The following is a 1,098,394-nucleotide window of genomic DNA, read 5'->3' on the forward strand; positions in this document are numbered from 1 at the left end:
GCAGCTGGATGACTGGAACCGCATTGCAGAGCTGCAGCGGCGGAACCAGGCCCGCCCCCCCCACCTGAAAAGCAGCTACCCCCTAGAGAGCATGGTAAGGGGTGGGAGGGGGAGGTCAGGCAGCCCTTTGTCCAGAACTGGGGTTTGGGAGGGGGCGTGGGAACAGACAGTGCCCCTTGGCAACATCCCCACATTCCCCTCCCCAGCCCTCCACCTCCTTGGGAACCATCACAGATGAGGATGTGAAGATGGGGGACCCAGAAGAGACGCTGCAACGTGGCAGCAGGCAGCCCTCCCAGATCATCGCCAGCAGCCAGCGCAGCACCCAGGCCTCCAGCCAAGCCAGCAGCATCACCACCCGGCAGCGGAGGAAGCGCCTCTCGGAGGAGACCCACCAAGGCCCTGACACCCCCCCGGTGAGCTCAGCCCAGTCCCCCATCACAGCACCCTACTGGGAACAAGAGGTGTTCCAGGTTTTGAGGGAGCTGCTGTGGCCTCCATTCGCCCCATGTTCCCACTGATCCTGGATTCCAGTGTCCAGTATTCCCAGCATCCAGGGTGTGTCTAGTACTTGTGATGCTCCCAGTGTTGGCAAGGAGGCCATTCCAGAGGTGAAGGGCTGAGCCTTCTGCCTTCCCTGGGCACTGCTATCCTCAATCACATCCCCTCCCTATGGCCCCTCAGTTCCCTCACTGCTGCCAGCCTTACCGCAGGCTGACCCCCAGATGGCAGTACTAGCTGGTCCCCTGTTTTGCAGTCCAAGAAGCCAACTAGCTGCTTCCCACGGCCCCAGACCACCCAGGACCGCAGTGCACAGAGTGGCTCCCAGATCAGTCAAGAGAGCGAGCAGCCAGCCCCAGCCACACAAGTAAGCTTCAGAGGGAAAAAAAGGGATCAGGAGGGACCCCTCTGTCCTGTCCCACCCTGAGCTAATGGTCCTGCCCCTCTTTTGCAGGCTCAGAGGCGCCAGTCGATGGCGTTCAGCATCCTCAACACCCCCAGGGAGCTGGGGAGGCGCCTGCTGCGCCGGGCAGTCGCCCAGAGGAGCACTCCCACATCCTCCAGCGGCACCCGCCGTTCATCCCGCATCGCCACCGCCAAGTCCCCAAAGGGCAAGGTAGGTACTGCCTGACCCCCTGGGCACACTTCTGAGCTCATGCTCAGCCCAGTGCCCCCAACTCCTGCCTTGGGTTCATACAGGCCATGGAGAAAAGGGGGACAGTCCTGCTGTCCCTGGGGTGCTGTGGCAACAGCAGGTCCCAGCATGGGGCTCTGTCACGTTCATGGTTCCTAACCTCCCATCTTTGCTCTGTCCTTTCCAGGCCAGTCGCCAGTCACGTAAGGACAAGCAATCCTGAGGTTTCCCCAGTCCCTGCGTTGCTGGCTCTGCCCTGGCCTCCACCTGCACCCCCTCACCTCTTCCTGTCCCCCCAGGGCCCAGGAGCACTGAGGGTGAACAGGTGGGGCCACCGACACGACTGCCTTGCATACCCACTGACAACTGGGGGGGTGCCCTGGGCATGGCAAGGCCCCCTTGCCCTTCCTGTACCCATTGTCATCCTAAACCCTTCTGGGACCCAAGGCAAAGGGGTGCACAGAGGTTGAGGGCTAGAAACACAGAGGGGTGCAGGGGCTGGCACCAGGCTGCAGCTGGAGGGGCTGAGCTCTCCCCAGGGATATCCTGCAGCCTCAGGTACAGGGACAGAGGTGAAACTTAGCATCCCTCGGGCCACTACCCTTGCTCCCTGTGTGTGGGACCCCCCCCCACCTGCCCTGTCCTCCTGCTCCTCCCAGGGAAGCTGAGGCAGCATTTTTAAATGTTTCTACTTGTAAATAAAGTGTATTTTTCACCTGATCTGGGGGTCCTGCCTTCTTCCTCCTACAGTCCACATGCACTGGAACCCTTATCAGGGCTTAAGGGGAGGAAAAGCATGACCTCCTTCTTGCCCTGAACTACTACTGAACTACACAGGGTGTCCCAAGGCAGTATGCTCACCCAGGGAACCTGCTGTACCACCAAGCAGTCATAGACAGAAATCTGAACTTTCTTATTTTCCTTCTTTGACTTACTCTTCTCCAGTAGCAACCCCAGCCATTACAGTGCTTCAAACCCCACCAAACCTGGCCATGGGGCTGGAAGCACCTTCTCCATCCTCACACCAGCCTTGCCACAGATGTCTGGGGGCTGCAGTGTCTCTGCCCCTTGGAGTACTGCAGGTTCAGCCCTCAGAGGTGGTGACACAGTTTGTCCCCAGCTCTGCTGTCCTACTGCAGGCACTGGGGTGAGGACAGGGCTCCTGGTGTTTCCCTGCAGTTGCAGGCATGCTGCTCCACCTCTGCCATGCCAAAGGGCAGCTGGCAAATGGCGCAGGGCACTCAGGCAGCAGGGGACAAGGAAGGCCAGGCTACAGCAGGTTCTTCTCCACACTGGGAGGCATGTGTGGAGAGCAGATTCAGCAGGAAGTGGCCTGTGGAAAGGGAAAGTGATATGGTTGTCACAAGCTCACTAATGTTGGGATGATATAGGGTTTGGACTGACACCCTCCCTGATTGTTCTCACGGCAGCCTGGGAATACACTGTGATGCCCCTCCAGTGCCAGGGCACCAGCAGGAGTGATGTGTCCCAGCTATAGAACTGCCACCACTATCCCCATTTGCTTCTTTGTGTCCCCTGGCCACCAGAGGACACCCCTGCCAAGCACCCACCTGAACAGATGGGGCAGACACCTGTCTCTCCATCACTGCTGGCCTGTCCCCTGTCATTCCTCCTGACTTGTCTCTCTTAGAAGCCACAGGCTTGGGTTCTTCCTTTCACCCTGGGCATCCTTGAGGTGGGAGCTGGAGCCCTACAGAGGGGTAACATGCTGGAGGTACCCTATGCCACATCCTGCCAGCCCAAAAGAGGGAAGAGCTGGGCCCAGAACTATCTGGGGAAGACTGAGAGCAGTAAGCATCCAGGATGAGGGCAGGAGGAAGAAGGTGACCCATGGGATTACCTGCCAACAGGACTGTGAGCACAGTGCCTGTCCAGCTGCCTGCAGGTACTCAAGGGAGCTGCAGGAACATCCAGTGCAGAGCCTGGGAAAAAGCAGGCAGGAATGACAGAGAACAGTTTGGGTTGGAGGAGATTTTAAAGCTCATCTTATTCCAAGCTCCCCCACCATGGGCAGGGACATTGTCCACTAGACCAGGTAGCTCCAAGCCCCATCAAACCTGGCCTTGGAACACTTCCAGGGATGGGACAGGCACAGTTGCTCTGGACAACCTGTGCTGGTGTCTTACCACCCTCACAGGGAAGAATTTTTTGGTAATATCCCATATAACCCTGTCTTCTGTCAATAGGAAGCCACTACCCCTTGTCCTCCTCGGCCATTGTCCCTCTCCAGTTCTTTTGGAGCCCTTTTAGGCAGTAGAAGTGGCTCCCAGGTCTCGGAACCTTCTCATCTCCAGGCTGAACAGCCCAGGATGTCCCAGCCTGTCTCCACAATAGAGGGGCTCCAGCCCTCAAGAGCACCTCCACAGCCTCCTCTGGACTCATTCCAGTTGCTCCACACTCTTCTGATGTTGGGGGTCCCAGAGCTGGAGGCAGCTCTGCAGGTGTGCTCTCATGTGAGCAGAGGGGCAGAATTCCCCCTTACCCTGCTGCCCACAGTGGCTGGGGGCCAGCCCAGGACACAGCTGTGCAGATTCACTCACCTGGCACTGCGGGGCCTCCCACATCCTTGGCCAGCAGCTCCGGGTGACCCCCCAGGGTGCTCGTGCCAGCTATGGGCCTCAGTGCTCAGTTCTGCACCGTCAACAGCACCATCCAGGCAGAGTGGCTGAGGTGGGCCAGGCTCCAGGCAGCCCCTTCCAGTTTCCACAGGCAGCTCCTCAGTTGCTTCTCCTCCCTGGATCTCCTGGGGATAGGGAGTGTCAGCCTTGCAGGACAACAAAGCTGTGGGAGCTGGGGCTCTGGGGTCCAAGGAAGCACCTCAAGGGGCTCCAGGCCACACTGTGCAGAGACAGGATGGGGTGGATCACATCAGACCATGTAAATGCATGATTCAGGAAAGAAAGTCCTGTGAAAGACAGGGCTAGAGCACCAGGGTCTGAGAGCTCAGCATCCTCCTGCGGGACAAGGAAAGGCCCCAGGCAATTGAGACAGGTTCCTTGTGCCCACCACTCTGGGCACAGCCCCTAGCTCAGCACAGCAAGCACCTCCTGGGCTTTCCACGGGGCACAAGTGGTATCTGTGGAGGAGCAGCCCCTTCTTGCTGCCTCCCTATGGAGAGTGCTACATGGATGTGTGAGAGACACCTACTGTGTCCAGGGGGGGCCGTGGGGGGTCAGGCTCCTGCCCCTATGGTTGGTGCAGGCAGAGGAAGGAGAGCCCAAAGTGGCTGCATGGACTGAAGGGCTGGCTGCAGGTGAGCTGCAGACTGTTGCAATTCTGGAGACAGGCACACGACTGAACAAACTGAGTTCCTGAAACAAGAGCCAAAGCTTATTGATGGGCAACCCCTTTTGTAGGGGTTTCAAAATTCCTGTACTTGAACATTTGATTGGCTGGGGTCTTAACACCACCCAGCTCACTGGCCAGTTAGATGTCTGCATTCATGATTGTATGGGACTGGCTGGGCTCCCCCGTTTGAGTTTGAATCCAACTTATCTTACCCAGGGACTCGTTAACTTCTACTCTTTAATGTACTAGGCTGGTCAAGTTGGGGTCTGTTATGGCCAATTTTAACTGTGCAGCTTCAGACCAGCTGCAGCTGTCACAGCACGTGGTCCCATGTCTGCCCCACCGTCAGCTCTGAGAAATCTGCTGTGGGGAAGAGCAGCTGGGGTGGATGGGGCACAGCAGTGACCACTGTCCCAACACCACTCCTACCCCTGCTTGTTGCTCTACTGCTGTGCCACCTGGGATATCTGGGAGATTATGGGCACAAGAAAAGGAAGCAGAGCTGGTACAGCTTTCCTGAGGCCATAAACAACCCTAACCCCTGGTCTACCTGTCCTCTTCTACCCTCCTATCAGCCACATCCTACTGCCAGCCCCATTCCACCACTATCCCCCATATCAGCTCCATCCCATGACCAGGCCCACAGCTCTTCCCCATGCCTTCTTCCTTTGGATCAATCCTTACCTTCCTAAAACATCTGAACCCTGCAGCGATTCTGGTCCAGCTTTGAGTCAGCTGGTGTCATCAGTGTGACAGTGGGCAGCAAGGTGAGATAGCGCTGGTCACAGGGCCATGAGAATCATCCCACGTCAAACTGCAGAAAGGCGCAGCTGTAGTTCCAACACGGGCAAGGGGGTTCAGAGCTGCTGACCCTATTGTGGGGCATGGCCCTGGATCCTGCACAGGAATGGGGAACAGGGAAGTATCAATGTCATTGTAGCCAATGGGGCTGGCTCTCTCCAGTCACAGCTCCACACTCAGCTGCCTGCTGTGATCGCTGGGGCAGCCAAGCCAGGGCCATATGCTATCCTCACTCAGCAGGTTCTCTGCTGGGTACCTGGGGTCCTGCACACACAGCAGGGACACAGCATCATACACCAACCCGTCTCCCTAAACACCCCTTCTCCAGCTCTAGCTTGTTCTAGACACGGGGAGAAGCATGGAATTCTCTGGTAACCTACAGGAATAACATCCCCTTTTGAGAGAGCAAGAACGATGTGAATCATTGCCCTTCAGCTTAACAAGGTGAGGTAGTACCGCACCCTGTCATGCCCTGACCCACCTCTTCCAAGACTCCAGAAGCTTACAGGGATCACCCCCACACCCAGCCCCCCCAGAGGAAATCCCCAGGCACCTGGGAGGAGAAGGACACCACATAGCTGATTTTAACCGGAGCCATTCAGGATCCTTTGGAGACAATACTCTGCCAGAGCATAACTTCCCTTCGGATGCCCCCAGTGCTTGGTGGGGAGAGAGGAGAGTCTGATGAGCTTAGGCATCTCCTGGCTTTGGAACCATTCAGCAGCTCCCCAGTCCCATCCCACCACCTCGGTGCCCCCCAGACCTGCCCCACCACTCCTCAGGTTACCGTCCCAGATCTGACTCACAATCCCCCAGCTCCCTTCAGCCACTCCTGTGCCCCCAGCTCATCCCACAACGCTCCATTCTGCCACCCGGGCACCACCCACATCCAGCCCACAAGCCCCAGCCCTATTCTCCAGGGCCCTCAAGTCCTTACCCGCAACTCCCTTCAGCTCCACGGCCCGTGTTCCCAGACCCACAAACAACGCCTCAGAGCTATTCTGCTATCGCTATAGCTCCCCAGTCGTTCCCCACTTTCCCAGCCCTATTAAAGCCCTGGCTCTGCCCCAAAGCCTCTCCATGCCATTCGCCAATCCGGTGCTTGACCCCACAGCTCCCTCCTCACCGCCCAGCCCCAACCGCACGATCTCCCGCCGCCCAAGTCACGCAAGCCCCTGATGCCCGCTCCTCACCGCCCGCCCCGCTACTCCCGCCCCTCTCCGCTTCGGGCCCCGGCCCGGGCCGGCCGCGGTGCCTGACGGGACACACAGTCCGCAGGCAACGCCGCGCTACGGCCCCCGCGGGCGGAGCTCGGGAGCCACCTGCGCCCCTTTGGGAACAGCGCGAGGCGGCGGCGGAAAAGGGCGGGCGGGGGCAGGGCAGCGGCCCGGCAGCACTGACACTGCCGGCGCCGCGGTGCGAGGCGGCTGGTGCTGCCGCCGCCGCCGCCGGGGTCACACAGCCCACCGCGGGCCTAGAAAGGGCAGCCGGTCCCCGGCTGTGACAGCTCACCGCTTTTATGCGCCCGAAGTGGCGTGTCCGGCAGCCGTTCCACTCCTCCCCTCTCCTGATTGGTCGCCGGGGCAGCGCCGCGCCCAGCGATTGGCTCAAGGTGCGGCAGCTTGCCCGGTGATTGGCGGACGGCGGCGGAAGAGGCTGGCCACTAGGGGGGCGGGGCAAGATGGCGGCTGTGCTGGAGGTGGAGGTTGGCGGCCCCGTTGAGCGTGAGGCGGAGGAGGTGCGGGGCACGGGGCCGGCGGTTTAGGCGGAACCGGGCAGGACAGAGGGGGTGAGGCGTGGACAGGCTGCTTCAGCGCTGTGGGGTGCTCTGTGAAGGGGAGCCGCAGCGGATGTGGGGCCTGGGGGACGCGGGGTCCGGGAGAACGGGGTAGGGATGTGCGTTGAGGAGCTCGGAGGGTCCCAGGAGTGGGATGGCGGTGACTCTGGGTCACTTTGAGCTTGTAGACCTTTGGGGAAAGGAGGTGTGGGGAGTGTTAGGGCGGGGGAGAGTCTTGGTGTAGGAGGCCAGGGGCAGGGTGGCAGTGGGAGCTTCGGAGGGCCCATGGGGCAGAGGACTGTGCGGGCGCTGGGGGCAGGAGGGCAGGCACGGAGGCATAGCTGTTGTTCCCATGCTGGCTTTTAAATGTTCCTGGGAGTGAAAAATTACAAAACTGGAAAAAAAAATCTGTCTGGAAAGATGGAATTGGAAGCAGGGTGAGTGCTCTGTCACAGTGTGCCTGCCACTTGCCGGCACTGCTGCCCCGGGCTTTGCAGTGGCTTTTCACCGTGCCCTGTGCTTCATGCTTGGGAGGTTTTTTTTCCACTTGTAGAGAACCAGGAGAACTTGGTTCCATCCTGTCTGCACTGTGGGAGCAGCTTCACAGGGGTCATAAGTTCACTTAGCTTGTACAGTCAGGTAATTTTTTGTGCCTTTCCTCGAGAATTGGTGGTGTGCCTTAAAAATTGCCAGATGCTGATGGTGATTTTGGAGAAGATTCCCAGAAGGGCCCAGTTGTGGAGATGCCTAGTGCATGGCTGAGCTGTGGGAGCTTGTACCTCCGGCCTGTGCCTTGTGTTGCTGCTGGAGAGTGGTGCAGTGGGTTGATGGGAGGATTAAATCCCAGATCAGTCATTCTTGAGTTGCTGCTGGTTATATTTTAAGATACTCCTTGGTGACTTTGTATCTAAAAACGTGGAAGGTCCAAATCTCTGATCCTCAGAAATGAAATCCCCACTTTTCATTCCATCAGGGCCTGGCAGAGAGGGCATCACAAGGAGGCAGCGAATGAGGAGGTGCATATAGGACTGTGCTTATCCCTATGATTCCACAAATTGTTGGTGCAAAACTGACCTGCTTGTGCTGTCCTGAGGTCTTGGCAGCTCTTTGGGCAGAGCAGTTTGCTGACGAGCCACTCATGGTGGGGACCTGGAAGCAGTTTAACATTCCACCAGAATAAAGCCAAGTGTCCTGTGGCCCTGGCTCTGCATGTGCAGAGGCAAAGGTTTAATTTCCAGTTATCCAAATGTTCGATCAGTTGGGAGATTTCCGCTCCCTGCTCCTTGTTTCTGCGTCTTATGAGCAGAATTGAGATTCCAAAAAATCTCTTCAGACTTTCACTAAAGAATATGCCTCGTCCCAACCTGCCTTGGTTGGACTTACAGCGCTGTGGAGATTTATCTTCCCCTTAATTCACGTTATTCCTGGTAGGTGCTGGGAGACAGAGACTGAAGTTGGGGCAATGGGAAACTGAGGTCAGGGCTGTTGGTTGCTCTGGAGCTTTGAACTGAAATCAGCAGCTGCTTATTCTCCATCCTCAAGGCATTCTTCTTGCCTCCTTTGGAGATTTAGAGCATAAGTGGATTACAGTCAGCTCACAGCAGTGTGTATGTTTGCCCAGAGATCCTCCCAGCTCCCTGGGCTGTGAGGAATGTGTGGCTCCAGCTTTGCTGTTATCCAGATCCACAGTCTTTGTGTTTTTCTCGAGGAGGTTATTCTGTGACTATTCCAGTGGTGGGGATCACAGGTTTGTCGAGGCAACAGCTCCTGCAGAAAACCAGGGAGTGGCATGAGGTTCTTCCAAAGGCCGTGATGCCACGTCCAAGGAGAGGATTAGACTTTAGTCTTAGATATCCAGTTTCTCCTAGTCATCACCTGGAAGAGGCTGAGAGGATCATGAATTGCAGAGGAGACAGAGAGCAGAAGAATTGTTCTTAAATCCTTTTCTTTAAAACAAAAAGTTTGTCTAAGAACTGTAGTTGGTAGCACACTGGGTCCTGTGTTGGTGTGGCAGCTGAAAGATGCTGAAAGAGGAGTAGGCTGGTGTTGAACTCTTGGTAGAGCTGATCTTCAGCTGCTTCAGTCACCCTAAATGTTCTTGTCAAACCCCTCTTGGTAAAGGGAGATTTAGGAGTAGAGGTTCTTCTGCCTAGCTGTTGGGGTTAGAAAGAGACCCAAAAGGCTCAAAAACTGCATGTTAAAATCAGACAACCCCAAACAAGAAGTGGAATGAATGCTTGCTGGCAAGAGCAGGTGCTTCCTTCACCATTCCTGTGCATTTTTAGCTCTAACCCAAAACTTTTGTGCAAAGAGAGTGTGCAGATCAAGGAGGGGTTAACTGGAAGGTCTTACTCAGGGTGGCTGCTCTGCCAAGTCCTGTCTGACAGTCATCAGATCCCTCTCAACATCCCTTCTGTCATGTCCTGGCCCCCCCTTAATAAAGTTATTTCAGGAGCTTTGAGCTCTGGGGAATCTGGTGAAGCTCAGTTCTTGTACTTGAGAGAAAATTGTGGCCAGGGCCACGGATCCCTGATTGGCTTGGGAGCACAGCTCAGGAGAAGCTTGCTCTGAGCAGTGCCAGCAGTGTTTCCACAGGATTTGGAGTTGAGGCATCTTGAATGCATTTGCTGGAAGGTTTGGAGAGTCAGGGAAGATGCCGAAGGAAAGAGGCTGGTAAATATCCCAGTCTCTAAGATGGGACCAACACTGTGGAGTGGCTGCTGGTGTGGTACAAAGGAGTGAGCTGAGCCATCGTATAGAAATGAAAATTATTGCTGTGGTTGGAAGATGCTTGTCAAATGTCTTCATCCAGCAAGGGTGGGGGCAGAGCCTGGGAGGAGTGGGGGTCTCGTGGGGGGAGGCAGTGGGAGCACCCGGGTGACATTCAGAGCTTGTAGAGGGATTGACCTGTGCTGGAGCCAACAAGCACTAGGGGATTCTCAGAGTCTTCTGTGTGCAGTGGCTAGCAAACATTTTAAAATCTCCTTTTTTTCCTGTTTGTTTCGAGCAGTTGTTGCTCGAAATTACATTGCAATTACTGAACTGATGGATCTGGATGTGGCTGCTTTAGGAACAGAGGTGCTCGGGGAATTTGGTCGATATTAACACCCTTCTTGGTGTCAGGTTGTCACCACCTTCCCTTGGCTTCTGATGCAGTTCAGCGAGCTCCAATAAGGATTTTCATAGCTTTAGATTTTGCATCTAAGTCCTGAAGTGTTTCTTCTGAAGTGAAGCTCAGCAGATGTTCCACATCAGGCAGATGGGTTGCTGTGATGTGTTTTCCCTACCTTCTCTCTCTGGGTTAAAATTATGTGCTACAGAGGAAACAGAGGCAGCTGTGCATCCCCACCTGAGCCTGGCTGTGATCAGAGCTGCTGCCTGGGAGACACGTGTGTGCTGGTGATGGTGACCAGGCAGGTGAGGTGACTGCTGCAGCAGCCTATGGAGAGCCCCAGCTGGATCCACAGTGCTGGATCCAAGCCTGTGGCCCTGTACCCAGTGGGGTGAGGTGGAGCTCGTTCCTGTGTACACATCTCTGATGTGTGCAGGAAAGAGTGATAGCAGTATGTGCTACGGCTTGTTTCCAGCCTTCATCTCCAAAGCCTCAGCAATACTGGAGTGTCTCCAGCACTGTGAGGATTTGTAAACCCTACATGTATGTTCCCAGCCCAGATGAGCTGCTCTTGATTTAATCTGAGTTTGTGTCTCACCAAGAAAAGGAGATGGGAAGAGCTGTGGGATTCTCTCCCCAGTGCCCTGGGTCAGGGTGTGCTGCCTGGTCAGTGACCCTGGGTGGGGACATGAGCGGTGCTGGAGGCTCCTCAGCAGTGAGGTGAAGATATCAAGGTGTTCAAGAGCATGTTGGATGGTGCTTGAACCTGGTCTAGAGGAGGTGTCTCCATGGGAGGAGGGTTGGAGTAAAATGAGATTTAAGGTCTCTCCAACTCAAAGCATTCTGTGGTTCTATGATTCTATATAAAGCTCCAGGTGAAAGCAGAAATGCAGTGTTGAAGCTCCCCTTACTCCTCCCCTGTCCAAAAGTGAGAATATTCACACTTTTTCTGAATCTTTCTGGAGAAGATGGGAAACAAGTATCCATTGTTAATCATCACTAATAACAGCAGCTCCCCTTGCTCTCCATAGCTTCTGCCTGTGATGTTTGGGAGGAATTTCCAATTAGCAAAGCAAGGCCTAAATCTTTCTTTTACTGTGATTTTGAAATCTTTTTGGCTTTGATTTGTTGCTGGTGTGTGACGTACTGTCCCCTGTCCTGCAGCCTAGTGGGATTTTGGACTCCTACCACTGGTGGGAGCACTGGCTTCACTGGGATCACCACTCTGTGCCCTGAGACACCTGGCTGGGTTGTGAATGTGGGATTTAAGCCAGTCCTTTTGTTCTGGTCACATGGGATGTTGGACAGAGCCGTGGCTCCAATAAAGTATGGGAGTGTAAGTAAGGCAGAGGAGCAGGGAGAGTCGCTGCTCTTCCTGGGAAGGCGAAGGACACATCTGGGCTGTGCTGGCGCTGTGGGCATTTCGAGGTTTCTTGTTTAAAGCAACTGAATTCAGAGTTTCCCAGCAGCTGATTTCATGGGTGGATTTTTTGTTTTTTTTTTCTCCCTAGATCGATCTTTCACACTTGTCCCCAGAGGAGAGATGGAGGTGAGTTTTGGGAGCTGATTTGGAGCATACAGCTCAACTGAGTTCTGCTACTGACCAGAGCAAGCAGCAGCACAGCCTGTGATCACAGTGGGGCAGGAAAGGATCACCATTTTTTTGATGGGGGGAAGTATGGACTGTCTTAAAAGGCAATAGTTGTTTTTTTTTTCTTTTAAAGTGCTGCTAAATATAGAATCACAAAATAGTTAAGGTTGCAAAAGCCCTCTGAGATCATAGAGTCCAACCATTCCCCCAGCACTGCTGAGGTCACCACTAAACCATGTCTCCAGGTGCCACATCTACATGTCTGTTGAATCCCTCCAGGGATGGGGACTCCACCACTGCCCTGGGCAGCCTGTGCTTGGGCTGGACAGCACTTTCCTTGTAGAAATTTTCCCAATATCCATCCTAAACCTCCCCTGCCACAACCTGAGACCATTTTCTCTTGTCCCATCACTTGTTAGCTGGAAGAAGAGCCTAACCCCCACCTAGGCCCACCCTCCTGTCAGGGCCTTGCAGAGAGCAGGAAGATCCCCCTCAAGCCTCCTGTGGTCCAGGCTGAGTGTCCCCAGCTCCCTCAGCCATTCCTCACCAGACTTGTGCTCTTGACCCTTCTCAAGCTCATTTATGCTTCTCTGGACACCCTCCAGCCCTGTAATATCTGCCTTATGGTAAGGGGCCTGAAAAATTCATCTTTTTTCCTTAGCAAAACCAATTTAATCCAGATGCTTATTGACAATCACAGTCAGACTGGCCTCTCAGTATTGCACCAGCACAGGCTGACTTGCTGGAGCAGCTCTGTGGAAAAGGGCCTCACGGTCCTGGTGGAGAACAAACTGTCCCTGAGCCAGCAGAGCCCTGTGGACTAAGGAGGCCAATGGGATTCTGGGATGCATTGGGAATACCATTGCCAGCAAGTGAAAGGAGGTGATCCTGCCCCTCTACTCAGCCCTGGTGAGGCACCTCTGGGAGTGCTGTGTCCAGTTCTGAGCTCCTCAGGACAAGAGAGATGGGGAACTCCTGGAGTAGATCCTGTGGAGGCTGAAGAGATGAAGAGGGGACTGGAAGGTCTCTCTTACACAGGAAGGCTGAGGAAGCTGGGGCTGTTCAGCCTCAAGAAGAGATGACTGACAAGGGACCTCATCAATGTCTGTCAACTCTCCACCTTGTTTTTTGGTCAACAGCACAAGCTGGGCAAAGAAATCCCAGATGTCTGGCAAGTATCAGGCTGGAAATTACTTGTTCCAGAATGCTCCAGGGTGGAGAGAAGGTTGAGAGAGATGACTCCACTGGTGGTCCCTTCTAACCTTGCTTATTCTGGGATTGCAAGTTGTGCCGACTGTGCACTCCATGTTCATTAGTTCAGGTACATCAGTGGGAGTTCTCCATCTCTTTCACGCTCAGATGGGCAAAGTGGTATTCTTGGCTTTCACAGCGTAGAAATGAGCTGGTCTCAGACCAGCCTTTTGTCCCTTCCCCTCTGGACTGTTCACAAACACAATTCTTCTTAGTGCTGTTTTTCCATCTGGTCTTCCTGGCTCTCCTGACGTGTTTGTACCCCAGCATGGAGTCTGCGCCAGTGTGCTCTACAGCCACCTTTTCCTGGTTGTTGCAGGGTGGAGCATGTACGGATGCATGCCAAGCACCGTGGGCACGAGGCGATGCATGCCGAAATGGTCCTCATCCTCATTGCCACACTTGTGGTGGCACAGCTCCTCCTGGTTCAGTGGAAGCAGCGGCATCCTCGCTCCTACAATGTAAGTTACCCCCCAGCCGTTCTGTGTCCGACGCTGCACGGCAGTGCTCAGCGATGCCGTCCTTTTGCTGCTGAGAAAAGTGTTCCTGGTTTTCCTGTTGTCTGGTGTTGATTCCTTTGTTTTTCCAGCATTCCCTTGTTTCTCCCAGCACGTTGGGGATTCTAGCTAGGGATGAGGATGGATGACTCTGAAGACCTCAGGTTTCTGTTGGAAGTGATGCAGATAACTCAGTGTGACATAGTGCTTTCAATCAGGGATGGACAAGCAGATCCTGGGGATTGTCCTGAGGGAAGCTGCATTTTGTGGGTGCTTCCTTGGAAGTAGTGGGGGCTTCTTGCTGCTGGCAGCCTAGGTTTGATGGTTCCTGCAGCACTCTGCTGAGCAGACTTGCCACTTGCTGATGCCACCAGTTTGTCTGGGTCTGTTAGTTACCTCAAGTAACTTCCTGGTCATAGTAATAATATTGATTTAATGTTTCCAGGTAGTTCCTGTAGTCTTCTGTGAACTTTAAACCAAACCTGTTTGCCTGCTTCCCTCCAGCAGCACTGTGGGATCTCAGCTGCACAGCTGTAGGTCCTTTTGGGAATCGGCTGTAGTGCAGAGGCAAGCCAAAACCTTCCTGCCTTGTGTAATACCTGTCTGAGGTGTCTGTGGTTGCAGCGTTGGGATCCTGGGAAGGTGAAGGTTTATGTAGCTGCCTTACAACAACTAGTTCTGTGCATCATCTCCCATACATTCCTCTGGAGATGATTCCTCTATGTTCTCCTGCCAGCTGTACCCTTTGCTCCCAAAAATCATGTGGCTGCTGCCTCTGACTCCCTCACAAAATCATGGAACTGTTTGAGTTGGAAAAGCCCTCTGAGATTATTGAGTCCAACTGTTAGTCCTGCACTGCCAAGCCCTGCACTAAACCTTGTTTTTTCTGAAGTGCCACATCCACACAGCTTTTAAATCCCTCCAGGGATGGTGACTCCATCACTGTCACAGGAAGCCAGTGCCAGGATTTCACCACCCTTTCTGGGAAGAAATTTTCCCAATATGCAACCTTAACCTTCTCTAGCAAAACTTGAGGCTTTTTCCTAGTGTCCTGTCACTTGTTTCCTGGGAGGACAGACCGAGCCCCACTTGGCTATAACCTCTTTTCAGGTAGATGCAGAGAGCAGGAAGGTCCTCGCTGAGCTTCCTTTTCTCCAGGCTGAGCCTCCCCAGCTCCCTCAGATGCTCCCTATCCGACTCATGTGCTGAGCTTTGAGCTCTTCTCTAGGTGCTGCAGGTCAAACCTCCCCAGGTTCCTGGTGCAATTCAGGGCCATTTGATGCAGGCAGGAGAATGGCTGCCACGGCTGACGGTGTGTTTCTGATGTCTGAGGAGCAGAGAACGAGCTCCAAATGCCTTTCCTGTGTTCCTGCAGATGGTGACCCTCTTCCAGATGTGGGTAGTGCCTCTGTATTTCACTATCAAGCTGAACTGGTGGCGGTTCCTGGTGATCTGGGTGCTCTTCTCAGCTGTCACAGCTTTTGTCACCTTCCGGGCAACTCGAAAACCTCTGGTACAGACAACACCCAGGTTCGTCTGCTGTACCTGGGAAACTCCTGAGCCCCAGGGTAACCGTTACAAGGATTGCTTTCCAGTTTCCCTGCACAGATGTGTGTTGAGTTTTGTACCCTGGGAGTGTGAGAACCCTGCACATGTGAAAGGGTGTGAAGCACTTAGCTGGCAGCCAGCCCAATACACCTGGTACCTGGGTGGGGGGTAGAAAGGTGGATTCCATGTGGGGTGGTGTCTTCACCCAAGGCATTCCCAGCACAAAGGCATTCCTTGTGGCCTTTGGAGATCATGAGATTTCTAGTTTGGAAGTAAGACTGTGAGCAGCCCATGACAGGTTGAATTAGGAATGTAAAGCTCTTGCCTGTGTGTAGGGGTAGGTGAAGTGTCTGCAAAAACACAACAGGTGTGAAAAATAAAACTCTTCAGACGATTGGCACACTTTCATTCAGGAAAAAATGAAGTAATGAAATTCTTCGTTTTAATTCTTTACAGACTGGTTTATAAATGGTTTCTACTAATATACAAGATCAGCTATGCTACTGGGATTGTGGGGTACATGGCTGTCATGTTTACGCTTTTTGGACTTAACCTATTATTCAGGTGAGTGAATCTTTCATCTCCCACTCGTGGGGCGATGGGGTGGAACACCTTTGGCTATTGCTCTGGAAAATCAGTTTACGTGGCAATCTGACTAATGGGGCCAAAGAGACTATTGGGGTGTCCTTTCACTCCTGGGAGGATGACAGGTGAGGTGCTGGTACCTGAACTGCTCCGGGTTGCTGGAGAGCTCTTCTTCCAGCTCATTTGTTGGAAGCTCCCCCAGCTCTGGGGGCAGCAGTGGCTTTTTTTTTTTTTTTTTTTTTTTTTTTGCCATACTGCAAGAAGCAGCCAGTCCATGGGTGGTGGCAGAAGACTCTAGCCCAAACCAGCTTCATTGTTAGAGAGTTTGACTACTTCTCTGGAAAAATACGTTCTCTAGAATATGATTACAGTGGCTTTGCCCTCAAAAAAAACCTGTTGTTGGTTTTTCTGTTGTAGAATCAAACCTGAAGATGCGATGGACTTTGGCATCTCCCTCCTCTTCTATGGTCTTTACTATGGAGTGCTGGAACGGGACTTTGCTGAGATGTGTGCGGATTACATGGCCTCAACCATCGGGGTGAGTTCACGATGGATTGTACCCCAGGCCAGAGTTGTGTCCCATATCAGGAGGCCTGAAACATGTTGGTCTCAGCAGCAGCTTTGGCTTCCCTCAAATGGGAATTCTTCCCCTCAAGGAGGGGTGCCTGGATCTAGTATAGTAACAGTTGCTCTGAAATCCTTCCTGAAGAGCACAGCCTCTGCAGGGTTCCATCTCCAGGACAAGAAGTTTTTCCTCTGAGGGTGGTGAGACACTGGCATAGATTCCCTAGAGAAGCTGTGGCTGCTCCATCCCCTGGAAGTGTACCAGGCCAGATTGGATGGAGTTTGTAACAACCTGGATTAGTGAAAGGTGTCCCTGCCCATGGAAGGAGATTGAACTGGGTGACCTTCAAGGTCCCTTCCAACCCAAGCCATTTTCTGATTCTATGGAGAAGTGGAATGATCTGTTTAGCCCTGATAAACTGACAAGTATTTATTTTCCTGGGCATTTAAAATCTCAGAGCCAATGAACACTCCCATTTCTGACGCCATTGAGCTTGCATTAACTTGTGACCTGCAGGCACCAGGGAAGGATTCACACCGTGGGCTTCCTTCCTTGTGCCTGCTGCAACTTGAGCTGTCCCTGTGGACAGAGGACGCAGTGGCCTAAAATCTGTAGCCCACTCACCTGGTATCAAAATAACCCACTCCACCAAAAATACCTGACCTAGGACGCCAGTGGAGTAGGCCACGTTTCTTCTTTTCAGCAGCTGTTTAGGGTCTTGGACTTTGTGTTTTCATATTTCTGAGCTTTCTGCTGCTGCTCCTTGAGGTTCTGCTTCAGCCCCTGGCCTGCCACACTAGGACACCTTGGCACAGGGTGTCTCTTAGATTCTCAGGGCTCTGTCAGATGTTCAGAGCAAAGCTGTGCCAGGGCTCTGCAAGAGGCATGCTTTGCTGATGGTACTAAACCAGGAGGAGCTGTGACCTCCTTGGAGAGAGAGCTGGACAGATGAGAGCTGGGCAAGCTCCAGCTGTGTGAAATTTAACAAGGGCGAGTGCCAGATTCCCCACCTGGGATGGTGTAATCCTGGTTATAGGTACAAATTTGGGAACAAGCGTCCAGAGAAAGTTCTATGGAAAGGGATTAGGGAGTTAGGGTTGACAGCAAGTTGAATATGAGTCAGTAGTGTGTCCTCACAGCTGTAAGGGGCCAGCTGTGTCCTGGGGTGCATCAGTCACAGCATCAGTGTGTGGCCAGGGGAGGTGGTTGTCCAGCCACGAGGAAAAGAGAGTGAAGCTGAATCAGGGGAGGTGCAGGCTGGACATGGGGTAAAGGTTATTTTCACAGAGGGAACAGGCTCCCCAGGGACGTGATTATGTCATCAAGTCTGCCAGAGTTTAGAGAGTCACTTAGTCATATGGTTTAGTTTTAGGTAGTGCAGTGGAGCAGGGAATTTGACTCAGTGATCCTGAGGGGTCCCTTGCAGCTGGAGTGTGTGGGACTTGGTTATGTGACCGCACTCTCCGTGTTATGTCAAGCCTGTGCTGAGCCGTGAGGCTTGGAAATGGAGAGGGGTGGCTGCTCTGTGCTTTGCTGCGTAAGTGTCAGGGACCTGCAGGGCTGGAGGTTGGGGCTGTATCTGACTGGCAGCCCAAGGTTGTTATTTTGGGTCAAAGCTGTGACCTCCAGCTTGTCCTGCTCTCTCCCCCAGTCTCTGCCCTGGGTGCATGGCCCTGGCAGACACCTGAAAACCCACCTGGCTGTTGGGGAGCAAAGAGGGCTGGCCCCTTGACATGGGGAGAGGGTGCATGGGGCTGGGGTGTGATGGGCCACTGCATCACTGAGCAGCTGTCCTGTTGTAGTTGTTTCCTGCAGCCGGACCTGTAACAAGGTTTTTAAGCCCCAAAGGCCAAGGCTGGACTCCTGGGGTGCTGACCCCAGCCCTCCTTAGAGCTTAGCTGTGCCACTGCGGGTGTGGGACATGTGCCCTGCCACTGTCACTGCTCTCCCTCTGCTCTGCCCTCGCTCAGTTCTACAGCGCCTCAGGGATGCCCACCAAGCACCTCTCTGACAGCGTCTGTGCCGTCTGTGGCCAGCAGATCTTCGTGGATGTCAATGAGGAAGGCATCATTGAGAACACCTACCGCCTCTCCTGCAACCACGTGTATCCTTCTCTGCAGGTGCCAGCCCCCTGCCTCACTAGCCCCACGCTGGGTGGGCAACAGGGAGCTCCTGCCCCATGGCTTCTCCCGCACTGGGTGAAGAAATGCCTGTTCTGGGAAGCGGGGCTGTCCGGCTGAATTTGCATGTGATCTGTGCCTGTGTCATCACTGACTTGGCATGGGAAGAAGTGTCCCTGAAATTACTTTGTCACCACTCTCAAGTGGTTGTTTCCTCTTCCTTCTCATCCCCAGCTCCCTCTGCTGAGCCATGGAGCTGCACCTCAATTTTTTCCTGCTTTTGACAAATCTGCTGTGACCCATCTGCCTGGCAGTGCCCCCAGCAGATATTCTGGCAGAGGTGATGGTGTGATGTCAGGACATGAAGCATCCCTGCTCCATGCCACACTGGCCCCTCATCAGAGACGCATTGCAGTGGGTCCCAAGTGTCTAAAAGGAAGAACTGTGGGGAAACACTGCTGGCCCCCTCTGAAAACAGCCCCCTGGTCCAGCACTGCTGATTGCTACCTGCTCTGGCCTCAGCCCAGCAGCTTCCTTCTTCTCCAAAACTCCTCCAGGGTTTCCAGCATGCTGGACTCATTCAGCCCTTCCTGTCAGCTGATTGATGGGAAGTGGATTTTGAAACTGGAAGTCCTGGTTAGTGCTCAGTCCCAGCTGGGGGTGGCAAGTCGGAGTTTTTTCCCCGTGGTGATTCAGTGTAGAGATGGGATGTCCTCTGGCACTGTGTGTGTTACTGCCTGTGAGGTGGTTTCCAAACTGGGCTTGAGCAAAGGTCATGCTGGCAGAACAGGAGCCTAAATTTAACTCTTGGGAGCTGGTGGTGAGATTTATGGCTGACACTGTGCAAAGGCCTGGGACTGAAGCAGCTTGGGGTGGTGTGGCTGCCAGAAGAGCTTGTTGGTGCTCCTGGTGGTCCTCAAGGGTGATGTCTGGCTGAGCACTCCTGCATCTATGGCTCCAGGGCTGACAAGGAAGTGATTCCTGTTGCTGCTGTCTGGCATTCTTCCATGGTTTGAGCAGCAGAGATATGCTGGCAAAAGTCTATTTGCTCTGTGACACCCGTGTACGTGGCAGAGTCATCTGCAGCCACCTCATGTTTTCCTGTAACTTCTCCAGGCTGTGCTCAAGTTGTGCAAATCCTTTTGACAGAGCATAGCAAGCACCTGTGAGTCAGACCCTTACTTACAGAGAAATTCCTTAAATGTTAATCTCCAGGAAGCCTTTGAAGACGGCTTCCAAAATGCATGCAGTTCACAGAGCTCTCCCAGGCTGTCCTTCTCAGTGCTTGGGCACCATTACTGAAGAGTTTCAGTCTCCCTGGTGCCCATGCATTGGTCAGGGCCTTCATGCTGCCACCCTGGCTCTGTTCTGCTGCCCCATGAGCTCCTTCTGCTGTCCTGAGAGCTGCTGCACCTTCTAGGAAAGGGTTGTGGTTGTGCAATGCACCGTCCTCACATGGAGGGGGGCTTCCTTGGCCTTGGTGGTTTCCTCCACACTGAGCCATGTATCCCCCTCTTCTTCCAGTTCCCCTTAACGTGCCACTCCCCAGGTTTCATGAGTTCTGCATCCGGGGCTGGTGCATTGTCGGGAAGAAGCAGACGTGTCCATACTGCAAAGAGAAGGTGGATCTCAAGAGGATGTTCAGTAATCCGTATCCTTTCTCATGCTGGGAGCCAGCGCTTTGGGAAGGGAAGCAGTGGGTAGAGCACACAAGGGGTGAGAGGCTTGCCTGGCAGAGACAATGCAAAACCCGAGGCAAGCCTGGCCACAGCCGTCCCTCCATGAAGACTCATGTCTGTCCTTCCCCGGATGCTTGTCCATCCCTCTCTGGGCACCTGTGTTCTCTGTCCCTGCTTTGGGGCACCTTTGGGTGGCTTCTGGGAAGGCCGTGCTTCTCTCATCCATTTCCCCACGACTCTTTAACTTCTTCCTGCCCAGCTGGGAGAGGCCACACGTCATGTATGGGCAGCTGCTGGACTGGCTGCGCTACTTGGTGGCCTGGCAACCGGTGATCATCGGACTGGTCCAGGGAATCAACTACATCCTCGGGCTGGAGTAAGGGCAGGCGGTGGGGAGCCGCAGAACCACAAGAGGACATTGCCACCAGGGATGCCGGCTTTGCTCCGTCACCTCTCAGGACCTTGGCCGTCACCAAGGACAGCAACATCAGGGCCCCTCCTGCTGGGGCTAGGGGAGGATTTTTTTAAAAAGCAATTATTTTAATGATCATATTTAAAACTTTCTATTGCAGCCAAAAAGAGACGCTTGTCCCCTTTCCCTGTCCCTTTCCAGCCCTTTGCAGTGCCCTGCTGGGCTGAGCTTTGGGCTGGGGGCTGTTCTCCAGCTCCTTCCTGCCACTCTGTCAGGGGAGGCCGTGGCAAGAAGGGCCAAGGCTTTTTCGGCTCCCAACACCAGCACCCTGGAGCAGCCTTGCTGGCAGCGAGGATGGGATATGGGGGCTGCAGAAGAGAGGCTGGAGCCCAGTGCCCTGAAAGAGGGGATGGAAGGTCACCTGGCTACCCCCGGCTGCCAGGTCCGCTCTGGGCACCGTGGGTATGCCAGCAGGAACCAGGCTGCTGTCCAGCATGGTGATGGTGGGCTCTGCCTTGGGGAGCCCTTTTATATGCTCTCAAACTTTCTGTGTTCCTCCCTGGACTCCAGCGGTGTCCCCTGACTGCTCGGGGAGGGGGGTCAGCCAAGGCATGGAGTGGGGCCAGTGCTGTTCCTCTCTGTGCCCTTCTGGGTGGTGGTAATGGTACGTCAAGAGCAGGTGCCCCTGCCCCAGGGCGCAGGTCCGCCCTCACTGCTTGTTGCTCTTGGCACTGGAATAAAAGGGATGGAGTGAAGGTTGGGCTGGTGCTGGTGTGTCCCTGCCCCAGCATTACTCCATGACATCCTCCTGGCCTTGCTGGTAGGAGCCATGCCAAAGTCCTGCTGGGGCAAGTGGCCTTGGGCTCAATTTTTGGTAGTGGGTGGGGGCAAAGTCCTCAATCCCAGGGCCAGCGGTGGTATTTTGGCATGTGGAGACTTGAGTCATATTCCCTGAGGGCACTGGGGTCTGGTGCAGGGCTACAAGGCAGCTCCTGGCTTGGGGGATTTGGGAAGTGGCCACAGTGCTGACATGGCTGTGTGGGCTGTGTTCCCCCTGGGGAATCCCAGCACCGTGCTACATCCTCTGAGTTTTCTTTTGAGTGAAACCACATAGCAGTGTTGTGCCAAACACCAAAATAAGAGCCCTGGAAAAGGAGATGTGGCCCTGGGTTTTTCTTGATCGTCTTCCTTGCTGCAAGGCATGGAAGGTTCCTGCTTTCATCTCTCCTAGGGGAAGGATATTGGGTGGATGATGGCCAAGCACCCATCTGCATTCCCTGCTCACCTCTTTCACCCTGTAGCATCCAGGGCTAAGCTGGTTAGTATTGGTGGGAACAGGAAGGTGGCAGAGGAGCTGGGTGCTGCCCTGGGAGCTGCCTCTGATTCATCACTGCCCATTTGACACCCGTGATTGCTGTGAGGAGGATGCAGCCACTGGCCTAATCCCAGCAGGAGGCTGGGAACGTATTGTACTTGCCAGGTCTCCAAGATAACACTCCTGTTCCTGTCACCTTCCTTCTCTGCTGGGAATGGATAACAAAACTCACTGGGAGTTCAGGGACTATTTTGCAAGACTTGCCTGTGACTCAGGTGGCTGCTTCTGCCCTATTGCTGTACCTGCACTGGCTCCCAGCCTTGATGTTGCTGGGGAGTGGGGTGTGAGGCCTGGCCCCTGGTTTTGTAACCAGTGGGTTGTCAAAACGACATCTGCTGTCAAGGGGCTGCCTCGGGGAGGTGGGGGACTGCTGTGGGAGACAGGAGATGGCTTCTTGCTGCCAAGAACTAAAGCCCTGGGGGTTTCTACCTGCTAAGCTGTTGTCCTCCCCCAGCTGGGACACCCGGGGGCCAACACCCAGGCTCTCTCAGCCACTGTTGTACTCAATCTCCTGGGGGCTTCACCCGTCTTCCTCCTGTGCAGACCCTGCCTTGTCTCTAATCCCAAAGCATCGGGGGGCAAACCAGCATGTTCAGAATCCTGTGATACTCAGCCAGCACCCCATGTGCTGGACACTGGGGGGCCCAGCTTGGCCCCACATCCCTGTCGAGCCCATAGATGCTCCCCCAGGGGCGGGGGCGGTCATGGGATGCCGGTCACGGGAGTGCCTGAGGGATGCGTATCCCCAGGCGCAGGCGACACAGAGCACAGGGGGCATGAAGTGCTGGGGACACAAGGCATGTTCAGGGGGCTCAGGGACGTGGCGGCGCATCGACACGCATCAGCGTCCAGGTGAGGGTCCCTGTGCGGTGGCGTCGCGCCACGTCGCGGGGCCGGGGCCGAGGGCGGCTCCCGGTGAGTCACGGCGCTGCCTCTCGCCCCTCCCCGCGCCGCCTCAAAAAGCGCCGCGGTGCCGAGCGCCGCCGCCCCGTGCCTGAGCCGCGGACTCTCCGTATGTACCGGAGCGGTGGGCAGACAGCCTTGGGGGGCACCAGCCACGACTTGAGTGACCTCGGGAGGAGGATGCTGGGGGGTACGGGATATCCCAGACTCGGGGGGTGATGGACGGATACGAGGGTACGGGATCGTCGACTTGGGGAGTCCTGGGGGGAGCATGCTGGTGTTACCATGGCCAGCTGGGAGGATGCTGCGAGGACGGGACAGTCCCAGGCTCAGGGAATGCTGGAGGAACCATCCCAAGCTCATGGGGCGCATCCCTGTGTGCCCAGCACTGAGCTCCATTTTTGTCTGCAGAGCCCCTGGGAAGCCCTGCCTGGATCTTCCTGCTCTGCTGGGGCCTGGCTGCTTACTGCACAGGTAAGTGGGGGTTACTGTGGGGCTGGGGAGCCTAAGGTAGACCCTGGGCTCCATGCCCCTCAAAAGGCCTGTTCAGAGGTCTGGGGATGAACAGTGCCTCCGTCCCTTTGTGGGACCCTGCCTCCTCACCCACTACAAAAACGTGAGGTCTCGGGGTCACTCTCAACCTCCCACCTCACCCCTTTCTGCTCCCCCAGGTGCCATGGCCTTGCAGCCGCCCAGCATCACCACCCTGCGGATGCCAGCAGAGCTTCCTCACCCAGGTGAGAGACCCTCAGGGCCACGGCAGGGCCTAAGGTTGAGGAGGCTGCAGTGGGGTTCAGCTCCTGTGCCAGCCTCCAGGAGACACAGGTGAATCCTCCACCCAGAGCCCAGATTTTGGGGTGCTGATGAGGTGGGAGAATGTTCCCCTTAGTTAGGGAGGGGGACTGTGCCTGTGCCTGTGGGGCACTGGGGACCCTTGCAGCCCCCCTGACCTTCACACCGCCTCTGGCTGCAGGTGAGAGTGTGACTGTGTCATGTGAAGCGTTGAGTGAGCTGCCAGAGTTGACACTGCTCTACTGGCTGGAGAACGGCTTCTTTGTGGAGAGCCTGCACCCAGATGGGGCTGTGCGTGAGGGGACAGTGCAGTGAGTATGGGGACAGGGGGGCAGTGACAGCGGGGCAGCCCAGGCTGGGACAAGGCCCCTGGGTCTGCCCATCTGGAGTGGGCACTGATCGGTACCCGCTGGGTTCACAGAGAGGAGCTGCAGGGCTCAGGGTGGGCCTTGCACCGTGACCTGCACTTCAGCTCCTTCAACAACCAGCACCTGCACACCAACTTCACCTGCATGGTGCTCAGTCCCTGCGGTGCTGACACCAGGGAGGTGCGATGGCCGTCCCGAGCACTGGCCCCTGTCACTGGGAAGAGTGGGGGCCTGGGCTGAGACGGGGGAGCATCTCCCATGCTGGGTGAACACCCTGCAGTGCAGCTTCCTGCTCTGACTGCCCCCTACTACTGCATGCACATGTAATACCTCCAGGACGCCTGTCTCTGTGACCTGCTTGGGGGACTGCACGGCCCTACATGTGCTGGCCCACTGTGAGTGGGGCTTCTGGTGCCTCAAGCTGAGTCAGGAGCGCTGCCTGGGCTGGAACCAGCTCTGCCCACAGCTGGCTCTGGGACCCCAGAGTTTATTAAAGTACATCAAGCTGCCCAGTGTCACCTGTATCCTGGGGATGGTGCTGCCCAGGGGTGTAGAGGGCACCTGTGGGATGAGGGAGGGAGGGAGAGGAGGCAGCCCTGGTGCCCATGAAGGGCAGAATCCATTCCCATCTAGCAAAGGGCTAGAGAGCCACGGTCAGTCTCAGTTCTGCCCAGGGAATACCTGGCACAATGGCTGAGCCCTGCCCTGGAGGAGAGGGTGGGTGGAGAAGCCCTGGGTTGCAGGCACTGTGGAAGATGGGGCCATCACATCCCTCTCTGCACCTGGGGAGGTTGAGGCTGTTCCTCAGCATGGCATTGCTGAGTCCCATCTGCTGCTCCATGGGGCAGCCCCCTTAACCATCCTGTGCTGGCAGAGCCCCTGCTCTTGTGTCCTAGCCCCCTTCTTGCTCCCTCAAGTGCTTGTGGGGGCTGCGACCCCCCTGGGCTATTGGACAGGCTGAGGAACAGATCCTGAACCTCTTGAGCAACCCCTGGGCTATGGGTATCACACTTCAGGATGCTCAGAATGTGGGAAGAATAGGGATGGGGGAGGATAGAGAAGCCTCCAGATGCAGCCCACATGAGCTGCCCTCAGCCCAGGGAGCCACAGGAGTCCCATGGGGACACCCCAGTCCCACAGTGACTCTTAGGAGCCAGGGGAAGGCAAGCATTGGAGTAGCCACCTGGGCAGGGACCTGCCCAAGGCAGCCCTGCTGCACTCCCTAGCCTGGTTAATTCCAGTCTCCATCCCCTCTCACAGACCCCACACATAGCTGCATCCTGACACCACAGCTGCCACTCAGCAAAGGCCCTTGCCCAGTTCAGCCAATGTCCTGGGGACAGTGGCACTACGGCCAGTCTGAGCTGGGCACAGATGCCTGCCATGCAGGACTCTATGTGGGTATCTCTGTGTCCCCCATCCTGTCCTACTGTCCCCAGGATGCTGGTGGCTCCATCCCAGACCCCTTCTCCTTGGCTGCAGTGTGATGGCAGTATCACACTCACACTCTTCACTGCATGGCACCCAGCCCTGTCATGCTGTGCCACCTCGTGCCATGCTGTGTCCTGCTGTGCCACTCTGTGCCACACTGTGTCACACTGTATCACACTTTGCTGCCCGCAGACCCCACTGCAAACTACAGGTCAGAGCAGCTCAGAGATGTGCAAAGCCATGTGTCCATGGCACGCCCCCCCAGCCGAGATTGAGACCTCCCTGTTCTGGCAGAACCGGTGGGACAGGACCATTCCCTGCCACATGTCCCCGTGGCCCGGTGGCAGGAGAGACTGTCCTGCAGGGACATCGACTCTCACAAAATCACCTCAGTTGTAGGTGCTGAGCACAGTCGGAAACAGAGTTGGAAGAGGGCGATGTCAGCAACCTCAAACATTTGGAAAAGTGGGATGAGGACCTCCTTGTCCTCATGGAACAAGTCCTTGGTAGGGACTTGTAGCAGGTCTCCATCATGAAGATGACATCCCAGTTGAAGGGCAACTGCTATTTTCCAGAGGGAGGTGGAGGTGGAGCAGCCAGCATGGACAGGTTGGTGGCATTGGAATGCTTCTGTGGACACAGTAGAAGGTGGGAGCCATGTCCAGCACCATCTTCTTGATGAGGGGGAGATCTTGCTGGTGTGGGGGGCTACCAGTGGCCATAGTCCTGGGACAGCAGATGCTCCATGATGGGCAGAGCCACCCTAAGGGAATCCCCCAGATGCTGCAGTGCTGTGGACAGGGAAGCAACTGGTTGCTCCACAAGTGGCTGGGGAGGTGTGGCAGCAGGAGCAACGTCAGGTCAGGGAGGGTGGTGGGGCCTGGGAGGGGCTGCTGAGAGATGCAGGGCACGCCAGGGAAAGCACCCCACCTGCATCAGAGGGCAAAGCCCCTCCCTGACACACATCCCAGCACTGACCCAGACACTGATGCTGACACCAGCTGAGACCTGCCTTGCTGTGTCACCCACCAGGAGCAACCCCACTGGGATCCCAGCCAGCAGCATGTCCTGAGACCCTGGGTGCATGGGTGCAGGGTGCTCCTGACCCGGGATGTGGTGCTCACCCCAATCCCCGTCATGCTGCTGAGGAGAGCATGAGCTGTGGCTCAGGTCAGCAGCAATACCTCTCCCTGAGTACCCAGGTCTGCACAGCAGGGCACAGCACACTTGGAGGTTCAGAGACAAAGCAGGGGCATTGTGGGGCCAATGCTCATGACACTGGGATGGCAGCCTACAGCTACACCCCCAGGCTCACTTCCAAGACAACGTGAACCCCCAAGACTTTATCACTCATGTGCTCAGCCACCTCTGACTCCTCCTTTGCTAGCAGCAGCAACTTGGCCATGCTCACCCATCACCCCCACATAGCGGCAGGGTTCATGTCCATCAGAAGCAGGGTCCTCCCCAGACGAGGGGCACCATCAGCCAGCAGGGAGATGGACAATAGCCAGATATAGGGGGATATCCATGGGTGATGGGGGGTCAGGGGGATGAGAGTTGGAGATGCTGGGGGCACTAAGGGGGAGGGGTCCTGGGGCTTGCTGGGATGGCACACAAAGGATTTACTATAGTGGGGGAAGTGCAAGCAGCACTATCCCTGGCTGAGGGCAGGAATCCAGCTGCGGGGGCTGTGATGAGGAGGAGACACTGTCCCCTTGGGGCACCTCGGATGAAGAGTAAGATCTGGTGTGAGGAGCGCCTGGCCAGGGCAGCCCTGTAGGCCAGGGAGAAAGGGAAAGTAAAACCACAGGGCTCCTGTGCTCACCTTACTGTAAATCAGTCTGGTTCTCATTAGTGACTGCTTCTGCTTACTGTGACCTGTGGATGTGTCCATGTGAAGCAGGGCACCCCAAAGCATTGGTGACTGTGGGTATTTCCATGGTGCAGCAGGAGCACCTCTGAAGGGAATGTAGTCCAAGGATAAGACCACGCCAGAGAAAGTACACCTTGAAGCATCTGTGGCTGTGCTGGAGGTCATGCTGCAACATCGCAAAGTGTGTGGCCATGCTTAAACCCCCCAACAGAGCAGGTACACCCCTGGAGGCACTGCAGCCATGCAGAAGGCCAAAGTAGAGCAGGTATGTGCTCCATCCCCAGAAATGTTCAGTGTTGGATGGGGCCTGGAGAGCAACCTGGTCCAGTGGAAGGTGTCCCTGCTTATGGCAGGGGGTTGGAACAAGATGAGCTTTAAGATCCCTCCCAACCCAAATAATTTTGTGATTCTATGATTTTGTGAACATCTGTGGACATTTAATGGACATTTTATAGGAGTGGTCTATAGACTAAGGGAATGATATCTGTGCATGATAGCTAAGGGTGGGAAGGGGCTGGTGGGTATTGGGTGCCACAGGACATGAGCAGGATGTACATGACATAGAATAAGGGATGGAGAATGTACTGTTTTGGGCAGAGGATAAGTTCCATTTCTTCCCTGGGGCTATGGGTTGGGTTTTTGCTGGAGGGAGCATTGATAAACCAGGGATGTTTCAGTCAGTGCTGAGCGTCAAGGCTTTTGGTGCTCCTCATGCTGCCCCACCAGTGAGTAGGGTGGGGGTGTGAAAGGAGTTGGAAAGGGACATGGTCAGGAATTGGACCCCAGCCGACCCAGGCATATTCCCAACCACAGGCTGTCATGGTCAGCAGTAGAACTGGGGGAGGTTGGTCTGGGGCGGGTCCACTGTTCAGGGTAGAAATAGGAAAGTTGTACAGACAAATCCCTGGCTTTAAGCCAGGTGTCACCAACAGAATTTTGAGGTTTTTGATCAGGGGATGGTTTAGATGACAACAAGCCAACTGGTGACAAGCCTACTGGGTACACCAGAGGGAAAAGGATCTTTGTGCAGGAGTTAGCAGGGCATGTTGAGTGAGCCTTAAATTGGATTTGAAGGGGGAAGGGGATAAAAACCAGGTCACTTGAGATAAGCCTGGGAGTGGCTTGACACTGTTTGAAGGATGGTATGTTAGTTAGGAAATGTCTTCTTCATTGCCATGAAGCAGCACGAGTGCAAGTATTATTGATGTGCTAGAAACCATGGAAGCTCCTGAGAATGGTCACTCAGGAACTGGAGCTTCTCTCCCCAAAAAGGCATTGGGATTGATAACCCAACTGAAGTGCATCTGCCCCAGTGCCTGCAGCGTGGGCAGCAAACAAGAGATCCTGGAAGACATGTTGCAGGAGGAAAACCATGGCATAGTTGCCATCACAAAGACATGGTGGGATGACTGGCACCACTGAAATGGTGCAATGGTTTGTGGTGAACTCTTCAGAAGGGACAGACAAGGAATGAAAGGTGGTGGGGTAGTCCTGTATGTGAGGGAGTGTTTTGACTATCTAGAGCTTGACAGGGATGATGCAAGTGTCAAAGGTTGGTGGGTAAGAATTGTGGGGAGTGCCAACAGGGCAGATATCCAGAAGGAAGGTGGGTACAGATCACTCAACCAAGGACCAAGAGGCAGACAAGAAGTCTCATGATGGCCAGCTCTTGTCTTCATGGGGGCTTCAATGCACTAGCCATCTGCTGAAAATACAATCCAGCACAGAGGAGAGGGTTCAGGAGGTTCCTGGATGTTACTGTACAAGCTGATTTGTACTAGGCAATTAATTCAGCTATAAATAAGATACCCAGCTGGCTCCATAAAACCAGCCCTTGAGTTGAGTGACAGGAACTTCAATCAATTACGTTCCGTCCTAAGCTGCAGACATCTCACTGGTCCGGGAGTTGGGCAGTGTAAAAGATCAGACCAATGAGTTATCCAGACAGGGTTTCTCAAATTGCCTGTATAAAGAGCAGTTTGAAGAATAAACTTGCTCTTTTGCCACATGGACATCAGGGTGTGTGTTGTCCCTGTCTCCAACCACTGACCCCATGAAACGCATGGATTTATTAAATGTAATATGATCACTGACGTGATCGGACTGACCCAGATCCCGTGGGCACAACAGGAGAAGACAGGCCGGTGTGTGCGCAGAGTCACTGGAAAAAAAAACATTGGGAAAGCTGAAGAAATAATCAAAGGGTGAGCACGGAGAGCCGCCAAACCAGCAAAGAGCTGGATATAACCAGAGGCGTGTGTGTAGAGCCGCCCAAATTATACAGCAACCAGAGCTGTTTTGTGGCAAAAAGCTGCTAAAAAAATCCAGATTTCCTTGGTATATACCCCTTTTAAATAGAAGAAAACTCCATTGGAAAACATGAGATGATCTGTCTCCGTGGAAGAACATCCTGTGGTGCAGGTAGGGAGTAACTTTCTAAGGGAATGGGACATAGAATTTGAAGAAGAGAATTTATTAGAATTAATATTATTGACTAGAAATTGGGGATTGGAACCTACCAAAGAGAATGCACTAAATCTACATACATAGACACAGACTGGTAAATATACAATGGATGCAGCTTACAAAGGTGACAAAAGTGCTGTTAAAATCCTAAGACCTTGGAAACTTATATTGAATTTAATAATGCAGATAAACACCGAGATGCCTAGCGAGGACTGGGTGCCAAGAGAGGCAGCTGCACAGCGCCGTGCAGCGCTGAACAGGTGCCACATGGAAGATTACACAGTAGCCCAGTCATGTGGCTGGGCTGGGTGGGATGGCCAGGTCCCAGCGGGTGGCGAGTGCCTGTGCAGAGCCGGTGCCTCAGCGTGTGCAGGCAGTGCCCTGGCCAGCAGTGCAGCCCCGGAGGGTGGCGGTGGTCTGGCAGGCCCAAGGAAACACCATGCTGCCATGCCGTGCTGGGCAGCAGCGCAGCTGCTTCACTGTGCCCTGCTGCGCTGGCCCCGGCCGCTGTGAGAGCACACCCTGCTGCAGTGGGACCACGGCTAGCTGCTGCGAGATGACCATGGAAGGCAGTGCTGCCCTGGGAGGTGGGGGAACCCCAGTGGGTGAAGGCAATCTGGGGGCTGCCTGCACTGCGGCTGCCGAAAATGCACAGGGAGGTGGCAAAATGGATTATGTAATCCAGCCATGTAGAGTCATGGTGACCGCCATGGCCCTGGCGAACTATGCTGCTCTGCTGTCGCTGAAATGCTCTTTGCCTAGAGAGAGATGTTGCGTTGGGCTAAGCTACCTTGTGGCTGTACCGCAGACATTTGCGTGGTGCCAGACCCCCATGCAGCTGCACGAGGCTGCTGTCCCGGGTTGAGCAGCAATGCTGCTGCCTTGGGGGGACACACTGTGCCTCCCTGCTCAGTGGGGCTGGGCCACGTGGTGGCCACTGCGATGCCTCCCTGCACCTCCAAGCTGGGCAAGAATCCCATGGCCATGGTGCCATGCCATGTGGCCACTGGGACTGCCCTCCCACCATTTGCACTGGAGCTGCCCGCACCTCCCATCACCGTGGAAACGCCAAAACTGTCCCCTGCGGAGACTGACTGGGCCAGTTCCAAACCCATGCCTCTGTGGAGCTTGGTTGTGCCTACATTGGGGAATGTGCCTGCACCCCTGATCCTGCCTCTGTCAGGGGACGGAGCCCTGCCCCCAGCCCCACCTCTGTGGAACGCAGCCATGCCTCTAGTGGGCATGGCCCCACCCCTGATCCTTCCTCCATGAGTGGGTCTGGGAATTACATCACCAGGAGCTCCTGCAGACCCCATACCCAGAAGCGGAGTCCCTGTCCCCTCAGCACCACGTCTGCTGGACACAAGGGATTATCATCCCCCTGTGGAAGACTGAGATAACACCACAGTATTTTGTTGCCGACAGCCCTGCCCAATCCTGTGAGTGTCTGACAAAAGATAAAGTTTGCTGCTATCACCCATGGAGTCTACGCCGGGGAAGAACTCACTGATGTCATGTCAGGGAGCTTGGGAGCCCGAGGATGGTTTACTGGGAGCTTATCCTGTAATAAGAGGCAATGGAGCTAATTCTGACAAATATTCTCCTTTTCAATGGCCCGTTCTATCTGAACTGTGTCAGCTTGTGGCCAAACATGGTTTGGGTTCTCCTGCAGTTGCTAATATGCTATGTCCTCAACCACTGAGGAGGTAATGCCCTTTGATATAAAGCAACTGGCAAAACTAATGTTTACAACTGTCCAAATACATGGCTTTTGAATCGGTGTGGAAAAGCAGCGCTGAAAAACAGGAGTTAAAAAATCTAAAGGTTCTGTGAGAGGACCCATCCTATGGGGCAGGGGTCCCTCAACTTCTGGGTCTCCCATCAGTGGGAGATACAAGACTCCAGGCCAGGCTACATCCATTAATTCTAGCACAGGTGAAGGAATTGGGTCTGCAGGCACTATTTAAAGTAACTAACATGACAAACCCAACCCAAACATATTGCAAAATTAGACAAGGAGTCAAGGAACTATATCTACAGTTTATAGAGAGATTACAAGATCCTATGGAAAAGCAAATTGGTAATGTTGAAGTGAGAAATAATCTAATTTTACAACTGGCAAAGGACAATGCCAATGAGGATGCTGAAAGGTCATAAAACTGCTACCTAATGAAAATCCATCACTCAAAGACATGATAAATGCCTGTGCTAAGATTGGATCTAACTCTCATAATATGAATATGTTAGCAGATTCCATAACAGTCACTGTAAGGATAACACCTCATTGCTACAGGTGTGGACAAGAAGGCCACATGAAGGTAAACTGTCCCCAGAAGTCCTTTCCACAGGGGTCATTTTAAGGACAGAAGGGAGCAAATGCAAGCTGCAGCCAATGTAGAAGGGCCTGCCATGCGACCAAGGTATGTACAAACAGGAATCGCATGACAACACAAGTAATTTCCCACCTTCCAGTACAAGCCTATCTGATCAGCTCACAGGAAGGACTTGAGGAGCAGCTGGAATGGATGTGGTCACCTCTCTCACAGTAACCTTAAGTACCTCAAAGGTACATAAGGTCCCTCTCAAGGCTCAGGGGCCTTTCAGGAAAGGATTGAGTACATTGTTAATTGTAAGGTCCAGCACCACAATGCAAGGATGCATTGTGCACCCTGGCGTTGTTGATGCAGATTTTACTGGACAAATACATGCAATGGTTTCCACCCCTACTCCACCCAATGACTATACCTGAAAAAAACCGGAATTTCTCAACTTATCCCTTTTAAGTCTTCTGTCCCCAAAACAGATTCTAGGGAGCAAGGAGGCCAAGGCTTCAGATCAACAGGACAGCCCCAGGTGAGCTGGATGCAGGTTGTAGGAGATCAAAGACCCAACATGGTTACATGGTTACTGTTATGATGCCTAAGGCAAAGCCTTTGCAGATAAAGGTGAGTGGGATGATTGACACAGGGGCAGACGTCACCATCATCTCTGCCAACACATGGCCTCCATCATGGCCTGCTACACCTGCGGGATCTGCCGTTGCTGGCCTCGGAGGGACCACACAGAGCTGCTTGAGCAGCAATCCTGTGTTGATCAAAAATCCTGAGGGCCAAACAGCTACAATCCGGCCATACATCACTGCTGCACCACTGAACCTGAGGGGGAGGGATGTTTTGTCTGCATGGGGAGTCTGGGTGGGGATGGATTTTTGACAGGGGCCACTGTGTTAAAGGGTGTAAGGTGTCCCACACCATCTCTGAAATGGCTTACAACTCAGCCTGTGTGGACAGCACACAGTGGCCCCTTGAGAAAGAAAAGCTAGATGCACTAAAATCATTAGTACAATAACAGCTAGCTTAAGGACACATAGAGCCATCTATGAGCCCTTGGAACACCCCTGTATTTGTTGTAAAAACAAATCTGGTAAATGGAGGTTGCTCCATGACCTAAGAAAAATCAACTCTGTAATGGAGAGCATGGGCGCTTTGCAAGCTGGTATGCCTTTTCCTACAATGATACCTGCCTCCTGGTTCACCCTGATTGTGGACCAGAAGGATTGTTTTTTCACTATTCTGCACCCAGATGATACCCCAAAGTTTGCTTTTACAGTGCCTTCCATTAATAACACTGCACCAGTGCAACGTTATCAGTGACAACTTCTTCTCCAAGGCATGAAAAACAGCCCTACAATCTGTCACTGGTACATTGCACAGGCGTTCTCTTCAGTGAAAGAACAATTTCCAGGGGCGTACTGTTATCACTACATGGATGACATTTTGATTGCAACCCAAACAAAAAAGGAACTCTCACAGATTCAGCCAAACCTGTTGCAAGCATTAAAAACATTTGGGCTGCAGGTAGCACCAGAGAAGGTGCAGCAGCAAGCACTCTGGCAATATTTGGGACTCAAAATAATGAACCAAATGATACAGCCACAAGCAATTCAATTTTCAAACAAAATTGAGACTAAATGATGCACAGAAACTTTTGGGTACTATCAACTGGGTCAGATTGTACCTAGGATTAACCAATTCACAATTAGCACCCTTATTTGACCTCCTAAGAGGGGATTCTGAATTAACTTCCCCCAGAAAATTAACTTCAGAGGCAAAAGCTGCTCTCAAAACAGTAGAGCAAGCTGTCACAAACACACAGGTCCGCTGGATATGCCCAGAGGTGTGTATCACTGTGTTCATTCTCACTGTTAATTCTCATCCTACTGGTATTACTGGACAGTGGAACACACACTGGCCTGACCCTTTGCACATTCAGAGTGGGTGTTTTTACCTCATCAACCAAAAAAGATGGCACCTACTGTCTTTGAGCTAATTGCACAGTTAATCATCAAATGTTGTCACAGGTGTTTGCAACCGAATGCCAGAGATCCTTCACAAATTATTATTCCTACAACACAAGAGCAGTTTGAATGGTGTTTTGCTAACTGTACAGCCTTGTAAAGTGCTTTGCAAAATTTTTCTGACACCTTGGGAGGCTGTCCTGAAGGGCAGAGGAGCCCAGGAAGGCTGTGCTGTAATAAGGAATCTTCAAGGCACAGAAGCAGGCTATGCTGAAAGAATAGCCAGAGGGAGGAGAACTTTGTCTGGAACTCAGAGTAAAAAGAAGAGTTTATGACATGTGAAAGAAGGGGCAGCAAGTCAGGAAACCAACAAGGATGTAATGGGGCAGAGAGAAAACGCAAAGAATGGAAGCCCATCTGGCCACTGCTGTAAAAGACAATAAAACACAGAGACAAAAATGTGTCTATAAATACATTAACCACAAAACGAGGGCTAAGGAGAATCCCCTTTATTGGATGGCTGGGGAAATCTAGAGAGAAAGAATGAAGAAAAGTCTCAGGTACCTTGAAAGGTGATGGAGCAGATCATACTGAGTGCCATAATGTGGCACATGCAGAACAACCAGGGATCAGGCCCAGCCAACACGGGTCTGTGAAACACAAGTCCTGCTTGACCAACCTGGCTTCTGTGACAAGATGACCTGCTTGATGGGTGAGTGAAAGGCTGTGGATGTTGTCTACCTGGAGTTTAGTAAAGCCGTTGACACCATTTCCCACAGCTTTCTTGAGGAAAAGCTTTCAGCCCATGGCTTGGACAGGTGCGCTGTTTGATAGGAAAAAGAACATGCCTGGATGTCCAGGCCCCAAATGGCATCCTAACTCCTCCTGACTTTGGCCAAACGTTCTTACCGTGGTACCCGTATCGGCTGTTCCCAGAGGGACCTGGAGTGTGTCAAGGTCAGGCATTATTTTTGAAAAAGCAGCAAATATCTTTTCATTTGAATCACAGCAAATCTTAGTCTTTGTTCCTTACATGTGCCCTACTAGAGTGCCTTTGCTCCACAGCACATTGCCTCATGTTTTTTTTTGTGTAGTCCTACTGCATTGCCTTGTGAAGCTGCTTACAAGTTCTTGCAAATAATCTCACTGCCTCTTCAGGACAGTTAGTCCCAGGTTAGCAGCAGAAATTCTGGCATTCAGTAGGTACTCTGCTGTGAAAACAGGAATGTAGAACATGCCACAAAGGTGGTGTTTTCCATGTGGATCATGGAGAAGCATACAGAGTGTTTTAACAGTTGAGAGCCAGTTGTGCTTCTGCTAAGCTGTGACTGAAAATTTCATAGAGTCACAGAATATCCTGAGTTGGAAGGGACCCACAAGGATCATTGTTTCCAGTTCCTGGCCCTTCACAGAACACTCCAACAATCCTACCCTGTGCCTGAGAGTGTTGTTCAAATGCTTGTTAAGCTCTGGCAGCCTTGAGGCCATGACCACTGCCCTGGGGAGCCTGTTCCCTGCCCAGCCACCCTCTGGGGAAAGAACCTTTTCCTAATATCCAGCCTAAACCTCCCCTGATACATCTTCAGACCATTCCCTCAGGTCCTGTCCCTGGTCACAGAGAGCAGAGAGCAGTGCCTGCTCCTCTGCTCCCTCTTGTGAGGAAGCTGCAGACTGCTATGATGTTTCCCCTCACAGTCTCCTCCAAGCTGAGCAAGCCAGGTGACCTCAGCCATTCCTCTTATGGTTTTCCATTTACTCCCTCCAGTTGGCTGAGCAGGCTTTCCAAGTCTGCCTGAAGATCTGTTTTAAACCTCCACCCAAAGTCCCCAAGGAAGCAGGCAGAGCAGAATATGTCCCATGAGGACAGCCATAGGGCTCCCCAGGTGGATGGCCACACAGAGCCATGAGGTGAGTAAAGCGCCAGAGGTCCTGCTTCTGTCCCTGGACAGCAGGCTATCCAACCCCCTGTGAACACAGGTCACCAGCCAACCACTCCATCTCCCCTCCCAGAGTGACCAGGGAGCTGGCTGGCACATCTAAGCATTTCCAGGCGAGCCCTTTGTTCCTGACATTGTGGTACAAGGTGGCATTAATGGTCAGGGCAGATTTTGGACCACCCTGCTGGCTGTTGGGGAATGCCATGGAATGCTGGCCCATGACAACATAAAAGTGCAGCATCGAGTGAGAGAGAAGGCACTGCTGCCTGCTCTGCAGACTGACCCCATTCCCAGCTACAGCTGAGAAGTTCAGCCAAGCAGGAAACTGGGCATGGACAAACCCATCTGCCGGCATCCAGAGAAAGAGTAAGTCACTGTTTTCGCTCTAAAGGAGGGGAGTAAATAAGAGAAACATTTAATAGCTTGTATTTTTATGAATGAGGATGTTTCTCTCCCTTTCCAGTAACTCTTCCTAGCAGGTATTTGTGTTTCAAATTTGTTGCTTTGTAATCGAGGTGAAGTAACAGATTCTGCAAAGTTTGCCTTTCAAGTGTTGCCATTGTTTATACACTGTATCTGTATGCCTAAGGTAATAATTAATAGTTCTATGAATAATAACCACAAGGAATGGTGGAGTGATTTTGCTCCATTTTGCAAAGACTCCTTTAGGCAAATCTTAAAAGGGGACAGGAATTTTCATGGGAATTATTCCAGCTGACAGAATTTGAGATATTTTATTTAGTTAAAACTGCCTTGAGAAGAGCATTGGAAAAGAAGGCTCAAGGAAAGAGCATCTAGGACCTCTGTTTTATTCTGCCTTTTAATTTATAAATAAAGTCAGTGATACAGCAAGGACAAACTAAAGTAAATATACTATTTCTATATAGCTCTGGAGTCTCAATGGCAATGACAACATTCACTATCTGAGGGAACAGAGATGAGATTTTCAGCCCCAAGGTGCCCTGCTCCAGAGTTTCATTCTCCAGCTGCTTAGTGACCACTAATATTTCATACCAGTTTTTTGATCACGTAACTTTCTGCTCTTTTTTCCCCCTAATTTAGGATATGAACAATAGAAAATAAGGTGCTACTATAGACTGTAATTTTCAGCATTATGTTTTGGGACTAGGTAATATTTAGTTTCATGTAATATTTAACTTGAACTTTTGTCCAGGCATTAGAAGGGTGTCACGGTTTGACCCTGGCCCAATGCCAGTGCCCCCATGAAAACCCATCCTCCCCTGGTGTCTGCTGTGAGATGTGATCAGAGACAGAGCAAAGCAGGCCTCCACTTGCAAACAAAAGGAAAAAAAAAACTTTATTAGCACACAATTATAAAATGGACACACAGAGCAGAATGGAAACCTGTCAAACATTCCTCCTCCCCCCACTCAATTCTCACAGAATGACACAAAACCTCAGTTCTTTATCCCGTCCATCACACTCTTCAAATAATCAACACAGTCCATCTCCACCCTTCCGACAATCACCTCTCATTTCATCAAGGAGAGAAGAGCCCCCCCTTGTGCCACAGGCCAATCCCCGTCACTCAACAACTGCACGTCGTGACTTCTTCCTTCCATGTTCAGTGCTCTCACCACTGCACATGGACCAGAGCTGCTTTTAGGGTTTCCCTTTCAAGAATGCCCAGTTCCAGAAGAGAACGACAGTCTCTCACTGTTTTGGGACACCAGTCCCCCCCAATATTTCACCCCCTGGGGCCGAGGGGTCTCACCATTACTCATCACCTGTCGTCTCCGCTCACGTCACTCCTTGGCGCCGCCTCCTCCTGTTCGGGACACCAGTCCCCCCCAATATTTCACCCCCTGGGGCCGAGGGGTCTCACCATCACTTCTTTGGCGCCGCCTCCCCCTAAAATGCAGTCTCTGTATTACAGGAAAGATTCTGCTCATGGCTATACAAGAAAGAGTCCAGCCAAAAGCCACTCTATCATCTCCTCCACCTAGGATTTCCTCAGCTTCTCTCCGTCGTTCTTCACTTGCACCGCTCTCTCACCTTTTATATTTCCTCTCATCCGTCTCTCTCTCCTTCGACTCCCGGAGGATCAGCATTTGCCAGGTTTCCACCTTCCGCAGAAGGGTTAAAATCACAGTCTCTGCTCAGCTTGAACTCCCACACTGCTACACACTCTTCATTGGGCACGGTTCCCATTGCCCCCCCCACTTCTCTTCCTCGGCCCGGCTGGTGCTATCAAGTTCAAGATAGCACTGGCACCTCTCTTTCACTCTCTCTCTCCCGAGGAGGGGGGGCTGCCCACTGCTTCTCTGAGTTCCTCCACCCCTCCGTCTCTGTGGGGAACTCACTCTTATCCAAGCCATCGCCTCCCGTCTTCGGCCCATGGCTCCGGCCTACCTCCCTCGGCCGCGTGGCCTTTTCCCCTCCCCCACCCAGCCCGAAGCTGGGCAGGGGAGGTCTGAACTCTTCCATCCACCGGAACCAAGAGAGAGCGTTCCCGTGGGAGCCCTCGCTTTAACCCCTGTGTTCTCAGAGGCGGATCCATATCCTCAATGGTCAAACCAGGTGCCAATATCCACATCTGGGCACCTATTGGTTTGACTACTACCACCTCCCAAAAACTCATTTCCTCTCAAACCACGACAAAGGGATACTGGGAAATAACCAAAATTGCTGTCAAACTTTATTTCCTAACATTCACTCAGTGTAAGTGCCCTTGTTCCAAGGGAGTAGTTGGTTTGACATCCAAAAAAGAAAATTTAAAGAGGTCTTTAAAAATAAAATATATACATAAATAAATGTAAGTACTTTAGTGTTGAAGTGCTCAGCTTGAGCCACCAAAGGTAGCTCTGGTTTTTGGACAGTGCTGACCACCCATCCTTGTGTCACCTGGCTTCCCAGAAGGTGTCCCTTTCTCAGGACACATGAATAAACAGGCCTTTGACTGTGTATGCCTTACAATTACCTTACCTTACAAATACATACTTCTTGTATGAAAATACAATTGTGTATTTGTGAGCCTGCACACTCATGCTTTATGCATGGATGTAGACTTGTGGGTTTTTTGAATACTTGGACTTTAAATCCCAGGGAGCACAACTCCATCAATCATTCTACCTTACATCTGTGCAAAACAGTTCTCTCCTCCTGTGCTGGTAAAGCTTTATAACACTTCCTTCTCACTTTTCATTTATGTAAATGCTTATCTTGATGCAATTCAAATGTGAATACCCAGGTCAGTGTATGTCTGCCTTCCCAGACAGCGTTCACTGTGCACACCTGCAGGCTGGAATAGCTCCAGGTGTGTTCTGGCAAAGCAAATCCTGCCACTCATCCTGGCCCCCTACTCTTTATTAGGAAAAGTGCAGGCTGCATGTATGAAACAGCATGAAAATTAAATTCTTGCACATGCCTCCTTTCCGCTCTCTCAGGGTTGGGAATAATAAGGCTGTGACCTGCCGAGGCTGACCTTCATCTGGGGGAAAAAGAGAGATATCACCACTCCCAATTTTTTGGGAGGAGGAGATTTCCTCCTTTCCCTTGAGTTTTCTCCTGTTATTCTGCCTCCCTGCAGTTCCATGTCACAACCTTCCCTGCTGTAACGTTTGCCTCTGCTGTGGACAGAAGCTCTACATAGGATGGACAGGCTTGAGAATTTTACAGAGGTGTTTATAGATGAATTGCCTCTCCTGGAGTCTGTGTACACCTGAAAATCAAAATACCCATACAGTAAACATTTCAAGGCTCAGTGTGTTGTTCAAGTTCAGTGCTACAGTACTGCCTATTTCATCTCGCATCTTTATCTTGCTGGGAAGGAATCTGTTCCACTACACTGGAGCATTCCACCTCTACAACCTAATGCCAGTAGCCCAGGCTTCAGCTGCACAAGCAAACACAAATATCATTTTCAAGCTTTTGACAACAAGAATGAATCATGCTGCAGCCTGAAAGGCTGTAGAACTTCAACTTTGATCACAAACTTATTTGCCTCAATTTATTTATGGACTAACTAAATTAGTACAGTATTTGTTTAAGCAAAGAGACTGAAAACAAAATTCCTTTTCAGCCAACTTAGAGAATTCCTAAAATTCCCATGGAGTAAAACCAGTAAATCCAGCATTTTGTTTTACTTAAGGCCGCAGTCTCCCTAGGGCTTTCTGATCAGATTATGTAGCTAGTCAGATTAGGTTTATTCAGGGACTGACTCATTGCATGTTCCTGTAATCTTGTATTTTAGCACCTGCTCAGTTTAAAATGCCATTTTTATCTAAATTGGATGGGTTTGCTATTCATCCTGTGTACATTACTCAAGATTTAAACTCCTCTTTGTTTTATACACCACTTTCAGATAGGCATATGTTAGCACAAGTGATGAATGAGGGGTTTAATTAGTTTTTTTCTGAAGAAAGAATGGAAGGCATCAATTTTATATGCTTGGAACTTCCATTGAATAGGATAGACTTTCCTTGTGACATTAGCATTCTCACACAATAGTCAAAGGCTTTTTATTGCTTTTTTGCGGTTTTCTTAATGCACAGACCTGCAATTAGAGGGAAAAAAAAGTGGAATTATCAAAGCAGATTTAAAAAAACCTGTAATGATGCTACTACTAAATAAACACTGAAAATCTCCTTTAGCAGTCAAAACCTGTGAAGCAAAAGGAACAGGGATGGAATCTTGTGCTAGAAAACTTTTGGAATAACACGTAATAAACCATGGGTTTCCATGCTGGATGGAGGATACATATCTAAAACCATGCATGGCTGAAACAATCAAACAAATAATTTTCTGCTGCTATTTATATCTAGTCTGATTTCTGCTTGAGAGGCCCCCCACTCGGGACAAAAAAACGAACAAATGATTTACTACATTTAGATCACTAAAAATAGTTTTTTTCAGAAGCAGGTTTTTGCTTCCAGAAGTAAGTATTTCCCTAAAATAATTGGTATTTTTGCTTGTTGCTAAGCGGAGAATGCAGCTTCCCTTCTCCCCTCTCTATTGCAGAGATTCCAGCTGCAAAGCAGCAGTGGCCTTACCCCTCCCACGCCAGCACTGCAGGTAGCTTCTGGGATCTAGTTTTCTGCTAGTTCTTGCATGGAAGGAACAGCTAATTACTGAACAACAAACACTGGGTTGGATATACACCACAATAATCAGGAACCTCAGAAGGAGCAGCATGGGTGGCTCTTCTAGATAAATGTTTTCCCTTTTCTTTTACTTTTTGTCAAAACAGGCTTGTAAAGTTAGCAAAAAGCCGGCCCCAGGAGCTCAGTTTTGTTCTCTTTCTGTATATTCTGCCATGATAAAGAGCTTCCTGACTAGTTGAGGAAGGATTCTTATTCCTTGTTTCTCCTTCATTCCTCCATCCCAGCTCTGGGCTGCAGTTGCCTCTCCTCCACCCAGCCCTTCATAGAATCACAGGATATTTTGGGTTGGAAAGAACCTTTCAGCCTGTCTCGTTCCACCCTCTGTGCTATGCAGGGACATTTTCCACTAGATCAGGTTGCTCAAAGCCCTGTCCAGACTAGCCTTGAACACTCCCAGGGTTGTCTATGAGGAAAACAATGGTAGCTTCAGACTTCAGCCACATGAAAATCAAGAAAATGATGCCAATCACCAATTATCAGTCTTGATAATTAACATCTTCAGGACACTTAAGTGTCTTTTGATCTCGATCATATCTCACTTCCACCTCCCCATTTCCCAGAAAGCTGTTGCAGTAGCAGAGTTTCTATCAGAACTCTTGTAATTGCTGAATCTTTACCCTCTGACACTAGAACTCAGGTATCTTCAGTTGAATGAAATCAAAATCCACACTCCAAAACTTTTCTGAAGTGTTTTAATGCTCTAATTGGCAGGTAACTGCTAGGGAAATACTCTCACTCTTGTTTGAAAAATTTGGATTGACTATCAGTAATTTCCATGGGGTAGCAATATGGTACCACTGCTCAGTGAATTTGGGTGACAGCTTACCCTGGCATAATAAAAGACCTCCTGGGCACAATACAGTCTAATTATTATTCAAGGCACTAATGTGTTCTTATACATAGATTTTTCACTTCATTCTCACACACTAAGTGCTTGCCACATTTCTGGGCAGCCGGGTGGGGTGATGGTGGTGAAAGGGCTCAGCAGCAGTTTATCTCCTAGTTTTACTGTCCTATTGTTTTTTCTATTTCTAATTGTAGGTCCCAAACCAGAGCATGTAAAGATGGAAAGGGCAGGAATGAAGGCTTTATCTCTAATTTACCTACTCAGGGGCAGGGAATTTGTTGAAATTTACCACTGGAACAAAAATGGACCAGTAACTCATAAAAGGAAACATGACAATCACAGGGCATAATTTCAAAACACTGAGTAATTTTTATCTGACTGTATGAGACTAACTTAGAACACATACCAGTGCAGTTGATGGAGGGCATGCATCATTTGAACCATGGTTGTCTGGGATGTTAGAAATAATACCACCATGGAGAAACCACATTGTTAGAATAAACCATCATCTGTTTGGACAAATTTATTTTTTGATGGGTTGGACAAGGAAAATTATTTACCAAGATGATATTTTTTCTGATATTATTCCTGCTTGAGGTCAGCTTGCAGCCTGGTAGAGCTCTAGATTCTTTTAATTGAAAGTTTAAACCAGACCTTCAGCAGTAGTCCAAGACCCCTTCTTGGTGCTTCAAAAGTGCATGCCACATTTAAGCTATGGAGTCGTTCTGTGTTTTAATAAAAATGTATTTATTAATAATCTCACTCATAATTAAAAATTTCAATCACTTTTGTTATGCAAATGTGCTACCAGTTTTATTACTCCAGCCACTTTCAAGCATTGATGAACACTGAGTATAAGGCTGGACAAGAATAATGGTCTAAACCAGCTGTCTTGGGCAATTATGTGGCAATAAAATAAAAAACAACTTCCTCTTAGCTTCAGCTTCTGTAGACAAAGGAGTTATTCTTTTCATCAGAATAGATATATAAAGACAGGTAGGTTTTGGTTACCCATCAGTGAGCGAAGAGCATCCAGATAATTTGACAAGTTCAGATTTGAAATCCTATCCTTGTTTCCTGGGTTCCTGAGTTCAAAAGTCTTCTAATGTAAACTAGAAAGCTGAAAAAGGCTTCTACAATTTTTACAGAACTTCTATACCTGCTACATTACATAAAGACATGTCAAATAACTTACGGAAGCCAGTTGTAAAATCCATTGTTCATTGTTCAGACTTTGAATAGTTATACTGATTAAACTGGAAGTCCAGCTAATTTTTACTGAAAAATTAGGGAAGAGAAGAAGGTATACCCACCAGTTTTCTGAGAAAATTGCATAGAAAATATTGACATTTAGCATAATCTGCTGCATTCTTTGTGTTTCTATAGGTTATGTCTAAAACTACTTTGGTGAGTTCAAGAGATAAATTATCTCTGTTAAGGGAAGTGGGTAATGCTCAGAGAGTGACCATGGTGGAAAGAAGCACCACACACACCATATCCTCCAGTTTTCTGAAATACTTCATCTTTTTAGTTTTGGAGATGATGGAGAACAGAACTACAGCAAGCAAGAAAATCATCCCATATTTTCTTTCATCTTAATGGTAATATTACAAAAAAGGGCTCTGTGTATTTCCAAGAGCCCTACTGAAGGCAGTTCTCCCATCCCTAAAAATTAAAGCAAATAATTTTCCAAGCCTTAAGCAGTGGAGACAGCAATGTGGTTTGATTAAGAACCATGTACTGGATATTTTTCTGTAGATAGTTGTTAGCTCAAGAAAAGATGCATTGCAGGTGACTTTGACACTTCACAGACATATAACCCGCAACATACACTGAACTTCTTGCATATCCCTCACCAAAACCACACAGAAACTAAATCCTGAGAACTGGATAGGAATGTTTCTGATTTGCAGGGAACAGAGAAGAATAGATGAATTTCTAGAGTTTAAATTTCCTGGAATGCCAGAATTTAGACTTTTGTTTGGATTCAGATGGATGGAGCCCAAATGTTATCAGCTAAGCTAAATGTGATTGGTTGGCTGCAAACCAGTAGAGAACTTTCAAGGTTCTCCACTCTTCAGGCACTGAGAAAAAAAGAGTTAAAACTAATGAGGATGCATCAAAGCATTTTAGTCTAATGTTTGATGAATATTAAGTCCTCAAATGGTAAGTGGAAAAAGCAGTATCACTCCTTTTGGCACAGGTGGGAGTTTGAATCTCTTTTACTCAGTCCAAACTCATGCTGTCAACATTGTCTAGGATTTCTTGCAAATAGTACCTCCAACGCAGAAAAATCCAAATAATTTAATTTAGCTGTGAAACTGTGTTGATATTACAGATTTCTGGTCTATCACAACTGTTAGCCACTGAGAAAGGACTAAGAAGATAAGGACTGAGAAAATAAGCAGTGTGGAGCTCTAGAAATAGGATTTCCAATCTGATTAAATGCTTAGATAGTGGAAACATTTCTAGCAATAATGATACTGCAACAGCTACAGCTTGTGTGAGTCTGACCTTTGGAGGTAAACATCAGCCAGCAGCTGGACTGGAATTTCTGGTATGTTCCACAACATAGATTAAATATTTGATTTAAAAACTTAAATGTCTGCATCCTTCTGTCATGGTTTGGGAATGGTACGCTCCACTTCAGTACTCCCACTAAAAAGGCCTCCCATGCTCCCCTCCCCCCACCTCCAACTGGAGGCACAAAAGGCAAAGCTCACAGGTTGAGATAAGAACAGTTTACTGGAAACAGCAATGAAATAAGAAAACAAACAGGAACAGGAATCGGACAAAAAGAATATTAATAACAGAAGTCTACAAAACTTGGTGTATTGCCATGTTTTCTGAAGTGCTGCAGACAAACAATCTGGATGTGAATCAGTCTTTTTACATGATAAGGACTAAATTCTATCCAGCATGTGCTCTACTGCTGCTTTCACTAGAACCTGTCATCTTTGGTCAAAATTTGTCTCTAATGTTTCTTGGTGCTTCGAATCAGTTACATCAAATTAGACAAACTTTCCAACATCTTTATAATTTCTTTTAAGAAATTGCACTGTACTTCATTGGCTGTACCATCGTATAATAATATGTCAGGAAAACACAGATGCTCCTGGTAAAATTCAACTCCACTCTGAAAACCAAAGGGCTGGCAACTGAGAATCCAAAAATCCCACCAAACATGCTCCCAACTATTTGAGGTGGCCTATGGCTGGGATGGAAACTTGCTCCATTGTCATAGGTATGTGTGGAATTGCTATTTTGCTTTGGAAGGGTAAACGAAGTGGGGGCAGAGCAACTGACCAAGGCTGGATCTATCCTATAGTAGTTGCTGTGCAAGACATAATGAGAGGTGGTCTCTGATCCTCAAAACTTACAGACTAAGGCTGGAGCAGATGCAGCTTCCCATGGATCAAAATCAGGTTTTATCACCACTTCACATAGCTCAGAAGGATATGTGCTGTGCCCAGCAATAGTTCTTCCCTTAACTGCTCTTCCTCCCTCCCTCCCTCCCTCCTTTTTCCCAGTTTATCCCACACTAGTTTAAGGAAAGGTTATCACAATGTTACTTAGCAATTCATGTGTAAAACAAAACTATCACTTCTAGCCTTTCTCAGACTGCCTTGCTCAGGGAAGTGGAGAACAGGGTCCTTTGTCACCCCTGTCTGGCTGGAAGCAAAGAAAGCAGAAAGGAGAAACAAGCAGGAATTGTCCTGCACAACTCTTGTCCTTACCTCTGCACAGGCCAGGCCAAAGAGCTGCCTGCATAGAGAAGAATGTGTCCAAGCTGTCTTATAAGCAGATGAAACCATTTAGAACAAAAGAATGAAGAAAGAATCCCAAACTTTAGTCACAATCCGTTTTCTAAATCAGTGTATTTGTGCTTTCTCCTTAATGCAGAACTGTGAAATGGCTCTAAATAGATGCGACAGATAATGAGTGGAAAAGCAAAGTAATATTAACCATTGAGAGATCTTTAGTATTATAAAGAAATTGCTTTTCCTCAGTAGGTAAAGCTTAGTGATCTAAATCACTCAGTAAAAGGAGGAGACACTTGGCAGCTTGGCACCAGTGCTAATGAAGCCAATAGCCTACCCTGCTTTCTCCATTTGTCTGGCTCTCGTTTTGGCCAGATTCCTTGGCATACACATCAGTTTTGTGAGAAGTGAGAAGAACTACACACTAATTTTCACTAAGGTAAACACAATTTGCAACTGCAGCTGTTCCATGCCTATCCGTGACTGCGATTACTGCCTGGCAAACTTGATGTGCAACTGCAAACCAGTGCTGCTTTCTACCATGGGAAAAAATACCTACAACAGCTACCTGACAAATTGGTTCACAGACACCTTTCTGTGCTGGAGATGGTCCTCAACTTCACAAGTTGAGGTGTGGAATTTGAAGCTGTCCTTCTGTGGGACCACTCCTCCCAATGGAATATCTGGCCATTTGGGGACTTTGAAAGCTCCAGATAAACAAGGTCAAGGGACAATTTCTAGAGCAGAGTCTAACTGTCTCCAGCAGCGGCAACAATGACAAAGAAGAGCTTGCTTGCATAACAAAGACAGGCAAATGCTTTCACATATTTCTTTTCTGGATACCTCACTTCTCAATGGATATTCATTGCTGAAGTCATACAGTGTGGATGTCTCTAGTAACATTAAGCACTTTCCCGGCCTGCTGTACTCTGATGTTTTCTCAACTTCAGACAAGGAGAGCTATGTTGTAACATTCATTTACTGAGTTATTTAACACTGTAGTGAGAGGCATGGGAGTAGTGAGAGGCATGGGAGGCTGCTAAGAGTGATGAGATGCCTTTAAGTTTGTCTGGTTTGTCCAGGAGGATGTGTTAAGGGACTGTGAGAGAACTCCACAAGGAGGTGTTTGAAGTGAGAGACTCATTAGAATAATTCAGCAAAGTCTTTCTTAAAGAACAAAGTAAATGTGAAACAACTGTTTTCCAAAGCATTGTCAGATTTTTTTTTTGTTTATATATTCTAGGCCGACAACTGAAATGTGCAGATAAATTTTGTTTCCAGGTTGTGCCTCGACAGAAAAGGGCATGCCATGTAACTCCCATTGCAAAAGAATCCAAGCCCCCCAGAGAATCACTCAGGTTAGATGGCAGCTCAGCAGGAAAACTCATGGTTGCTTTGTAAGCTGCAAACTACTCCCATTACACTCAGAGATTTAGGAAACAGAGGTATTGGACTTCCCTCTGTGAAACAGGTCTGCATCCGCCTGCATGTGTCCTTTCTTCCTTAGCTCACACATAATCTTTATTTCCAGATCACAGAATAGTCTGGGTTGGAAGGGACCTACAAGGATCATCAAGTTTAACCCTTAAGCGAATGGCCCACATGGGATCGAACTCAGGACCTGGGTGTTACTAGCACTCAGCCAACCTCAGCATCATCTTCAACGCAATCCCCTGCTGTCAGCTCGACTGCTTCTGGGATCAGACAGGTAGCTCAGCAGTTGGGTCCTGAAAGCTCCCAAGGATGGAGCCTGCAGTCTCATTGGGCAACCGTTCCACTGCCTTGCTTTGTCCTCACTGGCAAGCTTTTTTCCATGTATGAACCTTAGCCTTCCCTTCTCCAGGCTGAGCATGCCCAGTTCCCTCACACTTTGCTCACAATCACATGCGCCAGCCCCTGCCTGTCTTGATGACTCTCCACTGGACCACTTAAGTGGATCCACATTTTTCCAGGGAAAGCGTGCCACCTGCACGATGGATGTGCTGACACCCGCAATTTCCCCAAATGGTGGGAGCTTCAACTTTTGTGATTATGGCAAACTGCTCATGTTCTCCCATATGAGAGAGTAGAAATACTCCACACAGTGACTCTCATCTGACAAGGGAGACGAGGCTTCGGGCAGGCAATTTTCAGATGTGTTGCATGAGAAAGTCTGTCATTCCCTGAAAAACATACACCAGGACTATTAAAATAGGCCAAAGTCTGCTCCTTGCCTGTGTCTGCGGGTTTTGAATTCTGTGAGATTTGACTAAGGCTGGATCCATCCATCCAGTACAATAAAGGCTTTGAAATAGCAAGTTGTAAGAGCCTTGCATTGCCAGCAATGGATTACATGAATCGGAGATAAAATATAAGAAAACTTCTGTCCAGAGAAGCTGTGGCTGCCCCATCCCTGTGAGTGTCCAAGGCCAGGCTGGATGGTGCTTTGAGCAACCCGGTCTAGTGGAAGATGTCCTTGCCCATGGCAGAGGGGATTGAACTGGGTGGTGTTTAAAGGTCCTTCCAACCCAAACCAATCTGGGATTCCATGATTCTCTGTGCTTTTAGGGGAATGGCTATCAAGATTCTGAGGAACCAGGGAAGATTTCTATTTTAAATAGTCCTATTGATATAACTGTAATCAAAGATGGAGCAGTTTTGCTAGGAAGCAAAATTTAGTTTTTCGAAAGACTTAAATAGATGCCCAACCCCCATTACTGTGAGCTTTCCCACTGAATTCAGCAATGTGATAACAATGGAATTAATGGGGTCTATTTGCAATTGCAAATAGATTTAAGCACACTGGTGTTCGCAAGCTGGGTACTGAACTCCATTTAACTAAGCCAGAGAACAATTCAAACAGCTGTTGTAAGACGTCATTTCCTTTGTCACTACCTTGGCAACAAACCATAAGCCTTTTTCTCCAAATTACACGTATTTCCAGTGATGCCTCTCATGACTGTCTATTACAGACACAGGCAAATAATTCATGTCATCTGCCCTTATCCAGGTGTCTCTGCAAGAGAACTAACCTTGCCTTCACAAACTAGCAACTCACCAATCCTACACAGGAGAATGTTGTATTATATATTCAACAAACAAACAAACAAAACAAACAAGCTGGTACACACAAATATATTGATTTCTAAATGTTACAAAGGCTTTCTCCAAAATCTGGAAAAATGAAACCTAGATGATCTTCAGCAAAGATCTGCTGCCTTCTGGTAAAAAATGTGCTGAAATCACAGTAATTCCCCATTACCATGACAGCGGTGTAAAAAAATTCACCCATGCAGCAGTAGCTGAGGATGTATGTATTCTGGCCTTGTTGGGAAGAAATGAGGTTAATAAATCCATGGGCTTTCTAACAGAGCAAATTAAATTTCTAGTTACTTTTGCCACTGTAGTGTTCTGAATAAGGCTGGTGAAAAAGACATTTTATTCCAGTGCCCAAGTAAGCACTGCAGGATTTTTTCCAGGAAAGAGCAAAAATCCTCAACTACAGAAATCCACAGCTCCGATATTGTGGTGAGCTTCCCAACTGCCCGATTCTGTCCCAGCGGATACCAAGAATCCGCTACCAATTCTATTTTATATGGCTTTGCGCTATAGAAGTACTGCATTAGAAGCTCGCAGAATTATTTCCAGAGCAACGTCTACAAAAAGCATCTACGTCTGGTATAATAAATCAAATTTCATATAACAAACTCATCTCGCATTATCAACCTTTTCTTTATCATACGTCACTCTATCCTTACATCACCCTCCTTTCCCCTTCCGCGCCCCCCCGCCCCGCCTTTCCGCCCGAGTCGCGCCGCTCTCCCGGCACAAGATGGCGCCGGACGTGAGGGGGCGGCGGGGGCGGGGCGGGCCGCTCGAGCCTCCGCTCCGCGCGCTCCCCGCTGCGCAGGCGCAGTGCCGCGTCCTCCGCCCGCCGGTGCGGAGCCGGCGGCAGGGGGCGCTGCGGGCGGCGGTGCCATGCTCGCGGGGCCGGGCCTGGGCCGCAGCGCGGGGCGGCCGGAGCGGGCGGCACCGGGGCCTGGCGGGGCGGCCGGTGGGTGCCTGGCGGGATGTTCCGCAAGGCGCGGAGGGTGAATGTGCGCAAGCGGAACGACTCGGAGGAGGAGGATGAAGAACGCGACGAGGAGCCGCCTCAGGAGCCGGCGCCGGCGGCCGGGGCGGCGGGGGAGGGGCCCAGCGAGGCCTCCGTGCCGCTGGCGTCGGGCGCTGGACTCCTGCCGCTGCCCGCCGGCTGCGTGCCCCTCGCCCTGCCCGGCAGCCCCGCGGCCTTCGCCTGCGCCGCGAGCTACGGAGCGGCTCTCGGCTTCGGGCTGGGCTTGATGGGAGGCGATCGAGCAGGCCTGGGGGCTCTGCCGGCGCCCGCTGTGCTGCGCCCCCCGCCGCCGCCGCAGCCCCAACCCCAGCCCCAGCAGGGCAATGGGCTACCGGTGGCCGGGCGCAACAAGGAGAAGAAGCGGTCGCGGGAGAACAAAGAGGTGCCGAGGGCCAGCCTGCTCAGCTTCCAGGACGAGGAGGAAGGTGAGGCGGGTGGTTGCCTGACTTTTGGGTCGCTTCTTGCGGGACTGGAAGGACCCCGGAGCTGCTCAGCCTGCACTGGGCCCCCCGGCCCTCCAAGATAGCCGGGATCCCTATTTATTTTTTAGCGCAGTCCCCTGTGTGGCCTGGGGTGATGTGGGATCACATAAGAGGGGGCGGGCCCTGAGGGCACGGTGCGGAGGGCCAGGGATGCACGGGCGGGGAGCGCCCGTCGGACCCGCGCCTTTCCCGGCCCGACATGGCTCCTGCGGGGCCAGCGTGCTGCCAGAGGGCTTGGTTGCGGTGGAGGGGTTCACATTGTCTCTGCTTCTGTGTTGCTGGTTGCATCACTTGTGCTGCGTTCACTGCACCTGGGCAAACCTGGCCCGCAGGTTTGTGCGGGAGTAAGTGCAGCCTGGTAAGTCTCCCCCTGGAGCCATCAGTGTTAGCTGGGGAGCATCTGTCCCGTGGCTTTGTGTCGAGGTTGGTTCACTGATGTGGCTGGTGTTCATGGGTCACCTCGGGCTCACTGCCTGTTGTCCGAAGTTCGTGAGTCGTCTTAGAAGGAATTTTCTTGAAATCACTGAAACTTGGTTTCTAAGACTCGTGATTTGAAATCTTGATGGAAGTACTGAAGGCGTAGAATTAGACTTTCACTATAGACTGTGAAAGAACCCTACAGTGTTTGTTAATGGCATTTGTGAAGTTCCAGGTACAAAATTTAGAGATTTAATAAATAAGTGTGCTTGACAGATCTGATGTAATGTTCTCCAATTTCTTTTTTAAAGAAACAGAAGAAGTTTTCAAAGTGAAGAAATCAAGTTACAGCAAAAAGATTGTAAAACAGTTGAAGAAAGAATACAAAGAAGATCTTGAAAAATCAAAAGTTAGAACAGAGGTCAATTCTCCAACAGATGGTAATTGCAAAACTAATAATAATAGTAACTTCTGTAGTGGAAAAGATAAAGTACTGTAATTTAATTTCTTGTTTTCAGAATGAATTGTTAGTCTTCTAGAGAATTTCACATTTAGAGCTGAAGTAAAGCACAGATGAAATGTGTTACTTGAGCCTTAGGAATGCTGTTCTGTGTTGGTAGAGAGTTCTTTGGTTCTCATATAGAAATTAACATAGAAGGATGAAACTTCTCCACTCTGATAGATGGTTGTCAGTAGATATCAGTATTCTGAATTGCAGCTGTGTTTATGACAGATGAATTGCTTATTGAATTAGGAAGGAATTCCATGCGTTTGAAAACGTACCTGGTGCTTGTCTGACGAGGTGTGTCCTTGTAATGCAATTTTCTTTGAAAAGGAAGATTTTTGGGATGAGCAGAGGGGTGGTCTTTGTTACCAAGTTAATTGTTAAACAGCTGCCTGTTTCAGCGCTTGGACCTTTGAGTAGACTTGATTAAGATGATAGACTCCAAGTGTTGGAGCAAAAGGATCTGTTAACAATGTACAGTCCTTGAGTGACTGAAATAGGGCCTGCCGCTTCAATTTCATTGTACTGTTGGTTTTTGGGAACCTTATTGGTAAAGTGTAGCGCTTCCTTTTCCACTTGAGTTTTTACATAGATTATGTAATGCTACGAGCATGAGCTGGGAGGCTTATGATCTAAAAATTGCAATGAGCTAGAAAAGCACATGGGGGTTGAACATGGTCCCATGCTGGAAATACCCTTTTTAAATTTAATTAAATTATTTTTAAAGGTTTTGTCTGCATTTAGAAAACCCACATATTCTTTCTTATTAGAATCCTTAAATTGCCTATGCAGTGGTGTGGGGCATGAGCAAAACCAGAAATTATAATTTCTGTGGCTAGTGTTCAGGTCATCTGTGAAAACCTGGATTGTTGCTTCTGTCACAGTGATCCTTAAAACATTACGTTTTGCACATGTCTGTGTGGGCCACGTTTGTTTCATTTCTGTTTGTTTCCTCTCCCTGATTCATGTGGCTGTAGTTCAAAGCCTTCAAGGCTGCTACTGAGAGAGTAGCCTGGATTCTCTAAACAAGTGCTTGAATCTGAAACCTCAGATATGTGCATCTTCGTTTGGGTAGCTGGGTTTAACATGCATTTTTTATACATTATTTATGCTTGCTGCCTGTATCTGTATGTTACCCACCTAATGTAGGGTGTAGGCCAAGAGGAAAATGAAGGGTTCTTTTGAAATCAGTGGGTTCTTGTGGAAAGACTTGGTGAAACACAGGCAGTGCTTTCTCATTGAAAGAGACTTTGACAAGGTTGCACAATGTTGAGTTCTCCCACTTTATTAATACTTGACAATATGGAGAATGTTTAGTGGTTGGTGGGGCCTGGCCTGTCATATTTTATTTTGAGAAGATGTCAGTGATTTAATCACAATTACGAAAGTATATTTTCTTAGATCTCAAACAATAAAATGATTATTTAACATTTTAATTTGATTTTCACTTTTGGTTGTTATATCTTTAAAAAATATTTCTGACTGATCTTTATAAATGGAGTAAAACATGGACTTTGCTGTCTTATCAGTTGACGCACCACTAGAAAAGATAGGACAGAATAAGGATATAGGCCAAGAAGATGGGACTGCAAACAGTGAGCATGGTGAAGAAGAAATGGAAGTTGAAAGTGAGAAGGAAGAAGAAAAACCAAAAGCTGGTGGTGCTTTTTCAAGTGCTCTGTCATCACTGAATGTTCTCCGCCCAGGTTGGTTTTTGTAATATGTATGATAAGTTACCAATTGATTTAGCCAATGTTTATAGCAGACTAATGTCTGTGAAAGATTAGGAAATAGTTTCCAACAATTTAGCATCTGAGAGTTCAAGCAACTGCTATTTTCTAAAGGTGTTCAGTTTTACAAGTCTAATGGGAGAAAATGTTTTGCTAGGGAATGCTTCATCCTGATGTCAGAAGCAGGAATTTGTCTCTCAGGTAGATGACAAACTGCAATAAATCTAGATTTGGAATAGGTGACTTCACATGAGATTTAACTGCTTTCAGTTAAAATTTCTTCTTTAATTAAAATGTTTCAATTGTGGGTCTCCAAGGTAGCTGAAATATTTTCCTATCCTGTTTTGTATACTGAGGTTCTGGTGAGGCCCTGAGGCCAAAGAAATCCCTCTGAGAAAATATTTTTGAAACTAGTTTGCTGATTATGGTAGTTGGCTCCCCAAATACCAGATGGGTCCATACATTGATTTGTATGACATATGTAAGTTGCGTTAAAAGTTTTGTGCTGTAGATTTTAGAGTTTTCTGATTAGGTCTGATGCTTTTCGTGTTTCCCCTTGATTGTACAATTTTCTGTATATTATCTGTGTCTGATTTGGTGTACTCTTAATCTCTGACCAGTGACTGTCTGTTGAAATGGTTGATGCTTTTTATTCCCCCAAAATAAGAGGAGCTGGGAGCAATACTGGGATAGGAAATTACAGTCATGCACCTCATTTTCTTCCCCTCTTTGCAATAGTCAGCTCCTGTAAAGGGCTTCCTCTTCTTTGGGAATATTTCGCATAGGAGCATTAGGCTTCTGTCTCATGACATGAGCTGCTGGATGCAGAGCCAGACTTTCTGTGATGATCCTAACCTTGAGGGTTTCTGGTCAGAAAGTTGACATGTTTAGCATCTGAATTACTTGCAAATTTTTTTTTGTTTTGTTTTCTGTGAGTATGGATTTGCTTCCTGTCATGTTTTTTTTTTATGTGCAGAGATGATTTGATACAGTGACAGAGATGAGCAGTAAGAAATTGTAACACCTGTTCTGTTGCAGAAGTTGTTTAACTGTGCACACATCTGTCTCTAGGAGAAATCCCAGATGCTGCTTTTATTCATGCCGCTAGGAAAAAGCGTCAAATGGCTCGTGAACTTGGAGACTTTACCCCTGTTGACAATGAACCAGGTAAAGGCCGCCTTGTTCGAGAAGATGAAAATGATGCCAGTGATGATGAAGATGATGACGAGAAGAGGAGGATAGTTTTTACAGTGAAGGAAAAATCCCAAAGGCAAAAGATTGCTGAGGAAATAGGTAAACCCTTTTTTGGAAGGTCAGCTGATAAATGTTCACCCTGTTTTTCACTGCGAGTGCTCCCATTCAGCATTTTTAAACAACATGTTTTTCAATCAATCTAGAGTTGCATAACATTTCTGAGGAAAAGTACTACATAATGGAATATGTTTGTGAAATTTTGAGGACAAAACTATGTTTCTGTGCACACTGCTGTCTGTGATAGAAACTTAACCCTAAGGATCAGTTCTCGTTTTTCCTGTACTCTGTTTTTAGGAAGTATATAATTTTGAAAAGAAAAACATTTGATATAGAATTCTTCTTGCTGGCTAGCAGGTAAAATAACCTTTTGGAAAAGGAGTTAGACATTAGAGGATTTTACCAGCAGTGAATGGTAAATTTTCCCGTTGGATCTTTCAAGTGGAACCCCTGTGCTAGTAATTCACAGGCCAGTGTCCTTAATTCCTCATGAAGAGGAAAGGAAGATGCTCTGAGATGTTCTCACTGAGGCATGGTTTCAGGTTTTTGAATTTGTGGCCCTTGCAATTAGGAATGCATTATCTTCTTTTTCTTACTTGTATGAAGGTATTGAGGGAAGCGATGATGAAGCACTAGTGGCAGGGGAGCAAGATGAAGAACTCAGTAGATGGGAGCAAGAGCAGATACGAAAAGGAATCAACATACCCCAGGCATGTATATAATTGTGCACTCTTTTGATTTGTTTCTGCAAGTATTGGCTAAATCCCTTACAAACTTGAGTATTTTACTGACAGCTGTTTCATTTGAGAAATTTAGTCTTTAAATTCTGATGCTCTTTAAAGAGAAATAGTATCAGTTACTATAGTAACTTAATAGTGCAAGTTACCATTTAGAATGGTAGTGATACTACGAATTTGTCCATTTACCTTCTTGAGGGCATTTGTTTCTTCTGTCTTAGATATTGGATGCTTAAATCCCCTTGATAATTACATTTTGTAACTGTATCTGCTTACATTTTTCACTTTGATTTGAAATGTGTAAAAAAGTAAGTTTCCCCTTTCTTTAAAGGCTAATATAGTACAATTACATTTCCTCTGCCACTAGGTTCAACCAAGTCAGCCTGCAGAAGTGAATAATGTGTACTACCAGAACACTTACCAGACATTGTCTTATGGTTCATCATATGGCATTCCATACAGCTATGCTGCGTATGGATCATCGGAAACCAAGTCTCAAAAAACAGATAATACAGTTCCTTTCAAAACTCCCAGTAATGAGATGACTCCTGTTACTATTGATTTGGTAAAGAAACAGCTTAAAGACAGGTAGGACAGACCATCTTTTTAGACTTAAAGACCTGTCCCCTAGGTTTCTGTTCCTCAGGTGTCTTTTAGTCTCGGTGAGCAAACACAGAGTTTCATCGCTGGAAACTGACTGGTACATCCATTTAAAAAAAAAAGGCAAACAAAAAAGCTCAAAGTGAAGATGACATTGACGTTTTGTTCGAAAATCTCCTTGGATTGCTTCTCTGGAAGTGAAACTTTAAATATGAGGCCATTGATCTTGTTGAAGAGAGGTCTGAGTTCCATCTTCTGGACACTGCACAGTCTTATAGTGAAGAAATGAAAGGCCAGTGAGGTGTTTAGCTTATCAAGCTGCATTCCTTTAAACTGCGAATCAGAGGTTTCCCCTTCAGTAGATAAAGAATTTAATTTTTAGTTTATACAGGGATTTTTGGGTTTAAACACTGTAATCTGCTTATCAGGTATGCAGAAGGAGTATGGAATGAGCAACACAATTGCAATGACAAGTCATATTTAATGAACAGCTTGCACTTTACATGTCTTCGAAATTGGTTTGTATGCCCCTTGTAGTGTTGCAGCCTTTGACAGTGAATCAAGTTAGTAGAGGAAGAAGAATGCTTTGTATAAGCTGTAGTCCCTGTCCACTCTCAACCTGTTCGGCCAGCTTTTCATTAGGGACAGCCTTGCACTGTTCTGTGTGCTATCAGCTCCTGTAGACGTTTGGAGGAGTGGCCAGTGCGATGCACTACAGCATAGTCTAGCAAATGAGTGTGGATCATGAGCCTGGCAGTTCATGAGGAGAGGGGAGAAGGTGACAAATCAAAGGTCGAGAATTTCTTTGCAAAATCTCCCGTATGTAGGCTCAGTACTTGCACTGTACTGTCTTTTTGATGTCTCAATGGTCTGAAATAGACAGACTTTTGGATGTAAATTTACTATTTATCCATTGCCCTTCAGGTTGGACTCTATGAAAGAAATGCACAAAGCTAATCGGCAGCAATATGAGAAACATCAGCAAAGCCAAGAGGACTCTACCAAGGCAATTGAAAGATTAGAAGGGTCTTCTGGGGGTATTGGTGAACGGTATAAGTTTTTGCAAGAAATGCGAGGGTATGTCCAAGACTTGCTTGAGTGTTTCAGTGAAAAGGTAAGGATGCAAAAACATTCATCTCTTTACAAAAAAAAAAAAAAAAAAAAAAAAGTCTCTTATTACATGCCAAACAGCACATCTCCCTCTGTTTTCGAAAAAAGTCCTTTGAGAGCATATTCTTCAAAAGGTTTGGTTATTTGAGGATTGAAAAGAACTTTCTGTCACGCTAAAGCTCATTATCAGAAATCTCTCCTCCCAGCTCACTGACTTTAGATTGCCTAAAAACTTGCAGATTTTATGTCTTCAGGATTTTTGTAGATACTCTGGCATTTCAGCTTTACTCAGATACTCTTTTTTACTTGTGTTGGACATCAGGTTAGCAAAAATAAGGGCTGAATTACGACATTACTACTTTCTGGAGTGCTTGATGTACACAGTAACAGAGGCTTGTAGTTTCTGTGTTATTATAAACTTCCTCCTTCCAGATGTTTCTTGGTATTACTCTGGAGTCTGAAGGAGAGAAGTTTTAAAGCTAGCATAGCTGTTCAAAGACACCCACACTTAAAAATACATTTCCTTCATGTCGAGTGACACTTCAATGCATCTCTAAGTCAAAAACTTAGTCTTTTTTCTTATGTTATGCACTGTGCTTTGATTACTTACTTTGCTGTAAATATAATATAAACTCTTGAATATATAGATATATATTTATATATATATGCACATATTAAGCACACACAGAAGCTGTAGAATTCAGTTAGCAGTATATTGGCTGTTTCTTCATTGTCTTCTGACTTGAATACAGTAGTAGTGTATAAATTTCTTAATATCTTGTCAGAATAATTGAGTAGTTTTAAGCTACTGCTTGCCTGGCCTGTTAGGTGTGGGAGAGGAATGGAGAAGCATTTTGGGTGCTGATGGGTTAGATATTAATTGTCCTCTGTTAGTGGAACTGGGAGAGTCCAGTCTTCGTCCTGTAAAAGTGAAGAGTAACTATGTAATGAGCAAACCCAGTAAGTGTGGGACAGGTAATTCACCTAGCTGATTGATTAGTGTAACTAATCAGTATAATTAGTTGCAATTGATTGTTCACTTAAGAAGCCATATTTCTGAGTCTGTATTAGCATTAGCTGTTGAAGATTAATAAAGGTACTTTTGTAAGCAGCACTGGCAGTGCTGGTTACCCAAATGGCTGATTTCCTATTAAAGATAGGTTTTTTACATTTTTACTCTGAGATGAATTTGTATTTCAGAAGTAAAGTTAAATATCTGTGTGTCTATTCAGTGTTTTTTTTCTAAAGACCTTTTTGAAATTACTTTTGTGATGGCTATAAACCACATCCGGAGGTTCTCCTTGATAGCATAAGCTCTTGTTCAAATATTTTTAAGATATGACTTTTATCATCTTAGGCTTCTTGGAGACATTCACAGAGTTTTGCTGGTTTCAGGTGGGGGCTGCTGCTGTACTTGTATGTAAAGTGAGTTGCAAAAGCAGCAGGTGATGTGGTCAGTCTAACAGGAGCATTTAATTTATTTTGATATTGTTTGGCTAGATAATGTGGTTTGGAATTCAGTGCTTTCAGCGTGACAAAAGTCCCAGCAAATTTAGAACCAGTAGCCCACAGGACCCTGAAGTTTTCTAAAAACAAGGTGTTGGAAAGGAACAAAGTCAAGTAATAAAATCAGTATCAGTTTTTATTTAAATGAAATGCAGTAGAACAGTAAATTGTTCTAATCTTTTGAGTGTAGAGATAAATTACCTTCAGCTTTTTTGTGGTACCTGTGGCCCTGACTGCTTCTATTTAAAATGTTATTATTCACAATAATGTATGTAGTTATTATAATATACATGAGAATATGTATATGTGTAATAATAATACTCTATGTATATATATATATATATATATACATACATATACGAAAACATATATTTAAATATGATATTTTGAAGAGATTCTGAATGTTAGGATCACTTTGCCCAGTATTAAGGCTCAGCAGAGTATGAGAAGACAGCTAGTACACAGATTTTATAAACGGGCACTAGAAAGGTCAAATCCTGTGTAATACCTTTTGTGCCCCCATAAATAAGAAAAACAGTATAGAGTGGAAGATGGTTGCATCATTTCCTTCAGAAGTAATTACTGTAAAAATTATGCTTTCTGAGAAGGCTGGCAAGTCACAAAGACATTTTTATATTTTGAATGTAGGAACGTACAGTGGATACAGAAAGATTGAATTGTTCTGCATGTTCCTTTGACAGCATGAGTAGATGAACTGTTACTTTACCTGCAAAAGTGAATTACCAAAACACGCTCTGTGTATCTGAATTGTCCTTGTGATCTAAATGTTTAGAGACCTTTCTGCTTTTCTTCTTCCACTGTTTACAAGGAAAGTGAATTAAAAATCCCCTTGAAAACACTGAATTTAAAGTATTGACTAAACAAAATAGGGAATGAGGGCTATAACTTTATAGTAGTCAGTGAAATTGTCACTTATTAACCACAGCATTGATTAGAGAAGAATAAGGGCTTGTCTCTTGTGTTCTGAATGGGAAATATATTGAGTGGATTTATATATCTGAATACATCACTAGGTTTCATTTTTAATCTTGAGAAAATTACAGAATGAACCACTAGGGAGAATTTCCTCTACATGTTTAAGAGAAGCACTATATTTCCTATGGTAACCTGCATTAAAGCTAGTATTTTTTAACTATCATTTCTGTTTTCAAAACTGTCTTAAATTCCAAATATGAGCTTCCAGCTCTTGGAAGACTATTCCCTCCTTGTCTTTCTCTCTACTCTTTTCTCCAAAAGAAAGGTGTGCATATTTTGAGTTGGTGCAGAGCTGCTTTCATTTTAATCCCTGAAGCCCCGTTTATCCCACAAAGCTAAAACCTTTTTCTTCTCTGATGTTTATGTCAGTCTCAGTGAACTGAAATGGCCCTGTTGCTCTGAACTCAGAATTTTACGTTTTACTGAAGGAGGTTCTTTAACAGTTGCTGAGTCACATTCTAAAATACTTCAGGAAACAATTTCTGATTTTATCTTTTGTTTTGAAAAAAAACATAATCCTGGATGGTAGGCAGCAATGAAATATAAAAGGCTGGAAGACTGTGGAGTAAGCATGCGTCTCAGAGGTAAGGAGGACATGGCTTAAATGTTCATACCAAAGGGACTTTTTTTCCAAAGGAAATGAGAAAAAAAAAAAGAAAAGAGCAATGAACCTGCTATTTAATGTCAGGAAATTCCTGGCTGTCATAATATCATCTATTTTTATCAGAGATGCTACAAAAATAGTTCATTAAAGAAAAAAAAAAGTGACAAGTCTGACATGACCTACCTGATTAATTCAAAGTTATACTTAATGCGTGACTTGCACAAATTGTACTATTTTAATTTTAGTGATAAGCTAGAGGAGTATTTGGCTGATTTGAATTACCTGTTGGCATAGCATTCTTATGCAGGATTTTATTTCATTTCAGTAATAATATTTCAGCATATGCTATTAAGAGTTAGAGGACACAAAACAATAGCTACTGGCTTCAGTAGGTTGGATTGATGGCTGTTTTTTTCATTGTGTACAGCCAGATTATTTTCTCACTGAAGTGTAAAATAGTTCTACATTCTTGTTTAGAGATGGAGAGGAAACAATTGACGTCTGAGAATTGCAGACCTTGACATAACACGTAACACACTTGGTAGGGAAAGTGAGAGTACTGGAAAGAATATTTCACACTCTAAATAGGATGTCTGCCTGTGTAGACTCATTCAAGCCGTGGAAGTTTCTTTCAGAATGCTTTTGTTCTGGCTTGAAGCTGCCAATGTTAAATGTATGCACTTTCCACACTTTGAACTGTTTCCTGGTGCAAATGATACAGATGAGTAAAAGGCAGGACTTTGTGCTGCTGGGAGCACAGTGCCAGCGTTTTGCTCCGGAATAGACTGGGACCCCAGAAGCTGAGCAGCTCAGGATCTGGGTATTACGTGGTGTGTTGTATTTTTACAGGTGCCTCTGATTAACGAACTTGAATCTGCAATGCACCAGCTGTACAAACAGCGAGCTTCCCGCCTTGTCCAAAGACGACAAGATGATATTAAAGATGAATCTTCGGAGTTTTCAAGCCATTCAAGTCAGTCCATCTTGAAGGTTTTTATTATTCATTAAACAACCTTGTTTACTTAGTATGACTTAATTGAGATATAAATGTTTAATGTATGACTGTCTTATTAAAGTTTATTCTTACTCTTGAGATGAGTAAAAGCAAGTTTAGCTGAAAGTTCTCTGCTCTGTTTTGTTTTAAACTCGAAACCACTGTAACTCTGACTTCATCTCTCCTTTCTGTTTCTCTTAACTATATTTTCTCCTTCCTAGCGCTAAAAATGTGTGCATGGTGGCTGTGAGAGTAGTGGTAGTATGTGACTCCCTGTTTTCTTATATCAGGACTTTAAAAAAATTTATTTTAACCTTCCTGAATCTATAAATGTCATTTACCATGTGCAATTAAATGTATAAAGCCACAAAGCACTGGGCTAGACTATCTAATGTTCTGTTTTGTAGCCAGTATAAGTATTTGATTTCAGACACTTGGTTGGTAAATTAAAGAACTGGAAGACTAATCAGACTAATACAGTGACCCCGTATGAAATACAGCTTAAGAATAGCCATTTAAAATGCCTGCTTCCTGTGAATTTGTAGATGGGGGATTCTCACTAAGGACGTTTCTTATGGCGATTACTCTTCAGTATGCAAAACTCTACCAAATCGTAAATGCTAATTTGGATGGAAATACGTTTCTTGGAGGAGGTTTTATTCAGCATATTAAATCAATGGATGAAATAGCCTATTAATAGGAGTCCTCTTTATGCTTCAGAGAGCTTCCCATTTTTAAAAATAGCATTCTGTCCTGTTGCTGAGTAAAGTTCTATGATCAATGCCATTTCCCGATTCTGCCACAGTTGTCAGAGATGAAATCTTGTTAATAGCTAGAACTCACCGAAGATGATGAAATGTTAGGGTGTCAGAGTTGGTCATTCCTTTATAGAGTGGTTAGCATACATAGTCTTTTTAGGACTATTATCTGGAGTTCCAAGCATCACATGGCCTTGCAATTTTATCATGGAAATGCTGTTTTGAGAACTAGAAACCTATTTCCTAAAAGAAGCTTAGAATAGATTTTTTTATACTGATGTTTAATAATAGAATGGGAATAGTTCTCATTGCTGAGGTTGGGTTTTACAGAGAGGTCTTGTTTAGTATCTGGAAGTTTAGATGAGGCTCTTAGTAGTTCAGGTGTTGAATTGGAATATTGACATATATTGGCATTAGTACTTTAAATGATGAATTTGCAAATAGATTTTGTCAGAACATGTAAATTTATTCCTGAAGTTTGGATAGGCTGTTGTTTAAATGTGAATGTTTATACTTTAATTGGTGGACTTGAGCAGTGCCTAGCATTAAGTCTACTGTTGAAAATTTACCTGGAAAGGAGGAACTGGAAACACTCCTGCCTGCTATCTGCTGTTCTAGCTGTGTTGTTTTCTATAGCCAGGAACATAGATAAGCAGAACTTGAAAAAAGGAAGATGGTTTATCTTTCTGTAGATTTTGATGTGTTTTAAACTTTAGGCAATCTAAAGCATATGAACTTAGAAACAACATGACTAGAACTCTGAAATAATGTCTATTCTTGCCCCAGTCACTTTTGTCTGCTTTTTTTTTGGCTAGTTTTCTTCTTGAAAATTATGTGGTGAATGTGTTTATGTAAGGAGTGCTTCTTTCTTGGACATTTCATTTAAGCTATTTCTCTTAAAACTGTTGACTTCTGTGTAGTTCGGCACTGTTGTGAGAGAGATAAGAGTGAAGTATGATGAAAACTATTTGGCATTAAAGTGGAAGTTTTTGCAAAGTGCTCTGCTTTCCATTTTAACCTCTACATCATGTCGTGAATTCAGGCTTCTGGGGGGCATTGTGGTTTTTTTTTTGATACTTCGACTTTCTATTTCAAATTACACTTAGTTTAAAAGTGGGTAAAAGGCTCTTATGAAACTGCCTACAGCACATTTATAGAATCATAAATAAGCATTTTAATTTTCATTGATGTAATTTTACAGATAAAGCACTGATGGCTCCAAATCTTGATTCTTTTGGGCGAGACAGAGTGATCTATCAAGAACAAGTCAAGCGTCGGACTGCAGAAAGAGAGGCTAGAAGGTAGAGAAAGAGATGTCTTTGCTTGCAAGATATAACTGTCCTGTGTGACTTACTAACATGAGTGGCAATGTTTGCTTCTTCCGTGAAAAGGGAAGAAAACACTTCAGCTGGCATGCTGGGCAGGAGTATTCTTATATATCCCAGCTTATCGTGCAAGTGTACAAAACATTCCATGATACTGATTTAAAATCACTAAAAGAAAGCACAGGAGATACATTCCATATCTATATGGTCTCTGCTGGTTTTGTTTCTTTTCATTGTTTGTTTTCAGTGTTTGAGGCAGCAACGTAGTGGAATGCTTGAGGTCCTGGCATAGTAGAAGTTCTTTTCAGCTTGACTTCCCTAGAACTAAAAGGACAGGCCTAAGTGGGCATATTCAGTGTATAGGTGGGGAAAACAGCTGGTTTCTCTTGCTTTATTATAGCTGGTTTATACTGCTGCTCCTTTCCAGAGCTCGCCGCAGACAAGCGAGAGAGCAGACTGGGAAGATGGCAGATCACCTTGAAGGCCTTTCCAGCGATGATGAGGAAACTTCAACAGATATCACAAACTTCAATTTGGAGCGAGGTTAGAAAAACTACCCAAGCTTTATCACAGAATCACAGGGTGGTCTGGGTTGGAAGGGGACCTTAAATCCCACCCAGTTCCACTCCCCTGCCATGGGCAGGAACACCTTTCACTAGACCAGGTTGCTGCAAGCCCCATCCGAGCTGGCCTTGAACACTTCCAGACATGGGGCAGTCATAGCTTCTCTGGGCACCCTGTGCTAGACCCTCACCACCCTCATAGGGGAGGAATTTCTTCCCAGTATCCTGTCTAACCCTGCCCTCTGTCTGTGGGAAGCCATTCCCCCTTGTCCTGTCATTCCAGGCTCTTGTAAATAGTCCCTCTCCATCCTGCAGACTTCCTTCAGGTACTGTAAGGCCACACTTAAATTACCCTGAAGCCTCTTCTCCAGGCTGAACAATCCCAATTCTTTCACATAACAACATACCAAATACTTGACAGGATCCAAACACAGCCCTGTTTATATACTTCACCATATTTTGGAAGGAGTTTAGGAATTTTTGATTCCTGGATCATCAGCGTGACCAGAATAGTCTCTATCACCAACCTCTTGTGTGTCTTGCAGCTGACAGAATAACCCATCCTTAGTGAGGTTCTTTTTATTTAATTCTAACATGCTTTTGCTAGCAGGCAGTAAGCTTTTGGACTGTCAGTAAGCCTTCCAATTTGTAAGACAGTTTATCATCTTGAAATACATGTTTGTCTTACTTGAGAAATTTTGAAAACCTCAGTGCTTTAGAAGTATTTTTTTGGTTCATGGCAAGTATTTAGTGGAGTTGTGAATAAGCTTCTAGAAATGCAATGACAAAAGTTTTCTGTAGTCTTGTTGCAACCAAAGTTTGCAAATGATAGAAAACAATGTTGAATGCAAATATTGCAGAAAGATCTTGTGGTGCAATTAGCATTTGCTCTGATTAAAAGAGAATCATGTTAGAAGAAGTGAGGAGGAGGAGACCAGCAAGGATTGCATGTATAGAATTGCTTGTGTTGCATTTGAGGAGGGATTGAATGGTTTCGGTTTCTCCAAGTAGAACAGTATCAGCTTTTCACAGTACGATAGTTAGAGACCATGAAATTAAATGATAGGATAGGTTTAAAATAAAGAGGTCATTTCCCACAGAGAAGGTAATAAATGGCAAAGTCATTGATGTAGGTGGTTGTGGAGACCTGAAGTATGAACATACTAGAAAAGCAGTTAAATGAACTGTCTAGCTGTTAGGTCCTTTGAAAGTGCAGTTTCCACACCTTCAGTTGCTGACTAATTTACTGCAATTTTATGATTGCACTGAATTTCTTCCTACAGGGAGGGGTCTTGATAAACAGAACAACTGTTCAGGGTTGTTAGCTGCTGTAATTAACTTTGTTAAATTATCTAGATTCAATTGGCAATTTATGTGTGCAAAAGCATTTTGTAGAAGTTTCTTCAGTTTCTGAATAGGCATAGTGTTTGTAAGGCTTTTTTACTATTGTTCGTTGCTCTCATGTTAGTCCAGAAACAGCAGTGGACTAGAGGAGTGCACTTAGGACCTAATAACTTTATATGTAGTGTTTTTAATTAATCCCAGGATGAAAAGTGTGGTTATATGACATAATCTCCTTTCCCTCAGCCCTGTGTGTACTAGTTGTGTTTGTTGTGTAAGGGTTACTACTGTAACCAAACATTTACAACTGTGGCTGCGGCAAATATGACTGATTAAAATGAAACTAACCCTGAGAAGTAGAAAAGATAAAGGGAAAATAATATATAGAGAAAAAGGTCTGGACTGCCTAGAATACTGGTACTGTAAATACAAAAAAAGAAAAAAAAAAAAAGAGAAGGTGCTAGAGGCTTGTAATCACTACCCAGTGCTAACAGGCGTGTTCTGGGCAACATTTTAGCATGGTGTCTGCCAGGACCCCCCCTGTCTGAATTGCCAGTTCAGTTGGCTTATTTGAGATGCCCTTCTGTATTTGCACTTGGAGTATCAAAGATGTAGAATAATCTGGGTTGGAAGGGGCCTGGAGATCAGCTGTTTGAAACCCCCATGCAAAGCAAAGCCGGCATGAAGTTACATCCACTCTGAATACAGCCCAGTACGTCACCAATCCTGATTACGTCTGGTAACTTAAAATCCTTCCATGAAATGTTAAATGTAAGACCTGTGATAAATGAGTCTATTGGAGAGTACTCATGCTCCTGTTTTTATAGCTTTGTGTCTTTGAGGCAGGAGTAACAGAGCTTCTAAAGGTGATGGGGGATTTTTGGTTTTGTTTATGGAAGTTAGCTTATGCCAGCGAGCATCAAACAATGTCTTAAAAGAGGCATTACAGGGAGTAGGTGATTAACTTTTTCTTCCTTTTCTCCCCTGCTAGATCGTATTTTGAAAGAATCCAGCAAAGTTTTCGAAGATGTTTTGGAAAGTTTTTACTCGATTGATTGCATTAAGTCACAGTTTGAAGCTTGGCGCTCTAAGTACTTTGCTTCTTATAAGGATGCTTATATTGGCCTTTGTTTACCAAAGTTGTTTAACCCTTTAATCAGACTTCAACTGCTTACCTGGACTCCTCTGGAGGTAAGCTTGTCTGCAAGCAGCTTCTACGTTAACTGCTACATGGTGGTTCTTTCACACTTGAGCAGAGCAAAGTAAATTGCACCTTTGATGTGTGCTTCTCTTAAAGGTGTGTTCTAGGGATGAAGTTTCACATGGGCACCTGTCTTCAGGCAGAGTTTTTCTGGGGAGTGCCTGGACTAGTTGATCCACTATGTTCCCAGCAGAGTTAAATTTGGCACATTGCCAGATCCTTTTCAGGAAGTGGTGCAGACCAAAAAATCTGCAACTGCCCATGGTAGTGGGTTGGAACTAGGTGATCTTTAAGGTCCCTTCCTACGCAAATCATTGTATGGTTCTGTGAAAATACATTTAGTCTTTAAAATACTTCAGAGAAAATTGTGACTCTAGATAATGCTGTTTCATCAGAAGTGGAACTAAGAAGTTTTTTCTTACGTGGAATTACAACCTGGTCTCTAGGTTATGTATGTTTCCCTCACCTACACCTCAATGCCCTGTAGAATTCTGGCTGGCAATTTCCAAGTCTTTCTCATAGTACTCACCAACCAGTTATTATGTAGGGAACAAGGGAAAAGCAGGACAGCACTGTGGCAGCCCAGTATCCCTGGCACACATTCGTTGTCCAGCCTGGATATGTATGCTTTCATGAGATGCCACCAGGACGAACAGTTCAGGTAGCTTTTGACTCCCTCTCTGTTCCTCCTTTTTTCAGAAGTGCTTTTTTTTCTTTTCCTTAACCTACTAAGAGAATATCTGCAGAAGGTGTTTTTCTGTCACCTCTTATTCAAGTGCAGAGGAGGGGGAGGTATGACTTCTCTTCAGAGAAAGTTCAGAGTATTAAAATAATTTTATTAATTTGATATTTGACTTCACTAATCAAACAAGGAAAAATCTGAGAAAGATGCCATCATGAAATTAAAAACATTTATTGTGCATTCTTATTTCCCCCATGCTATTTCTCTGAGTTTTCAGGTTGACAAAACAAAGCTCATGTTAGTTGGAGACATGGTACAGAATTGTAAAGTCTAACTCTATTCACTACATTCTGTTACTGATCCCGGTAAGCATTTCGTTGAGGTAGAAAAATTACAAGATACTCACAGAAAGGGGTTTTAAATCCAGAAGGCATAATTTTAAAATGCAGCACAATTGAGCTGTACTTCCGACTTGTACCTTAATCTGTAGGCTTTTGTTTGATTTAAGTGTAAGTAGAAGTTAAAATATGTGGGGCAAAAACTGTTAAAAAATCAGTCTTGCTTCAGCCATTTTCTGTTTTCATTCCATCTAGTGGCTGTGCTGGTAGAATGAATTGGCTCATTTAGCAGAGTGTTTTAAAGCTGGTTTTGTGCGCATATCGTACTTGCATACATAATATTTCTTTTATGTGTTGACTTCAAATCTTTGTTTAGGAATCTAACCCCAGTTCTTTTTTTATTAGGGCAAGTGTCGAGATTTTGAAACAATGTTGTGGTTTGAGTCATTGCTGTTTTATGGCTGTGAAGAGCAGGAGCAGGTGAAAGATGATGCTGATATTTCACTGTTGCCTACCATTGTAGAGAGAGTTGTTCTTCCTAAATTAACAGGTATAGGCTTAAAAATGGGAGGGAGGGGGTTGTGGAGTCTCATGCTCATTTGTGCTTTCAGATTTTACTGTTTTGTAAATAATTGCATGGATTTGAGTGTATAATACTGTATTTTTATAATAATTACTGTATTTGAGTATTTGTAAAATGGAGTAATTCTTTAATCTCTTACAGTAATTTCTGAAAATATCTGGGATCCTTTTTCTACCACACAGACATCTAGAATGGTAGCAATTGTACAGAAACTAATAGATGGATATCCCTCGGTGGTGAATGCAGAAAACAAAAATACACAAGTGAGTTGTTGGATTTTCTCTTAAATGTATTGCATAAGTTAAGGAAGTTGAATACGTTTTTAATACCTTATGTTGGGAAGTACAGCAAGAAAAATAATTATAAAATTATTTTGTGCTCTGCAACCTAATTGTGGGGAATAAAGTATGGTGATAAATTAAAAGAAGAAACTCAGTGAAGCCTTCCCAAAATAGATACTAGAGATAAAAAGATAGACCAGATGTAGTAAGACTTGCTGGTCTCCAGTTTTGCTCTAAGGGTTGGCTACAAATACTTGGGCTTTTCTTTTTTAGATCTTTGCAGCCTTTTCAAATGTATTGCCTGGAAATTGGGTTGTTTTACTTGCCTTCTGTTAATGCAGGAAGTGGTAATAAGAGTTCAAGTTTTAATTGAAAGTGTCAAATTTCTGCTCTGTTAATTATTACAAACTTCTTTAAGACTGTTTATTTGTGTGCTCAAATATGTATGTATGTTTCCTGTTATGGTCACAAGTGTTCTTTGTTTAACTACTAAGCAGTGCATTAGAAATTTAAAAAAAATTACTTGTTTCAGATGCTTTTAAAGGCCTTGTTGCTGAGAATGAGGAGAACACTAGATGATGATGTGTTCATGCCCTTGTATCCAAAAAAGTAAGTTTACTTCAACTATGGTGTTAGACCTTTCTTAGCAAGTCACTGTGTTCTGTCCATAGTTAAGAGGGGTTTTTCCCAGTGTGGTTCAGTGCCTGGGTACATGAGATCTTTTGTTATCCTTCTGGGAGCATTTAGCAGAGACAAGAAGGATGAAAGGGAATATTTAGGAAATGAACTGTGTCTTGGAAGGAAAAAGCCAGCAAATTCAAGACAGATGTGTGATCTTGGTTGCTCATTAAAGAAATGTCTTACTTTCCAGCATCTTAGAAAACAAGAACTCTGGTCCATATTTGTTTTTCCAACGTCAGTTTTGGTCCTCTGTTAAGGTAAGTCAGTAAATATGTCCGGTAAATCTTTGGTCTGAGACCATGTAGCAATAAAATCCTCCTCAGATTTACTGTGGAAAATGGTAGATGGAAACTGTTTCATCTTCACTTGCAAAAACTCCAACTCCGGATTCTTAGTCTTTGATATCGCATTGTGCCCTCTTCATGGTGTGTCCAGTCACTAGTGGTGTCCCCCAGGGCTCACTTTTGGGCCCAGTCCTGTTTTATACCCTTGTTGATGATCTGGATGAGGGGATAGAGTGCACCCCCAGTAAATTTGTGGACGGCACCAAGTTGGGCAGGAGTGTTGATCTGCTGGAGGGCAGGAAAGCTCTGCAGAGGGACCTGGATTGATGAGGCAATGGGATGAGGGTCAGCAAGGCGAAGTGCTGGGTCCCTACGCTTTGTCCACAGTAACCTCAGAACTGCGGGCTGAGTGGCTGGAAAGCCACTGGGCAGGAAAGGCCCCGGGGGTGCAGGTCAGCAGCAGCTGAAGGCGAGCCAGGTGTGCCCACGTGGGCGAGAAGGTCAAGGGCACCTGGCCTGTACCAGCAGTGGTGCATCCAGAAGGACCATGGCAGCGATTGTCTCTCTGTGCTGGGCACTGCTGAGGCCAGCTCTGGGCCTCTCAATTCAGGAAGGACGTTGAGAGGCAGGAGCATGTCCAGAGATAGGAACAGAGCTGGAAAGGGTCTGGAGGGGAAGTCCTGTGAGGAGCAACTGAGGGAGCTGGGGTTGTTTAGCCTGGAAAAGAAGAGGTGGGGAAGGGGGGAGACAGGACAGGGGCACCTTATCACTGCCTGACAGTGGAGTGTGGTCAAACGGGGTCTGGCTCTGCTCCCAGGCAGCCAGCGACAGGATGAGAGGAAATGTCCTTAAGCTCTGCCAGGAGAGCTTCAGGATGGACATCGAGAAGAATTTTTTCACAGAAAGAATAATTAACCATGGGAATGGACTGCCTGGCAAGGTGGTGGAGTCACATCCCTGGAGGTGTTTTTGAAGATGGACATGGCACTCCGTATTCTGGTCAAGTTGACGAGGTGGTGTTTGGTCTAAGAGTGGACTTGATCTCAGAAGTCTTTACCAACCTAATTGGTTTTGTAGTTGAAGAGGTTGTCAAGTGGAAGCACCATCATTTCAACTTGAATGTTACAGGGTCACTTAGCTTACTCACCCCAGGTTTTTGTATTCTTGCGCTTGACAGAATAAAATACTTTTGGGGAATGTAGGAGCTCAAAGCTGTGTCTGTCATAGTTTATTTCCAATAAAAGACTGTGAAAAAAATTATATCCCAGCTAAACAGAAAAGTAGAGACTGATGTTGATTGAACAACTGCTCTCCATGATCACACAAACAGAACTCTTCTCTGAAATTTTCTGTTCAAATGGCAGCAACAAGGGAAACTGTATTCTGAATAAGTTTGCAAAACATTTAAAATATTTTAAAATGTTTGATATGTTTGACCAACTCTCTAGTTTCAATAGATTTTGGAACAGTTATTTTCCCTGTGTTGTATTTTTAGTTATTGGGAAACTTTCTCCAGTGGTATGGAATCCTCTCAAACAAAACTCTACAGGAGCTGTCCATAGATGGGTTGTTAAATAGATACATTCTTATGGCTTTTCAAAACTCAGAGTATGGAGAGGACAGCATTAAGAAAGCTCAAAGTGTAAGTAAAATCAAGCAATGTTTAAAGTAATGGATTTAAACTGAAAGGAAAATATAGTTAAAACTTGACATTGCGTATGAAACCTTGGCTTTGACACCTCAAAAGCTGTAGTCAGTGAAAAATGGATTTTTTTTGTTTGTTGGTTTTGTTGTTGTTGTTGTATACAGACAAAAGAAAGAACCTTCTCTGGCTCACGCCTGTAGATGGATTGGATATACTGTGGGTTTCAGTGCTTTACTGATTGGATTTTGGTATGGGTTTTTTCGGTATTTTTCTCATTTTCTTGCTCAGTTGGGCCTCATCCCTGCAGTCTTACTAGGCAGACCCCTGTTACATAGCTTTTAAAAATTTTGTTACATTGTGTTGAGCTTCCTTTTCCCTGTTTTTCATAGGTACTTGCTTGCTTCCCTAAGCAGTGGTTCACTAATCTAACGGGGGACAAGACTATTTCTCAGCTAGAAAACTTCTGTAGATACCTTGTTCACCTGGCTGATACAATTTACAGAAACAGCATTGGTTGCTCTGATGTAGAGAAGAGAAATGCCAGGTAACTTACTTTGAGTTAAAGCACTTGCAGTTCTTGTGATTTGATTTATTTTGCCAGTGCATGCAAACATGGGTAACTCTCTCCATCCTGCTCTATGTCTTTGGAAGTGTCTTTGAATTCACACGTTAAAAATAGATATTTTTAAGGTGTCTGAAAATAGCAACTGCTGGAAATACTGGAACACTGATAATATGTTTTGCACTGCTGCTTAGTGTCCCGGATTCTTAAGGGAGTTTATAAAAAGCAGGGAGAAGCACTTTTTATATGAGCAGATACTGTCAGGACAAGGGGGAGTGGCTTTAAACTTGAAGGAGGAGATATTTGTGTTAGATATTGGGAAGTAATTCTTGGCTGTGAAGGCAGTGAGGCCCTGGCACAGGTTGCCCAGAGAAGCTTCTTGTCCCTAGAAATGCTCTGTGCCGGGTTGGATGGAGCTCTAAGCAGCCTGGTCTGCTGGAAGGTGTCCCTGTCCATGGCAGGGAGTTGGACTGAGATAAGCTTTAAGGTACCTTCCAACCCAAAGCATTCTATGATTCTGCCAAATTTTGTAGCTACCATGTTTGGACTGTTTCACCTTGTGAGCCTGTTGCTGATTCCTGCATAGTGGCTTCTAAATTGCTAACTGTCTTGTAAACAGTTCAAAAGTCTGACTGTTTACACAACCAACTAGATGAACCTGTTTTGCCTGAGATCCAAGAGTAATTTTACTTGAATCCACTGATCAGCTTAGTTAAAAGTTTAGACACGTTACTGCTGGCCAAGTAAGCTGATGTGCTATGGGAGCAGCAACAGCGCAGGAATGAATGGTCTTCCAGTCTTGGTACAGTTCTGTGTTTCAATGGAACAGTTTGGGATTTAAGTTTATTTAAGTTTTTGAACTCTCTTGTTTTGCTGGTGTGTTTCTAAATTTGAAAGAACTTTCTTCACCAGGTGAAATGATAAGTTGGTAAAGATTTTTATTGGAAGAGAAACATCCAATTACCCTATTTTCATAGCAGGTTCTAATTTGATTTCTATCTTCTGTTTTGCTTTTTCCCAGCATTTAACCAATCTGTTGCCAGTACCTCATTAAGCAAATATAATAAATTTGCAACAGAAATATGAAATATATGACTCCATAATGTAGTATTCTGATGGAAAATTAATCAGTGTCACTGATTGTTCTGTTTCTGTATTGACTTCTCTGCCTCTTTTTTAGGGAGCACATCAAGCAGATCATAAAGCTTCTAGCAAGTATCCGAGCTCTGGATCATGCTGTTACTGTTGCAAATGATCACAACGTAAAAGAGTTCAAGATTCTAATAGAAGGAAAATAGACTTTTCCCACCACTCATTTTGAGCTTTAAAACCATTCCTGATGTGTAATTTATGTACATATGTAAAGTTTCTTAAACTGTAAAGTATTGATCTTTGTTTTAATACAAAGTGCATTCTTATATACAGCATCCTTAAAAATAAAAATCATTGACTTCATTGAAAACAAAAATGGAATCCCAAGTTTCTCGTCTTTCCAGAAATCAGATTTTTCCTCAAGTTTCTCAAAATCTTGTTCACAAAAATACTTTGTGCCCATAATCAGTGGTCATCTCCTCCTGTTAATTGTTCCATGGTTAACTGGAATGTGTATAATAGATTCTGTGTAATACAATAATGCATATATTTATACCACCATGTTGCTTTCACACTGGATATAGAGATGTTGTACTGTCGCAATAAGCTTTTCATTTGCTTAAAATACTTATTTTGAAAATAAAAAGATCATATTATTGGTCAAAAGGGTCAGTAAAACATTCAAATATGTGAAAAGTCACGAGTTGAAGAATAGGGGCACACTGAAGTGGATCCTGACCTTTAAAAAGCAGCTGTGCACTCCAAGTGGAGTAACAAAAAAGTGATTTGCATTCAGAATATGGAACTCTTACCGCTGTTCTTCAAAAGAAGATCTGGATAAATGGTGAAGTTTTTTTTTTTACAGGAAAACACTGAGAAAAAAATTGTGATTATTGTGCATGTGTAGATGGTGGCACTTCCTAAGCTCAAAACACCTTTCATTTTGTCAGACTAATGGTTTACCTCTGAATTCTGGACCCTCCTTCCTTTTCAAAATTGCTTAAGTTGTGTCAGGGTTGGAGGGGGAGGCAGTTGTGCTTGGTTTTTTGTTTGTTTGCTTTGGTTTTTTAGTTTTGTTTTGTAATGTCATTCATGGAACCTATTTCTTCAGTTTAGAGTGGCTGAAGATATGGAGCAAAATGAAGGTATTTTGAAATCTTTGAAGTATTTATGTTGTAAATATTAAAATGTTACACTTCCCACAGTTAGGAAAATTACTCCACAAACACCAGCGGTTTACGTCCAAAAAGGAGACACAGGAGTTTGAATAAAGGGAGAGGCCATGGGGCATTCCCCTGGGGTCTCTCAAATTTTTGGAGGATGCAGCCTCCTTTTTATCCTCATTTCCTGGCACATTTCCCTCTCTCTTTCCTCACTGGCTGAGGTACTTGAGAGGTACAGACTTCCTGGTACACCTGATCCCAAAGATTTCCCTCTAATATATAATCCTCAGTTTTAATTTTTAATTCTTATGGAATTTAGGGGTTTTCTTCCCCATTGTTTCATCTTTCGGTGCCTAATTTAATTTATCAGCAAACCTAAAGTTTATTTGTAAAAGCAAATATCTTTTTCCATTCATCAGTCAGTGGAACCCTTCCCATTGTTTCTTTTGTCTCACTGCTAGTTTTATCTACCAGCAGACCCACAGCTTGTTTGTAAAGACAAATCTGCCATTCCTCTCACCACTAAATATCATCTAAGTCTAGTCCTAAAAAACCCAAGGCATTTAATTTAAAAGTAAGTGAAAACCACTTCAAAAATCTGTTGATAGACATGAGAACACTAGTGACTAGATCTTGGGGTCCAAGGCAGGTGGAGAGCTGTAATAGCCTTGTAAGAGCTAAAAATTCTCCATGTGTGCCCACCTTTTTTTCAGGGAACTGTAGCAATTAATCTGCATACTGAATAATGTTTATCATTACGGCATGTGATATGAGTATATTAAACACATACCATTTGTAACATGGACACTTCCTTGGGACACTGGATAGTTGGGGTTTTTTTTAACGCTTGGGATTGATGGAGCACACTCAGAAATACCTGCTTTTAAAAATTGCTTCAATAAATTCATCTGTCAAGGAGTTGTTGCAGTACAACTTGGTGAGCTTTTTTGCTTTAGGAAGGGAGTGAAGCAAATGATGTGGGTACTGGTTCTGGTTGACTATGCCAATATGTCAGAAAAAAATAATCTTTGAAAGCTGGATTTCTCAAGTGAACACAATAGGATTAACACTGGAATTCACATACCTACATAAATCATAGTTTGGATATTTGAAATAGTGTTGCAGTTGTAGTTGCATGATTTAATAGTGACAGATTTGATCTTTCTCTGCTAAAAATGTTACTGATTTCGGTATCTTGAAGAGGACCTGAAGGAAGTCTGTAAGAGAGCTGAAGAGGGTCGTTGGGCAAGGGGCTGGGAGTGACAGGTAAGTGTCCATTGGAGCTGAGGGAGCGGTCACAGTTCTCTATTATTGATACTTTCGCTGTTATTGTTTTTTTTTTCTCTAGGAAATTGTTCCTATCTCAACCCATGATCTTCACCTTTTGTACCCCCAAATCTCCTGCCTCGGGGAGGGGGAGAAGTGACCAAGTGGCTCATAGTTTAGCGTGGTTTCAGTGGGAGCAGTAAATCTGGAAGTAGCATTCCTACACCAAGACAGCCTTACTTGGGTCCCAGTGTGAGGCACAATGAGGGCACAACCCACAATAGAGTGGGTTGGAAACAAATTTGATCCCAGCATTTGCTGTATTAGGTCCTGGGCCACTGGTCACGACGGTGCTTGGTCTGTTCACGTGGGTATGGTACCTTACCCTGGCTCTGTTCCTGTATTCCTGTACGTGCTCCTCGGGGTGACCTTTGACAGAGCAGGGACAAGGATCCGCATTTCTTTGTTGCTGTGCTGTGGGAGGTGAGTTTATGACACAGTAACATCAAGGGCAAGGAGGGTACTCTGGGATGTGTATTCAGTGTTGCTCTCCTGCCCTTACTTCAGCCCTGCCTTTGGAAGTCCATTAATAACCATACCTCGTCTGCGGGGGGAACAGGGGAAGGATGATTTTCTCCATTTTCCCCCCCTTTTCCTCCTTCGGGCCTGTTACAACAGCTTTTGAGAATTTTTAATTCCCTTTGGATGGGAAGGAAAGCACGTTCTTGTTGGTATGTCTCAGTGCAGTCCACACTGTGTTTAGAGTCACCTTTGGAGGCAGAAGAGAGATTTCCAAGAAGGCCATTCAGAGACCTGTCCCGAGGGGGAATAGTCATGAGTGGCATGGAATGTGCGAGAAAATTGGCCAATTTTTTGAGAAATTCTCTGCTCCGGTGGTTTGGGAGTTCACCCCCGAACAACTACAGGACTCTGATAAAGTGACAGAATATTTGCAAGGAGATGCTGTGTCAACTCCAGAGATGAGCAACTTACTGCAGAGCGTTGGGCCCTGGCTACTCTCTGTTGGACACTGGTGGTCAGTGGGCAGCAGCCTCAGGGAGGAGGAGGAGACAGAGCAACAGGCACCATGGCCACGCCAACTGCAGCTGAGCCAGGGGAACAGCCCGTGCTGGGAGCAGCCTCCCCTGCACGGAAGAAGGGATCCGAGACAAAAGCAGTTCAGTTAGTGAGGGATGGCAAAGCAGGGCCCTCAGAACAGGAGGAGGAGGCAGGGCCAGAGAAAATCACCTGGTCCATGTCCCCAGGTGAGCTGGAAGATGTGTGAAAAGGTTCCAGCCGCCAGTTAGGTGAGCCCCTGGTGACCTGGCTACTCCAGTGCTGGGATATCCTGGCCCACAGTATGGAACGGGATGGTAGTGAAGCCAAGCAACTGGGATCCTCGTCCTGGGATGTGAACATTGACAAGGGCATCGGGAAGAGGACAAAAACTCTCAGGCTCTGAAGGCAACTCCTGCCAAGCGTGAGGGAAAGGCATTGTCTCAAGGAGGATTGAGTAGTGCACTGAGACAAGCAGAACACCATGGAGCACCAAGGTACCCAGTATCTTGGAGAGATTAGTGGTGCTGGAGATAATCTATAAGGATTCAAATTAAGAGCAATCCCCTGTAAATCTAGATGAAGTCCAGTGTACACAAACTCTGTGGCAGAAGTTCTGACAGAGCATGCCAGTGTCATATGACAGGTCATTGGCAGTGTTGTTATGGAAAGAAGAAGAACAAAGAGTAGTTATCAAACCTCTCTATCAAACTCCAGCTATATGAAGCATTTTTTCTGCCCCCCTTCCCTCCCCAGGCCTGTGTCTTGTCCATGGAAAGACTGTCCAAGGACCTGCAGCAATTTAAAGAGGACTACCAGTGATCAAAAGAAGTGTCCCACACCCCAGCCCCAGAGCCTGGAGTCTCTGCTACTGGAAGCAGGAACCTTCTGCTTGAGAGAGAGGGTGATACCACAAGTAACCTTCGGTTTTACCTGCATGACTGCGGAGAGCACATAAAGAAGTGGGATGGAAAACCCACCTCTGCCCTGGCAGCACAGGTATAAATGCCTCAGCAGGAAGGCTGATTTTAGTTCCAATCCGTTTGGAAGATTCCAGTTCATGTTTACAAGTGAGCAGTGAGTACCATGATGAGAACTAGAGGGGCCCTGTGTCCTGCCAGGTGGAGGAAAGGGACAATCTGATCTATTGGACTGTGTGGATCCAATGGCCTGGCATCAGATATAAGGCTTTAATTGACACCGGTGCACAAAATACCCTGATGCCATCAAGATATGTAGAGGCAGAATCTTATCTGTGTTTCTGGGGTGACAGGGGGATCCCAACAGTGGCTGTGCTGGAAGCTGAGTGAGCCTGACTGTGAACAAATGGCAGAATCACCCCATTGTGACTGGCCCAGAGGCCTGGGACATCCTGGGCATAGATTGCCTCAGGAAAAGGTATTTCAAGGACCCAAAAGGACATAACTGGGCTTTTGGGATAGCTGCTGTGGACACAGGAAATTAAACAGCTACAGCTCACACAGAAAAATGTACCACTAAAAAAGGATTTGCTGGACTGCCCCTTCTCACTGCCTATCAGTGCACCACAAACACTGGGGCTATGCACTCTTCTTGCCAGCTGTATGCAGGGTCTCATACTCTTACAGTCTGGTGAGTCCATGTGCCAGTTTGAAATCTCCAATAACCCCCAGAGTAAGGCCCTAGAACAAAAAGAAAGTACTGGGCATCACATTCTGCTTGCAGCCTGTGCACACCCTGGTGCTGTTCAGTTTCCTTCTCTATGTACCTTCCCATTTTTTCCCTCTTACAGACCCAAGATCCCGAACAGTTTACTAACTGCTCCCTCACTAACAGCGTCCCAACAAAAAAGCTTGAGGTGTCTTTTACCTTCCTCGTTGCAGTTGCTCAGCTCCACACGATGGCAGCAGTGTAGTTGCAAAAGAGGTAAATGTCCTGATTCTCCAGAAGCAATGAAGTGTCCACATCCCAAGTTGAAATTGTCAGTACTGGCAAAAAGCAATGTGCCAGGGCAGGAAAGTTTGTCTGGCCTCCAGATTCCATTTGCAACCCTTAATTCACATCACACTCTAGCAGCATTCAGTCCCTCTTACGGCTGGTAAACTGCTGCTCCATGGGAAGGAAAACCTGGGGAGCCAGTGTTTTTAAGAGCTGCCCACTGGAGGTGAAGGCCAGCAACAGCTTTCTAGCCTGGCACCTGTTGTGTTGGAGCAATCCTTGGACATATTCAATTTTGAGCTTAGCCTGAAGATTGAATTTAAATTTTGTATATGCGCTTCAAAAAGTGAATGGTATCTTTCCTTGTGAAGGAAAGCATGTAGCCCCAGTGGTGGTTGAAGACACGAGGCTGCTCAGGAGACCTAAAAGCCAGCAACAGTTTGTTCTCTTGGGGCGTCCTGCGTAGCCTAAATTTTGGAATCCATTAAGAATTGAAGGCTGTATTTCAGTTTTGGATGTGGACTCCAGAAAGTGGATGAGACTGCCTTTCCTTGGGCAGAAGAGCACTCAGCTCAGTATTGTTGGAGCAGATGAGTCAGCCAAGGAGAGAGAAGGACCAGCATCAGCTTTGTGTTCTGCCATCTTTTGTTTGGGAGCAATCCCTGGATGTCTTTAATGATGGTGATCAGATTCAAATTTTGGAGGAGGTATTCTGAAATTTATGGCAGCACCATTCAACTTTGCAAGGAAAGCACTTAGTCCCCATGCTGGTGGTGCAGATGAGAGGCTGCCCAGGAGAGGTAAAGGCCAGCACAAGCTTTCTGTCCTGGCACCTTTTGTTTTGGCTCAAAGCCCAGACTGATTCTTTTTTGGAGGTGGTAAGCAAATAGGGGATGTTGTCTGAAGACTATGAGAGTAAATAATTTATTTTGATGTATCTGGTTTGCTATCCTTGATCTTGCAGGACAAAGACAAATTCCCACCAACACTGAGACTACTGTGCATTCCTTCCCAAAGAAAAGTAGTGACATCCTATTTCAGAATCCCACCTCTGGAATTTGCAGCTGAACTCCAAAACTGAATATGTTCAAGATCTGCTCCCACACAGAAGGTTCCAGGACAGAAAGATGTTTCTGGCCTTTACCTCCATCAAGCAGACAGTCATCTAGAGCACCCTAACTGTCAATACATGCTTTCCTTCCCCAGGAAAGATACCTCCTTCAGGAGCCCACTTACCCAATTCTGCATACTACCTGCAGAATTATGGAATACATTGCTCTCACACAAAATGTGCCAGGACGGAAAACCCTTCCTAGCCTTTATACCCCATGAACAGCCTATTACCTACATTCCCAACACTGGGAGTATGTGCCTTCACTTCCCAAGAAAAGCTACTGCTGTACTTCTTCAGAAACCCCTCTCCTAACTTCGGATACCAGCTCCAAAACTGAATACAACTGGTGATTGCTACCATAGGAAAAAGGCTACGAGAGAAACGTGTTGTTTTTTATACTCCCTGGGCACCTCGCATTTCCAACACCGAAAGTGGGATCAGGCTGTGTCCTTTCTACAGATAGATATTGTCATTCTTTTTCAGAAGACCTGCTCTGAAAATTGGAGCCATCCTGAATTCATTCAGTCCTGAATGCATTCAGGGACTGGTCTCACACAAAAGCATCCAGGACAGCCTTTTATCTAAATCACCAACACGGGCACTATGTGCATTCCTTCCTGAGGAAAGGTGCTGTCATCCTCTTTTGTGAGCCCAACACTGAAATACGCAGCTGAGCTCCAAAACGGAACATGTCCAAGGATTGCTCCCATACAAAGGCTTCCAAGAAAATAAAATATTCCTGGCTGTTAACTCCCCATGGCATCTTATTATCTGCAACACCAATAATGGGGCTAGGTGCTTTCCTTCCCAAGCAAAGGTAATTTGATCTTTCAGGAGCCCACTCCAGAATCTTGAGACCACCTCCAAAATATGTCTGGGGATGGCTCACACACAAAAAGTGCCAAGAGAGAAAGTTGTTCCTGGCCAAGAATTTCTATAGGCACCCTACAATTCTGCACTACAAACACTGGAGTTGGGCGCTTTCCTTCCCAAGGAGAGGTAATGTAATCCTCCTTCATGAGCCAACCTCTGAAATTTGGATACCACTCCCAAAACTGAATAGCCCTGGGGATTGCTCTGCCAAGAGAGAAAGATGCTGCTGGCCTTTACCTCCCTTGGGCAACCAGTCATCTCCACACCAATACAGTGGCAAGGTGCTTTCCTTCCCAAGGAAAGGCACCGTCATCCTCTCTCAGGAGCTCACATCATGGTATTTTCTCCCTCACTTGCAATGACAGCATGCATAAGAAAGTTTAATGCAAGAGATTAATTTGCCTTCTACAAACCTAGATGTTGTGATGCACTATAAACTCAGAGCTGCAGAGTACTACATGAAAAGGTGAAGAGTTCACAAAGGGAGTCACACACATTCACTAAATCTTACTTTTTGAGGTCAACACAGACGCTCTGCCTTTTAGGGTAGAGAAGCTCCCAGTTCTGTCCTTAATGCACTACTAGAGATGGATGGTGAGAGCTGGTTTGAACAGGCACATTCCCTCTGATGGCAACTCCAAGGGCATACAAGCCTCAATTCTTATTTTACTTAAAAGTCTATTGCTCTGAACTGGCAGGTCTGGCTACACTACACAATTCATGTCAGCCTGGGATGCAGAAGGGAAACACCTAAAGGATAAAACCTGCAAAAGAACGTCCCCACACACAGCTCTGTTGTTGCCCATTAGCCTGAGACTTCCAACCAGTTAAGAGTCAAAATTTTGATGTAAGAATTTGAAGTCTTGTAAGTCCACCACAAAGCTCAAATAGCAGATTTTATAACTGAGAAGACCACGACAAATTCTGGTATTCTGTATCACACAAAGCACACAATCTCATTCAGGCCTTCATCCACTATTTTGATTTGCATGTGAAAGGTTTACTATAATCCTTGTAGAGGGAGGAAAAAAGAAAGGACATAAAATCACAGAAATTGTCAGTTTTAAAAGTCCTTATAAAAGCCTATGAAACAATTCACAGGACAGATTTGCAACAAGAACAATGACAGGTCCATAGGCTTTTTGGGATAACATCTGGATTAGATGCAGGTTAGCAAAGTTTCATGGTTTTATGGATAAGCAGGACTGATTAACTTCAGAGACCAGAATAAGAGTCTGAAAATTACATGTACCTTTTAAGATTCCTACACTAACACACCACATGTGAAAAATGGACCAACCCAACTGACAGGTGTCAGTGATATTCCCCAAATTCCCACTGTCTGCTCTTAATCCACTCTGGGGATTCAGAGACTTCTACTGTCTTTTATCCCTACACCCATCCTCTGGTTTTTAACCTTTTACTTTGTTAAGAATAAAATTTCACACAGGTGGTAGCTGATTATTCTGCATTCAAGTAAATGTTGTAAATATGGGTAGTTATAATGAGCAATTACGCAACAATACCAACCGTGTTATTACATCTGCATTTAAATTATCTTCACATGCTGATTCGATACACCATTTTTTACTGCCACCTAAAAGTACCTGACAGGTCTGTGTAAGTGCAAACTGATGAGGCTCCATCTGAAGGACTTCCGTGGATCCTGTATTAAAGCAAATCAAGTGTATTTTTAACAAGAGTTAGAGTAACAGGAATGAAAACTCAGAACCAATAGAGGCTGTTCACTGAATATCCTTCTTATTCCCTAGATAATTGCCTGAAAAAGTCCCAAATGGTGCCAGGCTGACATGAAATATATCATCTGATTTATCACCACTGGGCTGAGAAATAAAACTGCAATATGATTTAGAACTTTTGAGTCTCTCTCATCACTAAATACTTCTAAACAAAATCATGCCAGTTCACGTGAAAGCTTGAGACTTATGGCCTTCAACCAGTTAATTGAGTATATACACATTCTGGGGTGCTATTTTGATTACTGAGTCTTGTTTCTTCCCAAATCTCTCACATCCATCTCCTCCTCTTTCACAGTAAATATGAAATAGTAGATTATAAAAAATTAGGAAACCTCATTACAGTATCATACTGAATTCTTACTAGACTATTAACATATACCAAGAAAACCTTAAATGTTTCTCAAGTTAACAAGATATACTCAACTTACTTGTATCGCTATATTATTCTCACTAATTACTTATTTGTTCACCATTTTTAGGGTTTTTATTTTAAATTCTGCCCATCTTGGCTCTGTCATTCGTATGAAACAATAGGTCTTTCAAATGGCAAATTTCATCTTCAGTAGGTTGAGAAGAATATTCATCTATCTAAGAATATGCAATTAAAAAAGAAAATAAATAGAACAAAATAGACGCTACTGAAGAAATATTGTGAGTTATTTAGTAGATACTCAGTGGTGGTACAATTTCCCCTCTCTGTATTATCAGATTTCAGCTTTGTCTGAAGAATCCTAAGCTACTGGTTTGGGCCTATTAAATTTATAAACTATATAGAGACTACTTTGCTACCATTTTCAGAACTGTGTGAGCAGTACTACATAAATGAATAATGCACCAGTAGAGACTTTCACAGCAGAAAACTTACACAAAATAGAAAAGCCTTTGTAGAAAGGATAGTGGTTTTTATTGTAGACTTAGAAAATACTGAATTATGAAAAATACAAAATCAACTGTTGTAATTATCTGTTTATTTTACAATCTGTATGCCATCATACCCATATGGCTTTAAGATAAGTCTGTTCAAAGTATTTTAAAACATGCTTTAACAAAGTATTTTACAATTTCAAAAATGAGTATTTCTTTACTGGAAGAGAAAAAAATAAAACCAAACTCCAAAAACATTTTCCTGAGAATTCTGTATCATAAAATTGTCATTCATTCGTAACATTTGCAAGTTGATGATATAGGCTTATAGAAGTCAACATGCAACTTGTAGGTCTATGGTATTAAATAAATATTTTAAAAATTATTTAGATGCAGCTGGTCAGGCAAAAACCTACCCTCAAACTTCCTCGAGTTCATATCAGATTTAAAAACATGATGTTACTTTTATCATAGGTCAATGACTGCCATGATTCCTGCCCTAGAATCTCTCCACCATCAGCTATATGGAATTCAGGCTGTGGCTGATTCCCAGACTCCAGCAGTGGAGCACAACTCTTGAGGGAAATTCCAGCCTCACACTTGGTCATCACTGACTTTGTATTCCAACATCTGCAGCCAAGTGTGTCAGGTCTTTGAGCCACTGGATAAGCTCCCAGACAGCCGTTCCCTACAAAGATGCTCCACCTTGTTATAATAAGGACTTACCCCAAGGAATTCTATTTCCAACTACGTGCACTGTTAGGACAATCTTTTAATGCCATTGTCCACGTCATTTCAGAATATCACCAGCTTTAAAAGTGATAGTAGTTATGAACAGCAGACTGTTCAACTACTCAGACTTTGAATTTTGTTTTTTATTGTTTCTTGTTGGTTTGCTTTTTAAACAAAATGGAGACATAAGAGCAAAATGCTTCCCAGGGTGGTAGCACGGGAGGGAGACAGGATTAAATTAACCAGGAATCTGCAGAAACTGAAGAAAAAGCCCAGAGAGTTTCATAAAGTAATGCATATACAGGGTCATCGTATCTCAATTATGTAATTTAAAAGAATTTCAATCCAATTATCATCATGTCTGCCATGTAGTATTTATTTCTGAATTTCAATTACTGCAAGCATTGTGATTTATACAAGCTACGCGCCATCAGCATATTTCTTTTCCCTTAAAAAAGTAATGATATATGATGAAAAAGGAACCAACCTTTTCCAAGGAAAGGAAAGGAAATCCACAACCATTTCCTTTTCCAAGGATTCACTAGAGATTTGAATCAACTTTCAGTCCCATAGGTGAGGTAGTGTAGTCATTTGTGTTGTGTGCTGGTTATGAGAAGTCCTGTTGAAATCTGTTAATTTTAAAATTTTTGTTTTAAATAAGTGGCTTACTGTATTTATTAATGCTATGTTACCTGTGGATGGTGGGGAGAGGAAAAAAAAAGAGCCTTGCCAAGAACAAGTTTTGCCTTGCTGCAAGGTAAAACTGAAAAGCACTATTTACAAGGGCCCTTGCTTAGTTGTTGCCTACTGTACATGCACACAAAGACACAAAAAGCTAATACACATTCTGAGGTAGGAAATGAAGAATTCCACTGGCTTGTACAAGATTCTTCATGTTTTGTAAACCAGCAAACCCAAAGTTTTCTGTGGTGAGGTTCAATACGTAGTTCTGGTGTGAGAGTAGCATCTAAATAACAAAGCATCATTGGTATACAATATGCATCCACTGCTATGTAAAAATCTAGAAAATGGGGATTATTTTCAGTAGCTGGACATCTCCTTCACAAAGTAATAAAGGAAATATCTCCAGCTCATTTCTTCAATAAACTTTTTATATATATCTATGCTAATAGCACAAGCCATTGAAAATATACTACAGGTTTAGCCATAAAGTATCCTGAAGATTGATTCTGAAATAGAACTTTACTGGTCCCAGTGATCAGAGAACAAATGTTTGTAACTTACTTTAGGCAGTTAGGCACTGAAAGAAAAAAAAAGTGGCCTGAATACCTTAAAAAAAAAAGTCTGTCCTTAGAGTTTCACAATACTTTGATTCCAACTTGCCACAAAAAAAGCAGCAAGCTTGAAGGTGCTACGACAGGAAGTCACAATACAGCTGTGAATTTTAATAAGCCTATGGGATTCAGATGCCAGAGGATCCAATGCACACTCACCCATGAACTGCACCAGTTTCAGACGTCTGCCTTCCACAGTGCATTGTTATTCTTCCCACTAAATTCAGAGAAGAGAGCAGTACGTGGAGCACCTCTGCTGCTCCAGTTCTTTTAATTCTGTACTAGAGCGACAAGACAAAACCACCTATTCAATAAAAGCCTACTACTAATCAGTACTAGTAGTAGTAGTAGTAGTAGTAGTAGCCTACTACTTTAATTCAGTAAAAGTCTTCTCTGGGAGAGGGAGGGGAATAGCAGGAAGCAAGGAGCTACACCAGAGAGCACTTTTCAGAATCTCCTCATCCTGTCATGTAACTTAGCCCATCTACAAAATGAACATTTACAGAGCTATATATGCTTCTTAAGGTTTGTCTACCAGGAAAAAAGAAGTCTTAGAAGAATTCCAGGTATAGAAGTCATTGTGCATAAACAGCTGTCAGGAGGCTTTCCTTAAAATGCAGAGTGGCATTAAGTACTGTGGCATAAATCAGAGTAGGCTGCTCTATACATGAACAAAGCTTCCTCACAAATAAGCACCTGTGCATGGAATTGGTATTTTCCAACAGCTTTCCTGAACCCTCCTTGGCATCGCTACACAGAAAAAGCTCCAAGGCTGACACATACAAATTATGTTCTGGAGCTACACAGAGCAAACCCAAAGCTTGCCAAGTAATAATGGTGACCATGTAATTGTCAATATAGTTTCAAAAGATTAAACTTTTATCTTCTCTCTCACTTAGTAAGTTACTTTCCAATAATGCTCAATCCCACTTCTAGTTGCAATGTTGAGAGGCTGGCAATGGGAAGGAGAGTTTCATTCATCTGTAGTGCATTTGTCAGTCATTTGCTGGCAGAAGTCTGTGATGCCACTGCTCTGTCCACAGGGCTCCATGAGCGACGTTTGCTCCAATGTTCTGGCAGAAACCAGATGCAGCTCTTGTCCTTGATCGTACGAGGCCTCACACACGCTTTTGACACACTGATAACAGGAACTCTGTTCAGCTGTAGGTGTGACACCTGAAAGACCATTTGCTGATTCTACAGATGCTGGTACCACAAGCTCACTATCAGATGGAGCTGTTTGTTCTCTTTTTGGGAACAAAAATGAGAGTGGACAATCTGAAGAAGAATATTTAGCAAGTATTTGTATTTGCTCTTGACTCAAGGCTGCTTCCTTACACACCTGCTGGCAAAGTCCAGTCAGATTCTGCTTTGTCTCACCCAGAGTTGATAAAATGTGGTTTCTTTCCTTCAGCAAATTCTCCTTCTCATTTTGCTGCAAAAAGAAAAACAGTATTGTAGTCTACATTTTAAGATAAAAACTACAGTTTAAGCTCTATCAAAGCTAAAACAAGACTGTAAATACTCCGGTCTGCTGAAACAGAAATAATTTGGCATTAAGAAAGAAAGCAGCAACACAATCAAACACATATCAAAAGGCCAATCCTAACTTCTCTGGAAGCATTATCAGGTAAGTTATTTGATGTGGTGTTTCAGATATGCAGCTTTTTCCAAACTCATGCTGCCAGACAAAGGAGTTATTTGCAGTTATTGAACAAATGAAACATAGCTGCACTTACTGTAAACATTCCTGAAACACTAGTTCTACAGGATAACACAAACCATTACCGATGAGCCAACAAAATATTAAGCAGTCTTCATAGAAATCTGTATTTTAAAACTGAAATGCTGAAAATCAAACATCACATTTCAATTATTATTATTCCACTAGGTGAAAGTAACTTCCATTCTCAAGAAACGCCAAATTGACTACAGGACAAACAATGGTGTTAAGTATAGTTCCTAAATTAGAAAGAAAATTTAAGAAAGGTAAAGGAAAGAAGATGTGGTGAACAACTAACAACCTAGAGACAATGTAGAAGGATAGTCCAAGTACATGGCAACAAACGGATGGCAACTCGATAATAAATATCAAGCAGAAAAAAGTAGCCTGTATCAAATCAAGCTTTTATTTGGCTTCAATGATGTCAATTTTTCTGAGGCTTTTAAAAGAACTGGCTAAAGATGAAAAGACACTCATAACTGAGAAGTCTAATCACAGAAACAAGCAACTTTTTGAATAAAGAAAAATGAGGAAATGGCAAAGGACAGGGAACAACCAAGACCATCATGAAGAAGCTGAACAAAAAGGACAAAGAACCCGAATCCAAACGTGTCGCAACACATACATTTTAAATTTTGTAATTAATTACTTAAAAGAAGATAGAGTTTTGAAGACACATAAGGCTTTAAACAGTTTCCAAGTTTTAATCACAGGGACTATGTGTTACAGCTACTGTTATGTCAATTCTCTCTTGGAAAGTTTTATTATTTTCACTCCTCCTCACATCCCCTTTTGCAGATAAACCTCATACTGTAACCTCTACAACTTCTTTTTGAAAGAACTGATTAAGTTTAGGCAGCATTTGGCAAGAGGAACAGTTGTTGCCAGTTGTTTTTGTCTAAAATTAGAAGAAAGAGGACTTGGCGAATAAATTTCTATTTGTCAGCATACTGGGAGCAGCTGTTAATCATAAAATATGCCACACTGGAAAGGAGCCATCAGGGTCACTGAGTCCAACTCCTGGGCCTGCACAGGATACACCTCAAGAGTCACACCCTGTGCCTGAGAACTTTGTCCAAATGCTTCTCAAACTCTGTCAGGCTTGGTGCTGTGACCACTGCCCTGGGGAGTCTGTTCCAGTGTGCAACCACCCTATGGGGGGAAGAAGCTTTTCCTAATATCCAACCTAAACCTTCCATGACTCGGCTTTATGCTGTTTCCTCGAGTCCTGTCACTGATCACAAAGAGATTGGCACCTGCCCCTCCAGAGGATGCTGAAGACCTCAGTGAGGTCCCCCCTCAGTCTCCTTTTCTCCAGACTGAACAGACTCAATGCCCACAGTCACCTCTCATAAGATTTCTCCCCTCCAGACCCTTACCAACCCTCATGACCCTTCTTTGGATGCTCTACAATGGCTTAACGCCATTTGTTAAACCATGGTGCCCAAAACTGCCCCCAGCACTCGAGGTGAGGGTGCCCCAGGGCAGAGCAGAGAGGGACAATGTCCCCTCTTGCCTGGCTGGCAATGCTGTGCCTGAAGCACCCCAGGACATGGATGTCCCTCCTGGCTGCCAGGGCACTGCTGACTCATGTTCAACTGGCCATGGAGCAGGAGCCCAGGTCCCTTTCTGCAGCTGCTCTCCAGCCTCTCATTCCCCAGTCCATACACACAGCCAGGGCTGCCCTGTCCCAGAGCAGAATCTGGCACTCGCCCTCATTCCACTTCACACGGTTGGTGCTGGTCCAAGTCTCCAATTGGTCCAGGTCTCTCTGCAGGGCCTCTCTGCCCTTGAGGGAGTTGACAGCTCCTCCCAGTTCAGTGTCAATGGCAAACTTACGGTGTGTTCCACTGAGTGCTGTGCCCAGGTTGTTAGTGAAGATGCTGAGGAGCACAGGGCTCAGGATGCAGTCCTGCAGAACCCCACTGGGGACCAGAGCCAACCTGATGTCACCCCAGTCACTGTCACCATTTGTTCCTGACCCATGACTCAGTTGCTCTCCCTCACATGATGTGTTTATCCAGCTGTGGGCTGGACATTTTGTTCAGAAGGATCCTGGGAGAGCCTGTCAAAAGCTTTGAAGTCCAAGAGGATTACATCTACTGGCTTTCCTAGATCAGCTGGGTGGGTAACCCTGCCATACAAGGAAATTATTTGACAAGCAGGACTTTCCCCTCATGGAGCTGTGCTGGCTGTGACTGATCCCTACATTGTCCTCCAGGTGTTTTTCAATACTGACCAGAATAATCTTTCCCATTCTGTTAGGCAGATCACCTAATACCTTTTGGGTATGTATAGGCACTCAGTTGTGCAATATGGACTGATGAAATTATCTGGACTGCTATTTAAAACAAACATGAACATTCAGAAATAGTTATTCCAGCATCAATTCCTCACCCTCCTTCTGAAGCTGTTGTCAGGTTAATACATTTAAATATTATTGTTTTATTTTATCAGCATTATACTAATACTACAAAAAAATGTCAGTTAGTTTTGATGTCATAATAAACCAACAGCTCTTTTGAATCTCCTGGTAAAGAAAGTACTTAGTTCACTCACCTCACCCTGCTATAATATATATAACAAGATCTAAATTACATTTTTCTTGGAGCACTGACGCATCCTCCTCAGCTACAGAATCTTCAGCAAAGTAGTGCTTCTTGAGACCAGTTGTCCTCTACTCTGCTCCTGCTTGCAAGTGCCCTCATTTTAAAAGTTTCCAAGTGAAAAATCCAAGGATGGGTCAGGTTGGAAGGGACCACAGAGGGTCATTTGGTCTGACCTCCCTGATCAGGCAGGGTCATCCCATTGTCCAGGAGAAAGTACAAGGAATGTGAATATACACAGGGACTCTGAAAGAGCTGTTTCTAACAAGTCAACAACTCCTAAAGTAGCCCTTGCATGCTCTCAAATACAGAACATTAGTGACCAACAAGAACACTCAGATTCACCTGAAAGGTCAATAAGCAAAGGCTATATGGGGAGGTAAAAAAATGACTTCATCAGTACAGAAGATCAAAAGACATGATCAAAGGTAACTCTCCCAGATAACAGATTCAGCACTGAACAATATTTTTCTTCAATATAAGTAGAACTTAAGATTTCCAATTTTACAGAATCACTTGAGAGGAGGTACCTCAGCAGGTCTGTAGTCTGACCTGCTGCTCAAAACAAAGTCAGAGATGAGGTAAGATCAGGCCGCTCAGGGCTTTGCTCAGTCATGCCATAAAACCCTCAAAGACAGCACATGCACAGCCTTTCAGGGTGAACTGCTCCACTGCCTGCCTGTCGCCACTGGAAGAAAAAAACTTTCCTTATATTCAGATGAAATCCCCCTTCTAATTTAAGGCCATGTCTCTTGTTCTCTTGCTGCCAAGTACTCCCCAAGGAAGCTAAAGATCTTCCACTACCAAAGGCTGTATAACCTCAAGGCCTGCCCCACAGATATGGGCAGGTAGCCCATAGGTCTCCCCACCCCTTTTCCAGGTAGAAGCCCCATTTCTTCGGCCTCTCACCACAGAAGTACTTCAGGCCTGGCCATCCCAATGGCCTTCACCCAACCTTCCTTCTGTCTATCAATGTGCTCCTGGAACTGGGAGGGGTGAAAACCCAGCAAACGATTGAATGTTACATGTGCCAAGACAGGTAACAACCACTGCCCTCCAACAACGGGCTGCACTCCCATTAACACAGCCCAGGACACTGATGGCCTTTTTTTTAGTCTGGACATGTTGCTGATCCATACTCAGCCAGCTGTCTGCCCAGGCCCCAAGGTGCTTGTCAGCAAAGCTACTTGCCAGCTGTTAGTCTTCAGCCTCTAGTCAGGCAGGGGTCATTCTGTTGCAAATACAGGGTTTTTCCAAGAAGCACACCACAAGCATCTTCTGAGAGAGAAAAAAACTGAAGCAGCACCAAACAGAAACTAATACAAGACAACATGCTGCACATACTGAAAATCAGGATGAGGAATTTCACAAAAAGTATTTCCTAACTGGTAGTACAGAGTATTATCTACTTGTCAAGAGCTGCCAAACCATAGCTACACCATTCTATTCCCTCTCAAAGCCACATTACAGACCATACCACGAGAAGATCAAAGTCTAGAAGGTCTGAGACATGACTGACTCAGAAAACAGGAACAAGGCAAGAGCCATCATGCATGAAGCAACCCGGATGTACCACACATAACCCCTCCACATCTCTTTTCTTCCATCCACCTGGAAATCATGCCTAGACTCATCTTGAGGTTTCTGTATTTATGTACAGCTTATACAAATTCGATGATCTGTGGCTGTCAGGCATGGTCAACAGCTCCAAACAGAGTCTTTTCAGGAATTTGTGAAGAAACTTATCAGCACAGTTGAAAAAAACATATGCATGTTTGTGCCTAGAGGATGATTCATATAACTCAGACCTCACCTCACAGCTCTCAAGACTCAACACTTATTATCTAGGCCTTGCACAGTGTTACTTGTCAAACAGCAGACATTCAGTCTGTTCCAGCACAGGTCCACAGAAAGAAGGATATTATGTTGTAATTAGTAGTCTCAGACACATGCCTAATATTGCAGATCAACCTTTAATTCCCTGCCCAAATATTGCAAAATATTGACAAAGTTACATAACAGAAATGACAACATGATGACAAAACCAGGCAAAAAGTTCTGAAATGTCAAAAATACAACTTCTCTCTTCAGCAAGGATATTATTAGTACAATCACCTGATTACCCTCCCTCACAGAGCACCTTCTTCATTGAGCACAACCTGCTCTGTCAGCTCATCAGAGCTCTATGGCACTGCAAGCCTTCCTTCAAAGCCTATCTCCTCATTGCAGAAGTACGAGTAGATGCAGTGAAAGATGCTGATCACAAGAAAATAAGTTTCCAGTCCGTGGCACTTGGCTCTAATTTTACTTTCCTTTTCACTGTGAAGTCAGAAAAGATGCAATATGACTGCTATGTTCCAGCTGATGCAGATACCAAATTCAAGAACACTAAGCCTAAAACGCTCCATGAACAAGAATGAGAGTACAGTAGTCCTAAACAACTGAACTATTTCGTGCACATGGTTATGACCAACTATGAAACTGAGAGGAGAGTCTAAAAAAGACTTGTTTTTCTGAAAAGCCACTCAATTATCTTCTTGCCATTGCTATTTTTATATAATCTTAACCTCAGATTACCTACATTTCTCTTAAGTTACATATTTATCTTTTTATTGCCTCCTTAAGAAGGAGAAAATATATTAACAGATGGCTGCTGAGAAATCTGGATGCACCAATTCCTCAGCTACTATTCTTGATGCAACTGCTAAAAAGGCAAGCAACTTCCCAAGTTCTTCTGTATCTTCCGCCTTTCTGCAAGGGTCTCATTTTTAACATTCAAGACTCAGGAAACAGTTTTGCCAGCCCATGTTGATATGTTCCAAGAACAGTACTTACACAACTAACAATTGCGTAACTGCAAACTTGATCATGAGCAATACCAGGAGCTGAAGAACAAAATCTTGAAGCAAGAAAGGGGAAGAGGCAAAAAGCAGTGCAGGATAAGAGTCTGGGAATCATTCTGTACAATTAAATTCAAAGCTTATGGATTTCAGAAACACCATTCACCAAAAATTATGCTGTGATGCATGTTTTATTTGAATGGAAACAAGTCCACAGAAGGAAAGATGCGTGTACTTTAGAGCAAGGCTCAGAAAAATCTAGAGCTGCTATCAAGGAGTTATACAAGACTGACAAAGTCTTTTAGGTTTGAGTGGAAAAAGTTATAAATCACCTTCCTTTCAAGCCACTGCCAGATGGCCAGTCAAGATGTTTGGAGAAAGACATGACAACAGAAATGAACATTTATACATACCAGTTTTTCAATTTCAGATTCAAGATTTTGTATACAGTCAAGCTTTCTCTTGCGACATCGCTGCGCTGCAATTCTGTTTTTACTTCGTCTTCGGATATCGTGAATACAGTCCAATTGTTCAGGAGTTAATTTATGCATTTTCAGAAATGACTGGAAGTCATTTCTGGAAAGTGAGATAATCCTTTGCGCATTAAACGGCAGCTTTACCTAGAATGTGAGATACGGTTGTAAATCCAAGGTGGAACTGATACACACAAACACCAACAACTCGAGTATCCATTTTAAGCATTCTTTACCACACAACTCATCTTTACTCCTACATCTCAGAGACAAGAGCAAACTAACATAACCATCAGATGATGGGATAAAATCCAGGGGATTCAACTACAGGAGTTCGAGCACAGGTGCAATAGAGTATTTGCACATTTACACTAGATCCTTAAAAGCATATTCAGAGTAGGCTGAAAGCTATTTGTGTGTGCATCAAATATGCAGGTGATTCACTCTAAGAAGATGAGTTAGTTTGGTGAGATACAAGACTGGTGTCAAGACTCACTAATACAGTCTAAAGTTTTCCCAAAGCTGCTATTAAGACTGCATCCTGCATACATTTTTATACCTATGCTTTTTTTTCTTCTGCAGGAAAAGTTAATCTGAAACAGGCATTTCCTTAAAATACAGAAGTTACAATATTTGTCTTTTATTTTTTAGTGTTGGAGAAGACAGAGGACCAGGCTCCTCCCACTGTTGTACACCTGAGCTGCAAAACCATTTGAGATAACAAAGTGTTGACTAATACTGAAAAACATTTACCTTTACAAAATAATCACCATGGTTTTGAGTATTCAACTAAAGACATTTTATTTTAATCCTTACATTTGAGTATAGTAAGTAGCAGAATATGTCACCTTGCTGTGCTCAAAGATCTGAATTTAGTTTAAAAAGAACAGAGAAATCTTTTCTCTGATTGGCTACTGCTTGTGACAAACAGGCAAAAAATAATAAAAAATCCCAGAGTACTGTCCTCAGCAATGATACCACCTTCTCTGTCACATAAAGGTGAGGAATGTAATTAACCAATTCTGGCCTTTTGTTTAGCATTCCAGATTTTTTGTACTGATGGCAGGTTCCACTAATGTTCAGTCTCAGTAAGGCCCTATATCTTGAAAGACAAAAACCCTACTGCTTTAAGAACAACGGAATTTTTGTAACATTGAATGATCCATCATGCAGAGTTACACACTGCAATTCTGCGATTCTAAGAACTGAGATGGAAATTGTTCCAGGTACATCACTTAGTGCTAGAGAAGGTGATATTATAAACACTCTTAAATACACAGCTACTGAAGCCAGCTTAAAAGCTTATTTTCATTTCACATTAAATCTGAAGTATCCTTTCTCTCCCACCTTCACCCCACAGCGCAGAATAAAACCAAGAAAACTGGTAAGTTTCTATTAAACAAAGGTTCCAAGAAGTTTAGAGTTTTCTTAAACTCTAAACTGAAGCAGATAAAAGAAAAAAAATCTAAGAATAAACCTTCATGCTTTGATTTAAGGCTCACAACCTTTTCTGACAGTTGTTCCAGAAAAAAAAATCTTAAAAGATCTAATATGTAAGCATGTAACACTTCAGTATCTGACCAAAAATACTTTCACGCTTTTATTCAGTCTCCCTGAATTAACAGTGACCTTCCATATAAACCTCTGAATGGTTATTTAAAGTTTCAGTTCCAGACTTTTTAAAACAAGCACCCACAGAAAAAAACCCAAAACAACAAAACATGGAAAACTCAGATTTTTGAATATGGCCTTAAATGACTGGGAAGCAAAGGATCCATCAGGATATTCTTACCTCACATTCTTGTTCTCTTGCTGAACAGGATTCACTGTCTCCCTCAGTGTCAGTCTCTGAATCCTCTCCCAAACTTATCACATAGTTATAGGGACACTGTTCTTGTTGCTGTCCCTGAACATAATCTCCACTGTTTATTTCAGAGGTGTTGGAGCATCCTTCAGTGCTAAGGTTGCTTATAAAGGGGCAATTGACTGAGTTCAGTGTTGTAAAAGTCCGCTGAGAGCCAGGTTCAGGGCTTTCACTGATCCTGATCCCCAGCCACGGACACTCTGATTTTTTCCCCGAGTACGAAGGCTCCAAGTACTCTTTAGTACTCTTTACCGCCGCAGGTGGTAAATGTACTTGACAGGCGTCTGTGCTGTGAATATCGCTCCAGAACCCCTGTGCTAGCTGTTCTGCTATCTCTCTCTCCACACTGCTTCGATCTCCAGCTGAGGTGATGTTAGTGGCTTCCCTAATGCACAAATCCACCTTTGAAGATGGGTTACCTTGACTTTCAGTTTTGTCATTTCCAGCTCCAGTACTTGACACAGTTTTTTCAGGTACGGCTGTGTTGTTTTGCATACTACTGAAATTCAAGTTACCGTATTGCTCACAACTATGTAGAATAGACACAGAATTGAGTCCATGAGGTGCAGCAGAGTTTTGGGGGAAAGCAACAAGATCCATTTTCTCCACAGAAGATGACACATTCCGAGTTACAGAATCTCTCTTTGACTCTTCTTTTTTCTGAATGCCTTCCTCCCTTTCTTCCATTTCTACCTGAGTCTCTTCACAGTTCGAGATCAGCTGCATAGGCACACACTCCTGAGCTTTTTGTATGCCATCATTATCAGGTATTTCCTTCTCAAGAGACGTTGCAAATGGTGGTACCTGAACATCTTTAATACTGGAACTGGACTCTGAAGTATTAACTTTGTCATTTCCAAAAGCCTTCTGGAATTTTCTATACTTTGGGCATTGGGAAGATAAGCTGGAAGCACTACCCCTTTCTAAATGTACAGGATCACAGTTTTGATTGGCATTATTTTGGAGAACTGGTGATGATTTAGCATTTTCTTCATCTTTACAGGGCTTTGTGTCAGGAATTTGACTATATTCCTTTTCTAGAAGAGCTTCTACTTCATAATTTATTTCTAGGTCTCCATCATCCACACTGCCAGTTTTAGGGTTTGCTTTCTGACAACGCTGTGTGCAACACTTCTTCCTAGGACATTCCTGCTGATCCAATTTAAAGTCCAAAAATCTGAATTTGAGAAACTGAAAGCAGGACTCTTCAATGTTGCGTACACCCAAAAATTCTGCACATTTGCAAACTTCAGACACATTGTCTTTATTTAAAACGAGTTTTGCTGTATATGCAAACTGAAGCAAAGGACTAAATCCTTTAAGTGTTACCTATTACAAAAACAAATGAAAAAAATTAGTATGGTCAATTTGGGTTTAAGCAGAGAAATACACAAATTTACCTGTCTTGCCAGCAGGACAGAGCACAGGACAAAAGCAGCAGACTTGTTCTATTGTGAAAACCTTGTCAAACTCATTCTGAAACAATTCTTCTGACACAATTTTATCATGCACATTTTGTGACAGTTTTCTTTACTGTGATCTGTCTCTTAATAAAATGTTCTGGCAACGCAGCACTAAAAACAGAAAATATTGCTGTATACTGAAAATCAGTAACTAGATTCCAACCTCATAAAGATATATTTCAAAGCAAGTTGTATACTAAATACTCTACAGTATGCTGCTGGTATTTAATTGCAGTTTTCAAAGAGCAATTACTGTTAATCACTTAGTCTTATGCAGCATTCACACAAAAAAAGTTTGAAGAAATGGAGTTTGACCACATATGATTATTTACTACTACAGCCACCTACCCCTTTCTTCCTCCCATAGATTTGAGGAAAGGCACTCAAAAACAGTACAGCAAACAGAATTCTCAGTTTAAAGCCCCTTTAGAGCAAGTGATTTTAATTGAACATTTATGTCTTCACAACAGTTGCCTACCAAGGAACCCAGACAGAAACAAAAATTGTTTAGATTTTCTACAAGCGCAAGATCTTCTACACATGAAAAAATGTCTAAGGAATCAAGTAGAAAGCCACAAACAGATCCCACAAACAGATTACCAACTACATGACACTTCCTTTAGCCTCTCTCTGCAAATGAAAAATAAAGCAGCCTGTCCACTATTAATTGTCCACTATTAATACTCATACTCACGTCCACACTCTGCTCCCTGCCTTTACTGAAATGACTGGTATTTTATGTTAAATAAAACACTATATCAATGATTTAACTACACTGAATCCTTCTGCCAGCAAAATAATGAATTATTCATGCAATTCAATTTAAGAATCAATTGAGGATTCGTTTACTTTGGTTTTTTTAGTAGTTGTTTGGTATGTTCTTTTTAAAGAACACAACACATGAAGTGAAGTTGATGAGATCTGCACAGAGCCCAGTCCTTTAAAATTGTCTGTAAACACTTACAACCTTCCTAAAGAATTCTTAAAACAGCATTTGAAATATGCTCTGGCGATTACACCACCACATTAATTCATCCTTTATAATGTAGGGAAGTAGAATGTAAAAGAACAGTTTATCCATAAGCTGTCAACATGTCTTCAGACTTAGTGTAGTTAAAAAAACATTAAAGCAGCTTTAAAAATAAGTAGCATTCATAAATGAAACTGAAAGAAAAAAATACAATTGTATTTTAAAACTGTACCTTCTTTCTATTTAGGGGAGAAACACTGCAAAAACTGCAATGATCAAGAGGGGAAAAACACTCCTTTCACTTTCTCTTACATATTTCTAGCTAGCTATGCTTGAACAAGAAAAAATCATAGAAAGACTCCTAGTGTGACTGACCTAGAAAAACAATTCTTGCAGTAGTCATTTATCTAATTTTTATTTGGGATGAAAGTCAAAAAAACAAAAACACTGGCAAAAAACCAACAGACCCCAGACCAAGATGACAGCAGTTAGTCTTTACAATATAATATATAGGAAGTACTTGAATTCAAAAAATACTTTTAGTACTCCAGATTGTGGGCTGGTGTCTTTCAGCTCTTAAATCCCCTACTCTAAATCGTCAGTTAAACGCCAGCCTACCATAAAAGAGAATTGAACAAAGCAGATTAGAAGCACTGGCAGGTAAAATGCAGAAGGGAGTGACACTCACCTCTTCCGGTAAAGTGATGATAAGATCAGCGTCCACCTGGCCCACAATTCTTGAAAGGAAGTAACTGCTGCAAGCTGCAAGCACAGCTTTGTGAGCCCGAAATCGCTGATCTTCCACTAAAATTGTAACATCACAAAGGATATCTTGCTTTCGCTGATCATCAAGGCTGAGGAGTACATTGGTACTGTGCACTGAAGATTCGTAGGCAAACACCACACTGTTGTTCTCACTTAGAGACATTCTGTATCACAGGTGGTAGTGTGAAGCTCAGTGGAAAGCATGCTTCTGTGCTTCAGACCTGGGGGAGCAAAGAAACAAGTTGTACCTCTGAAAGTCACGTCCAACAGGAACCTATGGGTACTGAAACACGAGCATGTTGAACATGCACTGTCCTGGTCTAATTCTTCAAATTAGTACTTCAAATAAATACATGCTTGTGACCATTTGAAGTATCCAAACCTTGATATGGGCATCTTAACACAGCTTTTATAATCTCATAGACCAAAAAATTGACTTCAGCAATAAAGAACACTTCTTTCTTAGCCAAGTGATTCAGAGATATAAATTTACTGTAAAACCTAGAAATTATCTAAGCTTTCACTCTTAGTAGTTGGTATATCTGACTCAAACACTACGAAAATGTAAAGAGAAATAAAACAAATGCATTAAACTAAAATTCACTAAAATACTATGTGAGCTACTTCTGTTTACTGATTCACCTAAAGCAGACTAAAATATATGTGTTCTGTCTTCTTTCAAAAATATTTTGTCTGATAAACCAATCAGGCATTGGTAAAATACCCTGATTTTCTAGTAGGTTGGTGTTTTGTTTTAAAATTTGAATTCTCTAACTGCCTTAATGCAAACTTTTTTCCCCCCTCTTCTTTCATGACTACTTGATTTGTCATACTTGTTACAAGTTTGCTTTCCCAATGGATCATTATGATTCAGATCACCTGGCAATGGACATTTCTGACAAAGTTCTCAAGTAACAGTATTCACTGGATAATAAACAACAGTTAAAGTTAGACAATATTTAAAACCTTGAAATATGTAACTTATATATAACAGTTCTGAAGATTAAGTTTGCAGAAAAATAGAAGGGCTGGGGAGAAGGCAGTTCTGCTAGAGAGTGCAAAGTTTGAAAGTATTTCCAAATCTGATCTTTACACTGTATTTCACTTTCAATTGAGCCCTTCTTCCAATTAAAAGGAAGAAAAAAGATCATCAAGAAGTGTCCTTCCTCAATCAAGAAACCATTTAAGTCAGATTTGGAATTATCCTGCGAAGAAAATATGGTATGACTAGGACACGTTATACCTTAACAAACCAAGCATTCAGATTACACTTGACCCCAGAGTTCCTGTAATTGAGCACAGCTGTGGAGACTCACTTCAGCTGACACGGGACTACCTCATTCCTCTATTGCTCAACAGAGGTTGTTACCATCTGCCAGAACCCGGCAATAATGAAACTGTAGCCAGTGCAAATCCTCAGGTTTCAGGTGTGGGGAAACTTTCACAATATGGGGAGGGCACAGGGCACGGGCATTATTTAAACACACTGTGGAAAAAGCAACCACGCTGTCAGCTGTGCTCCTGGTTACTCACTGCTCAAGCTATTTTCATGGCACACAGGCATTTTGAGTGAACTTTTGAACAGAAAGAGGGAAGAAAAAGATCCCCATTTCCAGTGGCAATAGCAACACAGCACTAGTCCAAACCCCAGTGAAGTGCAGAGCACATCAGCACTACCTGACCTTCCCACTCCCTTATGGAACACCGTATGCTTAACTTCACCAACAAATTGTACAAATGTATGGTGAAAACAGAAGTTTTGAGGGGAAAATCCCTAAAGTTCCACAAACCTCAGTTCTTCCCTCTAAGAAGCAGTAGAGAAAAGTGCTATATACCACGCACTGTTAGTCCTAAAGGGCTTATTTTTGGAAGGAAACAGTTTAAATGTTTTCATATACCTAATAACAAGACTACAGATCCATTAACTTAGGAAATATTTAATTTCCAGTCAATTTACATGGGAGCAAAATAACTCCTCATGGAACTGCTAGTCATGAAATTCTATTTTTATAAGTGCTTATGAGAAGTAACCAGTGCAATATAAATTATATATTCCTAACTGGATTGCTCTATATAGCCTAATTTATCATATTGCTCATATCTTACAGCACACAGAGTTTAATGAAGTATAACTCTGCATTTGTTACAAGGTGAAAAAAACCCAAAACCCCAAAAAGGAACAGAGGACAAACCAGAAAAATTGAAGACTAAATCCACAGTGGTGGGGAGCGCAGGGAAGTATTATAGACAAGGACATATTCTGGGTGAACACTTAGTTAAAGACAAGCCTTAAAGCGTTCTTTTTTTCTATCGTCTCCTTCATGAGTTTTGCCTATCTTCTTTGAAGAAAGAGCCCTCAGACAGACAACACATATCACATATGCTGCTTTTGGGTTTTTCCTGATAAAAGAGTCAATTCCAATATCCAGTTCAGTTCATTACGCTTCCATAGCACAGAAGGCTAAAAGGAAGACTAGTTTATTTCTATTTGTATAGATACAGAAAAAATAATGCAAAGAAGAGTTAACCCTCCTTCTCACTTATCTCTGTGAGACACACCATCCTTTCAAAACAGCTTGTGGACTACTTGGAGCACTGAGGGAAAGCTGCCAATGTTTCAGCTGCCAAAAAAAAAAAAAAAGGCAAAAAAAAAAAGCTTAACACTACCTTCTGTTTCTTGAGAAGTGAATGAAATACTTAGTTTTAACACTTTACTCTGATGAATGTTGTACTTCCTAATTGTGAGGACTTCATCAGCCAAGTTATGTCCCCTCTATATTTAAACAGGATGACAAGTTTGATGTATCCATAATATGGCATGCAGCATTTAATAAGAATTTCAAACTTTAGGAGAACCTTTAAAAAAAGCCAACAAAACTAAAAAAAAATACCACTCCTACACTACACTCAAACGCTAAATTCCTCTCAGTCTTTGTAAAATTTAGGTACTCAAATACAATAAAAAGAAATCCAAAGGTAAAGCATCAGAAAACTGAAAATGCTGGTGAAAACAAAAGCATGAAATGGGAAAGAGAAAATATAACTACTGTAATAAAGCTGTTACACTTAAGAACTAACAGAGGTCAAACTTGTGAATGTCTGAATTCTGTTTTCCAGTTATGTAATAAGGGCAGGGTACCACATTTATGATAGTATCTGTCATGACAGCCAACCAGATTTTCCACAGCAGTGTGAGTACAAAATAACTTCTCTATAACCTTGTTGTGGATGTGTGTAGAACAAATCTGAATGCTTCCTGTCATAGCAAAGAGAAAAATTACATCTCTTCTGTAAATGGTTTAATTTTTCTTCTGCTATAACTGTTCTTCTAAAGCACTCAGAATCCTTAAAATTAGTTTTATTTATGATTGGGTGGACAAAAAGGGGAAAAGGTATGAAGCAGAGAAAACAATTCAATAAACTTACAAGTTTGTGCTGCAACTGTCACGAGAATAGGCTTCTAGGCTTTTCTGTCCATTTTACGTAATTTAATTTTCTACAAATATTACTTATCAGGCTCCTTTTTCCACTCTCAGAAATATTATTAATATCAGCAACCAGGTACTAAAAATGAAAACTGACACTACGAACAACAATAACAAATCATATCCTTGGAAAGCAGCCTAAAACTCCTATAATGCTATTTGTATTTTAAAAGTAACCTTCAATCAAAGAAAACTAAAAGTAAGCACAGATAACTTGGAAAAGTATTCCACTAGCAGATGACTGTATGTGGAAAATCACTGCTCACAAAGGAAGTGCCAACAACCATGTGACTGAATGCAAAAGATGCTAAGAAAAAAAACCATGCAAGAACATTATTCAAGATATTTGTAACAGACATTGCCATAAAAAATATGGAGTCCAAAAAGATCTTTCCAAAATTAAAATAGTTCTTATAACTCAGTTTGGAAGGATTAAAGAAGTGATACCATGAAAGCTCACTTACTACAAATCCTCAGTTTGTGGCAGAAAACTAGTAGTGTGAGCATTCCTCAAATTCCTCTCACCTGAAACCCTGCACACCTAATAATCTCATACTCTTGAGATTCAAAATTAAAAAAGCTTGTGAATGTAAGCATACACACATGCTAGTATGAAACCTACACGAACACTTGAAGCACAACCAATCAAGTTCTGCTTTGAGAACACCACCAAGCCTGCTACTACAAAGTTTTCATTCTTTATCCGTGATCTTGAGATAAATAATGTTTTGCATAAGGACAAAAATATTTCCTCCTAAGTACCAGCTACAAAACTTTATTCTGCTTTATCAAAGAGAAGTAACTCCATTTTTTCCCCCTACTCGCATACAATTATGAAAATTATGCCCAACAGTTACCTGCAAAATTGCCTGATATATATATTTCCAAAGAACATATAAAGACTTATCTTAATGGAAATCGGTACTGCAACCACATTTAAAAAAGGAATACAAGTTAACGTACACAGTATAGAGACCGAGCAAGATGCTTATCAGGACTCACTGTAAAATACGCCTCTCATCCAAGGCTCATTTTTCTCATGCATTCAAAGTCATTCATTACATTATTACAGGAAGGTACAGTGAGGTACAGTGAGTGTAAGGTACTTTAAAATTAGGCTGCAGGTTTGCTCATCTGATTGCTTACATCTGGTAACAATTACTGCTCTTTACTAGCTGACTGGAGACTAAAGGTAGATATAAAATCCTTTTCTTCCTTGCACCACAGTCTCTGCTTTAAAGAGTCACTTGCTGCAGATCATCAGGTAAAGTCTCCCCATTGATAGTTTAAAAAAAAAAAAGTATTCCAAAGATGAGACTCATGATGGTCGAAACCAGGTAAAGCTAAAGCTACAAGGAACTGTTGTTGCTAAGTTACAGAAGAAAAATAGTAGTAAAATAGGTAACATTGTTGAGGAATGTATCCAGTGCAGGTAGAGTACAAGAGTAGGAACAGAGTACCAGAGTATAACTCAAAATAGCATGATGTATTTCTCATCCACACAAAAATCTCACACAAGGCAGACAAACTTTCCTCCAAGCTCAGCACTACCACCCCATGTAAGAGGGCACTCAACAACCTGTGGAGAAATAAGTGTCCTGGAAGAGTTGAAGGAAGCTGAAAGGCATCAAATTGTCATTGAAGGTGACAAAAGCACACACATTTGTATATATGTTTACCGAAACACTTTTTGAACGTTCTGAATGTTTCAAGTGTCATTAAAATACTAAATCAGAGCACAGAAACCCATGAAAATCAATGACAGTCATATGTTTACTACTTTGAAGACTTAGACTTTCAAGAAAAACAGCCAATTACATTTTACAACCTTCACTCTTTGTGCTAAATCCAAGGACCTGGAAAATTAAATTCCAGTATCTAATGGTCACCAAGATGCACTGGGAACACCAAATCCAGAGGCAGCATCCATCTCCACATTTCTAAGTTTGTCTTCCAAATTATTTTTTCCCCTCCAAACTACAGGTTTTTCAAATTCAGGAAAAAACAGACTGAAGAGCTGAGTAAACCAGAGAAGGTTTTGATACAGAAATCATTTGACACTCTCCCTCTTCTCCTGGGCAGCTGAGGACCTGGCACTCCAGTAGGCCTTGCAGAGCAGCTATTCCTATCCAGCAGGACCTCACCATGCCTCTGTGACCAGGAATTTCCTTATCACCAGCTGAACACTGAAGAAGAGAGGACTCACCCAAAGGCACCCGATTTAATCCAATCTAGCATCCAAATCTAACAATTGTCTCAAAGACTCACTGCCAAATAAAGCACAGGAATCTACCTTGTTACCATCAATTGTAATATATCTAAAAGCAACTGGGGCAATAAACTAGCAAAAATGGACCTGTGGTCCTTCTGTTTTAAGGTCCACTAAGGCACAATTCTAGCAAGAGCCAAGCAAACACATTTGAGCTACAAGAGTTACATCTTACGAGCTCAGTGTTCTTTTAAAGAGCAAAAGCCTCTTATTTTCCATCGGTGAATAAATCAATTTCAGATATTCCTATAAAGAAGAGCTAGCCTTTTATTCCTAGACTCAGATATCAATTATGAAGCCCTACCATCCAAATCAACTCAGCTTTGGCTTTTTTCTGATCGGCACCTACCATATAATTTCCGTATATGATCCAGCCTAAGGTTACCCAAATTACTAAAAATGTACACAAAACCCTATTCCTCAGTCCTTCCTTAGTGAACAAACATCCAGCAATACCACATTGGGTATCAATCCTCTCTAGCAATCGCAGTAAGTGTCACTTGTACACTGGTGAAGTTCGCAAATAAGAGAGCAGAGAGAAAAGCTCCCCTTGGTAGCTGTAGAACCCCGGCAGGACACACCTTGGCTGTCACTGCTCTCTATGCTGCTTGAACTTGGGCACTCGGATGGAAATTCAGTTGTGATCACAAAAAATGATAAAACTAGCAAGATTAATTCATCACCTAGCAGACAATAATGGTCTGTTCAGTCAGCACCATGCTTCTAAAATATCTGCATTCTTGGAACACTACAAATTCTTCAGTTGGTAAAAATACAATTGTAGACCCTCAAAAATATAGCCTGGAGAAAACAAAACTCTTGGTGCTACTCCTACTATGCTGAGGTATTGAGTAAGTTCTAGCAGGTCAGTCATTCCATCAGTTTTCTTAGGGTTAACACTTACATTTACTTTAGCCTATAAAAATTGATCAGTCATCCACACATGTGAAGTCCAAAGCAACAACTATCATTTACTACTGCTAAAACAAGACAGTTTAGATAAGACACAGCTCATTCAAAACACACTGCAAAGGCTTTTTTTCTACAGTTTTATCTCTCTGTCCTTGCCCCCAGCTATCTCTCCTTTTAAGGAAATAGTTATATTACAGATGAATGCCTACTGTGGTTAATAGCTGCTGATTCACATTATGCTGACAAAGAATGAACCAGCATTTTGGTGTGCTTGTTCATTGCTTCATCTTCAAAAAGCCTGCAAAAGAAAAAAGTGATAAAAAAGCAAAAAGCAAGCTTTGCTGCCCAAGAACAATGCTTTCTCCTTTAGGAACAAAGTGTATTTAATCTTCAGTTATTGGCAGAGTCATAATTCTAAATTGTCTTCTTTATTAGTCCAACACATGTAAGATTATTCACAGCTTAATTACCTATATGAGATTTTAAAAAATTACTAGTTTGTACTTTTGTAGCATAATTTTAAACACTGCATTTGGACTCCTGTCAAGTCACTAGTGAGTATTAAAAAGAATCACGGAAGTCTGACAAGTCTTAAGTCTGTGCTAAGAGTCTTAATTTGTTTTCCAGGTTTTAAGACTGAATACACACTTTTTTTCTCAGTATTTGCAAGCTATATGAGGAACTGGGACACGGGAAGGAGAGCATGCGGGATCCTGAGAATGCTAGCAGTCACAAGTGTCCAGAAGCATGATTTTAAAAGGAAAAAGGAGATTGATACCATGTAACCATAGACATTTTCCAAAGAACAGAAGTTTTAAAAGCTTCCCCCAGAGGATGACACAAAGTCCGTATCAAAGCCAAATAAATCCCAAAGTACTCTGCACTTTCCCATTATTTTAGATGACGCTAATTGTTTAATTTTTGGATCAGGGATAAAAATCATGTTGTGGGATTTGGTTTGTTTCACTGCTAAAAAATGAAACAGGTCTGAAGGGATTTTAGAGACTCTGAAAAATTTCATCACTTACAGCCCTTCAGTTGTGCTGGTATTCACAGAGAACTGGTCTGGAAAGACAACAGTCACAGACTTTCTAAAGAACTTTAAAAAGAAACAAACAACCCAAAGCACCTATCAACAACAAAAATAGCCACAGACACACCACCCCAAAAATACAAATAAAAATGCTTTTATTTTTTCTTAAATAAGAACTAGGTTAGATAATAAAATATTCACTTAGGATAAGTAAAGCATGCACAACTAAAATCTACCGTCAACTCCTGCCTTTGCTTAAAGGACAAACATCTTTGTATGTAGAGCTACATATTCTACTCATTGCTACAGTTAAACAAACCACATTAATAAGTTCATCTGGATGACTATCAAAATCCATTTACAAGTACATATGTCAAAATATGTATGATGAATACTAAATTAACCATTTAACATACTTAGAAGGACACAAGAGACAAGCTGAAAGAACTGCAAAACAGCTGTATTTCCAAGTCAAAGAAAATACTGGTTGGAAATTATATTTAGAATCTCGTTTCTAGCATTATCAGTTTAACTTTGATTTGTTTCCACAACTGTTCTTCACAGTATGTGAAACTGAAAGAAACCTGCAAATGTTTTAGACATAAATCAGAAAGAACTTCAGAAACATTTCTATGAAAGCAGAACAGCACACATTTATCAGAACTAACAATATATAATAATATAACTTAAAAAAACCAAAATATATGCACTAGACCAGGCTTCAGATCGTAGCACTAGTAAAGGTCTCCAACAAATCACATCAAACTGTCTCAGTCTTCCCATCCTGAAACTGTAGACTATTTCCTATCTGACATATGATATCAAAAGACACGATCTTACTAGCTCACCTGTAAATAACCATTTTTGGGATGCTACCATATGAAATACTGATCTCCAGCTCTGGGGACCCCAACATCAGAAGGACATGGATCTTCTGGAATGAGTCTACAGAAGAACACAAATATGCTCTGAGGGCTGGACCCCCTCTGCTCTGGAGACAGGCTGGGAGAGCTGGAGATGTTCATCCTGGAGAAGAGAAGGTTCCAGGGACATCTTAGAGCCCCTACCAGTGCCTAAAGAGGCCCCAGGAGAGCCGGAGAGGGACTCTGGACAAGGGTCTGGACTGGCAGGACAAGGAGGAATGGCTTCAAATCAAAGAAAGCAGGCTTAGCTATTACAAAAATTCTTCCCTGTGAGGGTGGTGAGGTCCTGGAACAGGTTTCCCAGAGAAGCTGTGGCTGCCCCATCCCTGAAGTGCTCAGAGCCAGGCTGGATGGGGCTTGGATCAACCTGATCTAGTGGAAGGTGTCCCTGCTCATGGCAGGGGGGTGGAAATGGATCTTTAAGATCCTTTCCAATGCAAACCACTTCAGGATTCTGTGATTTGATGACCTTAAAAGTAGCATGAACAGGGCGAGCAAGTGCCATATATTTACTTATCATAGTATTTGTCAATGGGCCAAGACTGGAATCCAAACACCTACAAACATTATGTTAACAGTTCAAATAAAGCCATTCACAAACAAAGTATCTCAACACAATTTTTAAGATTAATTGAATATTCTTTAAGACATGGGCTCTCATTTAAAGACATTTAGTTACTGATACCCTAGGCTACACCTCTCCCACTCTCCAATGTATGTTTAATGATTAAACTCAATTTATTTGTATTTCACCAATGCTTCTAAAGTCAATTTACCCTTCACAGTACACTTTCCCCTTTTTAAAGCTTCAGTAGCTGATCGGTCAGTTGAGCCTTACTCTGACATTCTAACTCACTTTTATACCAAATACTACATTTTCCCTTCATACTTAACAAGAACAAAACTTTCTTCCACCCTCAAGAGCGCCTTAACCTAAAAACACTGCATACTGCTGGAAACAGAGTGACTTGTGATGCAGCCTTTGATTTGTTACAGCAAAGTAAGCCTTTCCATCACTTTTACTCCCCTCTCCAGACTGCTTACCTCTGAATTAGAGGTGGGAGCAGGGAAATCCACACACATTATCCTGCAGGTAGATCCTCACACATTATCCCCACTGTGGTCACACTAGGCTGAATCTACACAACGTAATGATTGGTGCAGCAGTTAATTTTGGTTCACTCAATGTTTTGTTCCTACCCACACTCGCATCAACTAACATGCTACCTCTGGTTTGACTAAGGACTGCATATAAACAGGACTCACATTATGAATACCACAGTGTTTTCTCCTACTCCCCAAAACCTCCCCCATGAAGCTTTCAGTGGTCAAGTTCTACAGGACAATTAAAATGCCAGTATTCAGACACGAACGGGAACCCTCTGACTGATCTACCACTCTTCTTTGCCCCCACACCAGCATGCCCAGTTGCAGGGAGAAAGACAGGACTATGGTTAAAAGAAAACCCATGAAGGGTTTATAGAAACATCAAACTTGGAAGGTGGGGATGACAATGACAAGGAGACTTGTTGAGCTATGTTTCCCTGAACCATAGAGCAGAGTTATTTGGGACTTACTGAACTCGTGTGCAATGACCGGTCTATTCTACACCTAACCAGAGTGCCCACCTGATCCAAAGGATCAGGTAAAGGGTATGGGTTTTAATACTAGACCATTTCTATCATAAGAAATTTTTTAGTGGTCAAAATATCTTTTTGCATAAGAATATGAGAACATATTAAATGCAATTAAACATGTAACACATTCAGATCTTCCACTTTTTTACACATAAACTCAAAGATGCAGCTGATAGAAGCTAAAGCTGTACTTCAGCATTTCAGTTAAAATCAGGAGTGTGCTAGTGAAGCAAACTTCCCAAACACCCCATTTATTATGCTTTTGTTCACGTCACAAGATGAACCCAGACAACAAGAGTAGGCTCTTTTTTGAAGTAAATTGCAAAACACACTCTAGAAGTTCTCAAGAATTTCAAATACTAAGGGATTTAACTTTTTTTTTCAGATTTACGAAGCCAGGTCAAAGGGAACCCATCTGAAAAACACAGTGGGTATTCAGTTTTCAGTGACAACTGTTTCTCTCTGCAAATCTGCCTGTTTTGGACCTCACTGCTTGCTAAGGGACATACAGGCTTACTCACTTGAGTTAGGGCATCCAAGAGTAATTATGCTTTTTAAGTAAAGTTAAAATCATATTACAAATCATATTTTGTGATCTACCTCAGATGGTTTAATTCAGACTCATCATGTTGACAGGAATACAGTCCTTTCTTGCTGTATGGTGTAATACTTGAGATTAAAGAACTGACTCTAAGATGCTAGAGCATTCTGAGTGCCGCATCGCCTTAATTTACAGTGCTTCTGGATTGCAATTCCTCCATTACTGCAGCCAGATGTTTTTCACACAGAGAAACTGCCTTCCTCAAGTGACTCAAATTAACGTGTCTGTCAAAACTTACTCCACATACAGTTATCTTCACTGCTAGAACACTTTCCCCCTCCTTTTTTAGTTCAATAAGGATTTGGAAGACCGAGTTGTAGATGATTTTGGGATTACTGTCAGGCTAAAAAGGGGTAACTGTTCTTTTTGTGATTACTACATTTCCACCAAGCCTCAAAGCACGCCGAGGATCTCAGCGCACAGAACAGGACGGACAGGATTTGTATTTCGTTGTTTACAATCTAAACCAGACCTTTCCCGGCTCCCCCCAAAGGGAAACCAATACCAGCTGCACGCCTCAGCCCGGCAGAGAGGAGGTCCCGCCGACCTCCCAGCGGGGCTGAGCCGGCCCTTTCGCACAGTACCGGGGAGCGCGGCGTGGGGCGGTCACGCCGGTGTCAGCGGGGCACAAGGGCACCCCTGCCAACCGGGGGCGAGGCAGCGGGCAAGGAGCGGTCTCGGGAGAAGGGGGGCAATACCCTCAGCAAGGCACCGCCGAGGGAAAGCTGCCGCCGGTGCCCGGCGCTGACGAAGCGCCTCCGCCACCGCCCCGGCGCCCCCGCGGGCGGGACCCCCGACCCTGCACGGCCCGGGCCGCACCGAGAAAAGGCCGCGCCACCGACACCACTCCCGTGAAAGCGCTGCGACCCCCGCCTCACGGCGCCCTCCGCCCGAAGGGTGCCGCCTTAGCACCCCCGCCGCCAGCCCTTCACCGCGCGCGCTCCCGCCGGCAGCCGGTGCGGCGCGGTTCGGCTTTACCTCGGTGCCCGGTGCGCGGTGCGCGGTGCCCGCCGCCTCACGCCGTCCCTTCTCGCCCCGCGCGCGCCGTCCGGTCCCGGCCGCTCCCGGCTCCGGCTGCGGCCCAACTGCGGCGCGCGCCGTCAGGTGACTGCCCGCAGCACCGCCCGCCCGCCCCCCCCGCGCGCACGCCCCGCGCACGCCCCGCGCGCCCATTGGACGCGGCACTCGCCGCCGACGCGCGGCCGCCCACACCGCCGACGGTGCGCATGCGCGGCTCTGCCGGCGCACGGGGCGGCTGCAGAGCGCCGGGTCCCGGCCCTGCCCTGCCTCTCCTGCCTCCCTGCCCTGCCTCGCCTCGCCTCCCTGCCCCCCTGCCCTGCCTCGCCTCCCTGCCCTGTCTCTCCTGCCTCCCTGCCCTGTCTCTCCTGCCTCCCTGCCCTGCCTCTCCTGCCTCCCTGCCCTGCCTCTCCTGCCTCCCTGCCTCCCTGCCCTGCCTCCCTGCCCTGCCTCCCTGTCTCCCTGCCCTGCTTCTCTTCCCTCCCTGTCTCCTGCCTTCCCTGCCCTGCCTCCCACCCTCCCTCCCTTCCCTGCCTCCCATCCCAGCCTCCTGCCCTCCCTTCCTCCCTCTCTCCCTTCCTTCCCTGCCTCCTTCCCTCCTTCCCTGCCTCCTGCCCCCTCTCACTTCCCTCCCTTCCAAATTCCACCTACCTGTTTATCCAAGGGCACCAGGGAAGGCAGCCTCCTCCAGAAGCTCTTGAATAACACGTTAATGACAGCAAATGATGCACTGCCAAGACTGCTAATGGGAATTTCATTGTTAAGATATTTTAACCCAGTTTAACAATTTGCTGTGCCTTTGAATGAAATTTTTTTAATGTCTCATAGAGTGACACTCTGTTTTACACTGTATTTAAGTGTCACATAACTTTCTTCAGCTGTTTTTACAGTAGGCTTTCAGATTTGGTAGAGGCTAATATAGATTTTCCTTCAATGTCTGTTCGCTAATGGCCTTTCACCTTGTGAAGAAGGCAGAATTTATTTATTTAAATTTATTAGTTGATCAACGTATTCACCAGTACAAAGAGTTGCATTACAAAATAACCTAAGCAATTTGTTGGAATTTAAAATTTAAGAGTAGCTATTAGGTAATGATATCCAAAAAGTAGCATTTGCCTTGAGAATGGGTACTAACAATACTTAAGATACTCTGAATCAAAGTTTCTATGCCTGCTTTTTATGTTTTCTATGACTTCTTGTTGTGCTCTTACACCTCTTGGGAATTCCTAATCCCCTGGTACTCACACATGAAGAGGGGAATAAAGACAACAGTTTAGATGGTAAAAACTGAGTTGCAGAAGTATGAGATGTTTACAGTGTTTAGGCATAAAATTTAAAATACCTACTACTAGACTGAAAATTGGGGTTTTTCGGTTTTTTTTTTTTTTTTGGTTTGTTGTTTTTTTTTTTTTTTTTTTTTTTTTTATTCCACAAAGATTTTGTGGGGAAGAGAGGGAAACAGAAGAGGGAAGAAACAAATAAAAACAAAAGGAGCTCTTACTTTGGTTGAAAGATTGACTACAAAATCATGGACCACACCCACCAAGAAGGGATCTTCATCTCCTGTTCTGGATCTTAGGGATGATGCAATTCTTACTTCCCACACAATAGGGAGTAAAGTTACAGTGTAATAGCTTGGTTCTCACTCACAGTCAGACTGAAGAACTGCATACGTTTCCTGCATTGAAATTAGACACAACTAGAAGAGGGAAAAAAAAAACCAACAAAAAACTGGTCCATTTTTCCCCCGAAAATGAAGAAGTAAAACAAATAAAAAGGAGATCTGGGAATCTAAGCTAAAAATCAAGGACATACATCTTCCTGCAGATGAATAACAAATGCTCTAAGCATTTAAAACAATATAAAAACTCAGGTGACAAATGCTCACAAAGTTAGTGTGCACGATAACAAATAATAACAACATCACCAGAAGAAAGCATGGGAAAATATCCCTTTTTTTTGAAATAGATTTATTTTTCTGTTACATTGGTGGCATTAATGGGACTTTAAGTCCCATTCTGTTAAATGTTGTTAATTCCTTATGAAGCCCGCCCGTAGCTGTCTTTGTGTTGTTTTCTGCTTCTGGCACTCTAAAAGCTCCAGCCTCAGCTACCACCAGTTTGAAACTCAATGTATTGAGCTCTGGCTGCTCTGTGGGTTGATACTGGTCTAGAGAGATGAAAGTGCTCTAATCTGCAGGTTAGCTGTGGGGACGGCAGGGCACACATTATACTACGGAATACTTAGGCCATCTTTAATATTGAGTGTGTTCTCTTCTGCCCTTGTCCCCTCTTTTCATCTTTTCTATGCTGAAGCTGGTTTCCTACCTAAGAAACTTGACTAATAAATTCTCCAGAGGTAAATCGTGACGTATCCCAAGGCTAAAGGTGAGATTCCTTTCGCCTATCTTTAGCCATCTAAAATTTAGCTGTCTAGTCTAAGCAACTTATCTAGGGTCCTGTGTAGTTGAGGGAACTAGATCAGCATCTCCACGGGGTAATTGTTCCCTTTCTGTGGCTGTGTCCGAGACAGGTGGGATGAAACTCCTTTTGGAGATGCCTGTCCCATGCTTTTGTGGTGGGAATGTGTATAACTGGGTTAGGCTAGAGACAGAACTCCCGCATTAAACCCATGGCCACGGAGTTCTGCAGGATGCTGCCATCAGAATCCTTCACAGCAAAAGTGCTGGGGAGTCATTAGGAAGAATTAATGTTGAAGGCCCATCTTCTAGGTTCACAGGGCAGAGGCTGATGACTCTGTTCCGCACATGGCCACATCAAATATGACTTCTGTAGGCATCATTTAGAAGATTTGTCCATTTTACATTCCAGTAAATGAAAGCCAAACCACTCCCTCCTGTGAACTTGCAAACACAAAAGCTGTTTTCTAATCTACATTTAGATAACATTTTCTAACTGTAAATTGAGCTATCAAGGAGCTACTGTGGTATGTATCTAAGTGATTGAAACCTCAGGGCTGTGTCAATATGTATGAGCTGAAAAACTGACTCTTATTTCAAAATGTTTTTTGAAGCCTTTGAACACATTATTTTAGAATTTATTTCCATACTGTCTTCTGCTGTATGTGTGTAATACTGTTCTGATCCTTGGGAACACACATGCTTATTTTTTGTGGTTTCTGGCTTACAAGAGACTTTTGTTTGTCCTGGGAAAGCATGGTGTTAATCATAGGAAAATATTTTTACATTCCCTCTTTACAGAAAATGAGAAAAAAATGCTTTCTATCTAGAAGTAAATCCTATTCTAGTAAACTATCTTTTAAAATGCAATTGTAAGTGTAATTCTCTTAAACCTACAGCTAATATGGTTCAGATTCACATAAAATCTTCTTAAAATGAAAACTGGTGTCTCAGTTAAATCTGGTTTGTTTCCTTCCCCCCCGCCCCGAAATAATTTTTAAAACCATCATCCTTAAATTAAGCAGTAACATTTCAATTGGGAAAAAGTGACTTCTTTAACAGAATGAGAATTACTTTTGATTCTGTGGGAAGGGATATAAACCATGTGTAAATAATGGCAAAAAGGTGGGAAACAAAGGGGCTAGCTGTGGAAAATAAGAGGTCTGCTTAGATAGCTGGGGGAGCTGTATGAAAAGACCAAAGAAAGAGAATTGCAGTAGGACAGCTAAAAAAGTCTCATAAGGGTCCTTAACTTAAAAGAGGAAAGTGATTTATTAATTGAAAAATGGATTTGCCTTCCTGGAAGCTTGGAGTAAACACTGTCAATGGCTGTAATTCTGTCATACAGCAACACCTGAGCTGATTGATCTGGGAGAAGACCAGAGGTGTTCAGGAGTGAAGTGAAATTACCACAACCAGGCTGTCCAGACCAGGCACTTTCACACAGTAGCTCTCTTGAACTCTGTGAGGAAATGCAGGTACACGTGGGGAAGCCAGAGCATGTCATGCAGGGCTCGATGAGCGTTTCCAGCCTCGAGCCATGCTGTGGGATCCCACCTGGGAGGGCTCTGGGTGAATTACGTCCCTGCGGCAGAAAGCTGGGGAGCCTGAAACCAGCAGGCTCTTAGTTTCCAGCCAGGTGCATAGCCACACATGCACTGATGGAAACACCAAGAGTTTGGGAAGGTAGAGGGAGACCTGGTGAAACACCTGATGCTTGGAGGACTGAGGATGTGCATTCCCAGGACCACAGACTGAATGCATAAAAGACCTCACTATTTCCACATGAAGGGGTCATGCCGGGGAAAAGAGTCATCTCTTCACAAAACACACTGCTAGGGTGGGAAGAACCCATCTCTTTAATTTATAATACAGTCTATTGGAAGTCTCCTGAAGTTGCAATTTGGGATGACCCCTCTGCATATGCTTAGTTTAGGAGAACTAATTGCTAGTAGTGCAATATTCCCACACATATCTGGTTATTGCTTTCACTCTGAACTGCTTTAATCCAGAAGTCTACTCCCTAGCGCTTCATTATTGGGGCTATCTGGAGAACTGGTTTGTTGCTCCCCTAGAAAAATTCTAACCCTCCCCATCCCAGATTATAACCCAGGGAATGTTTAGTGTATTTGCAAAAATAGGTACCCTGAGATTTCTTAAATGACAAAAGTATCTGTTGGTGAGACACTTGAAATGTTGAAACTTTGGACCTATTCCCTGTGAACTGTAGTCATACCCCTGAGAGGAGAAGGATGTTGAGTCATAGTGAAGAAAGGAAAGAAAGAAAAACTGAATGTTTTTTCTCTTGCAATCATCCCCGAGGTCAGACGCAACCAAGACAGACAGATGAACAACAAAAACACTGGTTAAATGACTCAAAAGGTTGGGTTTTCAGGCATTGGACTGAAACAGTTCAAGTACTCTGAAAGAAAATATAGAAATAAAGCATATTTTCTTTTTGACTCTAATGCCTGAAGAAAGATTAATTTTAACATTTATTGGTAGAAAGCTTCTGAAGGACTTATACTTAGGCTGTCTGAAGGCTACTGTGGATATATGAAGACCAGAATAGAGAACAATGAAATTGCATTTGCTTTTGGAGGTGTCTGATAATGGCATAAAGTAACATATCTTTTGCAGCATGATATAATGTTATTGTTTAAAGTTCCTTACAAAGCTACTCTTTTGCTTAAATAAATTCTTCTTTATGATCACTCACCTTGCTTTTGCTACACAGAATGATTGCAAAAGTGAATGATGTATTTGAAGACCTGGCTAAGGCTGGAAAGCATACCAAAAGTAGGAAAAAGTACCATGCATTCAAACACTTGGCTAAGGTTTAATTTCACAGCATAAGCATATTGTAGCCTGGTATTCATGTATTGATCATTCAGTGACTTTCCAGGAGAATAGTTTGACTGTTTGACATAGTCACTCTCCTGTTACAGCTTTCAGAAAAGGCAATTTATTTTTCTGAGGTTGTACATTTCCCCATTTGTCACAACAGAGGAAAAATTGATTCAGTATCTACTTCTGTCTAGAGCTGCATATTAAAATGCCCCATAACAGAGGCTGTTCAGTTTCTAGGACTCATTACCAAGCTGTAACCTCAGTTGAGAAACCAGGGTGATTGCTGGCTTGTTTGTCACTGTGGTGATCCAGTAAGAGGAGGGAGCCAACCTTCACCCATCTGCTGTGTCTATCTGGATTGCCTTCTGTTCTCAAGACTGGCCAGTCAGCTCATCATGGGCCTGGGTGTGACTGCAAGTCATGATGAGTCATGGTTTAAGTGCACAGCTCTACTGAAGGGAAAATGAGGCCAATTTCAACTCTACTTCTGATTTTATCTCCAGGCTAGTTCTGTGAAAGTCACCAAAACTGCTACACACAGCAAAAAGTAACATAGTGCATATCAGACACAGAAGGAGATATTGCCATCAACATGAAAATTAAAAATAAAAATTTTAAAAAAAGAGAGAGAGACATAAACCTGCAATTCTCTGTACTGGCTCTGACAGCTTCTCAAAACCAGATCATTGGATGATGCACAAACTAGTGGTTGGTGTTTGTCAGAGAATGAAAGTTACTGAAAACAGCAAGCTGACAATTGGAAAGTGCACTTGCAAATCTGGAACTTGTTATAGAACTGATGGAACTGATTATACAGTGTCATTTCCTGATAACTTGGTTATAACTAATTTTTTTTTTTTGTCTTATGAGGTATAGCTTAGCACACAATAATCGCCAAATTTCCTACTGTTTGTACTTTTCCTCTCCCCTCTTTGCACAGCTCAGGATCCACATCTTAGGAGTCTGGTTGTACCAGGACCAGAGGAGACTCACAACCTTATTTTTAGAAACTTTTTGGAGTTGAGTTTCTCACAGTGCAAGTAGGAGCTTCTTGAAACCAGTGTCAAAGCTTATCTCAGGCACACACAGTTTCTCTTCCTCTTTCCCTTCACAGAATCACAGCATGGCTGAGGTTTTAAGGTACATCTGGTCCAAACCCTCTGCTCAAGCAGGGCTACACAGGGCTCAGGAACATGCATCAACACTTTTTCATATCCCCAGGGATGGAGACTCCACAGCTTGTCTGAGCAACCTGTGCCAGTGCTTGGTCACCCTTACAGTGAAAAAGGATACCCTGATGCTCAGATGGAGCCTCCTGTGTTCCAGTTTGTTCCAGTTGCCTGTTACTGGATGCCATTGAGAAGAGCCCATGTCCATCATCTTTATACCACCTCTTCTGGTGTTTTACCTGCTAAGATCTTCCCTCAGCTTTTGCTTAGCAGGGATGAAGTACTCAAGGAAGGCTGAAATAGGCCAAAATGGCTTGTGAAAGACATATTTACTCAGCAAAAATTTCTGCTGCTGTTCTTGCACGGTTCCAACAATTTTGAGGCTTGATTTTTTAAAGACAAACCTGTAAATATTTCTCTTAATGGCAGTGCAGGTCTTGAGTGTTTTTGGAGCCTGGGTGCTGCTCCATCCAGAGCTTACATAGCCTGGGACCTTTTCAAAACTGTCTGCAAAAAAAAAAAAAAAAACCCACCTGAAAAAGTCAATGAAAGCTTTTAAAATACATCCTGGATGGTGCAGCAACCTACTGTTACATGCCTTGGGGCTGGTTTGATATCCAAAATGGTCAAATGTATGCTAGGCTTGAGTGCAGTAGTGAAAAGCAGTCTGTGAGTATATTGGTGATAGTTTCTTTGCGAATTCTCTATCTTCCCTGAAATTGGCCCCTATCTCTTGTTTGCAGAGCTCACGTAGGGTTTTCAGTCCCTAGGAGAGACCAGCTTAGCTATGTGTTGGCTGCTTTACCTCTCAGCAAGTATTTAGAAGGTTGAGAAAAAGAAGGGAAGGCAAAGGAAGTGAAGGGTTGCCACACTACCAAAAGGCTGGGAAAGAATCTAATTTTTGTGGATCCTTCTTTGCCCACTTACTTCCTGATAAAGGGACCTACAGACTTGAATTTCCTGTAAGGTGATTCTTTACTGTTGTTTTGCTTAGGAGATTAATTTTCTCTTAGTATTTCCTGTGCCACTGTGATTCTTTTCTCCAGTACAAAATCCTTCTCCTTTATCTATCTAGCAAATTCCAGCTGCATTGACTCAAGGACTGTCCCACTACGTAGCTGCTTGTAGTAAGGCTTTGTGTAAGACTTGTCTGTGGGTGGGTGTATTCCTCAGGAGGGCAAGACCCTTACAGCCTTTCTAAGAGGATGTGACCATTTATGGGACCTGCAGAGCAGTCTTCTATACCTGCTTCTGCCAAGCACACTGCTACTCTGGCATCCAGAAGAAGTGCTAGGCAGAGCAGTCTGCTGCTGACTAACCTCTCAAAATGCCCTGGGGCAGTGATGTTCTCCATGGTATGTCCTAGCTGTGTATATTACCTACTTCTCCTCATGTCCCCCCACCTCAGAATGACTTGGAAAATTTGGGATTCTGGAGTTGAGGTGGAGTTTTGCAAGTTAGGGTTAACTTGTGTACATCTCTGCGTGCAGCCATGGCAGAGCACAGTAAGGTTTGGACCTGATAAGCCTTCAGTTCTGAGTGCTCCCTCACATGCCTTAGATGAATGAAAATGGAATGTTTTTCTCTGAGCATGAATTTAATAAATACATATAGAAATCGCATGTAAATACACAGTAGTGGCTCCTGCGTTATTAACAGATCATGAGGTGTGGATGAGGGTGAACAATACAGGGGCATTTTTAACAGCATTTCTGAAGCAAAATGACAAATGTAACAGAAGCATTTGGGAATGCAAATCAACTGCCACTGCACCTGGGAATGCAGGCTTTGGGACTGGCACTTACAGCCTATGTAAGGAATGTTTAAGCAAAATTATACAACTCTAGGGTTGTGAGTTGCAAATACTCCAAAGAGAGAATAAAATGGAATATAGTATGGGCTGAATCCCTCTTCTGCTAAGACTAAGATATTTAACAGGGCACATGTACATAAGCAGAAGAGTAGTCCCACTAAGATCTGAGTGAACAAGACTTAAAAAATCTATTCAAATCATACTGTTCTGTTGCATATCAGGAAATGTCAGAGAAGTGTTTCTCCATCATTCTGATCTGTGCTATTTTAATACCACTTGGCAGTTTCATTGGTGGCACAATGTGATTTAACAAACTGAAACGATATAGCAGAATAAGAAGGAAACTTTCAGACACTAATCTCAAAAAAAACAAGGAGTAACAGATATTTTGTGTAAAACCAGTTTTGGCTAAATGTCCTTGTGTAATAATAATTAATGACCAATTTCACCATCTTTGGAAAATTACTTTTTTTCACAACTGTTTCATATATGAGACTTCTAAACCTGTCTGTTAATATACATTTAGATTAGCTGAAATGTGAAGTGATATATAGATAAAACACAGTTTGAGGTTGTACCCGTTCTGTCTCTCATTGCCCAAATCTTGCCTGTTTGACTGAGACAGGTCCTGTGTCATCACAGGCATGTTGATTCAGATTGGAAGCTGTTCTTCTTCCAACAAGAAACTTTTAACTGTTTTTATGTTGCCAGCAGTTGTATTTGTAAGGACATGATGACTAAGCTTCACATGTTTCTATTAATATAAAGCTGGCTGTCATTGATATCAATACTTGCTGTCGCATAAAGTGAGAAATACTTTTGATAACCACTTAAAAAATTCTACAAACTTCTCAAATGTACATTGCAGTATAGATTTGGGTTTAAAAGTTCTCACTTGCATAGGGCAAAGGAAAACATATTTCTGTCAGGACATGAACAGCCTGCTTGTGTTTTTTTGTTATTTGCCAATTGCAGTGGAAATGATACAGCAGAAAAAAAACTGCTGAAGAGTCAGCTGTATTTTCTAGGTACTTTCTGGTTTTGAAATAACACTATCGATTATCACAAATGGTGCAGTTTGAATTCAACTGCTGCCAAGTTTTTACACTGCTGATGCTGGTGAGAATACAGCAATCAACATTAGAAGCAACTTCTTAACTCATATCTCATAATTTTCAATATTAAATATAAAATTATATTTAAATTCAATGTCACATATTATTTTCATGTCATTTCTTAAATTACAATCTATCTCAAGAGTAGCGTAAAGAATAATGTGTATTGGAGAGCAGTTTGCTGCTGCTGCAGCAGAAAGCTGTGATTTACCAGAACAGGTAGACAACCAGAAGGTTGTGAGTTAATGTGCAAGGTGACACAATGCCACTGGTACTATAAATCCCCTGATATATGATAATAAAGAATATATTTATCTCAATCAAGAAAGACAGCATTTTCACCAGATAAAGCCTGTGATGGAGGTCTCTGACAAAGAAAATCATGATCATAGAATCACACAATCACAGAATATCCTTAGCTGGTAGGGACCCAAAAGGGTCTTTGAAGTCCGGCTCCTGACTCCGCCCAAGGCAGCCCCAGGGCAGCACAGGGCTGCACAGGGCAGCCCCAAGAATCCCATCCTGTGCCTGAGAGTGTTGTCCAAATGCTCCTTGAGCTCTGGCAGGCTTGGTGATATGACCACTGCCCTGGGGAGCCTTCAAGGAGTTCTTCAAGGCTCTTCATCTTAATCTGAAAGCAAGTGCCCCCCGGGGAAGCAGAGCACTCCCACAGCCCAGGAACTTTCCAGGGCTTTGCTCCGCTCAGCCCTGGGGGGACCTGCTGCTCTCAGTGTCTTTCCTTGCAAAGGTCACTGTATCAGCTGGGGTCTGCAGACCCACCTCCACTTCTACCCTAAGGTTAGATAGAGCCTCTAGCTAAATAATTAGCAAAGACATTAGCAAAAACTTGTGTTGCATAATGAAAGAGGGTATGTTTTATTTGCAAGTATTGCTCTTCAGTGATTCTTCCGGGGAGCTAGAAGAAGTAAAATATTAACTGGACAGAAAGGGGAGGGAGGCAACTTCATAATAGCTGGTGTGTTTAAAGCACTGCATTTGATAAAGCAGTTCAAACAGCACCCCTGAGCTGGTGACAGAGTGGCACAACTGCTAATACTGCTCTGTGGGAAGAGTTTAGAAACATGCCTGGGTATATCTACATATACAAATACACCTGGCTTTCTAAAACTGACCTCCACTTACATCCAAAATGCAAAACTAAGCAGTGTGCTCCTTGTTTCTCCTGCACACAGCTCGATTTGCTCCATCCTTTCCTGTTTGACCTGAGCATCGTCTCAGTGCCCCCAGCTGTGCACACACAGACCAGCCACAGCCCAGGAAAGCTATTGCCTAGTCCCTGATCAAGTGCAGGGCTGGAGTTTTGAGGAGCAGGAGTGGCATTTGCAATGTCCTCAGTCGGTGAGCACAGGTGAAGCCCCAGCCTCTGACAAAATGCAGCCCTTTGCCTTCCGACTGGGGTACCTCGCTGGAAACAGGGAGGACTTGGCCCCTCTCCTGAGGGCTGTGAATTATATTGCAAAAATAGAAGCATGAAGTTTAGGTGTAGAGCTCCTGTACCCAAACAGTAGGGTTCTGTTTCTTGTTTGCTCTCCCCACTCACGAAATTTTGCAAAAGTTGCAAGGAAAGGACCCATTTGCTACATGAGAGGATCAGGGTTCCTCTGCCTGTGTCCTCTGACTTCCTCAGCCTATTTTCTGGTGTTGGGGACACTGTCTTTGAAGCTGACAAAACTTTGCATTACATTCCTCTGAGCATTCTTTGAATTTTTTTGGTAGAAATTACTAAAAAAGACACAAAAAACAAAACTGCCATCACCAGTTTTCCTTAGTTCTTCTCATCTCCTTCTGATCATTAGTTCTCCAGACATTAGCCTGTTTATGTAGATCAAACAATGCTCTTCTGAAACATCACCTGGATTTTATTTTAATCCATGTGCACTGTTTTAAGCTTGGAATTCATGAGTTGTAAAAAGCGGGCCATAAAAAAATGTGATATTTAGCTTGGATTAAACTGAGCTTTTTCAGATGCTGTCAGAGTTTCATACAACAAAATACAACATATTGTCAACTGCCAGCTACCTTCCAGATGCAAGATATCCTTGATTCATTGGCTACATGGCCATCATAGTTGAGCAAGTAAGCAAGTAGTACATTGTGTATGTAATTAAAAAAAAAAAAAAAAAAAAAAAAGAAGATTAATCCAAAGGGAAAAATGGTATTTAGGTAGATAAAGCCCTGGAATATTTATACGGTGAAAACATGAAGTTTAATCTCTGATGGAATGAATTAGAATTAGTTAACTAAAAACTTCTCTGGAAAACAAATGAGAAGTGCTGAGAAAAGCTGTGCTGGTTTGGGTAGAATTTAAAGTCAACATGCTCACAGAAGCTGTTGAAGTACAAAATATGTTTGTATTATCGGATAAAAGCAGAAAACACACTTCTATGAAAATGAGTTCCAGAAAGGAAAGGTGCCTCCATATCAATGTCAGAGCAGACATACCAGAGATAGAGTCCTCTCCCTACCCTACAGGCTGTGAGAGAGAAATAAGCTTATACTAGTGAGAAAACCTGTTGCTGTTAGTTAAAGAAAAGAAAAAAAGAAAGGAGTTCAAAAGAGCATTGAGGAAAAACAAATTAATGAGTCTGTAAGAGACTGGAAAGAACAGTAATTATAAAACAAGCTAACTGCAACAGGCTCTTACAATCAGGGAAAAGCTGCCCATTAAGAAAATTAATTGGCTGTCAATAAATTAAGACAGTTGCTTTTTTCTTTTAATAAAGCATTGGTGTGGGTATTAAGTTAATTTCTCCATAGAAAGAGCCATCTGACAGAAGGTTAGAACAGTTCTAAAGAAAAACACAATGAAATGGTTCAATTCAAAAAAAGGAAATGAGAAACAAAATTCTAGCAAAGAACAGGTAACAGAAAAGTTCAGCCCTGAGAGTGTTAGCGAACAGCATTAAAATTAAACATTTCTGCTTAATCAAAAAGGACTGTTGGCTCAGATCAATAATGGATGATTAAACTGTGCACAGGGTTTCCAGAAATAATTAGGCAGAAGGAAGGATGAAACTGAGGAGCTGACTTCACAGAGTGCATAGCTCAACTTAAAAGAAAATTAGTAAGAAGATCAAGGAAGGAACCACCTGGAGTAGCAACTGAAAACAACAGCAATCCAGATCAATTGTCCAGAGTGAATGGGCAAAGTCAGAAAAGTGGGCACAGCAAAGGATGCCAGGCATCCCAGGCGCTTCCTGCCTTCCTGCCTGCCTTCTTCTCTCCTTCCCTTGCTTCCTTCTTCCCTTCCTTGGGGGTCTGTTCCTGCTTGGAGTTTCTAGGAGTTCCTGCAGCACCGGAGATGAATCAGCAGATGTGTCCTGGGATTTTTGGTCCTACAGATTGGCTCTGGAGAGGAGGATTGGTAGCACATCACTGCATGCTTTTCCCCTCCTGTTCGCTGCACATGAATGAAATGGTCCCAAACAGTTTTCCAAGGAAGTTCCAAAAGACCCACTCACAGTGTCACAAAGTTTATAGTGCACATTTTCCCAGATCTTTATTACTCTGCTAAGTCTGTTCTTAAGCTGAGACATCATCAAAACCTTCTGGAAGTCAAAGAGCGCAGATGAGCGAACTTATTTGTAGGGTAGTTTTCCTGCATTTCTTAGCTCAGATCACCAACCAATAACATTCTTTCAGCATATTAAGAAAACAGCGTCCAGCCCCTGGTCAGCTGTCTTTCTCCAGGGTTTCCATTTATTGGAAGAAGCTGCAAGTTGAACCCTGAAAAAGCTCAAGTTCTTCTTGAATATAATTGTCCACACAGTATAGACAACTGTCAGTTTGTGTCTCATACTTCTGCATTGCAGCAACACAATAATATTTTTTTTAATTGTTGCTTTGGGTTTTTGTTGTTGTTGGGTTTTATTTTTTTAACAGGAATGTTTCCATTGCACTTTAAATCTCATAGTCCACTTGGATCTCCTTTTATTGTTAAGTACACTAGAGCCCTCTGGAGCTGCAGGAGAACTTGCCCTACATGTTTGAAGTCTTTTTGGCTTCTTTGCTACTTGATAGTGCCTCGAGCTCTGGTGACAAAGGGCCACATTTTCTGTTCTCTACAAACTTTGACACCTTTTACCAGTTACATGAAGAGCAACAGGCAGAATCAGGAGATCAAGTTGTGGAGCAGCTCCTTTGCTCTGCTTTGCCCTGAGAAAGTTGGAGTTGACTCCATAAGGAACAGAGGTCACACAAATTCACTGTGCTGTGTGTGGCCCACAGTGGGGCTTTACATGAGACCCCCAACTTCAAGAGAACAATGTCTGCAGCTTCACAGACTTACCATAAGGATTTGAAATTCCTTGTCATGTGTTATGTTTGTGCCTGTGCCATATCCACCTTTGTGCGGTTGGCAGAATACTTTGTTGCTAAGTAGTTGGTTTCTGGGGTTGGGTTTTTCAAGCAAAGCCAGAACAGCATGATGATGCTACTCAGAACCTGAGTTTTAGGTACTTTTTATATCCACACAACATGACTCAGAATACCAGCAGTCTCACTTTTAACAGCAGTCCAAGAAGCATTTGAGTGCAGAGCCAAGTTTTAAGTAAATCACAGAACCATAGAATGGTTAGAAGGGAGCTTAATGATCATCTTGTTCCTATGCCCATTCCATGGGCAGGGACACCTTCCACTAGACCAGGTGTCTCCAAGCTCTGTCCAGCCTGGCCTTGAACACTTCCAGGGATGGTGCAGCCGCAGTTTCTCTGGGCAGCCTGTGCCATGGCTTTACCACCCTCACAGCAAAGGAGAGGGGCATGGCGACTCAGCTGGTGGGTGACTGTTGCGGTTCGGATTGATTTTATTGATTCCTTGTTAAGTGGTTTGTTCTGTTGTACTCCCATGTTCTCCCCGAGTTGGTTTACTCCTCGGTTTCACCCTCCCTCAAAGCTGTCCCTCATGCCATTCCCTGACCCTTGTTCCAGCTCTTTCCCTGCCGGTCAAGGCAACCCAGCCCTTGATTCCTAAACCTTCTCAGACACTTAAACCTCTGGCCAATCCCTGTTTGCAACACCCCTTTGGAATTCCCCTACTCCTGGAAGCCCCATTGGCCCATGTGACCCATCCTCTCCACCCTCCTACCCCAATTGGTCCCAGACACTGGATGTAATCCCCTCACTCCTCCCCTGAGGATTCGCTATTGTTTAACTGCTTGTGTCCGCCCCCTGACTTGTATCTGAACAAAACCGCTTAGTACAATAGGGCTAGAGCCTTTCTGCCCTGCTCCCTTCGCCTGGAGTGAGTCATTCATTGAGGAACCTCGAGACAGAGAGCCTCCTCCTTTCTCCTCTGCCTGGTCCCTGTCGTGGCTTGTGTCTGGCACCCTGAAGCGAGTGGCCCTAAAGGTTCTGCTTGTGGTAAATCCCCATACCGAGGTAGTTCCCCACTCCTGGCGTGGCGCCAGAGTTCCGAGAGCTAGCCTGGGTTCCGGCAGCTACTTTAGGTGACTAGACCCCTACATCCCTAAACAGTCAATGCAGAAGGAAAAGACCTCTATCCCAGGCACTTAAAGTTGGAACGAACATTTCCTGCTTGCTCTTGACCCCGTTCCCAGGGCAGCATCAGCCCCAGATAACACATGATCTGAGTTGCTAACATCTACTGTGGCATTTTCTCTGTTGTTCGAGTTCTTGTCAGATGTCAAAAGAGGTCTTAATGCAGTCTTAATTTTAAAAGGTGAAGTCTGGCATGATGTAACATGTCAGTTTTTGTTTATTTCAGAAACTAAGATACTCAGAAAGGCCCATTACCCAGTCCTTGAGAATGAAGTCCCAAGAGACTGACCCTGCTGCTTGCACAAATACTACTTAGTTTTGAAAACTCAAACTTCACAGTGATCAGTCTAAGCTCGGTATAGACTTCTGTTCTAACTTCATCCTTTAGCTGGCACTGATTGTTAACTAAAATGGCATTAAAATGTGTTTAATAAATATTTAAATGAGGCTGGAGATATTTATTTATTATTTATTTTGAAATAAAAGTTCTCAATTACACATCAGTAAGGCTGAGACTAGCTGAAGATGATGTGCTTCATAAATCTTTTGCTTGCAGCAGAGAGATGTTAAGTAAATACTTCTCTTGAAACAGGAAAATGCATAATCAGACAAAAACCTCCAAATACTGAAATAGTAATTTTGTTTGCTCAGTTGCACATGTGATGATAGGTCTGAGCTCACTGCTATATGGCATCTTATAAAGGCACTCAAAGTTCCTTGTCTTTTGTAGGCATATCTTTTGATGCTCCTGAATGGTAAAAAGAAAAAGTAAAGAAAGGGGTAAGGGGAGGGAAGGAGAGAGAAGGGGAGGGAAGGGGAGAAGGGAAAAAGAAGGCAAAGCTTTGGTTTTGATTAGTACTGATTGATGATTCTCATTACCAAATCAGAAAATAGGAACAGGTTCAAACCAAATTTGACCTTCCTTCCTAGGTCCAGATACCGAATTATTTTGTGTTTGAACTTGATATATTCTATGTTCACAGTTTACAAAGACCAAAGGAATGGTATTGACAACAGGGGAGAATCAAATTGTAAGATGAAATCACAAGCAAAATTGTCTGTGGCCATGTATGCCCATGTGAAGTGGGCATTTGTGAGGAGAGAGATCTGTGTGCTGAACAGTTGCCAATGCATCAAAGTTTATAGGAAGAGATGGGATGGAGTTGAGCTGTGGGATGTGGGACGTGCCTGCAGAAGCACCTGGCAGGACAAAGAGAGCGCATGGCAGCACAGAGAGGCTTTTCCCCTCCGGACCCTTGGAGGAGGAGGTGTCACACAGACCCCTACGAGCGAGGAAGCGGCTGAAAGCCGATGGACAGGTGAACAGTGTGTGATCACCCCATAGAGGAGCTTTCAGAAAGCATATTGCTGACATGGCAACATGGGATAGGTCACATAGCGAGAATTACCTTGTAAGGAAATACTTTGTCCTTGAAAAGTGTATGAAACTAGCTCGTTTCTTTGAATAAACGATCTGGATTCCCTGCTGGTCTGGGTCCAGGTCGCGGTCACTCACTGAAGTTCTTGGATTGCAGAGTAAATTCAGTTGGGACATATTTTAGCTCTACGTCTTTACTTCCCACGTTCAAACTGAAAATTTTATTTGCTTATCACACATCCAAATTCGAGTAGCAATTCATGTGGAGAGCAGAAGACCCACCTTTAACCCAAGCACTCTTCTTCTGCCCAGTTCCTCCATCAAAAGCAGAAGGTGCTTTCTCCAACAAAAGGATGCCACAACCACACCTGTAGGAAACATTTTATTTCTCTATCTCGTCTTTGAAGCAGCTGAGATCTCCTCTTGCTGGAAGAACAGGGAGTGGTATATGAAGAGAGAGAAAAGGAGGGATGGGGCCTGTCTGACAGACACCCATGGCATTATTGTCCTAGTCCAGTGTTTCTGCTACATTTTCCCCCAAAAAACCAAAGCAAGAGGAGCATTTCTAACATTTTTTGTAGTATTCTGCTGTTAGTGTACCAGTTAAGAGCTATTTCTCAATGTATTTATAGTCCTTTGTAAATACTTGACCTTTCTTCTGTGTTTGCTTGCTTTTTTTTCTTTTTCAACTCATACAGTTTCATATAATGACCCTACAGAGTCACTTCATATGGGTCGGCATGGCTGCAGTTGTGTGAGTGGGAACAAATGTGCTTCCCAGGAATGACAAAGAGAATGTTTTGTTCGCCTCTTCTGCATTACAAGCATCTGGCTTGTGTGGCTGCTGCAACCGGACCTAGATCAGCTCATGGTGCTGCAGCAAGATGGTTTTGTATGCACCTTACTACACAAAGGTCCTCCCTGCTGATAGATACTGTGAAGATCTTTTTTAGCCCCCTGACAGACAGCTCAGTGGAAAGGCCCTGTTGTAGCCCAGTGTTTGAAAATCCAAGCATGTAATTAAATTCCAATGAATCCCAAAACAGTCAAGGTTCAAGCCAAGGAACTGGCCTCTCTGGCCTCAATCCAGCAAAACACTTCAGTGCATGAGTAAATCTACTTTGAATAGTCCTATTGGCAAATCAGGGGGAACTACTCATTGCTTCAAGTTAGGGATATGTTCAAGAGATTTGTTTGATGTGGCCACAGTGCCCCACAGTAAGTGCTGTTTGAACCAGAGCCTAAATCCAGTTTACCATGTGGTGCCTTTTTAGCATTGCTGATTTCTTACCAGGCAGTTTTGCTCATTTAGACTTGGACACCTTCATTTCAGAAGCAATGTTAAGCACTTCTAAATGCCACTTTCTCATGATAAACATTCAGAGATGATTTCCTTTTGGACAGTAGTATAGTGGTAGATTTGCTCTGGCAATCAAACTGTGAGTTGAAATTCCCTTGAACAGAACTTACAGGATTAGAAGAATATCATAAACATCTGAAAACACTGCACATACAGTTATACTCAGGAGATATACAGGTCTCAAAAACTGCCAGTAACAATGGTGTCTTTGGTAAAATCCTTATCTTTTGTCTTCATGTCTCACCTTTAAATACAGTGTAACTAGAATTTTACCTCTTACTGTGTTTCAGACAAATGACAAAACATAAACCTCTTTTTATTAATTGAAAGTGAATTCTGAAGCAGCTCAAGTTGAAGACCAAAGTTAGTAGCATGCTTTTTCTGCTCTTTTACCTTTCAGAATGTTCTAGGGACCCAAATTTTCCAGAAACAAGTTTGTTCAAGTAGATGGTGGGATGTGCAAGAGCCACTAAATTCATTACTGGTAAAGCACTTCTAATATCCAGCGCAACCACTTCGGGTCATTGAAACTCAAACTGTGGTTGGAACTTGCCCATGCATTAGGACACTCTTCCGAAGCCTGACACTTCCCCTATTCATTAGGACACTCTTCCGAAGCCTGACACTTCCCCTATTCAGATTACTTAACCTAAATACAAAAAGAAAAATAAGAAAAGAATACTTGTGCTTTCTTTTAGAAATGGGTCACTCATTAATACCAGAGTGTATGAGATTTAAGGCATATTACAAATTTAGCAGCAAAAAAGAGGCACATTTGTCAGTTGTTTTGTACTGTATTATTTAAAGCATATTTGACTCTTAGTTATTGTACCATTAAATAAGCACTACAAAGTGCCTGCAGTTGGTCAGTACTGTTTAAAGCCATATAGGCCAGATTTCTAGGTATATAAATCCAGCTGAACTCCAAAAGTACTTTGAACAAACAGAGATTTTATAATATAATTGATAGAAATGTGGAATCAGAATGGTTTGGGTTGGAAGAGACCTTAAAGATCATCCAGTTCCATCCCCTTGCCATCAGCAGGGTTACCTTCCACTAGACCAGGTCTCTCCAAGCTCTGTCCAGCCTGGCCTTGAACACTTCCAGGGATGGAGCAGCCACAGCTTCTCAGGGCAACCTGTGCCAGGGCCTCACAACACTCGCAAGGAAGAATTTTTTTCCAAATACCTAACCTAAACCTACTCTCTTTTAGTTTCAGCGATATTTTTTTAATTATGAGCTCTCTCAACTTTTGTAGGATGCCAGAACTCATGTAACTTGGGTGCTCCTGTTAGGTGCTGTTCAGTGTTAGGTGTTGAAAACTACACCTCCATTGAAGTATCTCTAGTATCTTAAAATATTGGATATCACTCTTTGGGTATTTTCAGTTGTGATCAGATAGTGATAAATTTGTCCTCTGACCTTTACCTAGTTATATAAAAATTATTTGCTATAAATAGGTAAATAGAACTCCACTTGGACAAACATAATTGTAAATTTTTTAGGTATCTCTGCTTTGTCATAATAATGTCCCATTACCCACCAGAGGGAGCTCAGTCAAATGTACGGGCCTGTTTCACCAATGTAAATTAGTGAGAGCTATTTGAAGGGTTATAAATAGTTTTAAGCACAATTTTAGCAGTTAGTGCATAGCTGGATGTAATTTATATTAGCTGGGAACTGTAATGTGGGTGGTTTGGTTTTTTTGCTTGAAAGAATATTCCTTTTTTGAAATTATGTCAAAAAGAAGTGTTCACATTCTTGGCACAGATAATTTAATCAGAAAGTACTTCTTCATATGTGAGTCACTGCTTTTATATTCAGAGCCATGGAGGGAACACCTTGAATAAGTCTATTATTTAGAACAGCATTCATAGGAGTATATCTGAATGTGCCTCTGTCTTCCATAAACATTAACACTGGTATTTTTTATACTGACATCCAATCAGTAAACATATATAGTGATGTACTTGCTGACAAGGAATACAGAAGGGTCTGACCAAAAGACAGTCAATTTTCTTAGCAGATAATGTTAAATGATGCATTTGCTTCTGACTGCTTTAAAAAGTTCAGAGTGGTTGATTTATTTCAGCTATCCACACACAGCAGAGGAATGTGAGAGTCAAAGACCCAGGCTGGGGAGAGAACTGTGATGAAATGGCTGTGAAGAAATCTGTGGTCACAAGGCAATCTGGGTTGTGCACTGACATTTGTCATACACTTGTAAGAAATTTACAAGACAGAGGTGAAAGTTTTTCAGTCACAGAATATCACTCTGCTGCTATTCCTTCATGTGGGAAACTGGGGATCTAGTTCATAAAAGTACCAAACTCCACTTGTGCAGTGAAAGCAGCAAAAGACCATTATAGTGGGGCTGCAGTTACTTTTGTACTGAAGTCCTTGGGCTTCAATGTAGTTTTTACTTTACCTAGGCTATTTATCAAGGTTTTATTTATCTTCAATGCAAATACAGCAGTTGGCATAGAGTTGGGCTCAATGACCCTTATGGGACCCTCCCAGCTCAAGATTTTCTGTGATTCCATTATTAGCACAATAGTCATATTCTGGTATTGGTTATTCCTCTTTCTGTATCAAAACCATCTGCAATGCTCTGACATCTGTATCACATCATAACTCTGTTAATTCTAGACAGAGTTGACAAAAACATTACTGTAATGAAGTAAATATTCCAGTATAAAATTTTAGTGTAAACTAGCCTTGGAAAAGTGTTGGGATACATCCAAACAAAAGCTTCTTAATGCTGAGCTAAGGACAACAGCCTATACATTCTATTGGTGCAAGCCATAAGCAGCCAGAAAGCAAGCAGTTAAGGCAACAGCTCACTCACCAGTTCCTCTTCCTAGCTGTACCTACTTCCTTTCCCTCACTTAAAGTTCTCATATCACTTAACTCATTCTAAGCACCCAGAGCACAGTATGGCATCTGGCTGTACATTTGTTACATCAACATGCACATCCTCATTTTGTTTCCCTAATTCCTGTATTAAAATTTAGTGTAAGATTAAGACAAATAACTAAATCCACAGACCACCTATTCTGATATTTTCTAACCAATTCAAGGAAACCAAGCATGTCTCACAGCAGACACCTGCAGGCTGGTAGAATTCCTTGCGGCCACATACCAGCATCAAACCACAAAACATCATACGTAGCACTTGGAAACCACCTTGAGCGCATGGTGATCATCAGACCATGTCATAAGATCGTCAGACAACTGGATCTGAGCTCTAGGCTGACGCTGCTTACTCAGTGGGGATGGATTGTGGTCAGGGGGATTGAAGGAACTGAGGTTTAGAAGGGGGAACTGACAACTGCTGTGTAGAAAAGCAAAGTGACTCATATGCTAAATCTTGTGCTTTCTACAGAATAAACCATGCAGTGGAGGAAGCCTGGGTTGAGGATAATGGTGATTTGTGAATGGTTGTCATCTTTCATTCATATGGGTATGAGTAACACATGACATTACTTGTTAGGATCACTGAAGAACCTAGAGTTGACTGGCACTGTCCCATGCAAGGTAGATTTTTCATTCTTATAAAATAATCTACTTTGAATTTAAAGTGTCGGCCTCACAGTTTTGGTGTGCACCTGAAAGACCACCTTGGTAACTCTCAGTTAAACATTGCAAAACCAAGCGACTCAGCGAAGGAAATGACGAGGTTGAGACTGCCCCTCCAACTCCGCTTTCCTACCTTCCCTTCCTCCATAATGTGCACTGTGATGCCGTCCTGCGCTTGGTGTATTGTCTTGTCCCAAGAAGTATGTCAAGATGAGCAGCAGGGCCCAGCTTTTTGGTACTTGTTCAATCTTAGTCTTTCATTGCTGCACACCTTCCAGGCCTGTCATGAAGACAGCTAATAGTTTCATCGTGGGTTTTCCAGGGATATGTATCACCATATCATCCATGCATCTGCATGCCATGACATTCTACCAGGAGGGAGAAGACCCTCAGAGCTGTGGGTGCACGGGTATGACTGTGGAAATATGAAGATGGGAAACAAAAGTCGTGGCAGCACCCAAGTTTTGTCTACTCTCCTCACATTCCTGCTGGACAGGGCCAGTGCTCTTCCTGTTACATCACTGCATGGACCAAACTTCCTTTCCCTGCAGCCCTATTCTTCCACCATTGCACATCTCGTACCCCCCACAGAAAGAGAATCAAGACTCTTCCAGACAAGTCTCCCCTGTTCCTTTAGACGCTTCCACTTTGTGCGTTGATCAAGAAAACAATTTCAGATAAGGAAAAACACCATGTGGCTTTGTGGTTATTACTGTGACTAGCTCATATCTGCAAGGTAACTAGAGATGAAGCAGCAAAGGGTCACGTGGCAGAGCTCCCCAACCACTCAACCCAAAGGAAGGCTGAGAGCACCTCTCTGTCCCACCTGTCCCCACTGTTAACAGTGTGTAATCTTTACAAAGGCCTAGATAGTGGAAGCCTCTGGTGGAAGGTGACACACTTCCAAAGATCATTAATTCACAAAATCAGACAGAATAGAGGTAATCCTGAAAAGGGAAATATTTTTTTTTAAAAAGACACTGAACTCAAACTCACAGCTCCTCATCTTCCAGACTTTCCAAGCATCAAGTCACCCTTGGCTCTGGCTGTTTCAAGACTGCATGAGTCATATCCTTGCTAACTGGAAGCCTTAAATTGAGTTTGTTCAGCATTCTTTATGACGGAAGGAAGTTATTTAGCAATGACAGAAAATGGAAAGCACAGGTCTTGTTTTTATTTTAAACCTGTGTACTTCACTGTGCCTTAAGTGGTTTGAAGCAAATGCATTTACCATGGTAGTGGCATGCTTACTTCTGCTAACCTGAGTAACCTGGATAACAGCAAGAAATACACTTTGTCCGGAATACAACTGCAGTTCTTACAGGTTGTAGTCACATGTTATAAAATTGAGCCTTTCAATGGTATTTGATTTCAAAAACTGGCTTCTAAGTTTTTGAACTTCTAAAACCATCTTTGAAATAATTGTATAAAACTTGTTTTTATAGTGTGATAGATACAACAGGACCTAACATGCAGACCACTTCAAACAGAACACAAACTATATTGTCTATGTGGAAAATACAGGATCAGTATGATAAATCCTTTATTAGAAAGCCTAATTAAGTTATTTAGTCAGCAGAGCTCCACTGTCTCTAGATAAAAACTCAGCATGTCCAAATTGGAGACTTACTCAATGTGAAGATATTTTTCACTGTTATGTTCTTGATGAACAAATCAAGAGATGGATGACAGATACAGCAGTTACCTCTCAGAAGGTTGTTCCAGCTACCTTTACTCTTTTCAACACCTGGATGATTTTCTGCATTATGTTGGTTATGCCACATTTTAATTTAACTTGTCTATGAATATTTTTGGAAAATCCCATTTCCCTACCTTCCTGCCTTTGAATCCCACTTCCCCAAATAATTTTTAAAAAAAATGTTTTTCAAGAGGCACTAATTTTTCATCCTTGGTACTTCTATATCAGTTTTACTCATTTGTATTGCGATACAATTTCTCTGAGTTTCTGCTCTCAGGTGCATGAGCATGCATGCAGGCAAATATGTTCATACAAAGCTGTTTGTTTTTACTTTAACCATAACTAAAAGCAGGAGGAAAATGTGATTGCACATAGCTTAAGTCCAAGTTGAGTATAAATCTTGGCCTTAATTAGTTTGGGGTGGTTTAAGAATTTCATATTTATGAAATAGGCTTGTAGGCTAGACCACATCAAAAATTTGGCATCTGCACATCTAAAATATTTTTTGAATTCTTCTATACTCGTCAGTATCTACAGGTTAGGAAAAACATATTCCCTGACTATTCTCAAAGTGCTGATTGCCACAAATGAGGCCCAGCTTTCCTCCTCCCCCTGACTGTGGCTCTCTCTCAGGTTTTTCTCCCAGCGTATGGTCTGTAATTTTTCTGATATCTAAAGCATAGTGACTGCACTTAAATAGAAAATTTCAAGGTGAACACCATTATTTGTAACTAAAGGTCTGCTGTCTGATCCATTTGCATTCAAAGACAGTCTGTCAATAAACTAATTTTATGTATTTTGTATGGTTTTCAGTGAATTCACTGAAATCATCTGACTGCATGACGTTTTCAAGGTTAGATGGAAAAACCTTTGACTAGAATGACAAACTATTTTAAAATGAGAATTCTCTTGTTCCAAACACACAAACACAGGCAAAAAAGGTAATTTTAGCTTCTGTGGTGTTCTGTGCTCAAAGCAAAGCTCTGATTTCTCTTCAAGTTATTTTTCCCAACAGTGCAAAACTCAAACAAGACTTTTCCAGCACTTCCAGGCCTAATATTCCAAGTGTTTTTTATTAACTGTGTTTCTTTTCCTTCAACTTCCACAAGGCACAGTGAAAATTGAATCCTCAGATAATAAGAGGAATAAATACAGTGTTAAACTGCTCAGAGATCATTCCAGTGGGAAGTGCATGCCTCAGGAGTGGTGATTTCCCAGGTACAGCAGGAAGCAGTGCCAAGTTTGGATGCTGACACTGCCCTGGCAGCTCAGGAGGAGAAGTTGAAACAAGGTTGTCCTCTCCTGCTACCTCTTTGTGCTCTCCTGCTGCAGTGCCAGGTGCTTGGAGTAACACAGAGCCAGTTTTCCCACCTGTGCTGCAGGGAATACTGTAGGCAATTAGCACAGATACATTACAGGCAGCTTGTAATTCTTTTTTTGTCCCCTTTGCTGCCAGGAATTGTTCTGATTAACATGAAATTCCATTTTCATGATAGATTAATGATAATAATCAAAGCTAAAGTCCTGGTGCAAATCTTAAGTTCATAGTTTTCAATTACTAAGACACAGTACTAATAACACATTAAGCTGAATTCCAAGCTCATGCAGATGTAACAAGCTGCATCTGACAAGCAGATTTTAAAATACAGGGTGATTTGAGAACATTCAGAACATAAAAGGGCTTTTCTACATCCACTTTAATGGAAAGAACTGCTCTATGAATAGAAATGGAAGTATAACGAAGATTTTTAAGTTGATCTAGGAAAATACAGGGATAAATAGAGCAAGTAAAGCTGACATTTTACTTCCCAGTTATTTATGTATCACAGAACTCTCGTCCCTACTTACAGCCACTTATGTTTCAAAATAGACCAGAAAATGAGAACAAAACATCCTTACAATAATTTTACTGACATAGTCTCATTTGAAACTGTGATGACATTATGATTCTTATATTACTTTTTAATTTCTTGCATGCCTAAAAGTACAATAAAAAGACACTCAAGTAATCTTTACACTTAAGGAAGGAAAGTTTGATCTCATCTGTTTCCTTTTAATTTTATATCTTGCAAATTATCGCTGGCAGTGCATTTTTTTGATAAAAAATGATTTTGTTACTTCAATTTTTAATGTGCAGTTTTTCAAATTTTATACAACAGTGTGAAGTTGACATGAAGTATAGTTTTTACAAGTGAGGAGATCTGCTTCAACATAACTTCCAAACACTTTATGCATGAGGAAAATAATTTTAAAAGAATTTACCAAACTAAAATTAACATACATGTATTCCATATATTAACATTGTCCCAGTCCTTAGCAAGATCCAAATTTCCAACACAGAGACTATTTATATAATTTTCTAGTGTGTCCATATCTTCTTAAATTGGAAGAAATATGTTTAGAAAAGAAACCTGATCCACTAGAACATATAATGGGGATAGATTAACTTCAATTATGTTACTTGAAATAAAACATTCATTATATAATGGATGAAATATCCATTACATTAAGCTACTGGGTGGCAAGCATTAAATCAAATTCAGACTTCTACATACTCTGTATCTGTAGTAAAGTGTTGTAACATATTAAACAGATCTTTATTTTAAAATCTCTTTCCAGCACAGGACCATTCCTGTATGAACTGCCTCACATGAGCTACTTGGGAGTTATGAGGAGCCCTGTCTTTTTTGGTACTGTATCCTGAGCTTTTCCAGTTGCTCCACGCACTGTGTCTGGGCCAGCTTCAGCGTTCGGTTCTCCTCTGTCAGTTGTGCGTACTCCTTAGCCAGCCGAGCAGCATCCATGCTTTCTTTTTCCACTTGTTCCAGTCTGGCAATCAGCTCCTTTCTGACGATTATGGAAAAAACCCCAATTATTAAAAATGGCAGGAGGCAAAATTTGTTGTTCTGTGTTAGGTCAAAGATGGACTGTGTGTTGTTAACTTACTTTTTATTACTTGAACTTGTGTGAAACAAGGACCTAGAAAATTAATTTTTTAGAGTCCTGTTTTTTTCCTTTAAAAGACTAAGCTTCCAAAATCTCTGATTGGTTTGTTGTTCAGTGACCAAGCCTGAAAAAGCTGTGTTCATGTGTCTGTATTTGGGACTGTCCATGTGTCTGTATTTGGGACTGTTCAGCAGAAGAGAAGGCTTTGGGGAGACCTTAGAGCCCCTTCCAGTACCAAAAGGGGCTCCAGCAGAGCTGGAGAGGGACTCTTGACACAGGTGACAAAACAAGGGAATAGCTTTAAACTGAAAGAGAGCAGGAAATGGGATACTGGGAAGAAATTCTTCCCTGTGAGGGTGGTGAGGCCCTGGCACAGGTTGCCCAGAAAACGTGTGGCTGCCCCATGCCTGGAAGCATTCAAGGCCAGGCTGGAGGGGGCTCAGAGCAACCTGGTCTAGTGCAAGGTGTCCCTGCCCATGGCAGGGGATTGGAACTGGATGAGTTATAAGGTCCCTTCCAAACAAAACTATTCTATTGGTTGTATGATTCTGTGGTCTCTAACTTCAGTAAGAGTTGAGCACACAATTCATGGTGGAGAATCAAGTTCCTAGAGATGACTTGCTAATACTTTGCCAGAAGAATAACAATTTATTTTTGTCTTGATACCAGGTATCACTGAAAGAGAGCAAGGTGTTTTTGTTTGGTTAGTTCAATATATCAGTAAGTTCTGTGAAGTGTGCCTGGTTTCCTTTTCTCTACTGCAAACAAATCCAGTAAGTAGTAGGCACTGAATCTGAGCTACATATATTGTTTCTATAACGTGTTTAGACTCAGATCTTAGCCCTATTGCTGAGGAAGAGCTGCAAACCTGACCCCTCCTGGTCCTCTTAAGTACAGACACAAGAGGATTTAAGCTGTGAATTCTGGATGGAGTCACACAGTGCCCTGTATTCCCAGAGCTGGCCAGGAGCTGGAGTTTCCTGTATAGTATCAAGTGAAATTACCTCAGCACAAGTTAAGATAAAAGAGGTCTTAAAACACGCTGAAGGCATGAGTAACTCACAGAGAATCTAATTGCTCTCCCCTTAGTCACCCACCAGGCTAGCCTGGCCTCTGGGTTTCTTTTTCCCTTTAAGTCAAAAATTCACCCATTACAGGAAGTCTTTTCTAAAAGTTTCTTTTGATCATTGTGTCTCAGAGATTAGTTAATCTTTTAACTGTTCATAGCCCTGTGACTTTATTTCTCAGTCATGTCAGAACAGTGCTTGTAGATCATCAGTGGGAAGTTGTTAATGCCTTCATAGTGGATAGATTTCACTGCAGTCCTTAAAGGAGCCCACTTGTCAGGCTAGACCAGTGCTTTCAGACAGGAAATTCCTAGAGATCAGCAGTTCCATTCCCACAGGTCAGAGTATTCATGAAAAGATAAAATTTCTGCGTTTGCTGATCACTTATGTTACTCGTAGCTGAAAAGCTACCATGTAGAGCAGCAAAACTGTAAATCTGGCTTTTGAAAAACACTTCTGTGTGGCCTTCATTTAGGATCAAGTTAACCTTCCTCTTTCTCTACTGCAGCTTTCAGTGATAGCAGAGTTTGCCCATGTTTTAGTTGACTGTTTACAGTCACAGTTACTGCAGTTCAAGGAGTCACAAGTTAGAACAGACCCTTGGTACAGCCATTTCTACCAGCTGTGCTTCCCACGGAGAAAAAAAAAGAAAAAAAAAAAGAGAAGAGTTATTAGCGATCACAGAATTTTTAAATCAGCCAAAGAGGCAGCATATAGGCATCCTCCTCTATGATAGCTTTGTTTTATACTACTGAGGTAAGGCAGAGCAGCTATGCTGCAGCAAAGCCTCTTCTTTTTCCTTTCACCAGATGACAGGAGCATTCAGTCAGGCCTTTGAGAGGAAACATCAAGAGGGTAATTTTGCTCAGTAGAATTCTGTTTACATTTAACACAATACAGCTGTACAAGTTTTAAACACAGCAAGCCACTAACAGATTCATTTCTCTGTGGCTGGGCCATTCTAGATCAACCAGTTTTCACAGAAGTCAAGACAATCTTGCTAGACAGCTCCTATTCATGGGCCTGAGGCCATGGAGGAGTGATTTCATGTGAGAAATACATTCAGGGACAATGAGTTTTTACAACTCCAGATGTTTGGGTTTTTTGTTTATTGTTTGTTTGTTTGTTTTCTCCCTGGACTTCCTCTGGAAGACCTTTATTTCTGGAGACCAAATAAGAACTTCTGCAGTGTTTCTTTGCAATTATTCTCTGGTGCAATGTTGTACTGAAGGGCTAAATTAAGCTTTCAAAATACAGACTGTTAAATCAGAAGTGTCCAAACAAATGAATTCAGAACCATACTTCCTTACTTTTCTTACACTCTTGAGCTTTTTGAAAGGGAGATGCAATGAACACACTACCAGGTAATCAGCATCTTAAAAGCAGGTAAACCTTTTCTGTGGGAACTTTCAGTACTTGAAAAGGAATGGTATTGACTGTCCTGGACTTGAGCCAGGAGAGGCACAGACAGACAACGTGCAAACTCAGCTCTAGTAATGAAGGTCACCTCTTATTTGATGACATTCTGTGCAGGCTTGGCTTTCATGCTGCTCTCCAGTAATATTCAAGCAGCACAGATAACTTCCCTCCCCCCTTCCCAGGATTTAGATTTGCTATCAAACTGTAAATTTATTAAAATCAAAATATACTCATTGCTGTCATCCACACCCTTGGACCTCCCTCACAGAAAGCAGTTTCCTTGCACTGAGGTAGTAAAATTGCCCACTTCTGAGTCAGCAGAACCTACTTAGTCCTTTCCCATCAGGATCAACACCTGTTTACGGATGGGGTGATGTTTCAGGCTAATACTGTCAGCCTGCCACAGATCTAAAATTAGAGTACCAGGGAATTGCTAAATGTTATGAATGGTGTAGTTTATGAAGCTCACAAAAGGATGAGGACAGTAACTAACATTTACATCTGATCTAATCCAAGATTTGAACTGAGCTTTCAGAGGTTAAAGAACACCATGCTAAGCTCTTGCACCATCTAGACTTTGTTGTGGATGCTTAATAAATAGATGTAGCACTGTGTAATCTGTGTTTTCCATTAATGGTTACCTTGAGTTTAAATATTAACAGTATTGATAAGGTATTTTCCAAACTAGTTCTGAGGCACTCAAAGCTTTGAGACAATCTGTAACGTTTACTTGAAGTGTTCTTTTTTGGGGAGGGGTTTGGGAGGCAACATTAGTGATTTGCATCATAAACCCATAAACCACAAGCAGGAGAAAAACATAGCACTGTCTTAGGGAAGTTATTTCTCTTGTTCTGGCCTAACATGCACAGAACAGAGCTCCTCAACACTCATATTCACAAGGAATAAATACAAAGAAAAATGACAGACTAAGCAGAGAAGTCTGTCTGGAGAGAAGTGTATTTAGAGATGGACTGGACACAAGGAAACAGTTTCCAGAATACAAAGACTCAATGCCTTTTCCCCATTGTGAACAAGGTATTCAGGATCATGCTTCTCTGGCAGTACAATATCTTCTCCAACAACGCTGTGTACTGGTGGCCATAAGGTCATTTTCCCTCCCCACATTTGTCATGGCTTTCATATCAGGGGGAATGATGAGACCCTGCAAGGTAACTGCTGTCTTGAGGAGGTTGTCCTTGCATAAGTCTACTAATTTATTAAAAAACAACACCATTAAAGACATTAAAGTCTGCTTTAATGTAAATGAAAGTGTGTCTCAGATGCCAACACATAAAAGGTCATAGAATGACAGAATAGTTTGAGTTGGAAAGGACCTTCCAAAGGTAAGGACACTTCCTCCAGAAGAGGCGGTCTCTCTTTGTATTAGAAAAGCTGTAATTTAATTTCTAGTATTTGGCAAGTAACATATATTTTGCATACACATGAGATGATGAAAAAACAGGTCTAGAATGGGAAAATTATTGAGCTAAAACATTGCCTTTAAGGTTTACACCAATCTTTTTCTGAAGTACCTAGAAGTCTGAAAACTACTTGTCTTCACAGTGTTGGGAAAGACACTCAAGAAACACCGTACCTGGAGAAATCCTCTGGACTAAAAAGCATAGAAACAGTCCTGTGGTCATGAGAGCAAGCTAAAACATATAAAAGGCTCCCACAAAATTAAGCAGTCATCTCCACTGTGTGTCGTTTGACAGGAGGGCCACTGGGATGCTGGATTTTATGACCAATAGTGTGTCCAGCAGGACCAGGGCAGTGACTGTTCTGCCGTGCTGGGCACGGCTGAGGCCACTCCTCGAGTCCTGAGTCCAGTTCTGGTCTTCTCACTACCAGAGAGGCACTGAGGTGCTGGAGTGTGTCCAGAGAAGGGAACAGAGCTGGGGAAGGGTCTGGAGCACCAGGAGCTGCTGAAGGAGCTGGGGGGACTCAGCCTGGAGAAAAGGAGGCTCAGGAGGGACCTTCTCACTCTCCACAACTCCCTGACAGGAGAGTGCAGCCTGGTGAGGGTTGGGCTCTGCTCCCAGAGAACAAGGGACAGGGAGAGAGGAAACAGCCTAAAGTTGTGCTAGGGGAGGTTCAGATTAGATATCAGGAAAAACTTTTTAATTGAAAGGTTTGTAAAGTACTGGAATGGGCTGCCCAGGGAAGCAGTTGAGTCACCATCCCTGGAGTAGTTAAAAAAACATGTGGAGGTGGCAGTGGAGGCAGTGGGCAGTTTAATGGTGAACAGGGAGAGGTGGTGCTGGGTTGGTGGTTGGACTTGATAATCCTAAAGGTCTTTTCCAATCTTAACAATTCTATGATTCTGTGTCTACTCTAGTGTGTAAAAGAGGGAAAAGAAATCAGATCCATGGCCAAGAAAACAAGTGATTCTAAACCAGGTGGTGCTTGAATGGTATTTTCTGTAGAGTTATATTAGAATTGTCTGGGGGAGGAAAAAGAGATAACTATCCAGTGCTAAGAATATAAGATACAGCGAGCAACCATGGCAACTCTAATATTTAACTACATAATCCAGGGTCATTATCTAGTAATAGCAATATAACAAGTGCTCAAAATAACCAGCCATCTCATCCCTTTCACCCAAAGTTAGATACCCAAAACCATCTGTTATGGAAATACGTGTGTGTTTCTGGAACATAAATTAAATTACATTCTGTGCCCTAAATGTGGTGTGTTCTCACTTCCACACCCTTTTCTTTATTTTCAATCATGTCTCCCATTCCAGAGTGGTTTTTTCCCTTGTACTACGTATTGCTGGCATAAATGTGAAGAGTGTGAGTGAAGACAGCAAATAAATCTGTGATTAAATTAGCAAAAATCTACACAATGTTCTTTCAAATTCTTGCTTCCTTTTTTATTCTTGAATAACTTCTTTTCCCATCTTTATTTGCTTTGTCCTTTGATTTTCCCTTTTTTGATACTACAAACTCTTTTTCTCTCTCACATTTCCCATTTTCCTGTGAAATACTTGTCATCTTCTCTCCCACTGCCAGCCTAGTACATTCTCTTGCCATCTATATTGCACAAAAGAGAACAAGAAAGTAAGTTTCTTCTCACCTTGATGAAAAGCAACCCTTGTCATTTCGCTTCACTGATTTTTTACTTTGGCTGTACTTGATGCTCACATTACACATCAAGCTAAGCAGAAGTAAAAGCCTTTGAAAAGTTGTAAAAGATTCAGTGTTTTTCACTATGTTTTACAAATTTCTCTGTCTTATACATTAATATAAAAATATACCTGTATATATTGTTTCATGTATGAAAGGTTACACTGAACTTTGGAGATTGGAACAAAAATTATTTAAAGTAGAATTAAGTCTTTTTTTTTTCTTTTTTTTTTTTTTTTTCTGAAAAGCTCTAATACCTGTACAGATATTTGTCAGGTTAACATTATTTCTTCCTCCTAGCCAACAAATAAAAAATATTTGCTCAATCCATTTTCTGCTTTTTTCTGTCAGTCATAGCCTTCAGCATCCTGTATGTACTGTCACAGACACCGCAGGTACAGAAACTGCCAGGTGAGACTTGGCATTGGAATGACACAGGTGAATTGATCTGTGGAGAGAAGTTGGGTGCACTGGCAAGGATACTATCCAACAGCATTTGTGATTGCCTTTGGTAAAAATGTACACTGAAAAACACTATAAAAGCTGTTTGTTCCCATTACAAGGGATGCAACTTGATCATTGTCCATTTAATCAAAATTGTATCTAAGAGAAATAGACAGTAGATAATAGGTGTAGTAGACAATTGGGAATCTTCATTTCCATACATTGAAATTGAAATGTAGAAGAAGATACCCACAGCAAGGGCAAATTTTAGAAAATTGCAAACTCCATGTTTTCAATTTGATTGTAATTGGTTTTGAGGCTAAAACCTTGTGCATCTCATCAGACTTTTTATACAAGTGAAAGCATTCTTCCCTTTTAAAAATGGAATACTCAATACTTCCAGTGATGGGGCAGCCAGGGCTGTCTGGGCAACCATTTCCAGTGCCCCAACGTCCTCACAGGGAAGAATTTCTCCTTAATATCCAATCCAGACCTACTCTCTATCAGTTTAAAACCATTCTTCCTTGTCCTATCTCTGCATGCCCTTGCAAATAGTCTCTCTCCATCTTTCTTGCAGGCTCCTTTCAAGTAGTGAAAGGCCACAACTATAAGGTGCACGTATAAGTATTTACATATATAAGAATATACACATATATTTATATACATTTATATATACTTCTATATACACACACAATGCAAAACATGCATACCACCCCAGCCATTATGATCCATTCTTCTTTCAGTATATGCTAGTCCCTAAACTACTTTTAACTCTCTTACTGTAAGTGCTGAGAATGTTTTTAGACATAAATCAGTGAACATGAGAGCAAAACTCCCTTTTACTGCTTGCTTATTCCTTTGCCTCCACATTTATACTCCCTTTCTATCTTTTTTACATAAAAATCAAGGCTGTCATGTTCAGGTTTGTTTGCTTACATGTGTGTAAAGTTACACGTGTCCTAATAACTTTCTAATCCACCTTTCCATTTCAACCAAACCATGTGGTAAAGAGGTCCCAGTTTATTTCTAGAGGGTTTAATAAAAAGAGACTGCTCCAGAAAGGAAATGCAATGGGGGAAGGCATGAGACCCGCTCCAAAATACTACAAAATGGATAATCTACTTGCAGGAAAGAGTTATAAACAATCCACACCTGAAGGAAAAACAATCTTCAATTTGCACTTGCAGCTTGTTAAACCTCAAAATCAGGCAGCCACAGAGCACCAGATTGTAGGAAATTAGACATCCTTGATCCCAGTGCTGTAGGATCACTTTTTCAGATTAAGACACATGGGAGGTGTGAAAGGTGCTGCCCTGACATTTGTCATGTTTAGGCATTTCACAGCTATACAGCATGTGAACATAAGGCTACAAATATGTCATTAGAAAGTACATGTGGGTCTCAATAATATAATTCCATTGGTTGCCTTTTACAGCCACTCGTAACACATGTTAACTGGGGCATGGAATTCCCAGAACAGGTTCAGCAAAGACAGCAGTGGTGGAAGCTTCCTGACATTGTTCTGCTGTTGACATCCACTGATGGAATGAAGGAAAATGCCAGCCTGAAGCTCTTTAATTCATCCAAGATAAGCACCACTGAGAGGCTGACCTCTGGGCTCAGAGGTTGATTAGGATAAAAGTGAGTTCAGGTAAATAATTTTGTGCATGTACCTGCTATTCTCAAGAAGCAAACCATTTCTAATTTAGCTAGTACCACAGACTTATAGATAAAAAAATTGCATTCAAACAGCAATTTTTTTTTATTCCAGAAAGTGCAAAAATATATGTGAATGTCTCATTTACATGGGCTCCAAGCAGTCTTCATAAATAGGCATAACTGATTCAAGGTTGTGTGCCAATAATAATAACAATAATGGATTTATATTAGTAGACTCTAAAACGAAAATGATTGAAGTCTACTTTTGGGTTTATACAACTAAAGTCAAGCACTTAAACAATCATTTAATATTTTATATTGTGCTTGGATTTTCAGAGTAGACAAAGACACATGGTTTCCACTGAATTGATTGCTAAATACATATGTAAACAGCTTATATCAGACAACCAAATTTGGAAAATCATTGCAAATTAAAAAAAAAAAAACTTATCTTCTAATATTTTTAAAAATACTAATTACTTTTGACCGGCCAAGTTCAATTAATGGTGAATCAAATGCAAATGCTGCAAATAGGAATCAAATGCAACATGCATTTTCCCATGACATTGGACATCATCTTTTTTAGCTTTTGTTCCAGTCTTTCAGCACCTGAGTGCCACACGGATCCTTCAGTGGAAAGGGATTTGCAGTGGGAAGCTTCAATTAGCTTTGACACTTTAGGCAAAAAGTAACTATATTATGCCTCTAACCATCAACCCAGATAAAGACATCTCACTTTCTTACCCTACATAGTTTGGATTCAGGGAGTTCTTTGGCTGTCTTGTAAGACTACAGGATTTCAAGTTTCCCTCTTGCTTCTGCAGCTGAAGATTCCCATGGATGCAAACTTGCCTGAACTGCAGGGTCAGCTGGGCAGAGATTTCACTATTCACCTTCCTTCCTCTCTCTCAATTTCTTTTTCAGGTTTCTTGTGGGAAGGGACCAACAGCCACAGAGTGCACTTTGCCATTTAATAATCAGGCAAAAGATGACAGGGCTATGAGTACAGGCCATAGACAAGAAAAAAGCCTCCAGCTTATTCACTTTGGGTATGAACATCTGAAATGCCAATGTATATTGAGCCAGTGTAGACAAAAACAAAGCAGCTCACAGAAACATGGTTACTAATATTGTCAACTATTCTAAGCCTAAATGAGGGTCCATTTTGTTCTTCATTAAAGCATGCAATGTTTATTGAAAAAACTAAAATTGAAAAGGAACCTACACCAGATGAACTGGATTGCTATGTGACCTGGAGGCTGTCAGTGAAGCTTTTAAGGGAAACCCACAAAACTCAACTGTGACAGCTCTTAGTGGCCTCAGTTGATCCTGTAGAGCAATGGCCAACTTGTGCTCTACTGTGACCGTCAGGCATGAAATCATAGGATCACAGGATGGCTTGGGTTAGAAGGGATCCCCAAGATAATCCAGTTCCAACCCCATGCCACAGGCAGGGACATCTTCCACTAGGCCAGGTCGCTCCAAGCCCTGTCCAACCTGACCTTGAACACTTCAAGGGATGGCACAGCCACAGGTTTTCTGGGCAACCTGTGCCAGAGCTTCACCACCCTCAGAGGGAAGAATTTCTTCCCAATATCCCATCTATCCCTGCCCTCTGTCAGTTTGAAGCCATTCCCCCTTGTCCGGTCACTCCAGACCCTTATAAATAATCTCTCTCCATCTTCTAGGCTTCCTTCAGATACTGGAAGGCCACAATTATAATATATATATATAAATAAGTATATACATATACAAGCATATATGTATAGAAGGTCAGAAAATACGATCTTAAACTTTCATGTTTCAAACAGGGTTTTACAAAGAGAATATAGGATAGTAAATCCTTTGGGAAAGTTACTCACTTTCTTTCTTCCAGCAGAGCAATTTCTTTCTTGACTTCGTGGTACTCTTCTGCTATTTTGCAGTGCTGTTTATACACCTGCATAGATTCCTTAGAGTCATGACAAGGAGGCAGTGGCTTTAAGAAAAAAAAGAAGAAAAAAACCCCACTGTTTTTTTAATGAAATACTAGTTTCAGCCTCACTTATTTTGAAAGATATAATATTTATCTGAATTCCTGTGAGAATACTTAAAGAATTTTTTCCCTTAACTGCAGTATATGGCCAACTATTCCTAGTGATGGCTTTTCAAAGAAGGAAAAAACCCAACCCAGTTCCCTGCATAAGACTATATGTGAAACTTTAAACATTGTGAGAATTTTCAGAACTCTCCTTGTCAGCTTTGCAAAATATCCCAGAAGATTTTTCAAAGGATTTCTCCCTTGTCTCCCTGTTTTTCAGCTAGAGTGATATGTAAATGCTAAAGCTGATGCATTGATCGGACCTATCACATGCAACTTTACACTGCCAGGAACTGACATCATTGCAGCAAGATAATCTTTTTTTGAATGCATACTGACTGTAATAAATATGGCAAATAAAACCAAGCTGTTCTAAGACTCCTTATGTAAATTTCATCAAAATTTTTGAAAATACATTTTGGTTACATGTAAGTGCTTTTTGCTCCTTAAAAAAGAATGCATCTTTATTCAGGCTTCAGGTTTGACTGTCACATTTTGGTTATAACACTTTCCGGAAGTATTTTTAAGTTATTAGCCAGGAATCTATTGACTGTAAATGAGCTCCAAATAGCATGCTTGAGCCACCTGTTTGAAGTAAAATGAAACACTTAAAATAGTTAATTTACTGCCCATTTAAATAACATCCAATTGCCTTTCACAATATTAGTAGATTGTGTTGCATTTCTTGCTGTCCTACCTTGACTCTTCTGTGTAGTATAATATTCCCTTAATGACATTATTAGGAAAAGAAAAGCACAAGTAGTCAGACTTTTCCTATTTATGATCTTATAATCCTTTGTTTAATCTAAACTGAAAATTTAATTTTAATAAACATGTTCAGAGATAAAGATTAAAAACATTTTTTGTTCAGGAGACAGGGTAAGCTGGCTTCAGACATAACCCAAAGCATAGATGTAAGTAATGTATGGAGCTTGCAAGTACTTGTAGTTGGTATGTGATTCCTCACTGAAATTTTAACAGACACTTATATTTAGTGGTCTAAATTCAAAATCGCTGCAGCAGAATTGTTTCACAGCACATTGTTTCATTCTCCCTGATCTTGGAGATTTTGGGAACCCAGGGAAAGGGCAGCCCAATACTTCTAACCCCTAGAAAAAGGCTTTTAATTGCATTTCAGTGTGGATGAGCAAGAGCACCATTCATATAGCCACCCAAATAATAAGCATAAATTTAGCAAGACTGAATATAGAAGTCTCAGTGCTCTAATCCAAGAATGCGTGGATGAGCCAAAGCAGCATCTCTGCTATCTACCAGAGATCAGCCACCAACAAGTGTGTCACAATAAAACAATTTTGAACAGTACCAAGGGGAAAGTCCCCAAACAGTGATACTTCAAAAGAAAAACACAACAAAACAAAGCAGAAAAGACCTTGGATTTGCTTCCAATTTAGTTTCCACTAATCTAGCTGGTTTAAACCAGTTTAAAAATTAAAACAGTGCTCAGTTTCTATATTCCAGCTTCCCACTCAAAAGATATATATAGAGAGCTAAAAATTATCAAGTCATGCTGAAACTTAGTATCTAAGGCTCACTTAGAACCAGTTGCTGACTTTTAAACCCCTTCCTATTATTGTTTCCTCTTCAGTGACATTTTCTCTTACACTGATATTTTAGCATTTAAATTAAACTTAAAATTAATTACACAATCAGTTTACTAATTTCTATTCATAAAATAATTTTCAATTTGTCTGATGGTAGTAAGCACTATATCAAGAATCTTTTAAATTATTAGTGTATATTTCTTTAAAACATAAATGTTTACAATGTTTTCAAATGACTAGATAGAATATCATTGGATCGTATCATAGAGTGGTTTGGATTGGAAAGGACCTTCAAGAACATCAGGTTCTAGCCCCTCTGCTATGGCAGGGACACCTTCCACTAGGCCAGGTTGCTCCAAGCCCTGTCCAAGCTAGCCTTGAACACTTCCAGGGATGGGGCACCCGGAACTGGAGAATTTGGTTTGCTGCTCGGTAATTTGGAAACTTCTAAGAAAGGCTCCAGAGATATTATCCACAGCATCCAGGAGTACTTTCTGGTCGGTAGCATATGAAACAGGCTTATTTAGCAAACACTTTCTATTGAAATAACATGGGAAAAGGAGAGATACAAATCTCCATTCCACGAGAAGGGACTTTTTTAATGGTCTGTGGCCAGGCAATGGGAAGTACTGCAGATACTGCAGTACAGAATGCCCAGGGGCATTCCATGAAGTCTGTATAACATCTTTATGTTAAGGGATTGTTAGTTTACCAAGTTGACTAATTTCAGAAGGCCTTAATAAAGTTCAATTTGCAGTATGCTTTTTTTTTTACTCAGAAGTAAACATCCATACTTTACTTTCCTCTTAGAACAGCCTGAGCTGCTGTACCTTGCCTGTCCATAAATTAATATAAATAAAAGCATACCTGCTACACAAGCAAAAAACATCCCTGCCAAAGTAGGTTACATTTAATGGCAACAGTTTATACTTTTAATCCTGTTTATTTCAGGCTTCAGTGTCATCCACCCTCATTTTCCTGTGCTGGCAAAATATGCACATGCAGCATCTTTGAACTTGTTCACAAAGCTAGCACAAAAGCTACAGCTGTGAGTTATACTGGTGGTCTGTCCTATTAAGCCGGATTTTCAACAAGGTCTGATTTTTCCTTGTATTTTTTTGAGTAACTCACTGTAACATTGAGAAATGTTCTACAGAATTCAGCAAGTAGACACTAAGCACTAAGAGATCCTTTTATAGACCATCCTGTAACTGCACATATATATGTAGATCTTTACAAGACATATGTACTTATGTTTTTTACAAGACATATGTACTGTTTATTTTGACTTTTGTTCAGAATCCAGACATGAAAGATGTTGGAAGATGACATGCAAAAGCAGTTTATGAAGAAACAGAAAATCACAGAATGTTTGAGTTGGAAGGGACTTGCTTTCCTTGCAGGAGAGGTGCTCCATTCATTTAATCATCTGGGTAGCCTCCTCTCTGCCTGCTTTATAAGGCAGGTTGAAGGAGGTCTTCTAAATAAAATCTTTGCTGTGGTGACACAGAATGAAAGTTTTCAGGTTTGGGCTTTTTTTGCTTAACTCACACGACAAATTCTTTTGTCTTGCCATATGAAAATCAGCATTCCATATCCACAAAAGCTGTAGAGTTGATGGTGCCACTCAAATGTTCAAAAGCTTTAAAACAGTTGATTCTTTAATTCACCATCACTGCACTTATGTTTTTAACTGTGAAAAAAATTAAAACTTTCTCCTGAAAAAGTTGAAGTTTCAAGAAAAAATTGTATCAGGGAGTTTTTCCAGCTCACATGAACTTGTCTAGAAGTCTTCAGCACTGATCTAATTGAAGAGTGGTGTCTTGCTTTTTGTAAATTTGGTAACTTTCAGCTGAACTCTTCTGGAAAAGTGGAAAATCCAATACTAATATTTTGAATATGGCCTATGTTCACTATATGGCCTTGTGCACTCTTCTATGATAGAAAACCCCACATTGTGCCAGGCAAAAATAGCCCATTGCAGCTACTTTTTGTTGTGCAACTGGAACTCTTCCACCAGTTTCAGATACCCATCTTAGGATACATCCAGTCTAGTCTAGTTTTACTATAAAAGTAAACAGTTCTCTTTCTTCCAAACAATTCAGGTCAACTGGATGAGAGCAATTGTGAGTTTTGCTCTCCTTCCTGGGAGATTTTCCATTATTTTCTAACCTTAGTATGATGCTCTGAATTGGTGAACATGCATACATGTTAACATACATGCATAAAATGGTCTTACATAATCTAAGACCAAAGTTATCACAGCAGCATTACAGGATACTTATCAAGTTCATAAGCAATCAAATCTAATTATAGAGCAACATAGTCCTCTAGGAATTCTCATGGAAACCAACACAAAGTAAATAATTACAGCATCCTCTTTAAAAACACAGTATACTTTTCAACTTTCTAAAATTAATTTATGTGTCCAACAAAAATCCTGGCATTCAGTAGAAGCAATTAAAATTCCAGAGTAAACAAGGTTTCTGCTAAATGCTTAGATCACACACAACACACTGCCCCTTTCACAACATTTGCATTACTTCTTTTATATGAGCATTTTCTACTAAAGTGAGAAAAACTATCCTTTGACTTTGGGTTGGATATTATAAATGGTTGGAGCTTCTTCTCTGTTGCAGCAATTTTATAGTCATCTAATGACACAGATTTGTAATATGACATATGACATATATGTTTCTCAAGCTCACAATTTCATGAGACAAGATCACAGAACCATTGAATTATTTTGTGTTGGAAAGGACTTTAAAGATCACCTCCTTCCAACCCTCTGCCAGGGACACCTTCCACTAGACCAGGTTGCTCAGAGCCCCATCTAACCTGGTTTTCAAAGATAAAGAACTATAGAACACCCTGTGAATCCATATGTGACTTGTGTTCTTCCCTCTTCAGGATCAAGCTCTCAGCTGGAATAAAGATTTTGATGGGGAACGGAGAGATGAAGTGAGCAAATCACAGGAAGTGTTGGAATGGAACAGGCAATGCACAGGGCATAGCAATGCAGGTATGAACACTAGATACCCTCCTCGCCATTCAGTGACCTGAACAACAAGGCCTTGGATGCTGATGTATGTTTCTAAATACAGCAGATAACCCGTAGTAAAATTTCTGTCAGAGGGGTCACTGTGCAGCTTATCAAGGAAGTGCCTTCCAAGGACCCATCCAGACAAAGCAAAGGTTAAAGTTTCCCAGTGACAGAGTGCCAGGTGTAACCAGCCCACCCTTGCTGCACTGCCCACCACAAGGTACACATACCGGAGGGGAAAAACACCAAAGCTCAATTAAGCAGGTATTGCTCATCAGTGGGAAGAGAATAATTTCCCATACTGCAAACAAAAGGAATTGAAAACAAGAAATTTATTAATATGAGTTTTGTTTCACTGATAACTTAGCAGGAAGTTATTTTAGTTGTGTGTGTAGCTTTTTTTTTAATAACAAAGCTGCAAATATAGCTTAAACAGATCTGTTCTCATATGAAGGGCTTTAATGTCTGGTTGACCACAGAGCACATATAAATTTTGATTTAAAGTAGTTGACTTATTTTTTTACAACTTGCTTCTCAGAATGTGCATAAAAATGCAATATTCAAAAAAGTAATTTGAAAATAACACATGTTAGTCTGAAGCTAGCTAGTACATCAGAACACACAGACTGATAATTTTTATTCTTTGGAAAGAAGCTGCAACTAGAACGGTCCTTTAGTAAGAGTCCTTATAGAGAATTAGCTTTTTTCTAAGTCTCCTAGAAAGACCTTTTCTCCAGGCAATTCCACGTCCACCTCTGTAGGAGTTTGTTACCCTGCCAAGGGGAGGCTGCACTGAATTTTGCCCTGCCATTTGATACTGCTGCCCAGGGAACAGGTATGGAAGAGTTGTGGGAGGAAAAGTGGGACCACTAGGTAATTCTGCTCAAATAGCCAAGTTGTCTGCCAAGGCCTAACATAGGAGGACGAGAGCTTGAAGCCTAAAACAGAGGTGCAAATTGCTTGGTACTCAGGCTGTGGTCTGCTGCCTGCATGCATAGAATTCTAAGGCTCTGATTTTCCAAGTGACTTGCTGAACTTACATAGCTTTCAAGCTGCTTTCAAAATCCAGCTTAGAGATCAGCTAATTTAGGCTTTTTGTTTGTTTGTTTTTAAAACAGGTTTCAAAATTTTCCTTTGTATGCTTGAAATCTGTAAAGTTATTACTTTTTTTAAGATGCCTATTACTATACAGCCACAGAACCTGCATTTATAGTTTGCTTCTTTAAATAAAATTCAAATGTTTTTGACTGTATTTATGGTACACTGATGAAAATCTTATGGCTCGCAGATATGATATTTTTATTATGAACATATATACCAGCATTCTTATGAATTCAAGCATTTCAGGCTGCTATTGCCACAGTTGATTAAAAGGTTCATTTACACGACCCTTCATGTGTGTGCTCTGTATTAACACACTTCAGGACAGAAAAAAGCGTGGATGGAATGACAAGGGACACCACCATTCACTACTTCTGCAGGTCCTGGTGAAGCCCATTTTGCCTGTTTCTGTAATACAGAAGCTACCTGTTTCAAAGCTGGCATGAATTGCAAGCACATGCCATAGAGTTCTGACAAACCCACAGCAGTTTGGATTGCAGCGATGGAAAAAACCACAATTAATAAGAAATGTAGTCAGGAAAATAATAACTTTGTAACAGCTATTGCTTGTTTGAAATTTAAAGCAGATTAAAAATACTGTAATTACATTAAATTGTTATCACATGAAACTGTGATCCAGATTGATAAAAGTAAGGAAATTCAAGTTTTTATTGCTAAATTTGAATGCAATGTTATCTCTGCATCAGCCCAGAGCCCTGTATTGGCTTCCCTGCCCTTGAATGAACATAAAGGCATTGAAATATAAACATGCACATAAGCTTGAAACGAAAGGATTAGGTGCTACAACAAATTTTATACTTTAAAGTGGTTGAGTCAGACAGGTAGTTTTCACAAGTTATCCTTTCAGCTACCTTGATATTACCAAGAGAGATTATGAAGGACAATAAAAAGAAAATTACATTAACCAAAGCCTTTGATTGTTTCTTTGAATTTGTTATCATATTGAGATTATGAGAGTAGAGGAAGGTTTTCTTGAAACAAATGTCAAGTACTTAACAGACCAATTGGGTACACTTGGGGATTGTGCTAGTGTGTACTTAAAAACTTTTACTGAAGGGCTATTATATATCTGGAACACTTGAATGCTTCCAGAGGAGCATTTTCAGCTTATCATGAAATTCCGTATTTAGAGTACATTATAGGTTCCAGAAATGTAAAAGTCATAGAAGTATTAATAAAAAAATCATCACTTGTCCTGCAAAGTACTTATACGTAATGCTAGTAATATTGTTTTTATATATCAATAGCAGCAATAATAATCATACTTTGCTCTTTTAGACCAATCCTTACCTACTGGTCTTAATGCTCTTTAATAAAAAAGGTAAAAATTATTGACTTAATTTCAGAGATGAACAGAGTGATGAAGCAACTCCAGGATTAAGCAATGTGTCACTGAGAGAGTAGGAAACAAAATGCAGGTTCTTTACTTTCAGTTCAGTGCTCCAGCCATGAAACATGATTGCTTTTCTCAAATTGAATTCTACAGAGGAAAAAAAAAATACCAATCCTATTTGCACTGGAAGGTTAGTGGAATAAAGAGGTTAGCATACTACCTGGTTCCTTTTGTCCCAAATGTTAAGCTGTTATTAATTCCTACTTATGCCTAAAGAACCTGCCCATATCTTCAGGATGAGAGGGTTAGAGCAAGAAGAGTCTCTGTCATCCTCCCTTCCTTTCTCAGTCATCCTTTTGATGAGAGTAGCGGGACAGAAGCGTCACCCTTGAAGTCAGCGGCCATCCCGTGTTGTCTCACAAATTGATGGGTACAGGAAAGATGACATTATTGGACAATGAGTGGTCTACTAATGCCCTTCTCAATTTACAGTCAGGAAACAACCGCCTTCATAGTGAAATATCAGAGGAAGTCTAAATGCTCCTGGGAAAACAGATGATCTGAGCCAGCAAACACTCCAGAACCACCACAGAGGAATGGAAATAATCCCTGGGTGCAGGACTGGCTTTGTGCCTAGAGAACCATGGAGTTGCCATCAATTGCTCACTGTCCAGTATACTGGGGGTCCATCATTCTATGCTGACAAATCAGACTGGTCACCAAAGGATTTTCTTGGAATGCGTCTGAGAAAACTGATGATATCAGTCATAGCACAGCCTGCAGGCATTAGAATGTATAATGCCCCTTTCATTCCTTATCCCATCAATTGAACCAGAACTCTCTTCATTGCAGTGCAGCAGCACTGCAGGAATTGGATGGAAAATCTTAAAAGCAGGCAAGATTGTTAAAATAGTCATTTCCCTGCAGTTAGACTAAAAATTTTCTGTAGATCTTGAAAAAACAATGTTTTCTTCTGTGGATTTATATGGTCTTATTAAATGTTAACAGGCTAGAAAAGCACCACTAAAAACTTCCACTATAGTGTAACAACCAGAGGCTTTTTATAACAACAAATACAGTGAATGTGAAGTAGAACTGTCATAAGAAAAGAAAAGTTTACCTGCAGCTGCTGATCTAGTTCTGGAAATGCCAAAGAGAAGTTTTCAGGGGAAGCATCATCTAAAAGGTAAACACAATGTTAAAAATTATTGTCTACCAAAGAGGATATTTCAAGTAATCTGTGTAATGAAGTTCTTTATTGCATATGTGGACAGTAATATTGGAATCCTGAAAACACCTCCACATCTTCTCTTTTACACTTGAGATGCCTCAGTAGAATCCTTGAAAATACTAGTGGATTGGTAATAAGAAAAGTTTATGTTCTGGAAATACAGTCTCTTTTGCATTGCAGGGATTAAGAAAGAAAGTAGTTGATCCAGTAGAACATGTAATAATTTAATAAAACAAATAAATCTAAACTGTTTTTCTTCCTGAGCTCTCTCCACTACACTGTTAAATAAAGGACTGTCTTAAAGGACTTCACCTGTCAATTACAATCCTTATGGGCTAGAGTTAGTTCAGTCACGACAACAAACCAAGCTGTGTTTTTATTTATTTGTTTGCGATTTTTTTGGTTTATTTTTAGAACAGGCTTCCAGCAAAGGTAGGACAGATTGCGCCAGTTATGTCAGGGTTGTGATGTGGACACCTGCCCACTAGTAGCTGGACTGAGATCAGAAATATGAATCGCACTTGGTAGCGCCAGTGCAATATTTCTTTCTCAGTGACTTTCACACTCTCAGTTTTGCATTGGACTATGATGACTCTTACTACAGGTTATGGGAGGTGAGGAGAGTGTTACTATTAGCTTACAGTCAGTTATTTGTAATGTGTCAAAATTAAATAAGGATGGCTCTTCCAGGAGAAAAATGCTAACACAGTTCAGATCCTGCAACCTGCAGGATCTGAAGACTTGAACACGGCAACAAAACCCCAACAAGATCAAGAGGATCTCATATCAAAGAAGGATTCTAAAAGAATACAGAGTAAGATCTAAATTATTTCTCAAATATTTGATATCTCTTTCTCCTGGCCTCTGTGGTTATACAGCAAAGGAGGTTGGGGGGAAAAAGTAAAATAAGTCACCTTAGCCTATGAAAAATAAACATACTGGCTAACACATGGTCACAACCTTAATAATATAGCTACGGCTGGGCAGCCTCTGGGAAGAGATGCTCAGAGGAGAAAAAAAGTATAATGATACAAAAGCAAAAGCTCTTAAATTTCCTCAGGAAATAAAGTGAAGTTCCTATATTTTCATGGAGTAGTTGTCTTGCTAAATTATCAAAAAGTCATACCCATGTCATGTGAGTGTCCCCCTTCTTTCTTCACACTGTATGTCAAGCCCATTCCGGAAAATACTTAAATTGCTTTAATTGTACAGAATTGTATCATGCTAATATGCAAGTGTTTATCTGTAATTTGCTATTGCTTTCTTGTACAATATATAAATAGACTAATATTCTAAAAGAAGAAAGATGAATCATATGGCAAGGCTAAAAGGAAGGACGGAATAAGACTCGGTCTGACTAGGGCTACAGCTGCTCTGCAGGTATTTGGCTGAATAGCTGTTAAATATTCTGACAGAGATATTGGACCAGAGTCATGGATGGCAGTTGAACTGCTATTTGTTTTGGCAATTCCAGCAGTACAATCTTTGGTACAGTAGCTTTATCGAAGGATCTTGAAGATCTTTAAAATTCAGAAAAACATAGCAAAAGCAACACTCCAAATGATTAAAAAAATTTGAAGAAACATCAGGGAGTAATTACATTTTCACAACATCAGCTATGAATAAGAAAATAAAATTAATGCAGTGTGAGAATATTGGAAAATAAATTGGATCATACTCTGAAAGGAACCAGTTAAAAATTTTGGAAGTACTTTATAAAGGATGGACTAGAGAGAGAAATTAATGTGGAGGAAATCCTTTCAATAAACAGATGTTCCCTGCTTATTTTTTGAACTCAAGTGACTGAGTCAATGGTACTAAAAATAGAATGCACTGGTATCCTAACCATTATGACATACCATAGTACATTTTATAATGGGCTTGCCCTAGCATCTATTGAACAGCTGCTAGGGTTTTTTTTAGTTATACTAGTTTAAGACTTGTTTAGATCATCATCTGATGTGCAGAACATCATCGAGAAATGCTACACACTTCAATGTTTTTAAATTATCCTGAGTTCCTAATTCTCTTCAGCTCTTCTGAGAATTTCAGCTGAAGTATTTAGTTTACAAAAATTAACAGAAATCCTCATAGCTAACTACTCTTGTTTTTCACAAAAAGAACAACAAAAGGCTTTCCCTGCAGCTTTCAGTGAAATAAATTATTGCCCCAGATCAGTATTTCACTGTTGTCAAAGTAACAAGAACAACATTAACAATAAAAATCACTTGGTAATAATGAAAACTTAAATTTCACACAAGGGGAAAAGAAATGAAAGCAGTCATTCACCTCCTAAAACTTTTCTGAGGATGTTTTCAGGATGTCAAGAGGAAAGATAGAAACTCTTGCATTTTTTTTCTGAAGAATTGCTATTGCCCTTACCAGCAGAATACCAGTCAAAATCACACTGACTTCTAGTCTTAAAAATCTATTGACTCTGAAAATCAGATACAAAAATGTCTGAAATGTCAATGAAATTATTCTGAAGATCAAAACATTCTCAAAACTATCTCCTGATCTACCTCTCTGGGTTTTCTGTACCACAAATCCCTGAAAATATGTAGGCTAATTCTTCACCAGTTACAAACAGCATCTTATCCCTATAGTCACTATAAAGAAACACATAAGGAAAAATGATTTATAATTCAAGCTGGATGTTGAAAACTTATTTTGTTTAAAATAAAAATATATTTAAAAAGCAGAGAGAGCAACTCACTGCACCTGAAAATGAGTCAAGATTTTGGTCAAAAGGAAATAAGAAAGAAGAAAAAATGTACATGTGCATATTATGACCATACCAGCAAAGTCAACAGCACTATCCTGTGATGTGAAAGAATCAGATCAGGGATTTCATTACAGGCACCTAAGTTAATATATCTGTAACATGATTTCTAAATTAGTAGCATTTCCTGATTTCCCATAGATCCCAAATCTAATTTTGAAGTTCTATATTTAAAAATGCCCTAAGGACATGTACCCTGATTAAAACCCATGTGTTTTTAACCAAAGACTCAGTTTGTGTGAAATAGTGGGATTTTCATGTTTGTTTCACCAGGTTCACATGTTCGCTTGGCTTGCTGCTGAAAACTGTCATTTGTAACAAAGAGTATCTGAACTCTATTAACACTGACTGTCTTTGTTCAAAAAGCTCACTACTAGCCCTGAGGCAGCTGATATATGCTAAAGTTGCACATTTGAGAATGAAGCTTGATATCTGGAAAGCTTCACTTATTTAGTCATGTTCTGACCTCCTGGAGATTCCAATATCCTAGACCTCCATCATGTAGTCAAATGAGAGAAATCCTTCACATGTTGCTGTCTGACTGACCCAGTATCTGGCAAAATGAAGTGTAGTACCCAAATCTTTTCCTATACGGCTGTTCCATTTAACTGAACTGTGAGCTAAAGGCAGTAAATCCTTGAAGAACAACATCTGATTCATTTCCAGTATTATCTTGAAAATTATTTTCTCTATGATCTTCACTAAGATAGACAGAAATAGAATAAAAAATTTAAATGTGTTGAAAGCACATTAAGGTTGCTAAATCAAGCACTTGAAACTTAGGAAATGCCAATCACAGCTCTGCTTCCTTGAGTAACTGAGTTATGATCCAGTATTTAATTATACAGTCAGGTCCTATTTTTTTTCTCTTGCATGTGTGGGCCAATGTATTCAGATCTCTTCCTCCTAAATTAAAGAATTAAATTGGTAACATAAGTAGGCTGCTATCCTGTAAGTGGATCAGTCCTTGCACAGGAAAAGTGCTCAAACCGAACTGCAAGCACCACAACTTGCATCAACAACAGTGGCAAAGTGCCTGTGAGGGTCCAGCCTTGGCCCTGGGAGGGCTGTGAGATCCAGCAGCTCTGGGTCTGGATACTGACAGACAAGCATAGACTCATCAGATTCACCCTGGAAGGCTGTGTGGCTAAGTGACTGCAACTTGGCACTGCTTTGTGGAGCTCCAGGGCTTCTATTCACAGCCTTGCCTGACATGACCTTACACAACCTCGCAGTTACCTCACTCGTAAAATAGTGGGGAACGGTGACTGCCCCACCCAGGAATAGGATGTGAAGGCTTGCTCAATAATAAGAGTTGTGGACCTCCCAAAAATAGAAACAGTCCATAACAGAAAAGGTAAGAGCAAAATCCTTTTACTTTATATACCTTCACTCAAACCTAAACATCCTCAGACGAATGTCCCTTTCAGGCTATCTCACCTGATTTCCCATCTAATTCCTCAAGAACTGAGCCCTGTAAGTTGGGTGTAGATTTAGGAAATTAGCTCTGTAAATTTTAGCCATATATTTGAGCAATCCTCACTGGTTGTCAATCAACGTACCGGAAAGCCTCTGGAGCCATCACAACCAATATGAGAGTGAGGTAGGAATTTGAAGGTTGCTTTTGAAGAAGCAGCCACTGGAAAACAGTCTAGCATGATAAACTAGAAAAGCAAAAAATTGCTTGTAGTCCCAAGGATAATGAGCATAACGAAGAGTAAAATAAGTAATTTTGGTATGCTTGCAAAAATCTGACACTGTTCCGCTGTCTGTCAGCTTCATTAGAAGATCTGTGTTTTGCCTTTGTTGTCAGAGATTTTTTCTGTAAAGTGCTATCAGAGGTAGACTAATTTCAAATTAAAGAACTCACAATTTCAGATCCAGTCATTTATCACCACACACCACGAGCAGAAGTTTTCAGCTAGATTCAAGCTTTTATTTGAGGAGGCAAGGTGAAGAGAGATGAACCTATAAATCTTCCCTTTGAACTATTACACAAAACCAATCCAGCTGTCTAAATTCCATGAAGTTCATGTATTTGTAAGATTGATAAAAATTAGGACATGTTGAATTTCACTGGTAACATTACATTGATGCTGACAAACCACAATGAATTTTCAGCTTTGGAACACTTATTTGAATCTTGGAACACCACACTCAGTTCAAGCTGCATTAATTTCTAAGTGATATAAGGTAGGTTGAAATAGTATGTTTCCAATTCATTACTTTAAAATGGTACCTTAAGTCAAACTGCTGTGATACAGTGCACAGACACACCCTGGGAAATGTGTGTTAGTGAACTTGAGTGAAAGGGCCAAACATAGACATTTATATATACAGGAATAAGAGATACACAATAAAACTTTCTTCTTATATAGCACCCTCTGATGGGCTGCTCCTGAGACTTTTAAGGAACTGATCACATTAAAAATACCTCACAAAGCTGGTCAGAATTTCAGTCATCAGGTGTTGACTGACAAATAATGTAAGACATATTATTTCTTGTACACTCAGGATAGGCCAGTTCTGGTTTTGTAGGTCAGTTAACACAAAGTAATTTCTTCTCATAAGCTGAGAGTAGTTTCTCCTTTCACTGCTCCTCACACCCACTGCTTGGTTACAATCCTAGCCAGTGAGATAATTGCCACCGAGAAGAAACATTCCATTTCCTCTTTTTATATCCAGTTATGCTGTCAGTTCCTCCTAGTAAGCAGTTGCACAGCCCCCGGAAGGAGAATGCAGCCTTTCTTGGCGAAATGTATCACTGTGCCTTTCAAGTGAGGTAGAATTTAAGGAAAAGCTTAAGTCAGAGAGATTTCCTCACCACTTAGCCCTTGCCAAGAATTTATTGTATCCTAGCAGTGCATGAGCTTCAGCTGATGCTTTACTATCATACATCAGGTAACACCTGTTTGAACTGAAAACAAATATCCTCATCAAGGAGAGAAAAAAGGTGAAAAAAATATAAAAGGGTAAGGGGAAAAAAAAGCACCTACTACGGAATACCTAAAGGCCTACCTTTTGAATGTTTTTGTAGCTCATCTTAAAAAAAAAGTGTTAAATACTTGTTTGTACTCTCTTGATTCAATTATGGTTTGCTGGACATTTTCAAACCTATTAGAAGCTTATTTCCTTTGCCTTCTTGAAATATACCTAACATAAAAGCACTTGAAATTCTTATGGTATGGCTAAACAATAATGTTGGTTTAGACCTCCTGGTAGCCCCCAAACGGATGTGATGCAGAGGGGAACATGGCATTCACTCTACTGGTTGCTGGTTTCTTTAATCAGTGCTCGTGAAGATTCTGGATTGCATACTGTAGGAACATTAGGATATATACAATAAAGGATTCAACAATTTAACAATTTAAACATTTGGAACAATTTAACAATATGTAGAAGAAAAATATTACCTTTCTCTAATTGAGTTTATTTTTGTAAATGTTAAGAAAGAGGCTGGAATTATTAGCAGGATAAAAAAGTAGAAAATAAAATATGATGCAATGTTAAGGAAGTTAGGCTTCCTGCCTTTCATGTCCCCTTCTTGCAAGCTGTTCACAACCTTGTCATTTCCTACTGCCGTCTCTTGTCACAAACCACTCTGCTCTCTTTGATTTTCCCATGGTCTCAGCTTTCCCTGTCTTGTTTTCAGTGTCTCACATTAGCATTCTTTTCTCATAATTTGTAAGAGCACTCCCCTTTCTTTTACATTTCTCTTCAAGACCTATCTATGCCATAATTTCTGCAAGAAATTTACCATGTGACTGTATCTTGAGAGATGTGAATGATTCCTTACTGCTCTCTGTAATAAAAATGCAATTACCAGGTTATTTTAATTTATGAAACAGGGCACATAGATTATCCTGTTTCTTTATATTCCTTGTCTCAATCTTTCTTTGTCACTCATCTTTATGAATTGAAAGTTAGGTTCAATAATATATGAAGATGTTTGGTTTTTAATTCCCTTGCTTAGGGGATGAGATTGTATTTCAGTATTGTAGCTGAAAATTAGTAGTACGCAACAATTAGCTAGGAAAGATAATGCATATTCTAAAACATTTTTAAAATAGAAAATTGCATTCAAGCTGAGATTCTGTTCACACAAACCTCAGGCACCAACCATCACATTATCCTACAATGCAAAGAGTCCCATAAAGCTCTCAACAGCATAGGTTTCAGTTGTCCTTATACTTCATGCCATAAACACATCTCAGCCCTGACTCCAGGCACTCATCTTTAGCAAAAGCAACAGCCAACTTTTTTGGATGCTTTTAAGCTTCCCCTTTGATTTATTTAATTTTGACTTTCGCTGTTTGGCAACAGCTCTCTGGTCCTTAATAATATTGAAGGCGCAATCCAATAATATTTATCTACTCCAAAGGGTCTATGTGTGTACAGGGTATGTTTGGGGAAATTAATACTCCCTCAGCATGAGCTGATAGGATAAACATCAATGAAATTTCTGCTGCGGCCTGAGAGAACGTGCCATGTGGGGCACCTGTTTCCTGAAACCTTTCACCAAGCTGGGCATGTGTGGCACTTTCCAACCTTACCCCTAGAAAAAGTCTCTTCCTCCTCTAGGCTCATGCAAGTTTGTCCTTTTACTTTTCCTGTTTTGCAATTCTACAAAATCAGACGTACTACACATGCAGGTAAATTTGATAGTTAATTACACTCCTATTTGCATTCCACCAACCACTGAAAGAAAGCAAAGATTGAAAATGCTCATCTAGTGAATTTAGTCGAATGAAATTGTTAATGGAAACATTAAAAGTTATCAGACAAAAAAACTGACCACAAGCTACCGCTCATGAAAAAAAAATCTATCCATTACACTGGACTACATTTGATATTGTAAACACTGGTCAGTTAATGTAAAATTTAAAATCAGTTGTGATTTAAATTTAAAAGCATTGTGTTTTACTCCATAAATTAAACTGTACCTGGGGAATCATTAAGGCTGAAGGCAATTCGTACCGGCTTATCAGCAGGTACCCTGGCGGTGGTGATCATGTGGGCACTTGAGTCAATGCTTTTACTTGTTTGCTCCAGCTGCAATAATACAAAAAATATATTTATTACAGAGCATGTGACATCATTCAACAAATGAGTTTTAATGCTTTTCATGCACTCACAGCTGCCTTTCCCATCCTAGCTAGATGTTTAGAATCAAAGTCAAGGGAGCGCCATTTCATTTTTCCATTCAAAAAGAATTTAAGTGAAATTCAGTGCAGAGACTGCTTTTATTTTTGCTATTTATAGATTAGAAAGAACGATGGCAAAGGAAGCTGCCTCTCTTCTCACCTGCTTGCTCCCCGCCATTGCCCCTTCAGCAAGCCTTGACTCGTGGCAATACTGCCTGGTTCTGAAGGTGAAGAAGGAAGAAGGGGTGGGGAGTTGAGAGTAACATGACCCCAAGCCTGCCCTGTGATTGGAACCGTGCACACCACTCCACATGGTGTCAATGAGGAGGCACTCATCCTCCTACCTTCCACCCATACTCCCCCAGTCCAACTGCGCCTGCAAGTCACACACTTCATGACCAAAAATTCATGGGGTCTCCAAACCTTGGTGGTGATTCTTCAGTGGAAGCCTGTGCAGGTGTAGGGGTCTGTCTGCATGGATTTGGCTCCTGGGCTGGGACCTCACTCAGTCCTCTGTCTTTCTTCTGAGACCATTGATTCCAAAAAGTGATTTTACTGTGATGAAACCCTGTCCATTAAGAAAACTGCCAGTTCATTTCAAATATGGCACTAAAGAGCTGTTGAGCAATAAAAGAATTAGCTACTTTGATATCTAACAGTGTAATTAAAACATCTCTATGCCCTGAGAAGTTGTACTCTGAGCTCTACTATGTATATTTAACCTTTTGAATGAACAGTTTTGGTTAAACTCTATTGAATAGCTGAATGCAAATAATCCCCTTGACTATCTACCACAAAGCTGCTAAAATTCAAAGACATGAGTCTTCTGATTAGCACCATGTGTGGAGAATGTGAAGTTAGTGGGACTTTGTGCATACAAAAGATCTGCCCATAAAGAAATTATTTTAGGACTCTGGACTGCTATCCAGCACGCATTGTATTCATACCAAATGTGTGGACAATTATGCTTTCAAACTACCATAAAAACTTAGGGAATTAGAAACCAAATTCATAAGGAAAATACAATGAATTTACTAACTCATTGTCAGCAGACAACAGAGCATTTAGCTGATGAAAACAAGAGCCAGTTTCCTAAGCCAATAGTCTTGCAGTTTTACAGTAAAGTAGCTGTTGTACTGCATGAAAATTCTACCAAGTCATTCTAATTCCTACTGAATTATTTGGCAGTCTCAAAAAGTCAATAGAACAGAACACTATTTCTGGAGTAAATCTTCCTTGGTGGTGTACAAGTGAATCAAACACTTCCCTGGCATCAATGCCATGCAATCAGTGGAAGAGGATCAAATTTGCATTGGGTCCGTTCACTTCAGCACTTCTTGTTTATTTGCTTTGTCTCTCTTTATATTTAGCTAGCAGAGTGATATGGTTCCTTGTTATTTGAAGTGCATCATCTTTTCTTACAATAACAACAAATAATCTGAAATCCTTACTTTGAAGAAATTTTATTTGAAGCTGAAAGTGTCTCTTTCTGCTAGTATATGAAGGATATCAGGGATTGCTCTTAGTTTCCCATTACTAGTATTCAAGACCCACAAAAAAGGAACTGTTATCTGTGGAGCAGAGGCAAAGAAAAGCCAAATAAATTGCAGCCATGTAGGTTTTACATTCAGGAAAAGACCCTTGGAGTCAACTGAAATATTTTATTTTGAAGTGCATTGCATCAGAGTAAATAATTTTTACCTTCTGAGCATTCTTGATCTCTTCCCCACCCTCACTTCATAAGAAACATCTGAGACATCTTACTGTTTTTAAAATACAACAGAATTAGCAATGCAGAATTCTTAAACATATTTCTCTTCCTTACTTCCCAATACAAGGTAAAGAAAAAAACCTCTCCAAGTGAAGAGATTTTAAGTGATAAGCAAATCCTTAAAACAAGGCTTTTCATTGTTCTGTGCTGTTTGTAGACTTTCTCAGACACTGACTATCTCAAGTGGTCTTCCACATAAGAGCATACTTCACATTTCACATCATAGCCTAAGAAATTAAAAGGATGCCTTCTGCTAGAGTTTTTAAAGTTACCATAACAATATTGCTACAAGACTGTTTTTTATTCCAATCACATACTCTGTGGTGTGCAATGTTTTTAAATTAACTCTTTTAACCATCTACTCTGTGAGGACAAAAATCAATACCCTTTCAGTAAGAAATAGTGAATTATATCGAAACACAAAAGAAAGTTTTCATTTTATTCTAATTCAGAAAAAAAGAAATCTCATCCTTATACATACCATTTACTCTGCTATCATTTTTTATATTGCATTTTTCCCTTCTCTCATTTTTTTGCTAAATCCTCAAGCTCTTCATCACAAAAAGCAATCACAGAGAACAGAGAGGGACAGAAAAAAGCCTTTGTGCAAATAAGATGATATTATGAAACATGCAGACCAACTGCCCCTGATTCCCCACATGCTTTCTCTATGAATGAAGAACAGTGTCTCTGTAGACAGAGATGAGAGTGAGTGGGCAACCTGGAACTTAATTAGATTTAATGAACAGCTCTCATCTTCCCAACAATTGCCTATGAAGCTGTCTGGCTGCTGCTCCTCTGTAAAAAACCTGCAGCAGAACTCAGATTAAATGCTGTTACAGCTCTATGGATTTTTTTCACACCTGTTGCCTTACCTCACTTAGCGGAGTGTCTGCACTTGTATAATCCAGGGCCAGCCACTGCCTTGGCTTGTCGTTGCCTTTATGGAGTAAAGCTTCAATAAAAGAAAAGGCTGCACCTGCTGCATAGCAACAAACTGACAAGGTCTGAGAAGCTGAGACAGCTGTCAGGACAACATGCTGCTACCTGCACTTCCCATAGGATTTGCTGTCCCAAAAGATAACCCTTTTCCACAATTCTGATTTTCCTTCCTCTCCTTGCCAGGGATGAGGGATTATGATGCTGTCACACTTCAGGGAGGAAAAAATCCTTCTGTTACAGGCATTATTAAACAGCAAGCTGTGGTGAGCCTGATTTTTAATTCATTAGTCCTGGCAAACCTGAAATACAAACAGACTTGCTTCATAGGACAGGAATGTTTTCAGCATGACCCAATCAGTGTCTGTGTCTATTCCAGCAAACTGGCAAAGATAGCATGACTCCAGTCAGCAAAAATGTCTGCAGCTCCAATCAGCTTGGGCTGACACTGCCAACTTGGACTGGCTACAAGCACACCCTCAAATGATAGCAGTGACTATCAAAGCTAACAACAACTGATGGACTTGGCCTCTTAGGCTTACTTTCGTGTTGGCTTTGACTAAGCCAGGCTTGTTTAAGAGAAGCCACTAGCCCTTCTCTTCTGAGGAGATAATAGGCAAATCTCAGAATGTGTGTGCTGTAAAAGCAGATGTATTTATAGACCAGCCGGTGATGGCGGTGATAAATGAAGCTGACTCAGAGATTTGACTGAACTCAGAGGATTTCCTAGTGTGATTTCAGATAGATAGCTTTTTTTTTTTTCAAACTACTGGCAAGCAATTTATTGGATAAATCTTGAAGTATTACGAGAAATTAATTTCTTCCGTTTAAAGTTTTATTTTCTGTTGTCAGAAAATAAAAGTTTAATCCCTGTCATGCACATGCACTACCTACATGACTTCTTTGATTGAGTGCTACCACTGTCATTGGAACAAGTGGAGAAAAATGGAGAACAATTACAGAATAATTTTACAGAATATCTTTATTGTTTTGTGCTTGAAAAGGGGGTCTCCTTCAAAATGTATGTGAAGGTATATTTCATCTTTTAAGTCCTAATGGAAAGAGCTTATCTAACCTAGATCTGTGTAGACATATTCCTAGATTCCCTTGGCTGAGCTGAGATATAGAGAGATTGCTGGACAAAGAAAGACATGAAAGGCTAAAGTAAAATTTTCATCCTTCCTCACTCTCTCACCTTCTGACCCTAGACCAGGACTGATCTCACCAGGGCAAAACTCTGGAAGCTGCCAGTTGCCCTTGTGGCCTCAAAAGACATTTTTTTATACTTCAAAATTACTGAACTGCAAAAATATCCTACCCACACTACCTTTACTCCAGGAATGACCTGGGAAGGCATTGGACAGCTACACCATTAGTTAGGTATCCCTTGAGGCTGTCTTTAATGGCAGTGGGATTTCAGAGCTCTGGCCCAAACAGCTGGTGGAAAGCTGGACTGCACCTATGACTACACTGACCATTTTCTCTTCTCTTGATGTGTTTCTGAAAAGATGGAGGGTTCCTCCCTAAATATCTCCTTTGGAAGGGGCAGAAGACAGATTTGCCTCTGATCACAACCATTATAGCAAATAACATTCTACAGCTCAATATTATCAGCAGTTGGTATTGATGTCCAGCTCTATATCCAATTACTGTGAAAGCATTGGAAGATACAGAAAATCCTGGCTCCAATGGAGTTACAAAAAATATTCTGCATCAGTTTTCATGGAGCCAGGGTTTTCCCCAAATCATAAGATATTGCTTTGTATGGACAAATGGTGTTCAGACGGTATTTGTACTTTTGTTACATGACATTAGAGTAAAGCCTAAGAAAGGCTCTCTACGTGAAATCTTAAGACAGGCAAATTTCCAGTAGCCATGACAGCAAGGGTCTTGGACATATATGATGTCTGAATAGGGCAGGGTGCTTTTTTCCAGATGGCTCTGACACTCCGCATTTCCAGACTGACACTTCAGTTGCACTCACTTTAAATAGCATGTGCACTTGCAAATTAAGTAGATCATAATTTTATGTGTTGTAGCCACTGTATCCATGGTTGTTTTTTTTTTTAATTTCACTGTTTCTAGTTAAATCTGTATTATTCACAGACTCATGGAATCACAGAGCTTTTAGGCTTGGAAGGGACCTCTGGATATCACCCTGTCCAACCCCTCCGGCCAAGACAGGGTCACCTGGAGCAGGTGACACAGGAATGCGTACAGGTGGGTTTGGAATGTCTCCAGAGAGGGAAACTTCACAAGACTCCTGGGCTGCCTGTTCCAGTGCTCTGCCTCACTCCATGGAAAAAGTTCTTCCTCATGTTTGGGTGAAACTTCTTGTGCAGTTTATTGCCATTGCTCTTTGTCCTGTCACTGGGCACCACTGACAAGAGCCTGGCACCATCTTCTTGTCACCCTCCCTGGAAATATTGTATGGATTATTAAGATCTCATCTCATCTCATCTCATCTCATCTCATCTCATCTCATCTCATCTCATCTCAGTCTTCTCCAGACTAAACAGGCCCAGCTCCCACAGTCTCTCCTCCTAAGAGATGCTCCAGAACCCTCATATCTTTGTGGCCTCTGCTGGACCATCTCCAGAAGCTCCATGTCTTTCTAGTCCTGAGGAGCCCAGAACTGAACACAGTTACACGCTTCTGTGAAGTGTGCTGCCTCTGAATTGTGGGCTAAGATCCAAAACTGCACAAACCAAAAGGCTCCTGATTTGCATTTAAATATCAGCTCTGTGCTATACACAATGATTAGTCACCTGAAACTACTGCTTTATGGGAGGTGGCATATTCTTAAAATGTGAGACTGTTATAGCATTCTGCATACAGAAGATCAAATCAGAAGCATCAGGATGAATGATTTGACTGTAATTGCTTTATCAACTGTCTATTCTTGGGATGATTGTGCTAAAAGTCTCAACAACATGGACTCAGCATATTTTAAAGTTCTTTAAATTACTTTATAAGACTAAACTAGGGAAGATCTCAGTTTTAAACAATAGAGGAATTGAAGTCTAGGATGCTTCACTTTGTTGACTTGCTCAAATTAATAGTCCGAGGCACTTGGGTAGAGATAAATCTCACAATTCTTACTTACTAAAGAGATGATTACAATAATTGCACCAAAACAAATTACTCTCCAATTTCTTGCAACACAAAAAAATACTTCTTCCTTACAGACTGCACATACACCTTACAGTCATCTCTGTGAAAATTACAGAATGTTGATAACTCCAGTGTGTTTTTGGTTTTTTTTGTTGTCATTGTTTTTGGGTTTTTTTTGTGTGTGTGTGTAGGAGCACAGCCTGCCCTTTTCCTTTTTCAGAATACTCTTAGTAATCAGATTCCTAGTATCCAACCAAAAGTCTTTCAGTCTTGCATCACATTATGAAACTGGTGATGTGCTAGAAGAGGATATCACATTTTATTAGTCAAAAACATCTTAATGGAATATTCTCTAAATTAGGAACACTGGGACTTACTGATATTCAGTAGTGGAAACATGCAAATTTTCAAAAACTTTTAGGATGAAGTAGCAGTTATTCTACAGATGTTAAAAAAGCCAATATCCACAATCTAATAAAACAACTGTTGCCTTCACTTTTTAGCTGTGCTGCTTTCAATTCATCTCAGTGTCCTAGTATAAGTAGTATTTTAGTAGCATATGACCTCATTCATGCTAAAATGGTGTTTTGCAGTTTGCCAGTCACTATTTAAAAATACACTTTAAATATTCTAGCATATGGAAGATGTTCCAAGAAGAAATCAACTAAATATATATATATATATATATATATATATATATATATATATATATATATATATCTCCTGAAATTACACAAAGAGCAAAATCATTCACAATCCATCATCTCATATCCTGACAATTGGACAACCAACAGAGCATTTCCTTATGTTCTTGGGTACTACCTCCAGTCTCCTTGCCTAGGTAGTGTTTTAACATAGGCAAAATAATGTACTTTCACCAAAGTTCTACTCTCATGAATGGCTGACCCCCATCAGATTAAATTAAATCATTAACATCAGCAGGAAAATACATTGTGCACTGATTTACAAAAGAGGACATGAGCAAATTTATAATTAGTGGCAAATTGGTATGCATTAAGTGAATTCACTTACACAGGATCACACAGGTTTAATAAAGGAGATCATTGCCAAGAAATTAAGGATTGGCTTAATCAAGGTAATGTGGATTTACAGGAGCTGAACCCAGCAATTCAGCAACTTTTACACCTGCCTTAAGATCATCTGCAAATATCTACATTGTGAATTATTTGAAAACCTGATTAGTGAAAAATTCCATCATTTCCACAGCAAACTCCAGGCAGAAAAAAAAAAAAAGAAGCTAAATCTGCTGAAAGAAAATGGAAGCCTTTTGAGATATGATGCTGCCAAAGACCCTTGTGAAACTCTACATGGAAAACAAGATGAAAGTTGAAATTAGAAATACTACTGGAAAAGTTTCACTATTGCCAGAAATCAATGGGTACAAATTTACACACTTTATTCACATCAGCATGAGATGAAAATAACCTTTAGAAGCTAATTATGGGAAGAATGATGGTGGGTCATCTCAGCAGGGAATGCTGAAGGAGGACACAGTTAGACAGTGTGCAGCAATTCACTGGGAGGTCAACAGCTGAATGTTCAAAGCCAGCATTGGCTAGCACTGGCTAACTGGAAACACCAGCATTTAAACAAAAATGCATCCATTTTGCTTATCAATTGTGCAGCTAAATTACATTCAGCATGGTCATGATGAGAAAGATGGTCCTTTCATGTTCATGTAAAATGGATTCATCACTCCTTTGTAACTTGACTTCTGTTCCTGAAGGAAATGCTTACCTTAGCTCATTTAAGAGCTCATCTGAAGAGGACACTGCAAGATATTACAGCCTCACTTGTTGATGATGGCTGAGGTCATCATGCTATCATGGGTACATGCACAACACTTTCAAGGCAGCACACTCTTTCATGAAGCTTTGCTGCTCTGAGGAAAAAATCAGCATGCAGAAGAATGTGACAAAATCCCAAACACCAGCTGGTATTCTGGCAATACTTGACCCTCACTACTGATTTAGCACTGAAACTGCCTTCAGTAATACTGGAAAAAGGGGCCAAGGTGGAGATAGGGCAGCACTTTTCCATGAGAAAGAACCGCATAGAGTGTGGCATAGGAGCAAGAATGGGCATAGACTATGGGGGGGGGGGGGCGGGAATTAACATCCCCACCAAAGACCCTCAAAGCCCTCCAACCCATTTCCTTCCTTCCTTCCTTCCTTCCTTCCTTCCTTCCTTCCTTCCTTCCTTCCTTCCTTCCTTCCTTCCTTCCTTCCGCCACTTCCTTCCTTCCGCCACTTCCTTCCTTCCGCCACTTCCTTCCTTCCTTCCGCCTTCCTTCCTTCCTTCCTTCCTTCCTTCCTTCCGCCACTTCCTTCCTTCCGCCACTTCCTTCCGCCACTTCCTTCCGCCACTTCCTTCCGCCACTTCCTTCCTTCCTTCCTTCCTTCCTTCCTTCCTTCCTTCCTTCCTTCCTTCCTTCCTTCCTTCCTTCCTTCCTTCCTTCCTTCCTTCCTTCCTTCCTTCCTTCCTTCCTTCCTTCCTTCCTTCCTTCCTTCCTTCCTTCCTTCCTTCCTTCCTTCCTTCCTTCCTTCCTTCCTTCCTTCCTTCCGCCACTTCCTTCCTTCCGCCACTTCCTTCCTTCCGCCACTTCCTTCCTTCCGCCACTTCCTTCCTTCCGCCACTTCCTTCCTTCCTTCCTTCCTTCCTTCCGAAACTTCCTTCCGAAACTTCCTTCCGAAACTTCCTTCCGAAACTTCCTTCCGAAACTTCCTTCCGAAACTTCCTTCCGAAACTTCCTTCCGTCCTTCCTTCCTTCCGCCACTTCCGCCACTTCCGCCACTTCCGCCACTTCCGCCACTTCCGCCACTTCCTTCCGCCACTTCCTTCCGCCACTTCCTTCCGCCACTTCCTTCCGCCACTTCCTTCCTTCCGCCACTTCCTTCCTTCCGCCACTTCCTTCCGCCACTTCCTTCCGCCACTTCCTTCCTTCCGCCACTTCCTTCCTTCCGCCACTTCCTTCCGCCACTTCCTTCCGCCACTTCCTTCCGCCACTTCCTTCCTTCCTTCCGCCACTTCCTTCCTTCCTTCCGCCACTTCCTTCCTGCCTTCCTGCCTTCCTTCCTCCCTCCCTCCCTCTTTAATTCCTCTCTTTTCTTTTACCCTACCCTTTTCACCAAACACCACTTTTGCATGCTTACATACCAGGGTAGGAACTAACATCAATTTTCATGCCAAGTGTGTAATTCACTAATAAAACTTTCTGACTGTTTGCTGAGCCTCAGACTTATCTCATTCCTTTTCACCAATGAACATTTATGAATCTCAGGTACTTCCTTCCCCTTAAGGGTGGGTTATCATACCCACACAATACTGTCTAACTGCAATAATGACATGAAAGACTCATCATCATCTAATTAATTATTCAAGATGACATATTGCTTCTTAAAATGACGATATTGATATCTCTCACAATAAAGAAATGCTAATTGGTTCTGCTGTCAGTTTTCCACCAAAACCCAAGCAAACAAAACCCAGAATTAACAAAAAGTCCACCTTTTTAGTTTGATTTCAAGTACTCCACATGAAAGAATTCTGATGGTTTTATCACTTAAACTGAAACATGCTTGCTACAGGGTTTTTGACAGACTGGCATTAATACTCTCAAACGTATGAGTTACCTTTGAAAACCAATGATTCCAGACAACAGAGAATAAGCTCTAACTTTTTCATCCCTTCCTTACACCTAATCCATAGTACGACTAGAAGTAGCTGTTTACAGAAACCTGCTCTTCAATGCTGCCCCTCAGAGGGCACATTCTAGAAATTCACAGTATCACAGAATGGCCTGGGTTGGAAGAGACCTTAAAGATCCTCTGGTTCCAAACCAGGCCATGGGAAGGGACACCTTCCACAAGACCAGGTTGCTCCAAGCCCCATCCAACCTGTCCTTGAACACTTCCAGGCATGGGGCAGCTACAGCTTCTCTGGGCAACCTGTGCCAGAGCCTCATCACCCTCACAGGGCAGAATTTCTTCCTAATATCCAATCTAAACATTGTCTCTGTCAGTGGAAAGCTGTCGGAACTCAGAATGTCCCACAGACATTCTCGGACGTTCCAGACCCAGGTCAAAAGCATCTGAGACCCTGGCATGCAGCCAGAAACCCCTGTGGCTTTGAATCGGGCCCATGGAACAGTTTACCAACTTTGCAGGAAGAACAAGAAGTCACAAAAGTTTAGATATTGTAGTAGAAGTAGTCACGAAGTAAAGGGTAGGATTTCTGAGTGCTGTACAGGGGGGTTTTAAGCCTTGTACGCAGGGGTTCAAGTTTTGTACATGGGGGTCAGGAGTTCTAAGATGGAGGGACTTGGGTGTGCCCTGTCCTCTTTCTTTCTCCTTCCTAACCTCCATGTCTTTGGTGATGTTGGCACTCACAGATTGGTTTAGAGTAGAAAGTCACCATTCAATATAGATAGTAGGTATTGGAGAAAAAGCATAAACATGTAGTACGTAATATATGATATAAAAGATGGCACCAGCCTCCTGGGAGGGCAGAGTGCCTTTGTCTGAGCTGCTGAACGGGCCACAGCAGTTCAGGGAGAAGAATCTTGTAGATAACCAACAATAAACAACCTTGAGAACAGACAACAGAAGACTACTGAGTCTTTCTTCGAAGGCACGGGTTGGAGGAGGGACTTTTCCATCTTTCGGGGTCATCCCAATCCGGGGGTGAAACCCCACATCTGGCGTCCCTGGGTGGGCAGGAAACCCCACAGAAAGCCATTCCCTCTTGTCAGTCACTCCCTTGTCCAAAGTCCCTCTCCATCTTCCCTGTAGATTCCCTCCAGGTGTAGGAAGGCTACAACTAGATCACCCTGGAACCTTCTGTTTTTTCAAGCTGAACACTCCCAACTGTCTTAGTCTTTCCTTATAGCGGAGGTGCTCCATCCCTCTGACCATCTTTGTAGCCTCCTCTGGACTCACTCCAACAGGTCCATGTCCCTCGTGCATTTGAAACCTATTGACTGTGCTGCTGCTGACTGTTCACCAATATGGCACATTAATGTAAAACTCCTTAATCACTAAAAAAATTCCTTTTGCTACAGCAATTTTTGTCCAAAAAAGAACCTTGATGCCCCATTCCACATTCATGCTAGCCTCTAGTGACAAGCTTGTTTTGATTTTATGATTTTCCTCATATTATCATCCATATCATTATCATTATCATAATAATCTAAAAGCAAAATGAAATCTCCAAACTAAACCTGTAATATTTTTAAAAATAAGTTCCACTGGCAGTATCAGCTAATGGTTTTAGCACCATGAACTAGAGACAGGCTGCTGTAACTCCTGTTTGAGGCATCTAAACCCTGATTCCAAAAAAAAAAAAAAGTGTGCACATACATTTTTGGGGGAAAATTGTATGTTCCAGGTTACAATTTAGATAATTAAATTGTCTGTTACTTGAGAATTTCAAGTCTTCAAACATAATGCAAAATTAGAAAATTACTATTGAACTAGCTAAAAGAGAAATAACTCCCATCCCATTTACCTAGTTCTTAGTTTTACAGCCACAAATAAAATCAAAGTGGTTTAAAATGAACTAAGCCAGCAATTAATATAGCTCACAATTCTTGAAAAGTTTTAGAGTACTCTTTTTGCAGAGAACTGACAGTTTGTATTACCACAGTTTAGCAACTGATGATATTTAATTTTAAAGCATTACTTTCAAAAGTTACAAAAACTGTGGCAAACAGACATGACAGACTGGTTTTGAACTTTAAAAATTTCAAAAAACAAGTATAAGAAACAGTTTCAAATTTCCTTCTGCAAATTTTTTACAAGACATAATTTGCCATTAATGATTACAAAAAAGTGGAAATTAAAAAAAAATTGTCAAAATTCTTGCTGATGAACCCTTTCTTTAAAGTTCTGTATACCCACATATTAGATGGTTTTGCTATTCCTCTTCACACCATCATTCAGAAATTTCCCCATAATCTCAAGCTTCCTTAAACCAAGAAACAGACACAAAAAGTTAAAGCAGCAGGTTTCTGTGAGACTGTTAGATGCTGTGCAAAGACTCCTTGTTTTATTCTATTCAGGGAGAAACATCTAAAGCATGTGTCTGGAATCCTCTAACACAGACAAGTAGAGATACATGCCCAACTGAAAATAATCTATTCTTTAGACTACTGAGAAGTCCGCAGAACATTTTCAAACTTTTGGAACCGTACATTATACAATGGTGTCATACAACCAGTAATCCCACTTGTTCTCCCTTATTTTCACCCTATTGGTGGTCTGGGATAGTTTATTACAACTCCTAAATCTGACAATAGATTAACTGAATAAGTCACACTGTTGTTAGTAACTTAACCTACATCGTCAGCAAGTAAAATAATTAAAAATTTTTAACAGTAAAAATATTGTACATGGCACTCTTTCATTGTTTCAGCTTGGAGTATGATTCTAGTATTTAATATCAATTATTAGCTCTCAAATTCATAATTATTTGTAAGTCTCATCAGAACAGAGCATTTTCTTTTGTAGTTTTTTTTTGTTTGTGACAGCAGTAATAGAATTTCAACACTGAAGACAAATTGCTGGTTACACTGTATTGTAGAGAATTAGAATCATGGAGACATGACTTCAGGGAAAAGACAACTTTCTAATATCCAGCCTAAACCCTCCGGGACACAGCTTCATGCCGTTCCCTCAGGTCGTCTCACCAATCACCACAGTCAAAAGATAGGTGCTGCCTCTCCACTTCCCCTTGATTTGAGGAAGTTGTAGACTGTGATGAGGTCTTCCCTCAGTCTTCTCCTCAATGCCCGAATTTTAGTCAACAGAACTCAGAACCTGAGCCATAAAGATACATCATAAACATTTAGACATTCACTTTACTTACTATGTTTAAAAAAAAAAAGGAAAAAGGATGCTCAAATACATCATGGATAAAATCTATTTTGATAACCAATGAACATCCACCCTGCAGAATTACTAAGATAAGCAATATTGATGATGAAAAAGAGTTTGGACAACTATCCTTCAAAAGAAAAAAAGGCAGAGATTTCTTTATGGCTCTATTGCTGTTTCAAGAATCTTAACCCCAATACAGGGTTTGAAATGAAATCTGCCTGATACTACTGAGTCATGGAATCATTAAGGTTGGAAAAGACCTCCAAGATCATTGAGTCCATCATTTGACTGAACACCACCATGTCACCTTCACCTTGGAACTTCAATGTCTGGTGACATCCTTTAGCTAATATCAGTCAGGATGTCACCATTTTTGTTGTTGTTGTTGTTGTTATTGTACATATTACAACACTGGTACATTCACAATGACCTGTTTTGAAGATATATTAGAAAATGTTCTCTGCTCATTCCTTATATGTAAACTGTATTGCAGTACTTAAAGGATACCTCGGTGAACTATACACACACACACACACACACACACACACACACATACACACATATATATATATATAAAATTTATTTTTAAAAATAAAAAGTACAGTCTTCAATGTAACAGGTTTTTTTAGGCAGTGTGTGTGACAGCTCTAGTGGGTCTATAAGCTGCACAGATAATTTGGCTTAACAGATACCAGCTTGACTAGCCTAGCTCTAAGTAAGCAAGTCCCACCCAGGACACGATAATGGTAGGTCAGATTCAAACCCAAACAGAGGACCTCAGCCAACCCCTTTGAAGCACAGATGCGCCCATATCATTAGCCAGTGAGCTAGGTGGAGTTGAGACCCTTAACCAATCATGTCTGTAAGTGAGGGAAATTTGAAAGCCCTATAAAAGGAGCTGCCCCACAATAAACTTAAGGTGTTACTGCATGAACCTTGTTGTGTGCCTGTCGCTTGCCTGTCTACAAAACTGTAACAGTGTGTATCTACTGTTCAAACAGAAGATCACACTTTGGGGATTTAGTGTGCAAGGCTGAGAACAAGTCCCATGCAACAGTCTCAACTTTTGGTAAGAATCCATTCTGTGGCTTTTGGCCCATACTATATATGGCATGATTCCCTTATTTGTTCAACATGGTGTAGTATATCCTGCTTTGCATAAGTGCACAGCATTTGTTCATAAACATTTCCTTAAACACCTCAAGAACCCTGTAGGAAAGACTATGCATTTTCCATAGTGTGGGCTATGGTTCTTAGTTACAGCTGGGCAGGCTTTGCAGTGCAGAAATGAGGGCTGCAGGGGTGTCTTTACAGTTCTTTTGATTCTCAACCAGGCACAGATTCAGGCCAATTTCTGAGCTGCTGGCAGATACATGGCTGACAGAGTAGCCAGGAAATAATGGGACATGCTGAAGTTCCCCAGGTCATGCTGGTGGGTTACATTCCATGCTGGCAGCAAGAAGGACAGTGTCTTTGCACACCCTGGGCCAGAAGACTCCCACTGACCTGAGTTCTGGAGAATTAATGAATTTCTCAACAGGTATATTCAGATGACATGTGATGAACAACCCTAAAATTAATACTCAAATAATAATGGGGACAATATGAGAAACAAAATTTTAAGTTACTTGGAGAAGGCCTTTAAAATTATTTAGGCAGATAAACAAAGTACTAAAAATTGGAAAAGCCTCTGTTTCTATCCTGAAGATCTAGTACTGGTTTAGACCATCCTTAGAAAATTCCAAATTGGGCATCAAAGTCACAATATGACAAAGTGAAGAAAGAAGACTGCAGATGTCAGTGGTTCAGGCACTAGACAGCATAAGTGGTGGTCTTGATCTCAGAATCCTGCCTTTTTAGCATTCTTTTTTTTTTTAGTGTTTTCAGAGCTGAAAGAAATGCAAATCAGGTACCATAACAGCTTGTTTCCAGAAGGCTGCAGATAGATGTTATTTATTCTGCTCTTCATTATTTCATTTGGGCATTATTTCTGCAGAAGTCTTCATTTATTCAATGCCGGGTTTGCCCCTCTCTCCCACTGTTTCCCATCTTTTCCAATTACAGCCTAAAACTCCCATTTCCCTCACTCCTCAGTTTGGTGTTCTCCAAGTTTCCATCACCACGTAGGTCCTGGTAAGTCCTTCCCACACGACAAGAACGGCTGAACTTTCAGTAGCAGTAGGCATATTTCCAGGTATTTCCAGGCTTCTGTGCACTCTACTGGATAAGAGTTCCCATATGACCAAGCTGAAAACTGAGGAAAAGTGTTTCGCTAGCCCTTATCTGATCCTGCATTTCATTTCCTCAAGCAAAACAGAACTCACCATCTAGAGGATACGTCATTTTTTCCCAATTATGTTTTTTAATTATGGCAACAAAACAAGAAGGATCTCAACAATTTTGCCTTCTCTCATGAAATAAAGGGTCTTGGATTGTGTTTTGTTGAGTATCATACCAGTGTCACAACACGTGTCTTGATTGTACCTGCAATACAAACTCAATATAAACAGTATTGATTCCTTTCTGAGACTATCATCCTTTCCAATTTGCTTGTTCTGAGGAACTTCTGATTTCTTGTCACTTGTGCAGGGGGAATCATAGAATCATTTAGGTTTCAAAAGACCTCAGATACCATTGTGTCCAACTGTTCCCCCGGCAGTGCCAAACCCACTACTAAACCATGTCCTCCGCCTCATCTAAAAGTCTTTTGAACACTTCCATGCTAAGGCAATACTCCTCTAAAATCCCCAGAAATGCTTTCCTATGACTCAAGCTAGCTGGATTAGCTATAGCAGAGAGAGCACACACTGAGGTAAGAATTCCAAATGGTAAGGAAATCTTGCTTTCCTGTTGTCATGATCCTCTAGTGCAAGTGGGGGTCATGATGGGGGTTTTACCAATCTCAGAGTGCAAAAACGAGGGGATTTCAGTATTAATCAAAACAAATGCACCTTTTATTGAGTGCCCACAGCAAATGTGATAGAAGGATTTGGAAGGAGATCAAGGATGGTATTGCAATATTACCAGTATTGCTGATGGGACGTGCCTTGGCTTGCCTGGCCCTGCATCTGAACCAAATAGCGGCAACTGAAGTGTTTCACCCCAGAGACACTATTGGCTAGCTAGATGTTGCAGCAGAGCATGTGAGGACAAGTCCAGGCATGCCAGAGCTCTGGTAGCAGCAGGATGGAGTTTTCCTCTCGCAGAGGATCCACTCCTCAGGTTCCCTCTGACAGAGATGCTTTAAGGCGATGGTGAAGGAAAGGAGTCAGTTCTGATGGAGGGTTTTAATCCAGAATTTTTATTGTAGCCCACAGGCCTCTGAATGTAGCAACAGCTCTACCAGAACTCTTGACTGCGTGGTCTGCTTGCCCTTTTACCTGGGGGAGAGGGAGAGGGGACAGGGAGGAAACCCACCAACGAGGTACAGGAGAGGAGGTCCCAAGGGACAAAGGACACCTGGATAGCTCAATGCCCCCCAGGGGGTAGGAGGCATCTTTTGAACTTGCCCAATCACTCGAACAGTTCTGGAATTCCAGGATTGACAGACAGTGCTCGGCAGGGGTCAGGGTGGGGAAAGGAGAGGTGATTGACACACCTGGGGAAGGAATCTTCAGGGAGAAACCTGGGGTATCTGAGGGAAACCACGACATCACACTGCAACAGGATAGAGGGAGAGAGAGAGAAAGAAGTGGGGGGATATAGCTACCAACGGAGAGACGAAATCCTCGTGGTCCAGCCAATAGATCCATCTTGTCACATTGGGGAGAATCTCAAAGTCTTTGGTTAACTCAGGGGTCTGTTGTAGTCCTCTGCTGGGAGGGGAACAGGTACAGGACATTGGAGAATAAGTCCATTGAGAACAACTACAGACAGTCCAGTTCTGAAACACTATAAAACCAGTCCCAGCAGTAAGCGGGACCCATTGTTTCAGGACTGGGTTCTGTGGGAAACCAGTCTTGGTCCAGCGAACACATCTGCAGGCAACACTTGGCAAATATCACACTTCAGCCAGCCCAGCGCCCCCATGTTATAATTTTAAGGATCTCAGTCTCAGTCTTTGGGGGGTGCTTTAATCTCTGTCCTTGATGACAGTTGTGAGGCAGATGAGGGATTTTCTGTGGGGGATCACCAAATTACCTCACAAAGTTAGTTTTTCTCTAAAGCAGGCGGCATCTGGCAAAGAGGTGGGGAAATTCATGGGCTATTGTGATGAGTGGGGATCGTCCCTGTTCGAAGCAGTGTACTGTGGTAGCACAGAACTCCAGTCAGGATCTTCAAGGTCTTAGTCTCTGTCCTTGCAACGGTCATGAGGCAAATGAGGGAAACTTTGGACCTCTCTTACACCACCCCATGACTCACGACTGTTGTCAAGAGAGCTCCATCAGCAGGGTTCTGTAGTGTTGTTGTGAAGTCTTCAAGACTCATTAACATTGGTAGCGTCTCCCAGAAAACAGAGACAGTACGTCAGAGAGAGAGAGGAAAAGAAGGAAAGGAAAAACAGGAAAAAGGAAATAGGAAACAATAAACAAATACAATCAATATTAATTAAAACAATTTTTTCAAATAATCAAAACAAATCACAAAAATCAAAAATAATTTTTACAAGATTAGAAAAAGTTATTTCAAAACACACATCCAAATTTTATGATCTATTTATAATCCATAATTAAGGCTTACTCATAGAGTTTGCCTTGCATCAATAGCCTTGAGGAATGTCCATAGGGGAGAGGACATTGGCCAGGTTGTTAATTGGCATTAATTTTAGACATCAGTTGTGTTAACTGTTTCATCATTCTCCAATTCATAATGAATAAGATTGATGATAAAACAAAACCAATCAAAACTAAAATCAAAACAACAATGATGGGATGAAACAATTTGTTCAGGACACTTGTGGCAGTAGTGACCACCCAAAAAGAGTATTTCACCACCTGTGTTAGGCATCTTTTCTTACCCTTTCCATAACACATTGTATTTCTCTCACATTGTGATGAACAGTTACCAGGGTTTTCTGTCCATTTTTCTTGCTATTTTCCAAAATTTCAATTAAATCCTGATGAAGCAACAATTGCTTTACCAAAGTAAGGCTCATCCCAATGCGAGTAGGCAATAGTTTGTGAATCAGTGTGTAATTGGATTGTAAAAGATGATAAAAAGTAACTGGGGCTTCATAAGAAAAATCACATCCTGTAATTTTAGTAAAGTTACAAACGCAAAAATTATTTATTATTTTTAGTATCCAGTAATACGTTTTCTACAAATACAATATCACAAGTAGTTCTAAAACATGCACACCCATTGCCTATATATACAAGGGCTGTTTCAGAAGTCTCGTTAGGATGAATTTCAAAATGACAGATATTTTGCTCTGTGTCTAGACAAATGTCTTGAGCTATAATTGCATTACTTTCACAGATGAACCCTTGTTGTTCTTGGACAATACAAGTTTCTAAATTAACAGTTTGCCACTTTTCACTAATTTGATAGGCCCATTCCCTATGTTCGAGAGGCTAGAGAATAGCTCCATCATAATTCAGCCATAATGCAATTATAGAGAAAATTGAATGCACTGAAGCATTGTGGTATGGTTAGTACAAAGGCTGTGGCTGTCTTTGTGATGGGGTTGTAAGTAAAATTCACTAAGTTCCACCAGGATCGGAATTCTTTTTCAAAATAAGTGGCACTGTCCCAAATTATTTTCTGAACTTCAGTAGGAAAAGTGCCTTCTTCACCTGCTCTTATAATTGAGGCAGCAACTGACTGCATCCACAATTGGGCCTGGATACAGCTGAGAGCCAAAGAAACATTGTTTTGTGTATCACCGAGTGCATCAATTACCAATTTGTGGTCATTCACATTTATCTTTTCACAGTTTGGTAACATGTTTGATAGCAATCACTGATGCGTTCCCAAAGTCAATAAGGACAACTGCAGTGGTTGTTGTTGGTCAAATCTCTAGTTGTGGCAGCCAATTTATTCATTAATGCTTCTGAATCAGTACTATTTAGAATTCCCAATCCTGTTCCCACAACACTGGTTATGTCTCTTGGTGTCTGTCTTTTAAAAGGGTTCCACTTTCGCAACCAGGTTGTCCAACCCTAAAAGGGTATTTGCAAAAAAGGTGAACAAGCTGGCTGAATTTCTGAGGCATTATTTTGCATCAGCAATTTGACTTGTTTAAGAAACCATGCTGGATTGAACAATATTTGTTTTGACCTGTTTTCCGAAATATATACGGTCCAATTTCAAAAATTCTCAGGCTTAGCATAACCAGTGGTTGGGCGGTAGGTGTTACCATAAAGGGAGGGAAAACATTATTTTTGTCATCCAACGCTCATGTAATCATGGTTATCAGGTCTTCATGCCCCTCGGAGTTCTGTGAAAAAGTAAACACAACAGAATCCTGCCACCAAGAGGCAGAAAAAATTAGAATGAAGGAATTATCCAGCGTGTATTTATCTGATGCTCTTTCCCCAGAGCATTGGAGGCTACCCATACATATTTATTCTGAGGGGGTTTTAGTACAAGTGGTATTTGCCCTTCCCTAATAAAGGAAGTCCACCAAAACAGGTTGTCCAGGGTAATGTGCTGGATTCTTAGGATCATTAGGTACACAGCATAGGAGTCAGTGTAGATAGAGACAAGAGAGGTATTCTGTACCTCATGTTGGAAAACACTCCAAACAGCTATCAGCTCCCCAGCCTGAGAACTGCCTTCTCCCTCAGTAATAATTTGTTTACCAGAGGAAATGTGGAGGCCTGCTGCCCTGTATCTCCACACCTTTCCCTCTCGTTCATCAGAGGCATCTGTGAACCGAGAATTTGCTGATTGTTTGGGGGAGAAAGGACGGGCTACTTTAATTATAGATGCAGGTTTGTCATAGCTGCTGCCCAAGCTCTCAGTTTCTTGTATCGCTAAATTTTTTACAGCTCCTTTTGGTATTGAGAAGATGTTACAGTAATGTTCAATCTGAGCACACCACTTTCTAACTGAGGCCCTCTTGGCCGCCCCGTTAGGTGGGGGCGTCCCAGTAGTGACTGTCTTAATAACTTTGAAAAGGTCTCTCAATACAATTGGTTGTTGTTGTGCAATTTTTTTCCACTTCTATGGGAGCTAAGCTAACCACAAACAACCCCTTTTCCCAGGTAGTGTATCTTTTCTCAGCATCTTTGAAATCACAGGAATAAAAACCAACAGGCCTCATTGGACCCTTAGGACCCCGCTGCCATATGTGTACTGACAGCCCTGAGGAGGCAAATCCCCATTCCATCTGGAAAGGATCTGTACGTTGGATAGGGTTCAGTGCTTGATGAGCTGTTGCTTCAAAAATCAGAAATTGGAATGCTTCCTCCTGAGAAGGAGTCCAATCCCATTTCACCTCTTTCCTCAGCAAGTCATAAAGGGGAACAAATGGGTCATTCTGATTATAAGAAATCTATCTGGTTCTTCTACAGGAGATATAGCTGCTATGCTATGGTTTTTTGAAGGAGAATTGCTGTGGGTTTAAGTGATTCTGGAAGGCCTCAAATTAAAGGGGTCATAATTTCATGCTTTACAGGTAATTGCATTGGTGACTCATAGCCAGTAGTTAATTTTCTTTCATGCATCATTTTCAAGCAGGCAGCTTTGTGAACCTTTTCCAGGAGTTGGTCGAGGGTACCAACTACAGCTAAAGGGTCTCCAATTTCCAAGGGGTTAATTCTCCCAGCGCATAAAGCTGTGTGCTGTGTCAGGGACCATGTGTCACACTTATCTCCTGTGGTTAAGAAAACTCCATGTCCCCAATGTCCACTGGCCTCCTGTTCAGACAAATGAATTTGATGTCCCCCAGTGAGAGACATTCGAAATACGTATTCTGTGTCAGATTTGTGAGGAAGACTCCTGTACTCCTTTTTTATTTGTGGGTCAAGATCCTCATCATCAATACAGTTGTATTCTGTTTTAAATAGAAGTCTCAAGCTAGAACAGCAGTGTTCCCCACAATTTTTCATCAGAGCTAATTCTTTTTGAGGGTAATTTTGATTAATGTGAGGAGTTTCCTTCTCTTCTGCCTCTGTTGAGGAATCAGCATTCTGTGAATTCTTAAAATATTCATCTCTCAAGGCAGCCTGAAATAAATGATTTTCATTTCTTTTTTTATCTAATTGCCTTTGCAAAATTTCCACTAAGTTTTGAAGGGAGTCTATTATAGCTTTTTCCTCACTTCTTCACTTAAAGAGAGTTTCTATAGCTGCTGTAAGACAAGCTCCCAAAACTGAGCATAAGATAGTTTCATTTTTGCCTAGTTTAAATTTTGTTTCATGTTGTAAAGAACATACTCTATCAGTAACATTTTCCAAATTAAACCAGTTACTTTGTGCCCATTTTTCTCCTCCTGGAGAAGGTGTGATATTATGTTTAGCTAGTAGAGCATAAAATTCACCTTTAACTTTTGCGCTGAGGTTTCCAGTCATTTTGTGAAGGGACCAGAAAATCACTACAGGGAGGAACAGACTTAAGTTATACAACCACACAGCCTTTGCTGTGTTTCCCTTCGCTTCCCTGGATGGGTGAAGAGTCCAAATCTGCCTGTGAGGTACTCCTTATTTACTCCTGGTTGTCCCTTCACTTCCTAGACAGTGCAGATTCATACATACACGAAAACAGTTTCCCCTTTTTGCACTATGAGTCTGTTACACCTGTTTAGCTTGCAGTCCTCTGCACAAGTGAGATAAGGCCAGGATGAGGGTAGTGTTTAACCCAGGACCTGTAGGGCAATGAGCTAAGCAGTCCTTAGCTCACTGGACATACTCTAGTTGATTAGTCTGTTCCTTCCCATTACATTACAAGTGACATAAGTACACTGCTGACAAAGTAACTGCTGCTGATGGTACTAAGACAATTATTCTGAATGTTCAGCACTATGTGGTTCACAATTTTCTTTTTCAGGTTTAAGCATGATTCTCTGCAAACTCAGCATGACCCTTAGCCTTCCCTCAAGATGCCACTCACATTTTTCCCCTGGCCAGTATTACTGGTGAAACAATTGTTCTACTCACACTTCAGCAGATGCTTTTTAAACCCTTCTGTTCCAGGGCTCAGGTTCCCACAGCTGAATAAGCAAACAAAAATTAACATTCTGTCCTTCTTATGAACTTCCCAAGATCGTGTTAAAATTTTACCCTCCTAGAATTTGACAAACAAGTGCCTACAGATACGCCGGGGATTTCCATGTGCACAATTATAGATTTTGGGTGGTGAAAGTGCAGCCAACGGCCAATAGCCAACCCTCTGACCTTTGCATGGTCCTTTAGCATGTCAGTGTCTATGCAGAAAATAAATGGTGTAGATGCAGAGCTAAAAAAAAGTCAAGGCCAAGTCAAAGTTGTGATTAGACAGCGAGTCCCAAAAAAATCCTGGTTGTAACACAAAAAGATGCTTTGTGTTAATTCAATACAGCTTAATACACAGATATTGTCTATATTCATAGTCATGAGCATACATATATTTTATGATTTTAGTGGTATTTTGGCTTTAAAAAATGCAGGTAGCACAAGCTTTGATAAAAGCACTGGTCAAGAGGGCAGTTCAGAAATCATAGCATCAAAGAGTATCCTGAGTTGGGATCACTGCAGTCCGGTGGAAGTAAGTGCTGTGGAGGGAGCAGTCAGGTATTGTCTACTATTGGGGGGTTTCTGTGGTGATTGCTGACATCCTCTGTCAGAAGCATTGTTGCTGTAAGTGCTTGTTTTCTAAACTCATTGGTGTTTCTGGTAAATTGCTCTTACCTCAACCTGTGATCTTTACCTTTTATGCTGCCTGTGATCCTCTCCAGCCCACTGTGTGGTGGGGTAGGGTGAGAAGGAAGGACAATGAGCAGTGCATTGTTGCAATGGAAGTGGAAGCAATAAATTGGGGAGTACCATTCTTAAACGACAACACCTCTCAGCCACCTCTCCTTCAGGATGGAAAAGCCAAGTGACCGCAGCCACTCCTCTCAGGCTTCTTCTCAAGACCCTTCACCATCTTTGTAGCTCTCCTTTGGATGCTCCCTAATAGCTTTATACCCTTCTGATATTGGGGTGTCCCCAGCACTTGAGGTGAGGCTGCTCCAGTGAAGAGCAGAACAGAGCAGAGCAGGACAATCCCCTCCTTGGCCCAGCTGGTGATGGACCTGATACCCCCTAGGACACAGCTGACCCCCTTGTGACTCATATCCAACTTTCCCTGGACCAGAATCCCCAGGTCCCTTTCCCCAGTGCTGCTGTCCAGTGACTTGCTCCCCAGTCTGTCCATACATGTGGGGCTGCCCCCATGCAGAATCCGGCACTTGTCTTTGTTAAACTCCTTACAAATACCTGGAGACAGCAGAAGACAGCAATGGCACAGAGAGAATGTAGATTATAATGAGAAAAATTTATACAAAGACTTGTAGAATTAGGGCAAAGTACAAAGAGTTATTCAAGCCGTATGCATCAATTAGCAGACAGACAGCAGACTAGCAGACATCCATCAATTCATACAATCTAAAGTTCTCTGTGCTGACTTAGAAGTAAATACCTCCTCTGTTCTCCATGGCTAACATTAGATTATGGAGGTTGCTTTATAAAGAATCTTGACCCTAGAACAGGATGGATATTTCCTTCTTCCCTTGCTGCAGTGTGGTGCAAGATACATTGGAAAAAAAAAGAAGAGAGGGAAAAATGGGCTTGTTCCCCAGCAAATCTTTTTGGAAATGTGCACACTCCTTGATCATGACAGACATGGCTGAGTAAGTTCCCTCTTTTGCTTCAAGTGGCATCCACCTCCAAATACTTCTGGCAAAACTGCATACAGAATTTTTGAAGTTCATTTGTGGGGCAAATTATGTAGTTTCCCTCTATCAATACTCTTTTTAATACTTCCAGGGCAGTGTACAGAACTGTTACCCTGTTACCCTGTTTTACAGGGTAAAATGATTTAATTTTAAGAATTATGGGACAGTAAAATTAAACTGTGTTCTTCTGAGGTTACTTAAGCAACACATATCAAATTATTTAATTAACCTTGCAGGCAGTCTGCTGTAGAGGAGGAGAAACAGTCTCTGTTGGCTTACAGGCTCAGGTACTGCGGTATTGTTTCTAAGGCCCTGAACTTCTTGTCTTTAAACAGTGCATTTGATTTTGTGTGGCACAGAAGCAAAGTTAATAAAACTTGTCAAACTTAAAGCTGATCTACTGTCTCCTGGCAGGAGACACCTGCAGAGGTGTCAAGGTGGGCCTCCAAGTGAGCATATTACTTATCCAGGCATTACCCTGGATAACAAGCACTTGACTGTACTACATCCAGCTCTGGGATCTCCAGCACATAAAGGACAGGGACCTGTTGGAGTGAGTCCAGAGGAGGCCACCAGGATGATTAGAGGGATGGAGCACCTCTGCTGTGAGGAAAGGCTCAGAGAATTTGGATTCATCCTGGAAAAGAAAAGCTTTGAACTGACCTCATTGCAGCCTTCCAGCACTTGAAGGGAGCCTACATGGAAGATGGGAAAGAGATTATTTACAAGGACATGCAGTGATAGTTCTTCAGAATGTGGAATATATAAAATTCTCATAAGAAAGGATATTCCTTCATGTTTGGTCTTTGTATACTTTCAAGCTGAATCAACAAGAAGGGAGATTTAATCCCTGAAACTGATAGCAGCTAACAAGCAAGTTCTAAGTGATGTCCAGATGTCAGAAAAGCAAATTATTTGTTGTTAGAATTGCCTTATTAAGGTTTAGGGCTTGACATGCTTTAATGAGCTCAGATGTAGGGGAAGGAAAACAAAAAGCAGAAGGATACCCACTGATACTGGACACATAGGATGCAGAATTTATGGGCCAGAAGGATATCTGGCAGAAAAAAACCTAATAAAGCAAATTCAGCAATTCTGTGGAAATCAGCTCGAACTGGGTGAAGGGTAAATCTGGCAGGAGGAGGTCATTACCACTGACTCACGGACCACCAGCTCAAGAAACTCACAGACTCAAAAGACTAATTGGCATGAGAAGCAAGAATCATTAAAAAAAAAGCAGATAGGATACTAATTAATAAGAGAACTACGTAACTTGCAGCCAATGAACACTAACTCCTTTGTTTGCTGTATAGTAAAAAGTTTTCATAGTTAGCATGCATTATTTGTGGAAGACCATTGAGCACCCAGCCTTGCACAATTCTGAAATAAATTGTCAATCCTGAGCATTTAATTATTGGCATGTTGCATACCAAGTAACGAATCTGATTTTTGTGGACAATAACAGGACAAGGGGAAACGGCTTCAAAATGAAAGCAAGCAGATTTAGATTGGGTATTGGAAGAAAGCCCTCCCTGTGAGGGTGGTGAGACCCTGGCACAGGTTGTCCAGAGCAGTTGCGGCTGCCCCATCCCTGGAAGTGTTCAAGGCCAATTTGGACAGGGCTTGGAACAATCGAGCCTAGTGCAAGGTGTCCCTGCCCATGGCAGGGGTCGAAACTGGGTGAGCTTCAAGGTCCCTTTCGACCCAAATCGAAATGTGGTTCTGTGATACTTAGTTTTCCTATCTGTGCCTTGCGCTTCCATTTGGACAAGTACGTACTAAATGAAAGCTTGCCAGGAGTCGGCTCAGTTTTATGACGTTTATCACCGGTGGCCATGAAAACTCGGCACTGTTCCTGGCACTTCCATCGCAGTGCCTACCGAGGAACGCCCGGGGGACGGTCTCCTGGCCTGCACAAGTTAAGAAAGAGGGAGCCAACCCGCTCACCCCGCGCTCCCCGGCGCCGCACCCGCCCAGGCCCAAGCGGGGCCCGCGCGGCCTGAGCGGCGGCACGAGCCCGGCGCGGCCCCGGCACGCCCGCCCCGCGCCTGCGCGGCCCCGCGCTCCCGCCGTGCCCCGCGCGCTCCCGCCGCCGCAGCCCCGGCACGGAGCGGAGCGGAGATGGCGCTGCACGTCCCCAAGGCCCCGGGCTTCGCCCAGATGCTCAAGGAGGGGGCGAAGGTGAGACCGCCTGTGGATGGATGCGCGAATAAACGGATGGATGGGTGCGGGAGGAGTCGCAGCGTGGCGGTGCGGGAAAAGCCCCGGAAGGCCGGCAGGGCCCGGCGGCACCACGTGTCCCGCGGGGCGGGGGCCCGGGGGTTCGCGCCGTGCCCCGCTCCCGGCCCGGGGCCCCTCCGCGGCCTTTGCGATGCGGGGATCGGGGTCTGCCCGGTTCTGCGGGGCGGCGCCCGGCGCACACGGCCTTCCAGAAATCTCTCCGGGACCGGGATCCCGCTCCCCGCCCCGCCCTGCGGCCGGGCCCTGCCGCTTCATTCTGCCGCGCCGGGGATGCGCCGGGGCCCGACTCGTGCCCGCGCTGGTCCGAGAGCTCTCGCAGGGGCTGGACAGCAGCATTCAGCCGGGCCCTGTAGTTGAAGATGTTCAGAAGTATCCGGGGCGTTGTGCTTGATTTTTTTCTAAAACCTTCGTCAGCGATGCAGAACAATGAAATGTTTTCTATATATTTCCTTGCCAATAAATCCGGTTTCACCGTATTTAACGTTAACACAATTAAGATTTTGATAGAGTTGAGGGACTGTGCCTTAATAAAGGAGAACCTTTCTTTGAAAAGTGGGCAGAGAGCAAGAAGGTGTGGTGTTTTTTCTTTTTTATTCATAGAATCAATTGAAGAGTTTGGATTTGAAGGGACCTTAAGGATCATTTAGCTCCAAGCCCCATCCGGTCCTGGACATTTCCAGGGTTGTGCATCTGCAGTTTTTTTGGGAAATAAGTGCCAGAGCCACACCACCCTCTCAGGGAAAAATTTAAGTGCTTCCTAACACTTAATCTAAACCTACTCTCTTTCAGTGTGAAGCCATTTCTCCTTGTCCTGTCTCTCCAGGCCCTTGTCCAAAAGTCCCTCTCTCCAAGAAAGAGGGAAAATAGGAACGTTTTCCATTTGCTGCTACTCAATAGAAAGAAGAGTGAAGGTGGCAGCTCTGAAAGCCCTTGTGTTTCTTTTTAGAATCCTTCCTGGAGCCAAATAATGGCATATGTTCAGGGCAGGGGCAGAATAGGGAAGCAGAGTGGCCTCAGTGTTAGAAAATTCAAAGCCAGAACAGCAAGAGTTGTCTTCTGCAAGACAAGGAGGCAGCTGGCAATCTAAGATGTTGGGTTATTACTACTTTTCTCCCTTCTCTTACAGGCTGCACAGTACTTTTTATCCTGCTTTTTCTTTCTTAATGTCCTTTCTGGGGATCCCATCTTGTCTTAAGGTTTCCAAACTGAAGCCAGGCTGATCTCCTCCTCAAGCACAGATATTTTGCTTAATCATTCTGCTTCTGAATTTTCAAACTGGACATGTTTTGAATGTAGAACTGAGTTAAATTATTTTTGTAGCATACAAAGGTGCAAGTAAAGAAGTATGTACAGAAACCCTTGCCTGTCTCCAACTGGGTCTTGGTTGTTTTCTGTTTCTTTTTGGCATGTCACAAAACTTTTTTGGAAGACTGAGGGGATGCAAGCTGTATAGCAAGTTAAGTCACTGTTCAGATTTCTCTTTGGAAGCTTTTTGTGCCTGCTGAGCTGCTTAGTTGAGAAGGTGTACACAGTAGTTCTCGCTGTCTTCGGGTAAGGTTTGGTGTCTGTTTACACTGTTTGTGAAATACCAAATCTATATTAATAAAAAACTTTGAGGGACTCAGTAGATTGACACTACTTTGATGAGAAATTACTAGTTCATCACTTTTTTTTGTTAGCCTAATTCTGATCAGTCATTGTTCTCTTTAGCATTATTCAGGACTAGAAGAAGCTGTCTACAGAAACATCCAGGCATGCAAAGAGCTTGCTCAAACCACCCGTACAGCATATGGACCAAATGGTAAATAAATCCTGCAATTATTGCTGCATTTTTGAGACAAATGCTACGTTTGGAAGCTAAACATACCTTGACAAAGAAGCAGCTGTTTGTTTCTGGGGGAAACACATTGGACTTGCTCTAAAACTGCAAATATGTGATTATTTCTTTGTGACTGTAGAAAACAGGTTTTGTTTTGACAGCTTTTGAGTTATGCTCAGTGTCAGCTTTTGCCAGGTTTTTGTAGCAGTTACAGTGTTCTCTTTGAAACAAGGTATACGATATATGACAAAGCATAAAAATTAAAGGAAACATGATAGGTAGGTAGTCATAGTGAACATAATCTTGTTCAGATATATGGATAGATATATGGAAACAAAATATTCTCCTGTATCATTTAATTATATTATGTGCTGCAGTTTCAGAACAGAAAACTGCTTACTCAGAAATTACTGATTTCTCCTTAATGTCCTACACCTCATGTATTATTTCACTAAAATATTTTGAAGTTCTTAAATTATAAACAGAGCTAACCATTTTAATGTGCAAGATACACCTGAAAGTTAGGAAATGGTGAACAAAATATTGTGTACAAAATGTTGTCTGTGTACAAAATATTGTTTTCACTAGGAATTATTTTTATAAATTGTTTTGCTTTCCCATTTAGGAATGAACAAAATGGTTATCAATCATCTGGAAAAGCTTTTTGTTACAAATGATGCTGCTACTATCCTGAGAGAGTTAGAGGTAAGTTTTCTTGCTTCAGATGATGTCAGTTGTGAACCAGTGTTTCTGCTCATGGGCTGTTGTGGTTATGACTGTCAGTAAGGAAGTGTCACTCTGACAGATTATTTACATATGTCACTTTGGAATTCATTTACTTTTTTTCACTGAATTTGAGGTCCACAGTGAAGAACATAATTCATTTGGGAAGCAGCATTAATAACTGTAGGAGATGCTTAATAAGGCCTTACGTTCCCCCAAAACCAGTAGGTTTAAAAGAGTATATGTCTAGAAATGCAGTGGTTTGGAAAAGTCTGCATGACATAGCTGTTGAGTTAATCTCCCAGTATTGTTGCTTGCCATGTTCTCCTGACTGCTTAGAATCCATCAAGTGAATTTAAGAATCTGAGGCTCTAGCAGCATCCTTCTGTAAATACTGTGAAGGCATGAAAAGGCTTTCCTCTCCTAATTCTTCCTGCAACTTCAAATTTATATTTGAAGAGACATAACACAAATAATATTTTACTGAATTTTATACTTAGCGATGGAGACTATGTAAGTATGAAGTATTTACTTATTGAAAACATTGTGTTGGTGTTCAGTATGAGTAGAGTAACTGTGGAAGTCTCAGTTCTGTTTTTAAAAAAAACATAATCTGCATACTAGTGACCTAATCTGATATGTTTTGCATGTTACTTTCTGGTATAAAATGGCAGGTATAAATATTCGGGAATGTGGTATTTTATTGCATTTATTTGAAAGAAAATTAAAGCAGTGCAATCTTTAGGCAGAACCCTCCCACACTCCCCCCCCCACCAAATGAAACTGTTATTTAGACACCTATTTTGTATGTTACGCATGAATTCAGTTTGAAGATCTAAACTCCAGAGTGCTTTCTTGTTGTAGAACTCAGTTGTGAAGCCACTGCATCCTGTGAAAGTAGCTCAGGACCAGTGTCAAGGATATGTTGCAGTGGCAATGTTCAGTTCTCTGATTTTTTTAAAAAAATATATTTCTGCTTTTTCTGACTAGAGAAGTTAGCCAATTAAGAGTCTGTGCTGCTTTCTTTTCCAATTTTGTGCATTCTTCATATCTCTAGGTACAATTTGAATTAAGAGAGCTTAGCAAGATGCAGAGCAAATGCCTGAAGCTGCAATCTTAGGTGGTGTGTTAGTCACCAAGATGTGTAACTTCTTTTAAAGGTCCAGCATCCTGCTGCGAAAATGCTTGTGATGGCTTCACACATGCAAGAACAAGAGGTTGGAGATGGAACAAATTTTGTCCTTGTTTTTGCTGGAGTTCTTCTGGAGTTAGCAGAAGACCTTCTGAGGATGGGGTTATCTGTCTCAGAGGCAAGTTACAGTCTCATTACAGTTCACAGAGCTTGAATCCAGATTGCCGCTGATCAGTGTTCTTGGGTCATTATACTGTGAAATCATTTGCTTTCTTCCCACCTAATGTTTTAGATAAAGATGTTCAAAGGGGAGCCATGTGTTCTGCTGCTTTTGTGACTGCTTGCTTCCCATGTAAACATGCATCTGTTAATGTTTTACGGCTATTTGAGAAGCACTGTGAAGTCTTGTAGTGGATATTTACTGTTTGCTACACAGGTGATTGAAGGATATGAAAAAGCTTGCAAGAAAGCCCTGGAAATTCTTCCGGATTTGGTGTGCTGTTCTGCAAAGAACCTTCGAGATGTTGAAGAAGTGGCATCTTTGTTGTACACATCAGTCATGAGCAAACAATATGGCAATGAACGGTTCTTGGCAAAGCTTATTGCTCAGGCCTGTGGTAAGTGGGGCTGGAATAGCTATGGGCACACAGCTAGAAAACTGAGTTGGTTTGGTTATGGTCCTTACATCTTCATGTAAGATAGGAAGGATGGTTAGTTTAATAGGTTGGATTGGATGGAACACTTTACCTCTGAAATGAGGGTAATCTTCCTCATGTTGAACTCTGCATTGGCATTGCACCTCAGAAAAGGTTTGCCTTTCCTGCTAGGCATTTCTAGAAATAGCTTTCAAGTCCTTTTGGTGCAGAAATCCATCTTTCTCCCTCTCTTATATCGTAAGGAAGACATACTGTGCTTCACATAAGCTGTTTTCAGTCGCAGCCACAGAACAATGTAGTTCTGTTGAGTTGTTACCCATTTAGATTTCTGGGATAAAACCTTCATTTGTAATTCCAGTGATTTCTCTAAATACTCTGGGTTAGACTTACCTCTTGACTCTACCTGTATGAGTGCATATTTGAACTTAATTAACTGAGCAGTCTGAATAAATGTTTCTTTCTGATTATTACTTTGTAAAAACAACATTTCTCTTTCTCTTTATGCCAGTTATTAGCAGGTTATAATTGTGTTGAATTTAGGCAGATATCTCAAACTACTGAAATTAAACAGTACAGAAAAATTCCAGGCATTATTTATGGTGTCATTGTTCTACTTGATGTGTTAGACAAGACATATTCATTACTTTTATTCTTTTTTTTCCCAGTTTCTATTCTTCCTGATTCTGGTCATTTCAATGTTGATAATATCAGAGTGTGCAAAATTGTGGTAAGTTTGAAGTAGCTGGCTTTACTGTAATTATTAACGTAAATATTAATAAGGTACTGAGGGTTAATCTTTGAACTTCCAATAAGTGTTTTCTAATTTTGTTGTGGCAGGTGTACTAAATTTTGGGAATTAGTCTTTCTCTTGTTTAGTGCCCAGTAGCAGCATTCAGAAACAAAAATGATTAATATTGGAAGTAATCTAAAATGGGAACCTGTTAGACAGTGTTGTTGCTGAATAAGCTGAAGTCTTATACGTAGGGTGTTACATCCAAATGATTGTAAGGTCTGCATTTCAGGCAGAGTAGTGCAGCTTTCTGACTACAAATGGTCAGAAATACAATGTTCCCCCATTCATAGAATCAAAGAACAGTTTGTTTTAGGCTGGAATGTGTCTTAAAGATCACTCAGTTCCAGCCCCCTACCAGGAGCAGCAACATCTTTCACTTGACCAGGTTGCTCCAAGCTCTGTCCGAGCTGGCCTTGAACACTTCCAGGGATGGGGCAGCCTCAGTTTCTCTGGGCTGCTAGGGCTTCACCACCATCACAGGGAATATTTTTTTCCTGATATTTAATCTAAACTTACTTTCTTTCAGTGAGAAACCATTTTCCCTTGTCCCATCACTACTTGCCCTTGTAAAAAGTCTCAGATTCCGTTTATTTCCTTTCAGGGTGCTGGTATTTCTGCTTCCTCAGTACTGCATGGCATGGTTTTTAAAAAAGAAACTGAAGGAGATGTCACTTCTGTCAAAGATGCAAAAATAGCTGTGTATTCCTGCCCTTTTGATGGTATGATAACTGAAACTAAGGTATGTTATAGCTCAAAATAAGTTACATCTCTGTTTATGCATATGTGCTCTTATTTTTAGACTTAGCTATAAATATTCTCGACACTTGGTGATTGAGATATTTTGGTGAATAATGGTTTTCTTAGTATAGAAAAGTTCTGAACCTTGACTGCTTCACAGGGTTTTTGAGATAGGGGAGATGGTGTTGGTTTTTTTGGGTTATTTGAGCCAAACCACAGCTTGAATTTCTGAACCCCAAGGTTGTCTAGAATTGCCTGGTAATTTCCTTTTTTTTTTTTTTCTCTTGTTTTACCCTATTGCTTGGGGAGCACGTCAGTATTACAAAACAGGATGATTTAAGGTTTACAGATAGATTGGGAGACTAAATGGTTTGTCAGAAACTTGTAGGTATGTGGTTTAATGCTGAATTTTAACAGTGTATGTGTTTTACTAGGGCACTGTCCTAATAAAGAATGCTGAAGAACTGATGAATTTCAGTAAAGGAGAAGAAAATCTAATGGATTTGCAAGTCAAGGCTATTGCTGATAGTGGTGCAAACGTAGTAGTAACAGGTGGCAAAGTGGCAGATATGGCTCTTCATTATGCCAACAAGTACAATCTTATGTTAGTAAGGTAAGTACTAGGTGAGCATGAAAACATTTGGACTACCAGATGTATGAAATGTACTTGCCAAGTTAAGACGATACTTTTGCATGTGTTAACATTGTTATGGAAACTTTTTTTTAAAGGTTGAACTCTAAGTGGGACCTGAGAAGACTGTGCAAAACTGTTGGTGCAACAGCCCTACCCAGACTGGTATGTACTTCCCCATTGAGGTGCAGGAGAATGAGAACTGATGAGCGGGTTCAGTTCTTAACTCATGTTTTTCTTTCTAGACTCCTCCTACTCTTGAAGAAATGGGTCACTGCAATAGTGTGTATTTATCAGAGGTTGGGGATACACAGGTTGTGGTGTTTAAGCATGGTATGTATGTTCTGTAGAACTGCTGGCACTGCTGTTCTAAAGTCTGTTTGTATGTGTTTTGGATATAAGATTAATGAATTAATTCAGCAATGCGTGTCTGAACAGAAAAGGAGGATGGAGCCATTTCTACTATCCTCATTCGTGGATCTACAGACAATTTGATGGATGACATAGAGAGAGCCGTGGATGATGGTGTCAATACTTTCAAAGTACTCACAAGGGTAAGTAATGAGAACACTTGAGTTATCAAAAGTGAGAAGTGGATCGGTTTGAGGCAAGGCTTGAGCCTGCTCTGTGCTCATTTGCTACCAAAGGCTGTAGATAATAATCTGCTTCGGTGCCTTCTGGAGCTGGAGAGATGGCTGTGTGGTACTGAGGTGTGGAGGGCTGTGTAGAGAAGATGGCTGTTGTTGTGAACATAGGGTACATAGAAGGTGTTGTTTAACATGGACTGCGCTCAGTTTTCCAGTAATGAGTGAGTGCTTGGAGGTGGATTACCTTTACCACTTTTTAAAGACAGTCAGCTCTTTCTTGACTTACTCCCTAAATGTTTTGTAATGTTCCTTGGAAACCAGGCACAGAAGAAAAGCTAGATAGCTTTGTCACTTGGGATCAGGAGAAACTGATTGGTTGCAGGCTTAGTTTCAAGTTCATTGGTGATAATTCATGCTTCCTCCATATAATACAGATAGGTTTTTAGGGATAGAAGAACTCAGTTTTACAGAGGATTTTTTTTTTGTGTGAACAGTTTAGGTGGTCTTAAATATTATTTCATTTTTCTTTTTTTTTAATACAAAAAGAAAAGTTCCTGTATTTACTTGGAAAACAGCATGCAGAAATTAAAACTGTTAGAATCTTAATATCCTCTACATACCAAGACATGAACATTGATTTTGAGTACAGAAATGCTGTGCATTTATGATTGTCTCCAGGAGTTGTTCTGTTTTAAGATTTATGATGATTACTTTGTGGGCTAAGAGACCAGAGTTAATTCTGGTTTGCCAAAGGATGTACAAAATGCTTAATTTAAAATGTAAGAAAACAAAACGTCCCAACACCTTGTAATACCTGTTGACATATTAAACTTAGTGTACAGTAGATTGATCTCCTGTATGATATTTCCCACCAAAATAATGGAAAAAAATTTGAGAAAATCTAGGAATGCTGTTACAGTTAACCAGGAGTTGAATTTTTTTTTTAAAGCCAAAAAATCAGAGACACAAAACCTACTGCATTATTACTTTGGTTTTTACAAAAGAAGCTGTTTCTCTTAAAAGACATTGGAATGAATGAGTAATTCTGGTAGATTTCCCTTATAATGCATGTTTGTTCTGAAGTGGATTCTTAGTAAGTCTGTGTGGAATAAAGTTTTGTTGCATTCTTGATAGACTAGAAAAATCCTAAAAAAATAAGAAGTAGTGAATGCTTTTAACAAAACATTGTGTTTTGGTATGGTCTTTCCACAGGATAAACGTCTTGTTCCCGGAGGCGGTGCAACAGAGATTGAATTAGCCAAGCAGATCACATCTTATGGAGAGGTATGGCAAACAGGCTTCTTGGCTTTTCATCTTCACACACACGTCTTACGAAAAAATACAAATGTTACTTCATACCAACATACATATTTGTGTAATAACAAGTGTGGGGGGAAATGCCTCCTTGTCTTATAGTTTTTGAAATGCTGACATGGTTTTCACCTTCATTTTAGACTTGTCCTGGGCTTGACCAATATGCCATTAAGAAGTTTGCTGAGGCATTTGAAGCCATTCCTCGAGCATTGGCAGAAAACTCTGGAGTAAAGGCTAATGAGGTCATCTCCAAACTTTATGCCCTGCATCAGGAAGGGAAGAAGAATGTTGGATTTGATATTGAGGTAAATAGTCTCTGATGTTACTTGTTGCCCTGCAGTGCAAGGTTATACTTAATAGTACTTCTATCAGTATGGAGTATTTATAGATTATTTTAAATTGTTGGGAGCTCTGTGTTGCACAGTCTAGAATAATAACTTGAAATCCTTAAATGTTCTTTTTATCAGCAAACAGTTCAGTTCAGTATAGTATAATGGCCTTATGTCAGAGGGAGGGGGATACTGAACTAATGTGACAGGCAGTAGGTCTTCAAAAATTACTGACTTTGTCTTCCTGCTAATGGATTAGGAATGAAGGTTTTCTAAAGGTAGAAGATGAGATTAGAAAAGTGATACCACCTTGCTAGGTGAAAGCCTGAGAAAGTTTTGAATAATGTTTTTTCCCCATCTGACAGGCCGAAGCTGCTGCAGTGAAGGACATGCTGGAAGCTGGTGTGTTAGACACGTATCTTGGAAAATTCTGGGGTATCAAGCTAGCTACAAATGCAGCAGTAACTGTCCTAAGGGTCGATCAGGTAAGTTTATGTGCATTTGGGTGCTGAATTAAACCCTGGCAGAGCCCTCCTGCAAATAGGTGGAATCTCCAGCAAATTCAAGGTGTAAAAATAATGCTACTTGAGAATGTGGTTTGTTCATTTCTGGAAGCCAGGAAGGTGTTTGTTCAACAGCTTGTAGTCTGGAATGTGGCTGCTTCTATAGCAGTACTATTAAAGTTTGTTGGGATATGTTTTTTAAAGATTTTGTTGATATTTTGAAGAAAGTTTATATTTGTATCCAGAGAGTTACCCTGACTTCTGTAGGAACAAGCATTAGTAGAAGAAACCTTCTGTCATATTTTTACATGAAAATTCAATTTTTCAGAAAAATAGAGGTTACAGTCTTGAGGATAAAAATCTTTCATTATTTTGTGAAACTTCAGCAAAAATGAATTCGCATGTAAAATTTTTGTAGATTATTATGGCAAAAACAGCAGGCGGTCCAAAAGCCCCTAAGCAACAAGGACATTGGGATAAGGATGACTGGAAAGATGAACCTGAAAACTAGAGTGCAGTAAGCTGTTTCTCTAGCAGAGAGGTATCTGTGAGTGCATGCATGAGTTCATTGACAAGCACATGGCAGATTGTATGCTCCTTGAGAACACCTAACACTGCTGTCTTCTGCTGTGTGCTGATGGCTACATCCTGTATTTGTGCCCTTTGCAAATGGATTCTGCTCCTGAATCCAAATTTTCATGGAAGGGATGATAAGTGCAAGTTCAGATTTGCCTTACTTGTCCATGTAGCCAGGGCAGAGAATGAGCTTCAGCGTGGTAGGACTGATGGACTTCATGGTTTTAAAGTGTGATACTTAAAAACAATGATTGAGAACAATAGCTTTGATAATCCTTTCTGTAGTGTGCACCCTGTAAACTAGTCTGCTGTTGGCCTTTTTAAGCACTCACTTTCTGTAGACTAACTGAAGTCTTAGTTTGCATGCAAAAATGAAGTAAAATACCTTTTTTTACTGTATCAGGGCTCAGCCACTACCATTCTCAAGAAAAAAAAAACGTTGTTAATATCTCAATTTGATAAATATTCACTGGCTTGGGTTCAGAGTAGGGAAACTGCATGAATGTAGTGAATGCTAGCAGTCAGCATCATGTGGCTGTAGGAGAAGGGTACAAGTCTGATTTTAACATTAGCTTTTTCTACTTCTCTATTCTTTTCAAGATCATTATGGCAAAACCAGCTGGTGGCCCAAAACCTCCATCAGGAAAGAAAGACTGGGATGAAGACCAAAATGATTGAACAATTTAACTGTATTTCTTAAGTGACATGACTTTGTGAGTTTTTTAATATCCCAGTTGGAGCCCGTCACAGTGTTTTGCTCTTGCCTTTAAATTATGAACAGTGTCCAATGGAGTGCAGAACTTCAAACACCTCAATAAACGTACTCACTGTTAAAATGTTGACTTACTTCATTTGGAGCTGGCATGACATGTTGTTCCCAATCTGTGAATGTGTAGGGGATGAAGGACACTGTGGGTGTGATGGGCTGACCCTTGGCTAGCTGCCCCACGCTCTCTGCCGATGAAGAAGGAGGCAGAAGTTCTCAGGGGCTGAGTTGAAGGAGGAGATCACATACCAATTCCCATTGCAGGCACAAGAGACTCAAGGTGAAGGGAGGCTGACCATGAGCCTGTTGCAGGGAGCTCATGATCCACGATTTTTGTTGCTCTTTGTGCTCTTATTTGCGCTCCCTGGCCACTACTTGAGTGTGAACAGTCAAATGAATGTTGAGATAGTTAAGTGTTGGCAGCAGGTCTCCTGCATTCAGTAGCCCCTCTCCTGAGACCCCACGTGGAGCACTTTGTACAGATGGGGTGCCTCAAACATAAGAGAGATGGAGGACTGTTAAGACAAGTCCAGAGGAGGGTCACCAAGTTGGTAAGGGGACTGAGTACCTTCCCTATGGACAGGGGCAGAGAAAGTTGGGGCTGTGCAGCCTGGAGAAGAGAAGGTTGTGTGGAACCTCACAACACCTTCCAGTGTCTGAAGGGGCTACAGGGAAGTGGAGAGGGACTCTGCATCAGGGAATACCGTGACCGGGCAGAGGGGGATGCCTTCAAACTGAAATAGGGGGAAATTTAGGGTTGATACACAAGAAGAAATTCTCCCCTCTGAGGGTTGTGAGGTCTTGGCACAGGTTGCCCAGAGATGCTGTGGCTGCCCCATCCCTGGAAATGTTCAAGGCCAGGCTGTCTGGGGCTTGGAGCAACCTGGTCTAGTGGGAGATGTCTCTGCCCATGGCAGGGGTTTGGAACTGGATGATTTTTAAGGTCCTCTCACACAAACCAATTTATGATTCTATGATTCATTTTTTTTTTACTTGCATCTCTCACCTCACTTTTTTAATTCCCCATGCTCTCAAAAGGGCATCCTGACAGCAGTGAACTGCATCACATTCTAATGACCTTAAAAATAAATGCTGAGCAGCACTAGCCAGCATGATGCAGAGCACTGGAATCTTTCAGCTGAAGCCCTCTGTTAAGATTAATCTTAGGAAGTAAACAGCTTATGTGTCTCCAAGTAGCTTGAAAGGAGAACTGCACTTGAAATCCAAGCCACTTCAATAATTAATCCTTTTACTACTCTTGCCAGCGCTACTCTATCTCACAACCAGAAGGGAGTGGAAGGCTAAATCAAGTCTGGAGCTATCTTATGCCTAAATAAGGCTGCCATACTCTACTAATGCTGGCTTTGTAGTCAGTTGTTGGTGAGGCTGAAAAATAAACTCAGCAAGTTTTCAGAAGGATTGGCATACTGCTGTAGTCAGCTGCATGACGGCCACTGCTGATGGCTCTAAGGGTTACAAGAACAAGATGCCCATTTCTTAGTAAGGCTCTTGTGAAAAATGCACTGAATGCAAGCAGCTGCAGCTCTAGCGTGGCAGACCCAAGATTTAATTCACATGAAAGCCAACATGAAGCTTGTGGAGAAGAGAACCTCAAAGTTACAAGTCAGTGCAGGACTACTGCTCCTTATGCGTGTTGTGGGGAAAGGCTACATGGAACTGCCCGTAGTGAGAAGTGAGCCAAGCACTCAGCCTTGCCAAAGCCACCAGCAAAAGAATTCCTGGAGCATTTGCAAACTTGAGAGCTCCTCTATTGGACATAAACCAATAGTGAAAAGAGAGCTAAAGCCGCAATTGTTTTGCATCTTAAGATGTGTAGGAAGAAACAGCTTCTTATGCTTGGGACCCAGGTCTAAAAAATGCATGGGAACACATGATAGCCAAGATTAACTACAGTTCAAAAATAGAGCCGGTTGCTTTAAAGTGAAAAACCTGCAGATCAAGACACTAGCGATTTGCATGTTGGTGAGTATCCCCGCCGGCCAGGCCGGAGACCAGGGACCTGCGGCCCCGACAGGGGGATCGACTGCCCCTCTTGTCCCCCTGAATTACGAGAGCAAAGTCTTATCCCTGCAAATGCCGGCATGGAGTCAACCCCTATTCCGGGGGAGGTGCGCGGTGCGGGTGGCGCAGCCCAGGCACAGCCCGGGGGATTTCCGAAGTTGAAACTTGGTGTGGGAGGTGCCGAAGCAGACATGCCATTTTTCCGATTCCTTCTATCTGCGCGTGTCTCGGAGAGAGGATCGGGGGAGTGGCAACGCCTCCTGTTTTCGGCGGGCCACTCACAGCCTCTGCCACTGCCCGACCTCCAAAAAAGACGTCGAACGGGCCGGGCCCGCCCCGTGGCTCGGTGAGAGCGCTCCGGGCCCGGCCCACGCCACGCAGGCCCCAGCCCCTCTGCCGCCGAGGCGCGGAGGGCGGGACCCACGGCCCGTGGGTCTGACGTCACCGCCCGCCCCGCCCGCCGGTCCGCGCAGGCTCAGTCCCAGCCAGGGCTGCGCATGCTCCCTGCGCGCCCTCGAGCCCGCCCGCTGCCCCCCCCACCGGAGCCACCGCCGCCATCTTGCCTCCCTCCCCGGCGGCCCTGGCTCGCCGCCGGCCCGTGCGGTCAGGCACCGCCGAGTTTGGGCACCCATCGTCTCCCGAAGAAGCACATCCCGCCCCACCCTCCTCCACGCCAAGCGGAGGCTTTCAAACCATCCTAAACCGCGGCAGTCTCAGCCGCTGCGAAAAGCGGCTCATGGCCGATCCGTGCAGCAACAGCACCACTGCAGCCATTTAAACCACATTAAACAGCAGCTTTCCCAGTTCCCTTTTCAGATAAACAGAATACAATGAGTATATTCCCAGGTGAATGGGAAGGGTCAGGACAAGACACATCAGGCACAGCACATTTTACAAAGACCGATCAGGAGAGCAGAGCTCAACCCTCGGGTGATTCAGGAGCACAGCTTCCACCACCCCAAGATATCAACAGCGACAACACTATAACCACCGCAGCCGGACACGACAAGCCTAAGCCATCACAGACCCCACCCTGCTTTTGGCCCACAACAGGCAAAACTCCAGCACCTCACCTGCCTGCCCCAAGAGCCTGGTTTCCAAGGCAACAGTTCAGCTCCATGATTCACCCACGTTTTCCCATTTTCAAAAGACTTTTTATGACCGCTCTTCTTCCAACTCAGAGAATGTGCTCGGGAATTCCTACCATGACAGAATGCACATTTTCCTCAAACCTCCTTTCCAGAGCAAGATGGCAACACCCTTTCTGCATCCTATGTAAATACTCCCTATGTGTCTACATCGATGCCATTTTCAGTGCCACCGATGGCGGGTTCAGCCATTGCACCCTCACTTCCCCTGTGTGCACAACCACAGGTGGTCGGTCCTCCCTGTGCCTCAGACAAGAGAGGGAGGGATGCCTGGGATGGAGGCACCCTTCGGGCCAGAAGAAGGTGCATCCAGGCAAACTACAAATCCACCAGATACAGGTATAGATTTGATTTAATTCCCAAAAAATATTCTGCAAGATGCCACATCAACAAATTGGGCAAAGATCAGACGGACAACACTGAAAGAAAGAGACTGACATACCAGACACAGATAGCATTGCATTGCCAGTGAGATACAGAAGACAAAATGAAAACCCTAGATGCGAACCCCTGAATCATCAGGTCATCAAAGATTAATCAGAAGCTGTGAAAACCGGTGGCCTTGGCTCACCATACTTTAAGCAGCTTCTGGAAGGCATTTTTAACAATTACTACTTGGTGCCTTTCAATTGTAGGTACATTGCCTTGACAATTTTTACAGATTTACAACTCCTGCTGTGGGATGCAAGATGGCAAAAGGCTCTCATTCAACTGAGAAACAGATATGCAGGAGAGCCACACACGGGTCTCACATTGGCTCAATTAGCAGGAGATGAATCCCATGACAGACCTGAAGATTAATTAGTCAGCAGAGTTGCCTCAAGACATGACTGCAGACATCAAAGAGGCAGCATAAAGGGCAATTTTGCAAATTCAACCAACTGGAACTCCAGAAGGTATTTACACAGAAGTAAAGCAAGGTCTCTCCAAGTCTTTCACTTCATTCATTGATTGTCTTACGCAAGCAGTGGACCGACAAGTGAGTGATAAGGTGGCAAAGCCACACTTGCTTCAAAGTTTCGCTTTTGGAAATGCCAATGCAGAGTGCAAACATATAATTAGTGCCATTCCTGGTCAACCAGCCATGACTGAAATGACAGAGGCATGCAACAAAACAAACACACCTCAGCACATTGCAGCCATTCAAGCAGGCATTTGGATGGAACAGGTTGGAAAAATTCTTCAAGAGCAGTGCGAAGAATTGTCAAAAATGCTCGAGGCGCTGCATCCAGCTCTTCAACGGGCCGGTTCCACAGAAGTGATGGCCACAGCATTTGCTGCAGGACCATGCTTCAGATGCAGAAGATACGGACATGTGAAAAAGAACTGTCCAGAACCAGTGAAAAGTGCGAAAGCACCAGGCCTTTGCCCAAGATGCAGAAAAAGGGCAACGCTATGCAGATGAGTGTTATTCCAAATATGGAATAGATGGAAATCTTTTATTGTGAAAAATGCTTCCCAGGGAGGGAAACCACCATGTAAAGATAAAAGTATTAGTAATTATTCAATTACCCAAAATGTCTCAGAAGACAGAGCATGGGAAATGTCAGTCAGATCCTGTCTGTAGGGTCATCAGCTGATTCACCAATGGTTCAGAGTTTTAGGGATTGAGGGATTGTTGGTATTGAGTTTGTAACCTTTGTTATTTTTTGTTTTTATAGGTAATACTGATAAATAGTGATTGTTGCTAATGCTATATGAATGCTTTAAAAAGGTTGTCTTATCCCCTTCAAACACTTCCTGTTGATAAGTTGATCATATAATGTGAATTCTCAGATTTTTGTGATAAGAATTATTATTAAGGTATTGTTGTAGTATTTGCAGCCGGCTTTCATGTGTTTTACTATGTCTTTGTGTGATCACCTACAACACACGTGTCTCTTCAGGATTCTGCCTTTTTATTTCTTAATTACTCATATGTTTTTGGGATTTTTTTATCCAGATTGCCAGTCTCATGGTTTTCTTCAGTCATTATTACAGAAGTACTTCAGCAGAGAGTTCAGTTGTAACATTAATTTCTTTTTTTTTGGGGGGGGGGTTCAATTTTGTACTAGGTAATCAGTCTTTCATTCAGCTGCATCTCCTCCACCTTCATACTCTCGGTGTCCAAATCCAGGCTCACAATCCTGACTGTGACCAAATTCAGATCTCTGAAGAAGAGAAGAAGATTTGCTGTGTTTGAAGAATCTCTATCCCAAAAAAAAAAACTTCGGAGGGATTAAATTAGTTAATGGTTAGATTGGTTTTTAACCCTAAAGTTTCTAATTCATAACTGTTATTTTTAAGAGTCTTGTTTTAAAATGTATTAAGTGATACTCACCAATTAGAGTTCGAGCTCTGGCCAAGCTCTAGCTCTACTTGGATGGAGTGATTGACAATCAACCCACATGTTTTCTGCATCAAAGAGTATTCAAGTCTTTTTGACTTGGCAATTTGACCATATATGACAGCTGAGCATATTGTCAAAGGGAGTTTGGAGAAAAGTGAATCTGGACATGATTTCTCCAATTTTCTGTTGTTTTAAGGTTTATCAGCTGTCGCAGACTCTGGGATAAGAGTTCAGTTTTGTAGTGCTTGGTAATTGTATGATTTCGCATGTGATTATGTGTATTATCTGATTGATTCCTAATTGCTCTTAGTTTCTTCTTTACTACATGCATTGTTTTGCTCTTGATGTTTTCTCCTTTTCATAACCAAAGAATGTTAATAATAGCAACTTATGTTGCTATCTTATATTTCTCTATGCAATTTTGCAAAACAGAACTGATTGATGTTTAATTTTCACATCAGGACCCATTCTTCACTTCTGGGATTTTGAGAAAATCCTCCAGTCCCTGCAGGGACATGGATTTGTTTGTGTTTTAACAGATAAAAAGTCCAGGTGGATTTCAGTGAAGGATGTGAAACTCTATCAAGTGCAAGAAAACACTGACCACTCCACAAGCAGAGAAGAAGACACACAGATGTGGACTGGACAGAGATTCCAGCCCCTGTGCTTCGCCCACAGAAGACTGTGGACTTTGGGTTTCTTCATGGGTGTGGGAATCGGTGATGTTGTAGAATTTTTTTTTGATGATGGCTTACGTGAAATATGGGGTGTGGTCGAATGTGTGTCTGACGATAGCTGACAAAGTTGTTAGTGCAGTGTTCATGGTTCAGACAAGAAGGGGAGTTTGGAACAAATTTCTCCCTGAGGCTCTTTATGAACCTCAAGAATTGGAAATTCTTGGCTCAGTGAAGATGGATTTCTGTATAGTATTTAGTCTTCCTGGGTCAAAACAAAATAAAGGACAAAATAACAGATGTAATCCCAAATCACATTATGTATAGAAATGTGACATCTTGGTGCAATTTCACAGGAAGGATGATCACACCGTCCAACCGGGTTTCATTGCAATTACTGCAAGGAATCTTCTTCATTTGTGGGGACAGAACTTGGCCTGTCATCACATCCAATGTCAAAGGTGGTCCATGCAGCACTGGGAGACTTTCTTTACTGACACCCAACATGACAATGATAAGAGAACAAAGACATAGAGGGAAAAAATTTGTCAGTCGATACGACCCCAATTGTGATGACAATGTTAATACATGGAAAAAAGGGCAGAAATTGATAACAGCTCTGCTTCTGCCGCAGGCAGCTGCAGAAGCGGCCTTGAAGCAATTGGATCAAATGGGGTGTTGACTGAGTAAGCACTCTCGTGCTACCTCTCTCGCACTGAGCAATTTGTTAGCTGATGTTCAAGGTGTGAGACAGGCGACTCTGCAAAACAGAGTGGCAGTTGATTATCTTTTGTTAGTACATGGACGTGGATGTGAGGAATTTGAAAGAATGCGTTGCATGAATTTGTCTGATCCTTCAAAATCTATTCAAGAAAGCATAGAACAGTTAGAAGATGGAGGGGCCAAACTCAGGGAAGGGAATGGCTGGATGGTGTGTTCGGTTGGTTTAATGTTGCATCATCATTGAGAGAATTTTTGAAGATAGGAGTGTATGTACTGATTTGTGTCGCAGTCCTTTTAAAATTTGTGCCATGTCTACTTTAGTGTATCCGATAGATGATGGATGAGGCTGTCAAAGGAGTGGTTTTGGTTCAAAGAGAAGGGGGAGATGTGGAAACCCAGAGCACCGGGAATATTTCTCTGTCTGCTCTGGGGTGCCCTGACCCCCAAGGGAGCACTGACTTTGACCCTCATTCATGGAGAAGGTTTTCTAGACTTCAAGATAGACTAGAATCCACAAAAGTGTGAAATAGATTATAGAGAGCAGTGTAGGTATACCACTTGATGAGAAATTTAGGTTTTGGGATTTTTAGTATGTTGTGGATGGAAGCAAGATGGAGGGCACAGGATGTTGTCCTGGGTTTCTTCTTCATGCTTCTTCTTTCTTCTTCATGGATTTGGGTGGCATTTTGTAATTGGGCAGAAAAGTCCACATTGAGGGCTCTTTGGGATCAGTTATTGGGTTAAAAAGGAAAATAGTCCAGGTGTCAGTTCTTAATTGGATAGTTTAGTCTTAAAAGACCTTGTAACAAGAGACTGTTAGCCATTTTGTGCCTTCTAATGGAAAGCTGCTGAACTCACAGTAGTGAGACTGTTTTACTGATAAGAAATAATAAACACCTGAGTCCAAACTTGAAACTGCCGTCTCAAGTGACTTCAGTCCAGACCCAGAGAAACCGACAACTGGTACCCTGGGAACTGGTACCCCCACACTTCTCAATAATATATATATACAGCATCAGCACATTCTCTCTAAGTGGCAGAGACTATCGTTACAACGAAGCGTTTCCAGCTGCAGTTCTGACTGGCAGATGTGCCAGGACAGAAGGCATTTGTTGATCTACCCTCTTTCCTGTGCAACCTGACATTAGCAGTGCAAATATTTTCACATTCTTTCATTGTCATCATGTCCAAGCAGCTAGAGATCACGCAGATGGAATGTCAAGACAGATGTTCTCAAAGTACCTCCTTTTCTTAACAGCTTTTAAAGTGTGCACAGTGCTCTGTATCTTCTTTCCCAGACAGACCTGCCATCACTTTTTTCACTCTCACATCTTTGTTGCAAACGCCCAGCAGCTGTTTGCATAGAAAAAGGCTCTAAAAACAAAAGCGAGCCTTAGGCTGCACCTTCCACGTGCCCCATGTAAGCCACATCAAACTCACTAGTGCACTCTGTCCTTCCCTTCTGTGCTGCATCTACCATTGTGTTCTCTGGATTTTGGACCTAAAGGTAGGCACAGTTGTTTCCACAGAGGGATTTTGGACCTAAAGGTAGGCACAGTTGTTTCCACAGAGGGATTGGAAGAGGCATAGGCAGCAGCACAAGTAGCTCTCGCGTAACTTTAATCCTTACGACTTCTGCCGTGAGTTCGGTTGGTAGGCCAGTAACAGCCACGCTCCTTTTACAGCCAGTACGCTGCAGCCGCCAGCCTGGTGCTCTGCAGCTTCGTTCTTCGACTCTTGTAACCTATGCTGCTTTTACTCTCCTGGAGGGCAATAGGCATCTATTTCCCGCACAGATCATTGTGGCGGCAGGGAAGGGCTCTAGCACACTGCTTCTGCCAAAAGACACTCGGGCCAGGCACTTACATTATCAGCACGCCTTAGCCCCATATTATGCACTCTTGTCATCTGAATCATACCGGAAAGCATTTCACAGAGAGAAAATGTGCCAGGACAACAGGCTTGGCTGGAGCGCACCTGGAAATTTGTATTTGCATCGCATTCAAGGGGCAGTCCTCTTTCCTATACAACCTGCAAACCGCTGTCAGCTCGCAGTGCTGTCTGCCCGCTCCTTCTTAACTTGAAGTACCAGTGTGCACATAACAGCCTCACAAGGACAAAAGATCTGGAGGGATGTCCAAAACATTAGTGTAGCACAGACACTGAAAAGTAGCAAAGCTGAATGCCTTTGCTGAGCTTCAGTTCTGTGCTGATCACGGAATGAAGCGGCAGAGTACCGGGATGTTGTACACAGTGTACCTCATTGCAGAAATCGAGACAGAGCTCGTTCACAGAGTCAGGTGAGAATACACTTGTGGCCAAGGGACTTCATCACAAAACGTGGGGATAAGCACTTTCTTACCCCTTCACTGCTGCAAAAGCTATGCAGCTATAGATAACCGAAAAGCACACGTCAATCCAAAAGGCTTTCTAATGTCCCCTTCTCGTTGCCCAGCTTGTGATGCGGTGTTGTGCTCTATCTCCCTTGAATAGAGAACAACTAATCCAGCAAAAGTGCTTCTCTTCTGGCCTCTTTCCCTACACGACAGCTACATGGACAGTTTCGTCTCTGATAAATGAAAAAGGCTCAACTGTACTTTGAGCTGAGAAAAAACCTTGCACAGCACGCAGTGTTTGTGTGCAGCATATGCACTAAAAAGTGGCAAATCTGAATGCCTTTGCTGGGCATCACAGCTGTGTGGATCACAGAAGGTGAAGAATGGAGCAGAAGAGCACAGGGCTTGTGTGAGCAGTGTACCCAATTGCAGAAGTCCAGCAACAGCTCGTTCACAAGCAGAGTCAGCTGAGAATATGCTTGCAGCTGTGGGACGTCATCACAAAACGTCGAGATAAGCTTTTTATTACAGCTTCACTGCTGCAGATTTCTGCTAAACACAAGATGTCCTTAAAGTCGTCCTTCACCTTTCACTGAAATAGCGCACACCAGAGATGACTCTGAGATGTGCCCAGAACTGAAGCTCAGCAAAGGCATTTGGCTTTGTGCTTTTCAGCATCTGTGTCACACGTATACACTGTGACATCTTTTAGGATCTTTCACCTTTGCGAGGCTGGAATGTGCCTGCTGGTATTTGAGCTGAGGAGGAGCGGGCAGAGGGCGTGGCGATCTGACAGCAGTTTGCAGGTTGGCTAGGAAAGAGGAGTGCCCCTTGAATGTGCAGCAAATACAAGTCTCAGGGGCAAGCTCCGGACAAGTGAGCTGTCCTGGAACAGTTTCTCCTTGCAAGACATAGTGGAAAAGCTTTTCGCTAAGATGCAGACAACAAGAGACACAGAATATTGGAGATATGGAGCGCTCCAAAGGTAAGTGCCGGTCCCAGGCGTTTTTTGGCAGAAGCAGCGCTCCAGAGCGCACCGCTGCCGCCACAGAGATCTGTGTGAGAAGAAGCCGCTTCTTCAGCTCCGGGAGACGGAGAGTGCGGCAGCTTCTGAGAGGTGAAGAACGAAGCCACAAAGCACCGGACTTGTATACACAGCGTTCAGCCTGCTAGGGGATGGTGACTGCCACTCGCCTGCCTGTTGAATTCACGTTAGCATTTGTATGGAAGAAGTTCATGGACAACTTCCCTATGGTTCTAATTAGTCCTCCTCCAGTGCTCTGTGGAAGTTCTTGTGCATCCCGTTAGGCTCCAAGATCCAGAGAACTCGATGGCAACTGCAGAAAAGAAGGGCACCGGTGAATTTGGTGTGGTTTATGTGGCGCAAGGGGAAAGGTGCAGCCCATGGCTGGCTTTTACTTCTACTGCCCATTGCCACGGGAGCAGCTGCTGAAAGATGTTAGGAGAGTTGTGAGAGTGAAAAATGGGACAACACATCTTGCTGAGAAGGGGAGTGCCAAGCAGCAGGGTGTTGTGTGTTCTTCCAAAGCTGTTTGGAGAAAGAATGTTTTGTGTTCTGCAGAAACCTGCCACAATGAATGTTTAAGAAAGTGCTTATGTCCACATTTAGAGAGGAGCTCCCACAGCAATCACGATCAGACTAAGAATGGTTTATTGTTTAGATAACATCAGTCTCAAAGGCCATGAGATTTATAAGACAGCAAGCAGTTGGCCATAGTCTAAGATGGTCACAAATTCTTTGTTGCAAGACTTTCTAATAATAATTTTCTAATAATAACTTTCTAATCCAATGGACAGTTGCCAGAGAGTATGTTTTGTTTTTCTAACCTGTCACCTTTACTTCTTTCTACTGCAATGTGGACACTTTTGTCCAATAAGGTCTGATTACATGTACACATATATGTCTCTATTATAATACCTAAACTCTTAGCTTATTCTATTACAATCATGACTACATTACTATATTATAAAACCCTTCATTATCTTATCTAATACAGTTTCTTACTTACTTAAGACATATTCTTACTTATAACTATAGAAACATAAGTTGATGATTTCTCTGTTCAAGGTTCTGTGTACCTTGCTTTCACATCAATCTAGGCTTCTTCTAAGGCTGTAAATCAAACCCTCTTGAGTCAGTGAAGATTTCTGTGTTTCGATTCCCACACCTCTTCCAGCTCTCTCAGGAAATTCCAACTTGAGTGTTTTTCAGTGTTTTCATAAGTGGGCTTTTTCCGGGTAGATCCTGCAAACACTGCCTGTCTAAGGAAAAATCGAATGTCCCAGCTATGGAACATGTAGACCGAAGTTTGTGTGTCATCAGTGAGATGTGTGTGCTCACACACACATGCAGTGAGAGCACAGTGTTGTTATGGTGAAGGGTGTGGGTTGGAGACAGAGATGACACACACTCCAGAGGTCTTGTGACAAACAGCCTGTTTTATTGTTCAGAGCTTACTTTTATAGGGAGTTCAAAACTCCCGGGTCTAGACAGCTCATTGGTCTGATCCTCACACAGCCCAGCTCCTGACTAATGAGATACCTGCAGCCCAGGCTGGAAGGTGATAGGTGCAGGTCCCTGTCTTTCAACCCAGGCACTCCAATGGCACAGAGTGGAGTCTGGAACCACTGATGCAGAGCAATGTAACAGCAACCCCAACCAAAACCAAGAATAAAAAGTATTCCTCAGTAAAATGTTTTGACAGTAAGGCAGAAACACATAAAGAAAGGAAAATCTCCTGCAGAACAGTTGTGATTATGCAAAGAGTGGCCTCTTATTAGAATATTAATCTTCGTAGGGGCAAGTAATTCCCTTTTTGGAATAACTTTGCCTTTCCCACAAATTTATAGTTCCTTGGAGAGAAGGAAAAGGTATTGACAGGGCACATTTCAATAGCACAGCAATTTCTTGCTCTATGTATTAATCTTTCCACGAATGAAGCAAGTGTAGAATGGTTGAAGAGGGAAGACTTTGCATGGGTAGGGTGTTGTCTAGAAGCTGATACTGCAATGGGTTTGTTACTGGCGTGAGAAGCATCTGTGTAATTAGAGACCTAATAGCAAACTTGTTGTCAATGATGGGTAACTTCAGCTGGCTTAAAACCACAGTAAGTATAGGTGTCTGAGTGAGGAAAGCAACTATTATTTTTATAGTCAAGTTTATAATTAGACAAAGGGTAAACATGTAAATGAAAAGTGGAGATTGGTACACTTCACTGTGTGTCTTCACACAAGTCAGTCCTACAGAAGAGAGAAATTATGGGAACATTGCATGATTTTAATGCAGAGTCACACTCATCTTTTGTTTATTCGTTGTATGCTTGGCATGGAACATGCTGCTTTGAAGAGGGAAGTGCCTGACAGACATTCCACTGTACAAACACCTATGCTTTCCTATTGTTCTGAGACCTCAGCACAGAGCCCTTATTCACATGGTAGTTTCTTTCCATTAGAAGGGAAACTCATCTAGCCAGGCTTCATCACCCCCTGCATCTTCTGGGGGATTCTCAGAAGAAAATACATAGCAACTTTTCCACTCCACATTATTATTTTTTCACTCTCTTCCTAATGTACTTCAGGGAACAAGCTATCAATTCCCTACTGTTTCTGTGAAAAGGCATGAAGCTGTTAACTGATTCCCATAGTTATAATAAGGAATAAAAGTATTTTATGCCTACAAACATGCCCCTATGTTATGAAAAGTATGGATTGTCAAGGATGGAAGAAGATCTGTATGAGAAGGGTGAAAACCCAGAAGCATGCAGGGATTTTCAGGTATAAAAGGGAAAACTACACTATATAGTCGATGGAAGGAAATTGTTACCTGTGAAGAGGGAGGTGAAGGCATAAGCTGCCTTGGAGGCAGATGACACAAGGACAGTTGGCCTCATGAGCAAACAAGAAAACCAAAAGAAACTTCACAACAATCTCATCCAAAACTTAGTGGACAAATGTGTAAACCCATTTGTTAATTTATTGTATGTATTTTATATATATATATATGTGTGTGTGTGTGTGTGTGTGTGTGTGTGTGCGTGCGTGTGTGCGCGCTTTATCCTGACAGAATTTTCAGATGTCAAGCTAGTGTATGGCACCAGGAACCAATGGTGTATTGGAAATGGCCAACATGCAGAACACGCACATCCTGAACACTACCTAAAAAAAAATTATCTAAAAGAGCAGCTGCCCAATACTTCTATAGCCAGCAGAGACTAGTTTGTCTCCTTTGATTCTTCTAGGGAGCCTTGTTTGATCATATTTCCAGATATGCCAGGTGCCTAAATTGAGACTGAAGGTTTCTACATTAGGAAAAACTGCAGCTACAACAAATAGAAAGATGTTAATGTCACTAATGCTTTTCCACTCTTTTTGGAAAAAGTCAGTTTTTATAAGTAATAATAATAATAATGGGAAAAGCTTATCTCCAGTCCTCAAGGAATGGAGTTAGAATTTTTATGCAGATTTTTCATCTTCACATGACTTATGAAGTGGTGGAAAATTATGCACTGTCTCACTGCATTATCATAAAGCACATTTATAACGGTTTAGTTTGAATGACGAATTTGACATTTCTTGACATCTTTGACATCTCTGTTATTAAGATTTAAAAAACTGCAAAACCTAAACCAAAATCAAAAAAAGAGATAAAATAAATGATGTGAAGCAAGCAAAACAGTGCAATTAGATGTACTGTTTAAGGAGACAGTATATTCATTGAAGCAATGAAATTATGTTGCTTGAAGAGAATATAAATATTTTCCCATTAACCTGCCATTTCTTTAGCTGTTATTAACATTCAGAAGGATTTAGGCAAAGAAGCATGGGAGCTGTTTTGAGATCTTCAGTGTCATGGAGGAGTCTTCAGAGCTGTACACCAGTAGGGGATGCCAAAAGAAAATATAAAAGACAAGCTCATCTTGTCCCATGAGCATATACCTCAAGGTATTTCAGAGCTTGGTCTTTGAATTCTAAAGTCAGAAGGCTGAAAAAAAAAGTATTAGTAGGAAAAAAAATCACAGAATAATCCCTACAATGTAGTGATTACTAATCAAGATACAGTAAAACTTTGTAATGGAAGAAGCAGACTACTTTATTGGTATGCAAGTAGTGCTCTGAAAAATTTGAAGATAATAGGACTGTTCCACATAATAAATAGTGGGGTTGTAAAGAATCAGTCAATATGTATCACCACAGGAAAAATATCCTTTTATTTTTTTCTTTAAAGAAGTATCGAGGTTTGTATTTATGAGTTTAAGCCATCACAAGTATATATTAATTCATTGACATTTATCTCTGAGTTTGGCAATTAGTTTATAGGTTCCCCTATGATTTATGATTTATTATTTATAGCATATCACTTCTAATACATTTTTCTGATTTAAGTTCTATTTATACACCGTGTGGTAATTAAAACAATGACTTTTATTAAATGACGTATTAGGTTGAAATGTCATTTTGCTTTATGAATTCATATTGACTTATTTGTTGTTTTTAACATACTTTTTTTTTGCAGCATTAGCATTCTGTGATGCAGTGGCATTAAAGTAACAGAGGTAGGCAGGCATTCAACCAAGGACTTCAGTCGTATGATGCTCAAAATTGTGAAATGTAACCGCTCAGTTCCAGCAGTAAAATTTACAATGCAGATGATTGAGTTTGCATATACTGTGATTTCCATAAATGTCTTTGAATACTGCAGTACTCCACATGGAAAACAGAAAATAAGAAAGGGATAGACTCAAGTGGGTTGCCTAAATGGAACTGTCATGGTCTGGGAATCCCAAGACATGAAGGATGGGAACCCATTAGAACAAATCCAGAGGAGGCCTCAAGGGTGATCCAAGGTCTGGAACGCCTCTCCTATGAAGGTAGGTTGAGAGAGCTGGGTCCGTTCAGCCTGGAGAAGAGAAGACATTGAGGAGAACTTACAGCGCTCTTCAAGTATTTAAAGGGGGTCTACAAGAAATCTAGAAAGGAACTTTTTCCAAATGCATGTAGTGGCAGAACAACCGGGAACATCTAGCAAATTACAGATCCATCTACTTTCTATTGATCTTGTAAGACTAATCATCCCAGGTAGCATTTACACCGCTAAAAGTTAGGAGAGTTTGAGAGAAGATGCAGCCACAAAGAAAAGACAGCTTTGGGAAAGAACGTAAATGAAGAAAATGAACTGGCCTCCATATGTATATATTGCACAGCTATGTTCACTATGGCTTGATTTGTTCAGCAGAGAGCTTTTTTTAGTGTCAACTGACACTTTTTATGGCTTGTAACTTAGGTTGCAGTGCTGTGGTAGTCACATCTTGGAGTCATAAATACTTTGCAGAGAATGACGTACCTGACTTTGACAGAATAGGGTACTGTTCACCTTGACACTTCATCTGCCTCACATATATGTGTCCTGATACTGCCTTAAATTTAGCAGGGGAATCTGAAAATTACCAGGAAGTTGAAACAGATGAAAATGATGTGATTATACAAAGGACACCAAAAATATTTTTATGTTTTATGTAATATGGTATATTTTCAGAAGTTTTAAAAAATATCTGTAACTAGCAATGATATTCTCTTCTGCAGTTCAACAGGCTACATTAAGTTTTTATTTCCATTGTTCAAATTCTATTTCTTCAAGAAACATGTTGATTACTTTGTATCTACAGGGTTATTTTTTTCTAATCATCTATTGCACAAATGGTAGTTGGTTGTGCTGCATTGCAGCATCAGTTCAGTGCATCAAAAATCTGTGGGTAACAGGGAGACAAGCCTCCAATCTTTAGGACTTCTGTTAGCTTTTATCATGTTTAATTTGCTTCATAATTCATATTATTTTCTTTCTGATTTCTTAGAAGTTGATAGAGAAGAATACACAGACTACTTAAGTAATGAAAGTGCAGAACCATTCTTCTATACAAATTAGTTGCTGAAAAAGTTAAATTTCTCTTTTTCTTAATGCTGTCTATCTCCCAGTTTCCAAACATACCCTCCATCAAGACGCTGGACATCTCCTTCATTTCACCTCTATCTGCTGTTGTCAATTCACACTTTTCCTCCAATTAAGAACTCAAAAACCAGCATTTAAAAGAGTACCAGCTCCTGCTCTGTACAGGAGCATACTGAAAATATTTCTGTTACAGTAGGAAATAAATAAATGAATAAATATGTATCTTATCTCATTTGCATGGCAACAAAGTCTTCTACCTGGGAAAAAAATACTATCAAAATGTAAAATACATTCAAACAATTAGGTTAGTCAGGTAGAAAAGAAGAAGAGGTGCTGGAAACATCTTTTGATGAAAAGAATTTATATTCACTTTCACTGATTTCCTTCTGAAACACATTGAACTTGATTCTTCCTTTACATGTCAATTTGTCTACTCCAGAAGAAGCACAGCGGCACTCCTGTTCTGCAACGTCTCCAAAGTTAGGGGCTCTGAAGATATGCTATGGACTTTTCTAATGTCTTCTAGCCATTAGAAAGTTTAAATAATAATTTATTCCACTCTTTCTTATGTCGTTCACTACATATACAGGATGCAGGTTTTTGCATTTGCAGGAAGGTTGTATGGATTTGAAAAGTGTCCTCATACCAGAGCCACAACAACATTCTCATACCCTTTTTAATCATCTTCAAACAAAGCAATTCTCACAATAACCTAACTCATGAATGACTTGCAAGTGAGTTGAAGAAACACAGCAAAGATAAGTAGTCAAATGCAGAGAATTGTTTAGGGGCACCGTACCCTAATATTTTAAATTAGTAAGCATGGATGGTCCGCTTTTTTTCCCTTAGTTGACACAGAACCAGCAGTACTTTGCAGGAGGGTGTTTGGATTCAAGATGACACTGGCAACTAAGAGCATGGCTACATAGAAGGTGCTACTTTTAGACCAGAACATTCAACTACTTAAAGCAGACAGGAGAATATCTGACTAGTGACAGCTCTGGTGGGAAGAGTCTGAGGATTATCCCGCAGGAACAACAGTAACACATTTCAATTTAAAAAAAACCATTAATTTCAAAGGACCAAGCATCAGTAAAAATAAGAAGTCAAGTAAAGACATCCTAGTGCTCTTCTTAGCAGAAGCATGTTCTTCCATATGAGAGTATTTAGGTAAGGACAGTGCATTCATAAGGAAAGGTGTGCCAGTTAGAAAACCTGTAGAACAATCCAAGACAAATTTACACCATATGCATCCTCAAATGCAAAATGAAGAAATAATAATTTAAATCTACCATGGAATTAATTACATTTTATTTGTTATTTTCACTTCAGCTGCTAAAAATTATTTTTTAAGACTGAATTTTATGAATTCAGCAAAGCTATCTTTCTGAATGTCTTCATACCCATACTAAACACTGAGATGACAAAGAGAACAGCAGTGGGAGGAAACCTGGTCCATCTCCCCGTCCTTGTAGCTTTAGGCCAGTGAGTGATTTGAATTTGGTCACTTCATTTGAGATAAGCAGCTTTACCAAGAGAGAATATTATCCAGCCTTTATCTTTCCTCTTGGAGCTGTTCCACTTTGTATTCATAAATTCTTGACTCAGTTGGTGAGAAACAATGGCATTACAGCCATGGATGCTAGAGTGCACTGATGGGAAAAGAAGTTTTCATGTTCAGGTCCTTGCTTCAGTAAATATTCCAAATTCATCAGAAGGTAAGTTCAAAGACCAGTAATCCCCACTCAGATGACCTAATTAGAATAGTCTGTATGCATAAGAGACATCAAGCAGGTGCTCTCAGCTGTTAGGGGAATACCCAGCCAGTACATTATTGTCTAGTTAGGAGGCAGTAATTTCTGAAATAATTTAATTTTTTATATTGCAAGTGAATGGTCAATAAATTTTATTACCGGATAAGGTAAAATAATGTCTTCTGCATCCTTTCAGAGGGGAAGGCTACCTGGATCTAAAGATGCTTAGCTCCATGACAGGATGCTCTGTCTTAAAAGGGAACTCTATTTTTGTCCTTTTGGATTGCTTCCCCAGCTTTTCACTCAGTCTTCAGGTACCTGTTAATGTGTCCTATTATCCCATGCAAATTTTTATGGGCATAGTCACTGAATTGGTAAATATTGCATTAAGTCCACAGGCCCTGTTGAGATGGATCCACAGGTCTCAAGGGTGTTAGCAGATGTTTTTCTGAGGCCAGTCTTAATAATGTTTGATGGACCGTGCTGACTGAGGAAAATGCCCAAAGACTGGATGAAAGCAAATGTCACCCATCTTCAAGAAAGGCAACTAGGAAGACTCAAAAAAGTACAGCCAGCCTCATTTTTATCCCCAGGAAGTTTATGGAGCAGCTATCCCTGGAAAACACTGCCAGGCACATTAAGGAGGAGAAAATAATGTAGTCAGCATGGATTTACCAGGGGAAATTCATGCTTGACAACTTTTTAAACTCCTCTGATGAATCAACTTGCCTTGTAGTTGAAGGGAGTATAGTCTACCTGGGCTTCAGGGAGGTTTTTGACATTTATCTACATAGCAGCTCACATACATACCAGAAGGAATAGTGCAAAGAGGAGGGAACCAGTGTCTTTTCAATGATGCTCAGTGAAAAGACAAGAGGCAGTGGGTACACACTGAAATACAGGAGATTGCCTCTGAACATCACAAACTGATTTTTTACTGTGAGGGTGACTGAACCATGGCACAGACTGCCCAGAAAGACTGTGGAGTCTCAATCTTTGAAGACATTGAAAGGATGCCCAGATATGATCCTGGGCAACAGGCTCTAGGTATCCTGGTTTAAACAAGGAGGTGTGACCTGATGAGCCTCACAGACCCCTTCTACCCTCATTCATTCTGTGATAGTGAATTCTCTTAGAGATGCATTTCAAGGACTGGCATTACAAATTTCTGTGCAGAGAGAGATCCAAATGGACATGGCATTTAAGTTCCTCAAGTAGTGTTCAAGAAGAATGTAAAACTCTGGGATAATTGTCTCTTCCATAACTGAATCCCTTTCATGGGAAAATTCCCCAGGTATATAAAGATCTTCTGATACACATGCTTAAGACTGACACTGGCTGAGCAAATTTCTCCCTATGTGTGTCTAAGACCAGTTAGGATCTTCACTGAAAGTGTTGTCAGCATCGGCATAGAAGCTATATTGTTAAAAAGTGACAACTTACATCATAATGGCAAATATTGGTCCACAAAATATATCAATGTATGGGAATTATCTACTTGTGTTCAAAATAAAAATAAAGAATTGGTATTTACTTAACAATTTCATTGCAATATTCATAAGGGAAGAAAAAGACCTAAGTCCTTAACTTTCTTAACTCTGATAAAGGTTTTAAAAATTCCTTGTAAAAAATTCATAATTATCGGACTATGAAACAATTATAGTTGGGAAAAAAGTTATAAAATTGTGTATAAAGTGGCAATGAAGCCACGAAAATAGGAAGGAAACAAAAATAGAGAAAAAGAGTGAGCTTGAGTGTGCAAGCTAGTTCTAGAAGTAGTCTAGAAAACTAGACCCAAGTTGAATTTTAAATGTATTCATGCACTTTATTCAGTAACTGGTCAATGTAAAACCCAATCCTTCTGTACAACTTCTCCCAGCAACAAAAACTCCAACAGGTTGACACCACCATCGTGCCTGTCCCAGACGTATTTAAAAGAGAAATAAGGATTTTCTTGAAAATCTATTTGTATAAAAGTTGCAAGACATTGGAGAGATTCTCCACATTCCCATTCCTCCATGTGGCTTGAAAGTATATTTGATAAAATGTGCAGCAAAACATATGATTTATAATGTAAAGTAAAATGGATGATTTGAGAATTGATCTCTTGTTGATATTAAACTTCATATCCACTCTTTGTGAAGTTTCTAAAAAAAATTATGGAGCTGAGGCATGAATCTGCCACTACAAGTGTTAAGCAAATATATGCACTCCCCTTTACACACCCCCCCTTGCACACACACCTAGGCACACACAGAGATCAGCATAGCAGATCATTAACACCTTGGAAAAGACTGAAATGCTAAATACCTCTCTTCCTGGGCAAAATATTTGGTACAATAATTCAAATATCTGGTACAAAAATTCTGTTTAATATCTACCTCATATTTAAAACACAGCTTTTAATTTAATTATATTTGCAGAATATTTTAATTTCATTTGTTTCTTTAAAATTACTGAATTCTCACGTGCTGTATGTCTAGGAATATTTTCTTCTAAAAATAGAAAAAATTAGATGATACATTTTCAGAATAAAACATTGGTTTATACAGTTTTAAACCATCATGATATGGAAGAATTTATTTGTACCTCTCTAAGGTGGAGTAAGTATTTTAATCACAGATAATTTACAATGAAATACTTGACATTTTTAAGATGATTGCAAAAAAATTTGATCCTCATTGCTTAATCATTGTAAACATTAATTTTTCAGCTAATGGAAAGTGCGTGTAGTATATCTACATTAGTTAAAACACCAATTCCTACTAATGGCCAGGGTGAACTACAGGAAATAATGTCCTGAATGATATTTTGCTTCTTCTTTGGCACTTCATGAAGTCCTAACATGATGAAGTGTTGAAATACAGAGATTTTCTCTTAGATAGTGTTCCATGTTGAAACCCATGCCATGTATTTTATGTTGTGATTCTTATCTATTTTAAAATTTGACATCTTCTGCATAGTTTCCATTAACCTTTCTGTTACAGTAGTGAAAATCACAGATAAATGCCATTTTGTACAACTTTAAATTTACCCCAAGAGCTGAGAGAAAACTTGTTCCTGTACTTAAATCTGAGTTTCTTCTATATTCAAACTTTGTTTTTCTACCATCAAGAGTCTCATTTGTTGCTGCTCAAAGCCCCAGCCCACCCTACCCTGAATACTTTCAGGGATGGGACATCCACAACTTCTCTGGGCAACCCGTTCCAGTGTTCCAGCACCCCCACAGTAAAAAATGTCTTCCTTTTATCTAATATACGTCAGAAATAATAAATCTAGGTATATAAACTTTGAGGAAAGGTTTGAAATTATTTTTATTTGAAACACATTTTACATGAACAATAATTTATAGATTACTGAAATATGTTTATGGCCATTTGAGCTTGACACTTTTTGAAAAAGTGCATGGAATTTAAAATTAAAACCAGTAAAATTAAAAACTTCTTGCAATTTCCTTTTTCTTCTGATATTCAAAATTGCATATGTCAAATATCTGTATGTGCTTCACACAAATCTCTCAGGCACTCTCAGAAAAAAGTTTTTGTTTCAGACTAAATTGCGGTATATGTGGAACACTAGTACTAGTGCAGGTTTTTTGGGGCGTAGGGGGAACACCTTCTCATTGGATTTGTGTGCACAATACATTTATCCAAACTGGAAGATTCATCCCAGGTGTGTTATATTCATCATTCTTATTGCACCAGGCCTCAAGATTCTGTGAAAAGTATCCTGTGGACCTTTTGTACTCGATCCTAAATGTCAGGTTCTGCATTCTGCCATCTGTCTAGCTTTCCTGTTTGATGCAGCTTCTGAGAGGTATTTTCAGAATTGAGGACTACCTGCAAGAATGATGTTAAATACATGCATTTTACTCCCTGGTTAATGCAAAAGTATTTTTCCTTTGCAGCACAATAATAATAGGAAAATAATGATGGTAGATTCAATTCTTATAGTAATACAAAGAGGACTGTTATCATTGTTAGAAACCAAGCAAGTCATATTTACTGCACATGCAGTACAACCGCTAATGCAAATTACCCTGTAAATTCAAAATGAATCTGGATCGTAGGAGTGGATTGAATGTTTCTATTGATATTTTGCTTAAACCAGAAAATTTATTCTTTTGACAGCCAACTCATAATTGCAACCTAACTTTCAACTACTGCTTTCAGACATGTAGTTGAAACATGTCTGTTTATAAAACAGTACAGCACAATATCAGACCAGGTCATACACATTCAAAAGAAAAAAAAAGATCAAAGGACAGATTCATTCATATCTGCAAGCCCCCAAGAGTGTACAGGTCAAATCTCCCCAGAAAACTAGGCTGGTGGCATAAATTCTCTATGTTGGCACCAGCAGAAGCAGCTGCTATCTTTATAGGATGCAATCTTGCTTACATCGCCCTTCAGAGCAATCTTCTGTACCCCTGCCCAATACACCTTCTGCCCTATTCCTTGGGCTTCACATTTGCATTTCTACAGAGTCCTGCAAACTGACTCAAAGGTCAGGCGATTCCCAAAATTTAGAAATGTTGTGTTAAGTTTATTTATTTCATATTTCATCCCATCTAGGCATCCTGTAACTTTCTGAAGTGAAATATGTTGAGTATGTCACATGCATTTTGCATGTTAGTTCTCCTTCACATCAAAACATCTCACAGACCCCTGTGATGCCTCACTGCAAAAATATGTAAAGCTGCAAAGAGTGGTTGCGGGAAGTTAGAACAGGCAGAAAACTATGTAAACAATCTAACAATAGAGCCTTGAATTTCTGAATATAATTGCACCATGCAAGGTCAAAATGTAATATTTAAATTACTTTCATATAATAATGAGTGTGGGGAAGAGATAATCCAGATAGGCTTTTTTTTCTTTTTTAACAGTTCCAGGAAAAAAATAGTCTTAACTTGGAAGTATAGCATTAAATATTTTCATACAGCATGAGTTCTCATCACCTAATAATATGATTTGTATAACTGAATTGGAAACCAAGAAATAAACTAAGAATAATATTCAAGCTATAAAAGATGTGAGTTTTTTCTTACAGTTTAAAATTTTCTTTGTATTTCAGATTAAAAATATTAGGCAGCTAAATGGTCACCCATTATTTTAAAAAGCATCTGGACATAAAAAATAGATAAATTTCTGCAGGATTTGGATGTCAGATATTCCTGAAAAGCTTTATTTCACTGCTTCCCAACCCTGATTCAATCCACTTAAACGCAGCTGTATTTCAGATGCTCAGTGAAACTGTCCATGTAATGCACATAGTTTACAAATAATCTGCAGGAAAAGCTAGGTACATTTGAAGATCTTTTTCGGTAAATGACATTTAAATTATTTGTACAAACACACAGATGGGATTTCTGCTGTCTTCTTCAGGCCACTTCCTCCAGAGACCTCTCCATTACCTCTCTATAGTTCTACTCTTCTGATGATCCAAAGTCAGCACAGGGATTGTCCAACTGCATGTAATTACTGTGTGCTATAGCTGCACACTGAGGGCTTCTGTGTGCGGCATCACGTGAGCCGTACCAATGTCGCCCTGTCGGTAGGAACTGAGTGAGCTCAGCTGGCTGACAGCGGGACCTTAAGGGACAAGATTGTGCACTGATTTTGTAATACAAATTAGGTACTAAGAAGGAGGCTGGAGGATTTAAATATTTCTGCCTCCAGCTTAAGCAACACTAAATCTCGGTCTTTATCTGAAAAACTAGGTGAATTAACCCATTTGGAGTTCGTATGCCAGAAATGTCAGTAACACACTAAGAACTGTCAAAAGAGTAACAATTCCAATCATTACTTTATAAAAACAATTGATTTGAAGAAGTCAGGAAGAAGGATGAAACATGCAAATATCCTACCCTGAGAATCATTCTGTTGATTTACACAGGTTTCTTATTATATTCCGATGTAATGCATTGGACATGTGTGCTTGTGATGACACAAATACTTGCAAAGCTTACCAGATAAACCATGTTCTCTTCAAACAGCAAAACATTTCTTTATGGTTGGATTTGCTAAGTACATCTAGACTCAATGTTCTTAAAGGTCTTTTCCAACCAAAGTGATTCTATAATTCTCTAAGTTGCACATCCTGCTTGTCCTGGTTTAGGGCAAATTTGGGAGAAAACCTCCAAAAGGGGCCCCCCCCAGAAAAGCCCACCCACACAGCCCCTCCCCCCAACTGGTTTGGGAAAAATCTCCTCAGAGAGAAGTGGAAAGAACCTGTTTATTTAACAGGCAAAGCACTCCCCAGCACAAAAAAAAAAAAAAAAAAAAAAAAGAACAATACCAGGTGACAAAACTTATTTGCTGCTATGAAGAGATGACACATTCAGAAAGTCTCTCCTGTGGGTGGTCGCTCTGTTATCAGTCCCTCTGGCACTCTACTGCCCAGAGTAGGCCCTGGTGGCCACAGAGTGCGAGCTCTTGGCGCTCCCCAGGCCCCAGCCCAGAGCAGGTTTGAATGGTTCCAAGAAAAGGGAAAGAAAAAAACCAGTCCATGGAAAATTTCTCTGCCTCAGCTAGCGAAACTAACTAAAAAGCAAAGGAGCTCAAAATATATAAAAGTTATTTATAGACTGTAAAATCTTACATAATTTTCTAAGTGCCTGCAGATCACTTGCCTTGCTCCTGAACATGCTGCAGCTTCATAACATTTTTAGCTCTACAAAACCAGCTTTTGGCAACAACAGGCTGAATTCCAGAATCTGCTGAGGAAGGCTCCTTCATTCTGGACTATGCTAGTACATGAGGCTCTCTGAAACAAGGCAAAAATGTTGAGTTTTATTAGTTCAAAAAAAAAGAATCAATGCTGTATGTATAAGGAACCTGATCCCTATTTAAACCAGCTGATACAAAGGCATGGATGATTAAAATACTCTTTCAGAAGTCACAGAAATAGGTCTGTCTCAAACCCTTCTACATCTTCCCTTTATAACCTCTCAAAAGTAGATTCAAAGATAGGGTCTGTACTGCTGTACCTTCAGTAATTGTGATTTTTTTCCCCCTCCATCAAAAATCACACAATCACCTAGCTGTGAATGTGGGATAAGAAGGCACTGGATCGTCCAATAAAGTCACCTGCAGTTGAGGTGAGCAGCTGCCTCTCCACTGAAAGAATATCCAAGATTAGAATCTTGTTTCTGATAAGGAGGCACTTCTAAGTATTGAAAAGTCCCTCATGTCTTGCTCATCTTGGTGGGGAAAGATTTGTGGTGTTCCTCATCCTTCAGCATAATGAATACACTTACCTAAAATACCTAAGTTGAGAGTGATTTTTCATGTGTTGAAGAAATTCTAAATCCTCTCTTGTGCATCCCCCTCTGAGAAGAGCTCAGCTGGCTGCACTGCAGCCAATCTACAGGAAGAGAAATACAAGCTTCTGTCTTTCATCTTGTGCATGTTCTCCAAAATACATGACCAGCTAGAGAAGAATGGAAGGTTCATAGAGGAATTCTCTCTGCTGCTCTGCAGTGGGAAGCACTCAGCTGGGTTTCCCTCACCTGGCAACCTGCTTTTGGGGTTTTTGATAAAAAACAGCCTAACGACTCTGCTTTTTCAGGTTTGACTCATAGACAATACAGAAAGCATCACTTCCTTCATGATAGGATAATAAAAAGGATTTGTCAAAACTTAATTGCCATCAATGTCAGCAAAGCACAGAAGTGCAGCCTCTGCCAAGGCTTCTTGTGAATCTGCTCAGGGAAGGAAGGCAGGTTGAGGCGGGCAGGAGAGAAGTGCAGTGGAACAACTGTCCCAGCACATATGTCCCTATTAATGGTTTTGGAAGCTGGTTGCACTCCCTGACCTGCCAGTGACTGCAAAATTTTGCAGTCCTGTTTTCAGTGGAGGTTTGTAGTGTCTTAGGGGGAACAGTTTAAAAGGTAAACCTTGTGTCAATAGTGGAGTAACATTCCTTAGCTGCCAGTCTTGAAAAGCTATCTGCTCTGCATCTTGTGAACTGAAGAGACAAAAAGAAGTTTCCATAGCAATTATTAGGAGCAAGTGAGGAATGGCTACAAAGAAGACAGAGCAGAGGGTAGGTTAAATGTGTGCTTTGTAGGATCAAAAGGGAGAGAAATTCTGCAGATTACCTGGAAGAGGCAATAAAGAAAGTAATTAAGAGCCTGATGCAAATAAACAAACAAAAAAACCCAACAGTGATATTTTCTACTCCTTCATATTTCAAAGGCACTGAAACCAACCTTACTTTAAAAGTCATGTCTGCTCTATCACAGTAAACTCAGTTTAAGGGAGAGATGAAAAATGGATAGACATCACTGGAAGACTTGGTACAGGTAAAGGAGTTTGAAACCAGTGTGGAGTGTTATACAACATACACTAAAAAGAAACTGATCAGAAAAAAATAAGAACAAAGGGCTTTTACAGTTATCTACAGGTCAAATTCTACCATTCAAAGGCTAGGACAGAGCTGACACCAACACCACAGGAACATGTGAGGTTTATTATGTCTTTCTTTGTTTTGAAGGAAAGCGCTATTGCCTGGGAAATGTCAGGATCAATCCAGTGTTTTCCTTACAGGCCCTTAACTCACCAGTGAGGATCATACATGTTACATAGGGACAACTCAACTCTGGTATGAGCCTGACACTTCAAAATTATACCACTCCCCCACAGGAAAAAAATATATTTTGCCCAAGAGCTCAGCATTATCAAATTGAATTAATTATAGAGAATAATCTTTCAGCAGCTGAGAACACTTAAAATTACACCTGACACATTCATACTTTATTTACTTCTTTGACAGGATCACTGTCACCTGTTAGGTTGGTGTGCGAAGTGCTGACAGAAAAAGTAAGTTTCAGGGCAAGTCCCAAATTACAAAACTTAACCTATTTACTTGCACGGTGTGAGACATTCCATTCCAATCAAACCTCCAAAAAGCAAAGAAATAGGAAAATACCCAGCAGGCTTGTGCTCTCTCTTCTCATTTTCTTACCTCCCTTTGAAAAGCAACTCTTGACCTTGTTAGTTAAGACTTGGCTTTCCGCTGGTTGCCTGTGGTGAAGTTACGAACTTAGAAATCTGAATGATAAATTCCTCAAGCTACAGCTTAAAACCCATTGGCACAATTACAGTTTATACATATGTTAAGCAGTTCTTGTATTTAATTCATTTTATCAGTAACAAGAACATGCAGAGATAAAATCGTATCCACAGCTTTTCTTCTTAGCTCATCAGCTTCATTCAGGATCAATTTTTATTAACTGCACAGCCAGAAATGACAGTGCATGAGGAAAACCTGCTCAAAGGCTTTCCATGATCATTGCTGTGCCTCATGTAAGCAAACTTAAAGGACAGAAATTTGACTATAAGCACTGGTGCAAGGTGTAGATGATGACTCACTGATTATTATTTTATTAGTTTTAGTGATTCTAATTTCAATTTCTGGATGTCCCACAGTGGGATGGCACCAGCAAAAGCCAGCCCATGCATTCGACTGTCATCGAATTACACAGCTTGGAAGCACACCCTGCCACCCAGCAGGATGAAGTGGGTGGCAGTGCATTTCCTTGGAGCGTGCCCTTGGCATCCAGCATTGAATCCCTCCTTCTGCCCAGTGCTGGGGAACCGCCCCGCTGTCCCCTGCTGCCGTGACAGATTTCCCAGCACAGCCTCTGTGGGGAGGAGGGTTATTAACTGCAGATGTTACCATTGTCCTGAGCTGGTGTGAAGCCTCTCTCTGCACTGTCAAGTAAGTGCCACATTTCACCTCAGAGGCAGCAGAGTGGCTCCACTCTCCCCACTAATTAACTGGTTATGACAACCAGCTCTATGGGCAGGTACTACTTCCTTACTTTTTTCTCTTAAGCTTTCTGGTTTCTTGGACACATCTTAGTTTTCTGGTCTTTTCAGGTTCATTGTCACTAATTATACAGCCCAGAGACAGCCCATGGATTCATATAAGTTATCTGAGAAATTTCAAGGCCTTTAAACCTATTCTTACACCCTGAATCCCCCGGTATTATAACTGATAACGCAACAGTCTTCATTACAGACAGGAACTGCCATAGGGAAAAAAGCAAATAACTTTGGGTAGCTGGGTTTGACACAGTAGAAAACTTCTTTTTCTTCATGAGCTTATTTAATTGTTTCAGTTTGAGAGGGATAGTTTTAGGCACTTTACTGCAAAGTGACAATAGCTGCAGTTGCATAGGAGTATAACTAAAGGGCTTCTTTTCATCTTGTTTCATGCTGTGTGTTTTTGTTCACAGAGTACATAGCACATACTCAGTAAATACTAGATAGTTTGGTTAGAGCTGTCTGACATATAAGCTTTCCTTGATATGAGCTATTTTTACAGAATCACAGAATGTTCTAAGTTGGAAAAGACCTTTGAGATTATCAAGTCCAACCTATGACCTAACATCACCTCATCAACTAAACCACAGCACTGAGTGCCACATCCAATCTTTTTTTAAACACCTCCAGGGATAGTGACTCCACCACCTCCCTGGGAAGAATATTCCAGTGCCTAATCACTCTTCCAGTGAGGAATTTTTACCTGATGTCTAACCTCAACTTCCTCTGGAGCAGCTTAAGACTGTGTCCTCTTGTTCTGTCCATGGCTGCCTGGTGAAAGAGACCAACCCCCACCTGGCTACAGCCACCTTTCAGGAAGTTGTAGAGAGTGATGAGGTCACCTCTGAGTCTCCTTTTCTCCAGGCTAAACAACCCCAGCTCCCTTAGTCGTTCCTCACAGGGCTTGTGTCCCAAGCCCCTCACCAGCCTTGTTGCCTCCTCTGGTTGCACTCAAGCGTCTCAATGTCCTTCCCAAACTCAGGGGCCCAGAACTGGACACAGCACTCAAGGTTCTGGCCTCACCAGTGCTGAGTACAGGGGAAGAATGACCTCCCTGTTCCTGCTGGCCACACTATCCCTGATACAGGCCAGGAGCCATTTACCTTCTTGGCCACCAGGGCACACTGCTGGCTCATGTTCAGTCAGCTGTCAACCAGCAACCCCAGGTCCCTTTCTGCCTGGGCACTGTCCAGCCACACCATCCCCAGCCTATAATGTTGCAGGGGGTTATTGTGGCCAAAGTGCAGGACTCGGCACTTGGACTTGGTAAATTTCATCTCATTGGACTCTGCCCATCCATCCCACCGATCCGGGTCCCTTTGCAGAGCCCTCCTACCTTCCAGCAGATCAGCACATGCTCCCTTAATGTCATCTCCAAATTTACTAATGAAAGGCTCAACACCCTCATCCATGACATCAATAAAGATATTGAACAGAACAGGCCTGCACAGATGCCTGAGGGACACCACTGGTGACCAGCCCCCAGCTGGATGCAGCACCACTCACCACCACTCTCTGGGCCCGGCCATCCAGCCAGTTCTTAATCCAGCCAAGAGTGCTCCTGTCCAACCTGTGGTCTGCCAGCTTTTCCAGGAGTGTGCTGTGGGAGACAGTGTCAAAGGCCTTGCTGAAGTCCATGTACACAACATCTACAGCCTTCTTCATATCTACCAGGTGGGTCACCTGGTCATAAAAGGAGATCAGCTTGGTCAGGCAGGACCTGCCCTTCCTAAACCCATGCTGGCTGGGTCTGATACCCTGGCCATTCTGGAAGTGCCATGGGATGACACAGTAGAAACTGTTCCATAATCTTGCTGGGCACTGAGGTCAGGCTGACAGGCCTGGAGTTTCCTGGATCCTCCTTCCGGCCTTTCTTGTGGATGGGTGTCACTTTGGCCAGCTTCCGGCCATCTGGAACCTCACCATTGAGCTAGGACTGTTGGTAAATGATGGAGACCGGCTTTGCAAGCTTATCTGCCAGCTCCCTCATCACCCTGGGACGGGTCCCATCTGGTCCCATAGGTTTGTGAGCATGTAAGTGGCTCAGCAGGTCTCTGACTGCCTCCTCCTAGATAACAGAGGGACCATTCTGCTCCCTGACACCATCTGCCAATCCAGGAGGACAGCTGTCCTGAGGATAACCTGTCTTAATCTTGAAAACTGGGGGAAAGAAGGTGTTAGGTATCTCTGCCTTTTCCTAATCTTTAGTTACTAAATTCCTTTCCACATCTTAGAGAGAATGGAAGTTGTCCTTGCCTTCCTCTTGCCATTAATGTATTTATAAAAATATTTTTATTGTCCTTCACAGAAGTGGCCAGATTGAGTTCTAATTGGCGTTTTGCCTCTCTAATTTTTTTCCTATATGACCTAGCAACTCCCTTAAGCATTTCCTGAGATACCTGACCCTCCTTCCAAAGGTGGTACACCCTCTTTTTTTTCGCTTAGTTCCTTCAAAAGCTTCTTGCCCATCCAGACCAGTTGTTTCCCTCACTTTTGACACACAAGGACAGTCTGTTCCTGTGCCTTCAAGAATTCTGTTTTGAAGCACATCCATCCTTCCTGGACTCCTTTGTTTTTAAGGGCTGCTTTCCAAGGAATGCTCAGAATAAGTCTCTTGAATAGGCCAAAGTCTGCTCTCTGGAAGCCCAGTGTGGAAGTTTTATTGATGCCTCTCCTTGCTTCACCAAATATTGAGAACTCTATAATTTCATGATCACTGTGCCCCAGAGGGTCTCCAACCACCACATCTCCCACCAGCCCATCCCTATTTGCGAACAGCAGATCCAACATAGTCCCTCCCCTGGCAGGCTCACCCAGCAGCTGTGACAAAAAGTTGCCCTCCACACACTCTAAGAACCTCCTGGACTGCATCTTCTCTGCTGTGTTGTGTTCCCAGAGTCTGGTAGGTTAAAGTCACTACGAGAACAAGGGCTGGTGATCCTGAAACATTCTCCAGCTGCTTACAGAATAAGTTGTCCACCTCTTCTTCCATGTTGGGGGGGACAATAACAGTAACAGACTCCCAGTAGGATACCAGCCTTGTTGGCCTTCCCCCTGATTCTTACCCATAGGCACTTGACTTTATCATCATTAATTCAATTCCCGTGGTGTTGAGAGCCTCCCTAACACAAAGAACCTCTCCTTCACCTCTTCTCCCTCTCCTGTCTCTCCTGAAGAGCTTGTAGCCATCCAGAGCAGCACTCCAGCCATGTGACTCATCCCGCCATGTTTCTGTGATGGCAACTACATCACAGCTCTGCTGCTGCACCATGGCCTCCAGCTCTTCTTGTTTGTTACCTAGGCTGTGTGCATTAGTGTACATGCACCTCAGCTGGGCCACTGATTTCACCCCTGACTCAGGCTTACCACCCATGGGCCTGCTTCCAGACAGCCCAGCTGCATCCCCTTCCCCCTTCAAACCTACTTTAAAGCCCTGTCAGTGAGCCCCACTAATTCATGGGCTAGAATCCTTTTGCCCTTGATAGACAGATGGAGCCCATCTGGCTCTAGCAGGCCAGGTGCTGTGACAGTTGCCCTAGGATCAAAGAATCCAAAATTCTGCTGATGACACCAACCCTTGAGCCACTTGTTGGTAATGTGGGTTCTCCCGTTCCTTTCATCATTTATCCCTGCCACCAAAGGGACTGAGCAGAACACTACCTGTGCTCCTGCCTTACCAACCACTTGACCCAGTGCCCCAAAGTCCCTTTTAGTTGCCCTGATACTCCTCTTTCCAGTCTCATCACTGCCAACCTGGAGCATCAGCAGTGGGTAATAATCAGAGGGCTCAATCAGCCCAGGAAGTCTCTCAGTGATATCCTGTACCCAGACCCCAGGGAGGCAGCAGACCTCACTGTGGGTTGGGTCCTGTCAACATACAGGGCGCTCTGTTCCCCTCAGAAGGGAGTCACCCACTATGATTGCCCTGCTTTTCTTTTCAGTGTGAGAGGCACTGATCCATCTGACAGATGAAGAGTAACTGGGAAGCTCACTGGGCAGATAATTTTCTTCTACATCATCTGGCTGACTCTCTGGATCTAGGGCCTCATACCTATTCTGAAGTGGCACCTGGGTAGGTGATGGGGGTCAGGAGGAATTTTTATAACCTCCTCGAGTAGGGAGCCATTTCCACTCCCCTTCACCTACCAGGTGTCCTCCTTCTGCCTGATGGTAGGAGACGGGAGTCCTCTGACTCCTGGTGGGCTTCTCTGAGGGATGGAAGGATGAAACTCCATCAGTCTATTTCTGTTTCACTTTCCCTAATACTCCTTAGTCTTTCTACTTCCTCATTAAGCTTTCTCATTTATTCATGAACGTGAGCAAAAGCAAAACAAGGAAACCCTGCTTCCATAACTCAAGGAAAAAGCAGGACCCAAACAGAACAAAAAATGCTCCACAATCCCTCTTTTGGAAAAAAGTGATCACCAAATTGAAGGCAGCTGCCTAAGGCACTCCCAGTTCATAACCAAATTATTCTTGGAATTGTAGGGAATAATGCAATTACAGAGAACCCAGTCAAAACACCTTAGCTCAAAAACTGTGCACTGTAGTTCAGACTGCACTGAAAACCAAGGGACTTTTACTTAACTTGGCTGCTGCTCAAAATCATATGGGCTTTCCAGATCATGTGTCAGAATATCTCATCCTTTAGAGCAGCTCAGCCAAATTTCTTTGTCCCCCTATCCAAAAGCAGCAACAGTACTTCTTCCCTCCCGCTGTTCCCCTCATTTTGTGGTTAGAGGTTTTTCTCAAATCAGCTGTTTCAAACCTACTGCTCCCAGTGAGGATTGACAGCACTGTCTTATGTGACAAAATGCTCTCTCCTCTTTTAGATCAAACTCAAATCCAAATTGCTCTGCAACTTCTCTTTATATTATCAAGGCTCACAAAGCCCTCCCTCCCCTGAGCTGCCATCTTTGGATTTACTCTTAGAGTTTCATTTCTCAGAGGAAGGAGAGGAAGTTTTTACACTGCAGTGCATCACTACAATAAAACCATCTAAACACTACTATTAATAATCTGCATGTAACACAGTTGTTAATATAAAATAGATGCAGCATGTAATGAATTTTTCCAGATTCTATAGGTCTGTGATCATGCTAATCTGTTTCACATGAAGGACTCATCCCTTTATTTTTAGATGAAAGCAAATGTCTGTGATTAGAAACAGAAAAACCAACTTAGGCAGACAAATACTGGACATATATTCATGAGACTGCAAAGCCTGAAAGAAGCTTGGAAAAATTCTCTAACTGAAGTGCTATTGAAATATTCTGTAACGCCTGATTAATTTTTATGTCTCTCTTTCCAGATATAGTTATATCCATTAATTAAATTTAATCCTGAAAGGAGCTGGCAACCAAAACTACTACAACAGTTTTGATATTAAAATATAAATGTCTCCTACACTTCCCTGTAATTTAGAAATGAGATTTAAATTGCAGGTAAGTTTTTCATAATGATGGTCTCTTGTCTCCTCCAGATATTTTTGCCATTGTGAAAAACTGAACTAAAGAATCCCAGAAGATGCTCCCACATGTAATTGCCATCTTCAAAATTATAAACAAACACCAGAAACATATATTCCATTTGACTTATCTATTTTAGACCATTTTTTACCATATAAATTTAGATTACATCTGTTAACAGGAATCCTTTGTCCAGTTTTCCATTTACTAAATATCCACTCACCTCCTCCCCCCCCCCCCCAAAAAAAAATCCTCCTTTATTTATCTGTTCTAGGTAAAAAGATGGGGAGAAAACAAAACAAAAACAAAACAAAACAAGCACTTTCTAGTACTGTCAGCATCTATGACATCATTAATTTCAGTTCACAAACCTAAACCTCATTTCTGACATGCATCTTTCTTTTGTTGAAAGTGAAGGAAATTTCAAAATTTCGTTTAGTTCAAAGGGACTGAAAATGCAGCAATGATGCAAGACGAGGCTTTAGGTAGCTGTAACAAAGGAACCAACAATTTAATAATTTTGCTATGTCAGGATATTACAAATAAAGGCAGTTAGTCTTTTATGGCTTTGTGTTGTAGCCCCCATGGTGCTGCTGTTGACTTAAGACTTTTCAGGTACAGCTCAATGTCATTCAGCAAGCGTAAACCTGGACACCTTTGCACTGAGTTGTCAAATCTACACAAGTCAGTCTCTCTGAGAAAAGAGCCCACTTACTGTTGGTGAAAGTATGCTTGATAGACAAGCTAATTAAAATTCTATTTCAGAAAGCTTTACCAAGGCATTTAAAAAAAAATTTCCTCTTTACTCAAGACACATAGTTTTAATTCATAAAATCAAATGCCCAAGGCCAAAGCAGCACCGTACCAAAGACACAGTGCTGGTCATAGCACTCCAGGTATTCTGAAAGCATTTTGTACCTCAGGAACAGTGTAACATCTCTGGTTGCTTCAAACTCTGCCCTCCAAATCTCAGTGTTGCTTTCTCTGATTCAACTGACCTAATGATCTCCTAATAGCCAGGATAAATTAATTCAAAATCCCACTGGATATTTGCCTGGACCTGTGCTTCCTGCTGCTATCAGCAGGTGAGAAAAGGGGACAATCCCCTGGGACCTGGCACAATGAGGAGCAGTTAATGATGGCTTTTACCACCTTTCTGTTAGGTTAGGCCAGTCCTTCAGCCCAGCTTCTCACTTCTGTTTCAGCCCCTGCATAAAGGAGAATACGGCAGCAGGAGCATAAAGGAATTCAACAAACATTTCATATAGATAGAGAAGTATTCCCAGTGTGAGGAGCACACCTGCAAAGCTTTCTTGAGAAGGTACAATTGTGCCAGCTCTGGCACAGGGGGCAGACCCCTGGGGTGTGGCTGCGGCACTGCCACAAAAGGAAGCATAAGAAGGTTGCTAACACTTATTTTCCAGTCTTTTGAGCAAGGCAGATTCTGTCTCCTGGGAAGAATTAATCAGACCTGCCATTTCCATTGATCTGGTCTGGGCAGCACCACCCTGAACCAGACAGACACTGCAGAGCTTCTTAGAGCAAACAACAGAAACAGTTGGAGCTGAAGCAGCAGCTTCCAAGGACACTGTTCAGAGGGTACCAGAAAGATGTAAGGCATGTTTAAAGCTGTGGTAAGATGAAAAATGGGAATTTGGGTTTACAAACAAAGACTTAAACAACCTCTGGGAAACCAGAAAGACTTGTTTGAAGACAGGTCTTCTCTATGGAAGGGTTTGAAGACAATCTACATTTCAAGAGAAGAGGCTCCTGCAAAAACCTCTCAGAGATAATGAGCAAACACTACTTGTGGGCTATGTTTTCTAGATAACTTTTTTCCTGGTAGACTCACTGAAATACCTGCCTCATTATTCAGTCTTCTTTTACTAACTTTTTTACCAGATACTTAATGAAAAAATGAAATCAGTGACAATTGCATTGTGACTTAACCACCCCTATCATTTCTTGAAAGTCAGTTTCTCAAACAATGAAAAAAAAAACCCATAAAAAGAAAGAGAAAGAAAAATAAAGAAATTCCCATGGTCTATTAGGAGCCAGAAAACTTAAGTTCAGCTTTGTCAGGAAATCCCATCAGGGCTTTCCAGAGAGCTGCATGGGATTACATTTTCAAAAGGACTGAAAATATTTAGGAGCATGTCCCACTGTTAAAAGTGATTTAGATGAACAACCTTAAGCACTGTTGCATGCCCTGCTTCATGCTCTGTCTTGTCCAGCCCAGTGAGGGGTGGGGTTCTTCCACAGCTCCTGATGGGTGCAAGGTGCAGGAACCCTGTTTCTGCAGCTTCAGGATGGAGGTGACTGGCCCCGAGCAGGAAGAGCAGAGGGGACAGGCACCTTTCCTGGCCAGCACAAAGCACCAGTGGGGCAGGACTGTCCTCCCAGGCTGGGCTGGGAACTAGAGCAGCTCCCCTTCTGCTGCTCATGGCTCAGCTTCAAAGCAGAACTTCAAGGAAACTGCACCTTCTCTGCTGCCAACCCCTTCAGCAGGGGCCATCTGTCAGAGGTCACCAGATGCCCAGCCCCAGACACTCTCAAAAGCAGATGCCTTGACAGTGGCTTGCAGGCTCCCTGTGCCACATCCTCTTCTCCTGCTCCAGTGTGTGATTTCTTTCTTGTTCTAGTGAGAAGGCTTTTTAGCAGAGAGGCAAGGCACACGAAATACTTATGAAAGTAATTGAAAGTGTTTTATTCCACCTGCACTTTTACAACAGAAAAAACTATTTTAAAAAATTCATACCTACCATGGTATGCTTGACCTAAATTCTTCAGTGCTGTTCCTTCATTTTGTGAGACTAGAAATAAGTCCTTAATGTGTAAAATTTTGAACATGAAACACAAAAATTTATGACCCTATTAATGAAGTGCAGTGTTCACTTTAAATTGACGGATTTTCTGGTGCTTTGTTTTTTATTGACAATAAATTACTTTTCTGTGTCATATAAGAACTTGTGAACTTTCACATGGGATAGGTAGGAGTGCAATTTTGGCCTAATAGTTAAATTAAGCAGATGGTTCTGCTGAAGTATTTTGCATTAAAGGAGCTTTTTATTTAGGATTTCTCTTGAACCACAATTTTAAAAAACACAAATAAGCGATTGGATGCCCTCCAGCTCTCAGCTGCTAGATAAATCAAATAAATTTGGTCTAAACAAACTGTGAACTCCAGAAAATGCCCTGTATTCAACCAGATATCAGGTGTCAAACTGGAGTGAATGTACTGATATAAACTGGTTGCTTTTTCAGCATAGCTGAAAAAGGTATATAAAATGCAAGCCAAGACATTAAGCACATGTATGTGGCCCACAAGCAGATTTTAGCGATAAGTTCTACCTACTCAAACTTTTTGCTGGATCCAGACTTCACTTTTTACCCATCCAAAGGTCAATTCCAGTTAAGAGAAATGTTGTCTGAATTATGAGCTGAGAAAGAAATTAATATGGACCCTGACTTCTGGCCAGACATTGGTACCACATAATTTCTTTGCCATTGCAATTCTAATCTGCTGTGCTATCTGCTGTTTGAAGCTCATCTCACTACAAGTTTCCTTGGAAACAAATTTAGGCTCACATGTACATTAATGAGAATGGCACCTCAGGTAAGTTTGGTTTCAGATGATGGACTAGCCCTGCCCCTCAGTTTGCTTACATTCACAAACCTGACATTGAAAGTGGTCCAGAGCTCAGAGGAAAGACTGAAAGGTCTGTGCTGCACCTTCTTTGTTCACTGCACACTTCTGTCTTCGTTTAGAAAGGTGAATCTCATTGCTTCTGAAAGTATGTTTTCTTTTTCCTGAGCTTTAAGTGGATGCCAGTTATGACAAAACCTGTCAGGGTTGCTGCTGTGCCAGAAATCAGGTAGGCAATTCCCAGGAATGGGTTACTTCCGCCGCTCCACACCACGGTTGAAAGAATCACATGCTTCCTCCCCTTGAATCTGGTAACAGGGAAATCTGAGAGAAGGATGTTAAGATTTCACTAACAAAGTGTACGCTATTTCCAGGAGAAGAGAAAGTAGTGGTTAAATGCTCAAAAAGCTTTCCAAGGCATAAAGAGTTTTGAGGTCTGCATTTGCTGCCAAAACTTCTTTAATTCACTGGTGATGTTTCTGCTATTCTGGATCCAAAAACCCAGCTGGTCTTTGGGAGGTGATAGGCAGCTGGTGGTAAGAAACCCAGTTATTTTAGATACAGTCTTTGTGTGCATGTGGAAATACTTCCTTTTTCAAAACATTGTAAATGTCAGATTCATAATTTATAGGACTGCTACTGCATTAATTTGCTATGAAAGCTCAGTTGAAAATGGGCCGTTAGGGAAGCTTATCATGATACTCCACATAGTCTCTGTGAGGGTAAGTCACAGAGCTCAGCTCTACCTAATATGTTGTAGCCAGAATGTTATATGAATTTACCTTTCATCTCTCCCATGGAAGTTTTCAGAATAGAACCATGACAGAACATTTATAACCATATTTCTATCAGCTGAGAAAGAAGAGAAATTTATGGTCATGTTGACATAACTCCTGCTGACAAAAGGAGTGCTTTAGTCAGCAGAGTTCCCTCTGTTGGCTGTGAGGGGGCAGTTGCACCAGCACAAAAGCTCTTGCTGGTCAGGATGTGGCCCAAATCCCTCGAGGCTCTCCTGACACAGGGGTGTTTCGCACGTCTTTTTTGCCAGTTGACCACACAAGTCCTATTCACTTCCTTGTCACTGTAACTCTCTAGGAGCCTTGGGGAATCTGAAAGGATACTGTAGGAAATATGGAAGGTGTAATTCCCTGCTGGCAGGCCCTCTGCAAAGCGCTGAACCCGTCTGACACGCCGGTAGAGATTCCTGAACGTCGCAAAGGCCGACACTCGCATCCAGATGATGAAGTCATCGTTCACATAACCATTGTTCCTCTCATCTTCCTCGTCTAACAGATACACTGGTTTCTTCCAGTAAGGAGGTCTGGCTGTCCCTGGTCACAAAGAGACAAAGCAGGAAAGACGCTGTCAGTAAAAACTGTGGTTGCTGAGATTCTGGGCCTCACACAACCAGCACAGAATATGAGCTATGGAAGAGACATAAGACACTGTCCAAAATTATATATAAGCCAGATAACAGCATGTCCAAGCATGTCCACTCACCTCAAACACAAATTAACAGTTTAACAGTACCCAGGGGCTACTACACATTAGAGCATTCAAGCACAGGAGAAACAAAGTGACTTGCACAAGTGAAAATACTGTTTATTCTGGATTCTTGTCTCTTCAGCAAGCAATATGTTCTCTATAATGAGGAGCTTGCCTTCATTTTTACACATTAATATATTCCTGTGCAACCAGAAAGGCACCTTTTTGCAGCCTAATGGCACAGCCTAGGACATTCAGAATCTGTCCCATGAAGACGACTTAGATCATTAGCTCTGACATATTGCACTCAGCTCAGCACTGCCCTGATCCACAACAGGAAGCTTTTAGCCCCAACTCAATAGAGATCAACCATAACAAGGAAACAGCCCTAGGAAACAAGTCTGAAAGAACTAGTGACAAAGGCAGCCTCTCATGTCTCACAACTGCCCAAGAATCTGCAAAGGCATGAAGGAAAGATGGGATATGCAATTCTCCTTCACAGATATTTTCAACAGGAAAAAAAAAAAAAAAAGCAACTGCTTCTTTGCTTTCTCTGGACAGATTAATCATTACAAGAAACTATAAAGAAGGGTGTTGATGTGGGCTAACTTCAGTCTTCCAAAACCATTTTCTCTCAATTTCTTTGGTCACTGATAAAAAAAGTTAAAAGGTGATATTTTTGGCTAAATGTGCCTTCTGCTGTCAGTTACCCTCTAAACCCTGCTTCTTCAACTTGCTTTCTTGCTATTTCTCCCAAATGTGATTTTTTCTGAGAATGGTAGACATATGAAGGGGGAGATAGGGAAGCCATTGAAAGATAAGGACCACCAGCAGAACCATTCTTACCTGCAAATGCAGAAGAGAGATTGTATGATTCAGGATTGCGAAATTTCACATTTTTATCTGTCCACCAACTGTTTCCAGTCTTCAGCAGTGGCACTTGAATCATAGATGAGTTATAATTGTAAAACAGATCAATAGTATCTGCAGGGAATACAAAAAGCAACATCTGTGAGTCAGACAGTCATTCTATTTGCCAGCAAGACTAACAAAAAAAAAAAAAAAAAAGGGCACATTGAAGCATCTTTCAAGTGCATAGAAAACCTGAACATCCTGGGTATGTATGGACACACGTTTCACAAGAAGAACTAAGGTACTAGAGTCTTAGAACAACTGAAGTTTTAAAGACTGAACATTTCCTACCAGTCCCTGTGTATATTGTGCATGCTTCTCATGTCCATCAACTCCTGGGGGACTACCTTCTTTGCAAATCTCTTTATGAGCTCTCTAGCTAGTTGCAGAAGTTACTGTCCTAGCTGGTTTCCCCTAGAATTTCTTTGACAGTTGTCCCAAAACTTTGCTATACATGATGTGTTTTCAGGTTCCAGGGAAGAATTGAAAGCACAATCAAGGGAATCCAGTCCTTTGGAAAAAAAAATTGCTTTAGTTTTATGCCAGTTAGAGCTTGCTTACCAACTTGGACACAAACACTTTCTTCAATCAAAAACCATTTAGTTAAAATTGTGCCTAACCATGCCATCCAGTTTCAGTGGGTGAACAGCACTTGTTTTTATCCATTACTATTTTCCTACATAGATTAGGTTAACATAAGGCAGAAACATTACAGGATGCATTAACAGCTCTGTAAACCCCTAGGCAGCCAATGGGATGATGGGCAGGGACAATCAGATGATACAGAAGTTGCCTTTTAGGAGACATGAAAAACACAACTCAGCTGCACAAGCATTAATGAAAACACAGTCTTTTTTTGTTTCCTTGTACAAAACCTGTGTTCACGCAGCTCCTTAAAGCTCAGACACAGTCTTCTGGGAAATGATCCTTCTGTGGCCCACCACATCCCCAGCTATTTGTTACCACTTCATTAACAGGAATTGCAGTGCTCTGAGCTCTGCCTGCTCAGTTGCTTGTCTTGACTCTCCCTCACATGCTCCAGAACAGCGTGGGCTGCACACAGCTGGGCTCTGCTGGCCTAGGTCTGAGCCCAGCCCAGTAAATCCCACTTCCAGCAGCAGGTGGGTAAGCAGGCAGATGAAAATCAAATGGATCTAGAAGTTACTGAATGCAACTGGCTTTCACAAATCCCTTGGTGTAGGTGGCGCAGCTGCTTGGAAAGAGCTGCTGCCTTCTCAAAACCTGCTGCATGGAACAGGTTAAAAAAAGGGTGAGAGCAAGGAGTGGTAGAAATTGGAAGACAAAAAAGATGGGGTAGTGGAGAAAAGTCTAGGTTTTTTTTCTTGCTTTTCTTTCCAAAGATACATTCTGCAATCTCCCAAGTGTACTCAGAAACAGATTATGCCCACAACGAAGATCAAATCCAGGATCAAATTAAGACTATGTATGCTTCCAGCATTCTAGAACAAAAATGAAACCGGGTAGATCCAAAGATCCAAAGTAAAGCGGAGAATGTGGAGAGTCCCTCCTTCTAAGCACATGATTGTGGGAAGGCAGAATCTGGGCTCTGCCATCTGTATAAGAATGTGCTTTTTAGCACATTTTATGGAAAAAAGACTCTTTTTCCTACATGAAAGTATGGGGAGATGAAAGTGTTCAAATTGTAGATATTGAGCAAAGGCCTCCATGCTAAAGTAAGCAGATGTTAAAGTAGCTGTGATCCCATGAGAAGTTTGAACAGAGAAGGAGAGAAGAGTGATGAAGATCCTGTGCTCCCAGGAAGAAGAGGATTTCAGATACAAATAATGAGAACCTTTGCCTTTAAATAGCTCAACTTTAAAACAGTACCCCATAAGTTGACATGGCCCATAAACACAGCTGTGGGAAAAGCTTGTGAAAAATGGGAGGGATCTCACAATTGCAGATTTCCCCTGGCAGCTGATATTCATGGAGAGAGCCAGGAGAGAACTGTTTTATTGTAGAGAAGTCTCCATAACATTAACAAGAGAGACTTCTCTCCCTAAGTGAACTGAAGAAAGACTATTCTAGCCAAGAAATCTCAAATTAGCAAACCAAAACCACAACACCCTCCTTCTAAGAACATGATTGTGGGAAGGCAGAATCTGGGCTCTCCATCACTGTACAGGAATGTGCTTTTTGGCAAGGAAGTACATGAAATCTGTTGTATCCTTGTTCCTTATTTCAAGAGGGCCTAAATTCATCACTCCTGCTGTACACTCACATGGAAGAGGGCCTTAGAAAATGAGAAATCTCCCTCAGTTTCCAAACAAGAGCCAAGTTACTAAACAGTAGGAAGCAGAGCCTCACGTTCACCAGAGCAGCACCACCAAACAAAGCCTTTTATGGGAGAAAGTAGAGGCCTTGCAGTACCAGGTTTGCCCTGTCCTGGGATAAGGGAATAGTTTCAAGAAGAAATCAGGAAGGGGCAGAGGAAGGTGCCACGTACCATTGAACATGCTGTTGGCAATGGCCCCGCACGGCGCCATCGGGGTCCCGTTCCGGTAGGTGCTGAAGGGCGCGCAGTAGCTCCTCTGGATCTGCATTCAAGGTCACACAACAATCAGGCACAGAGCCAGGGTTTGGTTTTAATCGGTGTCCTCCCATGCCTTTTTCTGAAAAGCCACTGAACAATTACGTCTCCAGTACCTTTTGGTCACATTAGAGAGACATCAAATAAATGGGTCAGCAGTTCAGAACGCCTTCCATATCTAGGCACAGAAACTTAAGGTCTTCACCAAATTCTGCTGCCGACTTGCAAGCTCCAGACTACAAAAACCAGGTTTGGGGATCTGCTATTGTAAAATGGCTACAACTGAAAATGTTCCAGTGAAGTCTTGGCTTACCCTAAAACATCTTATTTTACCTTCTTTTTAATTCTGACCTGGTCTTAATTAGTGCTGGAGAACAGCAGATGTAGTTGCCCAAATTACTGCAGGTCAACAAGGCCAAATCTTGATGTATGAAGATACAGAATGAAAAACAGAAGTCCACCTCAGCTTTACCACATCTTTCCTACTCCATTTTATAAGAAACTATAAATCTTCAGGTTTCAACATACAAACATTTTCAAGTAACTCCAATGAGCTGTGTATCTGATCAGCACAAAAGCCACAAGCAGCTGCATCTGGATGCAAACAAACAAGCTGACAGGACATCTGGAGAGTTTTAGGAAGTGGTTTACAGAAATGAGGAACATGTCTTGAGAGTTGTAAGAAGCATTTTATAGAAACAACAGATTACCATGGCACAACCATTGATGTGTGGACTATGTGTATGTTAAGAAATGCTACTTTTAAGCCAAAGAAAATATGCTTTAGATTTGTAAGTAAAAATCGGAATGCCATGATTGCATTCTCCAGTTTCCTTATGCAGGTGTGCTGCAGGTGATGCTGTCTACTCCCTCTTTAGACTTCTGAATTGCATACTTAGAATGCTACATGATCACTTATTTCAGAACTCACCTTTTCCTGCTCCTTGCCTGCTTCCAAAGCCAGATGGCAAAACTAAAGACTTAGAATAACTTCATTCCCTAGCTAGGGCTAGGGAATAACTTAATTCCCTAGCACAGCTTAAAACACTTCTGGCTAAGAAGACTGACAACACAAGAAGGAAAAGCTTTCTGTATATTTATTTGGAAAAGACAATGTATTTTTAATCAGCACTACAAGGTGCAGGTTTGAGAACTGCAACACAGGACTGACATCTTTTATTTACCCCCCACCCCCTTCAACCTTCCTCTCTTATTAACTTATTAGGCATAATGGCCCCAACAACCATAAAAGCCGGGACCAAGCACTGAAAATCTCTACTTTATTATTCCCTAGAGGCACCTAAACACACTTATGGCTCTGCCTAGCTGGCTCTCCATATGGTCAAAGGCACACCTGCTGGAAGTGCTGCTGATCTCACAACAGCAAAACAAAACTTACATTTACATTTCGGCCCAACAGCTGTGCGTCACTTCTCGATCTCACGTATCGACGGTGGTTTTGATAGAAGTTTTGCAGACCATAGTACATAAAAACATCACCCTAGAATCCAAGCATAAATCCCTTCAATAAGGAGAGTACATGAAGGCAATGAGAAATTGCCTCCTATTACTTGCTAAAAAAGAGGGGAAGAGAGTACTCATATTAAAATGTCTGTAACTACACCCTAAGCAATACAGCAGTGATGGGCTAGAATCTAATCTTTACCCTAACGGTAAGTTTTTATGTTTTGGCACAAATTAAACATAATTTAAATCACCAAACAAAACCTAAAATAAAAATGCCTGATAATTATTTTACTCAAGATGGCATGGTTGGCCAAGAACTTGCAATGACTATGAATCATATTGCAGAGACACTCATTTTCCATAAAAGAAGGTGCACAAAAACCTTCACATTAAAAGAAGAATGCTGGGCAGGCAAATCATGCATGAAAGGTAATTATGCAACTATAAAAAACCCATTATTTAGTTAAATTAACTTCTCATCTCAAACATCACTGTAATCTGAAGAATTACAAAGTATTTTAACAGCCTTCTCAATACTGAAGAATCCTAAAGTGACTTTAAATTACACTGTCATTTTAAGGGATCATTTATTTAGTACTAAGTATAAAATCTCCTTGGCAGAACATGAAGCGTTTTAACTGTCTCAATAACATGACCTGGTAGTTTAAGGACGGAAACAAAGGATACTTTTTCCAAAAGAAACTTCAGAATCACATTGCTAGACCTGAATTATTTCAAGGACCTACAGGATCAGCAGCACAACTCTTGTAAAAATGACTACAGGGGTCTACTTATGTAAAGTGGTCAGAGCTTCAGATTTCCTTCTCACTTGAGAGCTTAGCAGGGCAGCAACAACCAATCCCAGGCCAAGGGCAAGGCTTTGCCTCTGACTCAGAGAGATAGAGAGAGGTCACCTCCACAATCAAACACCATTTCCTCCACCCCCTTCTTCTCCTTGGACATCTCCCAAACTAGGGGCCTGGTCTTGATTATAAATGCCAAAATGAACAACAAAGGCAAAAGTGTAAAATTTTGAGCATTACATGTTCTGAAAAAGTACAAAGCGAATTTATTCAGGAGCTCTACAGAACAGAATTCCTGTCTTTTATCATTTAGGGATATAAGTAACAAGTGGTATGCAGCAACCTGAGTTGGTTTTTGTACCCACTTACCAATATATCTTCCTTTAGCGTGAAATTAATAGAACAGTGGCATTCCTTATTCCAGTTAGAGGAATTTTCACGAAGCTTTGAACAATCTGAGCATTTATCTGAATAATCTATCTGTCAGAGAAATTAACAAGCAAATATATTGTAATAAAGAACATGCTCATAGGAAAAGGTTAGTGTTTTAGGTCCAAGGCTTCTCAGGGCTGTTCTCTTCTAAGTGACCTTGGACTGCCAAAAACATTGTTGAAAATGAAGAGGCAGAGTGAGGACTTGGCCTCAATGAACAACCACAACATTTATCCCTATTTTAAAGCTGGTTTAAAGCCTTTTGATGACCATTGCAGAACTTTCATGTCGGCTCCTTGGCAAAGGAGTGCTGAGTGAAGAACACTCTGGGCTGGCTGACCAAGTAATGCTTGACAAATCCCCACATGGCCCACCCCCACTGAGCAGCCTGGGTTTAGTGCTGAGTGTTGGCTCCAAACAGGAGTCTATTTGCAACACCACAGGTCTGAATAACCTTTTCTGCAGGAGGGATTTAAACATTAGGGCTCCCTGCATTTCAAGATTTAGCCCAGCAAACATGTATGTTTTTATAGTGTCAAGCACTCTCTGAGGGATTTGCTAATTTCTCTTCAAAACCCCAGAAGATAATGACAAAATTTTGGTATTAGCAGCCAGTGGCAGTTATTATCACCCATATTTCAGATATTACCACCCAGGTAATTTCAGATATTACCACCCAGTGTTCTGATTTTATTGATGACCGACTGCCTCTGAAGACTTTCACAGGAATACCAGCTGCAGGACACATGTCCAAGGCATGAAGCCATTGCTATTATTTTTATTCAGAAGCAAAATCTCAAAGCCTTTTCTCTCCAAACCTGGCCTGGTTTCTACTTTACAGAATATCAAAGAACATCACTCCCAAACCAACCTGTATTTCTCTGACGCTGTTTGCAGACAGGACAAGGCAGACTCCCACAGTGAGGCAGAATGCCCCTGTCAGAAAGAAGCTGGAGAGCACAGATGCAATGGTGAGCTGGGGCTTCCAAGCTGGCAGCCTCTGCTGTTTGAATGCACTGTTATCTGGACACCTGGAAGGCTGGGCTTCTCCTTCTCTGGGAAGAACATTTGTCTTGTTTTTCATTTTCTTCTTGGTGAGAGAAAGGAGTAATATCCTTGTGCTGCAGACTGTTTCAGTTGAGATACTGTCTTTATTGCTGGCAGACTATATTCGTTGTTCAAACTTGCATTATGGTGAGGAATTACTTATTAACTAGATCTCTCTCTTCCTTGTTTTCTGTATTTGTGCCTGGATCCCATGATCAGCTTGTACCAATCAAGTGATTGTGTACTTTGATCAGGGTGTCCAGTTCATTCCTCCTGGAAAAGCTTAGATATATTTTTCCTACTCCACAGCTCATTAGGATTTGTTATGACTTATTAATTTGCAGGGATACTGGCAGCTATACTGAAATTTCTGTGTCATTTCAGATGCATTATTTCTTCTCCCTTCACTTCCATAGCTGCCCAGCTAACAGGCATGGCATACAAGGAAAGGAGTTCTACTCCAGTTGCATTGGATTCCACTGGGGAGGACTGCAGGTGCTGAGACAGCACTGGACAGAGAACATGGCTTTGGAAGACCAAACCAATTTTCTTAACCTATTACATTCATTGCTATTGACTGAGATGTGATTAAAGGTTGTAAAAAGGTTGTGTGTTCTTTATCATAGAAGGACAACTCATTTTTAAAATATCCAATTTGGATCAATGGCTTTCCAAGATACTGATGATTTCCTCATCTCTATTCATCTTGTTATCTAAAAAAGAATCCATCCATTCCCTACTATCTGCAATAACAAAACAATCACCCAGAAATGACCTCATTTTAATTTAAATGGACAAACATAAGAATACTTTTTGCACACTTCAACAGTTTAACCAAAATAAAATCTCAGTATAATATACAGATAATTTATCATGTAAGAGCAAAAAGCAGCATTTGGTTAGCTCTAGAACAGATCGGTGAAAAATACCTTTTCACCATGTTACTGAAATTCATACAACTTTTTCAAAGATCCCCAAGAGCATGTAGATTACCCCTCTCATGAGAGAAATACATGTCTCATTTGCAACAGCACAGTGAGGGAACAGAGAATTGAGCTGTGCAAAGACTTTCACACCCATATTTGCTCATCTTCAAAGTCTTACTTGTGACATGTAGTAGTACATCTAGCAGGTGAAAGCAGTGTAATTCTGATTTCAGTATGACATTGTTCCAGCAATAAAAATAATACTAGAACTACAAACAAAACTTCTGGGTTTTTATTAAAAGAAAACTCAGAAAAAGTTGCAATGTGCCTTCTGTACTGAGACCTCTGAAAAGTCAAAATTCAGTTGCAGGCAGGATAGTAGTAAAATGCAGCTGCAAATTACTTCCTTGTTAGTAAACTCATTAAAAGAGTCCCAGCTTCACAGATCCATCTCTGCACAGCTTTATAATACTCTTCTCCAGTAGGTCAATTGTTTCTTTCTTTATCTGAAGAAAACAAAAATCAAAGAAGGCATAAGAAGTTACTGATAATGATATCATTTATTTACTCAGCCACCTTACTATAGGACTAGAAATTAAAGAGGAGATTCCTATACAAGGTCCTCTAGAATATTTCCAGTTTTTAAAATACCCGCCATTTGCCCTGCAGCCCTGAAGTCTCATTTCACATGGCTACAGAAAGGTTGTCATAGGCAGAGTTGATAAAGCACACCACAGTTAGGCCCATCCTGGGCTGCAGAATCCCTACAGAACTTTCCAGAGTAACAATTGGCATAAAGCAGATCAAGGGCAGTGCAACAGGCACAGCCCTGTCTGTGTCTGAGACACCTGAATGAAAGTGAGCATGAAGGTCAGGTCTGCCTGTGCTGCATACAAAGTACTTTGGTTTATGACAGTGATATGGCCGTGGCTTATGGCTTATCTAAAGATAAAACAAATGTATTACAGAGTAAATATTGACTACATACTTCAGAGGGAGCACAAGATTCTTTATCATCATGGTTAGTCCAGAGTTTCCTTATAGCTCCCTCTTACCACTTACAAATTACTTGTTTTCAGGTTTTCTCTCACGATTATATTCTTTCATGCCTCCACTCTGCAGAGGAATAAATAATGTAAGAAAGCCCAGCCAGCCCCAATTTCAGACCGGATGTGCTACATGAAGGTATACACAGTTGTCTTTCTATCACAAGTTCTTTTCTCACAAACCTTTTATTTTCAGGAAGGCTGAAACTTAAACAGCATCTTTTCAAATTTACTAAAGGCTTGTTGTGTGTATTGTTTGCAGACAATATAGTATTGGGTTTTGGTAAAAAAAAACCTTTACTTGAATTTTAGGAACAAGTAACTTGAGGAGTTGAGACAGCTCTGTATTGCCATCAACCTCTGTACAAAAAGCTTTCAATGCAGAAATCTTGTCCTTTGCTCAGACCAAAATTTATAGAATCTATTTTTATTTACACCTTTATGCTTTACTTCCAGTGTGCCAAGACAAAGTCTGATAAACTCATTCACTCCTCCTGTGGTTTCTTTGAGAGCTTTCATCTCCTCCTCTCTCCATTGTTTGGGATGAATCAAGTGAGAGACACAGAAACAGCGAATGAAAAATTCCAGCAGCATCAACTAATGAGATGCAGCTGACACAGCAGTGGATCAGGGCACCATCCCTTGTGTGGATATGATGGCATAGAGAACTGCCACGTGGGAAGATCCATGTGTTTTAAAATTCATATATTTATTAGAATAGATAATTAATATTTAATTTATAATTAATATTATATTTATAATTAATATTATAATATTATAATAATTATATTATTAATATAATACTTATATCAATACTATATATTATATAATACTTATATAATATTAAATATTATTAATATTTAATATTATAAATTAATATTATTAATTTATAATTAATATTATAATACTATAATAATTATATTATAATACTACATTATAATATAATCTAAAATATTATTAGAATATAAATATAATTCAGTGTACATAATTCTCCACTGAGAATTATGTACAGGTGACTACCAAAACAGCAATGGACATGTGCTTCCAGTTGTTCTTGCTTTCTGGTTTAAACACAATGAAATTCAGCAATGTTGCACCTTAAGTATGCAAAGAAATTATTGATAATTGAGGTTTGCACTGAAAACAGGCCAGTATGCTGAGTTTCTAACTTTAAGCATACAATTTTGCCTCCATAACTAACACAGGTGAAAGAAATTAGTACATCAAACAGCCAATTCTTCAAATTGTCTTTGGTACTGTATTTCTTCTCTCTGAGAAAACTTGTGAGTATTTGTAGCATGAATTTGACATTTTTCTATACAATTAGAAAAGCTGACTAGGACTGTATTCCATATTTAAAGCCCACAAGTTGCCAGAACATCCCATTGCTTTATATGTGAAGTTAAGATGCCTTCTCACCAAAACATTATTTGGGTGTCTTTTGCTGTTGACATTCCTTACATAACTTTAAGGAATCTGCCTGATGTCTGCAGTGGGATAAATACCTGCAAAATACTCCACTTAGAAAGCCCAAGACATCAAAACCCTTCCTATGTGATGTGTTCCATGAGCCAAGAGCAGTTTGAAGACTTTTCTGTAATTATATATTCATTATTCTGTAATCACACATAAATATCTATTGCTTATCCTAACACAATATATGATGGTCCAGTGTTCTTACTTACCCGGATTTAACTTGAACTAAGCTTTAACTTTTTATGCTAAGACAGCCTTAGGACTCTGCCTTAATAAAATAGACTTGGAGTCACAACTTTTGGCCTATATTTCTAGACAGACACACAGAACTACTATGAAGTTGCCTACAGTGGGCTGAAAGGTATACTTTCAGCCCAAAATGAAATAGTGGCAACATAATCTTCATTTTTTGGAGGTCGATCACCTATGGTCAACTTTATTAATGTTGACTTCAGATGACTTAAAAAACCCATCCCACTGCCATCAACACCTTTTGTACTGCCTGCGATTTTGTACTGTACTGTCTCTGATTTTATGTTTTTTGTTCTTTAAAAAACTTACAGGTAAGTGCAGCACCATACAAAAAAAGCCTTATGTATTAGCCACAAGAGGGAGCCTCCTTGCCGCCAAAAAAGCAAAGGCAGGGGCTTTTTTGCTACTTCATTTCTTCAATGTATGCTACTTCATACCTTCAACAATTTTTTGTTTTGTTTTGTGTATGTGGGGCTGTAAAATGCAGCACAATAAAATACTTAGACAAGTACACAGATGGATTAATGACTGATAATTTGTTTCACCTGTGAAGCAGCTTAATGTTTGTATGCAAAAGAAGTCCTTTTCCCTGGAGATTCCTTCCATTTTGGGCCTCCTCTAAATGCACAAGACCTCAAGACACTGTGCAGGAAATTGGGAGCTTTCTAACAAGCACTAATGGAGGAAACTGCCTCTTCATCTGGCTAGAAATAGGTGATGCCCCACAACATACTGTAAACATAGCTTGTTACAGCAAGAAATATAAAAGCTGGATTACAGAACTGGAAAGAATTGGGAATTATCTTAGAAGAAGTGTACAAGTGATGGATGGGTCTAAGTTGTTTGTACCCTACTTCTTGTCAAAAGAAACAAAAAAGAAAAGACAAGAAAGAAAAGAAACAAAACTCAAGAGAACTGTCTGTAGATTTACTCATATGATGTTATCTTGCTCTCAGGTGGAGAAACATAGATGTTTTGCCATATTTTTGTTTATTTTTTGAGGAAACTGTTCACTGAATCACAGTATATGCTGAGTTGGAAGGGACCCAGAAGCATCAAGTCCAAATCCTGGCCCTGCACAGGACACATCAAGATCACACCCCGTGACTGAGAGCATTGTCCAAACACTTGAAGCCTGTCAGGCTTGATGCTGTGACCACTTCCCTGGGGAGCCTGTTCCAGTGTCCAACCACCCTCTGGGTGAAAAACCTTCTTCCTAATGTCCAACTCAAACCTCCCCTGATACAACTTCAGGCCACTCCCACAAGTCCTGTCACTGGTCACCACAGAGAAGAGATCAGTGCCTGCCCCTCCTCTCACTCTCACAAGGAAGCTGTAACTGCAGTGAGGTCTCTCCTCAGCCTCCTCTTCTCGAGGCTGAACAGCCCAAGTGACCTCAGCGCCTCCTCACACAGCTTCCCCTCAAGGCCCTCCTCCATCCTCATTACCCTCCTTTGGACACTCTCTAACAGCTTTATACCCTCCTTATGTTGTGACCAGAACTATACACAATATACTAGGTGAGGCCACCCCAGCTCAGAGCAGAGCAGGACAGTCCCCTCCCCTGCCTGGCTGTGATGCTGGGCCTGATGCCCCCAGGACAGGGTTGGCCTTCCTGGCTCCAGGGCACTGCTGGCTCAGATTCAACTTTCCATTGACCAGGACCTCCAGGTCCCTTTCCATGGTGCTGCTTTCCAATGTCTCAATTCCCAGTCTGTCTGTACATCCAGGGCTGTCCCATTCCAGGTGCAGAATCCAGCACTTTGCTTTGTTAAATTTCACACAGTCGGCAATGCCCATCTCTCTCCTTTGTCGAGGTCTAGGACTCCGTACAAAGTCCTCCTGCTGAGGGAACTTCCTGGGGACAGGTAGACTATCCATCGAGCATTAACAGGGGAAAGTCACAGCACAACCATAGAAGTCACTGCTGTGACTTGCAACAATAAAGGAAAAATTCTTTTTCAGGAGATAATTTTCAGACCCGAGAGTACAGACTTCTCAGTTGATGTGAACTTCTTTGTGTTGCTTTACCACTGAAGACAGCTTTACAGAAAGAAAACTTCACTGACCAAGACCTGAGAGCTACCAACAAAAGTAATTAATACACAGAATATAACATATACAGGGGCTTATACAATACCTCAGGGATGTCCATCATTCTCCTTAACTTTTGATCTCTCCAGTTCCAATCCAGAATCATATATTTTGTGGAGTTTAAGCACAGGGCATCTAAAAAGGCAACATAAATTTCACTACCAAGATAATATGACATGTGCTTATCAAAATAATTTTTGGCTTTTACATCTTTTGCTGCCTGTTTCCAAGGAAACTGATCTTTGAACACTTAAGTACTACATTTGCTGCTTGGAAAACTAAGGCACTGACACTGCAAACTCCCTTAGCCACATAATCTCATGCCTTTTTGGAAGATAAACACAAAAGCAGAACAACTACTGTTGCCAGATTTGTCAAGAGCTTAACATCCTGCCAGAAAGTAATTCCTCAGGCTTCCTCTTGATGAAACCACAGGAGCTGAATTTCCACAGCTGATGTCACTGGTAAGTTACAAGGACCCTAATGTGAAAATTGATGTTAACAGGAATAGACAGTGTTCATCAATTTACAGGACAGGGTGCTCTGTGAATATGAGTCAGGTCAGTGGTGCTGCTGAAGAATTCCTTTATCCTCCAAATAAGTGGTGTTGAAAAAAAGGTCCTTTCTGAACTTGCTTTTCAGCTGTTCTCCTATTTTTTCCCTGGTCTTCTACATGATGCTCACCATTTTTTCCCATTAGTTTTGATTCCTCTCCCTTCCCTAAGGGACCTGGCACTGCAACACTAAACTGTCAGAAAAGAACTAGAGCTTGGATAAAATGTAACACTTCCAGGGATGGGGCATCTACAGCTTCTCTGGGCAACCTATTCCAGTGCCTCACTAGTCTCACGGCAATGTGCTGATGTGCTGAGCACTAACATTTTATGTTGGTGGAAGCAACAAAATGATGTTACTCCTGCACTCTTTTGGAAGGAGTAGTAGAGTCCCAAACCACTGCCAGTCCCTGACCAAGAGACCACAGTCAGAGCAAGACAGTGTCTTGCATAAGAGGAATAGAAAGAATTGCCTTATTATCTTATTATTTTGTTGTTTCTTTTTCTTTGTGTACATACTGTCTACCGAGTAAGTAAAAATACTCAAAATTTGGGAAAATATTTATAGAGAAGAATTAATTTTACTACAGACAAATGAGATGTCAGATCAAATCAGCAAGCAGATCTTTCCTACACACCTCACAAAAGTTAACACTAAGCTCACAGTAACATATGATACAGTGACTTCTGCTACTATTTCCTTTTGATCCACTTGCAGTGTTTGGTTTCCTGGAGCTTTAAATCTCACATTATGGTTTTGCAATCACTTTCAAGTCAGCATAAATCAGTATTCCTGCCAAAAGAGGAAGTCCCCCACCTCTGCCTGCTCATTACCTGATTTTGTGTGCACACTGGTTTTGGTTTAATTGGGGTCATTTCACTGAGCTGCCAAAAAGACTCTTGGGCTTGTACAGGAAGCAGGAGGAGGGAATAAGCACTGACTGGCAGGTTAGAGGAAGCATTTATCTGTCTTTCTCTGTTAATACTGGCTTATGCCAGCCTAAAGTGATCATAAAACAAAGCACCAGAACCTTGACCTTGTTTTGACTGACATAGCACAAGCGAAGAAACAGAACCATACAGTTTAGTACCCAAATCCACATGTTCGTGTCAACCTAAGAAAAACAGTATAAGTTTCACTTTTCATGAGACAAAATATAAAATGCCTGGGGAGGAAACCCTCCTTGTTCTCCTACCTTGCTCCACTAGTGCCTTTACTCTCCCAGGAGTTCCAACCCCAATGTGGAACATGCCTTTCTCCAACATATTCATTTGTTCCTTTATCTAATTTGAAGAGAGAAAGAAAAATCAACAGTAAACCCATAACTGTTTTAAAATTTCTTTGCAAGGAATTGGAAATAAATTCAAGATCTCATTGTATTTCTTTCTAGAACACCATCAAGCAACAAATGATATTTGCCTTTCAAACTGTCAGACGATCATATCTGGAAGAAAGTTTAAGAAATATAACAAGCCAGCTGGGCATCACACTTCTTTAGAAGTTCAATCTTTTTTAACTTCAAAAATCTGCTATTGCACCAGCTATTTTTGGAGGTGAGAACAGCAAGATTCCTTCAGCATTTAAACAAATGCTCTGGAATACTAAAAAGCTTGAATTAACTCTGAAGTCCTTCAAGATGAAGATACTGGAAAAAGTTGAAATAAAGCAAATGACATTTGCGTGTTTGACAGCATTTATATCAAAGGCCAAGTGTCCATTCATTATTCCCAACACCCCCATAATTTGTGCTTTTTAACAGGTATGGATCCAGGCATTCAATTTTCAGAATCCTAATGTGGGTGGTGGACAGTTTGCTTCCACAGACTGTGTGTGTGAGCCTTCTGGCACTGAATGAGCACTTGATGGGAAGGTGGGACAGTGAAACTCAGCAGGTGCACAAGGATCTACATTTGGCACAGGGATGCACCAGAGCTACTGGAGATGGTGCTTAGTGAAATTCTTCACACTGAAGCAATGGGCTACTAAAGGAAGCACTACCTAAAGGAAGGAACTTCATATGAACACTTTATGAAAGGCACTACTGCCAAAGGATTTAAAAAGAAAATCATATCACACTCTTTAGCTGTTTACTTGCTCTATTAAAATTCCCTACCTTTATGTGCTTTGCAAACAACTTGATGACTCTGCAATCTCCTTTAAAAGCTGTCATTGACCTAATAATAAAAAAAAAAAAGAATGGTGAAATACAAGAAGCAGGGCTGGGCTTAAGACCACACATGAGGAAAGAAAATGCAACTGGCATTTCTCAATACATTTGAGACACACACAGTCCCCCAGTGAACTCTGGTTGTACTCTGAACACTGTGTACATTCTTGTTTGCCACTCATCAACAGAGAACAACAACTGGACAGACACAGTGGAAGATATCAGGGCAATATTGTTTAGATAGCTTGTCAGATAATATTTAACATTACAGCCTGTGCTTTCACAGCTACCTTAGTTCAAAAGTCGGTAATGACCAAATCCTAATTAAAAAATAATTCAGTTACTGAGATAAAGGCATTAATGAATATGAGTGTGTGTGCAGAAAAGGAAGGATCTGTGTATGGACAAATCTACATTTCACAGTCTTCCTGTAGGATGGCTGCTGGGAAAACCTAGGCTGGCACTGTCTTTACTGCAGACATTGTCCAAATTCCAATTAACCAAACAAATTTGTTAGAAACCTTGACTTGTTTTTCTGACACTCCATTTTGGCACACCATAACAACTCTATGTTATTGATGAATACTGTGTATTCATCAAACAGGAGACAACATAGTCAGTATTTGTGGAATGCCATTTAAGACAGTTTGTTCTACATGCTTCTTGCAGTGCAACAAATTTCTAATTTGCAAAGCTAAAGGTTTATCTACATCTAAACCACCTAAGTCTCAGGTGCTAGTCTCTGCATGCACGAGAAAGAAATGGCACTTATCTGCCTTACCTATGCTTATATCTGTGTCATGGAATCAAACTTCCCAAATCTCAATCCCATTTTGTACTGACAGATAAGTGGGATCAAGACATAGAAGACGATCATGAAATTTGTGAGGTATCCGTCAATTCATCAGATTCATCAAAACTTCTGGCATGAGAAGTGGGAGAATAGAGAAGGGGGAAAAACAGGGACAGGGCACACTGAAAATTGTCATCTCTGCCCAGCAGTTTTGCCAGCCTGAGCCAGCTGAGAACACTGACACAGACCTGGAGGCACTCAGGCCAGACACACCTTGCCATCTGAGGCCCTGAAATGCCATGTCCTCGCTGCTTTTGGTGTAATGCCTTGACTTCTAGTGGTGGATCATGATGCTTTATGGGCTTATTCTGTTCCCAAGCATAACGTTTCATGTTTCCACTAAATTGGTTACACTTTACTTTTGGTTTTTAACAAAAGTAACACTTCCCAGGCAACTGAAGTACTGAGCATTACTTGAGTCCAAAACCGAACACCACACTCCCAGAGTTTAAAGAAGGAAGGGATATTGCATCAGTTTGAGTCAGTGAATTTGCTGGCTAGCAGAGGACAGTGTCCCAGTTTTGCCTTTTTGCCTGTGGTTCCAAGACAAAACTCCTGACTGACTGCCAACCTCAACATAGCCTTTGCTGTTGACATACTTGATGAGTTCCAAGGAGCGAAGGGCAGAGCTGCAGAGAACCAGCATCACCACTGACTTCTTCTCCTTGTGGCTTCTCCGGAGCTTCGCCCACTTAGGACAGACTGCAATGGAAAAGCCCTTGTACCCACACAAAGTACTACATGCCACAGTTTTAAATTACTAGAGTACATGATGAATGGTAGCCAGCAGCAAGAACACACATGCTGACTCCTTTGAGGTCTGGAACTTTGGCATCACTTTTGTATTTAGTCATGGCTGAGAAACTGGAAAATGGAATGCCCAAAATAAATAAAATACAGAAATATCACATAAATGAAGAAACTAGATAAGTATTAACAATCATCAGTTTTTAAGGTGATGAGCCTATTGTCTTCATTTGCCACATATGGCAATTTGTATTAGAGAAAATCATCTGTAAAGAAACATTTACCAGATCAGAAGTTCTATATAAATATACAAGAGGAAAAAAAATTCACTTGGTTCATGTCAGCAGACAGCTGTAGGACTTTCGTTCTAAGATAATACATACACCTATTCATGAAGCCACAATAAATTACTGACAAATAATACGTAGCAATAATAAGAAAGCCTAGAACAGTTTTGATACCAAAAATAAAAGTGATTAACTATATAAGAGCCAGAAAAACAAGACCTGTCATTAAAATTTTTTTCAAAACGCTTTAAAGTAATTAATATTACATAATAAATGATATTTGGAGCTACATATAAAAATGCAGTAATATTGTCTTAATAATATTTTCCATACAACTTTCATCCAGACCAACATTTAAACTCACTTTCCTTCAGGTATGAAGAAAAACTGTGGGTAAGATCATTGGCTGGCAAAAAGCAGGAATCTGAAAACATAAAGGAAAAATTTTTTTTTGGTGTATTTTAACAGCAAAGCGAGAACATTTGTTTGCAGCAGAACCACGAGTTATGTTGATGAAATCCCACCTTCATAAATCCATCATCAATAAATTACCATTTCTGAAACAAAAATTAACAAAGAAGAAACTTTGTATGGGTTAAATCGATGAAGGTAACGTCTCTGAATTTCTTTTTTTTTCCCCCAGCCTGAAACCTTGAATACTGGGCTGCTGTACAGGTGTGATCACATGCTTTAAAGAAAGTTATCATATGTCTTTGCCACAATGAATCAAAGTCTCAGCCAAAAGCCTTACACCCCTAGACTGTTCCTCCAATGTACCTGTGATGAAATGTGTTTGTACATCCCCCAAATGATTCATACTCTGTAAATGCAAGAATCTACAAATAATTTACCTGTCAATAAGTTTGTTTACCTTCTGGTCTTTCATATTGTGGCAGCCCACCTAACTATATCAACCCTAACAGCAACACCTCCACTGCATTTTCAGTGCCTTTCTCTTCCTCCATTTCCTGCTGACCTCCTTTTCTCTGGTCACTGTGTTAACGGTGTCTTTTAAAAGCCCTCTGTGGCAGACATGCTAAACATTTAACTTCATATAATGGCAATGGAGATCCTAACAGATTCTTTGGAAGGTCCTTTCTCATGCCTACACAGAAAATCAAAGTTCTTAAGAAGGTGATTAAAAATCCATGGTCTGAAAACTTGCCACTGCTGTTAAGGGCTCTTTGCCTGATGGAACAATATGCTTCTGCAGAGCATTAACAATTCTTCTGTCCTTAAAGACTTACATATTTGTTACCATCTTGCATGAAGCACAGCCCCTCAGGGTGTCCATGGACGTTTGCTAATACATTTTCTAAACTAAGGAGGTTTCTTCAAAGACATTATTCATGTTCACATGGATGGTACACTGTGCTAATGCTGAGAGCATCAATCCAAGATCTTCATCAGAACAGACAATGTGACAAACTTACTTTGCAGCCAATGCCTGGCTGAAGTCCTGTCTTGCTAAAAACTTTTATTTTGCACTGATTCCTATTAAATCCTGAGACTGACATTTACTGGAACTTGAGCTTCAAAGGAAATGAATATGTACAACTGAAGCATCAGCAGCTGATTTACTTTAAAAATCATGTTTAAAAGATGCCCTGATGCTGGTGGGGATGGGCAGGGGCTGATCTTCTAAACACATGATCTTATTAATGACATGCAGTTCAAGAGGTCCTTTCTGAAGGACACAGCTTCAGTCACTGACTCCTCACCACCAGTGCAGCAACACTGCAGTATTTACAACAGTTTTAAATAGAACTTTCAGAAAGGGGGGAAGAAACACACAGCTCCAGACTGCAGCAAGAGGCCATGCTGACTTTCTGACCAACCCTGACCTTCTGCACTTTGCCAGTGAACAGGAACACACAACTCCAAAGTAGCTACTAGTTATTTACTCAGTGCTTTGATGTGAATGACTTGACAGCTGTACAAGTTCATAAACTCCTTGGCACTCTAAGCCTTCAGCTCCCAGCAAAAAAAATTAAGGAAAAAAAATATAGTCATCCAACACATATGGAAATGGGTCACTTCAGTAGTCCAAAGGGCTCTTTTAATAAGAAAGAAACTAAACCAATTTATTATTTTCTAAAAATCTTATATACCAAAAATACTTAACACAAGCTTTTCAAAGAAGTCTATAGGGGATTTATCCAGTTTTTCTTGATTCAGTAACAAAGCTGAGACTGTTCCACAGAAATAAAGCAGGATCCACCTAGAATCATGGGGATTAAGGAAGAGCACATTTACCTAGAGAGACAGGCTAATGCATTAATAAAGCAAAAGCACTGCTGGACTAGAAGGCTTCTGCATTGGGCACAGGTCACTGACAGTTCAAGAAGACCCAAAGGCGAGTGCAGGTTGGTTACCAGGCTGCTGCTCTTCATGAGCCCTACCAACAAATAATGGACAGTGTCTCTGTCTGCACAGGAGAGGCAGAGAAGTTCAGCGTTGCCATCATCTCCAATGCAACCTCCAACTGACAGAAGCTAAGCCTGCTCTGTCCTGCCTTTTGCCTCTTCTATCTGGCTTTTAACTGGAGGCAGGATACAGGGAACAAAAAGAGTCCCCATGGCTAAAATTTGGTCACTTCACACATGGACCAAAATTATCACCTCAATTCATGCCACTCCCTGGAAAACCACTGCATTCAAAATCTCAACCCCTATCAGAATGATGCCTTGTTATTTCTTTGGCTATTTCTGTCAGCCCCTTATTATGCATTGACTCAGATAATCCCAGGGTCAAAACACATCTCTCACAGCATCTTGGGAGCTACTATTAGGAATCACAAAATTATTACCAGAAAAGTGAGCTCCAGAAATTAATACTTTATAATAAAAAGAGATATTTAAACAATTTTTCATGTCCATTCCTCCAAGAAACCTCACATTTATTCCAAAGAAACTAACATTTCAACTTAAACAGCAAATTAATATACAGTAAAAAAGAAATATAAGAAAATATTTTCATTAAAAAGTACAACTCAATTATGTCCCAAAAATCTTTTTTCCTCTGTAGAAAAAGAAGTCAACAGTATCATGAAAAAAACATTATTTATATATTAAATACAGGATAAGTTACCTGACAGCTTTAATTCCTCTATTTCAATCACAGAACGGTTTTCACCAAAATGTTGAGTAAGCAGATTTTGTAGATCTGCAGGGACACCAGGTTTTGGAGGAGATTTTTGCAGAACATCAGAAATCTTCTTCTAAAAAACCCAAGTAAAATAGATTAATTTGGTATTTCTATATAGCTCTTTGGCTAGCTAACAACACTGTACATAAATGTTCCTCCATATCTTTATACAGTTATATCAGTTTATTTATGGCTTAATTGGGAAAACACCTTACAATGGGACAAGATTCCCTTTGTCTTTAGGGGGAATGCAGACTTCAGATGCAAGCTGAGATACTTGGACAAGATGGTCTGTGAGCTTGAACATTAAAAATCTTGTGCACTCATCTGAAATGCTGCTGTAACAAAAACATAACTGAAAACTGTTTTTTGAGTTTTGCTATTGCTACACTTTAGTACCAGATTGAAAATTCAGGCTTTTTTCCCCCTAATTTGTTTTAGTTTATTATTCTTAAGGCATAACAATAGGAATCAAGTGATAATATGTGATGTGGTTATATTTTCATTTAAACGGGGTAACTATCTGTCTATATTTGGAAGAGAAGATGGTTAGCTATATGCACAGAATACTGTGCCAGGATGATGAAAATTAGTTAAAACAACAGAACCACAGGTCAAGCAGCAGGAACTCACAGCTGCTTTGTTCTCCTACACTGTAAATTTAAAAAAACTACTAAATTTTAGAGACTGAACATGAGTTCACAATGTGTGTTTTGTACCTTAGGAATGTTACTAAGTAACAGGTCTGAATTCTCACTGAAGTGAAAGGATTGCTGTATTTTTTGCTATAATTAAATGGAATATGTGGTTAGAATAGCCCGAGGTTCCCACTGACTGATCTGCCAGCATCTAACAGCAAATTTGCAAGGATAGAGGCAGTCTGGAGAGAATGACAAGAATGTGATACCTCTCTAGTTCTTGCTGAGATGTGTTTAGATTTTGAAAGGACAGCTCAAGGTTTCTCAGCTGTGTAAGCTAAACTGAACTCATCATCAAGGGGACACATGGTAGCATAAGTCTAAAAGTGAAAAGGAGAAGAAGGGTGTGCTCAGGATGGAGCAAAAGGGTCTGTATTTCTGAGGCTAAGTAGGATTTCACAGAGATGAGGTGGGTCTGGAAGAATTTTTGGCCGCTTTGGAGGGAGGGTGGGTACCTTCAGTTTGGTAGGCTGAGGTTCAGGACAGCAAAGATCAATGAAAATTTTGAAGAGAAGTATGGCAGGAATTTTAATGTCAGGGACAGACCTTCTTCCATCTATTCTTTCCCTCGCTCCAGCTCAGCACCCACTCCCTCCTCTCTTCCATTCTCCATCATTTTGTCTGTCCCTCTTACCCAATACAGCCCTAATACTCCAATAACAGCAACATGGGGAGCAGAATGCTGAACAGGGAAGAGTCATCTGGGGGCTGCCAAAACAGCAAAGGCAAGGCAAGTACTGCCTCCCCCAGCCATTGCCACTTTGACGCTGCCTGTTTCACCCCTGCTAAAAGCCACCTGTGGGTTTGCAAGACCCCAGCTGAACCTTTGACATTGGGAGACATGGAGATGAAGTGTTTTTGCCTTCCTCTCAGTCTAGCTTTGGCCGGGTGCAAAGCCCTCTGCAGTCTCTGGAAGACTTTGTAGAGGACCTCTGGCTGCTCCGCAGGTTTCTGCAGTGCTTCAACATGCAGCATTCCTTCCCAAGATTCCCCTTCACTTACCACTGTTGCATTTTCCTGCCATGGAACAAGTGTCTTCCCAAAGCATGACCAGAGGCGGTGGGAGCACAGCCAGCCTCTCTGTGAGACCCACAACCAAACTCCACCATTGTTCTTCCCAACAACCCCAGGCGCTTTTCCCCAGCCCTGCCTCACAAGCTGCCTCTGAAATGACCTCCATTTGGGAACCTCTGATTTAGCAGACAGCAAGACAGAACTATCAGGCTCATTTTACTTGGTAATGCAGCGTAATTCACAGGACTGTTACGTCATTCATTGTGCCATTTGGTTCCTTCAGAAAAATTATTGCCCTCTGAAGGGGAGAAGCCTGATACAACGAGAAATTCTTTAAGAGCAGGAGCAAGGACACCTGAGCAAACTCTCTTCCTTAGAGGAGTGCTGTGGGGAAATGTTCCTCATGCAGGAAGTTTTATTATTTTTCTTCCAATTCATTCCAGATACTTAAAAAAAAAAGGGTTTTCCCCCCTTTTCCTTACTTTTGGAGACGGCACTTTGTTTGGAAGCCACAGATCAACATGATAAATGTTTCCTAATGGGATTTTTTGACAGGCTGTGTATGTCAGCTTAGTGGCCCACTGAAAGCAAAGGTGTAAGTAAGCAGCTGCTGTTTGCCTGAGAATGGGGTTTCTTGCTAGGTGGGTTTGCCAGCCTCTGCTATGGCATGCCTTCACTCTGGCTCCAGTGGAGTGAGTACTGCACTTACTCTGCCAGAGCCACATTGAAAGCAAAATCCTACTCTTCCCTCTTTCCATTCCCTGGATGATTAAGAGGGCTAACATAACATAAAAAGGCCACCCCTCAGCCTTGTGAGGGTGCCAGCTATTTACAGTCTGTCCCCCTACAGAAAGACAATTAACTTGCCTGGTGCCAGATAATCTCCATTTAGACTGCAGGGTGTGTTTGTTGTTGTGGGTGAGGATGGAGCACAGCCAAAGGGACAATACAGAGTATTTATTTATATACTTATGCAGAGAGGAGAAGAGTGAACAAGGACAGTCTTTGGCTCAAAAGATGTAACAGCAGCTGGAGCCTGACCACACTGTGGGAATGGGTCAGATTCTGCAGCAACTGAAGTTCCACCTTTCTTCCATACAGTCACCCTTTCCTGGGGGGCAACACTTGCAAATGGGGTGTAGACATACAAACCCTTGAGTGGAACACAGATATAATGCCACAGGTCAGTCTGGGAATAGGTATCTCAAGCAAGGTTTAAAAATTAGGAATTTCTCTTCTTCTCTAAAAGAGGCTGCAATATTATGACCATATTACTTCTCATCATCACGGGGTTGTCTCCATTCTGCATCTTGTAGCAGCACATAAACCCACTGCCCAGACCCCAAACACACTCTAGGACATTCATACCTTCTTCCTCCTCTTTGCCTTCACAGAGCTCTCTTGCTTTTCTTCGGGCTGACTTAAAAAACACTCTGTAGGCTGCAAAACACATTAAAAAAAAGAGGTAAGGAAAAAAAGTCACCAAAGGAAAGCAAAGGAGGTAAGAGGAGATACAGAAACGATAATGCTGGGCTAGGAAAAAACAATTAAAACTGAACTTCCTCACCCATAGAAGAAATCAAACCCTTATAGTTATATGTATATAAAGTAATTTTGGAATTGGGATTGCTGTTGCAACCAAGAGAGGGAATAAAAGAAGAGAAAATTCAAGCTTTCAGGGTGTAGTCATAATTCCATAAAATGGTGAAAAGCAGGTTTTGATACATTAAAAAAAATCAGGAGGAAAATATGAACAAAATCTACCACTAAATTTATATATTTAATCTCTGCTATTGTGAATGATAATTTTTCTAAACTTTGCCATTCATTTGTTCTAAAATAACTGGGTCTAAGGTGAGCATCCAGACAGTAAAAATAACATAGAACTGGGCAAAATTAACTAGAAACAATCATGCTCTGAAATTCCTTCTACATTTGTAATACAAAATTTAGGAAAACATGTTTCAAATTTGTCCTACCGCATTCTTGTTTTGACTTTTCATAGCAGGCAGGGTCAAATACACACAATACACACAAGAAAAATACTTGGTGCTATCATTAGCCCTCTTTTGTGCCTGAGTGAACTGGCTGAATTGGTCCATTTGTACCAGAGTCCCTGTTCACATAATCCAGGGCTGGGATTTGACCGTAACCACCTAAAATTGTCCAAAACAGAGGAAGCAAGGCACAGATTTCTTTTGTTTTGAATGTAGCAATTATCTTTTCTTTTGTCTTCTTAGGGCTTCTACCTAATGGAAGTGTACATTTATCTACATAGACAGGCTTTGGAACTTAATAAGTGACTTGATGAAGAGGAATGGGAAAACAGGCTGAGCTGCAGGAAAATGCTCCACACCACTATGAAGCATTTGGCTGCAAAACTCTGCTCTTGTGAGAAAATGTGGAGAAGACTCATCACATGGAGCATTAAAAAGCTCAGGAACAGCAAATCCAGCACTCCTCCCTGGGGAAAGCCTGAAAGAAAAGTAATAGCAGGAAAGGGAGCCTAGCTGAAAGCCAGAGATGCTGCTCCTTTGTTGCCTTGGGAAGGCAGCTTCAGTCAGGCCAAGAGGGACAAAGGAAAGCTAAGAGGATTTCAGAGCATCTGGGCCTTTCTGAGCCCTCCTTGCACTGCCCCACCTTAACAGGAGGACACTTCATGGCAACTGGTGCTAAATGACCCAACCCAGCACACTCCTGCCTTTCCAAGCTGTAAGACTCTGCCCAAGATTGCTTTCTCATCTGCCTCACGATCGTCGTGAAAAAAGACTGAGACCACCGCAAGAAAAAGGATCCTACATCCTGGTTTGGTGGGGGTTCGCCAAGTTCCTGGGACTGGAACTTGAGTTATTGTACCTCACGCTACACTGCTCCCAGTGAAAAGGATGAGGAGCATCTTGACCTTCCTTCGCCTGCTTTGCTCTGTAACAATGGCCTGGAGTTTTCCACCCCCAAGCCTGGCTGGACTCTCTTCTGGAATTACCCTTTGGTGGTCTACAACCATCGTGGCAGATGGACTGAGATGGGAGAAACCACTCCCTCTAAGACTGAGACATGAAATCCCTATGTGGACAAGACTCTTTTTTCTCCTCAAGGACTGAAACCTGTAATCTGGGGGGAGGAGGGCAGTGTGTGTGGGGAGAACAGCTAACCGAACTGATCATGTTTGCCTGCAGGCAGTGAACCAGGAAAACAATAGCTCTCCCCACTGTTGAGATCACAAGACTATTGTGTTCTTTCCCCCCTCCTTCCCAACTTTCAACATAAAAGGCCCCTCAAGTCAGCTAGCCTTTCGAAGATCTTCCCCAACGTAAAGGCGACTCCTCGACTGGACATCGACTGGACCTCGAAGAATTGCATCGCCTCTATGTTGGTAGATATACCTACTCTGTCTTTCCTTCCTTTCCTATAGGGTTCTTCTTTCTCTCTCTCTCTCTCTCTCTCTCTCTCTCTCCCCAATTCCCTCCAATGCATTTTGCTGTGATTGTTCAATAAAGTACATTGATTTTGTTGCTGCAAACCCCCTTGCTGTGTTGGTGTTTTGTACCCTGAGATCAGATAACGAACCATCACAATCTCGTCCGTGAGGGCGGATCGTGACACAAGCCCACTCTCACAGACTTATCAGAAGCATTTTGAGGTATAATTGTTCATATTATGCCTTCATTTCTCTTCTCCTTCCCACTCCCCTTGCTAAATTAGCTATTAAAACAGGTAACCACCATGCTCAACACAAATAAATGACCCTTTACTTTTTGTGCTGTGATGCAGCCCCAGCCACTGCCCTTGCCAAGGTGGTAGTATTGTATAGCAGTGGCTCTGAAATTGGTTGAGGATTGAAATGAAACTTAGAAATTACCAGAGAAGGTCTGGCTGGGGACTTGCTACAGCTGGCAAAGCACCCTACAGCTATGGCTGGAATGTAAGGCAGCCTGAATCAAAACCCATGAGAAGTTGTGATAGGGATTATATCTTGCCTCAACAACAGAAATCTGTCCCTGTGATTTTCTCAGCTATAAGCAAAGATTATCTTCACTAGAAATGAAGGGAATGACTGCAAGAGGAAACTCACTTTAATTAACAAAATTGTTCCAGAGTTAATGTAAGTTTTTTGGCTTTATTTTTGGTTTGTTGCTATTTTAAAAATCTCTGCCCTGACTGTGATTCAAGTGTTTTAAAAACATCACCATACGTTTCTTCATTCCTATCCCTACCATTAGCATTCCCAGACATTGAGACTGAAACAGAGCTACCCTCTGCTCTACTCTTACACATCCCAGCTGTCCATAGATACTTAAAGCCCATTAGCCAGGTGTTTTAATCATAAATTTTATGTTCAACATCATATTTTATGCAGAGAACAAGCCTTTGCATTGCTTCAGTCAAGGGCTACCTACAAGCTATCAAAAAGTCAGAGAAGGGCCAACCTGAAACTCTGTCCTGCAGTAGAGTGGTTCCCTATCCCAGTGGTGCTTGCAATGTCACTCATTCACTTTGGGCCCATTTCTCCCTTCTTACACATCATGAACTGCTTTACATAACTCTGCAAACACTCCCAACTCGTATCTGTATCAGAAAAGAATGAAATGTGCCACACAGTTGAAAATTTTTCTCTGAAAGAAAAAACTTCTCACTGCTAAGCCTTCATTCAAATATTTGAAAGTACCACCAAATGCCATGGCTTCTTTTTTGAAGGCAGTGTGTAACCCTTTCAACAGCCACAGAAACAGCAGGCAACACAAGCACACAGCAGGCTTGTAGTCAAAGCCTTGCTTCCTTAGAGAGAAGCATGTTAAGACTCAAAATTGCATCCTTTACACTGCATTTATATATTTAGGCATAGTATATTATGCCTAAATTATAAGCCCAGCAATAGTAAATCCATGTTATTCAGACATTAAAAATAGTGACATGAAAAGAGAAATTTTGTGGTGGTGAATGGCTGTAAACTTACACGTCTTTGATGATCTGCAGTCTAAAATATTTCAGCATCTGATCTATCCTGAACTTTTGACCCTTATCTAAGCATTAATTGCCTACCTACTCATGCAATAGCTCTTTGCATGCCACCCTTAAGAAAAGGTCATTTGCATGCTTTTCTTAATGCAAGACACAAAGCAGACAACCACTGTGTTTTTGACACTGCTCCCTCGTGCTCTGTGTTTTTATGCTATTTTTACATGGAAATTCTTAAAATGCAGAAAACAGGAAATTTCTGCTGAGACCAGTGATTTATGAAACTAAAATGTCATAAATTCCTTGTTTGTTAATCATACACAGAGCATAAAATATTTCCTGTATTATATTTTTAACATGCTTTTTTTCTTCACACATTGCCAAAGTGATGGGAAATTCAAACGTAAAGTGAAAACAGTCTTGCATGTGTGTGAAAGTTTACATTCCAGGTCAGCCACATACTCTGACTTTTGGAGTTTGTGACAAAGTAAACACATCACTGCGTCACTCAGACTGGAGAGAGATCACTCATTTCACTGTAAGCCCGAGCACAGCCTGCAGACTAGGAACATGGATGCTCATAACTCTGTTGGGTTGTCTCGTGACAGGCTTTGAGGTGCCAAGTCCATTGCAGAACAACTTCCAGCCTCTGAATAAGGCAACATGAGTAAAATGGGTTTTGTTATTTGCACCAGAACTACAAAACCACCAGCTTTCCATAAATAACTCTGATTTGGTATGTCTAAAAGACAGGTAATCCATCCATGACTTTGAGCTCCCATAAAGCATTTCCCTCTTGCAGTTTCACATCTAAACATCAAATTACCTGATTCCAACATGCAGGCTGATATTCTTTATATGATAGAAAGAGCAGCGGCAGGTGTTCACTACAGCTGAGCAGTGCCAGGCTACCTTGGTAAGTAGCTTGTGTTGGCTATCCTTTCTAAGGTTCCCATAAAAAGGGTCAAGCAACCCTTCCAAACAAAGTGTCTTAACCTGCTTCTAAATGCCTAAGTGAAAATGGTGATAAAAGCTGGCTCCATAAGAATTCTCACTCCTCAGCATCTGACCCCCTGATAGAGCTTGTACAAAGACAATACAGCTTTCTCATGTATTGCTTGGTTCTCTTTCCTAATCAAAACATTGATCTCATTCAGATATTTGGATCACTTCACCTTTGGTCTCTTTGGAAAGACATCCAAAAGCATAGTAATTGCTACCATGTTGTTTACAATTCTCTGTTACAAAAAAAGAACATCCCTGCAAATGGCTTTCACTTGGGCAGTTGCCTAGGCATTACAGAGTGAATTTACTATTGACCTCGGGGTCAAAATTGATATCCATAACCTCAAGGAGAGATAGCTTCCAATGTAATTTTAGCTCTCTGACAGCCACTCAGTCAATTCTCCTGGGTGGTATGAGGAAGGCAGAACAAATATACCTCCAAACAAGAAACTTCATAAAATCAGCCAACCTCTAGATGACTTTTTCCCTCAAATTGGAGTGATGCTGATGTTCCTTGGCATAGTCCATGTAATGCTGAACAACACAGTTCCTCTTGGCATTAAATGAAGGTTTTAGCAGTGCAAAGGTAAGAAAATATCAATCCATGAAGACCTGAATTCTTTTTCACTTGGACCCTGAACTGGGGACATGCTTGGGTAGATAATCTGTATAACAAGTAAATATAGATTTCCAGAGTTTGTGAGTGCAGGGAAAGGGAAAAAAATGCAGGGGAGAACACTCAGTAGCACCATCCAGGATTGTATCACTGGACAGTCACTTTGTAGGACAGGCCTGGCAATCTCAACTCACACAAAACAAGTGTGAAGTTATTGCTGAAATGTACTAGAATGTGATCACTTCCAAATAAGGCAACATAATTAAAAAAAACCCCAAAACAGATCAGAGAGAGTGAAGAAAACTGTCTCTTTACTGAAAAAAAGGACATTATGTCTCCCTATGCGTTATCACTGTTGTGCTAAACAACTATTTAATTTACAAACCTGCTTTCTTTTCTTTTTCACAGCAGGTTTGGAATCTGAATCTTGACATGTTGCTGTCCTGTTTTCACTTGCTTTTTCAATGGCTTCATCATCTGAAGACTCTAATAAAAAACAAAGAAGAGTTTTTGTTACTGTTTTTCACATCCATCTACCCATCTTTGCATTCAAAAACAGGCATAAAATCTCTAGCTGAAAGGTTGTCATTATAATACAATCTCATGATTGGCAATAAATACAGCTGTAACGAATACTAATATTAACATTAAAATACTAATACCAAATATTAGTAACAAATAAAAGTTTGCTGATACTTCTTTCAAAATAAAGTTATTTCCTCCTACTAAAACAAGTCTTGCAGATGAAGGAAAAAAGATCCAAGCAAACACATACAAAAATACATTAAATTCTCATTCCAAGCTCCCAAATGCCTTATTGACACACATTAAAGAGGAAAAATTACAAGACAGGTATAATGTTCTATTGTATAAAAAATGTGTACACTTCCTGCAAGTACATTTTAATTGTGTCTCTTACTTCAGCAATAATTAGACAAAGGCACCACTCCCAAAGTTTGAGCAGAATGTCCACAAGACTAAAACACACTTGTGTTTTAAAAGACAACTAATTAAATTCAGGTGTTTCTACTCATTCACTTCTTCATCTCTTTTATCTACAGAGAGACTTTGGGGAAAAAATAAATGCACAGCAACAGCTCCCTCCAACAATAGTGCTTTAGATGTATTCAAACACATACTTTTCTACTGGGGACTGAGTTACTTCCCTGATTATTGCCAGAAGTGTTTTCATCCACCAAACTGAATTAAGTCAGCTTCTGTAATTGGATTATATCTGCCCAACAGGTATTCAGTCATTATTGCAATCTCCTGTATTCCAAAGCTGTAAATTCACATCTTCAAGATTAAGTTATTTATTTTGAAAAGAGAGGAATAGAAGGATTTCTTAAGCATCACCTGAAGTATAGATGATATATCTATGCATCACTAGTTGTGAACAGAGTAAACTGATGGCCAGAGAATATGGGACAGAGAAAATCAGTTATAGCTGGTATTTACAAATTCCATGTTGAAATAGCTATCTACTGAAGAAAAGGTAAGTGAAAGGATACGTGAAAAATATACAAAAGATTTTAAGTTAAAGGTAAATAAAGGGATGAAAGAGGGGGGCGAAAGAATCTCTATTGATCCACAAATGTAGCATTATATATTATGTGGCAATAAGGCACATAATAAGTGGCTTTAAAAATCCTATTGTTACAGAATGGGTAACAAAATGGGTACATATTTATTCCTAGAAAGATACCATCTCATAATCTTCACTCCCTTGTTCCCACCTTGAAAAGCCTGTATAACAGTCAACACCCTAAAGTTGGGGTCTGACAGCTGTTAGGAGCTCAAGAAAGTTTAGGAAGTTGAAAGATAGTAAAGAAAATCAGCAAATGTTTTAGCAGGTCAGATGCCATTTGTCATGAAATCTTACTTGATATAGATTAGACTCTTGGCAAACCACAAGAGCTTGAGAAAGAGAGCAGCAACTGAGAAGAGAATTTGTTTTCTGTTCAGTAAGAGACTAAGAGACTACCAAGTGAAGAGGGTAGATAAATATGTTAATGAACTTAATTAAAACCAAATAAATGCCATGGAAGAAATGACAGCGCTTGTTTGTATCTCAATATAGGATGAAGTCATTCTGAAATCTTAAAATAGGAATTCACCAAGAAAAGCCCTCGCTTTCCAGCTCTAGAGCAAATGCAGGAATGTGTGCAGCAAGTGAACATTACAGATCAGCTGACCTGTCTGTTTCATTCTCCTTGCAGGCACAGCCTCAAATCAGAGCTGAATGGACTGTGGCCACATGAGTGCCAGAGCCCAAGCAGAAATGATGCGTCTAGTCCTGTACAGCCCAACACGTGGCACCAGGTGAAAAGTGCTACAAAGAAAGCTCAAAGTTTGTTGGACAATGCTTTTCCTTACATTACAGAGCAAATATCTTTCTCTTGAGGATGTCCAAGTGCTCCTGTACCATATGGCTGTCCCTGCACAGCAGCAGATCTTTCCTGCTTATTCCTCCCTGAAGTCACAGAGCACTTATGTCCCCCAGCCATTTTGGAATCTCAGATACAACACTTTGTTAGATGAAGCTGAAAAATCACATCATTCAGCATACTCCAGAAAGTTCAAAAGGTGTCTTGGTAATTCAGTCTTACCATTGGCCTTGTTGCCCTGTGGATCACCCTTTCTCTGGCAAATTTACTGTGCTGTATATTGGTAGAGCAGCTTCTGTATTTAAGGGACCCATCACTGACTTCTGTCTCATCTGCCCTGACTCCAGAGATATTAAAAGAGCGACCAACTTTAACACACACCAGCTCCACATCCCTGGGGCCTTGGACACACTGCATTGAAGCAGGCTGTGGAGAGATGATATAAATGAAGTACATCAAAGAAATCAGAACTGCCTCTTCATCCCTCTTGCTTACTGTGCTTGAGCCCCAAATACCCACTCCAAAATGAATTTGTGCATATTTCACTGAACTGAACTGCTGTGTGAGCTCTTTCCAATGTTTCACATTGAAAACAAATGAGAATTGCATCAAATAGATTCAGGGGAAACTGCCTGTGATCTGCAAGCATTCCTTCTGAAATCCCACTTGGCATACTCTGAAAGGCAAACAGGAGTTGTGTAAGTCTTAAATAACCTCTTCTCTTTCTCACAACTGAAAGACATGCTGCTAGCAATAGCAATCTAAAACTGGACAAATGGTTTCCATGATCTGAAATAGCCTGACAATGTACCACCTGTTCACTGCTCATTTAGTTTCGGACAGCACTTCGTGGTGCAATGTCCTCTGCTCTCAGCAAGAAGCGAGAGAAGAGGGCACAGACTCAGACTCAACAATCAGTTCAAATTTGAGCATGTTTCTGCAGTACCTGAGTGCCTTTATTTCATACAACTGGAGAACTTTCTATCTATTCCAGAAACAATCACCCATATCCCAGTCAGGACAGCAGCTCATCTCAAGCTGTAATTGTTTGTGACACCACGTAAGCTCCTGTGATGACAGGAGCATTTTGTTGCAGGCATCAAAGTACCACAGGCCAGACTCTGCCAACCATGCTCACATTAAACTGTGTACCTTTCTCTGCAAGTAGTTACCTTGATGTCAGTGGGGTTATTCGCAACATAAATCATAACTTGATGCAAATCTATGCAGAAGTTCAGAGATCATAAGCATGTCTGTAACAGACCATCACTGTTTGCCCTGTGTTGAGCTTCCCAGGAGACCTCTCTCTACCAGAACAGGAGAATTCACAAATCCTTCCTTAATAATAAGCTGGTGAAAATTCAGAACCTAACTGATTAATTCAAAGTTGACTTTCATCTGGCTTGAGGTGCAAAGGAGCAGGCAGGCAGGCGCTGACAGGACACGCTGCTTGCAGGGTGATGCTGTTGAGCACAGCAATTCTCTGCCTCTGCTTCCCTGAGACTTATGCCATTTACACAGCCACAAGGTTGTCCAAGGCATCAGAACAGTCACAAAATGCTCTCAATATAGAAAAATAAATGGGAATTCCACAACTCTCCATGTGTTTTGCTTTGGTATTATATCAGCAGCACGGAACATACTAACAGGCTTCCCAGTTATGAAGTATTTGTATTTGATCTTATTTTGAACCATGCAAAAATGGAAAAAGCCATTTCTGCTACACACACACACACACACACACACACACACACACACACAAAGACTTCTTCATTTATATCAATCACTGTTTAAAATCATCCAGTGCACTGGTTTCTAACTTCTTTCAAATTTAGTACCAACATATGCATGTAGTCTAAGTACATCAATATGTGTACTAATTATACACATGTAAACACTCGTATTAATACATACACATCTGCATGTTTATACACATTCACATAAAAAGTACAGAGATATTTAGATAATTTATCAGGTTCCCTTTAACAACCACCTTTATTAACTAATATATTCAAAATAAATGCATATTTTTTCATTATTTACTGTGGTATTTTTAAAGGCAAACAAGACCATAATGGTACAGGATGTAATGACATGTGCTTTGATGTGAATGCAATTTTTGTTCATACAAAATAGCTGGTACATACAAATGTGCATTTGTTAGGCTGATTCACTGTTACTGAGACTTCTGACCTTCACATGCTACTTTTCTACTCTGAAATTATTAACATAGGACTTATAATGACAATGACATAAATAATTAATTCCTATAAGAACCAAGGCTGACTGAAAAAGTAAAACTCTTCTTTTGGGCACTTTCAAATGCCCCAAAATAAACAAAAAGTTATAACTGAAAATAATCTTAAAATTCTTTGGGAAATGCAGCTTGTGGTTCAAGCCAGCCTACAACTGAAATAAAGATAAATGCAGCTCACAGAAATTATGCCAGCCATGGGAAGCCTGTTACAAGACAGGAATATGAAGAAAATAAAAGGAGCTTTTTGAGAGAGGAAGGAGGCAAGGCTCTTAAAACTCTTCATAATGTAGGAACAACCAATATGTAATTAAAAAGAAAACTTGGAATAGAAGTATTCTGTTTTCTGTTTTTTGCATACACACCCAAAGATAAGTGAGAGAATAATTTCCGTTCCGTTAGATATTTTTTTTGTTTTGGTTTGGTTTTTGTTGTTTTTTGGTTTTTTTTTGGTTTTTTTTTTTTTTTTTTTTTTTTTGTTCTGGAGCTAAGCAAGATCAGGCTTGGTCAGAGTCCAAAGGGACAGTGACAGAGGCCACCACAGGACAAGTTCAATTCTTACCAGTAAATTATTTTCTGTGACAAAATAATTTGAAGGGAACCTGTTTTACATGCCCACAAGGGAGAATCCCTCAACTTTTATTTGATGTATCTGCCTGCAATCAGACATATTCTGGGTCAGAAATCCCTGCTTTTTTCCCTTATGCTTTCTTCAGGGCTAAATATCAGTACTAAATTAGAATTACATGAGAACAAAGTTTGTACAAAATTTATTATGCCCCTCCCACCCCTTCACCCCTTTCTGATTTCCATCCTTCACTGCCTGTTCTAAAACTGTCTCATATCCGAAACCAGATTTTAAATAAAGCCTCTGTTCCCTAATTTTTCACAAGAAGTTCAGTACACTGTGGAAACAGGTTTTGTATGCTCTCTTTCTAGTTTCAGATATGTTACAGGAAATTATGTGCTTGTCATTATTCTGTAGGTGGGCATAGTTCAGTTTGGGTGTGCTATGATGGATTAATTTCAGGCTGATTTGTAGCTGGTATTTTTATTTACTGGTTGATTAAATTGTACTGATCTGTTTTCATTAATCTGGGGCAAAATATTTAGAGTGCTTCCACCTCTAAATTCAGTAGACTGAAACACATTTGATGCTAATTAAAATGCCAAGTGTGTTGGGCACATCTTGAGACTTTTATTAATTTCCATTTTTCTTTGGGAGGAAGGGAGAAGAGGGGCAGAGAAAAAAAATTCTGAGACTTCCTTATTATTCTCAATTTTGCTATTAAAAACTGGCCTCAATTTTCAGTGAATCAGATTAAGTAATCTCAAGGTCAACGCACTACTTGGTACTTTTCTCACTGCATCTCTCCTGCATGTCCCATCAGGTACACACGGTGCAAGGTCAATTAAATTTCTGTAAAATGTAACAGCTGTCAGCAAAATTGGCTCCCAAGTCCCTGTTCATCCTTCTCAGCTGAGGGGGCTCCTCTTGCCAGCAGAGTTGTGCTGACCACAGTAGCTGGGCTAAAAGTAGCAATGACAGTATTTTACAGCACACCCCTACGGTACCACTCCTGGAGGCAGCAGACAACACAGAGCTCAGGAGGGTCCTGCCTTGCTGCCCACCACTATCCAAACAACAGATGAGCTCTTTTAAATGCAGCAGGCCTGGCTGGTGGGTTGGTTAACTAAGAAAAAAGGATTAACATACTTCCCTGACAAAAGGGAAAGGTTCTGCATAGCAGTGGGAGAAGGAGGTACAGAATTCAGCATTTCACACAGTCCAAACTGTCTCCTGGACAAATCCCAAATTACTCAGCTGTGTGTCACCAGCACAGCTAACCCCAAAAGGAGGATCTCTTTCATGTCTACCAAGTCAATCCTCCCTAAATTCTCTCTCTGTAGGCAGTGTACAGCTTTGATTTTTCCTGTTGAGAAGGCTAATAATAGCCCAGATACCCTGGAGCCCATGGTGTAAAGCCAACTAGCCAAGCAATAGCCATGAAGCTCTCCTGGGGACTTCCAGACCACGGAATGGCAAAGAATGCATATTTTATTATTAATATGGTTCTTCAGACAAATTGCTGGCTATTTATCATGGCAATACTTTAGAAATTTCTAGTAAATGAGTTAAAAAATGTTAGACACAGAAAGCAATCTGTCCTTGGGAAGGTCACCACATAACCATTGCATTAAAAATAGATATGACAGTGTCAGCATCCTTTTCTTTTTTCAGATTGCTCTGGCTAAATTAGAAAGGGTCCCCTGGCAACTCAAGAAAAATAAGTAATTCTCCCCATCACAGGCATGCATCAAGTGCAGTGAGAGGCACAACTGAGAAATCTAGATGACACATTACAGAAAAAAATCCCTAAACAACTAAAGTCCTTACCTCCTAGACTAAGGATTAGCAAAATAATTTGAAGCAGTGGAGTAAGACAAGATCTAGTCTTGGAAATCAATACAAGAACATATACTCACAAGAAGTGAAAAAATAGTATTTAATTGTATCAAAAGACATAATATTACAGCTTAATGGAAAACTTAGGCAATTTTTGCAGTTTAGCTTTTGCAAAATGGGCACATGAATCAAATAAAGTGCCTTCATTCATAGGGCCTTAAATTATTTGGGTATTTTGACCATTTAGAACTAAAGAGGGAACACTGAATGCACTGGTAGCTGTTATTGTCACTAGGAAGCACAAAGCTGCACAGAAAGCTCTGTTGCAGGTTATTACCAGTTAGCAACCATTCCTCTGACTTTGTCAGCCTGCTGCAACAGAGGACAGAGCTGCCTTTCTGCTCAGGCTGAGACAACCTCCATAGGAATTACACATGGTGCCAGTGCTCCATCATTCCAAACCATGCACAGTCCCCCTAGTCTGGGCAGTTTTGTCTTCCAATCCCTACAAACTAAGGAGACCTTTCCCAAAACAGGTGAATTCCAGCACAGCAGTAAGTTTTGATGTCTGTAAGGATGCCTCAAACTGCAGACTTTACCTGCCAAGGTATTTGAAAAAAGGTTTCCAAGTGTGCTTGTGAGGCACACCTGAGTGGCAAACAGTGTGGGACTCAGCACAAACAGACACAGTCCTATCAGAGATTCAAACAAGCTTCAGCTTTGTCCCCACAGGTAACATTCAGATAACATAAACTTCACACTCCAGCCAGGCTAAGCCTGTGCCAAGCCACTCGGTAGGAATTCCCTGTAATAGCTCCTAAGGACTGGCAAAAGCTTGTACTACAAAGTCAAAGACAACATTCTCCTGGAAATGCAAACCCTTTCCTGGGGCAGTTTGAGAGGCATATCTAGCATGAACAACTATTTTTGCCCAATAAATCTTGTGACAGGATATTCAGTTTAGGTTACCCTTCTTTACCCTGATGGATAATTTAAATTAAAATCACTGCCCATTCAAGCAAAAAAGAATAGGTTTTAATAGAATAATATCAAGCTAATTTTCATTATACTCTGATATGATAAAAAAATGGTTTTTTTTACCAGGGACATAACTATCTGCAATGCAAAGGATTTCCCACAATACATTTCTAACAATTACATCTCCCCTTTTTTAAACACTTTTACTTTAATATTCAAAACAGGTACTTACAAACTAATTTCTGACATGACTTGCTGACTGGGAGTGAATTAAGAGACAAAATACAGGGCATATTAGAGAATAAGACCAGAGGAAATCCTGTGTTGTATATATGTAAGCACAGGAGAATAAATTTTATATGATCAAGACTAGGCCCAGCTTGTAGTATAGCTACAACCTTGCCCTCTTCATAATTTGACTTTTTTGTTGTTATATTTTGCCTGTAAGACAGAAAGATGGTAGAAAAGCCACAGAACATGACTGATCAGAGGTAAAAAGTAGTAGGCCACTCCCCTTATAATAAGAATTAACTTTTTCACCTGCTAGGTAAAGGTTGAATATCCCAGTTATGCCTTGGACAATGGAAAACAGCATCACCAAGGTGAGCAGAGAGAACTCAGTATTCATTTAGTCACTGGAGTTTTAAAACCCATGGTGAGAAAAGGATAAACATGAAGATTTGACATGACAGGAACATGACAGGTCCTTTTACTGTTTGCCATCCAATTTAATTTCTTCATTATAAGCTTGCCAAAAAAGAGCAACCAGAGACTTCAGCTCAGGGTATAAATCAGTTCTGTTCTTTGTACCCTTCACCAATGGTATCATGAGTGAAGGCTGAGATAACGTCCACAAATCACTTCAGTCTACTCTTTTTCTTTTGTTCTCTCAAAAACTATCCTTCATGCTGAAACTTCCAATAATCTCCTTATAACTCCAAATTTTAATTCAAAAGCGTATCTCATATTTTAATTCAAAAGTCATATTTCTAGAGAGATGGGGAAGTGGGAGACTGTTTTGTTTAATCCTGTGCAACAGTTTATGCTCATAAGACAACATTATCCAACTCTGAAAAGCAGAGGAACAGGACAAGCCAGGATGCAGTTGACCACACTGGAAATGCCATGAGCCTGGCTTGAAATAAGTCTCAACCCTAACATAGGCATCTGGGAGAGGAAACTGCCTGTACTCTGGAAAAGTCAGACCAGACTCATTCCACAGGAAATGCTACCAAAGAAAGCTGGGCAGTTAAAAACTGTCAACATACTGAAAACCCATTCAGAATCACAAGGAAAACACAAGAGCTTAGGAAAAGCTAGGCACAAACTAGGGCCAGACTCTATTGCATTTTCCTCTTCATGGTGCAGACAGAAAAATTAAAGTCATCCTAAAGAAAACTTGAATGTATACAGCTGTCAAACCAAGCACTTTTCCATCCATCTTGATGAACACATACAATCACTTTCAAAGCCTTTTCCCCTTCTTCCAGGAAGTTTGCATCACTGGGGTTGGTCATGCAACATTTAGAGCCCTGTACACATGAACAGCGCCACTCTATAAAAGCCTCCCCAAAGATTAACTCCCTGCCCAAAGCCAACCAGTGTATTATTTGTATGAGCAAGAAATCACTCCTTCTCCACAATATTCCTATGGGAGAAGTGCATGGCCCAGCTCCTGCTGGAGTATGACTATGCCTGTGCTTTAACATCCACCAAACACTGTGATTCCTTCTTTTTCTAAGACCCATCTATCATGTATGGAGGCTGCTGTTTGCTGCAGAGGGTGAAAAGCTGGTGAAAAACAGGGTGAAAAGAATACTGCTTTTGGAGAGAAATATATATTCACTCCTTTATCCTCATCACCCTCCTGGTCTGTGGTGAATTCAGTATTCTGGCACTAGAGAGAGGGGTAGAATTGGCAGTGGCACTGTGGAGCTGGAACTGGTAGGGCTGGTGTGGCTCTCATAAGGGTACCACCCTGGAGCACAGGCAGCACAATGCTATCCATGTTTAGTGATGTTGGTGACCTGTACATTCAGAATTTCACTACTTACATAGTGCTATTCAAAATACACCTATCTGGAGGTGGATTTCTTCCTTTTTCAGGTTCTCTCTTCAAAATCAAACACCAACATTCTTCATTTGTTATATTAACTTCTGACAAATATTTATTTGTGTTAATGGGGAAGAAATAGTTAAACTGGGAGGAAAGATGAACTTGGATAAATTCATAAAACTACTTAATGGGTGGGTCTAGTCTAGGTCTGACTATGACAGAGTTTCAGCCAGAAATGTAGCGGGGTCCCAGATGTGATGTCTTCCTTAATACTGCCAGTGATTCATGCTTTTTTACTGTTCTCTCTATTGGGAAGCAGCTGTGGCTCACAGCTGCAGTTCTTGCTGTGAGGGTAACACAGAGAGTCTGGCTGATACTGTGCACTTCAAGTCTATAGATCATGATAAAATTACACAGTGGAACTTGCCAGAAATAGTAGGCTGCAATTAAAAGGATATATAGCACACTTCACAAAAACTTAACAGCATAAATTATTGTTCACAGAGACACATTGCTACTTTACTGACTACTGATACCATTCCCACCTTTTTGGCTCGTGGATATTTTGCAGATGCACACATCTGTAGTATGCAGTTATCACAGTCCTGACTTTTCTCAGGTTTTCTCTGTACATGGAAAACTGCACACATGCATATCATGCAGCATACACTTAGATGGATGTCACCACCAAATAATATATCCCTCTGAAGAACAACACTGCAAACAGTCTTTTATCCCAGCTCTTCTACCCATCTTTACACACAAAATAAAAGTTGACATTTTGAGCTGCTCTGATTTCTGAAGCTTTTTTTATTTAGAAGCCTTCATATGACATAGAAGTATCAGGTCTCCATTTGACAGAGTATCAGGTTGACTCATATCAAGTTAAACTCCCCTTCAGGCTAAGAACAAAATACCCTGCCACATTGCCACACAGAGTTAGAGTGGCAAATTCCCCAGATTATAAAACATCTGTTGAAAACCACTTCCCTAGCACAAGGATTATGCTTCTATTCCTCTTATTCTTTGCTTCCTCCTCCTCTGCATATACTTCACATTTCTCTGCAGTTTGATCTCTGATATTGCAGGTTGTCATCCCCTTTTAAGCTATCCTAGCATCCCAAATGTATACAGTACTAGAATATACATTTGTGGATTTAACTCATTTTTCCAAAAAAGTCTTCCTTATTATAAGAGCAAGTAAAAGGAGGGGTAATTTTTTATAGTGAGAAGCATTTAGGGCAATACTACACACTCTGACACGTTAAGGTTTTGAGAGGAGGAAAGGCATCGGGCTTGTCAACTATGTCAGTGCTCTCTATTTAAGACTAACAATTACAATGCAATCTCTCATCTGCACAGGCTTTTTGTGAACTGACATGCACCTCATTTGTTTAAATGATCAACTAAAGCGCATTTTGAGTCAATCAGTTCTAACGACCAGGAAAATAGGAGCCCATACCTAAATTCATTTGCTGCAAGCAGATGGTGGATTGCTTTTCTGTCCCTTTATGCTGCAGTCCTGTTCCCTTAGATCTTCTCTACTAAGAGGGGGACATACCAGGAGGTCAGTTTTCTGACAAGGTCATCTGCCTTCAGAGTATGAAGAGAATTGCACAGAAAGTGGGTTGGGCTATATTTAGAGTTTGGTCCAACTCTGTGCCAACGTCCCCCCTGCTGTCTCTCTCTTGCAGCACCGTCTCAGGTTTATTCTTGCAGATTCTCAGCCCACAGAACACACGAGAATAGGAAAGTCGCTCTGAGCCTGCTGGATTGAGGTTTTTTGCAATTTGCTAAAAACAAGTGGATCAGCAGTTCAGATGAGAACTCCTTAAATCACTCACTCTTCCAGTCCTTATCTTTCTTTATTTAAGTGGATTTTCCCTTTTCAGTTGAATAAGGGGAGGAAACTGCCTGGGATAGAGCAAAAAGACTCTCCTGAGCTAAGGTAAGGTTGATTCATTTTTGTATTGTCATTGTAATTACAGCCAAATTAATGATTTGGATCAGATATGCTTCTTCTGCTACACCAGTTTTGCATGTCAGTATTAAGGGTATTTTTGGATAATGCAATTCTCCATGTAAAAATATCGATTCTCATTATCACTGTCTATAAGAAATGGGAAAATAAAAGGGTATCAGCATGTTTGATAGAATATATATTATCTGATTTTTACATGCTTAAATTACTGTAAAAAGCACACAGCCATGCCAATACACTGTATCATTCCGAATATGAGAGAACCCCAAATGTGTGGCTATATGCACATGATTACATATACAGGCATGCATTTAGATGTGCTGAGTGATGTTTCAGCCACATTTTTTGCACAATATGAGCAAGCACGGCAGCAAGTTTGTGATATAGGACTTGCTGCAAATAGCACAGATATGAGCAAAAAAAAATTAATAAATGAACATGTGCTCAAATCCATTTATAGTTCCAAAGTTGCTCAGCTCCAGAGTACAGACAGTATTGCAGATCATATTGTATTTGGTTTCCTTTGCACTGTATGCTATACACTGGTTTAGCATTGCTTCTCTTTTTAAAAAACATGTGGCTCAACAATTTTCCTCATTTTAAACTGTTGTGATTCTTAAGGGAAAAACCTCTGGACAGAATACATCATTGCATACCTGTCTGTTAGGAGATCCTAACACACTTCAGGTCACATGGCCATCGTGATACTGTAGTGTGGATCCAACATGAGGAGAATGCTGTCCTGTAAAGACACTCTGGAGCCACGGATTTAGCACTGGCGCACACACACACTTTCTAGTGCAACATGACCTCAGCAAGACCACAGGAGTGGTAACATGAAGTGGTAACATGGGTGGGAAGGTCCACTTGATCCAAAGGTCCAAACACTGATGGGACAGCACCAACTCATACTGCACAACATAATCACTGTGTAAAAGCCTTAGCAGAAGCAACTAAACAAAGGCAGATGGATTCTGGATTAAAATTCAGCAAAGAGCAAGACAAGTCACTGTGAGTTCACCTAAGGTGACTGGGTGAATCCCTGTACTTATTTCAGATTGTCTTTTCTTAATACAGCTGCTGGTCAAACAATGCCATGCATTAGGCTATAAAACATTCTAAGTTGGCAAAAGTCTTATCTGCTGAAAAAACTTCTAATTTTGCTCTCTCTTAACTATGTATAAGATCTTCTCATCCTTTGCTTCTGATTTTGCTTAGTAATTTATGCTTGGAGTCTTGAGTGTGAAGTTTATTTGACAGAAGTAATAAACACAATCCATTTCACACAAAATACTTCCTAGCAGTGCTAAGACTGTTTAACAAATGAAAATTATGGTAGCATGCCATGGAACCAACTTGGGCTGTGTTGCGTGTGATAACTCTGATTCATCCAGAAGGTTTATATTGCGAGAACTCGAAGAAGAGGCTGTTAAAGGAGGGTTACTGAAGTACTGCAAATGCATTTATCAAATTTATCAGCAAGTAAAAGGCGTCACAGTATAAAAGCATCTAGTGCAATCTAAGATCTGAACAATCTTTTATAAACAGTAGTTTTACACTGATATAAAAGGGGAAAAATACATCTTTATAAATTTTAAATGTTCAGGTTTTGCCTAATGAATCAACTTAGTTTTTGTGACACTTTGTGGTACTATTCTCCATTTGCACGTGGGAAAATATTACTTACTCCCCTGTCAATATTGAAGACATCAGGGATGTAGAGTTGGCTTAAAAAAAAGTAATAGTGCTGTGACTGAGTTTACTAATGCAGTGCTTCCAAACACTCCCCTGGCAGATGGACAGGAGCACTGCTGTGTCACAGTGGCAGACAGGACTGCCTTGTTTTGAAGGAAGGGTCATCACACCCTTCCCACAGGAGCTGAGCCTAAAACGTGTCTGTCACCCAAACTGGTAGGAGGTTTGTTGACACGTGGATGACAGGATGACAATTTTGGAAAATGGCAGTATGATGATAAATATGGGCATGGCATTACCAGAAGAAGCTAGAAAGAAACACATCTGAGTGAACGGGCCTCATATTCTAAGGTAGACAAACCTCAAACTACTTCTAACCTCTTTCTGGAGCCAATCCTATTTGGTGGGTTCTTCCTCTTCCTAGTCTCCCCTCATAAAACTCCATTAAAAATTCCAGCCCCATGAGCTAGCTTTGTCTTGCTAAAGTGTGGTCTCCAATGGGCACAATATGTCCATTCTAGTGGAGATCACTATACAAGTGAAAAAAAATTTTAAATAGTAAATTAAAAGGAGGCATTTTTTTTCCTCTCATGCAAGAAAGAAAGACTGAAGCCCTTAATTTCTATTAGAGGGGCTGATGGGGCTGAAACCCACCTTCCTCCCTTGTGTTGGGAGGGCATGGCCATATGTATTGAATGACATGTCCAAGGCTGTGGAGGAGGAGGAGGAAGGGAAAGCTTGGCTGATGATGTATGCTGCCAGCTGGCCAGGCAAAGCTCCAAGAGGACATTCACTCACTCCTTGCTTTGGCACTGTCCCTCTCAGCTGACAGGTGTAAGCAGGACCAGAGCCAGATGGGTAAATCCAAGCAGTGCCAGGGGGACAAGTCCCACCAGCAGTCAGATCCCCTGCTCCACTCCCTGTACAGAGGAGTGGAGCCTTGGGGGTTTTCTTCTGGTGCAACCAAACAACAAACAACCCTGTGATTTTTCTCCCTCCCTGCCAAGCTGAGCAAACAGAAACAAGCTGGGATTTCAGGGAGAGTCAAAGCATACCTCAACAAAGACCTTTAACAAGAGGTCCTGCCAGGTGCCACAGCACCAGTGCTTCACGGCTCTGCAGTCAACCTGCAGGACCCAAGACTCATCTCCACCTACCACCATCAATGCATAGCTGGTGCTGCAGCTGGCATCGAGGCAGGGACACCCAAAAGGGGCTTGGAAGAGTGAGAGAAAGGTAAAGGTAGCTCTTGGAGTCAGTCTGTGAGTACTTGGGTACAGCTGTGTGTGTATACCTGCATAAGGGAGGAACACAGAACTTGGTATGAAGACAGGTGGCTACAACTGCTGAAGGAGATCTGCCTTAAATCCTGCACTGAAATTTTCTTTCAAAACCTTTAGTGACTATTGCCACAACTTCTGAATATACTTTCCAGGAAGGGATAGATGATAATATGCCAATATATGCTCTATAGGAAAGAGAGATACTTAGAGACACAAAGTTTTAATTAAGCAAACAATTAAATAATTATAGTCATTCAGCTAAACAGTACTTTCCCCTGAGACTTACCTGTAATAAGGACAGGGAAAGAAATCAAAGTTCATACTCACAACCAGGCACATAACCCCAACCTTTGTCTGACCTGTTTTCACAAATCCATCTTTCAAAAATAGGAAGAAAAAAACCCCAACAACACAACTTTTCTATAGGGTGCCCTGCTGCTAGAGTGATATGTCTTTGCAGAAAACCATCTGCATATCTCCATTTTCTGTCAGTCCGATACAAGTGTTAAGACTGACAGAAAGATCTCCAGCACTGGTTTTCATGTTTTGCATTAGAGAATATCACTTTTAACTGTGGCAAATTGAGTGTTGTCTACTCAAAGCACAATAAATCTTCATGCTTACAACTAAGCACAGTAAGGCACAGGACAAGAACTGCACAGGAACTGTGAGGTACTCTTCAGGCCTGCAGCACCACACTGCTTGGCAGCTACAAATGCCAACTCTAAACTCAGGAAAACTGCAGGCAGACCACAATCTGCTACACCCAGTGCCCTACTTCTCGCCCAGACAACTTTGTGGTCCTACTCAGTACAATTTTATGGCTCTCAGTCCTTACTTTGGTGATTATTCAGGATGGGTATACAACCCATTCACATGACAAGATGAAGGCTGTCAACTTTAAAACAATTTCCAATGACAATCCTACCTACACAGGATGGAATTAAGCTATGCAGGAAGAAACAGTTAAAATTTGGATTATATAAAACTGACACAAATGTCTTATCTTCCATTACATAAGCCTAAGTTCTTTCAATTGCAGCAAATTCACAGTGACCACTACTGATGCTAAAATGCCACATAAAGTAATCCAACAACACCTGAGTTCTTCTGTGTCAAACACCAGAGGGTGAAAGTGCATCTAGACAGCTGCAAAACAGCAAATTACAATTTTGCATAAAATGAAACATAGTCCTGTTAGAAGAAATCCTTGGAGGTGAACTTTATGTCAAATAATTGAGATACTCTCCCTAAAGAAGCAATGTAAAAATCATGTACAAAGTACAGTAAAAAATAGGCATTTTACACATCTTGTCTGTCTTTAAGAACACTCAATTCAAATAGCAAATGAGCGGCAGCCACTCTTCCTGTCACTGCGTTTTCCTCTCCTAACACAACATGTAGAGATGCCATCCAGTACAACTTGATGTATGTCTGCTCTCACAACACCTGCCTGAAAGAGGGGGATGGCAAGGAAGTCCCACATGGGAAGAAAGTGAGACTGTACAGGATGGGCTTGTCAGTATATGAGAAAAATGAAGGGTTGAGATGATGTGTCAGGGCTCGTGTGCTTGAGCACCGGCTGTTGTTGTGCAGTTCTTCTCACCCAGCCAAGCCAAGGGGTTGCACATTCCTTGCTGCACATTCACCCACTCACCAGCACCAACCCACAGAAGGAGACACAACCAGGCTGTGATGGAGTTTCTCAACACAGACAAGTAGACACCAAGAGGTTGAAATTATATGACCTTTTTTGCAACTTGAGGCTCTTGAAGGGGGAAAAACAGAGCCTTTGTTCCCCCTCACACTAACTTTCATCTGACTTCCAGCTGTCTGAGGTGCAGACCATGAAGTCTAATTATAGGTTTATTGAGTCTTCCCAGAGATTGGCTTTTTACATTTTCACAAATCTCTTTGGGAGCCTGGATATTCCTCCATTTTAGATTTCCCTGTCATAAATGTACAAGGTGGGTTTCTCATCAAGTTTGCTCCTTGACAGTGAAACAAAAGGAAGAAATGCCAGGCTTCAAACAGTGCAGGGGATGGAGTGATCACTGCAGAAGGCACAGCTAGACTCTTCCCTACTGTCCTCTCCTGTGACATGTCACTTAAATAGAGCTGCTAACACTGAAGATATTTTTATGATTAAAAGTACAAAGTTATGGCATGTACTAAGCAGTCAATCTTCTATTTTACAATTGCATAGATGAACTGTGTTTGCTTTGTGTAAATGCCCAGAGCATGTGGTCAGAGGAGGGAGTTCTAGAGGATTTATTTGGATGGAAATCAGGTGCATGTATGTGCTATGTTATACTAAAGAGATTGGGAGTATGCATTGATGTATTGAGAGGGACTACTTAGCCTTTAGCAAACCACTAGCACTTCTTACACCTCAAGTTTGTCGTACTGAAAAAAAAAAAAAAAAAGAAAAAAGAAAAGAATGTAGAAATATCCCTTAATGGGGTTTGTTGGAGCCTAAATAACATATGTAAAGTTCTGTGGGATTCTGGAAGTGCTGAAGTGCTATAGGAGAATATAATAGTTGTTTCTTATATTCTGGCAGAAAGGACATGAAATCCCTTTCTTTGACACTTGAAAAAGCATGAGTGTTTTTAAAAGTATTTTTGAGAATCCAAACCCATTGCATTCAGATCATTAATACCAATTCAGATCATTAATACCAATCATTAAGCCCCAAACTTGGGGCTTACTCTGTCAGAGCCACAACTCAGTCAGATGCATTTTGATTCTGAGTTACAATATCCAGGTTCCAGTATTCACAGCCACAATCAAAAGCTTCTTTGTCATGTCTTTGCTATTCAGCAGCTTTGGGGACAGTGCCCATGACATGACACAAGAGAAAGATAAGGGTTAGCCTTATCCAGAGGGTTTCACTACCGCATCCAGCTCAAGGACAAACTGCTGACAGACTCTCCAAAGCTGGGGCCAGAATATACATGGGGTGGAAGAGACAGAAGCAGTGCTTTATCTAGGTCCTGAAGTCTGAAGCCTCATAAGGCAGATGTCCTCTGGTATCCTGCACGAATTCACATGATGTGAGCTCTTCCTTCAAGGCCCTGTTGGGAAATGCAGTCTCCACCTTGTTGATTTACTACAGGACTGCTGATAAAGAAACCCCTGTGTAGCAGAACACTACCCATAGCATAACAGGGATGAGATAGACAGCACATCTGCAGAGGGAGATCAGCGCCTTAGCCAAAGTTACAGAAAACAGCAACTGTAAAATATTCCATGACTAACAGTATGGGAAACAGCATAGCCCTCACATCAGAGATACTTTGTCTCTCACTGTTTGTCTTTGGGAGCAGAAAGAATGACTATATACTATTAATGATATCGAACAGAACCCAAGCATAGCAATAAAAAACCCCAAACAATACATGAAGTACTGTCATGATCATTTTATCCTTTTGTTTTTGTTTTAAATTGAACTAACCACTTAGCTCAGCAATGGTCAGGACTGGAAGGCAACACCAGGACGGTAATGAAGGTATAACCCTGGGGAACAATTTTGATTATAGCGAAGGTTTCAGCTGACTACATTTTAATTAATCCGAGTAGTACAGCATTCTGAATCCCCTGATATCCCAGATCAATTTGGAGACTAACATGACTCCTTTTACAACATACTTTAACATTGCTGCTCTAATAAATTCTTCAGCAGTTCTTTTAAGTCTCAGAGGTAATCTAATTTCTCTTCTATTTTTATTACATAGGCTTTCAAAAGACATTTCAACTATATATCATTAAAATCATGTGGCTGTGGAATGCCAAAAATAGCATCAGAAACCAAATAACTCTTCAATACTTGTATTAATTAAAAAGTACAAAGACATTCCTAATTACAAAAGAAGGGATTTTATTTGTATTGACAAAGCATTTTAAATTTAAAATATGTCCCTATTATAATAAAAAGGAGCCACAGTAGCATTTAGTTAAAAAGCTCAGCAGTGAACTAGCATAATAATATGAGATAACATGACAAGAGAAAAACAGGATGTTCAGGGTTCAACACATGATGCAGTGTCATCTACATTTTCTGTATAAACCAGGCGTAAGGAAGTCATGCTTAAAGTCTGAAAAAACATGCATAGAAATACATGGCAAACAAAGAACCAGATCCCAAAATGAGCAAGTTTTGAGCTAATACATCATAAGACCCATAAAATGATGTCATTTACATATTTAAATTCAGAAAACACATAAATTTTCCTGTGCATTCTCCTCTGCATCATTAATTCACCACTGTTTTGCTACTGAATGGAAATGAAGATGTTAACCTGCCCAGTACTCTCCCTGCTTCTATTGAGACACTGCAGACCCCAGTGTCAGTTAAGTGTGACCTGCAGAGGTGGCTGCACACTGTCCCCATCCAGCAGCAGCAATGGATATAAAATCTTCCTCCAAGAGGGACGTAAAAACCAGAAATAGATCCAGACAATGTGAAAGGACCAGGAAAATCCCTGAAGACAGTATTCAAGCAGAAAGGGCTAAACCCAAGAGAAGGGCAGCCAGCACATATCACTGAAGCCAGTGGCAGTGGTGGCAGGAAAGCAAATGAGGGCAAGAGATGTGGAGCTCTAATTCTGAGGCAGAACACTTCTTGTTGTCATGTACAAAATGCTTTGTTTTCTCCCTCTCCCCTTCTCAACAGGGTGAGCTGCTGCATATCTTGCTCAGGGTCTGGGTAGTCATGGTTCCTGGGTCCCTGCTAGAGGCACTGTCGCACAGGGGTGGAAACACCCTGGCAGCTCCTACCCCTGTGAAGGGGTACGAAGTCCCTCCCTGCTACATCACCAGGCCAAATGCAGCCTAACTCTGCCAGCTGTTCATTGTTGTTACCTAAACCTTTTGAAAAGACAGGCATTGAAGAGGCTGGGGGAAAAAAAAGAAGTAAATTCACATGTCCCTTAACCCCAGTGTATCCATAAAGCTGACAAAACCCAACCCAATTAAAACAAAGCATGAATTAGATTAGTTTTCCAGGGTGAAACTGTTCTGTGCAGGATGAAAAAGCACATCCCACTTCTGTGAAGGAGCAATGAAGTAGATGTGATTTAAGAGAATGATAACGGATTTCCTTTGGCAACAGGCAAGGTACAGACCTATGGTCACATCTCTAGCAAGGCACCTAGTTCATTATTTTCTGTTTGCTTCTGCTAACCTAACAGTACCACAGATATTCTATTTTGCAGTTGTCATTACCCCAACAGTTACAGTAATAATTTGTTACAGTAATTAATCACAGAATTGGGTAGAGGTAATGGCATTCTCTAGAGCATATAAAGTTATTCCAGGTTGGAAACCAGCCATTCATGCTCAGCAGTAATTGTGAAACCAATGCTTGAAGAGCTTGGACTGCAAACCTCAAAAAGGAAAAGGCATCAAATTATTACTGTAGAACAGGGCACAAAACCTGACTATTTTATTTGGAGTGGCAGTCTCTGCACAGATTTGCAAGCCTCAGTCATTTTAATTTTTTTTAAATTTTGTTTTGTTCACACTGGGCAACCAACTGAGTATTTAGTTCAGGCTTCAGAAGAGCTTGAGTGATGTATTTAACACCCACTGGGCCACCACTTAAACTGTGTTCAAGCCAGCAGGAAAGGAACAGCTGCTATTGCTCTCCCTGCCTCAGGTTAAGCACCAGGACTGGGAACCTTGTACCAGGAAAGTGTGAAAGTACCAGCACTTACATGCTGCAGCCTCAAGTGATCGAAAATTCCCCTCCTGATTTTCTATTTTTCACTCATGCCATATCTTTTAATTGCATCCAAGGATGTGGAAAGGTAAATGACATGGTGCACTTCACCTTGGGCTGACCCTAAAAACTTCAAACTTGCTTCAAAACTGCAAGTTTGGGCAGATCACAGCCAGAACCTCAGAAGGGAGCCCAAAAGAGCTTAAGCCTACCAAGTTCTATCACTCCATGGCTGTGAACAGTACTCTGGCTGACAAAAAGAGACAGATCAAAAGCCTCCAACCTGTGTACAGCACAGAAAGTATTCAGAAGATCAAACAATTCTCAACTTCCAAATTGAAAATGGGAGGCAGAAGTGACTGTAGAAGATTTTAATTAAAAAACCTGCTGCTGTTCTGGTTTGTTGGTCAAGATTCTGTTAGCATGTATTTCGTTAAGCACACTTGTAGTCTGCTATATGAGGGTGAAAAAAAGTTCCTTCTCCTGTATTCTTGTGTTTAGTTGGGGGGTCATTTTTTCTAAGAGAGTTTTGAAGTGTACAGAGCCATGAATTGGACATGATCACACATCCATAGATCTGGGCTGTATTCAACACAGTCTGCTACAAGGTGTGAGCAACTTGTCTGCAGAAGGAACAGGAGTCAATCCCAATCTGTCTCAGATGGTTCCTCTCGCTCCTCCCAGAAGGCCCAAAGCAGGCAGCTGCTCCTCCTCATTAGGAGTGCTTGCCACGGCATCCCAAAAGATTAGGCTCCATTCCCCATGAATCCATACATTATTAATCTTATCTGAAGCAGACAGTGCTGACGCCCAGCTTCCTCAGTGTCTGGAGGAATACCAGCTGTCTCCAGTTCAGCACAAGGAAACTGAATCTCTGCATGTATCAAGAAGAAATATTTCTTAAGGATTCAGAGTCCTCCTCCTCTCCGTTTCCCTATGCACTGCCAAAGTAACTGGGATTCATATGCCACTCCATGGCTCTGCATGTCCAGGAGCAACACATTCCTTTCTTTATCCTCTGCTTACAAAATGACTGAGCCACTTTCTCTCACAGAAGGACCTGGCCTCAACAGCCCATCCATTGGAGGTTTTTTTGGATGGATTATGCAAGGACTGTTTTTATCAGACCAACAGAAGGAGATGCCCAGATTTTGCAGCCAGCGGAAGATAGGTCAGCACACCTCTCAGAGCACAGGAATGGACACTAAAGAAAACTACTGTACTCAACAACTCCTTAAAATGCAACTCTAAGAAGTCCTTCATGTTCTTTGTTCTAAGGTTCAACAATTTCTATGCTTCTTTTCATCAGCTGTGGAGCATTACAGACAAGAGATACCACACACTCGCTAATGTTGTAAATAAAATTGTTCATTGCTACTGAGAGACAAATAAATTGAGAAACAACATCTAACCTTGAACTTAAGAACAAGTTTATAAGGGGTAGCAGATAAGATTCATATTCATCAGCCCTTCTTAGAAGTGACCTTAAAGAACCTGATAGCAAATTACACAAAAAAGGGGAGAAATGGATTTTTACTGACTTACAGAGCTTTTGAAGTCTCTAACCATCTAAGAGATGTTCTCATGGTTGTGTGGACATGGCACAGACTGGTGCATTACAAAAACATGGTTTGATTAACTCCTTAAAATGATAGATTGACTCCTTAAAATCCAAAGAGCACTAACTACTGTAGCTACTTTTGCATCAGACACTTGTTTCTTTGACCAGTTTTGCATTTCAGGCTGCAGTCCAGCAGTAAGTTGGTTTATGAACAGTCACATTAAGAGACACATATCTTGCATATCTTATCCTCTCAAGGAACTCAAGGGTCTCTACTGTGTCAGCATTACATGTGAAGAAGCACTGTTTTAAAATAAAAACATTTCACTCTGAGGTAAAAAGTTATTTCCAAACAGTTTTTGATCCTCTAAATCAGGAACTGAGATTTTGCTAGCAAGTGGGAGAGTTTTCTAGAAATCAAAACAATCAGTGATGAAAGCAACCTGAAATGGCTCACAAGCAGACATTTTTAATGTAGAAAGTGACACACCATGTTCAGGTCTAATAAAAGCACATCAGATGTTGTTATGAAAAATACACTAATTTGCCCCACTGTTTTCCACAGGCTTATTGCAGTAATAAATCCATGTTTGTGTCATTAATCTATAGAACTAAGGACCAGTAAGAGTGCAGTAAGTGGTGATTAAAGCAATAGAAATGGCCCATTATGCAGATGTTATTGCCATTGTGTATGTGGTAAAGGAGTATTAACTTCAAAAATTGTGCTCATTTTATGCAGTTGGGCTCTCCAATGAAAGCTGGATCTGGATCATGTTAGTGTAATAACATGTTCTCAAGTGCTATTTTACTTTTTAAATTGGTAATTATAATTAAACACTCTGGGTGAATAGTCTTACCCTCACCCACATACACCATCAAAACAAGATGTCAAATTTACTTTTCCAACAGCTTGATTTTGGCAAAGCAAGTAATCTGTACTCTCAGGTACTATTTAGAAAGTAAGATCAGCAGATTGAGCCATTTACCTCCTCAAATATTGCACTTTTTACGTTGCCATACTCGCCACCAAACTTCAGCCATGGAAAATAAAAATCTGTCATAAATCTGTGTTTGACAGGGCTCTTTATGCCTCTTGGAGCAGGCTGATAAGTTTCGTATGCCCTGGTATGAAGTGCTTGAAACAAAAAAAAAGATTTCCAAGTAGAAAATTTAAACAAGTTATACATCCATACTCAAATTCCACAAGGCAAACCTACTCACATAAATTTACCTGGAAAACATGCATGAAGGGGCTTTGACTGTTTATTATTGCAACAAAAGAAGACTGGATAAGCACTTATATCTCAACAAATTAGCTTTAGCCTACGGGCTTCCCCACACTCATATCTGGGTTTGACGCTTACAGTCACCTATGTATTAAGATACTTTCACTAAGCCTTCACCACAAGGCAATGACAATTAGTTCCCATTAACTTATTTCCAAAGGTCTTAAGAATCTGATGTCTCACATACTAATGTAGAGTTAGAGCCAAGCTCTGCCTATTTATACTGGACAAAGCAATTTAAATATACACTAGTAAGAGTGTTAGATTTTAATCATGTAAGACACAGTTTTTGTCCAAGCAAAAAGCACAAGGGGAATACACTGAAAACCAAAAGAAAAAAAAAAACCCGAAATATGGCTGTTGAAAGAAAATTATGGTTGCATCTCACGTTAGAAATGTTGATATATGAGTTCAGAGTTGCTGCCAAAGTTATGGTCATTCTGAATACATACTGGTTGTTCAGCTTCTACCCATCAGATTTAAAGAATAAAACAACACATAGGTTTGCACAGATCTGATACTTCACGTAAAACTAAACAAGTTGTTTGCTTTTTTTGTTGACTTGTTTTGTTAAAACTATCAACTACCATTCTGCATGTGTTTAGAAAAAGTCAGATTTTTCAGGAGTCTTTTAATCAGCTGTAGCAATTTATAAACCCATTTCAAAAATAAATATTTAGAGGTCATGTAAGCAATGAACTCAGAGAATGGCTGAGATCCAAGCATTGTGTAGACTGAATGACATGATCCTCCAGACATTTTTCTGCCCATGTGGTGCCATCAAAGAATTCTGGGTTTGTGTTTTTGTTTTTTTTTTTTTTTTTTTTTTTTTAAAACATCATGACAAAAATTAGGAAGGAAATAGAGAGATGTATGAGAACTGTGAAGTGAGACAGGAATAATGCAAGAGGGGTCATATCCCATCACTCAAACATGGGCCAGCAGAAGGGAAAGAATGAGATAAGAAAAACCAGAGCAGCAATGGCAGCCAGGTCCTTCCTTGGAAAGAGCTTAACAAAATTAAAATCAAACACAACTATCACATTTATCTTCAGACATCAGCTACTCTCTGTACTCTCCTCACCAGTTTGGACATGACTTTGACCAGGAAACCATCTTCAATTGCCCAATTGGACTGTGAGGTGCTTGAGGAAAGTGCTGAGGACTTGGCTGTCATGCCAACATTAAATGTGGTTGGCAAAATACTCTGCTCTACTAATTACCTTTCTTCAATCAAAAAGCTTCCTGGGGATGACCAAGGAAATGGGGAAGGAGAAACAACACCTCACTGTTGATAAATTATTTGCCATTTCAGACTATTGGAAAACTCTAGGAAAGTGCTGCCTCTCCTTCAGTTTAAATACGACCACAAGAGACTGAGGCACCTTGATTTTGACAGCCACACAAAAGATTCTTCTCTGGAATGGCCACCAACCATGCCAGGTCTCTGTAGCAATTTGCAGCAATATCCTTCATTGGATTATGCTGCTAAATTAGCTGCAGATGCTTCTGTAGTCAATCTTTCCTCAGCTGCATGCTTCAGAAAAAAAGAACTGGAAAAGTCTGCTTCATCAGCTCGGTATCAGCCACAAAAAAACTGCATGAAACCATGAAGTCAAGCTCAAACACCCCTGGAGAATTCTGGATCATCACTGTCACATCTCGATTTTAAAATTTCATCCACTCAGCTGAAAGGATGTTTAAAACCAACATTTCTGGGGACAAAGAAAATCCCATTTCATTCTTCTTTCATTACTGTAGTGTGGCTGAAACCTTCTATTCTCAGAAAAGCCAAAAATAAATAAATGCTGGTATATGCAGGGAAGTTTTAGCCTCAGAAGTGGAATTTCTCACAAGAACTGTTGAGCAGCTGAAGACATAGGAAAAGAACACTCACTATTCCTTCTCTCAGCTAAAGCAATTGCTAACATGATTATATCACCTCCCTTTAAGGCTCATTTGCACAAAGGGATGTGAGTCTATCAGTAAATGACAGACTAAATTATCACACGCCATAAACCTGTCCTTCTATAACTGCTCTCTACCAGAGGATCCCATAGTCAAGGTGAAGGCCTTCCTGTAAACCTGAGCTTCATTTCAGACCCGGAGATGCTGATGTTTCAGACCCTGAGAAGCATGACATGAGCCATTGTGCTGACAGCCAGGCTGTTTCTGAGAAACACCATTGCACTTCCATGCCTGACTCTTCTTCTACTTTCTTAGGTTTACCTCCATATCTGTAAAGCTTGTTTGGTGCTCCAACTCATCCTATACCATGAGCTAAAAGCCTAAATGTTAAACCTTTAGTTCCTTATTTTGGGTTTAAGTCTGAGATTGAGAATCTAATAAAACCCAGGATACTCAAACTATGTCCTGAAACTACAAAATACAGTCCTTTTCCCAGCACCATCTGTATATATACTGGAAAAAAACTACAAAGCTTACCAGAAGAAAAAGCCAACTTCTCTACAAGTAGAGTGAGATTTCAGAGGGCAGCTATAGTCTCTAGTGAAAACAGATATGCCAGAGCACGGGAAGATGATTTTCCCCAAATCCCATGCCAAGTTAAATCGCAACACCAAGAACAGTATGCAAATCTCACTGATGTGGTAAAACATCTGCAAGTCCATGTGTGGCTTTTCTGCTTATTTATGTGTCTCTACATATCGTTATTTTTCACATGCTGAATACGCAAGCCTGAACTATGCCTCTCTCACACTTGGGAAGTGTTACATGTAACTGCTCATTATTTTCCCAGAGTGAATTACTACCAAAGTGGGAAACAAACCTTGGAATAGTCTTCGTTCATCTAAAATCCTGGGTCTTTATGCTTGCAGTTATCATATTTCTCTTAGGGTTACTAGATATAGTACCATATTTCTCTTATTTCTGAAAACTCTTTGTGATTAGATAGGGCAAATTCTCCCTGTCTCTTACTACTTGTAAGGTTGTTTCTCCAAGTGCCCACTGTGCTGAACTTGGGTTACAAGTTGGATCACAAAAGAAAAAGCCATCAAACATCTCCTATAGTGTTGGTGGCACATAAAGAGGGAAACTCAAACAGGCAGGGAAAGAGAAGATGCTGTATTCCTCCTACTCCTTGCTTTGTATGTGTAATATCCCCATTTCTCAGGACACTCTTGGCGACTCCTTGTCCCACATAGAGCGCACAATGTGGTTCCCACTGTACATCTCCTTTTCTCTGCTTCCTAGGGAGTCAAGATTTATATATGACAACCACAATATGTCTGTGTGTATGTCTATGTCTGTGTGTTGATCCAGAGTTTCTGTCTTGGCCTACAGCCATTGAGCCAAGGTTTGTCAAAAAGCTGGAGAAAGCAAATTCCTGCAAGTTCTTACAAGTTTTGTGAAAACAGCCAGGAAGGCATTTCTATAATTATCTTTGTGAAAGGCGAGGCTGGCATGTGCAATCCCAGAGACAGGGGAGCATCCCAGCAAATTCCTCAACCATGGGAAAAGTATCCACTGAGACTCACAGTCAACCACTGGACACAAATTTATAGGCAAGTAGGCATGCTCAACCTCAGTGCTCAGAAAACTACTCATCTGGCTAGGCAGGCACTGCAAAACATAAGTCATTTGAATGATTTATTCCATTCTTTCTTCTAAATTTTTCCCAGCATTGGATCAGGAGGGAGCAAACTGGTGGGTGACACACATTTGCTAGCACAGCAAGGATCTTTATAGAAGCAGATTTTGTATTTTCCAAATTAAACAGAAGAAAAGCCAATGACAGGGTGTGGTAAGGGATCCTGTTTGTTTCTAAGCCTCTTTTCAAACACTTTGCATGCATGTACATTCAAATACAGAACAGCATCCATTCTGAAATAAGCACCAGGGTAGAGCCAAGGCATGGGCCTTGGGGTAGCTAAGTTTACTTTTTCAAGGTCTGTATTTCAGAGCACAGATATCTATTGTGAGTGTTTTCATCACACATGCCTGGTCAGCACTGGCTGTGACTGCTTAAATAAGAGGGAAAAGGGAAAGACTGAGCCCATCATCACCCTTACTCAAGCCATGCCCCTTTAGTTGCCCACGCACAGTTCAGCTGCACAAACCAGCCTGTCAGTGGCCCTTTACTCAGGCTGTTTACTGCCCACCCTGCTTGTGATGATCCAGGGCAGTCAAGAGCAAAAGCAAGCCACTCACCTGGGAGATCTGCAGGCAACTGGAGGAAGCAGGCTGTGAAAAAACCAGCCACCAAAAACCACAGCAGGAAGACAGTGCTTGTACAAACCTTATCAAGCCACATAATACTTCCCCGCTGGTGTAATAATGAAGGGGAAACTATTTCCCACCACAGCTTACTATGTGAGGATGTAGCCTCAGTACAAAAGGACGTGTGAATTTCCAGGCTAAAACCGTTGTGCCAGACCAGACTCTTAAGGAGTTCAGACCTGGGCAGGCACATATCACGCACGTTGCCCACAACAGCAGCAGTGGTAACAGCACAGGCAGCACAGAGTGGAGGACAAGAGACTCAGACACGTGACTGCCCTGCCCAGAGTGTCTCACTGGTGAGTGAAAACTGAGCTTTAACACATCTTCTCTTGAACTTCCGTCCCACAAACTAAACACAGTGTGGCAGGAGAGATGTGGACTCCCTACAGCTCTGTCCACCTACCCCAACTGCATCAAATCTTGCTACTTAATACCACCATCTTCTCTCCACCCCACAGATAGCTTCCTTTCTTCCCCCATGAAACTCTGAATGTTATTTTTCACAAGTTGAAATTACCAACAGTGATAGAATTCTTAGACCTCTGTTTTAAAAATAATTTTTAAAAAGCTTTATGACTGCACTAAAAATACCTCTATTTACTTCAACCCTCTCTGCTCAATCCCTATCTATAGATCCTTTAATGGGATTTACTCAATTTATTTTCTAGTTTCCCAGGTGATGACATGACAGACCTTCAACCTGGTCTTGTGCAATCAGCAAAGGAGAGGTCAGTGAATTGGCAATAACAAAGTATTTGAGAGCCAGCAACAGGGAGGGGAGTTCAGATATTCAACAATAATGTGCTAGCACAATTGCATCCTTCCCTCTATGAAGACTCCAGCATAAGTAAAAGCTTCAGGAGCATATCCTTCGCCATAATCTCCTAGGTTGTTTTGATTTTGTTACTTAAGCACAGTTTGATTTGCTTGCCTTCATCTGCGGCTGGGATCTGCAACAGAGACAAAGATCTGGTGCCTGAGGTCTAGAGAAGAGACCGAAATACAACAGGTCCTACACATCTGCGAAACTTGTAATTGGCAATCAGGCAAGGATCTGAGTTTAATCTCTTGTCCCAGTTTTTCTGTTGCTTTCACATTCCCCAAGTCAACAGCCACTTCTCCTTTTAGGAATTTGGGATGAACATACATTTCTTGCCAGTTCTCACAGATGAGCTCAGTTGATCAGAGCGTGGTGCTAAGAACAGCCAGGTTGTGGGTTCAATTCCCATATGGGCCATTCACACTGGAGTTGGACTCGATGATCCTTGTAGGTCCCTTCCAACTCAGAGTATTCTGTGATGCAGGAATTCAGGCATGTCTGCCACCATCAACAGGGGCACAGTGCCTCTTCCAAAGCATGCAGGGGAAAACCATTTCAGCAAAATTGCTCTGCCAGGGCTGGGTCATAGTGTCAGCGAACATGGGCTACAGGGAACTCCTGAGCAAGTCAGATCCCTGATGTGAGAAAAAGTGGGCTGGAAAGACATGCATGGGAGGCAAGGGAATGGGAGAACACTTCTCCCTAGTAATATGAGATTTTGAAAAGGCTGATGTTTGACATTAGAGAAATGCAAGGCTGAAACATCTCTTTCTAAAAAAACCCTCCATGCACAGACTCCTGCATAGTAACACGGAACTCCAGAGTAGGAAGTTCAACAAAACACAAACTTTCTTAGCACAGGAGAGCCTTGTTAGCTCACCAGTACATGGGAATCTATATGAAAGAAAAAAGCAGCGAAGTATTTTTAAAACATCAATTTAAATCCAGACCAGCTCTCCCTCCTCAGTAAGGCTTCAGTGTAGTTGCTCCTGTTATGAGGGACTGGAAGTGGTGATATTTCAGGCCTATTTTTCAGCAGTGCTCTAAAAACCCTGGCTCTGAAGCCAGCCTGCCACTCAGCCACCTTGCTCTGTTTGCACACAAACCCAAGTTGAGTAACCTGAGGAGACATTAGCAACTCAACACTCACCACAGTTTCATGCTGTGGTCTGACCAAGTGGCACAGACTCTTAACCACAGCATGCTGTGCACGCTAATCCCTCCTTGATACTTCATGTCAGCTCCCACTGTGAATCAGCACAGAGAGCAATGATTTTGGCTTAAGAAGTGGACTCAATTGCACTTGCACTTCTTGGATGGAAAGAGATTATCATTCCTACCTACATTACACAATGATCCTGACTGCAGTCCATCAGCATTCTCCAAATGGTGCCCTAGCAGAGCTAATGTGAAGCTAGGGGTGTCCCAGCTGAGACTGCCTGAACAGCTCAGCCATTCCCTTCAGGTGAAAACACCAAAGGAGCTGATGTCATTTACACTTTACCTGACTGTGTCGAGCAAACTTGTTGGCAGCCAACCACAACACAACAGTGACACTTTAAAAGAAGTGTTCAGGACATGCTTTTCATTACTACAGTCAATCCAAACACAGCATTGCTGCCTCCACCTTATCCCCTTGTGCAAGACTTTAAAAAGCTAAAGCAACAGGTACATGTAGATGATGAAAACATTCCATTTGGAATTGGAATATGCTGAACAGTGCACAAGAACATGAAGTTGGATATTTTCGGTATCCAGAAGTGGTTTTTCATGACATATTAGACTTCCTAATTTTTACACTTCTTCTTTGAAGTTCAGGTCCAGAGCGAGGTGAGCAGTGTGGCACAAAAAGTTGCGCAGCCAATATGGCATGGGTAACAATTCCTTTGACTTTGCCCATCCAGAAAGGCCAGATACTTTGAGAGGTACTGACGGCATTTACAGCTGCCTGATTGAAGGAAGCTGTGGATACAAATCTGTTCCAAGCAAGGCTGCTTCTCAGTCATCTAGACTGGGAGAAGGTCTTTCAAATACTCAATAAAGAGCAAAGCCTTTGGAGGCATGACTGTTCTTAACGGATATGCAAAGAAACCAAGAGCTCTGCTGTAATGGAGGGAATCACTTATCTGCAGACAAGATACTGTGCAGGATCACTTCTAAAACAAAGTCAGTTACTTCCTTCCAATTGTATCCGAAATCTGCCAACAGCAGATTAGTAAGAAAACAGCAATTAGTAAGAAAAGTACTCAAGAGAAAAAATAGGGGAGCACAAACACGGGGATTAGCTGAAAATAGACCGTCTTTTTATTACCATTAGTATTTTTAATTGCAAATGGAATCAGATTACATTCTCCTAGTGATAATGTAATTTAAGCAGTCAGTTATTCAGCATTGTGTTGAATCAATATTCTGCAAAATGTTAACTTCCACGCCAAGTTCATCCCCCTATCCTATCCCTAATATACTTGTTCCAAAAAACCCACTATATTTAATCCCAAAGTATATAAAGTAGATAAAAAAAGCTATTGCAGTCAACTCTAGAGAATTACTTGCCCGGTTTTCTCTTGAAATCTCTATGGAAACTCCTGCTGGTATAATATTTAAGACTTTAGTTCCTAAAGCAACGTTTTCCATTTGACCTCAGGCCTAAAGCTACCTATGTTGCGTCAAAACTGCTCAGAGATGTTGATGCTGGCATCAGCTCAAGTTCTTTTAAAATGCAGTTAAGATGTGCAATAAATAGAGAACAATGAAGTCACCACATGAGAAAAAAATTCAAAAGCTACCGATCAGAAAAACAGATCTTGCAGAGAAACATGAGCAATCATTTCAAAGAATGGCTGAGTGCCCTCCTCTCTCAGAGCTTGCTCAGCCATTATGCTCTTCAAAGTACTGCATGTCACCCTTCAGCTCTGTCAATATGCTATAGATCAAGGATGGAGATACAGGTTAATATATAACCCAAGAGAGGTGAATATATTTGAAATTCCATCCGATCCTCATCAAAGGTAAAAATTCTTCACCCATACTTCAGAGTGCAAGAAGTTACCAAATGCCCCTGAGGACGATGGCTGCCCTTCTGAAATAAGGCCTTCCCCCCCACAGCAACACTACCAGCTCCAGGTGGACTATATGGGTTCTCTATGGGATCTTCACCTTTCAATAGTGGCTCAGAACCAAGAATGTTACTATTGAAGAACAAGGGCGGAAGGGCTGAATCCCAAGATAAGCAGCAGAGCTGACCTCATCTGCTGTTCCCTAGGGCATTCCATTTAGGATCGCATGAAGTTCCTGAAACAGTATATGAAAAACAGACATTGAGGTTTTACTATTCATAGGCAGGAAGTAAACAACATTTAGCAGGAATTAAAACCACTTATTCAGAGAAATTTAAAACACAAACCCCACATACAAATCATGCTGGGGTTAAAGCAGTACTTTAATCCAATGAGGGAGCACAGGAGGAACAGGCCACAAGAAAATCCACACTTGTAGTGCATGTACACACATACACCTGTAAAGGTATGGAGAGAACGAGAGATGCAGGTATCCAATGTTCTTCAAAAAACATGGCTACTACATTAGAGTAGTAAGAATTAGTTTGGTTCAGATCCATTCCCAGAGAAGTCAGTAGAAGATAAACAGCAACAAAACCCTCCAAAATAAACAACACATTTCAATGAGCAGAAAATCAAGCTCCTGATGAGCACTTCTGAAAATCCCTGTCCTACGTGCATGCTCTGCTGAGAGAAACCTGTGTGAGCTGTCAAAACATTGCAGCTTCTGTTCACTTTGAGATCTGTCCCATGCAGATGAGTCTCATCTGAGTTTCTCCCTTACGATGTGAAAGAAATCTACTCTATAAAGTATGCATTTAAATATTCTCTACTACTGAAGATTATCTTTCTAACATGCTGCAGACATTCAGAGGAAACTAACTGGGAAATATAAGGTTTGAGAAACATCAGCAATACAGAAAAAAACAGAAGATACATATGATTGGCCCAGAATTTCACATGTATCACTGCAGCAAGCCATGTTCCTTTATTCAAATCCTTTCACTTTTTTTCGTACTGTGATGACCTCAAAGACAACTATCTCTAGGCCTTAAATCACAGGCACCTCCACTGCCTGAGCTGCAGCATTAGGACCCACAGACGAAGGCAGCTGCCATTGCTCTCCATTCATATAGTCTGTGACAAGCTCACGTGGACTGCACTGAAGCGATATGTGGAATAAACTCCACAAGCAGATATAGTTATGAAGTGGGTATGTATGTCAGCGCCCGACACAAGCGAGATAGTTCTCGTGAAAACTTGTGCACCGAGCTTCAGCCTGTCCCACATCTTTATTCACAAAGGTGTTTAATATGCAATACATTGCACAACTTTTCCATGCATATTCAACCCCTGGCTCCGCGTGTCCTCGCCTCGTATGGTAATCAGATCCACGCCCTTCTGGGCATGCGTTGTTTGCTGTGGTGGTTGCATGGGGGTCTCTGGTGGTCTCTGAGGCTGAAGGCTGTGGTCTTCCTTATGGCTGAACTTTTGAACTTTTCTCCTTTGCGCATGTGCTTTTGGTCCCTTGGTACTTATCCGAGTACGTCTGTTGGCCTTAATTAGCTTGGAGACAGAGGAGTTCCTTTATCTGGGCTTTTTGTATCTCTTGGTCTTCTCCCGGTATTGTTCTTTATGTAAGAAACTTCAGAAATTTGCATTTTCCTATGCCCTTTGTACCATGGTAGAGGTTTCTTAAGTAAGAAGGTTAAAATTCAACACATAGTTCTACAGGGTAAACTTTAAATGCTTAATTTGTATTACTAATTCAAGTGAACTCCAAAAATCTCTATTTCACACTGCAAACAATACAAGCCCTGTATTGGTCTATTGGTCCCCTGCCACCACCTTGAGAGCAAGTTAAACTAGAACAACCATATCAGGATAACATCACAGAGCAACTATTCCAAGGAAAAGGCTTTTGCTTGGGTTAAACAGATTAACAGTGATCTCCCATAAATATTTCTCCCCTCCACACTCCCCACCCCAGTATGCTGCAATTTGTTGCAAGCAGTTGAGGACTACTGAATACCCAGAACTCTGAGATCAACATTTTTTGTGTTTTCTTCCCTTAAAGGCAAATTAACAACTAAGGAAGAAATAATTTTAAAAGTACAATACTCAGTGCTTATATAATGTCAGCAACTCAAAGAGGTGCATGTACTTTTTAATGTACTTATCAATTACAATTCTAGAAAACTGGACATGCCTCTACTCACTCAGCCTTTCACAATAGACACCAATTTTTGGAAAAAAATTTGCTTTTTCCAGTACCAAAAAAAAAAAATCATACCTTTTAGGACCTTAGAAAGATGAAGAAAAACAGCCTTTGGTCAATTGCATCTAATGCAGCCAAAGTCTCACACCCAGTTAATAAAAAAATCATACTCTTGATGTAGCCAAGCTGTACTACACTGATATCTGGGTATTATCCTGGTGCTGGAAAAACCGAATTCATAAAAATCTGGAATTCTATTCAAAAGCTGATAGGACACATGAATCTCAAGTGAAGGTACATCGCAGACAGAGCACAGAGAATATCTTGGTTTTGAGTCCACACATTAAAAATCATAAACATTTCCAGTGGGTTCTGCAAGAGAATAGACACATACTCCAGTGCATCCCAAAGGCCAACTCGCTGCTCTGGCCCCCTGGCTTTATAATTCTACACATAACTGAAATAAACCCAGCGCGAAGCACCATTGTGAAAACTCAGAAGTTGCTCCAAAGGTACTCAAAAGTTGCTCCATTTACATGTTCTCATGTCCTAAGAGAGGGGCAGAGAACGCAACAAAAATATTAGGAATTGGGTTTTAGGAACTGTGATCTCACAGATGAGAACAGAACTATTTCAACTGAAGTCAATGAAATTATACCCACAGACATGAGATCACAACGTGGCACTCAAAAAATACCTTCAATCATAAAATCCCCAGATGCAATGCCTGTGGCCAACATTTATATTAGCCACACGTGCATTATCTTGAAAGAAGGTTTTAATTATTTTTATAGTGAGATAATGGTCCCTTGATGATCCTAAAGTCTAGTAGCATGTAGCAATTAAATTTCATTATTGAGAAGACATTAGCAAACATCTGCTACTTTGAATCTATACAAGAATTAGCAATTTTTCCATTTCTTCACAATAATAGTGACTTTTCCACAATACCATAAAAGCTACTGACAAACTACATACAGAAATTAGAGGAGAAAGCAGGGGAAAGTCCTCTCTGGGGCCAAGTGCAAACTGGAAGTTATACACTTTGCCAGTTGCAAGAAAAATGAGAAAGAAAACACTTCATTCTGTAATAAAGTATCAGCTAACACACTTAGCAGAAGGAAACACATTCATCACCAGCCAGATCTGACTTTCATTCGGGGAACTAAAAATACATCTAGAGAAGTTTGCTAATATGGTTGACCTCAAAATTTGGAACTTCCTTCCTTCCAGATGCAAAATAGCTCAAAATTATGCATTTTCAGGTAAGGATCCAAGGGCCCCTCTACAGTCTATTCCCCACAGAAGTTAATCACCAAGCACTACTGAACACAGTCAGTGCTTCAAACTAAGGAAACACTGTTATCCCCACCTATGGATAGAATATTGAGCAATTAGTCTCTTCTGTGTTTTCTAGGATACACTTTTCAGAGACTCTGCTTTTTCCCTTCCAAACATAGTTTAGAGTTGCAGTTGTTTGATTTACCAAATTAAAAAGATTAGCCAGCCTATTAGGACAAATTCCTGTGATGAGCTGATTTTACACAGCCAATGATGTACTGATCTTACACTGTCAGGGATCAAAAGTGCCAGCAGGATTTTCCATGCACAGGGACACTAATGGATAGAATTCCAGCAGCTTTCCTTCTTGGGTGACCCTTAACATTAATCCAACATAATGTGCTTACAACATTCCCAAGTACCCGTGGATAATAATCTGGCAGATTATTCTCTGTTCTGTAGTTTTTCCTCCAAATAATTTACAGGTTTGGATTTTTTTTTATAACTTCAGGGTAGATAATGAGTGGTTCAATAGCTCCCCTCAGTTTTTGGCTATGTTTGTACAGTCCAGTAAAAGGAACTGCTCTAAAGTGGGCAGAGATTTTTAAATAAAAGGAAATTAATGGGATCCTACCCTTGATTGTCTAAAGAATTCCTTCAGCTGTTTTGATACATGTGGAGGTCTATACAAAACCATTTGGAAGTAACAGTTTCATCCCAAACCAGAAATGAGACTTCTTTTATTGTCATGGCGGTGAGGAATGTGGAGTTACAAATCATGAAGTCATTAGGAATAGCAGACATCTCAAAGACAAAATCTAAATAAATTGACTAAGCTTTTCTATAGCCACTGGCAAAGAAAGTGAGTATAATTATGTAGGAACAAAGCAACAGTACAGCTATTACTTAGTGCATAAGCCCTGAGCAACTCAGTTTTGTTATGCAGTGTTTAATTCAGAGGAGTAAGACATCTGAATTAAAAGATGTCTTACTCCATCTGAAAACTTTAATCCAAACCAAATTAAAATCCTAGGGAAATGTAGCAAGCAGTTTAAAATACATTCTAAATAAAAACACAGAAAAATTGATGTCTGTCTTAAAAGAGACAAGGATGTATAGTTCAATGGCTTTTGTTTAACTGCTTAATTTTGAGGCCAAGACTCATTTGAATATTTATTTCATTCAAACTACATATGAGGAAAAATATATTCATACAGTCTATAACAATCTTGTGTATAGCTAATGTTTACTTGTAACAGGGCTGCTTCACTCTACTTTTAATTTGCCCTTGAACACCATCTTCTTAAGACACCTTTGCAGTAAAAAAAGATGGTGAAACATTACATTAAAAGAGGAGCTCTTCACAGCTGGCTCACAGTAACACCCTCTGATCTCTTCTTGGCAACTGCTGTAGAGATCCACCACCTCTGTAAGCCATGAAGAAACAATAGGTGGGGGAAAAAGCCTACAGGTTAATGTGGTGAGTTTTTCATCTTTCATTCAGGGTGACAAAGAGACACAGCTCATTATGTCTAAGACAGTACACAGCTCTGACCTGCTTGCCACATAAAACAAATAAATTGCCTTCTAAGGAAGTAGCACTAACCTAAATAAATTGTAGGTTGGAAACATCTTGCATCACAAAGTCAGGACTTTCAGGTTATGCAGGCAGGCTAGTGCATTGAGTCTGATAGGCAAATGTCCCATTTATGTTTCTAAACTCAAATTATGTGGTATTTCACAAACCTTTTTCTACTGAAACATCTTAGTGGGTTCATCCAGTTAAAAGGCTGCAGGATGAAACTGTGATATTGTGAAGGAAGTAAATTGCCATCCATTTTGTTAGGAAGGATGATGAAGACATGGGAGGAACACCCACAAAAGCAGTAAAGGAAGGTCTACCATATGTAATTGCACTGCTCTGCATTGCTGTGTAATCTAGTATAAAACTGGTTCTTGTTTTCTCCTTAGTCTCTCATTCTGCATCTGGCAACTCTTCCCTTCCTTTGTGAATGATCCTGATCATTCACACCTCACTCACACCTTAACCTTATTAGCTCAGCTAGCCTGCTGGGGGTCTTTACAGTGCCTTTGACTTAAATAGGAATTTTTCTGTTGGTGCAAAGAAATTTTGACCAAAGTCTTCAAAGAGTGCCAATACATATGTTTATTGCTAAATACAACAATTGTGAAAAATGAGGCAATACAGCAGTTAGATCCATTACATGTTCTTGCAGTGACTAATAATTTCTTTTGTGTTTCAGAAGATTTTTAATAGTCAACTGAGCATGGGAAAATATTTAATGTGATTTTCCAAAGCACTGTATTTCTGAAGCTCTGCCAGTCATGCAGTAGATTGAACACAGCATTATGAAATATTCTCACACATAACCACAGGGACTCTATGACACAGGTCATTTGAAGTCTTGTGAGATTAATTTACAATTCTAGGTAAAGCACATTTCTGAAAGTATTTCACTGGAAACTCTCTGAAGTTATGTTTCAAAAAAAGAAACATGAGTGCAAATCTCACAGCCTCCAGCCCCGGCAATTCACATCCTATAAAATATTCAGAATTTTTATCTTTTGCAGAATAGCTGGAATCCCATGCTCTGGCAAGACAATTTTTTTTCCCCTTAAACAATAAAAATAATAAGAGCTGTTAGCAGGTTGAAGAGGGTCAACAAAACTAGTGTCATGGGCTTTTTATTTCCTTTCTTTCAAACTCCATGGGGAGTCTAATGATCAAACCTTAGCAAAGTGCGTAAGTATGTTGTGTAACAGGATTGTTAGATCTCTTGGCTTCAAACTAAAAAGACTATGAACCAAAATTCCTATTATGGACATTTCTTGATGTTTGGTGGTCTGTTATGCATTCCCAATACAGACAGTAATTTTCATCCTCTTGCCATTAAGATTTCTGATTAAAAAGCATTGCTGCAATACTTCCATGAAATTACTGTAATTTGGGAATTTTTCTTTTGAAAAGGATGTAACAGAATAATTAATGTGTCTATCACTTCCATTCTCTTAGTTAAGACCAAAAGTGGAAGGGAGGAATTATTATCACTTGCTTGCTTTGGCTATGACATTCACAAAATGTCATAGAATCACGGAATCATTTAGGTTGGAAACAGCTTTTGTGTTGGACCTACTTGGGGCCACAATGGCAGAAGCTCCATCTACTTCTGCCCATAGAGACCTGTCCGAATGGACAGCGCAGACTCACAACAAACATCTGAAATAAAGCTGAGTCTTCCTAGAAATATCTGAACTAACACTTCACTGCTAATCTACAAGAAAAGGGAAAGCAGACAAATATGAAGCATATTTCGTACTTATGCTTAAGCAATTCCTGGTTGAAGCTTAAAAAGCTGGTTTTGATCAATGAAGTTCTCTGTTTCTCTGTGCTACGTTAAGGAATGCCTTGCCTTTCTCTGTCTGATGAGATGGCCTGAGACTTGCCCCCAGCAGAGCAAATCTTTCCAAAGCTTTCCTTATTAAAATGCTTCATGTATTTGGAGGGGTCTTCTGTACAGTAACCCACTGCTGTGGATTACAACCAGTGAGCAGCAGGTTTTGAGCTTCACAGTGTGACTAAGAAAGGAATCCAGCCTGAGTGCCATAAACACCATAAGCCAAATCTTAGTCACACAGAATTCAACAGCAAATTTTCTACTGATTCTGTGGAATTTAGAACTAACTTTCTAGTCACAGACACTTATCTATTAAAAACCACAGAAAGAATCTGACATTAAACTTCCTCAATATATGTACTAATTTAAAGCTTTTTGCTACATTTTCACAAGCACCTAATGTTGAAACTTTTCTTCCAAAATTAAAATTTCCTTTGGTATTTCTTACACAGTTTTCTACCCTCCCACTCTCCTGGTATTTTATAAGCAGATCTTAGCATCATAAAACAACACACCACATATAAATACATACCACATCAGATACAGCAGACTTCTCTTAAAGAAAGAGAATTCAGAAATTCTGTGGTCAGTTGAGTTGTTTTTCCTCTAAATAGCTACGTCAGTCTCCCAGTAAATGTAAAGTAGCATTTTAGATCTTCACATATTACTGGAACATTATTTCTTAACTCCTCAGAGAAAATACAGATACTTAACAAGCTTTTTTTAAAAAACCAGACCCAAATGCCCCGGAAATCAAAATGACCAAAACAAGAAACTCAATCAGGAAATGAAATAAGTTCCTAAATTTCTGCACATGGCTGGACTTGCCTCAACAGGTCTTATATGCATCTGCAAAATATAAATGAAAGTTAGTTAGATATTCTTGTAACCATAATTATAGATTTCACTGCATATTTTGAATAGTTATTTGCTTCCAAAATATGCTAATATTTAATTTAGCTGTTTCATTTAGATGTTTCTTTTTCCAGAAGAAAACAGAATTCCTTGATTTTGATTATTGGCCCTGAAAACTGGGGTGATTTATTTCAAGGTCAGTCAAGTTGTGTCTGTTTTGTGGAGAGACATCTAACATAAATTTTACACTACAAACAAACCAACTGACTGCTACTGGGTTTATAATTTCTCATATTTTAACACACTGAAGGCAAAACACTTCAGGTGGAATATTAAAAAAGCAAAAGTCAACTTGCCCCAACCAGATGTATTGCATGATTTAATTTTGGTACTAGTCAGTGGTAACTGAAGTGCAGAAGTGTTTCAAGTAAATTTTTAATTATGCAGGAAAACTGGGAAAAGATGACCAGAAAATACTAAATCATAAATCAAGCTAACCATGTATAAAATTAAGATAAAGCACACACATGCCATATTATCCTTTGAAAAAACCCAAGTGGCCAGATTTCTGTAAGAAGCAGTGAGCACTGTCATTAGATGAGTCCTTAACTCTGCACTTACACCTTCCACAACCTTTTGATGCACCAGAAGGTGTTGGGAGCAGCTGTGGTTTTGCTAATCCAAAACCCACACAATCATCAGAGTTAAATGAGAGCTGACTGGCATAACAAGGAGTTAACCCTTTGAATAAGATGTTGCAGGGCTCCTCCTCAAGGGATTTCTCGATTGCTATAAAAACAATGGTCTAAAGCCAGCTTCCATTGCTAGAATAAAAACAAATGCTGCTTCAGTTACCAAATGTAATGGTTTCAGTATCAATGTAAAAATAGGCTTCAAAATAACACTTTTCCAAAGGTCATGGCTCACAGGTTCCAGGCAATCCATCATCAAAGCCTTTCAAAAGTAGGAGCCAAATTTAACTTCAGCACCTGATAGGATAGTATTAAACAGACAGACTGGCACTAAAGGATTTTTACATAGGAGCTTACACAAAGCCATCAAAAATGTGTGTTATCATAAAACATACTTAGGCATCTCATGTGATCTCAGCAAGCAAGCATGGGTGAGTTCACCTCATATGGCACTAAAATCAATGCTGCAGATTTACTGCTTCCTTCTCCTAAAGTAATGATGAAAGGCATTCTTCTTTCATATTACGTCCTCCACTGAGCTCTTCAGGCTGTTGTGTTCTGCTAAAGACATAAAACTTTGTACAACTTGGCCATTTATTTGCACTAAAATATAGAAACTGATCCATCTTCTGCAGCTGCCAGCTTGTTCAAACCCCAATTTAGATTGTATCTGCCTCATCAGATTTCCCCTTTGGTGATACCTGAGTAATTAGTTTTATTTTCTCCATGCAAGCCTGTTTTTAACATCTTTTTCCTACTTGAACTGCCACAAGTTTTTCAAATGGAGGAAAAGTCAAGCTAGAAACTTATTTTGGGGCGAGGGAACTGCTTTTAATTTTAACTTTTAAAAATGCATGATATATGGGTCATCCAAATGAGCAAGACTTTAAAATTCAGGGGAAAGTAACTGTGATTAACAGATAGTTTTACAAGAGCAGCAGTGAATAAAACCTAGCCACTAGGCAAATTCTAAGAAGCCAAATTGACCAATGTAAAGGAAAGAGGTGATGGCATCCAGCTGCAAAATAAGCACCACTTTAAAAAAGTTGTTTTTTTTTTTTAAACAGTCTTTGGAATTTATTGTCAGATTTTATTTGCATATTTTCCATTGAATTTTATGTCTATCAAGAGATGAAAGTTGTCATGTTGTGTTACTGTTTCTCTTATCCAAGTATTTTGGACACTGATCACAGCATTATGATGAGTGATGTTACCCAAAACTCCGAGTCACAGGGGCACAAAAAGGTTATTAAAGGCCATTCTTTCACAGGAGAGTGAAAAGGTTTCAAGGAAGCACAATTGGTTGTCACTGCTTGTCAATGCTCAAAAAAGTCAGCTTGGCCATATAATTTCCTTCATTGCCTATCCATACCACTAGCTCAATCTCCTCCTGCTCCACACAAAGTCTAAAAACACACATGGTTATCAGTCTCTAAAAAATTTCAGTTTGCATGTTCCTCATCTACTTGATTTTAGGTGGCTCTCAGTAGGAGAATAAATGGAATAGGCCTGATCTGACAGTGCTATCAGAACAACTGAGGTTGCACAACCCCATGCTCCCAGATGCAACTAGCAGCAAGGCTGAAAATGTGTTCTCAGTAGAGAACACACAGCACCTCCTCAGCTGAACAGGAAAGGGTCTCCTAGTCAGAATACGTCTGTTTTATATGCATACATGTGTTCTTACTAGGCATGTGTGTGTATATTTATACACACATATTTACTTATTATATGTCTAAGCAACACAGATTCCTTCAGCTGCTGGGCTCACAGACTCTGCCCAGTAGCCACTTCTGGATCCCAGTGCTCCCAGCTGCTGGCACCTGGACAAACAAGCCCACTCCAGCTGCTGGCAGAGACTGTTACACATATATCCAGATATCTCCAAAAAGTGCTCATTGACTCATCTTCATGGGTTTCAGATCTGGACTCTGGGGCTGAGGCTCTCCTCAGACAGTCCTGGAAAGGACTCTAGACTTGGTGTCCCTTCCTTTGTATTTTAGTTTTCTGCCTGTCATTGTGTCCTTGTGCTCCTCTGGGCCTGCTGAGGTGGGACTTTGGTGAGCTGATGGCTCCAGTGGTGGCCTGGGAGGAGCCCAGTGCAGGGTACCAGTTGGGATCCTCTGTTTGCCTTTGTCTGTGCTCACAAAATGTAGCAGATTGTCCCATACTAGAGTGACTGGGGAATTGAAATGCCCAGCCCCACCTCCAGATTTCTTTTCCTTTTCAATTAATTTATTTTTCTGTAATTGGTGAACATCTGCTCTTCCTGCTGAGCATTTGGTATAATTTAGAGGAAGAATGAAAGGCATCCGAATTGGAAGCATAAACAAAGGCACTTCATTTCAGACAAAACTATCCTCACAGAGAGCATGAAAATAAATTCCAAACAAATGCAAAGGTGAATTTTCCAAATGCCAGTCACCCTCGCTTTAGGAGATGCATCGAGCATTTGTCTGTGATTTTTAAAAACTTTTATTGTACTATCAGGCAAAGAACTCCACAAACCTCATTCAACATTCACCCTAACTGTGGGTACCTTCAGGCTGGCCCCACCCAGAGCTCCCAAGCTGGCTTTGCCACACAGGATGCTTTCAGCTGGTCCAGCACATCCCCTTGAGAGGAGAGGAGGAGTGGTGGCCAGCACAGCAGACAGGCTTCCCTGGCCCATGCAGGCAGAGCTGGGCTGGCTGACCACAGTCCTGCCAAAAGGTATTTTAGCTTTCTGACCAAGCACTGCAGGCAGCAGCCTGCTGCACTTGTGGGGAGTTGCTAAGTATTTCAACCAATTCTTTCCAAGCATGGGGAAAATTACTGCTGCTTATGTAATCTGTCTTTTGCCAAATGGGAATCTGGGAGCTCAGCTGAGCTGAGGTTAGCAGTTAAGGAGCCAAAACATTTTTCACTCTGATGCTCTTTTGGTTTCCACCATTGACTACAGATTCTGCTAAAAAGTTACATCACAGTCCTAAACGTCACCTATAGCATTGGGATCAAGCAAGGTGTTTTGTTTGAGGTACAGTTTGGAAGGCAAATTTTGGGAATACAGGGACATCAGGTCGTATATAACAAAAGCAGCAGCAGCAGCACTGAACTGTGTAAGCCCCACAGGGCCCAGGTACTGTGTGGAACTTTGTTATCCCATGTGACAGTGGGTACCCCGCTGACCAGTGGCTCCCGGAAAGACACAGCCCCAGGTGTCTTCAGACAACCCTCCCACCTTGTTTCTTAAATTGGAAACTTATTTAACCTCTTAATTGCCAGCACATAATTGCACTGATTTACACTCAGAGTCTGTTTGTAACATATCTCTTGAAGAAGCTGAGTTCATAGTTTTATACTACCTAATATAAATATGCATCATGGAAAGATGTATACGCCAAGAAAAGAAAACAGAGACAATAAAAAGGATCTCTCTCAACCAAAACAGCATACTGATTAATTGAAAGCCTGTTTCATAGTTTGTCAGGAAATGGCAGCAATGAGTATCAATTTCAAAAACATAAGCATAAAATAATACAGAAAACCAGCTAAAGGAAGTCTGTTATGGAAGTCTTTTACAGCAGTAATAAACCCCAAATCCTGGAAAACATTAAATGGTTCAAGACCACATGCTCTTATCAGGTATAAAAACTGGCTTATAAACTCATATGAATTAAGAACAAAATAATGGCAATACTCTTCAGATCACATCTGTGATGAGAAATGGCTCATCCAAAAAGAGGATGCCAACCCACCTGCCGCTCCTGTAACTTGAGTGTGGGTCAGTTCTTACTCTCAGTCAAGTTTCTGCTAGCTTGAATGAGAGTTGATCATATTGATGGTCAGAAAACTAATGTCTCAAGTTTAGAAACTTAACTCTTGTATATGTACACAGGAAAAACAGTCTCTTCTGTTCATCTCATGGAACATTAAAAGAAAACAAGCCATGAGGGAATACTGGTACAAACAGGTGTGACAGAAAACACGAGCTCCCTCTTCTGTATGTACCTTTGGTTGGCAAAGCATTTCTTTGCCCTTATATCTACTAAGGGATGAGTTCAGTATGGTTAAGGAAACAGCTGAAAGCAGCAATACTGTTCTTAACTGTTTTTAATTCAAAAGCCCCTAAACACGGTCCAACAACAGACATGGGGGTGTTTTGTGTATCCTTCTTCCCTAATTAAATTCGAGATACTTTGTGGAAAGGATATACAAGTGGTGCCACCCCCAAACCAGCCTCTGACTGTGTCACTGCTGTAACTGAAAGGGTTGAATTTTTGTTATTCTCAAACCCAGCATTCTGCAACAACAGAAAATGCTTTTACAATTTTCTTACATGCACCGCTAATAAACTTGATGAACAGGTCTACCACTCTCTTACGAACTCAGCATAAGTCAAGTTTGTTTTGGTAGCTATGGGCTTCTTCCCTTTCACTATTTCCTCCAAAGCTCATCTGTATTTTCAGCTATTTTAAAAAACAAACAAAAAAACCTAAAGGAAAGCCCCAAAAGCAAACAAATAAACCAAAAAGGCAAGGACAAAGAGATGCAAAGACAAAACAGGTTTGCTTCACTTGACCTAGTTAACCACAACACAGCAACATAAAAATTCTGTCTTTCTTCAATACAATACTCCAGCTGAATGCCACATGTAGGTGTAAGAGTAGGAGAGCTTTGTGACACTTGCAGGCAGCTCACTGCAGTTTCCTGTGTGACAAACAGACCCATGGAGTCAGTAAAGCTGATTCTCAGTGAACCAACGACAGGCGTCATCAAAGGAACAGGAACCCGCAGCAGGGAAAAAACCGCGGCTCAATGCCAGTGTCAGTGTGTCTTGGGCTTGACTAATTTCTAGTTATGCCAACACACTTCAGATTGTCAAATTTACTTTGAAAACCCTACAGACTCCCCTAAAATTATTTCTGTAATAGCAATAAGTAAAAGCTGTAGTACTGTGAGATTTGATTCCAATCCGTGTGGTGACAATCTCACTTAAAAAAGAGAAAACGTGAGGAAAACAAAGGAGACATGGTTGATCTTGGCTATGGCTGCCACTGCTGTTGCTTCGCTGCACTTTATTTTAAGTAAAGCTACATTTTTAAACACTGACAGAGCTCAGTAAAAATTTAGTAGCTATAACTTACAGTTAATCTTGGTTAGATTCTCCATCACCTGAAGTCCTTAAATCAATTTTGGGTACCTCCCCAGAAGATAAGCTGTAGCTCAGCCAAGTTTATTGAGCTGTATAAAAAACTACTAGATTAGGCTTTCTGGTTTGTGTTTATGTAAGATTGCAACCATGACATAATGTCTCTAACCTTAAGTATCCACTAGGCTATAGAATATCCAAAATTCAAAGGCTGTATATGGGAGCTAATAACTCTAGTGCACCAAAGGTGGGCATGTAAAACATCACATGACAAACAAGAAAAAACAGCGCAGTAACTCCAACAATGGCAACTTTGGTGAAGTATGGAAAATTACTGCACACACTATTATGCTGCAAATACAGCGCTGAAAATAAAATTCACATCTTATAACAAGACAAACAACTACAGAACATATCTGTCTTACCAGTGCCATGGCAACTGTAAAATAAAACACACACACACTGACCTGAAATAGTAGCAACATCTTCCCGTTAAGAATATTGCTTATAAGGGAACAAGCAAGAGCCGACTGACCACATATCCATAAAAGCTGGGAATGTTTTCCATTTCCAGAAAGTGTTTCAATGCCTTTACTATTTTTACCAAAATAAAAAGAAACCAAAACAACCAACCAAAAAAAATTAAGAAAAAAAAAAAAGAAAAAAAAAAGGTGGGTTTGTCCCTGATTTTACAGTCCCCAAGTACATGAAGCTGACAAGCTGAACATATGCACACTTCAGGGACTTTCCATAATCCAAACCATCCAGTTTCCATTTGCCTCAGAATGTGCTGATAAAAACAAACTCCCTTAACCAGACCCTGATCCCACAGGCTGACCTAACCCTTACACACAAGCATCCCACTCTTTTGTCTCACCAAAGAGACAATGACCAGCTCACACAAGTAGGCTGACAAAGTAAAAAAGGAACAGCTGCATCTGCCCAGCCAGGGATTAACTAGCATTTTAGCCCTGTCTGTCCACTGAACAGCTTTCACATTACTAAGATTCACCACTCTAATGCCATTCACTCCAGTGAATTTTCAAGAAATGCTATATACAATTGGATAGACCTGTAAGAAAGGTTGTACCAGGTTGATTGGAGACTCTTTCCTAAAGAAAATCTAGCGCAGGCTGTTTTACAACTGTATATCAGATATTGTCCCCTATCACTGCTGGCAGATTTCAAAACAGAGAGAAGTCTTGAAAATAGCAAACTCCTAAAAATCCGGTAAAAAATTAATGCAGAGAAAAGAGACTCTAATAAGAGTGTGTCAGGAAAAAGCCCCCAAATGTGAACTGTGCCATTATCTGTCTTATTTGGTGGTACAGCACCAAACCAGCTTCTGAGTCAATGTAGCAGACTATTGCCCAAGGTAGTATTTAATAAGGAGAACAGTGTAGAGTTGGATGTATCCAAGCAGAAGAGGATAGACATCTAGTCATTATCCTATTTTCAAGCCACAAACATTTGCATTTGCTTGTTTAACCATAATATATTTTTCTATTAGCAAATGACTATGTATGTTCACAAGTTCTCCACATCTGAGCAAAAATTCAAAGCAGAATCTCACGCCTAGGATCAAGTATCAATTACCATCTCCTACAATAAATATAACTGTAACAGAAATAATCTTGCATACTGCACTGGACATTTAAATATTGTCTAGCAAGCAAAAATAAGAGCTAATACATATACTCACATATACCCCTTCATGTCTTTACTCTGATTAACACAAAAGTCTGATTTACATCATAAATTTGTGAAAACTAACATGGAAACTGTTCTGCAGCTCAGTGACCTGTTGGAACCAACTCAACACAAGTGCTGTGCACACAGTCCTTCCCAGTAACAAAAGCCTGTGAGCCACCAAATGGGAAGGGAAAACAGCAAAACAACAGGCATGTTTTTGCATTTAATAACCAGAAACAGTTTGGACTGCTATTCTCTACCCTGTTCACTTACTTTCTAAAAGCTCCCATTTAAACACCTAGAATAACTTCTCATGAACTACTTAATACAGTTCCCCAACCTGAAAGTCCTAACAGCTGCTGCTGTTGGAAGCATCCAGAACATTACTTGCATATACTTTGTAAAAATGGCATTTGCTAGTAAAAGCAAAGCTTTTAAAGCTTAGGGGAAATAGCCTTGGGGGTTTCCCCTTCTGAGAGCCCAAAGTTTTATGACTGAACCTAAAGGACTGCCAGACTTCTAAAGTGACAACACATTACAAAAAAATTTCCTATGTGTTTTGCAAATTTGAAGTCAGCCACATTTCACTACTGACATAAGGGTTTTTAATATCAGCTCTAATGAAATATAATTCTCCAATGACATAACTGTGAAGTAAAGCATTTTCATTTCACTAGCTGGCAGAGAGGTTTTGGCCTTATTATTATTATTTCTTATGTAGAGCCAAAAGTGTTCTAGGCCCTGCACAGACATGCCTGAAGACAAAACTTTTTCCTTGTATCTGCTGTAAACACAGAGACCACAGCATATTCAGCTTTACAGCACAGGTCACGCATTTTCACACAATTGCTACAGCCAAGTCATATGGTAGGACACAGGAATAAGACAAAAATGTAAGAAATAGTTTGCCTTCATCTTCTCTACAGTTTCACTTTCACTAAACCTCTTTGGGTAGGATTAGATAGTTTCTGGTTTGGGAGAATGTCACTGTTAATTGGAAAAAATCCTATAGTCAATGAAGAACTTCCAGCCATCATCATAAAAGCCTGAGGGGAAGGGGGCACAAGCTGAGGGTTAAAATGATAGTTTTATTTTTAAATCTGGTTCTTCCTGAGATCACAATTCCTCTGCTGGATGAGAGAGGTGTTTATTTTAGAATTGATACATGCACAGCTCACAACAGTTTAACCACATACACCAATAAAAATGTAAAAGCTCCTGTTTGCAAATGACTGAACTGAGAAGAGCTCTGCCCTCCCTAGACCCTGAACACCCAAGAAACAGGGATGACAGAAAAAGCTACGCTTATCCCATCAGGGCCTATACCCCCTGATGAATGAGATGAAATCCAAGCATGGAAGACAGCAAGTCAGAAAGAGAGACTTGTCTACTCCAAAGCCCCTGAATAGTTGGTAGGAGCATCTGACATGGCCACTTTGTTCTGAATTTGTCGTGGGAATAAGCAACAACAATAACAATGCTGTACTCACCCCTTCACCTACACATCCTGCTCAATGCACATTACTTCAAGTCTCCAATGGCGTTACTTGGGACAGAAATTGCCTCAGTTTGGCTGTTGCTTGCATGCTGTGCTTTGGGACCAAGCAGTGACCCTCGTACCATGAAGTGCTAGGGAATACTGACACTCCAGGAATACCACCACAAACAGATCCAGCTCCAGCTTAAGAAAGAACTTGAAAGGGGTATCTCATGGCATAGTTCACAGTAACAAGTCTAGGCCTGACCTGCTAAAACATACACAGAAGGGATAAGCCATACTGGCAGGTACAAAGGGGACGCCTCTGCTGTGGCAACATCTCCTAGTGGCTGTCATGAGTGGAAGGTAACAGGACACAGTCTCTTTGCCACAGGCCTGATGCACACTCAGCTTGAAAAAGAATAAGAATTCAGTGCATTAAATTGAAAGGTGGAGAGAAAAGCCTCCAAAAACATGCCAAAGGGCAGATGGCTGGTGAGAGTTAACAATAAGGTTCATTTGTGGGGTTCATTTGCCAGCTTCTTGTACAAGTCTTGAGATAACACCTTGTTGGATTCATAAAAACCAAATGCACTAGATTAGCAGCAATTTCCCCTTTGGACTTGACTCTAATCAGGGTATCTTGGTACCCCTGCCCTCCTTTTGCATCTTTCTAAAATCCCAAAGCACATTTTTGTGGGGGTTTGCAGACCCTGAACTGCAGCCCGAACATGGTTTGAACTCTCAGTGAACCACTGACAGCTGCACATAACTTCCGTTTGGGGCTGCAGCAGAAGCTGAAAAGAAATCATGTTTGATTTTTCTACTTTGGGGGGCAAATGAGGAGAACAGTCCACATAATGCATTACGATGCAGCTTGCAGTGGTGGTGGCTGTCTCTTTTGGGGCCGCAGCTCATTTCTGTTAAGACAGCTATGCAGGATGAAGTAAGTGTTATCCTTCAGCTTCTCTAGACTGCTGACAAACATTACACTGGTTTCCAATGCTGATTGAACACTGAAGAGAAAACACAGAGCACGACTTCCCAAAAACGGGCAAAAACTTTGGTCCTCTCTGGAGGACACTCTGGGAAGAGGCAGAGGATAAATGGGGTCAGGACAGCCTTTCCCAGCTCCATGCAACTAAGCACAAATCAACAGTAACAGAGAGGTTACCTCTGAGGGGCTGTGTGAAGCTTGCAGCAGACAACAGCACAGTGGGGGAAAACTGCAATGCATATCTGCTCTCCACAGCCAAGAGATCACAGTCAGGACTAACACACTTGCTGGAAGCTTTGCCTCAGAAGGGAGAGAATCAAAACCATGGAAGGATGGCAGGGTTTATCCCACTGTAAATGCTGGCATTTATAATGGAGTGCAAAGTGTCACCAGATGCCTGTTGCAGACACTCATGGTCTGCTTTTCACAATGTCATGTAACAACACTTTGTACTAAGATTTCATACAGCAGTGGTTCTTTAAGTAATTATGTTTTCTGCTTGTATGAAATGGTCTGCATTGACCATACCAAATAAACTATTGTCCCACCAATCATATTGCCATAATCAGCTACCAACATTTGTTTTAAGGCACTGCCATTTCTTGAGAGCTCTTACCTTTTTATTAAAGGGCAATGAAAGCCTAAAACCAACAGAATACTCTTCCCCAAAGGCAACATCCCTTTCCTCAAGCACTGAAGCAATAAATGGCATAGGAAGGAGAAAAAAATCATGAAATAGTCACAAAAACTATCTAAAGCCTCTGTCGATGAACTCAAAAAATGCTATTTTTCACACAGTTCTAGAGGCCTAATATAGTAGAGTTACAGTAACAAGTAGAGCTATAGTCCTAATAGTAAAGTTATACTAAAGCAGTATTAAATCCTCTACATCTTCCACCCACACAAACAAAGCAGTCCCCTCCTACCCCTCCACAGCTTCCAGCCTCAAATATCCTGGCGTAAAATGATCAGACAAAATAGGTGACTTATGTTTTTATTGGTTCCTCCAGACTATGACGACATTTCCTAAAACACTGAGCCAGGAAACTATTAATGTCTCTGAAAAAGTGGAAAGGGTCAGACTATTTTAAAGGATGTGTTTGCTAAGAAGCCTTTGTTATAGATGTATAGGCCACTTAATATTTGATTAATAATAACAAAAGTATTTCGCATTCCCTTAATATTTCTAGCTCTAAGGCATATTGTGAACATATTTGTTACATTGTGTTACAAATACGTTCTTGTTTTTCTTGCGTTATGAAAGCATTACCCCTTTCCACCTTTCTGAGAAATAAAATAAGCAGGTCAATAAGCTTGCCTAAGATTTTGTAAAGTATTATATACATTCCAAGATCAGAATTACCGACAGATCTGTGTGTGCTCCTAATCTCAGGCTTTTATTGGAGAGAGAAATGAAAATGGTCTCAGTTTATCACCATTATAATAATGAAAGACCTGGAATATTTTCTAGATTTATCTCAGCTGTGTTGGCCTGCATTTGGCAACACAAGTCAGGTCAGGCACTTGCAGGATCTCTTGGGGTCAGAGATCCCTTTAAAAAGCTCTCTGTGTGTTATATATAAGCACTAAACCAGAGCAACCAGTACTCTAACAGGAGCATAGCACAATGCATGCAGAACAGAGAGATCCCACAGAGACTCCTCAAAACTTTCTAGTTTTCTAGCACATACTACAAGTATATAGCTCTTCATCTTGGCTGCTTTGTCAGTAGGTCTGGGAAATATCAAGGGGGACACAATGGACTTGCACAAAAACCTCAGAAGTAAAGATGCTCCAAAGACATCACCACTTCTTTTGTGGCCAGACAATCTCACCCACAAACCCAGCTCTGATCCTGGCAGCACAAGAGTATGTGTGAAGGTCAGTTCCCTAATGCAGGAGTACAAAGCAGATAGTGCCACGTGTTTCACACAGGAGAGCACTGAGGCATCCTAGAAGAAATACAAGTCACTCTGTTTTTACTGACTAAGGAATTTCAGTCTTCAGTCACATCTCAAACAATCACAGTGGGGTGAGACGATAAACACTGCAGGTAAAAATCCCACTATTTCACAGTGCCACCTCCTGGGCAAGCAAGGCTGGAAAAACCCCCTTCTCTACTGCAGCATCCAACATTTTAGTGTAGTCTCCAAAGCTCTGGCAGGCCAGGCATTACCTCTGTTCTCAGAAGGCAGGCCATGAATACATGGAAAGAAGAGTAGATTGTTTACAGTTCTCCCCATGAAACATGAGCTGCAGCAATCCCACTCTTGAGTGAGGCTGTATCTGCATAGGAAAGCACCACACAAACCCACAGGATTAAGTTCACTCTGGGTTGCTGGCTAATCACAAATTAGCAATCAGGGCTTCCTTTCAACATCCAAACAGGAAATGGGAGTGGAGGAAGTGAAAGCTTAATAATTTCTTGCATGTTAACAAGTTACATGAGCCACTCCAATAAAAAAAACTTTGCTAAGTGAACTTAAACCTAGCACACAGTCTGTCCCCAAATGGCAAGCATTTATCTTTAAAACCAAGCTGTGCATTTTGGAAAGACAACGGATGCAGACATTTAAATCAGCATAATTTCCAGTATAAGAGGACATCAAGCAGTGATTTGAAGTTGAGGATCCTAGTTTATTGTAATCACTAGTGTTGAGACAATAACCCCCAAACCAAACCCAAGGTGGTAATCTGGCATCTCTCTTGAAATTTAGTGAAAAAACAGGATTAGAAAGGAAACATTTTACTTATAACAAACCATTAAGTCCATAATGGCCCCTGACAAAGGAGCAAGAAAATCAGGCCTAATGTTAGCTCAATTTCTTTCTGCTATCTTTTAGGGGTACTGTACTCTTTGGGTGTGCACATCCCATAATATTTACTTGGTCACACACAGTTAAGCATCAGAAAAGCTGGGAAATAAAGTCCCTGTAAGATACTGAGAACCCTAAAATGCCTAAAGGAGCACAGGACTTTCAGACCTCCATGTCAAGCACAGCAAGGAACATCTCTCCATTTTTAGGTTAAGAGATCACAGCCCCAGGCAATTGGGAAAAGCCTGGCCCATAAAACACTCCTAATTTGGTACTTTGCTGTATCTTCACAGCAAGAGGAGGAAAAACAATTTTGTGCAACTGTTGAGCAATTCTCAAGAGTTCAAGACAGATGAAAGGCCAGTTTCTCGGTCGCCTGAAGATATTAAGATAGATTAGGGACAAAAGTAAGATGACTTAAATGGGTAGATGTAGACTGAAGTTTCGAGGGAACAAAACTGCAAGGTAGAATTCCTTGTTTTTTATGGATGTCATCAATGAAAAAGAAAAATCTCTTGGAAGAGCTCTGCAATATAGAAAGAGATTATTTCAGTGGGCTGCATGAAGAACAGAACAGAAGCAAAGGAATTTGGAAAAGAAACCCTGCTGTCAATATAACCACTACACAATCTCATTATCTCCCAGAGATGCAAGCAAGAACAGACATATAACACAGATAGTTACCATGGCCCACAATAAACTAGCTACAATAAATAAGGAGCTAAAACTGCGTAGGTGCATGCTCTGCATTATGGAGTGTGAAAGTAAGTTTTTTTCCCTACTTTCAGCAGTAGAGACATGGCCACTCCTAGTTCTAAGGCAGCATTTACCATGAAGTGTTACCAGCCATAAGCTGCCTCAATATACTTGTTACACTGTGCACTTAGCTGGAAATGCAGACCTTGCTGTAGACTCTCATATTGTTCTGAGTAATAAAAAGGGGGAAAAGTCTGTTGTACATGAACATCTGAATTTCCATCCTGGATCCTTCAGACTGCTTTCACAGTTGGCATTCCCTGTTTCCAAGGTGACAGGAGGCAGAGCAGATATTTAATCAGCCTTGGTTTTAGACCACCCATTTGCAAAAACTCTCCAGAAGAGTTTTGAAAGCTGAAAAGCAAGGAGTCTGTAAGACTGCTGGGCTTGGTGTTGGGGTTTTTGTTTTCTAAGACATAATCATTGGTAGGTATTACATCTGTCACTGGCAACACTGATAACTTCCACAGTACTCGTATTGTGACCTGGCACTCCAATACTCGCGGTATCACCTGTGTCCAAGAATTTATTTCTGTGGAGTCACTAACTAACCACTTCTTTTCTAGGATGTTTGCATCCAGGGCAGCAATGCCACTTCCTACTACGTGATAAAGACCATGAGGACTTTGCAGGACTGCCACCTGTGCCATTGCCAAAATGACGGCATCTGCCAGAACATTCAGGTTTCCAGCCTGTGATGCTCCAGCAGGTTAGCTGATGTTCACTTAACTTCTGTAGTACCAAATGGTTTTCCTTAAGCCAGAGACTTCCAATTTTCCTCCCCTCTGCTTCCAGAGAGAGAAGTAAGAGTTTCCAGACAAGGTTTCTTTGGTAAGGAGTGCTGATGAACTCATACCTGTTTAGCAGCTGTCACTCTATCAACAATCCACTGTCAAAAAATGGAGGAAGATTGTGCTTGACAACGTGAGCGACAAATTATGCTCTGTGTCCTCCTTGCTCTACATCCATGTAAAATCCAAGGCTCACATGTGCCATTCACTTGAGTGTCTAAAGAAGGTGTAGTTGTGACCAGTTTCTCTGGATCAGACACTAGGTAGCTGTTAAATAATATTAAGAATGATTTCACCATGAGATGCTTGTACTGGATCTTACCCAAAACCTTTTTATATTGCAAATACTACTGTTTTGCTGCCAATGTGGTCTCAAAGCAAAGTAAGAACTTTGATGAATATATGCATGAGATCATCCAGAGGAGGAGACTGCACGTTTACAGAGGTGTGGAAACACTTGACAAAATAGATTATCTTTTTCAGGCTGTATTCCAAAAAAAAGGTTTTCTGGGACGATGGACTCAGGAGTTTCCTGAGTTTTGTTCATGGAGGGCAACCTAATGGGTGGGACATCAGGCTAGGTGGTGCTGCACGACCAAAAAAAAAAAAAAAAGAAAAAGAATCAGCAGGACAGTGCAGAAAAGCCACAGTTTGAAAATCTTCCTGAGGGTCACATACTTAGCATGTTTCACGTTAGTCTCTGGGAACCCCTGACTCAGATGTTGAATTCTTGTGAGGAATATGACTGATCCTTGTGCGGAGTCTTCCTCCTCAAAGACGTATTTCCAAAGGTTTTCTTTTTTGTGATGACTAAGGGGCTCTGTGTTACACAAACAGAAGAATGACAAGGCAAGAGCAGACATGCTAACATTTCAATTTATATGGTAGCTGTAAATGCTTGTATAAGCTCAAAACAAGTGGTAATCTTACAGAGGAGGCCTCCAGCTCTAGAAGCAGCTCATATATTTAGGTGGTGGTGGAGGGGAAGGGGTTCTTACTGCTTAAATCTTCAGTAGACTTTTAAAGTTTATTTTCATAGTCTAAAGGCTTGGGAAGGTAATGATAATTTGTCATATTCTTTAGAATACCACTGTCATTGTGGTCTTGTTATTTGCATGATTTGGTTCCTCTGTACCACAAACATACACAAATAGGAAATATTTCTGCCTTGCCTCCCCTCTGCAATTGAGAGATTGCCTACAGAGGGAACAGGAACAGCTTTGGAGATGAGCGCTATAAAGATTATCAGCCTCCACTTACATCCCTTCAAGTGCAAGTGACAACTGTAAACTGTACCTAGGATTTGAGCACACAGCTGTGCCAGTTAATAGCTCACTCATGGAAAAAGATAAAGAAGACTTTTGGTTTGCTGGTGCTCTCCTGCACTCAAACTTTCTGCGCATATTTTCAAAGGCCTCTCATTCCCAGTTGCACACAGATTTACAAAATAAGAGACATTAGCAACTTGTTCTCCAGTTTGCAGGGATGGCTGAAGCTTACATAACTTTTGGTAAATTAATGGAGAACATCTACCTTACTTCTTTGGTACAAGCAGGTGTAATGGAGAATTCACTTCTGCCAAAAGAAACTACCTGAGGTACAAACTAGGAGTCTTTCTTAGCAAACTTTCTGACTTTTAATTTAGATGTTATGAGGGGAAAAGCCACCAGTGAAATGCAGAAGCAAACAGATAAAAATCTCTGGAATGTCCTCTCTGCTCAGAGCTCAGGAAAACTCAATTACGCAGGGAGACCTGGCGTGAGCCCCATGCTCCCCCCAGACGCAAGGGACTCCTTGAGGGTGTGAGAGCTGCAGTCCCAACCAAAAACCTTCTTTTGTCTCTATTAATCTGGCAGACCTGACAATGAACTTCTCAACTTCTGGGCAGAGAAAGCTTGTGCTGGGTCACGCACTCCTGTCATGCTGGATCACGGGGTACTGCCTGTGGCTGGAGGACTGTGTGACAACAAGAAAAGCGTTCTGGCATGGCTGAAGCACCCTTGTTAAAAAGCCTCCTGTCAGTAGCAGGCATGACTGAGTGGCAGAGATCTGGCTTAACTAAGTAAACTCCATTTTTTGCCCCATCCCACAAGACAGGTGTGGCTGGTTGAGAAATCAAGGCTCATGCTTCCCCAAGGCCCTGCCCTGCCTCCTTACAGGGAGAAGGAAGCCCAGCTGCCTCTGCTGCAAAGTGGGCACGGTCCAGGTTAAGCTGTGGGGTAACGTGAGGTCAAAGCCTGGTGCGGTGATGATGGTCTGATGTTCACTGCATGCACTGTGTCAGGAATGGTCAGTGAGTCACACAGTTCTCAGGAAGGTGCCTGGTCCACGTGAAATAAAGACTCAAGAAACACCACTCGATTATAGTTGAGGATCAGACAGCAAGGACCTAGGGCAGTCACACAGCTGCTGTGGAAACAAGGGGTATGCCAGGCAGCAGGTTTTCTAGGAGACAGCCGGCCAAGGAGGCTGCATCTGACCCGTTGTCTGTTTAAGAAATACAGCCTGCTGTCTTCGGTGTTTTATCTCATTCTGATCATGGGTTAAGCGAGGCGATCAGCCTATTGTTCTTGCCACGTGACAAGTAACTAGCTACATGTAAACAAAGCAATTAAGCTCCATAAGGAACTGTTTGCCCTTCAAAGCCGAACTAAACATTGCATTTTGTTTCGGGAATCCAAATATGGTAAATTACTGACAGTTAACTATGACCATGGGATTGTTTCCTGCACAGAAAGGGCTCCTGGAACATGCACATACTGGAAAATCACCTTTCCTTCTCTTTACCCTGACATTAACCATCTAAAGACCCTGCTGGGCTCACTGCTAGCTGTCTTTTGCTGAGTATCACCTTAGCATAACTAATTTATGATAATTTATGATAATTTTTATCACAATTTATGATAAGAATAGAGAGAGAAGCTTCTTAGGCTAGCACAGCTTGTCCTAAACCTCTGCTCTTCAGCTCCATCAGCACCCCTCCAGGAGAACAACTCTCAGTTGTTAACTCATTAATGTATCTGGTAGTCAGACAATTCAGCAGGGAGCAGCACAGCACAGAAATACACACCAACTCATTATTTTCTTATTAGCTGTACTCCTGTTGCACCTCAAATCCCTAATCAACATGAGACTGTCATCTTGCTGAACAGAACAGCAAGAAGAAAGAAGGACCAGCAGAGGAAGACAGAATCCCATCCCAAATGTCTTCAAGACCAGAAGACTGGATACTTTAAACCCAACACACACATCCAAATCAAAAAAACCCAACTCTCCCACTGCTACTATGTGCACATGTTCAGCTTTGTAGGCTGAACTTATATATTCATAGAATGTAGTAATGAAGCATAGACAAGGTAAAGAAAGAACTACCAAAATAAAACCAGAAAGGAAACATTACTAAATCCACTTGGGGCTATTAAAAGGAAAAGTAAAAATGCATTCTGGCATAGCATCCATTATAATGCTCACTTTTATATTTTAAATGTGCAGCTTGTTCCTTTGCAAAGATTTAACAGATATCTCCAGTTACACCTGCACTGCAGCTCTCTGCTGTGTCCGTCACTGTGGGACAGAAGCACCTGATCTGAAGTAGGCACAGGGCTGAGGGAGGAAAACCAGGAGCTGGATGGAAGAGGACATAGTGGGGTGTGTGCTGAGCCCTGTGTCAGAGAGGTCCCAGCACACCAAGGGGAAGGACACAGCCTGGAAGGTGATGGCAGCTTTCTGTTCACAAAGTTCCCACTGGAAATCTGAGAGTTAAAACCACAGTCATGGTGGATCTCATATCCATTAGTCACGCTCTCCCAACAAACTCTGCTATGGGGTATGTCTGCTTACACTGCCTTAGAAACATCCCAGCCTTCTGATGAAGTTACTAGATAAATTGTGAGTTTTGAAATACAGATAGACAAAGGTTAAGAAAACAAACTCTCTTACTATTTACTGTAGTGCTGCAACATGCATGTCTCCACCTCTGATGAAGGGTGAAAAACACCATTTTGTGCAACAGAATGGCAAGGACAACTGTTGGGAGGCTGAAATGGCCTGTTATGGTGGTGTTATCCAACTGAGCTGTGGGAGAATGGGACACAGGCCAGGCAGGTGCTCTTTCCAGTATATTAACAGAAGCAGCACAAATTACATAAAGAAAAAAAAAAAAAAGGATACCAAAACACTTGAACTAATCTTATAAATTCCGGGTACCAAAATGGGAGGTGGGACCAGGATGAAAAAGATAAAAATAGTCTTAAATTTCTTCCTGAGATTCACCCATCCTCATCAATACTACTGGCAATCAGATTTTCACAACTTACCTTCTCTATTCCTGGCAAATACTTACAGGCACACCTTCAAAACTGCTCATGTACAATGGAGGATCTCTGAGCATCCTATGTAGGAGGCAACAGTGCCAGGAACACACAGAAAAACATTCAATAGTTTCTAAATCAAAAGTCCACATCAACTGCTGTCCCTCAGGTTTTTACTTTTTTGACTACTGAAGGGAATCCTTCATTCAGCAAATAAAGGCCTAAAGTTGCTTCTTGAAATATACCTTAGATTGGGAAGGGATGCAGGCCTAGAGCTTCTTTGGAGGCACATAGGGACCTGGAGAGTTTGGGACTTATCCTATGGAAACATCAAGTTAACCCAGAAGAGGCAGAGAGCTGAGAAGGGCTGAACTCCAAAGCCAGGGGTGAGGGGGGCTAGAGCTGGGACAGACTGTAGGACAATTGTTGGTTCCTATTCTCAGTGAAACTAGTGTCTAGTGAAAGATCGAATTCTTCTTACAGCCAACACAGAAACAAGATATGAGGTCTGCAGCTTTCTTATAACAGTGTAATTGCAGTACAGGAATTCTGATTGTGAAGGACTTGAAATTGGGAAGAAAAAGGAAAGCTGCTTCTAGATGCATGCAGTGACTAGGCATGCCAAAGTCCAAGCTTTCATCAAATGGCCATAACTACTTTCAGCAGGTTCTACTTGTCCTTTGGACAGTTCAGCATCCATCTTTTCCAAAACAACATTTCAGAGGAAAATATTGCAGGAGTGTGGGTGAAGATGCACTCTTTAAAATCTACAGAATAGTACAAGCATTAGTATTCCTTACTTCCTTATTTCTTACTTAAACATGGTGCTTCTCTGCATCCTCTAACCTCTGTGCCTTATTTTATTCTTGGCTCCATTAACTGTATGCTTGGCTCTTTCTGTTCTGCCTTCATTCTCTCTGGTTTTCTTCCTCTTCACTAAAACAGCCTTTCCTTCTTGCATGCTATTTCCTCACAACAAAAATCATAACATTAATCTGACTTCACATGTGTAGCACAGTTGCTTTTAGTTTTGTATCCCCCACATTTTTCCTTCCATTAACACTGCCCACAAGCCCTCTGGAACAAGGCCTCTTCAAATTTGAACTGTGTTTAGCAAAGCAGATCCCAGAAGATCTTGACTGCCCCCTCAGTATTCCCTGGACAACGGCACTTAACAACACTGGTTGTTGAACTTCTTACTCATCCCCCACCCTAGTCCACCTTAGGATTTGAAACTTAGGCCAACACATTAATACTGTGTCATCCCCCAGGACAGTACCTGAGCAATTTTCTTTAAGGTCACTTTGCCAACAACTTTTAAGGTGATTGAAGAACTCTACCTCAGAACCCAGGCATCAAAAAACCCTGCTGTATCAGGGAAAACTTCCATGGTACAGAGTAAAAGGCTTCTACCTTCCCTCCCTAAGAAACATAAGGCACAATGCCTACCCTGCCCTTGCCTCTGCAGGTCAGAGGGCTTGGGAAGCACTTGCATCTCATGATGTGGAGCATGGCAGTAAAACCCAGAAAGATCGTTCAAACAAGGTAGGACCTGGGCATCCTGTTTCTCATGGCACCATCCTCAAAATATACAACTGCTACAGAACATTACACTACAAACTTCTCACTGAACCCAAAACACTCTTGACAAATATCCAAAAGAAAAAGAATAAAAATATTTATATCTTTAAACATGCTCACTGGGTAAACAAGATTGTAGCTGGGCTTCTGTTATGTCCCGCTTCCCCATGTGCAGGCTGAAGCAGACATAAATGTTTACAGCAGACACTCATGGCCCATGGGCTGCCCTTCCCACCCCTCTGCCTGGCAGGAGCAGAGCAAGGCCTGAACACGAGGATGGGTGCCTGCTTATACTTAGAAGGTGATGACCCTTGGGCACTCTACAGATGCTGAGCTTCTCAGCCAGCTGAAATAAATCATTCCCACGCTATGTGCGAACACCACACTCGGCTACAGGTACAACTGTCAACTTTTCTTCAGGTCCTGAGTGCCTGATGGACCCTGTTTGTAGCTACAGAATAATGCCTTTCTGCATCCTCCATAAGTTATGATCCTTCATAATTTTTTGTGGGGTCAATTTACTCTCAGATAATTATGTATAATTTAAATGAAATAAAAAATCATGACCAAAAATGGTCCTCTCCAGCTCTCATTGCAAGCATTTTGAAATCAATCTGTCTATTCCATTGCCACCAGTCACCGTTCCTCTTAGAATGCCTGTGTGCTAGAATTCATTGTGCCATTAATGTGACAAATCTATTCATCCATTACATTAATACTTATTACACTATATTGCTTTTGGCCAAAGCTATCATTCATACAAAAAAGGCATGTGCCTTTTATAACTCAACGTCTTTGGAATATATTCGTTTTTCAGTGTACTTTTTATACTGAAGCTTTATGACAAAAGATCTCCAACCTTACATATATCCTACCTACCTGTAATAACAGTCTTCAAAACTCTTCAAGATGACAACTGAAAATCTGTAACCTGTAAAGAGCTTGCAACATTTCAATCCCATGCAGAAAGTAACTTCTATGCTTTAATGCCTGTAAGCAAACACAGGAGATAAACATCCAAATAAAGACACCTAAGGGCTTTTTCAGTTAGCACCTTAAAGAATACTATGTTTTAATGTAAGGAGAATTCAAATAATTAAAAATAATTTTATGACAGAAGTTGAGTACAGAAGCTCCATTTCAGGTAAGCACCTGAATTCCTGACTTATCCCAGACTGAAGGTCTGACACATCCAGTCAGCAGGTCTGACTTCCAATGACATCTTTGTATTTCCAGCCCAAGTATGTACTGATACATCACTCTACAGTAAAGAGGGAAGATCCTTTTCAAAGCTTCTACCCTCTGAAGTGCTTCTGATAGTCAGAGCACCTCAGGTGCACTTATTCTGCAAATTTCTTCTTATAAACCATACCATTAATAGGAGATAACTTGTAATCGACAGAACTGTCAGTAAGAGAACCAACAAAAAAATCAGTGAAGTGCTACTGTCTACCCAGTTTTTCTGGTTAATTCTTGTGGTTTTGTCATCACTGTGTTTCCTCCCCTTCCTCAGTGCCTGAGAGAACAAACACATAGAGTATTTGCCTATTTAGCCGTGCAAACACAGCAATGGCAAAGAACATGCTTGAAAATTGTCTGAACTATTATAGAGAGAAAAAATGGATTCTTTTTCTCTTGAGTAGTCACAGTCATTACTTGTAACAGGAATATGCAAAAAACATTAAAGTGGATGTATGAACTCTTACTTGATGATATGTTGTAGTCCATTTCATCTGAGGAAGTGCTGTTACAGGGAATACTAGTGAGAGCATTTTGATATGGGCCACAGAACTGGCTAACACCCGTTTCATTGCTCAGTGCAGCATATTTTTCCTATTATGTAATGCTTATTGGAGGTATTATAATGATACATAGCTGAAAGCCATCAGTAAAAGCTTTCACAAGGGACCACGCAGAGAAAACTGATACAATGATAAAGAGACAGCACTTGATTGTTTTTCCTTATATTCTTTTGTACCTTTTGGTGGCTGTTAAATCAGTATGTTCTGATCAGATCTCTTAACCTCACCTGCCACCTTTATGATACCATTTGTCAGACCAAATTTAGAAAACAGCTGCTGGGAGAAGGCTGCTGTCTCATCACTTGTGGAAGGACACTTAATAAGGAGGCAGCAGGAGGGAGGTCTCTGTCAGGTCACTGCACATCATTACAAGCTGTACAAGCTCCATCTTTTCCAGGATGATTTCTTTCAGCACATGCAGATGCCAAAATGGTTAGAAAACAGACTAACTAGCTGGGGCAATTAGGGGGAAACCTCTCAAAATATGAAACCATATTAGGTGGCCTTTTATTGACTATGCCTAATTTAAAGTTTATATGTCATCAGGGCAGACTTGCAGAAATCCTCATGAATGCAGTGTAATCAAGCTTTTATTAAAACTAGACAGACATTTTCACCACCAAAGACAGGATTTCATTAGGAACCTTTCTCTGGTTACTCTGTTGAACTTTCTACATTTACAGAACCCTGTCAAAATTACCTCTTAAAGATTAAAGACCGAATTAACCAATACTTTCCAGGGTGCTATTTATCACCAAGAAAAAGTACACTAATTTGGATAGTTTAGGGTATTCAGATCTTATGTCTTTTTTTTTGAGAAACTTCAACTGTGCTGGTGAGAAGCAGATGAAAAAGAACTGCTTCCAGTCTCAACCGCAGATATTAAACAACCATTTAATTATTAAAAGGAATAAAGTGCAAAGCAAATGAACGTTCAGAAAGTTTAATGTCTCAAAATCCTTCTGTCACTGATAGACCACAAAGGTCTAAGAATCCACACCAAGAGGACTTTAATACAATAAACAGGGTGGAAACATTATTAAAAATTCATGCAAAATTAAATGACTGAGCACTACTTCAAAGCAGCTGCCTCTACAGTTACTCCTCCAGTTTATTCATAATCCTATGTCTTGACCAAATACTCTAAATTCAATACAATATAATTATGAAATGCTGAATTGCATGTAGAAGTCTGCCTATAAGTTCTTGAAAATACCACAGTGAAAGGATGCATATTCTAACCTCACTGGGTAAAATATAATTTTGGAGCCCCCCTATAATTCCAGGATGAAATCACCACAACTGGTCTAAAAATGCAGTATTTTAAAATCTAATACCTCCTATTTTGGGAAAAAAAATACTTGCATTTTACAAAGAGAGAGTGAAAGGCATCTCAAGTATGTCTATCCTTAAAAACAAGATTGTAACCTAATGAAGAAAAAAAAATCTCCCAGCTGCTTAAAGAAAAGAAAACATTCAGTTACAAGTCCCAGTCCATTCTGGCACCTGGTCTCTCTTGACAGTGCAGATGCAGACAGAGAGTACAAGGTGTAGGATGACATAATGCCACACTGTCCCATACAGTGGAAAAGGGATAAGACCTAGAACTATTTGCTGATAACAAGCCCATTAACTCATTGGTTCCAGATGATTCCTCCCCTTCATTTGCTTCTTTGGTGCCTTCTGGGCCACTAGAAAGGCAAGTTCCTTCAAGCAGAGTTCTCGGTAAGGTCATGCCAAACATCAAAGGCACCAACAAAGATGACACACAAACAAATATGTGAAGGACATAAAAGAAGGCGAGTCTGGAGCAGCTGTCAGAATAAAGGAAGCAAGACTGAGGCTGGGCAGACAATAAGAGATCAGAGGAAGAAATGCTAGCAGATTAGCATCAAGCTGAGCAGTGAAAGCAAAAAAGGAAAATTGGTTATTGCTCTCCCCTGGAACAGAAAAGCAGTCAAGCTAAGAGGAAGAATTGTTGAAAGAACACAACTGTCACTATAACATTAGCCTTGCCAAAACTTAAAGTCCTTTAAAACAGGCAAAATCAATGTCTAAGACAACAAATGAAAAGGAAGCACACACTATTTATCTGGCAGCCAATACTGAGAAAGCATGCAGGATGAAATGACAGAATTTTGTCCTCATGTGAATGCAATCAGAGAACATGGAAGGGAGGAAAAAGCTAAGATGTTGCAAGCATAAAGGAAGAGAATGCAGAGCTCCTATTGCATGTAGGCAGGTAACACAGATCCAAAGACATGTCTAGACACACTGCAATAGCTCTTTGAGGGTCAGGTATGGGAGCAGCCCAGCTGCGACTACAGAACATAAAGCAGTTTATTAGCTCATATACCAACCTTGTTAGTAATCGACCTGGTGAGAGCGATTCTAAAAGTAGCAAAAATGTGGTGTATGAGTATGGGGAAATTAATGCTGTGGGGGATAAATGAGACCCTCCATTCCGATGTGAGTTTTTTGGAAACAGCTTCCAGTTGGGAAGAATTTGGAAACTACATCTCTTGGATTCAGTCCTTGAAGCTGGACAACAGCAGTTTTGGCTGCAAAGGATTTTGGAGTTACTGAAAACAAGGGAAACAGAAACTCTGAGCTACAAAATCATTCACTGATTTTCTAATTTGTCAGTCAGAAACAAATTAGAACTCAGGCCTCCAACCCAAAATCCTCATCATAGTTACTGCAACCCCAATTTTTAGTTGGGCAAAAATTATATCCACATGACAACAAAACAGGATTGTAATTTGAAGTCAAATTAGTACCATAATGAATTCTGGATCAAAGAACTTGACTGCTGAAGTCATCTCTTCTTTCTGTTCGCTCAGTCCTCCAAGCAGCAACATGATGCCTAACACTGTGGGTTTGGCTACATGGAAAGCCACTCACTGGAGCTTGTCCAGCTTCAGCTCAAGTACAAGACCAAATCTTTTTATAACAGTAACTCAACAAATTCAGGATGGACATTAACTCCAACAAAGCCATGAAAAAACCATATTTATATTAAGGTCCTGATTAATGTCTTACCATGTCCAAGTGCTTTAATAAAGTCAGGAATTGAGTATGTGGACCTTCACATTTGGGTAAATGATGACTGTGTATAAAATGGAGTTTGCATCCCATTGCCCTACAAACTAAAACAATGTGGTCAGCCAGTATTGATTTTTGCTGTGCTTGTAGTTTACATAAATCCAATCTACCTCAAGAGTGAGAAGAGATCAAATCAATCTGATTTGATCAAATCCATCTGAAGATTTTTAAGAGAAAAGAGTATGAGATGTAGACAGGAGAACTAAAGATCCTCTTACACAATAGAGATAAAATTTGTGCCATGGAATCCCAGAGAGAATTGATCAGTCAGGCTGCCTAAGGGTTTTGGGCATGAGCAACATTTTAATGAACACTTCACCCACGCTCTAAGCTATTACATAGACATCCTTCCAGAGCTACTGGAAGACAAAACTGATGGAAGGATGAATCGTGACTCTGTATGGGCAGTGTCGCAGAGCTGGTAGAAGGCTGAACCATGACCTCAATTTCACCCTCAACTCCTGTCCAACTTATGCACCTTAACTAAAAGGAAAAATCCTATATTAGAAGCGCAAGCAATACCTCAATAGATGCTCAGACCACAGTCTGAGATATATGGGTTCTATGAGGAAGAAAGGGAGGGAATGAAATAATCAGCCTTAGGGCACACTCCAGTATTTCTTCCATGACTTTTGTACACGAAGTCTTGAAACTTTCCATTGTCTCAGGACTCTGGGCAGTTTCCATCATTTAAAAAGGAAAAAAAAAAAGAGCAGTCCATGATGAGAATTATTTGGGTCCGTAGGTGTTTGTGTTTTAACATATAATTAAAATGCTGAACTGAAGTGAATTAAAAAAACATTCTGTGAATACTGTGGTGCATAGGCAAATATGAAATATACTGGTGACTCTGATTTCCCCATGTAAAAACTTGGTCTGCATAGGAATTCAATCTCCAAACCTGAATATTTTAGAAATCTATTCAATTATGTCAGACGTTCTATTCTTTTCTGTTATGGGGTCTAAAAAAGCATCAGTCAACTTTTGTGCTGTTCTACCTTGTGACAACTACACACAGTGGAATGTTAGAGGCGAGGCAGCCGAGGTCAGGAGCAGTCCTTGTAGTTTAACTCTATAGTCATTTAGACTGAAAGAATATTTATTTTCAGCTCCTACATAGGCATTCATAGAAGCTTTTAGAGGGATCAAAATGTCCCATTAGCGGTCCCCTGAGCTGCTATAATACAACTCAAGCCTAAAGTAATTAAAATTTGGTGTCAAGAAGTAGACTTTTTGTAATTTTAATTGTTTCCTAATTAGAGAAGAGACTATAGGGCGTGTGTGGTTTATAATGTTACATAACAAAAATAGCGTTCATTTTAACAATTTTCTAAATGCAGATTTAAACAATTAGCCAAAATACTGCCTCAAATATTATTATATTATTAGAATAATATATTAGTATTATATTAACATATTAATATATTATTATGTCAAATTAAAAAAAAAGGTTTTAAAAGCACTTAAATGCAGTTATAGTAGGAAAGCCATAAAATCCTATTTTAGTGATGTAACAAGTCTAATCTGAACCAGGTGCATGAAACATCAATCCTAGAATGTCTTTATTCTGTGGGTTTATACAAAAAAGAGATGAGACCAAATCTGCACCTAAATTCAACAAAATAATTTTTTTAGAGAAATACGAGGGCTGAATTAATGGGAGACCAGGTGGACAGGTCAACTGCTTTTGTTGCAATATATTTCTTAAATCATCAAATTCAGCTTTTCAGAACCCTGTCCACCAAACACAGTGTTCTCTTTGTCCCTCCCAATTTTTGCCAAACACGGATGTGTGAGAGCAGGACAGGGCAAGCGAGATAAAGATCCTTGAGACGGGTAGCTTCACCTATTAGTTGGTGTATATATATATATAAACTATGCATTATTAGTAATCATTATGTCCTCACATACATTTTCCCAGCTTGCCTCGAAACCTCCCAGCATACATTTCCTCGTTTTTTCTGTGCTTCCATGGCCAGTTCCACCAAGCTGTGTATTGTAAGCTAGAGATTGTCTTTCTTTTGTGCTCAAGGACTTGTGTGTTTCTCTCCTCTGTTCCTGCACCTTTACCAATTTTCCTTAGCAATAAAAAATTTACAATAGACTTTTCTCCTCTTCTTCCACCCACATAGTAAAGAGGTTCTTTCACTTACTATGTGCCAGAGCAAACAACACAAAATTGAAGGACTAGGTATTCTGCTTCTGGCAAAAACAACAGCCCAACTATTGGGACCTTTGCTTCTTCTCTAGAAGGAAGTTGTATAGGCCTTAGTTATTTTTTTAAGTTTTGTTTTTTCAAAGTGAGACAAAGAAAAATTTGTACTTCTGTAGCCCACCAGCAGTGTCAGGGTAGTCAGCTTGCTCCTAGGAATGACAACAGCCATAGGACAAGCAAAAACTAGTGACAACTCATCACCAAGCAATGAAAGTACAAATAAAAGTAAAGACTGACAAAATTTAGAATTTGGAACAGTAAAAAAGGCAAAGCAGGAAACATAAATGTGGGATGGAGGATCTCAGCTGAAGGGAAACAGAGTCAAGTGACAATATGAAGCTATGCAGCCCATGGGAGATCACCAAGTCATCCCACAAAAAGCTTCCAGAACACACTCAGGTTTGTTCTGAAAAACTGATGGGTATATGGGAATTATGAATATCAATAAATATCTTACTGAAACAGCTGCTTATTTGGTTCAAAGATCATGAAGTATAGGAATCAAATGCCAGCCAACAGAAATGTCACACTTCTCCAGCTCAAAGAACATTGCAACCTTAAAAAATCCCACATTGGGTTGAAGTGCCTGATTTAATTCTAAATATCTGAAGAGGGAAAAAAAACCCAACAAAAAAAACCCAAAGCAGGGCCAGTACAGCAGTTGGGGTTGGAAAGCAAAGCAGAGCAGTGACAGTTTTGTTCTAGTTTTAGATGTGCAGTACACAGAATCAGCTGAAAATACCCAGGCAATGATGCCTGTTGCATTCTGGAGATTAGGATCAGGCAAAGGCTTTATGCTGGCTGCCAGCATTTGAATAGTTTTGAGATATTTCAGAAGACTACGTGATTCCAGAAGACCTTTTATGTTTTTAAACTAGAGAGTGCTTTTAATAGATGTTGAGTACAGTCAGGCCTTGTTTGAGAAAAGCTCTGCTTATCTCAAAATAAGCAGGATCCAGACAAATTGCTGCATCGGGTCACTGCCTCCTAACGAGACCTTTATGTAGGAGCTCTTCCTATTGTGTTGAATTAATGCAACTTGAAGGTGAAGGCAGAACAACCTAACTGGTGGCTTACACCTAGTAAAAGGTGTAAGCTGAGTAGTCAGGGCAAGGGCAGAACTGGATGGACGGTAATTCCAGGACAAAGGCAGTGCCTGAAAAGCTTGCTCCTGGCTTTCAAGCTGTGAATATCATCTGCTCTCAGCAAGTGCAGCTTTGAGCAAAAGTGATGAGGGAATTACTGTTGGTTCTTGCTCACCAAAGCAGGCTCCTCACCACATACAAGAGAACAGTCACAAGAAATAAGGGAAATGTGCTCATGTTTTGGCCAACAGGGCATGGGATTAACAAGAGATGATAATTGGTGTGATTTAAAAAAACCTGTGCAACTCCTCCATTCTTTCTGTGAGCAGTGACAACTGGATGGCTACTGGAATCCAACCTGAAACGAACCAAAGCATCTGGAAAACCGAGACACAACAAAATACAACCCCTACTCTGCTTTTGATACACAGTAGTCAACAGCTGTAGAAATCCTTTTTTCCCCCTTTTTTCCCCCCAAGAATTGGAAATAGTGACTCACTAGCTCTGCATCCTACAAATCCTACCCCTGCAAGGAAGTTTAATCGTTCACAGCCACTCCCATCACACTGCAGTGAGTTGAAAGAGCTTTAGTTTTTAAAGGAAACTTGTGATTTTCAGAGTGTTTTCTCCTCACACTGAAGGAAGCTGTTTAAATCTCCTTTATTACATGCTCCAGTACACCAAGCATTCTGAAGACAGGGAAATGGATTAGAAAAACAGAAATATTTTTGTTATGACCTAATTTAAGGATTTAAAAATAATACAATAACTTCAAAAACTGAAAGGCATCAAAAGGCTTAAAAATATTGCAGAGACATGAGAGTGCAAGATATCTGGCAAGTATTGATAGAGTAACCTTTAACTTGAATGAGAAACAGGAGGCATTCAGAGACACATGGTTACCATTCACATAAATTTATTACCAGGGCATTTCTGTTACTGTAATACTCCTTATGCCAGGAGCCATATGCAATGGCTCAGTCTTTTATGTGCAATGTCCGTTTATGTCATATTGGTAAAAATTAAAGAAAGGTTTGAATTTGGAATTTGCTGCCTGCCAGTACAATGTAAAAGATCAAGGTAGTACAGCTTCTGCTCTTTGTAAAAGAAATCAACAGCCCTAGGAGAAAGCAATCTTGCAGCTTTTGCAAAATTCAGAGTTAACAACAGAAGAGATGGCTATGACGCAAAATTATACTTGCCCCATAATACATGCAATTAACATCAGTCTAGTACACTTCAAATTGCATCTTTAATAAAACTGCATAATGTTTCTACCAAACTAATGAATGCACTGCTTCCTTGATTACCTTAAAAATTCATTTGTGCATTTGCACTAGCACTGAAACTTCATAAGCATTAACATTAGCTTGTTCTACGGAATACCTTTAGTAAACCACTTTCTAACTCACCATCAATGGTTTTCAAAGCAGATGCACATTGCCATCTCTATTGCAATTCCCTCATTAATTAATTATACAGTTTATATTATTTTCCATAATGCATTCCTCCTTCTTAAGAAGCACTTAAGACATCACAGCAGCCTGAGTAAAAAACTCCAACTTATAAATAGTAAGAACTTCTCCTTACCAGGCAGTAAGTGTCTAGGACCCAAATAAGGTGAAGTAATTTGTAAACTGGAGAAGTAATGAGTTGTAAGAAAAAATATTCCAAACCTTATCACAAACTGCTTTTCCAAAGGGTGTCTGCCTCCACCTGTACACCAAATCCACATCATAAGATACAACGGGAAGAACTCTCATCCACATGCTGCTCACTATGAAGTTCTTTGCTTCTCATGTATGATGCCTGACCTCCTCAAATCGTTCCTTGGTTTGTTGCATTTATGGCTTCTCTTAAAGTAAACTACTTTAAGTAACTTTAAACTACTTTAAGAGAAGAAAAATACTATGCCTAAAGCCACAGGAAACACCACTGCTCCAACTCTAACCTGCATTTGTGTTTCTTCTTACTGCTCCTTTAAGTTCCACTGCATGTGTCTGTATCTTACTGTCATGTCCTGTACTCCTTGTTATCTCTCTGAGCTTATTTGCACAGTCCAATACTGCACTGTAAAGCCCTGAATTTATGCTCAGTTGACTGCTGAGAGAAATGCCTTCCCTTTTTGTATGACACGACATGCCAGTGGGGTTCTTTACGATAAAGCAGGACAGAGGAGTTGCAACCAAGTGGAGCTCCACAGGAGGCCTGGCACAGTGGACAGCGCCCAGCCCAACACCTCTGAAAACTCCAACCTGACACAGACACAAGAAAACTATGTGTTATAATGGCTCCTTCCCTTTTTATCTACCACAATGCAGCCAGAGACAAAAGCAGCAAGGCTATAGCTGAAGTTAAACCTAAACAAAACTCTTCTCATAGGTAAAGGGAGATGGGCTTATTAAGAAATATTGTATCCTGTGAATTCATGAAACCTCAAAAGCAAAAGAACGTTGTTGCTCCAAAGAAATCAAAGCGTCTTCATGCAACACACTTCCTCCCCTAGTTTCCCTGACAATTGTTTCATCAAGACTGTCCCTTTTCCAGCATCTTTCTACTAAAAAAGTTTTCTTTGGAGAATAATAGTGCATTGTACTGATGGAACAGCTTGTTTTGCATCTTTGTTGGCTAAAAAACACCCAAACCAAACAACAAATGCAAAAGCCACCCCAAAGCAACAAAAAAGAAAGACTTTTTACTCAGAAAAAGCATTCCTAACGTACAAAGAAAAAAAAAATACCCCACGCACACAGCAGAAAGACTGGTGATTGTCTCACTCTGCTGGAATGCTTTACAAAATCCCTTATATCCCCATATGGAATAAAAAGTCCCAGCAGTTCTTGACACTTCACCTATATTTTACAAATACCTCAGTTGAGAGGTCATGTAAATTTTGCTCTCAGTTCTTCAGCGTGCTTAGGTATCTCTATAGCATTTTTAAGGCAAATTTCAGAACACAAATTCTATTTAACCAACATAGAAGATTATAGTGGAGAGGAAAGAGGAAAGGAGAGAAATATAGTTATCATTGATAACATTTTCTAATTTCCCACATGAGTTACACAATAAATTCCATGACATTTCAATGGGATTGATAGTAAGACCACTATGACCTAAATGCTTTTCACCCAATGAACACACACCTCTACCCCATCCCAGAAATGGTAGGTTTTCAGGGTTGTACCGTATTGAAATAGAATATTGGCCACAGACAGTGCCTCTCCCAGTGCTTTACACAATGTGTGCAAAGTGTAGGGGACACAGCATTATCTAAGTCACTGGGTGTTACAGACATCACAAATGCACATAATGGTTTATCTTACCGGTTAACTTGGGGGTTTTCACAGCTACAGTTCAATTCCTGTTCAGGGCCACAAAACAGGAAACAAACGTTTTTGCAAGTCAAGGCAGTTGGAGAATTAAGGGCCTATTCTCTCAATAAATACAGTCACCTGAAATTGTTAAGTGAAATATAAGTAAGAAATGTTCTGTCCAGCTTTGCACACTCATGGAGATGGCTGCTTTCTTCCTCAGCAGCACCTGAGCAGCTCGTGAGAACTTCAGGAAGCTACAATGATGCCATGTAAGACATTGTTACCTCAAACCTTTAAGAACTGCTGAAGCACAGCATAGGCTGAGTGCAGCACAGTAAAATTGGACAAGAGATTAAGGAAGCGTCATTTGGGTAGGGTGATGTAACAATTTCACACCACTTGTAACCAAGCTCTTGCTGCTCCTGTTATGCAATTAATGTCATTCACACATTAACAAAGGAAAAAAAGAAAAATCCTCAAGGCTTCATTGCTTTTCCTACAGTGAGTACCCTGTTGCTCTGTTATTATAGAGACATTTCTATTGGTATGGATGACAGATTGAGGGTTTATAAATTACTAATTCCCAAAAGCTGCTTTAAAGCTTCCATTTCACAGATTTTTTAAGTCAAGTTCCATATTAGAACAGGGGATTAGTGTCACTGTTATAGAGATTACTGCACATTAGTATAAAGACTTACAGAATTTTGAGTCAGTGCCATCAAAGCAGAGCACTGTGCTGCATGGAAAACTGTTGCTGCACTTATAATAGCTCATAATATGTTCAGAAATGCAACAAATCTGAAAAAAAGAAGTCTCAGCTCTAATTAATTATGTTCATATGCTTAAAATAATACATGCAGTGCTTTACAATCCTTTGTTCTTCCATAAACATGGTGTAATTTTGAAATTTAGGCAAAAAAACTGCTCTGATTTATTTGCAGATTATGTTGTATTTTTGTGCTAAATGCTCAGCTGCTCTGCCTAACAGACCAAATCATGACATTTGTTCATATATGGTTATTCTCAGTTAAAAGCTCTCTCCATCTGCCTGGAGGTTTATTAATAACTCATCACCATGGTATCACAGCATCTTAAGGAAAATAAAACACAGAGATAGTTGCTAGGATCTCCAGCCTCTAGGGCTAAAAGGGAATATTTCTTGAGGAAGACTGGGAGAAATTCTTTTATGCATTCACTTATCACCCTTGAGGGTAAGGCCAAGCCAAGAGATGGCCCCCATACTGTGTTCTGAAAGCTGCAAGTATTGTAGCCATCACTCAAACACGTCACCCATGATCCAATTCTCTGCACTAACACATTAAAAACAAATATCCAGAAATCCAAACTGTGAAGGAAACCTAAGGAAAAAGAGATTGGGGTGAAGGAATGCATCAATTTCTGCAGTACTCCCATTTAACCCTCAAAAGGACCCTGCAGCCACATCACTGTTGCCCCCAATCATATTAACCACACCAAGCGGTTAGCTAACATGCACTGAACCCTACCCTGCCTTGCTGCAAACACATCTGACATTAGTGGGAGAAACAGAGAACAGCTCAATGACACATCCTGTACCCAGAAGAGCTTCAGCTGTTTCCCACAAGTATTTTCAAATGTACTGAATATGAGAAGTGCAACCCTTTAGTAACACCCTACCCATTGATACTGAAAGAGGAGACATCCCCGTGCTTCTGACACGTTTAAGCTCCAGGAGAAACAGGCAGTCTGCACTCTTGTAAATTACCTGCTTCAATAAGTGAAGTCAGCTCTAAATACACTAGGATCTTCAGAACACTAATACAGGGAAGCATCAAACTTAAATGCAGTGAAACACACAGAGCAGACAGGGTTGGCTTGCAGATCACATCCCTTTTCAAAAAGCATCTACTGTCAAGGTTGCCACACTGTTATTCCAGGAAACAATGTGACTGCAAAGGAAAATCTGAAAAAACAACATGTATAATGCAGGGTACAAGAGTGTGCTTCCTACTTACAAATAACTACAGTATTGACTAAATGTCTTCTAAGGCCAAAAAGCAATGAAGTCAGAAGTCACACCTCCAGTTGGTATGCTACTCTGATGAAGTGTCTTGTGAGCAGGAAAGCTTTACAGAATCATTACGTCTTCTGTCAGGAAGAAACATCCAGCCATGCTAACTATCCAGTCTATCCTTTGAGAGAGGGACTATCTGTAGTTACACCATTTCCTTCCCTCTTCCCTGTTCAGACCAGAAAGCCAACATGGTTGCAGAAAGAACCACAGGATGTGGCAGATTCATCTCCAGTGCCATCTCAATGAAGTCACAGTACTCATTTGTTTCTTCACATGCAAGGTTAACCCAGCAAAAAAATCATGTGATTCAAGGGACAGGGAAGACCAGAAACACCAGAGCCTTTCCCACTGAAGGGCTGACATGACACAAAAAGCCACAAGCAGCAAGCCTGCCACACTCCCCCAGAGACACTGCCATAGCTCAACATATTTCCTCTCAGAAGGGTTTTCACTTCTTGTGTGCTATCTATTCAGTATTTTGGAAGAGGAAAAAATGTTTTTTATCACCTCTTTTTCACACTCATACTACTGCATATTGAAGCAGAAGTCTGTCATCCCCCTTAAGTATAAGAGGCTGTATTTAGATCTCTCAGGTGGCCTCATGTTAAGTTTCAAGAGCAGTTAAGCACAGGAGGAGACTATCCCTCTTGTCCTTCGGCTGCTTAGCTAATTAGTGAAAACAACAAGAAACCAGAAAATCTTTTTATTTTTGCTAGATAGTTGTAGTTCTGAGAGGCAATGATTCCAGCAATGTGAAGCTGTGTGCTACTTAGGGTCCTTCTTTAGGGTGAAAAAGAAACATCAGGTTTGTTTAGTTAAAACTAAACAAACAAATCACCCTGATCTAACCCTGCCTGTCAGGGTGCATTTTGTCCATCTCTGTACCCAAAACATATATAACTAATTCTATTTTCTAGAACAGCAATTGTTGATTGATGAGTCATCTTTCCTGTAAATTTATTTTTTTAAGTGATTTTGGCATTGTTCCTTGAAATTCCTCTCTGGCTATGTAATGGAAATTTTGACCTCATACTCTGGTTTCTTTAACATCACAGATACAGAGATTATGAGTTTAGAAAGGCCAAACAATTGAATAAAGGATGCAACGTAAAAATCTGTAGCTCAAAAAGAAAGCAAACTGTACAAAATAAACTCATAAACTCACAATTAAATATTTAACTGTGGCCATTAGGTTATGTTCCTAATAATAGGAACTCATTTATTGAAATTAAGAATTGATGGGGGAGGGGGTTGCTTCCCTCTTTTTACTCCCAAAATTGATGATGTGGTTAAAATGAAAGTCACCAAAATATATAAAGGTTTAGTTTTTTCCTATTAATTAGCAACTCCCCATATTATAGTTTTTAAGCATACTGCAATTAGTTGTCAGACAACACCAAGTAGAAAAATGTAAGCCAGAAGAGAGTAGAAAGAAAACAAAAGCACCAAAGAATATATTCATGAGACATAATTATTGCAGAGGGTAGCATAAAACTCTTCAGACTGCAACCACCAAGAGTAAGGGCATTTCTTCTCTACTCTCCCTCCATTTGGGGACAATGGAGAAAGTTCATGGTAGCTCAAAGTCCTCAGCTATGCTGAGGTCAAAACATATGACAAAGAACTCAGAATTTTGAATTGGTCCCACAAGAAGAATTAGATAGATTTTTTTATAGCAAGAATAAAAATTAACACATCTGAAGCCTACTCCAATTTATCTAAAATATCATTTAAAAAATAGAATAGAATCTCTTCCTTCCACTCAGCCTGGATTCAGCTGTCAGGAAAACTCCGCAGTGCTCAGAAACAGACAGTGCTGCAAGCACCTGCTGGAGCCTGGAGCCAGCATTTGCAATTAGTCGATTGCAAATCATCATGGTGAGCTAAATCTATGGAGTGGCACATTTATGGCTTAGAAAGGCCAAGCCTATTGAAAATAAATTTACATGCCTATCTTCCAGCTGTTAAGTGGGATGGCCAAGGGACATGACAATATGAGCTTCAAATTATGCATTCTTTTAAAAACTCTAAATGAGATTTCTCAGCTGACAACACTGTTATGGTCTCTGGTAATTCTTCATGGTCATGCCAGAGGGCATCCCACTCCATCCCACCCACGTTTACTCTGCTCCACCAACCAGTTTTCATTCAGGCTGAGCAAAAGGGATCACATACTTGGGAATGAGCTCCACTAGCGTCTCTAACCACAGGGCAGCCCACACCAGTCTCTTCACAGGTTTCATTAGACACTGAGCACCTTAAATGACCAATTTAAACTAGAAAGATCACAGCAAATTTGAAGCTTTGAAGACAGTCAGTGATCTTGCCCATCAACATGGCACTCTGAATGGAAACTGTACACCCAGCAGTAAATTGGCTCTGCCTAGGTAGGCTGGGACACATGACTGTGCTGCTGGGACTCCAGACAGTTTTGCAGCTGCTTTGAAACTCATAGGAACATCTGTTCTCAGTCTGTTGATTTGAGGGAATAAGTTAATGTGACTTGTACAAGTGTGATGGCTGACTGATAAGGTTTCAGAAAACACTTGTGATAAGATACTACCAGAAAAAAAAAGATCAGTGTTTTGTAACATTCCCAGCTCTTATCATAACTTTAATGATGTTGAGTTCCCAAAAGAAGACAGTAAAATTATTTGGTTTTTACCTTTTCAGTCTCAGCAATCAATCTAACAGCTGGTAAAAATCATTGTTATTTGGGAAAAAAATAAACAAACCAACCTTCAGATTTTCATGTAGAGAACATCTATAAAAAAACAGCTCAAAGTTTCTGAGAACAGGTAACAGCCAAGTTGAAACTGTTGAAACTGTTTCTACACATATTAATAGCTCAGAGATAACTGTAGATTAGTAAAATGAAGCCTTGGGTGAAATACAGAGATTTAATACAAGCTACAGACTCCATTACATACAGTGACCAGTGAGTGCAGGAGAGAAATGGCCAAAAGCTTTCTTATTACATTGATGCAATTTTAAGTAAATAATTTTCAAATTCTCCATATCATTCTCTTTAGCTTCACAGGCAAACTTTCACTGATGCAAATAGAAGCCAATACTGGGGGAGATGGGCGTCGAGTCACAACATACAAACATCACAAGAATAGTTGAGCAGAACATGGAGAAAAAATATTTAGCATCTGTGTAGTTCCTTCAGCTGCTAGGGAAACATCCACCAGATGTTCCTAGATGTTACCTCAGCTGCCTCCCAAACCACTATCACATCTGCTCTCTTCCTTATTGAATACCGGTGGTAACTGAACTAATGTTTCACTTCATCTTTGTAAAATATTCTCAACACCCTTGAGGAACTCCTTTTTAAGGAATTATGCTACCCACAAAAAGCAATGTGAAAATCCCCTGTGATTACATGACTGTATTTCCTGGAATTCTCAAGTTATTTAATATATAGGGAATACCATCATCTATACAAAAGTATTATTGGAAGTGATGATATCTTTTCATAAACACAGCTATTGAAACAGCAACAGAAATAATGGTCCACAGAAACTACCAGAATTAAAGAGGAAGATGGGAAGGAAGAAACCCCATCATTTTAAAATGCTCCTCCTTATCAGGGACACCAAAATTCTTCCTCAAGACCTTCCTTACACACCTAGAACTGAAACTATTTTCTGTGTTCAGCTACTGAAAATCCCCTCAGCCTATCACCTTTGTGGTATGCAAGATTTGCTTACAGCAGTGGAAGAGTTGCAAGTGTATCCAGTAGAGGAGAGGAAGGAACACAAAAAAACCCCAAACCACCAAAAAACAATATGCACCAAAAGAAAAAAAAAACAAACCACCAAAGACAATGACCACACAGATCAAAATGTCTTATCTTAACACTTTCTATTCTGGAATTTTAAAAACTCAAGTTTACACATAAGCAATATAGAACATTTGTGTATGATCTAAAATAATCCAAAAGGAAGTATTTTTCTAAGACTGTTAGTCCAGTTTATCTATTATTCTCAATGATCATCATTTTCAAAATGTGTATGGAAGTAATGATTACTTATTCCAAACCCTCTCAAGGTATCCTCCAAACTTTGTATTTTCAGCCCAAAACATTTTTCTAGTTATTTTTCAGGTATGCTGCACTCTACTATGTAATGTAGAGAAAAATACAATAAGACATCAGAAAAGCAAAAAATGTACAAATCCATGTCACCACTATGCTCTAGCTGATACCCTGCATGACCCCAAACAAATCCCTTAGCTGCATTCCCACCAAAAAAGGAGAAGGCTCCAGACTCCGAAAAATGACTGTCAGACCAAAAAATGTTTACAGAGCAGCTTGCAATCATCAAACAGAGGGCTCTGCAAATGGAAAGTATTACAACATATGGGATGTTCTAGCCATGCGTTTAAAAAAACCCAGAAGAGCAGAAAAAAGAACCTTCACAATCATGAGTAGGCACATGTTCCAAACAGAAATTAAACTCCTGCTTCTCTGGTATAGGTCTTTGATTTTTCATTACTTATACTTAATAAATACTATATCTATAAACAAGAAAAATAAATCAGAAGCTCATCCATACAGGATCAAATAAAAGCTGCTGAAATACTTTGCAAACTGCAGACATGACAAGGTTCTTGGAAAGAGGCAGTATCTAGTACCAGATTTCATTCCTACAGCTAAAAGTTAAATTTCCAGGTACCAAGGTCTTTTCTGCAGGTTTCAGTCACCTTTATAAATGAAGGGATAAAAGGAAAATAAAAACAATGTGTGTGACATCAGGATGCAGCAATGCACATACTAACAATTGATTTGACAGATGGAATGAGAAGCTCTCACCTTCTATTTGCACATGAGAAATGAAGATAACTCAATGTTTATTTGAAGATGAGAAATCAGGATACATTTATTTGCAGGAAGAGAGGGTATCACTATTTGAAAGGAACTCGGAAAGGTTCTTTTTCTTCTCCTCCTTGGTAAAATTTGGATGAAGGAACAACAAAACCAAATGCCACTGTTTCCTAGTGAAATAATTGTTCAAGCAAACAAAAAAATAAATTCATGATTACAAAGGGATGGATAAAACCAATTGTACCTTGTTTCCAAATGCATAGCATAAGCAAATCAAAAGCCTACTATTTTCTCTATAATTATTCTTCCTTATAAAAAAATTAGCTATACCTTTCATTCAACACGTAAATAGATAACAGAAATAAACATTTTCTCTCCATGCGTCAAATTAATGATTAACCTCAATAATTAAAAGCATCAGAGTGCCGAAAAGCCATTGGTTTCTCCAAGCATTCATCCATACTGCACATCTGACAGTGGTTTCAAAGAAAATCTGGATTGAATAATGTGAAGATGTGAAGAGACTGACAATGAACAGCATTTTAGTATTGCCCAGTCACAAACCAGCAAGCTTTAGTACTGCATGTCCACATTAGGAAAAATGAAACAGCTTCTTCCGAGAACAACATGCTGGGTCTTTGACCCCTGTGCCTGCATTTTTCCCCTAAAAACCTGAGGAAATTTGTTATCCTAATTTCCCTTGTTCCTTACAGCCATACAATCTAGTGTAACTACTAAAAAAATCACAACTTTGCTTTTAAAATCTTAGGAAAAAATGTTAATTAATTACCCACTTTTGTAACTTTTAATAAAAGAATTTTATGATGTTGTTGCTTTAAAAGAAAAATGTTCACACAAGAATTAAAAACAAAGCCATAAAATACTTTTCTCAAAGATTAGTAAGTGGACTGGATGGCCTATGATAATGAAAAAGCCACTCAGGGCAAGCATATCCTGATGCTAGCATAAAAGATTGGCCTTCCCATGGCAAGAAGGCAACCACAGAGCTCTGGCAAGAAAACATGAAACACAGTGACTTCTTTCACATTTTATAAGGGCCTTCTTTATCTCCCTTCAAATTCCTGCAGGAAAGGGTCTTTTGGCAGTTTTCATAGCCACTAATTCTTCTATAAAATGAATGAAAGAATGAACACTGTAACTAGACTTATCACATTTCTCAAGACTTTTAGGCTATGGTGGACAGACAAATTTATCCTGCTTTAAAAGAAACTTCACAAATGCAAGTATATATCACAACACACCATTAGCATATGGTGATTACAGAACATGTTTGAGGGAGGCTCGGGTGTGCTTAATCATATAATTCACAAGAAAAGACAGATCACTATGGATATGTTACCACAATGAGACACAATTTCCAAAATTCAAAGCTGAAAATAGGTTTCAGAATAGAATTTGAGCAGACTTTTCAAAACCAGGAAGACGTGATCAAAAAAAGGGCATGACTGTAGACTTGTCCTGGCCCTATAATCTTTCTCTGGGTAGATAACATACAAGACTAGGTGGCCAATGGTCTGACAATCTGCTTCTCAATGCTCAGTAGAAGCCAGATATAAAGAAGTGATACCTTTCTTAGCCAGTCTATCCATGCAACTGATGGTATGATCCTTTTATTACTTCATTTTTTAATAGCAGTCCTTTTACTGTTAATGGATGTGGTTTATGCAAATCTATCCACCACAGATACAGATTTATAAATTACTCTAAATTACAGTGCTGTAATGGGACAGTGTTGACATGAAACTCAAGTAGTGTAGGATTTTCCAGAGGCACGATGCCTAGAGCCAAAGTTTAATTTCAGCTCTGAAGCAGATTCCCTTTACACCTTTAGGTTACTCATCTCCATTTCCTCCTCTCTTAGCCCTCTCTAAACCTGCCTCCCAGGATGGTGCTGGAAGTTTACATAATGAATGTGAATCATCTTAGCACTGCCTCCTGAAATCCAGATATAATCAATAATGAGCCAAAGCTCTACTTGGGCAAAAGCTGCATTTGAGGAAAAGCGCATCTTCCATTATGCCTGTCAGAAGTGGTCTCACAAAACACTAAAAAAAGCAAAGCTGTGCTCTTTTATTCTCTGCCAACAAATGCAGCAGTCTGCCTTTAAGTGTACAGCCATGAAGGCTGCTTAGCTTTCCTAGAGCCACACGCTGACGTGGGGCATCGCAGCTTCTCTGCCAACCAGCTCAAGCTTGCAAAGCAGGAGACAGCAGTCAGGTGATAATCTGTGTGCACCTGCCTTCACAGCCCCCAGATGCAGAACAGAGACATCACTGCCTGTGAGCATGCATCCTCTGCCAGGAGTCACCTCTCCTTAGAGGAGATGTCTCCCTTTTCCTACACACAGCTGAAGGGCAGGTCAACACTCCTCAAATTTGCCTAGCTGCTTGCATGATCATTCTCTAGTCATTTCCACCCAAGACACATTACCACAGATGAGCTCCCTCAACTTTTTTGGTTGTTCTGAGCCTGCTTCTTCTGACCAAAACAAGCCAGGGAACAATTGCAGCTGAGAAAGTGGGTATGACAGGGCAGAATTTTGCAAGAGATGTGGTAAGTGCTTGTATGTGACCAGCACACCATTAATCAATGCCCAAGGACTTGTTCAAATTATGCAGCTGCCAGATGCACTCTTCCCTGTGTCATTCACAAGACTCCACCATCATGAGACTCCCTGTATACTAGATTTGATCACCTGCTCAAGTACTTTTGTATGCTGTGATCCCAGTTGGTTTTGGCATCAGGGTCAAAAATAAATTCAGACGTGTTCTTGAAGAGACTGGTTTTTTTATGTAACACTAAACAGCTTTACATTATAGAGCAAAAGGAAGGGGCAGCTACTTGAAGTATTCTAACTGCTTTTTAAAGTCATTAACTTTTCATTTGGTCAGCTCCTGGCAATTCCAGAGGCATCACAGCAGGCATGTTCATGTCCCACCTCCCTGTTCGTTTCTCATGACAGTCATCATCACCCCCTTAACTTTTTGGCCATAAGGATCACTTCAGCACTTACTGAAGGCTAAAGGTCCTCCCAGAGTATTTTCAGTCCTTAACTACAGAGCTGTGAGACAGCTTGTGGATGAACATCCAGTTTTAATGACAAGACAAAATGATGGAGAAGCTGTTATTACTCTCAGAGGCAAGCTGTTCCTCTAAGTTCCAAGACCAGTTTCTGCAAGAGAGTGTCATGAGAAGAACTGCCAAAAAAAAAAAAAATTAAACCTGCATCAGTCATTTAATACACAGAAAAGAATTAAACTGCTGTCAGTCGTAAGTTTCTCCAGGTCTGACTGTTTCTGTACCAAGTATATTGCCAGATCCACTAAAGAAAGTGAGGACAAAACCAATGCATGTGCCCAGACACACACACTGCATGACAGCCACCTCACTCAGATCTCTGGGCAAGATTGATTTTAACTTTGCTGATTTTCCACCCTGGAAAAAAGATTATACTCAGATTTGTAACTGATAATAAAAAACCCCAAACATATATTAACACAAGACAAAACATGAGCATCTTACAACGGAATTATCTGAAACCTACTACTTATTTAATTTCATTTCATCAAAACAAGAGAGGTGGTCTACTCATAAGCAAATGTTGGCTGTTTACTGATATTATGTTACAGTCAAGACATTACAGGCCCCTGTAACTGACACCAAACCAGAGACCTAAATGTACAAAGGATTAATGTTTTCCCCTTATTCTAGATGGCTAAATTTAGTTTCAGTCGGCAATTTCGCCAGGTCAAAAAAAGAGCAGATGAACTCAGAGATGCAATCTTTCCACTGTACATTTAATTCATTAGCAAATTCGCGCACACTTTCCATCCATTTACATTCACTGGCACCAAAGCACCAGCAGGGTATGAACTCCTTTCCCCTTTTCTCCCGAAGCAACACTGTCTCTAAGCCTCATTACCTAAACTGAATATAGGACAACTACGAGCAGTTACACATCTAAAACCAATATATTAATCAACAACTGATTATATCAAAAATGTGATACTCGTTTGAGAATATCCTTATGAAAAACCCTAAGAAATCCCATGACTTTTTATGAGCCTTTTAAGCTGTAATCAGTTTATAGCATAGAAACTGAGTCAGCTGCTATATAATCAAGCCTCGTCATGAGAAGCACAGCTTTGCAATGACACATCGTGCATTATTCTCAACCTGCACGAGCCTGAAACACTGCAATCACCACCAAGAGCAGCTCACAGAATCTTCCCACTGAAATCCACAGGAAGGTATTTTCACCTTCCCTTCCCAGTCAGAAATTGCTTTGTTAGAAAATGGAGTCCGCCTTCCTTTGCCACAGCTACTGCCTTCTGAACACAATTCCCACCTTTTGATATCACTAGGTAATTAAGTGTCTCCAGTACAACTGTGTCACCTCCATGCCTTTATTCTTGTTCCCTCCACAGTTTGCTGTCAGGCTATGGGGACCTCGCCTGAAGCAGTCTTGACACCTCCACAGAAAGAGTCCCACGGCCCTGAAATGCTGTTCTCTTCTTAACATGCTCAATGAGCTTGGCAGGACAGATCATACTCAGATCTTGCTTTCAGTTCTCCCTTCCTCCACATTCTGGTTTGTGTTGGCCCTTTGCCCACAAGTCCAAATCAGGAATGCTGGTAGGAAGGGATGTTGCTCATCGCTGCAGAAGACCTCCTCTGCAGGGAAATGCAGAAATCTTCCTGTGCAAAGCTTCCTTTTGCATTTGGAACAGACCTTGGTTTAAGGAAAGGCAAATTTTCCTATTCAAATGGGAAACAAGCAGAAAATGCAATGCATATGAGTAAAAACTTATGTGCGTGAGAGCTCCCATTCCTAGTAAATAATTATTACCTGCAGTAACAGGCAGTGCAGATCCCACCCCTCTCCTTCCTTTGTGTGTATGTGTGGTTGGGTTTTTTCCCTGCTTTTCCTCCCCCCTCTTTTTCTTGTTCTTCAATAGCATCAAAAGAAAACTAAGATCTTTTGGAGACATAAATGAAGCATTCCTGCTATGGAATGGCATCAGCATCTGGACACCTGGCAAAACATAGTTCAATTCCTACTGTACTATTTCTCAACCCCCCCTGACAGCAAGCATGAAGAGTCTTGCCTTTCTTCTTATTTACCAACAAAAATTAAAGCTGAGAATGTTCAGAAGTCCATTTCAATACGTTTTGCTCCGGTTACATTACAACAAATTGCTTTGATCGGGGTGGGGGGAAGGAGGAGAGGAGCAGAGCACATCTTAAGTTCACAAAGCTAAAAGCCAAGATGCGCAAAACTGAAGCATTCCAAAGTTAAAAATAATCGTCTTTAAACTGCAAGAGCAGAGCTGTAATTTTGAGCAGTACAGCATGACATCACAGTTTATGTGGGGCCAGCTCCATAAATCAAACTGTGCCTAATTAGAGTTCATACTGCAAATCTACATTATTCGGATGAATAATTAAAACAGGACAGTCCATAACACAAGCCAGATATGTTTACTAAAATATGTTTTTTTCAAACCTTTATGTTCACTACTGCTCACAAAGCTTTCACATTTAGTAAATTATAGACCCCTCAGCTTTTATTTTAGGCTGACTCCACTTTCAAGGAATTCTTCAATTAACTTTACATTGCTTCGAGCTCTTCATCCAATGAGAAAACAATCTGTGGTTTCTTACTTCTCCCAGTGCTAATGGCTGCCCTCCATGTTTGACTTGCAGACTTACTGTCTTTTTAGAGCCAGGATCTGTTTGTCTAAAATCAAACTAGTTTTCATAGTATTTTGACAAGTTCTCTATAAAAGGAGAATGAGCCTTTGTGGTGGGTTAACTACTAAGAATAATGAAGGTTGTTCTCACAATCTCAACAGATAAGTGCCAAAATTAAGGAACATTGAGCAATACAGCCGGAGCTGAAAGTCCTGGCTACCTCAGTTGCCCTTCTTTCCCACCTACTCCAATTTTTCCAATTTCTACTTCTTTGAGTTGTTTTTCTAAAATGTGTGCTTTTTCTCAAATCTAAAAGCTATGACATACTCACACATTTTGTAGCATAAAAAAGCCCCCAGTGCTATCAAACATTACTATCTGTAGATGGTCAGGACGCCTCTGGAATTGCTGGAAATGCTGTGGAGACTTTGACTATCAGTTACTGGGTAGACAATGTCAAATCAAGAGCCAAAGAGTTTAATGAAAAGCATGAGCTGAAGAAAAGGGATAGGATTCATTCCTAAACTGCACATTTTTCCTCCTAGAGCTTGAGAAATTTGTGTGAAACTTTTAAATCTCAGAAATAAAAAAAACAGGGGAGAGTTGGCAGCTCTCCTTCCTTTTCCCTCCTGATATTTAGCTTGGTAAATGGACCAACATACAGATGATTAAAGGAACTCTGAAGACAATGACTAAGAAGCAAAATGTTCGACAGTCTCAACAAAAAAGGACTATACAAAAATAAGAGTTATGTCTATTAGTGCAGTATTATGTTGTGCAAGTAATTTTTCTTTTCTGTAGAATGTTAACCAAGCACAGATATGGAGAAAGTATAATTCACTTCTTAATACACAGATTTTTAGATAAAAAATCCAGGGGATTTTAAAGAAATCAAAACACATTAAACATTAAATGCACAGCACAGCAATATTTATAAAGACATGACAAATGAGTCTCCCTCAACCACAGCCACCACGATCAGCATATCCTTAAATAGGAATGTACCTTTCAGACCTCCATTCCAATTTTTCATTACAATAAATAAGCATCAAACTTGTAATTTCCTTTTTTTAAATTTAAGACTGTCTTTGTGGCCAGAAATATTATGACTGACCTCTGTTAACTGCAAGCATTCAGAGCCATAGCCATTCCAATTCCCTTACATCCTCAGTGTGCAGCAACAGTTTTCTCAGAAAAAAAAAAAAACAACAAACCAACCCTGTAACTATTTGGACATACTTCTGAAAGCAACAGTGAAAATTAAGAAAGCAGCCTTCCCAAAGAAGTATCTATTTTTGAAATGTGTGCTCTTAAAACACAATGCTTATGGAATGAACTACTTCAGTTCTCTTGTGTAAACTTGTACAGATTGTTTGCTATTGATCTTTTGAGTCATATTTTGGCAGCAAACTGATATCCTTGTAGAAAATATAAGTACTGCAGAACAAGTGATGTAATCTACATCTACACTTAATTTTTTTTTTAAAGTTAAATTTATATTTTAAAATAATCTGAACTGCATACTTCATTTCTTCCCCAGATTAGGAGCTTTATGATAGTGAAGACCTTCAGAGGAGACAGTTTGTCTGTAGGAATGTGGCTCCTTCAAGTCACAGGACAGAACTCAGATCAAAGAAAGTAGTGTTTCTATCTGTACTTAAATCTAGGTCTATTAATTGTTTTCTTAACTGAATGACAAAAAGTGACTCTATAAAACCAGTGCAAAACCTGATCTCAAGGAATTGAAATCCAGGGTTTTTTCACAGTGTATTGTTCTTTCCTCCCTGCCCCCAAGCCGCTGTCCATTCAGAAAACAACACATAGAAGAGAAAAAAGAAAAACTGCACTGTAGCAAGGCTATCCACACGGCCAAGGCTTGTGCTGTGTGCGCAGTATTTATACATGTACTGCATGCTGATGTGGCCCAGAGCAGGGGCACAATGTCCAGGTTTCTGGTCCTTTGTGGAGTACACGGCAGTTGGACACAAGTAGGGTGAGAGAGCATATGGAGGTGGGTAGCTGACAGAGTGAAACTAATGCAATATTCCAGACAGGTAATTAAAGCTGTGCTCAGCCTCAAACTCTCAAATATGGTAATTCTTTAACCAACAAAAGAGATTGCCAGGAAAGGACAACAGTGAGTGAAAGTACATAAGCAAGAGCGTGTGCAGGACATGGAGCATAAGCGCTTTCTCCTTTCTTCCTCTAAAGTTTCTCCCACTGAGAACCACTAATGTGGTTTCTCCCACTGAGAACCACCTAATGGCCTGAATCTCTTCTAAGTCTGGTTACTCTAAAAACAAGAACATGGTCAAGGCCAGTATATAGAGAACAAGTATAGGAATCCTACCTTTTAAATCCTAGATCAATGTTTTCTTCCCTTTCTGAAGCAGTGATTGATGCCAGCTTTCTCACACCTTTTCCTCACTCTCATGCCATCAAGTGCCACTACTTCTCTACCCTACTGTCCTTGTCACACTGCTTCTCACCTCTTCCTCAGGCCACCTGAGATCCAGTTTCATGTGGAGCCGTAAAGATAAAGACAAACACCATACACCCACCTCTGGGCAACTACAAGCTTTGTCTCTAGAAGCACAGCATCTCAAACTTTTCCTTCAAGAGCATCTCTAATGGCCCTTCAAATAGAATGGCAAGGAAGGAGCATATTTAAGACTTGAGAAAAATTAAAATTAACACAGTTTGCAGTGACTTTATTGCAGGCTGAAGCCCACGTAAAATCTGTTTGAATAACAAGCAAGAGATTTTTGCCTTATATTACACAAAGGAAGAGACTAGATGACTCCAGAGGGTCCTTCTGACTAAGCTGTGGCAATATAAGTGCTAGAGAATTTTAAAGATCGGGATTATTCCCCAGTATGAATTACACTATTTCTTGTTTTAAGTTTTGATATTCTAAAACTAGACAAACCCCAAAGGAATATTATGCACGCAACAGCCCAGAGCCTACCTTTAGATACTGTCCAAATGACATATTTTCTGACCAAGGAGATAGCAATACCTCTGTTTTCATTAATTCTCTATTAAGAACCACAGGATTCAAATTGTTGATTTCCAGCTTTACCTCATGCTGGGCCTCCCACTGATTAATTAAAACTGTACTTGTAGAGGAAAAAGAACGAAAAAGCAGAACTGCAGTAGTTTGAACCAAGAGTGTCCCTGATAAAAGAAACGGTCTGCTGTTCCCAACTCCTTTCCATAGGTTGATTGTGAATTGTAACCAGACAAGATCTCCTTTTTCAAGCTTCCAGAAACTGGCAAACATGTCTACTGCACAGGAAGTCATATTTATAGTTGCATTACTTTCCACAATAAACCAATTCTCCTATAATCAGAAGTTGTCTCAAGGCTTGCTAAATGAAAGATCTTTTATCTTGAGATTGCAGCCTCTTAACAGAAAGTTTCCAACTCTACAGTTAGTAATGGCTGCAGAGGGAAAACCACAGCTCAGTACAGCCCCCTCATCATTATGACACAGTAAAGTCATACCAGGATTTTTTATTTCAAAAAAAGGAGAAACAACTCTGAAATCCTGGTATTGCAACATGTGTTAATTACCCTGTTGAGTTACCATTTAATTTTCAGTCTGTGTTTAGCTGACCTACTTTTACTATCTAGCTTTAAATTCTTCTTGGATATAGACAGACAAAGAGCTTCTACTATATAAGCCTTATTATATATTTGGGCAAGGCCTCTGAGCATGCAGGTATTCCACAAGAAATCTGAAGCAGTACATTGCTTCATTTAAGGGAAATATATTTCAAACGTCTCCAAATTACAACAGGTGACAGTTAATAACTTGCTTGTACATTTCTACTGTCATCCTGCATATAGAAAATCATTAAGAAAAACCCAAACACCTACTTGAAATTTTCAAATTCTCTTCCAGCAACTGTATCAGAGTGTTTAAAAGGGCACAGCACTAGCTTTGGCCAATAATTCCCCCTCTTCCCTTAAATACAGAGGAAAAGAACACAATTTTCTAAAGGAAGATAGAGAGATTAATACTTTACCCAAGCAGAAATTCTTCAAAACCAAGAAATCAATGCAAAACTCATCCTTACCTAAAATTAGAAAAAAAGAGAGAGGAAAAGGTAAAAAAGATTAAGAATCATCCCCTGGAGCATTACACCTTCAAAATAGAAAGAATTCCCAAACAAATCTAAAGTAAACCAGAACAGGAAATTGCAATTTCTTTGAAACAGTAATTAACCTTATGAGGGGAACCACTACTAATATAAACAAATAAGCAATAAAGGAAACCATTTTAGCGGAAGGAAACTTGTCTTGAAGCACCGTGACAAGGGAATATAAAAACACTTTGCCTGAAGTGATGGGTCTCTAAAGAAAATTGGAGCAATTCCGTAGCAAGGACTATGCCGACACAAGCTTCAAATAGGTAATTTTCAAGGTTTCAAAGAGGAGGCTGGACCACAAAAATTCAGAAATTTTTTAATACAGGACTCAAATTTAAACTGAATGTAATCTCATACTCTTGTCAGACATAAATAGGAGGGTTTAGAAGGATATCTATCAGGCCAAATTGCTTTTATAATCATAGTTTTCCATGCCCAATACTTGTTATTTGTAAATAACTACAGCTAAAGTAAGAACAAGCATCATGGTGGTTATTTCATTATATTAAATGGTAATCAGAAATAAGAAAAGACAAAAAATCAGAAACTTCAACTTTCATCAGAAGCTAATGTTTTCAAAAATTTGCCTTAGGAACATGCATACAGAATTGAAAACAGATCTAACATCAGAATGTAAAATCATTACTTTTAGATAAAAACTAATTCTCAAATTTGAAGTACTTTTTACTTTCATTGCTTGCATTTCTTAAATAGCTGCAAGTGAGCAGTAGTCCTCTTGTATTTATTCCAGTGGAAGAAAAGAAGTTCATAGTGGTGTAAGAAAGTTATAAATAAAATAAATACCAAAAACAGAAACATTTTTATATCAGATTTTAAGTCAACTATCTGCAAGAAACAGCATTTCAGACTCTCCTTATTTGTTCTTGTTTATTACACTGGCGCCCTTTGTGGCTTCTTGTATTTTAGCAACTGGAACATACACAGTAAAGCTAGCAACACAACAGAAGTTTAGCAAAGTCAGACATAATTTGATTTTGAAAAACCACCACAGAAAAGAGCAAGAAGCTCTACAAACAGTGGAACCAACGTGGTTTGGCTCCCCATAAATTTGTGTCTCATGGGGATTTGAAAAAATGTAAGTAGGTCCACAAGCTCACACCAAGCTCTCTCTCTCCTACCTGGGAAGCCACAGGAATGAAATTTGCTAAAACTTATTATCATCAAATTTATAATCTCAAATTTCTCAGCTGGTCCATCCCCAACACTGTGAATGACTGAAAAACAGATAAAAGTCCTTCTTCCCTAGAACAACAGGTTAGTGACAGAAGTATGAGATCCAATACTTTTAAACAGCTTAATTACATTTTTACTAAGTGGTATTCAACTAAGGAAACAAACTCTCTTCATATCTGAACCAGCTTCTAAAATTCTATAGCAGTGTTAAGTTTTGTGACTTGCTATCTTTTTCATGCATTTAGGAGAATCACTACAAGAGAAAAACCTTTATATGATATTAAAACAAATCCCCAGTCAGCACATTCCAATATTTACAACCAAGGGGGGGTTAAATAAATTCAGAAATGGAAAATATTTGTTATAGAGATCTAAAAGACAAATACACCACCTATGCCTCATTACCCGCACAAAGCGAGTTTTTTCCTACCTCTCCTAAAGAGATTTGGGAAATGGAAATTTCCAACGCTAGAGAAGTGGCAGAAAATAACATGTACAAATTAAAAATGTCACAGGGTTGCACTCAGGAAGCTTAAGAGGTTATCTCTGGAAACACCTTCTCAAATGGAAAAATGGTGGCAGCAGCAATCATGGGAGATGAGGGAAAATCAGGACTATCTAAAAACAAGACAAACTCACCAAACCCCAAGAGGAAATCTGGAACAGGAATGAAGAAAGATCTCTGATGGTAACATTATGCACTTTTCTCATGTTGTTAACCAAAGACCAAAGGCACTGAAAAACCCTCTGAATTCCCCTGTCATTGTCTACCTGCAGGAGCTCAGACTAAAGGCTCCCACAGTGAGCCAGGAGTCAGGCAGCAATGGCCCTGAAAGGGTTCTGAAGTACAGACAGGCTACCAACAAACCAGGAACAAAGGCTTTGCTTCTGAGAAACACCTGACTGACGCAGAGCCTCAAACAAAATGCACGAAATCCCATCACAGAGGCGCTGTCCAGGCCCTTCTTAAAAGCCAGAGGACCCAAAAGAAAGGTTCCAGGCACAGACCTCTGCACTGCTGATCCACTGCATCACAAGCATGGACCACCTCTCTTTGACAAGCAATGTCTTCGTGGCACAACCTTGAAGCATCATGCTTCCCCCCGAGATAATAGTTTTTTTCAATTCCACTTGTACTACTCAAGGGTGGCATTTTTGTTTGTTTTGTTTATTTGGGCTTTTTTTGAGTTTTTGTTTTGTTGTGCGTTTGTTTGTGTTTTTTAAATTTATTTTATTTTTTAACCCTGAGATTCCCCATATCCTTCAGGATCTTGGAATATGAGACTGTTCAACTGATGAATGGATATCAAAACATCCAAAACCTGAAAGCAGATTGGAAAATGCATTTCTATGCACTCTCCCTGGAAGATGCCAACACCAAAGTGAAATAGTTTGCTGCAGGCTTCCTATGGTGCTGATACAACTAATGTACTAGCAAAGGCCACAGGAAGAAAAGCATACACAGCAAAACTAAAATACTAAATCTTCATTGTTTTGGAGACTTCAAAGGACTTTTTCTGAATATGTAAGACTCTGATGATGTCTTTTTGCATCACCCTAAGCATGGTGATCTTTGGCCACACAGAAGATAATAACTACTGAAATACCTGGATGAACCTAGCAAGCCTTTGAGAAAAGTACCTAACTGCACACAGAAACACGTGGTGGGTGACCTTGGTGTTATCAGACAAGGTCTCTGAAGCTTGACAACACATCACAAATGCCAAACAAAGAAAAGCATGTGCAAAAGACAGAGCAGTCCTTAGGTAAACCTGGATTTAAGTAGCCAAATAAATAATACTGAGCTACAGTTATAGCCATTTAACCCACTCACCTATTTTGGCTTGGTACATTTGTTATCTGGCTACCTGAGCCGGGACACTGCTGCCAACATCTGTTTCCTGCCTCTCAGGTCCTTCCTCAATCAAAGGTTCCTCTGGATTTGTGGGTTTGCCTGAGCCAAGGAGCCAGACAGAGCTTTCTCTCTCTCTCTCTCTCTCTCTCTCTCTCTCTCTCTCCAGGGCTCTTTGCTGCTTTGTGCAGCAAGAGACAACCACAGCCTGATGAACTTGAGGGCGGCGATGTCCTGCCTCATAAACCTGCACAAGTGAAGGTAGCAGTTTTACAGAACAGTTACTTTTTACACTTCTATTTCATTCAGTGCCTTTCAATTTTGGGAAAAAAAAAAAAAAAAGAAGACATTTTAAAGCCTTGTTTGATTTATTTTCTAGTTGCAAGCATGAAAAAAGAGGAGTATGGACCTAAAGCAAAAAATCAGTTCTACAGCCAAGGCACTGGTTATTTCACCAGAAGAAAACAAAAGCCAGAAATACCATTTCACTGCTCAAACTGAAAGACAGATTCTAGAAACACAGCTTACATAAAGGCACGTGTCAAACAATATGCTTATTTTTTGCCTAAACACTGACTCACTGAATAAAATCTATGTTACTCTTTAATGTAAACAGTTCCTTTAAAAGCAGGAAAATTAAATGCAGACAACATTAAGCTGAACATGAACTTTTGCCATCCCCATTTAGGCATCTGGGTAATTATAATCATTAACTCTATTAGCATATGCTGCAATGTAGGAAAAAAGTGTTCACATTGCATTAGAGAACTTTTAGATATTTTAATGATATGTTTACAATAAGAATTTACTTGTCTGGTGCATCTTTTGAGATTAACAGATCATAGGATGTTTGTTTTCCTGTAAGATATGTTTGCAAAATGTAATCAAAGTGCACATAAAGTTTTGTCTCAGGCATCAGTATAGCCTGAGATAAAACTTATTATCTCTTTATTAGAGGTAGTTGAGCCTTTTAGAACTAAGTTGGGTTGGTTTTGGGTTTTTCTGGCTAATTATTCAATTTGACCATTCTTTTCTCTTAAGGCAATATTATTTCCAAGAAATGTCACCTTTCCACTTATCAAGGTTGTTTACACTCTCCACAAATGTTATGCACTCAAGCTTCCATTTTTGAAAATTTCAGAAAGTAAAGGTGTGTAAAAATGCTGTGCTTGTAAAAACATTCTTTAGTAACAGAATGAGTCTCAACGCATTTCAGGTTTCCCACAAGTCATTTTTCTGTCTATCATTTTAGAAGTTTTTCCCACACATTGTGTTCCTGATATAGGCTTTGGCAGGTTGTGAGATACAAGCTGGCTGGAAAATGATAGCCTGCTTTCAGCATATTCTTGTACAGTTAAACATTAACCACTTTTTGCACAAGATAATTCAGACAGCAGCTCACACAGAGAATAGGTGACAGTTTCAGCTGAGGAAAGCTGAAGTCCTGAAGGATGCCAAAGACTTTGTGACAGTTCTACAGAGAAAACAAAGGAATCTTGAAAAAATAATCAGCATTACTTGAAAATTCTACATTGACTTAGTTTTGGTCTTTTAAGAGAGACTTGAGAACATGTGACAGTTAATGGACACTCACACACAAACAGCAGAACAAATATTGTCTGCATGTACATTGAGCCAGCCCTCACTAAGGGAATGACCAAGGCTTCAAAGCATATCAGAGAACATGCCCGTGTTTTCATATCAGTACAATGAATTTCCCAAATGCTTCATTAAGGAATCAATAGGTGAACCAGATTTGATGGGAACTCTTGCACCTGCAGCCCAAGGAAGTTCCAAAAGCCAGAGACAGCAGCACAAACTTGCTGTTTGTATTTTGTAATCTTTTATCTGTACAAATACACAAGAAGAAACAGGAGAGGGACAGCAACTGACTCACAGTCCTATTGCAAACCTCACTAATGTCAATACACTATCAATGTTAAACCCATGAGCGTGAAAAAGACTTCAGTTGATAAAAATCAGAATTCATGTAAGGACAGAGAAAGTTTCTAAAGCTGTCTGGATCACAGATATCTAATGGCACTTTTCATTTAGCCTTATGGTCAGCTATCTGCAAAAAGTGTATTGAATGTTTCATAAACAGTTTAAAACAAAAGTGCTTCTAATCAGATCTGGCAGGAAAGGGAGAAATGCATACATAGAATGAGGTAAGTGTGATTTTGCCCAGCTGAAGAACAGGGAATGGCAGAGCTTCAGGCCATGACTCACACAGACACTAAACAGTAGAGAGCTACAGATAATTCTCAGGTAAACTTTGCATGAGCCACTACGTCATCCTTCTCTACCCTTCCTGCATTAATCATGTCATTAGTAACCTGACGCAGCCCAAGAAGAATGTCTGATTTACAGGGAGCCGAGCAATACTAACAGAACAAACCCTTTGGCAGCTCAAAAAAAGGAAAGACCAACCTAAATTTCATTTCAGTTTGAACCACACCCTAAAAGAACATGGAAACTACGAAAAAGGAAAAACAAAAAAAGGTATCTTCCCACCATGAGATGACATACTTCACTAAAAGCTCCTGATGAACCAGTTAAGAGTACAAATACGAAGGATTTGCGAGAATGCACGGATAAAAATCCAGCCCAAACATGTACCAAAACAAAGCAAACGGGGCGGGGGGGAAACCCCCAAGCTTTCTTTTGAAGTTTTTACCACAGTTACGTAATTTCCATGTTAGTCTAGATGTTTTTAAACATCTTTTATAGTGTACAGTTGGGAACCAGTTGTACAATGAGTACAAAGTGTACTGTTAGGCAAGATTTATGTCTCAGCCAGGTATCTTGGTTACTGCACAAAATATAAAAAGGATAAGGGGAATCACTGGGACAAGTGAAGTGAAAAATGTAAAACTTCAGAATTTCTTTTAAAAATTATTGCTTAGTCTGAATTGATAAAAGTCACTTTGATAAATGTGGCTATAATCTACATTATTGTATATGGCTATTTCACCTTAAATAACCTGTAAAAGTAATGGCCACTTGAAGGAAGGGCAGATCACTGCCATTCATTCTAAAGCAAATGAAAAACCCTGTAGATTACCTTAAAAGCAGAATGGAATTATCCTTAGTTTCTTGAAACAAACAAAATTATCACCCAAATCAAGGTGTGCAGGTAGTCACAGCCGCTGCATTAAAACTCAAGTCCCACAAAAGCTATTTCATAGTAGCAATTTCCAGAAGAGCACCACAGAAAATGTGTGCTTAACTCTACGTGTATGGCAAACCCACTTCTTATGATAGTATTTTGTTCAGTTTCTCATGGCTTCATCTGTTTCTAAGTCTTCCTAAGGAGACTGTCTATTTTCTTGATACTTCCTTCCCATTGAACACTCCTTTTTTCCTCACTTTCCTCTCATTTTATCTTAGCAACAGGTCTGTGAACTGCCAAATAAATTTCTTACCTTCATGACTTTGAACCACAGGGTTGCAGGTCTACTATCAATCTTAAAGCAAAGCTCTAGAAATTGAAATCTCCTTTGTCTTTGACCCTCTACCAGAGCTGAGCTGAAACAGCCGAAATGTGTCACCTCAGTTAAAACCAGCTAACTATTTTGTTCCTGCTTATTATTAATGGCATCCTTTTCACAATATTAAAAGTAGTGTACAAAATATGACCAACTGTATAGCTAAATGGTAGCACAATAATCACAATATTACTTGAATGCAAAAATAACAAAGAAAATGCACTTATCTTCTCAAACCAGTTTGGAAAGCTTCTCTGTCATGCCATGACAGTAGCCCTATACCTCTTAAAATTTTAAAAGAGATGTTTTGAAGGTTTTCTAAACTTATGTAAATCGCATGTCCCTTTCCTGCCTTCTTGCTTTAAAGCCAACAGTAACTTGAGAGATGCAAAAAATTATTTTGTTCCTGGTAGCTGTTCAATGTCATGTGCTGGAAAACACAGATAACCCCAAATCTTAAACAGGCAGTAATCTGCCTTACAAATATTCCCTTTGTCATCAGTCTTTCTGAAGGTCAGGTAAAGACAATGTGGACACAGTGAAATAGCTCTCAGAAGAGTGTCTACATGGATAAACAGGGTTTGCCAGAAAACAATAGGTGTTTGTGCTTCATTCAGCAAAAGTGCTAAGGACAGTTTCACAACTTAGGTTTATTTTGGGAGGAGTGGGAATATCTGGCTTGTCTTTTTAAATTTAAGACTTGAAATCAAAGAAAAGATTTAGAGATACAATTCCAACAGCTTAATGAATATTCTGTAGTGTATATAAGCACCCTGGGGAAAACCTGCACTCAGATAAACAACAGATTCCATCTTCCCCTGCCCTGAGGAATATAAACCAGGCTCACAGTTTACACCTAATTCAATGGTGGCTTTCAAAACAAACATATTTCAGACATATCTAGCAAATACCCCTCTTCCCACTCTGCATCCGAAACTTTCTCTTGGAAACAAACGGCCTCTTCCTTTACAAAGATTTCATGGGTATCTTCCAAATCTGCCAACAGCAGATTGCATTACATAGTACACCTAAAAATTTTAAACTGACCTTTGTCCCCTCTGAGAAAGCTGTCTGTTCTAAATGGCCCACACACACTCAACAGAAAGCCAAAGGCCACAGAGACTCTTTCAAACCCATTAGGTATCTGTCCCATGGGGAGAGCCTGCCTCCACACACACACAAAAGGGTGAGAAGAGCTTTCTGCAGGGTTGAATATCCCACAGCACAGATCTGGGTCCTTAGAGGCTTTCTCTATACCTTCCTCAGTGACACTGCTTCCTTTGCCAGTACGAGCGGCAGAATGGCAAGGAGGAGGGGCACTCACAGCCCAGTAAGGCTGCACACCTACTGAAGTGAGAAGGAAGCTGCACTTCGCCAAAGGGAACATGCAGTGGAGCTTGCACAGCTACTATATAGCCCTTGCAAACACACTGAGTTTTCTGGTGGTGGCAACCGAATTTTATGCCTTCTGCCAAGTTAAAAATCTATTCCTAGCGAAGAAAAACAAAACCAAAGAAACAGAGCAGACAATGGCTACAGAGACTCCAGAGGAATGTAACGACTGTAACAAAAGGCAGCAGCAGTAGTGTGACAAGGGTTTATTAATGGGTCAAAAAACAAGCTCAAATGACTCAGACACAGAATCAAATCCCAGCAGGATTCCCTTAAATCTCCTTCAGAGACTGCAGGCCTTCATGCAGTTTGTATTAAAGCTCTCTTGAGATAGGTAAAAAGAAGGCTCTAGCTGGTCTTTCACCTCTTGATCAGAAGGATGCCTTACCAAAACAGGGCAGCATCACTACCCCCTTTAGCAGAGCAGAAACAGGCTCAGAAGAGCCAAATGGTACCCTCTGAAAGCAGGGCGAGGAGTCAAAGCGGAGCACACACAACTTCTAGCAAACTGCCACAGGTGCAATGCAAATGGTTTCCTCGGAGCGATTTCAAGAATTCTGTAAGAAAATTGTCAAGAGGGTTTGTGCAACTACTACTCAAAAAGTACATAAATAGGCTGTAAGTGTGGAGAGAGGTGACAACAGTGCAGTGACCTAGGTATCCTATCCCATTCGTTCAAGGAAGGCATGTCTAACCACCCTAAACTACAGCCTTGCTCTTTGGAAACACTACCTACCCTTGCCACTATTGGGACTTTCATGCCTGTGAATACTTTAATATTTCCTGTAGGTTATATATTCATATGTAGGTGTCATTCCAAGTACGCAAGAGAGAGCAGGGTGTTGTGATTTTGAGCATTTCTAAGTTTCACAGGTATTTCACAAAAATGACACCTTTAACTCATCTATGCCAAGCCTTACTTCAGTTATCCAACTTTAAAAGCTCAGTAGCACAAAGTTTAAAACATTAATTTAACAAAAAACTCAATTGCTTGGATTTTTAAAAAAACCCCACCAAATCAATTCAGAAATTCTACCCTTTTCACCAACAAATCTGCCGATATTTAAACAGAGTTTTCTAAGCAGTAAGAAAATATATTCCTTGATGTTCTGTGTATACCATGGAAGAGACTTTCATGAGGACAACCACAACAGCCTGGTTTTAGTTTCTTTCAGAATACCAAGACAAGTGCCAAATTCTTCTATACATTTAATGAAGAGGTAAATGCTTCAGATGCCTGTCTAAAGATGCAGGAGAAAGATCAGAATACACTGAGATCAAAAAGGGACAGTCACAGAACTGGCTGGAATTATGGACTGAACAGAAACAAAATCCACATTTACTGGTCAAAACCAACCCAATACACTTTGAAGAAAAATACAAAACAAACAAAAACCCTTTAAATTACATATTTTTTACATCACTGTTACAAGAAAGCACGTTATTTAAGTTCCTTGTGGTAGATCTCCTTAAAAAGCCAAGGAGACAGACTGATGGACTAACACAATTTCTCATATTTTGCATTGCTAGATAATTTTGTAAGGTGAATATTTACACTGCATCTCACAATTTTTTTTTTTCTTTTAACAAACAATTAGTAAAACAGGATTCTGATTTTATCTCCCTCCTGTGTCTGAATCTGTAACTGTTTGGTAATTACAAAAACTTTCTCCCTTTTGACTTTGAGAATGAATTCCCTGCTTCACTGTCAAAAATTCAGAATTTAAACAAGAAAGCCACTAGAGATCCAAAATTTTGTGCCTCTAGCATTTAAAAGCAAAAATAAATAAAATGTAAGTGACAAAGCAGGGCATCTCTAATTTTAAAAACTCAAACATGTTTCTTTTGTTGAAAGGTGTTATTGCAGCCTTTCTAGTATTTGTTATCTTATTAAAATAGCCAATAGAAAAGTGATCAAATGGCACATTACCTGAAAAAGTTTGAGGCAGACAATCATGGGAATACTTGAGATTACCTGACAGTGACATGGAGACAATTCATCACATCCAGAAAGCAGTGGGAAATCAACATAGCCTAGTAGAACTTTAGAAATCTAAGTGTTCAAGAAAGAGTTATCCAGAGCACATGAGCTAACCCAGACTAAATGGTGCCTTCTCCCTCTACTCCGTCATTACCCATCAGTAATAGATGGTTTAATACTAGAAATGTATTATGCAGTTTTTCACTCTTGGAAATAACTTCCAGGAACAGCAGACAAATCTAAAATATAATTCAGTTTGAAACAACTCTGTGTGTATATCAAATGAGTTGATACCGGCAAACAACAAAAAATATGTCTTCCTGTATCTAAATAATCCCATTTTCCTTCCCTTTCTTTTCTGTTACACCCTTGGATCATTTTCCAAAAACACAGATCATACTTGTTTCATTCATTAGCATGTAGCAGGGCTGAGTTCAGTTGCACTCAGGTCTTCCATCCACTAGCCTACCTTTATCTCCTCATGCACCTCACCTGAGGTCCCAGGTCACATCTCTATAAAAAAGCCCAACCAATGGCTATTATACCATTCAGCATCCCCATGATCCCTGGACATGAGCTACACTTTTCAAAGGACCCTTCAAGGTCAGTGACCCAGCTTCACAAACAGGCGAATTTCCAAAGAGGAAATCCTACATGAGTTCCAGCAGCTGTAATTTGTTTACTCCCTACCGTCATAAATTAATATTTTTTTAAACTATAGAAGAATATAGGAAAAAAGTACAGAAGAAACAAGTTTTTAAATTAAACAAAGAGCAGAGGCCAAATAGCAGTGCTTTATTTTAATATTCCTACAGGCATCTGCTAGACTTCAGTTAATCATATCATTCATGTGCAATATTTTAAATGGTAGAATCTTTACAGGATCAAGTCTTAATAAATTATTTTATAAAAAAATTATCAAGCTTATGCTGAAATAAGAACCTCTGAAATCTAAAGAAAAAACCTCTCAAGCCGTATTTACTTATGCTTGTTAAAAAATAATCATTTACGTTTGATTTTTACTGCAGATTCATACTATAAGAGGCACAATTCTGGAGACAACTAAGAGGAAATTTAGGGAAAATATCCCTAACTATCAGTGGAAGAGCTCTGAACCGGTAGGAATTATTTTTATTTGCATGCTTTTATATGGGAACTTCTGAAAAATATAAATAAAATACAAGCTTTCTCATGTCTGAACTTTTCAGTACAATGAAAATAATAAGAATCTGTATATACAGGACACTCTTTATGGTTAACTTGGTAGATTGATTGGTGAAAAATGTTAAATATTTTAAAAGCTAATTTAAATTTTAAGTCAGAGAATGCATTAGGGGAAAAAAAGAGATTTTGTTCTGCTTACTAAGGAACTCAGTTGATTAAATTAGTGAAAAGCACATTAGATATCAAATCAGTCCTTGAGCATAAAGTAAATGAGAAAATGTAAGTAGACTTGTATTCCTCCTTTACCACTTTTTCAAGTCAAAGATATCCCTTAAAATAGTAAACAAAACAATCCAAAATTATGTGAAGCCCCCATATATTTAACAAGTAGGTTCATACAGCCAGCAATATCATTATATTAAATACATACAGCAGTTATCACAATTGGTTTTGCCATTTGTACATTTGAGTAACAAGCAAAATTTTTTTCTGGATTGAAATGATGTTTCTGTAAACATAGCCTGGAATTTCACTGTTTCATTTAAATTAATATGGATCTTATGGTAAGTGGCCCTGGGAGAAAGCATATTTCTGATATCTTTGCATGAAAACACACACCTTCCTGAAACACTTCCTGTCTTGTTTTTGGATATTATCACTGTTGTCTGACAAGAATGAGGTCAGCTAGGATTTGTAGCAATACTTTACAGCAGCTGTCCGGCATTTCTTTGAAACTCCACAAGCCTTTAACTCCTTAACCGCCTCACCAAAACAGACATTGAAGTCATGCAGGAACACTAGAAGAATAATGACTTTTCAGGGTGCTGAATAGTCTCAAAGGGTTTAACAGAGGGAAGTAAAAGACTGAGCTTTACAGGTGAGCAAAAAAGAGCAAGATTATGAAGAGGGATGATAACTTAAGAAGTGTTACCACCTTTGTGGCAGCCAGGGATGGGGAGGCAAGACAACATGATATATACAGAAGGAAGAGACATACTGTGTTTGAAAAGCAGCAGAGAGACCCAGGTTTAAAATAGTCAGGTTTATCAGCATTCTCCCACAGAGAGCCACTTGGCTGACTCTCAACAAATAAAATAGTACATTTGCTCAATAGCATCAATAAAGCTGCACTAAAATTGTAGAAGCAGCAAAGAGTACTCTGAATTTGCACAGAACTTAGTTATAGGGTTACACAACAAACTTCCATGCCCAATACTTTCACAAAACTTCCTGATGTTTTAAAACTAGCTGTCTCAGGTCAGGCTGACTGTCAGAAGCCTTTTAAATTTCTATAGGAAGCAGCATTCACACAATCACTATCATGAGCTCAGTGCATGAATTATTCTCTCAGAAGCAAAAATTGTTTTGATCTGTACCAATCATGCCCATATTTCCATTAAACAAGCCAAAATCTGCACCCGTGTTACACTGGCTGTGGGAGGGCAGACAGAGGCACAAAGATACAGTATGGTATCTGGCATACAAGCTTTACTTGTATAAAAGTTAACGTGTTTAATTATTTTGAAGTTCCACTCCTCCTTCATTTAAGTAAATTTACTTGCTATCAGTTTCCTGAACTGAACTGGCCAGGGCTTCCCTTGGAGCAGCTTTAAGATAATCCAAACTTGCCGTATCACCAAAAGCAAGTTTCTCTGCTTTGTTGCTTTTCCACACATTGTGTAAGAGCTGTGGAGATGAGAACAGCTCTACACCACACCACAATCTCTCCAATTCAGGCACCAGAAAAGGTTCTGAGCAAAGAGCAACTAGGAGTGCAGAGTATGTGTTAAAAATGCTCATTCCAATAAGATTGGAATGAGACTGTGATCATGCAGCACAAATATCCTGATAAGAGAGATATCCAAAACATCTTACTTTCCTTTTTCACTGTGTATACAGGTGAATACAGGTGTATACTGTGTATACAGGCTCCCCCCCTTATGTCCTTTATGTACAGTGATCCTAGTTTGCATCTTCTTCCAAGAATTCTGTGATGACTTTGTGATTTGAACCATAATTTAATTACAATACAAAGGCTGGCTTAGTTTTAAAAGACCAGCATTCCTCCCTATGCTCCATACTGTCACACTTTGCAGGGTTTTGGCAGCAAGTGACTTAGCTCATCTGTTATCAAACTGTGAAACACTTCAGAATGTACAACAGATCTAAGAAAGCATTTATGAACTCCACTTGGGGAGAGAAAAAGATTTAAAACCAAATCTTTCACAAAACTGATTCTGTGTTACGAAAGTCTCTGTATGCCTCTGGCAGCTTCTGTTCCCATCTGAGGCAGGGCGTACCCACATGTAATGTATGTTATACGTGTGTGTGCAGGTCTGCAGGACAACCTCCATGCTGCCTTCCAAATGGCAACTTTTCAAGAAGCAGCTGCCACTGTGCACCTTGTTGTGTACAGCAGCTCAAGTTAAAAGCTGAGAAGCAAGTCAATACACAAGAAATTAGCTCAGCAAACCAAGAAAAACATAAAGAATGAAAAAGTAAGCAATTTGCAATAACTTCACTTGGCTCATGAATTGAATAAACAAATGCTTAGGAAGAAACTAACATTCAAATGAACATTCCCTGTCTTATCACAACAGTTCCTGATGAATTTAGTAACAATAATTACAGTAAATATGTATTTAATTTTATTATACATAATTGAAAGATAAAATAGAAGGAACAAATTAAATTATAATAGACCAGAAATATTTCGGGGTTTGAAACAATTGCTAAAGCTGACATGTTCCTCGAGACTCATACAACAATTCAAATTAATTTGTCTTGGGTACCTAACAGTCCTCGTACAAGCAACATGTTCTTTGGGGACAAATCATCTTTGATGAAATGGGAAACAACTGCCCAATCTTACAGGCAGGTTACATTATTAATTTTAGCTTTTGCTTACTGATGAATCATTGACTGTATCTTAGTCTAGCTTTAAGTGCCTATAATTGGCCATTCCATAAGCCTACTGCAAGGCTTATGCACAAGTACCCTAGTGTTTAAGGGAAGAGGGGTGGAAGCAGGGAGAACATGGGAAACCAGTTAGGAAGGCTTTGTGTGAAAACCCAGTCTGAGAGAAACAAAAGAAAATGCAATAAAAGAAGCTCTGAGAGCTCCAGCTGCTTTATCTGATACATGCAGATTTATTTAAAACGTTCACAGCAGGCCTCAGCAAAGTATCACCTATCCTAAAAGACTTGTAGTTTGCAGCATGTGAATGTTCACTGGTTCATTCAGTGGAACAAAAGCAGACAGAAGCAAGAAGGAAGCCTGAATGATTTTGCCAAAACTAACAGGAAAGCAACCCCTGATGGTTTTGGTGTGGATTCTGCTCTGGAAATATAAGAACCAGGAAATATAAATAAGGGAAAAAAATTCACACAGTCTTATGAGGACTGCAAAATAATTTCCACAGGAATGCAGAGGAAGTCTCATCCCTTGTAATACCTTAAACTAGATGGAACAAAATAGTGGAAAGTAACCTAAGGAAAAAGCTAGTACTGGCAAGTAGATAGGCTATATGGAATACATTTTTTTTCTTGCATCTCTGACTTCTATTAACATTTTTGTGGCTCTTGAGGCAGCAAGGTAGGAGCTTTGGTTTATACTAACTAAGCACAAGCCAAAAGCCTCCCACAGTTCTATTTGGTAACTTCATCTTAACATGCTCAAATATACACAGACTTCTGACAATGATTCAATTTCCCACTCAAACATAAGCTATGCCAAAAAACACCCAAGATTATTTCAACTAATAAACACTTGATTAAAAAACATGTCAAATCAACTTGGTCTTTACATCAATTTAAAAGCCTCTTAGCACAATCATTGTCTAAACCATAGAGTTCTGCAGGAAGCACCAAAAGAAAAAAATGATTGATAACATTCTCAGTGTTCCTCTGACAGTCATCACTTCTGTGGTTGCACAAAGCTTAGGACCCTGCACTTACAAGAGTGATTCTCCTGTACTTGGCTTGAGCTGTGAAAATCATTTAGGGATCTCAATGTCTTGACTCCTGAACACTAGGATTTGGGACAAACACTGTGCCAAAATTTAGTTCTTAAAACTAAATAGATCAAAGTCCTGTGTCCTGTTATGGTGCACAGTTTCAAAGCCCTCACAAAAAGCTGCCCTTTGATTAAACCTTCATAGACATCTCTTCACAAGAAATACAATACTTGAAAATATGTACACTGTTACCTCAACTTGATACAGATGCTGTTCAGTAGCATATTTGTTTTCTTTGTATAACACTGACATTTGAACTTCAGATTTTTTCAAATTCTATCTAACTCCCCTACTAAGTTTGTATATCGAGTATTAAAAAGACAGCTGAAGCAAAAAATTAAAACAAAATTTCAACACAGGGACACAAATGAAGTGCAAGGTAACTTGTGATATGCTGGATTTATAGATCCTGAAATTGTGTTTTCCAGATGGTTACTCTTTCAAATTTTTACAGTTACAGTAGTGCAGAAGGCATAAGAAGGCATATCTAGTATGGTTAGCTCTTACCCAAGAGGCTTTTCCAATGTAAGAAACATCTCTAATAGACCATTCTGATAAGCAATAAAAGAAAAGACAAATTTCCACCAGACGGATGAAAGGAATACAGCAGAAATGTATGTCAGGTAAAACATTGATTGGAAAACCATCCCCAGTAGCCGTTATAGCAGCTAAAATCTGGTTTTTCTAATCAGGACTGAGGCACATTTGAGAGACTGTACTGCCCATAAGAGCAAGCCCTCTCCTCCACAACTACCATTCTGAAGCTAATCATGGTCAAATAAATACTAAATTTGCTCAAAACACTTGAGACAGAAGTTCTTAGACAACCCAGTTCAACAGAAAACACATGTATCCAAACACAATGTCCTGCTCCTATATGTATTTTCTCCTACAGAATGGTGACATGAGCTGAAATTTCATTCCCATTGAGAGATCTGTTGAGTACTCATGGAAAGATGAATCACTCTTCTCAACGGAAATAACGACTCGTGACAGCAGTTAACTCCTAATGTGTAAAGTATTGCACGGGCAAAGTTAGCCTGACTCCCTAGTGCAAATAATTAGTGGATTGCTACAAAATGTGTTTCTCTACCTAGCTTTAAAAGGTACTGGAGAACTAATAGTCTGGAGTCTTACCTGTGCTACAGGAAAAATGCATCAGGAAAGCCAAAGGCTGATCTAGTTCAAGAACCTTTCTGACAGTGGCCAAAAGCAGATGTTTGCAGAAAGACAGCAATGGGAGCAATCCTTCTCCTAGCATGCTCTCAGCTGTCACTTAAGGATTTAAGCTGCCTTCAGAACATCCTTCTGAACTACCACAACTAAACTGTTCCTCTGTGGGTCTCCTCAATGAAAGCACTGACACCTCTGCTGTATCCTGTAGCACTCACCTCAGGGGTTTAGCTACATGCTGTACATCAAAATACTTCACTTTGTTTCAATTCTGTGGCAAACCAATCCACTGAGTGTCCGCCATCATCATGCTATGAGCAAGTAACTATTTCCATTTACTTCATGGATACTGCTCAGCATATCTGAGTCCTAAATCACATGTCTCTTGAACATTTTCTCTCCTATTTGAGCTGTCATGGTTGGCTTGTCCCAGGATATAACAGCATAGGTAGCCTGGTGCAACTTTACATTTTATGAAGACAGAGAATCAACTGCATCCCACACCCAAAATATGTTCGCACAAAGGCATAATGATGCCTTCTGCAGAGTTTAGCTTACCTGCTGTGTTAAAAACTCTCTGGTTTCTGAGCATTGCTAGAGACTAAGTTGAAGTACTCCCAGAACAACGACAATGAGTCCCCCACAAGCCCTCTTTGCTGAGTATCAGTTGCTAATAACTGCCTCAAGACTTTTTCTTAGAGACAGAAGTACCTAATTAAATAGGCTGATAAGCCATCTGTTTTCACAATTTTCCTGCTACAATTCTGACAATTCTTAAGCAAGGCAAACTCTGGTATGTTGCACTGAACAAGAAGCTCAAGAATTCTGAGAAGCAACAATGATTCCTTTAAGAAGAAAGAGTGCACAACAGGGAAGGAAAGAGGCTTTCATGCTTCAGAGTTTAGGTACTTAACAAACCAATCTGCTGCTACACCTCATGAAAAAATCAGGGCTTCTCCCAAGTGGGAATCCACCTTTGGAATTGTGGAAGTGCCCTTTGAACACCAACTCCATCCCTCTTCACTGCCTACAGCCAGATAGGCTAGGTACATATGCAAAGCTAGTGTGAAAACCGTCCTGCACAAGCATTTATATTAAGTGATCTGATTATGGACACAGAGTCATCCTTTTTTTACAAGGTATCACGGTCTCAGCCCTTACAATTCTTCCTCACAGTGCAGTGAGTTTGCTAACGTGTTTGCCTAGATAGTTTTAGAGACAGGTAACGTTACATATGTAAATACATATGAGCTTTATTTAGTCCCACAATAGGGCACAGAGTTATTTACAGTCTTCCAGATGCTCTGTCCAGTTCACCCTGCATGCACAGCTTCCCTGAGACAATGATGACAGTCCAACATTGGTGACATGGCCACTCCCCCCCCAAACTATCATACGTGTTTTGGCAAGAGCTTCTTCCCTCCCTCCCTTCTGTCCCTTCATCCTCCCAGGCCACACTGCTGTCCCCAGTGCCAAGGTCAGTAGGTTCAGGGGAGCTCTGTGGGGACAGCAGCATGGCCTGGAGGCAGCTGGGGTGGGGAGCACAGCAGGGACCCCTGGGACCTCTCGGAGCAGCACTGGCAAACATCACTGCTACATCAGCTGGATAGTGGCCAAATGCTGCCTTTGCTGGACCTGCCAGGCCAGGGAGCAGATGACCAGGGTCCATGCCTAACCATGCAGCTGCAAATTTGACAAAGCTCTGCCTTACAAGTGTCATACAGGCCCTTTGGGAAGGCAGCCTTAAATCTCCACAGGGTTTTGTCTTGCACAGGTGGCCTGTATAGCTTCATGGGATACTGGTCTTAATATTTTTTTCAAAGCTTGCTCACTACATTTATTACTGTAGTAGTGACTAAGCCTCCAAACTATTTTTACAGGCCCTGAACAATAGTAATCATTTAGGATCAAGTTCTGCTTGCTAAACTGAATTGTATCTTAAAGCCCCACATCTCTGACAAACTCTGTTGATCACCGAACATAAAGGATATCAGTTGGGATAAGACTGACTTAATAGACATTTGAAGAACACCACAAGAACAAGAATTTGCTTTAAGGTTTCTTCACTGTTCAGATCCCAAAGAAATGCTCTACATTGCAATATCTCCTTAGCAACAACTTCATTTTGAAAGGCTCAATGAAGATGCAGTAAGGTAAAGATGATCAGGTTTCTGAATGATCCACTCTTGGTATTTTTTCAGTGGCATTTAGGAACCCTATCTAGGACCTAGCAGGACATTAGGAAGATGTATATATCATATTCAAATAATGCAAAACTAAATCTAGAATATACATTTGCAAAAGGCTACTTTCATCTTATCCCAAAAACACTGGATTTTACTTAGCTCACAGGAGAACAACTTATTCCAATTTAATTCTATTTCCAGAAACAAGAAGTGCTAGTACTTACTGTTGAAGCCTTTGTCTGTCACCACATACATTTTAAACAAATCACTAATGTTTAAGAGATGGGTAAGTTTCAGCAGCTCTAATTTGCACAAAGCTGAAATTATGACCTAAACGATCTCACTATGTAAATGCTCTGAGGATAAACCTACATAATTTGTCTTAAGCTCATGCAAAAATAGAAAATGATGATGAACAGTATTCCTGACATTTTTAAGGCTGGTGTTAAAAGCCACAATCTACACTGTATTTATCATATATAGGCATTTATTCTGCATTTTCCCCCTCAATTCTATCCCTAAAACCCAAACCAGACAGTCAGTTTACTTCTCAGTTATGCATAGACCTTCCCCTCTCTTATTGCAGTAAATTCTAAGGTTTGCTGGTTGTTAAGGGTTTGGGTGTTTTTTTTGTGGTGGTGGTGGTGATGGTTCTTTGGTGGCTTTTTTCTTTGGTTCATGGGGTGTGCGTGGGTGTGGGTGTGCTTTGGTGGTTTTTTCCTAGTTTTCTTCTTTTTTTAAGGCTCTATGACAAGAGGATGACCAAAACTTAAATCAAACATCTTACTGTTTCTACACTTGTTTCTTTAATTAATAAATGTTTGTGTTAACAAGAGACCTTTAAAAAGCTACATTTTGAGACTGTCCAGACTATGCTTAAAGGAAAATACATGTACTCAGAGTTATACGAGCAGTAAGAGTCACAAAATACAGTCCCTAACCCTGTAATCCAATCTTGTACATGCAGCCCCACAGACTTTATTGGGCCTATCAGCACAAGGAAAGCTTGCAGAATCCCACCATGTACACTCTGATGTTTACTGGATATTTGGTATTAAATGACACAGGACAGATTCTTTGGCCTTTCATTTAAAAGCCTTATCTTTATTTTACCTCTGGAAATTTAACTTAATTTTTTGGTGTCAAAGAAGAACTAGGAGCTGTGATTGTTCCTCAAATGGAACTGCTAGGAACATCTAGCTATTCAAGGCTGTGTATCATCTTAATCAAGGTAAATCCACTCAACTGTTAGCACTTTCTAAATACTTAGTCACTCAAACAGAACTGATTTGAACAGAGTACTATGGAAAATTATCCTCTTAGAGAAAGAACATCAATACTATTAATGCATGGGAACATATGGACTAATAGACACACCTCCTGTGCATTAAAATGACTCCTTTACAACCACCCAGTAATCAAAAGGGGGAAGGAGTGTCCACTTCAGAACTGATCTTCTTTTTTTCACACTAAGCAAATGTTCACAAACAAACTTACAAGTCAGAAGTTTCTTACAAGTCAGTATCTTGTCCATATATGCATATGCACTATATCTATAGGAGAGACGTCTGTATGTTCAGATGATGAGGTGCACAGGCACTGTCAGAAGTGGCATTATCCCACTGGTTTAATGCATAACAAATTAGCATTATTTATGTGCAGAAGAGGCACGGTGCTCTCAGGAGCTGAATATTAAGATTCTGATAAAATAATTTTGGTGAAGTCTTGCTAAGCAGCAAGCTAAGGATCTGTGCCTGCAGAATATGACTCACTGCTTCATTAGGAAGGACTTGCATGTTAAATGCAAACATCTGGAGCCACCTGTTCATGCCCTCCTCAACACACCTACAAAACTGTAGACTTGTACTCAGCTGCCAAGAATACACCAGCAGAAATGTACAATAATTGCCACCAAGACCAAAAAAAGCAATTTCAATAGGGCTCTCCTGGCAGATCACCCTACTTACAGTAACTGCTGCTCAGGGAGCAGTTCCTTCCCCAGAGTTGTCATTACAATAGCAGGGCTGAACACAGGCAGCAGGAGGGTCCCTAAGGTGTCCCCCAGGTCCCACCTTGCTCCTGCCTAGCTCCACACTGTTTGTCACTGGCCGTCAGGGGCTGGTGGACAAGCTTTCTGCACATCTCCAGCACCAACACACATGTAACAAAGCCACACCAAAATGTAGGATAACTGGTACCAAGCGTTTAAGCAGGGCAATACAAAGATTCTGCTTTCGTTTTAAGAACCATTCTTCCACAAGCATAAACAGGTGTTTCAAGTGGGCTTTCTTGAGAGACCTTTAGAGGGGTGGGGATGAGGAAGAAGGCTTTCAGACCTTGGTCTTCCTTTCAGACCTCTTTGAACATCAGACTCTTGCAAAATAGTCGTAGATGCTCTCATTTAGATCTGCAAGATGTTTCCTCCACTCTCACTAGCCGTTGGACCAGCAGCTGGTCAGAGACACATTTTATTTGAGCAAGTGGAAAAACAAATAGAGGAACAAACAACATTATGTGCTCTGCACCACACGCCTTGCCCTTCCCCAAGGACTCAGCTACAGTGTCATCAAAACCAGGATGAAGTCACAGCTGCAGCCACAAATCAACAACTTTTGCTTTTTCATGTGAACCTCATGTGGCAAAACTGCGGGTGCTTATGCAGCAATGAAAGGAGGACAGAGGTTTCAGAGGTTTTCTCTACCTGCCCTGCATTAAAACACAGGTCATGGCCTAAAGACCAAACTTCCAATATGGGGGAAAAAGAAGAAAGCACAGCTAGTGACAGAGAGGAGGGACATTTACCTGGTTCACTGACCTCTGCCCTACTTCCTTTTTACTGGGAGGAGGCATTTTAACTTCACTGCTTACAAGAAACTTCCTAATAGAAAGGTTTCCAGTGTGTTTTCATTGCATTTTCCAAAGCTGCATCATCAGAGCAGGGCATATTCCAATGGGAATACTGTAAGGCATTATAATAAATAATGAGTGTCATGGCTAGTAAAACATGTAATGTGAAAACATAAAAATTAATTTCACTGTGTACAGTTTCTTTTAAAATTTTGTGCTTTTCACATTTTTCTGTCAGACACATACAGGCACAGTCACTAATTAATATGAACAGTATAGAAAAATATAAGCCATCACTATAATTTTACTTTCACTTATTTAAACTAATAATCAATTTTAATGAAAAAATTCTTTAAAAAATTAAAATTAAATACAAAGCTGACTTGAGAATCTACAAGGAAGCTCACATTTCCTGTGCATTCATTTGTGTGGAGGTGAACATGCAGCAGATAATTTAAAATATCCTGCTGCCATAAGATCAACAGGTTAGATGTTAATAAGAACAAAAAGAAAGAATAAAAGAAGACAGAGAAAACAAAAGAAAAACACTCCAAAGCAACAAAAAGCAGAAATACATATTCCTGTCACAAAAAGGAGTTTTGATTTGAAAGACTAACAGAAGACTTACTTCCACTTCCACCAAAGCCTAGGAATTAATGTCTTCAAAATTTCTTAGGATCACCTTGCAACCCCAGGGCACTCTTACCAAAATCCTGCAATTTGTCCACAGGCATCAGAAGAGTCTTACGGCAGCATCTGAGGAGCTGCATGAGCAGGATACAGGGCAGTGCCAGTCAGCACTCCCAGCTCAGAGGTGGGGAGGGAACTCCTGCCATTCATCCTTTCCTGTCACCAAAGTCCCAACCTAAACCGACCATAGAAATAAGGTGTAATCTGCACAGAAAAGTGAGAGGACTGGAGATCTGAGAGAGGTAATACTTTCATTAAACTCCTGGCAAAAATATTTTTGATATTTATCCAAATTTTCCTCTTGAATATTAAACATGGAGGATGTGAGCATGGGGAATGAGTTGAGGAATCTTCCACAGCCATGCATGTGTCGTTATTTTGTAGCTGCAGCCGGAAGAGGAAAATGCCAGAGCCAATTTTTTGCACAGCTAAGGATTATCCCAGTCAGACAAAAACATGTTAGCCTGCTGTTACATACTGAGGTATTGTCATGAATAAGAAAAGCAAGCAAGGAGAAAATAAAACGATATCACACTGGTTTTGTATTACAGACTACAAAGAAAACCTTGGTATTGCTCCAAAGTACCAAATCACAGACTGTAATGAAGATCAAAACTTTAGGATACACAAGAAAAATCCAGTCCACAGCTAAAATAAAACCCTAACATCTACAAAAAAGAAAATTAAATTATTTCATTTATGATCAGATAAACCACCAAAATATTATTGTCCAATTTCTAGGTAGCAGTAGAACACAGTCATTGGTGGAGAGGGTATTAAAAATGTTTGGCTTAAACCAACAACTACCAAAAAAAACCTTAACCCACCAACTTGGAAACCTTAGGTCTAGATATAAGCCTGAAGTCCTACCTAGCACCCACAGATGCCTTGTGGCAGCATGACAAAACCAGTAAAATGCTTCAAAATAGAAACATTCTCAACAGCTTCTAAGAGTTAGAGTGCTCAACTATCAGAGAGCCTAGAAAAATTGGTCTGAATGATAAAATATGCAGTTCATGAAGCAGACAGACATAAGAAAGAGATAAGAAAGAAAACCCAGAACTTTAAAGGATAAAAATCAATTTATTTTCCTGAATGCTATCTAAAGGTGGGGAATTCCAGCTTAGGGAGAAGTTCAGAAGCTTTCAAAGCTTAGCTCATATGTGTCCTATGTTGTTTTGATAGAAAGAGATTTCTGGACAAATCAAACCAAAACCAAGAAGCAAAAAAACCAAACCCCAAAACAAACAAACAGAAATGAAACAAAACCAAAGAAACAGGCAAACAAAGATGTACAATTTCTGTGATGTGAAAGTCATACCTGGACAGTTCACTGAACACAATAGCCACAAAAGCAGATAAAATTGATAAGAAAATGTCAATTGACTCATTCTTACACAAAATTCTTATACATGCACTGTTTAAGACAACTGTTTGAAGCAGAGCAACCCACAGAGCATAGCAGGGGAAAACCCAACAGAGTTGGTTTTAAGAAGTTATTTTATTCATTACTTTCTTGGTAAAATTAGGAGCATCTGTGGATTCCCCCACCTCCTCCTTCTTCAAACAAGGCATCTTCTCTCAGAGCAGGCTGAAAATGATCAAATCAATGGAATCATGATCTTGATTGTCTTAACCAGCTCTCCATAGACATGAGTTCACAAGTGAGGCAGCTTCCTCAGACATTAGTAAAGACCTTTGATCTGTCTTTGAAGAAATTTTTCTCAGGATATTTAAAAGTCTGTGGTTTATTTTCATGTGTGGAGAAAAGCAACACTGAGGTGAACACTCCCACACAAATGTCTCAACAAATCTATGCTTGTCAAAAATACCCTTGAAGGAAATTAACATATATGCACTTTGAAGGTGTACATTTTTTTTCTGTAGCTCTCACTGTAGCCTCTGCTGCTTATTTCAGGACTCATGGACATGGGGCACTCCATACAAACACCAAGCAGACAAAAAAACCCCATGAGTAAATTGGAAATGGAGATGGCTGCAAGGGTTAAGACATTTCGGTCTCAGATATCCAGACCAATTAGTGTGGGGTAACAACTTACACTAGAGAACACATCCTAGGTAATCCTTGCTTACTAACCATACATTTCCACCAAAAAACAAAAGCAAGATCCTTCAAAACTTTGTGGACTTTTACTGCGCTTTTGACAAAAGTATCTTATAAAGGCTACTCATTTTGTACTTGCTGTGAGCACCAAGCACAAGAGCATTACACAGATACACACTTGGTACACAAGTACATTCTTTAAGATGTTGTATGTATCTGTATGAAGACACACACATGCCCACTGAAATACAAGAATTATTACTGGTTTCTTCCTTTTCTTTTGCTCACAGCTGTTCTAGCTAATAACATGGAATTGTTGTATTTCTTGAATTGGATTCTTTTTGAAGAATTGTGATTATAGGCTGCTCTTCAAAGTGACCTTGTGCCCCATTACCAGCATGTTGAAGGGCACAGAAAATGACTATCACAAGCACTTTGACAGAGAAAATTTACCTTCTGTCAGAAAGGCGGGACCTTATTACAGTAAACGCCACTGAAATGGCGCTGGTATGTGCAAATGTGTACGGGTAGGAAAAGTTAACCACTGAAGTCAGAGGTGTAAAAATGGCACTGGGCTGAGTAAACTTCCTTTGCCTTTTAATCTTATAAGCTTCTCTTAGTTATATTCAGGTTTTGCATTGGAATTGTTTTGATAAATATTTCGAAAATGAGGAGGTCTGTCATGCTGCTAAATACATGGGAAGAAAAATATTCAATTTATAGTGGTTAAGTCCTGCTTAGATGATTTAAATAGAAAATTAAATATTCCCATTTTGGCAACAATAGTATGTTTTGGAAAGTGAGAGAGAATACTATAAAAATGGGAATTTTAGGGTTTTTTTAAACCTGCTATCACAAAACTCACCTTGAAATATTTATAGACTTATCACACAGTGATGGCATTTTGGCTGCATCCAGTCTGCTGAGGGCAGCGAAAGAAGTATGGGCAATTACTGAACCTATATTGTCAGGAAGACAAAAATTGTTGCTTTGGTAGGTTCCCATTTAACAAAACCATGTTGAACCCAGGGAAGAAAGGGCCCATCTGCACCTAAGCAAACACATGGAACATTTAGGAGAGACTCCTGCAGTAAGAAACTTTCCCTGGTTTTTAACTTCTGCCATGTACTTATACAAAACTAATGCCATTGCTGAGACAGTACCTTCACACAGGTTCACATCATGATCCTCTGAACTCATTTACTAAGTTTCAGTAGAGAGAGGGAAAGCAAAATCCAGGAGCTTTTGAATTAGGTATTATAATATATAGGCATATGTATAATGTATAGGTTTTGACCTGGGAGGCACACGGATCTCTTGTGAAAGAGTGAGAAATGAGATATGAATGTATGAATGAGATCAGATTGATAACCTGTAAAACATAAAAGCCAGGAAAAACCCTCAATAATTTTGCAAAAAACCACCTGCAAACAAACCACCTCAAACCAAAACAAAAAGCCTTCACCATTCAGTAGACAGAAGGTGTGTGACTTTCCACACAGAAAATTCTGGCCTATCCTGAAACCCAAAACTTAGAAAATTTTGGTTTGGGTTTTTACCTTGTGTAAAATAACAATATGCAAGACTGAAACCAAACAGATGGAGACCCCTTCTTGCATCCTAAAATACCTCACTTAAGCCTGTGGGATTTACAGTAACATGTCACACATGCAAAAACCTATTTGTCTCACAAGTCTGAATATCCTACCCTTCAGTTTCATTAAGGTCTCCATGACAGATGAATCTGGGAAGAGCCAACCAAAGTTCCCAGTGTGTTCTTCCTAAGGACAGCCTGAGCTTGTTTCTCTGCAGCAAGAAGACTGCACATTTTGTCCAATGTCTAACCAGGGGTCTTGAATCAAGGCCAGTCCCAACCAGGGAAGAGAGAGAGGAAAGCTTTTTCCACTGAAATCTATACAAATTTCAGGGAAACTGATGCCTGTAGAGAGTTCAGAGATAGCCACAGTGAGGAAAAACTGAAATTACCAACTGAAACACTGAATTATTCAGCTACATAAATGTCTATAGTCCAGGTAGTTTCCAGATATTCCGGGAAAAGGAAAACTTTAGACATGCTGGTTCTAAGATAGGAACATTTTTGTTTCATGTAGCACTATATCATGGTTTTGCTTCAGGGAATGATGTAATTACAGAGTAATTATACATTGGAGCCAAAATTACAGCAGCTGAATAATAAATATTGAACCATGTTTATAATAGTAATAAATACTAAATTCAATAGTAAATTAAATATTAATAAACATCAAACTACAAACATTGTATTAAATATTGTTAACTATTTCTTATGCTCATACAAAGAAAAAATTCTTTACTTGGAAAGTAAATTTATATAATTGAAATTGGAGCAGCTAAATTTTATTTCTGTTTACTAATAAAAATCTGTCATACAGATAGTGCAAGATTCACATTTTTTTGTTTAGCAAGAGAAGCAGACTGAAAGGCATTGCAGAGTTTACCTTTTCTAACACCTGATGTTATAGCAACATTTCTTCACCAAAAATCTCTCTTGCATTAATCCTTATAAATATTCCACTATTAGTGTCCAATTACAAAATAAGTATGAAACATTTTACTTTAAAAACAAAAAAAAAACCAAACCTGAACCCAAGTGAGCACACAGAACAAACACCCAAACCCTATTAATCTCAGAGGCAATGCAGCTAATTGAGCAAAATTCTCCTCAACCCTCTATTCCCAGCAGTACAACGCCAAAGACATTCCATGTATTTTACGTTTTATTCCCCCTCAACTTTCTGAACCCATGAAAATATGGGTTCAGAAGGTTGAGGAGGAACCAAATATATTTGGTTTGTGCACCTGCAACTTCAGAGTCCTCCCACTGCAATGAAACCCTTGGCTTCATATTGTGGCCTCATGGCAGGGGTAGCACCTCACAAGGAAGACAAATCACCTCAAGCACGTCCACTGTGTCTCAACTACTCGCTAGAGGAACTGTACACTTGTAATGTGATAAATATACTGTCATCTTCCAAGACTACCATCAGCTTGGCAAAATGCTGGGCCACAAACTAGGAGAGTTGAATTCCTGTGGAGGAGAGAAAAGAAGGGTTTAGCAGAGAGGTTGTTTCAAATTATTACCAGAGAGAAGGAAAAAAAATCAGTCCATGCTTCAAAGTACTGATTTCTGAGCTGGAAGCTTTGTGGAATCCAAATCTTCATTTCATATTTCAAAAGAGATACCCAGGTTTGCCAAAGAAATGTTGTGTGATGCATCAAGGAGCTCGAACTCTTGATTTTCTCATGGATCATCACTAAGAGGTCTATTACCCAACCATCTGAAGAATCCTATTTAAAACAAAATTTGACATCTGTGAACAGGAGTATGCATTCCTAACCATATATTCCTAATGTGAAAATGTCAAATTTATTCAAGGTGAGCATCTTATGCTCTCATGCTGTGCCCTGTGAATTGTTTGCTTTAAACTGCCAAATATGTGGGCAAACACCACCTAAGACTTAGCAGGAGATGGGCTGCGATCAGTTGTTCTACAGAACAGGCTTAACTTGAGCTCAAGGCCACAAAACCAAGAACTAGTCACAGGGCACATGTTCTTTTCTCTACTTTTTTCCTGGCACAAAATCCAGTGGCCGGGGGAGGGGAGAATGTGTATGTGTTTATCTATATCTATGAATCTGTAGTTTGAGACATTACAAGAATGAAGACCAGATCACAAATTCACACACCAATAATGAAATGACAGAAAAATGATACAGATATATCCTTCAAAAGGACCTGCTCAAAACCTCCTATACAGACTCAGCCTTCTAAAGATGACTGTAAGTCTGCACATATGCAAAATGGACCTGGGAAGATCTTAGCTACCACACTCACAACATATCCTGCAAAACACTACAGGATTGGAAGGGAGGAGGAGGAGGAGGCAACAGATGGTGGAAATCTCACAGTACCTTTACCGGGAGCAGAATACCATGACAACTCTAACACTGTTCAAAAGGCATCTTACTGTCTCAGAAGAGGCTCCCTGTAGCCAAGGGATGAGGAATCTGGCTTGTGGTCAGATGAACATGAACCACAACCAGCACAAAAATGACATCCAGTTCTCACACATGCACTTTTCCTGTCTGGGAGCATTCACATCCTTGGCTGAATCCAGACTTTTTTCCCATTTGAGTTACTGCTGCACTTGCAGGATGCCCAAGGGCTTCAAAGACCAAAATTTGACAAGATTCTGTGAGGGGGGGAAACAAGCTTCTAATTTATGTTCTTTCTGCTGCTTGACTTCCTGCAACTCTGCATGCCAGCAGATGCATCAGGATACTCTTGCATCAGTCTTGCCAGAAAAATGGCTTAATCTTGCCATCTCCCTGCCAGGATGAAACACTTATTTATCTCAGATTCCCTGAGTGAAGAACCTCTTAAAGGTGCCTTTTTTCACTAAATCCTATGCACCAAAACAGCACAAGATCTACTGAGAATGAGAGCACAGCTCAAATGAGATAGCTGGTCATGGCACAGACCACCCCTCTGAAATGAAAATCCCTCTGGATAGAAGCCACTTCAAACGGTTTTCAGGAATACACTAATGCAGTCTACGCAAAAGGAAGGGCTGTTTTATTTGGATGTGGGGTAAATTTACCACAAAGCAATGTATTTAACTTTGAGGAAGAATAAATGTCCTAAGCACATTCTGTCAGAAGGCACCAGTTCCAGGAAAGGCTCCGTGATGCTCTGAAATGGCCATATCCTGGGATTCTAATTATTAAAAAGACTTTTTCATGTTCTACCCCAGTTCAGCAGATGCATTTGCTGGCCTAAAGGTCACACTAGGACTGCAAAAAGATGAACAAGGCAAACCTTCATGGGACTCCTTTTCTTCTTGTCCCAGTCCACACTTAAAGTGATGGGCTGAGGATCGCAAACCTCTTTCCAAAAGTCACGTGCTTAGCACTCTCCCATTACATTGGTATGCCAAGCAATTCGATCTCAACTACTTTTAAAAGTCAGTCTGTTGGTAGGAGTCCTATCCATTTCAGCAAATCAAAAGCACTGCCCTTTAAGGGATGCTAAAAGCCAGAGCAACATAATTCCTTGGTTAGTCATGGATTTTTGCAAGAAGCAGCAAGTTCTCAACAATTCAGGGTCTGCACCCTGGGATTAATGGAATATGTAGTCTTGTGAGGGATTTTGCTAACTCATAAATCAATCACTGACTAAAAAGGAAAACACCAAAGGTGAAAATAAATGCCAAAATATCTCTTAAAACTCTAAGATGAAGCCATCTCTGAAGGATATTTCAGTCCTTCCCACAAAAGTTGCAGGGATTTTGGAACCACCTGCTAATTCGCTGCTGCCAAAGAAACATATGCAGTTTAATCTCTGCTTCAGAATATGATTGAGAGGGGGGAGACCAAGTTAACATCATAGAAACATTTGGTCCTTTATTCACCAGGCTCTTAAGGAAAGTGTATTTTGGCAGTTCAGATTCCTTGTTCATCACCAAGAAAAGAAAATATCTCCTTTATAGCAGAAGGACATCAGTTCAGAGATGAACATGATCTTTAAAACACAGAACAGAAAATAAACTGTAAAAAGAACAAGAACATAAACAACTAAGAATAGATGTAAACTTTGCTGGGTCTCTAAATTGCAATTATTTGATTTACCAGAATGTTTCAGTGTAATCCAATGTCATTCCTCTTAGAATCTGGACCCAGCCTACCAAGCTGCACACATCTGATGAGCTTGAGAGCCATCAGACTGCCACTTCAAGCAAGACACCAGTGCAAAATCTTCTGTAATACAGGCACCTCATAACATGAAGGAAAGCACCACAGTGCAGAACACAGGTCTTGTGCTATTCCATTAGCACAATTACAGAAAACTAATTGCTGATAAGTACCCACAGCACAGTGGTCTGTGATTTCAGGAGATGTGACTTCATGATCTGGATGCTTCCTTTCAATCTTTTAATTTTGATGCAAGCAATGGTACATAATGCATCATATGGGAATGCTGGCAAGTATCCTTGCTTCTTCTGTTTACATAGCTACAGTCTCTGCTGTTTAGTAATTGAGCCAAAACAGAGGAAAGATCACAAATGCAAGGCACACACAATCAATTTATTTTTAGCAATTGTTGTTTACTGTTGTCTACAGCATCTTAAATTGTCATCCCTCCTGGTGGTACAGAGAAAAAGGGCTTAAATTAACTTCTATACAAAGGTTTGCCACAAGACACAAGCATTAACTCTGCAGGAGAAACCACAGAGCCTCTGTGAATGCCAAACTCTGTTACAAGAAGAAACAATTTTTTTTACCTCTTTCTTGTACACAGATGCCATCATTATAGAATGTAAGTGATGGTTGAGACAGACATGCAAAAAGCCAAATTTTACGCTCATTAGTCTAATCTTGAGATGATACTCATAAATTTTATGGGTCTATTTACATTTTTACCTTGTGGGAAAAAAAGCCAATGAAATAAAATGTTGCTCTTTGTTAACCCTTCAAGAACATGGAAAGAGTTACTAAAACCAGAAAATAACCCAATGTACCAAAACACACTGGTGAAAGGTTTCGAATGATGATACTTCTGTCTTAAATGTCTCATTACAGTCATTCCAGGGTCTAATAGCTTTGCAGAAAACCAGCACCCTCTGGAACAGAATGGGTGTTTTTTATGTTTTGTGCCATGGTGCAAGGGCATGAGTAGCGTATGTTCTGTCCAAAATGTCAGGTGTGTTTTGAAGGTGAGTCCCTTAGATGGTGGCACATCTAGGGAGTCTGAAAATTGCAAGGTGGTGAGGATTTTCAGGGTAGGTGAATAGCATGTTTGGTTTTGTCCATTTCCGAGGTCCCACTTTGCTTGCTATACCAGCAGTTACACTGTGCATTTGAAGTTTTAAATTGCCCTTCTGTTACTCATACCTACCTCCTCTGACAATCACATTAGTACTAACAGCCTTATGTAGACAAACAGTGCTATAAATAATAATGCCTATCAGTGTACAGGTAGTTAAGAAAGTTTAAATAAATGAACTGAGGAAGAATATGTTAATACAGCAGGCTACTTATACCGGAGTACTTGCGCCTCTCGTCAGCTACATTCAAGTACCATTTAAAAAGTGCTTGATGTATACCTTTAGTATTTCACTTCAGCCTCTAATAATTCACATTCATTGCTTAATTGAATAAATATTTGCATTAGCGGATTTGATAGTAGGTGCTGGCATTCAGGAATGTCAGAACATTATATACAGGTAAAGTGTATGTAAGTGCTCTCAACAAGAAAAGGAAAAACTCCATCCTGGGAGACTGAAACGATGCCATTCTCCATAGGAGCACAGCTTGTCTGGCAAGTCAGCTGGCCTTCCCAAGGACCAAAGACTGCCTTTTGCCAGTGCAATAAGGACTGATCTACCTGATTAGGAAGTAGGCATGACAAACCTAAAAGGGAGTCACAGTTAACTCTCAAGAGCCGTGAATACTGGGTGGCATGTGGCCTTGAAGCCAACAACATACATACACTGCAAAAGTAAATGCAGGGGAGGACGTCTTCTTGGACTGTTTTTCCAAGTTCAGGAATTCCAGGTGCACCCAGTTCCAAAGCTTGAAAAGGTATCAGGCTCTTCCTCATATGCTGGTTTCCCTTTCCTTCCACAAGAAATGTCATATTGACATTTGTTGTCAACAAGTTTGATACTAGCTTGATGTCCAGTTTATACCACTGCTGCAACTTGCATGCATGAAGGGAATTTCTTGGACTATTTATGCATTTCACAGTGCCCTGTGTTTGTGGTGTCAAAGCCCACAGACAAGCTCAGAGTACATTCAGGTTACCTGATTTAGCTCACTACTCCTGCATTTGAACTTAAAAGCATAAGCCTTTAACTGCGCACAAAAGCCAAGCAGGCATCCAGCATCTGACACTCAAAGGAAACCAACAGCCTTCTTCCCAAGTAATAATAATCTGTAAGCAAGGAACAAAAGGTGAGTATCCTAATAAACACAGCACAGTGAATAAAGGGAATCTGCATTTGACTGAAAAAAAAGAATGAACACCAACTAAAACTAATCATCACCAGCTAATATTGCTGTCAGCCTGCTATGAACAACTCTTGATTTCCTACATGCACTATAGTAAGCTCCCATCCTAACCTGACATTGTTGATGCTTCACAAAACAGTTTCCAGTGCATGCTGCCATGCAAATCTGACACGCCTTAGTTTTCTGAGACCTGGAGGAACGAGTTCTTCTTATTAATGAGTGCTTCAAATCAGACTAGAACAGACTTCAACATTAGAGAAAATGCCACTTTCTTTTTTGCTAATGTTTCTGATCAATTCACCCCACTCTCAGACGTCATCCATTATAAACCAAAAGCTACTTCCACCTCCTCTGTTCTTGCAGAAAAACAACAAAAGGAATCATTCTTAGCATTCAGCGGAAAGTTACTACAGTTAACAAGTGCAGTCACAGAGTTTAAGATTTAGAGTCAGAATCTGGTGGGAGTAGGGGAGGAGGCTCTCAAAGAATTTTATCAGCCACAGAATTGAGGCAAAAAAAGCAGCCAAGAAATCATCTAGTGCCTACCATACTGATTTTCTGGACTTTTCAGCAATTAGCTTGGGAGTTTAATAAGAAAAATTGTGATTTATTTGTTTGGAACATGTTGAATTTCACCTTTGAATCACACAATCGGGTTATTGTTTGCTAGATGGTATCCATGACCACAGTATTCCAGCAGAGGTGAACTATAATCCATTCATTTCTTAATCTGAGTAGTGATAACCAAAACACGAGTTCCTGAGGTTAATCAATATTTACACAGCGTTAGTCATTTATCTGCAAAGGCATTAGAGTATGTTTCCTTAACAGCAGCACTTCAAAGGGGCCTAGTTAGGATAAGTCTCCCTCACCAGGTACTAATACCTCTAGAGTGCTGGACTCAAGCACTAAAGAAGTAGCAAGGTTTTATACTGCATGGTTTTAAGAGTGGACAAGTCATAATCTGCAAGGTAGTTTGGTTTTGGTGGTGTTGGTGCTGGGGAGGGAGCATTTACAGTTCTGCTCACTTCTTGCAGTCTGGATGTTTTTGTTAGTCCCTGCATTTTGCCAAACATGGATAATGCAGCCTCCTTAGATAGTAGTAGTGGAGGACTGCTTTTGTGCTCTTCCTTGGGTAAGCAAAGGAAAACAGAACACTATTAAAGTGGAACAGAAAGATCTTCCTAGTGAAAAGCTTCTGAACCTAAATCTGCCTCATCATAGTAAGTATCTACCTGAAAGGTGAGGTGGGCCTTGTCACAAAATAGGAAACGTGGTTTGCAGTGATGCACCCAGCGCTGCGGCTAAAGATGATGCCTGTGAAGTATCAAGGAGGGAATTGTTACAATGGCATAAGACCAGTAAACGCTTCACTACAGACATCCAGTAAGGATCACAGCCCAGTCCTGTTGGTTTGCATAAGGTTGTCAGCTTTTGTCAAATAACAAACAGCCTTGTGTGGAAGGAGAATTACCATTCTGGAGGGAATAACACCCACCATCAATTATAGTAATAGTTTTACAGTCTCTGTTAGCTAAAACAATTACTTTTCTCTCCGGTTTCCTTCAGCTTCAGAGATATAAACCATGCATTCCAGAACTAACAGCACCGAAAGCCCAACCAGACCAAAGCTGAGCCAGCCGAGGGTGAAAGACCACCACAAAGAAGAGGTTGGTTACAGTGGGAGAGGAAACGCACAAACACAGCAGAAAGAGAAGGACGATGTAGCCCGAGCCAGCACCATCCTGAGAAGTCCAAAGGCAGAGAAAAAACAAAAAAGTTCTGTCAAGAAAAGAGAGGATCTCTCTCGTGATGACTTGCTATTTCTTCTCAGCGTCCTTGAGGGTGAATTACAGGTAATGTATTGTCCTGCTTTATATTCCAAATTAAAAGACACTCCACCCTCCATTCCCATTATCCCCTCTACCACAAACATATGCTGCTTTTATGTTAAGAAAACACCTTACACAGTCTGATACAGGACAAATATGAACTGCAGCATACAAAAACACCCCAAAATTATAGCTATTATAGCTACCAGACAGGAAACATGTAACAAGTAACTCTCAAAGCAGACAACTCATCAAACTTTCTAGCTGTGCTGCCCCATTCTAAGTATCTAGAATACAAAGTATTTGTCATAGTATGGTTGATATGGAGAACATATTACAGACCTTTAAGATATTTCACTTAATTATGTCTTATCCTCCTACTCCCATGAAGCCATGAGCTTTACTCCCTATGAAACAGTATGTGCCACTTCACAAGAAGTAACTCATTTAAGAGTATTGTAACACTTTTGGCTAGAAAAATCAAAATGGCCATTTTATTTCCCATAATACAAAGCAAAAGTGTTACATGCTACTTAACCCACAAGTTACTGGATTTTAAGAGTGAGCATTTTTCTACCTAGAAAATGAACCATCTGTTAAGTGGTAAATGACGCTTAACCTGGTCAAACATCATTTCAGGAAGTGGGAACCAGATTTCCAGTGAGAAGGGAAAATATTTCTGTGGCGAGCTTATTACACAGAAGCAGTGACTTTTTAAAACTACTCCCAGGCACTGAAAAAAGCAGCCTGGCCAAATTGGCCTAAATGGGTGTAGCACACGGTGTCAGAGTTTATTACCTAGACAGTACCTGGGTAGTTCTATTCTTAAAGTGTGTATGTTTATATAATAATACAGACATGCTGAACTGAACACACATGTGATATGAATATTTAATAGCTGCACCAAAAAAAAAAAAAAAAAATCAAGGCAAACTTCTACAGAACAATTCCCATGTTTGCAAAACATTTCCCTCCTGCCCACTTGGCCTTTCTTAATTTAGGTTAAAGTTCAGATATCACACATTTTTATATATTTATTTATATTATACACACACTCTTCATTACATGCGCATCATATATATATATATATATATATATATATACACACACACATACACACACACACTTCAATTATTAAGGTTTAAAGCTGGAATAGGGAAATGAGAAACTGGCAAACAATGAGCCTGACATGAACATTTTAAATCACATCTGAAATGTAAAAGGAAGCAGCAATATGAACGAAAAAGATAAGAAGTCATCTTTTATCCCTTATTTTCCACCTCCTGTACTGCCAAGTCAAATCACTGAAGATCAGCTGTCAATCCAATCATAACTAAGTTTCTAATTTAGATATCATTCCTTTCCAAGTTCCAGAACATTCAAGGTGTATGAAGACCACTCTTCTATTTTTTTCTGCTAAGGATTAGAAATAGACTATTTTCTATTTTAATATTTGTTTAAACAGTCATAAATGGGGACACAGAAGTCTTCCAGCCAAAAGGAGTCAGACTAGAAGTGTTACCCTCCCCTGGTATATTCTTCTCTCTGATTTCCTTCCTTCCTATCCTATCCTTCTAGGATTAGCACATACTTGTTTTTAACTGAGATGATTGCAGGGCACAGATGTTTGAGACAGTTCATGTAGTTTGTACCACTGCAATAGAGGCAGTGGGGCAACCTTCACCACCAGAGGATGTGGAGTGGGGGGAAAAAACCCAAGAGGGACACATCTGTTGTAGGTTTAAACTACAGAAGTCATCTACACCCAAAATATACAGAATATACAACACTTTCAGGTTTCAAGAAACATCCCACCATACTGCACTAACAAGTCAATTTCTAATACCACAAGATGTACTTTGCCCTGAAACTTTTTCTTGTGAATGCTATACATTAGTCCAGAAACAGCAAAACATTTACTTCATTAAAGAAGTACTTAAGCTTTGATGAAGGGTCTGAAGATCTCGGAGTTTATGTTGAACTGACAAAATACAAAGACCAATACTTCCCTCATGCTTTTCAACTGTCTTCACATTACTGAATGTTTTGGAGCACTTTACACACACAGTGTTATTTTAGAAGTTTTTCAGTTTTCTTAAAAACAGAAGCAGAGAGCTAACCTGTAAATACAGAAACACAGTTTAACAAGATAAAGCCTTAATTTGTGTTTCTGCAGGCTCAAGATGAAGTTATAGGAGTACTTAAGGCTGAAAAAATTGATTTAGCTTTGCTTGAAGCACAATACGGCTTTGTTACTCCCAAGAAGGTGTTAGAGGCACTCCAGCGAGACGCTATTCAAACAAAGGTTGAGCAATGGCAAGAAGATGTCTATGAAAAGCCTATGGGAGAGGTAAGAATGAGTAATTGATATTTAACCATTGTTCCCACCAAATTCAACAGAAAACTTTACCCACTGCTGGGGAAGGAGGCAAAAGAGCTCTAAATCTGGAACGGAACATGAGTGTAAGTGAGACGAGAACAAAGTCCAGGGTCCAGCTGGGACCTGAATCTGGTGATCCTCACTTATACTGCAGACTGGGAGCTTTACACATCGACAGACGTGATTTTGTCCAATTCAAACCATCTTATTTTTCTTTTTTTTCCCCTTCTGTTATCCACATTCCCAGCCCATACAAGCAGAAGCCTCACCAGTCCCCACTTGTCTCATGGAGGCCCATCTTACCAGTGGCTGCAGAGGCCCATTCAGTAGCAATGACACAGCTGTGCACCTCTGCATATCCCTGCTCCTATTAATTCAGGAGCAGTCATGGGGATACCTGCTTGGTCTGAAGAGTTACCATAATGAGCTGGCATTAGAAACTTCATCCAGGCAGAAATCTAATATTCTCACACTATACCTAAGTAACCTTTAGTTTAATTACACTGCAGCAGCAGCTGCCATACTTTCTGAACAATGTTATCTGATTTATTTCTGTAAAGCAAATCACTGGATATTAAAACACCTTGACATCAGATTGTGGTTTTTTTTATCCCAGGTAGTTCTCTCCAATTCAGATAAACATTTTTTAACATACTGCTCAGTATAGATAAACATCACAAAATAAAAGCAGAAAATATGAATAAAAGTCTTCTATCAAGTGTTTTCTATGTTTTTTCAACATAAATGTACCTAAAGACACAGAGATCATTCCAGACAAAACTATGTCAGGCAAAAGGTCAACTCAGCTCTCATTTCAGAAGCTCAAAGGTTAAAATCTCTGGTTATAATCTGAAACAGATAAAGTTCACCTGTGAAGCTTAATTTATTTTAGAACATTGTGCTAATATGTCACAGAAACTTTGAGCACAAATGGAAATGATTTGAAGAGAAGTCCAAAACAGTGTGAAAACATAAGCTCAGTCTGTTACTTTACGTAAGTTTATACACTCTTTCCTTCTTACATTTAATGGCAGAGAAATAATTTCTAGCACCACTGGATTTGGCAATTTCAAAAGGCAAAAGTAAACACCTGAGAGCAACTGAAAGGGTAGAAGGACCACTGCCACTTCTTGGTCTTGGTAAACTAAAGAGTTCTGTAATAGGCAGGCATTCCACAATTTCAGTTCCAAAATCACCCTGAATTATGTCAGAGATCCATTTTGTTGTTTTTCTGTTTTTTTTTTTTTCTTTTTTTAAAACACATATAAAGACCAAAGGAGAGGTGGAACCAGCCACAAAGTTCAGGAACAGACCATTTAAATTCTCCCCTTTGCTACTAGGACAACGTACCTTTGTATCTTCATGTGCATCTCACCCTTGAGAGTTTTGCCTGGTAGCTCTGAACACAGAGAATCTTCCCAAAACTCAAGTGAAATTACAATTAATTTCACAAGGCCTTGGTAAGATTTCCAGTCCTTTAACATTCTCTCACAAGTCTCTTATCTATTCTAAACATAAAGTTTTTTGGCAAATTTGATTAAGAATGTAGTGGGAAAATTTGGTGACTGGACAATTTTACTCTTGGGAACAAGATTCATAGGTGAAGAAATGTAGAAAGCAGCATTAATACATCTTCCTCTGCAAAACCTGAGAAGTGTGACAGACCAAAACCATTTCTTCTTTGGCCATGAGGAGATAGTAATTTTTTTTTTAAACAGTTTTTTTCAATCAAACTTGCTCTACAGCTATTTCTTTCTGCAACCTAAAAAATGTCAGATAAGATTATTGTTAGCACTCATATTTGAGGGCCATAAAAGAAATTAGACTTTTATTTTGGTTTTGTTTCTGATTCAAAGGCCTGAAAAGGTTTTCCATTTCTGTGTGGTTTATAAATTTAGAAGTAGTCAGTTTTTGTGAAAAAAATCTGTCTTCATATCAATCTCCACTTCTCTTGAATAGACAATGAAGAGTATTCAACATTCTAGTAAATGCAGAATAACAATAGAAAAATAATTTTCCCTGATTCAAAAATAAACAATGTTTTTTAAAGGAATCAAAAAAAAATCAGAGATAGTGATGTAGGAAAAGAGAGGTAAAGATGAAGACACTGCAGAATTTGTGGTGTCTTTTTCTCTTCTCTTCATGGCATCAGAAAGCAGATTCTGGTTTCTAACTTTCCCAATAATATAGCTAAAGATAAAAAAAGAAAAAAAGAAGCCTCACTATTTGAAATAGAATGAACCTCCTACCACTTTGAGAGCTCCTCTAAAAGAAGTGAAATGAGAGGAAAGCCTGTGTTTTTCATCCATCAAGGATAATTAAAAATAGAATCCATTTTTGAAATCTCACTGCCGATCATCCTGGGGAAAGATGCACCCTCATCAGTATTTTAAAAAAGTCTATCCAATTTGTCCTCAAATCATCTGGTAAGTGTTGGTCAAAACTTTCCAAGGAAACTTGCCCTCCACAGCTGTAGGGCAGGAATAAGTCAGTCAAAGGAAGAGACTAAAACAGCAGTGCTAACAAGGGGGCATTCAGGAGAAGACCACCAATGCATCTGCATGGAAATTTGGCTCAGCTAAGGTTGGAAATGGCAAGGGAAGAAGTGCTCCCAAAATCTCTGGTAATCCTGAACTCAGGATCATACATTTATAAACAATGACTGTGAGGACATTATTAACAGGAATAATATTACACTGAACTTAGGATAAAAAAATGTAACTACCCTGGATTTTCTTCTAGCACACCACCAAACACAAAACTATCTAAAAAGAGAAAGATGAACAGTTCAGTTCTGATGTAATGGGTATGAGATACACCATCCTAGTTTGACTTCAGTCAAGAGTTAGTGGCAAAATGTAGCTAAACTATTAAATTCATGTGAATTTTTAGCTTGCTCAACTATTCACAGTTACATAAGGCTATGCCTCTGATTTTCCATTGTATTGTACAGCGCGTTCAAGTATTAATTCCAGCAAAAAGCCCATATGGTTACCAAGAACAAAACAACAAATCACTTAATTAAGATTTTATCACTTTAATTTTCAACAGAAGACATTTATACTGCTGCTTATTAGTCCTCTGTGGTTTTTAGCTAAGAACTGTGTAGGCTGAGTAAACTTGTGTGCATGCATATAAGTGGGTATTTCTGCATGGGCAGATCTAGCATTTGGCCAGAGCAATCTGAAGAACCAGGGGCTGTTGGAGACGCTTCTGTGTGAGGATCTCACACCAGCAGGGGTTCACATGACTTCTCTCTCTTCTCTGCTGGAGACGTGGGAGTTAGCCACAAGATCTCACGGAAAATGCAAGAGTCAAATTTGCTCCCAAGGGAGGTGCCCTTATCTTGCAGAGGCCACATCATTTTCTCAACAAACCACACGGAAGTGCAGTAACCCAGTCCCAGGCTCTGCTCTGTATGGTCAGGCAGGGAGGAAAAGGTGTGCTGCACAGGGACACACAAGTGTCACAAGGCCAAATGCCCATTCCTGTGACAAATCTCTCACGCAGATCTCAAGCATGTGCATTAACTGGGGTATAGGATTGCTGTCTCTCCAATTCTCTCCTTGGCGAGCCACCTGTACCAGGAGACAGTCCTAGCACTTCTTCCCTTCCCCCCGAGCTCACAATCTCCACCTTGTTGCCAGCCACAACAGCCAAATGCTCACAGTACAAATTATTTGACAACATGCTTAAAAGAAACAGAAATGTATCTTCTACTCCCAGCCACAGGAGAAAACTGCAACATGCAAACTGCTTTAACACAGCAGCTTATACTTTTCTCTTACTCTTTGATGTGAGCAGGTCTCCCCAAGACACTACTCTTCTTTTTCCCATCTAAAAATCTTTGTTCCAACTCCCTGCCTTGAATACACATCTCACCCACCCTGAACACCAGCTTGTAATCCAAACTGCTGTAATCTCAACAGTGACAAATGTGCTACTGTGAAGTGCAAAGTATGAAGAGCTGCAAAAGAGCACCCTGGAATTAATAACTTTTATTTCTGCATATATGCTGCTTAGATTACTGCTTGAATTAACCTCTTGTAGCCATTCAACAAGTACTCTGAAGCAAACAAAATATATAGAACATATAAAACCCTTCTGGTAGGTCTCACATCCTTTACCAAACAGTGCAAGAAGCAGGACTTTTTTATACTTGGTTATGTTGCTTGGCTGATGACTAACCCTGATCTCAATCAAGCATTTACATGCTCAGAATCAGGATCATCAGAAATGTCAGTGCTTTCTTATGACAGCAATTTACATCTGCTCCTCAGATTTTTACATATACTTTTTCAAAGTGGCGGTCCAATCCACATAAATGCCTTCACTTTCTTAACCCCACCCATGGAGCCTGCCTGACCTCACACTGAGGGCTGAGACCAGCAGGCACTCCTGCAAAGCTGATGCCCAGTTCATATCAATTAAAGCAAAACAGAGCCATAGTTACAAGCAGCACTGCATCAGAACTTTGTCAAAAATCAGGAGCATCAGGAACTTTGTCAAAAATCAAAAAGCCAGATTACTTTCTGACAACACTGTATATTCACCTGACAGCATCATCTTTAAAAAGACAAGGATTAGAAACTTAGGTGATGGCACTTCATGCATCTGTAATACCTGTTCCAAAAACCCTTCTGAAAACTTGGGGGTGGGGTGGGGGGGAAGGCTGATAACACATCTTTCTGGTAAGTTAAAAGCTAAACAAAATATTTCAATTTTTAAAATTTCCACTCCTGATAAAATAAGGGAGAGTGTGAAGAAATTAAAATGGACAGTTTTCCTCAACCTGACCTTTTAAGGCAAACCAGTTTTCAACTCCTTTAAAAGATATAGAAAGCACAGCCAAAAGATTCCTCTATAAGGCTACTCCTGCTTACTAGGAGAGATTGCATATGCAAGTGTTTAGGTAAGAAACGGTTTTCCAAGGGACGTCCTGCTTCAGGATCATGATTCCAGAAGGTAGTCACCTTGCTAGGGTAAAGCATACAAATGACCAGTGAACAAGGTAAAAAACCCTTAATCATCTGCTGTAAGAGCACCACAAAGTAGCAGCAAAACAAATAATCACAGATTTCTTTGCATTTCTTGATCATGCATGAAACAAGCTCATCTATGTTACAACAGAAAAGACTCTCTAATGCCATAAGTACAAAGTGCAGAAAGTTTTAAAAAATGGTTCACATTTTTGTTGGAAAATTTTGGACTCAAACCATCTTCAAAGCCTTGTCAATAGCTCTTTTTTCTTCATTCACAGCAGTGTCAACAAAAGGTTAACAATTATTTAGGAGGAACATAAGAGAATATATGTAGATTTAAAAGAAGCTGAGATAAGCAGGGGTAAACTTGGAAACCTAAGCAGAAATTGATGATATCCTCACTCATTCAAGAAAGTCATATTTAGGCATTCCAGCTCTCTCTGTCATCATTTCTATTGGCCAAACTGTGAATAAACATGAGGAAAAGATAATTAATCATACTCCCTGGAATTAGATTGTCCAAAATGAGCAGTGGCCCTAAGAATCTGAAACCCCACTGTTTCTTGTGGCACATAGAATTCCTTGTGGGGGAAACATCAGAGAACCAGAACCAGCTTTGCTTCCCACACTGCCCATTTGTGAATTCTTTCCTATTAATAGAGTGAAACACTACAATCAGATCGACCTACTGGAATAGACTGTGGTTAGAAGGAGGCATTGGGCTGTGAGCTCAAAATTTCTCTGTTCCAAAAAGGACACAAGGATTCCTATGTTGAGGATTCCACCTGATGAGGGAGGCAGTCTCTGAAGGGGAACAAGCAGGGAACAAAGTTGGTCACAAATACAGACTCGTCCCAGATCTTTTGATGGCCTCCAGTGATCCTCCCTGAAACTTCAGCTAGATCAGTAATGCCCAAGGAAGAAAACCACTCATGGTTTCATACACACACTTGCACAACTCAGTCACATACTGAACTCAAAATTGTAACAGAATCTTCAGAATCACAGTTTTCTCTAAGTTTATGGAGTTATTTTAACAGCATCAGTTTAGTGAACAGTAGTGGAAATACTGCTGTGGTTTAGAAAAATTAAAAATTATTGCCAAAAGATAAAATAGATTATTTATATTAAAATATCACTATATAGTAATATTAAGAAAAATTGAAATTATTTTTACTGTAAGGATGGTCAGGCATTGGAATGAGCTGCCCAAGGATGTGGTGGAGCCACCGTCCTTGAAAATGTTCAAGAAATGACTGGGCATGGCACTTAGTGCTATGGTTTAGTTGGCATGATGGTCTTCGGTCAAAAATTAGAATCAATGATCTTGGAAGTCTTTTCCAACCTTAATGATTCTCTGATCAGGCATTAAGCAGAAATCCTTGAGGAAAGGAGGGGAATTTTATGCTCAAACTGTGCTCTAAAGGTGCCATCTGAAAAAGACCTCAACAACACGCGCAATCTGAGGAACGTAACAGGAAATGCCACTATTAAAAAGAAATACTTCTAACTATTAAAAAATTCAGCACTTACTTATTCCAGAAACGCAGAGCTATGCTCAGAGTAAGCACAAGAGACAGGATTGTTTTGCACTCTTGGCACAACCATGCATTTATTGTGAAACCAGAAAACTGCTTTTTGATCTACCTCTACCTTAAAAAAGCAATTAAATGCTCTTATTTCCTAAGCAGCTATAAGTGAAGCAGCTATTTCTACTCAACCAAAAGTCAGTCATCCACTGTGTGAAGCATTGGACAATGCTTCTTCTGACAAGCCATCTGGTTCTCTACCACAGTGATCAATGACAAAAGCACAACCCTGGGAACAGTAACTGTTAATTAGGTAAAAAAAAGTTGAGGATCACTTGTGGGAGGAGGAGGAAAGGAAGTTGACTGAGGGTCTTGAAAAACAGTACCTTATATTTTCTAATATTTTGGGGGTTAGACTGACAGAATTAAACTGATACCTGATGACCTTGCTACTAGGCTTATTATTATTATTATTATTATTATTATTATTATTATTATTATTATTATTATATTTTTAAGCTGCTCTCAAAATTCTTTTAATAATGAAAGCCCAAGAAAACAAAAGTTTAAAAATACTTCAGGAGTCTTTCCCTTCTTTTTGCAGCTTGATAAAGTTGTAGAGAAACAGAAAGAAGTTCACAGAAGAATGCTGGAACAACTTCTAATGGTGGAAAAAGCACACAGACAGACACTGCATGAACTAGAGGAAGAGAAGAGGAAGCACAGCAAATACATGGAAAAAAGCGATGAGTTTACAAACTTGCTGGAACAAGAATGTGAAAGGTAAGGTTATCTCTTACCATAGTACTAAGAAATATGCACAATTTAACATTACATCTAAGGATCTTTCTGCTTTATTTTGCATCCACTAAAAATCAGATATATTTGTGGAATTGTATTTTGAGAGTTCAGCTGGGAAAACATAACTAATGACTTCTAACAAACAATTATGTCCACGTCTCCTTCAGCCAGCAAGGTAGATCAAACAGTTGGCATATTCTTCAGCACTGTTGCGGAATGCCAAGGATGTTACACTGCAAAGAATTGAGGTAGACAAGCAGATGTATGATATTATAACCAACAGGAAGCAGGTGAACCTTTCAGTGTGTTTTAGAAGCTTGATACACTCTACAGTATGTAAGGAACAGAACATGTCATCAGACATGAAGCCTTTCATGGCAGAAGAAAAAGTCATGAGGAAAAGTAGATATTTGGACAAAACATAGAAATACATAGCAAGAAAGCAAAGGCAGAGGATAATGTCCAGAAAGCTTTGAAAGTAAGAATGATAAAGGTCTCATATCAGGGTTGGCATTAAACCCATAAAAACAGCTTTATTTTTTAAGAGTAACCTAAAAGTGCCACAGCTTGTTTAAGCACAGTGTTTACAGTTTCAATACCAATTCTCAGAAGAATTAAGAATTTCATTTCATTTACTGTCTTTAAAGAAGCCACTTTATACTGTGCCTTCTTTGAATCTGCAATAAAACTGAACACATCCTAAGGAAAAAAAATATCAAAGAACATTTCCTATTCCCTGTATAGCTAGCCCAGAAGATAGGAGAATATTGTCTCAGTTTCCTTTCGTTTAGGAACAGATGGAAATCTTTGGGTGTGAGAACGTCAAGCCTATTCTAAACTCACATTATGCACAGATAATTCTTCCTCTGCTTGGCCTGTGTAACATCATGTCCTACGTATTCTGGCAGCGTTCACCCCGTGTGCTGCACCTCTCTACTGCACGTCGATCAAAGGCAGCACACGGCCGGATTTACAGCTCGCAGCTACAGAGGCTGGGGAAGAAAATGCTTTGCTCCTCAGAAAAGTGTGTACAGATGTAGGCAAGCATAGGCACACAGAGAAAAGCACATACTAGGAACTCCTCTTGGGAATCATCATCAATCAGGAACCAAACCCTGAGACCAAGGGAAGTTTTCATCTCTGCTGTCTTCTCCTCAAAATATGACATATTCATCTCTTAGAGGCAGAGCTAGACAACTCCATTTGCCAAGAGTGGCAAAATGTTACATCAGACAATGTGCCCACACTGTGAAAGCTGCACACAGAGAAAGCCTAAGCACTGGAGTAATTATTTTTTTTAAAAAAAAAAACCAGGACAGACACTGGATTAAAACTCTCTTCCCTGCCCTTCTCTATATCCCTCTATCCCTTCCCCTCTGCCCCACCTCTGTTCCCATTCCCAAGAAGACTGTAAAGCATTTACCACTATTGTCTGCTACTTTTAGTCAAGCTGCCTGGAAAATGGTGGGAAGGGGGAATGCTGAGGCGCTTAAAGAGCCCTTGGAGGATATAATAATAGCTTTCAGATTAAGTATCTTTTTTTTTTTTTTTTGAGGATGTATTTTATGTGGAAAACCTTAAGGGGGTGTGATGTCACTTACTGAGCTGATTCCAAATTGTTTGCCAAGTAATGTCACCATCAAGATCTCCATACAGTTGCCTGCCATAACAGAAAAAAAAAAAAGAAAAGAAAAACCCAACAAAAAACCCACAACCAAAAAACACTCACCAATTTAAGACACAGTTCGTCCCTACGTGAGCCTGCCTGACATGGCAAAGTGACCTTTTCTTCCACTTGAAAATTCTCACTCCAATTTGCATTTTCTCAAACGCAAACTTTGCATTTGGATTAAGAACAAATAGGACTCTAGAAAAAGTTTCACACATAAAGCAATGACATGAATTTTTGCTTACCCCCAATACAAGTAAAAAAAAAAAAAAGCAGGAAGTATTCACCAATGAACTTACGTTTCTTTTTTAGCCAGAAGCAATATCCTCTTCTATATGATGGATATATAGCATTCCAAACACTATTTCAGGTTCAAAGCAAAATCCCTGACTTTCAATTAGCCAAAGATGTGCCTTGCTTTTATCAGAGCAAGACTACAGTATATGCTCAAGGAATACTTGGAGGATATACAATGTATACAAGCCAAAGAAGGTACATGTGACTGTGATCAAAAGGAAAAAAACTTAGATCCTATGAGACAGTGATGCTGAGATTCTGAAAAATACTTCTTATGGCAAGATTAAAGAAATCATTAGTTAGATCCAAGTATACAAACTCTTCTGGATATATCTTCAAATAAGGCAGAAAGAAAGCACTTCCTTTCTCTTACCTGTGTGCTCAGGAAAACAGAACTGAAGAATTTTTACATGAAAATTTTAGGGATCAATTTATCAAATGATCATGTTTTACATCAACTAGACAACCCTTCATCTCTACAGACTTTGTACTGCCTTATGCCCTTCATTGATGGCACCTCTCATTGAAAGAGTTAATGTTTGGATTGTGCAAAATGTAAGAGTCTTCAGTGACTCAGTAAAAGCTCGTCACTTTAATGATTCAAGAATCTGACTTTACAGTAAGGCAACAAGACTGTCCTCAGCAATTATATATTGTCAGATTTGGGAGGTAAGCTCACGACAGGATGAGTGAAAACTTTTTAGATATGAGAACCAGATTAGCATTCAGTGTTAACCCTTCAGGCAATTTAAGTATTTTTCTTGTTGCCAGCGAAAAACTGATCCTCCATAGTCTTGCTGTAGTTCAGAGACAAAGACTGATCTTCTAAGTGAACAGTCTCATTCCTTACAACATTTACCAGCAAACAAAGAATAAAACTATGCTACTGTCATTGTAGTGATTCATGTTCAGTCACACTTTTAAAGCATGGAGCCACAAATGAGCCACAAGCCTGACAAACTCCTAGCATGTAAGGAAAAGGTCTGTGGAGAGAAAGAGGCCAATGGACAACTGGATAGGTCTTTCCTGCACTTCAACATGAATGATTCTCTGTGTGTGCATGCAGACCAGACAGGAACACCAAGACAAACAACCTGTGCATGGTAGTGTAGCAGACCAAGTCAACTAGAGGACAGAAGGGAAAAATTGGACGTATTGTTGAAACTTAACAGCAGCACCTAAGTTCAGAGAAATGTAAGAAATAATAAATCCCGACACTGGATACACAGACAACTAGGTGCACCTCAAGAATCATACCATAGAAGCTACTGGCCTTGTTTAGAAGCTCTTGCATTTCCTGGGGTTGGAAGATGGAGAGCAGAATTAAGCACTATGAAGAATACTTCAGATTCTAATTCAGAGTCCACTGTATCTTCCCGAGAATGTATGCATTTGTCCAAAATCACTCATCCACATTCCATATTTTTGCAGCACAGTTAAATAATACTTTCTATCCCACACAAAAAAAAAGAAAGAAACAAAAGAGCAAAATAGTAGAATGTTTAGCACTTACACAGTCCTTTTCCACTGCATATCTCAAGGAGCTTTAAATATTATTTAAGCACAGCTATTACCCATTTTCCATTTACTGAAAGGAAATGAAGGTATGAGGAAAATAAATCTATCGCAGGTACCTGAGAGTTGAACTGGATGAAAGGAAGAAATGTCCCAATGTATAGGTGTGTTCCACCTTCAAACTTTCTATATTCTATAGACTCTCAACTATTCAAAGGGTAAAGCTTTATTATGAAGATACACCTGTTAAGAGGTCAATGTTATTCAAGAGGACGGGGGAAAAAAAGGAGTTTGCTAATAAGCAATGTAAATTCATTTTTAAAGGTAGTTATGATAAAGTTAGCTCACAGAATTCAAATATTAGCACAAAACTCTGCAGTTTGGTATAGAAGGAATTGATAAGATCTTAACGTTAAGGATCATCTACTATATGAGGGTCTTTTTCCATGAATCTCACATCTGTAGTCTGTTTCATCTAACAAAACACTACAAAACACTGCTTTTTGCTCCAATTGCTGCCACCCCCAATGTCAGTCAGTTAATAGAACAACCTATTGAATGATACAGGTTGCAAATGGTCTCTGGAGGTCTCCAGCCCAACCTGCTGAGTGCAGGGCTAACTTCACAGGCAAAGCAGGTTGCTCAGATCCTTGTCCAGCTGAGTACTGAAGACCCCCAAGGTAATTGTGCTGGCTGCCTGGGCTCCTGATGCAAACTCAGGCATCCTCACCAAATGACCTGCTCCCTCAGTTTCATTGTAGGCATCATTGTGGTCTGGCTTCCATGTTCAACCAAAACTGCTGTTAATAAAAGCTTAATAGTATCTCTTCTTCTGGCAAAGCTCTGAACTTAATCCATCTTCACTTTCTCTGATAATTTGGTTGCCTTGGGGACAAATGAGCGTTCAGCACTTCCTTGCCATCTTACCCACACCTCCAGCTTGGGCTCATTTCTCTGTGTGTTCCACAGGGTACTCTGAGTTGGAAACTTACCATTGTCTATCTCTGCTCTGTTCATAGCACTCCACAGATCTTATTTTTAATGTCTTTTTTTCATCCATTCACACTCTGTACTTCTCCTCACAGAAATTCAAAGTCAGGCATCATCTCTATGATGATGACTCAAGGGTACTCCAGCCATCACCAAAACAACAAGTCTCACCATATGAGCAACCTGTCCTCATTCCCAGCTTCATGAGAACAGAAGAGAATCAGACTTTTATCCCTCAGCCCTTGCCTTTGTCCTTCCAATTCTCTAATATCTCCTTTCTTAAAACTGGGGTAACTGCTTGTCACTCAGCCTGCTGTACCTAGACACATTTTCACCTGAGCCTTGCTACATTTAAGTCTCACAAATTCTTGTTCATAGCACCTCCAAGACAAATAAATATTAAAAACCAAAGGAACAAGCAAGCCAAACACATGCACCCAAAGAAGCCAAACATATCTTTCTGTACTTCCAAATAATTAAATCATTATCCAGGCCCTCACTTAAAAAATACTTTTTGATCATTTCCACATTAGCTATTTCAGCCTTCTCTGTATCTTCCTTGGATGTACACTCAGTACTGAATTAAGGCTACAGTTCTTCAAGAGAACTCTAGCCTTAATTCAGTATAGACCTTCTTATGCGCTAATGCAATGTTATTACATAGACTAAACATCACACTAGAACTGTACCAAAATTAAATGAGATTACAAGACTGCTCAGGATTTGAGTTGGTAAGAAAGGTAATTTCACGAAACTGAGAGTTCTAGGCAAAGTGTTTTGGGTTTATTTTAAAGTGTCAGATGAAAGTAAATGCTACTCACAGTAGATCAAGTAAGCAGTGCCTGAAATTCAGGACAGGGTATCAGGGAAAGAAGGAACCATTTTAACTAAAAGGTGAAGTGTATTAGTTGCCAACATAACATTGCTATACTTTAATTCAAACACATTTACACATTGGAATAATGATATTTTCTATCTCCAGCTCTGAAAAATTCAATATTCTAGAAGAATGAGTAAAATTAATATTTGCTATTTTTCTTAATAAAGCAAATTAAATATTATAAGAAGCAGGACTTTATCTCTGCAGAGAGCTGCAGTAAAAATAAACACTGTCAACTTATTTATTCTACACGTGTTACCAGCGGTTTTTAATTTCATGCACACTGAACTATTGTTGTAGATTGCATTGTACTCAAATGCAATCATTTCCTTTTAGCTTTCTGGCAATGAGTTATATGTATTACATATGCTGGAGACTATGTCTTGCAAGTTGTGAAATGGATGCCAGATCTGTGTACATTTGACCTTTTTCATGGGTATCTTGTGTTCTGTAGGTGAATAAGAAAGACCCACCACAACATTAGCATTCTTATTCTACAGTACACTCCAGTGGGACAGTCCCACTAATAACACCACTGAGGCACAAAGAGAGACTCGAGGAAGTGATGTACACAGATTAATTACCTCATGCTCATATGTGGAAAACTATGTACTGTTGCACTACATAACTTTCAACAGATGTTGTGAAATCGAATCTTTGTCACAATTCAAGGATTTGAAGATGCTTACAACAGCCTTTGTGCATGATGAAAGATAAAAATACTTTATATTAGAGCAAATAAATAGAATTTAGGGTTAAGATCCCAAAACTGTCAAACAAGGTCACATTATGTTTTTTTCAATGCAAAATTCCAAGAATAAATACAAACAGAAAGAGGGCTCAGTGTTAATGTAACTGAGAAATTGTCTCTAGATCGGTGGTGCAATTCAAAATTATTCCATCTACTGTCATTAGCAAGGACATGTGAAATCTAGATGACAAACATTTCTCACGCAACTCCACTGACACTGGTGGAATGACACAGACAAATAGACTCATATTTAGATATTTTTTAAATTCTGGGCATGCAACATGTCTGTTCACTGTTTCAGGCCCACTATCACTTTTAGCAACCATTGCACACTTTGGGAGGATGGGGAGGGCACAATGAATAACCTTAGCCAAAGGACATTCTCCTACACTGCTACCCTCTTTCCCCTCATGTGTGGGAAAGAGATTCTCATTGCCCTTCTTGCAAAAGGACATAACTGTGAAAGGGACAACTGTGGAAAGCCACCCTTTACCACCATGGTGGTGGCCCTGGTCAGCACTTTTAACCCTCATGTCAGAACTCAAAGGGAAGGATGACCTTTCTAAGCTGGCAAGTCTCAGCATATTTATGGCTCTTGTAAATCAACACCTAAGCAGTGACCAGCATGGGCGATGAAGCACAGGCCAAATATGCTCATGGGGAGGCACTGCCCTCAGTAATGGGGCACTTGCTCCAGTCACCAATTTCCATTTCCAAATAAGACTGAGGGCACCACTCCATGTGTGGCACAGCACAACAAGTCTAATCATAAGCAACAATAGAGGCAGATGACTGTACCAAGACCTGTGACCAAAAAAAGACAGGGTGCACTTCTGATTCATTGCAGGGTGGGGCTGTGAGAGAGGGAGAAACTGGCACAGGATTTTGTAACTGTAACTTTGAAAAGCAAACACACAACATCAGACAGACAGAAAAATGCCTAAATCATTCTCTAAGACAGAAAACTTGACAATCTCATAATTTTCCAAAAAAAGCCACTGCTATGGGAAAAGATGTACTCCTGTTTGAATGTGGAGGAGGAGAAATCTCAATGAAGTTAAGATCTTTCTAGTGGCAGAAAAATTTAAGCGACTTACATGTGCTATAATTAGTTTCATATCTTAAAAACAGGCAGGAGAAAATGGCCATGAGAATTCAGAATGCAGGTCACACTTCAGTTACCAAGACTTGTGATCTAAACTCAACCAAGTTTCCCATGGCATGCTGTGAGCTTCAATGCATTTATGCCGAGCTAGAAAACCTCTGAGTATTATATACACACATATGAGAGAACCATGCATGGGAGACTGCAGCAATTTAAGAAAAATGTCTCAGCCTCAGTCTCTGTGCTGAGACAGTAATTTTAAACAGAATAAATAAAAAGATCAGAAGCACTAATCTGTTAAGAGCAGAGATTACTTGAAAAAATTGCTAAAAATAAACACCAAAATCTTCTCCCATGGCAATTTTGATTTTCATGTACGTACATTATTTTGCTACTTGAGCTTGAAACACACATTTTAGAGCCTTTCAGAAAAACACCACGCACTGGGACAAGGCAACACAACCTGTTTAGAGTCTGAAGATCAAGAGTGTGAACACATTGAAAAACTATGTTCAATATTCTTTCTACTAAGAAGATTGGAAAAAAGCCACAGAAATTATCTAAAAGTTTGGTACTTTTCTATTCATTCACTAATTCATTCTCTTTAACAGCGCAATACAGTACTTCCTCTACTGAAAGATGCTAGATATTTGGCTAAGACTGAAAAAGAACCCTAAGTACCCATTTTGGTAACAGAGAAATCCATAGCAGATAAAACCCTAGGAGGAGAGTTGGAGTGGGCTGCAGTAATGTCTGCTGCTTCAGAATGATTTTAAATGGAGAACTGCCTACTCTCTTTCTGTGGTAAGTCTCAGCTGCACACCCCTTGGGATAAAATCTGACACAATGGCCCTTGTGAGGTGCAACTTGAAGAAACTCCACCAGTCCCTTCATGCTCCCACAGAAAAGTTTATGATGGGAAACATGGCTGGTAAAAGCTGAAGCTTGTACAGACATTCTGACAAGGGAAGGCTCCAGCACTAGACTCCTGAACCATAACTTGATCATCAACAACAGCAACAAGCAGATAAAAAACCCAACTCAACAGTCATGATTACTACTGAAAGATGTTACATGAAGTATTCTGCCATAGAAAATTTTTATTCCTCTCCCCTCCCCAAAATAGGAAGTCCAAAAGGGAGAACACTGAAATTACTCAGTTAACTGATTTATGTCTGCCAGATTTGGGCTAGCAACAGATAAGGTAACAGATTCTGCCTTTGTGTTGTAGAAGGGAAACTCACTGAATCCAGAAACATGATTGTTTTCAAATGTGTACATGAGCTTGATGAGATATACCTTGCACAAGTCTGCTCTCATTCTCTGACCAAGATCCACTGAGCATCTTCAGCAGAGACAGCATCCAACTTAAGGCACTGCAAAAGCACACCACTAAAGCTGCTCTTTGCCTTACTTACTTCCTTGCCAATACTTTCCAAGTCACACATTTTGCTTGAAATTACATGAGCTGATTAAAACCCTGCAATTTAAAATAGAGCTCGTCACTTTTAAAAGCAGTCAAGGTCTTTGACTTTTATACCCTACATGGAAATTCCTTAACCTCCTCACTTTGATTCATTCACAGCATCTTCAAGTCACTGGGGAAAGACACATGCCCCACAAACATTATCAGGTACTAATAGGTACTAATCCCTGTTTTTCTTGAACTACTCTTCCATCTCAGTAAACTGTAAAGTTTACCGTCTCACCTGCACTTCCTTACATATGATGATAGCCTCCATCCTCCTCATAGTCTGAACAAAAGCAGAGAACTTTGTGGAAAAGGAAATAAAACCTAGCAGAAATAGGGACCATGCACCTCCTCTCCCTTCACTCTGATTTGTCTGCCAAAAATGTCAGGGTTATCAGGAAATTCTGAGCACTGTAAACCTTATTCTGATATATAAATTTACTACTATTAAAAAGACTTTTAGGAATGTTCAAATCCTACAATTTGCGTTTAAGTAATCAGGAAATTGGGACATCATTTATTAAATGTTTAGATAAGATTTCACATGTTTCTCATTTCAAAATTTCATCTTGCATCCAACTGAAGAACTGAAAAGCAAGACCCTGAAATCCTAAAATTCTCCCTTTTTTTTCAACAGTCTTGCCAGCTGAACTCTGGATGTCTTTGTGTTCTGTCAGACAGGAGAATGAGTCAGTCTGTCCCTAACTGGCTTTCTAAAAGGGAAATTGAGAAGTTTGACGACATATTTGGATAAACACACTCACTGGATAAAGTTACTTAACTTTTTATATCTCTAAGTTTGCTCTAAACCTCCAAAATCCTTATAGGCTAGATTTAAGTATAGCAAATAAAAACTATAGGTTATAAATAAAGTTAATGAAAACCACTCTATTAAAACTCCAAGGACCTTGTAAGCATGCTCATCAAAGCTTATCAAAGCTTCACCACAGTAATACAGCACCACACCCATAAATCCATGTTATTAATTGCTATTCATCCCCACCTGTTATTGAAATATCAACCCAATATAGATTGCCTTTGGTTCAGAATCCAGTTTTCTCATGGTCTGTGAACACAATGTAGCAGCCAACACTAGCTCTGAATGAAGAAGCAGTGAGTAAAGTCAGAGTTTACACAGTTCAATTCTCCTGAAAAGACAATGAAAACTGCTGTGATCATCTGTATGCGCTTTAGGTCTCCCTGAGTGTAGCATTTGGCCTAGAAATAAAGGATGATTGACATACACAGAACTGAACCTACAGAAGGACACAAATGCTGAGCTGATTTAGCTTCCTAAACCCTCACTTTACCAGAGGGTAAGGAGGTTTGTAATACCACTTTGGAATGCATAATTTCTTGCAATAGCAAATATCCAACAGCATGGTATGTAACTCAATAGTTTTATTAAAGGAACATATCTTACAGATTCAAGATCCTGATCTCTGTGAATTCCCATCTTCTTTAGCTCTGTATTAACTTCAGATGCCAAGTAAGAAAAGCAGGCATTCCAATACAAAGAAAGAAAAGAAGGCATTCCAAAGAGAGCTTTTACTAGTTGCACAACATAAAACACTATTTTACATGAATCAGCCTGTTTTCCACATATGTTTACAAGGATTATCAAATTTTAAGATTAGTTTGGTCTAAATTTCTTGTCTGCAACCAATCTTAAAATTCAGCTAATTCCATATAATATCAGATTTCACTGACAGAATTTCATTAAAGTCTTTTGTTTAATGGTCACTTATGCAAAGATCTGAGTCTCAGAACAGTACACACAACCTTGCCCTGGGGTATTCTGATTACTAAATGCAAGGACAGGTGGTTTTATGATACACAGCAGATATCCAGAGAATTTCTTGGAGAAAACGAAGCTATTCATGATAAAAATAACAACATATGAAATAATTTTCAAAGTGCTTGGAGAAAAAAATTAGCTTTTAGCCACCTGACAACAAGACTGTCTCCATGGCTACATCTTTGAAATAGCTCTAGTACCAAAGCACAGGTTCTGGCATACAGTCATATTTCATAAAGTAGCTGAGAAAATGATGCAGAAAGAAAGAATTCAGTTTTATTAGACTGTGGAAGATTTTTGGAATAGGATGCACAACAAAAACCCCAGAAATGGGCTACTGGTATTTAAGCTTAAAATAAGGATGAAGACTATTTAAACTTAACAGAAAGCTGGCAGATGCAAGCACAGTTCAGGATGACACACCAATTAGAGATGCAATCATTAAAACTCTGTATTCTTGGAAATAAAGCATTTAAGTACCTAATGAAATTTGACAGGAAATAGCAAAGCTCTATCTAACCAAAGAGCATTTCAAACAAGCAGAATTAAAAAAAAAACAACCCTACAAACCAAACAGTTAAAGAACAAGGGTGCAAGGGCTCCTATGCAATTTCAAGAATCCAAATTAGTCTGTCCAGTTGTAAATGTGGCCATGGATAGAATGTGATTTTATAGTTCTACACCATGTGAGAAGAACATCCAGAGTAAATATTATCAGACTATTGATAAGTATTTAAATCAAAATTAGAGAACAGATTATGCTGATGTAAGAGCTGTACAGCTGCAACAAAAAAGCAGAAAAGTGAAGCTGAACAAGAGAATGGTATTTAACTGTGTAAAAGCATATCCAGACCTTCTATGAGTTGAAGTACATATATAAACAGATAATAATATAAATGCTAGACTACTAATGATCAATCCAAAATAATGACGAGGGCTGAAATCAGAATCTGTAGTCATTTCTCCTCTGAACATGAAGTATAAAATTAATTTGGTTCATTTGTCACAATCTCTTTTATATTTGTATTGACTGACTAACAGTATCAGATTCCAACGTATTAGAAGTCAAGGAGGTTTCCATATTAGACTGTTTATGGAGAAAGAGTCTGAAGCCATCTGAATCTGAACTGGTAGTAGAAAAAGCTTTAAATCAAATTTGTACAACACAATGCAAAGGTTTACTAGCACTTTACCAGGACTAAATGGTATTAAATATTCTAAAAGAACTTTAATGAAAAACTGATGAACTATTAGCTGACGGGTTCTTAAAGCTAACAGGGAAATGGACAGCACTACTTTTTAACAAGAAAAGAAACTATATGAAAGAGGAGAACTGGCATGCATCTGATGAACACAAAACAGATATTTACAAAGGCCAATTTTAATTGAGTTTCTTAGCCTGTACACCTATCCATTGTCATCCCATTTTTTCACCCATAAGCTAACTTCAACTAAAATGCAAGAAAAAAATCTTCTGAATTACTAAATGTCTACTGGGCTCTTGAAAAGACGTTATCTTTTAATGTCCAGGATATTAAGCAAGAGTGCAGTTTGACCTTGATAAGAGTATGTTGCAGAAAACCTTTGTGTTCCTCCCAACAGTGTGGAAAACCTGGTAGCTTACAAATTATTGGACAAGAAAACAAATCCAGTCATGAGACAAACTTCCATGACTAATTTAGTTTCACTATACAAAGAGCCAGCTTTTTTCTACAACAAATAACGCTGTTTTTACAAAAAGCTACCTATCCTTATTGCACCCAAATGAAGAAGCAATATCAGAAGTTTGATTTGCCATTGCAAAAGCTGAATATTTGGATAGCTATAGAATATCACAGCCTTCACTTTTTCCTTCTTTTCTTTCTAAAAATCGAAGAATGAGATCATGGGAACCCATGCAGAAGTCTCTTGAAAATATCTATAATGAAATATTTAGTCAAACTTGTAAGAAATAAGTACTAGCACGTGGCGTCATAGTTTGAAAAGAGTTCAGGCATGCAGCCTTCATCCTCCTAGAGAGCCGCAGCCAGACTTCCCAACGAAATAAGGCATGCAGCAGTTCATAAAAATAATGGGGAGAGGAATAAAGATGCTGAGCTCAAGGGAACAGTTAGGCTTTTAAAAATTATTCCAAATAAAGCAGAGCTCTCCTACCTCCAAGAAGAAAGGGAGAGGCTGTTTGTTTTTAAAAGAAAAATACTAAAAATACCTTCAATTACATTTATCTCAAAAAATGCCGGAGAGAACAATTCACAAGTCCTCTCTTCAAATGAAGGCATACAAATGAAAGAGCAATTAGACAAAACGTATATGATGAATATTTAAGACACTGAAATATCCTCAAGAATTAGGACAGAGGAATACTTGGATCCCAACACAGGATGACACTAAGACCAGGAATGCAGAAAAAATCCATCCTGAACCATTTGAACACTGTTCCACTTCCTTGTAGCATCCAAACATCCACCTTAATTATTTAAGAAACTTCTCATGTTATTTTGTTTGTTCAGCTGTTATAATTGCAGTAGGAAAGAAAAAGCTGATGATTTGCTGTGTAACACTCAAGAAGTCTTTCCTTATTTCACACAAACTCCTCACTTTCCTGCATAAAATGGAATGATGACACTGTAAGTCATTACAGGTGCCAAGCCTTGCTCACTGTCATTGCATTCAGAGCAAACACATAAAACAAGAGTGCAAACAGCAATATGCTAGAGGAGTTTGTACATACTTCATAAGGTATATGAAGTTGTCTGCATCAACTAAGCAGACATTCATATGCAAGATTTGTGCATTGGTTTCTTCTTTTTTATATAGGTTTATTCTATTTGATCCATCTGTTCTCAGATACTTCAGTTCTTAGCATTAAAATAATTCAATTCAACTTCCTTTTCTGTTCTTGTCGTCAGCTCTCTAAAGAGCTTATTTTTGTCATCATTATGGCAAAACATGTAGTTTTGGTTGCAGCTCAAAAAAAATCCCAACCTTCTCTTCCTATTCAGATTATGTTACTGTTCCTCCATTCTTACGCGAGATGATCTTATGATAGGTATATCATAGCACCTCCTAGTAAGCCTACCTGGAGCAAGTTCTGTCCTCCTACTGCTCATGTCCCCCCTCTGCTCCTGTAAATTATGTTCAGAAACAAAAAATTAACTCTGTTCCATGACTGGCCTTAAAGGCAGGATTCAGCCTATAGAGCTAAAGTGGGGGACTTTGTTCAGATGCATCCACTTTGGTGCTGGTGCCCAAAATCCCAGTGTTGCCCATGGAAATATAGCTCCACTCAAGTGACTAAAGACAGGCATCTTTACACACACTAAAATCCCACTCCATAAGTGATGACTTGTAGATAAAATAGCTAGGTCACTACTCCTTTCCATAACCTCTCTTTGATTAAGCAATTTGCAGGATAAATCTGTACTGGGCTCTTTATTTACACCACAATAACTTGCAGCACAGTTTCTTGTACGTCACCCTCGTGTGCAGGTACTAACCAATGGCTCTGATCCAGCTTATCCGTTTCACATCTACAGCATCTGCCCATTCAGATTTCTTACCATTCTATTTCTGCCTACACATTTAGACTTCACCTTTCAGTTTTAAGGAAACACTCTCTTGAAAGAAAATGAATATATCAATTTGGGGAAAAAAAGGGCAAACAGCAAAATCACAGGAATACCTGAAAATTATACATTTCATAGATTTCTACTAAATTGCATTTTGCATTCTGACTTTGGACCAAGTGGAATGTCATAAGCAGATAAGCCATGTATGGTGGGATTTGTGTCAGTTCTCACTAGGATATGCTTCGTAGTAAAAAACAAGTTAGGAAAATGGTGCCAATGCCACATGGTTAAAAAAAAAAAGGAAATGTGAGAAAGAAAAAAAGTTCTTTGATTACTGCCGTCTTTTCTCATTACTCATGTAGAGATATCCCTATTTATCAGTAAAGGAAGGAAAAATATATCATGACATTTTCATGGGAAGGGGAAAAAATACAACCCCTATTTGATTCTTAACTGTTTGGCTAAGTTTAGAGTTACAAAATGTGTTTACATTAAGAACCTGAGGTTTGTTTGAATGTTTACTTTATAAAAGTTCTGAGTTGAGAAGCCTGCAGAGTGAATTGCATGATACTGTCAGTGTAAATTACAGGTTTTGTTTGCCACAGCCCGGTGCAATGAGCAGCTGGCCAAGAGCCAAACAAAAGGGCATAATTTAAAACACTCAATCAGTTATATTCTGAGACATTTTGTTTAGTGTTTAATAAGCCCTCCAGGGATGAAGAAATTACTAAAGCACATTGTCCTGACATGAGCTAAAACGGTCCTCTCTTGTCACCACATTTCTGGGAATTTGACATAAATGCAGTAGATGAACGTAAGTCCATATATATACACACATACACATACATATACACATGCTCATATTTTTGCACATAAGTATATTGGGATACATTTTATTTTACAGATTTGCACATCTGATGTTCTTTATTGCTTTCCACCTTTCAAATGAGACATCCATAGCCAGTGAAATTTCCATACCCATTTATATATTCACTCATCTACTCTCTCTGCACAATTTCTTGTTTTATATGTTAAGAGAGGACACAATCAAATGCATCACACACAAAGCATTATGAATGGAGAGTGAAGGCTGTTCAGGAACTGTTCTCTACTTTACCTTGCATTATGGAAAAAGAAAGCCTCTATTAAAATAAAAACACGGCAACTCCAAAACTAAAAATACATCAAAAAGCTTGTTTATTTTATTGATAAAGAGATTATGACAGTTCAACCAGAAATTTCTAAGCCCAAAAGTTTAGGAAATTCTACTGAGCTTTTAGATGCAAAATAAAGGCACAGAAATGGTTGACTTTTGTTTCTGAGGATTCAGCAGCATGCATGAAAAAGAAGGGAAAAATATTATTTTGAAATTAAATGTATTTTTGATTAGAAATCAAAATGAGACATTATTATAGAACAAATTATTCTGCCTATGCTTACCCTACAGTTTGCCTCTTACACTTCTGTTAAGCATCCTATGCTAAGAGTCCTGGCATTATGCTAGAACAAGTGTACTCACATGCTTTACAAATCTTTTTATTCTCTGCTTCCAAGTCACTATGAAAGAGCAATGGCTGTTGTTGGTGCTCTTAATACACATAAATCAATATGAAAAAAACAAAGATATTTTGAATTCCTGGAAGGAAGCAAAGAGAAAGGGGTTTGTAATGCCTATTCCCAGGCAGGGAGGAATCAATCAGAAATGTAAAATTCCTGTCCTGGTGACCACAATCTCAAGTGCATTTAAGTTTCAATTACTGTCATCTATTTAAATTGTTGAAATATTTATTTCTTTTGTATACAGGTAAGGTATTTTTGCATACTTTAATTTCTCCACATTAATAAGCTAACATCCTAGGAGTTTACATCTTTTAAAAACATATAAACATTCTGCTTAAAAGGAAATGGTATAAAACAACATCAGAAGACATTCTAGGCTTTAAAGCCTAAATTTTTACATAGGATCTCTACTCTACTCATGTTGCATCCTCCTCTTTGAATATTTACAAACTTCAAATTATAATTTGCAATAAACCCAAAAGCATTAGATTTGTTGTCTCTTTAGTTTATTCAGAGAGCTCTCAAGAGTAGGCAATTCCTAATCATCTCTAGGCAAAATTTCATCACGGCAAATAATCTGCAACAGCATCAGCACTGCAGACTGGAAGGGGAAGTAAACAAGAATACTGATCCCCAAGATCCACAGCAGAAACTCATCCCAGTACAGTAAACCAACATAGCTGATATTTGAGACTGAAAAAAATCAACCCAAATGACACTGGATAAAAGGATTTAAAGAATTTTGAAGAAGTTCAAATCTACTCCTATTAGAAGTTGCAGCTAAGAGAACATCTCATTTTCTCAGCATTAAAAAAAAGCAGACTGACCTCCACCATGATATCCAAATCCAACTAAATTTGCAAGTATACTCAAAACAGTTCATATCCACTGCTGTGCACCAGCACAGGTCAGACACACAGAAGTCAGAGCTACACATCTGCACAAAGCTTTTTTCAAATATCCAAAGCTATACTTTAAGAAGCTAATAGTTCAGTAATAACAAGAATGACTTTTTATAGGGCGACTAATTGCCAATACTCCCGGTAAGAATTGGACCCTAAAGAAGGATTTATCACTTTATTAGGAAAAGACAAGATGTCAGTGGATCTCATCTAAAGATAGGTAGCATAAAAGCATAGATTTCAACCTTCAGTCAGGGAGGGATGACAGCAGTGGCTGTCTCTCCTCCAGCATTTGCTATAGGGTGACTGAAATAAAATGGAGCAGTAGAACTTCTGTTTAACTCAAGAAAAAGAAAGGGGAAAAGGATGAATTCACTGCTACCATTTCACAAGAAATAACTATGTGTGCACATGTGTTCCATACCCAGCAAGCAGTCCACACATGTCCCTGTGAAATCTGCCCTTCTACTGGATGGCTGCCACTCATGGCACACAGACAGGCAACAACCCTCTTGCTTTAAAAAGCTGTACAAACCATTTGGAGTGTCCCACACCATAAAGATGTCACACCTTGAGACTAGAGTTACATGGTGGTGGAGTACAGCAACATAAGGCCACGCGTTGATTCCCTTCTGACACCTGACAGTGGGTCACAGTGTGTATGTTTCAGCCAATGTACTGAAGCAAAAAGCTCTTTCTCAAACATGATGAGTCCTCACATTATTTTTGCTGATGTGATGGCCAATTCAAGGAAAAACTCAAATCAGCTGAAATGTTTATAATACTTTATTTTATAAAGCAAAAGTTCATAAAGTTTTATAAAATGTAGTTCTCTCCTTAACCATTAGTTGCTCAGAAACCAAAACACGACCAGAGCAGCAGAAGGACAAACCTCTTTAAATGCACTCTTCAAACTGATGCATGATTAGGAGGCAGGGCCTCAGAAAGGATACATGTCCTTGTCCCTTCTGACCTGCATCACTGTAGTCCGCACATCTGCAGGATTCTGCTTGCATGGAAGTGATTCCACCAAAGTCAATTTACTAGACTAAAAAGCCAACAATCAAACAAAATAACCCAAACAAATTACAGGGCAATTGAAAGCATTTACATGTAAGTAAAATAAGACATACAGAAAGTGTCAAGTAGAAAATAATAATTTTCCTAAAACTCCTTTAAAAATGTCTCCTCTTTCTTCCCAAATAAGCGGTACATTAATAGTTTTGGTTGCACAGGTTCCTCTCTCTACATAGTTAGAAATTATTTTCTTCCTTTTTAACTCCAAAGATTTCTATGAATTTCAGATGCATTTTGCTGGCTTTTTGCTAACATGGGTGACAACCAGAATAACATAAATAGGTTTCCTTGCAAAACAGTTGTTTTAATTCATTTTGCTGACAGTATTTGTGATGTCATTTAGTCTGGCAGAGATACTAGCTCAGATTTCTCAAGTTTTCAGTGTTACTTGTTAACACAGTACTAAATATGGAGGCTGTTTTCATTGGTTTGGTTTTGTTTGTTTGTTTATTTTTCAAAAGCTAGAGCTGGCTTTTTATCTATTTTTAAAAGTTTAGAAGCATACTTTCTGAATTTAAATAAGATTGGTAAGGCATCTGTCTTTCACTCCCCAGAATAAGCTACAATTGATAGCATAATGCAATCAACATACCAGTATTTATAATCTCACATTAGACTTAGCATCTCAAAATTAAACCACTAGACCATAAAATCCCAGAGCCAGAAGAGGTCAGAAAGGAGCATGAACAAAATTAAAATGTCATCTAGTCAATTTTCCTTTTCCATGTAAGGACTAAGATCCCCAAGGAGTAAGGGCCATAACAAGACCAATCAGTTGCCAAGTTACAGTTCTCCAAGGGCTTCACCACTCCTCAGAAAACAGGCCACATTTCTGAAGGCAAATGTGGTGGGAGACATTCTCCCAGGGTTTTGATAAAGCATTTTTCAATAGAAAAAAAACCATACTGATTTCCTCCTAAGCATTTTTGAGAATATATTATTTGGATTGGAGAGTTTTCAGCTTCAGGCCAAAAAGCATTCCTAAACATACATTTTACATGTCATCAGAACATGTGTCATCAAACCACATGACTAGGTTTGACCTTGACGTTCTCAACGACACTCTCCCTTTAAATGAATTATTCAACTCAAGGCACAAAATTAACTGAGGAAACAGAAAGAACTACCCATATTGTCTCCCCATCACGTACAGTTTGAGATTCTGCATTTTGCTTACAACTGTGCACAGACCTATGTGTGGGGAGAAACCCTTCCTAAAGTCAGCAGGCTACCTCAGCGTGTACTGCACACTGGAAACACTATTTTGGATGATGCCTGTTTCCAGGACAGCTATTCCATTCATTAAGCAGTACATCTTATGTTGCATTAAGCCATAAACATTCCAGGTAACTCAATATAGTAAAAATAAAAGGCAGAAAACTGAATATTAAAATAAAGGAGTTTTCAATTCTTCCTCTTTTAAAATGAGAATATGAATGAAGGTTTGTTTGTCTATTTGCACCCAGTTTTCCCCCTCTACTCCTTGGCTGAGGCTCTGAACCTCTCCTATCACCTTCCACTCCCTCAGAGAGCAGAGAAATTATGAAGGCACTGTAAGATGAAGACCACGTATAGAAAACCTGAATAAATGGAGCATAAATTTTTGTCTTTAAATAAATCAGTCCCTCAGAAGTTAAGTGTACCAATTATGTGGCTAACGTTAGGGCAACAAATTTTTCCCTCCTATTGCCATATGCCTGTCAGTTTTTCCTACATTTTCCACTCACTGTTTCAAACATATGTTGCCACTTATATGCCAAGAAAGGAATCTCTGAATTACCCCCTTCAAGTATGATAGAATGGCAGACTGAATGGAGCCAGCGAGAGCACCATTAGCAGTTGTTCACACTTGTTTTCTCTTAACTTCCTCTTCTCCAAAGTTTATTCTTCCTGTGCAAGGGGACGTAGAACTATAAAGCCATCTATGACTCATGCTGCAAAATATATAGCTGCAGCCATGTACTGGAGAAGTAATTTTTTACCTTTTTTTTTTTAAGGCCACCTTAAAGAAACTTTTTCTAATTTCAGTTTCCAGATGGAAGATTCTTTTGTGAATTGCTTACCCAAGCATCAACACTGGTGATCCAACAGTCTTTTCTTGTAAACTCACTGTTCAGTTTACCAGTGGTTTGCAGTCTCTCTCCCTGCAACTCCTGCTTCCCAGGGTCAGCGTGGTCACACACTTCCCAATTCCAGAGAGGTACACCTCAAATAACATCTGTAACACTACACATGCACCATTGTTTTTGTTGTCAAGAGAAGACCATGAAAAGCTAAAATCGCACAGATAATTCTTCAGAAAGGTGGGCAGAAAAAAAGAGTAAAAGATTAATGGGGGGGAAAAACGGATATATTCACTAAAAGAGAAGTGAGCAGTTACCTTGGTACCATTAAACAGAAGTAATTAGTCCATCAATAAATAAATTTTTTAAACAGGTTAAAATAATGAAGCATTTCCAAAAGGAGTCATTCGATGACAAGCAGCACAAAAGTAGAAATGCTGGCCAGCTTCAAGAGAAATTTAATGGAATAAAAAGTGTTACTTAACTAAATAGAATTAAAGTAAAACTTCATTATTTTCCTTTCATCAGTGCTCTTGCACTGATTATCAGCATCACAATCACTACGTGACAATACTTGATCTTTCCTTTTTCTGGTTTTCTTTTTCGTTTCTTTGGTTGGTTGATTTCAGGTTCTTGGGTTGGTTTTTTCTCATTTGGTTAGGGTTTCTTGATTGTTCATTTGTTGTTAATGTGAGGAGATGCAGATGTTTCCAAATGAAAAAAAGGGAACCAAGGTCAGAAAATTACCTAAACTGCATCATCAGAGACTACAGAATTACCTTTTACCGCCATTTAAAGTCTCAAGAGCATAATGAAACCAATAGAGATTCACAGCCTGAAACCTGGTATTTTTTTATGTTTGCAAAGCCACTAATAGTTACTTAAAGACATGGGTTTATGCTAAGAATGGGAACTATCCAGCACATCTTACTTTTATTTACAGTTTTGTTATTGAGTGACTCTTCTTGGACATGCTAGGTTATTTTACCTGATTTTTAAGACTAATTTTCATTCTAGAGTTTGATGTTTGTTACTTCCAAGGTGTCCTATGAAACTGACTGCAATTCATGTAGAATTATGCTTTTCTTTACATTTCTGAGGAATATTCAGGACTAATTCAGAGAGCTCAAAAAGCAGAAAGGTCATGTGGCAACCTCCACTGTCAAAAAGAGAAATCCTACAGGCTGATGCTTCCCTACCAAAACCTGCAGGATGTTTGTGGCGGTGTTTTCCTTAACACATCAGTCACATGTATATTTAGCTCTCCAAATTAACTAGTAATCCTTTGTCTCAATGTCTGCTCCACCACTGGTATAAATATCACTGGGAGACTGAAACAGAAAGATGCCTACATGAATAACTATCAGGGAGAAAATGTCACACAGGCTCATCCCCTACCCAACCCTCTCCTCTCTACTTTTCTAAACAGAACTGCTACTAAGTGAAAGAAAAGCAAGTTGGTAGGATGTTAAACATCACCTGTTGCCCATCCAATGAATGACAGCTGAAACTTGCATTCATCAAAAATTTGCATATTAGCTTTATTAAGTCTACTGAGTGCTCATCCACACTCTGTCCTGGGTATGCATTTTGAAAAAAACCATAAAGAATGACACTGTCTGCTGTGACTGGACAAAAATACAAGGAAGTTTTAAATTCTGCTGTATATTCCTTGCTTTTCACTTGAGGATCTTCAGTACTATACACCACTCTGTCCCAGTGGTCCTTGAAGGATCAAGGAGAGTATTTTGAGACCAACACTTCTAAAATTAGTATCTTGTTTCAAGATTTTTATGGGAGCACTGTCCATCTGAAACAGTCTGTGGTGAAGAACTGGGGAGATTCTGTGAAATGACCAAATCCAATTTTTTATTTCTAAGGATATGTTGGGACAGGCACAATAACAAAAAGAACTTGTCAACCAGTTCCCACTCTTCAAGAAATATACCTCAAAAGCAAAGTCAATATTGATGGATTACTCATACTGGAGCCTAATTTAGTCTGGGAGCAGCACAAGAGGGAAGAGAGGAACCAAACCCATGGCCTTGGGTTCAGTCAGCATTTTCCCTGAAAAACACCTTCCAGCCTAAAAGGTACGCATACCCAACAGCTGACTAGGAGTTTTAATTTGAAAGTTCAGTACAATTTTACCCTTAAGCCACATATAAAAACTGCATTAAGACAACACAGGAAATCACATGTAGATCATCATAACATAAAGCTCAGATTTTTAAATGTAGGGGTTTTGTTTGGTTTTTGTTTTTTTTTTTAATGTGGTCTCATTTCCCTCAGAGTAAGGACTTACCTGTTTATTTAACTTGGTTTATGAAATCCAGGTTCATTAAAATTAGACTGAGATCACAAAAAATACCACGACAATCAATAAAAGACCAAACTTTGGTATCACTTTCATGTAGCTTGAGAATTATAAGCTCTATATTATACCTTTCACCAAAAAAAAAAAGTTCTTATTAAAAACCAGATCAGTTCTGAACTGGACCAATTAAAATCACCAGACACATATTTTGCACATATGGTCCTTAACAAGTGAATAACTCTAAAAAGTACTTAAATTAGCTTAGAAAGACAAATTTAATATTCCATAACAAAAACCAAAATTATTTCCAGTATTTTGAAGTGGATCATTTTCCAATAAATTAAAACCACAGACTGGGTGGAAATTGGTACACCTCCTTTGAATTCATTAACAACAGGAATTATACCACAGGAAAGTTCAGAAAATCAGTCTATAAATATATACATAAAACTCTTCTGGTTCTTTCTGTTTGTTTCAATACATTTAAGTGCATTTACAGAGAGATGATGAACTCATTAAACCAATTTAAAATCTTATTTTCTTTAGCTATACCCTTCCCAAGTGAATCCTATCCCCCGGCTATTATTTCACTTCATAGCTGTTGATAGGCTGGTTAGGAAACGGTTAAGTCTGCAAGATTATGTCTTCCATATGCAACTACCATTCAGCATCCCACCCTAAGGGTACAATCAACCAATAAAGGCTTTGTTCTGATTATGTAATGCATGTATTTGATATCCCACTTGAGAACTCTGTTGGATGTAAAGACAGCTATAGCCTAGTGACTTTGCAAATAAGATGATGTAATATTTCTTTGGAAGTAACAAAACATCTGAGCATGCTCACTGTGAACCACAGAATTCAGAAGCCCAAGCACTTTTCAGTCTGAACCACTCATCTGCTTGAGAGCTGTGTCCCCCTTCACAGTTTGCTTGCTCTGTAGCACTTTTTCTGACACCAAGAACAGAATCACAATTTTCTTCCCAACTAGTCACACAAAGAACCACACAGAACAATCCAACTTCATTTGAATTTACAGGTTCTCAAAAAATTGAATAAAATTCTCTCCCAAATTGCATCTATGAACAAGAAAGAAAAAATGTTTTCTTTAAGCATCTTTATAAAATGCGTATGTCCAAAAGGCAGCAAACGAAAGAACACCTAAGAGATCTGTGCAATTCCTAAGAGAGAAATAACATGTGGAATTCCAGCTTGTACCAATACACCCATAGCTTAAGAGTTGTAAAAGTGTTTAACTTAGAATTTGCATTCAAATGTTGCACATGAACACATTCCTGGTACATTCATTGTTCATCAAAGTGGAAACAGTAATAGCCTATAAGTGTCATAAAACCATGCACATTAACATACACTTTAAAAGGATTGTCACCTGATGGGGTTTTAGAGCAGCTTTCATAGTTCAGGTCAATGAAAAAGTGGTTTTTAAAAGAGAAGAAAAGTTTAGTGAAAGTAAAATATTCAAATATTCACCAGAAAAATGACAGAACAAAACAATAAGGTTCTATTATAAAATCACTGCCACTTAGGAAATTATTATGCGAGAGATAGAACAATATCAGGGTCAGAAGAATGAAGACCTAAAAAAAAAAAATTCAAACCCAAAGCTCTACCAGAAAACAAAGTGAACATTTTTCTTCATGATGAAAGATGTGACCATTTTCTCTGTCCTTAATGCCTTGCAACTGACAGTAACAAGTTGGCTCTATTTGAAACACAAGATTTCTAAGATAATTCCATGCAGAAATGCAATATCCAGGCATTCTCCTTTCTAAACTGAGATTAATGTCAAAGTGAAAAGCATTTGTGATTCTGTGCAGATTACTTCCTGGTTCTGGACCGCTTCCCTTTCCCACTGACCTCCCTCAGGGAACAAAAATGCAATTGATGAGCCTCCAGTACAAATGCTAAAAATACCTCTATCCATTCCTTCCCAGTCACTCCACTGGACATTGGCATCTTCACAGGGCCCCTCCCTCCACCTTCCAATAATCCACTAATAGATTTTCTTCTTCCAATATGACAAACTGGAACCTCACCTGACCAACGTTAGCCTCTTTTATTGGTTTTGGCTCCTAGATGCACATAAAAAACAGAGAGGAACAGAATAGCACAAGAAGAAAAAAACACTTGTTAATAGCTGGTGCAGTAGTTAAAGAAAAAAAATCCCAAACAAACGACTTCACGAAGTGATTTGGTCTCTCTGTTATACTGCAGTTATGAAAAGAAACAAATTTTTGTACTTGCAAAAAGATTCACAAACATGATTCCCCATTTCTTTTTGTATTACCTATGTTAATGCTATTCCCTGAAGTCTGTAGGAATTCACTACCAAAAAAGGGCAGTTTTGCTGCTTTTGCTAAGTACCTAAAATAGAGAAAATGCTTCCAAGAAAGCCCAATATCAAAGCAAAAGTAATGACTTTGACTAAATGACCCAAATACTATGACACCAATACACGTGGAAACATAGACCAGGGCATCATTTAAAGCTAAGGTATCGCAAACAGCCCTCAGTCATTCATTCTGCTCCAGGGATACCTATGCCTACCACAACTGCTCCAAGAACTGCAACCATCTGTCACACTGACTGCTGAGAAAAATATACTTAGCAACATTTCTGGGCATGACTTGCTTTGATTTACATACACACAGATAGCTAAAAGTTGAGGCTCCACTTAGGTTCCCAAGCCCCAAGGTCAAAGCAATTTTATAGCTCTCAAAGTGTTTATTCTTGTCAAGCTCTGTATAACCTCATGTCACTTATGGACACCTTATGTCACTTATGTCACATCTTTGGCTTCTAGCAAAATAACTCCTCCTATTTTGGTAGTGTTGGATTCATGTATGCTGCTACTCAGCAGCAATATCAAGAACTGATTTGTTTTATGTGAGAATAACCTCTGCCCATCAAATATGAAAATTTGAAATAAAAACAATTAAAGTCAGAAAAATAGAGTAAAACAGAAAAGAACTAACAAACTTCACGTGCTCCAAACTTGAATCAAACTAAGAGGTCATGCACAACTGGATCTGGATTCAACCAGTACAACATACATTAGGAACTCAAAAATATACTTGTTCTTTTGCAGCATTCTAGTTCTAGGCCTCCGTCTATTATAAATGCAATCGAGACATTTCTGTATCATTTTAAAAGCTAAACACAAAAAGGCTGCATAAGTACTATCATAAGTACAGCATTAAAATAACTAGAACCACTTTTCTCCTCTGTCCTTGCTACTGGCTAGAGTTATGCACAAATATTTACCTATGTATATAGTTCTGTATTTACTGGAGAGGGGGCAGGGGGTAAATAACCCAAAGATCTACAAATTTGCGGTGCTTAAATCTTTGTTCTGTAGAGTCACCTAGAAGTACTAAAGTCCATGTTCTTCTGTTGAACCCATTTAAGAAATTAGCTTATTTTTTTCTTGATGAATAGTACAGTCTGCTTATAAGATAAATTATTAGCAATTATCAAATGTACTATGTGATTTCATAGCAGAATGTGCCACTACAGGTTTCACATGCAAGAAACTGTATCACTACAAGAACCCAATACATTGCTCTCTTTAATCAGTTCTAGGCAGTCCATCCTGACCACACTCTTTATATGTGCAATTTGTATGGACTGTAAGTATCTTTCATCTAATTAATATTAATCTTCGTATTAAAAGCTCCTGAGTTCACTGGCCAGAGCAAACAGAAGAAAGAAATTGTGCTCTGTCAAAATTCTTTCAATCAAGTTATGCAGGGGAAACAATGTTAAAAGGTACAGAAGCTTCTTCCTTACAACTAAAAATAGGTAGCTGAACAAAACAGGTTAAAAATAAAGTACTCAACAACTAAAAAAAACGCCACAAAATAAAGCAGACTATAAAGCAGTGGGAAAGGTTGCAAGGAAGACTGTTTAAAAAGCCTAAGATTTTAGGGACTAAAAGAAAATTTTGCCTTTCCTTCAGGTGCTGGAACAGAATTTCCTTAAACCACTTTTTTTGTGCTTTAGTTCAGTTTTCAAGCATGAAGCAAGCTGTAGGCTATTCAAGCATTTAGTTCATCTCCTAGAAGACTTTCTTAGTAATAGTCCATCCTGTTGACATAACACCCAGAGACATGAGATCAATAAAAGTGTTCCCAGATAATGACACAACTTCAATATTGCCGAGTTGAAAGTAATGGTTCTTAAGGCTGATACGTCTCATGCCAGCTGCTGTAAAAAAGCCAAATTAATACCCTTTTGTATTTGTTCGCCTTCCTCACTCCAGGGTTTTGTAAAATTTTTGTTGCAGACTCTGGAGCTGTGGAGTGTCTGAGTCTGCTAAATACATTTCCCCGAGCCCAAGAGACTCCTTGAACAGTACCTGCTGTGGGCAAGACTAACACAAAGAGCTACATGTGACTATACCCTAGGAGGTCAAGAAATTCTGTAAATACTTTTCCAGACCAGAGAACTGAACCACACAACTAAGTCACATTTCTAAACTATGAATCCATCAGATAGCTCAGCAATTCTGAATCCCAAAGGGATCAAAGTTTTACGAGCTACATTACATCCCTAGGAATCCGCAATCTAAAACAGCCTGTATAAGATGCATTTGCCTCTGCGTTATTTCAACATATATTCCTTGAACAGGTACCAAAATCACCAATAACTTGAAGCATTGTGCTTTGAACAGGAACTAACATGTAGCTACTGAAATGACAGAGAATAAGAAAAGCCTTTTTGAATGTATTTTTTACCAGGAACCCTAAGGGGACTGTTTATCAAGGCAGAAAACATGTCTGGTATCACACAGATTTTGTAACATAGATGCAGCATCTTAAGACCCAAAGAAGGGCCTCCAGGCCCAAGAGCATGTTTGTGTTTTACTCTGCTAATGCAGGCAGCCCAATAAAAAATACTTTTTCTCCTTGCAAATTTTACCTTCCTTAGCATCCATACTCATTCTTCTACAGTCTTACTCTCTTTCAAAAAAGCTCTTTAACAGCTCTGTTTTCACTGGGTTAATCACTAGGAGGCGAGAGAAGCCTGTTCAACAGAATTATAACAATGACATGTAGGCTTCATGATACATTTTAATTCTGGATTCTCTCTACTTAACCACCAAAAAAGAAAATAAAGCACAACAGCTTTGTACTCCACTCTGCATAAAATCAGTGGCACCAATGAGCCTTCTTCCAGTTCCGATGCTGCATTTGAGTGCACGCTCACCTAACTGTGTGCCTGACAGGCTTGAGCTCCCAAAGTAGCCAATGGCCTCAGGAAGGCTCCTGTAAACCTGAATCCCCCAAGAAATGCACTGAATGCCAAATCCCTTCTCCCTGTGTACAAACAAGAGATGTGAAGGGAAAAGCATAAGGGAAGACATAGTGCATGATATGGAGGAGCTGAAAGAGCCTGCAATAACTTGATCTACTTTTTCACTTCATATCATCAAAGCTTTCAAAGAAACATCCTCCACTGGCACCATGTTCAATTCACGCCAGTGTGAAAAGCTGAGTCAACAAACCTCCACAGTTTTTATTCCAACATGAATTATACTGCTCTGAAAAGGAGTTGATCACTTTGAATAAAATGACTGAACTTACAGCTTAGATTAATACTAATACATTATACTACTGATAAAAAAAGAGACAGGGATTCACGTGGAGTCAGACTTGAAGCTCAAAATGTTTCAGCCATATCAATTCCCTGAAGTTCTACAAAAAGAATCTTGCTTTGACTGAATTCAATGGAAATGGATAAAGAAAAGTAGTACATAGCATCATTTTTTCTGCAGTCTAATGACTAAAGACAGACATTTAAAATATGTTCTACTTTCAAGCATGTTTACAGACATGAAACTGAGCACCTTCCAAGGTCCTAAGTCTTCACAGGATTACAACTCACTTTTGCTACTGCATTAATACTGAAATGGCTGTCGTGCCTCCAGAAATAGCCCAACTAGACAGGCATACTTGTGGGTGGGGGTGGGCTGATAAAAAAAAATCTCACTGCAGAACCTATCACAAACAATCAAACCTCCAATCCCAAACTTCTTCTTAAAATACACTCTTGTACAGACCTTTCATGAACTAAAGAACATTATCTAATTTTATCACAGAGAAAACATTACTTGGCTATATATGGTTTATATAGAGGAGGGAAAGGCATACAAATTAAATTCTGTCCATCCTTGTTCATGATAGACTATGCCACTCAAAAAATTCAAAATGTCTTTTTCATAAAAAATTACCTTGGTCCCATATACAAAATGAAACCATCTCACAAGCAGATATGAAGCACTTGCAAGTTCTCCTTAGAAGCCATAATAGTTGAGAGGTGCAGTCATCAACTTCCCAATACAGCACTCAACATAAAGGGATCTAATTATCCTTAATATTTGGCTAGGAATTTTATTGGTATCTGTAAAAAAAAGGGAGAATAATGGAATCTGTAAACAATAGGAGAGTTTGAAAAATATTTCTCCCTGCTGCCAAAAAAAATTAAAACCGCAGAGTAATGAAGATATGAATCTCTTTCCACCCATGGTCCATAGTAAAAGACACATGAATGTGAAGAATGTTATGTTTAGAACTTTCCCCTTCTTCTGCCCCTTGCCTTCCACATGCATTTATTAGTTGTCAGTACATTTCAGACTGTAAATAAGCCATAATAACCTCCATATTTCTCTTTGCAATATTCAGAAATTAAGCTATACATTAGGATACGAAACTCTAAAACACTTTACGGATGAAATCTTAGAGACCATCAAACATAACGCAAGGAGAAATAATAAAGATTAATTAGAAAATTTTTGAAGGATGCTAATAATCTAAGAAATAATTAGAGTGAATCTTCTTCCACTGAGTAATGTCCAAACTCCCACAGATTTCAGAGACAAGGCTGAGCACAGAGTGGAGAAAAATCCTTGAAGTCAAATGAGTTATTAAAACATTAAATATCAGCTCCCATTTATGCAAGGCAATAAAATTCAACTTGTCAATTCTGCCTATGTTTCAGTTCTCCAGGTATCACATGCAAAACTTAAGCAGACCACCTCCAAAAAAGAAAACAGTTCTAAGTAATCTAAAATACTAATAAAAGCTTTGACAGTATTTGTACTTCAGTACAAATAGTACTGTACGAATAGTACAATAGATGTTTATTTTTGGAATATGAAAGTAACCTAAAGATTTAGACCCCAGGGAGAATTTCAGAAGCCCCAAGCTTCAACAACATCTACATGAAGTAAATGCGACCAAGAGCCTGATTCAGCCAAACATTTCAATACATCATTAAAATCAGACTTCTGCTGAAGTCCTTTCCTTTTTCAACAAAAATACACAGGGCTATGTTTTAAGTGCTTTGTTGAACTGAGGCCCAAGATCTAATTTCCTTTATTTATCTTAGATACAAAATGGCCAAAGGAAGGGGTCAAATGCTGCAATAGATAGGTTATGGGTTTAAGAACACTGGAACTGCTGCTATGAAACGCCATGGGAAGAAAAGGAGAAGTTTAATGATGGAAGTAACGGGAGGAATTCAGACAGTTTAAGATAAAGTCTAAACAACTGCCTCAAAGTCTTCTCACTTATTTGTCCTATCTTCTCCTTGCCTCATATAATCTTCCATCTTCCCAGATTCTATTTTTCTAAAGTAAAATCCTGAAAGATTTTGTGAGCACAAAGAACAGAAAAAACTAGAAAAAAGTCACTAGAAAACTAGAAAAAGTCACTGCAAGACTGTAACTAGAAAAAAGTAACTGCAAGAGAGCAGTAACTAGAAAAAAGTCACTTCAAGAGAGCAGCCCTGCATTGACAGGAGATGCACCAATGATTTAATTGATTTTCTTTTGGTCTTCAATTTCTACAAATCAACAATCTAAAAATCAAGTTTTGCTGTCACAATACTTGCAAATGCACCAGTTCTGTGCAAAACTATGTGTAGTAACTAAGGAAACAGAATTCATTTTCAAGGAGCAATAGAGAATGAGACAGGCATAGCTGCTTGCCCAAAGGCTTTTTTTTCCTCTTCAGTGTAGTTCACCAGTGCCAGGATTCCACCTACTACTGAAAGAAACGAAAAATGCAGTAAAGGAAGGCTCCTTTGCAACTCTATTCATTGCCTCAAATAAAAATGAACTTTTTATGTAATAGTAGTCCAGAACTTGGAATTTTTAATAAAATATCCAATCCCTTAACAGGGCTTGGGTAGCACTGTACAATGTCCATTAAGTCATAACAATATAAAAGAAGGAAGTCAGGTCATTATACACTCAGCTGATGCTCTCTGATAAAGCTGGTTTGCAGAAGGTCACAGATGTGCACTTTTGTATTGCAGAGAGGAATTAACTAAGAAATGAGGAGTTTGTATTCTGGCCATCCCCAGATGTAAACACAGACTTATAAACAGAAGGACTTGCATTCTCTATTCCCTGTTCCCAGACTACTAATAAACGTATCACCAGCACTATCTGAGCTGTGTTCCTTGGAACTCCAGAATAGAACTAGATTTTGAGGATGAATTTTTGATTACCAGCTTTTGAGAAGTCCTCTTCTTCAAAGCGGCTTATGGCCTAAAACAACTGTTTCATGTGGTAGAACAAAAATGCAGGCAATTTTCATATAGACTACAGAAACAGGGTGTGTGCAGGTAAAGGGAAAGTCGCAAAAACTAAAGCAATTGCAAAGGGAAGGGAAGAAAAAAAACAGACCCAGGACAGAAACAGAAGTTTTCACCACTAAGGGTTTATATATTTGTGTTCACATACATACATGTAAAAAAAGGATGCATTGACATTTAACTCCTACCTGCCTTGCACTGAATAACTTCCCTGACTCCTCCTGCAAATCAGAATGGATACAGCAGTATCTCCACAGCCTGCTCTGAGACAGCACCTTCAGTTGTTCTGCCATTTTAAACAGAGTCCCAGCAGAAAGGCTGAGTTTGTAGCTGAAGATATTTCCCATACCAAGATCACCTAGATCAGCTTGTATTTCAAATGATCCATATTGGCATAATGCTTTTGATAAAAACTAGACAAACTTTTAGCCTCCAAAAACATTAGCCAAGGAACTGAATAGGCCAATATCAGCTAAAGGACAGGTTATTTTGTTTCTGTTTGGATTTGATTATTAACTCTCCCTAGAATAGCAAATGAAATATTATCCTAGTCTGTCCATTGGTGTATTCAAATAAGATGTTTTCTATCTCCAAAACCATTTGGGAAAGGTTAGTATTAAATAATTTGAAAGTTTTCTGACAAGGTACCCAAATCTGAACTTTCTCAGAAACTTACAAAAAGAACACAGCAGGATCACCCATGCAAATAAGCAGCAGAGTTATGAGGAAGTCTTTACTCACTAACCATGCAAGGGGTTGCCTGGAATTTTTCAACTAAAGAATAAATACCTTTTTCAGGCTACACTCAGAGTAAATATATGCAAGATAGCTAGATGATGTCTGTCTCGTTAATGAAATGCAAACACCTTAATCACCATTTGTTTTCATACCTACAGACAACACTCTCAAATAAGTAACTTGCCTTATTCTTAGTATTACGTGCAATATGAAAAAAAGCACTAAAGGCAGGCAGAGAGTGGCTTAAGCTACAGAGATGAAGACTAAAATTCAAATGCTGCAAATAAATTAATTGTGGATGCACCTACTACTTCAATAGTGTAGAAAGCCTTTCAATGGTCTAATTTACCCACCAACATAAAGGAGTTTGTTTCACTGATTCCTGTTATCCCTTAGTGGATTTTCAGTAACAAATTTTGTACCTATTTCCAGTATTTCTTCCTTCTGTCATCAGTGTTTATTTGGGGTGTACACTAAAGGACAGGGAATACAAGAGACAGATTTTAAGTTCTTCAATCTAAATCCTATTTTTTGGCTTTCTGCCTCTTTCCTAAATATTAAAACAAACAACTCATTTCTTCAAGACCTTCTTACTAAAAATAGTTGGTTGGACTGCCTAATTGTGTTAGCTGAAACACAAACATATGAAAAAGGAAAGGGGTTTGTAGAAAAAACATTGAAGAGAAAAAAAAATCAGATTTCATCTGGCCTTCCCATCATCACTTAAGAGAATTGTTTTGTAGTTACATCATCAGGAAATAAAATACTATCCTCCAAGGACCCCGACTCTTTGCAGAAGGAAAAAAAAAAAAAGGAAGGCTCAAAGTTCATATGCCCCCTCAGAGGAGTTCAGCTAAAGCTGCGTTTTTTGTCATAATAAAATTAAAAGGAAAAAAAAATAACGAAACATCAGAAAAATCTCCCTTAGAACAACTAATTAAACAAGATGACTTGGAATCTAGATTTTCCGTTTTCGAACTCTAGACTGCGGGACTAAGTGGAAAACATTGTACCTAATCAGTAACAAGCTTAAAACGACTTTATCATCAGCGCTAGAGAGGAACTGCCCTAACCCAAACCTTCCGCACATTCTTCTTGGCCCTGAGCTGGAGGACGAACGCAATGTTTCACACAGCGCGGGGCTCGGCCGGAGCCAGCACCCGGTGCCGAGCTGCCAAGGGCGAGCCCAGCTGCCCAGGGCCGAGCCCGGCTGCCCATCGGTGGCCGAGCTGCCCAGCGGTGGCAAGTTGCCCAGAGATGGCCGAGCTGAGTTGTTAAGCGGCGGCCGAGATGCCCCGCTGCCCAGCAGTGGCCGTGCCGGGCTGCCCAGCGGCGGCCGGGCGAAGTTGCCCTGCGGCGGCCGAGCTGCTCAGCTGCCCGGCGGTGCTGCCCGCTGCCCGGCGGTGGCCGAGCTGCCCAGCGGTGGCCGAGCTGCCCGCTGCCCGGCGGTGGCCGAGCTGCCCAGCGGCGGCCGGGCGGAGCTGCCCGGCGGCGGCCGCACCGGAGCGCACCGGGCAGCGCGGCGGGGCTGCACCGCGCCTTATATGGCAAGGCGCTGACGTAATGGTGCATAGGCTCGGTCCGCCCGCGCGCCCATCCCTCATTGTTCCGCGGGAGCGCTGGAATGCTCGCAGCAGCCCCGATGCCACCGCGCAGCGCCCGCGCCCCGCAGCACCGGCTCACCCGGGATTGCTATAGCCCGCCAGCGCAAGGTAAGGCAGAGGGTGGGAAGCAAGCTTCTTCTGGCAAGCACTGGCGCTTCTGGCTTTTTCCTGTTGAGATACCTTTTTTTCAAAAAAGTCACTTCCCAAAAAGAAAAAAAAAAAAAAAAAAAAAAAAAAGCGGGGTGAGGAACTGAGAAACTATGAAATAACCCAAAACAGCACCAGGAGATCTAGATGATGTCCGGTGAATGGTATATAGGGTGACTATTTCAAGCGTTAAAAACTGTCTTTAAAACAATTCCTGCAGAGGCAACAGACGAGGAATTAATGTAACATTAAAGAAGGAGAGAGTTATGAATTACACACACTTTCCAAATGGTTGGATAAAATCACAACTGCATTAAAAGCTGTGGAAGGAGTCCAAAAGTATTGTAATATATTAGGTAGAGCTACTGCCTCTCTTTCTGCTGCATTTACATGCATATGCTATGTATTAGTAGACATGTACACACACATGTCTCTAACCATTTACTATACTTTTGAACAACTTCTACTGTAGTTTTCAGAGCGATGTATAAATTTCCACATACATTACTTTGCAATAAGATTATGCTAGGTCTAAAAGAAAAAATTGCAACTAGTTTAATTACTAACAAACTTTTCAACTCATACACACTGCTTCCCTCTTCTGTGTCTTGTGTGCAAGTGTCAAATCACAAGAGGGCAGAACTGTCAGATTTTCATGAAAAAAACTTTTAATCCTGGTCAAACACATGATGAGTGTGAGGATCAGAAAGCACACTGCTCTCTTCGAGGCTTATTCTGCAAGATGTTCAGCAGTATTGCAGCTATTAACTCCAGAAAACAGGCGAGGCACAAAGCACCTTAAAAGATTAGACTTCAGTGTGTTTACAGTTCACACCTGCGTAGTATGCAAAATTACACTGTCCTCTCTGTTAATTAAGGGCCAAACCCTGTCAAATCTTTGTTCATAGGAGCAACTGCAATGAAGTCAATTGCACTGTCCTACTTGCAAATTAGAACTACTGAGCACTGCTCTTCAGAGTCCTATGTGTAATTAAAAATGTTAGAAAAGTTAGACCTTAAGACCATGAATTTTGAACTCTTCTTACAGGTAAAACATATTTTTGTGGTATATTCTCCTTTTCCTTAGTACAAAAATAAATGCAATTTTAGGAGAGAAGTAAGGGTTCTTTTTTCCATTTATTTGGTGTTTTAAATCCTGCAAAATCCTTGTTCAGTTATATATTTAGGAAAAATCAAAGCTCATACTAACAGATGCATTGTTGTAGTCATGCATACACAGATTTAGAGGCTGAGCCAAATTATCTTGTGTGAACTTTTTCATAACTTTTTTTCTGGCTTTAAACATGGAGAAAATATGAAGCAGTTATTTTCAACATGCTTCTAAAAATGTAAACATAAAGAGACATTTAATTTCAAATATAATTCAGGTATTTGTGTATTATTAACCTGGCAATTAGACAGAAGTCACATCCATGTTCTAACATATTCTTTTTTGTAACAAGCAAAGTTTATACCTCTGTTGAGAGAATCAGGGAAGAGGGCACTGTATAGTGTATATATAGAATGAAAAGAATCCTAGCAACCAGAACAAATGTAATTTCACAGTACAAAAACAATACCCCATATCAGTATCCTGAGACCCTTAAACAGTCTTCTGCTCACTATTCTGTCATATGTGCAGAGTCCTTGCAGTTTAAAAAAGATTACTTAGTTTTCTAAATATCCAGTGTCAAGTTATAAAGTAGAAAACTTAGCTATATTGTGAACAGATGTGTTAGGAACCAAAGTTAAGTGACAGTCTTCAAAAAGAGTATCTGAGTAGAAAGGATGAGCTGAAGAAGTTGAAAGACTACAATATGGCAAAGAAAAAATATTAACAGGAATGCTACGCATGCAATAAATTTGATAGAAGCACTAAATAGAAAAAAGAAAAAAGTCTCTCCATAGGTAAGAGACAATTTAAATCCAAATCCACAAAGAAGGGTGATTTCTATCACTGATTACTGCTTTAGCAGTATCTAAAGTATCGTCTGTACTCTGAATACTGCTAGCCTAAAACAAATCATAACATCTATTGAAAGCCAGAACTCTACTCCTCATAGTCTGCCTTCCTCAGATTAAAAAGAAAACATTCTTCACTTAACACTTACAGAACCAATTTTGCTCTCATTTATATTGGTTAAACTCCAAAATAATTAGATGGAGGTATAATGATTAAACTGTCTCACTGCTGTTTCCCCCTCCACCCCCTCTCTATTACACTCCTTTATTAGATCGGGTTTCTTAACATGTTTTGGGTATTAATTGATTGGTATTCCTAATTTTAAGTGATTAAAATGCTAGTTTCCATTAAAAGTAAAAGGACACAGTGAAAGAAAAGAATCATCACATAACTCAATCTTAAACAATTGTATTTCTTCATCTAAATTTTTATAGTAATTTTTCTCAACATCCAATGTGAAAACATTTTTAGAACAAATATATCCTCCAGAAATGAAAGTCAACTTCCTATCAAACTGCATTGACTGTTTGTTCCTTTCCCATCACTTCCCTTTCCTCCAACATCTGCTGACAGCAGAATTTTTAGATATTTGATCCAGAAGAAAAGGAACAGTTTCTATTCCCCATCAGTAGTAGTAAAATTAAAATATTTCTTGATTTGTGCTGAGCAACACAATTTTCATACTGTTTACCTTACACTATGTTGAATGACCAATTTGGCTCTTGTCATGGCATTTAAAAAAAAAAGCATGGTTTTACTCCTGGTGAGTCTCCCCTCTGTGACAGATCTTAAAACACTTCTACTTTTCTTCAGGAGAAATTCTTTACCACATGTAAACATGGCATGGGCAACTGAGCTACTACAGCTCCTCTGGACCTTTCCTACGAGCAGCTGTTCTCAAATCCTGGGTGTGGTACTACCTGAAAAAGTTCATTGAAAAAACAATTAAAATATCTAGAGTCAGAGAATCCTAAGGAGTTTACAATGTAGGATGACTGTCTTTAAAAAACATTGTATATAACTGTAGTTCTGTCTCATTAATAGTTTCCCTCAACACTTTATCTTGCCACCAAGTTGATTTGAACTTAGAAACTGTGTCTTATTAATAATTTTTAATTGCTTGGGGTTTTTGTTTCATACTGAATAGATTCTGCCATGGCACCCTTAGGGTTTAGATTGAGCTTCTTGATGTAGTTGAAAGCTTGGTTAGTTCAACCATTCACTAAAATGTATTACTCAGCTCCAAAAAGGTAAAAATCACTGCTTAAAAATTCTAAATATAGTGCCCAGTCTTGTGATTTAAGTGAAGTAATGGACACTTTGACTCTTAACACCTCTCAGTACATTATGCTGATTTTGAGGTTTGCTGTGTTTTCTGTCAGCAAGACAAAAATCACTTTGACAGCATGTCCAGTGCACCATGATGTTCCTGAAGTTCAGTGAGCTGTGCTCACTCTGATGCACCAGAGGTGCACCCTCAGGCAGTTACAGCTCATCCAGAGTGTTCACAATTTCTAGCAGAATGTATTTGAAGATTTTCTGAGGCAGTCTGTACCCACCAGTTGAAAACAGTACAAAAAACCCCCTCCCAAAGCAGTTCCTCACCAGGGCTGATGTGATGTGAAGAGGCGAGTGTTCATGCAAATAATGAATGCTGGCTGAACACCCAGCAACATCATCATAGAACCATCCTTTAACAGCAGTAGGGAAATACTGTGGATGAAAGTTCAACCCAACCTTGCTACACAACATTTCTACACAAGTCAAAACCATAACCTTGGTCATTCAAGCTGATAAATACATGGACTTTTTGCCTGTTGCAGAAGTCACGCCTGCTGCTGCAGTTCATCATGCACATGATGATGATGTAACACAGCTGCTTGACTTCAGTCTCAGGCTGGGCAGGTGACCACCAGAGAGTGGCTGCTGAGGCAAAGCAGCAGAACTTGAGCCATTCTGCTTCATGCTACATGTTCAAAGAAGCTGAGAAACCAGAGCCTGCATCCACCATTGCTCATGCCCAAACTTCCCAAAGCTTTACAGACATACATCAGGTACAGTACACAGAGCTCTATTGAACATGACTGAAAATGTGGATGGGAAAAAGTCCACTCCTGACAAGAAAAACACTCATCTTGCATACGTGGGATGTGAAACAATACATCAGATTTCATTATCCTTTATAGATTTCCAAAGGCCAGGGAAGCAACACAACAGTTGCACTTAAATGATGGATAGAGTTCTTAAAATCTACCTTAAACCTAATATTCAAAGAATTTTTTTTCAAATTCATTGCAGACAGCTGATTTAAAACTTTGTCTTTTTTTATGAGCGACACAAAGCTTATCTAGTGTTTGCATAGCAACTATCACAATGACAGAGTGAGGGAATGAAGAAAAATTTTTTAAAAACTGAAATGAAGCAGCATGAAGCTTCTGCCTTAAAAAACCACTTAAAACTGGCTGCTTAAAAATAGAAAGTAAGGTACTCATAAAACTCACATTTTAATTACACATTGAATTTTAGTACACAGACAAAACTATCTAAGAGTTAAGTTTAAGCTGATTGAATTCTGTCAGCTTTCAATGGATTTAATCTTTTTTGGTACTTTTTTGGTAATTTATATAGCTTTCAGTCAATAAGTCTAATTATGAAGAAAATCAATTTTAAAATTTTATCACATGTAAGTTTGGCCTACCTGAAACTAACATCACCCATCACATTCCCAAACATGATTCTATTCTACTTAGCCACAAAGAGGTTTCTCAGAAGAAGCCTAATAAATGCCACACTTGGTTTTGTTTTCAGCTTCAAAATGCTACCCCCTGGTCAAGCACATTCTACACCTCAGAAAAGCCATTCTGTTACCAAAACCATACCATACCAAAAAAAACCAAAAGTGATTTATATTGGTCACTTGAACCTGAGGGTGTAACAACGCCACACTCAGGGTAGCCAATCCCTAATCTAAATATCTGAAACCCAGTATTGAACACACTAACCTGGATATAGGAAGGTGTGGGAAGAAAAATGCAATAGTCAAGTATTAATGCTTAAATCTGAAACATTTTTCTTAACTTGCAAAATACTACTATATACTCTTCCATATAAAGAGAAAAGCTTTTTAATTAGCAGCCAAAAACTAAATTCCGAAACGAAACACTGAATTGTCTTCAATGAAAAGTCCACCAGGAACTTTGGCAGCCCTAAAACCTCAAAAATCTGTGTTTCTAAAGACAGATCTGATATATAAATGAGCACGTTCATTTGCATGCATATGAGTAAGCAGAGCTGGGGGATGAAAACCTCTACAGCGAAGTCAGCAAGTACAGCTTCACGACAGGCCAGTTCCAGATGACACATTGCTGCCTCCGAGGGTGGTGCGGGGACGACACCAACCGGTGGAGAATGCTTATTAGGCTTCTGCTGGAAGATTCACACATCGCTTCCCTTTTGGCACAGCAGCAGACAGCAGCTGACAGGAATAGTCAAGCTTACATACGTTGCTAACCCATCCAAAGGAGGAGGGAGAAAAATGTATGTACACTGGTACGCAAAGGAGCAGCCACTTTGGAAAGGATCTTTTTGCCCCTGCTTTGGTCCCACCGGCCACCTAGAGCTATACAGGATTACTGTAGTCTCTGTGAACAGCAACATTTCCTTATTTCCGTCAGGATTAACTGGGTGGGAGGAGTCAGAAATTGACACTGGTAACATTTTGTGACTTGTAAATGACCCTCTCATATATCTAGATTAAAGCAGTTAACTAAACAATTTGCAAGTTCTGCTAGAGAGAACTCGTTTATTTTCAGCATTTGAAACCACATTATAAATGAATGATAAAAGCTAAAATGTATTACATCAGAAACACACTGTCCATGAAAGCATGCTACAGCTCCTTCAGTGACATCTGAAACAAGAAACTATAACCTGAATACCACAGACCATCAGCCAAGAGGCAAGGAAAGAGATAAAGTAGGGCATGTAGCCAAATGTCACATAACAATACCGAGTTATAAATCAATTTGGGGTACACTAACAAGGCCCAGAATGTTCAACTGAATTCACAGTTCCTTAAAGAAACAAGGAACTCAAAGTCTTCATAAGAAGGCACAAGGGAAGCATACATGCACGTGACCCTGCTCTTTCCTAAAAAAGCCTTTTCCTATGACAGTTTTTGAAAGGCAAAGAACACTGGAAAACAACTAAAGATGGAAAAAGTAAGTACCTCTCTTGGCTTTAGGAAGACTGCTCAGAAAAAATTTAAAATAATTTAAGAATTCATTTATCACAGAAATGCTAGAACTAGTTAAATCCACTTTTTTCATCCCAGCCAGCAATTTAGGGGTTTTTTCCCTAGGAAATAGAGAAACATTGATTTTAAAAAGCAAGGAAGTTACTCCAGCTGCTGAACACACATGCAAGTAGCTAAAAAATCCAAAACACCACAATCACCCTAAACACTGCTGTTGGCACTCTGAGTGGACGTGCGACTAAAGGATCTAATTTCTTTTACTCTTAAGCAGGGTATTTGATTTTTAACACACTGAACATCCAAGGCAGCACAAAAATGGAAAAATCTTACTTCAACACATCGTAATCAAAAGACCAGAGAGTAAAAGATATTCTTCACTTAAACAGTTCATCACAGGTGAAGAAGCTATTTAAACTATCATTTGCTATTGAACTATGAATTAGATCTGTGAAGTAAACCTTGGTTATAACTATTAAAAAAATTCTCAAACTATCATCTTTAGGTCTCCAATGTAGCTTCCTGTCCTGTAAAACAATGTGTTAGTCCTCTTTGGAGAGGATCAGTTTGGAGAAGCCACGTAAACTTAAATGCTGAACCAGAGCACCTTTGCTCAGGATTAACATGTTTTAGACAAAACATGCACTGACGTTTTAGATAATTCACCAAGTCCTTCTAGGTCTGTGTGGCCTACTGGGAGAAAAGAAAATACAATTTCCAAACACTTATCAGGTTTACAACAGATAGCAAGAAAATGAATCATATGTCAGGTCACTAAGTCACCAGAGGTATAGAGGCTCAGTACCTAGAACTGCATGCGGAAGCAATTTGTAATGCATAAGAAAAAGTTCCAATACAATTTCCAAAGCTCACAGAGCGAAAACCAGGAAACTAGCCGCATTCTTCATCACTTGTTCAGCTAGTTAACCCTGCCATAATGCATTGCTACCATCTCTCTCACCTGTGCCTCCAACATGAAGTGCTGGCCAAGCCCATCTTAGAGAAATTGGACACACTCACATTAGCAGGTCTATGGGAAAAGAGGCATATTTAGCTTCAAAATGAACTTCTGTTTGATATTAACACTATGGCTGTTAACATTATTATTTACAGTCTTGGCAACCAGAAATAGTTGCAACTGTATCAGAAAATCTGATAAAAGTCTCAACTGCAGTGCTTCATGCAGCTTAGCATCAAGGAAAAGTTAAATACTTCAAGCTAAATCTGCAGTAACAATTAGGATTTAAGTTTTCTGACTTAAAAAAGAAGAAATGGGGTGCGACCCAAGCCCAGTTTCAAACACTCCAAGTTTATTAAAAACATACACAGAGCTTCTTCAGGAAATAAGCACACCAGAAAAAGGGCTGATTTTTGTCTGAGGATGCATGTATATGATAAAGGTTTATGGGTATGAACAGAACAGAACCCTCAAGAAGCAATGGAATTTGAATCCTGCAAAGCAGTGACACCATCTATATAATTTCTGAGGAATGTTTGTCTAATTGTTTACCACCAGCCTTATTCCTCCAATTACTGGCAAATTCTCAGTCTTCCCTAACAGTGCCATTCAGTACTAAAGTATCTTTATTTAACTTACCATGTTTAATCCATGTCATTTAAATCACAATTTCAGCACATAAATTCTTGTACACTGAGCATGAAGAATGCCTAATAAAGTTTCCAGACAAGTTCCACCTGTCTAGAAGCAAGTGGCCACTGAGCAGCTTATCCAGGGCTAGCAGCATGAGTAGTATGCCTTCAGTTCAAAAGAACAAGTAAGCATGGCAGTATGGAAAGTTCTAAATTTTACCACTGCTGATGACTGATAATATAAGGCCATGGGTAGCATAAGAGATAGGCACAGTGCCTACTCTGCCCATGGATGAAAATGCAGCCCCAGACATTTATTTTTATATAAAATGTGTGTTAAAATTGTTTTAGAGAACATCCAGTTCCTGTAAATGTTATGGGAAAATGACATTTACGACTAACCAGTCTCCTCTGAGTGACATGATGTGGCTGAGTGCCATTTTCTGTCATACAAAAAATATTAACTAATTGAAGTTAAAAAAAGTTTGCATAAATTGGATCCTTGCACAATTATGCCCAATTCTGGTCAAGGCAGCAGCACCAGCACTGCCTCAGGTGCATGACATACCAGAAGAGCACCCATTTTCCCACCTGTGCCCCCCTTAAAAGCATTCCATAAAAGAGGTCCACCTTGAACCTAGGCACTATGAAGTTACATACAGAATAAAAAAAAAACAACAACACAGGATTTATCTATAGAAATGGCTTAAAGAAAACTCAAACTCTTCTCTTAATATAAAACAGTATCATTAAATTGAAGTGTAAAATATGACTTAACGGTTACAAACTTACAGCAAGCTGAAGCAACTGACTCCTTCAGAGAAACAGAACTTCTGCAAACTCCTCAATCAACTGAAGGATGCAGAGTAAACAGCCAAGACAAAAACTCACACCTCCAAATATTACTCTTCCAGCAACAGTTAACAAAGCATAGCAGTGATAGCAAAGTAGTATTTGCCTAACACAAACCAAACACACGTGGCTGGGATCATCAGTCTAGTAGCAGCCTCACCAGAAGTATCCACAACTTAGGCAAGCTGCACTCTCTTGTTTGTGCCTAATCTTTCCATGGGGAGTGAGGGTGAAGACAGGCAGGGTTCCAAAGGACAGTTTTCAGGAGCTAACTCCTGTAACAGTTTTTCACTTGGTAAATCCTAGCAGGAGGCTGCAACGTTATGGATTCCTGGTTCTGACACTCTGAATAGAAAATGCAAACTCATTCACCTGCCCACAGGGTAAGGGGTGGATTAAGCCCTGACCTGTTTATCTCTGCAGTATTGAGTGTTTTATCACACTGGTGATTTTAAAAACAGCTCAGTAACTCTGGTCAAGTAATAACATTCTACCAGGAATAACACTTCAAGTATACACTTAAAACAAAACTCAGGTTCATAAAGACACACAATTTTCCCCATCAATTTAACTTGTTAGCATGTAACACCAAATGCATTCCAATGACACTGTTGTTTAAAAATCACAAATTATAAAAAAACAGTAATTGTCTTGGTTTATTTTGTGTAATTACTGCACTTAAAACCTATTTGGATTAATAATATTTCTCAAAATCTGTTACACTAAGTTAACACTGTTTTTCCATTTTAATAAATCTGAGGATCAGGCACAAAATTTCACTTGTTAAAGATGAAGACAAGACAGAATTGGACCTGGATTAGTAACAGAAAAGTTCTGCCTCAGTCTTGTTGCTTTGACCCCTATACCACATCTCTTGTGGTTCATCTTTCCATTTCCTTCAGAAAGCTTTCCATTTGCAAAACTATAATTTACTGGCTGACGTAAATTTGAAGAGTTCCAAATTCTGGTGTTGCATCTGAAATTACTGGCTTTATTTCTGACTCTACAGGCAGTATGGTGGGAGACATTGAGAAAGACGGGGGAGGAAGGAGAAGGCGGTGAATATGCACTATCATGATATTAAAAAAAATCCTGACTTACTAACTAACAAAACCTAAGTGCTGTTCCTGTGATCTGGTTATCCTATTGAGGTGTTTAGATTCAGAACAGAAGATTAAGTCATGCTGCGTGCAGAATCATATGGCATTGAAATGCTAACAGTAATAGATACTGACTTCAAAGAATACCTGAAATAGCTGTTAAATCTAGAAAGAGGAAAGAAGAAAGCAGAGTGCATCTCAAAAGCAGTGACACATCAGAATCCAGCTCACAATTCATTGTGGCATGTTTTCTAATAAGCTGAATGCTGGGACCCAGAGTTGTTAAGGCTAACTTTAAGTACAGCTCATTAATATTGTGTTTCTCAGGTTAGGGTTCATTTAAAATGTTTTCAGGATAAGCAGTCAAGTCAAAAAACAAACCAAACCAAAAACCTGCCAACAATTTAATAGGACAGCTCCTCTTCACTCCCACCTAAAAGTCCCACTCCCACCTCCCTATCATAATCTCAAACACTGTAGATGGCTGCCATTAGAAGATTAAAAATGAACATCAAAATTCGTAATTTTCACGCTGATATTCAGATCCTTACTGTCACAGAAAGCATTAATGCTTTCTACACAAGACTGATGTTTTGGTAGGTGACTTCCAAGAATATCTACATAAGGAAGGAATGTAATTCAAGATAGAAAATTTTTTTCTTAAATTGAAGTTTCATAATAAAACAAAGCTGAATTTTAGTGCTGAAGTAAAATTACTTGAACTAGAAGTTAATCCAGTCTTAAATCTTAAATTAACCAATATAAATTTGTTAAAATTTTCTCACACCATTTACTGTCACCGAATTTACCCCAGATTTTGTAACATTTATGAGTGCAAATACCCCTATATCACCACTAAGACAGCAGCTTAGTAGTTGTGAAATCATGGTCACAAACAACATCAGTGCTCCAGAATAATTATTTTTAAAAGCATTATCTACATATGTTTTCTCAGCATCACAGCTAAATACATCTGGTTATCCATGTGAAATTTTGCCTGTTAACCCAGAACTGGCAATACCATTAATCTTCTATGACTTTTACTAAGACTTGTAAAGCAAGTCAGCATTTTGAGCATCAGATAAAACGATAACTATTTTGTGATAGTCTATGGAGTAATAAGAACTCACACTCCCTTCATTAAAAATTCTCATTTTTAAAATAAATTTCCTTATTGGGAAATTTGCCTTACAGTCTCTTGAACTGAGACACCCTTTGTGGAGGTTTGTATTCTAGCATAAATGAATTCTTTGAAATTTACAGATGTAAATTAATGTAATGGAAAATAAATTTTAAAATAAGTATTCACATTCTGCTGGGAAGTGCTGACTGATTCAGATGAAGCCAGCAGATTACACTACAGCTATGGTATGTTGTTGCTGCTGCAATTTCAAAGGCTTTTGACTTTCTTTATAACAGGGGAAAAAGAAGCATTAATAAAGATAATAGAGAGCCATAAAGAAAGCTGTAACATGTCTTCATAAAAACTGCACATCGATTAATAGAACTGTAGACAAAGGAAAAGAAAAAAAAAAAAAGAATGCATAGCCACCCCAAGACCAGAAATACATTAACACACACAAATTTTGTTTCAATGAGCTGTGGAAGGCACAGACTGGCTTTCTTACAAAAATAAATATGTAACTGCACTGGTGTAAAAAAATTACAACAACTTGTGAGATTTACCAGAAATGATGAAGCATGTTTCTTCTCTTACTAAAGGCCAGACCATGTCTTACTGCAAACTGGGAAGAGTGCCTCAAATGAAGAGGCATGACTTCATCCACAGTTAAAAGCTTTCAGCTTAAAGCTTTTACTTGCTTTGTACCAGGGGAAATTCAAGCATATGTCCAAAAACTTCTAAGTAAGTCTGCCATGTAATAACCTGCAGAACCTTTTATAAACCACATCTTTCATCTGTGGAAGGGTAAAAAGCATGACCTAGTTAAGAATATGTATCTTTATGATTTAAAAAAAATAATCACAGAAATTAAAAATCACTATCATTTCTGAAGAATAGTCTGATACAGATATTGACAATATGTACATTAAAAACTCCACAACATTGGAGAGGAAAGACAAAAGCTGAGGTTTACAAACCAGTATCTATTTCACTTGCATCCTTAGAAGACAGTCTTTTCTAGTTACCACTACAATATTGCTTAAACAAACAAACAAAAAAATTAATTTTTATTCTTATTATCCAAAGAATAACAACTCATTCCAGAACTAAAAAAAAATTAAAAAACAAAAGTGCTGCAATCTCGGCCTCCCGTACTTTCTTTGGTTCCTGTAAAACTCAAAGGAAAAGCCACCCCTTTAGAATTCTCTAAAAACATAAATTAAGCAATCTCCATGTAATAGAGGTCACCCCAGGAAAATGGAAAGTCCCTCTTAAAGACAAAATGTTATGACATGACACCAGGACAGTGAACTGTTAAGGGAGTCTCCACATCTTGTACAGAATACAGTCATTATGTTGCCAAATATAATGTAGTGTAGCTGAAGTTATATACACTTGGAAAAAATGAAGAAAAACAAGACAACACAATTGAATGCATGTTGTTAACACCAAGAAGCCGTAGCCTGCATACTGAGGGAAACAGCTACAATGAACAGAGGAGAGCTGAGAAATACAATGTCTTCCAGGAAATAAAGGAGCAGTTAACTGGCATTGCAAATAAGTACAATATTAAGCCACAATAAAGCAATAAATTATAACAGAAGCTCTGAAGTAATAAGACACTGCCCTGACTCTCTTTAACTACCTATCAGTAATGTTCATAAAAACAATTTTCAATGTCTGTTTTTGCTGGCCTCATTTCAGAAAGGGTTGTTGTAGTCCTGTGAAGTCAACTGCTTAGAGCTGTGTAAAAGCTTTGTCTAAATTATATACCTACCTTTGCCTAATACAAAATTACATTATCATGAAATTTAGCTGGCAAAGAAAATGATAAAAATATTTTATTGAATAGGGGAGTGCCTGTTCTTTTTAAAAATATATTATTTATTTAAGCCAACTTTTTTGACCTTTGCATATTTTCAGTAAAATTGCTCTCTCAGATACTCTGGATACTGTTCTTCAGGAAGACAGTACTTTGGATGAAGTCAACACAAAGTATTTTTACCCTATCACCAAAGTCAGTAAGTGCTATTATCAGTTAAAGTACTTCTTCAAGCACGTGACTTTTTAATTCACATAATATATATAATCAAGCACTGACCCACAGAACTCAGGTTCCAAAAAAAAAAAAAAAAAGCCCTGACCAAAATGAAGCAGTTAATTTAAGAACACAAGCAAACAAATAACTAACACCAAAACCCCCAAACATTTTAGGGTACTCTTCCATTCCTAAGTGCATATATGCAGACACAGTCACTGTGACCTACTGAACTATGAAACAGGAACCCTGCAGCCAAGGAAAATTCTTTGCAAATATTAACAGACTCCCAGTTGACTTCTTATAATATCAATCTTTATCCAAGAAATCACTATCTATTCAGCAGTGTTGAGGGTATTTTCTATATAGGAATATATGACTAAGCATACAGTTATCAAAAGCAAGTGAAAAAACTTAATGACACAGTATCAAAAAATATACCGTGCTTAATACATTCCTTTTTTCTTTCTAGAAACACATTAAAATCCTTTAACTCTTAGTTGCTGAGCTATGCTTTTCACTTCAATAAAGTGATTTTAAAGAAACATTTTTAAAAAATGAAATAGATCTCAGTTATTACAAATATTTACTTGTGAGTCTGTTTGAATGTTAAAACTGCATTTTGTCTTTTGAATGAAGGAATAATTTTTAGATACCCAAAGTCTTTTGGCATGACCAAAGAAACAGACCCTCCTGAAAATCCTTACACAGCAATCCAAGTACCAGTAATAAAGGGACTTTTGTTCAAATAGCCCATGCAATACAGACTTCATTAGACTTGCTTGATTGTCAACTTATTCATTATTTATGCACAATCATCTGTTTGATTGTAAGAAATTTAGACAGCATCTTTATGAAAATTACAATTGTTTGTTACTATTTGGCCTATAAGAGGCATGACTTCCTGGATCATTAAGACTTTTATTTGGCCAGAGAGATATCACCTAGTTAATATGGAAATGTTGGGTAGAACACTGATTACCTAAGGTATTAATGACCACAGCTAAATCTGCCTTAAAAAATAAATTACAGGAAAGCAAGCCAAAATAAATCAAATGCTAGTAAGTCCAAGTAACCATATTAGTATGTCTTAACTTCATGCACACACAAAACCTGAGTTCATTCCAAATGAAATTGTTAGTTATGCTTCTGTTATGGCTTTATAGCTATGGCAACGGTAAATCATCAATTGAACTTCACTACTAAAGCATTCAGAGACAAGGGTGGGGAGGGAAAAAAGATTTTTACACTAAAAAGAATTAGAACTGAAAGTAGCACTGAAAAGGGGACTGAAGTTTATATACCATGAACACAGTAAAAAGCTGCCTTTGAGATGGTGCAGTCCTCCCTGCATTTATTTGTTCTGTCAACCAGTAGCATTCCTTCAAACTCATTTCAGAAACCTCTCCCTCTCCATTTATACATTTTCATATCTGTTTCCCCCATTATGTTAATTGACTGCTGTACAGAATTTGTGACTGCTTCAAGTCTTTGATGTTTATGGCTACTTCCCATTCTGTTAATTTTTCATACAAAGCATTTTATTACATTCAACATAGTGCCACTTAGGCACTAAAATAGAAACAGTAGAAGAAGATGTGATAAGAAATTTAGTAAGATGTGAAGATGTTATAAGAAATTTTATTATCATGGATTTCTATACAACATCACCATTAAATCAGACAAGTCTGGTGGACTGTAGTACAATGGCAAGGACTTCCTCTCTGTGCAGGAAAATTACATTGCTTCCAAAGGGGATGCTGCTGAGGCAGCCTATTGCCCAGGAATAGATGCCTTCAGTCAGTCAACAGCTAATTAAAAGCTGTGCAAAGGAGGCCCTTATCTAAGCTCTTTCTGAACTAAAAGGGAGGCTGCAACAGGAGCTTCTCAGTGGGAAGCTGTAAAGACTCATCACTTGGACATGGACATCACAACAGTGACCCCAAGACAAATGTGGAACAGGAATCCACTGTTTCAGCAGCAACTTCTAGACAGCTGTCATAATATTTCAGAGGGGGAAAGAAGTAACGTTTAATGAGTGCTTAAACAGTCATTTTGTACAACTACAGTCTTGATAACCCAATCATTTCCTTCACATGACCTACACAACTGAGTCTGTCCCATTCTTATGAATGTCATACAAATTCTAATTCTTCATTACTTCAACCTAGGCTTTTCAGATTTTGTTTAATACCAGAATATATTTATCTTGACTGTATGAAAAATGTAATTGAAAGGAGGCATATGTGCTGACCAAACCTAATCATACTTTAGACGAACTCCACAAACATCTCCTTGACAAAGAAAACTCCACAAAAGAACCTAAGAAGTTGAGGTATTTGGAGGTTTCTTAGGCTCTTACATAAACAAACACACAACCTTATCCCAAGTTTCTCACTAATTAAGTATGTTGTGTCCCAGTAAAGACTGAGTATTAACACAAACTTATAAAACTAATTTTGGAAAATCATCATGAAAACCTTCAAGAATCATGTAAAAGCAGGGATGCACTGAGGCATATCTGCAAATCCAGGCCTAACACATATTAACACATTTGAGCTTTGTTAAGTTCAAAAGGCACAACTGAATACTTGTTTATCTGCTGACTGCATTTGTGTGTGCATGTGTATGTATTTGACACGAAGTCACAAGGCCTGCACTTTCACTAAGGACAGACTTACCTAATTTTGCTCTGGTGTGCTGCTTAGGAATTCACATTAGGCAGCCTAACTGCCCACTGTGGCTACATTTCCTTCACACAGTCAAATGTCCTTAAGATTTGATTATAAAGTATCAGGGTGGTTTATAAGTAACAAAGCTAGGATGTTTATGATGCTGTAAATTATATCTGTCCTTGAGGGCTGCACTGACCTAATTTCTCAAACATTATAATAATCACATTTCTTTTAAAAAACAACACAAAAAACCAAAGTTTGCATGCATATACCTAGCCTCAGCAAACAGCTGAGAGAAGTGCAGTTCCAGTGCAGAATAACAAAATAGTTTTGTTGCACAGATCCCTGTCAAAAATTGAAAATGTAATTAAAGAGGCACAATAAGAAGTTGCCAAGTCTAAATGATCATGCTGAAGTGTTCATTATAAAAGAACTTCTGAATAGGAAGTAAGGCCAGTGGGCACTCCCAAATAATGCTGCAAGGAGAGGTTTGCCTGTAGTTACAAGTGGATGTTTATGGACATGTGGCAGAAATGTCGTAGTATTTCAAGAGTGTTATTAAATGCCCACTAAAATGGCTACAAAATACAATATTATTTCCTCCCACAGACTGAAAAAGCTTCTTGAACAAGAGACAGTATATCAGGCAAAAAAAGAAAAGGAAAACAACAAGAAAATATCTAAACTGAAAGAAGAATTGACTAAACTGAAATCCTTTGCCTTAATGGTGGTGGATGAACAGCAAAGACTCACTGAGCAGTTGAATCAACAAAGTAAAAAAATTCAAGAATTAACCTCTTCTACAGAACAAGCACACGAAAAGCTGACTTTTGCTGAAGCAAAAATTCGGGAAGAGAAGCAGAGATCCAGCAGGCTGGAGGCTGAAATTCACGCCCGGAGCAGTAAGATTTCCCCAGACCGAGAAGCAATGATGGCCAAGCTAACCAATGAAGACAGTCAGAATCGCCAGCTCCGGTTAAAATTAACAACTCTCAGCCGGCAAATTGATGAGCTGGAAGAGACCAACAAATCTTTACGAAAAGCAGAAGAAGAACTGCAAGACCTAAGGGATAAGATAAATAAGGGAGAGTGTGGGAATGCTGCACTTATGACTGAAGTAGAAGAACTACGGAAACGACTGCTGGAGATGGAAGGAAAAGATGAAGAGCTCACAAAAATGGAAGATCAGTGCAGAGAACTTAATAGAAAGTTAGAACAAGAAGCATCACAGAGCAAGAACCTTAAAGGGGAAGTGGATAAACTTAATAAAAGAATTATGGAGCTGGAGAAACTAGAAGATGCTTTCAACAAGAGTAAACAGGAATGTTACTCCCTGAAATGCAACCTAGAAAGAGAAAAAATTTTAACAAAGCAGTTGTCCCATGAGCTGGATGGTTTAAAAGCTAGAGTTGGTGAGCTTGAAGCAATTGAAAGCAAGTTAGAAAAAACTGAGTTTACACTTAAAGAAGATTTAACAAAGCTGAAGAGTTTAACAGTGATGCTTGTGGATGAAAGAAAAACTATGGGTGAAAAAATAAAGCAAACAGAAGAAAAGCTGCAAGCTGCAACTTCTCAGCTTCAGGTGGAACAAAATAAAGTGATGTCAGTTACAGAAAAGCTGATGGAAGAAAGCAAAAAGGCACTGAAATCAAAATCTGATGCAGAGGAAAAAATGTCCAGTGTTACAAAAGAAAGAGATGAACTGAAAAACAAACTCAAAGCAGAAGAGGAGAAGGGAAGTGATCTTGTTTCCAAAGTGAATATTCTAAGTAAAAGACTTCAGTCTCTGGAAGATGTTGAAAAAGAGTTTCTTAAAAGTAAACGTAAGGAGAGTACTAAATCTAGCACCTCCTTGCAGCAGGAAAACAACATAATCAAAGAGCTCTCTCAAGAAGTTGAGAGGCTTAAGCAGAAGCTCAATGAAATGAAGTCAGTAGAAGATGATCTTATGAAAACTGAAGATGAATTTGAGTCTCTAGAACGAAAATATGTCAGTGAACAGAACAGAGCCAGGCTCCTCTCAGAGGAGTTGGAGGCTGTGAAAATGGAATTGGCGAGGTATAAATTAACGGAAAAGGCAGAGTCCAATCAGGAGTGCCTTTTTAAGAAACTGAAAGAAGAGGAAGCTAAATCAAGTCACCTTTCTAGAGAAGTAGATGCACTGAAAGAGAAAGTTCATGAATATGTGGCAACAGAAGACCTGATCTGTCACCTGCGAGGTGATCACACAGTCTTACAGAAGAAACTCCTCCAGCAAGAAAACAAAAACAGGGAGTTAGCAAGAGAAATGGAGAGCCTCACGAAAGAACTGGAGAGGTACAGATCCTTCAGCAAGAACATCAGGCCTGGTCTCAACGGAAAGAAAATTCCAGATGTGCAAGTTTTTTCTAAAGAAATCCAAACAGATCCAACAGACAATGAACCACCCGATTACAAAACCCTTATGCCTTTAGAGCGAACGGTCATAAATGGGCAGCTCTGTGAAGACAGTGATAATGAGGAGGAACAAACAGCATCTTTCAAAAGCAACTCATCCACTGCAAATGCCTCAAACAAAAAATTATGGATCCCTTGGATGAGGTCCAAAGAGAGCCATCCTCAAAATGGGAAGATACACACAAAGCAAAATGGAAACTGTGCACAGACTGGAGATCTAGTGCTAAGCCATACACCTGGCCAACCCCTTCACATAAAAGTAACTCCAGACCATAGACAGAACACAGCAACCCTTGAAATAACCAGTCCTACCACTGAAAGCCCTCACTCCTACACAAGCACAGCAGTTATACCCAACTGTGGCACTCCAAAGCAAAGAATAACCATTATTCAAAACACCTCCTTAACACCTGTAAAATCGAAAGCAGGAGAAGGTTACATGACCCCAGAGCATGTAATTTCTCCTATTACTATGACTACTACCTTTGCAAGATCTCAAACTCCTGAATCATGTGGTTCTTTAACTCCTGAAAGAACAATGTCCCCTTTGGCTTTGCCCGGCTCAAGTTCTCAGGAACAAACACTCTCCTCGGAGCCTTTGGAAATGGGAGCCAAGCATGCTGTTTTTAGAGTATCTCCAGACAGGCAGTCATCATGGCAGTTTCAGAGATCTAACAGTACAGGATCAAGTGTAATAACTACTGAGGATAATAAGATCCACATTCATTTAGGAAGTCCTTATGTCCAAGCTCTCACCGCTTCCAAGCCCATCAGCCCTTGCAATGCAGTGCAAGACAACAGAACTCCAGCACTAGCTAATGGCCTACCCACTAAGCCCACCAATAAAATCACCAGCAGTATTACTATCACACCAACAGCCACTCCTCTTCCACGGCAATCACAAATTACAGTAAGTAATGTCTATAACTGACCCCCATCCATGCTGACATCCTTACCAGCAACCCATCCTGTTTTTCATCCCAGCAAGAATTATTTGGAACAGCCTCTTTACTTTGGGAAAGATCTGTGCATGAACTTTACAACAGCCTATGGAACTAACGTTAAGTTTTGCCTGCTTAGTGTTACCAAGTGTGCACTTACTGTATATCTTCTCATTGAAATACAGTTATGTAAAATATTTAGTCTTGCACTTGTATAAATGCATCTTTATGTATTGCCATTTTCAAAATAACTCACATTACTTTTGACTGCAACTTGCCTTGGTAAAGTATTTTAACATTACAAAAAACCAGTAAATAATTGATTATTTTCATCATTGCTTGCTGAATATTTTTTGTTTGTTGTGTGTGGTTTGTATTTTTTCTGCATGTATGGTGGAATTTGAATTAAGCCATAATGCTGCCTGCTAACTTCAGATAAGACTTGTTTCGTTATCTTCCCTGCTATTTCCCAATTCCTTCTAGCCCTCTCATTTCAGGTAATTATCACTACATCGCACACATCACATGCAAACTTTGCTTGTAAGTGAACAAAGTTCAGAAGCTTGTATCACAAAGTAATTCTCCCCAAACAAGGGGTTTTTTTCCAATACAATGGAAAAACTGCAATTATTTAGGTATGCTGTAAAACAAGAAACAGCAACATTTATATTTCTAAACAATAATTCAGGAGAAAAGATTTACATACAATATTAAGATTTCATCTAAACTCCTAGCCACAAATCTGATGAACAGTATACATCACACAAGTACTCTGAAGAAGAAACAGGATTACCAAACCATGGCATACCTTCATGTTTTTCGCTTCATAGACAGAGAAAGTTTGGCAGAAGCATTAAGAAGCAATACTAGATCAACTCTGGGTCTGGTATAAATAAGAGTGCCATACAGAATTGACCAAGCAGGTTAAGGTATTTCAGTGACAATTATAGTATTTGTGCCTAGGAAAAGCACAGAAATGTAATGTGCCAAAAAGTCAATTTTAATTTCCCATGAAATATTGCTAGTGGTGGAACAGCTTCACATACAACATAAATCAGTCCAGAAGATCTGGAATGCACTTTCAAACTCCTCTTTTTCACAAAAGCTGTACACTCCAAATTTAAATTGCAACAACTGTTCTTATTCTAAAAAGTTCTATTCTATTTTTTTAGAGTAATATTCTAAAATATTCTATTCTATTCTTTTATTCTAAAAAAGTTCTATTCTAAATGCCCATAAATTTGATGCTTTCAGGGGGTTGGTGGTAGTATGTACTATTTTTTAAAAATTATAATCTGCAACCTCCTTATCAACAAGGAAGTTTGCAAGTAAGCAGAAAGTCCCTATTCATTAAACTCTTATCTTTATTCTGCCTATATTCCCCAGAGGAAAAAAATATTTCTGCAGTGTAACTTAGCTACAGATTCAGCAAAGAACCTTGGCCCGTGATCTCACATAATAAAGGGACTTCTATCATTTTAAGTCCTTTTGATTGACAGGAAAATAAATGTTTATCACTGTAAATAACTACTTTTAGAACAGTTTCTATTGAAAAGAAAAGTCCACTGCCCATGTACACCTTTTTTCAGTAAACATTGGGAAGAAAAAAATTCTATAAGATATGTGATAGAAATGGATAATAACATATGTATTACAGTTGAACAATGGCAATTTCAAAAAGAGAAATTGTGTGTGGAACTGCATAACCCCTGCTTATATAATCTGAAGTTACTAGGCTTCATAAAAGGTCCTTCTCCCTTGTTTTGTCTCACTCTATTTCCATGGCTGCACAAGTGAGCTCTGACCAAGACCTGGGTCAGAAGGAGTACATACTTTGATTCTGCAAAGCAAACTTTGACTCACGCCTACTTCAGCAAAAGTTGCTCATGAAGACAGCAGCCAGAACTTAGGCAAAGCAAAATCATAACATTTTTAGAGCATGTTAATTATACATTCAGGCTGCACATTCTTAACTGCACGGCTCAGTTAAGAGCCCAGAAATCAGTACCTTCCGCATACGTTCTCTGCACTTCTGTTCTTTAGGATCCTGCTGATCTATACCTAAGATCTCTGCAGGAACACATTACACGTATGGTACTGAATAACTGTGTCTGAAGTAGTCACTTGCCAGCATACTAACAGACACCAAATTCTCCAAAAATTAAAGGACTAATGCTTGTCCTCCAAAGACACTAAAATTTTTTTTCAGTTAGATGTAAAAAGTGTGTAGGACAACAAATTCAGATCTACCTTCAAAAATACACAGAAGTGTGTTGATCATTAACCACCTGGCCATCTAGGAGAATATCTTATAAAAGAAAAGTACAAATAAGGGCATAACAATAAGCACACACAGTCCTTTGGACAGTTACCAAGCTCTTATAAATAAGGAAGTTCAGTCTTTAGAGCTAAGACTTGAATACAAAATGTAGATGAAAGCTGACACCATTTATAAGTATAATCATTTAAGAGGACAGTACTTCTCTCCCTGTCTTATATTCATAATGATTTATTAGTAACTGTCTAATTAAAAAGACAAAGGAAGCAGCCACTCATGACCATTAACTCCTAAGTAAGAAGCATCAGTATTGCCTGGAGATGAAATTGCTGCATTTCCTGAAAATGCACCTTGATTAAGGGATGCTTATATTCCCCTATGGATGAAACAACCTCCGTGTAGATTTAACTGACTTCACAGCAACATTTTTGTAAGTCATTCCAACAGATTAAAAAATCAAATAATTATTTTTGCCTGAAAATAAGGCACAATGAAACAGGTTTGTTCAGTTTGAATTGCCAAGATCAATTTCAAAGCAGAGAAAATAAGCACCTGGATGTATTTGCTGAGAGCTGAAACATAATTGTTTAAACAGAAAGAAGTCAGCTGTAATTTTATCATAAAATAGTAAATGGAAAGCATAGCTTAGGGAATCAAATTATTGATTTGAGTTGTACAAATTAACCTCAAGTTGTTCAGATCACCACTCCATATTTCAGCGTATTTCCATTTTGCTGAGTGGGAACAGGCAGCTGCTTCCTTGGCAGACAATAAGAAAAGAGCAAAGCAAGGAGAAATTTGACTAAGTTATCTGCACATTGATTCAAGCACTCTGAACAAAACCATCAAGCATAATCATATTAAAGTTCGACAAGTAAGGCAGCTTTTCTAGGATTTCAACTACTCTGTAAGTGGTAAGTATTGCTGTTAATTTGGAGTCTGAGACACTTTTGCTTTCATCAGTTGCTCAATAGCCTGAAGTCTGACAGGTATGTAATAGTTCATTTAAATGTTACGGTGAAATAAGGTCACATAATAAGAAGCATATATCAGAGGGATTAAGCTGTGAAAGAGAGCATAAAAACAGTTTTCAGCAGATCATAATATCAATTCTTCTCTTTTCCAAAACTCTTGGCAAGCATCTCTAAGGTCTAAAAATTTACCCTTTCTCCATTATGTTTGGTGCCCAGCAAAAGGGAGAATTAACTGATTAAAAATGACAGCAGTTACAAGCCCACTTTCCTTCACCATTTTGGGCTCATTTTAGTGAATGATCAAGTGGGCACAAGGGAAGGCAGCACCAACACTCTGACGCTCAGCATTTTTATGCCATTCTCTATATGTGATTAAATTTCTCAGAAGAAATACTTGCAATTTGTGTCCCTACAGGAAGGATGGATGAGGGGAGGGAGGGAAAAGAAGGAAAAGCAAAAATAAGAGAATACCAAGCAATAATGGTAATCTGAGACCAAAGCGCCCATCCATCAACTATGAGGTAGTATTTCAAGTTATTTAAAGACCTCCTTCAAGCCACTAATTAACAAAAAGAATTGACAAAAATTACAGGAGCAGACTGCTAATCTTGCTGATCCAAAGCGCCATAGAGTGTCTGGGGACAGTATGTAAGGCTGTAATAAGAAAAAGATCTGTATGTAAGCAAGGATTTGTATTTCATGCAAGGATTAGGAAGGCGTGCTCCCCACGCCTAGGGAAAAATAATCAGAAACAGAATTGTACAGCTCTATTTTCTGAATAAGATTCAATGGATGCTGCAGGGTTAGATGATGGAAATGGAGTAACCATCTGCAGGATGACTTTGTCCCTAGGAAACAGATATTGAGACAGGCAAAACAAAAACTGACAACTGCCTAATCTCCAGGCTAAAGGAAAGACTACCAAAACATTATGTTACCAAGAAACAGAAGAGAAAAAGATCTTATGGTTCAAATACAGCACAAGTGGGTGTATAAAAATGTTTTAAAATTAACACCAAGTACTTTAAGTGGGAAATTGCTCAAAAAAAAGGGACAAACCATAAAAATTTAAGCAGCATGAAGTGTTTTCACAGATCTGCAGCCAGTGGCCCCAAGATTAAGCTGAATTCTCTGTGCTGTAGCCACCACATTATCCAATGACCCCACCATACTGTGGGCACTCAGAAAACCTCAAATAGCAGAGCTGCCATCTGAATATGATTCTCTTCTGACCACAAAGCAAAGTATTCTTGAGAAACATTTTTTGAGTACAAGTGAAAAGACCTCTTTTAATCAATGTCTCTTCATTTCCCATGCAGTGGTCTGACATCACAGGGTCATCAAACAGGGATGGGCCAAAGAATCTCCCTTCCCTTTTTCGCTCCCACAACCCAAATTACAAAATACTGCCCTTTCAGTTGTGCTGTCACCACTTCCAGAGGGCAGCACTATGAACCAGGTCAAGAAACTAACCTGGATTTAAAAACACAAAAGCAAAACCACAAACAAAAAGCCATATGCCACAAATCCTCACTAAAGAAAACAAAACAAACCCCAAACAACCTCAACAAAACAGGATCCATTTCACAGCCACAGCTTTATAACAGAGCTACATTAGCATAACTGAATGGATAAGCAAAAAGGAAAAAGGAGCATTTTGTAGTGCAATTGCTGTCAAAGTCCTGGACCCATCACCATCGTCTGCAGAGATACAATCGAGCACACAAATACATCACAAAGCACTTCAAATATACAACAAACATTCAGCAGTCCCATTAAAATAATTCTGTATCTCTCTTGGGAGAGAAGTTAATTGACTTGTGCAAAATCTGAGCAAGGCACCTTCAAATGTGATTAGTACCTACATTTTCTTATCCTTGATTGTCTCACACTCAAGCCACTACAGGTCATGTTTTGTCCTGAAAAAACATCAATCTTAGCCAGACAAAAGGTAGAGTCTTTTGTTTTAATTAGCATTTTATATATGTTAGGAAAATAAATATGTATACTGAAAATAGGACTCTGATTAACACACCTTTTAATGTGGCCTTCCAAGAAAAAAACGGCCTACTCACAGACAGAAAAAAGCCATGATGGTAAAAGCAAGAGGGTCTTTTTCCTTCTCCATGCAGAACCTCTCAGCTTTCCACCACAAAAATTTGCTAACATGGGGAAAACATACTCAAAGCTTTTGAACAGACAATATTGATAATGAAGCCATTTTCACGTTAAAAGGCATGTATGTATATAAGCGTAGTTTCAAACACCTTTTAAAACTGCCTTAAAAATACCCAAACATATATCCTTATGTGCTCCCAGTCTGTACTGAATGATCCTCCACTGCCAAGAATCTTTCTCAACAAATGGCAGAGCAGCTTTAAACCAAGGGGACTGCTGGTCTCACCCAGGCTGTATTCTCTCCAACAGCACTGACACCTAAGCACCTGCAGGCACACATACGTGCCAGCACACCCCTGTGCGGCACGCAACTGCAAATTGCAGCGTGTTCAGTGTGCTAAAAAGGCCACACTTCTGCTCCAAGGGACCCCCAAGTGCCCTATCAAGGTGCCTGAGAACCCTTGGACTTTCAAGGGGCAAAGGGAAGATTAAAAATGAACAGTTGTTCATTCCAGCTGCATGACGATGCTGATCACCCAGCCCCAGGTAACCTTGTCCTACTGGAGTTAACCCACAACATAACCTTACCCATCCCTGCATCTTGTCAGTTATCTACTAGAAATGAGTCTTTAAGTTATCCAAAGTTTAAAATAATATCACACTTGCTAGTGAAGATATGTCCCAAGAAAAGCAAGGCACGTAACAGAATTTTAGAAATTGTAAATACAACTTCTGCCTCCAACCATTCTTCTTTTCTCCACCACCAGAAAGTAGATTTAAACTCTGCATTTAGGAAATAAGATCACAGCAATACAATCAAGTGCATTAGTGTAAATTGTGCCACATGTATGGAATAATTTCTAATATTAATACTGATTTTTCTGTCAAATATGCCATATTATTGAAATCAAGAGTGCTGTAATAAAGCAAATATCAGCAGAAGAGTAGAAGGTGCATAAAATAGAGCTTAAAAAGGATGTCAGGACATTTTTGAGCCTATTTCCTCACTATAACTTGACTTAAAACCTTCCAAATAAAAACCTAGTTCATATAGTTCTAAAAAACTTCTGCAATGCCTGCTTTACAGTTACCCATGAATCTGGAACAGGGCTGAAATACCCTTGTCATTAAGAATCTTGTTAACTTCTAAACTAAATTTATGTTGCGGAAATTGTACTCCAGTATTCTCTTTCCTGTCCCCCCACTGGACTTTGAAAATTATTCTCTCTGCAGCACACATTAGAATACAATTATCACACCATTTGTCAGTTTTGTTTTCTCCAGATTAAACAAAACCAATTGCTCTTCCACTTAATAGCTCAAGTACTATGACTCTAGATTATTGAGGAGTCATTTTCCCTCTGACGAACTGTTCATGGTGGTGTGACAATGCAGTGAGCCAAGCCAGACCCCAGCCTGGCACAGGTCTTACCCTAAGTAAGGTAGTGAGAGTAAGGATTACGCTCCTCCTGCTCACACCTCTTAGTCACACACACAGGTGAGCTGCATGAAAGGGAATTCAGAGCAACTGAGACTTCTCACTTTGGATTCCTAGAAAACAAATACCAGGATCTAGCAAAAGAAAAGTAAAGAAAAGGAAGTATCTAAATGCTCTGTGCAGTTGAGGATGCCTAACCAGAAATCTCAGCCAAAGCTGTCTGGCTTGGAGACCAAAGAGAATATTCAAGTTTATCACTTAATCTTAACTCGTTCTCACTTGCAGACCTGGCTTTCATTCTGACTGCATTCAATGATCCAGAAACAAACTTAAGTCTGGCAGGAGGCATGCTTGTGCACATACAGACATAGACTTCTGAGTAAAGGATCTTCAGCACCATCCCCTGGACACTTTCACTACAGCTGCAAATGATACTCACTCAAATTTCATAAACTAAGAATTTAAGCGACGAGAAAAAGACTTATCTAAAGTTATTTCTCCAAGATCAAGTGCTACAATGATGTAAAAAAAAAAAACAAACCCAAACTTACAGCATAAATACTACATGCTCCCCCCATTTAAATGAATAAAGTTCAAACAGGAAGCAAAGCACACGTCATAAATTAGGAAAGGAAAGGATTAGGACCAAAAGCAGGAGAACTACTTCAACAGCACAGAAACAAATATTTTCTCTCCTTGACACTCCCATTTGCCTTAGCCCACTCCCTAAAGCAAGCACTGCATTGTGTTAAAAGCTGGCCCATATAAATAAGCCACCTCTGTTCCCAATGGATAAGAAAAAAAGGTGGGTATGGAATACATCCTGATATTTCAGAGCATGCTTTCTCCATTGTCTTCTTGAAATAAGAAGGGCCATTTTCACATTAATGTGAAAATTTCTCAGTTGTCACCTGTGCTAGTGTTTGTCCCCATCCCTGAGGTACCCACTGTCATTTGCTGAGAAAACAAATGTAGTCCCTGTGTAGAGTTCTCACTCTAGCATGCTTTCTTCTGCCAATTCCTATTACAGGCAACTGATGTCTGCTTCAGGAGTTAATTTAAAAATGAAATTAAAATGCAACCTTCTTGATTCTTAGATCACTGCTTGCCTTGAAAATTAGCTTTAACTGTTCATTTCTCCAACTAAGCACTGTTATTTTCCAAGCCTAATGCCTTGAACCAATATGGTACTATTATACTTACAGACAGACATACCACATAATCTAATTAAAAAGTGGCCAGTTTAATGCTTTTGGGGTTGTCATTGTTGTTGCAGTAATTATTTGCTGATGTTTACTTAGACACATTAAGTAAAGGAAAACTGCATAACTACTCAGACAGGTCACTCCTGGGCAACATTTTGTTTCTGGGGCTGTTTCAAGAGCATTAATGGGAACTCACAACGGATTCCTAGACCACAGAGGCAGTTCAGCTTGTTTTTTGAAGAACAAACATATCTTCTCTTCTCTTCTCTGACTTAGAAAGACAGCAGATATAAAAAGTGGCCTACAGATGGGAACTCAAGAGACATAGCTAAACAGCAATGATGAATGCAAAGCCAGCAAATTCAGAATACAAATGAGAGTTCAAAAAAGGATGAAGAAGACTAAAAACATTCATCTTGAAGGAGAAAATGAGCTGTAGAAAGGATGCATACATTTGAAGAGAACTGAAATAATTCATGGTGTGCACACAGATTTCCCATACATAGTTAAAAATCAAACTGAAAAGGCCCACCAAAATCTATATATAAGGGGTTTTCAGTCATTCAGGTCTGTCTAAAACCAAACCAGACATCTGGAGATAGAAGTCTGCTCTGGCCAATGTATCTGCTCACATGCCTCTACACCAAGCAGCAGGGAAGGACCTAGGAGTATTGCACAAGGATTTTCAGTACACATACAACTAAACCAAGGCAGAATTTTTTATATGGTTACTTCCAAGTACTTTCCAGACAATTCCCACATAGTACCATTCCTTATGTGTACATCTTACAGCAGCTGATCTAGTCAAATGACCCAAAATGTTCCGTTTACAACTCTTATCTGAGATTCGTAATTTGTCAAGTACAAGTTTTAGAAAATAAAGTTTAGTCCTTGATCTAGGTACACGTGTAATTGAATTCAAAAAGCTAAGTGTCAGTAAGTGTTTTCCTTAAATTTAAACTAGTCATTCTTTCCTCTCTAGAATTTATATCACAAGTGATGAAAAATAAAGCAATTTTTAAGTGCAGTATGAGGAGGAAGAGAACTAGATGGGCAGTTTGTTAAATCCTTGCCTTCATCAGAAGTTAGATGGGTACAATCACTGAAGTGCAAGTTCAGTTGTTTATTTGCATAGGAAAAAAAAAAGCCCCATAATACAACTGTTATCCTCAAGTTTGAGCCTATGCCAGGAGTTAGAGCAAGCCATGACACAAGCGAAAGAGAGCAGTACAAACTCTGTAAGCAGATCAAACCTTGACAAGCCCATCAGTTATAATGCAGCTCTAGGCACTAAATGATAATAATGTATTCAATACTGTCATTCAGAACTGCAAAATACATAGTTTTGAATCACAAAGGAAAAAATGTGTTTGAAATGAAATCTGATGGCTCAGAATGCCATATTGTCAATGGTGGTTTTAATGAGCTAGAGACTGGTGCAAACTATAGGCCAGAGCACAGGGATATTTCAACACCTAACTTTTCATTGATTCAACATAAGCTTACAGCCTGAATACCAGAGTCAGATGCACAAAACCTGTAAAAATCTGGGCCTACGAATACCTTCCTGAAGTACTAACAAGGCTGATCAATCAACTCCGGACAATACTCCAGCCACTTTGTAACCTGAGGGATCTCTGGACTGGAACACTTCTCAAAAATTCCCTGAACCAAACAACCAAACACAACTCTTAGAGATATAATCTCACTTTAATATGCAAGACTTTACATAAATATTTTTATCTACTCACCTCAATATACTTAGCAAATGATGGCTAATGTAGTTCTGTTTATAGCTGGGAAACAGACATGTTTTCTATCATTGCTATAATTACATCAGGCAGTAGCACAGCAAGTAACAGTCCACCCAAACATTTTATTCTCAATACCATGCCTCATCTACCAGGCCATACCACATGGTCAGAGGCAAACTCTTCCAACTCACTGCTCATGGAAAGCCACATAGCTGTAGTGCCATTATCCCCTCCAACATCAGTTCCTTTCTTAACACATCACCTTTAGTAATTGAAGCAAAATGCTTTTTGGTTTGGGGGCATAGAGTGAATTCTTTTTTTTTTGCTTCCTTTCCCACTAACAATATGAATACTAAAATTCCAGCCTCCTATGAAAATGCATGTTGATTTTGTTTATTCAGCATTTAATGAAGAGTTTCAGTCGGGTTTAAGTGAAATACTGGGATGCAATACAAAAGAAAATCTTCGCTGCCACCTAGAGGTAAAATCTTGAAGGAACACAGGGAAAGAAAAATGCATCTCCTTTTTCATTCCTCATTTTCAAACTCTTTCCTTTCTCAATGCATTAAAAAAATTTAAAGTGCTACAAATTGAAACATGCTGATTTTAAAAATAAAAACCTGAAAGAGGTTTTAGACACTCAGACTACATATCTCCTCTTTGGTAGTGATCCGTCTGTGAACGTTAAGTAGAGGGACACACAGAGTAGAAAATCCAGCCTTTGGCAGCCTGCAACTTACGGCTGGAATCTCCACGCATTTTTGTGTTTAGCAGTCCTTGATAGATGCCCTGAATCAGTACAAATTCTCTCCAAACCAATTTATATCATCACCTCAAAAACTGTCTGTCTCAATGAGTTTCATAGCTCATTGACAAAGGAAAACACTTTTCACATACCTTTAATCCCCCCCAGTGGATGCCCCCTCAAGCATACTAGAAAATTGCCCTATTCACCACAACGCTACATTTCTGCTGTTAATTTTTCTCACCACCATCTGTTTTCCAATCTTGAAAAGGTTTAGCATATGTTATTAATCTTCACTCGGAAGACATTTCATAATTTATAATCTTTGCCACCTTTTTTGCATTTTGGCATACCCTTTCTTGAGCTGTTCGGACAAAACCCAGCAAAACATTCACAACGTAGGATGGTTTGGATTCACACACTAAAAAATGATGGGATTTGTTTTCTTCTATTCTCTTCCTAGTAATTCCTAACTTGTCTGTTACCTTTTTGACAACTGCCAGTTGCTGAACAATGAGGACAATTTACAGGGATTCCAAGATCTGTGTTCTGACTGAGAATAAATGTCACTACTGTACATGAACTAGTTTTCCCTACATATATTATTTTTCAATTGCTAACACTGAACTGACACACATTTTTTACTCACTAACGTAAGTTAACTGTCAGCTCTTGCTTCTAATATTCTCCCTGTTATACCATATGCAAATATTATCATTGCCATTGCAGTACTGTCTTCCTGTGCAGTTTATGAATATGTTGAGTATCAGAGGTGTCTGTGAGATTCAGATGCTATCTCCACTATACTATTAAAAACTAGGTTACTGCTCTGCTACCTATCCACTTGCCACTTACTATTAACCTTGATAATTTTCCTTGTTTTTATACAGTTCACACACAAAATCTGCTTTCATAAGATTGTTTTGTTAAAGACCACTATCAAGGGGTTTTTTTTTAAAACTTACCTAGGTCTTTCCCTCCCACATGGGTCTCATCATTAAACAATCCAATAGCATGTACCTATATAACAATATCTGACTAACAGACCTGAATATTATCCCTAACAAGAAATGTGGATGTCTTCACAAAATCAGTAACCATGTGGGCAAACTTACTGCTTAACTGACATTTCTACTCTTTGATCAGTTCAGCAGTTACATTTATGAATCTTCTGTGAAGCTTTACTCTAAAGCAGCATTGCGCGCCTCGAGCATCACCAACAATTTCAGTGGTGGACTACACATCGCTAACAAGGATTCTGCAATTTTAAAAATCGTCTCCTTCAGAACTCCTAGAAACGTACCACACTTTTCTGGGACATTGTTACTCTTTTATCTCTTTGCTATCAAACTTCAATTAAGCCCAGGCTGATTTTTTTCCTTTCTCATGATCCATTAAGCACATCTGTGATGTACAAACTTTCCCCAAATTCCTCCACACTGAACACATGCAATGGTCTGATGTTAGGTCAGCTTTAATCTCTTGAAAACCCCTCTCATACATAATTATCTACAGGTAAATGGCAAGCTTTTGATTTGTGATTATTTTTATTTTTTTAAACCTGCCCAGACAGATCATTACAGCCACTAGGGTTTTGACCATTCTTACTCATAATTAAGTCATCAGAATTCCAATTTTCTATTGTCCTCATTTGAGCACAATTTCCATTTTGTTGTCTTTAAAAAAAAAAAAAAGGTTAAGTTCTTTTACCCTTAGCTTGACTGGAAAAGTTATATAAAATCCTTATGATGCAAACAAGTTTCTCATTAGTACAGTATGTTTAATAATCCTGGTTTCAGATAATGGTACTTTTCAAACAAACTTCTTGCCTTTATAGTTCTTCACCCCTTTTCCATGCACATAATAACTTTTTTTGGGCATATTTACATTTTTTGCAATTAAATATGACTACAATCATTCTCGAGGGGGAGCTGTCTCACAAATACGTTAATTTCGTGTACACTGGTCACTGCCAAAGAATGATCTCTCACAGTAAAGTATGACCAGGGTATTGCCCTCTACTCAGGACTGAATCAAGATTTGCTTCTGCATGAGGAAGTTCTCTGATTATTCACCCAGAGAACCCACACATCAATACTTTGCAGTGCATCACTCACTTAGCAGCTAGGGCTGATAGACAGGAAACTCCTCTTATTTATACTCTGAGTTTCAATCCATTGAGATTCTTTGATATTCCCCAATCAAGGAGGTAAGTTAAATACAAAGGTTCTCTCTCATTACAAACAAGATAAAGGAAGTTTAAACAAACAGTTCTAGAAGCAGTGCATTCAGGTTTACAAATTGGAAAAAGCACTACAAAGCTAAAAACACCACTTGTTTCTCCTCCCTAATGCATGATTTATTTTCTCGGATTATTTCCAGATTACCAATACGTTCCGTCGTTCAATTCCAACTCGGATCCCCAAACCAAAGCCTGCAAGCACAACCAAAGCACCCGTCAAAATTCCTGCTGGACATCTCAACAAACCACTCCAAGACAGTCCTTCTGGAAAGATACGCATTATAAGGACAGTGTCTAAAGCCTGCCTTCAAAGTGGAGGCAGAAGGTAAATACTTTTCTGTGATCTATGGAATTAAAATGGATTTAAGCCATCTGAATCTCAGCAGCAGTTGTTTCAACTGGGGAAAAATCAAAAACCATCCACATGGTCAGCACATCAACAGTCACCAATCACAGGACAGCCAAATTCTTAGGAGCCAAAGTCAACTGCATGTCTGCAGGGACCATGCTCTGCTCCATTTCTCTGGTGCATTTCCAGATTTTGCCACTCACAGTACAGAAACACAAGACACAAGTTTCTACAACAAATTCAGTTCTGACATGTTCTACAAATAACAACTGTAAGGTTATCTCAGCAGATTTATAAAAACATGGTCAAATCACATGAAAAGGGGTTGCAGGAGGTGTCACGTTTTCAAAGTTGGTCTAACCAAGAAGTGTCTCAGTACGAATATCCTAAGTTCAACATTAATGGTGGAATGAAGAAAGGCATGGAAAAATCTGCTTGTATATAATGCATTGAATTTAGAGAAATGCAGGGCTCCTTGCTGTGCCAAGCATCACTTTAAAAGCTGGATGTGAAGATAAGTAGCTCCCTCCTCACTAGTGTGATTATCTCCACTCAATTCATGCAGATGTTATATCAGGAAAACAGATGTGAGAATCAAGATGGATATTGTTTGCATCAGCTATATAAATTTTCATCAAATGGACTACAGTATTTAGATTTCAGTTCACTTAAACAGTATTTTAGAACTGATCAAAATTAGTATCAAGGTTAACAGTAAGTTTTGGCTTACTCAGAAGTGCAACTTTATTCTTGCAGTCCTCCAGAATTTTGCCCTTCCTTACAACTCCTCACATTCACTTAAAATATGTAACCAGATTTATTGCTCCCAGGGAAGGTTGTTTTTTTTTTTAACTGAATTCTTTGCACAAGAAATTCCAGTTCATCCATGACAGAATTTGTCTTTTTGCTTTTCTTAAAGCATAACTTCTTTGAAAGACTTAAAATTCAAGGTTGCCCTTCAGCCAATACACACACACACACAAAAAAACCTCAAACAAAAACCACAAACCAAAATATTAGAATAGATTCCATACTTGTTGTTTCCAATTTTCGGAAAAATAGCAATTGTTGCTCTGCAAGAAAATTTCTCACTGTTCTATAGAATGTTAAGAAAGACTAACAAAATACTACTACTACAGCAAGGAGCCTCCACACAAGAATCCTGTAATACCAACTAACATTAGTTACTGCTTTAAAATATAAAAATTAATTTATTTCTCTGGTATTAATGTCTCGCTCATTCTTCTTCCCCTAACAGAGTGCATTCCAACAGTCTAAATGGCTCAACTGACAATACATGGGAAAATTCCTTACACATAGGTGTTTCTTTAAGAACTGCCAAATCCTAATTCCTAAATAAAGCAAAAGCTGGTGGTGATCACAGTGCCATAGCCAGAACTACAATCCTTTTGCTGAAGCAAGGAGAGATTCTGATGCAGTCAGTTACCCGATTTTTCCCTTTCATTTCACAGCTAAATGTTTAACTTAATCATGGAGACAGTACAACACACAGCACTGCTGTGTGACTGTTTTTGCAAACCCACAAGAAATCTATGCCTTCTTCAACAGCTTCACAAGAAATTCTCTAGAAATACTTAAAAAAAAAGTTTTAAAAGATCTGTCTACTTAAAAATTATTTCAGCTGTGTCCTACAAAACACACCTATGTTAATATGCAGACATTAAAGAATGACTGCCGTGGTAAAAAGGAAAGGCTTCCCATTTTATTCACTAAATCCGCAGCTATCAAGTTCTGAGAGTCTGTATCATGTGTGCTCAGATCCCAACACAGCTCACAGAAGTACACCATTGCAGCCTGCAGAATGAATGCACATTGATGTGAAGAAACACAGATTTCAAAAAGCAGCTGTCAACTTGGCATGGTTATCAGAAGGATCTTCAAGTACTGACCAAGTTCTATTACAAGGAACAGCAAGTCTTTGACGAGCCAAAACAAAGAGATACAAACCTCTTCATACAGAGTCCAGCAATAGACCTCAGCTCTGATCAAGCAACAGTGCTCCCACTGAATGCACTACAATGAGGAGTCTGCTTCAATAGCTGCAAATCACACATTACAAATTGATGTTAACTGGCACTCTTCACTACAAAGAAAGAAAAGAAAACCCCTGGCAAAAGAATTCCTGCAATTCCTGCAATAGTATCCTTTGCTTTAGAGCCCACACAGGACCCCACAAGCACTGCCAGATCATCCTCTGTAGTCCCATATTATACTTCTCACCTATTTTTGCTGCTGACATCCAAGAGTTTTGCTCCTGTCTTGCAATGATACAATTAATTTTTACCTATGAGAGCCATGCCCCTCATAGGTAGATCCTACTTAAGGATCTAAAACTGATAAATGGGGATACTACACTCCTACAGGATTAAGGGTGATACAGAAAGCATGGAGAATGAAAGACAAGGAGAGGTAACTAAAAAGGAGGAAACTGGAAGAATTTCTGAAAAATATAAGTCCATCCCTCTCCCTCAAACTGACTGGGAGATGAGGCACGCTGGCCACAGGCAAGATCTGGACATTTATAGTGCTGTGAGAATTGCTCTTTTCTGTTCATGGAGGGAAGAGGAGAAAGTTGGGGTCCTTCACCACTACGAAATAAACTCCTCCGAACTCCTTATCCCTTCCCTTGTGATTCTGAGTGCAATATAAAAATCACATGAAAGTCTGGACAAAGTTGTGACACAAACTGGAAAAAAAGAAGGTAAGGAAGTCCGGCAGTTGCATGACATGGGACATATGTAACACTAAACTACACTGCTGAGTGGAGAATAATCCCTAACAGCTCCCTGCATAAATCTCATCTCAAAGGTTTGCTGAAGATGTTATTAGGCAAGATTCTTTAGTTTTTGTCATGTGACAAGATACAAAGAGGGGTAATCTCTTCAGCATTTTTTGCCTTGGGTTTTGTGGGCTTTTTTTACATCAATAAATCATTTGCAGCAGGGTAAACATTGACATCTCAAGGTGAGAGTAATTACCTTTAATTTTTAATATGGACTCTAAAATAATGACTTCCAATGATATGGCCAAAAGCAAATTTAGAATTACATATCCATACGCTAGGATATATATTTATATCTATTTTGTGTTTTCATACTCTTCAGGTGGACTATATGATGTTCACACTCACTTTAAAAGCAGCCTTTTCTAATTAGAAGTGGCTAAAATCTAAAACACTTTTGAGAGCTGAATTCTGATGAATATTCTGTAGGTCAGAGCTTATTCTAAGGGTAATTTTAAAGATCATTAATTTTAAGATCATTATTTCAAAAGTATATTTGAATTCTGCTTTGTACCTGCAGTTATGGCAGAGATGTTATTTTTAAACAGGTCAGCAAATGAGGTTGGAAACTATTTTTTTAACAAAACTTCATTTTTCACAGAAATGAAATTGACCAAGTCCTTCAAAGGTGCTCATTAATGTGCAATTATTTTCTTGTATTGCTACCTACATCATACATTGTGAACCGTGATTTCCTCTTCTATGCCAACTGAATTTAAAGCATTTTACAGTATCAACAAGATGGCGTACAAATTAACCCTTGATTTTACCTTTACCTTTCTTGTTTCACAAGAAAAATAGCTACACAAAATAAAAGTAACAGATGTTTTATGTTTACTGTTAGTTTGTGTCAGCTTCATCCAACAACAGGCTCCATAAAAAGAGCCTGCCAACAAGTTTACAAAGGTGGGCTGCAGACAGCAGAGTACCTGGTTTGCATAACACTCACCTGTAATCCCTACTTGTAACACACTCAAAGAATGTTCTTGGAGTAAAGTATACAGGATTGGGTTAGACACCTCCAGAAGTTATTTTCCACCTGAATCCTTTTAGTAACTCAAAAATGCTATTGCGGAAATCCCAAGTTTTTCATAACTGGAAAAGCTGTCATTCACAGTCTCACCTCAAAGTCAGATGGTTCATCCCTCATGTCAAAGTTTATAATCAAAGCCCTACTCTGTATCCAGTTTCTAAAGGAACGCTGACAACATTGTAACAGTTAGCTAACCACGCACCCCAAACGAAAGCTGTGGTGGCAGAATATGCAGGTAGGCTCTTAAGAAAAATTCCTAATGAAGAGCATTTACCATGAGAACTGGGACCGCTTAAGGAACCCACATGAGACTAAAAATAAAAATTAAATGCTCAGAAACCTAATTAGGTCTTGTGAGCCCTCTTTATTATATACATACAACTTTTATAGTGCTTCCACTCCAACTATTCTCCAAGTACCTTTAACACAGGAAATAAGCACCAACTATCAAGACACTCAGAAAACTGGAGTCTTTGCAGAGGTGCAGATAACTCCCAGTAATGCCAAACTCTTGCCAATATTGTATTAAAAAAGAAATTTAAAAAACAATCTATGAAATAGGGCACTATAAAGCCTTAAGTCATTCTAGTTGGCTAGATCTACCTAAATTTTCACACTAAATGTAAGCACTACAGAGAAAACGTTTTACAGCTTGTAGTTTCAAGACACATTGAAAAAATACAAGTGTATGAGCCAGGTATCATAATCATCAGGAAAGAAAAGACGAATCAGTCACAGCACCATACTCCAAGGAGCAGTGCCGGAGAGAGCTTTAACTTCTGCCCTTTTACAGTAACACATGGCGAGGGTGATGTGACATACCCCAGTGAGCACATGGGGGATGCTTTTCAAGTACCACTGATACTTTTCCCTCCAAAGGCTCTAGTAAGGATTTGCTATTTCCTAGGCCTTACAGAACTGCAAGTAAGTTCATGCCGGTAATGGCAAACACAGGGTAGTCTGAGGTGGTAGTGACCCACGAGGATCATCCATTACGCAAAAGCCTTTCATCAAATAAACTCTATGGCAGAAAATAGAGTTTGGAAGGTAAATGAATGCAAGGGAGAGCTGAGCTCTGAATTCAAACCAAGAGGTTTTCCCATTCCCCTCGCCCCGCTTTTCAAACTTCGCGTAAATGTATTTTTGTCAGGCGGGTTCCTGTGGTTACCTAGGTACTGGTACTTTCGTTTGCCGCTCCATCGTCTATCCCAGGGCTCAGATCAGACACTGGACATCACCTCGCTGCAGAGATTCTGCTTACAAGCAAACCCGCCCAAGTTAGCAAGCAGGGAAAAGCAGGCACAGGGAAAAAAGCGAGGGAGAGTGGAAAACCTGGAATAGTAAATTAAAAGCAGAGAAAGGAAAGGCGGAGAGGGGAAGTGGAAAAAACACCCAAAATCCAACGAAAAGGAAGGAGGACAGGAAAGGAGGGTGGGGGGCTGGCTCTTAGGCAAAATGTTTGAATCCCAGCGTGAGGAGCGAGCTCCGGGAGAGGAGTACCTGGCGTGCCGCCCGCCCCGGGCTCGGTGTCCCACCACGGCTCCTCCAGCGTGTCGCCCATGCCGCCACGGCCCCGCGCCTGCGCACTGCGCCCTGCGCGCGGGGCCGGGCCGGGCGTGCCCCGCGCTGCCGGGGGACGGCGCTGGCCCGGGCACGGCCGGGGCCGCAGCTGACACTGCGTCTGACACAACAGTCTGCTCAGAGAGAAGAAGGCCTTTATATGCATGCTGGGTTTTTCCCCCCCTTTTTAAATTTCTTTTTCTTTTTCTTTTTTTTAGTGGAAAATACAGAAGCGAGAAAAAGAGGAAAGGAATTAAAACTATTACCCAGTTCTTCACAACATTCGCTTCATTGCCTAAACCCAGTTTCACACTGTAAAATACCTCCTTTCTTGGTTGAGGTAATTCACGTATTCTTTCCTGAGGAACAGATAGGTGCCTGCAGGGGGTGCGCGTTGCCTTGGAATGGGTGTTCCCGGCCCTTTGGCAATGGAGCCTGCAGGGCAAGCCGATCCTGTATCTCTTCCCGCAGGAGCCGTCCCGCTCTCAGCCTGGGCGTTACCTACTGGAGCACATCCCGAGTCAAGCCGTGGAAGTGAAACAGACCATTGTAAGGACTGGAATTTCTCGTAAGGCGGCAGTGTTATTCCTGGCGGGGAATATAACCTGCTCCAATGATTTTTCACAACTTCCATTGAAGTATACTATTTTTTCCCCCCTTTGAGGATGCAGGTGGCTAAGGAACGTGCCTAACAGAGAGCATTAATGTTGTTCTGCCCAGGGTTTCTAATGGACGTCACCAAGTGATTTTCAGCTCTTGGAAACTGCGTGAAACTTGTGAATTTCCGTACTCGCGGAGTACGTCCAACCTGTGGCATTGTGGGGGAAGTCACTTAATAATCAAGCCCACATCTGGCAGAGCAGTTCAGCTTTATGAAAACCGAAAACATTCATATCTCCGGCAGACCTACTCCCCTGCCCTGCTCCAGGGGCGGGGCGCGGCCGCTCCCTCAGCGGCTGCCCCTGCCAGGCTGCCCCTGCCAGGCGGCCGCGCTTTGCGGCCCGCGCCCTCAGCCCGGCGGCGCGGGGGGCGGGGACAGCGCCGGGGAGGGGACGGGCTGCGGGAGGAGCGGCCCCGGGCAGGACACGCCTCCCGAGCGCGCTTTACGGCCGGCGAGCGGGCACGTCAACAGCTATGGCGGAAGGAGAAGAGGCGCCGCCGCCGCCGGGCAGCTGGTGAGTTATGGGGGTGTGGGCGCCCTCCCTCCCGCTCGCCTCCCTCCCCTCCGCAGCGGAGACAGCGGAGAGAGGCCGGAACGCCCCGCCCGCCGCCGCTCTCCCCCTGGGACGCCCCGCGCTCGGGGCGTCTGCGGGGTCGCGCTGGGAGCCCGCCAGGAGCCCCCAGCAAACGCCGCCGGCGCTCGGCGGCTCCGGGTCCCCAGAGAGGAAGGGGCCCGTCAAAACACGGGCAAGACACAAAACGAGGGCCGTGCCCAGTCTGGAGCCAGGCGGTCGCCCCAGTTTAAGATGACAGCTTTAATATGCGGTAGGAGCTGCTTCAGGAGTCTGCCTGGAGTGGAGTTGCTTTGTTCAGTTCAGCTTCCCGTTTCGCTGCATTCCTGCTCTCAGGAACAGGTGACAGCAGTGGGTCCAACTTCGTTTTCTGAATGATTTTGCTCACCACCTTCCTTTAGCACAGCTATTACTTATAATGGATTTTACATTGAACCCCTAGGACAAGAATAGAGACTATTTCTGGAGCGTGTATAGGATCGTTTTGATGGTAACAGTGATGTGATGTTAGTATTTGTTGCATGCGTATTCACTCAAGATTGCCGAGGCTTAAATAAACATTGTGTTTAAACACTGAAGCTATTCTTACTGCACCCAACATCTCCATTTGCATCTTCACTTTGTTTTTGTCTTTGCGCTTCTGCATTGCATGTGATTTCTTTCTGTGGCTCTGTGCCACACCATTGCTCTTTGTCCTTTCCACGTATATGCTTTTCAAGCAATTACTTTACAGAGCTGCTTTTTATGATAATTTCCAATCTGAGTTCCAATCATTTCCAAGCTGACGTTGCTTTTAGGCTCTATTTGATGTGGCAGATTCAAAGTTTCCTGCAGACTGAGCCTAGCCTTCTTTGTACTTAGTTATGCCCCCGTGAAGAAGCCAGAACACACACACAAGTGTAGGTGTAAACTCTTCTTTGTCTAGTTTGCTTCTACAAATACAGCTCTTTGGTAAAAACAACTTCATATCATTAACTAGAAAATGAAAGTTAGTTGGTGTAATTTTTTATTCTTGTGTTTTTTCTTTTAGTTACAGCCTCAAAATTTATGAAGCTCTTTCTATAAACACAGTACTGTATAAGCATAATTTCTAAATAAAGGCCTGACTGTTGGGCCATTTAATTACAAAGCGAGGGATGGACTCCCTAGCAGTGCACTCTTGACACTTTGAAATATAACCCTGGACCTTAAATAAGAACCATACCTCAAATACCTCTCGAAAAAATACTTCAGATGACTTCCATTACTAATATTGGAATAATATTGCTGTCTCGCAGATCACAATCAACTTCTCTGGAATTTATGTTAAGGATGAAGATGAGTGTGTTTCTAGACACATTTTAAAGTCACAGCCTGCATTGTTGATATTCTGATTGGCAGCTTCAAAACTATAGTCAATTTTATATGCTGATGGTACTAGAAAATGCAAACTTGAAGGCATTTGTTAAAACAGATTTAAATCTTTATGGGAACAATTAAAGTGTTTTATGCTTAAATGCTATATTAATATGTGACAGTGCATCTGTTACGAGAGGTGTATGCTGTGAATGACAAAATTGCATTCCTTATTGCTTGCTTAGAAACTTCACGTGGCTTTTGGGTTTGTTTTCCTGTTTTGGTTTTTGTTTAAAAACCAGTTTCAGTGGAGTATTTGCTTTTTTATTTATGGATTTAAAGCGTTGTCTTGTATTCCTATTTCAATGCTGTGAACAGTTATTGTTGAAGGAGCTTTTTGATGTAAATTACTACACTATCATATTTTCATATTTTGAAGTATATAAGATCTCAAATTTTAAAAATACCCTAACATGTAATAATTATATGTATACCTGAGCTCTATTGGGAGCAAAACTGGCAGTGCTGATCCCGTGTCCTCTCTTCACTTCCTTAGGAGGATTAAAAGGCAGATGGAGTTTTGTGCTCAGAGGCTGTTGCAGCACCTTAAGTGTGTGCTCACTAACATAAAATTCCCTTTTTGTTTTCCCTGTGTTAACTTGTCATGTGGTGCTAGTATGAATGATTTGGATGGGGGGAAGTGTCACAAACTAATTATGAATTAAACCCCTCAACATCTGTACTAACTGCTTGGTGTTTTGCTCAAAAAACAACCAGGGAACTTTGCTTCTGCACAATAAAAATTAAAAAGAAAACCCACCATCACCACCACTCCAAACCTATGTATAGGGAAAAAATGAGAGTGTAGGTTTTTTTCTTCAGCAAATATAAGAAGTTGTTATCAACACTTTTGATTTTAAAATGAGCAAAATCAGGTAGCCCTTGTATGCTAAATATTTCTTTTGAGCTATTTGGCATATACTCAAAAGCTAATTTCAGAAATTGCCAGCACTATTTTGTTCTGGAAGACATATCTGTCCAAAGCTAACAATGCTGTGAAACACAAAGGAGGCAGGCTGCTTTCAAACTGCTGTAAAATCTTTTTTTTGGTCTGCTTATTTGTTTATTTTAATGATAATTTCTGTCAATGCAATACATCTAGTCAGTAGACTGTATAGACACAAATAAGATGGCTTGTTATTAGTTAAAATGTTTGTAATTGGAAGTTGTAGATTTTTCTTGCCTTATTTATCAAGGAAATCAATTATTTGGACCTTATTTTTCTTGTTCAGATTTTCAAACAGATTAATGATTATGAATTAATTTCTAAAACCTTTTTGCAGATGTTTGTTTCATACTCAAGCTTCAGGAAACTTGATCAATTCGTAATTTTTAAGATCTGTACTTGGGATATCAGGACCAGATGTAACTAAATATAAATGTAACCGCAGATGAAATTGTTCCTGTACATTTAACTTCACATTGGAATAACTCATTCTATGGGTCCCAAAGTGCACAGCAACTGCCTAAGACAACAGGGTGACAAACCTAGTTTCCATATATCTTTCCCCTTCTCATAATCTAGCTAATTATTACTTGGAGCCATAGTATTTCTTCTGAAAGCCATGAACAGAAAAGTCCTTTCCAATTAAGCATGAAATTGAGGAAAAAATGTCAGGGAATTGTTTTTCTCCAAAATTCTGTTTGAGAATAAATGATGGTTCAGTGGTGTGCTGGATACAATGGATATTTTGGAGCAAATGCGAGGGATTGATTTTTGTTTGTTTGTTTTCAGTAGAGAACAAACACTCATTAATTTCAATTCAATATAGCTCTTGTTGAGGTTTTTTTCCTGGGAGTCAGGAAAATCCTGAATTAAAAGTAGGAACCTTAGTAATACCGTCTATAAAAGTATGAAATTGATTGTAGTGTTCTTAACACTTCATGTAGTTTATTGATCACTTACTATTATTTATTTCCCGCTGTTCACATTCCCACACTTTTGATCCCTTCTCTAGTATTTATGAGTGATTATTACCAAATATCTCGGTCATATATAAATAATACTAGAAAAAGTGGCTTAAGCTGAATTCCAAACAGTTGATCAATTTTTCTTGCCACCAGCTTACACATCTTAAGTTAAAAAAGGTCCTGTTTAATATCTGTGAAGATAGCTACTTATTGATTGTAAAATGTCACCAGATTGGCATGAATGTAAGAGACACTTCTGTAAGTGTGGAGATTTAATGCAGATGCACTAAGAGGAGCATTTTGTATTGTGATATTTTGACCAGTATATCGTGTGGGAATTTACCTTTAAGGCCATGGCTTGGGTGTAGGCTGGAATTCTACGCATCTAACCAAAATTTTGGGTAGCACCTAGAGACAGGCAGTGAAGCCATGGCAGAGCAGAAAGTACAGATGTTCAGGTCTGGAGGAGTTTTTGCTTAGGGAGAAGTGCTGCTTTCTGTTAAAAATAAGTGTAATAATTATCCGTGTGAACAGAAGACTTCCTAGCTGCTCTTCACTCATGAAAGACAAGGATCCAGATTGCTATCAGTTCAGTGGAATATTTATAGAACAACTGACAGAAATAAGGTAGAACACAGCAAGTGGACATGTGTTAAAGTGTTAAAATCACTTTCATGTTTTGTACTTTGCAAGTTAGCCTGAATAGAAAGTTTATTAGAAAAGAATTTACTTAATCTTTGAGAAGTCCTTACTTACAGTCTGTGAGCAGTCTTGCAGTTGATGGAGGAAATGAGCACCTAATTGAATCACAGCAGAACAAAGCATTCCCCCCCACCCCGCTGTTATTTCACTTAACTCCTTGTTGGTAATGCATCACGTCTCTTCGTGTGGCAGATGGGCATGTCAGTGTCTTACTTTGTGAGGTGAAGTAGTAAAACTGGCATTTGCCTCTCATCTTTACAGTGTAGAAAGTGGGGGTGACAGCACTTGGAGGAAGTTTTTGCAAATGGTAATGTATTGTCAAGCAGCAGAAGCACGTTTGCAAATAACATGTTGAAGTTGATGTTACATGCACAGCTTGTTGAATGCTGGATACTAGTAACTGGTAGAATTTGTACTTGTGGATTTGTGAAACATTCTTTGCCAGATTCTGTAATTAGTGTAAAAGTAGTTTTAAGTATTGTTTAAAGTAAAAATTACTTTCTTATTCTCAAAAGAGGTTCTTTGGGTGACATAGAAACAAAGTTAAAGTATTACAATTAAAGACCTTTCTACTTGAAATGGAATATGAACACAGCTATTGCATTCATTTCCACATACCTGTTTAATACTTGGATATAGCTGTAGCAACTAGTTGTAGTTCAGGACCTGGCTGTTGCTCTCTAGTCTGTTTTTCATACACAGTGTTCACAGAAATGTGCAATGTGTCTAAGAGCACTTCATTCTCTCCAGCTGATGCTTGATGTTGGCTTCTGTTGAAGCTGGATCATCCTAGAGTTCATGCAGTTCTGCTGAGAGCTAGGAGGTCTCTTTGTGTAAATGTCCTGGAAATACTTGATTTTTATTCAAGGCTAAGTGATCCATTCATTTAACTTTTCAGGCATTGAACATTATGTACACAACTGGGCAACAGGATAGGTGATTGAAGTACAAGTGTGCTTCCATAATCTGCTTCCCCTCAGTTTCTGTCTCAGGAAAGGGATTGGCAACTTATGCAACCTGTAGACCTATACAAAACAGACTTTGGGGTTGTTTTTTTTTTCTTTTTTTATAATACTGAAAATGTGAGAAAATAAGGCAAGTCATTATCTTTGTAATCTATGCTTTCTTTCATTCAGATTTGCAAAATTACTTGAAAAAAATAAGAGTTGTGCCCCAGCGTATATTTGAAATATGAATTAAAATACAGACCAAAAAGTAGTGACAAAGAAACTGCCTGATACAACACTAGGAAAATGCTTACTCTTCCGACCTGTAAATACTTTGAGAACTCTTGAGTAAAGCTAGCCAAATATTTGCATACCTTCTTCCAGGCCTGAGATTTTAATCTTTTTGTCCCAGAAAATCAGAAATGTGTGTTTGAAGTTTTTAGGAGACCAAACTTGTGAACTTTTATATGAAGGATTGAATTGCGGATATATGGAAGTTAAAAGCAGACAAGAGTTCAACAGCTGACGTTTTTTTCCTGTGGCTATCTGAATTGATTATGTAGTAGTCACGGACTAATTGAGAATTATACTGATAACACTTTAACATCTGTTACTCCATGTGTATAAATAGATGTGTTATTCGCCAGGAACGCTTCTTCCCACGTCAATATCTGTCCTAGAGGAACAATCGTGTTCTTTGTTTTGCTCTGGCTATAAACCCCCTGGATGTGTGTTTAACTCACCAGGTAACTGAAGAAAGCCTTTCTTAAGGCAGATGTCAGAGCAAGTTGAGAAGAATTAAGAGGATGTAGCAAGGAAGAAGTTTTGCCTACGGGACCTATGTGTCACTGCCATTGCTATTTTTCCAGTGAACCTGTTTTGCCACTGCTCTGCTACATGATATTGAAATCCTGAAATCATCAGATGTGGTTTTCCCATTACTGACAGCATGGAAACATTGAACCAGTCTGCAGAAGCTGTCAGAGAGATTGTAAAGTAATCATTCCTGAATGCTGAATTTCTTCTTATCTATAACGCTTGTGAACTTTTGTTGTCTTACTACAGCAATCGTCATTCGTGTTTGTCTTGTCAATTTGTGTATTTAGCTACTCTCTATATTATTAACATTTCTGTATATGTTAATTCAGATTTGTGCATATGTCCACACTTGAAATACTACGACTGTATAGTTAAATAAATTTGAGTTTGACTAAAAGGTCTTTTCCTGTTTCAGGGAAGGTGAGGTTAAAAGCTGACTGCTCTAAACCTTTGAAATAAGTGTTCTCTTTTCTAGGTCATCTAATATTTTATTTAAAATTACTCCACCATGTAATTTAGGTGTAATATTTGCTTTGTCTGTGTATGAAAACTTGCTGAAATTGAAAGTTGCTGAAAGTTGTAAACTGCAACTGAATTTACATTTTTATCTTATATTTAGCAACCTTGTCACTTATTGAAAACAAAAAAGCAAACTTACTTTTCTTGTATGTAAGTTGAATGGAATTACAAGTTGAAGGAGCAGCTTTAAAGCAGAGGAATAAATAACATTTTGCAAGTATTTATTTTTTAGTAATTTCCAAGTTGTCTTACAGCTTTGCATATGTGTGGGATTTGCCTGACAGTAGCCTTCAGTCTACATAAACATTGAAAAAATAGTATAATTTATTTTTTTAAATTACATTTCATTATTTTAGGATAAAAGATCTTGCAGACGCTCTAGAAGAAGGAGGTTGCGATCTTGAAACTGTGAGAAACATCATTCAAGGAAGGCAGTTGCCTGCTGATCTAAGGGCCAAAGTCTGGAAGGTAACTATGAGCTTAAATCAAGAAGCAGGAAATACCTGAAGTTGTGTTTCATTTGAGGTAAAAGATTTAATTGCCAGGGATCTCTACAGAAGAGATGTAGTACTGAAATTTTAATATGCATCTATGTTGATTCAGTTTAAGACTAGTTCTCTTCTTTTTTTGTTTTTAATTACTGAGTTCAGTAATTGAGCAACTGCAAAAAGACACTAAAATATATAGAGGGCTTTCTGTTTTTGTTTTCAGATTGCACTTAATGTTGTAGGAAAGGGGGACAGCCTAGCATCCTGGGATGGCTCCTTAGACCTACCTGAGCAGAGTATAATTCATAAGGATTGCCAAGAGCTAATTGGTAAGTTCTGTTACATTTAGATCATCAGTTTGAAAACTTCTGTATTCTCAGTTGTCTTAAAACTTTATTTCAATTAAATGATCTGAATGGTGTTTGCATTTTGGAGGAGGATGAAAGAGCAGATTAAAATCAGTAAGAGACTATAAGAAAAGAATAGTATCTTACCTATACACAGACTCTGGGAAGGTGACATCATGGGAGTTCAAAGTACTAGCTTGTAAATGATAGTTTGCATAGTCAGAAAGCTTTGTGAAATGAAAAAATGGTAATTGTTTTCCAAGCTCCATCTTTTAAAGCAGACATTGTTTATTTAGTATCCTTCAAGTTTTTAATTGTGGAAAGTCTGGTTCTTAGTCTGAAAACCTGTTGTAGCACGAAAATGCGTATAGCGTTTGAGAGAAGAAATATATTAAGCATTTTGGGCTTCAAAAACTATTTTAAAGAAAGATACTTTTTAATAGCATTTTCAGCAAAAAATGAACAGCTGTGTTTGTGCAAACAAGGTGCTACCAGGACAAAGGAAATAATAATCTGGTATGTTTGCAAAGAGCTGCCACAGGATCTGCTTGGCAGCTCATCACAGAACTGGTAAAACCCCTGACGTGATGCAGCAGCATTGGTATCAGTGATCACTTGATGGAATCAATGCTGACTCATAAATCAGGATACATCTCACAACTTCAATTTAAAAATCTTCTATTTTATTACCTATCATTTTATTTATTCTTGTGCAATTGAATGTTAGGGCAGAGGATGGAGTTGGTGCATGCATGCATACCATTTCTGAAATGCAGTTCTACACTTTCTAGCCCTAAAATCTAGTAGGAGTTATTTTCCTTCTCTCTGTCCTGTAAAGGAAAGAGATGGGGGTGGAATTTCCACTCTCTTTTTTAATCACAGTCTCTCTTCAGGGAGATGCAAAATGTTCTGATTATATTAATAATGTACAAAATTAAGCCCTTCCATGTCTGATAGATCTATTTTTGTATTTATTGGCAAATGTTTTGTGCTATGTAAGGATTTAAATCAAATGTAAACTTACTTCAGCAAGAAGGTTATATGCAGACTTCAGTTTTTCATTGGATTAAATGTCTCTATTCCAACGTTTTAGCAAAGCAAGTAGTCTCCAAATTTTAAGTATATCCTCAGTTGGCATGTGAGCTTTATGTACTGTTTCATTTTTCTGAGAGATAGAGAAAAGGAATGCCAAACATTGACTGGCTTGTCAATATTCTTCATGGGAAAATATTTAAGACTTTTGTAATAAAAAAATTTACTAACAGTCATGAGACTCATGGTCTTCTTGTAACTGAAGGGGAAAGATGTTTCCTAGAAATTTAATGCCACTCTGTTAATGTAGTGTGTACAGGTCTCTTTCCCCATCCTGGACATAAAAAAAAATGTGATTTCTAAGTTAATGCTAAAATTTAAGTCTGTAAGCCTAGCTGATCTCAGACTTCCGATTTAGATAAATTTACATGTCAGTCAGCTTTTGAGGAGTTGAAGGTATGCATTGTGGGTTGATCTGTGTTGAAATTCAAATGAATTTGTTGTAGAGTTGAGCCTGAGTTGTGTGCTGGGCACATCAACTAGGAGTAGAAGAGGAGCATTCTGTGCATTGAAAGAATCTACCTCTTTCTTTTGTGTAGATCCTGGAAACCCCAAACTTCTTTCATCCTGTTGTTGTGTTACTTAAATGATATTTAAATGTCTTATCCTTCTGGGTTTATAAAATCACATGTATTCTGATACTTTTTTTAATGCCTTTCTGTAAGAATTTTATCCAAATAGCCAGCTTTTTGTTTGTCTCGTTTTGTTGGATTTTTTTCTTCCAATCAGTCCCTATTGGTGCAATTGTGCTATGAAATAATCTTATCCAATTTCTTTGAAAAGCCTTTAAAACAGTTTATATTACTGTGCCTGTTTCAGACCAGCTGTCGGTGCCAGAAGAAGAGAAGTCAGTATTAACTTTGGATATTGAGTCTGTTATTACTTTTTATTGTAAATCACGCAATGTTAAATACAGTTCTTGCCTTGGCTGGATACATCTGCTCAAACCTCTGGTGCACCTTCATTTGCCCCGCAGTGATTTGTACAACTGCTTCTATGCTATCATGAATAAATTCATTCCAAGGTAAAACTCATTTTTTTCCATTTGTACTATTTTTATTGGCAGTAGAAGTATTCTCTGAAAGATATGCATGTTGGTTTTGGCTAGAGTAACACTGTTCCTAGCCATGTTGTCAGATTCTTTCATATGATCATAAATTTCATTACCTGTTGGTTTGAAATCCAGGAGATGATTGGGTTGGTTTAAGATACAAAGAGTTAGCTGACTGATGTGGCTGATATAGATTCAATATGCCTGTTAAAGAGCTATCCTTTCATGCAATATCAAAACCATTTTTTTTATGAACTAATTCACATAGGTTATGTGAAAGTGGTTTTTTGTTCCCTTTCCTAGCATTTTTGGTATCTAAAATCTTCTATCCCTTCAGAAACAGTAATTCATAAACACTAATGAAGTCTCAAAATCTCTTTAGAAGTAGTTAATATTTTCCTTATGTTCTTTTGAGTTGAGACTGATTTTTTTTTAAGTTGCTAGATATTTTTAATGACAAATACTAAATTTGAGCTTTTCACGCTGTTATGTAGGTGCTCTCAGTAAGGTAAGTTTTTATGTATGTTGGAGCACCATGATGCTTTGGCAAGGCTGGATAGTCTGTAATTAAAGATCTTAGTCTGATTGCCTGGATAGGAGATTCCAGCCTAGCTGATACATGCCCAGAATATGAAAAATGCATGTTTGCTGTAGTGGCAGGAAGCAAGCATTTATCAGTCCTGTCACTTGATTCAGCTCATGTCCCTTTCTCCTCTGAAACACTCATTGTCTCTGTGAGCTGTTTGGGGATAGTGGTGATATGGCCACATAACCCTTGTGCTTTCAGCTGTAGAAGACTTGCAGAGTATCTGGTATTTGAGCTTCTCTGTAGGAATCTAGGTGGTGTTTCAATGAGATGTAGACTGTTTCCTGTTTTTTTTCTCCTCACTGGGAGAATGAAAGACATAGAAAGGCAATTTACAGTAGATCAGCAAATCTCTGCTCCATTGGTACCATGCTAGACTTGTTTTGAGATTAAAATCTGTTTTTAATACTTCTGTATTATATAATATGTCAAGCAGTATTTCATTCTGCTGCCTTGATAATTTAGTGGGGCTTTCAGTGTTTGCGGGTTTTTTGTTAGTTTGATTTGATTGTTGGTTTTTTGGCTCTTGAAGCAAGTTGACTTCACAATTAGTCCCTGTAAATTAAAAAGAGCAATGTACAGGAAATTACATGATCACAGATACTAAGGAATTGCTACTGTAAGTCTGAAAACTGCAATTACAGGGGAGTTTATTGTTTTCATTGCTACTTTTTAGGGATTGTTTTATGAAGGGAAGACCCTTTCATCTGTTTAGACTGTTGCTTCAGTACCATGAGCCTGAACTCTGCTCCTTTCTTGATACCAAGAAGATGACTCCGGATTCATATGCACTCAACTGGGTAATAAAGTGAAAGTAGGGAAACATAATGAAAAATAAATTTCTGTTAAAATTTAAGTACATGTTGTCAGTTTATGAAAGAGTAGTACAAGCAATTAGAACTGCATAAATTGCATGTTTTAATATAGTGTGGGCTTTTTTCCTTCAGTGTTTAGCATGAGGTATGAGGTCCTGTTAATGTCACATTTTTATTGTACTGGGTGAGTCCTTATTGAGCCACTGATACTAGGAACGTCTTGGAGTAAGGAAGAATGACAGCAGCTGATGTATACTCAAAAAGCAAAAAGTTAGTTTTGACTGGGGACAGCTGTATGTTGTAGACATCAGTCTTATGGGTCTTTTAAAGCTGAAGGATGAATTGTTTTAGAAACCTCCCTGCTAAGGCATATACTTATGTCTTTTGGAATTTAGGCATGTATATTTTGAAGCATTAGTCATTTCCTCTTCAAAACTGCCTCAGATTATGGGTAGTTACAAACATTCTCACCTCAATAATTTTTTATAAATTTTGTGTAGCAGGACTACAACTAAATTTTTGTATCAAGGCTACTTAGTATATGCAATACAAAATTGTGATACTGTGCTTCCACAGGCAGTCTGTAATTCAATAGAGAAGCCTTTGACCCATGAACTTTTCTAGGTTCTTCTTTCATACTCCTTGGCAATGTAAAATTTTTTTTCAACCTTGTGAATTTTCAGTAAAAGAAGTGGAAATGAATGAATTATTAAACTGTTAGGTCTGTCTGTGGGTTTTGTTTTTTTTTTGTTTGTTTGTTCTTTTTTAAGGCTGCTGCCAATTTTAGTATAAAATGTGTCTAGGAAAAATTCTCAAAATCTGCCTTTTGCCAGTCTCATGAGCCTTCAAAAGAGAAATCAGGTCCTTTTTTGTCACTCAATTTCCATTTTCCAATAGAATTTTCCTTAGTACATAGAATTCTTTGAAGTTGTTTCTCTGAATTTTGAAACCTAATTAGAAAAAGAATCTTTTCTCTGAAAGGTGGTAGTGAAGTTAGCTGGTGTAGCTGCCAGTCCTCAACACCATGCTTCCTGGTGTACAATTTTAGGAAAAAAATCCTATGTTTCATTTTATACAATGAGATTACAGTAAATTTCTCTGTTTCATCTGTGAAAAATCTGTCTATATAGGTGTATCACTAATACTTAGAAGCATATAAGCAATATACTGAGACCTGCCATTGTCATCTTGTTCATGGATGTTTTCGTCTTCAGTTGCATTTGAGCCAGAATTGAATAGATCTATCTTTTACTATAAAATTATACTTAGGAAGTGTTGAAATATTCCACGATAGTGTTTTAAAACAGACACCAAGCTTTTGAAAGCTATAGCTGTATTGATACATTTGTGAAAGTATGTGGAATTTGTGTGCATCAGCAAGTACAGTAAGACCCAGTGAAGTCAAGTAGTATGCATTTGAGTTAAGTGTGATTGTAAATCTGGCATCTATATTAAGAAGTTCCTACCTTTTATCAGCTTTGAACTTTGTATATCAGAGAGGATATATTTTCAAGTGGGAGCATGGGAACAGGCAAAGAGTTTCTTAAATGGTAATGAAAATTTTCTGATGCTTGCAAATGTTTAATTACTCAGTCATAAAGCATCATAATGTAATGCTAAGTAAGTGATGTTGTCAAACTAGTGTGCAACCATGTTCAATTAGCCCAATTCTGCTGTGGAAAATAAAAATAATTATGTTTGCAGGATCCTTTCAAAGCGCTAATTGCTATGCTGTTTGAATAAATATATTCTCTTATGATTGTCTTGTTGGTATAATTGGTATTTAGCAGTGGCTGTGAGCTAAACAGTACTCCAGCTTGATTGTGTTATCTGTGGTTGAATTTGCAAGACTGGCAGTGTAAAGCCAACTTTCCCTTCACAATAGTCATATTTATCCAAAGATAGTGTTGTGCACAGTTTCCATAAAAGTTGGTTTAGAGGTTAGAACCGCCCTTCAGTGCATTGTGCAGATGTTGGCTTTATCATAATTTTGTTTGGTTTATTTTCTTTTAGATACCTTGTGTCTCTGTTAAAAATGCATTCCTGATAAGATTGTTCCTGGTAATTGCTTTTTCTCACATTATTTTCCAAATTTTTAGCTTGGAAGCCTCTTCTCATACTACTGTTCAGCTGAAGTCACTCAGGCAATATGGGATGGATATCTACAACAAGCAGATCCATTCTTTATTTATTTCTTAATGTTGATCATCCTTGTCAATGCGAAGTAAGTGTATAGTTAATTCTTGGGGACATTCTTTGCTGACACTGTTTTAATCCAGGTTGGTTTCATTTTGGTTTTACTGACTTAATCTATGCCTGTGACTTTACTGTTTTCAGAGACGTTATCTTAGCACAAGAATCAGATAAAGAAGAAATGATAAGTAAGTACTTCTCTTACATAGCTGCTAGTGAAATATTTACTATATAGTTTAATCCCCATTTATTACTGTTTTTTGTTGCTAAAGAGCTAGATTGTTAATTTCCATGTGTTTTTTCTCATTTTTTAATCCCTTCACCACACTAATTCTTTCTTACTTTAGCTGTCCTGTCCTTGACCTTCTTTCCTTATTCCTTTTAGTGCTCCCACACCTAGTTCTGTACTTCAGTTTGAAGTACTGGAAACAATGACCAGAAACTGGTCTTTCTAAGCCCAAAGCAACAGCTGTCAAATCCTTATTTAAATCTACTGTATTTGTTGCATTTTCTGGATTGTCTTCATGCACACTTGATTTGAGCCTAATTTATTGGTTTTTTAGAAAATGCATTAAATTACAGTGAAAAATTTAAATAACTCTTGCCTTTATATTTTTTTAACACACATAATACAACGTAATTAATAATCTCTAGTAGTTCAAAATGAGAGTGCTTGAAATTTTTTGTCTTTGCCATATACTGCAGAACTACACCCTTGGGTTATCCTGGGCAGAGAACAGTGCTACTGATTAAGTACTCATTTTAAAGGATTCTCATGGTAAAAGCTCTTTAGAAAAGTAGCTGACTTAGAACTGAAAGCTCAAACTTTAGCTGAAAGCTCTTGCTTCTTACAGGAGTAAGAATGTGGTAAAAAATAATTTGCATAGAAGGTTCGAACATCTAGCAAGAAGTAGAAGTTTTCTATGGATAAGGAGTATTTCCTGTATCTTCACTTTTCATCTGGAGAGTGGATCAATATTCATGTTTAGTCAGTACACTAGATTGTTATACCTTATTAAAAAGAAGTTCTTTTATGATCTGTGTGGTTTGATTTCTGTGTCTGAAAAAGTGTTGCATTTATGTTGTTTGTCTGTCTCAGAATTCTTAGAAACATCACCAGCCAATCTCGATTTAGAGGATATAGAAGATCTCTTCTCTTTGGCACAATATTACTGTAGCAAAACTCCAGCTTCTTTTAGGAAGGTAATAAAGTAATTTTGAAATTCTCTTATTTTTGGCTAGTGTTTAAGCTCTTGCTGACAGTAATTTTGAATATTTCATTGCAATATCTTTTTTTAAACATTTCTTCATGTTTTTACTCTGGTGATATTTACTGTTAGGATCTTTATAAGATAAGGTTAACTGATACATGAGAGAAGCTTCCTTGCAATATTCTCACTTCATGACTGATAACCTTATTTTCCAAATGAGGCTCTTGTAAGAACTGATGAAGCTAAACTTCATATTGACACAATTGCATTGTAGTACACTGCACAGCAGTGCTAGCTGTATTTGCAATAACAAAGAGGAAAAAAGTCTTACTATAGATAAATCTATTATCACCTGTGCTGTTTTTGCAGCTCTTCCTTAGTCATGATATCTGACTTAGTGAATGAATGAAATAAAAGTATTTGATAGCCATTGCCCTCAGATTGTATGTACTTCCTCTGATGTGTGTAGACAGATATGGGAGGTTTTCTTGTGGGGAAAAAACAAAACAAACAATTGAAAAACAAACACCAGAGGCACTGCATCATGTTGGCACGGTCAAAGTGGTGAACAAGCATGTTTCTAATGGAAGTGCAGACCTTTCAGAAGGAATTTCAGTTGATCAAAAGTTTCATTACTATGTGGACAGGAACTTGTGTGGAACTTGATGTTTGCGACGGATATAGTTTTATTTTAAACTTTCACACATAAAGATAATGGCTTCACTTTTTTTTTTTTTTTTTTTTTGCTTTATTAGGACAACCACAGTCTTTTTGGCAGCGGCTTGTTGGGCCTCAAAGATGATGACACAGACTTGAGCCAGGCTCTCTGTCTAGCAGTTTCTGTGTCTGAGATTCTGCAAGCAAATCAACAACAAGGAGTCAGTATACTGAATTAACCTTTCCCCTGAGTTTTATAGAAAAAGGAAAGAATCAATCACTAACCACTAGTTTGAAATGCTAACAAATGCACAAATGAGTGTTTGCTATTTCAGGAAAAATATTTTTGTCTTGAAGTTTTCTCCCTTGTAAATGACCTGTTGTCTTCAATGCATTTGTGCTGTAGCAAGGAGCATAGGGGAGCTTAAGACAGCTGATTTGAATTTGAGGAGTGTGAGCTGAAAGTAGCATCTCACTAATTTGAATTCCTTTCCAAATGAAGCTGCTATAGAGGAAAATTTAAAACTCACTACTCAGTACCTTTGAGAAGAACACTGTTAAGGAATATCTGTCTTTTGTCAAGGAAAGGTTTAAATGAAAAAAAGAATATTGACTGAACTTGTTTCAGTAGAAGTTAATTGGAGATGTAGATGCAGGGACTTCACTAGAAATATTTAAGACCCATATATGGATCATAATGTAGTTAGATTGCAGTGTTTCTTACTGGCTACTGACTTCTTGTTGCAGTTTCCAAACCCCAGTTTTGTCATGCATAGTTTGGGTTTTTTACTCATCCAAATAAAGTTAAGCATCTGTTTAGATGCTGTCCAAGTTGATGGGACAGAAACCCATCCTTATGTGTTGTGCTCATTAGTAGTGGACTCTTGGATTGTCTCATACCCACTATGTTTCCTCTCAGTACAAATTATATAATTGCACTTGGATGATACTTTCCCATGCACAAGCTGATGTATTAATGGAAAGCTGATACTAGAATACTACCGGTGGTCTGGTAGCTGTAGACAAAGTTCAGATAAATCAAATGAAGTAAGATTTTTTTTTATAGCTCTTAGCCCCTCTGAGCAGTTCCTGTAGTATTTGAATTAGTATTACAATGTAATTGAATTCTGCCAATAATTATGCAATTTTGAAGTTTAAAAATTTCTCTTTCAGGAAGGAGTGAGATTCTTTGTAGTGGATTGTCGTCCTGCAGAGCAATACAATGCTGGGCATTTATCAACAGCATTTCATTTAGACTCAGATTTGGTTTGTATGCTTTTTGTTTCTTTACTGGTATTTGAATCCTAACTGAGATAGAAGGGGAAAGAAATGCCTGCCTTGAAAAATGAAGTATTCTTCATTTAGGCTTCCGTCTGTGGACTGCAGGGTCTAACTATGTGATGATAAGACTTTAAAAATTAGCTTCTCTAAAGGAGATGGTAGAACCATCATTTTACTGAGAAGTTTAGTCCTTAATGACATTAGAATTTGGGATTCCAGACTTCCTGTTCTTTGGTTAGGAATGGGAACCCATACAAACTAAAGACTATACATTGCTTGGAGGAGAAATCTCTTTTTAGCATCCTGATTTCCAGTGAAAGGTGTAATTACTTTTTAAAAAGAGCACTTTTTTTGTCTCTCTCTCTTTTTTTTTTTTTTTTTTTTTTTAGCCACAGCCAGTCTCATTACAGTCTGCTTTTACAGGGCATATATCTTGAAAAGGATTTGGTTGCTTCTTTAAAATTTTTGGTGTGCAATATGAAAGAGAAAGTGCATTGATTTTGGCACTGAGATATGCTATGAATTAATAACTTTAATTAAGATTTTGTACTTTCTATTTGATTATGAATTCCTAGTTGAATGTTCAGTCATATTTTTCTCTGTCCTTCTTTCCCCCTCCAAATCACTTCCATTTCAGCAGTGTATTCATCATTTCTGGATTAGCCCTCAACTGTTTTACTGTAAGCAGTCTGTGGAAGCTGTATGGAATGATTTATTTGGAAATATGAAAGTCATAAAAGACTTTTATACCTTAGTTAAGGTCAATCCTGCATCTAATATCTTTACCTCTCTAATTAAAATGATGCATTATTTGGTATTATATGCACATTTGTAAATATAATATTAAATATAATTGCACAGAAGGGAAAAGGAGGCTGAAGGGCAACCTTAGTGCTTTCTATAACTATCTGAAGGAGGTTGTAGCAAGATGGGTGTCAGTTTCTTCTCTCAGGTAATGAGTTATAGGACAAGAGGAAGTGGTTTCATGTTGCACCAGGGGAAGTTTAGGTTGGATATTAGGAAAAATTTCTTCCCCAAAAGGATTGTCAGGCATTGGAACAGGCTGCCCAGGGAAGGGGCATCCCTGGAGGTATTTGTTACTTGTAGACACGGCACTTGGGGATGTGGCTTAACAATGGAGAGAGTTGGCAGTGTGAGGTTTGTGGTTGGAGTCAATGACAAGGGTCTTTTCCAACCTAAATGGTTCTTTGATAGTGTGGTTTTTAACCTGGATCAAAAATTGTTTAGGAAAAAACTTTCTCTGTCCTTTGTGGGTGTTTTGCTAGTCTTAATTGAATGTCATATTCAGTGTAGTAGAAATAAGCATTTAAAATTATTAAGTAGTACAAATAGCTGATAGTATATGAAAAAGTAGTCCATGAAAACTAGATGTGATCGGTTCATAGGTATTTAAATTGTATATTGGAATTAATGGTCTTTCATGAACCATGGTGGATGGACGTCACCAGGTTCATCCTTGTTTTTAAAAGTCAATGCTAGGAAAATATTATAGGGAAAAACCTTTATGATGAAAAGTCATTAATGGAATTTCAGTGCATTTTATATTCCTCTATGTGCAAAGTATGCAAAAATTATTGTAAGGAGAGACAATGGGGAGAGAAAGCCCTTTGGAATCCATCTCATTTATAGTTAGAGGAAGTAGTGAGATTTAGGGCCTGTGTAATAAAGCAGCAGCCTTTATGTCTAGGAAGACCCCAATTAAAATTCAGCCTTACTTACTGATGGCTAGGTTGTGTACTTTTTACTTTGTCCTTCATCATTTGATCCACTGTACAGACAAAATTATGAGAATCCCTTCTGGCCCCTCCCTGCCCCCTTCAGTCCAGTTCCAGATCAAAATTCTCTTATGAGTTTAAATAAGTACCTTCCCCACAAACACAGGTTCAAATCTAGCTGTTTTGCGAAAGTCCTTGTTTCTCCATCTCTTTCATGTGGAACTCGTGTTTTTGCGTGCATAGTAGCCCTTCATGTATCCCAGCCTTAGCTTTTGGAGAGTACAAAGAATCACAGATACCTCCTTGTACTCTCCATTGTAATTTCTTTTCCCAAATCTTGATAAGTAAATGAGAAAAAGCTTAGTGGGGAGGTAACAAGAGGAAGACTTTACTAGCACCTAGAAATTCTAGGTAGTTTAAAGGGTTTCAAATCTTCAAAGTTTGGATGTGTTGTTCCCTAGCATGTGTAAATATGGAAACCAGTCCCACTGCTGTGTTACCAAATCAATGCTACATGAGAGTAGCAAAGACTTGTTCCACTATTACGTGATGCCTTCAGATGTAAACTAACAAATGTTAGCTGTGTTTCTTTCCTGGGGAGAGCAAGTGGGGTGAGGAAGTAAAGGACCATTCACAGTGTTCTTTATGTAAAGAGGTCTTGGACAGGTTCTGTGTGTGTGACTTGCACAGTGCTGAGGTTACCTTGCTTGTGCTCAAGGAATTGTAATCATTCTCAAAGTTTGTCTCCTTTCACAACTTATCTTACAATATCTTGGTGTCAAACAGTGTTTTTTGTTTGTTCATTCCACAGATGCTTCAAAACCCATCAGAATTTGCACAGTCTGTAAAATCCCTGTTAGAAGCACAAAAACAATCTATTGAGTCTGGCTCCATAGCTGGTGGGGAGCATCTCTGCTTCATGGGAAGTGGCAGGGAAGAAGAAGATATGTACATGAACATGGTGTTAGCACATTTCTTACAGGTACTGTTAAATTGCCATTGATTTAACAGCTGGAGTAAAGGGTGTCTGCATGTATCATTGATGGTAAATGGCAAAACATTTTCTCCTTAAAATCTGAACTGTTTTTTACATTTCTCAAGTTAACAGTTTTTAGTAAACAAACTAACCCATTTCATTACCATATTTGCCTGACTTATTCCACAGGTTTTTGCTCTGATCAGAATTATCTTTTCTGTTGCAGAAAAATAAGGAGTACGTAAGCATTGCCAAAGGAGGCTTTATGGGTAAGCTTATTAATAATGAAATTTGACTTGAAAAATCCTGATATCTTAACACTGTTGGTATTTTTGAGGCTTTTGCTAAAAACAATCTAAATTAATAGAAAGTAGATCTCATTTGTCAGATTTTTGTTTTGTGTAATAAACACTGTGCACTTACACATTTGTGGTTAACTCTTAGGGCTTTCCCGAATTTCTGAGTGGTGAAAAATTAATGCAGAAATTGGAGAAATTCCTTCTTCCAGCTTGTCATTCTTGATGTTTTAGCCTCTGTAGATTGCAGATTCATATGAAGATGCAACTTCATAATTACTATTAACTGCTGTTATGATTTTTTAAATCAGGAGTTCATAACTGATAAGTTGATGTTGCTGGAAATAATCAGGCTCTACAACAGTGGAGAGATCTGTGCTACAATATGACATTATTAACAATACAATAGAGGCATTAATAATTAATATGTGTGGTGTTGTAAGAGCTGTCTTCAAGATCAAAGCAGTGATTTATTTTTAATTGTGGCTGTATTCTAAATGGTTACTAAAATAATTAGTATATTAGGTAGATAGATAATCATTAGATAATTCAATTTACTTAATGCTTTTGTACTACTGAAAGAAAAGCCAGGGATTATTATAGTGACTGCTGAATTGATCAATTTTATTGAATCGTGGGGAAAAAATTGCTACTGATTAGTCCCGGGTGTATACAGTATTTTCATCAACAGACTAAGTCCAGTGTAATTCTGAATGTTTTAATGGCCTTTTAACAGCCCTCCAACAACACTTAGCAGATATCAATGTGGAAGGACCAGAAAATGGATATGGCCACTGGATTGCTAGTACCTCAGGCTCAAGAAATAGCATAAGCTCTGTTGATGTAAGTGAAATTTTAGTATAAGTGTTGCAGTGGGATGGGAGCCCTAGGTGTCTCATGTGTTTTTTTTTCTTCACATTCCTCATTCTATTCCATAAAATAGATTATTGCAAGTCATGACTGTTTTCACTTGTGTGCTTAATTTCAAACTATGATCACAGTCTAGTCATAGGTGACCTAAACATTTTTTATCCTCTTGAGGGGAAGAGTTTGCAGGTAAGAACTTGCTGTAGTCATTCTCCAGCACAATACATGTAATAGACAACTCTTTCCCTGGCTCTTACTCTGGGAAGAAGTTACTATAAAGTAGCATACAATTTCATGGCAAAGCTCAAAATTGTATCTTTTCTACAGCTGATGTGTAGAATTTAGCTTTTAGTTTAGATGCAATGTATAATTGGTCAAGCTTGCTTGATGGGATGATATTTTCCTCACTCACATATCATTGCTGTTATTTGATAGAATCCTAAAGAAATACTCAGTTGTGTAATTGAGGTTCTACTGAGTACCAAAAAGTAAATTACTCTTTTGTAGTCTGTTTCCTTTTTAATAAATTCATTGAGCTGAAATATCTTACTTTTATATGATTAATCCTGAGAGGAGTTACTTTTACAGGGTGATTCTCCTAACGGTTCAGGTGATGGAAAAGGAGTGAAATCCCTAGTGAGTAAAATGACAGTTGCTTTGAAGACTAAATCTGTGAATGTGAAAGAGAAAGTTATCAGTTTTATTGAAAATACATCTACTCCAGTGGACAGGTGCGTCATTTATATCTCACAGTGCATTAGCTGGGAGAAGTGACTTTTTGTTTCATGTGGCTGTTTGTAAGTGTAAAAACTGGGCTAACAGTTGTCTCCCATATCTAGTTTTTTAATTTTCTACCCCTACCCTCCTCACAATTTTATCATGACCCAGGGAGCCTACTGTGCTCATTAGTATTGGAAGGCCAATGTGGGTCCCTGTTGCCTTGAATGTTTATCTAGAATTTGTCACTTAATTTTGCTTCTTATAGTATGTCAATTTTGTGTTCAGTCTGAAAGTGAACAGTGATTTCACTTTTATTTCAGTTCCTCCCCATTCTGACTCTGATGAAATAGATGAATGACAGTGGGATTCTGGATAGGTTCTTTTGGTTGGTTGGTTTTGTTCTGGTTTTGTTTTTTTCACTGTTGCATCTTGGCAAATTTGAGTTTACCTCTTTTAAAGATCTTGATTTTTTTTTTTTCAAGTCCTTATGTGAAGCTGCTTTTCAAACTCAGACTCAACCCTTGTTTGGTTTTCGTGTCTTCAGGTACAGCAAGGAATGAGAATGTGCAAGTAGACTGAAGAACACTTTAAAATTTGGAAGTGATCATTCCAAATAATTATCTTAACTAAATACAAGAATAACAGCATTCATCTGTCAGAGCTTTAAATGAAATGCTTGTTGTAGTTCTTTAAATTCCAGCCTTTGAAGGTGTATGTTGAATACCAAGACATTGGTATTCAGGAATCTCAGGAACCTAACATTTCTTTGATAGCAGGATTTAAAATATGTGTCAAATGAAGAGTAATTTTAAATACTCTTGTACTTCAGATCATTCCTTCTTTCTGTGTTGGAAAAGGTTTTTCTAAAATACTATTATTTTATTTCACCATTAGAGGCAAAAAAATTCTTAAATAATGTTTGGTAGCTTTTATTTTGTGAGGAATTAAACTGAATGAATGTGAAGATTTAAACTGAAAGAGGGTAGATTTAGATTAGATATTAGATTTAGATTAGATATTAGGAAGAAATTCTTTACAGGGAGGGTGATGAGGCACTGGCACAGGTTGCCCAGGGAAGCTGTGGCTGCTCCTTCCCTGGCAAAGCTCAAGGCCAGGCTGGATGGAGCTTTAAGCTGTGAAGTCTGGTGTAAGGTATCCCTGTGCAAGGCAGGGGGTGGAACTAAATGGTCTTTGGAGTCCCTTTCAACCCAGGCCATTCTGTGAAGTCAAGTAATGCTTACATGTACGCCATAGGTAGCATACAAAATGCATCTTTTGGTAGATTTCTTTGCAAATATTTCTTTACCTCATGTCCAGCTTTCACGAAGCCATGTTTTTATTTACAAGCATCCTCCTTGAAGAAGATACATTGCCAATATAGAGAATTTCAGCTATTTATCTAGGTTTTTCCTTTACATTTTTTTTAATTCTTTTGTTCTGTCCTCTGCCCCAATGTACTGTAGAATACCTTTCAATATTTCCTGGCCAGACAGAGCAAGCCTGGAGCGGTAAGCTTGATAATTCAGCAGTCTGATTAAAACCACCTTTCTTGTATTTAGCATGGCATCGCAATGTTTGTAAGCATTGGTTACACTGACAAGATTGCTTGCATATTTTGATGTGAATTTAATTTCTTGAAATGTATCAAAACTATTGCTTTTTACAAGTGCTGGTCAAGAGACTAAAGGAAGAAAAAAGAATGTATTGGCAGTGCTTTCTTCTCTTAGTTTCTGCTTTGTTATTTCTGTTCTCTTCCTTACTATTGCTTTTTATGGATTTTTTTTAACCTGTCATTCCCTATATACATTTTACTAGTAACTTGTACTAGTAGAAGACACCAGGAACAATTACTGAACAAATTATGGCTTAAGGTTTTAACAAGAAAGACTATAATTATGAAAAGTAAGCTTTTCATAAAATACCATCAGAACTTAGATATGACAGGGAACCCATATGGGAATTCTGTCTGGAAGTCTCAATTTTTTATGCATCTTATCACTTGGTGATAGAACAGGCTGAAAGAAGCAGACATGCTCATTACTGGGAAAAGAAAACTGATAAGTAAATATGCTTTGCAATTCTACCTCATCTGGTTCACATAACTACTACATTTCATGCAAATGTGGAGGCCCTTGACATTTGACTCACATATAAGTGTCTTATAATTATTTCAGAAGTAAAAATTGTGACTTGAATTTTTATAAAATTACTAGTGATAATTGAGGAGCAGCTCATACATAATCACTTTCGAACTTTGGTTATACTTCAGGAGTTCTGTAGGTTTTGACCCACTTACACTGAAATGCATGAAGGTTAGTGCTGGATGAATTATTGAAAATTTTAAAAGTGGGTTTTCATGGATTTTCGATTTTCTTTCAAGTAATTTGTACATAACTTGAGCTGGGAGTCACCCAAAAGCATCACAGAAAGGTGTTGTTCATGTGAGAAAAATCAGTAGTAATGTTCTGTAGAAGAAGAACAATGGGAATGGCCCAGTAGCACATAGTATGTTTTGTTAATTTAGAAATACTTAAGATTATGGGGATTGTACCCCACATTTTGTTGATCTGTTTCTAGAATATCGTAAGCAGTTTTTAAAATACCAAATTATATATGGCGACTCTTTGATAACTCAGAGATGCATGAATCTGTATTTGTAACCAACAAGTTTTGATATATTGAGATTTTACTCTGGTGATTTTGTTTATTCCTTTCCCTCCTATTGCACATCTTCTTTCATTGGGTCGATGCAAGAATAAATTAGCTCAAACTTAATATCCCTGGAGTATTTTCTTAAAATTAGTTCTTAAAAATCTAGAATGGCCTTTTATTCTGTATCAATTCAATTATATCTACTTTGTGTTTATCACCAGGATGTTTCATTTGGCAGGTTTGCCACCAAAGCACATTGCATTCAATTTGTAACCATGTAATGATGGCCTTCCATGTAAACAGGTTAAAGGGAATCAATTTTTAGCTTAAGATGTTACCAGGCTTTTATGAAGTAGCTTTTTACTCTCGTGTTTGCTCTCTTGTCCTGACTAACTTAATTTGATAAACACCAGTGAGATCTGCTCTTAGATCCTCTCTGTATAATTCAATTTGACATTTTTTAAATGTGCTGCTTCTTACTCAATTGGTTATGTAATACTAAAGCATATTTACAAAAGCCTCCATATGGAAGCACTGCCCTCTTGAATTGTCAGTGTCATTGATGCTTATTGTCTTGAACACTAATGAGCATGTTAATGTATGTTATTTTTTGTGCCATTGTAGACCACATTTCTGTTTGTTTGGTTTTCAAACTTTTCCTTATTTTGTTTATATTAGTACATTTTACCCATAGAAAATGTTGTTTTCTTTTCTGACTTTCAATTCTACTATTCTACTTTCAGGTATCCCTAAGTAATGGCATTAATTTATATGTTACTAAACCTGTTCTCTGTCCAGCTTGGTTCTACAGTAACATTTAAACTGGAGTTTGTGAATGTAATTAAAACAGGAACCAAGGCTTAGAGTTGGTAGGAAACATAAACACACAGTATGGGGAAGGAGGTTATTGAACTGGAGGAAAGGTACAGGCAGGTTTTCTGGTTTTGTTTTGAGTTTTTTAAAACTGCTAAGTGTTGCCAGTTCTAAAGGCTAAAATGATGAACTGTTTGGTTTTTTTCAGAAATTGCCTGTATTGTTGCTTTCTGAACTTTCAGGTTTTTCTCATATTCTTCAGGTATTCTCAACAGTTGAGGGCAAGAGCTTTTAATTCAGCTGTGACTATGTAATTGCAGCATTCTGAGCTGGAGATTTAAAATATCTCAGGATTTGCAATCTTACTGTTGCACATAAAGACTCAGTTATGTGTGATTGTGTCATTTGATATGATCTGTAGAAACAATTTAAATGTGATTTTTGACAACACATGAGTATCACACTGGTGCTGAGATTGTAGCAGTAAGAATTGTTTGAGCAAATATTTCAAGATTTGTCTCAAGCTGGAAATAATGAACAGGAAGTCAGGGTTTAGACTACTGATGGTTTGTAATAACCCCACTGTGTAGTTCTTGAGGTATTTTGTTATCTTTTGAGGAATTAACCAGAAAAATGAACTGCCAGACATGTTAGTTAATAGTCTTTGTTTTTTGCTTTATCTGAATTTGGGATCCTTGTGAAGTCGCCCTGACTGTCCAGATATGTTTTGGTTTCATGCTAGAATAGTAGCATGTTATCAGTTTTCAGATCTCTAATGTATGTTGCCATTTGAGAAGGTGAGCAGAAGATGGGGATTTTTTTAAAACAAAACAGCATTTCTTTCCACTTTCTTTGTTAAAACAGTCAGCCTCACAAAGTGCTTTCACTAACCAAGTTGCTTGATGGGTCACTCACTTCTTCCTTGCAGGCAGCTTCATGAGAGTCTCTTGTCCTTCTCTGTTGCACAGCTGTGTTTACATTTTGCTAATATGTTACTGTGGAACTCAGACCATCAGTTTGAAAGTTACTTTTCTTTTCCTGTCCCACGCCTTCTCCTGCCCTTTTCATTGCCAACAGACATGTCAGCAGCAGTGACAGAGTAGGAAAGCCTTACCGTGGTGTGAAGCCAGTATTCAGCATCGGAGATGAAGAAGAATATGATACTGGTAAGTAGAAAATTCTTCTTTTACCTAGATTAGCTTATTTAGACAAAGTTATTAAATTGGACTAAACCAAACAGTATGTCTTACGTCTTTGTTTTGCAATATGATGCTTGTCTATTATTGTTGTTCATGTATGTTATGGTAATGCCTAGGACTGACCCTCTTCAAATACATAGGAGCAGATTAAATAAAAAGTAATTTATGGTAAGCACCAAACAGCCAATAGGAGGAAATTGAAATAAGCAGATTTAGGGGATCTTTTGTCTTCACTTGTTAGTTCTGAAGTAAAGATCTTTTTCAACACTGATCTTGTATGTATAAGCTGGCAATTGTGCCTTTATTACTCACAACAGTAAGCAAAATGTAAAAGACCTAGTTTGACTGATGTATCTCAGTTTAAATATCTAGTATTGTCAGTTAGTGTAATGATCTGAATTTCTGAAATATAGTTGGAGCTAGATTTTAAATGGCTAATGTGTGCACACCTTTCCAGTGTATCCAACTTGGCTTTTTAGCACTGTATCTATTAATAATTGATTCATCTCTTGATATGCATGCAGATTTCTGTAGAAAAAAAAAAATGCAGTTTTAATTTAAATGTTTTATCTCATTGAAAAACTACAGGCAAAACTGGAACACCACACATTTCATAAAGGTTTGTTTGTAGGTTTTTTTGAGAATAGTTCTAACATTAGAATGGTTCCAACCTACTGTTGCCCTGGTTTTGCTCTGGTAGTTTTAGCCCATTCCCAATCATCATCTCACAAATAACTCTTCTGTGGCCAAAAGGCATGTTTGGCATGTGTTGGAAAAACAAGTAACTAGTCTGAGAATCTTTGATACACAAAAGAAGCAGTTCAGGAAGATTAATGAGAGTCGCAGGTTTAAATAACATTAATGACAAAAGGTTGGTCATCATCTGCAATAAAAATTGTGAAGGGGCAAAGTGAAATTATCAGGCCGAAGCTTTAATACTAACAAGATATTTCTCCAAATGCCATGTAATTAAGTTTGCACAGTTCTTTGAGCATCCATAATAGTGTTTTGCAAGGTCTGGGTAGTTTCAGAAAACTAGCTCCTCCAGGACAGCTTGTCTAGAACATGTTTTCAATAATATTTTTTTACTAAGTTCTATTTAATGTTTGCTTTTAAAAGCACTAATACACTTGGTAAGTAAGCAGAATCAGAGCAATTGGAGTAAGCAAAGCCAACACATATGAAGTGAAATATATATGATCTTGATACAGAAGAATGAAAAAAGTGAACCTGTTTCTGAATAATTGGTTTTGTGAAGTTTTAGTGTTAGGAGTTTTTCTGTAGTAAGTAATTGCAGTCAGCTGTAATTATTGCAGCCTGCTCTAGGTGGATCTGCTTGAGCAAGGGGGTTGGACCGGGTGACCTCCAGGGATCCCTTCTGTCCTTAGGCATTCTGTGATTCTGTGACATGAGGATGGATTATTGTTCCATTTGCTTCAATTCCATAATGTATTTTTCAGTGAAAATGTTTCCCAAAGTGTGTTTCAGATTCTGAATTGCATCGAAGTAAATAGTTTTACAAAGTCTAGGAAACAGGCTTTGAAAAAGGCTCTTTGAAGAGCTGTCCTGATTTATTTCTGGGAGTCATTTGTATGCAGTTAAGATAGTTGATTGTGTTAGATTACTAGGTTGCTTAATTTCTTCTAATATAACACCAAAATTACTATGTAAACACAATCACCATCTTTAGACATGAAAGCAGTATTTTGCAACTAGGAGTTGCAGGAGTTTTGGGTGTTTCACAGAGGTCTGTGCTGAAAATTTCAGGTGGGAATATGTTCTTAAATGTCCTTAAAAAGGATGTGAAGCCAAAGACAACAATTTTTGCTAATGGTCCAAGGTTATCTGAGATAGTAAGGACAGACTGAGTCTTGCTAATTGGCATGACTGGGTAATAAAATGGCACATGAAATTCAGTATGAATTTAATGCAAGAAAGATATTATAAAACCACCAACCACTTCTAGTTTCAGATCCAGTGGTGGTAGAATGATTCGGCTGTGTCCAGCAGCAGTGGGTTTATGATAAGTAAGCAGTCATTAGCAGTCAGAAAAGCAAATCAAATGCTCAGAAATCTATGAATCGCCCACACATTAAATATTGTGTGTCTTCTGCCCTTGATGTCAGAAACAATGTTTGAATGGGACAAAGTTCAGAGGCATAAGTAGGGTGAGGAAAGATGTGATATTACTTTCACAAAAGGCACAGCTGAATGTTAGAAGCTTTGTTATGTGAAAGAGGCATTCTAAGGGAGGAAAAGGGATCCACAAAAATAATGCCTGGCCTTGAAAAGGATCAACAGGTGTTCATTTCTTCTTGTAAAACAAACTAGAAGCCACAAGAATAGACTCTCCTGGACTGTAGTTGGCTTGCTTTTGGTACTCCTTGCCAAAACATATAGGTGGTTCAAATGCAAAAGGTTTATATGGCTTCAAGGAATGTCTGGACAAGTGACTTTCATCATGAAAGAAATCCATGAAACTTTACTGCATGGACAAATCAGACCAGCCTAAGATACCCCCTGACCTAAAAATACTTGTTTGTTGAGAGAAAGTTAAGAGAGAAATATCAGATGTGCCTTTTTCTTTCTTCCGTCTCAATAATTCTGTATGGTTGGGTACTCTTGCTTTGAACCAGTCTAGGTACAGTGGGTTTAAATGAATTGAAAAGTTGGCTGATGGGTGTGAATTTTTTTGTAATGTTTTTACCCCCTCCATTCAAACCAGATGAAATTGACAGCTCCTCAATGTCAGACGATGATCGAAAAGAGGTCGTCAACATCCAAACTTGGATAAATAAACCTGATGTGAAGTATAACTTTCCATGTAATGAAGTAAAAGAAAATGGACATATGTTTCCCAGGTACTGAAATTAAGTTCTGTGAAAACATCCATCTTGATATACGTTCTAAAAAGAGTGTTGGTCACTTAACTTAGCCTTTATATTAAACTAGGAAATGAAAGTGTGAAACCAACTCAAACAAAGTGTTACTGTATTTGCAGTGTTATAGAATGGTAATTATGTATAAAACCTGGTGTAAAATTTTGCTTTGAAGAACAAGGTAGTAAGAAAAATTGAAGGGGGAGAGAGGGGCTGGAGGTACTTGGCATGCTCTGTGCACCAGTAATGGTGGGGTTGATGCCATGTTTGTTTTCAGAAATGGCTGTGCTACAGCACTGAAGGAAATTCTGATGTCTTTTGCAGAGCTTTCTTCATTGATATTATGAAAGTATTAGAACTGTTTCTTAGATTTGTAGCTGTATTATCTAGCTCTCTCCATGTAGTTTAGTCATAGAATTTAACTTTCTAAATAGCTGATATTTAACTCATTTACAAAACGAATTTGTATTTTTCTTTTCTTTCAAGTCATCTCCTAGTAACAGCAACTCATATGTACTGTTTGAGGGAGATTCCATCACGAAAGGGACTGGCTTACATACAATCTCGACAGGCACTCAACTCTGTAGTCAAAATCACATCCAAGAAGAAACACCCGGAACTGATCACCTTTAAGTATGGAAATAGCAATACTTCAGGCATAGAAATTCTGGCAGTTGAAAGGTAAGCCATCTCTGTAGAAGAGGTGTAAATGGTCATGATACCTGTACACTGGAAATTGGGGGTATGCTGTAATTCCCAGAATTGAGTTCAAAAATAATAGTTTTTATTTAGGAATACATAAATCAGATGTGAACTAGGAAAGAAGATTTGCCAGTAAAATTATGGGTGTTCATGAGACTCAGAAGAGAGGAACTGCAACTACAGTTGTTGGGGATGGGATGTGTGCAAGTGTTTTCTTTTTAATAGGTCTTAAATAAAAATTAAGTGGACAGTTCTCTGCAGCAAAAGTTTAGATTTGTGAAGAGTGGGATTTAAGGGTATGGTGGAGTAAATTTGTTTTGTTTTGTTTTTTTTGTTTTTACATCTGACTCATATTTTCTGTGCACTGTGCAAGAAGTCCAGAAGCCTAAATTCAAAACTCTGATTCCCTGAAACCTGATACCTGGAAGTTACGTGTTGCCATGCTCAGTATTTGCATGCTTAAGATGGGGAAGGGGTCAGATGGAGTGGTGTATCAGGCTTTTTTCCACTGGTGTAGCCTGCTGTTCTTGGCAGTGTTTTAAGAAGGTTGCTGATACCAGCTGGATGTTTTCTCATCCTCCTTGGAAAGAGCTGTGTGCAGTGGATGCTCTGTTTTCACAAGAGAGGGGAGATGAGTTTCCTACCTAACTAGGGATGTTCTGTGCCTGTTGGCTCCTTAAGTTTGTAAAGATAAATTAAAATTTTGCAGAGAACTTTACTGCTTGGTGAATTACTTAATCACCACCTTGCGGACTGAGGCAGATTGATCTAGAGCTATAGGAATTGAAAAAACAAGAACCAAAATACCACAAAACAAAATCCACACAAGGACTTCTATGCTTCAGTCAGGCAGTGCTATCTGTAGAGATCTGGAATGGCCTGACCTATCCCATTGTCAATTTTTCTTTCCCAGATGGCCTGTAAAGTACTCCTCAACAATTTTTGTTCAAAAAGAGAAAGTTTCATAGTATAATCAGGAATTAAGTGTTATTTTCTTAGTATTTTTTTAATTTTAATATATGCCTCTCTTCCCTTCCTCCTAGAGAGAGGAAGAATAAAAAGAATTATGGAATTTATACTCAAAAATTTTATTGTGAATTAATGATGGCTTTTTCTAATTTTTTTAAGGTATTTGATTCCAAATGCAGGTGATGCTACCAAAGCCATAAAACAACAGATCATGAAAGTATTGGATGCCTTGGAGAGTTAATAACTAAAGACTTTGTAGAGACCAGTTTAAAAAGAAGAAGCAACCAAGTTACTGTATGTGGACACAAGCTGACTGTTTCCCAACTGAATACTAACTTAAGAGAATTTTTCTGTTTGCTGGTGGGAGTGCCTGAGTAGCAGGCTTAGGATAGGGTAAATTATTATCCATTTCTGAACAGGATTTTTGTTTGGTTTTTTTAATTATAATTTTTTTTGGAGAAGTGTTTATTATAAAGGTCAGTTTGTTTCTTTTTAATGCAGCCTTAATGGGAGTGATCTGCATCTTTGCAAGAGCAGATGCAGCTGGGTTCATGTTAAGTATGTTAAAGGAATGAAGGACTGTGAGATACAGAAGAGCAATTGAAAACAGAATGGTTTTAAAATTATTATCCCTTGTAAATAAAATGTCTCCATTGCCTATAATCTGGAAACTGGATTTTGCTTACCAGGTAGTATCAAAGACTAATTAAAATTTTACGTTTTTGAACTGGGCAGATACAAATCTTAAAAACACTGTTTTCACATTAAAAACTGTTAAGTTTGGGCTGCAGATAAATGGGTAAAAACAAGCAATTTTAAAATAAAGGGGTTTTAAAGTCTTACCAGCTACTAGGCTAAATAACTGGAATTGATGGTAAAGATTATTTTTAAATACTGAAATTAACTGTAGTTTTTACTACAGGGTTGTGATTTTTTTTTTTAATTATGCAAAATTTTACATTTCATAGGTTGAGGCTGTTTCCCTTGTAAAGACGAGTGTGTGCATTGAAATGCATGTTTCATGACAGAATATGGCAGTTGGGAACAAGTTGCCTTACTCTTCAGAAGCAAAATATCTTAAGAACTTTAGATGTTAAAAACCCTTCAGTTCAGCACAAAAGTGAGTACACGCTGACCAAAGGTGTGTTCAGCAAGAAGATGAATGCACAGAAAAGCAGGGGAGAAATTCCAGTGCTGCATACCTGTGATAAATGTATTCTTAACCAGTTACCTTCATTGATTCAAGCATTTGTTTCTATTATTTTGCATAACAATTTCTAAATTAGTACAGATTTGGGAGATGGCAACCATATGACTGTTCATCATAAGCTTTCCATTTATTTAAGAATGGTTCTCTTGTTCAAAGCTCAGTACAGGAATGTTCTTATGGACAAGGCAGAGCATCTTTGTAGACTAATGGGAAATCACCGAAAACTGTGAAATAAAGATAATGGGGATTAGCTTTGCTGCATGAAATCTTCTGAGTACTTGAAACAAAACCTATGATTTGGTACTTCATCAGAAGGTAAAACAAGTTAAACTGACCTTTATAAAAAACAGTTATTCTGAGTTATTTTACTAGGAATCAAGCTAGGGCACCTTAATTCTGGAACTAATTACTTTTTTTTCCTTCTTAGTATCTGAGTAAACACCAATAGAACTCAAACTGTTGAAAATATTTGCATGAAATTGCACCTGGGCCAATGCTCATGTATTTATAGTTCTGCCCAGCAGCTGTTGTATTACATTTTCCTCTTCCTAGTCCCTCCTGAAAATATCCTCAAGAATCTCTGACTCTGTGCCTACTTCAGCAACGAGATTTTTTCATGTAAAGATGTTTGTGCTACTGTTTATAAACTACAGTTGTAAATAAACCAGTACAATTTGAACATAACTTGTTCTGTCAGAAGACATTTAGTTGCATACTGTGTAAATTCTCTGAATCAATTAAAAGTTTTTCCTAAAGGTGTTTTGTAAATGGAAGTGAATTTGATCTTTGGAGTGGAAGACACTGATTATGGATTATAGGGAGCTTCTGCCAGCGACTTCTTAACGTAAGTATTTCAGAATTTAAGTTAATTTCATTAAGGACTTTTGGGTGAACATTCACAGAAAGGTCAAAGTGAATTCACAAATAATCAAGTTATAGAAAAGGTTTCTGCATAAATTCCAGATTTCTCAACATCATATTTTTGGTACGAAAATGTTGACACAATGATACAACATATTTCTCCTAGTTGGAAAGGGAAAAGTGAAAATGACACTCAGTTGTTAAACAGGTGTATTTGAGTATTAAATGTGGAACTTGGCTAATGTGTATGCTTCTCTGTGAGGACAGCAAATACAGCAGACCTTTGAGATCTTCAGCAAGTAAAGCAACAGGAAGTCAGTTCTTAAATCCCTTCTCTGTAGAAACATATAATCCAAGCCAAGTTTAGAGGCTAATTATTTGTAAATTTTAAGGCAGCGTACAAGTTCTCAACAGACCTCTTATCTTAAAAAGCTCAGCCCAAATTATGAATAATTTCAATGGTGCTGGTGTATCTCTACCCACAGTTTAAGGGCCACTTTTTCCTTATAGTGTACATACCTGTAGTTACTGGTTTTGTTGCAAAACTTGTATTAGTAAGCAGAAATTCTAATTATAGTACTGCTGTGATATTTTTTGAAAAGAAAAATCAAAAAAGTTGGTATGCTACTTCCTGTCCCTTTTAGCTTCAAGGATTTTTTTTAATGATATTTGCTAGAGATGTGTTGGCTCCTGTTTTATTCTGCATGCACCATGGTCTATATTGTTGAATATAAGGTGACAGTTATGATGCAGGAGTGATAGAAATGACGTCTGGAGTAGGAAAAAAAGTCTTGGAGTAAACTTCCCTGCCAAATGAAGGTGTTACCTTTGTGTCATAGTGAGAGTTGGTGCTTCTGTGCTCACTGATGGCTCTTCACTTGTCTCACAAATTCTTTTAGATTCTGATTTCTATGAGAATTTGTAAAAAACGTTACATATATTACCCACCAAAAATACTGTTGCTTGCAGAGTTGCAATTTTTAAAGTTGCCTTTTCCTGTTAGCTCTAACACATGGGTCTCACCTGTGATTAGATCTTTTCCTTCCTACTACACATCAGCTGTAGTTTCAAAACCAGGAACTGCCAAATAAGCTTTTTCAATATAGGTGTGGTCTGCTGAATGTGTGAAAAGTTTCCCTTTAGGGAAGGAAAAAGGTGGTACTATGTAACTTGTTCTACTGGGTGTACCTAGTGCTTTCAGATACTTTTGTTTGGAAACTTGAAAAATACATTTTATCTCTCTGACCCATGGGAAATTGGATTTTTGGCCTGTGCTTTGCCCCTTCAAGGGATGATACTACTTGATTTCTTATTCTTTTTATTATTTGGGAAGAAGTTGGGAGACAGCTGTTCTTTGCACCTGGAGTCCTGCAAAGTGTGATGTTTGGGGAAGAAAAAAATTTTTTAAATCACATATGCTCTTTCTACCACCATGGGCATGTATAAAAAGGAGGGAGGCCTGCTAAGGGCTGCTGCACCATGTGTTCTCCCATCCTTTGGCTTGGTCAGATTGGGATGAGTGGTTCCCTTTACTGCTGCAAGGGGCAGGTTGAACAGTTCTCTGGTTGAAGGAAGGTTTGTAATTGTTGCACACAGTAGCGGTTGTGCGTTTTACAGTGGTTATGCACTTCCCGTCCCTTATCTCTCTGCATGTTTCCTGGAAGGGGAGGTGTGTAAGAGATTGATCACCATGGGTTACCCATTTTATCTTTACCCATTCTGCCATTATGTGCTTTCAGCTTACAAACATAATCTTGTGTGAGAAATAGTGCTACACAAAATCTACAATTCTACAAACATGCTTCTAAAAAGCCCAAGGCTGGAAAATATGTACATGAGACAGCAGTGTTTTGTGCTGAGTAACGGGGAGCACTTGGTGTTTAAAGCCAAGGAAGAGCAGCATGGTACTTAGTGTGTTGGTTTCACAGAATTGGCTGTGTTGGACAGGACCTCTGGAGCTCATCTAGTCCGAGTTCCCTGCCAAGGCAGGATCACCTAGAGCAGGTAACACAGGAACTCACCCAGTGGGTTTGGAATGTCTCCAGAAAGGGAGACTTCACTGGGCAGCCTGTTCAGTGCTCTGCCACCCTCAATGTAAGGAAGTTCCTCCTCATGTTGAGGTGAAACTTTGTGTTTTAGTTTATGGCCATTGCTCCTTCTCCTGTCACTGGGCACCACTGACATTAGTCTGTCACCACCTTCTTGACAAATGCCTTTGAGATGTTTATATGCACTGATGACATCCCAGCCTTCCCATCTCTGGACTAAGCAGGCCCAGCTCTCACAGTCTCCTCATAAGAGAGGTCCTCCAGACCCCAAATCATCTTTGTAGCCTCCACGGCACCCTCTCTAGTAGCTCCTTGTCTTTCTAGTTCTGAGCAGCCCAGAACTGGACACTGATCCACATCTGGAGCGCTGTGGAGATGTTTGTACCTTGGGGGAATGCTGTTCTTGTAAAGAAAGAGGGGGATGTCGCGGGTGAATGAGTTAGCTGTAAGCTGGATGAGCCCTTAGCAGCCTTAGGGCTGCCAGGGTTTGTTGGGCCGGGCAGGGCAGAGCGGCTCTCGGCCCAGCCGGAGCTCATGGGGCTCCGCTGTTGCTGCCGGCGCTGAACGGGCCCGGGGGAGCGCGGCCCGCTCGCTGCCCCCCAGGCAGGGCGGGGGTGCCTCAGCCCCGCGCTTCGCCGCGCAGAACGCTCGGAGGCGGCGTGAGGCGGCTCGGGATGAGCCCCGGCCCGGGGCCGGCGCTGCGAGTCCCGGCAGCCCCCGCGGGCCGCGCCCGCCCGGGCGGTGCCGGGAATGCGGGCGGCCGGCGGAGCCATGGCGTGTGAGTGGGAGCCTTTCCCGTCCCTCTCCTCCCGCGGGCCCGGGCCCCGCACCGCCAGGAAAGGCTCCGCGGGCCGTTGTCCCGTGTGTCTCCCGCCTCCCCGGAGCCCCCGGCCCCGGTGAGACCGGGAAAGGCCTCCGTGCTAGGCGCTGGCACAGCGTGGGGAATAGTGCAGGGAGAAGGGAGCTGGCCTGGCGGCTGCGCTGGGCACAGAGCGGGATACAGTGCTCGCCTGCAGGGGTCAGCTCCTCAAGAATCGCCAGCAAACCGGGCGTGCTTCGCTTCCGGCGCTCTAAAACAAAAAGCATGTTTTGTAGTGTAGTGGTACAAATGTGAACCATTATTTTACTCTGTTGCGCTTTTACCTGGCTGTGGCCTACATTGCTTTAGGTTTATCCTGAGAATTGCTTTTAACTAAGGTTTTGGGCAGCTGGTCAAGGCTGGGAGCAGAGGTCTCTCTCTACAGCACTGCTGCACATTTCTCTGCATTTCTGTTGCTTCCACATCTGAATGTTTGTTAACGAAACTGGCACAAATACAAGTGTTCTGTTGTGGCTGAGCTTCAGTTTTGCACCTTGTCGAACTTCAAACCTGAGGCATATAATGTTATGTTTATATATAGGGAAATGATTTTTTTTTTTTTTTTTTTTTTTTTTTTTTTTTTACCCTGAAATGTAAATCTTTTAAGTGGCTAACTTGTCTGAACTAAAACACATTCCACAAATGCTGGGCAGTTTTTGACAGATCCCTGGTATGATTATCTCAGTGGGTCTGGAATCTGTGGTTACATCTGTTCAGAATACCAGATGAGCCAATCATTTGCTTAACCTCTAGAAATTAGCTGCTTAGCTACTGAAGTAGGAGCAAAGATGTATCTCGACTGCTCCTGACCCAGTCTCATCTTCACTTGAATCAGCTTTTTCAGTTTCCCTGACCACTGGGACTGTGTTGCTTCCAGCTTTGTCTTTTTCTTATTGTATGTATTCTTATTGTATTGTATTCTTTACTGTATGATGTGGGAATTTTCCCTCAACAGGAGAGGTGCTATGAAACTGGGAGTCTTTTTTTTTTATAAAGCCAGAGAGCATTGGTTGGTTGGTTGGTTGGATGGTTTGTGTTTGTTTTAAAGAAAACAGTTCTACCTGATCATTATCAGGGTGTATTTCCCTACAACGTGGGGTACTCAGAGATTAATGGAAGGAAGTACAAGAGATGTGCACAAAATTTGGCTACTTGAAGAGCCTGCAGTTGTATATCCTGCTTAGTGGGAGTAGAAGCTGTTGATAACACTTGCAACTTGTCCAGAAACCAGTTTGCTAAGAAATGATTAGGAAAGATGTTAACCTTTCTGGTTTTCATAGCCATTTCCAAAACTAGGTGTGAATTTAGGGATAAAAGCAAACATTCCTTATTTGGTGCTTTGGGGATTATCCAGCCCTTTGGTGTGCAACAAGAAGATGGGCTCCCACAGTGCACAGCAGCCTGGGAAGGAGGGGCTGGGAGGACCTGTGCTCTCCCTTTCTGTAACATGGTTCCCTCCCCTGGAACATGGACTGGGTGTTGCTGGCACGTGAGCTCTGTGATCTTTGCGGGGCGGTGGTCATGCGTGGCTCCCACTGGCAGTCCTGAGTTTCAGTGCTCTCCCTGTGTTAAGAGACTGTTTCCAGAGTCAGAGCTAGGCTGCAGAATGAGTTGGTAGTGGTTTGTGCATATGTTTATATATTAACTAATTTGTTTTCTTTAGTGCTTGTTACTGAATTCGAATTTGGAAGAGTTTCCTGTAGGAATTCTGATGAATTATTTTTTTGTTTTCTGCCATCAGCCTTCCGCCTTGCTCTTATCCAGCTCCATGTATCTGCTGTTAAATCAGATAATCTCCAACGAGCCTGTGGACTGGTGAGAGAAGCATCAGCTAAAGGAGCAAAACTCGTGGCTCTGCCTGTGAGTAAAGGTCGTGGCCTACTCAGCCCTTATGCTTCAAACCCTTCAAAACCTCTTTCTTGTATTATTAATGCAACATATATTCCTCTTCCTCCCTGGATAGCTTAGATGCTGTATGAAGTTTCAAAATAAAGCTAAAAGCTAAAAAATCCCAGGGGTTGTAGCTGGTGGCACATTAAGAGGTGGGGAGTGAAAAAGGAAATGAAAAACAGGTTTATCTTTTTTGTAGTGTAAGATTCTGGTAAAGTTTTTGCTGGTTTAAATCCTAGGTAATGCCATCACTGATATATTCTGAATTCAGGTAAGTGACACTGTAGTTTGAATCTTTGCTGAAGAAGTGTAGAAAAAGGCAATTTTCAGCTAAAGAATGTTGACATGAAGGTGAAAGAGGATACACACTAGCTCTCCTTGCTGTAAGCATTCCAGATACATGAGGAACAAAATAGACTTAAAACATATTTCCAGCCAGTCATTTGTGGCTGAATTATGATTGAGACATGTTGCTCTTGTGACTCCCACATGTGGAAACATAAATAGCCACTTAAAATTATCAGTCACTTCTGACTTACTTTTTGAACTTTAGCCATAACTATTTTGCTGAATTTTCACACAATGTGTGTGTGACAATGGTGTGCTGACAACAGGGTGGGCTTCCCAGTGCAGCTTTGAGCTTTTCTCCTCTCTTCATGGGGGTACTTGTGTTACTCCTGTACATCTGACACAGGAGTGTGAAGTTCATCTCTGGGTGAACTTTGGGTCTCAGTTTTAGACACAGAATGTTTTCTTTCCTGCTGTCTTGGGGGAAGCATTGAGCAACCTTCCCTGCTCCTCTGTGCTAACGTGGTTCTTGTGTTGCAAATGTGACCATTCAGTGTTCTGCCTCCTGTGTAGAGATTACTGTTATTTACTGGCTTCATCCTGTGTACAAGCATTGAATTTTCCAGACTTATTTAGCTGAGATATTCACTTTGCCAACAAAGATTTATGCTTTTAGAATACAAGTTGTGAAACATGGGCAAGGCATTTCACAGACTTTTGGGAGATACATTTTGTATTGACATTAGGGCATGGGCATGAAATATTGTCTTCCCATTGTTTGTTTCTTTGGGGGTTTGTTTTTTGCTTTAATAACTTCATATAAAGGAAAGTAACTCACACTGAATATATGAAGATGGAGGCAGCTGGCTTTGCTTTCTTTGAAGTTCAGCCCAGATTTCAAAAGCCTCATTTGGACAGCCTGCAGAGACTTCCCTTCCTGCTTCTTCCATCTACAGGTTGTGCTATGGATTAGCTGGTATCTGCTGGCCTAGTGCCCTGTATAGGGGGAAAAAGCCCTTTCCAGCTTGGATTAATTTATTCCACTTCAGTAGAACCTGCCTCAGTTGTTAAGAAGTTTGCTTGAGCAGATAAAGCAGAAGTGTTTATTGTGCTAGTCACAGCTTGATTTTTTTTTCCCTTTTCCTTTGTGGGGGTGGGGGTGTGTTTGTCACTTCTGATGAGCAAAGGGAACAATGGAGGTGTCTGCACTGGAAGTCTCTTTCTCACAGAAGAGAAGTTGCTGCCACAGTTTGATAGCCTATCTGTGGCCTCCAGCTGTACTCCTTCAGGGTACAAGAAAGTGTTGGGTGGAGTGTCTCACGTCCACAGAGCTGGCAAGTGTAATGCAGAATGAAAGTTCCTCATATCTTGGGTATCTCAAATACCACTAGTCCATCTATTTTAGGCATCTAAACTACTCTATTAATCTGAATGTGTAAAGATTTCATGCCTGGTTCTAAAGGGATGGTAAATCTTCAACGAGGGCCTGAGGTGGAGGACACTGTTCAGTTGTGAGGAAATAGTGTTTAAAGGATTGTTTTAGCAAAACAATAAGTAATTTTGAGAAATGCATGCTTTTGTAAATGTCCTTTTAAAAATTCGAAATCATGGGCTGTGGATGAGCATTTCACAGTTTCGAGAGGATCTATTGAGCTTTTAACTTGTCAAATGAGAACCAGGTAGAACTTGGCTCCTCATTCTGATGTGAACATCCCTTGTGCTAAGCCCGGAGCAGTGAATGTGCTAGCCTTACAGCTTGCATGATAGTCTTAGCTCTTGTTCTATTTGGCAGGCACTCCACAAACACACCTGTTGTATTTTCAGCAATTGTTCAAGTCTCTCCGGCCTTCCTGGCATTTTCTGATTCACTTACTGAGCTCCTATAGACTAAACTCCTGTAACCACAGGTTTTTTGAGAGCATGGTTGGAGAAGAGTTTGAAAAGTTAGGTGCATCTCATTGTAGTGGTGTTGCTGGATTTTAGTTTCTTTTTTTCTTCCCCATCTAATTCTAGGAATGCTTTAATTCTCCATATGGAACCCAATACTTTAAGGAGTATGCAGAGAAGATCCCTGGGGAATCAACACAAAAGCTGTCAGAAGTTGCAAAGGAATGCAGCATATATCTCATTGGAGGTAGTTTATTCTTAGTGACCATCTCACTGGGGAAAAATGGGCAGTGTCTATTACTGCCATTGGATCAAAATTACATAAATAATTCAGTGGGGAAAATCTCTGTTCTTGCCTTTACAAAGGATCCATTCCAGAAGAGGATGGTGGAAAGCTCTATAATACATGTGCTGTCTTTGGGCCTGATGGTGCTCTTCTGGCAAAGCATAGGAAGGTAAGATAGAATAGCATTATGAATAGTTTTCTCAGCAGTGTTGCACAAATTATTTCATCTGTACTTTAAGGAGGTATAAATTGGTAATATCTTGCATTAATAATAAGGTGTGTGCCATCACCCATGAAATTTCATGTAACTTTTATTTGGGGTATGTAAACACCATGTCAAAAGGTGGTCATAAATTTGTTCTGGATAAGGATGACAAAATACTAGAAGGTGTAATTGGCTTTCCCCATATGCTGGGAAAACCATGGTAAAGAGTAAAACCTGATCCAACTCATATATCTCTGTACCCAGGCCTAAGTCTAAGACACAGTGCCACTTGAGTGGGATCAGGATTTTCTCTCAGCTTCCTGATGGATTTAGTCCTTCCATTATGATAAATACTGTTCTTTACATACTTTGTGCTATACGTGTGATTAGTGCAGACATGCAGAGTCCAAGTTAAGCTGTCACTGCTGTTTGTAGTAGATGTTTGCTGGCTGTCATCTTCCACCTCGTCATTGCTTTGTGCCTTCTGGAAACCTGCCTCCCATTTGTAACTCCAGAGTCCGTTTCTCTTCGTGGGACTGTTCTGTTCATTCTTATGCTCAGTTTCTGTTTATGGGACTGTGCACACAGGCTGTTGCTCCATGAGTGAGCAACAGCTTATTTCTTTTAAGGTTAAGCCAACATAATAATGCAGGGTTACTTGGAACAAATAAGGTGGTGCAGGTATTTATTCTGTTTGCTCATTCTACATTAGTATTGCTTACTACTAGATCACCTTGTGCAGTTCTGTGTTGCCTTCCAGCTGTCACAGCAGTCTGCAAGCTCAGGAGCTGCTCGTAGAATGAGTACAGGCTTGTGCTAAGTATGAAAAAATAATAAAATAAAATCGGCTCTGTTGTTAGGAAGCTCCAGTCAAGAACAACACCTTCCATTGCAAGGGAGGGATGAAGGCAGCTGCAGGCTCTCAGAGGCAGCTGCATAGCTGAAGCCATGGCTCAGTGAAGGTATTTTTTTGAGAAGTTTTACAGGAATGGGACTCAAATGTTAGAGACAAATAATTAGGTCAAGACATCTAGCTGTTTTGCATGTATTTTCAACTTTAGACATGTATATTTCTGTGTAGAAGAAAATACTTTAAATCATCTTTGGGGGATCTAACAATCTTAAGCAATGTTTACTTTGGATCCTGACAAAAGAGTATCTAGATAACAGTAGAAAACACATGCCTAAAGAGGCTCAAATACCAAACAGAGAAATTATTAGTAATTGTTGTTAATCATAGTATAATTGCAGGTTCATTTGTTTGACATTAATGTTCCTGGGAAGATACAGTTCAAAGAGTCTGAAACACTGAGTCCAGGAAATAGTTTCTCCATGTTTGACACACGTGAGTATAAAATAAGCTCTCTCTTTTAGGAGCTGTAATACAGTAACACTACAGTCACTCTGCAGTTCTCCTCCCCCTCCTCCTTTCCAGCAGTGGATTTTTAGACTATCAGATTGGGCATTTGATGACAAATATAGTTTAAGTTTGCTTCAAGTGTTTGGATCACTTCTGACACTTTTAAAAAGGCAGTGGGGTTGCAAAAGGACAGAGGAGTACAAAGGGTTGAAACATATGTCACCCCACTTGCCTTAATTAAAGAATGGTCCTATTGATTTGTTAGAGAGAAGTGATGGTATTTTTATAGCAGTTACAGCTTGAAAATTGTTCTTATAAAACATGGCCTAGAAAAGAAAGTATGTAACAGCTACAATGGTACATTGCTTCACGTGAGGATGACATAATAATGGAGACAATTAACTAAATCAGGAATCCCATTCCAGCCTTCTTGAATCAACCACCTCAGATGAAAAAGCAAAATATCTACTTCTCCTCACCCCATATTGCTCAAAAGCTGACCCAGTCTGTTAACTGAGCTCTCCACAGAGTCTTGTCTGCCACAGTCACTTTCTCTTCCTTGCAATGTGCATGCTCTAAGAAAGTACATGACTACTTTTATTCCATGAAAAGCAGGAAGTGTTTTCTTTTATTGAAAAAAAAATTGAAAAAATTGCAGCTAAATGAGAGAGGGATATGTTACACAAAGACCTGATACAACATTATTTTGTGGAAATTACTTTTCTTAAAGGGTAGATAAGACTGCTTCTCACACTCTTTCTGTCCTCATGAAGCATGAATTCTCCCCCAACAATAGACAGTGCTTGTTGGACATACGTTTAAATATAGCTCCTCCTGCTGCTGTGAGCCATGTAAAATAACAGTTGGCAGGATGGCTACAGGGAGTCTTGTGCTTGTTTTGTGTACTTGTGCTTGTGGTATGACTTCTGTCTCTTGTGTTTTGACAACAGCATACTGCAAAGTGGGTCTGGGCATCTGCTATGATATGAGATTTGCTGAGATGGCTCAAATCTATGGCCAGAAAGGTGAGGCTGGGTCACTTAAGGGAGCGTGGGCAGCCCTAGGGCCAGGGCTAGGCAGGATTGGTTCTGGGTGGTCCCTGCTGGGTGATCCCTGTGATCAGGCATTCCTTGATCCATGTGATCAAGCATTCTTATCCCTACCCAGTAACACAAAATGCATCCTGTGGCCAAGACTCTTACTCAGATAAGTGACTTCTCTCAGGGAGTAAAGTAACCATCACCTCCTGGTCCACATGTGGTGGTGGAGTGATTGAGTTGGGATATCCTCACCACAGCTCTTGGCTGATGTAACCTGCTATGCATGGACAGGCTCTGTTTGGTTCCATTCTGGGCAGAAGCTGAGAAGTATGGAAAGAAACCTCACCTTGGGTTTCAGTGTGAAGGGCCACTCTAGGGTAAACCATCTTCCCCTTAATGATGCTTAGGTTCTAATTGTCTCTTAACAAAGGTTGCCAGCTGCTGATATATCCCGGGGCTTTTAACATGACAACAGGACCAGCTCATTGGGAACTCTTACAAAGGGGAAGGTAAGATCACAGTAAAAGTTTATTCCCCTCTTCTAGGGAGTTTTGGTGCATGGAACTGAACTTTCTTGTGTTCCAAATGACACTTGTGTGTCAGAAGTGGTGCTGCAGGGCCACTTGGCCATTGGAGCTGTACCATCCCTCAAGCCTTGCATGGGACACCAAAATGATTTTACTGTCAAGGAGAAAAGCAGGAAGTTCTTGGCCTCAACTCCCTCCTGCCCCTGCTATGCCCTTTTCAATGACCCTTTCCCATGGCTTTTTAAGCACCCTTCACACAGAGCCAGTAACCATTTGGGAAGTGCTCTAATACAAATAGACTCTGAGTTTCCTGAATGCAGTATTGTTTATTCATTTGGTCAGCTTCAATCAATTTTGCTACATACTGGATGACCCTGTGAATTACATGATATTCTATGCACTAACTCTGGAGCCAGGTGCTAGAGACTTCTCTTTCCAGGCTCTTTTTTCTCTGACCTTTATGTCATTCACAGTTTGGGCTAGTCTTTTAGAGGACATATAGCTTGTCCTTCAGAGTGAATTCTTTCTCTTCTGCTTAATTAAATGGTATAAAAAACCATTCTTGTCACTTTTTCTCTCCCTTCCTTCATTTTTCTGTGAACACAGAGCTGTTGATAATCAACTCTACGTAGCTACTGTATCTCCTGCTAGAGATGAAAAAGCATCCTATGTTGCCTGGGGACACAGCACTGTAGTAAATCCATGGTGAGTTCAATAAAATAAAAAACACCACCTTTTCTTTGGTAAAAAATATTTTAGTCGGCAGTCACACTTCAGTCCTACTTTTCCATCTGCTGTTAAAAGTGAAACTTCTTGGTAAAAAGCACATGAGACTTGAGCCTACATTCTCAAGATCATGATTTAAAACAGCCAAACTAAAAAAACCAAGAAGTAAACTAGAACTAGTTTGAGTATGTATTCATTTTGGTAGTAAAGATGCTACTTAGTACTGGGAGTAAGCATTAGTTCAACTGCTGACCTTATCCCTGAAGTTCAGTCCATTTTATGCTATGCATAGGGTAATTCTCTTAAACAGCTTACACAGAACTATCTCATTTCCTCAAAGAACACTGCTTTGACATAAGAAAGAACAAGAAGAATGTCTTCAGCTAGAGAAGAGAGATTCTGACTTGAGCAGAAGTCACACAGGTACACAGGAGGTAAAAGTGACCAACTCTTCAGGCAGTTGTTCTTCTTTCAGATAAATCTACTGATAGCTTGGTTCCACTTGTTTGCACAGTAGGAAGAACTTTGTCTGTGTTGTGACCTTTTAACTTTATGTGATGAGAGCAGTGACAGAACACTTGGGGGAGACATGATCATGTTCAGTAGTTCATGCAGAGTAAAAGTACACTATTAAAAGCCAGTAGGGTCTTCAAAGGAGAAAGTGTTCATCTTTGCCAATGTGGTTGTTCCTTTCCCCTTGAAGTATGTTGCATGCTCACAGGCAGTGGTTCTCAAGAGTGGCTTTTACCACAGTTTTTGATTTTTGAAAGACATATATATATATCACATATAGAGAGTGCCATATATAAAGCCTAGAAGGCATTTCTGTCATGCCAGAATTATGGATTATGATGCTAATTTTAGGACAGCCCTGTCATTACAGCTGTAGGCATCAAGGGTACTAACTCTTTTTTTTTGTACAAATGGCAGCAACTGCACTGATGCCTTGAAACCAATGTGTTAATCCTGTGAACAAATGTGCTTAATTTTGCAGGGGTGAAGTCATAGCCAAAGCTGGGGCTGAGGAAACAGTTGTATACACTGATATAGGTAAGGAAAAACTTGTTTTGGTTTTTTCCCCACTTTTTTTCTTGAGTACAGGTTATGACACTAAGGAGAGACAGTTTTTTTAAGTCTGTGGCCTTACACATGCAACTACAGATGAGACAGCATTCCTCTGCCTTGTCCACCTTTGCTAGGTTAAAGCCAAAATCAGCAGCACTTGGCTATGCTGTTCTATGGTGTATATATATATCTTGGCTATACTGTTCTATGTATAGTACTCTATAGCTGTACCCTTCTAGTTCACTTCCTTAGGGAGAAGGTGCCACCTTAGGAAAGAGCAAAGCTGAGGCTTCCTTCAGCGCTGGCTGCTCACTTGCAGTGCCCTACGACCCCATTCTCCATCAAAGCTGCTATTTTCCCTGTCTTACCACAGAGCAAGTCAGGAGCTTTCCTTTTTGGCTGCTGTTCTCTTAACTCTTTTCTTCTCTCCTGCAGATCTAAAGAAACTTGCAGAAATACGTCAGCAGATTCCTATTTTAAGCCAGAAGCGTTGTGATCTCTATGGTGTAGAGATGAAAAAGTGAAGCTGGGTGAAGAGGGAAGGTTCAGCTGTCACAATGGCTGTTGCCTTCATCTTTGGAAGGATTTCCTTAGTAGTTGCTCCACAATTTACTACCTAATGTGCCAGTTAAGAAACCACCATGTAACAAAAAACTTGGTGCAATTCTAGTATGATTGAAACATAAATTTTGTATCTCCTCTCATACTTAAGTATTTCATAGTATTTTACAGCTAGGATAAAGATGGAGATGAAATCAGTTCAACACAGCAGTGATTAACATTGATTTTTATGCATCATAATGTTTTAGTTGCCTTCTGCGGGCTGTTTTGTAGAACACAGAAATCAGAAATGGAAATCTTCTTCTCTGGAACTCCCTCTCAGTCAGCTTTGGTATTATGAATTTTTCAGTGAATTGTCAGAAAATCTAGAAGCATGATTCTTTTTACTCTGTCCTTTTTAGATGTACATGACTTAAACAAGGTCCTTGAATGCCCTACTTCTAACTTGGGAAACTTAAAATTTAACACACTGAGCAAAACAGGCCAAATTCTGCTCTGAGCTACTCAGGACACCTCAAGAAGCTGCCAAACAGAGCTGCTCCTGTAGAAGAATCTGTAGCAGTTTTTGGTTCGTATGTTTTGTCTGGATCTGTGTAATAAATTCTCCTTATGGCAAATCCTGTTCATTGCTGAAGTGACATGGGTTACTGTGTTGTTACAGCAATTCACATGTTGCCACACCTTTGCTCTCCATACAGCTTCCTTAATAGAATGTATGAGTGGGTTTTAATTCTGCTGGCTGGAAAAAGCTGAGGGGAATCAGGTTGGAAAACCTGCTGCATGCAGTAAGTCCTTCTGCCCACAGTCTCCCAGAAGACTGCCCAATGCTTGAATGCCTTATTACTACTATGGGCAGCTCCCATCCATTGCAGAGAAAACATTCCTTACTGTCTCCAGCAATAGCAGCACAAACTGATTGTGAAAGACAGCTTTAAAATATTGCAAACCAGCCAAGCATGTTGCACTTTTGGTTTTGGGGTTTCTTTTCTGAAGGACGGCATCTTTTAATGTAAAAAGAATGTACAAATTATGCTTTTTTATTCCTTGGAATGAAAAAAAAAGACATTTTTTTCACCAGCCTTTACTGATAAGCTTTTGGTTTTCCAGCAGCAAAAAACAGCCATAAAGGTTAAAAGAGATTTCAAAATACAGAAATGGGAGGGAGAGAAGGTTTTGTCTTGCTCAAACACTTGCCCCTAAAACTATCTTACATTTCATTCATTTTCAGTAATCCTCCGCTTCCCAGTTTCCCAGTTTTTTGGTTTTGTGGGGCTTTTGTTTTGGCTTTTTTTTTTTTTTTTTTACTATTTTGGCTTCTCTGCAATGAGTTTGGTGTGTCTTTTATAAACAAGAACAAACAGCCAAGCTCTGACACATCCTTCCCCTCAAAAGCCAGATACCACCACCCCACTCGGTGGCATTCTGTATCAGCATGTATTTTTGGTCTGTACTTTTCACTGCATTTGGTGTACATACTGCACTGGAACTTTTAAGAAACAAGCCACAGAGCACAAGGTGAAATGAAGGTTTATTTGTTGAAAAATAAATATTAAAAAATTAACAATTTACCATTTGAGCCGAGTCTCCTGCATTAGATTAGTGCTTCCCACATACTCAATAACCCATATCCATGATGGCCATTGCTGGGCTCCAACTTCTAAGTCATAATAACTATTTCATCTCTTTCCCTCCCCTCTCTCTACTAGTTCAACACACAGGAGTAAATAAATACTACCTTTGGAGGATTAAAGTGGTTCAGGACTCTCATGGGCTGACCACTTAAATCTAAGAAATGCAAAGTGCAGTTTGCAACAGGTAACAGAATCTGTGGTCTGAACTCTCCTCCCCTGGAATCCCAAATGGAGAGAATGGATGAAAATCTATTACAAGCTACTTTGGTGAACTCGGCTGAAGAGCTGACATGAGCTCAGTTCTTTTCAGTCTATCAGGACAACTCCTAAGCACCTTATTTTAGTAGGGTATTTAGTAGGGTCTCCAGTGTGCTGCACTCAGAAGTGATGCAAATTGGACTGTGAATTTGTGAGGCTTTCACTGAAAAAGTAGAGTGTCAGTTCTTAGCCACAGTGCTTGAAGCAGCCAATACTCAACCTTTGTGTTGGTAGAAAACAGGCACTTTTAGGTATCCATATGACATATATGCACCAGTATTCTGTAAGTACAGGAAACTAATCAGTAACAACCCTGAAACAGTTCCAGAATTTCAGCCTGCAAGAATTTAAATTATTTTTTAAGAAATCGCAGGAAATTGGGCAGTTAGTATTGCTGGGCTGGTTAAAGCTGCATCTAAGCTGCTCTTCATAGTTCCAGAGTAAGTTACAGTATAGCTTTTCAGAGTATGTTAGTTCCCTTTTCCCTTTCCATCTGCAGTTACATAATTCAATTCACAGCTTAGAAACCTGGAATATGCTGAGTTGGAAGGAGCCCATCAGGATCAGAGTCCATCTCCTGGCCCTGTGCAGGACATGCCAAGACACACCGCGTGCCTGACGGCATTGTTTCCGTGAACAACAGGGACCATACATAATGAGAAGTAAGTTGCTAGACAACTGTATGTAGAAGCAACTTCCCAGAGTCTCCCTCTAGGATATACAGGCTTTATCCAAGTCTTCAGTAGTAGCTTCCTACATAATTTCAACTTTTTTTTTTTTTTTAATAGCAGTAATACTTGTCTCACTTCAAAGTTCACATGCACACCTGGCTTAAAATAAATCTTCAGTTGTATCAGCCATTCACAAAAAGACTCATCACAGGAATGCACCTGCATACACACATTAAGAGGGTCACAGCTACTCAGATTCCCAGCCCTCCTGGCTCGACTTCCTTTCCCCTGTAATCTTCAGCTCTCAAGATCATACCTCTGTGGGTGATGGAAGCAAGCAGAGATCGGATTTGTTGATTCCACATCTCCTCCTCATTCTTTCTTAAAGGTTGAAGTGAGAGAAGATGACAAGGAGTCAGTCAATTATCAGTTCTTCCTAGACTTAGAACATAGGCACAGAGCTCACCACTGCAGAGAACCCCTTCATCAAAACCTGTTCTTATACATGTCAGAGAGAGATACTTGAAGGTAGTATTTATTTTTTCAGTTTACAGGTGATATGTCATTTACAAAAAAATTACAGACAATGCATCCTTTCAGTGCAGTTTCAAACTAGTTGAAGAACAGGCAAAAGTCTGTGATGATTTGGAATGCTAGTAATTGACAGCACATGCTTTTTTCCCTTAATGATTGGGTGGGGTAAGGAATGGGGTACAGATGGGGTGATGAGGAGAAAATGCCAATGTAAATAAGGCCATGCGAATAAAAACTCCTCAGAGAACAGGACTCATCAGCCTGGCATATTTTTGTTCTCAGGTAATTTATGCAAAGATTGGAAGCTGGAGAAGACATTTGACACTTGTTACATTCAGTGCCCCTAGAAGCTGCCATTACATTCCCATATCTTCAATTCTATACCAGTGCTATGATTTCTGATCAAATAATGAGCTACTAAAATAATGATTAAATCTTTATCTCTACTCTCCACCATTTGAATACTCAACTGTAGTTGCTGAGAGAAAGGAAGGTCAAGTTGAAAATGCAAGCTGCTGCTGTATGGTGGCACAACTACAGACCAAGACAGTTTGACTACAGCATCATTCATTTCTTTGAAAGGTTAAATACATTAGACAATTCACCACTAACATATCTATGATTTCAGGATGGAAAGAAGCCCAAACTAGTGCGTCATAAATTAAGCTACATCATTTGCATGGTTTGGCCAGCCACATCAGTCCAGGGAAAGGCAAGATGGACTGACTGACTTCCACACCAGAAAGATCAACCCAAAGCAAGAGGGCCCTCTGTGAAGTTCATAACGAGAGGAAAACTGTTTCATAATTTGCCCATCTGCTGTTTGCAGCACAATTGCTTCCTTTCTACAGTATTTGAAATCTTGGACAAGACAGGGTCTACAGAACAAGGAAATGAGTGCAGTTTGCAAATCCATTATTGGAAGTTTGAGCCTATGCTTTGTTCCTTATCTCACTTAATCCTGCCAAGGGGCTCTCAAAAAGAGATCATAACCCAGCAGTGTCTAGAGACTGAAGAGAATTTAGATAGTCTATCAGCTACTACACTTATTCAAAAGCATCAGAGATTACAAAGATTATATGCAAGCATGACCTTACCTTTTGGAGCTTGACTCCCAGCAGTGCTTTCTGTTCTTGAAAGTCCCTCTGAACCCTCGAGAACAATTTCCCATGACATTCAAGTAAAGACTGCTGCACAGGAATACATTCTTTCTTCCAGTAAAGTCTACACTGAAGCAGTGTTACTGACCTTCTTCCCCAGCCAACCTTTTTCCTAGCTTTCCTATGCAGTACTCTAGGGCTTTCTGGGGTTGAGAATAAGGACTATCAAATTAATTCCCTAATAGCTGCCACAGGACTATTTCTAAGTAATGCAGAGGGTGGAAGGGGATTTAAGGGAAGATTGTGCATGCTTGCCTATATTTACAGGTCTCCTCTCCACATCTACTGACTTTAAAAAACCCTCTATTAAAGTGTGAAAATTAATTTTTGCAGAATTAAAATCAACCCTCAAGGATTAATTGGATATAAAACCTATTTTACAGCACTGACTAGTATTACCTTTAAAATCAACAGGGAAAAAACCCACATGCTGTAATATTACTTGATAAAGCAAGAATTGCCCACAACATAATCACCCAAAATGAACCAGTGTGAAGTTTTTATTTGCATGGCCAAAATATGTTCCTTTGGTTCCCCTGCAACTTTATTTCCCTTAACACACTCTAAGGTTTCTGCTGCAGAAGGAACAAGATGCAGCACTGCATACTTCCTTGAACAACCACTCCCACAACACCTAAACATTTAACAGATGTAGCAAATGACAACACCACGAACGGGAAAAAAACTAAGTTCCACCATTCAGCATGTTCTGCAACAGCATCTTTAGGGCTGGCTGAAGTGGGCAACTTCACTTTGGAAGGTCATTTCCTCCTTGTTTCTTTACAGTGTTGGTGGTTTCAATCCATACTTCTTTGCAACTTCTGTCTGAGCATAGGCAGCATCACAGAGTGAGTAGAGGTGTGCCATCTCCATTTCCGATTTGGCCAGGTTGATAGCTTTGTTGAACATTTCAATGGCTTTATCCAGATTACCTCTGAAATAAACAAAAATTTAGCCCAGTTACGACTGCCAAAGGAATCTTGTCATCTCTAAAATATCCTTTTTCTTTCAGGACCTACACTCTCCACCATTAACAACTTAAAAAGGACTTTGGGATGAACCACCACAAGAACTTGTGGTGATGCTGAGTAAACTCAGAGTTGTTACCAAGTCCAAGCAACTAGGATAGCTAGTTGCTATCGAACAGTCTCCCTCTTGAGAGCCCCCATGGGTGATGGTGCAGGATAAAATGTTCTCCACAGGACACCAAGCTCACTACAAAGATAATGCTGGGCAACTGAATGAAGTCTCATCTCCCCTGAAAGGACTTAGTATACAAAAGAGGAAAACTTGCACAGACAGAAGCACATTATTTAAATAGGAAATGCCTGCAAAATTTCTCATGGCAATAGTTTGTCTGTACTTTAGAGGACTAGACATATTAAAAAGAGACTGTGTATACTGACAGCTGCACCCCAAACCTTTGCACAGTTGCAATACAATGTTACAGAGCAGGGCATTCCTCTTTCCCCCAAGAACTGTGAACTGGAGTCCTGTTGGCTTCAGGAGAAAACAGCACAGGATCCTCAGTACAGACAGTCCAATGTCCAAGGACAATATCAGATACACACAAAGCCAGGTCATGATTAAGGAAGTCACTTTAAATGCAGAAGGGATGTATTTAAACATACACGGACTCCTCTGCACATTGTCCATTGAGTATGAAATTGGTGATAAGAACCTGTCAGATCATAAATCACAATTATGCCACAGAGAATGCATATGCTTTACCTAAGAGTTACAGAACAGGAATCAGGACTTTGGGTAAGAGTTGGCCCTACAGGACACTGGGGAGAAGATCTCAAGACTTAGGATCCACGAGGAAATTTAAAGAACTACTGTAACTTCAGAAGTAACTAAGAACTCTTAACACTGCAATTCAGCATTACCTTTGCACTTCGATCGTTCCCATGGTCTCATATGCAAAATCACATTTGTTATCAATTTCAATGGCCTTGCTTATGAGTTCTAATCCTTTGTCTAAATCTTGCTTCCACTGGAGCTGAAGTAAACTACAGAAGAGAGAAAATTTCAAACTGGCTTCACATACGTCTCCCAAAATCCTCATCATGTTAAGCAAACCCATCCCAAATGTAAAATGTATTTAATTTCTAATGCAGGTATACAGTAACTTAGTAACTTCACAACTTTTAAAAACACCTATGTGAAAGTCAGTTTCAATAAGCCACTTTACTGCTTTAATGACTCTAAAGAAAGGCAAATTTTTCCCAAGAGGACTCGGTACATGTTGTTTTATGAAAGAAAAAACTTCAACACAAAGCTGAAACTAATAGGGCTAAAGGAAAAGTCTCATATACTTCAAGCAAATACTCAATTAGCAATGAACACTGAAGAAACTTTCCTGAAACTTATTTGCAGCTTAGTCAAGACAAAATATAGAAATACATTTAAGAGCACAAAGATGCTTTCAAGTTATTTTTCCTGACTAGATTTCTAAACATAAACATTTAATTCAGGGTGGTTCATCTAAATATGCCAATTGCTCTCGACCAAAAGGACTACAAATTCAATACATACCCTTTATGAACATATGTAGTGGCATTGTCTGGCTCAAGGTCAATGCATTTATCATACATTTCATCAGCCTTGCCAAACTGCTGTTGATCAGTTAGTGCCTGAATCAAAAGAGAAACCTGTTTGTCAATAAGCAACCAAAGCATGCATTCTGCACTCAGCTAATTCTAATTAACACTGTATTGACAGCGTGAGATTGGATATAGTTCATTTATGGTAGAGCAGGCCAGGCACATCAGTTACCAGAGCTGAGTTTCAAAATTTAGGCTTTTTGGAAAGCTTATGTGCTTCAAGTGCACAAATTACTGACCACACTGCCACCTGTAATGGGAAATCCACAAGCAACATGCTGTGTGCTGTAAATAAAAACCATTCTAAAAGTCTGTACCTGCAAGCTTCAACTCTTCCTTTTTCAGATATACTTCTTTCAGAAGGAAATGTATATACGCTGCCAACCTACTTAAAATCAGAATGTCTCATGCTTCCTTCTATAACCAGCAGTATGTTCTTAGAGAAGAAATTACGGTCTCTGTTACAAGTGTACTCCCATCAGCTGTTCTAAACCACTACATGCCAATGGCAGCACAACAAAAATGTCACCCTAGTTCCACACATCTGACTCTCAAATTACCCAGAGAATCCCTGACATTCATCAAATGAGATGCCACATACATGCAGGAAGGAGGGAACCATGCAGGGATAACCTCTGTCTCCTAATACCCACCCTCAACTCTCATTACTTACATCCTGCTCCACCAGTTTCCCCTGTACCTGCTCTGCCCCAGAACACCCATAACCATAAATGCAAGTAGCTAACTCCAGGCAGCATGTCTTATCTCAGAACTTAGCATCACACATCTTCATCTATTATTTGAAGAAATGTTATATCCAACATAAAAAGTACAAGACAATGCAGCATTTTCTTTTAAGAGAGAGAAAAACATACCTGAGCATAGAGTGCATAGCCCTCAGCACACTTTGGAAAATTTTTAATGACATCTTCAAAGCCTTTCATAGCAGCTTGCACAGTCAAAGCATTACTTCCTGTATAAGCTTGGCGATACTATTCCAAGGAAAAAAATAAATGAAAAAAATTAGGCCATCACCAGACTGAAAAAAGGCTGATCTACCCACTTCCCCAAGAGTTGCCTGCATCACAATAATTAAGTTATTTTACATAAGCTGAGCGAGTTGGGATTGTTCTCTCTTCCTGGAGAAGAGAAGGCTTTGGGGTGGTCTAATTGTGGTCTTCACATACGCAAAGGGAGCCATGAGAAAGATGGAGAGGGATTTTTTACAAGAGTATGCAAAAATGATTTTTTACAAGAACATGTAAACAGGACAAGGGGGAATGGATTCAAATTGAAAGACAGTGGGTTTAGATTGGATATTAGGAAAAAATTCTTGTAAAGGTGGTGAGACACTGGAACAGTAGCCAGAGAAGCTGTGGATGCCTCAACCATGGCAGTGTTCAAGGTCAGATTGGATGGGGCTCTGAGCAACCTGGTCTAGTGGAAAGTGTCCCTGTTCACGATGGGGGAGTTGGAACGAGATGATTTTTGAGATCCCTTCCAACCCAGGCCATTGTATGATTCTGTGCTAAGCTCCAGAAGGTGACATGCCTGTACATCCTACCAAATCTGGTTTTGGGAACCTGTCCAAGTGTCTGGACTTGGAGAGGAAAACAGATGAAAGAAGGAAGTCGTAAGGCCTGATAATTGTGATAGCCTTCCTCTATTTCAAATGCTTAGAAATTCCTAACTTGGCATTCCTCCTTGTTCACACCATGCAAAGCTGCCCTGACAAGATTCTTGCATACTGAGTCATTGTACTAGCTTGAAATAGTTTGTTTCCAATTTCTTGATGATAATCATTTTTCCACAATAGTAAAGCTTTATTAAAATCAATTTTATTTGCTCCAATTAGAATCAAGATTTTAGTTCCTCTCTCACAGAACAGAAAAAATGTTCTTCTGAGTAATGAGTATTTCAAAAGAAAAGCAGCAAATCCATACTCCAACTGAAGAAATTGTTGCATTATTCCTTTACCTTATTATTAAAAGACAGAGATGTATGTTGCCCCACTTTCCTGTTAAATTTGAATAAACCAGAGAAACAGAGTGTTTTACAGAGCTCTTTAAAGCAAAAGCACCCAGACAAACCCCAGCATGTTACCTACCAGAGCGAAACATTTTTGTGCTTGCGCCAAGGCAGAATTGGGTCGCAATCGGATACATTCATCAAAGTCTTCCACAGCCTCCTCAATTTGGTCAAGCAGGATTTTCAGCTAGCCAGAATGAAAGAAAATCCCATTTCTCTATTTCATCCGTGCTTCAGACACTTACATGATAATTCAATTAGCATCAGTTACTCATATAATCTCCAGCTCAGTTGCAGAAATGTCTAGAAACCTACAAAACCTGTAACTAAAAATCACTCTAATAATTGTATTATCAAAGCCACCAGTGAAACTGGCTACTGACACAAGCAGGCAATGACCCTGTGTAGGGATTGAGAATGCTTGCATTTTAGAGTGTTGTCATCATTGTGTCAGCATTTTGACCAGTCTCCAAAATTATACGGTATTTTCTTAAGTTGTTTTGCCTCTCTGTAGCCAGTATCTGTGGACTATTTGGACATTGAAACATTTCAGCCTTTCCAGCTTCTATTTCAATTTATTTTGTTGGGTTGGGGTTTTTTTTTTGTTTTGTTTTGACATTCTTTTCCTTCACAGGAGCAGAGTTCACTTCATCATTCTCTCACTTTACTGTGAAGCTACTTTAAAACACAAATTTTCAATCTGCAGAACATTTTCATTTCCTTCAGTCAACATACAGCATCATCTTAATTTCTGAGCACTAAAGAGGAATAATAAATTCACGGAGAAAAACCCTTGATCCATGGAAGTCTTCCTTACAAATATGACTTAGCCTATCTGTATATGCTAATGTTCATTTTTTACTTCCAGCACCATTCATCTTACAGGTCTGTGGCAGCCCAGGCTTCTCTAGGTCTAGAAATTAGTCAAGGACACAGCAGTGTCACAAAGCAGAAAGAGATGAGCTGAAGAGATCCAAGTCCAGGGCGCAGGGCTGCAGGTGTTATCAGGGACATGCTACCTCTGCTGTAACAAAGCTTCCTGCTGTGCAGATGCTGCTCTGCCATCGAGGCCCCTCCACAGAACAGCTTTTATCTGCTGTAAACGTACACAAGCCCCCACACTTGTAAGTCTCAGTTCATACTATAGAGGGCTTTCCTATAGCCATAGAAATTAATTGCTTCTGCCTGACCTGAACCTCCAAAACAGACTGTGTGTTTATCCCACAAAAGTTCCCAATTTTTAGTTCATATTTTTCTGCCACAAAGAGTATAAAGTGTCTCCAACAATACTGTTTTTCCTTTCAGTGTAACTGAAATAGCGAAGTGTTGGGACCAAATCTCTAGGGTTTCTTACTTGTCCTCGATGGTGGTAAACATCAGCATTCTGAGGATCAATGTCAGCAGCCATGTTGAAGTCCTGGGTGGACAGCACAGGCTGCTGCTGCTGCATGTACATGCTGCCCCGTTTGATGAGGGCGTTGGCTCGCAGCTGCAAAACACGGCCAGGGAAACATCAGCCACCCCAGTGTTTCTCCACATTTCAGGCTTCATTACAATCACAGTAAATTTTTCGTTTGACTAGTTTCTCCCACTGACAGGTTTCAATTATTCTAAGCAGGAATTAGTTTCATATTGACCCTAAATAAATGAGCTCCCTTACTTAAGTTCAAAAATGTCAGCCTATGCTTCCATCTCTGTGGATTTCCAAGCCCCCCCAAAATCCTTCTCAATTCCTATATTTACAAATACATCAATGTTTTTTGAAGCAGCTGAATATGCAAGTGCAATTAAGGTTTTTCACTTATCCAGAGTAGCTAAGCCTCCAATTCATTCAGCTTCCCTCTTCTTTAATTTGTAGTACTTATCACCTTTAGTTTGCACTACTCAGTACAGCTGTCTCAAAAATCAACAAGCCCTTGGGAAAAGCAGTTTGTCAGTAACAAAACAGTAAATAAACCAGAATATTCCCATTCATACATCTGAAAATTTGGACAAACAACTTCTTGAAGTATACTACAAGTTTATCATCTAACTTCTCAATCCCAACTACAATCCAGCTGTGACAGATTCTTACCTTCACATTTGCATCTTCCATGCTGATGACCTGATCTAGGTCTGGTTTGGCAGCACTTGCATTGCCAATAAGTAAGTAGAAAGTAGCTCGTAGAAGCAAAGCTTCTGCCATGTATTTTCCCTTCGCTTCAATTTCTTTTGTGCTTTCACTGATAATTTTGTCATAGTTCTCTTCTTCCATATACTGTTTTGCTCTCAAATAGCCAGAGCTGTAAATTATGTAAGAACAGTTGTATATATACATGCATTCACTGAACACTGCAATTTCCATTCAGATGTTTCATCAAATCATTACAAATACTAACTTGTGCTATACTTTTACCAGCAAAGTCCCATTGGAACATCCATTCCTGGATGGAGCCATCTTAGATGGAAAACCACAAAAACTGGCCAAATTACATTGGAAATAAAGAAGAAAAACGTTTTAAAGATTTTGAATGTGAGCTTCATTTGTTCCTTGAGGTTTTTTTTTTCACATGAAGAACAGCAATAATCTCTGGTTTAAAACAAGAAGGTGGAATTCATGGACAGGAAAGTGAAATGTGCAGCTTTTATGTGGAGGAAATTATTTAATAGCAAAAAATTACAGCACTGTCTTGTTCTCAGCTGTATCCTAGATTCAGTGAACCTGCCTGTAGATCAGGACATTCTCTCTTACTTAAAAAAAAAATCATAATGCTGTTTGCAATGGTTTCCAAACTGACAGCATTGCAATCTTCCAAAAAAATTTGGAAAGTAGCATAATAAACTAAAGAACCATAGAACCATTTATGTGGTGATCAGGCTTCATTAAACAAATTACAAAACAAACCTACAAAACCAAATTTTTCTATGCCAGAACAAACTTTTCATTTATGGGCAATTTGATTCCAGAAAGATAAAACAACATTTTAGCCTCAGTTGCTGTAAATGCACTTTTTCATTCAAAATTCCCCTTTTCCTAGCTCATCTTCTCCCTGCTGGTTCAAAGGCTAACTTGCTCTCTTCCTTGGAAATGCTCCTTCAGTATAAAATATTTCTTGCCCCCAAAGCATCATTCAGTCCTCTCCAGTTCTCCCATCTCCTTAGATTTACTGTAGTAAATATCCAGCATATTTTCCCAGTCTCATTGTCCCTCTTCTGCTTACTGCAAGTTTGCAACTAGCCAGTCAGTTTTCACTAAGGTTTCACTTGCAATACTGATATCATTTATGTCAAAGGAATCTCCATGCCAAGAACTACACAAATAGCAGCACGTTACACTGAGCAGAATGTCCAAATCACTGAAAACTTAATTCCAGAACCAAACAATTCTCAACTGTACTGTACACTCACTTTTCTTTTACTTCAGAAGCCTCTCCCTCCTTGTCCTTATCTTCATCTGATTTCTCACCCTTAAGCAAAGGTTGGGAAATTATATCATCTGTGAAAGAACTGAAGTAGGATTTAATGAACTGTGGCGAGGGCATCAGAGGCTCCCGATTCTGAAACAGAAAAGTAATTCCAAGTCATTAGGTGGTGAGATCAGATGTAAAGATGGAAATGGATAGCAAACATGATTATTTAAAAAAAACTGATGGAAGAAACAATGTATGACTTTCACTCTCTCATCTGATAGCCTGATGTTTTGGATTTGCCATTTTGATGTTTAGGGATCCTTTAAGCTTCAGATCACAATGCAATACCCATCACCAGTGAAAACAAAGTGATGATATTCGGGGGAAGGGAGATTGTAATCTTTCCATATATGTGGCTAGAAATAAGGACTCTAGGATATCATAAGACATTGGGCAGATGTACTGAAGTAAAGGGTGTGCACATAAATTGGGTGAAAAATGCAAGCTGGTGATTTAAGCATGACCCTAAATTCAAGCAGATTTTGAATGGCAGTTTCCTCTTTTCTCCAGCTTGTCCAAGAGAAGCTGCTGTCATTATTACAATGGAGACTAATGAGGCAATACCCTAGTTCTGTGTGGAGCTTGGCCCAGATACAACATATTTTACCTAAAGTCCCAGAAGTAACACCTTTCAGGTAATCAATACTTTCTACAGCCAAAAAATACTTCTTGTTTAAAATAAACTGCACACAAGAATTACAATGCAGTCTCTCCTGCAGGAAAACACGGAAGGCACTTTTCTGAAGCACATCTATCTACGTCCACTGCACTCATAACATTATTTGTTGTTACCTCCACACTACACATTTACGTGAATTTCTACAGGAAAGAAATTCAGCATCTCAAAATCAACACAGGATTTCAATACTTCAACCACCATCAAAACATTAACAAGAACGCTTTAATGACAGCCAAGAACATGTTAATATCTGTCCCAACCTTTCTGTAAACCTACAGTCACTTAAAATGACTGCTCCTGGCTACCCCTATGCTACCAGTTCTCTCTACTGCAGTTTCCAAACATTCATGCATAGATGTCTGTCCGTTCCAACACACCCAGTTTCCACGAAGTTGCAAGTTCAGAAAAGCCCTACATAGGGCAGCACACCAACGCAGGGTGTCTCCTGAATGTCATAACAAATTTCATTATTAAAGGGAAACTACTGCTAGAAGTTGATCTCTCTTCCCTGCTGAGGTTCCAAAAAGTTTGGAGAGGTCCCACAGGAAAATACCATTGGTACAATGGCAGCTTTGTAGAAACCAGTTCATGTTGCTTCTTACGCTTGAGCAGATGAAGACAGTGACTTGTTTACAACAACTGACAGAATGCCAACAACTGACTTTTCAACAACTGGTCAGGTGAAATAACAATTACTCAGCAGTATCACAAGTCCTACCTTGTACTTCTCTTTGGCCTTTTCTTTTCCAAGGAGTTTAAGAACTTTATCAGCTAATAACATACTTTGCTGGTTTTGGAAGGCTTCTAAAATGCAGACTGCAGTGACATCTAGGAAACAATGTACAAAAGTGAGATTAAAGGAATTTTGATAGTCACTGAAGTACACTATAAAATGTGCCACTGAGTACAATGAGGCATTGCCAAAATAACACGTCCTGTTCTCAGGCCAAAGCCTCTCTTTCCAGTTTGCTGTATTTACTGTATTCTTCAAGACACAAATTTGTATCCAAAATGATCTTCCTGGGATAAAAGGATTTCATGACAGTGAATGAAAAGAAATCACATTTATTTTTCTGTTCATGTTTTTATCTACAGACAAACACGCTTAAATCAACAGTGAAAAGAAATACCTCTATCAGGGGCTTTCACCATTTTGAAACTTTGAGGAGAGTAATTATGTTCATATGATGTTTGCATTAAAAGGTGCTAACACAGCTTTTCTTCTGGGACTGGTTTTCTACTTCTAAAATTGACATTCAGTCACATCTCACTTACTCCTCAGTTTAAGAAATCTGTCTTAATTCTATCTCAAATTTTTCTGCTCAACTCTGTGACTTTGGAAGGGAGCAAGGAGAAATACCTTGCTGGCCTATTTGAAGTGCCAGCCCCTATCACATTGATCTCATTCACACAGAGAAACCTCTGCAAATGTTAACCCACTGCTGCCCAAGTGGAACTTCCCAGTGTGAAATGCACTCTTACTACACACAGTTTCTCTGGACCCTCCACTTAATGCAATGCTACCACGGGTTTTCCTGTTTTGTTTTCATTTAAACGTTAGTGAAGATGACCAGAACCTGGACTTGAAATTCAAGCAAGGTGTTGTCTGAATACGCTTGAAAAGTAAATGTCTTGCCCTCGAGTTTTAGTATATTTCTCTAATTCTGCTGCTAGAGAGACTATTAAGCCACCACTTATACAGAAACTCCCTGCCCCTCTGGCATGGTCTGGAAGCACATCAGAGTCCCTGGGAAATTATGGTACCCCCAGAAAGAATGTGTTCTACAAACCCAGCAGAGACACTCTGCCCAAAGACTGCTGCACTCCAGGCTTGGCTGCAGCAGCAACATCTTCCCACATAATAGTGCAAGTGATCACTGGAGGAGTTTTCTGCTGGTAGGGCTGGGGTTTTGAGATTTGTATGGTTTTGGGCATACCCTACCTCCTGGGATTTTACGGGCCATATGTGGTTGGCCGGCAAAAGCAGGGTTATAGAAAAACAGTGCTGTTCAAAAAACAAGCAAGAAAGCTTCATATCTGAAAAAACTGCAAGCAAAAAATCAAATAGAAATAAAGGCTGAAAATAATTGTCACTAGCATTACTGCTATTAACAGTAAAAAGCAGTTATATTTAAAACTGTCCCACTGTCACAGGGACACTTGATCTTTCTTGGGGCTTTTATCACCTGGCAGCTACATAAGGTTTAGATTTTATTACAGCACCATGGAAGTGCAGCTGATACACAGTGGTTGCAAAGGAGTGCACCAAATGGACCAAGTTGTCCTTTTCTAGTTACTACTGTCTTAAAGGGCATAAAGGCATTCTGCCAGCAGATAAACAGATAGATAAAATTTTCACATCTAATTTACCTTCTTATTTGGCAGATCTATTTCTTGTACGTTACACATAATGAAACTAATTTAACAGTTAGATTTCCCAGCCAAAGCCCTGCCTTATTTTCTGTCCTTCTTTGATACTGATCACAGCTGAAAATTTCACTTGTCTTTTAATCTAACATTAGCAGGAATGATTTCACTTGATGAAATTTATATGGGTAATTTCAAGCAGTGTACTGTAGCTCAAAAGTGCCATGAGACAACACATCTGACTTGTAGTTCTTAATTTCCATGGCTTCTCAGTGACATCTTCCTGTCAGTTCAAAATGTGTTCTGTTTACGAATAGCATTGGAAGGTTTGACACAGTAATTTCTTCTGAATATAAAGTATTAGTATTAAAAAAAGTCAATCTGTTCTAGTTTTCATAAACTATGCACCAGAAAAAAAATGCTACTGAAGCTGTTTTCCCTCTAATACCAGTCCAATGCATTTAAATTACCGCAATACTTTTATTTCTGACCATGCATCTCTACCTGCAAAAACCCACATTTCTGTAGTAGTACAATTTCTCTAAAACAAACAGAGAAGAAGAAAGTCTCTTCACTGCATGGAAATAGAACAACTGGTTATCCACTCATGTTAGATTAATTCTATCCTAAAGTGAAGGAGTTTCCTGGAAAAATAATACTTTGAGTTGCTACAGCAACATCAATTTCTCAGCAGTCATTTCAGATGTGAGCAGATGAGAGTTTGAGAAATGCGAAAACATTTCTTCTGACCAGAGAAGAAGCTATGTATTTGCAGAAGCTATGAATGGTTTTAAATACATAATTCTGTATTACCGTAGCTACAGAAGTGAAAACAAAACATTTCCAAAAGCTGCCATCTCCAAAGCTCTCCAAAGCAGCAGAACTAATTCCACTTTTAAGTATAATTCCACTTTTAAGCATGAGCCACTCACCTTCTAAACATTCCTTCTTATTGTCTAGCTTCTCATGGGCCTTTGCACGTCTGAAGAGAGCTTTGACATATTTAGGGTTAAGCTCAACAGCCTTCGTACAATCTTGTGCCACTTCTGTCCATTTTTGCTGTGGGCAGAAAAACAGCACAGTGAGAGGGGCCCCGCTCAGCTCCCTCCCCACAGCCAGCTCCAGGGTCATGCGCACCCAGCGGTGGCTGCGGCTCCCAGAAGGGAGCTCCGCTCCTCCCTGCTCGCCTCTGCTTCTGCAAATCCCACAGGGAGAGACTGCCTGGGCACCACTGCCAACACCTGCACCAGAAATGGAATTCCTACAAAATACTACACCAGATAAGTGTACAAATCCCATGGGAGAACATAACGAGTTGATGCAAAGATGCTTGCAGGAGGTAACATTGGGACTGAAAGACTGGTGTAAAACAACTAGAAGAAAGAAGATGGAAATATGATGGAAGCAAACAAGTTTATCAAAGTGTTGAAACTTCTTTTTTTATGATATTTTAATTTATTAAAACAGGCTTTTCTAATACAGGAACCATATACATCTGGGATTCACTATGGCATGAATTTGTGTTAGGCAAGAACTAAATCTAATGCCAGAGTTATGCAAGCCCAGTCTCTCACCTGATACTTCAGACTGTACAAGGACAACTTTTCCACTCCTTTATAGAGCTCACCAACTCGACCTCATAAGCAAATCCATCATACCATAATAAGCAACGCTGGCTGACTTCTAAAATAACACCCAGTATACTCAGCTGTCGAGTAAATGTTGCTTCCTCATGTGCAAAATTTAGGTCTTGGCCTTTACTAGGATTTCAACAATTTTTTGTTTACATTTTGAAGTAGCATCCTTCCAAAATATTTGGCCTTTCACCTTTCTTTCACAGTTAATCACTCAAGTAGAGAGAAATAAAATAAACTTATATACAAGAAAATTCTTCTAGAGAATAAGAAATTAAAACTTTGTCTTGGAAGAACAAGATGCATAAGAATTACGTAAGAGATACTGAGTGTGGTTAACAGAAAACAATTTTATTTATATGTAGAAAAGTATGATAAGCTGAAAAAAGCTGCAACAGCATCTTGTTGTGAAAGCAGCAGATGTTATCACTTGGGACCTTTCAGTGGATGAAAGTGACAAAATACAAAATTGATAATGCTACTTTTTACAATAATTACATCATTATCTTTAATTTCTTACCAGCTGTTCATAGGCAGCAGCTCTGTTTTGATAGAAGGTAGAAAGATCAAGGTTTTTCTCAGGAGGACACAGGCTGATAGCCTCAGTATAACACTGAATAGCTAACTCATATTTTCCTGCTTTGAAGTATTTGTTTCCTTTGTTCTTGGCTGCTTGGGCTCTACCAAGAGGACTCTGAAAAAGAAAGTGAAAGGTCAGTTCAAATTAAAAAGACATCACAGCACACAAGCTAGGCACTTCAGGGCTCATCTTCAAAGATATAAAAATGGACTTGACTTGTAAACTCTAGCCCAGACTTCTGAAAAATCTCACTGATTTTAGTTCCTGGAAACACACAATAATTTTCTTTTACAGGAGACAGGAGATAACCTTTTCACAAGATTCACTGCAATGGTAATAAACAATGCAGTGAATTCTGTTTGGAAAGCTAAACAGATTGTAATCTTTTACATGGCTGGTGATCAGACGAACCAATGAGGTGAGTTGTTTCTCAAAGGCTAAATGTGCAAAGACAACAAAGCCCTCAAAGCAATTCAAACAGAAGAGCCTCCTTCTGGAATACATACAACCTCTAAGACCAGAGGTGATTCATGAGACTATGAATTAAATATGGAAAACACTTTGTGGAAAGACCTACTGAGCAAGACAAATAAAACCTGTAAGGAAAATAAAGCTGGTTTGCCTTTCATGCACTAGGCAAATCAGCTTTACAGCTGCCTCCACTACAGCTTCACACACTCTGCTTATTGTGTTGACAAGTGTTAGACCATCACCAGCTTAGCAGGGGATAGGAAACTTTGTGGACTGGCCTGAGACCCTGCTAAACGCATCTTTATGTTCTGCACCACATGTTGATGATCTGTATTTCTGCAGAAATTAACACTGCTACCTACCTGAAACCCCTGGATTTACAAATCAGCTATCAAATCTTGTGGTTTGTAAGGGATTAGATGTAAAAATGTTCCATCAAACAGCATTCAAGAAATAAAAGCTACAAAAGATTCTCACACTGATCTTCTGGATTTCTGCCTGTGACTTCTGTCACAGCCTTACTTCATGGGCAACATTTTGGGGCAGTTCTGCTAGACCAAAAGGAACAGAAGTATGGGCACACATGCCATTCTACCAACCTTTCTGAGGAGGGAAAGGCTACAGACTGGGGGCCAAAGTGCTTTTAACAATAGCTGCAGGATTCACTACATATCCCCTGCACTTCAGATCATTGAGGATTTGTTGGAATTGTCCCTGCTGCTCTTTGACCATACTTCTGCCTCCTCTACCCACTTATCCACTGCCAGGGCCAAACTGAACAGATACAGACAACCTGACAGCTATATTACAAATTTGAAAGCAGCTTTGCATTTCATTTGCCCATTCCCCTTAATGTCTGCTCATTTAATTCTAACCTGATAATTTTTTGCATCTAAGTGATTTACCTTAAAACTGAAAACCTGAGGGGAAGCCAGGACTTGCTCTATAACCTGTCTTTCAAGGCCTGGATCCCTATCCTGGCAGGAGAGAATAAGATAATGGGTGCTAGCCTCAGTTCCTACATAAAAGTAGGCATCCAAATAGAACAAAAGTATCCTAGAAGCATTCTCCTGAGGGGAGACTTACCAGTGAAACCATATAAGGGAGAGAATTTCTTAAATATTCCTACTGCCAGCAAAGCTCTTCTCTCAAATCATTAATCACTGGGTTCACAGGAAATCAATCTGCACCATCTTTATTGTTCACAGAACAAGGCAAGCTGCAAGGTTTTCAGATTTTTTCTATTGTAAAGCTTCAAATTTAATTATCAACTTCACCCCATACACAGTGTGTAACTCTAAGCTACTCTCTGCCAAAATTAGAGTGCAACTATTTTTACAGAGAGACCAGTAACTATGTATCTGGTAAGTTGTTTCTTTGAAACTTAACCAGTCTCAAAAGGTTAAGTAGGTCCTAAATTCATCTCCAAATACAACAATGCTTTTCTTTTAACAAAGGGAAGGGTTATGCATATGCTGCAAACTTAAATGCACGCAAGTCAGCTTGAATTTTTCCTTGTGCATGTCTAGAGCAAATCACATTAAAGATGCCCTTGTGTGAAAATCTTACAAAATTCAGTACCGTTCCTATTAACTTGGGTCAAAAAAGAAAAACACAAGATATGGGCCATGTTGTAACATTCATACATGTGTTCTCAGTGTGAAAATTATTTAAGATTGCAGAGATGAAGCCTAACTGCAGCCAGGTTACTACTTCATGATCACTGCCAATTGCTTCATCCCAGTGCGCGCCCCAGGCTGAGCAGTCCGTGTGCTCCACCCTAGGCACTGGAGAGCCCTGCCGCAGTCCCCGAGCAGACACCCGCTATGGATGAGGACTGCTGGGTAACACCCAAGTGCAATGGCTGCTCTGCTCCCCGGTGTGGGAATTGCAACTGCAAACAAGACACGTGCAGATCTGGGGCTCTCACCACTGCTCTGCTGGTTTGTGGGAAGCATCAAGCCTTCCCACAAGTGCACACAACAGTGATCAAAAACTTCAGAGACTAAAGACTCGATGCCAAACTTATTAAAATCAGTTATTAAAATCATTACTCTGTTATGAGAGTAAACTTTTAGTACCCGTTGCAGGATCACAGACCACACAGCCAATCACACAGAAATGAATCATGGAACATTTGCTGACTCCTTGGTTACCCCTTGCTGCACCCATGGCATGAGGCAGGAAATGTGGGGGTAAGGAGTCAGAACTTCGAGCACAACATGCTCTCATGCAATAAAGTCAGCAGTATCGCCCAAGGCAAGGAAGAAATCAGCTTGTTTGTTTATGCTGCCTTAAACTAGACTGCTTGCTCTGAGATGTTTTATTTCTGCACCCTTACTCAAACTACTCTGCTATAGCCTTCAGTATGCACCCAAAATAGCACCAAATCCAATGTACATTTTTGTTTGGTTTGGTATGGTTTTTTGCTGATGATGGTTTGGAGGTTTTCTGGTAGCTGTTTAGATATTAAAGAACTCACATCACATTATATGCTGCAATACCTTGTCATGACAGCACAAAGAAAATGAAAATTAATTTCTCACATAACATCAGTTCCTGAAGGTTTGTCAAGCTTTAAGTTTAACCCTTACAAAATTTTTAAGCATACTTTTAAAAATTCCTTCTAAATTGCTACACTGGACATACACAAATAGTACTTAAAAAACTGATTATACAAACAAACTTCACGCACAAGGAATCAAAAACCTAATTCTTCCGTTTTCTTGCCGAAGTAATAATTCTAGAATTACTTTCCAATTTCACTCCTTTTCCCCATCTGACCCATGAGCCTGACCTGAACCATGCTATATGGCACACTGGACTCTTTTTATCCCCAAGGTGAAGGTCCATACAGAGCAAGAAAAACTGTCCAGTTTGTCATCTTCTGGTCAAAGAATCTGTGCAACACCCAAACCAGCTCAATAAAATGAATGTAAGTTCATAACAGAGCAACAAAACAAGTAACTCAGAAGTTACTTGCAGCTACACAAAAAAATAACATCTCAGGACTGCTTCCAGCAACTGTTCATTAACAAGTTTTAGAACAGAGCTTAAGCCAAAGGACACTTGTGAAATTGAGTTATCAGTCATCCAGGTACCTGAACAAGCAGATTGCTAACTGACAAAAGAACAGACAACACTGGCAAAATTTTCTGAACTTCTAATTCAACCTCAGCAAATGTGTTATCCTCACAAAATGTTCAGTAACTGCGTGCAAACAGCAACTTTACAGCAACAGACTGCCAGCTGCAAGAATAATAATGCTTAGTAACTCCCTGCAATGGCAGTATTGTTAAACTAGCCGTTCAGAACCTTATATATTTGAGGGAGACTGTTATTCAAAGCAGAACAAGAAATTTCCTGCCAGCCAATGATGACAGCGATTCACAACAGAACCATGAGCAGAGAGTTTCAGCATTTTCTCTTGGTTGAAAAGGATTTGCATGAGCCCTTATCTGACAGATGACATGGAGGGCAACTACTGTTTCAGCCATCTTAATTCAACCTGCAAAAAAAGAAAGCCTTGGTCTAGGCCTCTTTTTTGTCCTTTGCAAGTGAGAGAACCCTCTTAATGAGATGAGGTACCAGGAAAAAAAATCCTGTTCTTTTCTGAATACCTATCTTTCCGCTACTTTTTTTTTACTAAGGTTCATCTCAAGTCTTTTTTCAAACAAAGGCATTAACTGAATATAAATGGTTTAAAAAGTCTCTTTAGCACTAAAATCACTATGAGAAAAAGTATGTTTACATGAGCTTTAGAAATAAATTCAAAGCACAAGCAAGGATGTATTATACTCAGAAAAAACATAATGAAGTTTATAGGACAAATTCACAATGTTCTCAGTCACCTTCCTGTTAAATGAATTTGCCATCCACGTCTTCCATAAATAAGCCAAGAGTACAGTTTTACTGCTATTGTACACACATTTAGGAGTTTTCTGCACCTGTCCACTATAGCTAGCACAAAACAGAAGATTTACAGTACGTTGATAGGGAGATTTACTAAGCAACAGGTGCACAGTACAACAGAATGACTTTTTAGTTACTCTGCTTAGATCAGTTTAGAGTAAGTACCAACATGAGGGTATCTAGACTAAGAGGTTCAATTTGTTCATATCCTGATCTAATGCCATGGCAGTGAGAGAGGCAGCATTCAGCAATTGCTACTAAAACAGACACTGGAAAGAAGCCACGCTAGCTGGCTGCTGATCCCGGTATGTGGCACCACAAAGGCCGAGGAGTCTGTCACGTTCACCCACCACTGCACTCAAGGACAGTACCCAGCTCACAGGAAAGTGTGCAGAGACAAGGAACTGCTGTGATCCCAATGGCTTTCACTGCAATACTCAAGGCCACCCAGCTGACCTCTTCTCACACCAAACACAGGGTTGCCCTGTCAATTTGCTGAAAGAGTTAAGGGGTCAGATCTGGACTACCACAGAACTGCAAAAATAATTGATTCCAACTTCAGAGGAAAAAATACTGAAGCTACCAACACATTACCTCACTGATTAACCACTGCTCACTCCTGTAAGACAAGGAGGGCATAAAACCTGCTAAGAATTTATCACGGAATAAGTTAAAAAAATATTAATCAATTGGGCGCCAACTAAAGTAATATATGCAAAACACTTCCTTATTTTAATTGCCCAATACTCCCTACAAACCAGGAGAGCATGTGAAAAACAACTGCTACTCAGTGACTAAAGCACATTCCATCCAAATTATAAGAAACAGTGACAACTGTCATTAACAGATGCAATTTGGCTTTATGACCTTTGAGCCATCCATAGATGCAGTTCTATCGTCATCACTTAACTGGTCCAATAATACCAGTTTACTGTACTGTTAAGGAGCTGTGCTCATAGAAGAAGGAATCTCAGAAGTAGTTCAGCTTTTCCCAATATAGCACCTGTGCTAAGGGCTTCTGCCAACACAATGTCAGTCATAGATCACACACTTGGCCAGTGCATCGATGTCAGGAGAATCCTCTGGTGCAGACACAGCCTGGGAAAAAAATGTGAGGCCTGTGTAGCAGGTAAAAGAAAAGCTTGAGCTGCATGCAAAACAGTAACAAGTTGGAATAAAGAACAGGGAAGATATAGGACCTTACATATTTTTAAAGAACAACAAAAAAAATTCAAGGTTGTGTCTTCAGAAACAGTGATCAGAACATCAAATGGATGCAGGGGCTGATTTAATGAAATGCACAAAACAGTATGAGTCCTAAGTTACACTTAAGAGTAAATGAATCATTAGCTGACACAGCTGTTTGTAGCAGATTCATTACTGACCTATGTGTTTTCCAAAAGATTTTCCTCTTGTATTTCAACTGTGAAATGAACTACCGGCTCTTATTCACTGTGCAGACTTGTATGTTAAATCCAACTGAGTTTCAAAAAATACCTCATACCGTTAGAAAGGCAGAATAATACAATACAGGCAGTTTTACAAGTGAAGCATCTGCAGTGGTTGTATTTTCAATCATGGGTCTTGCCACTAATATCCATAACTAATAAAATATGAGAGGAAACATGAAATCTACATGGCATGGATATGAGTAACAGGAAGACAATCCTCCACACACACACACATAAAGCAATCCTGGGAACTTGCAGCCACATTTATTTTCCTAATGCAGCCATATTTTGACCAGCTAGATAATTATCACATGTAATCATTCAAATCTGATAACTTCTGCAGCTTTCCTAAGCAACATCTCTCATTTCTTTACAGTGTAAGCAGTGACACTCTTCAAAAAACTTTGCATCAGTTCATAACACTCAACTTATCCTTAAATGCACAGAGCCTTGTAGTAACTCAATTTGTGGAGCAACACACAATATTTTAAATCAAATGCTATGTAAGTGTTTAAAATGTTTTAAGTGCTTCCATCCTACAACTGCAGAATGACTACAAACTCCTGGATTTTGCTGGAATTCAGAAACACAATCAAGAAACGCAGAGTGAACGCACTAACAGGGAAGTCACTGCAGAAAGACAAAGGTCAGGAGCAGCCTGCAAACCTGCAGAGCTCACATGCAGCAGCACACTCCCATAAGTATGCTAGATGCTTTTTGCAGCCACGAGCCAAAGCTACCACAGTAAACAATTTGAATTTGTCCTCTGTACACAACTTCTTCAGTGCTGTTTGGTGCCCAGGAAGGAACAAATCACTGTGCTGAAGTAACTGCCTCAAGGTCCAGCATCGGTTTTACAGCTTACTGTGCTTTCAGGAATGCCCAAGAGCAGCTATGATTCACTAGCTGGGGAAGTTGCCACCTTCCTTCCTCGCCACTCCCATGTGTGCCTGCCACTGCACGCCAATCTTCATCACTCAAACCATCAAGGTTAAAACGGACTTTTCCCAGACTCTGAGGGGTGATTCTTCTTCTCTCCTGATCATTTCAGATGGGAAGCTTAAATAGTCTGACAGTTCAAAGCATTTTGGGTGATACACAAGAACGGGAGAAGAAAATGCAGTGTGGGATACTCTTATCAAAGCCCATCGGTTTGTCAAATCCATTACTTTAAACATGCTTGTCAACTGCAACCTCACCTCAGTAATGCTGCGTGACTGGCAAGGTACACCTGGGACTGCAGATGTGCAGAAAGTGCATCTTAGAGGCATTTTGTCAAACACAGATATACAAGAGAACCATAGATCTGATCTGGACTCCGATCTTATGTGTTGTCCTTGAGTTTTTGCACAGACCATTTTATCTGAAAGTTCTCAGAATGGCAATTTACAAGAGAATAGATATAGGCTTTGAGAGCATGCCTACTTAGGTAAATTCTACACTTCAAAGTCTCTGCTGCATAAACTGTGTGGCTTCTATATTTTCATGGAACATACTATTCCATTTTAAAACAATCTTGATTGTGTTTTCTTTCCACTCTGCTGTCCAGCATCTCACACACAACAGATCACAGATTTCCTTTTCAAAACACTACTCCTGGAGGAAACTTATTCACAGCTACTCTAGACCTCAGAGGCAGAGCAATGTTCCCCCCTCAGGAGCACACATCCATGCTCAGCCACTTGATGAGAAGATGCATTTGGCAATGCCTGATTTTGGAACGAACTACTCCCAATCCCTGTGTGGCAAGGGCAGAACCGCAACCATAAATGCCTGGCTAAGAGCTCTGTGGGTCACACAGGCCGACCACAGAAAAACACGGAGGTCTGGGAGCATGTCCAGCCAAGGGCGACAAATGTGATTTAAGGGACTGGAGCATCTCCATAGAAGCAAAACCTAAAGGAGAATAGCCTGGTCAGCCTTGAGAAGAGATGGCTGATAGGGGACCTCATCATTATCTATCACTATCTGGAGGAACCGTGTCAGGAGGATGGGAGTGGGCTCTGCTCGGTGGTGCCAAGCAACGGGACAAGAATCAGTGGGCAGAAACTGATGCACAGAAGCTCCACATGGACATGAGGAAGAATTTCTTTACCGTGCAGTGACCGAGCACTGGAACAGGCTGCTCGGAGAGAGCATGGAGTCTCCCTCACTGGAGGTATTCCAGACCGTCCAGACACAATTCTGTGCAATGTGCTCTGGGATGACCCCGCTCGACCCCGGAGTTTCGACCAGATGACCCACCACGGGCCCTTCCCACCTGCCCAGTCTGTGATTCTGTGACCTGCCGGGCGTGTCACGCAGAGCACGACCAGGATGTCACCCGAGCTCCATCCCATCACACGCCTGCTCCTCGGTGGGGACCAGCACGCTGACAGCCGCTTTCCGCACGGGGCCAGCGGCCTGTCGGGCCCTGCCGCCCGCAGATCGCAGCCCGGCCATCCCCACGCTGCTCCGGGCGGCCCGGCCGGCGGCGGGACCCCGGCCCCCGCGCGGCGAACCCGGCCCCTGCCGCCGCTCCGGGCGGCGCCGCTCCCCGCTCACCATCTCCTCGTGTCCGGGCCCGTCGGGCTGCCCGGAGCCGCCTTCACCGCCGGGCCCGGGGCTCGCCCGCCCCTCGGGGGTCTTCCGCTCGCTAGCGCCCTTCCCTCGCCGCGCCGCCCGCCGCCCCCACAGATAGATCGCGCCGGCTCCCAGCAGGATGGGCGTGCCCAGCACCAGCGCCAGCTGCCACCGGGACAGCCCGGCGGTGCCGCCGCCCGGCGCCTCCACGGGCTTCGAGGCGGCCATGATGCCCGGGAGGAGGAGGAGGAGGAGGGGGGGGGGGGGGGAGGGTCAGCGGACACGCGGGGTGCGCCGGGAGGGCGCGAGCGCGACGCCGCTTCCGCCCGGCCGCAGCGCCCCCTGCCGGCGCGGAGGGGCGCCCGCAGCCCCCGTGAGGGAGCCCGGGCCGGGCCGGGCCGGGCGCGGAAGATCCCCGCGAACCACGCTGGAACGGCTTCGGGGATGGAGCCATCCGTGCCGAAGGAGTTCTGAGCCGATCACACGAGAAGTGCGCTCCACATCTGGAGCGCTGTGTGCAGTTCTGGGCTCCTCAGTACCAGAGAGACGTGCAGCTCCTGGAGCGGGTCCAGGAGAGGGCAACGAAGGTGATGAAGGGATGTTAAGAGGAAAGGCTGAGGGAGCTGCGCCTTTTCGGCCTTGAGAAGAGATGGCTGAGAGGGGCCCTCATCAATGTCTACAAGTACCTAAAGAGGGAACACCAAGAGTATGGATCCAGGCTCTTCTCGGTGGTGCCAAGGAATGGGTCAAGAGGCAACGGGCAGAAGCTGATGCTCAGCTGATGCTGAACGTGAGGAAGAAATTCTTTCCTGTGCAGGTGACCAAGCCCTGGAACAGGTTGCGGAGTCGCCCTCACTAGAGATATTCCAGACTTTTCTGGATACAACCCTGTGCTCTGGGATGGCCCTGCTTGAGCTGGGAGGTTGGACGAGATGATCCACTGTGGCCTCTTCCAACCTTACTTGGTTGATTCTCTAATTCTGTGAAGTTTCAGCTAATGTGGCTGATTCAAACTTTCTAGGACTTTGTACTTAAGAGTTGTGGAGCAATCCTTGTTATAAAGTAAATCTTCCTGTTTTCTTCCCAATTATTAATTGAATCTGTCATAAAAATAATTTAATATGTAATACTTTAATTTTGTTCATGTGTGTATCTATGCCTAGTTAAAATCCTTACCTGTAGGCAGAGGAAGCTTATGTTCCTGTCTCCACTTATTTCTGTGGAGCACTCAGCAGAAGATGAAGAGGAGTTGTTTTTGATATGTTTTTACAATCAGCCCCTGTCATTTCATGCCTGAAAATTTCATTCAGGGAAATGTGAGAAGACATTGCACAGAAGAAAAAAGGGTTGCAAATAAAAACAACAGTAAGATTGCAAAGCAAACACCTCAGGATCCCAACTAAAATTTGCCCTGCTGCACTCTCAGTGTGTCTGAGTGCCTGGTAGCAAACAACTTGAGAAATGTCCTTTAATTGATGTATTATTACTATTTATGTAAGGATATTTGGACAAAGCCGTGGGACTACCCTTCTCCCTGTTCTCCCTGTCCCCTCACAATAGAAAATATGTATCCAACAGGTCAATAGCTTCCTGCTGGGACAGCCTCAATTCCACCCACATCGTGCTTCCTGTAGGCCTTCAGATGTGCCTTGCCTGTACAGATGGGGGGCCTCCAGGATGTAAGTCAAATTCAGGCTGTTTGAATATGGCCAGGAAGGTCCTTCCCCACCAAGAAAATCAGCCTACACATCCTTTTCATTGCTTCAGGTGTCTTCTTACTGTACTGTTTTGCAGGTATTCCTCTTGCTCCTGTCCAGGCCGCTGCAGTCATGGTTGTGTTCCCAAGCTCTCATACAGAACATCAGAGGCAATGCCATCTGCACACCCACGTACTCAGGTCGCTCTGCTAATCACACTCCTTCCTGCCCTGGACAAGGTAAAATTTAGCACATAGACATCCATGACCAACCATTCCCTTCACCTGTATTGTTGAGAGTGAACAGTCTGGCACTGTACTGACACCTCACACCTACACCCCCATGAATGAAACTGGAGTTTTGTAGCTGTAGTTCTAAACAGGCTGAGGAAAAGGTTTAATGCTGGACCACTGATAGTCTGTAATGCCAAGCTTTTTGGCATATTTCTGGCCAAGATCAACCACCAACGCCTGGGCACCAGAACACACGAAGGTTTGCTTCCAGTAAGAAGTTCAATTTGGGTTCTTCCTCCCATGCAGTCTTCCAGCACCATCCCTACAGGCTCTACAGCCTCAGAGCCCTCATTGTCCTCCTGCCAGCCCCAAAGCACGTAACACATCTTCCAGTTTCATACCATGAAAACAACAGTTTCGTGAGGCACAACAATTTTTGTGTTATATCAGAGATTTTGAAGTAAAGGAGACACAAAAATGACAACAAAGTATTACAGCCACAGTGCAGTAATTGCAGTACAGAGCCTCGAGGAGACTCGCAGCACAAACACCACGTAGGGTACATGTGGTCAGTTTAGACACTTGGTCTGAGGGCCAGAAGTCATTCCCTGGCCCTGTTCTGTTGTGTGGTAGAGGCAGGGCCTGTATGGTTTACACCCAGGGCTGGTGAGAAAGAACCAGCACATTTTTACCCTGAGTGCATTCAAGTGAGGCAGGGCCTCCCATACCCCTGATACGGCAGATGAAATTACTCAGGTGAAAAGCAGCAGCTGCAAGATTGCACTGTCTGTCATAACCCAAACATGAATGAGCAGTTGCTTTAGGAAGGGTTTCTACCTAGGCAGATGACGTTCCTGAAATAGTGAAGGAAGAGCAGAGGCAAGAGAAGTCAGGAGAGAGAGCAGCAGGGGAAGAGTGGGCCATTTGTGCTCCCTCCCACAGAGCTAGCCAGGTCTCTGCAAGCAGCTGTGCCAGTTCCTGACCAACATCAATATGTCAATTCTGCTTCTCAAAAATCACAAGCCTACTTTGGGTCTGCCCCCCACAGGCATGTAACTGTGGGCAATTCTGCATTGGTATTGACAGCTGGGGCACTCAGCAGCAACATGGGGAGCAACCACAGCCCTGCCACCCACCCCCTGCGGCAGTGTCATATTGGACATCGCTGCAATGGAAAGGTTAAAGGAAACCTAGTTAAAAGAGATGAGAAGGGGCTGACTTCATGTTTAGACAGTGCCCGGGGCTGCAGTGGGACAGGTTTTGGGGAGGGAGTACAGAAAGAGTGGTAAAAACTGTGTGTCTGCTTCCCTTGTTGGCAGAACAGTGTGAAGCTACTGGCTTGGTTTTGACCTTGCTTTGCCTTGTCTGGCTGGGAGACCCACCCCCAACCCCCAAGTTTGGAGCATCTGTGCATGGAATATGATGAGGATGATGATATTTTCTTTGCAAAATGGATGAGCAGCTTCTGGGGCCACAACTTGATCGATGAGGAGAAAGAAGGCAGAGGCCACAAGAAACGTCAGCCACAACTCTGGAGTGAAAGGAGAGCATCCCTACCGGTAAGAGCTGTGTGCTGCTTTCTCTGTGTGTGCACGTGGTGTATATGTAAATATGAGTTCCATCCCCAGAGGCATGGCCCCAGGGATGTATGAGGAGTATTGGACACCTTGCCAAGTAAATTCAGTTCCTGCTGGCAGCCGCTAGTTGCTTTTTGAGCCTAGCTGTCTGACAGGGTCAAGCCTCTGGGGTCTTGGAATATGGAAAACTGGCAAACTCCAAGAAAAGTGATGATAGGACCAGAAATGTAAGGAGAAGCGTGTAATAACTGCCTAGCTATGTGTTACAGTGTTGTTCTGGCTTGCTCAGCACAACCTGGGGAGACATCAAAACATTTTGCACCTGCATACATAAAGACTGCCTGTAACAAGTCTGTTCTCATGTGAAAAACTGTATAATTCCGTATTCATTAAAAGGATTTTGACCTAATTATGCAACTAGATTGTCTCCACGAAGTTTTACCCTTTATCCCTTGAGACTTACCTGTTTTCAGGTAAGTGTAAATTCTATTTTAGGCTAGAGGATGCAGTCCCTCCTGTTTTAAAACATCTGACTCTGAAAACAATGATACAACACATAACAAAGCTTACTAAACTGTGAAGTAAGATTTTAAGGTAGAAATACATTCTTTATTCTTAAAACAAAACAGTCGGGAAAGGGGCAGGTTCGTGTGCAGAAAGCCACTCACAGCTAAGTGGTTATCAAAATTAGGTTAAACTGAAAACTGTTCATAGTGTTCTCTTTATTCAAAGATTGTTGCTTTCATTTCAGCTTTTAAAATAACATTTAGGTGGTTCAAACCTGTCTCCTTTTTTTCCAACTACATCAGTTGTCTTAACAAAGATACTATGTTTCCTTACAAACCATTTTTTACTTATATCCTTAGATCATTATGGCTGCAATGAAGCAAATGCTAATATATTGGGGAGGAGCAGCTAATCTTTTCTGTTATGGATGAATGTCAAAATTCATATTTTATTTAGGTAGAGAAGCAGATACAAGGTAGTATAAAATATATTAAAGGTAGATAGATATTAAATAATTGGGTGGTATGGGGATCACGTCTGGACATATTTTAAGAAAAAGCCAGGAAAAGTGGCCAGCAGTATTGAGAAACCAACACACACACATACCACACCGATAGACCACATTTACATGTGAAACACAGCAGGAACCCATGGTTTCGAGGTTTCAGTTAAACAAGGAATTACGCCATCGGCAGCACATCTGGCTACTCCCGACCGGAGGTAAAAAAAACCACACACTATTCAGAATGTTTAAACTACTTCTGGGAAATCTCTTAGTTTGTAAAAGAGATTTCCAGTAAGGACTGAGTATCGGGTATTCAGAGTGTTAACAAGGATATCTCTCTCGGTATGGAATGGTGTGTATTGTTAAGCTTAGTCCTGTCTAGCACAAGACCAGAAGCCGATGAATTATTCCCAAAGACATGAGGACTGGACCATCTTCCATCAGATAGCATTCTACTGGACCAGAGAAACCTTTGGGACTTGTTTGATTATGAAAAGGACAAAGGACTTCCTAGCCCACGGCAAGAAAAATAGGATAAAACCTGGGTTCGAGAGGACCATGGTGTGCCACCGCACTCCAAAGCTGCCAGTGCTTGGAGCTGCATAGCGTGTCACCCAGGGTCTATTCCCGGGCTAGACTCTGTCCGATCCGTGGCTTACCAAAATTCTGTCAAATTTACGCAAAATAAATTTTGTATTTTGTTTTTATATCATAATTTGGCTCTTGCAAATTATTGATAAAATTAGATTGGCAATTTCATTCATAACATTTTCCAAACTTTTTTTTGTGCTATTCTATGTTTCCACCTTGCAAGTTCTTCTCCTCTGCAGCTGTCAGGTTCTAAGCTGTGGGATTTTTTTCATTTCCAAAAACACATTGGCTAAGAAAAACCAAAGAGTCCAAAACCACTTCCTCCCTCTTTGAATTCATGGGGAGGCTGGAGAGATAACCTTAATTCATGACTTCTGGTCTGATCAGCCACATTTGTTATTTCACCTCAGCCACAGATTGCAAGACAGACTCTGAGATAGAGCTTTGCTGCTATATTTCATCAAAATGCCAAATACATAACATTTGTTAATGGGAGGGGAAGGAGGCTAATTAATTTTACTATATTTTACTTTTTTCACTCAGAGATCCATGCATATGTGGTTTCTTTAGGTCTCAAGAGAAACTGGAGTGTAAAAATGTACTTCACATCTCTTTCCATTCAGCAAGGTGCTGAACACATCTTGTACGTTTGTGTCTCCATTAGCATGTCCTTATATTCCATTTGTTCAAAAGCCATTTAAATAGTTAGCTAATAGCTATTCAAATACTTTGCTATACTTGCATTCCTGAATCCATACCTAGAATTTAGATTAAGTTAGCTGACAGAACGACTATGACTTTTTGATATTGCTGTTTAACAAGCTAAAGATTTTGTGTATACTTAATTATATCTGACCTTTACATTAAGGCTTCACACCAATTTGTCTTGCTCCACTAGTTTCATATAGAAGATGTAAATTTTAACTGCTTTATTTCTCAGTGCCAGATGTTGACTGGAGGAATGAGACAGGAATATTTGTCTGGGGATTTTATAATTTGCAGATACATTTTGAAATGAACTCTTGATTTGGAAGCTGAGTAGTTGGTAGTAAAGAGCAGTACTATGTGTTGTTTATCCAAAGCCAGAAGTTAAACAAATGGGCACTACTGATGCCTTGTAAATATCTCCAGAAAGAGCATCTCTTTGTTGAGAGCAGTAACTTGAGAGATATTGCATCTGGATGTGTGTTTTTTGCAGTGTTACTCCAAATTATAACTACTGTAAGATTCATTATTGCAAATTATAACTGTTGTGAAATTCAAAACACTGGTACTGCTATTTAAATATTGTCTTCATTTTATCAGAACAGTGCTAATTATCAGGAGGAATAATAACTGAGATTAGAGTGCATCTCTTTTGAAAGCTAATACCTCCACAGCAGGTCACGGTGTACCATTTCTTCTGTCTCAACATTGAAATTCGAGATAACTCCACTGTCTAAAATCAAGTCAGCAAGTTCTGACACAGCTGTTGGGAAAAGCTCCTTGTGCAGGTACAATGGTACTGCCAAAAGAGCACTGCCAGCTCACTTGGTCTCATATCCGAGGCTGGTATTCAGGGCGCCAGCAGCAGAGCAGTCCTGCCCATGGGAACTGCTTCAGCACCACAAGCCTTTTGATGCTGCATAGCAAAGTGCTCTCAGGGAAGCACAAAAGGTGGTTCTGCTGGAAAATCACTTTCAGCTCCAAACTGCTGTGTTGGTCTTTGTAGTTTTTCCTGTGCTATAGTGAGACATTCAAGCCACTGCTTCCACCTCAAAGACAAAAATAAACTGCTGTGGTATCCTATCGTGGTACAGCCCCCATCCTAGGTATGGATAAAGCATTGAAGAATAACTTTCAAACTAACAACAGTTTTCATTTTTTTTCCCCCCCCAGTATCTTTGTATACCTCACAAACACCACTGCAATGAGCTTTGCAAAATGCTTTTGCTATTGTCATTCACACTTTGCAGAGGGGAACACAAAATTATATTCATCCTACAGTGGGTCACTTGGAAGTCAGGCTAAAACATGTAACTCCAATCTGTCAGGCTAAAACAACATGTAGCTCCACTGTACTGGAAAGCTCAGAGCTCTGTATGTTGCTGTGGGCCAGCACTGAATGTAAAAACTGCCTGGGGATAATTAAATCAGCTGTTTCCATCTCCTTTATTTAACTTGTTCCCCTGGCAAACTTTAGACAAATTAACTGTGATACCTTTTTTGAAGCCTCTAGCTATGACTTTCCTTGTCACGTTCTAGTTACCCTACATCATTTAGGTTGAGAACACATCTTACCTCCCAGACATTTTGCTGTAAGGAAAAGATTGGAGACAAAGGAGAACTGATAAGAAGTTTACAGCCCTGTACATGAATCCGCCTTCAAATAGACATTGTTGCTCACAGGAGAAAGTTGCTAGGGGTGGCAGTAGAACAAATGACTGCTGTTGAAGTTACTGACATTTAATTTAAACTAAACTTAAACTGAACATCTGCCACAATACTGTTATTATAGACCAGTTGAAGGCCAGACCAAAACATTTTAAGAACTATATGCTTGCCTGTAAGCTTCTCGGAAGAAAATGAAGCCAAGGGAGAGCATCTGAATGTCAGATGTTCCAAAATATCCCTAAAATACTTGGGTCATTGTGTAAACTCCAGCAAACAATGAACACTTGTGCTGACACACTGAAGATTAATGTTCTTACTGACAGCTGTGCAAGCTCTCAGATCAAGCCCAAAAGATGTAAACAATTAACTTGTCTACAACAGAAACTGAGAGAGATAAGGCAAATTATACTGACAACAATTTTTGTTGTGTGAAGTATTTTTGTTTGTGTACCTTTTGTGTGTTTGAGATTGGCAATTAGCAGAAGATTAGCTGTTCTTGTAAATACATAAATTGGACATGAGTGGCCTTTACCCAACATAGAAAATAGGAGTACTAATGAGAATAAGAAACAATCCCTGACATCCCTTGGTGCTTCTGGCTTTCCCAGCACTGGCAAAAAATCCCCATTTTGATAGTGGAGAATTTATTGTATCATGCACAGGCACTGTGAGAGAAAGCACAGTCACAGTAATATGATTGCATAGACCTGTCGGTATATCTTTACCCTTAGCCCACTAAGGCAGATGGGCATTTCAGAGGAAAGCTTGTCCCTTTTCTGGACCATTGCTGCCATATCAGTAGGTAAACTGCAGTCTTTTTGTTAAGGGCTTAACTGTAATTCTATCTGTGAAAGGAAACTAAAAAGTAATGTCTTAGTAAAAGAAAACATTTACAGTCTTTGCAAAACAAGATTGATAGAATGCAATCCCCCATTTCAGGTTTCCTCCTCTGTTTGGTTTGGGTTTTTTTCCCAAACCCTCTAGGAACAGATACCAGTGATTTTTACCGTGAGACAATTTTAATTTCCAGGAAAGAATATCTGTTGATGCCATTAAAATGTGAGAGAAGACATTTAGCTTGTTGAGCCTGGCATGGCATGTGCACTCCTGTCCCTCGAGCTCAATGCAATTGCTTTGATGCTTTCTAAAGTAACAATACAATATGGCCTTACAGAACTTGCAGCTGTATTGACTGGTTTGAAACCTAAGTAAAAATATTATGGCAGAAATCATTAACACTACTCTCAGAGGCAGTCCATAACTGGACATAGTAAGCTTATGCCTGGGAAAAAACATTGAACCAATACCATGTATTTTGCAAATACTTTTCAAAATATTAGGTACTTTTGTCAGATGCAAGATTTATTATTTTCAGCATCCCTCATCAAGCCTGTCTAACGGGTTGTAGCCGCAACCATATGAATGCACAGCCTCCATTCAGAGAAAGGCTGCATTGGTCCCTGTTGTGCCAATGTAGCGGGGATATGTCCTGCACACAACTTCAGAGTGAGTGAAGTTGTGTGTAGGACATATTTCAGGTCCCTTGGAGACCGTCCAAGGTTTGTAGATTCATGTGAGCACTATACCCAGGTGGTTTAGTTTTCCCCTGTTTGTTAAAATAACAAAACAATGAATACACACACCACAAACCCTGCACTGAGTGTAGGGTTTTCTTAGAAAGCATTGCAGAACTGGTGGGATAAACCTTCCTTTGTTATAAGCAATCACAGCTCCCTTAAAGCCAGAAGAACTTTTCAGGGTTACTTAGTAGCTGAAGGCTTAGCACCAGGCTTGTACAAAATAAAGAGTCACAGAATCAATTAGGTTGGAAAAGACCCCAGAGATCATCAACTCTAACCTTTGACCAATCCACCACCATGTCAACTAGACCATAGCACTGAGTGCCATATCCTGTCTTTCCCTAATCACCTCCAGGAACAGGGACTCCACCACCTCCCTGGACAGTCTATTCCAATGTCTAGTCACCCTTTCTGTGAAGAAATTCCTCATAATGTCCAAAACATATATACATTAAAAAATGTATGCCAGGTGGGTGCCTGGAGTGCTTTAATCTGACATCTGTAGGGATGTAATGTTCAGTACTTCCCATCTCTCACAACTTTTACCATCTGCATCTTACCTGTGCCCAGCTACTCATCCTGAAAATCATCAATAGCTGGCAGAGTTTGGGGTATCCCCAGCTGTGTGGTGTCCTTCTCATGCCTCTCTTCTACAGGTCTGTCCCTTTCTAAAACCACCAATGCATGACTCCACAGGACACAGCAGTTCTGTATCAGTTTAATCTCCTTTGCAGACATTCAATTAAACACAGCTGATGCAGATCAATAGCTTTTATCTGCATGCCAGGTCACGGAAAATTGAATCACACAGAAACTAAACAACTATCTACCCATTCTGACTTCAGTCCTGCAAATATAATTGTAGAAGTCTGTTTCCTACTACTTCTTTGGTAGGGATGTGTCCCTCAGTACCCTGAGGGACATTAGTTCAAGTCAAATGTGCCCAAAAAAACAGCCAAAAAATCAAATCTGGGCAATAAAGCAGCTTGTCTGCATGTAGACCGTGCTGAAAACTTGACAGAACTGGGTGAGAAATGGTTGCTGTCACACTGTAAACTCAAACAGCTGGTAAGACCTGGAGCACTCATGGGTCGAACCTCTTACCTGACTCATCTGGCCACAAAAGGCTGGGTAATGCTTTTTGAGAGTCCTGCCTAGAAACTGAAGCCAGGTGCAGGGCCTGAGTTTTTGAGGTTATGAAGAGTCCCAGTTCCTTTTTGTATCAGTGAACACTGTTATGAATGAAGTCAAAATTCATAAGAAAATAAATGATATGGTGAATGTAATATAGTTATAAATGTGGGAATAATATAAATAAGTTAGAAATAGTTACAAGATTTAGAAAGTTATGTTTTAGCACAAGGGAGCTTGTCCAGGCATGCTTTCAGGAGCTAAGGGAAGCAGTTCACAAGATTAGGAAGCCGGCTGACACACACATACCGCATAATGGGACTACATTTACATGTAAAGGAGAACAGCAGCACAGAGTTTCCGGAGCTTTTAGCTGAGTAAAGAATTACAGCATCAGCAGCACACCTGGCTGCTGACGGCCGGAGGGGGTTACAATACATCCGATGAAAATCCATTCAGGCTTGTAATCTGTTTCTGGGAAATCTCTTAGCATGTAAGAGATTTCCAGTAAGAGACTGTTTGACTTGTATATCTCTCCAGACATAGAGTTTTTTGTATTGCAAACATGGTTCTTTCGAGTTCTGTCTAGCACAAGACAAGGAGTCGATGAATTATTCCCAAGACATGAGAGCTGGACCATCCTTCATCAGATAGCATTATCCTGGACCGGAGAAGCTTTTGGGACTTACTTGATTAAGAAAAGGACAAAGGACATCCTGGCCCGCGGCAAGAAAAAGAGTGGAATAAGAACTGGACTCGAACACATAACTTCATAACTTCGTGCTGCTCCACTCTGAGGCAACCAGGGCTCAGAGCTGCGTAGCGTGTCACCCATGGTCTAGTCCCAGGCTACACTCTGTCCGATTTGTGGCTGACCCAGATTTTGTAATTCGATCATGAAATAAATTTAATACTTTGTTCTTTTATCATAATTTGGTTCTTGCAAATTATTGATTCGATTTGATTGGCAATTTCATACATAACAACATTAAGAGGACCCAGCACACTTTGCATTTGAAATGTTCATTATGTGCCAAAACTTATATCCTCAAACCCAGGAATAATAGGAAATTCCGCCCCTGCTGCCTCCAGAAAGCAAGTTCTTGGCAGTGTGATTCTCCTACACTTAAAAAGAAAGATACAGAATTCTGGTGAGGGTCCTTCACTTTGCACCACTGTTTGGGAGAGAGTCTGTGGCAGAAAAAAATCAGCCTTGTGTGTTCTGCTTTGCTGCTCAATAGTCAACAAAGACCTTTTGTTTTTCAGGCCAAGCTTTCCTCTCTCCATACAACACGACTTCATGCTTCTGCCAAAGGCTCATCTTCAGGCCACCTCAGGGGCTCCAAGGAATTTCAAGAACACCAAGATGTCAAATGTCACTGCCACAGGAAGGCAAGCAGAACACCTTCAGCAGACAGCTCATGTCCGGAGACAAGATCAAACTCCATTCAGGAATTTGCAGAGTCCTTTGAAAAGCAATTGCATCTCAAAAGCAAACGTTCAGTTTCTTTGGTAGGTAATAAGATCTCAACAGAAGAAAAAAAGTGCAACCAACCAAGTCAGCTTCATACTTTGTGTAATTGCTGTGACTTCACTGGGGGAAGTGCAGAAATAAACTCCAACTGTAATTTCTCATATTATATGGTCTCAAATTACTACAAGTAGCACAAACCAGGTTTAAGTTGTATCATTAGTGTGAGAGTTCTTGATGTGGTGTTACTGTCCAGGTTTATTCAGGAATGTTTATCCTCAAAATGAAACACCACACTGGCTCATGTGGCAGTGTTTTCAGAGGTTTCTGTGGCTGTGGCCACAAAACATGACAATACAAACCCAGGTTTGCTTCACTTCTGCTGCAAGACTCAGCTCACCTTTTCACTGCTGCTGACCTGACTTAACCTTTGTGGAGTTGTCTGTAACACTGCCAAACACTGCAGTGTTTGAGAGACTTCTCATTTACCCCTCAGGACTCCATCCATCTGCTTTCTGCAGCGTCACCACACAGCTGCAGCAGCAGCTACTGCTGTAAGTAGCAGACCATATTTTCACTGAAAGGGCATGCGGGGATTCTCTGCCCATTTCATCCTTCTCCCCATCATTCTGTCCAGAGCCATGAGCATTTTGTCTGGTGTGTGTTGATGAAATAGCCAATATATTTTTATTATGATACATAGTGTCTGCTGTATCATGCAATGGAAGAAAGGGTAATAAATCCTAACTCACTTTTAAGTATCAGGAAAACCCCATCAAATTGTCACTCCATTCAAAAAGCTGTGCTTGAATAACACCTGACATTAGCGTCAAATAACCATAGAAGGAAGCATCCTTTTTTTGTTCCAGGTTCTTGGCACTGACAATTTGTGTGGGAAAGTAATTTTCAGCTCTCTTTGCACAGCAAAAGAGGGGGAAATATTTCTTTTCAATAGGAAGCATAATTACATGATCAGTCCCATAATTATAGTCCTTGCATGACCAATCATCTAAGAATATGCAGAATTATGATGATGAAAGCACTGTTACACCATGGTCAAAGTTTCAAGTGCATTCCCTGATTTTCTTTTTCCTCTTCCGGAACTATTCAATTGCTTTCATTTGGAAATTTACATTGCTTCATGGGCCAGCATTCACCAGTAGTTGTCTGGTTTATCATTTATAATTTCTCAAAAATGCCTGTGGCTAGAAGGTCTGTGAGTGTGTAGTTGATGTATGAATAGGTATAGTGATCACAATGTATTAGTTATGGCTTCAGTTCCAGTTAAAAGCATGGATTCCAGTGCCCCTCTGTAATCAGCAGTGGGATGTGTTGAGCTGTATTTTAATCTGTTTTTCAAGAAGACCAAGTTGTTACCATTCCCTCAGTCACTAACTGTAGTTTGGGAGATGTGAAGGACTTGAGAATCTCAAAGAACTGAGCAATAAATAGGTCAGAGATCTGAAAGGAAATTTGGGCTTAAACCTGTGTCTTCAAATGGAGCTTTTCTTTTGCATTCAGAGCTCTGTGGGCGCAATTCAAACCACCATGATCAGACAGGTGAACAGTGTGGGAAAGCTAATTCATCTCCTTCCCTGCGTATTGCTTTTCTCATATAAATGTGTCTTTGAGAACCCTTCGGACCTTGTTTTCAGTGAGGTCTTTGCAACTAGCACTGGGAAGTCTTCAGGGATGTAAAAACGGATCACATGAAAGGATAGAAACACGGAGTCTGGGCTGAAATCTCAGAGCCACTTTCTTTCTCCCTCCTGTCTGCTCTCCTCTTGAAGTCCACTGAGCCTATGACCCTCCTATCATATACAGAGTAAAATCAAAGCATATGTGTTGCTTCTCCAAGCCCTAGGGTGACTGGTTTGGGCCTTGAATTTGAGCCCATCATGGTAAAGCTGATCTTTGTGAGGAAGTTACTGGAACATTTTGTTACTTAGTAAAATAAAATAATGAGCTTTTTTGTTGTTGTTGTTCTTGTAGGAGTCTCTTTTAATTCCCTGCTATTTTTTTCCCTGCTTTTAGCAACCTGAAGGTGCAAAAGAGAGACGAGAAAGAGAAAAATTGCATTTGAGAAAAAGCAAGTCTCATAAAAAAATGGAAGAGAAATCAGAGGCAAGGAGAGAGCGGGATGAAGCTGAAAGTTCAGAAGTACCTGCAAAACACAGCGAACAGTTTCCATCACAAGCAAGCATTCAGAAAGGTTATGTATCCACAGGCAGCTAGAATGCATTGAGATAATCAATCTTTGCACTCCCCCTGAAGAGCAGAGGGAGCATTCCTGTTCTGTTTTGACTAGAAGCAGCCTGTTAGCTAGAATAACCCCTAAGCTGTAAAATCAAAGTAAAACTCAACTGCATCGCTGGCACCATGTTACTACCTTCCTTTCTTTACTTTCGTCATTAGAAATATGACCTTTGTCATAGGAGTGTATCAGTAGCAAGATCCAAGTTAGAGATTAACCACCATAAGAGGATTTCAGGCATATTTAGCATTGCAGCAGGACAGTGGTGGATGCGTTCCTTTAAGAGGAGGCCGCCACTTGTGTATTACAGAGCCATGAAAAGCCTTATGTTTCTTTTTTAATTGAAAACAGACTTTTTGGTAGGTTTGGGAAGAAAAAAATACATATAAACAGCCAACTGCTTCCTGGCCCTGACATTCACTTAGATTTGTCTTGAAAACAGGTATCTTTTTGCTCTGACAGTCTTTCAGCTCCAAATTTATGTAAGTAAGAGAAGAGAAGCCCATGTTTTCTTCTACACCTCCCTGGTGTCTCACTTCTCTCTGCTTTTCCTGTCACTGTGCAGTGTGGCTTGTTTCACCAGCATCTCCCAGCCCTTTCCCATGTCCTCAGTCCCATCTCCCCAGTCACACAACTAGTTCTTTCTCACGGAATCTTTCCCACATAATCACAGAATGACTAGGTTGGAAGAGACCTTAAAGATCATTGAGTCCAACCCATGCCCTAACACCTCAACTAAACCATGGCATCGAGTGCCATATGCAGTCTTTTTTAAAACATCACCTCATTACCTTGCTTATTTTGTGGCCTTTCCTTTCTCCGTTTACTACTTTACAGCCTTGTGGCTACCAACCTCTTCTGCTACAACTCTACTTTTGCTTCATCAACATCTGAGCCTTGCTGAAAATTCTCTAGAAAAACCAGAGATGTTCTGTCTCTCATATTTCCATATAATATCTTCAAGGGGTTGATGGGGCATTGCAAGCCTTTTTGCTTTTCCAGAATTTGGGCCAAACTGGCTGTCCATGGTGAGGAGGGCCTAGGAAAATGCTGATCCTCTGGCTGAGGATGTCCTGAACACAGGTGTAAATCTCATCTCCACATGCTCACAAACACATACACACTCCCACAATCCCACTATGCTCCCCTCTCCTCAAAGTGCCAGTGTTCTCTGCAGATACAGCCCTTCTCTCTTTGGGAATAATCTTCCCAGGCCTAGTGTGGAGAAAGCCTGATTTGCGTAATACGGGGAGAAAAGAGTGAAGAGTAATGAAGTCATGAGCAAAAGTCAAGGTCTGATGGATATTCTTCCTGTGTTTTTTCTGTAATTAACAAAAATCTTACTAATTTACCTTAGAGCCTTACTTTTGAATATTCAGCCCTTTGAAAGCTTAGGGCATCCTTAAAACTTTGTAACACTTGTATCCATAAAGGGATTGAGTTGTTTGGGTTTTTTTGTTTAGGGCTTTGGGAGATGTATAAGAAAGCAATCGAACCCTTACTGATGCTTGTAAATTGCTTCTTGCCTCGTCAAATGTATTATAAACTAATAAATCTAATAATGGAAAAATGTTGTTTCTATGCATTGTTCCTGTCCTTCCCAATTCAGATTGAATTTTTACAAAGTTCTTCTATCAGCCAAAATTTAAATACAGATGACTTACGACCTTAATCTGAAGACTGCATTACAAAAGGTCTGGATAGAAATGAACATGGTCAGCAGTGTCTGAGCTCCTCAGATAAAACTTCTCACATACATCCTTTCAGGTAGCAGCCTATCCTCACATCTTGGGAGAGCTGAATGCATCAGCTTTGCCTGGATTTCAGGTCATCAGCTGCCTCCTCCTGTTTTACAGACAGGTTAACTCAACAGGCCGCAGCAGAATTTGCTTGTGTTCATCAAACCAATGTGCTGCTTGTACACCACACCTAATGGAAAGAAAACACCAAACAGAGCTAAAATAGGAGAGCCCTGTGTGGCTGCCTCTGACTTGCTGGTTGCCATCTCCCTGAAAGCCCAGAGAAACCTCGCTGCCACCAGGGCAGCCGGGCAGCTCTGCCCACAAACAGCTCCCCTGTATTCCACCAAATCCCATATCTCTGATGGGAGAGTCTGTAAGTGTTTATGTGCTCTTGAACCGGCCCATCAGCCCCATGGTGTGACTCTGGAAACAGAAGCTTTCACATAATGCCCTCTATTGACTCAGAAGTGTTCTCTCTTGCTCTGTATCATGGCTGATCAGACCAGCAGCCCTTTCCAGCTCAGTCCCTTCCAGTCTGAGGCAATAGTATTACTTGGATGGCCTGAATCTTGCTTGATAGAATGAAATCATTCTCCACAGAAATTAACAAGTATTCCGTAACAAAATGGGCATTTGGGAAGGCTGGTAACCATCCAAAGAGGAATCTGATTGCAATGGCACGTCTGATATTTCTGTCAGAAAGACTCCAGAGGGTTTCCATTCTCACAGTAAGTCACTAGTTCTGTGCCAATTGACATAAAAAATAGTCACTGCCTTGATTCCACCCAGAATTCTCAGAGCAATTTTTCTGCCCTTTCCAAGAGTGGAATGGCTGCAAGCTGTATCAGAGTCTAAACCCTGGACATGAAGGAAGTCAGGCTTCAGTGGGAAGCGAAGACAAAGGGGTGAAGAAATCCATATGCTCACTAATAAGAAATATGGTAAACATGAAACAGAAAGGGGAATGAACAGGAAAACTGGTGTGATTCAAGGGATCCACGAAGGAAATATTAAACTTGCTGTGTCTCACAAGTGGAAGACCATAGTCTGATTAACCACTCATCCCTGTGAGTTCTTCCAGCAGTTCAGGCTATCTGGAAAGTGCTCCTGTGGGAAAGGAAGATGTGGGTACATACAAATCTTTGAAGAGCAAGAGAGACTTACACTCCAGTGTTTTCTGAGAGGGCTAAGAAGAGGACATCAGTTGGGGTTACCTCATCTGTCAGGTGGGCATTCCCAAAGCAAAATCTTTATGCTTGCTTCTCAGGTATTGTTTAATTGCAGCATGGTTTGGAGGATAAATTAAATTTTGAGTGCTAGTCAACTTATCATGTATTTTTATTTGAAATGCCATTTCCCACACAGGTAAAATGATGTAACAGCCCACAAGAACTCTTTCTAGGAAAAAAAATAGGAAATATTTAAATGCATTAATAAAATAAAAATGAAACAACCACAATGTATAACTGAAGAAGAATATAATACCTATTAAAAAACCACCTAAAATATTAAAATATTCATTGGCAGGTTTTTGTTCTTTAGCACAAAAAAAGGTATGTGGGTAAGCACAGCCCTGGCTTTGAATGCACTCAGTGTACATATGAATAGTGTAAAACCATGTAGAGATATAATCAAGCTTGATAACTGAAATTATTCACACAGCAATGAATCATAATCACAGGACTTTGAGCTTATCGCAGCTTCCTGCCAAAACTGTTGTAAACAAATAGGTCTTGAAATATTCCCAGAGAGATATTACAGCCAAAATCTAGTCATTCAATGAGAGAATTGAACACTGAAATACAACAAACTTCATAAAGAATGCTCTGCCTGCAGTTGTTGTGCCAGAGCTTTAGGTAATTGTGTGAGAACAAATGTGAAAATAAACCCACTCATCAGAGAAAACATTGCTCATAGCATGTTGATTTTTATTTTCACTGTTGTTTTAGACTGGCTTGACAGATGCTATTGCTCCTATTAGGAGGATCCCTCTGAATCCCAGCTCAGTATCTACAGTTCTTTGGAAAAAGATAATTTTTCTCAGCTGTGTCTCATCCCTGAGGTCAGATAGAAACTAAGAGAAAGAAGTGATATGATGAGCATCAATATTCTGTCATACTAGATGCATCCTTGTCTTTCTTATATGCTTGTCAAAATGCTTCAGTTCATACAATTTCTAAACTGACAAAAGTTTTGGTGAATTGAGGACCAACCAACTTGTGACAGTTGTACATGAATTTTCATCAAAAAGCCATCAAGACCCCTACAGAGAGTCCTCAGACTGGAGAATTAGTGCTGTTTCTGATAATGAAATATCAAAAAAGTACTCTTTTTTTGCTCTAAAGCTTGAGCAGAAGGAATCATGGATATGGTTGCCTGCAGCCATATCCCATGGTATGAGGTGAATGCTTAGGTTTGGTCCTTTGAAAACCAGCCCTTCCTGGATCATTATGAATTGGCTCTCATTTGATATACTGCTCTTCCTGTATACACAAAATACATCTTCAATGTTACTCATAAGCTTTTTAAATATAGTGGGTCTACTCCCTGGGGACTCCTATACAGAAAAATCTGTCTGTCAGAAAGCAGCTACAGTGATTTCAGATTAGCACAAGTTTATGCCTGGCAGAGACGAATGATTAGGGCATTTCTTTGCTCTAGTGGTCCCAGAAGCAATAAAAGATCTTCAGGGAGAACAAAGTAACTTTGGGCTGCTGTCACCTGTGCAGGACTGGCAACTGCAGTTGCCCAGGATTTGGGATATATATTGTCTATACATGAATTCCTTTTCCATTGTGCCAAATCCTACATGCCCACAGCTGCAGGTGAAGCTACTCCATCTTTAATGCCTTTTGCATGGAAAAAAAGGACCCTCACATTAGGATAATCCAGGTCTCAGCTGGTCAATGGGCATCAACCATAATGTCCATCACTCACTCAGGTACTCACTGCAATGTGGTTTTCTAATCCAAAGCAATTCTGAGCTGTGAATGCTTAAGACTGATAAAAATTTATTTTCAGTTAAGCAAGAAGATTTTGATCCATGTGCAATTTCTCATGGTGTCTTGGGGACTGACAGGAGCACAGACCTTCACTGCATGCACAGCTTTCAAAAAGACGGCTTATGACAAACTCTCAGGGCCTTATTTTCTGTTACTTGCAATACAGAGAGTAGAGAATCTTGACTAAACCCTGAATGCTGGTGAGTGAGAGGTGATACATCTGTGTTGAAGCTGCTGCAGAAATCCTGTATTACCAGATGCTACTTAAAAGGTGGGAGAACCCTATGTATTATCTTTAACGGCTTTTAACAATGTTTTGCACTGATGGAAAGGCCAAATGTGAAGATGGTGGGCCACACTGAAGCTGCCATAGCCAGAGTGTGTCATTCTTTAAATAGCTGTATTAGTGGAAAAGTGGAACACAGAGCTCCAAAAGAGCTGCATGCAGCTGGGTGTTTCAATATCTGCAGTTCAGAGGGAGGAATCAGTTCGCCTAATTCCCTGCTAGATGATGCACTGTGTTCAGCTCTGGGGCCCCCAACACAAGAAAGACACTGGCCTGCTGGAATGAGTCCAAAGGTGAGCCACTAAACTGATTATAGGCCTGGAGCATCTCTCCTATGACAAGCTGAGAGCTTTTGGGACTGTTCAGCCTGGAAAAGGAAAGTCTCCAGGGAGACCTCAGTGCCCCTGCCAGATCCTAAAGGGGACTTACAAGAAATCTGAATAGGAACTTTTCACAAGTGCATGGAGGTTGTGCACTCCCCATCGCTGGAATTGTTCAAGGCCAGGCTAGATGAGGCCCTGAGTAACCAGGTCTATTGATATGTTCCTTGCCCATGGCACAGTGCTTGGAACCAAACAATCTTTTAACCCGAACCATTCTGTGATTCTATGATGATAGAGATAAATTATATGGTATAGTTTTTGCCTATATTGATAACGTCAGGAAAGGCACCAAGCACCAAGCCCTTTCTTTGGAGGTTTTTTCTGTAGGTGGCATCTGAGACACATTGGTGGGGTGGAGTGGAGTGAGAGAAGCAGGCATAACTGCTGTGCTATAGTGGTACTTTAAAACACAGATCTTATCTCAATACTCTTTTTTTTTTTTTTTCTGGTATCAAATAAGTAAAAATAGAAAACACTGGATGACACATTCTTCTAGAAAAAAAAAGTAAAGCTGTGTACAACCTGGATCCTGCTGAAGTTATTCTGATGATAAGAGGACTTAATCTAACAATAGTAACCTTCCTGTCCTTAAGATCAATGATTCAGTAAATAATTTGGACCAGGGATCCTTATTTCCGAAGGGACTATATCAGCTCCACCTCTTAAAAATTTCTGAGATATAACAGGAATTCTTACATTAAAATCCTGTTTGCAAGTGCTCTTTTCCACTTGCTTTTAACAGTGTATTCAAAAGTTGCTGCTAAAGAAACCAACCTGTCCCACATGTCATGTCCTGATGCGTCCGTAAGGCCAGTGGCAGGTTCTTGTCCTCTGTGATGAAGAGAGGATCCTTTAGGATTACAGAGAGGAACTATTCAAGGCTTGATTCTAAATACAGAAGAAAAGAGAAATCAAAACTTAGTGCATTATAAGGTTAGTGTAAGTGGTGTGAAGTTTTACAAAGTTCAGAGATGAACTTTGGAGATAAAACCTCCTGGCTCCTTCCCAGTGATTAGAGAAGAAGTCAAAATATTTTTACAATTCCTTGGACAGTGTAAGTCAAAATCACGCATTTGCTACAGAATACATTGTTTGCAAGTTCGTTCACTTACAATCATTAATCAGCTAGATAACCTTCATAGCCATTTTCCAGCAGAGGGAGTCTGTCCATACCAAGTGAGAACATGCACTATAGTCCAGTCCATGAGTTTGAGACTAAAATAATTACAGTGCCAGCAGGAGACAACTGTCATCAACAGCACAGGTCCAAGTGGTCACATTTTGCCCTGTGTTGTTCATATATGGCTTTTCTTTTATATATAAAGGGAATCAATATACACTGAGACCCATGGCAGAGCTTAGTCTGGTATTAGGAACTGCAGTATTTACCCCATGGTCAGCAGAAAACACTGATCCAGCTCTCTCTCAGTCCTTACTATAGGAAAGATAATACATTCTTGCCCCAGGTTTATTTTGACAGAAACTTCTCAGTGAGAAAAAGAAATAGCATTTTTATTCTTATAAGCAGCACAACTACTTTTCACAGGCAGCATGGCTGAAAACAAGCCATATTTTTAAAATACATTTCAAAACATCTCTGGTCATCAAATGCAACCTCTCTGCTACAACTGCTAAGGGACACGGGTGGCATGTCCACCCCAATTTTGGCTGGCTTGGTTCAGAATCTGGTATGTGGGGAGGTTTGTGCTGTTTTGCTGGGCTAAGAACTCCCGTGCCAAAGGGCAGGGACACGCTCCTGTTGGGTGGCTTTGCTGTGAGGGTACGTCTGGCAGTGGGACAGAAATAAGCACCTGGGGAGCAGCAGGAGTCTTAAACCACTCAGCTTCTCTGCACAGGTAAGGTGAGTTACAGTCCTTGGCCTCTCACTGTTGCAGAGGCAGTCTGAACTCATAAAGCCGTATTGAACTTCATTCTCCAAGCACATACAAATATGCTAATTGCAGGGGGATTATTCGTGGCTGTGAAGTAAAGCATAAATGGACCCATTGGCAGGATCAGTTCGTATGTCCTGTCAAGTAAATGTGTGTATTTGTTCAGAAACAAAAAGCAGGTAAAACAATTGTATTTCATAAAAGAAAGAAAGAAAGTCACAGGAAAGTCAAAACAAAGCTGATAGTAATTGAAAAAGGATAATTTGGCTGGGAACTTCAGCAGGAGACACGGAATCAGAATTGACTTTCTTTCCCTTTTACACTTATCACTGGCTTACTAAATTAGTTAGTAGTTTCATTTTTATTGTGCCTGTTCACCAAGGTACAAAATAACATTTTATGTATATTTATATAACATATGCACTATACATATATACATGCATATTATATATATATATATATATATATATATATATATATATATATATATATATACACACACAGAGACATGTGCTGACAATTAGGCATTTGTATATCTGCATCTCCCAGGAGGACTGTGCTGTACTGTGAGTTTCTCATCTCCTGCCTGGCCACAAATTTTGACTTTTCAAGCTGCCTCTGGGTTTCTCTGCTTTCTCTCAACTTTCTTGCTCAGAAACAGCCTTCTCCCCGTAAATCCCCAGCTTCCCTACAATGGCCTTTTCCTACAGAGATGCTTAGCTGATTGCCTGTGACCCCATTTGTAACCAACATCCTCTTGCAAGCTCAAACCCACGTTCAAGTGTGCCTGTGCTGACATTGTGTCTATGTCAATATATTCTAACCCATGGGCAGATGGACATTCCCAAGCTGTGGGAAATCTTATGAAAAGGCAGGAACAAGTGGGAGTCTGCACTGTGGAAGTGGCAGTGCCAGCTGGACTTCTGGATTAAAGCAAAGAGCGGGAGGACCCCAGTGAATTAATGCTGAAGCTCCTCTGCAGCTGTGACTTGGTGCCTGGCTTGGGACCAGAGTTGGTGACGCTAGAGGTGAGGAGTTCAGGCTGAACTTTTTCCTGCAGTGGTCTGATTGTGACTCCACTGATCCTTGGGGAGAAGTGTGGTGGACAGAGCCCAGAGCTGCCTTTGGGAGCAAGCTGGTTTGTAGAGGTGTTTTGGGTTCATAGGAGCTCTGTTAAATCAGATATTTTGGGAGGTCAAAGTTTCTCTAAGAGACAGGCAGCCAGGAGACCAAAGGATCCATTTCCTAGTGAGATGGGACACATAGGCATGTCTGTAAGGAGCTGGTTGGGGGGACAGTGACTGAGGGGAAAGTGTTTGTCTCCTGGGAATATTGCACCTGGTCACAGAGACTTTGTGACTTGGATGGACTCTCTCCAAAAGAAAGATGGCTCTTTCTTTTCCCTGTAAGTGATAAATGTGTGTATTGGGGGAGCTTTTGTGCACCAAAGATTTTATGGCCCTGGTGTTCCGTGGGATGAAGACTGATACAACAAGCACACGTGGCAAGCAGGAGGACATTTTCCTGCTGTGCTGCAGAAGAGCCAAGGGAGAAATGTCACAGGAGGCAATGCCTATGCAGTGACACTGGATTCCAACCTCCTCATCACTCCACATTCACCTTCCACAGCTGTGCTCCAGCTCTCACTTTCCCCCTCCTGATGAAAAAGCATTTTTCCCTCTTTCTCCCTAGGCTGGGCTACAGCTGATGTTTTTCATATCATTGCTTAACTGGCCGGTTTCCCCATCCTATTCTTTCTGCCTCGTGTCTCTGTCCGGAGGGTTGTTCACCCCCATGGCTTTTCCCAGCTAACTCTCCTGACTCACCCGAGGTACGTGCAGAATGTCAGCAACTGAGCCAGAGAGACAGAGAACAAAAATTAACAAAACAATGAGGAAGATAAAACTGCAACTTTTAAAAATATGGAAAGAGCCCCCCTAGGTTTACAAAGTTAAACTCTTAAATGCTGGACAAATCCAGACCTAAGGCTGCCTTTGGAGGGATGGTTTGGCCCCCTTTTCCCTTCCCCCACACAAAGTGTATTATGTGACATGATTTAATTGTTTGGCTGCATACTATTTTTCCCCCAGGACTAGTGCCTCATTTAGTGTAAACTCAGGACAGCATCTGGGAATGAAGCTGGTCTCTGCATTTCCTGGACCAAGTGTGTGACTAGGAGCCCGATTTATCACCACCTAACCCAGACACTGTGCTGAATTCAGAGCTTACAGCTTCTTCATGAGGTTTTCTGAGGGTGGCTTCCCTGCAGCCTCTGACTGTTTGTCACCACAGTATGCCTAAAGGTGAGAAGCTACTATTTCCAGGGAACTGGGAAATTTTTATTACAATTTGATGAAGTTTCTTTGAATACTCCATTTGTTCGGAATACTTTATGATTTAACTAACTGAGGTAGCAGACTTCATTTGCTGTTCTGAGTGCTGGGTGCTTCTATAAATCTATAACCTAAATGTCTCCTGCCAGGTGTCTAAAAACAAGAAACCATAAGCTGGACATGTAGATATCTCACCTAGATGTGACCAAGGAACTTGATAGAAGCAGGGAGAGCTTCTAGTTCTTTCAGCTGCCATTTCTTTCCTCTGCTAGTAGAATATTCCATTTTCCCACAGCCCTCTGCCTTAGGTTTCCATGTCCCAGATAAGCTAGGACTCGGCTTGATATTTGACCCTGAGTGAGCGCACCAGATGAGCGCTCCAGTGCCTGATGCTATTTAGAAGTTACATCTTGTAAACTTGTTTGACTATTCTGTTGCTGACTGTCCTTCATCAAAAAATGCCAGGTCATTTTCATCATCTTGAATAGTCTCTCATTTTCTAACACGAAACTTGCATCATGAGCTGAAGCATAGTAAAAAGAAATTCCATTCCACATTCTCAGAGCTCTGTTTTGATATTTGCAGCTTTAAAATCATGTTTTCTCTCATTTAGGTGATACCTGATGAGACAAGGAAAAGTAAAGATTCTTGCTCAGCACTGTGGGGACAGGGCTCAATTTTTTTTATGCATTTGTGTCATGGTTTAACATGTACACAAAAGCAGCACAGTACTGCAGAAAAGCTCACCTGCACAGCTCTCAGGGTTGAGACATATTTGCTTCAAGAACTGAAGCTCTGAGAAGAAAAACTTTTGGAACCTGCAAACTACTTTCTGCTTTTCCCAGACTTCGCCGTTCTTCATCATCATAATAAAGGGATAGGAATGTCTGGGGAGAAAGTTTTTACTGTTACTACTCCTGGCATTTCTGGCTTTTTTACTCTAGTTTCTCTGTGCCAAATTGCTAGATTAGTTCAAAGGACTCTGATCAACTTGAACCATAGCCAATTACCTGTGAATTACAGATTGTTTCAGGAAGTTCTCCTGAAGTTCCTCTGTTCATGCAGATAGTGTTAAGCTGAAGTCTGCTGACTTTTTTTATCACCATGATTGTTTTTGCATGCTGTTCTAGATGAAAGCCTTTCATAAGGGGGGGGTACATTTTTATATGCTAGAAATCAGCTTGAGACATTGCATGGACAGGATATAAACTTGGGAAAAGTATTCCTTTTGAAAGTTTCTTACCAAGTTCTTATAGGCTACTCATAAAAAACCAAAATGCAGACCACATAAACACAGCTAATAACTATTAACATAAAAAACCTTAAAAATTTAATGTATGATGGAACTACTTTTATTCCCCCCCCCCCCCCCCCCCCCGCCCCGCCCCTTCCCCAAGATTATATGATTGAGCCTGGAAGCATTTTTAGACTTTACAGATTTAAACTTGTACCTTCAAAATCCATGCAAGAGCAAATATCCCTAACAGCACTCCAAAGAATGGACTTTTGTAATATGGGTCTTTGTATTCCAATTCACTTTTTACTTATTTTGGTGTTACAAGTTGTATTAAAACCAGAATGTCAATGTTTGTGTTTTTTGCTGAAGTCATAGCAAGTGCATGTATTTATTCAATTGTTGCATGAACTTTGTAAGGCCAGAATTATTTGTTTAGCTTTCTGGGCACTCTATCCATAGATCTATAATTTTATCAGCCACAGTTCAATGGTACATTTCATAAAATCATAGAAGGGTTTGGGTTGGAAGGAACCTTACAAACCATCAAGTTCTACCCCCCTGCCATGGGCAGACACCTTCCGCTAGACCAGGCTGCTTAGGGCCCCATCCAGCCTGGCTTTGAACACTACCAGGGATGGGGCATCCACAGCTTCTCTGGGCAACCTGTGCCAGTACCTCAGCACCCTCACAGTAAAGAATGATGAGTAAAGAATTCCTCATATCTTCCTTTCTCCCCTTTTAGAAAATGGGAGCAATGTTTCCTTTTTTTTTCCCGTCACTGGGGACTTTGCTGGACCACTGTGACTTTTCAAATATGAAGGAAAGTGGCTTGGCAACAACATCAGCCAGTCCCCTCAGGATCCTGGGATGCATCTCACCAGGTCCCAGACATTCATGGCTATTCACCTTCATCGGATGGTCCTGAACCTGCTTTTAGCTTACATGGTGGGAGGACCTTCACTCCCTCAGCTATAAATTAGGTGTGGTGCTACAAAGATACCTACAAACAGCCAACACAATCCTTGAATTCCAAGTGTTCAGGGGAGCACATCAACATTTCACTTCAGTTTTCACCCAGAAACAAGTCTGGATTTGTAGAGTAGTGTTCCCTCAAGTGCCCAGGCTGAAACTAGCTCGCCTGCCCCCAGGTTCTGTCTTGCCTTCTGGGTCAAAATGCAGATGTTACAATAATCATAAAACATCTAGAGTTCTAATTTGTCTGTAATGTGCTCATGAATTATTTGGATCAAGGCATAGATATGTGACTTCATGGTTGATGTTAGTGCCTGGTATTTGCGATAATTCTGATGAAGTAAAAGCACTGGGCACCACTGCACTAAATGCAATGTAATAGACCTGTGGGTCTTGGAGCCACAGGCATTTGACCATGTGATGTTTCATTAAGCTAACCCCTGTAGAAAGTGGATCAAGCACTACTTGCAAATTCATCATCATTTAGGCTTTGCTATGAAATAACATTTTAGCTCCTTGCTTCAGATGCAATGCTCAATATCAGCTGGGAACAACCAAACAAATGCTCTGTTCGGATACTCTATTCCTCCAGCAAGAGAAGAGCTCAATTGCCTGCCTCTGTGTCAGGCATGGATCCTAAGTTTGCAAGAGGAGTGTTGAAATAATTTACTAACTAACTTTGGAATAAGGCAAACAGAGTAAGGTCAAAATAAAGGAAGGTCTGAACTTGACTGAATGTGGCAAAACTGTTGGCCTTTTGCTGACCTTAGGTAAAAAAATAGCAAAAGATGTGTTACTTCCATAGTCTCCAACAGTTTTGTAGAGTATTTTGTGCATGCACTTCTCTGTGGTTACTTGGATGCACACTGGCTCACAGAAGTGCAGGATCCCTGCAGGGCCCCGGGGATGCTAGTTGGCATTTTTTACATTGGCAACATTGGTTGTCACTTAGAATGACTTTTAAGTCATTTTAAGTGTGGATGGAAATGAGGAATCCCAGGAAGCGATTGTTGCTCCACTGCCAAGACAAGCATCAAACCAGTGGTAAATAGAGGAGGTTATTACAATTATCACTATTATTGACTGATTAAGCTCAGTCTAACTGAAAACTCTGCTGCAAGAGAAGGATATCCATTAGGTAGGGATTAATGTTGTGATGTAAAATGCATTCTGCTGTCTGAAGAAAAAATGCAGAAAAAGTCCCTCAGACCAGGAAGCAGCTTTCACAGAGGCTGTTTTCTGAAGCACTGTTTACAGAGAGGTGGTCCTTCTGGGAAATATTATTGCCCTTTTCTCTGTACTCATTACATCATCCAACCTGCAAAGGCATCTGCTTGCCAGATGCTGAGGGGTATTTGCTGCAGTACTATTTATCTAAGAGTGAAAGTGTCACTTTGTGTTAAAGAGCAGGCATGGAAGCAGCTGCCTGAGAAGATAAGTGAGTGTGAAAAAGTTTTACTCTTTATATGGAGTTGATGTCCCCCACAAATTTCCACCAAAAAAAGCTTCTGGATTATGAAAGTAGAAACCCTAAATTAGGGGACTTGAGAGGAGTGTCTCAGAATTCAGTCCAAGTTGTGACTTATTGGTAGGGAGAGTAGCACCTCTGCTTGGTTATTCCTACAGCCACAGGGGAATCTGGTGACACAAGATCTTGATGCTGACAGGAGTGGAAAAGGGCCAGGGGAGTCTTCTGGTGTAGCTTAAACAGAGCTTCAAAACCCGATTATCACAACTTCCTGGCAAATACCTCAAAGGAGGATTTTTCCACAATGAAAGATTTGAGGCTTTCATTGGTGTTCTCTGCTGGTGGTTGTAAGAGAGGTGGTGCAGTGTGAGATGCCCTTCGTTCCGCTGTGAATGATTCCGTAATGTCATTTACGCGGCTTTCTTCAGGATGACATCTGTAAATAAAGCCGTGGTTTCGTTCTTTAAATTTTATTTTTAGACATTCTTCTTTTGGATTCAGGGCTGTAACCATAAATTCCTGCTAAATTACAGGAATTACAGCCACGGCTGCTCATTTTCGTGGAGAAAGCCACGGCTGTCGGTGTGTGTGTAAATAAAAAAAGGCCTCTGTTATATGCAGCGATCAAAGGAAGGTTTGTATGTCTGAAAGACCCTCTACTTTTTCTATTTTTCCTCGCCTGCCGGGCTACTGGGAGCCGCTGTCCCCGGCCGCCAGCCCCGCGCCAGCCCTGCCCGCTCCCGGCCGCTTTTCCTGGAAAGCGGGGCAGGAGAAGGGGCGGGCAGCGTCGGATCCCGCGGAAGCCTCGCTTTCCCCGAGCCCCTTTCCTTTGCTTCTGCTCTGGGTCCTTCCCGGCCAGGCGGAGAGGAGAACGCCCGCCCCCCGCGGGGCCGCCAGGGGAACATCTGGGCGGCCGCGGCGCAAACATCTGGAGCGGCCGCGGCGCATCCCCGGGGGCCGCAGCTGGAGGGTCCTGCCCCCGGCGCTGCCCGGGCCGGCAGCGAGACCCCCGGAGGAAGGGGAAGGAAGGCGGAGAAGGGGCTGCGAGGGAGGGCGCGGCACAGGTAAGGGCAGCCCGGCGCCCCCGATCCGCGGCTGAGGCGAGGGCCGGGGTTGAAGGCAAGACGGGCGGCGGCGGGGCAGGGCGGGGGGATGTGGATATTGCCGGGTGAAAGGACGGCTGCTCCATGTTTGCCTCGACTCGCTCCACGGGGGGCACTTCTGAGGTGAAAAGCGCGGACGGGACGTTTAAATCAGCAATCGCTTTGGCGAAGGTTGCTGGTGTTGAAATGCGAGCGTGGCCCTTGCAGGCAGCCGCAGCGTTCTGCCCCATGTGCAAGGGGGCTTGCAGCCGAGGTTCTGGATCGTTAAACAAAGGGCAGATCAAGTGTTCGGCTTAGTTCTAAGTTTACTACGTGATTTTTTTTTCCTCTCCCTCCCTCTTGGATGTGTCAAGTGGAGTTGTACATCCAAAATTGAATTTCCAGGCAAAATTAAAAGAATTTAAATGTACTTCATGGCTTCCTACTCTATGACAGAAACCCTAAAATTATCTTCGCCTCTTTATTTTATTTCAAAACGGAATAACCCTCAGAAAAACACTTTCCATCCCTGGATATGTTCCATTTTGTTTCAACTTTTCCATCAATAAATCACATTTTACTCTAATAACACTTAATACTTGACATGGTATAAAAAATATTATCTTTTTGATAAAGGGCTTTCTGAAGAGTTTGGGAACTGAAGTACTTAAGACCAAAGTATTTCTGCTTTTTACTTTTTAAACCAAGTGTTTGATTATTACCATGCATTTGCATACTTAGGACTTGTGATTTCTCCACTATATATAACTTTGTTTGCATCACCTTATATTGCTGTTTCTGTGGAACTCTTTAAATTTTGGCACAAGCTGTACTCCAAGTCACTGCAAGTACTTTGTAAAAGGAATGTTTCCAATGCCCATTTTAGATGCAAATTCATCATTGACTCCGGAGTTACCTTTCAGAATTTGCTCAGATGTCTTTTGCTGCTTTTCAGGGTTGCTTGTGTGGCTTTTTCTGTATTTTTCTCTTTACAAATGAAGCTGGGCAAACCAAACAGATTTCTCTCAGTTGTGGAGACTGTGGGTAGAAATAACTGCTGGAGAAGAAAACTCAAAAGAACCTTGAGGAGTGGCTGGAATAATTATGCCTGTGTTTAGGCAAACTGCTGTTTACTCTCTTCTTGCACACAAATCTGCCTGTAAAGATCATTTGAGTCAGTACTGCAGATGGCCAGTGCAGCAGTGCAAAAATGGGCTCCTTGTTTCCAGTCCGAAGAGGTACATGAACCAAGACTTCTCAGTGTTGAAACTTTTGTCAACTGGCTCCTTTTTCTTACATGTGACCAAACATACTCATGCTCACTTGCAGTTGGCAGGAATAGGAATTTTGGCGTCTCTTCCAAGCTACATGCAAGACAAGCTCCTAAACCCAGGAATTACAAATAATTTGACATTGGTTTTGAAATACCTTTGTTTTCTGTAGAGTGACTCTCTGCAGGGGCAGTTCTATCCTGTCATGCAGCATGAGGCAGACCTTGCGTCCTGGTGCTGCTTTTGGCTCCAGAAGGTAAAAAGGAGACTTAAATCCCTTTTATCAATTTATGCCTAAATTAGGGCCTGATACAACACTTTAATGCTATCTGAGCAACACTCCTAAAACTCTTGCTCTAAATCACCTTGCACTTGAGACATTTCTAAGACAAGTTGTGTAGTGTCTGTAATGGCAGTGGTTTTGGAAGAGGATCTTGCTGGGTCTGCTGCCTCCGTTAATTGTGTTGTTGGAGGGGTTGCAGGAACTGAAGCTGCTGCTGCTGTATCATGGAGGACTCTTCAGTTTCTGCTAATGTTGTATTAGCACAAACTGATTCCAATGTAATGAGTATGAGATGGTCCTGTAAAATGGAACTACGCCTCTCAAGCATTTTGTCTCTTCTAGCTGGGCAAAGCCAGCCAGCCATTTCTCCCAGCTAGCATCAATGTTACAGACTGCCTTGCCAACACTCCCATTTATTCATTAGTGTTTCTCTTTTTGGTTTTGATCCACACAGCTTTCTGCTGTTGACAGTGTGCTCCCCCCAGGCTATGGTTGGTACAGGCAGTGCATTTGGCTCCTCTTGGAGAAGTGGTATTATCAGGTAGCCTAAGACAGACAGACAAGACTGCAGAGGAAACTTCAAGGTACAAAGGCAGGTTAGTCAAGGCAAAGCTTTAGGTGCAAACCACACCTGCTCTTGTTGCACAGCTTTGTGGAAATTACTGATAAGAAAATTTTTATATATTTTTTTCTTATCACAGCAGAATGCTGTAAGCCCCATAGAATTGGTTACAATCTTCAATCCCATCAGATTTAAACATTTATTTTTAATCACTTTGTTTGCAATGAGGGCTCACTCTACCTAACTGTACTGCAAAGACAAGTGAGGTGGCTGAAGATGGAGACAGTCTTTTTAGTAGGGCTTGTTGATAGGGCGATGGGGTAATGGTTTTAAACTAAAAGAGGGTCTATTTGGATTAGGTATAAAAAAGAAATTTTTTGTGAGGAGGATGGTGAGACACTGGCACTGGTTGCCCAGACAGGTGGAAAGGTTCCTTCCGAGTCAAACTATTCTATAACTCTATCAGGAGGTTATGAACACTTAATGGAATAACTTCAGAAAGCAGAGATTCATGAATAAGTGGCTGGGTCTCTAGGGGATGAGACAGCAAAATGAAGCACAGTGTCACAGCAGAAGCCAATATTCTGGACATGTAGTCCCATGTTTCCAGCCTTCTCCCTTGCAGGGGACAGGAGAAGTTCAGCTCTTACAAGTGTCACCTGCTTGTTGCCCAAGTATGAGCTGTTACGAGGTTTACATCAGGAAGCTGAGTCTCTTTGTAGTTTTTCAGTAAGAAAAAAACCAAGTCCTTCCTATTAAAAACATCAAGGACTTAATAATGGCCTCACATTTGTTGATATGAGCTCCCTTCCCATTTTTGTCAACTTGAGACTGTCCTTAAGATGAAAGCTTACTAATGCACACAGCACAGATGACAATTCCGCTTCCCATATTTTGTTAGTGTTTGGTGATTCCTAAAACTGGGTCTTCTTTGTAATCCAATTTCTCATTCAAAGGCTTCAGTCACCCCAATATCTGGTTGTACATAATGCAGAGAAATTCTAGCGCCTTTTCTGCACAGTCACCGGTAGTTTTTGTAAGGGAGAAACCCTTGCAACCAAAGAATTATAACTCATTGAGGTCAGCAAGCCCTGTCCTTCACACCTTCATGCCTTCACACCTCCTCTACAGCTACCTGAAAGGAGGCTGTAGCCAGGTGTGGGTCTGCCTCTTCTCCCAAGCAAGTAGGGACAGGATGAAAGGGCATAGTCTTAAGCTGTGCCTGGAGAGGTTTCAGTTGGACATTAGGAGAAATTTCTTCACAGAAAGGGTGATTAGACATTGGATTGGACCACCCAGGGAGGTGGTGGAGTCACTGTCCCTGGAGGTGTTGAAGGACAGACTGGCTGTGCCTGTCACTGCCCTGTGGTATGGACTTGATGATGTGAGAGGTGTTTTCCAAGCTAATTGATTCTGTGATTCTGTGACTTCTCCTCCTCTAAGCACAGGGCTCTCTTTCAGATATGGCTTCTTTGCTGGTGGAAAATATTCATTGAAGGCCCCTCAAACATTAAGTTTTCTCAGTAGACTCCCCCCTTTTTTTGGGTTGTGTCTTCATGTTTTCAAGAAGTGTTTGGAGACATAACTAACAATTGCAATAACTTCTAAGAGTCTGTAAAGAGCTTTGTAAGTGCAAAATGCAGGATCTTTCACAGCCCAAGTGGTCATTAGTATTTATTACAAATATTTTCCATAGTCTAGTAGTCCTGTCAGCTTTGCTATTTTACGAGACCATTCCACTAAAATCCCAACTGTACTGTCAAGATGCTGTAGGAGGTCTATAAAAAGGATGCCAACAGAAACCAATCCATATTTTATTTCATTTCCTCTCTAGACCAGGGCTCTGATCTCTAAGTCATCAGTTGATACATCAAACTTTTGCTCTCTTGATATTTTCCTAGCTTAGGAAGCCTTTCCCCTCCTAGGAAACAAAGAACATGTAAGTGAACACAACTGGAAAGACAAAGAGGAGTCAGAGATTACACCCTACAGAACTGGCTTTTGTAGCAAAACCATGGAGCAATCTTTCTAGTGGCAGTGTAACCTCTGCTGGCCATGGAACTCCAGGAATAGCCAGAGTCCTGCACAGGTTGTTCATTGAAGTGACTTGGGCTGTTTCAAACACAGATAATCCTCTCCCACCAGTCTGCCCTGGTGAGGCCCCATCTAGGGTGCTGAGTCCAGTTCTGGGCTCCTGAGTTCAAGGAAGACAAGGAATTACTGAAGAGGGTCCAGCAGAGGGCTGCAAGGAAGATTAGGAGACTGGAGCATCTCTCTTCAGAGAAACAGCTGAGGGAGCTGGTCCTGTTTAGCCTGAAGGAGAGACGGCTGAGAGGGAACCACATACAGGTATCTTAAGGACTGGAGTCAAGAGGATGGTGCCAGAATCTTGTCAATGTTGCCTGGTGACAGGACAAGGGACAATGGGCACAAACTGAAACACAGGAAGTTCCACCTGAACATGATTAAAAACTTCCTTCCTGTGCAGGTGGCCGAGCACTGGAACAGGTTGTCCAGAGAGGTTGTGGATTCTCCCTCTCTGGAGAGATTCAAGAGCTGTCTGGATGCAATCCTGGGCAACCTGCTCTAGATAAACCTGCTTTAGCAGGGGGGTTGGACTAGATGACCCGCAGAAGTCCCTTTCAGCAGTAAGCATTCTGTAATTTCATGATTTTGTGATTCTGTGATAAAACGAATTGACTTCAAAAGGAGAGTGACTGCATATAGGAATTTCACTAGCCAGCACAACTTGGGTTAAAATGATGAAGCACTAAGAGCTCCAGCTAAGCCCAGCTCTGGGTGGACTGGACAGGGGAGATGGTGTCAGATGTTAGTTAAGAGCTCCCACAGCACAGCAGTGGGATGTCACAGCATGCCCCTCCTTATGCCCTCTCTCTGGCAGCACTCTGCCTCTGCCACACACAGTCAAAAAGTGCCAGGCTGGGAGGAGCCCTGCAGCCCCTCAGCGGGAGGGCAGCAGTCTGCTGTGACCCTCTGTGGAGAAGGGAACTGCTACCCTGCCTGGGGGACCGACGGAGGGTCACCCCACAGGAGACACCCCACTGTGGGCATGGAAGAGGCTGTGATGTCTGGAGCCAAACCTGATCCCACCGGAGGCAGCACTGCTATACCTGCAACCATTTACTGACATACCCATGCTATTTTACCCTTAATTTCAGCCAGTGCTAGGAAATACCAGGGTTTATGACCAATACAGGAACTATGAATCTTTCCTAGGAAAAAATTACTCTCATGTGTCCCATGCACTTACCAGGTTTACTTTTTGTGTGTGTAAGTTTTTTGAACTTGTGGTGCTCTGAGAAAGGCTCCAATTTGGCAGTCCTGAAGACCAAAAGTTTCATATCCCCAGACGAGCAGCTGCTCAGATATCAAGAGCCAATGGTAAGATTGTTATGTAGTACTTGTTGTCCCCGGGTAACCCCTGGAGATAGCCTGCTCATCTGTGGGAGCAGAAACAGTCAGCAGATGTGCAGAGAACAGGGAGAGAGAGCCAGAAAATGGAGGGTTATGAGAGATAACAAACACAGTGAGGAGCACTCAGAGGGCTGTCACATATCTGGGCAGGAAGAGTCTCTGACAGATGCAAGGCACTGAAAAAGAATAGAGCGGTACAAGTTGTGGGTCTTGTTGTCAAACAAGTCAAGTTGTCAAACTTGTGGGTCAAGTTGTCAAACTCATCACTGTGGGAGACTGTGTCCCACAGAGTCCCTTCTTTCTAGGGCCAGCAGATAGATTTATGGTCATTACCTCTGGGATTTTTGTTTCTCATCCCTGTCTTCTAGGCTTGAAGATTCTCTCAAGGCTTGAATTCTTCTCCTACAGACTTTGGAGATGTGCATTTATGACATTTTTTTTTTTCTTTACCTGAAAATCTTTATCTCCCACACCCCTAAGCCAAAACTACCTAGGCTGTCCTGTTACTTTTCAGCATTTCAAATAGTCTTTGTCCTGCTTTCATTCATACTCACAGTGCTTAGTTCCAGTCTAATTCTAAAGCAGCTATAGGTGCCAGCTGAGTATTTCCTTAGCACCAGAGCAGTGATCTCATCTGGAAACATGGAGCTGTAATCGCTGAAATGCTTTCAGTCATGACACGAAACCAGGAGTATGTTTAGTGAACAATGTACTTGGAGCAGGCAGTTTATCAATCAGCCTGGCTGTCTGTGGTGTTTACACGATAATGGCTGCAGGACAAAAGGCACTTGCCTCGTGAATAGATCTTTAGCTGCAAGTCAGAAACTTTGGTACTGAATTAAACTTGTCTGTGATTTTCTTTATCTTACAGGCATTTCAGCTTTGCTGGTTTCCATTTTTTGTACAAGCTGTATGATCACAGCTTGTGCACTGATTAGAAAATGTCTACAATTGTTATTTCCTCCTCTTATCTGGGTACATCATTCTCACCAATATCACAATCCATTCCCACAGCTGTTATGGATAAATAAACATTTCCCATCAAATATTATAAGCTCCACATCACTATTTCTAATCTAGCATATGGAAGAAAAAATTGGTGATGTTTAATCTTTGAGCTTAATCTTTGTTGTCATATGGTTGTGTAGCAGAAATGGAGGCATTGCAGGACAGTGAGTTTGTGGTTTTATAACTTGTGTCATTTCTGGAAAAGAAATCCACATTTCTGGTCGACAGTCCTCTGTAGAATCCCCCAGGGCTTGACAAACACAGGAAATTGCAGGGCATACTACTGTGGCAGGAGAATGTGCAGGGAAGGGAAGCTGCCTGCTGCAGGACAGGGTCTGGCTCAGCTACTGCTCATGTCCCTGTCCCATGTTGGCTGTGCTGTCTAAACCGCTGTCTGTCCTTTACAGGGAAAAGGGGTAAAAGGGAAGCTAACCTAGCTCTTCCAGAAGCAATTGAGAAGCCTTCTGAGTATCCAGGTGGCATGTAGGATTTCTTCACAGCACTTGCAAGTCTTGCCTTGGACCCCACAAAAGTGGAGATCAGAAATCAAACTGGTAAATGTTACAAAACATCTCTCCCCGAACCATCGGAGGATATTTAAATCAACCGTCTGAGTCTATTTCTTGCCTGCCTTTCATGCTTCTGATGGTGTAAGATAATTTTCAGGTTAAAAAGGCAGCTCTTAATAGCCACAAAAACGCACACCTTTTCCTGGGTGCTCACTTGGAAGCCTCCTTTTTCAGTGGAATCCCATGTTATCTTCTGACCCCAAGGAGTAAGATGCAGCCTGAACAGAGGAATGAACAACCCAGGTACACAAAACTTTATGGCTATATGGGGAATTTGTTGGCAACTGTGAACAGCCTATACTGGTTTGGCAAAGTGTGAATGTAAAACACTTTTGCAATACCATGAGGCTTTCTAATTACTGGAAAAACCCTAATCATGCAGTGATGAGATTGGAAAGAGGAGTGTCAGGACAATTAAAAGGGACTTTAGGGCACTGGGTCAAGTGGTTGATAGGGCAGGAGCACAGGTAGTGTTCCGCTCAGTCCCTTTGGTGGCAGGGATAAATGATGAAAGGAACAGGAGAGCCCACATTATCAACAAGTGGCTCAAGGGTTGGTGTCATCAGCAGAATTTTGGGTTCTTTGATCATGGGGCAACTTTTATGGCACCTGGCCTGCTGGAACTGGATGGGCTCCATCTCTCTCTTAAGGGCACAGGGATTTTAGCTCGTGAACCAGCAGAACTTGTTGAGAGGGCTTTAAAGTAGGTTTGAAGGGGGGAGGGGATGCAGCTGGGCTGTCTAGAAGCAGGCCCATGGGTAGTAAGCCTGAGTCAGGGATGAAATCAGTGGCCCAGCTGAGGTGCATGTATACCAATGCACACAGCCTAGGTAACAAACAAGAAGAGCTGGAGGCCATGGTGCAGCAGCAGAGCTGTGATGTAGTTACCATCACAGAAACATGGCGGGATGACTCACATGGCTGGAGTGCTGCACTGGATGGCTACAAGCTCTTCAGGAGAGAAAGAAGAGTTATAGGGGTGGCCCTTTATGTTAGGGAGGCCTTGGATGCCATAGGTATTGAAACTAAAGATGATGAAGTTGAATGCCTATGGGTAAGAATTAGGGGAAGGCCAACAAGGCTGGTATCCTACTGGGAGTCTGCTATCATTCACCCAACCAGGAAGGTGACAACTTGAGGTTGTCACCTTGAGGTGGACAACTCATTCTATAAGCAGCTGGAGAATGTTTCAGGATCAGTCCTTGTTCTTGTAGGTGGCTTCAACCTACCAGACATCTGCTGGGAACTTCCCTAGTACGGCAGAGAAGATGCAGTCCAGGAGGTTCTTAGAGTGTGTGGAGGACAACTTTTTGTCACAGCTGCTGGGTGAGCCTGCCAGGGGAGGGACTATGTTGGATCTGCTGTTTGCAAATAGGGATGGGCTGGTGGGAGATGTGGTGGTTGGAGACCCTCTGGGGCACAGTGATCATGAAATTATAGAGTTCTCAATATTTGGTGAAATCAGGAGGAACATCAATAAGACTCTTACATTGGACTTCCAGAGGGCAGACTTTGGCCTACTTAGGAGACTTATTTTGAGAATTCCTTGGGAAGCAGTCTTTAAAAACAAAGGATTTCAGAAAGGGTGGATGTGCTTCAAATCAGAGATCTTGAGGGCGCAGGAACAGACTGTGCCTGTGTGCTGAAAGACGAGTCGATGAGGCAAATGTCCCTCCTGGATGGGCAAGCAGGATTTGGAGGAAGTTAGGAACAAAAAGAGGATGTATCATCTTTGGAAGGAGGGTCAGGTCTCTCAGGAAGTATTTAAGGGGGTTGCTAGGGCATGTAGGAAAAAAATTAGAGAGGACAAAGCTCAGTTTGAACTTAATTTGGCAACTTTAGTAAAGGATAATAAAAAATGTTTCTACAAATATATTAATGGCAAAAGGAAGACCAACCTCTCTTCTCTACTGGTTGCAGGAGGGATAACTGCAGATGAGGAGAAGGCAGAGGTGCTTAATGCCTTCTTTGTCTTAGTTTTTAGTGAGAAGACAACTTGCCTTCAGGACAACTGTCCTCCTGGGTTGGTTGATGGTGTCAGGGAGCAGAATGGTCCCCCTGTTATCCAGGAGGAGGCAGTCAGACAACTGAGCCGCTTGGATGTTCATAAATCCATGGGACCAGATGGGATCCATCCCAGGGTGATGAGGGAGCTGGCAGATGAGCTTGTGAACCATCACTGCTCTCCCTCATTTACCCACAGTCCTGGCTCACTGGTGAGGTTCCAGATGACAGAAAGCTGGCCAATGTGACACCCATTCACAAAAATGGTGGGAAGGAGGATCCTGGTAATTATAGGCCAGTGAACCTGACCTCAGTGCCTGGTAAGGTAATGGAACAGTTTGTACTGAGTGTCATCATGCAGCTCTTACGGGATGGCCAGGGTATCAGACCCAGCCAGCATGGATTTTGGAGAGGTAGGTCGTATTTGACCAACCTGATCTCCTTTTATGACCTGGTCACCTGTCTGGTGGATGCAGGAAAGGCTGTGGATGTTATCTATTTGGACTTCAGCAGGGCCTTTGACACCGTATCCCACAGCACTCTCCTGGAAAAGCTGGCAGACCACAGGTTGGACAGGAGCACTCTGTGCTGGGTTAGGAACTGGCTGGATGGCCGGGCCCAGAGAGTGGTGGTGAGCGGTGCTGCATCCATCTGGGGGCTGGTCACCAGTGGTGTCCCTCAGGGGTCTGTGCTGGGCCTGTTCTGTTCAATATCTTTATTGATGTCATGGATGAGGGTGTTGAGCCTTTCATTAGTAAATTTGCAGATGACACTAAGCTGGGAGTGTTTGTCGATCTGCTGGAAGGTAGGAGGGCTCTGCAAGGGACCTGGATAGGTTGGATGGATGGGCAGAGTCCAACAGGATGAAGTTTAATAAATCCAAGTGCCAAGTCCTGCATTTTGGTCACAATAACCCCCTGCAATGTTATAGGCTGTATAGCCACACACAGTGGTGTGGCTGGACAGTGCCCAGGCAGAAAGGGACCTGGGGGCACTGGTTGACAGCTGACTGAACATGAGCCAGCAATGTGCCCTGGTGGCCAAGAAGGCCAATGGCATCCTGGCCTGTGTCAGGGATAGTGTGGCCAGCAGGAGCAGGGAGGTCATTCTTCCCCTGTACTCAGCACTGGTGAGACCTCACCTTGAGTGCTGTGTCCAGTTCTGGGCCCCTCAGTTTGGGAAGGACGTCCAGAGCACATCCTTGAGCGCGTGCAGAGGAGGGCAACAAGGCTGGTGAGGGGCTTGGGACACAAGCCCTGTGAGGAACGACTAAGGGAGCTGGGGTTGTTTAGCCTGGAGAAAAGGAGACTCAGGGGTGACCTTATCACTCTCTACAACTTTCTGAAAGATGTTGAAGTCAGGTGGTAGTTGGTCTCTCTCCAGGCAGCAGTGGACAGAATGAGAGGATACAGTCTTAAACTGTGCCAAGAGTTGGATAATAGGCTGGATATTAGGAAAAAGTTTTTTACAGAAAGAGTGATAAAGTTCTGGGGAATGGCTTCCCCAGGGAGGTGGTGGAGTCACCATCCCTAGATGTGTTTAAAAAAAGGATAGATGTGGCACTCGATGCCATGGTTTAGTCAAGGTGTTAGGGCTGGGTTGGACTTGATGATCATGAAGGTCTCTTCCAACCTAGTGATTCTGTGATTGTGATTCTGTAATGCCAGCTGTGTGCCTTCTGATGTCTGTGTGCCTTTTGTAGGCATCAGAACCACTGCCTTTGCCTGGCAGGGTTAGGAGAAGGATTTGGACAGAGCTGAAGTTGTGAAGCAGGTCACCAGCTAAAGGAATGTATGTGGCACCTGGTGGGACCAGGTGGCTTTGGGGCCAGGCCTCGTGGCTCCCATCTGTGGGTCAACTCTGCTTACAGCTCTGGCAGACCATAGAATCACAGAATTGTTTAGGTAGGAAAAGACCTTTCAGATTATTGAGTCCAACCGTTAACACAGCAGTGCCAAGTTATCCACTAAACAACGTCTCAGGAGCCACATCTCCCTACCTTTTAAATACCTCCAGGAATGATGATCCCACCACTTCTGTGGGCAGTGGCTTGACAGTTCTTTCAGTGAAGAAATTTCTCCTGATATCCAGTCTAAGACGATGAACTCTAGGGAGGGTTGTGGGCAGCAAGGAATGTTTGCTGCTGAGAACATGGCTGTGTTCTGCCAACAGCCTTGGCCCTGAAATCACTGAGGGTAAAAGAGAGGGTCTTGGATTTGCACATCCTGCAACATCAGTCTGACATTGCAGATATAGACTGGTAAGGCTCTGTAAAAATAAGCCCTCAAATTTATCAAGTATTGTCATAACATGCTGATGCCATCTTTATCCAATAAATAGCACCTGCTGTACCAAAACTGTCTGGCTCTCAAGCTGTGCAGAAGAGCTGACAGATGTTTTGTCCCAGGCTGCACAGGGGAATGCCAAAGTGTGTTATGGAAAGGCAGCAGCCTGACATACTGTTCTCCTCTCCTTTCACCTCCCATTACACCTCTGCCTTCCACCTCCCAGATCTCATCTCCTGACCCCACAGTGACTTTCCTACTGAGGAATCTGTGCTTAGCCTCACCATATCCTCAGTTTCATACTAAGCCCCTAAATTGTGCAATATCCCCCAGTTATTTGCAGAAAAAAACTTTTCAGTCACATCAAAACTAGACTCACCAAAAGAAACTCTCAGGCCTGAAAAGAGAAAACTCACGATCTGGAAAGTTTAATTAGTTTAAGGCAAGCTCTGTCATGATGTTTTTAAGTTCACTAAAACTTTAAAGGGTAAGTTGTATAACTCCTTTCTGAAACCATCTGTATTGAGATGCAGAATTCCAAAGGTTTGCCACAACAGCTGGCCAGCAGAACTGATGTGTGTCTTTCTAGAGAAATCCTACAAATAATCCCTAACACCTTTGGATGAACTCAATCTGAAGTTTACGCTCTCTAAAGCTAATAATATGTGATTGTACTTCTTTTAGCAAAAAAGTAATTTTTCTGGTTCCATTTTGTTTACATTGGATGTAGACCATCAGCTGCTGTATCAGTCTTTTCTTCTTTTTGCTTGTTTTGAGAGGCAAAAAATAGTTCAAAATAAAGTTTCCTGATTGTTTGCACAGATTTAGTGCAGAAAAATCCTCCAGTGTTTAAAAATCTACGTAACCCAGGTGTGAATCTGGGTTTACAGATTAAGAATTACTTTTGAAGTTTTACTACAAATGACGTCAACACAATTCTTCATTTCTCTCCTACTGTAGCTGTACTCTACAAGGGAAGCTGTACTCCTAAGGGAAGGTTATTGAGAGGTTTCATTTATCTTTCTAATCCGTTGTTTTGCTTTGATGAGCAGTACAGGGTAAATTGGTCCTTTTGAACTGCTTTGTACCTGTGGTGAATAATAATGATAATGAATAAAGTCTTTCCAATGAACTGTGTTCAGTGAGATAACATGCAGTGAGGAAAAGCCACTCTTCTCTCCTCCCCTCTTCCTTTCAGTCAAAGAAGGGAAAAGACCAATGTGGCTGAAAAGACAGCAACGCCTTCTAGACCAGCATGTTTAATAAACCTCAGAAATTAAGTTTTGAAAAGCAAAATAAGTATTTTAAAGGTTAAAGCAAAGTTTAGAGGACTGTCTAAAGCTGTTAGTACTGCCTTTTTTGAGGCAACAGTAGTGCAGTGAGTACTGGCAGGGATGTGCAGGCAGGTCAGAGTCTTTGAACTAAAGGTGTCCCAAAATGAAGAAGGAACCTCTTGGCTGAGATAGCAAGGGCTGGGTCCCACCTATGGGGCTGAGCACCCCAAACCTCACCAGTGAGAGCCCCGCTGTGATGTGAGCTGCTGCGGAGTGAGCAGTGCTTTCCCCACCTGCAAATAAAGCACACAGGCATCAACCCAGAACTTTAAGAGTGATGGGGGAGGCAGAGAAGGCAGAGAAAGGCTCTCCCAGCTATTGGACCCTCAGCTGCCGAAGGCCTTCTCCACACATCAGAAACCGCAAGTGGGAGTCCTTTATGTTTTGTTCATAAATATGTCCCTCGTGCCCCCTTTGGCTGCCCCATGACTGGCACGTGCTGCTGGCCTGAGCTCGATGCACCCATCTCCACACGCTCTCCTTCCCAACTTCCACATGCGCACACCAGACCCTGCAACACCTGCAGGGACGCACCCAGAAATGCTTGAGCAACCAACATCACATTTCTCTGCTCTTGTGCTTCCCTAGAAATTAGATAAACAGGGTATTATCCAGGGAAAGCTTTTAAAGCTCACCTCTCCCACTTAGCAGCCCTTACAGTGGGAGAGTTCAGCTCAGGAAGAGGAGGGGACAGGCAGGGGCTGCAGGACCCTCTTAGGCACCCTGTTTAAATCAGGCCAGACTCATGCTATGCATGAACAGTCATATTTTCTTTTCTTCTCCTTTGTGGTTATAGAGGCCACTTCTCCTCATGCAGTTGGGATAGTCTTAGGAGAACTCCAGGACCTGTGCATGTGGATAAGTTTCTCTTCTTAAAAAAAAAAAAAAAAAAAAAAAAAAAAAGGTAAAGCTTTCAGGGGAGTTTAGCCTCCAGAAATAGGAGAGGTCTCACACTATGTGACTAGACAGCCTTACATGAACTCTGCAAGTGCTCCATGGCCCAAAAGCCACAGTTTAAAACTTCTTATGCAAAGCTGACCATAGGAAATACTCATGAAAAAGAAAAATATACTAGAGCTTCCATGTTCCATTCATAGCCAGATAGCTCCAGTGCAGTGTGGCAATTGAACTTTTAAGTCAGCAACAATAATAAGAGAAAGTACAGCCTGCCAATCCTTCTAAGGTGGTTATTCTTGATTGCTGCCTCTGCAGAGACTCAGTATGCCTTTGGGGCATGAGGCACAATAACTCAATTTACAATATCTTAAGGAAAAATTGCAATTTTATGTTTGAACTGTAACTTTAATGAAGAAGCCACTGGCTCAAAAGCAACTATCCCAAAATTTTGGAATGATGACCTGAATTACTAGGAATATGAATGGCAGTGCTTTTAAATGACTATATAATCCTGACCAAGTAATAACCTTGTCACACAGTGCACTTGGTGTACTTGATAATATATATCTAGTGGTGGGTGCATAATTCACCCATAAAATAATGAGAATTACTTCATGTTTGTAAATCATAACAAGACATCTGGATTGAAATAAAAAAATACTATTTACTAGTGAATATTTACCCATTTGATGGGTATGCAATTTATTTTTCCTTCAGTCAGGTATTGTCTTGGTTTCCTTTTGTGAAGGAAAAAAATATAAAACTTTCTCTGAAGGTGAAAGCACCAAATAGTGAGTATTCAAGTTCTCTCTTTTGCTAGCACAACTTCTACAGCAAGACATAGTGTGCCATAGTTTTTCCTTCTCCTACCCTGCTGACTGCCAGCTCTGCATTTCAGGTCAGCTGCTCTGCTGCTTCTGCAAAGCTGTGAAACTGGGGAGCCTGGCTGGGAAGAGAAGTACCCAAAATTATTTTAAAATTAATTTTGAGTACTCAATTCTGTGACACCCGTTTGATCTGTGCAAGGAGACACTTTAGAATTATAACCCACAGAATTCTCCCACTGTTCCCATCATCGGTCTCTGTTTGTTTCTCCCTCAGGTATTGCCTAGCAGAAAACCATGGGCAATTTCAAAGGGCATGCCCTCCCTGGAAGCTTTTTCCTTCTTTTTGGCTTGTGGTGGTCAGTGAAGTATCCACTGAAGTACGCCTGTCGAAAAAACAAGAACGCTTGCTACCTTGGCTCCAGGGCAGGATTCCAGCGCCTGGAGTTTGTTGAGGGCATCATCAAAGCTGTCTTTGCCCTCATTGGTAAGTGAGGTGGACTAAGGGCAGGCTGTACCTTCTAACACTTTTTGCTTTAAATTTTGTTCTCTGATAAAATGAATCTCCTTTTTTTCTGCTCTTTTGTCCTTTAACCACTGAGAAGTGGCGGGGCTACTGCTGTTAATTACACAGCTGTGGCCATAACATGGTTTCCATCCATAGTGCTCTTCTGGAGCTTCTGTGAGGTCTCCTGGCCACTCTTGACCACTTGACCACTCCTGACCACATCCCAGTGTTCATGTACTGTTCACTGTTCAGGGAGGGACACAAGATGTTTAGGCAAGGGGCTCCCATGTGCACACTGGGAGCACCAGACTGTGAAGGTGTTGCTTTTCTGTTTTGAATTCAACCATCTCAGATGTTGGAAGCCTCCACTGATTTATTGATAAAATATGTAAATAATGCAGATGATTTTTTATTAATCTCAGTCAAAAGTGAAAATATTTACACGAAAAGACTGAACTCCAGATCTTATTGCTGCAGGACTGTTGTGATTGGCTGTGGGGGAGCTGTTTGTCCTTCTTTTTTGTCCAGGCCTGGGATGGCTTTGGGAGCTGTGTAACTGGCTGAAAGTGTTTACTTCTTGTTTATATCCTGGCAGGCTGTGTGGTAGTGATTTGGCTTTAGAGGGTAAGTAAACTAAACAACAGGGGATCTGAGGAGCTCAGCACCTGTGGCTCAAGTTGAAAAATAGCTAAATTTTAAGCATTTTTGCACTTCTAGATGCTATTTGTCTACTCTTCTTTAGATGCCCAGAATTGCCTCATTTCTAATCAAGGTGCAGGCTGTGACACAGTCTTGTTCTTCCTTTTCCTTCCTCTCTGTTAAGATATATCAGCACTAAAAGGAAGTTGTGTCTACAGTTTTATCATTAAAAATGGTAAAAATCTAAATAATAGCATTCATTTTGAGGCATGATTGTGGACACATTTCCTACAAATCTCCCAGTCTGTGTCTAGAAGTAATTTGGCAGCTAAAACATTAATGTACTGTTTTTATTTTCACTTTGAAACCATAAGTTCTTATTTTAACATATGGAAATTCCAATTCAAATCAAAAGTATGGGAAAACTTCTTGGCTAAGACAGACAGTAAAGGCATCAGGAGTAAAACCTGCTGTTTCCATGTTAGAAAAACTGGAAATAAAGGTGGAACAACACTGCATTTGCTCTACAGCATATCTACTTTTACAGCAGGATGCTGGCCTATGCTTTGTAACAATGTAATCAGTGTTTACGTTTTAAAAGCAGAACAAGTTTTAAACCCTCCCCAAACTTCATTGATCATATAAAGCATTTCAAAGCAGTTTTCCCTTGCAGGAGTACCTCAGCTAGTTAGCAAAACACTGAGGGGCCAAGGTAAGGGAGAGAGTGGAGCAGTGATTCAAATACTAACGCTGTGTACATTCCCATGGGACTTTTAATAACTCCGCACGGTGGAGGGGTTTCCTTTTATGGCTTTAGAGGAAAAATCTCCTTTGAATTATGAGTCTGAACTCTGTCATCCTGCATGTGGCAGGGCACTGAAATGGTAAATTTTGGTAATGGTAAATCTTTCTTATGGAGACTTTAGTGTGTGTTATGCTCATGTTTGAACCATTGGAAAAGGTGGCTGAAAAATTTGGTCAGAGGACTACTACAACAGCAATTGTTTAAAAGAAGAAAAAGCAGCAAAGAATATGCTGGTTTCATTTTCATTGCTAGAAAATGCAAGATACAAATTGTTCCACCAGGAGTGGAGCTGAAGCCTGCTTCCCCCAGGCTCTCCCCTCTCCAGATTATGTGATGCTAAAACCTCAAACTTACTGGCATTATGCTGAGTGGGGATGTATTGCTGCCTCTATTGTTCGTGTAAAGACTTGCCATCAGTTTATACCTTAAGTACCAGAACAAACAGTTTTTCTTCTTGTTTCATGCACAGGGATGGTGGCTGAGCAGTTTGTTCCTGATGGACCTCATCTGAAGCTGTACAACTACGAGAAGAAGCACTGGGATCACTTGATGAACTGGCAGCATGCCACCATGTACCTCTTCTATGGCATTTCAGGGCTGGTGGACATCGTGGCTCACGGGACCAACGCGCTGCCAGCGGCCATGGACAGGATGATGCTTTCCGTAGCAGTCTTCATTGAAGGTCAGTTTACCTCTCCCTGCGGGGATGTGCGTGAATCCTGTGGATGGGTATTGATCATTGGTCTGGGAATCTCAAATTAGCCTTGCAGAATGACCCTCTGGGAGCTGCCTGTTTCACTCCCTGAAACACTTCAAAGAGATCACAAAAAGATCAGTCTTGGCCCTCCTTACACTGCCCAGGTCACGATCCTGCATTGTATAGGAGTATCTTAGCTTTCCTAGCTCCTTAGACAACAACAGATATGTTATGGAAATAGCAGCAAAAGCCTGTTTTGGGTAAGTGCTCAGTAGCTCAGGCATGTTTGATGTAGGTACTGACATGGTGCACAACTGGTTAGCTAAAGCCAGCGTGAGTGAAGGTGATACTGGCATAAAGAGAAATGCCAGAAACATTTCACTGTTTTCTAAAAGCAGATGCAGGGAAATCGCAAGGGAAGAAACGATCTTAAACTGATCACAATTTATTCCAGGTTTTCTCTTCTGCTACCATCTTCATGGGAGAGCCATGCTGGATGTTCATGTTCATCAGTTACTGCTATTCGCTATCTTTGGAGCTGCTGCATGCATATTTTTGGAAGTTTTTTTCCGTGGCAGTATTGTGCTAGAGATGCTCCGTACAAGCCTCTGCATATTACAAGGCAGCTGGTTCTGGCAGGTAGGTCACTTTTCTCCCTTAGAAATTTCTTCCTCACCAAAATTAGCCATTTAACCTTTTGCATATGTATATGCCTTTTAAACATAGACCTCAAAAGACTTACAGAAAATAAGTTCCTTTAAAGAGATACAGAAAAAAAATATTCCTTTTAAGAGATTAAGGTATTTCTCATAGCAATTTTACAGAAGAAGAAGAAGAAGAAGAAGAAGAAGAAGAAGAAGAAGAAGCCGCCATTTTACTTCAAGCGCCTTTTATTTGAATCAATAAAGAAGCTAAAGTGTTTTCCTTGAGTTCTCCATATTACAGAGCTCTCTGATCCCTGTACCATTCTGTTCCAAATTTGCCAGCCAAGTGGTAGTGATTTTAGAGTATGGAAATATATGTTGTTCTTTACAAAGAGAGTCTCTACTGTCAGCTGCTGGAGCAGTGAGTAGACACCCAGTGTAGTACTGGACAGGTGAGGCAAAGGCCTCTTTGACATTGCCAGGTTCAAAAGGTACTTAAGTTACAGATTCTCATTAGGAGACTGGGTGGTGTAAAGCCTCCTGCTTTTCTAGTGCTCTGGGAGCTGAGCAGAAAAAAAAAACAGCCAAAACTTTGATATTTCAGGGATGTGGCTCCTGAAAGGACTCTCCAAAAGGTAGCTTCCATGCCCTCACTTACTTGTGAGTCTATCCAGTAACAGATATTTGACAGTGACTCATTCTCTGCTGTCAGAACAAGAGACAGATTTAAGGAGCTGCTAGGAGTTTGTAACAGAAATAGGAGCACTGGTGCTGATGTGTGTTTCATCTTATAGTGGGGAATTGAGGTCACTGCAATGATTTTTCCTTCCGGCATGTCTAGACTGGCTTCCCTTTTTTCTATGCTGGCCAGACAAGATGAATAAAAATGTTTGCTGTTTCTTAGGAGAACTGGACACTCAGCACCAAATCAAATATTTAAATGCTTTCTCTGGCATGAAGACAGACCTCAGAACTGGCTGTATTTTTCTATAAGTGAACTCAAGAACGTGATGCTGCAGCACTTGCTGTTTTATTTTCTTGTTTGCAAACTTCCAGCTGGTGATTTAAGAAGCTTTACATAGGAGGAGTAGATGCAACCATTTTTTCATTGTTTTCTGCCTAGTCTAAGTTTAGAACAGATTATTTCTTTAGCTCTAGAGACAATGTGGGATTTGTTTCAAAGTAAAAATTGAAGTACTAAAAATAGAAGAAATTTAAGTGTGGTTTTTTTTCACACCCGCATCAGACTTCAACCATCTGTGTGACTGAAAACCACACACTGGCAGCAGCACAGGAAATTTGTAAAAGGTAAAGAGACTTTCTTTCTGCATCATCAACACCCTCATTCATTGAATTCTCTGCATGGAAATGCAAAATTCACTCCCCTCCTTCCTCTCCTCTTCCCAGTTTCTAAATTCCCAGCTAAACTGCTGAGTGAGGACTTTGCATAGTATTAGGCAGTACAGAGGGTTGGTGTTTGTCGTGCAAACCCTGCATAGCCACAGGATTAATCGTTTTTCCATTTTATTCACAAATATGAATTTGATCTTTCCCAGCTCTGAATAAACAAATCAGCTATGTATTTCACATGAACTTACAGTCTTGCATGAGGGAGCTCCATTTTTATGCCATTTCTGACCTTTCCCTTGGATGGCCCCGAAGAAATAGAATTGTGGCTCCTCTTTATTTTTCATTGATTATTCATCTTTCCAGACATGTAATGCATTCCCAGACACTGCTGGGAAGAAGAGAGGCAGTGCAAATGGCCTGGCAGGTTTTCTGATCCATGAGGTGATTTCAGTTGAGAGCACAGAGGGCTGAGCACAGCCCCTCTCCTTAGAGTGCACAACTGTGATTGTTGCAGGGCTGGGATGTTGGGCAGGCTCCTTAATTTTCTGGGCAAGAGCAGTGGGTCTCTGGGACTGTCATTTTATCTTCAAAGGCATTTCTGCACAGACATGTTTAAAGCATTCCATCACACCTGAGATTGACTACAAAATTGTTTTTAATAGTAAACACAGAAATAATCAACACCATAAGAAAATTAAATGTCTGTCTTGTGATGGGTAGCATAAAACATGATATGGCACAGGATGCTCATCAAATGACATGTACTAAATCTCTTTTATTTTATTACAGATTGGCTTTGTGCTTTATCCTCCAAATGGAAGCCCAGAGTGGAATCAGACAGATCACACTAACATGATGTTCCTGACCATGTGCTATTGCTGGCATTATGCTTTTGCTTTTCTTATACTTGCAGTGAATTACACAATTGTCAGCTGGTAAGTTACTTGAAACACTGAAACTTTGGTGACTTGTCTATTTAGTCTAGTAGAAGGTTTATTTTAGAAAAGTTTCAGTGGCAAATGAAAAGGTTTCTATTAAGTAAGTAATTGTCTTGCAAGGTAAAATAAAAATAGTTATTAGTAATCAATGAAAAGCACATGACATTGCTTCAGTAAAAAGGAGAAAAATGCATCCATAAATACAGCTCTGATAGTATAGCATAATACTTCTCACATAAAATGAACACCAATAGGCTTCCACATTTGTAAGTGCATATAAAGTCAGAAGTAGGAGATTTTTTTACCTGCAGACTCCAACTGCTCTTCTCTGCTAATTTTAAGTGGCTTAGAGAGCAGGCTTCATGACTTTACTCTGAAGATTATTACACAGAATTCCTTGCTAGAAATTTCCTGTGATCAAACCTGAATTCTTTTCCACTAGTCATTTTCACTCCCTAATGTCTAAAGTTAGCCCTTTTCTTCACCAGTGTTAATTCTGACAGAATTCCAACTGCAGTGTTAATTTGGCTGTAAAAATACCTCTGCCATCAGATCACAGAATGTGATCACCTTCTGTCCACAGGACCTTACCAAGCCTTTTCCTGCAGTGTCCTAAACATGCTTGTCACCCCTTGCTTTATCCCTACCATCCTAATAGCCCTATTTAATCATGTTAAATACATAGTTCTTCCAGTCTTGATTTGCAATGAGGTGCCAGTTCTTTTTGTGTCTCAGTCTGAAAGGCACCAGCACTCAAGGCTGGGTAACTGGCTTGCTCTATAAAGAGGGACAGCTCTTGAGAAAGTGGCAGCAATCTCATGTCCCTTCTGATGCTGGGACCAGTGGCTGCTGCAGCATCAGACGAGGCCTCAGAGAAGGCTGATCATGGCATTCTGGCAGAGTTCCCCTCTGAGAGTAGCTTGGCCAGACTCTTTCTCACAGCTTTATGGTCCTTTCCCAAGTGTGCACAGTGCCTGCACGACACTGAACCTTCTGGAGGGTTCACTGAGGTTTGTTTGAAATGCTCTGGGATATGTCCATAGGAACAAGAGCTTGCAAGCTGTACAGTCAGGACAGGTCAGTAAAGGCAGCACTTCCTAACCACAGAATCACAGAATGAGCCATCCTAACTCGCTGATGAGATATCAGAGTTAAACAGGATTTTACCCTGTAAAAATGTTCAGATGAGCCTTTGAGTTACCATTGACATCTTTTTTGCTTTTGTTTCCAGGGCGGTCCGTTCAAAGGTTAAGCAGTCCCAGTCCATGGAAATGGGTTTACTGAAAACATCTGAACGAGATCACGAGTCAGAAGAAGAAATTTAGCATGAGTACGTCTTGACCAGTTTGCCCACTCCAACCATTAGGCTAATTGATACCTCATTTCTACATTTTTTTGCCATCTTATTCATTCTTTACTATGACCTGCTTTGCAAATATCAATCCCCTATGATGTCTACATCTACACAGTTGTTTTTGTTTTTTGGTTTTTTTGGTTTGTTTTTTTTTTTGTGAAGGGTAAGCTTGATATTGATTCATGGTGGTTGCACTAGTACATTGTTTATCACATGCTTCACAGAAAATCAGACTTGTAATAGACAGACTCGACGTGGATGACGTGGCACAATGAAGTCTGTATGTTTGCCTTATTAAAAGCTAAGCAAAATGTTTTTCAGCCGCTGCTGGACATGAAGTTTCCATAATCAGGGTGTCTAAATATGTGTGTTGGTTGCCCTGCAAGTACCTGTGGATGAATAACTGTGCAGACCTGGATAACAGTAAAACAAGATAAAGAAACCACAGTCTTGCAGCTGTTCTGTGTAACAATTTTGTGTCTCTGCCTGTGGCTTTATATTAAACAGGAAGAACTTCTCACTGTGAACCCATTGAGTGGTTCACTGAAGAGTGTGCATTGTGTTCCCCCCCAGAGACACCACCAAAACTGGCAGGAGGACCAAAGATGTGTATGGTGATCAAAACCCAGTGTGGTTGTTTGTGCTTGTGCTGAGACAGTCCTGTCTCTTTGCTATCCTTTGACTTTTCAAGGCAGCGGACTTGTTCCTTCCCTGGAGCGATTGCCTGGAACAATTTCTTTTCCAGAAAGGCTGAGGGGTGTCCAGTCAGGCAGCACCTAACTGAAAAACCAGTTCCTTTCCCAAAGCTATTTCCTTTCCTTAGGTGGAATTTGGTGGTTTTTTTGCAGGATTCAGAGCAGACATGTGACCCACCACCTGAGTCAGGAGTGGGTAATTCTGCTCTGTGGGTGATGAGATGGTTTTTCGTCCCTTTCCCTGTATCACCCCTTCAGTCACCAGGCAGCCTGCACAGTGCTGCACAGTGAGCTATGGGAGGGCAGATGTTGCCTTCTTAGTAGCTCCATACCCAGCTACCAACATCAGTAAGGGAATCAAAAAATAACACCACTTTTAATTGCATTTATTTTCTCCATGCAAACTGATCTAGTGAAAAGCATAGTGTTCATGGCCAATGGCAGCAAAATGATTGCTTAAAAAAGCTAGCTAATAAAATAGTTTGTACCTCAAAGGGATCCCAAGACCCAAAAAATCCTTAGAAGCTTTTTCTAAAACTACTTTACCTTCAATACATCATAAATATTTACTTCACCTTTAAAATCTACCTTTTATCTCCCCTTTTTCAAGGAGCACCTTTCTAAGTTGCACATACTGTTAATGCTGTATTTTAGTCTGTCAGTTTTGTGAGTGCCTTTCTAAAATCAGTGGTGTTGTTTATTCTGAAGGAGATCATCAGAAACTACTCTGCTTCTCACAGGCAGGAACAATGCTAACTGCAAACTTCACTGCTGTTCTTGATAATACATTTAATACCATGTAAATATTAAGGTGCTGTATCTCTAAACCAAAGAGATAACCTAAGCAGGATGAAAAGCACAATAAACTGTCTGAGCTTTTGTATGTCTTCTTAGAAGACTTCAGCTGTTAATTTTTAAAATAATTTTAGGTGTTTGCCAAGTTTTGTGAAGTAACACCTGTAACCAGGTGTCAGATTATCCAGATGAATCTTTGGAAAGCAAGAGTAGCTGGCTCGCATACATCTCTACATTTACAAATGTCAAGGAGGAAATTGCACATTGCTAGCCAAAGACCACTGCTTTTCTTAGCAATTGTTGGCCCTTTTCCAATGTCTTTCTCTGAGGGCTCTTGGAGATTTTGGCAAACTTAGTAAAGCCTGTCACAAATCTTAGTAAAGCCCGGCACATTCTTGTAAGGTAGGTATTGGTATGGTATATTTGTAGCTCCGTGTCTCAGATTTACAGTGGTCTTACTACAAACTCTGAAATAATTCTATTCACTCCACTCTGCAAATCTAAGAGTGGAGTTTGATTACTGTGGTTCCATTAAGATCAGATTTTTCTGTAGAAGGAAGACCCAGGGCTTCCCTGAGGAGCTTGCCTGTTAATTGCAGCAGGGATACATTTGCCAAATGTATCCCTGGTACGATCTTACCTTCATTGCACCACATCGCGGTTGTCTCTAAATTGTGGGGATATTTTTTAAAGGGCAGATCCTTTTTCCTGTTAGAATGGTTGAGCTACAAAGCTTCTGCAGTGCTGGGCAGAGAAGATGATGATTGTCCATCCAAGAGAACTTGGGGATTATTACAAAAGTCTGTCACAATAATACAATCAATTGTATTGAATGATGAATGATTGATCAAGTGAACCTCATGGGCAAGCTGTGCACATGGAAGGTGCTTAGCAAAATCTCCTTTTGAAAACAATTCCCTGCTTCTACTGAAGCAAAAAGTGACAGTACTTGAACTCATTGAACAGAGAGTGGCTGACTGATACCTCTCCTCCCGTGGGGAGGAGCTGGGGACTCTGGCTCTGTCCTTATCTGGCAGTGGCTGTAGAGCTGGGTCTTCTTGGGCAAAAACTGAGCAGGATTTGGCCTGCTGAGAGGTATCACCTGCACCTCCCTCTGTGTCCCTGCTGTGAATCTCCTGTAAATGGTCACAGAACTGGACAAATAAGCCCAACACATGTCTGCTGGTTTTGGTGCAACCATGCTTAGCAAAGACACCTCTAAAAAAGCTGAAACTGGAGGCTGATACAGTCTGACACAGAACTGTAGGGCAGGCTTTGTGCAAAAGGCTCTCTCCTCACATTAGAAAATGTGGCATTGTATTATCAAGCTTGGATGGCATTGCATTATCAAGCTTGGAGAAATGCAAGGAAAAAAATATCCTGAAGTCTCAAAGAAACCGTAGTTTTTGGAATTTAATTTTTAATACTTACAGTACATGGAAAGTGAGTGTCATGGTGGGGGTTTGTGCCTGACAAGTGTATGGTGCCACAAAGGTGAGGAACACCCTATTTCAGAGTGAGGTTTTGATACATGGAATGCCTGACCCATTCTCCTGTGTTCTAAAGAGATGCCCAGGAACAGTAGGGCATCTATCACAATGAAAAAGGTACAGCCTTCACAATTTCACAAGCAGCAGGTATTGCCTGAGTTAAATGAGGGGAGGGAAGTCCAACAAGTTTACAAACACCACTCAGAAAAAGGAAGCTGCTCTCAAGAAAATTTAAATTATTTTAAAATATCGGTGCCTTTGAAAAACTATATGTTAGTTTTTAGTAGACAAAATACTCCTGTAATTTTATTTAAATAAAATTGATTTATTCATGTAAGATGTCTGTCATATTTTCAGGGGAAAAAAATATAACCATTTATGGGACAGGATGGGGTGGGATAAACAGGTTATTCTCATAACACGTACAGACATTTGAACAAGTTGCACTTTAATTCAAGAAAGGTCAGTACTACCTTGTCATTAGAAACTGAGATGTTTGTTCTATTTAAATTATTTAAATGTATTATTTAAATGTATTATTTATTTTTTTTTCCCTTGTAATTAAACATAGCATGAACAAAGAGCAAATATGACAGCTAGGAATTTGAATCCTCCAGTTTCACTTATCCTTAAAACTTAGGTACTAAAAAACTTCAGTGGATCAAGCACCTTAATCAGTTACTCTTCCCCAAAATGTTTCAGTTCCTCCAAACAGCAGTTGGGGTAGGAGTTGCTGGTACAAAAGCTGGTGGAAGAAACCAGAACAGTTTTTTATCCAAAAAGATCTTCAACATGTGCAGTAGTGGAAGGGAGCCTGACTCCCAAGGACTAAGTAACAAAGAGCACATCTGTTAAAAGGGAGAAAGATAACTGGAAAACTGCCGAAAAATTTGTCCTTAAAATCTATTCTAGGTGCAATATGTGCTTGCTCAAAATAGTTGTCAAATAAGGAATAACTTGTCCTCAGATGACTTTTTTTGAACACTGATTTCTACCTCTTTGCTAGGTAACTGTTGCACTTCATGGATCTCTATATATGATATGTTTCTTAGAATGAAAATACATTTAGAAAAGTAGATGAAAACCATAATTAAAAATACTACAGCAATGCTAAGCAATTTAGTTCAGAAAGGAAGCTCTCACCTATAGACTTCTGCCATTTACTGACAAAACACTCTGTCAGAGATGGCAACTCAGAGGTCAATGTAGGGGTACAATAAAGGCATGAAATTGGAGCAGAAATGGTTTTGCCTGTATGCTGTGGTTACAAGCCTCTGCCTCCCTGAGGAGGGGAAGGAAGAAATGGAAAACAGGCTCCAGATCCATACAGCTGAACGGCAATTAAGCAACAAGAAATCACTTCCAGCACTCTGAAGAGCACGGCAGGGGCAGCTGTGTTCATGGTGCACAGCATTCCAGCCTCCTGCCTCCGGTGTTATTTACCAGGGGCAAGGTTCTCAGACACTTGGTGGGATTTTTATGGCTCCTGTGCTGCAGGACACAGCAATGCCAATCTTCCAGTAGGAATGATGGTAGGAGGGGAAAGCTTGCATTGCTTTGCTGGAATTTTACTGGTTTGTGACTCTGACTCAGATGCAGTTGACACATTAAAAAAAGTCAAAGATGGTGTTTACTGCTGGCACCATGCTTTGTGCACACTTAAAAAAGAAAGGAAATAAGAAACATCTGGCTCTAATTAAGGCTTAAAAGAAATGGAGGAAAGCAGAAGAAACATATCCAGTCACTCAAGAGCAATTTTATCTCCCTTCAGCTGCATCACACATACAAATTAGCAAGTGTTAAGGTTCCCTTTCAGTTTGTTATTCTATCATATAAACATGGTTTAATATTTTCATAAATGAAAGTACACTGTCTTTTAAGAGATGTTCATGTATTTGTGTTGGTTTTGCCATCTGGTGCCTTAAGTATTTTTCTTCTCTGTATTTTATATAAAGTGTTCATATGAAGTTAGAAATTCTCAATCAGTTTTGCTCACAATCCTACTGCAACTTCCCAGTTGACAACTGTCTCCCATTTGCAAAGCTGGGCTTGCAACCCAAAGTTTTGGACTCTTAGTATTTCTTATATCTAACTCAACATTCTAGTCAAAGATATCCATGATGATGTTAGCCATGTAAAGGAAAGAAGCAGAGATGCTCTTTCCTTTGAATAGGAAGGACAGTGTAAGTAACCATGAGAATGAATTACGATTTCTTTCCTATTTTGTCATTTAAAAATACCTGCAATCATCTAGCAGCATTTCTATTAGCAAAGGACTCAGACCTGTGATTCAGTAGCCCTGGATGGCCCGAGCCCCTGGCGGGGGGCTCTGAGACCCTGGCATGCAGCCAAGGACACGAGGGGTTTCGATCTTAGCCCATGGAGCAAATTACCAACTCTGTATGAAGAATTACAAGCCACAAAAGTTTAGATGGCACAACACTAGTAATCACAAGGTGAAGGGAAAAATTTTCAAGTACTGTACATGGGGGTCAGGAGTTTTAAGATGGAGGGATTTGGGCATGCCCTGTCCTCCTTTCTCCTTCCTAATCTCCATGTTCATGGTGATGTTGACACTTTTAGATTGGTTTAGAATAGAAGCTGACTGTCTAACATAGGTAATAGCTATTGGAACAGAGTTGTAAATACAGTACACGTAGATTTTAGTATAAAAGGTAGCACCAGCCCCCTGGGAGGTCAGTGTGCCTTTGTCTGACTTGCTGAACAGACCGCAGCAGCTCAGGAAGAAAATCTTAAGATAACATACAATAAACAACCTTGAGATGGGACAACTGAAGACTACTGAGTCTTTCTTTAAAGGCACGGGTTGGAGCAGAGACTTTTCCATCTTTCGGGGTCACCCCAATCTAGGGGTGAGCCCAGACAGGTATGCTTTCAATATACCACAGACTGAATTTAGCAAAGCTGGATGGAGCTTAATGTCACTGAACTGTTCTGGGCCTCAGTTTCCCCATCTTCAAGAACCAAATTACACTTGGTTCTGTTTTGTCTGTAGGAGTCCTGCTCAAGGATGAGCATCTTCCTGTGTGTCTCTTAGATCCAGTTTTACATTCTTATCCCTTTAAACAGCAGGAAAGCAAACATTTAACTGCTTATGGCAGGAGGCTGTAAAGTAATCAACATTTCAAGGCTCCAAAGCATTCTCTGTGAGCAGGATGAGCAGGAGATGTTTCTGTCCAGCTGAGATTTGCTGCTGTTCACAGTTTGACAGCAGTGGGAGAGCTGGGCCATGCAGCCGTCCTGCTTCCAGGGCTTGCCCGGCCAACCCCGCAATTTCTTCCAAACCCGGGGGATCCCCGGCCATTGGATGCACACTGGGGCCACTCGAGCTCTGCCACCCAGCCCCCACACACGGCTGTCCTGCCCCACAGAGACCCGTGCCTGCCCCTCCCCGATGAAGCCTCCCATTCCCTGGCAATCCCTCCGGAGGAAACTGCAGTTTGGCATCCCAGGGAGTGAAGGGCTCCGCTGGCCCCCGGGTGCTGTTTGCTGCCACCCTGGACTCTCACCTGTCACCACAGCGCCACAGCCCCAGCACCCTCCTCGTGTCCCTGTGCGGATCCACCACTGAGGGTCTTTTCCTTTTTCTGTTTCCCATGCTAGTGAGAATAACACGGAGAGAGGAAAGATCTAAGACAAGAAACAGGGCTGCCACAGACAGGCAGACATGCCCGGACTGGACAGAGCTGAGCCCAGAGGGGCAGCATGCAGCCCTGTCCCTCCTAAAGGTTCGTACCAGCCTGGCACTGGGGTGGTGGCACAGCCTGGCTTTAACTAAAACCTCTGTGAGCAGACTATTAAGACATTTGGCTATCTGGAGAAGTGCATTAACAATTTTGGTGCTCCCATTTGTAAAAACAATCTTAATTATTTCAGCATTTCCATAGTCTTTCCTATGTCCTGGGGAGTTTTCTTCAACACAAAGTGTCTTGGTCACCTGACATGAGTTAATTTTTATTTTCAGTATGAATATTTTGAATATGAGTATCATTATGAGTACCTTGCAGATTGCTGCCAATTAAATTAAAATAATAAATACATATATTTCTCATTTTTATTCTTCATAAGAGGAAAAGGCATCATAACAATCTGTATGGTGGTAAAGGAATTGTAGTCTGGAGTAGTAGCAGTATCAGTAGTATCTAATGGCTAGACAATTGTGCCACGTCCCAAGAGGCCTTTTTATTTTGCTGCATCCTGTACATCTCTGCACATCACATCAGCTTGTTGAGTCCTGTTTTTTAAAGTGAGATGGAATTGCTTTGATAATTAAAAAAGCCAAACTAATGTCCTTTCCTCACTACCAAAAAACACCGTGCAAAAGCAAGGTACTGTCCCTACTTACACAATGGGAATTAATCCACTGAATGCTGATGACAAAAAAAGACATGTTTATTCCAACTCCTTCTTAAAATAACTCTATTTTCTTCTTCACTTTGACTGTGTTGACTTTCACCCTGTGCCAGCCAGCACCACTTCCCCCAGGGTACATGCAAGTCTATAATGAGGACCAGAGTCAGTCCCCAAGAGGTAATAAACACACATATGCCAAAACTCTTATTTTTAGAACAGAAAAGGTTAAAGTTTTATCAGTAGACAATTAGTTAATGGTTTATAACAAGAGTATGACTGTATAATAACCATTTTATAGCATTGCAGACAGCCTGCACTACAACATACTTTCACCCCACTGGGACAGAATTTTGGTTGGAGTCACTGTTGTGTAGTGACTGTGACCCTTTGGGTGCTGTGTATTTGGCAGCTCCTCAGGTTCAAAGCAGATAAGAAATTATTCTGCCCCATTTGAGCTCTTTTTCCTTTCCTTAAAGGTTTAAACATGACTGCTGACAAACGTTATTACATCCATATTGCACGCTTCTCAGGAGGAAATATTTTTCTTCTTGCAACAATGTTTAAAGAAGTACCCCAGGCTTTTGTATGCTGCTGTAAAACAGAAGAGGATGACAAGCAATCTCTGGAGTGTTTTCGTTGGAACATGTGTACACTGCTCATGACTCCTTTGATATAACTTTGAGAAATGTCTTGACATTTTCTCACTCTTTTGGTAGAAATTTGACTTATTTTTCAAAAGAGATAAATAAACCTCTAACTATTCTAGTAAATTGTATTTTTAAAAGGAAATATTTACTTTGCAGATGCTTGTATGTTTGCATCCATACAGCACCTGTTCATGTTTTCATTGCAACTTGCATCACGGAAATATTTATTGAAAGCATACCAGAGACTTGCATTTTCTGTATCTGAAAATCAGGTCAATGTACTCTAATAAAACATTTCTGTGTGTAAACTTGGAGCAGAAAGCTCGACAGTGTTTCCTCAGCAAAATACTCACTACATTGAAGTGACACAAAACTATGCATGGACCTATATTTAAAATTCTTTGAAAGAATCAAGTAATCCTGGCTGCTTGCCCAGTAGAGAGTCACACATGATTTAAAACCAAGAAGCCTGAAGAAAAGTTCATATGAGGATTCATTAGGTTACATTTACTTCAAAAGATTTGTTGGATGTTTGTAGGGATTGAATATTCCTGAGCCCAAGAAAAGATGCAAATCTAAACAGTGATTATTTAACATCACTGTTAATTTATTGCTGTCAGTAATAATCTACCTTTGCTAATATCAGTATATGCTCAGACCTCCCTTTGATGTGATGGAGCCAAACCCAGATGAGATGGGAGTTAAGTGTCAGTGCGGCTCAGGGATCTCTGCTTGTGCCTAACACAGCTCTAGGCAAACGAGCTGCTAAGGAAGGCATTTAAACTACAGCTACTTCAGGGATGGAAAACACCTCCATGCCCACCTGGTGCACTGCTTGCTGTGCATAGTGGTAGAGTTTTTTCTTTATTCAGACTTCAATCACAAGTATTAGCATCAACAGTTCCCACGATGCTTGATCAAAACTCCCTCAGCAGTTCTAACAATTTTAGTTTAGAAATATATGCAGTCAACAATCAGTGGCATTCTCCATATGATTAATGTCTGCAAAACTTAAAAGACAAAGACAAAGAAGATGTTTTCTGAATCCTAAAATAAAACCAGAAGAATCTCATGATTTTAAGCCTGTTGCTGCATGTGTAATAGGTGTGACAGCATAAGTCAGCTCAGGAATTAGCATTAGTGAAAGACAGATTTCTCTCTGAAACAAAAAAGCCTCATGAGACCTTGAACAGTAGGCTAAGAAAAGTTACCAGGAAGCTCTAAATAGAGGCACAGTTTTGCCTGGCATGAACAGGTTCTGTGAGTGTCACGTTGTTACAGAGGAACTCTTTTGGGGAATCCAAAGGTAAGGCTGATGCCTTTTGCTGTCACCTGCCCTTTGCTGTCACCTCCCCTTTGCTGCCACCTCCCCTTTGCTGCATGGGCTTCATGGCAGCTCTGTCTGCACCTCCAGGGGTAAATGCTGAACTTTTTACCCCACAGCTTCCTGCTTTTCTGCTTCGTTGCTTCCAAAGAAGTCAGCCCAGTCTTCCTTTTCACCTTTCTCTTTCCTTGCTCTCTTTTGCAGCCTGTCACCAACCTTGCCCCAGCTGGCTGCAGAAGCAGCTTCAGCACTGCTCCCACCTGAGGCTGTCCCAGACACTACTCCTCAGCAGGCAGCCCAAGGTCCAGGCATTTGCAGGGCAGCCGTGCTCCCTCCCTGGTTTTGGGATCCTTGGTGCCAGATGACCCAGCGGTCCTGCCGGGCCTGGCTGCTTCGGGTTCATGCTCACCAAGCAAAGCAGAGGCTTGGAGCTGTGCTGCAGGTTCCCCAGTGTCCTGAGGATTCCCAGGCTCCCAGTCCAGAGCAGGTAGGTGGCTGAGCCCCAGGGTCACTCCTCTGCCACATGAGCCACACTGAGGGCCTGGTGAGACAGTGCTGCTGGGCAGTGGAGCAACAACGGCGTGAGCGGACACCCAGCTCTCACAGATCCCGAGGTTCTGCAAGCTGCTTAGGGCTGCACAAATCTGGGCCACACAAATCTCAATTGCTAGAGGAGATTTTCTTTCCTTCCTGTAAGATTTCCAGTGGAGAGACAATGTGTTTTGAAAAGCTGATGGCTGGGACAGACATTACCTAGCTACACTTAGATGTTATTCCACTATCATCAGAGACATCTGGCTGCAGTGGAGCTGAGACAGCCTGAAACACAACTGCTAAATAGCAATAACATGAGGAAAAGCTGAGCAAAGAGTGCCAAGAAAAGAATTACCCCTGCCACGTGGCACAGCCCTTATAGTTTGCAATAATCTTCCAGTTATATGAATCCCATTAAAGAGTAAGAAGTTAAGCAACTTCTTTAGTTCAGTGAGAACATTAGAAATACACAGTGACACGTGTTCCTGGAAGTGCTGTTTACTTTTGAATGTTCTGGCTTACTCTGTTTGTCAGTGTCTCAAAACACAGGCATTAAAATGTCAGATCAAATGGCAGTCCTCAAATCCACTTTTCTGCATTATTTGAAACCATACACCCAGTGCATAGATGTGCAACTTCCACTGTGACCCTTATTGGAAAGGATGCCAACTCCATCCTTCTCTTAGGGACCTGGTGAGATTGACTGTGAGCAAACCTTGCTCTGTGGAGATCCCCCAGCTCTTGGATCCTTCTCTCCAAGACTGAGGTCCGCCCACCCCTTCCCTGTTGCAATTTCTGCAGCAGAATACCCCTTTAGCCATTCAAGATTTTCCAGTCTCTTTTTAAAAAAAACCTTATGATTTTCAGAGCTTGCTCTGAAATATCATAATACACAGGAAATACCATAATACTTCAGAAATTTCTAAGATTTGCAACTTCTCTGCTATTGCTTAGACTGTGCCTTTTTGTTTCTTGAAGCTGTAGCATCCAGTTCAATGACTATTTCAAAGAAAACCCACTATTTCTGCCCAAAGACAGAATAAAAATTGTCACCTGTCCTGAATTTGGTATAGAAGCTATGGCTGAGTTTGGGGCATGGGGTTTTCCAGTTTTATCCTGTAATGCCTGTCTTAAAATATAGCATCCTTATCTGATTCTTGGATGTGTGACGATCCACGTCCTTATTATTGTGCCAGGCCCTTCAGCACTAGGAATCTGTGGCTTTGTTTTGCCTTCTTGGTCCTGTGAATTCCTGCAGAAGTAATTTGGGTGTTTCATGGACTTAACAGTTTGAGCTTTTGGTAGACTGGAGGGCCACACTCCTGCTCATTCAGCATCTGCACACAATTGGTCCCACCTATATTGTTTTGGGAATGCGAATTCATGTTTGGAAGCTTTGACCCCACATTCATGTCATTGGTTTTAGGGGCAAGTGACCGAGTATGGGTGAGATTTATGTGTCATACATATATTTTTAGCTGAGCCTTCAAAAAGATCATGTTTCTTTCTTTCCTTCATCAAATTAAATAGATACATTATTTTACATACCCACTGATGAAAATATATATATATATTTATATAGACATGCCTTGACTCTTTATTTGCACAGGCACTACAGAACCCATGGAACCTCCATGCTTCTGTCTCAACAGAGGCAGCTCTGGGAATGAAGCCTGTCTGTGCCCAGAGGAGTGGGTGGGATCTCTTTGTCATACAGGACAGTACAAGCCAGGCAGCATGGGCAGCTGGCATCGTTTCTGGGAACATCTCCACTTTGGAAGATCCCTGACCTTTCCTGCTGCTGAGATCTGGTCAGTACGGTCAGAACCACAAGCAGTGCCATGGCTCTTCTTACTTGGTGAGGCTGTATTTTTCACCCACCTCAAAGGAATAATACATCTGGGGAAGACATTACAGGTTTTGACAATCCGTGGCCTGTCTCTAGCCAATTTGGCCATTGTTTGAATTCCCGTGTTCGAAGATCACAGTGACTTGAAAGTCTGATTCAGGTCACAGCGACCACTGTTGCTGTGTCTGGATTTGCCCTGTGTTTGAGGACACCATTCACCTCAGCACCCTGTAGGACAATGCCTGCCTTCAGCTCCTGCTGCCACTGCTGGCACTGGTCTTGGATGAGTCAAATTTCCTACACCTGGAATAGCACTGTCCTGGTTGACTCCCATTTCAGTCCCCTCTGCCACAACACGGCATCCAGGCACTGCCCTGTGCTGGGAGGCTGCCAGCTCACTGAGCTGCAGGATCTCCAGAGCTGGTAAAACCCCCTGCTCCTTTTTCCCAGGCCAACAGCCTGCAATGTGGCCAGTATGTCACAAATACACTGTCATGTGTCAGTTGGACTTTTGTCAAATGATGTGACACATTTGGTCAGAAGGATGTCAAAATATCTGCAGTGTAACCAGGAAAATATTCTTGGTGAGGACTGCTAGGTAGATGGAAAGTTCAGGTCTTCCATGTTATTTCCCTTATGACAGAATGGGCAGAACATTCAACAGACAATGATAGATTGGATGAGTTCATGATTGGAACATTTGGGCAAAATGTTTCAGAGAAGTTGGCTTAAATAAAGTAATCATGGCTGGGATTTCAGCACCGGAAACAAAGCATTATGATGATTCTGTAATTTCTTTTGCTCCAGTGTTCTGCATTTGATTTTCTGTGAATTGCCTTAAAGAATAGATTTTAATAGCTATAGTTGTTAAAATACATGAGTTAAGAATGCTTGGACAGACATAATTAATGTGAAATCATAACAAACATTACTGAAATTACAAACCCTCAATTTTACTCTGTTTTCCCAAGGAAAGTTTGTACTGTCCATCTGTCTGTTGTTCTACTCTCTTGGCACCTTCTTTAACTTGCTGACCAGTTTCAACTAAATTTACTAGGTGGTTACACATCTTAAAGGTCTCAAAATCTTATGAGTTTTGCACATATCACAAGCTGGGTACAGAAGACTAACCCTATAATTATCTCAAAGAGGAAAAGGAAAGGAGACTTATGCCACCAGTGAGGAGGTTGAGGCCAGTCAATCCAGTCCAGTCACTAAGATGCATAAACTACCCACAACATTTGTCTCCTTTCCACCAGCTAACAAAATGGAAATGTATGTTTTATGTACTGAAAATATAAAGATGGATCTAAGAGGTGAGAGGGGCTGAGACATGATGGAGCATGAAGAGCACGGGATCACAGTGCTGAAGGTGTTGAGGAGGCTGGAAGAAAGGACAGTCAGGCACTGGGAGTATAGAGGAGGTGATCCAGTTTATTGCCAGGAAAAGAGAGCATGGCACACAATGTAGACAACTTTTGTAACCTAATTACTTTTGTTCCAACAATGATGAAAAAATTTCCACTTGCTCATAGTTCATTGCTTTTCTACATTATATCATGGTTATTTTCTTTCACAAATCATGACAAAGGGCCTGGTTTTCTTTTTGCAGTTTGTTCTGTTTGGGTCTTCTTTTGTTTGGTTTGGTTTTATTTTGCTTTGTTTTGTTTTAATCTGGAGCGATCCTAATGACATTAAAATATTTGGAATAATTTGAGATTTGCATCAGTGGGAAAACTTTATTTCAGATGGACTCTCCTTTTTAAGTCCGAAACCAAGTAGTATAAGCATTTAAACCAGCCCATACCACTTTCAGATAAAGGCTTGAATAACTAGAAACAAACAAACAAAAAAAAAGCTTGAATGAATGCATGTGTGTTCACAGCAACTTACTCTTGGCTTTCACCCCTCAAAGGGACAGCAGGATCATCACAAAGGTATTCTAATCCATGGGTCTAGAGAGGATTCATTCAAGACAGCTGAAAGACGTGGCTGATGCCCCTGTGGGCTCCTGTCACCTGTGGTGATGAAGAGAGTCCACAGAGAACTGCAAGAAGGTTCATATTATATTCAGCTTTAAAAAAGGCAAGAAAGAGGTCTGGGAGAACCATAAGCCAGTCAGGCTTACCTCAGATGCTAGAAGCATTTTGGAACATATCCTCTTGAAGTCTATTCCCATGCATATGAGAGACCAGAAGACCATCAGGAACAGCATGGATGCACACGCAGGACCAACCTGTCTGCCATATGACATAACTGCATGTAGACAACAGAAGAGTAACAAGATGTAACACACTTTGATTTATAGATGCCCTCAACTCCATGTCCCTCAGTGTTCTTGTTAGGTGAAGACACGTGTTGGGTGGATGAACAACTTGCTGGGCTGAAAATTAACAGGCAAGCTCACTGGTCAGTAGTAGGGCAGAACCATTCAGTGTCTCCACCCACAACCTGGGCCATGACACGGCAGGTCTTCTCAACAAGTGCACCCACAGCACTGAACCTGGGGCAGGGCAGAGGCATTGCTGACACAGTTGAAGCAGAGCTCCAGTGCAGAAAACCTTGAGAAACCTGAAGATCATTCCAAGAGAAACCTCACAGTTTCCAACAGGAATAAGTGCTGATCTCCATGCCAGGGACATTGGTACAGAGCAGGAACTCACTGGCTGAGGAGCAGGCCTGCTGGAAGCTACCTGGGAATTACAGTAGATGCCAAGTTCAATATGGGCCAAAGGAGTGTGGTTCTCTGCAAACAAGGTGGAAGAGCAGCTGTGTTATGTGGAGGGAGACAGGTTGATGGACACTTTTACCCTGCCCTTCCTGGTCCTGGTGAGGCACCAGTGGGAAATACAAGCTTAGTTTTGCCACCTGCAAGCCAGGTTAACCAGACTTAGGGAAGCTGGAGAGGGCTCAGCAGGATGCAGTGAGGTCAGTGAGGAGCTTTGGACAGGTGGCCTGCAGGAAGCATAGGAAAGAGCTGAATTTGCTCACTGTGCTGAAGAGGAGACTGAGGGCAGGGCAAGGCTCAGCCTTCAGCTGAGAGGGAGTTGCAAAGCCCATCAAACCCAAACCCACTCAGTAACACCAGATGGAAAAGCAAGACACAGCAGTCATAAAGTGCAGTTTAAGATGCTGAGATTGAGCATGAAGAGAAATGCTTGGATATAGAAAGGATCATGTCACTGCAGCCCATCTCCTAGTGAGGTTATGGAGCCTCTTATTGGCCTAGATGCCCTCCAGATGTTCCTTCCACCAGATTTTTGAGACACCTTGCCCTGCTAACCACCTTCTGGCAAGCAAGGCTCAGCTATGGTGCTGTAAGGCAGACCTCATCTTTGCAGCATCATACATCCTTATTTTTTGGTAATAATTTGTGAAGAAGGAAAGTGTCATTGTATAGTGGGAAACTGAGACCCTGTAGAAAACAAAATCCACAGAAAGTTAAGTAACTTGACATGAAAGTCTGTGCCAGAACTCAGACAACACTCCAGGTTTCCTAAGACCTCTCAGGACCCTGACCATAAATATGCTTTGAGTCAGTCCTGCTAATGGGATATAGTCAGCTGAAATGTGGTCTGAATTAGAAAAAGTTAGCAAAAACAGGACGTTGCAAGTCTTAAGATGAAGCAAAAATTTTCTGCCTGTGCGCTGCAATATTTTTTCCAAGTGTTTGCAGCTTTGTGAGGTAAATTTGTGTTAAGTTATAGCAGTAAGGCACATGAGAATGTATCAGGCTGCTCTTTTGGATCAGGCCAGTGTTTACTGGGCTCACCACGCTGCCTTTAGATGTAGCCAGTATCAGCTGTGGGGTCTGGGGTGCTCAGCCTGTCCCAGTCCAGCAGACAGCAGGGCAGAAACGTCCTGCACCAAAAGCCAAATCCAACCCATCATGGTTTAGAGTCACCAAAGGACTGCTCCCCATTAATTGTTTAAAAGTGTGCATTTTTTTCCCCTGCTGTATTCTGTGGCATTAGGTTACCAAGTCTGATTTCTGCCTGGGTATTAAGATACCAAAGATGAGGCTTCATAATATTTTACAGATTTTCAAGGACTAAAACAGTGAAAATAGAAGAGATGGCAAAAGTTGGGCTTTTAAGACTTCACTCACTTCAAAAATATCACTTGTGGCAGCTTAGAAGCTTGGGTTTAGATAAGATTTACCTAACTGCTTTTATTTCATTTAGGGCAAAAGATTAAATGAGCTTCTCTTGTCTCAGTACTATTTCATTTTGGAAACTGATCCTTATGCTAAAAATATTTCATCTGGAAATATATTATTTTTTTTTTCTTTCTGTGCAGGTAATTTGGTAAAAAATTTCTGTGCCTACAGTACTGAGACAGTGAACATTTTTGAAAGCAATATAAAAACCTTACTTTTGAACAGATTATAGTGGGTAAATATGGCCACTCCTAAAAGGAATGTGCACCTGATACTGTGAATGGTATGTGTTTCTTTCCTTTTGCTCCCATTTCCCAAAAGTAGATGTAAGGTTTGTGAAAGATGTTGGATTATTAGGCCAGATGAGAGGTCTGTGTTTGAAGTCAGAACTCTGTAGCTCAGGCAGCAGGAGCACAAACTTTTCTGCAAAGCTTTCTACCCCTAATGCAAAGAATTTCAGGTACGCATACTGAGATGGATCTGTGCCTGTCTGGGGCTGGGAGGGGAGTCAAGGTCCTGAACAGCCTTTTAATAGTAAAACAATCTGATTATATTCTACTCTTTAGCATTAGGATTCAGGATGCTTTCCATCAACTGTGGTTCCATGACCTGCCTCAGCTTTCAGAGACCTTGCAGAGGAGTAAGTGCTGCACAGCTGCTCCACATGTCCTTTGCATCTCTTTCCTGACAGATAAACTGTGTTTTTCAGGACATGGTAAAAAGTCTTTCTGACAGCTCAGAGCTGATGCAAGTGCTCCCCAATTGAAAGATGTATTTCTGCAGCTCTAACATACTAAAGCCTGTCTGACTTGGACATAAAGAATATCAGCCCGTCTGACAGGACTGTGTACATGAATGTAAACCACATGTTCTGAAAAGAACAATAAATAGTTAAATAATTGATGTTCACTTGTAACACTGAAAGACAAAGTTCTACAAGCAAACAGAAAATAACACTGGATAGGGTGTCACAGCCACAGAACAGTTTTAACTCCCAGTGAGGTCATGTGAATGTGTGAGAACTTCTATACTAAATGCATATCTTTCTGCTTTTAGAAAATTACAGGTGATGCTCCAATAGAAATCTGGATGTGCTCCACCACTTTAAAGCCTCCCCAAATTCTGAATTGTAATGAAAATCTGGACTCCTTAGCATCACGGGTAATCTTAAATTACTACTTAAACAGTTTCTGAGATTCTGCATTGTCCTGGGGAAAAAAAAATAGGGAGTAGGAATAGAAAATTGGGGCAGGAAATATATCTCATGTTCCTTGAAACTTCGCAGAAAGCAAAATAAGTGACCAAAGCCCTTTTCCAGTGGCATTCTTGACATATGTCTGCTTTGCAGATAGCCTGAATTTCCATCGGTGATCATTTTATTTTGCTTGGGTTTGCCTGAGCACAGCATCCCATTTCATATTTCTTAACTGGCCCGCAATTACCTCAGTCTGGTTCCTAGTTCACAGCAAATGCCTCTGAGCGGACACAATGCTGACCCAGGGTACCAAATCAGTGAGAATGTGGAAAGGATCAGGAGAAGACTGGCATGAGGATGATACTGACACCAACACGTTCAGAAGGATTAAGAGTGAAGCCTTTCCATTCTGTCAACGTCAAGAATCCAAATTCAAACTCTCTTGCATGAATGCCATATATAAAATCCATAACTCCCTAAATCTAGCTCCAAGGCTTAGTCCTGCTGTATCTGCAAAACATGGAGAGCTGAACATGACTAAGCACATTACAGTGACTGCTTCCCTTCTGCTGCTTCTGTGTTTCACTTCCTTATCACTAGTCCCAACTGAAAAAAAAAAGAAAAAAAAAAAAAAAGAGCAAAAAATACACCAGGTACAGTCCTATTAAACAAGAGAAGTCCTTTCCTCATGCATTTTTGCTTGACTACTGTACCTTCAACCCAATGCTTCACCTGCTTGAATCCGTTCCTGAGAAACCCTTGAGCTCAATATTACATTTTTCCAGTACATAACCTTCACTAAATGTTTCAAAGCAATATATAATATTATAAGTAGCTATTTCTAGTGCCAGTAAGGTGTGACACATGGTTTTTCTGCTGTCATCAGTAATGTGTGGGTTTCTTGGGAGCTGTGATGTCGGGCTGCCATCTAGTGAGCTGAGGGCAGCTTGGGGAGCTGGGGAATGGGAGCAGGAGGTGTCCATGCTAGTGATCCAGAGTCCAGGTTTAAATTTGATTATTTTTAAATAGAACTACTTCTTTTGAATCCAAGGTTATGCTAGAAGTTGGAAGCAAGACCAGTGAACACAGGTGTTCTTGATGTACTGTTGGTCCATCTTGCACATGCAGATGTTTTCAAGTCAAATAATATCTCCAGTAATTATAAATGCAAATTTCCTTCCTCCCTATGCAAGACATTCACTTTTCTTACCTACCTACCTTCCAAGTTTTATCAGTGCTTCAAAGCTGCATGATAGAATTAATCTTGATTTTGGTAGCTTCCCAACATAAATAATTTGAGAACAATTCAGTTCTTGAAGCAATTCAAGAGAGTTACTCATTGACAAGATTAAGAAACAGATGACTTGACCTGATGACTGGCAGATTTTCTGTCTCTTATTGTTATCTAGCTGTACCTTCATATATTATATGAAGGTACAGCTAGATGCCTCAACTTGGTTTTGTGTTTAGACTTAAAGGTGCTACAGACATTTAATCTCCATTCAGGGCTAACTAACTCGAGCTGGATCCAACCAGTGCTTATAGCAATTCTTATTGGTACCTCCAGCAGCAGAATATTTTTTTTTCTTTTTACATTTATTTCAAGTTGACACTGTATAATGTACTGAAATGAGGATAATGTCCTCAGTACAGGTTATAAGCTCTGTGTTGAAAGGCATGATTGTTCCGGAGAACATTTCTCAAGTTCTTTTGATGGCCTTTCAAAAAATCATGTTGTGGTTATTTAAGGAACAATGAAAGGTGCAGAGAAGTTTATAGACTCAGAACTCAGTGACCTCAAGACAAAGGACAGGTCCTGCTGCTACTTCATGGCACAGTGAGAAGAACAATGGGGCCAGGCTGTTCTTCAAGGTGTGCAGTTTTAGGATGAGTGCCCAAAGAGTTAAGTGGCAATATAGGAAATTCCATTTAGATAAGAGAATATTTTTCCCCTTAACACTGTTCAAACATGAGCAGTTTTCCAAGAGAGGTTGTGGATATTCAAAGTGATTCCCTGAGCAGCCTGGTTTCAGCCCCTGTTGGGCATGGGGACCTCCAGGGCTCCCTTCCAACCCAAGATACTCCAAGAATTCATGAAAACAATCTCTGGGGAGAATTTGCAAACACCACATACTTGACATTAACATAAATATTTTAGATGGCCAATTTTTATTTTATTTCTTGTATATTTTTATTTTGTGTGAGAATGTTATGAAGTGGTGACTCTTTTGCCTTTTCTCTTTTTGTTTCTGTTAAAGGACATTTTCCTCACAGGCTGAAACTGTGAGCTCCAGGAAGGTTTCAGTTATTGCAAGTAACACTCAAATCATCAGCTCCATGACAGACCAACTGACCAGACACAACATCACTGCTGCTGCAAACATCGTAGTGCAGATTATGAAAAAGCCAAATGCTTCAGAAGACTTTCAGGTGAGTCTTATTAGGACTAAAATAAGACTTGTGGGGCTTAATGTTTGTGATATCAATTCTGTCCCCCCTCCACCAGCAGAAAAGACACTGTTCTTTCTCTTAACTGTACATTACACTACAAACAAATGCATTAATTTTGTAATTTAGCAGAGTTATTTAAGCATCCTCCAGCATGTACTTGTGGAATCACCCTTGGGTCTGTTCTCAGAGCTGAGTGTAAACTTACCAGCTGTTTAGATTTACATCTGAAATTTTAATATGAGCATCCTTTACTGTTTAATAATTAAATCTTTACTAACTACATTAATAAAAGTGTGGCTTTATGAACCCATTGGAACAAAGTTTGTGCTCCCTTGAATGCCTTCCTTTACTTTTTTACTCTGTTGTGTACTTTCAAGCAATGCTTGTTAAGTGTTCTTACTTTGCCCATTCAGTGTGTAGCAAATGGGGAGATTTACTCAACTGCATTTGAATATTGCCTTTTTTTTTTCTGCATGATTTAGGCTTCTGTGGCACTAATGGCCACAGTGAGTCAACTCTTGGATGCCAACAAACAGAATTCATCCACAATAGTCTTGTCAATGCTACAACCAGGTAACTTGAGATTTTGCCATTTTCTTTAGATGTAAGTCAACAGCATTTCCCCTTCCGGTTCAGGATGAAAGCAGCTCATGAACAAGTTAAAATATGTTTGCCATTCAACTCCAGTGCGTAATTCCCAATTTATACCAACATGAACATTGCTGGATTATTCTGCTTTAGAGGAAAGATGGGGATAGGAAATGAGGAGCACTACCCATTGGAGAACTAAATCAGAGAGGAAGCTCAGAATCTGAACCTGTAGCTGTATAATAACACAAAATGATAAGTTTTATCCCACTCATTATTTTGGTGCAGCCTCATGAAAGCAATGGAGGAATTTTTTTTTCACTGCTAACATCTCACAGCCCGATGTTGCAATCTAGTCTGCTCCATGAAATTAAGCTCCTCTATGATTCTGTTTTTGGCACAGAGAAGTAAGTCCTGTGTGTTGTTTGATTTAGCTAGACAGAATGAACACCAGTATGAATCATAAATCCTAACTCATACACTGTTAATTGTTGCAGATACAGCGCTGGGAAAGTATCAGTCAACAAAACCAGAAATACAGGAAAGTGCTCCTGGGCTTCTTGGTGACCTCAGTACTGAAGTTCAGATACTGTGCAACATTTTAAGTAAGCCCTTTCTTTTGAAAACTGCAGCTGGGAAAAATTTTAATGAATATTCACCGAAAATCTCCTTTGTGGGAAAAAAACCCCTTAGCTGGTTGGTTTTTATGCATGATGATGCCTGGTACAAGAAAAGCAAACATCAAATGAGCTGGAGAATCTTATTTAAAGAAGAATGCAAACGTACATGTAATGGCTGGAATACTTTTGGTGTCTGTGAATTTTTCAGTTGTTTTGTTTTCTAAAATTGAGGGTGTGTTGAATCTTTGACCATAACTCTACAAACACTGAGATCAAGAACAAGTACATACTTACTTTGCTTGAAATCTGAAGACATGAACCATTTCAACTAAAATTCCTGTTACTGTCAGGTGTCAGTCAGGACATCCCCATCCTAACACCTGCAAATTGGATTACTCACTTGGGATTTTTCCAGATGTCCATTACTTATATTCTGCAGTGCTTGGAGGATAAATTGGTATTGACCAGGAGAAAAAGAAAAAATAAAATTATAGTTCTTCTACTGAGCTTCAAATATGTGCATTTCTCTGACATCACAAGAGTTTCACACCGGGCACCTGAAACCAGCAGACTTGCCCTCAATCTCTCAGTGTATCATCAGTAAAACTGAGACACCATAACAGCATAACAAAGGTGAAGTTAGTAGAGCACTTAGACATCATAATGATGAACGTAATTTGAATACAAGCCCACAGGGAAATGAATAATTCAGTTCTCTCACCAGGGTTAGAAAAAGATGTGAAGAGATAAACCAAGTAACCTCACACACCCAGCACTGACAACAAAAATCAATGAACAACTCATTAACTGGTCACTGCCATTTCTGTTCACTGTTTCAGAAAACAATACTGTGGAAAAACAGTATGATCAGGTAATAAAAGCCTTTATCATATTGCCAGTATAACATAACACTCCCCTCAAGACAGATAGATATTGAATGCACAGTTTGTCTCAAAAGAAGTCCCAACAGATTTCTTCAATATTAAGTGCACATTTGTGATATTTTGTAGAAATACGGTTACATTAGTCTCACCTGATGATCAGATTAGAGAGAGATCAAATCAGCCTCTCTTGATCTTAAGTCAAAACATAACACCAATAAAAAAGCCTATTATATAATCTAGCATTTTGCTTCCTCACTTAAGCTACAATTCAGATGAGTAATTTCAATCATGTAGATGAACTCTAATTTGGCAGAAGTGTGAAAAAACCCAACCAGTCAAAAAGTGAGATCTGAAGGCAAAAAGCCAGGCAGTCTCTTATCTTCTGACTTTGCACTAACAGTAAATGTCCCTGGTGTGACTATTTCTTATTTAGTGTTATTAAAAGTCTGGCCATTTGGACTGTGTGCATATATTAGGATTTAGGATATTATTTTTCTCATTTACCAGTATTTTCCCCCAGAAATGATATTAAGAGAAGGGTAATAATTATTTACACACTGCACCTCAGCAAAAATTGAAGATCTGTCTTAACATTCATAGGAATAGCAGGTGTTCTCAACTACTTATATAGATTCTGAAAAAAATCTAAACAAAAATCTGTAAATGCTGAATGTGTGCACGAGCATAGTGCAGGCTTTGTTTAGATCAAGTGGCATAGAAAATGTTCTTCAACTTCTGTATGCAACAGCTATTACTGCTGACTCTGTGCTGCTCAACTAGGACATTTGTGAGCAAAAGTATATTCCATAAAATGTCATAGGAATACCAGAGTGGATTTGTCTTACGGTGCATTAGTCCTAGATCAAGAATGAAAAAAAAAAACAGGTCTATGGACGACAGTCCTTCTCTCCAGAAGACAACCAAAATTTTGGAAAACAAGAAAAAAGTCAACATGACTGGCACAGCCCAATACACATATTAATGTGGGGAATATTAATTTTTTCATGCTATCTTTTAACTCCTACTTCCAGATAAAACCATTTTGTCCTTTGACTTTCTCCACCAGAACTGATGCCAGATGTTACTGCTTTCTTGCAGACAATGCTCTTATGTGAGTGTCCATTTCCCTACCTCCCTGAATTTTTAGATTATATGTATTCAAATTTGGCATGTTTCTCCAGAAAACAGTAATTGGCCTCTTCTCACAATGTTTAACAAAGTTTTTGAGCTTAAACACGTACATATGACAGATCAGTAATCATCACCATAGAACCATACAGCTAAGTGATCCAGGAAATGTAATTTCCTTAGAAATTACTGAAACAGTTTTACTCCTATTTTTATTAATAATTTTTAATTGAACTGCTTAATACCATGAATGGTTGTGTTCACTTCTTATTTGCACTCCAAGCTGCTTGTTCCTCATTAAAAGTAGTTCTAATTGCTGTACCCTGCAGAAGTATATTTTAAAATGTCCGCATGTCATTTGATGCGTGGATGCATGAGCAGCACTGTGCTGCAGGAGGGGAGGAAGGGCTACTCCATTCATCATTGTTTGCTTCCTGTTCCAGTGTGGATTCAGCTCTGGTCAGCAGTAACAATGCTACCAAAACCTGAAAGCTATTGTTTGGCTCACACATAATTCAACTGGCAGTGCTTTAATGCTTTGTCAGTGGAAGCCTGAATCCTGATCACTTGACTAATTCACAGGAATTGGTAATTTCATTGGCAGTCTTGACTGAGAAAGGCACATAAAGTAAGTTTAAAATGCCAATTATACTGTTATTGATATAATTCATAAGGTTTATGAAACCCATATATTGCTTAGTAGCTGTCAGCTCCCCTTTCAAAATCAAATCACTGTCAGTTCACACGGTTTGCTGGTGCCTATCTCTGTGTCTCTGTAGCCACTTTTTCTCCTGGCAATGCCAATCCTGAGTATGACACATGTGAACTGCTGCTGTGTGGTCATGCCTGTGTCTTTTGGGGATTACACCGTAAACGATGCAGGTGTAATCACGCCACTAATTTTGCTGTTCTGATGGTCAGGCATTGTCCTTTCTTCAATGGGAAGAGTCTGAGGTTGTTTAATTTTTTTTGTTTGATTGTTTGTAACTCTAAGATCAGCATGGCAATGCAAGGGTGCACTCAAGCTAGAATGCACAGGAGTTTAAAGCATCCCCATGTACTTGTTTCTGCCCTGTGGCAGATCTGGCAAATTGGGCAAGTTGTGCCCAAGCTGCTGAATAGCCAAATGTGTTGGCAAGTCCTGAGTTCCTCTGACACTACCTGTGGCTGTGCCCAGCTGCTTGTGCAGCTCCTTAGCAGGGAAGGGCTGGCCTAATTCATTCCCCTTGCTCAACCTTTGTAGCCTCCACCTCTGCAGCTCTGTTGCGGCAGCTGGTGGTTAGATGAGGGCTTGTCTAAAGGCTGGAGTGTCCCCAGATGAACAGTAGAGCTTCCTGGAATCTGGGCTAGCTGTGGCACTGCCTTGTGCTGGGTAAATAACTCAGAGGATTTAGCATTAACTACTCCCTTTGCTTATATGTTTATAAAAGCACTTGCTCTGTAAATATTAAGCTTTCAACCATAAAGTTTTATACATTGCCCTCTTTTACTAACAAGACTATTTAGGAATGACTGCCTGGTTCTGATGTTTGCTATTCTTTCAGTATTTATTTCAGCTTCTCTAAACAAAACACACCCTGGATAAAATCACATATCTGTGGTCGCTAACTTCAGTGTGCCAGCATTTCAGAGTTCATTTTTACTATCTTCACAGAACAGCATTTCCATTTGTAGTATTTACTTGTTTCTGTATTTCCCTTTATGTTATGCAAGACCTTTTTGCACAAACTGACTATATTCTAAATAAGATTCCCATCTGTTTTGCAAATGCAACAGCATTTTCTGTTTCACTGAATACATTTACATTTACTTGCTGCTTTATTGTCACTATACAAACATGGACTGGTTTCAATTTATAATTATTTGTAATATCTTACCAGAGACCAAGAAGTCAAAATTCAGAATGCTCACCAGTATGAAAAGTTAAAAGCTGCTTTGTAAAGTCTGTGTCACCTTGCATTTTTTTATTAATAATTTAATCTGCTATTTTGATGAATATTTGATTGGTATTGTTAAATCTCTTGTTCGTGTTTTTCACAAGCTTCTCTAGTTTTGGGGTCTAGAATAATTCTGTGGGACCTAAAAATTCTGGTAGTGGCTAGCAATAATCATAACTTTACTGAAACATTCTTGTTCCTATGTGCACCCAGAAACAGAAACTTTAAAAATAAATGTATCTCATATATACTGATACAATTGGTTTTCTGGGCATTTCATATAAAATATAAATATAAAAAGCTTTTGGATTATATTTCTTATATTGGTGTTGGATTGTCCATGGCTGGTCTGGTTATTATCATTTTGTTTCAATTACTCTTGAGGTAACAGGGAAGATGTTAAACTGCAAGTATTTTACACTAAGTTACAATATTGTGTTCTTTATGTAGTTTGAGGAAAACAATTAAAATCAGCCAGTTTAGAACATATTGCAATATTACTGATTAGCAAATACAATTTTAAAAAATAGCTGCACCACACAGCATGGCTTGGGACTCGCTGACACCTCTGTTACTACGCTGGTCAGGCACTGACAACACAGATCCAGAGTACACAGGTCGTGATACACATTGAGCTTTTCAGTTCACTATCTCAATACTAGGCTTTAAAAATGTGTCAGTATTCCACCACCAGTGTGACCTCCCCCCATATACTGTTATTACAATGTGTGAACAGTTATCTCTTTTTCCTAGGCAGTAGCTAGCTTGTGGTACTGTTTTATTGTGGATGACTTAATACAAACACAATTACAGCAAATTTTCTTGATGGACATGCCTGTGATTAATGGTGTCCTGTGAATCCCCTCTGAACAATGAAGGAAGTCATGCCAGCAGAGCTGAAGTTATAATAGATTAATGCCTGTTTCTCATCCTGCTTGCACTAATGCAGATTTGGAGCAATTCCATCAATGTTCATATTTTTAAGACTGTAGGACTTTCCAGCCTCTGCCTTTTCAATGTATTTATTTATGATAATATTTAGATATATATATAAAACACACATTTGTAATATGCACACATATACTTTGTATAATACCAAGGGAGGTGGTGGAATTTCTGTCCCCACAGGTGTTTAAGGAAAGACTGGACATGGCACTCAGTGCCAGGGTCCAGTTGACATGGTGGTGTTTGGTCATAGGTTGGACTCAATGATCTTGGAAGCCTTTTCCAACCTAATTGATTCTGTGATTCAGAGATAGGACAAAGTTTGGAAGTGGAGGTTTATTATTCTCTTGCTGGTTAGAATGGTTAGAAATACTTGTTTTATGCTAACTCACTTCTTAACACTGATGAAAACGATTCCAAAAAGAGCAGAAAGGGGAAAAAAATGCATCCCAAACTGCTGTCAGTCAAGGCTTAGTCCTAAAAGGTGCTGGATATTCTCTGTTCTAGTCAAAGTCAGACAAAACTGATGGATTTGTTAAGCTGTCTGAGAGTAATGTTGCTGTAATTCTGCAAACTGATCATTGTTTTAGTTTCTGTCTGTATTAAAGTTTCTCCTCTCTAGCTTGCTTTTAGTATAAATGAAAATGAGAAAATATTTGAGAATTTTTTTCTCATTTTTCTCTTTTTTTTTTTTTTTCTCCTAAAAATATTTCTATCAATAGGAAAAGTCAAAACTTATCTGTAAAGTGGACATTAGTGAGTCTCTGCTTTTCTATGCTCATTTTTAACATCATCTTCATCTCTGGAATTGAAAACCAAACTTCCAGAAAGTGCAGCAACGTTACCACCAGATGCTACCAGCAATATCTTCCTTATGATGCCACCAGTACCACCTTACCTCTGACACGGTGGATACTCCCACAGAGTCCTGGTGCACAGCCACGTGGCTGTCCTGCTGAACTATTTCTTGTTGGCAGAATTCCTGTGGTCAGCACTCAGTTCTGCACTGTTGTACTTATTGCTGCTCAGAGCCAAGAAGCCACTGCCTGAACATTTCCTCGTAACCATGTCAGTAATCGGATGGGGTAAGATTTAAAGCTGTCCATACGGCAACTTTTATAGTACAGAGTACATTCAGGGAGAGTTGTAAAGATAGGAGATCAACAGAGAGCAAGTAGAATCAGAGTCTCTGTCTCTGGGTTAGTGCCACGTGATTTAATAATCTCCTGTTGCTGCTCACATTACTGGTATAACCTGAGCTTGTTCTCATTGACCTGATCAAACACTGAAACTGATAGCTTGGTCACTGGCACAGCAGCACAGGCCTGTTGGGTGCAGGAGAAACTTTCACAGTAATCAAGCATTCAACAATCTGCTTCTGCCAGCTAAGTAAAAAAATCTTTCAATTATGGTGGTTGCATATGTGGACTTAAATTCCTCATTTAGTGATTCCCAGCCAGAGCTTTGAATACATGCAAAAGCAATGAGTGCCTGATATTATTTTTTTATATATTATTTATTAATAAGCAAACAACACATTCTAAACGCATTCAGTACAGCAGTTAGAAGCAACACTGCAAATTGAAAGGAAACTTTCAGAGAATGTTTCACTTTCAGAGAATGTTTCATTTTCTCTTCCAGAGAACTTACCTGGACAATGGAAAAATTCAGACAGATGCTGACAAGGTAAAGTGAAAATCTCAGCCTGTTTCAAGAAACTCTTCTAATACAGTGTACAGGGGCACCAGTATTTTCCATGTTGTGTGTTCAGCTTTTGTGTTGTATTGTTTCTGATGGCACCCACCGAGCAGTTTCAACCCTTATTGTTCCATTATTATGTCTTGCATTTGTAGAGGCAATTCCTCAGAAACATTTAGAATTTGGATTTCACACGCAAACCAGAAAAGTTCAGCAAATGCTGCCTAGCTATGTGGCACGGTGCTCCCTCCATATGTATTTGAATGACAGCACAGCATTGTGTTCTTCTGTGTGTCCTGTGAGAAATTACACATGTCCAAACCAGCATGATTCTGACTCACTGCTTTTGGATCTCTTTTGAGACCACAGTCAGTGCACAGCAATCTGCAAGGTCTCTATTAGGGATGAAGAAGGAATAGACTTTAAGGAGCATGTTTATTACCAGGATAACAAGTTTTGCATGAGGTTCCTTCCCATGAGATGTGCTGCCTAGTGTGAACTGGTAGGCAGGAGATGTGGAAGACAAGAAGCAAAGCAAAGGGATTGAGGAGGCAGACCTGACAGCCAAACTTCTTGGAGGGCAAAAGTTACACTCGGCATCAATCTGGTATGAAATGTAAAGGTGTTTGATACAATATGTTCCTAAATTAGTTTCTCACTGCTGACCAGAATGCAGGGTTGTGATATCACAGTTGTGATAAGGGAGCCCGCTACAGCCTAGGAGGGGGCTTGCTCTTTCACCACAGGTGTTTGCTCGGGAAGCTCTGTTGAAGATCTTTGCTGGCAAAAATCAGCAAGTCATGGAAATGAGCTGTCCTCAGAAAAATATTGCTCAAAACCTTCAGTCCTGCCTTTTGTCTAGGCTACAGAAAACCCCCTTAACTTAGTACAAGGCAGGTGAAACACAGATCTTAAAATCTATGGAATTTAGGAGGCGATAAGTTATTTGTATGGAAGGGAGGTATGCCTGTGCAACCAAACAATAAATTGCTAATGTCTCATTAATTAATTAGGAATCCCTGCCATAGTAGTTGCAATAACACTTGCAACTGGCAGAGAAGCTGCTGACAGAGAAGGAAAAGCTCTAAACTACTGACAGGAAGAATTTTAAGTCCACATATTATTACAACACTTGCTACCCCACGCCTTTTGTGATGGCTTATTATTAATACAATTCTAGATGTATTGTTGGTGTACTATTTTGTACTTCTAAGTACTCAAAAGAAATAAAACTCTTTACTCAACCTAGATATTCACTAGAAAGAAACACATTTTCTCCTTACTAAGGATCTAGGGTACTAGATCTACATCTGCCTTGAATCCTTCTGTAAGACTGTGCAGTCCTCTGTGAATTGAAATGCAAACTGCAGACACCCTCAGCCTGATACTCCATCCCTTCACTTAAGTGCATAACTACATTTCAGTACCTACATTAAACATATTAAATTAATTAATGTACTGAATTATACATACCTCACATGTATTAAAATCTGGCCATAATAATTATATTCCTATTTGCCCTGTGTTTCTGGAATAGGTATTCATTGGAGTGTCCACATACCAAAGCAGGTTATCAGGCTTACAATGTACCTTGGCAATAGCGGATGATAGAAAGAAAGGCAGACTTGTTCAGCAAATGTAAACACAAACCCCCTTCTAGATGGTAGTCATGTTTTTGCACATTTATTCCTCAGTCTCTTGTCACCAGCTCAGACCTTCTTGTCACAAACTTGGATTTTTGACAAAATCTTTTATTTTAAAGAAATGTATACTTTCAGCAGGCAGAAAATTAATTCCATTTGTTACAATGGGTCAGACTTTGTTCAAGTGCATATCAATGAACACATTCAGACTTTCCTTTTTGGATTGCAATGTCACTCAACTTCAGTGACAGTTATTCCCAATTTAAATCCCTAAAAGTGAGACCAGAACAGGTCCAGACAACTGAGAATTATGAATTTCTCAGCACAGGCAAACATCACGCCAGTTCTCAAGCAGCTTAAAGCAGATTTACTTGCTCCGTTTTGCATCACCACTCCATGTACTGTCTCAGGCTGTATGTCACAAGCCCTCAGCATACACTGTATTATTTTAAAAAGGATTGCTTTCATTTTATTAATTCCATGGGACTGATCCATTCAACAAAACTTTGTACCATTTCATCATGTCTTTAAGTACAATTTTCATGGTTGGAGCAAACAAAATACCTTATCTCTGAGTCTGTTCAGGCTTGAGAGACACTTCATGGGCAGCTACTTCTTTTGTTGAAAATTAAGTGGATTTGGATGAACTTATAAGCATTCTAAAAAGCTTATAATAGCTAACATGCTAATTTTCAATTGCCTTGGTAAACCTCACTTTTTAAATTGAAAACAGATACATACAAGCTGCAAAATCCATACACAGATTAGTCTGACATATTTGGTTTCATTTATTTTTCTGGATTTCTTCTCTGAATGATACATCAAACAAATGTAGGGAAGTGTATCTTCTGAACTCATTTTAATAATACCTTTTTGCAATATAGCCCTGAATAAATAGAAAGTTTGAAACTCAGATATTAAATGGTATAGAGAAAGATTTAATAACTTTTTGTGTGTTGAACTTTTTGTTCTTCTAGGAATAAAAATGATTCATTAATGAAAAATAAGATTAGCACTGTCTCTATAGTGGTAGTGCTCGGGATTATCTGGATGATTTGCTACCTCACGTTAATAAGTAAAGAAAAAACAAGTCTTGCTTTCAGCTTTCAGTTTTGCATTTTGAATGCTACCCGGGTATAATATTTAGCAATTCTGAGACTAATAATTTAAAAATTTGACTTATTTGTTCTACACCTTGATATAGGGTGGGAACTTGTTAAAAAGCAGTTATAGGGATTCAGAGGTGGGATTTTATTTCAAGGTCAGCACTGAAAAGACTGTTCTGTCTGGATGGCTTCTCTTACACCAAATAATATATAAAATTATTTTCAGAAATAATAGCAGGAAAAAATTCCTCTGTAATAGATGTTGGAAAGAGTCCCAGGATAGTAACAAGAGCTTCATGGCTTGAGACCTTTCACAGTGATACTGAAAAAAAACCTTCAGGAAAGTTTCTGCTTCTTCTTTCCCCCCACAGCCCTGCTGGATTCTTGGCCTTGTATTCCTATAAATGCATCCCTTCATATAAGACTTATGAAGTACTTGGAGTAATGGATTCTTCATTATTATGCCCCTGGCTACTTTCTATAAAACATCTAATTGGAAATATGTGAAAATCCACCCATCCCCAAACATTAAGTTGGTTTTGTTTTTGTTTTTTTTTGACTCAAGATTCTCCTGTTTAATCCTTGAAATGAGAATTTAGAAAACCAGTAAAGAAATATTAAAGTCTTTATTCCCTTTGTCTGAATCCGACTGAAGTGCTGATATGGTACACCACATTTAATGCTTATGGCATCCTCAGCCAGGTCTTAGCTTCATCCTATCCAGATGAGAGTAATAATATGATCCTGAGACAGGCACCTGACACATGCTAACTAATCCATTACAATGTGCAAATGAGGCATATATAGTTGGGAATCACCTACATGGATTCGTTTTCCTCTTGAACGTACTTCATTTATTTCAAGTTATTGATGTAATTGTTAGCAGTTACAAAAATCATCTTATGGTTGTTTTTCAAATCAAGTCACATTGACTAATCTTTTCTGGTTTTAACAGCAAAAAAAGTCCACACTTTCATTTCCTCTACAGGAACTCCAGATTTGTATTCTGTTCACTTTCAGAACACCACTCTTGAAGAAAAAAGTTTTCAAAGTGTTCCCATTTTCCAGGTACTACTGTATCTGCATTTAAAAACATAAAATATTTCAAAATCACAGCCTGAAAACGATTCACAGGAAACTTTCAGATCAACTCAGACTTTTTCAGACAATATTTCCTTGTCTACCTTCCCTAACTGGAACTGGAAACATGCAAATCCATGAAACACAATCCTGCATTGCTCATGCTTTGTTTCATACAGCTCTCACAGGTACCTGGAATGATGGACACACTTCTCCAGCTGCATGTAGCTGGAAATAGATCATAAGCTGAGACCAGGAGAGAGGAGCAGGACCACGTGCTGGCAGGACAATGTGGCTGCAAATCAGCCAGGCAGCACCCGAGCTGCTTGGTGCTACTTGTATTCCAAGGTCTTCTCAAGGACTGAGCTAATGACAGTTTTATACTCCAGTACAGACACACAGAAGTTGCTCTCTTTATGCCCTTTGTAGATTCCAGGCCCACTGGACATGGCCAATGCACTGCAGCTCTCCTCTCCCTTTCATAAGCAACAATTCAATATAATTAGAAACCGAACAGTATATCAACAAGGAGCAATTACAAATACACTGTGCATTACACATGAGACTTTCTCAGTGTCTTCATAGAAGTGTTTCATCAGTCCTGAAAAGTCCTCCATTGAAGGAACCCGTGGGTTTCGGGCTGTAAATCCCCCCGGCTAGCTTGGGATTTAAGCCCGCACGGATCCTACATGGACGAAGTAAAGGACGAGAAGCGCTCTTTCTCCACGTGGTTCTGATGTCCTGTTTATTAGCTGGAAGGGGACATCTGCATCATAGGGTTTCCAGGTGAAGAAGAGAGCGAGAACGCCCAACTCAAGGGACATTTACACCCGCGAAATGGGAGGCGGGGACAGAAGGCCACACCAGTGGGGAGGGGCGAAGGGAGGGGCTTCAAGGGACAAGACCACAGGTACAAGACCTCAGGTGTATCTGAGGGATACACCATCTGAGGAAAGGGGGTATACATTTGTATAACACAACACCCAGTGCAGTATCCAAATAACAATTTAGTGCATCACAACACCCCATGTCTTAGAAATCCATGCTGTCTTATGAGGCAGAAAATAAGTGTACTGGAGCATTGATACGCCTCTAAAAAGAGCAGTCACACCAGAAGCAAGGCTGAAGTTCATCACTACTGCTCCAGAAAAAGCAGAGAACGTAATTATAAGATATTTAGGACAGGTAGTTCATACTTTTTTTTTTTTTTTTTTTTGGATAGGAAGTTCATGTATCTGTGGGCATCCATTTTTTTTTTGTAAATCCAATGTATAATGCTTGCTTTTGTCAATTCCTCCAATTTCCTTCAGAAATTTTCCTTTAAAAATTTGTGTGGTTTAGGAAGAATGATACTTGATTGTGTTGTAAAACATTGCTATGCATTGTGAGGATGACTCCTTAAATGAGTGATAATATTTTCTAATAATTGATATTTTTTTTCCACAAACAAAAGTATTCTCTAAAGAACATCCCATTTAATTTTGAACGCCTCTTTTAATAAACTAATAAAAATATTGTTTCCATATTGTCCCAAAAAATGAGGCAAAAACCTACAAAGAATTTGAAGTATGGAATTGGAAATGTTGTCTTCTTTTACTAATTAAGCATCCTGTCTCTAAGTATTTCAGATGTGAATAAAATGCTGTTATTGCCAACAACGAACATCTCTTGCTTAATATAGAACACTTTCAGCATAAAGCCACCCCACCCCTCCAAATTATACATTTCATAGCTTTTTTTTCTTTCATCTAGGGAATCCTAATTTCAGAAATGGAACAAATTAAAATGCTTTTTTTCAGGTAATATGCAACATTATTACAGGAACAATAGTTCAGCTCTTATCTACACGTGGAATATATTTATCTTCATAGTATAGTGAACTTTGGTATTGTTTGTGATATGTGGGCTTTAGGGATCACAAAGTTTCTTGTTAACACTTTGGAAACGTTTCTTCGATAAAAAAATGGATTGGAGAAGGACTGAATCATCAGTACAAAGGTACACAATACAATACAATACAGGTATACAATTCTGCAATACAAGTGGCAGAAAGTATAATGGATGGAAACATCAAATTTTCCAGATCTTTTCAATATTTTTAAAGCAAAGATTTTTTTCATTGAAAATACCCAAATATTTTCTAAATACTTTGTTAAAGTTTAGCAAAGAAGCCTCCCAAATAATGCTCCTCCTCCTCCTTGAAATCTTTAGAATTAAAATTTGTGTTGTGTTCATCTTTTCTCACTTCCATTTGAAATTCTCACCTCCATTTTCAATCTCCTTACTGCTAGCTGGACCCTCCTGTAGGCAGGGACAGAGCTCTCAGCAAGGACAAATACTACAAAAACTAAACAACTCTTACATTTTTCTTGCCCCGGCAGAAAACAGATATAAAAAGAAAAGGTGTTGTTATGTTTGAAACTGCCAATCAAATCAAATCAATAATTTGCAAGAGCCAAATTATGATAAAAGAATGAAGTATAAAATTTATTTTGCGATCGAATTACAAAATCTGGGTCAGCCACGAATCGGACAGAGTCTAGCCTGGGACTTAGGCTCTGGGTGACACGCTACACAGCTCTGAGCCCCTATCGCCTCAGAGTGGAACGCACTCCATGGTCGGATCCGAGTCCAGTTCTTATACTCTTTTTCTTGCCGCAGGCCAGGATGTCCTTGGTCCTTTTCTTAATCAAGTGAGTCCCAAAAGCTTCTCTGGTCCAGGATAATGCTATCTGATGAAAGATGGTCCAGCTCTCGATGTCTCGGGAATAATTCATTGACTCCTTGTCTTGTGCTAGACAGAACTTGAAAAGCCACAAACCCCGTGTCCGGGGAGATGTACAAGTGTAACATTCCCTTACTGGAAATCTCTTACATGTTAAAGGATTTCCCAGAAACAGATTACAAGCCTGAATGGGTTCCCATCAGATATGTTGTTTGGGCAAATCTCCTGTGATAAAAATAACTCCTTAATTTTTATAACTATTTCTAACTGGTTTTATTATTTCTCACATCATATTATTTCATTTCTTTATGAATGAATTAATTTTGACTTCATTCATAACAGTGTCTTTTCAGAGGCATCTTTAACGCCAGGAAATAACTAAGCACAGTTGTGCTTTCGGTAGCTCTGCAAAGGCACCTCTCTCGGAAGCACCAGCACAGCGCGGCCTCACTGCTAAATGAAAACGGGCAGCAGAAATCCCAACCATCCCCCAGCAACACGAGCTCCAGTTCCAGAAGCCCTGGGAGAGGCGCCTTTAGGAATCCATTCCTGCACCTTCCATTGACAAAACTCAGGAAATTGGCTGCACATTCATGTTTTTTGCCTCTTAGGGGCACAAGCTCTTAATGCAAGACAGGGGAGTGTGAGAGGGTGTGAGGGTGTGTGCGGCTACCAGAGTAATGTCACCATTCAAGGATGAATGACTCCTGTGTGTGGGTGTCTAGCAAGTCTAACAAGTACAGGGGAATTTTATGGCCCTTTTTTTCTCCGAGCACCGCCAGCCTACGATGGCTAAGGCTCGTATTTCGAAAGACACCCTCTGTCAGAGCGCGGCCTCGCTGCGGCCTCGCTGAGGTGGCACAGCGCGCAAGGAGGAGCCACCGTGTCGGCCGGGAGGGGGCGGGGCGCCGCGCGGCGCAGCGCAGCGCGCACGCGCGCGGCTCGCGCAGGCCCGGCCTCGCTCCGGCCCCTTCTCTCTGCCCTGCCACGTACGGGCGGTGGCGGCGGCCGTGCCCGGGCTCGCGCGGGCTGGACGTGGGGGGCTGCACCGGCGGGACGGCGGAGAAGCCAGCGTAAGAGAGCCGGGGCTGCTCCCGGGAGCAGCCGCGTGTGGAAGCGGCGGGAGGAGGGAGAGAGGGGCAGCTTTGGGTTTGGGGTGAGCCGACCGCCCCCTCCTCCCGGCCCCATCGTTCTCCGGTGCCAGGGGCGACGCGGCCCCTGGCGCAAGGCCCGGGAGACCCCTCGCGTCCCCCCGGCCGCGGCTGAGGGAGGCGGAAAGCGCCCGCGGCCTCCTGGGCCCGGGGGAGCGGGAGATCCCGGGATCCGTGCCTCTGCTCGGCCGGGTGTTTCCTGGGTCACCCAGCCGCTTTCCTTTAGGAGCCACAAGAGCTACCGGCTCCTCATTGCCCGGCAGGAGTGGCTGTGATTTCTGTTCCTCTTTGGGGCGGGCCTGCCCATATGGAAACTGGAGAAAACCGAAAAGAGCTCTTTGGCGTTCTGCTCCCTCGCGTCACCCCCCCACCTGTCTTGGGAAAACTCATGGCTCTCTCTCGGGTGGCGTTTGGGAGGCACTCCTGCTTGTTCGTGTTTCTGTCTTATTCTGACGTCTAATCCTTAACCCTGTTTTGACAGAGAAAATTGCAGCAGGAGTGTCTGTCCTTCCCTTGCCTGGGCAAGGCTGTTTTTCTCTGCTGCTGCGCAAAAAGGGTAGTGAAATGTAACGTGGTCATGAGATGCTGGTTTTAGAGGGGATCCTGAAGTGACTGGCCTAGACTGGGCAATTCCTGTCCACATGCACCCCCTAGATTAGTGTATGATGTGAATGGAAAGTGAGCTGGGAGGGGAGGAAAAGTCTGTACCTGCAAAATGCGAGTGGTACACCGGGAAGGTTAGAAAGATGTCAGTGTGATTCTTATGGAAAGCAGTCTGTAGTCTAAAAGATGGAGACATAAATGTTTTTTGGTTGGCTGGTTCCTCCTCTCCCCAGGAAAGTAGACACTGATTTTGTTTAAAAGCTCATTAGTGTGCATTCTGGATGTGTTCTCTGTAGAACTCTCTTAGTGGAGTCATCCATTCAGCTTCCTCACAGTGAGGGGAAAAAGCTTTAATGCTGTGTAAATTAGCAATTTGAGTATTTCACATAGTTTTCTGTAACAGTTGGAAGCAACTGCACTGTTTAGAATCTGCGTCTTTAAATCTGGACACCTTCAAGCAGAATGGAGAACAGCTAGACCAAAAAAAGTACATTTATTCTCCTGCTACCTTTTTGTAGTCGGTGATGGACAGCAGGTTTCTGTAATGTGGGTAAATAAGGCATTACAGTAGCTCCTCTCCTTGCACAAAGAAATGAAAGATACAGTCAATCTGTTGAAAGGCCACAGGAGTTCAGCTGTGTCCCCCAAAATGTGTGTATGTTTAGGACTTAAAGAATGAGGTTCAGTTCTTACTGTTTACAGTTTCTGAGTAGCATAAATTGTAATGCTGAAGAAGCAAAACCAGTGCCCAGATCTAACGCTTAAACAAAGTGAAGGAGTAGCTAAATGAACTCTTTGGTTCCACCACTCTTAGATGCATTATCTGTATTTGTCCAGTGCAGTAAACTTACCTGGGGCTGTAGCAGATCTGGGGTGAAAGGGGTGCTATCTTCATGCCTTACTTATTTCATAAAATGTGAGCAAGGCACCAGAAAAGTAGTCTCTTCCTGTCCCCCTGCTTAGTGTGTCACAGCAGTCTCAATGTCAGGAGCAGGCACAACCCTTTTTAAAGGGGAGCATTTCGTACCCAGGATGAGGGGAGCAGCTGCCAGCCTTAGAGAACCAGAGAGTGGCTTAGTGTCTTTTCTGGGGTTTGCTTGTTCTCTGCCTTGATCCCGTATGTTCCAGTTTACTTCCAGTTGAGTTGAAAGAGGAGAGCTGGGAAGCCCAGCTTTATGTGAATAAAGGGGAACCTACTTTTTTTTCTCTGCTTGGCAGGGATTCATCTAAAAATCAGATTATGGATTTTTGAAATTGGCTGTGCGTGTGAAAGAGAGGAGTTGCCAGGAGGGTACACCCATGGGGTCAAAAGGGAGGAGCCAGGGGTGTTCCCTGTTGGACTGTTCTGTATGCTAAATCATCTCTTGATCTTAGTCCTGGAAAGGAATACATTACTGTCAGGAATTCCTACATGCCATTAGAAAATTAAAAAAATAATAATCTTCTATTACAAAATTAGAAGTCTTGTTTGAGATCTCTTTTAGATGAATGCAAATTCTACCATACTCAAAAGTGTAAATCTGATAGAAAAGCTGATTGTTTATGGATAAAGCAAGGGCTTTTGATATTGTGTATATTCACTATGATGTTCTAAAGTGAAAGATTGATGTGAATTGTGTCATTCTAGGGAAATGTGACTGTAAATATGTTTATTTTCTTATGCAGCTTACTGTTCCCTGGCATTGATAGTGCATGGCGGCTTATCCTAACTCTGTCCTGAAGTGAGGTGGGAAAATTGTCCAATAATCCAGCATCACTAAACAGACAAGGTAATGATAAATGTGTGTTTTTGGAAAGGAGACTGAAGGAAACCTGTGGGTCAATACTGTTTTATTTTTTAATGCCTAAATTAAAAAAAAATCCCAATCCCAGTTGCCTAAAACCAACTTGTGCAAAACCTTATGCTTTTAAATCTGATTTAAAGTTAATTAGGTTGGGTTGATGTGCGTGCAGTCAAGACTCCTATGTTGCAAAACCTGAATAATGCATTAGTGAGCATTACCAATACTGTAAACCTCACAGTTTCATCACAGTGCCTCAGCAGTAAGGTGGCTGTATTAATTGCTGGTCCCTTTTCCCTGCAGTTAGGCTGTATCCACCTACCTCGTCTTACGTGTGATGAGGAGAGTGAGTTTTGTTCAATAATTGCTTGTATCTTTTTGGGCTAAACAAAGGGCTTTGCCTGAAATCTTTGCTTTGTATTAAGTTAATTACCAACACCCCCAGAAATTTAATTGCAGTCTCAAGATAGCATTATACTCCCATCTTTTTAATGCAAAATATTGTCACTAAAACAGTGGAGTTAAATATATAGAGGTGCATCAAGGAATGTATTAAAGGCTGGAGCTGAGTGTCTTGTTTCTGGTAGGAGAGAATTTTCAGTGCAGTACTTAAAAAATAGACTGACTATAGCAAAATTCATTTTTCTCATAAGGCACAGTGTTATAACATCCTTAAAGGAAAAGGAAAAATAGCTGCATATCTCTGAGAGTTCTTCTTGTGCAAGAGAATGAACAATGTACTTGCCTGCATGTGGCTTCAGAAATCTTGAGTTGGATATGGGCTGCCTATGTTTTAAGATCTCCAGTAATTGTATTTCAAATGTTGAGATAACTGCTTCTTTAGTTGCTTCTCATTCCAGATCTGTTGTGTTGGCCTTGTCCAGAACAGTGAAAATAGGAGGGGACATTTGACTAACTACCTGGATCTCTTTCTGTGGTCTTTTTCCCCTCTTTTTCCTTTTTTGAGTAACTTTGCTGTAGTTTCAGATTTTTAAATGTAAAGCCTTTGTGTTTTTAAATGAGAGGTGCTTAATACAAAGTGGTAATTTTAAAATTTTCTTAACTGAAGCATTAAAGATATAACAGAAGTGTACGCTGTGTGCTGCTACGACACAAGATGACTTTGTTGCACTTCCTATTTAGTTGGAGCAGTTGTTCACCTCCTAAAATGCTGAGAGTAGCAGACTGTTCTGACCATGTGTTGAGCCCAACAAGTAACTAATGTGTGGTCTGTTGAGCTGCTTTAAAAAGTCTAAAATCTTCGTTATATATCCCAATCAGAGTTTTCAAAAATTAAAAAATTGTATATCTTCCTTTCTGGAGAGGAACCCTCAGTGATTTCTGATTATCCATGTGATAAAACCAATGTTTAGCTATGCACTTATTTGTTCAGAAAATACATGAATCAGCTTGATCCCCTTAGTAATGCTACCTTAGAGCCTGAAATCTTTGAGATGTTTGTTCTGGCAGTCTTTTCTTAAATGAAGAAAAAAAAGCCATTTATTCTTTTTCATAATGGGGCAGCATGTAAAAGTAATCGAATTAGGTGATAATGTAAAGCTTCAGAACTGTCATCAGATAGCTTAAAATAAATAACAGTTCAGTTTTCTGAAATGTTCTTAATGTTTTGCTGCTAATAGGTCTGCAGGTGATAAGGAATCCACCATGAATGGGCAGCTGGACTTAAGTGGGAAGCTGATCATCAAAGCTCAGCTTGGGGAAGACATTAGGAGAATCCCTATTCATAATGAAGATATCACCTATGATGAATTGGTGCTAATGATGCAAAGAGTTTTCAGAGGAAAACTTCTGAGCAATGATGAAGTCACAATAAAATATAAAGATGAAGGTAAGGTTTAATTACTACTGTTGAGGTTTAATTGGCTACTGTTGCTCTGATATGGTTTATCAGTGGATAGAAACTTTGACATTCACCTTTTAGAATTGTCCAGTGTCACGGGCAAATGCAAAGGATCTCTTGTGAAATTTTTTTTATCAGACAGTAGAAGCTGTGTTTCATTATCTCTTGTTATGCTGTCTTTAACAACATTTCCTCCATTTATTTCCTGAAATATTTCCTCAATTTTTCTCTCTGAAATTGTACTTTTTGCTGGTGCAAGAAGTTGATTGCAGGTTTCTCATCTGTTCATTCATTTAATCATTTTTTTTGAGTTTTCAGTGGTTTTGAAGGTGTAAAGAGAAGAAACATATATGACCTAACACAAGTTCTTATAAGACTGAAAACTTGATTTATGTGGTAGTAATTCTTGATTGTTTTTGTCCATCAGTAAAGATTACAAAAATAATTTTAACTTGAAATAACGTATTAAAAGATATCTTTCTTCTCTGGGTCCATTTGAATCTGTTGCACATTGGTTGTTCCAAGGAAAATATTGATCATTAGTGTTAAGACAAACGTAACCTTAAGGACTTCCACAGAATGAGGAGCGAATGAGGGGAGCCCTATTTGAGATGCATAGAGACAAAAAGTTGTGATTGGAGGGCTTTTCGTCTTTGAATGTCAATGGGGCATGGATTAGTTACTTAATTTGGGACGGAGGAATGATGTTCATAAAATGAAACTTGGAATGAAGTGACAAAATCCAAAGTCTCTTAAAGACTGATGATTATGCTGTTGCACAGTAAGAAGTGCCATGTTACTGTAGCATTCAGGTTCATTTCTCTTTATAGCCCTAGGAAACTTTAGTGCTGCCTATGCTGCCTAAAATGTCAACTTTTGTTCATATATCTAAGCAATAAAATTTCACTTTGAATAACTCTGAGACATTTTTTGAGGTTCGTGAAGTTCTTGAGATGCTGCTTATCAAGATTGTAAGTAGTGTGCGTCTTGAGTCTTGACCAATATTTTGGGTCTTGATCTCTAGTGAGAGGGAGCTCACTAGAGTGAATCTGTGGTTGTTTTGTTTTTCCTCTTACCACATTTTTTTCTTTCTGAAATGAGAAAGGTGAAAGGAGATGGGATGCTATTTCATTAGATTAAATCAAGTTAATTACTTTGGTATTTTTGCATTCTTACCTGTGCTTTAAGTATGGTCATTTGGGGGTTTTGGTGTATACTACTCTGTTTTATTCAAAATAAGATATATGATGGAGACAGTAATTACAGTTTCATTCTTTGGTTGTCTTTCACAGTCTGGAGACTTCCTGCTTTCACTTTTAGTTTTCTTTGCCTCACAATTGTATTTGTTTTGCATGGCCAGGCCAAAGCCAGGCAGCTCCAGGACAGACATGCTGCTGGCCAAGGCTAAATCTGTCAGACATAGTGGTAATGCCTCTGTGGTAACATATTTAAAAGGGGGGAAAAAAAGTTATGGCAAGATGTAGTTTTGGCCAGAGAAGAGAGGAGCAAGAATATGTGAGAGGAATAGCTCTGCAGACACCAAGGTCAGTGGAGAAGGAGGGGCAGGAAGTGCTCTAGGCAGCAGAGCAGAGATTCCCCTGCAGCCCATGGTGCTGACCATAGTGGGGCAGAATGTGCTCGTGGAGGTCCATGGAAGTGCAGCCTGTGGAGGAGCCTTACACCAGACCAGCTGGATGCCTGAGAAGAGGCTGTGACCCCATGGGAGGCCTGTGCTGAAGCAGGTGCCTGGCAGGACCCATGGGGAGAGGAGCCCATGCTCAAGCAAGTTTCCTGGTTGGACTTGGACCCTGTGAGAGACCCATGCTGGAGTAGGCTGTTCTTGAAGGACTGCACCCCATAGAAAAGTGACCCATGCTGGAGCAGTTCCTGGAGAACTGTTGCCAGTAGGATGCACTCACGTTGGAGAAGTTTGTGGAGGACTCTTCCATGGGAGGGACCCCAGGCTGGAGCAGAGGAAGGACTCCTCTGCCTGAGCAGCGGCAGAAACCATAACCTTCATTCCCCGTGCCTCTGCACCACTGGGGGAGGAAGAGATAGAGCTGGAAAGGAAGGAGGGGTTGAAAGGTGAATTATCCTGCTTTGATTTTGACCGGTAATAAATTCAGTTAATCTCCCCAAGTTGAGTCTGTTTGCCCATGAGGGTAATTGATTTGTGATCTCTCCCTGTTCTTATCTCATATCTTGTCTTTTGTTCTCTGTCCCGGCCACTTGTGGAGGGGAGTGATGGAGTGGCTTTGGTGGGTACCTGGCATCCAGCCAGGGTTAACCCACCACACGGAATGTACTACTGTTCCTCTGTGATTTCAGTGTGTGTTGTGCTAGCTGATCATCACTGCTGTAAACTGTCTGGTAGCTGATCATCACTATTGTAAACAAATTAATGTTCTTGCTATTAGAGGTAGTTGTAAGTGATCAAGGAAAAGGTTAACAAGGCTTCAGTTTGCGTGTCAAGTGAGAGCTGTTATATCCTTAACTTCATTTCAGCTAAGCTAAGATTCTTTTTTAAATCTATTTCAGTCATTAGATGCATTGTAATGTACACATTTTAGCTATTTCTGTTTTGTTACTTATCCCTGCAGACCTGCAGGAATGCTTGTCTGGATCTGTTATGAGGAGATACCTTAAACTGGTCTAACCATGTCCACTACTTCCATAAGCTCCGTCTGTGTCTTCTCTGAATTCATATGCACAGTCTTTCAGTGTTCAAAGAATATTTCATCTACCCCTCCATATTCCTACATTATATTTAGGTTATGTGGTGCTTTTTTTAATTACCAGAGGAAAGAAGCCTCAGGTTGAATGCTGCTTTGTGAAGTCAAGTTAATTATTCAAGCTTTCAAACACCTGAGCTAAGTAAATTGCTCTGCTAGATGTGAAACAATTTTCATGTGCTATTTAAAGTTCTTGAACACACCAAATCCAATGTCAGCTAAAAAAACTCAACCCCAAACAAACTAACGAGGACTGCCAGCGGTGAATTTGTATGAATCAAAGAGTAAAATTGCATCTTAAACGCACCAAGTTTGCTGAGTTAACTGAGTTACTGAGTTACACATGCTGAAAGGCCCTATAGAGCCAATAACAGGAACTTTACTTTTTTTTTTTAAGTTACGCTTGAAATTAAAAAAGGGTGTAATGTGAGATTGGCCTTTTTGCTCTTGTTCTTCATTACCTTGTAATAGAAGATTGTTTACTCATGCTGCATGTATTCAAGCTGCTGTGCTAGTCAGTAATCTCTCAGCCTTTGGTAAATTTACTAGAGTGAAGGAAACTACATTTTGATGTAATGTGTTTTTTTGATTGTGTAGGCTTTTGTGGTTTGTTTTTGCTTTTTCAAAAATGGACTAAATGAGAAATAAAAGGGTGGATAAGTCTAATAGATAATGAAGCTTAGTAGATGAGGAAGCAGCTGGCAGGGTGAAGGAATGAGTCAGGTTTCTGATGTCATGAAGGCTGAAATACATGATGGTGATGCAGCACTAATGCTGAAATACCTTGCAGCCCAGTGGTTAGTTTAAGGGAGTCACTAGTTTATAGAAAGAAAAGAGTTAGAATTTGCATAGCAGAGAATGTGGTACATGGGAAATTGTAGAGAGGGAAAGTGATGTCCCTTGTGAAAATGTGAAAGATAAATTCCTAAAATAACAAGATTAGAAGGGAAAATAAAGGAAAGTCTGTTTTATTTTTCAACAGAAAATAATTAACATTGTGTAATTCTATCGGTGCCATGGTAACAGGAATTAAGCTTAATTTGCATTCCTTAAGATGAAGAGTTTTTTTGCTATATCTAATACACTTAAATTGTCAGACACTTCTATGGCTTGACATATACCTTGTGAATCCTAACTTATACTCTACTGGGATAATAATTTGATGGCTGTCAATAGGAATCATAGAACTCACTTTACGCATCTAACAAGATTCTGTACTTGGTACTTCGCAGCTTTTTTTTTTTTTCTGCTAACAATATAAAATAGAAAATTTGTTAATTATTCTTAATGCCTTCAACTAAAGGTTAAAATAGGCGAGGGAGAATTAGGATGGAATGATTGCAGTTCTTTTAGGTGGCATTAATCCATGTAAGCCATGTTGATATTGATGTGCATTTCCATTTCACTGTGCAGGATAGACTGTCTAGAACTTGCATCTTTGTTCAGGCAGTGAATCTGACTGTTGACTGGTATGACAGAAGAGCATCAAAGGATGGTTTGCCAATGTTATGGATTGCTAAGAGAAGTAATTATAATTTATTGTGTTATCATGATAATAAGGAATAGAAGGGCTTTGTAGACACTGGTAGATTTTGGTATCAGCATTTAGGAAAGGTTACTGGAGAAAGTGTTGAGTTGGAGGGAGCACATACCTCATCACACCCCTCTTTACTGCCAAAGCAAAAAAAAGATCTGTTTAACTTTGATAAAGTCTGATTGTCCAAGTCCTGTTATGGATCATAATGGCAAACAGGGACACTGAGCCTCCTCTTCCTGGCACTGGTGAGGTGCAGCAGGGAGGCTGTGTGTCTGTGCTCACTTTTAACGTGTGCACTCCAGGACAAAAAGAAATTGGAAAAGCTGCAGAGGGGTCTAGCATGGTGTGGTGAGGACAGGGAGGTGCTTTGTGCAGGTGGCCTTCAGGGAGCATTGGAGGGACCTGGGCTTGTTCAGTAAGCTGAGTTTACTGTGCTGCAGAGGGGGCTAGCGCAGAACCAGTGGAAAGGGAGTTGCAATGTGAGCATTGTGACCATTGAGTGCAATGTGACCATTGAATGTGAGCAATTTTCAGTAGCACCAGATGGCAGCAGCCAGAAATTGCATTTTGAGAGGTTGAGCATGAGTTTTGGCCAGGAGGGCAGTGTGTCACTGGAACAGGTTGCCTTGTGGGGTTCGGAGCCCTTGCTTCTGGAGACCTTCCAGTCTCTACTCAAGAGAATCATGACTGATACTGCTATCAACAGATGTCTTTTGAGATTGTGAAAGTGAAAACAGGACATAAAAAAAATCTTTAGAGGCAACACTATTTCTTTCAGGAAAACTTGAAAATTATTTTATATGCCATCACTTTATTAGTGTTTATAATTTCATTTTGTTAGAAAGCACCTTCTTTGAAGACTGACAGGCACTGTGAGGTGTTACTAAGAGTACTTAAGAAAACCTTCCTTTACAGAGGTGTTACTTGTAGTCAGGGATGACAAAATTAGAATATGTAGTTCAAATTCTGAGCTGTTTTCTACTTGATATCATGTGTTTTATTACTATTCATACCAAAGCATTCATTTATTTGAAAATTTTAACCATAGCTTAGATTCAGTTTGCCCTTGTCACCAATGTGTAAGGAATTTATATACACTCAGAATTTGTAGGCAGTAGTTTATAATGGAAAACACGTTCCTGTGTCTGTCCACGGAACTCCTTGCTACAGTGTTTTGTGGAGGAGCCTGGGCAGCCTGGAGTTGACTTTGTTCCAAGATGTGTGGCATTTATCTAAACACTGTTTCTTTTCAATGTGAAACTTCACTAGATGGTGTTTCGCCTCAGTTATGACACTGCTCAGGCAGGAAGCATTCCTTTTTTTTCCTTGTGCCAGTGCATGTTTTCTGATAATGTGCTCTCGCTCTTTCCTTTGCACTGCTTAGCTTGGGTTCATTTAAGCTATGAATAACCTGTTGACCATGTTAAACACAAGAAAATCTGTCCTGCCAAAGACAATAGTCCTGTTTTAGTTGTGATTTTGTTGAGTAAGCAAAGATGTTAACATAGCTTTCCTTGACTCTACTTAAAAATCGTGAGAGACCAGACCTAGTGGGAACTTGGTATCTCTTTTGAGGATTAATACGATTAAAGGTGATCAGTGCTTTGTGCATAGCCCTTTGTATCTTAAGAAGAAATGATCCCGTCTAGTTCTAATATAGTTCCTGGGACAGATGGCAATGTGCAAATTCATTAGGATCCTCTGACATGGGACATGGAAGAAATCCATGCCTAAGAGTTGTGACTTTGTGTAAAATTCCTGTTTTTCTCCTGAGAGAAGGTTTCTTCTAACTGTTTTGATGTCTTCATACTTATTTGTGTGTTAAAGCAGAGAGAGATCTTTACTGTTCACTTCTACACGTGAACTTTGTCTTTCAGCAAGGTAATGATAATAATCTTGCAACTCAAGTTCTGAATATATACCTGAGGAAGTGTTCTAGACATTTGAAATTTTATTTTGGTTTATAAAAATAGAAATGGGTTTGGCTTGTGCCATTTATCTGACTCTTGTCTGTTCATGAACAGCACAGTTCTGGAGCCACTTGGCGTAGGCATTTCACTTTTAACTGGTAGCATCATTCTCCCTGGTGTTGGACTTCATGAACTCTTAACTCTAATATTTCACCCTGTATGTAAACATAAAATAAAGCTGAACTAGATGGAATATCAAAGGGCTAATGTCAGAAGACTCCCTTTCGGAGCCATTCACACTTCTGTCTTGCCTTCTGTGCACAATTTCTCTGCACACTGATTCTTGCACTAAAATAATAAACATTTTTTTCTAGTGAATTCACAATCAAATAGGAAGGTTATTTTTGAGTAGTGAAGGAACACTTCTGTCCTGATGTGAGGCTCAATAGTCATAGGCTGTGATTTTAATGTAACTTTTTCTTGTTCTTTTCAGATGGAGATCTTATAACAATTTTTGATAGCTCAGATCTCTCCTTTGCAATTCAGTGCAGTAGGATACTTAAGTTGACATTGTTTGGTAAGTATAGAAGACTGTATTTTTCTATTTCTTTTAAATAACATTTATTAAAATTCAGGCAGTGGACTTCACTGAGAGGTACAAAATACTTTAATTTGTCACCTCAGAAGGTGAAGAAAATGCAATCAGTAAGTTGGTACTGCTGAGTTAATACATAATACCTGTCTTCTCTTGATGTTTTTCATGAGATTTCCAAACTTAATGGAAATGGAAACTGCTGCTTTTTTACACTTGCTCAAAGTGTAAAAAGCATTAAAGTATTTGGCATGTGTGCATATACATGTGATCAGCGGGTCGTCTTTCTTCTTCAGTGCTCCTTTCCATGTTCTGTTCCACTCTAGCATTTGTGGGGTTCTCTTCACAGGTTCATGACAATTCGAAGCTGACACTTACCTCGCAGTGGTGCACTGCTCCAAACTAGTGTTAGTTGCTTGGAGTTTAATAGATGTTAACGTTTATCCTTTAGCCTTTGTGTAAAAGTTCTGTATTTTCAACCTAGCATAGGTAACTTAGCATGTAGTTCCAAGCCTTTAACTTGGACACTGACCTTTTTTATGAATTGCAGCAGTGTTGTGTTAGTTCTAAAGGGACACTTTCCAGAACCACTGCATCATTCAGGATATATTCAGGGAAATGAGTAAACAATGCAGACACACACTGTGGACTTCGATACTTTCTAGCATTTGCTGAACTGAGATTATATTAAAGGAACAGTGAGCTCTAGCAGTCTGTGTGGACTAAACTTTGTCACTTTAAACTCAGCAAAGGATGATGATGCTACAAGCAAAAAGTTGGAATTTTTTTGGTCATCTATGTTAACTGGATGTTACTACAGTCTTAAGTTTATCTAATTGCTGTTTTACAGTGAATGGACAACCAAGACCCTTAGAATCTAACCAGGTGAAGTACCTGCGCCGAGAGCTGATAGAACTTCGCAATAAAGTCAATCGTTTATTGGACTGCTTAGAACCGCCAGCGGAACCAGGGCTTTCCACTAATCTGCCTGAGAGTGGTAGGCAGCCTGGCAAAGAGTTGTTTGCTTTGATTTGCAGAGTGGTGTGCTGTTTAACAAAGTGAAACATGGATCATTTTTAATTGTTGATTGATGGCCCAGAACCTAATTTTTAATGCTTTGGTTATTTCAGAGACAGAATTTTTGTTCGATGTTTCTGGAGTAAAGCCCTGAACTAACTTAAAAAAGAAACTTCAGAATCCCAGGTTTTATTGCAATGTATGAAAACACTGTAACTAACACCTGTGAGCTCCCAGCAATGTCTTTTGAGGGCTTTTAGCCAAATTAATAGTTTGTTGTTGCTGAAGAGTTCTTGCTCACAGTTGAGTAGTCCCTCTGCTTACTTTGGGCTAGCTCTGGTGCTTATCTTGTGTTGCTAAGCAAGTTTGATTCACTAAAACAGTAAGAAGTGAATTCAGCAAAAATTATATCCACTTTTTTTGCCAGGTTAGGAAATTGAATCCACACATTTTGCGCTCAGACCAGCATCAGAGCTGTCTCAGGGTAAGCAGCACAAGGGTGCAGGTAGGGGTGGGAAAGGATTTTTGCGGGAGGGCAAAATGGGAAAGAAAGTCTTATTCTCACAGTTTTGAGGTATTGATCTCCTAGTTTAAGGCGGTTGCACTGCAAATATTGTATCTCTGTGTGCTTAACTACAGAGTTTCTGGACACAGAAAATAATGACACAAAGTCATGAAGTACAGTGCTCTGAGTAAAGAGGTGAACCAAGAACATCAGCCTGCCTTTTAGGAAATGTTGATTTTGTATTTGCACTTTCAAATTTTACTGCTTTTGTTGCTTAAAAAAATCCCAGCCCTGTTCCTACAATACATGCAATTAGTAATTTCAGTGGAATACCATGGATTCTGGTTACAAACTATTTGGAAGGAAGGAGGTTGGAGTGATGATCTAAATGTTAACAAAACTAGCCAGTCTGTATCTATCTGTAGTTGTTTGCTTCTGATAGAAAATGTATCACTGTTAGGTAAGGCATTTCTGAGCAATTCAGCTACCTGTATAGTTGGAAAGATCTCAACTTCACCTGTCAGCTTAGGAAAAATTAGTGGAGAAAGGCAGAGTGCAAACCAGAAACTGCAGATGATAAAACACCATAATAAGTTGGAACTGTGCTGTATGTTTTCCTAATTTTGGATTCTTTGTGGCCAATTCATTTGTTTGAAGCAGGAGCTTTTGCCTTTGAATTTCAGAACTCATGATATATGATATTGATAGTCCACAGTATTAGTGTATCTTTAAGTAACTGTGAAAGAAACCTGAGCTTTGTGATCCATCCCAGTTTCACATACATCAGTGATTCTTCACTGCTATCCTAACATGCACATTTCAATAGTTGAATTTATCGAGCTCCCCAGCTGTGTGATGTTGCGATTGCTGCAGTGCAATGTGTGTGTGTGCTGGTGTTTCAGTTCTGGAGAGCTGGTAACCGGGCGTTTTGCTTTGTAGATGCTGTAGATGGTAGGGATGAAAAGCCTGCTGCTGCTGACGCTAATGTTAAGCCATCCACTCAAGTTATAGCAGCGAGCATGTCTGCATTCGATCCGCTAAAGAACCAGGATGAAATCAGCAAGAATGTCATGTCAGCCTTTGGCTTGACAGATGATCAGGTGTCAGGTAAGGATGTGGCTGGTGAAAAGGAAAGCTAAACCTGTTCATAATCAATTGCTCCAGTTTTGATTCATAACAAAGCATTTGTACGTTGGATGTATTAAGCTGTGTTCTGTGTTCACTATGTCTTTTCAGAGTTCTAAAACTTGCTATGTTAAGGTGTTGTATCTGTGTGCTAACTTTTGTATACAAAGTATTGAAATGCTGCTGTTGATTTAAGCCTTGTGTTTTAGCTTGGAGTACAAAATGGCTTCATTTTTAAAAAATTTGAATTATTTAAAGGTGTTGTGTGGACTAACTTAATGGGTATCTGCCAGTGATAGAACTCACTGCTCTGCTTTAAGGTTTGATCTTGCAGTTCATGTTCTTGGCTTGTGCTTCTGCTGTTTGGGTCATTCAGAATGTGTTGTATGATCCCCCCTTTTCTCTGTTTCATTTTAGAAGTAAATAGAATCAACATTTTCACTGCTAACAGAAAGGAATAACATGCTTGTCTGAATTGTATTTATTTTTGAAGAGCTGAAGGACTGCTGGCACTAGTAATAGAATGCTCAGCATATGAAAACTGACTATACTAAATTGAATGCTGTCAACTTAAGACAGTATAACTGAAGCTAGAAAAGCAATGTAGAATGTGATAAAGGAGTGTGATGCAAAACTTAGGGAGGTGATTTTGCACAGACCCTGTGCAGGCCTGGTTTAATGGTTCATTGAAACATGAGAATGGAACTGCTGTTAGCTAACAGGATTTGCTGTGTACTCTCATCTCTAGAGCAAGTGAGTTTATATGATGTGTGAAGTAATGATACAGATGAGCAAACCAGTAGGAACTGGAGGTCGTTCCTCCAGGATGTCTGCCATGGCAAAAGTGTGGAGTAAAAGTAATAGATCTGCACTGTGTGATTGTGGCTGTGTAGCATCTAAAGTTGTACCCACAGACAGTGGTTGACTTCAATATGAAGTACAGGTCTGTGGACCAGGCCTCTTGTGTGATCCCTTCCGCCATGGCACATTTTGGGTATTTTCACAGCATGGTTTTTTCACAAACCAGATGGTACGTGAAAACTTGCAGCGGACTATCTAAACAAGTAAGCAATAGCAAGTGAAGCACAACTGGCAGAAAATTTGAGATAATTTTTGAATGAGTGGTTTTGATCAGTGATATATTTCAATATTTGTGTCTTCATAATTCTTCTGAGAGAGTGAAATTACTTGACTGTTCTTTGAATGTGCAAAGAACTCTGCAGAGGACCATTTAAGCAGGGTATAAGAAATCCCATTTCTAAAGCTGTAATCTGCAGTTATGTATACAAATGCCAATCAAGTAGTAGGCAGATTTAATTAACTTTCCCCTAATAAGGTTAACATGAAAACACAGACTTATTTATGTTGTGTAAATATAACTGTCTTAAAATTGCAGATGTATTGGCAGCAGTTCTTGTGCTTAACTTAAAGCGTGTATTAGAAAGTAGTGTCTCATAGTATTCATACAGTTGGAAAGGTCCAGGTTTAAGCTCCCTTGTTTCTAACAAAATATTTTGCATTAAATTGTAGTATGTTATATTTGTGCACATGTGTGTTTCAGAAATTTTTACTAATGTAGAGAAAATCCGAATTCCCAGTTTCCATGCTGTCTTTGGGTGTCAGCTGGAATATTTTCAGAATTAGCAGAGCAGACAATTGCTTTTACACTAAAGCCTGCCATATCCTCTCTGGGAGTGTGATTTTAACCCCTCTTTGGAGGTTTTCTGTTCATGTGCTATTTGAATATCAGTAAAACACTTTGTGGCCTGGTCCATGTGTTTCACAATAAGACACTAATCCATTTGGATAGTTCCATGCAACCTTTTACCTTTCCTCCAGATAAGAAAAAATAGGTAAGTGCATGTTTTGTCCAAATATGGCTGCTCCTCAGTGTGTGTGTGTGCAAGGTTAACACTTGAAGCTGTTGAAAAAAATACGCTATCATGAAGGGTTTTGTCTCACAGATTAGTCAGGTTCCTCAGTAGAATGAAATCTGAGTGACCTAGAGATAAGTGCAAAATTCTGCCCCCTCTGCCTGCCCCACCCCAGTTTTTTTAAATGAAAGTTTAGGTGTGCAAATATACACTTAGTTTTAGCTTGGGTATGACACACATGTAAATCTGAAGGGGAAAAATGTTTAAAAAAATATTGCAAGGGAAGGATCTTGTATTAAAATTTTTTGATTCCAACTTGGTGATCATTTCATATACTGTATTTTGTTCTTGCTCCTCTAGGACCACCCAGTGCCCCTGCAGAGGAGCGATCAGGAACGCCGGACAGCATTGCTTCCTCCTCTTCTGCAGCCCATCCCCCTGGGGTCCAAGCACAGCAGCCACCCTACCCCAGCACACAGCCACAGACGGGGCAGGTGGAAGGTAAGCAGGGTGCTTTTCTACAGTCCAGGATGTGAAGGATGTTGTCTGATTCTGCCTTGAATTAGCAGACCTGAAGTGGATACCAAACTGCAAATCGATGCGTGCCCCTAGGCAGAACACCTTTTGTCCTTGCTGCCCATGTTGGTCCATACAGAAACAGCAGGTGGAGCAGTGGCTCTGTTTGAAAGGACGGGTGGTGTAACTCGAGAGAATTTTCATGGTACTGTTTTCTGCTTGCATCTGTGCTCTTGTGCTTGCACTGTGTGTTGTGTCAAGCTTTCACTCAGCCAACAGTTTGTGGACTTGTCTACTTTGTATTAAAACTGTTGTTCACTCACCATTTTTATCTAATAGACTGGAGGTAGTATTTCATTGCTTCCTTTTTGTGTATGGCTCTGTGCTAGTCAAGTTAAACCCTGTAACGATCTTAAATGCAATGCATGGTAGTTCCTTATAACTCCTGAGAGCTCAGCTGGCTCTCCTTTAAAGTTAATGTCTTAACTCTGGTATTCAGATTTGTTTGCACTATGCCCTTAAAAAAGTGATTTAACTTCTCAAAATGTATGTATTCTGAGGTTTCCTACATTTGGGCATCATTCCTTCTGGTGCTGTTTCCTAAGTGTGCTGAGCCTTCAGACCTTCACACTTCTGGATTAAACTGTCTGTGAAATAATCTGCTTTGTTACTTCTTCCTCCATATGAAGAATTATAAAATTGTTTCTGTGCTGGTTTAGGTGCAAGTGAGAGCCCCCTGATGCTTGCTTTACTGATGCTCAGACAAGTGTGAGATAGTGATCACAGTATCCATAGTCACTTGGATTGTCTTGCCTGAAGGGAAAAAGTACTATTTTGATCGAGCACAGCATTTGAACAGCTGGTACTTACATATAATATTTAAAGAGGTATGAATACTGCTGGTTGAAGTGGAGCTTATGAAACATTTCTTTTGCTGCCTTTTCTTGCTTATTAGTGAAGTGTTAAAACATAGCAAGAGACATCTTTGTAGCTTAAAGATAGAGCAGTTTGGTGTTTATACATGAAAGTTACTTTTGCAAAAAGGGGCTCCAGGTTCTTCTGCTGGCAGCCAAATGTTCGGAAACCATATTCTCAGCTACTGAACTTGGATTTTATGAGTTAATTTTTTTTACTTTAGTAATACAGTAATTTAGTAATTTAGTAATACAGTAAGGTAAGAAGTTTTAAGTGTTGCTGTTAATCTGGAACTGAAACAAAGAAGTGAAGCACTTAAAAGCACTAGCAACACTAGCTTGGAATCCTGTATGGCTACTAACACCAGGGAAAGGAAAAAGTATTTGTTTCAGTAAAACTCATCTTACTTGGGGAGATGATGTTATCTAGGCTCATGTATCAGAATAGATGTAGTGATTTTTCTAAACTTGGGTCAAGGAAAGTATAGTAGCAACAAGTAGTAATTATAAAGAGTTTGATCTGTAGTTTTACGTAGGTTTTGTTATTGCTACTGCAATCTTTTAAGTATTGATTGTATTTTCTTCACTCTGGTTCAGTCTTTGGGAAGAGATCAGAAGTAACTTTTGTCTTTGTTCATTAGAAATTAGAAGTACATTGCTAATGCTGTGCATGGTATGTATTTGGTAAACAGCAGTCTCTCACCAAAGCTGGGTAATGTAAGTGCAATTATCAACTTTATTCCAAAGTGTTCAAAGACTTTCCTTTGAAACATGGTGTAGTTTTCTATACTTCACTGAGATTTGATAGCACCTCAGTCCAGTGGTAATTTGGAGACTTGTGCTGTCCCCACAGAGTCATAACCCAGCCAGAACTTCAGATAGGTTTTGATTGTAAGGTTTTCAACAGGGTGGACTCACAAAAATGGTGCTGCTGGTGAACAGCAGGTTCTGTTAGAAACTGGTTTTGAAACTAGTTTGAAATTATTAGTTCACTTCATAAAAACCCCAAAACTCCCTAAGCTCTGCTTCCCCCACACACTTTCCCAGTATGTTGAAGATATAAGTAAACTAGTGATGCCAGTCATGTGACAGCCATTCTGGTGTATCAGGGTTTATTTATTAATGGCTTTCTCTGCCAGTAAATGCTGTGATGATTATGATTGGTTATTAGGTTGTTACGTGTGAATATCAAGCCACCTCACTTCTGATGTGAGGTGCTGATACTACTGAAGGGCTGCCTCCCTTGAGAAGTTTTCAGCATTCACTAATTTGAATTAAATCGATCCAGCAAAGATGTTCTAGTACAGTGCTGTCTTGTGGCCTCTGCTTTTCTATCACTAAATTCAGTCCTGAGCACACACAAGAAGCAATTATATACAGATGTGGATGCTTTTTTAGTCTTTGCTGAAATACATGTGAAATCTCAGTCCCATAAGCACTTCATGATCTTTTAGGGAAAAGAATGTTATGTGAATGTATATAAATGGTCTGTATTCTGAATCAGACTAAAAGTCTTTTTCAGTGCATGGGAGCAATGGTAAATGCTGGCAGACCTTTCATTGCAATAAGCACTGCTAAGTACAAAACCAGACATCAATGCTGTAGCTCATCTAGTTTTCAGAATAAAAATCCAGGGAAAGAAAAGACTCTTATGTCTGAGGACCCAGAGTATCCCTGCCTGTATTCGTAGCTGTAAATTAAGAATGTTTTCTTAAATGACTGCAACACTCTCTGTTCCTCACTAACACCTCAGCCCTGGAGAAGACAGCAAGCCTTCTCAGAAACCTTTGGTAAAACTTCATGCTGTTTCTTTGCTAACCCTTTACCTGGGATTTCCAGCAGGTGCCAGTGTGGTCTCTCTGTTAGCCTGTAGGGAACTATCCCAAGATAGGCAGCCTGCTGGTTATTCTCCCAGAACTTCCCTATGTCAAATAAGCTTCAGAGAGAGAACTTTCTGAGTTTCTAATTCGTGATTATCAAGCTAACAGGCTTAAATTCTCTTCAAGCTTTGTGTTTTGCACTCTCATCATCCCACAATAATTGCACACCAAATAATATTTTAAGTGAGTGCATCAGTATAAAGTATTCTAAACACCTTAGTGTGAATATAAAATACTGTTACTTTCAGCTGCAAGTAATACAGATAAAATAAGAAATAAGGAGTTACTTTAAATCAGTGTGGACAGGGGTCTGTCTGGGAGAACCTGGAGCTGAGTCGAGTTGCTTTTGTCTCAGTGCTGCTCCGAACATAGAGTTTACGGTCTATTTATACAGTCTGCTGATCTCTGCAGAATGAATAATAGTACAGTAACACTTCATAATAGTAAAGTTTCCATGTCTGCTTCAGTTCAGCTAAGCTTTAGTTTTGGCCGATAATTGGTTTTGTTCTTTGACTGTGACTTTCTAGATTGAAAAACAGCAGAAGCATAAAGCCTTAACAAGACCCATAGGTTGTGTAAACAAATATTCTGCCTCTTCTGGCCAAGAAATTGAAAACAGTGAATGTAGGAAAAATAAGCATTGACTTGGACTAGGAAGCTTAAGAATATATGGTTTTATTTTTGCTTCGGGTGTATACTGCTGGGTCTCTTAAGAAAGCTTGGCAATGCTAAGAGGTGGATGTCTTATCTGGAAAATGTGGTCAGCATAAATAATGTACCACTTGCTTACAGTACTTGTTGCAGAAATGGTCTTAAAAAGCTAATCTAAACAGACAATCTGAGGACATGTTTAACTTTTGAAGTACTTTAATTTACAGTGTAAGTTCTGGAGCAGTTATGAAGATGTTTAAAGATTCTGTCTGTTACCCACCAGAGTAGTGCTAGCTAAGGTGCGTAGATTCTGTCAGCCTCTGAAAATGTGCAATAGTAAGCCTCATGTAACTCTTTAGATAAACTTCGTTTAGTCAGAACACCATGTTTCAGAAACTAAAATCTATCCTTTGATGTCACTGGGTTTGTTTCTGTGATGTGTAACTGTCAGGGTATCGTTCACTGTAATGCACCAGGATACTGGGCTTCAACGAAATGCATTTTTAATCCCTAGGTCAGATGTATCAGCAGTACCAGCAGCCTAGTTACCCTGGTCAGCAGCCACAGGCTCAGCCACAGCAGCAGTACGGCGTGCAGTACCCAGGTAAGCAGCTCTGCAACAGCAGCTCAGCTGCAGGACCTCTCCTGCAGTGCCCGACCCTGTCAAGCTTCAGTTCCAGACCCTGTGGGGCAGGTCAGGGTGCTGAGCTGCCCAGGTGCCTGTGTTCCTTATGGGAACTGGCACAATTCAGAAATTGCCAGGAAGAGAGCACTGTAGCTGTTTATGTTGTTAATATATAGTCAAAGTTCTGTCCTACTTGATTGTGACCAAAGGCAGACCTTGTTACTAATCAGCAGAATGCCTTCTTAGAAAGGCAGGCAAAATGAATCACCTGAAGGGTGAGCAGCCTTCAGGATTATATTCTGCAGTCATGGGATTCTGGCAAGTAAGTGACTAAACATCCCAATTTAGCTTCCTTAAATATCAAAGGTGTCTAAAGATGGCCCCTATTTCTTGCGTCTAGAATGATCTTCGTGTCCAAAATTTACTGGTGCAAACACTTTAGTTGTCATTCAGTAAATCCTTGGCTAATAGACATACTGTAAATTCCAGAGAAACTTTCAAGTGATAGTTTTTCTTTTTTAGTTTTTGATTTCGCTGAAACCTTAAATAAAGGTGCCAGTAGACTTTCAGCAGAAGAGTATTTTAGTGCACTAGAGGTTTATGTGCAGTGAAATATGAAAAGCTGGCTTTGGTGTATACCCAAAATAAACCTGACCTCAGAACTTTTGAGTTCCTTTAGGAGCAGCTGGTATCTAGGAATGCATATATATGCTAGGAATGATAATCCAGATGAGGTTTAGGGATGAAACTGTAAGAGTAGATTCTGTTAACAAATAGCATTTTGCTTAATAATTTTAGAAAATGATACAAAGCATTTATCATTCCTTGTTTTAAAAAATCCTCCTTAAACTAAACAAAGGACTCCCATTAAGTGACTCAGAGCCAGTGTGACCTTTTCTTGGTGCACAGTGGGAGTGCATCACTTTTTATAAAGATGAGAAGATTTGCAGAGCTCACGAAGAAATTTCATGCTTAGCATGGATAAGAACCCTAGAATACTTGGACTAAAAGTCTGTGCCTCAGACCTTGTTCCTGTGCACTGTGTGAGAGCTCGTTGGTTTGAGTATCTAAATGGTACCTTGTTCTCTGCAGATTTCCTCCCTCCCGCACATTTGTAATTAGAATACAGAGACACATGTACTGAGGTATAATTTCAGAAGTAGCAAGCCTGTTGGAAGTAGAAGGGTCTGTCTGACACTCTAGGCTTAAAAACTGAGTGGGGAAACAAAGGAATTCCAATCTGCTTTCTAGACAAATCCTACCATCATCTAATCCATTATTTTATTGATGTTCCTGTGAAAACTGTAGTGCAGTGTTGAGTTCTGCTGCCCAACATCATTGTCAAGTATGAATGAAATGCAACCAGAAACTTACTAGGCACCTGTTTGTCATAACTTAGTTCACAATTAATCTTCAGAAACAGGGTTTGCTTTGAGGACTTCCTGACAGCAGCCTTTGGAGATGTTGAGTCATAGGATCTTTTTGTTTGTTTGCTTTAGTTCTCATGAGTATTGTCTCCTTTCAAACCCATGTCTCCCCAAGAGCAGGATACCTTCCCACTCTTGTAGATCTACTAGGCAACAGTGGCTATTTATACATGGGTGTAAAAATGGACCCTTCAGAGGTTTGTCTCATGAGTAAATTTTGATCCCAGTTTAAAGGTGAGTTTACTGCAGTGCATTCTTCCTTTACTCTTTCCATTTAGGGCTGTGCACTTTTAATAATTTGTGTGTCTGGTGTTTAATGCTGACAGGATTCCAGTCACTGGAGAGGTTTCATTGCAAGTAGCTGCAGGTGTGTTTCATGATGGATAAAAGTAGCTATTTCTTCATGAAAGGACTTTGTTCCATTTTAAAATTTCTGAGAAGAATAAGTCCCTTTGGAAGCTAGTGTTATGCGGAAAAATCAAATTTGGGACATGTGTAAATGGAAGTTTTGTGCTAAAGTGTTCTGTTCTACATAACCTTTTCATATTTAACGCTAAAGAACTGAAAACACCTATGATTTCACCAATGATTTTTTTTAAATATAAAACCCTGAGAGTATTGTCAAGACAGTTTAATTTGGAGGTTTTATTTGGGAAAAGGGTTGAATTTTGCCTCATTTGCCAATGAAGACTTTATTTTTTCTCTGTGATATTAAGGAAAATACTACTTGCCTTTTTTTTTTTATTTCTTGTCAGTCACAGGAAAACTGTTTTATAGTAACTGTTGTCAGTGTGCTGTGCTGCCACGGTGTTCACCAAAACCCCAGCCGTGCGCTTATGTGAAAGGCAGGAAAACTCGCAGTTCACGCTTGGTTTGCCTTTTCTGTGCTTCCTGCATCGTTTTGCGTTTGTCGCTGTGAACGTTAGGAACAAAAGGCCTTTCTGCAGCCACCCAGGGCTCCTTAGTGTCTCTCACCCCACCGTGCTCTCTGCTTTTCCAGCAGGCTACAGCCAGCAGCAGCCCCCGTCGCAGCAAGCCCAGCAGTTCCCGGCCTACAGCCAGGCGGCTGCCCCGGCCCCGGCCGCCGCCTTCCCGGGGCAGGCGCAGCAGCTGCCGGCGCAGCAGCCGCCGCAGTACCCAGCGGGCAGCTTTCCCCCGCAGCCCTACACCACGCAGGCCTCCCAGCCCGCCGCCTATAGCGGTTCCCAGGCGGCCCCGGGCACTTTTCAGCCGCGGCCTGGCTTCACCCCCCCGCCCGGCAGCACCATGACCCCTCCGCCCAGCGGGCCCAACCCCTACGCCCGCAGCCGTCCCCCTTTCGGGCCGCAGGGTTACACCCAGCCCGGGCCCGGCTACCGCTAAGGAGGTGCCCCGAAGACAGCGATTGACACGTGCGATTCCATCCCGACAGACTCCAGAATTTTTAATTGAGATTCCAAAACTGTAATGAGGCAAAACTGTAGCTGTTAATTAAATTCTGCTGGGGGGAGGGAAATTACCAAATCTTTCCTGCTTCGAATTGTATTCGCTTCCTAGTTTAATTTGGGGCTGGGTGGTTTTTGGAAAACACTACTTAAATGTCTGTAAAGTGATTGACATTCTAGCTTGCCTTGTCTGAAGGATATGAAGATACTAGTTGGAAGTTTAGCCCACTTATCAGGCTTGTTTTTACTAATACCATGATGTACTAAATTAGATTCATTCTGGAGGTCAAACTAGATATGATGTATTATAAATTGTAATGTTCACATGGAAAAACTAATAAAAACCCTAAATCTATTAAATGCCTGATCTTGATTTTAGAAGTTAGGTAATACTGAACAAGACAACTGTGCCAAGACCAGTGTGCATGCTGGGTGCAAAGACTTTGTGGTGAAGAGCAGCGGTGCTGGGGTTTGTAGGAGGAGAGGCAGATTTCTGTGTGTGTAAATGGAGAGGTTTCTGCTGGAACTGCAGATGGCTTTCACAGAGGTTTCACAGTAGGGGGTGGTTTTGTACTGTCTGCTGTCAAAGTGACTCTTTTACCAAATGGTTAGAAACCAATCCATAAAATCTTAAAGCCTCTTATCAATTTGCTTTAACAAGGTGTGGGAGAGAATTCATTTATTACTTGAAAATTTATACCAAATGGATAACTTTAAAAAAGAGGTCTTAAAAAAAACCTCAACTTTCCACAGGTTCTTTGCCACCCAGAAGAAGTTGGGAGTGCAATCCTAATGACTCAATTTTGAGCCAAGAAAAAGCAGATCAAGGGCTGTAATGGAGTTAATAGACCACATTACAGCAGAGGACAAAACATTCTCCCAGTTAATATTTTCCATTTTGCAGATTCTAGGAATATGTAAAACTAAGCGGAGAATAAAAAAATGAGCTGGAGCAAGCTGCTTGAGCTCTCTTAAAGACAAATTAGGAAGTTGAGTGAAAACATTCCTACCTTCAGCATCCTTAAATAGTGCTGTGCCCACAGCTACTTAGTACGCTGTGGCTGTGCCTCCTCCCATTTCTGCTCTCAGACCTAACACACCCCATGTTCATCAGACGATTTAACAGGGGCTTGGTTCCAGCAAACAGTTTGTTCTGAATAACAGCATTTACCACAGAAACTAAGCCTTGTTTTCATGTAAAACACTTGAAAAAAACCACTTGATTAAAAAATATTTTTATTAGGAGTACAGTGTACCTGCAATGTACTTTATAAGGTATTTTCTATAAATGACTACTATATAGATCTGGTAGTTCCTGTTCATATTTCTTCAATACATTAGTAAGGTAATGAATAACACCTTTAAAAAAACCTACATCTCTTTATTTAGTTCATAAATGTTCAAGCAGTACAACAAATAGCTTTGGGAGAGGTTTAAATCAAAATAACTGTAAAGCAGTTTTAAAGTTCAGTTATCAGTATTTACCCTTTGTCCCCAATGAAAACTGTTTTAAACTAGAATTTTTCTTTTTAACTAAAATAAACCTGATCGTGCTGTTATAACTAGTTTATTCTTTTTCCTCTTTCATTTGTCTTTCCAAGTCCCCTTGCATGGTACATACATTTGGCTTTTGAACCAGTGTCAGGCTCTGAAAACTACATTTTCCTGAAAAACCCCAGCTGTGCAGGCCAGCTTTGTTTTGTCATTCCATGTACATATGTACCTGTCCACTTCAGTTAGAGAACACCAACCCTCCCTGCCAGCCACTGCCAGCCTGTGACTCCATAGTGACAGGCTGAATGTGGCTTTGACTGGGGCTGAAACATTTGAAAACAAACATGGAAGAAAACTCCACTGAACTTGATCATTTAAAGCTGCACACACAGCAACCTACCTTGGCGTTTTGGCAGGAGCATAAACTGTTTGTACATGTAAGGAGAAAGTGCTTCAATTTTACTGGCTGCAGGATATTAAAAATTATAGGATCTTTTCTATAATTTATGACTGGGAGATATTACAGATGGATTAGGATGGGTAGCTTATGGCACTTGCATTACAGGACCAGTGAATATTTAAAACTAACACACATTGCATTTCATGACCAACTCTGGCATATCTGTGCCTTAAACATTTATTACAACATCCTGATAAATAACATACACACTGTATCTTTTAAAATACCATATAAACCATACCTTAAGAATAGGGAGCCAGCTTCCCTATGCATTATCCTACAACAAATCCCTAGCCTGTGTTTCTTTTTAAATTCTAAAAACAAATTTGTAACACTGGATAACTACAGTAAGCAGCCTACACTATTACACAATTAATGCAGTATTGGCATTAGACTGGTATACGTCTCGCACGTCAGCCAGCACCGCAGTGCCGGGTGCACCGTAAGCGTTGCCTTCCTGCAGCCTGCGCTGGGCAGCTGGGCCTTTGCACCCTCTTCGTGTGGCATCTACCACTTGCCAGGTATCGATGTGCCGCACTCGTACCAGCGCACGTAGTTAATCTGAGTCTCCCCGCCTATTTTCCCAAATTTGACAGGTTCCTGACGAACTGCCCTGAAAAACCCTGGAACAGAGAAGAGAGTTTTGTTTGCACAAAGCTCGCAGGACAGCACCGTGCTTTGGTTCTCTGAGAAGTCTGTAACTAACAATTCAGTGAGTGGCTGAAATAATCACCAAGCTGTTAACCCACCTGCCACAAGCAGAGCTGTTTGCTGCCTCTACATCCACTAGCACTCTGCAATTTGCCCACCCAACTCGAAGCAAAAGTACTTGGGATGGCTGCACAGAAGTGAAGTGTGCCTCCCCTGGAGATCCCAGCACCCTGCCGTGGGTAGGGCTGGCTGGGCACAGCCTGTGCCCCCTCTGTCCCCCTTCTGGCTGTGCTGGGCTCTCGGAACAGGACGCTGTTCTGCGTTACAAAGTGACAGTGACAAATACTTCCCACTGTGCAGCCTTGACACTGCAGTGACCCTCAATAAAACCCAGCCACTGGGGAAAGTTCACAGTATCTCCCCATTCAAATAATCCTTCTGCTTTCACTCTGTTGCTTTTGACAACACACTTGCTTCCTATTCAAACAATTAACATTAGATAAAAAAATTAAAAGTGAGGAATTGGGGCTCCATCCAACCTGACCATAAGGAATTTATATGTGGCTAGAGCCACGCACACACACAAAAAAATACTGTTCTGCAGCTGAGAGACAGCATCAGCTGTGATTCACAGCATTTCAGGTGAAATATGCACACTGTATCTCTTAAAACACCATACTTCAAGAATAGGGAGCCAGCTTCCCTATACGTTATCCTACAACATGTCCCTAGCCTGTGGTTTTTTTCACTCTGATTCTCTCACAGCACTTCAGGTCAAATATGGAAAGTTAATTCAGAAATCAATCTGCTGCAGCCAGAACAATTAGTCTGTTGGTCAGTTAGTTTGCTAGTAATAAAAGCTACTGAAAAGGTGAAGTCTTTTGTTTGCTTGTTGTGTAGTTTATTTTGGCCTAAAAATGATCATAGCTTATTAAATGACTCAAATCCAGTTGCCGAAATCATATTGGTTTTAAGTGTCTTTTAAACTGAGGTAGCAAGTTAGTTAGGTAAAAGTTTTTTAAAATATTCAAATATTTCTAAAAGTGTGAATCTGGTACAACTGAGTAGTTTGCTGTCCTGGCAATGCAGATTGGATTCTGAACATCTCTTAAGCAAAATATCTTTTCGGATGAGCAGCACTGACTGGGAAGGGAAAAGCAAAAACCTCTTTAGAAGAAACTCACTAAACACATAAACAAACACCCTTCAGACCATTCAATTACTTTGTTTTTTGGAAAAACTTGTGAAATCCTTAGGAACTTCACATTCATCTCCCACACCTACCTCGACACGTATCTGGACTCCTGTGGGGTGTTTTGTAAATGAAGCACAGGAAGATTTGGTCAACACATTGATATAGTACTGAAAACTGTTTTGCTGTTTTCCTCAGTAAAATGTTCCATGACACGCTCAGCACACGTGCACGTACCAGTACAGCCTGAGTTCTTAGCCCACAAGGAACAGAACACCTCACCCTGGCACTGCTGCCAGCAGCAAGGCGGGAGTTCAGCTGACAGAAGTACAAATTTCTTCTACCTCACTCTCAGCAATGGATGAAAAATAGCCAGGCAGGTCACAGCTGTGTTTAGCACATCTAGTCCCATGTCCACTTAGACCAGACTGGAATTTTGGGCACCATTTTGCAATCAGTACACCCAGAATTACTGTAGCATGAATTATATTTTCCAGCCATAAATTTTCAGTTTCTCATTAGTACCAAACAAGGTATTTAATGCCCAACTGATTATGTAGCGTGCTTTAAATCAACCTTGCTAGTTTGAACACATCACTTAATGCCTCTCTGCAAACTCAGATTTGTGGTTGGGTTTAAATATGTAATACCAACTGTGAATAATTTGTTGGGCTGTTTAAACAGGAGAGAGAGGCTGTTTGCTACCTAACAGAACCCGAGTCATAACTGTCTTAATAAGTCATCATTCACTGTCAAAGAACTTCTTGACTCTCTTCTGCCTGCAAAGCTGGCAGCTCCTTTCATTGCCCACCCCAGCAGTGGGCATTGAATCCACTGGCAGGAAATAGAAACAAACAAAGGAATTGCCCAGGTTTGCTACAGATAGATGTGTTGGGAATTACCATCTTTGACTGGCAGATCTTCCTGCTGTCCTGTCCTTCCATCTAAGAATGAGTCTACAAATTGGCAATGATCTTCTCCATGGCCCCGCTGGTCTCCTATGTTATAAAATTTTCCTGAAAGCAAAGAAGCAGCAGAGTTAGTGAAGGCTATTTCCAAAAACCACCGGAGGCAATGGGCTGTGCTCTTTCCTCTGTGGGGAAGCCAAGGTGAATGCTATGGTACTTTTCCTCTCTGGACCTGTAGCTGTAATTTGAACATGACATGCAGGTTCCAAGTGCTCAAGGCTAAGGCCCCACTCCTGGCCAAAATCTATGGCTGGACATAATTTTTCTCTCTCCTTACATTTCATACAGTAAGGGAAATTCTGTTACTACCAAGAACATCATCAAAAAGCAAGTTTTAGTAGTGATTTGAATGGAAGGCAGGTCTGGTTCCCTGTCAGGAAGCCCCCAGTACCTTCAGAGATGTTTTTACAGACCGCCTCCTAACATAGCCAAGGCCTGTTTTATAAATCATCATATTTTTACAACAGGTATGTGCAAGTGATAGCCCTTAACATATAGATGACCTCGGATACTAAGTACTTATCCAGAGCATGGAGTGTGCCCATGTATTTGCTTGCAGGATTGCTTAACAAGACACTTGACTGCAACTGAGCAGAAATCAAGGTCTCAAGTGTCCCATGTAGCATGTGCTGATGTTACAGACTGTGCTTATCCTGTTAACAGGCACAGTGAAGGAGCTTTGACAGATGTTTTTACTTGCTGATTTGATTTGCAAGATATTACTAAAATTCAGTTCAGAAGACGGAGGAGAGCATGCTACGTTGTCTTCCCAAACCTGGGATGAACACCTTTGTAGATAAACTTACCATTCTTTTTAATCTTCTTTCACAGCACATAGTTTTCAATATGAGATGTTGAAAGGAAAGGTGAGAGAATTTAGAAAAAGGCTCAGTATGGAGGTATAAGCTAGGTAGAAAGTACAGTTACTCATTAGATACTGGGTGTCCTGGAGCCTTGAATCGATGCCAGTCTGGCCATTTGAGAGGTGTTGGGGCGGGTTATAATACTGCTCCCAAAGAGCAATTAATAAAAAAAGCAGCCTACCAATAAACTCCAATGTTTTTGAGATCTGAGCAATACTTCGCCAAAATTTCTCACCTCCAGTCGATGGCCTCTGTGCATGTGGCTCTTCTCTAGCTTTACAAAATTATTTATTGCTATCTAGCTTTGGCTGCAAACATGTTTTTTTTTCTGTAGGAGAACTGGTCAGAGGGAGTTCCTCTCAGCAAATTTTTGCTCTGAAATTAAGAACATTCAGGCTGCCCAAAAAAGCCTTTTTTTTTTTTTTCCACAGCTGTTGAAGGTCACACATAGAATTTATTTTTTCCTTCCCTCAATAAATACTTATTTTTAGGTGGCCTGCTTTTCTGGAATGCCTACAGTGACTGCTCTGGAGGACTGTTAAATGAGGTCAGCAGTAGATGCTGGTTTATGGAACAGTCCTGGTATGTGTAACAGAGATCAGTTTTTCTCCATAAGAGAGAGAATAAGCCAGATATTTTAATGGCTAACACCAGAACAGTAACTTGCAGATACACACATATTCTTCTGGCCCACAGCTTTATCTATGCATAACTCAAACAATTGGTCTTCATAAATTAGCAGTATTCTCAGTGACTATTACATTCTTACTGCCCAATTATTTCTTACTGCCCTTTTATTTATGTGTAATAAAAGAACACCCTTAAAACCATTCAGCTAACAAATAACTGGTTTTCTGCTTTGGGGATAGCAATTCTAGCACAAAGTCAATTTTTTCCCCCAGTGTTCCCTTGTGGGTGGCCTTACAATGTTACATACAACTTTGTTTTATACATTAAAAATTCCGCAGCACTAGAAGAATAAATTCATGCTAAAAACCAGCATGCAAAGATACAGTTGCTGCCTGCCTTATACAATGGCATTTGGACAGAGCACCCAAGTTTCCAGGCAATTACACTGCTTCAACAGCAAAGCTTTGGAAGATTTTTTAGCATCCAGTGGAATGCAGAGCTCAGTGCAGCCCTGCACTGCTGGCACACCCGGTCCAGCTGGCTGGTGCTTGCAGGGACACTTCCGCTGGCCTCGGGGGCACGGTGAGGCGAGGTGATCGTGAGACACATCAGAACAGAGCTTGGCTTCAAATGGGGAAAATTCTCACTCGCATACAGAGGCCTCACTTAGCAATTGGGGCAAAAGCAGCTTTCCTTCTACACAAATATTTCACTTCTTTTAAATATTGTGACAACTGGTCAGCATTGTTTGTAACAACTCAAGTGCAAGAACCAGGCTTATCAAGTATAATGAATACAGCGTGTCTATCTCATCTTTTTCCAACGAGGATAAACTACCACCCTTCCAGCAAGAACAAAAACAATCTTATGAAAATAGGAAAATGGGCTCCTGATATTAAACTTTTCAGACTGGAGTTGCTTTCACTGCAGTGTTAATTCACTTGATTTAGGGCTGAAGTCTAGTCCTGCTAGATTAGCACTGCTATTTCCTCTGCTGGCTGGTTTTGGGACACATCATGCCTCATTGCCAGTGCTTGTCATTTGATCACAGCTGGTTAGTACAGCAACAGTTGAATGAATGATACATCTGTTCAAAACATTCTCTTTTATTCACATAATACCTAAGATCTTATTTATCTAAGATCTACGTATTTATCTAAGATTTATTTATCTTAGATATTTATCTAAGATCTTATTTATCTAAGATTTATGTATTTATCTACATAATATCTAAGATCTCATACGGAATTTTGTACTTGACTATTAATGACAAGGCTTTCCTTCCTTTTCTGCTCATCAGAGAACGGTGCTGGATGCAAGGCAAGGAAGCTTAAAATTATGGCAACATGGGCTGCCCTACACTCCCTTGCTCTTTTCCTTCCATATTCTTTCCATGAAGCCCAGAGCCCTGCTTCTGTGAAGTGCTGAGCTCAGAGATGGGGCAACTTTAGGTTATGAAAGTGGATTCTTCCAGCCACAGTCTCGCCCTAGCTAATTCAATGCGATGTGTTGAACACACCTGCCTGACTTGCACTCAAAAGGCATTTCCCACACATCTTTGTGCTCAGATGGCATGCTAATGACATTGTCACAGAGCTGTCTGTGATTAGAGACTTCACACAGAAGAGAGCCAGGAGCTTGGGATGCATTATGAGAAGTTAACGTATTTCTTAATGTCACAGGTACAGCTTGGACAAGCTGCATGAGACACAAAAATCTCCTATCAACTAACTGAAAAACACTTCTTACAGGCTGTTCCCCCAGCATGTGCCACCTGATTCAGGTCTTAAACACACCACACTCAACTGGCCTTAAAACACCAAACAAAACTTGAGAATGTAAGGCCAGGAAGTTTCCCTTAATAATAAAATATAATATGAGGAAAACAAAAAGGTGGGGAAAAAAGATCATAAGCAAATATGGGGAATGTGAAAACAAAACAAAAATGCCAAAGCTGGTGAGTAAAATCTGTTGACTGTCAAAGCTGGTGAGTAAAATCTGTTGACTAGAGTTGAAGTCATATATTTATAAGCCTCCCAGTAATGAAATAACCAGATGTTTACCGAAAGTAGTGGGAATGACAGGTGTAGTCCTGGTATAAAATAAGGCCCTGATCCTCTAATTAATAATTTGAATTAATAATTCTTCTCTAATTAATAATTTAACACTAGTTTGGTTGTTTTACAATATATGCTATTCACTCCGATCTTTGTTTTCTGTATGATCCCCAGTATATGAACAGATACTTAGAATCAGATGATCACCAGAGAGAGGTTCCTCTGGAGTCTGAAAACTCAGTATCAAACATATCAATGGTTTCTGAGCTCAAGCTGATTACTGTTTATGATTAATATTTGGACTAAATTAAACAGATCTGATCACACTTAGCACAGCTCGTCTTGTTAAACCTCTTATTTCAGAAACCATAATATCTTTCAGGAATGTATCATATGGACAGCACTGATTTGAATGTTTCTTACCTGTAAGTGAATCACTGAGGTATATCTTGTATCTCAAAGAATTGCACAGCTGCACACCTACAAACTTCTTATACCAAGTCCTCTTTACATATTGTTTGCCTTTGCATTCTGAGTATGTGTCTGAATTGAATGGGATTTCAGTCCAGATAGCATCTTTCCCCACTGCAGGAGAGGAAAAAAGAGGCTGAAGTATGATGCTGCATACAAAATTATTCACAACAAATGTGTTTGAATAACTAGAATTAGAAACCTTGATGAAGCAGAATGTACCATGACACCTGCATTTTGAACATGAGAAATATTTCAGGGAAGCACCAAAGTATGTGGACACAATTGGTGCTGTGAACTCCTCCTGCTGTCCTCTGGTGCAGGTTTGCAATAGGTTCATTCTAGGACCTTGTTAGGGGGACAATGTTTGTATTGGAAATACTCTCATTTACTAAGTGTGTGATACAGTCACCATTCTTCAATGTGTTCAAGCCAAGACAATCAACTTGCAGCAAACTGTGATCTAACAAAAATACATATAAAAAGGAAGTGCCATTAATTATGTGGAGACAAATGGTGCCACAGTGTTTGTCAAAGTGAAAGTGATGACTATTACAAATACAAAAAGCAGCCCAATTTGCTCGAATGATCTCAGCTCTTCTTCAAAAGCTCAGTCCACCTTCCATCAAGGACAGGAAGAGTCTTGTAAGTGGCTTAAAGCAGAGCTAGATCAAACCTTCTGAAGCAGAAAATTTTCCTAAAACACAGAGACAGATAAATAAAATCCTCTGAGTTGTGCTCTGTTAACTCACTTAAAAAGTGTAGAGTTATTAATTTCGCAGAGCTTTCTTTGCTTTGATGACAAGGTTGAGAAAATAAGAGGCTTGTCCTTGGCTCATTTGTGTACATTGGTTTGAAGCCATCCCAGCTGCCATGGGAGCTCCACATCACGTTGATTGCCTTATGCTCAGGAAACAAACAGCCACGCATGAATTCCTTGGCAGCGGCATGGGTGGAAGGAGTGAAATTGTGTGTGAGTGCTGTTTGATTCTGTAACTCATCCAGCTGGTGCAGCAGAGCCACCCTCCTCATAAATTCTGCTATCTCATTTCTGATAAAACTGCTGATCAGATTTATATATAAAACACTTACTTGAAATTGGCTCACTCACTCTTGGGTCCGCTGGGGGAAGAAAACAAACATTCAATCAGACACTGTAAAATGAACGTTTCCAATAATTCTATGGAAAAGCATTGGTAAGTGATTTTTTACAGCTGACGTAAGCTGTAATTTGTGAAACAGAAAGAGTTTTGAAAGTTGGAAGCAAAGTTAACTTTTGTATTAAATTAAATTAGAAGAAATATATTTCTTCTGTGAAACTCCAGTATCAATGAGCTTTTAACAATTTTACTTATGGGACAACACCAGCCAAGCACAGCTCTAGTAAAAACAAGTGTTTAAACCTGTACCCAGCAAAACCCAATTGTACTGTGTCTTATTAAAATTTCAATTTCAAAACCTAAATAGCAAAAAGGGCACATCTGTAATACTTGCCCCAAAAAACTTGGCTTTGAAAGCCCAAATGTGAGAAATGGATTTGTGCAATTAAGTAAAAACAAAACTGCATGCTTAATTTGTCCAAACTAAATAGGAGACAGAACATAAGCCTTGTCATTCATGAAAATTGCACTTGGCGCAAACTTTTTTCACTTTTAACAATCTAGAATTACAAAGAGTGTATTCAGAGGTTTCAAATATGTGTGGCATAGTCTGCACTCCTCCTTGAGTAATCTTTTTCTCAGCCAAAACTCTCATCCATCAGTGACAGCACTAGTTGAGGACTATTAAATTATTACACCTGGCTCAAAACACAGATTGAGAAAGTCCTTTTTAAAAGGCAAAATCCATTTTGTGTTTTATGTGGTCTTTCAGTACTACCAAGCAATAAACACTTCTGCACAAAAGATGGTATCTTGCTTGCCTAAAGTCAACAAGTCAGCAAGAATAGGCAAAGCAAAAGCTGTCTGATTTTCACCTCTGAGTCAGAGAGAACTTGACTTCGGAACCAATCAGTGGCCAAAACAGGCTTGTATACACCTCTTTAAGAGTTTCACTGGAGAGTAAACAGGATGGAAGGGGACCTACTGGGACACTGACTTTTCACAACAGCGCTTTCTCAATCCTTTTTTCAGCCAAACAACATCACTGTTTACAGCAGCCTTATTGAACAGGTAGCAAAAACACCGATGAACACACCAACCCAAAAAAACCCTGTAATGTTCCCCATCCAGAAGCTGTAAATGAGTTGGATAGATGCAAAAAGGTCAGGAATATAAATCTTAACTGACTGAGGCCTCTCTAGGGATGAAGTAATTTTCTTTGCAGTGAATACCAGACAATGTTCCTCTGTTTTTTTCTCTTGCAGTCTGTCCATCTTACATCCTCACACAACACAGCTCTGATCCCAGGCTGACTTTCCAGGCACGGTGGTAAAAAGCCAATCAGGAGACAGTAAAGAGCAGGACTGAATGCACAAAATGTAGTGAGAGAGCCTTTCATGCATCCCAGAAACATGGGTACTTAAAGGCACTGCAAGTGATGGTCTGATCTTTGGAAGTTCTTACCTGATTCGGTACTGAATGCCACAACATTGCTACTTGGACCTTCGCCAAGGGGGTTCCTAGGTTTCACATGGAATTCATAACTGGGGAATAAAATAGAAGAGATGAAAATTTTGCAAACTAAGCATTCTTGAATAGTCTGGAGCAAGCAAGCAACACACACATTAGGGCTATTCCCCTTCTGGAGAATAAAAAAATCCCAATTTCTTGCCACAAAATCACTGAGACTTTTTTTGTCCTAACTGTGTAAGACCTGAACTGAACACAAAATTAACCAGTCCTTTTGATAATCCTTTGCACACATACTATTAATATTTGAATTCATTCATCACTGACTTGTCTGTCTCCTCTCACACAGCAGTTTCAGTTCTGGCAAAGGGAGCAAGTTCAGATAAGGTCTGAGGCAACCTGATAAGCAGAGACTGAGTAAAGGACATTGCTATTTATTTGTACTTTTTGCTTTTTTAAGAACACAAACCTCCAATTCAGTGCCTGTCAGGCCCACCCACAGTGACAGACAGGACCAGTAGCGAAACACAGGGCAAGTCTTCCAGGACAGGAGCTCAGCCAAGGCAAAGATCCAATTGCTTGAATGTATGTTAATAATAAGTATATGAAGCAATGACAAGACACTGTGCAGAGTCACTTTTGCATGTGTTTTTACTGATGTGGCACAACACTGGCCTGTGCTGTAGCTATCTCATGATCCCTTTTCATCACTATGTTGGGAACCAAATACAGTGCTGTGAAAACAACACGACTGAAGAAAAAAATCCAAACCAGCCTCCTCTTCTTAAGCCTCCCCCACCTCTCAGTGCTTGATTACCAGTGGAAGTGCCATGTACAGAGGGACATCTCCCATACTCTGAGCACACACATGGTGAATCTCTCCTAACAGAGAGGGTCTCTTTATCAGTGACAGGGAGCCAAGGGACACGAGTCAAAGGGACTGTAGGCCTGGAAAACAAGCCCCAAATTAGAGGCACTTTTGCTGTAAACACATAAAAAATGGGAGTCCCAGAAGTGGGCAACTAAACCTTCAGCTCTTGACTTGAGAAGGATCATTTACCCATGATAATTTTGGTAGCTTGTGACTGTAATATAGCATTGCAATGTATTGCTGGAATTACTTCCAAACACCAATTTTCTAAAGAGAGAAAACCCCCATACCACACTCTGCACAGTTGGAAATTTGTAAACTCCATTTGCAATTCCCCAGAAGAATAATTCAATCCAAACTTTGGACTACCTTTCATTCCTCCTTGGCTCCCGCAAAACCTGAGCTAATTAACCTCAGTGGAGCATTCATGCAGTACCCAGCAACTGTTTTCCATCCACTGTACTATTAAGAAAGTATTTAACTTTAAAATTGCTTACTTAAGCAATTGCCTTTATTTCGAGGGTTTTCTTTTCTTTTTGAGGGAAATACTTATATAAACTGGTATGCTGAACAGATGCATTGTGGAAATTCATGGATATTGCTAAGAGAAACATGGGAGAAGCTTGTTTTGAACTGAAAAAGTCTATTTGGAGAAATCTTGACATTTATTTAAACATGCTGAAAGAGAATTTGGAACTACCCCTATTACCCCACGGTGGGAGGGAGACATAAACTAAATAATAAATTTAAGAAATTTATAAATCTTTGTTATCAAGTTCAAATTGCTTAAACAAAGACATGCTTTTAAAATAGGACCTGAGTAGTTAGTATTCACATTGGCCACGTGGTACAGTAACATTTTTGGTCAAGAAGTATTCTGATCTGGTAGGAAATGTCATAATATAGAGAACTGTAGCAAAGGAGTTGGAGATTCTTTCTGAAGAATCACTGAAGCATAAACAAAGATTTCCTAATATGTTGGGGGTCTTAACGTAATAGCTATATGGTACATTTTTTAAAATGTAGAAATTAATCCACACCTAGAGATATAAGACTGCAAAGATATTTTCCTGCTTCCTTCACAGGAGGAATAGCTGATCTAAAGCTATTATTGTAATAGTGATCATCAGGATGGAATGTTCTATTGCTTTATGGGCAGTTTATGGTTTGATCTCATGGGTGATAATAATCTGGTTTTGTCCCTTTGTATGTATTTTGCTGATTTTTGAACAAACATATTGTTCTCAATAGTTGATATGCTCTACTTTGGGCTGCATTAGGCAATGTTCTTCATAGAATCAGTCCTGTTCCCAAAAATCTTTAGTCTATGAATTTGGACTCATCAATTCTCTAATTCCAAAGAGACAGAAACAAGAACTGAAGGTTATTTTCCAAGCACTGTTTTTCAAATTGTGGTTTAGAGATCACTAGGTTCTCTGCAAAAGACCAAACCACAGCTTGGAAAATTAGGGCAAAATTTAAATAAAGAACTAAAATCTACAGATAGAGATTTCAGCTTATGTAAACATATGAAGAAAATTGGAAAAAAGAAAAATAATAAAGAAATGTCCAAAGTTTAGCTCAGTCAATTAGGGAAGCCTCTTATTAATAATGTTAAAAGGAAATTTTAGAAACTAAAATACATGCAGTTCTACAGTTCTGTGGTATGCGTTTTTACAAGCATCACAGGCTCCTTTCCTCTGCCAATTTCAATCCTGAAACAATACCAGGGGCTTCCACAGTATAAAAATAACAAACAACCACTTTTGGAGATTAAAAGAATTAGCTAGTTGACAGAACATTGAAAAGGAGAGGAAGAAAATGTCGGACTGGGATCACAATATGACATAGCTTACTGTATTTTTAAAGCTATACTGTGGCTGTTTTAATAGAAGACAATCTAAAGTCTTTCATTTTTTGTGTAAGGTGGAAGATCTGAAAAATAGAATTAAAATGATAAAAAAGTGTACCATTTGCTCTGTTACGCACTCCTGTAGAAACCACAAAGAAGGGGGAAAAGGCTCAGAGTTTCAAGAAGAATGTACGTCAAAATGAATAGAATCCATGTCTGCTGCTTAGTTAGACTTACCTAACGAGAAACTGGAGTCCATATTCCATCTTTACATCTGCCTGCCTAATAAAAACTCTGCTGTCCCATGTAAGCACCAATCTAATGCCTCACACCTTTAACATCTGTAAGATTGCTATCCTACAAACTTTTGGAGATCAGGCCTTCCACATCCTCCCAAACTGTGTAAGACAGTAGAAGTCCTTGTGCAGATTAAATGGACTTGACTTACAGTAATTACTACTTGGGGCGTATTTTTCCACCGCAGGAAATCGCTATACCACATGGAACTCTGGCAAATGCAGCTGCTCTTGCATTTTTCAAATCATGCAAAAGGAAAAGACTGAAGACTGCAGAACTGAAAATAGGTGAAGAGAGATTTTCACCATAATAGGAGCAGCTGAGTACAGTCCTGGGACTTTAGGTCTATTTCTGGGGAGATGCTGGTGTTGGATGGCTATTGTGCACAGAGCTCCTCTGTGTCTGCAGAGTGTGCTTGGATGGCAGTGTGACCAGGAAAGAAAGGAAGAAAGAGGAAGAGAGAGAAAGCGAGAACGATCTGCTATGTTTGTTTGAGGAATCTTTCTCCTAAGAAAATTGGAAGAAGGGCTAGGAGAAATGGGAAATGCTTATCCTCAAACGCTGATATCAACAGTAGTTTAGTACAATATCTGTTAGTTTTTTAATGAAAAAACAGAAACCTCCAGCATTTTTCTGCCACTTTCTGAATTTTGCTGCATTGAAGCTTTCTTTATAGTTTCTATCTCTTGACCCTTGCTGTTAACAAAAGCTAAACTCTCTGTATTGATAGAGGCTTTCTTGGGTTTTTCCTTGTGTGTGATTAGAACGTTTGGGTGCTAACTACAATAAAAAACAATATTAGATAAAGGTGGTAAACAGCCTTAGCACACAATCAAACCCAAAAATCCAATGGAAACAAATCAAAACATTTTTAAAAAGGAGAAGAGTATATTTGAAATCACCAAAATAATTAATGGGGAAGCAGATCAGTACCTAATGGGAAGCTGTGCAAATGTAAGCATCACAGGCTTTTTGTTTCTTATTAATACTTTTTCTACAGCAGTAGGCTGGTGGGACATGTCCTCCAATGGCTACTCAAACTTCCCCAGAGCTATTTGTGACAAGTCTTAATATTTTTCTTTACTATCTTCCAATTTCTGCCATCACAAACATGCATGAGAACAGTTTTCAGCAGTATTCAGGCTCTTTTTTGAAGGCTTGTATAGAAATTTGGGCTGTAGAACTCCCTGGACACTATGGTCTGTGCTATGGGCTACACTGCCCTTAAACAAACCACCAGAATGAAAGAGAAAATGCACACCAACTAAGGAAAAAAAAGTTTCAAGATAGGGCAGGGATACAGAAATAAGAACTACATATTTTGGCAGAGAAATCAGCAGAAATAACAAAAAAAATCTAATTGGGAAAAAAACCCCAAACAACATCTGCATTTAATATTTTAGGCTATGAGAGCCCATGAAAAAACTACAGATCAGTGAAACCAATTTTTTTTCCAAGGAGAATATGCAGAGGAACACCATTATCACTGAGATGGAATTAAGACAACAAAAACCACAGTAAGCCAAATTTTCTCTCAGGCCTCTCAATGTTTATTGCAAATAAGCAGCTCAAGGAGGACAATACTGAAAATTGTGGATAATAACCTTATCTTGACTCACATATGGAAGACCTTGCTTGACTATTAACATAGGAGAAATTATTGCAATGCTTTCTTAAGAAATTTTAATGTAAAACAAGGAAAGAGCAGAGTCCTGGGTATGCCAGTGGTACTCCCACTGGGAGTTCCAATGTGAGGAGCCTTTTAAGGAAACTCAGAAACAGGAGACCTGTAAGACAACTTAGATGGAATACTGCAGGTCTCATTCCTCAAATGGCTGCTTGGAAGTTAGACTGTAACTACTTTGACCAAAACAATCAGTCTTGCAGTTTGACTCTTTTTCAAGTGGAATAAACACTGCATTTCTTACTATAAGAATCACAGAATTTCTATGTGGAGGATGAAAAATTGTTAGTTCATACTAGTGCATTTGTTTTTCTCTTTTTTTTTTTTTTTGCTAAGATAGAAATGACATTTGCATTAACACTCTAAGCCACCTCTGCCTGCATTAAAGAAACTGGAGGAAACTGAGATCTACAAGACCAGAAACTGCCCTAAGGTCCAATCTTACAATAATATATGTTGTAAGACACCTATGAAGGTGACCTGGTCCAGGCCCCGTTTCAGCTGCTTTGAGCTCAGGGTTCATCAAGTACAGGATGAAGTACATCATCGAGTACAGTAGTGGCAGACACTCACTGTTTGAACAACAGAGTAAAGACTGAGTAGCTCACTAATCTGTACAGACTAACCAGGAGAAAGAAGAATAAATCTTTTCATTAAAAGAATAAATATAGTAAAAACTGCAGAAATTTTGGTGTGTGCTTCAGTGTGATAATAAACAGAGGGCTGAGTGAAATGTGACCTGAACCTACTCTAAAGTCCTTGGAAATAATATGAAGGGTAACAAAAGCTAACTACAGTATAAAGTCATAATCAACACTGTGTATATGTGAATATTAGATCATAGAAGCACATCTATGAGAGAAATGTTTAAGCAGAAGACATTCATAAAATAAAATGAAGTTTTCTTCAGGTACCAGTTATATCCAATTAACTATCAGCATAAGGAAGATGTATATTGTTATCTAGCTCATATAGCATAACATCACTTCATGCTTTGAGATATTTCAGGTAAAGGTTACAATCAGAAGCAAATCTGGTGAAATTAAACAGAATTCTAGGCTGAAGCCAATCAGTAGCTTACTGACAGCAAGAGTACCAATTTCAAGAACTCTGACCAACCAAATAACGGATATCAAGATTTGAACTTCCCAGGTTATTTAAACTATCAGAAATCCTCTAAAATTTGAAAACCTGCAATCACTACATTTGATAATTCTCTAGGTGAAAAGGAGGATAAAATACTTGTCCTGTAAGGAAAAATCCTTTAAATTAATGTGTGGTTGTCAACTGTGAGGCATGCCTTACTGTGGGAAAATGTCATGGATATGATATGTCTTTCCTTGGGCAAAAACCAGATGGATTTCCAATGAAATCACATTGTACAGGTGCCTCTAAAACATTTTTTTACAAGAAAAACCCCCACACAATCCATTGCATTAGAAAGCAGCTGACTGTGCCTCACATTTATTTAAAAGGTCTATGTCCTTCCAGTCAAAAGTTTTTCAAATCTCTATTTTCCTGTCATCTCAGAGTATCAGACTTGCAGTCAAATCACCAGGAACACATAAAGCTGGCATATATGAGACAGAAAGGCAAAAAAACCTCCATAATATATACAACGTGATTTGTTTAAAATTAACCTTCACAAGTTGTGGTACACCTATGAAGGTCCATTTTCATTTCCATCTCCATATTATCATGGTATAAGTCTGCTAAAACCAAGTACTTGATAACTGTACTCAAAGTCAAAACGCTTTCTTCAGCCAGTGCATTTTTTCTGGATCTAGTCACTTTTCAGACAGCTAAATGGACACACAGAATGCTACACTAGAATCCTCATCCCATTTAACTTCTGTGTTTGTTCTTACTGACAGCTGCAGTCACACATGCAATTTTGATGAGCGACTGTAAAAGTCTCTTTGTTGCCTCCGTAACACTGTCCAAATTCCTAAAATATTTAAAGTCTGGCCATCAGCTCCTAATCTTTAAAAGCTGCCTTGTGTAAAGGCCAGCTCAAAGGGAGAAGGGTATCTGCCTTGCTGCAGAGCTTTCCAGAGGCGTAGCAGTATCACCTATTTGAAGAATGTAAAAGAGTGAAGCAAACAAACAGCATGATTTGGCACCCAGGTTTTCCCTGCTGCTTGTCCTCCCCCTCACGCCAAAAAGTTGTTTGTCTGGCTTCCCTCTTGTTGGTTGTGGGCAATTCACTCTTTAGCTTCTAGGCCAGGCACTACCATCCATATCCTACCTGAAGTACCTCAACAGGATGCTAGACCTTGGCCAACATGACTGCAGACCATCTCTGCCAGGTACAGCTCTTGAAGAGCCTACATCTGCACAACTACAGCCTTGAACTGGATTGCTGCTACAGGGTCTTTCAGGTCCAGACTTTCCCATGAAGGCTGAGACAAAACATTCACAAAAAAATTTTATGCCTTTTTGGGAAGTCTTTGTTTAGGTCTGTCTGCTTTAGATCTGTCCTGAACTGCCTTTAGCTCTGAATGCACTGGACCTTCCGACCAGCAAAGAGGGTTCACACAAGCCTCACTGAGGGCTTCAGGAAAGCTGGAAAAATAGGGTCTCTAATTCAACTTGTCAGGTCCTCCAAAGTGTTCCCAGGCCAAGAGGTTCTTCCCAGTTAATCCACCTTCTGCCACTGAGCATCTCTCTTTCCATATACTGCCAGTACTTTTGCAAATGCTGATCATTTGTGGGAGGGATTTCTATTTCTCTGCCAAGTTACTTTTCCAGCTCTACCTCTTCTACAGCTCTTCCCTTTGAAGTTAGTTATGGAAAAGTTTCCTTCCCAGTCTAATGTATTTCTTGATGAATTTTTAAACATATCAGGGACTCTGTTAATGAATACTGAGCTGTGTTTAATTTTTGCTCTTCCTCCCATTTGCAGTCCATTTTATCCACAGGCACATTTCCTTCATCTAATGAGCAGCTACTGATAGACAGGAGACTTTTATGATGGACATGTGATGTTTCTTGGCAGAACAGATACTGTCTACATGATACCACCTGTCTTAACCACTTTCTTGTTTTCCCTGAATTTAGTGAGCCAGCAATCCTGGATTTAAGTGGTAAGAATAACTTCTTGTGCTTCTGCCAAAGCTCTCAAGGTGTCCTCGCAATTAGGAAACACATTCTGCTTGGAATGGGAGTTTTATTGAACAGAGCCACTCTGAGGACTTTACATCCTTAAATCTGGTGAGACTTGGGGGACATGCACAACTGCAATTTATATCAAAGATTTTCAATTTTGGGCAGTGGCCCTCTGGATCCAGAAATGCTTTCACTGTCTTTCCTTTTTGAGGCAGGGGTTGGTAGCTGCTCCCTTCTGAGGAAAAGCTGTGCCTTTATATCTTAGTTTATCTAAAACAGAAACATCCATTCACCAAAGCCAAATGGTCTTGCAGGAAAAACCCCAAGTGTCACTCATTAACTTTCTGATGCAATTAGTAAACAATGTAACAAAAGACAAGTGGGTCTCTTCTCCTCTCTGAATTTTACCATAAAAAGAAGAATACTTTTTAATGAGATTTGATATTTAAAGATAGATTATGCTCATTTGAACTAGTTGCATGAGAGGCACACCATGAACTGGAATTCACTTACTCATTTTTAATTTGCCAGCTCTTTTGAGACACTGAAAGAAAATGATATATTAAGGACAAATGTGTTTTTCCTCTCACAGTAATTTTCTTACTTTTGACAAGTAGTCTTTCTGCTATAAAAGGTCACTTCTGCGGCTTGTCCAGACCACAAATACTCTTGTTAATTTCTGAAGGATTCCTCAAATATGTTTTATCTGTTAACTTACAAGAAAGCTAAACCAAACCATACATTTTTTTTCTATCAAAACAGGAGTAAAAATGATCAGGTCTTATTTCCATAGGTATTTTCATTTTATGTGGCAGACAGCTGACAGTCTAAATTAGTTGGATTAACTTAAAAAAATATATTATTTAGCTACCTTGTATCAGGTTTTAGGTTTTCCACAGTAGAATGGGTTTGATTTGTAGTGATAATTGATTTCTCTTTTTCACCATCACTTCCTCCATTTTCAGTTGACACAACCTCATACTCTGGAAAATTACAGTAAAGAAAAATTAGATTGAGTAACATCTCTTACTTGAGCTTCTTAAATACAACCAGATAGTGAATGAGTATGCAATTTTACAGGAATTCAACCTTTCTGCCTTTTGCCAGCCTGAAGTCAATACATAATGTGGACATTTTAATTCCTTCAAGTTGGAAAAGAAAATGCAGGAAATGAATGAGCATGCAAATATGTGTATGCACACACTGACACACACCAAGAACTACCAAGTCCATCCAGTGCCTGCTTGTTACTCAGTGCACAAGGCAACAAACTGCCCTTCATTTCTGTGGCAACACAAATGAGCAAAGCGTGACCAGAATGGTCTTGGTTCCTGACACTTGCAGTTTTTATGAAAACAAGGAGGTGAGTGTGATCACTGTTTTGGTTGTTGTTTTTCAGACCTTTCCATTATGCTTTGGTTTTGGGCATACCCAATGAAACACCTTGTACACAGTTAAAGTCAAGCAAAGTAAGCATTGACAAGGCAAAATGATGCAACAAATTATGTTTTCTGTTTCCACCTTTCTATCTGAAACAGTGCATTTATTTAAAAAAAAAAGAGATGTGATGACTAAATAAGATGATTGGAAAAACATGCATAAACTACAAAAATAGAAAGAGATGACAGAAAAATTGGTTTAAGCCTGTCTAAACAAGTAATGTCATACTGGTGCCAATATGAAGCAATCACTGTTTTCAGAAAACAGGACTGAATGCCTTCTCTTGAATTTAGAATTGATTTTGATGAGTCATTGACTGAGCTGTTAGTTAATTTCGATGTTCAGTTTTTGTCAGCTAATGTTGAAATACAGAAGATGATGGAAGAATTAGGAATGGCCATCTTGCATGTTTACCTGTCTGTGTGCTGAGCCCTGCATGACTCACAGGCATTTATTCTTAATATAAATCCCTTCCTTTGGAAATGAAAGAAAAAACAGATTCCTTTAACAGAGTGAGCTTGTTGACCCTTTTGCAGTGGGTCATAATACTGCAAGTATTATGCTGGCAAAATTCTACTGACTTACTAGATGGGGGTAAGCTTTGATTGTGTCTGGCCCACTGTGAAACAACAGCCTCAGGTCAAGAAAGATGCTTACACTGTGGGTGTGCATCTAGATATGCTGCTGTATTGTTGGAACTTCTTGACTAGATCTTACCAGATCTTGTACAGAGAGGAGCCAGAAAATTGGAGGAGATAAAGAGTCATATTTCTTAAGCATCTTTTTGTGTCATCACTGACACAAATGATCCTTGTTGTGTAAATCTTGTTATAATCTAGTAGCATTTTCTTATCCACACTGAGTAGACAGTACCACAAAAATACCCCAAACCACTGGGATCCTTTAATTCCTGGGGATTAAAGTACTTTTAAATGACAAAAAACTACTGTGAAAGTAAATTAAGTTGGAAATACTGTATTATCACACAATGGAGGAAAGAAATCAAACCAACCAGTAACAGTGTCATTATCTGGTTTTTCCCAATCCAATATGACAAAGGATGGACAGCCCTCTACAGTCACCACTGTGAGGTTGGTTGGAGGATTTTGTGGAGGACGAGTGGGTTCTTCCTTGCTGCCAACTTCTTCTTGAGGAAAATGTTCAAGAGAGCTTGTGATGGAGCAAGGCACATCATCATCTTTCTTCATGTACTTGACATGGGGTGCTAAGAACAATATAGGAAAGAGCTGTTATTCAATAGAGTGTTTCTACAGAATGGCAGTTCCATTTCACCTGATGTACAACATCCATCTCAGGACACCAAGCAGAAGTCTGCACAAGTGAAACACAAAGCTTTTAGAATAAATTCCATATATTCAATATTAAGCTGCTTGTTCCCCTTTTTGTTTGTTTGGTTTGGATTTTATGTTTTTGTTGTTGTTTTTTAGTTTTTTGCTTGTTTTTAAAATTTTACTTATTGTTGTTTGACCTGGAATCTGCACTGCTTCACCCCCTTCCATGAAATGAAACTGAAGATATTGGCAGGTGATACACACTATTTGAAAGAATTAAAATCTGTCACAAAATGAAAAAATCAACTTTATTTCTTCTATAGTAAAATGAGACTATAATTCTACTTGCAGATTTTGAGTGGTATGCTAATACAAAGACATACACTCTTGTTTCACCAGAAGGAGCAATAACTTAGTCCAGAAAATGCTGGTTTGTACTGCAGCTTTTACATCTGCCACTAAAGTGACACAGAACCAAATAAGATAATTTGATGCAAGATAGCTCAGATTTCATATGCTGCCTGAAATAAAAACACCATAGCTATGAATTACCCTACCTTGGTACCTTGGTTTTCCTGAAGAATCTGTTTCTGATGTAGGACTTGAGCTGAAGACTGTTGCATCAACTGTAGAAAACACAGTTATAATTTGCAATGAGTACAAAGTTTCAGTGTTAGAACTGCAGCATTTCACAGTTCCTTTGGTATTTTAAATAATTATAAGAATAGATAAATGGTAGACATTTGCTGGCAGATCTGGCTCTTCATTTTAGGTATTTTTTCTGTGATGATGTGTAAACCCTGTACTTACCTGCTAGTACAGCCAGCCATAATCAAAATAACAGATTTCATGACTGCTGCTGGATTCAATTCATGCAATATATGTAAAATACTTTTTAGACCATTGTCTTGCATTTGCTTCAATTTAATTTTTTGGTAAGGAAGAAAAAGGTTAGTCATGGAAGAAGGATCTTTTTGTACTGTGCTGGCTGTTTAGCTTGGGGCTTTTTGATGTTCCTGGGATATACAGAATTATTACATTGGTAACTTCTCATAACAGTAACTTCTCTAAAAATAACAATAAAGAAAAAAAAAGTTCTGTCTTCAGAGTGTACAACTTCCACAAAATTTGAAGGAAATTGAAAGCAAATACACTGGTGAAGAGAAACGTGCTAAAGCAGTCAGGATTCATGATACAGTATTGTTTTAATTAGCCACTACACTGGACATGATGCAAATACTACAGTGGACCTCAACAGATAAAACACAATACCTTCCCAACAAGCATTTATAAATAAATCTAGCAACCAGTGTGCTTTACTGGGTACTGTGGGTCACACTGAGTTCATAATCATTGTAAGGAGACAAGAATTTAAGTATTACTATAAATCCTGGAAAATTAGAAGCAGCATCATTCATGACAATAAACCAAGAACTGCACATTTGGGCCCAAAAATTCTAAGCACATCCTCCTCCAAACCCATTACTGTATGCCTTGACTTATCTCTGGATTTGGAAAGACTTATCTCTGAATTTGTAATCAACTCCCAGTTTTATAAAGGGCAAATTACCCACTGACCACTATGATTGCACTACTACAATTTTTTCAATTTAAATGATGGCAGTTTGATCAAATAAAGGAGGTTATCACATCTATGATGAGCACTGTCAGTCGCTGACAAATAAAATGTTGAATTTATGTCCTAGGAAAATTGAAACATCCAGGAAAAAAAGTGCCTTATCCAGTCTTTGTACAGCTTTAAATGGCCACAGAGTACACAGAGTAGCATTGAAAGCCTACTAAGCACGTATGGATTTCTAGAAAGGTGGAAGCCTTGTCACGTTCTCAATTACCAAGATGAGTACGAGAAGGGAGCTAGATCTCAGTCAAATCAGAAAAGTCAAAGGCATAAAAGAAATCAGAATCACTCCAGACAGAATACCTTTTATGTTAAATATACAATAAAGTTCAGGGAAGGGAAGCAAAAGAAAAATGGAAACCTTAATGTTAATTACAAAAAAAACCCCAAAAAAACAAAAAAACAAAACAAAAAAAAAAAAAAACACAAAAAAAAAAAAAAAAAAAAAAAAGAACTCAAAAAACCCCAGAACTGTTTGCAACATGCTTACCATAATACTCTGGAGTTGCAAAAGCTGTTGGTGTCTTATACAATGTTCCTGTCCTCACAGGTGCTGTTGGTCCAGCAGGCTTAGCTATAGTGACAGATGGAGGGACTTGTAGCAACAAGACATTCAGCATTTGAAGGAGTCAAACAGCTTTTTCATTTTCTAAGAGAACTCAGTTTGTGACAACTGCTTCATGCAACAAGTAGTTTCATTCACATCTTAGTAACCCCTCAGCTGGATTTAGGAAAGTTCTGTACTGTGCTAGTTGCAAATGTAACCTAATCCTAAAACCTAGTAAGAAATTTCTTTGCTACTTTGAAGTTGTCTTGGAGGACTTTAGTTGGCTAGAATATAACCTGGTTTAATGCACAGAACCATCCTACACAGACTGGTAAAAGGATGCAAAATGACCAGCACTAACATTGCTGTTCCTTGAAGAAAGGGCACATTTCTTCCTGAATTGCAAGGCACAATAGCTGAAGTCAGCAACTGAAACTTGGATTCTTCCCTCAAATATAGGTAAGATTAATTTCTGCTCTCAACACAGCACATACATTAGTGGTGCTGGAACATTTCTTGAGATAAACACCAAGTCCTTAACTGTGGTCTGCATTAAGAGTTTAACCACAGAACAGTCCTGGAGCTTACACTAAATGAAATTAAGATACACTTCAAATGAAAGCAAAGAAAATGCAGCCAAGTCCAGCATTTTCAACATTTATAGCACTATATTGCTCAAGAAGAAAAGTTTTCTTGCTGAATTCATTTCTGTAGTAGGTTCCATTAGTTGGGACAGACACTAACTGATAGAGGCAATATTAACACCTATAATTAGATGACTGTTAAAAAAAAGTATTTTAGATTATGTGACATTGCTGTTATTCTTCAGCCATTACCACCTAATAAAGAAAACAGGTTTCTAAGAGGCAAACAATCCATGGTAAAGGTCTTGATTTCTTGCATAATAGCTGTAAAAGACAAGAATTAAATTCATAAAACATGCAGATACTCCCAGATAACCATGATATGACAGTGAAATCTCAACCCTGAAGAGTCAAGAACTATATAATGTAGTTACTTCCCCATCATATATGATACAGAACATGGCAACTGAAGGCAGAACTCTGGTGAGCCAAGTTTAAGGCAACAAAAATCCCTACTTTCCACTAATTTTCTTCATGAAGTGGAAATCTAAAAGATTCTCGCTAGAGTTCAGTTTCACAAAGCTTCTGGAACTCTCATTTCCATTTTCTTTTTACCCATTCAGAAGACTTTTAATGTCTGCATAGAAACCTTTCCATAATATCCACTGGATGAGTTAGAAAGATGCAAGTAAGGAATTAATCACAGTGTTAATAGAAATAGGACAGAATTCTGACAGGGAAAATCCAAGAAGAACACTGAGGCAAATTTTTCCTGTTAGTACAGTGGAACTGTCTCTCTCTCCATGGAACCAGAAGAAAAAAAATTACCATGTTTAAAACTAAGCTGGACAAAACACTAGGAAACACAGAAGAAGGAAAATCTTCTACTGTCCCCACAAGGAAGAACCAGATCATTTAACCAATTTATTCCATCTTGAAAGCCTAGGAAGGTATGGTAAATGCTGACTACCACATAACCTGGCCTCCACTGTCAGGAAAAAGGTTGAAATTTCAAAACACTGGTAAATTAATTAGACACTTAGTGGAGAGAATTAGTACAGATCCCAATACAAGCAAAAGAAAATATATCAGGTCTAAGACAAATGATGTCTTCTGTTTTCTGGGAACTATTACTAAGGAAACACCACCCAACAACAACAAGTACAGACACAGTATTTCAATCTTGGCTCTGCTGATGAATAAATATATAGATTGTCTCATCAATCCTGGAGGTTCTTGCTACTCATCTGCCACACAAAATACTAAAGTATTATTTAGGTCTTTAGTACCTTAATAGCAGATAAAGTCCCAAATGAAATAAACAAAACCAAAAACATAACAGGAAATCCAGTAGAGCCATATATTCATATATAGCTGTATATTCTAATATATAAAGACCTTTATAACTCCAAATCTCCAAGGAACTACAGAGACCATTAAGAAGAGGAAAAAAGCTGTCATGATGTTAAGGTTAAGGAGATGATAGTTTCTGACTACATGGAATGATGTTAGCCTAAGGATTCTTGTATAGAATCCACTGACAGAACATCCATGTGGATACTGAATACCTGCTTCAGGATTAACTTAAAATAAAATAGGAAAGGTGAAATTTTCTATGTCCTCTTAAACCAATACTGTAGAAGCCAGAATACTTTACCAAAATAATCAAGCTAAACTCTGCACATGAAACAACTCAGCAATTCCATAACAAATAACCAGCTAGGACTAGGCACTGAATCACAATAGTCAACATCTCCCATCCAACATGCACATTAAATAGCAAAAAATTATATCAGTAGGCATTAAATATTCTTAAGGTTGATCTGAAAGGATGACTTGGAGTGTGCTATTTTGCTTTCAGCTTCCTTACTAGGTGTGATTTTGATATAACTAGGTTAGGGGGGAAAAAAAAGAAACAAGGTTTTTTGTAAGAAGACAAAAAAACACAAGGCTTGTATGTTCCAAAAGACTAGATTCTATAGATATCACAGATCAAAGAAATCTGTGATATAGGATTCTCCTACACTCTGCTGGCCAGTATTATCTCACACACAATAAAATGTTTATGCTGAAAAAGCTGAAATACCTGGACTCCCTGGTTTACCAGTCACAGTGTTAGGAGGCAGAGGTTTTCTTCTCATTTGTGTAGGTCTGGCAGGAGGTATAGGAGGGCGCTGAGGGCCAGGTGGTATAGTCACTGAATGACATTACAGGACAGCATTATTAATTATTTAACCTCAAATTCCATAAAATCAGAAACACACTAGAAGCTGTATTCTGACTTCTCAAGCAATGATTCATATATGATTTAATATCAAAAATGGAGAGGTGAGATTAGGAGATGATCTGAGTTACATTTTCAGCCTTAAATCTCTCAGAACTGTGTGCCATGACGTTTTAAACAAAGTTTACACTGAAAAAATGCAGTTCCTTTGAGATTTTGCACAAGTGTTTCAGTGATTCACTTTCTGTGTAGTTACTCATTTTTGTCAACAGTAATTTTTTGGCATTCAAATGGATACATCTTTACACAACAAACACCACCTCAATGTGCTAGGAAACATTGTCAGTATCCTACTCACAGAATTTCTGACCTCTTGTACTTTCTGACTAATACAAATGGCCACCCTCAGCTTGAAGCAAAATATGTAAGAAAATGAAATTATCATTAGGAACAATTTATTCTATGTCATTCAAAACTGAAAAAAGTTACTGTCACCTCAAACACTGACACGGCTAAAGACAATTACTCTTGTCGAAATTTCTGAAGCATTCAACTTGGTTATTTCAATGTGCAGTTCCAGCCAGTAACCATTACATTTATCTGATAATTTCTTTTGAAAATGAGGTATAAAAGAAAAACCTAAGCCCCTTAATTCATACTTACAAATAATTTTACTGTATTTTCCAGACAATTATGAAGTATTTTATTATGCAAAGGAAAGGCAAAGATTTTTGTTCCACTATTCACCTTTGCCCTTCTTTCCTTAAGAAAATCCAGGAGATATGTGCAACACATTTATGCAACAAAAGCCTTTTTGTACCTAAAAGGAGGAAAATCCTCAAGAGTAGTATAATTCTCACAAGGCTGCCAATGTCAACAACTCTACAAGTTGCCTGATACTGAATTACTGGCTCCATAAGGTACCTCAGGTCCTGTGTATCAGACCTTAGTTTACCCTATAAATAGAGAGACTGTGGGCGAGAAGGGAGCAGATCCAAAGACTCATTTAGGAGAGCTTTTTTGGAAATACAATATACAACCAGGAATATCTCAACCTTTCTCTCTTCTCTTTTCCTTTTTGGACTCTTGTAGTCACTTATAAAACAGTTGATTTATTTTTTTTAAATCCCTCAGATCAAGACAGAAAAATAATGCTCTAATTTAGGAGGACGTAGTGGTGTTGACAATAGCATTTGTAGGTTTCATAGTAATTCCTAATTTCCTGATGGAGATGAAAAAATATGCTTAAGGCCAGAAAAAATATAATAAATTTTTGTATATATGTCATCATACCCTAGGTATTACTGTATGGTAGTATTCATCATTGCTTTTCCCCCTGCCCATAATTAGAGAAGGGATTGTCCCAGGTATTTACAAAGTGCAAATGTGCAACTATTGACTTGTCAATGGTTTCTATAATATTTTCTGAGCAGCACAACTACAACAGCTGCAGGCAAAATAAAACATTGCATTCAGAGTACTGGGTCACAATTGAATCTACTGTATTGTACTCTGGAAAAACAAGAATTCCTATTTTTCTCTTCTGCTACTTCCAACAATGATTTGGGCGCTGGTTGATGATGCTACCAAATCTAATGACCAGTGTGTGGAGACTGAACTTGTAAACTAGGATGCACAATAGAATTTGGGGATTTCGTGAGTGTAGATTCTTGTAAGGAGAGCAACATGGTGAAATGTTCTTATTTAATTAGTCTCTAGGCTTCTTTATGGATTGGGAGTCCTTAACTCAGACACTCTTGATGAAAGAGAAGCCTTGATGAAAGAGAAGAAGATGTCTGCCTCTTAGGGCAGACATCTTTATTGGTGACATAGACAATGGGAATGAGGGATCCCATCCAGACAACCCCAGCAGGCTGAGCAATGACCAATGCAAACCTCCTGAAGTCCATCATGGCCAAGCACAAAATCCAGCTCCTGGACTGGGTGCAATCACCAGTCTCAGAGCTGGCTAGATGAGAGATTAAAACAGCCCTGCTCTGCAGACATGGACTTGAGGATACTGGTGGATGGAAAACTAGAGACAAACCAGCAACATGGGCTCACAGCCCAGAAAGCCATTTGTATCCCGGGCTGCACCAAAATGTGTGTGGCAGTAGGGCAAGGGAGGTGATTCTACCCCTCTGCTCTCCTGAGGCCCCACCTGGAGTTGCCAGCATCCAGCTCTGGGGTCTCCAGTAAAACAACAACATGGGCCTGTTAGAGCAAGTCCATGGAAGGGCCACAAAATCCACCAAAGGGCTGGAGCTCTTCAGCTATGAAGAAACTCAGAGAGTTGGGGCTGTTTAGTGAGGAGAAGGCTCCAGAGAGACTTTAGTGCAACCTGCAGTACCGAAAGAGGGCTTGTGAGAGAAATGGAGAGAGGGTTTCTAACAGGGCCTGCAGAGGTAGGACAAAGAGAGACAGTTTTAAACTGTTTAAAGGGTAGATTTGTATTAGATAATAATATATACTGGAAGAGAGTTGCTTTAGATTAGATATTAGGAAGAAATTCTTTACTGTGAGGGTGGTGAGGCACTGGAATAGGTTGCCCAGAGAAATTGTGGATGCCCCATCCCTGGCACTGTTCAAGGCCAGGCTGGATGGGGCTTGGAGACCCTGATTTGGTGGAAGGTGTCCCTCCCAAGGCAGGTGGGGTGCAACTCTTTGATCTTTAAACATTCCTTCTTATCCAAAAAATTCTATGATTTGATGAATTTTGATATACATGTTTAGGCCACATGAAGAGAGCTGAGACTGCAGTTATGCAAGAAAATTATGAAACAGTAGTAGTGAATTTCACAACCATACCCAACTGCCTTTTATGACTACAGTTCAAGGTATCGACTGACCCCAAAGCTCTAAAAGCTTTAGACATCAAATGTCATAAAACAAGTAAAGGTTGGTCTTAATGTCCCCTCAAGTCTATGTGCATAAAAAACCTTCAAGTCTTTGCAAATCAAAAGTTGGATTTACTTAAGGAAACACCACTGCCTGACATTAAGTAACAAAAAGTGCAGAGTATCATCCTTGTTTTGAGTTTACACTTTGCCTTCAGCTGCTACTAATAGTACATCACGCTAGATTTAATCTTTGCAAAGTACAGTGGTCAGACTGAATAAACTAAAAAAGGATAAAACATCAGAACCTGGCCATCAACATAGGCTCTTATCTTATAGAGGTAAATTACGTGCAAAGGAAATCCAACAGGGATTAGGAGCACACAGCAGTTTATAAAATGGTGTTTTAAAATCCAGTAACATGTTCTCAAAGAAGCTCCCCAAAAAGAACATCTGCAGCTGAGTAGTAACAAAAGATTGCATTTTCAGTCAGTTTCTACATCAAAAAAAACCCCACAGCTAAAGCAAATTTTGTGCTTGATTATGCTTATGAAACAGAGAAATTCTTTACACATCAGGGTACTTACCAGTTGTATGTATGTTTCAGTTAAAATATTTTGGTTGTTTTGAAAACATTGCAAGACTTGCCAGAAGAGTAAACCTTACAAGTCTTGTATTATACATATTAAAAAAACCTGTAACCTGATTTACTCCCCATCTTTATTCTCCTTCAAGCCTAATGTTCTAATTTTTCCAACAATCCCAATATTCAGTGAAACTTCCTCATACATGGGAGTGTGAGTTGGTTATGCTTTTACTTGATTCTCCTTTGCTATGTGGAAAATTAGCATGAAAAATTAGCATGAAAAACATCAGTGCTTACAGTATTGTAAGTGTTAAATCATAAGGATACAGCTCCGGTGGTGAAAATTTCTACCATATGTAGTGACTAAGCATATGTAAGCGACTAAGTGGTGGCTATAAATTATTCTTATTCTTATCTCTTTTAGTAGCATCTGAAGCCATAAGAATGTGTATTGATGAGAATGATTATGAATTATTTTTTCTTCTCAGTGGAGGTGCTTTGTGTGCAGAAAAGGCAGCATTTTTATTTTTAATAAAAACTGTTAAAAATTGCTCTATTGTTTACTTTTATTAACCTTACCAGAAATTGGCTTTTGCCAGGTGTCAACATATTCTGGAGGTCTTTTGACATCCATGTCAATTGGTCTGGCAGTAGCCTCAGGTGTATAAAAGTCATCTGTGAAAAAAAGGAAATGAAATAAGTATCTACAGTGTGGTACCAACTCATGGTATACTTGTATATTGAATATGTTCAAACTCCAGCTGACATCGTGTGCAAAACCAACACATGTCTTGCCTATGTTTTTACTGATAACTTGGTGATATCCATTATCTTCTTATTCAGACAAATGGAAAGTGATCTAGTTCTAAAAAGTCTGCAGTTTAATTTTAAACATTCCTCAAGTAAAGTATATTTGGCAAGAGAAAATGAACAAGATGAAGAGGTAACAGATGAGTTAATCCAAGATTATGTGTGGAAAAATGAGTAGAGAGAACATTCTAGTTTTTCAGTGTAAAGAGTAAAATGTCCATTGATTCTTGCAAAGGGCAAAGTTCCCCTTCTCCTCATTTTATGATCTCTGATCATTCTCCATATTTAATGGTTAGAGAAATTCTGGACCAAATACATTTACCATATTTGGAGTACAGGAGACAAAGTATACACAACATCCAGTCTGTATATAAGAGAAAGTCCTACTTAAAAGTTATATAAACACATTTTTTAAAAAGTAAGTGGCTCCTGGTACAGAACAACTGTTTCACATGCTGGTATTTATAGGACAGCCAGACTGTTAAATTAATATCCTGTCTCTACATAAAGTAAGTAAATTTGCTTTATAAAGACTGTATATACAGTAAAGCAAGAAGATGCATTGCAACTTCGTCATGTTTGTGGGAAAACCCCCCCACACCCTTGCTCAGGATGTAAGACAAAAACCCCTAAAATTTGTTATATTTAGAAAAATAAGTATCAATATTACTTTAATTATCAAATTCCAACCCTATTCCAACATGATCTAATCACTTCAGCTAAAGATTTCATAGATTTACAATATGGACCTCAATTTGTTTTGATATTTCACTAGTATTTTGATGGTATGAAGCAGATAATTTTTCAATTACTTCACTATTTGACCATTTTTGTTGCATGTTCATTACAAATCCACAGTCCATACATGATAAACAATTTAGTGAAGATTAAAGTAAGCTGCGAGTAAGACTTGCAGGAAGCTGGGAAATGGATGCAGATGACCTGGTCCCTGTGTGTAAAATATCTGAACACATCATATGGTTTTATATAAGTGCAATTTGTCTTCAGGTAATTAAAAAGATTAATAGATCTTCACCTACGCAAAGCACCAGAGTAATAATCAATGTTTCATGTGAATGATGTTCAAGGAAGAAAGGGCATGAGAAGACCAGCACCAGCCTTAAGAAAAATAAAAATAATCTTGTGCATCATGAGGTATAGTTAGAGCATGTTTAGTTTCTCAGCTCACCTTTAAGTGAACATACCAACAAAATGAGGTTGCGCATTGACTAATTCACACTAAATCCCCAAGTGTATATTACAAGTCTAAATTATTTGTGCATGCTACAGAAATTCGTGCATGCTACAGTCTCTACAGAAAACCTATCTCTATTCTGCTTCTTAGAATCTAATTTAGATTTATAATCTTTTCTGAGTTATGCCAGCTGAGAATGAACAAAATATTGTACATATTCTAGTTGGAAGAAGTAATTTTGTTTTCTTTTCAGAAACATGCCCTGCTGTTCTGACATTAGTAAAGCAGTAATGAAAAATAAGTCGAAGTTTCAAACCACAATACCTTCATGTTGACAAAATCTCCTATTTTGAGTATTTCAATATGCTTTAAAGTTACATAAAAGTTTGTGTTTTCACATGAGGTACCGTCACAACCAAAGTTTGCTGTATTTGTCATAGCATTTGCCTTATTCTACTTAATGTAACTTGCTTATTAAAAGCACTTATCCCATTCATCCAAACTTTTAACCAGAATTTAGAATAGACCTATTACTTGGATATGTCTTTGTGTCTTCTTTTAGTTCTATATTTTTTCCTGGAAACACTAATGAGGTCTGGAACATGTTAAACTAACCTCTCCATCTTTAATTGTAGGAATACTGTTAGAAAGGTGGATCATTTAAAGGGAAATAATGGAAAAGACCCCTTGATAAAAGAAATTGAAATATCTTTATACTTGAGTTCCTCTGGAACTTGGCTATACATGCACAGTTTAAAAAATAAAAAGAAAATAGAACACAAAGTTAATGGCCATTTTAATGAAAACTATGTATGCCTCCCTTTCACAAGGAAAATAGAAATGTTGCTCAAAGTTTGTTTGCTGACATTTTTCAGAAAGCTCAGTAGATGAGGAGCGGTATTTATATGGTTAGGATTAAATTAAAAAACAACCCAATAAGGTAAGTTACATATACCAACATGAAAAGCCATCTGAATAAAATGGCATTCTAGAGAAAATGGCTAAAACATGACAAAAAACTAAAAGGAATGCTAGTCATGAGGAAGCACTTCCTGCCTCTTTTTCGCAGTCCAGTTTACCACCTGGCACTACAGCTGGCCAGGAGATTGAAAAGCCTGCCAGGAAACCAGCCACAACCCTATGTGCTGGTGCTGGAAAAAACAAATTCTGCTGCTTATCATCTGGGCCCAGCAGCTGCCAAGCCCTCCCTGCATGGGGTGAAGCATCTTTGCACTGAGGCTAACAAGCCCAGTCAGGAAGAAGAAATGGAGAACAATCAACAGCTGTGCCAGTCCAGCAAGGAATGAAAAGATCCAAACTGGTGTCCAAATAATGGAATATCCAAGAATAAGTGATGTAATGTCTAAAGATAAGTCTGAAAATATATTGTTACACATATAGAGCATATTCCTAACAGCCCACTTAAAAATTCTGATCATCTTAGGTCAAAAGGTCAGGATTTTGATAAGCCAACCACAGAAAAGAGTGAAAAAGGAACTTTTTTTTTTTGTCTTTGCTCAGCTGGTAGGATTTGGGGTTCCAGGTTATAGAGTTCTTTCCCAAGTCTCTTTTGCAGACTTAGGAATTCTTCTGCAATAGATAATTAACTGCACACTGCTTGGGAGAGATACAGAAGATTTCTTTAATTGGTTACCTGAATTCCTTTTTGTGTGAATTTATTTTTGTGGGCACAGTCAGCCTTGTGTCTCAGACCTGGTGCAATACTGTGATGTACTTGCCTTACAGAAGACTTGGGATTTCACTTACTGGTCATCAAGAAAAGTACAGACTGAAAAGTTGTGACAAGCTGCAATCCCCTCTCAAGATGACATAAATGTATGAAATTCATAGGTGATTTCTCTTACACTTCTCAGAAGAAAGGTGCAGACTCACAGAAATGTGTCAATGAGTTGTTGTGGCAGTGGGTACAAGGTACAAAGAAGTGGGCAAGAGATAACAAAGGCTTTTAGTACTTTGGATGCTTTGGCACAAAGGGCTTACTTGGCAGCACACAAAATTTAGCTAAGAGACATCTACAGCATGTTTCTTTAACTTAGAGAAAAAATATACTTATTTAACTTGGCAATGGAAACCACTACTGGAAGTATAATTTTTCAGAAGAATTGTAAAAGAAGGTACTTATTTACCAGTGAGTACACATAGCATGCCCAGTAATTAGAAGTTTTGTGGTGACTTCTGACACCATCTACCACAATGAAGTTCTAGTTCTTCCTGGCAACAGGCACTACTATAAAGACATGGAAATAATGACAAATGATGGGCACACCAAGAGGGCCACTTACAATATGATTGCTTAAAACAATATTTTAGCAACTTAAACCAGCATTAAGCACATAAAACTCCATGTAGCAGTTTACTACTATTATGCTTATACTACTGATTCACTTAGCATGTATTAATTTTTGCTGGTGTTTTTAATTAACTACCAATACCTCTGCCGAGGTTATGACTATAGGGGAGAAAAACTCAATGTACTGTGTAACGTAATTGTGTGTTTGTGCATAATTTCATAATGTGATCACTCCTGGAGACCTTTATGCATTCTCCTCTTCCAGTAATCAGACATTAGGAAGCTCACTTGTACAAGGTGATTTCCAGTGCAAGTTAACAACAAAACCTTTTGACCCACAACTACTCAAATTGGGCAATTAATGCTTTAACTGGCTCTGATGTCCTGGAATTTGATGGCCTCACTTAATTTACCAGAAGGACTAATTAAGGTCAAAGAACACGTACCTCTCGTCAAGGCATTCACTCCATATGTAATATAGAAATGTATGCCTTACTCTAAACAGGTTAAATTTAATTCAATTTAAATATACAACCATCTCTGCTGAGTTTTTACCATTTCTAACAACATGGTGGGCTTGTGAAAATGTACAGGAATGAGTAGCTCAAGACATTTTATGATCAGCAACAGGTATTAAATTGCCAAATATAGCAGAAAGAAACATTACACAGGCAAAAATGTTTAGAATAGATGGAATATCACTCAGGCTATCCTAATCTCGCTAGCATAAAAATAGTAACAGGAGTAAGCAATAGTATTGGACAATAGAACTTATAGTGGGTGGTCAGCCAAACATGTTTGCCTTGAACATGTACATTATTCATTTATTTATTTTATTTATAATTTTAAACTTGAACTGTTGATGAAGAATCCCAAAAATATATATTTAATTAGCCAATGGCTATATAAAAAAGGAACCCCAATGCTATTTGTATTAATGTAATAAATTAATGCTCTAGGAAATAAAAAATATGGATTCATTATGAATTAACACTGAAAATATTATGTTGATTGGATGGAAAAATCAAGTACAACTGAAAAAGGATAAATTATTTTTCCCCCAGAAAGCAGACATGTACTTTTAATAAATATCTGTGGTTAGGGACATTTGTTATCTCTTGGTTAAGGATATGTAAATTGAAGCTCTCACTGTTGTCTGCCATCCACCAACATGGAATATTTTGGTGCTGAAGTATCCAAGACTGAATACTGCACAGTCCAAATCCTGCATGATCTAAATGTGAGTTGGTCTAATGTGAACATACCACGGGCATAGGGAGTAACCAGAGAGATACTTGGCTTTAAGGCTTCCCTAACAAGCCTCCTGACCAGGACTCAAACAAATGGGTGATCTTTTTCAATGAAGCATTTTCCAGTATTTATTGTGGATCTGACATCTAGAAAAAATTAGTAAAGAGTAGCCACACAGTAATAAATCTGTAAATTTACACAGACTGAGTGCCAATATAATTTCATAATCACCCTCAGGAATTGTATAACAGGATCAGTAGAAGCAATTACAGATGGCACTCTGAGGAATTAAATTCTAGAATTCTAGAGTAAAACACAGTGAGATATTTTGCAGGGCTCAAGATGACTTGAGGAAGTCACATTCCAGTCTATTATTGAGAAATTTAAAAAAAACCACCCCAAACCCAGACCTTTACCTGTTGTTGGCTCAATCCACTTTGGCAGTCCAGGTGCTCTTGTTCTGACTGGTGCTAGTGTGGTTTTACTAAAAGCTGTGAGACAGTTTCAAAAGAAAAAGGAAAAAGAAGAAAAAAGAAAGAAATTCCATGAGAAGAATACCCAATAGACTTCTATATGATGCCAAGAATTCCACACTAGAGAAGAAGTAACACCTGCTGTGATGACACACAGAGTTCTGGTTTAATTTCTATTTTTTTGTCTTTTTTTTTTTTTTTTTTGGAAAGGCTTTACCACTAGACTTATTAACTGATTGAAAAATATACCTTTCTTTTCCTCCTAGCAATGCTTAAAATTCCACAAAGAATAGATAAAATTAACTAAGTACTTAATCTTCTCCCCATCCCAGACTGAAGAAACAATTCTTACCAGGTCGGGTCTGTGATTTATCCGAAGGCTGTGGTCTTGCAGAAGTGAGACGAGTTTTATGAGGTGCTAAAAGAAATAAGGTCCTGTTTCAATGCTGTGTTTAACAGAACAGGGACAGTGCAGTGCGATTTGCCAGACAAAAAGGTCCATGCACCAATGTGATACAGCAAAATGGACACATGAGAGTTCTATGAGTTCTAATCCAAAATGCATGTGGAAAATGCTAGTTTCTTTAGTGGCCAGATGACTCCATCATGCAGTCTGACCAGTTACATTCATATGTAGGTTTAGGAAAAAGATGTAAAATATTTACAGCCAGTTACCCAACTGTATATGGATACAGAGTTAGCTCTGCAAGGTATCCATGGCCTTAAGACATTTAATTAGGTTCTGTAAAAAACAAACAAACAAAAAACCTCAAAATAAAACACTGAACTGAACTCCCCCCAAACCAAAGACTTAGATAAAACTATGAAACATTAAAATATTACTGAGAAAACAACGGGGAATATTCAATGCAGACACTGTGCAGGGCAGCTGAAGAACAGTGTCATCAGCAAGGTTGAAATCAGAAGCCCTCAACCTTTTGTTATTGTTGCCTTTCACTTACAAAATAATTTTGATACTCTAGATGTTATGGGATCTGTGGAAGTTGAAAGCATAAGCAGTAGTCACTGTTATCTTGTGCCCAATTAGCAACCTCTGTAAATCAGTTTTTTAAAGTAGAGCTGGCTATTTGATATTCAAGACAAATAAACATTCGACCCATAACACTTAACCCAGCCTCTTCAAAGCATCCAAGAAAATACAGGACAGAACATATTACTCATTTTTACTATTTAGACTGGGGAAGTTTTACAGATTTAGATTTTTTAAGGAAAAAGTTGGTACTCAGTTACACTGATGTTTGCAACACTATATACACATGAGTATCCAATACACAGCTCTAATACTGTTTAAAAACTTCATATAATCTTCAATATTTGAGGCAATACTGCGCAAATCCCATTTTGAAAGCAATAAACTAAAATATTTGGTAAGGGGAAAAATACATTTTCATATTATGTATTTGAAACAGTTTTAAATGTTATAATGAATGGACCATTAAACAATGAATTGTACTGATTTTACTTAAGATCTGCAGACTCTCAGTACAACATCTTAAGAAAATCTTTAAAAATTACCTGTATTGAACCAAGGAATTTCGGTTGCTTGACCAATTTTGGGCCTGGGTGAAATGTGGTATGTTTCATTGGGAACTGAAAATGGACATATTACTGCTTAGCAAATGCAAATTATTTCCTTTTAAACATAAGACATCACAGGCAGAAAGGAAATTCAAACTGTCTGTGCAAATCATAAACAAAAGAGCTAGAAATCTGGCTGAAAATCATGCTTTTATACATGTAAAAAACTTCTCCATTCTGGTAAGATATATATCATTAGTAAGCCAGACAAAACCAGAAAAGATGATAAGGCAATGCCTTTTCACATGACTCCTCAGCCTCGTACATGTAGTACTTATTTCTATAAAGAATCACATGAATAAGAAAAATGGCTGGAAAATTAAAACCAGCATCATTTTGTACATGCACTGCATTGTAACTAACAAACATGACAAAGATATAGTAAAGTATTTCTGTTGATTGAAGTGTAGGTTTAGCCATATAGCAAAAGCAGAGAAAGTAAAGATTGATGAAAAATGAACTGATGCAATAGTCTCATTACCCAAAGTTATTTTGGACCCATCAACAACATGAACTGTTACAAGGTTAATTGATCCCAGGTGTGTTGCCCTTGGAGCTATAAAAAATAAACCATTGTTCTGTGAGAAGGCAAATTAAAGAAGTTGGATTTCATGAAGGATCTGTCTCCATTGTTTCCTAAAAAACTATCCTCTGCACATCTGCTAGGACAATTTTAACAGACATGAGACAGGCACATTCTGATTAGTCTGGATGTATTTTCATGCTGACAACCAGACACTGCAACTATTCTGCTGGGCCCCCACTAACTTCAGAACACTTGCCCTAAACCTGGAGTTCTGACAGTCTTTGGTCTTTCTCATACTTGTTGATTAACTAACACTTTTCAAAAAAAATTCTAGAAGTTATGAGTAATGTATTTATTTTTCAGACCTCACTCAGATTTGAATCAATTAATTGAAAGGTCTCTAAGTTACTGGATGAAAAGGACAGACTGGCAGGCAGAGGCAGACACTACATGGCTCTTTGTCTTTCAGAAATAAGGTAAAAATATGGAAGCTGGAAAATAACCTACTTACTTGCATAAGGAGCAGTCGCTATAAAGTGCCATTTATATTTCACAGTAAACATTTGTTTATAGTTTTTTCTACCAGTAGCTTGTTTGGCATATACACCTTTATAATGATTTAAACTTTATATATAAATTTTATAATGATTTTACAAAGGCAAAAAATAAGCCTCTAAATTCTGTTCTTTAAAATTCTTTCCCTAAAACTAAATTTGTAGTGGTACCAAAAGATGGCACTTGTTAACTATGACATGATTGCAAATAGCTCTTAGTCAACTGAGACTTAGAATCTAACTTGGTTATTGGCCAGCCTTTCAAAACAAGGTATTTAGAATAGAAATATTTTTCCTGGACTGTTCCACAGTAACATATATGTACATATATTTTTCCTGATGTCCACAGTAACATATATGTACATATGGTGTATGTATAGATAGAATACAGTTCTTGAATGAATAGGGTCTCTGCTTGAAATCTCTTTGGCCATAAAAAATGGACAAGGAGAAAGAAGTGTGGGGGGAGATTACTAAACTATTTGTCTAAGAATTAAATTTTATCAATTCAGAGGTTAGATCAGAGAGAAGGAAAAATCAGGAGCTGCTCTTGTAGACATGTAGTCTCTCCTCACCAAACTATATTTTTCTCCTGCTAACTTCCTCCGTAGTAATTTCTATTGAAATAGATCACCTCATGCTAAAGCTCAGATATCACCACCCTTCACTATAGATGTGCATCTCTGAATCTACCATGGTTACTGCAAAAATCACTGGAACTGAAGGCACTTCTACTCCTAGCATGTAAAATACCTTGGACTGAAACTCTGTAACCCGATTTTCAAAAGTACTTGAGAAATTGAATCAAATGTATTTAGAATAATAAAATTCCCTAAAACAAAATGACTTTTGAATGTAAGCACAGAAATGTATTTTTATTAAAATTAATTTAATTTCTCACATTTTTTGATGGCTACTAAACCCATCCAACTGCTTTCCATGGATATTGATCCAATTCTTGGGCATTCACTTTGATATAATTTATGAACTAGCTCTCAGCTGAACAATGATACAAAATTCTGTCTACTTATTATGCATGCCCTCTGACCACAAAAGTCAGAGACAGGAGAAATATAACTAAGGCAGCGCAAAGTAACACTTCTGAAGTTACAAACTGTAAATTACCAGGTTTAGTTTGTGGTACTTCTGGCCCAACAGATGTTTTGGATTTGGAAGGAATGAGCAGTGTTTCTTTTGGAGCTGAAAGAAAAGGAAAAATATTATTATTGTATTCTTCAGGAGTCATGATCCAATGCCATACTTAGCCCACAGAAAATGCATGCCTCAAATGCCTGAAAAAAAGACAATAACAATTCCATGGCTTTCTGGAACCTGAAACAAAATGACTAGCCAAAACACAGAAAAGTCTCAGCAGTGTGCTGTAGGATAAGTTGAGTTAGGGGCTAAAATTCTTGCGCTAAAAGAAAATTAGGCTGCAGACTTTGGTTGGAGATCTGACAAATACAGACTTCTGCTCAGACATAAGCTGTAGGCTATTTTTGCTTTACTTGACAAATAGAAATGCGAATCCTCTGTGCTAATACACACACACACACGTGGCAGCAGAATGAAGGATAGTGGAATAGTGTTATAGAAATACCACATTGAAGCATGTTCTCTAGAAATTTCTCCACTGAAAAATTAGAAATACCTGCATCTTAATGTTAAGGAAACTTATTTACCCATTGTTGCCCTTGAATGACCAGTGGTAGTAGAAGATTTTGTAATAATTGGTTGCGGAGTTGTCGGATGTATTGCTGTTAAGGAGAAAATGTGACAATTCTTAGAATATTTATCTGTAATCTAAACAAAGCAGCATTTGCCAAAACCTGAAAAATGTCCCAAACTAAGGAGTAGCAGAATATCTTGATAATCAACTGCTGACAGACATAATTATCTCTCTATTAACTTCTGCTATACATTTATACCAAAAATGGGAAACCACTCAGCCCTCCATAACTGTTTTGAAAGCTATTTTCATTTCTGTATAGCAGACAATGTCTGTTGCTAACTGCACAAGCACATTTTAAAGAAGTTCTGTTGTATTTCAAGAAAAGATTAAAAAAATGCTCACAGAGGAGCATTACCAGGAAAAATTACCAGTAATCACAGAGAACTCAGTCTGTCTAGCCACTGAAATTTGTCAATACCTACATTACTACATTTTAGTCATCATTTGCTATGTGTAATAGACAGAGAAATACCATTATATATATTATACATATCTTAATATTATTTGCAGTGTAGTTTTGGCTTTTTTTGGATTGATCATCTGAAGTGTAATGCTTTTGTTTCACCACAAAACTGGCTATAAATAATCCCACTAAGAAGCACAAAACCTGACACTTGGGGAAAGAATGATTAAACACAAAATTAAAATAATGACTCCATTACCAGGTTTGGTGTAGGGCACTCTTGGTCTTTCAGTTGTTTTTCGTTTGGTATGAATGAACGGTTTTTCAGTTGGAGCTGGAATAAAAACAAAAAGCACCCAAAACAATAATGAAAAAATGCACTGCTTTTCACAGCACACAAGGAGCGGAAGTATGATCTGATCTAGAATAAGGCAAATTATGTAAAAATAAGCTGAAAGTTGGAATTCCTGCAAAGAAAGGAAAACAAGTTAAACGGCCACTTACACAAGAAGACTTCTAAAAAATAGATAAAAAATTGTAGCTTTGCATCAAGCAGTCTCAAATATAGTCATTAACCTCATCATACTGTAATAGGACAAAAATAGACAGTGGTAACCTGTGTCTTCCTCATCTGCCACACAAGAGTATATGAGGACAGGATTTCTTTTTCAGTGGAACATTTGTGTCCAACTTGATTTCTAAATTAAATTATTTTGTTCTTACATGGGAATGATTTAATATTATCTTCATACTATTCAGATTAAAAAATCTTGCAAGTAAAAGTAGGAATAATTTACTGGAAAAGGTTATTTTAGTACTTTTTAGTCTGTGGTCTACACCAATGTGAGAGTTCCGAAATGATCTGCCTTAGCCTGTGCAGTTTTCATCCCCCTTGCTCTGAAGAATCATTTTCTGCATGTGACTAGTGCTCAGGCAGCTCAGGTGTTTACAACAGGGCACCTACTTCATAAAGCTAGATGAAGAGATAACTAAGTATCATTGCATACAGGGAATATAAATTGAAATAGAAACATGTTTAAAAGCAAAAAAATAAAAGAAACATAGTTTGAAGATTATAAAATGCCCATTAATATTTCATTCTCAGAAAATATATACTATTTCATTCTCAGAAAATCACAGTCAAGGTCTGTCTCTGAAGCTGGGGACAGATAACTGGTTGAACAACGATTGCTCAAGCAATGCTCCTGCTCCTGGATAGTGCTTGGGTTCAGTGACCTTTACTTGGTCCACATCTGACAATTAATTTAAGAAGAAGAACACTCAGCTAAGGTTTCATATATTTAAGCAAGTCTTCCCAACAGGGATAACTAGAAGAAAGCAGAGAGGATGGTTTCAAGAAGTAGAGTGGGATTTAGACAGTCACATAGTTGGTCTGGAGACTATTCTGTTGTTGATATATTAGAATTTTTTTCTGTAAAATTAAACCATGAGGAATGAAGAAGAAGAGTATTTTAGAATGAAATTATCCACAATTCACATGAAGAATAGGAGATTAACTCAGTTGGTTAGAGCATGGTGATAATGCAAGGGTTGTGATGGGACAGTTTACTTTAGAGTTGGACTCGATGATCCTTGTGGGTCCCTTTCAACTCAGAATATATGGTGACTCTGTGAAGTATCACTATCTGCTCTTTAAATAAAGTCCCCTTTTACTGGAAAATAGATAACATCTGGAGGAATTGCATCATCCTGACTGGAAAGGCTAGAAGAGGAGGAAAAGAACCTTTGGAAGTAAATGAGTTCATGCATTATTACCCTTATCAAGACCAAAGAGCAAGTAAGTATGTACAAGTAGAGCAAAATTTCATTATTAGCTTTTAATAAAATATAATAAGCTCTCTCTAAGATGATATTCTCTAAAAAAGGTGTAAAGTAGAATATTTATGAAATAACAGTTACCAAATATTGCCTTTGTTCTTTCAGGAATATGAGGAATCATAGTAGTATCTCGTTCATCAAAGGTTGGAAGAATCTCTGTTGGAAAAAATGTCAATAAATTATCTGAATAATGAAAGGAATCTCCCTTTTCTCCTTTTCTCAAAAAACCTTTCAGCACTATACTGTATACAACAGGAAAGGGATGTTTTAAAACAGCAATGGGCATTCACCCTCAGAAATTTATGGTTAGGAAACAACAGTAACAAACCTTCAGTGAAATCACTGATTACATTACATAGGTCAGTTGGATTTATGATAGGGAGTCACCTAAGCAAAATTTAATTGAAGGGAATCCTCACTTTAATCTGGGTGAAAATGCATGTGTAAAGAAAAAGCATTGCAACAGTGTTAGGATGTTTCTCTCATAAAAGCTTCAAAAACATGGTGCAAACTATTAAAGTGTGTTGCTCAGATAGAAGCTGCAAATAACTTTTTTCCTTGATTAAAGCACATAGGTTGATACTATTACTTCTCTTAATATCTGCATAAAATACAAGAACTCTTGAACTGTTGAAATTTCCATCAGATTTAATTGCATCTCTGCAGAGGTTTCTTAACCTAGAACAATAACTAGGTAACAGCTGATGCACTGATGATTATCCCCCCCATTGCCACCCCAAAAGCAATTGTTCAATTATCCACTGAAGCTTCAAAAAGACCAGATAATTTACCAGGTCTCCTGTATGGAGCATCCGGGATGGGAGTTGCTCTAGGTTTAAAAGGAATATGTTGTGGTTCTTTAAGAGCTGAAAGAAAAGATCTGTTTTAGGGTTTATACTTCGATAAAATTAGGTTTGTTGCACAGGCACTGCATGTCTCATGCTTGCAAGGAAAAAACAATCCCTGCAAGACAGCCTGAAAAACTGAGTGTCAGATATATATCAAGAATGTGTCAGATACACATCAGGAATTCAAGAGAAAACAAAATCCTGAATGAAAACATGAGTGGAAAATTAATCAGGTAAGCAAAATCTGGAGTCAAGCAACAAAGCCAGAAAGAGCACAGACAACTACAGGGAATATATTTCTGTCTGTATTTCAGAACACAAAACTGCAATACCCATGGTGTGCTGGTGTCCTACAAGTGTCAAAGGAATTACAACGTGTGTGACAGGGAAAGAAATTTTATGTGAAGACAACAAACCAGCTAGGAATCTTTCAATACCTGAAGAGTAGAATGTAGTTCAATTAGCAGAAAAGAAAACAATTAAAAACCACAAACAGATTATGTGAAAAACAAACTAGTGATATACAAACATTGGCCCAAGGAGTAGTGAAAAAATAATAATGGCCAGCTCAAGGTAACAAATTTACCTGCTGCTGTTTTTTGTTGTTCAACTGTAAATGTACCACCTGCCAAAACTCCATAAAAACAACAAGATACATAGAGTCAGTGGTGAGTGTAAGTTAGTGGTAAAAATACTCCCTTTGACATGACTGGCTTGTTTTCAATTTGGAACAACTTTTTTTTTTTTTTTCTTCCTTTTAAAAATTAGTGAATATACACTCACTCAAAATAATGTTCCATGGATACTCTCAGAACTGTTAGAAGTTACAGAGGTTTGGCCATTCATTAGTATGTAAATCCCTATTAAGTTTATTTTTAAGGGTGACATTCCATTACCAGGTCACACAAACCTATGAGTGGTTTCAGTTAGAGATATTTGGAGTCATACATGAAGGCCTTCAAAGAGGTTTTTCTCTAAGCACCTTTTGACAGGCACAAAAGAGATGCAATTTCTTCCAACTTCTCATGATGTTTGTGTGTCGTCTACCCTGCTGTACAGATTATTCATCCGTGATAGATGTCATGTGGCTGAAAAGCAGAGGCAACTACTAAAACTCAGATATTAAAAATAGAAATCACCTGTTTTCCTTGAAACACATATTTAATGATCATCAGAGAATGTATTTGTAATATGAAGAAATGTTAATCAACACTTGATTCACTGAGGAAAAACAACCCAAAAGAACCCCTGGATATTCAAACACAACAAAAGAATAATGTGTACCAGGTTTTTTGTGTGGTACATCTGGACTTGGTGATGCCCTGGGCTTGGAAGGGACTCGTCGACTTTCTTTAGGACCTGTGGAAATGAGCAAAGTTTTGAATTTATTATTGAGGGTGATGATTCTTGGACTTATGAAGATGTGCAAAGTCTTGAACACATTGTTGAGGATGATGGTTCAACATATGTCTTTCATCTGCTGAATCAGAAGATTCGTTTTCTGCTAAGAAATTTTTTAGAGATTATTCCTGTCATTTAAAAATAATCCCAAAGAGATCTCCCATTAGTGCAATCAATACAATGCCAGTGCAAAGACTAAAGACAAAGTGACTTTTACAGTGCAGTGTCAGATCAACTTTCCACTCCTAACAGCAACAACAAACACAGCTTTCTACAGAGTAAACTGCTGTAATTCTAACACTTCCTAGTTGTGCTTCACAAGTGTTTCATATTCCAAAAACCTGCTGCTCATTTAAATCAACTCTGCATTTAGAAAAAAATCTTCAGCAAAGCAGTCAAAACAGAAGAAACATGGAAATTTACCTCTAATTTTCAAATTGACAGAGCTATACCCAAAGTACTGTACTTTTACACTTTTAAAGAAGGAACTCAAAAATATAAATATTTCTGTCACACTCTAAGGAAATCAAGATGCAGATTTTCCTGTGTGCAAGGGCTAAGGATGAGTGTTAACCCACACATCTCCACTGTGTGTCACTGACATGTATAAAAATCCAGCTGATTATGTTCAATGACAACTGTATAGCAATATTTGATTATGACAGCAAAGCACAGCCTAGACAATAAGCATCTCTGTATCTTCACATAGCTCATCAATTCTGAACATTTTCAAATGATGAAACTTTCATAAACTAAAAGGCAAAATATTAATAAGCTTACTTGCTCTAGTTGGAGGAACACGTGGACTGGGTGATGTTTTAGGTTTGGAAGGCCTGTGATATGTATCTTTGGAAGCTGAAAGAAAGAAACTGGGTTAAGCATTATAAAAGTAGTAAGTAGCTTCAAATACAAATACATTGCTCTGTAATGGGTGTAGTCCTGGAATGATTCACAATATCAGGTTCAAGTGGCAAAAATGCCTTAGTCAAATAGATCTGCCTCAAGCAATCATGTGACCCAGGATTAACGCAGTGATTGTGTTCTGACAGTGAGTTTTGAGTGGAACAGAATTATTTTTCAGTCCTCTATGAAGGACTGAATTTCATGTCATAAAACTGGAGAGTAAGGGAAGAAAAATAAAGAGGAAGAGAAAGAAAGCTTTCAGGATGCAGCTCTGCCCACCCATGGTGTTCTGCACCTGCAATGGTGCCATCTCCAGGGGATGACTGAAAACATATAATTAGGATCCTGTTCTGATCTGCCCTCTACTCCTTACCATTAAATGTTGAAGGAAATTTTCCTATCTTATGTGCATAACAACTTGAAAGAAACAAAGATTCTCCTTGATTGTTTCATAGAAAATAAGAAGACACTGAGAACCTTGACTGTTAAATTATTAAGGAACATGCAAAGAAAGATGACAATTTATTTCAGGTCTGCTTTCAACAATTTGTGCTGAAGAAGAAAGACAACGTGACCATTTGAACAAGAAAGCATCATTACCTATTGTTGCCTTTGGTTTCTCAGTTCTAAACCTAATTGCTTCCAGAACTGCATTAGCATAATAAAACAACAAAACCAAAGTATTACCAAGAACAATCACTGTCTCCACAATAATCATCCCATCCCTGCTAGAGCTGATGACAGATAGTCACTCCTCCCTGAAACTCAACATCAAAGTACTATGTTCCACAGAATTTCCTCCAGTTCAAGGTAACAGCTCTAATACAGAACAGATCCCAAATATAAATCCAAAGTTTTTGTAATAGCCACAAAGAGATGTGGGTGGGTTTTTTTTTACCTTCAGCTTTGTACACTTTCCTGACTTATTTAAAGGGTTTTTTTCAAACAATAGGTGCAGACTTACTGGGGAGACAAGGAACCTGAGTTTGTTGTCTCTCTGCCCATCTCTTCACCAGCACCATACTCTATGTACCTCGGATACCCATACTAGGTCTGGCTAGAATGGAGGTTATTTTCTTCATAGCAGCCCCTGTGGTACTCTGTTTTGGATTCATGAGCAAGGAAGTGTTGATAAAATACCAATCTTTTAGTTGTTGCTGAATGCGCCTTGTCACAGCATCCAAGAATTCTTTGTTTTTCACTCCGCCCCCAGGCAAGAGGGTTGGGTTACGATGCTCAGTTAGCAGGATGCTCAGAGAGGACACAGTCAGGACAGCAGAATCACCAAAGGGACAAAGGGCCAAAGGGACATTCCACCTCACATAAAGCCATCTTAGAAACAAAACTTTCCCAAGCATCCATTGTTCCTAGACTGGCACTGCTCTGCCTGTGGGATGTGGTGTGCAGTTGCTTTGTGCCACTTGCTTTCTTCCACCTCTTTTTATCCTCCCTTATTAAACTGTCTTTATCTTGAACTGTGGTTTTTTCCCCTCTCTTTTTTTTTTTTTTTTTTTCCTTCTGACCTTCTGATTCTCTCCCCCAGACCACTGCGGGATAGAATGAGCAAGAGGTTAGTGTGTGCTTAGCTTTTGGCCAGGGTCAACCCACTACAGTACCTTACACATGCAAGTGAGTTGCATAATTTACTTTCTCCCTCCTTAATTCTCCTAAGGTTGTATATGGGTAAAACAACCCATGCAGACACAATGATAGGAAGTATTACACATTCTTAAATCTCTGAACAACACAAGGGCTTTGGAAAAGTGAACCAACAAGTATGAATGAAAGCTTGTGCCTGAAAAAGAAGAAACAGGCACAATTTAAGAAACACACAGCAGAATCCTTCCTCTTTGGAATGACACCCCTCATTTTCACCTTCACTTTACCAGAACACAAGTAACACAGAAAAGACTTATTTTCACTGAGAATTGTACAGAAAACATCAATTTCTGCAGTGACTTACAATGTAATAAAGAACTGAAGATATTTTCAACTTACCAGGTTGCTTATAAATTTTACATGTCACTGGGTTTTATCCCTCAAGGAATGTTCTAAAATATATGCCCGAGGAATACATACTAATCTGAAGCTCCAGCGATCACAGTAGAATCCGTAAGACACATGTTGGTATGAAAAGGTAAAAAAATAATGAACTTACCAGGTCTTGTTCGTGGCACCTCTGGGCTTGGTGATGTTCTAGGTTTGGAAGGAACATACTGTGGTCCTCTAGGAACTAAAAATATAGCAAATATTAGAATTTTTTTGGGAACTGATACTGACAGGAAGAATAACATTAAAGAAGAACACATGCCTTTGGGACCTTTTGGAATCACAAAAACTTGAGTAATGGAGAAATATGAACACTTGGTACATAATAAACCCCAGTGCTGATGGAAAACCACTGTAACAGGACAATATAAAACAAGGCCAGTATTGTTGCACAGTATAAAAGGTGAAACAGCACCTGATATAAATTGAGTATAGAGACAAGCAGTCAAAGGTAGGTTGTGGTGCTTCCATACCCTTTGCAGAACACATTTGTGTGAGGGAAAAAAGAGAATAAGATGATTATGAATTGTTAGTGAATAATCACTAACCCCCCCTTACAGGATGAACTTTAATGGTAAAAAAATTATGAGAGTGGAGTGCAATGAAGCCGTGCTTGTGATGGTCAGCGAGAAAAAAGCTAAATGTGACGGTGCCAAGGTGATTTACCCTGTAGGTAAAACTGTTACCTATTGTTGGTTTTAGTTGATCAGTTCTAAGTGTTATAGATTCCAGGACTGTATCAGAAACAAAACAGAAAATATGTTTTGAAAGTTGAAAAGTTACAATTAATAAATTTTGAATTTGCTAACTACTTTTTGAATCATATATTTTGTATACTGCCTCATACAGAAACAGTTGTATTAAAAGAAATATCTGAGAAAGCAATGTAATCTTCAACATAGTGTAAGCTTTGTTCTCCCATGAACTTCAATAAAATATCCAAATATTATCATTCTCTTATTCAGAAAATGGCTTTTTAGGGACACAAATCTCTTCCCTTGGTGATGTGTTTCAAATGCACTCTATATACACAACTGGAATCAGACAGTACTTGCTTGTGCACTGAACACTATTATTAAAGAGCATTACATGGTGAATTGCATTGCACAGTCATATAATTTAGCTCTGGACCGGAATGGATCTAGAGTCCATTGGTTTAGAGTCATAAGGATGTGAAATTGATGTGTCAATGCTTCTGTATGGATTACAATTTAAAAAAAAAAAAAAAAGAAATGTCTTTGGATATTTTAAGACAATTACAAGATAAGTGGATGATGCCATAGAAAACGTTCTGTATATTACAGATTCTTGAAGAAACAGTAAGTTGTAGGGGCTTTTGTTTTTGTTTGTTTGTTAGTTTGTTTTGAACACAGATCAATACAAGCTCATAACATTTGTGTGACAGAACCATAAACCCTTTCTGAGAAGGCCAGACTACCATAACAATGAAAAATGGCCACAAAGGTAAAAACTGAGCGTATGAGAAGTTGCATCTTGAGGTGTAACCTGGAAACAATGTTTTATAATCAGATGCCATGGTTAAAAATTTATGAGAAGACAAGGATTTTGACTGTTTTCTACATGAGGATATCACATCTAATAGATAACATCAGATTGCAAAAATATTGGTCTATGTCTACAATTTAAATGTCTTCAATCAAGTGTTTATCCTTAAATTTTTCACATTTACCAAAGGGTAACAGATTTTTGCAATTTTCTGTTGCTATTACCAACTGGAGAGCATGGGACAGAAAGTGATTTTTTCTGCCTACCACTGAATTCAACTGCTCTCACATTTAATGACATAGAAATCCAGTATTTTGGAAAACAATGTAAAGGATCATTAATGCCAATAAATATTTATAAGCAAATACTAAGTATGCATGTATAACTGTGCAATTTAGTCCCTCATGCAGAAAATAATAATGACATGAAATTAATTGATTGTGGCTTAGAAGGGAAACATTTATTTTAACAAAGCAACGTTGGAAAGAATTTTACCCCCCAAGTAGCCTCAGTACACACTTTACTTGCTTTGCATTTGCTTTAGTTAGCAAAGTTTATCTGACTGTAACAACATTATTCTCATTCTGTTGCCTTAAGTAGCAGAGGTTTATTCTTTTGCTCAGTAAAAAATACCTAGCAAATGTCACTACTCATGAAAGCTGCAATTAAATTGTTGAATGGCACAGAACAGAACTCCGTTCTGTTTTAACTGGCTCAGGTAACTAAACGGCTGCTTATAAACACATTTCAATCCAAAATAAACTGTACTAGAAACAATCACAAAGTAGTTTACCATCTTTGGCTTGTGGAATGTGAGGTTTGGGTGAAGTTTTAGGTTTAGAAGGAACACGTTGAGTCACCTTCGGAGCTGGAAGAGAAAATGTGGGCAATAAGTTGGTTAAATTGCACAGCAATTAGCATCTGATACCAGCTGAACATACAAGCACAGAAACCTCACACCTGCAACTGAGAAGAAGTAGGAAAATCAGGTAATACTCTCCATGTGTTTACAACAATCTAAGCATGAAAGTGGAATTTTAGTCATTTTTGAAGCTCAGTTTTTGTTTGTGTTTTTAAAATAAAAACTGGAACAAGCGTAAATAAGCATAATTATGAGAAAGGTGATTGAGAGCTGCCAGCATAAATTCTTTTTTCATTAAGTAGACATTCCAGCTGTGAAGAGAACAATACACCCAACTGTTTTGAATGCCAAGCAAGATAACTACCTAGAAGAAAAATGAGGCTAAATGAAACAATGCTGAGGCATAAGGTGACTAACTTCAGTGATGCTTGCTGTGATGTAAATAAAGCAAACACAACAGCTTGCCAAGAAAATATTATTACCAATGGGTGACCTTGGTGGTTCAGTTCTAAGTGTAATAGGTTCCAAGACTGCAACAGAAACAGTGTGACAAAGTGAGTAAGGAACGCACTCCAAAAATTTAAATACTCTAGTGGTAAGTAGAAAAGCAGGCACTAACACAACAGCACAGTAATATGGATCTTCAAGCTGACTTTTAAATCATGGGCAATTAAAATTCTTAATAATACAGGTAAAATAAGAAATAAGTAATTGGACAAACTTGATGGCTATAGAAGCAAAAATATGTGAATATAAATCAGTACATCCAAGACCAAGCAAGAGAAGAGATTGTAGAGTTTAACTTAGAGACAGCAAGAGACTCTTGATATACAGAATGTCAAACTGAACGCTGTTACTTCACAGCAGTGTGTTGACCGTGACAAAATAGTTGAATTTTTTCCTCTAAAGTGAGTTACTAAGTAGAGGACTAAAAGGCTGCTATTGGTAGAGCTGTATTTATCAGTCATCTGAAAAAAAAATCCTTTGATAAAGCCTGCTCATTTTTTCTAATATCCACTTAAAATTTGAATCACAAAACCAATGTATCATGTCCTTTTCCTGGTCACAAACTGTACCAAATGAGACAAAAAATTATGAGATGGCAGAATCTATAAAAATTTCTTGGCAATAAAGAAAATATCTTAAAAGAATTTTAATGCATTAATTATTTCCTCTCAAGGCAGTACCAAGTCAGGTAGCATGTAACACACAGATATACACACCTAAAGATAGAACCTGTTCCATAACCCACATTCACTGATCTCCCAAACTCTCTCATGCATCTACCCATTTTGAAAATGGGCTTCACAGTCAATAACACTACAAAATTTTGATTGGAATTGAAGGGGCTAATACTAAATACTTATTACATGTCTATTAACATACACAGTACAATATTCTGTAGTATTAATATTGCTGCAAATGAAGAAAAAAACCCCAAAACAACCAGTATTAATAATTTCACTGACAGTGGCCAGATACTCCATAGATATGCCAGACCAGTCACTAATTTTTCAAATGTTCTCACTACATATGCCTGGTTTGCAAAGACTTTGCCATTACCCAAGCCCATCAGTTACCTTTGGAATTCAAATTCAAAATCTTTTCCTAGAAAACACTAATTTCTATTTTCAGGTTGCGTTTGAAAAATCAGTTATTTCTTACAAAGAGAAAAACAGCTATCAATAATAGAAAGATATTTATACTATTTGTTAGGTCTGCAAACTGTCTTCTGGAGCAATATGGTTTCCTTTTTGTACAAGTATTATCCAAAAAAATTGAACATCTCTTCTCCCCACCTAGAGGAAAAAAAAAAAAGTTGTTCCCTTCTTTACTTTCTGCAATAATAGCAAGTCTAAAAGTACACAACTTCAAAAGAAGTGCCTCATCAGACATAGCTTGAGGTGTTTTGATCTTAGCAGATCATTTGGGCTTCAAATGTGAGGAATGTACATTTTGGATACTGGAAAAAGTTTGTTTTGTGAAAACCTGCATTTAGGCTGAAAGTAAATGGTCCCATAGTAAATCACATTGAGGTTCAGCAATGAAGAAATGAAGTCTAGGAAATGAGCCTCTGTCCGTATCAATGAATAACCACAGAAAAAGGAATTGTACTAACTGTTTAATGCATGAAATATGGTTGGATATGAACAAAAAAAAAAAACAATGGTTATCCATTTGATGGATAATCAAAGAGCTGGATGTTCTTGTGCAGCAAAATTAACTACTCATAGTTTAGTCAAAAGCCAAAGAAAAGACTTAACGAGCAAGGCTAAGAAAAGGTTGTTATGCAACAGTGAGCTTGAGAAATCAATGTCATTAGAGGAGTTTTGAGAGTATTTCATGGTGTAGAACTTGTTGCAGTTGAAAACTATGAGTTTAAGTGAGTTGCTGCTAATTGACCAAACCAAACTGATTCTATTTTATCAAATCATTTAAGTCAGACTTAAAGATGTCCTTGTCCTGTGAAGTAACATGTATGTAGTCAGCTTCATCCAGGTTTTAATGACCGAAGCTAGACTGCTGGAAACACCTTGAAGCCCTTCTCAGAATACAACCTGCACAGCAAATGCAAACAGTGATTCAAATTTTCCTTTCAATTAGATAAGGCATTTCAGGGCTCACTGCAAAGGAGAGACCCTTGTTCTTTGTCTGCATAAAAAATGTGTATATTAAACACATCACTTAACATATATTCCCATACTAAAAAGCCATGTATTATTTTATATAAACTGTGTTCCTCATTAAAAATAAAATCACTTGGGTTTTTTTTTCTTTAAATTGAGCACTGGATTGGATGTATTAATTGAAAAAAATGCAGTATTTTCCATACATTTGATAAAATATCAAGCAATGTGCCACAAAACTCCTTCTGCAGGAATTGTTTACCAATGAGTAGTTTTAAATGTCATTTTAGAATATGTTATTTCTATATTCCATAAAATCTTTATTATTGAAATAATTTTTATTCTTTCTTCTTCTAATGTAAGTTAAACTTTCTGGTAAATACCTTTGAAGTGATAGCCTGTACTTTAGAAGATATCTTAGAAACATGGAGAAATAATAAAGCACCTAGATAATACTTCCATTGCCTCGGTTTGGACCACACATGAATAAGCAAGAAGCCTCCAGGAAAAGCTATTTTCAACTGCACATAATATGAGACCAATGAAAAGAAGAATGACTAAGGATGACTCATAATCATTACCCTCTGCAGTCTTTGGACGTTCATATGTATAGGGACTCCTAGAAGTGACTGACGCTGAAATGGTTGCTGTTGGAATAAAGAGAATTTTCTTCAGAGAAATACAGATGCATCTGTATCTGTTTTTTAACTGCTGGTACAGCTCAGCTGCTCTTGCTTCCCAACTAAAATCCACCTCTTCAAAACTCTTCAAATGGAAACACTGAGTGAATGATAAATTAACTGAAATTATCCTATGTGGCTTTTGCTGCTTTTGGAAAATAAAAAGTGCATTTATGCTACAGGAACACACTGGGATAGGAGCTCTCTAAAGCTTCACCTTGCTGTTTTACTGAATTTCTTTTATCTCTTTATGACTGTAGGCCATTGAAAAGCTCCAGAGAACTCAATTTTCTTTGGTAAATCTTTCTATTAGTTTTCCTGGGCTTCTCCCATAGTGACTGATACGAAGGATACATATGAAAGGCTTCAGGTGTAAATAACTGTAAAGTCCCAGAAAGCAAGGCTGAAGATCCCAGCAGATTATGTAGTGCCACTGCACATTAGATCATCAAGTTAACAAGCTTCCCATCTCTACCCAGAGTACTTGGGTTTGACAGGAACAAACCCCAAACACCCTGAAAAATATAAAGAACTTTGAAGTCAAAATTGGTAGAATAGTTTCATAGTAGTGTGACTTTACAAACAGAATCCATTTTCATTCCTAAACACATCTACAATCCTTGAGTAATCTTTGTGCTTACCCTTTAAATTTTGCTCTGTTTACTCTGTTTTGACTCTTAGACTCTGTTCCTCCCAACAGATTTTAATTAGGAAAGAAAAAGTGATGGATAAATATTATACGATGGGTCTCAAACTATATTTTTGGACATACCAACAATTTGTCGTGTTGTAATCCCCAAGCATTTTAAGACCCACAAGAAAACTTTTTTAAAGGAAGTTACCGTAACAATTTGAAATACAATAAAATTTGAGACCTAACACTTCCCAAATTCTGTCAGTTTAGATAGAAAATCACATTCTTAATTTAAAAGTCTCTATTTCACTACATGAAGGTTTATCGTTGGTTACCTGGGTGGAGGGTGTTTAAATTTAAAAGACTGAATTATTTCAGATTTCTAAATTTTCCCTCTTTTCTCTACTGACATTTTTTATTGCTTAGACAGCTTTTACATTTGATAACGTTGCTACTATTTTAAGAAGGCAAAATACTCCAAAATGTCTTCAGGACAAATAATTTGTGCATTTAAGTAAATGCCCGGAGAAGTTGTGGAGTCTCAATCCTTGGAGATATTTAAAAACTTTTCTGTAAAGAAAGTATGGCAGTATATTCGTGTGCAATAGAAAATTCATATAGAAAATTCATAATAATTTCCTTTCCTGAAAAATGACTAATGTTTAGAAAGAGGTATTCATGCTAACAATAGTAAAAGTGAGGACAATGGCTGGGCATGACCACATTGGCAAGAAAATCTAGTTTTTTTCATGCAGGCAACAGATTCAGTTACCCAAATGCCAAGAAAGAGAATGAAACTGTGAACTTTCACTAGAATGTACATTTTTTTAGCTGGAGAATCTGAAAGTCATTTAAATGTTTGAGGTTTTTTAAATGAAGATTTTTTTCTTCTACTGGCAAAAAAGGCAAATACTTTACCAGAAACAGCACAAAAGTCATATTAATAATGAGAGCCAAAATTAATTGCTTCACCCAAAGGCAGTTATTTGGCAGTAATGGCAGTAAGTAATTGATTAAATATGAATTTGACATATATTTTTCATTATTTTGATTTACTCTTAGGGAAAGGTGACAACCATTATCATGACACAAGTTTCTAATTTAAGCTGAACTTCCAGGTGGTGCTGGAACACATACAAGCTCCTGCTCTTTTACCATTTTGCCACCTACCCAAAATCCAGCTTATCCCCATGCACTACATATTTTACAGTTCAAATAATATTTTCTGAACAAGAATATAATTTGTCACATCAGAACACATGCCAGTTTCACTACCTACTTACAAGAGAACCATGACAAGCTTCATCAAGATTAAAAAGCGTGTCTTAGCATTCTACCTCATTGATTTGTGAGACCACTACTGGGAAATAAAAAACCAGGGGCGGGTGTACAAATATTTTAAAATGCCACTTTCTTCTCAGGCATATAGAAACTCGCTATAGAGCCACTCGGTGGGAAAACACCAGGATAAAATCTTGATCTTGGCAGTCCCAGCGTGTAAAACAAATCTATGCAACAGTTTCCAAATTAGTTGCTTTTTTTTCCTCAGCCAGAGAAAAAAAAGCAACTCATGCATGAGTTGTGCATGAGTTACTGAATATAAATCTCAGTCCTGCCTGTTGTTCGAAAAACAACAGGCAGGACTCAGATTTATATTCAGACATAGACATCTACAGCAGAGACAAAAGTAATGATTCTTGTAATACAATACTGGATTTCCTACACTTAAAATTATGCAGGAGCTGTAATCAGCATAAAAAACTAATTATGCTCAGTATTCTGAGACAATTCCAAGTCATAAGTGCCATTCCTTAGTAAGCTTCACAGGGAATAATTTTGTCTGAAGAGAGTTAATTTCTTTTTATGAGCAAAAAATAATTTGCAGGGAATCTGGAAAGAATTTAATAAAACCATCTGATCTCTCCCACCATTGAGTAATATGTTCTTACAATAAACAATTATGCAATTTCAAGATTTCTAACTTCAATATAAACCATGTAACACTAGAAATATTTTTACAACTCCATTTATTTATTCTTCAGGTCCAGAAAATGCCAGGTGTGTTTTACTCTCTGCCATACATCATAGATGAAATTTAACATTGGTGTGAAGGTGCTATTTCATTTGGGATCATAAAATATGTCTTTACTGAATTCCCGAACAAAATTCCATTCTTACTTTCACAGTTTCAGGTAAGTCTACATATGCTCTAATGATCACTGAATCAATAAAATCCTATGTTTCTATGTAAGATGCTATAGCCATCAGCAAAACAGTAGAATTTCTGTTTTCTGGACCCTATGCTGCAGTAAGTTGGAAAATTTGTTATTCCAAAATGAAAATCAGGAAAACAATTTGCTTTGATGTCGGGATGCGCGAGTTGGTGACTTGGGATATAACTTGCTTTGCTTCTATTTTTTTGGGAATCCAATACAAAAATATTTTTCCTCAAAGAGGAATTCCTCACCTTTCTGATGATTAAGTGCTGAAACTCACATTCGCACAGAAGAAATTCAAGCTAAAATGTACGACTTAAGTGATACACTATAAGAAATGTTTGCTGTGGAAATTAGTTACCAGGTTTAGTTCGTGGCTTTTGGGGTCTGGCAGATGGTCTAGGTTTAGATGCAGAAGTAGTGAGTTTTGCTTCCTTAGGAGCTGAAAGAAATATACTGGATTATAAATTTATGCTTTCCACTGTATCACAAAAAAAATCAAATGAGGCAATGAATGGCTACTGGGAACAAAAGCAAGTGGTAGATTCAGATATGCCAAGATGGTTTCTCAAAAATCTTCCTGAGAATTCACTAGTCAATCAAAATCCCTGTTCATCCTTCATTGTAAAAGTGAGTAATTGCATTTAAATATGCAGTTGAAGCTTGCAATCACATCCAAATGTTCCTCTAATTAAGTTAGCAAATTCATTTTCGCAAGATACCTAAGAGATAAAACAATGATGCTTTTTATAATTTTGAATTCCAGGTCACTTTTAAGCTGTAAGAAGACATATATAGACAAAATATACAGAAATGTCATCATTTTTTGGCTCAGTAAAGAAATTACTGGCAAACAGCTGAAAGAACATGGAATCAATTAAAAAAAATTGAACTGCTTCATAGCTGCAGTCATTGAATTCTGCTAATGGAATAGAAGCAGCGAATATAAGTTGAAGAATAGCAGTATCATGTAAATGGTAAAAATTAAGAACAGTGAGTCCTAGAAACCCTTTTCCCACCAAAAATGCATGGGTTGAAATTGTAATTAGTTAATCTGCCTGTTAGTTTGACTTCAGATAAAGTGTAAACTCAGTTTCAGGCAGATGTAAGCAACTTTGTACATTTTTAAAAAGCAGCACTATGAGACTGCTTTCCAATAAAATGTTTCATAGCAACTGACACAGTGAAAAAATGTTTGATGTCTACAAAAAGAGCAGAGTGGAGTGAGCCATGAAGTGACTGAGAGGTGTTTTTCAAGCCAAAATGACATTCAGAAGGATTCATAAAGCAGTGGAATTAACATCTTAACCTGGTACCACAGGAATCCTTCACTGAGAGTTCTGGGATTAATATCCACAATACTATCTTTACACGTGGCAGTTCAATTGTATTTCCAAAGAGTTTTCTGAATAAAGAGTGCTGGCGTAGAAAAGCTCTCAGCAAAATGGAAGACAGAAATTTTTACTGTACCATGGAACTAGCAAAACTGCATAAAAAAATGATTCCTTTTTCTCCTAAGTATAGAAAAACATTTCTGAATACTTATCTCCCATCCTCCTTCTTCTTTCAGAGAAATAGATTAAATACAGCAAAAGCTATGGGATAAAGTAACAGAGTACAAACTGCGGCTTGGACTGCAAAGAAGAGTGACTAACAGCTCCAGAAACATGTATTACCTAGGGTTGCTTTTGGTTGTTCAACAGTCTCAGAAGTTTTAGGCTTCAAAAGTGGTGGTTTAGGGGCTAGAAGAGAAAAATTCAAGTATAATCAAACCAATCATGACCAATTTGAGAATGATGAGTTAGTCAGGATGCTCATGTATTACATAGCTCCTGTCCTTTTTAGGAAGTTTTCCTTAGATATTTTTAGAGAACATATCTCTCTGCATACCAGCTTATGAAAACGATGTACACAATTACCAGGTTTCACATGTTGTACTTCTGGGGTAGCAGATGGTTTCGGTTTAGAAGGAATAAGTGGTATTTCTTTTGGAGCTGAAAGAAAGAGCTCAGTTTGTAATGAAAAATTGTTTAACAAGCACTTCCCACAACAAACATGTCACATGTTGATATTGAAGACAACTTAGTATAGAATGTCAAAGCCAGCTGATGAAATCAATTTTGAAGTGTGGAATGGAGATGATACTGAAATGCTGTATGTTGATCAGAAATAAGATTCTGTGAGTCCAAAACAATTAAAATTTCCATTTTGAAAGCTTTACATATCAGAGATAATCAGCACATGCGTGTGCATTGGCAGTAAAAGAGACAGAACACTGATAAAAGGATGATGGTGTTTCATCATGCAAGAGACAAGTTTTATTTCTCTGAGATGGTAAATCCACCCAGAAGCTTGTTCTCATATACAGGTACGTCAAGAGCAATCAATATAACAATGACGGAAGAACAAGACTCTCTAACCAGGAAGAAGAATGATTATGCATGTGAAATGATATGTGGAAGGAATGCATTCATATGGGATGGAGTGCTCAAAACAAACACAGAATTTTTCACTGAGTGAAAACAACATTACCTAATGTTACCCTTGGCCATTGAAAAGGACGGGAAGTTTTAGGTGTGAAAGATTCCAGAATGGATTCACTTGTTGCTGCTGGAAGAAATGATGACAGTCATAAGAGAGCAAAGAGCTAATGGAAGAAACTCTTCCTTCATGAGCAAAAATATTTTTTTTTAACAGGAACAACAAATATTTCACTAATGTTTGGACATTTATCAGTTTAGTATGCATTAGGGAGAAATTCAGAACTGCACAGAGCTTCAGTGACTACAAATCAGCACATCTGTGATGCACAAATATTCTGGATATTTATTTCCTCCTGCCTTCACTGCAACTGCTCTGGATCTCAACCACTGCCAAGTACGATTTTAAGTAGAGCTTTTGAACATTTTGAGTTTTGGTCCAATACTTAAGGGAGGTGGTACCGTGTTCAATGTAGATATTTAATGAAGAGGACATGTTGAACAATCAATTAGTGACACATTAAAACATATAAAATTTGGACTAGAAACTTGACAAAAGATCCAGCTGTGGTTTCAGTCCAAAACCACTGAATGTCTGTAACTGTTAACCAATTTCATCCTGTTATGGACGCACTAATGTTAACATTTTTAGTAATGCTACAACAATAAAATGCAATCTACAGTTCACATCACAGGGTTTTGATCAGAACTACTCTACAAATACTGTTTTCTCAATTTTCTATGTGGCACATTTTTTAACATAATGAATCATGTGACTGTGAGTTGCCATATGCATTATTACTGTGAGAAAATACCAAGTTCAACCATTAGCAGCAACATAAATTTGAAATCAGCTATTAGGGGCTAATCCAAATGTCCACTGAAAATAACAGCAGTGTATTAATTTACTTGAGTTTTAGAGCATGGTTTGAGCTGCTGAATTAAGAACTAGGTGGAGATTATTGTACCTGGTCCAGCTTCTGCTATTTCAGGCTTACTAGGTGCCACAGGACTTGAAAGAACAGGCTGAATACCACTGAAAACTATAAAAAAACCACGTCATGTTAGCTGTGATTATTAATTCTACACACTGCTTTTTTGATCATAGAAAAACAACCGAAAAATGTGATATGTTATGGCACACCTAATTTGCACTTCACCATAAGCACATCTTACCTCAGGAATGGAGCAGTATTGGATTAGAGTGTGAGCTGAAGGTAGTGCTTAAAGTGAGAACTAAAACTAAATTGTCAGCCAACCAAAGCTAACATTGCTTTGCATCACATGGTCCACACAGCTTAAAGCGACCCAGAAAATACAAAGATAAAAACTTCTAATACCACAATTATAAAGTACTAAATCCTCCCCCACCTCAAAAACTATAAAAACTAAAAATCACTGCAAGTTTATTTCCGTGAAGAAAAGCACCTGCCTTAGTTCTCTTCAGCACTTTGTTTTGTGTCAATATTTTTAGTGAATTTTAATGTCATATAATCTGTCATACACACATGAAAAACAAGGATAAAGTTTAAAAAATTCCTAAATAGCAAAAAAATAGTAAGAAAGGAGCTTCCTATGCTGGCAAGACAACATTTGGTATAAAAAACATGTGTTCTAACTGAGCATATAACAATTAGGCTTGTAAGAAAGAAACAAATAATTTAAGAATTCTTATTAAGACTTAGTCAGTAGTAGTGTTAAACCTAGTTTAGTAGTATTAAACCAGGTTTACTTCATGTAAGTATATCTCAAAATAGCCCTAGAAGCTTTTTGAGACATGAATGTGAGATCAGAAACACTACCAGGTGAGTTTCTCAGCAGAAAGTGCAAATTGTCATGTAAAGAAGGATGCTTTCAATGATCATGACTCTCACAGAAGACAGCATGGAAGATGATGAAAATAGCTAGGATTAATAACATTTCAGAAATGGCTGTCCAAACACCAAAAGGGGTTTAACTGAAAAGCTAATGCATTACTATTACCCGCAGTTGTTGTTAGCACATGAGGTGCTCTGGAAAGTGGAGGCATAGGCTTTTCCAGGTCAGCTGAACTTGTAACTGTGGAAAAATGTAAATACCCCTGAGACAGATGCATATTGATGCAGACATAGCAAGGGGGGCAAAAATCAGAAAAAGAAAGATTGCTTTATGTTGCTTTGCAAGATGCCAACACCTCTGCAACAGAGTTTCATAAATTTCCAATAAAAACGAAGTAACAAAACTTCAAAGTTTTGAAGATGTCAGATGCACGTGAATAGACACACCCTGACATGATCTGCAGTGCCCCTAAAAGCAGATTTATCAACAGGAGTCAATTGATCTGTACCCATGTAACATGAAAAAAACATGTGCTTTTGACTTCACCTGCACCCATAGAAAGAGACCTATGTACTTTAAATGCATGCAAACATGAATTTGTACAAACAGGTATTTCTATTGTGAAAGCTTTACATGTTTCAATATAACAAAAGCCAGTATTTTGATGAATGGGTTTTAATGTACTACACATCATGTAATTTGCCATTTTTGGAATTTTACCTAATTGACATAATGCAAATTAACAAAACTTCTGTGATAGATAGAAGAGACAGACTGAGACAGAAAATCTGACACAAAACTGTTGAAATACTGACTGCCAGGTTTAGGGTATTTTTCCTTCTTATCTCTTGCACATTCCTACCTTTGTAATGAATACAAATATATTCTTGAATACCTATGCCCCCAGCAATAAAAGTTTCAAGGTGCAATACAAACATAACCTGAAAAAAGTCTTATGACTAGAGAAAACTGCAAAATATTGTATACAAAATGGCTAACAGAAAATCCCCCATGGTGAAATGCCCCAGTCAAGAACATATCTTTTTAACTGATAATGAACTCATCTAGCTATTGGTCCTATTGGTCCTAATCTATTCAACAGCTTAAAGCCATACCAAAAAATATTAATTCCTGTGATTTCATTTTTATCTGATCCTATACCACAAAATATCGCTATGTAATTATAGAGTCTATCAGACACTACAACCAAAATTCTGCTTTAGACACCAAGCAAGCAGAGCAAACAGCTGGTAACTGTAACATCCTTGATGCAAAAGCAAACACTATGCAATGGAAGCACCATTAATACAATTTACCAGTCTCTGTTTTTGATATTTCTGCAGATGCAGAAGTTTGGGACAGGAAACTGATATGATTAGAGTCCAGTGAAGCTGGAAAAAGAAAACAAAAACAAAATATTTTTTGGCATCATCTGAACATATAGACTGAACAGGTTTCAAGACATGACTAAGAAACTAGGGATTCAGGAAAGGAAAACATTTCAAATGAACATGCCATGGATTTTATCTAGTAAATGTGTGAAAATGCACTGATGATAAAAATGATGAAGAAGCTGCTAGAAGACATATGAAGAAGAGATCACATTACAAGAGAAGTGGAATTGCCATAGCCAAAGCCAGAATAAAATGTGGTTTTGCACGTATGGCCCCTTTTATCTCTACGCTTAAGCTTTACTGAAATCTAGGCCCAAGAGAAGGACCAGGTTGGCTAAAAGCACAACAATATCTCTTGGGACCATTCCCATCCCGCATCGCTACCAGAGCTGCAGGAAATATTACTACCACAGAGACCTGGTGTCTCTAACGGAGAAACATCCTGTGATTCACCAAATGCTCAAAGGAGGTTTTGATCTTAAAACCCCAACATGGCCTCAAAATCAGCAGCAGAGCAGAGCATTCCCAACTCCAGGTGATGGCAATGGAAAGGCGTGTCCTCTTGTGCCAGCCCAGTTGGGTTTGCCTCTTAGGAACGCTGTCGTGTTTGAATGCATCAGAGAAAGCAAGACCCATCACCTGAACAAAAAGAAGCAGGGGGATGGAGCTGATGGCCAGGTGCAGCAATGTGGTCTCTCTGCAGAATGTCACATGCTTCCTGCAGAAAATGCTCATGGGCCATGGAAAAAGCGTAGGATCAAACAAGAGAATTGCAGAACCCGTGTGGCGAGTGCTTTGGCAAGCCAAGCTGCACCAACAAGTCTTCATCCTCTCCATGGAAGATGACCAAGGATGCCGGGTGGTTTGGGGTGGAGGTGTGATGGGAAGTGAAAGAGATGGCATGAAGGAACCCGTGCAGACAATGGGAAAAGAAGGGCTGTTGCTAGTTACCCATCATAGTTTGTTGAGTTGCCAGGGAGGAAGGAGTGGTGGGCTTCGGCCTCGGTCTTCGAGCAGCTAAGATCAAACACAGAAACTGCCTTCAGGTCCTCACACAGGCTGCTGTCACACAGGTCACATCAAGACCGAGCTATAAAGATGGGGATGTGGCCCTGCTTGGGCCAGGCGACCATGTCACAGCTTCACTGCCCACGGCGGTGGCACGAAGCTGCCTTTCAACTGGCGTTGGCAGCCAAGGCATGAGAGCAAACCTAGAAATGGCTCCCCCGAACATTTACAGGTAGAATGATTTTTAGTAAGGAGCCATAAGGCTCCAGCCACATCACTGACCCACTCTTTGGGACACCAGCACATCTGAACAGGCTCATCACTGCAGAGAAGAGCATGGCCAAAGTAAGCAGTGAAGGAGGCAACTGCTGGCTATTTACCCATCCTTGTGGTTTCCCGTGAAGCAGAGGAGGTCCATTCCAGGTCTGGTCTCTCGGTCGCTATGGTCAGACACAGAAATGATCTTGAGATATGCACTCAGCCTTGCCACAGCAGTACAAGCAGCACCAGCAGTACAACACCCTAGATGTCTGTATTTAGGGCCACACGTGCCCTTTCCTGGCAGCACTCTGTGACTCAAACCCGCAATCAAGTGTCTTGCCGTGGTTGCAGCTAACACAACACTCCCTGAGCCTCAGTTGCTAAATGGCTCTACATCAGCAGAAAAATGCCAAAATATCCAATTCACCAAACCTCTCCTTACACATCCTTGGAAGATGCAAAACCAGCAGAAAAATGCAGACACAGCCTGAGCCAAGACACATCTAAGAATTCAAAATTCAGGATGACATGTGCTGGGTATGTCTGCAATGCAAGCAGCTGCAAATGCTAATTAATAATTTTTCTAGCATGAAGAAATAAACTGCACATTGTGCTATCAATATTCAGTCATAACTCCAACCTTTCTTGAAATGTCAATAATTTATGCAAGTAAGTATTTTCTTACTGTTTTCACTATTATTGTTCTTACATATAACACAATATATAAGCTCTCATCATTCACATGAAAGGCATTGCAATTCCCTGTGAAATATAATTCCCCTTCTTTCTTACAGATAGTCTGTAAGCCATTGATTAACACGCCTATTCATCAAGCTTGAACTACAGTCCTCATTCAAAAAGATAAAAAAAAAGTTCTGTATGCTAACACCTCCACATTCTGTATGCTAACATCATCTAAAATTATGTTTCTGCCATATTGGAATATTTCATTCTAGAAAGAATTTTCAAAATAACAACTGCATATAGAGTCACACAAATTCTGTGACAAATTCAATTATTTTTGTCACTGGTCCCTTCAAAACTGACTTTTCAAGTGATGGAAAAAAACATGTTCAAACATCATTACCATGTAATTAGTATGGCAAGTGTTTTAAAGTGGAGTAACAAACCACAGATACTGCTCAAAGCAAGTGAAGATTATGTCAAACGATGTCCAGAAAAAGGAAAAAAATTAAAATATCTTTTTACCCCCCCCCCCCCATTCCTTGGCTTGCAAGGTAAGGAGAAGAAGATTTCAGCTTTGGTCTCTGAGTAACTAAGATTAAACCAGAAAACTTCCTTCAGAAATAACGACGAACTTCTTTCTTTAAAGATGTGTTAGTACAGAACTGTGTGCTATTAGTCCATATTACACTCAGCTCTTTTACAGAACTATTTGCATTCATTACAAGATTTTTCCACTTCAAAATCAGGAGGGCTTAGTTGAGTTAGTGTAGTGTACAGACAGTTAACCTTTTAGTGAATTATGCCTATAGAGCAGAAAATTAGGAAGAGTAATAGAGAAGCCTAATAATTAAGTATCTCATCATTTACCTAAATGACTGACGATCTTGCTAAAATGTTTGGCATTGCCACTATCAGTAAAAGAACTGAAATGTTTGGACTAAATTTTAAAATACAGCTTTTCTTATTTAAGTATTGTGAAATCATAGAAATTAGGATGGAATCACTATTTACCCATCACTGTCCTTGTGGTTTTCAGGAAAGGAAAAGATGTAGGCTCCAGAACTGGTCTCGGGAGAACTAAGATTAGAGATGGAAACTATCTTGAGATGTCATGGCAGTCTCATGATGCATATGAAAGCATTACTTCAATCACACCCAAATAAGTCAATATTTAAATTGTGGTTTCTCACGTATGCTCTTTCTACCAAATAAATCCTATATCAGTTTATAGTCACTTGATATTACCACAAACCCCCAGCCACTAGCTAAACACTGCTTCTATTGCACAATAGTGGCAGTCATGATGCTCCAGAGCTGCCCTTTAACTGCAGTAAATGACACAATCTAAAATCCTTTTTCAGGCATCAAATATTTTCCAACTATAAACTGCTGACTAGTCAATGAATATATAGCCAGAACTTTTGTTTGCATCAAAGATACTGCCCATCTTATATTTAATCTGAAAAACTACTAACTAGCTCATTATTATATACTTCACCACACTTAAAAATGAACTTTGGTCTAAACTAATACATGCCTGGAACAAGAAAAAAGAGAAACAATAGGTTCTCCACTGAAAAAAGCATAAAGGTGACTTAATAAGGGTTTCCATCAAGAGTTGGGCACTCTGGTAGAAGAAAACCAACTTTTGCCTTCTTAACCAAAATTCCCAAGAATCTCTAATAGAATAGCTTGATTAATTTACAAGTTTTCATTCTGAAAAGGTATAAAGTACTATGAAATACTTTGAACAGACAGAATTTCATATAGACACTGGAATACAAGGATAAGTTACAAGAAGAGTCACATTTGCTACACAGTAATTAGTGAACAGATATGGAAATGACAACAGTGAATGCAAAGATCACAATAAAAATCCCTTCTCTTGTATAAGCATGTATTATTGAAAAGGAAAAAATTTCTCACAAAAGCATAGAACAAATTCCTAACACAAACAGATGATAGTCAAACAGTTTATCTCAGAAAATGGAATCAAAGTTTGGACACTGTCACCACACTTCCAAGAACACAGTACAGAAAAAGTAGAAGAGCACAAATCTGATGGACCAACAAAGAGAACATTTCAAACAAGGAGTTCTTGTTCTGAAAATTCTGATGGACTCTTTCAGTCTTAGCAAATAAAATCTCTCAAAAATGCATCAAAAATTTGTAGGGTAAATTGACAGGGGAGTGGATTGAAAGAGTTTCAGAAATTTATCTCTTTTTATCTGACTACACACTTCTCTGTGGCACAGGGCTGCTTACTGTCCTCTCCATCTTAATTTTATTGCTGAAAAATGGAAATAGTAAGAGTTTCACAAGTGCATTTTCTGAATATCTCCTCCTTGCCTACCACTGGTTTAAAGAAGTGTTCAACAAAACTGTTAAAATGGCAAATATAAAAGGAAGGGGGATACTATAGAACATTTACAAATATCTATAGAGATCTGCAGTAGAAGACAAGGTTCAGATTATACCAAGAGAAAAAAGGAGAGTTCCTGTGTTCAACATTAAATCTGTCCTGTAGAGGAAGAAAATATGAAAGAAATTGACTGGATCATTTAGGACACATGCAGAAAGCTGAAAAACCTTTATCTCCCCAAATAAAGAAATAAAGTTGTTTTTTTTTTTCTTCCCTAGATGTAGCAAGACCATCAAGTCTTAAGCTGTTTAAAAAAGTCCCTCACCCTAAACTTGGGTTTTCAATGCTCACTGTGCTACCTTTAATCTCCCTAAAAGGATTTTTGTCATAGCTGGAAAGTCCTCCTTAATGAGAAATATGCTTGAATATTCAATGCACCTTCAGGATTTACAACTTGAACAACCATTAAGCTGCTTTAAAACCACAATGAACATGAACAATACTTATAGAAGATAAATCCATGAAGAGAATTTCCTGCACATGTCACTCTCTGTCCCCAACATTGTAACTGACCAGGACAATGTCTTAAATACCAATAACCATGGAAATACACTTTGGTAATGACAGAATAATTAGAAAATAAAAAAGAGTATGACTTGAAGCAATACCACCGCTATCTGTATCATGATACACTACATATAGTAGAGAAATTAAAGATTGGTTACAAGCCCCACAGTATCACATGGTAAAGTTCTATGACATTAAAGAATACATAACTGGTCAGTGGCAATCATGGCTAATACTACCAATTAGTACTGTAAAAGTGAAGTCAGAATTTGGAAAGAAGATCATAATCCAGTATTTTAAACATCATAGATATTGCCTTAAACAAAAATAATACCGATGCAGAATTTTTATCTTGCAGTTCTTATCCTCGAAGTAAAGGAAATCAACATTTCACCAAAAGCACCCTGGGAACCCTTCTGATAATTCAAGAAAATTCAGTTTGCAAGAAATGTCAATACCAGACTGAGCTGATGGTATTTCTGTGACTCCAGATGCTTTAGATGGGAATTGGGAAACTGTCTGTGTTTCATTAAGAGCTGCACAGAAAATCTGGATTTAAAGTGCTGAGGAATCTGACTGTTGCTGGGATAGCAAACACACAAGCTGTGTTGTTCAAGATGATGTCACTGCAAACACAAGCAAGACACTGGACACTTCAAAGTCCTTTCTGTATTATGTGAATAAGGAGAAAGACATGCGTCCCAATATGGTGATAAGAAGATCCAGTATCTGACGCTAGACAGAACTCCTAAGAATCTTCTTCTACACTTTCTGGAGTTTAAATTACACCAACACAAGGAAGAAATTCATACAAGTTGGTGAAAAAAGATCAGTCTTTTTGCACCTTGTACAAAAAATGCTTTCTAGCTGCTGATCACCAAGTGACAGATACAAAACTGTCCTTTAACAGGCTGGACATTTGGACTTAGAAGAAAATGTGTTCACAGCAGAAAAAAGGCAGCAAGTGGCTATGCCATGAAAATTAAACCTAACTACTTTTTGCTGCAAGGGAGTTTTGGTAACAACTTGAAATGGACTTTGGAGGAAATTGTCATTATTGAATGGAAATTACATATGTCTTCTTGCAGGGACACTAAACGAAACAGAACCTTGAGCAGTGATAAAACTGCATTTGTTCAGTGTCCCATTCTGTAAGGTATTGGTAAATTAGCTTATTTTATGAATGGAGGAAGTAGAAGAAGCCTAAAGGATAAATGCTGATAAGAAAGAACAGGAAAACCAAACAGATTATTACATACTATTAGGTGTAATTAATTTAAATGTCAATAAAATACTATTAATCCACCAGTTCAATTTCACTGGGATCTGGTATAACAGGTTTCAAGGGTGTTTGGAAGCATCAGATCTACCATGGAAGTGTCTGGTCAAGAGCAATTTGTTGCAAATGTTTTCTTTAATTACAGGGTTGTGCCTTTTATTTGTAAAATTGTACTCAAGCAATATAGCAATACACTTGACATTGCACATTTTTGTTTCTATTAGTCTCATGCCTATGCAGTCTCCCTTTCTTGCAGCCAAATATTTAACTTAGTCACTGCTCTAAATATATTCAAATTAAAGTATTTTAGAGTCTATTCTCCACAATTTTGAACTCTCTATGTTCATTGCTATTGTTCCTACTATTTCTATGGGACCTACTCAACAGTTCCAACTTAGAATGGTTTCATTCAGGGATTTATACAAAACTTATATTAACTTTCACTCTACCCCTCGGCAGTATTGCAACTTAGAAAGAGAACTCTATTGTAATAAGACATGCCTATTAACACCAAACACAGCAATACAGACTTGTAAATATACCAGGATTATAGGCCAAAATTAGAAGAGAATACTTACTATTTCATGCAAAATTTCCTAAATTAGTCTGGTATTTGAGAGAACAACCTAATTACAACAGTTCTGAAGCTATTTTGAGTCATATTAAACTTACATAACAATATACCAATATTAAAGTGTTATAAAATAAAATATATATTAAACAACATATAATTTTTTTATTAAAATCTCTGGGGCAATTTCTATTTAAAATCACATTTTTCCACTATTACCAGGTATAGCTGATGGTATTTCTTGGATGACTGATGTTTCAGGTCTTGAAGAAATGCGCTGATTTTCATCAAAAGCTGAAAGAAAATCTGGAGTTAAAATTAGAACTGGCTTCAGATCCACAGTATTTGGCCATTAGCTGTTGGGCAGTTCAAGACAACATTGCTGTGAGATCAAGCAAGGTGACAGCAGCTATAAAGATCAACTGAGAAATGAGGTGTTACATGAACACTGAAGCTGGTGTGAAACGAAGGAGAGTCAATTCCAGGAGCTCATGTGAGGCAATCTTCTTCTCACTGGCCTCTTTTTTAAAGTACTTATTCTTTGAAAGAAAACTGCAGCTGCCAGAAGAAACCTAGAGGCAACATAAGCTAGCAGAGGTCTATTTGTGGATCGCTATTCAGTCACCGTGGGGAATTATTTTCCAGCTTAGATTGCACAGAAATGGCTGAGTTGAGCGGGGTGGGGGTGGAGTGTGGGGAGAAAGCTCAGCATCAAGTAGTCTTTGAAGCAACGTGTCTGAATGAAGCTTGGCACTCTCCACAGCTGCTGGAAGGGATGGCAAGCAATGGAAAAGCTGATGAAATTGTAAGTTATTTACCCATCACGCTCCCTCTGGTTTCCATGGAGGAATGAGAAGTGATTTTCAGGCCTGATCCCCAGGTAGCTAAGATCAAATATGAAAATAATCTTGAAACACTAAGTGAAATCAGCCTTTAGATAAGGTGATCTTCAGCCCTTAGCAGGTCCAAGTGGCACACATTTATTTTGTGATTCTTGTGTACACACTTCTAATTGATATTTGCAGTAGCCTACTACATTTTTGTCTCATGGGGTAATTTTTTTTTTGGGACACATAACATCTAATTTTAGGCATTAGCTACTAGGCCAACTGTCTACATCTGATTTTAAAATTCTATCCAATAGCAACAGCTGTCAGCAAACCCCTTTTTCCCTACACTTTAGTTTGGATGCGCCAGACAAATATTTTAAATAAGGAGTTGCAAATGCCCAATATTGTTTTGATACAGCATGCGCACAATTTTCATACAGGTGGTATCAAAACATTTTCCTACAAATTCATATTTTGGCCAAGAATCAGATTTTCTCTGCCACAAAGCCACTTGATAGAACCAGGATTTTTGAGACAGACCATCCTTTGCCAGACAATGGCCTAAAAATACTTTTAGGTGTTTCTGAAAATATATTAAAAAAAACACAAATTAAAAAAAAAACCTAAAAAACAAAAAACCAAAAACTAGAACAAGAACAATAACAACAAAAAGCAAAACAAAACAAAAAAACCCAACAAACCCAGATTCTATCAGTCCCTAAGACCACCATTTCCATTAGAGAAATGATACAGCCTAGAGCATGAAAGAAACATTTCTATGAGTGGTATTATAAATGAAGAGTGGGTACTCTTAATGTTAAGAACACTCATGATTTAATAAAGTGTAAGTAATAAGTAATCTAAGTAGCCCAGTTCTTTAACTCAAGAGAGAAGGATATGGTAACTTGGTGAGAAAAATACTGCAAACAACAGCAAAGTCATGCCTGATAAACTGCAAAAAGTTTTCTGTCTACTGAAGACAGAAATGACCTTGGATGGATAGAATTCTCAGCTTCAAAAGAAAACAAAGATCTTGCATTCATGCAGAGGCAAGATAACTGTCAGCACCACCCACTGAAGTATTAGTACAGCTGTATCATGTTTGTGTTCAGTGTGAATTCTGCAATAGATAAAAGCTTTTCTAAATTTATCTGTGAAGGGAAGCTACACTGACTGAACTGTAGCCAAATAAGAGCAGAGGAAACACAAATAGTGTATGCATGTTGTAATTAGCTAATCTTCAGATGATGAACTACGTCAATGCTCATTTACCCAACTCCATTTGATTGGTCCCAAGAAAGAGAGTGATGTTTGATACATTGATGTAATAAAATGTCACTCGTTAAGTCATGCTAGCATGAACAGAACCAAGGGTGAGAATCTCACAGCAACCTTCTACTATTTTTTATGACTATATGCTGGGAAAATCTCACGCTCAAATGCAAATGCATAAATTGTGCCTAAAAATCTATATTCTTCATGAATAAATGGAGTGAAATAATAAATTATTAGCAGAAGTAACTGTAGAAATAACTTTTAGGACCAAAATTATGTACTGCAGCAGCCTTTTAAACATCAGAGACTACTTCAAAAAATTGTAAACAGGAAACCAAAGACCAACCAATGAATCTCTTTAAATGTGTCTACTAGGTAAAGAAAAACATTCCCACTACAAAGAATAACTGTTATGCTGATATCCCAAAATTCATCAAAGTCTGAGAGTTTCCTTTTAAGTGCTAAATTCTGCCCCACTAACCACATCAGAACCCTTCAGTAATACAATACTAGCCTGAAAGTGCCAGGTGGTATCAGGATCACTTACTTGTGGCTAGAACTACTAATTATACCCTGGTGATTACTACAAATCATGTGAAACCATAATGAACAACGAAAGACCACTGGAGATAACATTAAAAACAGAGGATGTGTAAGAGACATCAAAATTGTACCACTTGAATATCAAGAAAAATCAAGGATAGGGTATAAAATAAATGCCATTTACCAGTCTCTTGCTCTGACATTTTTCCAGATGTAGAAGTTTGGGGAGTAGAAGTAACATGAAGAAAGTCATGTGAGGCTGGAAAAAAATGGTGGCTTATTATTTAAAAAATACGTGAACCATCACACCATGGCCTCACCTGCAACCATGGATTCAATGGTTTAGAGTTAAAACAATAAAGAAGAGAAAAAAGATGTATTTTGCAAAATTAGAAGAATTTTAAAAAAGAAAGATGTTAAAATGCAAAGATGTGTAAACCCACAAAAATATAATGCAAAAAATTTAACAGAATGACAGAAGGAATATGGAAAAAAAATTCCTGTGTGGTTAGAAGGAATGCAAGATTGAAAAAGTACAAGAACACTGGCCAAGAGGAGCAAGGAGAAAGTGAATTTATGAGATGAAGATACTGGAAAAAATCCAATTTAAAAATTTGGCAAAAATAAGAGAACATAAAAAGTGATTCAGACAACATCAGCAGGCAAGGAAACAGAAATGAATATCCTTAGCCCAGCCAAATTTATATGCCTTGTTATAATTACAAGTATCTGATTTCTCCACTGTAAAAACAAGAAAGCTCAGAAAATTACTTCAAGTAATGCAAAGTAGGGAATGTAAATTCCCTGGATAAGATCCTGAAGTGTGTGAAATATCTCAGTTGATATGAAAGCAAGACTGCTTCAGACAAAAGTGCCAAGTCACTTTTTACTGTTCATTACATTTTTAACTCATACTCAACTTCAGATTTTAGGCACACCAGCCTGCTCATGTAATACTTTACCCCATGGGCCACAAAATAGAACAAGGGCAAGGACACAGGACTGGTCTTGCACACCTGCCAGTGTGAAAGAAGCTGTTGCCACAAGCATCTCCACCACTGTTAATAAGTGCCATGGGCAATGTCTGAACAAAATAGGGTTTGCACGTATGGCCCCATTTCTATCTATAATGAAGGTTTATCCCAATGTAGGCCCAAGAGAAGTAACAGGTTGGCTAAAAGCACAACAATATCTCTTGGGACATGGCTGCCTTGCATAGCTGTCAGATCTGCAAGAAAAATTGTTAGTACCAGAGGCTGCCAGTGTGTTAAACCATGAAGAAACATGCCAATATGCACCAAAAGCTGAAATGAGGTATCAATTTAAAAAAAAACATGACACAGCCTCAAAACATGACAGAGCAGTAGGGCAGAGCATTCACAGTTCCAGGTGATAGCAACAGAAAGGCATGGGCAGAAGAAAACCAGCTGCCTTGAACGTCATTGGTGAAGAAACCAAGAGGTGTAGCCTTGTCCAAGGAATGCCTGGAGGGTGGCTGAGCTGCTGTGCTGTGCCTCGTGCCAGCCCAGCTGGGTTTGCCTCTTAGGAACGCTGTCGTGTTTGAATGCATCAGAGAAAGCAAGACCCATCACCTGAACAAAAAGAAGCAGGGGGATGGAGCTGATGGCCAGGTGCAGCAATGTGGTCTCTCTGCAGAATGTCACATGCTTCCTGCAGAAAATGCTCATGGGCCATGGAAAAAGCGTAGGATCAAACAAGAGAATTGCAGAACCCGTGTGGCGAGTGCTTTGGCAAGCCAAGCTGCACCAACAAGTCTTCATCCTCTCCATGGAAGATGACCAAGGATGCCGGGTGGTTTGGGGTGGAGGTGTGATGGGAAGTGAAAGAGATGGCATGAAGGAACCCGTGCAGACAATGGGAAAAGAAGGGCTGTTGCTAGTTACCCATCATAGTTTGTTGAGTTGCCAGGGAGGAAGGAGTGGTGGGCTTCGGCCTCGGTCTTCGAGCAGCTAAGATCAAACACAGAAACTGCCTTCAGGTCCTCACACAGGCTGCTGTCACACAGGTCACATCAAGACCGAGCTATAAAGATGGGGATGTGGCCCTGCTTGGGCCAGGCGACCATGTCACAGCTTCACTGCCCACGGCGGTGGCACGAAGCTGCCTTTCAACTGGCGTTGGCAGCCAAGGCATGAGAGCAAACCTAGAAATGGCTCCCCAGAACATTTACAGGTAGAATGATTTTTAGTAAGGAGCCATAAGGCTCCAGCCACATCACTGACCCACTCTTTGGGACACCAGCACATCTGAACAGGCTCATCACTGCAGAGAAGAGCATGGCCAAAGTAAGCAGTGAAGGAGGCAACTGCTGGCTATTTACCCATCCTTGTGGTTTCCCGTGAAGCAGAGGAGGTCCATTCCAGGTCTGGTCTCTCGGTCGCTATGGTCAGACACAGAAATGATCTTGAGATATGCACTCAGCCTTGCCACAGCAGTACAAGCAGCACCAGCAGTACAACACCCTAGATGTCTGTATTTAGGGCCACACGTGCCCTTTCCTGGCAGCACCCTGTGACTCAAACCCGCAATCAAGTGTCTTGCCGTGGTTGCAGCTAACACAACACTCCCTGAGCCTCAGTTGCTAAATGGCTCTACATCAGCAGAAAAATGCCAAAATATCCAATTCACCAAACCTCTCCTTACACATCCTTGGAAGTTTCTAACAGTTCTTGCAGAGGTAACAAGGCAACTAAAAATCACTCCTATGTATTTAGTATTCAAGATCTGATTTCACTTTTCCCTACAATCAATGAAATCCTTCATTCTGTGGGTCAGAATTTATTGTCGCTGGCACCAAAAAACCACAGTGTAGAGAATTTATCTCTCTGTATATAAATGCTTGCAAGCAAGTGAAAAAAGGAATATTTTCCACAGAATTCCAGCACATCTTAGAACTTACACTTGTACAACTCAACATCTCTTTGTGCACTGAAGAACAATTCCCTTTACTCACGTGATCTCCTCATACCCTGTTATCCTAATTTTGCACAGGGAGAATGCACAACCTAATTCATAAACCAGTGTCTAATCTGGAGTATGTGTACTCACTACTACTGTGCATATTTGCCCATTGCTTTGGGCTTGGTTTCAAGTTTAAGGCAGGCAAGACTTGTGACAGTTTACAAACATGCCCTTGGATGCAGCTGGTGGCAATAAGGAAATAGTGCTGAGTGATTCCTCTGGGATATTTTGATATTCCCAGTCTTTGGAAATGGAATCCTTCTGTTCAGTTCTCTTTGACTTGATCCTTTCCTAGCAACACTCAATGACTCACTAACCAAAGTGTTTGCACCTGCTTAAGAATTGTAGATAAATCTTTTTTCTGCCTGTGGAGGAGCTTTTCCAATGTGCAAAAAGAGCAAATTGGACATGTTGTTAACATTTATTTAATAATTCCTAACAATGATGGGCCTCCACACACACACACACAAACACACACACACACATATATATATCCATCTATACAAACAATCCTTCACAAGAGAATCTGGACAAGGTAATTGTTTACCAACATTAAAAAAAAATTGTATCATTGCAATATTTCATTCCAAATGTCTCAAACGTTGCAGCAGATGCAACAAGTTTCTGCCCCTCCAGCTTTATACAGAGCAAGTCAGAATAAACCCTTCATTTAGCAAAGCATTGCTGTGTCTTTTGAGATGTTGCCTAGATGTGAGGAGAACTACAGAGAAGACAGATATCATTACCAGCTGAGATTGGTGGCACTTCTGGCATACCAAATGTTGTGACTCTTGAAGAAAGAGGCTTCCTTTCACCTAAATCTGGAAAGATAATCTTGTGTTAAAAGGCTTAATTGCCTCAGAGCTACCTGAATAACTCAGGAATAATTTGGCAAACAGGTGTTGCTTTGTTAAAATAGAAGCAGAGGGAAAATTGCTTAAAGTCAGCTGGGCATTACTCTGTCTCATGGACTGTTAGGCTGGTGTGGAAGTCAATGTGGAAACCATTTTATTCATACTAATGAGAATTCTTATTACTTAATAATCTTAGCATATGGTAGATAGTAAGAAAACAACTTTGGATCCAGAAAGTAGTTAGAGGGCTAGCCTTTTAATGCAAACATTACACAGAAATAAGTGTAAGCTTTTTATTCCTTCTCAAAACTAAGTTCTCTCAGCTCAGGAAAAAAACCACCAAAACTAAGAAAGGCAGGTCTTAGCTGGAAATCTTAACAATGAGAAAACCAAACACGACCAACTAAAAGGAACTCTCCTCTTTGCCTCTGATCCTTCATCTACAAACATGAATAATGAGTACAGATGAGAATCTAGTTAACAACAGCAGTAAGTGTATGAATTACTGCGATGGTGACAACTAAAGCAATGCAAAACTTCCAAAAATAGTGGCAAGGATTAAAAAAAAAGAAAACAAAATTTTGAAACTATACTGAAGTCAACTTTTGAATTTTACCCCATGCCATTCTAACAGCTGAAGGTCTATAGTAATTACAGGCATCAATATTTCCAAATCAGTAGTATCTCTAGCTGCTGTTCTTAAAAAAAAACTAAAACAAGGAAACCTGAGAAATAATTTCATGTAAGTATATTAAGAAGGAACATCTGGTGGAGAGAAACTTTACTGTCCACTACTCTGCAAAGCATTTATTATTTTTTGCCTATTTATTAAAAAAATTAACCTCCTTTTCCATTTCAAATACCATCACTAATTACTTAGATAAAGATGTTAACTTGGGCATCCTCACCTACCTAAGGCTACAGGAAAAATAATCTATTCCCAAAGCTATAACTCAAAGTATAGCTTAGTTGGAAAGGTCTGGCCTTAATTGTGTTGATTTATTTATTTTAAGACAATACATAGGAAAAAAAAATCACAGCAAACTGTATGTGAAAAATTGACAGGATAAAAGAAATTTTAAAATCTTATCACTAAAAGCATGGTATTTTACTTGACTGGAACAGCCTTAAGCCTTGCAAAATTTAAATCTTTTCCTGACACACCTCTTTCATCAATACTGCATTATTCTGCAAGCTACCTGCAGACTTGCTTTAAACTGTGCCCTGCCTGATCACAGGAATGAGGATGGTGATACAGGAGTGGAAAAATTAAGATGTAGGGCAACATCTAAGGCAATCGGTACGCAATGGCTGTCTGAAATCATCAACATGGAAGCAGCACCAACCAAAAGGGTATGAAAAGCTTCTGAAAGAATACTATTGTAATTTACCAGTGCCTGGTATTTCTGAAGATGTAAAAGTCTGGGGAGTAGAAATAACATGAAGAAAGTCATGTGAAGCTGGAAAATAAAAGCAAAAATAATGCTGTATTGTTCTGAAGTAGTAAGAAACCTTCTGCAACAACATCATACTCCTTCATAAGCTGACAAAACTTCTGGGTGATACTTAACATATTATGTTCCACAGAAAGGTAGAGTCTGAAATGTACAATAACTGATTAAGTGTGACTTGAAAATGATTTCCAAAAACACCCATTAATGCATAATGCATTTTATGACCAAATTTTTATCAGATTCACATAAAAAGGTGAAATACAGAGTTTAAAAGTGAAAATACAAGGCTATTCAAAATAGGAGAACATATCCTTAATAAAAAGTAGCAAACTGTGATGGCATGGAATTTTTATTTAGGATCAGGAAGGACAATATCCTGGTGCTAAAACTGGAGAAGGGAAAAGGATCACAAAACAGGAGCTGGACCAAATGAAACATAGAAACTGCCTTTGGTCAGACATATGAAAGCTAACTGTTGTAATCAACCTCCCCCTCAGTAATGGCTTTCCTTGAATGTTAATTTCTTCCAAAAACATATGCATCAGGCATTATACTACTGGCATTCTAATGAAACTAATTCTTTCCAACTGGCTCTCATTTTATTATTTTTTTTCTTATTTTGGAAAACTGTCAGTTGCCCCAGGCAAATAACATCTATAAAATAATAGAAACACATAATAGAAATTTTGTAAGGGCCAACTAGAAAGCATCTGAATCTTTAGTCATATGTTTTTAGAGCACCAGTTTAGAAATCTGGGCAGAATTATATCTGTTTATAAAGGCTAAAAGAAGAGTGATAGTTTCAAAATATGTTGGAATTTCTTCTGTTTTCATTAATCTCTTACAACTCAGAATCCTTCAGCAAATCAGGATATTCTATTTATGAAACTCAGGTGTGGACAGTCCTACTTAAATTTGATATTTACAGTAAGTCCAATTTACTTTTAAAACTAAGAATTACATGCTGCTGCCAAACATGGAAAACCCCCTAAACTACTAGCTTAGTATTTCACATAGAATGTCACAAAGAGATCTAATAATTGATGCAGCAGTTTCAGACCACAGTTATTCTTCGTGTTAAACTGAACAAACTATCTCATGAGAGGCACTGTCTCCTCCAAAAATTCCTAACTGTCAGGAGGATTAACCTCATGAGAACCATTACCGGGTCGGGTTGGTTGCACTTCCATGGTACTGGACAGTTTGGATCCCGAAGAAACAGTTCGTTTTTCCTCAAAAGCTGAAAAAGAATCTAAGCTTAAAATGCTGAGAGAGCTGTGACTTGATGGATTAGCATCAAACAGCTGAGCGAAGGCTGTGCATTTCCAGACGATGCTAACACTAAGCTGAGCAAGATGGCAGATGGCCTCAAGTGAGATGTGAGACAAAGGCTGCGACAAGGGGAGGGGATGGTTGGAAAAACAAGTTTCTGGCCTTGGAATGCAAGGGCCACATGCTTGAAAGAACTCTTACCAGCAAGGAATTCTCTTTTATTAAATTTTCTGGGTAAGAGCTGCAGCTATACCGAAAGAAATAAGATGATGATATGACAACATTGTCTTTGGGCAGTTTTTAAGCTGACAACAGATACATTCTTCAGGCGGTTACACAGACACAAGAGTGGTGAATAAGCAGCTCTGTGCGAATGTTGGTAGCCAAGATTAAAATTTGCAGATCTATATGACGCCAAGATAATGGAAAGAAATCACGGAACTAATGTGCTAATTACCCATTTCCATCTCTCTTTTTTCTGCAGAAGGTAGAGATATGGATTTCAAGGCTGGACTCTGAGTAGCTAAGAGCAAACATGAAACAAAATTTTATCATTCCAAGACAGACTCTTCTGGCAAGTGATACAAAATCTAATTTCAAATGTAACTAACAATGTGGGTTTTTTTTAATGTCTCTTTGCTCCATTAATTTCTACCCCATTCATATTTAGCATACCCTATCTAGTCAAGCTGAATCCTTATTACTAAAAATGGATTTTATTCCCAGCAAGGCAGCTACAACACAACATTTGATATTCACACCACTTGCAGGTCTCTAGTCACTACTGCAATATGTATAACTATTTTTAAAGACGTTGTAATGGCAAAAGATAAGAGAAGAGTAGTACAATGAAATCAGTGAAATAATTGTTGAAGTTAGTAACAACATCTACTATCTGTTCCCTGTGATGAGGATTATTACAAAGACCTTCTGGTTTCTTCACTTGGCAGTGTAACCTGAAGTGTGCTTTAATGAAAATGGAGTTAAGATGGAATTGGGCACTCTTACCCTAAAGCCATGATGAACAAGCTACCATCATGTGCAGGTTTTGCACTACTGTGCTGCTACTGATTCTACTTAACTGTGTGAACTGGTCTGTATTTTTCTTTCTGCTAAAACCCCCATTCAAATAATTAGATGTAGTGTTCATTTCCAGTACAGGAAATATGAATGTACATGCCAAAAAGTGAACAGCCTTTTTTTACACATTAGATCTGCTTTCCCATTTACTTTCAATCTACCTTATCACATTAACAATTTGGATACCAGGTTACTATCCTGATATAGTTGGACTCAGCAGCTGGACCAGATGATCACTATAGGTCCCTTGCACATGGAACCATTCCATTCTATATTTCTAGAGAAGAAAACACTGCCAATAAAAGACATACGATTCACAGCTTTTGGCAAAAAGCTTCCATTGATCCATTTACACCCAGCAAGAACTATAAGAGATCTCCCAAAGGCATCAGAACATTGAAGGCATGTTCACAAAGCTATCTTTTCAGAAATATTTGAATCCCAAAAATATACTGACCACACAGGAAGTTCACAAAACAAAGGAGAGATCTCCCTCTAGCACAATCCAGATAGAAAAATAAAGAAAAAATTCTTCAGGGGAACTAGGGCAGAATACAGTGTGGCAAGCTGAATGTCACATGCAGTTGAACTTCATAAATTAAATTTTGCTTACTTTGCTGGTTTTATGACAGCAGATGATCAAAGCATGCAGAGGCACAGTGAAGAGAAATCTCCTCTGTATAACTATGCCCTGACTCTCACAGAATATCTCTGGCTTCAACAGTGATTTCATGAAGAGCACAGATACTCCCTTTGACCCAATGGCTGGGCCTAGCCTTACATAATGAAATCCCTCTTTTACCAAGTGAAACTATTCAAAGGGAATGGAGGACATGAGAACAAAACCATAATAAATACTTGAATGAAACACTTATTTTTTCCTCAAATGTTGCTATTATTCCACCTTTACTACTGAGACAAACATAGGATTAGATTATTATTTCTTTTTTTTATAGAATGAAAAAATACTTCGCATCCCTAATAATTTTCAGTTTCTCAGCTACATTTATAGCATATAGGTTCTTGAATCATTGTGTTTCTCTTTTTCCAGTGCTGCTTCTAATTGGATTTAACCAAATGTCTCTCCCCACCACCTCAAACGTATCTGGAAAAGAGCTGTCAAAAAATCTATCAAATTAAGAACAGATTATGAAGATTATTTTCACGGTCTTGAGAATCTACTTCAAATATGCATTTTAAGAACTAAGAGGTGTTCCTGGAAATTATTTTAAAATTTTGCAGACTAGACTAAACAAAAAAATATGCCATCCTAATAAGCCAGCACTATTCTATAATAACTTCTTCACTAACACTTAAAGACAAAGAAATTAATCTGATTCAAAGACCCTCCAAGTAACTAGTGTAATAGCTGCTAATACTGAAAGCAGCAACAAGCAGTAGTTTTGGTAGAATTAGCTATTTTAATACAAACACAGAGAAAATACAGGCCTGTTATGAAATCAGAGGTCTTGAGCAAGGGAGACACGGTACAATGTAGAGGAGCAGAGGCACGAGATAGTGAGAGGTGGGACTAAGGCTGGCACTGGACACCCCCTGCCACAAACAGCTCAACAACATCAGTTGTAAAAACTGCACACTTGGAACTGGACAAAAATTAGTTTAGGGTAACAACAAGGACACAGGAATAATATCTACCATACACAAATGGTCCCCTATGAGGACAGCTCACATCTGAGATGTCTCCCAGCAGAAGAAAGTAAGAAAGAAGAGAGGAGGAAGAAAGCATCCACACAATCATCATGTTCTTCCAAGCACAGGATTCCGGATGTTCACAAATTCCTGAAATATCCCCACTCATCACCAACACAAGCACCAAAGCACCGAGCTTACAGTCCAATTATGCAACGACAGAGTGAACATTGCACCACAAAAAGGGCACAATATAAGACGTTTGTGTGTTACTGTTTTAATTACATTACTTCTCTTATTGGAGCAAGCTTTGTGAAGATAATTTTTCAGTAAAGTTTTCTCATAATTACAAAGAAAGTAATTACCAAGTTCTGTCAATGGACTTTTTGGAGCATCAAGGATTCTGGATCCAGAAGGAAGTAGCTGTATTTCTTTGGAAGCTATGGTAAGAAAAATAACCAAAATGTCTCTTGACTAAGAATAATACAAGGCACGACATGGATTTATATTTGGCATCTGGACCACTCACTGCTGAAAAAAATGATAATTAATAAAAAAAGAAAAAGTAGTTCCAACCTAGAGAAAAACCCACATAAATTGTCACTTAAAAAGGTATGTGGAATATGAAGGAAACTCTTTTTCCCCTAATTGTTAAACAAAGATCTATCAATCATGGGAATTTGACAATGAACATCTGTAAATACGAGCACCTAGTTTAAAATTAATCAATGATCCATCAAGGAAAGTTGAGTATGGTTAAAAAAAGGCAAATATAAATTAAAATAAAATTAGATTGACTGCTGGTTTCACTTCAGTAAATTCTGGAAATCTGCTGTCAAATTTAAATGTAAAAAGCAAAAAGTGCAAGTAAGACATTAATGTGACTCCATAGGATTGTGCAAAATGCATTTATTGAGAAGCATTAGTAGTCCTCTTCATGGGAAGATCTGCATTTCAGTCCTGCAAACATTCCTGATCCTTCCCTTTATCATACATCCTCCTGAATGCAGGCTAGCTGTGCTTTAGAAAAATCTAAGTCAAGTTTTTAAAAAAATATATTTAAATATAACCTCAAGTTTAGGTTTGTCCTCATAATTTTGCATTGCTAAGGGAAGAAAATACAAGCAATAAAATCAACATTAGAGAATTTAGAATTCTGAATAACAGAACTAAATAAGCGTTACACCAAATCACAAAACTAACCATACAACATTGAGATAAAAAATTTTAAAAATCAGTTGAGCTTCTCTTTCTTTTGAGGCAAATACAGTTATATCCCATCACGTTCTATATAAAATTGTTCTTACTCATTGCTGTTGGTGTTACCCAAATGAATCTGTAATCAGAAGAAAATCAAGGAGGTAATTATTTAAATTCTATCACTAAGGTCAATTTTACAGATGAAAATTTTATGTTATGTCAAATATGCAGATCACTTAGACAGAAAGCATTATTTTCAAAAAGCAAATCAAATCACACAGTGAAATCTGTGAAAGCCACAGTTCAGCCAGAGCCAGATGCATCCTCCTTTATAATTCATTCCAGTATTAGTCACTGGAACCACAAAAGAAACCAGAATATTTTAATCAGGACTTCCTTTGGAGCCAACACAAAGAGGATGCAACAAGTAGTAGAAAAATTCTGCTGAAGGTAAAGAAGTGTTTAATGCAGAAAGAATGTAAAAAGCAGAAAAATTAGTTACCCAGTATGTTTTGAGTTTGCACCAATTTGGGTTTAGGCGTTGATCTAAAAGCTTCAGGTCCATGTGTTTTCTCAGCCTGAGCTAGAAGAAAGAAGCTTAATGTAATTTAAAGTCCCCCTGAACTTCTCTTGATCTACTACCCAAAGCCTGATGCTTTTCTTATCACCATTCCATGTCACATGATTAGAATGATTTCTACAGCAGCTCAACTCTATCATGATTAATGTTTATTTTTGTTTTCAGATGTGAAATCTCTATATGATGCTTTGGATTTATTTTGCTGCAGTTTTATATTACCAAAAGAAAATAAAAGTCATGAAGAGCAAAGTTAAGGTCAGAAACTCACACTGTACTTCTGTTACAGCCTCTTAAATTCATTATAATAGATTATAAACAAGATCTATTACATCACAATGTAATTTACACAAAATATTTACAAATACTTTCTCTATTATTCTGAATGGTTTTTAGTCCTTCTAATATAAAAATTTTCAGGAACGTAATAAATACTCACCTGTAATAAATCTTTCAAATTTCTAGTAATTACAGTATTTGTTATAGAATATGTTTTGATTTCCATTCATTCTTCTAACTGTACATTTTTAGAGTAATACACAGGCAGTTTAATAAATAGCAATTAATATACCTAAACTGAATTGCTGGCCATATTTTAATATACTACTGCATAATAATATACTCTGCAAGCTGTTTCACATAACAATTAATGCCAATAGTAAGTCAGTCAAGGCCACTTCTTTCCTCTGCATCTTGCTGGAGATCCCAGAGGTGTCTAATCAGTCATGCAGTACTCAGAATTGGTCATCTAAGACTGTAAAATGACATAGGTATGGAACACAGAATGGGAAGGTCTCAGCCTTGAATGCCACAAGCACATTAACGCCCTCCACAGAGTAAATTACACAGTATTTAGAGCACATAGCTACTTGGAAGAGATCTTTAATACTGATGGTTGGCATTAATATAGCTCTAAGTTTTAGTAATAATTTAATAAAAGATCACTTTCTTTTTGAGACACATTAGAAGATTTTGGGTTTTCCTGCATGCTTGCCAAGCTTTTTCCACAATCTACTTAACACACTTGAAGCAAGAGCTGATCGTGGAGGTTTATAAGCTTCTTATTTCATTTAGTGAAACAAAAAAAAAGTGCTGTTTCCCACATTCTAAATAGTGGGATGCAGATGCTATTACAGGTACAACAATTACACTATTTTCTAGTTTGAAGGATGTGTCACACAGTCTGGAGCCTTTACAGATGTTGCTTTGTAATGGCTCAATTTGCCTTTTAAGGCACTCACGGTGCTGTCACTGCCATCAGTACAAGGAGTAGTTCATTGTCCAGAGAAAGCAGAGCAATTTCTCTCTATGAAACTTGTGGGAGAGAATTCAACTCATAAGAAATACTGAAGCAACAACTAACTGCCTGTACCTCAGGAGCAGTTCAAAATCTAACATTTCTTGTTGGTGAGGTGCAATAATGAAAAAACCCCCAAATATAAGCAAATACAGAACTCATGATGTTTTGAATTTTTTCTTTTTTAGAAGTCAGAGGGTTTACACTCAAATGAAATGTGTCTTTGCTGAACAAGCTGAACAAGATAAAACATGCCTAGAACTAAAACAAAGAAAACAAGCTCTCAGTTTTGCACAAAACATTGCAGGGATGATATGAAAATAAGACGGACATTTTTGTTAAAAAGAAGATACAGGAAGAAGAAAGTTAGGCTCTGAAAGCTAAATTACAGAAAAGAGAAATGCCTCTGACTATTCCAGGGCAGCAGGCAAGCTAGGCTTATTGTAGTGGTTCAAGGCTGTCTGCAAAGTAAAGCATTAACACAGCCAAGTTACTTTATCATCACAGCATGGAATACAGCAAGAATGCACCCAGGCAACGTTTCTTAAACTGTTTCCTCTGATTTCTCTTGACTCTCTTTTCATCTTCATGATGATGAAAGACATAATGATGAAAACATTAATCTCACTCCTGATACATACTGTGAGCACAAAGGGAACTCTTCAGGGGACAGAATGAGGACAGGAGGAACAGAACTTGGGAGACATGGCAACAAGGGAGTTATTTCAACAGAACATTAACCCTGGTTGATGGATTCACAGGTAGCACTTTTCATTTCAAGCCTATTCCATATTTCACAAACCTAATTCACTAAATTTGTAGTATAACACCCTCACATAAATAACTAGCTTTCTTCTTTTGCTTTTCTTTTTTTTTTTTTAAGAGAAACTGGTTCTTTCATGTCCCAGACTAATGTGCTCATATTTCTAAGGGTTGGTGAGCTCCAATTTCCCTGTGAAGTTAATAGACAGACACATTTAGCTGAGAAAAAAAAAAGTTGTAGCACTAGTTTGAGGTATATTAGACAACAATTCAAAGATTGAGGAAAACATTAGAGATTTGAGCTATTGTGTTAAGAATAAATTAGTTTTGAGTGGAAAATATTGTAACAAGCCTGGCAAAAACAAAGAATGAAAGAGCTTACTAACAAGTAAGTTCTTGGAAATGCATGCCAAGGGAGGGGAGGATTGAAATTAAGAAAATGATGGGATGCCTGGTAGACAAATACATGAAAAAAATTACTAAACTGTGTCACATCACAGAACACACCCTTTGATGAAGAGCCAGTGGAATACAAGAGCAGCCCAGCCTACAGAGCCTTTCAGATAGACTGCCTGCTGAAAAACTTGGAGCTCCCTTCTCTTCTAGCATGGCTGATGACACAACAGCTGCTACAGCACAGAGCTCCTGCTAAATCACCGTGCTCTGGCCAGTCTGGCACCGGTCCTTAAACCTTCCACAGCAAATAATTCTTATGCCTTACTCAAAGAATCCAGTATGATTTTTCAAATAGCAATGTCTGAATGCAATATAATGAAGTAGATCCTATTGATAAACTCAATTAATTATGTCTATATACTAAACTGTTTAAATGTAACCCTTGCAAAGGGTTGGTGCTCAGATCTCTCGCCTAAGTTCCTCATATAAGAATACTTCAGCATTTTAGCCAGACAAGTTATTTTTCCATGTTCCACGGCAAAACAGAATTACACGTGAAGAACATTTTTCTTTTAAAGGATTTATTTTAACTTCCCTGTTTCCTGACTTTTTTTTTCTTTCTCTTTAACTGAAATACTGTAACAATGGAGTGTGACATACTCTTACTTTAACATGAGGCACTGGTGCTGAGATCAACAAATAATATCTGAAAGGAATGGTGACCACAGGAAAAAAGGCATGGAAGCAAAACCACAAAGGAAGCTTGAAATGGAAGATGAAAACAATTCTAAATATTTCAGTAACTATTGGTGTGAGAGCAATAAGAATGTGTTTAGTTGCAACAAACTGTTACTAAATTTTTACAAGGAAAGAGAGTACTTGCCAATTACCACCAGAGTAATGAAACTTCTCCAACTTCATAAATACACAATTCTGTGCAATCACAATTCTATGGCAATGTTTATGGTTAGAAATTCTACATGTTGGTATACAAATATAATTACAGAACACAAAGGAAAGGAAATGGAATGAACCAATGCTCTCTTCCCCAGCTGCCACATTTCACACTCTTTAGCCCACTGACCAATACATTTCATCAACAACGAATGACACATTTTGATTAGATGAATGCAAGCTTGAGGGCTGATATTTGAGCACATGGATTCTGACAGAGAACCAACCATACAAATGTATTCAGTTCTCACTTTCACAAAGAATGTCAAAGATCTAGAAAACACACTTCCAGATTGCCACTTCTTAAACAGCAGTTACTTAAACAAGGGAAATAATCTAGTAAAATAGTAAAAAAATTAATTCCACAAGAGACCTTGAACTGTAAGAGAAAACAAAACAATCAAACAACCTAAAAAGACTCCTTATAGCTTTCTGAAAAGGATCCACACATTTTCGACGTGTCCTTTGATAATAAATTCTTGTGAAGAGGCAGAGTTTTTTCCCCTCTTAATATTTAGGATGAATGAAAAGAGCCATCCCTATGAAGGTTTTGCAGACAGGAAGGAGTGGTTTAAAGTAGAATTTGGAAAATATATTTATCTATTGAGTAGAAAATAAAGTTCTAACATTTTCACAGAAGAAAAAAAGATGGACCAGATAGTCTAAAATGTTGTTGTCAATGATTACATGATATTGCTGCATTTATTTACACCTTTTTAATTCTCTATGTATTTTTGAAGGGTTTTTTATTCTGCTTTTTTTTTTTTAATACTAAGGTGCTATGATGAAGTTAAGCATAGCATTTTTGATGTACTTAAGGAATAAAATAAACACAACCATATTTAAGGACAGTATCTGTCTCAGTCCTGTGATGTCAAAGAAACCACATGCTACATTACTTCATCCAGCCAGGAAAGACTTGACAGAGAGAAGAGAGTAATGCCAGCAAGATCACATAATATGTCTAAACCAAATCAAAGCAAACCTTTGGTCATTTTTTCCTCAAATTCCTTTTTAGTTTTAAATTCTTGCCACTGTTCAAGCATCCCTTCTTCCTTTCAGCAAAGAAGTTGGCAGAAGCCAGCTATTGTCTCTTGTGACAGCAGAACCAAGACTTCCAACTCAGTTATAGGATTAGAGCCAGACTATAGAAAATGAAGATAAGTATATGCCTTAAACAATTCTGAAATGTGGGTCAATAAATTGGGTGGTAAGTTGATCTTCATCATTTGACTCTGAACAATTCAGCTCTTTCCAATCCTTTCCTTCCCCGCCCTCGGACTGAAAATGTTCAAATATATATATATGACAGTACTTGTCATAGAAATTCATTAAGTAGTTTGTGTTACACAAAAAACCTCACTTTGCCATTTTTCAAATGTCAAGGCATCCATCATGCTACAAAGTATGATTCTAATTCCAAGTAGTTTTAGAAACCTAATAATTATATCACCTGAAACTTTCATCCAAAATTAGATTCAGATTTTGATCCACATTACCCCTCCTTCCTAATTCAGCCACTATCCTCCTGTTTTCCAGCTACTATTTTAACTGTAGAGCACAAAGATGGGTTTCATTTTAGTTTATGTATTTGGCAAAGATATTCCACAGAGTTTCTAAAAACAGAATTTTCATTACCTGGAAGGGACTGCGGGGAGATTTCTTGAACTTCTGGTGTTTTGGATTCAGCAGGCCATACTCCAGTTTCATTCTTAGCTAAAAGAACAGACATAGAAAGTAATTACAAAGATATATCTCCTCTCTTTTACCACAGATTTATTTCTGTCCCACTTTAGTTTGACTAAGTAAGCCAACATGGATAAATGTGGACAGCTGAGTACCTTTAGGACCCAATGAACTTCCACTGCACAATCACTCCAAGGTATGTTAAACACATGCACTTTTTGTTTTGTTTTGTTCATTAAAAGATACTTTAAAAATAAAATTTACAGCAAGGATTTAATGACTTAAGAATCATTATTTTCACAGTGTAAAATGGCTTTCAGCATTTCTCATTTTTTTAGCATTCCTGCTTACCCAGTTTTTTCCTGGATGCTTGAGGTATGTCATCTATTGTCAGGAGAGGAGGAAGTTTCTGCTGACTTTCATTGAGACCTGGAACAATAAGGTGCACTACAGAGAAAGATGTATGCCATTAGTTCCAGAAGTCATAAAAGCACACAGTCTGCTCTCTGAGACATATGAGTAACTACTACTGAACCACTGGGAGTTCAGTCTGAATATTTGGAAAATGAATTTGTTCTATCCTGTAATTATCTCTCCCATTTGGTGCTATTTCCCCTTTATACCACTCCTTCTATCACCACCAATATCATGATTTATTAGAATTGGGAACTATTCAACACTAGAGCACACAACTCTGGAATACTGCAGCATCACAGATACTGGGACAGATTCTGTCTGGTGGGCCAAGTGGGCTCAACACCAGACTGGGTTTATGTGTGTGCTTGAGTCACATCAATACACTGAAACTCACACAAAGAAAACTTCAGCCAAAGTTACGCAGTCATAGAAAATACATAAAAGAATAAACAATAAATCCAGGAATAAATTGGTCACAAGGTACATGGTGCAGTGAGCCTTTCATGAAAATTTCATGCAGAGCAGTAGTTCACCACTCTGTATAACAGACTTTCCCCTGGTTTAATGTTCTAAGCCAATATTGCATATTCTTATAGGTGAAACAAGAACATAAAGCATGAAACAAGAACATAAAGCATGAAACTGAAAGGCTTGGAGGGAAACAGTAATGGCCCAAGATGTAACATCACATTCTAATTGCAAGATTTCTGTAGTTTAAAATATCAGGTTTGTGACTGTAGATGTGATGTTACTGTGCTACCTTAAAAGCCCAGTAAGAACAATCCCTCATCTCAACAAGATCTTTGCCACAGAACTTCATTTGAAGTATGAAACAACTCCTTGGCTTAAACAGTGACAGTGTTTTCTTTTAAATACAATGACAATGAAATTATTCTACTTCACTTAAGCAACAACATTCTTGAACCATCTGTACCACCATAAAATGTAACAAATATTGTCTGCACCAGCTGCAAAATACCCTTTGATATGCAAGGAAAAACAATTAAGATCAAGAAAATTAAAAGCACTTTGCACAATTCTAAGTTTTAACCAGGGGTTAAGAGAAATAATAAAAATATCTTCTAGTCACCTAATATTGCTCCTGGGAGAGAAGAACTATCTGGTGCTTTTGACTGTGTCCGATTTTGAATAACTGTGGAGACAACACAGGGATATTAGGAAAAAAAAAACTGAAATAAGAAACAAAACCACACCTGAAACAAACCTCAGCACTCTAAAAACCTTTCCTCAATATGTGCAGATGAGGAGACCATCCTAATCCTTTCTGTATTTACATTCAGTTTAAGAGACTGCAAACTCTGTTTCCTCTACATCATCTCCTAATTGTGCATCTCTTTCCCCAGGCATGTTAATTTTGGAGAAACTGACACTATGTGCTTATGTTATTATAGGGCCAGCTGTAGGACATCCCGTTGCCTTGACACTCATTTGAGTCTCAAGTTACTCTTGCAGAGTATAAGAACACATTTTTAAAAATGCACAAACTTACTTTGTTTGATTATTGTGACAGGGACCAATTTCTTATTATCACTCAGTATAATCTGAAAAAAGAGAAAAATTGGATAAAAGTATTGCCTTGGGAGAACTGCCATAATAGTAATTGAACTGAGTAATAAAAATAGAGGGTTCTAATCCAATACCACGCCTGTCCCAAGTTAACACTGGATATGGCTCTGGCCCTGATCCCTGATGGTTGTGCTTCAGTTCCCACGGGCTAATGTGGTAATATTGTATTTTGATCTCCTTCTATCAGCTTGAGATGTTTTGCTTAATAAAACCACAGTATTTGACAGTTTAGGAAATCCCAATTCTTTTTTCTCTTAAGGATCTCTGGAGCACTCACTGGGGAGTAGTCCAGAATGATGAAGAAAAGCTGAAATTTAACTACAGCAAACCATGTGAAACATATGCAATTACAGTTTGGTCACAGGACGCAAATATATTCTCAGGAACACTTTAGAATATAGACTATTCCAGATCCAGGTGCACATTTGTAAACCATCATCACTCTTGGGTGCATAGCCTGATTAAATCAGATTAGCTCAGAAAAATTTTATTTAGTGGAACTGTTTCCAAAGCACAAGCAGCCAGCCACCCACATGATTCATAAATTTTTATGCTAAATACTTGGACTCTTATGCTGTTCATACCTCTTTGACCCAGCTTACATCTTGCCTAAATGTGAATATCAAATTATATTGATACCATAAAAAAAAAAAAGGAATACATGAATGGACCCCACAATTACTAAAAGGAAACAGTTGATAACAAAGACAAGAATTAAGAACAATTTCTGAAAGCTTAATAATACACTCAAGTGATGAGAGAAGGTAGACTGTAATGCTAACAACATAAAAATGCTACATACATTAAAAGGGGATTGTTTTAGTTATATTTGAGTTGCGAGAAAGAAAATAACTCCGACAATCATCTTCCATGCTAAATACATTCCGCTGAAATCAGAATCAGATAATGTTAATTTTGCACTTCATGACATCTGGTCTACTTCATGTGAAACAGAGTGCTTATCATTTACCTAAGGATAGCTATTTTTGTTCTATTCTAAATACTTCTGAAAACCTTTAAAAACAACGTTTGGGTATACATTAGACACATACCAAAGTTTAAGAAACTGGAACAAGGCAGCTCCACAAGTAAGACGGACCTTTCCTCAGGGAAATGGATGGAGGCAACTTACTCTATAATTACTTGCATTGCTGTGAATATGGCTCAATCATTGTTATTATATAAGGATAGAAATAATCTTCCTTCTTTATTTTTCCTTTTTTACATTTCCCTTTTGTTTTGTAGTGAAAAAATTGTGCTGCAGATGATCTGCTTTTGAAGCAGCCCTCCTATTCATGGGACTAACAGATGGATGGAATGCATTTGTTAGAAGAAGGTGTTCATTTTATTGTATGTCTCCTCAGCAGCCTTACGGTCAAATAAACAGCTCCAAAGTTGTAGTGAGTGCTTGTGTAACCTCTGCTGTAGAACTTCTAATCATAATTACTATCAGCCTTTTTACTAGTAAACAGTTCTTATAATGACAAGAGCATTCTTTCTTTGTTGACTAATAATGGATGGCTACAATGATAGCAATATGAAAACTCAAAATACATTTAAATATATTAAAAATGTAGTTTTCCACTCAGGAATTAATAACTGACATTAAATCCACGGTCCCCAGCTGCTATAATTAGACTGCTCATCTGCACAAATCTGTAACCGCTGCACTTGGAATCTACTAATGCTGTCAAAGCTTTCTTCTTAGTTTCCACGAAGTGACTAACTAGTAATATTTACTACTTATAAATACTATTTTGGAAATGTCAGCCCATCATCTGTAGGAATGGCACTATCAACCATATTTTTCAGATAGAAAATATAAAGCATATAGGTATTAGGAACATTAGTTATTTAAACAGCTGCTGCCATCATGAAAGAAGACGGCAAATAAGATATTCCTTATTTTCAGATGAAAATGAGAGATGTAAATTATACCATAGGTCAAGCATCTCACTTCTTACCATATACATACAGCATATTCTTACAGGACTGCAAATCTCAAATGTTCTGTGAAACAGCACATGATAACATTACTTTAAGAGACTTGTTCTTTATTTCTATGTTGTATTCCGATACTTCAAAGAGCCACAACTAACTGGCATACACATAAGAGACTCCTCAAGGAAGGGTCGTGGTCAGTCCGGACTGAGTAAGGTTTGGAAGAGCAGGAATGTTTCCTTCTAGAGTTTAACAAATGGTAGAAGCTAAGAGTCCTTTTTGGCTGGAAAACTGGGGAGGACTCCACCTTCAATGCCGACATTATGAAACTAGAGGAACTTTACCGGAAAGAAGAGGAAATAAATTTCTACTGCATTTTTTTCTGCCCTACCACTACCCATTGTTTATGAAGGGAAGAAGAATGACCATTTCTAGAACACTCCTTTTCTTCCACCCTCTCCTTAGCTGCTGCTCACACAGCCCTGGGAGCTTAGACAAACTTAAATGATGGAACTGCCAAAAGAAACACAAGATGATATGTGACTGATGTTGAAAGGGCAGAATGACTAGATGGGTTGGTAACGTTGTTTTAATAAACAGCCTTTAAAAATGTCCTTACAGAGAAGAGTTAGGACCATGTTAATATGAGTCAGTTGTGTCTTTAGAGCAAAATAAAGCACAAACAAACTTGGCCTAAATAACACTCATTCTGGCTTTGCATCAATGATCTGATCACATCACTGAAAGATACCCCACCTAGTGCTGTGGAAACTGAAGGAACAATGTAAACTATCTGCTTTTTGGACCACTAAAGCAAGAATGATAAGAGAACCTTTAGAATAATCTATGGTATGTTTTCAAGATATTTCTGTGGAGGGTGATAAAGCAGTACTGCTCTGGAGCTGAGCCCTGTGAAGATCATAAAAAAGACTAGATGTTGGCTCTAGTCCTCCTTTCATACTTGAGCTGTGCAAATATTTGGAGAACTGTTTTAGCTCATTTTCTCAGGACTTCTCCTGCAGAAATAGAATCCCTACTTGCACAGAAGCAGCATAACAGTCAGGGTTCTGGAACACAGGGTTTGCTAAGAGGAGCAAACGAACTCAGCTTGCACTCCATAGCCCAGAATGAATTCCCTGATCTTGGGCTGTGCAACTTAAAAGATGCTCGTGGAACCAAGGGGAAGAACAGTAAAGTTGACTTCATCAACATAATGAGATGAGCACCCTCCTGAATATCTAACCAACTGGATTTATATTACTCACAAATAAAACCTTTTCTCGTGAACTCAAGACATAAGTATATTTCCAATAATGTAAGCATTCCAGTGATCTAACTGTATGTTATGCAATTATTGAAGTATTACTGCCCTAAATGAATGGACATGGCCTCAAGTTGCACTGGGGAGGTTTAGATCAGATATAAGGAAAATTCATTTTCACAGAAAGGGGTGCCAAGCATTAGAAATGACTGCCCAGGGAAACAGCAGGGAAATCAACATGCCTGGAAGTGTTATAAAATACATGGATACAGCACTTGAGGACATGGTTTAATGGTAAACATGGTAGTGGTGCTGGGTTAGCAGTTGGACTTGAGGAACTTCAAGATCTTTTCTAACTTAATTGATTCTATGATTCTGTGCACACCTAACTATTCCTAGAAGGAAATGTATTTAATGAACCATGATTTCATTCCTGAAGGAATTCCAGGTCTGATAATTACAGACCATTTATAATATTCTGAAATATGAAAAACAAACAATGAGAAAATATGCATTACCACTTCCTACCATGAAAACATTTGGAAAATCTTAGACAGAAGAGAATTGTGACAAATGGGTTATTCTTTTGTAATAATTACCACTCATGAGTTAAGTCTCTAAAATATCTAAAGTAAGAGGGATTTCTACAACTTTTCTCGGGAAGTTATCCCATAGTCTGCCTTAGGGATAGTAACCTAAAAAGAAGCAGAACAAAAAAAATCCTCCAGAAGATGAGATGCGTAAAACTGCACTTTGATGAAAAAACAAGCAAAGGAAATATGAATAAATCAGTTTAATCTCATAGTAGAACTGGTAATGCTAAGAAGTTATGACTTAAATGTCTATTTTTCACTGTATTAAAACCCACTAGCTGGTTTGATCTAGAGAGCCTTCATTTATGCTTCAGCTCTTGGAAGAAAAAAAAATCTGGGTACATTAATCCATAAACAAATGAAATCCATCCATGCTTGTTTAAGTATGTTTATGGAAAAAGTCAAGAGAGGGGGGAAAAAAAAAAATCTTTACTTATAAAAATCAAATTTTTAAAATAAAATAGTAAAAATTCTACCATGCCACATAAAAGGATTTAATGGACAGCCTAGAAAACTTGATTAAATTGCCCTTGCCAGCTTCCTCTGGTTCTGCAAACACTTGCCTCACATATGGGAACTATCAGTAAATTCAGTGGGATGACTAATTTAGAAAACCTGAGTATATACAAAATTACTCTATAAAATCACATCACCATGTTATTCCAAAGTTAACTATCACAACAAATATCACGGTTTAACAAACCTGACTTCTACAAAGGAATAAGCAACTTCTAAGTTTTGAATCTACAGATGGAAACCATCAGATTTATCTTAGAGAGGTTGGAGTAAGTGTATGTAATCATCTCAGTTCTCAATTATTTTGCCCATCAACACATTTAAACATTTTCCATACAGTGCATTTAACAGATTGTTTTCTATATTGGCAGTTTGTGGCCTTGATAATTTCTTTCTCACTGAACACTAACAGAGAATAAAAAATTTGATCATATGAAACACAAATCAGCTTAAAAAAGAGACTGTTTTGCATACCTGTGTTTGGGAATTGGGTACCAACTTGTACATATTCTGGAGTTGTCCATTTACTTTTTTACCTGTTTTGACAGAAAGACAAATAAATTCATATAAATATTTTTTGTTTTGTCCAAAGCAAAGCAAATCAACAACCTTTTATTTGTCAGTGTGGAAAGTTGGAAGGTAAATTAAATGCCTGTATAAAAACACATCATGGAAAACTTTTTTTTTGTCCTGTGTCTCCAGATCCATTAATACATCTGCAAGGCCTTCTCTTCATGTTTTGACAGCAAGGAAATGAAATCTATTCTTCTTGTTTTGTTTATCTCAGTGTATCAACAAGCCCCCAGATTCAAACTCTGAATTGTTTTCTCTTAAGTTTTCCACTTAGTTTTTAGTATTAGAAGTTTCTTGTGATGCAGCTGTTGAGTAAGTCAAGAAAGTCCTGTTCAGCACCTACTCTATTCTAGCATGCTGCTTCAAACTTTCTCTGTATCTTCCACCTTTACACTTTTCTGCTAGCCTTCCAACAATGGATGTGCAAACAAGAGTCAAGCTACATGTTATCATATTTTTTCAAATTCCATCCAAAACAGATGAGAAGTAGAAAAAAAAATTCAACTCTGAAGAAATATCAATTGAGATACATTTGAGTTGGAAACAAGTCTTTGAAAGTGCTTGATACTTCTAAATAACATGACTTACTATTGGCCTAAAGTCAAGGGAAAAGTGACAGAAGTTTCTCAATGAATTCATAAGAAAATCATGGCAAGACAGTCTGAAATAAGCTACTTTCATCTCTCCTGAAAAAAATCACTTAAATAAATGCTGAACTTTTGCCATGCCTTTCATGTGTTTTCAAATCATGAATTAAAAGCAGATTCTCCTCCCAACCCCTCCCAACATGTTTAGTATATAACAAAAATTTGGCCTGTGGATTCAACAAATCCAGGAACATGCAAAAGAACTTTCAGTTTCTAGTAATTGATATATTCTTCAGTGGAAAAAAGAACATTTACAGTGAAGTATGTTTGGTTTAGGTTGAGATGCTTCTTCTATATGAGAAGAACTTGATACAAACCAAGAAATTAGCACAGAAAATAAATGTCTGTTTGTGTTGATTGATAAAATTTACAGGCATCTGGTTGTACCTTTATTATAAATATACACTCTCTGTTTACTGCCCATTTTCTGTATCTACCTGCTATACACTAAAAATATGAAAGGCTTGAATTCGAAAGTGCTGACAATTTTCCCATTATAAGATTCTTTATCAGTAGACCAGAATGTAGACGTGCAGGGTAATTACAAACTCCAGGGATTTAGCTGCTGCAGAAGCATCCACTGAATACACAAGTCTACATTGCAGATAAAAGAAATCTTAGGTAAATAGAATAGGAACTCTTAGAAGAAATAATCTTTCAACCAAACTCAATGGGTCTCCATAAACTTATAAGAATGATTCTCCTGACCTATTAAAATGTAAAATGTCTGTAAGAAACAGCAGTTAGAAATACATTATATAGAAAGATAAAATTTGGTGATGTTTTCATCAGTCTTGAACAAGTAATAAACTATAAACATTTTGCACTCATCACTCCCTCTTATTCTAAGTGCTGAAATACATTGCATCACTTGCTCTACAGATGACTTTAAGATGTTTGAAATGTAGAAAAAAACAGAAAAAACCACTTGGTAAGATACCCGTAAGGTGCAAAGCAGAGCTTTTTGTGAATCAGGTATAGGAAAAGGCTAGCACCATTATCCTCTTTAAGCGATGGTATAGTAATTACTTTATTCTGGACTGCTAGAACAGCTCTATGGACACTGGGCAGATGCTTCAAAGTTACAGCTTTGTAATTTATAATTGAGGCAAACAATGGATTAGTTGGATGATAGTTGATGGATTAGTTCATTACTTCATCATCTTATTATTCATGACCTAAGGAAAAAGCTTAGAATCCAGTCAGAAGTATAATTATTCATATTCAACACTTGATGTGTATCTGTACTAAACACTATTAGAATTCTATCAACCTGCAGCAGATCCTCTATTTGCCATGAAAAGACAACACCTTTCAGAAGACTAGGTGGCAGTTTTTCAAAACCAAAATAATTCAAGTTTCAGCAATTCAGAAGAGAATTGTTAGGGGATAATGGATGCCATTTAAGCAATAAAAACTTGATTAGTAGCTTACTCTAATTAATACCATAATAGTTTAAAAAATACTGTCAAAATCAGCAGCTATTTCATTAACTATTGTCAAATACTTACTAGAGAGAACTGTCTTATGATTCAAAGTCTTGCTCCAAATACTATCCTCTGCATTGTCTTTAACTCCAAATTCATAAGGTGTGTTTGGCTTCAGATTGTCAATCACTGTCTCTGTAGCTGGGCAGAGCTGAAAAACCCATTTCTTGTCTTTACCTTTTTCTCTGTAGCGAACTGTATAGAACCTGCTCAAGGGAAAAAAAAATAGATCTACACAAAGGAATTCACTACAACATTTTTTGTGAGAAAATAATAATAGTAGTAATAATAATAATAATAATAATGTTCTATTGTTCTTGTTCTTTCTGGCTCTTTATGGGCACCAAATATCAGAAAAGCCAGATTTATTCCATATATGTACCCCATCATATAGACCCTGACATTAGGAATATTGTACAAAGAGCAAAAGGACAGTCTCCTTATTCACAAACACCTATTGTATGCAAGGTTTTAACCACAAGGTGTAAACTCATTGTCAAGCAGTTCCTGTAATTTCAACATATGCTAGAACCAGTCAATTGAATCATGAGTCTGCTAGTCAGGAAGCCTCTAATGATTTCTCAAAATCATCTATATCCATCCAGTGAAAGGTGTTCCCATCAAAATTAGTCCAAAAGCCTTCTCCAGGGAAGACCAGTAATATCTGTTGTTTGTATAATACATTCCTCATTCAGAGATCCCATTATGTATTGCCCCCACTTCAAACAAAAAAATAAACCAAGACATGACTTCCAGCAGTTTAAATCAATAACATGATGAATGCTAACAGATTGTGAAACTAGGAAACATTTCTACAGAAATTGCCCAATTCTGTCAAGGAGCACCACCCTGAAAAAGCATGACTGCAATGTTAACCAATCAAAAAAAGGCAGAGGAAATGGTGAGAGCGCCAGCACAAGAACTCCCCTGCTGACCATAGTCTCATTTTCAACATACGTGCTGAATCACTACCAGAATAGAGTGGACACTTCTTTTCTTGGAAAAGCAAATCTCAGAGACATTTGGCAACTTTTTAATCCAAGTATTACTGAAAACTGTTATGCATAACATAAAAAACTCATATCCATCATCCATATCTATACCATATTTACATCATCTGAAAAGGGCCGAATTCAGTCCAATTGTATTTTGCCATACTTAAACAGAACAACTTAATGCTTGCAAATCAAGGTTGTGAGATTTATTACAGGCATTATACAGACAATTATGTAGAGACAAAGGAATCTCTTCCTTAAAAAAAAAACCCAAACCAACCAAAAAAAAGGTTCTGAAAAACAACTGAAAAAGTTTCAAAAGTACAGACTATAATTACTTAGTGGACCAAACAGCCAATTCATAAAGCTGCTTCTGCTGAAGTTACAGAAGAGAGTTTTCAGAGTACATTTTACATGAAATGTGACTGTTGAGTGGACAGAAATTCCTACTTCACTATTAAAACACAACCTAAGACCAGGCAAGTGTCACTCATGGAAAATATTTCTATACACAATGGTTCACTTTGTTTACAAATTTTATCTCATAACTGTCAAATTTGCTTTCTTGGCACCAAAAATATAGATTCTCCTGGTAAACCAGGAGCTACAATTCAGCTCATTCAGGTACTTCACCAGGTTCAAAGATCAATATTTATGTTGGCTCACATAACTTCATTAACTGTACTACTTTGTGTTCAAAAGAAGATATAGTCTAACTTAAAACTTGGAAAGAAAAAAAACAGTAAGAAAAAAAAAAAGACAGAAAATGAGTGAATATCCTCTCTCAGTTCCAGGACTACCAAGTAATAATCTGCGTCCTTACTTCTGTGGGCTGTGATCTAATCAAATGTCAAATAATAGACCTAATTGTCAGTTAAACTGACAAAGAACATTTTAAAAAATCAATTATTGGCAACATTAAAAGAAGGAAAAATTCTTCTCCTTTATCCTCTTAATCTATTTGTATGTAGTCACGAGACAGCAATCAACAGGAGAAGCTTATTTGAACTCCCTGTCACTGTCTTGCAAAGGATGTAACTTTAATATAAACAAATTCAATCTTCAACACAAATGCCTCTTACTGGACCCCATACAGTCTTTTCATGAGGGATTTGGAATAAGTATAGACAGACACCAGATGTGAATTCAAGTAGTCACCTTCTTCCCTTGCCTGAAAGAGGAATTTTCACTGGTTTTCATCTTCATCCTTACCTTTTCCTACCTATTTTAATCCAATGGGATAGAAAGTGTTTGTATGTGATGGAAAAAAAAAGAGTATACTGTTTCAGTTCAGTTATTGAACAATCTAAAAGAACAGCTGCATGAGAAACAAGGAGAAAAAAAACACTGTAAACCTTGCTGATAATGAACAGGCTTTTAAGTGGCCGCCCCCACTTGCTTCTAGTGGACAAAATGTTCTACTTTTTAATGCTGTCTTCACACCTGGAAATTTCTTCACTCTAATGTAAATTAAAATACTAAGAACATATGCACAACAAAAAAAAGGCCCCATCTTTCACTTAAATTCAAGACTATTATAAAATCTGAAAAGAAGATTTTCATAATTGTGCCAAACTATGCCATTAGAAAGAAAGGGAAACATACAGCACAGAAGAAATGTGCTCTTAACTGCAAGATTTCCAAGCCTATAAAAACTTCACCAAGGATATAATTATTTCAATGGAAACTTGCCATAGTGAGTACTAAAAACATTGACTGTGATGACAGAATTTCCTCAATCATTTCAATAAAAAGCTATAAAAATGAAGTTCCATTTAAGATTTTGCAGGTCCCAATCATTTGACTATTAAAAATACCTAAATATCTATATGTGCTTTTGGGGAAATGCAATCATTTGTTTATAGAGTAAAAAATTCAGAAATGCCAAATTTCGTCATCAAAGAACAACTCATTGTTAAACCAGACCAAAAACCTGCCAAATAAAATGCAATTTCAGTGTCTGTCTGAGAACACTGTACTGATTGAATATCGTTGTAATTTTAATTTCTCCTTTTTTCAAACCTTTCTTTCATAAAAAATACAAAATCAAACAGTCAACACATATAATTGAAGACATGAATAAGCAGTAAGATCCAGTCACCACTCACATCTATCAATCCCCTTGTGGCAGTGACATACATGCACAAAATGAGTGCAGCTGGCTGAACTGGAAACATTCAGCAAAACATCTTCATAGATCCCCTCCACAACAACATAAGGCAGGCTGAAATAGAGTGCTGTCAGACTCACATAGAAGCAAAAGCTACACTTTTGCTCTGTGAGGTAAGAAAAGGAAAAACTGATTGCTCACCACGGGGTCCTAACAGCTAATACATTGTGGAATGCTCCCAGGAATGTTATTCCACCTGTGAATACTGGTTTGATGTTTCCGCAAGGAGATGGCACACCCGGCTACACTTGGTGAGAAATTGTTTCAATCTAGATTCTCAGCAGGTATAAAGACCTAACAATATTTAAGTTAATGTAACATTTCATTTTGATTAATTGATTTGTTATGTGTTTTGGTGGGGGACATTTTATCAGAAAAATGTTTATTGAATACTCTTGTATTTATATTTACAATAAATATTATTACAACAAATGATTGAGTGGGTTACTCTGTTTCTCTGCCAGCTAGCACTCTATAAAACATTAGAGCTCTTTTGTCAAACTCCATTAAAATTAGTACCTCCCTCTCTCCCACTAACAGGCAATGCTTCACTCATTTGAAAATACCACCAATGAGGCCACCCTAGGAAGCGTAGAAAAACTTTACCTCCTGCTTTTTTACTAGACAGCTAAAACTCCAACAATTTAAAACAAAAGCTGTCATAAGCAGGTGAGAGGTTTTGTTGCACTCAGAAATAATCTCTGTAATAATCAGGAAAAAAAAAAAGCAAAATCAGCCACAGTAGAGGAATAAAGAGCCTACATTCATCAAGAGAGCCTCTCTCCATATACATTTGTGCAAAATCATGGAATGTTTAGTGTCTACATTCTTGAAACGCGGTATCTTTGATGATATTTTTACTTTGCTTGCCTCCACATAAGACTTACATAAAATGTGATGGCAGAAATAAAATAAGTGAGACCAAATTCATCATTTAAAGGAAGCCACAAGTGCACAGGATTACTCCTAGGCCAACCGCTGCAGTGATTACTGTAGCTGCAGAGTCAATGTAAAAGATGCTGTAACAACCTGATACAGAAGGTTGTTTCTCTTCTATCTTCAGCTTACAAAGTTTGTTTTTGAAAAGCTCTACAATGACAAGGCAGTACTCAGTTTAGAGACAGCATTTTTGTTGCACTAGAAATTAGAATAAAATGACCATTTTAAAGAAAGCACAGGAGGTTTTTGCTTTTGAGATGAAGCAAACCTTATCTACTGTTAAAAGAAGAATTCTAGGATGGACAGGCAAGACATTAAGTTTTCATCTATCAGTGTGAGTGATCCTGTTTAGCCAAGAATTCCAGCAGAATTTTTCCATTTTTTAACCACATCTAATTTCAGCCAGATTCCCAGAACATGCTTGCACAGTCAAATATTCACACACAAAAATTAGATACTGGAAATCTTTAAGGCAGATGGTTTTGTGAGATTTCAAGACTAGGTCAGTTTGTATAAATATCATGGATTTATTTGGAATCAGGTCCCAACCAAAACTCCAAACAATTTAATCATGACTATTTTAGTCACACGTAACACTAAACAAACAATTAAGCCTTGGAGATATAATAACATTCCAGCTCTATGATTTTGTGTTGGCAGAGAATAGATTATAAAGCTCATTTCTTTTTTGTTCACAGAAATGTAATCAGAATTTTTTAAGAGACTATCAGCATACCAGGTATTTATTTATTTATAGTTAGACTTCATTAGAAGTGCGGCATCCATTTAATGCTAGAAAGCAATAAAAGAAATGGTTTGAACTATGATGTTTCATACACTGAGTGTTGCACAAATTGACCCATGAAGTTGATTATAGTGTTTCCTTTTTTACTGCTAAGTTTACTTTAAAGTAACAGATACTGGCACGTATGAAAAATGGAAAGAATGACACCAGTGATGGTTACCAGCTAGGTTTGCAAAGCACTTTCTAATTTAGTTTTGACTCTTACATGATCTCTAAAATTCACTTCTTCTACTTAAAACTTTTAGTATAATGACTGAAATGAAGAGTGAGAGGCTCTGAAAAAGGAGAGACTGAACAGCAACAAATCATTCCAGTTTAAACAAGCTTTTAGCATGTACTCCCACAGCAGCAACTCAAAAGCATCTGAAACTCAAGGAGTATATTTGCTGCTGTATGTTTTCCTTTAAGAAATTCTGCTATGTTTAAAATCCATTTTGTATTACACTTGCAACGTAAACTATGACTTAGTTGGCAGTTGCATAATGATAGAAGTTTGTAAATAGGCACAGGAAGAGATAGGCACATTTCTTTCTGAATTTCAGATTTTTAAAACCCTACTTCTACGTATTGTACAACAAAAAGACACATTTCTTTCTGAATTTCAGATTTTTAAAACCCTACTTCTACGTATTGTACAACAAAAAGACTAAGTATGGACTCTTCCCTGGTTTTCCCTCACTGCGTTTCTTACATTTTTTTTCAGCATCAGATAAAAACAAAATAAAACACAAAATCTCTGCTACTTGCAAGTATGACATTAGGACATTTAAATCACAGGCAAATCAATTAAAAATGCCAATGTGAAATTGTCACAGCATTAAACTAAAAAAATACATACCTTCAGGTTTTAAATTCCTATTTTTGCATGTACCTGAAAGTGTGTTTGCTTTTCTATACAATCCACTCAATAGAATATGATATTTTACTGTATCTATAAACTCTGCTTTAATCTAACATGGAAAATAATGGGCTTTGATCCATCCCCTGACTTTTCTCCCTAAAGAATTGAAAGTCGAAGTCCATCTTTTTCAACCCCCAGCTACAGAGGTGTTCTAACCAAAGCAAATACAAAGAAAGAAAAATCTACAGAGTATTCTCTCTTTTTCAGACCTGGAAGGAGAGTAAATGAAGCCCCAGTACTTTTATTTTGACAGATCTGTCCACTAATATTTGCTGGAACACAGCTAGGCAGAGAGGAAACAAACCTCTTACTCTCTTGGAAATGATCAAAAGAGGAACTGAACAGGGCTGTGCAGCAGGATATCGGGACTTTGCCATCTTCCTTCATCAACTGTCTTCCACTGGTGTCAGAAAGCAGAGGATGCTGAGAAAGGTTCCACCAACTGTGCTTTCTGGTGTTATGTAGTTTTCATCAGTTACATAAAACTAATCACTTGAGTTTTTTTACTTGGATATTTTTGGTTTATTTTAAATTCTAGTGGTAAGGGTCTGATGAGAGATAATAGTCACTTCAACAATGCTTCAAAATTTCGCCTTCAATTTTTGGTCCACAAAAATGGCAGTGTATACTTATGTTTCAACAAGGCATTAGCATCTGAGGTTATCTTGAGGGAAATATGTAGCACTCTATTGGCTTATGCTCTTAATCTCTAGGGAGTTAAGCCAAAAGAATGGTTTCTTGAAAAATGCCACAGTAAATTTTTTTCATTGGAGTTTCTTAAAAATCTCATAGATAAAGAAGACCACTATGTTCCTTGATGAAGCAAGCAGTAATTTCACTGAAGCAGTAAAAGATATCAAGGCTCTTTGAGAATATGGCACCTCTTACTCCAAATTCATTTGCTCACAAAACCAGATCTTCCAAGGAATATCCCACTGAGGTCAAACTTGCACTAGAGAAAATCTTGGCCAGCAGAACTGTGCTACTCCATGTGGTTTCTATCTTCTGACTCAGTAACATATTGAAATAACTTTTATCATGCAACACTTGTACAAAAACCTAACATCCCACATGGAGATGGTAAAATCTGTGGCTGAGAACAGTGACTCCATTTCAGGTCATCGAGAGTTACAAATTTAAAACTTGGTGGGATATTGACGGACAGAATTGAGTTAAGAGGTCCTGACTGCTATGGACTGCCAATGCCAAAGGTTAGAGGTTAGTCACTAACAGCAATCTTGAGGATGGTTAACAGTCACAATAAGGAGACTATGCCAGATGAAAAATCATCAAGCCAGGTAGATTGCCCCTGAAATAGACTGAAATTTCAGTGAATCTGTTGCTGGCTTTTTAAGTCTTGTACTTCTATCACAACACTAACTTGCAAAGAATGGGCTGCTTCCTATTTTTTTCTTATGTACTTAATCAACAGTCATTCAAATTATTATAATAAATTAATAGTTTTTCTTCTACACACAGACTAGAATTATATATGGATCTAATCTCTTCTAAAATTCTAGAAATACACACCATGGTCACATGGACAACTGTTGTCATAGTTTATACAAATCACAAGCACTTTGGTCAAGTAAAGGTAAAACTAATAAGAGCACCACCTAAGTGTCTTTTTTTTTTTCTTCATTAACTTCCTTCTTATGGTTGATTGTAAAACAGAAATCTGGTTATAGGTATATACCTATCTTTGATAAGATCATTTGTAACTTCATATAAATGTTTTTAAACTAGCTACTCCTGTCAGACAATACTTCACTAAAATGTGCACTTTAATTCCTGAGAGGAGGAATACCTCAGAAAATATTCTAAACATAGCAAGACACTAGTAGCACATTGCCCTAACTGAAAAACTATGTTAAAAACTTGTTCCAACTTTGAGTCAATGAATGCCCAAAAAAGAAAATTCATCTACTGAGGAGAAAACACAGAATTGATAAAGTCATGGTGGTGGATACCATTTGCCTTGAATTTCCAGGTGGAATAATACAGGATATAGGCTTCTCCTGAAATGTTCTTCATTCCCACTGCACAATGGCTGCTGCAACACTGGTGCTGACACATCACATTAAGATAAATTCCTTGGTAAAAATGGTGCTAAAACCACTACATTAGAACACTTTTACAAGCTCATACAAGATCAGCTCATTTCTCCAGTTTTGCACAGTAGAAAAATATTTGCTTCCTCCTTTACTGAAAGAGCAAAATCTAAGCTTTAACCAACTTTTATTTCTATTGAAGAAACATCCACTCAAATTTCATCCTTGGACATTTACTAACATTCCATAACTGTTTCCTAATAAGCATTAACATTATTTTTCAATAGTGTTTGAAATTCTGGTTGGTGATGAAGATCCAAATTTTTTTCATGAGAAATTTAGGATCAGTCCTTTTATGAGGTATGAAACTTATGTAAAGCTATGAAAAAAGTCATCCTGGCTAAATGGGATGTGTTTTTTAACACAGCCTATGTTTGACATCCAGTTTAATCATGTCAGCTAGAGTTTTCTTATGAACACCAGAGTAAGAAAAGTCAAGTCTAAATTAGCTCCAAATTTGACAAATATTAGACAAGTAAAAGAAATGTTTTGAATCATAAAAAAAAAGAGAACATTTAAAACTCAAAAGATAACAGTTGCAAAACAGATGTAGATGCATCCCATGGGTTCACAAAGTTTCTTTTTAGTTTTACAAAACACTGCTGAGTAGAATAGAGCTTCACACAAAGTAAATGAAAGTAAAAATATTCTACTGCCATCAAGGAAGAATATAAAGAGAAACACAAGTAGGGAAAACATCTGCATTAGCAATTTAAATAACTTTATTCATCTACAGAGGGTTGACTAAACCATAATTTTGCACTTAATTGAGAAGCTCTTCTGCACTATGACTTCTCTTGAAATTGCTACTTGGTGAGCCTTCCTGAGTTTCTCACCTACTGCACCACCCAGTAAATGCCAAAAATATTGACATAGAAGAGACCCCTTTTTACTTACAACAGAAAATGACTGAAAGCTGTACTGTATCAGTTTTAGTGATAAGACAAAATAAAGAAAACAAAAATCAAACGGTGTTAAAACAAGGCATCATTCCCCGACCTCAGAACAACAAAAGACTTCTTTTACACTTTTTCTGTCAACTCTAAAGTAAAATATTTCCTGTGATTTAACAAAGTTTCAGTTGGTTCAGATACAAATGAAGGTCAAGCCAAGGCCATTAGTTTAAGAACAGAGGATCCAGTGTGAAATAGCAAGATTTGTAATTCAGTGTGTAGACCTCTCATTAAAGTTGCTGTCAAGTAAAGATTTGCAAAGCACTAGTGTGAACAAATGAAAAAACTGGCTTCACATACAGAACTATAGTTTACAACACTTTAATTTTTACTGTAAAAGTTATGTTAATCACAGCAGAGAGCTGCCCTGAGTGAACTCATGGTAGTAATAAAGCCCATCCTTTTCTGTTGTTACCTGTCACTAGCACAGTTACTTGTTGCTGTCCAGTCATGTTGAGGATTGACTAGGATGCCCCAAGAGAGAAACACAGAGGTTGGGGTGAGAGTGCCAACCACCAGCTGCAGAGGCTTCTGTGTCTTGTTCCGACCTACACAGGAAACATATAAAGTTAATTTCTCTCTCCTGCATTATGCAAAGGAAAGTTTTTGCATATGGATAATTAAGTAAATGAAGATCTCTTCTAAGCTTGAAAGGAAAGGTGCAACAGTTCTCTAATTTTCATGGTCATTATTTCTAACATATGATTCACAAAAGTGGCAGCGTCCATGGTCACTTTTTCAACCTAACATTCCAGTTAAAACTAGTTTTTGAAAATGGCCATTTGGTGGTTTAAGTACACTTAGTATAAGAATACGCTATAGGTAGATTAAATTTAAAAATCTGGCTACCTTGGACTATATCACAGAAGAGTGATGTAGTCCAAGACGGAGTCTTGGAAGAAGAGTCCAGGACATTAGAAAGCCTCCATGGATGTGATAAAAATAGAAAGTTCTTGGCAGGTTTCTCAGTAACACTGCAAATATATCTACACATAATAAATATTTTCTAGAGCATTCTTAAGAGTAAAATTAAATGTACAAAAGTTCTTTTGCTTTTAACTGCAGGCAGATCTGAATCAGTGTCTGTATCTGCAGGAACTTTCTCCTTTAATTACCGACTATTTTGAAATCAGGTTTTGTATGATACTGAACTTTTAGCTTTGCCATGTATAAAGGAGTACAGTTCTTGTGGGAAAAAAGAACTTAAAGAAAGTTTAAAAGCTAATAGTAGGAAATAAACAAATTATGTAGAGGCTCTATTTTGAACCTGTTGTTTATGGACTACTACAGGCCTAAGGAGAATCTCTGGTGTTTGAAAGATGATTGACAATAGGAAATCAATATATTCTTTACATCACATTACATGCTTCAAAAATCTAAAGGATCTGTACCTCCTCAAAACATACAGGTGACCAACATTTCCTGAAAATTTATAAGCCACTGATCTAAAGGGTTTTTTTCTCACTGTTGTGAACCATATTTGACTAACTTTCTACTCATGCCTTTCAACCCTATTACCTCTTCACTTAACCAGCCCCAGTGACAGCCTGTTTTCTATTTTCAACCAATACATGTGTGTACATTTAGAAATGTTAACTGTGTTGGTTTTAACTTTATGTTGATGATGAATATGTTGCTACTAAACCTATGTTAAAAACCAACATATATATGTTGCATCTGAAGGGTAAATCACTTCCCAAAATCTTTCTAGACATATTGTGTTATACCTGGCAAAGAGCAAGAAAAAGTTTATCCCAATCATTACCAGGAGTTAGGAAAAAAAATAAATCATCCAAAGATCATAGAATAATTTGGGTTGGAAGGGACTTTTAAGGACCTTCTAGTCCAAGTCCCCTGCCAGGAGCAAGGACATTTTCAATGGGATCAGGTTTCTCAGACGTGATCTATCCAACCTGACCTTGAGTGCTTCCAGAGATGGTCACGAGTTTATTTTTTATAACAGTCCAGTCATCCTGCAAGAAGTCTCCACATTAAAGTACAGAATTAAGTCTCCATATTAAAGTAAGGAATTCAGAATTAACAATATTAATGACATAAGGTCTTATAGAAAGACTTTGAAACAGATGAAAACAAAATTCAGATTTCTACTCTGCCATGTGTAGATTCAGCTGGAAATATCACTTTCTGTAACTTCTCTCATTAGCAAACTTAGTAGTAGATTTATACAGAGACAGACACACACTACCATTTTCCAGTGAGGAACTAAGAGCATTAACATGTCTATGGATGAAGGAATCCTTATTTGTAGTTTGGGAAGGATAACTTTAATGTCTTTAAACACCAGAAATTAGCACTCTAAATTTGTAAGCATTCTCATTTGGAAGTACTTTATGCAAAAAAAATCTTTAGGTACATCTTCATTTTTTTGAGCACTGTGTGTGTGGTTACTGACTAGGAAACGCTGTCCTACATTTTACCTTTCCACGTATGGAATTTGTGCATCCCAGTGAAACGCCAAGAGGTAGAAACATCTTTTCAGAGAAACCTAGCACAGGGGTCTGTTTTCTTTCAAATATTTTAAGAAAGAGATGCAGTAATATTAAAATACCTGAACAAGATTTCTTGTTATTTGAAACACGTGCTGGTCTTACTGAAACCAAATACCGTGGTTCTGCATCTGCAAATGAATGAAAAAGGAATTAGTACGGATGTGCTATTTATTTGAAAAAGAGATTAATCCGAAATTAATAAGGAAAAGTCAAATAGTCAGTGAATTCTTGACACATTGTCCAATCTTCATGATCTTTAGGCTGTTTTCTTTAAAATTCATTGAGATCAAAATAATAAATGATTTGATTAAAACAAGGTTGAGATATTTATTTTAGTTTGGGGAATTCCTCTTCAAGAATAAGATTTTCCCTTACACTTAAAACCAGATGTCAGAGATTTCTGCCCTTCTTAATTATTTAAAACTAAGCTCTATTCCCTCTTAACTGCAACATGAGAGAAGTTGTCTTAGGAGATTCCAGCAAGATATCCGCGGGCAGAATTTGGCTCACTCTCTACTGACCAAAATTATTTTTACTATAGCTTTTAAAAAACAGGATTACACTACATAGAATTCTAATTCCGGTTCAGATACATTTATCTAAATGTATAAGTATAAATAAGAGACTGAATTTCCTGTGTATTTCAGTGTAATAGGCACCTTGAATTCTACCAACTAAACAGAACTGCTAAGAAATCATTCATTTTTCTCTTACACTCAGATTTCTGTAAAGAGAGAGAAAGAAAAGCAGTACCAAAAAAACCAAAAGCTTGCTGTACTACTGAAAAGGTTCTGCCAGTGTGGGGAAAACCACTCTAACTTAACTTCTCTGATTCTGTGCACCTAAAGCAATGGAAACCCATACTATGGATGTATTTTAATTGTTTAATTAGTCTTTTTAAATGGGTTTCATCTGCACCAAAAAATCAAGATAAGCATTGAAAACAGCTGATCAAAGCAGTGTGGAAAAAAGAATTAGTTAAAAAAGGAACCCTAAAGTGCAAATACATCTCCATTTACAAAAAATGTTTTTTAATATTTAGAGGGGTACACAAGCGTGGGAGCTGTGTAACCACTCAGATATTTTTGTTTTGAGACTCAAAAATAGAAATAAGCAACACTTTAAAATAATTTGGTTTCCCTGTATTATAAACCCAGTTTTCTGCTCTGCATTTATGCCCACTTGTGAGACGTTATAACTCTCACAAAGTATTCAACAAGATTATTTTAAAGCATGACCTTGAAAGTTTGAGAACTACAAAGCCAGTCTTCAAAAGTAAAAATTTATGGGTTTACCAGTAAAATGTCCAAAAATTGTGAAAGAAAATTATTAAAATACTCTGAAACAGTTTTTCCCTGCTCTATAAATGGAAAAATTAATTCTGGCTGAAATCTGAAATTACTTGTGTAGCAGTATAGAAATAGACTAACTGCTAAACAAAATACGGCAATACACAAAGGCTGTTAATGCCTCACTGGACATCTCAGCTACAAAAACTGGCAGTTTTCAGGTGTTTTCGTTCTGTGACTAAGTGTTCTCTGTTAAAATACTTTGTGTTATATGCTGTTCATTAAGCTTTATTTTGGTGAGTTTAACAAATGTTGCCTTAATAAAGAATACAACACATTCCCATTTTCCAGAGAATTCATGTCTCTTCTGACTGTAATACAACCTACAAAAGGAAGTATTTAGGAAAACAGGCTGAGACTAGATGTTGACAGAGGGCTGTTAGAGAAGAGCCAGGTTTAAAAAGTACCACTTCTTTAGAACCACTGAACTTAAGACAATATTATGATCATTATACCTGAAATCAGAAAATGAATTTGTTAAACAAATCTATTCAATACCTGGGATGCAACAATAAATTTCTGTACTGTGTTTAAGCTATATCTTAATTTCGAAATATGATTCTGTGATTCTTGAGCAGAACTACCCATGCTACTATATAGATGTTAAGAGTAGAGCAACTGTAATTTAAGTTAAATTCACTAGTTTGATGCACAGTACCAAAGCATTATGCATGGACAGGAGGACACATGCCTTGAAATGCTTTTATTCTGAGCAGATATACATTCTGTATGCAAGACACATGAAATTAAAAAATGCAGAAAGCTTTTTAAATATCATGTTGAGCCCTGACTCATTAGAATTGGGAGTTCTTTCTTAGTCTTCCACTGCAAATCAACATTTCTTTTAGTAAGTTCAGAAGACTACTGAGTTTCTTCACTGATTCAGTCTTCTTGCTGAGAAATATGACTATCAGTCATCATCACAATGCTGAAATCATCTGATGCTACTACGACCCAATTCATTTTTAGGGCGTTCAAACATTGCCTCACCCATGTATTAAATTCTGTCAAGTTACAGGAAATATTTCATGATAATCTGTGTTCTTTTATGATGCCTATATATTCATAATCCATTCCACAGATCCATGTCTATAAGAAGCAGGAATCTTGGGGAGAGGTGAGTAACACAGCAGAAGAAAATGAAAATTCCGCAGAATACCAGAACTTAAAAAAACCCCATAAATTGCACTAATTCATATAATGCTTAAGAGATAAATTGCTGAAATAGGAGGTAGGTAGGAAAATGTGATAGTCAGTCATAAAAATATGGATCTTTGACTGGATGTAATTATGATTCACAGACTAGATCAGCTAGTTGCATGAAAATATATTTAAGAAGAGAAGCTTGTTTGAAAAATAAAATTATAACCTCAAGTAAACTACACCACGGAGTACAGACAATCCTGTTTGCAACTAAATATTTCTTATTTTCTTTGAACTGTATTTAGTAAGAAAAGGATAGTTATGTAATTAAGCTCAATGTTGAAATGACCTTAAGATGCCAGTCTGGATACAGATGCATGAATCCAGCATCTGCCTCCAAGAATCATTTCAATATTAATCAGTATATAACAGAGACATATATGATAAAGATGCAAAATATAGATCTGTCTGTCTCCCATCTGTGAGGATCCACAATCTCATAAATGAAGGATCCCTACAAAACAATGCAAGCTTTAACAAGCTAAGTTTGAGATACATTTGCAAATTTCCTATGAAAATCTTAGTAGCTCCTTGATGCCTACCACATTCTTGGAGGGCTGCTGCTCTAAGACCACTTGTTTGAATCTATTACTGTCTAACCCCCTTTACTAAGGCTAGAACAACAAATATCTTGGCTAAGAACTCCTTTCAGATCAGAAATAAAGTCCAAAGAGTGACCACTTTCAATTCTTTAACCACAAAATACTCTAGAAAAATGCCCACATGTACCAGAAAAGTGCTCCTCCATAAATTCATGCCTAATTATTAGTGGTGTAATTCCCCAAACACAGGCTATTATATTAAAAAATAAAATTATTAAAAGAATAAAGCTTCTATTACCTACCTTAACAGTTTATGAAGACAACTAGAATGTAACAAAAATACATGCCACTGACATATCAGATTAACAAAGCAGAGCTCTTACTTTCACATGCCATGAGCTAGGCTATTAAATCAGTGGCAGCAGGCAACTAACAGGCACTACAAAATGCTGGGAAATTCTGCTTCTGTTCAAGCACACTATTCAGAGCCCAGCCAAGATGCACTTGCAAGCAAAACAATGTAAGTATGAACTGACTGATGAACTTAGAATAAATCTTAAAGTAGTGTTACAAATGCATCATTAGAATTCATGGACCACTGGATTCAGAAATCAAAACAAACTATTTTTTTTGCTTCAGGCTGCAAGCCCTTAATCTGTATTTAGGGACTGCTAAAGATTTACCATGGAATGTTGTTAAAGGCAAATTTGCAGGAAGAGGAGGATGGAAAGTAGTGTAGTGTAACAAGCATGGGAGAAGACAGAAAAGTGGGACAAAGAGGCTGGCTTGTATGAACACCTGGACAGCTGCTGGACACCTCCAGCTCCTCCCTTCCACTAGGCTCTGCTAGCATTAGCAATGAGAACCTGCTTTCTGGTAAGTTAGCAGGAGGCAACATAATGCTGAATTAACATTCACGTTATTTGGCATCTTGAAAAGCATGCAGGTATAATACAACTGCCAGTTTCTGGTAACTGATAAGAAACTGCACAGCAAGATCTTTTAGCTAAGCACTGCTCTAGCACAGATCCCTGAATTACACTTTCTAAAATGTGCTCAAGGTGGTACTAGAACCCTCTCATATACATACATAAACACGAAATTCACACAACACTTACTGGCATTGTTATGAAGCAGGATTACCATGACATGCTCCTCCTACAATGTACAATGTTGTACAAGGAAAGAAAAAGAAAAAGCATTGCCCAACTTTGAGCTGGTTTTAGAAACTGAAAGGGAAAATAATTTTGTTCATTCTGTTAAGTAATTGCTGTTCATTCTTGCAAAAATTTCCTGTCTCCACCCAACTTTTTGGGTTTCTCCAACAGTATCAACAATTTCTAGGAGGCTGGCTTGCAGTCTTTCTAGCCAAGTTAGAAAAGACTAACACAAATATCTTAAGCAAATACTTTCTTTACAAGTCAGGAAGACTGAAAAAATTAAGATAAAGTTTTAAGTCAAGCCCAGAGCTTTTGGATGGGTCCATTCACCTTTCTTTTAGTCTAGCAGAATTAACATCATGATATCTTTGGACACTGAATAGCTTTCATGACCAAAAATCATGTTGTTTACTGTCATGTGAGCACACAAAGTACACTCAGCACAAACCACATCTGGTGTCCTGAAACAGAGGCATAATTCTTGGGAACAAACTTTGCTGCTGCCTTGTCATTGTCATTTCAGTATATTCAGAGCTATCTACTAGAGCATGAAGCTGCTCAAGACTTTGCTGCCAGCAGAAATTCATCACAAGTTCAGAAAAACCAACAGGATTCTTTTCTCTTTGCCCATGCCCCCTGCAGGCAGATCCCAATTTATTGATAATGTTATCCAATTACTGCCTCAATTACTATATAATTTGCAAAATGAAGGGAAAACAGATATTTTAAGATAAGAATTACTGCAGTGAGGTGCTGAATATTTTAATGGATGAAATGTAGGTCAATGTCACATGCACAAAATCATATATCTTTTCTGAAAATCCTAGGAAATGTCATGTCCTTAATAATTTCTTTAAAAATATATCCATCTATAGACCTGTAATTTTTTTCATTAATACATCTGCTGACTTCAAGCTTCCTGCTAAGAGGATCATAAAAGATGTGTGACCCAGCAGAAAAGCTGACAATAAATTTCATAACAATCTACACTGGGCATGTTGCCAATATGGAATTTGTGGTCCTTACAAATATATATTGTTGTGTATATTGTCATCTTCCACATTCCAGTTCCAACTGGGGACAATTATCCCAAACAGAGTATCGATTATGCTGCTCTGTAACAAAACCAGGGATGCTTAACTAAACCAAAGAAATGTAGAAATGTCTGCAAGGCACTTCATTCTACTTGTAGACCTACACTCTTTGTTAGAAAGGAGAAATTACATTTTAAAGGACTGATGCATTTTAAGAAGGGAATAATGACTTATATGTGAGGTCTGTGTGTTTTTTTGCATTAGCCTAACACATAAATTAATGCTTTTTTTTAGTAGTAGTCTACAGCTGATTGTGTATCTGCATGACTTTTTCTTAAAAATTTTCACAGAATAAACAATTTTAATTCTACCAGAACAAGATCCACTTTCATGGATCCTCCATTTTCCTGGATCTAACATCTCTCCCAGGGGATTATATTCCACAGCATTGCTCCTTAATGCATTAGAAAAACATACATACCTTTTAGAGAGTAACAAATGCCCTTAAACGTCCATTTCTAATCTTGACCTTTCACTACAAACTAATTTAAGGTTGTGATCATAGTCCCTAAATTGACCGGGAAAGGTTTCTCTTTCCATGAACCACTAAAACTGACAAGGGAGGAAGCACTAAATTGTATTAGTCTTGGTATAAATAGACCACAATAAATTTTCATATTCGGGAACCACTTCTTCCACATTCTGCTCAAAAAAAGCCTCACCTATCACTGTTCAGGGAAGCCTATAAACTCACCTGCCTTCTGTAAAATTCAGATAAGTCAAAGCATGAGAGGACCAAAAAGGAGTTCTCAGGACAAAAATGAATGTGTTTTTTTTTTTTGTATAAACCTAGTTGTTTTGACTGTGGAAAAATGTGTAGAGCACACTGAAGACTATTTTCAGAGTATGCAGTGGCACTTGGATCACTAGAATATCTAGAACATGGGATAGACAACCTTGAATATGAAATTGAAAAGTACATTGTTTCAATATGAAGATAACATACTAGGCCAGCTTCATCACATATGAGATGTACTAGGAGTACAAAGATAATCTGAGATTTTTCAGCAATAGGGTCTAGGAGGGTTATATCTTTGGCATACTTCTTGAGAGTATTTTTATTGTCCCTCTACAATACCTTGCTTTTTCTAAAATCAATATAAAGTGTATGCTAGAACTGAGGTCTCTGGCTGCCACAATAACTTGTAATCATTGTTCCTAGAATTGAGAACCATTCTGCAGTTCCTCCAGTTTCTGCCAGCAACTGATCGCTAAATATGGTGGGGAGAAGGGAGTGTGCTAGCAATCATCTCTGTCTTCATTTCTGCCACACAAGTCACTCTAAAGTAGAGCCAAAAGCACAACTGATGTTTATTGCTTTAGCTCGTGTTCCATACAAATTTGGAAAGCACAGTCAAAGCTGCAGCTTAATGTTGTGTTTAATATTTGTGAAATGGGAAAGATTATGCACTCTCTGCTTCCAATAAACAAGTACCCAAGGGATTCAATCTAACCCTAAATCTCTCAACTAAAAGCAACAGCTCCAATAAATGTACTGGTAATTGCCTCAAATAAATGTTTGCAACTTGAAGTACATATTGCTGATAACTTCTTTTACTCCTGTCTTTTCAAAGATGACATTTTTCTGAAAGTTAGAAATGCTTGTCTTGCTACCTACATTATGTTGCATTTTGCATGTTTAGTTACTGGACATTCAGAAGTCACAAGCACAGATTTATTGTCACAAGGAAACTAACAACTTCTATTAGCATGAGGGAGATAAAATTTTGATGCTATTCTCCTTTGAAATAATCATAAAGGAAGAGTATTCCTCAACATTTGTGCTCTTCTCTCTCCAGACACCCTACAGCAAATGGATATGCATATGGTCAGCGCTCTGATGCGCTGTGGAACTAAAGAAAGGTGCCTAGATTCCAGCCATTAACTGTTATGATTAAAGCTACAAAGTATCAATATACCTGAAATTCCAGGTGACCTTGAGCTTTCAGTTTTGCAAAACATTAGATATAAAAGCTTCTATTACATAAGGAGTGTAAATGATCTTACACAATGTTACATTCAGTCCTTTTCTTGCTCTTCCCTAAGACCTCAGAGTACCTGAAAAAATTAATCCTCAAAAATTAATCCTCACTACTCCTGCAACAGGCATTGTTATGCCTAATGCACAGTACACTACAGAAAATCCTGTACATCATTCTTAGTGAACTGATTCAAAAGTTACACATAGGATGAATTAGGAAAGCCAGACCCAGCTTAAGCGATGGTTATGAAGACAAACACTGGATGGGTGATAGAATCACAGAGAGAGCCCAGGAGTACCAACTCATGAAAAGGAAAGTTATCCTTTGCTACAGTGATCCTATCAGTCTCCAATATCTTAATTATTCTGTGTCTAACATCTCATTTTTTCAGTTTTTATTCTGCAGTTTTCAGCCTGGAGCAGACACCCACAATGGCCTTAACTGCACACGTCAAAAACATGGCAATTATTACTTCTATGCTCATGCATCCTTTCTTCCCCCTTGCTTTACACCAAGATCACAACGATTACAATGACGAGGGTAAATTGATTCATTTCAGGCTAGAAAAACTTAAAGAAATCAATAGGAAAATCCCTAGGGATTTAACAGATTTCTCAAAAGGTCAAATCCTGATAAATCTGTTTTAATAATTCATTCTTCCTTCTCCCTATTCCAGATAACAGGATACAGCATTCATGACATGGTTTAATCTCTTCCATAAAACATCTCATGGAATTCTATTGATAACTTCTGACATGGAAGTCAGAGGTTAATCTATAACATGTAATACTGGAGTAGATCCCTACCAGAAGAGGCACCATGTTGATATGTATGTTTCTGTCAAAAGGAATCAACCACACCATTCTCAAGACTCTTTAACTGCTTCTTCTATTGTTTGTTAAAAGCATGTACATTTTCCTAGTATTCTCCTTTACAGCTGCATCTTCAGGCAAACCATCCCATTTGATGTGTGATGTGTTCAAGTATAGTGCAGGCTCTCACTAAAACTAAAATCCCCAAAACAAATAAATACCAGTAAGCAACATTTCCAGACAAGAACTAGTTGCTCTCCTTGAAGGATCTGCTAATTCCACTTTCCACTGAAATTCTTGATAGCAACCTTAAACAAACACAAAGAAACCGTAAGCAACAACCCAATAAAACAAAAAATTAGGTGAACAGAAGGTTCAAATTCTCCTCAGTCTCTTCCCATAATTCATTACAACAACAGCATGCAAAGCAAATATGTCTTACCAAGTTCTGTTACATAGTTTTTTCCTTCTGAAGGTAAAGGAATGTACTGATTAGAAAAGAAGTTGCTTCCATAACCCAGGACAAAACCTTCTAGTTTGGTGCTTTGACTGGGTCGAAGATACCTCATGCAAACAGTGTCATCTGTCGCATTGATCTGAACCTTCAGACTCTGCCTTTTCACTGGGGAAAGAGTGAAAAAGAGGAGATCAGAATGCATTACCTTGCCATCACATATTCAGTAATGGAACATGACAACATAACAATATAGCACTGTTTAATTTGCTAATAGCATGCAACTGAAAAACTTCTTATAGGTGATGTCCCCTGGAAACACAATGTATTTATAAAAGTGAACTAACAGTCATGTATAATAGGGTTGCCAGCATGAATGTTTTTCCACTAGTTTAGCATTATCATTTGTTTTAACATTTACAATTGCAGTAGTAAAACCATGCATGAAGTAAGTGGAAAAAATGCAAGTGTTTTTTTCCTTTAAATGCAAGAGTTATAGTAATATTAGCCATATGTAGGATCCATAGGAGAGAAATGCACAAGTTTTTGGGTCGATTTTTTTTTTTTTGCTTCTTAATAGAAAATATGAAGTTGTAAAATTAGGTTAATCAGTTAATCACACTCAGAAATTATGTTAGAGGATAAACAGCAACTAGATCCAAATAAATCTTCTACAATTTTTTCCCCCAATGCTGGGCTGGAAATGTAATTTTGTATTTGGAATTACACCAGGACACCTAACTAACATAAATGCTTTACTCAAAACTACGAAGAAACTCTTTTTAAACATTCATTTTTATGCTTTCCAGGGGAACAGCACATAAAGTAAGAAACATCTTTTATATCCATCTGCAAAAATTTAACTTGTAGCAACAGAGAATGACTTCACAACAGAATAACTAAGGTTTTAGGCTACAAGTTGGTGTTTTGGCTTCTTCTTGGTGGGGTAAGGGAGGATTGGCTTTTCCTTTTTCCTTCCTTGGTATGTACACTTTTAATACTCCCTTGTTACTGTTAGGCCTATCATATTTTCAGAACTGTTGAATTGTTGGCTTTCCTCCAAACTTACAACACCAGCACTGGACTAGTACATTTTGTGTTGATATTTCTCCTCTCATTCTCAAAATATAAATTTTTATCCCCAGCAGATTTTCAGGCATCTGTTCAAATATGAGGGTTGAAATTAACTTATCAGGAAAACCCAGAATTTTGCAGATAATAATTTTGCTTCAGGAACTAAATCCTGAAGAACAACTATGAGATAAATGACAAATAACATATCATTGAATAATAGGATAGAGCGATACTTGAATAATAGGATACAGCGATACTAAACTTTTCTCTTTCCTTCCTTCCTTCCTTCCTTCCTTCCTTCCTTCCTGCCTGCCTTCCTGCCTTCCTTCCTTCCTGCCTTCCCTTCCTTTTTCTCTTCTTTGTCTCTTTTTCTCTCTCTCAGTAATTGCAGACTGCTATTCAAACTTTCTCTAGACAAGTACATACTGATTCTCTGGTATCACCCCAACATATCCCGCTTTTTTTAGAGAAATTCTAATGACTAGAGTTGCCAAGAGACCAAAACCTTTACTTTGTTTTAGTAGATGATTTGAGCATCTGCAGTTGTCTGCACACAGAATGTAAAGCCTTAAGCCAGCACTTTATGCCTCTTCCCTTTACAGAAAGAAGCGTACAAGCAAAATTGATGGAAAACATCTGCCTCCCTTCCTTTATCTAAAGACTGATCAAGAAAAATCATTCAGCCAGGAAACTGTCACAATTTTCCGAAGGCAACTCTGCCAGGTTCCAGAAGACTGCAAGGCTTCTAGAAAACTCAGTTCTCTGGCATTTTCAGCAGAGCAATACCTTCACGGGGAAAAGGGCTGCAGTGGCTACTAATCTCCATGACATCCTAGCTCATTTATTTTCAGTACACAAGACTGCTGAGGACGGGCAACTCTGAATATTGACAGGGCTCCAGACAGCACAAACCAGGAAGAAATAAGAACGCACTTGAAATAGCACAAACGGGCTTTATAAAGACTCTTTGTAAAAACTGGTAACAAAGTTTAGGAATATTATATCTGACTGACCATGAGCTACATCTGTTTAAATTATGGATTCTTCAAAAACCCGTTAAGCATTATTGAAGTGATGGTCTCCTGGTCTCTATTGAGTATTCATGTCTAAGAATAAAAGAAGACTTACAGAACTTAATTCAAATATGGTAATTTGATTTCCATAATAAATTTCTTAATCAGTCTCAAACATGAATTTGTAAACAAAAAATTAGAGAACATAAATTTAATTTTAAATTTAAAATAATTTAAACCATTTCCCCCCACAATTGTATCTATGTATCTCTGTTATATTTTACATCAATTTGAAGACTTAATTCTGTATCAAGATTATATTCAACTGGGTCTGATTTCAGTTAGATGGACACCGTTGTTTATTCATAAGCAGTTAATTATAGTGACAAAGAGTCTTGATTTTATTAAAGCCTTAAAACCCTCAGTCAGGTTTCTGCAATTATAAAGCTTAAATGGGATCCCAAAACAGTAGTAGCTTTGATATAATACCCTTTAGACCTCTTTTTTATAGCTAGCATATCAAAACCACCAAGAGAGCTTTTAAAATCAAAGACAGTTCTAGCAGAAAATAAACAGGAACAATATATTTTTTTTTAAAAAGCGAGTAAGGCAGGAATGAAGAAAAGGAGATGCACTTGAAATTTAAAAAATAAATCCTTGTCCTCACCACCCTGTCTTAACAGGGCAGGTCATTTTCCTCTAATTTACTTTTAAGCACAGTGATGGCAAAAAGTATTGCAGAGTCCCTGTATAGTTTAGGAAAAAAAAAGTTATGAAAAAATTATTTAGGTTGGAAAAGACCATCAAGATCATCAAGTTCTACCATAAACCCAGAACTGTCAAGTCCACCACTAAACCATGTCCCCAAGTGCCACATCTAGTCTGTTCTAATGTTTCATGTTTTGGTGAAGATATTTTTCCTAGTATCCAACCTAAAGCTCCCCTGGCACAACTTGAGGCCATTTGCTCTTGTCCTGTCACTTGTTACTTGGGAGAAGAGGCTGACCCCCACCTGGCCCCAAAACCCTCCTTTCAGGTGGTTGAAGAGAGAGAAATAAGTTCCCGCAAGCCTCCTTTTCCCCAGCTCCCTCAACGCCTCCTTATAAGACTTTTGCTCCAGCCCCTTCACCAGCTTTGAGGCCCTTCTGTGGACATGCTTCAGTTCCTCAACATCTTTCTTGTTGAGAAGGACCCAAAACTTAATACAGGATTTAGAGTGCAGCTCTTCCAGCGCCAAGTACAGGGGTGTGACCACTTCCCTGGTTCTGCTTGGCACACCCCTGCTGATAAAGGCTGGGCTTCCATTGGGCTCTTGGCCACCTGGGTACACCCTGGCTCATGCTCAGCTGCTGGTGAGCAGCACACTCAAGTCCTTTCTCACCAGGCAGCTTTGGGTTGTCATGAGACAGGTGCAGCATCTGGCCTTGCTGAAGGTACACAATATCCACAACCTTCTCCTCATCCAGTAAGTGTGTGACCCTGTCATGAGAGGAGATCAGGTTAGGCAAACAGGACCTGTCTTTCCTAAAACCTGACCCAAAGAGCAGCAAAGAGCAAGCAGACAAATCTTCTTCACTTTAACTTAGACACATGTTTTTCAGGGAAAATAACTGCTAAAGCAACAACACAGATGCCAGCTTCAAATGACTAAACCACATTCCTATTCGTGGGCTGTGTGCATTCCAGAATCAGTGAAAATGAGGGATGAGTATTAACTGGTAAAACAATAAATGACCAGTTTCTGGAGGCGTATGAACTGAAGTGGAGCAACCAAGGACAAGGATAGCTCAATCCTATGTGCTGCACAGACATTGCCAGTCTAATCAAGACAGGGCCAGCCTAAAGCAAGGCAGATACAAATGATTTATAAATTATCTTGGTAAATGGGGACTACCCCCAGCAGCATATTAACAATATAGATTTCACTTGTGCTGATCTCCCAGCATTTTGAACAACTAACCAGGACAGCATTCTCATTCTTCGCAATATGTCTCTTTCAGTTATCACTCAGATAAATATTCATTAAATATGATTGAATGGACAAGGGAAGTCACAGGAACTTAACTCTTATGATACTGAGATAAGAATCTGTTTGATTTTGAGATATTTTTTTCTATTAGGATTCCAGGAGACCTTTTTTCCCTGCATCTCCTTGCTGAAAGACTCAAATGATAAACTAGATGCCCTCTAATTCCATTAATTTGTGTCAGTTTTTGGCATTTGTTAGTGAAACCCTGGTCTTAAGAATTTGCATTTGTAATGTAATTCTTTTTCATTGAGGCCATTTCCAAATGGAAGATTCTGAGATCTATAGCTACCTCTGAAACACAATCTTTCCCTTCAGGCTTGCCAACAGAAATTCTGCACTGATCTGCAAGTATTGTCTTCAACAAAAGTCAGCTGATGGCCAAGATCAGCAGGAGAAAATGTGCAAAGCACATCTGAAGTAAAAGCACAACATTAAGTGCATCAGAGCACTTGGAATGTTGGCATCACTCTGAGAAAAGGAGTCTGCCTATACAAGGAGAGAATGAAAAACAGCTTAATAACGAATCAGCTGCATCATCAGAGAACCAGCCACCACCAGCTCTTCAGAAAGAAGAAAATAGCTACCAATGGCCCAAAGAATCCAGATGGAAGCACCATAGTGTGGCTAGTTAGAATGCATAGGCCCCAGGAGACAAAGGCAAGAATATATTGAAACTTTTAGAAGTTTAGATGTTACTTTCACTCATACCAGGAGTCTACTGCGCACTTTAGGTGTGCATGGTCTCTTGTGATCAAATACAGTCCTATTTTTTGTTTTTATCCATAGTGTGAGGATCCTTGAACTCTGCCCTACAAAACTAGAGGGTGAATACAGCTGTAGTGTATTACAGCAAATTTGGCTTTGTTGCCAGAATTCCTTTTGCCTTACATTGAAACTGTTTATTTTCCACTATTTCAAAGATTTTAAGGGGCATGAAGGCAAGACCCAGCACTGCCTCCCAGAGTGCTAGACAAATGAAGTGTGCCTTACGAAAATATATTAGCACCATCTATTTGTGAGCACTACCTCATTTATTCAGATCATTCACAGCAGTGCTTTCATTTTTCCAAATCTGGTGTCATAGTACCACCAGGCAAGTTTTCAATGATAATCTAAAATTATGAAACTTTTCTTTTCTGCTCTTTTATATTTTTGTATTTATTTTGGCTGCTAAACATGGAGAAATATTGGTTGTTTGGCTGCAACCCAAATATATCTTAAAATGGGAAGCATTTAAAAATAGTTCTGTTTCTATATACTACAATAAACAAGACACACTTCTAAAGCAGCCACAAGCACAGAATAATGGAATAACTTAGGGTGGAAGGAACTTCTCTAAGTCATCTAGTTCAACTCCCTGCTCAAAGCCTCAAGTTGCTCAGGGCCACATCCAGCTGAGTCTTGAACACCTCTGAGGACACAGATTCCAAAACATCTCTGGGGTAATCTGTTTCAGTGCTTAGCATATTTCTGTTTAAAAAAAAAAGTCCTAATATCTAACTGGAATTTCCCGTATTCCAGTTTGTGCCCAGTGCCTCTTGCCAAATTACTCTGCACTTCTGCAGAAAATCTGTCTTTGTATTCTCCAATAAGATTAGCTGAGGATCCTTTCTCATAAGAGATTACATCAAACACTAAGGTTCCTAGCATAAGATTCACATTCACAAATACACTGAATGATGAAAGTAGGTGCCATATGAAGAGGGCAACCAAGAATACCTTTTTAGGGGAGGGTCAACTAACAGTCTTGCAGGTAGTTTTGTCATTTGCAAATTAAGTTCCTCAATCATTTTTTTGAAGTATTATTATGCCTACACAAGTCTAACATTGCTTCAGAAGAATTGGCTGTCAACATGCAGCAGTTAACTGTGCAAAACAAAAACAAGCATGTCTATCTAGAAAAACCTAACCCTTGAGATCTCAACTAACAACTTCACAAACTACTTTCATTTCAAAGAGGGCAACTTTTCTAAGGTGTATCAACATTCTTAACAGAATGCACACAGCAAATAAAAGAGCGTAAACTGTAATTCCCTCCATGTTTCTTTCATATCTGGAAGCGTTTCAGTAATTTAAATGACAGAGAAATTCACTACTAAATGAATAGTGAATTTCACTGCCGAAGAAATTCACTACTAAACGAATAGGAATTTCAGGAGTAGCTGAAATATGCACTAGGGAAACTCCTTGATACTGGTGTTCAGCTGAAGGTAGTGACCCAAAAGGAAGAGATGCCCTGTGAGGGCCCAGGGTCAGTCCCATCCCCTCCTGTGTCCTTTCTCACAAATTGCTATGCATGTTTAGTTTTATTAATGCTAATCAGAAATATGCTGTTCTTTAATGTTATAAACTAAACATATACTTCTGAAAGAGAATTGTTAGAGCATTTATATTACAAAATTACAAGGATTTAAAACTTATTTTGCCAATCCCTCTCTAGTGATTATTAGAGTTCAGAACTAAGTGAATAAGCTGCACTCATTAGCACTTTAGGACCAGTTAGGTCAATGAAGAGGTAAAGATGTAGTTATTAGCAATTCCAGCTTCTATGTAGCTACAGAAACCATTGTACAAAGGAAATTCATTGCTCAAATGTCGCCATCTGTTTTGTCTCTTTTCAGGTCATTTAAGAACTTCACCGAAGTTCCACTTCCATTTTTATCACTATCTCCTTCACAAGGCTCCTTAAAGATGCTGGTTTAAAATTACTTTTCAGTTGACTTAGTAAATTATTTGTCCTTATTTTTAGGGTGAACAGCTGAAAACAGTCTGGATTTAAACTTGGGATTCCATTTCAGTGGTCCAACCACCAATTCCACCTTCCATTCTGGGTTTAAACTTGGGATCCCATTTAAGTGGTCCAACACTCAATTCCACCTTCCATTCGGCAGGTCATTTTTCATTACTTATTAAAATATGAAACAAAACTGAAATCAAGGAAGAAAACTGTTGTTTGAAAATAACCAAGCCTGCAGCTCTGATGGAAAAGGGAAGAGGAGTTAGACCTCTGAAAACTTCTTTGGTATGATTTAAAAGAACCTTACCCTGGCTCCTCTTGTGGGATTCTGTTTAATTTTTATTTTGAACCTTAGAAAATTCAGCTCCTTTATGTGTCCAGTTAGTAAACTTAGTTTGGTGTTTGATGGTAAAAATTTATAAAATTCAACGTTGAATAATTCAACATTTTTGAAGGATAGGGACAAAACCAAACCTATACATTATTTTCAATGCATAATGCCCTTTGAAACTCCTTCAAGCTGAATAATTTTTATAGATAACACTTTTAAAATAAACAGCGCACAAATTTAAAAGGACAAGAAAAAAACTACTTGTTAATAAAGAAACCTGACACCCTTATTTCAATTTAGATTACGGATCATTTATTTGTAGTAGGATAAATCTTAATTTTGAACTGATGTCTTTAGGTTCTCCAGGGCCTTGTTCCCCTGGCTTTATTCTCAAAGCTCCTTATTTGTTGTTGTTTTTTCCAGACTGGCCTGGTATGTATTTTTCAGGATGTAATTTCACCTGGACAGAGCTGATGAGACAGTGACTGCATCTTGCCCAGAAGAGCTGTCTTTCCAACCCTGGCTCCTTCTCCCATCCAAGGAAACAAGTCCAAGGCAACTCCACCCAGGCTGGGCTATGAAGAAAACTGTGTCCTGGCCAAAGAACCTGACAGATTCTGCATAAATATTCAATATTCAATAAAGGCAAGCAGAAGACTGTGGAGAGCAAGGAGGGTCTCACATATTTTCTAGGTCTAACTCTCTTTTTTAAGCATTTAAAAAGCATCAGCCAATGCAAACACCAAAAGACAAATGTGGTCTTTGGACATGGCCTCATACAAGGTGGTCATACTTTAGAGTTGATCAGTTGAATAAAATCAGGGACTTTCTTTAACAACCTCTCCTCAGTAGGAAAAGCTCAACAAAATACTAAGGATTTGAGCAGCTGACGAATTCAAATGCTGTTGGACTGGCTCTGCCCATAAATTCCAAATGTATTGAAGCAATTGGTATTAAAGACCATAGACCTTAATGCAGGAAGTCTCTTATGACTGTGCACATGAGCAGGCAGTGCATTATCACTGCCATTACCTGCTCTGTGGCAGGCAGTTTTTGGCATCTCCACTTCCTTAAGCCACCTCTCTTTTACAGAGATCAGTGCATTTTTGAAGAGTCAAAAATCGAAGGCATAATTAAAAAACAGTCTAGAACCGCAGTCACCTTTGCTTCTGTGAGAAGAGTGAGGACACTACACTTTACAATCCAGGATGTTAGTGTTTATTACTGAGTGCACGGGTAATCTGCTACATGGGTTGCTGTGTACCCAGGTCGTAGTGAGGGACTCATTTCCCACAGCCAATTTGGAGTCCATTCCTTACATGCCATCACCATTTATTACATCATAATACTTTTTTTTTTCACTCTGTGACTACTCATCTGAGGATCTTTTGAAACACTTTGGGAGGAATCACTCAAAAGAATATCAAAATAACCAACAGCAAGAAAGTAAAAATTCTACTGTGTTACAATAAGGCAGCTCCAAATCAACAGTTAAAAAACCCTCAAGCAGTAATAAATTGAAATTTGCATGTTTATCTGTGTTAATAGAACAAAATAAGTAGTCATATACTGAAATCCTCTTCTGTGATAAGTATTACCTTATTTGCCATAATCCAAGCAAATGAAAGAGCAAGTCTTTAGCTGAGTATTCTGTAACATTGCATTAGATGATTTTAAAGCTAACTTTGTTTTACCTCCTTTTCTGATTAAGCACATGGTTATTTTTTAGGGACAAACCTGGTTAAAGACAGTAGTATTAGACAGCTAGGAGGATTTACAAGCTGTAGCAACAGAATAAATTTGAAACCAACATGTACTTCCAACCCTTTAGTTGTAAATTAATCTATAAGTCTCAGAATCCCCAAAAGGTCTAGGTATGTTTCAGAATTGTTACCTTCTCCATTTTAAATCTGAATAAATGGATCCCAGTCCTTTTATGTGCTAGTTCTCACTTCTAAAAAGGTCTCTTATCACTCATGGATAAATACATAGAGCACTGCAAAACAGACCATCTTGATCAATTCAGGAAAAAAAAAATCAAATTCAATGACTAGAGGTACAGAGTATATTACCCAGGAAAGAAGCCTGAGAAAATAGGAGTCATTGAGCTTGGAGGAAAAGTACATAGATAGATATGAAAACAGCATCCAAATATATATGGCAAACAAACAAAGCCCTGGGGAAAAGCAATATAAATTGCTTCTGCTTCATATTTGTGAAGAGAAGAGGCAAACTGCAGCAAGGAAGATACCTGGAAAACTGATACAAGGACCTACACTCTGGAACAAACTGTCTTGGGAATAAGAACAAGGTGGTCAAAATGAGTTCAGGAAGTCCATTTCAGCCCTATGTTTCCTTGTAAAAATTAGTATTTTTCCAACTGAAGGCCACTAATTTTTTTCTACACATCTAAGTATATACCATAAAGCTTCAAGGAGGGCTGCCTTCCTCAGTGCTCTGCATGAATCCTAGCATCCTACTTCTCATCTCTAAGACATAGAAAATGAAAATCCAATAAGGCATGATCTCTTCAGTATACAGAGAAGCATAAGAGAATTGCCAGGGAGAAGTAAGATTAATTTGCTATGGAGAAGAGAAAAATATGTCAGTGCAATTGAGCAAAGGCAAGCAAGAGCATCCAGGAAACTGCAAGCAGTTGTCCCTAGCCTCAGTCACCACGAACAGTCACACCTATGCACATGATGAACAAGAAGGTGATTTGGAGCAGCCAGAGCAAATTTACCAAGGTCAGCCAGTCTGGCAAAGCTTGCTGCCTTCTGTAATGTTATTCCTGGCTTTGCACACAGTGGGAAAGGGATGAACAGCATTTACTTCAACTTTGGTACAATTTCCACAGGTATCCTTCCTGTCAGACTGGAGAAATGCGGACTGGATGCCTACATTACAGGGGAGATGGAAAACTGGGCTCAAAGAATAGCAGTCAGTAGTTAAAAGTCCAAAGTCCCTTTTGATACCTCTTTCATATTGCTTAAGAAGCTCTTTCTGGTTCTTGAGCAACATCCACTGTAATTCCTATACTCATTTCAGTGAGGGAGAATGTTTTGTGCTTTGTGTACACTGGGGAAAGAACTTGGGTTGTGAAAAAGAATAAAAGCAGATGAGTTGTCCGTAATGACCTGCTTTGGAATTGAAGGAAAACACACTAGATGCTGATACCCATTCAGAAATAGGTGACATACTGTTTATAAATCCCACCCCCCCCCCCCCCCCCCCATGCTGGGTATAATTGAACCAAGAATCGTTAAAGTAATATGCAAAAATATGGAAATGGAATGGGATTATCCTTTTTCTGAAGTCACAATGGTTTTCCACTTCCAGTATTGCAACCCGCATATGATCACACAAAATACCTGCGTTGTCTGCTCCAAATAACACCCAAGACAAACAGGACTTCAAATAGAGCAAGGATAAATAGCTCTGAATTGGCATTTGGCAAAGGTGCTTGCAATATTCTGTGTTAACTTTGGAATAGATTCCCCATTTTTAAGAACTGGACAGATGATAAAGCAATTAAATATCTGAAGCACACGTAAGAATTCCTGGGCGGTGTTGTGTATCAAATGCTAAACTCAGAAAGAGTAAGAAAACTCTGTCAGTAACAAAAGCAGTACTGAAATATTAAATTCTATTGTGCTTGGACAACCATGATTTGGGCTAGTCAATGGAGTCAAGTCTGTCAACAAAGCTCTTAGCCAGTCACTTTCCTTTGGTTTAGAAAGCTGTAGGCACAAACAAACAAACAAAATATAAATTTTTTAAAATTGCCCTATGTTTCCAAAAAAGCAGTCAAAAGAAAGTGGTTTCCCTTATATTCCTGGTCTCCAAACTGAACGTTCTCACACATGTCTATGACACTTGCTGGATACAGCCCAGTCCTATAAGGATTGATTCCAACTGCACATAGTTTTCCCAGCTGGAAAATGTATCTCATCTTGCACCATTAGATGAGACAGATCTCAGGACTGATGACCTGGCTTCTTACTACTACTCTAAAATAAACCCAACAAAAACCCCAACAGATTAAGAAAAATCAGAAGTGATCTTTTTAATCTTTTTCTATATTGATCCACATTTTGAGTTTGCAGAGATCAAAGGAAATATTCTACAGTTCAAACACATCTGGAGAAAAGAAGCAATGAATTACGAGTACATCTTTAATTTTAAAAGTACTAATAAATACTTCATAAGTTTATAATGTATTATTGAATTCCTAAATTTGTCAGAAATTCAGCTTTATGAACACATTGTGAAGCAGAGGCATTGTTAACTCATCTTAAGAAAATTAAAATATGAAGTAAATGCTTCCACTAAATCTGCCATCCACTAAATCAGTGGATAGCAGAAAATAATGGATACCAAGCCTAGTAAGTATACAACATGCAAAATAAAAGCTATGTCTATGATTAACGGAGTACTAAGATAAGATAAATCCTTATTTTTGATAATGAAGGTGTTTCATCTTTTCTCCCACATACTTCCCTTCCTACCCATGACATGGCATAGAGTTCATGTTCTCTGACTATATTTCCAAATTCTTTATCTGTTACATCACCTGCTCTATTTTCATCATGTTGCCTTTTATCTACAGAGATGAAAGAAAGCTGCAGGAAGTAATCTCTCTTTCCAATCTATCTTCTTATGTCTACATTATTTTTTTAAATAAATTCTCCAGACGGTGTTTCATTGAAAGAAAAATGCCAATAAAGAATATTATCAGCTACACAAAAGGAAGGCTTATGAAAACTTTGGGGTGGGAGAGGGGCATGTACATCTATGCACACCATCAGCTAAGCAATCTTTGTAGGCCTGACTTTGCACTTTTACTTGTACTTCTCTCAGGCATTTATCCAAATGCTCTTGGAGAATTTATGGTATGTAGGAAGCTATGTCTCTCTCATTATGATCTTGTAACCCAGTGTGCAGTAGATTACATTAATTCCCAAGGAATGCTCTCTGACTTAAGAGTGTATTAAGCACATAAATAATGCTTCACAACTTCAAAGTTTTTACATGAGATGTCTTCCCTGTGCCAGTTTTTATGACAAGTGTTTTAATAATACAGAAATAAATTATTAAAAAAAAAACCCAGAAGGGCCATGTCATGGAAAAAATTATTCACAATGTCTGAAGTTTCAACAGGGAATAAATGATATTATTTATTCCCTATATTATTTATTCCCTATATGTAACTTTTCTACATTCTTAATACTATGAGCAATCTCACATTGCCTTCAAATAAGTATAATAATAGCATATTATCTCCCTTGCTAATTGCTGTAAGTATTTCTGAGTGGAAAGGGAACACAATAAACATCTGTTACATTACTGAGAAGCTGCTTTCTAAGAATTCATGGCTGTACATTAACAACATACTAATGCTTTTATCAACTGCTATTTGATCACGTTACCAAAATTGTGAGAGTACAGGGGATTGATGAAAGTGTGAAAGATAAAAAAGGTAATTTTTTATGTAATGCTTTTACCAAAAGCAAATGAGCAAGATCCCATTGCCTTTTTGTGTGCACGTGTATGCCCCAGTGTACTAGAGAGTCTGTGTGAAATCACACTCATAACTTGGTTACTTGTGTGCAAGGTGAGTACAGATTTTCCGTTGGAGCAAAAATCCCTAAATCTGCCAACAATTCAAAAGAAGTTCTTCAGCTGAAATTAATTGCATAATTAGTATTTTAATCTTCTGCAAAAAAAATTTCTTATTTATGTTTATACAGACTTGATTAACAAAGGACATAAATTACCTCCTACTCCATAAGGCCAACTGAGTTACATCAGATATATCAGCAACTAAGGAGCACCTAATAACCAACACAAGCAAGAAGACATTTCTATTAGAATTGCCAGTTTCTGTGTACCTTGGAACTAAACCAAAAAGCAGGAAGGATTGCTGAAGAGATGAGTATTGGTGCTTGTCAGATCATAGCTAAAAGCTGGTGCTCATCTGTAAGATAGCAGATGATGAGCTGTCACTGTGGAGCAATTTCATAGTCGTGTTCACACAGTAAATGTCTCTTAATTAGCTCTGTGACAGAAGAAGACCTATTGATTCAAGCTGAATATGAAACCGCACCACTTTTACCTGAGTCAGCTCTTCATCAAACTAAGGGAATTCATGGCTCATGACTGCAGCCACTTCCCTGACTGTGAAACAAGCTGCACACTGTGCTATAAATAAAAACTCTGCCCTGCCATATAATCCAACTACTTCAGTGTTTGCGTGAGCCACAGATTGGAACTCTGCCAAAACGTTCAGGTCAGACAGCAGAGTTTTATTTCTATTATTTGTATCCCAAAGCTCAATTTCTTATCAACTTTCAGACTATTGCGCCCATGCCTTTGTTTTCAGTGCATGTTTGTTCATGACACTGAGATTTCAAAAGAACAGTGATAAGCAATAAAGTCTGAAAGTATTGTAATACTCAGTGTGCATTTTTCTTTTTCATGTGTAGGCTTGAACTGTGCTACTGAGGTAATCTGAATTGCCAGAAAATGTTTTAACTTTGAAGTCAGAAAACGATCTTCTGGGACATTAGCATACATATTTGTATTTTTGAACCAACCACAATTTTATGTGTTCTAAAATTACTCCAGACATTTCCATCACAGAAGGAAAAATTAAAGTGAATAATTAATATAAAGTAGATATTGAAAGCAGCTGACAAAAGAAGAAAAGGCTTTTCCAAATATGAGTTTAAAAATAATGTTATCCCACATACACTCTCAGTCCTTTAAAATTGGCCAGGTTCCCAAAGTATTAATTATGTAAACTCATATCAAGCATTCTGTGGCCATTTATAGATTCATAAACAGGTGATTGGAACAAATCTTTTCCCACTCTATTGAATCGTGCTATTCCTGAGCAGATTTTAAGAATAATGCAAAACCTTAGAACTATATTAAAATGCCAGGATAGCCCTAAAAAATAATTTCCTCATACTTTGAGAATCCATTTTGCCATCAACTCTTCAGCTTGAGAAAGAGTATAGAATTACAATTTCTTTTTAAGTACATGCAGTGACACCCTAGTGTTAGCACACCCCATACACACACAAAATAAATAAAAATCAAATCACATGCGGAGGTTTAGGCACATCATTAAGCTGGGTTTTATCAAAGTGTATTTATTCACATGGAGCTCTGATGACATGTTTGTTCAAGGTAAACAGTATTTATATAAGAGCCATGGCTACAATTAGCCTAAGAAAAATTATGGATTCACTTGCCTCGTTTATTTTTCTTCCAGAAGATGCTGTAAATATTACTAAATTATTGCAAAGTGATGAACCTCAGCAACAACTCTCAGCATTTTAGAGAACACATGTTATACCAATCTCTGAGGAAGTGCAGTAAAGCTCCTCTCCAGACTGGGAGGAAAGTAGTTTTCCTCTTATAGAAGTGCATTCCCTACCTCCTTGCCTTTAGGCCTAGAATCTTCATAGCTAGAGCCTCAACTCTTTACTTCCATTTTATTCAGCAGCTCTGAATGGGTGAAGACTCTGTTGATATCATTAATGCAACCCTCCTTCCATAACCTTGCCTGGATACCTGCACACTCTGATGACATAACTTTGATGAAGCAGTGAAAATGCAAAAGCATTTAATTCTGGTGACCATAACTACAATCACAACTTCATGAACACTAGAAATTCACTTATGGGTTCAAAACTTGACCTGTTTTTTCTTCCCCTTGATATGACACACACTGGTTTGCTCAAGTGAGGAGGTTTAGAGTTGATATAGCCAGAGTAAAACGGCACATGATTGTTATGTTTTGAGGGATGGCAGTACTGGAAAAATTGGCCCAGGCCTTGTCCACACAATAGTTTCATTCTTGATGCTGCCAGTAGTCATCTTCACAACCACCAGTCTCACAGGATAACAAGCAAATATGTATCTCACAATGCAAACTAGCATTACATACATGTTATCCTGTATTGTAGAAAAACAATTTTTAACCAAGACCATTTGAACTAAGGCCTGTCAAGCAAGTCTGAGTAGGATCTGGACGGTTTCCAGCTGCCCTTTTCCACTTGGGAAGACATTGCAGACTGGGCTGTTATGCTAATGGCACCTATTTTAGGCTGCAGGCTGTCCAGAACACAAATACCTGCTTCTGCTCTCTCCAAGATCCACCATGCCAGTGAGTAGTACTCCAACTGTCTTCTGTAAAAGGCAGTAGTCAAGAACGCTCCACAGCAACAAATCTGCCTTGCTCACAAACAATTTCAAGTCTACACTTGAATTCCCCCAAGGAAAATAAATCCACTAGGAGCTGCATGAACAGTTCTGACTATGGCAGGTCACTGCTAGCTACCTTTTCCCCCTGAAGCAGACAGAGGTTTTTGTTTCCACATGCACTGTGCATGGTGGAAACTTCTGGACTCACCTGGTGAGTCCAAAAGGTCCAAAGAAGGCTCAAGCCCATTATCCATTCACTGTATCATCAGTCAGCAGATACACAGACTACACCATCCAGTAGGTCTGGCCCCACAGCAGCAGCAGGATTTAGCCTACAGCTCTCCCCTCAAGTGAATTATGTAGCTTGTCCTTCTGGAACAGCTAGAGCCAAAGATTATATGAAGGACTGCTGAAAAATAAGGTTCAAAAAGAGATACTTGGGAACACAAAAATTAAAATGAAGAGGTGGAAGGTTATATAGATTACCCAGCAGTGAGATCATTTTGGAGGCATTCATATGCAGTGGAATTTAATTCTGGCAGAATCCACCCATATGTATCATCACAATGTTGCACCACCGCATGTGCCAATACAAAAATGGAATTCTGGTATTACAGATTATCTTTGAACTCAGAAGCCTGACACTCAGTACTGAGTTTTGATATGTTTATGTGCAAGCCTGGGACACAACTGTCTGCATGATAAGATAACTTTGATTAAATGAACTGCTATAATTGTTACATTCTTATGGGCTGTTTTCACTTACAGCAAGAATCGGCCAAGTTTGCCATGACATATCTAGTGACTGAAAACCCTTGTCACTCTGTTATACCATATAAAGGATACCTTTTAAATCTCCTGTTGGACTTGTCACTTATGTGTCATTAAGCATAAGAAAAATATTTTACAAGAAAAACCAAACTAATTTTGCACTTCTTTTTCCAGACACAACAAAAAAAATGAAGTTAAATAATTTAGTTCAAACTGGCTCTTCTTCACAAGAACGTTTTTTAAAGGTTAATGCATTGTACATTTTGAAAAATAGTTCCCAGAAAGATGTTTTATAAACCACGGGAACAGTAACATATAAACCACATGTCTTTTCAATCCTTTTGTGATATTTTGATACGCCAGCTTCATTGCATGCTCAAAACCCCACAACTGCCAGGTGACTTCTCCCCGTCTCACAGTTTTTGCCCTGCCACCCTACAGCTACCAAAGGGGTAATTCTGGCAGGAAGGGAGAGGGCAGCACAAAAGTTTAGAGTTTGGCTGTTGCAATATAATAACTGTGATACATTGAAATAACTCTACATTGTTTTAACTGTTTGACACTAGTAAATGAAAACACATGCTCTGCTTAGTAAGATGTATTACGTAACATAGCACAGCCAGCAAACTTAGCTGGGAATAAAATTAGTCTACTCCTTTTCTCAAATGTCAAAGTTTGGGAGTCTACTGTAAATACAGCATTCACTCTAAAAGAGATGTCAGTTATAATTACCTTAAGTACAAATATTAGCTAGTAGCTATCAACAATATCAGACCAAACACACTCAGTACTTCCAAACAAAGAAACAAATCCTCAGTGCAAAACAATTATTTTCCCCTCTTAACCCCACTGCTGACAACCTTAGAAACAAGGAAGTTTTGGATCTGGTTTTCCCTACAGGAGTCTGTAAACCAGGCTTTTTCACATGGTTCCATAAGAAATGTCAAGTCCATATTCTTTTTCCCTAAGAACACAGCAACCAGGAGAAAGCCGAATTAGAGTTTCCTGAGCCCTTCATGGACAGCAGAGTAGAACAGGCCTCAGTCCTGGAAAGCAGAACCAGGATGGACCTGAATTCCACTGTACCTGATGACTAATTCAAATAGTAGGAAAACCACAGTGGTCAGAAATATGTCAAAGAATCCCCTGGGAAAAAACAAACAAACAAACAAAAAACCCCCCCAAAAAAACCCCCAAAAAACCCAAAACAAAAAAAAACCCAAACAAAAAAACCCACAAAAAACCAAACCAAACAAACAAAAAACCCCAAAACCTAAAACAAATTAAAAAAAAAACCAGAAAAAACATTGAGACTCTCTTTTTTTTAAATAACTTCCTAAAACTGAAATTTTATAAGAAGGAATCAACCCCAAATCCATTTCAGCCACAATAAAGTAAAACAGAACATGAAGATAGTCAAAAGCTATCAGAAACAGAGATTCTAGAGCCTCTGTGCTGTAACTGGAAAGTCAAGTGACAAAATCAAAAACATGAAATGCTGTTTTACCAAACACTAAGGACTTATTCTTCAGTTGTTCCTTCAACAATTATATTCGCTCCAACTGGAAAGATGACAGTGAAACAAGGTTTATTATGCAGTACAATCTTGGGGATTACATCCTGTAACTTGTTTGTTCTGGATTCTGTGGCTTTGTTTTCTCATCTCTGTCTCAGATCCGGGATGATCTGCTTACCAATTCATTCTCTAAAGACAAGTCTTTTTGTCTGTTCTTAATTCCTTTCTAGAGAGACAACACTGAGCTCTTTAAGAATGGAACTTTTCTGTTATGCAGAACCATAAAAATTAGAGCATGTTTCCATCCATCAATAAAGCACAACATTGTTGAACTTAAGAATCATAAATGTTGGGTGGCACTGGCATAATGGCATCATGAGAGAGACAAAAACAAGTAGAAAAATTCTAATTAGAAGAAAACTTTAGAGGCTAGACAAAGTTGAACAGACAGCTACTGAAATACTGGATGAAATGTCATCTGTAATGGTACCACCATCTCTCACTCTGATGTTCCATGATCCCTCACTCAGTATCCAAAGGCACTGACTGCAGAATTTTCTTAGCAGCTGATCCCCCAGATGAAACACAAACATAATTGTAAAAAAACCACTGCCTTCATACTAAAACACACTACCCACCAGACTTCCTTTCCCAATGATATTCTTTACTTATCATTATTATTCCTCCAACAATACCTTAATCTTTGAGGTCAAAACAATGAAAGAATTCATTAATTAAAAACCACTTTTGAGAACAGCAATACTATTTTCTTTTTCATCCTAGTAAAAACACACACGTGTGGAGGTGAAAGTACAAAAATATATGGGAAAAGGGAGCAATTTGTGTTCCAGCCTCCTAACCAGCACATTTGCACACAGTCTCTCAAACAGCTCTGGAAGTCACTGTACTGGCTCTGTTCCTTTGCAGCTGCAGGAGGCAAGATGTTCCTTCCACCTGGTACCAGTGAAAGGAAATCCCAGTCCATAAGACATGGGGTCAATGTGTTTCACCTCTGGGAGAGAAGATTTGAGCACTAGAATTGCAAAGTGCTGGCAAGAAGGGCAAGATTGACTATGATAACCTGTCCCCACAAGTACCTGCACCACCAGAAAGGCGGTTTGAGTTTGGCTAGATTGCTCTCCTTCATGTTATGAACTTGATTCCACTGTTCCCCAGAGAGCAAGAGTGACTCTGAAACCTCAGTTACATACTTTGGGACTTAAAGAGCCCAGGAGTTCACTGGAATTTAAGCTTGCAGAGCAAAGCAGAGAAGCCCTCTTAAAACAGAATATTACCAGTACATATTTTCATTTTTAAAACACTTTAAGATCAACATATTCTCTTTGCTTACGAGAAAAGCCTGTAGTCCCTATCAAACAAGACAATGCTGTAGAAGACAATCCTTTGAACATTTCTGGATAGCAGCTAAGTACTAATGCACTTGCTTTTTCAATGCAATTATTTGAAAATAGTAACTGGAGAGGCAGCTACAAACAAAAGAATTAGACTGATGTTTCCCCACTGCAATGGGAGAATCTTAAAAACGTTATTTCACTGAAAAGAAATGAAGTTTCCACCTGCAGTTTTATGCATTTGGCAAACAGAACTTCATTTCTGCAATGTTATTTTAGGACAGAAAAAATGCATGCCAGAGTTAATCTTGCAGTGGATTAGAAGCTTTGTCTGAATTTCACAGTTAGCATAAACTTAGAGCCACTATTCTACAGTAGTGAGCAGAAAGTCCAGTGAAATCCTTTAAAAAGACAAGCACTGAAAAAGTTCCTTCCCTCAGTCCAGGCAATACATACAAGATTTCTGTCTGGTCAACATAATCCTCTCTTAAGTCCTTTTTTGACCAAACTAAATTCTTAGAGTTAGCTGGACTTGAACTGCACATCTGTTACTTGCAGACTACACACTGTTCCACATTACCAGTATGCAAAAAACTCCACATTGGCTCCAGAAGATGAGATTAAAAGAAAGATAATTTCAAAAGAACATCATCACAGGAAAGAAAGAAAAATAATGAAATTCTGGAAAAAATAAAAAAGGTATCTTAAAGAGAGGTGGGGATGCAAAATCACCTCAACTCCTCAAAATACCTTTAGGTTTCCCTTCTATGAAAGAGGATCTCCTAGGAAGCCCTCAAAGTGCTTATTTATTAATAAACACTCTCATAACTAAATCACAGGTTCTTCTAAATGCCGGTGGCTGCAGGAGAACACAGATGTAAAATGCATTACAAAGCACAGTGGGCTCAGCAAGCACTGCCACAAAGTGAGAGCAATATGTGCAGTACAGAAACAGTTGTGAAATTGCTGCTTTAATGCCAAGGCACTACGAAGTGTTTTACCATCCAGATAGAGAAATATTCTTTTAATTTTATGCTATGACTGGTCTTCCTGTAGTGAGCAATAAAATACTATTAAAATGCCAATGTTACGTGTGTCATATAACCAAGGAGAAGAAGAGATCACTGCCAGCTTTGCAAATCTACTGTACTTCCAGACTCTGGGAGAAAGGAGTGGTTAAAAAAATATTCACACAGGTTTGGAGGGTTTTTACTTGTATAAATTTTAATAAATCATATTTCTCTCCCTCAAAATGCATGCAACCTGACCAACACTAATCAATTCCTACTGAACTGTTTAGGACAGGTATAAAGGGAAAGTATACAAGTTCTTTCAAAGAAGGAACCGAAATCTTCCACCAGCGACACAGGGTGCCTCCAAGTCACATTGTCTTTAAGATATTAAACCACAGACCGGCACACTGCTGTCCAAATCACTACAAAATCATTAAATACAGTAACTTTGTAATGATAATTCTCACTAGAGTCACAAGATACCATGAAAACTTTTGAGCTTATTTTATTCAAGAGCTTTAAGGTTGCTGTTATACCTGGATTTGCCCTTTTCCCTGACCTTCTTTCATCTTGTCTATTACCCTTAAGCATTTCTAACATGTTGAAAGCAAATTTCCATAACAAAACACAGGCTTTAAAAACCCCGAAGTCCCACAACAGAAAAACAAACAAATCCCCAGAAAGTTGTTCATAGCTACTTGCCTCTTGGCAATTTCTGAGTATTTCCCAGGTTTAGTGCAATATATCCACAGAAAAGAAGACAGACAAATCTTGACATCATGGTCACAAACCCAACCTCGCACTGGGAATGGCTCTGACAGGTATCTCACAGAAGTACTGCAGCTGCATTTAAGTGAACCGTTCTCTCTGTGACAAGAGGCAGCAACACTTTGACACGAGCTTAGTTTACACAGTGGGAGGAGACAGGATGACATCATTCACTCCCACTGCAAAACGAGAATTAGCATAAAAAAATATTATCAGGCTCCCCCTGCAATAATCTTCTGGGGTTTGTTACAAGATCTTTTCCACCACAAAGTGCAAGACATTACCATTTTATTACTTATATTTCATGAAAATAAAATCATGAATATCAACCTTTCTATTAATGGAAAACTGATCTGAGAGAGCTGGACTTAAACAGCAAAAACAGCCTTTGCAGTACTCAGAGAACTGTTTGCTACATTGACCTCAGTATTTCTGCAATCTCAACATTTTTCTTAAGGTTAATTCAGGCTACTTGTGGCTTTCATCCAGGCAAAATAAATACTAGTTTAATTTGACATGACATTATAAACAGATATTGTAAATATTTATTCAGCAAAAGAACTGGACTTGAAAAATCAAAATGTCATTTTTTCACTTTTATCTAGTGTTGGCAATTTAAAAATACTTTATAATTTTCCCTTTCATAAGTGTCTGGTGAGTTAATGGGCACAACACACATTGAAAGGAATAAAGCAACACTTCTCATTCCAGGGTGATCTTCTCACCAGTTACATAACTTTAGATAGAAAAGAAGTTCCGTTTTTCCATTAAAAGCTGTTGCATTCCATGTTTACAATGAGCCAAGTAAGCACAGCATTTGGTTCCACTCACAAGTGAGAAGATGGGAAGGAAAGGGTAAAGCAGAAGAAAAGGAAAAATTTAGTTTTAGTATCTGGAAGAGTTTCCAAAGAGATTAAATCTATTCAACTAAGTAGTGATAGCTCTCTCTCTCTCTCCCTCAAAATAAAAACCCAAAACCAAACAAGGAACAACCCAAGAAACAAAGAAAACCCAAAACAGTCCTCAAGAGAAAAAAATAACAGAAAAAAATCTAACCAAAATCAAACCCAAAGGAACCATCAACAACCAAACCTAAACATACCTCTTGCTTACAATATGTGAAGTTCTTCAATAGGCTTAGTCTGCTTCCACTCCCTGCTGGACTGGACCTGACGTTTTTCTGCTGCCATAGTGTTTATAAGGAGGGAAAATCACAGAGCTTGTACCTGGGTTAGAAACCCAGGTTTCAGTTGAAAATAAAAAAGTAATATCTTGAAGCATATGGGAACATTTCTCAAAGATCAGATTAATTATGTATTTAAAAAGACTCTGTGTTTGCCATAATTCAAGAACTTCACAAAATAAACCAGCAGTCATTGTCTTAGAGACAAACCTGAGGAATTTCAAGCTCTTCTAATCAATATGGACAGCACACAGCTATAACAAAAACAGCTGGAATATGGGAATGTGTTCCAGACTCATCATACTGTCTGAATTTGAACATAAGGAAACGTTTTTATTATTCACTAACTCAAGTCTGGGAAGAGCAACTTGAAAGTAAATATTTGAGATAGATCCCAAAAAATCCCCAAACACTATTACCTGAAGGATCTTTAGGAGGATTCAGATCTTGAATATGAACACTCTGAACAGGTAAATGAGACAGGTACAATTTGAATGAGATGAAAAGATGTTTGAAAGGCTGTACAGTTAGACAGGGGTCTCCCAAAACACCACACCAAAAGTGTTAAATGGCAGAAAGATGGAAACAGAGAGTAAACATGCCATTCTTATTGTTTTTTAAGTAGAAGTACTATTTTCAAAAATGCTCCAGAAACCATATTCTATTTTTTCTCTTCAAAATTAAAAAATAAAAAATCAGTCATTTGATGTAACTGTCTCTTGGGAGGAGTAATGGGAAAAATTGCTCCATCATCACACAGAGCTGTCTTTGTATTAGGGTAAACTGGACTCTCCTATTTGTCTTATGGCAAATTCACTTTCCTTCAAAAAATTACACAACACCTCCAAAAAAAGGCACAAAAGCCAACTTCTACTCAGAGAAATCTTAGTGAAACAAACAGATTAATTACTTGCCTACCTCACAACCTCTCTCATAGATAAATATGGTCCCACCCCTCTTTTCACAACTACTTGCTTCTCTGCTGCCACTTATATCTTACTTCTTCCTCCTTGGTGCATTATCCAACCATGTCTTCTCTGCTTAGGTGTTTCATATAGATATTTAGCCTTCCCCTTGAGACCCTGGCAGACTATGCAGAATCCTTTTCCTCTGATCCCTGCAGAACACAGCTCTTCCCAGCCCAGAGTTCAAAAACCCATGTCAAGATGTATTTTCTTCTGTCTTTTAAAGGGTATGCTTTGTCAGGGACAATTTTGGTATAAGCAAATGCAAGAGTAACTTTCCATTAAATATACGTCAGGAGTATAAGGATCAGTTATATAATAGCCTCTTTTAATATTCTAATATGGCCCCCTCATCTGCACCATCCATAGATGATAAATAGATAATCACTGACTTTGTCCACTTCTTTTCTTTCAGGACTAACCTTTTCTAGGAAACCTCTGCTACATGAAAAATGAAAAAAGAAAAAAAATCAGCTTCTGCTTTCCTCTCTCCGAAATCCTCCTGCCATTTCAGTGAATGTTGACTACCACAATGCAAAACTAAACAAGGGAACATAAGGGAGTTCCTGGGACTTCAAATACTATTCTGCGCTGCTGGATGCTTTCATAATACTGTTCAGGTATCCAATTTCTCCTCCAATTTACCTCCTCAGGTGTCCAATTCTCTCCTCCATTGAAACAGAGAATCTGATTTGTATTCACGAAGTTATCAAACCTAGCACATTCCCAGGTTTCTCTCATTCACACAGGCCTGGAAGTATGTTACCCATCCTTTGACTCCTCAGAAGGAAAATATTAAACAAAGAAGATTCAGTTAATGACAGTTTTGTGTTACACCTTTAACATAAAAGGCAAGAATATTGAGCTAAGTGCAGGAATGAAAAGTCTCAGATCAAACAGGAAAAGACAGAACCTCTGATCCTCTAGTGACTCCTTTTCAGCACCAAACTAATGTTGAAGTAACAAAGTCAAGTATTCAAAAGTTTACTTGCTTACCTCAACTGGTTCTCTGTGGGTAAGATCTCAGAAACTGAGATTCCAACAAGACAGTATCACAGCACATCTGGGGGCAAAGCAGTCTTCTTTTAATAGTTCCCAGACCAGCAAGTACAACAAAAACAAAAGCATGGGAAGAAAAAGAAAAATTGAGGGGATGGGAGGAAGAAGAGCAGGAGACAAGATTTTACATTTTGTTTCCAAATATGAATATGGTTTGGTTGAGATTTGGGCTCAGTCCCAATTGACCTATCATTCCTGATTATTTTGACAAGCAAAAGCCAAGGTGCCTCAACTTCTTGCTGTTCTAATTTAAAGCAGAAAGATTGTGCAAAGAATAACATTAACAAACAAAATCCTGTCTTAACTTTGAAAAGCACAATAATGCCATGTGGAGCTCTCCAAGAGTAAGGACCTACTCACAGTACACTTGATCTGTTTTCTCTCAGAAAATTTCTGGCTGATACTGTATATTTCAGCAATGCTTTTCAATTATTTGTGAAGTGTCTTTTCCAAAAAATATGCTATATAAATGTTAATTATAATTTTCATTTTCTCATGGGTGACTCAATTATTGGACTCTTTTTCTTGCAAATATCATGGGATCTCCTCTAAAGGCCTTCAGGAGAAAAGAGATGCCAAAGAACATTCTTTTAGATGTGCTGTTTATAGAAGAAAAAAGAAAATCGTAACTCTACTTTCTAGAAGTCTGTAATTATTTTTTTTCCAATATTCCATTCTGATTTTGAGCTCTCACGCTATCAAAAATACACGGTTCATACATTAGTCTATTAGTCAAATGTAAAACATATTCATTTCATAGCATAAAAGACAAAGACAGGGCATTCTAGTGTCCTTATCCCAAACTGATTTCCAGATTTCCAAATTAATGGGATCTGAGACAAAGGGAAAAGAAGAAATTCAGTGAAAGGAGTGGACAGAATGTTCTTGTGACATGTTTTACAGAGTTCAAACTCTTTCAGCACTCACTCATTTGACACTCATAATTTCAGACAGTGACTCGTCTTTTCTTACAGGCAGTGTATTTCACCAAAATTCTGTACAACATGGAGTGAAATAAAAAAAATCCATTTATTTAATTTCTCTATTAAGTATTGACTTATCTTATTTTTCCCTTTGTAGTGCAAACAACCTGCTACACTCAGTTCTGCCGTTTTGATAACATTATCATAACCTGCCACATGAAGAACCAACACCATTCCAGGTTTCCAACAGTGCAACTCCTCCTGTTACCAAGACTTTGTATTATTTTATTTAGGGCTTATTTTCCCTTTTAAAACTATTTTTTAACCGTCAGGTTTTGACTGACTCCAAGGAAGGACTCTGCAGAGTGTCACTAGGCTCCTGGTACCATCACATAGGGGAAAAACATTTTTCCCTTATAACCAGTCTAAACCTCTTTTGTTTTAGCTCATGCCTGTTTTTTTCTCACACTCCCCCCACACAGCAATGTGAGGAGCCTAGCTCCATGTTCTTGGCCACCTCTTGGGAAACACCATAAGGGCAGCTGTTAGGTTCCCTTGTCCTGACTGAGCAAGTCCCTGACCTTCTTGGTTGCCCTTCTCTAGACTTGCTCCAGTTTATTTTTGTCTGTCCTGAATTTGAGGGTGGGATGAGAGACCAACACTGCATGCTGCCTAGCTATGTAATTCACCAAGTGGTGAGTAGTGGGGAGAAATTACTTCCCTCAATCTCATGGCCATGCTCCTGTTCATACAGCTCTAGACACTGCTGACCTGCCTTGCTGCCAGGACCCACTGCTGGCTCCTGTGCAGCCTTCTGCCCACCAAGATGCCCCACTGCTTTTCACCAGGGCTGGTCCCAACCAGTCAGTCCCCAGCCTGTATCACTGCAGGGGTTACTCCCAAACAGATACAGGACTTTGCAGTTGTACTTGTTGAATTTAATTACGTCCGTCAGCCCATTCCTCCAGTGTGGTGAGGGCATCCCTGGCCTGAAGAGTATCAAGTAATTATCCAAATTTGTGTCAAAGATGTTAAACCAGTAGGTCCTAAGATAACCAACTATGGTGCTCCACTTGTTACCCACTTTAGGTAGTGTATGATGCACTACCTACTGCCCTCTGAGCCCAAGTGTCCAACCACTTACTTGGCCAGATAGTTGATCACAGTCTCTGTGAACCACTTTGGTAGATGTGCACTCCATCAAACACATGATGTGTGCTACAATTTATATTTTAAAACACTATCTAGAAAATAGCTTCTTTAAGCAAACACTCAACACATCAAATGGATTCCTCACCTGAAGGCTTCCCCTTTATTGTTATATCTTAACAGAAATAAATCTGCCCAACCTCATCAAGCCTCTAGAGCCAAAACTTAGCCTGGCCTTAGAAGCACTATGTAATTACTAAGTCCTGTGCTTCTGTCTGTGAAGAAAACAACCTTATTCTCCTCTTCTATCAACACCTTTGTGCCATTTGAGATAATTAACACAATTACAGCCTCTCTGTTATTGGATTTTTACTGAACACTCCTTCCAAACATCTGTCTCTGCCTTTCCCACCATATTTCTAAATACTTATCACTGCCTAAACACAATCTGATTAACCTGAAATGCAGGCAGAAGCAAAGAGCAAAACACAAAAAGGTGTGTGACAGTAATGAGCCTTTAACAGAGTAATTGCATGAATCAAATAAATCTTAGCATATATTGATTTTCCTGTGATTAGAATGAATTTTGTATAGTCTAAATTATTCTCAATTATAATTCAATTACTCTACACATGCTTAAAACATGAGCAAAGACTTTAAGCACCAGTCCCAGATTGCTTTGGAAGGTGGGCTTCATAATCTATACTGCACCGAGTCTTGGTCTTTCAATACTCCATTACAATCTTCCTTTGCAGAAGTCAGCACCTCCTGGTCCCTTTCAGTCTCTTTCCACAATATGTTTTGACTTGTGAAGATAATGTAAGATCACAGTCCAGATTAGTGAACTCAGATGTGAAGTCTGGAGTCTATTACTATACGATAGGATACAAAATCTGTTTATACATTTAGAACATGAATGTTGATGCCATTGGCAATTCTATTTTGAAGAAGAGAGATCTGTCTGTGTCACAGATCTGCAGAAGCACTCACCTCTAAAGATAACAATGAAGTGCTAATGATTGACATCTCTGATGCTTGCCAAGTTATATTATGGTGGGTTTGCACAGGAGTAAATACCACATGCCACATGTCATATCACATATCTGACACAGATTCGGTTTATTTTGGATTATTGCCACAGGACATACTACTATGCCCTTATGCTACCGCTTCCTCATTGCTCAGCCACATTCTAATCAAGGACTTCTGGCTTCCATCTCAAAGAGATTTAATACGCTTCCATACTTCTCAATACATCCACCATTTTTCTGCGCCCTGCGCCTTTACCTTTGGCACGCTCCTCAGCGGGCCTTCCCAGTGCTCCAGCTCCCGGGGGATCCCGCCCCGAGCCCTCCGGGCGCTGCCGCCGCCGCCGCCGGCCGCCAGGGCGCAGCCTCGGGACAGCGGCACGGGGGGACAGCGGGACAGGGACACAGGGACAGGGGCGACACGTGGGACAGCGGGAACAGCATCGCGCTGGGACAGCGGGACGGGGACAGCAGGCAGCTGCACAGCCCGGCTCCGGCCAGGGGTGCTGCGGAGCGCACTGCAGAACCCCCAAGGGGTCGGCGAGCCCGCTGCCTCACCGGCAGGAGAACGAGATGTGCCGCTACACAGCACCATCCGTGTCTCTCAGAGAGGCGAGGGACCGGGAAGATTGCTGCTGCTCCAACTCCTCCTCCGTGTACCCACACACCGACAGCGGCGGCCACCAAACCCTGCTGGTTCTGCTCGTGGGTTGAGCTTTTCCCTGTTTATGTCATGGCGCCTCCCAGCATAAACTCAAAGGAGAGACTTGAGGGAGACACCAAACTGCTCTTGTATCCAGGCGATGCACAAAGCATACAAGGCTGTTGCTCTTTTACTTAAAATAGAAAAAAAATATTCTCCCCATGGCTGCTGGCTCAATTCATGACAGAAAAAATAAAAAAAAAGTTTAAGTTCTGCCTCACTGCAGTGGGGACACTGAACTGAATGGAAGTCAGCACTGAATCTGGCCCACTCCAGAGACAGCAGGTGCAGCCTTAAACTGTGCTTATTTCCCTCTTCCCTTTCTCTACACCAATCTTTCAAATATTCTGACAAAAAGCCAGGGGAAGCCCTGCAAAAACTAGAGCAAATAATAAAAACAGAACACTGTTAACTTTTATGAAAAGTGGAAAAGTCATCTCCAAGTTATATGGAGGAAGAGGACCAGATTCTTCATTTTAATAAAAGATATTATTTTCTTGGCATAAGAAAATTAGTTCTTTGGCTAAGATGCACAGATTTGATGAATGCATGCAAAGACAGGAGGGAAATAATTCATGTTTTTTCCTCTCTCCTTATGAGTCATTTTGGCCTAAAACACATCTTCCAGAAACTTTTTGGCTGAATTTGGCTACATTAGTTTGCACTCGACATCAGCAGGCTTATCTAGGTCACAATACTGTGAATAACATTCAAGTGTCATTGCTTGTCACTACTCTGCACAGAATTTAAATATATAAAAACCAATATGAACTATGCACTTAATTTTAAGCTGAAAAAGGCAGTTAATGAGTGACAGAAACACATTATTCTAAAGTACACATTTATTATAAAGAACTTGTACACATTAATGTGAAATTCATATGTTTACTTGTCATAATTGCCCTCTGTATCCAGGGATAAAAAATAGGAAGTTATATTACATGAAGATTAAAGTAACAGTGCATGCACAATTTATTTGAAGCAAACTAAACCCAGGATTAAATAAACTCTAAATGCTGTCTTTAGAACAAAATTTTTTGCATGGCACTCTTGGAGCAAGTATTTAGCAACTGTAAATCTAATCAAAACAACTCTGAAACATTATAGTCAAAGCACATTATCTGTAGAGGAAAGGTGTTTTGTTTCACTTCAAAAATGAACAGCAACTGCACATTTCCAACAGGTAGCTCTCAAATGTGTGTTAGGAGATTTCTTTTATGCCAAGGACTGTGCTTAGCTTTAGCAAAAAGCACAGCCCAAAAGAAATGGCTTTGTACGGTCAAGTGCAAAGTGCATCAGACCTAACATCCTTGCTTTAGGTTCAAGACAGAATAACAGTTACTTAATACTGGTCTTAACCTGGTGCTGTGGCCCAGATGGCCAGTGGTGGTGTCATGGGTTGACCCAAGCCAGATGCCAGACACCCACAAAAGCCACTCCCCTCTGCAGCTGGACAGAGGGGAGAAAATTTAAGCAAGGGTCCATGGGTGGGAATAAGGACTGGGAGAGATCACTCATTAAATACCATCACAGGCAAATCAGGCTCAACTTAGAGATACAAAGAGAATTTATTACTAAAAAAATCAGAGCAGGATAATGAGAAATAAAATAAGCCCTTAAAAACCACCTTCCCCTCACCCTTCCCTCCTTCCCAGCTCTACCTCCTACCCCAATGGCACAAGGAAGCAGGGAATGGGGGTTATGGTCAGTTCATCACCTGAGGCTTCTCTCACTGCTCAGGGAGAGAAGTTGTTTCTCTGCTGCTTCATGGGATCCCTCCCATGGGAGACAGTTCTCCATGAACTTCTCTGACATGGCTCAATCTCAAAAGCAACAGTCCTCCCAACACTGCTGTAATGTGGGTCACTCTTCCATGGGGTGCAGTCTCTCAAGGACAGGCTGCTCCAGCCAGAGAGCCAGGGCTTCTCTCTCCAGGTCTCCCACAGGGTCACAGACTCCTCCAGGCATCCACCTGCTCCAGTTTGAGCACCTTCCTCACGGGCTGTGGGTGGATCTCTACATGCCTGGTGGAGCTCCATGGGCTGCAAGGAGACAACCTGCTTCACCATGGTCCTCACCGTGGCCTGCAGAAGACTCTCACTTTGTGCCAGGAGCACCTCCTGTCCTTCCCTCTCCACTGACCTTAGTATCTGCAGAGTTGTTCTCACATATTCTCATTTCCATTCCTATGACTGTAATTTAAACTGTGCCACCACTTTTGTTGTGATTTCTTTTTGAATCTGTTACCACAGAGGTTTTACCACCATCTCCAATTAGCCCAGCCCTGGCCAGCAGCATATCTGTCTTTGGAGTTGCCAGGAATTGACTCTGTTGGACACAGTGGAAGTTTCTAGCAGCTTCTCACAGAAGCCACCTCTGTGTCAATCCCTGCTACAAAAAACCAAGCCATGCAAACCCAAGTGGCTATAGAGGGTTACATCCTATAAGGTAGATCTTACCTTCCAATTCAGTTCAATTTGAAAATAGTCCAGCTGTGCTATCCAAAACATTCCCATCACATCAACAAAATTAAGTGAGGATGAGCAGGAGAGTCTCTTTCCAGGCATTTATATAAAGTAAACATTGGAGAACACAATCTTTTCTGTAAATTTAAAAATTTAGAATTCTATAAATTTCTAAATTTAATTTCTAATTAATTTACTGTTGACAGCTAAAGAAATTCAACAGTCTCCCTTATTCCAAACGAAAGGATACTGCAACACAGAAGAGTTAGAACATCACATGTCCAGAACAAACCCCATTTTTACATAACTTTTCTTTAAAAAATCCTTAGTATTTGGGAAACCTAGAGTTTGGGAACTGTCTCATAATTTAAAGGGCTGGGAAACTGAATTTTTAGTTCTTTGCTAGTTTAAAATCCTGTAAGACTTTCATATAAAATTGGATTTTGTTTTGTGAAAATATGTAGAACCTCTTGAACCTGGTTGTACCTCAGGATCTTGAAAAACTTTCAAGGAACATAGATATAGTGTCCAAAGTACAAGTCTTCAGGAGCTCAGACAGTCTGTAAGAGCTGGGAACTGCTACAGAGGCATGGACACTCTCTGGAGTACACCCAGTTGTAATAGTACATTTTGGAAATCTCTTCTTGTGCAACAATGAGGTATTTTTGTAACAGTTGATACTACTGTTTATCAAATAATATCAAAAATGTGTTTCTGTTACAGCAAACATGAGCGAACACACAGAAACATGCACACAAACTTAGAGCTCATTTCAAAACCTTTTCCCGCAAAATTATTGTTTCTGTATTTTCAGAGAAAGGTTGACAGCACACAGTAGGACAATTTTGAAGCATTCCTGCATTGAGCACAGAGTGCCCGATGACCCTCAACTATGAATTCCTGTTTAATCACTAGACAAATACTTTACTAGGTCTGTAACTGTATTCTGCCAGTTTGCATCAGTCATAAAATGTAAGGATATTCTCCAAGCAAGAAGACTTCCTCTCTCAAGCCATTCATCCTTGGTGTCACTGCAGACAAATAAGAACTCTGAGCATTGTGTTCATTTTACAGCCTTGACACCTGGCTGCAGTCACTACCAGTTCACCACAGAGATGTTTGCAGAGGACCCTGACCTGCTTTCAAATTATGACAACAGAAAATAAGAATTTTGGGATACTTAATGGATGGCAAATTACATTTGTTCCAAATAAGTTCAAATTTGTATCAATTAATATAAAATCTAGAAGTTTTAAAATAAGTTTTGTATCTGCTACACCAATGAAAAAGCAAAGGATTCAATGATGAGAAATACTAGTTGAATACATATGGAAAAACATTAACAGTTTAACAGCATATGCCTGCTCACCATTGCATTGATTTTCAATTTTAATCTTGTAATTATCTGTAAGACAGACTATGAAGATAATTTGTGGGTTTGATTCATTAATGTGTAATCTTTTCCTTCCTTTTCACAGTGCAAGTATCTTGCTATAACCTCTCCAGTGCACAGGGGAAAAAAAATCTCCCTTTTTATTTTAGTTAAAAGCTACTTACTGGCAGACTGTGAGAAAATGAATCTCTGAAGCTACAAATCTCTGCATTCCAGATCAGAAGCAGTAGTAGTCCTCAAATGGATCTAAAACTCCTTTCACTTGTCGTCACATACCTATGAAATTTGAAATATATTCTAATCTTGCATGTGCCATTCTTATCTTTATAAGCAGATGCTGAATGTGCTTTTGCACAGATGAGCTTTAAAAAACAATTGACAACAGAGAAGATTTCCTACTTTGAGTGTGGCGTAAGATAAACCATCAAAACTTACAAAGAAAAGAATACCACTTGGTAAGAAAAGTCTTCAGACTGTAAAGGCAGAAAATAATTACAGTACCATTGTTTCTTAGTTTAATTTGATGAGAAAATGAAGAGAGAGATATGCAAAATAATTGGTATTCAAAGAAGTCATGGTTTGTCCAAACAGAATGGATCCGTTCTCATTACATGATGAAATCAATCTTCAATTAAAGCAGCGTACGTGCTTCCCTGTGGATGAAAGTTTCCCTGGCCAACTCAGGAAAGTACTCAAAACTTCAAATTACTAGTGGGATGTGTCTGGCCTTTGGATCAGAACAGCTAAATAGCTTGCATTCCTCTGTATAATTTATAACAACTCTGATAATACCAGGAGATTCGGTTTAGAAAATTTGGAACATAAAAGGGCATCAAAAGCTCTCAGAAGTCTGCAAACAGAACTCCTGGAATGGTATAAAAATGTTACAGACTCACATAATGGACATCGGTTTTGCTACTGTACCAAATTACAACCCAGTCTTGGCTACTGGAATCATTTAGTAGATGGAGATAAACCTTTTGATTAACTACACATAGGTATACAGACATACCTTTTGTAACAAGCCTTTCCTTTAACAGCAAAATATTCTGTCATCTGCCACGTCCCTAAAAATTTGTAGGCAATGATGAGTCAAAATAGTTAAGGGGAAAAGCCCACAGCATCAGTGGTATTGTGTGAGCAGTACATACATGGAGTTAATCTACTGAATCAACTAATTCTTAAATCAGTATTCAAGATGTTGGCTCACCCTCAGTGAGCCAGTGACAAGGGAACAAGTGCTGCAAGTGTAGAGCAGTCCCAAAAATAGAGAAAAACAGCAGAAAGAAGGACAACCTCTTCATACTCTCAGGGTATGCTGAAACCAAAATTAGCTCAGTTTTGGGTCAGAGGCTTCTTCCCCCTGTTCCCCCCACCCATCCTTTTCTTCTATAGGAGAACCGAAAAAAGTCAAACATGACATGGACTTAATTCGCAGAAATTCCTCAGGCATTGGTTATGCACTTTCCACAGATGTTAGCTGTTTTCAAATGGAAATTACAGTGTCAGACATAATTTTCTCAGAAAAACAATTTTAAACTCTTTTGATCGGAAGAGATTTAGCTCAGTTTCACATGAGTCAGGGTGAACAATTTCTAGAAGGTCCCCTGAGAACAGCATTTGGATGCTAAAAGACAAAAGCTTTTCAAGCAACATGACAATAGAAAACTAGAGGTATCTTCTGCAGCGTGCAAGTAGGGGTAGAAGAATGGTGGGAAGAAGTGCATGAGGACCATAGGGATTTTCCAGAAGAGCATGTGAGAAAGCAGCCAATAAACTGACAAAGCATACAGCATCACTTATTTCACAAACAGCATTTAGTCTCTAAGGTACAAAAAGAGGTTTTTTTTAGCTTTCAAAACAACTCACAAAGCTGCCAACTGTTACTCAATGCATTATCAAGTTAATGGAGGGAAGGGTTTGAGATGAAGGGACAGAGAAAGAGAGAGCTTTTATCTTGTCCAACACTGACCAAAAGAATGAAGCCAAAAGTAACAACTTCAGGCATAGATGCAGGTTCTCCCCTGCAGGGTAGTGCATGGCTGGATGAATATTAAAATCAGTACACAGAAATGTGCATGAAACAACTGCCTTGAGATTTCCATATTCAAAATGAGTATTACAAATATATCCACCTGGTTATGTGAGCCTAAGTTAGCCTTTATTTTTCATTCATCTTACCTTTTTCCTTTTCTAAAAAGGAAAAATTCTACTTAGTCACCAGCATGTCCCTTACATGCTCATGTTACAGCATTCATTTTATGCTTGCTCTGCTTTATTGATAAAAAGGCAATAGCCCTTCTGTCGCATTGTGAAATTTTTCTTACCATCCTTTTAACACTGTGATGAAGAAATTTACTATAGTAGGCAGATTTTTGTAAAGTAATACTTAAAATCATTAAACTAAACTATTTTGAACATTCACCTTGAAGGTTGCCAAAAGTCAAAATAATCCTAACAAACTGCAACAATGATGTCCTGGATTTAGAACATAACATTTAATTCCCTCTTCCTTCATCCAATGAATAACTGTCAAAACACTTGCAGTTCTGGCTTGAAACAACAAAGGCTTTTGCAAAGTAACTATCCTCCTCTGACCACGCTCCACTTCACTCCTGTCTCTCAAAAGAAGAGGGCAGACACATTATTTAAGACACTCAAGTTCAAATGCTGAAAAATTCACAGGAATTCAGCAAGTTTTCAATACACCTCACTATCCACTTATCTAACCCATAATTTGCCAGTTGGTCTATTAGGATTTCACAGGACACAGAAGGAATCCCAGACCATCCTGTGTTTTACGTAGTGTCTGCAGCGTCCTTTGAAAGGCAAAAAGGAGTTAGAAGTAGCAGCTGGATTACTGAAAATAGACTGTATTGATCCCTGGGGTGAATCCTGTTCCCTATTTCTTGATCCTTGTTACCCTTGTCTGATACTCATCCTACAAAGGCATTTGTGAGATTTCTGCTGATTTGTTTTTCTCTTTCTATTTGAATTTTAAGGGCTAATCAAAAATACATGTACTTTTGTACTATGTACATACTTTTGTACTATGTACAAAAATAGTTGTACATAGTACAACTATTGCTGTCTCAATATCCTTCTGTTGGGAACTTTTTTAAAGTCTAAAGAGAAAGCCAATATAAGGATTTCACCAAAACATCATCCTAATAGCCTTTATTACAGTAATGTCTTTTTCTGTGTAACTACCTCTAGTAACATTTAAGTAACATGAATACTATTAAATACTTCTGAAAATAAGTTATCGCTTAAGGAAGATCTTTGACAAGAGAGCAGAAAAGTCTAGAAGAGGTTGCTGGAGTCTCATGAGTTTATATATTTGTGTATTTCTACATAAAGAGGAGGGGGTAATGCTGATTACATATTTACCAGAAAAAAAACAATGGAACTGATGATCTAATCATGCCTAGATGCAAGGGAGGCTTCACCTCAACAGAATAACAGTGTATGTAAGTCCATGGAGCCTGACAGAAGGAATCCATGGATGCTGAGAAAGCTGGCTGGTGAATTTGCAAGACAGCTCTTGAATATCTTTGAAATGTTGTGGTGATCAGGAGAGACTTCCCATGATCAGAAGAAATAAGTGTCACATTCTTCTTCAAGTAAGGCGAGAAGGAGGATCTAGGCAACAGGAGGCCAGTTCACAACAAGGTGATGGAGGAATTAATCTTGGAAACAATTTCCAGATACACTAATGCCATTGGGAGTAGTAAACATGGATTTATGAAGGGGAAATCATGCTTAATAAGCCTAAAAATCTTCTTCAATGGTGATTAGCTTGGTGATAGTCTTCCCTTAGGTGAGGGAAGAGTGGCAGATGTTCACCTCAACTTGAGTAAGGCTTTGGACACTGTTTCCTGGGATTCCTTCCCCTCCGGTAAGTCTGAGCCTGAGGCACAGAATTTGCTGAGATGTTTGCTATTCATATTTTTTTCCCCTTTTTTAGAACAGCTGACTTTCTCTGCAGTACCAAGTTTCTGACTGTAGAAGCAGGTTTAAAATGCTGGCATGGTAAAATTATGGATTGTTGAGCAGTAACCTGCTTAAGGTTCCACATTATTATCCCTCAGACTTACTATTCATGCTGGAAAAGCTTTATAGGTGATCAATAACCCTTCTCCTACCAAAGGGGAATACTAATGAGAAAGTAGTGGTCAAGAACAGGATCGGTCCCCAACTAATGTGCAGGCTGTCCCCACATGCAGGTTCAGGTGAGCATAGAGGACAGTGTGAATGGGCTTGCTGGCCTCAGTGTATTTCCAGAACCTGCTGATTCCATGGTGCAGGGCTTACATGCACACAGACAAAAATCCATAGTGTCAGGGAAACATTACAGCACTGAGAACTTGTGGATCAAATACCTTGAACAGGTACGATATGGAGGAAAGTCAAAGCAGCAGATCTCTCCTTGATGTTCAGATCAACTTACAGCTATACTCTGCTCTTCAATGCAAAGGAAGAAAAAAATTAAGAAATAAAGATTACCATTTGGGACTCAAAGAGTAACTGGACAGGACCTTTCCACTCAAAAAACCTTCATTAAAGGCAATTTCTGCTTTTACTGAAAATTGAAAATGATTTGTTATACACAGGAGGTAAGACCAAATGATGTAATAGTCTCTTGTTGTCTTAGAGACCATATGACTGCCCATAACAACTTTCATTTTGTTCATAAATCTTCTGCACACCAGTCCTGCAAATCCAGTGTATGTTGTGACTAAGCTGGACAAATACCAGAAATACTTGTCTGAGGTTATACATGCACATGACTCTTACACAGGGCTCTTTATGGGAGCCGAAGGAGAATTTTGAAAAGAAAAAAACTAAAAGCTGTAACCATCCTGAGGAAATCTGATAGCAATGAAGGCAAGGCAGGGTTATCAGAATATTTGCTAGGAAACGAGCAATTTGTTTATACACACCCATTATTACATCAGCTATTGCGCTGCAAGTCACTATTAATGAGTTTTGAGAAAAGTGGGTTTGTCCTTGACTGAGATGGTTCCAAGTTTTATAAGGACTTCCTAATTTCAAAACTGGTGCTCAGTAGCTCTAAAATCTGTGCATAAGAAAACCATGAATAGTAAGTCATGAGGTGTAATAGTGTGAAACCTTAAGCAGGCTCAACAATCCATAATTTTATAATTCCAGCATTTTAAACTTCAACACCTGCTTCTACAGCCAGAACCTTGGTACTGCAGAGAAAGGCTGTCAGCTGTTCTAAGGGAAAAAAAAATATGAATAGCAAACATCTCCGCAAACTCAGTCCCTCAGGCTGAAAGTTAAAGGACTCTAAAGAATTCTGAGGGTTCTGAAACCAGAAAGACACCATGTTAAGCTATTCCAGAAACAATAAGTCTAACAAAATCTTGTGTCAGAAGCTAGTGGCATGTTACTAAAACAAGGAACACTTACAATCAAAATACCAGTTTCAAGATCTCAGATGATGCGAATTTTATCGTTAGCAAAAATAAGTTCTAAAGGATGCAGAGATAGAGTACTTTGTCTCTTTTGGGCCTGGTAATTGTCAACACAAAATTGTTGGGAAAAAATATCTTTCAAAGACCTGCTTAATAAATATTGATCATATATGAACTCCAATTCCAATACCAATGCCATTTCAGAATTCCCTTAACTCTCAATTAGAGTTTACCATACCATAAGCATTAGCACTGAAGATAGACATTTACAGTAAATGTGCCAAGCCAAAAAGGAATTAGGAGAGAACATTCTTATGGAAATACTTCAGAGTTTGAGGCTTTTTACTATAGTCTTCTCTGTAGATAAGGTATGCTAACCATGGGTACGATCACTTATGGCAGTTCCCTTACCCTGGTGTGAGGAAATCCTTTGTAATGCCTCCACCAGAGTATAATATCAAAGATGTAAAGCAATATGATTTGAGACCTCACACAGCTTATACAATGACATAATGGCAAAATTAACAGAACACAGAAATTTAACATCTGGCTGAACTGACAATCTTGGAAACAAGGTTTCAGATTCATTCCAGAAAGCAAGAATGCCTCTGTAATGCAAAGATCCCGCATAAGAGCCAGGTTTCATCTGAACCTTAGGAAAACCGTGCCAGTGGCACATAAAAAGATATTAAAAAGTCACAAACAAGACTTTAAATCACAGAATGCAAGAAAATCATCAGGTGCACAAGACAGCATGGTATTATTACAGGTAAAGATATAAAAGTTCCATCTCTCCAAGAGAATGGTACAGATTAAAAAATCAAAAAAAGATAAGGAAAAGTAGCACCTTTGATTTCATAAATACCAATTAATTTGATACTTCCAGCTCCAAGCAGTTTACACTTTCCCCTTCAGTCTTTTCTAGTGAGACATTGGACTGGTGCTGTGGTTACTTCTTCAGGCAAAACATCCCAATGTTCATCATCCCTGAATCTTGTCTTTAGAAGTTATACCTGTGACAAGCAGAAGCAAAACTAAGAGAGGCAAAGGGCTTACACATCACCAGGCATAAACTCAACTCAGCTTTTGTAGTTTTTCTAACCTTAGTCAGCTGGCGATAAACCTCCATACCCAATACCTATTTAAACTAATTAGCAGGGAAATGAAGGACCAAAAAAAAACCCCAAGTGCTTCTTGAGCAACGTCAACCAAAAAAAATTAGTGTATGGCTCATGTTTAAGTTGCCCCACTGCATTTTACAAGACTTCCAAAATAGCTACACCATGCAGCATCATTTATATAATGTGAAAGATAGCCCAAACAGTGTCAAATGCTGACTTTCAAATTATTATTTGCAAATATTACTTCCATATTTTGATATTTTGTAGCGCATTACCTTGTGTTTACAAAAACTACAAACTTCCCTTTGTCAGAACACATCATTTATTTATTACACATCATTAAATACATGCCTGGATAGGATTTTTGACTAACAGTGTTTATCACCCTGAGGCCATGCAGTCATAACAAAATAAGGTAATTATAAAATCACATCTGATCTGTGGCTTTAGATGAAATGCATATTTCTCAATAAAAATTTTTGGAGTATTGTAAGATTCAGCACAACCTTCTGAGCAAATGCAATTTAAATGTGGAAGATTGACAATACAGGATAACTGAAATATTATGGTAACAAAAGAATGTATGTTTGTACAGTGCAATTGCCTATGTACACAGTTACAATAAGAGAATACTTAGGTAAATGGACAGTTTACTAGGTAGGGACTTTATTACTCAAAAGTTGAATTAATTGGTATTAGTTTGCAAACTTAATAAATTAGTAGTACCAGCAAGAGTCCCCTGCCCCCTTATTTATGTGCATGATAGTCATGATAGGATACTACTGTTCCTCAGTCACTCTGCTCTCTGAAGGGAGCAAACAGAGATGGAAAAGCAGGAAAATAAAACATATGCTAATGAACACTGAAAAACCCAAGATGCAGGAACATGAAAGCAACAGGAAAACTAAGAAAATAACTCAAAAAGAGCTCAGAAAATAATTATTTTTGGTATGGTGCTATACACCAGCTGATCTTAATGTAAATTTTTATGAAATATTTGAAGAATACAGTGGGTTTGAAAAATGCACAGAAGCTTTGACGCATTCATACACTGAAATCTGCTTGCTGAAACAGTTGCCTTCTCTTGTAGACAGAAACAGCCTGTGCATACAGAGAAAGAAATCTTTTAGCTGCATGTTCTTTCATGTTTTTTCTGCTTAGTCTAAGAAAATACTCATGGTGAGGCTGTTAGAAGAAGTTAATTCATCATCTTAAAAACATTATTTTATTAATACAAAATACAGTGGATATGACTTTGAGACTGAAGAATACTTGCTATGTTTTTGGCTAAAGAACTAGAGATGAGTCAAAAGGAACTTCTTGTCAGTACCCTGCCCCAAGCAAACAAAACAAGCAGTGTATTTTACAATCGAGCTCAAGAGGAAGATGCTGCTTGCTCATAACTCCCTAGATAGTTAAGGACACGTGCAGACTTTCCACACTCACACTGATATTTCTATCAGAACCTCTGGTGAACAATCACAAGTTGATTCTCCCAGTTGCCAGTGGGAGAATCCGTCTGGTTCCAGCACTGCTAGGCACACTAGCATGATGCCATTTCTCTGAGGCAAGGCATTAATGCTCCATTAATAGTTCTCTGACTGATTTTCTGATACATTTTGCATTAAAAACTGTCACCAGTCCCATAACACCACTCCCACTCTCTGTCTCTCTGGTGGGCAGAGTGCCAGAAAGAAGACAGCCTATATGGCTCTTACCATTTTAAGCCTTCCCCCACAGTCAGCCAAACAATAAAAAAATTCTGTTTAAAATCTTTACAGATATTTTCTGTGAACCACACAATTGTCCTTTCCAGCTGGATCACTTCCTTCTCCTCTTAGATACATTAAATACATGTATTTCAAAGGAGACATCCATATTCTAACCAGTTTTAAATATGCCACATATAGAGAAAGGAAGCAGTGTTTGCTTAGGTTGGAACTACAGAAAGATCCTCTCCTCTTCTTACAGAATACAACAATAGCAATCAGAATAAAAACAGCTTCAATAAGCAGCATCACCACCAAAAACTTATTGTTGTGCAGGCATGAAGTAAAGTGATGCCTGCCCAAGCTCGTGAACATTTACTCTGTATTATGTTATATAAATTCTGTTTTAAAATAAAATTTGTGTTTTCCTAAATTTCCAGTGTGGGCTCAATTACCATAAGAGAATTATTTTGTCAGCCTACAAGTAAGTACCATTGTCTTAGTTATGATCATTGATGATTAAGCCACAAGGATTTTTTTTAGATGCTCACATGTGGTCTTTTTTCTCATCTTAGGCTGAATTAATTTGGCATTGCGACTGTAAAAGTCAGGAAATTTTAGCTTACTGGAAATTATTCCAGAAATTCCATTTTTTTCTGAACATACTTAGGGCTAAACATCAGACTTCTGTCTGCTTGCATAATCCTGTAACCCATGGCTTACTCATGCACAGTGGCTATAGTATGTAGAATCACCATCCTTAAGTGGCAAGAGTTGTCAAAAGCAAGAGAATTCATTTGCTTATCTTCTTGACTCAGGAATGACTCCACTGCCTAAAAGCTGAGAATTGGAAAAAAAAACCTGTATCTTTTGCTCAAATAGATTTTTTTTCCCTAGCAGATGCATCTGACACTCCCTCATTGTGCAAGTAAGCCAAGCCAGATGAAAAGCAGGGGAAGAACACTGTGTAACATTGTTCTTGATGAACTCTAAAAGAATCAACAAAACTATTGGTGTAATTGGAAATTCTGGCCATGCTGGTTAACCTGAAAGGAGCAGGCAGTTCACTGATACACTTTTCAATCTTCATTACACAGATTAAATAATACTGCTGAAGTTTGACTGCAAAGCAGAGGACGAAGAAAGAAAATTCACTTTGTTTTGATGACATTGCTGAATGCTTATCTGGCTGCTCTGCCACCATATCTTGTTTAGTCTAACATGAAACTACTCTTCTTGCCAGTGGATAAAAACTCCTACTCAAGCATCTGACTCAGATACAATCTAAAAATAGTATTCACTATCAGATACAAAACTCAGAGAGAAAAGGTATATTGAAATGGAGAAGAAATTAACATCACAAAAACTCACATCTAAGTAGCATTCAAATAGCTTCCCACATATTAAACCAAATTTTGGCTTGGTCAAATCTACAGGAAGCTGCAATCCTTAAAAAACAATAGGCAAAATGAGCTGGTCATTGACAAGGCCTCATATTCTGGCTGCATTTGTGGACTGCAATTCTGATGAGCAGCAAGACCTTAGCCCATGCAAAGATTTGCACAGAGAACACAGAGAACTTTAAAAAATGGTGAAATAAGATTAAGACCTTAAATAAAAGTGCCTACTGAGGATAGTGTTTCTGTCTTAGAAGCTTGGGCTCCTTTTGAGTAAGATATGAAAAAGATTTGTTTCTTTCAAAGTTTATTTTCAGGCTTGCTAACCACAGACTCTTAAAAAATGGCAAGATATGAAACCAAAGCCTTCAAACAATACAGAAAATATGTTCATTTACTTTGTTTTAGTGACCATGCATGGCAAATTTGGAAAACCTGTGTTTCAATAGAATAATTCTAAAGTGAGTAAATTTATCTGATATCCAAGTAGAGCAGATTCACAGAAGACATTTTTTTCTCCTTTTGTCCACCTACTTTAGGGTTTTGTTGGTTTGTCTTTTATGATGATTGTTAAGCTGTAAATCCAAGAACTTCCTCATCTTCCATATTTTTGAAATAATACATTTGACAGAAGCAAAACAGCTTATAATATATTCACAATTATTCCTAGCTATTTACATGCTTCTTGTATGAGAGAACATATATTTTGAGTAGAAGGATTCTTAGCTGAACAAGACCATGATATTCTCCTATGGAAATTGGACAGCCCTGGCCTGCAGATTACAGAGATACTTTGAAGACCATGTACTGTCCTCGGAACAAGATAGACCATGTACTGACCTCGAATAGATACATCAATGAAGAATGAGCATTGTGCTAAGGTGATACTAGATGCCAAGCACGTTGTGAGAACTGCTAACTTGGCACACCTTAGCTAAAAATGCTTACAGTGTGTCAACCAATCAGTAATTAACATGTATGTGTAAATATAGCTACTTAACCAATGAGCTTTAAGCATTAGTGGTGTGAGACAGTGTATAGAACAAGATAAATAAGCCAAAGTTACTGAATAAAGTGAGAACGGCATGTAGCCACATTGGTGTGAGTATCATTACTTGGCCAGCACTCTGATTGGGACCCTCTTCAGTTTTGCTTTGGGAAAATTTTTTGTTTTGTTCATGTGACAGAGAGGGTATGATATTATAAATATTGCATTAAAAATCCACAGCAGGCAAACTATATACATCATTAATTCAAAACACTATGTCTTCTGTTCTGCTCATTGTAGAGGTAGTAGCAGTTCTGTAAATCGGTGCCATTCACATCCTAGAGAGTCCTGGATTCATCTAGTTTGGTGGGGAGGAGCTACATATCCAAACTGACCCTGAGAAAGTTTTCATATAAATGTGTCTGTAGGAACACCCTAAATAACAAAAATTTATTGGGAAACTCTTTGGTCCCCAGTACTCTGTCAAAGTCAGAATGGTTCAGGCAGAAATTAAACTGTGGAGCATTCACATCTGCTAAAAAGTTTGTCCTCTGCTTTAAATATGCATTGTTTACATGCTTATTCAGATAATTACATTAGTCTGGAAAGATACTGTGGCATTCAGGGCAGCCAGGATGAGTGAAGAGAGACGTGGAATCTTGACGCCATGTTTCAGAAGGCTGGTTTATTATATTATGATATATAATATATTAAAAATGCTATATTAAAATTATACTAAAAGAATAGAGAGAAAAGAATCATCAGAAAGCAAAACAGGAATAGAATGGAATGAATAACAAAGGCTCGTGACTGATCAGAGAGTCTGAGCCAGCTGCATCCTTGATTGGTTATTAAGTAGAAACACTTAACATGGACCAATCAACGATGCACCTGTTGCATTCCACAGCAGCAGATAGTTATTGGTTACATTCCTTCCTGAGGCTCCTCAGCTTCTCAGGAGAAGAAAATCCTGGTGAAAGGATTATCATAAAATGTCATGGCTACAAGATACTATGTGCAAGAATGATGATGCATGTTTAAAAATCCCAAATAAATACAATTATTTATCCAAACATAATTTTACATATACATAGATACACCAATAACCACTTTTCCAGGGAAAACTTACTTCCCTCCTTTTAGCTTGCCTCAGCTTTCAACAGTTTTGTCTTCAGTAGCCATGTGAGACATAAACCACCTCTATATATAACAACCATTTAATGATAAGGGTATTATTTGAATTCTTTCACTTATTTAATTTGAATTATTAATGCTAATTTTATCTAATGGTGCATGATTAGTCTCTCTTTAAGTGCAGGTAACAGGATTCCAGTTCATTTTCCTCATCACCCCTGCAGCTGCTAGCATGTCCTACAAACCACAGTGGAGTGTTGAGAAAGCTTTTCACACCAGTGCTGTTAGCAGAAAGCTACAAATCTCCATCCACTTCTATTTCCTGAAAGAACCCACAGCTTCAGTCCTAAACTAAGAAGGGTCAATTGCTGGAATAATCTCTCAGTTCAGAGATTAAAGCCCTGACAACGTAATTCCATTGCTATACAACTTCCACATGGGGAAGGAAAGAGCCTTTTGGCAGAGACCAAGCACTTTCCAGAGTAAAAATGTCATTGTTTACTCCTTGCCTTTTAACTCCAGGCAGAATTACCAAGCCTGCTATGCTTGGACAATTGCCTGGTGGTTTGATCAGCCTGAGGCAAGCAGGAGGTGCTTGAAAGCTCATCCAGATCCATTTGTGATACCACAGTTTATTTTCTATGCAAAGAACAATTGACAGTTACTTCAGTTGATTTTTCGAGGTTTTTATATTTAGATAATCTTTTGCACTGTTTTCCTTCAGCAGTGCAACTAGAGGAGAAAATATGAAAGTTGTTCTTTCTGCTGTGGCAAAGACTCAGATGCACAAAATTTGGCCTAGCTATAGTTCCAAAATATCCTAATGTGGACATAGCTTTTACTGGCAAAAGAATACTAGTTAATGTCACAGTTTGCTGAATTAGGCTGAGCAGTTTTTCAATTATTTATACTTTTTCCATTTCTACAAGGTTTCAGCTGTCCAACAATTTTCCTAACCCAAGTGTCCTTTAAATAAATATGCTCCTCAGCAACAAAAAACAAATCCTAAGTCAGGCCCAGATCCAGGGTAAAATTTACACCATTTAAAGTCACTTCCTAAAGAGATGGCTGGACAGAGTGAGTACTTATTTAACAGAGTATGCCTGTGTCTCCATTTCTACTTCCAAGCTTTGTGTTAGAATCCTTTTATTTGGTGGGCATAAAGTAATGATTTTCTGCCATAAAAGAAGTATTTCTACATTAGAAACATTTCACTTGTGTCTCCTGAAACCTTTTCATTACACTCCTGAATATTTTACACGGATGTGCATTGCCAAATTGCAAAACCAACAAGATGCTTCCCCATTGTCTTCAATTATATTTTTCAAGATAAAACACAGGTGCAATGATGATGACAGTTTTTTGACTTTAGGTAAAATGTTAGTGAGTGCTGACAACATCCTGAATCTGTGTAAATAGTTTGCACTTCTTTCTGACTTGGCACTGCCTATAATTTGGATAGGTACATTAAAGAAAAAACATGTAACCAGCCAAACAAAAGGAGTTTCATTTAAGGGTGTCCCTTTCTTGACAGAGAGCCAAAGAAAGGGAGGCTGATCTCTGTAATGTAGAAGACTCTCTAAGCCACTAAATCCTTCCACTCACATCTTCTGGGTATTCTCTTCATTCACATACCTCTAAGTTGGTAAGATGTTTGAGTGGTTTAAAAGAAGGAAAAGCAACTGTCAGCTGTGCAAGCTGTAAATTTTTGGTAGTCAAAATCTCTTTAACTTTCTTTTAACTAAAGTCAAATCTTCCAGCCACAGAGCAGTGAAGTAGAACTAGTGCAATCTTGAGACAATGAAACATTCATAAACAATACCATATCTGAGTATCAGATCTGAATATTGATATGAATTAATTAATCTATTTAGTAGGATAAGAGGAGAATACAGGCAAAATATGCAATAGGCATCCTTCAGCATCTAGAACATTCATTCTATTGCAAAAAGAAACTGCAATTCTAGGAAACAAAGGAGTAAACTGAAATTGTACCACAGTTTATTGATACTGGAAGAATAGGCTTGGGAATGAAAAGCTCTGCTGTTCGAAGAGCGGCTGAAACTGTCTTGAAGTGAGTCAGTTTGAAATTACTAAACCAAAGTTAACCACATCAGTGGCAGAAATGGGCAGTTACGGAGAGTGTAGTAGAAGACCTATAATGACAACCTAGAATTTGTATTCCTAAACACCGTCCTCCTGTGAGTGTGGACAGTGAGTGTTTTTGAATACCCTCTTCCTGTTGTTCTATTGTGCAAAACAGCATGGTGGTGAAGAAGAAACTGCAAATTCCAGATTATTTACTTATTCAAGCCCTAACATCATTTCCTTACTATTATGCCCTGACAATATGAAGTATTAAGTTTTTGAACAGTCTGCAAACATGCACTGAGAAGTTTATTTCATAAAAAAATCAGAAAGGTGATCTAAATGATACCTGTCTAGGAGGGCAAGGAGATGACATATCACCTAACACAATGGTGAGTTGGACACACAGTATCAAAATCTTGGTACTAACTTGGGTTTCTTTGCATCTCCAGACCTCAAAACAGGGAGCCAGCCCTCCTAAAATAAATTTGAACATATTCTGGAAAATGCCATTCACAATTTTTCCTTAAATCAGGTCACACAAACCAAATGGTGAATAAGATCCTAATCATCTCTCCCAGCCAAGCCCTGCACTAGCTCTCCAGTCCTTACTCATCAGCCAGCACCCCCTTGGTTCACAGCTGGGAGAAGGTGCAATTTAACAAAGAGCTAGTACTACCAATGGAAAACCCACAAATTCCCAGAGGCACGTGCAATGTGTGCCTCACAAACCACACCCCTGACTGAGTACACTGCGTTCAAAGGCTCACAACTTCCTCAAACACCGCTTCCCCTCAGAGCATGCCAAAACAATAATCCCAGAAAAGCCAACACCCACATGAACTTTTAAACTGTCTTTTTAAAAAAGAGCACATTCATTACTAAGTTTTTTTGTCTTGCCTATTTGTAATGACTGAAAAAATACTGAATTAAAGCAGAATGAAAGCAACATGACAAACAGAAATTACGCTAACTTGATTACAAATTTAAATATACAAGGTAAAACTGAACACAGTAAATACCAAATGGAAAGATTTAATACATTGATACCTACTTTAATCTACATAGAGAATATTATCTGTAAAAGTGTCCCTCAAACTTTTGTCCTTCAAGCTTGTGTTCCTCAGAATCCAAGTATAAGTTTAAGAAAAAAGAGATAAACTGTAATGCAACAAAATCTGCTGATGACCTAGCTACACAAAACAGCAAAAAAAGACAGTTGGATCAATAAAAATCATTAAGAAAGAGAAAACAAAGAATATCACTATGCCTAAACACTGTATAAAGCACAGAAGGTACAAGTAATGTAGCTGTCTCTGCCCCCAATAAAAACGAGATGGTAGAACTAAAAAGATAAAGAAAAAAAGCAACAGTGGGCAAAGATTAGAAGTAGATTCCACATGAAGAAGAAATTTATTTCAAAATAAACGAGTAAATAAGGCAACCAAAAAAAACCCATCCAAAACTTTTCAACGGGGAAACAGCAGCTGAAGGCTCCTACACTAAAGATGTGGGAATCCGTAGAGGAATCTTAAAGGTGAATGGGAAGAAATTGTTACCTTTCTCCCTAATCATGAGGCCAGACTAAACTTTCAAGGGCAGAAATGAAACATGCCACTTGTTTCTTTTTTTTCTCCTAAAATACTTACTTAAAAAATAGTATGGGATTCAAAACAGCATGTATATAGCAATTTCTCTCTGCTACTTTCTCAAAGGACCTTTATAGAATCTTAATATTGCTGCAACATAAAGGACATTTACGGACAACAATGTAAGGAAAATGTAAGCTCATAATAGCTTAATTTTCTTAGAAAATCAGACCAAAAAAAGGTACATTGGTCCTCAGACAGTTCTGGTAAACCAATTGCTTCAAAATAATTTTATTCCATGTGCTGTTCTTCCATGTTTCATCTGGTTCGAATTCAAGTGTGGTGTGAATGGAAGTAGTCTTAAATGCACTAATACATTATCATTGTATATTCATATACTAAATTAAAAAAATCTACAGGGGTGGGGGGGAAGATGAGTAGATTGGAGGAAATCACTTTTTACACAAATCTCATAGCTGTTCTGTGTTCACACTTTTAATGGGTTCTAAATTATTCCCCAGGGTAAGAAAGATTAAGATAAAAAAATACAGACAAGATACAGGAAAAAAAAAGTACAATTGTGAGATGCAAAGCTCTGAGTTTAGGGAATATGAACAAAATGAGGAGGATTATTTTCATACTCTGAAAAACCACACAAAGTGGATTTTTACTTTCATCCTTTGGGGTGGATAGTGGGATCCAATCCAAAGAAAGCTATAAGGAAAGTCTTAGAGTGTATCATATACCTAAACCAGGAAAAAAATAAACCCAACCATTTTAAGAAATAGTAATACTGGTAATTTCAGCACAATTTTCCATTGTGCTAAAAAACTAAAAAACTAAAACTAAAAAAAACCCAGCTATTTATAGAATATAAATATCCATTGTGGTTGTGTTATTTTATGAATATCCCTTTGCTAGGATTTTCTTCTCCTGAGAAGCTGAGAAGACCTCAGCTTCAAGCGTAAACAATTTGTTATCTGCTACTGTGGAATGCAGCAGGTGCTTTCTCGATTGGTCAATGTGGGATGTTTCTACTTGGTGGCCAATCAAGAGGGCAGCAGCTCTCAGACTCTCTGGGAGTCACAGAACTTTGTTATTCATTCCTTTCTATTCCTGTCTCGCCTTCTGATGAATCTTTCTCTCTGTTCTTTGTAGTATAGTTATAGTGTGGTCTTTTTAATGTAATGTATATCATAATATAATAAACCAGCCTTCTGAAATGGAGTCAAGATCTCTCCTTCCCTTCACCAAGTCCTAACTGCCCAGAAGACCCACGGCAATAATCCATGGGTTTGAATGATTTTTTTTTTTCTTGAAGTTAATTAATTCATATATGTCATCCTTTTCCAAAACTAATTTCAGTTTTGACAAATGCACATTCTTAACAGAAAAAAAGAAATTATCTAATATTCCTGAAAAAGCCTGGATAAAAGGTAAGAGCAGTTTCCATCAAAGAAGGGATAGTAGAAAGCAGCTTTAACAAATGCAGTACTTTCTATGGAAGATTCACAGAAAAGCAGTGACAGAAGCTTAAATAAAATGCAGAGTCTACAGCTGCCTACTGTTACCTACACATGAAATTCTTTAGAGGAGGGAGACACCAATGAAGCCAATTCTTTGTAGCAGTTATGAAAGATCACACTATACATGGTATTGCTTATTATAATGCTTGTTATAAACTTGGTTGTTTCAAATAGCAGAAAATTTCCAGAAGACACCACAATTTATTATTTATATAGAAAATGTTATTTGGGGCTAGTTACAAGAACACTTGCCAAAAGTGAATCCCAAATAGAAGTAATTTTGAATTAGCCTGAGTTTATGAGATCATCAAAAATATCTCACTTTATAATTGTACTTTAACTCATTCATGAATCATGAAGTTGGCATTTCAAAACTACTCATCTCTGCAGCAATCAGATAAATAGAAGTGGAATAAAAACTCAAAGATGCATACCACCATCTTACATGCTAACTCCTGAACCTAACTTTATATAAATATCCTCTTGACTGTATAAAGGAAAACTGATTCTGGGGAATAAATAGTCAATTACTACAGAGCTACTAACAACTGGGTATCACATGCATAATATTAGTTGATCAAACTACTGAGGACAAGTCAATTCTATATGCAAATTACTGCAAAATATCATATACCATTTATCCTTTACATTTTGAATTTTCTTCCATCTTATGAGCATTCTCTCTTACTAAGCATCATAAATGTCAAGATGACTGATATTTGCAATTTCCTGATACATAGATTTATTTGAAACATTTGCATTTCTACATCTCCTTTAGACTAAATTAGCCCTGTGAAAGGCCATGGCAGGAGTAGCTTGTATTGTTTACTGTGGAATCCAGGCTTTCCAGAGTAACTGGAAGAAGCTACACAAGAAGAAACATGGTAACTTTCAGATTACTGGCAAAGTTTTCTGAAGTTCTAGCAGTGAATTTCTGAGAGGCAACATACTATATCATGACAAAGGGAATAGTAAAGTTCTACTCCTGGGAGGCTGTGACAAAAGGAAGGAGATATCTCCAGAGCAGTGGTGATCCACCAAAGAGGGATATTTTTGTACACTCCCCCAAGGCCATATTGCTTCTGATGTAAATGCAGTTGATACCCACAACAAAATGTAACCTGCATCCCCTGATTCTTTCTTAACAACTGGAAAAGAGGTGCTAGGCTCAGATGACTAGGGATAATAAACCAGTGCAAGTCATTTAACTCTGAGAGACCTCTATTTTATTGAAACACCCACTTCTGAGGGATTTGGATACTGTTTGAATCTCACACCAGAGACAAAGACACTAAAGAAAAGTTCTTGGGCGACACCAAATTTGTAAAATACAGTAAGTTATGTCATGAAGAATGAAAATAGCTGTGATTTACATTCACAACATTTTTAAAGGGTATGAATTATTGAAGACACAGACAATAAAAGTAAACCAAAAATATATAACACTCAAATTGCAAAGCATATTTACTAGTACGGCAAATATCGGTTGCATTTTTTATACCTACAGCTGTATCAAAATATAATCAATCTAAGCAGATGAATCAATACCAGGTTTCATTTCAGAACACTTAAGCTTAATACAAAAAACATATAATACGAAGCCTTGTCATTAACAAATAGTGTTTATAGACATTACATATGGCCTTACTACAGTGGGCAGCACTGTCCAAAAAAAAATCAAAAGTTAGAACTGACACATGAAATAGTAGAAAAACAGAACAAAGAAGCAGCCTCACCTCAAAGAAAAATTAATCTTAAAGAAAAAACAGATTAATCTCAACAAAACTAGATACTGATAAAAATGAGAATCACTGAAGTTTTAGACTGATAAGCAATGCAAATATGAAACTCAGCATCATATCAACATAATTATCATCTGTTGTTTGACCCAATTAAAGAGATCATATACATCCATCTTTCTTTTAGGAATTAAGATAAGAACTTTACTTAGTCAAATGGCAAATCAACTCAACAGAAATTCCCTAGGAAAAATTTAATTAGACTTTTCTTTCCTTTTACTTTAGAGTCTCTTGTGCATCGACACAGTGACTGGTAAAACTAGACACAAACAACAACCAGCTTAACCTAGGCTGGAACTGCAAATGTGTTATTGTTCTCATAATTATGTGGATTTTGAATGACATGATCTGTAAAAAAGACTAAAACTAAGACAGCAACCTAAATACATTATTTCAGATAATATTTTACAAAACATTTATCTTTATAGGCCATAGTTATCAACTGACACTATATTTATATACAGAAATGACTCTCTGGTCTGGTCTAAGTACTAAAAACAATTGTTCTACGTATCAACATCTGTAACAGCTTGCTGGCACGCTCCTCAAAATCTGGGGTGGTGCAAGGGGAAAACAATGCACAGTCTACTCAACTCGTGACTGAGGTTCATTTGTTCAGCAGCACTGTGACTACATAAGCCATCCTAGTCAGTACAAAAATAAACAAAATAGAGAGCAAAGAGGCAAAAAAAAGTCTGTGGCACCTGTCAGTACAATCTCTCAATGCCAATAATGCAGTTCATTTCTAAATGTTAACTTATTTATTACACAAACTGATTATTTCACTTCCTATAGAGGAACTTCCGAATGCTAGCTACATTTTTACTACATGTATTAACTAAGTCTGTAGAAAAAGTCAATATGCTTCATAGTTTCATATTAAAGATTTAACTTACGATAGAGTGACAAAGGTCAAATACCTCACTTGACTCATACTATCCTGAAGGAAAATAAGCAGAACTAAAGCATTTAAACATTAGATTTTTGGTCAGCAGTCCAGACTTAGTTAACCAAACCAAATTTTAAAAAATTACAAACCCCAGAATAACACAACAAACCAAAACCAAAAATATGCCCCTGTGCCAAACCAGAGACTTTTCAAAGGATTTTTTTTCACAATTTCCCAGAAGAAGAACCACAATTTCTACAATTTTCCCATGTCAAAATTAAAATAATTCTCACAATAGAAAACATGTAGCATTTGATCCACTTGTTGACAGATATAAAACAATATACCATATACTTAAATAGCTAAACTACTAGATAAATATTAGATAAATAGCTAGATCAAGCACAGCCATGTTTCAATGCTTGGCCACATGTTAAGTTTAAAAGGTCTATTGAGTTTCCAAGATGCAGGACTCTCAGATTACTGGTGGAATCTGTCAGAGTACATGGATTAGTGTCTTTTTCCATTAGTATGTTTTGCTGAATATGACATTTGCAAGAAGATACATGTGTGTGGAGCTGTACATGACACGTGAGAAGATACAGCAGAGAAGCTGATACAGAAAGGACACATTCAGTATTTAGTGGTGGCAGCCCTACCTGCTTAATGCCAAGTTTAATGCCCAACCATTTCAGCTGTTTATTTAGCAAAAGCTGCCAACACAGATATCAGCACCATAAACAGAAGTTACTTGTGCAGTTTGGAGAGCTGCCTGCTGGGAGTGGAATTGATGCAAACAAGACACAACAGACTACGAAACACGCATTGGAAGACTGTTTTAGACATGAATTTGTATATGCATGGGGTTTCATGGATGTTAGTGGCTGAATGGGATTTCAACACTCCTAGCTGCAGTAAAGCAATTGTTAATAGATTATGAAAGTTCACCAGATATAAATCAGTAATTGAGGGTATTGAATTAGTCCAGTCTTTAACTTACAGATGTTAATTCTATGCAAATACTTCCATATTCTCCAATTAATGTACTTTCCATATCTATTCATAACATCTCATTTTCTGCCATTAAAATAGATGTAATTGGCAGTGTGTGAACTAGCTGTTGATTAAGTTCTCTGAACATTGTCTCAAAACACAGTCCACACAAGCACAATACGCAATCCAACTTCTGCATGCCAAAGGGAAAAACAAAAAAGATTACTGCATAGCTTAGCCTGTATAAAACTCTCAAAGGTTAAAAGTCTTTGAGGTCTTAAAGATTCAAGAAGTTTTGACCATGGCTGGCACCATATTAGACTGTGTCAGAGGAATTAACCAGGACAGTCCTATCTGGGAAGTAAACCGGTGACATACAGACAGCTGAGAAAGGAACGATACATGAGAGAAGCAGAGGAAAACTTTGCCACTAAATGGTGAGCCAACAAGTCAGCGCTCAGACATTCCACTTTGGGCTGATCTCTCATCTTTCTTGTGGGGCTTATTCCTTAGGGGCTTTTTTCTATCTGTCCAGCATGTCAGGAGAACAAAGTTTAGAGCAGTAAGAACCAGCCATCAAGCCTTGGAACCTTGAGCCCTTCCCAAAAGAAACAAGACCTCTATGTTATTTTAGGATTGCTTTTACAAACAAATGATTTTGCAACTTTAAAACAAATTTCAAAGAGCATACCTTAAAATTTAAAGAGAAAAAACACAGAAAGAATACCATCTTCATTAGTTCAATCAGTTCTCAAAGGAAGTGACTATGGTAACAAAAATAGATAAAGTTTATCTATGTGCATAAATCCCTCTCTCACCAAGTCTTTCTCCTATCTCAGTATTTCCAAATCACTGTACATCACCACACTATAATTTCCCTGAAAACTGAACTATTACTTAAAAGCATAAATGTTTTGAAATTATTTGAAAGCAAGTCAGGAAATAGAAAAATATGTCGCCTCTTACTCCTTTTGGAGCAGCACATTAAGAACTGCAATCTACAAGGCATGAAAAATGTTATAATTTTCATGTGGGATTTTTTTTTAGCATTAGCATTCATAGTTTTCTTTGCCATAGTATGGTCCCAATTCTATTACTCATGTATTACAGCCAAAAATATTAAAGGACAGCCATGGTTCAATGTTAAGGGCTTCTTGAGGTGAAGTAAAGCATTCCAAAATTCACCCTCAAAAGAACACACTAAAATAACATCCAGACTCTATAAAAGAACAGCTTTTCTATTAATTAAACTTTAACACCTTAATCCAGCAAAAAACACCAGTTCTTAACAGAAAGAGCAAAAGCTGTTTCTGCTCCTGCCACCTTTCCCCCTCCATTCTTTTTATACTTCTAAACCCTGGAGAAGACAGAAGTAATTAAAAAATGAGCTTTCTTTACTTGCAGCTTTGTCAGCATCTTACTCAGATGACAGCAATATGGTGCTTTTGAGCATTCTTTGTTTGGTTAAAAGGGAATCCAAATTTAGGCATTGCTTACATATGGAGTAAATTTAACCAATGATGATTAAATAAGGAAAAAGCGGAGAACATTCAAGTCCTTTCTCACCAGATTATATTTTGTCACAAACATCATAAGCTATTTTTAGGTGAGAGTGTAATAAATAAGAATGCTTTTAAGTTTTTGATGTTTAAATCTCTCTTTAAAGAAGATAGCTGGCTCAGCTCACGTGTATTAAAAACATGAGGATGCCAATGCGCAGGTTATTTTCAGAAACAACACAAAGATGAGCAGAAGCATTAAGAAGAATCTTAAGACGATTTGACTCTTTCACTATCTTCCCTATCAACAACTGGAACATGCCAAAAACATGATATTGATTAATGTTACAATATTTGTCAACAGATAAGCTGAAGGAGTTTTTAGAACAACATAGAAGCAAGCAGGGCCCTTAGGTGTTCCTAACTTTTCCTACTAATAACGCCCACAGCTTTTTAAAAAATTATAAAAAACCCAACTAACAAGTTAACTGGGCAAGACTAACAAGTTAACTGCTGTTACCTCAGCAACTCACACATTTTGACAGAGCTTCCAAAGTAAAATGTATATCTCAACTCTAAATAATTGCTAGAACAACAGAATCTGATCCTCCTGTTATCATGGACACACCCACAACAAAAACTCATCATGTAATAGGTATGCCACTATGTTGGATTTCTGTTGAAATTACTCTTGCAGGCATTATTTATCATTTAAAGATTCTGGAAACATGCTGCAAACACAGAAAATGTACTCAAGATAGTCAGAGAGCCCTTGCTGTGCTCTGTCACTATACCCTACTCTTGAAGAAAACATGCTACATCATCTTATAATTGTAGCAACATCTGCATTCGCACAATTGTTTCTGCATTACTTCTTGTTAATAAATCAAGATGACAAAAGTAGAATCATGATAATTTTTTTCAAAGATTTCCTCTAGTTGAATCACTACTGTTGGCTCTGACTCCCAGCAGAGAGCCAAATGTGGGAAGTGTCCTAGACAGCACTGACAATGCTGTATTGCTGCCCCTACAGAACCTCCCTGCAAGCCATGCTGGATCAATTCTTTGGTTTTAGAGCCATTTTAGAATGCTTATAAACCACATTCAGCTCTTTAAAGGAATGCATTATAGTGTTGTCAGAAGTATTATTTAAAGATGGTCTGCTGTCACCGAAAGTGATGGAAAGCCGGGTAAATAGAGCTCCTTAGCACCAGTGCAGCATCAAGAGGAATCATTATCAGCTGCGGACCACAGGGAACAGCTCCATCCAGTGTGCGCTCCCGTCCTCAGCAAGTGCGCTGCTTGCATACATTCACCACAGGCAGCGCATCCCAGTTCCCAGAAATCCATACATATTATAATTGCTCATTACCATAAAACCCTCCAGTGGTTCAGCCCCTTTCATGGTCTTTGGCTGTGGCTGCGTTCCTACGCCAGAGATACACTCCCCTCCAAGGTTCTTTTATCTCCCTTCTGTCCTTGCTAGTAAGCACGTCCTGTGCACCCTGTTTCTTTGCTAAGAGGACACAGATGCAGCAGAACTCCTTGTTCTTAGATTAACCCTTTGAAATCAATTCCCCCCTTTGAAACTTCTCAGATTCCTTGAGGCCATTTGATAAGTCTCAATTCAGGTTTTATCCAAGTACATATATTCCTGCAAGATTAAGGTCAATCCTTTTGCGACACGACCAATTGCAATTCTGATAATTATTACAATTATAATCATCATTACAGTGGTTTCCTGTACTTCAGCCAGCCATCCTTCAAGGACCATTCTCCTATTTCTTGTAGAATTTTATTAAGCCTTTTAGTTTCAGAGGCTGTTCAGATAGCATTGCTGTCAGCAACTTGCTCGATTTTGTTGTGTTTGGAGATCATTGTTACATTTGGGATGTGCATACAGCAGTGATCTCTATCCACAAACCCCTTGTTCTTTGGCCAATAATAGATCCAAGGCCATCCTGTTTTGTAATATTATTTTAGTATCTATTTAAAATCTGGAATCCCTTTTCTGTGACTTTAGATAGTTTCTTTACTTACCAAGTTTCTTTGCCATTACATTAGTCAGATTATCATACTGAATCATTCAGAGATTTATGAGGATAATTCCCAAAGGAAACATTCCCTTTCTGAATTGGGGATAGGGAGGCAGGCTGGAATGCTGAACAGATTACACATTTTACCAAACTCTTGGATTAAAATAAGTATTAAACTTTCTTTAACACCTCCACCTAAAGATAAAATGATTCCCATAAACATTAGTCTATACATTTTGCTGCTCATTTGCAGTTGTCTTTGAAATTTTTAGCTATCAGGGTCTGGTGTTTTCCACTGTCTACTCTGGGCCGGGAGCCCTCTTAATTTGGTTGCAATGTATCCAGGAGTTTATTACTTTCACAGCAATTATTGTAGTCAACAGAACCAGAAAAGGTCTTTCCCAGTGCTCCTGAAGTGGCTCACATTTCCAGGTCTTGATGTATATGTAATCCCTGTCTGAAATCAATGAACTGGAGTGTGTAGGGTAGGAGATTCTGAGAGAATGAGAAATCTTTAATGCTAATTCAAGGATTTCCCTAATGAAATTAAATATTCTATTTCCTCATTCCCAATTTGTCTTTGGACCCAGGGAAGGTTGCCATAGTCTCCCAAACATAAACCCATAAGGGCTCACCTTCAGGATAGTTCAGACCTGTACACGAATTCATAACATGGCCAGTGGAAAAACCATTTCATGAAAGTTTCCTGACACATTTTGCTAATGTGCCCTTTCAAGGTTTGATTCATTTGTGCAACCATTCCATTAGATTGTAGTCTCCATGGACTATGTAAATCCCAACTAATCCCCAACTGCTTACTAAGTTGATGTAACACTTCAGATATAAAATGGGGTCCCCTATCAGATGACATCCAAACCTGGGTATGATCTCTTTGAGGAGTACCTTGGTGACTTCCATAACCTTGTTGGTGCAGCAGGGGAAAGCTTCTGAACACCTGGAAAAGGTGGCTACAAATACCAGGATCCTTGTCTACAAATACATGTATCCTTGTTGGCATGGTAGCTCAAAAAATTAACTTGCCAGTAACCCCCAGGAGTGTTTCCTCTCTTAGTAATTCCTGGAGGGAGTATTTTTGAATTCAAAGTATTATTTTTAAGACATATCGGGCATTTTTCTGCAACAGACCTGACAATTTTTGTCATACAGACAACACCGAGTATCTGAGTCCATAGATCAATCACCATAGCATGGATTCCCCAGTGGGTTTGCTGATGTTTCTCTTTCACAATTTGCAACACCAGTTGTGGTAGGAGTCACCAACCACCCACCCTCTTTATTCTGGGCTTTGAGCTAAGTAGTTAATTTTGAATCAGCTTGACTATATCCAGGGCTAACTTCTGGAAGTGAAAGAACTTTCTTATGTATTAATGCTAAGATGCCTTGTTGCACAACCTCTCGTGCAGCTTTCTCTGCAAGTCTACTTCCTACATGTGTTTGGGAATCCCCATATTGGTGTGCCTTGCAGAGTAGTTTTAGGGTAATGCTTACAGGCTGAGCTCATCAGAACAGCCTGGAGCTCTGTCAGCCCAAATTAAAAGGGCGTTACTGCATTTTTTATGGCTTCTGGTGTTCCTCCACAATTGTCTGGTTCCAATGTCCCTGCAACATAAAATTCCTTGCCTCGATGGCTTTGAGTCTTGGGTACCAATAATTGTATTTTTCCATCTTTAAATACAGTCTGAGCCTCCAATAAACAGGTCTCTTCCTAAAAGGAGAACCAGACACTTAGGCATATAAAAACTGGTGTATTATCCACTGTTTGCCAAAATGAAAGTTAATGGTTAAAGAATATTTGTTTTTCCAATTTCCCAGTTGCACCAATAACATTTACAGTTTCTTGGCCTAATTTTCCCTGGTTGGTATTTAACACTGAATAAGTAGCTCTGGTGTCTGTTAAAAGTCCATTTTCTGTTTCTATTCTTTTTCCTCCTTCTCCTTTTTCCTCTTCCACTCAGACACACAGCACACACACAGTGCATAGAGAGCACACACAGTGTACACAAGGCTAGCACAAGACAACATCAGCTGTTAAATGTTCCCCTTCAAACCTCTTCCAGCCTCGCAAAATACCATCTAGAGGTGAACTTCTTGGTATTCCTCTGTCTGGAGCCTGCTATGAAAATTCCAAACCCATACCAGATCTTGCAATCAGTAAGACTGAAACAAGAGGGCACTTCACACCCACAGATGCAATTTCAGCTACGCACACAGAAATCAAAGCACAGTGGACAGCACACACCCCAGTTGCACAAAACCCCAAAAGACACTCAGCCATGCATTGATAAATGAGCGAACAAGCAAACGAGCCTCACATCACAGGCGTCCCAGTGTCAGTCCTACGTGCTGGCAAGCCCAAACCAACACACAATTTTCTCCCATACACACACACTCCAAGAGCCCAAAAAGGCCTCAGAGCATCTGAGAAAACCCCGCCACAAACTGTGGGATAGCATCAACCATTAGGAAGACAATACAGCCATCACCTCAGCCAGGGACCCCGTGCCAGTCTCGGTGCTGCAGCAGGGCAATGCCACTACCCGGGTGCTGCCACTTGGGCCAAGGGAAGCTGTGTTGGAACTCCTGAACTTTAGGGTAGGAGAAATGTGTCCCCACAGAGTCTATTGCAGAACCCAGATAACCTGAACTTCTGAACTTTGGAGGAAAATGAGAGGTTTGTGGGGGGAATACCTGGCAGGCTGTTTGGGAAGGCTGTACCTTCCCAGTACCTCAGCCAATGGGGCAATGTGCACTGGGAGTTTAGGGTAAAAGGAGGCTGCAGTGTCCAGAACATTGAGAGCAAAACCCCACGAGGCTACACCCCAGTGGACTCTTTCCCCTTATTCGAGCAAAGGTGCAGGACTTCGGTGTCTTTTTTGTGAACAGTCGCTTTTCATAGCATGATTTTCCACACGACAGTTTCATATTATGAAATTATATATAATATAATATCATATAACAACAACAACAATACACTACTACTACTACTAATAAATTCATAGTATTATTATTTCGTTATGTGCAAAAGACATTGTTAAAATATATTTTATTACGCAGATAGTGTGCAGTTAACTCCAGTATTACCAATAGATGTTAGCACATAAGTATAATGCTGCAGCTGCGGTGCTTTTCACGGAGCGCTTCCCGGCCTCGGTGCCCGAGCCGCTGCCTCCCTGTGGCGGCCGCAGCGCGGCAGCAGCGGAGCCCGCGGGATGCGCTTGGATCAGGGATGTCGAGGCTGCTTGGCTCCCACCGCCAGCCCTCGGGACTGTCTCTGACCCAGCACGGCAGCCGAGGCGCTGAGACTGCCCGGAGAGCGCGGCTCGGGTTCAGGGCTGGGCATTTCCAGGCACGCTTCTGTGCGAGTCTCCGGCCCTAAGGGCACCGCGCCGATGTCCCGGCTGTGCGTGTGTGAGGATTCTGTTTGAAAAATAATCGATCCAGCAGTAATGGGGCACGGACTAAAGCATTTCCAGCGCACACTCCGGATTGGACATTAGGAAAAGATTCCTTACAGAGAGGGAGGGAGGAGAAATCCCCACCCCCAGAGATGGGGGTCACTGGAACGGGCTACCCAGAGAAGCGGTTCACAGCACCAAGCCTGCCAGAATTCAACCAGTGTCTAGCCAACACTCTCAGTCGTATGGTTTATTTTTAGGTAGTTCTGCAAGGAGGAGTGAGTTGGACTCCATCCTAATGGGTTCCTTCCAACTGAAGATATTCCATGATTCTATCAGTAGTTCAAATCAATGGTGTTACTCCCCTCTTAGAACAGCATTGAAAAAAACACAATCACAACAGTTCCAGTTTCAGTGCTGGATGAGACTGGTGTGGCCATCAATTAATAGAGAGAACCAGATAAACTGGAAGGTAAATGTTTGGGGGTTTTTTTGCACTGCTGCCAGGTGTACATTTGGCCTAGCAAACAAGTTTTTACCTGATAGCCTTGATAATGTGCTGCTGCTCATGGAGAACACGACGGGAAGGTCAGCAGTAGTTGCAACAGAAGCGGTGCCAGAAGCAGCCTATAGGCATTGATACAATAGCAGGGCAACAATGTATGTGTATAGTAATATCAAAATCCCCAACTACTTGTCACTCTGGGCTTTCTTGTTTTAATCTTCAATTAGGAGAGAAAACCCACATTTAAAAGACCTCATCTTAAGTTGTCAGGCTAGAAAGATCTATGCAGAGGTTTCCTGCTTGAGATTATCTAATGATGTCACTCACAAAAATGTCATGGATGAGTAGTCAACATTCATTTAGGACTTTAGTAGGTCAAAACTGCTCAGCAGGTTTTACTAGCACTGCAGCTGTCTGATGATACTGTGGTAAAGCAACACTGTCCATCCTTTGACTTACATGTACGTTAGTGGTTTGCACCCCTGTGCTGCCTGAACCTCTCCTTTGAAATGCATTGGATGCACAGCTGGCATTCATAAAGCAATATGTAAAATGTTTCTTGGTTCTGTGCTTGCAAGTTCTCCCTGAAGTGGCTTACAGTTGAGTCTTACTCACTGAGAATCTTCATTGAAATTAAAGTAGGGATTCCCTGAAGCTCCATTTGTTGGATTTAGATTTGCTGGGGGGTGCTTGGTGTGGGGTTCTTTTGGTGGTGGGGTTTTGTCTGGCTTGAGGGTTTCTGTTTGTTTGTTTTTGTTTTCTTAATAGAAGAAAAGAATGTTGATACATGCAGTGTCTGTATCAACACACAGAGAATTTTGATTTGAATGCAGGCAAAATGGGAGAATGTTAGGTAAGACAGCTGATTTCAAGGGATAAAAACAGGAGATGGTAAAGGCAGATGCTTTCTTTTATGGGGAGAACAGGTTTTGTTAACATGTTTTAGTAACATGACTGTCCAAAATGCTACATCTCTTGGGCTTAGTACACTTCAAGAAGCTGTAGGAAGAAAAGATAATGCTTGCTGAAGTACAGCTGAAGTATTATTATTATTATTATTATTATTATTACTATTGCAAAATTAAGATCAGTGAGAATGAAGGAAATATTCTTCATTTATTGTAGGAGATCTGAGTTTTCAGAAGACAGAAGCTGGATCAGTAAAAACCTGGAAAACAATTTGAAGAAACTACTTTTATCTTTAAACGACTTAGCAGTCCTGGACACAGAGGTAGTGAGAGCAGTTTGCAGTTTTGAGATTTACAACAGCATCCCTGCACAGAAGAGATGGGAGTTACTCTTACAGGATGGAACTGCAGGGAGCAAAAAGAGATTGGGCAGCACTTCATCCCTTTCTTACATTGGCTGTGAGACATGTATTTCTGAAGTCTTGGGCCCTGTGTGGAACTGGATACTGTCTGAAGAAATTTCCCGGTTCTCCACCATCTTCAGGTGGAAAGAACCATTATTGGTTTGTCTGTTCTTCACATAAGGTTTTAACTCACCAAAACAGATTTTTTGCTTTTTCTCTGGAAGCCTGTGTTTTAATCCCTAATTCTGGGATTAAATTTAGACCTGAAATGTGAGGCTTCTGTTTTTCCAGTGATTTTTTTTTCCACAGGCTTTTTTAGCTGTGGATTCATTAGATAATTAGGATTTTTTGTTCTTTCAGGTGGGTTGTGACAGCAAGATTTCTTGGTTGCTTGGATTTTTATGTTGGGGGGTGGTTTTTGTGTGTTTTGTTGTGGATTTTTTGGTTGTTGATATTGTTTTTGCTCTGTTATTATTATTATTATTATTATTATTATTATTATTATTATTATTATTATTATTATTATTATTATTATTATTATTATTATTATTATGTTGGGTTGTGTGCCAGTTACATGAAAAGTTTGTCTTCCAGAATCTTCAAGGAAAACATCCTGTTACCAGAATGAGGATGTGGAGCAGGGACTGCACTGCTATGTAATGATGTAGGAACTAAAAGCTACTTTCATCATCATATTGGCCCAGCATGGCCAACAGTCATGTAGAACTTCTTGGGAAGTAAAGCCATCCTTCCAGTTACCATGGGAAGCAGATCTATGAGTCAGCAGGGCCTTAGCTCAAGTACTGCTTGCTTAGAACACATCCTTTTGAAATAATGGCAAGTTTGGCAGTGGATGTATTTTTTAAAGATGTATATTATTTAATCGGGGGTTTATACATTGCCATACTGAACATGGTTGCTGAATTTCAGTTTCTTTCATGAAAATCTGTAGCACTTCCAGGCTGACTGCAGGACAAATTCCTTGCAATACAGCTTTTTGTCCAGCCATTGCTCGGCACTCTAACTGAGAAAGAAAATGTTGGGGGCCAGTCAGGACTGAAGCTCAGCTTTGCTTGAATAGGATAAAACTCTCTGAATGTTTATTACTTGGGTGGCCACCAGACACCCACTTTCATCATGCTTTCAGCTGCCTCTCAAAGCACACTGATAAATGCTTTCATAGATGATGGAAAGCACACACCCCCAAAAAATAGCAACTGGAATGCACATGTCCCAAAAACCAGTGCTCAGAGAAAATAGGAGAAAAATTTGCAATAGGGTGTGCTCTTTTTGCTCATGCTGCTTGAAGCTGAGAAGATGTTGCTCATGTTCCAGCAGCTCACATTTCCTTTTTGGTCTAGGAGACAGGTCCAACTCAAGTTGCCATGCCAACAATTGCATTGCAGTCAACCCTTGTCATTTCCTCTTGTTCAGGTTTGCTATATCTCCTGTTCAAGTCCAGCACGCCAATTCTCATCTCTCCTCCCATACATACTCACCCCCTGCTATAATTAGCTTAACAGCTATAGGTTTTTTGACCCTAAATATTCATTTCATCCCTGTCCGCACAAATGCAATAAATTAGACTGACTGCATACAGCTCCACAACTGGAATGAATAGTCCTTCCTGCACTTACAAGGAAAAACAGCATTTGGGGGAGCAGGAGACCCCCAGCTGAAGGAAAGTACATACCATAATAATCCTAAACTGACCTTCCTTCTAACAGATTAGAGCATCATTTGGAGAAATGAGGAGCTCGTGTTCTTGCTGTGATTTAGACATCTCTTCTTTTTAGTGTATACTATTTGCTCTTCACAGGCTTTCCAGTTCTAGGTAGCAAAATTTGATTCTTAATATCTTTTTTGATATCCCAATTTAAAAAAGTTGAGACCAAGAACTAATCACCATGTTTAAAAGGAAGTTAATTTGGGCTTTGCCTGTCTGCTCTGAGATCTAAGGACATATCCTCTGCAAGATCTGGAACATTTGCCATCCAGTAAAATTACATGGGGAGTAGGCAAAACAGGGAGATTTTACATTTAATGTTTATATCAAACTGGTTGCTACCATTTGTTTGCAAAAGGATGTTATTTTTAGTTTTTAAAAAGAAACCAAGCAAACAAAACTCCTACATGACAAATGGGTTGTGCCCAGTTGCAAAATGCTGAACAGCTTTCTCTGCCTTCTAATAGTATTCACAGGACCAGTCAGTGATGCATTATTTCCTGTCAGATTTTTCTGTTGTGGAGTTTAGTAGAAAGTGGCAAATTTACCTAACTTAATTGTAGTTATATCTTGGAGATGTGTTTCTCTCCTCAAAGACTTCAGTGGAGGACTGAGACACATATATTTTACTCTACAGTTAACATTTTTTTCTGTGAAACTGTAAATACATGGTTGTTTTCTGGAGATGTATTGATTTAATTGATCACCTAGTCTTGTAGAGTACCAAAGTATGTCTCTAAGACAATAGTAATAATTATGAAATAATGGGGTGGGCAACAGCAAAATTTAGGAAATTTCTTCTTCCCGTTCTTCCCTTCAGTGTGGATAATCGTGATACAAATGAATTAAATGAATACTGCATCTTCACTTTTCTCTTGGAAATTGGCTTTTCCTCTCATGTTTAACATAGCATTTATTTAAATTTTTCTTGAAAGTTATCATTGAAGTGAAGTCTAATGTAGAAATTTGGGATAGCAGTCTAGATGTAACAGTCTAGCCTGTGCCCTGTCCTTAAGACAGTAGGTATTGACTACTTCCCTGAAATATCCTTCCCTATTGTCCCATACTGGTGCTTGCTTCTAATTAAAACAGTATGCTCATTCTTTGAAGTGCAGGTACCTTTTCTAATGCATCTCCAGGGCACAATGTTAACAATATTATAAGACTTTTAATTGTAATTATCATTTGTATAGGTATAAAAGTAAATTACTTGGAAAAGTATGAGTGAAAAAATTCTCAGTTAAGTACCAGCCTAGAAATTCCAGCAGAGTGTGCTGTAGGTTATCTACTTAAATACATTTGAGAGTGAGGGGTAGAAGCAGTGTTGGAAAGGCAGGTGAGTGTTTCCCTGTGATCAAAATGTGCAGTTCAGATAGCGAGGTAGAGCCTGTATACACGCCTCAGAAATTTCTCAGGTGGTATTATTAATTGTTAAATTTGGTAGCTGTAGAATAATTTTTTTTATTTGAAGCCATCACATTTTTTATTCAGCCTGAAATAATAGAATAGATTACTTGTCAGCAAGTAATTTACATTTTAATTCTTTATTCAAGGTTACCCTGTTCATGAGACTAAGCTGGTGAAGTAGATATTGAGAGGAAGGAGGAGTGTCTTTCACTCCAGTTACTTTATTGACTCTTTCTAGCTTGTTTTGGTGATTGATCTGAATGGAGGGAGCTTAATTTATTTTAGATGGAAGCATTCTCTGTCAATAATACCAAAATACTGTTGACACTGTCAGAGTACCATGAAATACTCCACTTTCACAAAGACTGATCCGTGTTTGTCTGCTGCCTTTCTAATAGGCAACAATGGTCATTCCTGTCTGCCAAGCCAGTATGCACTACATCAAACAGCCTTTATGTAGAAGTCTTCTGAACTAAGGCCTTCTGAACTATATTTGGTTTTTGAGTCGCTTATCTTTCCCTTTTGTACCAAAGCACAAAAGGTGAAAAGAAAATAGCGCAAGACTTTCTAGAGAGATCTCATAAAAAAGGCTCAAGTTAACAAACTTTTAAAATCAGGAAGCTGTAGTACAGCCACAAAAACATGCACACACATCCTCAGACCAAAAAAGACAGCAAATGCCCGGTTTAAATATGATCTTTTAAGTGCACTATTGAAACAGGTCTCCTAGGCTTTATGAGCAGCCAGAAGGTGTTGCTGGAAAGGCAACAGCTGATTAACTAGCATTCAGGTTGGTATTCCAGCATGTCCTACAGTCTCTCAGTTGCTTAGTCAGATGGCAGTCTATTTTTACAGACTTGCTGGTTTGTTGCCAAATGGGATAAAGGGACTCATCTGACTGACAGGAAAGCTTAAACTTTTCCAAGCCTGTCAGGAAAGAAGTCTTGTAGTAAGGGGAAAGCTTGCGCTATGCATTTGCCAAAGACAGGACTGACAGGAGGTAAGACTATTAAATAAATGGATCAGCTTTCTTTACTCAGAAGCTGTGCAGGAATGATGCACCATCTGCTCTCCTGTTTGTCCTTAAAGGATAAATGAAAATTGAAGAGAAGTTTGGCCAGGTTTTCCCCTTCATTCTTTCTAATGAGCCCTCATGCTGCTAGTTCAGCATGCAATTTTAATTTAAGACAACTGTTACTCCTTATGTCAGTTGACAGCTTGCAAAGACCCTGACACTGTGGTCAGTGAGACATGAGGAGAACCATGTAAATGCAGAGAATTTTCTACATGTAATTTGGAGGAGAGGTAATATATGTTTAACAGGTTATACAATCTTTCATGAATCTTTATTTGTCCTGCACTATTAGGGTTTGAGGTGTTTCACTGCTTTGCTCTTCTGTTTAATTTTGGCCAGATTTAATGGCTTTTGTTGGGTTTTAGTTTTTCTCTTTTACCAAAATTAATTTGTACAGCTTCTGTGTGAACTTTCCTCAAATGCTTAATGGACCTCTTCAGCACCCAAATGAGGCACTAATATAATCCTTGTCTATTTGTTAGGGGAGAACAATTAATAGATTGAGGAAAAGGCATCCAGACAAATATAATTTGGCCTACCATTAACCTGAGAAAGCTGAGTAGTTCTCTTGGTTCTATGGAAGAGGAAGTAGGTGTTCCACATTTCCAGATATTTAGTAACTTAGCAGCTTGCCCAGAACAACACAGAAACCCTGTGACAGCTAGGAATGTGGCCCAGAGCAGAGGAAGCTGAATGTGATTCTGTAAACTAAATGTACAAGGCCAGACATAATTTCAGAATATAAGAATGGCATTTTTATAACTATACAAAAAACTGGAAATGGGATCCTCTTCTCTGTGTTATTAAAAAGAAGTTAAATTTCCTTTTCTTACTTTTGTAAGTTGGGATTGGTAGGATTTTTTAAGTTAGCAGCACTTATTTTATACATCTGTTAGGTAGATTTCCTACTGGGAAACCATGTCTGTGGGGTTGGGAAATCACCCCAGTCACCCCAATCATTAAAAGTATTTCAAAAAGGAAGACAGGGAATCTCCACAGAGAGCTGTGGACAGGAGTTTTCTATTGAAGGTGGTGCAGAGAATGGGACAGCAAAGGATGGTGGCACTAAATGGGATGGATGGCAGTACAGTAAAGCAGTACAGGGCAAGACAAGCTAAGTATGTTCCTGGACACAGAGGATGAGTTCTGGCAGAACTCCCAGGCTTATGAGGTTGACTGATCAGTGAAGGAAGTGTAATTGAAGCTGCTGCTTAGGGTAACTGTCTAAATATTGCTACACTGAATAGCTGTGAGGAAAGGCCAGTGGTGATGGGGCTGAAAGAAAAAATATGAAGCTGATGAGAGAGATCAGATTCTATAGGTACTACAAAGAAAGAAATTGCAGGCACAGGCTGGAGATGAGACACACACAAAAAAATGCTGTGGTCAGTGTCACAAGTGTGATATCTTTACAGAGGAAGAATCCAAGATTGTTTTTGACCACATAGTATTTAAAACCATTACAGAATGTCTGGAAAAAAAAAAAAAAAGTGAAAGAAACTCTGGTCAGGATCCAGAAGCTGACAAAAGATGGATCAAAACATGTTTTCTTTGTGAACAGTTTGTGAAATTCACATTTGAGTAGTGCAACTATGCACAATTTCTGAGGGAAGAAGCCCCTTAGAATCTAACAGAGTTAAGAATGTGAGTCACAGGAATGTGAGAAAACTTCTAGCAGAATGTACATGCATTAACTTTCCAGAGCTTTGTTCCCTTTGGCACTGGTTTCCATCTTTGTTTCAGAGAACAGGACAGTGCAAACTTGCTGGCTGGGATTGCTCTGGGTGTGTACAAAGTTATGATTTTTTTTTTTTTGTTATTACACAGATATGCTGATTTTTATGCTAAGTAAACCCGGTCTCATGTAAGTGTTTTTGTACCCTGAGGCTCATCTATATCACAGCAGCCATGTACAGAATGTAAAGCAGAATTACCAAAGGAAGATGAGGAGAGATGGTGATGACTGAAGCAGTATGTCAGTTTGGTGTGGTCAGCTCAGTCAGGGGTGTAAATGAGGACAAGGATGAAGTCCACATACATGCTCATGCTGAAAAGTATTGCTGTCAGATGCCTTCAAGGGTGGCCATCACATTTCCCTCTTGGAAGTGAAGCTAAGCTGTCCCATTTTAGAAAGTTGGTGGAATAGAATTTAGATTTGAGGACTCCAAGTGGAAATGAGACCAGAATCCAAGCAACCCCTCCAGAACCACTGTGTGTTTAAATGCCTGAGTACTTCTCATTTGTTGTCCAGTTCTTTTAAGTTCATTGTCAGGTCACAGGATCTTGTTAAATGTCTTTGTATGCAAAGTCCTCCAGTCTCAGAGAGCTGGTTTTGTTACAGGTGAATAACAAGACACACACATTTTAGTCATTATTTTCAATTATTAGCTCCTGATAATAACAATATTGGGGCATAACAATCTGATCAAGGAAAGGCAACTGGATATAAGAGGATACAAAATACTGTTTAAAGTTGAGACACCTGGGATAGCACATGAGAAAATCAGCAGCCATTCAGTGTGCCACACACCTTCAAGTCCCACTTTATGACAAGAGAAAATTAAATATTACACTAGATTATGCCCATACTATAAGAAATGCAACTAAGAAGTGGGAGAAGTTGAGAAAATTCAAGGAGCAAAAAATTGGAAACTAAAAGAGAAACTGGGGTGTAGAAAATGATAAGAAATAGAGAATATAGTCTTAGCACACCCCTTTTTTTCTCTGAGTGTTTTCTGGTACATCTAATAATATTGAAGTCTGCTGCAGTAGTTGTGTGTTATTTTATTTTACTTATTTATTTATTCACTTGGAGACTGAGCTAAAAGAGTTAACAAGGCATAGCAGGCTCAGCAGGTTCCACAGGCTGAGTCTTGCTCTGACAGTGAGGAAGCTTGCTGATTACAAAGTTAGAGGCAGTTTTCCTTGTATATTACTGCAAATACAAAAGGGACTAGCAGCAAGGTGTTCACTCTGAGTTTAGGCTCATCCAGAAGAATGTTACTGCATCTGTGGTTATGACCACAAGGCTTCTGAGAGTTTACTGCAGAAGTCTTTGCAAAGCGCAGATGCACCAATCATGAATTAATTTTGCAAAGTGCAGATGCACCAATCATGAATTAATTTCTCTGGCTTTTGGAAAGCATGGTGCCAGAGGAGCTGCAAATTGAGGGAAGTCACTGCTAGCTTAGACTCTATGAATTGGACACCTTACCAAACCTCTTAGGATCTTTGCTCTGGTTTTACGCAGCATCCAATAAGACACCTGGTTTGCCTTGCAAATGCCACTGCACTCTGGTTTGAGCTGGTTTTGTGGGGATGGCAGCAAGTCTCTGGTACCTCCTGTCCTTCTGGTTTACCTTTTGTTAGAACAGCATAAGCTTATGTTGAAATTTTGTGGTCCATTTCAAAGCAAACTTTGCCCCTTTTTCTCTTTTCTAGGACTCCATCTAGTTTCAGTCAGCTTGTAATTGTATTTAAACCTGTGTCAAATGGTTGCTTTTCCATTCTGGTTTTGTATTTATGTTATTGTTGTTGTTTTTCTCCTGGAAGACTTGCTAGAGCAGTGCAGCAGCTGACAGAGAGCCTTTAAGAAGCCATTTGTTTTGATGAGAGACAGGAAACTTGTCAGGACTATCTGAAAGCAAGGCTCAAATTAAGCAGTCTCTCCTTCTGTCTGTGCCACAAATACAAAGAAGAATCTGAAGGACAAAGGCTGTGGATTGAAATCTTAATTGGACAAGTGTCAAGAAAATCTTAAACTGAGTTGTCTTTCTAGCAGGCCATGCAGATATGGCAGGCATCTGGGCCCGTGCACTTTCTGGCCCTTGAAATTCTTGAGTAACTCTTCATGCATTGCGCTTCATTTTTAGAAGAGCACCCCTTGAAACTTTGCACATTCATTCAGCCAGGAATTCCACTGTGGTTCAGCAGCTGTATAATTAATGGGATGCTAGAGCTGGAAGGGAAAAGTCATTACAGAGACTGAGGTGCACACTGTGTTTAAACTACAGCCTGGAGCTTGGTCACTGAAGTAATGCAGATTGTTCTCTGTTGTACAGGGCTACTTTTGGCTCCAAATATTTGGTGACTGAGTAGTTATTGATGCTTTATTTTAATATTATTTTTCTCAGAGTAAGGATAAAAGCCCAATGATACCTGGAAAAGTTTTGCAGGTACATGAAAATGTTCCCTGGGGAGGCCTGCCAGACACTGTATCCAGACACAGGTGGTCAGACCAGGGAGCTGGTGTGACTGGAGTATGAAAAGACATAGTATGATTTGTAAGATGGTGTTTCTGGTCAATCTCAATCCCTTTTAGTTATTTCTAGCTTTGTCTTACTTGGCGTGTGTTAACCATCCCGATAAAACAGGCAAAGGAGAAAGAATAGAAAGTTTGCATTGGCATGCCTTTGATCAGTAGTGTTTAAAGTGTACAAGGGGTAATGAAATAAGAACCCTTATTGGGTTTTTTTTAAATTAAGAGGCTACAAAACAACAGGTGCAGATTTGCCAAGGAAACTTAAGGGATTTCTCTGATGCGATTTGTGTTCCTGGTCCTTACATGATGTGAAAGTAGCTGCATTCAGCCATAGCCAAAAACACACTGCTTGCTCTGGGATAAAAATAGAGCTTTAAAGAAGGCAAGCAAATTATCTTCTGACCATCCCAGTTTCAAGTTATTCAGAGAAGCTCCCATATGCCACTAAGAAAGATTAGATATATTAAACAGCTAGTAACTTCTGCTATATATAAAGTGATTTCCACATTTCCAAGTGATAAATTGGCAGGAAATTCAGAGGACATTTATGTACCAGTTGCTATTAATTTTAAAACTGATAGTAACTGCTTGCATGTTTCCTACAATAGTAGTGGTAATATTTCTTTTAAAAAAAAACCTTTCTAACTCATAGGGAGAAATTGGAGCATGAGAGAGCAAATTTATAAACAAACCAGGTAACTCAAGCTTGGATGGTACTCTTGAATTAAAAAGCATAATGTTCAAAAGAACTCATGGGAGGCATGGAAGCTGATTACTTCAGGCTTCCTTGTTATGGGTGATATGAGAGCTGCTAAATGTGAATCATGGTAAAGTCGCACTGCTATAGCAGCAATGATTTAAGAAGCTAGACAAAGCTTTTAGAAAAGAATATTGTTACACCTACTGCTTTGGGGGATTGTGATGGAGGAAAGAAATAGATGAGATTTTGGGTTGAAAATCATAAATCATCCTGCTCCCTAATAAAGGGAATAAAATATGGTCATATTTTAATTTCTGGTATTGGATTGGTAGTATTATTTGGCAGTCAGCTGTCCTCACTTCTCAGCTAAATAGACCGGTTATACTGGAGGAGGAGAAGAGTGTTCTGCCCCTCTTTGATCTGTCTACTGTGAAAGCCAACAAGACTTCCAGTTATGGTGTTGGATTTTGTGTATGTGAGATATAAACACCTGCTTATTTTCCATAAAGTAATAAGTCACCAGATGGTAAAGGTTTTTTATCCATGCTGCTCTAGCTGGATTTGTACCAGTAAATTGGAGGTGAAAGGTACCATATGCTACTGTTAATCCCCAAAGTATTCATTATTCCTAAAATATTTTTCCACACCTTTTAGTGCTGACATCTCCCTTTTATTAACATCCATACTTATTTATGAGGGCAATGTTCAGATGAAATGTAACTTTGAGTACATGGGGTTTTGTGTGAGGGCTCATGAGATTCAGTGCCAACTAGAAAATCAACTGTCCTCAGATAGTGATTTGGTGGCTTATGTGAAATGGTCATATCACTGCAGTCTCCAGTGGCTATGGACTGTCACCAGCAGCCTCAGCAGAGAGGCAAACTGCAGATAAGTGTGATAACTTGGGAAATGATACGTGTTTGGGTGGATAATAGCTAATTATTACTACCAAAAATGTTTTACTGTGAGCAATGGTGCTTACTGTCACTGCTGGCAAGGATTTACTAGACTGTGATGAGACTGTTCTGAGGTTCTGGGAGCAGAGCTTATTGAAGATACAGTTAAAGATTGGACCTTGGTGACTGTGTGGGTAGATGGCAGTTTTGTAGGGAGGTGTGAAGGAAAGGATTAGTGTTGAAGGAGTTTACATAGATCAGAATTTTTCAAGACTGGGCCGTGATCAATTCTGGGACAACACTCAGGCGTTTGTTCAATGGCTGGATGTTCTTCAGCCTAGTAAGTGTCCAGGGTGATGTTCAGCCAACTTTCTGCAGAAAGCATCCTGACTACAACACAGTGCCTCTAGAAACACCTTGTGGCAGATTTCTCAGTAATGTGTCAATATCTGAGTTAACAGTTGCTTCTTAAAAGTGATAGGCATAAGATTTCCAGCATGATTTAAAGAAATAATTTCAAAGCAAGTAAAATGTCAAACCTTATGCTGACAGTTGGAACAGGACTGCATTTATTCAGTCTTCCTTTAGGAAGCGAAGGCTATACCAGTAGTTGATGTCTTCTGCAGAGGAGTCAGTCATGAAACCACTTCCATAATAAGCTATGAGGTGAACTGTCAGATCCTGAAACCAGAGAACACTTTTGTCTTTGTGGTTCTCTCTGCTCAGGAGACCCTGGAAAATGTCTGTTTGACAGCTGCAGGGTTTCCACTCTTGGCAGTGAGCAGTGCCCAGCACCCATCCAGCCCGTGCTATTTGGAGAAACTGCACTGCACTGTCTGTGCCAGATGTGAGTAGCCACCAAAGCCAGGGCACCCCTTCTTGGCCAATCTGAACTGCCCTGTCATCACTGTGGAGGGAGCTTGGCCTCCCTAGCCATGGGAAGGCGTGGATGGGGGTCTTGCTGAGAGGACAGCTGCCATCAGTGCAGGTGAAATGACCAGGGTGATGTGGGCTGCCCCATGGGATGATCCTTTCCAGGCCAACAATTGCCAGCTGCAGCCAACCTGCTTTTCCAGCGCTCAGTTGCTGATCAAGGCAGCAGATCAGCACTGATGAAACCATCACTTGTGTGTTCTGTGAGGCCCCCATGTCTGGCAGCAACCTGAGCAACCTTACAGTCCATGTAGAATAGCTTACCCAAGAGGGCAAGTTAGCCCTCAGTGAACTTCAGTCTGTGCTACCCTGCATGGGATCTTTATGTCTAGACAAGTGCTCTGAACCCAAGCTAAGCTGGCAATCTTCCCTCTTACTATGATATCAACTGTTTGTGGTCTGCATATTTTATGGCAACTTTACTCAGCTGACACTTGCTTGGTAGGCTGTAGTTGCTTTGGTTTTCTTGCTGTTGATCAGGAGAACCCTGTTTGTTCACAACCTATTTTGAAAGCAGCTGCAAATGAGATTTAATCAGTTGGAATCAACCAAAACCCTTTTAACTAGAGTAGGCTGATATCATTTCGTTATCCTGCCCTTGGAAAGACCCTATAAACACAGGCGGATGAGATTTCTTTCCATTTCTACAGTTTCACATGGACTTGTAGCTGAGCTGTTGTTGCTGACTCATACTGTGGCTTTGTCTTTTCTCTGTTTTTCTCCCCATCTTTTGCTCCTTCCTCTCAGGTTCAAAAGCACTCCAAAGTGATATCAAATAGATATGGATGTAGAGCAGTTAGTATTGCTGTTGCTAGTGGGCTGGGCTGCTTCTTTAATTTGAACCAAGTTTTGATTAGAGCTTCCAAGCTGAAGCTCTTTGATACTAACTAGAGGAAAGAAAGCTCAGAGTGGTAGGGGTTTGAGGCAAGCACCCAGGAGATCAGCAGATGTCCTGAAATTATCAAATAATCCCAGATGTGTGAGGTAGCTGATGGTCTTATAAAATGCAGCCAAAGTAATGGCATTTTGCTGTACCAGTTCTGTTTTTCAGCATTAATTTTCTGTGGGATTTTGCATGATCTTTCATTTAAAGCTGGATAAATACTTCTGATTTTTAGATCTGGTCCCTGAATGCATCCTCTGAAGATTGATCTTTGCTGAATTTGAGATTTCCCTTTTCCCAGAGTAGAATGGGGACAGGGCACAATCATTGTATGTCAGGAGGCTTAGTTAACTAGAGCTGGTTTAAGAAATGTTCATGAGAGGTTCACATGAGTGTTGGAGAATTCTCATCTTTGGTTTTCTATATTACAGAGCTGAGCAGCTCTCCTATTTTTGTTGGGTTTCAGGGTTTTTCCCCCATGACCAAGTTTCTCCTGTTATAAAATCACATGGTTTTTACACACAAGGAATTAAAGAGTGGGAAGTTTTGTTACGTGCTTCTGAAACATACTGGTCATCACAGCTAATCAGGTTTTTATATGATGACGAGGGGTGCTGCAGTGCTCCATCTGGAGAGGAACAGTGCACAGTTCACAAGTTTGTTCACAGGCAGCTGGGAGTGCCTGATACAAGACAGTTTTTGAATAGGTGCTGAGCAGTGAAGCTGCAGAACCCCTGCTCTACTGGGTCATGCACATCCCTCACTAATATTTCAGAAGTAAAATTGTTCATGTAACTTCCAAGGATAGATGTACACAGCATACTTAATCCTTCCTCCCTGCTCGTCTCTGTGTGCAGAGCAGGCTGCAGAGGGCCTGACTGGGCAAAATTCTCAGAGTTCTGCCCTCCCCTTTGCAAAGCAATATTAAGGATAATTACATAAATGCTTGACTTGACTAGAAGGTTTATCAAATCATGATGGTTGTGGGGTATTTCTCCTCTTTCTTACATAGGGAAAAAACCTTTAAAATATAACCTCTTTGTTTTCTTTGTTTTCCTGACATGACTTTATTCTATCTTTCCAGGCTAAATGATTCCCTTTTAGAGACTAGTTCTCTGCTTTGAACTTCTATTTCCTTTCTTTTCTTGGCAGATAAGTGAAAAGCTCTTATGTGCTCTGCTCTTGGAAAAATGTCCGTGGTGGCATCAATGTTCTTAGAGATAACCCCAAAGCCTTTACCATCCACCTTACTCTGAAGTCACATACCCACTGCTTCTGCTGTTGTTAGCTTGGTGTATTCAGTGTTGCATTAGGCATGCCCCGTCAGGAGCTATCTGTGTAATGCTAAAGGTTTAAGGGTCAGTCTCTGTGGTTATGAGGCTCCCATTCACCTTCCCTGCCAGCCTTGGGAGGACATTCCAGTGTGGGATTGTTTTTGAAACTTGATGGGTTTTTTTTTAACAGATATTCAGGTGCTGACTTTATAAATGTTGCTGTGGTGGGAAGACGAGCAAAGTGAGAATTCCATGTGGAAAAGTTCTGTAGACCACACTGCCTTCCCAGCATGGCTGTGGGTTTGCCTCCGTGCCTAAGGTGGGCACATAAAAAGCATACACTAAAGTAAGTGTGGGAAGGTTTTGTTGATTTTTGTTGTCATTGTTGTTGGTGTTTCTGGTTGTTTTGGTTTAATTTTTTAATCAAAACTTTATATAATAAATAATAAAGGACAAAAAAGGAAAAATAAAAAGCTGTGCAACAGTCTCTGGTTTTCTGGAGGACTGTATAAAGCATTCTTTTGGATCAAAACATTCTGATCTTTCCATGTGAAACTAGGAATGGGAAGAAAAGCCACTGCCTTACTGAGCAGATGGTGTGATCTACAAACAGTTAAGTGCAGTGAATTACCTGTAGGTCACAGCAGGAGAGAGTCCTGTGCTGCTGCTGGAAGTGTTCTGCATCCCCTTCCCTTTGTGAGACAAGAGATCATACAATCACTGTGTAATCTTTAGGTGGGGCTGAATGAATTTCCTCATAGCTGTCTCCCATGAGTAGACAGAAATCTTTCACACTTCAGATTACTTGCAAGCTCACCTCTGAAAATCTACCTCTTCACTTGCTCTCTTTTATCCAGCCACAAGCCCAAGCTATCACATAAAGTTTTGTTGTATAGACATATCCTTTATTGCTCCCATTTTAATTTCTGTTCAAGCTATGTCAGCCTTTCCAGAAAGGCATGGTTTCCCCTCTGGTAATCAGCTGTGGAGATGCAACTGCAAGCCTAATTAACACCAATTCTAATTTGTGCTTAATAGATTTTTGAACAACATTTAAACCTCAAATGATTCAAGACAGTCATATTTTGTTGGTTTAGTTGTATAAACGAGAGCTGGGGGCAGTGTCCCCTTCTAAAAGGCCAGGCTTTAAGTGTAGTTTACTCCAGCTTAAATATTTAGCACAGAAACAAAGTCCTTAGATATGCTGATGGTAGAATTGAATTTTAAAAAATATAAATTGCCATCTGTCTCACAAAATTCTAGTACTGAGTGTATTTCTCATCTGAAAAAACAAAGAGTTGAAATCTACTTTTGTGTTTAACTGGAAACACAGGAAAACTAAAAGAATAGGCTCAGAACAGCTGCAGCACCTCAGGCAAGATGACATTTTAGTCCTGCAACCTGCTGCCATCCCCCAAGCAGAGCTGCCTGCATTGCTCAGTGTGGTGGGTGACCCAGCAAGGAGGGTGAGTAGCAGCACAAACAAGAGTCCAAGAGGACAGGAACTCAACAAAAATTCCCAGGGGTCATTAATAATCTGAAATAGGAGAGCTAATTAGTGGTAAATATGGCAAAAACAAAACTTTCCCACTTGGTCTCACAAATGAAAAAAATCCTGGCACAGGAATAGCTTTGGATTTTTTTCCAGTTGTGAAACCAAAGCAAATGGATCAATGTTATATAGAAGATGATGCATGTGTTCCCAAACTGGATCAAGTAGCAGAAGGATAAGACAGAAATGCTGCTGGTATTCTTCAAATAAACCAAACACCACAAAAGCCCTGTGAGTTTTTTACTAATATTTAAAACAGTAACAATGCCCTGACCCATTTCCTATGCTGTATGGAGTTAGTCTGTGTCTGTCCTATGATGCTTATAGATGGACAAATAAATTGGTACTGGTGAATATTTTTGTTTCGTTTTATAGGATGAGATGACTGTCCTTATGCTGGAGCTCTAGCACCTTTGTGTGCCTCTCTTCACAGAATCCATGGGGCAGAGGGCTCAAAGTCCTCTCATACTCCTGCAGCCCTTTAAAATAAGGACCAATTCCAGCAGGCCTGATGAGAAATGTGAATAAAAGCCTGGATTATTAAAGGCTTTTTTCATTCTAACATTTAAGCTGTAAGTTCTTAAAACCTAAAAAGTTTATTCTTGCAGTTCTTTGGTTTGGAGAAGATAGAAGAAATGCGTCATTTCAGCTGTCCCTGAGAACCTGAAAAAGCCTTTTTTTCTGGAACTAAACTGTTATCCAGCAGTTGGAGGAAGCTCACAGTCTGGGGCTTCATGGAATAGAGATTCAGTTACTTGGTATCTTTTAGCTTCTTTATGGGAAAGGCTCGGTGCTCTGCGAAAAAGCAAATACAGGACAAGCACACGTGCTTGTCCTGAAAGGCTTGTGTGCTAGGCTTGCAGCTCTGAACACTTGTTTTCTGTTAGAATTTCTGGCCCTGGTAGAATTCTGCCACTGTGGATTAGTGCCTTGAGGTTTACAAATGAGGCCTTGAGAGATCCAGCCTGGGCTGCAGTGTGCTTGAGATCCTCTGTTAAAGGGGCAGCTGGTAGCCTCCTGGGGGACCTCATTTTCTTCTGTGTTTCCAGCCTTGAGGGGAGCCACAGATGCTGATAGACCTGTCAGCATTTAGTAAACAATACCTGCTTTTTTTCATGCTCTTAAATTAAGCCAAGTCATTTAAACCTGCACTTTTTACTTTTCTCTAGTGAAAAAGTACATGCTAACTGTTAATAGATTGATAGACTTGTACACAGAACTGGTTGGGTGGTGGTTGGCTTTTTTGTTGTTTTGGGGTTTTTGTTTGTTTTGTTAGGATGTTTAGAGTATCTTTGCCTTCAATTGGGAAAGTATCAAAGAAAGTCAATCATTCATTAAGTTCCTGGCTTTTTGAATAGAGATGAAACATCTTCAAAAGAGTTTAACTGGAAGCAAAGCACCCAGGTATGTGCTTTCCAGCATGAATTTTCAGCCTATAACCTTGCAAGTGTTAATGAACTATATTTGGCACTTTTGTTAGCTAAGGAGTTTAACAGCTTAGCCAACTCTGTTAAAACAAAACAATTTTCTGATCCTACACACACACAAATGCTCATCGCTAAGACACCTTCTCCATGTCAAACTCATAGTCTCTACATGAATGTTATAGAAAAGAATATTTTGGAAATAAGTTTTTATTGTAGTGAAAACATATCATCATGTTCATATGTATACATACACACAAAGAAAAGATCACTGTATATGCACTGAAACACCTCACACTCAGTATAACCAAGCCTCATCTCAGCCTGTGCACAGCAGAATTCCTTGAAAACCTCCGTGATCCCAGCTGCCATCCACTGCTGCACCCAACAGGAGCAGCACCAAATCTCCCAGGGCTGGCAGCTGAGCTGCACAGAAACAAGTTCCAAGCTGCTGCCCACCCTGGAGCCCAGAAATTCTCTGCTCTGATCACAGGCCCTGGTGTTTTGGGATGGCTCAGCCGTGCTGCTGCAGGACCACGAGGAGTGGGCTGTGCCTGAGACTCTGGCCCAGCTGCTCTGACAGCCCATGGGCCTGCCTGTCTCATAACATCTGGTCACAATGTTCAGCAGCACCATAATATTTCCTGCTGTCTGGCATTATTTGGCTTTCAGTGGTTTATATAAGCATTTATTTGAAATATGTGTGGCTCTGATACCCATCCCCTGCCACTCAAGGCAAGAAGGTACTACACAAGTGATCCAGTGAGGTTCTCCAGGACACACAGAAAAATTGCATTGAAATATTCTGTTGTTTAGCTAAGCTGTCTACAGACAACCAAGTAATTCTCACTGTCACTTAACTCTAGAAACTATCAGGTGGCAGTTGGCACATGGGGGCCGAGAACTACAGATGTTGTAGAAATAAATCACTTGGCCTTTTTTGCTAGCACAAGCTAATGTGATTGTAATTGATGCCCTAACCCTGACAGCTGTGTTAATGACTTGAACAAGAGACCTTGGGTGACTGAACAGAGCCCCAACACAGCTTAACATAGAGTCAGAACTCTCTTCATAACTTGAAGATCAAATCCCCTTTCTTTACTTGGAAGTCCCCCTCTCAAATCAGCTATTTCAAAATGCTTCAGGCTTCTTTTCTGTTTGAGGGATTCTATGCTGATTTCCAATAAACTGAGAATGATTTCAGTTTTTCCCTTCCCCACAGGAAAGTGCTGACATCTACCAAATGTGCATGGATTTAAGTACCTGATTTTGAAAGGGAGCTCATGGCAGGCTACTGCCCAGTTCAGTAATTTCAAATATTAGTTGGCTGAATTCAACACTGAATAAACACTAAATATAACACAGATATAAAAGAATGGGCACAAATGCCAGCAGAGTATTTCATTAATAAAACTAGTCAACTTTGTATTTCAACAACTAAATCCATTATGAAAACAAGCTGGGAAGGAAACACACAGCAAATAAGTAATGCAATTAACTTACAAAATATGAAACAAAATGCCTACATACAAAAAAAAGTAAAAACCAATGTTAGTCACTTAAGCTTCACAGAACATTTGGACGATAGAAGCCCTTCTGTGCCCCAGCTTGTGTGTCTGCCAGAATGAGCTGGAGAACCACCCATCCTGGCTTTAAAGACACTGTAGTGTGCTGCAGAAGCACTGTCCTGCCTGGCCAAGGCTCCCTGTATTCCAGGAAGAGCCCTCAGGGGGCTGCAGGCTCGGTGCTATCCTCTGCTTTGCTAATGCCAGGTAGCAAAATGTACATCAGGCATCTGTACAGAAGAAAAGCTTTTCCAGCAAGGTTTTGTTTATGTCTGCTTTAAAATTTTGTGAATGCTTTAAAATAATGCTAACATAACTCTAGCACAATAGTTCTCCCCTACAACTCATTCCTTTGCAAATCAAATATTTCCTTCTGCTAGTGTTTTATACCCATAGAATTTCCACTGGAAGCTCCAGTGAGGGGATAAAATGCCAGGCAGGGATTTTCAACATGCATTTTATTTTGGTTGTGCATGTATCTTGTCTTATCCAAGGAGATTTTTTTTTTTGGCTTTGTATACAAAAAGCTTTCAATGTCCATTTTGAAGTTAAAGAAAAATGAACTTTCATAACCTCTGCTGTTTCTGATTACCTCTTCAAAGTGTCAGTTTACACGGAAAAGCCAGAAGAAATTGAGATAAACAGACATCTGTACATTTTAGCCATTCATGTAGAAAACATCTGTATCCATCCATGCAATGTTAAGACTATAAGTAACTTTGCAGTTACATTTGAGCCCGTTGCTGGGGCACCAAGGTAGCGTTTTATCTCCCACATGTATTCTATCAATTTCTTTTTTTCTTAAAGCAGCTTCCTAAAATGAAAAACAGAAAAGCAGTGGTTAAGTTCATATCTTTCAAACACTGGATTCAAGGCTTATACAAGGCAGCCCTTACTGCTTTCCAGCTGTGGAAAATCTAGATGCTGATTCTTTTCAAGACGAAAAAAATTATTGACTGACATGGAAAAATGGGAACTGCTGTTCCTTTCAATTAAAAAAAAATTGCTGAAGATCTGGTAACACAAGATTTTGCTCCTGTATATATTTTTATAGGATGCCCAGGAACTGTACTACAGTATCATTCAGAGTAACCCAGCAAGTTGTGGTTTGTTGCTTCCTACAGCAGGAATAGAGTTCATGCTAACAGTTCAGTCTTTGAGGACCTTCCTTGTGCTTAGCTTTCATCAAAGCACACAGCTCAGAGTGATTAATTGTTTGGAATTGTAAAGTTTCTGTTACAGTCCACCATACCAGACAGGACTGTATCAATGATCTGTCCGGTGCTGGTCAGTTACCAAATCTTGAGAATTCAAAACAACCTAGTATTTTTGTTTTGGCTTTTAAAAAATTCTGGTTATCAGCAAAGCACTGGGCAATGGGAATTACACCAGAGGAATTAATAAGATTCCATCTTTCAAGGATCTGAATTGATGTCAGAGCTCTGACATCCATTAACTCTGGGATTCCTCTTCAATGCTTTTTTTTCCCCCCTAGGACTTCTGGGATTATTAAATACTGTAAAAGGACTGAGCCTCTTCAAAAATAATGTTGAAATCTTTGCCTCTAGTGTCCTAGCATTTCTAGAACCTTAAATAATAGTACAGTAATGTAAAGGCCACAGGACAAAACATCAAAAGAGTTAGTTATCCAGACAAGACATTTCACTCACATTTGATGCTGCCTAACAAACTCTGCAAATTGGCGATCTTTAGCATAGAGCTCTATAATTCGAATTCTGTCCTGAATTTCCTAGAATAAAATAAACAGATTTGTAAGCACATAATAGAAATCATAATGCTACTGAAATAACTGATTTCTGAGTTTTGGGAAATAAACCTCCTATGTGTTGCTACTTCAAAGAGTGGAGCTTGAAATTGGGCACTCCAATACTAAAATTCTTCTTTATTTTATTTTATTATAATTTTTCTAATTGAAAAAAAAAAAAAGTGAAGCACTTCATTTGACTTCAGTAATACTTCACTTTCAAATCAAAACCAGGGTTTGGACAGAGTATAGTATTTCAACAGGCTTTCACAAAACCATTTATCTCTCAGAGGTACTTTGACTACCAGCCAGCCTACCAGCTACATACTGGATTCACACCTTTCACAGTTGCTTAAGGATCTGTGGTTAGTTCTGGGATGTAAATCCCTTCTCTTTAGCCTTCTAGAGTAAACCTTGGATACTGTGTATACAGGAAGAAATAAGATGTGATCTAACTTGCAGGTTATAGAAAGACTTAAACTTTAAAAACAAGCAGAAAACACCCAAAACAAAAGCATCCTGTGAAAAGGCCTGGATGTACCAATTTTTTACTGTGCAACTACTCTTACATAAGAGAGTTGGCTTTAAAAGGTAAATGTTGTGTCAAGTAATACATCAAACCTCCCCAACTCCCATGAAGTTACCTGAGGGGTCGGCTCCTTTATTATGTGAAATTCATTACAGCTCAGAACAAAACCATAACTTTCTCTAAAAGCAAGCAGGGAAAGAAAGCTTTTCTGCTTTTCTGTCTTCTTTTAAATAGTTGCAGCAGCTGCAACCTGTTTATCTGGAGCATAGACACTGGGGAAAGATCGGGCCCACCTCTGAGGTTAGACGTGTGGAATAAGCTTACTGTTTCCATGATCTTTCCCATGCCACTGTGAAAACAAGGTCATTTACCTCCTTAGTAAGCTCACTGTTTTCATAAATGTGCCTGATCTCTTCACTGCTGTAGTCTGTGGATGTCTCTGCACTGGTGGAACTGTAGGACGTTAGCTGTGGATATCTCCGGTAATAATGGCTGTAGCCAGTCGTGTCACTTTCATACATGGGGTTGTATTTAACTGCATTCTCAATGGACGAGAGGCTGTCACCCTGCCTGGGGGAGCAATAAACACACTGTGAGCTTCTCTGCAGCCTAGAAGGGCAGCAGATAGACTAAGGAAGCCTGGAGTTTGGAGGAGCCTGTGCGTCCTGTTGCTTGTAAACTGTGTGACACAAGACTTACGACAGAATTATCCTTATTGTAGCTGATGTGTTTTAAAATATTAGATGGTGTCACCTACCCCTGGGAGTCCCCAGTATCACTCTTTGTGTACTGATCTCGAAGGGTCCTGGCCAAGAAGAAGATGACAGCAGATGCCACAAGAAGGAATCCTGCCACAGAAGCAATTGCAATACCCACAACCAGTGGCTCAGACACGTATTCCTCACAGTGCTCCCCTCTGTACCACCAGTTCTCTCCCACACGACACCTGCGCAAAGAAACACAGGGAAATTACACACCAGCAAAAGCTTTGGTTGGTGTATTTAAGTTCCTGTTGTGATGTGCCCTCAGTTAAATCATCCCAAAAATATCGGTGCATTGTCCAATCACTAATTTTCTTTATTATTATTATGGACATACTTTTTGGTAGATAATCATGTAACAGTTTGAGTTGAAAGAGACCTTTAATGGTCATCTAGTCCCCTGCAATGAGCAGGGACATCTTCAACTAGATCAGGCTGCTCAGAGCCCCATCCAGTCCAGGGGCATCTACCTTCTCTCTGGATAACCAGTTCCAGGGTTTCGCCACAGCCACTGTAAAAAATTTCTCCCTTATATCTAGTCTGAATCTACCTTATTTTAGTTTAAAACCATTAAGTCTTGCCCTATCACAACAGACCCTGCTAAAGGGTTTGTCCTCACCTTTTTTTCAAGCCCCCTTTATGTATGGAAAGGCCACAGAAAGGGTCTTCCAGGAGCCTCCTCTTCTCCAGGATGAACTACTGCAATCATGGAATTGAATGAAGGTAGGAAAAATAGCAAAAGGGTAATGCATTTGTGGTGGAAAACACCTGTGCTTTATGAAATTTACAGTACCCTGTGAGGTATTAAAAGTGGAAGGTGTTTAGACTGAGAAAAAACTCCTGCCCTGATTGAGCCTTGCATGTGATAAATCATCACTGCAAAGGTAGAACTGGAACAGGCTTGGTTTCAGATTAGAACCTGCTTCTGATTAAGACTATCACTCAAATGTTTAAATGTCTAATGCATCTGTGATAATATCCAATTTTAAAGTTTTAAAACCATTTTTATTTCTTCTGTTAACAGTCTAAGATTGACTTCAGAGAAGTTCTAGGTGAACTTTTTTTTAAAAAAAACAAAATCACATGAAGAAACATAAATGACTACTAGTAGTAATACTATTGTTTGTGGTAATTTTCTTAATTTTTGTTGATAGGCATATTTTATTTTTAAAAATAGATTATTACATTGTTTGAAAAGTAAAAAGTAAAATGTTGTGTCAGGGGCATCACCAACTTGACTCCATCTTTTGATTACCTGCAAAATACAACAATCCTGTTCAGATGCATCTGTATCCTTTTTTTAAGCAAATATCTGGGGCCTGTTCCTTCATCCTTTTATGAACTCACATAATTTTTCCCAAAGCTACAATTATCTACTTTTATGCTTTTTTCTATATCAAAAGCAGTATATTTAATGTATTTATGCACTATCAATGTGACGTTCAGACATAAATTCCTGTTATGGAATTAACTCTCATAGGTGGCATGACATTATCAAACACTGCTGCTTGAGGAAACCTCTGGAGGTAAATTCTGTCCCCAAAGGCCAATAAAAGTGATTTGAAAACTGAGCGTGTTCCATTACAACCTCTATTCCTTGTCAGTTTTATTTTGTGATGGTTCTGTTTTATTAACTTGTTAGTGTCTCATTTAGATATATACATAGGAAAACTAATGTTAATACTGCAGCTTGCATGGAGCAGCACGACATGAATGATTATCACAATCTACTCACTTGTTACACAATATTGCACAGAATTTTGGACAAATCTTATAGAATGCTACAACAGACGGGACAATAGGCATTTTCATCCAGGAAGCACAACTTCCAGCAGCAGGGTGACCTACCTACAGATGGCCCCTTGCCCAGGGCTTATGTCACACTTGCCGTCGTTCAGGCAGAAGTTTGGCTGCAGATCACAAATGCTGTTGCATGGCAGCCCATCGATGCTGAGGTAGCCAGGATTGCAGACACACTCAGCTTCCCCACTCCAGCGATTTACTAAGCATTCAGAGAACTCATTGCAGGCCTGGAACTTGCAGGGATCTGCTTGCTCACCTGACAATACACAGAGCAAAAACTATTGGTGCTGGCTGCCATCTCCTCTAATGGTGTCTTGATAATCCACAAAAATCCCGTGTGCATCTTTCCTGAGTAACAAAAGGTTCTGCTAAGGTGAACAAGCACTAGCAAATATTCCTCTGTCTGCACATGCCAGTGGCATGGCTAAGACCACCTAAAAGCAGTCAAAAAAACAAGTAGAAAGTAATCTTTTTCATACTGGAACAGACAGTACCTCCTATTTTCTCTGTCTGCTGGAACTTTCTCTTACAAATGAGTAAACCACAGGTGATCTCCAGTATTTCTTGCAATGGAAAACCTAGGCAGCATATGGGGAAGGGCAGTGGGATTTCAGGCACTCACCATCTGCTGTAAGGGGATTTGCCTTTTTGTCTGCAAAGAGCATGAGCTTGTAGCATTCAAGATACCTCACTTGTATCAGCCTTAAGAGGCTGGCATACAGCTAAACAATCAATATCAGAACATTTGCCATGCTAATTAGAGCATCATTATAAGAGACCTATCTGGGAAGAACAGGTACCATATGGCAACAGGTCAGAACTCTTTTTCTCTAACCTTAAAACAGGAGATATTTCCGGGTTGCTTATGTGGTAAACTACTGGCTAACTTGGACAGGGGAAAAAAACAAAACAACCTTCTCCCTGTAGTAGAGAAATGAAGCAAGAGGACCTTTGACTTTCTAGTGCGACCAAGACCTTACCCCAAGCATGAGGCAGCAACTGTTATCTGTGCAGATGCCAACCTGGCAGGTAAACTGGCTACCACCTGTGGGAATAACCATGTGGAGTAAGTTCAAACCACACATGAAGGTAAGCACAAGAGAGATGGGCACCACTGTTCTCCCTGAGCTGTCTTCTCCTCCACTCCCCAGGTCAAATACAGGGGCATTATACAGAGTATTCCATGAGTTATTTTTTCTCCATAAATCTATATGGACCCCATACAGCTTTCTCTGTCTGGGTCCCACTTTGATGTTCATTTCTTTAGTCCCAGAGCACATTTTCATTTGTTTGTTTTTACTCTATGAAAGACTGTCTTACTAAAGCCCAGCCTGTGAAGAGCAGTGGGCAGCCTCTGAGCTGTTGGGATCCTCAGCACTTAAACCAGAAATTTTTCTGGATCCCTTGCTTTAAGCTGCATTTCCCTTGTGTCCTTACCTGATTCAACATCCAGGGAATATTTATCGATGGCCAGGTTCATGGTGTGATACGCAGTGTTGCAGAAATCTTCCAGGATCATGTACACAGCGTTGGTGACATTCCGAGGCACAGGTTTGGCAAATTTCATTCGACTGTTCACCACAATGCTGCCATTTCTGAAGTTCAGGATTTCCAGATTCTGAAATCCTGTCAGATTTGACTGAAGGTAGGGCACCAGCTGCAACACAGGGAATATGACAGAAAAGCTGAATCTTTGAGTCTCTCTCTACTCAAGCCAGTTGCACTGTTACGGCAGCAGACAATTAGAGGCTGAATGATTTTATCCAAATCCTACATCAAGGACATTAATCTTTACCCAGCTGAGGTCTGTGCTGGCAGTCTGCCAGAAGCCTGAGTACTTCAGGCAGTTCTTAAGAGTATAGCAATTTGCAAGGAGTTTATAAAAATTTACAATTCAGAAACACAGTTCTCAGGACACATGTTGTGTTCTCCGTTGAACTAAGTACCTGGAATACTTGCCATTTCACAGGGTTTTTACTTCAAGCTTGTCCCCCTTCCCTCTCTCTGCTTTGCCTCCTTCATCTCTCACAAGAGAATGTTTGTTTCACTCAGATGAGGGAAATTTCCAGTTTAAATTTGTCAGTTGTTGCTGTGTAACTCCTCTGAGGCTTTCCAAGTCATCAGTCAGGTTAGGAACAGCTTAATTCTCTGAGCTACCTCTTACTTAGGACAGGGTGAATGTGTTGCAGAAATGTTACCTGCTCACAGCTCCAGGTTTTCTTGCATCTTCCTCCCTACACACTAAATACAGAGCACTCTGGAAGCAAGTAAGGTGAGTGTAATAGTGACTTCAGCTACACTGCTGTATTCATTGACACCAGCAGAGCAGCTGGTCCGTGATGCTAAGGAGTTCTCCTTTAGAGACACTATTATCTGAATAAAAGATGAACAGCATCCCACCACCCATTTCCAGACAGAGCTTTCCTCACAGAAGGACATAAGTCTTGTGTGTGAACACCAGTTTTGAGTTGCTCTCTGTGAGGGATGACTAAATATAATTTACCAACAGTTTTTTCTATCTGGTAATGGACATATAGCACAGAAGTGACTCTCACCAGTTCCAAGAACCGCTGCTCCAAGGCTTTGTATTCAGGAGAGTTTTTATTAAACAGGTCCTCTGAAAACATCATGTTGGTAACCCGAAGACTGAAGAACACTACTAGAGCTCGGGATGGGACAGTACTGCTGTAGTGAGTTTCATGTGTGGCCCAAGCCACACTGGCCATCTCTGTGGACTGGACACGAGTTGTTAGCTCGATATGACTTTCAGTCATTCTCCTTTCCTCCTCAGTCTGCTCAGGAGAAAATTGGGCAGTGCTAACATGACCCAGGTCTACTGAAACATCCAGGAATCTTGTTGTTTCATCTCCCAGCTTTGTTGAGGTAGCCACAGACAATGACGGCGTGGATCCCACAGGAGGGAGATGGGATGGAAGCTCAACGGTGCTTTTTGTTATACTCATGGTTTGATAATCCATAACAGTGCTGAAGCTCAGGGAAATATGTGTGCCATGGTCTGTACCATCCTGTCCAGCAAAGCCCTCTAGGACAGTGGTGTGATCTATTGCAGAAGGAACTGCAGCTGAACCTTGAGTAACCACTGGCATTGCTGGTTGCACTGTCTGATCTAAGGAGGTTTCTAGTGCCCTGTCAGTAGGCCAAGCATCAGCTGGTTCCTTCACTGCTGATCCATGAGTGTCTTGGTCTGCCAGTGATGGATCTAGGGCTTGCTGCTCTTCTGTGGAAGCAACAGGCTTTACCACAGAAGGATCTGCAGTCAGAATAGTTTCTAAAGAGATTTTGTCCAAGTGTCCTATTGTAACAGCTTCCATTACATCCGGCTGCTTCACTGTGAATAGTTCTTCTACCACTGCCCTGTCTTTGCTTTGGTGTTCAACTACTTCAGGGATTATGTTCAGGCCTACACTGGACTCCTCAGGTTGCTCCATACTGACAGTCCCTGTAGATGTATGGAGACTATCTTCCACAGACAGATCTGTATGTGGTGGTGAGACAGCGGCCTCTCCAGCTGGCATGACAAAAGAGGAATCATACATGCCCAGTGTGTCTGTCTGTGTAGATGGTTCCACAGACGATGGCTCTTCTGCCTGTAACAGAGGTACTTGCGGAGTTGTAGTCTCTGGAAAGACAAATATTTCAGACTCATCAAGGAAATCTTTTATATTGACTATCCCTTCATTCTCATCTTTGGAAAGATCATAATCTAATTTATTCCCAGAGTTAAGAATATAGTCTAAAATCATGCCTTCAGGAATATCCTCAGTTTTGATTAATAAAGACTCATTGTCATCTTCAAGCCAGCTATCAGGACCAGGGTAGAAAACTGGTTCCAGGGTTGCTTCTTCCCAAGGCCAGATACTTGATTCCATTTCTTTTCCTGAACCATCAAAAGCTGAACCAGACCCATCATCATATATAACTCTATCTCCAAGAAATATATCAGTTTCATCTTCCATAGGGGGCACTTCTAAGGGAAAAGGAACTTCTTCCACAGAGTCTGCACTGTCACTGCCCTCAGGACTACCTTGGATTACTTCTTCCTTCTCTTTAATATCAGTCTCTACAACTGATGAAGAGGCCACTGTTGGTGCAGAAAGCAGAGGAACTGCATAGTCATCAGTAGATGGAGATTCTTCAGGCACAAGGTGAGAAGGACTTAAAGGCAAAAGTTCTTCAGATAGTCCAGTATCTTCAAACATTAAAATAAAAACAAATTGACCATTAGATGTTGTTTATGATAAAAAGTGTCACATTTCATTAATTTTAATATCTGTAGATCTGTGTTCCACATTTTCCATAATCTATCCCAGCCTTTGTATGCCAAAGTCATAAGGACCCCTGTTAACCTCTCCCACTTTCCATTCAGATATTCTATGGGCCAAGTCAAGACATACAAAATTACTTCTATGCTATTTAACAAGTGCCATGTATGTATTATTTCCAGAAGAGAGGTATTATTAGCTATTACAAGCATTTTACCTTGGTATATAGCTCTTGGATACATGCACACATGAAAGGCAAAAACTGGCAGAGAAAGATACTCAATTTTCAGACCTTTCTGAAAACTCATTTCAGTGAACTACAATTTGGTGACTATCAGGAAATACTTGTATCCAAATTTAAGCTTCAGTCAATAGCATTAACTTACCATCTAAAGAACTGGGGGCTGAAAGCCATTCCAGAGAGTCCACAGAATCATGCTCTAACACTGGTACAGTGACTAAATGAGTAGCCTCTAAATTCTGCCCATCAGGCAAAGAAGTGACATCAACCTCTGAGGAAAGTGGAGCTTCAGGTACCAAACCGGCCCCATAGTCAATGTTCTCTGGTCTTGGCTGGATTTCATTGTCACTGGCCTGCTCATTGTCTGAGATGGAATCTGGTTTGGTGTAATCAAAGGGCAAGGCATTGCTGACAGTTGACTCATCTGCAGAAGGACGTTCAGCTAAAAAGGTGCTTTCCTGGAACATAAAGCCACTGTTAATATTTCCACTGTTACAGGGGAAACACTGATTGTTTGCATTGGGCTGAACACAGAGAAGGGGTTAACAGCAGGCAGTGGCCAAGCCTCAGACTACTGCCTCTGAGTGAGCAATGCACACAACAAGTGGCCAATATAGACCCTTGCTAATCTTGTGCAATAGACATGTAAGATGCACATCCTTCTGACAAATGGCATGTCCAGTCATGTCCACCAAAAAGGGAAAGGAGCCATCCTGATTTTTTGGAGTGCAGAACCCCTTAGGGTATTAAGAGATTTACCATCTATATCCAGCCTCATTTCCTTTCCTATGCTGAAAAAAAATCATCCTCTCCAACTAAATCAAAGATTAATGTTTTCTGCCTTCCTGAAGCATGATGAGGTTCTAACAGCAGTTATTCATCAGCCACACAACCAATACAGTAATTCTAATATTTCAGTTACTATGATACATGAAACAGTGTAGAAAGTGAACTTCAATGGATGCATGCCCTGTTATCATTTATTGATATCTTTTATTTTGTGGCTATGAGAACCCAGGAGAATAACAAACACCAGAACGTAATGAATAGCATTTAGAACCTGGAATAATTTAGCCTCAAAGCCAAGATACCTATGCACAAAAACAAAATCAGTCAGCAGTAATGATGAACAACAAAGTGCATGCAGAATGAATTTGTGAATTATTTGAAATGTGAAAAAATCATTTGTCATTACATCTCCAATTTCCACACTGTTTACTTACTATTCCATGTCCCAATAGAATGGTTGGTTTACAGTTAAAGTAGTTAGCATATTTCGTCTTTGAATATTAATCTCCTACTATGGTGTCTGATGAGGTAATTATATTAGAAAAAGGCAAGGCTATGAAAACAAGCTGATAGCCTAAAACTCAGGAATTATTGTTTTACATGGATACCTCTCCACATATGAATGCCGTGCAGCAGTGGGATATGGACCAAAAACCCTGTAGGGTATGAAAAACTGCCAAGAAATTTCAAGAAGCAGCAATTTGCTAAGGGCTAACAAACTGCCAATGATGACAAGTAAAGTTGAAGTGGACACAGGTTCCTGTCATTTCAGTTCCAAACTACTGTAATAATTTCTGTAGCTCACTGTTCCTGTCAAATCTCTTTCTGTTGCTTGACCAGTAGGAATAACAGGAAGAAGCCAAATACTTTTCAATTTGAAATTTTACTCCAGTGAATTAAATTTTCAGCTTAATTCAAACTGCATTTGAACGCTTTGGAAACAGGCCAGTTAAGGTACTTTTTTTTCTTAAATTAGTTGTTTGCATGTAATGATCATATTTAAAAATGCTAGTTTTTATGCCACCACAGTCGCATCAAATTTTTTAATTTATATGGTGACAATCAGTTGAAAAGCATATATACCATAGAGACCTGTGCTCCAGCAATTTTAATTTTGGCAAGACTAGCCACTCTAAATAAAGCTGTAAAAAGAGTTACTGTACACAATTAGAAATAAATTACAAGTATAAATTCCATAAAGAATGAATTAGGACTACCAGTAATTTCTCCTCGATAAATTTATTAATTGTAAACATTTAGTCACCAGGGATTGCACCTCATCATTTATTTGAATGTGGATAAATGCTCCTATGGCAACTAACATTATTCAAAGATTCTTGTTACAGGGCAATAAATTACACTAACAAGTTTAATATCATATTGGCTACTTCTGGTTTTCACCAATGTAAAAGGCTTACAAATATGATAGATGGCTGTAAACACAGAACCCTTCTCCCTGATTTTTCATTTTCTGCTGCCAGGAAGGCATTGTACTCCTCAAGCCAGAGCATTCTCTCTTACAATTCAACATAAACAAGAAAATACAGATTTCAAAAACTAGACCTGATTTTTGCTTTACTTTTAAAGAAAGCTGCAAAACACAAAAGAATTAGTTGTACCATGTAGTAGCAATTCAATGGTGAAATCATGACAGTCCCATGTAATGTCATGATTTTGGTATGCTAAAACAAATCCAGCTTATTGTCAAACCCCCTGGGGAAAACTATAGCAAAATTCTTTTCCACAGGTAACAGTTCTACTTGAAAGCAGCTACTTGAACCATAGAGGTTTGACATCTGTGGAAATAATTGCTCAGTTGTGTACTGTTTAAGCATATTTAGGGTTTTCTTATATTTATCTGAAGCTACTTTGCAAATTACCTGTGTATTGCAGATTGCACACATCTGGTTTGGGGATATACTTGATATCTTTTACATAATCAGAGTTTTTGACTGAAGGTATAGAAGCCTTTATTCACATTCCTGATTAGAGAAATATTACTTCCACAATTTTTGTCATAATAATATTCCCAAAAACCGGTTTAAAATTTATTATTGCAAAGCTACCATTACTCTGAAATATCTTCCTGCCTGCACATCTGTCAGAATGGCAGAATTCTTTGTCTTACTAAAATAAACATCTACAACATTTTAGACTAGTTAGATGTCTCCAGTAAGAAGTCTCCAGTAAAGAGAAAGCTCTTTTCTGAAAGCCAACTTAAATTCATGTTTATCTACACCATGTTTAATCCATTATGGCAAATCCACATGAATTTTCATTTTAGACATCAATGAGTAGTTTTTAAGGCTCAGCGAAGGCTGTCATGAAATTAAGGACATTATACCTAAATCCATTCTAACAATATTAGCATTCTGTGCAAACAGATTTTGCTTACATAAAAATTTCAGAAGTTGGCTAAAATTAAATGTGTCTGTGTTCACAACATTATCTCATGATGGACTGAGTGAGAACCTGCTATCCAGCACAAGTGGATCTGGATTTTAGGGCATGATCTGAGCTCATTTCTTGTTGAAAGCACATCTGTGTTACAGAACAGAGTGGAGAGCAGAAACCAACTGCCCAGACAATGATTCAGCACTCAGAAGATCTCTCTGTTGGCAGAACTGACTGACTTGATCTCAGCATTGCTGGCACCTAACTCAGTATCTTTGCTTGAAGTCCCTTTGTACAGACATGGTCAGGGACACCAAGTCTCCTGTCTGACACAGAACTCTATTCTGTGTTTTGGATTATTCCAGAGGGAGTCAGAGGAGACAATTACAATTTTAAGAGATTAAAAAAAAAGAACCAGTGTCAGTTATTTTCCTCTGCTGGTATTAGGAAGATGGACATAATTTTAAGACCAAATTGAGAACTTTCTTTGAAATAAATACAGTAACAAAAGGAGCTTATGAAACTTAGCATTTTATTTATTCTAGCAGCTTGCTGTAGGATTTACATCTATTTCTTCTTTCCAAAGAAAGGTAGTATCAAGGAAGGAAGAATCCCCTCTTTAGAGATGTTTGCAATCAAAATAAGATGATCACAGAAAATTGTTGGGCAGCAGACACTAGAATTGTCACATAAGAGGTTTCACCAGTTTTTACTCCAATATAAGGTGTGCCTTCATTAGTACTTATTCTGCATGAACAACAGGATAGAGAAGCTCTGAGTGTTGGCTACAATTCTACCTTGCTGAAATAAGTTGTTTATATGTGTCCAAAGGCCACTGCTCAGAACCATACTCACATCAAACTCTGGGCGCTCCAGCACAACTGGATGCTCAGTAATCCAGGATGGGTCTTCTGATGTGGGGTTCAGTATTTCCTTCACTGTGGAAATAGAAACACTTGGGAAATAAAGGCTGCAGTAACAGTGTGAGGAAGTAGTGTTGGAAGACTGACTGAAATCTCAAAAAGTTTGCCAGAGAGATTTTGTTTCTGGAAATGCCTCCAAATCACTGACAGAAAGTGAAGGGGAAAGATAAGAACAAAGGGGTGTCAGCACTCTTTCATCACCTATAGCAGGATCACTGAATATTCAGCAATAATCTGGTATTCCCTTTGTGCTCCCCAAGGCGCCCACAGAGCTACTAAGTTGAAGGTCACCCTGATGCAATGTGTACCATGTGAACCACATTTCCCCCTTTTATTCCTATTAATTTTTGAAAGTATTGCTGAAACTGCACACCACAAACCTCAGTTTCAAAATAAAAATTAAAATTAAATGGGGGCTAGGCTAATGGATCAAAAATAGGATGCTACTGCTAATGACTTGACCTGGTTAAGATCTGAGCAAAACAGGCTATAATATAGTTGATTTTGTTCTGTTCAATTTTTCAGAGGACAGCTGAATAATTCACTCATCTGAGATTTATTTTATAAGAAGTCAGGTGTGTGGCACACCAATGCATCATAATTAACACCCACCATTAGTAAGCTGAAGAGAGTTTGGGTCTAAAGAGAGGGAAGCATTTTCAAGCAGAGCATTTTTCTGGAGGATCTCAGCAATATAATCTCGGAAATCACTGATGGTGTACACAACTGTTGGATTATCCTCTATGCCCATGAAGGAGTTGTCCTCCACCTTGTTTGAATGAAGGTTAATCAGGTCCCAGGTGGCATTGCTGATGGCTTTTCCATCAAACGTGACAGCATAGTGAACTTCCACCCCACTGCAGTTGTACAAAGAGAAAGAATACAGATGAGAAATTCCAGGTTTTCCTAAGCAAGCAATCAATCACTATATTTTTTTCACAAGGGCCCACGTTAATACCCTTTTTAATATAAAAATACAATGGCTCAAAAGGATGAATAAAAACTACTTGGTTCTTTCCACAAAGTTGTCAAGGGAAATGCTACCCAAAACTGACATCTGGTCTGGTGCCAGTCCCATATTTCTACTAGTGAACAGCGGACAGACCACAGGCCGACCAGAACACAGACTTTCTGCAAGCATTATTAGTGGGTCCACCAGCATGCAGTGGTGAGAATGGTGATTTTTAAGATCATACCAATAATAGGAACGGCTCTGAGGTATGAAAATATATAGGAAAAACATGTTGTACATAGTAGCAATCTATAGTAGCAAGTGAGAGCCCTAATCTCTGTCACTGTGCAGTGTTAACCTGCTTGAAAGAATGTTTCTAATGGCAATAAAATAGTATTTAATTCATCAAATTGTTAAAATTTATCTAGACTCATATGATCATTTATTCTATAACTCAGTTTTGCATCTGGGTACAGTTTAGGGGTTTTTTCATATTAATTCTCCTCCATTTTCTTAATTTTGTTTTGCTTAATACACCTGGATGTCCTTTTGCACATGACAGATTAGGCTGCAATCAGATTTACCATACACTGGGCATAAGCACAAGGGAACTTTACAAGATACAACACATTCTGGCTGTAGACAGAACACAGCAAGAAAAAATTAGGTAACCTCTGAAGCATTAGAAACGTGTTCTGAATGCAAGTTTTCGTGATTCCACAGAAGATTGGATTTCTAAAACAATGGCTCTGTTCAGAGAAGTCTTTAAAACCCCAGTTCCAGATACAACAGAGAAAATTCACAAACACACTGACTAAATCCAGGAGCCTGGGGTTTTGGCTGCTGGCTCTATCACTGACATGAGCCCACCATAGGCTCACCATGGGCACTGACTGTCAGCAGAGGAGATTAAAAAGGACAGCAGCAGTGAAAAGGCACAGGAAAGATGGAACAGAGTGTGCTCCTCAAACACAACATTTAGGTCTAATACAACTGTGCTGCCATTCATAATGCCTAACAAATAACTACAACACCATCTTCTTTCTGGAAAGGGCTGAACATCTGGTACCTGGAACACAGCCCTTGTGAACAGTTGCGTATAGTTTGTAAAGAGATTTGTGTTTCTAACCTTTTTTTTTTTTACAGTTAGAATGCTCATTCTCTTTAAACTTGTTCATGGAAACTGGCCATGCTGAGATACACACAGAACAAATTAATACACTTAGTAAATTAAGGCTGCAGTTCTTTTTCTGTCTTGTGACATTCTTAACATACTAAAGAAGGAAAATTCTGGATTCTTGTCTGATGGAAAGTTGATGGAACTGATGGAAAGTCTGATGGAAAACAAGTCCAGACTAATCCCATGTTCTGCTAAAGAACATTTATTAAAGTCCTGCTAAGATCTGCAGCACCCCTGGCCTTGAAGCTAAGCTAACAGCCTTTGCTGGAGAACTGTGGGGTTCTTATCTGCTTCAATTTCAGTAATAATAATAATCCCATATCTATTCAAGACTTTGCTGCAACGTATGAAGACTTTGAGTCATTGTTCAGCAATCTTGTTTTCTTCACAAAAGAGATTCTTATACACAAGTTACCCCAGTAGCTGACTTGTGTTTAGGATGATTTTTCCTGAGGGGTTTTTTTTTGTTATTATTATGACTTAAATAAGCAAATTAGGTTTACCCCTAATTGAAACAGATCAGTTACTTGTAGTTTCTGGTAGAAACTTCTCTCACAATATTTATGTTAAATAACTATCTTGCTCTGAACAAAAATTACAAATCCCAAAAAACAATGCCCTCTAGCTAAACATGTTTTTCCCATCTGTATTATGATAATATCTATAAAAAAGTTGTCTTTACCTGTCTTCCTCAGAAGGGCTGATTATAAAAACAAAACAACAGCAAAACTCGTTAAATTAATGTCATAACTTCCTTTAAGTCTTAAAAATTTAACATGTTTGCTTTGATATTCTACAGAGCATAACCATTTGAAAACACATACAGGAAAATCCTTTTTAGTTGCATAGTTATTCACAGTTACTCAACTACATAACAAATTGTTCTGCTTTTAGTGAACTGAGATATTTGCTATTGATCCCAAGGAATCAGCAGAGCAGGGCCATCTCAGATTGTTGTAAATAATGCAGGTAAATTGCTGTCAGTATCAAGAAGATCAAGACTCGCTTATTTTACCGAAATGTTTAACTTACAACCAATGGGATTTTGTCATGCACAGCAGAGAACAGACTTTGCCAGAAATACCAGCCTTTTATTTGTCTTCTCTAATGAACATAGTTCTTGCAAACCTACTAGACTGCAAATACCAAGATGGAAGGCTTTGCCACCTTCCAGGCTGAAAACTGGATGTAGCCTAGAGTTCCAATCACAAGACCTCTCTACTGTTGCTTTGTTACCTATGTATATGCTAATTAAAATACTCCGGACAATAAATTCTAGGAAATACAGCTTACAGTCTCAAAGAAAACACAATTTATATTAACTCATGAAAACACTCATTAGGTTCTAAAAGTTATATCCAGTCAATTCAAGAAAAATCACAAATTGTGAGCCCTGTACTCCAAAAGTCAGACATTGTACATTTGATGCATTAACATAACAAATTAACTTTAAATGTCACTCTGAAGCACAAATGGATTTAAAAGTATATTTCTAGGAATACAGAGAGTTAAAACATTCCATATCATTTATCAAACTATCCCCCACCTCTTTTTTTTTCATCCGAGAGAGACCTTTACATATCCTAAACACTAACTTTTAGAGCCATCCCAAATTAACACTAAGAATTTGAAAAATAAATTTAAATATATCACTTTTTTTCCAAAAGGATTTCTATGTCCTTCCTTGTTTAATACTTGGATATATTAGAAGTAGCAGATACTAATATACATTTAAATTTTAGGATAGAATCTTGAACAATAATGCCTTGTCTTAAAATCACAGCAAATATTTCATGTGAAGAATGCCAGAAGGAAAAAAAATCAGTTCTGTATTTCTATTTCAGTCACATATATAGAGGTAGCAAATATGAGAGCAGTCGGTTAATACATCCTAGGAGGTCCCACACACACGCCTGACATCCTGCCAAGCATCGTGTCAGCTCATTATACCATCCTACATTATCATGTTCATTCATCATATATGCATCAGGATCTTTTTACCTGTAATCCAGTATATGGATCTTTTTGTATCCAGGTAGTCCTTCAAATACGCTTTTAATCTATTTTGACAGAAAAACAACAAAAAAAATTAACACAGATTCCATTCACTTCTGCTCATGTGGTGAAAAATTAGGAAGTGTTTCTAGCATTGTCCAAAAATGTATCTGAGCTGTTATATCTAATAGGTGAAAAACAGTTAAATATTCTTTTCTTTATGGAAGAGTAATTTTGGTGACATTGTTTTATTATTAGAAAAAGGGAAAATAAAAAGTATGAAGAAAAACATCCAGCATTCCCCAAGAACTGTATAGAAACATTCCAAGGGGAGAAACGGAAAGAGACTGCCAAGATAATCAACTGTGCTACAGGAAACAAAACCAAGATAGAGAATACTGGAAGTTCATGCTGGTTCAGAAAGTTTTTTAGCTTCCAAAGATCTTTCCCAGTTGAGGATTATTTTTTACCCTGTAAATTCTTGTTCCCCTCCCCCATCGCCTTATTTTTAAACTGTCTCTGGTGAGATTTAAACAATCACAGTGCTGCTGACTTTTTTTCTGAGAGCTTCTTTATTCAAACTCAGAGAAAACCAGGCAAGAGATCAAAGGAGTGGAATATTCATGTGCCAGGTGGACTCTGTCCCATCCAACATTTTTTACACTCAGACATACTATGGCATTGCTACTGGGGCTCACAACTAGGAAAACTAAGATGTCTAGTGTATGCTAGCAACTTGTGAAACTCATGGTGATGCTTTTTGGCTGCAGTAAAGAGTACATTTCTTTCCCATTTGGCCCAAGATCTGGCAGACGGTTAGCCCCAGTAAAAAGGATTCAGAGAACCAACCCAAACTAAATGGGGCTAGGAAGGAGGCAAAGCTAGAGAAAAGATAAGCCTCATGATAAGCAGCCATATGACAACTTAGATGCCTCTCCAAAGAGAAAAGGCAGACACACACCCAGCTTCCAAAATACGATGGCAATATAATTACCACCAATATAGACAAAATAAAAAACAAATATTGGAAACCATAGGTAGACAAAAATCAGCAGCCCTGACACAGATGCTTTTTGCTGCTTTTGCTTTGCAGAGCCAGCAAAAGGAAAAATGAAGTTAGGGAAGGGAATCACCTGAGATATGAATCGTTCAGACAGCAGTTGATACTCAGCAGCAGATGGGTCCTTCAGCTCCTCACTGTACTGTTCACCCACAATCAAAATGTTGAACTCAATCATCTGCTCAGTTACAAGTCTGACTATCTTTTCATCCTGCTTCTTTATCTCATTATTGATCTGGAAGGGAAGGAAGAAGGGAGAGAAGAGACACACTTAATGGCACGTGAATGCTGCAGTCCAAAGCACAGCATGTCCACTGCTGGAGCCATCAGCACACTTGATTGCCTGGCACTAAAAATGGAGTGCTCATGAAGCCTCAGGGACAGAGGCAGCAAATAATGAGGCAGTCTACTAAGCAAGAATACTTCCTGAGCATTCTCATATTGAAGGTAATTCTGATTTTCATTTGGGCACCTTTAGTGTAAATCCATCTCATTGACCTCAGGTACAAAGTGAAATACAGATGTGTGGGATGTATGAAGCAATTTAAAGTGCAACCATGGCTACTCAAACATCTCACTTGAGCCCAGCCAGTGTAGGCTGATTTACTCAAAATTTACTCATTTATCACAAGGCTCCTTCGCAATCTTCCAGTTGGAAGACAAGCTGCCTTTGCCAAGTTCTACATTTGGAATAATACTCTGTGTTGTTCAGCCTCAGGAGGTGAAGGATCCCCCCAGATATACAACGGGCAGTGGCAATGGGAGCTCTGCTGAGCTAAAGCAGTGGGCTTCAACTGCTGTGTCTACAGCTGCCCAAAAAGCCCCAGAGCAGTGGCTGTGCAGTGCATCAAGGATGCATGGAGGTGTCATGGTTCCACAGGCAGCAGTGGATGCCAAATTTTAATCCAGTTTGATTGATTAAGCATGCTTTCTGCTTACTTCCCTAGTATTTTTTAAAAGAGCATACTACTCCTTGTGGTATACTGAAAGACATCAGAATTATTTTTTTTTAATATAGATTTGTCTGGGAGGGAAGTGAAGGCTGGCTTGTTAACTTTAGCCAAATGTCTTTTGCTAGAGGTTTTGTCTTTGACTATTCACATACGTATTTGTTGCTTTTTTTCCTATTAAAAAGGAAAAATAGAGAGCCAGAAAAACAGACCTTTTCAATGAAGCTGCAGTCTAAGTTATGTATCATGCAGGAAATGGAAAAAAACTTTCTCCAGAAAGTTTATCCACCATCAGTGAGCAACTTCTACATTGTTTAGGAACCCTCTAAAATTTTTTAGTTAAATTCTCTTTCCGGCCCCTCGCATCCCTTTTTCACTGGATAACTCTGTCCAAAGACCATAAGGACTGGTACATTACTTAAAGTTAGTTAGCATTTGAGAGATACACATTTAGCAGGCATATATAGTGCTATTTATCAGACCCCCCAAAACCTGGCACAGTCAGCATACAAGGTGCAGAAGATGATCTTTGCTCACTCTTGGCCTTGTAATCAGCAATGCATTTTGGCTGCTAAGAGCAATGAGGTGGGATGTAACTGTACAGAGTAAAAATGCTGTAGAAGCTGCAACAATCTAATTCTGGTTCCTTTCCAATTTACTGAGTGGTCCTATTCTCTGCTCCAGTAGAAATATTCCAGGTAGTTCTGTTTCAAAAGAAGAATAATGCTGTTCTTGGGACCAAACCACAAGTGTTCGTGGTACATAAGGTCAGACCCTGTACTTGAGTCAGAAGCTGTCTGTTCCATATTCTGCATTTATTCCAACATCAGAGCTCCAGTCAGCACTGAAAGCTCTAGAAGAAAGTACAGTTTGGTTCAGCTTTGTTTCAGGGCCCCACTAGCTTATTGAAAAATATGGCCCAGTTAATCCCAGTACAATATATCAAACTTTGATTTATTTATTTATTTTTGAAACTTTGTGAGCTTCTCTGTGATCCATTAAGAGCTTCATTTTGATAAGAGAAAAAAAGCCAGCTAATTGATAACAATGGTTTACAAAATTTTTTTCAGTCATGTTGGCCCATGAATACTGCAATTGGATTCTAGAGTGTGGAATTAAAATTTCAGCTGGACGACCTGTTTCCTAGAAGCAAATACTGCCCTGGGACATACATGGTGGTCAGCTCACTTCTACAAAGATGTTTTAAATGTGGGGTTTAGACTTGCCTGTGTTGTGAGCTTTGGTTAAATATCACAGAAAGAGTGAGTGACTTGTAAGATGTTAAATACAAGCTCACCTACATCAACAGAGGAAAAAGAGCAGAGTATCAGAGTCTTCAAGGCTGTCCAGGCCACCTCTCTGCTGCCCTACACAACTGTACCCCACAGACCCTTGAAACTCCACTACAGCAACCTAAGGAATGTTGTGCTTCCATAGGAATAATAGTGTTCCACATCCTTCTTGGAGCTTTCAGAGCCACTAGGCATTCCCTCTCTAGTCCTATGACATTGGCAAAATCCTCACCTGATAGTTCAACTGATACATGATCTCCCACTATGGGGGAAGAGGTATTTCAAAGCCTCTCCAAATATCTGCCCAGGAAAAAATATCTGCCCAGGAAAATGTCTTAAAACTTTAGAAATTCACACCCTGATTATATTGATGCTGAGATGATTTTTTGCCTTTTTTTAAATATACCTTTTATGTATTCTCAGTACCCTTAGCATGCATATTTACAATTCCTTAAGTCTGACACCTTAGCATAGTCCTGGTATTCTGTTAGGCCAGGAGATCAAACACCCTCAAGGCATCACAGCTGGAGGCCAGAAAGCCTTACGCTATCTTGAGAAACCAAGGCCCCCTCTAGAACACATCCTGTACACCAGGATTAGGCCCATCTAAAGGAGAACACTTGGGGATAGGGGGATGTCACACTATTCATTCAAGCCTCTCATTGGAACATCTTTGTTAGATATACTAATTTGCAGCATCTGTAAGATTCTATACGTGATCTACCATGAGTGTGCATTTCAGCGTGTTCCACCTTGGTGAATCGTTGCACCATAAGAATCCTTATTAAATACTGAGGTAAAACCCCTTTATCCCTTAACCGTTTCTGGCTCTTAATTTCAGGACCAAGAAAAAGGCATCACTATGAAATCCTAGTTTGTGTTAACACACCATACTAACAACAGCTTTAATTGCTATTAAAATGTAAATGACCATAAACAATATCATGTAGGAAAGGCAACAGAATGGTGAACCAAATGAAAAAAAACCACTCACAGTGGTGTCTACATTGTCATGCTCGTGGATGGTATCGCCCACAGGACTCTCGACGGAGACTTCATGAGGGGGAGGAACATTGGCAGCTGCATCTGAGTTTGAAAGAGAACAGTATTATTTTGTTTGGGTTTGTTTGTGTTTTTCTTTTTCTGTATACCCACAGAAGCAGTTCAGCAAGCATAAACTAATAGTCAAATTTGATTCCTATTCCCATCATCATGACAGCAAAAGAATGGGAGACACATGAAAAGCCTGAGGAAAAGTATCAAATACACTAATCACTATAAGATGCTGACATTCTGCTAAGCAGATGCATTTTTGGAAACATGAACTTAGGTGCAGTAAAGCCAGCACACAACTAACTTCTTGAGTAAGACTTTCATGATTCATGAAATAACAAAATGTCAACACATAACCTGATCTCCAGATTACAAATTGCATTAGAGAGGTGTAAAAATTCAGAGCTCTTTCTGAAATCCAAACACATGAATTTCTCAATTTTCTGGTAATTCAGAATCAGCCTTAACAGCAGTTAGATAAAAACTGACCTCTCAGTGTGGTAACATCAGCATCTGAAGGTGGAGTAGGAGTTCCACTGGAAAAAAAACAAATCAGAAATTGAAGCTGGATGTGGTAAGATAAACGTAGTAGTTTTTGATATTTCTGCGATTCTGATACTACACCAAGAGTCACATGTGCAGAAGAAATTTTTCATGGTACAATTTTGCTCATAACTTCATAAAAATTAGGCTTAACGGTATTTCAGTTATATTTTTCAACTTAGAATTTGAGTCACTTGCACCATACAACACATCATGTGCATCTCTGGGTTGCTAAGCCTCTTATATCCCAAATGACCTGGAGTCCCATACAAAAATACATTTTGCCTTCTAGTTCTGTGGAGAAAGCAAATGCAAAGAGATAAACCGTGAAGATAGCTGGTAATACCCTATAAACCACTCAGATTTTAAAATTCTTCCCCAGCGCACTAAAACACCATACCTGCACTGAAATCACTGCAAGAAGATGGGTTCTTTCCATAATTAATTTTACTCTGCTAATTTGGAAATCTTCAAAATGCATCCATTTCCAAACTCAGTTATGGGATTCACACACACATATAAAATGACTCTGGGCCAAATGTGAAAAGAAGAACAATCACATGAAGACTGTCAGCCTGAAGAAAAACTAACAGCTTTGACAACTTACAGTACACCCAAGCTGTCTGGAGCCAATTCTCAAAGCCTGGAGCAACTGTCAAGTTACCAAGAGTGTGAGACATGCTCTGACAGAAACAAGTCTTTCCTGGATGAAGGGAAAATTATTTTTTGAGTTTGTCATATTGTTAATACATACAGCACAAGCAGTAAGACTGGAGGTTTAACTGCTGGGGAGAAACTGAACATGAACATTACTGAAGTTCATTGTATTGAGATATTTCTCTCACTTCTAAAGGATCTCCTTTTTTATTGATGATCATACTTGTGCCATGAAACACTCATTGCAGCAAGTCTTCATTCTAATATATTCTATGCCAGCCATGCTTCCTAGCCTTGCCAGGTTTGTTTTATCATTCACATACTCTGCAACTGGTCTTGCAGTCCATCCTATCCTCAAGCAAAACTCCAGTCAAAGTTGATATCTTGCCTCCTTCAGGCTGCATAGTCAGTCTTTGTATTACTCAAAAAAAGGCTTCCAGCACCAGTTAGACAACCAGATTCACAGTTACATTCTACAGACACCAGAGCACCAGCATGTGATCAGAGACCATAGATTCACTGAGTTAATGTCTGAAACACTTTCTCTGCCTCTCACAGACACATAAGGCTTATGCACCAATAAACAGAGCTGAAGGAAAACCTGATGAACTTTCTATTTGAATCAAGAATCATTTCACCCCTCCTTTCCCAGGAGGCACAGTCAATCCTGCACTAAATAATTACCTATACCAAAACATAGTTCAGGGAATGTTAAACTGACCCGGTGAGATCTCCGCAACAATTCTAAAATATTAACAAAAAAAAAAATTTCCACATGAAAAAATCAGAAAAATACTTATTCAAGAATTTAAACAGTACCTTCATGTATTTTCTTGCACAAATGAAATCAATGAATTCCATGCAAGCTTTGAAGTGTAGTTGTGCCTGCTTACATCTCATGGAGACTGGTACCTGCTTTCAGCCACCACAGTGCAAGACTGCTTTTGAGTTTGTCAATTCTTTGGCAAACTCAGTAAATCTTCTAATCATTTCCAAAACTGGAAAATTTTACTAAAAAGTGTAATTTAGACAAGATAGCCTCTCTTAACTATATTTTTTTTGAGAATGCTGGTTATGTTTAGGAGGGATTGCGTTTCTTTACTCATTTGTCATCTTAGAACTGCAATAAAAACTATTGCTTAATTATTAATTGGTCTGATGAAATATTTTCCAATTAAGTTCACCTAACTTCAAGATGCCTCTTTTACCAGTTTCACTAGGAAGTATATTACATTTACAACAGAGTGCCACCAAATTACAGCATCAGGGCATTTTAGTGCATTGCATTTAATATTCAGAAGAAAGAATGACTCTACTTTTCAGGAGACGTGAACCAGTTTGGGATTTTATTTCTTATAAACTGTTCAATGGAACTAGGGTCAGAATAGAAACTCAACAAAAGGAAAGCAATGAATAGTAAAAACTCTGCTACAGGATTTTTAATGTTCTGGTCTGTTCAAACCTATATCTAGCCATTAGCTGAGTCTTGTATCCACCCCCATTTCTAAAGAAAAGGGCAACGAGACACATGATTTGCTGTGGGAAGCCCTGATCCTAAGCTGACACTCATGGGACTTGATCCAGGTGGCCACAAATTGGTGCCCAGTATTCTTTGAGGAGCCTCCAGGCACTCCTGACCTCCGGCTACTGCCCCACAAGACACAGGTCACCAATATATCCCACATTATCCCTGCCAGCCTTCTGCACACTTGTGCTGCAACTCAGGGCATCTCAAAAGGACCAAAATTACTATTTGACCAACTGATCACCCAATTCTGGGGTGGGTTATCCTTAGCCAAGGGCCAAACACCCACCCAGCCACTCTCTCACTCCCTCCATCTCCATAAGACAGGGGAGAAAACACGATGAAAATCTTCTTGGTTGAAATAATGCCAGGAAGATCACTGACCAATTACTTCCATGGGAAAATCAGACACAGCTTAGGGAAAACTAATTTATTGCATATTTGAGCACATTTGGGTAGTGAAAAGTAGACTAATATTAAAACACCACCTCTTCTTCTCCCTTTCCCAGGCTCAACTTCACTCTGGAGTCCTCTACCCAGTGTACGCTCTGCAGGGGCAGCAGTTCCTTCAGGAAAGGTCTGCTTGTTCCAGTCTGAGTCCTCCCTCAGCTGCAGGGAATACATGATTTGCCATGGTGCAGTGCCTTTGGCCTTGGCATTCCACACACCACTGTTTCTCATTCTTTTTGCTCCCTCTTCCTCTCCCTGTGCCATGTTTTTGCCCTTTTTCACACAGACTTTCCCTGAGCTGCCACTGCCCCCAGTGTAGGGCTCAACCCTGCCCATCAAAGCTGTCTGGAACCACCCCCAGGCAGCCCCAGACCCACCCAGACAGGAGAGCCCCCTAAACTAAGTTGCTTGAGTTTTTAACGGAAAAATCCTCAAACAAAATGCTGTGGCATTAATCACACTTTCAAAAGAGGAGCAGTTTACAAATGCAAAGGCCTAATATCTTTCTCAATTTCTACTTCTAGGTCAGATTACTGATCATAGACACATCAAAGTGAAGTTCTTCAAGTTTCAAAAGTCCAAAAGGACTTTTTCTGTCACTGACCCCAACAAATTGCAGATCTCCAACAGGGTGCTTCTGCCACAAGCATCACCTTAGGCATGGTTTAGCTGCATGGTGAAAACCTCAGCCCAAGCCAGGCCTTGGGGCAGCCAGGATAGCGCTGAAAGGCGAGGTGAGAGTAAGGCCAATATCAAGGTGAGAGTTAAGGTTGTGTAGCAACCCCAGCTCCTTAAGCAACAACAGACCACACTCTTTGTCAAGGCCAGGTAATATATTCTTACCAGCGCTGAGGGGCTTTTAAATACAAGCCCTCAGGAGCTACCAAATTTTCTGACAGAGTTCCACTGCACAGTTGGCTGAAAATTAAAAACCAAGCACTTAAACATCACCTACTAAAACCCTAATAAATCTAACCGAACCAGTCAAGCACCAAATTTGGTCAAATGATCAGCTACCACTTTTTTTCTAGAGGATGAAAATATAGTTTTAAGGACACTATGCTGTAACCAAGCTCACTTTACATACAACTTTGGTTTTTCATTAGCTTACCAGAATGATGTGGTTTGCTTTCTTTTTGCCTTCTACTTTCCCTTAACATTTTTCAAATGCCTAGTTTATTGATCGCCTAAATATGCATCAATTGTACTGAGCACCTCTAATGAAGTCACTCAAAATGCATATACTGGATTGTCTGAACACATCACCTTTCAACGTAAACACAGATTCAAATTCGCGCTCACTCACACCACTTAAAATACACAGATTTTTTATGGTTTTACCCCAGGATTAATCCAAGGCCCACACTTGATTTTTAATTCTACCTACACAAGCAAGCCACTCCAGGTAGAGGGACTGTATTCCAGCAAGAGTTTATGGTGAATTTGAGACACAGACATATGAAATGTAATTTCCATTGTCCTACCTGCATGAGTGATTCCCTGGATCATCTTGGCTGAGCAGTAAGCAAAATATAAAAACATACACATATGTATGGAGAGGCAGGAAGGAATATGGACAAGCAGATGTCTAAGCACCAGAACAAACAACACTGCACTTGTGTTTCCTTGGCAGAAACAAGTGGTTTCAGATCACACAGCTCTGTTAGACACCAGGATCTGGGCAGGTGTAAGGCAAGATCCATAAGGGCCTAGGAAGCTGATCTGAAGCAAACAGTGCTTATGGACAGCCTATACATATTAATGCAGCAATCACAGCTCACAAATGCAGCCTACATTCCCCTTCTTTCAAGGTCCACAGTATGTACTTCTGTGTGACATTAGTCATGTCAGGAGAAGACATGACAATTTCCAGTCCGCCAAAGCATAAACAGAGTTCCACTGAGTCATAGGCCTGAACTGGTCTTTATGTGCAGCCATACTGTGTTATTAAGGAGAAACAACACTCTGGACCTGTCAAATGGGCCATCAGTGATACCATTTCACAGCTCCCCATGAAGTTCTATGAAGGTATTAGTTAGATTTTTCTCTACATTTCTTTTCAGGGTTTAAGACAAACCCAGCTCTGTGGTTGAATAAACATCTTCAAATTTGTATTACATGTTCTGGATATCCACCAGTTTATCAATATTTATAAGACTGTTGGTCAGTTTGAATGTTCTAAAGTCTAACTGGCTATGTCAAGCTTTTCTTTTCTTGAACAATATTGCTTCAATTCCCACGTTGCACAGAGGTGAGAAAAATTGTCTGATTCTGTCATTTTTAAATATTTCAATCACACAGCCTTGAACTAACTAGCATGCAATTTAAGAAGTATTTTTATGCAATTTCAGAATGCAAGACAAAGCCTTGTGTTCAGATTCTCTTCCTTTTACTATTTTCATACATTTATCTTAATTTTCATTTAGGTAGTTAAATTTTCATCTCTTTTGGTTCTAATAAAAATAGGAAAAACCTTTCATACCTGCTACCAGACAGTATGGAGCACAAAAGAAAATATGCAACTGAAAAGGAACAGTGTGGAACTCTTCACATGTGGTAAAGCTGTGCAGGTGACAAAAAAAAAAATGTCTGAAATGAGGAATATCACTGCCAAGTCCACATGTAAACAGTAGAGAAACTCAGGAGGGTTTCTATGTCACTGCAGGCAGAACTGCTGAACTGATGAAATTATCCCAGCACAGAAGACAAACTCTACTCTTTCAGGAAGCACATTTAGATAAATAGTGCAAAAGCCAAATTGATACATCATCATCCATTGCTACCACCGCTGATAAAATATGGATTCTAAATTTGCCAAGGCAGAGAACACAGACAGAACACAGGAGGTCTGGACAAGATTTACTGCAACTAAATTTCAGTGAGGTTAGAACCAGCGAGTACCATCAGAAAGGACACGTGCCTCTACATATTTTATTTTACATTAAAAAATGCTCCTGAAGAAGTGAAAAAGTAGTTTGTTATATTCCTCCTTTTCAATTATCCTATCCTCTTTATCTTTTCCTCAGTATGCTGTTGTGCATGCAGCACTCAAGCAAGGCTATGACATAAAAGCGCTTGTTTTCTGCTGCAACAATTTTGTGCTACATCTTTGCTTGCAGCTGATTCTCAAGATCTGGCTTTTGATCCCCCAGGCATCAGACAGAAGAACTGTCCCATTGTCAAGACACAGACTCCAATATTAAGAGACAGAACTTAATTGTGTGAAGTGCTAGTGGCCTACTAAAAAAAGCAATCAGCAAAATTCTTTAGCTGATGTAGTGCTCCGACACTTCCAAGTGGGGCAAAAAGTCTACAATGTCAACTGTGCTGCTCTGTACACATATGGATTGTGTCCCATATACTGCTTTTCCTTTTGAGGCTTTCTCCTTGGTGATACTTAGTTTAATCCCTCAGTTCCTGAAAAGGCCAGGGTAGCTGAGCATTTAACCTACGTGAATGCATGCTCTAAACCTTACAGGAACAAACTTCCATCCTCCTCTTATGCCACTGTCAGTAATGCCGGATTGGGAGTTCTTCCAGGAACTAAACCACAAGAGCACAAAGCACCTTTCCATAGGCTACTTTAAAACTATCCCAGCATTTAACTAGATGAAGTCAGCTTTTTCCAGCTAGAGAGAGACACTATGTTGAGATCTATATAGGATTATAGGAGTTGTATCAAGCTATTCAAGTCACAGCTTTGATTCTACAGCTGTTTTCAGCTTTCAGCAGAGATTTGGTCTGATTTAGAGAGGTAGTACAGCTAAAATGACTAACAGATATCGAGGGCATGTCTTCCATTCCAGAACAACCCCAAATTAAGAAATTGTTTCAAAGAAAAAAACTATTTCACAGAAAAAAAAGAGATTGCTTGAAGGTTATAGAATAGTTTCTTGCGTGGGGGCTATGCTTTAGAACCTATGGCAAAATTTCTCTTGTTCTTATCAGTGGGAAAACACACAGAGAAATATGCCCAGTGCCAGGCCTCCAAAGTGAAATGGCTGCTTCTGCACAGTCATCAGAGACACTGGATCTCACCACAGGACACATTAGAGGCTTCACCTAGACCCAATTCAAAGCACTATCTGGAAAAGCCTGCTCTTCCCTGGCAGTGTAGGAATCTCACCTGAATGTGTCATCTAGATACTGAGGACAGTTGTGCCTTCCCTCAAGACAAGACCAGTACAGTCATCCACTCTGACACAAGTGAAAGTGGGTGAAAGTGCTCAGATCCTAGCACTGCCCTGCACTGGACCAGCCTCTCTCTACACAGGTGGGTCAGCAGGTGAGAACAGCAGTGCCCAGAAGAGGGTAGAACTGCACTCACTTTTCCTTTCTGCAGGAGGGATTTGGCACTGGATGCGTTTACCACTGTGCCTTAGAGGCTGATGGTGGTACTGGTTTGGGTATTGATGCTAATTTCTTACAGAATATTTTTAGAAGAACAATTATTCTGATCTTTACTGGGAGGTGTGGCTAATTTTTCAGGGAATAAGATTGGCTGTTTCCGGTATTGAGATGGGAAAAGACATCTGGAGTTAGGTATCTTCTACCTATGACAGAAAATCATGGCTTTGTTTTATATAGGACTCTGGCTTACAAACTTCATATCTTAAACCATGAATGCTCTAAGATGTCCAGAATGGTCTTAGAGTAAGTTTGGATTTTCTAATGGAAAAATTATCTCTACTAATTTCTCCTGATGTTCCATTACCCAGGGCAAGTCTACCTGTTTCTGTCACTGCTTTGGTCCTCTATCAGTCCCTTTATGTTATAAAACACTACAATTTCCAAGCACAGGACAAACAACAAATTATAGAAGAAAAGATACAGTAAACCCAAAGTTTAAACTGATGGCAATAACAAAGATCCCAACCTGAAGCTATAAACAATCTGAAGCAATACATAGTGAAATCAAAGCAGTGTATTTTTGAGACAGATGCAGCACAGTCCCACAGTGAAATGAGTTTGGCAGAGTTTGCCAGTTGTCTACTGGAAGCCCTTTAATGTTGCCATGAAACACTTCATAAGATGGCTTTTGGACAAGTACAACATTTATCACTCTGACCCACCTTTCAATCAAAAGCTGGTCTTTTTGCACTGTTCCTTTGTTTAGCCCAGTACATGCAGACTCTAGATGCATTGACTCCAATTCCTCTCATGTATCTCTACATTTATTAGATTTCCTGAATGATCACACAGAGGGATCCAGTAGGTTTTCAAACTCAAAATTCTTCAGAACAGATGGACACCACCCAGCTAACCTGGAGGCTTCAGGGAGTGCTCTTGACAAAGGAGCACTCAGCTCCACAGGACAGAGAGAAACTAACCTTTTGGGAATCACATTTGCCATTATCATCTCACATTTTTAATTTTAACTTATGCTGTGGTTATGAAATCACAATGAGGATACCTAATTGGAGAAGCTGGGAGCTTTTCTAAGAAGTCGGTTAAATGATTACTCTTCCTGGTATTTTAATTACTCATATTTAGCATAGCTTTACGTGTCCTGTAAAGCAAAGCATTGAACCTGCCAGTTTTTCAGAGGAGATCAGTACCAGCTTGACTGGGTTTGAATTACCCAAAAAAATAACAGCTTAGATTAAGTTCTGAGTAGCAATGGAGCAATAATTATTTGAACTTGTTTTCAGTTCAATAAAATACATGACAATAACAGGTCAAGTTCAGGTTTGCTTTGCTACAAAGATGCCACAAATAAGTTTTCCATTTTATTGCATTGTTAAAAGTGTGAGGAGCCCAAACAGCCAGTTCCCTTGTAACTGTTTATGGAACACTTGAAAGTGTTCCATTGTTTATCTCCTGAAAGTCTTTCAAAATAGCATTTCAAAATATTCAATTTTCTTTTTGATTTTTTTAATGATGACCAGGACTACCTGAAAGCCTTTGGGAAAGATTTTCAAGAGAACCAGAGCACAAACACAAGAAACTATGGACACACCTCTTTCCCAGAATAGATTTCCCCCACTAAACCTCTTCAGGTATATAGCCTGGGTCTGTGCCTGACAGCCAACAAGGTGATGACACACTTAAGCAGAAGTACAAGCCTCCGATTGGCTGAGATATTTTGAGCTTGCCAACCATGCCAGGACAGAGGTTCACATGCAAGATCCACCAGATTTCTCCACCACACTTTTCTATATGCCCTTTCGGACAAAGGTGAATGTTGTCCATCTTCAGTACACCAATCGATGCCAGCAGCAGCAAGAACCAGAGAAAGGAACTACCACTAGCCCTTAGAGAGGGAAAATGACTTACCCACACGACCAATCAGCACAGGAACTGACAAGAAAAAGAGAGAAAAGGTTACAAAATGTCACAGCTTGACCCTGTTGTCATCTCCAGAGAGAATAAAATGCAAGGAGAACACAGATACTCACCTGCCCATTGCTTCCTTTGTATAGGCCAGTTTCTGGAAAACAAAAACAAATCCTAAATATATTTGAGTAATATAAAGTGAAAGAAATTTAAATGCAGTTTATACCACTTTGTTTCCTTCTGCATGCTGAAATATTTCTATTCTCTGTACTGCCATTTGCTAAGTTCAAAATTTATTAACAAAGTCCCTGCTTAAAAGGAAATATGTCTGACATTTCCAAAATGCAACTGAAACTCAACATCAGACAGTGTAAAGAGCATTAGGTTTGTCAGAGGTGCTCTACATTTCCCACAGTGTTCTGCAGGTACGACATTCTCCCACATTAGAGAACACCCAACAATAAGAAGCTTTTAAGCAAGCAGTCCTCAGAAATTCAGTATCACTTCTGCTAATTGCCTATAGATTTAAAAGTATCTTTTCAAAGTAAAGCTAGAGCTTAAAGTACAACAGCAGGATTAATCTGATGACTTTGTTTATGGCTACAGAAGTGGCAGGGATGATGGTTTTTCATGTATTTGTGTAAAAAGACTAAGAAGGGCTACACAGTTAATATTTTTTCCATCAAAATTCTCAAGGTATTAGTATTATTTGCTGTTAGTTCTAGAGGCAAGTCAGAGATGCTTTCGTGAGGAACACCGCAAGAAGCGAGGAGGTGCTGAGAAATAATGGCAGCTGTTGAGAAATAATGCTGTATCCTGCTGTACCTGTTGAGAAATAATGCTGTACCAATGTAAAGAGAATATCAAATACTTCCAGAAAATTAATGTCCATCCTGCTTCTCTGCTTTAGCGGGTCAAAAAGGGATTGTTTGGGGGACTGCTTATTGGGCTGGCTTTCTTTGAACAATCAATGCAGGTATATTTTTCAGTAAAAACAACAGGAGGTGAATCAACTCAAGTATCTCCTTTGAAATTAAATTAAAATTAGGTTTAAACATACGATTGTCACTTTAAAAACTTCTCTGAAAAACACCCATATGTATTCAGTGACCTAAGGACTGTCACTCTAAGCTATCCTGATGGTTCTTCTTGTGAAGGAGGGTTGAAAAGGCAAAAGAGACTTTTTGAGAAGGTTAGCCTGCTCACTCTCTTCACCTATATTTTCCTGTCTTTCTAGAAAAGTGAAGAAATTCAGCTCCTATTGATTAGGAGCCATGACAGTGAGTAACCTTTTCTTCTTTCTAGGACATGAGGGCATTGTGATCACAGCTAGAACAGTAGACAGCCTGGATATCAGCCCCAGCAGGGCTTGCCAAAATACTAATTTCAGTCAGCTTGCCTTTCAGCATGTTCTTTGGCCAAGGTTTATTATACAACTCCATTGAATGAAGTATTTGGAGAATCTTTAGTATGAAAAACTAAGACACAGCAAGACTAGCTTTAAGTGACAAACAAAGAAACCAGGTAGTCAACAGTGGAAACTAACTTGGGGGCACTACAGCTGTGTTGGACTTTGGGTAGTTTTATTAAGGGCTCATTATGCTGATCTATACAGTGCCTGTATATTCACCTCTAGTGCTCTGGCATCTACAAGGAAGATAGAGAATGATTCATCCTCTACAAGGTTTTGGGAAATTATCTGTAAGTAGTAGCTCAGTAAAAAGTGGTTCTTCATTAGAAAAGGAGATGTTCTTCCACACTCAGCCAGTCAGGATGATTTGTAGGTGCTATTAAAACCAACCCCAGGTATTACAGCCCTCACACATCTTTTCAATACCTAATGCTAGTCTGTACCCAGCAGCTTTATCCACTGCTCCTCCATGGCCCCTGAGACCAGAGCTCAGTGCAGTCCTGACTTCCTAGAGAAAGGAATAGGGACACCCCATTGAGGGGTGCCTGGGCCAAAACTCTGTTGCAGGGCAGTCTGAGGAGCTGGTAGCTCCCAAGTTCCCTGAGTCTGGGTCCCTGGACTTAACCAATATGTCTCATTATTTCCAAAGCATCTATTCAACAAATTATAAGGAGAACTTATAAGAACCAAATCTGAAATGTCAAATTATTATTTTAATGGCCAAAGTCTAGAAGAAGAAACACTACACAGTCTCCACATCCACATTTTTAATAAGGCATCAAATTACCTAATTCTCATATAATTTCATAGTAAACTAGCACCCCCTATTGCAATAGTCAGTAGTGTGACTTTCTTCCTCTCTCTCTCAATTGTTCAATTTGCTTTCCAGCCTGGGGTGGGGGCAAGTGATGACATATTTGAACTCCACGGTAAATATCACCTTTTCCCCCTAATTAGAAGCCAAGGGCTCTAGAGTTTTGGCTTGTTTAATCATTTAGGACAGAATAGCCTTTGCCAAAACACCTCACCTCTCTGACTCAGTTCCTTCATTAAGATGGAGTTAGAAATTTACCTACTGCACACAGACTGCAAAGATTATTTAATGTCTTCACCCTTTCAATACTTGAAGTGATCTATAAATAGTTCTCCATAACAGCAGCAGCCACCACAAAGCTAAGGGGAGCTTTTGTTCACTGAAGCTATCTCTGGCAGGTGCTTTGTACAAAATTAGTTCTCTTGAAGTGAGACCTCCCTGACATTATTATACCAATTCTCCTGATGCTGGAAGCTCAGTTTTGTGTCCCTTGCTCTGGTGCTCACCTTGCTCAACAGTTGTTTTACATGATGGAAAGTTATCATGAATTAATACAAATACAATAAACACAGGCTACAACAATGCAGCAAATCACATGTACCAACCAGATGAGCTTCTGTCAACTCCTGATCTTACAGCAAAGCAATCATATAGGACATTCTTGCCTCATCCTAAGAGACTATCGTTATGCACAGAGGACAAAATATCCTGAGGGCAATCCCAGGCAGGAGAAAAAGGCAAAGGCAATGTCAAGGAGGTCCGAAATAATCCCATATTGGTTAATTCCATCTGTGTAGTGCTGTATGGAGCATATTTGATTTAACCCACCAACACACCTCATTTACAACAGGAAAGTCATACCAAGAAATGATTCTCTATCTGCCTGTCCTGATTCCCCACCACGGTGAGTGGCAGAGCCATGCTGGGGATGATTCAAGGAAATGGAGGACAACGTCCAGAACTGAAGCTATAGAGAAAGGCCAGAGTAGGGAGCAGTGTTTTCAGGAACATCCCTGACAGGTTATGTAAAAATACTGTCTACAGTGAGTTAGAGGAGAAATAGCAGGAGCAGCTTAGTGGAACAGATATTGTTTCAACCATGTGCAACTTAAAATGAACACTAGATATCCATATACATGGCAAAGGGTTTTCTTTTTAAACTAGAGGAGGCTAAAACTTGAAATGCAACAGTTGCAAAGAATGCAAAGAATGAAAGTCAATAAGAGAACAGTAAGTGCACAGATAAGAAAAGGGGTGAAGGAAATCTGAGACTATGGCTGAAAGGAGGGCAACTGAATTTTTTTTTCTGGTTTTTTTTTGCATGCACAGAAGGGGATGGGGACTGTGAAAGAACAGATAAGATCTGTTTTTTTCCAGATTTAGAAGAAACTAAAGGAGGTGCTCTATGCAAAGAAAACAATGTAAAGAACTGGAAAGAGTGGTTAGAACATTTAATTAAACGGAGAAAGACAATGGTTAGCAAGGAAGGTCACACAATACGTGAAGAGGAGAGACAGCAGAAGAGATCTTCCACAGGAACCTGAGGAATACAAAATAATATGCCTTTGTGAAGTACTCAAACAGCAGCACTGGGAGTGGTTACAAATAAATCCTATGATTGGGATGCTCCATCCCACCTTTGAATATGGCTCTCAAAATTCAGAAAATGAGGCAAAATCATTCATTTTACATTGCTAAGTACTCATTTCAACATGCTAAGGAGGTGTTTTGCTATGCCAGCCATTCAAGCATCCTCAGGCAGGATTGCCTTCTTGCCGCCTATCTGCCTCATAATCTGTCACTGAGCAGTTTGTGGTGCAAACACAGTGAAGAAATAGAGCTGCTTATGGGCTAGAAAGTCAATACTACACAAAAGTACTGCTGAGTCAACACCTTGAAAGGTTTGTATCTTACCCCAGGAACTTATTCAAGTTGCCTTTTGGTAGGTTAGCACTTCCCATCACAGTTTTGAGGATTCCTAGGGAAATTGTCTGCCTTTTGATTCTCAGGGAAAGCTGTGCCACAAACTCCTTTCCACACTAAATCTCAGCTTAACTCTTGGCTCTCAGATCCACCAGAGTGGGCAGAGCACATATTTCCCTCTCACCAGCAACCAAAAAAATCTCACAGACCTGCTTCCTTTGGAAAGCATTCATAACCTAGTTCCTGTTGTCCCATCTGCCCAACACTGTCAGATACACTTCGTTAAAGATGTGGGGTTGTACAAGAGCCCTCAGCAGGCACGGTTGAGTATCTGCTCAACAGATTAAGTTGCATGGGTTTCTTTAAGGCTTCATTTCTCCTAACAGCTTTTCTCAACATCTTTTGTCATTGGAGATTGTTATCAGACCTGTAAGGAACAGCAACTCCTTAAAACTTTATTTTCTGAAATTTGATTGAATCTGGGGAAATTGAAATTATGATGTGTATTACCTGCCCACATTGGAAATGCAGAATGCAGACAAAACTTTATACTGAAAGCCCTTCAGGATCAGGCTTCAAGCTGCTTTTTGCTATGGACTCAGGTAGGTGTCCTGTATGCCAGCTGTAAATTCTCCTATGAACAGCACAGGTTGTGCTGCTTTGGCAGCAGTGTTTCAATCTCATAGCAAGTCATCCATGGTTGATGGGAAACTAATATTTACTTTTGCTTGCCTTTCTCCTCACTTGGATTTTCCAAAAATTGGGTAGCACAAATGGGAACATGGCCACAATCACAGGGCAGAGTCAGGACAAATTTGGCAATACTGGAATCCCAAACATATATATCTCAAAGTATAGAATGGGATGAATGTTATATTCTATGAACTGAATACAGCTACACAATAAGGAACACAAGCCAAGTTAATTTATAGGAAGGAATGTTTACATGAAGATTTATCCTGGAAAAAAACCCACCCTATGGATTTGAATTACCTTCTCCATTTGCATTTCAGTCAGGAATTGAAAAAAAAAAAAAAGATGGGTTAACAATCTCACCATTTGTAAATCTACTTAATATCCAAAGAAATTAATTGGGATATTATTTCTTCTATGTAAGGTACTGTCAGTTAACATGATCACACAAATTAAAATGAAAATTCAAGGGGGAAAAAGAAGATTTTCAAAATATTTTTTTATGCTTGGCATGAATATGTCTATCTGCTCATTCTGAAAATCAGGCAAGTGATCTGCTTAAAGAAACTCAGGATATATTCTGTATTAGTGCATACAGAGCATGCATGTATATACAGATGTTGCAGGGAAACCCACAAAGGCAGACTTCACATCTCCAAGACAAAAAAAAAAGTATGAAAGCTGAGACAAGATGGTCTAAGCTTTAACTGATATCCAGTAAGAAAGTATGTTGAAAGTCGGAGAAAGAGAATTTTTCTCAACATGAATTAAGTTAGGATGGAGCAGACATTTCAGCATCCGAGTGAGTGTGACAGTGATTACTGGGGATTAGAGGAAAGGATAAGAAAGAAAACCAAGGAGGAAGGCTCATGAGATGGCATTTACTTACACTGCTCATAACAGACCCTCCGCACTACAACAAAAGCATTATGAAAGCAATAATTTTGCTGAATTTTTGTTTATTAAATGCAAACCCCACAGATTTAATTTGCCTAATTTTCAGATACACTGAACTTCTTTTGAGAGAGAAGGGGAAAATTCAGCACATGCAGTGTTTCTAAAAATTAAATTTAATCTTGCAATCTCCCAAAAAGTAATAAAAAAATACACTTTGAAGTAATATTGCCAGAATCTGCCAACATGTCCACACAAAAGAGGCAGCAGAGCAATGCTGTGACAATAACAGCCAATGTATACAAAAAGAAAAGCAGAATTTTATCAGCTTCAGGCTCTCAACTAAACTCTTGAAATTAACCACAGATAATTTGTAGACATTGGAGAGCAGAGGAAGGTTAGAAACAAGTCGTATTTAATGAGTGTAATGGTCAAACAAAAAAACCACTGCAGAAGTGAATCTTCCTTTTAAACAACAGTGTGGCCCATTCACGTGTACCACACAGAGTCCTGTGAGTGAAATGACAGCAGCCCTTTGGTGACAAGGTCTCCGTGCTATAGAGATTAAACCTAAGGAATGGGGAAAAAATAGCAACAGCTGATCATGACCAAATGAATGAACATTCTGTAATGAGAGGGAAACAAAATCCCACTAGTAATGGAAAGGCTTGACCATACAACTTGGTCTTCTTAGCTGGTGAGAGTGGAAAGAACAAGTGAGTTGGACACAGGGCTTCAGAAAGTGTGTTTGGTCCCACAGGCTGTGCCCCAGCTCTTACCACCACATTAGACTGGAGCAAACAGCTAGCAGGAAGAAGGATGTTCTTAAAAGCAGAGATGTATCCCCTGCATCTGTTTGGACTTAACATTCTCCCAGCTGTTCTAAAAAGGTTTCACACACTGACGAGAATTTTGTGCACAAACGCATGTGAGAAAGGCGAGTCAGCACTAGAGCTAGCAATTAAATTAACTCTCCGACCCGAGCATTTAAAAATACTACTGGATCTTTTTACAGTCACTGATTGGGGAATAGAGTACTCTTGCTTTCAGTCTTTGGTTCAAAGTCAAATTGAGTTCAGCTTCTTATTCCAAAAAAGTCACCTGACTGATTTGTGACATTTTGTAGAGCAAAGAGGTGACAGCATTTGGTCCCTCTTATCACAGACTAGTCTGCTATCAGATCTGCCCAAGAACCATCACCTTTTACCACCTGTGCTGAAAGAAAATGAACAGAATATCTTCCAGAATATGCTGAAGGGAATATATTCATTTACAGGAGTAAGGAAACCTAAATAAATATAAACGTGCTGAACCCAGAGCACTTTATCTGACTCCACTGAAATGCTGCAGAGCCATACCCAAAAGGGAAGAGCAGCAGTGGGAAATTAGATGCATCATCTTGTTTCCCGGAGTAATTTTGATTTCTTTTAAACTCCCACTATAGATCATCTTACTGGAAAATTGAACACAAATCAGTTACACAGTGCATAAAAAAACCAAACACATTATTTTATTTCTCTCTATCTTTTTGCAAAGACTTCTAAGGGCAAGAGCATCATCAGACTTCCCAGAAGCAAACTTTGGCTAGCATCTCCTGGGAAGACTAATATGTAGGCTCAGGAAAAAAAAAAACTTTCTCTCCATTATCCACAACGGTTTCCATATTCACCTTCCTTAGTGCACATTCCTAGCATAGAAGTCCAATAAAAAAGCAGGAGGGGTAAAAAAAAAAATAAGTGCATCCACACTGACAGAACTTACTGTTTCTATGGGTTTGCACATTTAATACTTACAAGTTTCATAAAACTATTCATCCATTAGCTTGCAAAAGTAATCTTAAAGAAGATACATAAGCCACCACACATTTTAAGAAGCCTTTTATCCAGAGAAATTAAGATATCTACTGTATCTTAGATGAATACAAAGTTAAGCACTCCATTTGAAAATTCACAAACTCCTGAAACTACATCTTTTTATTTCATTTGAGACAGCCTTTTTTAGTTTGACTTAGTATTTCTTTTATTTTCTTTAAGCTAAAATAAATTTGAATCAATAGAAAATATACCAAGATATTCTGCATTTGTTATTGACTTGTTTTACACTTGTCATATACTGATTTTAACCTGCAGCTTCCCATGGCAAGTTACCTAATGTTATTTATTGCCTTCATAGGACACCAAAGTTTTTACATTTATAACTACACTCATTTCAGTCAGGCGTCAGTGCACAGGCATCACAGACCCATAGAACATCCAACAGGCAACTATGCCATAGGGCTTGGTAGAATTACAGCATGGAACTCCCTGCTCCCAAGTGCCATTTGTGCTGAAGGCACCTCAATGTGCAGCTCAGAGCCTAGAGAGGCTGCTACACACCCCAGGGAAAAAGACAGCACAGCCTGGCTCACGTTGTGGGTCTAAACACCATTTACTTGTCAGGAACACCCTCTACTGACGACAACATCTCTTCATCATTGTTGCTTTTCTCTGCGTTGAATCACCCACAACTTTGTTTTGGAACTGATCTCAGAGCTACAGATCCCAGAGCTGGAATACCCACGCCTGCCTGTTCTGAGGGCTGTGTCCATCACTGCCAAACATGATATGCTGAAGGTGCACGTTGCAGTGGGACACGGTCCCCTTGCTCATGAGAACACTCCAAGCAGCTGCTGCACCTACCTTCACGATCAGGCTCCGGTGCTCCTCAGACTGACTGAAGTTGGTGCCCATTTCAAAGATGCTCATCATGCCCTCCTCACACAGGCTCATCCAGGTGTTATATTCTTCACGCTCCGGCAGTCTGTCCCAGAATGTCTTGAAGACCTCCCAGACTGTTTCCTGGCACACTGAAGGCACAGGAAAGGTCTGGTGTTAGTACAACAGGAGTGCTTCTGTGGCACAAGTGGCCAGGCCATTATTGTCCCAATGTTGTAAGCTTGTCAGCACATTAACACATAGAAAACAGCAACCTGACATCTACATGTGATTGGGAAAAGCACTGAAGCGATTGAAATGAAGATGTGGTGGATCTTCCACACTCATATTACCTTTCTCCCTGAACAACAGTATTTCCACTGAATGAAACTGCCATTTGATCAATGAACTGAGTTTTTAGAAAATCTAGAAAATCAAAATAGTTCTCATAGGAAGTAGAGGTGGAGCTTAAGTTGTAAGAAATAGGGTGGCACTGATCAAAGTCTAGTAAGTTCAGTGAGTAACAATTCCTTCAGATTCAACTTTACACAGAATTTAAAATACATTTCAGAAATTGCAACTGCATTCATAATTCAAGAAACAAGGCAGGATAATGACAAAAGAATATGCTACTAAATAAGTCAAGCTCTAACTGCACTGTACATGTTCACCGAGAAAGAACTGGACAGCTCTGAACAGTCAGCCTGAGAATTAAGGTCTAATATCATACACTGCCTACTTTAACCTCCCAACCTTGCACATGCTCTTTTTGCCAGTCAGAGCAGTTGGTCACATGATGCTCAAACAAGAACAACTCTGTGACCCAGGATAACTCAAAGAAAGAAAGACTTAAAGGATTTTCCTTGTGTCCTGGAAAAGGGCAACGTTAAAAGGCAAAAATCATTCAAAGACAGGATCATTTTGAAAATCATGCAAAATCATTCATACCAAATGTCATCCTGGAGGAGTAACAGAAAAATCTGCTTTTTTGCCTTAATCTTATTTCACTGCTTAGACACACAGTTCAACAGAGAAATGCTATGCATTTGCGAAAGACCTGACATCACAAGCAAGCCCCTACAGGAGACTAAATCAATCTCTAGAAAGCAATTTTCTTCAATCAGCTTTAAAGTTAGCTCTGGGCTGCCAAACCCAGCATCTTGATGTTATTTCTTCTTTATGCTTTGTTTTCCAAATTCCAAAGTTGTTTAAGTGTACATATGTAAAACTTAACACAGATCATATATGGAAACATTTTTATTCAACCAAGAGATGGACATTTTTCTTAAATGCAAAGGCTCTACAAAAAACAACCTTAAGGAACTGTTTCCTGTGCAGCACCACCCTTAGCTGAGCTGGCTCTGGCACACTGGATAGAACCTTGCAGAAAAAGCCCTTTTCTTCACCCCAAATTTTAGTTTATCAGAGCAGCTGAGACCACTTCTCTGTTGTGGAACTCTAGAGATACAAAGCCATTTCTCATTTCCATGCCATGCTCCCAGGTTTATGACATGAAGATTAGCATTGTAGCTCATGTGGTATGCATGACCAGAGAACAAAAAAGTCTCCAAACTCTGCATTATTAACTGTCAGTAGTATATTTCTGTTCTAGCACTCCTTCAGCATCTAGGCAGTTAACTTTATCTGTAAAACACACTAATTTGGAAAATATTGTCCATGTTTCCAATCAGTGTATGCATCTCTATTAATCAGGAACAAATACCCAAATTGACAAACATCCATGCACCATCTCACATTCCCCCCTCAAGTTTCACTTACAAACACTTTGAGGCAGAGACCACATTTCCTTCTGACCTCTGCACAAACCTCAGACAATGGAGCCATAATCCTGCTCTGGGATTTCTGGTTCCTGCTGGAGCACTAATAAGTTTCCTGGAGCAGAATAACGTCTGTAATATTCTCTCTAACATCCCACTTGTAAGAGCTAGGCATCCAGGAAAAGACTGAAGCCTACACTAAGGAAGATCACTTGCTCACGTTTCTTTTGGTGGTACTTGTATCCTATATACCTTTCACTCCAGGTGCCACATTGTGGAGCAACAATCCTGCAATGAGATTACTCCCTGTGGTTGGGGTAAGTCCTCAGCAGACTCTCAGTAACAACTGAAGCCACAGCAATAGCTTGCAAATATACTGCAGGGACACTGTCTAACCCTAGAGTTTTCAAATACCAACAGGTAAAGGACCGGCTTTCCAGTTGCAAGTAATTGAAGATAATTTTCCTTAATGCTCTTAAACAAGTTTAAAATAAATGTGATGAGACCGTGTCTTGCCTGAATACAAGCTGCTCCCATATAAACAGTTGTTCCAATCGGCTCCCAGTAGAGATTAAGGATTTTCTGAGTGTCCTTTCATTTGGAATTAGACACCCCACTGAATTCCAGTAGCAAAGGCTTTGTGCCATCTGTGGGCTCCAAACCCATTAATTAGACCTAAGCTGTCAATACAGCCATGTATTCTGCAAAAGGAAGAAATGAGACGGGGATAAGGAGTCACATTTTGTCCTCTCTAGCCACTCCTATCTAGCTGCTTCCACTGAGGTGAGCAACAAGTTGGACAACGTACTGAAAATCCCTTCTGTATTCTCTTCCATCCACACAGTCTAACACACAGGGAGGGATTGAAAACTTCAATCAAACATCTACCACAACTGCCATTTGAACGCTTCTGTTAGCTGTGTCCAGGAAACCCCACCCTCAGCCTTGGTGAGCTGTTTGCCAACACAATCCCCCTGCACCACCTTGTTGACACACAGTCCATCTTGTCACTGTCTTGTTTATTCCAGCTGGCCAGTTTGTAAAGCAGGGGATTGCTTTTGCAACAAATCCAGGCTGTAAGGGCTCATCACAAGAACCATCCTCAGATGGGCTTACCTATAGGGTTCTCAAGAGTAGATTAATGGACTGGCTAAGAAAGACTGAAACAAAACTTCCCTTTCTTTCTCATAAATATCGTCATTGTTTTACAATGAAGAGTGTTGCAATTTCACACACAGAGAGAGAACAACACAATTTATTCAGTATGGGTCAAATCACACACATGTAAAGAAAGAGACAAGCACAATACTATCTCTTCCACCTCTCCTTCAGGAATGTCAAAAAGGGAGACAATTCTCATCTTAACTTGACATGGCCACCCAGGGAATTGAAAAGACACTACCCTCACAGTGCATTTAAGTTGGCTAAAAAGCATGATAGATCTTCTTCTAACTTGAATGTGGAGCCCACCCTGTGATGGGTTTTCAGCTATCTGTAGGTGAGGGAGGTTTTTCAAAGTTTCTCAAATTCTGGAGAACTCCCATAAAGAAAAATGTGGTTTTCATTAACTAGATTTTAAGCATTCTGAGATTAGACAAAAGTTGGAGGCACAAAACGAAAGTGAAACAGGACTTGACTGGAAGCTTCAGGTAATAACTATAACTTATTTTTTAAAATAATTCCCTGTCTTTCCTTTCTGTCCTTCCAGAAACTCGCCAGTGTCTGTGTCAAATACATTAGCTAGATATGCTGATAATAAACGAAACAACTTTTGACTAAGATTTAAAATAACAACTCCTTCACACCCAAACAGAAAATGAAACAAAATGAGAGGCAGGGGGACCAAAAAGTTGACCACTGAGCTTTTCAACTAGAAATGATACTCTGAGTTTTAAATATAAAGCTTTTAAAGGAGATAGAGAATGGGGGAAAAAATTGCTGCATGAGAGCTTATAATAAATTGCTATGAGCCCAATTATTCAGAGTTATGATTGAAGCTGCCGGGCAGGTTTTGCATTATGATCTTTCCAGGATTTAGTTTTCGAAGATTAGCTACAAAATTCTTAAAAAACCACAAAGTAGGCAGTCCTGCCAGCATGAAGAAGAACTGCTGAGCAGACCCAGCAGCACTGCCACTGCCACCTGAAGGGCAGCTCAGCCCTCGGGCCATGTGCGAAGAGCCGCTCTTCATGCCTGGATCTCACACCAAACTTTCACTGGCCTGTTACAGGGGCACAGATATGTGGGACAGAATTAGCCACACCAGGCCCTGGAGGAGACAGGATTTGTGGTGAGGCCTCTAATCCCTGGCAAACAATACTGATTAAAAGCATCATAAAATCGAGATCAATCTTTTAAGGCAGTGAGCTAAGAGTCTTGAAGCTACACGTGAGTGGGAAGGTAAGCTCCCCTGGAAAATGGTTTCCTTCATTCCATAGCTGCAGTAATAAATAACTTGTATTTTTAAGTTAGTTGATCTCTCAGCTACCTTGCAATTTTCCTCCAAAGAATTCAAATGATAAAAAAAGAATGAAAGCTTATGAGAAGAGAAGCTCCCTGCTACAAGAGCTATGATCAGGTTCAGCTGACTACAGGAAAAGGAATAGTTATGCTGAGGACACGTAACTGACTGGCACAGTAAACCAGAATTCAAACCAAGAATGCAAATCACACAGCTTGGCTGCAGTTTGTCTCCAAAGTATATTTTGCATGCATATACTACATTTTCCCTGTACTCCATCCTGAAAAGCCTCACAAGTTAGAAGTCACTTAACTCATCACTGAGATAATCATCTTCAATGTGAAAGAAGGGCTAGGAAAAAAATTAAAAGATGGGCACTTTTGGTCCATGCCCTTGTTCAAGCTTCTACTGAGCCAAGTGTAACAGGCACTTGAAGTAAGCAATGTCTTAACCTATAAAGGCCATATCGGGTTTCAAAGGATGCTTCAGAAAGCCAGACATGTCATAAGACAATTCCAATGGGAACTGCCTATCAGCATATCTGCTTCAAAAGCAGAAAAGCCCAGCCCTTGGGAGCTTATCTACTTCAAATGCAGTGTCTGTGCTCAAGTAATACTCAAAACTAATAGCAAATATCCTGAAAAGCCTAAGACAGTTGTGTTTCAACCCAAAAAATTCCTCATAGGCAGATACAAGCTCTTTTCAGTCCTACTAATCTACAGAAATGAGTGAAAAACAGTTTATTTGGAGCTGCCTTTCCTAAAGGCATCATCACTGTTTTCAAAACCCCCAGCTAAGATTGATGATGTGATTAGGTGACCTTTCTCTTGCTCTGAAATTCTCCAGTCTGGCTACCCCCTCATGCACCTGGGCAGGATACAGCATCCTTGTGGCTCAAGCTGTACCACTGGAGATGCATTTATCTCTCCAACAAGAGACAATTAGCCTATTACACTCAGTCTGTGCTCAGGGATTTCTGAGGTTAACAGAAGGGGCACCACATGACAGCACTGAGCACCCTGTAGGGGGTAGGGTGGCTTTCTGGCCATTTGTGTAAGTGGGCAGTGCTGGAGCTTAATCCCAATTAAATCTCATTAGTGCTTCTTAAGAGTTGAATCGTTTGTGGTAGCTAGGAGCACTGAATCAGGCTGAATGTTCTATTTTGAGGCAATGTGAGACCAACTCCTTGTCCTCTAACAATTTCTGTGCAACTGAACAACTTCATTGCAGAGGAGTTTGATGAAGTCAAACACAGTCACAGGGACAGATACCTCCTAGGAAGTCATTGCTGCAAAGACCTTGTTAGCATTTGTTAAACAAATTAATACACACATGCAGAGAAATATCTCATCTATTGCTGGAATGCTGCTGTGTATGGCCAGTAACACAAGGCCTGCAACCCTTAAACAATATACAAAACAAACAAGGGGTCTAAACTGAGAAAAGACTTGAGGGTGAATTAGCTAATTCGCATACTAAACTCTAGCACATAAACTATTCTCACCAATAATATTTCAGTAAAAACTAACAAGTGTCCTCCATGGAAAAAGGCAAGTTTCTTAGAAGCATGACCTGGTATCTAAAAATTCAAATGTAGAGGAGACAGACCTTCTACAAATAAACTTCAGAAATTTATTGCTGAGTATGAGGTATATGTAATATGTGCCAGGGATGCAGGGAAAACAGGGAAAAACAGCACACTCAGACAGATTCTTTATTTAATGTATGGTTTTAAGCCAGGTACTTTTCATGACTTTTGGCTCTTTGCTTTCATCATTATTAGCAAGATCTGAATAACTTGTAACATTATGACTTCAGTATCAAATTGAAGCTTTACTCTTAACTATGTTCATTTGAAACTTTACTCTTGATTACGTTCATGTGCAGAAAATAACAGCATTATTTCTAATACTTCAGTAAACAGATTTTAAGGGACCAAAGAAAGGGGGAAATGAGCATGCATAGTCCTATGCCCAATCTAGGGATTACATTTATGCATAGAATTTAATGCCCAAGAAACAGGAATTCTTTCCAAAGTTCAAAAATGTCCATGTGTCTCAACAGCTACAGCTCTCAGCAATGTCATCTATTTCCTTGTTTGGTCAGTATCTTTAAAAGCTATCCTTAGATGTTTGGCTTTATCTGAAGCTCTGGCTTACAAGAACGGCTCTGGCAGAGAGACTATCTGATCTACTCACATGAAAAGATCAGTGCCCACAAAAAAAAAAAAAATTAAAAAAAAAAAAGTACAACACACAACACACTGAATAGTTTAAGACAGAAGGTCACAGTAGGGAAAAATTGTAAAGCGAATTTAGGAAGGTAGCCACTAGAGTAATTACATCTCAGAGGTGGCAAAGAAGCATATTACCCTGAGCCGTGGAGACAAAATCCAGCAGCCCAATTAAGAAGCATGGGATAGCGTGGCTTGTACTGCTTACCCATCTTGTAATCCTTATATTGTTTCTGTTTTACATGCTAATTCAACTTCTAAGTCTACTACAATTCTTTACCAACAACTTACCCAACAGACAATGGACAGATTCACTGAATTGTGCACATAAGGTGACTGGTCACAAAAGACTTGGTCTGAGTGGGTGTGCTTATTTTTTCCACAATAAATTTTATTTATCTATTGCTCAGGCTACCATTTCCCTGTCAGCAGTAAAGAACATCATACCAGAGACTAACATGTACAGCCCACTCACTGCCTGAAATCCCACTATTAGATTTCCTCAATATTTTTTTTGTAGAATCTCCAGCTGCCATTGGACACACTTTGTGTTTGTCACAACAGTCTAGCAATGAACCAACCAGCGTTACATTTACATGACTCTTCCATCAGCAACCATAACATTACACCATTTCAAAGGACATCAGTCAAAAACACTCTAAGAGCCAGCCTATAGGCCTACAGTATCCAGTCTGTAAAACATTTGTGACTGATTTCCACCCCCACATTCCAAATAATGAAATACAAAGTCAGCCAATGGCAGCATCCTCCATACACAGCTACAAGAGATACAGAGACAGGACAGTACTGAGACATTAATAATCCAGGATTTGTCTCAAAAGAGTGAAAATAGCATCATCTGCTACTGCAAAACTCTGTTCTGATTGTAGGAATAAAGCAGCACTTCAGAAATTTGTCTTTTAGACTGCGGGTGTAGACAAACAAATACAATCCACCTTGTTCCAGGGTGCTGCTTGAGAATACCACAGTAATAAAACAACCACCAATAATCTTACCATTAATTAGACTTTCATATGTTGAAGGCTGATACTGCTGTTTTAGAAAATACTGATTTTTCTCCAGATGCCTGTATTTTGTTGCACTTTGATATTTTTAATGGTTTATTATGTATTTATAATATTCTTCATCTTGTATCTTTTTAAGGCTCAAAAAATCCAGATGTTGTAGCCAGAAATAAAAAAAAAAGCTGTACACTGTTAAGCCTACAGCAACAGGACAGAAGCACTTCCTCTAAAGCCCATGACAGGAATGTTTATCTGTCAGTCTTTGACACTTAGAGAGGCTTTTGCCAGCTAGCAAAAGTAAATAAAGCTATAGGAGCTACAGACAGATAATTGTATTCCCACCTGTTTTCTTCTAAGGTAGACACAGATAGAACAAACTGGATAATCAGCACATGCAAACCTTTTCTTATTTTCTAACAAGCTCTTACATCACAATACAATCTGCCTTTCCTTCCAATGTAGTGGCATGGTACTGCTGGCAGTACAGCAAAACCAAGGAAAGAATAGACTGTATTGGAACCATCCTTTCCAGAGAAAGGATATATTGATATTGAATTCTTCTCTTACTTCAATATATACAGAATAAAAAAAAAATTCTAAAAATAAACACTGAGATTGCAAAATCAGCAGATTCTGTGTACATTTAATATTTATTCCCTTCTGGGGTCAGTTGTTTTCCTAGTAACTCATAGTAGCTGGTTTCTGAGTGTTAAACAGTGACCAAATTTTTTCCTAGGATTATTTTGTTGACTGTGGCTATCTGGATGGCTCCTAAAAACTTTGCACATAATTCAGTGACACTGAATTCAGACACTAGGTGTCCATCAAACCTGCTTTATCACTCCACTCTTCAGCTGGACAAAGGAGAGATAACACAACAAAAGGCCCATGGATTGAGATAAGGACAGCGAGAGATCGCTCACCAGATTCTGTCAAGACAGGCTCAAGTTGGATATATTCCTTGAATTTATTACCAATCAAATCTGAGCAGAACAACAAGAAATGAAACCAAATCATAAAACACCTTCCCCTCACCCCTCCCTTCCTCCCAGGCTTAACTTCACTCCTGATTTTCTCTAACTCCTTACCTACAGTGATGCAGGGGAATGGGGGGGGAGTGTGGCTATGGTCAGTTCAACACTGCAGTCTCTCCCACTACTTCCCCCTCAGGGGAGGGACTCCTCACACTCTTCCCCTGCTCCATTGTGAGGCCTCTCCCATGGGAAACAGTTCTTTCCTAACTTTTCCAACATCAGTCCTTTCCACAGGCTGCAGTTCTTCACAGGCTGCTCCAGCGTGGGTTCCTTTCATGGGCTGCAAGTCCTTCAGGAACAGACTCCCATGGGGTCACAAGTCCTGCCAGCAAACCTGCTCCAGTGTGGGCTCCTCTCTCTGTTGGGCCACAGGTGCTGCCAAACGCCTGCTCCAGTGTGGGCTTCCCATGGGGTCCCAGCCTCCTATGGGCATCCACCTGCTCTGGCATGGGGTCCTGCATGGGCTACAAGTGGATCTTTGCAGTTCCATTGACCACCATGGTCTGCACCACAGGCTGCAGGGGAGCCTCTGCTCTGGCACCTGCAGCACCTCCTCCTTCACTCACTTTGGTGTCTGCAAAGCTGTTTCTCTCTCATATTTTCACTCTTCTCTTTCAACTGCAATTGCTGCTGTGCAACTTTTTCCTTCTCTAATATTTTACCCCAGAGGTGCTACCACTGTTGCTGATGGGATTGGCCTTGACCAGCAGAGCTGGTTGTCCTTGGCTCTGTTGGTATAGGGGAAGTTTCTGGCAGCTTCTCAGAGAAGCCATCCTTGTAGCCCCCGCTACAAAATTTTGCCACACAAACCCAATACACAGCACATGACCTCAGGTGCCTACTCAGGACATCATTAGACACCATCCAACACTCCTGGAGCAGCAGTTGCTGTTAACAGAGTGAAAATGACAAGCTGCTTGAATCAGACCTTGTGTGACTTGCTGCTAATTAGTCACCTCTATTATTTTCAGAGATCTTTTTCAAAAGTTTTAAGTTAAAAGCTCTACTGGTAATCACAGCCTCTCTGCTCAAGAAAATCTTGTGGATTGTGAAAGCTGTTAAATCCAGTAAGGAAACAGATGGACTAGGTGGATTTTTGGTTCAGCCTAGGATTATTAAAACCTAAATATACTTTTGCAACCTAATTTACAGATTTCTTTCTTCTTTATTATCACTCACACCTTTGCTTAGTTGGCATTGCGCTAATGCACTGTACCACAGATAACTGAGAGGTGACTGCAGTTAAAGACCATGGTATGTATGGATCATTTGGAACAAACAAAGAACAGTTGGTTGAGTCCTCCTGGGTGGAAATAAGAAGCTAGCAAAGCCTGTCAAACCATCAGCATCATCATCAGTGTCAACATCCCTTGCAAGCTGGGCACAACTCATATTTGAATGAGGTTGTAAAACCCCATATAATTCCACTTTGTTCTCCAAATACATTATGTTTATTTTTATGCAAACACTAAGCAACTCCTGGTTGTCAGTGTTTTTCACTTGTCTAAGTAAATAAACTGTCACCAGTGAGAGTTTCTCTATAGAGAATCAAATCTCATCAAACATGAGTCTCTGAACATCCTTCCTGCTACTCTGACAGCAGCTCTGTCATTTTGCCAGTTTTGTACAGACACATTAAGATAACTACAAATTGTTTGAATGCTACGACACAAAGAGCAAAGGTGCTGCATGACTGTGATGCCCCATTACAATGCAGTCAGACAGAAGGGTTTGAAATACATCATGTTACTGTAATGTTTCATCAAATGAAAGAAGATGTTGGTAGGAATATGGCAGCTCTTCAGAGAAAGCTGTGCCACACTAACTTCCACATCTTAAAGAAAGGTTGCTTGTCTATTATACTACAGCCTGACACACAGAGATTTCACACTTTGTACAACCAGCCATAGCCAAAAGTCACATGGCTGAAGTGCCAGTGTCTCAGAGTTGACTTTTCTGATTGGCCCCTCAATGAATTCTGCTGGCACTTTAGGAACACTAAATAAACCAAACAAACTCTGTTACTTAGCTACTGTGTATTTAGCACCTATTTTTCTTTGCATTCAAATTGTTCTGAGAAAGGATTCTTTTAGTAAACAATGTGGTTTCAGGGAGCAAGAGTTCTTATTATATATGAGTGTAGACAGATAGTGGTGGGGTTTTAGCCCAGAACAGCTCTCTTAAGCAAGATTATCACAGAAAGGTAAGTTTCACCAGTAATAATGTATGACCTGGTATTATGTTTAAAAGGTTGAACTATTGTTTAATAAGTGAATGTTCTTTATCAATTACCCATGAGATGTACTTACCTCTGAGCCTGAAATACTTCAGATGGTTGGCAATAGCCTGCTCAACAGATTCATCAGGGCAGATCTTAACTCCACTGGGAAACAGAATGGACCGCTTCCTCCGTAACTGCAAATGCCTGTGGAACTGCTCAGCGTCCATGATGCCATTAGGCTTTTTCAAGCCAGGAGGCAGAGAAGGGTTTGCCAGCTGCCAGTCACTGAGCTGAGGGGCTGGTGAAACATCTTTAGCCTGTCCTCCTCCTGCAGCTGTGAAATTAAAACCACACAAATTTTTCAGATGAGATAATGATGCAATCATCACTATCTTCATGCCACTTCTGTGGTCTCTGAAGGAAATTTCTGTGCTTTTTTTCTGTTAACAGAACCTGTCTCTGGCTGTGATGTTATAAACAACCTTAAGCTCTTTACAATATCCCATCAAATGGTAAGATAGCATAAGGCTCTAACCCTTTGAATTCTAACGCCCTGTATTTAACTTTCTATCTGCCATTAGGCTTAAGTCAATGGGACTATATTTGTGAACAAATATGTATTTGGAAGCTTTCAGGGCTTTTCAGAAGTAAAATAATTGAGAAATAATCCTACTCCATACTTTCTTTCCATAACAGATTGTTATACCTTGCAAAAATAAAGCTGCTTGAATGGACACTTATCATCAGTAGAGACAGGTCTCTACTCTACTAGAGCAGGGGGAGAAAAAAAGAGGAATAAAAGGCCTCAACAGCTTTATGTTGGGGGTTTTTGGTGGTGGTTTTTTTGGAGGTTTTTTTTGTTTTGTTTGTTTTTTGTTTTTGTTTTTTTTTGGGTGTGTGCGTGTGTGTTTGTTGTTTTTAATTCCCTCTTATGTTTGTTATTCCACATCATTCCAGAGGAAACTTGAGGAAGCAGCTGAGGTAAGCACATGTATATTGAGATTTAGTCTGACAGTCTAATTTTCTACCCTTTAAAGTCAGTTGATCTGAAATTATTTAGCTCAACTTCTTTCACTTTTTTTCTGGAATACATGCCTGAAAAACAATCACAACCAATCATTTATTAGAGAAAGAATAGTAATAACTCTATGGCATTTGTCATCCAATAGATTATGGGTTTATTCTGCAGCTTCATAGGCAGTAGATCTTTGACTTTTATGACTGAAAGATGAAAGGCATGGTTATTTTGATGGTATATTAATAATCAGCTCTGTTGCAGAATGTCACCAGATGGTACAGCAGAGGCAGAAAGAACATCAAAAAAAGGTCTCTAAGGCAAACCCCCAATCTTTACCCAAACTGACACATGTTCAGTGCCCATATGCACAAGACAGAACCTTACTTTTTAAGATTCAACACAAAATGAATAAAGGAAAAAGAAAAGTTAAAAAATTACCAGCATTTAACATTTCAAAGTTGAAAAAAATTGCCTCCTATAGCTACTTCTACACTCAAAGCAAGACAAATGTGCAATTATACCACCTGGAAATCAGTCTAAGTATTCCATATTTACACTGCTAACAGCACAGATTTGACCAAACATTTCTCTGTATTAGCCCCCTTTGTTACAATTAAATTAGAGAGGTATTTCTAATTCTATACACTGCCATAGCTAAATTTGTAAACAAGAACATAAGAAAGATGCCTGCATTACCTGCAACTATTTGAGGATCTGTGTTAATCATTCCCGGAAGGCAAAGAAAGATTTTCCACATGAAGCCAAACATACTTATTTGCGTAATTAAAAAAAAAATTGAAAAAAAATATAAACAAAATAATCCAAATCCCTTTTAGCAAAAGAGCTGTTGTCTTGACCGTAGCTTTGAACCAACCAAGAGCATTGCGCTTCTTGAAAAAGTCTTGACGTCACATATCATTATCTTTGGAGAAAGCATTAGGTAAAAAAAGTCAACCAATACATCCTGGCTCTGCTCTTTTCAAAGGCAGTATTCTGCTTTAGTGAAGAAACAAGAAAAGGTGATTGAAGTAGACTCCTTGGAGCTAGCAGATGGACTGACACAATTTTTTAATTTTAATCTGGCCAGCTAAGCTCTTTACCAGGGCTTGTCATACCATTAACAGACAGTCCAAACAAGGACAGCACCTTTCACATTTAATTAACCACACTTTTTCATTGGCCTTTCAATTTCTGCTCTTTTTAAAAGTCCTGCTGGCCAGAAAACATCAGGGGGAGCACACTAACCTCCAGTAGAAAGTCCCATGTGTTTTGTCTTCTGATTGTACAAATATAAACACATATATAAATACATGACTCACTTAAGCTCCATTGCATATGTAAACACTGAAGAAACCTCTCTGTGGGACTGCTTCTTCTCGTTACAGGACTGCTGTCAAGTCTGTGCTAAAGGAGAAAGTCTAGAGCTGTTCCATCACTATCCCCTGCATCCCAAAAGCAGTGCTTCCTCCAAACATAAAGCCAGAGCAACTCATGATTCTTTCATTTCTGTTCAGGTATTACCTGACATGAGCAGCAGCAAGAAGTGAGTACAGATGGCTGATGATCGGCCAAGGAAACTGCAGGAAGGACAGAGCACAGGAAAGCAGCAGCACTCTCAGTTCCCATCCAGGGTCAGCTCACTGTGAAAACGTGTACAGAAGCTGCCCTGCAATGGCAGTCTGCATTCAGACCCCTAGGAAATCTCCTTCAGGGCTGTCTTCTGCATGGTGTTATTCAGGACTTCCCTGGTTACTGTGTTCAAATCAACCTGAACAAACTCCCAGTTTGGCTAAAGTGACTATTTTTGGTAGTGGTTTTGTATAAGTATTTCAAATCTGGATTCCCAGATGTCTGCCTGCTAAGTTTTTACACAGAGCTCCTTAGGCAGTACAATGCTCACTTCTCTCTTCTAGCTGCTCTACTGAACTGTCAGCAATTCACATATCAGGAAATTATCAGCAGTGTTTGACATACAACACTCACAGGAATCAAATAAAATGACCTTTGTTTTTATACTCTGACATCTAACAGACTCTAGCTGATATTTTTCAAAACAGCAACATACTTTCTTAGGTTCTCCCCTCTCCACCACAAAATTCTTAAATTACACTTAAAGCTTAACCACTGAGCTGCTTGAATACCCCAAGTTTTCTTAGAATCAGACACTTTGGATCTATCAAACCATCACTGCAGACATAGTCTGGCTCTGCCAAGCTAACCACGATGCTGGCAGCACTATGCTGGCGCTATACATGGAACAGCACAGAGACAACACTGCACTGGTGCCCAGAAACTGTTTCAAAGTCCTATTCAGCATGTCTGTATAGAGACAGTAACTTCTGAGGCGAGCTTGGGTATCTTTACTATGACCCTGGATCCAACACAGACCAGCTTTATTTTTTAATCCTTTACAGAAACTCACTCTTTCAATCTCATGAATGTTTTTGCTCATATTACCCTGCACAAATGCAATTGGATCAAGGTTAGAAACACCACACACACGTCTAAAGGCAAAAGCTGTCTTACCTCCAGAACACATGACAACTAATCCCTTTACAGGACACACATACTTCAGTAAAAATATGAAACCCATATTCTTCTTGGAGAGTTTTTTAGATTTACAGTATTGTTGTTTCTTTCATCAACAAAGTATGCAAAGGCACTCAGAATGTGAAGAGTATAAAAACCATCTCTGTCAAAATTTGTTTTCTATGGTATGGTTATGTCAGCTTCTGTGAAATAAAATATTTTGAACGTGTAAATTCAGTTTTATTAATATTAGTTTGCTATCAATTTTATATTCAAGTGATTTCAGCACTGAAATGTAGACTTACAACAGCTGAAAATCTCCTACATTTATTATAGCAAAAGGCATATCTAAAAGCATAATCTTTTGAAGTTTCTTAAAATAAACAAACTCTTGCAATAGATTTCTAAAATAATTGTGGAAAATTAACTCCTTCCTTGATTTGACAAAAGCCTTTACAGTAACACTTTGTATCAGAAAACATATAATTCTTCATTTTCAGCATCCAAGTCGTATCTGTTCAAAAATATTCACGCAAAGCACTATTGTTGAATGAGGAAAAAAAAGGGAAGTGCAATTCTAGTGACATAACACACCAAGTCATCGCAGTACCTCCAAAAATAAAGAGAGTTTTCTGACAGTTTGCGTTTCTGACGGTTTGCGTTTCTAAGAAACGTATTTTCACATAGCAAATGTAATCAGCTGAATTACAGTTCTCTACAGAGCAATGCTCACTGAAATACTGCTACAGCACACATACCATTCTAAATAATGTCCCTATTTTTCAAATGCAATTTATTCAAATAGATGAATCCACCTGTAATTAAAAAAATGTCAGATAAAGGATTTCTTTAATGAAAATGCCTCTAATAAAGAGCCACACCATGGCAAATACCCACTATCTCCAAACACATGAGGTTTACTATCCAGAATCTAAATTGTCTCCTTGACTGTACAAAAAAGATGGCTTTATGGCATTTGACAGGATTCATCAACAAAATTCCCAGTCAGTTTAGCAGAGACAATTAGGTTAGACAAAACCTGTTCACTTGTTCAGTTTCTGTGGTTGCTGTGGCCAAGCATTCACAATTGTCACTTTTTGCTTGTGCTCCTGGCGTGTTCTCTGGCAAACACCTCCCAAGAATAAACAAGCTCTGAGGCTGTTTAAACTTCCAGCTGATGAAATTCAGCCCACCATAGCCTGTTGTACTGCCACGTCTCTCATCATACAGCATCAAAGTATTTTGAGCAGAAGAATTAGGAAGTGAGGTCAACCAAATTAATCTCACACTTATCAATGCTGTGCATGTAATGTAAACCTATTCCCAGCATTCCTCCTTTTCTGAACTGCGGACCAGAAATCTCTTACCTTGTTCAACAGTCAAAGATGATCCCAGTGTCTGTGCTTCTCTTTCAACTTCATTTCCAACTTCAGTTTGGTTGGGCAGAATTATTACTGTTAGTCTTGGTTTTATTCAACATATTTTCAATTCTGAGACTCTTCAAGTCTCATGCTACAATTCCTACTTTTCTATCTGGAAAATGGTTGTCTTCTTTTTTGGGTTGTTTGGGTTTCTTTTTTTGTGCAGTGCAGGATGGGTGTCAGAAGCAGTATTCTGCTTCTCTATCCTAAGAAAGATGGAAGTGTTACTACTGTGGCTCTCAAGTTTTTATTATTTTCTAAGGTGTAGTACTTCCTAAGCACTGCAAGCTCATCTCAGGGTCAAGTTCCAGGAGGTGAGTACCACAAAAGCCCAGATGAACTGCAATTAATCCATGCCTGCAGTTCCATTGCTAAAACACAGCAGTCCCCTCATATTTAAAAACTGAACAAAAACCCCAAAAAACTTACTTGCATATTCGCTTCTCCAGTTCTTAATGAAAACTAAGTGTCTGTTTTTGTATTTTTCCTGGCAGATTTACTTCTTACAAGTTATTTCTCTTCTACCTTATTTCTTGTGTTGTGCAGTACCTTAAACAGATCTCCATGACTCAGATGTCTTCATGGAAGCAATTTTCTGGTCACACAGACAGAATGCAGCAGTTTCTTTTAAAGAAACTGATGGGTATATTTGGGTACAACTGATTGCCTTAAAACAAAAATTACAGAGCTTTGGGTTAAGAGCCTTACAGAGACTGGTTTGCTTTGAAATAACCTGTCACTCCACTCTTTCAGTTAAACAGGGCTTTATATAGGAAATAGAAATACAAGAGAAGTGCAAAAAGGTCTCTGAGTCAGTCTGGTTAAAAAGTTAACTTTGGGGAGTTCCAGCGAGTAAAAAGGAAGCATGAAGATACCTGGAATGTAGCTTCTTCCACAGAGACACTTCCTAGCATTTACCACATACTTGGTAAATGCAAATGGCTGGAAATGGGGTGGGTTGTGACTGATGGTCCCATAATCACTGGGTGAAACATTTGGATTAAGACACGTGTACTGTGTATCTACCTTAAAAGCAGTCAGATGGCCTATGTTACTCTGAACTTGTGGGTTAATTGTAGTAGCTGGGAAAAGAATGGTAACAACCACAGTCAGCAACTTCTGGAGATAATTTTAATATCAAATGCATTGGCATTCTCATAGCACATATATAAGAAATTTAAAAAGGCAATCCTTTTGGGTTATAAAATCAATTTAGAAAATTGCATACATTATTTTGCTTTTAAATATCTATAAACCAGTCAATCTAAAAAAGAACCAATTGCTTGGTGATAAAACCTAACTTTGCCATAAGAAAAAGCCCAAATTGTTTTTCATAAGGGAGCACTGAAAATATTATTCAGTTAAGAAAAGTGTAGAGAAAGGGAACATACTTCTGCATTGTATCTTTTGTTTTACAATAAATACACAGATTATTCTTGTAAGTAATGCTGGTGTTGTGATTTAGGTGCTGAAAGATACAACTCTGGGATGTGAGGGAAAGATGTTGGGAGGCAGGGAAAGAAGGGGTAGTGCCAAATTACAGAATTAAACTAGAAACAAAGACAAAAAAGCCACAGTCATTGCACAAGGCTGTTCACAGCTATACAGAAGGTAACTGTGCTCAGCAAATTGTTTTAAAAGTCTCTCCTCCCAAAAAAGAATGCTTTCTGGTTTGAGAAACAAGGGGGAGTAGAGGGGTGTTGGATAACTGGACAGAACCTGAAATAATAACTGGATTTTCCAGAAGCCAGGTTTCAGAGTTGTCTTGAGGGAAGGGGCCCTGAGAATTCTGCAATGACAAAAATGCTCATATCTTTGGGTTGCCCTCAATTTTTATTTTAACTCTGTTGTATTTCCAGCTTTAAGAGCTCTGGTTTTGTAGACTATTTTATGACACAAGTGGTTTTGGTGGTTATCTGACACACAGTCCTTCTGAAAGGTAAGATGACACTTCAGTGAAGTTACATTGGGGAACAGAGAAAAGCATCCTTTTAGAACAGTCACCTTTTAACGTGCAGCGAGTACAGAAAAAAGTGCACACATCAAATTGTGATCACTGTTCAAGGAAAAGCTACATAAATACAAATTAAGACAATGGTGAACTTGTCCTAGTTTATCAAATCAAGTTTGAGTTTAAACACTCAATATTCAGTCATCTTTACTCAATTCTCCTAAGCAAGGTAAAAATCCTGTTTGTCTTATATGTAAATCACATATCTTAATGACCTTATTTTTCAGTAAAACACCTCAGACTTTTGAGGTTGTTAGGCCACAGCCTGCTTTGCCTTGCTAATGCAGGTGATGCCTTAAGATTTGACAGAATTATTCCCCAAAATCAGGTGAACAGCACTAAAAATCTACTGCCTACACATACTGTATTGGTATGTACTTTGAGAGCAAGTTTGCTTCTAAAATCTGAAAAAAAAAACCAAACCAACCAACAAAACTTAAAAGAAAATACACTCCCAACTTTGAAGTATTTCAACAGTCACTCTCAAACAAATGTCTTCCACTAGTGGAAACACACGTTTATGAAAATGCTAGGAAGGGGGAAGATAATTTTTTTAAAAAAAGATCATCAAAACTCATGAGCCCCAAATCTTGGCAGAATTTTCTGACACACCCAGATTACTTCTGTATATAATCAGAAACCAAACAAAAAATACATCTCTAAAGAGAGTCAACATTAAATCCTTAAAGTAAAAAAATACATAGTATTCATTCTTTCTGTATCAGCTGCAAATCAAGAGACATAATACAAAATCCAGATTCTGTCTTCAGGCCTGACTCCTACATGACCATCCCTGTTTGTACAGAATTATAAAGAACAGGCTCCAAAAGACAAAAGTATTTTTACATCCTTGAGGCATATACCTGTAAGCAGCTTTCATATTCCAAGAACCAACTAGCAATCCATATGCATTAGCTTTAACTTACATATTTACATTCTTATCTACAACCTTCTCCTTTCCCCCTTCCAGCATCTTAAGACCACACAACACCATGAAAAAAAAAAACTTTAAATAAATACATGCTGAACAAAAAGTACTCCTTGTGCCTTTTTTTTTTTTTCTTCTCTGCAAGGCAGGGAGAGACCAAACATCACTAAGCAGAGTTCCAGTTATTTTATACAGCAGTATCCTTTGCCAGGACTGCCTTATTAGATTTATTAGCTGCTGCTGCCACTCTGCTGTTGAAAGTGCAGTTGCAAGATCAGGTCTCGAATTTCTTCTCTTTTGTTTCTTATCAGCTGACGAGGGAACCAATTCTCCAGATGCAGTGGTTGTTCAAAATTAACTATGGGATTCTGGTAAGATAAAAAGGAATATTTATGGAATGAATTTGCTAACATAACATTCCTTTCCTTCAGAAAGGATTTCAAACCCTTCCACTGCTGCTGAGATTGAGGAGGCAGAAACAAGTTTCCATACAAGACTGCCAGCCCTCAAAATCAAATTGCAGTTCCTTCATCATAATCACACATATATGTGCCCATGCCAAAAGGTATTGATGGTAAACACCAAACAGGTTATCATCACTTCTCTTAAAGATACATCAGTATTAACACATATTGAAGGCAGATTTCATGTATTTTGACAAATATATAGCAACTATAGCAAACTATAGCAAAGAATCAAGCATACTGTGGTTGAGCATCCTGAGATTTTGCTGTCTCAAGCATGTGTTTTTTCAGTTGTGAGCATGTCTTCTGGCAGGAGACAACAAAAAGTAAGAATACTGATAACAGTTTTAGCAGGACATGAGAAGGGGAGAATTTGGAACAAAGAGGATAGCAAAATGAAATAGCTGAGAGGTGCTGGCGGATTTGGTAGTTAAGAATACAACATCACATCTGATTTGCCAAAACCAATTTCTTTTCTTCTTTCCCTCTTCAGTCTTTTGCCATGCTTATATTTTACCTCCTCCTTCCTTTGAAAAAAGTAATATATAATAAATTGAAACAGTAAACTTAAGAACACATCATGATTTGCAGTCTATGAGTCCTGGCATGTTTAGGACAAGTTATAAACACCTTGTCCCAAACCTTGCTTCTTCAAGAAGAACAAGTTCCCCATAGATGTAACACCACAGTCCCCCTTGTTAGACAATGGGCAGTTCAAAAGCTTTGGTAAGTAATTTCATTTTCCCCCTACACAAGAGCTCAACCCATCTATTAGAGAACCACAGAATGGTTGGGGATTGAAGGAACTTCTGGAGTTTTGTATCCCCAACCAGACCTTCCTGGCTTCCAGTAGAGCACCTTTCCTCATTGGGTCACCTGTCACTCAGGTCAGGAACTCTCCAGGAAGCTGTCAGGTTAAAGTCACCCCAAGGGTCCAGAGTGTGTGAGGCTGCTTTTACATGTCCAAAGGGGCCTTGTGCACTTGTTCTTGATCAGGTGGCCAACAGCAGATGCCCACTGCTATGTCACCCATGGTGCTCTGCTCTTAAGTCACTATTCAGAACCTCTCAGACAGCTCCTCATCCAGCCCTAGGCATAGATCCATGCATTCGAGCTGACCCATATGAAGGACAACTCTACCTCCTTGTGCTCTGTGCCTGTGCTTTCTAAAGAGCCCATATCCATCCATAGCACTCCTGCTATGGATGCACATCCTACGTGATGTATCCAACAGCATCCCCATGACCTGACATGATCACTGCACACAGAGCTCCAATCTCCACCCTCCCCCAATGGGTGTACCTGTGTACAGGTGCTTTGGAATGGCAATCTGTTCTCCTACAGCAGAAAAGCCTGTCCACTGCCCAAGGCCTCACACAAGGCTCTGCATGCATGGGAATCTCAGAGAATGCGAACCACTCGCATCAAGCGTCAAACAAGCAGACCATGCAAAGGACAGAGCAAAGGGCAGTGTGCTGATCAGAGGGAGGAAGATTTGGGACACCCTAGAAGACAGTGCCTGAAGCCCAGGATCTGCGGATATTGAAACGTATGTGCTGGAAAAGAAAAAGAGGCTCCCTTAGATTTGCTTTACACATTCCCTTTTAACAATTTCCCCTCTCCCTCTCTACGAAAACTGCTGCCTGCAGACCCACTCAAAGACCAATGCACAAGGTGACAAAGTGTTAGATACTGCAAGAAGAGATGCAAAGATACTTTTGTAACATCTGTAGGGCAGCAGTGCATACACAAACAGGCTCCAAACACACGCATGTAGTCAGGGATACTGCATGTGTCAATATAAAAGCAACACTAAACTACAAGGTCAGAAACATTTGAGGATAGACACATATGAGACACCAGACAGAAAGAGGAGATGAAACCCATTCTTAAATAATGGCAGGGGTCTTTCTCAAATGGTTTTGACACTTTTGACACTCGACAGCTTTTTTTTGTGTCTGGCTATTTTGCTCAGAAAATGGGTTTTTGTGGTTTAAGATAATTTGGGGGAAAGGGGAAGGTAGTTTTCATTTGTACCTGGAAGAAGCTTTCCACATACTGCAGCAAATAGACCCCACAATCACTGCTGTTATCTTGTTTAGGCACTCTGGGACATAGGTCAATCATTGTTGATTTACTGAATTCCCGATATGTTTTTCTTTTAGCTTCCCATTCCACTTCAAGGTACCTACAAAAGAAAGTAAACAGTGGAAATACTTGAGGAATAACTCCCAAGCTCAATACCTTTTGGGACACCACTCAACATTGTTCCAAATATCCAATATTCCATTGCACTCAGAGGCATTTCTATCACATAATAGGCAATATACAAAACAAATATGCATGATGTCATTTAAAATCAGCTACTTGTGCAGAGTTTCTATAAGCTATTAGGATACCAGGACATTTTTATGCCTTAACTGTAGGAATAATTTTCTTGTCCATTACATTATTCCCAGGTTCATTCTAAGAGGACAGCAGTGCTTTTCAACCTAAGCAATCTATTAAAGCCCCCTTAAACCTCACCTTACAAAAAACTTCAGTAGCAATTGCACCAATATAACCCTTGCAATCTAAATCAATACCTTGTGCACTGTTAAGACTTGATGAAAACCTTAGGAAAGCTTTTCTATAGTGATTGGTATTTATTTGTTACCAGGCTTTTCTATTGTTCTCATGCTTCAGTAGCAACTCACTGACTCCACATTCAGGGCTGGCTGCTGATTTTAGGGATGGGATGGAAAACCTAAGGGTCTGGTTTTCAAAGGCAGTAGTTACCAATATTTTTCTCCTGGCTTTAGCTAGACTTACAAAGTCTAAGGGCTTCTGAAAAGGAAACATAAGAGAATAAATATATGCATTCAGTCAGACCTTGTGTTTGATTTCTAAAAGCCCCAAGTCCTTGCAGTCACAAGAATAAAAATACATACAGAACACTTTAACAACTTTTGGAGAAAATGGCAACTCTGAAAAGGCACCAAATATAAAACAATTCAAAGATGAAGACATTTCATTGAAGAGAAGCACACTGTCTAGAAACTGCAAGAACCTGTGACTGTAGACTTTCTAATTTGTTTATTTGAGCCTGAAAACTGCCCAAAACACAACAAAAATCAATTCAGGGAAAAAAAAGATGTCATAGAATCCCTGCATCAGTTTCCTTAAACTTCTTATTCCTTCAATTTCCAGTTACACCCTGGAAGCAGAGGTTTGCTTCCCAAACTCCCCTTATCTCACAACTCTGTAGGTCTCCCCTTGATTTCAGAATTTTTGTGATTTCTCTCCAAACTCCAAGAAACCACAAAACCACACTCTGGAATTTCAACATCAGGAGTAGCTCAAAGAAGAGTGCACTAAAATAATACATCCCACAGAGATTTTATCAATAAATAAATAAATAGAAGTTGCTATTTCATTCTTCCTCTCAAGACACATGGCAGGGAGGTCTCTCTATTTAGTGAAAAGATGGTTTCACAAAAAATTTCTAAATCTCATCTAAACCTTACATACCATTTTGAAGAATTTACTTTTACAAGAAGGTGGTGCTATTTAGTTTACAGATTTTTGTACCTTTCAGTGAAAGGAATAGCACAGAGAACAAAAAGAATAATTGCATTTATCTTCAGATATTTAACAATTTTTTAAAGTTGTTGATAGACATTAAAGTCATCAGGAGTGTGTAAAAGTACTGAAAGGTTTTATTACATTCTTCCAATACTTATATACTTATCACGTACAAAATTGAATATATTTTTACACTTTTCAAAACAAATACAATTCCACTATAACTCTACTGACACATGAAGCTTTTAGACAGCTTCAGTCTAGCTTCTTCATTTTTGTACATAGGAATGTGTTTAACACTAATTCTGTAAGTGTCATCAAAAAAAATGAACATCAGTCCCCTAGAAAATGATTGTTCAGATTTCCAAGTGTTCATTTTAAGTGTTTTTCTACCCTTAAAAACACCTTCAGTTGCTAGACTAGATGGGATAAATCCTCCCCCCACAAAAACAACACTAGCAGAAACCTCTCTATTTCACTTTTTTGTCCACTCTCCACTTTACAGTTTTTGCATCATATTTGGGTTGCAGAACATAGAAAAGCTTTTCATGGAAGCCTCTGTATTAGTGTTTCCTTAATCATGACTCCTCATGGATTTTCCTTTAGCATTAGAAATATACACCTTTCTAGACAAAAGTACTTTGTCTATAGAAATATGACCAGCGGCATCCATTGCTAAAAGTTAGAAACTGTAGTTACTTACTCTCTCAAAACCTGAACAGTTTTTTGCACAGAACATGCTTTCAAGGAATCTAAGATGAGTATACAAGGCCTGTAGACAACAAAAACAAAAACAAGTCATTGCAGTTTTTCATCACCAACACCACTGAAGGAAATATTTGTTTGCATACATCCTACCCAAAAGTATCAATATTTTAAGCAATGTGGTAAAAATGGACAAGTACCTACAGCTGTGGTTTTATGACAATACCTGAATTACTACAGAATTTAATAATTTAATGTTACAGTATTAGAAAAAAACCAGAAACATACCTTTTACAAATGTGCTTTTTGGAATTACTTAGGGAGATCTGAGACAAAAGAAAAAATAAAAATAAATATTAAAAATCAACATCGATTATAAACTCTAAGATCTTCATAAATTTAAAGGTGGTTAGAGAAGCTCTCACTTCAGAAAAGTTGAACCTGATAAATCAATTTTAAAAACAGGTGAAACCATAGCAGAGCAAATAAATAAGCAAAGGAGGACAATACTAATTTAAAATACCTTGCACATGCTGCAGGCTATGCAAACATCAATAACTACTGCAAAAAAGATGATATAAAATTCCTTGGTCAAGTCTCACAGCCTTCAGAAATTCAGTAATATGTTTTCTCTATCAATACAAAAAGGCACTTACTTTAGAAATAGCTGAATATAGAACTGAAGCAGAAGCAGCAATTTCATTGCCACCTAGTACAAACGAAATAAAAAAAGGTAAGAAAATAATGCCTTGGCAAAGTATTTTTATTTTCATGTTCATGATTATTAGTATTCAAATACTTTCAAATATGAAAGTAACGAACTAATTTATAAACCAATTTTTAACATTCCCTTCTGAATCCTGAAATAAGCAGAGTTACCAAAGGTCTTCACTCCTGATAGAACTTTTACTGAAACCAAACTTTCATCCCTGATCTTCCATGTATCTTCCACTATTTTCCAGAGTTGCAGAAAACTTGCAGTCCTTACTATACATGGGTACATAAAAACATACCACATCAGTCTGGAAGTTTTAGAAATCATCTTTCCCATAATTTTCCTCCTTCAAGGACTAAGACACCTAGAACTGTTCATGACTTGACATAACTTTCTCCTAGATTACATGCCTTTAGAGAAAAGATTTCTGTTACCATCCCCCTCTTCTTCATCCCTTAAGAGGACTGAGCCAGCTCTGGTGTTCTCACTCTCTGGCTCCGGTGGAGACTGCCGAGGCCGGTGGGATAATGAATTCTGCCGGGGACACTCCTCATACACAGCTTCTTCTAACCAAGGAAAACAGATAACTGCCATGTACCAATGAGACCTGCCCAGCAGCAAGGAGAGGGAAGAAAAAATGTCAGAATTCTGTAATATTTGGTTCTGAAAAGGCTATGAAAAGCTTTTATAATAAACATGGACAACTGTTCTGTGACACACAACCATCATTGCCATATTCATCTCATGGCATCTCATACTAATCCTCTCCCTCATTTTTTACTTTGCATTGTGGCATAATAGCAAAAATAAGTATCAATTCCTTTAAAGACCCCGAGAAACCCACCACAACAATTTAGCAGTGTTTGAGCACCCATTCCACACTTCAATTAAATTCAAAATAAAAAAATACTAATAATCAGTGATGGTGATCCCAGTTTTGAATATAGCTGAAGATGTGGCACCCTTCCACAGCTGTTTTACATTATGTACCTTTCAGTGATGATTAAATTTTACAGGAGTTTCCATGTACAGGTCAATTATTTAACTAGGCCAAGGCACAGATTATGGAAGTTCTACTTTTAGCTATTTTACACTATGAGTTGCTGCGATTTCTTTATAGAAATATTACTGAAGTGCACAGGAACCATCATAATGACACACAAATTAGTCTTAAAAATACCTAACAGTAATTTTCAGTAAAACAAATACCAAAGGTACAAAGTTAACAGCAGAATAAACATTTTATCTTTTGAACAGTTTTCAACAATGATTCACTTCATATGTGTTTCTTCTTCAAAATCTAATCTATCATGGGCAATGATCAGCCATAAGTTTTTACCACCATAACATTCACTGAAATCTTTAAATAGCAGAAAATGTGTTGAAAACATAGACTTACTCCTCATTCACAGGCACAAAGATATAATCTTTATTGAATATATTTATATGGCGAGTCCATGTTCTTACTCTTCTGTGTCTTCTCTGTGCCGCTCTGAAAAAACAAATTACAATTGTTTGGTTTTGTTCCTTTCACTTAAAACAAGGCACAGGGATTAGCACTCCTACATCTCCCCAGTGCCTCAATGGGTTTTTCATTTGCTCTAGAAATCTCCTAGACAGATTAAAAATAAATCAGCACACCATTGAGCCCAAGTGGCTAATAAGCCATTTCTAAACCATCTTAAGCTCTTCTTGAAAAAAAAAACAAACCACAATCATAGATTTGAATGGATTTCTTGCAATTATTTACTGCACTAAATGCAAAAATTTCATCTAAACACCAGTCAGTGTAAATACAGATCTATAATAATTTTAAAACATCCATGAATTAAGCTTCACAATACCACTTTTGAAGGCCTATCTGAACAACCTTCTTTGAAGGGAAAAAGCTAAATGCTTTGCACAGGGTCATGCAGCACACCTGCAACAAACACAGAGGTGAAACACATGCCCTCCAATCCTGAGATTTAAATGCTGCACCACATTTCATTTCCAGCTCTACAGACAAAGCATGAGGACACAATACGAGGACAAGAAAAAACAGAGAAGATATTTAAGTTTAGATTTTCAGCCTCGTTTGCGCAAGTTGAAATAGAAACCAACATTTCACAGAAATTTGCTCCAATATGAAAGTAAAATTCACTCTACTCAGCAGACATACTTATTATCATTGGGATTCCATCCTCATCTTTGATTAAGAAACACAACTTCAGAGCAGTAGGAACTGGAGAAAATGAGTAAGGAGTGGAAAACCAGGCTGGTGTAGGACTCCGCATGGGCCAGCATTAAGTGAAGACTTGCTGCAAACTTCCTCTGCTACGTGACTGTAGAAGGACTGGAAACTTCAAAGGGAAGGCCTGTTTATAACTTGGGAAAGCATGTATAAAAGCAACTTTCTCAATCCAGTGCCAGAGCTGTGTGATCAAAGTGAAGCAAAGGGTCTTTAAGTAGCTACATCTGTTGGGATTCATTTAATTTACAACAGTAAAGAGCCAGGATTTTCACTAACCATTCATCAAAAAAAAAAAAAAAAAACCAACACTGAAACAAACTAACCTCCCAAACCATCTGCAGTCATGAGGTGAGCATCTAAGCCCAAACACAAAACTAGAATTTTTCAAAGCTATCTCCTAGTCCAGAAAAGCTACAGTCCTTGAAATATGATAAACTAAGAGTGCCATTCCTGTTCCTCCAGAAGATTATGGACAGTCCAGTCTTGTAAAAGGCATCAGATCAAGGTACAACAGCATTCTTATGAATAACTTTGTCCTCACCTCAGAACATTCAAAGTCAGAAGACAGTAAAATCATGAAAGATGTTCTTTCAAACACAGTTACATGAATTTTCAAGACATATTTGGGAATATTACAGAAGTCTCATTTTTCTTCCCTTCAACACAGCTTTCACCCAGCAATGACAGTCTCCTAAACAAGATGGCACACACACCTCTCTGTGCAGCTGGCCTTGTTTGCCAGTAGAATGAAAAATCTGGGGACTACATGGATGACAGAAGAAAAAAAAATCACTTCAGAGAGAAACAAAAAAGCCTTCAATAAGCAGAATGATCATGCTTATTGATCTCTCTAACAACCTGGATGGTTTTAGTGAGGTGGGTTTCATTCTCTTCTCCCAGGTAACAAGCAACAGGACAAGAGCCAACAGGCTCAAGTTGTGCCAGGGATGGTTTAGATTGGCTATTAGGAAAATTTCTTCACCAAAACGTTTTCTAAGGACTGGAACAGGCTGCCCATGGAAGTGGTTGAGTTACCAGGCCTGGGGGTATTCAAAAGACATGTAGATGTGGCATTTGGGTCATGGTTTAGTGGTGGACTTGGTAGTGCTGTGTAATAATTGTTGGACTCGATGATCTTAGAGATCTTTTCCAACCTAATAGATTATGTGGCTCTATGAAAACAGAATGAATGCTGGTGGCTTTGCTCTCAAACATCAGTGTTGAGAAGAAACTGGAAGTGAGTTAAGAATGCCTCTACCCTTAACACAGTTAGCAGGAAACACAATGTGAAACAGGGTTCCTGGGCTGCTAATGATATCTTTTGGGGAAACTCTCCAATCCAGTGAGCTCATGTGTTAAAAAACAAATGTGTAAGCTTGGTGTGCACTAAAATTTTCTTACTAAAACTTTGGTCAATAATTTTTTACCAATATGTAAAATAAAATACATGGTAAATATAAAAATATTATTAATAACATAATTTCTTTAAATTATCCATGTCTTGCAAAACTGTGCATTAATGATAAAAATATCAAGTAAATAATTGCCTGAAGTAAATATTCAGAAAAAGTTGGAGAAAGCTGATAACATTTTAGTTCATATTCAGTATGAAATACATTGATTTTAAGGAAAAACACCAATATGCTTAAATTGCGAGTTACAATATTTAATCACTAATCTTTTGGAAAACACCAAAAACTATTTTATGTGCTGATTAGTAGATGACCTCCAGAACTTCAAAGTGGCACCAATAGATAGATTGCTTCTGGTCATAATGGCATCTAAAATGAACTTACGAAACTTTGACATCCCCCTCAGAGTTTTTTTCTGTCCTGGTCAGGCACTTGTAGAAGAAACTGCTAAAAATGTGTGTACGGTCAGCAACATGTTTTGGTGCCTTCTCCAGTAACAGATATCTACCAAAGAAGAAAACAAAATTATTAAATTATTTTTCTAGAAAGTAATGTTACTGCTAAAAAAAGGGCAGTTATTCTAATGATTTTTCATACTCAGGTTATGCTCAGTATCAGTTGCTTTCACAGCTACTAATCACACCAAACCTTTCTATTTTAACTATTCACATCAGAGTACATAACAGCAAGCACCTACTAAGGATGCAGTTATTTTTTGTCCCTGATTTTTTGTTCAGCATTCAAACTTCTGACTTTATTTTGAAAGTTAGGTACCTAGCCCTTACAATTAAGAGAGACTTGAAAACCTAATCAAATATAAACCTATGGAATGCTTGTGCATATTCAAAAAGTATGGAACAGGTCAGTTAAATTGTCCATTTCCCTTTTGCAGGTTAAGCACGTGAAACCTATTATTTCACTGCTGATAATTTTATTATAAACATCAGCTTCAGTGTTTATTCTGTCACTCTAGAAGGCCAAAGTTCTCACAATTGCAGTTATCCTACACAAGGTACTTCCACAGCGTCACTTGATGAATTGGGCAACACAGTCATACATGACATTGCTTGCAACATAATAAAAACTGAGAATGTGGGAAGTATTAAAAAATTTTAATATCAGAGGGATTTCTACAACAATTGCATTAAGTTCTTTTATTTAAATCTTCCTTTTCTGTTGAGATGCTACAGCTATTCAGAGGACCATGATGCATTTTTTAGTTCTAGTTTAGAGCAAAATAGGAAGGGCTTTGCTGTAAGACCCCATTGAAACACTGTTACACACTTCCTTTTCCTATCCTCTAGACAAGCCTTCCTATTGCTCACAGTTCTTACAACCATCTGGGTGCCAAGTAAAATACAATTCCTGCTGACACGCTTCAAAAGAACCAGAATTTTTCTTAGGTCTAAGCCAGCAGAGTGAAAATAAACCACAGCTTTCGGGGCTGGTGGACACAAGGCCAGAGAAATTGAGAAATTGCTCGAGAAATTGCTTTCACAAGCAACTTTAGCAGGATGGCTTGGAGTAGCTAAGCCAAGCACAAACTCCTCAAGATGTATCAGCTGTGTTCCTTTCTGCAGATCTGCATCAGAAGAATACCTGAAATTGCACAATATAGCAGAGGATGCTCCACTTCATGCAAACTTAGTAAATAAAATACTACTACAGATCCTCTACCTTTTTCAACTGCCTACTTAACACTTTCTCTTCTGTAAGGTCACCAAGAAGCTTTTTTTCCTCCAGTTATTCTGTCTGGATTTTATCACAGCCCTTCAGAGGGACAAAAGCAATAAAATTAAAACAAATGAAACTGCTAAGAACAAAAAGCTTTTATAAAACGTCCAATTCATCACATTGTTACTTCTGAAATTGTTGTATTTAGTGATCAACATTTCCAGTAACATTTAAGTCCACATCACACCCCAGAGAGTGTGAAGGATACAAGAAGGGCTGAGATTACTTACTTAAGATAGAAATCAATGATGACATCATTGAGAAACTCTCCATATTCTAAGCACTCTAGGTCTTCTCTTGTGACTCCCAGTCCTCCTTTTGCAGGTGGGGGTGGATAAACAATTAAACTAGAAAACAAATCATATCATATAACAGTGACAAACTGTTTTACATTACACTGTTCTGAATATGGCTGTCTTATATGCAGAAGATTTTCTAGAAAACCTATGAATAGCAGTAGTTCTCAAAACTTTACCATTTCCTCCTCCAGTATTTAGGTGTTACAAAACAAGTATCACCCCAAAGCACCCTGAAACTTTTTTAAAAACTTTTGAAAGCAGACTATTTTTTTCCTTCATCCTCTTTTTCTATTTTTGATCAAAGTATTTGAAAAATGGCTATATACAGTTTGAAGAAATACTACAGGACAAATGGTTATAAAAAGATTGAGCATGACAGAACAGTAAAAGAACACTTTGTTCAGATTTTATAAAAAGCTGGCTCAAATTAGTAAGTTTTGGTAAGATAGACTTGAATGGATACTGACAGAACCCATGAGATCCCCACCCTCCCTGTTGATGCAGCCATGATATGACCTTGTAGTCATAGAGCAGATTTGCTCAAATTTCATCCTATAACACATCCATATTTTCTTTTAACACGTAACTACACTGATATTTGCTGATATTTTAGATTTGAAGAGTGATTTTTATACAACACTTTCAAATCAACTAGAGAATGGCAGATAAGTGAGGGCTTTTATTCCAGTAATTAATTTATTCAATTTCTAATATTTTCCCTTCCTCTTTTATATGAAATACACTTACTTCTTTACTGCTCCCATTTCTCTTACTTCTTTCCATTCTTCATTCAGTGCAGAGGACAAGGAGATAAAATAGCAGCCACTATTCTGCTTATTTGCAAGTGCATAACTGGGCCTGATCACTTTTAGCTTTGATTCCTACCAGAAAAACACAAACAATTATAAAAAGCATTATACAGCTTGATACATAAAACACAAGACACAAAACCCAAGCCTAAAAACCACAGGAGTACCCTGCATCACTGAAGAGGATTCCTGCTGGAGATTCAAAGTATAAACTTTGGTATTTGGGTAAACATGGTTCAGAAAACTAAAAAGTTATGAATATTTTAAAAAATAATGACAGATCTTCATTCATAATAATCTCTCTAAAACTATTCAAGCCTTATTAAGCCAAGTGAACCAGAAATGGTTTTAGAGAAGAAACATAAAAGAACGGAGACAAGTGTCAGACTGTCTTTCCAGGAACTGTATATGCTTAGAAGATTTGAAAATCTAGTCCTTGAACAATTTGCCTAAAAACAATAGATATTTGAGCTGGCTGGCTTCTTTTTAAATTCCCCAATTTCACGGACCTTGCAGATTAATCTGCCGTCTCTTGGCTTTTCACTGGTGGCATCAAAGATATGTAATTTCTGTGTCACAATGACATGGGGCTGAGTTTAGACATTTCCTCAAGAGATTAAACCAAGACAACACATTAACTTGCAAAGACTCATCTCCCCACAGTCTGAGGAATAATTCAGCATTTTCAAGCTATGGAGACCCCACAAGTACATCTAAAAGCGTCTGGAGGGTCATCTACACAGCTCCTCCTCTGCTGCACTTCCAGTTCAACCAAAAAATGGTTCCATTACTCATTACTTCATTAACTTCCTGCTTGCTGCCCTAGAGACACCACAAGGGCAGAACACCCCTATGGTTCTAAATTTACAAAACCATGAATAGATCTAAAGCACTGGTACTTGCCACTTACTGATGAGGTCTACAGACTATCCCCCTGTGGACACAATCTGGCTGACTGCAAATTTTGGAGTAATCCTGACTGGGTTTTTTTGAGCTATGAATTAAGAAAGAAGGCTGACTTAAAATTTACTCAAATGGGTGAATGCCAGCCAGTGGTGATGAATGAAGCAACAGCTACCCACTCACCTGAATTACAACAGGCTCATGAGCATCTGAGGTATTCTCTTTTGGCATGTGTTGCTTTAGTAGATCCTTATTGCAACTCACGAAAGAGCTTTCTTCAGGAGAAAGATCCTTAAACAAGGGTAATGCTTGTTTCAAAGACAAAAACTCAGCAAGATCTGGTGCTCTGTTCCTCTTGCTGACACCTGTAATCAGTTCAGTCAGTCTGTCTTCTTCCCACTCTGTGAGTGGTTGAGGCAGTTCAAAAAATACAAATTCATTGGATTTGGCTGGAAAAGGGAGAGAATAGATAATATTAACTATTAGATTACATGATAGAAACTTGTCTGAACACCCACAAAGGAACTAAGAGAGACAATGGCAAGAGGAGAAGCCCACAAAACGCCCTGCCAGCTTCATCACAGGAGCCATCAGCCCACACAAGTCCCACTTTCACAGGCCCAGAGGAGCACAGCAAAATGGCAGGTAGGAACCCAAATTACAGATTGAGCAAGGGACACATGATCGGGGCCCTTCCCAGGCTGTCCCAGGAGAGTCTCAGCCCAAGGGTCCAGAAGCAAAACCCATCACAATAAGTCAATGCCAGAGCACTTTTTGGACTGAGAGGGGGTTGCTGCTGAGGTGCACAGCACACATGATGGGATGCAGGGGAAGAGTATTTTGGGATTGCACAGGAATCCCAAAGGATTGTTTAAGGAAAGACCTAAAGACAGCAAAGAGAGACATTCAGGTAATTCAGGGATGAAGAAGTATGGGCAAAGAAAGGGTTAAAGGCATAAGAAGGACCAGTCATATTTAAATGCTTTGTTGGTCAGTTCACTTGTCTGGCCATGCCATGAACACAGACCAGCACAGCCTATCCTGTCTTCTTATTCAAGTCCTCTCTAACTCTCCTGGCTGAGAAACTACTCTGACCCCTCTCAGGCTGTCAGATCTACCACAATACATTTTCCTCTGATATTAATATACTAAGGCAGCAGAGCAGAACCATAGTAACCATTTCCACAATCTGCAAAAATCACCACTGATTTTTTCAACAAGTCTCTAAAAACATGTCAAAACATTCACATTACTATGTAAAATTAAAAGGTGTAAAACAATCAAACAGAAATTTACTAAAAATTCCTGATGGTTTCTCCAACAAGAGCATAACCAATGCAAATAAACCTAATATTAAAAGATGCCTTGCATCTTTATATGCCCATTCCACTCATTTCACTGGGAACTGCGTCTACAGAAGGTACCAGTAACTTCAATAAACTTGCATCAACTAAAGGTAGATACCTGCTAAAATTTTATTCGGTATTTTGCTTCAAGCTACTTGTACTCCTTATGTAAAGCTGCCATTACTCATAATTTTTCTTCATACAGATGGTGACTACTAAATGTCACACAGACAATGCTGACATCATCTTTTACATTAGCAAAATCATTGCATCTACAAAAAAAAACCTCATATGATTGTGCCACTCTGAATGTGTGAGGCAAAGTTATGCTCTATTTTTTTACAGAGCTTCATGCTTGAAAACCAAATAAAACTACTCCATAATACCCTAAGACTAAACAGCCCAATTGGCCTTTTATGGAAATTTTCTTCAATAATAATGCAATGGCTCACAGCAGTCTTGTAAAGGTCAAGTCAATCTTTACTTGCCAAGCCTTTGGTATAGCATAGACAATATTCAAGATTAAGGATATTTAACACATCCATATATTTTAAAGGGAGAGATGCTTTGTACTCAACTCTAGTTTCAGAAGGCCTTCTGACAGAGACTACAATTAAATTGCTTTGATATGTTTTTATTAAGTAGCAGTATTTTGAATCACATAATATTAGGGTTTTTTCTTCCAAATAAAATACAGTGAAGCATTTTAGAAATGCAGAAGTAACCAACTCATCTACACTGGTACAGCCTCACCTTGAGTACATGTATGCAATTTTGGGCATCACAATATAAAAATGACATTAAGCTTTTAGAGAGCATCCAGAGGAGGGCCACAAAGATGATAAAGGGTCTTAAGGGGAAGTTGTACAAGAAGCAGCTGAGATCACTTGGCTTGTTCAGCCTGCAGAAGGGGAAACAGAGGGGAGACCTCACTGCACTTACAACTTCCTCATGAGGGGAAGAGGAGAGGCAGACACTCATCTCTCTTCTGTGGTGACCAGTGCCAGGACCCGAGGGAATGGCCTGAAGTTGTGTCAGGGGAGGGTTAGATTGGATATAAGAAAAAGGTTCTTCAGCCAAAGGGTGGCTGGGCACTGGAACAGGTTCCCCTGGGAAGTGGTCTGAGCACCAGCCTAACAGAGTATTTTGACAATGAAATGCTTTGTCAAGGAGAATTTTGACAATGCTGCCAGGAACATGGTGTGGTTCTTGGGGATGGTGCTGTGCAGAGCCAGGAGCTGGACTCTCCAACTCAGTGTATTTTCTGATTCTGTGATCTTTATACACTATAGGCTTTCCTCTGCATTCAAAAAACACAGCTGTAAAACAATCACATTACTGACATGACCTTTTCATTGCACTTAAGGAAAGCAATTACTCACATGGCTGACTAGTAACTAACTTTCCCATCTGGGCTTCAATCTTTTCTACATAATCCACAGACAACCAAAGAAAAATAATTGTTGAAGAACAGCCACCACCACTTTTCCACCAGCCAAATCTTCTCAGATCCAGAGTATCCAGTGTAAGCTGAATGTTCTTGAGAGACACTGTAGAAAACAGAATTCAAAAAACCATGGTCTTAACAGCCATAGATACAGTAATTATATGCTGAAAGGTATGACTGGAGTGTATTAACACAATATTTATAGATTTTATTCCTTGCATTACATTAAATACTGAGAATCCAATACTTAAGTCAGTTACATCAAGCTGTGTAAAACAAAGCTACCAAACTGTAACACAAAAATCTAAACACCTGCAGGCAGGATTCTTCCTGGAAAAAAAATTGGATTTTTTGTCAAAATAACCACAGTTAATATCTACAACTATAGGAAAAAGAATACTGCAAATCATTAATCCCTATTTGCTTTAAGTCAACTTAGAAGTGCTCATAAACCTTTTCCTACCACATATCATCTTGGAAAATCAACTGAATGTAAATCTGTTGTTATATTCCTCTTAGCTTTAGTCTAATCATAAGTTTTTGTGAACCTAAGGATCTAAAATGCTAATTTGAAAAGTTCAGTGTTTCACCTCAAAAATATGCATAGTCATATCTACTATAGTTCAACACCTAAAATATGCAGGAATATGGGAGGCATGCTATTAAAACTACAAATTCACCTTAAAAGTACAAGAAGCTGCTAAATTGTTAATGCTTACACTATAGACAACTAAACTTTTATTTATTGAAAAACATGAAAAATTAAAAACTATCTAATACTTTTGTGAAAGATTAAAAATTATTGATAACAGAAATACATACTTAGTGTTTTAATGCAATGCTACAAAGACACAATTAAGAAAAGGCTAAAAAAAATCTCTTACCCTGAAATGGGATCACAATATTTTTCATTGTAAACTGAAATAAGATTTTTAAAAAAATATATAAATTAGTTTGCATTTTACAAATTGATTTTAAAAATATGGATTTTTAAATATGTGCACATCTTCCCTTACAGTGAAATAAACTGAAAATAATATAACTGAATCATTCAGTTTGGAAAACATTAAGCTGAAGTCAAATATGCTTAGTTTGAGACTTCACATTACCTATATCACCTAAAAAACATTCCTAAAGGCATTGCAGAACCTAAGTGACAGCAAGTAACTTTCAGAGATGCAAGGCACTGAGAAATAAGCACAAAATTGCAGAACTGCCTATAGGCTCCTTAAAAAGAAAAGATGACCACTTGGGACAGAAGAAGGTAAAGCAGTCTGAGAAAAGCTGTCAGATGCACTGCTTGCAGTAAGGACATGATAGAAGTGGTTCAACTTTATGCTGGTATTTCTTTATGTTAATCATTGAATTAAAGGCCTTTAAAGATTACACTTGCACTGCTGCTACATTAAAGAGACTTTGACAAAAGGTTATACATATTAACAAAGGAGGTTCCCCCTGTGGCACCACAGTAGGCACTAAGTTGTGTTTCCCAAGGAAAATTTCTACTTTATACTTAAGAGCATTGGTCCTAAATTTATTTCAAGTCATCCATGAAATGTTTTTGTAACTGCTGTTCTGTGAGATGCTGAAATTGTTATTACAATCCAAGATTTCATAATGTCTTACTGAAGTCAAAAGATATGCAGGCTCAAATGTCTTTTTCAGTTGCAATATACAGAATGAACCTGGTCAAAGACCTGTTGAAACTCCTGGAGCTGGTGCTCCATTTAAAGAACATCTTCACTTATGTTTCTACACCCTGTGAGTCGCATATTGGCTACACACTAAAGCTTTTCGTATTGTTTTTATGCACTCTGAAGCCACAAAGCAAGAAATTTTCTGTTTAAAAGGCAAGAGCATAGTATATATCTGAACTCTGATCATTATGGATTACTTTATTAGAACACAACTACTATTTCTGAGTAAAGTAATTGGTCTTTAAGTGACATTAATTGGCCATTATTATGGCCCTTGTTTTCTGTTAGAATTCATTAAAAACTTCCTCAGTATGACTTGTGTTCCAGTACAGCATTTATACAGAACCTTTACACATGAAAACTGTGGCCACAGCAAATCACAGATAGCTTTTCTACTAACAGCAATGCAAATGCACAAGGCTACGTACTCCATTGTTTAGCTAAAGGAATTTAATGCAACAGTAATAAAAATTCTGTGCCTCCACACTAAGTACCACTGACTTTATTTAACCAGAATTTTAATTTTTAAATATTCACAAAACAGCATAATAGAACAACTTACCCTAGCAGGACCTGTTGATAAACCCTTAAATTTCCCAATGTGTAGTCTATCAAATTCAATGTCCAGTGCCAGGTTTGTCTGCTTTTTAGGTGTGCTTCCAGAAGGTAAGCTGAGAGGATATTTATCTTCAATTGACTCTGTTAAAAACTGGAAAAAATTTGTATTTGTTAGATATGCCCCACTTGTAACTTCAGGAATACCTTTCTTGATGGTTGTAAGAATTGACTCCCAAAGCCAGTTTTCACATAAAAAATAATATTAAAAAGCTCTAAGTGTTATTACAGTCCTTAGTGACAATTTCCTTAAGGGTCTAACAGTATCTTGCTCCATCTCCATTACCAAGACATGATCTGTACTCTTGACTTGGTTCTAAATTAGTAAAAACTCAAACAACAGAGCAACAAAATAATACCTTTCTTTTCATAGCAGAGCTTCAGCATCCAATTCAGTGCTTATGATAGAATTGATTCACCCGTGAGAAGAGGCAGCAATGGCTCTTCTGACTTGTTTCAGGATTACAGAGATAACTCATATCCAGGTCAAAGCAAGCAGCCAAAGGCTAATCAAGTCCAAAATGGGGCAAACAACCTTTACAGCTACTTTTAGATTGAAGTTCTACAGCTAGCCCGACAGGAAAGGGAACTTCACCTTATCTCTGCCTGCTGTCAACAATGATCCTGAACTTCTATAAGGCCTGAATTACAACAGAGGATCGGATGATAAAAAAACTATGATCAACATACAACAGTGTGTGGAAACTAATTGTTCCACAGATGCATCATTATCATGTCTGTTTCTACCTCAGGTTCATATTTGATCTTCCTGTTTTCTGAAATTAAATATTTCCAAATATTTATTGTCAAAATTGGAAATACAGTGTGTGTAGCAAAAACACCCAAGCTTCAGAACCAGAGAAATTCTCTGAAGACTGTCCAATATTCTATCTGTGAAATAAATTTCTGCAGCTTCGGCTTGTGGCTGGGACAATAATAAACAATCATTATCTATAACAAATAGTACAGAAATAAATTGGCACACAATACATCAGCCAAAAACTGGACTACCTGCTCTGTGTGACTTTTCATCTTGTCTTCTAATTGCTTTTCCGAGAAACAGAAGTCAAACTGTTGGTGTGTTTCTTTATTTTCAGTGATATTATCCTTCATCAGCTCTGTGCATTGCGGTTCAGAAGGTCCATCTTCATCATCACTGGAAAGGATAACTAAAAAGGAAAAAAGAAGAATACATGTACTACAAATTACAGACTTGTGAATATTTCATTCCTTGTGGATTTCAGACAAGTAAAGAATTCTGACTTGCAGTACATGATATCAAAGTACACTGCACAAACCAGTCAAGATCTGCATGCATAGAATTGTATGCAATAAGTAATGCTCTGTATCTTTACAAACTCCTTTTATACCAGGTCCTCAAAATTATTTGGCTATTAAATGAAACAGGACACAGCATAGCTGCTTCAAAGAAGAGAGTAATTTTTCTCAGTTTTAGCATCATTAAAAAGTAAAAGCTTATTTTTTCCATAGCCACAAAATCAGCTGAAAAAAGAGGGTTGGAATTCAAGAATTTTGCTGTTCATCCTGTTTCTCAGATACAAGATCCTGACAATGGGTACTGCTCTAACCTGCACAATGCATTAAAAACAACAGGATGGCAGACTTCAGTCTTTTGTTCTCTATGTCTCAACTAGCCAGTTATGCTCGAGTTCTAGTACCTAAGTGTACCACCAGGAATTGTCATCAGCACAGACACAGTACATACTTGGGTCAATGGAAACAAGTTGCTGATTACCCCTGCAGATTCTGTTCCTCAGCTTGCTCAGGTACTCTGATTTGTCCATCTTTAATTTCCTGATCGTACCAGCTCGTGGTGAAACCACATCCCCACTGGTGACAGAAAGGTGTTTCTTTGACAAATTTCTGGAAGGAGACTCTGAGGCAGAGTCCTCTGTGTGGCTGTGAGCAGGACTTAAGTGGTTGTGGGTGGAAGTGTCTTTGGAGTCTCTCTCTGCTGGACAGTCTGGCACCAGAATAGGATCAGATCTGTGATCTTGTCCATCCTCACAGGGTATTCTGCAGCCAGGAGACTGAGCTGAACTCAAACTTTTCTTTTCCTAGAAACAGGAATCAGAAACAGGATGTAAGTTTATTACTTGACATTTCTAGAGGGTTAAGATCAGTGATCACTGATATTAGGTATGTGCGAGAAAAAACAATTACAGCTTAATACAGTGACATTTAATGCTCAATTCAGGATAATTTCTCCCCCCTCATATTCCAAAGAGTATTACATAAAGGCATGAGGGTCAACCTTTTAAAAGGCTACAGTGACCTCTATTCAAACTGAACAAGGAACTATTTCTGATTTTTAAAAGCTCTGTCAGTGTCAGACATGGAGAGGCCAATAATCAGTGCTTTCCTTACTTTCCAAAAGTGTGACTTGGCGAGCTGGGTTTTACAGGTTTGATAACTGCCTGTCTCTGTAGGGTTTAAATCAGAAGGCTACAGAGATGTCTTTACTGTTTATATTCAAATGCTTGAATATAAATCACACTTTGTACTTGACTGATTCCCTCAGTCTTATTTGTTGGGTTTTTTTTTCAAATCCTAATGATGGGTAAGAACAAAACTTCAGGGAAAAATACAATAGACTAAGGAGGAAGCAAAAAGATGGCATCTGCAAGATTTCAATAACCTCAGGTACATTTGGCAGTTTTGCTATAAATGTCCCCAATTAGTCCCTAATTCTAGATCATCTGTAAAAGAAGCTTCATTTAAGTAGCTAGATGCCTTATTTTCAAAATTGTTTGAATCTATGCTCCTGTCTAAAGGAAACACTGTCATTCATTTTTCTCAACCTTTCTGCTACAATAAGCATATTGCAATGATGTGGACAGAAGAACATTTATTCACTCCTTGTGATGCATCACTGAACTACTTTACCTCAACAGGTAATATCTGCTAATATACCTGTATGATAAATCCTATTTATTGGCATAATCCTTTTATTTTGGATGTTGCCACTGCTGCTGTGTTAGTGTGTGTGAATGTGTGCTAAAATTAAGTGCAACTTACAGACAATGCAAGTGACTTTTGTGGAATGTGTGCATTACAATCATCAGAAATATGCCCACTGTATCTTCTTTTCCTTTTCTCAGAATCAAAAGAGCCTGATTCCTTCTGACTAAGAGTAGTGCTGTTCATATGTCTGCTCCTCTTCTCCAGTTCACCACAGTGCTTGTTTTCTGCATCAAAAAAAAAAAAAAGTAGTTTAATATATTATCCTTAAAAACCTTTACATTTCTTCATATTGTTTATGTCTTTTATAATATGCATGGAAGCAGGTATAATAAGTTCTCCACAGTAAGTCCTTTCCTTTTTAAATTGTATATGGCTGCAAAACATATTCCCTAAAATTACTGTTATTTTATTTATTTTTGCATTATTAGTCAAGGGTATAACCAAATTCATAGCTCCCTTCCAAAAAGATTTTGCATTTGGCAGAAGATAAAGAAAGACTTTGGAGTATAAAGTGCTATCTTCTCAATTTCCTGTTCTAATCTGCAAATTTTAGTAGCCAGCATAAAAAGACAGCACATTATCCCTGGACAATGTGCACAGAGGTCATAATTCTTCAGCAGTGAAAATAAATACCATCTAGCATGAATATTTTAGCAGGATTCACAAACTATTTGAGCATTCTTAATGGATTGCATTCTTTATTATATGACTTTTTTGGAAAATCAAGATTATAACAGTGCAGTGAGGCTGCACTCAGTCTCATTTTTCTTCCACAGATTTGATTCACCAATTCATTCCTATTTAAAACCAGGCATTTGATATGTTTTTACTGTATCTGTAAAAAAAAAAGTATTCTGAGGAAACACGTACACCACGTGCAACACTTCAATTTATTTCTGTGCTCTCCTCACAATACTAGATTAAAAAAGGAAAATATCCCAACAATCTCCTAAATTCATACTTAACTATCAGATGACTGCTAACTACAAACCTTTCTTCTGCAGCTCTCGTCTTCTGAAAGTGACAGCATTAATTTTTTCTGGTTCCTTAGAAGCCTTGGTCAATTTACACAGTTCATCATCTGTTTTTCTCGGGCAACATTCAGATCTGTAAATAATAGTAACTATTACTTCTCTTTAATTCTGAAATAATACTGAATAAAAATCCCAACAGAAACAGGAGTTGATCAGACTTCAAACTTCTGTCTCTCCCATAAACATGTGGACCTTGCCAAATGAAATACAAATTAATTCAGTCCAGTTGTGGCAATACACAGATACTCTAACATTATTAATGAAACAGACACTTCTAAAAAATTACAGTATGAGAATCTGACAGGCTTGAGATCAGACACTGAAACATTATTTTGCTTTAAGGAATAATTGCAACAAGAACACGAGAAAAAAAGAGAGAACAGTCACTTGACTAACATTGACTTTGTAACAAATATGGTGAGAGTGCAGTATATTTTTAACTTAGATTCAGAACTGGTGATAGAATCCATTGAGTAAAATCCTGAAATGTGAAATTATTTGAAATAGAAATTCCTGCTCAAAAGGGCCTGAAACAGTAACTTTAAAGATGGTGGAGAGGGATAGGACATCAAAAGAAAAACAGAAAAGAATTACAGTACTTAATCCAAATGGATTTTGTGTTTATCATTTTATAATGTGTTCAACTAATGTTGTGGTCTCAAATTTTCAAACAGTAAGTGATCATCACAATGCCTGATAAAGCTTTGACTCCTAGAAATCATCACCCACCATGGCAAGAAACATTCTTGACATCTCTAACCAGACAACCAAAACTGTGGAACACTTTTTGAACAGAAGACTACTCTTTAGTTTTTTATCTGTAAATTGGAGTATCAGTGCTCTTTGGGAATTCTGTATAAAGATTTCTGGAGTGCTCCAATACCACAGTGATGAGAACTGTGAAAAAATTACTGATTATCTTTCCATTCATAAAGAATCATGAATTGGGCCAGATACAGAAATAGTTTCCAGTAAGTGCTATTGTTCATTCTGCATATGGAACAAGACAGTCTTAACATAGACTAGGCAGGTCACTATAGAAAACTTGATTTTGGAACTCACACTTCTCTCTCAACTAAAATATTTGTATGCATAACAGCTGTATAGAGTTGACTGTCTTAAAAGAGCATACAAAACCACCAAGTGTTTTTCAGCATTTGTTTTACACCAACATCACAATTCAGGAATTTTAACAACAGAAAACACCTGAATAGGGCTGTTTCAGCTAATAGATTTTCCTAAACATATTTGCTTTATACAGAAATTCTGCACATTTTATTTTCAATGCCAGCTTTGCTGATAACTCAGTTTAAAATGCATCCCTTAACAGATACACGCAACACCTATGAAGCTATGGCAATATATATTGTAAAGTGTTCTTAACAACCAGGAGAAACAAATACTGTAAACACTTGATAACCCTGGGTTTTCTTTACATTTAAAATCTACCTCAAATTCATTAGTTATACTGAAAGGTCAGTGCTCGCTTAAATAAATGCATTTCACACTGGGTTGCAGTAAAGCAACAAAAATCCACCAATTCTGTAATACAAAGAGCAAGAATGGAAAGGGGAAGCTGGCAGTAAGTTCTAGCTGGTAGAGAAGTTAATTTATTACCACCCTGTTCTGATGACACACAATTCTTTAACATGATCTGAAATTTCCATAGTACACAACTAGCACAATTTTCAGCAATACAAAACATGCATTCTATGCTGATGGTACAAAAGACTCTGTATGATCATGTGCATATTTATGCATAACATTTACAAGGGTAGAGCTTTTATTATTCTCCTCCAAAGAAGAGACCCCAAAGGAATCAGTGCCACGTGTATGTGATGCTCTGACTTTACTTACAGACAGGTGACCAGGATCAAGCCATGACTTTGTTGAAATAACTCCTCAATTCTCCATTTCCCATATTGTATCTATCACAAATTGCACTAAAGTGTTAGTCACTGGGGAAGGGTGTAAAGTCATCCTAATGTTGGTTCCTGGTAACAAGCTTTTTACACAATACATTAGAAAACCATGCAACAAGTACAGAATATTAATCATTCAATGAACCACTCCAAATCTAAAGCAAGTTGAGTTCACAACTGCTAAAATTACTAGTTCAAACCATTATTGTGTTTAATATAAGATATTGTGCTCCAGATATGAGCCAGAAAAAATACACAAGATGTACCCTCAGATTTAGAGCACTAAATACAAGAGTTCATGTTTTCCTCTTTATAAATCCACTACCTCTCATCATCCAAACTTTACAAAGTTAAAAAATTGGATACTAAAAAATTTGTCTTATTTTGCAATTAAAAAAACCCCAAAAACCTAAACTCACAATAATCCAAATGAACACCCCACACTTCAGCCAGCCTTAAGTCACAGAAAACTATTAGCAAAAAATATGATACTTTAAAATGCGACAGTCTAATAAACTGTTCTCTCTAAATCTTATTTAAATTGCAGCTTTGTCAGGTTAATTTAAGCAGCAATGGGCAACTCAACAGGAAAAAAAATTGCTATGAATTTCCGTTTTCTAAGATGTTGATGTATCAGAATGAGGAATATGACTGACTTTTCTCAGTTTTAACCTGAGAACTTTTAATTACTCCTGCCTTCAAAAAAACCTCACATCATTCTTCTCCATCTTCCTACTGTCTTCCTCAATTTCCTGCTATTTTTCCCTGTGGAAAATTTGCTGTTGTAGCCATAACAGACAAACAGAGGCAGCTTACATTGAATGCAACTGTCACCTTAGACCAAAGCAGGTGTTATCTAATTCTAATACCTGATTTCTGCTAGTTTTATATGTCAAACATTACCGTGATGCTCAATCAATCTAAATATAGGAAGAAAAGATGAAAAGTAGATGTTACCTACATGAAAATGGTAGGAGGACACACACAGCCCTTAACCAAAGCCACCCTGTTAGGAATACTGACACCACCAGTGGGTTAATGTAAAGAGAAATTAATTATCACAGAGAGGAATTTGGAGATATTTTGCAAAAGAAGTTATTTGAATTCATGCTAGAACACATTAACATCAACAGGAAAGCAAGATTTTGGTTCTGGACCCAAAATGAACTTAGATGTGTTAGAATTATGTGTGTTTCTTCCCAAATCAAAGCAGTGATGCACTGCAAATAGAAATTCCTTCTTAGAAAGAAAAGTAGCCTTTTAACACCAGGTCAAGCAAACCAGAAAAAATGCAATGTTAAAATGGCTCATTGGAGAAGCATGTTAATTTGCACTCAGGAAACTGATCTGCTGATTCAAGAAAAGAGTAGAACAAAAGTTGTTTCAGGGAAATTCTTTCATTGTGAAGTTATGTCATTTCAGGAAGACTGGCAAAATCAGCAGCAAGTAACATACCTTTCAGAAAGAAAAGAACTTTCATGAGGAGAACTTAATATTTGACATGTCTGTAGGCTGGCAACAGCTGATGAGGGTAGTTGACCCGATTGCAATTTGTCTGCAGCAGGTAAATTTGCATCAATTATTACGTGGCTGTCTATGTACTTTCTTCCAATTTTCGTACTCAGGACGTTCGTCAAGATAACTTTGGGTTGCCTGCCATACATATAACAGTAAATCATAAGTACTGCACTGCAATCTAGAGAAACAAGCTTCTTGTTAAATTCATGTATCCTAGAGGCTTGATAATTAAACATCAATATTTTTAGTCCCTTAGAGGCAAAAAAAACCAAACAAACAAAAAAAAACCATTAAAGTATAAGGAAAGCAGGTAAACACAAAAGGTAAGAAAACTAGCCATGTAATTTTACCTTAGCCAGACTCTATGCATACTGCATTGCCTCTAACATATCCTGCAGTTTAAAAACTGGTAAATATTTCTCTCTAAACAGCTTTCATGCAGTATCTGTACACATTTGTCAGAATTCTGGAACAAACAATCTTGATTTTCCTGTGAACAAGAAGCCTCCAGTAAAACAGAGCAAATTTTCTAAAGCACTTAGTGAACAGGTAGAAAAGCAGCATGCACACAAAAGGTAGCATTAGATTTTATTCCACTCCTCAAATATGAGGTGGCACTCCACCATATTGCAGGACCCAGAAAAATACCCACAGATGTTCAAACAGACAAGCATTAAAAATAAGCCAAGCAGAAATATAAAGATGCAACTCCTACTTGAACTCACACATGATGTCTAAAAGCAGTTCAACTTGCTTCACACAATGTCATGGCAGCCAGCTTGATGTATAGCCCATATCCACTTCCTTTCTCAGACTGGGATTTAAATGCTACCACTTCCATTGCAGTTAATTTTGAATTAGGTTGTAAGGCTATGGCTTTTCAAATATATGTTTTGAATAACACTGCCTTTTGGGTATTGACTGCATAATTATCCTGTTGTCTGTGTTCATGCACAGAGCACAATCCAGCATAGACGCTGTGACATCTGGAGAGCACTCAGATCTCCTCGTGCTCCAAGATGTAAATTTGCTTTTCATCAGGAGGCTACCTTCCAGACACAATTGCAGAGACCCACAGGGGATAAACAATTAAGAAATATAATTTAAAGATGAAAATTCTAACACTGAAGAACATGTAGACTGGATGTAACCCCCAATAAAGGAAGCCCCTAAACTGTCTGACATCAGAAGCTCAACAGAAAATCCAGAGAAAAAGCATTCACTCTAGCCATACTTTTCCCTGAACATCTACAATTGACCATTGACCACTGCTTGCAGGGCTGCAAAGAAGATACTATGCTTTTCTTCTGATCATTTATGCCAGTTTTCCTATTTTCATGAGTAATCTAAAGCAGTAACAGTGAAAATACACCTTAGTATCTCCTCTTAGAAAAGCGCTGCAGTTAAATTCAAGTGTATTCTTTTCATGAGAATAAAAGAAAAAGCCAAACATTTTGAGAATCCAATGGCTAAACCATAATTAATTGGTCTTGACAGTACAGAACCATCTAGGAGCCATTTGATCAGAAAAAACTCTAAAGTATGCCTGGCACCATCTCTCTCAATGATTATCAAAAGGTGCCAGGTACAAGTGAATTCAGTGAAGTGAGATGAAATACAGTTCATGAAGAAGGAAACTGTGGCACAATAAAAAAACACTTTTTCATGAAGACGTAACTGCAAAGAAAATTATTTTGTTTAGTGACATGAGGCAAAAACAACATACCTTTTAGACAGAAAAAGACTTTGGAGAGTAGGGTTTAAAATCTGCCATATCTTTACGCTGGCAGCAGATGATGAGGATGCTTGATCTGACTGCAGCTTGCCAGCATCAGAAAAATTAACACCAGTTTTAGGTTGCGCCTGTGTGTATTTTCTTCCTATTTTCATCCTCAGGACATTCGTCAAGATAACTTTGGGTTGCCTGCCATACATATAACAATACATTAATAATAGGGTGCTGAGAACTTTTTAAGTCACATGAATTCAAGAAAGATATTCTTTGAGTTTCCTGTCTCTGCACCATACCTTACAGAACTAAGGTTACTTCCCTAGCAATTTACAAAGCAGTTCTCTTTGGAGAAGAGCACTCACAAACTCATCTTTTGATCAGGACAGCCTTTCAAGGTTTCTCCTGGCACGAATGACTAACATAACTGTATGCCTTTCTGAAGGGGTAAACTTTCAGTGCAGAAACACTGAAATGGAAATTTTGGTGCATCTTGTTATCACAAAATGTTGGAAGTGGTGTCACTATGGCCTTACAAGCTATTCTGAAAGTGTACACTTGACCATTTGCAGGATATGAAAATAGGCACTCATTTTGTGTCATCTCATTTTAAAGCCATGACTATTATTTGTTCCCATATGGCAGATTAATTATGATCTCACTGGGGAAAAAAAGAAGTTATTAAAAATCTCCCAGTTCTGAAGCTCCAACTATTTTGATTCAATTTCACTAAACAAATTACTTAGAATTATGAATTACAAAGTCAGTAAAAATACCCTACTGAAGTTCTTTAAAAAGTATCTATACTTTGGTAGTTCTGCTAGATTGGTACTGAAGTCTTCACATAAAGAATTTATCTGCCTTATGGCCAGTAACTTGGACAGTTTACTGACAGAATCATAAGGGTTGGAAAAGATCTCCAAGACAACAAGTCTTGAAGTGAATACCACCATGCCCACTAAATCATACTGCGAAGTGCCATGTCTACTTGCTTTTGAACACTTTCAGGGATGGTGACTCCACCTGGGCAGGCTATTCCAGTTTTTAACCACTCTTTCAGTGAATAAATTTTTCCTGATATGCAACCTGAACCTCCCTGGCACAACTTGAGTACATGTCCCTTTGTCCTGTCACTGGATGTCTTGGAGAAGAGACCAACACCCACCCTGCCATAATCTCTTTGCATGCAGTTTTAGAGAATGATAAGGTCTTCCTTCAGCCTTCTTTTCTCCAGACTGAACAAGCCCAGTTCCTTCAGCTGCTCCTCATAGGAATTATGTTCCAGATCCTTCACCAGCTCCACTGCCTTTCTGTGGACTTGCTCCAACACCTCAACATCTTTCTATCAATGAGGGGCCCAGAACTGGACACAGCACTCAAGGTGTGGCCTCACCACTGGTGAAGTACAGGGGGACAATCACTGCCCTGGTCCTGCTGGCCACACTACTGCTGACATAGGCCATGTGCCACTGGCCTTCTTGACCACCTGGGCAAACTCTGGCTCATTTTCACCTGCTGTTGACCAGCACCACTAAGGCCTATTTCCACCAGGCATCTTTCCAGCCCCTCTTCCCCAGCCTGTAGGGCTGCATAAGGCAATTGCAACCTAATGGCAGGACTTCAACTACAGCTTATTGAATTTATAAGCTGATAAGCATTATAGATCATAGATGATTTGTCAGGATTTACTTTCTTTTCAAACCTCTGAGAACTGGACTTGTTTTCCAAGAGCTAGTCCTATGAAGACACTGAAGTTCAGGCTAATTTCTTGGGTTTTAAAGATTACTGAAGCAAGAATTGGGTTTTTTCCTACTGCATATCTTGCATAACAAAAAAAATGTTCTCACTGTAGAGTAAGTCTCTTTCTAATAGCTAGGAAAAAAAACCTTACTACTCACATAGCTGTTACACACAGGCTATAGTAACACTTCTTAAGCAAAGGGCTGCTATTCCTCAGTGAGTTTACAACTGCAAGCAGCTGTAATTGTCCCACTGACATGCTGCCTTCAGCTCAGCAGCCTGGTTACATGGTATCTAGTGGCAAATACAGGCATGGCATAAGAAACTTTTGTTGCTGAAGGACAGACATGCTTGAACGTAAAATAAGGTCTGGAACTACCATGCTAGAGAAACGCAATGAACTGGGGTCAGGTGTTCCACATAAGCCTTTTATTTTGCTCTTTCAATCTTGACATTGAGATTTGCTCTCCCTAGTTACTTACCATATTCACAAGACACATAATCCCTCACTGAACCTGAAAAGACCAATGTCTACCCACAGCTTGGACAATCTGCCCATGAGCTGTGGATGGCTGTGAACCTGATGAGATCTCTGCACCCCTGAAGGCCATAACGTGTATGCCATGAGCTGCTTTCTCCTAGAGCTCTGCTATGCCTTTCCCAGACCAGCAGTCTCCAAAATGTTTTAACCACACACCCCTGCCAGCAGTAAATATTTAAAGCATGTACCTTCTACAAAGTTTATTTAATTAAAATCTACAGAGAGGTACTAGTAACAGGTTGATCTTAAAGGTCTTTTCCAACCTCAATTCTATGATTATAAAACACAGAAATAGAATTTTTTAAAAGAGCACAATAAAGATTATATAAACATTTAGTAATTGTACAAAAATATTTCCTTCCTGTATCCCAGTGAATGGTCTTGTACACACCACACATTGGAGACCACTATCTAGACAATGCACAACAAATCTAAATGGCTCCTTTTCAAACCTAAGTGACTTAAGCTCAAATGAAGGCAGTTTCCTTTTATGTCTGAACTTCTATTAGAAGTTTGCCAAAGAAAAACTGATGGCAAAAAGCTAAGGCTTTATCTCAAAAGACGAAGAAAAGAAAAGGCACCAATAAAAAAGAGCCCCAAAACCCACTTAAGGCACTCTGATGCCAAGGACATGGATACAGGACAAAGTGTTATGTAACAGATTGGTCCTAATTAGCTGTTGAAAAAACAATCCAGGGTTTATCAAGTGAGACATTGGCTCTGAGAAGGCAATAAAAAGTCACATGTGCAAAGACAGTCTCACTTGAATAAAACCTAAAGCACAGTAGTGCTCCAGAATGTTTTATGCAGTCTGTAAAAGGCTTTCCCCTTTCTTTTCTTTCACCTAGGTTCTGTATAGGAGTGCTAATGCAAAAAAGTGTTCCAAGAATGTGCCTCAAATACCGTAGATGTCAGAGAGACTTGCTCAACACTCTAAGGATCCAGAGATTGGAGTTTCATATCCAGATATGCTTTAACTACTGAAAAGCTTACAAAGTGAACACAGGCCCTGGATGGTCAGTTTAGTAACATTAATGTCTTAAATGGTGGAGCTCAACTGTAGCAGCTTACTGAGCACATCCCAATCTGGCAAGTCCTCTTGATTTGGCACAGGAAGCAAGAGACTTATTTTCCTTTAGAAATCCCTACTAAATCAGAAGTTCTGGCTTTCTTCTGGACTTCTCCAACGCTGAGTTCACACAAGAACCACAGTTTAATATTCAGAAGAGCTTATAACAACCAGACTTCTACATCATTTGTTGTTTGTCCACTGTAATGTGTATTAGAAATAAGAAATAAATAAGTGGTACCTAAAGAACTAGAGAATATATATATTTAAGAAACATGATCAGTTAAAAAAAATTCAGCTACACAAGAATTTATTAGGCTGTTAAAAAAATTTACAGAAACTGAAGCAGTTAAGGAAAATTTCAAGGTAAAAGTCATTAAGAAAATTTGTACAAGTTATCTTTTGAAACTAGACATTCACTCTTGTGCTTTAAAATTATTCCCCAAAGACAAACACCTGAACTACTTTATAGGGCCAGTTACTGAAGTCACTTCAGTTCTTGAGATGCCAGAAGAGATGATGCAATAAAAGACTAAACTATTTCTCCTCCTCCTCCAAAAGGACTCAAAATTAAAAATCAAATCTTAAAGTAACTAAAATATGTTTTTTCTTCCAAATAGAGAACAGTCATAGAAGTAAGCCCTAGCAATATGCAGATGTGAACCAGAAAATTACTTCTTCTTAAAAAGTGTTTTAAAATCATTATTGCAGGGGATCATGAGACAGTTTAATGCTGCTGACTGGGCTATGGGGTGTACCCAGGAGCTGCATCAAAGCCAGATAGCTCAGCTTCTGAGGAGAGCCAGTCTGCCCAAGCTCTAGCAGTGCCTCCAGCCTGCGCCTCAGCAAGCCTTTAGTGATATTCAGCTTCAGTGATTTTCAGCTCATTAGTGATTTCAGCTCTTGGGCTTGCTAGGCTCGACTGGGGCATGCAGCAGGCATTCGGTAGACCAGGAAAAGATGAGAGGAGAGAGGCTGTGTGAAATATTCTGCAGCAATGTCCTTTATTATTGTCTTTCTGCAAAGGGGTTCAGTGACAGCTCTTCTCTATTGAGCTGGGCAGAAACAGGGGTTTATATAGGGCAAGAGGGGATTGAGAATTGTCCAATGGTAAGGGTTAAAGGAAAGTGACCTATAGCCTTAAAGAGAGATAAGCAAGGGTCCGAGAGCGGGAGAGAGGGGCTCCTAACCTCCAGTCATCATGACTCAGCATTTTGCCTGTCTTAGGCTTCTGAACGCCAAGGCAGGTTTGCAGGGCCTGCGCCTGCTACAAGACAGCATAAACGTGCAGTTCTCTATGGAACACTTCAGCTCTCCTGACTAAAAACAAACCAAGGCTATCAATTTCCCAGATCTCAATTCTTTCATATTTCATTGTTCCACCTCACAGAAATTATATATTTTTTCTTTTTATTTCTCAAACACATGATATCACAATGAAATTTTAGAAAATTTAGGCTCAAACAGCAAGTTAATTAGTCCAGTGGGAACATATAACTAAAATAAAGATACTCTACGACCAAGACTTGTAGATACCAGAAAATATTCCAACATTGAGAGTTTAAACAACATAATGACAGAAAAAGTCAACAGCAGGAGGCAAAGGAGTCAGAATCACAATTTCACTACCTATGGTTTGTTGGCCACCTTGAAAACTCAGGTCTGACATCCTTGCTCACACATCAGGCTAGACGTTAACAGGCTCCAGGTATATATAATATACCTATATAATTTGGTTTACTGATTGTTAGTTGGAAATGAATTTGTAATGTTCCCCATTCTCTTGATTTAAATGGGGTTTATAGAGTTTAGGCAAGTACTTTAACAGAAATGAACTTATAATTTCAAGCGCACACACATACCATGAAGCAAGCTTTGCACTGGAAATCTATGCAAAGGAGAGGAACCTTAGCGTCAGGCCAAGGCATCACTTTGTATCTGGCACCAGGTTTTGACTGAAGTGTTTGAACCAGTTATGTCCAAACCTTCAGAGCAGAAGAGGAGCATAAGAGCTTTCAATGGCTTCCCTTTCTGAAAGGAGTATGGCCTCTGGAAGTGTTTCTTGAAAATCATGTCACTACAACTGGGACTACAACAGATTCAGGAAAAGCCAGCCCGTACATCTGTCAACAATGGTTGGGTCACAGATCCCTAAATTATCTGTTAAACTGTCCACAGAATAAAGTGAGCAACTCAAGCAAAAGACATTTCAAAAGATTAAAGTAAGTATCAAACAGAAAAAAAGCAAAGTGTATGTTTAAAGCAAGTCCCACCAGCAGACCCAGCAAGTAATTTGCATAACAGTAACACTGGAGGCATCTTGGTGAAGGAAAACCAAAGACAGTTATTTCTGTTTCTAAAACAAGTGCCTACCATAGTCTCTCATCTACCTCCCCAAAACTGAAAAAAATACAAAAGCAAAGGTAATGAAAACATAGTCATGCATGTAATGATGGAATAAACAAAAAATATATTACGAAAAATGCCATTAGCTGCTCCTGACAAGTCTCATATTGCTTTTCACAGGCAATAAAACAATTATCCTACCTTATGAACCACAGGAACAAAAGCTATTGTTTGTACCTCATTGGGGAAAAATGTTTGACCTCTATTTCACACAATAGTCCCAGCTGCTTGATATAATTCCCTACCCAATGATCATATTGTGTACCCACACCAGTGCTGGAACTGCTGTCTCCAATTCATTCAAATTTGTATTAGAAAGTGATCAAAATGAGACAAGGAGACTATTGGCTCATTTGGGACTAAATTACTAGTAATTATCTACACCACTGTCTTCATGGCTATATTCTTTTTACTAGTAAACCCAAGTTCTGGGAAATAAATATTTTTGCAGTGGGATGTCACATACTATTTGAGGGTTGTCCCATCAGCTCTCACACAAGCTGAGGGTCAGTCCTGTGTTACAGAATAAAGCCACTGATAGACCAGATACATATTCAGTTAGCTGAGCTTCTGCAGCACGTGCACAGCCCAGGAGCTCCTTAACCTTTCTGAGCCCAAAGGAATAACATGATACACTATCATTAATGGGAATCTCTGATTGATGCATTCACTGACAACACTCTCTTGTGAAGAAACCTTTGACTGTCCTCCTTCAGCTTCAAGGTCCTGACCCGTCACCAACTGATGAGAAGTCAGTGACCCACAAACAACAAACATCAACATTCCTATGAACCTCCTTGCTTTGCTGGACTAGGAGGTTATTACTGACCAAATGCACTTATCAGGGCAAGGGGGACCTGTATGTAAACGATTGCCACAAAAACCTGACTGCTATGGGGTCAGTACCTGATTCAGCTGTAACGCGTATTTCACTGAACATTTAAAAAAACGTCAAATTTCATTTGACCTGAAGGAACTGCACACATCTTATTTAAGTACTCCTTCCACCCTCCTCCCTAACTAGGGAACTAATCTACCCCAGGAACCCTCTCTGGGATCACAAACAAACCCCCTGACACTCACCTTTCACAAGCCCAGAAGCAGAGCTGTACAAGTGAGAGTAGCTGCAGTTGCTGTTACAGACCCCCAGGATCTCACATCACAGCACAATTGACAGAAGCAATTGACTACCAAATTTTGTAATCCAGAAGTTAAAAAAGCCCCATGTGAAGGTGTAGGTTTGTGCTAATATATCTACTTTGTCCTTTATGACTAAAATTAGGTGGCAGTAACACTCCTGAAGCAACAATTTAGATGAAACACATCTGCCTAAACATCTGAGATTGGTTTCTATCAATAAAGTAGATTGCTTTTAAAATACCAGGAGCTAATAGGAGTTTGTAATTAAGACTTTTTTCCTAAATTGTAATGCAAATGAAAAATTCCTCACTGGGAATAAAACCTATTGCATCAGAAAAACTTGCAGCACACAACTTCACTGTTTCCTCTTTATAGTTTTGTCAGTTCTCAGACTCTTGCTCAACAAACACCACCTCTTTAGAATTTGTGCACTCTTTCCACTTATTATGCAATGAAGTCCCCATGTTGATTCTGACTTACTGAGAAACACTGAGTACCCAAGTGGAATACTTAGTACAAGCTTTGTTACAGACAGGAGAGTAAATTTACTTTACAGAGAGGCACCAGCTAGTCTCTGGAAACACATCTTTCTTCAAGGAACTGAAAAATTTACAGGTTCAATATCTAAGTACTTGCTATATCTCTGTAGTCTAAATAATTTCTCACTATTGTGATGGTAACAATTTGTGTAAAAAATATGGAACACCTATAAATGCTATTTGAAAGTCTCTTACATACTGAAATAAACAGAAAATTAATACACAACAGATCTAAAGGTAGCTTTAAAGAAACTAAACTTCTCAATGTTTAAAGATCAGTTCAAAGTTTACTGAAAGACTTTTAGACATTGATATCTTGATATCACATATCAACCATATCAAAACATAAATAAAATTCAGGAAACTGCAATTAAATTTTGTTAAGTTGACCCTGTGAGCTGTTACCTCAGTTAAAAGTTACTGACAGAAGCTTTTTGAGGTAAGTGCATGTAAACTGACAGCTATGCCTCTGAGGAGGTATGAAAAATAAACTCAGCATCTTTTATAATTTCAGCTCTTCCCTGCAATACTTTGAAGCATTCTGAAGATACAGACCAGACTAAACAATGCCTATTCATAAACCACAAACCTACAGAACTCAGCAGCATCAAAATCACCCGCATTTTCATTACCTGTGCACTTTGTTTTTAACAGGCTCTCCTGATAAGAAACCACTTATGGGCAAGTTCGGTTGCAGTCAGAAAACAAGAGCAGAGAATGCTTATTCATTTATTTAGAATTAAGTGATTTGGGGAACAACAACTGTTTCATTATGACAAACATATTCATTTTGTCATAAAGTCATTATGTTTCCCAGCTCCTGCTAATAAATCTAGTTCTACATTTTTATTTCCATTTGTCAACTGCAGAAATTATAGCTTCAAAATTTTCTTGGATAAAATAATTACCTAACTGACAACTCTGAGGATTAAGATTTTATCTTATAATAGCATATCAATAATTTGCCATAATCTCAAGATATTTGCTCTTGGCAACAGAGAAAGAAGTGGCACATCAGCAGTCTTAATTACTTAAGTGCCTTGACAGTAACACAGAGGTGAAAAAGCTCTTTTTTTTTTACTTCCTTCCACTACCAATCACCATATTGTTTAAGGAATATTTTAATTATTTTAAAGGGTTGGTAAATCTTAGGCTAATGAGTATGGGCTACAGAACAAAAAAGGATGAGAAAAAGAATTCTGGGAAGCTTCTTACAGATCTAAAGACATCTAGGGCTAGAATGACAGTTTACACTTAGAGAATAATTAACACCTTTCAGGACCCCAAGCAGGTTAACAAGCAGTAATTCCTCTAGTAAGCACTGTCACTCTAACATCACAGTCTTGTGCTGAGATTACACAAAGGAAAGGTTACAGCTGCCATTAGACCACTGAAGCATGATTTCCTGCAGGTGAGCCACCCAACAGCTTGAAAACCATCTCTGCAGGACACAAATAATTAGCTAGAGACCAGAGACCCTCATCTTCAAGAAAGACTGTGAAACTCCGAATATGCAAACAGGGATAAACTAATTTTGAGGTGACTTCTTACCCAATTGATTCTTCATCATTAGAGTTGTGTCTGTTGCAATCCTTTTGCCTTTTTTCTTTTGTGGAAGGCTTTCTGTTGTTGGCACTTAATCTCCACTAAAACAAAACAAAATTGGCAGATTTCAAAAAACCATATGATTATGTCATAATGGATAATGCACTAGAAAAATCAGACACTGAAACAATGCAACTGACCAAATATATCAAAGTCATGAAGAGCATACTCAGCAATTTTGCAAATAATTAATTTGCTTGATTTAAAGAATCCACACACCACCTGATCCTTAACAGAACTTTTTTCTCCTGAAGAAATAGACAGGACAATTCCATTGTTTCCCAGTTTTGAGAGGGACTATACCAAACACAAACTTCTACATTAGGCCTGTTCCACATAATCACAAATATACAAGATGCACGTGCACTTAGGCAAATTTTGCAGGCTACAATATGGAAATAAGAGATATAAAATTCTGAGAAGGAAAAGCAATTTGAAGGTTTGGAACTTAGGTGGCAAACCCCAAAACAGCAAGACTTAATTTTTTTCCACATTCCCTTACCTTACCAGAAAGTACTTATATTTTCAAATTAAATAAAAGAAGCCCTACCAAAACATAGTTATTTCTGCAATTCCAGAAACCTCCAGCCCTCCAAGCCTCCTTTAAATCTTCCTCATTTCTTAAAATTCAAAGTATAATAAACCCAAGAGATGCTTGAAAATTATGGCACTCAGGCTGAAAGCAGACAAACTCATCTTCATTTTTGACTAAGTGTGGTTTGAAAGGGCATCTGAAAACTTCATGCCCATGCATATTCTACAAACTTTAATGAAGTCTGAAAGGTGCATCCCAAATCAAACTTTTCCCTACCATAAGGACTAACTCTAATGCAAAATAACCCATTAATAAAGTTGGCAGCAAGAAATCGACTTGACTGGGCTCTCCCCTCTTCCTGCCTTCAAACACCACCTAGTTCACCTCAGACCACTGGTGTTCAAGAACAAGAGAGACCTGTACATCAAGTCACTGAAAACCGCACAAAGTTTCTCAAACAATATGGTGCAAACTCTGACAACTCACAACCAAGTTTTTTAAAGTAGAACACAAAAACCAGGCAGTGTTTAAAGTATTTGAAATCCCGCGACACATGGGAAAGTTTGAAATATGTATAGACATAGGTAGGAAAAATCAGAAATGGAAAGTTAGACAACATCCAGGAAATAACAAGTAAATAAAGTATTTTTCAATTCACCATTCAAATCATAATTTTTATGGAGGCAGAGAGAAATATAGGAAGAATTCCATGCAAATGCTCTCTGAATCGACCCAACAGATTGCTCCTTGTAACCACAGAAGACATCACCTCCCATTTCAAAGCCTGACTGCAACTGGAGGCTCAGCTCACTGAAAGCATTACCAGCACAGAACACAACCCCACAGCGAGTCTCTACTGCAGCATTCTCAAATGACCTGGCCTACCAAGAGACCTGGGTCACATTACCATTGCTACTGTAAGTCAAGAAAAACTCCTACCTTCCCTCACTACATCTTTCAACTTCCTCTGAGGGGAAGGAGGTCTGTTTGTCCAGGCCCATGATTCTGAAAGCACTAAAGCCAGCAACAAACTCTGGATGCTAAGCTGAAGGAAACAAGAGTAGCAAAATATGTTTCCAAAACTTGGCATTTGAAATGCTTACAAAATTTGGAAAATATTTATAGAGGCAAATATTTGCTTCTATACATGACTGAGATGATCCAGACACTCAGTTATGATAAATGCCATAAGACTCTTACAGTCTTTTGCTCTCAATACAGTTATTTCTGTATTAACACCTAACATTCTGTCAAGAGGTACAGAGTGCTTCATATATTCTCTTAGAAGCTTAAGCTCCTGGATAACTGAAAACTCGATGTAAAGGTTATTTCCATATAACAAAAAGTTTGGTAAGTGATCTGAATATAACCTAAAAGTTCAGCAGTCAGAAGACAATCAACCAAAAAAAATTAAATTTCATATTTACCTTTAAATTAACAATTTTCAAGATAGTTTCAAACTACACCCAAAGACAAACTGCTTTTCAATGATGTAGGAAACATGGCACTAAGACTCCCATTTCTGTAAATGTATGCTTGCAAACAGATTTCAGACTTACACACTTGCCTCTCTTAAGACAGTCTGGATTGGTTATTGGTCACAAGGCAGCATTCGGTGTTGAAAAAAAAACAGCCTCCAAAACTAAACCAAAACCTCATGTAAGATTCTCCTACACACTTTACACTCTGAAGAACTTCTCTTTACCTCTTGTAAAGGGTAGTCACAATGGTGGGAGCCTGGGAGCCTTGCCAAAGGGGACTGAACTTGGACATCCTCTGACTTGGTGTTTGTTTTCTTCTTTGGTATACGAAACTGAAAATAGATGATGTCACACATGGTAAAACTAAATTATCCACTGGTGCTGACATACTTCCATGTACAATGTTGTCTTAACTGGGCAAAATAAAGTTGTAAGGGAAGCCCTGACTTGTGACTTTACTTGAAATGCACTCCTCATTAATGCCTGATCCCACATGATGAGCTAGTTTTAACATATGAAACCATCTGAAAAAGTTCTATTTCATTAACTTTATATCTTCCAAGGTGGCAAAAAGTTGACAACCAATCCACTTGCACAGTCTTCTTGGTTCATTCTGATTTGTTTACACTCTAGTTTAACTGTCTCAGCTTTGGGAATGATAAATAGAATAGCTGAATGTCATAACCAGGTTTGCTTTCTCAAAAGAAAAAAATCAGGATGAAGAACAATTACATTATATAATAGTACAAGTATTTTGGTATGATAATTTAGCATCAGATTTTAATGTTCTCAAAATGGTATCAGCTATTGTCATTGCCAACTCCCACATAAATGGAGACAGCACTTTGAAAGTAATTATTGAAAGAGAAAGCAGTTAGTAATCCACATGAATTTACCAGTTCAAAAAAAAAAATATATGTAGAAAAGAAGGTTTGTTCATTGAAAATCAAATAAAAAATAATCAAACTAAATTTGTACTAGTTCATAAGAGAAGGAAACAGGATGATATTTCCTATCAGTTAATTAAACCACTTCAACTGAAAGAATAAAAGTGCAAGCCTTGCTATTGCTCCAGGCATCCTGAGAAGCAAAACTTTACATTGCAAATACAACCAGATCAGAATGTATCAGAGAGGGAATGCAACATTTACATGTCTCACACAACTGAATGTAGCTCAGGGAGGAAAAAGCTGAAGCTACTCCATATGATGGACATTGTAAAGCATCCTATGAACTTGATTTGCAAGCCACCAGATGCCTTGCATTGTAACATGAAATTACAAGCAGGGATTCCAGAACAGTGACTCTAACAACCTAATTATTAGCACCTTAACTGCATTCATTAGCTCAGCAGGTAGTCCTTCAGACAGACCATAAGGAAGCATGCTGCACCATAATGAGATAATATTTCAGTCCTTCAGTCTGAATTGCGAGTGCTCTTACTCCTTCTCTACACTTCTTTGAAACTAAGATTAAAGTTTTTTAACAAATTTCTATACAGTATCTCAGGCTGCCTTTGATGGTCAAACACTAACAAACACTCCTTTAATAACAGATTCTTCAAACTCTAAAGGATACAGATGTCACACACAGGCAACAACCTCTCTGACAAGTACCTCCCTTTTCAGCCAACATGGAAGGATTGAAACAAGACATTCTATTATTCGGAAGCTTCTAAAAGTAGACTGTTCCAAATTTGTTTGATTGGTTTTGTTTTAGAAGTGGCCTATAAACACGTTTATCAGTCAGAATGCTGAGTTCTGATCTGCACTGTAACAGCTAGGAACATATTTCTTACTTCAGACCTCCACCTGCTGCCTGACTAGCAGCCTCTGTTACGAGACTCTAAAGAACACACCGTTACCTAGAATTTTAACATACATTTAAAATTAAAGAGGTTCTGATAAGTTCTGTAATGACATAACAGACAACAGTAGGTACAGATAAAGTCAGACTCAGTAAAAAGAAGAGGCAACTGACAGAAAGGGATAAAAAGCACAAGATACATTAACCAGCAACATTTCCAGCTCACCACACAGCATCTTCCCAATGCTTGCACTCATTAAGAAGATGTTGGTTTACAGCACCCACAATTAACTTAAAGAGCAAGTACAAAGTCAACAGGCAAAGAGAGGTCAGAATCTATGCTAAACACAAGGTATGCAGTTGCCTCAGCTTTTCCCAAATAAAAAGTGACTAACTCTACACACACATGTGCATATGCACTCAGCAGACTCATCTAAATCAGCAATACTTTCCTGAAGGTTCCCACCTGTAAAAGCAAGGACCAGAGAAAGTGCATAAACACAGTGCTGGAAACAGCTTATTTCTAAACCACTAGACCATCCAGATCTCACTCAATCATACCTCTTGCTATGTCTACCATTTGATCTCACCAGTACTCCCACTGCTAGAAACTGCTTCTAATAGGGATATCTTAGGAAAAAATACACACCAGCATAAGAAGCCTCTGAGTACATCTCTGCAGATAACCAACTTTTACAGTTTTGCAGCTGTTCTACTTACTTCAAATTATTGTACAATTTTAGGTACTAGCCTAGGTCTTAAAATAACTTGGAAAACACCCTGTTTAAGTGTAATCAAATGCTAAGCCTATAATGTATTAATAATTGTACAACAGTAGACATTAGTATTGACTGCTACCACAGTAACTGTTTCCCAAGAAAGCATGTTTCAACAAAGTGAAGAATCAATTTGGTTGTGCAAACACATCAGAACACCCTAGGATACCCACAGCCTCAAAATAAAATGTTGAAAATTTCAGGAACACTTACACTAACATGACTTGAAGATGATGTTCTTCCTGACATGGTTTTCTCTACTGGAAAAAAATACAAAGGAAAAATAAAGAAACTTAGCAATTTCTGTTTTATTGATTAAGAGGCAAGTAGAACCACAGTAGTAAGCACTAAGAAAGAACAAGAAAATAATTTTTTAGCAATCTAGAACAAAAAAAAAAAAAGGCAAAAAAACACCTACCACATTCATAACATGGTTTGAGTTGGATGGGGAATTTAAAAGATTTTACAGTCCAGCCCTCCTGCCATGGGCAGGGACATCTTTCAACTGATCAGGCTGCTCAAAGCCTATTCAACCTGACCTTGAACACTCCCAGGGATGGGGCATCCGCTGCTTCTCTGGGCAACCTGTTCCAGTCTCACCATTCTCATTGTAAAAAAATTTCTTCCTCGTGTCCAATCTACACCTACCCTCTTTCAATTTATGACCACTCCGTCTTGCCCTGTCACTACAGGCCTTGGTAAAAAGTAATCAACAGCCACAAACCTGGGCAAGGCTTTGGATTGTCAGTTAAGACTAAATTGTTAATGAAATTGTCCTAGAATCTATCCTTAGCTACTACATTTACTGATTAACTCCTTGCTGCTAACACACAACTAGTAAGCAGTTCACACTTAGACTGTAGAGTGAAAAGGAGTAAAAGAGGACATCTGTACCACTGCAAGGGCTCCAAGAATAAACAACAGCCAAGGATTCTTGTTAAACCTATACATTTCATTACTAGAAGAACACAGCCTAAGAGATTCCAGCATTTTTAGGTATTATCTTTATATATATTCTATATGACTCTGGCATAACACCTTGAAAGATTACAGCTAGTTTGCAGTCTCTCGAGAAGCCAAGTTCGGGGACTTTTACTTATCTCAGAGGTTTTTTTTTTTTAAGTTAGAGCCATAGTCCCCCAGGGTGGGGAACAGAAAGATAAAGAAAAGCCGAAGTACTGCCTGTTCCGACGCCTGCGACGAGGAAGAGCGGACGAACGGGGTGCGCCTGACAACTCGGGGGAGCAGGCACCACCAGGAGCGGCAGCGTGCGGGCTGTCACCGCATGAGCCCGGCCACAGGGCTGCCCGCCGGCGGAGCGCTGCGGGCCCCGAGCTCCACAGCCCCGGCTCCCCCCACTAGGAGGGGAACAGCTTCCCTCCGACAAACACGCAAATCCCGAGGGCCTGAGCCAGCAATTCCACCTTTTCATACTCTCTCCTCAGCCTTCTCCCAGAGGCGCAGCAAAGCCGCCACCAGCCCTCCCTCCGTCCCTCGGTGCCCTCCGTTCAAGCGCGCTGCCGGCTCCGCTCGTTCGCGGCAGACACCGCGGCCGCACAGAACGGGCTCCCACCAGAACGCTGCCGGCCGGCTGCAGCCCTGCCCTCCTCCTACCCCCTCCCCCGCCGAAGGGCAGGCAGCGGGCGGGAGCGAACGGCCCCGGCGGCAGCACAAGCACTCACCGCCACCGCCGGAGCTGTTTACCCGGGCCGGCCCCGCCGCCGCCGCCTGCGCAGCTTCCCCGGCTACTTCCGGGCCGGGCACCGCCCCACTGTGCCGGAGCCGCCGCCCGCCCGCGGCCCGGGCGCTGTCCCTCAGGCCCTTCGAGCTTTAACCTGCTCGGGATGAACTTGGTACTGACCCGGGAAAAACCATTAAAGAACCAAAAAAACCGCATTACTTGTAAAGAAGCAATAATGAACCCGGGCCGGCCCAGATTTAAGTTGCACCTTGCTAATGACGTTTCCCCCAGCTGACAGCCAGGCTCCGCTAAATTAATTCCCTGACGGGGCGATGCACAGCCGGGGAGAGCCCTCATAACCCCGGCTGGCCGCGGTTAGCAGCCGCTGCCCTTAGAAATCCTCCTGCAGCCAACAGGAGACGAAGATTTGTTGGCTGGGGTTTTTTTTGCTGTGGGTGTTTTTGTTTTTTGGGTTTTTTTGTTGTTTTTTTTTTTCTTTTTTCAGGGCAGCTTCAGAATCGTAAGTTTTGTGTGGTGCTTTCTGCTTTGTTTTCTTCTTGGTAGTGGGAATTAAAACTGGTGTGGACGAATGTTTCGCTCATACTCGAGGTTTAGCTTTAGCTTACTGTCAGGTGTGAATTACAAACATCAGAGGTTAGTTTGTAACTTGGAACTATCGGGAGCGCTTTAGTCGGCCACAAACTACCAGCTACTGACAGATCTTGTAGATATACGCCCCAGTACGAAATGAAAACTGAAACCATTATTTGGTTTATTTTTTTTCATGCAGAGGACTTGTGTACACTCCCAGAGTGAAAAAGATTTCCATCTATGATGATGACAGATTTTACAGAAGAGCATACGGTAATATTGGGTTTTACTAGAATGAAGTGGTTTTAAATGGAAAACAAAGTAATCTTTACGCATCTTATGTAGTACTTGTACTGCAGTGGTGTTTACAATATGCCAAATGCTGCAACAAGCGCCAGCTGAGTTTACACCTGAGGCACTTTAGAATCTGAATAGAAAAGTGGAGGAAGGGAAAGAGGGATTATTTTTCCCCAAAAGCAAAATTTTAAAACTAAGGCAGCAATTGTAAAGGCTGCTAGCATATACAGCCTCGGATATTGCATTTATATATAGACAGTGAAGTACAAACAGCTATCAATGCTGACTTAGAATGCAGACTTACAACAAAGAAGTGCATGCATTATGCAGCTGTATCTGGAACAACCTGTAATTGCTACTTTTTAATTCTACAATTAATTGTTACTACAATAAAATCAGTCCCCTGGACTAATAAGTATATAAATCTAAGCTGCTATTTAAGTAAACTCCAAAATGATAACCTATCATTAATTGCCTCAAAACTTTTCATTTTGCATCCTGAAGGCAATTTTAGGAAGGAAAGTAATTTGTGCACCTAATGTAAAACTGTGTTTGTTTATTTTGGCTTCCTGAAATCTTCAGCAACCCTTCACAATGCTTTGTAAAGTATGTGTTCAGGCTTTAATTTGGAATTGCGTGTCCTTGTTTTGGAACTGAAAAAGCAATGTTGCTGTTCGTAGCTGAAGTAAAAGAATAGTAACCTCCTATTCAGAGTATGCTGGGAAATTAATCTCTCCAATCTTTTAGGGGTGAGGAGGGAAAGACACTGAGAGGTGGTCCCCAGCATACCACTCCAAGGAAAGTGCATCTACCTATTCCTAATTCTTACAGAAAGCTTTCTGCCTTTCTTCATACACATCTTTCCTTAAAATCTGTCCATTTTTCTCCCACCTTGTCTCATGGGAACAACTGGAATGTGGGTAGCTTCTTTCCCACTAAGTATTATCTCTTTTGCATTAATTGCCCACATTTCAGTAGTATAGCAGACTGTTTTCCCATCTCCTTTGTGTCTTTTGTACCTTCCTGCAGAATGAAAAAATCGTAGATGAATGGGTGCCCTTGCATTTTCTTTGTGCTGTTTCCATTTCAAGAAACTGGCAAGACAGTAATAAATGGATTATATATCATAGCATATGATTTTTACCCTTTTTCTACGTGTACTGATTATATGAGATAAAAAAGGAGAAAGTATAATTTTCTAGCCTGCTCTCTATTATTTAGAAGCCAGGAATGACCATGAAGAGAGGACTTAATAATACTGGCCCAGTGGAGATTACTCAAAAGGGAAATACATATGGTGGTGTTATGTTGAAAAGCAAAAATGTGTTTGTTTTGTTCTGTTTTTTGTTTTGTTTTGTTTTGTTTTTATTTAGGAGTGTAAGAAATAATTTTCAATCTAAGCACCTTTCCTCAAAGAAACTTGCATTCCTTGAAAGAGCTGGGTTCCAAATCAAGTTGCTTACATGAAAATATTCAGATCACTTTTTGTCCTAGTATTAGCTTTATCAAATGGTACAGTGACTTTTAACATGGAATGTAATTTACTGTGTTCTATAAAACTTCTTTTAGTTCAGCAAGAAAATCTTAAAGGTCTACAGTCTAACTTGCCAAATATAACTTGATTCAGACCATTTATAGGAAAAAAAAAAAAGTTACTATTCTAGGACTTAACTCCTGTAAAGGTAGGATTCTGACCACACCAAAGGTTATATCCTGTTTGCTGTTCTACAGCCAGTGACAGTCAGTAGTAGATCAAAGAATTACTAGGAAAATAGAAGGTTATGCTAAGCTTAATTTTTAAGCTGCACAAAAATCACTTTCTGGTATAATTCATATCAGTCACTAGAGGTAACCTAAAATTGGAGACCTCAATCCAACCTCATGATAGTTTGCTGCCTGGACTTTCTTTTCTCCTGCTCCTGGATCACAGTGGCTAGTTTATTCTGTCATCCATTCCTCTGTTTCCATGTGGCAAGTGCTTGCAAGGATGAATGACTAGAGTGATTAGCAGAAAGCAAACACATACATGTATTACCTGTTCTAGTGCAGTTGAAGGTAGAAGAACATGGAGAGTATGCTGGTACACTAAAACAGGAAGGTTGCTTAGTAAATGCAGCTTATTTTCTTTAAAAACTCAGGATCGGCTTATGACGCTTGGACTATTTCCAGCTGCCTAGGCCTGTATTTCAAAGCTGGCCTTGAAACTCAGTGGAGTTCCAAGATAATGGCTAGGAGACAGCACAATAAAAGTTGTTCAAGTGAACAATGAACCATGTGCCTCCTTCTTAAAGCCTTTAATTCAAACTACCTTAAATAGATCTTTAAATAAAAATACTACTTACAAATTTTAACTACCAAACTGAAATAAGGTGTAATAAAGGCAGAGGAGTTACTGCTGTTGGAAATTTGCAACTGACATTTCTAAGAGATTTTAGAAGCAGCTGGTTTGCTATACATCACCAGGAAATACTCTGGTTCAACAAGTATTTAATTTGTAACAGCTTTTAAATCTGAATGCTAATGCAGGGGGGTGGGTAGACGGGTGTTGTGTGGAGGTCTATCACTACTTTGATATAGCAGTCTTCTTAATTTGTAGTGGTTACAAATGCAGCGTGAACTCAGTTTGAGGAAACTAACAGAGGGTTCAGAGTATCAAGAGGAACTAAAATATGACTTCGATATAAAAGGGGAACTGAGGCACCTGGATACAAATGAGTCCTTTATTTTCAATTACTACAAGAATGGACATGAGCAGAATCATAAACGCTATGAAGTTCTGGGACATTCTATTACCCAGTATGTTTATGAGCTCCTGGAAAGAGTCTGCATGCTGCAGAAGGTTTATATTCCTACTGACGCCACAGAGGATGAACCAAGAAGCTTCTTTTTCATGAGCAAGGATGCATTAACAAGTTCCTCTAGCCTGATTATCTTTCTTCAAGACCATGGAGTTTTTTGTGCTGGACAGTGGGGGCGAAGGGCAATTGTCAGCGAGGGCCTGAAACATGGAACACAAATACCATTCATCAAAATGGCCCTGCAGAGCCACTGGGAAGTGATTGTACTGAACCCCAATGACAATTTCACTGATCTGAACACTGCAAAAGAGAGACTTTCTGCCAGGGAAGAAGGGCTTACTTTTACACAGTCTGTCTGTTGGATCCCCAAAAGGGGCAGCAGGAGCCCTGAAGAGCATACTGTGTATGTATGGGATCATTTCATTGCAAAGAGTGCAGCCAGGAACGTGGCCTTCATTGCCCATGGCTATGGTGGGTTGGTGTTCGTTGATCTGCTGGTGCAGAGGAAATGTGAGGTGATGAATAAAGTGTACTCTGTGGCGTTCATCGACTCTGCGCACAACATGCAGCACCAGAGCGGACATGATCCAGAAATACAGGAATGGATGCACAAAAACTGCCGAGAATGGGTGTCAAACAGTAAACCCCTAAATAAAACTGTGCACTTTCTCACGAGAGTAAATTGTCCTACTTTCTCTGCTGGAACAGAAAAGTATGGTTTAGCACCCTCCTGCTGCTTACAGCCCATCTTTAAGTACTTGAAGAGCATGCTGAAAGCCAAGATCACAACAGCCTTGAGGAATTCACCTGTTGCAACCAGAAGCAGCACAAGAAAGAAGAGAGGCAATAAAGTTACACTGGTTTGTTCTTGATAATAGTCTCTTCCTTTCATAAGTGCCTCTCCACCTTTCAGTCACTTAAGTACCTTCATCTTGCTGTGGAGAAATTCACAGTTCTAAGTTTGAAACTATGTTTGGTTTTGAGAAGAAAAACACAGAAGTTAACTATTAGGAAAGACATGCATTGTCGAAAGCCTTAAGCCACAACCCTTTGGCTAGCTGTGAAATTTAAAGTTGAATTAAAGATGTTAAGGTATACGGACTCTCATCTGTCATTTTCTATAATAAACATTCTATAGTTTTGGCTCTATAATCAGACTAAACCATCAGGAAAACATTTGTTTAAGTGCTTAGCTTCATTAGAAGGCCAAATCTGGAATAGCAAAAGCATCTATAAACAATCTGTTTCCTCCTATGCACCATGTATTGTTTAAAATCTTTCAAGATCTACCTTCCTCCTTGAAACATTTACTGTTAAGCTGAACAATGCTTCGTGGAAGTACATACTACTACCTTCCCTCCAGTCAGAGCTGGAGGGAAGGAAACATGACACATGGAGGTAAAATAATTTCCATTTTAAAGCCAACTAAGCGAGTGAGAATACTGGACATGAGCTGCTGTAGATACAGTAGTCTGGCAACTTGCAGTTACCAAACTGATGCAAAGGAATGACACTGCTGCTTCCTCTAAGCTGTTTAACTTTAGACAGAGGTGGGAAATACAGTTTTTAAATTTACATACTCAAGGTGTGTAATGTGTACAAGCAGAAGTTTAAATAATCTTTAAAATGAATGTAGACAAAAGAATTATTCTTAATTTCCAGTTCAAAACCATGAGAATCAAAAGTGTTCAATGGCCACAAAAAAGGATCCTTTGGACGATGACAAAACCTTCTCCTACAAGTGTGGAACATTCCAATCTCAGTGAAAAAAGCTGTTGAACAGTAGTAATGGGTATCAGAGAGAAGAGAGCATCAACTTGCTTTTGTGTTTATATCCATTTCAAATTTCAGTCACCATCTCTTGGAAGAAACTTCTGTCCTGTTATGCAGCAATGGGTAAAATGTAACATTCTATAGGAAAGGCACATTCAATTGAATGTTCTTGAGAGCAAGCATAGCTTTTTTTTTTATTAACGTCATGTTTACTGTTATTACATCTGAATGAAAATGACACTAAACAGACAACTAAGAGTGCCTTGGTTCCCTGAAGAAGGTTGCACTGGAGATGTCACAGCTGAGGATGCACACAGCCTGCCTGCTTTGTAAGGGCTGGTCAGCACACAACTCAAAGAACAATCACTTTTGTGAACTCTGTGCATGAATGTGTAGCTTTATTTATGAGAGAAGCATGAGGTGACAGAATATCTGTCTTCAGAAGGAGACCAATATGATCCTTCAGGATAAATGCTCAAACTGTCCCACAGTGTCAGAGGAGGCCAAAAATGTTCAAAGGATAAAGGAATTTACAACATTGTCCATTTGTGTAATTATTTTCTCAGGTCAACACATTAAATTCCTTGGTAGAGAAGGTCATATTTAGGAATGTTCTTGGGATCAATAGGACTTCTCACAATGAGCTTTCCCCGCATTGCTCCGCGGTAGATCACTTCAATCAGATCTATAAAGTCCTGCTTTGTTTTGAAGCTTCCCACAAATTTTGTGTGATCTGGAGACCTAAATATAAGCATAAGACAAAGGTAGAATTGTAATGTTAAAGTATTCAGAGAAAAACCACCTAAAAATGTGAAAAGATGCCCAAATGAGATAAGGAGTTCTGATCTGGTCATTCTGAAAGAATGAACTAACTTTGTAATGGCATAACCAAGTCAGGAAAATGCTGTGATCTCCAAAGGTCAAACAGGTGCAGTGTCATGTCTAAGATTTTAATAATTTCTTACTATTTTTTGCAGAGTAAGACATATTGCACCACTTATTGCATCAGAGCATATTTCAAATTACTTCCCTATTTATATCCTTCTGGCTTCCTACAGAATTCTCAAGGCAGATGCTGGTAACAACATTATAGTTTTCAAATAGTTACCTTCCCCAGACAAGATAACATAGAAAAAGACTGATAATTCTTATGGACGTAATAGACAATGGTAGGATGACTTACCCATAATCAACCTTCATGTGCTGTCCATTGAAGAAAAATACAGTAGATGGGATATAACTGATGTCAAAATACTGGGTGTACACTGGGACGTCGTTCACATCCACCAGGTAAATGACTGCCATTTTACTTAGGTCATGAGCTGTTTTTGCAAGCTGGAAAGAGTGAGAAAGGCAGATGACAAATAGACTGAGAAACAAGGACAAGACGGTGCAAACTTGTTAAAGCCTGTTTGTCTTACGTGTTACCAGCTTAAGCAGGTATCACATCTTGTCTACCTCAAGCACTTTGTTCAGCCACTACAACAGTAACACAGACGCTTACTTTTCAAACCTTTTTATAAATATAGTGTAATTTCATTCTATATTTGTCACCAAACTTTTTCATTAGTGCCTATCTTAGCAAAAGCAACGTTCTCTTCTATGCATCAAATATAGTTGTACAGTCCGTTTAAAAAAAAAAAAAAAAGGTCTTACAATATCATCGAGCTGCAGACAAACAGCATCATTATCTCTTCCAAAACGCAGAACCAAAACCTTCTCAGCGACGCTTTTTATTGCCTGATCCACTTCCCTCTTACAGGTCAGTTTGGGCAGCAGAAAACTCATCGCGACAGATCACGGCCTCCACTAAAATCCCAGCCTTACAGTTAGGGAAAAAACAACAAAACAACGCACCATCAATCAACAGCAAAAAGAAGCGAAACATCTCTGTACTATCTTTTTTTTTTTTTTTTTTTATAGTTAAAGAAGGGGGATGGGGACAGAAGAGAGCGAGAGAGAGACCCGAGATCAGCAGGCCGGGCTGACAAACCCCTCGGCCCCAGGCGACTGCCTCACGCCCCAGCCCAGCGCGGCGGCGGGGCCAGACCCCGCCCCGCACCAGGGGCGGTGGCAGCACCCACCGGCAGCCCCCTCGGTGCCCGGGGGCTCCCCGGGAAGGGAATATGGGAGAGTTCGGATCACCGCCCGCCGCAGCTCCCGCCGTGAGGGCGCAGACAGCCCGGAACGTGGCGGTGCAGCCGCGGAGCGCCGGGGACAGCCGAGGGGAGCACCGCGGCCGGGCGGGCCCGCCCCGCGCAGGCGCAGCGGCTCCGTGAGGTGAGCGGCGGTGGCGGCGCGGTCAGTGCCGGCGGTGAGCGCGGAGTCCGCCCTGCCCTGCCCTGCCCTGCCCTGCCCTGCCCTGCCCTGCCCTGCCTTGCCCCGACCGAGCCCCGGCGGGCGGGAGCGCGGCCGGAGATCCGGCAAGTGCTTCTCGCCACCCGCGGCGCGGTGCCCCGGAGGCCGCGGTCCCCCGGGCCCCGCCGCAGTGGGAGGAGCGGGCGCGCCGGTGTCCCCGGGAGGGCTGGGGGACACAGCGCGGGGCTGTGGCGTGTCAGCTGGGGCTCAGCGGCTCGGGTGCTGTGGGCTGGTTCAAAAGTTGTTCAGCGCGTGCAGTACTGCTCCCCTGCAGCCGGCCTCATCAGTGAGTGTCTGCAGTGAGTGCCAAGAGTGTGGATCCAGGCTCTTGCCCGTGGGGCCAAGCCATGGGGCAAGAAGCAATGGGCAGAAACTGAGGCACGGAAGTTCCACCTGAACATGAGGAGCAACTTCTTTACTCTGCAGGTGGTCGTGCACTGAACAGGTTGCCCAGAGGGGTTCTGGAATCTCCCTTACTGGAGATATTGCACACCTATCTAGAAACAACCCTGTGCCATGTGCTCTGGGATGACCCTGCTTGAGCTGAGGAGTTGGACCAGATCCATTGTGGCCCCTTCCAAACTTACTCAGCCTGTGATTCTGAGTGGGCAGCTATGCTGGGGAAGTAAGGCAAGTTGTTCAGTCTCTGAAATATCAGTGGAGAGCCTTTCTGATATTGAGAGGAGTTGCAGTGAAATCATGGTAAAAAAGAAAAATTCTTTCAATGCTAGGTTCTTCAAAGAGCCTTAGATTGATTCTTGCTGCAATGATGTTAGCATGAATGACACTTGGCTCTATCAAAAGCTGTCATCAAGTATTCTAATGGTGTAAATCTGGTGTTCAATATTGACTTAATTGGAGCTCCAGTAATGTAAGTTAATTGAGGAACTGATCCCTTGTATTCTCCATGCTTCTCTGATTATTATTTTTGCCAGTAGTTGAATGCTTCAATGTAAAAGTGGGACACTTCCATTGTAGCACTTACAAATTTTCACATTGTTACATTGCTTGGTTGTTCTTGCTCCTTTTATCTTAATAATGGTAGAACATGAGAGGTCAGCCACCAATTTGACCAATTACTATGTAATAAAACACATGCCAGGTTATATAACGTTTCTAAATAATACGCTGCTCCTTCTGTGCCTCTATCTGAGCAGGTACATATTTACAAACCCAATATTAGATCTAACTTCTTGTTCTGTATATCACATTATTTTCAGTTTATTAGGAAGATTATAGATTTTGATTTAAAATTTAGGAATTAATTCTAGTTTTGTCCAAATCACATTTCCTCAAGGACTGAAACTCTACTGATGCTTATAGTTCAGTAGTGTGCATAGGCCAGGGAAACTATTAAATGTTCTTGGATGTGTTTTTCTTTCTGCAGACCTTTCATATTTAAATACAAATGTGGATAAAATTAATGGGACTGGGGGGATTTATGTCGCAGCTTTATGTACCTATGCCAACTTCACAGACAATTTAGCAAAAAGAAAAAAGAAGGTCTTTTCTTGTACTAATTGTACTAATTCTTGTACTAATTCTTCCATCTCTTCTTTCTGTTTTCACAGGATAGATAAATTATATAAAAATACTTCTGGTTTGCATGCAGCATTTCATTGACTTTGCTTGTGAAGGCTCACCATATGATACCGATAACTTGAAGAGATCTTGGACAGTTCTTGGAGGTTGTTTGACTACATTTTAAATTGCAGTAAGTATAGCTGGTTTAAGCTGTTTTTATTTAGGAAACAATAAGAAATTCATAGTAGAAGGAGGAATTTCTAGATCCTCCAAGAAGTAACCTATTGTGTGTCAGTGTTACTAAGAAAAAAAAACTGCATGTGTTTTCTTTGTGATTTCTGACAAGTTTTTTTCCCCTCTAATTGGAGTTTTGCAGATAAGTGTTGCACATGTCTAAATATGCAGTCTGCTAATATGCTTCTGAGAAGAATTGTAAGAAGTTCTGTCCTTCCATTTGCCACACAACATGGGATGAAAAAGGATTTGTTTCCGCTCAGTAGAACTCTGAGTTTATCACTTTGTCTGATGCAGGACAAGTCATGTGAACCCTCAGAAAAACTGGATTTAGATGAGTGGAAGAAGGTAATGAAATCCGGGTTTCAGGAAGAGGTCAGTGAGGTGGTCTCAGAGCCTAAGGAGCTTTCCAGTTTGGCTGCTGCACGTGAGACTTTGGAGATGTGGAGGCTAGCTGGCAGAGCAGTTCCAGAAAATATTAGTGAAGAACAGCTAAAAACCTTTATGGAGTGTCCTTCTAAGTCAGCCAAAAAGAAGTATTTAAAATATTTGCATCTCAGAGAACTTCACAAGAAAAATGAAAAGAGAAAGATGGATGAGAAAAGGGAAAGGAGGCTGGAAGCACAAGATCAAGCTTCAAAAACAGATGAGACCAAAAAGGGTTCATTCATGTGTTTATGGTCCCGCACTATGGATAAAGCATACAATTGGAGGGCTGCTCAGTCCATGATCTTTGGCCAGCCTCTAGTATTTGACATGTCTTATGAGAAAGAGATGTCTGTCCGAGAAGTCTCAAATACAGTGAGACAGATAGTAATGAGTGAAAGCAGCAATCGGAGATCTGTGGATCCATTCCACATCCACTTCTGTAACTTCAAAGATGATAGCCTCTATCACAGGGAATTTATCAAGAATTATAGAGAGGCATGGGACAAACTGCTTATCACAGTGACAGACCAGTGCTACACAGAAATCTTTCCAAAGGATAAGCTCATCTATCTGACAGCTGATTCTCCCAACGTAATGAAAACATTTGATCACGATAAGATCTATATTGTTGGGTCAATGGTTGACAGGAGCATAAAAACAGGAGTCTCTTTAGCACGGGCAAAACGATTAGGACTGGAGACTGCAGCCCTTCCACTGGAGAAGTATTTGCTTTGGAGTACTGGTGCCAAAAATCTCACACTGGATCAAATGATGCATATTTTATTAACCTTGAAAGATACTGCTGACTGGAAGAAGGCTCTGGAATTTGTTCCGAAAAGGAAATACTGTGGCTTTGTAAACAAGCCTGTAAAGGAATTGAAAAAAACGTTAGACCTGATCAACACACTCAAACTTGGAAAGGGACGGGAAAAAGTAGAAAAGCAATTTGCCAAAAACTACCCCAAGAGGTATAAACTAAAGCAAAAGTAGAGTGATGGGGAGGAAAATGAATTTTTTACACGCAAACTGTGCCAGCTGCTTGGTACATCTGGAATTTCTGTTCAGCTTTTAATCTCAGAACAGATTTTGTTGCTTATGTTGAAAATTACTATCATTAAGAATTGAGTTTTTTAAAGTTACTTTAATAGTCCAGCTGTTTAAATTTATTCACACATTATCGAAATTATGTAAGAGAAATGAGATAATCTGTTGTAAAAATATAACTCTACACGAAGACTATCAGTCTGTTCAATTGAACAGTGCTTGGACAAGGGTGATTTTTACTGAATGCAAAGATCTTCAGAGCTCACTGCTTTGGAGGCTGTCTACAGTTTTATTCTGTAAGATCACTAAGATGAAGTAAAAGAGACCTCTCCCATTACTTCCTGAATCCTCTTCTGTGCAAATGAATTGACCTTTGACAGCTAAGTAAATGGTTAAAACCTTGCGTGAGTTTGGGGAACTGCACCATTTATTTCTGGATGTTCTGTCTTGCACAATTAAAGTCCCTGTTGGAAGGAATCGGGCAAATTTCTTGGCTGTGCTGAAAAAAATTAATCTTACCTACTTTTGTGTAAGACTTTTATCCCAGAGTGCCTGTGTTTTCAGGCCATGTAATGTAGATTTCCCAAAGTGCTGGAACATCTGAGATGGTAAACTGTCCTTTTAGTAATATTTCTCACAGCTCAAAATACACTGGTGTCTCTCTGGAAGTCTGTGTTCAGGCTGCAGAGCTGCCATGGGAGCTAAATACAGGTCTGGTGTCTGTGGGATGAGGAGCACTTTCTTTGTGGGTGATGCTTAAAGTCAGTGATGGCAGATGACGAGTTGTTCTGAGCCACTCCCTGGTGACCTCTTCCTACATGCTGTTGTAAGGTGGGGATTGGAAGGCAGAAGATTCACTGCCCCAATACTGCCCTTCACTGCCTGTTGTGAGGTGCAGGGGCCTGCAGGCATGGATCACCTCTGGCACAGGGAAAGACCTGGTTCCTTACAGCTGTGTGTGGCTGGGAAGTACACAAAACTTCACCCTAGGGTGGTGTTCCAGGTGATGCTTGAGAGCTGCCTTCAGCTGCCTGGGAAGCCCTGAAGTGCAAGGACTGGCTGTGTGAATGCATGTGCCTCGCTCAGGAAGACTCTCTTTCCTCAAGGAAGAGCCAACAGCGGAGCTACGTGCTGCTGAGTGTCATAGAACTGTGGAATGGTTTGGGCTGGAAGGGGCCTCATCTAGATCCAACCCCTGCCATGGGCTGGGTACCATGCCCCTTCTGTCATTTGCTCTTCCTCCATACAAACAGCCTCTTCTGATCTGTAAACTGGCTTGCACACTGGGGTGGGGGAAGGTGGCGTCACTGCTCACTTGAAGTCGTGTCACAGAATCACAGACTGGGTAGGTTGGAAAGGGCCACAGTGGGTCATCTGGTCCAACGTCCCAAATCAAGCAGGGTCATCCCAGAGCAGGTGGCACAGGGTTGCATCTGGATGGCTCTTGAATTAAGGGAGACTCCATAGCTCCTCTGAGCAACCTGTCCCGTTCTGGGTCACTGCCCAGGAAAGAAGCTCTTCCTCATGTTCAGGTGGAACATCTGTGCATCAGTTTCTGCCCCTTGCCTCTTGTCCCATTGCTTGGCACCACCGGATCCTTCTTGGTGCACCACCTCCACACACTTTAGATATTTATACACCGAGGAGGCAGAGAGGTAATGATATTTGTGAATCATGGGAGGTAACCACGCGTAGTGAGGAGGCGGCAGCAGCGGACATGGTTCCTTCACAACCCGAGATGCAGAGGCCAGGAGTGCCGAGGGGTAACTGATCCCCCCGCTTTCCCCGGGGGAGGGAATGGAAGCCGTGCCCACGTGCTCAGCGGCTCCGGACGACCGTCAGATCGGCGCCGCTCGGCGCGCTCCCGCTGCCCCCGGCGCGCTCCCGCTGTTCCCGCCGCTCCCGCCGCGCCGGCCCCGCGCGCCGCAGGGGCGGGGCTGGCCTGGCCGCGAGCGGGGCCTCGCGGGGGCGGGCCCGAGCGGCGCGCGTGCGCGGCGCGTGAGGCGGCGGAGGAGGCGGGGGAAAATGGCGGACGGCAGAGCCGAGGGGGAGAAGGCGAAGCGGCCGCAGCCCGCAGGAGGTGAACATGTAGCGCCTCTCGCCGCGGAGCTGTGGGGTGGGAATGGGCTCTGGGCTGGTCCAGCGGGGGTCGGGGGGTCCAGGTGTGCCTCACCCGGCCGTGAGTTGCCCGAGCCGAGCCGGGCCGGGCCGGGCCGTGCGGTGCCCGGCCCTGGGGGGAGAGTGGGTGGCCTGGGCCTGAGGGGACTGCGCTGGAGGAGAGGCCAGTCGCGCCTGCTGTGCTCACCTTTACCGGCGCTTTTGTAAAAATACACCAGCTTCTCCTTGTCCATGCAAATGCGCTATTTCTCTCTCGTAAAAATACACGGAGTACTTACGCCGTGTTCTGAGAGAAATATGACTGTTGCTGTCTGCAAAGATGAAGACAGAGCCTTAAAGATTAACTTCCAAAAATTATAGTACCTTTTTTTATAAATGGGTACAGTGAATATTCTTTAATTGCTGTTTTAAGCATTTGGGGATTTTTTGCTTGGCAGCAATCTGTAAGTTTGCTGTTTGGTCCTATAGTATTTATATTAGGACTGGACATTCCTGTAATTTCTGCAGTATTTGGTTCGAAAATTTTAATTTTATGTTTCTTTTCTTCTTTCTTCCCTTAAAGTTAAGAAGACAGTGTCTTTGCAAAGATAAAGCTTTTCTTTCTTGGTGTGTTTCCTTTTTTTGTTTTAGTTGGGATTGAGTGTTTTTTGTTTGGTTTTGACATATCTGTAGGGAGAGGGCACTTCTTAGATCTGTTAAAAAATAAATCAGGCTTGTAAACCAATCAGGATAGCCTCAACAGTGAATTTTATTTCTGCTAATCGCTGACATTTGAGGAGTATTGATTTTAGGTAGTTCCTTGACTCTTGGTTCTCTGTTGGGCTTTGGTGGCTTTTTGGTTTTTATTTTTTGGTGGTGGTATTGGGTGGTTTTTGTATTAGTAATACAGTAACTGGACAGCATCAGCATATCAGTAATTCATACTGTCTTGTGTACTGTTTTGTGTGCTGAAACATGGTCTGAATGCGTTGAAGTACCTTGGCCCTAAAGAAGAATAGTTGTTCCCTGAGGATTTTTTAAAGCAATTTGCAGTTCTTAGCTTTTGGCAAGATAGTGGGGTTTATCTTAAAATTAACTTAACTGTAACTGGTTTGTTCCTACATGCCCCAGTGATTCCCAGGGACCACAGATCCTGAAATGCTGTGCAGCTGGCACTGTCACTCTTGTCACTTCAGCCACCTGGGCTGTGGAAGTTGTCCACTCATGTGGCTTGTTGATTCGCATGAGTAAAACTTAGCTGTGAAGGAGGACAACTTTTTATGTCTGCAATCTATGGAGAGGGCACTAGCCAGTCTAGTTTGGAAATACTACTGGTGCTTTCTCTAGGTGAAGTATGACCTCCAGGAAGCAATAAAGCAGCCTTGATATCTTGGAATATATGAATGGACTGGCATGGGAGATGGTAGAGACCTGTTTAATGGTTAATACGCCTGCAGACATCAAACAGCCCAACAGCTCCCTCCCCACCTTCCCCAATCGTCCTGTGCCCCTTATAGCTTTCTCATCAAGCAAGAGTGTTTCTTTCAGCAGTCTGGTGTTCATCCTTTGGCAAGCCCAGTAGAAATAACACTCAGAATGCAGTGCTGATAGGAACTAATTCTGAGAGAGACGCTCTTTAGGATTTGGTGAGAAAACAGATGTGCGTAGATTGTATTAGGATTCGTCTTGTGCTTAGCAGTATTTAAGAATTTGCACTTTAAAGAAGTAAGCTGTAAGAAGTAGTGTAATAACCTTCAAGCTAGCACTAGTCTAGGAACTTGTTCCCTGTGCCCTGAGTTTTGGGCTGCTATGGATTTTGTATATTATGAAAAAGAAGACTTAACTCCACGGTTCCAGCACTTTAAGGCCAGTGAATCTTTTACCTACCCTTGAAACAGCCTCTAGTGTACTGAGGCTGCACTTGGAACATTGTTTAATATGATTTTATGGACTAACTGTAAGGATGCTCTCATAGTCTCTGCAGACTGCTGTTCAGTAAACTCTGCTAAGACAGCTACCAGTACCCAAGGTCACTTGTGTAAATTTTGATTGTTTCTCTTTCCTCCTTTGTTTTTCATTTTTATATCTGTATTTTCTGGATCACATTTCTAGTAGCATTTTTTAATACAGTGAAACTGATTAAAGTTACAATTATTTTGTGGTCATCTGCCATATTTCTGAAGGTGAATGATGAATTCGTTTTGATGTCAATCACTTATACCTGGAAGAGTGGGGTGGAAGTGGTATTTTCTGCTGCTTCTGATTTGGGAAACAGCAGACAAATATATATATAGATTGAGTCCCTAGTTTTTCTCTTTCCTGATGTTGTTTGCTTCTTTTTTTTTCTCAGAGCTACAATCTTGTTGACCCCCAGTTCAGACTTTCTTCTCTCCCATTGCTTCATCTTACCTAGTAGCTTTTTGCATTAGCAGTCCAAAGAGCTTTATCCCCTGATGGTCGGAATTTGCTGTGCATGGAAGGTGCTCTTCTCCATTTGATGTGATGAGGACACTTGTGCTAGCTCCAGTTGTTTTAAACTGCTGCTGTGAGCACTTCCCTGTCCATTCCTTCATGTGTTTGTTTTTTCCCCCTTCTGCTACTGCAGTGGTTTGCTTATTGCAGCCGCAGGGAAGTATCTTTTTGCTGAAGCATTTACTCTGTTCAGTATGAGTTTTCCAAGGACACCTTTGTCTCTTGGTGTAGCTGAAGAAGCTGATTTTATAGCAATGGAAGTGTTACTTGAATGTTTTTTCTCTGTGGATCGCTGTTCAGCTGCTATGTTTTCCATGACTATACAAAACCAGAAAAGATGAAATCTATATATATGCTTTTTTAGTGCTGATTCCTTCCTCAAGCAGAGCTTGGCAGATTTATTACAGATGAGATGCGGACAAGCAGTGACTTGAAAGATGATTGAGACAGCCGGCCTCACTGTAGTCACTCCCATGATTTTAGAGTTGTGCCAGACAAGCCTAGAGACTGGCATGGACATGATTTTGTAGAAATTTAGTAGAATTAATTTTAACTTAGATTATCTACTCTAGATTTGGAATTGGGATTCCAATTATGAAAGTTTATCTGTGGCAACTTAAAAAACGTAAAAAGATTTAGTCTTCTGCATTTAATTTACTACATGAACTTTGACTTCCATACTAAATAAAGAGATGGTGCTTCAAGATTGTTTTCCTGGCTCATACAAGAAGTTCTTTACAAGTAGTGGAGTGCTTGCAGTTTCTTCTCCTCTTTATGTTTTGCTGTCCACTAAATATACATTGGTGGAAACTGCTGTCACTAAAAACATCTTACTTTTGCACCCAAAGTATAATGCTTTTTGAGGTTGCTGCTCCCATCAATCTGCTCAGTAAAAGTAGCTCATCTTGGTAAGTTGTTTCGACTTCACCAGGACCTGAAGAAGAGGCAGAAAAACCTGTGAAAACTAAGACTGTTTCTTCCAGTAATGGAGGAGAAAGTTCGAGTCGCAGCGCAGAGAAACGGGCAGCTAATGAAGAAGCTGAAGACTTCACTACAAAGCCTGCTCCTGCCAAAATGTCCAAGTTTGGATTTTCCATAGGCAGTCAGACAACAAAGAAGGCATCTGCAATATCCATCAAACTGGGAGCAAATGTAAGTTTACTGAGGGCTTTTAATTTTAGGGAAACTGAGGGAAAAGGGAAGTACTTTGAGGAGGCTTCCTTGCAGAGGAAACCTGGAATTCCCATGAAGGTAACTTGGGTAAAGCTTCAGGAGGCGTTGCAGGGCCAGCTAGTCTTGACGTGTAAGTACTTCAGGGTGATTAATAACAGGTCAGTAGTCTCAGGAATCATAAGACTTGATTGAAATGAACTGTAGATCTTTGAACATGCAGAATAATTTTATAATGAGATTTGATAAGTCTGCAGTAATTTCCTGAGGGAAATGAGCAGACTTGTAAAGCTGTTCAGGCTACTTTGAAATGAGTGCTAGGAACTTCATTGCATAGGATGCTTAAAGCTAGAAGAAAGCATCTAAGTGGCTTAATAGGTTGTCTTCCACTCCAAAGATCTTATTTTAGCATGGGGAATTGTAGCATAGTTCCATGACTTTGCCTGTTCTTTGCAAGGTCAGTATGATTTATTTGTGTTAAATGCAATATGTGGGGCTTTGTTAAATAGGTTTCTAAGAATTCTGATCCCCTTGATTGTCCAGCGCAAGGTATCCTTGTGCTTGTTCAGATGGGAATCTGATGACTCTCTGTACTTCCAGAGAAGTCCTCCACTGGCTTGGCCAAGGACAAGCCAGGGGCTGCTCTCTGTTTAATACAGTTCATTTACATTTCCTACCTGTCACTATGATGGATACGTTATAAGTAGCTGTCTGTACCAAATTCAAACTGTAATCGTGAAAGGCTTGCACCCGCAATGCCAGCAGTTTAGAAACCTGCAGAGGATTAAAAGGGTGCTCTGTTATTTTGAGCTGGAAGGGAGATGTGGGCTGGCAGCATTCTAGGGTATAAATGCAGCCAGGTCAGCTCAGACTTTGGAAAAATGGACAAGGTTTGAAAATGCCCAGGTTTCCTTCTCTGGGCTTCTAGCATGCTTCAGTTTCTCATGTCCAGAGTGGCAGTAAATTTGGCTCAGGATTTCTGGTTCACTGAACTTAGTGGGTGATGGACAGTGCTGAAATTTACCTGTTTCTCTTCAGTAATTTTTGCTCCCCTAGTACATTCCCCATTCCTTGGGCGCAGATGCTTTAAAAATGGTGTGGTATTTATATGTTGTGCAGTATCAGTAAAGAACAGCTGTAGGCAGTTGCATAAGGGCTCTGCTGCAGTACCAGCTTCTAGGAGTGTGTATTAAAGAATTACCAGTAAAGGCAAAATGGAGAAAGCACTGTGTATGATTGATTTAGTACTATAGTAGCAATCTGTTACTAGTTACTTGGTTTTTTCTCCATGGTGTTGAAGTAACTCTTGGTGCCAGAGTTGTAGTACATGTAACAGTTGTGACTTTGACAGCTTCTTACACTTTAAATAGAGGAATAAAAAATTGGAAATAAAATAAATACTCTTTAAAGGAACTTATATTAATCGGACGGTGTGCTAGATACTGATAGTGGTTTAAAAACATTGAATTGTTTTAAGCCAGAAAGCTGTCACGTTGTTAAAAGAGAATGAAATAAACATTCTTTTTTTTTTTTTTTTTTTTTTTTGTGACATTGATGGGTAAGAATATCCCAAAAGAATAATGGAAAAAGTCACACAGTAAAATTTTGAATACCACAAGTTATTCAGGTTCTGTTTTAATTGTTCATGTCATGCACCAGTGGCTGAGTACCCCTGCAGTGTGCTAGAAAGTTAAGACCTGCATGTGGGGAGTTGTAATATGAGAGGGCTCAGCTTGCTGCTCAGAGTGATCACACATAAATGAGCACTCATTTTCCTTTGTCATTAGAGAATCCTTTATGTGCTTGATTCAGACAAAAACTTTTCCCCCAGTTGCCCATTTCAGTGAAAGTGTTTGATTTAATTTTACCAAAATACTTAAAAAGCCAAGGGTAGCTTTTTTGAGTTAGTAGACTTACGTTACTTGTGCATTTTGTCTTTTCCAGAAGCCTAAAGAGCCTGTTCCAACCCTGGCTCCAAAAACCCTTTCTGTAGCAGCAGCTTTCAACGAAGATGAAGATGTGAGTAATAAGCCAGTGATCAGCACAAAATACCATTGGTGTGGTAGGCAGAGAGAGTGGGTTATTTATGGTTCTTAACATAAATGTTAGGAATTTTCAACCTAGAAGCATCTCTTTTGGCTCTGATTAAGAATGCACAATAGCTCTGTGTTGGTTCAAAAATCATTAAAATGTTGATAACTTCTCCCTGAAAATAAGATGTACATCATAATTTGAATTAATACTTACTTCCTCTAGGCTTAATTAGGGGGAGGCCAAGGAAAGTTGTGCTTCTGGTTTGCTAAATATTTTGTTGTCATATTACTGCTCCTTCTTTCATGGAGTTGAACAAAGAAATTTGTATTTTGTTCTGTAACTGTGTAGGACCTCCATTGTGTCCAAAGTCACTTTGCTGTCCTGTGGGGCTGTAGTCCAGCCTTTATCTTGTCAGGCTTTTGAAGTGTCCAAAGGCGGGCGCCCAGCCCCGCTCTGACCTGACCTCCTTTGTCCCTGCAGAGCGAACCAGAGGAAATGCCCCCTGAAGCCAAGATGCGCATGAAGAACATCGGAAGGTAGGGCAGCTAGGAATATGAACTGTGCTTTGGAGAAGGGTGAGTGTGGAATACCTGCCCAGCTCAGGGCAGATCTTGAGGGTGGTTTGAGAATACGAGGAGGTAGAATAGGTTAAAGAAGCATTTTTCCAGAAACAAGATTTTACAAGATTTTCAAATGTGTCATCTGTAGGTTAAAAGCACTACATTTGTGTTTGAACTTTGAGGAAGAGGTTGAGTCTGCATTAAATAGAAGGGGTTTGGGGTTTTTTCTTTTTTTTTTCTTTTTTTTTTTCTTTTTTTTTTTTGGTGGGTTTTTTTGTTTTGTTTGTTTGTTTGGGGTTTTTTTGTCAGTGTAATAGGTAGGAATTCCTGCTTGTCTCTGCTACTCTGTATTTTTCTGGTTCTCCCTCTGGTTCCTCCTTTATAAATTGCCTTGAAGTAGGTAGTCTGGTCACATTTTTAAATTCATGTGCAAGGGGAAGATAAGAATCATCTCTCAGAAGGACAAAGAATTGCTTCTTTACTTTATAATAAATCATGTAATTCTTCTGCTTGCCACAGATTTGAGATGGTAGGGGACCAGTCCTAAAATAAGTCGGGACCTTTTCAGAGGAGGCTTCACTTAAACTGGGGATGAATTTTGAGAATTTGTATTTCAGAAGTGTTTATCATGATAAACTGCTTTTAAAGTCAGTCACTCTGAAAGTTCTCTAGTTTGGTGGTTTTTCTTTTTTCTCCAGTAACAAATTTAGATCCTCAATTTCTTATCCTTTGTAGCTGGCAGCAGTTACTGCCACTGCCACGTCCTCTCCTGCCCCATCTCATCGCTGTATTTTGACATACATGTACAGATCAGTTCTGTGGCCAGCTTACAGTTGCTAAGAGTAAGAGCTCCTGATGTAACAGAAGGAAATCTCTGTGGTAGAGGGGCAGACTGGACTTGAAATTGGCATTTTTAGTGTCACGTGGCACAGTTTACTATAGTTAAGCTGGTTTTCTCAACTGCTCTTGTTTTACTTTTCACAGGGATACACCAACCTCAGCAGGACCAAATTCGTTCAATAAAGGAAAGCATGGATTTTCTGACAACCAGAAGCTATGGGAACGAAATATAAAATCTCATCTTGGAAATGTCCATGACCAAGAAAATAACTAAATGATCTGGATTACAAGTTGGGTGTTTTGGGGGGAGGGGAGGGTGTAACATTAAAGGAACAGTTTCCTTTTTTAAGAATGGTATGAGACTATCTTTGGAGCCACTTTTTTAAGACTTTGAGTGGTACACTAATAAATGAGTTTGAAATTAGAGGTAATTTATGTTTTGTATACAGATTTCAAGGCATTTGCTAATTTTGTAGTTTATGTGATTAGTTTCAAAAGGTTACAGATAATAAAGAAATTGGAGTGGTACCTTTTTAAGATAATTTTTTTTGTCAGTGATTCAATAAGGTGGATGAAAAAGGTTACTGTCTCTTTAATCAGGTTCAAATTGAATGCTCTTGCATTCTCACTTCTGGCTCCCTCTTCATAACAGGAGAACGAGTTGACTCCTATGAATTCTGCTAAAGAGAGTGAGCATTGTCTTGTACTAGAAGTGTTACTGGACTATTACTTTGAATATAATCTTACACAGGAAATAGTAAGAACTTGGATTTTTTTTCTCCCTGCAGTCGCCTTTTGTTAAATCTCTGCAATCTAGGAATTATGTTGCTCTGAGTGGCTCTGGTAACTTAGCTCTGATTTTGTTTAAAACTTCATGTAGGGTGTGTAACCTTCAGTTGCCTGTTCTGTCCTAAGGAAATGGGCCTTGTCTGTATATTAGATACAGTCTGTAAAGAATACTCATTACAAAGGTAAATCAGTATTTTCAGTGTGCTCCTTTTAAATCATTAGCCTTGAGTAGTGCTTGTTAGCATTTCCTAGTGGTACACAAAAGCCACCACCAAAAATACAAGCTAATGTTCATTAAGCTTCACCTTTGATTGAAGTATTTTTCTTTACTATGCCTAGAAGGAATGAAAGCCACACCAAAAATCGGTAACTCACTGCTTAAGTATGAAAAATCTAAGATGCACTTTCCCTGTCTTGCCATTTAAGACAAAATGCCTCGATGCCTATGACCTCAGTGGACACTATCAGGTCAAAGAATGCTGTATCTGCAGTCCTGATGTTCCTAACAAGTATCAGCTTCAGAAATAAAACTTGACCTTTTCCTGCCTGTCTTCCTTTTGCAGTGATTTTCAGCAGTGACATCAATCTGGTCAGTTTATTTCTTAGCTTCCATACTGCAGGACAGTGCTGAAGGATTTCAGTGCTAGCAATGACTGTCTAAATTTCAGTCTAATTTAGATTGCGTATTTGTAAAAACATTTTATTAACAGAACTGGTTAAATAGAACATTATCAACAGCAATACCACCACCTGCCCCAACAGCACCACCTCCCATACCCCAAATAAGCATAAGGTTCTTTTTAAACTCAAATACCTGATAGTGTCAACACTAAATTAATTTCAGCTGGGAAATGGTTGTAGCATTCAATATATTAGTTGCTTTCATCCTGCCTCTATAACTGTTTTCTTGCTAAAGTTGAACTTGCAAGTGCAGAAAGGAAAGTGCATCTTGAAATGTATTTTTTATTATTATTATTATTATTATTATTATTTTAGGAAAGCTCTGACCACTTAGACTTTTGAGTTTGTAAGTTCTAAAATTTTTTTTGTATTTTTGTATTGTATGTGTAATCTCTTTTCTTTTGAAGTCTGATGCAGTTGAATACCTGTAACTGTTTTCTTTTAAAAGTCTTGTTATAAACTTACCATAAAATTGTATACATTTTTTTTGTTCCATAGCAGAAATACTTGGTTTATTTAAAACACACTTTCAAAACTGATTTTCAGGACTTCCAAAACCAATTTGGGCATTACTGGAACTAGGCAAGACAAACTTTTTACTTATTTTCATCACATGTGGTTATGTTTGTCTAAATAAATCCCTTTAAGATAGTGGTAATCCATAGTGAATAGCTATTTTCTTGTGCTCCTCAGTAGCTGGTTCATGCTATATCAATCACTTTTATAGGAACAAAGCAAAACAGAACTTCAAATAAGAATGACTCAGAGACCTATTCCTTGTTTTAATTAACCTACCACCACTTTCTTTCACATTTTTGTCTGAAGTAGATGCTCATACCCAGAATCTCCTTGTACTTCAAAATCATTTAGGAAATTGCTAGGCAGAAGAGCAGACATGCTATGAAATACCTTCCATGCAACTGAGAGAGCAAAAGTTACATTTATCTTCTTACTTTGATGGTCAATAAATAATCCTAGACCTTTTGAGACACTGCAGGCTTCAGCTTCTATATCTCAGCTGAAGGTGAGCAGTGATCCTGCCTCACCCAGTGCAAGTGTTCTCTTCCTTCTCTAGGCTTCATTGGGAGCAAATCCATCAGGATGGCCTCGGTCTCCTCAGGACTGGGTGCCAAACAAGCTGGATTTTGTCTGCTGGTGTTTAATGTCTGACACTTGGAAGACCAAACTGACTGATCTGAACAATATCATTGAGGTAAATGTTAGCTGGGATTAACTTGTAGCTGTAGGCACTTGTTAAAGAAGTCATGTTTTTTGCATGCAGAGAGCCCTTTTTTTTTTTTGGCCATTCTTGGTGTGATTTTTTTTTGTTAGTTCATTTGGCGCTTTTTTCCTAAGAATGTTCCAAGAATCCTGAAACTCATGATAAATTATCTGATTTAGCTGAAGTGCTTCCAGGAGGTATGCTGAGACCTCGAACTGCTTAGTACAGCATGCTGCGTGTGTCTGTCAGTGGTTGAAATTGCAGCTTATGTGGTTTTGTCCCATGGAGCTCATGCTTGCGTAGCAGGAATTGGCTCCTGAACACCCTGCAGAACAGTGATGACATAAGGTCAAGGTGTGAGCAGCTGCCCAGGAACTTCTCTGTGCTACCCTGCAGCTGGGCTGTTCTGAGCCTGCTGGCTTGCAAATGGATCCAAACTCATCTAACTGTGTTAAAATAAAAAAGCCCAACAACCCCCTCCCACCCCCAAAAAAACCAAAAAAAACCCAAAAAACAAAAGGCAAGAAAAGTCCCCTCCCAAAAATCCAAAACAAAACAGCCCCACCAAACAGAGCGGTGAACTGCTGGTGAACTGCTGATGGCCGTGTTTCAGGCAGTGCTGGGTGTGGCCCCTTACTTAATTTAATTCCTTTAAAGCTTCTCAGAATGAAGATTTTATCAGCAGGAAGGAGTCCCCAGCCTGTCTCTACGGTAACTGAGGGGTGCCAGTTCCCAGCTTGTGGCCTATCTGAGATGACCCAATCCCGGTATTTAACTTTGGCAAAAGCAGCTGTGGTCCTCCTGGGAGCACCAAGGCAGCAGCCACAGCTGCCTGGTGAGCTTGATTTCCGTGGCTGCCAGGTTTGTAGAACTTCCCTTTGTCAGAACTCACAGGACTCTGCTGAGCTCCGTGTGCTGCTAGTGGCTTTACCAAAGCTGGCTTTCCAGAGAGACTTGGGAGGAAAAGTCAGCTTTTGAGAAATGGCAACTTTGGTTTCCTGAAGAGGCAGACAGGTTTTAAACTATTGGAATTCACTGGTGTCACTAGAACTCTTTATAGATTGCTGTGAGATAAGATAAATCTGAAGAAGCTACAGGGTTTCAAGAAAGCTTTTTGTCTATTTGGTAGCCTTAAAGGGTGTTCTGCAAAGAGGTTTGGTTTTTTTAATTCCTTGTATAACTACAAGTTGAGGAATGCTGAGTAGTTCTGCTCTTAAGCTACAAAAGGGAAGGTTATGTTCTAAGCTCACCAAAATTTGTTGTCTAGTGTCTGTCGTGACTCACTAGATCACCATAAATATTGGATACTTAACAGTTTGCTATTTTACTTTATCATAGTAACACATCCCTTATTTCTTCTGGTTTCATTAACAAAAAGATCTGTTGTCTAATTTTGAAATACTGGCAATATATCTTATTGCTTACTTTGGAAAGCTGCTCATGTCTAATAATGTGGAGCCATTGCTTGGGGGTAGGTGCATAGTCATCAATGGAATTAAAAGCACGGAAAAAGCAACTGTTACACTTTAACTCTGGACACAGCATGTTTGCAAACTTGCATTTAGCAGTTCGCAGTGGTGGGAGCCCAAGATTTACTGCCCAAACCGCTGCAGCTTTGTGAGGTCTGGACACTCCAACACCAGCTGCCCCTCAGCAGGAGAAGGCAGGAGTGGCTGGTAATCAGAGCATGGACTTCCTGATGCAGTGGCATGGAACAAGGTCTGGAAAACCTCTGCTTGGTGTGTGGCTCAGTTCTTAAATTTGTTTCTTGGAATTGGATTTCCTGATGAGATGGATATGCAGAAAGTCTTTGTGGTTCTGTAGCAAGAGCTCCACTGAAACTTGAAGTCATGAGCCCATATTGATGTTTTCCTGGCAGTACAAGTTACTAATCTAAAGTTAATGCAAGTTATAATAAAAATGTAATTATGTCTCCTTTTCTCCCCCAGCATCGCCTAATTTGTAAAGGTGGTAGTTGCACGTAAGGTGTTGGCTGATGCTCGGCACCTCGTTAGAGAATCACAGCAGTGCTTTGGTGACAGAAGTGTCCCCACTCACAGCAGCTGCCATCTCCACAGCTGCAGGCACTGAACAGGTAACTGTGAAACAAGGGCCTAAAGGGGTGCTTTAGTTCTGTTAATCAGGTGCTTGTGTGACAATCCTGTTCACATGTAAAATTTAAAGGCATGACAAGAAGAGCTTGCACTACTCCACATCCAAAAGCACCACTTAACTCAGCAATGCTGGAAGGCAGGGCACTTGACCCCTGAGGAGAGACAAAGCCTGCAGCACAGAACTTTTCCTAGGGGAACAAGAAAAACTTCCTTTCTGCTAAGTCCTTTAAAGGTCACTCAGGACTTGTAAGGGTGCTCCTCAACAGCCCTGCACTTGAGGGTGACAGCAGTGACAGTGACCAGGGCCTCTTTCCTGCGGCAGCTGGAATTTTTCTGCAGAAGAATAGGCCTCGGTTAAGAGCTGCTCCAGAGATGCTGGGGGGCTTCCACCACGTTGTTGGCCACAGCTGTAAGACTGGCTCCTGAATGTTAGCATTATACATTGGTGCTGCAGAAATTCATGGTGCTTCCTTCAACAGCAAGGAATGACATGATTGTAACTCCCATAGAAACAAAGAGGGGCAAAAAATTACCCATGCATCACTTGGCTGCTGTGCATCTGTAATTGCATCCCTGTGGAGCAGTAGTTGTTCAACAGAGGCCTACCTTACTCCTTCAGCACTCAGCCTTCTGAAACCCCCACTTTTCTTTAATTATAGACTTAGCTTGGTTACTTACACGGGCTCAGTGAGGAGTTAAAAATCTCCTAGCATTCCCTTAGGATGAACCACAGAAGATAATCAGGCTTTCTGCAACATCGGTACTGCCTTGAAGTTCCTGTAACAGAAAAGGGAAAGGCACGGGACACTGTTCCCAGACCTGGAGGCAGCTGTACAGCTCATCCTTCAGCCAGGAGAGTGCCACTAGAGGACAACCTCCACACCACAACCCCATCTCAAATATCCATCCCAGGGCAGAGCCAAGATGGTAGTGCTTGCTGGTGCTTGCTTTGGGGTGTTGTACACCCAAGTCAAGAGAAATAACGTGTGAAACAAACCAGAATGGTTACACCTGGGTACCAGGGGGCTGAGCATCCACCCGGAGGACTTGCAGCCAAAGCAATTTCGCTATCAATATACACGGTGTGGCATTAGCACTGTGCTCTTGCACAGCCATGTACTGACACAATTCAGGAGGACAGTGTTTCCTTTCCTCATAGAACGTAACTCTTTGGGCCTTAAGCAAGAATTAAAAAGCAGGTGTTAGTAGAACTACCCAGGCCAGAATCTATCTGTATATGGAAAGTGAAATAGTGCAGAGGAATCTGCAACACCTTCCTTCCCTGGAGAAAAAGAAAGTTTCTTGAAAGAGCAATTCATGGCAGAGCTCAGTTTATTAGATGACAGAAATAACCAAAACTTTATACATCTAACACTAAATAAAAACAGCAGAATGTACAAATCTGATTCATTATGTACAGGAATTCACTAGGAATATTTAATGAACAGACACTTCTCATTAACTTTATTAAAAAAAATCAAATACCAACTGCATATTTGCAGACTGACTTTTGCAGAAGGGTAGTGAATGGCTTAAGTGCTGAAGTCCAAAGAAAAACATAAGGCAACCCCACACAGATGGGAACAGCAAAGCCAAGAGTGACACGCCCTACTTACCTCACACCATTCTGAAAAGGTAAGGCACAGCATGTTAAGAAAGGGGTGCCACAACATTCAGCTTTGACATTCCTGGCTGAGTCTTGTTTAGAAAACAACCTTTTGTTCTTAGTTTGGTTGGTGGTTGTTTTTAAACGGCAGATCATTGAGTCAGTATAAAAGCATTTTGACAGTGGATAAGAAGGCTTCAAAATTCAGATTCACTTTGCTTCTTCCATAGGTTGGGCAAATAAATAAATGCACCAAAGATTAAACTAAGGTGCTGGTAATATTCTTTTTTTTTGTAAGGTAACACACTAAATATACAAATAATGTTCTAGCACTATTTACAGCTATTTTTCCTTGAACACTTCTTCACTTTAGTAATACATAATTATTTTTAGGATACAAACATTGAAGTAAGTTTTCAAGTTTATCTAGTGCTCTTTTAAATCTTTTTCCATCATAATGGCAGTATTTTAATTTTAAGCAGGATGGCTATCTCCAGATTCTTTACCATACAAAAATTCAAGTTACAGCTAACAGTAATTTTTTTTAATATTAATTTTAGTTTTACTCCATTTGGTAAATAGAAAATAATACAATTGTAAAGGGATGCAGGATATATAAATAACTACAATATTTCTCTGAAATAAGACCCTGACTTTTGAAATAGGCATCTACAAATTAATTTGGATCCAAGACTCAAACATAAAAAAATTTCAACAACTGCTTATCTACAGAATTGCAAAGTATAAAAAGAACAGTCCATGCTGTACCTTAGTAGACAGATATCCACATAGTTAAATAAGATGAAAAGTAGAAATACTAATTCAAATGAGGTGATTACTTTGCCACAGGGTTTGCTGAAATTTTGTTCAGTGGATCTGTTTCACAGGTAACAGAGTTATATGCATGTCACTTTATTTATGAAATTTACCCTACAATATTACAAGTTTCTGGCTGCTTGGGTATCTTACTGCTGTTCAGGTTAGGAAACATGTGATACCACTATAAACTGAGAAGAATTTAAAGACTACAGCTCTGATTGTTCACATGCAAAGCACTTTCAGTTTCCTTGACAGACATGCTACTTGCTTAAAAAAGCCACGCAGCAACAAAGGAACGCGCACCTTGTACAGATTAAGATGTGCCCTGTTCGCGGTATTAAACCAGGGACACGGAAACCTGGGCCAAGCACAGCTGCCACTCACACTTACTTGCAAGGAACACCTATTAAGGATTTTTCCAACTATGCGGTAACACCATGTATCAACTGGCCCTAGAGGTATTTCTCTTAAAGCAGCAGTAACAAGGTCTTCGAGAGATTCTGGTAATTTTGAGACAATTTTTACCGCATCCTAAGATTTTTGTATTTCCCTACCGTGATACTGTCATGTGTCCTGCTTGGGAATTAGCAGGGCTCCTCCATTCAATACAATACAAGACAACATCAGTCCATAACCACCTGGACTGCCTTAGTTCCTGAAAAAGTGTACCATTGGACCTTTTTCCTTTGACAGTTTCTACATCAAATGTAAAGCAAAAAAGAAGCATCCCTCATGAGGCTGCCTGCGTTGGGTTCACACATCAGGGCTGGCAATAGCTTCCAAACAAACATGGATCTAAATGTGGCTGTGTGCAGAGGCTGCGGTGCAAACTCCTCCCTCACAAAAGAAAAGGAGTTTATACTTAGAGAAGTAGCCTCCCTGTGGTGGGCTTCCTTGTGAAGTGGGTCAACTTCAAATCACAACCATCTTGGGGAACCAGATCACAACCATCTTCCTTAGACTCAGCAGATCTCTGCCCATTATCTATAAAACATTTTACAGCGATTTGCTGAACCTTGGACCAGCCACCCACACACCTGGAATTTAAGTAAGTTCTTCAGAACTGGGATTCACTAACTACCAATGGTGCATTTGCCCAGAGAAAAAAGCTTCAGTTTTTCTGTATGCCATGTGAAGCACAAGCCTACACAAAGCATTCTTCCACCTCCCTTGTCTTGGGAGTAAACAGACAGCATCCAATACAGGAATTTGCTCACAAACTTGATGAAATGCACATCAAAACAAACAAAACAACTACCAATAGCTGTGCATTTCTAGTTTTTAGTGCAGCCTTTTTATATGTTTTTCTTTTTAATTTTTCAAAGTTACAGCATGATACTTCATGACACAAAAACATTATTTTAACCTTTTTGTTTTGTTTAAAGTTACAGCCAGTATAGAAATCTTAGCTTTCAAAGCCTTGGCCCACACTGGAGTATTGGTACTCTTTCCATCTAATGAGTGGTGCAGTATTCTGTCATCATAACATTCAGTACTAAGGATTAACCATTTGAAAACAGGCATCACTGAAAGCCTCAGAAAATCCATCATACACTTGGCTCTCAGAGACAGAACCTCACCCTTCTTGTTCTCTCATTTACTAAATCGACTCTGTTGTTGTTACATGGGCCACTTCTACTTCTACAGTTTCAATGGCCTGTGTCACTTCAGCCATTTTCTGTCCTTGCTGTTGTGCCAGTACGTAATTTACCACCTGCATGATGCTTTGGTCAGAAAGGGTAGAGACTGATGTGCATTCCTCAGTAGCTGCAACTGCTTCGATGGCTTCCAGCGTCTCTCCTGTCACTACCACAGTCTCGCCCTCACCAGCACCAAAGCTGATCTCAGTTTCTTGCTCCTGTATGTCTGAGGCTAAAATGCTGATGGCGTGTTCCACCTGGGTCCCCTGGTTGTGAAACTGCAGGGTGTCTTTTTCCAGCATGATTTTGCAGGGTATGTAGTCCCTGTGGAACTTGGTCATGTGCTTGCGCAGGGTCCGTGCGTCGATGTAGGCCTCGTTGCACACGGGGCACACGTAGGGCCGCTCCCCCGTGTGCGTCCGCACGTGGCGCTTCAGGGAGCGCGCGTCTGCCCAGGCCACGCCGCATGTCAGGCACTCGAACGGCTTCACACCTGTGCGGAGCAAAGCAAGCAAAGGTCACAGAGCTGGCCAGGAGCCAGGAGCAGCAGCGACAGGGAGAACAGCAGTGTGGAGAACACGGCAATACTGTAATGTTCGCCACGTAAGAAAGATCCTGTTCACCATTTCTGTGTAACAACACAATGCAAGCATAATGCATTCAGTAGTTAAGATTCTCCACAAGTGCCCAGCCCAATCCAACACTTTACTTTAAAAAACTTTTCAAGATTACTTTAATGCTGTTTCTTCCTTATTTTAAGTGCACAATGCTTAATGGAATTCTGATCATTTTGATGCCTTTCTGAAACCACGTTTTACTTCACAGAATTTGTAACTTGCATTTCTAATCATCCTTTGCTTCTGTCAATCCTTCTGTACACATACAACTTTACCCCTCCACTGCATATGTTCAAATACAGCACCTGATGTTTACATGATCTTTCTTTTCCCTTGTAACATTTGATTTTTGTGGTCTGTAATACCTAATGGGGCGTGTGGGTGGTGACAAACACCATTTCACTACTGGCTTTTCCTCTGTGACAGTTACTGTAGATTTAGGCTAGATACCTACTAGAGGACACTTATGCTGTTTAGAAACAAACACAAAATCTCTATTTCGATAGTTAACTGTCAGATTTACTCTTGAGAGCTCTTTAAAAGGAAACATACTTCAAAAAGAAGTGGGTTTTGCCCTGGGACAGGAGAATATAGATTCTCAACACAGCTGAAAGAACCAAATACTTGAAAATCAATTTCACACTTTACATCTGAAGTAAAAAAGTACGTAATTTTTTTACCAAAAAAAAAAAATTTCTCATATTTTCTCCAAACATCATACAATTTATCACTTGTCATAAATTAAGAAGATGATCAATTTCCAACATTGGCCTAAATTTAAGAAGAAAAAAAGGACCAATCATTCTCTTATCTGAAGAGTACTCTGTTAACTGTGCGTGCCTTTGAAAATAGAGAATGTTTTAGTGCATCCAATTCTTTGCCAGATTTACCCCTTAGTCACTTGTAAAAATGTTCCTCTTCTATTCAGGTACTGAGGACAAATTGGCACAATCCCTGTGTGCGACTGGAGCTTTAGAAAGACCCCCAGCAGCAACTTCTGGGAATCACTAACAGCAAGTTACCAAACCAGGATTCACATAAAACTGGAGAATCTGTAAAAACTCCCCCATGTCTTGCCAGACAGGACACACAGACTCAAAGAAAACAATTACCCCCTTGCACATTGTGTTTTTAGGGGTTGAGGGATGTAATGACTATTTGTGTTCTACATACCTTCATGATTGTTCATGTGTCTCCTATATTCCCGGAGCTGTGTGAATTTTCTTCCACAGTGCTCACAAACTCTTTCCAGATTTTGTTTTGCTCTTCCTTTTTTACCATGTGTGGCTTTCTTTACATGTCTTCTGTACAAAGCTTTCTCATAAAATTCTTTTCCACATACATTACACCTAAAATGTTTTAATGTGAGAAATCTATTAAAACCATTATTGTACACATGTGTTTTAAGCCAAAATGCACCTTTATCTATGGTAGGCAAAATTAAAGGGCAATACTGTCTTATATGGTAAGTAGTTCCATAACTAGAAGTAATATTTTTGGACTGAACTACATCTCCTCTTACCCACAGCCACAAAGTTTCCACTTACCCTTCTAGAGAAGTGAGATCACGTAAGTTTCTACCTTCACCAATTGTATTTATCCTCTTATGACTCCGTGTCTTAGTTTCAGCACTGTGTCCCAGGTTAGCAGCCAACCCACGCTATGTAAAGTCACCCATCCATCCTCACGTACTCAAGACCCCAGTCACCATCAATCCATTGGTACTTAAAAAGTGGACCAGGCAGTGCCTTGTTGACAGGCTGTGGATCTCTATAGCCTCACTTTGATTATACATTTCAGTTGTTAAATTAATTTCCTCTTACCTATAAGGGTCTGTGACAGAATGAGACTTTACATGAGAATACCAGTCTTTCTTCCAGCTGTAACATTTTCCACAGAACTGACACTGAAATGGCTTCACACCTAAATGTTTATTCATATGCTGCCGAAGATCCCGAGCTTCATAGAAACTCTTGTCACACCTGTAAAAGCAGATGTTTTAGCATCCCATACAAGAAAGGCACTGATTTCAAAGGCACTGGGACCCTCTTCTTTAATAGCAATTAATACTTGGAATACCTACTGCATCATCAGTATTTATTTAAAACACAATCCCATTCTAAACTAGGAAAAATTAAAAAGAACAGCAGCTTATTTGAAAGCCTGGAATAAAACTTGAGGACCTCTGAAACCCTTTTGTCTGTTATTGAGTAACTATATTCTTTCTGCAGTTTTAATGGTGAATAATGAAAGGCAAACCAACTGGGAGACATCGTAAATTTGTATTATACCATATGAATGTATGAGGACAGTAAGAGCTGCTTCTTTCCTTAACCAAAGAGGACTGACACAAAGATAACTGGAATTTGTTGTTTTTAATGCTCAAATGCAGGGTTTTTGTTAGAAAATAAAAAAACCCAAATTCATAATCCTGCAAGAAAGCATCTGAAAGTATCAATACTCATTCTTTAACTTGCTGCTTGTACATATCTTAACCCAGGCTAACTTACGGTTTTCCTTCACTTATACTTTGCCACAGTATAACTATACAGCTCCTCTTGGTATGAACACTCCAGAATTTGGTCTAATCAAAAACACGTTTTCTCCCTTTGAAAGAAATTCTGCTGCTCATATCTCTCTCTCTTCCTCATGTAATGACATACAGCTGCATGACTCAAGAAAGAACAGAGGCAGAGCAATGCCAGCAAGTAAAGGTGGCTGATTCAACTTCTACAGCATCAACCGCTGGAATGAGGGAATCTGAAAATAAAATAAGCTTCCATACAGCAACAAAACATTTGATATTACATTGCCTGAATAATGGGCATTCCAGAGAGGAAAAAAGTTGACTTTGCTTTTGAGGGAAGGAAAAAAAAAAGAAAGGTAACAGTCCTTGAGCGACACACGCCTCTTCCTCTTCCTCCACCTAGGCTGGAAAGTCACCACTCCAGTTCAAATGGGGCTCTCAGGGATCCTCAGTTTGCACATCCATATAAAATAGTATCAGAAAGACCCCTCAGTGGCTTGAATGGGGCTGGCACTTGGTGCTCTCTCCCCAGTGACTGCATATTTGGAAAAGCCATTAGAGAAGTAAAAAAACTCAAGCAACCTCCATTCATTGTCATGCATTACTGCAGTTTAATCAAACACACACTTCACTGCAAAACTTCCAGGAACATTTTGGGAAAATAATTCATGATCAGCTTTGCTCAACTGGGCTAGAAGTTCAGACTGAAGCCTGACAGGGAGGTTTCCATTCCAAGCCACCAAACTAAAAACTGAAGTCGGCTTATTGCTTAGTGAAGCTCTCTAAATCACTGGTAACAATATGAATTATATCCTTAGTAGAGACCTTTGCTGGAGATGCAGCAAGGACTGTGTCTGTTTTGAAGAAGCTGGGGAGTCAAAATATCTTCTCTGTAAAGGTGATCTCTTGCATCCATGGCCCTACTGCCTTGAGTAAAAAATTTTTGTTTTATAAATATATTTCACCTTCAAAACTAAATTTCCCTGCCATAGTATGTTTCATGAAACAGTGTCTGTGCATCCTATTAGCTCTGTTCTTTGTATTTTTAGAATTAATGCTTTTAGTATTAAAAAAATCACTACATAAAAACACTGTTGACAGAACTGAAGTAAGTTTTCATAATTTAGAAAATATTATTTTTGCTAGTATGCAGCAGCAATGAGATACTTTAAACAACTCTTTAGAGTATTGCTTTCTTTAAAACCTTGAGTTGCTACAGGCAATAATCAATAATATAAAATTGTACCACTCCTCTTAATATCTGGCAGAGTTTCCCAGGGACCTCATTGTGAGTTCCAAAATTAAACATTATTTGTCCCTCTGAAGGGCATTTGAAAGGAGCCCTATAGTCTGCCTGGTCATGGAAGAAGTATCCATGTTTTGCTAATGCACTAAGATCACACTTTCCAGTTTCAGTTTCTGCTCTGCTGAAGTCCACAATGCCGTCATGTAAGTAATAATAAATACCAGTAATAATAAAAACAAACATCATTGATTGCAATATTTAGGTAGTCATGTATATTTTATAATCAAGAGAACTGCAACAGTCAGTGAGTCTCAGTTTGCAATGTTCCTAAAAACAGCCATGTTTCAGCAAACACTGAACACAAGTCTGCAGGACATTGCAGACTCTACAGCCTCAAATCCAACTGAAATCCACTATCACACTACAAGAGGGCAAAACCAGGCTGAAGGCCTTACTCTTTTATCTGTCCTACAAAAAAGCTGTATACCCACACAGCTACTGATTATAGCACCAATTACAGTGCAAAGTCATTAGAGAATAGCTGCAAGAAACTAGAGCTAGGTAACAGCTTAAAACCAAGCCTTTGCTCTCCAGCACACGTATTTACAAAAATGCATTTTTGTTCTCACACTTTACAAGTCTTATCCCAGGCCAGTGGAACAGTTTTATGCTACAAGAAGAAGCTGCTTTTAATCTTGAAAATTACTAGGATCATTAATACTAAGAAAAAAGCCCACCAAAACCACCCATCCCTGGACTTACTGAGTACACTGATATCCACGAACTTCAGGCTTTGGCTGATGTTTTTTTATGTGTTTACTGAGTCCTGATGCCCTGTGGAAAGATTTTCCACAGATGGAGCAAAGATATTTGGATTCTCCTAGCAAAAACAAAACAAAATATGTTACCAAGCCATGCCTCCATTTCTCTGGAGTGCTTTGTGAGATTTGTTTTAAATTCATATATAACTTACCTTAAGTGATCAGAGCAGTTCTACAAAGTGAAGTTTGTTTAATTGCACATTGATGGAATTTTTAAGTGTATTTTGTATGCGCTAATGTAATAATACATAAGGGGGGAGTAGCAACTCTAAATTAGTTTATTTATGTTTTTAAACATAGGTACATCACTGCAACTATGATTTAGTGAGGAAAGTGAGCAGCCTAAAAACCTGCCTTCTTGTATGAAAAAAACCACAACTGCCTGTGCTTATGTATTATGCAACTTCTTCAGAAACAGCATTGCTTATGGACTATTGCTTATATCTTGCATTTGTGGAAAAGCACCTTAAAATAAAAAGTTTTTGCTCCATTTCATCAACATAGGAGTGATGACTACTAGTACAAATTACTTAATTTCAGGAACAAATTATCCTAACTGGGTATCTCTCTTGATTCTGGTCAGCCCAGAAAACTTTACAAAATGTCAGTATTAGTACAGAAAATCTTGTAAAACATATATGGAGATTCTGAGAGATTTAACTTATCATGTTTTCCTGTAAAAGGACAGGCTGGGAGATTAAGTGCATTAGAACATTCCAGCCTGTTGCCTATTTCTTGTTGAATCGACACGATACAGGCATTAAATACGTACACAAAACCACAGGAACAGACCAACCACAATTCCCCGTTCTTGCATAGAATATTTGCATAATAATACTAAACTATAGTTTAGCCCCAGAAAATGACTACTTACCTCAATCTCAGTTGCCTGACCAGAAGAAAAAGAACAAGCCACCATTTATTTTTTTAAACAGTTTCTTTTGACACTTCAGAACAACATTAAAGTTCAGCAGCATAAAATAGCCAAGCAAAGGAAAAGGATCCCCTTTCTCATCACTAACCTGTATGAATGCTCATGTGCTCCTGAAGACTTCTTTTTGTGACAAAAGACTTTTCACATAAGTCACACTTGAACTGCTTCTGTACTTCATGCAGAGCTAAGTGCATTTTCAATCCATGCTTATATGTAAAAGTCTTTCCACAAACCTAAAAAAATCCACATGTGACGGAATAGGACAAATAAAACTAATTTTGTAATAGGTATTTAACTTCAAACAGAACAAAACCTCCTGTATTTCTTGGGAACTAGGATGGCCAAACCTGCGATTTTGCACCAGTGACAGAACTGATCTGTTAAAAAAAAGGAATAATCGAAGGAAGACATTCTTCTAGACACAAGAATATGCACTTGCACAACTCATATTTATTCTAGTTTTCTCACTCTTGGACTGCGAGCAATTTGATCATGAATGTTACACTAGTTTTCCCTATTGTGAACTGACCAAGATTAACATAAATTTTAGGGCAGAGCATCAATACCAAAATATTGGTAACAGAGAACATTACTAATCTGATTAGAGAGCAAAAGGACTTTACCTTGCATGCATGGGGTTTGACACCTGTATGCTTAAGCATATGTATTCTGAGGGAATAGAGCTTAGGCAGAGTTCTCCCACAGATGTCACACACGAATTCCCGTTTGGTTCTGCCTTTCACCGAGGACATGCCTGTCCCCTCGGCACCCGCAGCTGCAGCGCTGGTTTCCGTCTTCCGCGTGTGCCGCACCAGATGGGCCCGCAGGGAGGCACCATATTGGAATTCTTTCTTACACAACTGGGACAGAAAATATTACAACTTTACTTTGCATGTAACACTCAGAATTAGTAAAAAAAAAACCAAAACAAAACCAGAATAATCAAATTGTTTAAGTACAGTAATATGATGAATTAAATCTATAATCCAACTCCAACAGCCATTTTGTCCGAGGTTATTGAATAGTTGTAAATTTTTATTTTATGGCTACTGACAGAACCACGATCACTTCCCAGTGAGACTAACTTCCAGTCCAGACTAAACACAAATTTACTGGTATGGTTAAAAGCAAATCCCATGCTAGCATTGTCTTGAGCAGCAAGTCAAACACTACTGTCAGGTAGTGTAACTAATTTTCTTAAAAAGGAAGATTTACACAGAAAAAAAAACCCAAACCAACCCCTCAACTTACTGGGCATTTATATTCTTTAGATCTTTCGTGTTTCAGCGTGTGCATTATAAGTGCATAGCGCCGCTGGAACACCATTCCACAGTCAGTGCATTTGTGCTGCGCTTCCACTTCGTTGTTTTCTGTGGTCTCTCTTTTGGGCTGTTTCATTTTTTTCCCTCTTTGTACCAGCTTCATGGCAACCTAAAGTGGAAAAACAGAACCTGTTAATGAATTTTACTGCATTGTACTTCATACCTTGTTTGAAAGTTTGTATTAAAAGCTGATGTTCTGTGTTTCTGTAATACCTCTTAATTTTGCTCAGCTTAGCTGCTTGAAAGTTACCTTGTTCAGTTCACTACAAAACTACAGATCTCAAGGTGAATGAAAAATCATTCTTTTTTAAAAACCATAAACTTACCATGATGATGGCCACACAGTGACTTACCCGTTCAGGGACAATGAACTCTTCAGCCCTGAGTAACTGCCTAAGTGACAGCTACAGGATAGTTCCAGAAGAATCACAGAGTACTGCCAATCAGGATTTCTATCAAGTTGAGAGCATTCCAGCTTTCCTGGAAATTTTTATCTAGGAATAAGGCACTAGGGTTTTGTTTTTTTCCTCCTTTGTAGAAACTTGCTGCCAAATTCTTTAGAAACCAAATTCTAAGCGATCAGGTTGAAATGTCCTGTATCAGGTGTGTCCCATTTGGGTTCCTGAGAATAAGGCAAGGGAAGGGAGTACAAGCATCCCAATTTCTTTATCCTGTTCTCCCAACTGTCACAGACAGGTAGAAGAATTATAAAAGAAAGGCCTTATGAAATCAAGGCCTCACTTTGCAGGATTGCCAAAGCTGCCCTGTCACTTCTTATAAATGCAGCTATCAAGCAGTTTGCAAGTTCCCATATGAAGTTATTTTGAGAATGACACATTTGTTAACATGACAATCTATCCTGAGGGTGAAAAACAAATGCACCTACAATAACAAGAGATTTGTCCAATGAGAATGAGCAGGAAAAGTATGTAAACAATCCAAGAATAGAGAGATTTGATAGACAAATAAAATACTATTTATTAACCAATCTAACCAATCTTTACTAACCAATACTATTTACTAACCAATCAATTAGGTGGCAAGAAAACTACTAACCAATGGGAGTCAAACACAAGTTCTATGAAACCTGTATAAAATAAGCCATTTGAATAAAGATTCGGCTTTTCCCGCATTAAGAAAATGGAGTCTCGCATGACTTTTTCTGATATCCAACAAGTGAGGTATCTAGCAGTTTTTGAAAAGATGCCAGCCCTTCCGTGCCTCTGAAAACCAAACTGGAACTAATCACAGAGAAAACTATCTAACATATTTTTTTTAAATTTTCCTGTTGCTCTGAAAACTGATGCAAACTTGGCTAAATTTTGAAGCCACAAAAATAATTTTATTCAGTACATGATTAGTAAGAGCTAGGAAAATAATTAATTCCTACAAAGCACACCTCATCCCCAATATCTCCATGCCAGGTGCAAGTTCTGTAATTTAAACCAGAAGCATTTTTCCTGCAATCTCTTTCCTGTTATTCTCCCAACATCAAAACTGGGAACTCAGGAGAGTGTCTCTTTCCCAAAGCTTATGTGACATCCCCTGACATCGGGGGAGTTGAGGGATGCACAAAACACTAAAGGCTACAAAACAAGTTAGGAAAGCAGAAATCCATTCCTGAGTCCAATCCTGAGCAATCATCCAAAATAATTTCTTTTTTCCATAGGTCTGTGCACTTCATCTGTCAAGGCGCTGAATTTAAAAACTGCAAAATACATTAATAGGAACTATTCCCTAAAGTAAATATTCCCCTTCCCAAAACAGAACAAAACTGTGGTGCTCTCCAATCAGCATAAATAGGTTGCTCAAGTATTTTGGTTGTGCTTCTTTTAGCATCTGGGCTTTATGCTGTCCATCTGTAAAAAGACACCAACGCTACTGTTTCTACTAGGGTGTTGTAATGATAACAAATTAGTGTCCTGTGCGTGGGACTGGTGACTCTGGTACGCAAAACTCTCAGGACTCCTTTGGAAATTAACAGTTCTTCAGAAGACTTGGCCAACATGCAGTGAAGTGCACTCTGTCACAAACTAAATGCATGATGCCCAGTGAGATGATTGTCAACTCTCTAAAGGCACTGCAATAGGAAAGGCTCTCAAAAGGGAAAGAGTAATAAGACTGCTTCATTAAAAAAAAATAAAATTGTAACTGGAACTAGTTCAATTACTTAACATTTAGTATGTTCAGGTGCTAGAGTTTTTAACAGCAGTGCTCTTTGAACCCTTGTCTTCATTGACCCCAATAAGAAGGTAGCAGGAACGCATTATTGTGACTCATGACTACATCTTAAGATGTACATGGGATGTAAAATTTTTCATTCCCAATGCTGCTGTCAAGTCTGAACAAATGTAGCATCTCACTTCTCTAACAGATAAATGTATGTATCTATGACTGACATACACATGACCTAGCTCAGAATTAAACTCACAGATCATTAAGGATTTTGAGGAGATGATACAATTTCTGTCCAACCATAAGAAGTTACTCAAGCTTCTTATGAGAGAAGATACTCAACCTAGACTGTGGCCACTGAGCATTCTAAGGACCTTCCATATGGAAGTCAATGCTTTTGAGATTTTGTTTGCCCAACTGTCACAGCTTAGAAATTACTCTGGTAACTACAAAGTCTAATGACAGACAGAATACCTGCTGCACTGCAGATTTAGGATTTGTCTTTCTATTCTGCAGTTTTTTTTCAATTCCTTTATGCAGCCTGATGTATCCCCCCTCACTGACTGAACGCTGGCGAAGCTTGCTTTTGTAAGTATCATCCTGGCTGGAAGCGAGGCTTTCTGGCTGGGAAATGGAGCTGCTCTGCTCATCATTTTTTTGCTTGAGTGTCTCTGAGGAGTCTTCAGAAGCAGAGTCCACATGTGCTTTATCACTCTGATTTTGAACCGTCTCAGTTTCCCTTTGGCTCTGTGTGTCCATGGCTTCCACAGCCGATGGTTCAGTGCTGAGTCTGTTGCAGAGGCTGTTTGAAATGCTCTCCACCAGCTGGATCTTTATGTAATTTTCAGCTGTTTCACATCGTTCCACAGGCTTGGAAGGATCACCTGCAGTGGCCTCCAGAGGCTCTGGGTGCAGGAGGTTAGGCTGGGGTGCTGCTGCCTCCTCTATCCCAGCAGAAGAAGGAGCTCCATTCACAGCTACTGGCACTTCACTGGCTGTGAGTTTAGGTTGCTCAACACCATCCACAGACTGCACCTGCACTTCCGCCTGCTCTGCTAGATTTTGTGTTGACTCTACTGTTTGAATATCTCCCTTTTGGTACACTGTAATTTGTTTCTCTTCCATCTGTTTGTGCACATTCTCACAGATTTCAAGGACCTCTGACATGAAGAGATGCCGGGCGAGCATGGCCACTTCCGCCATACTACAGAAGTCAAATGTTAATTCCGAAGTATAAGCAAATTCCAATAAAGGCAGGAAACTGGACTTGCAGAAACCTACCAGGAATAAAACAAGATATTAGAACAAATAATGATAACCTGGAATTACCCCAAAATATCCCCTGATGACTACAACATTCACCTTTGATACAGTTAAGCCTGAAATTTAGAGCAAAACACACTTGGAAATAACAAGCCCATCACTGGCACTCAATGAATTGTCATTTACTACAGCTTCCTCCTCATGTAGTTTCTATGTGTGGGTAGGCTCAGACAACTTTTCCAATAACTAAGTAGTACTTAGAGTTTAACAATAAAATTCTTTGAGGAATATTTCAAGATGCTGGGAGAGCCACAATACTTTTGGAGGAGCTTAACAGAAGCAAAGTCTTTCTGGATCTGCTACATTCAGAAAGTACTCAAGTCTTAAGTAACAAGCCATGTGGCAGAAAAATAAGGAAGTAGCTATTGAAAACAACAAAAATATGGATATATAGATAGAAATGCTGAAATACAAGAATTTGGTATAACTGTCCATAGTTGCACAAATAATAAATCAAATATTTAATGTGGGGAACCTTCTGAACCATCCTGTTAGAAAATTATTGTTCATGCAGAGACAGACAGTTAATAAATGAGAAAGCAATGCAGAAGGCATATGTTCTGTACACTACTCTTCATCACTACAAAGCTATTTTTAGAACATATATTTTAGCTCCTGTCTTTCAGGTACCAGGTCTAAGAAATAAGCAGACACATATAATTCTGCTTCACAGAAATAAGAAGCAATTTAGCATTCATTAAGCTAAACAACTCTCCAAGCAGCTTGTCAACATCCCTGCTTGATGTACTCAAGCATTTGATTTTGTTCCCTTTTTAACATTTGTGACTAATACAAGGAGGAAACACGCCTAAGCAAGGTAAAAATCCATCAAAAGCTTCTCAGAAATTTTAAGATTAAATACCACAGTCCATGGAAAATCGGATTAGGCAAAATCAGAGTGATGACTGTTGCATTATGATCCACACAAAATACTTTAAGATTAAAACAGAGAAAAAAGCAAGATAAAAATTTGATTGTCTTCAACACGCCAAAAAGACTGAATTAAATACTATACACCTTAGGATATTACGATTTCTAGCTTTGAAACCCACAGCAATTCACCTGACAGATCCACTACAGCTTCATGACTAGTGACAGCTCCCTTTTCAATGAAGAGCTCTCGGAAGTACTCGCTGTTGGCTGCCAAGACAGATTTGTGAGCTTTGTACTCCTCTCCTTCAATCAGCAAAGTCACATCACAGAACTGATTGGAAAGCCTCTGCTGATTCAGTTGGTTTAAGACTGACAGACAATGTTTGGAAGATGACTGCTTCACAAGGCCCTTACTGTCAACCTGTCATAAACAACATTTGAGAACTTCATTACATTTAGATTGTGCCTTTTTAAGCATTCACACTGAAACACAGAAAAGGATTATTTTCTGCAACCATACAATCAGTTCAAGCCTGTAGAATATAGAGCTTAACTTTATTATTGTTTTCTTTAAGATTCACCCTCCCTCCAAACACAATTAAAACAGACTGGAAAAATGGGAAGACACATTCAAACAGCTCTTTGACTGTATTTTTCTATGCTACAGTCTGAAAAAGTTTCTAAATTCCAAATGCCATTATGTGCATGTGAGCCTGCAGTTATGAACAAGAATTTTATACAGCAGTATAGCATTATTTATTAAGGGAAAGATATAGAGCCCATAAGAATCTTGTATGTGATAGCAATTGTAAGCAATGGCAATTTTGTCATTATTTTATCTTAGATTCTATATGCATAATTCATAGCGTGATTTTATTTCCCAGCAATGATGTCCTATAATTAATTTCATGACATATACACCAGTATCCCATTTCTACCCATTCAATATCTTTGGCAAAATTTGTTACAAGATTATCACAACAATGGAAAAGAAGCACATGACCAAGAAGCAATAGAAAATACAAGTCCATTCAGATGTAAGCAACAGTACTTACAAACACAAGCTCGTGCTTTGCTATTGGTTTCTTCTTCACAGGCTTTGGTGATGCTGCTGGGATTGATGCTGTGTTACTCAATTCATCATCTGTTTCATTACTGTCTTCATGAGATTTTGCATCCAGTCCTAGCTCCTCCAGCATTTCAGAAGGATCTGAGAGAGATCTAGAGCGATCTAGCTTTTCCTGGCACTTGCTGCATTCTTTAATGTAATCTTTAACCTGCTTAAGAATACCTAAGAGAAATGAATGGAGCTTCATTAGGCTTCTAATCTTCATTCAATTTACTATAAACAAATAACTATGTAGAAGATTAGCAAAACATCAATAATTAAAAATCAAAAATATTACATACTAACCAAGAAAAATAAAGTCAGTCACCTACACTCTCCCTCTCTGATGCAGTATTACCAATTCTGATTCTCTCACACCATTGCATGATATTGTATGTCTCTACTGTTAATTTGAGGTAGAACATTTAGAATGTCACTACATCAAGCAAACCCTCCTAAGAAAGATTATTAAGGCTAAAAAAAAAAGGTATTTAGACATTTAGTCTCATCATGCCAAGGTAATGATAAATGTAATATTATCCTGTATTTAGCCCACACAAATGGCTTGTTCCTCCTGAAGAGGACAAGAATTGGAAGGCTCACTTATGAGCTTTTGCAAAATTGGGATCAGCTGTGCTATATGCAATGACACTGATAGGTACTATTAACACTTAATTGATTTAAATCAATTGCTTATGATTTTGGAATTTAAATAAATCAATTTCCCACCAGTACTTTAACGAGTGGAAACAAATATAAATGACAGAACCCGAGGAAATAGCCTGAATTTGTGTCAGGGGAGGTTTAGGTAGGATATTAGGAACAGGTTCTTCATCCAGAGGGTGGTTGGGCCTGGAACAGGCTCCCCCAGGAAGCGGTCACAGCACCAAGCATGACAGCGCTCAAGAAGCTTTTGGACAATGCTCTCAGGAATGACTCTTGTGACTTTTGAGGACAGTCCTGTGCAAGGCCAGGAGTTGTATTCAGTGATCTTTGTGGGTCCCTTCCAACTCAGCATATTCTGGAATTCTGTAAATAATTTCAGATATTCAATAGGTCCTAAGCACAGGGTCCTGCTCTGGATCCCATGGCATTTTCCATGCATGGCTTTCAATCCAAATTTGTTCTTTTCACTAGGACAATATAAAAGCATATATAGCAGCTGGGCCTCCATGGTTTAAAATCCAGCACAGCTCAAAAGCTTTGCTGACACAGACTCAGACTTGCTTGCTCACATCTCCTCAGAGCATGACTTGCACTATAATTAAATAATTATCTCTGTAAGGATGAGGAAAGCAGAGACTTAAAGCAACCTAAGATATTAATGCCAATTTCAACAATTTGTACATCTCCTTGGTTCAATCTGAAATAGACAGGAGGTCTCTGGCCTGCAAATCACATCCCTAACACCCTTCCTAGCCCCTGAGCCATTCTCCAGCCCATGGCCTTGCAGTCACAGAATGCACACCAGGCTGATGGCCATCTCAGGATGACAGCTGGGCCAAAGCTGCTGTCCATAGCAGCCAGAGAATACTGTAATAGCAGGGAAAACAATTGTTTTAAGGGAGACACATGTAAGAAACATAAAACTTGAACTGAAAGCATGGAATGAATTTTAGTATTCTCAATGTAAGAGAAGCAAGAGGATTTAGAGTGTGCAAATAAAAGTGACCAATAAGATCAAAAGAATACAGAATGCCTTCTCCTGACAAACAGAAGCTACACTGAGACCCATGGAGGAAGTTTCCAGCACAGGATGAGAGTAGATGCCAGAACAGTACAATGCTGGGCAGACAATGAGAGTGCAGATAAAGGCAAGGAAACCACCATCCAGAATGGGTAGCTTCCAGCTTTGAGATGCCAAATCCCTTCTTCATATGAAAAGATCTTCAAGTCAATGAGATCTGGGCTGGAGGGATAGGCTGCAGCTAGAGCAAAAATCCCTCCAACTGAAAATAGGGAAAACTGAAGCTGAAATTACACTTTTTGATGGACGAAGAGAGCAGAACAAGAGAAGCAATACAGACACACACTGGGCCCACGGCAAGTGAAAAGTAGACTATATGTTCAATGGATACCTAGGGCTAAAAATAGAACACCAAATCCAAAGGGAACAAGATATCAAGTCAATCCCTCAGGCAAAAAAAAATCCCAGTTGGGAATTACTGCTGTTCAAGCACCACTACTTGTAATAGCTGTGGCATCACTCAGGACCCAGCTGAGAATTAGTCTGGTCTTTTCAGCTTCTCATCGCAAGAAAGACACAAATCAAACAATGAGTGCCAGGACTGCCACCACTGGCAGCTGTAGTACTTTAACATGAACACCATCACATGCATGAATGAGGTCCAAAGCTAACCCAGATCATGTGGACTGGATTACTACCCTATCCCAAGGGCACAGTTGAGATGTCACTGTCTTACCTGGGCTGTGTGCAAGACCCGGAGGGGACAGCCATACTCTATGTTTCCATATATTCAAGACACCACCACCAGATGAGAAGCCCTGGACAATGTGCTGACCCAGACGTACTTTGCAGAGCGAGCCCTGCCTCTCGGGGTGTGACACAAAGTCATTGCCCACAGACCACGTGCTTCGAGGTGGCGTTTAAAGGCACTGGTCACTCAGCAAGTGACAGTCCCCTCCTGGTCCCGCCAGGGAGGGCACACGGACATCCCTTCAGTAGAAGGGAGACATGTAACTCCTGGAGCGGGTACAGCAGGGCAGGAGGGCAACAAAGACGATTAAGGGACTGAATCATCTCTTTTACAAGGAAAGGCTGAAGGAACTGCGCCCGGTCAGCCTTGAGACGAGACGACTGACAGGGGACCGCATTAATGCGTATAAATATCTAAACAGACGGTGTCAGGACCATGGAGCAAGATCCCGGTGGTGCCAAGCACTGACACAAGAGGCAACGAGGAGAAACTAATGCACGGGAAGTTCCACGTGAACACGAAGAAAAATTGTAAAGGTGACTGCGCACTGGTATGGGCTGCCCCGAGAGACTGTGAGTCTCCATCAGTGGAGATACCCAAGAACCGTCTGGACGCGGTCCCGTGCCATGCGCTCTGGGATGACCCTGGGACCCACCGCGGTCCCTTCCAACCGCGCTTCTGTGGCTCCGAGCCCCAGCGGCCGCCCCCGCCCGCGGCGCTCACCTCTCCACCAGTACTTCTGCGAGAGCCCCTGCCAGGTCTGCAGGCGGGTGCGGTGCGCGCCGTCGGGCGCCAGGTGCGCGGCGCGGATGAGGCGGGCGCGGCGCTCGGCCTGCAGCACCACCTCCAGCTCGGCGAAGCGCTGCTGGTCGCGCTGCCGCCGCTGGTAGTACAGGGTGCCGCCGCGCACCACGTAGCAGGCGGCGGCCTTGCGGATCTTCCGCTTGGCGTTGCCCTCCGTGCCCGGCGCGTACGGCTCCCGCTCGTTCGTCAGGTACCGCAGGATGGCCAGGTAGCTCTCCTCGCTGGACATCGCGCGGCAGGGGCACGGGAGCCGCCCCCGCGCCCGGGCTGCGGAGGAGCCTCCCGGGATAAGGGAAGGGGGGGGGGGGGGTCGGGATCGGCCCCGGCCCGGCGGGAGCCGCGCCCGGGGGGGAACTGGAGTGTCGCGGCCCGCGGCGGCAGGAGGGAGGGAGAAGCTCGGGCAGCAGCGGCGGCGGAAAGACAAAATGGCTGCTGCACAAGCGGAAGTGAGGTGGGGCCGCGCGCGCGCAGGAGGGGCCGGGAAGGGGCGGGGGGGCGGGGAAGCGCCCGGGGGAGCGGGTCCGCCATCTTGGAACCGGGCAGCGGAGAGGCAGGGCGCAAGGCCGGGGCCGCCATGTTGGAGCCGGGCAGAGCCTGATGCGGGGACGCGGTCGTGGCGGCGGGAGCCAGGGTCGCTCCCGAGGGAGAGCCTGTGCACCCCCGGTTTCGAAACTGTAGCGGCTTCCGCTCCAGAACCGCCTCGAGGGCAAGAGCTGCGAGGGGAGTAGCAGGGTTATTCGTGCCGATCCAGGAGCAGCACCAGCGCGGGCGGGGCGGCGCCGCAGCCACGCCTCGGGGCGCTCGGTGCGCGCTGCTTTGTCAGAGGCAAGAAACAAAACCCGTTGTAAGTCAGCTGCGCGTTTTGCGTGTCCGAGCTCTGCGCTGGCTTCTCCACCCGTGACAGAGACACGCGAGGCAGGAGCCGGGGGCTGTCGCGCCCGAGGAAAGCGCAGCAGCAGCGACCCTTCCCCTGCGCTCGGTACCGGCGGGACGCACCTGGAGCGGTGGTCCCCGAACACCGAGATACCGACCAGAGGGAGCAGGACCGGCCAAAGGTGCTATTTATATAGAAAAAGGGTCCTGTATTTAGTTTTTCGGTTTATTTTAACAATGGCAGTGGTGGAATACTGGAACAGGTGGCTCTAGGAGGTTGTGGAATCTGTCCTCGGAGTTGTGTTCAAGACTCAGCTGGATACTAAGGAATCTCATTTGAACAGACATGTTTTGAACAAAGAGCTGGAGTGGATGTCCTCTAGAGGTCCTTTTTAACCCAAATTATTCTGTGGGTCTGTGACAAACTTAGGTCCTTAATTTCTTCTGACAAAGACTTGATAGAGGATCAATTACATTACATAAACACAAGGTAAACACAAGGGCTTATATTAAATTCCATAATTCATTCTATTATGTCTTTGTTTGAAGCGAAAAAAGTGCTGTTACACCAGGAAAAGGCCCTGCTCTGAACAGCCTGTCTCACCCAGTGCATAGCCTGTAAGAGGAATAACCTAATGGGCTGTTATTCTTTACTTCTTCTCACTGTATCAGTCAGAACTCAGGAATAAACATCAAGGAAGAGTAATCTTGAAGCACTTCTGTGCACCACTGCAGTGACACCAGGCAGCCAAAACCTGCAAACTTCAAAGCATTAAAAATAACTTATAAATTAGTTGTATCTGCCAATCAGTTTCTATATATATATATCATTGATGGTATTTCAAGGAGATGGTAAAATGTCACCTTTGTTTTCAGCTAAGAAGCTGAAAATATTCACAAGGACACATTTGGGGTACCAGCTGCCTTGAACAAGGCACTGATGTGATTTGTATAATTACCACTAGCATGTGTAATATTAGAGGTGTTTTCAGCCTTCAGTTTTAAATTATTAAAAATTCCTTTCCCTGCTAACTACAGGTAATTTTTCTTCCCCTCTTTTCCCCTCCAGTTTCTGACTCCTTTGCTTTCAAGTGTGTTAACCAGTTTAAAAGCTTTCAAATTCTTTCTAAACATGAGCACCGCTGGGGTTTTTTTTTGTTTGTTTGTTTAATAGCATAAAGCAGAATTGTTTGGAAGATCATGGTGCAAATTCCATTAATATCATCAAGCTAGACCTTTTTGAAATGGGTTGTAGCCTTCATCCAGACCCATATCTATTTTACTGAAACTCAAAAAAGGTTTAAATAAAGCCCATAACCCACAGAGCCCATTACAGCCATTGTTTTTGAAGTCCAGAAGGACTGCAGGAAGTTAAAACACAGCTGTCTTCTTGACTGGTGTAAGATAACATATCAAGTCCTCAAAGTATCTACAGAAAAGTAACTGATCCACAAAACAGTAAAGGTTTGGTTTCTGTTTTGGTTCTGGTAAATCAGAACATTGCTTTGCCAAGGCTATTGCTGTCCAGCAAAACTAGCGAAGTCTGGGCACACTTCACAGTGCAGTTACTTAGGCTGACAGAGAAACTCCCAGGAGAAATTTCAATCCCTCTAGCGGTGGGAGGGTGGAAAATTACTACGGGAACCCCTATCTGCATTCAGCAAGCTAAATATGAACCTTAATGAGCTTTAACTGTGTAACAGCAGCTGCATTTGAAACCCATTCAATCTTCACTGGCTTCCTTTTCCTGACAACAGCTTCCAGCAATTCATAGTTTTCTAACTTCCCGACCCAGAGGTTGCATCTGAATTTTTGTGTGTAAGAGCCATGCAGTCTGTGAAACCATCCATTCCCTTTTTTTTAACCTTCTCCACATTTGATTCTCTGTATCTTGCAACATGCATTCCACAACACAGCACCTTTGTAAGTAATTTACAGATTATATTGCTTCACACCCCTTTTAGCTTGTATGTATATACCTCTGATCTTAGAAACCTTTTTATGTCATTTGTCATAGATGCAGAATTAACTTAGATGCTGTTCTGTCCTTCAGGCAAAAACACTCCTCAAATACCAGCTCCATCTTCCCTGCTACCTGAGCCACTCAGTGAAGACTGGGGAAGTGTGTGCTAATACAGCAGACTGTCTAAGAAATGAAGCATTTTATGGCACGAAGATGCTTTTCAATCTGAAAAACCCAGACATAGTAATTTCACAGAGTATCTCACACAGCTGAGCAGACCATGAGCACAAGTAAAGGAATTCCATCAGATGTTTATTCAGCATGACCAACAGTTTGGCAAGTTAGCGCTTTCCACCAACACGGGGAGCAGAAACCTTGACTGGTTTCACAATCTTCTGCTTAGGTGCTGCCTTCGTAGGGGCCTGTAGAGAAATAATGAAGTATGAGTGAAAAGAAGCTATTTATTTGCAGTTCTAAAAGTGTCCCTACATGTACTCTTGACAGAAATCAGATCAGACTAGAATTGCTAACTGTAATACTGGGATCATGTTAACATTTGTTTATACACATAACACTAAGCCAACATGCGGGATTAATTCTGAAGTGATAATGAAACACATGGTAGCACTCATCAATATATTGTTACCAAGTTTCTAGATAGTGAAGATGTCACATGCAGACAAGTTTTTATCTATTAATTATCTCTGATATTAGGTCAGAGAATTGCTTTCCTGTAATATTTACTTATTCTGTAAAAAAGATTCATTCTATGCAGCTGTTTTGGTATGCTTAACTTTAGTACAAAAATCCAGTAGAGGAGCTTTCACATTAGAAAGTTACAAAAATGCTTCCTCAAAACAGAAGCAGGAATTTCCAGTTAAGTGCCACAGCAGAATGTTGTGTGTCATGTCACAACATGGTGTATTCCATTTTATAATTTCTATTTGCCTATTGCATCTCACCTTTGCAGCAGAAACAGCTGTTTTCTTGGTTGCCTGCTTAGCCTTCTTGGCTTCCTTTGCAGCCCTGTTAATTCATAGAAAAAGTGGAAGTTATCCATGTCTGCCATTCACTGTTTCCTTGTTTCAGCACTGTAAGAGCTTCCCAAGATCAGGAATGGAATGCATTACTGCAGATTTCTCCTCTATATTCACTATCCCCTGAAGGAATTTCTACAGAGACAGTGGAACTGTGAGTGACAAAAGTACAAAGGGAAAAGGCAAGGAGGGATCCTTCTCTGCTGCCACTATCTCTTGCCAAGATTACTCAGTATTACAAACAAATATACAACTTAAACAAAAAAAAACCCACAAAAAATCTTATAAAACACAGAGCTCACCTAAAGTTTAAGCTTTTGTATGAAAAGTACTGTAATTTTTGAAAAGCTTGGGATAGGGCCACTGATCTGACTTCTCACCTAATAGCTTGTTCCCTCTGCGCCTTTCGTACTTCGGGCTTCTGGTTTCGCTTGGCCATAATCTCAGCTAGAGAGGCACCAGTGATGGCTCTCTGAAACTTCACAGCACGGCGCGTGCGCTTCTTTTGGACCTCTTCCTAAGAGGGCAGGAGACAAGCACAGACAATTAGCATCACAAGACATTGAATACGTGCCTAAAGACAATTACGGGAACAAGCTGCTACTCAAATTGAAGCTATTTAAAACTGTACACCATAGAAGAATTTTACTCCTCACTTTAGAGAATCCTTCTGTTGGAGGATTCTCTAAAGTGAGGAGAAGTGAGAGAAGTGCTGCCCTACCTCCATATGGCCCCTTCTCCAGCCACATCCTGTACTTTTCATAGTGTGTTACTACCAACAATCCTTGGTTGGCTCCCCAAGCTGTGCAGCTATCAGTGTTGGAGACACACATATTAGACCCTGTATCTTTTATGCTTCTACAGCAAAGTACGAAAAAAAATATTTGGAAAGAATGTTAGATGTTCAGCCATCTGTAAAACCCATAAGAAAAAAGGGGGGAAGGATAAACCTTTGATGGTGTCTTCTGAAAGGATACCACTCCACACCTATTTTCAAGTGGATCAGGTGCTGGGGAGCAGTGTAAGCCATCATGCATCAACTTTCTTCAACCACACTGGCAAGAACACTGACTTAGGCTTACATCAGTGCACTTTCTCAGAGCTCCTCTGCTGTTTAAACAAGAGCACTGCAGCATACCTCATGCTACATGCCTTCATGATTTATCCTTTTCATGCAATGACAGCTACATAGGGAAAGACCTCATGCTAAGCTACAGCCCAAAGTTTTCAACGAAGAGTATATTAGGAGTTCCATCCCTGCGCCTCTAACCCCAAAATCAGCTCCCTATGCTGTCACCATTGAGGAAGTTTACAAGACCAAACTTTTACAAAGTCTGCATATTAAACAGCATTACCCACCTTCCCTAAAACTAACTTTTAAAAACAAGCTATTACTACAATTATTAAAATCTACTGAACATACTGTGGCTCTGAGTGGTCTCTCGAAGAAGTGCTACAACACAATACAATGCTTTTGTTGAAGTGGTGTATAAACACATGTAACCGTACTCACGTTTTCACCATTATTAACTAGTCTTCATCCTGGTAACTTGGGTCATGCTCCTGCTGAACACTGGCACACTTAAGTGACCTCTAACAGACCAGTGACCACATCTCTTGGTCACCAACTTCCAGTGCCATTAGGCTGGTATGTACTTACTGACTGTCCCTTCTTGTGCTTACGCCTGTACAGAACAGTCCAGTTGATCTGACGAGGGTTTCTCTTGGAAAGGAATGCAGACTCACATTTTGCATTCAAGAACTGAAAAACCTGGGAAAGCAAAATGTTTTGTGTAAGCTTTGTTTCCATGAAAGACATTATCAGTTTTCATTAAGTATTCTTTGAGTCAGTGTTTTTCGACATTGATGTTTTCGGAGTTCTTAAACACAGCTCTGACTATTCAAAATTTTAGAAGATAATTCAAGACATCTCAAGTTTTGTATTTTGTTACATTGGTCAGACCAATGCATTGCAAGGCATTCTGAAGTATCTTCATTTTTCTGAAAAAAGGTTCAAATTACCACTTGCATCCAGTGCTGCTGTGTATTTCAGGCACAGCATGAATAGCTGTGTCCAGCATCATGCTTTCCAAGTGTCCGTCCTCAAGCAACAGTGTACTTCCTGTGTGTGGGAATGACTCAAAACTTGGCCTAGGGAACACAGGGAGACCAATGCTCCACCCGATTCCCCCTTGCCTAGTGACACTAACCTGTTTGTCTAAAACAACAGGCAGAATGTGCAAGCTGGTTTGTTATTAGCTATATAATTCCATTTAAAGTACAACCTAATTCCCAGGAGCACTCACAAGATTCAGACAGTCTATCTCCTGGTCATTTTGCCAGGAATTCCACAGAGAAAGATGACTGTACTGAGATACTCAAAAGCCAAGCCGTCCTTTCACAGGTAGGGACAATACTGTCTGCCTATGACATGACAGCTTGAAAGGGCTCTCCACCCTATTTTACCTCAAAGATTTATACTCAATTAATTTGGGAGACCAGCTGTTGGCTCCAGCGAATCTTAGCATTTGATACAGGACGTCTAAGCAGCATTTTCTACACAACTTTGGTACTTTACACCTGCTGCTTAAAGATTCCCTGTGGAAACTGCTTTCTAAAACTCAACCCCAAGCCACAGCACAGCACGGATCTCCTGCGGAGCAGCCACGGCACCTGCACACCGATGCTGTTTTCACACAGCTCAATACGAACGACTCGAGCAGAGGCCACATCAACACTACCGGAGTCTCCGAACAATCCCAAAGGCGCGGGCTCCGCTCCCCGCGCACCGCCTCGCCGCTCTCCCGGGCGCAGGGCCCTCCCATCCGCACGGCCCGCTCCCGGCCGCCCCCGGCGCCGCCCGCGGGGCTCGCCCCGGCCTCACCTTCCCGTCCGTGCGGGCGTAGCGGCGGCCATGGCCCGGGTAGATCTTGTACCCGCTGAAGCTGCACAGCTCGACCCTGCGCGGGAGAGAAGAGTTAGGGGAGGGCGCGGGTGGCCGGGGGAGGCGGCCGGGGCTCCGCGGCGGCCTCCCCGCGGCGGATGGGCCCGGATAGCGGCGGATGGGGCGCTCACTTCATGATGGCGGCGGCTGCGACGGGCCGGAGAGGCGGAGGGCAGGCCGGGAGGCGGTGTCGGGAGCGGCGCGCGGGGCCCGACGGGAGCGGAGCGGGAAGGGCAGGGCCGGGCCGGGCAGCTCCGCCCCGCCCCGCCCCGGCTGCACAGCGGCACCTTCACGGAGTGCTCACCCGGCCGGGCTACCCCGGCGCAGCCCCGGACGCGGGACCCGCCACTTTAGCCAGCGTAGAGGGCGCAGTGCTCCCGTAGCGGAGCGGCCGGGCTCATCGGCGCTCGATTGTCTAGCGCTCGGTTGCCTGGCGGTGTTGTCAAGCGCGGGGCATGGCGGCAGCCGGCGCTGCGGCCGGGGCGGGGGATGAGGCGGCCGGAGCGGGTAAGGGCAGCCCCGGACAGGTGCTGGGGGCCGCGATGTTGGGGGCTGCGGGTCCCGGAAAACGCTGTGGGCGCTCGGAGGGGTGCGGGGGGCTCGGCACTGTGGAGGCGGCGGCACCCCCTCCTCTCGGGGTGAGGGGCCGGCTCGGCCGCTCCGCTGCCGCCGCTGTCAGCCGGCCCCTGAGGGCCCCCGGGCCTGGAAGCGGCCAGGGCGGCGCGGGGCGCGGAGGGCGGCGCGGACACCGCTTCCCGCACTGAGGAGCGCCTCTGGCTCGGGGCAGGACGGAGCGGCTGTCCATCGTGCTGGAGGGTCCCGCCGCCTTGTAGAGCCTTTATAGGCCAGGATTTACATGATATAGGGCCCATTTTCCCTAGAGGGGAGGGCTGAGAGGTTTTGGGGACAGCGCCACTTCTGAGGGTGTTGTTCCTTGGTTCCTGCCAAACGAGAAATAAGCAATTTTGAAATGTTTTCATGGGTCCTGAAAGCCTTTTAGGAAAATCTCGTTCCCCAGGTATTATATCAATGAGTCTTTATAGAATGGAATCATACTAATTTTGTAGAGTTACGCATGTATATATTATTCATGCTGTATACTGAATTGCCATGCTTAAGCAAGCCAACTAAAGCTTGTTGCAAGAAGGACAGACGATGTTGAAAGAGGGGCCTATGCTTCTCTGAATCTTGACGGTGCTCATAAAGGATACCCCCGGACAGGGAGATAACACCAGCACCCCAGGCCGTTTAAAACCTCTGGGAAAACCTTCCTTTGTCAGCATTATGGAGAAGTGATTATAGCAAGTCAGACTGCAGGGATGTCTAGTTCAATAGCAAAGCAGGTGGATGATGTTACTATAGAAATACAGGTTCTTTGCAAATAATTGTATGTGTTAAGTAGCAGTTGGATCATGTTATACTTGAATGCTGGAAATCTATGAGAACTGTGTGTAAAGCCACATTCCAAGTGTCCCAGTTTGAATGGGACACCTCACCTGCATGAATAAAAGGATTACTCTTGCAATTCAGTACTGTGGGTCCTTGCCTCTCTCCTAGATTGGGGGGGCCAGTTGTGAATTTTTTTAACAAACCCTTGGATAAATGAGCAGATGCAAAGTTTGTCTGGTCAATTAAAGTGACCAAGCAGTTGCAGAAGTGACTGCTTGAATGAGAAACAAGTGGTACTTTCTCTCTGAATGTGCAAAGACAGGAGTGTCGTGGTTGCTGGCTCTGCCTTGCTGCTCTCCAAAGCTCTTAGGGCAACCGTGGATTTGAAAAAAATGATGGGAATATACAACGTCATCAGACATCCTTTTTAGAAATGCATGTTCTCTAGCTGACAAAATGGTACACAAAAAATGTTTGTCTCCATCCATAGTGTAACAACCATAAAAACCTATAAACTGTAATATTAATATGAGCATCATATTAGGGTGAGAACACTATTTGGGATATATTGCTGAAAAAGGAAGCATTATTTACTGAACACATATTAAGAGAACAAGAAGCACTACAGTGATGTTTGTACATCAAATACACAGCAGAGGCTCCATGTATGAAAATTATTATGATTATCAGGTGTCACTTTGGGTATACTAGTGATTCAAGCTGCCTGTAGATAGCAAATGTTTGCCTTTTCACTTTATGTAGTGACCCTTGTTGCATGGAACATTTGAATTGTGTGTTGCATTAAGTAAATGGTATGCTAACCCATTTACAGTTAGTTCCTCCCAATACCCCCAGTACTGTAGTATGGCTGCATGAATAGCTTTTTAGTTTAGATAGAGTGCTTACACATAATTAGTTGTCAAGCTGCTCAAAACTTAAATTCTCTGAAGAATTTTAAAATTTAGGTTCTTTTGAGATTTGGTGTTTTGAGGATCACACCTTTAAATTTAGCTACCAGAATTTTGCTGCATCTCCCTTCAAAGGATCTGTTGTGACTTTCCCAGAATTCTGCCAGAGTTTTTAACTGGGACAGTGTCTGGTATGAAAATCTTCCAGTAAGTGGATCAGTTACTCTTAAAGTATTCAAGCTGAAGTAATTTGCTTCAGTTTTACATGGAAGAGAAAGTTAATCCATTTTTCCAAATTATCTGCATCTGTTATAAACCAAGTCTTTTTATCTTGCATTGCTTTTCCACTACATGTTCTCATATATAAGCTTTGTGGTGCTTTTTTGTTGTTTTTTTCTCCTTTTTATTTTAAGGCTTGGTAGTCAACTGCTCAGGTCAAGGATTGCAAAAGCTGGGTCCAACCTTGCCCTGTGATGCTGATACTCAGACTCTGATTCTGGACAAAAATCAGATAATTAAATTGGAACACTTGGAGAAATGCAGGAATCTGATGCAGGTCAGTGTTGCTCGATTTGAAATTGTTATGTAATTGAAGTAAGCTAGCACTTACTGTCTTCACAGGAAAACAAATTATGGCTGACTAAGGTAGAAAGCTTTGCGTTCAGTGGAGGTCTGCAGTTGATAGTGGAGGGGCTGTAACTAAAAATGAGCTAAATAAATCTTAATGGGGGAGGGACATCATAAGAACACTTAGAAAAGTCACTGATAACTCAAATTTTGATACTTCTTAGCTTTTGAGTACATGAGCTTTGTAACCTTAAAAATGACTTTGTATTATCACTCAACTTCTAGATGAAGCTGCCTGATAACTTCTACAGACCAGCTACACTGAGCTGGCAGAAGTGGGGTTTGTTGCTACAACAAACCTTCACCACACTGCCAGCTTGGTGATCATGTTACTGAAGTGTGTGTCTAGTCAGGATTTACGCTTTCAAAAGTTAGTGGTTTACAGTCCTATTAGCACAGGACCTGTTTAAGAATTGTGTGAAATACATTTTGTCCTCTGCCATATTGACATTAAGTGCAATTTTACAACAGGAATGGGGCAACAATTTGCACGATGAATTGGCAATTCTGATATTACAACCTTATTTTCATATGACACAATTCCTCATTCTTTTTCCTTTATTTAGCTGTTGCTAGGAGAATTTCCTCTTAAGTTTGTGGAGTGAGCTGTGAGGACACATGATCTTTGATCAGTAATTTATTTCCTGGCTCTTGCACTGGTTTTTTTTGTGTCATTTACTTGAAAATAAAGTATGTAGATTGAACAAGTATCTGTTCGAGTAGATTTATAACTACTAGAAGTAAGAGCTTAAAGTTAAAACTGTTTATTTCGTGTGTCCATCTGCAGCTCTCTGTAGCCAACAACCGTTTGGTGCGAATGATGGGTGTAGCAAAACTGACCAAGCTCCGAGTGCTCAGTTTGCCTCATAATAGTATTGGGTATGTGGAAGGCCTGAAGGATTTGGTGCACCTGGAATGGCTGAATTTGGCAGGAAATAACATTAAGGTAAAGTATTTAGTCTGTTGCATTCACCAGAAGCTTGTGTTATAGAAATTTGGAAAATGCTGCAAAGAAATCTGAATATGTTTTGATTGGAGCAATGTTAATATGTTGTGTCTACTGGCTTATGAAATAGAAGATGGCAGCTTTTGGAGTAGAGTTGTCTAGGAAAAAATAAAAGGTTTGATATCAAAATGAAATGAAAGTAAGGAAGTAGTCTCCAAAAAAGGAAAAAGAATTATTATCTTTAAAATAAAACTGTATTAAAACATGGTTTTTATTTTCTGTTACTTAGGTAGTGGTTTTTTTATCTTTCAAAATAATTTATAATTATTGATACCTGGTTTTATTTAGTAGCGAAAAAAGGGTTACTGTGAGTAACTGATTTCTTTATTTTTGTAGGCCATTGAACAGATCAATTCCTGTCTGTCTCTTCAGCATCTTGATCTGTCAGACAATAACATAGCCCAATTAGGTGATCTCTCCAAGCTTACCTCACTGAAGGTAGATGTTTTATCTGTTTTTATTGCATTCTATACACAAATAAATTTGCTTTGAAAATTGCTGCCCTTAGGCATTCACTCTTTGAACACTAGCTCTTAGAGCATTTTAATTCATTGACTGTAATTTCCAGAGGGAAGCATGTAGATATTCTCTTCCTTGTTTTGAAGCTGCAGGAGCTGAGGCAGTGATTTTTCTATAGCCACCCTAATGATTTTGATAAAGAAATGATGGTGATATCTTCTTCATAACTGTTTGTTCTCTTATCTCCTATCATGGATCAAAACAAAACATACTTCTAACTCTTCCAACATGCACACTGTAGAGAAAAACGTTTCCAAATACTTTTTTTGGTAACTGTGACCAGAAAGTCTTACTTATCCTTCTTTTGCAATGTATTTTTGTCAGGTGATGCCTGAAAAAGAAATCTGTGGGTTTTGATCAAACATTCATTTCATCCTGTGTTCATCATGAGTTTTTATTTTATAGACTCTGTTGCTACATGGAAATATTATAACTTCACTTCGCACTGCCCCTGCTTGCCTACCTCAGAGTTTGACTATGTTTTCTTTGGCAGAAAATGAAATCAGAGACTTAAATGAGGTAAGGTATAGAAGATAGATCACCTTGTATTTAGGTAGACTGAAAGAAAGAAGTTGAACAATTTTTTGAGGTTGTAACTGAAAATGGGCTCTCTTCTTTGAAACAACCCAACTTTTAATAATTTAATTGTTTATATGTAATAACTATATTTGCATTAGCGGCATGAGCTAGTGGTGTCTTCTTAAATTTAGTCTGGAAAGAAATTTGCCTTTTTTCTGTTATGTTTTTGTTATTCAAGGATGTTACTTTTAGGCCTAACCTTTTCTAGTTATCTGAAAGTTGAAAGCTGAGCTGATTAAAAGCTGCAGAGAGCTTCTGCAGCTCCTGGTATTTAGAACAGAAGTTTGAATTGCACTTGTTGCCACTGACCTATTTTTCAAACTGTGCAAGAGAAACAAATAATCTGTCTGTGACTTTTGTCTTTATTGCTTTGTTTGTTTGATGTATTGTAAGTAGCAGCCAAAACTCTTAGTTGGGATTTCATGTAGGAAGAAAATATTTTGGTAATCATTTCTCTTCAAAATGGGACAGGGTTTCTCCAGCCTTTTGGCTTGCCTTTTTTTTTTCCTTTGTTTGTTTTCAGAATCCAACAGCTGTTGTAGTAAACTGGATTCATACTACAGCTTTCTATACATAAAGCCCCATTCCCAAATTTTAAGAAAAGGTAATACTTTTCAAGGACTAATAGCATTTCCAGAAGAATTATTGGAAAATGGCAGTAGCTGATAAAAGGTCCTTTGTAGTCTTTTGTGTTCAAAAATTGAATGTAATTTTTAATTTATTTGTCATTCTGTTGTTTTACACGTGCTGTCCAGCTGTAGTTAGGAGAAATGTGGAATGTTTTGCTCAGTTAACAAATGTATTTTGTTTTCTCGAGGTTTCTTTCCTGGCCTCTCTTCACCATTTGGAACAGCTGTCAGTTATGAACAATCCTTGTGTGATGGCCACACCTTCTGTCCCTGGCTTTGACTACAGGCCTTATATTGTCAGCTGGTGTCTGAACCTTAAAATTCTTGATGGATATGTGATTTCTCAGAAGGAAAGGTGACATAATAGTATTATTAAATCTCTAAAATTATTACATGAAGTTTGGCTAAGCTAAAATTGCTTTAGCTAAATTTTTCACCTGTTACACTGGAATTATTATTTAGTTTGCTTAGACAGAAGTATGAAGTTAAACTTTTGTTTTATTGCTCAAATCACAGAAGCACTTCTGCAAAGCAGAGCTGTGGTAGCAGTTCATCAGTGGTCTGGTACCCTTTCTTTACAGCCTCTTTGACTTTGCAGAACGTGACAATCAGCATGAGTTAAAGCAGTTGTCTTGGGGGAAGCTCAAACTTGCCCTTATATAAGCATGATTTGCGTGTGCATTTCTAGATTTGGCTTTTTTTTTGTTATCAGTTAGTTAAATGTTATTTTGCTCAAATCACTTGTTAGTGTATCACTGTGCTCATTATATCACTATGATATCTGCATGACAAAGTTCTTGACATCAGAACAGCCCAAGCATAATGCTTATCCAGTATAAGCACATTCCATTCCAGGATTCCTGTTACTAAAATAAAAAGGTGCCCTTTTTTGGTCAAAGGTAAACCAATTCTATTTCTGTTTCACCATAACATGCTATGACTTTCCAGGAAAGTTGCCTGTTGGAATTCTAGAGTTCTTTTTCATGACTAATGGGATGTTCTATATTAACTATATTATTACATGTAGATGTGTTATATTAAATAATCTCAGGCAGAAATTAATTTGAAAAACAGACTTGTTGAATACTTCTTAGCAATATGTGCTCTCTGTGTCTGTTTTGCTTGTTTTTGTGAACTTCTCTGTTTCTGTGAAAGCCTTGCTGATAAGTTCATTGAGACAAATACGTTTTCAGTGCTCAAAGACTACACACAAAGCAGAGACTGCACAATTTTGGACAAGTGGGTTTTTTTGTTTGTTTTGTTTCATCGATGCTTAAGTGAATTAGTACATTATTTATTGTTCTGATAATGACATTGCCAGTTTCCCTGGGCATTGCACATGTTCTAAATCTTGCTTAGATTTGTAGATTAGCTCTTTGGTACCCACTACAAGAACTGTAGTGAAAACAGAGTTACTGTTTCTATGCTGTTTGTTAATGGTGCCATTTATTAAACCATTTCCCCCCTTCCTAACAGCTTGAAAGCAGAATGGCTCTATAGTCAAGGGAAAGGAAGGTCATTTCGACCTGGGCAGCATGTTCAGCTGGTTCAGTACTTGGCTACTGTTTGTCCTCTCACCTCTGCATATGGACTCCAGACTGAAGAGGATGCCAAACTGGAAAAAATACTGAGTAAGCAAAGGTGAGAACTTAGTTTCTTTCTTAGAGAATGTAATTGAGAACAGATAATTATATATCTGATGTGTTAGATGTAGTAAGATTTCATTTTAAGTATTTCAAAGTAACAGTGAGGACTGGAGATGCAAAGTGTCATGGAGGTACAGGATGTGTCCTAGATGGGAATGAGAGGCAAGGCAGCAGCAGCAGGAGTGTTTTCATGCTTTCTGGGCCATCTAGGGGAAATTTCCTTTGTATTTTTCAGTCTGTGCTCTGTTTCTGTAGGACACAAAAAGTAATTTGTGTTAGAACTGTGATTAAAATAAACTATGCACTGGGATTTTTTTTTATTGCCACACAAAAAAAATGATGAAAACTTCAAAAAGGAGCTTAGCTTTGGTTCTAATTGTAAATGAGGACTATTGCGGTACACTGGTGTATTAGCCACTTTTTTATTGTTGAGATGTTCTTTCATGGTTTTAAATTTAAAGTTGTCCTCTGAGGGGCACTGTTCCCAGTGATTCATTTGTCCATCTGTATCTGTCATCTGAGGTCTGTCAGCAGAGGCCTCTGGAGAGCCTGCTGGTTCTGCCAGCAGTAGTTGTGTTGCTAAAGTCTGTGCAAATAGATGAATAGAGTTATCATGGTGTGTTTCTTGTCCATGTGAGCTGGTTAGAAGCCAGAAAACAAAGCAATACAGGTTGTTCTATTCCCCAGGACTTATTGACAAACCTTTTCTTGCAGAAAGAGCAGAAAATTCAGCTCCCAGGAGTAGGCTACCTAAGTGGCAAAGTGTGGTTAAAAAGCTGAGCAACAAAAGTGTTGTAGTTAGTAGAAGGGTATCTCATCAAAAGGGAGCAGCATGTGGAAGGAGTGACTGCCCACTTTGCAAGTATAGATTGGTCTCCAGGAGGAAATGATAGAAATGTTTTAGTTGTTTCTGAGGAGAAGGTGCAGTCAAGGCATCTTGATCTTGGAATCTCTAGCTAAGTGCTCTAGCATTCACATGTTTCTGGGGAAAATTCAGGAAGTTGTTCTGCTAAATACAGCACTTCAAAAATTAAAAAAAAAACCTCAACAACCAAGCCAAAAAAAACCTAGTAGAAAAAGCAATCCTCCCAAATCCTCACCTGTATACATGCACATGCATATATGATTTATTGGACAGTTTGACTTTGTTCTCTGTCTCCTGAGCTTTTAATTTAGCTGGGCTGAAACAACCTGTGTGTTCTCTGAGTTTGTAAAGGATGATTTTTTTTTTTTTTTTGTGGCAATATTACTTGATTTGTAGTAGGATTTCAGGCTGTTAGTAACAGGAGCACCTATTCCTTGATTCACTCACTTTGAAATGTGAAAGATACTCCCACTATTTCTCTAACTCCTCTATACCTACGCACATAATGTGTTCCACTTTAGACACTTAAAATACCTGCATGCCTTCTTTGTGTGTAGAAATATGTCATGGTTTTCAGTCTATAGTCAGAATTGCATGTTGGGCTTTTTCTTGTTTTTATTTGGTTGTGGGTTTGTTTGTTTGTTTGTTTTGGGTTTTTGTTTGTTTGGTGGGGTCTTTTGGGTTTTTTTTGGGTTTTTTTTCATATAATGAAGAAAGAGGGGCTGGAGGAAGGGGAGCAGGAAAAGACTGCAATTTCCTACTTTTTGAGTAGTTCTGTTAGTGTCTTGTGTGTATAGGAGTCTGCATAACAAGCCTCTCCTTTAGAATGTCTTGATCACTTGTTTCTTTTGAAATAGTTCATAGTTTCTTTTAGATGTTTTCTGTACAAAAGAAAGTTTAAATGAAGCATAAAATCTGTTGTTGGCACTCTGTGCTTAGACTCCACCAGAGGCAGTTGATGCATGAAAACCAGAGTGAGGAACCACATATATCTTCTGCTCCCAGAAAAACAGTGCCAGTTGCTCATGAACACAGTGGCCTGGCCCAGCCATCACAGATGGTTCTTGAAAAGGGTGAGTAGCTTATCTACACCTGTGATCTAACCTGTGGAAAAAAAAATATTTTTCTTTTGAGCATAGGTAACTTTGTGGAAAATATTTCAGAACAAGGCTCTGTTATTTTTTTATTTTATTGAGCTAGTAGGCTGGTTAGGTGAAAAACCCAATCCATCAAAATAAGAGTTACTACTTTGACTTTTGCATTTTATACGAGTTTATTCTCCAAGGAAGTGCAGTTTGTGCAATTTCTTGTACCCAGTATTTGCCAAGTTTGGATGTTACTGTGGTAAATATTGTCCTGATACAGCAAAAATGCTCATCATTACTAACATGTTAGATCATCTTACCCACTCAGGTGCTGTCAAAACCAAATTGGGAATCCCTATGAAATAAATAAACTATTAATATTATTGAAATACTCTAACACTCTGATGTGCATTTCTGCCTATCTAGAACCTGTCATCCAGAGGAATTCTTGGGTTGGACCAAGTGCAAACAAGAACACTTTTCTTCATGAAAGAAGCTTTCCCAAGGAGCTGCACCTCGAAGATGTACAGACAGATGAAGACAAACTAAACAGCAGCCTTTTATCCTCAGAGTCTACTTTCATGCCAGTTGCTTCAGGGTTGTCTCCAGTGTCTCCTGCTTCAGACCTGAAGCTACGTGGGATCAGTTTGGGCCTAGAAGATGATGATGATGATACTGTGATTGAAGGTCTGAGAGATATTAATATTAGGGAAACAGCTAAAAAGCAAGAAGCTTTGTCTGTTACAGGAGAGCACCCTAATAGAGCAGCAGGAAGTGTGGAAACACAAGAGAATATCAAAGAAATCCTGCGAGTGCCTGCTCCTGATCTGGTAACAGCTGGCCTGGCTGCAAAGAGTGGCAACTCTGTAGGGGCCTCTGAAGGCCGAGTTCTGCACAGTCACCCCAGCACCTTGTTAGATGCTGAATCAGGAGTAAAAACTCTTTGTCCTGACCAGATGACGGAAGAAAGGTCTGGTTCAGTGACTGTGCAAGGTGCAGCACCAGCTGATCAAGGTGCAGCTGAACTGCAAAGGATGACTGAAGCAGCTACCAAGCTTCAGGCTTCCTGGAGAGGATTTTACACGAGGAACCACCATCCTCGAGCCAAGGAAGTACGGAATGAAATTCGACTACACAGAATGCAGGAGCACATAATTTGCTTAACAACTGAAATAGAAAAGTAAGTTGAGATCACACTGTGTATTTGCAAGTCTGTCTGAGTATAACTATCATTCCAGAGTATTTCAGAACAGATACAGATGATGTAACTACTCACAGTAGAACCTAGCATCAGAGACATAAAACTGATTACATTACAGGATCAGTTCCTAACTAATTAAAACTGTTTTGCACACAGCTGTTCATACTCTCAAAGTGCCTTTTATAAGTAGATTGGGATAGAACACATTTTTCTATTCCTATTTTAACAGGACTTGCATATTTCAAAATAGAAATTGCTGAGTGGGATTTTTTAATTTGTCTCTCACAATTAGAGTCTATAAATCAAGTGTCCATATTGAGAGTCATTATTCTGTTGGGGGTAAAAAGAAGAATTTTCTCTACCTTGTATGATACAATTTTAAAATGTGACTCTGTGTTTGGTTCTGTTTTAATTTTTGATCCTGTGAATCCATGTTTGGAGAAGATCATGGTCAAAGTTCCTCAATTTGTAAGCCAAAAATTCTGGATTTACTTAATATCTTTCTGGGTCAGTCTGAATCAGTCAGTCTGACAGGCTCTTTTTCTTCACTCTCACAAGTGACAAAAGCTCTGTAAATCAAATAGAGTGCTCAGTGAACCTCTAGAAACTCCCAGTGCTTACACATCATACTCCATCCATATATCTGTGGGACAGCATAATTTGAAATGAAGAAGTACTATTTGGTGTATGGGAGGTGATAGTTGTGCAGGAAAAAATAAGAGCTCAGGTTCAATTTACAAAAAGACACATTTTTGCCAAGCCAGCAAATGTGGTGCAGTAAAAGGAAGCAGAATTTAAATGCAACTGAAAAAGAAACTTGAAGTCAGCAGCTGGGTATTTATGGCAAGCCAGACTGCAGTAATTTCTTAATGTTAGGCTCTGTTGTATCTTTCAAAAGTGCTGTTATATAAGTAGGCATTTTTATATGCTCTTGTTGCTCTTGTTACCCAAATGTTGCTTATTTAAGCTGCATAAATTTTGGATGTGTGTTCTTGCAGACTGAGAAAAGAAAGAGAGGAAGATAAAATGCAGAGGCTTGTACAGGAGGAAGCTATTAAATTTCTTTGGAACCAGGTAAGTAATTTTAGTCCTCTTGTTTTTCTGCTTAAATGTGAATTTGGAATTCGAATTTGAATCTTCCTGTATGTGAATTCTCATTATTTCTTAGTGTAGATCCTGAAGAGACAGTCAATATGGTTCAGTTTTTCCAATGATTTGAGTGGTTTAATAGACTCTTACTGCTGTGTTGTCTGCTATACTGATATTGTGGGGGAAAATAACCCTCAGAACATTAGTGCAAGAACACTGTTTTTATTACTGAAGACTAAATAGTGGCCTGGTGTGAGAAGGAAGACAAAATGCAAGAAAAGCTAAATAAACATAAGCAGGACTCTGAAGAATTATGTGACTAGTAAATGCCCATGGCAAATGAAATGATGTCAAGCTGTGTTGCTTGTGAGCAACTTATTTTTGAGGCAGGAAAGTTGTTAATACACCTTTTAATAAGCTTTTCTTCCAAAAGTAAGGTTGTTTTCTTAAAAACAGATAAATCCTTTCTGGTTTTAAGAACAGATGGCTTTTTCTTCAGGTACTTGAATTGGGAGCTTGTGTGCTCTAACAGTGTTTGGCATGTAGGTTTAAAAGCCATGATTTCACAGTGAGAAGAACAAAATTTCCCTAATGATGTAGGAAAGCTTTTGTTTGTCACCTGGTCTGGATTTTATACTAGAGCTTGGTTGCTGAATGCAAGAAACCCACTAGAAATCAAATTACATTTAGGTGCATTTCATAATGAATTTTTCTCTATACAGGTTAAATCCTTTCAACAATGGCAGCTTTCAGTGATGCAGAATTTAGGTGGTGCTGGGATCCCTGCAGCCAATACTTTATGTTCATCCAAACCACCTCTTCAGTCGTCCACAGTGGAGCAAGAAACCCCACCAGCTGTTAATTCTGCTTCGTTAGTTCCAGCTAGTGAGGATGATCTTCAGGAAAAGTCTTCGCTGCAGTTCCCAGATTCTGGCTTTCATTCTTCTGCGGCTAATCAGACTCGTGCCAGTGAACTGTGTAGTTTTGAAAAGAGCTTAGCTGAAGGAAGTGAGAGCTCCCTTTCAATGGTAACCATCAAACAATGTGGCAATTGTGTTTTAGCATGTTGTTCAGATGGAGAGGATGGCCCTGGGGAGTGTGGGCAAAGTAAAGAGAGCTCTGGTAATGTGCAGGACAACAGACTGATAGAACAGTATTTAAAATCTGTTCAGCAGCTGGAAGAGGCTGATGAAGACACAGATTGCAATGAGGAAATGGAGGGCAACTGTCTGCAAATGTCTGTGTCAGCAGAAAGCCAAGATTCTTCCTCTGACACTGTCTCTGTAGAGCTCCCTCAAGACACATCTTCCCCTGTCAGAGGTGAAATCTGTCAGACACCACCAGAAAGCTACAAACTGAATTCAGGAATAGTAGAAGGGAAGCAAACAGACTGTGATTCTTCATTTCAGATGCTGCATGTTGGGATAGCTGTATAATAGGATCATTTCCACAAAGGACTAGGGATTCCATTTCACTTTCTTTTTCTTTTTCCTGTTTATACAAAACTTATTTTTCATGTGTGCTCTTTCAGATTTTGACTCATGTTATGAATTTATGTTGTAATTATTTGATTGATGTTGCTGAGGATTGACACTAACTATGCTAACCTGAAACCGGCAAAGTTCTCAGTGACAATCATTATGCACTTTATTTTCAAACATAAAACTGGTATCCTAATAACTGGCCTCCATTAAATTAATTCTCAAGATTGGGGAGTGGATGGTGGTGGTGGTAGTGTTTGCTGTAAATTCACTTTGGTGAATGTATTTGTGAGTATTTGTTTTTTTTCCTGCAAAGAAAGATTAAGTTCTTATTTTGCAAAGAGAAGAAAACAATATGGGAAGAAATGGAGTCAATACAGGCAGTATATCCTGTCATAGGCAGGATACAGCCACCTGAGAAAGATGAAAAGTTGCTTTTCACATTTCTTCCGACTCAAACAAGAGTAACTTGGTCAGTGTATAAAAGATGCATTCCAGAAAACCAGTGTCCGAGTCAGTGACTTTTTGTAAATAACTTGAAGCTGCTGGTGAGGAATTAGGTCATTTACACACACTCTGAAACAAGGACTTGCAGGAGAGAAACCTCAGGGAGCTTCAAACAAACTTTGACCTTTGCTTGCCCTGAGGTTGAGTTTCCCTGCCTTCTCAGGTAAGACTCAAAATGGAACCAGTAGCAGCCAGGACTAAGTAAGAATTTCAGAAGGGCATGTGATTTGGGAACGTCACTTCAGGACTGCCCTGCTGGGTTATAGCAGCAGACTTGGTGGTGTATGTTTTGCTCCACTAGGATGCTAATGTCTGTGTGGGATTTGGATTTGCGTGGCTTTCAAGACATTAGTGAGTTTGATGCATCACAACTACTTCTATCTACAGGTATAAAAACTAAAAGCACATGCCATGACTTAACTATTTCCTGATATCTCTGTTCGATTTTTTGGTTGGTTTTTTTTCCCCTGTATGTCCACTAATTGACATTTTAATGAAATGTGGATAAAAAGTTGTATATCTTCCCTGTTAGCAAATATGCTGAGATACCTAGGCTGTGCTTTCCACTTAAACAGTGGGAAAGCAGCAGGGTTTGTATCTTACCCAGCCATTGCTGTGTTGTGTTTTTTAATGGAGAACCATTGGGTATCTTAGTATACTTCAACAGTGACAAGGGAAATATGTTTTGCCATCTGATTTGTGATGGACAATAGTGAAATAGTTGTTGATGTGATTTACAGGGGTCAGTTGCATTTTGCAACATGTACTGGAAGCCCAGTGTTGCAGTGGTTTGCTAATGTTTACTTCTCAGTTACAAAGACACATGCTTACTGTAATTCTCTGGATCCACAGGTTAACTTCTGATGCTATGGTGTAACTAAAACCAACTAGCACTCTTTTAAAAGAACTCTTATGGCCATGTTACTGTGTAAAATAATTTAGTTTTTGTGAAAGCTTTGGTTGCATGTCTGCTTTTGGTTCCAAGCTGAAATTTCCCACTACTCAGGAGTTTCGTATGAGGCCAGTATCTGCTTGAGGCCTCAAAATATCCTTTATTTAGAACATAGATGGTGTATTGGACTTGTACCAGCCATGTTGCCAGTGGTGAAGCTCACCTTGGAAGAATAAAGCTTACCTCTGTGTATAGAGTAGCCATCATCTCTTTTTCTCCCACCCCAAAAAAAGTTCTAGGGCACCAGCTTCTCCGAAGAGCTGTCTCTGCAGTCAGGCTTACCTTTGACTGTGCCTTGCATATATGGAAGCATTAAAGAAAACCCAGAAGAACTGAGCTGGTAGGTTCTTAATGTGCTGTCTTTCTGACTGAATGTAGGCACAGCACATTTGTAGCATGACCATATTCATAATTAGATCTTGGAGCGCAGTTGTGCTTGGCTATTGAAAATGGTACAGGTGCATTAATGTATCACAACGTCTGATTACCTGGGCAAAGCAGTGTGTAGTCCGCAGGATCATACCCTTGTCCTCTGGAGGTGCTGAACTTTGCTTTAAATCTACCGTGCCTGGGGATCTGCAGTTCATAGGACTTAGCTCTTTGAATGTCAGTGTGTTATATAAAACTCCCAAACATCAAAGAGACTTCTTTGCATATTGAGAGAGGAATTATTTCAGTCTTTGAAACATTTCTGGATCTTGCACTCTGGAGGCAGTGGTCAGGTGTAAGTTCTTTTTCATGGCAGAGTGCTTTATTGCAAGACCTGGAAGAAACTAGATCACTGCCTGGATAACTATATTTCTCTTACTGGAGACACTGAGGGAGCAAATGTATTTTGCTGTTTTGGATTGTCACTTTTGCTGCACAATTAGAGGTGAAACAACTTTAATTTTGGAGTTGTCAGAGGGAGAAGACTTGGTGCAAGTAAATTTTTTATGGAAGCCCTAGATGTTTCTTGATATTTCCTTTTGTTATTAGAACTTGCAAGCACAAAGACAAGACAATTTGCTTTAAATAATGCCGAGGTCAGCTGATGTCCTTATTAATGTGTAACCTGTATATACAAAAATGGTTTTATGCAGGTACAGCGAAGCATGTACCAACAAATATTCAGCTTTATCTTACTTTTTTTTTGGGAAACAGTGAAATACTAAAAAATTTTTTTCTAATATTCTGAAAAGTATCTTGCATGTGTAGAAGATGAGTTGCCTAAATATAGAGAAATCAAAGAATGGTGAAGTTTTGGATTCGTTTTTACAGGGTTAAATGTAATTAGTTTGTATATACAGAAAATATTTTCATCCTGACCATTAAAATACATACAGGGAAAGACATAATGAGGGATACAGTGGAAAAATAAGGAGTAAAAATGGATGTATACTTAAAATTGTCTTCTTTCAGCCCCATTTTGAACTCTCAAAAAATCATGATTTGGAAGTATCATAGTTTAATATATGGCTTAGCATTTACTCATCTTTGTTTAAGTAAGTTTCCTTAATCTAGGTATGTAATATTCTTTTAGCTGGACAGGGATGCAGAGTTTTCCTTTGGAGGTGATGGAAATTTCATAAAGAAATTGGGAGGCATAAAATACATCTGAAACTTTCCTGTGTTAATATTGTATTCTTTCTTTTTGAAAGGCTTCATGATCAGCAGAAGAATGTACTTTGTAGAAGAAGAGGTTATCTCTTGTGTTTTGTCCTGGGCTGATCCTCCACTGTTAGTGGGAGAGATCACTTGGTTATTTGCCAGGTAATCTTGCCAGCTCTGCTGTGAGTACAGTTGAAATGCTTCTTTAATTTGCTTCAGAAAAGTCAGATAAATATAGCTCAGACTATTTAAACTGCAACACACAAGTAGTTTTGCCCAAATGCAGTAGCTGGCACATGAAAGCCTGTTTTTAGCTAGTCTGTGGTAGAATGACTCTTTTGCCTCTTTTTCTGAAGGCTAGGACAAGTGGTTCTATATACCATAAAGCAAGAAGGCATTAAGACTGCAAATTTTATTTAGCTGATTCTAAACCACAAATGTCCTTCAGCAAATACTTGAGAAAATCCTTGCTAAACTAAATTGCAGAAGCCTAATAGATGTTGGTAGTTAAGTTTCTCAAACAACCATATGTTCCATGATTTGCATGCAACAGTTTAAATAATGCACTTAGCAGCCAGTCTCTATATTAAAAAGTTGGGTTTTTTTCTGAATAATGTTTGTATTTGAGCTTGCAAACTGTTCCTGGTTTTTTATGAATTTGTATGTATTGTCTGAAGAATTCCGATTTTTGTTTCTACTTGTAGCAGGTTATCTGATGAACAAAAATGGAATATATGTTCCTTTTAGATTACCTGGGTAATTTTTACTGCACTTGATGTTCTAGTGTGTCTCACACAGATACACTTTTTCCTGGATAAAATTGTAGCAGTTAGGGGAAACTGACTGAATGACAATGAAATGCAAGAACTAGTCAGTTCCCTTCTAGTGGAAAAGACACCCTTTTTTTTTCTCCTCTCCTGTTATATTAACTTATCCCCCTTCCCCCTTGAGGACTGTGCCACCCAAATAAGTATGCATCAAGTATTCATAAAGTCTTTCAAAGTGTCTTCTTTTAATAGTTACACTTCTTTTTTTCCCAGATTGGCTTTCTAGAACAAGTTACTGAGAAACACTTCCTTTCTATGTACCTACCAAAAAGTTAGTCTGTCGATTTTTAATGTTTTCTTTATTAGTAATGGAAAAAGCACAGGATCCCCTTCTTGTAAGAACATAAACCAGTATTTATCAGGAAAGGTGCTTTATCTCTTGGAAAGTGCCATGCCAAATTTTATTGTGCAAGAGCTCTCAGTAAGAATCTTTTTTTCTGGCTTCATTGCATTTGTAAGTATATGGGCCAAATTTATTTGTAGCATAATTCTACTGAATTAATTCTTTTGAGACTTTCACAGTGCTATTCTACCTCTAATCTAGAATTTGAGAAGAAAAGAACAATTGGGTATTGGTTTGTCTCTCTATTTCTTGCTGTTTTCTGTGAAGAATAGTGGGTGGTTAAATTGGTACAGTTCATATATTTTCTATAAGTGTTTACATTTTGGATTTGTTGTTTCTTAAGTATTTTGTTTGTATTGCTGAGTTTTGAATTTTAAATAAATGATTTGTACATTTATTGAAAATTTTAAGGTGTATCTTATATTGACTTTTATGGTTATAGTCGTAATCTTACAATTGGAGAGCTCTTCTGGACATGGGAAGCTCAGGAATAGAAAGCAAATGATGACAAGATAAGCATTGGCATTCTTTACTTGGCACAGCTGAGACATCTGATGGCCACTGTTCCAGTGCCTAGGACAATAAGAGTGTGTAGTAGGGTATGTGAAATGAATTCACCAACGACCCTGAAAGTGGTCTTTGTGATTTGCAGACTTTTGTTTCCATTGCTGGCCCTCTTTCTTGTTCTTAATTACTTGCTGTGTTTAAATTAGAGATGTGGCAGTATTCTGTACAGAGTTTTCTAAAGAGAGAATTAAGACTTAAGGGCTTATCAAGAGAAACACATTGCAACGTGTGGTGTTGCCTCTTTTGATTTGGTCAGATACCTGCTCTCTTCTTAAACGAACCAAGGCTAATTAAACATCTTTTAGGCTTTAACAAAAAGAAACAGCCGGGTTCAGACATACATGAAAGTCATGTTTTGCTGCAACACAGTTCTCTGAAAGGTAAAAAAGAGCACAACAATAACAAAACTGAAACAACATAGCTAACTTTGTTTTCTCTCAACTTGTAACACGTGGAGGTTTGTAGACATTTTAAACTCTTTACTATGTGTTTCTACTTCATTACACCAAAGAAAAAATTTTTTTTTTTTTAGAAATGAATACCTCATCCCTGGAAGTGTTCAAGGCCAGGTTGGGTGGGGCATTGAGCAATCTGGTCTGGTTTCTGCCATGGGCAGGAATGCCTCTGCCCATGATAAGAGAGTTGGAACTAGGTGATCTTCCACCTCATTCTAGGACTCTATTTAAAAGTCAAAAATAGGCATAGCTAAAGTAACTCCACTTCAGGTCTGAAAAGAGAAGAACAGTGCCCTTTTCTTTTAAAGGCCTTAAAGTTGTACTAGTAAGTTTAAGTGCTGTGTGTTGTAGGGATAGTAAACCATAGCAGTTCAGAGACTCAGGTCGAAGGTCACTCTTTTATTCATATTATAATATGAATAAAATAATGATCCTCGCTTTCATTCATATTTGTAATAAGATCAGACATTAAAATCTTTGGCTAGATTTGGAAAATAAAGGGATGGCTAGTGTAGAGGCCCATTTTGTTCAAATGGAAATAGTTACTTTTAATTTTATGGCTGAAATCCTTACCTATGCTAGGACTTATTGGGCACCCCAGCCCACTTGTTTGTGGGGTGGTGTGAGAAGCAGGAAAGCCCTTGGCTCTGTAAGCACTGCTCAGCAGTAGCTAAAACAGCGCTATGTTATCACACTGTTTCCAGCACAAATCAAACACAGATCTACCATACCCCTTGTGAAGAAAATTACCTCTCTTCCATCTGAAACCAGTATATCTGTTCCTTCTGATATGTCCAAGATGATATTCACAGAGGGAGAGAATATCAGAAAATTGTGCTCATGATGCCCAAATCAAATGAGTTGCCTCTGACTTCTAAGATGCTTTAAATTGTGGAAATTGAGAAGCCCATGAACACAAAGGATTCTCTGGAAAATGTGACATCTGATGCATTGTGTTTAAAGTCTTCATGTGTTGGACTGAAAGCCATAAACCATTAGAAAAGCCTAAACAATTCTCAGACAATGTACTGCTGTGAGGAGCAGCAGTCTAGCAGTCAGGGGTGTTTACTTAGCATTGTGCTAAACTGCATTCAAGCAGCAGCCTTTGGGAAATCTCTTCCTATCCCTTGTTACACCAGCTGAAGTTATCCAGTACCTTGAGCATTAGCAGCATATTTTCTGGTGTGGGAAGTGCATGGAAGATGTGCTGAGCAGCTTACTACTGCTTGTGCCTTAGAGTCTGTGGGACCTGGGGAGAAACAGGAGACACTGAAACTCTACAACCAGGATTCACTTTTCTTCTTTCCATCAGTAGTTCCTACAGCCCCTTCAACCTGAAGTTTTGAGCAAATGCATGAGGTGTTGGAGCCCATGTTTTCAAGACTGGCTCTCCAGCTGTCTTGTACTGTTGAGCTCTCCAGGACAGAGATGCACTTGTCCTCTCCTCGTTGCAGCTTGCTCATTCCCAGGCTCAGTAGTTTTACAGCAGATTGGCTTTCCTGTTGGTCTCTGATTCTTTGGCTTTACTCACAGATATGGAAAATTTTTAAGCACATGAACTAGATATTATTTTACTAGTAGGACAGGTAAGCTACCTTTATCTCACCTGCTTTCTCATATTCCTAGCTGCCTGATGCTTTCCTTCCTTTGGTGTAGCAGTGTCAGTGTTAAACTGACAGGATCTATTCTGGGCAGTCTATGGCTGAGATGGCTGTGGCCATGTCCATTGTCTGGTGGTAAAGTAGAAAGGAAGACCAGGAAGAGTTTCTCTTAGTCCCAAAGGTAAGCAAAGCCACCTGGAAGAAATGGAAACCTGTGTTCCTTCCTGCCTGTCCCTGGAGTGGGAATGCATCACAGCTGCTTGAGGCAGCTTCATGGAAAGGCTGATGCCTACAGGAAAGTTTCTCTGTACCTTTTGGAAAAGACTTGAGGAAGTGGTAAGATGATTCTTCTAGCAAAAGTGTTATCCCTTTAAAGCATTAGAGGATGTGAAAACCATCTGGATGGTGCCAGGTCAGCAAAAGAGTTTTTCCAACAGTTAAATAGACCTTACTGTTGTTATTTCTGAAACCAGGGGCCATGTTGAACTTGTGTGCAAGATGAGAGTGAAACTCACTGTTCTAAGGACTGCAGAAGTACAAGACCTTGATGATTGTGGAAGGGAAAAAAGATTGGAGAAATGATATAAGGGTAATGTAGCAAAAGGATGCAGATCAAGGTGTCTATAGAAAGGGAACAGGTGGGTTGTGCTCTTTGCAGACTGTCCAATGCATTGTTTGTTAAATCTCACCATACTTCAGCACAAAAGCATGTTTTAGTTTGCCTCAGGGAGCAAACCAAAACATTCCTGAACACTTGCCTATAATCAAGAATGGACTCAGTAGTTCCATGTATATTATCAAAAATACTATGTTTTATTGATTATTTTTTGTAGATAAGAGAGAGAAGGGCAATGGGGGCAAGGGCCCAGCATAACTTCATCCTACTGCATATAATTCTGGAAAAAAATAAGGAAAGATTGATTATTTTTCATTATCCAGCTTTCTGTACTCAAATCAAAATAACTGGCAAGTGCTTCTGGTGTGATAAACAAGGAGGGATGTCAGGTGAGCAACAGCTGCTTCAACTGTACTTTTTTGGCACTAATGACATTTAGATGTTGCAGGGTGATGAGGTGGAACAGACCTCACTAATGCCATTGACTCTCAAATAACCCAAACAGCCTTTTCATGGAGCTTTTTGTAGAGCATGGGGGCAAATGCAGAGTAATTGGTTTCTGGCCTCTGTGCAAAAGGACTTACCATGTTAGAGATTAGAAAGGCATATTTAATTCATCATTAGGTCTTCATCAAGACTAACTATAATGATAATTGAATAATTTATGGAGAGGAGTAGTGCGGGGATCACTTCCCATCTCTGAGGGGAGGTGGAATGTAAAATGTGGCAAAAGATAGCATAGCAGTACCTATGTCCTTAGAAGTGACAGGTGTTCTCACTGTTGTCACCTTCCATACTTTCACCCCCAACCTCACTAGAGATTTATTAAGAGATGGGATAATGCTAGGCATTTGGCACACAAGTAATGCCTTAGGTTGCACTTTGAGCTGTAGAGTTTGTAAGGGGATTTGATGCATTGCATGGCTCACGAAGGAATAGTGAAGAGAAATGAGGCTGCTGTAGAACTGATAGACTTTGTATATTGAGAGGGGAAAAAAATCAGTACCAATTATCTTTCAAAATATTGTCTTTTTAATGTGTTCTGCTTGTACAGCAGTTGGCTTTCAATTCTTGACCTACAGTGTATAATAGAAATAAAAGCTGGTGCCTGTTGAAATTTTGCTTTCTATCTCTACCAGGTAACCACTGTTGTAAGATGCAGAAAGGAGAAAAATAGAGGTAAAATCACTTCTTCAAAATAGCTATGGCTGGGGCAGAAGACAGAAGTAGGCAATTTCTAATGGCAAAACTACTGTGTTCACAAGAATATTTCAGCTGGTCTGTCTTGTTTCTGGTTTTAAGCAACCCACATATTCCTTAGTAAAAATAAGCTCAAGCCCTTAAGCTGTACTCATACAAAGAACTTCTGGCAGGTGAGTGTTTTGGCATTCCCAAACTTATGCAGTGTTTACAGAACTAATTGCAGATGTCCTGCAGATTGAACGTGCCACCCGGCTCTGATGCAGGGTGCAAAGCTCAGCACTGACTGTGTGCATGTCCTCATCAAGCATCTTGAAGTCCTGCCCTCAATGCAGCTGCGTTTGCCCAGTTCTGCTGTGCTGGGCCGTGTCTGTATCCCCCGCTCAGCCCCTCCAGCTGCTCTGGGTCCAGACTCTCCTTTCACAACCTTCTCTCTGTCCAAGACGCCGCCTCTGCTGCTTCCTGCTCCGTTCGCCTTCAGACTCGGCAGCGTTTGAGCTGCGATGGTTCGTGTCAGAGCCTTCTCCCTTGGCTGGGGACCATGGTGATGCCACCCAGGCCACAGTGCTTGGCTCCGGGCCACCCTCCCCACATCCTGCTTTCTTAGGCTTCACCTGCCGTGGCTTAAAAATTACAGGGGCGGTGGTGTTGTTTTTGTTGAGTTTTGTGTCTATTTCCCTTTTCATTGCCCCTTCTCGGCACAGAGGCTGCGGCAGCTGCCGCGGGGACAGAGCCGGTATCGGGGCGGGGCGGGAGGAGGCGCGGCGGCCGCTGCTGCTGTGTGAGGGGCGGGCAGGAGGGAGGGGCGGCGGGAGCCGGGCTTTTACAGCGGGCGCCTCCGGGCCGGGGGCGAGGCCGCCGCCTGGCCCGGGGGAGCGCCGGGGGCTGCGGTGAGGGGGCGAGGGCGGTGCGGCCTGGCGCGGCTCGTCTGGGGAGCGTGGGGAAAGGAAAGCAAAGCCTGGCGGGGCCGCCGGAGCGGCGGCGGGCTCGGGGCCGCTGGGGGAGGCCCGGGGGCGGGAGGTGGGTGCGGGGTCCCGGGGTTGGCGGATGCCCTGCTCGGATCCCCCGTTGCCGCGGCCGGGTCCGCCCGCCCGCAGGGCCGCGCTGCCCTCGCCGCTCGGGGTGCAGCCAGGCGGCGGCTGGAGGTGCTTCCTGCCGCTCCAGGGGCTGCCTTGTGCCGCTCCCCGGGGATGCTGGGGCTGCCTTGTGCCGCTCCCCGGGGATGCCCATGCCGCAGCATCCTCAAAAGTACCTCTGAAGCTATAAAACAGAGCTGTGGGGCTCGCACTGCCGGCAGCGGTGCTTCCTGCTCGCTGCCCCCGTCCCTGGCTCGTGGGTGCGTGTCCGGTGCCGTGTTCCGCGGCCGGGAGCGCCGCGGGGGCTGCGGCGCTGCCCCCGGCAGATCAGCGGGCTGGGGGCTGCCAGCTCCCCGCGCCCTGGGGGCCAGGGCGGAATCTGCGAAAAACAACAGCAAATCTGTTTTTCTGTGCTGGCAGCCACGCGAGCATCAAGCCCCTGTGCCCCAGGGACGTGGTTTGGGCATCGCCAGAGGTACCGGCTCCTCTGTGCCTTGGAGATTTGCATGACAGAATTTGGAGAGGTTGCGCTCATACCTGCCTTTGTAACGCTGCTGGCTTAGAGAGCTAGGGGGAAAGAGAGCTGACAGTAATTGACAACTTGGGAAAAAAACCAGAGCAACAATCCTTTAATGGAGCATGCGGCATAATTTAATGACGTATTCATAAAAATGTTATTAAACCGGTTTTTGTTTTTAACATGGGGTAAAATGGGGCTTGTGGTAACATGGAACAAAGCTGAGAGAAGTAATACTTAGCAATAAATAGCAGAAAATTCAATTGCACAGCATTGAAGTTTAGAAGAATAAAATACTACAACAAAATCCTTGGGTAATTGTAGAAACTAAAGTGATTTTACAGGTAAAAAGTTGTAATTGCCATTTTATTTTGTGGCACTGTAAGCAAACCACCAATGTATAAATTTTATTAAGAAATATTTGTGTGTGTTTCTATAGGTATATTTATTTTTTAATGTATTGTTTCCAAGGTTATTGGCCTTTTGTGTGGATGGCTTCGGAGGACATTTCAGGAATAGGGTAAGTCCTAAGGCTTTTTGGTATACTTATGGGCTTCCCTTATACAAAAAATGAACGGGATCAATTGTTCACCAATTGTGATGAAAGTGGCAGTATAGTAAGCCTTTAGCATAAAGAAGGCTCCAAACCTGTACATTTAAATGTTTTAGGGCATGTGACATCTATACAATACAGAAAATTTTGAATAAAAAATATATGGAACAGCATTTGTGGTATTTTTAGGCATCTGAAATTACGTCTGAAATTTTAGGCATATGAAATTACATTACATTTTCAGTGTCTTGCGCTTTTCAGTGATGTGGAAAGAATTCTCAGCAACAGAATTGAAAATTCTGGTTTTGTCTAATGTATTTGTTTTTCTTCCTCAAATGGACATATATATCCTTAAATTAGCATTTTCATGTACTCTAGGTATATTTAGTATCAATTTATGACCCAAGCTGCTGTTTTATGCAAATTTCACATTAGTGCAGAACTGTTGCAAGTTCGGAGTTTTATGGCATTTTGATACTCTCACTTTAATGGATGTCTTGCTCTTTTGAGGCTAGTTCATGGGTCAGAAATACAGTCTCTCTAATTCTCAGCAAAGCATTTGAAGTTATAATCCCTATAATCCTTGTAAAGCAATTTGATGTGTGGTCTATTTTGAGGCTGTCCTGGTTATACCAGTAATGTATTTCAGTTTTTTTGCCTGTATTCATTTGATAAATGATTTTTTAATCTTGATATTGAATGTATCATTATGTTTCGTTTAAATTTACACAGCATTTTTCATATAGTCTTAAAACTATAGGTACTATGTATAATATTATCTTAATTGTATAAAGTCTCAGTTATACTATTTATAGTAAGTTATACAAAGTTTATGTAATCATTTGATTATGTTGTTGCACTTGGTGCATGGTTGTATGAGTAATGCTTCTTTGAGGATTGGCTTTGGAGAGATTGGTGTCTTTTGAGTGTCTCTCCTTGCCATCTGTTTTCTATTTCCAAGTTTAGAGCTTCTGCAAGAACAGTACCCTTTTTGCTTGCAAAAAGAATGCATCAAAATTATCCTTCTCAGAAAGAAAGGAAGGTTTAAGAGTCATTCTGAGGAAGCATTGAGAACTTTATCAGTGGCTGTTAAGTCTGTGATCAGTCATCAAGCAACCTTAAAAGAATGATATTGTATGAAAGTTAAAGTTTATGAAAGACAGTACTATTATTACATTTAAAGAACCAGAAACACTGAATCCAAACACATTGTATTCTTTCCAGAAGTTTATTTTTTATTTTTAGAGCTGCATATGAGTACCTGAGATAAAAGGAATGATAAAAAAGCAAACCAGGGAAGATGTAATGTTTTAGATGATACATGAAGTTAAATTTTAGTGCTTTTGACTCTCTTAGGTATCTCCTCTTTAATGCTACAGTTGATTTTTTTCTCCTCTTCCCAAGCAGAAAACTGGAAAAAGTAAGTTTTATCTTGCTTATCCAAATTTGCTTCAGACACCAGTGTTTAATAACAACTTAATGGAATGTGTAAACACATAAATGAGAGATGTCCAAACCCACGAATTTCTGTTTCAGTCTGGTAATGTCTGGATGGTGGTGGTGTGGCCTAACAGATAAATAGGGTGATGGTTATTCGTTGTGGTCTTTTTGATTGCCAGAATGAAATCTTGCACTCTTCTTTTGACCATTTTTTTTTTTTTGGTATCCGCTACAGGTGAGACCAGCTTTATGATAAGGGTTTGCTTTGGCAGATCCAAGAGAATAATGTAACATGATAGATAATGCTGTTCAGGTTAGTTCCACAAAAATAATCTGTGTTGACTGCTCTGTTGTACTAGTTATTGCCCCACCATTTGTAAGCTCTCAGTGCAAAACTTGACTTTAGTTCTACTAACATTTTGAGACTTAATACAGTTTTTGTAAATGCACTTGCAGGAATGAAGTGGAAGTCAGCTGAATTCTCTTGTGCTCTGCTGAGACGAAATGACATTCATGTTTGCAGTGAATGGAAGACATGGCAATGTGTAACATGGGAGGGAAAGGCACGAATGGACCATGTGGCGTGACTCGTTCAGACTGCAGCTCTTCTGCCTGCTCATGGCAGTGCTGGCTGTTGTGGTGCTGGTCCATAACTTTTTTCAGTTAGAGGTAAGTGGAGCCTGTTTCTTCTCCTAGATGGCTTTAGCAACATTATTGGCCTTTGAGTGTGAGGTTAGAATTGTCTGACTGACAGCATTTAGCTACAAATTGGAATCACAGAAAATTCATAGTTGAAGGCATGTCTGGATGTATTTAAACCAACACCCTCCTAAAAAGGCTAGCATCAGAGTTAGCTTGGATTGCAACAGGGTATTTTGACTTTTGACCTTATTCAAGGACACTTATATTTCACAACCTACCTAGGCAGCCTGTTGCAATGCTGCATCCCTCTTAGAGGTAAGAAGGTTTGCCTTATGTGCAATAGGTAGTTGCCTTTTGTCCTATTAGAGTGTACTTTAACTCCAGTTCCTCTGTGACTTCCCCTGTGGTTAGTGAAAGACTGCAGTTAGGTTCCCTTTTGGTCTTCTCTAGAATTAAAAAAAGATGTTTTGGTTCCCTTAGTGTCATTCCAGTTCCCTAAGCATCTCAAGGGTTCTTAGCTGGTCTTGCCAGCTTTACTCTGGCATGGATTGTCCAAAAACCAGACACAGTGTTCTAGGTGTGACTTCACCATGGTCAAGTTGAGGAGAACTCAGTTATCTGGTTAGGATCTTGTTAATTCTTTGCCACAATGCTGTGCTGCTGGCACATGGTGAGTTTGCTGTCTCCTGGAATCCCTAGGTCTTTTTCTGCAGAGCTGTTACTAGCTTGTTCATCTCTGGCCTATACTCATGCAATTTTTATTTATCTTGCCCTTTTTCCCTCTGCTATGTCTGTCTTGCATATTTCTTCATTTTACTTCTCACTTCAGTGCAGAGGTACTTTCAAACTGCTTAGTCAGTAACCCCAGATTAAAGCCAAGGAGGATGAGGATCTGTCTGCAAGAGCCCTGGAGGCTGACCCTGCCCACTGGCTGCCTGCCTGGCCAGGCCTTCCAATGCTGCATTTGGTGGATGAGCATTTTAATGCTTAGCTTAACACCTTCTTAAATTATAGCTGTCCTTTGTGCATGTCAGCCAGCCAGTAAATGCTTTATGCTTTGAAGTTCAGTATGCGCCGCTTGCAGAATCTTCCTTCCTCCTGGCTAGTGATGGCCAAATGAAATGATCCAAAAGAGGGGCGGTAAACCCCCTCACCCCACAGAAAATACACTTGAATTGGGAGAGGATCACGTAAGGGTAAGGAAGATGTTTGGAAAGTCTAAAACCACAAGTGATTCAGGATCAATAACTGAAGAATGAGTGTTTTTTACATATTCCAGTACTAGTGGACACATTAAATAAAAACTGCAGAGGCTGATTTTAAAGGAAGCAGGGATATTTTTTATGGATTGCAGCAAAGCTGCAGAAGCCTTTGCAGTAAGTCTTAGTAGTTACTAAATGCACATATTCAAAAAATCTGGGTGAATGCACAGAAGAAAAGTTCATTAGGGGATACTAAATCTTTAAGATTTTTACCCTAGTGTTTAAGAAATCTAAACCATAAAGGGCTAGAAAGTGGGTTAAATCTACAGGAGGAAATGGCACAGCATGTTCGGTCGGTTTTCTTTTCCCACATACCTGCTGTTGGAAACTATTGGCAATCAAAATATTGTGTTTGATGGACTTTTGGTTCAAGTTAGCATGATCCATTTTGTTTGTAGGAAGTAGTTTTTGCTTTCTCTTTCTGTGGTTTTATTTTGTTTTGGGTTTTGACCTAGGATGTTGCCTGAGGAGTGTTGATATTTAGAATCTTAAACTGTTTTCTTTCTATTTTAAAATTACATTTCTTAGAGGAAAGGGCTCTGGCAGTGCTTTGAGAGTGAAATGGAAAATGCAGGTTGGGTGTTCGCTCTGTGCTTTTGCTGGCCACTGTCCGTGATAAGTTTCTTTGTGGCTTTGTTGCCCTTTACATGTCTGCTATTCTAACTTCAGTTAAGTATTTTGTTGCTGGTAAATATTTACATTATAACATGCAACTCTAACCCCTTCTGTTGTCATGACTTTTCTGAATGGACCTGCTCCTGTATTTGTCTTGGCTCAGTTTTCCAGGCAGTTTAATATAGGCATTTATGCTGATTCTTTTCAGTCAGAGATCAAAGATGGAAAAATATCTTATAAAGCTTTCACAGAATATCTGTAACCAAATCTGTTCAGGCTCTGGAAGGAGAGTTTATTGTTGGTTACTGTTGAGAATGTGTTCGTAAATGCATCAAACATACTTATCATCCAACCTAGCTGGCTAAAGCTCAAGATCTAAGGCAATTGTCAGCTAGTGTCCCTTCTTTTTTGCTTTAGGATTTTATACCTTTTCATGTTGGAATGTTTCCTCTTAATTTCTTAAACTATTTATGACACCCTCCCAGTAGTCATATCCATGTCAGAATTTTACTTTTCTTATCTTGTGTTTAAAAAACCCAACAAGCTGTCCACAAAAAGTTTGGTAGCCTGCTTATTATTTACTTTGCTTTTTATTATGGAATAACTATTCCCTTGAGGTCACATAGTTGATCATATAGTACCAGAAGAAATGTGGTTTTATTTTATTGGAATTTTTTTTTCTGTGAATATAGCCAGACAGATAAAATGTATAGTAATTTTTTGTGAAGTATCAGGATGTTGCCCAAACATCATGCTCTCAGGATGCAGGAGGGTTTGTGTATTTGTACCAGTGGCCTTTAGGGTGACAGAACCACTTTGGGATTGGTTGTGAGTGCTGTTTATTTAAAAGCACCTAGAATAGAGAGTCTATGGGGAGAAGGGAAGTTTCTTGCCAGGACAGAGAATGAAATCAGATAGCTGAAATGAAGCAAAAAACCTGTGTAACGAAGTTTTAAATTCTTGCTGCTAAATTGCAGGTGCCTACAAAAAATAGCTTTATCTTATTCCAATTATTTCTGTAACATTTGACTGCCAGGTGATGGCTTTTGAGGACTGGCATTGACACTTAAAATAGTTCAGCAGCCCCTTAGTGTTGTGAGATGGTAATGATAGAGAACTGATTTCATACCTGTCAGAGACAACAAAGTACCTTGAGAGTAAAATTACTGAATATAAGATGACTGACCTTTCAGGAATTGGTATTTGTTCAGATTCAGAGGCTGTCTCCTGGAACTTTTATTTCCCCACTGTGCCTGTTGCCTGGGAATCTCCTGTGTTGTTTCCTGCTCTAGTGACAGTGACTTACACAGGTTTGCAGCAGCTGTTCAGGCCAATGCAGGAGTCAGCAGCTGGTGGAAGATACTGGGCTTTGAGGTGGAGTTCCCCTTTTTCAGCAGCAATGGAAACACTCAGAGTTTTCATCAGCCACCTACACTGTGGTGTTTAACTGAGGTGTTCATTGCAGATCTTCCCAAGTACTCTGTGACCCAACTCTAGAATATCTTTGAGAGCATTATTGCCTGGGTTAATCTATATGTTGTGTCTAATATTTGCTTAGTTGGTGGTGAGATTGCCGAAAGCTGAGGAGATGAGCTGAAACTTCCATTAGTTGTCACAAAAATAGAGTTTCCTTTTTTTTCCTTTTTATGACATGTCTAATGCAGGAAATGCTAGTGGATTTATTTGTGCTTAACTGACATGTAATCTCTTCTGTCCTGCCTGTGTTACTTGGCAGATAGCTATTAAATTACTTTGTGGTCACATTTGGGTTCTGGTTAGCTTCAAAATGCAGTAAAAGAATAAAAAGAAAAGAAAATTATAAAAAAACACAAAAGCAAAAAACCATAAAGAAACTCCTCCCACACAAACAAAAAACCCTCAAACCCAACAAACAAACAAACAATGCCCCTTGGGAATTGCGCTTAAAATACATGATGCCTTGAATAGAGTATACATGGAAATAAGCAAAGCAGGTGTTATCCAACATGGAGCCTGTAATCAACACTGAAAGAATTTGTGTCATAAAGGAAGAGCACTCTTGAGAAATCCTCTTTATCTGCTTTTCATAAAGGAATTTTGTTTAGTTTAGCTACTAACTACAATAGAAAGCCCTCCATTCTGCACAGTCTCCGTATGACAACAGAGAGGAGCCAGAGAGATTTGGAAATGCCAAGAGGGAGTAGGAAATGAAGTGGGGACAAACTAAGCTAATTATTTACCTCAGAGCAGGCCTTGTGTATCCGTAGGGGCAGGAGAACTTAAGTACTTGTTTGGAACTGAGCCTGGGAAACACTTAAGAAAGGAAGATGGTTTGGAAAGCTTTTATATTCCAGTCAGGGATCTTTGGCGTATTAATTGACTCTGAAGCTTTTTCTGCCTTTACTGGCAAAGAGAATCTGTGCAATGTTTTCTCCTGTGAATAGCATATATGGTCTAGCTTATTTTCACACATAAGCTTATAATTCTGCAACAATACAGGATCCTGCTTGGGCTTGAAAGAGGGCTGTAAAGATGAACAAGGATGCTGGAGAAAGAATGCTCCTTCAGGATGTTGAAGAAGCTCTGCTTTCATCTTAATGGAGCTTTCCCCTCAGGCCCTTTGAAAATAGACTGAGGAAATATTTGTGGTATGATCTATTCTGCTTAGCGGCACATAACCTGGAGATGTTGAAGTGACAGTGCATGTCCTTGTTATCAGCTGCACACAAGTGAAGAGCTTTGGGCTTATGCTCTGCTATAAATCTGTGTAGGTGGACTGATTTGGAGACATCAAACTATGTTCTGTTTTCTGAATGAGTTTATTGGCTTGGTGTTCTCTGCACCATTTCCCACTGAAAAATATAGGTATGCCTCTGGAAAGACTTCAGAAAGCCTAGCTAGGCCAGAAATAGCATCTCTCTAAATCTCTGACAGAAAGACTGGGTTAAAAACTCTGAGGAAATTTTCAGAAGATTCAAATTAGGGATACATCAGTTTTTAAGTTGTCTTAGATGACCATCTCTTCTTAGTTTGAAAGGATTTGTTTTTACCATGTCCACCAACCCAAAGTACCAACCACTGAAGAGCCAACTGAAAAAAACCAGAAACTTTCTCTTGGGAACTTACACTGAAAACATCAATTAATCATAACACATATTCTCCCTTTCCACTCCTCTTTAGGAAAATACATACATTTTTTTGCTGAGACATTGCTGCTGGCTTATTGGATGCATCAAAATATATAGCTAACTTTAAAAATATTTCCATGCAGTATTTTCTATGTTGTGTGTGTATATATATATATATATATATATATATATATATATAAAAAGTATGTATATGCATGAGCAAGTGAAGGGAAGAAGTTGTGAAGGTATCTAAAAAGAGAAACTTGGCTTAATTCAAGAATGCATGTAGGCAAGATTTAAAGTAGAACTGTGCCTGAGATTCACTCTCAGCTTTGGCTGAAATTTACCGGACTAATAAAAGTAATGAACAGCATCCATCTACAGCTTGGCTTGCTGCGATGGAAAACAAAAATAATTATGAATTATGGCCTTCAGGGAAAATTTAATAAATCCTGTGTGGGAATATAAAACAGAAGCAAAAGCTTCTATTGTGATGTTAACATCTGGTGTATAGATGGGTATATGTCAATTTATGTTTTAGAGCTACAGTGTAGCAATTTACAGTTTCAGATTTTATACTTAACTTGGATATCAAACAAAGAAGATTTTGTGTATCCATCCTACATCCTCATGTGCTCATCATCTTACTCTAAAGCTGATCAAAACCAATTTATGTCACAGACTTCAAAAGCCTGTGTGTTTCTATTGCTTGTTAGGTTTACCTTTCTTCTAAATAAGTATGTTGAATCTCAGTGTGGGTCAAATGATTTTAAGGCACTGCTGATATTTCCATGGCCAAAGAAAGGTTTATAACAATGAATAAGGCTTTAATATGAGTGCTGTGACTTTTAGTATGTTACTGAGCAGTTAAGGAGGAAGTAAATGGAAAACACTGGGGTATTGGTAAGTACAATGGTATTTTTAAAGATTTCAAATAATGTAGTTTGAATTTTTTAGCAATCTTTCAAATCTAAATGAGCACATCATCTGATGCTATGTGAATGGTACACTGTATAATTTTAATCTTTGCTTGAAAAACTATTTTCCTACTTCATGAAATAGACCTATGGATAAGTTCTACTATATATACCTGGTAATTAATTACTAATTAACTGCTGATTTTTTGTGTATTTGAAGGTTGTTTTTTTTTTTAATTTGCTGATTGGAAGTCTCATGGGTACCTCTGGAGTCTTAGACTGTGCTATTTTTTAAATTTTCATAATGCAAACCTGCAAAATTATATTATGTCATAAAGAAGATGGCATCTACAGTCATTTGCATGCAAATACAGTTTTGGACACTGATATTTTTGCACAAAATAGTTTTATCAAGTTGCAGCAGAAACTCCCTCTCTTAGTCTAGTTTTGTATTTAAGTATTTTAATTTTTAAATTCTTATGTGATTAGGGGATGCTTTGCTTGCTGTTTCATTTGGTGCTAGAAGAAGCTGTATATAGATTTTAAAATCTTAAAAATAAACAAGCAGGTTTTTTGCCTGTTCAGTCCTAGCTTGCCCTGCACTATTTTACTGGCCAACTGGCTCATGAATTCATTGTCCCAGGAGGATCTGGGCTTTTGTTCTTTTATTTCTTTTAATGTGTACATTACAGGGAAACTTGAATTTCAGATAATTAGCCAAGAAGAGATGTGAGTGTGACCAGATAAATGACTACAGCTGCTACATGCTGCAAACCTCTCTGGAAGGCATGTGCAGGGGGGTGCATCAGCTTAACCTGCAGTATAACATCTCAAAGAAACCCTATTTCCCTGCATTACATGGGGCAGCTATTAGAACTCATGGTGCTCCAAGACTAAAATGTTACTGCAGAAGAAAAGGAAACATGAGTTATAACTTAATTATCCAACCTTTTAAAATCTTTTTTCACATTGCTGATATTTGGAGAGGGTATTTGGAGAGTGTACTGAAACAATGCCAAACAGTGGATGTGATCGCTTTAAATGCTTGATTGCCAAAGCAGGATAACTACAGGTTGCCACCTTTCTACGATTCCTTAGAAATCTCATGGTCAAAGTAATAGTTTTGGGTCTTCTGTTGAAGTTGCTTCATTTGGTCAGCTTCAAAGCTCTGTAAAGCAAAGCCCAGTTCTTGGGATCATTTCCCAACAAAGCATCCATTATTCCCAGTGTTTCATTTCATAGCACAGCTTCAGGTAATCTTTTTCTCCCCAGCACCTGGATGATGACACAGTTTCAGGATTGAATTGGATAACAGAAAACAATGTCCAGCATTCTCTGTCACAGACAGCCAAAACCACCAGGAAGCCTTACTGTGGATACTTGCAGCAGACCTTGTCCAAAAGGGAGCAAGCGGAGCAGGAATCGTTGCTTGCTGCAATACAGTGGCCAAAGCCCCCTGATGGCAAAATCGCCTTTGCACAAAGCACTGATCCCACACACAGTGACTTTGTGATTGTGCAACCCAGCAGGTTCTTCAAAGTGGGTGATCAGTTGGAGGTACTTGTTCGTATGAAGGATTTCCAAGGAAAAGCCAAGCAGTATGGTGGAGACTATTTACAAGCACGCATTCACTCTCCTGGGCTGAAAGCTGGAGCAGCAGGAAGGGTTGTAGATTGCCATAATGGCCTTTACAAAGTCTTCTTTACCTTGCTTTGGCCAGGAGAGGTCAAAGTTTCTGTGTCACTTGTCCATCCGAGTGAAGCAATCCAAGTCCTCCTGCGTTTACGAGAGGAAAGGCCGGACAGAGTCTATTTCAAAAGCTCGTTCAAGTCTGGGAGGTATTCAGAGACTACAGAGTGCAATGTTTGCTTGCCTGGAGGTCTCCCAGTCTGTAACTTCACAGATCTCTACACGGGTGAGCCATGGTTCTGTTACAAGCCTCGAAAACTGTCCTGTGCCAGCCGAATCAACCATGCCAAAGGTGGATATCTGAAAGGTCTTCTGACTCAAGAGGAAAGCCTCTTTTTCCAAAGGTTTGTATGTTGTTGAATTTATATATATTCAGTCAAGTTGTTCTGTTTGGGTTTATTTTATACAAACGTTAGCCTATTGCTTAAATATGGCACATTGCCTTAGAGGTGGAGTGTATCTGCAGGACCAGGTGTTTGGTGTTAGTTGTTGAATAGTCTGTTCCCCTCCATTCAGCTGTGCAAGAATCTTAGACAGCAATCTTAAAGAAACTTGGCATGTAGTTCTCTTTCTGTGCTTTGAATTCAACCCTACTGAATTTCACAAAAGCATGCTGTCTAAAGCTGGTGGTAGTTTGGGGGACCATTTCCTTATTTTCTGTTTCCATACCTGCACTTGCAATATTAATAACAATGTTTTGAGAAGTATTTTTGGCCAAATCTAAACTACCCAAAAAGGAATCGGGTTTTAGGCTCATTTTTATAGAAATTACCAATTGTTTTTGTCCTCATCAAAAATTGTCTTAAATGTGTTCCTTGTTGCTCAATATGACTTTCAAATCTTAGAAACAATTTTCATAAAGAAAACACCTGGTAGAACAAATTGCTGAGCAATACCCATGCAAATGGAAATGATCTGTGCATGTTATTTCAAGTGTCAAACTAAATTAGTTTCACAGTCATATTTTATTTCTGCATTGAGCATTAAAAAAACCCCAAACCATCTCTTATTGCCTGCGTATGTGTGACAGAACTGCTTCTGTATGAAATAACACAGCTGAATTTAGATAAAGTTAGTCACTGTCTAGTGTCAGAGTTGTAGTTGTAGGCTAATGCCTTGCTCTCCAACAAAGATGTTGTAGGAAAGTCTTTTGGCACTACGTTCCCTTGAGGTCTAAATTGGGAAAGATTTTAGGGTAGCACCTCCAAATAGTGTAATTTAGGAATGTATGTGTGCATGTTCATAACCAAGACCAGAAATAAAAAGTAAGCATCATTGGTGGGGTTTTTTTTGGCTCTTCCATATCAAGTTTGTAAGTGGGTTTTTTGACTTTCTGTGTCTCTGCCAGTCCACCTGCAAAATAAAGCTTATATTTATTGGTGATGTTTCCATATGGGAATGGGAAAGGTGTTTTTCTCGGTTTAGTTTTGATTGTTTATTTGTTTGTTTGTTTCATTCAGCTCTGAAAACCTTGACCGAAGTGGCTTAAAGAAATTCCAAATAATTTATTTATTAAACAGAGAGAAAAAAAATAGACAAGGATTCTCTTCAAAACAGTAGCAAGAGACAGAACAAGATCTTAGTATTAGTCAGCTGGGAGCTGCTGCTGTGGCCCTGTACCCTTGCAGTGGTTTGTCCCCACAAGTTCTGCAAGCTGGAACATCTTTCAGGCAAATCCCCAAAAGCTTCCTGCAGACCTCTGACAGCTTTATTGCTTTATTGAGATTTGTGTCAGTACAAGCTTGCGTAAGATTTGTGTCAGTGCCATGAAATTTTGAATTCAGATTGAGAATAACAATGGTGGTCTCCAAGTAAATGTGGAATGAATTCAGCTTTAGGAAGTAGAGTAAACTTTGAGTAAAAGTTTGTAGTACTGTGTGCTTATCTCAAGTGGAGTTAGAAAAAAAAGAGAGTAATATTACCTTCAAGTTTCACAGTAACTTTTACAAATATTGCTGTGTTCATTTCTTGTTCAAGTGACGTGAACATCAAAAGGCCGATACTCTCCAGTGGACCTGATTCAGTCATTGTAAAGCCCAAGGCATTTACAGGTAAGGTGAACTGCATATGATTCTTGTTTGTAATTCATAATTAAATTTATAAAAAGAACAATAGGCATCAAATAATAATTAGTTTATTTTTTTAGCATGGTAAAAAAATCAGTATCAGATTTCTATTGAGATCATGAAGGCTTTTGGGTGTTAGCTGTAATACAAGTTCAGAAATAGTGAATTTTTTTTTCTGAAATTACATACATAAATGGGATTTTTAGCAAAAAAAAGAAACCAAAAGAAGAGAGAAGTTTGTTCTCTTGCCAAAAATGTCTTTTATTTCCCCTAGCATTTACTCACAGTGTAAAACGTCTTAGAGTAACTGCTTACCAAACTCTCAATTTAATGAAAACAGCTGTATGGTGTTTCTTAATTTCTTTCTTTGTTAAGAATGTTGTCTAACAGATTTTGATAACTTGCATTTAAATATTACTATAATTTGTGTTACCACAGGATATCAGAATCTACAGTTCTGGACCAGAACCTAATTGTTCTGTGCCCTTTCTAAAAATAGAACAAAGACAGTCTGTACTAAAATAAACTCAGAGCTTTTATCTCATTCCTATCCAAAAGCAAGCTTTTTATGCTTCTAAAAAGTCTGCATAAAATGTGATATACAGAGAATCATTTCTTCAATGAAAACTTGTCATATTTTTTGTCCTACGGTTATAAGAGACTTTTAAGGTAGAGTTCCTGACCTGAGCAGTAAAGTCTGAAGAGAAGGCAACTTACAGCATTTCTTGCTTTTAGTTTTACTGTTCACTAAAAAAATACAGTTCTGCTACTAGGCTTGCAGCATTTTACCCTCCACCTCTTTTCTTTGTCCAGATCCTTTAGCTGATGTGTTTTTGCTTTTTTTATCCTGTATGTTTCCTGACAGAAACTGCTGCAAATTCAAAATTTGATTGTCCCCTTATTTCCAGGAGCTAAGAATGATCAAAGCCTGCTTACAATGTCCTGACAATTAATGCTGGGTAAAAAGGGTTGATAGGAGTAACACATTTCCTCAGGGAAATTCCTTCCAAATACAGCAGTCTCTGAATAAATAAACTGAACTCATTGGTATAATCCTAGTGAATGTGTGGATTTGTTAGGCCTGATGATACACACAAACTCATTGTTCTGCTGTTCTTTTTGTGCATGTTTTTCTGTATGGTGGTAAATGTAGATCAAGTTTTTAAAAACCTTTCTTTTTCTGAAATACAAGTTTTTATTTCTATCCTTGGTTTTTAACTTCAGATTTGAGCTTTTATTCTCTTTTATAAAATCTCAAAGTAAGGGCCAATTCTGAATTCTGGGCCAAAACTGGTATGATACTATACACAGACTTGAAATGCTAATTTACTGTGGGGCATCAAAAAGTTATTCTAGTACTGCTGTTACATATATATAAGAATCCATCTAAAAGGTAAAAAATTGAATTGCTTTTGCATCAAAATTTAGAATTGAACAAACTCAAGTTGTGAATTCACATTATGAATTAGTCTTTAACTACATGACCATGTGAAGGCTTTTTTATTTTTTTCCTTTCTCCTGTTAATAAATATTAGATGAGTTCACATTATTAGCTAGGTTTTGGGGTTTTTTTCTTCCTTGTTCCTGCTGTCAGATTTAAAGAATCATCCAGAGATAGAATGTTATGATGGCTTTGTTCTGTGGTAATTGTGATTATATTATTTGTGTTATACAAATGTAATTGTATAGTAGTTTGCTTTTTAGTGTCCCTGTGAGGTCTAAGGAGGTTAACATCCACTAATACAACATGCAGGGGATATTGAATAGAAAAAGAGGAATTAAAAATGCTTATTAGGAAAGATGGTTATGGTTGGCTCTATCTGTGTTATAATGAAGTGTCTATCAGAGGATGCTTTTGGGCCCTGGAATTCCACTGCTTGTACTTTTACATCATTCGAACAGTCCCTGGCATGATTTTGGCCACGGCAGGTGCGCTGTATCAAACAGCTGTAAGTTATGACAGGGCATGGACTGTTCTCAGCAGTCCCCACACCAAGGCAAGTAGAAGTGTTTAAACAGCTGGAAGTGTCTGCTCCATGCAGCTGGTGTTTGTGCCAGGGAAGATCTCCATGCTTGTTCAGCTGAGGTATTTGAATACACAAATGGCAAAGGAGGAACCTGAAACAGCCTTACAGAACTTGGATGTACCAATATCACCCTGGTTACTAAGAGAAATATGGCAATATTTGGTTGATATAACCATGAGATTGCAGTTTCTCTTCCTGCAATCTCCTGTAATCCTAATACCTTTGCTTACAAGGTATTGCTCAACTTCTGCAAGTTAAAAGGGCATCCCTATGGAGCAGAGCTTCCCTGATGTGTAGTTGCCCCTCAGGGAGCTGCCTGTCCTAGGCAGTAAATGGGGAGGGGGATGGATAGCAGAGAGAAAGTACGAAATCCATGGAATTAGAGACTCTCATAATTATCATATTCAAATGGCACATACGCCATTTTTGGTCATAGCTTAAATTCTGGCATTTTCTGTGCTTGGAGACCTTATGGTTCAGACTTAACTCTTCTAGAGTGCCGAGGTATGTGTTATTCCGTAGGAGTAGTTTTTTGGGGGCTTGTTTCGGTCTGTTTAAGGGTTTTGGTGGGTTTGTTTTGGGTTTTTCGGATGTTTCTCTGAGTGTTGCCAGGCTGCCCCGCGGGGTCGGTGTCCCCGCCGAGCAGCGCTGCCGTGCGCAGGCCGGGCGCTGGAGGGCAGCAGTGCGCCGCGGCAGGGCGGCCGCCGCGCTGGGCTCCGCAGCGGCATGGGGAAGGCGCTCCGCTGGTCTCCCTGCCTCCGCTCCTGTCTGCCGGGCAAACGCCCGCCACTGAGCACTTCTAGCGCAGGGAGAAAGGTGGCAGATACGCTTTTACATTAGCGGCAGAGATACCGTTTAATTTAAACCAAGTTGAACTATAATCGGCCACCCGGCTCTTGTCAGCAATCGCTGACTACATGTTGGTGAAGATTATGGAGGCTGCTTTGGTTGCATGTTAATTTCAAAGGATTTTTCTCTTCCAGATTCAATCAGTATGGGCAGAGCTGAAGATCCCACAGCTTCCCCTTCTGGTTATTATTATGAAGACCAGTGGAGGTCCAGAACACATTGGATCCGTAATTTTAACAAATCAGATGATATAACTGAGTGCTTACAAGGAAAAGTAATCCACTTGTTTGGAGACTCTACAATAAGGCAGTGGTTTGAATATTTGACAGCATTTGTTCCAGGTAATTTTTTGTTATTTAGCTTTGTCCTTAAGGACCCTTACAAAGCCTTATTTCTCACATCTCGGGCATGGTTTTACTGAGTCACAGTAACAAAATAAAGGAAGAGGAAAGACAAAACCAGAAAGAAGCCCTGGCAGGCAGTCAAATATTTGAGCAGACACTGAAAACATGTAGGCCTTGTAAATGGGGCCACCAGGTATCTGCAAAGTTGTCCTTGTAACAGGACCGCTGCTGTGGTTGTGACTAAAAGCGGCCACCCTGGGAGGCATGGCAGAAAACCACTTGGGTACCCTCTGTAAGGCCTTGCAGCATCCCAGTCACAGGAGAGATTTTGGAATGAAGTATCAAATTACCTCCATTGCTATTTATAGGTTTTGGGGCCCTTTTCATTATTCATGAAGAATTTCAGTAGACAGTTAAATATCCCTGTCTTCCTCATCCCTTTCCCCTGAACCACTTCAGTTGTGTTGGAATACAGTCTTTGAGCTGCTTTAATTCCTACAACTTGAAGTAATCTTTAAATTTAATGGAGTCCTAAAATTGCTAGAAGTGCTCTTGTGAACCCTGGTTTCAGAGAGTAACAATGACTATTTGTTTGTAAAAAATATTTATTTTTTTACAAGAGAGAAGGAAATAGTTTGGGGAAATAGAAAGAGGCTTTGACAGCCTTATGAAATCCAAATGTGCTGTCCTGCAGATTTCAACACCCATAAACTCCACTCTGAAAAATGATGGTCACCTTCTGTTTAGCTTTAGAGTTCTTTGAAATACATTCAGATTTCCTTATCTACTCCTGCTTTGCCCTGTGGTCCAAGCATCTTGTTTGCAGCTCGAAGTTCTTGTGCCATCTTTCGCTAACGCTTGCTCCTGGGCTTTCAGATCTGGTGGAATTTAACCTGGGCAGCCCTAAGAACGTGGGCCCTTTCATGTCAGTGGACCTGAAGCACAACATCCTGCTGAAGTTCCGCTGCCATGGGCCACCCATCCGCTTCTCCACGGTGTTCAGCAGCGAGCTGCGCTACATCGCCAACGAGCTCAACAGCATCGTGGGCGGCAGGAACACCGTCATAGCCATAACCATATGGTCCCACTTTAGCACCTTCCCTGTGGAAGTGTACATCCGGCGGCTCAGGAACATCCGCAGAGCGATTCTCCAGCTGCTGGACCGCAGCCCCAAGACTTCAATCATCATCAGAACTGCCAATGTTCAGGAGCTTGGGCCAGAAGTGAGCCTCTTCAACAGTGACTGGTATTCCTTTCAGCTTGATTCTGTCATGAGGAAAATGTTCTCAGGAATTGCTGTGCACTTTGTGGATGCTTGGGAGATGTCTGTGGCTCATTACTTGCCACATAACCTGCACCCTAATGAAATAATTGTTAAGAATCAAATAGATGCATTTTTATCTTATGTGTGCCCTCTGCAAACTTAGCACAAATGGGTATCCCTATGTCGCCTTTTGCTATAGTCCAAGTACAGTTGCTCTTTTGAGCTGTGGAATGAGGCTGGATGATATGGAGGAACTCTGGGTACTGCACTTGCATGCAGGATAAGTAGGGTGGCCTTCAAGTCTGGGTAGCTGTGAAAGGGTGGTAAAGAGGAGTTGACTCTTCAGGCCATATCTTCCTGCGAGGTTGATTCCTGCAAGCTTATCATTCATACCTGAGATTATTAGAGAGCACCTTAAATTAAATTGGCAGGATTCAATAAGAGACTATTTGGGTTATTAGCTTTACTAGTTATCTGCACTGTACACATAATTTAATCTGTGTGACACTGATTCCGTTGCCAGGGTCTTGTTGATCAGAACAGTGTGTGAAACCTGGGAAGGCTTTTGGGAATGGTCTTTCTCTCAGCATTCCAGAGCTTAAGGGATGTCTCCTCCAGTTGTGTGTCAGAGAAGCACAGTGTCTGTTCTTGTTTCAAAGTCCTAATTAGAAACGTGAAGGGAGTGTACCAAAGTCACCAATAAAGAAGCACAATCACAATATCTGTAGAATTAAGTAAGGAAGAATTTGCTGAAATTTAGTTGAGCACCCTAGTTAGGTACCTTTGTTGTTTACAGATGGCTGCTAAATAGTGCAAATAGCCAGTATTTTAGTTTGGTTTCTTGTACTACTGAATTTCTTTTGAGCTTTGATACACTGTCTACTTCTTGATTTATCATTAGTGAGGATATGTGTGTTTTATGACCTCTGCGAAAACACTGTCTCAGGCAGTTTCTGCAAATTGAAGTTGCAGGCGCGCCGACTTGAAGCTTAAAGCATTTGCCAGTGAAAGTGTTTCATTTGCCAATGAAAGTGTTTCCATTGCCAGCGTGCTACAGCTGTTCCCTTATGGTCCTGCGAAGCCAGGCTGCCGACAGTGGCTCTGGTGTGTCCTTCAAACGCTGAATCTGGACGGGGAGGCCAAGTGACCCGAGGGCCCCTGGTGTGCTTTGGCAGTGGTAGCCAAGGCCACACTATGACTCTTCTTCAGGGTCTGGCAGTTCTGTAATTTCTCCATGAACTTCACTGCTGCCAGAATGAAAGGTGGAACACCCTGCACCCAAAAGCCAAGAGTGCCCAGGGTTGCCTTCACATATCTGCTTGGCGCAGACCCAGGTTTGCTGGGCTGACATCTGGTGGCTCTCCGCCTCCTGGCATGGCATTTACTGCTGCTTACTTGATTGAGCCTGTCTACAGTTTTAACTAGAAGCACTTTGAAAACAGTTTGTGATACAGTCAACTCCCAAATTAAACAGCAGAGTTTTCCATGCTGTCTTATCTTTGGTCCCGCTCAGGCCAAAGCCAGTCTTCACTAGCTTGTGTCAAAACCAAGTTGAGTCTTTGTGAGCAAACTTAGAAGATTAATAAGGCAAATTGGCAGGTTGCACAGAGTGAAATTATCAAAATGTCTATATGTTAGAAAAGTTTCACTCCTTGTTGAGTTTGCTGCTCTCCTAAGGAAGTTTGTGCTCTTATTGCCAGAGCCCTAAGAGAACCACTGCTGCCAGCTACAGCAACAGTGTTTCTTACTGCATTCATTTTAAAGGGCAACTGAGAAGTGGTTTAAAAACAAATATAAATGATTTTAGCATGTAAAAGGCATCAGTACTATCCATCTATAAACTTTACAATTTTAAAATGTTTAAACATGTCTGCAGGAATTGTGTACACTGAAATAGCACCTATTCTTAGCTTTTCAAATCAGCAGTTTAGAGATCCAATTTGCTGGTTCCTACTGACAACTGCCTCACACAGCATCTGCCCATACATTAGTGTTAGGTAACTATTGCTTACTTTAAAATGGTAATGGCATTTTATCCTCTGCTAAAAAGAGGCCACACCAATTCAGGTCTGGGAAAGTAAGCTACCACAATGAAAAATGAACTTTCATCTTTTCCAGTTGTGATTTTTATAACAGGTAAAGGCTTTCATCCTGAATAACAACTCTATCCTAATAATATTCATGGAAATAGGACTTCAGAATTCTTTGAAGGAAACTACTTAATTTGTGGACTGCCCATTAGGTTTAACCCATAAAGCCATATTGTGTGTGAAAATGTTGTGGCTGCATGTGTCTTCTCTGGGTGTTGTAGTGCTTGCTACTGCTCCTCAACAGCAGCTTTATATCACTGTTAGCTACTAAGCACAGAGAGAGAACAAAATATTCCTTTGAGTGCTTTGACAGGTGAGGGAAAGAGAACAAAACTGCTATTAGAAAAGGTGTCTAATTGCCTCTTGTAGAATCTCATCCTTTAGATTAATTAAACTAGTTTTTTAATAACAGATGAACTAACTTATTGGTAATGAACTTCAGGGAAATTGCCAGTTGGTTTAGAATGAGGGCCAAGATTTTATTATTTGGGCTCTGAAATAGATAGGGAAGAGAAGTGAAGCATCTGAGGATTTACCCATGTTTGGGGACACTGTGCTTTTAGATGTCATTCAGGTGATCTATGAACAGTTTTTCATTCTCATCTTGTTACCATCTATGTCATCATATTACCAGTTGTGTATGTATGGGATATGCAAAGACAGAAGCAATAAAATATTTTTAAATCAGTTTCTTTAAACTTCTAAATGGATTTTAATAGGGACTTAGGTTACGGTGTTGGTTATTTTTGATGTTACTTAACACGAAGCAGGACTAGAAAGGAATTTCTCAGCATCTGTTGATGCTCAGCACATAAAAAAATAATTCACAGGGTTTTCAAAGCCCTGTCTTCCCTTTCTTTTCATTTTCTTCCTTTGAAAGGAAGACATTGTATTATTTTTATATTTTCATTCTTGTACTGATCATTTTGATTATTAATCTTTCATTAGATATTTTTTATTTTTTCATGTCTTCATTCAAAATCCAGCTCTCTCAAATTCCAGTGAAAGAAACTACTTTTATTGTTTTTATTAGAAGATTTCAGAGTAATTTATTTATAAAGTAAGTAAACTCCATTTTATATATATTAGTGTTGCACTGTAATATTTTGAGAGTCTTGTTTCTCATGTGTATCTTCTTAGGCTGATTTCTTCCTTCTAGAAATTTAGTAAAAATATTACTTGAATTGTTGATGAGAAGGGAGGATAAAAAGCAAAAGCTTCCCTTTCTTCAAGTTTTCAGTTGCTTCTAATTTCATCTGCAAATGTAGCACTGCTTAATGAGATTTGAATTACCATTTTTCATTGCTTTTCTTGTTATAGGTAAGCAGTTAAACATGGAAACTTTGCTTACCACAAGTGTCTGTACAACTTTTTATGTGCTGCAGGTGACAATTTCATGGGTACGTGACAAAGGTGAAGGTTTGAAGTTGCATTCTAGAGGGGTGGAGGATACTGGGGTTTTGCTTTGGTTTTGTTGCAGAAGTGTGGGTGAGACCATTCTTCCATTCATGACAGTTTAAGTAATAGCAAAAAACTTCAGTCACAAATGTATTTTTCATTTATAAAGCACTTACTCCTTAAGTCCAGATAATTTAATATATATTTAGACTGTTTGGAAGGCTCTTACTCTCTGTTGGGAGCAGTGAAGATCTCTGTATGTTAGAGAAAGAACTTGTTTTCAAAGAACTTGTTTTTTTCTAATATATGTATGTTATTGTAATGCTTAAAATATACAGAAGGCTCTACTGTCTTGTTTCCTGATGCGATCAGAAAAACAATTTAAATAGCCAAAAAGCTCAGAGAATGAAAAGTTCCTAATAAAGAGGGCAAGTTTACTTGAACCATTTAATCTGATTTAGTCTCAGTTTATCTTGTTTGCTGTAACCACACGTCCTTTATATTTTTATAGCTGCATAGTAATTCCCTTCGTTTTTCATATTATATTTTGTGCTGTGTGCTGGGTAGGAGTTTCACGCTATGGTTTATAGATTAAATTCACTATAAGTGATTTTTAAATGTGATTTGTATTTGGAAAGGGGTGATCTGTGCCTGACATGAGACCTAGCACTGAAGCACCCTGATGTTTCTCTCTGTCAGTGTGTCAGGCCTGACATATAATAAAAGCTCGTACATAATCTAGGCTTCCTTCTTTGAGGGTTTCTGCAGCCTGACTGACGCACTGGACATCCTTAAACAACTTCATTTAAAAAAAAAGGGTGAAGACAGATGAAGCATGGTCATTGCTTCTCTATCTTAAGTTTTTACTTAAATAATGGAAGAAAAAATGAGGAGAGATGTGTCCTGTGAGCCAGTCAGAGTGTTCAAGGGCTGTAGGGCATCCTACAGTGGCAGCTGTGTGTCCACTGCCCTGTGAGCCCAAGAGCTGTGTGTGCAGGGTCATGGGAGAGGGAGAGAGTGGCTGCCTGGCACAGACTGGTGAGTCTCTGGGATGGCCCAAAGGTGGAGGATTTGGGGATGTCCACTGGCTTGCCTTGGAGTTAGCTTGCAGCTAAGGTTTGCATCTGGGAAAGGAGCAAGCAGGGCACAATGCCCTTTGTGCTGATTCCTGACATAGATAGCCAAAAATATCCTGTTTGACCAGGCAAAAATCCCTGAATGACAAAGTCCTGATAGCTAGGAGAGAGTGCTGAGGCAGTATTGCCAAGTATTTGTTCCGTTTTTCTGTTTCCCTCTCATTCCGTGCTGACTGCTGAAGGGGGCAGGGTAGGGCAAGGGCCAGAGGTGTGATCTGGGTGCTGCTCACACATTCCACCTGAGCACTGAGCTGGGGCCATGGCCCAGCCTTCTCTGGCCAGTTCCAACAGCCCTGAGGGGACAGGGCAAAGGCAAAGCAGCTTCTTCCCAGCATTTAGCTCTGGAAACTGTATTGAAGTGTGCTACCACCATGTCCAACCTACATCAGCCTTCGCACAGCCAAAAATGAATGACAGTGGCTGCAAAGTATGAGCTGCTTTTCAGTGTGGTGTTAGGTCAGGCCCCAGGCTTCTTCAGAGGGGAAGTGAGAGTGATGAGTAGGACAGAGAGGGGAAGCAAAAAAGTAGGACGTAGTTAAGGAAAAACAACACAAAAAGGTCTTGCTCTGTGACACCAAGGAGAGGAAGAAGGTCAGGGATTTGGTCACTTGGGGATTGATTTCCAAAGGCAATACCAATTGTGTGGGACAGACTCAATCCTCTGAGAATGCACATAGATGTATTGCTCCACAGGTTATAAAAAAGGAACAGTTCTTCCCACCTAGGCTGCTCACCCACCTCTTCCTCTATGTCCTCCTGACAGCAATGACACAGCAATCATGTTAGGTACAGTTCCAAACTCTGCTTGCTGTTGGTTTGAAGCCATGTGTATTGTGTTCTCACATGACTGTAGATGTGACAGATATCATAGTGGGGAACTTTTTAAAAGAAACCCAAAGCATTTGTAATCAAGCTAAGGAGGAGTGCACAGGCAGGTTTTCACCATGTGCCAAGTGCTCCTCAGAGGCTGTGGTGACTCAGAGGAGGCATGAAACTTGCCTGAGATGCAATAGATTGCTTGGCAAGGGCAGGGGCTTGAGCCTCATCCATCAGACACAGAGACAGGAGGCTCACCAGGGCTGGCAAAAAGCTAAAACTCATAGTTTCTGATCTGGTTGGAACGGGGCTTCTTGTGTTCATTCCATGGTTTAGCCCTGCATCCCCAGTTAGCAGTGTATAAGGTAATTTCTAATATTAATGGTTCTATTTACGGTGCAAGATCAACGTATTTGAAATGAGGGAAATGTTTTATGTCCTTGAATCTGGATCTTTGAGTCTTCCTGAATTGTTAATTCATCACAGTGCTTGTCACCTAGATCTGAACTCTCATGTAAGGGAGCCTAGCTTGTATCTGGGCAGTGATTCTAAAATCCTGTCCTAAATACTGTGTCCTCCTTCACTGTTGGTGTTACTAGCCTCTTGTGGGCATATTCAGTAACCTTCTGGGGTGATGCAAGCTGGTCTGCTCTGCAAGTCTGTCATGGTGAATTGTACAGGAGCTTCTCTGCTTGGAAGGGGAAAGAGGGATTTTGTGGGGGAATGCTAGAAAATTGTGTGTGTGAGTTACTTTCTGTGAGCCCCACTTGTGTAGTGAGCAAGTCACTAAAGCTAAGTGAAAGTGCAATGTGCCCTCCCTCACATCCCAACTCTCAGCTTGGGCTTAATAGATTAATCCCTTAATGAATGTGGCCAGAAGAGGGCTTTGAGGCACTGAAAAAGAGTCTGGGATGACTCTCAAATGAAAAACTTAAGCCACAACATATTTGTCTTGGTGGTGGTTTGTTTTCTAACTCCTGCATAGTTTGTGTTTTGAAAACAAATGTCACAAATACCACTGAGGCTCTTTGACTTGAGGTTTGTGAGTGAAATCAATTGATGACATAGATTTGATAACTCTTAGATTGAAGAGTATGCTTCAGAGGATTTTTTTTCACCCAAAATGTTCTTTTAAATCTGATTTTTTTATCCTAAGCCAGAAAAGGATCGAGAGGAGTAAACTTTACCAGGCTAGAATAGTATATCTCAAGTTAGTTCTTCCTGCAACATAGAAAATTAGGCAGTGTCTGTGGTCTGAGAGCAAGCCATGATGTGGCAGTCAGTGTTCTCTAGGTCAGCCATCCATTAAACATTTTGTCCCCTCCCCTCCAATTTTTACTCTCTCCTTCCCTGGTCTGTTCTGAAAATGGACAAGTGCTTTTCCCCCCTTGCACTTGGGCCTTCTGGAGGCACCTGTTGTTTTTTGGTTCAGTTTGGTACAAGACTGTCCCTTTTCTCCCTAAATCTCTGCTGCAGGCTGCGTGCAATGACCAGGAGTATTTATATGACAAGGACTATTCCTGTGCTGTGGGGTGGCAGCTCACTCTGAAGGACCTCACGGAAGAGCTTCCAGGTGGGACATGCCTGTGGAAGTGCAGCAGGTGAGAGGAATGGCACAAAGAGTACCTGCAGTGAAAGGACCATGACAAATTACAGGGTTTTTCCCCTCTTGCCATCCTGCAGTCAGTTCTTTCCACTCCTTCCTACCCTTTGGTTTTCCCTGAGCTGGGTGAGTCATGCTTTCCAGTCCTGCCTGCCCTCTTTTCTGAGTCAGCTTCTCTCAGGGAATTGTCGCTGCTCTTGGCAAGGCAGCTATTTCTGTCTCTAGCTGTTTCTTCCTTCTAATGGTTTCATATCTTTCTGCTCCACATTTGTGTATTTTCCCCTGTGTATTATTATTATTTTTTGCTTTTGCTGGGCCTTGCTTTTGCCTTTGCTTTGATAAGTAAAATCAGAAAAATAAAGTTACTTTACTGAAAAAATATCCTATCTTAAAAATCCAATTAAAAAGATCAGGTGCTCCAGTAACAAGATGATATTATAATTACTTTACATTGTTGCAAAATGTGTTCAATATATGTGTATCTTCCAATCCCAGAAGTTTCATATCTGCTGGTTGAAATATAGGTTCCCTATGTTAACACATTTCCTCCTGATGTCCTGTTGCCCGTGTTCTTGTGCACAACAAACATTGTTACAAGTAGATATTTTCATTTGTGGCTGGAGATATGACTTCTCATCCTGCCCTGCCACACATCAGCCATGGCATTTTTACTCTTCCTGTCTTTCTTTTCTTGTCAGACTTGGATTTTCCTTTTCTTTGCTGCAGGTACTCACCTCTTTGCACAGGTGAGTGGTGCCCAGGAGGGGCCTGACCTTCATCACATAAAAAATGTCCCCTGTGATTTTTGGATTCAAAGCACCTGAGCTGCCCTAACTCCAAAGGCAGTGACACCTGGGAGAATGGATGAGCTGAGTGGTGCTCTAGGTGCTGCTCCTACTGCCTGTGGTATTGGGCCATCTGTGCCTCTTTGGGGCTGCAGCCTCCCCTCTTTGCAAAGAGAGATCTTGATACCTTGTGAAGGCACTCAGAAGCCCCTCAAGTCCCCAAAGGCAGCAGGTTTTGCTTCACAGCCACTGCAGGAGAGAGCAGAACAAGGGTCCGGATGAGGCCCTGCCTTGACACGTGTTAGACAAGACTGAGGGCACCACAGGCCTTCAATGAGCAAACAAATACCAGCCCCAGCTGGAACAAACCATCCTGGTTTCAAAGAGAAGTATCGAGCCCATTGAGATTATCAGTTGAACATGTTCCAGTGATAGAATACATCTGCGAACAGGAAGATGGAGCCCACGCACCGTTTCCTGCCTGCAGGGGGAAGGTTTTGAATGTATCACCTTTGGGACGGAGATGTTCTCTCCTACCTCCCTCCTGCAGCTTGCTGGGGCAGGGCAGTGGTGAGGATAAAGTCTAAAGATGTTCTGTTTGTTTTTAACATCTATGTTCCAGTGTAGGAGGCACTGGGCACATAACAGGCAGGGGGACCAGTGGTTCAGTGCTTTTGCCTTGTTGGTGCCAGCTGCTGGAAATTGTATCAGTTAGCTGCATTTGGGAAGGGGCAACACAAGGCACTGAAAGTGACAGGTGTTTGCTCTGAAAAGATTTGGGTGTCCTGTCCTTGCTCACCATGTTTGATATGCATGATGAGTCCTGGCCCATGCCACTGCTGAAAGAAGAAAAGAAAAGGGATTATTATAAAGATGGATCTACTCACATTTTAGGAAAATCTAGGATACCTTTTTTATACTGAAGGTTGTTTTTATCTACTGGAGCAGGTGACTATTTCACATCTGATACACCTGTGAAAAATGAGACTAATGTTTTTCCTTTCTGTTTTTTTTTAGACATATCCCCCTTCCCATTTTAACCAGGTTCCTGGCTGTATGGAGCTTTCACACTGACACCCTGTGAAACTCATTCCAGCCTTTCTGAGGGCAAAGTCCTGCTTAAAGCCAGCCAATTGCTAAGGAGCGGTGTTTGTCCTGCACCACCTCCCAAAGGCTGGAGTTTTTTTTGTTTTTTTTTCCTGTGGGACACTGGATCTCTCTTGCTTCCTATGTGAATGCTATGCAGGCACCTGCTTATCCAGTTTACCCAAGTAGTGCCAAGACAGAAAAGGATCGATCAATGCCTGTGGCCACACAGGCAGCACTGCAGGCAGGAGGTGGGCAAGGAGAACCTGACCCTGGCAGGCAGGAAACCCCACTGGGTTGTACCTGCAGGTTTCTCTTCACCCCATTGTTGCACAGCACTTTTTCATTATGCTTATCTCATATCAGTGTTTTCTAGATCTTTTTCTGGCAGTGTTACACCAGCCTGGGATTTCCTGCCAGCCTCTTTGACAGGGGAATGTCCTCAACCAGGGCTTACCCCACCTGGGAAATTCCACCATGCAGAAAAAGTCCAGGGAGCCATGCTCACGGCCACTGTCCTCCTCCACCCTGCTTCCTCTCACATGTCACAACATCCCCATTTCCTGTTAACCAGAGCCAAAAGATAAGTGGTGTGTGAGCCACTGCACTAAAGTGCCCTGTGGGTACTCAGCCAGGAGCTGAAAGAAACTTGTGGGGTGTTGTTTAGGTTTTGGGGTAGGGTTTTTTTTTTTCTTTTTTCTTTTTTTTTTTTTTTTTTTGTGAACAGAAAGCCAAAGTAAGCAGGACTTTTGTGAGGGAGGGGAAGAAAAATTTCCTTACCACTGCTTCTCTGTTTCACACCTTTAAACCTCAGAGGAACTTCGCAGTCATTCACAAAGGCATGGCCACAAGGAATGATCAGTTGCCAATGGGGTGGAAAGAACTGGCTTGTTTTCCATAGAACTATTCCTAACTTCACTCCTCCAACATGAAGGTATGCTGGTATAATTTTATTTGGTTTATTGCTTAGAAAACCTAATTGATTGAAACAATATTGGCTTCTAATAAGTTTTTTTAAAATTTGTAATAGCCTCGCAAGTGGCTTGTGCTGTAATAATCTGTGTGTTTTGGGGTTGAGTATGGAAGAATGGTTGGCTTTTGGGAAGGTAATGGGTAACAGCCAAAAGCAAAGAAACCACAAAGAATGGTGTGATTTTTGAAAACCCTTGGTGAATCTGGTGGCAAAATACTCCTAAATAGTCACCCAGCTGTTCTGGGTGACTCTCTCTGAAACAATCTGCATTTTTAGGGGAGGGTGTAATAGCTTTCCAGAGGATGGATGGATGGATGGATGGAAAGCTAACTGAGAGTACTGAATGGAAGAAACATTTTTAGTGAAAAAAGGTGTTTTGTATAATCTTGATTACAATTCTTTGCTGGCAGCTCATCAGTAATTTTGGAATATCAGAACACCATCAGCATATGAGCCTGCCAGCTTCAACAGGACAGGAGTACACAGTCATGGTGCAATGTGAGACAACACAGGGAAGCATATAAAAATAGGGATCTATGCCTACTTTCCTGTAATTAAAAAAAATCGGTGGGAATGAAAAGAATTAAGTTTAATGAGCTTAAAATTCACTTTAAATTTTGTTATGCTAAGGGGTTTATTAAACCAAACCATAAACTTCTTTTCATCACCTGGTGAGGGTTTCCCTGGCTTACCACATGAGGCTGATTATGCAGCACCCGGGTTCATTAACCGTGCCCATCTCTAGTAGGCAAGGAGGGCAGCTCAGCAGGAAGAGTCTTGCAGAGGATATAATGGGCTCTGGTTTTCAGACCCCAAACGTTTGGGGGCACGTGTGTGCCATGATGACATTGGAGATGTGCGTGTACTGGGGGTGGGTAGCTTGCACACACTTCAGATGGAAGCCAGGTGATTTCAGCTGAGACGTGGAAGTTTGCTGGAGGCACACAGACACCCAGAGGGCAGGGAAAGGGAGACACCCTGGGCTCTCCCTCAGCCAGACTGGGTGACCAGCAGTCAGGGACAAATGACACCTAGGGGCCATATTTCTGCTCCAAACAGAACTCCAGTATCAGCTTGGTGATCACACTCCAGCAAGTGATTTTTTATTTTTGCTCGTTAGACTTCTATTTCCTGTTGCATTTGGTGGCAGTGGGTGGGAGCAGGGTGTGTGCGGGGAGTAAATGCCCTCTGTCACGGGGGGGCCAAGCACCAGCCAAGCCCTGGGCTGCTTGGGGCAGCCTTGCAGCCTGCCACCCTGGAGGTTGTGGTTGGGATATCATCATCGTCATCATTATTTTCATCAGTTGCTGGAAACAGGTCTGCAGCAGCAGTCCTGGGCACTGGGGAGCTTCCTTTCCCATCCCTGGGCTGCTCAGAGCAGCAGGGTGGCAGGAACAATCCCAACCCTTTGCTTCCTGCTGCAGCCCCAGTGGTCTGACCTGGCTTTGCTTCTCACCTGGACTTTCAAGAGCAGCAAAACTCAGTCTTGATGGTGCTGCTAAGATACCCCTGTGTGACTTTATGTGTTCCCAGTCGCAAGCTCCTGAGACGAAACGTGCAAGGCAGAAACAAGAGCTGCCTTTACTTTTGCTTTCTTCTTTAAAAATTGGCAGGAAATTAAAAGGAAACTTCAACATCCATGGGCTGGCTTCTGTGGAGAGCAGCGTCCTGTCAGACAGGATGTGTCTGGCTTTGGAAGGTGTCTTTTCCCAGCTGGGAACTGGAGGAGGGAGCCAGTGCCTGGGAACAGAGCTCTGCACAGTGCCCCACCAAATCAAAGAGTATATTTCCAACTTTCTTGATGTTTTATGCTAACTCGTGCACGATTTACATATTACTGTGAAGTTGTCATTACTGTCATGGATTTCTTTCAAAACCTGTAGCAGGTGGCTGTGAAGTCAATAGAAAGAACAGTATTTTGATGCTTTCTGTAATATTTGTATCTTTTACACAGACATCTGTGACTGAGATTTGTGTGACACCAAATTCTGACCCATAGGTGGAGAGGTATTGTCCCAGCTGTTCCAGCACACATTTAACTGATGATAAAACCTGCCTTAGTAGATGCAGTTCATCCTAAGCATCAGGAGAATTTTTGTGTTGCTGTTTGGAAGCAACTTAACATTTTCCCAACTATAACAAAATTTTATTTGTCTGCCTTGATTTAGGTGCTTTTTTCAATGAGAAAATTTCCTGTTTATTGAATTTTTGTCTGACTAATGGAGGACAGCTCTGTAGCTGAGTTTCAGGACTTTCCCAATGGTCAGACAGACATGTATTTTGAAAGCTGGGATTTCTCTAGTGAATGGATATCTGAAGTGAAGGCATTTAAACTCTATCAGCTGGAAAACACAGTGAAATAAGCTCAAGACATTAGATGAGGGCATTCCCTTCAATGAACTCTACAGTGTCAATGAGCTACAAGTGCTTTTTACTGATTCTCCTGCTTCTGCCTGGACTTTCCAGCTTGTTAATCTGCACCCTTGAGCTGATGGTATGCACACAGGATGTGTAGGATTGTGCAAATCAGTGCTGAGGCTTCCTGCAGGTGTTGATCCTGCCACGCAAGTGCTGCACGGGTGGGCTGTATAAATACTGACATTGTGCCTGGGGTTTCTGGATTGGTCAGCTGTTAGACCTACTGTCTGGTAGACGTGACTGGTTTGCCATGTCCAAGAAGAGCACAAGTTTTCAAAATCTGCCTATACAATGTTTTTGAGTGGAAAAATGCATGTTTGAGAAACCTGGATGTATGGCAACCTTAATCTTGGATAGGTTACCTGCTCTACACACAAACTGAGTCTAGGAATGCAAGTGTCTGGGTAGAGAACAGTTCAAAAAATCATGACTTTTTAGGTTCAAATCTCACTTTGAGATTTTTTCCTCCCATTCCTGTGCTGAAGTGTTGCATGGCAATGTGCATCAAGACAGGTCTGCAGTCCCTGTTAGAAAGTGGTTTGGTTTTACAGGTGGTTGAAGTGGTCCTTGTTTGTGGAAGGCAGGAACATTGAAATCAAAGTACACCAGAACTGAGCTCATCTACTGTGCTGGCAACACATGCTCCTGCATCTGACAGCAGAGCATGACACCAAAACCTGAGCTACGAATGTCAGGTTTTGGCCCAGGTTGCTCACCTGGGTTAGGAAGAAAAATGTCTTCAGCATGAGCAACAAGGAAAACTGATGTTGACCCCTCCAAACCTACACTGAATCTCCCTAACAGCACTGAGAAACTGTGCCAACTCCCTTTCTAAACTGGAATACTACAACAAGCCATGTACTTTGAGGCAAGAACATGCATTCTCTACCACATCTATGTACACAGTGTCCTTTAGGAGGTGACATATGACATTGCCCTTTGCTATGGGGAAATGGCCTCCTGCTACTTCTTTACACGCTGTGACATCAGTGGTGTGTGTATTTCTTCCCTGCTGCAAGGTACTAATGAACTAGGTAAGCTGCTGAGAAAACATGACTAACCAGGGCAGTGAGTATGTTGGGAGGAATGTCCCCAGACATGAGGTATATATACAAGGAAACTGCTTTCACAGAACTCAGGTCCTCTCTGCCAGCTTTGCAACACTTGCTGGGTTTAGGGTTTCTTTTCTTCTGTACTGATTTCAGCTGTTTTATATACACAGTGTTGAAAGATCTACTCAGGAGCAACCCACTTTTTTTTTTTTTTAATTTACTTTTTCTTTTTCTTTTTTAATATCAGACAGCTTGAGAGAAAAAAAGCAGAATTGAGGGTATTCTCTGGATCAAAGGAGTAAGGCCCAAAAGAAATATGTTAAATAAGAAGTCTAAGTTTTTCTTTAATATGAAGAATTATACATGCCCCCTTTTTGATGTTCAGGTTAATCCCAGAATGTCAGTCTTGGAGACCAAAGTCTAGGAAAAATGTAGCAATACAAGTATAGCAAAGAGGGAAGAAACACTAACTCCTCTGTACCAGCTTTTAGAGTAAAACTGTGTCATGGACCACTTCCAACCTGCTGACAAATGCTCTTCAGAACCATTAAAGCAAATGCAGGTACAGACCCTGAATGTTCTCTAGGAGTGGAATAGTTCCTGAGATTTTACCTCTGTTTTTCTCAATGCCAGTCTAGAAGCAAGGTGAGTGTTGTGCTGCATGGTTTGGACGTGTGTGCTGTTGGAAACACTGCTGGGATGCAGAGGTGCAGCAGTGGTGTTTGCACACCTCAGCTTACAGTGTGCCGCAGGAGCCTCAATTACACCCAGTGGAGAATAAGGCATATTTGACATCAACACAGCAAATATTCACTTGCATTAAGCAACTGGATTGTAAACTACCATTTTTATGTCCAGTTTAAGAAATACCACAAAGGTCAAGCTGCTCCAGAAACACATTGCAAAACCAAGTTCTTGTTTCTAGTAGTTTGTGCTCTGACACTTCACCTAGAGGCAGTCCCTTATTCCATGCTGCTGCTTAGGAGACAGAGTGAGGGGAGAGATTTGTTCTGCTCCCATACCTGCCAAACCATGGGCTGCTCTGAGAGCTGGCATATTTCTCACTCACAGAGGGAGGTTATATAGTGTGCCTGGCAGAGTGACTACGTGCTGCTCTACAGGGAAGACAAAGCTCCACTTACTGGGCTTGCTTTATTCATTCACTTATTTATTTAAGCCTACATTCCCTATAGCGTTCACCCCAGTACGTGCCCCAGGGACCAAGCAGTGCAGGCACACTGCATCTTTTCTCTGTGCTTGTCCTGATTAGGAAGGCAAAGGGGATAAACATGACCTTGGTTAGCCTAGATGTTTAGCAGGTGCTTAAAGTCTAAGGTGTTGGTATTCAGCCGCTTTGCTCTCTGTAATGAGACCCCTACCCTGCAAGCACAAGCTTCAAAACGACTGGATTTTGGTTTTGTCTTTAACAAAAGTTTTTCCCGATCCCATGAAGTAGCTCATGGGTGTGCACAAGTCACACTCTCAAAAGTTATTTCATTAATCAAGTATATTGGATTAACCTAAACCAAGACTGATTGCAGTCTTTTAATGCAACAATACTGGGCTGTACTCTGAAGAGAGGGAAGAAACAGAGCTTTCAGAAACAAGTGCATTCTGTTTCTTTTTGTTGTTATTTGAGATACCAAGACAGGCTTATCTCACTTTTTGCAGGTGTATAGAAAAGTGATTTCAGGACAAATGCTGCTGCTAGCAGCCACTAGTTGGCATTATTGATACATCCCAGTAGGGAAGTGGTGCAATAAAAACATGGGCAGACAGCACATCGGGGAGCCGAAGTGGCTGCCTTGAGCTCACCTCGCAGCCTTCTCCAGCTCTGAGGCTGGTGGGTTACACTGAATTACAGCTCGGTCAAAGAAGGCTGAAACCAGCTGGATGTCTTCCCAAGGAGAGGAGGTGACAAGTGCTTTTTTCTTTGGTCACCACCCTGCCCCAGAGGAACTTTGGTTGAAGATGCCTCACAGGGTTTTGGTCACCACAGATGTTACGTAGTGTTTGGGCCAAAACCCATTAATGCTCAAGGTCTGCAGCATTAATAATTACAGTTTGTGGATGTAGCAATAATTTACCAGTAACTCTCACAGAAGCACTTTGAGAACGCAAGGCTGCTGTGAGCCAGCACATCTTGTGCAACCAATGGGTGTGTGTATATTTTTGAAAGAGCCTTTTGTTACGGAGCTTGGTGGAACTAGGCTTTGACTGAGAGTAGATTTATGCCAGGAGACCTGATAAATAAGATGTCACTGATGAAACAAGTATGAGCTGAAGTATCAAATTGTTGCCTGAAATGGATTTTGCTTGGCAAAAGGAGAGCAAGTCAGCAATTCAACCTTCAGGAGAGTAGAGAGTTTGGAATAGAAGAAGAAATTCCATGCCCTCTTTGCGGAAAAAACCAAACACAAAGACATTAAATTGTTTTATAGAAGAGTTTTCATTCATGGGTAGAGACTAATCTCCAATTAAATCCATCCCAAAATTGTTATTGAATAGCAAGGATAAAGGTGCTGCCTGTCCCTGCCTGCATGTGGTTTAGGAACCTTCTACGACACAGAACAACTACGATGAGACAAAGCCACTTTTGGTTTGAAATCTCTTTTACTCTCAACATTTTAAAGGCAATGGCAGGCAACTGTGATGACAAATCTAATTTTCTGGATTATCAACTTCTCAGATTTGCATTACCATCCACTTGTTGAAAGACAAGATGCATTTTGTAGTAGTTGTAGATCCTCCTGTGAGATTGAAATGAGTGGCTTTCTGGGCCCCCTGGCAGGGACGAGAACACAAAGGTCCATCAGTTGGATCCACTTTGGAAAGCTGAGTTGTGGGTCCTCCTGATGGCCACTGAATGTGCAAAGAGCATTCGTGGGCTCCAGGATCTCTGATCACTGAGTGCTTTTCAATGAGGAGAAAAGCATCTGCCTAAGGTTAAGGTATCACAACTGAGGTCTAAGGCTTGAAGAAGAGGGAATCATCTCTTTGCTTGTTTAAAACACACAGCCTCATTTAATAAATCCTCACTTGCATAAAATGCTTTGTTAAATGAGGGAGAAAGTGTGCTTGGGGGTGAGTTTCTGCTCGGGGAGCAAGTGAATTTTTACCTTTATTGGAGTATTTCTGCCACTACTTGGCAGGTGATTTTGTTTTATGGGTTCTACTTGCAAATTTCACTCTGGCTGCATAGGTTCAATCTATGGTGTAAAACAACAGTCTTTGGAGTAGAAACCTGCCTAGACAGTTTTCAGCAAAACCCTTCGTTCACTTGATGGTGGGAGAATATATTATTATTTGAATAATATAAAGCAATTCCCTCCTGCCTCCTTGTGGGCTGATTAATATAATTTCATATTGCACCTGACCCATGCTATTCAATACAATTAAAATATATAATTTATAGACCTCCAGTTTGCATAATATACTTTAGAAAGACCATGTAAGATCATGTTGTTTTACTACATATTTATTGGAGCAGCCACAGTTTTAAAAACATCCTAAATTCAATCTTGTGGGCAAAATTGCTCACTTGTATTTCAGAAGATGGTAACTTCAGTGGAAATGGGAAAGCAGAAATATTTCAAAAGTAGAAACCTGAGAAGTCTTCCTGTGAACATTGGTAATAACTCAGTGATGTTAACAGTAATCACACGGTTTCACCCACTTATGGTTTTGGCATCATTTGCTTTCTCACTTCTCCCCAAGAAGAAGGTCGAGGTGGCCTCGATCGAGAGGCTCTTGCCAACGCAGTACGGTGCAAGCTACAACCAAAATCACTCCTTGTCTGCCCCTACCTACTCCACGTCGGGTAAGAGGAACACAGATGACTATCTCAATTGTGAGTAACTGCTCACGTTCCCCTTCCCGCTGGATGCTGCTCATGGGATGCACATGACCAAAAAGTCTCTTTTCTTCCATGCCTGTGTCCTGGAGCCAAGGACCGGCAGGACTGTGGCAAAGTATGAGGGATGCCTGCCAATGGGGACTATGAGGTGGCATCAGAAGCAGGGGGATGTCGAGGGAGATTCTGCTCATTCCCACCTCTGCAGCTCTGTAAGAGGGTGGTGATTAGTGGTTGCATACGTTGTGAGCGAGGTTGCATCTGGACAATGGTCTCAGGCTCAGGTGTAGTCCTTGGGGTGTCCTGGGCAGGGCCAGGAGTTGGACTCGATAGTCCTCATGGGGCCTTTCCAACTCAGGACATTCTGTTATCCCGCGAAGCCCACGGGGGCAAGCTTGGACGACCGGGTGTGAGGTGGCACCCCAGAGCACGGCTCCCACCCGGCATCTCCCGGGCACAGGCAGCGGCCCTCACGCCCAGGCTCCTCCCGCCGCCCTTACGGGAAGCGCGGCCCCGCCCGGCGCGGCCCCTCCCGCGGGGGGCGGACCCCGTATAAGCGCGGCCGCGGCCCCGCGCCCCCAGAGCCGCCGCGCCGCCCGCCCAGCCCTGGCCGTGCCCGCGCCCGCTCCGCCGCCCGCCGCCCCGCGCCGCCGCCCGCCGCGCCGCACCGCCATGATCGTGGAGAGCAGCCGGGACGTGGCGCCCGATGGCGGTGACGGCGGCGCCCTCAGCAGCCCCATCAACCTCGCCTACTTCTACGGGGCCTCGCCCCACTCCAGCGAGGGCAGCTGCTCGCCGGCTCACTCCTCCGCCCCGGCCTCGCCGGGATCCGACTCGGACCTCTCGGTGAGCAGCCGCGGCGGCGGCCGGAGGGACCCCCGGGGCGGCCCCCGCCCCGCGCTGCAAGGTACGGCGGGTCCCCGCGGCGGCCCCGGCCCCGGGGGGTGGCGGGGAGAGCGCGGAGCCGCGGGTCCCGCTCCGTCCCCTCGGGGGCGAAGCCGACCGCCGATCCTCCTGCGTGTGAAAGCGGCCGAAGCGCTTCGTGCCCGGTGCCGTGGTATTGCCATCCGTGGAGCGGCAGGGCGGTCCCCGGGCAGCGGAGGAGCCGCACGCCCGTGGCATGGCGAAGGGGTACGCGGAGCAGCTCTCTGGCTCATCTCTGCTAAACCAGGCTTTAGGTGCCTTTCCACGAGAGTTTTTAGTTTTTAGGGTTTTTTTTTTGTTGTTTCTTTTTTTTCTTTTTTTTTTTCTTTTTTTTTTTTTTCTATATTTATTTGTTAAACGTGAATGAAATGGGTGGCTCGAGTTCGGGTTTTGTTTTCGTGTCTCCACAGTTGAACAACACATGGGGGGGGGAAAGCAGCACAGAGGACCTTTCCAGGGGGTCCGTGTGAAGAACTCCGTGAAGGAGCTCCTGCTGCACTTCAGGAGCAGCAAGCAGATGTCCTCGGGCCCCGCCACCGAGGAAAGCAAGGTAACCGGCAGCTTTCTGCACTGACAGGTTTGATTTTAATGGTTATTGAAGCTGGCAATAAAGCACTTTGCTGTAATGCTAGAAATGAGCTTCTGCTTTATCTGCTGTGGATGAAATCAGTGTTTTTCCTTTTCAACACATAATGGAAAAATGCAGCTGGGAAGAAATCAGAAAGAAGGTTTGTCATGAGAGAAGGAGGCATTTCAAAATGTTCTTAATAAGCTTTATTTTCTAAAAGGAATCTGGATAAAGATACATTTGTGTTGCGAAACCACAGAAATTCCGTGTTGGCTGGAATGAGATCATTCATTGGAAGGGTTAGGGATTTTTCTCAGATTTGTTTGTCATGCTGTTGCGCCTCTCTATGCAAAGCACACAGTGTAAAGATAGGCCCTTTCAGCCTGAAAGGACAAAAATTACAGGAAATTCTGAGAAGATTAAAGGGTGTTTTTGATTTGATTAGATTATTTTTTGTGAGTGTGTGTTTGAAAGCTTCCTAGATAAGTGTTTTCAGAGGAAGTTCTTTGCATAGGAAAGTTCACGGCATTTAAGAAGTGTAAAATTGGCTGAGTTACTAATGTTTCAAAAAAATCCTCTGGTCTCTGGAAGGAATAATGTATTTCTCTTGATTTTCTGGAGTTTTGTGGTATTACAACAAATGGTTTGAAAAGCCTAAAGAAAAACAGTGGGTTTTATTTAAGTTTCATTAAACTATTTCCATTTTCTAACCTTAATTAAAAGCAATTAAGTTAGGGTTAGACAACCACGTACTAGAATTATTCTAAGGTATATTCTGTGTTTATAGAAGGAGGTCATGGCTGCTCTCTTGTTGTTGGGGTTTTTTTTGGGGTGGATTGTGTTTTTTGTGTTTATTTGTTTTTGTTTATTTTCCCCCAGAGGTAACATTATAATAACAGAAAAAATTGGATTTTTCTTAACAGGCACAAGGAGGATTGGTGAACTATGAACCATACACAGGTAGATCTCTTTTTAATACATACCCTGCAGTAAAATTTTAAATCAATTGTAAGAGCACCTCTAAATGGATTCTAAATATATTTTCTTTTCATCAGAACTGAAGAGCATACTGGGCCACAGTGGCAAAAGAAAGGCTCCTGAGCTCCTTTCTGATGGACCTTCTTTCAAACGCCAACCAAATGTTCACCCACATCTCCTGGTAAGCTTGTAGTAATTTTTTCCGTGCCTTTATTTTTCAATTTGCTTTGTATGATCAGAAACTACTAGATACAGCTATACCTCTAACTTTCTGGGGCTTGTTTTGATTTGCCTTTGTTGTTTTGTTTTTTTTCCCCCTGCTGTCAGACCCCACCCCAGACACCAACTTCTATGGATAGCATGGAGGAGACACATAAAAGTGACCCAAAGCACGACAGCAGTTCTGATCTGCTTCAGAACATTATAAACATCAAGAACGAGTCGAGCCCCATTTCCCTGAACACGGTGCAGGTGAGCTGGTTGCACTCAGTCTCCAGCCACGGCTCGCCTGCTGAGCAGTACCAGGACAGCCCGGGAACACAGGCTTTCTCCCCGTCCCAGAAGTACCAAGCATTCCAAGACCACACCAGCCAGCATTTGCTTGATCCACCACAGCATTACCAGTTCCCTGCATCCCAGAACCAAGATTTGTCACAGAGTTATCCTTCAGATGCCTCCCTGGACTACAGGTCTTTTGTTGCCAGTGACCAGTCTCCTGCCTACCAGCAGAACACCTTTGAGAGCCATGAGCTGCCGTACTGCCCGTCACAGAGCTTCTCTTCCCTCTTGAATGACTCGGAAGGCTCAGACAGCATCTCCGGTCCCCTCCAGCCGCTGAGCAGTGCCCACCCGCAGGCTGAGGTTGCCCCTCACGCACCGAACTTCAGCTTGCTCTCCAGCAACGTCTGTGGTAGTCTGGAGCGCAGCATCTCTTTGGCTACTCTGAATGTCTCGCTGCCTGACCAAAACATTGCCAGAAGCACAACACAGCTGGGCAAGTCATTTTTTCAATGGCAAGTGGAACAGGAGGAGAACAAACTGGCTAACATCTCTCAAGACCAGTTCCTTGCCAAAGACGCCGATGGAGACACGTGAGTGCCGTTTATCTTGGTGTTTCTTCTGTGGGAGGTTGGGGAGTGTTTCTGTTTGGGTTTTGGCAGACTGTGGGTAATAGTGAAGCAGTTCAATAGCAATGTTTGTGTCACAAGTGCAGTGGTTTGGCTGATCAAGGGAAAGGTGCGGTGTTGCGGATGGCTGCAGTGCAGAGCTCCAGCACACTTCAGTATATGTATTTTCTAATTTCAGGTGCTTATTGTTAGACTTTGTTATAAGGGGAGGAAAACATTCTAACTTAGATGCTTTAAATTGCCCTGGTAAGAAAATACCCATGTTCCTGTCTCAGTTACACAGAGGAGATCTGAAGCTGGCAGCATAATATCTCTTCTAGACATTTGGTTCTCTGCTGTCTTGAGCCCTGGTTTGTGTCTGGTGGTGTAACTCTCTTGCCCCTCTTTCCTGCAGCTTCCTCCACATTGCTGTGGCCCAGGGCCGTCGAGCACTCTCCTATGTTCTTGCAAGGAAGATGGCTGCCCTGCACATGCTGGATATTAAAGAGCACAATGGCCAGGTGAGGTTCTGAAAAAAATCTTTGCACCTGCTTTTTGCACCTGAGTGCTTCTGCATGTCTGAACCCTGGGAAAGATGTGGTGAATGCTTATTTAATATTAACCCCAAGATTTAGCCTGCATACTAATATTAACCTTGAGCTATTAATGCTTCTTGGGATCACCTTGGGCTGATAAAACTATGTGCTCTGCTTCATTTGTCCTGGCTTCCTAGTATTCATAATCACTGCTTAAATAATACCAGGTAGCTAGGGCTTTTATTTGTTTTAGTTGCTCTTTCCTGTTACAGATCAGATGACTAATAGCTTAAATTTTCTTCTTGATGTTTGCAGAGTGCTTTCCAGGTTGCTGTGGCTGCCAATCAGCATCTCATTGTGCAGGACCTGGTTAGCTTGGGGGCTCAAGTGAACACCACAGACTGCTGGGGTAGGACGCCGCTGCATGTCTGCGCTGAGAAGGGGCATGCCCAGGTCCTCCAGGTAAGAGCCAGGCAGGCACAGCTCTGCCATGGCCATTGACTCTTACCCTTGGCATTAGCTGTGTTAGGTAACTCTGGAAACACCACCACACCAAAAAAATCCTTCCTTTATCTTTCTTGTTGGGTAGCCTTGTGAGTCTGTCCACATAGAGCTTAAAGTGGGACTGAATTTCTCATTAAGGCTCTCATCATTTGGAGTAATTTTGGGGGAATCCTCTAGTTTACCAAACCAAAACAGTAAGTCTCCTCTTAATCACAAGACCACAGAATGGTTTGTGTTGGAAAGGACTTCAAAGATTTTCTAATTCTAATGCCCCCTCTGTGCTCAGTGACACCTTTCACTAGACCAGATTGCTCAGAGGCTCATTCAGCCTGGCCTTGAACACTTCCAGGGTTGCTGTTACTTACTGCAATTTTATTACAGTTGTTGCAGTAAGACAATAAACAAATTTGAAGCAGCATGTGGTTTGGATAAGATGTAAATGTGTACCTGTTCCCACTTTTGTAGGCAATCCAAAAGGGAGCTATGGGAAGCAATCAGTATGTGGACCTTGAGGCAACAAACTATGATGGTGAGTAGTTAAGAGTTTATAATTTACAGAGTTACTGGATAGTACAGTGTTTTATAGCTACTGATGGGAATGCAATAAAATGCAATATTTCCTTTTCAGATGGAAATTTACAGGTGCAGTTGACATATCTGTCAGATGAAAGTGTGATTATTCTGTGTCTGTCAGGAGTTCTTTCCTCTTACATGTGATTCCTGTGTTTGGTATGGAGAGCATAGGTTGTAACTGGCCATTGTTAAAACATTGGAGTGCCAGCGTTATGTCAGTGGATACAGTAGCCAGAATCTGGCAGTAGAAAGCTGTTCTATTTGGACCCCTTTTCCATAAAACAGCTCTTTCTAACATACAGTTTGTAAAAAAATATATTTGAATATATTTTCAGTCCCTGTCACCTACAAATATGGAACCATTCCTGGGCTTAATGGGGTTAGAAGCTTCTTTATCCAACCTCTGGAACAAGCAGCCAGTCAATCCTTCTGTATTGCATTTGTTCAATTGTGATGATTTTTATGGGTTTTTTTTGATGTTCAGGTTTGACAGCATTGCACTGTGCAGTTCTGGCCCATAATGCTGTGCTGCATGAACTGCAGAACTGTCAGCCACCTCACTCCCCTGAGGTCCAGGAGCTTCTGCTGAGAAACAAGAGCCTGGTAGAAACCATCAAGATCCTGATACAAATGGGAGCCTCTGTTGAAGCGAAAGTAAGTAAAATGCCTTAGTCTGAAGTACCAGATCCAGAGAGAATGTGGAAACAGACTATGTCCCTTTCTCCCACGCTGCATTTATTACAAGGGAAGAAGACTAACTTGAAAGCTTCCCTACAGCTTAATTTACCCATATGGGATGAGAATGCTCCATTTATTCAGAGCAAGGTATTATCAATGCAAACGAACCCTGGGGAAGGAGGGAGGTGACAGTCTAATCTCTAGACTAGGAATGATGCTATGCTGGCTGCAGTGAGTGAGTGTTGTAAAAGTAAGAATATGTTTGGAGCACTCTGAGGTACCCATAGTAGGAGGGCGCTGATGACACCTTGTCTTGTTCTGCAAATTTTAATTAAAAACTGCTTACCCTTGCAGTTCAGGTCTGTGCCGTGCCAGACCATTACTTAGCCAAAATATCAAATATTACATTATGTAAGCTTGCCTGCAGATGAGATCAGGTTCCATTGTTCATTAGATGTTGATATTAAAATATATGTATTCAGATTCACTTTTGATGAATTGTAGTGCAAGTATGTTCACTCAACACTCTGCAGTTACTTTGCTTTCCTCTTACTATTTGTCTGCATGTTGCCCCTGGATAGGTGAAGCACCTGCAGAGAAGACTAAACAGTTCCTTTTTTTGATAGGATCGCAAAAGTGGTCGCTCCGCTTTACATTTGGCAGCAGAAGAAGCAAACCTGGAGCTCATTCGTCTCTTTTTGGAGCTGCCCAACTACCTCTCTTTTGTTAATGCAAAGGTATGGTGATTTTTCATAATACAGATAGAGGAAGAGAGGCTCATGCCTCCACTTTTCCTTCATGGAGTTGCTTTGTGGTCCCCAGGCTTACAATGGCAACACAGCCCTGCACGTGGCTGCCAGCCTGCAGTACCGTGTGAGCCAGCTGGATGCTGTGCGCCTGCTCATGCGCAAGGGAGCCGATCCCAGTGCCAGGAACTTGGAGAATGAGCAGCCAGTTCATCTGGTTCCTGATGGCCTTGTAGGGGAACAGGTAAAAAATTCATAACAGCCCTCTCCTTCCATCTGGCCCTGTCCACACAAAAGCTGTGTTCCACTCCAGAAGTTTCTTTGGGGGTTTTGAGTTGCAGCTTTCAAGGAAAAGATTTAGCAAATACCATTTTATTCTTTAGATCTTCAGCTTCAACACCAAGATCAGGCAGAATATACAGATCTGAAATTTTAGGTTTCATGTTATTTTTTCCATCTCAAAAGCTTTTACCTGTCAAGATAGGCTTTGTTTCTGTAACCCTGCAACATACTGGAGGCAATACTACTTCTCTTGCTCATCTCAGTATGGCCTGAGTTCATGCTTTTATTGCTCGTCAGAATTAGTAATGACAGTTCTTAGGCCTGAGTAACAGAGGAAGAAAATCACTTTTTCCTACTTGATGAAAAAACTGACTCTTGACCTAAGAGTAGTACCTTAAGCACAGCTGAGTTGCTGACTGTTGCCTTTCGTTGGTTCAAATGCTGTGAAGTGGGATCATTTCTGGTGTAACTGAACTCTGGATGTAGACTTGAATAAATGAATGCAAAACTGGATCTAGGATGGGTTTTTTTTCAGGACTCACTTCAAGATGATGAATACTGATGTTTCTGTCTTGTTCTCTTCTCCAGATAAGACGTATCCTCAAAGGGAAGGCGATTCAGCAGAGAGTGTCGCCGTTTTAGGCTCCATGTTTCTTGGAGTTCAGCAACTTACACTCACTGTCAGTCAGGCAGTCCTAATCTATCTGTAAATAGAGCATTTGCCTGGTGTGGGCAAATGTTAGTTGTTTCTGTGAAACAAAAGTATTTTGTTCACTATTATATAGTGGGTTACGTAAGAGTGAAAAAGCCCCAAACGCAGCAATCAAATTCCTCCAGCCAAAAGGGAATGCTTCATTCCCAAGTATGTGGAACATTTTCCTGGCTCTCTGTATTTTCTGTATTTCACAGCTGTGGCAAGACTGATTTTATTTAAACAGCCATACAGATGACTTCTAGGCTAGGGCAATTCTTTGGGAATTTTTTTTTAATTTTAGAGAAGGCTGATACAGGTCAAAATTGCAGAGATTGTTTTGTGTTTTTAGTCACACTTAAATGCAAGAGAAATTAAATATTTTTGAAGTTAACATTTATTTATGTAACTTTGCGGCTTTGTTCCAGTATCTAGTGCAGGATTGTATATAGTCACTGACATTATTGTACAGCTGTATAGTTCTAAGAATGTATTGATCACTTGGGGAAGGATCTGAAGAAACAAGTGCCTTGATCTTCAACTTGCAAATTGCATGCAGAGTTACAATACTATACTCGTGCAAATCGGGTAAATTCTGTTGCTCTGAAAGACAGAGGCTGGAAAGTAGAGTTAAGATAGATTGTCCCTGGCACTGATTTGTGCGTACTTTTGGAGTTGTGTAATAAAACATGAAAAGCTGTGCTTCTTCAGGGGACTGTGTCAGTTTTTCTTGTACCCAGTAGGGGTTTTTCTTGTGATAGAACAATAGATTGAGAGAGGAGGATCATTATTTTTATAGTATGTACTGTTAATCCTGATTCAGTGAAAGTGTTTGGCCTGCACTTCACTGTTGATGCATGCTGAAATCTCACAATGTTAATTATAATACTTCAACATGTGTGAGCCTTACTAGTGTTGATGGGGCTTAAGCACATGCACAAGTAGCTTGCTGAATTGGGCTCTAGTTAATTCTAGAGACTTAAAAGTTTTCCACCTTCCAAGCAGAGTTAGTCCATTTATGGTTTTACCTTATAGGTATAGTGGCTAGCAAAGTAATATTTGATGTTAACAGTTTTTCTATTTTTTAATAATTATTAATGGAAAATGTATACTAATGATGCTGTATACTTGTGTTCTGTTGGATAAAACTTCCTCCTGTCATTTTCTTAATGATCCATGCTGGGCTGTAATCCAGTAATATGTTCTCTGTATGGTCTTTGTTCTTAAACTGTTTTTTTCATCACATGCAGTTCTCTGTTGTAACCATTTAATTAGTCTGATTATGCTGTTTTGGCAAAGTATGTCTTGTAGACAAGCTAAATGAAAAAATCTGATATGCAAAGGCTTAGTTGCAATGTATTTCTTGAAGGGTTATGTGTAACTTGTGTTTGAATAAACATGCTCATTCAGTTTTGGTGGTTACTGTGTGTGATACAAATAATGACATAGTCAAAAGCTTGAGGTAAAACTGATTTAGCATGGTAATAGTATGAGGCTGAAAAGCCATTTGCTGAGATGAGATGAATTTTTACCATCGTGTTGGTTATTCTTTCTCTTGTTTGATGCTGTTGTTCTGGGTCATGCACTGTGTGCTTGTGTTGTCTGTGAACTGAGTAGGTGTGCCCCAAATCAAATTAATAGTCACCAGGTTGGAACCTGAACACTTATCCCTGCATACTGGAAAAAATGATAGCAGTTCTGACAATGTTGTGGTCTCCCCATGTCTTCCCTGCCTTGGTCCTCAGTTCTGGCAGCTTAGGCACAAGTGTCACCCTAGCACAGGTGACAGTCTTTGTTAGGAAATAGGGCCATACACATGGGGGTGGGCTGTCTGCCTCACATGGGGTGATGAGGTGGTTCTGAGCTGGCAGTGACCCTTCAGGGGGGAAGAGCTGTTGTCTCAGCTGAGGATGGAGCTGGAGAGATGGCAGTAGTTGAGAGAAAAGTGGATGCAGCATTGGGATCTGTAGGAAAGGAAGAAAACCAAGAGGGCTTCTATGTAACTGTATGAACCTGCTGTCCAGCTTGCCTTACTGCTGCTTGTGCTGAGGGTGAAAGTGTAGGAATTGGAAGAGACCCAGAGGTGTGGAAGAGCCTCCTTGCAAGGAGCAGCAGAGTAAACAAGGACAGTCCTGCAGAGCCAAGACAGGCCAGAGAACCTGAGTGTGGATGAACTCACTCTTCCTTCCAGCATGAGAGCTGGAAGCTATTGATGAAGGTACCATGCACACAACAGGCAACAGGAAACAGAATTGAATTTCTTATTGGGATATGCAAAGATGAAATGGCCCCTCTTTATGTGAACAGCTAATTGTGTCTAGATTGTGTTGAAGCTGCTGTCATCTGTTCCTCTCACTGCACGTGACCCTGCCTTGGCTATAACATTTTCTATTTGTGGAAGGAACCTGATAGTACTGTTCCAGTTAATTTTCATTTTCTTTATAAGAGATGATTACACAGGAGAAAGAGTTGCTGATGACATATTCTGCCCCTTCAGATCAGCCTGATCTGACTGCCTGGCACTCCTTTCTGCGTGGCATTGACTGAGTCATCTCACATAGGGATTAAATACCCTGGGCTTGTAAGTTTGGCACATGTTCAGTCAGTGCTTGAGCATAAAGTAGGTGAGAGGCATTTAGCAAGCAGTGTGGTGCTTTCTGTGGCACTTGTGCCCTTCTGGAAGGGGCACTCCTGGCACTCTAAGTTAGAAGATTCCTCGGGGGAGGCTCTAGTGTTTGAAACTTACTTCATCTGCCTGGAGCGTAATTTCATTGTCTGGAGAGTTCAGTAGGTAATTTCACCAGAAAGCATCCCTGCTCTGACTCATTTTTCTCTCCTATGATCTCAGGAAGGTCTGACATTTCTGACCCAATTTAACTAGCTAATCGAAGCAATTCCTTTTTACTGAAGGCCAAGTGACACTAAATATTTAACACGCTACTAAGATTTCCCTGATAACTTATGATTCTTGGAACTGTTGAATAGCTTTTATTGATGTGGATGTAGGGTCACCATTTATTTCACTGGTTGCAGTAGAGACAGAAGAGAGACTCTGGCTTGGTTCCAAGTAAGATTATTATGATACATGGTGCTTTGTTCCCAGGATGTTTCTGATTTGTTTGTCTAAGTAAGCCAAACCTCAGTAAAGGGCTGCTTTTTGATTTTTGTGGGCTATTCATCTGGTTGGAGTTGTGGAAGGTGGCAATCCATGATTTACAAGAAATGTGTTCTGCTTCTGGAGATGGAAAATGTGCATTTCCCACATTTACTGCTCATTTTATATTTTTATCAGAAAACAAAAACACAGCCAGGAAGTACGTTCTTAGAGAGGTTGGGTGTGGTAGAACTGACTGTGAGGATATGACATGAACTGCTTGTTCATCTTAACTGACAATTTGCTTGTCTGGTTGCCTTTCTTTTAAAAATATATATGCCCTTCTGTGTAAGGGAAGAGCTGAGGCTGGTTAAAGTGCAGTGAACACACAAAGAACAGGTTCCTGCAATTAAGTACCTGCCAAAAATTGACCTGGTCTTTCAACACATTCAAATCTTTCTACTGTTATCTATTACTTTTCCTGAGTGTTTGGTGATATTCTTGGCCTGAGATACTGATGGCTTGGGAGGAAATGCTCATCTGTACACAGAGCCTATATGGTCAGTTCTTTTCCTGGCAAAATTTCCTGACTGTTCTTTGCAGTATTTCTTTAGATTTGCTTCCTGATAGCAAAAAATCTCAAGGCAGCAGTCATGAAATTGGGAACCACATTAGTGCAGAAGTGCTACACCTGAGGTTGTCTCTCTTACAATAGTGGAATTTAGACACTGGTTTCTTCTCCAGGTAGCTATCTCAGTCTTGCTGGAGAAGAGTAAAATATCTTGGGCGGTGTTTTCCTAGTGTCTGTTTTCAGCTTTTGTTGTTGAGGCTGTCTCAGTAAATCTTTGTTTTACCTGATAATCTTTACCTCTTTATCTCCTAGCTCTGAAAATGTGATCTAGGCTGTTTTGAGAAAGTGATTGCTGTATTAACCAACCTATACTTCACACATATTTTCCCCCTTAGTTTCTGGTGAAATTTTCCTTTCCACTTTGCTAGTCAGAAGACCTGAGGGGAAAATGACTAAGGTGGTGCTTTAGATTTAGAAGGGGGAGCAGACAATTGAAAGAAGTTGTACACTGCTTCTGTAGATGTGTCTGGGCTGCAAGACAGACTGATGAAGAGTCTGAGTGAACTGTCTTGTGGATGCAGTGCAGAGATGCTTTTGCATGTGCTTAATGAAAGCTTGTAATTCTGTTCAGAAGATCTGGGCCACATAGGTGACCTGTTGGTACCACAGTGGATACCATCTTTTCCTAAGGTGGCTCATGGTGTCAAATGCTGTGTATTGGCCCCAAATAACAGATTTCTTCAGTAGTACTGAGTACTTTGCATTGACTCAACCTGGGAGAGAGATAGAACTTGGGTCATTTCAGTCCATGGCTCCTTAGGACAGCCTTCAGTCTATCTTGAGGCTTTTGTGGGAAGGCCCAGAGCTGCCCCATAATCTTCAGAGCCAGGCTTGCCATAAAGAGGACAGGGACTTCATAGACACTGCTATTTATTGCTAGCCAATACACCCTGAAGAGCTGAGCATGTACATCTTGTTTATCCACAGGCAGAACACAGGTCCTTGCCCAAGGACTTTCACTCCACTAAAAACATCCCAGTAAGTGATGCCAATAAATTTGGCATTTCTATAAGAAGAATTGGAAGTTTGAGGTCACAATGATGAAAAATCCCGAGAGGTGCTTACAGTGTCCTTTGCACTGTGCTGCAGTTGGACGTACAGTGTAGGAGTAAGAACTGGGTCACCAGTGACAGTCCATGTTCATTTTGAGGGGAAGTGTTTTAGGAGCGGTTTGAGAAAAACCATCAAGATAGTAGCGTGCATTTATCATTATTCATCAGTAGATTTCCAGGTGGCTTCAAAAGCCAGTAGTAATCACCAGCCCCATTGGCTAGATAAGAAACCTGAAGCAGGGAGAAGGAAAGAAGCTTGTCTGAAGAGATTCAAAGAACCACAGGAGCTCCATCCAAAAGCTGTGCAGGCTTGCAATTACCCTTCTAGATGCCAGCTGTTTCTAAATTTGCCAAATAACACAATGAGTAATGACTGATCTATTGGATATTTATGATCCATATTTATGGATATTTATGATATGTAGGTCATTTATGTTGAGTTCATGTGTTTTGCATGCTCAGTTTGGAGACCCTGCCTGTGATACTGCTTTTTCTTACTGCTAGGATTACCAGGCTGTTTGGACAATGCCTCAAAAATGAGCTTTTTCACCTGAAAAAAATTAGCAGTTTTAAGCCCTGATTGCTGCAACAGGAAGAGAAAAAGCAGACCCAGACTAGGAAAAAATGCACCAGAGCAAGTTGAGTATGCTACAAAGGCAGGGAACTCTGCATTAGACCCATGACTCTACACTCACTGCGTTTTGTGAACACTTGAGGCAAAACTAGGGAAACCTTTTTTATACGAGGCAAAATCATATAAAGACATTTTGAAAAGCTAGTCTTGAAACATCATTCGTCATTAATGGATTTCTTAAAAAATAAAAGGGAAGATGAGTCAAACTGAGGAGTAAGCATTTGTCTTAGTGGATTGGGGTTTTAATGGCACTTAAGACATCACCATGAATGCTCGGACGGAGCTATATGAAACAAGTCTTCCTACTGGGATAGAGGTGAGGAGATTGAGCTCAGGCCCTGGATGACTCATCAGGAAATAACTATGCCATTGGGTTGCCTGCTCTGGTGCTTGGGATAGATGGACCGCTCTTAACAAAAATAAACATGGGAGGGAAAAAGAAAGTATTTAAAAATTAGCAGATAGGACAGGATGCTTTACTGCTTTTTTTAAAAACTTATTTTTACACAGCCTTTATCCACTTCTGTTCTAGCCCCTGGCTCTAGTCTCAGGCTGGTATGATTATTCATTTTCTCAAACTTTCTCACACATGTCTGTGAATAAAATACATGCATATGTAGAGTAAGTTTATAATATGGATCAATTTATTTTTGTATTCTGTAGGAGAATTGTATGTATATATATGCATGCAAAATGGAAGTATGTAAAATGTATTGTGTGGGAGTACATAAGGCAGCAAAACTCTTTCAAGAAGATGAATCTTTTTATCCAGGAGTAATTCATTACTTTAGAAGTTTTTACCCTCTTTTGTTAAAAATAGAAACTTTTCCCATGGTATTCTCTTGAATTTGCAAATTGAATGCACTAGTGAAAACCAAAGCACTATGAAGAATAAAAGTTGAGTTTCTAATGGTTTTCTGTCCTGAGAATGTCTGCCAATGTAGACTCTCCCATGCCTAATGAGGACAAAGCACATTCCTTGGCTCCCAGTGGGGACCTAAATGTTCTCCCTCTTTCTTGATAAATCCATAAATCTTGACATTTGTGTGAAATAGTAAGTCTTGCCATCTCTGCTCTCTTTTATCATAAGGAGAAGGACTCCAGGAAAGGTTTTTTGCATGTCCCTTGTGTGACAGAGTGTTTAGTTAACACTGCAAAGGGTTGATCTGCCACCTGGAAACCAACATACAATGCACCAGCAAGTTCTAGTCCTCACCCATAGCTGAAACCTGTCTGTGCAACCAGTAGTGCAAAGGCAGGTACCTTTGTACTTTATTATAGACACAGTGAACAAAGAATTTTTGTTTCTTCTTCCTTAGCTGTCATAATGAAATTTTATTATTGCAGTGGTTTTATCTGTCTTCTGATGAACATGAATGTCGTTAGTCTTTTTCCCACGCTCTCTGCATCCATGTCTCAAGGTGCATCTCTTGATTCCACAGCAGCCCTTCCTTTCCATGCCTCGCGTCCCCAGCTGGCAGAGCAGGCTGGGCTGCGGTGGCTGTGGCTGAGACCAGGGATAACCGATGGCAGGGAGCGCTGGAGCAAACCTGGCTGCCGGTGTGCGGTTGCAGGCCACTCACTCCCTGTGGAGCAGTCTGGGCTTAGGACTAGGATTTGCTTGGACGTGGAGAGCAGTGGGATGGGTGTGCACTTCTTTCTGTCTGGCTGTGGACACCGGGCATGAGTGAGTAAGAGGTATCCTTGCTGCAGGGACAGTAGCAGTCATCTCCTGTTTGTCTGAGCGGGACAGAGCAGGAGCACCAGGAACATGGCTAATAAGCTTCAAGTGCTTTCTAGGAAGGTGTAAAGATGCAGCAAGAGCTGTGGGGAAGGTAGCCTGCTCCTTTTGCCTTCCCACTCCCACTCCTGTTTCCCTGCTCCCATGGGAGGATGGTCCTTTGCTCCCCAGGCAAGAGTTCGGTTGTCACTCCATAGCTGGGGCTGCAGCTTTGAAGACCTCTTGCCCCTCCCTCTGCAAGCCCAACAATGACACTTTCCTTCAGGGATCTACTGGTGGCTGCCAGCCTCCTCCAATCTTGTGTCCGCTCCCACCCTGTCCACCCCATATGTGGTGTGGATCTTGTGACAACCTCTGCCCCAAGAGCTCTTGTTTGAGATGCTGGGTGCAGGGATAAGTGCAACAGGGGCGCAACTTCAAAAAGATGAGTCTTCCCTGATCACTGGCTTGATATCTTCCCAAAGGCCCCCTGGCGCAGATGGGTGTTCAGGGAAGATTTGAATAAGGAGAGGGAGGAGGCCTGACAGCTCCATCTGGGACTCCATCAGTTGCTCACCATTTGTGTACAGACTTTATGCTCTGCTGTGGCATTGTCCTTGTTATCATGCTGGTGGCTCTGGTTCTTGCTCTGCCTGTTTATTTTTACTCCATTGTTGTATTTACTGCTCCTGAACTCTTTATTCTTGGCTCCTGATAAATTACTGTCTCTTATTAGCCTTAAACTACTTCCTCTTAACAACCTTTAATTATTTGCTGCCATCATATCTTGGTGTCACATCCTCTTAATTAGGATTGCCATACTAGTAGACACTCTTCTGTGCCTTTGTTAAATCCATTAGCTTTGCTTCTGTCTTGTCTTGGCCATTCTGTCATCTTTTCCTACTCCTGCTTCCCCATCCACTTGTATCTTCCATTGACACTATGGACCATCCTTCCTGTCCTTTTCTGTTAGCCTTTAGGGTCCTACTGCAACCCTCTGGCCACCAGGTCCTTCTTGCCTTGTTCTTTCACAACCTACATCCTACCGGCCTGTTTTGGGCACTGGAGAGTGTTGGTCAATTTATCTTATTTTTTTCTTTCTCGTCTCTGTTTGCTTTTATGCATTCTTTGATCTGTTTGTCCACCTTCCCCCATCCCTCGTATTTCTTGCTTTGAGAGTGGTTTCAGTTTCTTTTCTCTGCTGGTGTCCCTATTCCTTTGGTGGGATGCACTTTGCAATTTTCTCCTCCCCTTTGCTGATAAGCTTAATTTTGAGAGTCGTTACTTTTTTAAGACAAGTTCCAATGACTCTTTGGGGACCCTTTTCTTAAGCAGCTCCCAGAAGCCTCTATCTTGCTGTATTCAGTCCACCACATCTAGCTCTGGTACTTGTTTACCATAGAATTATGGAATGCTTTGGGTTGGAAGGGACTTTAAAGATTATCTAGTTCCAGTCCCTGTGCCATACGCAAGAACAACTTCTACTACAGCTAGTTGCTCAAAGCCCCAGCCAACCTGGCCTTTTCCCCATTTTCTGCTCAGGCTCCTGCTCGGAGCACTGTTTCTGTGCTCGGGCAGTCAGACCCTGCTTCTCCTGGTGCCTTTGAATGTTCCACCTCCATGGAGCTTAGGCTTACCAATTTGCATTCAGCGTCCATCACCACTCTGCATTGTGCTCTGTGTTGTTGTTCCCGGAACTGAAACCATTTCTAGCATCACCACTGTATCCATCTTCTGTCCTGACTGTTTGCTAACTTCTGCAAATCCTACCAGCTTTCCTTTGCAGCACCACCCGTACATTTCCTTTTGTGATGGCTACTACTAAAGCGTTGGCTGTGGAAAAAGAATTGAAACTTAGGAGACTAGAAGAGGAAGGAAAAGTGGTCAAACCTAGAAACAGATAACCTTGTTCATGAACCTAGAATTAATCTATTCTCCCACCTTAGTCTCTTTTTCAAATTACTCTGGTGATTGCTGAAATGCCAAGTGCCTGCTTCTCTCCCTCATGTGCTGGTGCCAGAAGTCCTGCAGCCCCTGTGCCTCTCTGTTCACCCATGTTGAAAACTGGCACAGCCTGCAGCTCACCCTCGTACCCACCCTGCACATGGGGCTTTGTCTAGAACAGCCATCCTGCCTTTCAGCACAGGGGCCAGCCATTTCCACAGTGCTGCCCTTTCTTTCCCAAAACTGGAGCATGAAGATTTCCAACTGTTGTCTGTGTTTACCCAGAAGTGTTTTCTTTGCTGTGCCACATTTTCATGGCCTAGGCCATGTGCCTCATGGATGCAGTTGACAGAGGCTGGTGAGGCTAGGGTGTTTTGCTGGTACTGGGGAGCCATCTGCAAAGCAATCTTTGTTCAAGAGTCTTATTCCCCCCAGCCAGCGCTGTGAGTTCTCAGGACCTGTCTGCTTGCTCCAAGCATTCGGCAAGATTACGGGAATGATTCTGTCTGTGTAAGTCATTAGTTTGACTAATATTGTGTATCTTTATTGTAAAAACGTTCTTTGAGGTTAATTAATGAGGAGTGGGAGGAGATAAAATGAACTCTGGTTTTGCAGGTGAAACACCATTCCTTTAAAACAAAATTCTTGTAATGTTAAAAAAAATAAAATAAACCCACTTAAAAGAAACCTCTACTTCTTCCTGTAGGGAGACTGTTTCCCACAGAAAGCTGTACCTTATCCCCCCCTCCTTCCTTTTTTTTTAAAGCAAGATATTCCCTGCATGTCCATATCTGCCTATCTTCAGTCTTTCTCTTAACAAAGTGATAACATCTTAGATCACCAGGATGTATGCCAGTGGCTTGTCCCTTCAAAACACATCAGGTGCATAACATAAGGTATGGAAATGCTGGGATATCTCAGATGGGGGACACAGCTTTCTGACTTCCCTTCCATAGTGCCATGACAGCTGCCAGCTCCTGCCACATCTCACAGGGCCTCTTGCCCAATATCTTGTGCATCAATGATAAATCTCAGCATGCTCTCAAGATGTCTGTGTGAAAAATACTCTGTCTGTGAAGAAACGTGCCTGAGAGTGAGTGTGGTGCCCAGCTCTCCCTCTGGTACCCCAGCTGTATCCCAGGAGATGGGAGGTTGCTCTTGCCAGGGACATCCCAGTGTGCTGCTGTTGAGGGGATGGCACAGCCCCTCTCTGCCCAAAACCACCATCTTCTGCCAAGGCTGGCAGGGACCTTGCAGACTGCAACAAGCCTGGGAAGAGCTTCCTTAGGTGTGGTTCCTGACTGTGATGTCCTTATCAGGAAGCAGTGGGGAAGTTTGTGTTAGGCCTATTCTCTTGCTAAACAGAAGTTCAGCTTCCAAGTCGGTCAGCCCAGCTGGAAACTTCATGCCAAGTGGGGGTGCCTTAGGGAAAAAGAAATGTAGAGAGACCCTGCAGCTCTTGTAGCCTTCCTTGTATCCCGTTTCTAACACCACCAGCCTCTTTTGGTGCATAGCTCAAGAGCACCTTGGCAGTACCTGGGGTGGTGGGGGAAGAGTTCCTGCTTGGCTCTTACAGAGGTCACAACTGCAGCACTCTCACAATGCATTCAGTGCTCTCTAGCTGTGTCAAAGACGACTTTTTGCTTTTTCTCCACAAGAGAGATGCTAACTAGAAAATAAGGCCCTACTAAACAGATTTGCAACTACCTGGTCATTTTGATTGTATGATACACAACGGCCTTGAAAGCAACCCTGGAGCATCAGTGTAGGGTGTCCTTTTCCACAGCTGCCTTGTGCTGATTGGGGTGAGGATGGGCTGTGAGACTGATCAATTAACTACAGAAGTGGAGACTGGGCTGCTGAGCATAAGATGGATGAATTTGCTCCAAAAAAATGTGTGTTTGCCTGCAACCCACTGCCTGTGTGCCTTGGCATGCTGTGTGCTGGGATGGGCGAGGAGCAGGAGAGGCAGGCGTGGGGGGATGGGCCTTGGCACCATGGCAGAGCAAGCGGCACGCCTGCTCCGAAGGAAGCGGGTGGGAGGTGATGGGAACCTGAGAGCTCTTGGTGGCATGGCTCAGCTTGCTCTCTTCTGCCCTGCCAGGCAGGGGCGGCCCTGGCACTCCCTGCTGCTATGCTCCTGTTCCACATTTTCCTTGCTGCTTTTCTTTGCTTTCTGGTGAGCCAAACCTTGTTTTGGAGGGGGAGAGACAGTGGTGCAAGTGAAAGAGATATTCATCAGTGGGGAAAGTAGAGACTAGTTCTTAAAATCTCGTCTTCCCCTTTCCAACTCTCAGAGGAGCAGCAAAGCACTTCTTGTGTCCATGCAGGAGATTGCCTGGGATGCTGGCTCCAGGAGGATGCTCTCAGACCCCAAGGTGCTCTCTTGCAAAGCTGTCCATGGAAATGTGTGTATGAGTGCATGGGGAGGGTCAAAACGCAAAAACATCCTGTTAATTCTGCAAGGGAAAGCTCATCATCGCACGCAGCCCAGCCTGGAGCTGGGTGCAAATTCCTGAGGCAGGCATAGGGATAGAGGTCTGCATGATGGGAATTGAGTTTGGTGTTAATCATCACAACATCACAGTAGACTCCCAGTGTCTCTGGTGTAGGGATTTTGGAAGAGTGACTCTCTGGGTGCTATCAGAAGGCATGTAAATGCATGTAGAGCCAGCTCATGCACCCAGCAGGGAACAAGCCCTCCCTTCAGGAGGGAGTGGGTGGGCCTGCTTGTTGTCTGGGCCTGAGAGGTAGGAAACACCCCAATGTCAGTCCTGGCTCCAGAAGCAGGCAACAAAACTGTGTTGGTAATTGCAAGCCATGCGGGGATTTTTGATGGCCCTACCCTACATTGGTTCATTCCTGTCTGGAAGGAAAGCGATGTTTTTCTGCAGTGGGCAAAAGGGAGCTGTGATCTCCTCTCCATTTCGGTCACATCCATTTTACAGCATTCGGAGTGGCACTGGCATGGCCATTCTGGGTGGGATGAGAGATCTTAAATGCTTTCTTGACATTTCTTTAGACATCAGCTTTCACCTTTGTGGCATGGATGTAGTAAGGGAGTCCTCTCCCAAAAGAAGCCACAGACAGCAGGGGTAGCTCAGTATTGGCAGAGAGGGGAATGCAGAGGCACTGCCATGTCCCCTCTCCCTCTCTGGGAAAGGCTGCTGAGGTGCTGGGTGCCAGCAGCACCCTCTCTCTTGGGTGCTGGATGCTTGGGCTTGTCTGCTTCCTTTGGCAGCAGTCCAGGTGACCGCTCCAGTGCTGTCTCCCTGTCGGTCATACACAGCTTCTTGTGGGTGCTGGTGTTGGCGTGGTTCAATAGTGTGTTTTGGGGAGGGACATGGTGGCAAGGTGCCTGCACATGGTTGGGAAAAAAAATCTTGTTTTCCTGAAGACTGTTTCTCTGAACAGAGTGCCCATCCCCTAGTGAAAGACCTGTCCCCAGCAAGGAGGGCTTGACACTGATCCATCCAAGGTTTCCAAGAACTGGTGTCAGCTTTTGCAGGACAGAGGACATCAGAAGGTGGTGGGAATGGACCCCAGCTCTGACTCCTCCAGGGATAAAGGTTGAGACACAAGGTTTGCCCCATCCTTCCTCATGCCCACTCCCACAGATTGCCACCTCCTTGGCTTTGCCAGGTGTTGAATGGCCTCGGTGACTCTTCCCACACACTTTCTTTTTAAGGGGTTATTTTTAACCTGGACCCCTTCAATGTCTGCTCACAGGTTTGATCCTGTGGACAACTTTGGGCTCCCATTAAGAGACACAAGCCCTGCAGCTTGGGGATGGAAGAGCAGCAGCATAGGGAGGAAGGTGATGGGTAGAAGAAGCTGGCTGCTGTGCTGCAGTTGCCTTCTCCCAGATTGCTTGGTGAGGGGGTTATGCTGGAGATTGTTTGGCCTATCAAGGCAGAGTGATGCTGGCTCAAGGAGCACTGAAGCCTGCTGGATCTGTGTGGTGGTTTGAGATGTGATATGGTGAAATCCTGAGAGCCTTGTGGAGATGTGAAGGGAGTTGAGGTTTATTGACTGGCTGTAGAAGGGTGTGGAGAGCCTGCCTTATGTTTCTGAGAGGTTATAGCAAGTGCAGAGGGTGAACAAAACTAGTCAGTTGGTAAGACAAGGCTATAATTAAAGCCTTTCAACCTCCTCGCCTGACCTAATTTTTCTTAAATCTTACCTACTTTTAAACTTTGCCTTACCCAAGGATAAATGCAAAGTAATGCAATTAGGTTCAATGAAAAAACAAATGGTAGAAAACTGATCAGTGATAAAAATCTGATTTGATCTCCTATAAAGTGGTGGTCTTCCTGCAGCTTCCTTGCCTTAACAAAACCTAAGTTGCCAAGGGGACCTTTGCCTCATCTATCACTCAAAAATATCATTTCCCTTTACTTTCAACATCCAAAACCTCCAGCCAAGCAAATAATTAGTTTGCATAAAGCTTGCACCAAACAAACCAGGACAATTTCCCCACCATTGCAATTAACTTCCAACACTGTTCCTCACTCTCAAATAGCTGGGATATTCTTGCTAGGTGACTGTGGCTCACCTTGAAGCCTTGAAGCCTCATGCAGGGCTGCTCTGGCCACTTTTCCCACAGCAAAAAATATTTTTTTTTCTTCCCCAGGAAAGGATTCCATTTTAGGTGTGAGTACATCTCCCTGAGTAGCAAGGGCGCACCTCTGCCTGTGAGAGCGGAGGCGGAACTGGCTCTCCTTGGTGCCCATGTGTTGGAGGCACAACAGCAGAAGGGATATTACCAGAGGGATATCCCTTTGGTGAGTTGGAGTCAGATGTCCTGGCTGTGTTCCTTCCCAGCTTCTTATACACTCCTGTCTCAGTCGTGGGCAGGGCAGGCTGAGGAGCAGAAAAGCCCCTGATGCTGTATAAACACTGCTCAGCTGTAACTAAAACATTAGTGTGCTCTCAACACTGTTTTGGTCACAAATCTGAAACACAGCCCTGTATGAGCCGCTATGAAGAAAATATCCCAGTCAAAACCTGTAGACCTCTTATTTCCAGCGAGGAGGCTAAGTCAGAACTTTTATCCTGGTATTTTGTCACAAAAGGACAAAATATGGATGAGATTTGTAGGTAAAAACATAATATTTCATTAAACCAACTGTTATAAATGCAAAAAATAAGACACTTTTTTTGGAATAGGGCAATTCTTTGGTTTTGGGCTGTGGGCATGACAAGTAGGTTTTTTTCTACCTATACCAATCAGCTTAATAAAAGACAGGTTTGTAATCATGCACTCAGAGTAGGTGACTGCCTCTGTGCTACTGAGGCTACAACGAGGTAACAAGTATAAAAGCAACACCTGTAGAGGAGGAGACCTGCAAGTATACAGTGAGTGTACAAATCAGGTCAAAGAAATGAACAAATTACCTTGTCAAGTTCAAGAACTCAATTACATGGCATGTAATCCAAAGTTCAACTTTGTATAGGTTTTTATTGCTTGCTCAGGATCAACTGCTCCAGTACCCTGCTGTTGTTTTTGTTTCTTTTGTGTGTGTTAGCGCTGTTATTCCAAAGAAGTAATAAAACTTCAAGAGCTGGACTTTGGGTTTACACTGTTTGTGCTTGGGAATTGAAATTTTTTAATGGAATTTGTCTTTATCACCTAGAGAGAGAGTGTGTGAGAGAGAACAAGCAAGAGGCAGAGTTTTACATATCTACATCATCATGAATTTCAAAGGGCTTTACAAATCCTACTCTTCCAAAATCTACTAAAATGCTGTGCTTTGCATATGATTATATGAAGCTCATTAGTAAGAGTACTAATGAGCCTCTACACACCCGAGGCAGATAAATGAGGTTCCAGAGTAAAATGATTTGCTTAAGGTCAGACTCCAGAAAGCTGACAGCAGAGCTGGAAATAGAAACTATTGTTTCCCAGTCCCTTGTACCATATTCCCACGGATGGAATGTGAGGTGTTTTTTTTTTTTTTTAAGATGAAAACACTGCTGTTTGTTCACGCTGTTTCATTTCTTGTGTCTTCAATGTAATCTTCACAAATGCAAATGTCCTGACCTAGAGCTATATAAGGCCTTCATTAAAGCCTCTCCACAATACCAGCCTTCATGCAATTGTATAAAGCAGAAGGGGTAGCCCAATTTAACAATTCCCACGCCTCATAAAATGATTGGCCTAGTTTCTTTAAAGTGGGTTCAAGCCATAGCCCCCAACGTGATTGAACACGGAAGCCACACTATTAATTGTCTATCTTCTGCCATTAAGGTAGTGAGTTACTGGGGAGTGAGGCAAACAGTGTTTGTCTTTCATGCACTAATAGACAATTTTGCATGTTTTTTTATCTTTACTTTCAGTCTGCAATGGAGCACACTGACGTTCCTCCTCCCTTCTCCTCTGAGGAGCTGTAATTGAGATGGGGATGAGTGCAGGGAGGTGTAGAACTGGTGCTGCACAAGAGAAGTTCCAGTGTTGGCCTCATGGCTCAGTCCTGGACATGGGCAGCCACTGAAACACCCTGTGCCCACAATGCAGAGAGAAACTGGGCATAGTGTTCCCACTCCTGGAATGAAAGCAGACAGGCTAACAGGCTAACAGAGCTGCCTAGAAACTCCTGGTTACCCCATTCAGAGGGTACTGCACCTCCATAATGGTGTGCTTTACCTGTGAGTGGTGAAAAGTCTTCTGGTCTCCTGCTCCTCTCTCCATGAATGCCTTTTCTTCCCTGCTCTACACACACGTCTTTTCCTCACTTCCCTGAACAGCTGTTGGTCTTGTCAACAATTTAGAGCAAGGCCAGTGAAAAGGATGTTGACAATTCTAGGCTTGCAGGAAGACTTGTGGCCCAGAAAAAAAACCAAAATACATATATACACACACACAAATATATGCATATATACATATACATGTGAGAGAGAAAGCAAGAGACTGAGCCTGCCAACAAGCCTCCCATGTGAATATGTGTGTGTTCTTCTTGGCAGGGCACATGTGACTTTGTGCCTGCACATTTTATACCATTCCTACACACTCCTCTTATCCTGAGCCCATTTTAAACTTGGATATCTGGAGACACAAAGTCATTCCCTGGGATGGCAGTGCTGAGGAAACCATTGGCACCCGTGGTCATGGTTTGCCAGCCTTTGTGGCATTCGTAACACAGATCATCCATCCCTGGGCAGATATTTTTTCCACCAGCTCTCCAGCCAGCACTGGTAATGCTGGCAAGAGCGGCTGAGTATAAGAAGTTTACTTGTTGTATAAACCAAACATATAAGTATACATTCTCCTACTTAGCAGGGCTGGATCAAATTATGGCCACAGAGTTCAAATACCTAATGTTGATTAAAATTGGGGTTTTTTGTAGGTTATCTGAAAACAGATACTTCAATGCACTGAGACAATAGCAATAAAAGCTGTAAAACTGTGTTCTTCTTTTGGCACTAGCCCACTGTAAACAGTGAGCTACTGGGCTTAATGAGGCAATTCTGTACCATCACTTTTAATAACTGAATGTTTGTCTCCCGGCTATTCAGGTGGGCTATTACTGGTATTTAATATTACTGGCAATGTTGTTGTATATTTTGTGCCAGTGCTGGCAAAGAACAAGGTGATTCTTCCAGATAACAGCCCTGCAATAGTATTTTTCTGACTTTAACTGAGCAAAAGGCCAAGCAAAGCCACTGCACACTTGTATTCAGCTTTGCTTTTTCCTTACAAACTTTATTTCAATTACTGAAAGAGTTAAATGAAATAATTACATGCATAAGCATGTTGATTCTAGCTTCTGTTATGGCAAACAAAAAATGTATTGACCTAAAAGGTAAATGTTGATTGAAGCAGAAAACTGACGTCAATATGAACTCCAAAGTATTTTGTATCTTGATGTTTGGCACATGAACACCACAGTGTATTTATAGTGTGAAATACTAAGGTTTATTTTAATTAGATGTATGATAAACTGATGATTGTGGTTCTCATTTCAAGTGTAACAATTTACAGCATGACTAATTCTGCTGAAAAACCCAAAATTGTCAGCAACAATTTGGAGGGCTGAGCAAACTGTCAAATGGCATTGATGGGGTTTTCAGAGAAAAAGATTCATATACTCTGCTTAGTCTGCCCAAATTTTCAGGGTGATTTTTTTCCCCAACCAGCATGCTTTATACCAATACTTCCTCCTCACTCAGAAATGTACTTGATGAAGATCAGTTTGTGGTGGAAGATGTAGATACTTGGTTCCAGCACCATGATTCCCTCCCCTTTAGATGTGCTAGTGCTGGTTTGGGATTCTCCCCATTCTCTTGCCTCCCACAGCCCAGACTGGGCTGCTTGCACAGGGTATCTCATCATTCTCAGCCTTTCTTTCTGTCAACCAGTAGGTCTGAACTCATGTTTTTCTCTATCTGCAGTTCTGTACAGCACTGAACTATCTCCTGAGAGTTTGACAGCTCTGGGAACATTGGTCTGCTGAGGACAGGGTGGCAGCAAGGTTGAGTCCGTTGAAGCATTGTGGGTGGCTCAGAGAAGTCCATCAGTGTGCTTACTGGTGGGTCCAACAACACTTCCACCATGTACAAAGCCAGGGCAAATTTAATCTTACCTTTCCACTAGATCCCCACTTGCAGAGTGCAGAGATGGGTCATGGCTGGTGGAAAAGGGGTTGTGTGGGCAGCTCCTGGCTCCTAAAAGTAGAGGGATGGGACTGGATCCCAGACAGTGGAGGCGTTTACAGGCGTTGGGTTGGAGCCTGGGGATGTGGGTGTACTGGGACAAGAGATGGCCAGGAACTGGGATGGTCACCCGAGGCGTGTGAAGGTGGAGCACGAGGGGGTGGTGTGCCTGCAGCTCTGCTAGCGGCCATGCTTGAATAAACTACACTTAGAATTAGACTTGTAAATGTCCCAAGAAGCCCTTGGGAAAGTGCCCATTCTGATTCACAGGGCTTCCCCCTGTCTGCATGGCACTGTGTGCAAACCCTGGCCAAAGCCCTTGCTGTCCCTCCAGCAGAGATGTTCCTCCAGCCGTGAGATCTGCATGTTCAGCAGCTGTGTCTGGCACCGCCACAGAGCCCGCTGATGAATCTTCATGGATCAAAGCCCTCAAGCATGGGTTTAGGCTTCCCTCTGCATCTGTGAATTGACTAAAGGTTGCATTTATTTTTGTGAGCCTCCAGTGGGGGCCACAAGCGTGGGTAATGTAGAGGTGTGTGCTCCAAAGCAGCACCCAACAAAAGATGGAAGACAAAAAAAGGAAAAAAAAAAACAACAAAAAACAGCTCTTGGTTTCTCAAGAAGATCTGACCTCATACAGAGGCTTGTGTTTTTTTCCCATTTCATTTTCCTCACCCTGACATACAAATGGAGAGTGAATGGTTTCACAGAGAGTGCTGTTCTTGCTAGCTCAGTATTAACCCAGGGTTAGCTGTGTTTAGGAGAGTGACTTGGTGACTTGATTTGAAGGTCATTTGGAGCAGTGCTTTTTCCTCTGCTTTTAGAGTATCCCCCTGTCCCATTTCAAGCATTTCTTTTCCTTTCAGAAATTCTAAAGGAAAGTAACTCTAATTAAAATTTAAAAATTAAATATAAAAGAGGACATTCTTGAGATGCAGCCTGATTGTGGTAGTTTATGTCTTAAGAAAGAGATTACTGACTTGAGACCTGTAGCATTCTCCTTTTAATAACTTGGCTACATCAAAAACACCGCATATATCAGTAGATTTCCTTGGAATATGTTCAGGAACTTAATGAAGAAACAAGTAATTGACTAGTTTTCCTTGAACCTTGATGGATAATCTGCAGGTTTTTCTTTTAAAGCAAGAGTACATTTTTCCAAGTATTTCAGGTATTTTTGCTATGCAGCAAAACAAGGTCTCCAACAAGCAGGTTTTTTTCTGCTTTGCAAGTCTTTTTCTTTTGTTAGCTGCCTTCAGGGAAAAAAATGTAGCAGACAAGACTGGTGTTTAACAGCAAAAGCCAGCTGGGGAATCCCACCGCCTCTCCTTCTGGGGAAAAGTGAGCCAGGCATCCAAGTCAAAAAACGAGCTAACTGGAGAACTTGCATTTTCCTGCCTCTTCCAGGTGGCTTTTAACAAAATACCTTTTGGTGATAGTAATCCATTGCTTTGGGCTACTGACCATGGATGTGGGTCTGGAGGGAATGAAAACCAGACACTTCAGAGGAAATTTTATAGTCCATGTTAACTCAGTCATGTGAGGTGGCACACTCAGGGTGTTTCAATAGCTGCTACAATCTCTCACTTGAGGACTGAACACCCAGCTTCCTAAGAAATCACAGTGACAAATTATTTTAATTTCCCAGTGTTGTGAGAAGCAGAAATTGGGTCTCCTGCATTTTAGTGGTGTTCTGTTTGTGACTGCTTTTGTGATTAATGTCCCAAGGTAAAAAGCATCAGGATACACCAGAAGGAGGTGCTTTAAATAGAAAGCAGTCAAAAATGAAAGGCTGCTTCCATGAAGCATAGCTGTGCCACCTGGATCATCAGGAAGGAGCCTGTCCCAGGGGTGGGTGGATGGTCTTGTTCCACGGCTGTGGCTGAGCTCTGAGCTCAGGATGCAGAGTGTGCTCAGCATGTTGCCTGTGTCTGGCCATGCAAAGTTATCTCGGTCACCCGAGACATCTATTACACTCTGACTCAATCTGCAGAGACACAGCCTGAGGAGGGATGGTAATTTTTCAAGGCAGTTTCTTCAGAGTAAAACCACACTTGAGGAAGCCAGTTCCTTCCCATCAATGAGCTCAGCAGCTCTGCACCAGCACTCCACATCTCAAATGATGCTTGGGGGTGTTTGCCCGAGCAGCACAGCCTGTTCGGAGATGAAGAACCCAGCCTGCTTGTCACAATTTACCAATAAATCAAGGTTTCATGTAGCTTGTGAACTAGGTAATTCATCCTTCTCTGGGTAGGTGGGTGATGTTCTTGTTGCTACATTGGGTATTTCCCTGACTTCAATACTGATGCTGTGGCAAACTCATCTTTCTGCAGGTGGAGGCTAAGTTTGGATGTCCCCCAGGAACATCACTGCAGGTTGGGAAGGATGACAGGGAGCAGCCTGGCAATGTGCTGGACATCTGATCCATTTGGCTTTCTAAAGGTTTGGAGATCTCCTGCTCCAGTTCTCACATGGACTCCAGATGAAGGATTCCTGCTTAATCAGCATGCCTTCCTCTTTGCTTTTCAGGAAAAACTCAGCAAACCTGCCATGTACAGGACAGTTTAAGGCTTCATAAAGCTGTGTCAGAAACCAGAGCTGCCTGAACAGTGCAATGGCAGGCCATTTTGTCGTGTCACAGTCCTGGCTTTGCCACTGACTGCACACAACTGTTGTATTTGGTGGCCAGGATAATTTGGTGTGAGATGAAATTCTGCATAGCTGGAGTGAATCACAGGCTGCAGGAGCTGTGCAGGCACCAGCTGTGTCTTGCAGAGTGAGCCTGTGTTTTGAACAACTCAGATGGTATCTTGCCCCAGGTTCTTTCCACCCTGTTAAAATCAGTTCTGCTGGGCGATCATGTAGTTATCAGAGAGTAGATGTTTTGACCTAATTGTTCTGTTTTAAAGCAAATCAATGCCTTTTATCAGCTCTTATCCTGGTGTAAGTCTAGCTAATTTCTGCCCTTTCAGAACAAAAAAGTGCAAGCCTTAGGAGTTTAAATACTATTAACTTGTTACACATCCATTTCCAAAACTGATATCCAGTGTCTGCATTTGCAAATGGGCAGCATGTGAGATCCAGCCAGGGGAAAAAAGTTGTATGAATTATAAATAAGCCCTGCCTGTGCTCTGTGCTGGATATTTCTAACAGCTCTTTAGCTGAAATAACATGCAATCACATAAATATTTGGATTCTGCTTAACTGCTGGAATGGCAAAGAAACCAAGAGCACGTAACAATTTACAATCCAATCTAATCCAAGCTACACCTGTACCTTGGCTAATGCAAGTGTTTATATACACTTACATGTATCTGTGGAACTATATTGTTAATCCTTGAGGTGGAGCTGCTACTGTGTGTGATATGCTGGCTTGATGGGCTGAAGTGGAAGAAACGGATCTTTTATTTGCAGAATAAGAATGCATTTAATTCTTTGCATTTGCTGTCCTGAAGACATAGCATGCTATTTCTGGTTATCTTTTGTACTGATCTTTTGTTTGGTTGTTTCCTGTACTGATATGTTTTTTCCCATTTCAGCATATAAACTTCTGGATTGCTGTGGTTCTGGTTTTCTTGGGAAGCAAAGAGTGGTAACAAATGCACAACTTCAACTCCAGTAATGAGTCAGCCAACATCTGCAGAGAAAAGGTGGTGGTCAGCACTGCCTGGGGGGCAGAGATGGCTTTGGCTGGGCACCAGTGTGCAGCCTGGCCACTAGGAGCCTCACCTGTGGCAGAGCTCAGGCTGAGGGCCCATGGCCACACACAGGGAGGGTTTGGGTGGCTGGGGAGTGTTTTGGGTCTTGTCAAAGGAGCACTGGGTGGGATCCCATTCCCACTTCTGGGCATTGCACTGTTTTCCGTTTCTTACTGGCTGCCTGATGATGGATGCTGGGTGCAGGTGATGGGGACCTCTGGAGATCTTTGCCCACTGTGCCCACCAGTGTGGGATACCGATAAGATTTTGCTGCCCTCCTTAACTCCCCCCTCTTCCTCGAGACCAGGAGCTATAAAATGAAATTGATGAGAAACTATTAGATGGTCTATTTCTCTGGTGTCTGTAGACAACCTTATCTAGTGCAGGAGGCAGCAAATGCTCACTAGTACTCCAGTAAGTTTAAGCTAAGCAATTGACCACCCCCACTCTCAGCCTTCTTTTTTTTCTTTCCTTTTTTTTTTTTTTCATGATGAGATATTTTCCTTTAAAAGATACTTCCTTTTCCCAGCACTTCATGCATTTCTTCATTTCCAGCAGGGCTTAATTCCCAATTAAAACATGGTTTGCTAACAGCTTATGTAACCCTGTAATGGAAAAAAAGGTTTCTTAGATGGAAAAATATTTACCCAGAAAGAACTTAGCTCTAGGCCTAGAGCAAGCAGAGAAAGCATGCGAAAGCACTGTGAGTAAATGAAGGTCATTCTTCTCCCTTGATAGTTTGCTTGAACTGGTAAATAGGAATTTGTTCCTTATGGAAAATAGACATATTGGATACTTGAAGAGGCAGAATGCACATATGCACTTCTTCTTTTGACACCAAACCAATCAATGCATAAAAAGACAAAATGTCAAGGACGTACTCACCAGTAAATACCAGACAGCTGAAAACATCTTCTGAAAATCTGTAGGGATATATGCAAAATGAAAATAAAAATAGCTGTGCTGGTTTGGAAATGCACAACCAATATCTGGTTTGTATTCCTTAATAGGGGCTCACATTTGCATCAAATGAATTTCATTACTTGCTACTGAAGAGATCTTCCTAAGGGGCATGCATTTCCCCCTTATTAGCTCAGGTTAAGTCTTCCTGCTAAGTAGAGATCTCTCCACGCTTGGATAGGTATTCTCTGATTACTGTAAATGCCTTGATTTGTGACTCCAGGCATGTGCAGTGGTCTCAGGTATCAAGGCAGGGCTGCAATGGACTTCACTCTTACAGCCTGCTTTGTATTAGCTGTTATCGTGGTATTTTACTCCAAGGAGTTCGGGGGTTAGAGGTGATGTTTAGACACAGGGAGTCTTGTGAGATTGTGCTTGCAGGTGAGTGCTACCATTAACCTGCAGAGAGATTTTCTTTTGATGGAAGACAATGTAGATTTATATTCTGAGTTCTCAAAACACAGGCTTTTGTGATGGGAAAAGAACAACAGTGATACAAGGTCCTCTCAAGAAAGGCAGTAATAGCTTAGTGCAAAAGCTCACTATTCTCTTTCTTTCCCCTGCTCTCTCTAAAGCCTCCCTATGTGGCACAGAAATACTTTTTGAACCCTTACAACACCCTTTCTATCTGTCAAATATGCTCTTGCACCTGCACCCTATGGGCCAACAAACCTTGTTGGCACAGTTCTCCACCTGGGCTATTTGCTACAGTTTTGCTGCCTTTTGGAGCTGGGTCTGGGTGTTAGGACAGTGTAATTCAGCCATGACAAAGCAATAAAAACAAACAGTTTATCTTCATGTTCTGGCTCTTGGAAGATGGATATGCCTAACCGCAGGAAGTCATGGTTTACCTAAAAACAGGTGGAACCCAGACCACGGTAGGTGTGAGCTCCACTTGGCTCCAGACCATTACATCAGCAATGGACTTAATCCACAGAAAATATCTAAGGGTTGCAAGTATGAGGCATTTGGAATTAATATGTCCACATTATTAGAATTTTTTTTATTTGGAAGTGATTACTGGAAGATGGTGGTGTTACTAAGTAGTTTGTTTTCTTCCAGCTCTGTAATATTTTTATTCCTTTGCCTTGTGTAATATTTTATGATCATTTTTTCTTGGATTTGTTTGTAAATAAGACAGCAGATGCCAGGACCTAAAAACCATTAGAGATGTAATCCATCTATGAGATCAGATGACTAATAATCTAATAGGGATTATTATAAGATCCAAAACAGAGACTGAGTAACTCTTCCATGTTTTTACAGCAGTAATTCCAACTATTCTTGTTATCCATATGGACTAGGTAGTTGATCCTTTGCTCCTTATCTCCCTTCAAAGCATCTCTGAATGCCAATGATACATAATTTTTAATGGCAAACTGTGAATTTGGAGTGAAATGAACTTTACACAAATTGCTGTTAGTCACCAGTCAATATTTGGTGTTTTGTTATTGAGGACAAAAAAAAAGCAATATCTGAAGAGCTCTGGTTTGTCAATTCTGCTGCATCCAGCCCGCTGAGAGCTGCTGTCCTTAGCCTGCCTCACCTGCTTCTGTGTCTTCTGTGTCCTTAGTACAGTGATGCTTTTGCATCTGGTGTAGTAAGCCATTGCCACATCAAAAGTCTAAAATCCTCTGAATGTCTCCCCTAAACTTTCCCATATCTAGATGGTAAGTTCTTATTTGTTCTATACAAGTCTCTCCAAAGGGACATCTGATGGAAATGGTGGTATTAGTATCTTATCCTGTCTTTTTATTTTTTTTCCTACAAGTTGTACAAAAGATTGCCTAGGTATATGATTTGAAAACACTTGCCTTTTTGGTAGGGCTAAAACTAGGGTCTGCATGTTTCTTTGTCATGTTGACAGCAGCAGATACAAGGATGGCTCCCTCAGAGCCAATAGTTTGGCAGGCTTTTTCTGGTTGTCTCCCTGATGATGGAGAAATGAATAACTGACAGCTGCTGAGGCAGAGAGACACGTCACATCTCACTGATGCTATTTGAATTGGCTGACTTGTGACACATAATAGCAGTGTTTTCCTTTGGATCTAGGGTGAATCATGAAAATGTCTCATTACAGAGGATGTCAAAGTATTTTTCATATTGGCTCCAATTTCTCTATGTTATTGCTCTCCTCATTTCTAGAAATGGCTTGTCAAAAGTTTGATTTGTGAAATGCTAAAAACTAAGCTGGCTTAAGGAGAACCTACCGTGTTATGATTTCTACTGGCCAAAGTAAGCATCAGCAAGCTGTGGACATTTGATCTATGAATGTGATTCCCTGTCCTTATGAGCCTCTGACAGTGGAAATCCCCACCACAGCCCAACCTTTGCACACTGGCGGGAAGCGAGTTGGCCCAGCGTCTCCTTCCGTGCAGCCCCAAATCTGTCCTGCTAAGGCAGCAGGACAGATTTGAGCAGTTCTTTACCTTGGGAGGGTGTTTCTCTCCACCAGCCCGGCTGCTCTTACGTGACGGTGCAGAGTTCACTGCAAAGCCTCGGTGTTGACATCAGGAATATGACAGTCCTTATCCGGCCACAGATGTTTTCAAAAGCGCTGGCTGGTGGCCTGAGTTACCTGAAGCAGTTACTAATTGTTTGAGGATGACGCAAATGACTGGGTCCAATTTCAGCCCTGCTGCCGGCTCCCGGGCAGGAATGACCTGCTCGACTATTACTGCTCTCCATATCCTGGTGAAAGGCAGGCCTGTAAATTCCCCAGGTGTTGAGCTCCTGCCATAGGTAGGTTATATTGAAAGGGGGGTTTCATTTCTTTTGATGGAAATATTCTTTGCTCTGGCCTTTTTTTCTGATTTCAATATGTGGATCTCTTTTTGTGCCCCCCCCCCCCCCCCCCCCCTTTTATGTAGAAATTGTTTCAGATGCCTGTCTAAGCATAATTTCACATGCTTTTGCTATTATCCAAAACTGTTTAAAATCATATTAAATGGCTTAAAGATTCTCCTTTTTATCTAGGTTCCTGGCCTAACTCTCCTGTAGCATCAATCATACAAGATTGTTTCACCAGCACTTGTGAGCTGCCCTCACTGAACTGGAGTTGTCCTCTGCACTACTGGCGACACTTGTGGAAAACTGCTTCAATATCAGCTCAGTATCACATCACTTCCCACGTTTTCATAAATGTTTCCACTTCTGATTTGGTCATTTATAGCAGATGCCATGTCATGCCATTTGTGCAATGGCCAAAGGATAAGGTATACCCTGGGTATTAGTGGTGAGAAGCACTAGACCACAGCCTTTGCTTCCCTACCCAGCCCGGCTCTGTGACATGGCTGTGCCTACTCTCCCTGTGTAAGATGGGATAGTAATGGGTGGATTAAAAAGCTTTCAGAGTCTATCAGCTTGGCATCACCTGCCATTCAATTCCCATGATTAATGAGAGAGAAGTGAGTCAGAAACACGACGCAGAGGCTCTGTGGAGGTCCAGTGGAATCACACCAGATGTACCAGTGGTCTTCTGCTGCAGTTGGCTTGTGTGGGGTCAGTTCTGAGAGGCAGCAGGCAGGCAGCTGAGGGAAGGGCTCTTGCATGAGAGGCTGAGGCTGGGTGAAGTATCCAGAACAACTGTGGGAGATAATTTCTGTGAACAATCCTGAGAATATTTTCTGTATGACTTTGTCACCTATGTGGTTAGTCAGTCCTGTCCAAGCTTTTTGCAAAAAAAAAAGAAAAGTGAAGAGAAAAGAGAAAAATAGCTCCTTGTTTTTAATGGTAATGTTTATAAATAATATAAAACACTCCTCAGTGGCCAAACCACAGAAATTGCCATGCAGATCCAAGAGCAGGTGTGCCTCCTGGAGCTACTGGAACAGCATCAGAAACCTGCTAGATCCCCAGTAAAAAGTGTCCTCTTAATTCTCGGTCAAATTCTGCTCCAAATGTGGTTGAGAGCAAAACTCCTATTTACTTTAATGCTTGCTGCCTTTCATCTGTTGTTTTTGGGATAAACTGGGACTTGAGAAGTGAAGACAATTAGTGTCTGCTAGGGCAGAAGGAAGCCACTGATGCTAGGAGAGGTTTGGGAATGAACTGGTTGGTATGTCCATGTTCTTGGGATGAGACCTTTCATGAATGTGACATGGCAAAGAATATTCCTGGTCTTTCAGCAGGAAACTCAAGTTATGGCCTTCCATTTTCACTTCATATTTTCCTTCATTTCACCCACAGGCTGCTTTGGATATCTGCAGCCAAATACCTGTGCAGCACTCAGCTCAGTAGGTCATTTCCACAGGGTTTTTGTGTTGCTCCCTCCTGCCAAACCAGTGGCTCTGGGGGAGCCATCCCTGTATCTGCTGTTGTCAGTGTGACTAACCCAGCAAACCAGCTCCGTGCCTGGCCTCAGGTATTGAGCTGTCCCCCTGCATTACAGTGCCTGAGTAGGTGCTTCTGCTTAGTTGGCTTCATAGAGCTTCATGGACTTCAAGCTTCACTCAGTAAAAAGTATCTACCTTCTTCAGCTTGGGACATGGAGAATTTCAGCCATTTTTTTGTGCTGTGGAAGTCATCCCATCCCCTCAAGAACAGTAGGCTGCCTGGATATGTTCTTGTATTGTGATGGAAAAAAGGAAAGAAAGAAGATAAGTTGTGTGCATAGGCTACTACAGGATGTATTTCCAAACTCAAATTCCTAACCATATAGTCAGTCCAGTTTTTGGGTCAGTGTGGATTTGGGATGCTAAGTCATGGTTAACATAAATGTCCAAATAGATTCAGACCTTCCAACATTCTTCTATCTAGTCGTACCCATCACAGACTTCAGAGGTAATTGACCTATTATTCAGTGGGAGAACTTCTTCCCACCCACTTTCCTCCCCCCTATTTCCCAAACCATTCCCTCTCACTTAAAGCCTTCCAAAACTTTTAAGACTTGATACTCCAGAGTGCTAAGCACCCTGGCCCTGATTCAGTAGAGCACTTACACATAAGAATAATTTCATTTGAAGTCATTGAAATTATTTGCATGCTTTAGTTGCTTTGGAGTGAATTGCTCCATATTCAATAGGGTGGAGTCCACAGAGTCCTTTCCTGGCTGTGTCCCTGCTAGACAAGGAGGAAAGCTACAGCAGCTCTTTTCAGGGCTTGCCCCACTGGAGAACAAAACGAAGCGGCACCTAGAAAGGGTATTTCTGGGCAGGATGGAGTTGTGGTTCACTAATGCTGTGTTGTAAAAGGCTTGTTCTCATTGTAGTCTTATCAGAGCCTGAGAGATTATTCTTATCAGTGCATGTAACAATATTTTTATCAGCTTGAAAGATGATTCTTTTATACCAGGGTGGCTGTAAGCCTCTTAAGACCTTTCCTTTTATTTACTTCTCTACTGCACTTCTCTGCTTCTCTTCAATCAGCATTTGCCCTTTGATATGAAAGCTCTCAATGGATTGACACTTCACAGAATCACAGAATTTCTAGGTTGGAAGAGACCTTTAAGATCATCGAGTCCAACCCATGTTCTAACACCTCAACTAGATCATGGCACCAAGTGCCACATCCAGTCTTTTTTAAACAAATCCAGGGATGGTGACTCCACCACCTCCCTGGGCAGATGATTCCAGTATTTGACCACTCTTTCTGTGAAAAACTTCCTCCTTAATTCTAGCCTGTATCTCCCTTGGCGCAGCTTGAGACTGTGTCCTCTTGTTCTGTCTGTTGTTGCCCGGAGAAAGAGACTGACCCCCAGCTCACCACAGCCACCCTTCAGGAAGTTGAAGAGAGTGATAAGGTCACCTCTGAGTCTCCTTTTCTCCAGGCTGAACAACCCCAGCTCCCTCAGTCGTTCTTCATATGGCTTGTGTCCCAAGCCCCTCACCAGCCTCGTTACTCTCCTTTGGACACACTCAAGCATCTCAGGACACACTCAAGCATCTCAATTGACATATAACATTGTGATGGAGAGGTTTTACAGTGTTATATGCCTGGATATGTGATTTAGGTCACTGCCTCTTAATTTGCGACTAGAAGTACACCTCAAGAAGGGCTCCTGTGCCTGTTTTAGGAGATTTCGCCCAGCAGTGCTCCTTCCTGACTCACCAGGCTGGGGGTAGAAAATAAAAGCTTGCAGCTGTGATTTTATCTGTGCTACTTCAAGCTGCTAGTTTGTGCTCTGAGCTGAGCTGAGCAGCTCTTTGGGACATCCTCCTGTTACATATGGAGTGCAGAGCAAGACTGAAGCTCCTGAATCCTCCTGGAAACAGGTACTTTTTAAACAACAACAACAAGAATAATAATAGCCCTGTTCCACCTTCTGTGTCAGAACCCCCAGCCTGGCCAATATGCACATCCTTGCCTTTTGGTATCCCAGTTTGGAAACCTCAGCAGACTCCCTGTCCAATCCATAGAGAAGTGGTGCTGGAATGGCATCAGCAGTTGCTCTGGGCCTCTTGCAAAGTCTGTTTGTATTGCCAGGATGTTACCTTTGGTGTCAGCAATGCAAGGGGATCTAGATGATAGTTTTTACTCTGCATGTTTCGGTAAGAATTAAGTGCATATGATCTCAAAGGTGACACTGCAGGTTCAGAACTGCCAGACAGGGATGGGAGCTGCAAAGGGCTCCCAAAGTGGTCCCTATGTGAAATGCCCTGCACAAACACAGAGGGAAAAGGGTTATAGCTGCACCAGCCACAGGAGCAGGGCCAAAGCAGGCTCAGGGGCATGTCCCCTGGGCAGGCACCCTGCCTCACTGCCGGAGTGGTGCCTTGGTGAGAACAGCCCTGGCCCTGGGGCAGCAGGGGCAGTGCATCCTTGATCCTTGGGGGCTGTCCCCCAGGGAAGTGCAGATGGGTCTCAATCTCCTGGCGGGGTGGAGAAAGGCTGACTGCAGGGGAGCAGGCCTTGGCCCTTGGCCACTGGCCCTGACTCCTTTTGTTTCCTAGCTTAGCCAAAGTCAAAGATACTGGCCTTGGCTGTTCACATTTGCAGTGTAAATGAGGACACAGAAAGCAGTGTGAGTGCTCAATGGTTTTATTTTACCACATTCATGGTCCTCTACTCACTTCCCAAAAACAGACTGTGCACGGGGATTTCTCTGCTTTTGTTGGTGCTGCAGATGTGGTAAGAGCAGCCATGCACTGAGTGAATGCCAGTGCATGGTACATGTCCATGTCCATGTCCAAATGACTTGGCAGCTAGAGAGGGTTTGAAATGTCTCTGTCAGCAGCAACCCACCTCTGCACCTTCCCTCTCACTCCAGTCTTACTGTGCCCCAACCAGAGAAAGAGCAGGGAAAGGGCCATGGTGAAGGAAAAAGGAAACACTGGAAAACAACTGAAGCGAGTCATCTGGAAGGAACCGCTCCTGTTCCTGTCTGGAATTTTGGGATGTAAAAAGCAGAGCTTGTTTCATATCAGAGATGTGAATGCAAGGCACACGTGCAAGGGACCACACCACAGGTTTGCTTGGCTCAGGGACTTGCCCCTGCCCCTCAGCAGGGGCAGTGGGACCAAGGTAGTGAGATCAAACCTTCCCCTCCTGCACTACACTTAGCTCAACGGAGCAGCCTGCACCCCACTGCTCCCCCAGTGCTCCCAGTACTGTGGCCAGGTGACAGTGCATGCCTGTGTGGATTGGGATCGTGGCCCAGCAGTGAACACTGAGCCTAGTGCTGCCCTGGCACAGGCATGGGGGCAGACTCATGATCCTGCTTGGCAGCAAGGGCCTGTATGCATTTTTAGAACTTTTTTGGGACTATTTCTCCTGAGGTCTGTGCTGTCTGGGTGCAGTGCAGGTGGTAAAACCCAATGGCAGCAGGGCTGGTGGGGCCCTCATGCCACGGCTCCCTCTCCACTCACTGGCAGTGCCATACAGAGTCACAGTGCTAGGCTTGTGCTAGAGCTGCTGCCTGATGCACCCTGAATTTACGTTTCCTAACCTTCCCTATTTTTGGCCTGTTCCTGGCAATTTTTAACTCCACCAACTTCCACTGAGAAAAAATGCCCAGCAGACCCCCCTCTCCCTCCCTTTCCCTGTAGGACTTCCTGTCCACAGATGGAAAGAACATGCTGGTGCATCCCACACAGCCATGCCAACTTCTGTAAATGAGGTCACAGTTCACAGCAGCTGCACTGGGCTGGTTTTGCTCATCTTTGCTTCCTGGCACCCTGCAGCCCAGGGTTTGGGCTGCCAAGGAACTGCTGCTGACCAGCTGTCTGCCCTGCTCTGCTTCTTGAGTGGGAGCTCTGTTGGCCCCCAGGCTTGTGGTGAAAGCATTTGGGGTTGTGGCTGGAAAACTCCCCACACTCAGGCACCTGGAGGTAAACCGCCCAGATGTTCGGTTTTTTTGATTTTTTTATTTTAAATTTTTTTTTCTTGAAGACCTGAATTTACAAGCTAGCCTTGTGGGGATTTTTTTTCAGCAGGTGTGGGAAAGATCTGTGCTGTGGAGAGGAAAGGGGCTTGTCCCTAATTTCTGAATGCTTAAGGCTGGTGAAAGTGGCAACAGGACTGCTATATTCACTGTGATTACATCTACCCCTCCTTCTGATGTAGATAGGTCTTCTCCACAAAAGCATGGACCTGAGCTGCTTAGGAAGGGAGTGATCCTTTCAGAAAACCATTTTCACATGGATTAATGAGGAGCTTGATCAATCTTTTAAGGTAGCTTGTACGGTTTTTTTAACAGAAACTAAAGTCTAATCTAGAAATGACATTGCAGATTGATATTATACAAAAGAAATGACAAAGCATAGCAAAAAATGCCCCGTACCTCTCTAATTTCTGTCTGTAACTTAAAATCTTCATTTCTCTTGGAGTTTTGCTAGGACAAGAGGCAAGAGACAGAAACTGGAACATAGGAAATGTCACCTGAATATGAGGAAGAACTCACCTCGCTGTGTGGGTGACCAAGCACTGAAACAGGCTGACCAGAGAGGTTGTGGAGTCTCCCTCACTGGATAGATTCAAAAGCTGTCTGGACAATATCCTGAGTAATATATCTGGGGGACTCAGATTGAGCAGGGAGGTTGGACCAGATGACCTCCAGTGGTCCCTTCCAGCGTTACCCATCCTGTGATTCTGTGACTGTGGTACCAGCTGTGTTACATTTTGCCGGCACCGGTTGCATCATGTAGACATCCCAACTGCAGACTGACAACTTCTCTGGCCAAAAATCCCCCAGCCTGGTGATGTGTACCTGGTCTGTGTGATGTAGTCATAAGGTGCTCATCATTAATGTTTTATGCAGATATTTAGATTTGCATGAGCTTCACAATCACATTCAAACCCCTTGAGCTGCTGGGGCACTCACAGCTTACTGTGAGGGGCTGGGGCCCTCAGCGATTTATAGGGTGGAGCCCGTCATCTGGCTTTAAAGTAGCTCCTTATGAATGCTCTAGACTGAGAGCAGAGGGACAGTGGCGCTTCCCACTGCTTGTACCCAGGGGAATAAAGGGAAGTGGGATTAGTGGGAGTTTTCAGAAGCCTCTAACTCACCATAGAGCATAAATATCTTCAAGGGTTTCCCCTCAGGTGCTTCTTAAAAAAGCAGCTGGGTTAAAGTGGCTTTGCTAAGTTTGTTCCCATGAATATGATTTTCCCCAGGCACACTTTTTACATATACCTGTTAGATAAAAGCTACCACACAGTGAAAGAAAAACAACACACAACCCTCTTAATTAAAGATATCAGGGCAAAGAGGCTCCTCAAAAAAAAAAAAGAAAAAAAAAAAAAAAGAAAAAAAAAAAGTGTTGTGGTTCTAGTTTACAGGGCCCTGAGAAATAAAATGCTGCCCATGATTTTTATGGTGGCCCCCCTGGTTCTTGCACAGAGCCTAGGCTCAGTGGATGCTGGCAAATCATTGCCCAGTGATGGCAGGCATTAAAAAACCCAACTTAAAACCCAACTTAAAAGCTCTTTCTACCAGTCTGCTTTCTGGGACTGGTCCCTTTGGGTGTACCCTGCCTGCAGTCTTGTATCTCTCTCCCTGCTTACATTATCTTCCTGCCTATCCAGTCCATGCTGGGATCCCACTGGCCCCAAACCCCCGTGGGCTTTTCCAAATGCATGATGTATTTTGGAGGATGAGCTCTTTTTGTGCCAGTGATGATGGAATGCCTCTCTCCTCCTTATCCCATCCTTGTTCTCTGTAGGGCTCCCCTGCTTTTCCCTTTCCCAGTATCAGGTGTGGGTCGGCTGTTCAACTCCTCTTTGGCAGATGTGACCCCCAGTGTGGGACGCAGTAGTTTTTACATGGCTCTTCCTAGCTAGCCAATCATGGGTTGTGGAAACGATCCTAAGGGGTTCAGGACCTGGGACAAATGAGTAGTTTACTTTGCCAAGAGCACAGTGTGGAGGAAATGAAAGCAACAACTAGTGCCAACAGAAAAACCAACTGCTGGATGTGCCTGATTTGTGCCAGTTAGTGTAATTTTGCTGACAGCTTGCTTTGATGTAAACTCATTCTTGTGAACAAGTCTGAGATCTTATATTTGAAAGCCAAGAAAATTATGTTGTTGAAGATTTGAAAGCTGCAAAAGCTTTTTCTGGTGTGTAATGACAGCATGGACCCACGAGATATGCCTTTCAAAGTATATCAGTCTTGGACATTGTGGAGGGAGGGAAAGGATGGAAGGAGAGGATGCATTTACCAGGTAGAGGCTGCTAAGCACTAGGTCTGAAAAATCTGTGTGTCTTTTTGGATGTGTTTGTGTGGTTTAATGGGAGGGGGTTTTACTGTGCTGTCCTGTCTGCCCTGCTGCAGTTTGTGCTCACGGGGGATTTTTGGGAGCAATATACTGGTATGGACAAAAGCAGTGCCTTGGTAGTGAAGCAGTGAACCTGACCAAAATGACTGATAGCAAACAGAGTTACGAGAGCTGTGTGTGAGATCCAGAAGATAGCCCAGGCCTAGAAAGCCCTTGTGAGAGCGACAGCGAAGCCTTATCTCACTCTCCCATCAGTCTGCCGCTCATGGGAACCCATGCAGTGCAGTATTTATTCCGAGGGCTAGTTGTGTAGGTGGCCGAGCCTGTTATCGCAGGAACGCAGCATTAGTCATGAGAGCGGGCTTGCCAGGCATGCCCTGTGCATGCGCCTTCCCGCGCACTGCCGGCTCCATCTCCTGCCAGCTTGGCATGGGAATGTGGCAGGATGGGACTTGATGCGAGGAGCCTGCACGGGAACGCCGCTCCAGCAGCACCCAGTGCTTCGGCTGCATTTCCATGTCTAATTCACATTTGAATTAATGCAGCCTATATGAAGGCACTTACAGCTAACAAGTGGTTGTGGTTTTGTTTTGTAAATCATTATCTCGCTCCCAGATCAATGAAACTGCTCTGTGGCCGACAAACAGAGTAACATACTACGGCTTTCTGATGTGCGCAGCTCTCAGGTTGGGTGCCCAGCTCTGTGTAAACTTTCAGTGGCTCTTGGAAACACAGATCCCCTCAAGCATGATGAAAGTGGGTGCAGTAAAACAGAAGTCCAAAGTGACAAATCGCTTGGGTTTAAATCTTAAAATCTCGTCTTTCCTTGCATGTGGGAGAAGTAACTATTGATGAGGGGTAATAGAATTACACTGTTTTGAGCCCCTACACAAACATGACTGAATCCAAAAACTTTTTTGGCTTGTGAGGAATAAGAAAAAATGTTATGACAGTTGCATGGCTCCTAAGATAATTTCCCCTCCTTTTGGCTGTTCCAGTGGCATTAAAGCAAGTAAATGTAGTACAGATTTTTCAATACAAGAAAGTGTAGGAAGCCTACTCTGCTTTGAGCAGGTTCCTCAGCGCAGCTGTGAAGGAGGGGGCTGTAGGACCCCATTGCAGGGAGTTGTGAGGCTGTACTGAAGGAGGCAGAGGCAGCTTTGGTGGGTGACACACATCTGAAGCCTGGTTTCAACCAGCACCCTGATTTGTGAAGGCATTCCCATCTGCTGCCACACTGTTAATTTATCTGCAGCACAAGTTGCCAAGGTTATTTAACTATCATGTTCTTGCTACATATTGATTTTATTCTGTTGCCAGAAGGTATAGAAATAATTAGCAAAAGAGTCTTCCCATTGCACTTATGCAGTTAATTAGAAGTTTTATCATATAGAGCAGTCATGTGAGAAAAACAGCACTGTAGTAACTCAGGTGCTCTCCTCCCAGCTGATATGAAATGGCAGGTCTCCATTGACTCTTGCCAGCCCTTGTTGTTTTACAATAGCAGCAGGAACATGCTATGTTCCAAAAGACATAGGAAGCACCAATGGCTTTTGTTTCATGAGCTTGAAGACCCAGCATGTGCTCCAGGGAAGCTCTCACTATTTAAGCAGCCTGTAGGGTAATGAGGGTGACTTGTTGCAAACCAGTGCACTGTTCCTCCACAATTTTTTTTCTGTCACTTTGGGAGGGGGCTGGCAGGTCTGTGGCATTTCCATACTTTTCACATTCACCTAGAGTGTGGATGGTTCAGGCCAGTCAGGATAACAGTTTGCCTCTGGGCTCAGGAACTCTGGGGCTCACCATAGTCATACCAAATGCTCAGCCCTGCACTGTACCTCTGCTGAGGTTTTTCCTGTGGAAGGATGGCTTTCCATGCATTGACCGGCTTTGTGATGGTAAAAAAGCCTTTCTTGCCTTAGAGTGGTAAGTCTTTAAGTCAGATAGATCAAATGTCATTCTTCTTCTCCTGTCTCTCACACTGTGTATCCATGCAGAGTTTCCCACGGGAAGGTGACTGACATTGGGTGCTGTGTCTGCCTCAGGAGGTGGCCAGTTGATCACCTCTACTCTAAAATGGTCCCCCTGGCAGAGTCTGGCAGTGTCTGGTTCATGGCTCACTGCATGGCAGAGACTGTGGGGTGGCACTTTTGTGTGCCACGCTTGAGGGTGACAGTCACAGGTCAGCTGCCTCATGTGTGACTGCTGCCCATGAACTGTGCTTGCAGGTGCTGCTGGGAGTGGGAGAAAGCAGCTGTGACCATGTGTGTGCGTACACAGCAGAGATGAAAAACAAACTTGCACATGCCAGTAGGTGCTTTGAGCATCGATAATGAATCTCTGTCTTGTAACTGAGTAGCTTAAATCCAGCCTAGAGAGAATAATGTTTATTCCTGAAAAGAAGGCTCTTCAGCATTTTCTGTCAGCAGTCCAACATCTGATATCTGTTTCTTAAACTGAGATAGATACATGTGAATCCTGCACAGGAATTGTGACTGGTGGTTAGATGAAGATATATCTCAGTCTCACCTCCTAAAAAGTGGCTCCTGTAAAGCTGGGAGGAAGCATGTGCTGGCTTGGCTACTTTTCCATCTGTAGAACCTCATGTGTCTGGAAGAGGTGTTAAGCCAGGTAGCTTGTTGTCCTCTGAAGCTGCTCCCATTAAAATGTTGGTTTCGGACTGTGACATGACGAGAGCATTTGTGCTTTGGCAGAGGGGGTGAGACTGGCCAGGAGCTGCTTCTGAGTCAAGTATTGCTGCTCCCTGCTGAGAAAACAGGGTCTCAGCACTCAAACAATCCCCTGAACCTATGGGCTGGTGGCATGTCCCCTGGTAGAGGTCCCCAGCCAGCAAAGAAAGGGTGTGTGGAGGTGCAGAGCAGGACATCTCTCAGCAACAGTGAGGGAGAGGTCTGAGCAGAGACTGGGGTTGCAGCAACTCCAGGTTCTGTTTCCAGATCCTCCACTACAAGATGGCTGTGAGCAATGTGCCTTTTAGTTCTGCAATCACCAGTTCACTTACATGGTAACTTCTTTGGGTCTGGGTTCTGGGTGTTTTCCTATTGTTTCCTGCAGCCTCAATTTAACATGATACTCCTCTAGAGGGTGGGAGCTTCTCTGGAGAATCACAGCCACCCAAGGTGCCCCCTGTGCCAGGGGTGTGGGTAGGCAGACTACCCAGGGGGGCACAACCCTGTGGTGGGCTCTGGGAATCTGAGTCACCTTCTTGATACTCTGCTGACTCCCTAGGGCTGATGCGAGCACTTAAATTAAATGCCTAAAATTAGCTCAAGATTAATGTGTGATGATCATCCCCATCCCTTCACAAACCCATCTGCTTTTTAACTTCACTTACATTTCTATTTGGCTGATGTCTGTTTTTTCCAGACAAAGGCTTTTTTACCTTCAGTCAGTATTGTGAAGTGATTCATTCTTGGGGAACTGACATTAGGTGCTGTCTGTGCCTCAGTAGGTGGCCACTTGGCCACCTGCACTGAGATCTCTGAAACGGCCTCCCTGACAGAGTCTGGTGGTGTCTGGTCCATAGTTCATCAAAGGGCAGAGACTGTGGAATTTTGCATGCCACACTTGGTGGTGACAGTCACTGATCACCTAGTGGGCGTCATGAGCATGTAGAGCATCTGCAAATCACTGGAGGAACCACGGATCATTCTATTCTGTGTGCCTCAAGATTGTGGTCTGAGATGCATGTTTGGACAATATTAGACTTTAAAAAGCAATTTCTGTTGCATCAGTGGAAAAAGAGAAATTGTGCTTGCCAAAAGCCCCATCCTCTTAGATATTTATCAATGTCTTGTCTAGCTTAGATAATATATTCACTTCATAGCTCAAAGCTAATATTGTGTTTCCATCTCAGTCTTGCACAAAAGAACCTCTAAGTTCAAAATTAATAATCTCAACTTTAAGCTGTAATCGTATAAGAATGAGCTGGATTATAAATTGATTGCTTCTTCAGAGGAGACTTCTTTTTTGCCTTAAAATATCTTGATAAGCAATATTGCTTACCCAGTTATAATTTAAGGCAAGTTCACTTTGAACCAGCTGTGCTAAAGGAAGATAATACCACTGCCTGCCCACTGGCTTCTGCGCCAGAGGGAGGAAGCTGCAGGAGCAACAGCCCTCTCCGGTGTGTCGTGGTGGGATCTCTGGGAGCATTTCCCAGGCACAATCTTCCTGCCTAGAGCAAGCAGCTGCCTCTGGTGGTTTGAGGGCTCGCCCTCAGCACAAGGTGCAGGGCAAGCTACTGGGCAGGAAGACAACACGAAGCCCTGACTTGATCTGCCAGCAAAACCACTTGTTATCTGTAACCCACTGGAGATGAAAGCAGCCCTGTTTACCTGTTTAAACTCTTGGAATGAACCCATCGTGGCTGCAGTGTGTTAAGGAGGAAAGCAGGTTATGGGCATGTTGTGATGCTAAGCTGTTGAGCTGACACAGCAAGATGTGGAAGTCTTGTCCTTCCATAACTCCAGATTTAGAGTGGACTGTGATGTGTAGCAGTGGAATATACCCCAAGTAGTTTTGGGCTGGAAACATGAGAAGCTGCTTCTATCTGCAGCCATGGGAAGGTGCCTGTTTGTATTTCTAAATGGTGGATGAGGAAAAGGGCAGCAAATCTTCAAGTGCCTATGGTAGTTTAAGGGAACCCTGAGCTTTCAGATATTTTAACTTTCAGAATGACTTTGCATCTGATGGGAAGCAACACTGATGTCTATGTTTGGATTCCCATGTGCTGTGTGAAAAGTCTATGAGGAATGCCAATCAAAGCCATTTCAATTCTTGCCTGTGATCCTTATGTATTTTCCTTGTTTCAGTGTCAAACAAGATATTTCAAAACTCTGAGTTGCTTATCTTGTTTGTGATGAAAGCAGCAATTGTGTTGCTGGAGAGCAGAGAGTCTGTAGTTTCTCATAATTGGATATATAATTTATGGGGTTGATCTTTGACCCTCTCTGACCCTAAGGTACTTGGGAGCTACCACAGCTGCATCTTGCACTTTTCCTCCTAACTGGTATTCTTGGTGAGGCTTTCACAGTTAAGTTTTAGCAGGAGCAAAGAAGGGGAGCACATTGGAATTTCCCTCTGCAAGTAGCTAATCAGGAGCCAGTGGTCTCTTTGCGCATCTGAAACTAAGCTTCAGGTGGGAGATTCCTTTCTGGACAGCAGAAAATGTCATGGTTAGAGTCTGTTGTCTTCTACTCAGAAGTCACATATCAAGGAGTTTCCCTTTCAGAAGGTGCCTGGAATGCAAACTTTTGAAGCACATTTTGATGAAAGGTCATAATTTATCACTGCAGGAAAATATATCACTTGGTAATTGAATTCAAATCAAAGCTTTTCATGCCTGGCTGCTTCTGAGGGAGAAAATAAGCTGGCCATAGCAAACTGGTATGATTTGAACTATCTCAACACTGGCCTAATGAATTTCTGACTCAAGGATGAACCTTCCTCCTAAAACACACAAATCTGCAAACACACCTGTGAATGTGGCAGGTGGAGAGGCTGAAATGCAGCATGCTGCTCTGGGTGCAGATCTGCCTTGAAGGAGTGCTCAGGGCTTGACTCCCCTTGACAGCTCTTTCAGTGGCTCTAATGTGCCTGTGAATCATGAGGCTGTGTGGAAGTACCAGCAGCATGACAGAGATGGAGGAGTAGGTTCTGGCAGGAGCAGAGGATGGAAAGAAGAAAATGCCCAGTGAGTTACCAATCTCATCCCTCCACTGT

At 40.2% G+C, this 1,098,394-nt stretch overlaps 31 protein-coding genes and 1 long non-coding RNA gene across 148 annotated transcripts in view; 19 read left to right on the forward strand and 13 right to left on the reverse strand.

Moving 5' to 3' along the window:
* NUMA1 (nuclear mitotic apparatus protein 1) overlaps positions 1 to 1,855 on the forward strand; it is a 21,717-nt gene extending 19,862 nt beyond the window's left edge. For all 8 annotated transcript variants that reach the window (XM_038132185.1, XM_038132161.1, XM_038132173.1 and 5 more), the window contains 5 exons: positions 1 to 94; positions 207 to 416; positions 758 to 868; positions 956 to 1,117; positions 1,323 to 1,855. The exon at positions 1 to 94 is cut by the window's left edge and continues 43 nt beyond it. In XM_038132185.1, coding sequence (XP_037988113.1) covers positions 1 to 94; positions 207 to 416; positions 758 to 868; positions 956 to 1,117; positions 1,323 to 1,358 — 613 coding nt within the window. In that variant the 3' untranslated portion in view covers positions 1,359 to 1,855. The remainder of the gene's footprint in view (positions 95 to 206; positions 417 to 757; positions 869 to 955; positions 1,118 to 1,322) is intronic.
* A 147-nt stretch (positions 1,856 to 2,002) lies between these two features.
* Positions 2,003 to 4,287, reverse strand: LOC119699187. Its single transcript, XR_005256362.1, has 3 exons — positions 3,697 to 4,287; positions 2,997 to 3,078; positions 2,003 to 2,846 (listed from the first exon to the last, which is right to left on the reverse strand). It is a non-coding gene; the product is annotated as an uncharacterized LOC119699187 (long non-coding RNA).
* Positions 4,288 to 4,342: 55 nt separating this feature from the next.
* On the reverse strand, positions 4,343 to 5,670 carry LOC119698712 (putative short transient receptor potential channel 2-like protein). The gene is given in 4 exon segments (XM_038131028.1): positions 4,343 to 4,432; positions 5,148 to 5,274; positions 5,361 to 5,509; positions 5,626 to 5,670. Coding segments are annotated over 4 exon segments (411 nt in total).
* Positions 5,671 to 6,464: 794 nt separating this feature from the next.
* RNF121 (ring finger protein 121) lies at positions 6,465 to 21,538 on the forward strand. Of its 5 annotated transcripts, none has more exons than XM_038132229.1 (9): positions 6,466 to 6,857; positions 11,646 to 11,683; positions 13,296 to 13,437; positions 14,849 to 15,003; positions 15,478 to 15,585; positions 16,024 to 16,144; positions 18,142 to 18,291; positions 19,816 to 19,942; positions 20,230 to 21,538. In XM_038132229.1, exons 1-9 carry the CDS (start codon positions 6,765 to 6,767, stop codon positions 20,301 to 20,303), a joined length of 1,008 nt encoding a protein of 335 aa, XP_037988157.1. In that variant the 5' UTR covers positions 6,466 to 6,764; the 3' UTR covers positions 20,304 to 21,538. The 5 variants fall into 5 exon arrangements, with proteins under 5 accessions (XP_037988176.1, XP_037988157.1, XP_037988146.1 ...); XM_038132218.1 differs by having other exon boundaries at positions 6,765 to 6,857; positions 18,142 to 18,275; positions 19,841 to 19,942; XM_038132257.1 differs by lacking the exon at positions 6,466 to 6,857 and adding an exon at positions 6,864 to 6,983 and having other exon boundaries at positions 18,142 to 18,275; positions 19,841 to 19,941; positions 20,218 to 21,538.
* Positions 21,539 to 21,691: 153 nt separating this feature from the next.
* Positions 21,692 to 24,365, forward strand: LOC119699168 (interleukin 18 binding protein). 3 transcript variants are annotated; one of them, XM_038132283.1, is made up of 5 exons: positions 21,692 to 22,894; positions 23,072 to 23,134; positions 23,332 to 23,397; positions 23,634 to 23,763; positions 23,874 to 24,365. In XM_038132283.1, the coding sequence occupies exons 1-5, from the start codon at positions 22,879 to 22,881 to the stop codon at positions 24,058 to 24,060; spliced, it is 462 nt and encodes a 153-aa protein (XP_037988211.1). In that variant the 5' UTR covers positions 21,692 to 22,878; the 3' UTR covers positions 24,061 to 24,365. The 3 variants fall into 3 exon arrangements, with proteins under 3 accessions (XP_037988211.1, XP_037988201.1, XP_037988219.1); XM_038132273.1 differs by having other exon boundaries at positions 21,692 to 22,850; XM_038132291.1 differs by having other exon boundaries at positions 21,692 to 22,769.
* A 21,137-nt stretch (positions 24,366 to 45,502) lies between these two features.
* Positions 45,503 to 46,756, forward strand: C1H21orf62 (chromosome 1 C21orf62 homolog). The gene is given in 5 exon segments (XM_038158445.1): positions 45,503 to 46,147; positions 46,150 to 46,179; positions 46,181 to 46,224; positions 46,226 to 46,344; positions 46,347 to 46,756. Coding segments are annotated over 5 exon segments (660 nt in total). The 5' UTR covers positions 45,503 to 45,874; the 3' UTR covers positions 46,541 to 46,756.
* Positions 46,757 to 49,466: 2,710 nt separating this feature from the next.
* On the forward strand, positions 49,467 to 72,292 carry PAXBP1 (PAX3 and PAX7 binding protein 1). Of its 2 annotated transcripts, none has more exons than XM_038128159.1 (18): positions 49,467 to 50,073; positions 50,859 to 50,987; positions 52,582 to 52,758; positions 53,854 to 54,075; positions 54,640 to 54,743; positions 55,138 to 55,358; positions 56,295 to 56,484; positions 60,436 to 60,559; positions 62,540 to 62,639; positions 63,091 to 63,206; positions 65,559 to 65,758; positions 67,194 to 67,338; positions 67,513 to 67,634; positions 68,185 to 68,261; positions 68,524 to 68,590; positions 70,113 to 70,259; positions 70,652 to 70,806; positions 72,005 to 72,292. In XM_038128159.1, the coding sequence occupies exons 1-18, from the start codon at positions 49,605 to 49,607 to the stop codon at positions 72,120 to 72,122; spliced, it is 2,883 nt and encodes a 960-aa protein (XP_037984087.1). In that variant the 5' UTR covers positions 49,467 to 49,604; the 3' UTR covers positions 72,123 to 72,292. The 2 variants fall into 2 exon arrangements, with proteins under 2 accessions (XP_037984087.1, XP_037984096.1); XM_038128168.1 differs by having other exon boundaries at positions 53,854 to 53,949.
* Positions 72,293 to 79,705: 7,413 nt separating this feature from the next.
* Positions 79,706 to 108,635, reverse strand: BACH1 (BTB domain and CNC homolog 1). 3 transcript variants are annotated; one of them, XR_005255845.1, is made up of 6 exons: positions 108,499 to 108,635; positions 96,584 to 96,881; positions 93,391 to 94,791; positions 91,539 to 91,745; positions 83,149 to 85,391; positions 79,706 to 80,971 (listed from the first exon to the last, which is right to left on the reverse strand). XR_005255845.1 is itself a non-coding variant. In XM_038128179.1 (5 exons), the coding sequence occupies exons 2-5, from the start codon at positions 96,821 to 96,823 to the stop codon at positions 84,930 to 84,932; spliced, it is 2,310 nt and encodes a 769-aa protein (XP_037984107.1). In that variant the 5' UTR covers positions 96,824 to 96,881; positions 108,499 to 108,635; the 3' UTR covers positions 81,951 to 84,929. The 3 variants fall into 3 exon arrangements, 2 of the variants coding, with proteins under 2 accessions (XP_037984107.1, XP_037984117.1); XM_038128179.1 differs by lacking the exon at positions 79,706 to 80,971 and having other exon boundaries at positions 81,951 to 85,391; XM_038128189.1 differs by lacking the exons at positions 79,706 to 80,971; positions 108,499 to 108,635 and adding an exon at positions 105,208 to 106,319 and having other exon boundaries at positions 81,951 to 85,391.
* A 22,565-nt stretch (positions 108,636 to 131,200) lies between these two features.
* MAP3K7CL (MAP3K7 C-terminal like) lies at positions 131,201 to 168,120 on the reverse strand. Of its 5 annotated transcripts, none has more exons than XM_038156769.1 (6): positions 167,982 to 168,120; positions 160,823 to 160,967; positions 160,199 to 160,307; positions 152,363 to 152,421; positions 143,965 to 144,080; positions 131,201 to 134,286 (listed from the first exon to the last, which is right to left on the reverse strand). In XM_038156769.1, the coding sequence occupies exons 3-6, from the start codon at positions 160,266 to 160,268 to the stop codon at positions 134,106 to 134,108; spliced, it is 426 nt and encodes a 141-aa protein (XP_038012697.1). In that variant the 5' UTR covers positions 160,269 to 160,307; positions 160,823 to 160,967; positions 167,982 to 168,120; the 3' UTR covers positions 131,201 to 134,105. The 5 variants fall into 5 exon arrangements, with proteins under 5 accessions (XP_038012697.1, XP_038012685.1, XP_038012706.1 ...); XM_038156757.1 differs by lacking the exon at positions 167,982 to 168,120 and adding an exon at positions 163,046 to 163,495; XM_038156778.1 differs by lacking the exon at positions 167,982 to 168,120 and adding an exon at positions 162,652 to 162,669.
* A 17,784-nt stretch (positions 168,121 to 185,904) lies between these two features.
* Positions 185,905 to 196,795, forward strand: CCT8 (chaperonin containing TCP1 subunit 8). Of its 3 annotated transcripts, none has more exons than XM_038142446.1 (16): positions 185,905 to 186,098; positions 187,869 to 187,959; positions 188,603 to 188,682; positions 189,861 to 190,010; positions 190,269 to 190,449; positions 191,154 to 191,215; positions 191,883 to 192,020; positions 192,454 to 192,632; positions 192,749 to 192,815; positions 192,896 to 192,983; positions 193,089 to 193,204; positions 194,450 to 194,521; positions 194,692 to 194,856; positions 195,246 to 195,365; positions 195,802 to 195,924; positions 196,560 to 196,795. In XM_038142446.1, exons 1-15 carry the CDS (start codon positions 186,039 to 186,041, stop codon positions 195,892 to 195,894), a joined length of 1,662 nt encoding a protein of 553 aa, XP_037998374.1. In that variant the 5' UTR covers positions 185,905 to 186,038; the 3' UTR covers positions 195,895 to 195,924; positions 196,560 to 196,795. The 3 variants fall into 3 exon arrangements, with proteins under 3 accessions (XP_037998374.1, XP_037998384.1, XP_037998393.1); XM_038142456.1 differs by having other exon boundaries at positions 195,802 to 195,900; XM_038142465.1 differs by lacking the exon at positions 195,802 to 195,924.
* Positions 196,796 to 232,887: 36,092 nt separating this feature from the next.
* LOC119699672 (cell cycle control protein 50C-like) lies at positions 232,888 to 242,957 on the reverse strand. Its single transcript, XM_038133497.1, has 7 exons — positions 242,141 to 242,957; positions 241,207 to 241,317; positions 239,967 to 240,068; positions 238,484 to 238,574; positions 235,951 to 236,088; positions 234,741 to 234,950; positions 232,888 to 233,943 (listed from the first exon to the last, which is right to left on the reverse strand). The coding sequence occupies exons 1-7, from the start codon at positions 242,351 to 242,353 to the stop codon at positions 233,753 to 233,755; spliced, it is 1,056 nt and encodes a 351-aa protein (XP_037989425.1). The 5' UTR covers positions 242,354 to 242,957; the 3' UTR covers positions 232,888 to 233,752.
* A 124-nt stretch (positions 242,958 to 243,081) lies between these two features.
* Positions 243,082 to 466,534, reverse strand: CMSS1 (cms1 ribosomal small subunit homolog). 8 transcript variants are annotated; one of them, XM_038133428.1, is made up of 11 exons: positions 466,272 to 466,534; positions 352,045 to 352,095; positions 264,541 to 264,641; positions 258,947 to 259,018; positions 255,810 to 255,939; positions 253,084 to 253,143; positions 252,285 to 252,387; positions 250,779 to 250,839; positions 249,861 to 249,948; positions 248,157 to 248,245; positions 243,082 to 243,748 (listed from the first exon to the last, which is right to left on the reverse strand). In XM_038133428.1, the coding sequence occupies exons 1-11, from the start codon at positions 466,495 to 466,497 to the stop codon at positions 243,665 to 243,667; spliced, it is 1,065 nt and encodes a 354-aa protein (XP_037989356.1). In that variant the 5' UTR covers positions 466,498 to 466,534; the 3' UTR covers positions 243,082 to 243,664. The 8 variants fall into 8 exon arrangements, with proteins under 8 accessions (XP_037989356.1, XP_037989391.1, XP_037989372.1 ...); XM_038133463.1 differs by lacking the exon at positions 466,272 to 466,534 and adding an exon at positions 355,196 to 363,028; XM_038133444.1 differs by lacking the exon at positions 352,045 to 352,095.
* On the forward strand, positions 275,964 to 466,881 carry FILIP1L (filamin A interacting protein 1 like). 5 transcript variants are annotated; one of them, XR_005256483.1, is made up of 11 exons: positions 275,964 to 276,185; positions 317,781 to 317,923; positions 363,103 to 363,192; positions 385,833 to 386,119; positions 388,272 to 388,445; positions 395,591 to 395,769; positions 445,065 to 447,801; positions 460,727 to 460,911; positions 462,194 to 463,657; positions 466,550 to 466,671; positions 466,803 to 466,881. XR_005256483.1 is itself a non-coding variant. In XM_038133379.1 (9 exons), exons 4-9 carry the CDS (start codon positions 385,850 to 385,852, stop codon positions 462,282 to 462,284), a joined length of 3,636 nt encoding a protein of 1,211 aa, XP_037989307.1. In that variant the 5' UTR covers positions 275,964 to 276,185; positions 317,781 to 317,923; positions 363,103 to 363,192; positions 385,833 to 385,849; the 3' UTR covers positions 462,285 to 464,456. The 5 variants fall into 5 exon arrangements, 4 of the variants coding, with proteins under 4 accessions (XP_037989307.1, XP_037989334.1, XP_037989323.1 ...); XM_038133379.1 differs by lacking the exons at positions 466,550 to 466,671; positions 466,803 to 466,881 and having other exon boundaries at positions 462,194 to 464,456; XM_038133406.1 differs by lacking the exons at positions 363,103 to 363,192; positions 466,550 to 466,671; positions 466,803 to 466,881 and having other exon boundaries at positions 462,194 to 464,456.
* A 578-nt stretch (positions 466,882 to 467,459) lies between these two features.
* Positions 467,460 to 499,280, forward strand: TBC1D23 (TBC1 domain family member 23). 5 transcript variants are annotated; one of them, XR_005255848.1, is made up of 20 exons: positions 473,468 to 473,514; positions 474,213 to 474,324; positions 474,568 to 474,673; positions 476,603 to 476,807; positions 478,097 to 478,220; positions 480,335 to 480,459; positions 480,573 to 480,616; positions 481,528 to 481,631; positions 482,395 to 482,517; positions 483,470 to 483,562; positions 486,125 to 486,295; positions 486,516 to 486,558; positions 487,322 to 487,428; positions 488,041 to 488,183; positions 489,636 to 489,680; positions 492,715 to 492,803; positions 495,562 to 495,697; positions 496,202 to 496,396; positions 497,546 to 497,680; positions 498,355 to 499,280. XR_005255848.1 is itself a non-coding variant. In XM_038128209.1 (19 exons), coding segments are annotated over exons 1-19 (2,049 nt in total). In that variant the 5' UTR covers positions 468,030 to 468,067; the 3' UTR covers positions 497,628 to 499,280. The 5 variants fall into 5 exon arrangements, 4 of the variants coding, with proteins under 4 accessions (XP_037984153.1, XP_037984137.1, XP_037984129.1 ...); XM_038128209.1 differs by lacking the exon at positions 473,468 to 473,514 and adding an exon at positions 468,030 to 468,069 and having other exon boundaries at positions 497,546 to 499,280; XM_038128201.1 differs by having other exon boundaries at positions 468,091 to 473,514; positions 497,546 to 499,280.
* Positions 499,281 to 502,216: 2,936 nt separating this feature from the next.
* NIT2 (nitrilase family member 2) lies at positions 502,217 to 512,823 on the forward strand. Its single transcript, XM_038128253.1, has 10 exons — positions 502,217 to 502,283; positions 504,106 to 504,224; positions 506,556 to 506,676; positions 506,796 to 506,884; positions 508,172 to 508,265; positions 509,231 to 509,305; positions 509,751 to 509,829; positions 510,454 to 510,552; positions 511,568 to 511,623; positions 512,074 to 512,823. The coding sequence occupies exons 1-10, from the start codon at positions 502,256 to 502,258 to the stop codon at positions 512,160 to 512,162; spliced, it is 849 nt and encodes a 282-aa protein (XP_037984181.1). The 5' UTR covers positions 502,217 to 502,255; the 3' UTR covers positions 512,163 to 512,823.
* Positions 512,824 to 513,710: 887 nt separating this feature from the next.
* Positions 513,711 to 538,459, reverse strand: TOMM70 (translocase of outer mitochondrial membrane 70). Its single transcript, XM_038128239.1, has 12 exons — positions 538,175 to 538,459; positions 529,737 to 529,910; positions 528,515 to 528,641; positions 525,934 to 526,043; positions 524,475 to 524,623; positions 523,162 to 523,369; positions 522,442 to 522,576; positions 521,167 to 521,274; positions 519,935 to 520,051; positions 518,992 to 519,089; positions 518,343 to 518,465; positions 513,711 to 517,387 (listed from the first exon to the last, which is right to left on the reverse strand). The coding sequence occupies exons 1-12, from the start codon at positions 538,418 to 538,420 to the stop codon at positions 517,234 to 517,236; spliced, it is 1,749 nt and encodes a 582-aa protein (XP_037984167.1). The 5' UTR covers positions 538,421 to 538,459; the 3' UTR covers positions 513,711 to 517,233.
* Positions 538,460 to 538,549: 90 nt separating this feature from the next.
* LNP1 (leukemia NUP98 fusion partner 1) lies at positions 538,550 to 553,671 on the forward strand. 8 transcript variants are annotated; one of them, XM_038155225.1, is made up of 6 exons: positions 538,550 to 539,254; positions 539,771 to 539,871; positions 539,987 to 540,128; positions 541,442 to 541,681; positions 549,653 to 549,898; positions 551,892 to 553,671. In XM_038155225.1, the coding sequence occupies exons 4-6, from the start codon at positions 541,535 to 541,537 to the stop codon at positions 552,090 to 552,092; spliced, it is 594 nt and encodes a 197-aa protein (XP_038011153.1). In that variant the 5' UTR covers positions 538,550 to 539,254; positions 539,771 to 539,871; positions 539,987 to 540,128; positions 541,442 to 541,534; the 3' UTR covers positions 552,093 to 553,671. The 8 variants fall into 8 exon arrangements, with proteins under 8 accessions (XP_038011153.1, XP_038011167.1, XP_038011145.1 ...); XM_038155239.1 differs by having other exon boundaries at positions 538,550 to 539,029; XM_038155217.1 differs by having other exon boundaries at positions 538,550 to 539,009.
* Positions 553,672 to 561,623: 7,952 nt separating this feature from the next.
* TMEM45A (transmembrane protein 45A) lies at positions 561,624 to 588,357 on the forward strand. 4 transcript variants are annotated; one of them, XM_038153239.1, is made up of 8 exons: positions 566,186 to 566,490; positions 573,475 to 573,879; positions 574,851 to 574,962; positions 581,258 to 581,467; positions 583,402 to 583,614; positions 584,084 to 584,268; positions 586,413 to 586,558; positions 587,793 to 588,357. In XM_038153239.1, exons 4-8 carry the CDS (start codon positions 581,278 to 581,280, stop codon positions 587,884 to 587,886), a joined length of 828 nt encoding a protein of 275 aa, XP_038009167.1. In that variant the 5' UTR covers positions 566,186 to 566,490; positions 573,475 to 573,879; positions 574,851 to 574,962; positions 581,258 to 581,277; the 3' UTR covers positions 587,887 to 588,357. The 4 variants fall into 4 exon arrangements, with proteins under 4 accessions (XP_038009177.1, XP_038009188.1, XP_038009167.1 ...); XM_038153249.1 differs by lacking the exons at positions 566,186 to 566,490; positions 573,475 to 573,879; positions 574,851 to 574,962 and adding an exon at positions 561,624 to 561,719; XM_038153260.1 differs by lacking the exons at positions 566,186 to 566,490; positions 573,475 to 573,879; positions 574,851 to 574,962 and adding an exon at positions 566,040 to 566,060.
* ADGRG7 (adhesion G protein-coupled receptor G7) lies at positions 588,174 to 622,409 on the forward strand. Its single transcript, XM_038143321.1, is given in 25 exon segments — positions 588,174 to 588,195; positions 589,735 to 589,807; positions 595,568 to 595,629; positions 595,632 to 595,686; positions 597,445 to 597,727; positions 602,260 to 602,452; positions 603,923 to 603,979; positions 603,982 to 604,058; positions 604,839 to 604,943; positions 607,252 to 607,407; positions 607,911 to 607,956; positions 607,959 to 608,001; positions 608,305 to 608,326; positions 608,328 to 608,379; positions 608,382 to 608,423; positions 608,514 to 608,621; positions 611,428 to 611,563; positions 612,856 to 612,969; positions 614,253 to 614,419; positions 614,422 to 614,471; positions 614,474 to 614,615; positions 616,242 to 616,335; positions 617,849 to 618,005; positions 618,966 to 619,045; positions 622,394 to 622,409. Coding segments are annotated over 25 exon segments (2,352 nt in total).
* Positions 622,410 to 622,694: 285 nt separating this feature from the next.
* Positions 622,695 to 646,267, forward strand: TFG (trafficking from ER to golgi regulator). 4 transcript variants are annotated; one of them, XM_038132667.1, is made up of 9 exons: positions 622,695 to 622,855; positions 625,202 to 625,305; positions 626,958 to 627,166; positions 633,851 to 633,934; positions 634,800 to 634,946; positions 636,411 to 636,578; positions 638,831 to 638,971; positions 642,946 to 643,035; positions 645,484 to 646,267. In XM_038132667.1, the coding sequence occupies exons 3-9, from the start codon at positions 626,983 to 626,985 to the stop codon at positions 645,843 to 645,845; spliced, it is 1,176 nt and encodes a 391-aa protein (XP_037988595.1). In that variant the 5' UTR covers positions 622,695 to 622,855; positions 625,202 to 625,305; positions 626,958 to 626,982; the 3' UTR covers positions 645,846 to 646,267. The 4 variants fall into 4 exon arrangements, with proteins under 4 accessions (XP_037988595.1, XP_037988688.1, XP_037988769.1 ...); XM_038132760.1 differs by having other exon boundaries at positions 645,487 to 646,267; XM_038132841.1 differs by lacking the exon at positions 636,411 to 636,578.
* An 837-nt stretch (positions 646,268 to 647,104) lies between these two features.
* LOC119698358 (ABI family member 3 binding protein) lies at positions 647,105 to 783,823 on the reverse strand. Of its 28 annotated transcripts, none has more exons than XM_038130446.1 (59): positions 783,637 to 783,823; positions 762,873 to 763,052; positions 754,348 to 754,416; positions 752,194 to 752,326; positions 742,929 to 743,110; positions 740,672 to 740,733; positions 735,810 to 735,861; positions 735,390 to 735,452; positions 734,234 to 734,329; positions 733,835 to 733,912; positions 728,713 to 728,793; positions 727,376 to 727,450; positions 724,738 to 724,803; positions 724,174 to 724,248; positions 722,946 to 723,014; positions 721,447 to 721,521; positions 720,060 to 720,119; positions 719,623 to 719,688; positions 717,903 to 717,977; positions 715,889 to 715,954; positions 715,290 to 715,364; positions 711,303 to 711,368; positions 709,724 to 709,783; positions 709,287 to 709,352; positions 708,258 to 708,332; positions 707,107 to 707,181; positions 706,092 to 706,166; positions 705,176 to 705,250; positions 704,563 to 704,637; positions 704,320 to 704,385; positions 703,005 to 703,085; positions 699,695 to 699,760; positions 696,969 to 697,016; positions 696,418 to 696,492; positions 694,805 to 694,852; positions 694,228 to 694,302; positions 691,947 to 692,021; positions 691,050 to 691,124; positions 690,352 to 690,399; positions 689,709 to 689,783; positions 688,999 to 689,073; positions 687,338 to 687,412; positions 686,626 to 686,700; positions 686,069 to 686,143; positions 684,345 to 684,419; positions 683,801 to 683,875; positions 682,617 to 682,682; positions 682,208 to 682,282; positions 676,804 to 676,899; positions 672,664 to 672,774; positions 669,937 to 670,020; positions 668,365 to 668,433; positions 667,528 to 667,740; positions 665,947 to 666,058; positions 657,258 to 657,337; positions 655,786 to 655,815; positions 654,646 to 654,807; positions 650,607 to 650,720; positions 647,105 to 648,484 (listed from the first exon to the last, which is right to left on the reverse strand). In XM_038130446.1, the coding sequence occupies exons 1-59, from the start codon at positions 783,713 to 783,715 to the stop codon at positions 648,369 to 648,371; spliced, it is 4,854 nt and encodes a 1,617-aa protein (XP_037986374.1). In that variant the 5' UTR covers positions 783,716 to 783,823; the 3' UTR covers positions 647,105 to 648,368. The 28 variants fall into 28 exon arrangements, with proteins under 28 accessions (XP_037986374.1, XP_037986276.1, XP_037986190.1 ...); XM_038130348.1 differs by having other exon boundaries at positions 705,176 to 705,253; XM_038130262.1 differs by having other exon boundaries at positions 707,101 to 707,181.
* A 56,514-nt stretch (positions 783,824 to 840,337) lies between these two features.
* Positions 840,338 to 894,840, reverse strand: IMPG2 (interphotoreceptor matrix proteoglycan 2). 5 transcript variants are annotated; one of them, XM_038146093.1, is made up of 22 exons: positions 894,024 to 894,840; positions 892,398 to 892,643; positions 881,543 to 881,709; positions 873,252 to 873,283; positions 873,130 to 873,153; positions 868,338 to 868,367; positions 864,168 to 864,214; positions 863,620 to 863,711; positions 860,457 to 860,618; positions 859,330 to 859,388; positions 858,011 to 858,028; positions 855,809 to 856,053; positions 855,129 to 855,211; positions 851,236 to 851,548; positions 850,612 to 850,776; positions 849,122 to 850,206; positions 848,004 to 848,223; positions 846,612 to 846,822; positions 844,760 to 844,948; positions 844,374 to 844,572; positions 843,379 to 843,458; positions 840,338 to 842,522 (listed from the first exon to the last, which is right to left on the reverse strand). In XM_038146093.1, the coding sequence occupies exons 1-22, from the start codon at positions 894,094 to 894,096 to the stop codon at positions 842,510 to 842,512; spliced, it is 3,753 nt and encodes a 1,250-aa protein (XP_038002021.1). In that variant the 5' UTR covers positions 894,097 to 894,840; the 3' UTR covers positions 840,338 to 842,509. The 5 variants fall into 5 exon arrangements, 4 of the variants coding, with proteins under 4 accessions (XP_038002021.1, XP_038001990.1, XP_038002009.1 ...); XM_038146062.1 differs by having other exon boundaries at positions 849,122 to 850,776; XR_005258013.1 differs by lacking the exon at positions 844,374 to 844,572 and having other exon boundaries at positions 849,122 to 850,776.
* Positions 894,841 to 898,394: 3,554 nt separating this feature from the next.
* Positions 898,395 to 942,775, reverse strand: SENP7 (SUMO specific peptidase 7). 20 transcript variants are annotated; one of them, XM_038146162.1, is made up of 24 exons: positions 942,668 to 942,775; positions 941,199 to 941,245; positions 938,628 to 938,735; positions 936,334 to 936,428; positions 927,345 to 927,542; positions 925,556 to 925,753; positions 922,136 to 922,251; positions 921,199 to 921,368; positions 919,916 to 920,237; positions 919,171 to 919,328; positions 918,107 to 918,253; positions 916,732 to 916,765; positions 915,783 to 915,950; positions 913,238 to 913,503; positions 912,090 to 912,223; positions 911,274 to 911,390; positions 909,694 to 909,813; positions 907,064 to 907,156; positions 906,075 to 906,271; positions 905,606 to 905,658; positions 905,238 to 905,275; positions 904,948 to 905,016; positions 902,718 to 902,868; positions 898,395 to 900,584 (listed from the first exon to the last, which is right to left on the reverse strand). In XM_038146162.1, the coding sequence occupies exons 2-24, from the start codon at positions 941,232 to 941,234 to the stop codon at positions 900,447 to 900,449; spliced, it is 3,126 nt and encodes a 1,041-aa protein (XP_038002090.1). In that variant the 5' UTR covers positions 941,235 to 941,245; positions 942,668 to 942,775; the 3' UTR covers positions 898,395 to 900,446. The 20 variants fall into 20 exon arrangements, with proteins under 20 accessions (XP_038002090.1, XP_038002080.1, XP_038002033.1 ...); XM_038146152.1 differs by having other exon boundaries at positions 906,099 to 906,271; positions 919,886 to 920,237; XM_038146105.1 differs by having other exon boundaries at positions 919,886 to 920,237.
* Positions 942,761 to 948,148, forward strand: LOC119704714 (putative protein FAM172B). 4 transcript variants are annotated; one of them, XM_038146350.1, is made up of 3 exons: positions 942,761 to 942,838; positions 943,457 to 943,530; positions 946,151 to 948,148. In XM_038146350.1, exons 2-3 carry the CDS (start codon positions 943,498 to 943,500, stop codon positions 947,222 to 947,224), a joined length of 1,107 nt encoding a protein of 368 aa, XP_038002278.1. In that variant the 5' UTR covers positions 942,761 to 942,838; positions 943,457 to 943,497; the 3' UTR covers positions 947,225 to 948,148. The 4 variants fall into 4 exon arrangements, with proteins under 4 accessions (XP_038002278.1, XP_038002295.1, XP_038002270.1 ...); XM_038146342.1 differs by lacking the exon at positions 942,761 to 942,838 and adding an exon at positions 943,129 to 943,186; XM_038146367.1 differs by lacking the exons at positions 942,761 to 942,838; positions 943,457 to 943,530 and adding an exon at positions 943,054 to 943,186.
* Positions 948,149 to 948,494: 346 nt separating this feature from the next.
* TXNL4B (thioredoxin like 4B) lies at positions 948,495 to 950,360 on the reverse strand. The gene is made up of 4 exons (XM_038146391.1): positions 950,210 to 950,360; positions 949,782 to 949,947; positions 949,309 to 949,460; positions 948,495 to 948,866 (listed from the first exon to the last, which is right to left on the reverse strand). Exons 2-4 carry the CDS (start codon positions 949,911 to 949,913, stop codon positions 948,701 to 948,703), a joined length of 450 nt encoding a protein of 149 aa, XP_038002319.1. The 5' UTR covers positions 949,914 to 949,947; positions 950,210 to 950,360; the 3' UTR covers positions 948,495 to 948,700.
* On the forward strand, positions 950,268 to 954,051 carry TRMT10C (tRNA methyltransferase 10C, mitochondrial RNase P subunit). 3 transcript variants are annotated; one of them, XM_038146320.1, is made up of 3 exons: positions 950,268 to 950,405; positions 952,055 to 952,197; positions 952,376 to 954,051. In XM_038146320.1, exon 3 carries the CDS (start codon positions 952,407 to 952,409, stop codon positions 953,658 to 953,660), a length of 1,254 nt encoding a protein of 417 aa, XP_038002248.1. In that variant the 5' UTR covers positions 950,268 to 950,405; positions 952,055 to 952,197; positions 952,376 to 952,406; the 3' UTR covers positions 953,661 to 954,051. The 3 variants fall into 3 exon arrangements, with proteins under 3 accessions (XP_038002248.1, XP_038002257.1, XP_038002239.1); XM_038146329.1 differs by having other exon boundaries at positions 950,395 to 950,439; XM_038146311.1 differs by lacking the exon at positions 950,268 to 950,405 and adding an exon at positions 950,476 to 950,769.
* Positions 954,052 to 955,658: 1,607 nt separating this feature from the next.
* Positions 955,659 to 966,074, forward strand: LOC119704731 (PEST proteolytic signal containing nuclear protein). Its single transcript, XM_038146380.1, has 5 exons — positions 955,659 to 955,794; positions 959,215 to 959,435; positions 961,398 to 961,472; positions 961,968 to 962,023; positions 963,032 to 966,074. Exons 1-5 carry the CDS (start codon positions 955,740 to 955,742, stop codon positions 963,159 to 963,161), a joined length of 537 nt encoding a protein of 178 aa, XP_038002308.1. The 5' UTR covers positions 955,659 to 955,739; the 3' UTR covers positions 963,162 to 966,074.
* A 2,936-nt stretch (positions 966,075 to 969,010) lies between these two features.
* On the reverse strand, positions 969,011 to 988,380 carry ZBTB11 (zinc finger and BTB domain containing 11). Of its 2 annotated transcripts, none has more exons than XM_038146291.1 (11): positions 987,866 to 988,380; positions 984,652 to 984,887; positions 983,786 to 984,017; positions 981,875 to 982,677; positions 979,155 to 979,334; positions 978,527 to 978,763; positions 977,992 to 978,136; positions 976,911 to 977,028; positions 974,199 to 974,357; positions 973,549 to 973,724; positions 969,011 to 972,251 (listed from the first exon to the last, which is right to left on the reverse strand). In XM_038146291.1, the coding sequence occupies exons 1-11, from the start codon at positions 988,173 to 988,175 to the stop codon at positions 971,719 to 971,721; spliced, it is 3,129 nt and encodes a 1,042-aa protein (XP_038002219.1). In that variant the 5' UTR covers positions 988,176 to 988,380; the 3' UTR covers positions 969,011 to 971,718. The 2 variants fall into 2 exon arrangements, with proteins under 2 accessions (XP_038002219.1, XP_038002227.1); XM_038146299.1 differs by lacking the exon at positions 987,866 to 988,380 and adding an exon at positions 987,128 to 987,837.
* A 2,693-nt stretch (positions 988,381 to 991,073) lies between these two features.
* Positions 991,074 to 994,973, reverse strand: RPL24 (ribosomal protein L24). Its single transcript, XM_038141189.1, has 6 exons — positions 994,895 to 994,973; positions 994,704 to 994,779; positions 993,480 to 993,590; positions 992,200 to 992,336; positions 991,745 to 991,808; positions 991,074 to 991,204 (listed from the first exon to the last, which is right to left on the reverse strand). Exons 1-6 carry the CDS (start codon positions 994,897 to 994,899, stop codon positions 991,124 to 991,126), a joined length of 474 nt encoding a protein of 157 aa, XP_037997117.1. The 5' UTR covers positions 994,900 to 994,973; the 3' UTR covers positions 991,074 to 991,123.
* A 31-nt stretch (positions 994,974 to 995,004) lies between these two features.
* Positions 995,005 to 1,012,578, forward strand: CEP97 (centrosomal protein 97). Its single transcript, XM_038141176.1, has 11 exons — positions 995,005 to 995,270; positions 997,474 to 997,616; positions 998,475 to 998,633; positions 999,030 to 999,131; positions 999,618 to 999,731; positions 1,000,609 to 1,000,775; positions 1,001,897 to 1,002,061; positions 1,003,871 to 1,004,004; positions 1,004,443 to 1,005,196; positions 1,006,216 to 1,006,291; positions 1,007,029 to 1,012,578. The coding sequence occupies exons 1-11, from the start codon at positions 995,219 to 995,221 to the stop codon at positions 1,007,740 to 1,007,742; spliced, it is 2,580 nt and encodes an 859-aa protein (XP_037997104.1). The 5' UTR covers positions 995,005 to 995,218; the 3' UTR covers positions 1,007,743 to 1,012,578.
* A 4,697-nt stretch (positions 1,012,579 to 1,017,275) lies between these two features.
* NXPE3 (neurexophilin and PC-esterase domain family member 3) lies at positions 1,017,276 to 1,044,648 on the forward strand. Of its 9 annotated transcripts, XR_005256807.1 has the most exons (9): positions 1,017,276 to 1,017,335; positions 1,018,510 to 1,018,558; positions 1,020,488 to 1,020,700; positions 1,027,847 to 1,028,607; positions 1,030,241 to 1,030,314; positions 1,033,340 to 1,033,546; positions 1,034,426 to 1,034,795; positions 1,041,730 to 1,041,854; positions 1,044,542 to 1,044,648. XR_005256807.1 is itself a non-coding variant. In XM_038135833.1 (8 exons), the coding sequence occupies exons 3-8, from the start codon at positions 1,020,608 to 1,020,610 to the stop codon at positions 1,041,800 to 1,041,802; spliced, it is 1,578 nt and encodes a 525-aa protein (XP_037991761.1). In that variant the 5' UTR covers positions 1,017,276 to 1,017,335; positions 1,018,510 to 1,018,558; positions 1,020,488 to 1,020,607; the 3' UTR covers positions 1,041,803 to 1,042,232. The 9 variants fall into 9 exon arrangements, 8 of the variants coding, with proteins under 8 accessions (XP_037991761.1, XP_037991701.1, XP_037991736.1 ...); XM_038135833.1 differs by lacking the exon at positions 1,044,542 to 1,044,648 and having other exon boundaries at positions 1,041,730 to 1,042,232; XM_038135808.1 differs by lacking the exons at positions 1,041,730 to 1,041,854; positions 1,044,542 to 1,044,648 and adding an exon at positions 1,019,948 to 1,020,011 and having other exon boundaries at positions 1,017,293 to 1,017,335; positions 1,034,426 to 1,038,752.
* NFKBIZ (NFKB inhibitor zeta) lies at positions 1,044,464 to 1,061,031 on the forward strand. Of its 3 annotated transcripts, XM_038135741.1 has the most exons (13): positions 1,044,464 to 1,044,661; positions 1,051,891 to 1,052,930; positions 1,053,358 to 1,053,497; positions 1,054,439 to 1,054,475; positions 1,054,571 to 1,054,674; positions 1,054,821 to 1,055,584; positions 1,056,015 to 1,056,120; positions 1,056,451 to 1,056,597; positions 1,057,105 to 1,057,168; positions 1,057,697 to 1,057,866; positions 1,058,517 to 1,058,627; positions 1,058,713 to 1,058,880; positions 1,059,507 to 1,061,031. In XM_038135741.1, the coding sequence occupies exons 2-13, from the start codon at positions 1,052,696 to 1,052,698 to the stop codon at positions 1,059,558 to 1,059,560; spliced, it is 2,100 nt and encodes a 699-aa protein (XP_037991669.1). In that variant the 5' UTR covers positions 1,044,464 to 1,044,661; positions 1,051,891 to 1,052,695; the 3' UTR covers positions 1,059,561 to 1,061,031. The 3 variants fall into 3 exon arrangements, with proteins under 3 accessions (XP_037991669.1, XP_037991678.1, XP_037991686.1); XM_038135750.1 differs by lacking the exon at positions 1,051,891 to 1,052,930 and having other exon boundaries at positions 1,044,528 to 1,044,661; XM_038135758.1 differs by lacking the exon at positions 1,044,464 to 1,044,661 and having other exon boundaries at positions 1,052,742 to 1,052,869.
* The last annotated feature ends 37,363 nt before the right edge of the window (positions 1,061,032 to 1,098,394 follow it).

The sequence above is a fragment of the Motacilla alba genome, chromosome 1 (assembly GCF_015832195.1).
Source record: "Motacilla alba alba isolate MOTALB_02 chromosome 1, Motacilla_alba_V1.0_pri, whole genome shotgun sequence".
Taxonomy (NCBI): domain Eukaryota; kingdom Metazoa; phylum Chordata; class Aves; order Passeriformes; family Motacillidae; genus Motacilla; species Motacilla alba.

What these genes read in the sequence shown, in the direction of transcription:
- RNF121 (XM_038132218.1), top strand. Translation starts at nt 6,765, where the DNA reads ATGCGCCCGAAGTGGCGTGTCCGGCAGCCGTTCCACTCCTCCCCTCTC. An exon ending in GGCATCCTCGCTCCTACAAT is followed by an intron (nt 13,438 to 14,848) that starts GTAAGTTACCCC and finishes GTGTTCCTGCAG; the next exon opens with ATGGTGACCCTCTTCCAGAT. An exon ending in GGACTTAACCTATTATTCAG is followed by an intron (nt 15,586 to 16,023) that starts GTGAGTGAATCT and finishes TTTCTGTTGTAG; the next exon opens with AATCAAACCTGAAGATGCGA.
- LOC119699168 (XM_038132273.1), top strand. Translation starts at nt 22,772, where the DNA reads ATGTACCGGAGCGGTGGGCAGACAGCCTTGGGGGGCACCAGCCACGAC. An exon ending in AGCAGAGCTTCCTCACCCAG is followed by an intron (nt 23,398 to 23,633) that starts GTGAGAGACCCT and finishes CTCTGGCTGCAG; the next exon opens with GTGAGAGTGTGACTGTGTCA. An exon ending in GTGCGTGAGGGGACAGTGCA is followed by an intron (nt 23,764 to 23,873) that starts GTGAGTATGGGG and finishes CTGGGTTCACAG; the next exon opens with AGAGGAGCTGCAGGGCTCAG.
- PAXBP1 (XM_038128159.1), top strand. Translation starts at nt 49,605, where the DNA reads ATGTTCCGCAAGGCGCGGAGGGTGAATGTGCGCAAGCGGAACGACTCG. An exon ending in CAGAAAACAAAAATACACAA is followed by an intron (nt 67,635 to 68,184) that starts GTGAGTTGTTGG and finishes TACTTGTTTCAG; the next exon opens with ATGCTTTTAAAGGCCTTGTT. An exon ending in ATGCCCTTGTATCCAAAAAA is followed by an intron (nt 68,262 to 68,523) that starts GTAAGTTTACTT and finishes CTTACTTTCCAG; the next exon opens with CATCTTAGAAAACAAGAACT.
- BACH1 (XM_038128179.1), bottom strand. Translation starts at nt 96,823, where the DNA reads ATGTCTCTAAGTGAGAACAACAGTGTGGTGTTTGCCTACGAATCTTCA. An exon ending in TCATCACTTTACCGGAAGAG is followed by an intron (nt 94,792 to 96,583) that starts GTGAGTGTCACT and finishes TTTTTGTAATAG; the next exon opens with GTAACACTTAAAGGATTTAG. An exon ending in AATCTGAAATTGAAAAACTG is followed by an intron (nt 85,392 to 91,538) that starts GTATGTATAAAT and finishes TTCTTTTTGCAG; the next exon opens with CAAAATGAGAAGGAGAATTT.
- MAP3K7CL (XM_038156752.1), bottom strand. An exon ending in CAGCCTTAATGATTCCCCAG is followed by an intron (nt 152,422 to 160,198) that starts GTACAGTTTAAT and finishes TTTACCTTTTAG; the next exon opens with ATGATGCTTCCCCTGAAAAC. An exon ending in GCTCTGCTGGAAGAAAGAAA is followed by an intron (nt 134,287 to 143,964) that starts GTGAGTAACTTT and finishes CATAATCGTCAG; the next exon opens with AAAGGAGCTGATTGCCAGAC.
- CCT8 (XM_038142446.1), top strand. Translation starts at nt 186,039, where the DNA reads ATGGCGCTGCACGTCCCCAAGGCCCCGGGCTTCGCCCAGATGCTCAAG. An exon ending in TGCTCAAGGAGGGGGCGAAG is followed by an intron (nt 186,099 to 187,868) that starts GTGAGACCGCCT and finishes TGTTCTCTTTAG; the next exon opens with CATTATTCAGGACTAGAAGA. An exon ending in TACAGCATATGGACCAAATG is followed by an intron (nt 187,960 to 188,602) that starts GTAAATAAATCC and finishes TTTCCCATTTAG; the next exon opens with GAATGAACAAAATGGTTATC.
- LOC119699672 (XM_038133497.1), bottom strand. Translation starts at nt 242,353, where the DNA reads ATGAAAAACAAGACAAATGTTCTTCCCAGAGAAGGAGAAGCCCAGCCT. An exon ending in TGTTGGGCCGAAATGTAAAT is followed by an intron (nt 238,575 to 239,966) that starts GTAAGTTTTGTT and finishes CCTTGAATGCAG; the next exon opens with ATCCAGAGGAGCTACTGCGC. An exon ending in CACCTTCCATATTTCCTACA is followed by an intron (nt 233,944 to 234,740) that starts GTATCCTTTCAG and finishes TCCTTCTCTCAG; the next exon opens with ATTTCCCTGTTACCAGATTC.
- FILIP1L (XM_038133379.1), top strand. Translation starts at nt 385,850, where the DNA reads ATGCATTCCAGAACTAACAGCACCGAAAGCCCAACCAGACCAAAGCTG. An exon ending in TCCTTGAGGGTGAATTACAG is followed by an intron (nt 386,120 to 388,271) that starts GTAATGTATTGT and finishes GTGTTTCTGCAG; the next exon opens with GCTCAAGATGAAGTTATAGG. An exon ending in CTTCAAAGTGGAGGCAGAAG is followed by an intron (nt 460,912 to 462,193) that starts GTAAATACTTTT and finishes TTCCCCTAACAG; the next exon opens with AGTGCATTCCAACAGTCTAA.
- CMSS1 (XM_038133428.1), bottom strand. Translation starts at nt 466,497, where the DNA reads ATGCATATAAAGGCCTTCTTCTCTCTGAGCAGACTGTTGTGTCAGACG. An exon ending in TTCTTCATACCTGAAGGAAA is followed by an intron (nt 252,388 to 253,083) that starts GTGAGTTTAAAT and finishes TTTCCATTGCAG; the next exon opens with TCTGTCCTAAGTGGGCGAAG. An exon ending in AAAGGCACTAGTGGAGCAAG is followed by an intron (nt 248,246 to 249,860) that starts GTAGGAGAACAA and finishes TTGCCTTTTTAG; the next exon opens with ATGCCCTGTGCTTAAACTCC.
- TBC1D23 (XM_038128201.1), top strand. Translation starts at nt 473,468, where the DNA reads ATGGAAACATTGAACCAGTCTGCAGAAGCTGTCAGAGAGATTGTAAA. An exon ending in GCTGTCAGAGAGATTGTAAA is followed by an intron (nt 473,515 to 474,212) that starts GTAATCATTCCT and finishes TCATTATTTTAG; the next exon opens with GATAAAAGATCTTGCAGACG. An exon ending in TAAGGGCCAAAGTCTGGAAG is followed by an intron (nt 474,325 to 474,567) that starts GTAACTATGAGC and finishes TTTTGTTTTCAG; the next exon opens with ATTGCACTTAATGTTGTAGG.
- NIT2 (XM_038128253.1), top strand. Translation starts at nt 502,256, where the DNA reads ATGCGGGCGGCCGGCGGAGCCATGGCGT. An exon ending in GGCCGGCGGAGCCATGGCGT is followed by an intron (nt 502,284 to 504,105) that starts GTGAGTGGGAGC and finishes TTCTGCCATCAG; the next exon opens with CCTTCCGCCTTGCTCTTATC. An exon ending in AGCACTGTAGTAAATCCATG is followed by an intron (nt 510,553 to 511,567) that starts GTGAGTTCAATA and finishes TTAATTTTGCAG; the next exon opens with GGGTGAAGTCATAGCCAAAG.
- TOMM70 (XM_038128239.1), bottom strand. Translation starts at nt 538,420, where the DNA reads ATGGCCGCCTCGAAGCCCGTGGAGGCGCCGGGCGGCGGCACCGCCGGG. An exon ending in GGCCCGGACACGAGGAGATG is followed by an intron (nt 529,911 to 538,174) that starts GTGAGCGGGGAG and finishes TTTCTTTTTCAG; the next exon opens with AGTCCTCTTGGTAGAGCCCA. An exon ending in TTTACCACCATCGAGGACAA is followed by an intron (nt 521,275 to 522,441) that starts GTAAGAAACCCT and finishes CATTCTGGCTAG; the next exon opens with CTGAAAATCCTGCTTGACCA.
- LNP1 (XM_038155225.1), top strand. Translation starts at nt 541,535, where the DNA reads ATGGAATATGATGAGGATGATGATATTTTCTTTGCAAAATGGATGAGC. An exon ending in AAAGGAGAGCATCCCTACCG is followed by an intron (nt 541,682 to 549,652) that starts GTAAGAGCTGTG and finishes TTTGTTTTTCAG; the next exon opens with GCCAAGCTTTCCTCTCTCCA. An exon ending in GCAAACGTTCAGTTTCTTTG is followed by an intron (nt 549,899 to 551,891) that starts GTAGGTAATAAG and finishes CCCTGCTTTTAG; the next exon opens with CAACCTGAAGGTGCAAAAGA.
- TMEM45A (XM_038153249.1), top strand. Translation starts at nt 581,278, where the DNA reads ATGGGCAATTTCAAAGGGCATGCCCTCCCTGGAAGCTTTTTCCTTCTT. An exon ending in CGTAGCAGTCTTCATTGAAG is followed by an intron (nt 583,615 to 584,083) that starts GTCAGTTTACCT and finishes AATTTATTCCAG; the next exon opens with GTTTTCTCTTCTGCTACCAT. An exon ending in AAGGCAGCTGGTTCTGGCAG is followed by an intron (nt 584,269 to 586,412) that starts GTAGGTCACTTT and finishes ATTTTATTACAG; the next exon opens with ATTGGCTTTGTGCTTTATCC.
- TFG (XM_038132667.1), top strand. Translation starts at nt 626,983, where the DNA reads ATGAATGGGCAGCTGGACTTAAGTGGGAAGCTGATCATCAAAGCTCAG. An exon ending in AATAAAATATAAAGATGAAG is followed by an intron (nt 627,167 to 633,850) that starts GTAAGGTTTAAT and finishes TGTTCTTTTCAG; the next exon opens with ATGGAGATCTTATAACAATT. An exon ending in ACTTAAGTTGACATTGTTTG is followed by an intron (nt 633,935 to 634,799) that starts GTAAGTATAGAA and finishes GCTGTTTTACAG; the next exon opens with TGAATGGACAACCAAGACCC.
- LOC119698358 (XM_038130217.1), bottom strand. Translation starts at nt 783,715, where the DNA reads ATGATGTCAAGATTTGTCTGTCTTCTTTTCTGTGGATATATTGCACTA. An exon ending in AGTGCAACCAACCCGACCCG is followed by an intron (nt 723,015 to 724,173) that starts GTAATGGTTCTC and finishes TTTATTTTCCAG; the next exon opens with CTTCACATGACTTTCTTCAT. An exon ending in AGTGCCACCAATCTCAGCTG is followed by an intron (nt 720,120 to 721,446) that starts GTAATGATATCT and finishes GTCTGACCATAG; the next exon opens with CGACCGAGAGACCAGACCTG.
- IMPG2 (XM_038146062.1), bottom strand. Translation starts at nt 894,096, where the DNA reads ATGTTTGGCTTCATGTGGAAAATCTTTCTTTGCCTTCCGGGAATGATT. An exon ending in CCAGGGAATCACTCATGCAG is followed by an intron (nt 864,215 to 868,337) that starts GTAGGACAATGG and finishes TTTTTTTTCCAG; the next exon opens with TGGAACTCCTACTCCACCTT. An exon ending in TGATGTTACCACACTGAGAG is followed by an intron (nt 863,712 to 864,167) that starts GTCAGTTTTTAT and finishes TTTCAAACTCAG; the next exon opens with ATGCAGCTGCCAATGTTCCT.
- SENP7 (XM_038146105.1), bottom strand. Translation starts at nt 941,234, where the DNA reads ATGTCAGGAAGAACATCATCTTCAAGTCATGTTAGT. An exon ending in GTGACTACCCTTTACAAGAG is followed by an intron (nt 936,429 to 938,627) that starts GTAAAGAGAAGT and finishes GTTTTGTTTTAG; the next exon opens with TGGAGATTAAGTGCCAACAA. An exon ending in TGAAAAGTCACACAGAGCAG is followed by an intron (nt 918,254 to 919,170) that starts GTAGTCCAGTTT and finishes AATTTTTTCCAG; the next exon opens with TTTTTAACAGAGTCAATTGA.
- LOC119704714 (XM_038146350.1), top strand. Translation starts at nt 943,498, where the DNA reads ATGATGATGACAGATTTTACAGAAGAGCATACG. An exon ending in ATTTTACAGAAGAGCATACG is followed by an intron (nt 943,531 to 946,150) that starts GTAATATTGGGT and finishes CTTAATTTGTAG; the next exon opens with TGGTTACAAATGCAGCGTGA.
- TXNL4B (XM_038146391.1), bottom strand. Translation starts at nt 949,913, where the DNA reads ATGAGTTTTCTGCTGCCCAAACTGACCTGTAAGAGGGAAGTGGATCAG. An exon ending in GTCTGCAGCTCGATGATATT is followed by an intron (nt 949,461 to 949,781) that starts GTAAGACCTTTT and finishes CACTCTTTCCAG; the next exon opens with CTTGCAAAAACAGCTCATGA. An exon ending in CACATGAAGGTTGATTATGG is followed by an intron (nt 948,867 to 949,308) that starts GTAAGTCATCCT and finishes GCTTATATTTAG; the next exon opens with GTCTCCAGATCACACAAAAT.
- TRMT10C (XM_038146320.1), top strand. Translation starts at nt 952,407, where the DNA reads ATGCAGTCTGCTAATATGCTTCTGAGAAGAATTGTAAGAAGTTCTGTC.
- LOC119704731 (XM_038146380.1), top strand. Translation starts at nt 955,740, where the DNA reads ATGGCGGACGGCAGAGCCGAGGGGGAGAAGGCGAAGCGGCCGCAGCCC. An exon ending in CCATCAAACTGGGAGCAAAT is followed by an intron (nt 959,436 to 961,397) that starts GTAAGTTTACTG and finishes TGTCTTTTCCAG; the next exon opens with AAGCCTAAAGAGCCTGTTCC. An exon ending in CTTTCAACGAAGATGAAGAT is followed by an intron (nt 961,473 to 961,967) that starts GTGAGTAATAAG and finishes TTGTCCCTGCAG; the next exon opens with AGCGAACCAGAGGAAATGCC.
- ZBTB11 (XM_038146291.1), bottom strand. Translation starts at nt 988,175, where the DNA reads ATGTCCAGCGAGGAGAGCTACCTGGCCATCCTGCGGTACCTGACGAAC. An exon ending in AGCTGTAGTGGATCTGTCAG is followed by an intron (nt 982,678 to 983,785) that starts GTGAATTGCTGT and finishes TATTCCTGGTAG; the next exon opens with GTTTCTGCAAGTCCAGTTTC. An exon ending in TCAAACCCCATGCATGCAAG is followed by an intron (nt 978,137 to 978,526) that starts GTAAAGTCCTTT and finishes GGATTTTTTTAG; the next exon opens with GTTTGTGGAAAGACTTTTAC.
- RPL24 (XM_038141189.1), bottom strand. An exon ending in ACGCCCGCACGGACGGGAAG is followed by an intron (nt 993,591 to 994,703) that starts GTGAGGCCGGGG and finishes TTGCTTTCCCAG; the next exon opens with GTTTTTCAGTTCTTGAATGC. An exon ending in CAGCTGTTTCTGCTGCAAAG is followed by an intron (nt 991,205 to 991,744) that starts GTGAGATGCAAT and finishes ATTTCTCTACAG; the next exon opens with GCCCCTACGAAGGCAGCACC.
- CEP97 (XM_038141176.1), top strand. Translation starts at nt 995,219, where the DNA reads ATGGCGGCAGCCGGCGCTGCGGCCGGGGCGGGGGATGAGGCGGCCGGA. An exon ending in TGGCAGGAAATAACATTAAG is followed by an intron (nt 998,634 to 999,029) that starts GTAAAGTATTTA and finishes TTATTTTTGTAG; the next exon opens with GCCATTGAACAGATCAATTC. An exon ending in TTAACAACTGAAATAGAAAA is followed by an intron (nt 1,005,197 to 1,006,215) that starts GTAAGTTGAGAT and finishes GTGTTCTTGCAG; the next exon opens with ACTGAGAAAAGAAAGAGAGG.
- NXPE3 (XM_038135773.1), top strand. Translation starts at nt 1,020,608, where the DNA reads ATGTGGCGTGACTCGTTCAGACTGCAGCTCTTCTGCCTGCTCATGGCA. An exon ending in ATAACTTTTTTCAGTTAGAG is followed by an intron (nt 1,020,701 to 1,027,846) that starts GTAAGTGGAGCC and finishes TTTTCTCCCCAG; the next exon opens with CACCTGGATGATGACACAGT. An exon ending in AAAGCCCAAGGCATTTACAG is followed by an intron (nt 1,030,315 to 1,033,339) that starts GTAAGGTGAACT and finishes TTTCTCTTCCAG; the next exon opens with ATTCAATCAGTATGGGCAGA.
- NFKBIZ (XM_038135741.1), top strand. Translation starts at nt 1,052,696, where the DNA reads ATGATCGTGGAGAGCAGCCGGGACGTGGCGCCCGATGGCGGTGACGGC. An exon ending in TGAGGCAACAAACTATGATG is followed by an intron (nt 1,057,169 to 1,057,696) that starts GTGAGTAGTTAA and finishes TTTGATGTTCAG; the next exon opens with GTTTGACAGCATTGCACTGT. An exon ending in ATGGCCTTGTAGGGGAACAG is followed by an intron (nt 1,058,881 to 1,059,506) that starts GTAAAAAATTCA and finishes TCTCTTCTCCAG; the next exon opens with ATAAGACGTATCCTCAAAGG.